The 1,153,433-nt window shown below is 39.8% G+C and overlaps 13 protein-coding genes, 1 long non-coding RNA gene, 6 pseudogenes and 5 gene segments (V, D, J or C); 14 read left to right on the top strand and 11 right to left on the bottom strand.

The window, feature by feature from the left end:
• Nucleotides 1-24,986: 24,986 nt before the first annotated feature.
• On the top strand, nt 24,987-56,933 carry RPGRIP1 (RPGR interacting protein 1; the record flags this gene model as incomplete). The annotated part of the gene is made up of 17 exons (XM_081142553.1): nt 24,987-24,994; nt 25,470-25,543; nt 27,299-27,444; nt 29,489-29,649; nt 30,103-30,246; nt 30,708-30,858; nt 33,146-33,595; nt 33,750-33,901; nt 34,340-34,682; nt 35,946-36,130; nt 36,435-36,638; nt 37,369-37,507; nt 39,043-39,143; nt 45,971-46,163; nt 48,794-48,878; nt 54,048-54,178; nt 56,818-56,933. The coding sequence occupies exons 3-17, from the start codon at nt 27,300-27,302 to the stop codon at nt 56,931-56,933; spliced, it is 2,700 nt and encodes an 899-aa protein (XP_080998679.1). The 5' UTR covers nt 24,987-24,994; nt 25,470-25,543; nt 27,299.
• A 273-nt stretch (nt 56,934-57,206) lies between these two features.
• On the bottom strand, nt 57,207-97,163 carry SUPT16H (SPT16 homolog, facilitates chromatin remodeling subunit). The gene is made up of 26 exons (XM_081142489.1): nt 96,732-97,163; nt 83,929-84,021; nt 82,751-82,921; nt 81,911-82,063; nt 81,245-81,391; nt 80,686-80,837; nt 79,806-79,978; nt 74,949-75,039; nt 72,094-72,167; nt 71,843-71,955; nt 70,639-70,704; nt 70,429-70,524; nt 70,229-70,344; nt 69,987-70,140; nt 69,415-69,542; nt 68,779-68,914; nt 68,549-68,675; nt 68,175-68,293; nt 67,533-67,658; nt 67,092-67,204; nt 66,696-66,771; nt 66,115-66,284; nt 60,726-60,855; nt 59,972-60,101; nt 59,765-59,842; nt 57,207-58,534 (listed from the first exon to the last, which is right to left on the bottom strand). The coding sequence occupies exons 1-26, from the start codon at nt 96,795-96,797 to the stop codon at nt 58,389-58,391; spliced, it is 3,144 nt and encodes a 1,047-aa protein (XP_080998615.1). The 5' UTR covers nt 96,798-97,163; the 3' UTR covers nt 57,207-58,388.
• Nucleotides 97,164-97,992: 829 nt separating this feature from the next.
• CHD8 (chromodomain helicase DNA binding protein 8) lies at nt 97,993-157,014 on the bottom strand. Of its 11 annotated transcripts, none has more exons than XM_081142404.1 (39): nt 156,996-157,014; nt 138,847-138,950; nt 137,894-138,784; nt 136,651-137,022; nt 135,564-135,949; nt 134,436-134,550; nt 125,880-126,062; nt 125,730-125,798; nt 124,970-125,025; nt 124,327-124,444; nt 122,557-122,640; nt 119,351-119,488; nt 118,010-118,131; nt 117,631-117,874; nt 116,926-117,102; nt 115,772-115,915; nt 115,267-115,522; nt 114,478-114,688; nt 114,038-114,233; nt 113,369-113,536; nt 112,829-113,008; nt 111,934-112,044; nt 111,384-111,580; nt 110,938-111,137; nt 110,677-110,857; nt 110,498-110,587; nt 109,745-109,848; nt 108,013-108,142; nt 107,020-107,095; nt 106,500-106,554; nt 106,115-106,322; nt 105,487-105,695; nt 104,676-105,392; nt 104,101-104,252; nt 103,522-103,824; nt 102,354-102,467; nt 101,981-102,160; nt 101,468-101,584; nt 97,993-98,975 (listed from the first exon to the last, which is right to left on the bottom strand). In XM_081142404.1, exons 3-39 carry the CDS (start codon nt 138,734-138,736, stop codon nt 98,406-98,408), a joined length of 7,776 nt encoding a protein of 2,591 aa, XP_080998530.1. In that variant the 5' UTR covers nt 138,737-138,784; nt 138,847-138,950; nt 156,996-157,014; the 3' UTR covers nt 97,993-98,405. The 11 variants fall into 11 exon arrangements, with proteins under 11 accessions (XP_080998530.1, XP_080998524.1, XP_080998533.1 ...); XM_081142398.1 differs by lacking the exon at nt 156,996-157,014 and adding an exon at nt 156,594-156,701; XM_081142407.1 differs by lacking the exon at nt 156,996-157,014 and adding an exon at nt 156,640-156,659.
• A 2,676-nt stretch (nt 157,015-159,690) lies between these two features.
• Nucleotides 159,691-174,880, bottom strand: RAB2B (RAB2B, member RAS oncogene family). Of its 2 annotated transcripts, XM_081142912.1 has the most exons (8): nt 174,552-174,880; nt 174,266-174,337; nt 171,808-171,875; nt 167,026-167,108; nt 166,746-166,838; nt 162,672-162,783; nt 162,044-162,112; nt 159,691-161,351 (listed from the first exon to the last, which is right to left on the bottom strand). In XM_081142912.1, exons 1-8 carry the CDS (start codon nt 174,595-174,597, stop codon nt 161,244-161,246), a joined length of 651 nt encoding a protein of 216 aa, XP_080999038.1. In that variant the 5' UTR covers nt 174,598-174,880; the 3' UTR covers nt 159,691-161,243. The 2 variants fall into 2 exon arrangements, with proteins under 2 accessions (XP_080999038.1, XP_080999039.1); XM_081142913.1 differs by lacking the exon at nt 166,746-166,838 and having other exon boundaries at nt 174,552-174,860.
• A 22-nt stretch (nt 174,881-174,902) lies between these two features.
• Nucleotides 174,903-190,758, top strand: TOX4 (TOX high mobility group box family member 4). Its single transcript, XM_081142554.1, has 9 exons — nt 174,903-175,007; nt 175,218-175,286; nt 183,508-183,750; nt 184,559-184,819; nt 185,162-185,392; nt 186,387-186,467; nt 187,039-187,782; nt 189,430-189,593; nt 190,325-190,758. Exons 1-9 carry the CDS (start codon nt 175,002-175,004, stop codon nt 190,383-190,385), a joined length of 1,860 nt encoding a protein of 619 aa, XP_080998680.1. The 5' UTR covers nt 174,903-175,001; the 3' UTR covers nt 190,386-190,758.
• An 88-nt stretch (nt 190,759-190,846) lies between these two features.
• On the bottom strand, nt 190,847-209,468 carry METTL3 (methyltransferase 3, N6-adenosine-methyltransferase complex catalytic subunit). The gene is made up of 11 exons (XM_081142555.1): nt 209,173-209,468; nt 196,808-197,025; nt 196,320-196,721; nt 194,977-195,152; nt 194,136-194,352; nt 193,724-193,911; nt 193,306-193,344; nt 193,022-193,130; nt 192,845-192,910; nt 192,563-192,675; nt 190,847-191,782 (listed from the first exon to the last, which is right to left on the bottom strand). Exons 1-11 carry the CDS (start codon nt 209,270-209,272, stop codon nt 191,671-191,673), a joined length of 1,740 nt encoding a protein of 579 aa, XP_080998681.1. The 5' UTR covers nt 209,273-209,468; the 3' UTR covers nt 190,847-191,670.
• A 6,831-nt stretch (nt 209,469-216,299) lies between these two features.
• On the bottom strand, nt 216,300-229,473 carry SALL2 (spalt like transcription factor 2). 3 transcript variants are annotated; one of them, XM_081142500.1, is made up of 3 exons: nt 229,253-229,473; nt 218,065-220,886; nt 216,300-216,476 (listed from the first exon to the last, which is right to left on the bottom strand). In XM_081142500.1, exons 1-3 carry the CDS (start codon nt 229,323-229,325, stop codon nt 216,456-216,458), a joined length of 2,916 nt encoding a protein of 971 aa, XP_080998626.1. In that variant the 5' UTR covers nt 229,326-229,473; the 3' UTR covers nt 216,300-216,455. The 3 variants fall into 3 exon arrangements, with proteins under 3 accessions (XP_080998626.1, XP_080998624.1, XP_080998625.1); XM_081142498.1 differs by lacking the exon at nt 216,300-216,476 and having other exon boundaries at nt 217,171-220,886; nt 229,253-229,470; XM_081142499.1 differs by lacking the exons at nt 216,300-216,476; nt 229,253-229,473 and adding an exon at nt 221,274-221,487 and having other exon boundaries at nt 217,171-220,886.
• A 21,440-nt stretch (nt 229,474-250,913) lies between these two features.
• LOC308559816 (mitochondrial import inner membrane translocase subunit Tim8 A pseudogene) lies at nt 250,914-251,234 on the bottom strand (annotated as a pseudogene). The gene has a single exon. The product of its transcript is annotated as a mitochondrial import inner membrane translocase subunit Tim8 A pseudogene (transcript).
• Nucleotides 251,235-259,203: 7,969 nt separating this feature from the next.
• Nucleotides 259,204-260,145, bottom strand: OR10G3 (olfactory receptor family 10 subfamily G member 3; the record flags this gene model as incomplete). Its single annotated transcript, XM_081142900.1, has 1 exon — nt 259,204-260,145. The coding sequence occupies one exon, from the start codon at nt 260,143-260,145 to the stop codon at nt 259,204-259,206; it is 942 nt and encodes a 313-aa protein (XP_080999026.1).
• An 11,769-nt stretch (nt 260,146-271,914) lies between these two features.
• On the bottom strand, nt 271,915-272,871 carry LOC308559627 (olfactory receptor 10G2-like; the record flags this gene model as incomplete). Its single annotated transcript, XM_081142608.1, has 1 exon — nt 271,915-272,871. The coding sequence occupies one exon, from the start codon at nt 272,869-272,871 to the stop codon at nt 271,915-271,917; it is 957 nt and encodes a 318-aa protein (XP_080998734.1).
• Nucleotides 272,872-280,811: 7,940 nt separating this feature from the next.
• On the bottom strand, nt 280,812-281,768 carry LOC308559622 (olfactory receptor 10G2; the record flags this gene model as incomplete). The annotated part of the gene is made up of 1 exon (XM_081142585.1): nt 280,812-281,768. One exon carries the CDS (start codon nt 281,766-281,768, stop codon nt 280,812-280,814), a length of 957 nt encoding a protein of 318 aa, XP_080998711.1.
• Nucleotides 281,769-287,496: 5,728 nt separating this feature from the next.
• On the top strand, nt 287,497-288,146 carry LOC308549258 (T cell receptor alpha variable 1-2-like). The segment is given in 2 exons: nt 287,497-287,572; nt 287,770-288,146.
• A 480-nt stretch (nt 288,147-288,626) lies between these two features.
• Nucleotides 288,627-289,287, bottom strand: LOC308561654 (transmembrane protein 126A pseudogene; annotated as a pseudogene). Its single transcript has one exon. The product of its transcript is annotated as a transmembrane protein 126A pseudogene (transcript).
• A 14,357-nt stretch (nt 289,288-303,644) lies between these two features.
• OR4E2 (olfactory receptor family 4 subfamily E member 2) lies at nt 303,645-304,571 on the top strand (the record flags this gene model as incomplete). The annotated part of the gene is made up of 1 exon (XM_081161889.1): nt 303,645-304,571. One exon carries the CDS (start codon nt 303,645-303,647, stop codon nt 304,569-304,571), a length of 927 nt encoding a protein of 308 aa, XP_081018015.1.
• A 3,907-nt stretch (nt 304,572-308,478) lies between these two features.
• On the top strand, nt 308,479-309,899 carry LOC308549197 (small ribosomal subunit protein uS17 pseudogene; annotated as a pseudogene). The gene is made up of 2 exons: nt 308,479-308,550; nt 309,377-309,899. The product of its transcript is annotated as a small ribosomal subunit protein uS17 pseudogene (transcript).
• A 19,865-nt stretch (nt 309,900-329,764) lies between these two features.
• On the top strand, nt 329,765-330,262 carry LOC308549140 (T cell receptor alpha variable 3-like). The segment is given in 2 exons: nt 329,765-329,810; nt 329,901-330,262.
• Nucleotides 330,263-337,615: 7,353 nt separating this feature from the next.
• LOC308549076 (ubiquitin-conjugating enzyme E2 D2 pseudogene) lies at nt 337,616-338,014 on the top strand (annotated as a pseudogene). Its single transcript has one exon. The product of its transcript is annotated as a ubiquitin-conjugating enzyme E2 D2 pseudogene (transcript).
• Nucleotides 338,015-393,012: 54,998 nt separating this feature from the next.
• Nucleotides 393,013-399,281, top strand: LOC308549003 (T cell receptor alpha variable 9-1-like). The segment is given in 2 exons: nt 393,013-393,022; nt 398,947-399,281.
• Nucleotides 399,282-550,752: 151,471 nt separating this feature from the next.
• LOC308556969 (T-cell receptor alpha chain constant-like) lies at nt 550,753-1,094,661 on the top strand. The segment is given in 7 exons: nt 550,753-550,912; nt 551,089-551,371; nt 1,059,049-1,059,104; nt 1,090,690-1,090,944; nt 1,092,453-1,092,497; nt 1,093,382-1,093,489; nt 1,094,195-1,094,661.
• On the top strand, nt 562,889-569,036 carry LOC308562445 (L-lactate dehydrogenase A chain-like; annotated as a pseudogene). Its single transcript has 2 exons — nt 562,889-563,649; nt 568,890-569,036. The product of its transcript is annotated as an L-lactate dehydrogenase A chain-like (transcript).
• Nucleotides 611,283-614,584, top strand: LOC308556977. Its single transcript, XR_013998779.1, has 3 exons — nt 611,283-611,522; nt 611,651-611,765; nt 613,775-614,584. It is a non-coding gene; the product is annotated as an uncharacterized lncRNA (long non-coding RNA).
• LOC308556956 (T cell receptor delta constant-like) lies at nt 1,000,518-1,011,895 on the top strand. The segment is given in 5 exons: nt 1,000,518-1,000,628; nt 1,009,085-1,009,363; nt 1,009,951-1,010,016; nt 1,010,343-1,010,456; nt 1,011,632-1,011,895.
• Nucleotides 1,094,662-1,106,864: 12,203 nt separating the features above from the next.
• DAD1 (defender against cell death 1) lies at nt 1,106,865-1,128,956 on the bottom strand. Its single transcript, XM_081136737.1, has 3 exons — nt 1,125,421-1,128,956; nt 1,116,370-1,116,544; nt 1,106,865-1,107,100 (listed from the first exon to the last, which is right to left on the bottom strand). Exons 1-2 carry the CDS (start codon nt 1,125,629-1,125,631, stop codon nt 1,116,414-1,116,416), a joined length of 342 nt encoding a protein of 113 aa, XP_080992863.1. The 5' UTR covers nt 1,125,632-1,128,956; the 3' UTR covers nt 1,106,865-1,107,100; nt 1,116,370-1,116,413.
• A 5,747-nt stretch (nt 1,128,957-1,134,703) lies between these two features.
• Nucleotides 1,134,704-1,146,666, top strand: ABHD4 (abhydrolase domain containing 4, N-acyl phospholipase B; the record flags this gene model as incomplete). 3 transcript variants are annotated; one of them, XM_081131710.1, is made up of 7 exons in its annotated part: nt 1,134,704-1,134,790; nt 1,138,016-1,138,104; nt 1,139,302-1,139,674; nt 1,139,826-1,139,980; nt 1,141,418-1,141,529; nt 1,144,288-1,144,474; nt 1,145,175-1,146,666. In XM_081131710.1, 7 exons carry the CDS (start codon nt 1,134,768-1,134,770, stop codon nt 1,145,262-1,145,264), a joined length of 1,029 nt encoding a protein of 342 aa, XP_080987836.1. In that variant the 3' UTR covers nt 1,145,265-1,146,666. The 3 variants fall into 3 exon arrangements, with proteins under 3 accessions (XP_080987836.1, XP_080987837.1, XP_080987835.1); XM_081131711.1 differs by having other exon boundaries at nt 1,134,720-1,134,900; XM_081131709.1 differs by lacking the exon at nt 1,134,704-1,134,790 and having other exon boundaries at nt 1,137,813-1,138,104.
• An 8-nt stretch (nt 1,146,667-1,146,674) lies between these two features.
• Nucleotides 1,146,675-1,151,552, top strand: LOC308548937 (liprin-alpha-1 pseudogene; annotated as a pseudogene). The gene is made up of 3 exons: nt 1,146,675-1,146,741; nt 1,149,008-1,150,759; nt 1,151,230-1,151,552. The product of its transcript is annotated as a liprin-alpha-1 pseudogene (transcript).
• Nucleotides 1,151,553-1,153,433: the final 1,881 nt, after the last annotated feature.

The following is a 1,153,433-nucleotide window of genomic DNA, read 5'->3' as shown; positions in this document are numbered from 1 at the left end:
AATTTCCCTTATTCCAGACCCCTCTGGGCACAACCACAGCACCAGGATGAAGGTCACAAATCCCCTCATTGTTATTGTTATCATATCAATTATTAACTGTTAACTATTCCATACTCACAAATGTAAAAGAAGTATGTATCTATCCTTTTTACTTTTTATCCAATCCCAGAGATTTCCCCATTTTGCTTTCTCCCGACTCCCTAATCTACCACCAGTGAATTTCACGTAACCCCCTTAAGGCTTGCCCTTTGATTCTAATGGATAAAATAAGTGCTAAATCTGCCATTTTCTGAGCATTTTCTCAGTTTGTTGAGGTTTTATTTCTGGGTAACTGTCATCAGTTTGGCTCAAATAAACTCATAAAAATTCTTACAGGTTTGGACATTTCTTAAGTTGAGAATAGTAAGTTTAAGTTTTCTGTATTTTACCACAATTTAAAACAAAATTTTAATAAAAAATTTTAAGTAAGATAAATGATTCTATTTTTATTTTAAATATTATGTATGCTTATATGCATACACAAGCCAAAATGATAACAGTAGTTATTTCTGGGTCATAGAATTACTAATACATTTCATTTCCTTTTGATTTTTCTGTTCATGTTATAGGGGAGGAACACTTTCCTCTACCTTCAAGGTACTACTGGCTGGTCTAATAATCAAATAAACATGAGACAGATTAGCAAGAGAAAATAACCAAATTTAATACATACATATGTATGGGAACATCGCATACATGAGAGTCAGAGACCTCACATGGAGGAGAGGTTCAAAGATAGAAAGTGAACATGGGTACTTAAGACATCCTGAGGTAGGAATGAGGTAAGGTGCCTTGGAGGCTTCACAAGGTCACTCCAGATGATAAGAAGAGCAGACCTTTAGTAAATAGAAGTTTTTCCTGCCTTATATACAAGTCAAAAGAATCTCAGATAATAGCTTATTATGGGTAAAGTCCCTAATTCAAGTTTCCCCAGGTAGTTAAATAGACGGGCAAATGTTTCTCTTTAGCCTATGGCTAAAGTTGCCTTTAGCTCAAAGTAACCTGCGTACCACTGAGGCACATCTTGGGGTGGCTCGTTCTGAACCTCCACAATGTCTACCGTATTCATGTATTATTTTTGTAATCTGAAAAACGTTATATCTCCAACTCCTTATTGACGACTGAAATTCCTTTAACATGGAACAAAACCTACATCCCACATTCAGAAGTTGTGGGGGCAGGGAACATTCTCCTCCTTCCCATATTGGTTCTTATGGCTAGCTGAATAATTAAAATACAGGAAAAAATCATGTTTTAATACATATACAGAGGAAAATCACGTAGGCATGAAAATTCTAAAACAGTAAGGCAAAATAAGGTGTGTATGTCATTCTGGATTAAGGAGGAGATAAGTCTGGGACTTAAAAGTGAAATGAGGCAATTCATGGGGAGTTGAAAAGAGTTAATGTTTAGTAAACAAATGTTTGATGGGCCCTCTAGAAACAATGGGTCAGAGAGAGGACCTTGATCCAAAGTGACCTGCTAGGTTCCTCCCTAACTACCATATCTAGTTCATCTTATACTGTGGTTATCTACGGTGGTAGTTCTTCCTGGGACTGGCCTCCTATCTTAATTCTTTTATATAATTTGAGGGAAGGTCAATGATTCTTCCTGAGTCTTTTCTTTTTTTTATTAAATTTATTGGGGTAACATTGGTTAATAGGATCATATAGGTTTCAGGTGTAGACTTCTATGACATAAGATTTGTATATTGCACTGTGTGCCCACCACCCAAGTCAAATCTTCTTCCATCCCCATATATTAGGCCCCCTTCACCCCTTCCAGCCCCTTCCTTCTGGCAACCACCACACTGCTGTTTGTGTCCATGAGTTTCAGTTTTATATCCCACATATTGTTACCGGAAAGGGGACCTGGCCCTGAATGGGTCTGCCTAGGGCCAGCTGGTAGTGTCTGGGTTCTTTAGTTTGCACGGGAAAAATTTCACAACATGAGTCCAGGTGAATTTTAGAGGATGTTTATTAAAACTGGGGGCAGTGAAACAAGGAAGGGCCTAGAATAACAGGAGAGGAACTAGGTGGGGAAATAAGCCTGGGCTGGTCTGCTTTGGTTCACTAAGAAGTCAGAAAAAAAGGGGCCTTGGGGACAAGTTCAGGGGGTTTGCCTGGGACAAACTGCCACTGCCCCTTGTTCCCTGGTTGCAAGCCTTGTGGGGCCCCTTAGAGTTTAGGAGATGCATGCCTGTGGGGGAAGGAGAAGGTGACAGAGAGAGAAAAGGAACAGGCCTGTTCCTAGGAGGGAGAGTGTGTTGGGACCTTAGTTTTGCAGAAATTTAAAGGCTGGGTGCTTCTGGAAGGTCTCAGAAGAGGATTTCAATAGAATATTCATCAGCTTTATGCTGATGTACCAAAATGAGATTTGTTCTCTTAACTTCATCAGTCCTTGAGTGTGGTTGGCAAATGGCACTAATTGGATTTCTGCTCTTTCTCTGAGTGGGGTGATTTAAACCATTTACCCTCTGGATGGGGAGAAGTGCAAACTGTTTACTCTTGTGTCCTTGGTTTAGAGAAGATAGAATTTACTAGATGGCTGCAAACTGCTGTTTACTTATCTGCCTGCCTTGTAATTATTACAGGCAGTTAGATAGACATGAGCAGAGCAAGGATGATGGACCAGGTATAGAAACTCACCAGGGCAGAAAGTCCCAGATGCCTAGCAAGTGGCAAAACTGGGAAAACAAGGATCTCATCCTCAGGGTAACCTATCAATTCTTTCTTCCCTTATCATATCACTGGTCATGCAGTTTGGATCCCCTGACTTTTCATATTGTTAGTCATGTGGTTTCAACTCCTTGACTTTTCATACTGTTAGTCATGCAGTTTAGACCCCCTGAGCATTTCCTCCCTAAAGATAACATTTAGGCCTCAGTTGAATTTCAGCTCCAGGCCCAGAAAAGCAGTAAAACCAGATAAGTGGCACAGTGGCTGCCTGGGGGCCAGCTACATTGACTAATGATCCCCTGCCCTGGCACTGACCAAGCAGTGGAGACCACGACCTGGAGAGCACACCTGGAAAGTTGATAAATATTCTATTGAGACACTCCCCTGAGACCTTCCCTAAGATTTCCACCTGCAAGAAATAAATAAATACACTCAGGACAAAGGAGCCAGTGCACGCTCCTTACTAGGGGAGCACACCAGCGCCATTTCCTTCCCCCTTCTTCCCTCCAGGGGACCCCACGAGACTTGCAACCAGGGGAGCAATGGGCTGCTGCAGCTCATCCCAAGCTTACCCCTTGAACCTGCCTCCAAGGCCCCCTTCTCTCTCTGACTTCTCAGTGAGCCAAAGCCACCCAGCTGGGCTCTCCTATTACCTCTCTTATGCTCTTCCCTGCTTCACTGTCCTAAGTATACTTTTGGTGCGGCCAATAAATTCTTGCTTTCTTTTCTGTGCTTTGTCTCTTGGTTGAAATCTTTCCCTCAAGAAGCCAAGAACCGAGGTCTCCTCATCTCCCCAGTAACCTTATGAGTGAAATCATATGGTTCTTAGCTTTTTCCAACTTGCTTATTTAACTTAGCATAGTATTCTCAGGGTCCGTCCATGTTGCCACAAACGACATTATTTCATCTTTTCTTATGGCCGAGCAGTATACCCATCGTGCATATGCACCACATCTTCTTTATCCATCATTTCTCAAAAATAAAAGAATTCTTGCCTGGCCTGTGTGGCTCCGTTGGTTGAGTGTTGTCCTGTGCACCGAAAGGTCACTGGTTCAATTCTGGTCGTGGCACATGACCAGGTTGCAGACTTGATCCCTGGTCTGGGGGCATGTGGGAGGTTTGCCCCCAATGTTTCTTTCTCACATTGATGTTTCTCTCTCACATTGATGTTTCTCTCTCTCTGAAATCAATAAAAGCAGTTTTTAAAAGCTATAAAAATAGCACTGACCAGTTTTCTCAGTGGTTAGAGCGTTGGACCCAGGGACGGAAGGGTCGCAGGTTCAATTCCCAGTCAAGGGCATGTACCTGGGTTGCAGGTTCTCCCCGCCCCTGGTCAGGGCGCCTTCAGGAGGCAGCCAATCTATGTGTCTCTCTTACACAGATGTTTCCCTCCCTCCCTCCCTCCCTCCCTCCCTCCCTCCCTCCCTCCCTCCCTCCCTCCCTCCCTCCCTCCCTCTCTATCTCTGAAAAAGCAATGAAAAAATATCCTCAAGTGAGGACTAACAAAAAACAAACAAACAAACAAAAAACTTATAAAAATAAAATAATTCTCATGCCAGAGAGACACATTTTGGTGTGGCAAATTTTGCTTCCCTATAAAATACATTAAGCCTAGTGAAAAAATTTGAAGTGGTCTACATTCACTCTAAGATGTAATGACGATGTTAAGGGGGAAAAAACAGGAAGTAACTGGTTGCCTGAAAGGGGTAAAAGAAAATGTTTAAAAAATAAAGAAAAGTCAGAGATTCAGAAAAGAGAGAGCAAGATTACCAAACACCAACTTGGTGTACTTCAAATTTTTGGCGAGTTCTATCTCTGCTTAGATCATCCAATAAAGGAAAGAACACCCAAGATTCATTGTGAAATAGCTTGGGCAAGAAGCAATCTTGGGTGCAGAAAAGGCCAGTTTTTATAACTCTGTCACTTAGATTTGGGAAAATATTATGTTAAAATTTTCCTATTTTTACTGGCAAATTTGTGTTCTGGATGATTTCTATACTTCCTAATAGTCTCCTCCAATTTCAATTTATTTTATTTTATTATTTGATAGGATATAGGGAAGTCACACAGGGCTCATTAAATATTTGCTCACCCTCCTGGGAATCCCTGCGTTTCATGTTGGTAACCAGAATGGGAGCTTTCCCAATGCACACGATAAGTGCATAAAAGAGAGAATTTCATATAACAATTGAAACCACATTCCACTTAATATATAATGTGAGTGCAGTGACTTAGCCATGCAGAATTGTAAAGAACTTCTAATTTTCAAATATCAGTTCCTGTTGTTGCATAATTTCATCTCAATGTTTGGTTTGAAAGCTATGGTCATGGTAAAATGGGAGCTATACATTTTTTTACTTGAGAGGGTTCTGGCACACTGTGGATTGAGCAGGCCCATTGATCCTACCAGTGGAGCAGGGTTTGTTCTCTTCAAAAAGTTCTCAGGGCTCTAGAAAATCTCCCTCTGTTGTTACTCTTCAGGAAGAGATTTAAAGATCATTCTCCCAACATCAACAAATTTTTATTAATCTCACATGAAACAAATATGTTTTCAGCTTTAGTTTTAGTTAAGAAGTTGGCATGTTAAGAATTCTTTCTCCAACTACAACATGCATAAGGAAAAAGCATAGCCTTTAAGCTCCGATCTACAAAGAGTTAACATCTTAAGAACTAAACAGAACTGTATTAACCCCTTTCTTAACAAGCCAGGCAGACAAGAGGATTCTAGAGTATTAGAGGACGCCGCAAAAGTCAGAGAAAAGAATTAGAGAGAGCTCTCTGGAGGAAGAGAAAACTGTAAGTTTATATTTAATACATATTTATGGTCTCCCATTTCTTTCCATGGGGTGTTTTTGAGAATAGGGAAATAAGTTTATTCATTTTGTATTGTACCACCAGTCTCCCAGGCATCAGGCACAACATCACTAGGTCATCTTTAACCCTGTCACCCTCTTTACTCCACCCCACATCCAACTAATTGTCAAGTCTTTTGATTCTCCTTCCTCAGGGCCTTGGGGAGCCATCCCACTCTGCCACCCCCCAGCCACTATCCTTCCCAGCTCAAAGCCTCTTGCCTGAACCATGGCAAAACCCTCCTACCACTCCTCCTCTCTGTGGTCTTTCTAACTCACTAATAGCAGACGAATCTTCCTAAAGCTCTTCTGCAGCTCTAACTTTAATGCTCTTGTGCTCAAAATGTATAAATTGCTGGCCATTTTGACAGAATGAATAGAATACCTCTATTTTAAATGCGAGGTCTTTCCAAATACGCACTAAAATTCTCACAGCTCTTTCTCAAACTCGTCATGACTACCTGCTATTGTGCAAGACCACCCTGCTCTTTGCCCACCCCTGACTCTACTCAAACTGTCCCCTCCCTATGGAACGCTCTTTATCTCCACCCGCCAAAATCCCTCCCGGACTCCAGCAACCCTCCCTCCATAAAGCTTCATCTGATCCTTCGAGTGAACGTCAATCTCAGGCTTCCTTTCCTCTCTCACTTTTTGTTCTTCTCTGATTGACTTTACATATTTTACCTTACAGTTAAACATGTACTTTTCTCCTTTTTCCTCTTAATTATTCACTTCCTGAGAGCAAGGCCTCTATTTTTCTTCTTGTAGCAACTGAACAAAACGGATGCACAGCAATGTTTGTCAGATTCCGTTTAGCCTGAATCCCAGGAGCTCCTAACATCCTTTCTGGGCCTTCACACTGGGGCGCTGCAGTTACAGAGCCTCCACTTTCCTCCACAGCTTTCCTTCAGCTCTGTTCCAAGTTTCTTTCTCAATGCTCACATCTCATTTACCTCTATCCTCGTACATAAGATCAGCTCCTCCTGAATTCCCTAACTCAATGGAAAACTTTTTTCTTTAAAAATCTTTTCATAATTTGTTGCCTTCTTCCCCAGACCTTCAACTCAAAGGAGCCCAATGAGAGCCCCCCTTTCAAAGACTTGAGTATTTATTGGACTGTTAAAGTTAATTCCTTATACAGGAAGACTTGAGTTCCTAATCCATATTAAATTGAAACGTTAAAATCTTACTTCTAGCGCAGCCGGGAGTGGCTCAGCGGTTGAGCATTGACCTATGACCTAGGAGATTGCAGTTTGATGCCCGGGTTGCAGGCTCCATCGATGCCCAGTCGTGGGCGTGCAGGAGGTAGCCGATCAATGACCACTCTCTCATCACTGATGTTTCTATCTCTCTCTCTCTCCCTTCCCCTTCCTCTCTCTGAAATCAATAAAAGTATAAAAAACAACAAACCCCACCCTTACTTCTATATTTTGTCACACAGGCCTACTTATCTCTTGAATTTTTAAAGGATAAGAATATTTTTGCAGCATTATTTCCTATACCCTATTAAAATGCTACTAACAGCCCTAGGGGGTTTGGCTCAGTGGCTAGAGCGTTGGCTCGCAGACTGAAAGGTCCTGGGTTTAATTCTGGCCAAGGGCAGTACCTTGTTTGTGGACTTGTTCCCGGGGTGCATGTGGGAGGCAATCAATCCATGTGTTTCTTTCACATCGATGTTTTTCTCCCTCTCTCTCTCCCTTTCACTCTCTCTGAAAAGCAAAGGAAAAAATATCCTCAGGTGAAGATAAATAAAAATGTTACTGACATTTCTTTAAGCAGATTTGTCACCTGATTAAAAAAAAATTTTCCCTCCTTCTCTCTCCTATTCAAATCTGTGATACCATTATGGCTTTCATCTCACTGTTGGGGGTGGAAAGGTTAATATAAAACTTTGTAAAAGCATTAAAACCAATTGTAAAAAGCAAAACAATTTCTGTCACAATCCAATGTTGTAATACTACATCTGCTGAAAAATTACTATATATCTGCAGGTACCATGTACTGTGTTGGGCACTATATATACAAAATATCTTCAAAAGAGTCTATAGATTAGTGAAGAGACTACATGATGTATCAGTGCTATAGAGAACTGACTCATATTAACAAAAATATACAGTATATAATAATAATGTGAATCATTAACTTATACTGATAAATACATTATAGAATTATTAATTGGCCAGAGGGTAGTTCAGTGGAAACAACAGAAACAGCTAGCATTTAGCTATATGGAGCCTGTATTAAGTGCCAAGCATTATGCTCAGCTTTTATTTTTTTTATTCATTGTTTTCATCCTCACTTGAGTATATGTTTTTTACTGATTTGAGAGAGAGAGGAAGCGAGAGGAAGAGAGAGAGGAAACATCGATGTGAGGGAGTAACTTTGATCGGTTGACTCCAGTACCTGGGTATGTGCCCTGACTGGGAATTGAACCAGAGACTGTTTGGTGCATGGGACAAACTTTCAACCAGATGAGCCGCACTGACCAGGGCTTTAGAATTTTTTTAAAAACTTTATTTTAATATTGTTGATACTATTACAGATGTCCCCATATCCGCCCCCTTTTGCCTAACCCCACCCAGCCCCCCAGTTTTTATTATTATTATTGATTTTGGAGAGAGAGAAGGGAGAGAGAGAGAAAGGGGGGGGAGAGAGAGAGAGAGAGAGAAACATTGATTTGTTTTCCAATTATTGATGCATTCATTGGTTGCTTGTTGTATGTGCCCTGACTGGCGATTAAAACCACAACGCTGACGTATTGAAATGATGCTCTAACCAACTGAGCTACTGGGCTAGGGCTTACATTATGTCCAGCTTTTTATAGGTATTATCTCAGTTGATCCTCATCATTATTATATGAAGGGAGTACTTTTCCCCTACTTTATAGATAAGGACACTAAACAGATGGTTAAGTAACTTGCCCTTGGTCACACAGTAAAGGAATGATATGAAGCCATACTTTTTTATTCCTAGGCTCTTGATCTCAGCCACTATTTACAATTCAAACTCTTTAAATGCAATCAGAAGTGAGTATAAAATCAGACTAAGGCTATATAATTTTTATTGCTGGTGTCATCAAGCTGGCTTAATGCCTCTATCACTAGTAAAGGGTTACCCTTCACCCTCACTCACCTACCCTTGTCCCAGTGCTCTGCGATTCAGAATATCACTGTGAGGGAATTTTTTTTTAAAAATTAATTTTAGGGAGAGAGAGAGAGGAAGGGGGAGACAGAGAGAGACCAATTTATTGTTCCAATTATTGATGCATTCATTGGTTGCTTCTTGTATGTGCCCTGACCGGGGATCGAACCCACAAACTTGGCTTATGGGGACGATGCTCTAACCAACCGAGCTACCTGTCCAGGGCTGCAGGGGAATTCTTTTAGTCTTTCATTCCATTGAGTTAAAATAACTGAAAAAACCCTCTTTCCTTACCTCTATTCTCTACTCCTTTTTTCCTGAGAGATTAAACCCGGTCACTTCATTGGGTTTTAGATGTTTCTTCATCACACCTTCACTGCCAGTCTCTCCTGGGTTTTCTTTTCTGACATTCTTATCACCTCCATTTCATTCTTAGAGCTTTGCCTTCAGTTTCAGTGGTACCTTTCAGTAGCTCCTCAGTGCTTTATAGCTTTGCTGCTGTATTTTGGAATGGTTATAACCAAAACAATCTTCTCTGGGGCCAGATATTAAAGAACTACAGCTTTTCTTCTTCCCCTACAGCTCCATTTTTGCAAATGGCTTCAGATGCAAAGAGCCAAGCTTATGATGCAGCCACCTCTCTGTTCTCTTTCACGTTACTTCTCTGCAGAAGGAGGCTAGGAAGACAGGGTAACAGCAAAACTGCAAAAGCTGCCTTAAATGTGAGATTTCCTTTAAAATGAAGTGGTTTCTTTGGTTGCTTCTATTATTTTAATCCTAGGACTATTGTCTAATGTGAAAATACATCAACTTTTGGGTGATTGTTCAGCTTCCTTAAAATAGGCATGCTATGAAATCTGTACAGACCCATTTAAAATTATGTCACTGGAAAGAGGTTCTCCACTTTTTTTTTTTTTTTTTACTGTAGTTTAAAAAAATGAAACATTGCAGAACAGGATATGAATGACCCAGTTTAAGTTAAATTGTCTGAAAAGTAGATCAACAAAACGTTAATGTTCTCTCCCAGTGATAGAATTTCTGTATCATGCTATTTACTTTCTTCTTTATGTTTCTCTGTTTGTTCAAAACAAGCTTGTGAATAAGCTTCTCAGTTCACAAGTCAAACTAGCTTCAGAAAAAAGGGGGAGTGTGTTGTACAAGACACAGGACTCTCCTACAGAACCTAAGGACAGGAACAGAGACAGGCCCTAGAAAAGACTGAAACCAAGAGCAGAAAGCTCGTCTGGCCAGCATGGCTCCGCAGTGGAGCATTGACCTACGATCCAGGATATCTCGGTTCGATTCCCAGGGGAAACATCTGATCAATGATGACTCCCTCATCATTGATGTTTCTATCTGTCTCTCCCTCTCTCTTCCTCTCTCTGAAATCAATAAAGACATAATAAAAACAACAACAGAGCCTGGCCGGGCGTGGCTCAGCGGTTGAGTGTCGACCTGGGATCCAGGCGATCGGGGTTCCATTCCCGGTCAGGGCACATGCCTAGTTTTGGGCTGCAGCCGATCAATGACTCTCTCATCATTGATGTTTCTATCTCTCTCTCTCCCTCTCCTTTCCTCTGTCTGAAATCAATAAAGATATATTTAAAAAAAAACACAAAAAAACAAAACAACAACAGAAAGCTTTTAGGACTTTTTGACTCATCTCAGCCAATCACTGTCATTCTCTCTCCTGATTTGTTTATTTATTCTTCTATTTATGTGTTCAGTATATATTTGTTAGGTGCCTACTATGTTCTAGGAGCTGTTCAGGTACTGGGAAATAGAGGTAAACAATATAAACCAATTTTCTGTCTCCAAAATCCTTATATTTAATGAGAGAGACCGACAATAAACATGTGTGAATAAATGCAGGTGCCCTGGCCGGTGTGGCACAGTTGGTTGGAGCAGAGTCTTGTGCACCAAAAGGTCGAGGTTGAATTTTGGGTCAGGACACATACTTGGTTTGCAAGTTTGATACCCAGTCAGGGCGCGTGCGGGAGGCAACGGGTCGATGTTTCCCTCTCACATCAATGTTTCTCTCTCTCTGTCTCTCTCTCTTTTCCTCTCTTCAAAACCAATAAAAAATATATATTTTAAAAAATGAAGGTAGTTTCTGAGTATGGTAAGTGTTACAAGGGAAATAAATAGAGTGGCAAGACAGAGTAAAATTGAGGAAGTGCTCACTTTAGTTATGAAGGCCAGAGAAAGTTCTCTTGGCAGAAGAAAAGATGCTGAGAGACTGAAGCAGCCCTGTAAAGACCAAGGAAAGAGCATTCCAGCAAAGTACAAAGGCTCTGAAGCAAGAAGGAGCTTGGTGGTTGGGGGAGCAGAGAGGAGGCCAGTGGCCAAAGAGTGTTGTGAACTAGAAGAGAGGTGCAAGGTGTGATCTGAGAAACGGGAGGAACGTCAGATTGTGGAGGGCTCTGCAGGCCCCAGTAAGGGGTTTAGATTTTATTTAAATGTTAATTAAAGGAGGCTCTTTCTATGGGGCGAGCCTGTGCCTTCTTCCGCTCCCTTCCCTCAGGCGCATTTTTCTTGCTTCTCTCTCCTAAGCTTTAACGGCCCTTCTTTTGCCTAAGCAAAATAAAATAATAAAAAAAAAATAGAAATAAATGTAAAGGCAAGCCATTGGAGAATCTAAAGCAGGAAATGCTATGACCTGGTTGTTTTATAAAGACCAATCCGGATGTTTCAGGGAGAAATGATGAGATGGGGACAGGGAGAGCATAAGGAAAACATGGTAGTTGAGGTGAGAGGCACAGGTGGCTTGAATTATAGTGATAGCTGTGGAGACGAGGTGATATTTTTTAAAAAGTACCTGGTTGATTTGGTAATGGATGACAGAAGGGAGGAATCAAGTCTTTGGGAACTGATAGGATGATAATGCCCTTTATGAAGAGAGAAAGATTGGGAGATCACATTTGAGAGAAATCAAAATTCCTGTGTGAGACAGGTGAGTTTGATATACCTAGTAGTCATGCAAGAGGAAATGTTTAAAAGACAGGAAGATCAACAAATCTGAAGGTCAGGCCTGGAGATAAAAATTTTGGAAGAAACAGCATATATATACATAGCATTTAAAGCCAGGAGATTGGATACTGTAATCCAGAAAAAGAATGTTGAGTCTACAGATAGGATTTCCCCAGTTAGTCAGGCTACAAAGCCAAATATTACTATCCTAGAACTCCCAAGTTTATATAATAGTTCTAGTCATCCACAGAGGCTAATTTAATTCTTAGTCCCATGCCCAACCACCTGAGAAAGAGAATTTGATTGACCCAGCTTGAGTCAGTTGTCTACTCTGGTCCAAAGAACAATTACTGTGGGGACTGGATCATAAACTGGGAATTGAGTCCCTGTAAATGGAGTGAGGATGGGGGAAGTCCAAGGTTCATTTCCCAGAGAAAGGGGGTGTCCATTGGTTTCCAGACTGAGCATACACTTAGAGGATGATATACATCAATTCTATAATCAGAAAAATTTGATTTTATTTTTAAAAAGCACTGTATTATCACTGAATGCTTGGTCTTAGTCTTTAGTATAGAGTGGATCCATGCCACTACTGAAAAGACTAAAAAGACTGTGATGTGTCATATGCCATCATGAAAGTGTTGAGAAATTCCCACTGCTTAAGTACAGCCTGCAGAAGGCATCCTAAAGTTGCATGTAATTTGCTGGACTTTTGTTTCTTTATTTCAGTGTCCTCTGGGATCTCTTACAACTTGAGAACTGATATGACATCACATCTCCGGTGGATAGTACCTTAAAGACCCTGTTAGGGACATGGATTCGATACCTCTGATGGTACCAGCGTCAAAAGGTAAATACAGTGCTTGAGGATGGATGCTTCTTACTTTTTATTTATTTAGTTTAATACTCACCTGAGGATATGTTTTGTATCGATTTTAGAGAGAAAAGGAGGGAGAGAGAGAGACAAAGAGAGAGAGAGGGAGAAACATCGATTGGTTGCCTCCCACACCTGCCCCAACTGGGGATTGAAACTGCAACCTGGACATGTGCCCTGACTGGGAATCAAACCCAGGACCCTTGGGTACACTGGACGATGCTCAACCAACTGAGCTACACCGGCCAGGGCAGATGGATGCCTTTTAAAATTAAAACAACTCTCACTCTGTCATTGTGAGATATCTTGAACATGAAGCTTTACTTCTGGGTATAAAATTTGGAGAAAATTTTGCATATGTGTACCAGGAGACATATACCAGAATGTCCATAGCAGCATCATTTATAGTAGTAAAAATAGAAACAACATAAATGCCCGTTGATCAAACAATGAATATACATTGATATATATTCATACAATAAAATAATAAATTAATTTCATTTTATTTACAGATTTATAAAAAAATATAAAGCAGTTATCAATACAACATTCAATATGGTAATTACCTCTGAAGGGAAAAAGGAATAGTATGGGTGAAGAACTTACAGAGAGAGTTAGTCTACTAGTAGTGATCTGTTTTGTTTTGTTTTTGTGTTTTTTTTTTTTTTTTTAATATATCTTTATTGATTTCAAAGAGAGGAAGGGAGAGGGAAAGAGATAAAAACATCAATGATGTCATCATTGATTGGCAGCCTCCTGCACGCCCCTGATTGGGGATAGAGCCCGCAACCCAAGCATGTGCCCTGACTGGGAATCGAACCTTGATCTCCTGGATCCTAGGTCAATGCTCACTGCTGAGCCACGCCCAGCTGGGCAGTAGTGTTCTGTTTCTTAAGCTGGTATCTGTTTGCATACACTTTAGTCTTCTTCAAATGGTCCTTATGTTTTATTTCCTCATTTATATGTGTCAATTATATATAATAACATGTTATAATGACATATAAAATAACATGATTATATAATAATACATATATAATTTATGTTGTATATAATGCATATATTATACATAACTGTTTTATTAGGATATAATTTTTATACCATACAATTTACTCTTTAAATGTGTACAATTCAATAATTTTTACTATGCCCACCAAGTTGTACATTTATCCCCACTATTTAATTTTAGAACATTTAATTACCCTGTAAAAAAACCCTATAGCTGACATTCCCATTGTCTCCATGCCCTGCCCCTAATAATCACTAATGTGCTTTCACTCTCTATGGTTTCCAGCATATAGAAATAGATATAGATGTGTATGTTTGTACCTTAATTGTAATGGTTTCACGGTTATATACATACATAAAAATTAATCCAAATTTACCCTTTCAATATGTTCAGTGTATTACATGTCAAGTATACTGCAATAAAGTTGTTTATAAAAACTTACTTGTCATCGTTTCCAAAGGATAGATCAGAGAGGTGCTAGAGGTGGCTAAGGTGGTTCTGAGACTAAAGTTCTGAGCTCTCTTTCTTCCAGAGAAGGAGCTGTATTTTGAGCTCTGTGGTAGAATGGTTCCCATGAGACTGGAGCTCACCCTGGGCTGGTAAACACTCACACACTGAAAAGTGTGCTCTAGTTTCTTCTGCTTAGACCAAGCAGAGGCTTTGTCCCAAGGAGGCAGTTTGTCCAGACCGTAAAAGCAAATGAGATGACTCTTAGTAATTAAGAAAGGTTCCTGTCCTTTTCCTTAAGGGAGATTTAAAGATGATTGTAGGCACAATCCTTGTCTAGGTCCAAATTATCTAATAAGGAAAAAAAAAAAATAGAAGAACAAATGAAACAGAAACATTAAGTACACTAAGAGTCCTATTTGATATTTTTTAAGAGAATGTACTTTCTAGACAGAAAGTTGAGTCACACCTCATGCTGGAACGATGTTGAATGATACCCCTCACCCAGGAGTGATATGAAATGATAAAGAGGTCCATTAGTACACATTTCATATATTTCTTCATTTCCTCTTAAATACTTGACTCAAGATAGATTTAAGCCCTCTGGAAAAAATGTGATGAAAGACCTGATGAGTTTTTAAAATTACATGTGAAAATAATTTCCATTTACCCTCTCCTGGGACTTTAGGTAAGAATATTAAAATTCAACCAACTTTGAGCAGGATGAGCCGGGAAGAATTAGAGGACAGTTTGTTTCGTCTTCGTGAAGAGCACATGTCGCTGAAGGAGCTTTCTCGGAAGCAACAGGATGACATCAAAAGGTGCCTAGAGTTCTCCTTAAGTCTTTAAAAGCTGTATCTACACCACGCTAAACCAAACAGAATACATTTTCCTGAGTTGTCTACACAAGAAAACAATTCAAATGTCAAAAATGGTTAACTCCAAAAATAATTTTTGGAAGCAATATTTCTTTATTTGGTTTTCTTGTCAAACACATCAACAGGCTGTGGCCATAGGCCACAAAGTACCACCAGGAGCTATTTCAACTCACGGAGCAAGAGCCTGGACAGGCCCCTGCCCTGGTCACCATAGAGGGGATAGGGACAGGGGGAATGCCCAAAACCTCAGGGGAACAGAGGCTGAAGGGGCAAGAAAGAGAAGCTTTTTTTTTTAATTTATAAAATGAAACCAAAAATTTTATTGTTCATTTACTGTATGGAGGTATGTTGTACGACCTTTATATGTATTAACTAAATGAGATGTTAAGTTACTTGCTCCAAGTCACAGCCAGTGAGTGGGAGTTGAAAGCTCTTAACTTGAAAATCTAAATACAATGACTTTACGTTATTGGCTTTCAAAAGTGCATCTCTTGGGTGGGGACCAGGAGAGGAATCTGAGATGGGGTATAGGTAGATACACAGATAGAAAGAATGGGAGTTCTGAAAATTCCGGGATTATCTCTAGAACTTTTTTCCCCCCCAATGTTTTTATTGATTTTTTTTAGAGAGAGAGGGGAAGGGAGAGGGAGAGATAGAAACATCGATGAGAGAGAAACATCGACCGGCTGCTTCCTATACACCTCCTACTGGGGATCGAGCCCCAACCCAGGCATGTGCCCTGACTGGGAATCGAACCAATGACCTCTTGGTTCATAGGTTGATGCCCAACCACAGAGCCACACGGACCAAGCTCTAGGACATATTTTGAAAGTACTGGTGTCAGTGCCTTCCAGCCAAAGACCAACAGGAACACACCTACAGTTGAGCAGTTGGGTTTATTGCTCATTGCAGCTACAGAAAATGCACACCATGGGGAACTAAAGGTACCTCAGTAGGATGCGTTAGAAAGAACCTATTATAGGATTTGAGCTTCAGTTGGGTGATTTGGGGGAGGGTCCAAGGTAATAGTTTGCTCCAGATTTGGTGCTGTCAGAAAGCAGGAATACTTCTACTTTTGGATATTTTGAAAATCTTATCTACAGGGAGGGTACACTAGAGTGAGGCTATGTCTGCAATAGGTAAAGAAACAGCAGTCACTCATATTAGCCAGGAGAGAAGGATACCTGTTATTTTGTGGTGGCACAGTGACCTTGCTTTTTTAGAAAGGTGCTCCGTTTAGACAAGATTATGCAGTGGACTTCTTTTGTATCATTCTATCTTGGTCTCAAGTGGCTTTGTCTGATGTTTACTCTGTGAGATTATGTCCAACAAGACAATAATATGGCCTAGCCGAGAGCACCAGGCCAACCTCATCACGGAGGACTAGCTATGTCAGACCAATTCCCCAATGTTGAGAGCAGCTTTTTGCTTTCTCATTGATAGTGCCCGAGTGTGGTTTGGAGCTTCATTTAGAATCTACAGGATTGCAGGCTCCCACTGTAAGCCAGGGCTCTTCAGAGCTGGAGATTCTTTTATATTGTGGAGAACTCAAGAATCTGGAGTCAGAAGGTTGCAGGGGTCAAAAAAATCTTGTTTCTTGGTTGATAACCAAAAAGTAGTTGAGATTATAGATATTAAGTGACTAAATTAGATTCTATCCCCCCTCTTTGGCTTCCAGCAAGTTACCTAGCTATTTTATGCTTTGATTTCTTTATCTGGATATAAACATAAGTAATAATAGCTAACTCATACAGTGCTTACAATGTACTATCACTATCCTTTACATATATTAATTTATTTAATCTTCATAACAATCTAATGAGGCAGGCACAGTTTTGTCTCTATTCATAGATGAGGCAACTGAGCACTAAAGGTTAATGACACGCCCAAGGCCACATAGTCAGTAAATGTCAGAACTGGCAGGCAGTGGGACCACGGAATCTAATGGTAATAGTAAAAAGCATGATTTTAGGTGAAGACAATAAATAGTGGTTGACTATCCACTATAGACAAGGTTAGGTGTATACTAGGGACTATAGAAGACTAATCCTTAAAGTTGGGCACATATACAGGGGTGTGCAGACAACTGGGATGGGAGAAGTAAATATTAAAATTTTTACTTATATTTAATATCTCCCCTTTAAAAATTAGTATTTTTGTTTATGTTTTATAATGACCATAATTTATTAGTACAGAAGTAAGTGTATATAATTTAAAAAGAAATATACACACAAGTATATTGAGGAATGTGCAAACATTTTTTGCTAAGATGAGTGTGTGATCACTGCAACAGAATGGACAAAGATGGAACAGCTATGTCCCTGCCCTCCAAGTGTTACAGTGTATTGGGGGCCAAAAATAATTTTATTTTTTTAGAAAAGAAAATTATTGCCCAGCCGGGTGTGCCTCAGCGGTTGAGCGTGGACCTGGGATCCAGGCGATCGGGGTTCGATTCCCTGTCAGGCCACATGCCCGGGTTGTGGGCTCCATCCCGTCAGGGGTGTGCAGGAGGCAGCTGATCTCTCTCTCTTCCTCTCCTTTCCTCTCTCTGAAATCAATAAAGATATATTTAAAAATAAAAACTAAAAGTAAATAAAAATAAAAGAAAATAAAATTATTAAGTGTAAGTAATGGACTACAGTAGATAAATTTATATCAGAGATTAATTCAGATCATTTGCCACCAAATAAACTGTAGACAATAACTGTCATAGAAGAAGTCACCTGTCACCAGCTCTATTTTGCCCGTAGGATGAGGACAGCCTTGCTGAGGCTGACGGCTGCAGGCCGGGACCTGAGGGCAGAGGCGGCAGCCCCGGGGCAGCTCTGGGAGCCAGGAAGGCGGCGGCCGAACGCGGGGTGGCGGCAGCGCCCCTCCAAGCAGCAGCGCCCCCTGATGCTCCGGCCACAGCAGCAGCCCCAGTGCGGCGGGCCCCCTGTTGCCCGCCGCTCGCAGCCTGCGGTCCACGTGGGACAAAGACCGCGGCACAGCGCGGGCGCCCGAGTGCCCGAGAAACCCAGGAGGGGTGAGGCCGGGGCGGCGGGGCAGGGCCGGGGCACTGCGCGGGGTTAATGTGCCAGCCACGTCTCCCGCCTCACTGCATTATTCAGCCCACCACCCCGTTTTGTTCTTTTGTTCTCATGCCTTTCTACCTCCCTAAAAAGTGAGTGAGTGTGTGTGTGTGTGTGTGTGTGGTTTTAAAATTTAATTTAATTTCCCGTGAGTGGGATGTCAGGTTCAAAATTCTCAGTTCACCCTGAAATACTGCTAAGAGGAGAATCAGACAACGGAAGCAGAAACTTACTGGTCAACTTCTGCAGGGGGCCTAGAAAACAGAGGGAGAACATTGACGCCCTGCTCAGATGTAAGCTGCAGTGATCTTAAGATATGTCCCTCTACTGGGACTTTGGGACTCTGGGCCAAGTGACTGTGCCTCTAAATCCGAGGATCTTAGCCTTTTGGGGGAAGTGAATACCTTTGAAACCATGATCAAAGCCAGGCCTCCTCCCAAGAAAAATGCACAACACATGGACAAAACTTTGCACACAATTGCATGGGTTCAGAGATTCCCAAAGCCCGTTCCTGAAGTCCAGGCCTAGAAGTCAGGCTGTGAGTGAGGAGCTGCAATTGCTCCTCTTCTTGTATTCCAAGTGGCTTAGAGTCTCTGACTATGAAACCCAACATTGAATTAAGTAAAATTTTGTGTGTAAATTTCCTTCACCTAGCCTACTCAGCCCTGGTTTAGATCCATGGAAATGGAGTGCCTTTACCTTGGGGAATCGGTTAGGTTTTTGTTTAGTATGCTTCTATATTTCCTAGTTCCCTACTTGAGTCAATCAAGTCATTATAAAAACAGTTAAAAGTAGAAAACCTAAATAATCTAAATTTCAGTTCAGTTTAACTTCAGCGTTACTGAGCACCAGTTATATACCAGGCACTAGAAATAAAGACGCATTCAAGTTAAACATACAGTCCCTGCCCTGGACAAGCTTGTCCCTTCTCCCCATTTATACTCACTTACTTGAGAGTCTGTAGTCCTGTTGACTTAAAAATCTGTAGTTGCATATCTATGCAAGCGCAAAAGACTGAGAACCTGTCCTCTGGGATCAGTGGTCATATAAAGATTTCCCCTGGTCTCAAGGCTCTCTACTACTTCCAACACTTGGTGTTGAAGTTCTAACACTTAGTGTTCTAGAGAAATCTGTTGCCAGAGTCTGCATCCTTTGTCTAAACTTTCAGAGCCAAGAGGCAGGCTGAGCTACACGGCCCCTCCCACATTCAAGGAGCATGTAACAAATGAAAAAAACAGAGGTGAAATATCCAGTGAATCCAGTGAACCCAGTGAACCGTGAGTTCTTTTCATTTATCCTGCGTGGTTACTATTTCAGCTTTAATAGAAAATACATCATCTAGGGAACAAGTGAATGTTGGTATTTTTGAGTCTTTCCAGCATAATAAGAGAAGATGAAAGTCAACCCTAGGTCAAATTTTGACTTCATTGCTTAAAAATGGAAAATATAGAAAATAAGCATCTCTTTTCTTCCAAGGAAAGGAAAATAAAGGCCTTTCCTTAATTGAAGGTATTCCTTCTTTTTCTCTTTGTATTTTTATTCCTGTCCCTTAAATTGTAATTCATTTACATTTCTGTTTGATACTTAAAAGCTATATTTTGTCAGATTATCTTCCACACATACCAAGATTACTAACTCCTCTAACTTCTTTTTATATATGTGTGAGCCCAGTTCTCAACCTCTGTGACAAGTTTCTATTTCTTCTTTTAGTGTTTAATGTTGCTAGTTCTAAAAGTACAATTCCTTTCAGCAAAGTCATAATTATGACTAAACTCATTGGTTTATGCATGCCTAACAGTGCCCACAAGATGACCAACAACACCATGCAAGTGGGAGGATCACCCAAGTCTCCTGAGAAAGTGTTGTCCAAAGATGATTTTGAACAGAGAAGCTCTTCAGAGTGTGCTCAGAAGGCCGCAGAGCTTCGGTAAGGGTGTCCGCCCACGCCTCGAGCCGTAGTGAACTGAAAAAGCAGGAGATTCTTATTTTGTACCTTTCCTCAATCTCAGAGGAAAAGAGAAAAGAGAATGCTTGAGCTGAAATTCAATCTTAAAAGTAGACCTGGAGTCCCAAGTCAGTTAAATGGATTAACCTAAAGGGGCTGCTTATGTATAACAGAAGATCTGCTGTTTCCCTTCACTGAAGGAAAACTGCGTCATCCTCATTACCAGATAGGGGTGGTCAGCCCTTACTGTGCATTGGTTCTGGGAGAACTTTGTAAAAATAGACTTTATTTTTTAGAATAGTTTTAGGTTCACAATAGGATTGAGCAGAAAGTACAGATGTTTCCCATAGACCCCCTGCGGCCTCCACACAGCCTTCCCCACTGGCCACATCCACACCAGAGCAGTACATTTGTTATAATGGATGAACTTATGCGGACGTATCACTATCACCCGAAGCCCGTAGTTTGCCTTAGGGTTCACTCTTCGTGTTGTACAGTCTATGGGACAAATGTATAATTACATGTATATGTTATTATAGTATCATACAGAGTAGTTTCACTGCCCTAAACATCCTCTTTGCTCTGCCTTTTCCTTCCTTCCTATCACCTTACTCCTGATGTCACAGATCTTTTCACTGTCTCTATGATTTTTGTCATTTTCCAGAATGTTGTATAGTTGGAAACCTGCAGATTGGCTTCTATTGAAGTTTCCTCCATGTCTTTTCATGGCTTGAGAGTTCATTTCTTTATTATTATTATATTTATTAAATTGATTGGGGTGACATTGATCGATCATTCATTTCTTTTTAGCACCAAATAACGTCCCAATGTCTGGATGTACCACAATTTATTTATCCAATCACTTTCTGAAGGACAATTTGGTTGCTTCCAAGTTTTGGCAATTATGAATGAAGCTGCTGTAAACATCTCTGTGCAGGTTTTTGTGTGGTGATAGCTTTTCATCCTTAATGGAAAATACATCATTTAGAGAACAAGTTATTTCCCTTTTAGTTATTTTGGGGTGTACTACAGGCGGTATAATTTTAAAGATCTCTCCAGGTGATTCTAACTAGCAGCTAGGACTGGGAATCTCTGAGATAGAGTCTAGTGAACACAGATCCTCCCAATACTTTTCAAACAATAAAGAAAACATGATCTCCTAGGTTCAGAAAGTATACTCTTCCCGTGTGTCTCCCATCCATAGCCACACTTTTTTGGTTTCTCAAAGGAAACAGAGCTCAGACTTCGTAGGTCTTTGCAAGGTTTATGGGAAACTGTGAGCACCATAATTTTAAAAATAGCTGCTATGTTGGCCCTAGCCAGTATAGCTCAGTTGGTTGGGCATCGTCCCATGCACCAAAAAGTTGCTAGTTTGATTCCCGGTCAGGGCACATAACTGGGTTGTGGGCTTGGTCTCCGATGGGTGGTATGCAAGAGGCAGCTGATCGATAGTTCGCTCTCACATCGATGTCTTTCTCTCTCTCTCCCTCTCCCTTCCTTGCTCTCTAAAAATCAATAAAAACTCTTTTAAAAAATACCTGTTATGTTTTCTCAGAACACAGAATTTAATGTTGGTAGTCTTTCAAATCTCAGCTGCTGTGAGGGGAAATGGGAGAAAGGAGATTATTATGGGAGGGTGGATACACTTCCTATTTCTGGTGTGTTGTTGGGGAGATAGGCAGGCAAGAAGCAAGAGGAAAAGATTCTTATTCTTGCAGAATCAGGAAGAAAAGGTACTTAACTTTGTCCATTCTCAGAATATTTTAGCGCTGTCTTCTTTTTCTAGGGCTTCCATTAAGGAGAACATCGAGCTGATTCGGCTTAAGAAGCTCTTACATGAAAGGAATACCACATTGGTAGCAACCAAAGCACAATTAACAGAAGTTCAAAAGGTGAGTTGCCATCATTAGCTGTGCTTTTTTGTGTGTGTGGGGGGGACAATTAGTTGAGTATTGTTTTCTCCATTTTATACATGGGAGACTGCAACTGAGAGAAACTAAGTTACTTGTCTAAGGCCACACAACTTATAGGTGATATTCAAATCCAAGCTTTGCAACTCAGAGTCCATTCTTTTTCCACTACTTCCCATTATCTCTCTATTAGGAAGAAGGCTCAAACCCTGCCCGATAAGGTGGAATTAAATGGGGTTAATTTGTGTCGGGGTTAAGGTACCAGCCAAGAGGCACAAACAGACTGTAATTAAGTTAGGAAGCCAATAGCAGATCGGGGTTAGATTCCTGGTCAGGGCACATGCCCAGGTTGCGGGCTAGGCAGTCGATCAATGACTCTCTCATCATTGATGTTTCTATCTCTCTCTCTCCCCCTCTTTTCCTCTCTCTGAAATCAATAGAGATATGTTTAAAAAATAAAATAAATAAAAATAAAAAGAGTAAAGAAAAACCAGAAGGAAAAAAAAAAAAAAGATTCTTCCTCTCTGCCTGTAAATAGTACAAATAGTGGATGCGGGCACGTTCAATGCAAGCACAATATCTGTATTTTATTCACTACCATCAAAATGTTGAAATTATGTCCGGTTTTATGCTGTGTGACACCCTTACGAGCTCTCTTGCTAATGGATGCACAAAATAAATTGAGATCAAGTACAGCTGCTCACGTGAGGACACAGTTCAGGCTCTGGCAGCTTGGTGCTCAGACGCCGAGTGCAGTCCTAGGAAGGAGCCTGGCCGTGCCACTCCTGCTGCAGTGCTCGGGGTGTATGTTGCCTCCATCAAGGCTCATTGCAAAACAAACACTGAATGCTACTTTTGCTTTTCACCTTTTTTCATCAGAGTGAAAATCCTCTTTGGTACTGATGTAGCTCTTTCATAAAAACTAAGTGGAGAATGTGAACTTTCAAAGAGGAGGGATACCTGTATTTGTGGGATTAGATTTTTTAAAAACCTATCTATTCTTTCATTGCATTAAAGGAAAAAAGGAAGAAAGACATTCCAAATTTAATGTCCTTACCCATGTCAGTGGTAGTGGTAGAGATGAGCTAAAATGGTGACTAATCATCCACAATTTTTAAAATGTGGGTTTGACAATTTATTTATTTTTTTTAGCAATTTACCTTTTAGTCATGCTTTCATATGCATATACTAAAATAAGTTTGCATTCTCTTAATCCCTTAGTAGTAAAATATGATGGTCAATAGCACAGACTCTGGAGTCTGAGCAAGGGACTTAGCTCTCTGAGCTTTGGGTTTCTGATTTTTAAAGTTTAGAAAATACTACCTACCTCTCAGATTTGCTGTAAGGATTAAATGAGATAATATATGTGGAGCAATTATTATGATCATAATGTAACCTATAATGAAGCTCATAATAACATAACACATAGTAACTGCTCAACCTAATAGTAGGTGTTGTTAGTTCGGTTATTATTGTTTTTTCTTTTTCTAAAACTGGAGAGAGCCCTTGTGACACATGCTAAGTAACAGAAAGAGCCTAGTTTGAAAATAAACATTTTGCTTGGATAATTCACCAAGTGCAAGGCAAATGTGAATAAATGACCCTTCCCCTTCCCCTTCCCCTTCCCCTTCCCCTTCCCCTTCCCCTTCCCCTTCCCCTTCCCCTTCCCTTCTAAAAGACACGGCACTGTCTGTTACATTCACAGACTACCTGGCAACTAGCACAGGGGAATGGTAGGAGCAATCAGTAAACAGGTACTCAGATTGACTTGATGTATGGGAATTCTTAATAATGTTTTTAAAATAAATATTTAAACATTTGTATTATAAACATCAAAATAAAAATCAAGTTGATATATCAATAGAATAATACTTAGAATAATACTTTTTTCTTTCAGGCATATGAAACTCTGCTCCAGAAGGTACTTAATAAAGGTTCCTTGAATCTCTGTTTCTGATCAATCAGAGTAATGAAACCCAAAGAAATTTGGCTTCACCTTCAAGTAACAGGACACCAGACTTTAGCCAACTAAATCAAAATGACTGTGTCATAGCATTTCTATTAAGACAAATGATACTACTACTACTATCAGAAGCTACTTATCGCACCGTTTTCATAAAAATTGAAATATGAGATCTGAGTCGAGAAATATTTAGAATAGTATTTTTCGACCTATTGCTAGAGAGAATTGTAGCATTGGCTCAGAAATTCCTAAGAGTGTTCTTCTAGCACATGTGAGATGGAGAGATGTAACAAAGTTGTTGCAAATCTTCTCTGGTGTTGTTAAATATTTGGCTCTGTTCCCCCGTGAGTGGGGTGCAGGTGACGCTGGGTGAATGTGATTAAGAGTCGCTAAGGCAGCCCTAGCCAGCTTTGCTCAGTGGTTAGGGTGTTGGCCCACAGACCGAAAGGTCCCAGGTTCGATTCCAGCCAAGGGCACTTACCTCGGCTGCAGGCTTGATCCCCGGGCACATACCGGAGGCAGCCAATCCATGTGAGAGACACATGTCGATGTTTCTCTCTCTTTTTCTCCTTTCCACTCTCTGTGAAAACCAGTGGGAATAATATCCTTGGGTGAGGATTTTTTTAAAAAGAGTCACTAAGGCAGAGCTCCAAGCCAAAGGTGTGCAGAAAATGCACAGTTAACTTCTAGAGTTAACATGTCCTTTCGCTGTGTGCAAAGGGAGCCGTATATCATCATAAAAGCCACTCAAATAGCTTAGAAAGTGAAGGCAGCCGTGGAAGGTGGTGCTTCACTTCGATCCAGGGTTTACTTTGAACCTTGGGAAAATTAAGCCTCCAATTATGAATTACAGTTTCTCAGAGTGGGAAATCCTCACTAACAGGGAAACAATATTTCCTGAGAAATGCTAGGGCGACAAACGACGTCAATTTACAGTGCAAATACAACACGCTCTTATTAATCAAAGCCATTCTTCGTGACATCCACTAGGGAGCGCTAGGGTGGCTGGTATCTTGAGGGTGCTCCTGGTGAGCGGTGTGACCATTCCCAGAGCAACTTCCCTTTCGCCCCAGAATCAGGGGATCCTGAGCGCAGCCCATGATGCCCTCCTCAGCCAAGTGAACGAGCTGAGGGCAGAGCTGAAGGAGGAGAGCAAGAAGGCCGTGAGTTTGAAGAGCCAGCTGGAAGATGTGTCCATTCTGCAGATAACACTGAAGGAGGTAAATTGTAATGATTGAAAGATACCATTAACTGTAAGTTACGTTCTAATTTTAGAGATGTTAAAAAGTGTATCTTAGCAACACTATGGATATTTCATTTTTTCAAATGAGAAACATGAGGCTCCAAGTGGTTAAATAATTTGCTCAAGATTATACTATTAGAGGAAAAACTGGGATTTAGACTTATGTCTGTTCTCCAAAGTCTTTGCTCTTTTATAGTGTTCTGCTGCTTCCCTAACAGTAGAAACTCAGACACCATGATAATTTGCTTCAGAGCATCTTCATTAATTCCAAGAAAAGCTTCTATTCTACCTTTAATTGGTTCAAGTCTTTCTAGTTGAGTGGCCCCTCAGAGACATGGGAGATGAATGTAGAAAACCTCCCACCCAAGCTCCACCCTGCAACAGAAAAGGGAAATCTGTGTAAGGTAGTAGATTTAAAAATTTTATCTCAGTCACTCTACCATCATTCTTAGTTTCAGGAAAGAGTTGAAGATTTGGAAAAAGAACGAAAATTGCTGAATGACAATTATGACAAACTCTTAGAAAAGTGAGTACCAAGTTTGGGTCCCAGAGCATTGTTTTTATAAAAGATGATTATGGAAATGTGCCTCCCCAATTTTAAAAATAATACATAGTGTTGATGAGAATGTGGGGAAACTGGCACTCAATACTGTTAGTGAGAATATAAATCGATACAGTCTTTTTGGAAGGGAATTTGACGCTATGTATAAAAATGTTAAACCTTTGTATATCTTTTGTGCCAGCAATTCCATTTTTTGGAATCAAAATGAAAAAAAATCTTACTATATATATGCAAAGACATAGTATAATAAGAATATTACTGCATTGTTAATAATAGTAAAAAATAACTAACACCACCCAAATTTTCTTTGATAGGGATTGACTAAATAATTTTGCATTCCCACAGTAAAATACGATGAAGCTATTAAAAATGAGGTATACCTGTATGCCTATTATTAAAAGAAAAATCAAGTTTCAAAAGAATATATTAACTCTGACCTAAAAGGATTGGAGTAGGGCAAAGAGGCACCTTCATTTTTATTCTACATACTTCCACATTATTTTAATTTTTCACAGCACACATATATTCATGTATTAACTTTGAAATTAAAAATACCGAGAATTTTTGCCTGGCTGGCATGGCTCTGTGGTTGAGCATCAACCTGTGAGACCTATGACCCAGGAGATCGCAGTTCAATTCCTGGTCAGGGCACATGCCCGGGTTGCGGGCTCGATCCCGAGAAGGGGGCATGCAGGAGGCAGCTGATCAATGACTCTCTCATCATTGATGTTTCTCTCTCTTTCTCTCCCTCTCCCTTCCTCTCTCTGAAATCAGTAAAGACATATTTTTTTAAAAATACCCAGAATTTTTTTAAAAATGAAATGTGCCTCTGACTTAGTGAAGAACAGCAGAGGGGAGATTGGGGAAGTTGTAGGGGGGCATTCTAGGAACAACTGATGCTTTTCAACTCAGGGAAATGAAGTAGTGTCCACTTCAAGACTCCCTGTTACAGACACTACTGGCCTCTTTCCTTCATCATTATCTTCTTGGAGCATCATCTGATGAACGGTCAGGAAGTGCCAAGAACTCTTACTATTAGCCTAAGCAAGTTGCTTTTAGACTACATTTATTAAAATGATAAACAGGAGAAAAAAGACATAAGCAGAAATAATAGTTTATTAACATCACTCCACTTGTGTAAACAATCAAGGGCTGCCCACATGTGTTTTACATTCAAAATGGGTCTGCCTGACAGCAAGATCCAATGGTGCTTGCAGGGTACAGCCACTGAAAAACTGAAACTATTAGCTCCTGCCTTTCAGTGTAGTCACTGACAATCTAGTTCAAAGGCAAGTTTTCTCTAAACTAGCCATTGGTGATGTAGGTAGAGGAATGGAGTAAGCAAAAGAGGAATATTTCATTCCTCATTTCTAATCCAGTAGGCCTGAGAATGTCTTGGTACACAGTTTCCTTACTAAAGAAAGCCATCATGCTGGGGAAGTTCTTTGAGAAATAGGTGTGACTTGGATTGTTTGCTCAGTGGGCTATTTGAGACCTAAACGGAAGTGATGCTAAAGAACTCAATAGGACCCAAAGTTCCAAGGCAGTTGGTAAATGACAGTTACAGATAAAGCAGGGGCAGAAAAAAACATGTAGGGGAATGAATGATGAACTAGGCCCAGGAGATGCTGAAACTGTGTAATAAAGTCATTTTATCAAACACCTTCGAGTATCCATCTGACAAGCCCCCCCTCCCTCCTTTCTTCTTCCCGTGTTCAGCATGCTGGACAGTAGTAATCCACCTCACTGGAGCAATGAGCTTGTAGGAGAACAGCTCCAGCAGAAAGTCTCTCAGTTGCAGGATCAGCTGGATGCTGAGCTGGAGGAGAAGAGAGAAGTCTTACTTCAGCTGTCCAGAATGACAGGTAGGTGCGATCTTGAAGAGCTGTCTCAAATGAGGCATCCTCTCCATCTGGTTAGGGAGAAGAGAATTTGGGCCAGCATTTCTCCAGCCCCTCACTTGGTCATAGGTAACCAGAATAACACTGGCAGTGAGATAAAATTTACAATCCAGAAAGCATAACACCTGCCTCATACTTACACTTTTTTCTACATAATGACTTTCCATTTGAGAGGATGCCAGTTCCTTTTTTAAAATATGTTTTTATTGATTTCAGAGGAAGGGAGAGGGAGGGAGAGAGAGACAGAAGCATCAATGATGAGAGTCATTGATCAGCTGCCTCCTGCATGCCCCCTGCTGGGGATCGAGCTGCAACCCGGGAATATGCCTTGACCGAGAATTGAACCGTGATCTCCTGGTTCATAGGTCGGCGCTCAACCACTGAGTCACACCAGCCAGGCAATTCTTTATTGTGTTTTTAAACATTCACTTTATTTATTGAAAGTATTGAAAATAAGTTTCTCTGCCTTTTATTCTTATTAATCATTTTAGAGGTGATGGAGAGCCCTTTTTTAAACATTTGATACCTGAAATTGAGAAGCAAATTACTGCTCTTGGTTACCATTACTATTTCCCCTATCCTAACTCTTGGATCACAGTAGATAGTTATCCCAAAGGTTTTTAGGGGCTCACTACGCCGAGAGCAGCATATTCTGTGTTTCCTGGCTGAGGAGGCAATTGGCAGGCAGGGTGGCAGCCCAGCAGCCTGTCCTTTTGGCTGAGTTGTTTCAGTTGCTTACTTGGTATAAGCTGCATTGGAGGCCACATGTCAAAATATTAGAGCCAAATAAATAAAGCTGATTAATCCCCAAGACTCACATGGAAAAGAGCCTCTTGATCCATACTGGACTTCCTGAGCACAGATTTTAACTTTGTTGTGTTAAGCCACAGAGATGTAGCACATATTTGTTACTGCAGCACACCTATGTTAGTGTATACTGACTAATCATTAGACAATATCCTAAGAGTGAAACAAATATAAAGTTTGAAAAAAAGACCCAAAGATTTAAAAATACTATAAAAAGACCTTTGCCTCACTTCTTTTTGCTGCCTAGACTTTGATATTTAGACTTATCAAACTTCTGTTTCATCATACTTTAGTATATTCACATAGGAGAGTGAAAGAAAAGAAATATGACATCAAGAAAAATAGAGGCAGTTGTGGGGATGCAAAGTACAGCATAGGAAATACTATAACCAGTAATATTGTAATAACTATATATGGTGCTAGTTGGGTCCTAGAAATATCAGGGGGAACACTTTGTAAAGTATATGTTTGTCTAAACACTATGCTGTACACCTGAAACTAATACAAAGTAATATTAAATGTAAACTGTAATTGAAAAAAATAAAAAATAATTGAAATAACTTAAAAAAGAAAAATAGAGGCAGGAACCATAAAAGGATTAAGCTAGGAGCACATGTCGAGGACCTTGTAGTACGTATGAAGTACAAGTGAAGGCTTGTAATGACCTTAGAGTAACCTAATCTAGCCCCCTGTTTAATGAATGATAATAGAATGATCACACTAAACACTGCTCGCCTTCCTTCCCTAAAACACACCCCTCCACACACACACACAGATGCCCAGATGCCCACCCTCGCTCCTTATTAGGGTGGGTGTGGAGTGGGTGCCACAGAGAATCAGTAGATGGAAGTCAGAGTGGAGTTGGAGAGAGGCTGTTAAGATGCTCGTTGGATGGTGCTGTCAAAAAAGTGGGGACTGTCCCAGTCAGTGAGGTGGCTCTGTTAGGTTCCTTGCTGTTATTCTCCCTTCCACTTGGCAGTCCTGCAGGTATTTTTGTTTTGTTTTTGGAGTCTGAAGGTCAACTCAGTTTACTGGGCCAATAAGCTAGAACTCCTTTGTAGAAATAAGAGAGAATTGCATCTCCAAGGGCAAATTAATAAAATGAATTAAACATTACTGGGAAAATTTGATTTATACTTGGTCCATCTTTAACCAGGGTTACTAACAAAAGTTTCAACTTTTCTGATTACTTTTCCCCCAGCTCAAAACAAGGATCTGAAGCTTGAAGTCACCAACCTGCTTCAGAAACATAAGCAGGAAGTAGAGCTCCTCCAAAATAAAGACACAAGTTCCCAATCTCCTGACAGGCAAGCCGAACCAGACACGCACCCAGCTCTATTCCAAGAGCCCGCTCAGACAGAGGTATGTGCATCTTTAGTCAAGCAAGCCCCCTCTAAAAAATGTCCCTAGAAAGGATGAAGGGATTACGACACTAACTGAGTAATATTTTTTCCTGATTGAGGACAGTATTGGAAGCATATGAGAAGACTGAGAATAGAGATAGCTCCATGAGCTCCACACATTTCCCCCCCTACCCTTTACAGTTCAAAAAACTTAAAATCTTTCTCAGATGAGGGCTTGGGATGGTCTGCTGAAGAGCAAACAGCCATTAGAGGCTGAATAACCTTCTCACTGCTGCTACTGAGCCTGAGCAACTAGGAGAGAGAGCACTTGTGAATTTGCACAAGTCCTCTCGTACATTTTGGAATAGATTCTGCTGCTGCTATTTTACTATTACCAACAACCGCTTTATGGAGAATAGCTTTTACTGTATTATATTTATACTCCCTTCTACCTATGCTTTTCCCTCGATAGGTCTGTGAACCAAAAAACCAAGAAGAAAAGATACTGTCCCAGATGTTAAGTGAGTTGCAAGTATCGCATGCAGAGACCATCCTGGAACTAGAAAAGACCAGAGACATGCTTATTCTGCAGCGCAAAATCAACCTGTGTTATCAGGTGCAAGAAAAGAGGGAACAGGAAGGGGAGAGATAAAAATAGGCTCATGGGAACCACTTACTGGGAATGAAGCAAGACCTGAGCTTCCAGGGCTGATGCGAGGTGATATGCTGTCCTGTGCAAACGCAGAAAGTGCTATCCTTTGAAAAGCTTGAGGACTCACACAGGCCCCCCGGCACCTTGGCGACAGAAGCCGCTGAAGGGGCCAGCTAATGAAAATGGCAGGTGTGAACCTTGTGGGTTTCAATTTCGCCATTCCCAGGAAAATCCTACCCTGTGGCACTAACAGCACTACTGGTCCTGGAGGGGTCTGTGAGGAATCCAAGTTTTTTTCTAGTGGACGCGTTGGCCCCGCTAAGGAGATAGTGGAGCCTCCTTTACCCAGCAACCACCAGCTTGTATTTAGGTTCTTTAGTCCCGGGCCACTGAGATAGAAAAGTTGAGACCTTATTTTATTTCAGGAGGAGCTGGATGCAATGATGACCAAAACCAATAACGAGAATAAAGATCACAAAGAAAAAATGGAGAGGCTAAATAAACTCCTAGACCTCAAGAACAATCGTATCAAGCAGCTGGAAGGTATATTGAGAAGCCGTGGCCTTCCACTATCCGGCAAGTCTTAGTATTTTGTTTTCATCCCGGGACCCGTCGCACGGCTACTGTCTGTGCTGCTCTGTGCGCCCGCCTAGGGGCCACTTCTCATGTCCTTGGCGCGTGGCTTACCCCTCCTGTTCTTTATCCTGCCGTCTTCGTTTTAATATGTGGCTAGCGGCTTCTTTTGCTCCACCACGTCAGCGTCTTTCTCTGATTTCCCTGGAGAGTTCCCACAGGGCCCCGCAACTGCTGAATCTATCTTGAGAACGGGAGCAGATCACCGCAGGCCCTCGGGGTGGCGTAAACACTCCCTGGCTCAGGATTGTGACCTCAACCCGGGCCTGCTCAGCAGGTTTTGCGAGATAAGAGAACGTCCTCACTTATCTCTCATCATCCTTTTATGTGATTTCTCTCTAAAAGTCTCTAAATTCTTTGTTGTAGTTTGAGGATGTCAGCACAACAGGGCAGCTGGCTGGACACTTTGCAAATTTCATAATGTGGTATTTCCTATATTTAGTACAATCACTACCAAATCACTAGAATCTGGCCTCAGCCTTGCGTGTCAAGAATACTGGCTGTGCTGTTACATTCGGTGGTGAGAGACCCGACTTACACCGAGCAAAATTCATCAAAGACTGATATTCAAGCCAGAATGTTCATTTGTTATTTTTGTGATATGGCTGTTTCATTGATGCCATGAGAATATTTGAAACCACTGTTCAGGGCAGCCCTGTCTCTGGAAAGCACAGTCGGTAAGCAGGACACTTAGCTCTGAACTAGAGGGAAAGGAGGTGGGACTTTCTGGAGCATGATTATCAGGCCGGGGTGAGTCTGTTAAAAGGTTACTGCTACATAACAAAGGAAATCCCCCTGTGCAGTGAAATTCTCCTGTGTTTCATTCAGATTCAGGGTTTTCTCCCTGGACAGTGCAGGACAAATACTTTTATCTCCTTCTAAAGATTCATTTGCTTTAACTTAATAGTTCTTTCATTACTGGTAAGGCTATATTTACCAGTTATTTACCAGTTATTCGCATTATTGTATATTTACCAGTTATTCGCATTATTTCTTTTGAGAATTGCTTGTTTCTGGTCTTAATCATTTCTTCATAGTATTTTACTCATTTGTAGAATTTTTTTGTATGCTAAGATTGTTAACCTTGTGTCATGTAATGCAAAATTTTAAATTTGTTTTGAGTTTTATCTATCCTATCATTTAAGAAACCCATGTCAATCTCTGTATTCCACTTATTTGGGGCAGGAAGAAGTTCTAATGTAACCAAAATATTTTTATTCTACTACTTTAACTCTTTAAATAGGACCTTCACCATCAACACACTGGAGACTCAAATACTCCCTGATATCAAAGTTTCCGAGTGGGAGGTAATGCACAGGTTTGGTAGACTGTCTTACATTTCTTTGCATTCCATTGCCAATATTTTCAACCTCTCTCCAAAAAGTGTTCTCGTCCACTTTTCAAGTCATTATTCTTTAACTTAAAGTGGATTTTTATTTTTTTGCCTTCTTATGATGAAATAAATTTTTGTTTTTAATCCTCACCTGAGGATATTTTTTCTGTTGCTTTTCAGAGAGAGTGGAAAGGAAGGAGGGAGAGAGAGAGAAAGAGAAAGATCAATGTGAGAGAAACACATCGACTGGTTGCTTCTTGCACGTGCCCCTGTCGGGGCCAGGGATTGAGCCTATAACTGAGGCATGTGCCCTTGGCCGGAATCGAACCCGGGACCCTTCAGTCTGCAGGCCAACATTAAATGCTGAGGCAAACTGGCCAGGGAGAAATTCAGTTATAACAAAATGAAGATTCTTGTGACTGATCTGGCTGGAGAAGGGGAATCATTGCTTGGTGGGGCCCAATGTGACGTAATAGACACCATGACTATAACTTGCTATTCTTTCCCTGGCCAATATCCCAACTTTTGGAAATATTCACATTTTCCGTTTCTAGCAATTCTCTGATGGAATTACCAATAATTCACAAGACCTTGTTATAAGCCAAAACATCATTCGTAGAAGAAATTGTGCCTCCAGTGTTTTCCTGAGCTTAGCGTTTACTTTCCAATCACTCATTTTGAACCTAATCTCTAAAGGAGACATTGGATTATTTAGCTGTCAGAATTCAAAGCTCCTGGTTGCCATTCTGCTGCTTTTCCTTGTGAATCACATGGTTTCTTGAAATAATCACAACTTGGACTTCCACCATGATTTCTCTTCTCCTCTGTCCACCTTCCTTTGTTCTAAGAAAGGGCTCCCTATTCTTTAATGGATGGGCAGTTTTCTTTCCCCTCTAGAACAGCTCAAAGACGTGGCTTATGGTACCCGACAGATGTCATGTCTGAAAACACTGCCAGCCCACAGAGATGATGGTAAAGTGGACACTTCTCTGCTGCATCAGAGTGAGAATTTGTTTGAGCTGCACATCCACCGGGCCTTCCTGACACCTGCCGCTCTGGCTCAGGCTGAAGACACTCAACCTACCACTTTCTGCACCTATTCCTTCTATGATTTTGAAACCCACTGTACCCCGCTAGCTGGGGGGCCGCAGCCGCTCTATGACTTCACCTCCCAGTATGTGGTAGAGACAGATTCCCTTTTCTTGCACTACCTTCAAGGGGCTTCAGCCCGGCTTGATCTTCACCAGGCTCTAGCCAGTGACCACCACACCCTTGCAGCTGGATGGATTTCCTTTGACAGGGTGCTGGAGACTGTAGAGAGAGTCCATGGCTCTGCCACACTTACTGGTAAGTGCTGTTGGCTTCCCACAGCTCCTGGGACTAATGCAGAATTCCCAAAGTCTATATTTGCTCTTCTGGTGCTTTCCCATTTCCTCTGCCTTTATTCCTGATCTTCATGCTATCTGTATCCTCCATGCCTTTCATACTTTCTGCTACCCAGGAGCTGGCGGAGAGGACTTTGGGGTGCTTGAATACTGGATGAGGCTGCACTTCCCCATAAGACCCAGCCTACAGGCAAGCAATAAACGAAAGAAAACCCAGGCCTACATGTCAACCAATGTGCCTGGGGCCTGGAGAGCCCAGGAGGATGAGGTGAGAAACAGGATGTGTCCGTGCATCTCAAAGGAGCCTCACCAAGCAGCTCATGAGAGCAGCTCATTCTCCCATTCTCACATCGAATGTGAATGGAAGAGAAAAACTGTCACACCACAACTAGTTCAGATTTTTCCCTTGGTCAAGCCTGAATTTGAAATGAAACCATGCCCTTGGAGCTAGCTACCTCTCCCTGCTGTGAACCAAATAGCTTCTCTGTTCCATTCTCTAAGCTAGGCCTGAGTGCCAGCATGGCCCTCAGATAACCATCTGCCAGTGCCGGTTTGCAGGCAGGTGAAAGTCATAAGGCTTCTCTGTGACCTAGTTAGGATGAGACAGTTCTCTAGGTCATAGCTCTTGCACATCAAGGGTGCTAGGCTTCACCTACAACTCTCTCAGGTTGCCCTTTTCCTCCATCCAAGACCAACATCTCTCCAGTCCAGATCAGAGACTTGGAAGCATCAGAACGAGCTGCGGGTGGAAATCACCAGATGCTGTGGCCTCCAGAGTCGATGGCTGGGGACCCAACCCAGTCCGTACGTCATGTATCGCTTTTTCACCTTTCCTGACCACGACACTGCCATCATTCCAGCCAGCAACAATCCCTACTTTAGAGACCAGGCTCGATTTCCAGTGCTTGTGACTTCTGACCTGCATCAATATCTGAGACGGGAGGTCCAGTCTATATACGTTTTTGATGATGAAGACTCAGAGCCTGGCTCGTACCTTGGCAAAGTCCAAGTGCCCTTGCTGCCTCTTGCGCAAAACAAATCCATTAAAGGTGGGAGTTCAAGTTACTGCATCTTTATGGTCTGCCCAGTTTGTGTCCCCATCCTAATTCTACTTTTCTTTGATTACTTGCTTGGAACAGTCTCTCTTAAAACCTGCTGAAAGGATTTTAGAATATTGTCAAGAGCCACGAAGCAGACTTAGAATCTCACTAATGACACGGAAACACTGGCTCCATCTGCTTCTTTTCAACAACTAAAACGAGATTCCCAAGTGGGCAGACCCACCAACCTGAAGTCATACCTCTTTCTATGAACTGTTTCCAGTTCTGTAGTGCTTCCCAGTATTTGCCTTTACTTACGGCCTATTGTTTCTCAGCACCTGTTTCTTAGATATCAGGTTATAAACTGTGTCCTAACACTCCCCCTTAATTCTCTTACTTCCTTTAAACATTAGACATAAATTAACAAGATTTCCATGCCATACCACGACGAAGGGACATTTCTTGAAAATTTCCTGCCCCAATATGGAGCTTAACTTCATAGTACCTTACTTTACTTTCATACTCAAGGTTGTGGGGTGCACCTAGGACGGGTGAACTCTCTGGAAGGGTGAGGCAGGGGTACCCATGCTCTCATTAGGAAGTGGTAAGGGTACAGCCAGTATACCAACCATGTTTAACAAGCATCTGAATGTTCCAAGAAGTGTATGAGGCCTGCTCCTCCCAATACCACTAGTGCTTTAAAAAAAGTAAGTAAATAAGACTGACGCTAATGCTCACAAGTCATCCTTTGCCAAAGAGGAGAGACAATGTGAGTCATCTGTTAAATTAGTCAGCATTGCAAGTCAGAAGTGTGGTGTTTGGGAGAAGCCATTTTGCTTATGTTTTCTTGGCTTTTATTATTTTAGAAATAGGGACCACTTGAATGTAGATAATGGTTTTCTTGGTATGCCTAAGGCACAGCAAGCATTTGGTAACAGCAATAATAATGCGATCTTGTTTTTTGACTGGGAGACTGATGACAAGCAAGCTATTCCTCGCCATACATCCTTTGACCATCCCTTCCTGAAACCTGGAGCTACGCACCTTCCCCTACAAATATTTTGAGGGAATATTAGAAGTAAATATTCTATGGAAATATAAATATCCAAGAGCATGCTATGTTCCTTCTGAGTGTATCATCATCATGATTATTTGATTAATGTTACAGAATATGGTAAAATTTTAAAATGGGGGGAATAGACAAGGTGCTGATAAATGCTCACTTGCCTGTTTCATCTGATCGGATCTTATTAATGTCTGTGTGTCTTTCAGGTGATTTTAACCTCACTGACCCTGAGGGGAAACCCAATGGATCCGTTCAGATACAATTGGATTGGAAGTCTTGCTATCTACCTCCAGAGAGCTCCCTGAAACCAGAAGCTCAGACTGAGGAGAATGATGCCAACGACAATTTAGAGATCTCATCTGATGAGGAAAAGGCTTCCTTTCCTCCCCAGGTAGCAGACGTCCACCAATCCTATGGAGCATATTTGAAGAAAACAGTACTAAAATTGGAAGGGAAAAGTTCCTTTCGTGGATGTCATGTGTTCTGCAGACTTAGTCAGCACCCCTCATAGTGCTATGAGGCTTTTTCATGGAGCCTAACTCTGGGTTTTATTGCGGGGAGAAGAGAGAGATGGCATCCCTCAGCTCTATGGCAGGAGAGAAACAAAGTCTAATGTCAGCCTACAAATTCCTTTCCTGAGAATCACGGCTGTTAAACTATCACCTTACAAGGCTTTCTCTGATCCTTTTGTTCAGGACCAAGTGGCATCTGCTGAGATTCCCATTGAAGCTGACCTGTATCCAACTAAGAGGAAACCTCCTCAGATGGGAGAAAGAAAGGAAAGGGAGCACCAGGTTGCAAGCTATTCAAGAAGAAAACATGGCAAAAGAATAGGCATCCAAGGAAAGAACAGAATGGAGTATCTTAGTCGTAACATCTTAAGTGGAATTACTCTACAGGTAAGGCCTTAGAAACCCTGGAGAACTAACAGGTTGGTTGTAGCATCCCCCAAATACATTATTCTCAGGGGAAAACACAGAAGCAGACACACAAGATAGGCAATAATCGTGGCTTTTTGTAGCTACTATGTGTTTTCACAAACACAAGTAATTTAATAAATCTCTGGACTGTTCATTTCAATGTAATTTAATTCAACAGATTGTGTAATCTGGAATTTATGCTTAGAACTTTAGTACTACAGTTTTAACCAGTCCACCTCAACTGTAATCACAATAAATTAAAGAATAAATTTTGCCCTGGCTGGTGTGCTCAGTTGGTTGGGCATTGTCCCGTGCACCGAAAGGTTTAATTCCCGGTCAGGGGCATGGATCAGTGTCACTCTCACATCAATGTTTCTCTATCTCTCTCTCCCTCTGTCTCTCTAAAAATCAATTTAAAAAATATATATTTTTAAAAAGAATAAGTACTTGTTGAACACTTACTATGTGCTTAATACTGCCTTTTCTTCCTAGGAAACTGAGTTAAAGTTACTATGTAGCACCTAAAAATATGTATATATGAGATTATAAATATGTATTATATGATTACACAATTATATGTTACACTATGTTATAATAATTTATATTGTATTAGTTACATATATTAATGTGTAATTTTATGTGATTATTAATTTTATTAAATAATTATATAATATCATATGTAATTTCATTTGTTGTGTATATTCTCTAGCAGGTGAACTACACTGAATGGAAGTTCTCAGGGCTTAACATCTCCATAGATGATGATTTAAAAGATCAGCAAAAGGAAGAGGAAATGAAATCATCCCCTTCAGCACTGATACAAAACGAAGCCCTCCATCCTGTAAATGGTATTGTCTTTTTAAAATCTGATTTTCCTATTAATCATTGAATTATTTTATCAAGACAGTTACTTTCTTCCTTCATTTTCATTGACAAACTTTTCTTTCTTTCTTTTTTTTTTTTTAAATATATCTTTATTGATTTCAGAGAGAGGAAAGGAGAGGGAGAGAGAGAGATAGAAACATCAATGATGAGAGAGCCATTGATCGAGCCCGCAACCCGGGCATGTGCCCTGACCGGGAATCGAACCCTGATCGCCTGGATCCTAGGTCGACGCTCAACCGCTGAGCCACACCCGGCCGGGCCATTGACAAACTTTTCGTGTGAAGTTAGAACCGAAGGACCGAGGCTCAGTTTTACGTTACAGTGTGCTGGTTTTTTTAAATAACCTTTCCCAACTTGGGCTATTTGGGAGAATAAAGAAGAACACACTCCACAGTGAGCTATATCACTAAACATATAGTTCACTGCTATTTTGTGGCCTACATACATTACATAGAAAATAGAAAAAGAAAAAAAGTTAAGCATGTAGTTTACAACCCAGCAATTCTCCTCTTAAGTATCTACGCAAGAGAAAGCACTTCTCCACACGAAGACTTGTTCACAAATACTCATAACAGTTATTCATCATTTAGGATAAGGAAAGTTTTGTTTTGTTTTAAATATATCTTTATTGATTTCAGAGAGAGGAAGGGAGAGGGGGAGAGAGAAAAACATCAATGATGAGAGTCATTGATCGGCTGCCTCCTGCACGCCTCCTACTGGGGATCGAGGCCGCAACCTGGGCACGTGGCCTGACCAGGAATCAAACTGACAATTCCTGGGTCCTAGGTCCGGCGACGCTCAACCGCCAAGCCACGCCCGCCAGGCAGGAAAGTTTTAATAAGAAACAAAATGCACTAATCATAAAGAAAAACATTGATAAAGCTGACTGCCTTATAAGTAAGAACTGTGTTAAGTAAGAGGTTAAATAGGCAATCTACAAGAGTGGAAAAGACATTTGTAACACATGTAACCATCAAAGGACTCAAGTTCAGAAAATACACAGAACTCCTACAAATCAATAAGAAAAAAACAAAGAACCGAATAGGAAAATGAGCGAAAGATTTGAATGGCACTCTAAAAAGAGGAAATTCAAATGTCCAATAAAATGTGTCAAGGTCACATTGCGCAGAAAGCATGTGGGATGGGAGATATTGTTTGAGGCTGTCTTTGGAAAATGCAATCTTCCACACCCTGATTGCTCTGTTTTTTCTTGGCTTGGTCATTTTCTCCAGCTCCTACCAAAGGATGAACGAACTAATTTCCTCCCTTCCTTCTTTCCTTTTTTCCCCATTTTTTCAAGTGAACCCTATATGTTTGGCAAGCTTCAGAGTAAGGGAACCTTTGTAAAAGAAGATTTGATTCTTAATTAACTCAGCCAAAATCGAAACTCAGCCAGAACTAGTGACCAGACAGTAGATTGAGGATATAGGCACTGGGTCTTTTCTTGGGCTAGACAGGGTGCTCTGAGACAATTCTGTGACTCCAGCATCTTCTTTAGCAGATGAAGAACCCCACGAACAAGCTTCTGAAGTCAGTGAAGCACAAACTACAGACAGTGACGACATAGTGACACCCGTATCTCAGAAATGTCCTAAGGCAGTAAGTACACTGGGGTGATTATTGAGTGTGTGACAATATTGTAAATAATGACAGTTAGTGTGCTTAATGACCATGTATGTGAAGTTCAAATCTAGTTTTAATGAACCTGGTGGGAAATTCAAGTTATTTAGTTAAATATCCATCGGGAATGAATAGAACTCTGTTGATGGTGAAAGGACCATTTTCTCGATGTGGTGTAAACAAGGACTTGCTTCAGCACTTCTCTCCTGTTTGGATGCCTTGCCTGCCTTCGCTGTGTCCTGCGATTCATCCCCAGCCTGGGTGATGCCCCTTTCTTTAACTCCCCCTAAAGAGAGCAGGTTTCCCTGGGGAGGTGGAAGCTGGACAAGAGGAAGGGATTCTTCCTGGGAGGGCCCCGAGGGATCATTCAGTTTCTGAAGTTTTCCACCCAACCTTTAAAACCTGTCATTACAATTGTTTATTAAACATTTCAGTTTCAAATCTCTTTTGGAACTAATTCAGGACACACACACAAATATATGAATAAATATCCACAGGTATATTCGACAATCGTTGTATTAGAATCTTGTGGGTCATAAATGAGGTAGAAAACAATCACTCTCTCAAGGCACTGGAATGCTCCCTGGCATGTTTGTAGGTACTTGGTAAATATTTGTTGAATGAATGACTGAATGAAAGATTAAAATTGAATTGAGGACTGTGAACTTCATTAGAAACAGTAAAGTATAGGTGACCTAGAATCAAGTGGGTAGATCATGTGATATAAACTGTAAGGTTTGGAAGAATCCAGAAGAGGGAAATTTTGTAGAGATCAGAAAACTCTTACTCGAAAGTCAGAACCTGTCCTGAGGATTTGCGGGAAACTGAAGGATACTGGAGTGGGGAGCAGCAGCTCAAAAGCGGTACTTAAACAAGTAAACATGGCGAGTAGTTAAGTTTATCGTTGATTGAACTTTTACCTGTCATATCTTTTTTAGATATTATGTAATTAATGTCTGAGAAATGTTTAGAAGACACATCAGAGCCACTGAATGTTAGAGCTAGACAGTAACACCTTAGAGATCATAAAGGCCAAAGCGATTAACTGATGTGTCCAAGTTTATAGAGCTCGTTAGTGAAGGAGCTGGAGGCCCAGTGAAGGTTGCTAAGCCACGCCACCTCGGATCAACCCCAAAGCAGCCAGCTGGGCAGCAAATTTTTGAACTATGAGGTAGACAGATTGCATTAAAAATATTTCTCTAAATTAAAGGCTGCTGAATAAAATCTCCTTTTAGAAAGTCTTTGTGTACCCAAAAATGTTACTTGAGGAACTACATATGAAAACTGAGCCTACTTAGCAAAAAGATAGTGTTATTATTATCAAATTAAACTTAAAATACAGACATATATGTACTCAATCATGACTGTATTTCAAAACAGCTAGGTATAAAAGATTGAAGGAGTTGAAGGCCCAGGTACAATACTTGAGCTCTGTCCCTCTTCTGACTGGGGTCAGCCCGGGAAATAGAGGAGGCAAAGAGCGTGGCGTTGAAGAGCATGGAGATTTGGTTCAGGCCGCAGTGGTTCAGATCTGGCTCCGCTCCTTACAATCTATGCAGTGTTGGCGGAGTTATTTAACCTCTATTAGGCTTTGTTCCCTCATCTGTAAAGCACTAATATTAAGTATGCCTACCTGATAGTGATGAGGTAAGATTTAAAGAAGGTAATGTGTGTGGTAAGAGTTCAGTACAATGCCTGAGGCAAATTAAGCACTAAATGATAGTGATGATGATGATGATGATGATGGCAATAGTCTATCCTCTCTGAAATTTTCTAGTCCTCAAGGTCAAGCTTTTATAATCTGGTGGTCACCCTCACAGAGCAGGACTAGGCCCAAGGGGAGGGGATTGAAACGGGGGTGTCATTTCTCTTCCGCCTGCCAGGTTAATTCGATAGGTTGAACAGTTCAACTTTAAAAAGACTCTTTCAAAATGCCTTTCCCTTATGCTTCTAAAAAAGTGAAACAATGCCAATACATATGGATTTTAAACAGCTTTTCTGTGAGTCCAGAATTAGGACAGTTCCCGTGTTCATAGGATTTGTGCAGGACCAGCAGAAGGTTCCTAAAGGCCCCCTGTACTTACCTTCTCTCTAAGAATCCCCAAGAAATTATCTCATTCCAAATGTGGTTTCCTCCAGATGAAGTCCCTTTCTTAGTCCCAGGGATCACTCTTCCACTCTGAGTCGACCTTAGAAAACTTTTCTCTCCCCTTCTTAACGGCTACTAATGAGAAGGGAGCAATCATTTCCATTTGCTCTATGGCCTCAGGTTAGTCTTTTAGTTGTAGTAGGTATAAAAAAGCTCAGAGTTTATTCTTTTTTCTTATACTCTTAATTTCAGGTGTGGAGGATGTCCTGATCCCTTTCATATGCTAGCTAATTCATTTTAGCAACTCTGCCCCCACCCCAGCCAAAGTAGCTAACACACCTTAACTAATAAGCTGCAGGGAACTGTCTGTCTGTCTGTCTGTCATTAATGCTGGCTGCATAACTAACTGCTCTTAGGATTTCTGCCAGCAAGTTCAAATGAGTTAGTATATACAGTGGTTAATGTGATTTAATATTACTAATTGTATACTTTTTTTTTTTCTGTTCAGTCCCAATAAGATTACATAATGGAACTAGCTCATGTAAAGGATTCTGGATCAAATTAAAATACAGAAACATATCTTAGTCAATTTGGACTGCTATAATGAAGTAGCAGAGACTGGGTCGCTTATAAACAACAGCAATTTATTTCACACAGTTCTCAAGGCTGGAAGTCCAAGATCAGGGTGCCAGCGTGGTCAGACTCTGGCAGGGACCCTATTCCAGGTTGCAGATTGTCAGCTTGTCATGGTATCATCACATGGCAGCGTGAGCTAACTCTGACCTCTTCTCATAAGGGCACTAATCCTATGTATAAGGGCTCCACCCTCATGACCTAATTACCTCCCAAAGGCTCCATCTCCAAATACCACCACATTGGGATTAGGGGTGGTTTTGTTGTTTTTTTAAATCCTCACCTGAGGACATTTTTTTCCATTGACTTTTTTTTTTTTTTTTTTTAATATATCTTTATTGATTTCAGAGAGAGGAAAGGAGGGGAGAGAGAGAGAGAAACAACAATGATGAGAGAGTCATTGATCAAGCCCACAACAGGGCATGTGCCCTGACCGGGAATCGAACCCAGATTGCCTGGATCCTAGGTCGATGCTCAACCGCTGAGCCACACCTGTCCGGGCTCCATTGATTTTTAGAGAGAGTAGAAGGCAGGAGGGAGAGAAGAGAGAGAGAGAAGAGAGAGGGAAAAACACTGATGTGAGAGAGGCACGTCTACTGGTTGCCTCCCTCTTGAGCTCCCACCAGGGCAGGGGAATCGAACCTGAAACCCAGGTACCTGCCTTTAACTGGGAATCAAACCCAAACCCCTTAGGTGAGTGGGCATTACTGAGCCATGCCGGCCAGCGCAGGACTAGGGTTTTAATATATGACTTCTGAGGGGGGTACAGACATTTTAGTCCACAACAAACCATATGAAATTATCATTTTTATAGATTAAAAAAAGGTGGACTATTGTGTTTATATGGTTCTACCTAATAAAAATGAATAAGGCCTTCATGTGTAACTGACTCAAATGTTAATCTTCCTCCTAACTCACCTTTGTTATCAGAATAAACTTGATGTAATCTGCATATAATTATAGGTTTCTGATCCTTTGCTATAGGTTTATTTACAGATTAAAATATTTTTTTATTAAATTACACAAGTAAGGTAAGAATACTTTTTTTAAAAAAAAACTAGAATACTACAGATAAAGCGAAATCTCTTTTGACCACTACTTATAATCCCTGCTGTCTCTTCCTTCCACACCCCCAAGGAAACTAATGTTTTGAATTTTGAGGAATATCTTTTCAGATCTTAAAAAAAAGAACTTTAGCATTCATATTGTTTTGTATTTGTCTTTTTTGCTTTCAAATAAATGACATTAAACTGTGCATATATATTTTTTAACTTTTTGTTTTAAAATAATTATAGATATGTAAACAGTTGCAAAAAATGTACAGGACGGTGCCATGTGCCCTTCACTCAGTTTCCCCCACTTTCTTTTTTTATGCATATTATTCTGAAACGTGCATTTTCCAGTCAGTAATGTTTGGTAGTCTATCCAAGTCGATACATTTCGTTTTTCTATTTAATTTCTCTTGAATGCTGAGCAGTGCCCCATTAAATTAATACCTGACCTTTCGCTTAGACCTCAGTGTGCAGCGCTGATTGAGCTCTGTGCTCTGTGCTGGGTGTCCATTAACTCACCAGGTCCTCGCCGCGGCCCTGCGAGTGGCGTGCTCCTTCAACAAGTAATTGCCGGGCGCCTGTCTTAGTATTCGCCAGGCTCTCTGCACCTAAAATGATGAATAAAACATTGATGAAGAACTGGTCCCTTCCCTCTTTTTTTTAATTGATCTGAGAGAGGGAAAGGAGAGAGAGAGACATTGATGCAAGAGAGAACCATCAATTGGTTGCCTCCCGCCTCCTTCTGGTGTACAGGATGGCACTCCAACCAACTGAGCCACACTGGCCAGGGCTGGTCCCTTCCCTCTTGAATCTTACATTCTGAGGGAAAACAAATATAAATCAGTGCACAAATAAACCAGATACTTGCTGATTCTAAATACTATGAAGAAAATAAATAGGGTGACAATAATCGATAGCAATGAGAGGGGTTGAGTTGGATAAAGCCACGGTGAGGAAAGGCCGCTCTGAGGAGGAGACATTTGAACTGAAGTCTGAAGACTGAGAAGGGAAGAAGAGCTGGGGGGAAACCATCTCAGGCAGAGGGAATGGCATATGCCAAGGGCCTGTCACTGAAATGCGTTTGCTTTACTTGAGGTACAGAAAACCAAGAGAATGTTATATATTATTATTATTATTTTTAATATATTTCTTTATTGATTTCAGAGAGAGGAAGGGAGAGGGAGAGAGATAGAAACATCAATGATGAGAGAGTCATTGATCGGCTGCCTCCTGCACGCCCCCGACTGGGGATCGAACCTGCAACTCAGGCACATGCCCCGACCAGGAATCGAACCCCGATCTCCTGGATCCTAGGCCGACGCTCAACCACTGAGCCATGCCCGGCCAGGCTGTTATATATTATTATGCCTCCATAAAACTGGGGGCAAAAAAAGTAAATTCCACAGCCAGACTTTGTAAATGAGCCTTGAGAGGAACAAATATTTGATGACCATAACTAGTGTTTACAAAATGTGCCTTCTGATCTGTAAACAGACCAACTGTACCAAGACCTTGTCACTTTCATTTCTGTGCAACCAGGTACCTACAGTAAAAGAGGAAAAGGGGGGGATAATGCCACAGTTACAGCCTTATTCACGTGTATCTTTGTGTATTTGGTAAATGTTTTTGTGGGATAGATTCCTACGAGTGGAACTGCTGGTTTTAAAAGGAATTGTGCACTTAAAATTTTCATGGATGATAAAATTATCATCCCCCCAATTATACCAATTTGTACTCACACACTATAGTGGTCTTTTTCTCACAGTGTTACCAACACTATTCCCCCAATATTCTCAGTTCCTAACTTTTAAAAAAAAAATTTTTGTTGATTGATTTTAGAGAGAGAGAGAGAGAGGAAGGGAGAGAGAGAAACATCACTTTGTTGTTCCACTACTTACTCATTCATTGGTGGATTTTCATATGCGCCCTGGCCAGGGATTGAACCCGCAACCTTGGCGTATGGGGACAACGCTCTAACCAACTGAGCACCTGGCCAGGGCGTCAGCCCCTAGCTTTAATGAAATAAGAGTGTTTGTAAGGGAAGGAGTCAAAAGTAATTTTGAAAATTACTTAGATCTAGGTCGCATGAAGAAGAAACAAATAAAGGGAATGCTAAATGCTCTCACTAAAGAGGTTAGTGCAGCAGACTTGAGGTCCTAAAACTCATGGAGCTTACAGTTTATGACGTGCTCTCCAACAGAATATAATGTGGGCTACAGATGTAATTAAAATATTTCTGGTGGCTACATTAAAGTGTGAAAAGAAACAAGTAAAAATTTTAAAAATATAAATTAAAAAATATATTTTATTTAACCTAAATATCCGAGGTATTATTTCAACATGAAATCAATAGAAAAAAATATTGAGATATCTTACATTCTTTTTTTTTCATGCAGTCTTCAAAATCCTGTGTGACAGCAAATCCCCATTCAGATTAGTCACATTTCAAGTGTTCAATAACCACATGTGGCGAATGGCTATCATGCTCCTTACCGTAACTCTGGTGCAGTGCTTTCAGCTGTGAGATGCACCCAGTAGCGGGGATGTAATCATAATAAGGGAGCCCCAGCCAGCACTAAACCAACAACAACAAACCCAGACAGGCAGCTCTTTGCTGTAGTGGCTAAACAGCTATTAAATCTCCAGTATCAGTCCATAGGTTTCTTAGGGGCTAATCTCAGGAAAATGCTGGATTGGTTTTCATCAAGAAAGTTGAAGAAAAGCTCTCTGCTCAGGAAGTTTCTTGATTCTTTCTGTGTGTGGAGACGGCTGAGAAAGGCTTGTCTGAAGACGTGATTCACTGGACTAGGGGATAGAACGACTGGCTTCTTATTACAAATTCCCCACACGTTAGCTGGGACAATTCGGTCAAGTTGCCTCTTGGTGCCAATTTTACCTATAAATTGCTTCTCAAGCAGTAATACCTCGGCTGTAGTATGCCTGTGATCGATAGAGAGTAGTGTGTTAATTAAGTGGAGTATATACTTGGAGCATCACTAACCTATAGGAAATAAATGTCTTTTTCTTGCCAGGAGTCAGAGAAGATGTGCATTGAAATTGTCAGCCTGGCCTTCCTCTCAGAAGCTGAAGTGATGTCTGATGAGAACATAAAGCAGGTGTACGTGGAATATAAGTTCTATGATCTGCCCCTGTCCGAGACGGAAACGCCAATATCCCTGAGGAAACCGAGGGCAGGCGAAGAGATCCACTTCCACTTTAGCAAGGGTGAGGCATCCCCTGTGGCCGGCAGGGAGGGGAGGCTGGAGACGTGTAGACCGAGGGGTCAGCACTGCTCCGGACTTCTAATGGGGTGGAGCTAACCCTTTTTCTTTTATTTATCAAAATAGTATATGCAAAAAAAAATAGTATATGCATGTGGTTTAAAAATATCAAACAAGCTTAAGAAGGTTTTGAATTAAAAATAAACAGTCCTTTGCCCACCCCTTCCCCCAAAATCACTACCTTGCCCCTCCTGTCACCCCTCAGCCCACCATATCACTTTTCACTTTTTCTGTTATTTCTTGTTATTTAACTTCATCTTTCTGAGTAATGTTTCTATTGCAATTTCCTGATTCACCAACGTTAGAGATTACCTGCTGACTTTCTATCTTGGAACATAAAATTTCTTTCACACCACACCCATGCTCTCTTCCTCCCATGTAGTTGGATCATAATTTTTATTTAATCCAATCTTAATTGTATCTATTATTATAGATACGTAAATATTAATTCTTGCAGAGCCAATGAGTACACCATGATTGTATTTCCTTTCTTGTGTTTTTTTTTTTTTGCTTGCCTCAGTTTTTCATTTGCTTTATTTTTTTATACCTATTATAATTCTTTTCACATCTACCATCAGCCTTTCCAGATTCCAATAATAAACCTGTCAGATAATTTTATCTGTTTTTCCCCTGAAGAATTCTCTTCATCCTCTTGTTCCTGTCTAGCCTGCAGTTCAGCTATTGCCACTGCTGCCATTTCGGAAATTTATTTAACTCTCTCCTATGCTAGATTTTCTGTCTCTTGTGTTCTGTGTCATCCTCTGTCTGATTTACTTTTTTATTTTAACCGATCATATTTTCCAGTAGCTGTTAAAGAAAGGGTACCTTAAAAGTAAATATTTTGAAACAGGTGTGCTTGAAATTTCTTTATTTTACCTATATATTCAATTGATAATTAGACCAAGTACAGACATCTATATTGAAATCATTTTTTTAAAAAAGATTTTCTAATTGATTTTTAGAGAGAGAGGGAAAGAGAGAAACATTGATGTGAGTGAAACATGGATCAGCTCCCACTATGGAGAGAGCCCCAGTCCCGAACCGGTGACCTTTTCCGTGCACAGCTGACGCCCAACCCACTGAGCCACAATGGCCGGGGCTGAAAACATTTTTATTCAGAATTTCAAAGCAGTTGGTCCATGGATCTCTAGATCCAGGCCAGGAGTGTAATCTGTATATGAAAACTACCCCTTTCTTCCCCAGAAGATTTTAACATTTTCTCTTTATTACCAGTGTTTTAAATTTCAGAGTAATGTGCATATTCTTTCTTTAATTGCTCTGGCCATTCTGTGGGCTCTTTCAATCTGGAAATTAATAGCTTTTAGTTCTGTGAAGTATTATCGCATTTCTTTGATAATTTTATCTCTAACATTTTCTCATTTTCTTAGTAGAAAACTATTTTTTTTGTTAATCCTCTCCCAAGGGAGGGATGGGGGTGTGTGTGAGAGGGACACATCGATTGGTGGCCTCCACACATGCCCCAGCCAGGGCCGGGGCTCAAACCCGCAACCCGGGTAGGCTCCCGTGACTGGGAATCGAACCTGCGACACTTCAGTGCATGGGCCAGCACTCTAACCACTAACCACCGAGAACACCAGCCAGGGCTCATTGTCTTAGAATTTGGGTCTTCCAAATTGATCCTCTAATTTTATCATTTCCCTCCTATAATTCTACTTCTATTTTCTTTCTTTAGATTTTTGGGAGATTTCCTTAATTTTATCTTCCAGTCACTGACTGAATATCTTAAGTTTCTAAGAGCTATTTCTTGTTTTCTATACTATTTTTTAAAAAGTATATCCTCACCTTATAACATACCAGATAGAAGTTTATTTCTCACTTGTGTTCAGAGGTGGGCAGTTCAGGGATGAGGCTCCATGATGCCATCAGAGGTCCAGACTTCTGCGTTGCCTTCCGCCATCCTTTCAGTTACTCAGTTACTCCTTGGTCCTAACGGCTGCCGGCGAGAGGAAGGATGCCTCCCTGCTGAGCCTATTGGGCAGGTTTCATACCACATAACGGCTAGGCCTTACTCACGGGGCCAAGCCTAGCTAAAGTAGAGGCTGGAAAACATAGGTCAGTTTATTGGAGGTTGCAACATTCCCATATAAAAATGAGGAGGAAGGGAGACATGGATGTTGAGACAAGTACCTTAAGTGGAACTGCCACAAAACCCAGATCTCTAGGTACCCCTCTCCCCCCAAATGCCTCCTAGAATTCTTCCACCTCTGAAGTGGTGAGAGGACATCTATCTGGGCGTATGGCAGAATAGCTTTTCATGGAGATTGTCAATCTTTATATCAAAGGTTGACAAATTTTTTCTTAAAGGGCCATATAGTAGATATTTTAGGCTATGTGGGCCAAACTGTCTCTATCACAACTATTCGTTGCAGTTGGAAAGAAGCCACAGATAAAATGTAAAAAAAAAAAGTTTTATGTTCAATAAAGCTTTATTTATGAAACTGGGTGGCTACTTTTCCAACCTCTGTTCTATATGTACCACTTATGAAAAAGTCTTAGTGCCCAAACAGCAAAAGTGTATGATTCTTTGCTTTTTTCCCTCTTACCCTAATACAGTGATAGACCTGGACCCACTGGAGCAAAAAGGCCGAAGGCAATTTCTGTTCGCCATGCTGAATGGACTCGGTCCTGAGCAAGGACGGTAAGCATTTACTCTCCACTTTGAAAGAAAGGAGACAGTCACCCGAGAATCCAAGAGTTTTAGTTTGGTTCTGTGCTGATATTGAATATTTTAACAACTTCCTTTATACTAATTTACCCTTAATGAATTTCTCATCTACTTGAGTCTAATTTATGTTCATGGCCGACTATCTGATAAAATATATAATCTCATAGATTTAGTTCGTTTCTCATCCATACCAGCTCCTAAGTGTTTTGTTGTTGTTTGTTTGTTTTTTGAGGCAGTAATTTACTTGAATACTGACAGTGCCCTCTATGGAATGGACAAACACTTCAACATTTTAAGATAATTTGATTCATTTCTCACAAACAAACACAGTACTATTGCTAGCTTACCAAACATTATGCCTTTATAATATTACTTTTGTTAGGTTTTAAATATTATTTCTTTGCAGGAAATACTTTGATATTGAAACCAAACAACAATGGGTCCAGGCTGCCTGTCATCACTTGAGCCAATTAAGCAGAGACAGGGTTGAATTGTGTACTAGCGTTTATTCCAATATTGCTGGGGTCATCCACAAGAATCTGCGCTGGTGCCCCCCCCCCCAAGTGAGCTGCTTATATTGGGTAGAAGGACAAAGATTACATGGGAAAGTAGGAATTACAGGCATGGTGGTAGGCGAGGTGGGCTGGGGGCCCCAACGGGCTGGAAAAGGGCAGGCATCTCTGGGACCAGATTACAAGCAATGTGGGCGGGGGGCTTGCAAAGGGCAGGTGCCTCTGGGATTTCATTGTTTCGGGAACAAGGTTGATAATCTTTCCATGACTTTAGGCAGTTCTCAGAAAAGGAGAATGGACCACATTCCAAGGGTAATTCCCATGTCCTGCTGGGGTGGGGGGTGGGGGTGGGGTGGGGTGTGTACAACTCCCAGCCAGGTTAGAAAGTGCTTTTTCTAAATAGAACAGAACAATCACAGTTAGCAGAACATGATTAATATTTCTTTCAACTATAGCTAACAATCAAAGTAAACAGAGCATGATCAACATCTCTGCCCCTAACAATATAAATGAAGTAAATTCCAGGTCTACTATAAGTTTTAGGAAAGCCAATTGTCATTATTCCTGTAATCTAAGGAGGCTTCCTTTTAGAGGTTTCAGATGAAATGCATGGGATATAACTATATTTAAAAAATTATTCATTGTTTAGCTGAAATTCGAAATTCAAATTTAAGTAGTCATCTGTTTTGGGTTTCTTTTTTTTATCTTTTGCAAACTCTGGCAACCCTAGCTCCTTAATGTGTATGTGGGTAAGAAATAATATGGGGCCAGTGTTTTAATTTATTACTTTTCTAAAAGCCCAATACATTTATTTTAATTTGCATTTACTTTGTCTCCAGTTAATCATAGAGAGACCTGAAAAAGGAGGCAGCTGAAATAAACAGTGAATCTGACTTTAGTATCACAGTGGACTTTTAAAATAGATAGAAGCTTACTAGTAACTCTTGGAAATGAAAAGTGATCTGGTTGTCTCCTTCTGCATTAATGTTAAATTTAGCTTTTCCTTTTCTTTCTCTCTCTCATCATTCCTAGAACTCTCTTTTCCTTTATTCCCTTATACTGTTAACCCTTTTTCTTTTCTTTTCTTTTTTCTTTTTTCTCTCCTCTCCTCTCCTCTCCTCTCCTCTCCTCTCCTCTCCTCTCCTCTCCTCTCCTCTCCTCTCCTCTCCTCTCCTCTCCTCTCCTCTCCTCTCCTCTCCTCTCCTCTCCCCTCCCCTCCCCTCCCCTCCCCTCCCCTCCCCTCCCCTCCCCTCCCCTCCCCTCCCCTCCCCTCCCCTCCCCTCCCCTCCCCTCCCCTCCCCTCCCCTCCCCTCCCCTCCCCTCCCCTCCCCTTTCTCTTCTCTTCTCTTCTCTTCTCTTCTCTTCTCTTCTCTTCTCTTCTCTTCTCTTCTCTTCTCTTCTCTTCTCTTCTCTTCTCTTCTCTCCTCTCCTCTCCTCTCCTCTCCTCTCCTCTCCTCTCCTCTCCTCTCCTCTCCTCTCCTCTCCTCTCCTCTCCTCTCCTCTCCTCTCCTCTTTTCTTTTTCCTTTTTTTTCGTAATCTCCTACTCAATTTTAGATTTCAGTTGATTTTATCTTTGACTTTCTTTTTGCCAATATGGGTCAGACAGACCTGGTTTTTGAATCCTGACTCTTCCACTTATTAGCTCTATGATCTCTAAGTTATTGCTTAACTTGAAGGCTCCTGTGAGTATAAAAATTGAAATAACATAGTTTACCGAAAGCACTTGGTATTGTGTCCAGCATGTAGTAATGATAGTTACCATCCCTTTCCTTGGGAAAATTGGGGTGGGGGAATTGGTATTATCCCTTTGCATTTTTGAAGTTCTCAGTAATCATACAGAAATATAACCACAAGTGAATATTGCTTACTGGGCTAAGAATGTATCATTTTCAGAATTTCTTCTTTCAGCTTAATCACCTTTAGCTGTGACTTTAAGAGCTTGAATTTTTTAGTCCTATTCTTGCTCCCTTAGAACTATTAGCCACCAATGTTTGCTTTTAAAAATGTATAAAATTATGCCCTGTCCAGTGTGGCTCAGTTGGGTTGCGTGGCATCCCGCACACCGAAGGGTCGCTCGTTCCATTCCCGTCAGGTTTCGGGTTTGATCCCTGGGCTGGAGGCAACCGATCAATGTTTCTCTCTCACATCAATGTTTCTCTCTCCCTCCTTCTCCCTTCCTATCTCTCTAAAATCATTAAAAACATTTTTTAAAAGTATAGGATTATGAAACATCCAGAATAGGCAAATCGAGAGACAGCAAGTAGATTAGTAGTTGTCAGGAGCTGAGGGAGAGGGGAATGGAGAATGACTGCTTACTGGGTATAGGACTCTTTGGGGGGCGATGAACATGATCTGGAATTAGATAATGGTGATGTTTGCACAAGATTGTGATGATACTAAGAAACACTGAATTGTATACTTTAAAATGGTTAGAATAGTGAATTTATGGTACTTGAATTTTTCTTAAAAAAATTTAGTCAGTACCAGTCTTGGAATTCAATATCATTCTTTGCTAGGCTAAGTCGAGGTAATAATAATAATGGACTGCTTACTCTGGCCAGGTGGCTCAGCTAGTTGGAACATCCTTCTGTACACCAAAAGGTCACAGGTTCCATTCCCTGTCAGGGCACACGCCTGGGTTTTGGGCTCGATTCCCAGCCGGGGGCATGCAGGAGGCAGCTGATCAATGACTCTCATCATTGATGTTTCTCTCTCTCTCTCTCTCTCTCTCTCTCTCTCTCTCTCTCTCTCCCCGTCTCGAACTGCATGCTCCTGGATCTGAGGTTGATACTCAACCACTGAGCCACGCCTGGCTGGGAACAATTCTGTATTTCTTCTGTTCCCCCTACTGTGCTCAGGCTTGGTACCCAACTTTTATTTAGAAATTTAAAACCTTTTCTTCTAACTTCCCCTGTCTATTGTTTTTTGTGCAACACCTCCACTGCCCATAGCAAACCTTTCATCAAAATTATAAACCATCTTGCAAGGAATTACATCTCAACAGTTTTTGTTTTTTTTTTAAATATACCTTTATTGATTTCAGAGAGAGGAAAGGAGAGGGAGAGAGAGAGCTAGAAACATCAATGATGAGAGAGTCATTGATCGGCTGCAGCCTGCAACCCGGGCATGTGCCCTGACCGGGAATCGAACCCCGATCGCTTGGATCCTAGGTCGACGCTTAACCGCTGAGCCACACCTGGCCGGGCTCAACAGTTTTTTTAAAAATATGTCTTGCCCAGCCGGGCGTGGCTCAGTAGTTGAGCATCGACCCAGGATCCAGACGATCGGTGTTCGATTCCCGGTCAGGGCACATGCCTGGGTGGAGGGCTCGATCCCCAGTTGGGAGCCTGCAGGAGGCAGCCGATCCATGACTCTCTCATCATGGATATTTCTATCTCTCTCTCCCTCTCCTTTCCTCTCTATGAAATCAATAAAGATATATTTTAAAAATAAATAAATAAAAATATGTCTTTATTGATTTCAGAGAGGAGGGTAGAGGGAGAGAGGAGAGAGAAACATCAGTGATGAGAGTCATTGATCAGCTGCCTCCCACACACCCCCTACTGGGGACCAATCCTGAAGCCTGGGGATGTGCCCTGACTGGGAATCGAACCACGATCTCCTGGATCATAGGTCGATTCATAGGTTGATGCTCAACCCGAGCCACACCAGCCGGGCTATCTCAACAGTTTTGAAACAACTTGATCAATTACATTATCTTGAGTCTTATAGTTTCCTTTTTATTTTAGCTTTGTTAATCCTCACCAGAGGATATTTTTTCCCATTGATTTTTAGAGAGAATGGAAGGGAGGGAGGGGAAGAGAAAAACATTCATGTGAAAGAGACACATCCATTGGTTGCCTCCTGCACTTGCCGTGGCAGGGAATTGAACCTGCAACCCAGGTACCTGCTCTTGTCCAGGAATCGAACCCAAGACCACTTGGTGTGCACACTGAAGCTCTAACCATTCAGCAACACTGGCCAGGGCTACTTTATTTTTTTAAACATATTTTTGTAAATCCTCACCTGAGGATATGTTTTTGTTTTAAATATATTTTATTGATTTCAGAGAGAGGAAGGGAGGAGAGATAGAATCATCAATGATGAGTCATTGATCGGCTGCCTCCTGCATGCCCACTGCTGGGGACCAAGCTCACAATCAAGGCATGTGCCCAGACCAAGAATTGAATCTTGATCTCCTGCTTCAGGAGTCAGTGCTCAACCACTGAGCCACACTGGCCTGGCTGAGTATATGTTTTCATTGATTTTTTTTTTTAGACAGACAGGAAGGGGGAGAGAGAGAGAAACATCAGTGTCAGAGAGAAACATTGATCTGTTGCCAACTGAATCGAGGATTGAAGCCACAATCTAGGCTGGGAATCCAACGTGCGACCTTTTGGTGTCCGGGATAGCGCTTCAATCAACTGAGCTACCTGGCCAGGGCCCGGTTGTTACTTTAAATTATACCAGTTCCTGGCTCTTCTGCTGCTGTAGTCTTGTAAAATGGAGGCAAAGAAAAAGTGATTCAAGGAAGACATTGTCTAATTTATAATTACTTTTAGCCTTATTTTTTTTTTAAGCCTAAGGGTATCAGCAATGCTGAGTTAAACACAATTTTTCCCCCTTTAGTTTAAAGTTCACAGTGGTAAGTGATCCTATGGATGACGAAAATAATGAATGTCAAGAAGTAGGATATGCATATCTGAAACTATGGCAGATTATGGAATCAGGAAGAGACATTGTAGAGCAAGAGCTAGACAGTGAGTAATAAATTTTTTGTGTTTCTCAATTCTACTTGTTTCTAAGCAAGTCATCCTAATCATGAATACTTTTCCTGTTTTACCTTCAGTACATAATTACTGCTACAAAGTTTGAGACACAAACTGGATTGAAATCCCTACAGCTCTATTTATTTCTAAATCAAGCCTGAGGGTAGTCAGTTGTCTATTTTAGCCCATATACCTCATTACTACAATGTATTACAACTCTCCAATGTTTGAGACTGGAAAAGTGAAAAGACAAGTCCTTTTAATTTCAATCAAATTTAAACACCAGAATTCCTGACCTCTCTTAAGCATATAAGGTTTGTAAAGGCAGCTAATACCCCTTCTGTTTTAATGCCTTATTATGCGCCCAGTCTCTTAAATATACACCAACTTTCCTCTTCCATCATCTCTCACAATATTGGTGACCAAGTCTTATCTATTCTACTGCACAAGTGCCTTGACTACATTCCAACTGCTGTACTAGTTTTCTGAACTGGTCTCCCAGCCACTGGTTTCTCCCACCCCATTTCCATCTACTACAGTGTTTCTATATATCTGATCACCACATTCTTCTTAAATTCGTTTTTAAGACTCCTTGCTGTAAGACCAACATGTTTTAACAATATCTGCGTTTGAAGGCCTCTCAGCGGGCCTGCTCTGTCCAGTCCTCACTGCTCCCTGTTACCTTACACAGCTGGGACTTCACGCATTTGCCTTAGCTGCTAGACTGTAGTAGGCATTTGAGACTATTTTCTAGATCAATGGTTTTCGAACTTCCTGTCATAACCCTTTAGTGGATAGTGAGATTAGTGAGTCACAGAGTTTGAAGGAAAAAGAACGCAGAAAACTGTAGAAAACATCAGAGTACGTTGCAGAGTAAATATTTTGTGAAACTTGATTTATGTACATGTTTGAGTCATGATATAACTTTTACTAATTATTAGAAATTTTGAGGAAAACTCTTTAGGGCAAGGGTTACAAAGTTCAAACTTTCACCGGACAAGATTCTTCATTATATTCCACTAGTTAGTTAATTGTGATCTTGGGCATGTTATTTAACCACTCTGTGCCTGCTTCAGCTCTGAGAATAGTAGTTCCTATGTCCTACCGTCATGGGGACTAAGGAGTACTTGAGTGCAGGATTAAGCAGGGATAAAATGCTTAGGACGTGGCAAGCGCCACCTCTGTTAGCTGTTTCCCACCTCTCACTCCCAATTTTTATTCCTGTCCCCATTTCCTTAACCGGCCATGCTCTTCCCGACGTCCATAGCCCTTTGTACATAAGGGAAATCCTCTTAAGCCTTTTCTGGTGACCTCAAAATCCCTAAAGCCAATGAGTGCTTCTCAAACTTTTTTTAATAATCAAAAGAAATTTATAGTGATTTCCTTATTATGGCCTCCCTTCCATTCAGGCCTCAAAACTCTGCAGCTATATTTTCTTTCACTTCAAAACTCGGCCCCTTGAAGTATTTGCTGAATGGTTGGTCAGCCCACAATACTCTTATTTTGGCGCCACCTACACTCTTCAACTAAGATCAAGTTTCCATCCAAACACTTTGGACTGTTCTTACCAATTTTCCTTATTGCCAAATCCAACTGGTTTCCTTAGTCATCCTACTAGATTCCTCATTCTCCTTTTTAAACTCTTCTCCCTTGGTTTGTAGGCCATTTCAACTGTCCATATCACTCCCTGGGGGGGGTCCTTCTGTTTCCTTTGCAAGTCCTTCATCCTGGGTTTGAGTGTTGGATTCCCCTGGTTCAATTCTTGGCCTTTTATTCTCCATATACCCTTTTCCTAGGTGTTTGCATTCACTCTCAGGATTTTAATTAAAACCTAGAAATGATCTCAAATCTGTTTTTAATACAATTTAGACTTAAAGCAAACTACGTCACTACTCGTATGCCCTTAGTACCTCTCTGTCCCCCACAACCTTGTACCTTATGTCCCCTTACCCACTACCCATCTTATCCAAATTAGCATGGTCACCATTGGTTCCAACCTTCTCCTCACTCCCAACATTCAATAAAATTCTATTTTATCTCTTTAAATATTCTGAATCTATCCCTACCTCCCTACCCTTTGTTGTACTTCAGACCCCTTCATTTCTCTCCTGAATTACTGCTGAAGCCTTTTAACTACCCTTCCTGGTCTTTTTGTGCCCCCTTTGAATATATTATCCAAATAATAGTCATTTTTCTAGAATCCAAATAAAAACTGTCACTAAAACTTTCAGTTAAAACCAAATTCCTTAGAAGACAAACAAGGCCCTTTATGATCTGGCCTGTTTATCTGCATGGCTTCATTTCTGCAGCTCCTTGCAATTTTCCAAACTTGTCATGTCCTCATGTCTTGGCACATGCTTAAAATACCGTTTCTTTTTTAAAGACTCAGTTCAGGGATCGTCTCCAGAAAGCCTTTTTCAACTGCTCCATCCTGGATTAGGTGCCACTTCTTTGTTCCCAAAGCTCCTTGTTTTCATCACAGCACTTAACATACTATATTTTCATCTTCCACTAGACTGAATACTGCCCCCCCCAAGAGATAAAGTAACTCAGTATCCCTGGCACCCAACATGCTTTTTAATTGAATGATGCTGCTGCCTGACTGACACGCTTTTTTCCTTCCCCAACAGTTGTTAGCCCTGCAGACCCGGCTACCCCAATAGGAAGCCTGAAGGTGTCCCTCCAAGCTGCTGCCGCCTTCCATGCTATTTACAAGGAGATGATCGAAGTTTTGTTTTCATCATAGAACAAGTGCTATTCCATTCTAAACTCTGTGAGGGAACAATAGTAAAAAGTCTCTTATAAAGTAACTTGCTAACCCATAAACTTGGTTTACTGTGATGTCTAGTAGCTCTCAACCTAATCATGAAAGCTCAGAATGTGTAAGTTTGTTTTTGTGATATTAGCGGGACAAAGGCATTATTTTCTAACACCTTAGCACTCAACCAGGCAAGCAGGCTTGCTTTCAGGAACTGCAAAAGAACTGCCACAGAAGTTGAATTTACAAAAACAAAACAACAACAAAAAAAACCACAGTTTATTTATCTTTTAGTTTTTCCAAAATTGAAAATATCAAGTCCTACTGCTAAGGAGAAAAAACAAACAAACAAACAAACAAAATCTGAGACCCCTCCTCATCCTCTCTTAAAGTCACAGAACACAGAATGAACTGCAGTGGAACAGGTGGGTGCAGAGAACCAGGAGGGGGAGGACGGCAAGATAAACTCCCCAAATACTTAAAAAGCTGTTCAACAGAAACTGTGATAAATACAGGACAATGCAAGACAAGTAAAAATAAGGAGCAGCAGTGACGAGAGGCCGTGTTGTAGATGTGGCCCCCCTTCCTCTTTTCTTTTCTCATCAGGGTATTCTAGGCCCAAGGCATGGCTCTTGCCCCTTCCAGATCTAAATGTTGACTCCTTAGTCATGAGCCTCCTTCTAGATTTTACTAGAAGCAGTATATGAAGCACAACTATTCTTACTCAGGTATATCAGAAAAAAAAAACCACGGTAAATTTTGTTTCTACCAATATACCATGTGTGAATTTGAAAGGATGAAACCAAGCCAGGAAGTGCTGCTGCTTCTTATGTCTTCCAAGGCAGCAGAGATACCCCAGAATCTGCATGAGGCAAGAAAGCAGGAAATCTCAGACGGAGGTAACAGCCTGATCTGCCTCACTAGCTCAAGTTGTATAGTTTGTCACAATCATTAGCAAATTCCAAGAACCTGTTCTTGAGTACTGCAAAGACGGAACTTAGAGATGTGAGGAAGGTCATGGCCGTAGGGTAGGATGGTGGATCGAATCTGCTGGTCAAGAACCATGGTACAAGTAGTTAGAGTCACCTGTACCAACATCTTGGAAATACAGCTTTGAGACATCAAAGAATAAGATGTCAGAAGCCACGGATGTCCTGGCAGAAGGTGACAGGAAGAGAGGAATGAAACGGTATTTATTAACAGCGGAAGCGTCTGCCCCTCTTCAAGAACATCTCCTGCCTTGCCATTTGGATGGGGCCATTGGCACGCGTCCTGGTGGGCCTGGAATTCCCCGAGTAGATTGGTCCACACAAATGGCCCCCTAAACCCATAAACACAATGGCAAAACTTCAAAAGAAAAAAAGGAAAAATACAGTTTCTGTTATGTAAAATTTTCAGGGGTTGGCTGGAGGAAGAATGGAGCTGAGGGCCAAAGTTCAGAAATTACTTCCTCTTTTTCTTGGGGGGTGCAGAGCTGTGTCTGGAACCACGGTTAGAGCCACGGCCTGAACTGTGCACAGATGCCTTCCTCTTCCGGCTCATACTTCGACTCTGTTCTTCTTCTTCCTCGTAACGACTTTCACGGTCCGCTAATCAGAAGAAAGAGACGTTACTGATTGGATATAGGTTAGCTTCAGGAACCTAATGCTACCTGATAGCATGGAATAGTATACAGAATATAGTTGGAAGTTAGACCTGTTTTCATCTTGACTCAGTTACTTACTAGTTGTGAATGCCTGGGCAAGTACTTAACATTTCTGAGCCTTGGTTTGTTTATAAAATGGAAAATTATAAACAAATAAGGTAATCTATGCAAAGTAGCTATCACAACGCTTAGGACACAATAAATGTCTTTTTTTAAAAAAATATATCTTTATTGATTTCAGAGAGAGGAAGGGAGAGGAAGAGACAGAGATAGAAACATCAATGATGAGAGAGTCATTGAATGGCTGCAGCCTGCAACCCGGGCATGTGCCCTGACCTGACTGGGAATCGAACCTCGATCTCCTAGATCCTAGGTCGATGCTCAACCACTGAGCAATGCCCGCTGGGCATGCCTTTTTTTTTTTTTAAAGTTTTATTTATTGATTTTAGAGAGAGGGAGAGGGAGAAAGGGAGGGAGGGAGGAAAGGAGGAAGAGAGAGAGAGAAAGAAACAAACATCAATTTCTTTTCCCACTTAGTGATGCATTCACTGGTTGCTTCTTGTATGTGCCCTGGCTGGGGATTAAACCTGCAACCTTGGTGTACTGGGAGGTGCTCTAACTATCTGAGCTCTACGGCCAGGGCATTTCCTTTTATCTTTAACTTATATTTGGCATTTAGTTTCAGAGTAATTAAACTGGAACTATAAAAAAATTCCTAACAGAGAAGAGCCTAGAAAGTAAGACTATTATAGGACTTAGATCTGGAAACTGAATGGCCTAATTCTGGAGCCTTATAAAACTATATGGCTATGGGCCCATTGGGGGCTTGAGCAGATGAAAAAAGCATCCAATTAGGCAGTCATGCCTCTTGGAGAATATAGACAAATTTCAGACCTCCTTTGCTCCACTGGTTAAGGACTAACATCTGTTAGAAATTTGTGCCTCAAAAAATAAAACAGCCCGGCCGGGGGTGGCTCAGTGGTTGAGCATTGACCTAGGATCCAGGCGATCGGGGTTCGATTCCCGGTTAGGGCACATGCCCGGGTTTCGGGCTCGATCAATAACTCTCTCATTGGTGTTTCTATCTCTCTCTTTCCCTCTCCCTTCCCCTCTCTGAAATCAATAAAGATATATTAAAAAAAATAATAAAAAAATAACACAAACAAAAATTTACCTTTTCGGGCTTCTTCCTCTAGTTCATCCCAATCCTTTCCACTCTCTTCTTCACTGCCCAATGATTCCTTGGAATAGTCTGAAAATTGATTAAAAATTAGTCATGAGACTGGAATGGAATGAGAGAATTCTTCCCTTTTACAAAAGTAGTTTCTAGAAATGACATTAGATTAGGAAGCCACAGAAACTTTTCCTTATAAAGGCTTACCTGATTCTTCAGCTTCTGATGAATAATCTTCATCACTGTCCTCCTCTTCTTCTTCATAGTCATCCTCTGAAGGATTAAAAGTCTCATCTTCGATTTCAGACTCTGAATCCCCTTCCTCAGCATCACTACCCTGGTGAATTAGAGAAAGAATAATAATATTTACTGTTTTATTAGATAGCCTAAATATCTAAATCATAATTCATATTTCTTAGAGTCACTTGGCCCACTGGTTAGAGCATTAGCCTGTCTACCAAAGGGTCGAAGGTTTGATCCCTGATCAAGGGCATGTTCCTGGATTGCAGGTTCAATCCCCGGTCCCAGTTGGGGCATGTGCAGGAGGCAACCAATGGATGACTCTCTCTCTCCCTCCATCTTAAAAATCAATGATCCTCAGGTGAGGATTAACAAAAAATATCCTCAGGTGATGATTAACAAAACAAAACAAAACAAAACAAAACAAAACAAAACAAAACAAAAAAAAACAAAACAAAACAAAAAAAAACAAAACAAAACAAGAGAATCATTGAAAGAACAGTTTTTGTAATTTCAAGGAAACCTTGTCAATGGCTACAAATGCCCAGTTAATTTATCATTTACCTATAAAACTACTTTGGAGAAACAATAATACTAAGGTGTGTCCAGAGTTTTTCCCTCTTGGTCTGGTCTCTTAGGCACTACTTAAATGGTATTCTCCTAATTGCCCAAATAATAACTGATAACTATAAAGCAGAAAAGAAACCCCACACTCACGCACCTCACCCTCAGGCTCCAGGAAAGACCAGCCACCTTGTTCGAAGAAGCCCTCAGGATCATCCACAATAGTCTTCATGATTTTAGTCCAGTTGAGGGACTGTACTCCTTCTGTATACTTTAGGTCACAGGAACTGAGAGAAATGACATCACAAATCAAAATCAATCCTCTATATTTTCTGAGAATGTCCAGTTGTCATACTGGTGATTAGAATCTCCAAAGAGCAGCTAACCTTTTCTTAAGTGTATGGGAATGGCCCTGGCTGGGTAGCTCAGTTGGTTAGAGCATCATTTTGATACGCCAAGGTTGTTGGTTCAATCCCCGGTCAGGGCACAAATATAAGAATTAACCAATGAATGCATAAATAAGTGGAACAACAAATCAATGTTTCTCTCTTTCCCTTCCTCTCCTAAAAACCTATAAATAAAAAATTAAATAAAAATGTATGGGAACAGGTATTCTTTGCACTGTGCCACAAGAACATGCCCAAATGGTTGATATTTGGTCTTCCTGAGCAGTAGCCCTCACATCAGAACAATCCAATTGAAGTAAGCTCTATCCCTCAACCAAACAAGTCTGAGTTCACCTTCTTCCTTTTTCCATTTTTTTCAGGAAGGAAAAACGTACCTAGAGCTTGGTAGGCTGTTGGAGTTGAGAGTAAGAGAGAGAGAGACAGAGAGAGGATAATTTGGGGAGGCTGACACAGCTAGAATTTGTGGGACAGAGTACTAAAAGATAGAGTGATAGGAAAAGCTCTGAAGATTTGCTGAAGGATCCCCTCAATTCTGTAGCTGAGAACTAATCTGCACAAGCACAAAAGGAAATTAATCAGACCGGGGCAAGGAAACACCAGAAAGTGGTAGGCCACACAATTCCCAGATCTCACAGAGAGGTGGAAATAATTCCTGCTCCAATCAGCTTCAGTGCAAAGACCTCAAAACACACAGGGAATCAGGTAGGGTCCTTAGAAAAGTGCTACCTCAGCAACGGGACTAATTAGCCCCAGACTCAAGGCAATTCTGATTCAGCACTCATGACACATGAGAACAAGTCTTAAAAAAATCAAACAGAATCCAAGTAACTTAACTGTACCTTAGAATAAAATCTGAAAAATTTAAAATAACAAAACTTAGCACCCCAAAATGTGGAGTCACAATGTCTGGCAACCAATCACAAATTACCAGGCATGCAAAGAAGCGGGAGAAAAATCAACCAATAGAAACACATACAGAAAATATAAAAATGATGGATGAAGCAGCAAATAAAGATGTTAAAAAGTAATTATAAATATGTTCCGTATGTTCAATAAATAAGAGAAGCACTTGAAGATGATGAGATGAATAAATAAAATTTGTGTACTCACTCTCAGGAAAAAAAGGAGGGGGGATGACAGAGGAAAGAACAAAAATACTTGAAGATTCCTGGCCAGAACATTTCCAAATATGATAAAAATGATAAAGCCCACAGATCTAAGAAGCTCAATACACATCGAGCAGAATAATAATAAAGAAAACCACACCAAAACACCTGGTCATCAAAGTGCTGAAAACCAATGACAAATAGAAAATCTTAAAGCAGCCTGCAAAAAAAAGACAGAGGAACAATGACAGCAGATATCAACAAAAACCCTGAAAGCTGAAAGACAAGAAGCAACATCTTAAATATTCAAAGAAAAGACCATCAACTTAGAATTCTATATCCAGCAAAAACACCTTCTGAATGAAAGTGAAATACTTTCAAGAAATATGCTGAGGCAATTTACATAGAAAACCTGTAGCTCAAATGCTAAAGGTCTGAGGTGAAGGAAAATTACAGCAGAAGGCTATAGATAGAAGATTGGAACTATACAAATGGCAAGAGCACTAGGAATGGTAAATATGAGTCATACAAAAGACTTTCCCCCTCATTTTGTAAATTAAAAGGTGACTTTTAGCCCGGCCAGGCGTGGCTCAGCGGTTGATTGTCGACCTGGGATCCAGGTGATCAGGGTTCCATTCCCGGTCAGGGCACATGCCCGGGTTGCGGGCTTGATCAATGACTCTCTCATCATTGATGTTTCTATCTCTCTCTCTCTCCCTCCCCTTTTCTTTCTCTAAAATCAATAAAGATATATTTAACAATAAAAAAAAAGGTGACTTTTAAAGCTAAAATAATGACAACAAATTGTGGAATTCATAGCATATTAGAAGTATTATGTATGACAATAGCAGAAAGGATAGAAGAGAAATAATTACATTAAGTACAAACGATGTGTTTTCAATAATCAAAAGAAAAGGTATACATTCTCATAATGGATTTAAAAACATGAGATCCAAATGTATGCTATCTACAAGTAAGCCACTTTAATATAAAGTAATTTAAGTTAAAAGTAAATGGAAAGAAAAAAAGACAGACCATGCTAACCAAAGCTAGAAGTCTATAGTAATATAACATCAAGTAGATTTCAAAAAGAGGAATACTAGGACTGAGGGACATTTCATAATGATGAAAAAAAACCCCCAAAAAACCCCCAATAAAATTGATAATCCTCTAGCCAGACTGACCAACAAAAAGAGAAAACAAATTATCAATATTAAGAATGAAAGGGGACATCATTATAGATCTTACAGATACTAAAGTTGGTAAATTAGATAAAACACACCAGTTTGTTGAAAGACACAAGTTAATTCTAAAATTTATATCGAATAGCTAAATTAATAATAGCCAATTCTGAAAAGGAACAAAATTGGAGGACTACACTTGATTTTAAGATTTACTATAAAGCTACAATAAATAAGACAATATGGTATCAATATAAGGACACACATATACTGGTGGAACAGAATACAATTTAGAAATAGACTCTCTCCTACAAGGCCAATTTTTTTTTTTTGTAAAAGATGCTAAGGTAATTCAATGGGTAAGGGATAACCTTTTCAACAATTCATACTAGAATTGTGTGTGTGTGTGTGTGTGTGTGTGTGTGTGTGTGTATATACATACATATATATATATATATATATATATATATATATATATATATATATATATATATATATATCTCTCTCCAAAGTATGAACCTTGACCCTTATACCACAGTAAAAATTAACTCAAAATGGATCACAGACCTGAATGTAAGGCCTAAACCTATAAAACTCTAGGAGAGAGAAATATTTTTATGGCCTTGGGTTAGGAAAAATTCATTTGATAAAAAATGAGTACAATTACAAAAGAAGTTGACCAAACATTTCGTGAAAATTTTACACTTCTGGTTTGTAAAAGACACTTAAGAAAATGAAGAGGCGCCTGGCCGGGCGTGGCTCAGCGGTTGGGCGTCGACCTGGGATCCAGGAGATCGGGGTTCAGTTCCGGGTAGGGACACATGCCCGGGTTGAGGGCTAGGCAGCCGATCAGTGACTCTCTCATCATTGATGTTTCTATCTCTCTCTCCCCTTTCTTTCCTCTCTGAAATCAATAAAGATATGTTAAAAAAAGGAAAAAATAAAAATAAAATGAAGAGGCAAAAAAACTATCACTGGAGGAAAAAATATAGAAAACCTGTATTTGATGAAGGACTTGTATCCAGCCTAAAGAATTCTTCAACTCAGTAACAGATTTTCAACATGGGCAAAATATATGAATATACTCCATTAAAGGTAAAGAATGACACCTAAGCATAAAGGTGCTCAACATCATTAGTCATCATGGAAATGCAAATAGAAACAACAATGAGACAGCACTACACACCCACTATAATGGCTAATATTAAGAGGACTGACAACAGCCCGGCTGGGCACGGCTCAGCAGTTGAGCATTGACCTAGGACCCAGGAGATTGCGGTTTGATTCCTGGTCAGGGCACATGTCAGGGTTGTAGGCTCGGTCCCCAGTCGGAGGCGTGCAGGAGGCAGCCGATCAATGACTCTCTCATCATTGATGTTTCTACCTCTCTCCCCCTCTTCCTTCCTTTCTCTGAAATCAATAAAGATATATTTTTTTAAAAAAAAAAGGAAAGAAAAAAGACTGACAAGTACTGGTGAAGATGTGGAGCAACTACAGTTCTCACACACTGCAGGTTTCCCAGCACTCTGGAAAAGATTTTATAGTTTCTTATAAAACTAAATATAAATTTAACCATATGACCAGCAACTCCAATTTTAGGTAATTTACCCAAGAGAAATGAAAACATATGTCCATATAAAGATCTGTATATAATGTCTATAGCAGCTATTCATAATAGTCCTCAAATGGAAACAACCCAAATGTCTATTAACTGGTAAATGGGTTAAGTATGGAATATCGACAGTGGAATACTCCTTAGTAATAAAAAGGAATGAAGTATTGATGCACAACTTGGATAAATTTCAAAAGCATTATGCTAAGTGAAGGATGCAAGATACAGAAGATTACAATCCTGTATATTTCCATTTATACAGAATTCTAGATTCTGGAATCTTCTAGACTCTCCTGAAAAGTATATAGTGACAAAAACCAGGCATGGGGTTAAGGGGATTGATTAAGGGGTATGAGCACTTTTAGGAGTGAAGGAAATGTTCTATAGCCTGATTATGATAGTAGATATAGGACTGTATATGTTAGAACTCATCAAATCATACACTTTTAATTGGTATTATTACATGAAACTGGTACCTCAATAAAGCTGATTTGAAAAAGTCATATGCATTTACACATATTTGTGATCCTTTATCACCTACCTGCACATGTTTCTTAGAAAAATCCTTATGGAAATCATAAATGTCTATTTTTCTAGTTTATTTCTAAGCTCTCAACATATTTCTTAAGAGGAGACTACATTTAAAGCATCTCCCTTTCCCATACAATGAAGAGGGAAGGTAGGGAACAGAGCAAACTATTCTCATGGCTACCCAAGCCTGAAACTTTACCTCTTTATTGGGGTTCTAGCACTTTCATGAGAAATACTTTTAGCTGAAGTGTGAGCATATGGTGTCAGTGGGTAAAGTAAAATAAAATAAAATAAAATAAAATAAAATAAAATAAAATAAAATAAAATAAAATAAAATAAAATAAAATAAAATAAAATAAAATAAAATAAAATAAAATAAAATAAAATAAAATAAAATAAAATAAAATAAAATAAAATAAATACTCCCCACTTTTTGCAAACATTACTATAAATGTGTATAGCTCTTTTCAAACATATATCAAATAGAGTCAGAAAAGATCTGACTTTGATTTTCCTTGTGTAAGTATCCATAAATTATTGTTGGGTATTCAGAAAAAAAGTGAATAGCTCTAACAGATGCCACATTTTCAAGTCCCAGTTTCTAACTCAACTCAAAGACAGTCTCAGATTTTTATGTACAACATACCACTTATATTTTATAATACTGGGTTCATGGGGTAAATGAGAGATCACCGGCAGATTTACTTACTTCAACCATTCCTTGATGGGGTCGAGAGAGGCTACCGGAATGGCGTTGATCATCGTCACCTTCTTGCTGTAGTCCTTGTAGACAATTACCATATCGAAGTTCTTCAAGTGAAACTGAACCCGCTCGAAGTGAATCAGCTCCACTTCATCCAATGTCACCACAAAAGGTGGCTGTCAAGGAATAACTGGATCATCATCATATAAATACTTTGCCCAAGTCCTAGCATTTTTCAAATACCTTCAGAATCTAAATCATTACATATAGGATAACTAAACTGCTTTTTGGGGTTTCGTTTTGTTTTTTGAAAGACTAACAGCAGTACAACATATTAAGGAGCCCCAATAAAAGAATCTGCAAGATCAAAATCTTCTCAAGAATAAATTTAAGCAAACTACGTGAAGAAACTATCAAAATAAGTATTTAAAGAAGCTTCTAAAGAATCATTTGTTCTATAAGTTTTATGTCTAAGATAAGTATCAAAAGTGAAAATCGTAAGAAAAAACAAGGATCTAGTCCTCAAAACACCTATCTTCCTTTTTCTCTGACAATGTTCTTACTAAAAGGGGGTAAGAAACACTCACCCATTCTGTAGCATTTACCAGCGCACTACTAGTGGGCTGAAGGAGGCAGGTACTCCTATAGGGAGCTCCATTAAATCTGAAAGTGAGTAAGAAAAGGAACTCACATAAGACTAAATTCATTGCAAGAGAAACTGCTGCTGCCACAATAAACTTCTTTCCTTTTCCTATTCCTAAAAATCCAGTATACTCAATACAGACTCATTTATAGAGAAAGCCTCTCAGTCTTAAACACTCATACCAGCTCTTAAAGTTTTAAGAGGAAATGGGTATCTCATAGGCTATCAATTACATAAAAAAGAACATGGTATGTTAAATTATTATTAAAGGAAGAATAACCAATTTTGGTAAAAGGTAGACCAGTGAAACTTCAGGCCAAAAAAAAATGAGATATGTTACCCCAAGTCCCTAAAAGGCACTTCAAATTCCAGTTCCTCCTTAGTTAGAGCCTCTACTTTCTCAATGAAATTTTTAAAGGCAGTTTTCAGTTTGTGCCTCATTTCTCGTTCCATCTGTAAGAGAAAAAAATACTAGTTAACTACAGCTATCACTTTACTTGTTAATAGTATATCCCTTCAAAAAATTTGAAGTGCTTCTGCAGTCATAACTATGACACTAATGGGTAGACCTAATTAAAGGCCATCATACCATTAATTGGAGAGCTGATCCTGCAACCTAAGTGTAATCCATAAGCCACTGTACCACCCCAGCTCAGCAGATACCTGAGTTATTCTGCAGATAGATTCAGGGGTTGTTTAGAAAATATAACAATTACTGAGCTCAGATTTGGACAGCATACTACCTCACTACCCTGCAAATAAAATTCTAAATTTCACAGACCTGCTCAGCGTAGAGGTCATCTCGGTCATGCATATGCTGATGTTTTCCCAAGTCTGTGGTGATCTCTCCTACTTCTGTGTAAAACTGTACATCTGTGTGCCGCTTCTTCCCAAACATGATGGCATTCTGAGGGCATAAAGTAGAAAGAACAAGAAGTCAGAAGACAGCCTACACAACAGACAAGGAGGCAAGATAACAAACAAAATGAGAAAATATAAAAATATCATTACTGGAAATGACAGCATTTATGTAAAAATAGTTAAAGTATTCCTGAGAATTAATGACCACAAATTAATGACATTTGGGAATGTGAAAGAGTATAAATTTTAAAAAGTACTCCTACTTATTAGAATGGACTTTAGAGATTATGTTGGTAATAAACTGTGTCTAAAGCAAAGACTTTCTATTTCAGAAAGAGGAATTTGGAGACCTTATGTTTTGGTGGTCATTATATATCGCCAAAGAAACAAATATGCTTAGCATCTTCTAGATGTTAGGTACCGCGGACTTTATAAATATTATTTTATTCAATTTGCTTCAAGACCTTATGTGATCGGTGACATTTTTCATCACTGTTTTAAAGGACAGGCTGACAGTATGATCTTGCCAAAGATCACATAGCTAGTGAGTAGAAAGGTATACCTTGAGGTGAAAGTGCAAGACAATAATCATTTCTCCGTCACAGGGCTGGAACAATGCATGCTTGATGTTATTGTACAGAATATCCACTTTGTCTCCCCGAACAGATGTGAAGCGGAAACCTGGGGGGAGGAGTGGAGGAAGCAGCTAAGTACCAAGCAGCACTATAAGGTTGGCCAAGAGGCACTGCATCTTTGACTGATTTGAACAGGGTCAGAGGAAATGCCAACAACTGTACAGAGCTTTCCTTTCATTCTGTCCATACAGCAACATAAGTAGATTCCTCCCAGCATTTCCTTGTCATACTGTATCATCAGATCTGTCATTCTTACAATTGTGTCCCTGATGACAAAGCTCAGGCACGAGATGATCCATACCATTGACATGGGCTTCCAGTGAACCTTGCATCCTCTTTTGGGCAATGTTTGGACGAATGTATAGATCTTTTAGTTTGGGGTTACTCCGGTTTAGATTGATCACCAGGGAGTCTTGTTTCACAATGCCCTAAGAGGAATGAAAATTAATATGAATCTTCATATATCTTTACACATCCCCAAAACCCACGTGTCGTTTTGCAGAAAGGTGCTTTGTCTGTGTTCAGGCTCACCTCCTTCTCTTTCTCTTCTGCTTCCCGGGTCTTATAACGCTTCTGTACTTCTTTTATAATTCGGAAAGCATTCTGAAGGTTCAAGGCCGGTACTGTCTGTTCTCCAGGTGCCTTCATATTTGAAGCTCGGTAGGTACTGTAGAAAGGGGGAAGCGTTTATATATGAATTTCTTCAGGCTAGGTAACCTGTACTCATTACTATATTTTATAACTGGCTTAATATTTTAAGAAGAAAACAGTACCACTGAATGGAGAAACAATATCTGGAAAGCTAAACAAACAAAAAAGCCCTCTCCCTTTCTTCCCTCTTAAACAGAGAATGTTATGAATGGCTGGCTAATCCATTAAATGGGGGCAATCATACTTATTTTTCAAATCTGGCATAACCTCCCAAATTATCCCATTCCACACCACGAAGGAATAGATTCCAACGTGGCACATATTTCCTTGAAATTCTATTGTAAAATATGTGTAGTAAGTATAAAGTATTTTCATGAGGATTCTAAATTATGTTTCATCCTCAAAATAGTGCAAAGCCTTCAAGGTGATCCTAAACAAGTGCCACCAACGGGGGCTTTGCCATCCACGAGATGAGGGAGGAGAGGACAGAGAATGGCTGTTTTCCTGGGGACTCACATTTCCTTGACAAAAGTGGCTTCTGGGTTAGGAAAAATGTTGCCCTCATTCCTGCCCAGAGCACTGCCCGGACAATAAAAGTTAATTCGCAAGTAAGTATAATCTCCTTCCACCGACATACTTATATTCTGTTTGAAAAAAAGAAAAAGCATTAAAATAAACAAATAAACAGGATTCTTTCCTACAGTTATAGAGATGCTCATATTAAGTTAGGAGTTACAAGCTGACTGCTAAACCTAGCCCGTAAACCTTAATTTAAATCTAATAAACTACATATTTAGCATATCTTTTTGTATGACCGAATACCCTTCCAAAAGAATCACGAATTCTCCAAGTACCTTATTCCATGTGTACAACCACAGGTTAAAAAAATGCTAGAAAACTAAAAGTTCAAGGAAAAAGGAAAATTATGTTTCTAGACTACATCATTAACCTTTCTATAAAGTGAAAACTGAAAAGGAAGGAAAGTGATAGCAGAAGATGAGAGAGATGATTTAGACAGAATAATCTATGGTAAACCCAATTACTATTTTAAGAAATCGTTTGTAGGGAACCTAATTCAATGTTAGTACCTTGATCGTGGCAATGTGAAAAGGTGTTGCTATGCCAAACACAGGCATTATTACAGTCTCATATTTCTTATCAATATAGATCTTCATTTCCCGAATATGTGGTTCCTTAGGCATCAAAGATGGGTTTTTATAGGACACATTAGATTTGCGAGCTCTGGAGTGGGGATAAAAAATTTTATGAGAAATTTCTGCAAATCACATATATCCCTGAGACAATTTCACTGCTCAATGCAAACTCTTACTTCTGAATCTGCTGTTCTCCTTTCTGTTCAGTCAATCGCCTCTTTGCTTCCTCATTGAGTTGAGCTGCCAGTTCTTTTTGATGTGCTCTTCGTTTCTCTTCTGCAGTCATCTCATTCTAGAGAAGAAAAAAGCCCAAGCTATCAGGACACATGAACCATGACCAATTTGAGATCAATGTAGTTTAAAACAGTAAACTCACTCGTGTTCTTTCTGTAAGTAGTGCTGCCCGTGAACCTCTTCCCAACAGGTCCTCAGCCTCATCTTTCTCCTCTTCCTCTTCTTCATCATCCTCATTCTATGGGGAAAAAGTCATAACCAGAAATTTGGGTTTTAATTTTTTAGACAGTATTTTTAATCTTCTTTACTGTGCTCAAATTTCCTCATACCACGCATATTATCCTCTTCCTACCTTTAGAAAAATCCCCACATTCTTTACTTTCTTCTTCACAGAAGTAAGAACAGTGGCTGGGCCATCCTAGAATAAACGGGAAAAGTCAGGCATCTGTAAGAACATTTAAATGAAACACTTTCACCTTCTAACCTAGTGTGTACCTGGGCCATGCTTTGAACCTCTGGACACTAGTGTTTGATAATGAATATAGTTCTTAGGTCCCCACCTCTCAGTAGGAACTATAATTTGGGAGGCAACATTGGGATAATGGTTAAGAATACAGGCACAACCCCCCCCCCCCGCCCCCCCTGTGTAACCTTCTTCAGGGCCTGCAGCCTATGGGCAGAGGCTGGGCAATAGTTCAAGGCCACAGTTTGCTCTGGCATGGGGCACTATGATACCCCAGGGGGATGGGCCTGCCATAAATCCAAACCCATGTACACAGGCTTGATTTGAAACCTGGCTCAAACACTGAGTAGTTGTGTAACATTTGGCAAGTTACTCAAGCTTCTCTGTGCCTCAGTTTCTTTTTCTCTATATGAGGATACGAGTTAATTTATTAAGAGGATAAGGATTGATTTATTAATCAATAAATTAATGCATAAACGTGCTTAGCTTATAAAAACAACACTGAAATATCTGCCATCATTGTCATCATCACCACCACCACCACCACCAAGAATCAGTTCCTGCTAAGTGAAAACAACCAGTCACAGAAGACCACAAATGTACAGAACAGGCAAATCCTTCAAGAGCGCACACAGTTTAGTCACTGTTTAGGCCTAGGGGACTTGAGGGAAAATGGGGAATGACTGCTCATGGGTACTAGGTTTCTTCCTGAGGTAATGAAAATGTTCTAAAATTAGATTGTGGTGATGATTGAACAACTGTGAATATACTAAATATCACTAAACTGTATACTTTAAGTGGGTGAATTATACAGTATGTAAACTGAAGCTCAATGAAGCGGTTATTAAAAAAAAATATCAGTTTCATTATTAGAATCAGCTCCTGATATTATCAAGGTTCAAGCCACAATGTGACAACAGTTTGTTTTAAATCATTCCCTGTACTTGGATTACAATCTCTATTCCTAGCTGTATTAGGTCAGGCTGTTACCTGAATTTCTCTACTTAGCTAGCATTTAACAAAGACTTTTAAGAAGTACAAAATGCCCCTCAAAGTCACTTTATGAGCACTCAAAAGTTTAAGAAATACACACCTCATCCACAAGAACTGTGTCACCAATGAATAGGGCATACGTTTTCTCTTCTGGTTTCTTTCCTTCCTTGTTAGTCAGGTCTGAGAATCCCAAATTGATGCTGAAAACCATCCCTAAAATAGCCAAACAGGAATCAGACTATGACAGTGAAAGGATGGAGAAATGTAGATTTTTATATAAAAAAGAGGAAGATACAGCTAAAGAAAATTATACAAAACAGTATTTTCCTATTGCGTGCATATAAAACTCACCTTTCTTCAGTTTGTACTGATTTTTACTATTAATTACTAAAGAGCCTTCACGGAATTCAATTCCCATTCCAAACCTAAAAAAGAAATGAAGAGAAACTTTAGCAACAGGCTAAGAGATCTCATACATGGGTGAAGTACAATATATTCTTTTTTTTTTTAGAGTTTAAAATGAAAGAGTATCAGTGAATCAGTAGGACAAAGAGAAGGCTACTCCACAGGCAGAGCAGCCTTTTTCTTCTTCTTTCCCTTAATAAGTTTATTTCAGCCAAACTAACAACACATTCCGGGGAGCAAGATCTCAAATGCTCCCATAATATATTCTATTTTAATTTTCAAGATAAGGCAAAGCAAACGTGTTGAGTAATTTACTGCTGCTGATCTGTCAGTTAAGGAAGAGGATTAGAGAATAGTCTTTGCACTTTTAAAAAATTTTTATTGACTGATTTTTTTTCTTTTTAAGAGAGAAAGAGAGAGGGAGAGGTAGAGAGAGATAGGAACATCAGAGAAACATTGATCAGCTGCCTCCTGCATGCCCTCTATTGGGGACTGAGTCCAGGCATGTGCCCTGACTAGGAATCGAACTGGCGACCTCTTGGTGCATGGGTTGATGCTCAACCACTGAGCTACACTAGCTTGGCTAGTCTTTGCACTTTTAATAAGTTGAAAATAATATCCTAATTAAGTACCTCATGTAACATTATATGAAGAGTTCTTGCCCGGCTGGGCGTGGTTCTGTGGTTGAGCATCAACCTAGGATCCAGGCAATCAGGGTTTGATTCCTGGTCAGGGCACATGCCCGGGTTGCGGGTTTGATCAATGACTCTCTCATAACTGATGTTTCTATCTCTCTCTCTCTCTCTCCTTTCCTCTCTCTGAAATCAATAAAGATATATTTCCAAAAAAAATTAACTTTAAGATTTAAAAAAAAAAAGTTCTTTATTTTAGCTCATTCACCTACATTTAAATTTTAATCTCTACTATGAAATCAAGTTAAGAGTTTTCCTATAAGCTTAGCTTTTCCTATTAAGGGGCAGAGATTATTATGACAGTAATAGTTGGACTAAGAGAGGCAATTTTTAGTGAAATGTTGACTCATACTAGTTACACTAGACTTTTTAAGTCACTTGGGCCAAGACTTGCTATTAGATCAATATATTTCTTCTTGTCCATTAAGGAAGCCCAGAAAGTAACTATATACCCCAAACTAATTTCTATCTAAGGAGACTGCCTAGAACTCGTTTACTTGTTTCCCAAAATGTCTTTGATTCTATAAGGTGTTATCAGTTACTTCTAGGTATTCAATGGTCAAATACATTTGTGAAACACTGGAATAAATAAAAATTTAAATATGTTTTTCTAAAACAATAGGACATTTCAGAGTATTTAACTTTTGTGGGTTTTTTTTTTACCCAAAATTATTTTATTTCTTTAATTACAGTTTACATTCAATATTATTTTGTATTAGTTTCAAGTGTATAGCATAGTGGCTAGACAATCATATACTTCACAGAGTGTTCCCCCTGATATTTCCAGTTCCCACCTGGCACTGTATGTAGTTATTACAATATTACTGACTGTATTTCCTATGCTGTACTTTCCCATGATTATTTTGTAACTACCATTCTGTACTTCTCAATCCCTTCACCTCCCTCCCCTCTGGCAACCATCAGTCTGTTCTCTGTATCTATGAGTCTCTTTCTGCTTTGTTTGTTCATTTATATTACTCTTTAGATTCCATACGAAAGTGAAATCACATGGTATTTATCTTTCTCTGACCAACTTATTTCTCTGAGCAAAAACACTCTAGGTTAATCCACGCTATCGCAAATGGTAGGATTTCATTCTTTTTTTTAATAAACATTTTCTTTTTTTTTTTTAATCCTTATTTGAGGATATGTTTTTATTAATTTTAGAGAGAAAGGAAGGGAGAGGGAGAAACATCAACTGGTTGCCTCCACTTTGCACCCCTAGACTGGGGATTGAAACTGAAACCTAGGTATGTGCCCTACTGGGAACTGAACCCACGACTTTTCGGTATATGGGATGATGCTCCAACCAACTGAGCCACACCAGCCAGGGCAAGCTTTTGTTCTTTTATACGGATGAGTAATATTCCATTGTATATACGTACCACAGTTCTTTGTGTGTTTTATTTAAAAAATATATTTTTATTGATTTCAGAGAGAGGAAGGGAGAGGGAAAGCTAGAAACACCAGTGATGAGAGTCATTGATGGGCTGCTTCCCACACATCCCGTTAGGGATTGAACCCACAACCTGGGCATGTGCCCTGACCAGGAATAGAACCTTGATCTCCTGGATCGTAGGTGGATGCTCAACTGCTAAGCCATGCCGGCTAGGCTGTGCCAGTTTTTTTTACCCACTTGTCTATTGATGGGCACTTGGGCTGTTTCCATAGCTTGGCTATTATAAATAATGCTGTGATGAACACAGGGGTATAAATATTCTTTCAAATTAGTGTTTTGGGTTTCTTCAAATAAAGAAGTGGAATTGCTGGTCATGAGGCTCACATCCTCACATTACAGTATTTAATTTTCAAATGTGAGCTAAGGTGCTCTAAGAGAGGAAATATAGTAGGTAATGTTTCCTAACATTTGTAATTTAAACCTGAAACACCTATTGACTTCTACTATATCAGTCTAGAAAAATCTCCCCACCATTTGTCAGAGCAGAACTTATATTTTTGTCATATTCTCTGATAACACTATGTATCTGGCACATAGTTAAGTTTAATAGTCCACAAATGTTGGTTGAATCAATCTAAGAATACTTTACCTGACCACAGCCTGTCATAAAAATTGACTCAGAGTGACAACATCCATCCATAGCATCTTACCCTAGGTTTTTGGTAATTTTGTTCAGCAGTTCTGGCTTCTGCTTTTTAACCACATCCATGACAGCATTATAAACATCACATATCTTCACACCTAATGACAAGACAGAAAGAGAACATTAAGTGTCTTCCAGAAAATAAAAGAAGAAAACCACATTTTAAAATAAACTCTTTCACCCAGCCAGAGTGGCTCAGGTGGGATGAGCATTAACCTGTGCACCAAAAGGTTGCTGGTTCGATTCCCAGTTGGGGTGTGAGAAGGGCAACTGATTGATGTTTCTCTCCCTTCCCCCATAAGCATGTCCAAAGGTGAGGATTAAAAAAATAAAACTAAAAAAATAAAATCAACCCCCCCCCCACCTATTATGTCTCCTAAAGCGGTGTTTCTCAAAGTGTGAAATAAGGAATATAGCTCCTTTCAGGAACAGGAGGACTTAGAAATTTATATTTTTTAAAACAATTCATCCTGTCATTTTTAATTACACTACTTGAGAATCAATGACCTGGGAGACTGTGGACCACCAGGTGGTCTCAGTGAAATAACTTTTTAAGTACAGATAAATGGTAACACATTAGTTACAATACATTTTGAAAAACAGGACTACAGAAGGAATGAATTACTGTTAGAATGACTCTGGCCTTAATTTTTCAGAATTTAGGATATAAATAGATATTTCAAGCCAGAGTAGTCCAGATATGATAGCCTCTGAGCAATCTTTATCCTCATTAAACCACCTATGATGATTTCCAAAAGGATTTCTCAAAATTAACTTGAGATATCATGAAGAAATGGTGACTGGAAGGTCTGGGCAACATGGGTGGGCTTACCAAGTGGTTTAAAGGTGGTAAATATAAAGTTCCATTTAGTCATTTGGAAGTGTACTGTCTCAAGGTAAAAGAGGTGGTTCCTTGCTTAGCAGGTTGCTATTAGTTCTGCTCTTACACTAAGATTATTCCTATCTATTCAATGTAGAATTAACATTACACATTCTGTTGGTAGAGATACTAGTCCTCAGAACTAAGGTTCTTCTGAATTCATACACTAAAAGGATCATATACCATGATCAAATGGGATTTATACAAGGAATTCAGGGATGATTCAACAAGCATAAATCAATCAATGTGATATACCACATGAACAATATGAAGGACAAAAATCATATAATCAGCTCAATAGATGCAGAAAGAGCATTTGACAAAATATCCATTTACAAAAAACTCAAAAAAGTCCGTATAGAAGGAATGTACCTCAATATAATAAAGGCCATACATGACAAGCACACACCTAACATCATACTTAATGGTGAAAAGCTGAAAGTTTTTCCTCTAAGATCAGGAAGAAAACAAAGATGCCCTCTCTGCCCCTCCCTCTCTTCCTTTCTCTCTCTGTCTCTGTTTTTTTATTATTATTATTATTATTATTATTTTTAAATATATCTTTATTGATTTCAGGGAGAGGAAAGGAGAGGGAGAAAGAGAGATAGAAACATCAATGATGAGAGAGTCATTGATCGAGCCCGCAACCCAGGCATGCGCCCTCATGGGGAATCGAACCCCAATCGCCTGGATCCTAGGTCGACGCTCAACTGCCGAGCCACGCCGGCTGGGCTTATTATTTTTTTTAGAGAGAGAGCAGAGAGGGAAAGACAGAAACACTGATGTGAGAGAGACACATTGGTCAGCTGCTTCCTGCACACTCCTACCAAAGATCAAGCCTGAAACCTGGGCATGCGCCCTCACCAGGAATCGAATTTAGTGCACGGGAGGACACCTAACCAACTGAGCCACACTGGCCAGGGCACTTGCATTCAACACAGTATTGGAATTCCTAGCCAAAGCATTTAGGCAAGAAAAAGGAATAAAAGGCATACAAATTGGAAAGGAAAAAGTAAAATTGTCACTATCTACTATTTGCAGATGACATACTATATATAGAAAACCCCCAAAATGTTAGAATTCAGTAAAGTTGCACAATACAAAAATCAATAATACAGAAATCTGCTGAGTTTATAAACACTAATAATAAACTATCAGAAGTAAGAAAACAATCCTATTTTACAAATGCATCAAAAAGAATAAAATACCCAGGAATAAATTTAACCAAGGACAGGAAAGACCTGTACACTGAAAACTGTAAGACACTGATGAAGAAACTGAAGACACAAATAAATGGAAAGATATTCCATGCTCATGGATTAGAGGAATATCCATACTACCAAAGAAATCTACAAATTCAAAGAAATCCCTATCAAAATTCCAATGGCCTTTTACACAGAATTAGAACAAACAATTCTAAAATTTGTATGGAACCACAAAAGACCCTGAACAGCCAAAGCAATTCTGAGAAAAAAGAACAAACCTGGAGGTGTCATGCTCCCTGATTTCAAACTATATCACAAAGCTACAGTAATAAGAAAAGCAAGGTATTGTCAGAAAAACAGACACAACGATCAATGGAGTGGAACAGAAAGTCGAGAAATAAACCCACACATATATGATCAATTAATTAATGACAAAGGAGCCAAGAATGCACAACGGGGAAAGTCTCTCTCTTCAATAGTGTTGGGAAAACTGGACTGCAACATTCAGAAAAAATGAAATTGAACCACTATCTTACACCATACACAAAAATTAACTCAAAATGGATTACAGACTTGAACAGAAGACCTGAGACCATGGAACTCCTAGAAGAAAATACCAGGGTGGGAAAAAGTAGATTTACAGTTGTGAGCACATGAGACAGTTTATCTTGTATTATTTATTAATTACTGTGTTATTTTCCATACAAACTGTAAACCTACTTTTGCCCACCCCCTGTATAGATGGTAAATTTTGTTGCATTAGTCTTGCTGACGACTGTTTGGATTTGAACAAAAAGCAAAGGCAACAAAAGCAGAAATCAACAAGTGGGACTACATCAAATTAAAAAGCACAGAAAAGGAAACCATTAACAAAATGAAAAGGCAACCAACTGAATGGGAGAGAATATTTGCAAGTCATATACCTGTCAAGGATTAATATCCAAAATATACAAAGAACTCATACAACTCAACAGTAATATAACAAACGATATGATTAAAACGGGCAGAAAATCTGAACAGACATTTTCCCAAAGAAAACGTAAAGATGGCCAACAGGTACATGAGAAGATGCTCAACATCACTAATCATCAGAGAAATGCAAATCAAAACTACAATGAGGTATTACTTCATACCTGTTAGAATGGCTATTAACAAAAAGATAAAAAATAACAAGTGTTGGCAAGGATGTAGAGAAAAGGAAACCCTTGTGCACTGTTGTAGGATTATAAATTGGTGCAGCCACTATGGAAAACAGTATGGAGGTTCCACAAAAAATTGAAAATAGAACTCCTAAATGACCCAGCAATTCCACTTCTGGGTATTTATCCAAACCCCCCACAAATTGAAAAGATTTATGCGCCCTTAGGTGCAAAAATAGTCAAGATATAGAAACAACCTAAGTGTCCATCAACAGATGGATAAAGAAAATGTGGTACAGTTGCTCTTTGAGTAACATCAGTTTGAACTGCGTGGGTCCACTTACATGTGGATTTTCAATAAATACTGCAAATATATTTTCCTTATGATTTCTTCATAGCATTTTCTTTTCTCTAGCTTTACTTTATTGTAAGGATATCGTATATAATATACAAAACATGTGTTTGTTATTGGTAAGGTTTTCCGGTCAACAGTAGGCTATTAGTAAACTTTTCAGGAGTCCAAAGTTACAGGTGGGTTTTCGACTTTGAGGGAAGTCAGTGCCCCTAAACCCTGTGTTATTCAAGGGTACACACACACCCCAGAATATTATTAAGGGATACAAGAAGAATGAAATCTTGCCATCTGCAACAACATGGAGGGACCATAGCGCATTATCCTCAGTGAAATAAGTTATACAGAGAGACATATACTGTATAATCTCACTTATATGTGGAATCTAACAAATCAACCAACCAACCAAGCTTATAGAGAGAACAGATTGGTGGCTGACATAGGTAGGGGGTGGGAAGTGGGTAAAATGGGTGAAGAGAGCCAAAAGGTACAAACTTCCAGTTATAAAATAAAGTCACAGAGATGTAATAACATATGGCAACTATAGTTAATAATACTGTATTGTATATTTGAAAGTTGCTAATAGAATAAATCTTCAAAGTTCTCATTCATCACAAGAAAAAAATCTATCTGTATGGTGACAAACGTTTACTAGACTTGTTGTGGTGAACATTTCACAATATTTAGGTTGTACACCTAAAACTAATTTTGTACATCAATTATAACTAAATTTAAAAAAAAAAGAACTTTCTAAAATTCTAAAGAAGAGTAGTAAGACCATGCTTTTTTTTTTAATCCTCACCTAAGGATACTTTTTCCACTGCGTTTCAGAGAGAGTAGAAGACAGAGATGAGCGAGAGAGAGAGAGAAACATCAATGTGAAAGAGACACATCAACTGGTGGCCTCCTGCACGTGCCCCAACCAGGGCTAGGAATCGAGCCTGCAACCGAGGTAAGTGCCCTTGGCTGGAACTGAACCAGAATCCTTTAGTCTGCAGTCCGATGCTCTAACCACTGAGGCAAACCGGCTGGGCAAGGCCACATTAGTTTATGAAGATTTGAACACAGAGGTCTAACCAGTCAGAAAGGTTTTTGTAAACATCGATGTAAAAACCACAATAAGCACTCACACCTAAAAGAAAAGCAGATTCAAGAACTAAATGCTACGATAATTAGAAGTTAGTAAAATCTATTTTTAGTTTGAGCACCTCAGGGATATAAAGTCACATAAACATTAATAACACTTCTGTTACATGATTTCCAAACCTTCTTTTATAAAGCGCCTCACCATGTCTTAATTCCTTTAGCAGCTCCTCTTGAAGCTGGAGCAAAAAGTTGTAATTTTCTTGAACTTCCTGAGAAGGGTCAACCATCAAAGTGCGAACAAGGTTGGAGCAGTAAGATTTGAAACGAATACCCATGGCACAAGTGATGGCCCCAAAATGCATGTGATTCTTGTCACTAGGGACCAAAGGAAGAAAGCATTTCATTGATTACCCAAACTAGGAAAGTCCTTAGTATCACTGACACACAACATCTGTACTCACTAACTTTCCCTGCTACATCTCAAAGCTAACCAGAACAAGGACCTAAACTTTTTTTTTTTTCAATAAACCAGTTTATAAAGGCTCTGGAGTAAAATTAGTGAACAAAATTTTAGGATAAAAATTCACTGAAAAGTGGAGTTGTATCCTAATTACGCAAAGGATATACTAAATTTTATTCATTATATTCTAATAGTGCAGTGGTGAGAAGTCACTTATCCACCAGTCCACTATGAACTCCAATATTCACTGAGTTAGTCCCTTCAGACTTGACCAGGCAAAAAAAGCATTCTTTATAGTATTTTTAAAAACTAAAATGCAAATTACATTATAGAATACCTAATAAGATTTTTATGTTTTGGAGGGGTATGTTTTGCATTTTTTGCCAGACATTTTTAGTCATTTGGAAAAAATGCTTATATTCAAATGCTCAAGTAAGAAATGAGTAACTGTGAAATAAAATAGAAATATGTATGGACTAAGACAAGAAGATAATATAGAAGGCAGATTAACAGTTATTCTGTCTCCTCCTACTTTTCTGAATTCTGGAATGAGTCAAAGGAAAAATAGGTTAAAGGTTGAAATGCTCTGGCTATTGTTTTATTTTGAAGTTCTCACACTTACCTCACCACACTGAACTTGAGATTATAGTTGCCACCACTCTGAATGATAGGAGGATAACACATCTCCACAGTAGAGGGGTCTGCCCCAGCTAGGTATTTTTTCTCTTCAATGGCCTTTTCCACAGACTCAGCCAGTTTGCTGTGTCGAACTTTCTGTAAGTGTACCCAGAAGTGAAACAATACTTACTAAATGGTGGCAAAATGGGGTGCTGCAATTTTGGATGTTATCAATGGAAGACAACATATATCCTGATATCACTTAGGGTGCTATAAAAGTCTTATGAAATGATTTATGCACCAGATGATATACTGGTATACATTCAAAGCAAACTTAGAGAATAATATGTGGAATTCACAGCTATTCAAGAAATTCTCAAGTAAAATACCGGTAAACTCAAGAAACTATAGTGGAGGCTTAGTTGTTCTGAAAGAGAGCTGGCACAATGAGACACCACCAACTTAATTATCAAAGGCAGCTAAACACATACCATAACACTACATGGTAGGGACTTATTTCTGCTTCATTAAAATAGTAAAAAGACTTTCTTCTCTCCATTTACCTCATCTGCATCAACTATTTCCATGACTCTTTCTTTGAAGAATTTGTTGAAGACCTCAGAGGTGATGCTGGCTGCTTTCTTCATTAGGTTGAGCTCCCCGTCCTCCTTTACAGCAATGGTATAGGCCACAACTGCACTGATATCTATCTGCAGTCAAAGTGGTAAGAGTTTCTAACATGCAGATATAGAATTGCTAAATAAATGCATCTCTCCCAATGTGAATATTGTAAGTGATATTAGGTTATTTAGCAAACAATTCATCAGTAGTTTACAGAATATCTAAATATTCTTTTCTTGGATTGAATAAACATCTGAAATAGCTCTTTACCACTAGGTCATTGTGTATATTTTAAGGGGCATTAAACTAATGTTCCATTTTACATGTAAATGCCCCTCTGTAGAGGTTTCTGTAAAGGCTGAAGAAAAATAGGAGATCAGGGATAAAACAAAATTTTTCTGGACAAGAGACGTTTCTAAGTAGCTGAACTATCTCCTGAATGCCCCACTCCTGAGTTTAAAGTAAAATGGCTTACTGCTCAAAGGGAATGAAAAATAGAAATGTAAATAAATGTACAGTTTTCCCATATTCTCTGCACTATCTGTTATGGAAGTTCGTCACACTTTTGCCTTAACTCTCAATTTGCTTGTTTTCAGGAGTATTCTTACTTTGTCAAAGCCTTCTTTGTTGAGGCAGTCATTCCAGCTCTTCATGAACTCTCCAGGGAATTTGTCTTTGCTGAATACTCCAATCTTCTTGCCATTCTTGCTTTCTTTAATGGCTTCAATCATTTTGTCAAAGCTGCTCTTATTACTTTCATTCTACCAGTATCACAGGACAGAGGGGTTTGTCAATTGGTTTTAAAATTAGACATCTATATTCTACTAGTAAAAAACAGGCAGAGACCAATATTCTAAACCCTGGAAAGAATAAATTCTATCCCCATGCCCTACCTACTTCTTTAGGGCAGACAGTAGCAAACCAAAAGTTAACACAAAATTTCTTGGGACATTTTTATATGCTTAAGTGAAGTGCCATGTAAGTTGACAATATCCTTTTTCCAGGAATAGCTAAGAAACTCAAACTCATAAGTGAACAATATTCTGAGAAAAAATCTTTGTTGGGTGAGCAGTATGACAAAAACAACAACAACAACAAAATTTACTAAAAACTGGAACTGAGGTATATCTAAATTTCCTTAAGGACACTTGAAGTTTTTTGTTCCAATTAAGGTACTCAGATGAAAACAAACTTGTTGAAAGTATCCTCGAGAATGGACAGATAAAGTTAGTGGTCACCAGAGTTTCCTAGCCCATTTGTTTTGTTGCAGAACCAATAGGGTTATTCAATGTTTTTCCTCCTAACAACGAAGATATGACAAAACTCTGTAATTACAACCACCAGTTCAAATCTTCCCCTCATATTCTTTTAAATTCCTAGAAGGCATTTCTGTTCATCACTTTTAAACATTCTTTCACATTTATGACACATTCTTTATTAGTTCTCACCTTTTCTCGTATCAACAGTGTAATGGCAGGGGCTCCATTAGCATTCTCATTGCCCTTAGTGTTGGCAATCTGTTTCAAGAACTCCACTTTTTTCTTGCTGGCCATAAAAATGATTTTGTCATCACAGAAGACCATGATAGTATCAGTTAGTTCGTAACCAAAGAGCCATGTCTATGGGAAAAGACAATAATGACAATAGCATTTACAGATAAAAAAATGTATTTACATAGAAATACTTGTAAGATTATGTGGAATTAACTCCAAAATAATTAGGGGTAGGGGGGCCTGGATGTGGACAAATGAAATGAGATTGGCCAGGAGTTGACAATTTACTGAAACTAAATAATGGGTAAACCGGAATTCAATATTATTTTACCTAATTTTATATGCTTGAAGTATTCCATAACAAAGACCACCAAATCTTTTAAATAATTTGTGTTTATAGAAACTATCTTATTGTTTAGGATAGAAGTGCATAACTCAAAACAGAATAGTGCCCTAGGGAACTGTGCATTCTGCCTCCCCAAAAGATTGCTAGTTGAGTACCAATTACTCATTTCTCTCTCAAAAAGACTGGATTTTAAGCTGGGCACACTGCTCAGCATGAAGACTTATTTCCCATGCTTTCTTGCAACTAAGTATGGCCAACAGATTACATTTTGGCCAATAAATTATAAGTAGAAGTATTCTGTGGGACTTCAGGCAAGTCTTCTTAAAAAGGGAAGAAGGTCTCTCTCATTTTCTTCCCCTTCTCCATTCTTTTTCCTTGGAATGCAAATGTAATGACTGGAGGTTTAGCAATTTTTGTACCATGAGCACAAAGGCTAAACTCTACGAATGGGAGACTAGACACATGGAAAAAAAACTGGGTCCTTGAAGACTATCTAAGAGAAAAAGAAATACATTGTGTAACCCGCTGTTCAGATTTTTTTGATATACACAGTTAAATCCATCCCAATCTATATACTTCTTTTTCCTTATTTTCTAAATCAGTGCTGTCTACTGAACTTTTTGTGAAGATGAAAATATTCTGTATCTGCTCTAATATGGTAACCAACAGAGAGTACTTGAGACTTAGGACTGAGGAATTAAAATTTTAATGTGGCTAGTGATTGTTATATTGAACAGTGCAGATGATTCAATGACTTCCAGGTCTAAGAACTGATATAACCCCTCACCTGTAAGGCAGTTGACTTGGCATAAACAATTTCTTCATCAACACCCACAGATACAACAATGGCATCGACGTTGGCATACTCATCTTCTCCTTTCTGAAAAGTAAAGAATAGGTAATTTGGTTATTTTCTTTTTACACTAGCAAAATAGGAACAGCGAATTCAGTATTTATTTATTTATTTATTAAATATATCTTTATTGATTTCAGAGAGAGGAAAGGAGAGGGAGAGAGAGAGATAGAAACATCAATGATGAGAGAGTCACTGATTGAGCCCACAACCTGGGCATGTGCCCTGACCAGGAATCGAAGCCCGATCGCCTAGGATCCTAGGTCGACGCTCAACCGCTGAGCCATGCCCGGCCGGGCCCAGTATTTATTTAAGAAGTATATAATTTTTACCTAAAAGTCCAAGTTTAAGGTACCTATTTACTTGACAACCTCACAGCCATTTATTCTATGCAACCGTCACCACAATCTAGAACATTTTCATCTCCCCAAAACAAACCCATTAGCAATCATTATCCATCTCTCTCTAGCCATAGGCAACAACGAATCTAATTTGTTTCTATGGTTTCGTCTATTCTGGACATCTAATATAAATGGAGTAATAAAACATGTGGTCTTTGGGTCTGGCTTCTTTTACTTAACTTGCTCTCAAGGTTCATCCATGTTGTAACAAGTTTCAGTACTTCTGTTGTTATGTATATACCACACTGTATCCATTCATCTATTGCTACACATCTGGGTTATTTCCAATTTTTTTTGGCAATTATAAATAATGCTGCTATGAACATTCATGTAAGTTTTTGTGTGGAGCTATTTCTGAGTATATGCCTAGGTGAGGAATAGCTGGGTCTTATGGTAACTCTGTTTAACTTTTTAAGGAACCACCAGACTGTTTTCCAAAGTGACTACACCATTTTACATTCCCAACAGCAATGTATGAGATTTCCAATTTCTTCACATGCTGACCAACATTGTTGTCTTTTTTTATCAGAGTCATTCTATAGGTGTGAAGTATCTCATTGTAGTTTTGACTTGTATTTCTCTGATGGCTAATGAGTTGGGCACCTTTTCATGCGATTACTGACCATTTGTATATCTTTTCTGAAGCGGTGCCTATTCAGATCCTTTGCCCATTCTGTAAGTGGGTTATTACTTTATTATTAAATTGCAAGAGTTCTTTTTGTATTTTAGAGATGTGTCTTATCCGATGATTTGCAAGTTTTTCTCCCAGTGGGTTCTTTTTACTTTCTTAATGCTGTCCTTTGAAGCATAAAAGTATTTAATTTTGAAGAAATCCAAATTATTTTCTTGTGGTTAAAAAAAAATTTTTAATCTTCATCCAAGGATATGTTTTAAAGAGAGGAAGGAAGAGAGGGAGAGAAACATTCATCAGTTGCCTCCCATCTGGGGACTGAAGCCTGACCAGGAATCAAACCCACAACCTTTTGGTGTGCAAGACAACACTCCAGCCAACTGAGCCACTCAGCCAGGACATTTTGTGCTTTTGATGTCACATCTAAGAAGGCTTTATCTAAACCAAGGACTTAAAAGATTCACCTGTACTTTCTCCTATAACAGTTTTATGGTTTTAGCTTATATTCAGATCTATGATTCATTTTGAATTAATTTTGTGTACGGTGTGAGAAAGGGGCTTAACTTCATTCTGTTGCATGTGGATATGCAGTTGTTTTAGCACTGTAAGTTGAACTGTCTTGGTACCACTGTCAAAAATCAAATGATATAAATGTGAAGGTTTATTTCTGGATTCAATTCTATTCCATCAACCTACATATCTATTCTTATACTAGTACCACATTGTTTTGGTTACTGCAGTTTTTAAGTAAGCTCTGAAACCGGAGTTTAAATGTGAGTCCCCTAACCATTAACAACTTTTGGACAGCACTGTAAGACCGAAGGATTGGTAATTATTTGTGGACTATAAGGTCAAATCTCTAACTTCCCCTATAAAGTCAAGAAAAACATCTACATAAGACCCTTCTCCACATTTTAAGGATTCTAGTTGCCAAGAATCCAAATATGATAGCAACTGAGGGTTCTGTTGAATTTCTCTACTACAACAAAACACACAGCCCAAAGAAGTTACCACATAGAAACTGCATGCATTCACCCAATGATTTTCAGTGAGAAAATGTTTTTCTTCAGGTTGGTAAAGTTTTTTTATTTTATTAAATTTTTTTAATTTTAAAAATATATCTTTATTGATTTCAGAGAGAGGAAGGGAGAGGGAGAGAGAGGGATAGAAACATCAATGATGAGAGAATCACTGATCGGTTGTGAGCCCGCAACCTGGGCATGTGCCCTGACCAGGAATCGAACCCTGATCGCCTGGATCCTAGGTCGACACTCAACCGCTGAGCCACGCCCGGCCAGGCCAGGTTGGTAAAGTTTTAACATTAGTTCTCACTGATGATACAAAAGCAATGGTAGTTAAAACTGCTGGTTCCTTTGCATGAATCAAAGTAGTGGCGTCAAACTAATTTTTCACTAAAACATGCTCATGGAAAGAAAAAAATGAAGCCAGTTTCACTAAAGAATGTATGTCCTTGATGCCGTAAAAATGATTAATATTATGAAATTCCAACCCTTGAGTATATGTTTTTTTAAAAAAATATTCTGTATAAAGATAGGGGAAGTACACACAAAGGACTTCTCTATGCACACTGAAGTATGACAGTTGTCTCAAGGAAGACTCATACAATTACATGAGTAACAAGCTGAATTAGTCATTTAAACAGACTTGAGTATCTAGCATACATTTTCTTGAAAGTGAATGAAGCGAGCCTGTTACTTCAAGGAAAATAAATGACATGTGTCTGTCAATGATAAAAGCTGAGTTTTCAAGCAAATATTAAAATTTTGTACCCTCCACTGTGAACTTGACAGCTTCCCTACTTAAGACTTTTCTGATGAGATCAGTAGTGATATTAACAAGCATGGTTCTTCTATACTATATAATGAAACGTGTAACATTTAGATCTGTACAACTGAGGGAACCAATACTTTCCAAATAAGCACTGCATGATGCTACAAAGTCATCCATGCATAAAGGATCCAAGGTGCAAAACAGATCAATAACTTGAGTATAAAAAACTCACTGCTGTGGTTTCAAATTCCACATTACAACTAACTTTTAAGAGATTACCACTTCTTGAGTTTTGGTGTAGTAACAAAGAATATCAGTAGTTATCTGAACAGGTATTAAAATATCCCCCCTTTTTTAGTTGCAGGTATATATGAGGTCAGACTTTCTCTACATATTTGATACAACCTATGTGAAGAAAGGCTCTTTGGGGTCCTGAATAATTTAAGAATATAAAGGGTCCTGATATCAAAGAGTTTGAGAATCACTGAGCTATTATGATTCCTATGACATATTTTTATCAACATTAACTTTGGCATCATTCTCTCCTCCCCAAATTTTTGCTACGCACACTCCAATTCTTTAATAAACATGGATTTTGTGTCAATAATATTACTGCTATCTTGATAACCTCCCAAAATTAGTAACAGGTACTCCTCCTATATTTAATGCTCATGTGTTCTAGATATAAGAAAACACCACTGAAACTAACCAAAAAGTTCCTTTTAGTATTTTTTGATACTTGAAATCTTGGTCGAGTCAAAATTTTTCAACAAAGAAAAAGGTAACTACATGTACAAAAATTCAAAATACACAGTAATTCATTTTTAAAAGTATACAGAGTACGATCATGTGACTTAATCAGTAATAATATGGGAAAATCATCCAAAGAGAGCTTAATACAATTAAAAATAGGGAGAGAAAAAGACCCACCTATTTAGCTTTTTTTAAAAAAAATCTTCACCTGAGGATATTTTTTCCATTGCTTTTCAGAGAGTGGAAGGGAGAGAGAGAGAGAAACATCAATGTGAGAGAGACACATTCATTGGTTGCCTCCTGCACATGCCCTGACCAGGACCAGAGATTGAGCCTGCAACTGAGATACATGGCCTTGGTTGGAATCGAACGCAGGACTCTTCAGTCTGCAGGCCAACGCTCTAACCACTGAGCAAACCGGCTAGGGCTATTCAGCTTTTTTTCAAATAGAGAAAACAAACCCAACAAATCTCAAGGTTTTCAATTCATGTAAAATGCCTAGTTTTCCACTGCTGATTAAGAAGATAAGACGATAAATTCTAATTTCTCTTGGAACCAGTTGCTCCGACCATTTCATAAAATACTGTTGGTTGAATCTTTATAAAAACTGAGGGGCTCTAACCCCAGGAGAAATATAACACCACCAGAACCTAAGATATCTAAAGATAATGAATCTGGATAAATTGTTTTCTTAAAATGTGAGTCAATGAAAAAGATTACAATAAAACCAAATATTTTGACAGCAAAATTGGGAATAGTATTTTTTATTTGCAAACCTTATGAGGAGTATAAATACCTTATACAGATTACACTGAGAAAGTGTCTGAAACTGTGGGAGATTAAAAATAATCTGCTTGTAAAACTTACATGATAAACTATATATAATACTAAAATATTATGATTAAGTAATGTCTGGAATTTGTTTTGAAATACTGGAGTGGAGGGAGCTAGTTTAAAAAAAAAAAAAAAGCACCAAGGCTAGATAGCATAGCAGCCCCCTTGCCTTAGGACCAGCCTTGGAGCCAGCTCCAAATGCCAGCATTTGAGGACGGGGCTCAACTCTGTGCTGCTTAAGAGGCCCAGATTCCTATCTGATTTCTTCTGCTTAGGCTGGTTTTCAGAACTCAGACTGGAGCCCTTGTCAAATCTGGACTTGCAGCCCCTGTGCTTCCCTCTCTAGATGAATTATCTGGGCAGCAGTGACTGACCCCTGCCTGGTACACATAGCTTCTCAACATCCACCAAATCCTTTGTCTCCAAATTCTGCCACCTTCCAGTCTGTTTGGTCCATCTGACACCAAAGTCTGACTGAAACAGGTGTTTCAGATGGGAATAACAGCATTTACTGAGCAGCCACTTTCTATATGTGCCTTCTTGCATTTATTATCTGTAATCCTCACAATATGCTTCAGGTGTAGTTATGCATCGTTAGATTCAAAACCTCAAATCATGCCTCAAAAATATATAGGCAATCTTCACACTAATGATTTAGGCTGGGGGAAAAAAGGTGCTGGAAGTCTAATTAAAATGCACATATTAAATTTAAAATGACTATTTGTTTTTAGGATATAATTCTTTTTAAAAAATATGTTTTTATTGATTTCAGAGAGAGGAAGGGAGAGGGAGAGACAGAAACATCAATGATGAGCGAGAGTCATTGACCTGCTGCCTCCAGCATATACCCCCCACTGGGGATTGAGCCGGCAATCCGGGATGTGCCACAGGAATCAAACTGCCACCTCCTGGTTCATAGGTAGACAGACACTCAACCACTGAGTCATGCCAGCCAGGCTGGATATAATTCTTATAGAATAGCAGGTAAAGTTATACTTTTTCTACCATTTCTAACTTTCAGTTAACAAATCAGACGAGGAAATATGTTCATTAAGGTCCTAAAGATAAAAATTAATTCCTTTGGAAGGTTTCTGATTTTTACCTATAAGGAGACAAGGTCATTTGACAAACTTTTCAGGTAAGGTGTCAGTATTGGTGACTTCTTAAATTTACCAGAAATTTCTTTCAGCAACTGCAAGCCATAGGTATCAAGATGTTCTGTATTTAGAGAAAGTAATGTCTATCAGGTCAGATAAGGGCTTTCTCTGAAGCCAGACTGCCTGGGTTTGAATCCTTGACCCCACCACTAACATCTCTGTTTGTCTCCTTGATCATGAGTGTGTCCAAAGTGCTAACTGTAAAAAGTGCTTAGAATAGTACTTATCTCATAGTAACTACCTGTGTTTACCATTATTATTAAAGACTGAAATGACCATTTGTTAAAAATTTACTGTGTATCATACCACTACTGTTACTGATGTTAAAGGTTAGTTGTTTATTACATAATCAGTACAGAATATACACAGAACAGACTTTCTGAAAGTGTACATCCCACACAGATGATTTTATGTGATTCCAAATGTGGCTTTAAATATTCACAGAGCAAAAAAGTTACATACTTTTCAATTCTCTTTTAACACACTTGATTACATCAAGAATATATGTTTAATGGTAATCCTTAGCACCTGCTACAATTTAATGATGCAGTTGTGCTTACATTATCTTTATTTTTTGACAGCTATGTTTTATTTTTGGAAAGTGATGCAATTTTCCACTTATAGTGAAGTAACTTTTCTGAATGTGTAGGTTGAGAGTTCAATAGCCTGGAAGAGGAAAAGGACAGTGGTGAGTGGCTAAGCAGAGCTGGAGGAGCAACACCCTCAGTGTTCTACAAGTAGTTTCACTGGGAAGGTAGGGATGGTAAGTATGCGTATCTCTTAGAGCCCCAGTGGGGTTAGAATTATGGAGGCACCAAGTATCAAGGAAGGGGGATGAGGTATATGGTATATTGGATGAGTTCAGAGCTTAAAACAGGAGGTCTCGTCAGGCATCTTAAGAGATGGACCCCTCCAGTTCTTGGGAACCCTGAGACAACTCCTAATCTCTCCAGGACAAGACTTGCTTTTTTCTCTGAAGAAATGAACTCAGAAGGGCTCTAGCTAGACTCAAATAGGCCCAGCAGAAGGCAAGCGCTAAATGTTGGGGAATTAAATAAAAGTCTGTATTTTGAATGACAATTAGGAGCATGCCCCAAAGAAAAGAATTAGAGGGTTTTTCTGTGCATTTTCATTGAATTCAGAGAAGACACTTCAATACTGACATTTGGGTGTCCTCCACAGAACGAGCCAGCCTATTCACTCTAGAGTAAACTTTACTAGTTGAGAGGCCCTGTTCATGCAGAGCTTCCAACCAGTTTCTTACTGCCTTTTTCTTTATATGCATGAGTATAGCCACACCTCATTTTGATTTTTGTGAAGTCTCCAACAGGTAAGAGAGAAAGCTAATAAACCCAGAGGAAACAGACAAGGCAGAGGACAGAAACTAAAAATTAAATAAACAATCCCATAAGAGAAATAAACAAAGTATAGCCATGAAACAAGAAAAGGATAAGAAAGAACGCTTAGAAATTAAAAGCAGTTGAAATTTTTAAAATTTCAATAAAGAGTTGGAGAATAAAGTTAAAAAACAGTATCTGAAAGTCAAAAACAAAGGGATAGAAAATAAAATTGAAAGATAACAAATAAAAAAAGAGATCACTCCAGAAATGGAGAGGAGAAAATCATCTAAGAAAGATTCTAGCACTATAGGATATAAGCCAAGACTAAAAGGGCCCCCCACTTCCCAGCTCAATGTAGTAAAATTTCAAAATATAAGGAATAAAGAGATGATTCTAAATATTTCAGAGAACAGGCCACATATGGTGGAACAGAAAAAAGAATCACATCAGCCTTCTCAAAAGTAACACTGTAAGCTTGAAGACTGACAGACAATAGCTTCAATCCTGAACAGAATTCTGAGTGATTTTCAACCTCAAATTTTATACCCACTGAACTGTATTATTAACAAAAAGTAGAGACAAAACTTTTAAAGATACACAAGGGCTCAAGAAATACATATTTGCTATATCTTTTCTTAAGAATCTCTTAGAGAAAATGCTCTAAAAAAACACAAAAAATCAAGACACGGGCTATAGGATATAGGTGACTCAACATTAGAAAGTCCCAACGTTTAACAGGCCTGGAGAGCAACCTATACAAATAGAACAGTATAATGTAAGGTTGGAAGGGTGGGAGAGGTAGTGATGGTTGTGTTTAAAAAACAAACACAAAATCAATAAAATATCGGAAGAGTGAGAATTTTAGAATAAAAGATTAATGAAATTATGACAGACCTACAGGAAAAAATGAGGACTAAGGACATTTGAAAAGGGAGACAAACTGAGGCAATCATTAATGCCAGGAAAAATAAAAACCACAGAGGAAAAGGAAAGGTAACTGTCCTGTTACTTCACCCAGCAGCGAAACTATTTACATAAGCATCAACAATGTAAACTGACTACTGATTTTACTAAAAATTGTGGGGGGGGAACTTATCAAGAAGGGTGAATGTCTGATAAAGCAAGTGTAATAAAATGTTAACTGTATAATCTATGTGGTGGGTAGTATTCACTGTAAAATTCTTTCACCTTTCTATATGTTTGAAATCTTTCGTAACAATGTATCAAGAAGCAATTTTAAAAGTAACAGGAGGTAGGGAAGTTAAAATAAGTGTGATAGCATAAAAAAGTCAAATTTAAACTCTAATTTACCAAAACTGTTAACATCAAAAATTGATAAATCACTAACTAGCAGTATATAGATATTATTTCAAAATATATAAGAGAAGAACTAAAAGTGGTTGCTTCTGGGGCAGGTGACTTTTTTTAAGGCTGTTAGATCTGCTTTTTTAAAACCTATGTATGTAGCCGGGCCAGCGTAGGTAGCTCAGCAGTTGAGCACCGATCTATGATCTAGGAGATCAAGGTTTAATTCCTGGTCAGGGCACATGCCCAGGTTTCAGGCTCAATCCCCAGGAGGGGGTGTGCAGGAGGCAGCTGATCAATGACTCTCATCACTGATGTTTCTATTTCTCTCTCTGAAATCAATAAAATATATTTTTTAAAAACCCCTAGGTATGTATTACTTGATTAAAGTAATTTTTATTTATTTTTATTTTTTAATCCTCACCTGAGGATATTTTTTCCATTGCTTTTCAGAGAGGGGGGAGGGGAGAAGGGGATAGGGAGGGAGAGAGAGGGAGAAAGAGAGAGAGAGAGAGAGAGAGAGAGAGAGAGAGAGAGAGAGAGAGATGTGAGAGAGACACATCAATTGGTTGCCTCCCACAGGGGCCTTTGATTGAGCCTGCAACTGAGGTATGTGCCCTTGGCTGGAATCAAACCCGGGACCCTTCAGTCTGAGGGCCAAAGCTCTAACCATTGAGCAAAACCGGCCAGGGCAATTAAAAGTTTTAAAGTGCAAGGTAAACAATACAGGTGGTAAGGAATCAGCAAAAATTGTAAAGGTAGTATCTGAATGATAAAAGTTGGGGAAATACTGCAGAGCACAGGAATAACTACCTTCCTTTGAACCAACTGGGTGCTGCATTAAAAGAGGAAACATTTTTGAAGTTTCTGGTTATAGCTAGAATACCCACATAATTTATCATCCAAACCAGACAATTTGAAAATAAAAGGGTGCACCATTAATAATTACACAGGAACAAAAGGTAAACAGTTTCAGGAAAGGCAGGATCAACAGTTATCCTAAGTATATGGCAGCCTGGGTAAAAATCTTTTTAAACCAAGAAAGGGAGGCATGAAAGCTCAGAAATCATCAACGTCATTCACTGGATGCCTATAACATGCCAGGCACTAACTGTACTTGGTAATATGGATAAAAAAAAAAACACATAAAAAGTAGATAACCAGAATAGTCTATAAAAGTTGAGTAAGCAAAAATAAACGAATCCCAATCTGTCCAGGCATTTACTTTTTTATTCCTCTTACTCAAAAGACCAAAGCATCATTTAAACCTTTCCCTATCTCCCTCCAGAGAGAAAGGAGCCATAAAGAACTGAGATGAACATTATCTTCCTGAAAGCAGTATGGGAATTGCCTATATTTCTTAAGCCACAGAAGATAACCGACTAGTCTTGGAGAGCAATCCAGAGCAAAAAATTTGTCCATGACAAAAATCAGCAAAGAGCCAAAGAGTGGCACTCAGGAGAAGCACTGACATAATAGTTTAGTTTTCTCCAAGGGCACAAATTTTCTTTTTAGGGTTGGAGCCACCCACTACCTCGATCCCGACAGGCAGAGCCACATGAATGAATGCATTGGATCAGCATTCCTTTTGAAAACAGCTGTTATTCTGACATTTTACAGAATTCTTTTGGGATAAAAGGCAGATAACTGAAGTAAAGGTTCACTCATAGCAGGATGTCTTAATAGGTGGGTCTCAAATGAGTTATAGTTGTGCCTGGATATTGTATTCCTCAGCTCTCAAAGCAGCTAAGACCCCAGAATGGTGGGAACCCCCCTCCTTGTACCCCATGCAGTACTATTCCCATTACTTGGGTTAAAAATAATCACAATCATGAAAAAGCTGGTAAGTCTCAAATAAAGACCCAGTAAGTATTAAGAGGACCGAGGAGAAGCCCACAGCCCCTCTCATGACCCACCACTACCACCTGCAGTTTCCTAATGCAGAAATACAAAGGGGCCACAAACCCTTTCTGCTCATAGCAGTTCTAATTTAAAAACAAGAGGCAGGACTGGACCAGAGTCAAACATCCAAGAGTCATAAAACAGTAAGTTCTAGTCACTATGGAGGTCTCCTGTTTGATTTTTGGCTGAGCCTATTTTCTCAGGCATGATGTTTAATGTTTTAAAATTTTCTACTCAATTAAAAGTGTGATACTGCAATTGTTTTTAGGACATGTTATGAAAACTGTAAGAAATAATATATCTTATTTGCAGTAGCCCCACAATATGTACCTAAACCAAACTCAACTTGCAGATAAGTGAGATCAGGAGCCACATTAGCTGCCACTCTCGTTTTTTAAAAAGGGATGGGGGGTAGTACTGTTCTGGTTTTCTCCAATTCTATGTAGTTGAAGAGTTTGATCCATTTTGTGTTAGCCTGTGCAACCACACAGTTCTGAAAGACTTAAGCTTAAAGGTATCTAAGACTAAAAAGTAGATGTGGAGCCCAAACTAATTTTTTAGTTATTTTTTGTCATAACAGACTAGATTTGAAGATGGGAGTTGACAACACAAGGCTTGGGAGTTACATAGTCAACTTCAAGTTCTTCTCTTATTTCAATGCCAGTTTTCTTATTAAAGGAAAAAGTGTAAAAGAAAAACAAGTATAGCATGCACCTATATATTTCACTATTTTTCTGCACAGCTAAGAGGATAAGCAACCAGAAATTACTCCAGAAAACCACGATCTATGCGTAAGCAGATCAGAATGAAAGCACTCTACTGGAAAGACTGTGCATACAGAAATAAAGTCTACAGGTGGGTTCTGGGCATAGTTATTAAAAATTATAAAAAAGAAAGTCCATTCAAATAAGATTTTTATAATAATTAGTCACAAATTTTGCTAATCAGTAATTTTTATGACTTGGCTCAACTTTATAACGCCAGGGTCTTATCAACATCTAACATTCCCCCTTCAAATGATGTCATTAAGTTAAATAGGAGGGCAAACATAAATTTTAAATATTTTTTAGAAACTAAAAGAGGGGGGCAATAAATGTATTTTCATGAATTTAAATACTGTCATTTGAGATTAAGTTTGCCAATTTGTCTTCAGGCCCCAAGTTTTTTCTAGTTTCATGCTCTATATTTAATTATCACGTAGGGGAATGATGATCTCTAAATTAATCTGAGCTTTTATGATGGTTTAGAGAGGATAATTTGATAAACTGAATCACCGAGAATAGAAACAACCTCCACATCAAATGTGTATAATTTTGGGGTCTATGGGTGGAAGAGATGGCTTCTGATTATTACCAGCACATTAGCACATATTAACCTTTTATAAATTTGGGGGCTTTTAGAGTTTTTCTGACATGCATCATGTTCAAATTTTAAAATGTGACAGTGAGAGAAGCTGTAAAAACATTTGTTAAAAACTGATAAAAATTTTTAAAAATAAAATTTATGTTCAGGACTTGTCTAGCATGTAGAGTCCTTACTTTTGCTTTTCATAAAATGCAACTGAGACTCCACTTTATTTTCAATTATCTAATGCATTTATCCTCAAAAGAAACATGCACAGGAACCTTTAATGTGAATGACAGGGAAATGACCAATTTTAAGAGCTTGGTTTTTGGTAGAGGATCAATTTGAAAGGTAACTTACAATGCTGAAATCAGAATTGAACATTTTTTTTAAGGACGTTTTTCAGGTTTTAAAAAGTCTTTATTAGCTTATCTTCCCTGGATAAGAGAGTTCAGAGGCCAGACTTAAGCTAGACAGCTCAGGTTGCACCACAGGATGTAACCAAATGTTTGAACTGACAAATTACTATCATAAGAATAAATTTTAACAGTGCACGTTTTTCAAGCAACAAAATTGCCCAATCTTTAAAAGACTGGGAATTGCAACAGCTCTTTTTCTGTACACGTGCCCCCGAGACTCTACCAAGAAGGAAAACTAATCAGGTTTCATGCATCACATCGTTTTTTGTATTACTAATGCCTGCAGGTTTTCAGCGTTTTCTGTTACCCACGGCAGGGCCTAGAACATAAGGTGGTTGCGCGTGAACAGTATTTAACTCTAGCAAAAGCCCCGCAAAGAATAAACGCGAAGAGTCCGATTCACATCGTGCTAGACCCTCCGTCCATCCTTTACGAAGATGGTTGTAATTCTGGCGGGACCTAGGCAGAATACTCGGGTTCTGGAAGGACAGAGCGAGTGCGTGGGTGTGTGTGAACAGTGCAGGAGGGGGCAGCAAGACGGGATCACCGAGTGGGAGGGAATGATGATGCATGCCTCTTCTAGGGCGGGAAGGGACTACGAGAGGTGGCTGTTATGCATGACCGGGGCCGGCACGCGGAGAAGATGGTGGTGGCCGCAGCGCAGGGTGATAGCGGGGGGGATTCCCTGTAAGGGGAGGCGCTCGAGACCTCCTGCGGTGAATGATCCTGGAGCAACGAAAGGGGCGCGACACTGAAACCGGGAATTCTCGACGGAAAGGAAAAAAAGGGCGCCGAGAAATGGGGTTATTATGGGATGTACGAGAGGGGCTCCCTAGGGAAAATTACGGGATCTGTCTCACCCGCCAATTGCTGTACAGTCTCTTCACTCGCCGGTAATAAGCATCTTTATCCAGAGTCACAGCCATAGCCACAGACGCCGCTCCTCCTCGGGTCCCGAGAATCACGCGAGGTCCCGGTTCCACCACCCGCTCTCGGCCCGGAATCCCGCACTCTCCCAATGACCCGGAAGTATCGACCTCAAATATGCCCTTTCCGCTTCCGGGTCCCGAAAGCTCAGGGTTTTGCTTTTTTTTTTTAAATCCTCCCTCGGGAGGTTAGTGGCTAGAAGGAAGCGTGGGGAAATCAAAATGTGGTCTAGATTTTCGCGGGGTTTTCTTGTTAACTTAGTAACAACCGCACGCGAGTCGACGTCATCACGTGACGCTCTGCCTCCGCCCTTACTCTCTGCAGGACCATAGTTTCCAGCAGCTCCGAGTTCTCGCCGAGACAGCAGAGGCTGGGAAACACGAAGGGGGCGGAAGGCCTGACCTGCAGGGCCCGCCGTTCACAAGCTGCCGCGCGCGGGTGCAATGGCCCCACCCATTGGCAAAGGAAGGGGAAGCAGAAAGAGCGGGATCTGGCGTGGGGTGGGAGTGGGGAGACTACAGCGTAACTTGGCACGTTTCCCTCCTAGAAATGGTTGGGAAGCAAAAGCCTCTGCTGCTCCAGGGCGAGAATAATCCTGCGTCAGGGGCTCCGCGTAGACAGGGAGAGCTCAAACTAGGGAGAGGGAGCCCATCCTCCCAATAAAACTACTACCCAAGTTATGGGGGAAGGACTTCGCCTTAGGAAGGGAAATAAAATGCCCAGGTTTCATCTGAGCGCTGGAACGGTAGGGGAAGGGTTATAAGAAACGAAGGGCTTGAGAAGATTCAACCCCGTACATGGAGCCCAAATGGTGACATCCTCTTGCCAGTCTCCTTGACACAAAGTGATACAACTTAAGGCTACCCTAAAGCACGATTATTCAGTTAATTTGAAACAAAATGTTTGTGGTTATTGCCGAATTCTTCCTTCTCATCTCTTCTCAGAACTTGGGAGTTTGAATCTGGAACATTTTGCCTACTATTTGGCTTAAATCCCTTGCCTTTAGCAAACTGGACAGCCTACACTTACATGTATCCTTTAATGGAGTACAAATGACTTTGCCCTATCCAAGTTAACTTTGCATGAACAGTGATGAACTTTTGGAAAGTGGTGCTGAAATTACCCATCATGAACAGGAATTCTTAAAATATTTATATTGGATTTGAGCAGATGTAGAACAAGGGAAGAGTGGGAAAGGATTAACTTAAATTTATTAATGCCAAGGGAAGGAAGGTAACAGTTCCTGACCCTCCCACTGTATCCACAGTTCGGCCAGAAACAGGCTCTGCCAGAGGCTGGGCCAGCGCTACATAGTCTGTGGTTAATGGAGGTGTCTAGGGAGGGGTGAGCGCCTCAGCTGCTCTAGTCTCCTTTCCTTCCCCAGAAAAGAGGAAGTGGTCATGTATTATTTAAGGAGTTCCCCTGCCCACCCAATCCGCTCAAATTTGGAAGCAATCAGGTACAAGTTTTCTTTCCTTTTCACCTCCTGGAGTGGGAGTCTTGGGTTTCCCCACATCTCCCCTGCCCCTCCCACTTTTCCATAGTCCAAGGGCCAGAGTAAATGAAAATACAGCAGCCACCCAAGCAATGGGGACCAAGCTGAGGCTTCAGTCATCCGCATCTTCGCTGGAGTCTGAGTTGGCTGGCATCATAGGATCATCAATGAGTGAGAAGTCCCTTTCTGAGCTATCATAGCCCTGAGATAAATCATCCTCATCATCTTCATCCTCATCGTCCTCATCTTCCTCAGGTTGCAGTGGTGGCAACCTCAAGGCAGTACCAGAGGTGGTAGTGGCTGGTGAAGAAGGGTAACCAGTGGCTCTCAGGCTTGGATGGTGATGGTGATGATGGTGGGGGTGGGGGTGGGGGTGGTGGTGGTGATGAAGCATGGTGCTGGAGTCTACATGAGGGGATGATGCTGCACCACCCATCACAAACGGCATAAAAGGCAAAGATGCAGAAGTGGCACTGCTATGACCCAGAGATGACACAGAATGCAGGCCACTACTGCTGTGCTGGAAGGTATTGTGCAGAGATAGGGAGCCAGTGCCTCCACCCTGCATCAGGGCCATCATCTTAGAAAGGTCTGGTCGCATCCTACGGGCTCGCTTCTTACTGTTGTCTGGTGCAATAGGCCCTGGCAAAACCCGGTTGAACACCGTTTCAGCATGGTGACCCTGGGAGGAAGGAACAGATAGTAAAGAATGTAAAAGAATGTAAAGATAGTAAAAGAATGAAAGAAAAAAAATGAAACAAGTAAATAGAGTCCTAGGAGCAAATGCTGGAAGTAGCTGGTTGAAGCATTCTGATGCTAAGATCAACGGTACTTATGTGAACCAGAGTTCTGCTTTTTTTTGCTACACTGTACTTTTCACTCTGGCCAACTATTTCACAAATGCTTACCTTTGTTAATGAGGTGCCTGAGTAAGACAATGAATGAATCAGTACTTGCACAGTATACTTGACTGACAGCAGGTTGTTCACATGATCTTACCATGTGAAGTGCCTCTGTATTGATATTTACAATACTTTCCTTCATTATTGAATTAGAGTGGGTAAACAGAAGAGAGGTTGTATTACACTTTTGGATGTCTAGAACACCAAAAAGATTGTGGTTAGCTCCTCACCAAATTTAAAAAGTTTTTGACAATGATAAAAAAGTATGTATCTGCTGAATTTTAAGTTGCTTCTTCTAGATGTTCTGACTACAAATATTGGTTAAGTTCACTGATGCTGGAAATTAGTACTTTAGTGCCTCTGCTTTGTTAGACATACGAGTAATACTGGGTAAACGGGCATTAAATTCAGATGCTTGGTACCTGTGTCTCGACATTGCTCAGTCTAAGCCTAGCATCTGACATGAGAATATACCTTTCTATCTTACAAAAACAAACATCTCAAAACTCTATTTGTAAAGACTTTAAAATATTATAGCACCTAAACTGTACGTCCCAGTAATAAAGTATGTAGTGCTAGACACTCCAATCAATTCTATATTAAGAATTCTGTACTAGTCATGATTTTCTGTGATTTCCTATGATCCTTTCTTAGAGTTATCAACTGACTATAAAGAATGAGCAAAAGTACTTGAGGTAAAAATAGGTAATACTATTTTTAGGAGTAAAGGAGGAAAAGTCTTTTTTACAGGCTGCTCTATAATGATAAATTCAAGACAGAGAAGATACCAGCCTTCTAGCCATCAGCCTCCCATATCAACTGTTCTGCTTATTACTCATTTGGTCCCATGGAGACTAAGAGGGAAAATTAAAACATTCTATATTTTATAATGAAATATAAAATACTTACAGGAAACAATATATGAAACCACTTTCACCAATATAAAATAAGCCTCATAAATTCATATCACAAATAAATATGTATTACGTGCAAAACAATGTTTTCAGAATTTGTTGAGTACAAAAGATATTGTTCATTTGGAAACCAATTTTGTTAAAAGAGAAATCATGTAAAAAGATGTATATAAAAGATCAAATGAGTAATGATTAGATAAAATGAGTATATAAAAGTGCTAATCCATTCCATTATAAATGACTGCTTAGCAAACCAAACTATGATTTATATATGTTTGAAAAATACAACTATTGCCCAAAGTAAGTAAAACATAGCCAAGAGAAACTTTTGCAGTTATATGTTGGTAGAAAGGATTATGGGATATTAATCTACCAGATCTATAGCCATGATAAAACATATATACCTGAAAAAAAATAACCTGACCAAAACTGTTACAATAAACTATAAAACATGAATTCCTGTCCTTTTTCCATTATTGGCATATTATTAGTGATTCTCAACCCAAACCCCATGACTGTTTTCCTTAGTAGGCCTCCAAGTCACTTCTAAGACATATAGACTCGCCCAGCCGGGCATGGCTCAGTGGTTGAGAGTCGACCTGGTATCCAGGTGATCGGGGTTCGATTCCCAGTCAGGGCACATTCCTGGGTTGCGGGCTCAATCAATGAGTCTCTTATCATTTATGTTTCTCTCTCTCTCCCTCTCCTTTCCTCTCTCTACAATCAATAAAGATATATTTAAAAATAAAATACGCCTGGCCAGGCATGGCTCAGCGGTTGAGCATCCACCTGGGATCCAGGCGACTGGGGTTTGATTCCCAGTCAGGGCACATGCCCGGGTTGTGGGCTTGATCCCCAGTCGGGGGAGTGCAGGAGGCAGCGGATCAATGACTCTCTCATCACTGATGTTTCTATCTATCTCTCTCCTTCTCCTTTCCTCTCTCTGAAAAAAATAAAGATATATTTAAAATAAATAAATAAAAATAAAATAAAATATATAGAATCATAAAACTTTTAGAAATTATCTGCTCCAAACCCCTTTTCAGGATGTGCACACTGAAAAAGTTAAAGGATTTGCCAAAAACCCCTTAGTAGAAGAGTAGGATAAGGACTAGAATGTTCTAACACATCTTACTAATTCTTATCTTTTAATATGCTTAAAGTGCTGAAATTAATTTTTAGAATTTTATGCTCTTCTAGAGATGACAATAAAAATACCAATAAAAATACTCGGGCTTCCTTATTGGTGAAGACACATTTTCTCAAACATATATTGGAAAAAGAATAAATAGCATTAAAAAATTTCTCCAGTCACATCTAGTGTGGGAACAGAGCGGTAATGCCTCAGTATCACCTACCTTTTTTCCATTCCTAGAGTTGGCGGTCTGTACTGGTTCCACTCCCAAACAGTTCAATTCTACCTTATTGTTTTTTTTACATCTCTGCCACTTCTGTTTTCTGCGATCCTCCATATACTGCAATAGAAAAGTATGAGTTACCCTAGAGGAATAAAAATCTTCTCTGGAGTAATTACTAAGGTATTAATGCCTGACAATAAGTGTGACAATAAGTACTTATTGCATGGATAAACAGAAGATTAGTCCTAGTGGAAAACAATTAAACAGCTCTCTCCAAAAATTTTAGGTGGTTATATAATAGCTGAAGAGCAAATATTTGCCTAGCAATTTAACAGGTGCTTTAACATTATTTTGATCCTCACAACCCTGTAAAATAGGATGGCTGGTAGGTACTACTAGTCTAATTTTGCAGATGCAGAAACAATGACATAATATGGCATGCTTCCTCCCTTTCACACAGCGTAAAAATCAAGGGAATGATTTTAAATCTTGCTGGATGGAACTGCCACTCACCGCTAGAAATCGGGGATCAACAGCGAATTCTGGATGACCCTGTAACCACATCTCCAGTTCAGCCCGGCGAGGGGCATCCTCACCCACCAGCAAAGTACCATCCACCTTATTGATGACAGGGATCCGAGTCTCCAGGTCCACATCAAGGTGATTAGGCTCTTCCATGCATTCCACCTCCAGCTGCAAACCCAGAATCCACCCCCATGAGCACATACTCTTCTCTGGAGTAGGAAGGGAGGGGGAGCAGAGCCAACGGTAGCCATAAGGTAACTCTAACATCTTCTAGTCCCTCAATCCCAATTGCCTTCATCAATTACTGAGAATAAAAAGCTCTTATCTAATCATCATGTTAAAGATTTTCTCTACCACTCACCTCAACTAGTTTCTTTCTGTTCCCCTTCTTCTTATGAAACAGAGGATGTCCATCTCCCATTACTCCATTAGCCATCAACTTGTGCTTCTGGAATGTTAGCTTCAATCCTTCCTCCTAGGAAGACAACCCACCCACCCAAGATGTCATATGGCACATGTTTTTAAAGTACAGATTAAGCTTTGGGGGACTTGGGGTAAGAGTCATCTTCTGGCTCAATGACGGTGAAAAGGCCATTGAACTAAAGGGTAGAAATTAGAAACATAACAAAATGTATATACTTTTTCTTTAGAAATATTTCATTTCTTGACCTACTGCCCCTCAGGTGGCTTTAAGAGAAGCAGACTGTATCTCAGTAACACCCAAATGCAAGGTAAAACCCCCTACCTGGTATTTGAGTATTAGCATGGAAACTCATCACAGGGACAACTCTTGATATTCCCGTCACATACTAATTTAAGAATTTTTTCTGGTTGAATACTTAATAACCAGCTAATAGAGTTCAATATGGAAGAGGATTAGGAAAAAGAAAAATTTCCATCTATAACACTGATTTGCCCTGGCCAGTGTGGCTCAGTTGGTTGGGCATCATCTAGTGCACCTAAAGGTTGCCAGTTTGATTCCCGGTCATGGCACATGCCTGGGTTGCAGGCTTGATCCCCAGTACGTGGCATGCAGGAGGCAGTCAATTGATGTTTCACTCTCACGTTGATGTTTCTCTCTTTCCCTCTCTCTCTAAAAGTCAATAAAAAAATCTTTAAAAAAAAGTTATTTAAAAAATAAATAACACTGACAATTTCAGTACGAATGATCCTTTGTAACTTAATAAGGCCTCTAATAGTTAGGTGTCATTTTAATAGCTTTCCAACAATTTGATTTAAAATTTTAAAACCTAAGTTTCTAGGATCTAGAAACAAGCCACTCAAAAGAAGCCTTATATCAATTAAACTTCTTTCAAAAATATGGTTTCTTTTCATCTAGTTCGCATGATATACAAGTCATCATAAGATCTCTTCCTTTACTACAATGACTTTTCCTCCATAGATCTTTTTGGGCTCTAATTTTTTTTCTTTCATTTTTAAAGTTAGCTAACCAAATGAGTTTAGTGAAACTAGGTAGCATGAACTGTAGCCTCCTTCCCCACTTCCCATTACCTAAATTCTAAGCTTACATCTTTGATCTGAACTGTAAACTCCTTCTCATCCATGCCTCGGCGAAGTTTGGTGAACTGAGCTGCTGCTGTGGTGACTGCAGACACTTCCTCCTCTGCCATGGAAGCTGCACTGCTACTTCGTGGTGTGGGGACTGGAGAGTCACCATATTCTCCTGGAGTCAATGAAGGACTGTCTAGCAAGTGGTTGCCTGGCCCCAAAATTCCTCCTGTTACCATTTCCTGACTCCGGCGGCTAGAAGGCCACTTCCCTGAGAGTACAGCCTGGCAGACGAGGTCAATACGGTTTATCAGGACACGATCCTGAGTGGGGAAAAAGAAATCAATACTGGTTTTAGGGCTTGAATACTAGCTATGTGATCCTGTGATAAACAATAATGGCATCATCATCAGGATCGGTCAAATCATAAGGCAGAAAGGAGGGAGGTAACAGTATCAGAATCCTAAGTCAACTGGGAAGAATTTTATTGAAAAACATGTAGCACTAATTATAATAGAAAACCAGAACCATCTGTTTCTTGTTTCCTGTGTGTTACACTTTATTTCTAGACTCTACATGTCCAGGAATTAGGCTGTTACCTTGGGCCACTCAGAGGCTCTTTGTCTTTCTTGTAGCAGCAGTAGCTCAGGGGTCATTTGCTCTCCATCTTCATTTGGGAATCCATCTTGGGACATAGTGAGGGACAGGAGACTCTCTTCATCATAGAGCTTTGAGTGGGACCGGTCAGCAGCTAGAGATCATAGAGAATGTGTGAGCAAAGATGAAAGAATAAAGTTATATAGGAATGGTATTATATAGGCTTGAAATAAAGACCCAGTCCAGCCGGGCGTGGCTCAGCGGTTGAGCATCGACCTGGGATCCAGGCGATCGGGGTTCGATTCCCGGTCAGGGCACATGCCTGGTTGCGGGCTTGATCAATGACTCTCTCATCATTGATGTTTCTATTTCTCTCTCTCCCTCTCCTTTCCTCTCTCTGAAGTCAATAAAGATATATTTAATAAATAAATAAATAAAGACCCAAAGAATAACAGATCTCTTTGGATATTCTATCAAATCAAAATCTGAATCTCTCTCAGAGGATACATTTAGAAAAGGGAAAAGCAGAGAGGCGGGTAATGGGGAAGAAGGCCAACAGCCTGTCACATGCACTCACTTAGCTTCTCTTCCTTCTCGTCTTCACTCTCATCAGTGCTGGAGCTGGAACTGGACGAGGATGAGGAAGAAGAGGACGATGGTGACAGCTTGCTCAGGTCCAGCTCAGAGTCTGAATCATCCTCATCCTCCAGTTTGACTGGCGGGACACTCCGGGAAACCAGAGGGGTAGTATCAGAGGGGGCTACTCGCATCTCATAGACTTGAGGGGTTGGTTGGGTCCTCGCCACATCATGCTCTAGCTTTAAAGTTAGACTGTCCAGACTGGGGACCTGGGCAGCTGTCTCCTCAGGTGGCTTTTCAACAGGAGCATCTGGGCGCAGGGGCAATGGTGAGGCAGTGCGCGAGGTATACTGCTGGTGTAGCAGTGGAGTAGAGCAGCGTGACAGGGATGGAGCTGGTGCTCCTGCTTGATGGTTCTGCATATAATTCATTCGGGCAGCCAGAAAAGAGAAGTCTGGGTCCTGCATGATGTTGCAGTCTGTTTGGCTCACCCCATGGCGGGCTGCCCCTCGCAGAAGCTCCCCATCATGTCGAACGGGCTCCCACCATTTGGGCAGTTCAGGACCTGGAGGCTGACATAATGCCAGCCGATCTTCTAAAAGGGGGTGGCATAAAACTTGTTCCCGTAAGCGCCGAAGCAATTCGATACGGTAGAGAGTCCGTGAGGCCCTCTCCTCAGTGATGGGCTCAATGAACAGATTAGGGTCCGGAGGCTCTGCAGGAGATAAAGGTGAAGGAGAAATGAACCAAGAGTTGGTTTTGTCACCATCAATCCTGACACTCATCCAAAAACCTCTAGTCTTGCTTACCATCTCCAGCTGCTGGGGGAAGACGGCACACTTGGCGGCACATGGCCACAAAGCCATGGAAATACTTGGTAAGGCTTTCATCTGTTTTTTTGTCCAGTCTAGCAAAAGTGCGGAAGCGATCCCAATGGAACTGCATGGTGTCAGGGTCATACTCAACACCAAAGGTAGAAACTACTCGATAGAAATCAGTTTGTTCACGCCTTGTCCATCTACAAAGGGAAGAGCAATCAGGCGACAGTGATCAGAAGAATATAGGGAAACTGGTCACTTCTTAGTGTGGCTTAGGGTATCTGAATACATAAAAATTGAGGAGACCCAGAAGATAGTAGAAGAGGTAGTAAGAGGTACTCTGTAACATCTAAGAATTTAATAATTAGCAAGCTAAAGGGAAAAATGATGTGGGCAAATAATGAGAATATCTATATAGGAGATCTTACTGGGAGTTATTATTAGGCAGAGAGTGAGGTTTATGTCACAGAAGTGTAATTAAGGAAAAAGAAAGGGAAAGAAGATGGTCCCTCTGTAGAGAACTCCAAATGAATTCTTCCTAAGATGCTTTTCAATAGAGGGCCTACAGTTGGTTGAAGACAAGCTTACAGTTCAGTCCGAATTCCCAGCCATATTTTACCGTTGCTGTTTTTCCCGCCGTGCAATTTCTTTTAGCTTGAAAGCTGCCTCACAACGCCGCCGTCTCCGGTCCCCACGTTCTGCAGCCTCTATCTTCATCTGTTCTCTCTTATAGCTGCGCTGATAGGCTGTAACTAGGCGCCGAAGCCTAGCTGTAAGGGCAGAGCCTGGAGGCCAGAATAGATGGCCTGGCTGTTGGGTTACTTGGGCTGTGGGAACCAAAGGAGAATGAAAAGGAAGTACAGGAAGGACAGAAGAGATAATACTTGCATTTCAACCCACCCAAAGGCAAAGCTCTTAGAAATCCCAGGATAGGACAAAATCAGTCAATAATTCCCCAAACCCACCACCCCACGCAAATTGTACTAGATGACCTAGATGTTTACCTTCATCTCCATCAATCACTGAGATCTCCTCATCCATCATCATCAAGGGATCACCCTAGAGAAGGAGATCCACCCCACAGGATGGAGCAGGGAGGGAAAGGAGGGGAAATTGGTACTCTGAAATCATTTTCTCATGTGTGTCCTTCTATGGCACCAAGGGATCAAGAAAAATTTCTAATGAAAGGAACCCTCACAAAAAACTGGAAGCAACCAACTAAGAGAGTAAGAAAAAGAGCCTGAAAAGTCAGTTCTTCTTAATGGCTTGAAGATAAAAGGACTCAGGAATCTATCAAAAGTAGTATTTTCCAATGTCTAGCTTGGGTCCCACAGCTTTGGCAAAGTCATCCCTGATCTTCCCCAGCTAGCATTACAATCCTTTCCATTAATACTTTATGTTCTCAAATGGTAATTATTTTTCATTTCGAATTATAAATTAAGCAGTATACTTCAGGATTCAAGAAATGGGACAATACTTAACTATTTAGTAATAGAGAAAATAGACTTAAATGAGAATCCTCACCTCATCATCTTGGTCCTTTGGGGGACCCTGGAGTGGTTTATATTCAGGATCTTCACAATCCTTATCAAAGTCAACCCTAAAATTATCCAGAAGCATGAGAAAATTTTAGCAATATATCTCCTTTCACTAAGAGGAACCTAGGATGAAGAGCTGGCCAAATATATAATCCAGCATGGAAGTCTTTTCTTTCATGCTGGAGGAAAGGCAGGCCAGGTGCTAAACTCTGAGTAAATTAGGTACAGCACCCAAACAGAACAAAGAACTGGGAGAAATTGTCAAAGTGCACTCTAAATTGCTTTAATTTGAAATGAAACAGTGACCAGCACACCTGCCCTCTCTTGATAGCCCAATTTCCTTTGAGGGTCCTTCACTATGCAAACTGAGGTTGTGATCATCAAAGAAAAACCTCTCAATCATGAAGATGTGTGGGTATTCATGAACTAAGCCAACTCTTTCACATGCCCCTCAGGTCTCCATATGAGAAGTTTTGTTAAACTCACTGGCACCCAAACCAGGGCAACACTGCCCTACCTGGTGGCTCAGTATTAGCATGGCAACTCATCATCGAGGCATGTATCCAGGCAGAATAATGCCTTTATGGGCCAGCGACCAGTGGGAGATAAACCAGAGCTAAAATTTTCTGAGGCTCTACCACATAAGTGACATGGGAGAGCTCCATGGCTATTATCTTTCAATAAGACCAGTAATCCCCCAGCTACTGTGGCTGTACAGAAAAGCACTGCAAAGAAAACTGAAGAGAACATCAAATAAGCCAATTGGGAGTAACATTAATTTTCACCCTTAGTTGTATCTTATGGCAATGTATGGTTTTAGGCCCATTTATGGAGTTCTTTCTGTTGGTCTCATAAATATAACCACCATTAAGAATCCCAATGGGTTTAGTCAAGGCTAGAGTTACCTCTTAGCACAAGCAACTAATAGCCTTTATAGGGCAGACTAGGAACTTTAAGAGAACTAAGTACCAATGCTTACCCTTCTACTATGTCAGAGAAATTATCCAACACTCGATGTTCTGCTGCAATAGCTTTGTCATCTGGTCGGCCAGCCTTTTCCAGGAAGCATAAAGCTGGGTCTGCCCTCATAGTATTGTATTTTTCATAGCCTAGAAGAAAAAGGGCCATAAACTGAAGAAAATCATGGGTTCTATTTTGCTTTTATGTTTACTTTGTATGCTGATGTAATAATTAGAGTATATTATTATATGGGCTACTTTGCTCACAATGCAAAATATAGTTTAAATGTTTACTTGGACAGCTGCTGGGCTATATTAGTATATTTAACATTTCTATAGCAGTTTAGAGTTATAAAGAGCTTTAATATTAGTTACTGAAGACAGGAATTTAATCAGTTTGTATAGAATAGTAATATATCTACATAGCCATTTAACTGGTAGTCTTTCTACTATCCTTATTACATAGATGAGAAACTAAAAAAGTAAAAAAATTTAGGAAAAAGTCACACATTTTTCAATGTAGATTAAAAACTTGTACCTGCAAACAGACTGAACTTATGATGAATGGCAAATGAATATACTTCAGGATGTTTATACTCTTCTAAATTTCTGTCTCATAAGTAAATCAAAGATTACAAATGCTTACCCTTTTTCTTATTCCATTAAACTTGTTAAAAAAAAAAAGTGATTCAGTGCCATTATTTTGTTTTGTTTTGTTTTGTTATTGACTTCAGAGGGAGGGAGAGGGAGAGATAGAAACATCGATGACGAGAGAGTCATCAATCCGTTGCCTCCTATATGCACCCTACTGGGGATCAAGCCTGCAACCTGGCCAGGCGCCCCAACCGGAAATCACACAGTGACCTCCTAGTTCATAGGTTGACGCTCAACCACTGAACTATGCCGGCCGGGCAGTGCCATTATTTTTATTTCATAGAAGTAAACAGAAAAATATTTTTAAAAAACTGATTTTTAGAGAGAGGAAGAGAGAGGGAGAGAGAAGAGAAACATCAATGTGAGGGAAATATCGATTGGCTGCCTCTTGCATGCCCTCTCTACCAGAGATCGAGCCTGCAACCTGGGCATGTGTCCTGACCGGGAATTCAACCAGCAACCTTTCAGTGCACGGAATGACGACCAACCAACTGAGCCACAATGGCTAGGGCCTGAAAAGTATTTTTAAAAAAGAAATGATATTCCAATTCACTAAGTCAGTGGCCTGGAATTTAGTGTTCACTGTTTTTAATGCCTGGGATTTGTCATTAAGCAAGAATGAAGAGAAAATACTCTTCCCCCCCCATTTTTATTTCACTCAAATACTATTGTTCACATCTACACCAGAGTGCCTGCTGAACATATAGAAAAATAGGATGTTACAGAAGCAGAACACTTTCAGAAAGCCACAGGAAAGTCATGCAAATTAAGCACATTTAACGATAGTGAGCATATACTACTTCCCCTGATTTGTGGAACCTTAACTTACATACAACACACAGATTAGTAACACTTATTAGAGAACAGATGGAAGACTCCCTACATTGGGATTTAATTATCCATCTGGTCTTTCTTGAACATCTATTTATAGGGATAGTTGCTCAGCCCTGAATATTTAAGAACTAGTTTCCCATTCAAACATGTTTATTGAAGATCAATCACAGAAGTCATTTAGTGGTCATGAGCATTTTGCTAAATATTCCATCTGTGGACATAAATCTACAATAGGAAAGGAACAAACTAAGAGAAGGCACCTACCATGCTTAAACACGCCAATGAGCAGGGACTTGTCAGCCTCACTGTCCCACCACGTTGTTGGAACCTCTAGCTGATCCACTACTGGGAACCATATGTCAATCTCACTAAAGGTATAAGAGGGCAATACCAAAAATCAACAAGGAAACTGAAAAATAAAATGCCACATTTCTATCCAAGAAGAGGGACAACTAACAGTATACTTAGGGATGAGAGGAAAGGAAAATTACAAATATTACCAAGATGTTGGGAAAGTTAAAGGGTATATTAAGAATTTTAATGATAATCGTAACTTGTAAAGGAGGAAATCTATCAATGTAACCATAGACAGGAAAAGGGGCAAGAAGAGTAATAAAAAAAACACCTAGAAAAAAAGGTGGTAGGATTAAATAGATAAAAATGCAAAAGTTGAACTCTTAAGAGAAGGATATTTATCATTTTCTATAATGTGAATCTTGAATCTTTACATTAAACATTTTCCTTTGGGGAAAAAAGGTATAAGAGGGCAGTAAGCACAGCAATGCAGAAAATTAAAATAATACTCCTTGGAGAGATTGCTACAATTATCTTCCTTTATCCATTAATTTAAGCTGCTTATGCAGCTGCCTATTTCTTTCCACTGGTACCAGATATAAAACTAATAACCTAATATATAGGTTTTAATGATCCGGTATAACAATAGTATAAAATGAAGTAAGTAAAGCAATCTTTTCTTGAATAAGGAATGGCATGGAAAAAAATACAGCAGAACTTTACCTGGCAATGGCACCCCCTAACACCTTCTCTGCCTGGTCTCCAATCACCTCCTGCCTCAGGTAGTATAGCATTCGTACCCGTAATAGCACTCTATAAAGGAGAGACGAAGAGCTGGCTCAACAATAGCGTAGAAAGTCTGAGGTAGAAAACACTTAGTCTTTGCTAAATTCCATCCTTACTTGTTACACTGATGCTTCAAGTGCTTCTTATAACTTTCATCTTGGAACAGAGTATCAGGGTTATATTTCCGGATCCAATCTGCCTTATGGATATCAAAAGTGCTTTGTGACTTTACTTTTTTCCCCTTGCGTCCACGAGGCACAGGGATTGATAGACCTGGAGAAGGGGAGACATTGAAGACTTGGATTGAGAAAACCCCTTGGACCTGGAAAGGATTAGATAACCTATAAAAAGATGAAAAGTAAAGAATTGATAATTACCAGAATGATTCTGCAATTCTTTTGTCTTGCCATTTTCAGCAGGGCTAATCAAGTCCCAAATGAAGCCTTTGATATTTTCATCCCCACGATAGTGTAGAAGACAGTACACAAGGATGGCCCGGCAAATTGTCTCCACATCTCGCTCAGTCATCCGTCGCTTGAAGCGTCCGTGAGACAAGATATCTCGCCACCGTCCCCAACTAGGAAAAAAAAAAAGGAAATTATACTATATTCCTTGGGACTCTAATTCAATGATATACCCCAGTCCCCCAGAATTGAATCTCCCAGAAGGTAGGAGACAAAAAGATCTTGAGAAAACATGGTAACAATAAATACAATAAAGTTTTCCCCATTATTCCGCTCTTTGAAATCTCCAATCTGAAAGGCAAACAGGGTGTCTATCAGGATAGAGATGCACAACCTCTGATGGCAAGGTAGGTTCTTACCCATATACCAACAGGTGCTTTTCCACCCGAAAGCAGTCAGTACGCCCATACGTATGATGACGGTCATGCCGGCGAGAGCGTGGCCGTTCGTCGTCTTCACTTTCCAAATCAGAGAATTCCACCAGGTCATCATCCTTCAGAGTGCTGAAGTGGCGGGTCTGCTTTCGTACTCTAGGTGTGTCAATCACCAAGTTATTCTATGCAAAGAACAGAAGGAGAAGTAACTCTCTTCATGATATGATCATGGGAAAGGCATTAAGACAATTATGGACTGAAACAGCCTTGGATGTAACATTTGTAGATACTCAAAGAGAGATTTTTTTTTTAGGACATGCCAAATAATCTACAGGGATTCAGGAAGCAAAATTAAGTGGTCGATATCTAAGCAGTTTTCTGGGGCCTACTATGTAGAAAGTTTTTACAACCACCTTTGTACATAATACACTATCACAAACCAAGGTCAGCATCTAAGAATTAGAGCAGCTAAAAAGAATCCTGAAAGTACTGTGTCTTCTGCAATATTTCCTCTCTAAAGAAAAAGGACACTCACCTTGCTGTTGAGTAGATCCATGTCCAGGTCAGCCTTTTTGGCCCACTTTTGCCAAAAGTTGGGGTCATCCAGAGAAATATCTGTTCTGTTTTCAGAAGCAACAAAGCTTGCCTAATGAGGAACAAAGGAACAGAGTAAAGTTGACTATACTACTTTTTAAGCAATGGGAAATCAGTTACTTTAAAAAATATATATTTAGCTCTTTCCCAAAGCAGCCTCAAGTGACCTCTAAAAATGGTTTGCTACCAGAAAACCCCACAAAATCATGCAAACCAAGAAGTACAAATCTTCACATTCACTTTAAGAACACTCATGAAACTGCCCAGGCCATCAAGGGTATGCATATCTGAAAAGCCACCAAGTATCTGATGGATATCACTTTACAGAAGCAATGTGCGCCATTCCATCTTTACAAGACTGGAATTGGTAGGTGTGCTCAAGCCAAATAGTCGGGCTGGACATAGGGTCAGTGGCTCAAAAGGAGTACTGAATTTTGCTGCACATGCTTTTAAAAAAATGCTGAACTTCAGATTTTAGATGCAGATTCTCTGGTCACTGAGTACATCCAGGTGAACAAAGCTCCAAAGATGCAGCACAGAACTTATAGAGCTCATGGGTGGATTAACCCACACATGTGCTCTCCCTGCCATATTGAGATGATCCTTACTGAAAAAGCAGATTATTCCTAAACCAGAAGAGGAGGTTGCACATAAGAAAAAGATATCCCAGAAGAAATTGAAGAAATGAAAACTTAGGGCCCAGAAGTAAAATAAGCATAAAATTAATGCTAGTAAAAGTAAAATAAATGAACAAATGTGTTCACACACACATATATAAATTCTAGATTCCTGTGTCTCTCTCTGCTTCTCTATCCTCTGGCACAGATAGAACACACCTTGGCAAAGGTAGAACCCTTTCCTTCAGACTCAATGGTGATGGTTGTGGTTCGTCTTAACAAGATCTGGTCAATGTCCTCTTCACAAAACTTGGAGCCCTCATCATCTTCCTCCATTATGGCTGCATATGCTCCTTTTCGTAAGAGATCTTCAATTTCCTTCTTGGAGAATTGCTGGATCTACAAAATCCAATAGAAAGATGAAGACTACCAAGATAATATTATCTAACCATATAATAATATTTTAAGAAATATAAAGGTTGCCGCTGCAATTCCCCATCGAGGCACATGACCAGGTTACAGGATGGTTCCCCCGTAGGGGGCATATAGAAGGCAGTCAATCGATTTTTTGCTCTCAGATAGATGTTTCTCTATCTCTCTCCCTTCCTCTCTAAAAATAAATAAATAAATAAATAAATAAATAAATAAATAAATAAATAAATAAAACAAATAAGGTGGTTAGATTCCAGTGCAAAAATAGTTCTTGTCTCCATTTCTACAAGCTAGTACAAACATTATCAATAAACTAAGAGGACTCACTCCAGTAATGTTGCCATCCCGACCACTCATGGACTGAAGCACAGCCTTATCCAATCCCAACTTGAGGCTAGCCTTATCAAACATTTCTCTCTCATAAGAATTCCGAGTGATGAGACGGTACACCTTCACAGCTTTGCTCTGCCCAATTCGATGACACCGTGCCTGTGCCTAGTTATAAAACAATGGAAGAAAAGGGCAAAGGTAACAAAATTGGGGGTGGGGGCCTGACTCAAAAAAACAATTCACATCTACAACACAGCCATGAGATCAAATCAAAATCAAAGTCAATTTCAAGATGAAATTATTGCTCCATCATGTAGACCAGGGATCAGCAAACTATGGTCTGCATGGCCACTGTTTCTATAAATAAAGTTTTAGTGGAACATAGCCCTACCCATTCATTTACATATTGTCTATGGCTGCTTTTGTGCCATAAGAGCAGAGGTGAGTAGTTACAACAGAAACTATACATTCCGCAAAGCCTGAAACATTTATTATCTGGTCCTTGCAAGAGTTTGCTGACCTCTAGACTGCCACCCCTTACTAAGTACACAATTCCATACTCTCTGAAGGACAAGTCTTTCTAAGAGATTCTGATCCTGCTGAAAAAAACATCCCAAGTTAGGTTTCACCTCCTTAGTTAGTCCCTAAGACAATGATTTCCTTTACCTGCAGGTCATTTTGTGGATTCCAGTCTGAATCAAAGATGATGCAGGTATCAGCAGCTGTGAGATTAATACCAAGTCCACCGGCCCGCGTGCATAGCAAGAAGACAAAACGGTCTGAGTCAGGCTTGCTGAAGCGGTCAATAGCAGCCTGTCGAAGGTTCCCTCGAACTCGCCCATCAATACGCTCATATAAGTACCTGTACGGGAGTCACAGAAAAAAAATTTTAATTGACTAAGCAGAAAAACAGAGCAAAAAAGCAAAGTAGGATCAATACCAGTGCCTCCATATCTAGTTGACCAAAACCTTAACAGAAACTTGAGAATAAGTCTTAAATACTTCTCTTATCCTAGCCCTGATCAAATTAAACCCAGGCCCTACTACTTTTTTGCAGCTTTATGATGATACAGTAAACACAAGGCAAGGGATGACTCTTTACTCACCTCCTCTGGATGAGATAATCCTCTAGGATATCTAGGCAGCGTACCATCTGGGAGAAGATCAGAACCTTATGGCCACCAGCTTTAAGTTTTGGAAGTAACTTGTCAATAAGAACCAATTTGCCAGCTGAACGAACCATGGCCTGCAAGTGGAAGTCATGAGGTATAATATGGCAAGCTTCTCGAAATTCTGTCAGGATTTTTTCTTCTGCACCTGTCAAAAGAAAAACCAAACTTGATGGTGAGGTCCAGAAAAACATACTAAGGCTACAGTTTATTTAACTGAGATAAGGAAGCAAAAGAGTAATCTGATTCGAGATCAATATATCACACACACAGAGTATCAGCATACAAAAATTCTAAATCATCTTCAATTGTGTTAACAAAATATTCCAAGTAAGGCAGGCTTAAAATTATTAATTGGGTAAAAAATATGTAAATGTGTGCACAAAGGCATGCAAACCACTATAACCACCATACTGGCATCCAAAACAAAAACAGCAAAATGGAATACCAGTAAGAACATTCATTCAGAGAACAGAATGACTTGAGTGGTTACTCATGAAATTCCAAACAGCAAATTCTAATTAATTTTGGAGGTAATGTAGAATCAAGTGGGCAGAAAAAACTACAGAAGGGTATTTCACATAAGAATTATTTCAAAAGGAGAATTCCCCACCTCCCCTCCCAAATTAGGCGGAATCAGTCAATGATCCATTGTTCCTGGGAATATAATTTAGAAAGTAAACAGGTAATATTGAAATGGAAGGTATTTTCCAGAAATTTCCTCACCATTGATGAGATATGGATGGTTGCAGCATTTGCGCAACTCCATCATTGTGTTGAGTAGATTAGGCATGTTCGTATGACCTGCCCCTTTGGAAAGAAAGGAGAAATTCTTCTCCAAAATAGCCCGGTAGTATTTCTTCTGGATGTTGGTCAACTCTACTTCAATAATAGTTTCCTGTTTGGGTGCCAGGTTTTTTTCAACATCTTCTTTCAGTCTTCTCAGCATCATTGGCTTGAGAATGGCCTGTAGCTTTTGAACCTGAAACAGAGAGAAAAGAAATCAGTAACATGAGGACAAACTTTCTCACATTATGTGGAAACACTGAGAAATACAATGAGAGTTTTCAAGTATATGAAAAATGTAGATTCTGGACAATGCCACAAATGATGCAGGCACAAGGTTAGAAGTTCAGAGAGACCCTTAATGCCTATGGCAACAGATACCTGTCTAGTACAAACTTTACCTTTTAGTCTGAGGTTAGTACCTCATCAGATACAGACTTCCTACCTGTTCCTCAGTCTTGAGATCCCCAAAGTCCTTGAGGAATTCTGATTCTGAGGGAAACTGTGATGGTTCCAAAAAATGAAGCAAACTAAATAGCTCCTCCACAGTATTTTGCAATGGTGTTCCTGTGAGTAGCACTTTGTGTTCCTAGAAACAGAGAAAAGCAGACTGAGAAAACTCGAAAGCACAACAGACTTTTGGGGTTTTCTATCAAACATGTAACTTTGGCTTTATTTTCTTTATCTGTAAAATTATGGGAGTGGACCAGATTACCATCTTAACTTTTCTTTCACTTTCTTTCTTTTGATAAACACAAAACATTCAAGAAAACCTTTGATATTATTTAACATATTGAATTAACTTAAATATTATGATTATGAACAAATAAATATTCAGAACTTTTTTCGCAATTACATATGCTTCTCCACACTCAATTCCCCACAGATATACTATTATGTATGTCCCCCTCTAGGGAAGGTACCTGTGCTGGATTAAATATGGCCATTAATTCTTTGTAGTTCCTTCTATCAAGGTTCACCCCTTGAACCTGGGCTTGCCTTGTGACTTGCTCTGACAAAGAGAATGTAGCAGAGTGACACCGTGTGAGTTTCAGAGCCTATATCATAAAGGCATTGCAGCTTCTGCAACTGCCCTCTTGGAACACTGCCCTGATTCTACCATTTAAAGAAACAAAGTGTGGCCAACAGGAGGATGACAGGCCATATGAAAGATGACCCAGGCACCCCAGCCAACAACAAGAATCAAGTGCTAGCTGCAGCTGCATTATTGGCTCCAGGCAAGACCAAAAGAATGGCCTAGCTGAGCCCAGTTCAGGTTGCTGAGCTACAGAATCATGAAAAATATAGTTGCTGTTTTAAGCCACTAAGTTTTAGGATATTTTGTTGTGCAGCATTGGGTAACTAATATAGTATCCCACCTCTCCACCTGGTTGAGAACCACTAACCCAGAGTTGCCTTCCAATTCTAAAATTTTTATGACTGTATGGTTACCATTCCCATAGACCATACCCGCCATACAATATCAAGATTCCCATTCTTTTTTCTTCTCTGCTAAATTAGGGGTATATTAATTCCACAGGAATTGGACTTATTTTAACTCCAGGTGTCTCTGCCCACAAGTCAGTGTGAGGAACTCACCAGGTCCATGTGCTTGAGACTATCAAGTAGCTTGCAATTACGGTTCTTTAGTCGATGGGCCTCATCAATGATAACACAGCGCCATTCAATCTCACGAAGCTCGGGACAGTCTGACAATATCATCTCAAAAGTGGTGATCAGGGCATCAAACTTATACGCGCCTGGGATGAGGCGCCCCTAAGCATGAAGGTAGTAAAGTCAGAAAAGGCCTAAAATGCACTTAAATAAGGAGCTCTTTTGAATTATACATTTTCTTTTCTATATTCAGGCAGGCTTAATAGGAAATACAAACTGCACCACCACCCTCTTCTGCTGCTGTGTATCTTCCTGATAATCAGTGCCAAATCACCCAATGTAAGATACATTGTCTCCTCAACATAATCAGCTCCTTGAAAAATTTTAATAGACTTTTTTAAAAAAGAAAAGGAAATGGCTAAATGAACTTCATTCTGGAAAATACTTTCTTGATGAAAATGCATCCATTCTGGTAAAATTCTATTTAAAATGTAAGTATTCATAAATAAAATCAGAACTTCCACTGGTTCAAAATGTCCACTGCATCAAAACAGCAAAGTCAAAAAATGCCCTGTACAATCTAGATAAAAATGCCTTAAATTACAGACAAGCTCAACAAAAACCTCTAAAATACCAGGTACCTAGACCCATTCTCTCTAAACTGTAACATTCCCATGAAATGCAACTCACCCGTGAATCTTTGCAGTACATTTCATACTGCTGAATCATCTGCCGGCTGGCCAGACTGCCATGGTACACAATAGTGTTCATCTCTGTCCATGTATTGAATTCTCGCTCCCAGTTAGTAATTGTAGACAGTGGGGCAATGACCAGGAAGGGACCATGAATGCCTACATTATATACCTCCTGCAAGAAGGCAATGGACTGAATAGTTTTGCCCAATCCCATCTCATCAGCCAGGATGCAATTCTGCCTGCAGATTCATCATGGAAAATGAAAAGCATGTCAAAAGATATCATCTTTTAAAAAGTATGTAAAAAAGCCTGTTTGAACAAAAAATAAAAACCCCAGACTAAGCTTCCATCTATAGGTCCACTCCTTTCTTTACCTGTTATACCAATTAAAGAGCAGCCAATTGACCCCTTCCAACTGATATTCCCGTAACTGGTTTCTGTTTTTATACTCATGCGACAGCTCCAACTTCTTCCAGGCACTTGCCTGCGGACGATTCTTAAAAATAGGAAATTTGAATAAATGGGGTGGAGACATTAAAAAAATTAGGCAAACTTACTGGGTAGTTCAAGTCAATTCAAAAACACTACTTCTTCGATTAGAACATGTTAAATATATTCAAATCTATGAGTTCATAATGACACTTTTTAAAAAAGAGGAAAAGCCCACTGGTCACTTTTGGAGGATGCTGGGAAACAACTAAAGTATTTACCCTCCTTTCCAGTACCATATGTACCTCAGGGTAACAAAACAGGAAGTGAAACATTTCTTTTTAGCAAAGATTCTAGCTAATAAATGAAGAATGATAGAATTAAAATATCACCATTTAAGAACCCTTAAAGAATGGATCTAGGCAATGATGCTTAAATGGCTGATAATATCACAAAAGACAACCTAGAACCACCACCTATAAAGTAGATTTAGTGGCTTCTCTCCATCTGATCAAGCTTCTAGAACAGTGGTATCAAATGGAACTCTAGAATGATGAATGTTTTATTACTAGCCACATGTAGCTATTAAGCATCTGAAATGTCGCTAGCGCCTACTATAGTGGACAACAGAGCTCTAAAATGGTCTAATGAACAGTGCTGCCCTACATGTAACCATTATGTGAAATATAAGGGACAGAGAACATGATAAAGGTTCCAAGGGGAATGCAATTGGCAAATTTCAGAATATGGAAAATTCTAGAGAACAAATCATCTAGTCTCTTCCAGAGAAAATGGCAAAGGAGGGAAAGGAAATCAAAGGGGAACTATAAGAGAGATTTGAGACATATTAACTAATAATAATATTTGGACCTTATTAAGAATTCAACTCAAACAATTTAACAAATATTAGAAGAGAATCAGAGAAATATATACAGTGATTGGTTATCTGATATTTAGGAATGATTAAATTTTTTCAGGAATAATAATGCTATTATTTATCTTTAGGTATAAACACTGAAATATTTACAGATGAAACAGAAATCTGGGATCTGCTTTAAAACAATCTGGGAAACAGAGAAGTGAATGGGTAGAGAAACAAATGAAACAAGATTGGCTATATGTCAATTATTAAAGTTGGGTGACGGGTACATTATACTATTTTTTTCAACTTTTGTATATACTTGAAAATTTTCATAATAAAAAGTTAAAACAACATAAAGTTCTATAGGGGAAAAATTAAGTCATTGCCTATATGGACTTTGTACTCTAAATACAAATGTACTTACCACCCTTTTGAGTTCTGGGTGCCTTGACTGGATTCGTTTGAATTCTCGAATCTTGCCCTCATCAACATCCTCTTTCAGCTCCCATGTACTATCCTCATAGGGCAGAGAGCACCATTTCACCAGGTAGTAAATTACAGGCTAGAAGAGACGAGAAGAAGCCAAAGCCTTTAGACACTTATTTTGTGTTATCTGCTGTTGTAAAAGCATAAGAATTTGATCACAAAATGTCAATACCTTAAAAGGGTACTGAAAAAGTCAGGATAAAAATACCAACCATACGCTCACCTGCTGATGCACTATGACTCTGATCATTTTTCCAGACAATTTATTAGAATCTGTTCTAAAAGTGAAATTTCTACCCAGCCATTTCTAGACCAATAAGCACTGAAACATTATGCTCATCAACCAAGCACATAAGAAAAAAAATTATTTCCCAATATGTGTTGAATTAGGTTGCAATTAAAAGATATGGCTCTGTTCCATACTATTTTCCTGGCACTTAAATTTGATACAGTAGTAGCCAAGCTACTTTTAGAAGCAGGGAGCAGGCTAAACCCAGAGAAGAGCAGGGTGAAATCACAGGGCTTCTAAGCTCTTGGAGCTCTGAGTGCAGATGTTACTTCAAAGAGCAATCATAAGATGGAAGAGAGATTTCCTTGAGAGCCTCAGAAAGCCAGGAGATAACTTTGAGAGGTTTCACTGAAGAGAGATAATGAGTGAAGAGGAAAGAGAAATGCTGACGCTCCAACTATAGTGTTATGCTCTATGTATGCATTCCACTACAGGGAAGGGGCAGTGACCAAAGGTAACTGGCTCCTAGTCTTAAGACTCACAATGATCACTACATAAACTGCATTTCCATTTTTGGCTTATATGAAGCAAGAAGAATTAGATTAGGCCTAGTATAATCAACAAAAGCCTCTCATTATCAATTTATAGAACAGCTAGGAAGAAGTTTTCAGTCACAGAACAAGGATCCCTAGAGTTAATGTAGTTGCTCTTGTACCTTTTTCTTTATTGCAGTGACTCATTTTCTTTTTCTTTTTTTAATATATCTTTATTGATTTCAGAGAGAGGAAAGGAGGGAGAGAGAGAGAAACATCAATGATGAGAGAGTCATTGATTGGCTGCCTAGCCCGAAACCCGGGCATGTGCCCTGACCGGGAATCGAACCCCGATCTCCTGGATCCTAGGTCGATGCTCAACCGCTGAGACACGCCCGGCTGGGCTCAGGTCATTTTCTTTGTAAAGCTATTTGTCCAAGTCACAAATTTCCAACATCATAACTTACTTATCCACAGGCTTTTTTATTACAGTATTTACTTCCACTATCAGATAATGTAAAAAGGCTGATAAATTAAACTCATTTTGGAGAGGGGGAAAATGGAATGTTATTATTCAATGTTGGGAGCATAAATTAACAGTTTTACATACTAAAACATTTTCATCTGTCATGCCTGTCGCAACACATTACAAAGGGGCCTAATCAAAGGTCAGTTACTTTTGGAAGGGTAAGTATGGTGGCAGAGAACAAGGCTGAGAAGGCTGACATCCTCAAAATAGTGAGAATAATATAACAGTAACTAAGCTGTCCTAATAACAGGTCAGTTCCCACTCACTTCCCACAAATAAAAAATAAACAATAACTCCCACTCCTAACCCAAAAAGCAGAATATATGTTATCGGAGACACGCTTGTTAGGATTTGAAGACATATGGAATTATAATAGGCCTTGGATATCTAAGGTTCTACCTGAGTGACCTTGAAGGCTTATAAAATAAAACTTTGAATTTTACAGAGGGAAGACTTTGACTCTGAGGTCCTATAAGGATGATGTATGGAAGCAAGTCACTTAGCTTGTGACTGAGCCCAGTTCACCACTCAGCAATGACAGCTTAATAAGATTCTCTTGTTTTCTGCTTGTCACCGTGTAAGTAATAAATGTCTGTGCATCCCACTCTAGACCTACTGAATAAGTATCTGTGGGAATGGACCCTCACTATCTGATAAAGACTTTATAAAATATGGCCCTGCAAAGCTAACTCAACAACTACTACTTAAGCGAAAAGAAAACAAAGAGTTATAAGGAAATGGTTAGTCACAGCCTAAGTAAGTTTGAAATAAATTTAAATGAGAGAATGTTGAATTCACTGGTGGTTTAGATCTATATGACTCTTACATGGAAAATAAAAAAAGTGATTTATGAATCTGTAATAGTGTTTTAGCATATGTAAAATCTGCACCCCAAACTAAAAAAGCTTTAGTACAGTGATTCCCAAATCAAGTTATACATGAGAATCTGTTGAGAATGAACATAAAAATACAGATCTCTGCATCCTATCCTAGACTTACTGAATATGAATCTGTGGGAGTGGGCCCTCACCATCTGTTTAAAAGGACAGATTCAAATGCAGTAGGTCTGTTTTAATAACAAATGAAAATGCATTTAATTGATGGTAAGTTCAGGAAATAAATAACTCTCAACATAGAGAAAGTTATGAGCCTGTACAAGTATTTTTATATTCATAAATTTGGATATTTGTGAAGTACCCCTCCCCGCCCCACCTCTCACCAAGTGAATGCTGAGGGTCTCCCATATAAAATCTGTGAGAAAATGAGACCAAGGTGAATGAGCACTTATAAACATAGCTCCCAGTATTTATAAATATGTTTAACTTTATGGAAATCTTTCCTTTTAGCCTCTCCCCCTACTCCCTTACCTTCCCAATATCATTCTAAGAATCCCTCAGAAAAATTTAAAAATACCTTTTGCAGCCCTGGATGGTATGCTCTGTAGTTAGAACACAGGCCTACAGACCAAAGGGTCTTAGGTTTGATTCCTGGTCAAGGGCCTGTACCTGGGTTGCAGGTTCAATCTTGGCCTTGGTTGGAGGACCAGGGCCTCATGTGGGGGGCAACCAATCAATGTGTCTCTCTCACATCGATGTTTCACTGTTTCTCTCTCTCTCTCTCTCTCTCTCTGTCTCTTCCATCCCTCTCTCCCTTCCACTCTCTTAAGAAAAAAAATCAATGGAAAAAATATTCTCGGGTGAGGATAAACAAGCAAACAAAAAACAAAAAGCAACCAAACAAAAACTTTTTCCATCCAAGGGATTTTTCAGCCATATCTGAAAAATAAATGAAGGGCAAGCAGACAAGCAAAAATCTGTAAGAGGCCTTTCGTGTACCTCTATGACCCAACTCACCTCCCCATTGTCCTTGTCAATACTGTGAGACTCATCCAATATCCTATCCACCTCTACGTAGTCTGGATTGAAGGGCTCTTCATCCTAGAGGAGTTATGAAACCCAACAATAAGATAAAAGATCACTGTTTGATGACACTATTTATTAAGAAAACAGAAACCATCTGAAGGAAGTTCCACATTTTTATAATATCAAATCTTACAAACCTACCTGTATCTGCATACATCTTCTTGCCTGTTACCAGAGAAAGTGTCTCTTCTCCCTAACACAGGCCATTTTCTCCATATATGCTCTGGTTTAATCCCTTCTTGCCTTCTTAGGAATCTCTCTCTACTGTATCATTCTAATTAACACACAAATATGCTCCATTTCACATCTTAAAAAGGTCTCTTGACTCTACCCCCGAACCCTCAGAAATTGTTTTTCTGTTCTGCTTCATACTCAAACTTTCCTAAGAGCTTTAAATACACGGTATCTCCATTTCATTGCCTCCTTTATTACCTGGCACTCATCACAATTTGAATTATTTTTTAATTTCCCTCCCCAGACAGTGAGGTGCATGCAAACACAGACTATGCCTGGTTTGTCTACCATAGTGACTAGCACATAAATGATGAATAAATGAATGATTAATTTGGTTAAAAGCCTACCTAAAAAGGCAGATTTAAATGACATCTGAGTTAGTAGAGCTTGGTTCAATGGCCATAAATTGTACATCTAACACCAGCTGGAATGGGATTACAGTTCCATTGTACATTTCACAAATTAGGCTTTAAAAAAACATGGATGAAAAAACCGCAACCCAATTATCATTATTTTCATATAAAAAGAAATTATAAAGCCTACACGGTCCTATTTGCCCTCTCTAGGTAATGTGTAAAATAATTTGTTTATGGGCAAACTTGGTGGTATAAAGTTAACTTTATCAGACATACTTAGCCAGAACTGGTTTTTTTTGCTGAAGCTACACATTATTCCATCTCTCAATCTTTTTTACTCACCTTTTCCCCTTTACCTCTAAGAAGCTTTGAAAAATAATCCTTCGCCCGGCTGGCATGGCTCAGTAGTTGAGTGTCGACCCATGAACCAGGAGGTCACAGTTAGGTTCCTGGTCAGGGCACATGCCCGGGTTGCGGGCTCAATCCCCAGTAGGGGTCATGCAGGAGGCAGCCAATCAATGACTCTCATCCTTGATATTACTGTCTCTCTCTCTCTCTGAAATCAATAAAAACATATTTAAAAATAATAATACTCCTTCTTCTATAGGCACTTAGTACTCTATATAAAATGGAGAGCTAAATATGGCTCAAGAGACCCTTATGCATGCTCCAGTATTAAGTAGTAACACTAGATACAGGAAATAAAAGTTCCTTGATTACTATTTCTAGTTATACTGCATTAGAAATTTGAGAAAATAAATGCTGTCTCTTAACGAAATATGGTTGCTTATGGCTACAGATATCATCAACTGCTAAAGACTAACATTACAGGAAAAGAATGCCTCAAGTGAACCAGGGGCTGCTTTATCATCCTCTTTGAAAACACTTCATGACTACTGAGCAAGTCAGTATCAAAATATCCTATAATTTATAAAAAAGACCATATTTATACCTGGCAAAACTATGCATGGGGCAATTAAGGAAATCCAAAGCCTAATTATACACCCATGTATACAAAGCTACTGTAAGTCTTTTAACAATCAGTCAAGGCTGATAACCCCAGTGATTTATGTTTCTATGAAATAGATAGGCAATATCTATCCCTAATTACCTCATGGAAAAAGTGTCTCATCTGAGCCATTTTGGTTTTGAAGCGCTTTAGTTTTTGATGGATCCTCTTATCCTTCTCTAGTTGGGAGATGGTAGCCCATTCACAGTGTAGATAGGAGCTGAAAAGGGATGGAAATAATCAATCATGGCGTAGGAAAGGGGAATTGATAAGCTATTGTTTGAGATTTGGGGATTAGCCAGAAGCAGACTTAATGACTACATGCTTAAATGGGGAGACACTCTCTTAGGTCAGTGATTCTTAAACTTGAATTTATATACAAACCACCTGGTCTGGAGCGGGCTTAAAAGTTCACATTTCTAACAAGCACCCAAATGATTCTAATTCTGCTGGTTCATGGATTACACTTTGAGTATCAAGGTCTTAATGTTAGACTAAGGTATAGAGGATCACAAAGGATTTTATGAGCAACCACCTTCATCCCACCTTCCTGCAGGGAAACAGTAAGAGTCATGTCAATTCTTGAACTTCTCTCTGAATAGCCATTTTCCTCACTGAAAACAACAATTTGGGCTAGGAGACTATAAAAAAAAGGACACATTCCCACCCAGGATACACTATACAGGAGAACTTTTTACAACCCTGTGGAGTTTGGGGTAAAAAGCTTTTTGCACAGATCACATACTAGTTCTTGTACTTGACAAAAAATTCTTCTGCTTCAGTATATTGTCCAGAAGGAAGCTGAGAAGGAAAAAATTACAGTTACTAATAGTTTACTTATCAATGAAAGAACCTTTAAATTTAACCATACATGGTAGAGCTTCATACCAATGCTCTCCAAATATATTATTGACTGAGAGACTAAAAAACTAACCTGGTACTTCAATACTAAAGGCCTAATAGAAAAAATAAGCCTTTACCCATTTTAAACAGATAAACAAAAGAAGAGGCAATAAGACAGTTCATATTTTCCAGCTAACTTTCCTCCATCACCTCTCATAACTACACTGTAGCAATTATCCTGACATCCAAAGGTGCTCAATAAAGCCTGTGAATGTAGCATTATAGGTTGACAAAGATAAAGGCTTCCATTTGCAAAAACATGGACAGATCTTGAGAGTATCATGCAATGTGAAATGAGTCAGATAGAAAAGGGCAAGAACCACATGATTTCACTCATATGTGGGATATGAAACAGAAAACAAAGTCATAGACACAGACAACAGGATGGTAGTTACCAGAGGAGAAGGGGGTAGGGGGAGGTAGAAGAGGGTGAAGGGGGCAACCAAAGGAGACTAGACTTTGGGTGTTGAGCATACAATGCAATATACAGATGATGCAATAATACAACACAATAGACTAATTCTAGAACTGCACACCTGAAACTCATACAATGTTATTAACCATATAAATTTAATTTTAAAGAAAAAAGACAGAGGTCTCACCTCCTTCTTCACAATACGCATAGAAAGCACTTTGTCCACAATGGCCGCATCTTCTTCACTGGGATTCTCCTGTAGCAAAAGATGCAGTCAGTCAACAGAGATATGTGAGCGGCAGGACAAACCTATAAACTGCTTAAGTTGTCAGCTTACCACAAAGAACTGCATGGAAGGCAAAGTCTCGCCATCTGGTTCCTGCACTGGTTCAGGAAGGATAGGCTCAGTTTTTATTGGACCAGTTACATCCACTTCTTCTTCTTCTTCATCATCTGTGATCTTTATATCCAAATCCTCCGTATATTTTTTTCGCTTAACTTGACGGTTTGAGCGTCTCTTCTATAAAGGCAAAAATTGTTAAAATAACTGCTTAGTCTCTCAAAGAGAATACCTTTAATACTATTTGCCTATTGTCATATACTTAGATTTTACTTCAAAATCCCTATTAAAAAAATCAAACCAAAGGAAGATAAAAAGCTTAGTTATCAAACTGTTACCATGTCAAACCATGAAATTTATTCTATGTACTGAATACACAGGGTGGACCAAAAGTAGGTTTACAGTTGTCAGTACTCGAAACACAGTTTATTCTTGTGTTATTATTCATTATTGTATTATTTTCCATATAAACAACTGTAAACCTACTTTTGCCCCACGCTGTATGTTATTTTCCTGAATAATTTTATCAAAGAACCAGAATCCGCCTGAAAGAAACCTGGGTACTACTGGCAAGAAGCTTTGGGAAATGAAACAGGACTCCTGGCCTGCAGGGCGTAATACACTTCATGCCAGGAACAACCCTGAGGTGCAAAGGTGCAAGAAGAATATTTTGTTTCTTTATTTTAGTTTTAAAAAATAGAATCATACTATGTGTATCATTCTTCTGCTTATTTTACAGTTAATGGTATTTGTTGGAGATGTTTTCCACATCAATATATTTTAGATCTACCATATTCTTTCAAGTGATTGATAAAAATTTTTAAATTAAAATAATTTAAGCAATACTTGGGAGATCATAAAAAATGAGAAAAGTGGAGAAATAAATCATTACTTTTTAATCATATCACCTGAAAACACAAAAGAATAAAATGAGTTATTATAAGCAGAACTACTGAAATTGAGCAAACTTACTTGGCATAAAATAAATTTTTAAAAATTAATAGCATTCTTATATAGACTCAACCAGAAAATGTAACGAATCTATATAAACAAAAAGATTTTCTAAAGGATAAAATTTACTAAAAAATACATAACATCTGTATGATGAAAATTTCAAAACACTACAAGAGGACACAAAGAAGACTTGAATAAATAGTAATACAAACTGTTCTGGAATACGAAGACTTAATTCTCCATAATTACATAAATTTGACAAAACAAGATTAATAAAACTTTTAATTAGATAAGCTAATTCTGAAATTCGAATGGAGAAATAAGCATTTAAGAATAACCAGGAAAAATATGGGGGGAGAGGGAAATACTGGGCCTTAGCAGATATTAAGGACAATATAAAGCTATACTAATTAACAGCTTGCTGCCTTTCCAAGAAGAGATAAACAGGTCAATGAAATAGTGCCCAAATATAGACTAAAATATTTATGTGGATTTAGAACATGATAAAAATAGCACTTTTAATCAGTGAGGAAAAGTATTTTATAAATGGGATTGAAAACAAATGGCTAGTCATCTAGAGAATGAAAGGAAAAAAACACACAAAAGGATCAGAGATTTGAAAGTAAAACAGAAACATATTTCTAAAAGGAAACGTGAAAGCATTTTTAAATAATCCTGGAGTAGGAAAGGTGTTTCTAATAAATTGACCAATTTCACCTTAAAAAAAAATTAAGAATAGATTTTTTAACCAAGGCTATTTTATATTTTGTTTTTAAAAAATTTTTTAATTGACTTTTAGAGAGAGAGGAAGGGAGAGAGAGAAACATCTATGTGAGAGCAAAATATCTATCAATCAACTGCCTCCTACACGTCCCCTATCAGGAATTGAGCCTGAAACCCAGGCATGTGCCCTGACTGAGAATCAAACCAGCAACACTCCATGCACAGGATGACACCCAACCAACTGAGCCACACCAGCCAGGGCAAGAATATGGAACTTTTTTGTACAACTTAGAAAAAGATCAATAATACTATAGAAATATGGACCAGTAACATGAATAGACAGTTCATAGAAAAAACACAAATGGCTTTCAGATGTAAAAAGATGCTCATAATAAAAGTCACATTCATAATATTTGGAACAGGAACTCAAACACTGTTGGTGAGAGTATACATGGGCATGACCTCTATAGAAGAAAATTTGACAATACCCTTTGATCCGGCAATTCCACTTCAAAAATATTATCATACAGATAAATCTGTACATGTGTATAAACCTCTATAACATTATTTGTGATAGAAAACCAGAGAATTGGTTAAACAAATTATGACATAGTCAAAAAAATGAAATATTATCATTAAGACGCAACTACAACAGGGAGTGCACATAACCCACAAAAAACATTCCTGGAGCACAGAACTCAGGTGATCTGGACTCAAAATGGATAAATGACTTAAATGTAAGTCGAGATACTATAAAAATCCTAAAAGAAGACATGAGCAGTAAAATCTCAGACATCTCTCGTAGCAATGTTTTTGCTGATACAGGTCCTAGGGCAAGGGAAACAAAGGGAAAAATAAGTGGGACTACATCAAACTAAAAAGCTTCTGCACAGAAAAAGAAACCATCAACAAAATGAAGAACGCACTGTATGGGAGAACATATTTGCCAATGATATATCTGATAAGGGGTTAATTTCCAAAATATATAAAGAACTTATACAACTCAACAGCAAGAAGACAAACAATCCAATTAAAAACAGGGCAAAGGACCTGAATAGATACTTCTCCAAAGAGGACATATAGATGATCAAGAGATACATGAAAAAGTGCTCAATATCACTAATCATCAGAGAGAAGCAAATTAAAACTACAATGAGATATCACCTCACACCTGTAGGAATGGCTACCATCAACAAATCCAAAATAACAAGTACTGGCAAGGATGTGGAGAAAAAGGAACCTAGTGCATTGTTGATGGGAATGCAGACTGGTGCGGCAACTGTGGAAAACAGTATGGAGTTTCTTCAAAAAATTAAAAATGGTATGCAGGAGGCTGATCAATGACACTTACCATTAATGTTCCTCTCTCTCTCTGAAATCAATAAAGACAAAAAAAAAAAAAAGAATGAGGTAGCCTGAAACCAAGGAGACAAGTTAAAGAGTTTATAGTTAAGACTCCATACGTTTCCAGGATGGCTTTAATCTCTCTCCAAAGCCATATTCTTTCTCTGAATTCCCTCCCTTCCCAGTGACCTCTATGCTACAGTACTTCTTCCTTGTTTTTTAAATAAACTTTACTACTGGCCATGAGAAGGAAGAGAAGAAGGAAGCAGAGTTTTTTTGTGGTGTTGTGTTTTTTTAAAAAATGCCATCATTGATTTCAGAGAGAGGAAGGGAGAGGGAGAGGGAGAGAAACATCAATGATGAGAGAGTCATTGACTGGTTGCCTCCTGCACACCCCCTGCTGGGGATCGAGCTTGCAACTCAGGCATGCGCCCTGACCGGGAATCGAACCTCAATCACCTGGATCACAGATCGATACTCAACCACTGAGCCATGCTGGCTGAGCAAGGAAGCAGTTTAAACAACCCTTTTCTCATTATACTTACTACTTTAAGTAAGTAAATAAATAAATAAATAATAAATAAAAATAATGGGGTACATTGACAACATCAAATGTTGAAGATGTGGAATTGGGGCTCTCATTACTGGTGGAAGTATAAAATAAAATAACACAATCACTTTGGAAGCTGGCAAGTTCTTAGAAAGTAATATGCTTATATGTTTAACTACCCTACAGTCTATTCCATGCCTGGGTATTTAGCTATGAGACATGCAAACCTATATCCACAAAATACTTATACTAAGACTATTCATGGAAGCCTTATTCATAATAGTTCCAAACTGGAAACAACCCAAATGTCCATCAAGAGGAGAATGAATAAACACTGTGGTATATTCATAAACTAAAATATTTCTCAAGAAAAAAATAGAATGAACTACATTCAACAACATTAATCTCAAAAACATGCTGAAATAAGCGAGACTCAGGAGAACAAACTATGAAATTCAAGAACAGGCTAAGTTAGTCTATGGTATTAGAAATCAGAACAATGGTTGCCTATGGGGGGGAGGGGAGGACTGACAAGAGGGTACAAGGAAACTTTCTGGGGTGATGAAGCATGAACTTCATCAAATAATCTCTCTACTTGTGTTTGTTTCAAAAGTTTCATAATAAAATGAGGGTGGAGAGAACAATGGACTAGATCTATCTTTTCTGATAAAGAACCACCTCCAAGATATGTATTGTTGGTGGGGGGGAGCACAGTACAGAACAGTAGGTATGGAATACTAATATTAAGTGGAAGTAGAATGCTCATGAAAGTAAAGAATACTTCTGGAGGAACAAATGAAAAAATAGTAACAGGAAGAAATTGGGGGACCGTGTGGTTGGGATCTAGATTAGGAGCCTTTGATAGCGTCTACTTTTTTTAAAAAATATATATCTTTATTGATTTGAGAGGAAAGGAGAGGGAGAGAGAGAGAGAGAGAAACATCAATGATGAGAAAGTCATTGATCGAGCCCACAACGGGCATGTGCCCTGACTGGGAATCGAACCCCGATCGCCGGGATCCTAGGTCAACACTCAACCACTGAGCCACACCTGGCAGGCGACAGTGTCTAGTTTTTTGCACTGTTGTAATTTTCCCCACATATATACAGGGCGGAGCAAAAGTAGGTTTACAGTTGTGAGTATGTGAAACAGTTTATTCTTGTATTATTGTTGATTATTGTATTATTTTCCATATGAACGACTAAACCTACTTTTGCCCCACCTGCATACTTTTTTAACCTAAAAACAAAAATGATAGCCCAGCTGGTGATGCTCAGTGGTTGAACATCGACCCATGGACCAAGAGGTCACGGGTTAGATTCCAGGTCAGGGCACATGTCCATGTTGCGGGTTTGATCCCCAGTAGGCAGCTAATCAATGTTTCTCTCTCATTGATGTCTCTCTCCCCGTCTCCCTTTCTCTCTCTCTAAAAATAAAAACATGTTTAAAAAACAAAAACAAAATGATAAACGGTCAAGGGTTTTTAAAAACACCCCTCACAATTCCAAAGAACAGAACTGAAACTATAGCAATGATGACCTACTTCCCCTTTAATCTCTCCCCTCAAATATATATACTCTTAAAAATAACTTGTGTATCCTCCCAGGGTAAAAAAAAAAAAAAAAAAAAAGTAGATACTTTAATTTAAAAATACTTTATTGATTAAAAATGCTAACCATTCCCTGATCTTTCAGTAAGTCATAACTTTTTTGCTGATGGAAGGACTTATCTCCAATTTGTAAAAAAATGCAATATATGTGAAATGCAATAAAGCAAGGCATAATAGAACAAGGTGTGCCTTTATTATATATACTATTCTACACCTAGCCTTTTCATTTAATGTGGAGAGCATTCCAGATTATTACATTGCCATGTAGTAGTCTATTACAAAAATTTTCATAATTTTATTTAACTATTTCTCCACCAATGGACATTTAATTTGTTGGTATTTTTGTTATTGCAAATATTGCTGCAATATATACATCAGTGCATGCTTTTGAGAATACAGTCATAAAAAGTAGTTTCCTAGGTATAGAATCATTGAGTCAAAGGGCACTAACATTTATATTATGATACATACTGACTTACCAAAAAGATTGCCTCAACAATCCCACCAACTGTGTATAAAGTGTCTGTTCCTTAACTCCATTGTCAATACTGGCATTACCATTTATTATGGGTTGAAGTGTGTCCCTGACAAATTCATGTTGAAGCTCTAACCTCTAGCACCTCAAAAGACAACTATATTTGGAGACAGGGCCTTTATTTTTTTTCTGAATAGTTTTTATCTCTTTCATTTCAAAATTTAATACTAGCTTTTAAAAACTTATTTTTCAATTACAGCTTACATTTCGTATTATTTTGTATTAGTTTCAGGTGTATAGCATAGTAATGAGATAATCATATACTTTATAAAGTGTTTCCCCTGATATTTGGCAACATATTCCCTATACTGTACTTTATATCCCTGTGACTATTTTCTAACTACCAATTTGTACTTCTTAATTCCTTCACCTTTTTCACCCAGTCTCCCAACATCCTCTTCTCTGGTGACCATCAGTCTGTTTTCTGTATCTATGACTCTGTTTTAATTTTACTTATTTTGTTCTTTAGATTCCACATATAAATGTGGTATATGTCTTTCTCTAACAGGCTTATTAGCATAGTACCCTCTAGGTCCATTCATGCTGTTGCAAATGGTAAGACTTCGTTCACTTTTAAGGCCAAGGAGAGACAGGGCTTTAAAGAGGTGATTAAAATGAGGCTATTAGGGTGGGCCCTAATTCAACTTTATTGGTGTTCTTATAAGAGAAAATTTGGCTACATAGAAAGACACCAGGGATGTATGCACTGAGGAAAGACCATGTGGGGACAAAGCAAGAAGGTGGCCACCTGCAAGTCAAGGAGAGAAGTCTCAGAGGTAACTAAACCTGCTGACTCCTTGCTCTTGGACTTTTAGCTTTAACTGTGAGAAAATAAATTTCTATTGTTTAAGCTGCCCAGTCTGTAGTATTTTGTTATGGCAGCAGTAACAAACTAACACACTGTTTTTAAAGTTTTACTAACCTTTGTATTTCTTGTATTAGAAAAACTTTCCTTCAATTTTTGTGTGTGTTCTTTTTTCTAAATATGTTTTTATTGATTTCAGAAAGAGGAAGGGAGAGGGAGAGAGAGAGAGAGAGAAACATTAATGATGAGGAAGTCATTGACTGGCTGCCTCCTGCACGCCCCTGCTGGGGATTGAGTCTGCAACCCGGGCATGTGCTCTCACTGGGAATCAAACTGTGACCTTCTGGTTCATAGGTTGATGCTCAACCACTGAGCCACGCTGGCTGGGCTGTTTATTGATTATTTACTAAGTACTTTATTTAACCCTGTATTTACTTTATTTGTTTAACAAACATATATAACTCTTGCTGTACTCTCTTAGCATGAGCTAAATACTGTTTTATGTGCTTTATAAATGTTTACATTTAATATCCCTAATAATCCTACTTGGTAAGTATTATGACCTGCATTTGAGAAATGAGGAAATTGAAGCACCAAGAGATTAAGCATACTTAGTTGAAGTGACAATGTTAGCCAAGGGTAGTTAAGATGAGAACCCAGGAAATCTTGCTCCAGAGTCTGTTCTCTTAACCACTAAGTTGTTTATGAAATTTTTTGTTATATATGCATAATTTTCATAGCCAAATACATCAACTTTTCCCTTTATGATTTCTGAATTTAAATCCCTTCTTAGAAAGATGTACCACATTTGACAATTATAAAAAAATTCATCCATGTCTTATAGAAAGTTCTTGATTTCAATTTTTACATTTAGACCTTCAATTAAACTAGAATTTTTGTCTAATAAGTAACACAAGAAATCCAGTTTTATTTATTTTTCCTAAGTGGGTAGCCAGCTGTTCTGACATAATTTATTAAATAATCTTTCTCTCCATTAATTTAAAAGGACACTTTAATTCATAAACTAAATTGTCATAACTATAAGAATATTTCTAGAATCTATTATCTTTTATTAATGTTATTTCTTCTCTAACTGCAAACTCTCAGTAATTATTGTTTCACAATATGTTTGTTATATCTAGTTTTTGCCTCATTTTCCTTTTAAAAAATGTCTTGGTTATTTTTATTTTTTCTAAATATTTATTTGAGCCAAACTAGCGACATGCTGGGAAGCAAGATCTCAGATGCTCCCTTGGCTATTCTTACACGTTAACGTCCCCCAGAAGAACCCAAGCAACGGTTTGTCAATGTATTGAACATATATTAAGAAAGACAGGAGGCATTTTAAATATTAACAGCTAGAGAGGCACTTAAGATTTGGTTAGTCCAAATCTCCATTTACAGACGAGGAATTCAGACACAGCTAAGTTAAGTAAATGGGCCAGGCCCATAGAGCTACTTAGAATCACCATGAGCCTCCTGAATCTTAATACCAGGTTCTATCTATGGTTGGAAACTAGAGCCAAAGAAGGTGTCACAGGCAATAATCAGAGACAGAGAACTAAAGTTCTTCTGGCCGGCTTCTTTTATTCTCTTCCAATGCTCCTCATCTTCAAAGGTAGAAAAAAACACTGTGCTTAAGCACCCCAGTTCAGAGTCAGAACCTTGAAGTGTAAAAAAGGTAAGGTAACGCAAAAGGGATAGCTGGATACTTCTAAGAGAAATCAAAGTACTGACATATTCATGACAACAATCATGCAGCATGATTTCATTTTTGTTTAGTGTCTGAAACACTAGAATTTAGGAAAATGAGTATTACTATTTTTACAGTAATATGCTTTTTGCCTAAAAAGACAAAAATTGAAAGACATGACCATGACCAGGTCCTACCTCTTTTACCTTTTAGGCCTACCTCTGGATCAGAAAAACTGTTGAAATATGCATGGGCTTATAGTCTCTCAGTATCTACTCCTGGTTTGTCTCTCAAAATTAAACATGATTTTTCTGCTAAGTTCTTTAGGGATGCTTTTACCTGAATGCTGCTTTCTTCGTCTTCCCGGGGTGATTGTGCAGGCATGACTTCCACATCTGAATTATCAGATGAGGTATTACGCTTTCTCTTCTTACCCACCACAGGAGTGATGGTGCTAAAATGGAAAAAACAAAATCATTTTCAATGAGGGCAAGGGGTAAAAAAATATAAGTAATCTAAACCATTACAGATGAAGCTTCCAGACAGAAGTATCTAGACCTTCAGTCTGTGGGACATATTGAGCAGGGTGCTTGAAAAAAAGATATTGGAGTTTCTAACCCACTGGCTGACCTCTCTACCAGATTTATCAAATCCTTACTACCACTGTATTCACAAATACCTGAGGGAAAGTAGCATAAGAGAGCAGAATAAATACTAGACTAAGAATTACAAAGCCTTATTTTAGTCCCAGTTCTGTCACTGGCTGAGCATTATTTCCTCTCCTGTAAACTAAAGCATTGATGATACCTGGTCTGATAGTTGTTGAGGATCAAATAAGAGAATAGATTTGAAATTTGTTTTTTAGGAGTTAAAAAGTCCTATACAAATATAAAGCCTTATTATAATTAAACCACACTGAAAACTCCTAGGGAACAGAAGCTCAAAACAAAGGAGTGAAGCTATAAGACAGGAAAGGGAAAGAGAACACTCGATTGTGACAGGAATTACATAGCAAGTCATGGTTCTGTCAACACTGCCTAAGACTAATAGTAGTTGCTGAAATCTTCTCTAGTTCACAGATGAGATGCAAGGACAAGGCAGCTATGTTTCCAGCAGCTCTCTTTTTCTAGTGTGGGTGGTAAGGGGCTAGTGAGAAATTCTTCACACCAGTGATACCAAATCAGGAAGAATATATAAAAAACCATAGTCACAGCTTTTAAATGTAACCCCCAACACAAGGATCTTTTCCTGTGCCTTAGTGATTCTCTTTCAAAATATGCAAATTTCTATTTAACATATCATGTAAGCATTGAGACAGAGAAAAGAAAGGCCTTATTATCTTCTCTGCCACATAGATCACTTTGAACTATGTTGCTGCTAAATACAAGTATTTCCTCTCAATACTGATTTAAAAATGAATGCACTGCCTTCAAATGTCCCATCAGAATAGCAAAGGGTAGTACTCACTTCAGCTTACTCTTGCCCTTGGTTTTGGAGGTACCAGATGTTTTGCTCTTCTTTGGCTTTTCTTCCTTGAGCCTCTCCCCACTGGTCTTTTTCCGGCGTTTCTTTTCACCTTCCTCCTCAGGCCTAACGCTGGGCAATTCATCTTCATTCAGGACTCGAGGTATGTTCTGCTCACCCCGAGCACGGGCCCTCGCAATGGCCTCTGCTACAATCCGATTTGCTTTCTCTTGTTTCTTCTGGTGCTCCAGCCTGCGGTTTTCCTCCATTCCTGTCTTGCCCCCCGTATGAGGAGCAGAGCTTGCTGGTGAGGACAGAGCTGCCACTTCACTGGCACTTAGGACTTTAACTACGGAAAGTCCAGAAGAGGCCCCTTGGGAAGAGCCAGCCTACAGAAATAAAAATGCTGAAATTTCAACATGCTTGTAGCTAAACAGACTAAGTAAAACCCAGCTCTGAAGCAGGTGGGCTAGAAACTTTAGTTCTCTAATCCTCAAGAATCGGGCTCAGACCTAAATCTCACTGAACCTGGACACATTTTTTTTTTTAAGTTTTTTTTGGAGGGAAGGGGGTAAAAAAAGGGCAAGAATTGTGTCAAATTAAACTTCAATATCTTTAGCCATGCTCCTAATGTCAATATCTATCTCCATTATTTTAGAAAAATTTCATACAATATAGCTAATATTGGTGTCTGGGCTAAAAGTAAAAAAACCTCAAATTCTACTCTTAGCCTACTTTTATTTCCCTGGGGAGTGGGAGGAGTGATAATCCCCTGACCTCTTTAAGACTATTTCTTTGTCTTTCAAATTAAGATATTTAGAACAATTTTTATTTCACAAAATTAGGAAAAGATTGTAAATGAAACAGTTTGAAGACAAATATCAGATAAATCACCTCTTATCCCAAACCCAACAATAACTCCCACCTTTTCATGACATAATTAAAACAAGTTTCCATGGGTGAAAGAAATGAAAGTCTCCATCTCAGTTCAGAGGTAAGACTCTAGACTGGCTCCACACTCAACAATGAGTGGTTGCTGAGGGTAGGAGCAAGGGACTGAGGTTTATTTTCCTTCCTAACTGTGTCTCACCTGTGGCTGTAGTACCACCTTGAGTGGTACTGAAAGTCTTTGTCCTGGGCTCTGTCCTGGTCCCATTATCTGAGCCTGCTGCACAGAGGAGAGTGTCACTGGCTGGGTTGAGGGTGGTTGCTGGGGCTGCGGCTGTGATGATGGAGGCTGTGGTACAATCTGGATTTTTTGCTGTGGCTGCTGCACCTGCAGCTGGATAGTTACTACTTTGGCAGGCTGCCCCTGAGCATTCTTGGCTTGAGTCAGGGCTGCTAGTTGGTTGCCTTGTAACACTATCTTCCCTGGTAGACTCCCTAGCACGACATGCCGGTGTCCTTGGGGACCTCCAGACTGTGGCTGCTGGAGGACCAGGGTGATGCGTTTCGATTCACCCTAGAGTGCAAAAACGGAAATTGCAAGAAGTACATTAAAGAATGGTATGCCCTTAAATATTTACACCAGTTTTCCTCATCCTAGAAACATAAAAACTGAGGGGGAGAAGACAGTACAATTAATTTTGTTCATCCGCCTATCTGTCTTGATAGAATCTTTTCTGTAACACTTCTGCCCAGTAGGTATCAATCCTATTTTTGAAAAACTCCTGATAGGGGCTATCTTTGAAGGGAGTCATTCCATTTTTTGGAACCCTATTAGAACAAAAGTCTTTATATTGAACTGAAATCCACCTCCTTGTAGTTCCTTCCTACTGGTCCTACTTATCTTACTACTGCCCTCCCCTACTAAACTCTTTGGCTCTTTTTTCAGAGGTGAGAGCCTTTATTTTCTTAGAGTAGAAACTAGCCTCTGCACTGGGCAAAGCAGAAGGACAAACTAAGTAATAAGAACAGGGGAAAGAAACACACAGCTTCTGTAAATCTTACAAATATAAATATTTTTTAAAAAAAAAATGATTCTTTGTTCCCATAGCATCTTACATTTCTCATAAAATTTTGTCACACATTATTGTGAATTCTTGTCTAGCTGTCTGTCTTGCCTGGCAGATTGTGAGCTCTGTAAGTAGGGACTGTGGTTGTCCTGTTCATTATCAGCTAGGTAGTGTAAACACGTAGTAAGAGTTCAAAAAAATATGTTAATACTAACTGCTTCTACCTGATAAGCAGTAAGTTTGTGGCTGTCAACACTAACTGATAAAAACAAAGATGGAATTTAAACAGGATTTCCTAGAGCTAGCCTCTCATGCGCTCTCACAGTTACTGGGCCCTCTATGAAACCAAAATTCACCTCCCCCTTTCACTCAAGTCACCTGAGTAGGTGTAGAGGTCAGTGTAACTGCAGGCTTCAGTGGGGGCCCTGTGGCCCCAGGGTTTCCAGCAGGAGCTGAACCCTTAACTGGCTGTAGGACCAGCTGCTTTACTGGTCGGCTGGGCTGGACAATGCGCTGAACAGTAGCCTGGTTCCCAGGGACCTTGGCGGCCAAAACTGTATTACCAGAGACAATGGAAACACCTGGTCGAAGGGGAGTGCCGGTTAGCACTTTGGTAAAAGTGACTTTTCCACCATTGGCTGTGCCAGCCACCAGGGGCTGAGCTGTGCTGGTGATACCTTGGGCCTGAATTTGTGCCACATGGGCACCAGTGACTGAGGAGCTTGGTGGGGCTTTAAGGATAACAATCTTAGGGGTGGACTGAGGTGGTTGCCCTCCAGCACTACTGGAGGACACAGCTGTGGCAGAGACACCCATGAAAGGATTCCCTTGGCTCAGGATCTCCTGGTTCTTGGAGACCTGCAAAAGTCCTGATGTTGGCGCTGGTGTCTGTAAGACAGGTTGGGCTGGCTGCTCCTGGCTGACGGGCTGAGTGGTATAATCATGCAAGGTTAAAGATTCTGGAGCTGGAGCTGTTGATTCCTTGGGAAGTTCTGTGGAGGCTGTTTCCTCTGGTGGGGGGACCAGATCACTTGCTGATGGATTCGCCACATCACCACCTCCACCATCCTGGTTCATCTGATCCAAGGAGTCGAGAGAGCTTGGCAGTCCAAGGGCTTCCTCAATGGGGTCTTGTGTGACCTGGTTGAAGCTGTCATCAGTCAGAGAGTCCAGGCCAAATAAATTTGGGTCATCAAACAGATCCATGATGGGGTCTGCCATCTTGGGAAAGCAATGGAGGTTACTTCCCCCAAGGTCTAGAAAGGGAAGGGGAGGGGGGTACTGGCTCTCCCCTCCCCTCCCCTATTAAGAAAAAATGTACACAATGGAAGACTACTACTCTTCAGGTAAAGAGGCAAGAAACAAGTGCATGTCAGATTGTCCTGACCTTCATGGAGCAAGATGGCTAGGTCTTCAGAGGAAGATGGTAGAACTCCTGTTGTGGGAAGACAAATGAAAAATAAGCAAAATAGGTGACCTCAGGAAAAATTTCTCCTTCTTAGGTACCACCCTTAATATCAAATCACATCAAAATAATGAGAGGAGGGAAATATGAGTAATCTGAGGACAGAGACAAAGAAGAAAACACCCACATTTCTGCTTCAAAATTGAAACTACTAAAATAAAATAAACCCAACCCCCTTTTTGGGCTCTTACACCTATATATTTTGAAGCTTCTGTCTGTCAAAATCATTCACCTGTCTTTGTCCATTTCCTTTTACAATTATCATTCTTAGGTAGAGATCAGGAAATTTAATAGTCATTCACCTTCTATTTAAGTTTCTTAAGTTTACAGAACTTAACAATATACCAGTAGCATTTCAGAGACTGTAGATAAAGATTTCTGGATATATTATATTTTATAAATTTCCCTTGTATTTTAGATACTTTCACTTACTACTGGCAAAAATAATACCTTTAATCAAACTTACAGTACAATCTTGCTAAGCTTATAGTATGATTTTACCCAGGAGGCTTTGTAAACTTTATTCTAGTTAACATACCAATTAATCTATACATAGTATTTCTATTCTGAAACCCCTCCCCACTTTCTCATATTTAAGATAAAAACTTCCTTTACAAGGGATTCAAAGAACTCTACATTTTACTTCCAGTTTATATTCCCAACTTTCTCTCTTATCACTTCCTATGCATACCCTATATTCCAGTACAACTAGACTATAAAGATCCCTTAATGTGATTCTTATCTGCATATCTTTATCTATTATGCTGTAGCCTCTGCCTAGAACACCCCCACCACACACCCAACATCTCTCCCAGCTGAAACCTTTCCCACCCTCAAAGGTCTTCTACTCCATAAAGTGAGCTCCTTTAACAACAGAGTAATTTGTGATGACTTGGTTCCCTCGCCTTGTTTAAATACCACATCACTGTGTGCACCTTACTGAAAGCACTTATATTTAATATTATACTAAAATGATGAGTCTCTTGTCCATGTCCTCTGAAGGCCCAAATGGTTCCTTCGTGCAAATTATAAAAAGCTGCCTGCTCCTCAAGATACTTGTCTGCCATCTGCTGGAAAATTGTCATATTATTGATGATAATAATGAATATGTGCAATGCACACCCTGCACAATCCTGCATGGTGGCCAGCTCCTCCTTCCCAGGGACAAAAAAGTTCCTGATGATTGGGTACCACGTCTTATTAATCTGTGGATCCCTAAAGAACCAGCAGGATATCACACTGACAGTAGCTACTCAAAAAATATTTAATGAATTAATATATTTGCTTCAGTATCTGGAACGAACCATTCAGGCCTTAGAGACACTAAATTGTATTCCCCGATTCTAAGATGAGACAGTAGAAAGCTCCCCATCCTGAAAAACTGTTCTACAAATAGTTGAAAGTATGTTTACTAAACCCACGTCTGAGGTTTCAAGTTCATGAAAATGCTAGAAAAAGGAAAAACTAAGAAAAGGGATTATAAGTTCATCAGCAATAACTAAACTATACAAAAAATTGGTATCTGTTCTTTGTAATATGATGCCAATATCTGACAATGTAGGAAAGCCTTGACTGATAAGACCATTTCTCCCAACTTTTAGAAGACACCAGGAGAAATTTGTCAGTGACACAGCACAGACTTGACTGAAGAAGGCTTTCCCACACAGCCCCCAAACTTTTTCTCTTCCTTAACCCATTCCAGTTATCCTTGTAAAACAATATAGTATTGTGAGTAAATATATCCCAGAAACTCAAGACATAGATAAAAAGAACAGACTCATCAGTAGCTGGCACATCAGTTAAAATTACGAAGTATACATGGCATCTCCACCAATGTTGAACAAAATCTTCCTTGCTTCAGTGATTATGTGCCCTTCGCACCTCACCCAGGATCCCTATCACTTGTCATTCCCTATTCCACCAGCTCATTCCAGCCTCTCCTATCTAATGCCTGCCCCAAATTTACTCAAATGGAGATCAGAAAAGTTATTGATGTTTCTTTTTTTTTTTCTTAATATATCTTTATTGATTTCAGAGAGAGGAAAGGAGAAGGAGAGAGAGAGACAGAAACATCAATGATGAGAGGGTCACTGATCAAGCCCACAACCGGGCATGTGCCCTGACCGGGAATCGAACCCCAATCGCCTGGATCCTAGGTCGACGCTCAACCGCTGAGCCACACCCAGCCGGGCTGTTTCTTGATTCAGTGAAAATCTACTTGATAATTTTATAAACTTCCTCAACACTATCCTCAACTTTTTTCTAGTTATACCCTTACTTTGCTACTTATTATCTTTCATCTCCTGATCACTGTCAGGGAAGTTAAAATAAGAGAAGATGCACAAATACCTGACAGAGTCATATAAAAACTAAAAGGAAAGTTTCCATAACCAGAAGTTTACGCTGATAACAGTGTATAACCTGCCTCCGCCACTGGGCATTTTGCCCTCTCCGCAACTTCTGGCTATTTATTCACCCAAATGCTCTTCTTTCCCTCAACAGCGGTCCAATCTCAGACAGAGAAAGAGCCCATTTTTTTAATGGGAGAAACAAGGCCAACGGTTTCTAAAATACTTCCTTACCCCCATACAGCTCAACTATATGTTTCTAAAGATCAATGCATTTATCATTTATCTCCTTTCTCGGTTTTGGGGTCAGATTTCTGCTTCTCCTGGCTCATCGCTGATTGTAAAAACCTCACCACTGACTTAAAGCCACACCACCAAACTTCACTGCTTCTCAGTCCCATCCCATCAACTCACCTCTACTGACCTAATTCATCTTGTACATATTTTTAAATACTAGTCTCCTGCTCCTTTTCTAACTCCCATCTTTAAGTTGTCCTTGTCTCTCAAAAAATTAAACCTCTCCCAACATGCCTCCAACTCTCTTCACCCCCTCCTTCTCTTCATACTTATGGGTCATCCTGGCTGTATCCACATCTGGCCTATCCTACCAAGTCCATCTATCCCATGGTTCAAACCTGGGCTGTAAAAATAGATGTTAAGCGCTGAAATATATGAAGCACTTAAGACACCCCAAGTAAAGCAAGTGCCTAGATAAAGAAGTCAGACCACTGCCCAAAAGAGAAACACATGTATATACTCAAAAGGAAAGTCAGAGTTTAATGGTTACAACTCATCACTTTTACTAAAACTAATGACCCGACTAATGACAGAAACTTTGAGGGATGAGTGGGGGAAAAGCAGAACAAATTAGTCAGTTAAATTTAAAATACAAGACCATCACCTATATTCTCCAAATAACAAGCCAGTTAACACTAAGAAATACTTTATATAATAGCCCATCTCACTTCCTCCTTAAAGGCGTAACTACTCTTTTTCTGTTGTTCTGCAGTTTTATCACCTTTAATACAGTTCCTCTTGAGTTTTTTAAGTCTAGAGTTCTAACTCTCCTTTTCTTATTTTACATGTCTCCTCACCCTTCCCCATTTCAATGACAACTTGTCTGTCCAATCATAAAGGACTATTTTAATTCTACTCTATACTTTTCCATACTTTGCAACAAAGTAGTGATTCCCAACTGGGAGATGGAAGGTATGGGAGTTTGAAAATGTGTACTCAATGTCATAATTTTATATTTATCAATTGGAAAGGAAAAACACATCATTGTTTAGGTTATTTATATTCAGTAAAATTAGACAAAGTCTTCTTGGCTAGTGAGGATCTATAAAAGACGGGGGAAGGAGGGCTGGAGCAGAGAAAGCAGCAGCATCCCTGGCTCGGAAGGGTTATCAACACCTCTGTGGTGGGATAAGATTTCTTATGCTCTCTCTAAAGGGAGTTTATCAGAGTTATTGTTTATGATGAATGATACACTGCAACAGTTGTCTAAGAGATAACATCCATTCTCCATTTATAGATTTCTCTGTACTGCCCATCCTCTTAGAAGATAATGAATGTATGCCGTATGGACAAATGTTGACCTTTTTGGGGGGGTAATATGTATTTTTACAAAGTACCACTCATGCCCATTTAACCTCTAACTGCTCAAAGATTCAGAAAATAACAAACTATTTTGCTTCAAAGTATAAATCTTGTTATTGGAAACTGTATCCTTTCAAGAGTATCAGCTGCAGACAGACATAAACACGTTATTGAAACACAAGATGCTCAGAAGCAGCTTAATTTGAAATGAGAAATCCCTTGAAAATAAAATGATCAGAAGGCCTAAAAAAATCACCAACATAATTTTAAAACAGAAGGATCTAAAAACTGTACCGTGGAGACATTTGTGAGACCCACAGAGTCTCAAATCTTATACAGAAATGGGAAACAAACACCCGAGGTGAATAATCACAATTTAGGGTCAGCAAAGGATCAGGATGGAAGAGACCACAGACCATAAGAAATAGAGCTTTTAACTTGGAGCCACTCAGGAGATTTCCTCAAGAAGATTGAGATCCTAGGCCATTTCCTCTATCTTCACCATTCTCACTGCTAAATGTGACTACTCTGTTTTTGTTTTCCCAATTACTTAAGGAAAAAGCACTAACACCTCAATCAGAAGTATGGACATTTGAGGGCAAAGATGGCTAGTAAAGTGAACCTTTCTGAATAAACAAGAAAACGCAAAATAGGCATCTATGAAAACTAAAAGCATGTACGTATGCTCAGGGGGTAAAGGAGAAACTACAGAAATTACATATTCATATGAAAGGGGCAAGGTAAGGAAGTCAGGGGTTTAGAAACGCGACTGGGGGTGGGGGTGGCGGGGACCCGGGTATATTACCTGCTCATACTGCTGGGGTTGGTGCCAGTAAGGCCCATAAAGCAGAGGCGGGGGATTTCTGGCAACTCGTACCCCCAAAATGGAGATGAGGTACATGCACTTGAGGGAGGGAGCTAGCGGGGTGTCCTCAAGAGTGGGGATGGCCAAGACGGGAAGATGCGGGAGGGGAAAAGGGGGGGGTGTGGATGCCCGAGTGGGAGCAATGTTAGGGCGGAAGCTACAGGCTGGAAGCCCCGACAAGCCCTGAAGAAGAAAAAGAGCTGTGCCTCACCCCAGTGTGGGAATGGAGGTACCTTTACCTGCAGCGGCGTGGGGGGCCGGTTCGCCCCTCTCGCTGTCTCTCCAGCACCAGTTCCCCCTCCTCCTCCTGCGCAACCTAACATGTTGCTCAAGCCCGCCCCCGTCCTCATTGGCTTAACTGGACTGCCACTCAGCAGTAAAGCAAAGACGCAAAACAGCGCAAAGGGAGGGACTTCAGAGATCTTCCCCCCTCCCCCGCCACCGCGGTTAGGTTGAGAGCGCACGGAGAGGCCTATCCGGTTTCTAGGGCCCAGGCGAAGCCTGCAGCTTGCTTGGAAAAAAAGGGGCCTGGCCAGAGGAACGGTCTTATGCTGCGGGAAACTAGTCCTAGGGATTAAATTCCCTACCACCAACACTGTATTTGTACACCAAAGAGCATAAACTCAGGAGGGAGGGTTCCACACTAGGCCAACCAACTCTGTCTCCTGAACTCCCTGCCTTCTAGCAGCCCTGTCAACTCTTCTGCTGTAGTGACTATACCTTAACCCCCTATCCATTAAAAGAGGCCAAATCTCTCCATCATGGGAGTGAGGCAGCCCAGTTGCTGGAATATGGGGGCCTTTTACTCTTTCTGCCACAACTCCAAATGCTGGTTTGCATTCTTGACACTCCAACCCGTGGGCAGCAGTATCTCTTCCCAGGAGCCCTCTAACAATTTCCAGCCCTCCCCCCCCCCCAATTCCTCACCTCAAAACCTGGTTTGCCTCCACCTCATTTCTGTTGAAACTGAGCTCCTTTGACATTCTGGCCAGTGTCCACTTTGCAATGCCACTTGAGACCACTCTAATTCCCAATGAGTCTAGGCAACTCTGGAACGATGGTATGCAAGCTTAAATCCCTCCAAAGAAAACTGTTATTAAAAACAGTTGCTGATCTCCTGAAATGTAACCATTTTCAACACTGATGTTCTACTTTCTGTACTCTAGGACACAAACAAAGCAGCGATCAACTTGGCTGCAGATCTCCTATTTTTAAACATTCTAGCATTTACCACTATTGCTAGGAACACCTAATCACCACTCCTGTAAACAGCTATACTATTTTCCCATTCACTCAAGCTCAAAACCCCATTCTATTTCATTTCTTTGCCTTATCAAAACCTTACTTATCCTCTAAGATCTACATCAAATGCCTCTTCATTTTCTTAACATTTATTGAGCATATGATATACCAAGTAATGTGGTAGTATTAGAGAACCAAAGATGAAAAGATATGATCTCTACCCTTAAAGAACTCACAATATATAGGTGTATATTTGAGTATATATGTAGGGAGAGGGTGAAGAGTAGGAATTATGACAGTAGTGACAAATGTAAACAACTCTAATACAAGGTGATACGTGCAATGAAATAAGCAGGGGGCTATTACAGAAAGAGATGAAAGGGACTTAATAACTTAGTAAGAAAAGGTATCAAGGAAGTACTTTCTTAATGGACGAAAAGTTAACTAGGGAAGGCAAGTGGGCTACAAGAAAGAGGTATTCAGGCAGCAGAAACAGTGAAGAGGAAAGACAAAACTAAGCACAGCCAGGAGAAACAACATGAGACATGTAGCAGAAATTCTAAGTAGTTCTGTAGTTCAGTCTTGCCAAAGTGTAAATCACAAAGAACAGATTAGAGGGAGATGAGATTGAAAGGCTAGGTAAGGGCCAGACCCTGCAAGGAGGGCCTTGAATACCACATTAAAGCATTTTCTTACAGGTGGATGAAGAGCCACTGAAACAGGGAGTGACATGACCAGAACTGCTAACTCTGGCTATTAGATAGAGAACAGATTTGGGATGTGAGGGGACAGAGGACACAGACACAGCTAGGTGGCTGCTATGGTAGTCCAGAAAAGGGTGGTATGGTGGGTATTTACTGATTTTTCTTTCTGCCCAGCAACCAGAAGCCCCCTTTCTAAACGGGAGACTGGATATTACCTCCCAACATAGAGCCAGGGGGTAGTGGCGGGGTAGAGGGAGGTTAGAGGCAGAGGTACCACTTTCTCTTCCTGGCAGAGACAAAGTACACACATGACCTAGGCTAGTTTAATTGGACGCTCCTTAGGGGAACTTTGACTTTGAAGAGGTAATGCAAAGACCCAGAACAAGCAGTTAGACATTCAGCAATGGCAGACACCGGAGTACTACAGCATCTTTTTTTTTTTTTTTTTTTACCCTCACCCAAGGGTATTTTTCCCATTGCTTTTCATAGAGTGTGGAAGGAAGAGAGAGAGAAACACTGATGTGAGAGAGACACATCGATTGGCTGTCTCCTACACGCACCCAGACCGGGGCCAGGGATTGAGCCTGCCACCGAGGTATGTGCCCTTGGCCAGAACTGAAACTGGGACCCTTCAGTCTGAGGGCCAACACTCTAATCACTGAGCCAAACTGGCTAGGGCTACCACATCATTTTCTACTGTTCAATGGTATGACCCTGGCTATATTCTCCATGTCTCTAACTTACCTTGGTTTTAGATCATTTTCTAAACCAGGCTGTCTAGCATTCCCATTGATTTTGTGAGCCATACAGTATCCTTTCAATAAATTCCCTTTCTGCGTAAGTTAGCCAAAAGTTATTTTTGTTGTTTGCAAACAAGAATTCTAACAAGATGATTAGGGCCTGAATCATAGCAATGTGGTGGCTCAAAAGGTAATGATGGGAAAGAAGGGACAGAGCCAAGTAATACTTACAGAATAAAAAATGGTAGAACCTGGAGTTTAGAGGCAAAGATGAGTTCAACCATGTTGAGTCTGAGTTCCCTAAAGTATATTAAGTAGTGATAGTCAACAGGAGGTTGGATGTAAAAATCTAACAGTTGGCTTGGTGACTGGTGCTAGTTTACCAGTATCCAAATAGTAGTTTCAATAGTGAAGATTACCCAGAGAGTGTGAAGAGCAAAGCAAGTATACGAAAAACTGCACCAATACCGTTGGGGATACAATAGAGAATACTGGGATCTGTGAAGAACTGGGGAATCCATGTCCATTCCAAAGACAGTGCTATTCAGCTCTAATTAAGTGTTGTCACATGGAAATGCACATCCAAGGTTGAGAGAGAACTTCAGATTTTTCTAAAACCAGAAATAGAGTTTTATGTAAATCTTCTAAGGCTTTAAATGTACATTGCATAAAAATAAAAAAAAGATAACTAACTTTTTAAAAAAATGTTTTTAAACACTACACAGGCTAAACAAAACGCTTAGCTAGAAACCTAATTGTTGAAATTTTTGGTGTGGAGTGAGAAAAGCTAAGGAGGAACGCAGGAGAACATCAGGATTTAAGAATCAGAATAAGTCCTGGCTGGTGTTGCTCCATGGTTAGAGTGTTAGCCCTTGGAATGAAGGGTCATGGGTTTGATTCCTGGTCAAAGGCACATACCTGGGTTGCAGATTCCACCTGCATGTGCAGGAGGCAACCAATCGATGTGTCTTTCTCATATTGGTGTTTCTCTCTCCCTCTCTTCCCTTGCTTCCCTCCCTTCCTCTCTCTCTAAAGCTCAATGGAAAAGTAGAGAATTCATGAAAGAAGGGGAGGGGAGGGGAGGGGAGGGGAGGGGAGGGGAGGGGAGGGGAGGGGAGGGGAGGGGAGGGGAGGGGAGGGGAGGGGAGGGGAGGGGAGGGGAGGGGAGGGGAGGGGAGGGGAGGGGAGGGGGAAAGGAAAAGGGAAGGGAAGGAAAATTGAAAGGAAAAAGGAAAGGAAAGAAATCAGAATAAGCTACACCTACCAAGCAGGTAGAGAAGGAAAAGCTAGAGAAGCAGAGAGGGCAATGTCACAGAACAAAGAGAGTAGAGTATTGCTGGGGGAATGAGTGATCAATTATATTGAACAAAGCAAATATGTCCAATAATATAAGAACTTTAAAATGTCCATTGGATTTAATAATTGAAAATCTTCTTGATCCCTATTTCTCACTGTCAGGCCAAAAGTAATCAGTCCAATATGAGCTTTCACAGCATTTTTAAGTACTTTTAAAAAATAATTATCTTCTATTTTGTATTTCATTTATCTTTGTACATGAAGGTATAATGAGCTTTCAAGTCAGAGGGATGTGGGTTCAAATCTTTGTCCCACCAAGTAAATTAAACTTTTTGAGTCTAATTCATTCCTCTCTACAAAGGGGGATCAAGTTACAGGGCCACTAATAATGACTGATGAAACACCTAGCACAATATTTGGTATATAACCACTATGTCCTAGGAGGTACTCAACAAATGTTGCTAGATAGACAGTTGGGGGAAAAGTTGTATTTTTGCCAGTGTGTCTATGTAATCAGTTTTAGGAGGGGATCACCATGCAGATTAATGGCCTCCAAAACAATTCATTAATTTCAGCAGGCTACTTCCTATGAGCTTAAATGTACACTTCTAGCTCTCTTCCTCTATATTAAATCTAATTTAGGGCAAATGGGAATGACTACATTTTAGATTCTAGAGTCTGAAGACCATGTTCAACTAAGTGGCTTTGTTCAGTCTAAACCTGCGATAGAGATGTTCTAAATCACAAGTATCCAACTCTGAATGGTGAGAGACCTAAGTTAAGACTCTCAGGGATCCAGGGAAGGGCCATAAAGATTTCAGAAAAACCAATCACACCCTGAAACACTCTTTTCAGATGGCTTCCAGTATACCACACTTTTCTGGTTTTCCTTCTACCTCTGGCCACTTCTCCTTTGCTATTCTTCTCCTCTACCACCCTTTAATTGTTGAAGCTTTGGTCCTAGAGTTCTCTTTACTTCTCATTCTATACCTTCTTTTCAAGAATATCTAGTTCACATATATGGCCTCAATTATTATTCATTTTTCCCCCACCAGATTATCTATGTTTAATGTCTCTCATATCTCCGGACAAGATATCAACTCTGTAAATCCACTTACTTAAGCTCTTCTTGGTAGTCTCTCCCGTCTCCTTGGTTGACCCATTTGTCCAGCTCTCCCTATAAGAGGTTTATTGACCTCAAGTAAACTGATTCCTTGCTGGTCTCTCTAGTCTCCTCCACCCCCACCACCCTGCACGCACACACACAGAGGTGGTTACCACCCTCCAACACATCCTATTCAGTCAAGGCTGCAGAGAGCAGAAACCCTCTTTCTTACCACCTACATCCAATATTTGTAAATCCTGCCATTGCCTCCTAAACATCCCTCCAATCCATCCACTTCTGCCTCTACTGCCATTCTGGATCAATTTACCCTCCTTACTTCCCTGAACTAGTGCAACTGCCTTCTAACTGGTTCCCTTCCATTCTGTCTACTTAATTTTTATTAAGCCTTCAAAGCTCATTTCAACATCATCATTAAAAAAAAAAGTTGTTCCTGACCTCCCAGACAAAAAAACAGCCAAAGTTATGCAGTACACGTTACATGCTAAGCACTCTTCTAAACAATGCAAATAGATGAACCTATTTCACTTTCTTAAGCCTGAAATAACTATATTTTATGGATGAGAAACCCACTCTGGCTGGTGTGGCCCATTTGTCAGAGCGTCAGTCTGCACACCGAAGGGTCACGGGTTCAATTCCAGGTCAAGGGCACGTACTTGTGTTGCAGGTCCCATCCTGGCCCCAATCGGGGTGCGTGCGGGAGGGAACCAGTCAATGTATCTCTCCCACATCAATGTCTGTCTGTCTCTGTCCCTCTCTCTCCCCCCTCCACTCCCTTCCAATCTCTCTAAAAGTCAATGGAAAAAATATCCTCAGGTGAGGATTAACAAACAAACAAACAAACAAACAAATATAGATGAGAAAACTGAGGCACAGAAAGATAAATAATTTGCCCAACATCCCACAGCTAGTGAAAAGCGGTGCCAGATTCAAATTTTGGCAGTGTGGCTTCAGAAGTCACAATCTTAACCACCCTACCATGCTATGCTCAAGGTTACATGCCCCTACTATAAACTGTCTTGAAACATCCACAACTTCTTTTTTTGTAGTAGAGTTTGAACAAATGATTATAGCATAATTGTCTGATGCCCCCCCTCCCACACACACACCATTAGATTGCAAGTTCCACAAGGGAGGACTATGTGTTACTTGTTCATTCCCTTTGCCTATCAGGTGGTAATGGACATTCAATATACTTTTCTTGAAGGAATGCATGTTCAACTTCCAGCCAAAGGTTTGTGGGAGTCGGACTGCGGAGAAGTAATGGGGAAGTTTCTGGCACAAGCAAGGGCTTCCCTCAGAATGAAGAGATAGTAACAAATTAATGTGCAATGGCACATTTTCTACCAAAAACACTCAGAAGAGGCATCATAAAATCATAAGCATCTTGACTTTTTAGGGCCTACAGTAGACACAGCTTTTACATATAGCAAAAGGGGTTGCAAGCAATACACACAAAAAGCTACTTTCTATGGTGTGATAATTACTGTTGAAAGTAATGAAATTTTAGCCATCTCCTTTAAGTTTGGGACAATAAAGCCTCAGTGGTGACCAATTTAAAGCTGTGGCAAGAAGCAAATAGATGACACTATACCCATGACTCAAAAATAGGGCATGAATTCATTTTTAATTCAGCCTCATTATAGATTTCTTTCCCAGTAAAATCCCAGAGTTTTGCTCTAAGTCTGAAACAGAAAATAAGAGACTAATCTTTAGGCCCTTTGGTCAAGTTAGACTGGATCTAGAGAAGTTCCTCTTCACTGGCACATAGGTGGAAATAACATTCTGGGTTCCAGATGAGGAATATCTGACTGGATTAATATAACCACCTTGTATGATGCCACTTTTGGTCATCTAGCATAGTAAATAAGTATACACACACACACACACACACATATATACAGACACACACATACACACATATATATATATAATGTTTTAAGTAACAGAGTCCTGGTCCTCTTTTTGCCCCCCACACCACTCTTACATGCTCTACTTTTACTGGGTCAATATACAAACATACATTTGTTTTGCCTAACAGAAAAATATAAATATTTACTTTATTTACCAGGGATTGTTTTTGTTGCAACAATTACATTAAAAAGGTGTGTGCAGCCCAGCCAGGTGTGGCTCAGTGGTCGAGCATCAACCTAAGATCTAGGAGATAGCAGTTCAATTCCTGGTCAGGACACATGCCCGGTTGAGGGCTTGATCCCCAGTCGGGGGCATGCAGGGGGCAGCTGATCAATGACTCTCTCATCATTGATGTTTCCCTCCCTCCCTCCCTCCCTCTCTCCCTCCCTCTCTCCCTTCCTCTCTCTGAAATCAATAAAGATATATTTAAAAAAAAAAAAAGTGTGTGCAGCAGGAGGAAGAGAAACATTATAAAGCACTGTTTATCACACTTGTGCCTCCAGGCACAAAAAATGACCCCACTGACACGGAACTAATGAAAATTTAGTGTGCTAGTTTGATGTGTATTGGCTAAAAAATGGAGTTATCTGCAAGACTGACCAAGTGATTTTCCTCTGTGGAGCTTAAAGTACCTCATAGTCTTATCTTCAAAATAACAAAGTTAAATAAAAGAAACAAACTATTATTTTTTTCCTTTTAAAACAGACAGAGATACAAAGACAAAAAGAAATTTTACATTCTCAAGGTTCTACAACTGCTAAAGGTACAGCTCTAACAGGCAACCGGATGCCTACTCATTTCATGTTGTGGTCAAAGACAGCTCTCCCACAGGGGTCCGCACTGAACTTTTACATACGGTGAGGCTGGAGAGTGAATGGGCTTTGAAGTCCAACAGACCGGAGTCCTACTCCTAGTTAAGTTACCTAACCTCACTCTCTTATTCTTTTCTCTTCTGTAAAATGAAGCTAGCATCACATACATTTCAGGATTATTCTGAAGATTAAAAGATAATGTACAATGTTTGGCACACAGTAGGCAAATAAAAAGGAGTTTATTATTCCCTGTCCAACATTTTAAAAGAGTACCACTAAAGGTTTCCCTCAAAGCAAAATTACTCCTTCGAGAGTTAAGGTGATCTGCTAAGCAGAATGGTGGGATACTGAAATAGATGTAAAAGTTCACAATTAGAATGGCAGGGCTGCTGGGCAGGATGAAAGGACTCTAATACTACTGTGCTGAGAAAACGGTACGACCCTTTAACCTCAAAAACCATGGAAAAGACTTCAACCAGCTCTGGTGTCTAGGGCAACATCCAGGTAATTCAATTAGTCATTTTTCATCTTTGTAGGAATGATGCCAGTGTGCATGCCTGCTCATGGGAACTTACAGTTCTCCAACTAACCAGGCTGTCCCTTGGTAGTTCATATGCCCAGATCCAGCTGCCTCAACTTTGGACTCCATGACTTTCAGGAGAGCAGTGAATGGAAGTAATCATTACCTATATATAAGACCTCATGAAAAAGATTGCCCCAACTGGAGGCATACCTGAAAAATGCAAAAGCACTACATTTTACAGAACTGAAGTGTTAATAAATAAAGAGCTGACTAATGTGCTCCACTCCCAAGACAAGGGGTAAAAAAAGAGAATAACTGAGTACTGAATAGAAGAAATGAAGAAGGAACCACTGAGGAAAAGTTCAGTATTCATGCCACCTGGTAGCCCCTACTCAAAACTCCAAAAAATGTTCCCACTCATTCAATTTATTTAGGCAGATGTGTATCTGATAAAAATCATGTTCTGTTACAAAATCCTGCTTTGAGTTGAGCTCTAAACAGGCAGCCTAACTACTGAAATCACCATTTCTTCTAGAACTTACCAAAAAAAAATTTCCATATCATTAATGGGACAATGTACTTCTGAAAACCCATGTCCCAAAGGAATAATTCCCAAAGATGTAGGGGACCCCCAAAGTATGTAGTGAAAGAAAAAATGAAAGTACTGTAGTGGGGGGAGAAAACAAAAACCTTTAGATATTCCAAAGATTTCTATAATGACAGTGAAAGACAACTGGAGAAACCTGAAAAACTTTACAGCTCTTGCAATCCTTCCTCTCAGATGAAATTAAGAATGAAGTTAATACACTTCCTTTCTCAGAAAAGTACTGACATAGTTTTTAGAAGAATTACGGACTCTCAAGACAAAAAGGTGTTATTATAGAGTTACTAATTACTGGAGTATTGGGACATTACTAAAAGAATTAGAACTATCACATTTAATGTGCTGACATACAGGGGAGAAAAGCAGCACAATCCTATTATTGCCTAGAAATGTGAGTAGCATGTCACTTAATTATCTTTTTTAAATGAAATAAAATCTTAAAATGTCAAATAAAATGAAGCCACACAATAAATTTCTCTGGAAATGTACAGAGGAAATAAAATCAGGGATGTTTCATTCTTTCAATGACAAATCCAATTATTTTCTTAATAATTACGCTTAAGAGTAAATACTTTTTAAAATCCCTGATTTGGCTTTGAAATTTTTTTGGTATTTTTATTTGAATAGGAGTGAGTCTGATGTTCTGGGAAATCTTTGCAAGCAAACTAATAAGAATATATTAAGACAGTCTGAAATTGAAGAGGCTAGAGTGTTATCTAGGTTTCCTTCACTGTTTAAAATATATTCCTGAATCCATCCCTGCTGAAGGTGAATGTAAAGCAATTTTCTATGCCAGTCTAGTTTCTGTGTATGCCTGCTGGATTCTAATTATCGTGTAACATACATTAGTGGGTAGAAATTAAGTGTTTTATTTTTAAAAGTCTCCTGCTGCAATCTGAAGGCAAACATTAAGATATTTTTAAAATTGACCATTTTGCTTCATTAAACAACCAAGAGCCTGGTGAAGGAGAGAAAGTAATGGTTAGTAAACGGCAAAAAAAAAAAGAAGGAAAAAAAAGATACCCATAGAACAGCTTCACGAGAAATTTCAGAGACTGACATACTTTGTAGTTTAAATTTAAAGCATCCAGTAACTACAAAGAGGTGGACGTATTTTGCAATGCAATGAAAATCTTAAAGACAATATGAGTTAGAACACACAAAAAAGAGGTAAATCACAACTTCATACACGTGCACACATACGACAAACTGAGAGGTTAAAAGAGGGAAAAGTGATTTAGGATAAAACTTAGAATGAGTAAGTGGCAAAATAAACTTTTAGGCAACGGTAAACAGTTCACACAACAGCTTCATACAGAAATACAACTATCACTTGGGTACTAGGTACCAACTACATTAGTGTTTCTTCCCATTCCTTAAAAGGCCTCAGTAAGATAAAAGCAAAAAGGCGCAATGTCAGTGAATTAAAAAAAACCCTGAAGCAAACAAAATCACAAAGGACAATAAAGGAAGACCACCAGCTCTGTGAGGGAAAGAATAAAAAATTTATTAAAGGGGAGATCTATAAAGTTAAACTGAGTAAGATACGAAATGACAGCTTATGAAAGAATCAAATGCTAAAGGTAAACTAGTAATTACAGTACTGGGTTGGTCGCAGTAGTGTAAACGTAGGTCAAGCAAATACCTGCAGATCAGGGGCTTGCTCAAATGCAAGTCCCTGACTACTAGGGGTGAGGGTGAAAGGTCCAAAAAAATGTTTGTCTCCAGTTTATCCCCCAGCAATAGGCTCAGAACAAAGCTTAACTCCTGCAGGTCTGTGGACACAGTATCTTTAAAGTATGTGGCATTCATCTGAATGCTCCGAAAATGTTACAGTATTTCAGCAGATGAGAATATCAAATCTCATTCTTTAAGTAAGCAAGCACAGTTCTCGGCACCTGCAAATTAATCTTAAGTGGTAGTTTTGTTTAGAAAATTCTTACCCTTTTTAAAAGATGTGTTCAGGGGTTTCTCTTAAAGACAGATCCCCCTCGCCATCCTACCTTATGTATCAGAAACTCGACTCTCCACATAAAACATTAAATTTTTCCTTTTACAACCAAAACTCTGCAGTGGCGGTTACTACAATGCCAGGATTCTTCCACTCCAGCACCCAGCAGTGCTGCAGACAAGGCTGTCCTGGGAAATACGAGATATGTTTCCTGGCGATTCACAGCCAGCTCAGCAGATTTCTATCATTTTCTGTCCATGTCTAAATGGATTTTGTCAATTTGGGAACTCACAGAATCAAAAGAACAGATGCACAGGATAGATCAAACATGGGGAAAGTGTGAATTGTGCAAGTACCCAAACATTGCTCCTTCAAAAGCCTCATCACAATCCATTACTCCTTTGCTACTTCAGTTTTAAAACTCCCACCAAGCCTATCTCTTCCTACACACACACACACACACACACACACACACACACGCCTATCCTGTCTTTGGCCAGTGTCCTTCATCCTGCCTTTCAGGCCCACTGGCATGCCACTCTTGCAGCCCAGCTCTTTTTAAGTGGAAAATGTTGTTTTCCTTATCATAACTCTTCTTTTTTTTAAAGGGGCAGGATAATTCCAAAATACTTGGAATGAGAAGCGTCTCAGGTTCTGGCCCTAAGGGGTGGACAATTTGTTCTGAAACTTATTTGATGACCAACACAAAAGGAATTCTGCAGCAGAAGACATTATCTAAGTAACTAACAGAGGGCATTATTCACAGCACAAACTCAACTTCTAGTGTCTAAAAGTGCCCCACACCAGATGGGCCTTCAGCTGATGGTAAGGATAACCTAGTCAGAGAATCCCTGACAGAACTGACAGGCTCTGAACAACAGAAGGCTAAACAAGCTGGGGTGATGGTAGGAAGCATTAGTCACCCACCATGCAGTTCCTCCCGCTTGTGCTTGGGACGTTCTTTAAAAGAAAGACATCGAGTACTAAGTCTTTGACTTTGGACTCACGATGCTCGGTTATGGAAGAGTGGCCCACTACACATCTATACACCGATATACCTCCACTATATAGCTCTTCTTTGAAGATCTTAATCACTTTCAGGACAGCCCCTCAAAAGGTAGGAGCTGCTGCATTTGCACAGATCCTGCAATAGCAGGAAAATTTCCTGCGACGCTAGACAGGTGAATAAAGAAATTGCATTCGCTCCGAGGCAGGGGAAGGGGTCTTCTGCGAGTTAAGAATTTACATAATGTAACAGAAAACCAGTAAGTTCTGCAGACCTGTCAATGGAGATGCAAAGCTTGAGCTCTTCTTTTCCCACCGCCTCTAAACACTCTCCAGAAGCCTGTTCTTCTCTCCCAAAGACCCACAGAAATTACACCTAATACTGTATAACAATCTGCACACGCTTACCCCATGAGCTCCTATCCACCTTTGACTATTAAAATACAAAAACGCGAGCAAAAAAAAAAAGAAAAAACAAAAACCCTAACCTCTCACTTCTGAGTCCAAAGTATGGAGGAACCAAACGGAACTGGGGAGTTCTCCCTCCTCTGAAGGGACAAGGAGAACAAGGAGCTGCCTCAAACTCTGCACCACGCCCAGTAATGCACTGACAAGCCCGAAAACTCCTCGGCGGTCGGCGCAGATCCCTTCGCGGCTCTGGCGGCCCCCGCCCCGCGGCCCGGCTGCCGGCCTCACCCCCGGCGTCTCACAAAGGAGAATGGTTCAGTCCAGAGCATCACCCAGCACCTGATCCCTAACAACTGGCGGACGGGCAGGGGGCGGTGGATCGAGGAAGAGGATGAGTTATTGACACCAATTCTAAGAGCCTTAGCTTTTGCAAAGACCCTGGACCAGCGCTGAGGAGCGGGCATTAACGGGAAGCCTACCTGAACCAGTCCCGGCGCTTCCTTTCCAGCCAGCGTTTCAACTCACCCTTTCGGAGAACAAGGCGCCTTCCGGCGGAGCATGGCCAACCCTCGCCTCAATCTAGCTTGCTAGTAGTCCATTCTCGCGAGGCTCCGCCCACCTACGCTCCCTCCCACCAATGGCAGGGCCGACGCCCGGCCTCTTCCAGCAGGGTTGTGTGAGTGCCATCCAGGAAGTCTCTCGAGGGTGGGAGGTCCTAAAAGGCTCGGAAGGGTACGTAGGCAACCACGGATATGCCTGATTGAAAATAAAATCTGGCGGCAGCTCGTCTTGGAAGGCTCAGTTCACAGGCGTTCAGGCCTCTTGGCGTTTCTTTTTGCCCCCCGCCGTTGGGGGCGCTCTGAACTCAAACATTTAGTTACCTGTTTCTGGGAAGCCATCTTGGATCGGGCTGGTGCCTTGGGGCAGGGAGGAGGGAGAAACTGAAGCTCTGCTTGGCGTTCCGTCGGACTGCTCGGGTCCAGCTCTAACACTCTCCTTTATATAATCAGAATGTCCCTTAGTCATGATGGGGAGAAACTCTGGAATATTGCTGAATGTGGTTAGAAGCAACCACCACTCCCTCTCGTAGGAGTGAAGCGATCTTACCAAATCAAAGCAGCGAAGAGTTCTTAGAGGGTTTTCCTGGTTCCTGGAATAATCCTTTATAGTCACCTCACTCCTCAGGATATCAGCATAAGGCCAACAGAGGTTGTATATCTGTTCTAGTTGCTTCTAATCTTTATGCTTCACTTGCAAGTTTTCCAGTGTTCTGACTTTAACAGAGGACTAGGAGTCAGTTGCAAATGAACAAACAAGATTTAGGGAAGACTATATATTTTTAAATGGCCTAAATTCATCAGTAGAGCCAAACTACTTGTGAGTACAAATAGAGCAAATGATAGAAACCTTAAAAGACAAATTATATGTAAGGAGGAGGGCCATTAAGGGACAGCTTAAAAACATTGCCTGTAGAGAGTAATTTTCTAATAACTACTTAAATAGGAAAGGAAATACTTTAATTTCCCTTTTTATTGAATTTATTGGGCGACATTAACAAAATTATACAAGTTTCAGCTGCACAATTCCTCAACACATAGGAAATAATTTTATGGTGGCTAAAATTCTCTGGTGTTCAAAGAGATGTTCCTGTGTTTCCTAGTCTAAATCTCTACTTGCTACCAGAAGTTTTTGGTTTTTTTTTGAACTGGGGAGTGGAACTTTTCCAGATCATGAAAGGAATTTCTAAAGGAATGACATACTGTATTTGTATGGTCACACATGGTAGCTCAGAGACCCGTAAGGAGTTATACAAGTAAATATTTTACCACAGAAGTGATTAAGAGTTGGCCACATACATTTCCCTGTATATTGAACAAAGTCTGTTACCTAAATTCTCCCCTATCCTTGTATCAAATTTGAGGTGTTAAGATTTACTGGAACAATGTTTGTCTGTAAATGCATATATAGATACATTATCCTTCTGCTTAATTCATAATAAACTTGCTATCAAAGGAACCAGTTATAGGCATTATAGAAAGGAGAAAAGGTGTGCCTGGCCTAATAATTACTGCTATCTGCAATGATCTTTAATAGTATAATCTAGACTGCTATAAACAATATGGTTTCCAATGGTTTTGGCCTTCAAAAACCAATCAACACCCATATTATCTCATAACTACCATTCTTCATCAGCAGTGGGAGATCCATCTTCTATGATAATTCATGACCATTTCACTAGAACATCAGCAATGATCAAAACAGGTGATGAATTTGTCCAGATACTTTTGTTTCTCGTGCTTATCTTACAATTGGTGAAATATCCAAGTATAGAAGGTTATGAATGCTTTAGATACTAGAATTGGATGTAGGATTTTTTTTTTAAATCCTCACCTGAGGATATTTTTTCCATTGCTTTTCACAGTGGAAGGGGGAGAGAGAGATAGCAACATTGATGTGAGAGAGACACATCAATTAGTTGCCTCCCACTCAAGCTGACCAGGCTGGGGGATTGAGCCTGCAACGCAGGTACATGCCATTGGCTGGAATTGAACCAAGGACCCTTCATTTCAGTCCGCAGGCCGACACTAACCACTGAGCAAACCAGCTAGGGCAGGATGTAGGGTTTTTATTTATTTTTATTTTTTGAAAATATATCTACTGATTTCAGAGAGAGGCAGGGAGGAGAGAGAGAAACATCAGTGATGAGAGAGTCGTCATTGATCGGCCTCCTCCTGCACACCCCCTACCGGGGATCGAGCCCACAACCCGGGCATATGCCCTGACCCAGAATCGAACCATGATCTCCTGGGTCATAGGTTGATGCTCAACTGCTGCTGAGCCACGCCTGGCCAGGCCAGATGTAGAATTTTTAGATTAAAAAGATACGCTTCAGTCCGGCAGGGCATGGCTCAGCGGTTGAACATCAACCTAGGATCCAGGAGATCGTGGTTCAATTCTGGGTCAGGGCACATGCCCGGGTTGGGGGCTCGATCCCCGGTAGGGGGTGTGCAGGAGGCGGCCGATCAATGATGACTCTCTCATCATTGATGTTTCTCTCTCTCCTTCTCCCTTCCTCTCTCGAAAATAAAATAAAAATTTTTAAAGATAGGCTCCAAAATATCAAAATGGTATACTTTAATGGCTCTGAAAGCAGCAGCTCTAGGCAGAATGCTATCTTTGATCAATGCTCTGATACCTATAAACGCTAAAGACTTTTTTGGTTGGTAAAGAAAAACTGTACAGAAACTATAGTTATATTTACTTTAGTTTTGTCCCTGGTGTGAGGGTGCAGACTAACCCAAATTCAACAGCCTCAAATCCTTTTTGGAATGAGGCAGTATTTAAAACACAAAACAAAACAAAAGCATAATCAAAGCAATGCCCCAAATGTCTTCCAACTTCCTGTGGTGCAGTGTTAACTATTACTGCTACTACTGGGGGAAGAATCCACTGTGGAATGAATGTATTTCAAGGAGTACTTCTTCCAAAACCTTTGATACAAATTCCTAGAAGAAAGGTATCTACTTATGTTTGGGATACAATCAGAAATGACACATGTAATATGAGCAGCTTGGATACATGCATATATTTAATAATGAAAATTCACCACCAAAAAGAAATTAGAAAAATTCCCGAGACCTCAGTGCTGTGGAATAGCATGGGACACCAAGACAAAAAAGATACAGCAACTGACCCAGAAGGCTGAATGATGAGGGAAGCCAAAGCAAATTTAGCTAGGATAGTATTATATGCTTTTGAAAAGGAGAATGGCTGAAGAAGTGCCCACTTATGTGACTACTTAGAAACAGGCAGCCTTACTGTATGCTGCATAGAATGGAAGCAAAGAGCTAAGAAGGGAAAGAGAGGAGAGGGAGAAGAGCAATATAGAACCGAGGCTAAGCAGATGGAAGAGATTGAGATAGAGTTACAAAGAGATGACTCTAAGGCCTTTTGTTTCCTCTGAAGTCTAAAGTAGACCTGTTCCAAGTCTTTAAGTATGTCCAATAAATTCAATGATCACATAAATAGCACGAGGCTCTGTGAAGAAATGGTGGAAGGAGTGGTTTACAAAGTATACAGATAATGTGGTCCCTGCTCTCAAGGAGCTTACAACCTATGTGGGGAGACAAATTCCACACACAAAACAACTATAAAACATATTTACAAAGGAACATAAATACAAATAAATATACATATGAATAAACAACTAATGAAAGCTAAGGGGTACTGTGTCAATAATTGCTTAGAAGTCCCTAGGTCAGTCAAAGACGACTTTCTGGAGGAAAAAGTTTTGGACTTTGAGTATAATGTTAGCGGAGAGTAGGGCGTGTGCAAAGGCATAGAAGTGGAAGTAAATATGTTATGTCCAGTAAGTAAGCAGATTAGCTTGATTAAAAGAGTAAAAAGTCTCAATAGGTCTCGTTAAGAAGTAAGTGTGATGAAATAGTAGGGGTCTGTTTGGTGAGAGACACTGCAATGTTAGGTCTGGTCCCTAAAACAGAGTAAACAGGGAAAGATGTTTTCTTTAGGTAATGATAATAAGTGGCCACAGGTCAGGAGCAACTCCACTGCTCTCAAAAGTTTTGTAGTTACTCAAAGACAGGGAAACTAGTAATAGGATGGTAGAGAAGTATTCAGCATCCTTGAGCAGCTCAAGTAGAAAGAAGTGCCTTCTGTAAGAGCTCTTATGAAATGGCAAGAGGAAAAAGTCAATGAAACTCATAGACCGAGGATCGATCATCTAAAAGCTAGACAGGCCCCAGTAATCTCAAGTGCTCAAGCAGAATGTCCCAGACCCGTGTTACTGATTGATTCTTGGTGGGGAGCAGATTATGTATACTTCTAAAATAATTTATTTTTGAATTGCCGTGACAGTCAACTTTGATCCTAACATTTTAGAAATTAAAATAGGAGGATAAGAAGAGCCCTAATCTATAGGGAATGTTCATGTCCCTGAAGAAGGGACAGGTCAGTAAGGGCCCAAATTCTCCCCTGGTCTTTAAGTGGAGAGGCAAAACATCACACCTTGAAAAGAGGCTTTTCTCAGCCAAAGTAAGTAAGACCTCTTTCTTTAAGCCTATTGATCTGAAACTGTTCCAGGAAGGAAAAAAAGAGACCAGGCCAGATGTTCAGCAGCAGCCAGAGTTGGACTCTATGTCACCAGAGTTCCGCTGGGAGGTGCTGGGTGTCACTGATGTTGAAATACACTGTTGAGGACCGATCTTGATACCATTTGCCTGTAAAAGAAAAGCAGCAATAGTTCCCACCTCAGTGCTAAAGTAAATGGCAGAAAGGAGGGGATAAAAGGAGGAATCATTAATTACACTTTCTAGAAGCAGATGTTACCTTGGCAAGTGACCATGTGCCCTAACCAGACTGTTGTAGAACAATAATCTGTGACAGTGAAGATGAGATGACCAGCTGTATTGTAAGTACTATAAATGACTATAATACTTTTGTGCCCTCTTTTAAGAAGACTGCTATACTTAAAGTTCATAGCTATGTGCAGAATCCGAATGTGATTAGGAAAGAGTAGGAGCAGGCAAAAGAGTAGAAGTAGTATATTAGCATATAATTCTTTTCTGTTTTGCCCCAGAATTTGCTTTATATAAACGGCCCTGCTGAGCAATTAAGTATTACATCTCCCTCAAGCTCTGGAGTAGTGAAGAACTAAGGTTGAGAAGAAAACCTCCCATACTGTATACGCCTTTTAGTTGAAAACTAATGCTTCAACTAACAATCACTTGAAGCATTCTCAGACTTGAGAAAAATCAGAAAATGACAGGCTTTCATGCACCCACATAAAAACAACAACTATGAATTGGCATAGCTTCAAATAGTATGATGTTAGTGGATGTTTAAATTCTAGGGAGCTTCCTGTCCTCTTTAAGACAAAGCAAATTTAACTGTCAACCCCACCCTTTCGTACCTCATTGTGGACATCAAATACACCCTGCTGGATCTTCCTATATATTTCTTTGGCTGTGTTAATGAAGGCCTAAAGGAGACATAAATCGTATTATTAGGCTCAAGTTCAGGTACAGAAATTAGGAAAAGAGAATACAAATGTTATTCCTATTTGAATTTCTGAAGTGAATTAGAGTAAAAATGCAGAAGGTCCCCCAAAGTCCCTGTAAAAGCCATTGAGAGTAGTTTCATAAAGAAAAAAGGAATTATAAGGTATTTTGACACTGATCTAAGATGTTCCTAGGTTGGCATCCTCTACATATAAAACACACAGGCCCTCTTCTTAATTAGTTACTGAAGATACAGTAAACACCAGGCTGAGGAATGACTACACTAGAACCCATTAGACCCTCCAACTAAAGTAATTTAAAAGTAACAGTGGTATCTAATACAAACTTACAATCAATGTTACCCAAAGCAAAAGTAAAACCTTAGAAATCAGGGTAAAAGAAATAGGGCAATTCCCTTAAAGGGAGACATATAGTCACTCTGACCACAAGACATCCTTTCCTTACCCATGTCTCTGAATAAAAGAACAAAGATATGATGTAATCTCTGAAAAGCTTTCCCTACTTTTTTCCAAATAGTACCTCTTCAACATTGCAGGCTGTTTTGGCTGAAGTTTCCATGAATATAAGCCCATGCTCCCGAGCAAAGGCCTCTCCTTCTTCTCTCTTCACATCCCTGCGGGACTCTAAGTCACTGAAAGAGATTAATTGGAGAGAAAACTAAAATAAGATCCAAGTGAAAGAAGAAACTCTTATTCTAAAAGAATCCCATAGCTGTTTCAACTGTCAGTTAATCCATAAGGAATGTAGATCCTACATCATATTCTCCTTATATAGGGTTACTGACTTCTGTAGCCTTTTGGAAAACACTCTTCAGATCCATGACAGCTGCCGCATGGTTGTGGATAAAAACCTTACTCTATTACAGAAAAGGGAGTTTATAAGTATTCGGCAAGCCCCAGAGTTGTTCAAGGGTTATGCCCTATGCTGCTTTTAGGAATGAGATCCAGTGAGAGCAAAGAAAGGAAGATGAATGGGAAATTCCAGTTGTCAGAAAGGAGAAAAGTCAGATGTCCCATCCCATTGTGATGTGTGTCGTCTTCTTTTACTGGAATCAATCCACAAGGAGAAAGCCAGGAAAAAGAACACAGTTGCCTTAACTCTCACTAGTCTCATTATTAATGTGTATGAAAGCAGCCTGCCACCAGGTAAATGAAGGACTCAGAAAAAAATTAGGTGATATGGGAGTGGGGGAGTACAGCAAAGGACTGAGATAGGGAATAAAGAGTCACATGGAAAACTCTATGAAAGACAGGATAAAAAGCTATAAAACAAGGTAAGGACAGACTGTTTGATTTTTACTTTTCAAATTAGAAATTTTCATTTGGGAGACTTCTAGTTTGTCAACCATGAAAAAAAATCACTGTGTAAATCCATTAAAGAACAACAAATCTACAAAATATATATTTATTCATCAGCTGTGTACAGACCAGGAAAGAACTATCCATCTAAATATCAACACTCCGAAGTTGCTGTTCTAGTCCAGATGCTCCTCTAAGCTCCAGATCTGTTTGTCCATTGCCTGTTCATTTCCATTCTGATGTGTAAAAGGCACCTCAAACTAACACCAAAATGGAATCAATCTTTTCCTCCCAACCTGCTTCTGCTGCAGGCTTCCATATCTCAGTAACACCTTTCCCTCCTTCACTCCAAACACCCAATACATCCCACAGTGAGCTGCCTCCAAAACATACCTTAAAATCCTCATCCTCTCTCTCTCTCCATCATCATCACACTACTCCAAGCTGCCATTCTCTCTCACCTGGAGTACTGCAATTGGGATCCCACTTCAACCCTTGCTCCCCTCCAGAGAGATCTTTTAAAATCTGATCAAGCCACTTCTCTGCTTAAGACTCTTAAATGCTTCCCATTGTGTTTAGAATAAAATCCAAACTCCTTACTAAGGCCTGCAAGTGAAACGAGATCTGTCCCCTGCCTACTCAGCAACCCCTGCCTACCGGGCACCATTCCCCCAATTCAATCCAACCATACTAGGTTTCTTTCAATACTGTAACTTGCTCAGCTTCTTCCAGTTCAAGGCTTTCACATACTTTGTTCTCCCAATCTAATAATCTGGTTTTGTTTTTTTTTTAAATCCTCACATGAGGATATGTTCTTTGGGTTTTTTTTATTGATTTGAGAGAGAGTGGAAGAGGGAGAGAGAGAGAAACATTGATGTAAGAGAGAAACACTGACTGGTTGCCTCCCATGCTCACCCCAACCAGGAAGATTGAACTGCAACCTAGGTATGCCCTGACCAGGAATCAAACCTGAAACCTTTTGTGTGTGCAACAATGCTCCAACCAACTGAGCCACCTGGCCAAGGCTGGCTGGTTCTTTTTTGTTGTTGTTGTTTTAAGTATGTTTTTGCTGATTTCAGAGAGAGGAAGGGAGTGGAAGAGAGGGATAGAAACATCAATGATGAGAATCACCAATCAGCCGCCTCCTACATGCCCCACACAGGGGATCAAGCCTGCAACCCTGGCATGTGCCCAGACCAGGAATCCAACTGTGGCCTCCTACTTCATGGGCCAACGTTCAACCACTGAGCCACACTGATGGGCTATGCTACTGTCTTTGGTTCTTTTTTTTTAAGTCTCTGCCCACTGAACTCTTACCCATCTTTCAGATTCCAGCTTAAATATCACTCTTAATAAAAAATAGATATCTTTTTACTCCTTTATAGCAGCCTTTTTCCCCTTCACTGCATTTATCATAATTTATAATTAGTTATAAATAATTTATATTTAATATCTCTGTCCACACTAAACTCCATAGGAGCAGGGGCATGAGGTTTTTTGTTTTTTTCACCTTGTACACTCAAGATCTGGCACAGTGTCTAGGACGTAGTAGGTTTTACATAAAATTGACTGACCCAATAAATGAGTACAATTAGTCTGTGGCCAGTTCTCAAATGGTTCAACCTAGGGACTACTACAAACTCACAAGGGTGCCATAGGACACTTCAAATTTCCAAAGGGAACAAAAAAATGCTTAACATCAGAACACCACATGAATTACAAGCTTAAGATAGTTCACAGTGTCAACATTAATATCTTCATCTCTTTGTGAAGGTGAGTTTTTGGCAGCTGCTGTGATAAAAAGTACTGTGCAAAAATCAATTTGGAACAAGAAATGAGTGTGACAGTGTCCGATCTTGATTCCAAGGTCTGAGAGGTCTGAGAAGTTATGCAGTGTCAATAGGCGCATACAGGTTATTAATAATTATGGCTATTTAATAATAAAATTTTTAAAATTGTTTTCTTTTGTTTACGTTTTTCATTCCTTTCTTTTTCTTTTTTCCCTCAGCTGTTATTCCAGACACGATCCAAAGCAGAATTTTACCATCTTTTCTCTGGCCCTTATGGAGACTTACTTTACCCTTCTGTGTTAGCCTCTTAAAGCACTGCATATGTTTTTCATTTCTCAGTTACTAAGTTGTTATAACAAAAATACTTGTTATGTTGTTAGATCTAACTATTTAATAACAACTGTTAAGTATTTCTTTTGGCTTATGGGTGCTGTAGAAAACTTACTGAGAATAATAAGTGTTGGGGAAGATGTGGAGAAATTGGAACTCTTGTACATTGCTGGTAGAAATGTAAAATGGTATAAGCCATTATGGAAAACAGCATGGCAGTACCTCAAAAACATTAAGCACAGAATTACCATGAGATCCAGCAATTCTACTTCTGGGTATATATCCAAAAGAATAAAAAGTAGGGACCCAAACAGATATTTGTACACCCATGCTGATAACAGCACTATTCACAATAGCCAAAAGGTGGAAGCAACCCAAGTGCCCATTAATGGACGAATAGGTAAATAAAATGTGGTAAATACATTCAATGGAATACTATTCAGCTTTTAAAAAAAGGAAGGAGGGGGGAGGGATGGGTGGAGATGGAGGAGGGCATAGAGGGGATAAATGGTGATGAAAAAAAATAAATAAATAAATAAAAGGGAAATTCTGACACATGCTACAATATGGATGCACCTAGAGGACACTATGCTAAATGAAATAAGCCACAGTCAGCCCTGGCTGGGTAGCTCAGTTGGTTGGGAGTGTCATTCCAATACACCAAGGTTGTGGGTTCAATCCTGTCAGGGCACATGGAAGAAAATCAATGAATGCATAAACGGATGGAGCAGCAACCTGACGTTTCTCTCTCTCAAAATCAATAAAGATAAATAAGCCACAGTCACAAAAGGATAAATACTTTATGATTCCACTTATATGAGGTGCCTAGAGTAGTCAAACTCATAGAGAGAGAAAAAAGAATGGTAGTTGCTGGGGCTGGTGGGATGGAGAATGCGGAGTTAGTGTTTTACAGAAACAGAGTTTGAGAAGATAAAGTTTGGAGATGGATAGTGATGCTTACAGGTGAACATACTTAATGCCACTGAACTGTATACTTAAAAATGATTAAAACTGTACATTTTATGTTACATATATTTCACCACAATAATTTTTTTTTTTTTACTGAGATATTAAGAGCACCATAAACTAAAAAAGTTTGGGGACCAAGTCATTCAATGTCCATAGAGTACCCAGATGACTGTTGGTACTTATTATGTATTCAAATAAAATGTTACCTCTTATTCCCAATCAGCATGATAACCATGTTGGAACTAGAGTGCTGCCGAGCATCCTCTAACCATGAGGTCAGGTGGTTGAAGGTTTCACGCCTACAGCAGAAAAGTTTAGAAAGTGGGTCTGAGGCCCATTTCAAAATGCCAAAGAAATTCTAAATGTATGGGAAAAGGAGAAAAGATACATGTGCAAAGAAAAATATTAACGTGCCCTTCCTGTTTAGCATTCTGATTTTGAGAACAAAGAGAAGAGTCTCCCTCCAACCCACCAGATCTGACTCACCTTGTAATGTCGTACACCAGCAGTGCTCCAGCTGCTCCCCTGTAGTAGGAACGGGTGATAGAACGGAAGGATTCTTGCCCAGCCTTTTCCACCAACATGGTAACAAAAAAATCCCCCCAAAACAAGGTTATTTCCAGAGAAATGACTTGATCGCATGTCTTAATTGTTTAAAAAATTTCTATAAGAAAAAGGAATTAACAAAAGGAAATATGACCACCCAGGGAGAAATCCAGGTGGGAAACCAATATTTTTCAAAGGGAATGCAATTGATATTTTGGGTGGGTCAATTCTTCCTGTGAGACCACCTATCAGATTGCTGACTAAAACCCCTAGTTCCTAGTCACTAAATGCCAGTAGCACCCTATAGTCAGTGTGACAGTCAAAGACATTTCTATGTATTTCCCAATATCCCCTAGGAGGGAAAACTGGAAATAGGACTAGAAACTCAGTGTATATTGTATTGCCAATCCAAATATGATGTTGAACATATCACATTAACCTTTCTTTTCTGTTCCTATTCCTTTATCTGTAAAAAGGAAAATTATCATAGAATGCCAATACCCTAATGAAAGTTTCATTTCAGTGAGTCAATGCAAAATATTAGTCAGACACAAAGCACTTAAATTGGGCAGATGCTAATGACATTTAGTATTCCATTAATAAAGGTAGGACTACCAGAATGTCCCTTGCTGGGATCTTCCCATGGCAAAAAGAAATAAGGAACAGGGAAAGAAACCCAGGGCCCAGAATAGAGTTTTCCTTAAAAAAAAAAAAAAAAAAAAAAAAAAGTCAGCTGTTCACTTTCTAATTTCCAGTTGGGGTCAAGATACTAAATTTTATTTTAACTGAGCAATTTATTAATGCCTCCACATAATGGGTACTTTTGCTTTCCTGATGGGTTTTCCCCCTTCTTAGAAGAACCAAAAGTGTCTTTTAAATGATAGTATGAATATCCTAGGCATTAAATCTATTATATTAGGAAAGTTTTCACATTCTTGAAATCAAGTAATCTCATATCCCTACATAAAGACTGGGTGCCCTGGCCAGGTAGCTCAGTTGGTTACAGCATTGTCTCCATACACCAAGGTTGCAGGTTCCATCTCTAGTCAGGGCACATACAAGAGTCAACCAATGAATGCATAAATAAGTGGAACAACAAATCAATGTTTCTCTCTCTCTCTCTAAAATCAATTAATAAATTTAAAAAAATTAAAGATTGGGAAAGAAGGCTACCATTCATATTTTAAAGATGGGAAAACCAAAATGTGGCCATGAGAAAATAAATGGCTTTCTCATAGTATAATAATAACAACAGTGATGATACTAATAATAACATAAATGGAAAAAATGAGGTTCAAATCCGTAAGTTCAGTAACTGGGCAAAAGTTATAAAGTTTATAAATGCTGAGTCCATAGTTTAAACTTAGGATCTTAGTTCTTCCTAGCACAAAAGTTAGTTCTCTTGGTCATTATGTCATATAATCTAAACTCAGGTTTGAACATGAGAATTCCAGTACACTAATTCTAAGGCTACTTTTCCAACAACACTAAATCTCTTTCCATAAGAATCATACAAATGTTTTGTTCAGCTATATATATCTGTTAAAACATAAGAATCCAAAAATAATTCTGAAGAATTTGTTGGTAATATTAGTAATACTTTAAGATTTAAAACGTTTTCCAAGAACTCACTTAATGTTTTATTTATTCCCTAATAGTGTTTTTTAATATATTTTTATTGATTTTTTTAGAAAGAGAGGAAGGGAGAGAGAGAGAGAGAAACATCAATGTGAGAGAGAAACAACGATCAGTTGCCTCCTGTATAGCACCCCAACCAGGGACCAAACCGCAACCGGGGCATGTGCCCTGACTGGGAATCCAACTAGCAGCCTTTCAGTGCATGGGATGACACTCGACCAACTGAGGCACTCCGACCAGGGCCCCTAATAGTTAGTTTTATGTCTTAAATTGATTCCAGTTTTGCTTTTATCTCTTACTGACTTTTTCTCCTCTGTTGCTGAAAGACTCTTCTTTCCTGTAGTCTACCAGAAACTAACAGGGAGAGTTTGGTTGAATTATATGGTAGCATTTAACTTCAGCAGCTGAAAATACTTCCAGTGAGTCATCAGAAAATGCCTTTTAAAATCAAATCACTTTACTTCTTCATCTCAGTCCAGTTCATGAACCAAAGTTTGTGAGCCAATAAGCTAGAAAAAATGACTGGTTCAAGTTGGGCTGCCCTGCATCAGTCTGAGGTACCTCTGTCCATCCAAAGTAAAAAAATCTGAAGCAGCAAAGACTAAGATAGATGTTTGATAAAGAGAATTAACAGTTTTTCAGTTTCTCCCAAATGGAAGCATCACATTGCAGTTTTAAGATATATACTTGGAAGTATCAATTCCTACAGTCATATATGCTCATTTCCTAAGAATCAAAATGCATTCCAAAATAAAATAAAAATGAATTTGGGATTATTTAATATTTTATATTAGCTATAGTACAATGCCTCTTCAGTTAGAATGGTTATTTGGGCAACTATAGGAACAGAATGAAGAAAGATAAAAAGTAATATGGCTCTCTAAACCCTTATCAATAACCAGAACAGTGATGACAAAATATTCTGGGTAACTTGATCTCTTTTTAAAAATACTGGTGTGGCTCAGTTGGTTAGAGCGTTGTCCCGTAAACCAAAAAGTTGGAATTTGATTTCCAGTCAGGGAACATACCTAGTTTTCGGGTTTGATCCCCTGTCAGGGCACATACAAGAGGCAACCAGTTGATGTTTCTCTCACATTGATGTTTCTTTCTCTCTGTCTTCCCCTTTCCTTTCTCTCTAAAAATCAATAAACATATCCTGGGGTGAGGATTTAAAAAAAAAAGAACTAGTTCAGCTGCATCACAAGTGACTATCAGACCATGTGGTTCTTGAGGATCCTGTCAACAGAGCAGTGGCTTTCAACTTTCTTATCTTATGATCCACTATGTGTCATATTACCAATTACAGAAAAAAAGAAAAGCCAGCAAGCCAACGCTCACACACTCTTGTGACCATGACCATACCACTAACTGGCAGCTACTGGGTCTTCTGGCATCAAAAGATTCCGTTTTGGAAATGACAGAGGTTTAAGTTTAAAAGGCCAAATCTAGCTATTACCAGTCCTGACACCTACAGGTTTTTAACTCTTGGTCACCTCCTCAGAATCTGTCCTGTGGCCTCTTTAGGGGGCCAAATCTATCTTTGTGGGAAATACAAAAACCAGGGGATAATAAGAGGGAAGTTGCAACCCTTACTTGGATTAATAATTAATAGTAAAAAAGAACCTCTGGGCCCCAACAATAAAAAGAGAAGGGAATAAGTGGCAGCTGTCCAAGAAATACATGAAATTAACCTTGACAGGCTTTATTGGGAGAAAAAGGTTAGAGACAAAACTGGCCGAAAGAAGTAAGTCTCGAAGTTAAAGAGGTATCTAGCTAGTGCCACCACTATCAGGGATGTGAAGTGATTCATGTTCCTATAATTAGAGCAAGCCAATACGGTAAGATGAAAAATCTAATTAGAAGGACAAAAGGTTGCTAAAATGTTTGCAAATACAATCAACAAATGTACAGGAGAATATCATCACAGTTAAAAGCACCTGATCAATCAGTGCACCCAAAAGTGATAACCACCTTGGAGACCACCAGAAAAGGGCTCTGGGCACAAAGGGCCTAGAGCACCAAGTAACTACTTTTAAGACAGATTTCTTTGTGTGTTGGGGGATGTCGGGTGGGGGGAAGGAAAAGGGAGGAGAAAACTTGTGAACTGCTTCAGCTCTCAGTTCTGAGAAAATACAGAATCAAATAAGTAAATAAAAACAAAGAGATTTTAGCTGAACATTAGAAACTATGTGGTAGCTCCCTTTAACTTAAAATAGAGACTAGAATATTCTTCTTAGGGAAAATAAAAGTACAAACCAAATGAGATAATGCACACGAAAGCAATTTATCTGGATAAAATTACACTAAGTCAAGCTAAATTTTGGCAGTACTACATTTGTCAAGTTTAAAAATATGCATAACCCTAGACAAAGAATTTCCATTTTGGGGCAGGTATTCCACAAAATCCTCAAACATGTGCATGAAGATGTAGTAAGTAAGAATGAACAATGAAACCTGGCAATTCTGGTAAAACATTGGAAACCACCTACATTTCCATCAATGGGCAGACGGTTAAATTAATTATGGTACAGACATTCTATGATTAAAAGAATGAGGTAGATCTATATGTATTGACACGCAAAAGTCTCCACAACATAGAGATTGCTAAAAATAAATAAATAACTAAGTAACAAAGCAGGTCTACTTTGTCACAATTCTAAAAACTAACAAAAACAATACTACGACCATATATTTGTCTATGTTTTTATTTCTGTGTCTAAATAGAGAAAAAGTCTGAATCATTAATAGTAGTTTATTCTGACCAAGTAGAAACCAACATTGGGAGGGAAAAAGGTTTATGTGTATAAAAGTAACATTCACTTCTTACTATATACACTTGTATTGTTGGCTTTTATTTTTACTAGAACAAACGTATATATTACTTGGGTAACAAAAATTTTAAAGTATGGCACTCAGGATTTGTAACTGTAACAGAGGGAAGTGAAAGCTTTCCTATCTCTTTGATTTCACTTCCCCCCTACTCTCATTTCCACCATTAGCCCACAAAGCCCTTTTCCCCTGCATCAGCCTTTAGTGCTATATTTGTATCTTGGTTACAGGCTAAATTATTTTCTCCTCTCTCACCGTATCCCAGATTTGCAGTTTGATTTGTTTTCCATCAATGTTGACCATACGGGCTCCAAACTCCACACCTGTCAGTGAAAACCAAGAGAAAGAATGTGATTCTCCGAAACAGCCATGCCGAGCCTGCTTTTCTTCAATATGCTAATGATTGCCCCCTCAGTGCCACTAAGCAGGTTATCACTGCCTATTTGCTCCAATTAATTTTGTGTACCTTAAAGTTTCATTTCTTTTCTAAAATTAAAAACTGTTCTAGGTGATAATAACCTCAGGAATGTAACCAAAGAGCAGACATGGGGACAAAATGAATTAAGAAGTAGAAAAGGTGAATAAATTTTTAGCAATATTAGTTAATGCTTAAATTTCATTATGTAATGTTTAAATTTGTAATTTTTAAAAACTTGTAAAAATTTTGAAAATATTTCCTAGCATTTTCTCAAAATCACTTTTTAGTCCTCTACATAAAACAATATTTCTATTTTTGCAATTCTGGAATTTTTTGTTTGAAAAAAGAGGCTATCTAAGAAATAGGTTCTCAAGAATGATACATTTTAGACCTCCAAAAATTCCCAGAGTTCATTGGAAAATAGCTTTCCTCATAGAAGTATGGAAACTGACAGTCTGAATAAAGGTTTTAGTTTACCTGGCATTCATCTTTCAAGATAATGACAAGACAAGACTTAAAAATCACAGGTAGCTTACACTAAAATCACTTGATCATAAGTCAATTTGTCCTATTTTTATAAGTACTTAAGAAATTCTGATTTCCAAGTAAGAAAGAGCAATACTCTAGCTTCTGCTAATGGGCTAATATCCTCCTATTCAGATCCCAACCACAAATATACCTGGAATATCTCTCTCAACGTTAAGGTGCTGCATTTGATAAGATTAAAAAAACAGTTCCTTATTACTCTAGACTGCTTCATCAAGAATAGTGATAGCTACTAAAAAAAATTCCCTTGTTTTTTTTTTCCTTTCTGGAAAACAGGAATGGAATTTCAATAGGGAAGAATTAAAAAATAAAACTTAGTCTCCTTTTATGCAACTTTCCTAGTTATGCACTCAGAGATCCTTTTATTTTGCACATATTTTCTATCCAACTGCCTTGTTTATTTGGGTACAGAGGACTGAATTTATCTTGATGCAGAGGAAAGAATCAGAGCCCATAATGACTCCGGGGGAAACTTGATTGATCACATCATCCCTCTGATTTAAAACTTGTCATTTACTCCTATTACCTTCAGATATTTCAAAACTTGGTCCCTAATTTATTCTCTAGCTTTAATTTTTACTCTCCACTTCAAACTCTATGCTCCAGCCATATTAAACTACTTTTCTGTTTTCCGAAGGTAGCCTGATCACTGTCATTCCTGAGCCTTTGCACATATTATTATTCCCTCTTGCCCTGATCACTTTTCCCTAATCTCTACAACCCCTCTGCCTAGCTAGCTAACTCCTGCTCATTCTACAATTTCCAGCTTTTCCTGATAGAGGTGGCAGTCTGTCCTCCCCTTTCACAATAGGAATTTACTTGTCACTACACTGTATCTACGTACCCCCAGCCCTACCTCCTACACTGGAAAACTGTAAGCTACTTAAAGGCAGCCAATATTTGCCTTGTTAAGCACTGTATCATTAGCACCTGTCACAGCGTGGGTGTTCACTTCATTTTCATTTCCAAAAATATTTTCCTGTTGATACTATCAAGTCCTTCTGTAACCACATTAGTTATTTGGCTCTGAATAAGTCCTTTGGAAGCAATAGTAGCTCCAGATTTCCATAATGTGGGGCTTGGAGGTGGCAATATGGTAAGGAATGGGAGTCAGGAATTTTATTCAGAAACTGCATTTGCATGGCAAGAAGGCCAGTTTTATACATTTCTTTGTCTGGGCTGAAGTTATGCAGATAATGGGGAAGGGGCTGCTAAGGCCCCAGCAGGCCATGCCTTATCACAAATGTGTGGAAGATATTTATACTTTCCAGGATCACCAGTGTATTTTTGGAACTGTAGCATACTCTTTTTAAGTTATTAGTTTCATCTACCTTTTAATTTTAAGTCTGGGATGGTCTTCAAATTGTTTCTTCCTTTCAAACACACGAGAAAACTACATACTGGTAATTGCTTTTCAAAACATAAGTGAGGCTAGCCCTAATTTCCCGCAAAATTTGTTTTTAAATAAGTAGTTACCCTTTCGTGGGACTTTCCATAAACAGTCAAATTGTATTTGGGGGGAAAAAACCCTACAGCAACTAATTCATACCTCACGCTCATTTCTAAAGCTACCTTTCAATTATTTACTCCCCATTACACTACTGCCCAGTTTTAGCATTTGATTGGTCAGTGTTCATTTAACATAACTTTAGTTAAAAAGAAGGGAGAGCTAACTTTTTACTTCAAACCCTGAAGGCAGCTAACTTTAGCCAGTCAGGTTTCATGATCTGTTCCGAGGCAGGCACTCACCTATTGTGAGGTCGTGGACAGGCTGGAACCGCTTGTCTGTAAACTGCAGGAGGAGACATGACTTCCCCACACCTAAAAGAGGAGGCGGCACGTTCTACAGTTCACGCCGCTGGGGAGCAGTCCCGACTCTCGGCGTCCGGAACAGGGGAGGGGGGAGCCCCGAGCCCCGCCCCCGCCCGCTCTTCACTTAACCGCCCAGCCTACTAAGTGAGCCCCGCCCCCACGACCTTATTTGGGAGCTTGGGCAACCCGGCCCCAGCAATCAGGGCAGTCGCCCGGCGGTTACCTGTGTCCCCGATGATAATGTATTTGAAGAGATAAGCATAAGTCATGGTCCTGTTTCCTCCGGATTCCGGGTCGGCCCGACTTCAACAGCCACTTACCTCCGGCCTCTCTAGCCACTCAATCCGCCCATCTCCGGCCCCTCTAGCTCAGATCACGTCTCTATTGTTTCCCTCAGAAATCCTCTCTGGGTCGGAGCGACGGTAACACTCAGACACCGCCTCCAGGAACGTCTCTCACACACCTACGTGCCATTATCCCACCAAGCTCCAGGGGGCGATAGCTAGCCTTTCCGTCCGCTGGGCCTTCCCGGGACGCACTCGCCACAACCCCGGCGCTCCTTCCAATCAGCGGAGAGCGACGCGCGTCCTTGCGGAAGTGACGGCAGTTGCGAGTCCCGTGGGGGCGGTGGGAGCGATGTGGGGACTGAGACGGGGGTAACCGTTGTGTGAAGATGGAGGTAGGAACTTGAGCGCTAGGAAGGCTGGCGAGAGAGCGCGGCTGACCGGGTTGAAGTAGAGGCGGGAAGCCGGGCGGAGGGCAGTTGACGGGGCTGCGGAGAGAGCGGGGTTTGGGGAGCGTTGTCTGAATGTCGGGGTCAGAATCCGTCGCTCCATGCTAACTCTCTTTTCCCCCTAACTTATCCCCGCGGCTTTCTTTTGGTTTCCAGTTTCCCGGAGGAAATGACAATTACCTGACGATCACAGGGCCCTCGCACCCCTTCCTGTCAGGGGCCGAGGTGAGCTTGAGCTACCGATGCTGGGGGGAGGGGTGGGGTGGGGCGTGGGGCGGCGGTGGGGTCGGGTGGTGGGGAGGAGAGGACCCCAGGGACCCGGGGCTGGGAACCTGAGGCCGCTGTTGGTATTGAGAGAATAGTGGCAGCTGCTTCTAGAGCCTGTGAGAACTAAGGGGAGGCTCGGGAAGCTGCTGTCATCAGAAAAGCAGGACGCTGGAAAGAGCTAACCTATTACAGAGTGATTCTGGATTGGAAGACATCGAAATTGTCTCCTTTAGTTGGGGAGAAATAACTGCGAAATCTTGGGGGGGGATCGCAAAGGAAAGAGAATATTTCAGCTAAAAATATTGGCGTGAGGGAAGTTGTTTACCGAGAAGAGGTTAGCTGTGAGCATGGGTTCTTTCTTGACACGAACTCTGTTGAAGGGGTCTTTGTTTCATTTAAATTTCCTACTCATTGATATAAAATAGAAAAGTTAATAGTTATGTTTACACGCATGGTGTTAGCTTGTTTTGCTAGTGACAGGATGAAAGGAAGTAGTTACCAGAAAACATGAAAGGAGTTGAGTGAAACGTGTTTCTGTTTGCCAGTGACTCAGGTTACTTCACCTTTGTATGTCACAGTTTCTCCAGCTGTCAGATGGCTGTAATAATAGTTTCTTGTTATGTCGAGAAGTAGAAGTATTGGTTATGGTGAGGTCTTTTAGTAGTCATGGAAAAGTTTTGGTTGAAATATTGTCATAATATAGATATGTATCACTTCAGTAAGGCAAAAGAGAAAGATGGAACAGACATGAATAAATTTCCTGGTCTTTGAGAAACAGTGAAGTCTTGAGCTTTCTACTGTCTTTTGAGAATTTTACCACCCCCCCCCCCCAAAAAAAAGCGATGTGAGCCATTTTCATCAGTTTTTTTGGTACCAAGAATTCTCAATTGCTATTGAATAGGCTTATCCTATTGTAAATCTTAATGTTATCATGGATGAGAATTAGATTGACATGGGGCACTTGCTAGTTTTTAACTTCTTTGTTAATGTTATTATTTACTCTTTTCCAAAGCAGGGGAAAGTGTGAATCAAATGAGCAGTAAATTTAGAAACGATATAAAACTAAAATCTGTTTGATGCTTTGCGGTCGCATTGCCAGTTTCTCCTAAGTAATATCTCTGTGATTAATTTCATTCTTTCGAGTGTTATAAATCTCATATTGGCCTCATCCACATGAAAGTGCATCATTGCCAGTTTCTCCACATTTAAATTTATTTTGACTCTGGTAAACTTCACATTGTCCATATCTAGAAACTTTCCAGGTTTGAGTCTGTCCTTTGTTTTCGCTTTTATGACTTTAAGACATTTAAAAAAACCAAAAGTACTCACAGGGATCATTCTCAAAGATAGGCGACATGTTAGGACACAAAATAAGCCTTAACAAATTCAAGAAAATTGAAATCATATCAAGCATCTTCTTGGATCACAATGGCATGAAGCTAGAAATCAACTACAATTAAAAAAACATTCAAACGCATGGAGACTAAATAGCTTGTTATTAAACAATGAATGGATTGCCAGTAAGATCAAGGCAGAAATAAACTTCCAGGAGCCCTAGCTCATTTGGCTCAGTGGCTAGAGTGTCAGCCTGGGGACTGAAGGTTCCTGTGTTCAATTCTAGCCAAGGGCATGTACCTTGGTTGCAGGCTCAATCCCTGCTCCTCGTCAGGGTGGTTGTGGGAGGCAACCAATCGATGTGTCTCTCTCATGTCGATGTTTCTTTCTCTCTGTCTCCCCCTCCCCCTCACTCTTTTTGAAAAGCAATGGAAAAAATATCCTTAAGTGAGGATTAAAAAACACAAAACTTCCTGGAAACAAACCAAAATGAACACACCACAACCCAAAAATCTATGGGACACAGGAAAAGCAGTTCTGAGAGGGGAGTTAATAGCATTACAGGCCTTCCTCAAAAAAACAAGAAAAATGTCTAATAAACTAATCCTACAACTAAAAGAATTAGAAAGAGAACAACAACAAAAGCCCAGAGTAAGTAAAAGGAAGGAAACAGTAAAGATCAGAGGGGAAATAAATGGCATAGAGACTAAAAAAACAATACAAAAGATCAGTGAAACCAACAGTTGGTTCTTTGAAAAGATAAGATTGATGAACCTGTAGCCAGACTGATCAAGAGACAGAGAGGACCCAAATAAATAAAATCAAGTGGAAGCGGTGCAATAACAACTGACATCACAGAAACACAACGGATTGTAAGAAAATTCTTTGAACATCTATAAAAAAACAAAAGTACTTTGCCAAGAAGCTGATAACTAAATTACAATGGCTTCTTTTAGCCCAGGACTCCGTTATTGTTAACAGTTCTCCTCATTGCCCCTTCACCTTCCTTTCCCCTGCGTGTTTTTTTTTAAGCTTTATTTTAATTAGTTTGTAGTTTTTGTTATATCTGGTCTTACTGGGAACCACTTAGAACTAGTAAAGGTAATTAAAATTTTTTTTCTTTTAGAAGAGTAATTTTTAGTTTCTTTGCAAGAAAAAGATGTCCACAAAAAAAATTTGAAATATTGGACTTCATTGACATTGGTCTTCATCAAAACACATCATTAAGAAATTAAATAGGCATTCCACAGACTGAGAAGATATTTTAATACATATATCTTGACATACCCAGAATATATCAGATACTTTTACAAAGTAAAAGAAATAACCCAATTTAAAAACGGGCAAAGGATTTTTTAAAAATTATTAATATCAGGGATTTATCTATTGAGTACTTTCTTTTTTTCTTTAAATACTATTTTTAAAAAAGGTTAGCCCAGCTGGGCATGGCTCAGCGGTTGAGCGTCGACCTAGGATCCAGGAGATTGGGGTTCAATTCCCAGCCAGGGCACATGCCCGGGTTGTGGGCAGCAGCCAATCAATGACTCTTTCATCATTGATGTTTCCCTCCCCCTCCCTCTCCCCTCCCCCTCCCCCTCCCCTCCCCTCCCCTCCCCCTCCCCCTCTGAAATCAATAAAGACATGTTTTTAAAAAAAATTTTTAATTGATTTTAGAGAGAGGGGGAAAAGGGGTACAGAGAGGGAAAGAGAGAGAAATCAATTTGTTTTTCCACCCATTATTTCATTCATTGTTTGCTGCTTCTATGTGCCCTGACCGGGGATCGAACCTGCAACCTTGGCATATGAGGACAATGCTCTGACCAGCTGAGCTACCTGGCCAAGGAATTTTATTGAGTACTTTATTGGTGCTGAATTCTTTGCAAATATGTCATGATAGGAGGCAGTGCATGGTAATGGAGAGACTTCTGTTCAAATCCTATCTCTGTTCCTTTTTTTTTTTTTAAAGTTGATGTACAATATTATATTAGTTTCAGGTGTACAGCATAGTGATTACACATTTTTATAACTTAGGAAAAGTTATGATCACCCCAGTAAGTCTAGTATGGACAAAAGATTTGAACACATAGTTCACCAAAAAGCGTACCCAAATTGCCATTAGGTATATGAAAAAGGGTCATCACTCATCTGAGAAATATCAATTAAAATCATAAGGAGATACCATTGCACACCCACTAGGATGGTTAAAATTAAAAAGACTGACAATTCCAAGAGCTGACAAGGATGTAGATAACTCTTAATCATTGCTGGTGAGAGTGTAAATTGATTCAACCACTTTGGAAAACTGGCATTATCTACTAAGGAAAAACATATATCTACCCTGTGACCTAGTAATTCCACTCTTTGATACATACATGAGAGAAATGAGTGCGTATATTCACCAGAAACGTATGTTCTCATAGTAGCTACACACTGGAGACAACCCAAGTGTCTATAAACTGGTATATTTGGTAAAAGGAATACTATAGAGCAATAAAAAAGGAATGAACTACTAATAAATGCAACTTGAATAATTTCAAAAATATATTGTTGAGTAACAAGCCAGACGTAAGAGTAGACACTGTATGAGTTTATTTTTTAATGAAAATGGAGAATATACAATATTAAACTATAGCGACAGAAATCAGAATAGTGATATCTGTTGTGTAAGGGAGGGAGCATTGACTGGAAAGGAGCATGAGGAAATCTTTTGGAGTGATAGAAATGTTTTGTATCTTTGATCTGAGTGGTGGTTAATTGGATGTTAAATATGTAAAAAATTCATTGAGCTATATAGTTAAAATTTGTGTACATAAATTATACCTCAGTAAAGTAAATATTTTATTGTTTTTATTTTTAAAAAATATATCTTTATTGATTTCAGAGAGAGGAAAGGAGATGGGGAGAGAGAAACAGAAACATGAATGATGAGAGAGTCATTGATCGAGCCCACACCTGGGCATGTGCCCTGACCAGGAATCGAACCCCAATCGCCTGGATCCTAGGTCGATGCTCAACCACTGAGCCACGCCTGGCTGGGCAGTAAATAATGATATTTTAAAGAGTAAGTGTCCAGAGAGGCAAGCTTAGCATTTGTTATAACATTGCTTGAAATAGGAAAGCTCTGTAATCTAAAGGAAGTTTAACCTGTTTCATTCAGGTTGGCTCTTATATAACAATATTGTGCTTTGAGCACTTTGAGAAAATAATGTCATAAATATATACCTATGCTTAATTAGAAAAAGTATAATATTAGAGCCTGCTAATGATTTCAGCCTGAATAGTTAAAAATTTCATTACTGTATCAGGTTTTTTCAAACTGATTTTAGAGAGAGAGAGGAAGGGAGAGAGAGAGAGTCATCAGTGGGAGAGCAGACATTGATCGGCTGCCTCCTGCATGCCTTCTACTGGGAATCGAGCCTGCAACCAGGCGTGTGTCCTGACCAGGAGTTGAACCACAATCTCCTGGATCCTAGGCTGATGCTCAGCTGCTGAGCCATGCAGGCCAGCAACCCTCTTAATCATTGCCGTTATTTTACTCTGCATACTTAAAGGAAGAAAAACAAACAACCCCCCCCCCTCAAAAAAAAAACCCTTACCTTTAAAGCCATGGATAATGACTAACAAAGGTGTTTTCAGGAGATGATACATAGAATGCCTTGTTAATTTGATACAGTAGAAGTTCTGAATGTCCCATTTTTTAGTGTACTGCAGGAGAGCACTCCAGATGGTTTGTGAGGGCTAGTCCTTTGTAGAACACTGATCTCTTGTTTTGGATATGAATTTGTTTTCTTTTTCAGTTCTCATGAACAAATAGTATCATTTTCATATCTCAGCCAAGTTACTTTTTTATTTGTATGGTAAGCATCTTTTGTTGTGGATAGGCATCTTTTACTTTGCCAAAGCAATCAGTATCTTAAAAAAAAAAAATTAAAACCACTATTATATAACGATTGATCTAGTACAATAAATGTTTCCCAATTCTTTTTCCTGTCCCTGTAGCTTGTTTGCCTGAGAATATGGTAAAAAAAAAAAATCTTTGTACCCACTTCCTGAAAAGTGCTCACATGAATCTAAACTGAAATTTCAGTGTCATGTAAGCCCTAGCTGGATAGCTCAGTTGGTTAGAATGTTGTCCTGATGCAACAAGTTTGCAGGTTTGGTCCTCAGTCAGGGCACATACAAGAAGCAACCAATGAAAGCATAAATAAGTGGAACAACAGATTGATGTTTCTTTCTGTCTCTCCTCCTCTCCTTCTAAAATCAATTAATTTTTTTTAATGGTGGTAAAAAAAAATTTAGTGTCACAGACCTAAAGAACTTTCACACAATAACAAAAATTGTGAGTTGTGTACTGAGAAAAGTTCTTTTAAAAAAAAATTTTTTTTCCATTGATTTCAGAGAGAGGAAGGGAGAGGGAGGGAAAGATTGAAACATCAGTGATGAGAGAGTCATTGATCAGCTGTCTCCTGCACACTCCCTGCTGGGGATTGAGACTGCAACCTGGGCATGTGCCCTGACCGGGAATCGAACCTTGATCTCCTGGATCCTAGGTCCATGCTCAACTGCTGAGCCATGCCAGCTGGGCAAAAGTTCAGTTCTTGGAGAGAGTTGTCTTCTAGGAAACATTTCTGTTTGTCAGTGTAATTCAGAGAGATTGGGCATTTCAGAAACAGACCTTTTTCTCCCTAGTTTCTACTAGCTGGCAATATTCTTTTAGCATAATGTCTTCATTAAAACAAAAATGATAATATTAGTAAGACCCTTTCTGGGTCTAGAAAAACCTTGAGAGGACCTCTTAGAATGCATTGTTTAATCATGAAAAAAATATGGGTGTCTATTGGATTTAATCTGAATCAATTGACATTTACTATTATGCCATAAAACAGGTTGATAGAATTTAAGTTTCCAGAATTTCAACTGCCTATGATAATTGGTTGGGGCAGGTGGCAAATTAATAATTCAGATATTATTATCATTAATAATGATCAGTGTTATTAAGCAATTATTACATATATACACACACACACACACACACACACACACATATCAAGCAATGGGATAAGCTTGTGTGTACTAAATCCCATTAAGCCTCATAAAAACCGTATAAGATGATCACCATTACAACTCCCATTTTACAGATGGGAGAACTCATTTAGGGTCATATAGTAAGTGGCAGAGCTGGGACTTAAAGACCTCTTGACACCAGTGTCTCTTGATATTATTTACAGGGTTGGGCAAATGTAGGTTTACAGTTCATGTGGAAAATAATACAATAATAACATAATACAAGAATAAACTGTTTTGCATACTCACAACTGTAAATCTACTTTTGCCCCTAAATGCTCTATTGCTGCAGATGTCATTTTAGTTTTTTAGTGTCAAAAAGGAACCATAGCATTTAATGTATCTTATGTCAGCAATTGGTCTGTTAGCTCCATCAATGGTGGCCCCATTCAGAATAGAAAGAGTGTATTTTTTTTTGTAGTTGTACTCAGAGGAAAGGATTGAGTCTTTAGCCAGCTGGAGTAATCTTTTTAATATTACTGCATCAGAGCAGTCTTTTTGTTGTTGTTGTTAAATATATCTTTATTGATTTCAGAGAGAAAGGGGGAGAGAGAGACAGAAACATCAATGATGAGAGAGTCATTGATTGGCTGCAGCCCGCAACCTGGGCATATGCTCCAACCGGGAATCGAACCTCGATCTCCTGGATCCTAGGTCAACGCTCAATCGCTGAGCCATGCCCGGCTGGGCTGGAGTAATCTTTTTATTCCTCACTTACAGAAAGGGTTAGTCAGAGCAAGACCAGGAATATGTACAGGAACTTTTAGAAAACCAGGTTGCCATTTAAAAAAAAATATGGACCTCACCCTGGCCAGTGTGGCCCAGTTGGTTGGGTATATAGTCCCATGCACCAAAAGGTTGCCAGTTCAATTCCCAGTCAGGGCACATACCCCGGTTGTGGGCTTCATCCCCAATAGGGGGGTGTGCAGGAGGGAGCCAATGGCTGTTTCTCACATCACTGTTTCTCTTTCTCCCTCTCCCTTCCTCTCTACAAATAAAAAAAAAAATCTTTAAAAAAATACTTTATGAACTTGTCTCTCATCCTTGTGCAGGGGCCATGCTAATCTTCTCTGTATCATTCCACTTTTAGTATATGTGCTGCTGAAATGAGCACCAGCTTGCCTTTTGACTGTAGCTCTTATGTTTTTCTCCTCACTATTATCCTTATTTTGGCATTGTTGGATTTTTCGAATATTCTGTATAGATGGGAATCTTATTAACATCATGATTTCTAAAATGGAAAAGAGGTAGGAAACTCTTAAGCGCATACATTTTAGAAGGAGATAAGGTACCCAGGATAGGATAAGCCTCAAAGGAACCTAAAACAAAGTATAATTGTCTGGTTTACAGTGAACGTCTGTGGTCTAACAGCTCAGGTGTAGTAATCATGAAGTAACTGCTATTAGAATCTTTATAGAGACTTTAAATATTGTAGCTAAACATGTTATAAAGTCTCAGTTCTTACTAATGGTGCTGAAAGAATCATTCGTTAGAATAATAGGCATAATATTTTAGGACAGCTGAGATGGTAAAAGTAGAAAAGAGACAAAAGAAAACTGTGATTGATGTTAGCATCCTGTATATGCCATATGACCAAGGATATGAGAAAGAAGAGACGTGTATTTGTAAAATCAAATAGGTCCTAAGAAATTGATAACAATAAGATCCAGGCTGGAAAGAGGTACACTGAGAATCTCCAGTACCCAGGCATGTTCTTCACTTAGCAGTATGCAGTTTCTCCTGTTTCCACTAATTATTTTTCCTCTTTTTCCCCCTATAGACATTCCATACACCAAGCCTGGGTGATGAGGAATTTGAAATCCCACCCATCTCCTTGGATTCTGATCCCTCACTGGCTGTCTCAGATGTGGTTGGCCACTTTGATGACCTGGCAGACCCGTCCTCCTCTCAGGATGGCAGCTTTTCAGCCCAATATGGGGTCCAGACATTGGACATGCCTGTGGGCATGACCCATGGCTTGATGGAGCAGGGCGGGGGGCTCCTGAGTGGGGGCTTAACCATGGTAAGGGGCAAGACATTTTCAGGGTTACCCAAGCTCATGGGCATGGTGTTAGGGAAGACAAAAGTGATTCTCTGTTCCCTACTACACTTGGGTATTACATTTTCTTACTGTTATGGATGAAGACTCCGGCAAAGACTTAATTTCCCTTGAATGAATGAAATTTATCATCTGAATCAATTTTACTTGAAAAATGGTTTAAAATTGTAATGTCCATTGTTAACCCTGAATTGAATGATTTATTGTGATTTTGGCCTTCACATCCTAGGATTCAAATTTGAGTGTGATAGCTGGCACATTGAGAGATTTATTCAAAGGAAATGTATTAACTGGGGGTTAGTATGTGTTATAAATCAGTATATTGGGCTTCCAGCCATCTCAGTAGTAGCACATATCCACATTATATTTGATACAAAATATCAAACTTTGGCCTTATTTTCTCTGATTGCAACTTTGAAAGCCATTATTTTAGCGGGATACAGGAAGTTTTTCTTTACCCCTTGTTTCATCAGTACCTCTAGATTACCAAATCATTTATTTGCTCTTTTAACTTTTCAAAATTAAGACTTCTCTGGTTATTTTTTGTTGCTTTGGAATAGGCCTTTGAGCACGAAGAAGTGACTTTACTAATTTCTGTACTTCATTAAAAAGCTTAATGTTTTACATGTAGAAAAATTATTTGTTTAGAGTTTAAACAGAAATACAGTGTAGATGAGTAGTGGGTTTATAAACTGTCCTGAACTCAGGGTTGGGGGGGGAAGACTGGTGTTCTTTATATTTAGTGTTTAATTAGCCCTTCTGCTTCTCTCAGGACTTGGACCATTCTATAGGAACTCAGTATAGCGCCAACCCACCTGTTACAATTGATGTACCAATGACAGACATGACGTCTGGCTTGATGGGGCATAGCCAGTTGACCACCATTGATCAGTCAGAACTGAGTTCTCAACTTGGTTTGAGCTTAGGGGGTGGCACCATCCTGCCACCTGCCCAGTCACCTGAGGATCGTCTTTCAACCACCCCTTCACCTACTAGTTCACTTCATGAGGATGGTGTTGAGGATTTCCGGAGGGTGAGGCATTCCCTGCCAAGTCAAATCTGCCATGATATTCTGGGATAAAACTCTTGGCATACAGAGCTACTCAGTATCTTTACTCCTGTTCTGCCATCTCCTCTGCTTTTTTCTGGGTATGGGGTCCTGCCTCTCTATTTATAGTTTATAAAGCTCTTCCCAATCTCTATTCTTATTGGTCCTCACATACTTTACTAATTTCTTAATCTTATTGCCTCTGATTTTAGCATTTCTGAAAATTCCATCCATGTAGCTATTTCCCTTATATAAAAGTCCTTTTCTTACAGTTCTCCAGGTATACTTCCCTTCTTCCTTCTTGTAATCCTTTTTTCTCCCCTACAGCAACTTCCCAGCCAGAAGACAGTTGTGGTGGAAGCAGGGAAAAAGCAGAAGACCCCAAAGAAGAGAAAAAAGAAAGATCCTAATGAACCTCAGAAACCAGTTTCAGCATATGCTTTATTCTTTCGTGATACACAGGCTGCCATCAAAGGACAGAATCCCAATGCCACTTTTGGGGAGGTTTCAAAAATTGTGGCCTCCATGTGGGACAGTCTTGGAGAGGAGCAAAAACAGGTGAAATAATCTGGATTTCAAAAAAATTTTTTTTTCGATATTATATAATAAAAGATAGAATTGAAATGGCTATAATTATCATACACTGTCCAGGTCTTGTGTCAACGTGAATCTGCTACTTAATAACTTGAAAAAGGTGTATTTATTTATTATAAGTAACTTGTATCAGTTATCTGTTACTTACTCAACAAAGCACCACAAATTTAATGGCTTAAAACAATGGCAATTTATTATTTCTCATGATCTTTTAAACTGGTAGGGTGGTTTTCCTAGTGTTCTTGCCTGGGCTCATTCCTGTGGTTGTAGTCAAATGATGGCTGTATGGCTGGCCAGGGTAACTTTGCTCCCATGTCTGGCAGTTGGTGCTACCTGTTGGCTGAGATGCCTTGGTTCTCTTTCACATGGCTCCCATCCTCCACATAGGCTAGACTGGCTTCTATATACAGTATGGCAAACTTAGACCACTGTTCCAAGAGGACAAAAACATGCCCCAGGGTCTTTTTGTGTCACTTCAGCCACATTTTAATGGTTAAAGTAATTCTGAGCTAGCCCAGATTCAAAGGGGAAATAGGTTTTAGCTGTTGGTGGAAGAGGTATACAACATGGAAAGAGTTGTTGTGACTATCATTGCAAACAATTTAACACATTCCTTAAGGGAGAGTATACTAGTTAGGCACAATCCCAGGCTAAGCAGACTACTGATATGAAATAGTTTTGGGATCAGAATTCGTTTTGCTAATAGAAGTGGGCATGGGTTGGTGTTAACTTTAGAAATCTAGAATCAGCAAGATTCTTGTTGATTGGCTGGCTTTCAGATGCTTGGGCACTGGAAAGTCTCACATGGAGGCTGTCTTGATTACTAGCTTTCACAAGTGTATTCACTAAAAGGAGTTGTCAGTATTCATACCGAGATTGTCATTCATTGATGAATAATAGAATTATCAGTTTTTTCTGGGAGTATGGGGACTTATTAAATAGTATCTCTTTCCTGCAGGTATATAAGAGGAAAACTGAGGCTGCCAAGAAAGAGTATCTGAAAGCTCTGGCTGCTTATAAAGACAATCAAGAGTGTCAGGTAAGAGGGTTAAGGCAGGTGGGTATTTAAACCAATAAAAAGACTTTTTCAACCCCATCCGGTGTGACTCAGTTGATTGGGCATGGAGGTCGCAGGTTGGGCACATGCCAGGGATGTTGAGCATGGAGGTCACAGGTTGGGCACATGCCGGGGATGTGGGCTTGATCCCCAGTAGGGTGCATGCAAGAGACAGCCAATCAATGTCTCTCTCATTGATTTCTCTCTCTCCCTCTCCCTCCTTCTCTCTCTCTGAAATCAGTGAAACCATATTTAATAAGATTTTTTCGAGCTGTTTATTAGCGGTTATAAGAATACCACCAACCTCTTAATACTATGTAGCATTAAAAGCTTAGAAGTATATAAAATGGTTTCCTGTTGTTTCTATCATGAACCTTACCAAACAGTCTTTCTGAGTTTATTTTCATTGTTTAGCCAGGGTAGCACCCACAGCTGCTGTTTTCCTTTCTTTTTTCCAATCTATGATGTAACTTTTTTGGGGAGGTGATTAAAATGAATTGTCCCAGGAAGAGAGTAAATTTCCCAATGACTTTTTTTTCTGGTCTTCTTTTAGGCCACTGTGGAAACAGTGGAGCTAGATCCAGTGCCACCATCACAGACTCCTTCTCCACCTCCTGTGGCTACCGTTGATCCAGCATCTCCAGCACCAGCTTCAACAGAGCCCCCTGCCCTGTCCCCTTCCATTGTTGTTAACTCCACTCTTTCATCCTATGTGGCAAACCAGGCGTCTTCTGGGGCTGGGGGTCAGCCTAATATCACCAAGTTAATTATTACCAAACAGATGTTGCCCTCATCTATTACCATGTCTCAAGGAGGGATGGTTACTGTTATCCCAGCCACGGTGGTGACCTCCCGGGGGATCCAACTTGGCCAAACCAGCACAGCTACTATCCAGCCCAGTCAACAAGCCCAGATTGTCACTCGGTCAGTGTTGCAGGCAGCAGCAGCAGCTGCTGCTTCTATGCAACTGCCTCCACCCCGACTACAACCCCCTCCATTGCAACAGATGCCTCAGCCCCCTACTCAACAGCAAGTGACCATTCTGCAGCAGCCTCCCCCACTCCAGGCCATGCAACAGCCACCACCTCAGAAAGCTCGAATCAATTTACAGCAACAGCCACCTCCTCTTCAGATCAAGATTGTGCCTGGACCCACTCTGAAAATGCAGACCACCTTAGTCCCACCAGTTGTGGAAAGTAGTCCTGAGCAGCCTATGAACACCAGCCCTGAGGCCCATACAGTGGAAGAAACCTCTCCTGATACAATCTGTGAGATGATCACAGATGTAGTTCCTGAGGTGAGCCTGTTTTCAAGTCTTTTCTCTAGACCTTTGGAAATGTATGAATATTTTTGTTTGATCCAATAAAAGTAGGGGCTGCTGCTAGCACTTAATGCATAGCAACCAGGGGTATGACACATCCTGCAAAGGACAGTTCCTGTGACTTATGACTTGTCCTACTCATGATACTCTGTAGTGTTCTTGGTGAAAAGCATTAAGAGGGCCTCCTGTCCCAGGCTACTCCTTAACTAAGCAGAAGTAATATTGTAGTTCTACTATAGAGGATACAACCTAAGCCCAGACTTATTTTTTGGAGGTAACTACCCAAGGATCCTAAGCTTTGGAGATTTAATTGTTTCCATTTCTCCTGTATCTGGACTGCTTGGCTTGATGTTTTTAGTGGGGGGATGGATAGGGGATATAGCTGGAAAAATTCAATTGGTTCATATCAGTGAGTACAAAGTGACATAAACAGATGCCCATTACCCTAGTTTTAACTTATACATGACCAGTGGTCATTTTATTTTTTATTTTTTATTTTTTTTTTAAATCCTCATCCGAGGATATTTTTTCCATTACTTTATAGAGAGAGACACACACATTGATGTGAAAGAGACACATCAGTTGGTTACCTCCCACACACACCCTGGACCAGGCTGGGGATCAAGCCTGCAACCAAGATACGTGTCCTTGACTGAAATCAAACTCAAGACCCTTCAGGGCATGGGCCAATGCTCTAACCACTGAGCTAAACTGGCTAGACCACCAGTGGTCATTTTAAAATATGGGTCTTACCCATATTTTATTGAGCATGGCTCAGTGGTTGAGCACTGACCCACGAACCAGGAGATCATGGTTTGATTCCTGGTCAAGACACATGCCCGGGTTGTGGGCTCAATCCCCAGTAGGGTGCATGCAGGAGGCAGCTGAGCAGTGACTCTCATCATTGATGTTTCTCTCTCTCCCTATCCCTTCCTCTGTTGGAAATCAGTAAGAAAAACATTTAAAATATGGGTCTTTTAAAACTAGCTCCATAACTGACGAAGCAATAATTTTAAAGAAAAATAAATAATCCTCCTTCAAGGAGGAAACTATGAATCTTCAAGTTCTTTCACTTTTTCTAACGGCACATTTTGTCTTCTCTTAGCCCTCGCAATCTTAGTTGAGGCAACCGAACCTCTATTCACATTCTGCTTTTGACTTGATATTTTCAGAGGAATATTATTCAAGTGTGGAGTAAAGTCAATGATGGGTAAGATTAAAATGAAAGGGTACAGTGACCCACTGTGCCCATGTAAAACTACTAGCTGGCCCTTCACATACATGGATTCCTAACCATGGATCAAAAGTGACCCTTGAACTGTGCAGGTGAATCTGTGTATGCTTGAGTGGACCCACCCAGTTCAAACCTGAGTTGTTAAAGAGTCAACTACATGGCCAGCATTCTCCTGATGGGAAGAATCTTCATGTCAGTCTGCTTGGCAAAGTTCTAAAACTGGATAAAAAGGGAGAGAGCAAGAACTCACCTTCTTTTGGAACGTTACCTCCATATGTGAGGGATTTTAACACCTGTTGCTCCATTGGGTCCCAGAGTTAATTTGATTAGTAGGCTGGCAAGGTAAATAGCAAATCTAATTCATCTTTGGTGCTCCCTTCCTCTCATAGGTTGAGTCTCCTTCTCAAATGGATGTTGAATTGGTGAGTGGGTCTCCAGTGACGATCTCACCCCAGCCTCGGTGTGTGAGGTCCGGTTGTGAGAACCCTCCAGTTGCGAGTAAGGACTGGGACAATGAGTACTGCAGCAATGAGTGTGTGGTGAAGCACTGCAGGTGAGTTACATTTTCTCTTCTTATAATTCAGGTGTTGCTAAAATTAACTGTTGGAAAACATGGTAACCCTGAGCATACCAGATTACCTTACCTTAGGTACAGTATACCTTACCTTAGGTAGAGTAGGTTGCTATATATATGTGTGTGTGTGTGTGTGTGTGTGTGTGTGTGTGTGTATATGATTATAGAGACTATTAGAAAAGTTCCCGTACTTAAAAAGAGCTTACATTTTGCCACACAAAGATGACAATTAGTAGTTCACACTTTTCAGGTACCATGATTATGTATGCTCTTTAAATGTATGACAACACATTAAGCAGATAGTGACTGAATATTAGCTTCGCTTATCTCCTTAGTACAAATCAGACCACTCAGGGAATTAGAATTTGAGGAGGAATGGATAAGTGATAAATAGCACAATAAGGTGCTAAATATGGCAGGAGTTGGGGGGGTCCTAAAGATTTTGTCCATCTCCCCAAATTTTCTTTAGATTTATCTACATCCATGAAATAAGGCATTGGTATATTCTGTTTCAAATCCTCTTCAGTAAAGTAGGATTGCCTATACTGCTTGCTGACTTTTAGGCCCATTGCCCTAATATTCCTACTGAGTGATACCATTTTACCTTGACGCTATAGGAAATCAACTAAGAACATATTTGTTTAAGACAAAGTTAAAAAAGAATACATCTAAACTATAATTTTGTTTGTGTTTTTCTTTTTATCTCTTAGGGATGTCTTCTTGGCCTGGTTAGCCTCTAGAAATTCGAACACAGTGGTGTTTGTAAAATAGTCCTTCCTATTCTCCAAGCCATTGAAGATTTATCTGCCAGGAACACGTCCAAGACCCTGCTTTTAAAACTCAAGCTGGGCTTCTTATAGTGCCTGATTTCAGCCCACAGTGGTCCCTTCATGCTTCTCCCCTTTTCTCTCTTCAGCAAGGGGCCAGGCTATGGAGCAGGGCCATTGAGTTTGCTGTAATCTGGGTTGCTTTTTACTTTGAAGTACAAGCAGAGATGCCAGTGATAATAGCAGAGGAAAGGGTGAAGGGAATATGGACAAACAGAACATAAGGGTGGTGGGAGGGGGGCACTGTTTGAGGAAACTTGTTGGTATAATTGTCATAGGACTTGCCTAAAAGATTATTAAAATTATCAGAGTACACATCAGCTTTGAGCCTACCACTGTGTGCATCCATTTTAAAGGGGATAAACGGTTGAATTACAGGATACCTCTTAAACAGAGAACTAGTACTATCACATCTGTACACTGCTTTGAGAACAAAGGTTTTCTCAATACAGTAGGCACACTGGGCTGTAAGAAAAATAACATCACCTAGGAGTTTCTTGTTTATTCTTCACAAATATTATTTCTGTAGTCATTGTCTTTCCTTACCACAGTAATCACAGTTTTTGAGTGTAAAAGGCAGAATTCTACATCCTTAATATAAGGTTTCACCAAAGTCTAAAGTTGTATTCACTTATGTTTGATGAGCTATCTTTTAAAAGATAGGCCAGAGGTGTTTTCACTTACATAATATATATAAGCTAATTCTCTGCACACTGTAGGCACTTAAATTTAATCTAAGATGTACTTATTTCACTTTTCTTGAAAATAAGCCAAAGAAAAACAGACTATCAAAGCCATATAGTTGTAACAGAATAAGCAAATATTTAGACCATGATAGCCCTAGTGATAACCTTAAGAATCTTACCTTGAGAATGCTGTCCCAGAGACCCCCTTTCTTTAATCATGTTCACATAGTACTAACTGCCACTTTCATCCTATACTGTATAATCAACACTTTAATTAAGCTTTCCATGCATTCATTTAGTTTGAACCCTTACAACAACCCAATGAGGTAGGTGATATTTCCAGTTTATATATCAGGAATCAAACAGAGATGAGTTACATGAGATCACACACTGTTGTGGCAAAACCAAAATTTGACCTCAAAATCCCAACTACAATACAAACTTTTATTTAAATAAGGAAAAGAACTACTGTACAAATATTACTCTATAGATGCAGCCTGCAGAGCCATAGCTATGGATGCTTAGTTCTGTGAGGAAGTGCTTCTATAGATTTTTAGGTTTAGAGATGATACCATCTGGATACCTTTGCTTGAACCGGGCAACCACATCTGGGTCTAGTAGGTGGATCCCATCCAGTTGGTTTCCGAGGGTGATCCTGAAGCAAGAGGAAAAAGATGGGGCAAACCAAAATTCCTGGGATTAAAAGGCTTAATATTGTTAAAATATTAATACCTTTTATTAAGACTGCTTACCATCTCACTGAATACTCATGCCAATTCTTTTTAAAAGACCTTAAATTAGAATAGTATATGGTAGCATGGCTGGTTAGGAATTGGGCACAGATTCTGGTGTTAAAACAAGGAGGACCTGTGTTAAAGTTTAATAACTGACAGCTAACCAGGCCTACTTCACAAAGTTGTTGCTGCCAGTGAGTATTCCTTGGATAAGTAAAATGCTAGCAGCATGTCTTTTATTTACTTTTTTGTAAAATTTATTTTTAATTGAATTTACTTAAAACCTGTATGGTTTTGTGAAACAATGTCACCCAAATAAATTCAATTAAAAAAAATTTAGCAGCATGTCTTTTAAAGTTCTACTAACAGGATGAAAGATGTTGAAATTGTTGACAGGTAAGATTTCTTAGTAACCACCAGGGGACAGATTCAAAACATCCATAGAATAACTGCGGAATATCTTTAGGTTGTAAGAGAGGAATCTATAGAACAGTGGTTTGAATCCTAAAACCTGTGAGGATTCCAACGAATGTTGCAGAATCCCATAAAACAGTCTAAAATATAAGATTGGTGGCTTATGAATCCTCTGAAGCCTATTTACAGCATACTGGAATATGATGTGAATGAAGCTCTACTAACTTCTGTGCTTGACTATAAACACTTCTGCCCTTGGGTGCTAGCATGTTCTCTGGTCATCTTACCAGTTGGGTTGCACATTGTGAGGTCGTCCAAATAATTCAATCTTGCGAGTGCCAGGGGATAGTCTCTCAATCATGCCATAGATTTCATCTGGTTTATGACTGGTAGAACGAACCTAGGAAATAAAGGGTCTAGCTACTTTTAAGTTACCCAAGATTGCAATTCTAGCCCTTTCCACTTATGTTTACAATCCAAATGAAAGAACTTGGGACAAGAATACCCCTGTGACCTCAGTAACTAATACCAATAAATGTGAAAGCTCTGGATGCCTGGGATGCACATACCTCAGCTACGATCACATCACAATCCAGACCCTGGTTGAAGCCTTGTGGATTTCCTTTGACACCAACCTGCTCACCACAGAAAACATTACCTTATGAAACCCAGCATTTGAACTTTTTCTCAATAAATCAATTCCTCTTTTTGCTCCACCTAATGAATGGAGCCCCACTGCTGCTCACCAAGCAGTGTTCCTTCCCATGGTTCAACCAGTGACCTGTCCGGCCTGTCCGAATGATGCGTTGCAGTTGATTTGTCTTCACCCAGATAATTTCATCTACCCGTTCATAACTGTGGAGCATAAGAAAGAGAACTAGAGCTTTAATCAGACTTTTCACAGTTTAGCAGCAATATCATCTACAGAGGCAAGGAATCACAGAGAATACTCTGGGAGAAGTAAGTGTATCTCAACTATAGCAATTATGTATTTCCCTCAAAAGAAAGCAACTCAATGATTGCTACTTACCCCCAGAGATTCAGACATTCTCTGCCCAACTCCATGGCCCTAGAAAGAAAGAAGGGTTAAAGAGCTACTTCCATGCCGTTATTTTCTTTCCCTTCAAGATATGTGTTGTTTTCAGTAGACATTCAGTGAACATTTACATGCAAGACACCAGGAGGGCAACAGGATGGACTTAAGAATGTAAAAATAAAACAGTATCTATTCTCAATGGCCTTACCTTTCACAAGGAACAAATGTAGAGTTAAATAGAACTCAAGGTATAATTTGTTATAAATAGGCATTAGGTCTCAGTAGGAAAAAAAGGCTGACTTAATCATATATTTAATAGCACACCTAGGAAAACCCAGGATTTTATCCCCACCCAGTACTCACTCTGTACTATATCTGCCCATAACTGCTTATCTTTGAACTGCATTATTACCTGCCTGTGACCCAGAGGAAGAGAAAGCCATCATCCTGCAGTACTGGTATGTTGAGCCTGCGCATTTCATCATCTGTCAGGGTCCCATAGGGCAGCTCCATGTGAATATCCCAGGGTGGGTCAGCCATCACAACTGCAAACTTGCCCAAGATACTGACGTCCAGGTAGCGGATATCACAACAGATCCACTGCATGAGGTGGTATTTGGTCATCTTCCCTTCCTCCACTCTTAGATTCCTGGCCCCAGTCCCTCTTTTCCATTTGATTTTCCTATTCCCTTTTAAGCATATCTATCCCTCTCCATTCCCAATCAGCAAGACAGATTACTATTTATGCCCTGCTTTCCTACATGAATGGGTGCCCTATTCAGATTAAGTCCATAAATTGAGATGTCTTCTAAACTGACAGGTACCTGAGGTGGGAAGAGTCGATCTACATTGGAATCACCCCCAACACTCTGTGTAAGAGCAAGCTCCTGGCTTGGTGTATGGTCTTTGCTCCCAGGAGCCTCAGAATCCATGCAAGCATCAATTTCATAGTGAACATATTTGCAGGTATCCATGTGGAAACATGTGTTAAGAAAAGAGCAGTCACCTAATGACTCATCAGTGTGTTTATTGATGATTCGCCTGGGGAAATAAAAAGAGAATCAGAATCAAGATGGTGTTCCAGAGTTAGAGTCCACAGTTTTGAGTCCCAAATTGTTTCATGATTTCCTATCTTTTTCCCTCTCCCAATTTTCTCTATTGTTAGAGCTTCCTCCAAGAGTTTTCAGAGAAAGGGAGGCAGGTGACATGGAAATCCATAATTCACACTAAGGAAGAGTTTTAATTCCTCTTTGAACAAAGACATAACTTGCTTATCTTATGACAGGAAGGAAGGAAGGGCTTGCTGGTTTATAACACTGACCTAAAAGCCTAGAGTCCTGTTTCTCCTAAGATCATCTTCCTTCCAAAGAACTTTAACTTTCATTGGGGCACAGAGATGGAAGTGCCTTGCTATTGCAAGAAAGGGTCATTAAAAACAGAACAAAACAAAAAAAAAACTCGCATTTATTTGGGAGTTCAGCCTGTATTCCCGCACAGAACACTACTTCTAAAAGTATACTTTCAGAGTCGGAGGTCTTAGAAAAACCATATTAAAAGCATTTAATAACAGGATTAAATACATAACCCCAGTGACTGGAAGCAGTGTGCTGAAAAGGAATGACTGCTTCTAGGAGACCCATCCCATCTCCCTTCCTCTCAAAAGACCTGAAGTGCAGCTTTCGACAGGGCCGATCAGCATCACTGGCTTTCATGCATTCCTCCTTGGTTCCATAGTCACAGAACTCTTGCACTTGGGCCCGACCTCGTGACCGAAACTTTTCAACAATGGATTGTTCCTTGGCTGTTGTAGTATTTAATAGCTCTAGGATCTCCTGACTGACCTGTGACAGAAGAAGCCTTGGACTTAACAAGGTTTGTAGATAAAATTAGCCTTTAAACCACCTGTGTAAATTCTATTTGACAATGCCCATCAAAAATCACTTGTATTAGGTACTGAACCAAGGCACAATGCTAAGCACTTTAGTATTTAGCTCAGAGTCTATGCAACAATTCTATAAGGCAGGGTATTCTGGTTATCCTCACATTACAGATGAGAACACTAAGGCTCAAGAAAAGTTAACTTGTCAAATTCACACATCTGGAAGTAGCAAATGGAAGAGAACTCGTGTGGGTTCAATATTTATACTGAGAACCACTATACAGTAAGTCCTCAACATCACTGATAGGTTATATGACTTTAAGTGAAACCATGTATAACAAAATTTTACCTCAGGCTAATTGATATAAACAAAAGTTCCTAAGGCATCTCATCAACATGATGAAATGACACTCAGTGAAACGATTTTATTCAAAGACCTGCTGTACTGCTGACATTGTTTAATCAATTTCCATAATTACTGGTCCATATGACTGTCTTCTAGTATTCATCTCTATTCATCTTCTATTCCTACATTTGGATTCCTTTTCTCTCTTTTTTATTTTATTTTATTTATTGACTTTTAGGAAGGGAGAGAAAGATAAACATCCATTTGTTGTTCCACTTATTTATGCAATCAATGGTTGATTCTTGTATGTGCCCTGACTGGGGATTTAACCTGCAACCTTGGCACATCGGGATGATGCTCTAACCACTTACATACCCAGCCAGGGCTGGATTCCTTTTCCCTTGATCTTGTGATTCTTCCAAACAGATCCAATGACAAAGATTCTCTAAATCTGAGTTTCTAACACTGGCATTATTGACATTTGGGGCTGCATAATTCTTTGTTGTATGTGGGTTGTCCTACTATGACTGTAGGATGTTTAGCAGCATCCCTTGCTGCTACCCACTAGATGCCTGTAGCACTCCCGTGTTGTAACAACCAAAAATGTCTCCAGACATTGCCAAATGCCCTCTGTGAGGAGGGAGGGGGCAAAATCATCCCAGTTGAGAATCACTATTCTAAACCTTCAAGTCTAAGAACTGCTCCTTGCCCTAGGGGTAAATTCCTCTCAACAAAAGTTATAATTCAAAGTATATATGTGAAAGCATTTCCATCTACCCCTACCTTCTTGCTCTGTTGTTCCTTAGTAGACTGTTGGTTCAGAAGGCTTTCTATCTCCAGATCAACATCTGAGGCAGCATGTTTCCTTGATTTCTTGGTTGGCTCCTTGGCTGCTTCTGATGCTGAAGAGGCCAGACCAGAGGCCAAAGAGCTAGCAAAGGCAGCTACTGTGGTTGAGTCCTGTTCTGCACGCCGCTTCTGTCCTGTGATAGTCCCTGTTACCTCCCCAGGGCCCTTTTCTGCCACAGCGCCCATCATGGCAGAGAGCTTGGAATGATCAGCATAGGTCACAAGAGTAGGATGTGCATCATCTTGTAGGAGACCTCGCTTTACCTCAATCAACTCCTGAGCTGCAAACTTCTGTAGGAGGCTTTCCACCCCATCTTGAGTAGCAGGGGCATCTGGCTAGAGAAGGAGAGGGCAATAAGACACTGACTATGAACTGAAGAAAAGAAGTGGCAGATCCCAACCCTGTCTTATCAGGTCATTACCGTGGAGATGGCAAGACAGATGGACACAGCATCAGTGGGCAATGTTAGGGCTAGATCAGAGAGGTGGTGTAGCAACTTCTTCTCCAATTCAGGGTCTGTAGCTAATTCAGGAACTGCTGAAGCTGTGCTAGGCTTAGAGCCACCAGAAGTGGGTGCAGTAGGCACTGGGCTGTCACTGCGGAAGGTTGGAGACAGTGCTGCCTCTGGATTCCGTAGATCTAGGAATGAAGAAAACAGAAATTGAAAAAAGGGCAACTACTGTTAGTCTATATATTCCTCAGGAGTCAAATTCCCCAGCATTCACAGTACACAGTTCTTTCATTTCATGCAGGAAATCCTCTGACCAAATTTAGCACTAGATAACTTTCCCTCAATCATATTTAAGCATTCATTCACTGCTTTGCCAGGATAATGCTTGATTTTCTGGGAACAGCTTACCTTTTCTCTATTGGATGAGAGGAGTTTTCCTAATTCCTTGTCCTTACTGTACTTCAAAGGCAATTAGTAGCATGGTAGATTTATTATTATTATTATTATTTAATATATCTTTATTGATTTCAGAGAGAGGAAAGGAGGGGGAGAGAGACAGATTGAGCCCACAACCCGGGCATGTGCCCTGACCGAAAATCGAACCCCGATCGCCTGGATCCTAGGTCGACGCTCAACCCCTGAGCCACACCCGGCCGGGCAATTTATTATTTTTTTTAATGTTTTAATTTATCTTTATTGTTGAAAGTATTACAAATGTCCCCTTTTTCCCATTGATCCCCTTCACCCTGCACCCCTCAGAGGCCTTCACCACCCTATTGTCTGTGTCCATGGGTTATGCATATATGTATATAAGTTCTTAGGTTAACCATTCCCCACCCATCCACCCCTCCCTTTCCTCTGAGATTCATCCGTCTGTTCCAGCAGCATGGTAGATTTAAGTGTCCATACCACCTCCATTCAAGTCACTCTAAATGACAACAGACATAACCTGAATTTAAAAGCCAGAAATATTTTCAACAACCTAAGCCATGATTAAATCTTTTTGAGGAATGGAGTCTGAATTTTTATGAATTAAGGCCACTAGACATAAGAAGGTATACAAAAGGCAGTGTTAGAGGTTAGAATGATGGGACCTTTAACATCAAACACAAACATCTTATAAAATTTTGCTGAAGCCTAGTCACGAATTATTTCCAGACTGTACTTTTAAAAATATATTTTTAAAATTATATTTAGAGAGGAAGGGAGAGAGAAAAAAATAATGTGAAAGATGTGAGAACAGAACATCAATCAGATGCCTCCTGCAGGCTCCCTAAGAGACTGGGAGGGGAGAAGGGATTCAAACAGGCAACCTTTTAGGTACATGGGATGAGGGCCCAACCAACTGAGCCACAGTGGCCAGGGCCTGACTATATTTTTATCACCTACTCTACTACTTCACAAGCTAGGTAGCCATCATAACCTTAATAAGACTTAAGAAACTAAAATTAGGCCAAAATATTACCTTTGGGAAAGCCTAATATCTGTGATTATTTAGTTAAAATATAGATGAAATATTAAACTCAGGACCTATCCTGGAATTCTGTTAAATATTATAAGGTATAAATGAGCCATTAGTTTACATGTAGAAATATTTTGGTTACTTGGAAATTTCCACTCTAATGGAACTAACTTTAGTAAAATTTGACTCAGAAATTCCGAGGACAATGGAGCTGAACTATACCAAACGCCTTGCTGGAATAATTATATATTATGAAAATAAGTTACACCCTATTTGGAAAACAGACTCCACAATTCCATATTAGCTGAAAGTGTTAAATAACTGACATAACTTTCTTCATCTTGCTTACTTATGATTCCTTTATGTTCTGCTGAATCTTGGAATTGATGAAAGTTCCTTGTGGCAAAAAGGTGTTTACACATGGAAGGGTCATGGAAGCACTTTTTTTAAATATGTTTTTTTTATATTTCAGACAGAGGAAAGGAGAGGGAGAGAAAGAAACATCAATAATGAGAGAGGGTCATTGATCGGCTGCCTCCTGCATGCCAGGATAGAGCCCAAAACCCAGGCATGTGCCCTGACCAGGAATTGAATCGGGATCTCCTGGTTCACAGGTCAAGCAATGCTCAACCACTGAGCCACGCTGGCTTGGCAGGAAACACTTTGAAGGTCAAGGTGAGAAAGTTTGAGAGCAACTGACTTGAGCTAAAAATATGTATTAAATATAAGTGACAGTTACTACTTAGCTTACTTGAAAGACAATAGGCAAAATTCCTGCATTAAACAGGGCTGACTTGGTAACTACCGAAGTCCCTTGCAATTCAGAGATTCTACAAATCTAATAAATTTGAGCTAAAATACCCCAATTACAACTTATACTAGGATCAAACTCTCGAGTTTTTTATCAGTCAAGTTTTAAATTTTTTTGAAGTAAACAAAAATTTCATTAAGCAACCCAAATAAGCACAATCAATGATCAATTTCATCATTAAGGCAAAAAGAAAAATACAAGGTGCTTTAAAATTACGGTTTCAGGCATTGCATCCAAAAATTGCTTTCTACATTATATATTGACCTTTTTAACTCAAAGTATGCAACAGGGAGTAATTTATATGAGCTATTAATTTAAAGATTCTGATAATAGAAACGAGCTAAAGGAAGATTTAGGTATTTTTTATTTTTTGTTTTTTTTTTAATCCTCACCTGAAGATATATTTTTTTTCCATTGCTTTTCAGAGAGAGTGGGGGGGGGGGAGAGGGAGAGAGAGATATCGATGTGAGAGACACATCGATTGGTTGCCTCCTGCATGCACCCTCACCAGGGAGGGGATTGAGCCTGCAACTGAGAGGTACGTGCCCCTTGGCTGGAATTGAACCCGGGACCCTTCAGTCCGCAGGCCAACCCTCTAACCACTGAGCCAAACCTGCTAGGGCAGACTAGGTAAGTTTTGTTGTTGTTATTGATTTAAATATATCTTTATTGATTTCAGAGAGAGGAAGGGAGAGGGAGAAAGATAGAAACATCAATGATGGGAGTCACTGATCGGCTGCCTCCTGCATGTCCACCACCAGGGATCAAGCCCGCAACCCAGGCATGTGCCCTGACCGGGAATCAAACTTTGATCTCCTGGCTCATAGGTCAATGCTCAACGCTTAGCCACGCCAGCCGGGCATAGGTAAGTTTTAAATCAATACTTAGCATACAGGTTCTTTACTTTGTTATTAAGTTTTGAAATTTTTAATATTTTAGGTAATCCATATATTATGCATCCCCGCCATTTACATTTATGTTCAAACTTTGTGCCAAGTACCTTGTAATATGCTGTTGTCGTTAGTATGAGTTTTACTTTTTAATAAAGGCGTAAGCTCTCTATAGACAATCCCTATTATATCTTTTTTTTAAACCACTTTATTGAGGTATGATTGACATATAAAAAGCTGCATATATTTAATGTATACAACTCAATGACTTTGGAGAAAAGTCATTACCACCATTATCACCATCAAGGCCATAGATAGATCAACTCCCAAAGTTTCTTTCTGCTCCCTTCATTGTCTGGTATGGTGAGACCACTTAACATAAGATCTACCCTTTTAGAAAAAATTTAAATATACAATACAGTATTGTTAGCTATCAGCACTATGTTGTTTGTATAGATCTCTAGAATTTATTTTATCTTGTATAACTGAAACTTTGTACCCTCTGGCCATCACCTTCCCATCCCCCTTATTCCCCACCCCAAGGTCCCCCAGCCCCTGGCAATCACTATTCTACTCTACTTCTATGACTTTAACTATTTTAGATTCCATATCTCAAATCTAAGTGAGATCATATAGTATTTGTATTTCTGTATCTGACTTAATTCACTTAGGATAATGTCCTCCAGGTCCACCCTGGCAGATATCCCTTTTTTTTTTTAATGCTTTTATTTATTTCAGAGAGAAGGAAAGGGAGAGATAGAAACATCAATGATGAGAGTCACTGATCGGCTGCCTCTTGCACCACCCTCTATTGGGGATCAAGCCCAAAACTCAGGCATGTGCCCTGACCAGGAGTCGAACTGTGACCTCTTGGTTCATGGGTAGATGCTCAACCACTTAGCCACACCGGCCACGTCACATGTCCCTTTTTTTGGCTGTATAATATTCCATTGTAGGTATATTCCACATTTTCTTTATCCATTCATCCATGAATGAACATTTAAGTTATTCCCATATCTTGGCTATTGGAAGTAATCCTACAATGAACGTGGCTGTGCAAGTATCTCTCCAAGATCCTGATTTCAATTCTTTTGAGTACCCAGAGGAGGAACTGCTGGATCATATGGCAATTGTATTTTTTATTTTTTGAGGAACCTCCATACTGTCTTCCATAATGGCTATCCCAATTTACATCCCCACCAATAGTAAATCAGGGTTCCCTTTTCTCTTCACCAACATTTGCTACCTTTTGTTTTTTTAAATAACAGTCATCCTAACAAGGATGAGGTAATATCTCATTATGGTTTTGATTTGCATTTCCCTAATGATTAGTGATATTGAACATCTTTTCATATACCTGTTAGTCATCTATCTATAGGTCTTCTTTGAAGACCTATTACATCTTGATTTTGCATATTTTGCTTGTTTCTTGCCCATGTAACAAAATAAAGTGTCACTGATTAAAATAAATGTCAAATTACTAAGCATTTTCCATGATTTCAAATTTACAATCAGTGCTTCAAAATCATCTTCTTAAAAAAATGTTTTTTTTTAAGTTATATTTTTATTGGTTTAATACCATATAAACTAGTTACAAATATTTACTCTCAATTTAAAGTAGGCAAATATTAGTATCATACACTCATCTACTGTAAAATAATACAAATTTACCTCAGAAGTTTCAAGAAAATGTTAAATTATACGTACAAATTTCTAAACATACAAGCTTATTGACACGGCAGTAGAGACAATGAAATGCTTAGAAAAGGAAATTTCATCAAAAATAGCAATAAGAGCATTTCCTCTCTATCCCTGGTTATCTTTGATTAAAATGATGCTTGGAAAAAGGGGACATCTGTAATACTTTCAACAATAAAGATAAATTTAAAAAAAATGAAATAATGTTCAGCATTTCCTATTTGATCATGGTGACATTGCAAAGTTCTCAGATATCCTCATATAACATATGGTTACAACTATGGTTACTAATGTTTTAATAAAGTTTACTTAATTAAAAAAGTAATTATTTAATTACCTTGAGGCAGGAACCGCAGCCATTTTAGGAAGATTCCCCATTTCAGGTATCAGATTACCTGCCTGAATGTATGTGTGACCTTATCTGACCTCTGTAACCCCGCCCACTATTTTCGATCCACAAGCAGGCCCTACCTACAACCCTATAAAGCTGACCCAAGCCCTTTGTTCGGGGCCCAGAAATTGGAGACTGCCTCCTCTGGGACCACATGCGTTAATAAAGGTATCCTTTCGCCTCCTCCGGTGTACGGCCTGAGTCTTTTCCGTTACAACCTAATTCTCTGATAATGTCAATTTTTAATCTTATTATAAAATTTGATGAAGGCAAAAAAATGTTTTTATTGAATTTAGAGAGAGAGGAAAGGAGAGGGAGAGAGAGAAACATCCATGTGAGAGAAAGACATTGATCAGTTGCCTCTTGTTGAACCAGCAACCTGGGCATGTGCTGTGACTGGGAATTGAACCAGTGACCGGGTGCATGGACAATGCTCAACCAACTGAGCCACACTGGTCAGGGCTCAAAAACATTCTTATTGCCCTGGCTTGGTAGCTCACTTGGTTGGAGCGTTGTCTCAATGTGCCGAGGTCGTGAGTTCAATCCCTGGTCAGGGCACATACAGGAATCAATCAATGGATGCATGAATAGGTGGAACAACAAATTGATGTCTCTTTCTAAAATCAATTTTTTAAAAAGTGACTTTCAGCATAAAAAAATTCTTATTAATCTAGTCAAAATTCTGTTTGGGAACATATTTATTTACTACCATATTACTTTTCATTACTGCCACCAAAAAAAATGGTTCTTGAGACATTTGGTTTAAGTATGCAATAATACCACCTTTTTTTTGATAAACATTCTCTATTAATTTTATTTTAAATGAAGCCAATTTTCTCTATTAATTTCATTTTAAATGAAGCCAATTTCCTCTATTCACTTCATTTTAAATGAAGGCAAGAACTAACAGTTCAAAGAAAAAAAGCAATCCATCTGACACTGCTATATCGGCTATTATCACTTTTAAAATAACAATTAGCCTGGCCAGGCGGGGCTCAGTGGTTGAGCGTTGACCTAGGATCCAGGCGATGGGGGGGGGGGGGGGGGGGGGGGGGGGGGGATTCCTGGTCAGGCATATGCCCGGGGTTGTGGGCTCGATCCCCAGTTGGGGGCGTGCAGGAGGCAGCCAATCAATGACTCATCATTGATGTTTCTATCTATCTCTCTCCCTCTCCTTTCCTCCCTCTGAAATCAATAAACATATATTTAATAAATAAATAAATAAATAAAATAACAATTATAAATTTGGTTAGATGTTAATGTCCTCAATTTCTTTCCTACCAACTTTTCATGCAAATGTTATATGCTATTTCTAAAATAGACTACACTTTTTTTTTTTTTTTTTAATATATCTTTATTGATTTTAGAGAGAGGAAAGGAGAGGGAGAGAGAGAGAGATAGAAACATCAATGATGAGAAAGTCATTGATCGGCTGCCTCCTGCATGCCCCCAACTGGGGATCAAGGATGCAACCCGGGCATGTTCCCTGACCGGGAATCGAACCCTGATTGCCTGGATCCTAGGTCGATGCACTACACTTTTTAAAAATCTAGACTTTATACATCCTATCAAACATTACCTCAGTGAGAAAAAGCATTTGATTTTGCTCCAGTTTTAGTGTCAATAAACTGAAAATGTGCTTTTTAAGAAATTAAATTTATTAAGGTAACATTGGTTAATAACATTATGTTTCAGGTATACAAGTTTATAATACAACATCTGTATACTCCATTGTGTGCTCAAGAAAATGTGTTTTTATAATTAAGCCTACCGATACTATTGAGGATGTAATTACTTAAACATTTTACTTTCTCCAGTTAGTAACCAATGTTCTCCAGTTAGAACATCTAACCATCCAGTTAGATGTTCTTTGAGTAATGTATAATTTTTCTTAAAGTAAGCAAGAAGTCTGTAAAACGCACCACTTTAACATACGTTTCTAATCTCTAGAACTAGATACTAACATTTTTCCCCCTCTTTTGCATTTTGACTAATCACTTGTTTTAATACTGCTCTTTTAAAAAACACTCAGGTGATGTGATTCTGGTTACGAATCCTTGTGTAAGTAACAAACACTCCCTGGGAGTTTCTTTTCATCACAATAAGGACACTAGGGTTGAAAATACCTCTTTTAAGGTTATTGGGAGGAGGGGAATCAAGTTAAATGTTGTGAACAAAATTTAACAACTAATCAATGCAACTGCTATTTATGAATGGGCTTTAGTAACTTTATGAATTTCATGATGTTACATATAAAATTTTTGTATGTATGTGTGTATATGAATAATAATTATGTATGTATATACACATTTGGGGAAAAGACTGTTTTAAAAATGGGTTAATGTCCAGAACACGAATAAGAAGAGCTGGGTTCCAACTCCTCCAAAAAGTAGTTGTTCAGCCCAGTTGGCGTGGCTCAATGGTTGAGCATCAACCTATGATCCAGGAGATCGAGGTTCGATTCCTGGTCAGGGCATATGCCCAGGTTTCGGGCTCCATCCCTAGCAGAGGGCGTGCAGGAGGCAGCCGATCGACTCTCTCTCATCACTGATGTTTTTCTCTCTCTCGTTTTCTCTCTGAAAAAATAATAAATAAATAAATAAATAAATAAATAGAAACTGTTCTTTGACTTTAAAAAAAAAAAGTATTCATTATTAATTCAAAACATTTACTGACTACCACTGTGTTGGGACCTATACTGACACCCTGCTTCTAAACTAATGAAAATTTTATGTTTTGGGTTCAGAAAAGTAATACATAATACAGTATTTGATTTCAGTCTTTGGCTAAGAGCTCCATAGCATATGAACAAAATATTAGCTTGAAGATATAAAAATATGGCCAGTCTACTAATTTGCTGACCCCTATAATATATCAATATCTACATGTTTATCTTTAATCTCAAGGATGAAGTATATTGAGCAGTTCACATATTTACCATGTGCTAAGCTTGGCCAAGTCTATTTTGTTTCAATTAAAATAAAATAAAGATTTATTTAAAGTAATAATATTCATTTCAAAAAGCTGTACTTTGGCCCTAGCTGGTGTGGTTCAGTGGTTAGGAGTGGTGTCCCCGTGCACCAAAAAGTTGCACGTTCCATTCCTGATCAGAGCACAGACCTAGGTTCTGGGTTTGATCCCTGGGGGAGGTGTGTACAGGAGGCAACCAAGATTATGTTTCTCTCATACATCCAAGTTTCTCTCTCTCTTCTCCTCTCCCTAAAATCAGTAAAAGAAATAAAATAAAAAAAGCCGTACTTTGTGGAAACAGTACAGTAAGTAGTTCCTCAAAAAATTGAAAATAGAATTACAGGTATGCCCTGCTTTCTGAAAGTTTGCTTTATGCCACTTGGCTTTTACAAAAGACCTACATTAGTACTTGTTTTTGCAAATGGAAAGAAATCTAAGGAGGATTTTTGCTTTATGAAAAAAGGCAAAAAGTTAATGTAATGTGTCGTAAGGTAATTGCTTCTTTGCTTTAAGCCATATTGTCTTACAAAAGGTTTCATAGGAACGCTCTACTTTTGGATAGTGAAGAAACCTGTACCATATGATCCAGCATTTCCACTTCTGGGCATATACTCCCAAAATTTGAAAGTAGGGTCTCAAAACTATTTGTACAACCATTTTGGCAGCAGCATTATTCACAATCACCAAAAGGTAGAAGCAACCAAGTATCCACCAGATGAATAAATGGATAAACAAAATGTGGTACAGATATACAATGGAATATTATTCAGCCTTAAAAAGGAAATTCTGACATATGCTACAACATGTATGAACCTCGATGATATTATGCCAAGTGATATAAGACAGTCATAGAAAGACAAACACTTTATGATTCCATTTACAGGTCTAGAGTAGTCAAACTCATTGAAACAGAAAGTAGAATGGTAGGCTGCCAGGAACTGGGAGGAAGGGAGAATAAGGAATTATTATTTAATAGCTACAGAGTTTCAGTTTACAAGATGAAAAACTTCTGAAGATTGATTACCCAACAACGTGACTATACTTCAGACTACTGAGAATGGTTACAATAGGCCCTGGCAGGTGTGGCTCAGTTGGTTGGATGTCATCTGTGCACCGAAAGGCTGGCGGTTGGACTCCTGGTCAGGGCACATGCCCAGGCTGTGGGCTCGACCCCCGGTAGGGGGTGTGCAGAAAGCAGCCGATCAATGTTTCCCTCTCACATCCTGGTTTCTCTCTCTCTCTCAAAATCAATTTTAAAATATTAAAAAAATTAAATTAAAAAATGGTTAAGATGGTAAATTTTATGTGTATTTTAACACAATTTTTACAAAGTATTTTTAAAATGCCAAGTTGCCCGGCCAGTGTGGCTCAGTGGTTGAGTGTTGACCCATAAACCAAGAGGTCATCGGTTAGATTCCCAGTCAGGGCACGTGCCCAGGTTGAGGGCTTGATCCCTAGGAGGAGGCATGCAGGAGGCAGCCAATCAATGTTTCTCTCTCATCAGTGTTTCCATCTATCCCTCTCCCTTCCTCTCTAAAAAAAAATAAAATCAATAAAAACATTTTAAAAAAATAAAAACACCAAGTTAACAAAGGTCTCCCAATGATCCTTTGGCCATACTATTTTGCATTCATTAATGATATGAAGCCCTGGCGAGGTAGCTCAGCTGGTTGGAGTGTCATCCTGATGTGCCAGGGTTTCAGATTTGATCCCCAGTCATGACATCTGCAAGAAGCAATCAGTGAATGAATGCATGAATGGGTAGAACAGCAAATCGATGTCTCTCTCTCTCAAATCAATAAATAAAAATAAAATCACATGCATACATTTTGGTCATTTAATATCCTTGTCTTTTAACATTGAGCTCAGTAGCAAACAATTAAGCATTGTATTTCAGTAATGCTATAAAAACCAGTGTGCCAGGAAAATTTTTATTTCCTGTGAGAAAAAAAACTGATCTGAACTTTAACCAAGTCTTTTATCTTACATAACAACTTGATTAATAAAGTGGCTGGTTTGGTGGCTTCATGAAGTGCTACACTATGCACTATGTTAAGCTATCTGGGAAGCTAGCTACAAGTTCAGATGAAGAAAATGCAAAGGTTAAATGAAAAGACCAATGAATAGAAGCAGAAGTAGGAGCCCCAGGACATAGGCTATGGGGATGGGATGAGTTTAAGTATGGGTCAAAACACCAATGGAGATTTAATTATGCTAGCATTTTTTTAGAATATTATAAGGGCTCTATTTCTTCCATAAACCCCACTACTTTTGTTTTTAATTTAAAAAATTTTTACTTTTTTATTGAATTTATTGGGGTAACATTGGTTAATAAAATTATATAGGTTTCAGGTATACAATTCTATAATACATCATCTGTATATTGTACTGTGTGTTCACCACCCAAGCCCTGCTATTTTTAATGCAGGCTTTTGCAGAAAGCAAAGTTTTTCAGGAACACACACACACACACACACACACACACACACATATATATATATATATATATATATATATATATATAAAGTGACAGGAGTCTACGATAAATTAAGAAGCAATTGGGGGCCCTGGCCGGGTAGTTCAGTTGGTTAGAGCTTGGACTGATAAGTCAAGGTTACAGGTTCAGTCCCTGGTCAGGGCACATACAAGAATCAACCAATGAATGCATAAATAAGTGGGACAACAAATCAATGTTTCTCTCTCTCTCTCTCTAAAATCAGTAATTTAAAAATAAAAGCAGCAATGGGTCATTTGTCTATGACAGTGATTTCCTATCTAAAATTGACATGCATAAATAAAAGGCTCAGAAACACAGGAAACCAAAGAATAAGAAAAAACAACAAAACACAGAGAAAACGATCTATAAGAGGTCAAAGGAACTGAAGTTTATACATTGAGAAAAAAAATTCTCCCTCTTGAGGTAATTCAGTAACTGCTCCAATGCTTGACTACTAATTAATCCCTGTTCACGCCTTTCACTTCTTCCTCTACTAACTCTGCCCTCTTAACTTTTTAAAATTACCTAACTCCTATATAGCCTTCAAAACCAAATTCCAAGTGCCAGTTCCTCCATAATGTCTTCAGGGACTAAACCAACTCTTGTTAGTTCTCCTCTCACTAAATCCTTGTGGACTCATTCATTTGGCATTTTGCACGTATCATATTGTATCTGACTTTTTGTAAGTATCAATTCTTTATCCCCAACTAAATTCCAAATTCCTTGAGAGAAGGGTCAAGACACATTTTTGTCTAACTAGACTCACTGTAGAAACTCAACAGATATTTATTTATTATGGTGTGAGAGGGCATCTTCTAGTTCCAGGGGCCAGAATGTGTGCATGGACCTGATATGTATCAAGAGAAGACTTTGTGATTAATATGAATATACCGAGAAACACTGGAACAACCTACTATAGTAGTGGCATTGAGATTCACTATTATTCTTGTAAATCTTTATAATTGCTTCGCCTTAAATAATTCAAGGATTGTGCTGGGAATAGGTAGTGAGGTTTCCTCGTTTTATGACTGACACGGGGGAGGGAGGGTGTTAACAAAAAACTGTTTTCCGTTTCTTGCTCGGTATGTAAATGACTGAAACAATGCCAGTTCCTCCACTCATTTAGCAACACCGAGTGCCAACTCTGTGAGGGCCACTGAGATGGGCACTATGGCTCTGAAGGTTCAGTGCTTCCTCTCACTGTGCCCACAGGCGCAAAGAAAAGGCCACTACAAACCAGTCACCAGAACCTAGGGCAGAACAAAACGCCTTGGGAGCAACAAAAAAGAGGACTTGCTGCTTCAAAGGAGGGGCTGAGAGGCCTAGCAAACGCGACGTTCTCGCGGACTTAGGAGCAATCAGCCTGGGGTGCGGAAGGGGCCCGGGCGTTAGTCCCGGGAAAGCGAACTGATAGAACCAACGCCCGGGGTGGGAAGGAACCGCGACTACTTGCAGGAAGGCGACGCGTCTGTGCTGCTGAAGCGAGAAAGACGAGTACAAAGGCATAAGGCGTTAAACAAATAGCCACTTGGAGAAGGGGTTCGACTGGGAGCTTTTTCTGCAGGGTTTCCTCTCACCCATCCCGGCTAAGCATCGGCCCGAGACCGGCGCCTCACCCAAGTGCCCCGAGTCCTGCTTCCGCCTCCTCTGCAGCCTCTCGCGCAGCGAGTCCAGTTGCTTTTTGTGGGCTTGGATAGAGCTCCACGTGTCCGACATCCTGGTCTCCCGGCCTGGATAGTCTCGAATCAAGCGCGGCGGACTAGCACCTCCCAGCTGAAGCTCCAAGAAAAATCCAATTGTCACACGGACACCCCAAAGCTAAACGGAAAGAGAGCCAGGTGGTACGCTAGACGGAAAGCCATTTCCGGTTTCCCGTTGCTTTGACGCTGAAACAGGAGCCATCTTAGGTGTTGGCAGGATGGCGGATGTTTTTTTGTTGGTTCTCTGGAGCTTCCGGGTGCAGTGAGGCTGTGGTTGCCATCTTGGTGCCTGGCAGAGCACCATGTTGCTTATTGGCGGGCATGCGGCAGTGTTGAATATGAGTCTTGGGAGTGGACCGTGAGTTAGTACTCCTAGAGCAGCGCTTGTAGTACAGATATTAAAATGAAGGGGTCACTAATTCTTCTTGACAGTTTAATATATACCTTTTCCGCTTAAGGTGTTGTAAGTTTATGTTTCCGTGCATTCGTTTACAAAGCTAGCTGTTAAATTAGTTCCCCGTCTATGGGGTGGGGGGTGGGCACACGTCTCTGAAAGGAGAGAGTGAGCAGTGGTATTATAAGGGGTCTACAAATACGCATTTTCACTCTTCCTTTTTTTAAAAAAAATATATATATATCTTTATTAATTTCAGAGAGAGGAAGGAAGAGGGAGAAAGAGAGAGAGAAATATCAATGATGAGAGAGTCGTTGATTGGCTGCCTCCTGCACGCCCCCCACCCGGGATGGAGCCCCAACCGCGGCAGGTGCCCTGATGGGGAATCAAACCCTGAGCTCCTGGGTCCTAGGCCAACGCTCAACCGCTGTGCCACACCCAGCTGGGCTCACTCTTCTTTTTTAAAATAGTATATCTTTTATTATTATTGATTTTAGAGAGGCAGGGAGAGAGAGGCATCAGTTTGTTGTTTCATTTTTTCAGGCGGTCATTGGTTGATTCTTGCATGTGCCCTGACCGGGGATTGAATCCACAACCTTGGGGCATCTGGATAACACTCTAATCAACAGAGCTACCTGGCCAGGGCTTCTCATTCTTCTAATAACAAACTTACATGTATCATAGTAGTACATTGAAATAGAGTCTTCATGAGGGGGTGGCTTCTGAGGTTCAGGTTGCATGTGTTTCTTATTCTGTTAGCTGGTTGCATGAGAATGTTGTGAAAATTGAGCCATACAATTTGGTATGTGCACGTCTCTATATGTGTCGTAAGCTTAAACACAAACTTTTTTTTTTAAAGGGGTACTCTGAATGGAAGCATTTAGAAACCACTGATTTATCAAATGCCTACATGATGCCAAACACTACGTCAGAAAAAATAGCTTGTAAAGGCATGGCTCCAGTTTTCAGTTTCTGGCCTGGTAAGGGAGCTAAGACTCTTTATTAATATTGAACCATCTTTACAACATAAGGCAACATGAGCATAGGCTCTAAAAATAAATGTGATTGCAAAGAAAAGGAGGACTTCAAACCCGGATGACCCAGGAAGACACTGGGAAAAAGGTGGCGTCGAGCTTCCGGCCTGAAGTGACAGGTCTTCAGTAGGTGAAGCTATAGGACAGAATTCCAGGCCAAGGACATGATAAAAGCAAAGGTCTATACTAGAGATAGGAAAGCATAATGAATGTTCTGTTAATCCAGATTATTAGAGTTTGTGAATAGGGAGTGCTTTAAGATTGATCTTGTGTTCTAGTTAGTTTCAGATGGGGAGAAAGGAGAGTTTAGAAACAGGGAAAATGGTTAGCAGCCTATTGTAAGTAAGTCTTTGATAGGAATTTTAACTCAGAAGCTGGTTATGGATAGTAATAGAAAGGAAGGGGTGAATATGTACAGAGGCTATTGAGGAAAAAAAAGATTTACGTATATTGGAATGTGGCAGTTACATCCATTCAGCAAATATTTATTGAGTGACTACTATGTGATAGGTACTAGCAGAGATTTAGTAGTGATCAAAATACTCATTTCCACCTAATTTTCTTAATTTACTTAGTAGGTAATTTACACTGTCTTTTGTGAAGTGTAGCTTTGTATATGACCCTAGAAGTAGAGGACACCGAAATGAATATGCACACACATGAGCATCTCTGAACATTTACTTCTCAGGATTACACTTAATGAGAAGCAAAAATGCTACCTTCCTCAACGGAAATACTCTTGAGAAAGTTGGCTGATGTGAGATCATGAAGACTGCTCAAGTGGACTGCTCTACCTAAGGGGTTTTGCTTCCTTAATAACCTTGGTCTAGCAACTGCCCTCAAGAAAGTTAACAAGGGATGCTTTTGTACTTTCATTTGGGGTGTATCCTGGGTGGCCCTATGTGTAGACACATGTATTATTACCAAAGTACGATAGCCCTATTTTTGCTGTATTATAGAACTGTTAAAAGTTAACAGTTGATTGTTCCCAAGTCTGAATTTCTCATTTGTTATAAGATCACTGTTTCAAGGACCTGAACAAATAGAAATAAAATATATAAAAATTTACATAACAGTAAAACTAATAGTCTTGGGGGAGAAAGAGAGTACTGGATATATCCTTGCAGAAGATGAAGGGGGTTGATTCATCTTAAAGTCAGAATTCTGCAGGTCAACCTTTAAACATTATAAGCATTTTTCTCTAGGAAAGGAAAGATTTTCTAGTAGAAGAGACATAGTCTCTGGTAGAAATTGGGATTCCTAAGGCCTGGATTGCCTCCTCTCACCTCAGAGGAAGCCAAAGAAGCAGCACAGGTACTTCTGAAAATCAACCAGATCAAGGGCAGCTCCCAGAAGTCTTTACTTTCATGCTCACTTTGGGTAAATTATGACAGTAGTAAATTAGGCAAATTTTAGGAGCACAGGAGGGCCACCTTAGCATGATTTGCATATAGATTTTTTCTAGACTCCTCATGACCAGTTTTCTGCTCAAAAGAAAGCTACTGCTTTCTTGTCTGCCCACTCTTGGTCTATATACAACCCTAGCACTGCAGACAGGAAAGAACCTCACCTAGACCTTTTCTAGTCAAAACAGAGTGTAAGCCTAGTTGTGAGCTGATGAGTGCTGCGTAAATTACATTTCTTAACTATTTCCTCATATCTGCTGTGGTAGACTTTCCAGAGTTAGCCTCAACAATGCCTCCCAACCCACATACCCTTATGCAGTGTGACTATGCCACTCTTCCTGCTAACAGGTAGGGCTCATTTCTCCTCTTGAATCTGAGCTGGCCTTCTGACTAGCTTTGGCCAACAGAAGGTGGCAGAAGTGATACTAAGTTTCAGAGCCTAGGCCTTAAGAGAACTTACAGTTTCTCTTTTGTTTTCTTAGAGACCTGGCCTGCATGGACATCTAGTTATCATGATAGATAAACCACTTAAAAAGAGAGAGGTGAAAGAAAGATATTCTAGAGATTGAAAGACCTCAAAGGGAAAGAGGCCATAGAGGATGAATCTATGAAAGAGGCTCCAACATTCCAGCCATTCAGTTGAGGGACCAGAAGTAAGGCCAACTTGGATCCTCCAGCCCAAATCAGTGTGCCTGAGGGAGCTCAGCCCTCACCACATGGAATGTAAGACAAGCCATGCCTGCTTAGACACATGGAACCACAAGCAAATACGTAATTATTAAGACGCTAAGTTTGGGGATGGTTTGTTACACAGCAATGAATTACTGAAATATCCACAGTACCAATCAAAGGCTCTTTGGCCAAATGTTTTTTGTTTTTAGTAAGTTTTTGTCCTTACTCAGTTTTATATTTTATGATCAAAAGCAAAATGTCCACTGGCGTTAGGCAATTTATTAAATTAAACATTAGAAAAGGAAGGACATGGAAAGAGAAGTCATAGTTGGGTCTAATTGAGAGTAACACCAGTGAAGTCTGTTTTGGGAATCAGGAGACAGATGTTCCTTGGTTTACTGAGAAGTTCCAGGGATGGTAACCAGAGTCCCAGGAGCAGGAGTTTGTGAGAAATGAAAATGTATCAATAGAATTTAGGTCTTTTTAGGGGTGACAAAGATTGAAATCTCTAAGAAGCAGGAGCCCAAAGTTTTATTGAGGAATAGTTGTAGAAAAAGGGTGGGAGGAGGGGGGAAGCAGGATTGGGCAGCGAGAGCTGTCAGACGATGCAGACCTCACAAAGTCTCTGCCAGCCCAATGGGGAGTTCCTGAGAAAAAATTGCTCATTAGAGCCCCATCTTCCATGGGAATGTCCCATGGGAATGTCTAGGCCCCTGTACCACCCACCACCTTGCTCAGTCATTGGCCAAGGGTTAGTGAAGAGTGGGACAGCTTGAGGCTGTTAGCTAGCTAGGCTTTTTGCAGCTAGGTAGCCATTTCATTCTTCTTTTGTTAATCCTTGCCCAAGGATATTTTTTCCCATTGATTTTTAGAGAGAGTAGAAAGGAGAAAGGGAGGGAGGAAGGGAGGAAGGGAGGGAGGGGAACTTCCATGTGAGAAAGAAAATTGGCTGCCTCCCACTTGTGCACCAACTGGAGCAGGGATCAAACCTGCAACCCAGGTACGTGCCCCTTGACTGGGAATCGATCCCCAGACCCTTTGATGCGCAGGCCAACACTCTTAACCACTGAGCCACACTGGCCAGAGCACCATTTTACTCTTAAAGGAACACCTCTGAAGCAGCACATCTCTGTATCTGCCAAAAAAGACTCAGTGTATCTTGCGTAGATTCTTAAATGGTAACTGCATTGGTCCTTGGGTTGTTGTATGGATTGAGTTGGTATATTCTAAGTGGTTATTAAGAAAGCTGAATTCAAGAGACTTGTGTGTGCCCTCACCCTTCTCCATCTTTGCATTGAGTTATTTCCCTCTGGGAACCTGCAGGCCATTGTGTCTGTCAGTATTTACTACCACCATGTAAAAAATGTTTACATTTTTCCTTTTCCTAGACTGCGCTCCTTTAGGGGCAGAAGTGTGTGTTATTTTGTACCTGTTCAATACTTGATATCTGAAAGAAAATAATTCCTCAGAAATTAACTGAATGAATAAGCAAAGAAGTAGCCTTACTTCTAATAGATGCTTTTTATCCATCCAGTTTGAACTGGGTCTAGTTTTATTTCATGTAAATTGTTTTGTGAGCTGCATTTATTTACATATTCATTCCACCAGGTTAAAATTCATTCACCTTCCAAAAAGATGACCAAGTGAGTGATTAAAAGTGAGAAATACCCTGGACAGGTGACTCAGTTTGTTAGAATATCGTCTCATACACCAAAAGGTAGAGAGTTCAATTCCCAGTCAGGGCACATACCCTGGTTGAGGTTCCATCTCCAGTTGGGATGAGTGCAGGAGGCAACCAATGGCTGTTTCTCTCTCACATTGATGTTCTCTCTTTCTGTCTCCCTTCCTCTCTCTGGAATCAGTGAAAAAATGTTTTAAAAAAGTGAGATATAGTAGGGGTTGGAGGCTGCAATAAGGGAGACTAAAAAGCACTAAGAAGATTAAAGTGAAGAGAAAAAAATAATTGTCAGGTAAGCCCTGGCCAGTGTGGCTCAGTTGGTTGGGCATCGTCCTGTGCACCAAAAGGTTACCAGTTCAATTCCAGATCAGGGCACATGCCCGGGTTGCAGGCTCAGTCTCTGGTACAGGTATGTAGGAGGCAGCCAACTGATGCTCCGCTTTCACATCTATATCTCTCTCTCTGTCCCTCTCCCTTCCTCTCTCTCTAAAAATCAATAAAAATATTTAAAATATATATTTTTAAAACTGTCAGGTAAAAGAGGTCAATGAAAGAAAAAAAGGTAGGAAAAAGAATGAAAAGGAGACAGAAAGAGGGAAGTGGGGGATCAGACTGTGTCGACCTGTCCAAAGCATTCATCAGCAGAAGCCTCACTGACAGCTGTGACCATAATGGGAACTGGCATCTAAAGAGAGGGCAAGTCTAGTTTAATTAGTTAAGTGGCATTATCTATGTCTAATAGGGGTAGGTGAGGTAAAGAAAATAGAAGGATTGGTGACCCATCTCCTTCCACAGGCTGAAAAGAAAAACAGATTTATAAAGCTTTGCCAGCAGTTGAAGAGACAGGAGCTGTTTCTTCCCTGAGTCGAGTTCACAAGACTCCCATGTGTTCCTATTCATCAGTGTCAGTACCTTTTAAAGGGATCTGTACTATTCTGGTGGGGGCAACTAGAATCAAATATTGTTCTTACCTTGAATCAAGCCAAAATAGATTTATTCACGTCCTCCCTTCTGTCTTCCAGGCAGCCATATACCAGGAGTTCTTAACAATGTAGCAGGAAGCCAACACCAACCCTGATCACTGGTTGTAGCACTAAGACTGTGATTGTTTCAATTTGGGTTCTTAATCCAACTCTGCCACTAATTAGCCAAGTGACTTTGGGTAAATCATTTTACCAGTTCCATCAGTGATACTGTAATCAGTCTTACAAAAAAATAAATTCTGGAGCATCTTCTCTTTATGAAACCAACGTCTTAGAGTGAAATATGAACCTTATGGTGTTATAAGGAAACAAAGTAAAATAAATAATTAAAATAAATAAATGCTTCATCTCATGCCTCCACCCCTCATATACTTCCTCTACTAATAATTCTCCTTTATCTTGTTGGCAGAAATTATTAGGGTTGAATTACTTTTTCTTTCTATTTATAGTATCAGATCTCAAGGATCATAAAGATTAATTCAGCTTGGTTCTGCAGACTAACTGATTTCAGCCAGGCTGGCCTGGAGTTCAGGAAAGACTGATAAAGAAACAGCTTCCAAACTTTAAACAAAAGAAAAAAAAAACCCCAACAAAATAAAACACAAAAGCTTGGCAGTATAAGGTTCTAGGCAAAGAGAATGACTGCACACAGTGGGCAAATTCCCTACCTTTTGAGAACACAAAGTCCATTTCCACAGGGAAATTACATGCACTGGAGGTTGTTTTAAGACAAGGCTGAATAAATTAAATATTTTAACACCATATGTTCAGCTTTTGGCAAGACATATAGGTGGGAAGGGAATCTCAATGTTAGGGAATGCCATATCACACCCCAGCTGGCTATTTAGTCATGAAATAAGGAGAAACACACAAATATTTGGTTAAAACACTTTTAATGAAAAGGGAAAGACACTAACATCTCCCTTGTCTGCTCTTCACATTTTACTATGTTAGGAAGCTCTGGAGCCTACACCTTCGGAGGAGAAGTCATCATTCAGGTCAGTCACTAGCAGAACCAACACTTTCTCCTCCTCAGAACTGTTCCAAATGATCCTATGTTAAGAGTAAATACTACATCTCATTATAAGACGGAGAGGCAGGGAGGACACCAGCTGGAGCTCATCTCCCAAAGTCTGGGACTCTAAGAACCAGACAGTAGCAAAGACATAAGCCCCGGTCAATGGACTAGGCAAAATGGGGAGGAACTGGGTCTTGAGAAAGAAGGAAAATACAAGATTGCCAGGGAATAAAGGAGGGAGTTATCTAAAACTAGAAGCACACTAGTGCTAGGAAATCTCCCATGATCTGTGGTGCACTGCTGCACACTAAATCACTTAGTACAAAAGAACATTCATGAAACCCATCCAATCAAGAATTTGAGGTCCACTACCTCACATCATGTTTCTTTCTTAATCACACAGGTTCCCAATATAAAGCCCTGTACTTCAGTAACACTCCTCAACTCTCCATCATTACTTCTTCAACTAACCTCACCAACAGTGCTTGTTCAAGATATGAACTTCACATTTCCTAAAATATTCCATGGGACACCTCTTGGCAAGAAATCCACTTGTTTCCTAATTTTGAGAGGCAATCATGAAGGAATGTGAGAAGCTGGAGATGTCTTGGCATATTGACCTTTGCCTTAATGTGATTATCAAGGAGCTTACTGGCAAGAGTATGTCCTTCATTTCTCCCTACCCCATAGGGCTGAGCCACAGATACAGATACTGCTGTAGCTTCATTGCTAGCACCTCTTGGACCAGGGGGAAGGAGAAGGAATGTACAGTTTGCTACTTCTATAAGCTGTTCAGGCACTGCCTTGGATGCAGGAGGCCGAAATAAGAGGAGGACTCTTTTCTCTTTGGCCTCTCAGATTCCCATTGCTGGAGGCAAGTTCCCAGCCACAGTTCTTGGGCCAAATAGCACTGGTGGTGCTGAAGTAGTATAGTGGAGATGGAGATGGGACTCCCAGGCTTGGTGGGCAGGTCACTTGACAGGAAAGCCACATACTGGTTCCAGAAAGAAAGGGGTCACACCCTCACCAACTGAGAAGTGTCTTGGGACAAGAAGCCCTATAGGTTAACCTGGTCACCAGAGAGTGGAACTGAGCCCTGCAGGGAAAGCTGTTGGCCCCTTCGGGCTGGGCTGCAATTCCAAATGTGGGTGCTCAGATGCACCTGCCAAAGGGAAAGGGAGTGGAAGAGAGGAGGGGGAAGAAGGGTCACCCCAGGGAAGCTGGGGAGGGGTTCCCTTGGGAATGTGAAAGCTGTAGACAATCTATTTCCCTAAGGTACAATGAATGAAGAGAGAAGAAAAATTCCTCAGGGGGCCATCCTCCTGTAAGCACAACAATTTCCAAGCTCAGGGACTAGAGAAAAACCACTTGGGCCATATTATGTAAGAAATCAAAGAAAAAGACAAATAAGGGCTCTTAAATCTTGGAGGTCCTTCTACAGAGCTCTCAGTTTCTGCAACCTAGGTCAAAGGGCAGGAGGTACAAAACACAGGCTCATGGGATCGTAGGATCATCTTTTCTGGGAAAGGGGGAGAGCCCTGGGGAAGTGATGGAGGGGGAACAGCCTGGGACCAAGGAAAGAGCAGCAATATTCTGAGGGCCGTGAGGGGCAAAGGGCTGTACCTGGTGGTGAGCCAGCAGCATATGCTTCTTGAGGGTAGCCCGCTCGAGAAAGCCCTGCCTGCAGAAAACACAAGTGAGGAGGGGCCCCTCCTTGGGGTGGGTCTTCTGATGCTCCTCCAGAGCTGCCTGGGTGAGAGAGGCCTGGCCACACACCTCACAGGCCCTTCTGCTACTGCCCTCTCCCGGCTCCTTTCTCATCACTTCCTGCACGCTCAGCTCCTCCACCAAGGTGCTGCTGCTGTCTTCCCCTTCAAGGGTGAGAGCTGCCTTCGGGCTCGAGCTCCTCTCTGGTCTGCCCCCCTCTTCCGTGCCTCCTGCAGCATCACTGCCCTCCTGCTCCACTGGCTGTGTCTGATCCAGGCTGTCTGGTGGTGGTGGTGGTGGCAGAGGAGGCGGCTGAATCGCTTTCTCATCACTGTCCATCTCCTTCCCAGCTGTGGCTGCCGCCACCGCCATCCCCGCTTCCTCCTCCGCTCCAGATGCCTCTTCGGAATCACCTCGGACCGATATCGCTTTCTCGCCTCCACTCTCTGAGCCTCTTCCTGCCAGAGAATCTTCATCAGTCACATCTTCCTCTTCTTCCTCTTCCTCCTCCTCCTCTTCAGACAACTCCTCTTCCGGGGACGGCTGCTGGGATGGTTGCTGAGGGAAGGCCCCTACCCCCGGGACTGCAGAATGCTCAGAGCCGTTCTTCTGGGCAGCTCCCCCCCCTTCAGGGAGCGTGGTACTACCATTGGGGATTTGGCCCCCTAGGTGCATTCGAACGTGCTGCTGCAGAGAAACCGCATTGGTGAACTTCTTCTGGCAGATGGGGCAGGAATTCTGGGCCCGAGCAGCTGGACTGGCCTTGTGGCCCACGAAATGTGCTCGCAGGTTGCCCCGAGTAGAAAAAGCTCTGCCGCACACTTTGCATTTGAAGGGCCGCTCACCTCCATGTTGGCCGTAATGCAGGCGCAGTGCTCGAGGACAGCTCAGCACTCGCAGGCATATGACACACTGGTTAGGTCCAGATGAGGCTGAAGATGAGGCTGCAGGAGCAGAGGTGGTGGCAGCTCCTGAGGCAGTAGAGGCCACTGCTACGGCTCCCTGTCGGTCAATCTTTTCTACCAGTTGCTGAAGCTTCGACGTCTCAGAAGGTGAGGCCCCCAAGGGCTCTAGCACATAAGGGAAGGGGAAGCTCCCCGTGGACTTAAAGTGGTTGGTAAGCAGTGCCCAGCTGGGAAGTGAAGTCACCAACTTACTTAGCTGCATGCGAGTTGCTGTGCCACTTTCTGTCACCCCTGCAATGGCGGAGGCCTCAGTCCCCGGAGGAGTATTTTCATCAGCTTTACTCTTTGGCTCTACTGCTTTCATGAGCACAAACTTATTAAAAGCAGGGAGGGCAGGAGCCGCGGCTGTGCCCGCACCCGTGGAGAGCAGCGTCAGGCTCTCTGTGGCACTGAGTGCTGTGGTAGAGGCCACCAGAGGCTTGCGTTCCACTCCTCCACCCGGCACGGCCGCCTCCTCCTCGGCCTTCTCTGGCGGCACAGACATACCATAGGGCAGGCCGCTGCTGGTGATGACGTAGTCTAGGTGCTCGGGCACGGGGTGAGGGTTCATCTGCACGTGCGGGTACTTCTCACGATGACGGTGAAAATGCACTTTGAGGTTGCCGCGGGTGGTAAAGCGGTTGCCACAGACATTACACTTATAGGGCCTCTCACCTGTGTGTGAACGCAGGTGGATCTGCAGGGCACTGTCACTGCCAAACACTTTGGCACAAAAGCGGCATTTGTGCCGTCCACCGGGCTTCTCCAAGGGACCCATCACTTCCCCATAGCCCAGCTCACCACTTCCGTTCTTTGGCTTCAGGAGCCCTGGGGAGGCAGTGGCGTCGAGGCCTCGGGCTGCCCCAAGACACTGTGCTGCCAGTAGTCCTGTGGTGCCTGGGAATGCCAGGTGAGGTGAGGCCATCAGCTGGTCTGTGCTGCCTGGCAGGGCTGGGGAGGGGGCAGGTGTGGGTTTGTGGCTTCGCCCAACCCCTCCAGCAGAAAAAGGGTGCTGTGACCCCAGCGGATGGTAAAGATGGAAGAAAGCCTGCTTGGACGTTTCTGCCCCTGAGGCGGAGGAGGTGGAAGAGGAGGAAGGTGCCAGCGTCTTGCCAGTTTGGACAGGCTTGATGGGGCTGAAGAGTGGAAGCAGGGGCTTGGTGGAGGAGGCGGGCCCTGTCCCAGGTAACTCTGAGGGACTGGCAGGGGCACCCACCGTCTGGCCTAAGGAGCCAAGCAGTAGTACCTGCCTGCAGATTTGCTCGGTCATCTGCATCTGATGGATCTGGCGCTGCTGCAGCACCCGGAGCTCTTCCAAGATCAGAGGGATGTTCAAGTGGCCACTGCCTACACTTGGGGGCTGAGGTGGAGGAGGAGGAGGAGGGGGCGGTGCAGGGGTGGATTCTGGAGGTAAAGGGGTGGCTCCCAGCTTGGGACTGGCCAAGATCAGGCCCCCACCTCCCCCAGCTGCTGTACCTGTGGCAGCGACCAGGAAATGCCCTGCAGACTCCTCTCCTCTCCGCTCTGCCCCCCAGGAGGGATCTGTGGGCACTGAGGACCCAGAATCCGGGGGATTGCTGTGCTCTGGCTCCATGACCTGCGGACTACTGTGGCCCTCAGACCGGGGTTCAGAGGAGGTCGAAGAGTTGTTGGGGTTCTCCTGGCCTCCAATTATCACCATTACAGGGGGTTCAGTAGAACATGCATTCTGGTGAGCGAGGAATTCAGTCGGGTTAGTGAATTGTGCGCAGCACTTGGCACAGACTTGGGGGTGGTCCTCCTCGCTAGCATCACCTGGGAAGAAGAGGAGAGAGCGTGGGTGGCGCGGTTGGAAGGGCCACACCGAGGTTCTAATTAACCAGGAGCCCAGGACCTGCTCGCTGGGGGAGGGGAGCCGAGCTCACCATCAGGCCATGCAGAGGGCTGGAGCTCAGTCCTGACCCTCCAGGACTCCAGAACCCCACCGCGGGGGTGGGGTGGGGGCGCACGCAAGCTACTGCCCTCCCTTGCCACCCCACCCCCACCACCCCCGGGCCACCAGCGGGCGCATGGGAGAGGTGTGAGGACGCGGGCGAGGGTCGAGGTAGAGAAACGTGCATCTGATCCCGTCCGCCGAAAGTACCCCCTCCCCTCGCACGTCCCTTCCGCCCCCACCCCGTCCCTGGCCCGGCCCTACCGCACCTCCAAGCTCCGCCGGCTCCCCGCAGGGCCCCCTGAGAAGAGAGCTTCTCCCGGCTTCGTGCGCCATGGTTGTGGGGGAGGTGGAGGGCCGGGTGGAGCGGGAGACAATGGGGACGGGGACGGGGACTGGGGAGGTGCCGGTGGCCACGGGGCTGCGGCAGCCTCTGCACCCAGCGGCCCAGACTGCAGAGATGGAGATCGGCGGAGGCGGCGGGGGCTGGGAGCCACGGGGGAGGGGGAGGGGAGGGGAGCGAGGCAGTGCGGAGGTGGGCGGAGCAGAACGAGAAAGCTGGGAGAGGGGAGATGGGGGTGGAGCTGCTGGGGAGCAGAGTTTGTGCGGAGGAACTGCCGGGGAGGGAGGCGGGAGCGGGAACCCGGAGCTAGCCGGGGCGGAGGTGGGCGTGTGGGGCGGGGACCCCGAGCCTAGGAGGGTTTCCGGAGGCTCAGTGACAGGTGCTGTGGGTTATGGTGGGGTCCACCTTGCCTTGCCCTCTGCCAGCTCCCCCCATCTCCAGATGTCTTTGCCCAGGCCTGGCCTCCCTCCCCCCAGCAAGCTCAAGGGGGCACAGGGGGAAACACAACCCTGTTCAATAGAGCAAAGCGATAGGCTTCTCCTGTTTTTCTTTGCATAAAGGATCCGCTGAGCCTGGAAAAACGGGGACTCCAGAGAGAGTGGTCTGAGCTCCTCAAAGGAGCCTCAGAGGTCAGAGCGCAGGGGGAACCCAGGACATTCACTCATCATCAACACACACTCCCCAAAACACCCCAAATTTTGTCCTGTCTTCCTTACTTCCATTACCACCCTACCCTCACCTCCCCCCACAAAAGAAGTTTCTCAGGGTGGGAGGCTGCAAGGTAGAATTTCCAAGGAAGGCGTTTCTGGACTCCTCTCTTCGAACACCAAGCCCTTTTACACCCGGCCCCTGCTCCTCCAGAATAATAGCTGAATGCAAGTTACTCCACAGATGGCCCACCCCACACATAATTTACAAAGTTCATGCTTATTTAAACAGCCATGTCCTAAATGAGCCATCTTCTCTACTCTTCTTCTTCCATCACTGTCTTCCTCTTGCAACACACACTGTCACTATTAAGGACAGTTGGGCTTGGGGAGATGCTGGCCAACAGAGGCCCACCTAGCTCTAACCTTGGGGGAGGGGAGCTCCTCCTGAAACAATGGGAAAAATGCAGCAGGGGCTTCCAGGCAGCCTCTTAGTGTTTAGTCTAAAGCCTCTTTCAGTTCCAACCTGGTTTGAATGCCTAGAAATGACTTAACTCCTGCTCAGCGCCACAGAGGCCACCTCCTAGTCTCCTATTCAGAGAGAAGTAGGTAGGGGTAAGATGCCTCCCAGATCAGGTACTCTGAATTCCCGTTCTACCTTGAAATGAATCTTAATGGATTTCCCACTTCCTCAAAGAATTTACTGAATTTGCAGGAAGTGACCACAAATTCTTAGTTTGTGTGGTTTGTCTGGGCAACAGTAACCCATGTTGTTCCAATCCCAGTTCTCATCTTGCCTGACTGGTAAACTGAGGCATGGTGGTCAGTCACACCACACTATGCCACTATTTCCTTTTTTGTAAAGTGGTAATAGTGTAGCTGTGCTATCTTCCTAGAGAAGTATTATAGGGACAAAAACTTGAGAAACTCTTAGCATGTATATATGGGACTTTAAAATTCTGGGGGGAGTGCCAAATATTATGGATTAGAGAATTTACATTGTCAGTGGCAAAACAAAATAAATTGAAATACACATATACTGAAATTAAATCTGTTTGCCATGTTGCTTATTAATCTTACTAATTTCTGAGGTATGATGTTGGCTAATATCATTGGCATATGTCAAGGGTAGGGAGTCACTTTTGGAAGGAGCTAAAACAACCTAATAGTAGTAACATCCACTTAACTTTTGAACAAAAATTTTGTTGTCTTTTTTAATTGAAAACATTTTACTGAATTATGTTTTAAAACTTCAGATAATCATAAGGATCGTAACATTGTAAATGATGGCTCCATAACAGAGGAGCTAAGTGCTTCCAGGCCTGATCCTACAATGAGGAAATGGAAGGGTCTATTGCAATTATGGCAGTAACAGATTAGTGCAGTGTTGTTTATTTTTACACATACGGAAACTGAAGCTTGGAGAGGTTAAGTGACTTTTCCAAATCTACATAGTAAATCAGTGAAGGAAGCATTCAGAATTTTGACTCCTGTCCAGTGCTTTCTGAAGCACATCAACATTGTGTGGCTTCCCTAATGCTAAAGAAAGGGTCCTGTGTGGCTCCTACCTGCCGTTTGCTCTCTGGCCTCAGTAAGGGCGAGGGAATCAGATGGAAGCTTTCTACTGAGCATTTGTTAATTAGCATTGAACATTTGATACCAAGTTGCTGTTTTGTCAAGTCTTCCGACAAGAAAAGAAATCCTTTTCTTTTCATCTTCTCCTGGGAAACACTGTCCCCTTTCTTGCTCTTTAATGAAACTTGCTTTCTGAGAGTAATTTGATCTGCACTCTTCTTTAAGGTAAATTTAGTCCCTGGTGAAAGGTGACGGATCAACAGCCACCTGTAAGAGGAACCCTCTATTTCTCAGCACTCACTGCCTATCCTGAAAAGGGGGGTAGAATTCTTAGGCAGTCACGAATGAAGTCATAAACACTGGAATAACTAAGCTGGTAATGGTGTCGTAGATAGCAGATAAGGAGAGGTAAGCTATTCTGGGTCACATGCAAAATCTGGGATGGATGAAGGCCTAAGACCTGGACATGCTTGTCTGAAATGGCGAGGGAAAGGGACACCAGGTGGTTCTCTAAACCTGCTGGGCCATCAAACTACTGCTTTAGGCTAGGGAGAGACTGGCCGGGGAGAACAAAGAGAAAACCGGGCAGGTAGTTCACAGCGGCAGGGTGGAGTTGAACAGGGGTTCTCAAACTTCGCTGCCCATTAGAATTACTGGGAGTGCTTTTAAAAATCCTGATGGCCAGGCCACACCCCAGACCAATTAATTCAGATCCCAGAGGGTGGGACCCAGGCATCAGTGTGTTTGTAAAGTTTCTCAGGTGATTCCACTGTCCAGACAAGGATGAGAACCACGGCACCTAGCAGAGTACTGCCCTGCTCCTCACAAACCCTGCCTGTGCTCAACCTGGCCAAACCGAGGACAGAGGCAAAATGAACCACTCACCGCTAAATCTTCCTGTCAGGCACCCTTTCTCCTCCGCCCACAGCACGCTTCAGCTCTCTTGCATCCTGCTTCCGTGAACAAAACGACGATTTCAACCTGACTGTGAATTTAGCCACTGTATTGCCTTTCCCAGTGCGCACCTTGAACCACATTTCTAATTGTAAGATGAAAGGGTTTGTTCTACAAAGAGTCTGAGAATTTTCTAGCCATTAAAGAAACAAAACACACGATGTAAGCACCTGCCTAAACTTACTGTTAACATTGGACCAACACTAATTGATAGTGTCCATAATTATGAATCGGTTCTGTAACTGCTGCTAGAGACTGTTTTTAAAGGATAATGTCCCGTCTTCTCTTCCTCACTCCTCTCTCCTAAATACACACAGATACTCCTTTGCCACCCACACCTACTTATGCACCCGTGGCCTGTGCAACACGGAAGATCACTATTCAGGCACGTTGATCTGTACATCCAGTGCTAAGTGAGAAAAATATGTTTGTTTCCAGAATAGGAATATCTTAGATCAAAAATAAAAGAGTTTATTTTTCTTACATCAAAAGACTCAGAACTTGCCCTGGCCGGCTTGCTCAGTGGTTAGAGCGTTGCCCCAAGGACTGAAGGGTCTTGAGTTTGATTCCAGTCAAGGGTGAGACCTTGGTTGCCGGATCGATCCCCTGCCCCAGTTGGAGTGTGTGCAGGAAGCAACCAGTCGATGTGTCTCTCACATCGATGTTTCTCAATATCTACCCACCCCCCTTTCCCACTCTCTCTGAAAAGCAATAGAAAACATATCCTTGGGTGAACACTAAAAAAAAAAAAAGACTCAGAACTTAACATGGATTCATACCACTTTGGAGCTGAAAGGGACTTTGGAGATCTGACTCATTCATTGAACTCAGTCATTGAGAGTGCCAGCTCTAAATCTAACAGACCTGAGTTAGTGTCTCAGATCTAGCACTTTCTAATCTTTATGACCTTGGGAAAGTTTCTTAATCTACCTCAGGACCTCAGGCTTAGATTTCTCTTCTTTAAAATGGAGGTATAGCCATAAAAAAGAATGAAATTCTGACACATGCTACAACATGGGTGACCCTTGAAAACAAGTTAAATGAAATAGGCCAGATACAAAAGGACAAATATTATATGCTTCCATTACAGGAGGTACCTAGAATTGATGAATTCATAGAGACAGAAAGTAGAATGGTGTTTACCAGGGACTGAGGGGAGAAGGAAAGGGGAAGTTAGTGTTTAATGGGTATAGAGTTTCCGTTTTACAAGATGAAAGAGCTCTGGAGATGAATGGTGGTGATTGCTGTACAACACTGATATACTTTAGGCCACTGAATTTTACACTTAAAAATGGTTAAAATGGGAAATTTTGATATGTATATTTACCACAATAAAAATTTTTTTAAATGGAGATGATAATAGCGTAGTTGGGAGGAATAAACAAAATGAAATACATAAAACACCTAGCACAGCACCTGACAAATAGTAAATACTCCACAAATATTATTGATGAGTGTCATTAATTACAGGCCAAAAGGTGAAGCCCTGGGAGAAGAAGGGACTTGCCCTAGGTCACGTAGCTTCAAAGTCCAGGCTGGATTGAAAACCAGGCTTTCTGCTTCCTTCTCCAGTTCTCTGTCACATCATGCCTGAGTTACTTCTATCCACTTAGAAATGTTCTGTTTTTGACCCAAGGGTACCTAGGGCTGAAAGGTTTAGGGCTTAATAGCCTGAGAGATGATGCTCTCTACTTCCAGATACAAAGAGAACAGAGCCCTTAAAACTTTATTTTTGCATTTTTCCCCTTTTGCTGCTCTTGATGTCAGCCAACTTCCATTTCTCCCTCTAGATCTGTTTGGCTGTTGTCCTGGTTTCTCCTTCTCACTAAATATCTGGGTTTCTGATCGTTTCCTTTATTTCCCAGATGTACTAGTTCACATTTCCCTATTCATGTCCCTTATGTTCTCTAATCCAGATTTCTAGACTCTGTAGGGGAGATATATTTTTTTTCTCTCCAGAGTTTTTAAGTAAATAGACTATTTCCTTCTCATCACTTACGTGCAATAACTATTCTGCTAGATTTTGATGTTCTGGTCAAAGAAACTGAGCAAAAACATGCCTGGATAACAGGTCTTACAGACTGTTTCTTGGTAACATCTTACGTCACTGCAGAGATGAGGTTTTTAAAATGTGCAACAAAGGCTCAGCCTTGCTTGTCACATAGAGTCAACATTGCTTAAAAGAAGGCAAAGATTCCAGAAAACCTCAGCGGCACCCTAGCCTACTAAATAAATGTCTGCTGATGCTCGTGATGATGCCCACAGTTTCACAGGTACACCAAGGGACACACATAAGAGCTCCCGAATAAGAGCCTTCCTTACTTAATTTGGGGGCATGCAGAACAAGAAAATGTCTCTGAGGTAGAAGGAAAAGTCAGGAGCCCAAAGATCACATAAGCAAACAGAAACCCTATCTGTGGAAAAGGAGGAAATGAGAAATTTACGTATCTTATAAGAGCATGAAGGAATTTTAGATTTTATCAAACATAGCTACCACATCTTACGGATGAGACCCAGTGACCCTCCAGGTCATGAAAGTAACCCAGGATCTTTCACTTTCAGGAGAATGCTGATCAGAAAACCCTTAAGCTTCCTTAGGCAGATCTTAAGAGGTTACTACGGTTACTACTACTTTCTTGCTCTTTACATTTATGTTTCTGACTGTCATGGCTCAAAGGCAATATTTCAACTGAAACTTGCTGACATTGGGTTCAAGCCTACACAGTTTCTATGGGGATGGCTTTGGAGCAGCATCTCCATGCCCACAAGTGGGAGCTACATACAGCTTGAGAATCCACTCGGGGCAGTTGCAGATTCCTTTTGACTCTCTCACAGATTTTTGCTCAGCTGTGGTATGAGAATGGATGAGCAGACTTGGGAGAAGAGAGAAAATGCCTCTCGGTTGGGGGAGATTCAGCACTGTTCCACAATCAAGCCAGCAGGGGAGCAGGACTGTGAGGCAGCTCTGAGGGTCGGAGGGAAGTTTCCTGTAGAGCGAGAGGAGGAAACATCCGGCCTGCAGAGGCATTAAGAGGGGCTAATGTGTCCCAGGAGGGAACAGATGTCACCACCATGAGCCTCTAATATGGGCACAGTGGGATCCCAGAAAAGCAGTGATTCTGAGGAGGAGGTGTTCTACCCAAAACACAGTATGTCTGTTAAGGTTGTTCCATAGCACACGGAGCACTGATGTGACCTCCAGTCATGGTGGAAAACCAAATCCATGATTTAGTTTTGGTCACTTCAAGTACATTCTCCTAGAGCTTTTCATAGTAATAAAGAAATACTGAAGTCTGCCAAGAGATTCCTGAGCTTTGGTGATAGTTCAACCCTTGCGGGAATTGTCACTGTCCTAACATATAATGATAATAACAGTACTCACATGCACTATGTACTTATTTATGCTAGTAACTTTTCCAAGTGCTGTACATATATTAACTCATTTTGATGCTCTCAATAACCTAACGAGGTAGCTAGTACATTCATCCCTATTTTACAGATGAGGAAACTGAGGCACAGAGAGGTAAAGTAAACCAAGTAAGATTGCACAGCTAATGGAGTAGTGGAGCCAGCATTTGAATCCTGAAAGTCTGGCTTCAGAATCCTTGTGCTTAATCCTATACTACATTGTTGGGCGAGTCAACTGTTTGCTAAGCAAATCGTTTATCTCTGAGCCAGGACCAGACTGTCACAGTGAGAACACATGTAGCCATACCACTGACCAGTATGTCCAACACTTGCTTGATTCTAAGAAGTACCTGGACGTTTGCAAAGATATGTACATTCCCAGACTCTAGCCTAGATCTATCCATCAAGCAAGTTTGGAAACCCTAATTTAGTGGAGTGAGCACTGCCAGCCCTGAGCATCAGGAAACCCAGGTTTTTGTCCTGACTCTGCCTCTGTTTCTGAGACTTTGGACAATGTCACTTTTCAGTACCCTGTTGCTCTATTGTTTGCCTCTTACTGTAATGTTATAAGAATACATGCAATCCACCCCTCCTCCAATAAAGAAAATCTGTTACTTACAAAACAGATGATGATATCTTTATAAAATGATATGCATATATTAACAGGTATATTAACCCATACTTTTTTTCTTAGCTTGGCCTCCCTTGAAGCCCAAACCTAAGCTCCTCATCCAGACCTCCCCTCTGGCCTCTACCCCAGGTGACACGGATACACATCCCCAACCAGACTTCATCTGACCGACATTAGCTCTCTCCCTCTGGGAGCTCTGATCTGCTCTCAACTCAGCTCAACAATGAGAAACTTTTTTCTCTTCTCCCTGGGGGAAACCTTCACGTTTATCCAATTCATTCTCTTGCAACCCAACTCTCCAGAAAGAAAAGGGGGGAAAATCCCACCCCTAAGAGACAGTCTTCAGGTCTGAGGATGTTACCTAGCAACGGCACAAAGACCAGTGAGCAAAGGGGGACCTGGGGAGAAAGCTCTTGGGTGGGGAGACAGAGCCAGTTTGAAAACTCCATTTCATCCAGAGAAAACCAACAAGGAAAACACAAACAAAATCAATCCTCAGAAAAGCCAAGTGGGGCTTCTCCCCAGCACAGGTCATCTCCTTAGTCCCGGTATCTCAACTCCTTCAAACCCCCCAGTGACTCTCTCCTCCCTCTGGTTTTGCCCATGGCCCAGGTGCCCTCCCCTTGCCCTGGCCTGACCCACACAGGCTTGGACTCAGAGCTCCCCCCGCCTCCCTCCCCAGGCACCCACCGTTGTCAGACGCGCTGGGACCTTCGCAGTCCGAGATTAACTGTTGGGGTTTCCGCTGCTTTCGCCTAGACATTCCCGGGTAGAGAGAGGTGGGAGAGGGAGGGGCGACGCTCACTGAGTCTTAACCGGGGTGACCTGGTCTGGTCTCTCCCTTGGGTCTGAAGCCAACTGATGCCTTTCCCCCAGTGCAAGTCACTGTGAGGCAGAGATGTTCTCTCTTCCCAGAGACAGACAAACTCTCTCTCTCTCTGATTCTCTGTCCCTGACTCTCTCTCTCTTTCTCTCTCTGATTCTCTGTCCCAGACTCTCTCTCTCTTTCTCTCTCAATCTCTGCAAGTCTTTAAAGGGGAGACGCCCCCTTTTTTTTCCCTTCAGCTTCTTCCCTTCGCTTCTGCAGCTCCCATTGTAAAAGCAAAAATCCTAATCTTTCCGCACACTCTTTTCTTTTGTACTGCAGAGGAAAGGATTTAACCCTCTCCTCCCTGCCAGGGCCCTGGGCCTCTCCCCATGCTGTCTGTTCAGAAACTGTCCCTTACTTGTTTTCCTAGCTCTTCTTCTAAGATATTCACAGTGCTTTTGGTTCTTTCACGATTCTATACCACCTTGTTTGATAATGTAGGCTTCTGGGGTATAAGCTGAAATAACTTTCTGGTATATTCTGATAATGAGGCCAAGAAGTCAGCTACCTCCAGTTGAAATGGGTGTATAAAAATTTGGCAAAAAGACAGAGTAAAGATGAACAGTCAGTATAATAATAACTTCATGAATGTAGAGCTCTTTATAATTTATAGAATATTCTCATGTACATGCCATTTTTTGAATATTACAACTCTGACATTAGCATGGCAGATTTTACCACTCCTATTTATAGATGATCCTCTTTATAGATGAACCAAAAGGCCCAGTGAGGTTAAGTAACCTAGCCAAGATTGCACAGCTATGCTGTAACAGAGATGGGCCTGGAAGCCAGGTGTATGTGACAGTCAGTCTAGCTCCCCCCCCCGACCCCCACCCCCAGTCTATATTGTTAAAGGTATACTATGCCAACGGACTCCTAGCATGAAAGAAAAAAAAAAGAGTGATTGATTTTAAGGAACCTCATTTAAAATAACAACCAGGGTCAGCTACTTTTCTGTTTTTCCCATTCCTGCCCAGTTCCTAGGGTTGAAAAAAAGATGATGTAGATGGTGGAAGCAACAAGAAGGCACTTTGAGCTCAATATAAAGGAACTTTCTAATAGTGTCATGGACTCTCCAGTGAATTTGTGAGCTCTCTGGAATAAGTTCTTAGAGGCTAAAAATAATTGTCAAGGATTCTATGGGAAGAATGTCCTTTTGGACATTAAGTTTGAACTTTAAGAATATCCTCCATCTTTAAAATACATTATTTGGCAACTAACCATATCTCTCCTGCTCAGCTAGAGACGGTAGGAACAATCCTCCTACAACAGATGGTAGGAGAATTGCTCGTGATAAATGAAGCAGGTACCCACATCCAAAGCGATTTGGGAAGCACTCTGATCTTTGCTTTGGAGTTCACTGAATCTCCACTGTTTTCCCAGTCCTTTGGGGTCAGGACCCTGGGTGGCTCCCTCTCATTCCACCCTCGGAACTCTTGCTGACACTGTCTTACTCATCCAGTTAATGTCCCTGTGGTAAACAGGTGCAGTTATCACTAGGCTATAATTGTAGGAGAAATGGGAACACTGAGGCCAGGAAAGCTTCCAATTTCTCAGTGGAATTGACTGTCACTCTCTCATCCCACTGTTTCCATCATTTATTTCCTTTTTGAGAAATAAAGGGAGAGAAGAAATATAGCTTTCTGTTTTACTCCAGCGGTAGATTTGGGGGTGTAATATTGGTCTCTCTCCTGGGTCTTGTCTTTTCCTATTTTTTTTCCACCCTCCTTGCTGCCCTTATTGTGAAAGGAAGGGCTCTTTCCCTTCCTCTCCTTTCTTCCGCCCTCCCCCATTTACCATTTTTTTTTCCTTTTACCTCTTTCCACTGTGGCCTTTTGACCTCTCCACAGAGTTACAAAAGTAAAATCCTTGACGAGATGCTGCTGTGGGAATGTTAATGAGCCTTCGCCACAAAGAGGCAAAGACTTTACTTCACTGAGTTGGAAAAAAGCCCCTTTGAAAAGGGGTTTCTGTGTGTGGTGAAGTGGAGAGGGGAGGGGAAGGAGAGAGATGGAGGGTGAGGGAGAAAAGAAGGGAGGGAGAGAAAGAGGAGGAGAGAATGAAAGAAGGAGAGGGAGGGAGGGAGAGAGAGAGACTTAATAGCAGAAGAGAGTATTAAAGCAACACTTTACATGTTTCAGTTGGTGATTTGGTGATTTAATTTTTGGAAAATGTTCCATGGTCTTTTGACCTTGTAAGTGAAGCAGTTTCATTCCCAAGAAGGTTAATAGGCGCTCAAGGGCATTGAAGATAACAAAGGAAAGGAAAAAGGGACCTATCCTGGCACCCTACCCCCAGTTCCTTCCCACCTGTGGGAACCTGAGAGGCTCTGGGGGAAATATTCTGGATGGGGGGAGCTGGTGGTAAAGGTGAGCTCACTCTTCTGGCTTTGTGGTTCCTTCTTATATTTTCTAATTTTGGCAACAATTTCTTTGTTGGCTTCCTTATTGGCTATTGGCCTAATAATTTTCTCTCTCTTCAGGAATGGTTTAAAGTATTGTTGCAATGTTTACATCTTAGAAGGTATTTTCAAGCCAGATCACCTAAACATAATCGCTGTATCTTTCATTTGCGAGCACAAGTTGCCTAGTTAAAATGGATGTTAAGGCATTTTCAGTGTCAACATTAAGTCTTTAAAAAGCAAAGGTATGTTGTTGCTCTTTAAAAGAAAGCCAGTCATTATGTTTGACTTTCAGAGATTTTTCCAACACATTGTTTTGTGATGTCAGCACAACACTCCAGTTGTGAAGAACAAAGAGAAGGTGATTGGAATGAGATCCTTGGAAGAGAGAGATGAGAGCAGGTCAGGAATGCTAATTCTCAATTCTATACACTCCTGTGGATTCATGGCAGTCACCTGGGGAATTCATCCAGAATTCACATTCCTGGCCTCTAACCCAGATCTATTTAATCAGAATCTCTGTGGGTGGAGGACTACGATTTTTAAACAAGATCTTAAATGATTCTTTTGCAGAGTTAAGTTTGAGACAGTTGCACTTGACTGGTGGTTTCCAAACCGTGGGCTCTAGACTCCTAGGGGACTGCAGTGTTGTTGCAAGGAAATCCATGTAGACAAGAAGGGGACCTGGCGTACAGCCCAAATGTATAACATACCTCTCAAAAGTATGTACTACTGTTGGCCAAATGTTTATTGATGCTATTCAAATAAATACACTTTTAACTCATTTAAAGAGTTTCTAAACTCATAATGGTTTTGCTCTAAAAAGACAGCTATAGTTGTGTGTGTGTTGTGGGGGGGTATCCAGGAAATTTTTTGGCATTTCATTCAGGCCTCTTCTCTCAGGACAATACTCTGCTGTTAGCATTCCTCTTTTTTTAGTTTGTAGAAGAGTAGGCATTATGGAGATATTTCCTCTGCCTCCCAAAGAGTTAGAATCCTATGAGAGATTTGGTTTTAATTGCAAATGAACTAAATGAGGAATCTAGCATGTAACCTTGATATCACAGTAATCACAGCCCTTTAAATACATGATCTCATTTAATCTTTAGCTTTGCAAAGGAAGCATTATATAATCCCCATCTTAGACATGCAGAACACCCCATTTTACAAATGAGGAAACTGAGACTTAGAGAAGCAAAGTAGCTTTCTTGCTCAAGGTCTCATAGCTGATAAATGGCTGGTCGAAATTTGCCCAAGCGATGACTGTTCGGGCAGCCTGTTTGTTTGTTTGTTTGTTTGTTTGTTTTCCCCACCACAATGTGGCACTTTATAGCCCTTCTGCTGGTTTCTACTTCTGTTATAAGCCTCACTTTCTGGCTGCGGACCTGGAGGGTGACAAACTTTCAACTTCCAAAGAAAATTTGAAGACCTTCAATTAATATCTACAACAAATTATGCTTCTTCTAATTCCATATACTACCACATGTTTTTAGTCTTACTAGCATTAAGGGAGTAAGGCAATAAAGAGTAAGGAAAAAGTGCCCTTTGCAAAACTTCACTAAATGAGAAAGCACTGACAAACAATCCCTGGTCTTATTAGATGATTCTCCGCCTACCCTCTTTCAGGTGGCAGTTGCCATGGCGTTTTAGGGGCAGAGGGAGGGAGTGAAGATCAAGGAGGGTTATTCAGACTGAGTCTTGTCTGGTGTTTCTTTTCAGAGTTTATTCTGCAAAGGACGGTAGGAATTTAAACATGCATAAGAGGGCAAACAGAGCTTATTCTTTTTGCTTACCTTAATTTCTCCATGTTACTTATGTTAAATAAAAGGGGAAATGGAGTTTGTGAAGAGGACAAGACAGTGGAAAAGGAAAGGGAGGTTGTAGGTGGAGAGGGCTGGGAGCCTCGCGGGCAGTGGGAGAAGGCGAGGCTGGGGGCAGGGAGCAGTGGGAGTGTGTGTGTGCGTGTGTGTGCGTGTGTGTTCGTGTGTGTTTTCAAGTGAAACTTTATAGGAAAGAACAATTTGTTGAAGTTCTGCGGATCCTGAAGTTGGTCATTTGGAAGAAAATCAATAAATCAACAAAGGATGGGGAATTAGGGACAAACAGTGAGGGTGAGGGTGGAGCATGATAAGAAAGGAAAAAAAAGAAAAAAGAAAGATAGAAAGAAGAACCAAGCCATGAGAAAGGAAAACAAATCAGAGTGATGAGAAAGAAAGAGTTACGTCACAGAGGCAAGTCTTTGGAGGAATAGGAACGTATGGGTTGAAGTATGTCAGAAAATATGAATAATTGACAACCTATAACAGAAACATAGAGCCTTCAGGAGGAACCTTTAAGAACAGAAACAAGTCTCCCTAGCCGCTGTAACTCAGTGGTTAGAGCATCAACCCCTGCACTGAGGGGTCGCGGGTTTGATTCCTGGTCAGGGGCACATACCTGGGTTTTAGGTTCCATCCCTGGCACTGGTTGGGGCTCTTGCAGGAGGCAACTAATCGATGTGCCTCTCTCACGTTGATGTTTTTCTCTCTCTCTCTCTGTTTCTCTCTCCCCCTCCCTCCTTCCCTTCCACTGTCTCTAAAAATCAATGGAAATACCCTTGGGTGAGGATTTAAAAAAAAAAAAAAGAAGAAAAGAAGAGAAACAAGTGGACTCCCAAAGACTTTGGAGCTGAAAGTGGCCATAAGGATAATCTCCAAATTTCTCAATTTTCAGATAAGGATACTAAGACCAAGAGAGGTTAAGTGACTTTTAAAAGGTTCTCCAGCCCGGCCGGGTGTGGCTCAGCAGTTGAGTGTTGATCTAGAGAGAGAGAGATCCAAGAGATCATGGTTCGATTCCCAGTCAGGGCGCATGCCCGGGTTGGGGCTTCATCCCCAGTCGGGGGCGCACAGGAGGCAGCTGATCAATGACTCTCTCATCATTGATGTTTTTCTCTCTCTCTCCCTTTCCCTTCCTCTCTCTGAAATCAATAAAGATATATTTAAAAAATAAATAAAGGTTGTCCAGAACCATATCTTATCTCAGGGAATTGCCCTTTCTACGTCACTATGGAACTGGCAGGAATGAATGGGAAGCCAAGCATAAGTAAAAATAAAAAATAAGATTTTAAGCCCAGCTAGGTGTGGCTCAGCAGTTGAGCATCGACCTAGGATCCAGGCGATCGGGGTTTGGTTCCTGGTCGGGGCACATGCCCGGGTTGTGGGCTCTATCAATGACTCTCTCATCATTGATGTTTCTATCTCTCTCTCTCTCCCTCCCTTCCTCTCTCTGAAATCAATAAAGATACATTTAAAAATAATAATAATTTCTCCATCCTCTCTGGAATTTTTTTTTTTGTGTGTGGGAACCATTGTATTTTAGAAGCTAATTTCATTCCAATAACCTCATACCTTAAACTATTTTAGTCAGATAATAATTCTCCACATTAGAGTCTATTCCTAGGAAAGGGGTCCTTTAGTGACTACTTTAAATACTGAGAAAATTCTTGATGATGCCTAACTGATTACTAATTATATTTTAAGTGCAACTCCTTTAAGTCTGCCTTTGGTAGAGTCTATTCATTCACATTCATTTGTTCAACAAATATCTTTTGAGCACCTATTATGTGCAAAGTACCTAGTAGACAACAGAAAATAAAAATAGATCCTGTCAAATTTATTATTATGCAGCTATTTCAGACTTCAACCTTTTGGTGACATCTCTGTTGCTGTTGTTTTTTACATTATTTCTATTTCCAAATTATGCCACTGCTTTATTCCTCACCTATATTTGGGATAATTTATGCCAGGACTCTTAGGGACTTCTGATATGGCTCCTCCTCCTGGTCTTACGGCCTCAAAATGAGCCAAGACACATGGTTCCCATGGAGTTGATTGGAGCAAGTTTACTACTACAGAAGATAGTTCAAAGCAAGGAGAGCTGATGGGGCAAATCAAAGCCAGAATCCTTGAGGAGAACTAGGAGGGGCTGAAGATCCCACCAATCTGAAAGTCCAAAGAGATCGGAATAGGAAAGCAAATGAGTTAATGGAGAAAGGAGTTAAGAACTGGAAAGACGGCTGTTCATAGCGACTTTACTGGACTTGTGGGTTTGAGGTGAATGGCAACTGGCTTAAATATGGAAGTTCAAAATGCATGGTAAGGGCGATGGTGTACGTTGTGGAGGATCGTGTATTTTATTGCAACTGAGCTTTTCTATGAGAATGGATGGCAATATAGTACTTATATTATTTAATAATCATATGCTTTTGATTCATTAGTCTTTGTCTATCTTAAAATGCGTTGTAATTTTATTGACCCCATGATCCACTGAATCCCATGGAATTTAATATGAGGTTCAGGAATTTACTATTCATGTTGTGGATGTTATCTTTCTCCTCTCTCTCTGTAGAAAGAGATAGATATACATATATCTGTATACATATTACATATAGAGATATAAATATATATATAGTTTAAATGTTTATACAGAGATGAGAAGAAGGGATCATTGGATTTAGAGCAGAAACTGAGGATGATGGAGAAGTGACTTTAATGACCAAATTCTATTCTATGAGGTTTATATCTTTCTTTGCCCTATCTGGTTTAACAACCTCTGTTCCCATCTTTTGATCAAGGGATAAATGTTACCAGGATGTGTATGTGTTTCCAAAAAATTAGATGGAAGTTTAAAAGAAAAGAGAAGGTAAACAGGGAGACTTGGGAGAAATAGGCCTATTACTCAAGAAGAGTTACTCTTTCCACCACCTACCCCCATCTCTATACTGTAAAGCTCAGCCAGGCTTCCACACACACCACTTCTAAGCTGTCCAACTTCACTCAATCAGCTTGAAATCCCAGTGTTAACTTTGTTTTCTTGAAATGGAAGAAGGAACACTTCTTCCCACTGGCCAAGGTTCCTGAAAAATAGCCTTAGAAAATAAACTTGGTAAAATCACATTACATAATTCAAAATCTTAGAAAACAAACAAAAAAATGTCATAACTATTACAGTACTATGAAAACCCTTCTAAATTGAAGACCATTTAAAAATAAGAGCATTAAAAATTGTATAATTTTCAAAAGAAAAAGCACATTTATATGAAAAATAGTTTGTCCATTCTTTTATATCCACTGGATATTCACTCTGTGCTAGCTGGCATGATGTACGTGAACATAATCTTATGCACTTTCTTACCCTCCAAGACCTTGTATTGAAAGTCCACTTGACAAAAAGACTTCATATGATAGACATTTCCATTTTTAGTGGAAAAATCATTGACTTGGGTTCTAGTCAGACTCTTCCACTTCCCAGTTAAATAACCTTAGGAAAATGTCTTTACCTCTCCAGAACTCAGTCTCCCCATCTGCAATGATTAAGTTAGACCAGAAGATTTTCTCATCCAGCTTTAATCTCTGTGCTTTGTATGTGAATATCTATATCAATCAACAAAATGTGTCTATTGCAACAATTTCTTTGTTTTTAATCCTCACCCAAGGATATTTTTCCATTGCTTTTCGGGGCGGGGCGGGGGGGGGGGAGAAGAGAAACATCGATGTGAGAGAAGAAGAAGAGACACATCGACTGGTTGCCTTACTGCACATGCCTCAACCAGCGCTGGGGATCGAGCCTGCAACCGAGGTACCTGCCCTTGGCTGGGATTGAACCCAGGACCCTTCAGTCCTTGCGCCGACGCTCTAACCACTAAGCCAAATCGGCTAAGGCTATTGCAACAGTTTCTACATAGTGTCCTACAATAACAAATTCATGAGAGTCAGTTTCTAAAGGCATCACTCAGGACAAAAGTCACTGAGAGTCAAAGTTGAAAATCCCTGAGGAAGGAATGCACCAGAAACCAGTTTTGCTCTGGTATTGGAACAGATGATCATTTCTTTGGCTATCAGATGATGTAATTGGCCTGCATTAGGGGGTAAGTAGAATAAAAAAATATGCACTTCTTAATATAGAATCACACCCAGGTTTGTATTAGAGAGGGGACAAGGGAACTGATTCACTCTGTACTCATTGAATGGAAGGCCAGAGTGGGATTGACTACATTCTTTACATTGATGTCTTTCCCTTTCTTCAGCAGACTTTAATGTAATTATAATTTAATTTGCATATTGAAATTTAGTTTGAATTAAATTAATTAAAAAAATTACAGTCTATTAACAACCAGCAGGCTTGCTGATGATCTTTGTGACCTCCAGAAATAAGTCCAATCAAAGACCAAAGCAGCTTACGGGTTTGTGATTCTGTATCTCCAGATGGCAGAATCACCTCAGGATTTAAAATAAACCCAAGCCCAGGCCAGAGAAATCCTGTCCTTCCCTTGGACATAAGGACCAAGCTAGATCTTCCAATTTGTTACACTCTCAACAAACATTTATCAAATGCATTTCATATTTCACTCACTAGACCTGCATTTAGGAGGAAAGTAGTATTAAAAAAATACACTTCTGAACATAAAATCACATTCATGCCCATATTAAAGGAACTGAGATGCTGAGGTTACAAAGGTAATTAAGACACAGACTCTGCCACTCCTTGAGAAGAGGGGCAATGTTGAACAAAAAAAAATATATATAATATGATGTGAGAAAATTTCATAGAGGCATGCAAAAGTTCCATGGGAAGAAGGGAAACTTGACTATTCACTGGCACTAAACCCCTTCTTCCCTTCCTCTTATCTTTCTATTAAACAAGTGTCCATGGTTAGTTACTATATATAAAGCACTGTGCTAGATGTCATAAATGCACAGAGAATAAAACCAGATCCTTCTTTTTTAATATATATATAATTCTTGAAATATATGTATCTTTATTGATTTCGGAGAGAGGAAGGGAGAAGGAGAGATAGAAACATCAATGATGAGTCATTGATCAACTGCTTCCTGCACGCCCCCTACTGGGGATCGAGCACCAAACCAGGGCATGTGCCCGGACTAGGAATTGAACCATGATCTCCTGGAGCATAGGTAAAAGCTCAACCACAGAGCCATGCTGGCAGGGAAAACCAGATCCTTTTTGAAGAAACATTAATTTGATATGGGAAGTAAAATAGATAAGCAGGTAATATGAACAGCTACTCTTTATGGGCCACTTCTTTGTGAAAAGGCCATGTAAGTCTCTTTAATTATATTACTTTATAATCTTGTGAGATAGACATAGAACTAGGGGCCCTTCAGTCTGGGGGCCGACAGACAGTCTAACCACTGAGCCAAACCAACTAGGGGCCCAATGTGTATATATTGAGGAGAAAGAAAGACCACTTCTGATTGGAGGGTGGGAGGGTTAGTAGATTAAAGGACTATGAAGAATTCACTTAAATTGGAGTTAAAAAAAAAAAAAAAGACTTGAACATTTAGACTCTAAAATTTAGAGAAGAAAGCTCTGTGAGGAAGGCAGTAAGGAGCTTGTTACCTGTGGGGTGTGATGAGCAATAAAAAGGCTAGGAAATAAATTAGATAATTACAGAGTGGTAATTAAACAGGGTAATGGGAAAGAAAGTGAGCAGGAAAGATGGGGCTGGTGGGTGAGGGACTAAGAGGGAAGGGAGCCTTGATTCCATCTCCAGGTAGAATGCTGTTCATATGTAGATTGACTTTGAGTGGTGAAAAGATACTGAATGAATAGCCCAAATGGACAGAAATGCAAATACTCTTAGAAGCCCGGGCTGTTAGTAATGCAAATATGAAAAATTTCTGATGTAGGCAGAACAACAACAAAACACCCTAATCAATCTTTGAGTTAGTCAATTTGTAAGTAAACGCATTTTTATGAATTTGATGGTGGAAAACAATTTTTCTTTGTCTCTACTTTGTCTTATCTCAAGCTAGAACTAAGTAAGATTAGTCAAGGCCATCCTATTTTAGGGGTCATTCATTCATTCACCAAATACTTTACTGAGACCTTAACTATGTGTCAGGCACTATCCCATACCCGGGAATATAGTGGAAGGTCTTTCCTTGGAGTTATCATCTCTTGCTACTGAGGGCTTTTGGAACCAAAGGGCACATCAGGAGAACCACAGGCAGGTTCTGAGATGTCTACTGACATGTTTGGATAAAGGTGGGAGCAAACCCGGTAACCTATAGGGCCCAGCGTGTGTCCTGAGATGATCTATGGTGCGTATCCTTGATGGAAGAGTTTTTGAAAAGATTTTAATGTCTCCAGTTTTATTTAAACTAAAACTTTGTCTGCCTTTCACATTCTCCTGTGCAACTCATTCCAAGGCCCACCCCATCACTCTTTCTCCTATACCTGTCCTCATCTTTTGCTATCTAGATTTACCAAATAAATCTCCTTTTTCCCACCCATTTCAAATCCTACTGTTTTTCACAACCACTCTCTAGGCTCGGCCCCAAGCCTTGAGGGACAGTAAATGGATTCAGAGTTGCTACTCAAACACAGATCCCCATGGAAACCAAAGGACTAAGAAAACAATGAGAGGAAGAGGCAGCCACTGCCTGACCTTTTAGACTCGCTCTCCAAATTCTTTTTGCTTTTGGAATGAAGGCATGCACTTAATTGTATAACTAGTGGAAGGAAAGAACCTAACCCCCGACCCCCTCAAATTTCTTAAGAACCTCTCTTTTCTTGGGTAGTAAGTGAAGAGCAGTGGGACATCTCCACCTGGTGGTAGAAACACCAAATTACCTCCAAGAAGAGAGGAGTGAGAGCCTGCAATGCAGGCTATTAAGTAGCTGCAAAAGGAAGACGGTGAAAAGATGTAACACGCAGGAGCCATTCCTAGGAAAGTGTTTAGATGTGAAGCATTTAATACTCGCCCTTTCTCACATATATTTTTAAAATACTTAAATATCATCTTTATGTTTATGACTCAGGTTTTTTAATTCTGTTTGTTTGTTTGCATCCAATCCAAATATGGATACATGAGGTTGTCTCATATTTCCCAACTTCATAGTAGATATTTCCTACTTATATGCCTTGTTGTCACCACAAATTCAGCATAATTCTGGAACTGCATGATGCTCTTCTCTTCCTTCCCTTTCCCTTCTAGTGGGCAGCTTTTGCTAGCTTATAAAGGGAAACAAGAAGATTTATTCCATTGTCCTTTTGATGTATTCCAGAGTTGAAGTGCTAATATTCTTCCTCTCCCATCATGGGAACAGAAAGTCAGCCTGTGGAAGGCACGGTACTGCTCTCCTTGTGTGGGAGGTGGTTAGACGGACATGAGCAGAGCAAAGACGATGGGCCAGGTACGTAAGGTCACCAGGGTGGAAAGCCTCAGGTGCCTAGCAATGGACAATTGTAGGGTGGGACCTCATCCGCAGGATGACCTTTCTTCCCATAGCATGTTGCTGGTCATGTGGTTTGGATCCTCTGACCTTTCCTCCCTAGAGATAATATCTAGGCCTCAGTTGTATTTCAGCTCCAGGCTCTCCCAAAAAACAAAACCAGACAAGTGACGCCACGGCTGACCTCAGGACCAGCTGCACTGGATAATAACCCCTGCTCTGGCACTGACCAATCAATCACTGGAGACCCTAATCCCTAAAGGATACACCTGGAAAGCTGCTGAATATTCTATTGAGATATCCCTTGGGACCTCCCTTAAAAACTCCACCCTTAAAACCCTTAGGGCAGAAGGCCCAGCACACTCTCCCTCCCACAGCCTGGGCCTTTCCCCTTCTCATCCCTCCAAGTGTATCACCTTGACCTTTCTCACTTATAAGCTCCAAGGGCCCTTCCTTTGCCTCTATAATTTGTTCCTTAAGCCCATTTCTTCTCCAAATTACTTCTTCTACCTCTGTGATTTTATAATAAATGTTCTAGTATAGTTTGAGTCTTGGCTCTGAATTCTTTCCTAGCCAGAACTCAAGTACCGAGGTTGCTGAACCTGGGTCCAGCCTCACCCCACTGGTCTAACACCTGGTGCCATTCCTACCACCAACACTTACACTCTCACAGCTATCATGCAGGACACCAATGTCTCCCATACATATTATTCGGGGATGTGATGGCCCTTGTCAACAGACAGTTGTTGACACCAATTCAACACCATCAGGAGTCCCCAATTTGGGGTTAGGTGAAGGAGGACTTTATTCAGTGAAAACAACTCAACTGTGAAACAGCTTAGTTATGAGGCAGCCCTGGGATGAGGTGGCCCTGGCCCCTGTGTTGCAGCTCAGCCCCTCTCTGGTGAGATAGCTTTGCTCCACTCCAGTCCAGTGCTCCAGCTTCTGGTCAGGAAAGATCCACTGGGGCAAACATAGCTTTTGGTGGAAACAGAGAGTGCTTTCTGAGCAGAGGAGAGCTGACTTATATAGAGAGAAGTCCCTGACCCTGGTCCCTGATTGGTACATTTCTATGCAAATAAGGGCCCCAAATTCTCAGTTTGGTTCAAATAACACCATCCTGATTGGTCATAATGGAGCCACTCTGATTGGTCAGTGAAGATGCAAAGAGGATAGAGCTGCACAGAACTGATTAAATGGGGAAAGTTTCAGGCTTAGGGTTGAAATGTGATTCCAGAAACTCCTTTATAAGTGCTGGCTCAGATGGCAGGAACACAGTGCAGGCAGGCAGTTCAGTATGGCTTCTCCCTGAAGCATGATGTGTGTGAGAGGCCCCTGTTTAGCAATGGCTGCTAGGCTCTGTTTTTAAATTTGGACACGATTAACCACAGGAGTCCTTCTTGGTAGGTCTTTTCTTTTTCAGGGTCCACCCTCTCAGTAAAAGAGCCTGTCAACTAGACTAGAGATGTCCTCTTAGACAGCTGTGAGCACAATCCCATCCCCTTATCATAGCTACATGTTCTAGTCAGGGGCCCATGAGGGGGATTTGGGGGCTTGTCACAGGAAGAAGGCACAGAACATGATCCACATTATCTTCAGAGCTGAGTGCTTTTTTCTATGAATCTTTCAAATTGCAGTTGGCTCGTCTCCCCCTGGTTTTGTGTATAAATAGGATGAAGCAAACATACAAACAACTAACCACATACTCAACACGCTGACTAATTGCTTGTTTTCACCTTTTTTCTGAAGTTCTGTTCCCCCAGCCTTTATTTATATCTTTTGGCCTTCTCTGGATCTTTTCCAGTCTTTTTAAAAAATATGTTTTATTTTTTAGACCAGTTTTAGATTTATAGCAACTTTGAGCATTACAGAGCTTTCTAATATGCCCCCTGCCCTCACACATAGCCTCCCCATTATCAACATTCCCAATCTACATTTGTTACAATTGATGAACCTACATTGACACATCAAGCAGCACCCTGTGAACCAGTGGGGAAGGGAGACCTGAACTATAATCGACAATTTCCTGGAGGCTCAGTGCGGACAAATCTTAGAGATAAAAACTCGAGGGGACCTGGCCAGTGTGGTTCAGTTGGTTGAGTGTCGTCCCTTGCACCAGGAGGTCACCAGTTCTAGGCCCAGTCAGGACACATGCCCAGGTTTCTGGCTCCATCCCCAGTAGGGGGCGTGCAGGAGGCAGCTGATCAATGTTTTTATCTCTCCCTCTCCCTTCCTCACTCTGAAATCAATAAAAACATATTAAAAAACACACCACACACACAAAACTCTAGAGGACCTAGTCATGGGAGTTCCCCAGGACTTTGTGAGTTTTACCTTAAGGAGCTCTACCTTGATCTCGAAATGTGTATCGTAGAAAAATCCCCTCATGCTTTCAGCAGGAGGAGGGAAAAATGAAACCATTTTGAAATAAGCCAGAGCATTCTTTTCTTTACGAGCCCTGCCCTCAGGGGAAACTATTTAATCAGAGCCTAACCTGCAGGGGTATTATCAGAACCTGACCTGGAAGAAGGGAAATACTCAACGCCAGCCCTCTCTAGCCACCGTGTCCCTGGTGGGGATGGGGGACTGAGAAGCACATGTGAAGTTCACAGCCCACAGGTCCGGGCTGAGTAACAGACTGAGACCTAATTATAAAACTACAGAATGCTTCCCCTCCCCCCATCCCTCACGACCATTTTACTAAAGGCATATTTACAACAGTTGTTTTTACAAAATACATCATGCTTAGTTATCAAGGAAAAAAAGTACAGGACATACTAAAAGGCAAAAACAAAACAAAACAGAACAGAAAACGCTTTGAAGAGACATAGCAAGCATCAAAGTCAGACTCAGTTATGGCAGTGATGTTGGAATTACCAGACCAGGGATTTAAAACAACTATGATTACCATGCTAAGAGCTCTAATGGATAAAGTAGATAACATGCTAAAACAGATGGGCAATTTAATCAGAGAGAAAGAAATCCTAAGAACCGAAAAGAAATGCTAGAGATAAAAAACACTACAATAGAAGTGAAGACTGCCTTTGGTGAGATTATTAGTAAAGTGGAAGCAGCTGAGGAAACAACCTCTGCGCTTGACCATATCTCAATAGAAACCTGAAAAACTAAAAAGCAAACAGAAAACAGACTGGAGGGAAAACCAGAACAGGATATCCAAGAAATATGAAACAAAAAGTATAACATATGTTTAATAAAAAGAAAGAGAGAATATGGTGTCTTTAATCTAAAAGAGATTAATTTCTACTATGACCACAGTATGTATCCATATTACAATATTATTATAAAGGGAAATTAAATGTAGTAAACCACAATGAATTAAATGAAAATATAGTAAATCACAATGAATTAAATGAAGAATGATCTCTTCCTGGTGGAGATCACTTGTGAGCTAACTGATCCTAAGGAGCTTGCATAAAGTTTAACTCTGTATTCTGAATTTATAAACAGATAAAAAGATGCCAGTCCTACAAAACTGTAGGTTGAAAGCATAGCTCGAAAGCTGAAAATTCTAGAAACAGGACATTATTTAGTAAAACTCATCCAGGGGTTGTACAAGCTAATGAAATGATTACTTTTATTTTTGTTTTTCTTCAAAACTTTAAAAACATTTTAAAAATTGAATTTATAGGGGTAACATTGGTTAATAAAATTATATAGGTTCCAAGTGTACAATTCTATAATACATCATCTGTATATTGTATGTGTGTTTACCATCCAAAGTTATCTCCCTTCACCATTTACAGTGGTCCCTCGGTTTTCGAATCTACTCCGTTCCGGAGATCGTTCATGTTCTGAAACGTTGGAAACCAAGGGATCCACAGCCGGCAGCTGGGCCTCAGGATCCTGCCCTCAGCGGAAGACATGGGGCATGTCCGACTTCCGAGGCGGGTTCGAAAACCGAAGCATTTACGGCGTTCATAAACTGAAATGTTCTTCAAAGGAGACATTCGAAAACTGAGATAGCACTATATCTACCTTTTACCCTCTTCTACCTCCCCCCAACCCCCTTTCCCTCTCATAATCAGTGTAGTGTTGTCTATGTCTACGAGTTTTTATTTTTTGCTTAATCCCTTCACCCTTTACATCCAGCCCCTGAACCCGCCTCACCTCTGACAGCTGTCAGTCTGTTTTCTGTATCTATGAGTCTGTTTCTATTTTGTCTGTTTATTTTGTTCATTAGAGTCCACATATAAGTGAAATTATATGGCATTTCTCTTCCTCTGATTGTCTTATTTCACTTAGCGTAATACTCTCCAGGTCCATCCATGCTGCTGCAAAAGGTAAGATTTATTTCTTTTTTATGGCCAAATAGTATTCCCTTGTGTAAATGTGCCACTGCTTTTTTTTAATCCCCTCATCTACTGATGGGCACTTGGGTTGCTTCCAAATCTTGGCTATTGTAAATAATGCTGCAGTGAACATAGGGGTGCATATATTCTTTCAACTTAGTGTTTGGGGTTTCTTTGGATATATTCCCAGAATTGAGATCTCTGGGTCACAAGGCAGTTCCATTTTGAATTTTCTGAGGAAACTCCATACTGTTTTCTACAATGGCTGCCCCAGTCTGCATTCCCACCAATCGTGCACGAGGGCTCGTTTTCTTTTCTCCACATCCTCGGCAACACTTGTTGTTTGTTGATTTGTTGGTGGTGGCCATTCTGACAGGTGTGAAGTGATATCTCATAGTGGTTTTAGTTTGCATTTCTCTGGTGATTAATGACGTTGAGCATCTTTTCATATGCCTATTGGCCATTGGTATGTCCCCTTTGGAGAACTGTATATTCAGATCCTTTGCCTATTTTAAAATTGGATTGTTTGTATTTTTGATATTGAGTTGTGTAAGATTTTGAAGAGGGAGAGAGAGAAACATCAGCGATGAGAGAGTTGTCATTGATATGCTGCCTCTTGTGCGCCCCCAACTGGGGATCAAGCTCGCAACCCAGGCATGTGCTCTGATCCGGAATCAAGCTGCGATCTCCTTGATCCTAGGTCGAGCCGGACTTGTATAAGATTTTTATAAATTTTGGATATTAACCCCTTATCAGATGTATCATTAGTGAAGGTCTTCTCTCATTCAGTGTGCTGTCTTTTCATTTTGTTGATGGTTTCCTTTGCTGTGCCAAAACTTTTTAGTTTGATGTAGTTCCATTTGTTTATTTTTTCTTTTGTTTCCCTTGCTCAATGGGATATATCAGAAAAAATATTGATATGAGAAATGTCCTAGATCTGACTGCCTGTATTTTCTGCTAGGATTTTTATGGTTTCAAGTCTTACATTGGAGTCTTTTATCCATTTTGAGTTTATTCTTGTGCATGATACAAGAAGGTGGTCTAGTTTCATTTTTTTCATATACCTGTCCAATTTTCCCAACACCATTTATTGAATAGACTGTCTTTACTCCATTGTATATGCCTGCCTCCTTTGTCAAATATTAATTGACCATAACAGTGTGGATTGATTTCTGGGACCTGTCTTCTGTTCCATTGACCTATATGTCTGTTATTAGGCCAGTACTATTCTGTGTTGATTACTATACTGTGGCCTTGTAGTATAGTTTGATATCGGGTAGCATGAGTCCTCCAACTTCGTTCTTTCTCAAGATTGCTGTGGCTGTTCAGGTTCTTTTGTGGTTTCATATAAATTTTTGGAATATTTGTTCTAGTCCTGTGAAATATGAGTTTGGTATCTTGATAGGAATTGCATTGCATCTACAGATTGCTTTGGGTAGTATGGACATTTTATTTATTTATTTTTTAAATAATTAAAATTTTTTATTTATTTATTGATGAGGGAGAAAGAGAGAGAGAGAAATATTGATTTGTTGTTCCACCCATTTATGCATTCATTGATTGACTTTGTATGTGCCTGACCACAGATCAAACCTGCAACCTTGGTGTGTTGGGATGATGCTCTAACCAACTGAGCTACTTGGCCAGGGCTAGTATGGACATTTAATTTATTTTTTGTTAATACTCACCTAAGGATATTTTTTTCATTGCTTTTCAGAGAGAGTGGAAGGGAGGGAGAGGGGAAGAAAGAGAGAGAGAGAAACATCAATGTGAGAGAGACAAATCAACTGGTTGCCTCCCGCAATCACCTGGACCGGGGCAGGGAGTGAACCCACCACCCAGGTACCCTTAACCAGGAATTGAACCCAAGACCCTTTGATGTGTAGGCCAACTCTCTAACCACGGAGCCACACTGGCTAGGGCTAGTATGGACATTTTAATGATGTTAATTCTTCCTATTCATGTACACTTATTTGTATCATTTTCATTTTTTTCTTCAGTGTCTTATAATTTTTCTGAGTACAGGTCTTTTAAATCTTTGGTTAAATTTATTCTTAGGTATTTTATTTTATTTTTTTGATGCAATTGTAAATGGGATTTTTTTTTTCTTCAGTTTCCCTTTCTGATAGTTCATTATTGGGTTTATAAAAATGTAACCAATATCTGGATATTTGTTTTGCATCCTGCTACTTAACTGAATTCATTTATCACTTCTAGCAGTTTTTTGGTGGAATCTTTTAGGGTTCTCTACATACAGTATCATGTCATCTGCAAACAATGACAGTTTTACTTGCTCCTTTCCAATTTGGATGCCATTTATTTCTTCTTGTCTGATTTCTATGACTAGGATTTCCAGTACTATGTTGAATAAGAATAGTAAAAGTGGACATTCTTGTCTTGTTCCCGATCTTAAGGAAACACTTTTAATTTTTGCCTTTTGAGTATGATGTTGGCTGTGGGTTTGTCATATATGGCCTTTATTACATTGAGGTATGTTTCCTCTATTTTCACTTTGCTGAGAGTTTTTAACATAAATGGGTGCTGGATTTTATCAAATGCTTTTTCTGCATCATTGATATGATCATGCAATTTTTATTCTTCATTCTGTTTATGTGGTATATCATGTTTATTGATTTGCAGTTATTGTACCAACCTTTTATGCCTGGAATAAACCCTACTTAATCATGGTGTATAATTTTTTCAATGTATTGCTGCATCCAGTTTGCTAATATTTTGTTGAGGATTTTAGCTTCTATGTTCATCAGGGATATTGGCCTCTGTCCCTTGTGTGGGTTACATGAGCCCTCCTGTTGTAATTAAATCCTGGTTGCTGTTGGCCCATTTGTGTGTGGATTCAATCCTCAGGCCCACTGACTATGAGGATTGACCTCAACCACAGTGTACGAGCTGCTGTGTAGGTGGTGACCACACTAAGCAGAATTTCCCTCAGCAGGATCTGGTGCCTGCTGAGATTTCTTTTTGGATATGCCATTTGTTAATTTGATCCTGCTTTGATGTTGCCTGAAGCTGGCCACTGGATGTGTTGGTTCTGGGGCCTCTTGGGAGAGACTGTGGTGCAGGTCAATGTCAGATGCTGCCTGTGACTGGCCCTGGGCAACCTGTTTGCAGCTACAATGCAACCCACAGTTTGTGGCTGCCTCTGCTGGGCCTGGGTGTGCGTGGGAAGGGCCTAGCTGTGCACCAAAGCTGGCTTCTACCAGCACCAAGTTTGGGGGTAGGTCAGCAAAAAGCCCAAGGCATCCTGAATTCCACCTCTGCCTGCCTCCACCTGCCAGCTGCCTGCTAGGTTCAGTCATTGAATGAGCCTCTGGCAGTACTTGAGTTGCATGAAGAAGGTTCTCAGTAATTCACCAGGTAGGGGCGAGTGGTGTTCACCGGATTGATATAGGTTTAATCTTGGTGCCAGTGCTGGATCTTAGGCCACTCAGAAAAAGTCCCAGGGCATACCAAGTTCAGCTGCCACCAACAAGGTGTCCACAGGACTTCGTAGTGGGGTGGGGGTCTCAGGAAATAATCAGGGTGAGGCCAACAGAGTTTATCAGGCCCAAACAGACCAAGATTTGGCTGTGCACCCGTCAGGCATGGGAGGGGAAAAATGGCCCCAGTCTTAGAGCCACACAATTCAGTCTGTCCCAGATTCTGCTGGGAGCCCAACTCAGTAGCATGGCGCCACCAGGTGGCAAGAGGGTGGTACCAGTGGATCTCCTGTGAGGGGGGAGTGCCATCCGGGCTTCAGGGAAGGAGGGAAGGATGGCTCCTACCCCAGGATCACAATTTAGTCACTTACACCACCTAAGTCTCTGTGGACCTCTACACCCCTGCCCAGGCAGCTGACTCTTCAGCAGGGTGTGAGCTCTGCAGGCAGGGGCAACAAGAAGTCCAGAGGGGTCCTGGTGGCTGTACCTTCAGCTATCTCCTCAGAGCCACAAGCCCCAGTCTCTCTTCCTGTGACTCTCGTCCACTCCACCCTCCCTCTGCTGCAGCCCAGAGTGAGTCGCTGCAAATGACATTTTGTGAGTTGGACCTTTAAGAGGGTGCCTGTGTCTCTAGCAGACTCCCTTCTCTCCCTGGGGGACAGAATTCCCACTGATTTTCACAGCCAGATATTATGTGGGTACCTCCTCTTGGCTCTGGTGCTCTGGTCTGGGGAGCCCAGCATGGGGCTAAGATACCATACTCTTTAGGGCAACCTTTGCAGCTGAAATATCCCTGTGCTATCTCAGCTTCTGCCCATCGGAGCAGGGCAAGCCCTTTTGGTGTCTCTGCCCTTCCTACCAGTCTCAACATGGCTTCTTCTATAAATCCTTATATGAGACTTCTGTTCAGCTAGTCTTTGGTTGGTTATTTATGTTGATCTATATTTTAGTTGTAATTCCAGTCTGGTCCCGTGAGGAGATGAGTACAGCTTCCTCCTACTCTGCCATCATCTTTTTTTAATAATTTTTTAATTTTAATTTTAATTTTATTTTTGCCATCATCTTGAATTCCTCTTGTTTTTCTTCAAAACTTAAACCTGATTGAAGAGACAAACACTTAAACAAATATGTTAAAATAATTTTTAAAAATTAATTGATTTATTTGAGAGACACAGAGAGAAACACTGATTTGTTGTTCCACTCACCTATGCATTCATTGGTTGATTTTTTTTCTTTTTCTTGTAGAAGCTTTTATTTCAATGATCAAAAGAATGCAGTAAATGGAATCTATACTGATTAACATTAGGCATGCACCTCTACCTGAATGAAACTGCTGTTAGTTTTTGACAGGCCTAAATCTTGACAACCTATTTAGGCACACCTTTGAATTTCTTGGACCCTGATATACCGGGTAAGTTAACTTCTTCCTTGTGTCACTTTAGTAACAAGAATTATGTTCACTGACTAGATTTCTTTATAACTAAAGGCCTCTAGATACTCAGGTTGCCTGTACTACTTTGAGACCATACTTTATATAGATATTTAAGTAAATCACAGTATAAGGAAGGGAGATAATTTAGAAAGCTGAGCTGTATTGTATGAACATTCCATAGATTTTCCCCCAGCACTGGTGGTCAAAACACTAGTTAAGTACCAAATTACACTTCCCCCATTGCTGCCCTTTCTCAGAGACACCCAGATGTGTATTAATGTCCCTAGGCATCTGAAACAAATCCATGCAAATGACAGATTTTACCCATGTGGTCCCACTATCAAATTACAAAAAGCAGTTCCATTACCCAAATTATAAAGCAGTGAATGGGACTTTCAGAAAAACATAGTCCCACATACAGTAATATGCATCTAGGAAAGTTTTCCATTCATCTGTCAATTGTTTTCACAAGATTAACACTAAAAACACACAACCAAATGCACATATGACCGTCAAACCCCAAACACACACAAAAAAATTGGTCTTTTGTTCATTCTCTGATGACCAGATGCTCCAAGAGTGCAAAAGTGGGAGCCAATCCCTCCACAGCCTTTTCTCAACCATTCTTGAACTACCTTCCTTTTCCAAAAAGGTAATGTTGAAATCAGTCAGAAAGCCTTTCTGAGAAGACTGGCTTGGATTTCTGGGTCTGTTCTAGTCGATTCAAGATGAATTGGCCTGTATCAATGAAGCGCTCAACGCAGTTCACAAAACAGGCCTCAGCCCGACTGTCCAACTTTGGCCCAGGTTTGTCCATGCACTTCTCCCAACAAAGTTCCATCATCTGGTGCACCAGCTGCTGGAAGCGTTGCTTCTGAGTCTCCACCTCGATGAAATGCTGCAGCTGCGGGTCCACTGAGCCCAAACCCGCCCCGGAGGAATTCGAAGAGGAATCCATGCCAGCTGGACCACGCGCGCCGAGATGAACTCCTCACCAACTCCCTGACCTTCACGTGTCTCCGCCGCCATTGGTTGATTTTTGTATGTGCCCTGACCCGGGATCAGGACGATGGTCCAGCCAACTGAGCTACTTTGCCAGGGCACAAATATTTCTTGAGTACATCCCCAAATTTCAATATTCACTGCCTTCACCTTAATCTAGGCTATCCCCCTCACCTGAACTGTTGCAACAGTCTTTCAACTAGTGTCTTTACTGTGTTTTGCCTTCTATAATCCATTCACTACATAACAGTAAATGTGACAATATTAAAACACAAGTCAAATATAGTCAATAATATTTTAATAACTTTGTATGGTGTCAGATGGGCACTAGACTTATCAGTGTAATCACTTTGTAAGTTATATAAATGTCTATGTTGTACACCTGAAACTAATATAATATTGTATGTCAAATGTAACTGAAAATACAAAAATTAAAAAAACACAACAACACCCCCACCCAAGTCACATCATGTCAATGTGGAACTTTGATTCAGTCAATGGTTTTGATATTATACTTAGAATGAAATCTATAGTCCTTAAAAGATCTGAATGATCTGGCTCCACTTTACTTCTCCTATCTTTTCTTATATGTCTGGATTCGCAGCCTCATTAATAATTCTAGCCTTGCCTAATTCTTTCTTATCCTTCAAGTCTCAGATTAAACCATATTTCCCCCAAAGTTGTACATGAATGTTCGTAGCAGCATTATTCATAATAGCCAAAAAAGTAGAAACAAACCAAATCACCATTAACTGATGACTGAATAAACAAAATGTGCTATAGCCATATTACAGAATATTATTCGACCTTAAAAAGGAATGAAATTCTGATACATGTTTGGACATGGGTGAACCTTAAGGACATTATGCTAAGTGAAAAGTACTTAGAACAAATATTGTATAATTCCATTTATATGAGGAACCTAGAATAAGCAAATTACTTAATTATATGACACAATTCTGTGTATTTCAAACCTTGATTCTCCACACTTTTTCATTGATTGGCAAACATTTTTTTACTTCAGTGTTCTATACCATGGTCTAGGATAATGGCTCCTGCCCATTGGTCTGTGGCAGATCAGGTGGGGCCTGAATCACATGAAAAGTTCTGGACCATGAAAGAAGGAGGCTTGGGAAGGCTGAGAGGTCAGGCTGAAAGATCAACAAGCAGAGAAACAAAGATAGTGGCCTGTCCCAGGAGGTTCACAAAGGCTCTTGAAGTCAGGCAAAGATAAGGCTGCGGAGGCACTTGAATAGCTGTTCTGGAGTGTGGTTCCAGGGCAAACATTTGGAAAACAAAGTCCTGACTAAGGGTGGAGGTAAGAGAAGTCTTTGGGTATTGGGGTCTTAGGTCATAGTAGTCAAGAGGGTATTAAAGATAAAGTAGTTGCCAACATCACCAGCTTCCTGCTTCTTCCCTTAAACCCTAGGTCCTGTCCTTTCTCTTCAAGGGTCTCTCAGCCTCTCCTCACTTCCTTTTTGCTGCCTCTCTGGAAAACTATAAATATTATTTTCCCCAGAACCTCTGATCTCTAGATCTTCTGGTTAGAAAACCTTGAGGCTACTTAGAGGGCTTAAGGATTGAGGGAGAGCAGATGTGGTGGAGTCTGGCTTGTTGCTTGTGTTGGGTCAAAATTGGTTGGGGGGTTTCTGTTGTAGTTTTATCTTGTCTTTCTGAGCTGCCTCTCCTCCTTATCTATATAACTTGAGGCAAAGAGAAGTCCAAAGAGTGGAGACAAAGCTGCCTTGAGGGCTCCAGTCCAGGCTCCTTTCCTTTGCTTCTCTTCACAGTTCAGGCTGTGTGCAGTCTTCTATCCTCAGGAAAATTCTGCTCTTGATGTTTCAGTTCATTAAATGGAGCACAGAATGTGGTCTGCTTTGAGTGTCAGGCCAGAGAGTCTCAGCATCCTACAGTGTCAGTGACCCATCTTGATGGGTCAGTACTCAAGTTATACAATCCCACCCCATCCAGCCCCCAGCTTCCTACAGCTGGGTGCTATAACAACACAGCCTAAAAGGAGAGAAGCTCAGAAACCCCTTCAGCCTCAGAATTTTCAGGACCTAATTCTCCAGGAACCTCATCTTGAGACCAAGTAAAGGAGCACACACAGGTTTGAGATTGGGTATGTGAAGTCTTTCATTGGAAGGGTAGAGGTAGACATGGTGATTCTTCTTTGGCCCCAGAGAGAAGAGTGGGAAAACAAGGGTGTGTAAGGGGCTAAGTGAGGTTTTTACAAGTAAAGCAGAATGAGCACTACAGAAAAGGGAAGTTGGTGAAGCTTTTCTCTTGTGCAGATATGAAGCAGGTTTCCAATGGAAGGGCTTTTTATCTGTAGGTAATATAGTGGGCTGGTGTATTAATCTAAATTGGAGCAGAGCAGAGACTTTTCCTTGCCCCCAAAGGTTCTAAGATTTGTGTTCATCTCCAAGATGTTGTACGACTTTGAGCAATTCATTTCATCTTTCTTAAATTCAGTTACTGAAAATGAGTTACCACCAAACCTGCCTTACCGCACAAATAGGGTGATGGTCTTATATATGTGAGAGGTCTTTGTAAACTCTTTTAATTTAAGGTGTGGCCAGTGGACCAACTGCATCAAAATCACCTGGCAGCATGTTAGAAATAAAAATCTCAAATCCCATTCCAAATCTACTGAATCAGAACCTTCATTTTAATAAGATCCTTAGATATTCCTATGCACATTAAAATTTTGAAAGCATCACTGTATAAGTTAGTGTTACTGCTTGAGTGAGGATCAAAGATCACTTGGTTTTGCTCTCTTATCTAAGGCCATAAGGGGGTGGGAGGTGTTCATCTCTTTGAGTGACAGATTCCTCCTCCCCCATTTCTTTTTTAAGTGTAGTCTTAAGGAAGATGACTAAGAATGTGCTGGGCTCTGGCAGTGGGATGGGAGGAAATGAAAGAAAGGGGACCTGGGGAAGAGAAAATAAAGATGGATGTTGGAAGGAAGATGGACTACAATGGTTTTCTGGGATGAATGCAGGGGAGCAAGTATAATTGGAGACAAGTAGAGAACATTCGTAATTGTGTGTGGGGGGCTTTGAACACATGAAGTTCTGGTGTTCTGAGGTAAGAGATAGACTTCTCCTTGTTGCCACTTTTCTCCTTTTTCTAACAGAATACATACTTCTGACATGGACCCTCCTCTTTCTCCTCCTGAAGGACCAGCCTGGCTTCTCTGGGGCCCACAACTTCATGTTGACAGACCCAAAACAAAGGTCTTTGGCAAGTAGAAATATTACTGTGATGTGATGATGAAGGTTTAAGGGCTGGCCACCAAGAACAGTAAGAGGAGCAAGTGTGTACCTTAACACAGATGGCCTGTGTTGGGTCCAACTGTGAGGTGTGTAAGGAAGCCTGACTTTTACAGCTGTCACCTCATCATCTTCAAAGTCACTCAATGTAATCTGTACCCAGAGTTCTTGCCACACAGTTACATTGACTTCTGGAGGGATGTGAGGGTGGTCTCTGTGGGGAAACATCTAATTTGCTCGGGGGAATAGTCTCCACATCATCTCATCAAGGGTGACTGTGGTTCTGCACCACCCAACCCCATTCCCACTGTGAGGCCCTGCTCTGTCCCAGAGGATTTGGATTCTCCCCAAGAGCCTGGAGTGCTTTATGTTCCTTACAATGAAGCTGCTAACCCTGTTCTGAGGGGTGGTAAAGGCAGAGGGGAGATAAGCTTGTCATCAACCCCTTTGGGAACTTTAGTGCTTGCCTGGTCTAATTGCTTAGCCTTGCCTGGAGGGGGGGTGGTGTAGGTGGAATTGAGTAGGGAGAGGGAGTAGTGGGAGAGGGGAGGGAAAAGGGGAGAGGGAGGGAGAGGGAGAGAGACAGCTAGATGACACTATGTATTTTTCTGGGTCTGGCTCATTTTCTCCTCAGACCCTCACTCCCTAGGGTGAAAGAGAAGGTGAGAGGGACAGAGGGAGGTTTGTCAGCCTGGTCTGGGCAGTTATGTCCCAATGATCTGCTGAGCCTATTTGCCCTCCTCCTGCTTTAATAAAACTCTCAAGGGCACTGACCTTGAGTTAATGTGAGTGTTTGGTTTCCAGCCCCCTCTCACCTTCCTCTCCCAGAGGCTCCTCCTTCAGGGGGTGAGGGTGACAGAGAGGGATTTGGAGGGGAAGCCTTCCTTTATAGAAACAAATCCCAGAATCATCAAGCACCAGCAGCAGGTAGGAGCCGCCCTCTCCAGGCAGCACGATCCCTTCTCTCTGACACGCTTCCAGGGGCTGCAGCCCCTTGAACACTTGTTCTTAGCAGAAGATGCAAAGAAATGTTGAAAAGATCAAACTGATTCCTGAGAGTACAGGAAAATTAATCGAGGATATAATTAGCATAAACCTTACTGAGTACAGCTACCCTGAATTGTTCTTTTTCTCCTGTCATCTTGAAATACTTAAACTCTGGTCCAAAAGGACCAGGAAAGGTACCCATCTCATCTACTGAGCATCCTCGGGGTGCCAGAAATATTTCCTACATTGTGGCAAATATACTGTGGAAGGGGCAGACAAAGTAGGATAGGAAGGAAGATGTCTGCCGCCCTGTCTGATCTTATTTTGTCTTCTCCAAAGAGCTTTCAGCTTTTAGAATCAACCCCTTTCTACATTAGTGTAATGTTTTTAATTTTTATTCTATCATCTGTACACTGTATGGTCTTTTGGTTACCAGGGTTCCCCTAAGGAAATTAGTAATGAAAAGTTTAGAGCCCATGAGTTCATTTTTAAGTTTCAGGCTGAGAAGGACAGTCTTTGTTGTTGATGTGGTTCACTTTCTTTTATCTTTTTAGTGGCAACTGTTTTTCTATAAGAAGATAGATAAATCTAGGTTCTTATTGCACACTATAGGCAAAAAAAAATTTCAGACGGAATAAAGATATAAATGAACATAACAAAAATAAAAATGTTACAAGAAAATTAAGGACACTAGAAACTGTTGGGGTGGGGAATGAGCTTCTTAAGCAAGACAAGAGCTCAGGATCCATAAATGAAAAGATTAGTGTACAAAAATAAAAAATTTAAATAAAAAAGACAGACTAAGCACAAAAAAATGATGCAGTTGGAAGAAAATATTTGTATTCATATCATCAACAGATGACTTTTATAATATACAAAGGTTTATTATGAAATAATAGGGAAAAGTAAACAACTCAATAAGAAAATAAGCAAGTGAGCCCAGCCAGCATGGTTCAGGGGCTGAGTATTGACCTATGATCCAGGAGATCGCAGTTCAATGCCAGCGTGTGCTCGATCCCCAGTAAGGGGTATGCAGGAGGCATCCAATCAGTGATGTTTCTTGCTCATCGATGTTTCTATCTCTCTCTCTTCCTCCCTCTCTAAAATATCAATTAAAAAAAAAAAAAGACAGTTCTTTAAAAAAAAAGTACAGATAACAGAAATTGGGAGGTGCAAGGTAAAGAAGAGGTGGAGAGAATGGCATGATTCTAATGGTTTCCTTTCATAAAGTGAAGGGGTAGGAAATTTAACTATATTCATTCATTAATTCAACAAATACTTATTGAACACCTGCTCTGTTCTTCTTAGTGCCAGAGATTTAGTGGTGATCAAAACAAATACAAAACCCTGCCTACTTACAAAAACAATGATAGGAAAGTTACACTTACAACCATAGTCTTATGTGGACAAAGGATGGTAAATTGGTCAGCAGGGCATCCCAAAATTGCAGAGTGGAGATTATCCCTGGTGTGGCAGTCATGGAGGTGGCACTGGCATCTCTTTTCAAGAAAAAAATAGGTTAGTATACACCTCCCAGTGAGGAAATAAATCTTCAGCCTGGCTGGTGTGGCTCAGTTGGTTGGACGTTGTCCTTGTGCAGTGAAAGGTTGCCAATTCTATTCATGGTCAGGGAACATGCCTAGGTTGCAGGCTGGATCCCTGGTGGGGATTGCAGGAGGCAGCCAATCATGTTGAGCTCTCACATGAATGTTTATCTCTCTCTTCCTTTCCCTTCCTTTCTCTCTAAAAAATCAATAAACTGTTCTTAAAAAAAAAAAAAAAAAAAAAAAAAACCTTCAGGCCTCAAAAAAGGTAAGATGACATTTAGGTTTCCATGTGGTATTGTTTATTTGCATGTTTCTAAATGGCCAGGTGACCTCCCTTATGTACGTGCATAGTCTAGATAGCAGCCCTCCAAGTCACTTGGAAATGTAGGTTCCTTATATGACTTCACCGACAGCCCTTGCAATCAATAGTCTTTCTCTGTCTGCTACTGCCTTCTTCTTTTGCACCCTTTAGATATGACCCCCATGTGGCTTATCAAAATGTTGCTCTTTTGGTTTGAATCGATCTTCTGGCTTTAGCCTGGGAACCCCAAAGCACTCCACCCATGGAATTGAATAAAGACATGTAAGAATATTATTTAATTAACTTTTAAGAAAAGAGCTATGATAACAATTGTGCTAAACCCTTGGGAAAATAGGAACAAAATGTACAATAGCCTGGAAATCTTTTTGGTTCATGAACTATAGATTTATGCTTATTTTTAATTTTAATTTTAATTAATTAATTTATTTATAGAATATATCTTTACTAATTTCAGAGAGAGGAAGGGAGAGGAAGAGAGAGAGAGATAGAAACATCAATGATGAGAGAGTTGTCATTGATTGGCTGCTTCTTGCACTCCCCCAACTGAGGATCGAGCCTGCAACCCAGTCATGTGCTTTGACTGGGAATCGAACTGAGATCTCTTGGATCCTAGGTCTATGCTCAACCGCTGAGCTACGCCCGGCCGGCATGCTTATTTTTATAATTCATTATTCAAGCATTTTATTTGTTAAATATCTTGAAATTATTTAACAAATGATTTCCTACTTTGAGGGAGTTGATATCTAGTGGATTGTTTGTTTTCAGAATGGGACATTGAGAAATTGAGAATGGTTAGTTTTCTGTCTCCTATATTGATTAGGTGGTCTTGTGAGTCCTTTGGAGATGAACCTTCATATGACTAAACTGTTGACTCTCTGCTATGACCAAGAGACTTTGCATTATTGATAACACGATTTCATCACATGGATAAAGCAAGCATCCGATAGAAAAAGCTGAGAATGAAGCAGATGCATAATAGGTTAAGATTGGAGGTATTGAAGGGGTTGAAATCAGAGATATTGCACAAAATTTTCCCATACTGATTAGGCCTTGGACTAACTCAATGAAAGCCTGTCAATCCCATGAATCTAAATTGCTATGAAATACTAATTTGGATAAATTATTCTGGTCCCTTGATTGATTGTCCTATTTTCTTTCAATGGGAAGTTTCATAGAGAGCTTTACTTTTTGGTGTGGAGGAATTTATAATTGAGACATTTGAAAAAACTTTTTTGCATTCTCTTTTTTGAATTATTTAATTTGGTTTGGTCTGTGAAAGCACCAGTTTAAGAGAAGTTTTATTTCTTCAACAGGCAAAGTGGAATAAGTACTTTAGTTCCCATAGTGGCCTCAGGAAGTTCCCAAAGCCAGGCCTGTTAAAATGCACACAGCAGGGCATCTATGGTTTCTCTTCTATTACTGGCTCCTAAGGTATATATCCAATTGGAACGGAACTGAAGAATATTCTCCCATCAAAAGAAACAGTCCATCCTATGAGATCTTGACCAATGTCAGCCTAGAGACTAGACAGCCCATTGGATATTTTTGGTAGGCCAATCCTCTGGGTGTTTAAGTGACAGATTTTGCTATCTTCGGAGTGACTTTCATTTCACTCTCTATTCTTCGAGCAGCTGAGATTTTTAACTGGAAGGGACACTAAAGAACTGCTAGAAAGTAGTATTTTACCTTAAACTATGATCTTGATATATTGATATTATATGGCTACATAAAAGAGAAACAGCAAGAAGAAAAACTCACTGATAGCTAAACATCAGAAATAATTGTAAATATGAAGGTTTCCCCAGTGGGGGACACACACTTTCAGACCTGACTCTTAGTCCCACGGCCTCCTAGCATTCTCTTCAGGGCCAACTTCACCTCTTGGTTCCGCAAAGTGTAGATGATGGGGTTGAGAAAAGGAGTGATGGCTGTGGGGAACAAGGCAGCTGCCCCATCCAGGGGGTTGTTGGTCTCAGGCCTCAGGTAGATGAAGGCACAAGGCACATAGTACACGGTTACCACAGTTACATGGGCTCCGCAGGTTGAAAAGGCCCTGCGCCGCCCATCCGCTGTACGGATTCTCAGGATCGCCCGAATGATCTGTATGTAGGAGAGGAGAATCAGGGAGAAGCAACTGGCAACCACCACCCCAATGTCTACAAAGGTCACCAGCTCGTTGACTGTTGTATCAGCACAGGCCAGCCTCAAAACTGCAGGGATGTCACAGAAGAAGTACTCTACCTGGTTGGGCCCACAGTAGGGCAGACGGAAGGTTAGGATGGCCTGGATAGCCCCATGGATGGATCCTGCCACCCAAGCTCCAGCCACAAGTAAGGTACTCAGCTTAGCATTCATGAGCACAGGGTAATGCAAGGGCCGGCATATTGCCAGGTACCGGTCATAGGCCATCAGGGTGTAGAGGAAGCACTGGGTGCTACCCAGGAAGTGATAGAAATAAAGTTGCGTGACACAGCCACCAAATGAGATGGGTGTGATGCTTGAAGTGAAGTTCATCATGAAACGAGGAACAATGATGGTGGAGATGGCCATGTCAATGATGGAGAGAACACCAAGAAAGATGTACATGGGATGAGCATGGAGCTGCACGTCTACCCAAACAGTGATTAGAATAAGCAAGTTCCCCAGCTGAGTCAAGATGTAGATCAGCAAAAAGAACACAAAAAGAAATATCCTTAGCCTGAATGGGTAGGGAATTCCTGTCAGGATGAACTCTGTCAACAATGTGCTGTTGACTCTTTCCATCTTCTGGAGAGTTCTTACCTAGAAAATGGACAAAACAGGACTTAGCATGGAGGAGGGAGGAAAGTGAGGAGGAACTAGAGAGACTGTAAAAATCAGGGAGAGTGGCAGATAAGTTTCTCTCTTATGTGGAGAGATGACAAGTAGGAAGAAAGCATGTTCTGTGGCAGGGGTTGACCTGTTCTGTAAATAAAGTTTTATTGGAACACAGCCATGCTCATTTACTTATGTATTGTCTGCAGCTACTTTGGTGCTACGATGACAGAGTGGAGTCCTTGCATTTGTCCTGCAAACCCTAAAATATTCATTCTGGAAATTTACATAAAATGTTTGCACTTAAAAGTTTGCACCTAGAGGATTTTTGCCAAAAGTTAAGGATTTACTGGCAATGACATGTGTGGGAAAGGATATTTATTTTGTTAGTGTTCTGTCAGTTGAGAAAGTTCCAGAGGCCACAGCCTCATTCTTATCTCTGCCAGGATATAAACTTATATGGAGTGGGGAGTATGCAGAAAGACGAGAAAATTCCTTTTCCCCTTTGTAGTAGACAGGATGGAATAAAGTTTTGATTAAATGGCTACTTGTGTGTGACAGTGCTTGAAGCTGTATAAGTCTACTCTCCAAGTTCTTCAAAATTAAAGGAAAATAATGCCCAAGAGGGTGTAAGCATATAAGTAAAGTTGTGGTTGATGCTTGATGCTATGTATTTTGGTTCCTTTGTATCTAATAATTTTGTTTTGGGACATGATAAAGGAAGAGAGAAGAGGGGGAAGCAAAGAGGGATGGCCATAGTGAGAAGCCGGCGGCTGCTCTGGTCTGGCAGACCAGAGAAGGTCTGATGTTAAACTGCAGATTTAGAAGCCTGATTTGGTCAGGCCTCCCTAGGGAATCAGGCACTGGGAAATCAATTCACGCTATTCAAATACCTGAGAGAATGACTTGTAAACCAAACAACCAATTTGTTAATCTGTAGTGGGAGATCTCATTCCCATGACTGAAATGGTATGTCTACTACTCAGGGCAACTACTTACTAATATCAAGGTCCCTGGAAGTCAAATTAGGAATCAGATGTATTTTTCTGAGTTTTGAATCAGAGCAAAGGGAATTTAATGGAGCACACAATTTAGGCTTCAATAGTTTCAGTGAATTACACCTGGTAAATTATAATTATTTATCTTTATACTTCAATCTTCTCTTCAGATACAATATCTTTTTCCGGGCAGTAGTGAGGATACATTCACAAAGTTTTACTCTATTTTTTCCTGAGTCTGTATTTCTTTTAGATAGCCTTTATTATTTCCAATGGCTTTCTTCTTTTTAGCACATTTCTTAACGTTTTAGAGTTCCTTAATTATTTTTTCCTCATTTATTTTCCATTCTATTTCTTATTTGCATTAGGGAACATTCTCTGTTCTCTGAATTACTCTCTAGGAACTATTACTTCTTTTGGGAAATTTCCTGTAGATAGGGAGTTCCAGTCCACACATAGTGTGCTGATTCTTGTGTGTTTAAAAAAAATAAAAAATAAAAGATTTATTAACCTGAGAATAAGCAAACTAGTTAGAATGTAAAGTTTCCAAGAGCATTTGAAGAACAGGGTACTAATAAACATTAAAAAAAAAAAAGTCTTGGCATAAGGTTGCTAGATTAATATAAAACTGGTTACAGTGCAATGAAACCATAGCCTTTGGAGATAAATATTCTATCAAAAAGAAATCTACCAAGTTAACATGTTACTTCATAGAACCTGAACTTCAAAAATTTTTCAGATTATTTTTTTATATTGAGGTATAATTATATATAATAGTTTCACATGTACATAGTGTATTAGTTTCACATGTACAACATATTGATTTGATGTTTGTATATGCCAATTCTTGTTTTATTCAACCTTAGAAAATAGTATTCCCTACTCTTGCCCTTAGATTTTCGAACCATCTTAAAGGGATGGACGAGAGGAAGGCATGTAGCCCTATTTGTAATACTGTCTTTATTAGGTGTGATTTTATTCCAGTTGCAAGCAAATTTCCCTCTACTTACTTCTCTGACAATTTTTCTTCCCCATTTTGTTATAAATATTAGCAGGACAACTTTCTTTTACCTTTGCTCTATCATGATCTTCTTCCCTGTGCCACTGCCATTATCATAGATCCCCAGGCATGAAACTTGGTATTCATCGGTTGAACACCCCTCTACTTACTCTGATTCATTAATATCCCAGATGTGGCTCTGAGATGCCTTAATTCCTTTCAATAACAAAGCTGGAGATGGGGATGGGGTGGGGGAAAGACAGAGAGAGAGAGAGAGAGAAGACATGGCACAAAGAGAAGGAAACACGGCACTGATGAAACCTCAATGGACTAGGGTGACATGAACTCACAAAATAATGATGGTATTTTACATCTGTGTAGTGTTCTCATGATCCTTAGAGGAGTTAAATGACAGAGGAGTCCCACAGCTCCATAGTGCTAGAGTAAGCACTACCACTAGGTTTTATGATTTCCAGTCTAGTGCTCTTTCTACATTTTACTTAACATTCCTTCCCCCAAATAAGCAAAAATAATTTAGTAAATTATGTTATTTCATGTTGCTAAATTGTTAGGAGTTTGAAAATTGCATTGACAACATTAATCGTCAGTGTCCTGAAGCCGTAGCTTTGTCTGTAATCAGAATAATGATTTTAAGAGTTTCATGGTTCATTCTGTCAAAGATTCTAAACTGATGTTGCTGCCCTATTTCTAAACCTAAATGTAGTGGAGCTAAGTGCATATTCTAAAATCAAACAAATTTTGTTCCCATGAATCTGTGAAGTGGCCCATCTCCTTTCACTGTCACACTGATACATTTCTTTAAAAAGTAGATAATTGCCTGGGGCCTTAGCAGTATTTTCATTTTACAGGGACTTAGACTGTGAAGGTATTGATGCAATATGTTTTTGAATTGTGATCTTACATATAAAATACAAAAGGTCATCTAGTACAAGCGTGTTTGAAAAAGATATGGGAATCATTAGTGGATCACAAAATGATTATAAGTCTATAATGCTGATCATTAAAAATTGTTAGAGACTGATTTGCCTAGGGTATTAAGCACCTTTTCTAATGAGGAAAAAGGCAGGCTTGATCCTATTTCAGCAGATGAATTTTGCTTAATTTTGGTCTCAAATTACATACCTAACTCCAGTCACTCATCTCTCAAATGGCCATGAAGAAAACTTAACATTTTTTCTTATTATGCTTTGAAAATAAACTCAAAGCACCTTCTTTTAATTTATAAAAGCATCTTAAATATTTAGAAAACATATAATCTATTGCCATTTTCTGAATTTTACAATAAGACATGTAAAACTGAAAATAATCTAAAGAGATGTAACACTGGAATGAATATATACATATATACAATGAGATGAGAAAAAATTTAGTTATTAAGTCTGAGAAATGAGACTACAAGTTTCGATTAAAATATAAAACCCTTATTAGCAATGAGTTTGAACCATCTGTTTAAAATATTCACTAACACAGAAATCAGATTACAGTTTTATTCACATCCATTCCTCACATTTTGGGCAGGGAACCTGTGTTACAGGTGGGAGAAGGGACCCAACAAGGACCAAACAGCAAGGAGCAAAGATGCAACCACCCCAGAACTCCAAGCTACTTTGACCCTTTTAGGCAGTGAATGAATCTCTGAAGAACGGTGGCTTTAGAGAAAGATGCAGCCAATAAAATGCTTGGGGACATAGTGTTATCCCCAATAAAATGGCTAAATGGTAGCTGGATAGTTACACTTAGCAGAGCAGTTAACAAAATTCCTGTGAGAGCAAAAGAAATATATTGAATAATGAAACAAGAAAACATGTCTAGTCCGGCCGGGAGTGGCTCAGTGGTTGAGCATCGACCTAGGATCCAGGAGATAGAGGTTCGATTGCCGGTCAGGGCACGTGCCCGGGTTGTGGGCTCAATCTCTAGTAGGGGGCGTGCAGGAGGCAGCCGATCAATGACTCTCTCATCATTGATGTTTCTATCTCTCTCTCTCCCTTCCTTTCTCTGAAATCAATAAAGATATATTTGAAAAAAAAAAGAAAAAAGAAAACACATTGAGAGATAAAGTGACTAAGAGTGAAGAAACCATTTGCAGTATTTCGACTCAACATTTATTTGTATCTGAAACTTACTCTGTGGTCTATATTTAGGAATATCCTCCTCTCTTTTCCGCACTTCTCCGCATCAGTGATCAAGTCCCGTAGATGACGTTTAACTGGAAGATGGGATAGGACAATGGCAGGTGTTACTTGGGGGAAGTAGAGAATCACCTTCACCTGGAGGTGTCAGTATCCACAGAAAACCCTTTTGCGACCTGAGAGAAGAGATATAAATCTGTTCCTAGAATAATTTCAAAGGTTTTGAGTCTCGCGAGGTCAGCAGTAGTTACTGTGAAGAGCTCATGGCAGAAGACCCAATTAGCCAGTTCTGGCTAAAGGACCAAACTAATGAAACAATGTATTATTTTCCTTCTTATTTGTAGATGTCCTCTCCCAGTTTCCTTACAAACTGGGAAAAGAGTTGTGGCTTCCACTGAAGTAACTGCTAAGATTGGTCTCTCTTGTGTTCTGTTACTTCTTTTATTTTCCCCAGAGTCAATTATAATGTATGAGACATATAGCTTGGGGAATATTATAACAGCATCCTTGTTTGATTATAATGGCCTCATAGTATAGTTTGATATCAGAGATATTGTGATATAATAGCACCCTAATGACAACTCAAGACCAATATTTATGGTTTGTTTTCTGGGAAACCGTCTTATTCAAAACTTTTTATAATTTTGTAACATCAGGTGGGGACAAATTCTGTGGGGCTCAACAGGGCTTATTAATGATTGCATGTCTGTGATTTCTTTTACCTTCCAAAAACAAATTTGGAAAAAAGGAAGTAAAAGCTAATGTGGTTGTTATTGGTCAAAAGATGTATTTTTATTGGCACATTCATATTTCATGAAACTCCTATTTCTTTAAATTACTAAGGTACTAACATAGATCTGCATAGACTAGGAGAAACAAAGTCTCAGGTTTAAGGTTAGAGGGACATGAGAAGTCATTCAATTCAACTATAATCTACAATATTTTAAGTCCTGCTCCCTGAACAGTGATTTTCATTAGCATCTTAGTTCTGTTTCTTTGAATACTTTGAGATTCATCTGACTTGTTTTCTGCTAGTCTGATCCTTGGAATTGTCTGAACCATTTTTCAAACTTTTTTTAAATGCCTAGTTATGGTCTACATCTTAAGAGAATATCTTGTATGTGATCTGTTTCCCCTGCCCCCAAACTTTTGTGGGGAACTCTCTAGCTCCCAAGTCACCTTGGTGTTGAAGTGTCTAGTGCAGAAGTTGGTACACTTTTTCTGTAAAGTATAGATAATAAATATTTTTGGCCTTGAAGACCATACAGTCTCTGTTGCAGCTATTCAAGCCTGCCATTATACATGGGAGCAGCTATAAACAGTACACTTAAAAATGGGCATGGCTGTATTATAATAAAACTTTATTTGTAGACAGTAAAACTTGAATTTTATATACATCTCATGTTTCATATAAAATTATTCTTCTTTTCCTTTTTTGAACATCAAAAAATGTAAAAACCATTTTTAGCTTGCAGGTTTACAAAAAATAGGTAGCAGGCCAAATTTGGATCACAGGTGAATAGAGGTAATCAGGGGAAGAACAAAACTTGTTTATGACTAATTAGTGAGAAGAACTGGCCCAAAAGGGTGTGTGTGGATAGATGGAGAGAGGCAAAAATATTTGTCTTACTTTTTCACAGCCTGGTCTTTTCTTATGTTTTGCTGCTTCCACTATTCCAAAAAGCATAATTTCAGTTGAAATAAATTTCAGAAAGGACACTGTTAAATTTTATTGGTCCAGGTTTGTATATTGCAACCAGGATGTGTGCAAGGAAGTACTTTGTGAAATAGGGCTGCACAGGTACAGGTTCATTTGCTAAGCTGTTCACGACTTAATCGAGTTTTATGGTTTCAACTGACACCCTTCTAGATCTGTTCCACAAAAATTACTCTTTCCCACAATAGTAGTTGTGTTTATTGATTAAATTAGTAATGATACACATACCTCTAGAGAGTAGTTAGGTTTTATAGATTAAATGTGCATATAATCCCAAGATTTTACGGCCTTCACAGCATCTCTTCTCCTCTGGTAACAATAATGATGTCCTCGAAGTTAAGTGTTACACAAGAGATGTATCTATTAATTCTGCTTTCTAGCTAACATTACTTTACTTGTGTCACAATTGGCAATTTCATTGCTTCTGATAAGAGAGATGCAGATAAAGAGGCGGGCAGCCATTGTTGTTGCACCCCCATGTGTTTGCAAGCCTCTTCCCCTCCAACTGAAGTAACTTCCAAGGGATTTAAAGGGCTTGTGTCTTTCTTTCTTCTTTTATTTTTTGCTTTTATCTTTTCAGGAGCCAGACATTAGGACAAGAATGTTAAAAAGCAACTGCACACACAAGGAAAATTAGAAAGTGAACATGCATGCCCATGGAAAGGCTCAGAAAAGGCCTGAGCATATCTTAAGTTTACATTTCAAGCTGATCCTTGTACATATAGCCTATACCACCCCCCAAACAAAACAAAACAATAGAAACCACCCAAAACCAATTACAAAACCTGGTAAGTCCTGGGGAAGGGGGAGGGGGAATCTGATATCTAGAGTTACCACATTATTAGATTCAAATGTTCAGTGTTCAACTCATGAGACATACAAAGAAACAGGAAAGTATGACCCATTCAAAGAAAAAAAAATTCAATGGAAACTGTTCTTGAAAAAGACCTAATGAAAGATATACTAAACAAAGACTTTAAACAAATGTTTCAAAGATGCCCAAAGAACTAAAGGAAGTTGTAGAGAAAGTCAAGAAAACAATTTGTGAACAAAATGGATATATCAATAAAATATAGAAAACCTAAAGAAAAAAATATGGAGCTTTAAAGTACAATAATTAAAAAAAAATTCATTGGATTCAAAGGCAGATTTGACCAGAAGAAAGAATGAGTGAACTTAGTGTAAGACAATGGAAATTATCAAGTCTGAGAAAGAGAAAGAAAAAATATTGGAGAAAGGAACAGATCCCAAGGGACCTGTGGGACACTGTCAAGTAAACAAAAATGCTCATCATGAAAATTCTATAAAGAGAAGAGAGAAAAAGGGGCAAGGAGAATATTTGCAGAGATAATGGCTGAAACCCTCCCAAATTTGATGAAACATGTGAGTATAAACATTCAAAAAGCTCTATGAGTTCCAAGTAAGATGAAGACACATTATAATCAAACTTTTAAAAGCCAAAGACAAAATCTTGAAAGCAGCAAGAGAGAAGTGAATCATCACATACAAGTGATCCTCAATAACATCCTCAATAAAATCAGCAGATTTCTCATCAGAAACTTTGGAGGCAAGAAGACAGTGGGCCAATATATTCAAAATGCTAAAAGAAAAAACCCCTCTTAACCAGAATCCTATATACAGCAAAACTGTCCTTCAAAAGTGAGGAAGAAATTAAGACATTCCCAGATAAACAAAAGCTGAGAGTTTGTGACTAGACCTGCCCTGCAGAAATGCTCAAGGGAATCCTGCAGGGTGAAATGAAAGGACACCAGACAGTAACTAGAAGCCATATGGAGAAAAAAAAGATCAAATAAAGGTAAATATAAAGGGGAATTATAAATGCTAGTATTATTATAACAATGCTTTGTAACTGCATTTTAAAAATATGGTTTAAAAGACTAACAAATTTAAAGACAAAAATAATTATTAATGTAAAAGTGAGTATTACTATAACTGGTTTGTAACTCTAAATCTTGTTCTCTACATAATTTAAGAGGCTAATGAATTTAAACGAATAATTAGTTTATGTTTTTGGGCACACAATGTATAAGGATATAATTTTAGAGAAATAAAAAAATACCTTGAGACAAATGAAAATGGAAACACAACATATTAAAACTTATGGGATGTAGCAAAAGCGGCTCTAAGAGGGTATTTATAGCAATAAATGCTATGTCAAGAAGAAAGAAAGGTTGCAAATAAACAACATAACTTTGCACCTCAAGGAACTAGAAAAAGAAGACAAACTAAGGCCACAGTTAACAGAAGAAAGTCCAGAAACAAACTCTTGCAGATATGGTCACATGATTTTTGACAAGGGTGCCAAGACAATTAATTGGGGAAAGGACAGTTTTTTTGACAAATGGTTGGGAAAACTGGATATCCACATATAAAGAATGAAGTTAGACCCTTACTTAACACCATATACAGTATAGTCCCCCTTAACTTTTTTTTAATCCTCACCTGAGGATATTTTTTCCATTGCTTTTCAGAGAGAGTGGGAGCGGGGGAGAGAGAGAAACAAAGATGTGAGAAAGACACATAGTTTGGTTGCCTCTCACATGCGCCCCGACTGGGGTGGGGATGGAGCTTGCAATTGAGGTACATGCCCTTGATTGGAATCAAACCTGAGACCCTTCAGTCCACAGGCTGAAGCTCTAACCACTGAGCCAAACCAGCTAGGGCCCCTCTTATCTGTTGTTTTGCTTTGTGTGATGTCAGTTACCTATGGTCAACCATGGCCTCAAAATATTAAATGATAAAATTTCAGAAATAACAATTTATAAGTTTTAAATTGCACACTGTTTCGAGTGGCATCCCGCTCCATCCTGGCCTGGACATAAATCACCCCTTTGTTCAGCATGTCCACGCTGTATATACTACCTGCCTGTTAGTCACTTAGTAGCAGTCTTGGTTTATCAGATTAGTTATCAGAGGGAGAGAAAGACCATATTCACATAACTTTTATTATAATATATTTTTATAACTGTTCTATTTTATTATTAATTATTGTTGTTAATTTCTTACTGTGCCTAATTTATAAATTCAACTTTATCATATATATAAAAACCTCCAGACTATATAGAGTCAGTACTATTCACGGCTTCAGGCATCCACTGGGAGTCTCAGAACATATTCCCCAGGAATAAAGGGGGACTACTGTACAAAAGTTAATGCAAAATGGATCAAGGACCTAAATGTAAAATCAAAATCAATTAAACTCTTAGAAGAAAACATAAAACAAAAGCTTCACAAATTGGATTTGGCAATGATTTCTTGGTTATGACATGAAAGGCACAGATAACAAAAGAAAAAAGAAGAGAAATTGCATTTCATAAATAGTAAACATGTTTGTGCATCAAAAGACACTATTAACAGAGTAAAAAGATAGCCCAGAGAATGAAAAATAATATTTGCAAATTACATATCGGATAAGGGATTAATACTCAGAACCCTTAAAACCCAATGACAAAAAAATAAACAACCCTGTTCAAAAGTGGGCAAAGGACATGAATGGATATTTCTCTAAAGAAGATATACAAATGGCCAACAAGCCCATGAAAAGATTCTCAGCTTTGCTAATTATTAGGGAAATGCAAACCAAAACTACAATGAGATACTACTTCATACCTATTAGAATGGCTACTATCAAAGAAACAGAAAACAAGTGTTGGCCAGAATGTGGAGAAATTAGAACTCTTGTGCACAGTTGGTGGGAATGTAAAAGGTGCTGCTGCTGTGAAAAATAGCATGCTGGTTCCTGAAAAAAATTAAAAATAGAATCACCACATGGTCCAGAAATTCTTCTTCTGGGTATATACCCAAAATAACTGAAAGCAAGGTCTCAAAGAGCTATTTGAATACCCATATTCATAGTAGCATTATTCACAATAGCTAAAATGTAGAAGCAAACCCAGAATCCATCAATGGATGTACAGATATAAAACATGGCGTATACATACAATGAAATATAATTTATACTTAAAGAGGAAGGAAATTCCACAATATACTGCAGCATGAATGAAACTTGAGGGTGTTATGCTAAGTGAAATAAGCCAATCACAAAAAGACAAATACTATATGATTCTACTTATATGAGGTACTTAAGAGTAGCCAAAATCATAGAGACAGAAAATATAATGGTGATTTCCAGGGGCTGGAGGGAGGGGAGAATGAGGAGTTGTTTAATGGGCATAGAGTTTCAGTTTTACAAGGTGAAAGGACTTACGGGGATGGATGATAGTGATGGTTGCACAATGTGAATGTATTTAATACCACTGAACTGTACACTTAAAAATGATTAAGATGGTAATTGTTATGTGTATTTTACCACAATAAAAAAATCTGGAAAAAAAAAGTTGGGCTAGCAAGATCTTACACCACTAATTGAATGAAAAAAACTGTCAATAAGTGAGCACATGTACCTGGTTCTTCATTTTCTGGAAGGAGCTATTGACACTAGCTCTTAACATTGCCCTGTACTTGAGTTCTCTGTTTCCAACTTCTTTTAAATGTTTTCTTTTTCTTCCAGGTAAGACAAGGACAGGTCACAGGGATAAGTCAAGGCTATTTGCCTCACCCTGTCCTGGTTAGAAGGACATTACATGATGAATTGATTGGCTCAATGAATGATTGACTAGGTGGTGTCCAGATCTTTGGAGTTTGGCTTTAAGACAATTTACCTAAAGCTTTCTTGGATGTTTTGACAATTCAAATGCAGTTCAAAAGACTTTCCTGGTGCTGTTTTTTTAAAAAAAATTTTTTAAATTGATTCTCACTCAAGAATATGTTTTTTTTTTTATCAGTTGCCTCCCTTATGTGCCCCAACTGGGGACTGAACCCACAACTTAGGTATGTGCCCTGACTGGGAATAAACCTGCAACTTTTTGTTATATGGGGTGATGCTTCAACCAACTGAGCCACCTGGCCAGGGCTTTCCTGGTGTTGTTTTAATTTTTAAAAATTGTCAGTTGAGTGAAGTACTAATTAGGATGTGGTGAAGTTGCTCTAACAAAGTAACCCAGTAACAAATCAGTGGGCTAAAGAAGTTAAGTGAGAGGCTTATTTTCCTCTCATAATTCTGAGGTGAGTGTTCCAGCTTGGCAGATGTATTTCTGATATAGGAATATCTTAAGTAAAGGCTCAGAGGCCCCCAAGTAAGGAGAATGTTTAAAGAATGACAGGTAAATTAATGGGGCCAAGAGGGAAGAGAAAGGTAGAGATATCTTAGGAGATAAGAAGTGTGGGGATCAGATTGTGGGGGACTTTGTATTCCAAGCTAAGGGGTCTGGCTTTTTCTATCTATATGCTGTAGAGAGCCAGTGACTATTCACAAAGAGAGAAATGACACATTGCATTCTATGTTTCAGAAAGGAAACTCTGGTAGAGGTATGGATGAGTATGGGAATGACAAGAGGACCACTTAGGGAGCCAGAGAGACATTCCTGAGACAGAGTGAATAGAATTTGGTGAATTACTGCATGGGGGATAGAGAAAGGCTGGAAGGAAACACAGGCAACTCACATAGATTCACACCAAGAGCTTGGGGTGATAGATTTGCCTTGACATGAGCAAAGCAATCCTGAACATTCAGCAGCTTGGGAAATTAGGAGTGAAGCAAATAGAAGAAGGGTAATGGGACAGCATTATGCTGATTTCCTCCAAATTTGCTGGAAATAACCCCCTCTCCTAGAGAGAGCACTTATTCCTCATATTTAACATTTGTGTAGAATGTGCTTTCTTCTGAGCAATGGGTCAGAAAAGTGTAAAGCAGTTCTGGTGAATTTATTGAGGTTACATATAGCACCAGAAGCTTCTTCCTAGTAGAATTACATTCAATTAAGCTTAAGATGTAGGTAGTTCCTGAGCCTACGGTTACTTATTTCCACTTGCAGCCCCTCGACCTGCCGTCATTCTCTTCAGAGCAGACCTCACCTCCTGGTTCCTCAGTGTGTAGATGAGGGGGTTCAGTAATGGAGTGACAACAGTGTAAAACACAGCCACTGCCCCATCCAGGGGACTCCTGGAGCCAGCCCGAAGGTAGATGAAGATACAGGGGACGTAGTAGACTGTGACCACGGTGAGGTGAGAGCCACAGGTGGAGAAGGCCCGCCGCCGCCCGTCAGCGGTGCTTATCTTCAGGATGGCGTGCAATATGTTGGCATAGGAGAGCAGAATTAACATGAAGCAACTGGCAGCCACTACCCCGATATCCACAAAGGTCACAAGCTCATTGACAGTTGTGTCGGCACAGGCCAGTCTCAATACTGCGGGGATGTCACAGAAAAAATAATCCACCTGGTTTGGCCCACAGTAGGGCAGGCGGAAAGTCAGGGTGGCTTGGATAGATCCGTGGATGGAGCCAGCCACCCAAGCTCCAGCCACCAGGATAGTGCACAACTTGCCATTCATGAGCGTGGGGTAGCGCAGAGGCCGGCATATGGCCAGGTACCTGTCGTAGGCCATCAAGGTGTAGAGGAAGCACTGGGTGCTGCCCAGGAAGTGAAAGAAATACAACTGTGCCACACAGCCACCAAATGGGATGGCCTTGCTGGAAGGAGTGAAATTAAGAATAATTCGAGGAACAATGACTGAGGAGAGCCACATGTCCAGGAATGAGAGCACACCCAGAAGGATGTACATGGGGCGAGCGTGGAGCTTTGGGTCAGCCCACACGGTGAGCAGGATGAGCAGGTTCCCCAGCTGAGTGAGGATGTAAATGATGAAGAAGACCAGGAAGAGAAGGATCCTCAGATTTGGGGGGTGAGGCAAGCCCAGGAGAATGAAATCTGTCACCACGGTGTCCAGGGATGTGTTTTTGTCCTTTCTCATGTCTTTCTGTAGTCTGCTAAGATGAATGGTGAAGTCAGACAAGGGAAATACAACACAGGGAGGTGGTAAGAATGTTTTTTTTTGTCTGGTGACCAGAGTCTAGGAAATAAACAAAGGATTTCTGTATTTTAAGTAGAAAGCATTTGCTGTCAATCACCTAGGTTTGCTTGGCAAGACAATCCTCAGAGGCTGCTTATATTCTAGGTGCCCTGAAATGCTCCTTCAATGGGGAACACTGCATACAAGTGTTGAAAGCCAAGGCACAGGGTTGTGTCTGAATAATAGTGTTAGGGAGCAGTGCAAAACAATTACTCCACAATTACCATAACTATTGTTGGTCTCTGACATCCTCAAAATGTCTCCTTCCATGATCTACAAGAACCTTTGTGATTTGACCCTTGCATATTTCTACAGTCTTTTTGCCTTTCGTTTCCTCAGAGCACCACACCCTCCTTCTTTCTGGACCTACTCCTGGAATTTACTGATTCATTACAACAGCCTCATTCCTCAGGATTCACTTTGACTGTCACCTCCTCTGGGAAAAGTTCTCCCTTAGAAAACAGTTTTCTGGGAGATAAGAGTTTATATTATAAAAAGCAATTGCTGCACAAGAGCTATTTGCTTAAATGCTCATTGGTTTCTTTTACTAGGCTAGAAATTCCTTTAGAACAAAAACCTAGTCTATTTTGTTCTTTTTATGTTTCTGCAGCACCTGCCCCAGTGCTTTGCAACAGTAATCTAATTAATAAATATTTGTTAGCTGATTGATTGACTGAATGTATATTGCCAGTTCCCATTAATCCTGCATCCTGTTTCTCTGTGTGGTCACATTTCTCATGCTTTATGTCACATACATTTCAGCAATGTGAGTCTGTTTTCAGTATAAACTAAGTCCAAGGCATTATCCATGCTTTTTGTTTGCTCTAGAATGTTATTTAAATTTATTGTTTGACCTAAGTAACTTAATGGTTTTGATGTTTTGGATTATAATAGCATTGATTAGTATTGAACTTGACCTTTAGTATACTGTTATTTTAAGACCTTATTTGCTTTCCAACAAATAAGATTCTTAAAACGCTTTAAAGGTATTAAATAACTGAGTCAGATTTTTTTTTAAATCCTCACATGAGAATATTTTTTTCCATTGCTTTTCAGAGAGAATGGAAGGGAGAGAGAGAGAGAGAGAGAGAGACCGATGTGTGAGAGACACATCGATTGGTTGCCTCCCGAGAGTACCCTGACTGGGGTTGGGGATCAAGCCTGCAACCGAGGTACATACCCTTGACCGGAATCAAACCTGAGACCCTTCAGTCTGTGGGCTGATGCTCTAGCTACTGAGCCAAACCAGCTAGAGCTGAGTCAGATATTATTTGAAAACTCTCTTTGATAAATAGTTTGTTCCAAAATAATTTTTCCTCATAATAGTGTTTTTTGCATCTTTACTTGTTGCTTAAACTAAACCATTTTATAATTCTTAAGAAACAGCAAAAAATTAAACTATATTTATATTAACCTCTAATTAAACAGATATAAACATTGACAGATCTATCACTAAAAATTCCCTTTTATAAACACTAATCTCAAACATATTTAATCTTCATTATTATTTAACCTTAAATAAGTTGACTAAGTGTGCCCATCACTGAGAAAAGAAGGGTTAAGGATCCTATGCCTCTGTTTGCTCAGTAATGCTGAACCTGATGCATCATTTACCTATATTAAGTCTTTGCTCCTATTGTGAATTGACCCGGCTTTCTTACCTCCCTCAAACTGGGAAAAAAGATAAATGTTTAAAATTCAATTCAAAGAAGAAAGTTCCCAAATCTGGACAAAGGCCAATTTAATTAAAAATTAATATGCCTAACTTATTAACTCTGAGAGCAGAGGGTGAGGTAAGGAAGAAGATGGGGGAAAGAGACAGAATAAATACAATTTTTGACAAAGTTACTGACACTTTTAAAGTCTGGAAATTAATTCTTTGTTCCTACTGTGAATTGACCTGGCTTTTGGAATGCTTTCCTTCTTGGACTCACATAGACACAGCAGCAAAATTTTGGAGAAGACTGGTTTTTCTCAGGTAGAATAGTCCAACAGGCGAAGAAAGTGTCTTTCAGAGCATCTCCTGGGCTTGTGATGATGGGTGACTGGATCTCTGCTTCGGAGTGGAATTAAAATCTTCCAGGGGGATGACACACTGACTATTTTAATAATCTTGCCCTTGGAGACTCTTTATAGATTGTAACTTCTCTACATAAGTGTCTTGAATTTTACATCAGTTATGTTATTGGCTGGATCTCCTTTGATAGAGTTAAAAAAATATATATTGTCAAGAGATTTGTAGACAACTATTTACCTCTTGGGAGTTCTACCCTGAAACATTTCCCCCATGAGACATACATTCCCTCGATCCTCATTATATGTATAATGCTGGTAATTATATATAGATACTAGTAAAACATAGTAAAATAACTAGAAAGTGATGAGTTTTGAACATTATTACATTTCCCACATATATATATATATTTTTCTTCTAATTTATCTTTGTTGTTGAAAGTATTACAGCTGTCCCTTTCCCCCCACACCATTGATCCCTTCCACCCTGCATCCACACCACCTCCAGGCCTTCCCCATACCAGTGTCTGTGTCCATGAGTTATGCATATAAGCATATAAGTTCTTTAATTAATCTCTCCCCACCCACTCCCCCACCCTTCCCACGGGGATCCCTCAGTCTGTTCCATGCTTCTGTGTCTCTGGATCTATTTTGTTCATCAGTTTATTTTGTTTATTATCATTATATTTTGTTTTGACAACAAACAGGAATCATTTCTACATATCTAGAAAGTGCCCTGTGAAGAACAACATGATCTGTTTGAATGACTTCCAATTTCTGTGACTACTTTCTTTGAAATGTGGAATCACACATTTACCCACATTATCTCTAGAAATGCATTGAAAATGTACTTAATTTTCAATAATTGAGCTAATCTTCCCCATGTTTCTACCTTTCTGAATATTGATTTAAAAAAATCTTAAATTTAGGTCAGTTGAGTAAAATTTAGTCACCTCCATTTTAAAGTCTTAATGATTCTATTTTTCTCATGGCAGTAGAGACAGAGGATGGTTTCAAATAGCTGAAGTATTCCTTGGATACATGCTCTCTTTGTTGGGGTGTGGCAGGTTTGGTAGGCAACTTGGACCATGCAGGTGAGAATGGTCCCATCTAAAATTGTAGGAAGACTTGCTCCTCAACAAACTTCTTGGGAATCAGTTGTGTGCCGGGGTTTGTTTGCACTGTCTTACAATAGCTTACTGTTAAATTTTCAGAAAATTTGTAAGCTCTGTGTTAACCTTGCTACTAAATTTAAATTTGCAATTAAACATACATTTTCCATTAAATAAGTTACATAAAAATGTAATAATGTTCAAAATTCATAACTTTCTAGTTATTTTACTATGTTTTACTAGTATCTGTAGACTTATTAATATTTATCATATCATTATGGTGGAAATACTCTATAATGGTGTACTGTCATATGCAATGATGTCATGTTAGAGTTTGAAATTGACTATGGTAAAAGTATTTAAACCAGGGAAATTGGAAAGCAAGGGCTTTTTTTTGGTGGTGGTGGTGGTGGTGGTGGTGGTGGGGAAGTTGGGAGACTCAATTTTTAAACATTACCAGCAGACCACTAGCTGAAATCCACAGTTCCTGTTCTTGGCCTCCAGTCTGAAAGTACTGCACACGGTGGTGACTCTGTTTTCACTCCAGCTGGTGCACTGTCATTTCCAATACTTTTCTGTCTCCCCTGGCAAACGTACAGGCATGGGTGGGCTTGAGAAGTTCTGGTATTTTCTGAGTGTATGTATCCCTGTTTATACCTCTAATTTTAAACTTGTTTAGAACAATGTAGCAAAGGACTCTGAAAGTGAATTATAGTATTTCTGAACCATGGATTGCTAGAAGGATGGTCAAACTGCTCTCTCTCTTTCTTCTTCTTTCCCTCCTGATCCTATTTATCCTGTAGCCCTAACAATGGAAGATAGAATTTGTTTTTAGAGAAAGCTCTTTATTCAAAGGAAGGGCCCCTTGGTGAGTACTTTTGTTTATGCAATAGCAAATCATATACTTATTCATTTATCCCAGGAAGGCTCTAAAATATGTGAAGTAAAGGGAAATACCTCAGCTTAAGGTATTAAGATTCCACTTAATTCTGCAAAATTTGTTCTTATTTTTGTATTTATTGGAGGACTTATTTTGATATTATTTACATGTTTTTGTGCTCCAAAGTTGGAGCATTTTGGAGAGTCAGCCTCTGTAAACTTAAGGAGTGAAGGGAAGATCATGGAGAACTCCTCCCCATGGAACAGAAGATTGAGGTCACGCAATGAGGTGGAGGGTGGGGTGGGAAAGACATGGCCAGTAGGGAATTCACATAAAAGCACTGGATGATGAACATGAAGAACAGTAAAATCTGGTATCCAGTTTAAAGATTTTCTTTTTCTGAATCGTAATTCTTCTATGCAATCCCAAAGTCTTTGATGTTTGTTAAACATTATAGCCTATTCATCCTGTATATAAAGGGAAATACAGAATTCCTCTTTATCTACATCTTAATACATAGATTTATTTCTATGTATTTTCCCGCCTGTTTAAGTTCTTCTACCAGCTAATTTTCGGTCATCTTTTTGGGATAAATAGAATAAGAGGGACTTGGTGGTAGGAGCTAGGAAATAAAGGTAAAGTGGATGTTTTTCATGCAACAAATATTTTATTAAGCACCTAATATATGCTAGGTTCTCTTTCAAATTTTGGAGTGCATAACTGAATAAAAGATCCCTGCACTTGTGTTGCATATATTCTAGTAAAGACGGAGAAAGAATAGGCCTTTCAGAAAAGATGCATTTGAAAGTATAGGGGAAATAAACTTGACCCTCAGAACTGGACTTCATTATCGTTTAGAGGAAGAAAACTGAGATGTATAAAAGCAATGCTGATGTCACGTGCTTGCTATAATTTTATAGTATATGGAAGGAGTTTTGACTTGGGCTGGTGAACACACAATACAATATACAAATGATATATTGTAGAGATGTATGCTTAAAACCTCTATAATTTTTGTTAACCAATATCACCCCAATAAATTCAATAAAAATTAAAAATATTTATAACATAAACTCATCATGAGCTGAGTAAGGGCTATATAGCATTGGATGATTAAAAGACTACAAGTTAAGTTATCCAAAGAATCTTAAGCTTTCAAATTACTCAAAGATATCTGGGTTCATAGTGGGAGACTCCAAGACATGAAATCAGAATGATATTCAACGTTTAAAAAAAAATTTTATTGATTGATTTTTTTTTAGTGGGAGAGAGGGAGGGAGAGACATTTATTTGTTCTTCCACTTATTTTTGCACTCATTTGTTGCCTCTTGTATGTACCCTGGCCAGGGATTGAACCTGCAACCTAGTTATGTGCCCCAATCCAGAATTGAACCTGCCACCTTTCGGTGTACAGGATGATGCTCCAATCAATTAAGCCACCTGGCTAGGGTGGTACTGAACATTTGAATGGAGGATCTAACACTGAAGCAAATGATATGTGTGCTATTAGTAAAAATAAAAAATAAAAATTCAAGCACTTCATTGAAATGATTAGGGAGATAGAGTCTAAAAGACTGCCAGCAAATAGTGAATGGTAAATGGAAATAAACTGTACAATATCAACTATCTTAAATTTGAAGATGTAAGTTATTGATATTTTCTTTACTCAGTATGCTACCCTTGTATTTCATTCAGTGTCTATGAGGAATATCCATAAGGATTTATGTAGGTTCATCCTGATCTTGTTTTCATGCCTGTTTCCCCTAAAGTTTTAAGTTTCTAAAACCACACATTTTTTCAACCAAGGAGATTTTCAAGGAGCATCACCTCTCTTTCCATGTCTGCCAGTAGAATTTCTCTCTTCTAGCTGACCTAGCAACTTCTTCCATTTCCACCTGAAAGAAGGTTGGGTGCTAGAGTTGGAGCAAGACATTATCAGAGGGTAGGAACCAAGATATTTAGAACTACTGTGGTTCAGACTGGGGACTCAGTTCAGTTGTTACATTGAAAGAGCAGCAGCTGTGTATAGACTTGGGAGTCAGAAACTTCTAAGTTCAAACCTTGGCTCCACAGGGTGTTCAGATAAAATCTCACAGCATAAAAGAAACACAAATTCTCAGGACTGGGAAGAATTTGGAGTGCATCTAATTAAATGATTTACTATGTTTAGAGTGAAGCTTCCTGAGTTGTGATTTTTGAGCATCTCTTGACCCTTGTTCCCTTGAGTATCTGGGGATGAATCTAGCTTTAATGTCCTTTGATTTGAGACTTTTGGTGCTCTCTGTATCACTCAGTGTGAGAAAGATGGAACATCCTGTTGTCCAGTTATTTTCTAGTCCTCGTGGTGTCTGTGGAGTTTCCAGAGCCAGACTGATACTCAGATGTCTGGAGCATGCTCTCACTGTTGCAGTTAAATTCTCTTTAGTTCTAGTTCCTAGAAAAAATAAACCAAAAAAACAGTGGTAGAAGATACTCTCATAAACAAGAGTATGCCTCATCTCAGGGGTGAATTGTTCACTGTTACATATGTAGCTCAGGGAAACCTAGACATCTGTAGGGCTGTATGTAACTGTGTCATTACTCTGGAGGAGAGGACTTGAGAAAGTTATTGACACATTTTTTTTCTAATTTTCCCCTCCTTTGTCTTATCTGGTCTAGAGATGCTAAATAGTTTGAATGTCACTAAGCCCCAGGTTACTCTTTTCCTAGCGATTCCCCTACTCCCATATCTCTGTAAATAGTCCCTGTACAAAGAAACCCTCTTCAAATTATCCTGGTTTGAATGGGCCATACATTTTCTTTTGTGAAATCAGTGCCATCCATATGCCTTAAGAGTTATTTGCATGTGTAATCAAGGGTGCAGGGCATTGAAGGAGGCCAGTTGGAAGAACTATAAAGGCCAAGATCCTCATTAAAAAATGAGTGTTTAAATTTGCAAGGCATAGTTTGACACTCTTCTAAGAAAAGTTCTTAAGAGGTTTGATAATATGAATTTGTATGGGAAGTGTATTCCACATAGGAGAGAGAGCTTGAATAAAACAATGGCAGGCAAGCATTGGGCATGCTCAAGGAATGGCAGTAAATGAGTGAGGATGGGAGAGGGAAAGGAGGGTAGAAATGTCTTGGGAGTTAAGGTTTGTTGTGTCCAGATACATTTTGGACTTTAAATTCCAGATTAAGGAGCCTAGCTTTAGTTTACATTCATTGGAGAGTCCTACAAATTCCGTGTTTCAGAAGGATAATTTTGACTGTGATGTGGCTGAGGAGGAAACGGAGAAAAGATTATTTAGGAATCAAGAGAGATATTCTAAAAGTGAAGGGGACAGAATTTGATGTCTGAGCACATAGGAAGTGTGAGGGACAGGAAGGAAACGTCAATGATCCAGTGTTTTCAAGTTCAAGTGCTTATAGATGTTAATGCCATGCACAAACAAAGAAACAGAATTTATAGAAGTGTAGGGTTTAGGAGCAAAAATAATAGAAAAGAAAATAGGGCAGCATTATGTCATTTTTTCTTCTTTCACATTTTCTGGCATAATATAACTCTGAAGCCGCCGACACATTCTTATTCTATTCAACCTTTGTTCAGGCGCTTTCTTATACCACAAGACAGTCAGGGGTGGTAGAAGTAACGTATTCATATTTCTAAACAAATAATGTAAAACAATTTGAACCAGTTTAACAAGATGAAAAGATTATGAATCCAAAGAGTTCAGAAATTCCTTCTAAATAGAATTAAGTTTAATTCATGAACAGTTTATTGAACGTTTGCCACATGCAGCTGTAGCTCAAAAGAGTGGTAGTGACAGTGATGTAGGTAGTTCCTGAGCCTACGGTTACTTATTTCCACTTGCAGCCCCTCGACCCGCCGTCATTCTCTTCAGAGCAGACCTCACCTCCTGGTTCCTCAGTGTGTAGATGAGGGGGTTCAGTAATGGAGTGACAACAGTGTAAAACACAGCCACTGCCCCATCCAGGGGACTCCTGGAGCCAGCCCGAAGGTAGATGAAGATACAGGGGACGTAGTAGACTGTGACCACGGTGAGGTGAGAGCCACAGGTGGAGAAGGCCCGCCGCCGCCCGTCAGCGGTGCTTATCTTCAGGATGGCGTGCAATATGTTGGCATAGGAGAGCAGAATTAACATGAAGCAACTGGCAGCCACTACCCCGATATCCACAAAGGTCACAAGCTCATTGACAGTTGTGTCGGCACAGGCCAGTCTCAATACTGCGGGGATGTCACAGAAAAAATAATCCACCTGGTTTGGCCCACAGTAGGGCAGGCGGAAAGTCAGGGTGGCTTGGATAGATCCGTGGATGGAGCCAGCCACCCAAGCTCCAGCCACCAGGATAGTGCACAACTTGCCATTCATGAGCGTGGGGTAGCGCAGAGGCCGGCATATGGCCAGGTACCTGTCGTAGGCCATCAAGGTGTAGAGGAAGCACTGGGTGCTGCCCAGGAAGTGAAAGAAATACAACTGTGCCACACAGCCACCAAATGGGATGGCCTTGTTGGCAGGAGTAAAATCCAGTATTAGACGAGGAACAATGACTGAGGAGAGCCACATGTCCAGGAATGAGAGCACACCCAGAAGGATGTACATGGGGCGAGCGTGGAGCTTTGGGTCAGCCCACACGGTGAGCAGGATGAGCAGGTTCCCCAGCTGAGTGAGGATGTAAATGATGAAGAAGACCAGGAAGAGAAGGATCCTCAGATTTGGGGGGTGAGGCAAGCCCAGGAGAATGAAATCTGTCACCACGGTGTCCAGGGATGTGTTTTTGTCCTTTCTCATGTCTTTCTGTAGTCTGCTGAGATGAATGGTGAAGTCAGACAAGGGAAATACAACACAGGGAGGTGGTAAGAATGCTTTTGTCTGATGAATAATGCCTAAGAATTATGAGAGAAGTTGAATACTATTAAAAAATATTTTAAAAGAAGAGATGGTGTTGCCATTAGTTATTTTGGTTTACTTGATGAGAGAAGCTGTCCAGAGGCAGGTTAGTTTTCTAGATGGATGAAAACTTATCTATTGGGAGATACTGAGAAGCAGAATTTGGCAGATCAAGGAACAGGGGAACTTGAGACTGATAGGGAAGGACTTATAACTCCAACCAAAAAAAGTTCAACAAAGAGGGGCTAACTTTGAGACTGAGCAGTGTGGAATTACTACATCTACTTCTCCCTCCATCTACCATCATTGCAATGCCTCCTCTTTGCCTTCAGTTAAAATCCCACCTTTTCACAAAAGCATGCAAAAACATTCATTATGTTGCCCTTACTACTCCATCACATCACTTTTATTTATTTTCCACACTCCTTACAATTCCTTGTTAGTGTTCAGGTGTATAGGACTCCTAAGGACATTCTTATAGCATGTCCTATGCACAGGCTGCCTTCTCTGTCCTTTCACCTACATAATGCTCCTTTTACCACTTTTCCTTTAAGAAGGCTTTCCTGACTCCCAGGAACTATGCTTACACTTTTCAGAGCATGTATCACATTATATTGCTATTACCCAATTTCTTAACATAACCTCCATTAGTCATCCCATCTAGCACAGCACAGGTGATAATTATTTTCTGAATGGATGGCTGATTGAATGGATGTTGCCACATCCCACTGATCTGACACAATGCTTCTTTCCCTGCTTGATCTTGTTTGCTTGACCCTTGGCTCACTTGGCTGGCAAGGGACCATTTCATTCTTATGCAATATGGATCTAATTTTATTATAGCAAACACCATGGACCATTTATGGTTTTTATTGCTCCAGGATATTGTTTATATTGATTGATAGATTTATGTGGTCCATTGGTTTGGGATTAGATTTTTCTGATGTAGAGTTACAGAGGAATTATTATTGTTTATTATAAAAGCATTGATTAATGCAGGACTTGATCTTTAGTTTGTGTGATATATATAGCTTGAAAAAATTTGAAGTACCTAATTCAGATGATAAGAAAAGATGGAGGGATAAAATGTGTTTGTTCCACTCCTTCTGCTGAATATCCCCACACTAGAATTTGAGGTACATTCATCTGCCATTTAACCATAAAATATCTTTGTAATTTAAATAAGTATTTTCAGTAAACAGTTAAAGTGGTCAGAGAGTAAATACAAATAACATGTGAGTATTCATAGGTTTACCAATTTAATATCCATCAGGAAATTCCAAGAGATTTTACATTGGTTATTTTCTAAAATAACTTAATTTCTATATTAACATTTAAGAGCTATTAATAGTAATAATAATACTTATTATAACTGGCTCTTTAGGGTCCATAGAAAATGTTAAGCATGCCCCTTGCCCACAAAGAAAGAAGAAATACCAGATTTTTACTGCCTGAGTTTCAGGAGGACATCTTGGTTTATCTGAAAATAGATGGGGCCCTGGCTGGGTAGCTCACTTGGTTATAGTATCCTTCCAATATACCAAGGTTGTGGGTTCGATTCCTCATTAGGGCACATACAAGAAGCAACCAATAAATGCATAAATAAGAGGAATAACAAAATCAATGTTTCTCCCCTTTCTTTCTCCCCTTTTGATCAATAAATGAAAAAGATTTAAAAAAAAAGAAAATCAATGGGAAGACTATTTCTTATTTCTTTAGCTAAGATACAGAAAAGAGAAAGAGTTGGGATTAAGATTATGCATAAAGCCTGGCCGGGCGTGGCTCAGCAGTTGAGCATCGACCTAGGATCCAGGAGGCCGGGTTTCGATTCCCGGGCAGGGCACATGCCCGGGTTGCGGGCTCGATCCCCAGTCAGAGGTGTGCAGGAGGCAGCCGATCCATGACTCTCATCATTGATGTTTCTATTTTTCTCTCTCCCTCTCCTTTCCTTTCTCTGAAATTAATAAAGATATATTTAAAAAAAAGATTATACATAAAATACTATTAATGAGTGAAAGTAATTTTTTTTGTCAATACAGACATATAATATCAGTGTGTTTCTACTTAGGCAAATGAGATATTCTTGAAATGTTTTATAAAAATTAATTATATATCAAATCAGATAAAATTGTACTACTTGGGGAATTATTTGAAGGATTTCCATAATGCATATTGATATATGGTGAAAAAATTCTCCCTAATTTATCTGCTTTGCCAGTTTTATTTTTTCCCATTTGTTGTGCATAAATCTGATCCCACTTCTCCAGCTGCCCTGTTGGAAGAAAGTTCCTTTTACCCTCTTGGTTCTGGGTGCCCTGCCTAGGTAAGAGCAGGAAACAGAGGCAGGTTACTGCTGGTGGATGTGAGGACAGGTTACTTTTCCAGGCCGACTAGGCAGAAGATAGAGGTTTTGACTTGGGGTGTGATGTTTAGGGGTTGCAGAGGTGAGTAGAGTGGATATCCAGAAGGTGGGTTTTTGGAGAGAATAGTCCTCTCCCTGCAGCCCCTGCTATTCCCCTTTCTCCTTCTGGTAGATTTTTGTGTCACTGTGTAAATAGTTTTAGTATATCCTGGCTAATTAGGTAAATAAAGTATTTAAAATTTTTCCAAATTTTAGTTCATTTGATGTTGCTATAATCATGTAAAAATAGTTGGAATTTAAATATGAAAGCACATAAAAATAGCACAGGTTTAAAATTCAGTAAAAAAACTATCTGAAATAAGGGCCCAGTGACATTACAGGATAAACAATACATGTTTAAAAAGCAATTATCCTGGAAACTCTAGGGAAAGGCTGTGGGGACAGGGTGAAAGAGTGATGTTGAGAAGATAAGGATGGGTTGGGGGGTTGCCAAGAGCACTTTTTAGAGAGCTCTGTGGAGCCACGGGATCATGGGACAAGGCTTCTTCCTATGCACCCCGTCGCCCCTGCCCTCCAGATCAGGCCAGTTTGGTGTGAGCACATCCATCTATGTACAACTTTTGATTTCTAGAATGAATTTTGGATCTGGGCCATAAGGAACAGTTATGAGATCCCGAAGATGAGGGATAAAGACTGGTTCAGCGTTGTGTTAGACATACTAAGGTTAGAGGGCTTCTATTCACCCAGGTTTGGGAGAAAACCTAACTGAAACCTGTTTCTGGAAAGATTCCCCTTCCTCCGCATTCATTCAGTTAGACATCCTGCTAGAGCTGGGGCAGAGGAAAGGAAATGGATAGAGTCTGGGGTGGTCTAGACATATTTTATGTCTTTCCACAAGAGGATATTCTTGCCCTTCTACCAAAGTTAAAAAAAATGAGCTTGCTTAAAGAAAGGCAGTAAGTGTCATCCTCACTGGAGACAGAAAAGGTTACCAATTTGGCCTGTGTTTGCAGAATTGCCAAAGAATCGTCTCCACAACCTCTATGACTTTATCACTGCCCAACTTTGCCCTTTATCATTGCACTAAAAAAAAAAAAAAAAAGAGAGAGAGAGATAAAATGAAAAGAAAATAGGGTTAAGAGTCATTTTCTCAACACAGAAAAGAAATTCCCTGCATTTGGAAAGAAGGAACTTAATTCTAGCAGTCTGGTAAAGAGTTGCGGAGGAAGATAGAGAAAAGAGACTGGTTAAATTAAGATTTGAACAAAATAACAGAAAATTTTAAACTTTCAAAATTAGCGGCCTCATTCTGAATGGAGCTGGTGTCAGGATTGCTTTGCCATCCTCTTAGACTCACATGTACAGAGCTGCAAAATCGTGGAGGAGCCTGCTGTCCTTGAATGGATGGTCCAGCAGAGAGAGAGATGTCCTTCAGAGATTCAATTTAGTCTATGTAAAGGGCTCCTATGTCTGTTTTGGAAAGGCTTTAGAATTTTTCCAGGAGTTTACCTGACAAGTATTTAGAATCTCTGAGAGCACCTGCCTCTCAGTGCACTTTGAAGAGAGTGAGTTCTATATCTCTTGAGTCACATTTTACATTTGTTTTCATCAGCTGTTACCTCTGAGGCTCCGCATAAAAGAAAAATACAAAAAAACATTGTCAAGAGATTTGAAAAAATAACCTCAGGGGAAATTCTCCTCTAAAGCATTTCCCTAATGAGATCTTCCCTATCCAAATCCTTATTATTTTGTTTTGAAAGAGAACAGCAGCAAACATTTCTAGTAGATTCTTGGAAAGGGGGATGGGGGAATAACCTTGTTAGGGTAGTTTTGGATGACTTCCAGTTTCTTAGCGGTGTTATGATGTCTCAATTGATCACTGTCTCCCCCCAAATATTCATCAAGGGTCCTCCATCATCCAAAGACTGGATGATTCCTAAGATTTCTTCTAATTTGAAATTACTAAGGAATATATTTGGGGTGTGTGTGTGTGTGTGTGTGTGTGTAATATTGCAAAACTTCATCTGGCCACAAGATGACAGTATTATCTGTTAAAACCAAGTACTGTACTGTGTCTGCTATATGGAATAAGTAGAAATAATAAATCTAGAGGGCACATGAAGGCTATAAATTCCTTTAGCAAAAAAGACTGTACTTGGGAAAACTAAGTGTCAAAGAGATAATTTTCTTTTGTTATAATTGGGAAATGTTTGAAATATAGCTTCCTTTTTTTCCTTCTTTCCCTCTGTTCTAGTTTTCTTCCTTTCTTCCCTTCCATTTCCTTTTTTCAAGTTCTCATTTTATTACATAAAAAGTGACAAGTCAAATGAAACAGAGATGTGTAAGAAAAGGTTAATATTCTCTCCCTTTCCTTTAAATCTCAGCCTTCTGAAGTAATTAAAGTTAATAGTTTCCTTTCTTGTTTCACATTTCTTCATTTTTAATTTTAATTCTCACCCACAGATATTTTTTCCATTGCTTTTCAGAGAGAGTGGAAGGGAGAGAGAGGCAGAAACATTGATGTGAGAGACACATTGATTGGTTGCCTCTCACACAAGCCCCAGCTGGGGCTGAGGATGGAGCCTGCAACTGAGCTACATGCCCTTGGTTGGAGTTGAACTCGGAATCCTTCAGTCTGCAGGCTGATGCTTTAAGCACCGAGCCAAGCTGGTTAGGGCTCAAATTTCTTTCTCTGTATTCATACATATGTGTAGGCAGATATATTGTATTTCTTTAGATATTAAAAAATATATATCTCATTGACTGTTGGAAGATACATTTAGATGGTAGAAAACCTCTCCCATCTCTTCTGTACTGTTACAAATATCACCACCATCACCACTACCACACACACACACACAACCCCCCCAAAATACATGTGCATAACCCCCCACTAACAGCACCCGTTTCCCCTTCCTCCTGTTTTGAGAAAGAGAAGCTCGGTATAGAGAAATTGACCACTTCTGCCTCTGCTTCATGTCATTTTCCCATTTCTCATCTCTGTTCTTTACACACAATTCTGTTGTTCAGTGTTCACTGCATCACTTGGGCTAAAGCCTGTGGATTCATCTGCAGAACATTTTCATATTAAATACACTCCTATGAGGGAGCCCGGAGCAACTTGGGCGGGAACTTCAAGCCACACCTCAGGAACGGAACTGCTCCCCTTGTTTACTTTCTGGGCTTTGCATCCTGATTGCACTTGGGCCTCGCCCACAGACAGGGAGGGGGCCGACCTGCTGCTGCTTCCAGAGGCCCAGGACCGGGATGCAGCGCCTGGCTCACCGTGTCCGGCGGCAGGTGTGGGGAGCTCTCCTTCTTTATGTTTTTCAGACAGTGGGAGGTAAGTGATGAGAGAGTCATTGATCAAACCTGCAACCGGGCATGTGCCCTGACCGGGAATCGAACCCCCATCGTCTGGATCCCAGGTCCACGCTCCCCCGCTGAGCCACACCGGGCCGGGGCTGGAAATGAACCTTTTTAATAACGACGTGGCTTCCAGGAGTGCTGCCCAGTTAACGGCCATGTGTCTTCTCCTAGGCGCTGCGGGACAGAGCGTTCAGCAGGCTGCTGAGGTGACAGCTACGGAAGGAGCCTCTGTCCAGGTCAACTGCACGTACCAGACGTCTGGGTTCAACGGGCTGTTCTGGTACCAACAACATGCGGGCGGAACACCCATATTTCTCTCTTACAATGTTCTGGATGGCTTGGAGAGAAGAGGTCATTTTTCCTCCTTCCTTAGTCGTTCTGGTACATACAGTTACCTCCTTGTGAAGGAGCTCCAGATGAAAGACTCTGCCACTTACCTCTGTGCTGTGACAGACACATTGGCTGTGAGGCCCCCGCAGCTGCACCAAAATTCAAAAGGCAGCCACGGCAGTGAGCAGTCACATTTCCTGAGTGTGTGCCCGCCGTGACTTAAGACAGGGGACTTTAGAGCTGGGCTGCCTGGATTTGCGGTCCATTTTAAGATTGTCCTTTCCTGCTTTGTAATTCTTTTATAATGTCTTCATATTTTCAATGAAGTTTGTTAAATGTTAAGGCCTACTGTGAGCTAGGTTTAGAGAATAAGTAATTATTGCTGTGGCTTTGTCCCCACACAAGGCAAAGCTGACCAAAGCTTACAAGGTCAAATTGTAGGTTATTTGGATAGCAAAAGTGAGGGCCACCCAAGTTGAAATAAGGTATAATCAGTTATATGTTACATAATTTGTTTGGAGTCAAAGATTAAACAAAATTCTCTTTGGGCGAACTTTTAAGATGGACACAATCGTGTTGGAAAGCAATCCAACATTATGAATCAAGGCCGTTAAAATGTTTATATTCTTTTAACTGGATAATTTCTTTATTGTATTTATTCTTACAGGTTTATTTTTGTGTACACATGTGCTTAACAATCACTGAATTTCTAGGCCAGGTTCAGGTAATTGAAGAGCCTTTAGAAGTAGTTTATATTGTCTAGAACCAAGGTATGCTACAAACCCAGTCTGGAGTAAAATGGGAAATAACATCTTTCTAAAGACAGGCTTAGAAATGCTGACCCAGTAGGTTAAGATGTTTCCTCTCTCTGGTGGCAGGGCTGAGGCATACCTGGCTGCTAGGCCACCATTCACAGGTATAGCCAAGAAAACAGGGTACAGACCACCAAAAACAAGTCCAACCAATCCACTTCATGTTATGGTACAGGCTTCACAATTCAAATCACCTGTATTCAATGGTAAACTTATAAAACCTTTGTAAGATACGTCTGCTGTCAAAAATAGGATCACTGCCATTGGTAAACCAGCAGCTATACTATACGAGCCTGTGTCACATTTAAGACTTGCCAAAAAAGACTGTTTACTATTAGGCCACAGAAAGCAGCATTAAGTCCAATATATGTTGACCCATGCTCAAGTACATTACTTTCTGCTTCTGGAAGTTGGTTAATTTTTCTGGTTATGATATAAAAAATGTGGTTTTCCTTGATACTGTCATTTGGTTCATGATTTTCCATCTTGAGCCTTAAAAAATTAAAAATATCACTTTCCAATAATCTATACCTTTTGCTCTCCTCCCAGCTGCGGTACTTCCTCCAGTCTTCCTTGGCCGCTAAGGTTCACTGCAACCTTCGCTCAACTTGCACGGGCACAGCCATCTTTGGCTGGCATGTGACTTGACCCCTATAATTTCATTTTTGAGTTCTCACTTAAAGAGAGGTAGGTTAGAAAAGAGAGTTAGGGTTAGAAGTTTTAGACTTTGGATTGTTTATATAGCAGCATTATTCATTAGGGAAAAATATAGGCAACAATCTTAAGTAAGTTATGATTAATGGAATATTTTTCTTTAATTTTTATTTATTGCTTTTAGAAAGAGAGAGGAAGGGAAAGAGAGAGAAACATCGATTTGTTGTTCTACTTATTCATTCATTGGTTTCTTCTTGTATGTGCCCTGACAGGAGACTGAACCCTCAACCTTGACATATTGGGAAGACACTCTAATCAACTGAGCTATGCAGCCAGGGCTCAATAGAATATTTAAAAGGTGTATTAGTTTCTACTGCTGCATAATAAATTATCACAGCATCCATATATTTACTTATAGTTCTGCAGGTCAGAAGTCCAGGCAGTTCCAACTGGTTTCATGCTTAGGATATCACAAGTCAAGGTGTTGGCTGGCTGAGTTCTTATCTGGAGTTCAGGGTCTTTGTCCAAGTTTATTTCTGTTATTGTCGGAATTCTGTTTCTTGTGCTTACAGGACTGAGGTCCTCATTTTCTTGCTGTTTGTGGGCCAGGGGCATCTTCACCTCCTTAAGGTCACCTGCATTCCTTCTCACATAACCTCCTCATCTTTAAATCAGCAACAGCACTTCAAGTCCTTCTCATGTTTGGAGTCTTTGGGCTTTATCTTTTGCCTTCTTCCCCTGCCACCAGACAGAGAAAGTTCAGGAGACAGAGAAAGTTCAGGTACTTTTAAAGTCTCATGTGATTAGGTTAGGGCCTACCTAGATATCTCCGTTTTTATTTATTTATTATTATTAATTTTTAAAAAATTGATCTTTTATTGATTTCAGAGAGAGGAAAGGAGAGAGAGAGACAGACAGAAATATCAATGATGAGAGAGTCACTGGGGATCGAGCCCGCAACCTGGGCATGTACCCTGACTGGGAATTGAACCCCTATCGCCTGGATCCTAGGTCGATGCTCAACTGCTGAGCCAAGCCTGGCTGGGCAGATATCTCCGTTTTTAAAGGTAAGCTCTGTCATGTTATACAACACAGTCAATAGAATGATATTTCATCACATTCAAGGTTCTGGGTATTAAGGCATGGAATCTTGGGGCCATTCCTTGAATTTTTACCTACCACACAGCCAATAAAAAACATTTATAAAGACTATTAAAACTCTGAGTTGCCAGAAAAACAGACAAAGTCCAAATACATATTTATTATAAGTCACAACATCACGGTTGACTTAAAAAAAGTTATTAAACTTTTATTACAAGTTGAAAATGAGGTTGTTAAAAATCTCAACTCAACCAGATATGAAACATTTTAAAACCTTTAAAGATATATTGAGAAACACAAGGCTTAAAGAAATAAAAAACACACACATTTGTCTTTACCCACAATAGATGTGGGTAATGTAAAGCCCCCCAAACTGCATTGATAATGCAGTTAGTTTTGTTACCTGGCCAATGGACAAAAAGCAAGAACTTAAGGTCTTCAGCTCCAGTCTTTTGTTCATTTCTTTTTGCTGGAAATTTATACTCATTCCTTCGTTTTTGATGACTGAACTGAATGACTGAACTGAGTAAGCTGACCTTTACTCAGGCCTCAGAGCCAAACAAATTCTTAGCTGGTGAATCAGCTGCTTTTGTCCCTATGCCATGTTGTGGTTTAGGGTTTTTCTGGGCATCCGTGGAGGTAACTGAAGTTGCGGTGGTACTGATATTGAGGTGGATGCTGACCTGGGGTCTCATCTCCTTGATTTTCCTTCTCCTCTTTATTGCTGTCCTCTCTGTGCCGTCTTTGGTGAGGAGGGTTCTTGAGGAATTGTGATCTATTTTGTCTCACTGGTCTACCTTGTTCTATTGCACCCTGGTTGTCAGCACCCTCCACCCTTTCTTCCTGTACAGGAGGGCTGGAGTAGTGTGGTCAATGCTCAGAGGGTTTCTACAGGTAGTAAGTAAGGTGAGAAATGTGGTCTGAGGTAGGGCTGGTGCTGTTGCTCCTGGCCTTCGGGATCACTTTTCCATCCTTCATTTTTTTTTCTTCTTCCTACTTCAAGGTTTTTTTACTGTCCTTAAGGAACAAGCACTTTTTTTCCCCAACACATTTTTTTTTGGTTTGTTTGTTTAAAATATTACAGATGTCCCTTTTTCTCCCCAATGACCCATTCCACCCTTTCCCCTCCTTCTCCCCACCATTGTTCGTGTCCTTGAGTTGTGTATATATGCATATACATTCTTTGGTCCATCCTTCATTTTTTTTTGCCTGCTCTCACTGTTCTGGTAATTCTGGTAATTGCATGGAAGACCCCCAACCATCTGGGTAGCATATATAGTGGTTATGGTCTACTGCATATTTACTGCCTTGCACTGGTGGAACTCCACCAGGGCTGGTAACATTTGCTGCCCCAATATCCTTTTCTTTTTTCCTTTTTTTTTTTTTTTTTATATATATATCTTCATTGATTTCAGAGAGAGGAAAGGAGAGGGAAAGAGAGAGATAGAAACATCAATGATGAGAGAGTCATTGATCGAGCCCACAACCCGGGCATGTGCCCTGACCAGGAATCGAACCCCAATCGCCTGGATCCTAGGTCAATGCTCAACCACTGAGTTACGGCCAGCCGGGCTCTTTTTTCCTTTTTAAAAAATATTTTTATTGATTTTTAGAGAAAGAATGAGAAAGAGAATGAGAAACATCAATTGGCTGCCTCCTGCATGCCCCCCACCAGGGATCCAACCCACAGCCCAGGCACGTGCCCTCCTGACCGGGAATAGAACCAGCAACCTTTCTGGTGCCTGCGACAATCCCCATTCAACTGAGGCACACCGGCGAGGGGCTCATATTCTTTTCTCCTCAACAACATCAAACTCTACGCATGGTTTCTCCATCTCTCATACTGTGAAGGTAGATACATGTTGTATCGTATATTAGTAAAGTGGCACCTCGGTTTTCAAACATAATCCCTTCCAGAAGACCATTCGAGTTCTGAAAGGTTAAAAAACCGAGGTGCGGTTTCCCATAGAAAGTAATGCAAAATGGATTAATCCGTCCCAGACCTTTAAAATCAACCCCAAAACAGCACTTTAACATGAATTTTACTACCTAATCATACCACAGATCCATAAAATGATACACAATGAAAGCAATAAACATGATATACTGTACTGTAAAAGCAATAATAAATAAACACAATGTAAAAACTACTGTAGATGATAAAAATGAAAATGTAATTTTTTCTTACCTGCAATGATGATAGTCATGGTTTGGATGGGGGGGGGGTCCCCTTCAATAATCACAATAGGTGATTGTTCTTCAGGTCTTCTGTGGTCCTCTTCCAGAATCACAATAGGTGACTGTTCTTCAGGTGTTCTGTAGCCCTCTTCCAGAATCACTGTAGGTGGCTCCTCTCCTGCCATTCCTTCCCCTGATTTTTTTACACCACTGACACCTGGTTCAGACTCACTGGATCTTTTCCTCACTAAATATTTTTCAATTGACATTTGCTTTCTCCAATGTTTTAGAATTTGTCTAAAGTGAGATATAGCATTATCATTGAAGGTATTAGTGGCATGACTTACAGCAGCTTTATCAGGGTGATATTTTTCAACAAAAATTTGCACTTCAACCCATTTTGCACACATTTCTTTGCTCAGTGCAATCGAAACACTTTCTCTTCCCTCCTCTTCCTCTGAAGACAATTCCTCAGTTCCCACCCATTGCTGCTCCGTCAGAAGGTTTTGAAGTTCTTCTGTGGTGAGTCCAGGCTTGTGCTCCTCCACTAACTCCTTCTCATCATCACTACTCACTTCCAAGCCCATGGGCTTGCCCAGAGACACAATATCCTCAACAACAGGAGCATCCTCTTCAGCGTCCTCAAATACACATTCAGGGGCAGCTTCTGGCCACAATTTCTTCCATGCTGACTTCATTGTTCTGTGAGATGTAAGCAATGTAGGATATTGAAATGATTCTTCCAGAACTCTCTGAAGGTTACCTCTGTGTCCGAGGTCACCTCAAAGCACCTTTGGAACAGTGCTTTGGTGTAAAGCTTCTTAAAATTAGATATGACCTTTTGGTCCATGGGTTGGATGAGTGGAGTAGTATTGGGGGGCAAAAACTTTACATTGATAAAACTGAACTCTTCTATCAACTTGTCCTCCAAGCCTGGTGACCTGGAGCATTATCCATAACAAGTAGGCACTTCATTGGAAGATTTTTGTCTTGGAGGTACAGCATTTTTTTACACTTGGCCCGAGCACTTCATAAACCCACTCAATGAAAAATTGCCTGGTTACTCAAGCTTTGCTGTTTGCCCTCCACATCATATGGAATTCGCTTTTTATGACATTGTTTTTCTTAAATACCCTGGGGTTCTCAGAATGGTAGACTAGCAAAGGCTTCAACTTAAAATCCCCACTTGCATTCCCACAAAATAAAAGGGTTAGCCTGTCTTTCATGGGCTTGTTTCCTGGCAATGATTTCTCCTCCTTTGTTATGTAGGTCCTCTTTGGCATTTTCTTCCAAAAGAGGCCTGTCTTATCACAGTTGAAAACTTGTTGGGGAAGGAAACCTTTTGCCTCTACATAATCTTTAAATTCCAAAACAAATTGGTTGGCATCTTCCTTGTTGGCACTGACAACTTTACTGTGTCTCACAATACTGCGTATGCCACTTCTCCTCTTAAACTTTTCAAACCACCCTCTACTTACCTTGAAAATATCGCTCTCAGCACTTGTTCCACGGGTAGTTTTTTTTTCTTTCAATTTTTTTCTTAATTTTATTTTTGTTTAAAATATTACAGATGTTCCTTTTTCTCCCCAATGACCCATTCCACCCCGTCCCACCCCCCTCCCCAGTCCCTCTCCCACCATTGTCCGTGTCCTTGGGTTGTGCATATATGCACATAAATTCTTTGGTTACTCTCTCCCCCTCCACCCACCCACCGTCCTCCATCCCTCTGACATTCATCAGTCTCAACTATGCTTCCATGTCATTGAATCTATTCTGTTTATCAGTTTATTAAGTTCTTTAGATTCCACATATAAGCAAGATCATGTGATGTTTGTCTTTCTCTGCCTGGCTTATTTCACTTAGCATAATTTTCTCCAGGCCCATCCATACTGTCCCACAGGGTACGAAATCCTTCTTCTTTATAGCTGCGTAGTATTCCATGGTGTAAATGTGCCACAGCTTTTTTATCCACTCATCTACTGATGGGCACTTGGGCTGTTTCCAGATCTTAGCTATTGTAAACTGTGCTGCTATGAACATCGGGGTGCATATATTCTTTCTGATTAGTGTTTCAGGATTCTTAGGATATATTCCTAGGAGTGGAATCACTGGGTCAAACGGCAGCTCCATTTTTAATTTTTTGAGGAACCTGCATACTGTTTTCCATAGTGGCTGCACCAGTCTGCATTCCCACCAGCAGTGTATTAGGGTTCCTTTTTCTCCACATCCTGGCCAGCACATGTGGTTTGTTGATTTGTTGATGGCAGCCATTCTGACAGGTGTGAAGTGATACCTCATTGTGGTTTTAATTTGCATCTCTCTGATGAGGAGCAACGTTGAACATTTTCTCCTATGTCTCCTATGTCCTCTTTGGAGAAGTGTCTATTCAGATCCTTTGCCCATTTCTTAATTGGGTTGTTTGCCTTCTTCTTGCTGAGCCGTATAAGTTCTTGTACACTTTGGAGATTAACCCCTTATCAGATACATCTTTGGCAAATATGTTTTCCCAGGCCGTGGGGTCCCTTTGTATTTTGAGGCTGTTTTCTTTTGCTGTGCAAAAGCTTTTTAGTTTGATGTCATCCCATATGTTTATTTTTTCTTTTGTTTCTCTTGCCCTAGGAGATGTACCAGTGAAAATTCCAGTACGTGGGATGTCTGTGACTTTACTGCCTATGTTTTCATCCAGGATTTTTATGGTTTTGTGACTTACATTTAAGTCTTTTATCCATTTTGAATTTATTTTTGTGTATGGTGAAAGTTGAACATGCCACACGGCTTCCACTGAGTGCAAGATCCTGAGGCCCAGCTGTTGGCTGTTGATCCCTCAGTTTTCAAACATTTCAGAACTTGAATGGTCTTCTGGAACGGATTACATTTGAAAACCGAGGTACCACTGTACTAAATAATATTTCATTTTATGGATATACTACATTTTGTTTATCTGTTTGTAATTAATAAACATTTTGATTATTTCCACTTTTTGGCTATTATGAATAATGCTGGAATAAATATTTGTGTGCAAATTTTTGTGTGGACATGTTTCAATTCTCTTGGGTATATGAGTAAATTTGCTGGGTTATGACAAGTCTGTGTTTAACATTTTGAGGAACTGCCAAATTGTTTACCAAATTGTCTGCAACATTGTACATCCCTACTAGTAACATATGAAGATGCTAATTTTCCACACTCTTTTTGACACTTATCATTGTTTTTTAAATTATAATCATTATAGTGAATGCAAAGTGGTATCTCATTGTGGTTTTGATTTTCATTTCTCTGAAATTTAATTATGTTGAAAATATGTCCATGGGTTTATTGGCCATTTGTATATCTTTTTTGGACAAATGTCTATTCAAATTATTTGCTCATTTTAAAGTTGAGTTATTTGTCTTTTTATTGTTGAATTTTAAGAGTTCTTCATATGCTCTGAATACAAATTAAACTATTTATTTTTAATGTAATTACTGATGGGGTTTGGTTTAAATCCACCATTTTGCTATTTGTCTCGTATTCTCATTTTTCCTATGCTCTTTTTCTTTTTGAATTTGGATTGAGTTTTTAAAAATATTTTATTTTATCTCTACTATTACCGTATTAGCTATACCACTTATTTTAGCTGTTTCTTTAGCATTTAGAATGTATATCTTTAGTGTAGTGTTTCACCAAATAATATTATATTACTGCTTGTATAAAAATCTTTCAAACTACTCTTTTCCTTTCCCCAACCTTTTTGTTATTATTTGCACATATTTTACTCCTACATGTTATAAATTCCACAATGTGTTGCTATTATTATTTTGCTCTGGTCAAAATTCTTTTAAGGACATCTAAAAACTGACTGGTTCCAAATCTCTAGATATTTTTGCCTTATTGAAAGAGGTTACTTCGTGCAGACATTCTGTAAAGTGTGGGTTATACGTTTTTGCTGTGAACTTTTATTCACTCAGCAGAAAAGACAAATGAGAAGGTGCTGAGTCAGGTATTTCTGGAAATTAAGTTAGTTCTAGGCTATCTGTTGGGCATTCTTGGAGCCCATGGATTGGTACCAATTCACTTAGTATTCATAGGTGAGGTTTCACTTGTCGTCGGCCTTTGAATCTCTGGTGAGTGTTGCCGTGGTTGGTACAGTAGCTAAACAAACTGCTGTCATGTTAGTTGCCAAAGTTTGGAACTCTTCCATATTTGGAAGCTGCTGGTTTTGCTGTCCATTTATTAAGTTGCTAAATGAATGAGATTAATCACCGGAAATTCATTGAAATGGAAAATTTTTAATAATACCCCTGAGTATTCATTGATGGCCAATTCAGTTATAGTTATTCAGTGATCACTTTAAAACCGTATGTCAGATAGATAAAAACTCCAAAGCTTTCAAGCTTGAAATCCACCCTGTGCAGAATTTTGTGCTCTGTGATTTTACAGCCTAACCTTTTGTAACATGGCAAAGGAGAAGAAATGAATCATTAGAGGAGGTAAGATTATGGTAAGTGTTTGATGTCAGTGGAAAAATCTATTTTCAACAGGCAAATTAAGTCCAAAAATGTTACTGATTATACTTCGAAGGATATTGCTTTGGCCTTTAAAAGAGAGCCAAGTTTAATGGAGTTACTAGCTTGATTGAGTTGATTGGATTACACTGAGTTTTCCTATCCTCTTTCTGCCTCACCTTTAAAAAGTGATAATAATTATTTTAAGTTATTTAAGGTGGATGTTGAAGGAGGAAGAGAGGAGATAATGAGATCTTCAAAGAAAGTTTATCTCTTCAGAGTGATAAATGAACAGTATTCTTATATACCTAAATTTTCCTAAACCTAAACCACATTCCCATCTTTAAAACCATTGCAAAAAAGGTAATTGTATTAGTCAGAGTTCTTCAGAGAAACATAACCAATAGGTTCTATCTACCATGTATCTATCTAATCTATCATCTATCTAATCTATATCTATGTATTATCTATCTGTCTATATCATCTATCTATCATCTATCTATCTATCTATCTATCTATCTATCTATCTATCTATCATCATCTATCATCTATCTATCATCTATCTATCATCTATCTATCTATCATCTATCTATCTCTATCTGTCTATCATCTATCAATCAAAATGAACTATATGTATATGGAAAGAGAGAGAGAAACAAAGAGAGAGAGAGATTTATTTTAGGGAATTGGTTCATGAGATTGTGAGGCCTGGTTAATCTGAAGTTTGCAGGACACAACAGCAAGATGGAAATTCTGGCAGGAGTCAGTCTTACAGACTTGAGTCAAAAGACAGTCTGGAGGCAGAATTCTTTCTTCTGGGGACCTCAGTCTTTTCTTTTAAGGCCTTCCACTGATTGTATTAGTCTTATCCACATTATGGAGGGTAATCTGCTTTAAGTCTACTGATTTAAATGTTAATCACATTTGAAAAACACCGTCACAACAACAGCTAGATTGGTATTTGGCCACATAACTGGGTGCCATGGCCTAGCCTAGTTGACAGGTAAAATTACTATTACAGTATTAAAGGGATAAAATTATTACTTACTTTCCATATAATGAAAAGAAAATCAAATGACTTGCCTAAGTGTATTCAGAGATAAGATAGATGTATTGGTTAAAGGAATAAAAAGAAGCATAATCTAAATTTTTAGATATATTAACTCACAAAATTGGTCTTCACTCAATAATGTTTATTACTTTAGCAGGACAGCAATAGAACCAAAGACTAACTTGCTTTGATTTGACACAACTGTATAAAAACTTTTATATTTTCTTCTCTCCCCCAGCTTTATTGAGGTATCATTTACAAATAAAAATTGCATATAATTAAGGTAACAATGTGGTGATTTGATATATGTGTACACTGTGACATGGTTATCACAATCAAAACACTCCTATATTTTCTCGATACAAAATTTAAGCTTAAAGTTAATATCAGGTCATAGCTCTTAAGGTATGCCATTTATTTATTAACAATAATTACTTTTCTAGTATAACAATAGTTTGTTGGAAGCAGTGCAAATATAATTCTATAGTGCCATGTTAGGTACTTATTAAAGTGGAAATGGCAAATAGGCTTAGCTCTACCTCACTAGGCCAGAGGAAGACAAATGCAAAATTTACAAAGAATGAAAGGATTTAAAAAAATCCAGGGACCAACATTGAAAGGGTAGAACTATTTAAACAGAAAACCAGTACTAATGTCCAAATCAAAGTGGTTTTATTTTATATTAAAAAAATATTTGTTTTCTCTGTTTCATTTCACAAGGAATTATGAAAGAAGTGGATTAAAGAATATTATAAGAACCAGCTAAATTACTCCTGCATAAGTGGAGAAAATTGGTAAGTTTTACCACTTCTTTACTTGCTGTGCCTGCCATGCTTGCTGTGGGTATGCATGTGTATGCACATATGTACATGGTGTTGAGCAAGACCCTATCTCAGTCACTTGTCTGATATGTTGCATAAGTGTGTGATGTTTATAAGTTTAATAGACTGCCTTTTAACTTTTGAGAATTGTTTTAACCTCTCTTCCATCCCAGGACTGCGTGCTTTTTCATAGTCTTGCTTTCTATGAGGCACCCCCCCCCCCCCCCAAATACACACATTCTCCAAGATTCCTCAAAATGCCTAGGATTATGACTTGTCATATTTTAGATTGTTCCATAGTACCTGTTCTTTTTTTACAGTTATCTCAAAAGTCATAGAATTATGAAGTTTTGGGGTTGGGAGGGATCGAGACCACCACTTCTCTCTGCCTCTGTATTTTAATCCTTAGCACAGCTTCTGGCTAAGCACTCACAGATGTTTATAGAATGAATGTTAACATGATGCAACCTTCTGAAGAAAGAACGAGTCTCTTCTACAGCCTTTACTTGTTTGTCTAAGCAAGGCTGTCCTTATTACCACCAGAGAAAGCCTGCCCTTTCAGTGCTCTGAATGCCAGCATACAGATTAGATTTGGGCTGCTCCGAAGCGGAAGACACAGCTGAGGTGTGACAGCTCTGCTCCTCTACTCAGTGTCACTCTCTAGGACATAACTTACCATGGCTACATCCTTGGAACATATGGGGGAAGTGCTGTTGAGTGCTTTCTCTGTAGGCAGAGAAGGGGACACCAGTTAGATCTTACCTTAAAAACAATTCTCACCTTTAAAACCTCAGAATGGCTTTCTTTCTCAGAGGTTTCTTTTTCTGTTTTGGTTGACAAGTAGATAGATAATATCATGACATACTATGAAGGATCAAATATTTTAAAAAAGAAAAAAATACAATATTCAGCAAAGGATAAAACTTAAAAAAAGAAATTAAGTACAATATACTAAAAGAGATTTAGGAGTTAATTTAGCTCATCAGCTCTCTGGAGGCAACTGCTGAGTGGTGGAAACCTAAGGGTAGGAGAACTGGGTCAGAGAATTCCAGTTCTGCATGCAAAAGCAAGGCAAGCCATAAAATGTCTCAGAGCCTTAGCTACATTACATTCTATTAGAGAAATGCCTATGAGCTTCCATTTTTAATGATAATTTTCTGAACCACTAACAAAGCCAGAGATTTTTTTTCCCTTCCCTGGCTTCTCTCTTAAACTTCTCAGCAGGAGACCTAGACATCTGTTACATTGAATCACAGAAATGCTGCATCTAGTTCCTATTTCATCAGAAAACATAGGCTTGGGGAGGTGAAGCCCAAAGATCACAGTTATTTAATTCATTGTACGCACTCTTATGAAGAGCCTCTGCCTTCTCCTTTCTAGTTGAAAGCAAAGCAGCTCTTGTTTCTCTGCTACTAATACATTACTGACCAGCGGTTTATAAGAAAGATATTCCCCATCTTCAGAATATTGCTTTATAAAAAATACAACCATATTATAAGCTCTTAGACATGGATGAGTAAAAATGTACTCATGATCCTATGAAGTCAGCATTTTTGTTTCCTTTTTGTTTTCCCCCCATGCATGCTTTAATACTTTATTTTTTTTAAACAAAGTAACCCATGCTTATTATACAAATTTAAACAATACAGAGATTAATGTTAAAGTTAATAAAATCTGACTATCCTTTTCAATTCTAATGTTAAAATAAATATGTATTCTTTAACACCTATCTTCTTTCGTTTTATGAATAAGTACTACATACACATCAATAATACTACATACAAAACAAATACTACATAATTTACCAATATGTATATATGTTTGAATATATAAATATGTTCAAACATACATATATGTATATATACACATAAAAATCTCTTTTGATTTCTTCTTTCCTTTGTGCCTTTGTTTATTTGTTCTTTCTTTCTTTCTTTCTTTCTTTCTTTCTTTCTTTCTTTCTTTCTTTCTTTCTTTCTTTCTTTCTTTCTTTCTTTCTTTCTTTCTTTCTTTCTTTCTTTCTTTCTTTCTTTCTTTCTTCCCTATCTTTCTCTCTCTCTCCCTCCCTTCCTTTCTCCCTGGTTCATCATATATTTAGAATATGTTTTTTTCACTTAATATATGGTTGATAATCCATTGTTAGCAGTTTGCAATCTTGGCTGTACATTGGCATCAACAAGGAGCTTTAAAAAGTACTGATGAGTCTGAATTAATTGGGATGAGGCCTGGGCAGCAAAATTTATACCCCCTCCCCTAGGCATTGAGAGTCACTGCTTCAACATGCATAGATCCTACTCATCCTTATTAATGCTACATAATATTGTGGCTGTACTAAAATTTATTTACCTATTCCTCTATTGATAAGCATTCAGTTTATTTCCAGTACCTTGCTTTGCTAAAGATGTTTAAATAAACATTATTCTTAATTACTGATTACTTTATTTTTATGAAATACAAGGTGGGGCAAAGTAGGTTTACAGTTGTTTGTATGGAAAATAATACAATACAGTGGCACCTTGGCTTTCGAACGTCTCTGTTGATGAACATTTCGGTTTACGAGTGCTGTAAACCCAGAAGGAAATGCTTCGGTTTTCGAACCCGCCTCGGAAGTCGGACCTGCCACGTGGCCTCGCTGAGGGCAGGGTCCTGAGGCCCAGCTGCCCGCTGTGGATCCCTCGGGTTTCCAAAGTTTCAGAACTTGAACAGTCTCCGGAACGGAGTAGATTCGAAAACCGAGGGACCACTGTAATTAATAAATAATACAAGAATAAACTCTGTGTTTTGCATTTTAACAAATGCAAACCTACTTTTCCCCTTTTGGTGGTGCTGCCAGATTATTTACCAAAAAGGTCTTAATAACACTTACTTCCAGTAGCAGTCTATAGAGTGCTTACCTCTTTGCCAGTCTGAAGAGAAACAAAAAGTAGTTAGTTGTTTTTTCCCACATAGTTCTGAAGTTGAGCATCTTTTTATTGATACTTATTTGTCATTTGCATTTTTTCTGACTTGCCTATTTATATTTTTTCCCCATATTTAATTGTCACCTCTCTTCCCTTGACAAATTTTAAGGGATCTTTGAATAATAGAAATATGACATATTTTTTAAGTCAGATGGGCTGCAATATTTTCTTCTAGTCTACTATTTGTATATTGATAATTTACATGGCATTATATATATTTAAATTGCTGAGAATGTGTAAACAAATTTTATCTTAATTTTTATTCATAAGATTTTAATATTTTTTCTTATTGGTAATTCTTTATTATTATCATTTCTAATAGCTGCATACAATTCTATTCAAGTTCCATGATATTCATTCAGGCCTCAAAAAAAAAAAAAAAATGCCATTGGGATTTTGATGGGGGGAAAAGCCCCATGACTGCTATTTTAAATAATGCTATAATTAATATTTTCTTGCATTAGTTTTTTTTTTTTTTCATAGTTTGGATGCTTAGGAGATTCCTACAAGTGAAATAATTGAATAAAGAATATAAATATTTTTTATGTTTTGTGGTAATTATATTCCAAAACTCTGTTACAGTTTTTGGTCAGCCAATCAGCATAGGAAATTAGGGGTAATATAACTTTAGTATTTATACAATAATATGTCCTCAGGGACAAATCATATTACAAAATTTAAAAAAACTGTTTCTTTAGTCACTTATTAGCTCTATTGTGAAGGAAGGATTGGATTCTTTTTCAGATTACTTCAGTTCAAATAAAAATACCTACTATGTGCAAGGAACCATCCTAAATGCTACAAGAGATAAATCATATATGGTTATTGCTTTGAAAGAAAATGTTAATTCAATGGGGAACAAAAGCAAATATTTTCTTTTCTTTTACAGTTAAGTTCCATATAAAAAGTATGAAAGGGAAGAGATAGGATTTGATTGTGTCAGGAAAGTTTCCTTAAAGGTTCTGGTCTTTGAGATAGATTTGAAAGATGAATAATATTTAAAGGGTCAATAATGAGGTGAAAATAGTACATTTCATTAGAGGGTATCTTTTCTGAGCAGAGGCAACAGAATAAATAAAGGAAAAGAGTTTGGAAAGTAAATAGGTGGAGGCAGCATGGCTGAAGCATAGTAACTTGCTTGCCTAGAGAAAAGAATGCATAGGGGAAAGAAGGGATGCCACAGTGGAAAAATTAATGGGCAGCAGACTGTTGCAGGCTTTGAAGGTACATATAATTTGATAGGAAGAGTGAAATAGTGCATGATTTTATCTGGGAGTTGCATTTTGGAATATTAATTTGTGGATTAGACTGAAGTGAAAAGAGCTAACTAACTAGTGGCTAAGGGTTTGGGGCAACTTATTTATTTTTGTAAAGCTCATTTATCCCATCTGCAAGGCAGGATCAGTCATGCCTATGTCACGGTGTGGTTGTGGTTAAATGGAATGATGGGTATAAAGTGCCTAGAATGGCTCCTGACACCTGGTGGGTATATTGTAACAATTAATGTTAAATTGGTCTTAATTATATATCCTCTAAAAAGAAATAAGCAAGTCAGATAAGAATGCAGAATCACTTCAATTAGTTCCATTTCTATAATATTAAAGCTAAATTATCTTTTATTCCCCCCTTTCTACCCAAGGTCCTTTGGAAAACAGTGGATGGATGCACTAAACCAAACAAGAGTGACTGAATTTGTCTTCTTGGGACTTACTGATAACTGGGTACTGAATATATTATTTTTCATGGCATTCTCAGCCATATATGTGCTAACTCTTTGGGGAAACATTCTCATCATGGTTGCAATAGCTTTTACTGAACATCTCCATATCCCCATGTATTTTTTCCTGAGCAATCTATCGTTTATTGACATCTGCCACTCATCTGTCACTGTGCCCAAGATGCTGAAGGATTTGCTTTTAGAGAGAAAGACCATTTCCTTTGACAACTGCATTGCACAGCTCTTCTTCCTACATCTGTTTGCCTGTGCTGAGATCTTTCTGCTGACCATTATGGCCTATGATCGTTACATAGCCATCTGCGCTCCATTACACTACACCAATGTGATGAATCTGAGGGTCTGCATACAGCTTGTCTTTGCTCTCTGGTTGGGGGGTACTGTTCACTCTCTGGTGCAGACCTTCTTGACCATTCGTCTGCCTTACTGTGGCCCCAACATTATTGATAGCTACTTTTGTGATGTGCCTCCTGTCATCAAGCTCGCCTGTACGGATACATACCTCACGGGAATGCTGATGGTGTCCAATAGTGGAACCATCTCCCTCACCTGTTTCCTGGCTTTGGTTACCTCCTACACAGTCATCTTGGTTTCTCTTAGAAAACAGTCAGCTGAAGGGCGCTGGAAAGCCCTGTCTACCTGCTCAGCTCACTTCATGGTGGTTGTCCTCTTCTTTGGACCATGTATCTTCATCTATACTCGGCCAGACACCAGCTTCTCCCTTGACAAGGTGGTATCTGTCTTTTACACAATGGTCACCCCTTTGCTGAACCCCCTCATTTACAGTTTGAGAAATGAGGAAGTAAAAATTGCCATCAAGCATCTCTGCCAAAGACAAGTTTTTTCATGAAATCATGTACATGATGGTCTTGGGATTGAAGATATAGTTATGGCGACATCTTTAATGATAGAGCAAAAGTAAAGAAATCAAATTATTAGCTGAAATGGCATGCAGCAGGGAAGACTTTTGCATTAAAGAGAGGGGCTTGTTAACTATTACTTAAATAAAAAAAATGACCATGGTGGAACATGTAAGGAAAAAGAACATGGAAAAGTTTAAAGAACTTTTCGGATTTCACCAATACAAGAACACAATTTGGGGCACAGACTCATTTTCAGGAACAGGAAAAGTGGAGAGAGAACTTACTTTCTTGGTTTGTACTGTTCTGTGGGTTATTGACTCTGGGAAGCTCTACATCACCCCTGTATTTTATACATTATAGTGGTTTCAGTCTTGCTCTCAAATATATTTTCAGCGTGTTTAAGTCTTTACTTATCTACATTGAATTAAATTTTGTTACTTTTGAAAGTGATTCATTATTTATAAATACATTTTTTACTTTTCATAGTATTTTTATTTTGACAACATCAAGGTGGATATGTATAAAGTACACATTTTAAAATAAACTTTATGGAGGTAAAATTTAATTACATAAAATACACCCATTTTAGTTGTAAATTTTGACAAGTTTTTACAAAGGCATATATATACCAATGTAACCACCTCCCTAATCAAGATATAGAACATTTCCAACATCCAAAATGTTTCTTCAGCCCCTTCCTAGCCAATCCCTCTATCTCTACACAAGCATCCAAGAATCTGATTTTTGTCACTATAAATTAGATTTATCTTTCCTAGAGTTTCATATAAATTAAATCATACAGTATGTACTCTTCTGTTCCTTTACTTTTTGCTTACATATTTTTTCTGAGGTCAATCAGCTGCGAGGACCAGCTGCAACTATAGCCAAAGAGCTGCTGTACTGGAGACACCCCTATGGAGCAGGATTTACTTCAGTGGAGCTTTGGTGTTCACCGAGTGCACCCCTTGAGTGTGTTACTCGTGGATGTGGTAGGGTTGTAATCCAGTGTGACTGAAGCTGACCAGGTATACTGTCTCTGGGGCCTCCCAGGAGGTGCAAAGTCAGCCTCTGCCTGTGACTTGCCCAGGGCCACCCAGCTTGAGCTACAAAGCAATCCATAGATGGCTGCTACTTGTGCTGGGTTTGGAGGTGTCCAGGAGAGGCCAAGCTATGAGCCAATGCAGGCTGCTGCTAGTGCCAGGCCTGGGGTCACTCATCAAGATGTATGGGGCCTAATGCTGCTTATTTGAGAGATTTTAGGAAAGTCCTAAGCATAAGGCTAGAGAGGCCACTTGCATAGGAAAGCCTCTGGAAATGGCTTGGATGAGCTGGCAAGTAGGGAGGAGAGGGGGTCTCTGGGAATCACCAGGGCAGGGTGAAAGATGTGAGTCAGGTTGATGGAGATTCAGAAAAGGCACCTGTCTGCTGGCTCTGTGGGGGGAGGGCTCATCAAAGGAGCAATGGTCTCTGCCAGCTGTTCTGTCTGTGAGAAAGCTCCCCCTCTAGCTCTCTCCCTCATTCTAGGCAAGTTAGTTCCTTGCTGAATGTTCCAGGTTCCTTTCAAGTGCTGCCCCAGCGCTGGAGCTCAGAGGGAGTGCGTCTGAGTAAGTCTGTGCACTGGCCCTTTAAGAGGAGCTGGCTGGGACTCCTGCAGACTCCGCATCACTCAGCGACAATCCCCCCTGGTTTTTACAGCCTGAAGTTGTGGGGACTTCTCTTCCTGGCACTGGAACCCTGGGCTGGGAGGCCTGATGTGGGGCTGGGACCCCTTGCTCCTCTGGGAAACCTCCACCATCGAGATATCCCTCCCACTTTTAAACTGTGGCACCTGAATGTGGGACCACAGCTGTGGCTCCGTGATTCCACCCAAATTCCGCCCTGCATCTCTGCCTCTCCTACTGGTCTCGATGTGCTTCTTTACTTCCCTCGTTGTAGGGCTTCTGTTCAGCCAGATTTCAGGAGGTTCTGAATGATGGTTGTTCTGTAATTTTAGTTGTAATTTTGATGTGGTTGTGGGAGGCAGCAGGTACCGCTGTTACCTACGCTGCCGTCTTGTCTCCTCACCATATGTCTGTTCGTTTTTTGTTTCTTCTTTTTTCTTTTTTAAATATATCTTTATTGATTTCAGAGAGAGGAAGGGAGAGGTAGAAAGAGAGATAAACATCAATGATGAGAGAGTCATCATTGATCAGCTGCCTCCTGCATGCCCCTGACTGGGGATCAAGGCCTCAACCCGGGCATGTGCCCTGATCGGGAATCGAACCACAATCTCCTGGATCCTAGGTCAATGCTCAACTGCTGAGCCAAGCGCAGTCAGGCTCACCTTATGTTTTTTGATTGGAATATTTAATCCACCATTTGCATTTAAACTAATTGTTGTTAGACATGTATTTACTGCCATTTTATTATTTATATTTTTTATTATTTTCTTCTTTTTGAAGAAGACCCTGTAACATTTCTTGTAATATTGGTTTGGTGGTGATGAACTCCTTTAGCTTTATCTTGTCTGGGAAGCACTTTATCTGTCTTTCTATTCTAAATGACAGCTTTGGTAGGTAGAATAATCTTGATTATAGGTCCTTGCTTTTTATCACTTTGAATATTTTGTGCCAATCTTTTTTGGCCTGCAAATTTTTTGTTGAGAAATTAGCTGACAGGGAGTTCCCTTGTAGGTAATTAACTGCTTGTCTCTTGCTGCTTTTAAGATTCTCTCTTTGCCTTTAACCTTTTGCATTTTAATTATGGTGTGTCTTGGTGTGGTCTCTTTGGATTCATCTTGTTTGGGACTCTTTGCACTTCCTGGATTTGTATGTCTGTTTCCTTTACCAGGTTAGGAAAGTTTTGCATCATTATATTTTCTTTCTTCTTTCTTTCTTTCTTTCTTTCTTTCTTTCTTTCTTTCTTTCTTTCTTTCTTTTTAATATATCTTTATTGATTTCAGAGAGGAAAGGAGAGGGAGAGAGAGAGATAGAAACATCAATGATGAGAGAGTCATTGATCGAGCCCACAACCCAGGCATGTGCCCTGACCAGGAATCGAACCCTGATCGCCTGGATCCTAGGTAGACGCTCAACCGCTGAGCCACACCCAGCCAGGCTGCATCATTATATGTTAAAATAGGTGTTCAACTTCTTGCTTTCTCTTTTCTCCTTCTGGCATCCCCATGATGTGAATGTTGGTATGTTTGAAGTTTTTGGATTTTTTTGGATTCTCTCTCTCTTTTTATTTTTTTCTGTCCTGATTGGGTGTTTCCTGCTTCCTTATATTTTAAATCACTGACCTGATTCTCTGCTTTATCTACTCTACTGTTGATTCTCTGTAATTTATTAATCATCTCAGTTAGTGTATCCTTCATTTATGACTGTTTCTTTTTAATGGTTTCCATGTCCTTTTTTATGCTATCGAAGTTCTCACTAAGTTCCCTGAGCATCCTTATAACCACTGTTTTGAACCCCTTATCTGGTAGTTTGTTTGCCTCCATTTCATTTAGTTTTTTTCCTGGAGATTTCTTCTGTTCTTTCATTTGAGCCCTAATTTTTGGTCTCCTCATTTTGGCTGCTTCCCTGTGATTATTTCTATGTATTGGGTAGAGATGCTACATCTCCTGGACTTAGTAGAGTGGTCCTATGTAGTAGGTGTCCTGTAGAGCCCAATGGCATAGCCTCCCCGGTCACCCAAGCTGGGCACTTCAGGTGCACCCCCTGTGTGGGATGTGTGCATTGTCCTGTTGTAGTTGAGCCTTGATTGCTGTTGGCACATCACTGGCTGATAGGCTGTGAGGACTGGCTGCAGCTACAGTGGAGGAGCTGCTGTGCAGGGGCCAACCCCATGGAGCAGAACTCACTTTAGTGGGGCTTTGGTGTTTGCTGAGTCTTCCCCTTGACTCTGTCAGTCATGGAGATGATTGGGCTGCAATCCAGTCTGAAGCTGTTCACCTGGTGCACTGCCTTTGGAGCTTTCCAGGAGGTGCAAGGTCAGCCACCAGCTGTGCCCTGCCTGCAGCCACCTGGCATGAGCTCAAAAAACTGCTTGGGTGGGTGCTGGGTCTCAGGGAATCACCAGGGCAGGGCAAACAGTGTTAGCCAAGTTGATGGAGACTCAGATATGGTGCCAGCCTACTTGCTCTGTGGGGGAGTGGGCTCAGCAAAGGAACAATGGCTTCTGCCAGCACTTTTGAGGGAGAAAGCCGCCCCTCCAGCCCTTATCCTGAAGCCAGATGGTTCAGTTTCTCCTCTTATGTCTCTGGTGCCTTTTGAGCTGCTGCCCCAGCACTGGAGCTCAGAGCAAGTGAGTCCAAGTAAGTCTGTGCTCAGGCCATATAAGAGGAATGCCTGGGACTCCAGGAGCCCTGCATCTCACTCAGCCACATTCCCTTCTGGTTTTTATAGCCAGGAGTTATGGACATTTCTTTTCTTGGCACTGGAACCCTGGGCTCAAGATTCTTTTGTGGGACCAGGACTTCTTGCTCCTTAAGGGAAACTCTGCAACTGACATATCTCTTTCGATTTGTAACCACCACACATGGATTTGGGACCAGCCCTATCTGAATCTCCACACATCTTACCAGTCTCTATGTGGTTTCTTCTTTATATCCTTAAGACTTCTGTTCAGCTAGATTTCAGGTGTTATGAATGATTGTTCTGTTACTGAGTTGTAATTTTGATGTGGTTGTGGGGGGTTCCAAGTACTGCTTTTACCTATGCCTCCATCTTGACCAGAACTTGCGTGGTTCCAGTTTTTGGCAATTATAAAGAAAGTGGCTTTTTTTCCCCCTTTTTCTTTTTTCCCCCAGGCGGCCGCGAAGACGGTGGACATTCAGACCAAACATACCTACCAAAAGCAGCCCACCATCTTCCAAAACAAGAAGAGGGTCCTGCTTGGAGAAACCGGCAAAGAGAAGCTACCGGGATACTACAAGAACATCAGTCTGGGTTTCAAGACGCCCAAGGAGGCCACTGAGGACACCTACATTGACAAGAAATGCCCCTTTACCGGTAATGTCTCCATCTGAGGGTGCATCTTATCTGGTGTGGTGACCAAGATGAAGATGCGGAGGACCATTGTCATCTGCCGAGACTACCTCCACTACATTCGAAAGTACAACCGCTTCGAGAAGCGCCACAAGAACATGTCAGTGCACCTGTCCCCCTGATTCAGAGATGTCCAGATAGGCGACATTGTCACAGTGGATGAATGCTGGCCCCTGAGCAAGAACGCGAGCTTCAATGTGCTGAAGGTCACCAAGGCTGCTGGCACCAAGAAGCAGTCCCAGAAGTTCTGAGGCTGGATACCTGCCCCTGCCCCAAATAATAAAGTTATTTTCTCATCAAAAAAAGAAAAAAAGAAAGAAAAAAAGAAAGTGGCTATAACCATTTAAATACAGGTTATTTTGGAGACATGTTTTCATTTCTCTTAAGTAGATTTATTGGATCACAAGATAACTGTATATTTAACTTTGTAAGAAGCTACAAGATTTTATCAAAGTGGTTGTATGATTTTATACTTTCATCAGAAGTATGAGTTTAACATCAAACAATTGCTATTGTCAGTCTTTAATTTTAGGTATTCCAGTGAGTGTGTGGTTTTATTCTTCATTTCCCTAATGACTGATGATGTTAAACATCTTTTTATTTGCTTATTATCCTTTTATATATCTTGTTTTGTGTCTGTTAAAATATTTTGCCCATTTATTATTTTTTTGTCTTATCACTGTGTTGTCAAAGTTCTTTGTATATTCTGGATACAAGACCTTTGTTGAATAGATGTCTTGCCAATATTTTTTCTCACTCTCTGGCTTGTAGTTTTCCTTTCTGAATGATATATTTTGAAGAGCAGAAGTTTAAATTTTGATTAAGCCTAATTATTAATTTTTTACTTTTGGGGTTGATGCTTTTTGTGCCCCAAGAAATCTTTGCCTACCTTAAAGTCTCAAAGATTTTCTCCTGTTTTATTCTAGAAATTTTATATCTTCAGTTTTGTGGGGGTTTTTTAATCTTTACCTGAGGATATTTTTTCAATTGCTTTTCAGAAAGAGTAGAAAGGAGAGAGAGAGAGAAACATTAACATGAGAGAGACACATCAATTGATTGCCTCCTACTTGTGCCCTGACCAGGATGGAACCTGCAACTGAGGTATGTGCTCTTGGGCAGAATCCAACGGGGATCCTTCAGTCAGCAGGCTGACACTCTAACCACTCAGTGAAACTAGCTAGGACTATATCTTCAGTTTTAAATTTTATGTCTGTGATCCATTTTGATATAAGATGTGAGATAAGGATTGCAATTAATTTTTCTCATCTGTCTAGTTGATCCTGAACCATTTAAAACGACTTCCCCTTGCCCCATTGGGTTATCTTGGCACCTTTGTTGAAAATCAGTTGATCCTTTAAGTATGAATTTATTTTTGGATTTCTTATTCCATTGACCTATCTGAATTCTGCTCTTATTGAATACATGAGCATAATAAAAAAGTTGTTATTTTCATCACTGAGTTAAGAGTAGCTTAGTATATGTAATAGTAACCCGAACAGGAGGCATCTAGGCCTCAAATTTTCTTTGTAAAAAAGCTTTAAATTATAAATGAAATTTCTTTAATAAATATAGGATTACTTACATTTTTGGTTTCTTCTTGTGTCAGTTATGGAAATTTATGTCAATCAAGGAGTTTGTAATACTAATGTTTTGTTGTGCAAATGGTGGTGCCATTAACTGAAATAGAAAAGACTGAGGGAGAAGTTTTTCTTTTTTGGGGTGGGAATTAAAAGTTCTTATTTGGTCATGATACATTTGAGATTCCTGTTAAATATCTAAGTACATGATATATGAATTCTGGGATTTGGAACAGAAGTCATGTCTGGACGCACAAACTTACAGTATTAGCAGTGTATATAGAGAGTATTTAAAGTCATGGGACTGGATGAGGTCATTAGGAAATACCAAATGGTGACTTTAGTTAATAATACTGTATTGTATACTTAAAAGTTGCTAAGAGAGTAGATCTTAAATGTCCTTGACCACACTCACTCACAAAAGGTAACTATGTGAGGTAGTATATGTGTTAATTAGCTCGATTGTGGTAATCATTTCACAATATATACATATATCAAATCATCATGTTGTACACTTCAAATATGCACAATTTTTGTCAATGATACCTCAATAAAGATATAAAAAAAAGAACTAAAAAATAATACAGACCTGTGGCCACCTTGATTTTAGCCCAGTGAGATTCATATTGATTTTCTAACTTATAGAACTGTAAGACAATAAATTTATGTTGTTTTATGTTTCTAAATTTGTGTAAGTTATTACAGCAGCAATAGAAAATTAGTAAGAATTTTTTATATGAGTTGGTTTTTTTTTGGTCCAATAATGAAAACATATGTGCCTTTTGAAAAAACCACAAACAAAAACTGCAAAGCTCTGCTGAGAAAACTTGAAGAGACAGAGATTTATACATGTTCCTACATAGGAATAAAAACATTGTTAAGGGGATGGGAAGAGGCAGAAGAGGAGATGGGGGATAAACGGTGATGGAAGGAGACTTGACTTGGGGTGTTGAACACACAATACAATATACAGATAATGTATTATAGAATTATATACCTGAAACCTATAACTTTATTAACCAATGTCACACCAATAAATGCAATATAAATAATAAAAGATTGCATTAAAATATTAAAACACATTGTTAATATAATATACCTTCTTAAAGTGATTTATAAATTTAACATACTTGTAAAAAACTTAGAATTTTCTGAGTAAACTTTCCAATAACACTATAAAGTTTATTTGAAGAAATAAACAGGTGAAAATAGTTAAGAGGATGCTTGGATTTGGATAATTTTTGAGCTGTTGATTTACTGAATTAACTAGTATTACTCATTAGACTAAAATATATCAGTTTATTATGGAATGGGCAAGTCCATATCAAGAAGACTGCATGACACATTCCTTAGGTAAAGAGGATGATGCTATACTGTGGCCAAAAGGAGCAGGATTAGAGGATCCTACTATACATGGTCAGAGAGCTGCCATATAAAATTAATATAATATCAACTTTAATGAAGTAATGAAATGGTATAGAGTACATTTAATACTAAAAATATATATGTTATTTCTTTGTTTATTTTGAAAGGAATTTAGAATTGATTGGAGCCTTTGGATCACATTTCTTCCAAATTCTGTTAACTTGTAGAAATATTGCTTATGAGTATTCTAGAGAATTAGCTGTCAGAAGATATGGACATCTGCATATAGAATAGAGAATGAGTGACTCACTAACTCTGGCTAAAAAGTGATAAACAATTGAAATGACAGAAAGGACTTAAAAGGACACAGAATTAGAAGTAGTTTATTAAATAAACTTGGAGATGCTAATAAAAATATCTAAACATCATTCCTTGAAAATTGATAGATAAATGTACATGTCAATCCCTTATAATTTTCATATGAAACCAAAGTCAAAATCAAAATTTTATATATCTATGGGTAAAATGAGGTCAAGATATCACTATTATATACACTTAGAAAAACTTAGAAAAATGATCTAATTATGCCTCTACTTCTGGATTTTTATATCCACAGATTTTTGTGACCATTAGTACCTTGTATGCAGAAGTAAATTACTAATCCCTTATTTGTTTATTTGAATTATGGCAATATTAGTTACTCTATTGCATGGAAGATGGTTGTAGCTAGAGGAATTCAACTATTGAATACAAAGTTGTGGAACAAATTTCTATATGGATAATGAGATGGGTCTTGTGACCCACAAGTTTGTTAATCACAGGCTTATTGATAACAACTTCACTGATTGCCAAGGAAATCCCAGCTGCATTTAAGCATGCTCTTCTCACTGATGGAGAGTCAAAGTGAACATTTGGGTCTCAATATGCCATGTTGGATTATAGACTATGTTTTATTCAATTTGGTATTTTCCCCCTGCAATTAGTGCAAGATTGAATGACTTAAATGTTTAGTAATAAATGCTTAGTTGGATGAATTCTCTACATAATAACGAATAATTTCATTAAAACATGTTATATCATGCCTCTTCTGTACTTACACCTCTCTGGTGGCTTCCAGTTGTACTGAAAAAGATTCTAAACTCCTTGGAAGGACCTGGTGGTATTATTTATACCTCTCCAGTATAATCTTTTTCCATTCTCTGCTTCATGGTATAAGCTGTAACCACATTGGTTTTTAACTTCTTGGACCAAGACAAAGTCTTTCCCAGCATAGGTATTCACACCTGCCGTTTTCTCTGCCTAGAATGTTAATTGCTTCTCTTTTCTTTTGGTTGGCTCCTTTTCATCGTTCAGATCTTAGTTTAATTGTCATTTTCTCAGAGAGGCTCTTCCTGTCTACTCAATGTAAAGAGAGTCTCTTATCTAACTCTTTAACAGCATCCTGTTGTCTTCTTTCACAGCATTTGTCACATCTGTAATTAAAATTTGTTTATATTTTTACTAGACTCTAAACTACATGAAGGAGGGACTGTATGTATATTTTACTTATGACTATAAACCTAGTACTTAGCACATAATAGATGCTCAGTAAATATTTGTCAAATGAGTGAATAATAAGACATCCTCATTTCTTTGCTCTGATAGCATACTTTTCCTGGACACTTGATATCAATAATTTCAGTGGTTCAAAGTCTTCTTTCTAAGTCACCAAAGTCATGTGCAAACTCACTTTGTCTTATTTACCAGTGTTTGCTAGGCTGCTTAAGAAAGCTTCTGAATGAATGAATGAAGTAGGCAAGTGCTGCCCAGAAAGAAAACACACAATTGTGTGTAGATGGTCTCATCTTAAATTTTTCACAGCAACTTCAGATAGGCAATTCTACATTTTCCATAGTCAATTAACTTTTTTCTTTAATCCTCACCCAAGGATGTTTTTTATTGTTTTTAGAGAGAGAGGAAGGGAGAGAGAGAAAGCAACACTGATGTGAGAAAGAAACATTGCTTGGTTGCCTCCAGTGTGCACCTCGCTGGGGATCAGCCTGCAACCTAGGTATGTGCGCAGGAATCAAACCTGCAACCTTTTGGTGTATAAGATGACACTCCAACCGACTGAGCCACCTGCCAGGGCTCAATTTACTTTTTTACTCTACATGGCGATTATTTTACAGTGTCTTTACTCAACTCCTTAGTAACCCCTTCTACTTTCTTAGTCTCAGCTAAAGACTTACACATAAACATCATATCAGAACTTCATATTATTTTATAGGTCATAAGATGTTACTGCCTTATCCACTGTGATAAAAATGAGAATTTATTCTTTAGAGATTTTACAATTTTCAGGTTAATTATATACAGGCTAACCCTCCCATTCAGAGGCATAGTTTTTCTAGCTCTCTTTCCTTTATTCTCTCTCTCAGTTTCTTTTTCTCTGCCCCCCCCCCCCCCCGCCCCAGCCAAGATTACCGTAAACTCCACTGTATTAAATCTGGCTTTTGTTTTCTGTAAGATGCTCTTGGAGAGGAATGAGGAAGAAAAGGAATTTGTTATGTATTCTTTCAACTTTTAACAATATCCTCTGATTTTAAATTGTGATTGGTTCTAGGGATTATAATCTGTTCTAAACTTTCAAAAAGTGAGCCTCAGAAGCAATGCAAACCTATTTAGATTAATCTCTGTTTTCTTCCTTCTCTTCACAGCCGTAAAATAGAGAGACTAGCTTCTATGATACAAACCACGACCAATTTCAAAACCCCAGATTCACTACGTGCTTAAAGGGAGCTTTGTGTTAGCTCTGCAGGAACTGGTTCAATTAGAATTTTTCTCACCCACTGATGGGTAGAGTGAGCCAAAGAGCTTGGGGGAGAGGCTGTTTCTCTCCTTTCCTAGTATAATAAAAAGGCTTTGTGCCTGTGGAACCACTGCTCGTAGTTGGTTTCCTGTGATGAAGGAGTCTGCCTCACTCCAGCCTGAAGTGGATGAGAGCCAGATTTAGGAGGAGATAATGTGATGGGGATGCTTTTGTGGGGGTGTTTGTGCTAAATGAGTTCCACTGTTAGATGTTCAGAATTAAATATGTTAAAATTCTCACATTTAATTTGGTTATTTTTCAACCCAGGAGGATTCTTTTGTATGAAAGTCACATGCTAATCTTTCCATTATTCCATAAATCTTAGTTTTCTCTTCTTCCATCAGTGGTGTGCAGACCTGTTATCTTTCAAGGTCTACAGCCTTCCCTGGTGATACTTCAGGAAAGGGAAAACATCTAGATCTCCTTCAGCCACAGTTCCATCATCAATGACACCACGTTTTGATACCAGCAGTCCAAGGGAAGTTGGGGAACAGGGCTCCATTTTCTAAGGAATTCAATTGATCGACTTGTAGTATCAGGATTTTTTCTCATCAAAACTGGAATGTCCTCTAAAACATCTAATCTCTGCTGGGGTGGTGGTGGGGGCGGAACAGAGTCAGAATGGAACATATTTCTGTGCTGTAACAGATACTATGAGGAGAGCTCAGAGACCAGTTTACACCAAAACTTCGCTTCAGAGTGCACAGCAAGGTAAAATGATACTAGCAAAGCAGGACTTATATCTGAGAGAAATGTGACATAGTTTTTTAAATTAAATTTATGGTCACTGTTGATTAGCTGCCATTTCCAGCATTGCTGGCATTTTATGTAAAAGGACAGTATGCATTGTTTTTTTTTGTCTGACTTCTTTCACATTGCATACTTACTTTGAGATTCATTTATGTCATTTCTTGTTTCAGCGGTTCACTCCTTTTTAGTGCAGGTAGACTTAAGACTTCTTCCAGTTCCAAGTTTTTTTAGATGATAAGAATTTATTATATTGAACTTCATCCCTAGTTGGGCCTAAAACAACAGACCAATTGAGCTGGAAATGAAAAGAATGAGTACATTGTATGGACTAACTACCCACACAGGGCCCTAGTAAAGTGGTTAACCACAATCTAGACTAAAAATCATCTTTGCACACTGTGCTTTCTCTTAATGACGAAGGGAGTGAGGCACAAAGGAATAGGCGTGTAGGGTAGTAAATTGCTTCTGCTCTGTTGGGTCAAATGGCACTCAAGAGGTTAGGAGTTAGTAACTGGAACACACATAAAGTTCAGGGAAGGAAGAAGCCTAGAGTTTGGTTACTTTTGACAAATTACAGTTCAATAGGGACTGCCTGTTAAAATGGCCCAGAGGAAAATTCAACTTTTAAATTAACCTCCTGTGTTTTTCTGGCCATGCCAACATCACAGATAAGACCAGAGGGCACCTCTAGCCATTCATTATAACTCTTGCTCTCACTGATTACTTTCTGTCTCTAAATGCTTCTCTGTGGTGAGAATAGCAGTTAACAAAGGGAGTTGAGTTCCCCAGTGGGCCTTATTAAAACTGTTGTGGTTATGAGGTGATTAACTTATGTAAATGAATAAATGTGGCAATGAACCAAGCCATGCAAACAAAACACATCCGGGGGGCAGAGAATCAGAAAGTCTAGTCACACTCCAGAGAACTGTTTAGCATTTAAATGTGAATTCTGGGAGAGCAACACCAACAAAAAACCCCTGAGAATTATTGCTTTGATTTCAGAGCCCTGTCAGCTTAGACGGTTATTTAAAAATAAGTGTTTCACCTACTTCCCCAAAGTTTTGTCTTTGAAACGACTACCAGAGATACGGATACTGCTGAAAGATAGAGTAGGAGGTAAAGGTCTGGAAATGGGACCTTGTGGGATGCCCAAGGAAAGGGAGAAGAGGCAGGGAAGAAGAATGAAAAGGAGTGGTCTCAGAAGTTTTAGGAGAATGAGGCCAGGAAAGAATCATGAAACTTCTCAGCACTGTTCTCTTGTAACTGCAAGATGGGAAGTGTTCCCTCCTGTTCTGTTTTGGAAGTTTGTGCAGAATTGGGGTTCATTCTTTAAATATTTAGTACAATTTACCAGTGAAGCCATATGGGTCTGGGCTTTTCTTTGTGAAATTAAAAAAATTTTTTCAATTACAGTTGATATTCAATATTATGTTGTACTAATATCAGGTGTACAGCATACTGGTTAGATAATTATATACTTTACAAAGTGATCCCCAGGATATTTCCAGTACCCAACTGGCACCATACATAGTTATTACTATATTATTGACTGTATTCCCTATGTTGTATTTTACATCCCTGTGACTGTTTTGTGAGTACAAATTTGTACTTCTTAATTCCTTCACCTTTCGACCCAGCCCTCGACTCCCTTCTCCTCTGCCCACCATTAGTCTGATCTTTGTATCTATGAGTCTGTTTCTATTTTCTTTGTTTATTTTGCTCTTTAGGTTCCACATAAAAGTGAAATCAAATGGTATTTGTCTTTCTCTGTCAGACTTCTTTAACTTAGCATAATACCCTCTAGGTCCATCCATGCTATCACAAATGGTAAGAGTTCATTCTTTTTCATGGCCAAATAATATTCCATTGCATACATGCACCACATCTTTTTTATCTGCTTGTCTATTGATAAGGGCTCAGGTTACTTCCATTTCTTGGCTTAAGTAAATAACTCTGCAGTGAACATAGGGGTGCATATATTCTTTCAAATTAGTGTTTTGGGTGTCTTCAAATATATACCCAGAAGTGGAATTGCTGGTCATAAAGCAGTTCCATTTTTAATTTTTTGAGGAACTTCCGTACTGTTTTTCATAGTGGCTACACTATAGCGTGGCTTTCGCACACACATATGTGCACAATAATAAAAAGAGGCACTTGTGTTAGAAAAAAAGATGAATCATATAAATTTATAATTTCTTTTTTAAATATCACCTTTTAATCTATTACTTTTTAAAATTTTGGTATACTGTATCTTTTTAGGAACTCCTCCATTTCATCTAGGTTATCTGATTTGCTGGTGTATAATTGATTATGGTATTTCCTTTTATAATCCTTTTTACTTCTATAAGGTTTTTAGTAATTCTTCTACTCCTGATTTTAATAATTTTAGTGTTCTCTTTCTTTTTTTTGTCAATATGCTAAAGATTTGTCATTTTTGTCGCTATTTTCAAAGAAGCTATTTTTGGTTTCATTTGTTATTCTCTTTTTCTTTCTTAGTCTCTATTTCATTTATCTCTTTTTTCACCTTTATTATTTCCTTCCTTATACTTGTTTTGGGTTTAGTGTGCTCTTCTTTTTCTAGTTTCTTATGATGTAAAGTTAGGTTATTGATTTGAGATTTTTCTCTTTTTATTATGTAAGAGAATTCTGTAATTCTCCCTCTATATAAGGCTTTAGCTACATCCCATATATTTTGTCGTGAGATTTTATTGTTTTTGTTTTCATTCATCTCAAATTATTCTCTAGTTTTTCTCATAATTTTTTCTTTGATTCATTGTTTGATTTAGAACTTTGTTGTTTGATTTTCACATATTTGTGAATGTCCCAAATTTTCTTTTATTAATTTTTAATTTTATTCCATTGTAGTAGGAGAAAATTGCTTGTATAATTTCAATCTTTTAAAATTTATTAATTTTTCTTTGGTTCTTTTGTAATAATTTCTATATCTTTATTGATATTCTCTATTTGGTGTGGCATAATTCTTATACTTTCCTTTATTTCTTTATACATGATTTCTTTTAGTTCTTTTAATATATTGAAAATAGCTGATTTAAAATCTTCATCTATTAAGTCCAATAGTAAACTCTTCAATCTCCTTTTTCTATTGACTTTTTTTTCTCTGTATGGACCATATCTTCTTGTTTTGTTGCATGTATTATCAATTTTTTGTTGTTGAAAACTGGACATTTTAAATAATATAATATGGCAACACAGGAAATCACCTCTTCCATCTCCTTGAGGTTTGCTGTTTTTTGTTATGTTTGCTGTTAGTTTGTTTAGTAACTTTCCTAAATTAATTTGTGAAGTCTGTATTTTTGTCATGTGGCTATATGAGTTTCTGCTTGATTAGCTTAGTAGTCAGCTAATGATTGGACAGAGATTTCCTTAAATGTCTGGAACCAGTAGGCCCCCTGCCCTTTGCCAATGGGCTTTGTGTGTAGGTTTGGGCACTCCTTCAATGTTTATCCAGGCGGTTTACAACTCTGCCTTAGCTTTTGCTTCTTTCCTTCACAAACTCCAGGTCAGCCCTCAGTGAAAGATTAGGGCCTTCTTAGCTGTGCAATCATTTGAATAGGTAATATTGAGAAGGAGAACATGGCTCTATTTCACTAATAAAGCAATACAAATTAAAGCGAGACTCCAGACAGCATATTGGTGTAATTTAGACAGTTTTATAATTTTTATAATACCAAATTTGTTGAGGATTGATGAAACTGAAATGTTCATGCACTGCTGGTAGAAGTGCATGTGATCATCACTAGTTTGAATGTTTAATTAGTGAAATTGAGTATGCATATATACTATGTTTGGGCAATCCTTGCTGGATACATAAGAAATTCTCTCATAGTTAATAAGGGGAAATATAAAAATATGTTCATCTCTGTGTTGGTGGGTTAGAGACAGCCTATAAGTCCACCACTAAGGAACTGCATAAGTAAATATGGAGGAAGCACATGCTAAGATATTTTGCAATGGTTAGAAACTTTGAACCGGATGTACATAACCAGTAATCTAAAAAGAGTTTTAAGTTATCTGTAGCTATATACCACTCGGCTTCAGGAAAAAGCTGCTTGCACACTTAATCAGCTTATTTGTATAATTGTATGCCCTTTGTGTTTCCTTTTATGTTTCAGTTGTCAGAAATTTCAGAGCTCAATTTAATCACAGTAGCTATATTAGTCCTTTCACTAAATAAATCTGTGCCTGCTTGTTTGTGATTTTTCCATCTTAAATTTACAGTCATATTGGAATTTGTTATCTTTTGAAGCTTTTGGGGGTTATAAATATAAATAAAATGTTTCTGTTGGACCTAGACAATCATTATCATAATTAAAGAATATCTTAGTGAAAAAAGAGAAAAGATTAAGGAAAAAACAATTTCTCCTGACTTGTGAGACTATCAAGAAAAAGAAAAAGGAAAGGAAATGAATCAGGCAACCAACTTAAGATGAGAAAGAAACATTTTATTCCATGGAAGTATGTGTTTAAATAACCACTCACCTGAATGAAGGACATCTTTTGGTAACCAGAAAGTTTCTAGGAAGGCAGTTATTTCTGTGGACAACCTTCAGATCCCCATGTAACAATTGAATACGAATGAAGAACTGAACAAAAGCAAAGGGAATGAAATCTCTTCGAGCCGTGCAAAGCTGCTAAGACTCTCAGAGGTTGCTTGGGGAAATGATTTTCCATCAGTTTCCATGTAGTCCACTAGGTGGTGCACATTAAAAGTTCTTTACTGTACAAACTTTGGAATTGCCACAAACCTTATTTACTATTCTTTTTCAAATAAAATACCAATCAAATCTGTTTAAAACAATAAAATTCAGCGGGAGAACGATTAAGCCCTGCATTAATAACAAAGGGGACAGTCTCAGGCTACAAAGTGAGGATACGCACCACCCCAAAGAGATGATCTCCAAATGCAGTTTATGGGTCTGCCTTGATTCAGGTTCTTTTGGTTACAGAAAAGTATGATGAGATTTTCTTTCTACACTCTTTCCAGAGACCATCTTGGATGCAAGGAGTCAAATTTTGATGAATATATTTACATAGTAATTTTTGTGCCTTACAAAAACCCCATCTTTCATTTACCAGTTACTAAGATTTCATAAGCATTATTTTTAACATGTTAGTATGTTATCATATCACATGTGATAAGTTCAGTATACTTTTTGTGTGAATACATCACTTTAATATGGATGAAGTAGTCTCTTATCAATTAGGTCTCTTCTTTCTTTTGTCACCTTTTGAGAAGGAAATAAGCTTCTTCAGTGATTAAATTTACACAAATGTGGTGACCTCTGAAAGGCTACATTTCCTTTTAAGACATCAGAACAAAGCACAGTTGAAGCCACTCTTAAGCAGCCTCACAATTGAAGTCACTCTTCTATAGTTCACAGGTTCTGGCTGATGATGTCATTGACATAAAGAAGAAAATGCAAAACAGGAGGCCTTAAATTAGCTTGCTGGTGAGCACCCCCCGTGCAGCTGAGGCCTGAGACCAGCTGTGCTGTGCCTATGGCTTTGCAGAGCATCCTGGAAGCCGTGTGGCTGGGGCTCCTGTTCAGCTCTCTCTGGAAGGGTGGGTAAGCTCCTTCACTCTTTGGTCTTGCAGAAGTGTATGCCATTATTTTAAAATTTGGATTAATTTTAATAAAACAAAGAAGGAGACTTATTAAATACTCACTGTACCAAAAAGGCCATCAACAAGCAAATAGCAGAATCAATCTCACAGCCTTCTTTATTTGTTTCCTGCAGTTGCAGAGAGCAAGGACCAAGTATTTCAGCAACCCTCTGTGGTATCTTCGGAGGGCGCTGTGGTGGAAATCTCCTGTAATCACTCTATATCCAATGCTTACAACTTCTTCTGGTACCTTCAGTCCCCGGGATGTGCACCAAGACTCCTTGTAAAGGGTGCAAGGCCTTCTCAGCAGGGACGCTACAACATGACATACGAGCGATTCTCGTCTTCACTGTTCATCCTCCAGGTGCAGGTGGCAGATGCTGCCATTTACTACTGTGCCCTGGAGGACACAGAGGCAGAGAACTCATGAAGAGCTGAACAGAAATGGGGAGAGAGCACAGCCTTTTCAGGAGGTAGACAAGGGAGCAGCAATAACTGCTTTCCCCCTAGTTCAGTGTTCCCTTAGCTTTCCCATTTGGCATTGCTATTAAAAAAATATTTGAGTTCAGACACACTCTCTATCACGAAGCTCTCAGTTCAGGGTGACAAGGAGAGAAAAATCCACAGCAGAGCAAAATTCCCTGTATACTCAAATCCAGGAGTTGTCTGTATATAGAGATTCCCCTCTTCATGATACTCTTTGAATAGTTCCCAGTTGGCTTATATTTCTCTAAAAATATAATTCCTAGAACATAACAACACACCTCAGATGTAGCTTGACCCATTATTAAACTACAAGGAAACAATGAGAAAACTGGGTCTGGGTAAGAAATGGTACTAAATCCTGGAAAATTAGACAACATCTTCAGTTCACTGAGATGTGAGGGCCATTGATTTAGGGTCTCTCTTATTTGGAGTTAGCAGAGCAGAAGGTTAAATCATGGATTTCCCCATTTTTTGAGACTTCCCTACTTTATGTGAAAAAAGTCTGATTTTTCTTAGTTGGACTGTCTTCTTTGTTAAAGTTTCATATAAAAAATACTGGTTTTCCTCCTTGTTCCAACAACTTTATTTTGTGTTGAATTTTTCTGATGCTTCTAAAATGAATGTAATTTACGTTCAGAGTCTGATGTTTGCAAAGGGCTTTCTCATTATTTTACATAAATCATTCCTTGTCTCCTGGGAAATCATTGACATTAACAGAGTCCTGATGTTTACAGATAATTTCTTGGGGAAGGCAGGAAACAGCGTTAGAGAAATACCTGGAGTCTCAGATTGAAGCTCCTTTGGTGCCTTGTGTTTTGATGTGCACATCTCAGTGGTAGTCAAACAAGGAGTGAAGAGCAGTCCCTCTTGGAGGGCAGGAACCCTGTAGGAGGGTAGGGACCTCCACCTGGACCATTTTGGGAATATTCCCTGTTGGCTCACGTATCTCACATTCGACAGATCTCCAAATAGACACCACCGTGCCTAGTTCACAATAGTTTGGGGAAACAGTTCATGCTTATTTTCTGTGAACTTGAAGGTTCTTTCATTATAAATTGGAGAGTTGTACAGAATAGTTAGAATGTAGTTCAGACAGGGTGCATATCATAAATTGATCAGAAACAAAGATTCATCTGTACATAAATCTGTAATGGCATGGAAATGAGCACGAAGTGCTAGAGAAGGTGATCGTTGTGTGTTAGCGGTGGTTTAGAAGCAATTATCTAGACCCTATTTTAGTTAAGTGACACATACGTGTGGGGTCAGCATTTGGCATGTATTCAAGTAACAAGATGACCTCTAAAGTTCTAGAGGCCCATTCAAGTCTATAATTGTTTAATTTTATTATGATAATGGGGCTACTTCCCAATATTGTAAGGTTTTTAAAAAACATGATCAACATTTATATTCTCTGTTTAATTTAGCAGAAACAATGCCTTTGATATCAGAAAAATATAGGTTAAAATCTTTGCTCTATTTCTTTAGGGGTAATGAGTAAATTACCTAATTGTCCTAAACCCCAGTGTCCTTATCTCTAAACTGTGAAATGTTAGGAAGAATAAATGTGTCAAAAAATGTAAAAGGCTTAACATTTTCCCACACTAGGCATTTGATAAATAATTTCCTCATTAATATCATAAATCAAAGCTCATAAGCAGAATAGCTATTGAGGTTATGTTGTTCAGTTTTGAAAGCTCAGTTGGCACCCTAGGAATCCTTTAGATGTGCAGGATATTATGTGAAGGTCCCTGAAACCTTTCCTACCTCCTTAATAGTTAAGAGCCCTTCCTTGACTGAAAGCTAACATGAAGACTAAACTTTTTTACTTTTCAAGAAGGGGAAGAATAAGGATTCTGTATCAGTCCTGCCACTGCAAGTAGATGCCCATAAGTTCTAACCATGGCATAAATGCAGAGAAAAACTTTTCCCCTTGCAACACTGAACACACTTAATAAATGTGGTGTGTTCTTCCCCAAGCATCTTTTGTGGGGAACCACTAGACAGTCATTTATAGTGCAAAATTAAAAGTGTAAGTCTCCTAGAGATTTAATTCATTTGTGTCTCTTGGGATTAATTATTAAATGGTTGAAGGCAAACAATATCTGAGCCATTTGTGCTCTTAGACATAATTTTATGTGTGGTGTGTACTGTATCTGTAGAGAACAGAAGACGCAGAGATTGGGCACTTACCTAGAAACTTTAATAAAGCCTATATTGGACTATTTTTCTAAATGTGACTTATTCGCCTTTCTACATTGATTAAAATGCAGTATAGATATGACCATACGTACATTTAGGACATACATACATCTTTGCCTGTGTGCTGGGGCAGCCGTGAACCCCAGTGTCAGAGGGCTGGACGTTCTGTTTTCCTCTCCAGGTCTATTGTCCACCGTGCTCTACGCCAGGACTCTGACTTCTATGCACTATCTGGAGTGGTCTTCTTTGTCCTCTTGCTTCTGATTGGGTTTGGAAGGCATTGGCAGGAGAGAGTGGCCGGGATATTTATATTCTAATATCCTTTCTTTCCTGTACTGAAGTCCACAGGTCCTGCCAGGTGATATTCTCCCTCAGTTACAGCTCTTCGCAGACCAGCATAATTCTTCTTCTTCTGTTCTGTCAGGCCAGGGACCGGTGAAGCCTCCAGCTGTTGTTAGCCCCAGAGTGCTTCACCTTCTCTTGTAGGTTTCTGTACATACATTAAAAAATATTCCTTTCATTAAGTCCAATCCCCCCAGTCATCCTCTTGAGGTAATTGCCAGAACTCTCAAAGATACAGGAACACTCATCTTAGGCTCTAGGTGGTGAAAGAAGAAGTTTATTATATGTTCCTATTCATCACAAGCCTCTTTGGGACTGAAAGATTAGTATTAAAGGTGATTTACATATTCCAACGAAAGACATCATAAGGTCAAGATTTCAACTATTAAAGTATGAGAACCTTAGCAAAGATTTCGGAAATGGCCATGTTCCACTTCTTTTTCTGATTTTAAGCAAAGAGATTTTCTATTCTCTTTCCAAAATATAGGGTTTATTTGTATATTATTTAAAGGAAAAAATAAGGCAAATCAGAGGATCAATGCCTTTATATTGATACTTGCTTGTTTTCTTTAAACTGAATCTGTTGAATAATAATCACTCTGCTGCTCTTGCAGCATTTTTTAGAACAAAACTTTAGCCTTGGACTTAGACAATAGTGTGGTGAAGGCCTGGGGGTGGGTGCAGGGTAGAAGGGGTCAATGGGGGAAAAAAAGGGGACATCTATAATTCTTTCAGCAATAAAGATAAATTAAAGAAATCCTCACTCAAGGATATGTTTTTATTGATTTCAGAGAGAGAGGAAGAGAGAGGGAGAGAGAGAGAGAGAAAAACTTTGATGTGAGAGAGAAACATTGATCAGTTGCCTCCCATACACACCCCAACAGGGGACAGAACCCAAAACCTGGGTATGTGCCCTGACCAGGAGTCCAGCCTACAACCCTTTGGTGCATGGGATGATGCTCTAACCAACTGACCCACAGTGACAAGTGCCTAAAGTATCCTTTTAAAAGTATCTTGATGGGGGGAGGGGGCAAGAAGGGCAGGAATGTGGTGGTGGAGGTAAATGGGGGAGGGAGGGAACATCTGTAATACTTTCAACAATAAAGATAAATTTAAATCTTCTCACCCCCCCCAAACACAACTGAAAAAAAAAAAAGGATCTCAAAGTAAATGAAAGACACATCGTCCAAGTAAAAACACTTATGACATGAAGAATTCATTTAGGGTGTGACATTGTCACATGACTTTTAATTTTGCTTGTTTTTGAGGGGGCGGGAATAATCACAGTCTTTTATTGTTGTAAGTATTACAGATGTCCCCTTTTTCCCCCCATTGATCCCCTCTGCCCCGCATCCACCCCACCCCCAGACCTTCCCCACGCCAGTATCTATGTCCATGGGCTATGCTTATAAACATGTAAGTTCTTTGATTAATCTCTCCCCACTCACTTCCCCACTCCCAGTTCCCTCTGAGATCCCTCAGTCTGTTCTATGCTTCTATGTTTCTGGATCTATTTTGTTCGTCAGTTTATTTTGTTTATTACATTCCACATATGAGTGAGGTCATGTGGTACTTGTCTTTCTCTGACTGGTTTATTTTACTTAGCATAATACTCTCCAGTTCCCTTCATGCTGTTCCAAAGGATAAGAGATCCTTCTTTTTTACAGCTGCATAGTATTCCATGTGTGTAAATGTCCCACAGCTTTTTTATCCACTCATCTACTGATGGGCACTTGGCTGTTTCCAGATCTTAGCTATTGTAAACTGTGCTGCTATGAACATAGGGGTGCATAAGTTCTTTCTGATTGGTGTTTCAGGTTTCTTAGGATATATTCCTAGAAGTGGGATCACTGGGTCAAATGGCAGTTCAATTTTTAATTTTTTGAGGAAACTCCATACTGCTTTCCATAGTGGCTGCACTAGTCTGCATTCCTACCAGCAATGTACTAGGATTCCCTTTTCTCCACACCCTTGCCAGCACTTGCCTTTCGTTTTTAATCATTTCTAATGTTCTATAAGTCACATTTAAACATTTTGATTGATTGATTTTGATTGATTGATTTGAGAGAGACATTGATTTTATTGTTCCACTCATTTATGCATTCATTGGTTGTTTCTTGTATGTGCCCTGTTCGGGGATTGAACCTGAAACGTTGGCATATGGGAACTATGCTATAACCAACTGAGCTACCCTGCCAGGGCTAAATATTTTTTAAAAGATATGAAATAATGTAGTATTTTTAAAAAGTACAACCACAACTCTAAAGTAAAGGAGCTTAAGAAGACAAAGATCGTATCTGCTTCATACACAGAATGGGGTAATCTGATATACCACACATTAATCTTTCCAAACAAGTTCGCTAAGACACAGCTTCCATGCTTAGTGTTAAAAATAAAACAATTTTCTCACTTAGAAAAATCAAGACATCATTTGATTAATAAAGCCTATTCTTCCCCAATTTTACACTGGCTTAGTTCATTTAGAAATTGTAAATTCATGAGAAAAGGACAACTTTTGTTATGGTGTAAAATTCTTAGGAAAAACAAATTACAAATATTCAATTTTTTATTAAACATAAATGTTTTCCTTCCCCAAATGTAAACACCCAGTAAATAACACATACATAATATTCTAGGTATAGAAACCCTAGTAATTCATTTATGAAAGAGGTGTGTTTTGGTATATTCTGTGGTAAGGTTTTTGTTTGTCTCAAGTATAAAGCACTTCTATTCCTTCACCCAGTTCCTTATTTGGGTTGAAACTCATCAATTTCTGTAGAATTTTGGCTATAGGAACAGGCCACAGGAAAGGTCTGAAATATCTAACAGTCATTTGGTTAGAGAAAAATGTTTTCTTGAGACTTGGAGGCAGTCATTCATCACTTTGGGTTAGAAGGCATTTCTTAGCAAACTTCTTTCCAGTCTTCAGAGTAAAGCACAGGGTCTGGGCTCCTGAAAGGGGTTGCTTCCTGCTGGAACACTGACCAGCAGGGCATTCTTGCAGGTATTCTGCATATTTGCAGGTGGAAATCATGTTCTTTCACTGAGTTGCAAAGAAAGCATTCCAGGGACCCAGGTATGGGAGACTGTGGTGTGGTAAGATTTATTTGGGTGGAAATAGAAAACCGGCCCCAGGTTCCCGATGTCCCATCTTCATCCACCCCGTCCTGGAAAAAGTCCAATCTTGTTTTCATCAGGCCCAGAAATAGGGCCAGTGTCCAGACATTTTGTGCCATTGGTTCAGTCTGTGTTTCTGTCCTGATCTGGCTAGCTTAGTCTGTTCCTGGCAGGCGCTTTGCCCAGGCCCATTCTGTCTGCTACAGGCCCCAGGTGGCTGCTAAGGCCACACGGCTATGGAGAGAGAATGTGCAGTTTAACGGGGTGAGTGCTTGTTACTGAGAGAGAGAGAGAGAGTTTTGTTAAACTTGGGTTATAGTATCTTGGGCTTGGGAAGGATCAGGTGCCCTGCAAACTAACCAATGAACTTTTCAAGCTTTCCTGGGCTGGCAGTGGATCCTCCCCCTAACTGATTTATTTCCTAGATCTTCTGGGGTTCTGTGTCCCTTATCCAATCTGATCCTTTTTCCAGGCTAGACAGACAGGCCTCTATGGTCTCCATTTTGGCTTCTACTGGGAATGCCCCAGAAGAGAAATTTCCCTTTTATTGTTTATTCCTCCCTTGGTAACAATCCTTTCTGCCCCTTGGGGGGGGGGGGCGGCTAGGCCCCCTGGAGAGTGTGTGAAGCTGTAGTTTCCTAGTGGAAAAAGCAGGCTCAGTGATTCAGCTCCCCAGTGTACTGTGCTAATAATGTCTGGTTCCCTTTGCTTCCTCCCTTTAATGATATCTCGCTACCTGCTCTGACGTGCAGCACTGTGGAAGCTCTGCAGCTGCCTGAGACCTTCTCCTCTCGGCCCAGCCTCCAGCTTGAGCTGCTCCACCAGGCGCAGGGAGTTCTTGGGGTGCTGCGCTCCGAGGAGGGGTGAGCCGGGCTCCATGTGCACTTTATTTGAACTCTGTTTTAAGTAGCCTCTCCATGTGGAAAATGTCTATTTTGCAATTCCTTCACAGAGATTTCTTTTTTTCTATAATCTACTATTTAATGGGACAAATGTTCATAACACCATTCCTTCTTTTTCTCTCTCTAAAAATGTTTCAAGAGAAGGCTCAAGTTCTTTTTGTATAAATCTTTAGCTGGAGAGTATTATGGAGAGGGGCTCCAGTAGGTCCAACCTAGAGAAAAACCTGAGTTATCTTTTGGTCAAAGAGGTTTATACAGAAGTCAGCTCTAAATTATTTCTACAGAGGATAACAAGATTCTCATTTTTCAAAAAATAATTTCTCTTCTCTTGCCTTACTCTTATTTTCCTATTTTGCCTTTTCTATCTTTAATTTTTATTTTTCTTTCCCCTTCCACCCAAAGCTACATTTCCCCCTTTTGTTTCTATTTATTTCCCCATTAACATTTTTATTTCACTTTTTCTGTCTCTATATTATCTTAAGAGAGCATCAATCATTTAAAGCTTGATCCCCTCCGCATTTTTTCTACTTTGATTTGCAAACTCGTTTCTTCTCCTAGAATATCAAATTCTCCCTTCTGTCCTTCATGGAAGATGTAAATATCCAGAGGTCGAGTCCTGTGTTAAGACCTGGAAGTCCTGGCTACTTGACAGTAGTCACCCACCCAGTTCTGTGGGTGGGCTCTAGGGGGTGCTGCAGCGTGAGGCTTGCTCTGGGTGCAACAAGTGCAGCAGTCTTGCTCCTGACAGAGCTTTGAGGAGCCTGAACCAAGAGCTTGCTCAACAGAGAGAAGACATAGGTGCCAGGAAGCACCAGGCTCCCTGAAGAAAGGCCATTTCTAAAAATGCTGTGCTGACACAGAGGTGCTGGTCCCTCTCCAGACCCCAGTCGCCAGCTGAGGTGGGCTGAAAAGAGCCTGCAGCCAGCTCAGCCTAAGCCATGGCCTCTGCATGCATCTCTATGCTTGCGATTCTCTTCACACTGAGTGAGTACTATTCTCTTCCCATTTTCGACTTGATTATCCACTTACATTCTTTTCAGCAGTTTTACTGATGCAGTGTGGATTAATTTCCAGGTGGGCTGAGAGCTCAGTCGGTGACTCAGCCGGATAATCAGGTCACTGTCGCTGAAGGGAGTCCAATGACTGTGAAATGCACCTACTCATTTTCTGGGAGCCCTTATCTCTTTTGGTATGTCCAATATCCCAACCGAGGTCTCCAGTTCCTTCTGAAATACATCACGGGGGACAACCTGGTTAAAGGCAACTTTGGTTTTGAGGCTGAATTTTATAAGAGCCAAACCTCTTTCAACTTGAAGAAACCGTCTGTTCTTGGGAGTGACTCTGCGGTGTACTTCTGTGCTGGAAGAGACACAGTGATGGGGGCTGCAGGGAGAGCTGAACGCAAACCCCTGAGAACAGTAAAAACTGTTTCCTGAAGCCTTTATTTCCCTCCACAAGAGGGTGGTGTGGTTCCAGGTTATGTCACTTACTATAACTAAATTCCAATTTAAAGCCACAGAATTTGTTCACTCAACAAGTATTTATTAATTCCTATGTGCCAGGAATTGTGCTAAGCACTGATCATAAAGAGATGAAAAAAGCTATCCTGGACCCCTAATATGCTAGGTGTAGTCTCACACATTTATGAACCCATTTAATTCTCACAGCTATTACCACAAGCTTCACTTTACAGATGAAGGAAAGAAGACACAGAGTTTAAGGATCTCACTCAAGTCATAAAACAATTAAATGGCAAATTGAAATTCAGGCAGCCTGCCTCTGGGGTGCATGGTCTCACCACTCCATTTCGCTGCCAGCCTGTAGGCTCCCTGAGGCATGAGACTGTGACTTCAACGATGGGGTAGCCCTAATTTCCAAAATGGTCCCTGTCAAAAAAGTGGTGGTTGTAGGAATAAACAGTAAACTAACAACTGAAAACAGTTTAGTAAGTGCTAAGAGAGGCAGTTGAACAAAATGCTATGGGAGATGAGGGAGTAGAGGTAACTTAGTTGTGAAGGGAGGGGAGGGGGAGAGAGAGAGAGAGAGAGAGAGAGAGAGAGAGAGGATAACAGGAGGATAATTTGAATCAAGGGAGCATTTAAACATGTAGGCTGCTTACAACTCCTATCCTCACATCTTATGTACACCCTTGGAAGGGACTGAACTTGATATCTCTCTTTCTCTGTCTCTGTCTCTGTCTCTGTCTCTCTCTCTCTTTCTCTCTCTCTCTCTCATTTAGAATATCCTGGGAAGAGCTCTGGTTGATTCAGTGTGAGTCAGGTGCTCATCCCTAGACTAACCAGTGGTGGCTATGGGCTGCTAGGACCAATCAGCCTAGCTTGGCTTGCATATTTGACCAGTTAATGGTGTCTAGGGATGATTCTGCAAAAAGTTAGCAGCTCTATTTTGGTTCAAAGGAGTATGTCCTGAAAGAAATAAATGTTTACATAGGTACTTGCATTTTTTTTTTTTTTTCCAAATGAATTGAAAATTATTGAAAAATCTACTCTTGTCCCATAGGTTTGGAATACTGCATTTGTAGAATATTAACTTCTCACATATAACCAGATCTACTTTTGAACTCTCTATTCTTGTAGTTCTGTGATAGTATGTGCTGCTTCAGGGAGTGTCACCCTCCAGCCTCTGGTTTATACCTTGTTATCTTCCCCTTCTTTTTGATCCCTAAATCCATCACATACCTTGAGGCACTTTACACACAAGGATGTGGACATCTTAGCCCACATGTCTACGACCCCTGCAAACAGCCATTCCTTGACCACCCCTTGGACCTAGGGTGGGATATCGGCGTCTGGGAAGGTGGTCCTTGGACGCCCATGCAGACCTTAAAAATGGATGTGTGGATGTGTGTGCAGGTAATTCTGGGATCCTGGGTACCCAGAGCATGGTCTAGAAGAGGCACTTAGAGTCCAGAGGGCCATGTCACTTTGGCACTGTGAACTTCTCATAGGGAGTAGGGTGGGAGCAGCTGGAGGATGGTTGGGGTGGACCCTTTTAAAAATGACATTGCTTGCCCGGCGGGGCGTGGCTCAGCTGTTGAGCATTGACCTAGGATCCAGGAGATCCCGGTTCGATTCCCGGTCAGGGCACATGCCCCGGTTGCGGGCTTGATCCCCAGGGGGGAGCGTGCGGGAGGCAGCAGATCAATGACTCTCTCATCACTGATGTTTCTATCTCTCTCTTCCTCTCTCTGAAATCAATAAAGACATATTTAAAAAAATTAAAAATTAAAAAAATAAAAATGACATTGTTTGCTCAGTGAGTGACAAGTGTTGTTTAACTCTATTGCCCGAAAAACATTTATGTTCATTAAACTGTTATAGGATGGTAAGAGGCTAGGAAAGTTTCAGGGCAAGAGGAATAGGGAAACTGAGGCAGGAAAATAAAACAAAGCCAAAAAGCTTTGCAGGCCGCTTGTAGTAGGCTTTTATCTTGACAACAAAGGGTTAAAAGCTCTCCTCACAAAAGAATGCAGGAGAGGAGGGGGTAAGGAAGCGGGGAGAGGAAGAACCTTATTCAAACTAATCAGAGAGACTCCTAGTGCTAATTATCCTGAAGCTGTTAAAACAGCTGGTAGGAGGGGAGGAGAAGAGTGCCTATTTTTTAAACAGTGAAGTTAGTGGTCTTGGGTTTGTTAGGATAAAGTTACCAGCTACTTCTCACAAATTGTGGGAAAGCCATAACATAGAGTCAACTTGTACCAGGATATCTGGCAGAGGAATTTTTAAAAACTTATAGACAAGTGGGTATATAAGGCAGAAACCCCCCATCCTCTTGATCTTCAGGTTAGCTGAGCACCAGCTTGTGCTTCATAGGCCAGATGTATAGATGTGCTTGCCTTGCTTTGTTGATAAATGTGTATACTTATTTTTAAAAATTCATTTGCTTTAATGTTTTAATAAATTCACTTAATCCCAACACAATCAAGGTCTCTCATATAAAATCATTTATATGAGAAGACAAGAACCAAGGTTGGGAACAGCCCTCTCCCAACTGACTCACGACGCTGTCCAATAACACCTTCTGGTGTCTGTGAGAGGTGCCAGTCACAAAACCATGACCCATATTTTAGATTTAAATATATACTTGCTATACCACTAGGTAAGTCCTCAGCTCCCATCACTGCTTCTCTCCAAAGGGAATTTATACCCAGAGAATATTCTCAGGACATAACACCATGGACTTGGTTCTGTGGTCTGTCTTTGCCTTTGATACTTTAAAAATAGGTTTTATGCAAGTCCTGCAAGGGAAGGAAGGATGTTTACACAATTACAACTCATTCATTCATTGGTCTATTCATTCAACACTTATTTGTAGCATTCTCACTATGCACCAGGCATTTTTCTAGTCATTGGGAATACAATGATGAACAAAAACTTCCCGTCCAGTCATTGTTTAGACTTGAAAGGTGTTGATACCATTTCTTTACCCAAATGGAACTATTTCTTAGTCAAAGACAGACATCTCTAAGAATATTTTCTTCCCAGGAAGACTCTCCAAGGTCAGACTAGCCCTCTGTTATTTATTTTCATCATGTGGGGGTGATTGGTGGTGGTGATGGAAGGAAAGGTATGTAGGGAAATGGGAATCTATACCCTCCCCATTTCTGAGGTGGCTGAGAGGGAGCAACTATGTTTCCTTAGAAGTTCTGTTTTTTCATTTGGTTCTGATAATTGGCCTGTTTTACTTTGAGTAGGAAAGTTAGCCCAGTACTCGTTTTTCCTATGCTTATTGGAAAATGTTGCTTATAACTAGGTAACATTTAGGAAAATTAGAAATTCAATAGAATTTTTCTCCATAATATCAATTTTATGCACCACTTTTTTCTCACTTCAAGAACTTTGTGGAAACAGGACTAAATTAAAAATTAGAGAGCACAGGTTATAGTTTCTTTCTTTCTTTTTTTAATCCTCACTTGAGGATATTTTTTCCATTGACTTTAGAAAGAGTGGAAGGGAGGAAGGGAGGGAGACAGAGAGGGGGAGAAGTAGAGAGAAACATAGATGTAGGAAAGACACACTGACTGGTTGTCACCTGCACGTACCCCGACCAGGGCCAGGGATTGAACCTGTAACCCAGGTATGTGCCCTTGACCAGGAATTGAACCCATGAACCTTTGGTGCAAGGGATGATGCTCTAACCACTGAGAACACTGGCCAGGGAAGGTTGTAATTTCTGATTCTTCTTGTAGGTAACTATTATTGGATAAGCCATTTATACTCTTTGGTATTTGGAGGTGGATTCTTTGAGAGGCAATTAGATTATGAGGTAGAGACCTCATGAATGGGATTAGTGTCCTATGAAAGGAATTTAAGAGAGGTCCCTTTTCCTTTCCTCCATGTGGGATATCAGCATAAAGACAGTGGTCTATGAATTAGGAAGTGGGTCTTCACCAGACGCTTAACTTGGGGACACCTTGATTTTGGAGTTCCCAACCTCCAGAACTGTGGGAAATAAATGTTTGTTATTTAAGCCATCCAGTTTATGGTATTTTTGTTATAGCAGATTGAATTTACTAAGACAATCACCAATACTATGGAGCTCTTATATCTGCCCTGAACTGCTTATATTTGGACTGTCACATGAGAAGGAAATACATTTCTATCTTGTTGAAGCTCCACTGGCTTTTGTCACATCAGTTGGACCTATATTCTAACACTACCATCTATACCTGAAGGCCTGCTTTTAGGAAATGAGCTCATATCTATTGATATTATGGTTAAATTGAATTTAAGCAACAACATTTTTTTTTTTTATTACTTGTGGATCACAGTTTTTGTCCCAAAAATATAAGTTTAAGCATTTTAGAGAAATTTTGGGTAGAGAAATATTTTGAGGGGCAGATAAGTGGTCCTGGCTTTTCTGAGAGCACTAGATATAGACAGTCCATGCATGAAAGAATTTGCTCTTGCCTGGATACTGGGGGACACCTCTCCCCAAGAGGAACTACTGTTACCTGTTCAAGATTCCTGTGCCTGATGCTTCAAAAAAAAACAAAAAACCGGACAATGTTCAAAATGTCAGAGTTTGGGATCCAAGATGGTGACAGACTAGGGAGAGCTACACTCACCTCCTCCCAGTACCAAACTGAAATTAAAATTAAATTATAGAACAATCATGCTGAATAGCTAATTGGAGACTACCTGAGGAGAAGTCTTATAATTAAGGATTTACAGAAGTAGCCACATCAAGAATAATAATAGTAATAAGAATAAGAAGGAGAAGAAGAGGAAGAAATACAGAGATGTCTGGCCGGTGTGGCTCAGTGCTTAAGCATCGACCCATGGACCAAGGGATCACCAGTTCAATTCCCAGTCAGGGCACATGCTTGGGTTGCAAGCTCGATCCCCAGTAAGGGGCGTGCAGGAGGCTGCTGATCGATGTTTCTCTCTCTTTATTCTCTCTTTCTCTCTCTCTAAAATTAATAAAACATATTTAAAAAATACAGGGAAACATAGTTAAAAGAATGAAATGGCAATAAATACATACCTATCAATAATCACTTTAAATGTAAAGTGATTTACATTTAAATCACTGGCTTGGGTGGCTCAGCAGTTGAGCATCGTCCTATGATCCAGGAGATTGCAGTTCGATTCCCGCTCAGTGCACATGCTGGGTTGCCGGTTCCATTCCCAGTAGGGAGCATGCAGGAGGCAGCTGATCAATGATTCTCTCATCATTGATGTTTCTCTCTCTCTCTCCTGCTCCTTTCCTCTCTCTGAAATCAATAAAGATATATTTTTGAAAAATGTAAATGGCTTAAATGCTCTAATCAAAAGACATGGGGTAGACCAATATGTATGCTGTCTATAAGAGCCCCACTCTAGCAGGGAAGATATGCATAAACCAATAGTAAAGGGGTAGAAAAAGATATTTCATATACATGGAAATGAAAAAAAAGTTGGGGTTGCAATACATACATCTGACAAAATAAACTTTAAAACAAAGGCTTTAGTAAGAGACAAAGTTCACTACATAATAATAAAGGGAGCAAGCCAACAAGGAAATATAACCTTGTAACATTTATGTACCCAACATAGGAGCACCTAAATATGTAAAACAAATCTTAATGGACAGAAAGGGAAAGATTGGTAGTAATACTGTCACAGTAGGGGATTTTAACATCCCATTGACATCAATAGATAGATCTTCCACATAGATTATCAAAAAGGACACAGCAACCTTAAATGACACACTAGATCAGATGGATTTAATTGATATCTTCAGAGCATTTCACCCCAAAGCAGCAGAGTATACATTCTTTTCAAGTGCACATGGGACATTTTCTAGGATAGACCACATGTTGAGACACAAGTAAAGTCTCAACAAATCTTAAAATATTGAAATCATATCAAGCATCTTCTATGACCATAATGTTATGAAACTAGAAATCAATCACAAGTAAAAAATTGAAAAAGACATGGAGGCTAAATAACATTACTAAACAATGAGTGGGTTAACAATGAGATCAAGGAAGAAATTAAAAGATAGTTCGAAACAGTGAAAATGAGAACACAACAACTCAAAATCTATGGGACACAGTGAAAGCAGTTCTGAGGGAAATTCATACCATTATAGACCTTTCTCAATAAACAAGGAAAATCTCAAAAACCCCCACACAATCTAACTTTACACTTAAAGGAATTAGAAAAAGAACAATAAACAAAGCCCAAAATGAGTAGAAGAAAGGAAATAATAAAGATCAAAGAAGAAATAAAATAGAGTCTAAAAACAAATACAAAAGATCAAAGAAACCAAGAGCTGGTTCTTTGAAAAGATAAACAAGATAGACAAACGTTTAAACCAGACTCATAAAAAAGAAAACAAGAGCAAGGACCCAAATAAATAAAACAGAAATGAAAGAGGAGAAGTAACAACAGACACCAAAGAAATACAAAGGATTGTAAGAAAATATTATGAACAGCTATATGCCAACAAATTGGACAATCTGGACAAAATGGATAAATTTCTAGAAACATACAATCTTCCAAAACTGAATTAGGAAGAATCAGGAGAATTTTAATGGACAGATTACAACTAGTGAAATTGAAGCACTAAAAAAACCTCCCAAGAAACAAAAGTCCTGGCCCAGATGGCTTCATAGGTGGATTTTCCCAAACATTCAAAGAACTAACACCAGTCCTTCTTAAACTAGCCTAAAAAATTTAAGACTAGTTCATTTTAGGAGGCTAACATTATCCTAATTCCAAAATCAGATAAAGACGCTACAAAGAAAGATAATTATAGGCCAATATCTCTGATGAACAGTTACCAAAATCCTCAACAAAAGATTAGCAAATTGGATCCAGCAATACATTAAAAAGATCATACACCATGATCCAGTGGAATATATTCCAAGGATGCAAGGTTGGTACAATATCCACAAATCAATCAACGTGATACACCACATAAACAAAATGAAGAATAGAAACCACATGATAATATCAATAGCTGCAAAAAAGCATTTGATATAATCCAGCATCCATTTATGATAAAAACTCTGAGCAAACTGGGAACAGAGGGAACATAGTGCAATGTAATAAAGGCCATATATGACAAACCCACAGGCAACATCATATTCAAGGGGCAAAAATTACAAGGGGTGGGGGGGGCCGAGATCACCGAGGCAGCCTCTTGCCCCCTGGTCCCTTCCCCATCCCTCCCCTGTCCCTCCCGGGGGCAACCACCAGCCGCCTCCCACGACGGCTCTGAAGAGAAACCACAAGGAATGGAATGACCTGGCACGGACCCCCCGGCACAGTGCGCAGCGGGCCCTGGGGGAGAGGGTATGTTCCACTGGCCAGCTACAATAATGGGGCCAAACCACAGTCCCTATCAGGGCGGAGTATTTTTCTTGACAATTCCCTTACCAACAGATTATCCCTTCAAACCACCTAAGGTTGCATTTACAACAAGAATTTATCGTGCAAATATTAACAGCCATGGCAGCGTTCGTCTTGATATTCTACGGTCACAGTGGGCTCCAGCACTATTTCAAAGGGACTCTTGTCCATCTGTTCTCGGTTGTGTGATCCTAATCCAGACGATCCTTTAGTGCCTGAGATTGCTCGGATCTACAAAACAGAGAAAAGTACAACAGAATAGCTCGGGAATGGACTCAGAAGTATGCGATGCAATTAAAGAAATTATTGGATAATCTCTTCAAATAAAGATAGGGGAATTTTCAAAGAGGAAGTCCTTTTGATTTCCATTTGACTGCTTTCTATGAGCATGTTTACCTGATACAGCAGGGCTGCGTGTTGTACATACTTGGAACAGCAAACTGGAAATACTGTCCTTCTGTACCAACATTGCCTCCTAGCAAGAAGTGTGCATGTGAGGAGCCAGCTCTCCAGGTGTAACCCAGCTGTGAGACTAAAAGCTTTCTTATTGGCTTAAATTTGGGTAAGGGCCAGGTGGAGGGTGGTGGGTATGTTGTGTGCTCGGATGGGGAAGGAAAGCTCCACTGACCTGTAGGAGATGGTTTTTAAGTGGAATCCTTTTAAACTCAGACTTGAAAAGCATGGCGAAGAACAAGAAACTGTTTCTGTATTTGTTTTATGCTGAAGGACCTACTTTTTAGGTGAAAGTTATGACCTACCAGATTAAAGTCTACCCACATCCTGTGTCTTAAGATCTAAATTTAACTGGTTTGGAGCTATTAGTACATAAAGTCTGATGGGCTCTGGTTCCCACTTCTTACATCTCCCCACCCTTTAACCCCGTCTTTTCGGCCCCTCTTTCTCTCTTTCATATCCTTTGGTTTGTGTGTGGTTTCTCAGTTAACACATAACTAAGAGCTCTTATTTTTCTTATGTTTTTAACTGCTTAAGTCTCTCTGGATGTAAGGGTGAAAATTCATTTGATGGAAATACTTGTATATATTTAAAGACCCAGTTGCTCCTCTGGAGCTTGTAAGTTCAAGAATGATTAATCTGTGTAATAAACTAGTTACTACAGTCATTACATATAAATTTTGTGTGAATAGGCTTTTTGCTTTTAAGAACTTTATCTAGCTGAGATTAGTGGTGGATTTTCCCCCACCCCTGAAATGTTTTCATTTATACTGGTTGCATTTCAAAATCATAAAACAATTCCAGTTTACATGGTAAAAAGGATATCTTGAAAGTAATTTTGCTGAACAAGATAAGGGCATAAGCTTAAAAGCTTTTCCATGAAACTTATATGTGCAGTATTCCAGGAACATGACTGTTAAACTAAATAAGAGATTTGCTTTATTAATGAAACTAAGCTGCATTTCACCAAAACCTTGTGACATTCCCTTGCTACATAAGACAGAAAACAAAGGCACTGCTATTTGGTAAGTTAAGCTTTTGTGATTGTAAAAGAGCAACATTGACCAAACCTGGGAAACACGAGCACAATCTTGTATTGGAGACTCTGCATAATTACTTTGCACTAACATTGCAGGATGTTCATTTAATTTTAAATTGTACTGTATGTGGCTTTTTTGAAGTCTTCCCTTGACTCTAGTAAAATGTAGTTTGAAACTTGTAAACAACTATGTTTGCCAGAAACATCGTTCATGTGAACTAGGCAAGTTACCTTCCCCTACCCCCTCTTAATCTAATTGTAAACCTGGCCAGCCTGAAGGCCATGGCTGGTGTTTACTAGCCATCAAGTTCTTTCAAATGCATCTTTCTTTACACTCTTGCACAAAAATTGAGGAATAAATATCCACTGCTTTTGGTTTTAAACTTGAAAAAATATTAAAAAAAAAGAAAAAAAAAAGAAGGAAACCTTACACTTTGCAAAAGCATGGATGAACGGGGAGAGCATTATGCTAAGTGAAATAAGCCAGAGAAAGACAAATACTATATGTCTTCACTCATATGTGGAATCTAATGAATAGAATGAACTAACAAGCAAAATAGAGACAGACTAATAGAGAGAACTTGATGACAACTGCTGGCGAGTGGGGAACTGTGTGGGTGGGGAACTGTGTGCATGGTGGAGGGATTGAGCAAAAAAGAAAAATATTAAGAAAAACTCATGGACATGCACAACAGTGTGCTGACTGCCTGAAAGAGGGGGGTCCAGGGAGGTGTAGAAGGGCATAAGGTGGATAAATGGTGATGGACGGAGACTTGACATGGGGTGATGGACACATAATACAGTGTACGGATGTTGTGCACTTGAAACCTGTATAATTTTGTTAACCAGTGTCACCTCAATAAATTTAATAAATAGGGAAAAAGGCAGAGTTTGGTCTAAAGAAAGGTTTATTGATTGAGAAGTTGCCATGTCAAGATGGAGGGGGGTGTGCTTTAAAGCTTCTGCAAATCCATCTTAAGACAGCTGAGAATTCAGGTGTCTTTATGTTTGTTTGTTTTTTAATATATTTTTATTGATTTCAGAGGGAGGAAGGGAGAGGGAGAGAGAGAGATAGAAACATAAATGATGAGAGAGTCATTGATGGCTGCCTCATGCACACCCCCGACTGGGGATCGAGCCCGCAACCTGGGCATGTGCCCCGACCGGGAATCAAACCCCATCTCCTGGATCCAAGCTCAACGCTCAACCGCTGAGCCACGCCAGCTGGGAGGTGTCTTTATGTTAAAGGAAGGGAGGAAGGGCAGGGTAATGTGTGGGTGAGAGCCTTAGGCAGCTAGCAACTGACAAGGATACAATGATAAGCTCAAATCTCTAAATTTTTTTGTTTTGTTGATTCCTGATTATCTGAGTCTGGTATTGAGGCTCCTGTAAATCTTTAATAAACAGTCATTTTGTTTATATATCCCCACCTGTTCAGGAGAGGTGCCTTCTGACAATGGGTTGTATTCGCAAAAACTCAAGCCTCAAGCCGAATTCCTCTAATTAATTAGCATATCTGGAGCAGGAGCTATTAACCCGAAAGCCTTGGAAGAAATGCTGGCTAGCATAAGAGTCAGAGAGTGAGCATTTCACTCTGTTATACCACCATCCTTCAGACTATCTTAGTACATGCAGTTCTTCCTCCTCTGATCTTTTTCTGATTGTACAGTGAGTTTAACTGGGTTCTCTGTGAGAATCTAGAAGTTGCTCAAATTAAATGGTACAAAGCTTAGCTCTTTATCTTCTATTTTCCCTCAAACAAAATGAAACAACAAGACAAACCTGCTCTTTGGTTTTTTTTTGTTGTTTTCTATATCAAACAATGTTACCACCATCTATCCAAGTGCCATCTTTTGTTGCTTCCAGGTCTGTCCGGATGCTGTTCCTTCTGCTTCTTCCTACTTGGTCCAGTCTTTACCAGGGTCATTGCTCCTCTACCCTCAAGTCTGAGTTCAAGTGTCATTCCTGCTGGGGAGTCCTCCTGCAGACCCACAACCAAAGAAGTTTTACTTCCTGCGTGTTTCTGTAGTACTCTGTACTTTCCTTAATCACAGCAGTTGTCACGAGGACTACCACTGCTTTTATTATTTTTATTTTTATTATTATTTTTTAAAATTTTATATCTTTATTGCTTTCAGAGAGAGGAAACGAGAGGGAGAGAGAGAGATAGAAACATCAATGATGAGAGAGTCATTGATCGAACCCACAACCCGGGCATGTGCCCTGACCGGGAATCGAACCCTGATCGCCTGGATCCCAGGTCAACGCTCAACCGCTGAGCCACGCCCGGCCGGGCACCACTGCCTTTAAAATTCTGTTCCTTCTCACTAGACCACTGGGTCTTATCTTGAATATCTGTGTCTAGCTCAGTTCCTGATCCTGTTGAAGTCTTAATGGTGGAAATGAGTCCTTTTGTGATGTTGAGAGAAAAAATTTCAAATGGCATGCACATGGGGAAGTTTGAATGTGATGAAAAGATTTTATATGGGGTTAAGGGAATTAATACACCCTTGGGTACGTAGAGGTGGGGCAGGCTCTAGAAACACCTGCCATGAGTCTCCCATTAATTCTCCATGTATTTTCTTGGTTCATGATAAAGAACAAAGTGCCATTCAAATGATCTAACCCAGCTTTCTGATTCTTCCGGGCCTGAGTCTGGCCATCCTGGGCTTCCATGCCCTCTATTCAGTTTGATTGCCTTTTCGGTTTTTCCCAGCCTAGGCTCTGCCCCTCTAGGTTGTTACCCTGGCTCTTACTTCTAATGTCCAAAGGTTCTGTTAATCGTCTGGTTTCTACTGCACATGTGCTCAGCAGAGACATTTCCCTTTCTCCTCCCTCTGGGAATCTGGTACCACTATCCGGTGGCAGCACCCCTGGGGAGATTTCCTGCCCACCCTGAGGATTAAGTGCCCTCCTCTGCAGCCCCCTGGTGTGTGAATGAGTGTTTGTGCTATAGCTTCCCAGCAACCTCGTTGGAATGCTCTTCTGATACTGGCTTCAGCTCCCTAGTTTATTAAGCTTATTATTTGATTCCCTTTTGCTTCCTTCCTGATATTAATAACTTGCTACCTACACTAACATATCTACTTTTAATATTTTATTACAGGAAAACTAAGAAATGCATCTGAATCTGCTAATAAAAATGTTCTGGGCTTTGTTGTCAGCAGCTTCCCTTGGGTGGGGGTCTTAGTTCCTGAAAAAAACCTTGAGACATGTTAAGATACTATTCATAGCTGTTAAGGAAGAGCTACCAATCCTGTGACCGTGCAGCATGTCTCAGATTAGTGTTTAACGGACATTAATTACTGCTTAATTGGTTCCTTTGTTGTGTTTCTGCACATCCTTAATTTTTAATTAGTGCCTGCAGAGCTTGTTGCCTGCCCTAAGGACTCAAGTCATGCTTCTATTGTTGAAGAGCTGGGGTGGGTGCCTGCTGGGTTTTAACCCAAGTAGGGACTCCATAAATATTGTTTGATTGAGTAAATTAATGCTGACCAAGAGACTTAAAATTGTTTTACTATTTAATCCAGGAAATTCCTTTTGTAGAAGCTAGTCTAAAGAGATAATTAGATATTATAATAACTATTTATGGTGCCAGTGGGTACTAGAAATATCATGGAGAACACTTTGTAAAGTATATGATTATCTAACTACTATGCTGTACACCTGAAACTAATGCAAAATAATATTGAGTGTAAACTGTAATTGAAAATAAAATTAAGAAATAAAGAAAGAAATAATTGGAAGTTCAGATAAAGATTTCTGTACAAAGGTATTTATCATAGTATTTTTTTCTAAAATCCAAACATTTAACACTAGGAAAATTGATTAATAAATTATAGTGCATCTCTGTCATGGAATATTTTGAGACCATTGTAATTGAAATTTTATGTATGTTTATTGACAGGCAAAAATATTTGGGAAATAACAAAAATTGAAAATCTCAGGGCTACCTAAGTTGTGAAATATGTGTGTATGTGTATGTGTATGTGTTTGTATTGTGGTGGTTCAGAATGACCCCAAGATGTGCCTCACTGGTATGCAGATTACTTTGAGCTAAAGGCAATTCTGTTTACTAAAAGGCTGTTCTTCTTAGCATCCTGCCATGACCTTTTGAAGCCCCCAACATGCATTACCTCATGCCTAGCTCAGGATGTTTTATTTATTTATTTATTTATTTATTTATTTATTTATTTATTTATTACAGTAAAAGCAATAGTAATTAATTGTCGAATATTTTGAAAATACAAGGCTCATCCAGTCTTGGCATAAATAGTCATAGCTTCTTGCCTGACGAGTTTACAATATTGAAAAATGAGAGGAATATTGACACTTTGTCTGAGTGCCTCTGTTTGTGGTATGTTTTACTATTTAAAAGTTTATTTATGAAATCACTTATGTAAATTTTCTTTCTTAAATTAAATTTATTGGTGTGACATTGGTTTCAACTGCACATTTCTATGATACATGATCTTTATATTACATTGTGTACCCACCACCTAAAGACAAATTATCTTCCATCAGCATATATTTGGCCCCCTTTACCAGCGACTACCTTCCCACAGCCCCCTCTCTGGTAACCACCACACTGCTGTCTGTGTCTGCGAGTTTCAGTTTTATATCCCCCATATGAGTGAAATACAGTTCTTAGCTTTTTCTGACTTATTTTGTTGAACACAATATTCTCAAGGTCCATTCATGTTGTCACAAATGGCAGTATTTCATCTTATGGCTGAGTGGTATTCCATAGTCCATATGCACCACATCTTCTTTATCCAGTCCTCTATCAAAGAACACTTTTGCTGTCTCCATGTCTTGATCACTGTGAATAATGCTGCAATGAACATGGGGGTGCATATATCTTTGTGAGTAAATGTTTGAGTTTTTGGGGTAGATACCCAGAAGAGGGATTGCTGGATCTTATGGAAACTTTATTTCTAAAGTTTTGAGGAACTTCTGTACTATTTTTCATAGTGGTGTACCAGTTTACACTCCCACCAGCAGTGAATGAGGGTTCCTTTTTCTCCACAGTCTCTCCAATACTTGTTATTACTCCTCTTGTGGATAAGAGCCATTCTAAGAGGTGCGAGGTGGTGTTGATATTGTTGTAATTAACCTATTTATTAATAACAGGGAAGGAGCAAAGGGAAGACCAAATATCATAAGCATGTCATTTGGGCAGATTTGCCAGGAAGCTGCAGCTTTATACTCCCCAGGGAGCCACCGGTCTATTCCCTGCAAATCACTGGCGGAAGGGACTGGACGGGGAGAGAATAGATGCATGCCCAGTAAAGTTGGGGAGATGTTGGGAAGGTACTTGCCTGTCAGTCACACCTGGGAACAGGTCATTGGCCAGAACGGGCATGGCGCCTGCAAGAGCTGGAAGATTGGAATACTTAATTCCCTGAACAAAGGAGTTCACTCTCTTGTTTTCTCTTGAGCTCTTGGTTCTTCTTGGTTGACTCCTGGCTTGCAGGGCTCTCTGAGTCCTGCTTCCTGGCATTTGCTCACATGGCCCATGGTCATGTGGATCCCCTCACACAATGGACTAGTGGACTGTAACTTGCCTGATGCTGAACTGGACCTGGCTGCAACATGGAACAGAAACTCTGGACACTGGCTTTTCTTTTAGCTTTACTGAAGGAATTCAAGTTCATGGAAATAAAACTTTCCACCATATCTCATCCTCCCACTGGGGGCCTCTGGAAATGCTTATTCCAGCGGTACGCCAAGAACCCCATTCCCACTTGCGATGGGAAAAGACCACCCACGCATTTCTCCGATAACAGCATCTCATTGTCGTTTTGATTTGCATTTCCCTAATAGCTAGTGAGGTTGAACATCTTTACACCTATCTGCTGGCTGTTTGTATGTCTTCTTGGGAGAGGTCTGTTCAGGTTTTCTACCCGTTTTTTAGTTGAATTGCTTGGTGTTGAGGTTCCTGAGTTCTTCATATATTTTGGATATTAACCCCTTGTCGGAGCTGTTTGCAAATATCTCCCATTTGGTTGGTTGCCTTTTTGTTTTGTTGTCAGTTTCTTTTGCTGTGCAGAAGATTTTAGTTTGATATAGTCCCATTCATTTATTTTTGCCTTTACTTCTCTAGCATTTGGGGTCAAATTCATAACATGTTCTCTATGATCAAAGTCATTAGGTTTAGTAGCCATGTTTTCTTTTATGTAATTTATTGTTTCAGATCTTATATTTAGGTCTTCGATCCATTTTGAATTAATTTTTGTACATGGGGACAAACTGTAGTCTAGTTTCATTCTTTTGGATGTGGCTTTCCAATTTCCCCAGCACCATTTATTGAAGAGGCTTTCTTTTCTCCATTGTATGATTTTGGCTTCTTTATTGAAAATTATTTGCCCATATAGATATGGAATTATTTCTGGGCTCTCAATTCTGTTCCATTGGTTTGTGTCTGTTTTTCTGCCACTATCATGCTGTTTTGATTATTGTGGTTTTGTAGTATAATTTGAAGTCAGGGAATGTGATATCTCTGGCTTTGCTCTTTTTTTTCTTAGGATTGTTTTTGCAATTTAAGGTCTTTTGTGGTTCTATACAAATCTGATAATTAAAAAAAAAATGCCATTGGGATTTTGATTGGGATTGCTTTAATCTTCATATTACTTTGGGTAATATGGCCACTTTAACTATGTTGATTCTTCCAATTCATGAAAATGAAATATTTTTCTATTTCTATTTCTTTTTTTTACAATTTCTTTTAATCATGTCTTGTAATTTTCAGTGTATAGGTCCTTCACAACCTTTGATAAGTTTATTTCTAGGTATTTTATTCTTTTTGTTGCAACTGCAAAATAAATTGTTTTTTTCATTTTTATTTCTGAAATTTCATTGTTACTATACAGGAAAGAAGTGGATTTTAGTACATTGATTTTGTATCCTGAAACTACTGTATTTGGTTTATTGTTTTTCATAGTTTTTTTGTGTGTGGAGTCTTTAGGGTTTTCTACATACAGAATAATGTCATCTGCAAAGAATGACACTTTTACTTCTTCCTTCCCAATTTGGATGTCTTTTATTTCTTTCTCTTGCTTGATTGCTCTGGCTAGGACTTCCAGAACGATATTGAATAAAAATGGTGGTAATGGGCATACTTGTCTTGTTCCTGATTTTAGGGGAAAAGCTCTCAGTTTTTCACCACTGAATATGATATTGACTGAAGAAGGCTTGTCATATATGGCTTTTACTATGTTGAGGTACTTTCCTTCTATACCCATTTTATTGAGTGTTTTAATCATAAGTGGATGTTGTATCTTATCAAATGCTTTTTCTGCATCTATTGATAAGATCGTATAATCTTTATCCTTTGTTTTGTTTATGTTGTGTATTACATTGATCAGTTTGCACATGTTAACCACCCTTGTGCCCCGGGAATGAACCCCACTTGATTGCGATGTTTTATCCTTTAAAAAAAATATGTTTCTATTGATTTCAGAGAGAGAAAGGGAGAGCTAGACAAAGACAGAAACATCAATGATGAGAGAGTCATCATTTAGCCACCCCCTGCAAGCCCCCCACTGGTGACTGAGCCTGCAACCGGGGCATGTGCCCTGACCCGGAGTCAAACTGTGACCTCCTGGTTCATAGCTCGACACTCAACTACTGAGCTATGCCGACCGGGATGTTTTATCTTTTTAATGTATTGTATTCAATTTGCTAGTATTTTGTTTAGGATTTTTGCATCTATATTCATCAAAGATATTGGTCTGTAGCTTTTTTTTTTTTCTATTATCCTTGCCAGGCTTTGGTATCAGGGTTATGGTGGCCTCATAAAATGTTTTAGGAAGTATTGCCTTTTCTTCTATTTTTTGGAAGAGTTCTAGAAGGATAGGTACAAAATCTTTGAATGTTTGGTAAAATTCACTAGCGAAGCTATCTGGTTCTGGACTTTTACTTTTTGGGAGGTTTTTGATGGTTATTTCAATTTCCTCACTGTTTATTGGTTTATTTATATTTTCCAGTTCTTCATGATTCAGTCTAGGAAGGTTATATATTTCTAGGAACTTACCCATTTCTTCTAGGTTATTGAATTTGGTGGTGTATAGTCTTTCATAGTAATGCAGTATGATCCTTTGTATATCTGTGATGTCTGTGGCAAATTCTTTTCTTTCATTTCTGATTTTGTTTATATGAGTCTTTTCTCTTTTTCCCTTAGTGAGTCTGGCCAGAGGTTTGTCAATTTTATTAATCTTTTCAAAGAAACTTCTTTGTTGTATTAATTTTTTTGTATAGTCTTTTTGTTCTCTGTTTCACTCAATTCTGCTCTAATTTTTTATAAATCTTATTATTTATTTATTTATATTTATTTATTTATTTATTAATTATTTTTCATCCTCACCTGAGGTTATGTTTTCATCGAGTTTTAGAGAGAGGAAGAGAGAGAGAGAAACATTGGTAGGTTGCCTCCCTCTTGCGCCCTGACTGGAGATTGAACCTGCATCCTGGGTATGTGCCCTGACTGGGAATTGAAACCACCACATTTTGGTGTAAGGGATGATCCTCCAACCATCTGCTCTAATTTTTATGATTTCCTTTCTTCTGCTAACTTGGTTGCTTTTGTTCTTCCTTTACTAGTTCTTTAAGATGTAATGTTAGGTTATTGGGATTTGTCTTTTTTCTTGAGATAGGTTTGTAATAATATAAACTGTCCTCTTATTACTGCTTTCGCTGCATCCCAGAAGTTATGAAATGTCATTTTGTCATTCTCGTTTGCCTCTATATATCTATTGATCTCACCTTGTATTTCTTCTTTGACTCAGTCATTTTTTAGTAGTATGTTGTTTAATTTTCATATATTTGTGGCTTTCTTTACTTCCTTTTTGCAGTTGATTCTTAATTTCAAAGCACTGGGGTCAGAGAATATGCTTGGTATAATTTCAATGTTCTTGAATTTGTTGAGGCTAGTTTTGTTACCCAACATATAGTCTATCCTTGAGAATGTTCCATGTGCACAGGAGAAGAATGTATATTCTGATATTCTGGGAAGAAAGGTTCTGTAAATGTCAACTATATCCACTTGGTCTAATATGTCATTAAAGACAATATTTTTTTAATTGATTTTCTGTTTGGATAACCTATCTAGATCTGTCAATGGTGTATTAAGGTCCCCAACTATGACTGTATTTTTATCTGTGTCTCCTTTTAGTTCTGTTAGAAGTTGCTTTATATATTTGAGTGTTCCCTGATTGGGTGCATATATATCAAGAAGGGTTATTTCTTCTTGATATAGCGTCCCATTTATCATTATAAAATGTTCATCTTTGTCTCTTGTTACCTTTGTTACCTTAAAATCTGTTTTGTCAAATATTAGTATGGGTACACCTGCTTTTCTGTGGATGTTCTTTGCTTGGAGAATCATTTTCTACCCTTTTACTTTGAATCTAACTTTGTAGTTGCAGTTTAGATGTGTGTCCTGAAGGCAACTTGGATGTGTCTCCTCAAGGCAGTATATGATTGGATTTAAAAAATTTTTTTATTCACTCTGCTACTCTGTGCCTCTTTATTGGTGAATTCAGTCCATTTACATTTAGGGTAATTATTGATGCATGAGGATTTCCTATAGCCATTTAATCTTTCGTTTTCTTGTAGTTTGGTGCCTCCACTGGTTCTTTTCCTCTTTGTTTGGTGGTATTCCATACTTCTATTCTCTTTTTAAAAGCTATATGTTTCAGTTTTGTTTTCTTTGTGGGTGGTTAACTTTAGGTTTTTGAAAAAGAAAATTTCATATATACAGTAGTGCCTTTTTAAAAATGTGCCTGATCTCCATCCTCCTTTGCAAATTTATACCTTTGCCCCTTCATCTTTTTTGTTTTTGTTTTTGTTGTCACAAATTATCCCTGTTTATGCTGTAACTTGTTGATGATCTTATTCATAGTTTTGTGAGCTTTTGTTCTTTGTTTCAGGTAGAATAAGCCCCTTGAATATTTCATGCAGTAGAGATTTTCTGGTGGTAAATGTCCTCAGCTTTTGTATATCTGGAAAAATATTTCTCCTTCATATTTAAAAGATAATTTCTGGATATATTATTCTTGGCTGGTAGTTTCTCTCTTTCAGTAGTTTGAATGTTTGGCTCCACTCTACTTCTCAGTAGAGTTTCTGCTGAGAAGTCTGATTATAATTTAATGGGATTTTCTTTATTGGTTATTTTCTTCTTTCCCCTGGTTACCTTGAGAATTCTTTCTTTATCATTAACTTTTGACAGTTTTACTACAATGTGCCTTGGAGAAGGCCGCTTTGAGCTGCAGTAAACTAGGTGTTCTCTTTGCTTCTTGGATTAGAGGATCTAGCTCTTTCCATAGGTTTGGGAAATTCTCATCAACTATTTGAATAGGCTCTTGATTTCCTTCTTCCTCTCTTTTTATCCTAGTATTCCTATTACTCTTATATAGCTCTTTCTGATTGAGTCAGATAGTTTTCTCATTTCTTTTTATGCTCAAGTCTCTCTCTTCTTCCCTCTGCGTCATTTCTAGATTTTTGTCTTTGGTATCACTAATCCTTTTCTCCACCTGGTCTGCTCTATTTCCTATGTTTGCTAGTTCATTCTTAATCTTTTTTATTAAGTTCTTCATCTCCAGAATTTATTTGGTTCTTTTTTATAGTTTCAATCTCTTTGGTAAAGTATGCATTTTGTAAATTGATTTGTTTTCTGAGCACATTAAATTGCCTGTCTATATATTTTTGCATCTTGTTGATTATTCAGAACTGCAATCTTGAAATTTCTTTCATTTATATCACATATTTCCATGTCTTTAAGTTTTTTCTGGATATTTTTCATTTCCTTTCTCATCTTCCTCTATACCTTGGTTATTCATGGTACTTGATGTATTTCTCTCTGTCTAAGCATCTAGACAGAAACATTAAGTTCCATTTGTTGACCTGAAAAAGAATAGGTCTGAGTGCCGCTTCTCTAGTAGATTAATACAAAGAAGTCTTTTTCTTCTTTTCCAGTAGGTGGCGCCAAATCACAACTTTTTTAGCTCTCTGAAATCCCAGTACAGTCTACCCGTCCACTTACCCCCGCCCTACAGCCAGTCCTTGCCATCAGTGTAGCTGCAATGTGTGGGGGTGGGGCTGGCTGAGGGAACCTGCCAGCTTCTTTGGTATTTTGCCCTCCCAGTAATGGTGACCTCAGAGCTCTCTGGGGTCCCACCTGCACCCTGACTGCAGGACTGGTCTCAGAATGCACCCTTTGCTCAGGGAAAAAATTGATTCTGTAATTACCAGTTCTTGGGTTTGCAGATACATGTGTTCTGCAACCTGACACCAAGGGCAAGTGAGGCAAACTCTGGGAGGCTACAGGAGAGCAGGGCTCCGTGGCTTTGTTACTCTGCCTGTATTGCTGCCCCAAAACTGCAGTGGCACCCTAGTGCTGTGTCCTTCCCAGGTCTCTGGGCTCAGCTGCAGCTCATACTGCTTACTGCTGCAGGAATGTCCACTGAATCTCTTTGCTCCTCCCAGCTGAAGGGAGCATCAGCTACAACTGGATTCCTCCCCTCTCTGGGGCTGAGCCTTGCTATGAGCTCCTGGCTGCAGGGCTGTGTCCGTGGCTCCTCTGAGCCCTTCTCCCTTCTTACCTCCCCCTTTTGTCCCACTTGCCCACCTTTAGGTGTTTCAGTGAATGGATTTCTCAGGCATGCTTGGCTTTGAGCAGGGAATCCTTGGTTGAGTTATAGCTGTTCAAATTAGTGAAACTTCAAAGGGAAAGACCAAGGGGATCTCTCACAACACCATTCCTCTGATGTCATCAAGATGTCTTACATACCTCAATCATCCTTTCTCTCTCTGAACATCCCCTGCATATGGGGTCCCTGAAGTTCTCATGCATGCAGCACTCCTATACATATGTATGTATTTAATTTGGTTGTTTTCTTTTGCTAATCTGTCTCAAGTCTATTTATTAGACCAACCAAAAAATCTTGAGGGTAGAGGGAAGTTTGTTCATCCTCCACAGTGTATATATGCACATGCAATCCAGTTTTGTTAAAAATATTTATTCATAGACAAAAGACTGAAAAAAAAATCCAAATATTATCAATATTTCTGGCATATGGCATTACAAATGATTTTTATTTTTTATACTTTTCATATTTTCCAAATTCTGTATTTGGAATTTATTATTTTAATAACCAGAAAAAAAAAACACTTTGAAAAATTTAAAATATTTCTCTGGTTGGTGGCTCTTGCTATAGAGCACAGTTTTCTTTTTTAACCTCAGGAATGTTTTAACATTTGCTTTAACAGTGGTTTTAATTTTTATTATAATATATATAAAAATAACAGTAATGCATATGATAAACTCCTCTGTTTATCCAGGTTTTTTGAACACAAAAAATATTTTTCAGAGGAGTATATATGACATATAACATAATTATTAGCATCACATGTTTGTTTCCTAGTACTACAGTGGGTGGCTTTAATAACAAATTTATTGTCTCACAGTTCTGGAAACTCAAAGTCCAAAATCAAGGTATCAGCAGTGCTGGTTCCTTCTAAAGTCTGTGAGGTAAGCATCTGTTCCAGGCCTCTCTCCTTGGCTTGTAAATGACCATCTACTCTGTGTGTTTAAATTTTGTTTCCTTTTATTCATGTCTGTCTCTGTACAAATTTCCCTTTTTAAAAATTTATTAGGACAGCAGTCTCATTGGATTATAGTCCAACAAACTAACCTCATTTTAACTTGATTACTTCTGTGAGGACTTATTTCTAAGTAAGGTCATATTCTGAGGTATTAGGGATTAGGACTCAAACATATTTTTTTTCTATAAGTGGTTAGATCTTAGCAAAGATCTGAAAGGAAATCCAGCCTGCTATGTTGTTGTGCTAGAAGTTTTTACCCCTGTTCTTCTTCCTGATTGCTCAGTTGAACCTTGAGGGGAAGCCCATTCTGAGGAGCTGTCGCCCTGCTATTGGCTTGCTCCTGGGGACAACTCTTGCTGAGAGTAGCTAGTAGCTGGCTGTTGTTACTGTGCCTGTTCCTTGGTTCATATCCTGGTCCAAGCTCGGACTCAGCAATAGAGTCTAGACCCAGAGTCCTGATTTACACTCAGAATATGAGGCAGGTGACAAGAGTGACCGTGCTCTTGATCTTGGGTGAGTCATTTTGCGATTAAGAGGCACTGGTATCTGAGTTTGGACAGGAATCTACAACCTTGCCTGCTACCGCTGCTCTTTATCCAAGATGTAGAGGGATGGCTCTGGGGTCCTGTTTTTCTCCAGGCATTTCCTTAGCATTTATGTGAGGGGTACCTCAGGGCAATAAAGATGTTCTGGGGTACTGAACCCCAGGTCCATCCATGAGGCAGAGAAATTAGACCTGCCACCTCTGAACATGTTTTCCTGGGATTGTTCAGATTTAATATGTAAAAAATTTGTCCTAGAACACAGTGAAAAGTAAATGGTGGTGAAGTAGGAGTGGGGGTGGATTTGACTGTGAGAGAGAACCTGGAGGGTGCTTAGCTGGGCCTTCAACTCACCTTGGTTTCAGGATAGGAGCCAGTATTGTGTTTTTACTCCCACAGGTACTTTGAGCCTTGCTAAGACCACTCAGCCCATCTTCATGGACTCATATGAAGGACAAGAAGTGAACATACCTTGTAACCACACCAACATTGCTACAAATGAGTATATCTTCTGGTACCGACAGCTCCCCAACCAGGGACCACTATTTGTTATTCAAGGATATAAGACAAACACGTCAAATGAAGTGGCATCTCTGTTTATCCCTGCCGACAGGAAGTCTAGTATGCTGAGCCTGCCCCGGGCTTCCCTGAGAGACACCGCTGTGTACTACTGCGTTGTGAGTGCCACACAGTGACACAGGCAGGGCTGCACCTGTGCAGTATCCCCCTGTGGGTGGGAGTGGAGCTCAGGAGGAAGCCCAAAAGTAGTGCTTGTCAAAATGTTTATTTTATTATTTTCCAAAGGTATTAGCAAATCCACATATTATTTTACTATTTAAAAATTTTAAATTTTATTTATTTTTTAAATAAATATTCCATTTACATGGTCTGAAATTCAAAAAGTACAAAAGGGAATACAGTGCAGTGTCTTCATCCCACCATCTCACCAGCTTATCCCTGAGCTGCTCAATTATACAAAACAAGGCAATCTGTGGTAGTTATACTACTGTTGCTTAGCTCACTGGTGCATGTGTACACACACACACACATACACTGTGCACACACACACTACACACCCTTACATGCACACTGCACACAGTTAATGTGGACAACTTGCTTCTCACTTTTGAAAAATTTAGCCTAAGTGTCAGGTTATTATTTATTGTCACACAAAATTTCAACATTTCTTTGGCCATTTAAGCATCTAGGAGATGGTTTCCAAGTCTCTTCTGAGTTTAGACCTCTCTGTTGTCCCTCTTTCTATTTTCTTTTGTCCCATTCCCCTGTTGTGGATGGCATGGCAAGGAGAATGGAGATGACAGTAGAAGAGAGGGTGGGGAGAAGTGTTTTGTTTCTGATTGGTGTGATAGACCATTTTTTTCAGTAACTGAATCAGAAACAGAGATTCTAGGTCATTGTCACTTTTCAAAGTTGAGTCCTTTGTGGGGGGAGTGTGTGCAAAGGAAGACAGGAATAATGGTTAAGTTTCTGGGAATTTTACTAGTGAAACTGTGGCTTTATCAGGATGGTGAGGGTATTCTTTTTTTTTTTTTTTGTGGGGAATTGTCTCTGATTTTGGCAGCAGGGAAAGCAATATTTGATGATATTTTCTATTTGATGATATATGTTCACTTCTTGTTCTTTATATGGGTCAATGAGACAAAAGCACTAGAGCATGGGATGGAAGAGTGTTTCTATGGAGCTGATTGTAAAGTTTGGTGGGGGAGTAATATTAGGGAAAATCAAATAATTATAGAGCATTGGTGCATATTCTGCTCCCCCTTAATTGCTTATATTTATCGTGAAAGGCAATATTTTTGTAAACTCAGATGTGTCAGAGCCCAGGGCAGGCTGCCTCAAGATACCCTACAATCACTCTGGCTGGTTTGGCTCAGTGGTCCGTCCTTGACCAAAGGGTCGGGGTTCGATTTCTGGTCAAGGGCACGTGCCTCAGTTGCAAGCTCGATCCCTGGTTCCGGTGCGTGCAGGAGGCAACCAGTCGATATATGTCTCTTACATCGGTGCTTCTCTCTGTCCCCTTCCTCCTTCCCTTCCACTCTCTCGAAAAATCAATGGAAAAATATCCTCTGGTGAGGATTAAAAAAAAGATATCCCACGGTGGAATATTGATTATTTGGAATTAAAATCACTTGAGAAGCAGCAAGAACTGGAGGAGCTCTCTGACTCTTCTCTGTTCCTTTAAGAGCAAGAAATACATCTCAGTGACAGGCGTCCTCCCCACTCCTGAGGGCTGACAAACTTCTCACAAGGGTTATAAAATCCAGGGTTGAAAGTGTATATAAACAAACCTTGTAACAAATGTCTACTAATTTACTACCCAAGCCTAAGCTTTTATGTTCCTCACTAATGAATCTCCAAACCTGCTTAGATTCCTAATGAGTACTGGCTTTCTTTGTCTTGTCAATTTCTCACAAAAATTTATTGTTTCTATGTCTAAAAAGTATCAAAAGGTGCCTAGTTTGATCACTTCTTTGAGCCTCATTTAATGATCTGAGCATCATATTGTGATTCTCCTATATGAACGTATTAAGTTTTTTTCTCTCCTGTTAATCTATTCTTGTGTTAATTTTATTATTTTACAACTAGTTCAGCCATAAGAATTAAAGAAGGGTAAAGTGGGGGGGATTCTCTTCTGCTCCCCCACAGATGTTATCCTTTAAACAGTTTTTAAAATGTGACAGCCAATCATAGTAATGCAAAAACAGTGAAGCAAGGAATGGACTCAACTGAGAAAGAATTGGAATGAAACAAAGAAGGACTTCTAAATTAATGGGGAAGGCCAGGATTATTGCTCAAATGTTCTTGTATCAATTGCTTGGGTCAGAGTTAGCAGACTCTCCCCTAAAGCATCCCCCCAAAGCAGGGAGAATGAACACGAAACCTCCTGATGAGGGCACAGTAGTCCACAGTAGTCCCTCTAAGAATGAACAGTCTCATGTTTACTTAAGACAGATTGAGGGATCATTTTTATTTTACTGCGTAGCATATCCATATTAAGTTTAACGCAACATAATCTTTCAAATGATTCACCAGTTGGTTCATTCTCTAATTTTCCAGTAATTATAGTGCTCCCAGGTGATTCATTAGAATTATTTCATGTTTTGTCTTGAGGGCAAGAGTACTCTAATTTGAGAAGCACAAACTTGAATATCTGAAAAAAAGTGTTGCAAAATCACCAGGTAATCAATAAATATAGACTGAATAAAGAAATGAAGTACCTTACATGATGAAATAAATTTCAGAGAGATTGCAGTTATTAAATCACAAAGTTATTAGTAAAAAATATAAATGTATGTTAATCGAGTAACTAAAAGGGGAGTAACTTTGTAAACTTAAAAACAGTGGAAGAAATCAAAGGAAAAATAGATTTGATTACATAAATATTAAAAGCTAATTTATTTTATGAAAAAAAAAAATGACCAAAATTACATTCAAACTCCAGTTTACTGTCAATTTGATGTTAATTTGATGACAGATTAATAATTTTTATAAATTTTTGTATATGCATAAAAAGAAAAACATTAATATACAAATAGGTAAATATACAAAGATATGAGGCAATTTACCCAGAAAAAAAAATAACATGGCTCACAAACATGTGGAAAATGTTTAAACTTACTGGTAGTCATAAAAATGCAAACAACTTAAAAAACCTTATTAAAGAATTATAGGAATAATTTAATAACAATTAAAAAAGAGAACTTAGACAGGATGCAACAAAATAGATACTCTATGGAAGAGTAAATTTGTAAGCTATTTTGGAAAATAATTAAAAAACATGACAGTAATCTAAAAACATTAATTTTCTTTGCTGTAATTTTCTCTAGGGAATCTGTCTTCTGGGAAGCCCTCAATGCATAAAAAATAATTTGAAAAGTTATATTTGAAAAGTTATTTATATAAAAATCAACATTTCTAATCTTAAAGGGAAAGACTAAATAACCCAAATGGAATATTATATAGCAAATTAATGGTATTTATAAAGAGAACCTATAATAATTAATTGAAAAGAATAAAGATATTAACTGGTATGATTGCTCCTTAGTGAAAATATGAATTGTGTAAAGGTTGGAAAGTAATACACCAAGATATTGATAATGGAGGGGGCAGAATATGTCACCCCAGAATGTCCAGCTTTGACGTGTGGATTATTTTGAACTGAAGACAACCAGCGCCCAGGAGACTCAGAAAGAATTTTTTACCTCCCCTAACTTAAAAGAATTTAGATAGGGGGCCTGTACCAGAAAGAGAGCTATTACCAGAGGCAACTCTATATATCAGAGAAACTTATTTGCATGGCAAAATTTGTTTACCAAACATATATGGTAAATTATTTTCCTATGAATTATTTTCCCTCCTTTTGAAGCCCCAGATCCCTACCCCCTTCTCCTTAGCTCAGATTGGTGTATGAGTTACAATTACCTGATTGCCAGGGAATCTCATATTTTTATGGGGATTCCATACATACAGAATTTTGTTTTTCTCCTGTTAATCTGTCTTACATCAATTTAATTATTAGGCCAGCCAAGGAACCTAGAAAGGAAGAAGGGAATTTTTTTCTGCCCCTACAATAATGTATATCCTTGCTTGATAAGATAAGTGGTGATTTTTCTCTCTTTATACTATTTTCTATATTTTCCAAAATATGAATTTTATTTGATTTAAAGTCTCTCCAATCCACAATTTTCTCTAAATTATCTAAAATTCTTCCTAACTCTGAGGTTCAGTGACCCTGGTTTAGTCACCTGTACATCACAATGAGAAGACAGCAATGATCGCCTAACTGGTGCAGTTTCCATTGTATTCTTTTTCTTATATTGATAGCTCACACTCTTGAGTCTGAACTGTGTATGATATACATACAAAACATTTTATATACAGTAGTCCATACATTCCTCTTAATAGCATCCTGATGGTATCCCTATGTTACAGACAAGGAAATTGGTACTTGAAGACATTAAGTAGTTTGCTCAAGCTCAGTGAGAGAGATTAAATGGAAGAGCTGGGTTTCAAAATCAGATCAGTTGGAGGCAGAAACACAACCTCTTAAAACTTACTCCAGCCCCGGCTAGTGTGGCTCAGTTGTTTGGAGCATTTCCCCTGTACACTGAAAGGTCATGGGTTTGATTCCTGGTCAGGGCACATACCCAGGTTGAGGGTTTGATCCCTGGTTGGGGTGTGTATGGGAGGCAACTAATCAATGTTTCTCTCTCACATTGATGTTTTTTTTTCTCTCTCTCTCAAAAAGAAAAAAATCAGTAAAAACATATTCTTGGGCGAGGATTAAAAAAAGAAATTACTCCACAATGTCTACCAACCTATCTCCCCAAATTACTCTTATGGACAAGCAGCCAGATTAAATGTATAAAGTTCTGTTTTCACAATATTACTCACTTGCTCAAAAACCTCAGTAGTTTTTTACTAATAAATAACCTGCAAATTCAGGCATTCAAAATCTGCTTTCTAGACCCAAACTCTCCTTCCAGCTTTATTTCTCATTCTACTTTAGCCCATTCTCTTCTTTCTCTCTTCCATACATTCATGTATGTCCATAGATGACTGTCCATGTAGCCACACACCTATTATTTAGGTCAGAGAATGACCTAAATATATTTGAGGAGATGACTACAATACATCCATCTTGGCATTTACAAAATAGAAGAGAAACAAATTCTGATATAAGCAATCAGAGAACTGTTGTATTTTATATAGAATTTACAGGGCATCTCAGAGAGCATTCTGTATGAAGTGGGAAACTTCACTGACTTAAGTCCTTGCTGGATTTAAACAGAATATTTACTGTGCTAGCCCAACAAGATCAAGAAGAAAGACCTTTTGAAATATAATTTTCCTACCTGTGGGGAGGCTAATAGGGGTGCAGAGAGGAGGTTCACTCCTTGGATCTGAGAAAACTTCCTAGAATTCAGCCAGGTGTTCTTTTGTGCTTTACATTAGCTAGAGCTCATGACATCCTCAGACAACTGTTGTGAGAACAACAAAATAGTTTGGACATTGGCATGGAGAACTTGGAATACTTGATCATTTGTCCTATATCAAACCTTAATACTGCCAATTCTGTTTCATGTACTACTGAGACTCAACAGGCATTCTTCTACAATTGCTACTTAAAACATAACCTGAGAACCAGCAACACAAACATCACCTGTAAGCTTGCTAGAAATGTAGACTATCCAGCCCCACCCACACCTAATGAAATAGAATCTGCTTTTTAGCAAAATCCCTAAGTGATTCGTCTGCACAGTAAGTCTGAGAAACACTGTTCTACAGCATATTCCATTACTGTATTATAAAAACCTTCTGAACACGGCAGTGTTTCCTATCTCTTCAGATCCTTCCTCAGATTTAAAACAAAGTTCACTCTGAAGCGTGTAAAAGACTGAACAGACTTGTCACTGATTGGGTGGGTAGGGTACAGAGACTCCTCGGATAGAGGAATAACCCTGGTAATACCCACCAAACTAAAGAGAATGGCTTTTTGACTGAGGGACTGAGTCCATATTTCAGGTCCCAGTTGGGGAGAAGAATGAAGCTGTTTCTGGGAGTTATTTTGGTTATTTTGTGGCTTTCAGTGGACTGTGAGTTGGAGGCTTCCTGTTGATGACAAGAAAGAACTCTGGGGACAAAGCCCACCAAATGGAGGGGAAAGGGCCAGGATCCATTCTGCTGCATCTTTGGTTATATCTGGGGTTGTGGGAAGAAAAAACAAAAGACTCTTAAGAGTGTCAGTGTAATGACTAAACCCTCTTTTTCTGGCATTGTGTTTCTACCTAGGGTTAAACAGCCAAAAACTGGACCAGAATTCTCAGCCCCTGAGCATCCAGAAAAGGCCGTTCTGACCTGTAGCTATGCAAATTATTCTCCAGTGTTCTTCCAGTGGTACTGACAAGATCCGGAAAGAGGCTTCATCTTCTTGCTACTAATACGTGAAAACGAGCGAATGAAATAGGAAGACTGAAGGCCACCTTTGACACCACCATCAAACAGAGCTCCTTTTATATCACAGCTTCCCAGCCACCTACCTCTGTGCTGCAGACACCCAGCAGGGCTTTGCCGTGCGCTTCCTGCACCCACACACTGCTAGCCATTCACAGTCCACAGAGCTGCTGGCTGTGCTGTCCCCCAAAACGTACAATAGCTCCTGGCAAAACAAAGTGGTGGTTAATGTATTTGAAAGCGATAAAGATGCAAGACAGCACTGGACTGACCTGGAGTGGGGGTCCATCTAACAGTCGCAGTATTCCTGAGACTGACTGTATCACTTTGAGCAACTGGTGAGATTTGCAGGTCTCAGTTTCCTCATCTAAAAATGATGGGCTTATACATGTGATTCTCAAGCTTTTGTCACCTCTGAAATTCAGAGTATAATTTTTTTTCAAAAATAAACACAGCCCTGGCCAGGTGGCTCAGTTGGTTGGAGTGTCTTCCAGTACACCAAAAGGTTGTGACATATACCTAGGTCGCGGGCTTGATCTCCGGTTGGGGTGCAAAATGCCTTGAAGAATGCCCGAGAGTAAGGAAAGAAGATTTGCTTTGTTTATTATTATTATTTTATAAGACAGTTAATTCTTTCCAGCTTTTGTGACTAGGTCAGAACAGCATGAGAAATATAAACTTAAACACTTGGCTCTAAAACATTAACAAATATATTTCTCGAAATAAAAAAATAACCTAAAAACTTTTGAGATCCTTATAAATTGAGCACCAAATAATGATGATAATAATGATGATGATAAGGATAGAATAAAAAATTGACCTGTATTTTTTGTTATCACTCATCTGTGAACAAATAAGCATGCTATATAGTCCAACATGCCATAAGTCATGAGCAACAGATAAATTTAGAGCCTCTGTTTACTGTGTGTGCGGTGTCAGTTGAATGTGTCTACACATAACTTTTTAAAAGAGGGAACTTACGCCTTCTTATGATAGGCATGGGTTCTGAGTTGAGAATTTTTTTTTTACCCCCACACTGCCATTTCTATTGGATAGAGGCAGAATATGCTACCCTCAAATATGTCTCTTTGACACAAGGATTATTTTGAGCTGATTATTTTTAAGCAACAAGACACAGAAGCTCTGAAAACTGAGTAGAAGTTAGCTTTTTGTAGGAGACATTTACGTTTACAAGAGTTACCTTCATTTGTCAGTGTACCGGAAAGAGGAGCACGACTAAGTCTCTAGAAACAATTATAAACAGTTATTAACGATTATGTTAAATCTGCATAACATGCCCTTGTTTATTGTGCTTTGCCTGAAAACCTCCCATAACTGACTCCAATATCTTTTTTTTTTGTCTTGAGATGAAGATGGTGCTTAAGGTGATAACTTGGGCGATTTCCAGGAGTTATTGATTTTCTTGGGTCTCTCCCATGTATACAGGACGTATACATGTTATTAAACTTCTGTTTGTTTTTCTCCTGTCAATAAATCTTTTATTATGGAGGTCTCAGCCAGGAAACTGGAAGGCAGAGGGAAAATTATTTTTCTTCCTCCCCACTCATTTGCCTTGAAATTGATCTGGTGTGATGGTTACTCTTTCAGCTGAAGAGGGTGGGAAGTAAAAGCTCCCGCTTTCAGAAGTATACCTTGCTATTTGGCTATAATCCAATACTACCCTCATTTTACAAGACCTGACTTTCACCCATATAACACTGTTGGGTGTTTATCTCTGTTAGATTTGATTATCAAATTGCTCCCATGTCTTATTCCTCTCAGAAGTTTTTCTTAGCTCTGATCTGCTGGCGGCACTCCTAGGATTCCAGGTTAACGCAGATATATTTTTACTATGTACTTAATTCTTTCAAAAATTACTTATGTTTTTATTGTACAATGACTTCATCAGTCTACTGTTTTGTCTATACATATTCTATTCTAGTCTATCACTGTTATCTTGATAATGTGGTACCCAGAATTGGGTATAACATTTCAGTCGTTCTAAGCAGATACAATGGGATTTTACTGTTTTTAATCTGAGTATTATATTATTGTTGTTGGTCAAAAGCCACTGCATCTTCATAATTCTGCTTGAATTAGACAAAGACAATCTTACTTCATTTTTATAAATGAAGGCTTATGTTCTATTCTGTTTTTTTTATACATCTGATTTCATTTTTAATTTCACCAGCCAAGGCAATTACCTTCACATCCTACAACATCTTTCTATTAATCTAATGCTTACTGCCAGCAGGGCCATCCAAAGCTCAGCCTAGTGAGGTTGATTTGTTTCTCTCTGCTTAAAGAATGGCTCCATCACTTTTACATAAAGTGTTATGTACTCCAAAGTCTGATAGACTTACTGTATAATCAGTTTCTCTGTAAAGTAAATTACTTCTCTATTTTACAGGCCCCATTTTTCATTAAGGGGAGGATTAATAAAACCTACAGAGAGTGATATATATTTGGTAAGAAAGAAACATCATCAGTGGAACTTTTGAAACATCTCTAAATAGAAAGAAAAGGTTAATTTTCTGTGGAGAATCTGGATATTAGGTCCTGTATCTGGCCTCCAGGGGGTGATGTTGCACAAACTAGAGATTCCTGTTTCCCTGAAGGTCAGCACCTTCCCCTCAGCTCCTCCTCCCTGCAGCTAGCTTATAGAAGCACCCTCCCTGAGTTCTTTGAAGACAGAGACAAGTGAGGAGAATCAGAGATCAGAAACCACTCAGATAATCTAGCATTTTTTGTATTTTCACCTAAACAAGGGACTTATCTAGCCTAACCTTACTTACATCTCCCATTTCCAAGAGCTGAATTCCACAGTTGCTTTTCTGCATGCTGAAGGGAGATCTTCCAGAAAGAAGCCCGGAGCATTTCCATTCCTCAGACATGCTTCTGTCACTCATCCCAGTACTGCTTTTTACTCTGAGTGAGTAATAGTCTATTATGGTCCCTAGTTCCACAAAATAACTGTTTTCTTTTTTAAACTTTAGCAGAAGTACTTTTCATAGAGAAATCTGCACTGCTTTCACTGATGTAACATTTTTTTGCAGGAGCCAGAGCCCAGTCAGTGACCCAACCTACCAGCCACATCAGTGTTTCTGAAGGAGCCTCACTGGAGCTGAGGTGCAAGTATTCATATACTGGAGTTACTTATCTCTATTGGTATGTCCAATACCCCAGCCAAGGTCTCCAGCTTCTACTCAAGTACATTTCAGGGAACACCTTGGTTAAAGGCATCAAAGATTTTGAAGCTGAACTTAGGAAGAATGAGTCGTCCTTCAACCTGAGGAAACACTTTGCTCATTGGAGTGACTCAGCTGTGTACTTCTGTGCTGTGAGTGCCACAGTGCTGGGAACTGCATGAGAAGCTGAACACAAACTCTGTGAGACACTAGGGAAGATAACTGCATCTGAAAGAATTTGGATTCTGACATAGTAGAAGCCATAGTGTTCTTATTACTCACTGTAAAGGTGCTCAGGGACTTGCTGAGCCAGTGTGAGGCAGATATACTTTAGTGATTGGATATGAGAGTTGGGACATGGCACAGGAGAGTTTTACTTTCCATTCATCATTTTATCTTTCAATAATTCAAAACAACAGTGAACTCCTTTGGATGACTTCCTTCCTTCTTACAAACTTACTACCTTCCCAGCTTGGTAATTTTAAGATCGCTTTCCTGGAATCTTTCTTCCTGGCTCCACTCTATGCTGGTCATTTTCCTTCATTTTTAGGTGCCTCATCTAGGAAGGAGGAAATGATTAGGATGGCGAGTAGCTTAGAATATGGCATGCTCATGCAGATGTTAGTAAGTTATTAGATGTATCGCAGAGGAAATGTGAATTACTCAAAATGTTTAGTATTTCTTCAAGGGCTATTAAATACAGAGGAAATGCTACAACTAGGTGCCCAATTCCATTTGTTTTAAAGTAAAGTTTGCTTTATTTTTCCCAATTATAACCATCAAATCCTACTTTTTGATATCTGAAATTCTGTAAATTCATACCAGAAATCTTCAGAATTGGTGGCATAGTAACTTTTGCTAATTTCTCACAAATGCCATCATTATTTCTTTTGTACTCTTATTCTATTTTCATTTAACTTCACTGTTGGAATATCAGAAGTTGTTTCTCATCTGTTTGGCATTGTAATTACAAGGCATAAACTCTAGCAAAGTCTGGCCTTTGAAAATATAGTTATTAAGAATCTCAGTAGGAATTAAAAGGTCAAGGGCATGTGACCAATGTATGACTCCCTTGGCTAGAATGAAAAAACTCTATGACAAGAATTTGTATCCTTAAGTACCTGAAGCCTTGGAAGTTAATGACTTCAAAGGAGAATAAGGGAAGTGGAGGAAGGTTGGGCTTTTTAGTTGTGTACTTCCTGATGCTGTGGTGGATAAGAGATCAAGATTATAGAAATTCAAAGATATAGAGAATAATAATAGTGGATTGTGTTCAGTAATTTACCTCAGCCAAAGGGGACAGCAGTAAGAATCAGCATTATTTTTCAAGTCATATTGTTAAGGGTCCTTTGTTATATGTCTTCAAAAGCTTTTTGAAAATGGAAGTGACATAAATTTATTCATAACAATATCTGCTTATTTAATCTGTTTTGCTTTGAGAGACTGATTATCTTTATGAGACTTGTGGTCACCAACTGAATTCCATAACCCCAAATGACCACAATTGGGCTTTTTCTCAGTATGTATCAGAAGAAGAAATGCCAATTTCTTTTTTGGTTATTATTTTTTTCATTTTAAATCATTTTTATATTTCAGTTACAGTTAACATATATTATTATATTAGTTTCAGGTGTACACCCTAGTGATTAGACATTATATAACTTACCAAGTGATCATCCTGATAAATCTAGCACCAATCTAACACAATACATAATTAGAATATTATTGACTATATTCCCTATGCTGTACTTTACATCCATATGGCTATTCTGTAACAACCAATTTGTACTTCTTAACTCTTTACCCTTTTCACCCATACCCACAACCCCCTCTGCCATCAGGCAAACACCAAAATGTTCTCTGTATCTATCAGTTTGTTTTTGTTCGGTTTGTTCACTTATTGTTTTTTTAGATTCAATTGTTGATATATATATGTACTTATTGCCATTTTATTGTTCATATTTTCTATCTCTTTTTTTTCTTCTTAAAGAAGACCCTTTAACATTTCATATAATACTGTTTTGGTGGTGGTGATCTCCTTTAGTTTTTTCATGTCTGGGAAGCTCTTTATCTGACCTTCTATTCTTAATGATAGTTTTGCTGGGTAGAGTAATCTTGGTTGTAGGTCCTTGTTTTTCATCACTTTGAATATTTCTTGCCACTCCCTTCTGGCCTGCAAAGTTTCTGTTGAGAAATCATCTGACAGTCTTATGGGAGCTCCCTTGTAAGCAACTAACTACTTTTCTCTTGCTGCTTTTACGATTCTCTCTTTGTCTTTAAACTTTTGCATTTTAATTATGCTGTGTCTTGGTGTGAGCTTCTTTGGGTTCATCTTGTTTGGGACTCTTTCTGTTTCTTGGACTTGTATCTCTATTTCCTTCACCAGGTTAGGGAAGTTTTCTGTATTTACTTTTTCAAATAGGTTTTCAATTTCTTGCTTTCTCTCTTTCCATTCTGGCATCTTTATGATGGAAATGTTAGAATGCTTGAAGTTGTCCCAGAGGCTTCTTGAACTATTCTCATTCTGTTGAATTTTTTTTTTCTGTTGTGATTGGATGTTTTTTGCTTCCTTATATTCCAAATTACTTATTTGATTCTTGGCTTCATCTATTCTACTGTTGTAAATTTTTCTTCATTTCAGTTAGTGTATCTTTCATTTCTGACTGGTCCTTTTTTTTTTTTTTTTCTGTTGATGTTCACTAAGTTCATTTAGCATTCTTATAACCAGTGTTTTGAACTCAGCATGTATGTAGATTACATGTCTCCATTTTGTTTAAATTTTCTTCTGGAGTTTTTTTCTGTTCTTTCATTTGGGACAAGTTTCTTTCTCTCCTCATTTTGGCAGTCTCCCTGTGTTTGTTTCTATGTATTAGATGGAGCTGTTACATCTCCCAATCTTGGTAGAGTGGCCTAATGTAGTAGGTGTTCTGTAGGGTCCAGTGGCACAGCCTCCTTAATCACCCAAGCTGGGCACTCAAGATACACTCGTTGTGTGGGCTGTGTGTGCCCTCCTCTTGTAGTTGAGCCTCAATTGCTGTTGGCACGTCAATGGGAGGGATTTACCTCCAGGCTGATCAGCTGCAAGGGCTGGCTGCCACCACCGAACTCCGACCACCATGGAGGATCAGCTGTGCAGGGGCACATCCCACAGAACAGGACTTACTTCCGTGGGGCTTTGATCCCTGCTGAGTCCACCTCTTGAGTGTTTCGTTTGTGGAGGTGGTTAGATGGTGATGATTTGATGTGATCTGAAGCTGTCCCCTGGGTGTGCTGGCTATAGGGACTACAGGGAGTTGCAAGCCAAGGTCAGCTGCTGCCTGTATTTTGCCTGGGGCCATTTGGCATGATCTACAAAGCTATCTGCAGATGGCTGCTACTTGTGCTGGGCTTGGAGGTGCCCAGGCAGGCCAAACTGCAAACCAAGGTTGGCTGCTGCTAGTGCCAAACCTGGGGCAATTTAATGAGAGGTATGGGGCACAGTGAGGTATAATGTTGCATGTTTCAGAGATTTAAGGCAAATATGAAGCATGAGCCAAGACAGGCCATTCATATGAAAAAGCACTGGAAACACCTTAGGTGGGCCTGAAAGTTGGGTGAGGTGAGGCTTCAGGGACTCACCAATGTGAGCCAGGTTGGTAGAGCCCCAGGTATGTAGGGGTAGGGGGCATATCAGAAAAGGAACAATGGCCTCTGCCAGCACTTCTGTCTGGGAAAAAGCTGCCCTGCAGTTCTCACCCTGATGGAGGACATTCAGTTCCTCTTTGTATGCCTCTTGTGCCTTTAAAGCTGCTGTTCCAGCTCTGGAGCTCAGAAGAAGTGAATCTGAGTAAGTCCATGCACAGGCCCTTTAAGATGAACAGCCTGGGATGCCAGCAGCCCTCAGTCTCAACCTCAATCCCTGCTGATTTTTACAGCCAGAAGTTATGAAAACTTCTCGTCCTGGAACTGGGCCCTTGGGCTGTTAGGCTTGGTGTGGAGTTGGGACCCTTCTCTCCTCAGAGTGTACCCTTGTAGCTGAGATAGACCTTCTGATTTTTCTCTGCCACATGTGGGTGTGGGATCAGCCCTTCTGGTCCCTGCCCCTTCTACCCATTTTGATGTGGCTTCTTCTTTAATTTGCTAGTTGTAGGACTTCCATTTGGCTAGATTTCAGGCAGTTCTGAATGATGGTTGTTCTGCAGTTTAGTTGTAATTTTGATGTGGTTGTGGGAGGAGATGAGTACCGAGTTTATCTACACTGCCATCTTGACTGGAAGTTTGCCAATTTCTTTCAATTCCAAACTGAAGCTGACTACTAAGGACATATAACTTCTGGCATCAAGGGCCTCAAGTACCTGGGAAAAATTTCCATTCTTGACACCAATAACCTTGCCTGAAATATCAAAGTGTGTTTCATTTACATAATTATTTTATCATTGTGAAAAACTTCACACAATACATAAATATATTAAGGAGAAAATGAAACCCCCAATTATTTTTGCTATATGAAAAAATTGTAACATAGTTTTAAAATATTATATTATCTATATCTTTTATATTAATAGATATAGTTATACCCAAATATAAAGTTTCAACTTTTTAAAAATAAAACATTTTTCTTTTTCTTCTCAGTCTCTCTCTTTTACAAACTTTGTTTCTCAAGTCCATGTTTTTGTATTGCTGATACATATGTTTAATGCTAAACAATGTGTAGTGATGTATTTTTAAAATTTACATGAATGATATTCCACTGTATGTACAACTGTAAAACTTGGGTTTTTCATTAAAAATATTTTTGAGAAATAGAAAAATGTATGCATATGGATATATTCATTACTTTAACAGCTGTGTAGCATCCAATCTTATAATATATTATATATCCCTTTTTGATGGACCTTTGTATCATGCAACATCATCAGTGATGGTCTTAAGCTCAACTGAACCATCATTTACAAAGCTCAATAGGCACATAACTTTTGGCTTCCTTCAGGGCAGGCGTGTTTTTAAGGGGACTCCTTTCCGCTGTCTACATAGGAGTTCAAGGACTATTTTATTTGCAATTTCCCCTCCCCTTCTCCCACATCAAGTGCTCAGGTGTGAAGAAATAAGACCAGACAGCCCATTCAGACTTAGAAGCCCGGTGTTCCAAAAGGAACCAATATCTCCTACAACAGTTATAAAATCATTGCCCCAGAGCTATGGCTTCCTACCAAGTAGTCACAATTCATTTACAGTCTAGATGTAATTTACCAATAAGAGACCATTTAACCATAGCAATGTTATCTGTGATACATCTGACATTCCATATTTACCAGATTTCCAGATGAACAAAGGTAGGAAGTTAACCTATTTTTTTTCATATAGAACAAAGGGCCTTGTTAATCCTTTACTTAGGATTGTTTTGAAAATTTTATTATTATATAAATTCTACAAGGATTATAATTATGAATGTTTCCTTAGATACAGGTGCAGAATGTTCTATGTCATACACCTAGAAGTGGTACTGCTGTGTTATATGATTTACATTTTGTAAAACTTACTTGCTATTGCCAGTATTTCTCTCCAAAATGTTCTTACCAGTTTTCACCTCCTCAGCAGCATAAAAGAACTCTTATTTCCTCACATCCATGTACTTGATATTCCATGTATCACATCCCCTCTTCTCTACCTGTTTCTTGCATTTCTCAAATAAACTACTTGCACTCAAGCCCCTTTTTCAAGGTTGGTTCTGGTGAAACTCAAAACTAAGAGTTTGGGTACAGAGGTGGTCCTAACAAGCAAATAGAATGAGATTCTGGAATCAAATTATTCTGGTCAGATTGCAATAACAATCCCAGTATTAGAGGTAAGTGGGATGGTGGTCACCACAGGTTGCAGCAACACTGTGACTAATTACTTGTGGTGAATCAGCATGGGATTCAGGTATAAACTGTTACAGTAGCTTATGCGATAACTTTAGCATTTGGAGGTATTGTGGTAATTTTATGTGCTGTGGTGTTGGATAGTAGTTGATAGCTTTCAGCAGGGAAGAGCAAGAACAAAATGGAACCAACCAACAGCATTGTGTTTGCTTTTTGGCACCTTTAACTAACAATGATCTTTAGAAGATGATGGCTACTGCTTTTTGTCTGCCTCTCAAATCTTGTGAAAATTCATTTCTGTACTCAGAACCATAAAGAGAAGGGGATTTATAGTTTCCTATGCAACCAAATTGGCAATAGAATAACCCAGTATAGAGAACTGAGAGCCACTATGAACAAAAAGAGAATCTTAACCTCCTGCATATCATGCTCTTTTAATCCATATATTCCTAATTTTTTTTTTTTATTACATTCAGCAGGCATTACTGAGAAATCATTACAAATATCTAAGCAGATGGAATGATTACAGCTCCAGTTTTAGTGAGTGGGGGATTGTAATTATAAACAGGAGATCCTAGATAAGAAAAGTGAGGATAGGATCAGAAAGCATGAAATTCAGAATTTTAAAAAAGATGTATTAATTGTGAAATGGTAGTCACAGATACATATTATCAAGGCCTCACACTTCATCTCAGTGGCAAAGCAAATTTCTTGTGTGATTTATTTCACATGTTCAAAAGCATTTGTTGAGCAATCTACTAAGGGTTATGTGATACATCTTAGAGCTCACAGTGAGGCAGTAATATAGGCATAACACTTTCAAATATTAACCCCTTATCAGAGCTGTTGTTTGCAAATATCTCTAATTTGGTTAGTTGCCTTTTTGTTCTGTTGTTGGTTTCTTTTGCTGTGCAGAAGATTTTTAGTTTAATATAGTCCCATTCATTTATTTTTGTCTTTACTACCCTTGCCTTTGGAGTCAAATTCATAAAATGTTCTCTACAACCAAGGTCCATAAGCTTAGTACCTATGTTTTCTTTTATGTAATTTATTGTTTCAGATCTTACTTTTATTTAGGTCTTTGATCCATTTTGAATTAATTTTTGTATATGGGGACCAACTATCGTCTAGTTTCATTCTTTTGCATGTGGCTTCCAATTTTCCCAACACTATTTATTGAAGAGGCTTTCTTTTCTCCATTGTGAGTTTTTGGCTCCTTTGTAAAAAATTATTTCCCCATATACATGTGATTTTATTTCTGGGCTCTCAATTCTGTTCCATTGGCTTGCGTGTCTCTTTTTCTGCCAATGCAATGCTGTTTTGATTATTGTAGCTCAGTAGTTTGATACTGCCAGCTTTTCTTTTTCTCAGGATTGCTTTGTTAGGGGTCTTTTGTGATTCAATACAAATCTGATAATATTTTGTTTTTTTCTTTAAAAAGGTCAGAGAAAGAGCTTCCCAGAAAAGAAAAAGCTAAAGTAGTTAATAAGAACCAAACCAGTATTGTATGAAATGCTAAAAGGTCTTTAAGAAGAAGAAAAAAGCCTGGCCGGGCGTGGTTCAGCGGTAGAGCTTCGACCTAGGATCCAGGCGATTGCGGTTCAATTCCTGGTCAGGGCACATGCCCGGGTTGCGGGCTCCATCCCCAGTTGGGGGCATGCAAGAGGCAGCTGATCAATGACTCTCTCATCATTGATGTTTCTCTCTCTCTCTCCCTCTCCTTTCCTCTCTCTGAACTCAATAAAGATATATTTAAAAAAAATAAAAAAATATGAACAATAAAATGGCAATAAATACATATCTACCAACAATTGAATTTAAAAAACAAAATAAATGAACAATCAGAACAGAAACAGACTCATAGATACAGAGAACATTTTGATGGTTGCCAGATGGGAGGGGACTTGAGGGGGTAGGTGAAAAAAGTGAAGGGATTAAGAGGTACAAATTGGTTGTTACAGAATAGTCATGGGAATGTAAAGTAGAGCATAGGGAGTATAGACAATAATATTCTAATAAGTATGTATGTGTCAGATGGGTATGAGATTTATCAGAATGATCACTTAGAAAGTTATATAATGTTTAATCACCAGGGTGGACACATGACACAAATATAATATTGTATGTCAACTGTAATTGAAAAATAAAAATGATTTAAGAAAAACCTACTGCTACAATTCCTCATGACACTTATGTACTTTTGAGACTTTTGAGCTCGTGAGTGGATGATAGATACCTCAGAGGAATGGAGTGTTGCTATAACACAAGGGATAAGGTTGACTTGAAAAAGTAAAGGATATCATGGATAGTGAAACCATTCACTCTATTTCTACTTTGTCTTCAGGTAGAGAAGGTTAGAGGAATGGGTCCAAAACAACAACAAAACAAAACAAAACAAAACAACAAAACAGGAAAAAAGGAGAAAGACACTGCCTGATCACAGAGATTTAACACGGGGTAGAGGGTAAAAGGAAGAGAGTGAAGTGATTATGAACCTAAACAAAATCTAGACCCAAATTTTCTATCCAAGTCTGAAGCTTGTTACTATCGACACCTTGATGCAGGACCATGTCATTGCCTTTTCTGAATTTGTGGAGAGTGAGTTTTCCAAGAGGTACCCTGAAAAAGACTTCCTTGTTCAAAGATACATGTTAGTAAAGCTTGACAGATAAAGGCATTTTCCCCCCTAAGTTTGTCTTGTGAACATTCAGCATTTTTTGTTATAAGTTGAATGGGCAAAATAGAGTAAGCAGTACTTGTTTTTGCTACTGTGACATCAGTACTACTGCAAGAAGAAAATGCCTTTTAAAATTTTGTGGAATTGGAGGCATTTTCCTATGCTGGCTCCTGAAGTGCTTCACTGAGACCTCAACTATCCTCTTAGTTCAAGGTTCTTGAAGGCTATTTGGTACATTTTTATAACAAGGACTACTTGACAAACCACCTGAGATTTTTAATTTACCAGATTTTAATTCTGGAGATTATGATTTTGTAAAGTGGAGAGATCTCTAAGTGTATACTTTTAAGTTGATCACTAACTAACTCAGATAAAAAAGAAATGTCACCATTGCTATAAAATACTTCTGTAAATTAGCAGACATGTGTCTAGCAATCCTAGAAGCTGAGATGGAGGCACATCCATATTATCTCATTTTTTTGAATTGTATTGGTCAGTTCGACTGACGGACATATGTAGAGAGCATACTTGAGGCAACATTTCCATTAAAAGTTGAGTATTAGAACAGTTTGCCTGGTACACATCAGCCTATCAGATTATCTGAGAATCATTAAAATTCTAAGGGAGAAGAAAGTGATGCCTGATAATTTTATAGGGATACAACAGCTTGAATTCAATGGTTCTTCAATGTTAAGAGTTACATATTTTTCACTTCTAAGTCAATATATATGTACTAGAGAATACCCTTTGTTCTTCGGAAAGTTTTTCATTAAATTTGTTTTTCTTTCAATTATATCTTAGCCATGTGGTATTTTAAGTAGCAAAAATTCCTCAACCAAAGACCATTTACATATTCATTCATTTATGCACTTAAGAAATATTTTTTGACCACTTGCTGCTAAGTGGCCAATATTGTTTATTTGTGGAAATAGTGGTGAAAAAATTTTCTCTGCCTTCCAAAATTATCTACTAATGATTAAACATGTGTTATTGATATAACTCTGATTTTGTTTTGAAAACTTTATGTAATACTTCTGTGAATCACAAGGAGGTTAAAAATGGCTAAATAAGGATAAGTAAAATTGAATTCTTATCAGAAATGTCAGGGTATGAAGCTTCCAAGTCAGGAAGTGTGCCGGGGAAAAAATAATTTTGTGAAAAATACTAAGTATTCTTTCGACTTACAAAGACCATCGGACAGTGAACAGGTGTCATTAAAAAATGCCAGAGGTGAAGGTATAAGACTGATTCTTGAAAGAAGAGGTTAACATGCCTACCAGTTTAGTAACTTGTCCACAAGGGGGTGTATTTTCCTAACACATGTATATTTCCTGCTTAAATTCTGAGCTCACATTCATCCTCTCACTCTGACCTTAATCTTTCCTCACAGTAAGAAGTAAAAACCCAAGGACACCAAAAAGTCTAAGAATGAACTCTTTTCCAGGATCAGCAATTGTGCTGTTGTTAATGTTTGGTAAGTAATATGCCACATAAATGTCAGTCTTTTGTTTCATTGTGTTGGATATGTTTAACCACAATTTTCTTAAATAGTAAAGCACCAGATCATGCCCACGGTAACAACATTGTTATAATTATTGTCATTTAAAAAAAATTTTTTTTTTTTTTAGGAAGAAGCAATGGAGACTCAGTGACTCAGACAAAAGGCCAAGTGACCCTCTCAGAAGGGGATTCCCTTACTGTGAAATGCTCTTTTGAAACTACATGGGATCCCACTCTTTTCTGGTATGTTCAGTATCCTGGAGAAGGTCCACAGCTCCTCCTAAAAGCCGTGAGGGCCAATGAGAAGAAAAACAACAAAGGATTTGAAGCCACATACAGCAAACAACCAAATACCTTCCACTTGGAGAAAGCCTCAGTCGAGGAGTCAGATTCGGCAATGTACTACTGTGTGATGAGTGACACAGTGACAGAAACTGTAGGGGGAGCTGAGCACAAACTCTGAGCAGCAAGGAGAAGCATGGATGCTCGGTTGCCGGAGCCAGCCGGCAGGCGAACGAGGACCTGATTGAGGGGGTGAGGATTAGAAAAGAAAGAAAAAGACAAAAGGATGGGATCGGGAGGGCCACAACCAAGGCAGAGCTAAGTTAAGCTGAGTCAGGCTGAGGCCCCGAGTTTATTGATTACAAGCCTTTTATAGTGCACCCAAACAATACCCCAAGCAGTGAAACAATGCCCCCAGCAGTGACCTTTACACAATTCAAATTCCCGCATATCCGCACCTGTTTATCGAGACTTGATGTCTCCAGGTAGAGCAATAAATCTATTGTGCAAAGCTTCTACTGCCCTAAAGCAATGTTTAATCTTAAAACTAAGCTACAGGGGGTAGAGGTGCTAGCTCAACCGACCCACCCTGCGGGTCAACGTGCCAGAGATTTCTCTCTAAGGCGGCGCTAGGGTCGGCGAGCCCCTGGAGGTATTCCAGGGCAGCACCCTACCAGGGAGACTATTCATGAAGGGCAGCCAGCCGGCTCCCCACACTCGGTGTCTGACTTTATGATCCACTCTAGCTTAGAGACCAAGATCTAGTCTACTATTGTTGTCACCCACCACTTACCCCAGGCATATTTGTTGATATGAAAATCATCCAAATCAACTCTAAGAACAGGAGAAGTAAACATGCCTCATATGAGGTGCCTTAATGGTGAGATTGAAAGCAATCTGGTCACCATAGTTTCTTAATCACAGTTGAAATTTGTGATTTTTCAAAGTTTGTAAGTCTTAAATAAATAAAATCATCTATGTGTTCATCTTTGCATAAAATTGTAGGTCCTGACTTCATCCCAAGTCATCCAGGGAAATATTGAATTTAGAGACTCACCTATAACAAATGAGGTAGCAAATGTCTCCCTGATAAACTGGGGTAAGAAGGGGTGATTTCTGTGGGAATGTCAGTCCAAGAAACAACAGTTCCTTAAAAGAAGAAAGAAATACAAGAAAGGAAAGAGGAGGTGGAGAGAGTGTTACATACAACCACTCATATGGAAAGAGAAGATGGAACATTTCTTACAGTTTCCTTTTGGGGAAATTACATGTCAGGCATAGGGTGGTGTTCTCCATACACATTAAAGTAAAACTGTTATATTCTCTGCAATTAGAATATTGCCTGCACCACAGTAAAATCTCTTCAAATATTTATTAAATTAATAAATGAGTAGGAAAACTTATTACTGCTACCACAAAAAGCTACCATTTTTCATTAAACAAATTTATTCAACAAAAAATTATTTGTGCCAGATCATAATCTGAGACAGTACAAAGAACAAACAAAATTTGCTGCCCTAATAGCTGCAATCCTAATACAGATCTTACTCCATGTTACCACTATTCTAGTCTAATGTACATTAGGCCATTTAATTCTCTCAAAAATATATATTTCCAGGCCCATTGTGACTACAAAGACAGTGAGGCACAAAAAGTTTAAGTCACTTATTCATGATCATATAGGTAGTTAGTAGCAGAGCCAGGACTCAAATGCAGGTTCTCAATGCACTTGTTTGTTTGTTTATTTATTTATTTATCAAAATATTACAGATGTCCTCTTTTCTCCCCAATGACCCCCCCCCCACACACACACACTTATTCTCCTTCCCAGTCCCTCATTACACTATTTTGTTTGTGTCATTGGGTTATGCACATATGCATATAAATTCTTTGGTTAATCTCTTCCCTCTCCCACCTTCCCTCTGAGATTCGTCAGTCTGATCTATGTTTCCATGTCACTAAATCTATTTTGTTTATCAGTTTAAGTTCTTTAGATTCCATATATAAGTGAAATCATGTGATGTTTGTCTTTCTTTGCCTGGCTTATTTCACTTAGCATAATATTCTCCAGGTCCATCCATACTGTCCCAAAGGGTAGGAGATCCTTCTTCTTTACAGCTGCATAGTATTCCATGGTGTAAATGTCCCACAGCTTTTTTATCTACTCATCTTCTGATGGGCACTTGGGCTGTTTCCAGGTCTTAGCTATTGTAAATTATGTGCTATGAACATAGGGATACATATATGCTTTCTGATTAGTGTTTCAGGATTCTTGGGATATATTCTTGGAAGTGGGAATCACTGGATCAAAGGACAGTTCCATTTTTAATTTTTTGAGGAACCTCCAAACTGTTTTCCACAATGGTTGCACCAGTCAGCATTCCCACCAGCAGTGTGCCAGGGTTTCCCTTTCTCCACATCCTCTCCAGCACTTGCCATTTGTTGATTTGTTGATGGCAGCCATTCTGACAGGTGTGAAGTGATACCTCATTGTGGTTTTAATTTGCATCTCTCTGATGAGTAGTGACGTTGAGCATTTTCTCATGTGCCTCTTGGCCATCTGTATGTCCTCTTTGGAGAAGTGTCTATTCCGGTCCTATGCCCATTTAAAAATTGGATTGTTTGTCTTCCTCTTGTTGAGTTGTATGAGTTCTTTGTATACTTTGGAAATTAGCCCTTATCAGATACATCCTTGGTAAATATGTTCTTCCATACTGTGGGGTTCCTTTGTATTTTGAGGCTGATTTCTTTTGCTGTCAATGCACTTGTCTTAAGTATTAACCTAGAGAACTTGTATAACTGTATATACAAATCCCATTGCCAGTAGTAAGCAGGATTCTGAACCAGAAATTAATCATAAGTTTTGAGCAACTATAGATTTGATTCTAGGATGGTCTTGTTGGCTTTTCTCTTCACATACACAGCATGACTCAAGTTAAAAATGGAAGTGCCTTATGACCCAGTAATTCCACTTCTGGAAATATACCCAAAGAAACTGAAAACACTAATTTGAAAGAATATATGCCCCCTTGTGTTCATCACAGTATTATTTACAATAGGGAAGCTATTGAAGGAATTCAAGTGTCCATCAATAGATGAGTGGATAAAAAAGCAGTAGTACAATGGAATACTACTTGGCCTTAAAAAAGAAGGAAATCTTATCTTTTCCATGGATAGACCTGTAGGGCATTATGCTAAGTGAAATAAGCCAGTCAGATAAAGACAAGTACCCTTGATTTTACTCATACGTAGATTCTAATGAATAAAATAAACTAACAAGCAAAATAGAAACAGACTCGTAGAGAATGGACTGACAGCTGTCAGAGGCGGGGGAGTTTGTGCGGCTGGTGAAAAAGGTGAAGGGATTAAGCAGAAAAAACAACAACAACAAAAATAAAACACATCAGAAAACAGCAACTCATTCACACAGACAACATGGTGATTACCAGGGGGGTAGAGAGTGGGGGGAAGTAGGCAAAGGTAAAGGGACAATAAATGGTGATGAAAGGAGACTTAACTTGGAGTGGTGAACACACAATACAATATACAGATGATGTATTATAGAATTGTACACCTGAAACCTGTATAATTTTATTAACCAATGCCACCCCAATAAATTAAAAAAATGGCTTTATTTATATTATTTTGATAAGTTTGATTGTGTTTCCTTTTACTTCATGGACTATAGTTAAATTTGTTGCTTTAACTTTTTTTTCTATCAGTTTTAGCATCGTAGTCATCTTGCCATTTACGTCTATTGATTATCTCATACTAAGGTGTATATTAGTCAATTTTTCTGGTTCTTTGTGTTAAAAGAAAGAAACAACAGATACATATTAGTCAATTTTTCTGGTTCTTTGTGTTAAAAGAAAGAAACACCAGGCCCAAGGTGAAGGCACTTGACCCCAGGACAACCAACCAAGACTTAATTGTAATATCAGCCCCTCCCAGAAGTGGGACCTTAAACCAATCAGTCTGGTATCTCCTGATCAACACTAGTGAGGTGCTCTGTCTGATAAAACCCTTGCCCACATTTCCCCCAAAGAAAGGTGACCCTGCCTGAAACAGTTGTTTCTTTTCTTTTGCTAATGACTTTCTTGTTATGCCCAGTTTCTGCTTATAAAAGCCTTCCATTTTGTACAACTTTCCAGAGCTCCTCTCTGTTTGCTAGATGGGATGCTGCCTGATTCATGAATTGTTCAATAAATACAATTAGATCTTCAAAATTACTCAGGTGAATTTTTTTTTTTTAACATTTGTATGTTGAATAATTTTTGAATGTATTTTATACATTTTATTTTTTTTTATTTTTAATTGATTTCAGAGAGAGGAAGGAAGAGGAAGAGAGGGATAGAAACATCAGTGATGAGAGAGAATCATTGATTGGCTGCCTCCTGCACGCCCCCTACTGGGGATCAAGCCTGAAACCCAGGCATGTGCCCTGACTGGGAGTTGAACTGTGATCTCCTGGATCATAGGTCAATACTGAGCCATACTGGCTGTGTCATCTTAAACATTTTATTTATTATTATTTTTATTCCTCACTTGAGGATATTTTTTCCATTGCTTTTCAGAGAGTGTGGAAAGGAGAGAGAGAGGGAGAGAGAAACATTAATGTGAGAGAGACACATCAATTGGTTGCCTCTCACATGTACCCTGACTTGGGCCCGAGGTATGTGCCCTTGGCTGGAATCAAACCCAGGACCCTTCAGTCCCCAGACTGATGCTCTAACCACTGAGCAAAACCAGCTAGGGCAATCTTAAACATTTTATTTATTTATTTATTTATTTATTTATTCAATTTTTAAAAAAATATATATCTTTACTGATTTCAGACAAAGGAAAGGAGAGGGAGAGAGAGAGATAGAAGCATCAATGATGAGAGAGTCATTGATCGAGCCCGCAACCCGGCCATGTGCCCTGACTGGGAATCGAACCTCAATAGCCTGGATCCCAGGTCAACGCTCAACCGCTGAGCCACGCCCAGCTGGGCAATCTCAAACATTTTAAATGTTACATTGTGTAAACTATTATTTTTTAAAAAATTATAATCCTCTGGAGAATGTTGATGCATTTGTTTTAGCAGGAAATCATCCTAGTTTTGTTCAGACTATAAATTTTGTATCTCCTTTTATGTGTGGTGGCTCAAACCTCAGATCAGTGATCTAACCATATGCTATGTTGGTTTGGGTCTTCCTCCATCATGTGTAGCTCAGGGATTAATCTGAAACTTTTTGGGTGGTTCCAATCTCAGGTCAGTTCCTGAAACCACTACGACACTGGTTTGAGTCTGTCCTGAATATGTTCACTCAGGAGTTAGTCTGATACTTGGTTCACGTCTCAGCTGGGTTACTTTATCTGCTATTCTGATTTGGGTCTGCCCTGTTAGGGTTTTGGCTGGTGATGGTGATGCCGACTGAAATAATTCACAACTAAGAAGGGATAGATGTAGAGAGGGAGTTTATTTTACTTTCCCGGAGGGAAAGGGCCAGTGCATCACTAGTCAATACAGGGCAAGGATTAAAGGGCAGCCTGCTCTTTTAAGCAGGTACTATTGCTAGGTGACAAGGAAAGGAGGGGTTTGGGTTTTGTGTTGAAGTTGAGCAGATATCAAGAATGTTGTCTTGAAAAGTTACAGTTTGTTTGCTTTCCAGGAGACAGTCCGGCAGATGTCCTAGGGAGGTGTCTTATCAGTGTTTTTCCTAAGCCTGTAAAACAGACTTATAGCAAAAGTTATGAAGAGTGCAAAAGAGGCTTGTTTGAAAGGGAGGGAGGAAGGGAACTATCTACTGACTAGAGGCTCCTTGGTGAGAATTATCCTTGAGTTTTGAAAACAGCAAGGAGGAGGGGGATGTAAGAATGCAACTTTGAGAGTAACTTATCTCCTCTCACAGTTTGAACAGAAAGGCTGTTTGAATTAGAGGAGCCAACAATCTTGGGGTTTCATTACCAGGTGCTTCTCATAAATTGTGGGAGGCCACAGCAAAGAAAAAGGCCTTTTTCCTGTTCTTACATGTCCCATGCATGTTCAGTTTTAGGGTTAGCCTGGGACTTAATTTATTCTTTATGTCTTTCCTCAGGGCCTCCCTTCACCAGCACGGAGCACAGGTCAGAAAGATTATGTTTCTTCCGTTTTAGTTTTGTATTATTGTCACCGTGCCATGAGGAGCTTACTATCAAGGCAAAGCCAAAAGAAAATGAGAAATTTATCCTTGTGCAGGTTGCTTCTCCATTATTGATGACCTTATACAATCTGTTTTTGTATAATTTTCAGCACCCATAGGAAAATGAGACCCCTTACTTTTTTTAAATCATGCTTAAGAACTACAATTTTTGCTAAAAGAAAAAAAAATTATTCTGCATCAGTTTCAAAGAGCATGGTAAGGCATAGCACAGCTAGTCAAAGGCTGTTTTTCAGTACCCAAATAGTTGTTTTGTTTTCCATTTACTCTTCCTCTCTCTCTATTAAAAAAAAAGATTTTAGAGAGGGAGGAAGGGAGAGAGAGAGAAACATTGATGTGAGAGACACATTGATTACTGCCTCCCATCCGTGCCCCAACCAGGAATCAAACCTGTAACCTAGGTACATGCCCTTGACCGGAAATCGAACCCATGACTTTCCCATGCATGGGAGGACACTCCAACCAGCTGAGCCACACTGGCCAGGGCCTCTCTCTATATTTTAAAAAATGTCTCAATTTTTGCTTGTTTTTACTACACAATGGTTGAAGGTGTTCTAGACTGTCTGTGGAGACTCTTTAATGTTTCTGGCAATCAATATGTTTTTTAGAATCTTGCAACATTCTTCCAGGAGAATATTCTATTTCTGAGCTTATTCTTTTTCACTTATGAGTTGCTACTTTTACCACCATTGAAGATTGGAGAATTCCTTTACACTCTTCCAGTACAAAGGAAACAGCTCTGTTCCAAGGTTTCAAACAGTGCTGTGGCCCTTGACATTGTACATGTGGGCTTTGCCAATGCCCAGAGACGTTTAAAGGAGTTAAAATGCCCATTAGGCTTGCAAGCCAACAGGGATTGCTCCTCATAGCATATTATTGACTCTGTTTTTTTTCTGTTCTAACATTAATCCTCAATATGATCACATCTACTTTCTGTATTCTGAAAATATGTATAAATGTCTCATCTCCAGATGGCCTCTATTCTTTGGACTCTTATGGATTTTGGTTTATTTTCTTTTAGTTTTATTCTTTTAGTTAGGGGGACATTTAGAAGAGACAGGAGTGAGTAAAAAGCCACAGGAATTAGAAGTCTACATGCATAGACTACAAATTCACAAATGGACAGCATTATCTCATCTCGTATATGAAAGGGAATCTTGATGGGAATTAAATTAGTGATTGAAGAACCAAGAAGAGTACCGAGGTCATACTCCTGAAATCAGAGAAAAGAAATATTCTGACTTTTGTCAAAAAGCCCCATTGGCCACAGAGAAAGAAGAGAACTTCTCTATTCTCAGGTTTTCAGATATTGCTTTTTTCAAGTAGATGTATGTCCTTCAGCCCTAGGATATGTCTTCCCATCCAGAGTTGCTCCTTGCCCCACAGCAATGCTATTATCAGTTATGAGCCCTGTCCTTTCCTCTAAAAGGTTTTACAAGCATCATGTGGGTGCATGAGCATCATGTAAGGGAAATATCTCTGCCATCTTCCGTCACCACATGGCAAAAGTTAGTTTGAAGAAATTGGTCTGATTCCAAAGACTCTCATGGACTTGAATTCCACATCAGATTTACTTTTCAAATCCTGATTTCTCAGTGAAGTAACCTGTTAATCTAGTTTTATATCACATTTCATTTGTAGAGGACTCTAGGACTAACATAGCATCACAGATTTGGAAAGGAAGAAACCTACTGTGTGAAAGTTTTGATATATTTCAGAAAATAGAAGTCAAACACTAATTAGTTCTCTGGCCTTTGGTTCTGCGCATGACCTCCAGAGGGCGATGCTGCCCAAACTAGAGATCTTGTGGATCAGTAGCATCAGCTCAGCTCCTCCTCCCTGCAGCTGGCTGAGTGCTTTGCAGACAGAGACAGGTGACTAGAATCAGATGTCAGAAATCTCCAAGCTCATCTCAGCAGATTTTGTATTTTTATCTTAGCAAGAAACTTGCTCAGTCTAGCCTTGTCTACACCTCCTTCCAAGGGCTTGGTTTCTGCAGCCACTTTCCTGCCTGTTCAGGGGAGATTTTCCAGAAAAGAGCCCACAGAGTTTCTACTGCTCAGCCATGCTCCCATTGCTTATCTCAATACTGGGGATGATATTTGTTCTGAGTGAGTAAAATTTCCTAATGGTCTATAGTTCTACAGATTCTGACTAGAAGTACTTACCTCTCATAGCAAAGTCTGTACTGCTTTCACTGATAAAACATTGATTTTGCAGGAGACTCCAGAGCCCAGTCAGTGACCCAGCCTGACAATCACATCAGTGTCTCTGAAAGAGCCCCACTGGAGTTGAAGTGCAAATATTCCTATGATGCTGTTACTGCTCTCTACTGGTATGTGCAATACCCCAGCCAAGGCCTCCAGCTTCTCCTCAGACACTTTTTAACAGACACCCCGGTTCAAGGCATTAAAGGCTTTGAGGCTGAATTTAAGAAGAGTGAATCTTCCTTCAACCTGAAGAAATCCTCGGCCCATTTGAGCGACTCAGCTGTGTACTTTTGTGCTCTGAGTGACACAGTGTTTGAGACTGCAGGGGGAGCTGAACATAAACCACTCACGGCAGTGGAGTTTTCAGAGACTTGAGATCTGTTCCTGTAGTATTTTTAAAGATTTTATGCTATATGACAGCAAGTGAGGCAAAGAGTGTGGAGCAGACCCAGGTAATCTGATATAATCCTACAATTCCATGTCTGATAAACTTTTCATCAGAAACCTTTTTCTCTGTAGAAACTACATCATAATAGATAGTATCCTAGAATGATGGAGACAGTGTTCTTATCACATAATAATCAGATGCTCAAGGTCATTGAGGTTGACTGCCTCAAGAGATTGCCTCTGTGGGTTTTGTTTTTTTAAATCCTCACCCGAGGATATTTTTTCCATTGCTTTTCAGAGAGAGAGAGAGTGGAAGAGGAAGGGAGGGGAGAGGGAGACAGAGAGAGAGAGAGAGAGAGAGAGAGAGAGAGAGAAACACTGATGAGAGGGAGACACATCTTGGTTGCTTCCCTCACCTGTCCTGACCAGGGCTGGAGATAGAGCCCGCAACCAAGGCATATGCCCTTGACTTGAATCCAACCCCAGACCCTTCAGTCCGAGGCCCAGGCTCTAACCACTGAGTCAGGCTGGCTAGGTGCTGGAAGCCGTTCCATCCTTGCTGCTTGACACAGTCCTTCAAGGAGGAGACCTCTGCACAGCCAGTGCTCCATGGGGCTTGGCGGATGGCAGATCCCTCTTCCCATGCTTGTTCCCCTTCCTGACGCTCTGTGTCCTTACCCGAGTCACTGCACCAGAAAAGGGCATCGCCCTAGCTGGGAACTTTTCCCTAGCAGGGGAGTTGGATAGAACTGGAAAAGACAATGATTCAGTAAAAGCCCCAAGGAGTCCGCGAAAATCATGTGCCGCTTATGAGGAACTCAGACTGTCAGCAGAAAGTTTCGGACTTGTTAGGCCACTACTCCGGGGACCTTCCCACCAGGGAACAGGCCTGGGTCGGGCCCCTGCTGACTCGGTGGCGCAGGGCCATCCACAGGGAGGCCACCAGTGAGTTCCCACTAAGGAATGTATTACTGGGGGATGTTCATATTAATGGAAAACTCTGGGAATCCCCCCAAGGAAAGAGCAGTCTAGGAAAGAGAGTATTTCAGTCTACACCTGGGCCCTTATCATACACAGGACATCACACTGAGGATGGGCTGCTGTGGGGAATGTCAGCGGGGAGACTGAGGCAGGTGCCAGACAGGCGGGCAGTCGCCACAGCTAAAGACAATCACGCGCAAGCCCCAGAGCCCTCACCTAGGACTCGCAGCACCTTCACATAAGAAAAGCTGGCTGAGTTAGTTTCCTTTTAGCTCTGTGGTAGAGCAATAGAATAGTAACTTCAGAATATAAATAACAAAGTAGAGAGTAACCTGTAGAATAGCCTATAGAAATATAAACAATAGGTGAGACTAAAATTAACACACCTAAACAGATGTAAATTCTTTAGTAAAGGTCAGATAAGAAGGCATATTCATTAACTGTGAAAGGACAAAACCGAAACCAGAACAAAGCATGATGTCATGTTTAACCAGCAATAAAATCAAATAGTATAAATACAGTTGTAAAAAGGCAATAAAGTAGGAGAGAAGCTGATTGTCCTGATGCTCTGAACGCAGTCTCTGTGTCCTTCCTTCATTCTTCGCTGACTCTGTCCATACCTTTGGGCACTCCTGGGCCGCTAGGTCTGGACCCTGGCAGCTAGGGTGACTGTGGGTTTTTATTCATCTTTTTATCTCTCAATCAACACATAAAACAAAAGATAACTCCTCATATTTGCCTCCATGTCTACTTGACCATTCCTAGACAATTTTCTTGGAATATTTTCCTCTGGCTCTCGTTGTGCCAATCACAATGTATCAGAATATTTTCTCTGAGTTTAGGTACCTCCAGTTAGGAGATATTCTGAGAAATCGGTAGGAGATTGATTAGAATTGTGAAGTGACTTGAAAACTGTCATTGTCATGTTAATTCCAGCAACTATTTAAGAATAGCATAGGAAGAGAATGAAGATGTAGAATACATCAGTGTTTGTCCATATCTTAAATTCTATATCTTACAGCAAAAATTTGTATGTATAATCTTCTTTGCTGCTTTTTTTCAGCTATAGACATATTTTTCTCATTAATTTCATCCTATTCTTATATGATTTCACTGTTTTTCTGACATGTTAACATTGTCATAATCATGCAGTAATTTTAGCAATCCCAAACTCTGCCGGAAATATAAGCTTTGCAGTGGATACTAAGGTGTCTTTGGACCTAGTGTAAACTTATGACCCAGTTTAAACTTTTTTTGTCTAGGATGGAAAGAACTGTATAATAAGCTTTGTTAGTTCTTGAAGCATTGAAGAGTAACAAGTACTTTGGAATAAGAAGAGGTGGAGGAGGGAGCTTTCTGGCTGCTATTTAGCTTACACTATAATGTATAAGAAAGTAGATGCATAGGAGCCCTCAAAATATAGAGAGAATAAGTAGAATTATAACCAATGGGACACCTAATCAAATGGTGAACCAGGAGATCACCAGTAATTTTTAGGGCATAGTGATATGGTATATAATACATGTCTTTTAGTGATTGCTGGAAGGGTATAAAGAAGTAAATGAGGTGTTAGAGGCATAGAATTAAGTAGAAATGCATGCTCATTTAATGTCCCTTTCCCTCCTCACTTTCCTTTCTATTTTTGGACCACATTATCTTCTACATCTGACTATGTTCAGGTGATTCACTGTCATTAGCTCAGTGACCAAAGGGTCTGTAGTGGGCACTTTATGCAGATTGCCATGAGAAGAGCTACCAGTCTTTCTTGATTTTGAACTCAAGTTGAGTTTAAAAAAAAAAAGTTCTTCATCAAGGACCTGAAGCAGCTGAAAGATTGTACCCCCACCTTCCAACCCTATGTCTGCTTGAGAAATCCAAGTAGTCTTCCTCCCTTCCTCCCTCCCTTTCCTCTCTCCCTCCTTCCTTCCTTCCTTCCTTCCTTCCTTCCTTCCTTCCTTCCTTCCTTCCTTCCTTCCTTCCTTCCTTCCTTCCTTCCTCCCCCTCCATTCTTTTATTTTATTAATAATTTGTTATTTATTCATTTATATAATTATATGATCTTTATTATAAAATTTCTACAATGAAGAATTTTATAAGACTAAAGTAGAAATCCTGAATTATTTTATTAGTCAATATAATAATTCTGACTTTTCATATGATTAATTGGTCTTACTACATACCCCATTACTCAGAAGCAGCTGGCTTAATTGAAAGGTGGAATGGTTTACTGGGGATTGAGTTACAGTTATAGTTGGGAGGCAACACTGTGCTATGATAGGGCTTTGTTTAACAGGATTTAGCATGTGCTTTGAATCAGAGACCATTATATATTACTGTATCCCACAGAGCCACAGTACATGGGTCAGGGAATCAAAAGGGGGCATAGGATTGGCTCCTCTTACTATTACGTCTAATAAATACACTAACAGACTTTTAGATTCTCATCCTGGCAACTTCACGCTGTTTGATTTTGAGATCTTAGTCTCTAAAGAAAGAATTCTTCCACCAGGGGGCAAAAATGACTCAATTCAATGGATAATGAGAATACCTCCTGGACGTTTTGGGCTCCTTAGCCACTGAACCAACATGAAAGAAAAAAATCTATTGGTTGAAGTGATCAGTCCTGATTAACAAGAAGAAATTGGATTGCATCTACACAATGGAAGCAAAGAATAGTGTGCTTGGAACCTCTTAGTACTTTCATGGCCAATGGCAAAGCTAATGGGAAACTGCAGCAACCAGAACAAAACAGGACAATTGAGGGTGCAGATCTTCCTAGTACAAAGGTTTGGGTCACTTAACCATGCCAGAACCCCGACCAGCCAAGGTTTTGGCTGAAGGCAGTGGAAATACGAAGTAGGAATGGACAAAGGAGGTCATAGATATCACCTATAGCTTTGTGACCCACGAGAGAAACAAAGACTGTAGTACTTCTGCATATTTTCTATTTGCTTGTTATATATGTATATGCTTATTTGTATATGCTAAACATCTTTTTCTCTCCTTCCCAATTATAGTCTATTTACATTTGTTTGAAAATTAAGTTTCCAATGTAGCCTACAGGTGATAAAATTTTCAGAGGGACTTTGCCTGAATTTGAAGATTATTAATATGAGTGATGGCACAATTGCAATTGTACATTTCCTCATTTAGGGGGAATGGTGAGAAGTTCTTCAGTCATAAGAAGGGTAGCTGTATCATGAAGGAGGTGAAGATACAGAACTGTTTTATTGCAATATGTGTTTCAAATGTGTATAGAATATTGCATATAGAAGTTGAGTAGTCAAAGGTGTGGATTGATTTATTGACTTTCAGTTCCAAATTATCTTTGCTTGTTCTGTGACAATAGACATGGGCCCTTCAAGTATTTTCCTGTGCCATTTGACACAATGTTAAACTTTGTCAGTAGAGAGTACAGGAAGAAAGAGTTTTTCTTTCTGGTTTCTGTTTATCCCTTTGGCTGGACCCTGCAGCATGGGAGGCTTCTCCAGTGAGCAGTGCACATGCACCAGGTTCCTGCAGTGCAATGGCCAGTGGCACCCAGAGGACAGCCGCTTCCCCTAGTGCATTCATTTTTAGGTGGTTTTGTAGAAGAGTGCCTCCAGTGAGATACTTACCTGTTTTTTTTTTAAATTGTATTTAATTTTATTGATTTTATAGAGAGAGAGAAGAAGGGAGAGAGAGGAACATCGATTTGTTGTTCCACTTATTTATGCATTCATTGGTTGACTCTTGTATGTGTCCTGACCCAGGATTGAATCTGAAATCTTGGAGTAGCAGGACGATGCTCTACCAAGTGAACTACCCAGGGGAGATACTTACCTGTTAACATCCGTTTTGCAGCACCAGAGACAATGGTTTTTTGGCTAGTTCTAGATGGTGAATTTCCAGCAAGTTTCATTGGTACAACACCACAGTGACTTTTCTGCCATCTAGTGAGCAACAGCTGTCTTCTCCAGGATCTGGGTTTCACTCCTGGAGTGTGGATGGGGACCTCTTCCTTGTGCATTCTAACCCTGCTGTGGGAGTTGTGGCTACACCTTACATCTGCTATTCCTGTAGAGGTTTCTTTTCTTATTAGCCATTTACTTATAGTCCAATACTCTGTTATAGATAATAATTCTTTATATTAAGTTTCTCCTACTCAAGTTACTGTGCAATTTTTCTTTCCAGATTGGACCTTATTTATTTAAAATATATCTTTATTGATTTCAGAGAGAAGAAGGGACAGGGAGAGAGAGTTGAAACATCAGTGATGAGAGAGTCATCACTGATCAGCTGCCTCCTGCACGTCCCCACTGGGGTTCAAGCCCACAACCCAGGCATGTGCCCTGACCTGGAATCAAACCTCGATTTCCTGGATCCTAAGTTGATGCTCAACCGCTGAGCCATGCCTGGTTGGGCTGGACCATATTTATTAATTAATGTGTTTATTATGCAATTATAAAAACTTTTTACAATGAAGAGCTTTATTAAGAGGAATTTGGAAATATTATACCAATAAACACAATTTTGATTTTCACATTTTGTGCTTATTTGACAGAAAAGTATATATCAACAGAAATTATATCACAGAGGAAAATTGTAATCATTTAAGAATTTTTTAAAATTAAATTTATTGGGATGACATGGTTAATAAAATTATATAGGTTTCAAGTGTACAGTTCTATAATACATCATCTTTATATTCCACGTGAGTGAAATCATACAATTTCTGTGTTTTTTCTAATGTTTGATTTATTTCACTTAACATGATTGCTCAAGGCCCAACAATGTTGTTGCAAATGGCAATATTTCATCTTCCTCATGGCTGAGTAATATTCCATTATATATTCCAACATTATACATATATATATGGCATCTTCTATTTATTTACTGGTCTTTGGACACTTAGGTTGTTACCATACCTTGGCTACTGTAAATAATGCTGCAATAAACGTAATGATGCATACATATTTTCAAATTAGTGTTTCTGTATTCTTTGGATAAATATGTAGACAAGGAGTAAGTGGATCATTTGGTTGTTCTAGTCTTAATTTTTTCAGGTTCCATATTGTTTTTGATAGTGGCAGCACCAATCTACAATCCCACCAACATTTTTGCACTTCAAATATGCTGTTTCACTATCTCTATGTTTTCACTGTCTCTGTGTTTTGTTATAAGAAATGCATGGTGATTAAAATAATGGCTCCTCCATATAATATGTTTTCTCCTTTACTTTAAAAAATTATTTTATTTTATTTTATTGATTTCAGAGAGAGGAAGGGAGAGGGAGAGAGCTGCCTCCTGCAGACCCCCTGCTGGGGATCGAGCGTGCAACCCCGGGCATGTGCCTTGACTGGGAATTGAACTGTGACCTACTGGTTCCTGGGTCCTTGCTCAACCACTGAGCCATGCCAGTTGAGCTGTTTTTTTCTTTATTAGCTTCTCTCTCTCTCTCTATTTGTTTTTCCTCTAGCCAGTAAATTTGTATATATATTATTTTACATATATTATATATTATGTTACTATATAACCTTTGGCTGTGATTTTTTTATTTATGATGCTTTTGGGTGTTTTTTTTTTTAAATTAAATATATCTTTATTGATTTCAGAGAGAGGAAAGGAGAGGGAGAGAGAGAGATAGAAACATCAGTGATGAGAAAGTCATTGATCAGCTGCCTCCTACATGCCCCCAACTGGGGATTGAGCCTGAAACCCAGGCATGTGCCCTGACTGGGAATTGAACCCCGATCGTCTGGATCCTAGGTTTACGCTCAACTGCTGAGCCATGCCTGGCCAGGCTGGGTGTAAGTTTCTGTAATTTTATCCTGTTTGGGGGTTTGCTGACATTTTTGAATTTGTAAATTTTTGTCTTTTATTGAATTTGTCAAGGTTTTGGCTGTTCTTGTTTTAAGTATGTTTTATGCTTTAATCTCTTTCTCTATTTTCTTTCTGGCATTCCAAGTACATATATTGTAGACTTTTGATATATCTCTGTAGATCTAAATGGCTATGCACATTTTTTATTTCTATTTTTTTTGTTCTTAAGTTTTGATCAGAATTTCTTGACTTTGGCACTATAAACATTTTGGGCCAAGTAATTTTTTATTGGAGGATCCCTGTTCTATAAATTGTAGGATTTTTAGAAGTACCGGGTCCTCTATTCACTACGTGCCAGTAGTACTCTACCCTCAATTCCTGGCAAACAAAATGTGTCTAGATTTGCCTAATGTCTCCTTCGGGAAGGCAAAGTCACACTTGGTTGGTAATCACTGTGACAGATAATTTATACTGATCTATTTTCAAGTTTACTTACTCTTTTTCTGTCATCATTATTCTGCTATTGAGCCCTTCCTGTGAGACTTTGTTTCATGCATTGTACTTTTCATTCTTAAAATTTCCATTTTCTTTTCTTGTAGGTATTATTTATTTGCTGAGAAGTCATATCTTATCCTTCATTTTGTTAACCTAAAAGTAAAGGCTTTCAAAATAAAGGCAACAAACACTTATTTGAGGTCAGTAAAAATAGCTATGCTGAATACACTAAATCAGCAGAAGCCCAAATAGTGTTTTGATTACAAGACAAAAGCAATGGGAATTTATGAGAAAGGGAAGGGGACAATTACATTAATAAAAGAAAGGCACTACTATTGGCACAGATAATATAACATAGTGATGTTAATTCTAAACAATTCTTTATAGTATTCAGTCTGGTAGCGATCAGTCCAGTAATCATAATAGTTGCTTTCTTATTATCTTTGCAGAAGGTCTTTGGGAAACAAGGTTCCTTTAGGTCCAAGCCATAGGTTATTGTTCCTTGTTTTAACATTCATAAAATTTGAGACAATTGGTGTAATTTCAAAAACTCTCATGGACTTGAATTCTATGTCTGGAATACTTTTCTTTTCTTTAAATCCTCACCCTAGGATATTTTTTCCATTGCTTTTTCAGGGAGAGTGGAAAGGAGAGAGAGAGAAACAGCAATATGAGACACATCGATTGGTTGCCTCCCACTTGTGCCCTTTGAGCCTGCAACTGAGGTACCTGCCTTTGGCCAAAATTGAACCCAGGACCCTTTAGTCTGAGAGCTGACACTCTAACCACTGAGCCAAACCGGGTACGGCTAGACTACTTTTTAAAAACTGACTTCTCGATGAAGTAACTTGTTAATCCACTTTCATATAACATCTCTAATGGACTGTAGGACTAAAACATCATCACAGATTTGGGAAGGAAAAAAACATATTGTGTGGAAGTTTTGATATATCTCAGAAAATGGAAGGAAAACACTTACTAGTTCTTGGGAACTTTGGTTCTGCACCTGGCCTCTAGAGGGCAATGGTGCACAAACTACACATCTTGTAGATCAGTACCTACTCAGCTCCTCCTCTCAGCAGCTGGCTGAGTTCTTTGCAGACAGGACAAGTGACTAGAATCAGACGTCAGAAAGCTACAGGCTCATTTCAACAGATTTTTTATTTTCATCTAAGCAAGAAAGTTGCTCAGCCTAGCCTTGTCTACACCTCTTACTTCCAAGGGCTTGGTTTCTGCAGCCACTTTCCTGCCTGCTCGGGAAGATTTTCCAGAAAAGAGCCTGCAGAGTTTCTACTGCTCAGCCATGTTCCCATTGCTTATCTCAATACTGGGAATGATATTTGTCCTGAGTGAGTAAAATTCCATAATGGTCTATACTTCTACAGATTCTGACTAGAAGTACTTACCTCTCATAGCAAAGTCTGAACTGCTTTCACTGATAAAACATTGATTTTGCAGGAGATTCCAGAGCCCAGTCAGTGACCCAGCCTGACAATCACATCAGTGTCTCTGAAAGAGCCTCACTGGAGCTGAGGTGCAAGTATGTCTATGGTGCAACTCCATCTCTCTTCTGGTACGTCCAATACCCCAACCAAGGCCTCCAGCTTCTACTTAAGTACATTTCAGGGAACACCTTGGTTAAAGGCATCAAAGATTTTGAAGCTGAACTTAGAAAGAACGAGTCGTCCTTCAACCTGAGGAAACACTTTGCTCATTGGAGTGACTCAGCTGTGTACTTCTGTGCTGTGAGTGCCACAGTGCTGGGAACTGCATGAGGAGCTGAACACAAACTCTGTGAGACACTAGGGAAGATAACTGCATCTGAAAGAATTTGGATTCTGACATAGTAAAAGCCATAGTGTCCTTACTACTCATTGTAGAGGTGTTCAGGGACTTGCTGAGCCAGTGTGAGGCAGATATACTTTAGTGATTGGATATGAGAGTTGGGACATGGCACAGGAGAGTTTTACTTTTCATTCATCATTTTATCTTTCAATAATTCAAAACAACAGTGAACTCCTTTGGATGACTTCCTTCCTTCTTACAAACTTACTACCTTCCCAACTTGGTAATTTTAAGATCGCTTTCCTGGAATCTTTCTTCCTGGCTCCACTCTGTGCTGGTCTTTTTCCTTCATTTTTAGGTGCCTCATCTGGGAAGGAGGAAATGATTAGGATGGCGAGTAGCTTAGAATATGGCATGCTCATGCAGATGTTAGTAAGTTATTAGATGTATCGCAGAAGGAAACGTGAATTACTCAAAATGTTTAGTATTTCTTCAAGGGCTATTAAATACAGAGGAAATGCTACAACTAGGTGTCCAATTCCATTTGTTTTAAAGTTTACTTTATTTTTCCTAATTATACATTACATTTCTATTTTTTTGATATCTGAAATTCTGTAAATTCATACCAGAAATCTTCAAAATTGATGGGTTAGTAATTTTTGCCAGTTTCTCACAAATGTTGTCATTGTTTCCTACACTATTGTATTTTTATATGATTTTACTCTTGGAATATCAGAAATTGTTTCTCATTTGTTTCACATTGCAATTACAAGATATAAAGATGAGCTATGTCCTACAAAATATACAGATTAAGAATTTCAGTGGGGCCCTAGCCAGTATTGCTCAGTGGTTAGAGTGTTAGCCATCACAGCAAAGGGTCTCAGGTTCGATTCCTGGTCAAGGGCCTGTACCTGAGTTGCAGGGTTGCAGTTCGCTCCCCACCCCCAGTCAGTGCTCTTGTGGGGGGCAAGGAGTGGATGTGTCTCTCCCATGTCAATGTTTTTTCTCTCTCTCTCTTTCCCCCTTCTCCCTCCTTTCCTTCCACTCTCTCTGAAAAGCAATGGAAAAAGATATTCTCAGGCGAGGATTAACCAAAACAAGCAAAAAACAACAACAAAAAAGGGTTTCAGTGGGAAGTAAAAGGTCAAAGGGCTTGTGATAAATGTGTGACTCCCTTGGATAGAATGGAAAACTCTATGAGAAAACATTGCATTCGTAAGTACTCTGAAGCCTTAAAAGTTAATGATGACTTTGAAGGAAAGTAAAGGGGTAGAATAGGGAAGAGGTTGGGTTTTTTAGTTGTGTACTTCCTGATGCTGTGATGGATAAGTGATTAAAATTATAGAAATTCAAAGGTATTGAAAATAATAGTAATTGTGTTCAGCAATTTACTTTAGCCAAAGGGGACACCAGTAGGAATCAGCATTATTTTTCAAATTGTGTTTTTATAGGCACCAGAAACACCAGAAAAAGTGTTATCGGACAGCTCCCTGAGTTGGAGAGGGCTGTCTCGTTGGTTCTTGTCAGTCTTGTAGGAAGGAATTCAAATAAGTGACCATGGATGATTGCATTGTAGTAAAGCCAATTTATTCAAGAAACAAGGCAAGCAAACCTATCATAATACGTCTGGCTTATGAAGCAAAGACAGACTTCCCTGCTAATCTGAGAAGTGCTGCCTGGTAGAGGTTTGGCTTTCTATACTTCTCTGTCAATAGGTTTTAAAATTCCTCTGCCATACATCTTGGTACAGATTAACTCTCAAGGTCTCCCTTTTACTTTGCATGACTTTCCCAGAATTTATGAAAAGCATCTCATGATTTCATCTTTAATAAGCCCCGAGACTGCTGGCTTCTCTCTTTAAACAGTGAGATGAAAACTCCCTCTTCTCTTCTTTCCTCCTTCCCCCAAATGGCTGACTTCTTTGTTTAGTGGGTAAGATAAGCTCTCCCTTCCTTTCTGCCCCCTTCCCCGCTCCTGCCTTAGCAGTTCCAGGGTGATTTATACTTTGTATTCTCTGGCTATGGAGAAGAGGTAATAAAATTCCCCCTTCTTTCCCGAATTCTTTGGTTAGTGAGGAGAGGAATTAGCCATTTGTTCTCTAGATAAGGTTTTGCTGCGAATTGGCTGCAAGCTGTCTAGACCATTTGGCCTTGTTTAATTTTCTTGTCTCAGTTTCCCTTTTCCTCCTAACCTGGAATTTTCCTAGCTTCTCACTATCTTGTAACAATATTGTTAAGGGTACTTGTGTTATGTGTATTTGAAAGCTTTTTGAAAATGGGGTAAGATACATAAAGTTACTCATAAGAAATTTATGCTCATTTAATCTGTTTCATTTTGAGAGGCTTTATGAGATTTATGGCACCAACTCAATTCCAATATCCGATATGACCACAAGTGGGTACTTTCTCAATATGTATGAGAAGAAGAAATGCCAGTTTCTTTGGATTCCAATCTGAAGCTGAGTGCTGAGGTCACACAATTCCTGGCACCAAGGTCTTCAAGCACCTGGGAAAACATTTTTCATCCTGACACCAGCAACCCTGCCTGAGATATCAAAGTTTGTTTTATTTACATAATTATTCTATTATTGTGAAAATCGTTACATGATACATAAATATGTGAAGGAGATAAAAGAAATTTCCAATTACTTAAATATAATTATATTTGCAATATTAAAAAATTGTAACATTAAAACTATTTTATTATTTGTATCTCTTTATATTAATATAGTTATACCCATATACTGTTTCAATTTTTTAAAAATAAATAAAATATTACAGATGAAATTGCCATCTGTTTTATTTTTCTCCTCAGCCTCTCTTCTTCCTTCCCAAGACAAACTTATTATAAACTTTGTCATGTCCATGTTTTTATATTTCTAATACATGTATGTTTATCTCTAAACAATGTGTGGTGATGTATTTTGTGTTTTTAAACTTTACATGAATGCTATATCACTCTTTATGTGATTGTGAAACTTGCTTTTTTCATTAAAAATATTTTTCAGATTTAAAAAATTTATACATACAGACATTTCATTACTTTAACTACTATTCTTTTTTTTTCTTTTTTTAATCATTCGGAGCATTTATTTACATTAAATTTTACATGCATATTCCTAGGAGCTTGATCTTTTCCCTCATTTGTTACGTGACAATAGGCTCTCACGTAGTGATTTCAATCTCTAGTATTAAATTAGGGGTGTGGTGGGGTACTGATAAGGATAACATATTAATGATAGGCACTAGGGAAAATCAGGTTTATCAGAGTAATTCATTAAAATTCTTAATCACATTTTTTATATCAAATCACTGCAAAATTATCACCATACTATTTACCATGGAACATAAAATATTGATAGTTGATTAAAAGTGGTTAATGTTGTCCCCTGGACTAAAATATGAAAATAGTTATATAGCAAACCTTGAATTTAATTTGAGTTCAAAGTATTAGGACATCATGTCATTAACTTTTCAAACTTCTTCTTACTGAGGATAAAATATTCAGATATTTTCTATTTTTCCTAATTCAGTTTGAAGAATACTACAAATGTGTTCAAATTTTCTAATAATGAATAGACTGCTTCTTTGAACCTGAACTTAATCTATATGCTTATGCATAAAGATTGTTTAGAATAAGTAGCATGATGTTTAAAAACATTTACAAAGAAGAGTAAGATGACCTTCAAACAAATAACAAGATTATCCCAGCATGGTTTTGGGGATCAGAGAGAGAGACTCTAAAAGTGAATATATTATTAAACAAATCACAGTTTATCAAGTTTTTAAAGTATATGCTTGACAGAAGAAAGAATGTCACTAAAGGCTTCTGGGATATATCTATCACTTCTGTTGTGTGTCTCACATGTATCTTTGGTATTTGTAGTTCTATATTGTTAAAAATCACCTATTCTACCTGTGAGTGACCACATTTTTAATGATGGCATTCAATCTACCAAGCTAGTGTTTACTTTAATGAGTATTTTCTACATTTTACTTTCTATTCAATTTTGCATTTGTACTAAGAATACGTTTCCCAAAGCTAAAGCCCTTTTAGCCACCTACCAATGACTTTAAATCAGGAACACCTTTTATCTGGAAGTCCAGAACCATTTGTCCAAGTGCTTTGCACTGTGGGTTGATTCTCAGGGAGGCAGTGCCTCCACCACCGAGGGAATTTTTCAAAACAAAGTTTAATGCATATATTCCTGGCAATTCATATCTTATCATTGAATTTTCTTCAGGCTGTTCTTTATGCAGAATATTTTGGAAATAGTCTTCTATGGCTTGTGCAGTAAGAAATTTTTTTAAGTAAGGGTAGTGGAGTGGGTGCCGTGCTATGATGCCTATATTTGCAGAGTTGCCTTTATCCCCACTTCTTGTATAGGCCAGATCTTCTAAGCGATATGTCAGTGAGCCACTTGGTAGATCTTTTAGGTCATCATCTATCTTGGGTAAATCTGGTGAAGCCAATGTGTCCAGTGTAAAAGCGAGATCTTCGTGGAAGGTTTCAATATGTTCTCCATTAATCAGGTGGATATCAACAATTTCATTTAATTGGAATACTAATTAGTCAGTCCTTTACTCCCATCTTAGAAGTTCTGTTTTTGAAATTAATTCTAATTTTTGAAAAAGTTCTGTTTTTATGGAACAACATGAAGCATATTGCTTTGTCATTCCTCTCAGTGGAAAAGAAAAAGTCTAACTACTATTCTTATATACTCTTATTTTAGGAATATATCATAGGCCCAATTTTTATGGACATTTATATCATGCAATGTCATCAGTTATGGTCTTAGGCTCAGCAAGATAATCATTTATAAAGGCCACATAAATTTTGGCTTCCCTCATGCCAGGAATTTGTTTTTAATCCTCATCTGAGGATATGTTGTTTTTTTAAATTAAAAAAAATTTTTATATTGATTTTTAGAGGGAGGGGAAAAGAGAAAGAGAGAGAAACATTGACATGAGAGAGAAACATCGATAAGTTGCCTCCCATATGCAGCCCGACAGGGGATGGAAACTGAAACCTAGGTATGTGCCCTGACTGGGAATTGAAACCACAACCTTTTTTGGTGTACGAGACAACATTCGAACCAACTGAGCCACACTGCCAGGGTCAGGAGTGTTTTTAAGAGGAGTCTCCTCAGCTGTCTAGATAGGAGTTCAGGAGCTATCTTTTTTTGCAACCCCCTCTTGTATTCTCCCACATCAAATACTCAGGTATGAGGGAACAAGGCCAAACAGACCACTCAGATTTAGAAGCCCCATGCCCCCAAAGGAAGCAATATCTCCTGCAACTGTTACAAAATCAATGCCCCAAAGCTATGGCTTCCAACCAAGTAATCACACTTCATTTGTCATCTAGGTGCAATTTACCAATTAGAGATCATTTGATCATAACAGTGTTACCCAGTAATTCCATATTTATCAGAGTTCCAGATGAACAGAGGTAGAGAGTTAACCTAACATTTTCATGTAGGAGAAAGTGCTTTGTTAATCCCTTGCTTAAGGGGTGTTTAGAATTTTTTATTATAAAAATTATACAATGAATATAATTATAAATGTTTCCTTATATATGGATGAAGAATGTTTTATGTCATATACCTAGAAGTGCATTGCTGGGTTATATGATTTGCATTTTTAAAAACTTACTTGGTATTGCCCAGTTGCTCTCTAAAATGTTCTTACCAGTTTTCACCTTGTCAGCGGCATAAAATAACTCCTATTTTCAAACATCCACTTACTTGATATTCCATGTACCACATCCCCTCTTCCTTACCTATGTTTCTTGCATTTCCCAAATAAACTGTACTCAAATCCCTTCTTCAAGGTTGGCTTCTGGAGAAATTAAATCTAAGAATTTTGGTACAGAAGTGGTCCTAGAAACAAATAGGCAGAATGAGATTCTGGAATTAAATTACTCATGGTCAGATGGTGACAAGGTACTCAGTATTAGAGGTCAGTGGGATGGTGATAAGTTCTGACAGGTTGCACATCACAATGAGCAGTTACTTGTGGTGAATCAGCATGGGATTCACGTATAAACTGTTGCAGTAGATTATGTGATAACTTTAGCATTTGAGAGGTATTGTGTTAACATAATTTTATGCACTGTGGAGTTGGTTAGTAGTGATCAGTTTCCCCCAGGGAACAGCAAGAACAAAGTGGAACCAGCTATCAGTGCTATGTTTGCCTTTCACCATCTTTAACCCATAGTGATCTTCAGAAGATAATGCCTGTTGCTTCCTGTCTGCCTCCCAAATCTTGTGAAAATTCACTTTTGTACTCAGAACCATAACAAGAAAGGAATTTGTAGATTTCTACGCAACCAAGTTGACAACAGAATAACCCTGTATAGAGAACTGAGAGCCACCATGAACAGAAACAAAACCTTTACCTTCTTCACATTATATTTTTTCAGTCTGGAGATCCTCAAATTTCCTTTCATTGCATTAAGTGGGAATTACTCAGTAATCATTATGGATATCTAAGCTGATGGAATGGTTACAGCTATAAGTTTACAGCTCCAGTTTTAAGCGGTGGAAGACTGTTATTACAAAGGGAAGATCTTAGATGAGAAAAGTGGGAATAGAAACAGAGAGCATGGAATTCAGAATTTTTAAAAAATATATTAATTGTGAAGCAGTAGTCAGAGATACACATTAGCAGGGTCTCATTTTTCATCTCAATGACAAAACAAATTTCTTGTGCCATTTATTGTACACACATTCAAAAGCATTTATTGAGCAACTTATTAAGTGTATGTAACCTACCTTTAGAGCTCACAGTAAAGTCTTAATAAAGGCTTAAAAATTTTCTGTAATAATAAAAAACAACATATTTTGAAATAAAAGCCACAGCAATTCTAAATGACAATTTATAGAACACTACAGTGGTCATAGTCCACTATCAGCTATTTTCTGGGGAAATTATCACAGAGGTCTTCTGATTACACAACAGTTCTACTAGTTTCTTTAGGTTTAAACAATATTTAACAGTATAGATAAAAACTTAGTTCATTGATGTGTGGCCTTATATACTGTCAACTGGGCACTTAAGATTTTGTAATTTTTTTTATCACCTGCTGCTAAGTGTCCAACATTGTTGGAGAAGTGGAAATAGAGTGGTGAGAAATGGTTCTCTACCATCCCAAAGCATCTACTAATGATAAAAGATACTGTGTTGTTATTCATCCGATTTTATATTACACATTGCTTATATAATATTTCAGCGAATTTCAAGGAGGCGAAAAATGGTTAAATAAGAAAAAGTAAAATTGAATTATTTTCAGAAATGTCAGGGTATGAAGCTTCCAAGTCAGGCAGTGTGCTGGGGAGAAAAAAAATAAGCTTATTTAAAATACAAATTGTTGACTTCTGGTCAAAATGGTGGTTTAGGTAAACTTGGTACTCGCCTCCTTCCACAACCACATCAAAATTACAACTAAACTACAGAACAACCATCATTCACAACAGCCTAAAATCTGGCTGAATGGAAGTGCTACAATTAGGGAATTAAAGAAGAAGCCACTTCCAGACTGCTGAAAGGGGCCGGACATGGAAGTATTGGTCCCACAGCCATGTGTGGTAGATAAAAATTGGAAGGGCTCCCTTTGCTGCAGAGGTCCCACCTGTGGAGCAAGGGGTCCCAGCCTCACACCAAGCTCCCCAGCTCAGGGTTCCACATAATTTCTGGCTGTCAGGTAATATATCAGGATGATCACTTAGTAAGTTATGTAATGTCTAATCACTGCAGTGTACACCTGAAACTAATATAATAATGTATGTCAACTGTAATTAAAAAATGAAAATGATTTAAAATACAAATATTCTTTTGATTTTCAAAGGACCTTCTGTCAGTTGACAGGTGTCATAAAAAAGAAAAAAAAAGAAGAAGAAAAAAAGAAAGCCAGAGGTTAGGATGTAAGATTGACTTTTGAGAGAAGAGGTTAACATTCTTACGAGTTTAGTATCTTGGCCACAAGGGGGTGCATTTTCCTAACAGAGGCACATTTCCTGCTTAAATTCTGTGCTCACATTCACCCTTTCATTCTGACTTTAAAGTAAACTTTCCTCACACTCAGAAGTAAAAACGCAAGGACACCAGAGACTTTAAGAATGAATTCTTTTCTAGGACCAGTGATTATGCTGTTCTTAACGTTTGGTAAGTAAAATGGCACAGAAAGCTTAAAGTCTTTCTTCCCATTATGTTGAAAATTTTAAACCATGATTTTCTTTAAGGGGTAAGGACCCAGATCATATCCAAGATAACCAGAACCATTATTGCTATATATATATATATATTTTTTCTTTCCAGGAAGAAACAATGGTGATTCGGTGACCCAGACAAAAGGCCAAGTGATCCTCTCAGAAGGGAATTCTCTGATTGTGAACTGTTCCTATGAAACCACACGGTATCCCGTTCTTTTCTGGTATGTTCAGTATCCTGGAGAAGGTCCACAGCTCCTCCTGAAAGCCGTGAAGGCCAGTGAGAAGGGAAGCAACAAAGGTTTTGAAGCCACATACAGCAAACAACCAAATACCTTCCACTTGGAGAAAGCCTCCGTCCAGCAGTCAGATTCGGCAATGTACTACTGCGTACTGAGTGACACAGTGACAGAAGCTGCAGGGGGCGCTGAGCACAAACTCTGAGCAGCAAGGAGAAGCATGGATGCTCGGTGTCTGACTTTATCATCTCTGGTTTAGGGACCAGGATCTAGTTTACTATTGTACTGTTGTTGTCACCCCCCACTCACCCCAGGCACTCCTGTTGGCATGAAATTCATCCAAATCAACTCCAAGAACACAGCAGAACAAGAAGTAACCATGCCTCACATGAAGTACTTTAATGGTGACAGTGAAAACAGAGTCTGTCGCTGTAGTTTCTTAATCACAGTTCAAATTTGTGATTTTGAATGTGTAAGTCTTGAATGCAAGAAATAATCCATGTGTTCAACAGTGCATAAAACTCTAGCCCCTGACTCATCCCAAGTCAAGCAGGGAAATATTGTATTTAGAGGCACACCTGCAACAGATGAGGTTGCAAATGTCTCCTTGACAAGCTGGGCCATGAAGGCCTGATTTGTAGGGAAATGTCAGCCCAAGAAGCAATAGATTCTTAAAGGAAGAAAGAAATACAAGAATGAAGGGAGGAGGAGGAGAGAATGTTACATAAGACCACCCAAATGGAAAGAGAAGATGGAACATTTCTTACAGTTTCTTTTTGGGGAAATTACATGTCAGGCATAGGGTGGTCTTCTCCATGCACATTAAAGCAAAATTTTTGCCCTGACCAGGTAGCTTAGTTGGTTAGAGCATTGTCTTCATACACCAAGGTGGTGGGTTTGATCCCTGGTCAGGGCACATACAAAAAACGAACCAATGAATGCATAAGTAAGTGAAACAACAAATCGATATCTCTTTCTTTCTCTCTCAAAAAATCAACAATAAAAATTTTTTTTTAAAAGTAAAATTCTTATATCTCTATAATAAGAAGTGTCTACATCACAATAAAATCTTTTCAAATATTTGTTAAATTAATGAGTAGGAAAATTATTACTGCTACTACAATAAAGCTACCAATTTCTTCATTAAACAAATTTATTCAACAAAAATTATTTGTGTCTACTCTGTGCCAGATCATAATCTAAGAGACAGTACACAGAACAAACAAAATTTGCTGCCCTAATAGAGCTCATATCTTAATATAGGCCCTGCTCTATGTTTCCACTATTCTAGTCTTTAATGTACATCAGATCATTTAATTCTCTCAAAAATTGTTTTATGTTACTAGGCCCATTGTGAATACATGGATAGTGAGGCACTAAGACTTCAAGTCACTTATTCATGATCACATAGGTAGTTAGCAGCAGAGCCAGGACTCAAATGCAGGTTCTCCACACATGTGTTTTAAGTATTAACCTAGAGCACTTATATAAATAAATGTATACACAGATCATTAAGTCAGCAGTAAGGAGGATTCTGAACCAGAAGTTTGAGCAACTGTAGACCTGACTCTAAGATGGTCTTGTTGGCTCTCTGCTTACTCATACAGAATGACTCTTTGAATAGGTATAAATGTATCCAGTAGAGGCAAGTCTGGTGCCTGATGAGCCAGGCAGTAAATGTGAGTCTGCCTTTCATGTGGCACAAGAGAATATAGGACAGAGAAACAGGGCTTGGGATGCAGTCCTGGGAAGTACACTTGATAGAGGAAGTATGGGGATGCATCTGAGAGCCTCCTGTGTTTTCTGGCTTCATTTTTGTTATGAGAGAGTGAGAATTTTGGTGAGGTTAATACAAAAAATTTAAGATACATTTTCTTTAGGATTTGGGACATTTGAATAGGAAGAATGAAGAAAAAAAAGTTATCTTCAGTTCAGCTGGGATAATTATTGGGAATTGTAGAAGGGATACAAGTTGGTGAACATAAATACTTGATGACTAATCTCTTAGGTGTGGCTTTTGCCTTTTATTAATTTATACTTGCAGTGCAATAAACTGCACATATTTAAAGTGTACAGTTTGATCAGTTTTAACATATGTATATGTCACAATCAAGGTAATGAACTTTTTCAGCACCCCCAAAGGTATCTTTTGCTCTTTACAATCCCTCTCTCCCTCTACTTTGGACCTGAGAAAATAATTTTCTATCTGTTGCAATAGATTACTTGGCATGAATTTAAGTATACTATTTCATTATTGTTTTTCTGTTTTACCCATTTAAATTTTTGTTTTCTCATCTCTTTTTTACTGATTGTTTTGGTTTACTTGGATTCATTTTAAATTCCATTTTATATATTGGCTTTTTGGCTCTATCTCTTTGCACTGTTTTGAGCAGTTGTTCTAGAGTTTACAACACACATGTGTATATTCAGAGTCTTCTGAGAGTTAATATTATTTCATGTAAAATGTTAAAATCTTGCACAATATGTCTCTTTATCCACCAGTTTTGAGATTTGTTATAATTGTTCATATGTTACATCTACATACATTAAAAACACTGCCATAATTAGTTGCAAGTATTTTAAAACTTAAAAGAAGAATAAGAAGTCTTTTCTACTTATCAGCTATTTATCATGTCTTGTATTCTTCCTTTACCCCTGAAGATTCACATTTTCCTCTGATACCAGGATGTGTCTAAAATGTTGTGTTTTCCTTTAACCTTAAAAAACTTCCTCTAGCACTTTTTTAGAACAGGTCTATATTTCTTAGTTGACTTCAACTGTAAGTGTCTTTATTTCATCTTTATTTTGGAAAGATTTTTCACCACTGGATCTTCAATTCTGTGTTGACAGTATTTTTTTCCATTTTATTTTATTTTAGTTAATTGATTAAATTTTTACTGAGCTAGCAGTTAATACCATTATATAACTATCAAGAGTACAACATTAGTTGACTTCTGTATATACCATATCATGTTCACTACCAAAGTCTAGTTTCCTTCTGCCATCATGCATTTGACCCACTTTACCCACTTTGCCCTCCTGCCACACCCCCTTACCTCAGGTAACTACCAATATGTTGTCTATATCTTTGAGTTTGCTTTTGTTTTGTTTGGGTGTTTGTTTATATATATATGATAAATACATAATATATATATTCCACATGTGAAAAAAATCATACAATTTTTGTCTTTTTTGTCTTATTTCACTTTACATAATACCATCAGGCCCCATCCATGTTTCATAAATAATAATATTTCATATTTTTTATGGCTGAGTAATATTCTATTATGTGTACATGTCACACAACTTCTATCTATTCATTGGTTGATGAGCACTTAGATAGTTTCTGTATCTTGGCTGTTGTAAATAATGCTGCAATAATCTTAGGGGTGAGCTTTTCAAATTAGTGTTTTATATTCTTTGGCTAAATATACAGAAGTGTTACAGCAGGATCATATGGTAGTCCTATTCTTAATTTTTTTAGGAATCTCCAAACTGTTTTCCACAGTGGCTGCACCAATGAATAATCCCATATTCATTTTTTTACTTTAAAGATGGTATTTTACTGTCTCTGTGTTTTTACTGGCTCCATGTTTTGTGATAAGTAATCCATGGTTATTAAAATAATTGCTTCCCAATGTATATATGCATCTATCATCTATCTGTCATCTATCTATCTCTATATCTATCTATCTATCTATCTATCTATCTATCTATCTATCTATCTATCTATATCTATCATCTATCTATCTATCTATCATCATCTATCTATATCATCTATCTATCTGTCATCTATCACCTATCTATTATCTATCTATCTATCTATCTATCTATCTATCTATCTATCTATCTATCTATCATCATCATCATCTATCATCTATCTATCATCTATCTATCATCATCATCTATAATCTATCTATCATCTATCTATATCTATCTATCATCTATCTATTTACCTATCATAATCTATCATCTATCTATCATCTATCTATCATCATCTATATCATCTATCTATCTATCTCTATCTATCTATCATCTATCTATCTATCTATATCTATCTATCTATCTATCTATCTATCTATCTATCTATCTATCATCTATCTATCTATCTATCTATCTATCATCTATCTATCTATCTATCTATCATCTATCTATATCATCTATCTATCTATCTATCTATCTATCTATCTATCTATCTATCTATCATCTATCTATCTATCTATCTATCTATCATCATCTATCTATTATCTATCTATCTATCTATCATCTATCTATCTATCTATCTATCTATCTATCTATCTATCTATCTATCTATCATCTATCATCTATCTATCTATATCTATCATCTATCTATCTATCATCATCATCTATCATCTATCTATCATCATCATCTATAATCTATCTATCATCTATCTATATCTATCTATCATCTATCTATTTACCTATCATAATCTATCATCTATCTATCATCTATCTATCGTCATCTATATCATCTATCTCTATCTATCATCTATCTATCATCTATCTATCTATCTATCTATCTATCTATCTATCTATCTATCATCTATCTATCTATCTATCATCTATCTATCTATCATCTATCTATCTATCTATCTATCTATCATCTATCTATCTATCTATCTATCTATCTATCTATCTATCTATCTATCATCTATCTTCTATCTATCTATCTATCTATCTATCTATCTATCTATCTATCTATCTATCATCTATCATCTATCTATCTCTATCTATCTATCATCTATCTATCTATCTATCTATCTATCTATCTATCTATCTATCTATCTATCTATCTATCATCTATCATCTATCTATCATCTATCTATCTATCATCTATCTATCATCTATCTATCTATCTATCTATCTATCTATCTATCTATCTATCTATCATCTATCTATCTATCATCTATCTATCTATCTATATCTATCTATCATCTGTCTATCTATCATCTATCATCTATCTATTATCTATCTATCTATCTATCTATCTATCTATCTATCTATCTATCTATCTATCATCTATCATCTATCTATCTATCTCTATCTATTATCTATCTATCTATCTATCATCTATCATCTATCTATCTATCTATCTATCTATCTATCTATCTATCTATCTATCTATCTATCTATCATCTATCATCTATCTATCTATCTATCTATCATCTATCTATCTATCATCTATCTATCTATCTATCTATCTATCTATCTATCTATCTATCTATCTATCATCTATCTATCTATCATCTATCTATCTATCTATCTATCTATCTATCTATCTATCTATCTATCTATCATCTATCTATCTATCATCTATCTATCTATCTATCTATCTATCATCTATCTATCTATCTATCTATCTATCTATCTATCTATCTATCTATCATCTATCATCTATCTATCTATCTATCATCTATCTATCTATCATCTATCTATCTATCTATCTATCTATCTATCTATCTATCTATCATCTATCTATCTATCTATCTATCTATCATCTATCATCTATCTATCTCTATCTATCTATCATCTATCTATCTATCTATCTATCTATCTATCTATCTATCTATCACCTATCATCTATCTATCATCTATCTATCTATCATCTATCTATCATCTATCTATCTATCTATCTATCTATCTATCTATCTATCTATCTATCTATCTATCTATCTATCATCTGTCTATCTATCATCTATCATCTATCTATCATCTATCTATCTATCTATCTATCATCTATCTATCTATCTATCTATCTATCATCTATCTATCTATCTATCTATCTATCTATCTATCTATCATCTATCATCTATCTATCTATCTATCTCTATCTATTATCTATCTATCTATCATCTATCATCTATCATCTATCTATCTATCTATCTATCTATCTATCTATCTATCTATCTATCTATCTATCATCTATCTATCTATCTATCTATCATCTATCTATCTATCATCTATCTATCTATCTATCTATCATCTATCTATCTATCTATCTATCTATCTATCTATCTATCTATCTATCATCATCTATCTATATCATCTATCTATCTATCTATCTGTCATCTATCATCTATCTATCTATCATCTATCTATCTATCTATCTATCTATCATCTATCTATCTATCTATCTATCTATCTATCTATCTATCATCTATCTATCATCTATCATCTATCTATCATCTATCTATCTATCATCTATCATCTATCTATCATCTATCTATCTATCATCTATCATCTATCTATCTATTATCATCTATCTAACTATATCTATCATCTATCTACCATCTATCATGGATCTATCTAATTTATCTTCTATCTATATCAGCTATCATCTGTTTTTTCCAGCCAATAAATTTACCATATACATTATTTTACATATATTATATATTAGTATATAACCTTTGGCTGACAGTAGTTTAATTATGATGGGTTTCAGTGTAATTTTCTTTGATTTTATCTTGTTTTAGGTTTGCCAATATTCTTGAATTTGTAAATTTGTGTCTTTCATCAAATTAGTCATGCTTTTGTCCATTCTTTTTTAAAATACATTTTAAGCTCCAATCTTTCTCCTTTCTGGGATTCCAGTTATATATATTTTAGACTTTTGTTATATTCTCACATGTCTTTGGGGCTCTGTCCATTTTTTGTTTCAGTTTTTTTTCTTGTTCTTAACTTTGATCAGAGTCTCTTGAGTTTGGCACTATTAACATTTTGGGCCAAATAAATTTTTACTGGGAGCCTGTTCTATAAATTGTAGAATTTTTGGAAAGTACCTGTGGCCTCTACTCACTAGGTGCCAGTAATACTCTGCCCTCAAGTCGTGGCAACCAAAATGTGTGTAGAATTGGAAAATGTCTTCTTGGGGGAGAGGCAGAGTCATCCTTGTTTGGCAATTGCTGAGTAAGATAATTTATACTCATCTCTTTTGAAGTCCACATACTCTTTTCTCTATCATCTTTATTCTACTATTGAGCCCTTACTGTGAGATTTTATTTCATTTATTGTATTTTTAGTCCTAAGATTTTTGTTTGCTTTTTTTTGGTAGGTTCTATTTGTTTGTTGAGAATTCCCATCTTATCATTAATTTTGTTAATCTAAAATAAAAAGCCTTTCAAAGTGAGAGGTAACAAGCATTTATTTAAGATCAATAAAAACAGCTACTAGGAATGCACTGATTCAGGCAGAAGTCCAGTGTTCTAATTAGGAGACAAAATCAATGGGTATTTATGAGAATGGGAAGGGTAAACAATTACATCATCTATTTCTATTGGTGCAGATGACATAACATAGTGATGTTAATTCTAAACAATTAAAAAACTTTTTCAGGCCTGTAGTCATCAGTCTAGTAGTCAGAAATAACTATTTTCTTGTTATTTTTGCTAACAAGTTTTTGGGAAATGGTTACTTTACACCCAGTTAAGAGTTATTTTACCCATTTTATTTTATTATTATTATTTTCTTAATGTGTCCTTGACCAGAATCAAACCCAGAACCCTTCGGTTTGAGGGTCAACACTCTAACCACCAAGCCAAACCAGCCAGGGTAATTTTTACCCATTTTAACATTCTGAAGATTCAAGGCATAAGATGTGCAAAGCAGTTCCTCTGGCATGGCAGATCTACCTCCATTTAAAAGTGGCTCTGTTTATGTTATTTTGACAATTTCAAGCGTGCTTTTTTTTACTTCCAGGACGGTAGTTAAAAGAGTTGCTTTAACTTCTTTTTCTATTAGTTTTAGCATCTTAGTCATCTTGACAATTGCATCTGTTGATTACCTTATACTTAGATAAATATTAGTCAATTTTCTGGTTCTTTGTGTTAAAAGAAAGAAACAACAAGCCTAAAGTGAAGTTGCTTGCCCTCAGGACTACCAACCAAGATTTAATTTTAATTTCAGCCCCTCCCTGGAGTGTGACCTTAAACCAGTCAGTCTGGAATCTCCTGATCAACACTAGTGAGGTGCTCCGCCTGATGAGATCCTTGTCCACCCTTCTCCCTCCCACCCCCAAGAAAGGTAATTCTGCCTGAAACATTTATTTCTTCTCTTTTGCTAATAACTTTCTTGTCCTTCCCTGTTCATTCCTATAAAAACCTTCCATTTTGTACAGCTTCTCAGCACACTTATTTGCCCAGTGGGATGTTACCCAATTCATGAATTGTTCAATAAAGCCAATTAATTCTTCAAACTTACTCAATTGAATTTTTTTTTTTTTTTCCATAGAGAGTGGAAGGGAGAGAAACATCGATGTGAGAGAGACACATCGATTGATTAACTCCCGCGGGAAACCAGACCAGGGCTGGGGATCGAACCTGCAACCGAGTTTTGTGCCCTTGGCCAGAATCAGACCTGAGACCCTTAGGTCTGTGGGTTGACGCTCTAACCATTGAGCCAAACCCGCTAAGGCTGAATTTTGTTTTTAACATTTGTATATTGAATAATTTTGGAGTTCATCTTAAGCCTTTTAAATATTCTGTGGTGTAAATTCTTTTATTTTTAAAAATGATCCTCTGGAGAATGTTGATGTTTTTGTTTTAGCAGGAAATCAACTAGTTTAGTTCAGACTGTAAGTTGTATCTTTCCTTTTTTCAGTGGTTGCTCAAATCTCAGTTCAACTCTTTAGCCATTTGTTATGTTGGTTTGGGTCTTTCTCCATCATGTGTAGCTCAGTGATTAGTAAGAAACTTGTTCGGGTGGGTCTAATCTCAGGGCAGTTTCTGAAACCACTGCTACATTGGTTTGAGTCTGTCCTGCACATGTCCTCTCAGAAATTAGCTTGAGACTTGGGCAGTGGTTCACATCGCAGCTTTGATCTCCTGGTCTGAGTCTGCTCCATGCAAGTCCAGTTTTGGGATTAACCTGGCACTTAATCTGTTCTCCATGTTTTTCAGGAGGGCGTTTCTTTCAATTTTAGCTTTGTGTTTTGCCTCTGTGCCATCAGGAGTCTGACATCAGAGAAAAGCCCCCTCCCCCGCAAGTGTGAAATATATCCTTCTGTAGGTTGCTTCTCCAATTTTTTATTCCCCTGCACAATCTGCCTGCTTTTGTATAATTTTTAGAGTCCACTTGAAAATGAGAATGCTTGCTTGTTTTTGCCCATGACTTAAGTACTATAATTTTTGCTAAATTTCTAAAGTTTTTTGAATAATGCATCAATTTCTAAAAGCATGATAGGTATAGTACAAATAGTCAAAGACTATGTCTTTTCAGTACCTAAAACAGCTGTTTTGTTTTCAATATTCTTTTCCTCTCTCTAGTTTAAAAAAGTCTTAATTTTTTTTTGTTTTTAATGGACCATGGTTTATGGTGTTCTAGGCTGTCTGTGGAGACTAATGTTCCTGGCAATTAATATATGTATTTCTTAGAACCCTTTCAAAATCCTTTTTTTAAAAAAATCCTCATCCGAGAATATATTTTTATTGATTTTTTTTAGAGGGAGAGCGGGAAAGAGGGAGACAGCGATGTGAGAAACATCGATCGGTTGCCTCTGGTACACGCCCCACTCAGGGACTGAACCCATAATCTGGGTATGTACCAAGACCAGGAATCGAACCTGCGACCAGAGGATGCTCCAACCAACTGAGCCACACAGTCCAGGGCCCTGTCAAAATTCTTAAAGGAGAACTTTCCATTTATGATCTTATTCTTCTTCAACTATAAGATGTTTCTTTTCTGCCATTAAAGATTAGAGAATTCCTTTGCATTCCTCCAGTTCAGAGGAAACAGCCCTATACCAAGGCATTAAAAAACCCCTGTTGCCTTTGACTTTGTACATGCTGGGACGGCTCCTCGTAGCTTTTTATACTTTTGTTTTTCTGTCCTAACTTTAATCTTCAATATGAGCCCATCTACTTTCTGTGTTCTAAAAATAGGTATAAATATCCCCTTTTCAGATTATCCCTATTTTTTTTTTTTAACTTATGAATTTGGGTATATTCTCTTTTACATTTTTATTCTTTTAGTTAGGAGGATATTCTGAAGAGATGGAAAGTGAATATATAGCCCCAGGAATCAGAAGTTCACATGTATAGACTACAAATTCAAAAATTGACAGAATTACCAAATCTTTTATGTGAAAGGCATCCTTAACAGGAATAAATAAGTAAATGAAGGATCTCAAAAGTGGACTGAGCTCGTAGTCCTGGAATCAAAGTAAAGAAGTATTCTGATTTTTGTCAGAGCCCCATTGGCCACAGAGAAAGCAGAGAACTTCTTTATTCTTAGGTTTTCAGAGACTATTTTCTCAATGTGGATGTATGTCCTTCAGCCCTAAGGCATGTCTCCCACCTAGAGTTACTCCTTGCCACACAGCAGTACTACTCTCATTTTATGGGCTCTCTGCTTTCCTCTAAAGGGTTTCATGAGTAGCTTGTTGTTGCATTAACACCAGGCAAGGGAAATACCCCTGCTGTCTTCCATCATCACATGGCAGCGCTGGACCATATAAAACTCAGTCTGAGGCCATTGGTCTGATTCCAAAGACTCTCAGGAACTTGAATTCCACATCAGATATACTTTTCAAATCCTGAATTCTCAGCGAAGTAACTTGTTAGTCTACTTTTATATGGCATCTCATTTGTATAGGACTCTAGGACTAACATAGCATCACAGATTTGGAAAGGAAGAAACCTACTGTGTGAAAGTTTTGATATATTTCAGAAAATAGAAGTCAAACACTAATTAGTTCTCTGGCCTTTGGTTCTGCGCCTGACCTCCAGAGGGCGATGCTGCCCAAACTAGAGATCTTGTGGATCAGTAGCATCAGCTCAGCTCCTCCTCCCTGCAGCTGGCTGAGTGCTTTGCAGACAGAGACAGGTGACTAGAATCAGATGTCAGAAATCTCCAAGCTCATCTCAGCAGATTTTGTATTTTTATCTTAGCAAGAAACTTGCTCAGCCTAGCTTTGTCTACACCTCCTCCTTCCAAGGACTTGGTTTCTGCAGCCACTTTCCTGCCTGTTCAGGGGAGATTTTCCAGAAAAGAGCCCACAGAGTTTCTACTGCTCAGCCATGCTCCCATTGCTTATCTCAATACTGGGGATGATATTTGTTCTGAGTGAGTAAAATTTCATAATGGTCTATAGTTCTACAGATTCTGACTAGAAGTACTTACCTCTCATAGCAAAGTCTGTACTGCTTTCACTGATAAAACATTGATTTTGCAGGAGACTCCAGAGCCCAGTCAGTGACTCAGCCTGACAATCACATCATTGTCTCTGAAAGAGCCCCACTGGAGCTGAGGTGCAAGTATGTCTATAGTGCAACTCCTTATCTTTTCTGGTACGTCCAATACCCCAACCAAGGCCTCCAGCTTCTCCTCAAGCACTTTTCAGCAGATCCCTTGGTTCAAGGCATTAAAGGTTTTGTGGCTGAATTTAAGAAGAGTGAATCTTCCTTCAACCTGAAGAAATCCTCGGCCCATTTGAGCGACTCAGCTGTGTACTTCTGTGCTCTGGGTGACACAGAGTCTGAGACTGCAGGGGGAGCTGAACATAAACCACTCATGGCAGTGGAGTTTTCAGAGACTTAAGATCTGTTCCTGTAGTAATTTTAAAGATCTTATGCTATATGACAGCAAATGAGGCAAAGAGAGTTGCACAGACCCAGGTAATTTGATACAATCCCATAATTCCATGTCTGTTAAACATTATTTCAAAAGCCTTTTGCTCTTATAGACCCTACATCATAATAGATAGTATCCTAGAATGATGAGGGAGACAGTGTTCTTATTACATGATAATCTTACTTGCCTTGAGGTTGATTGCTTTAAGAGATCAACTCTGTGGGTTTTTATTCATTATTTTCTCTATCAATCCAGAAAACAAAAGATGAACTCCTCATGTTCTTTTCTTGTAACTTTATTTCTGCATCTACTTGATCATTCCCAGAAAATTTTCTTGCAATATTTTCCCCTGCTTTCTCTGAGTTTAAGCACCCCTAGTCAGTGATCCTGAAAAATTATTGGTCAACAGTAGGAGATTGATGATATTTGCAAAGGGCTTTGAAAACTCTCATTATCATGTTAATTCTGGCAACTATTTAAGAACAATGTAGAAAGACAATAAAGATGTAGAATTCATCAGTGTTTGTCCAAAGACTTTTTCTCAGTTACGTGTGTAGTTTTCTTTTGTTATCTTAAATTCTATAAGTCTACACGACAAATTTGTGGGTATAATCCCTTTTGCTACTTTCTCCCAGCTATAGACATTTTTCTCTTGCCTTCATTCTAATTTTGTATGATTTCACTGTTGGTATATTAGAGAAGGATTCTGATATGTTGACATAGTCATAATTAATCATATAGTAAATTTAGCATTGCTAGACTCTGCTAGAAATATTAAAATTGCTGTGGATGCTAGGTGTTTACTGGATCCAGTTTAAACTTGTTATCCAGGGTGGAAAGAACTGTATAAGGAGCTGTTATAGTCTTTGTGTTCTTAAAGCCTTGGACAGTAACAAGTAATTTGAAGAGGGGATGGAGGACAAGGGAGCTTTCTATCTGCTATTTAGCTTACATTGTAATGTATAAAAAGAGACATGCCTAGGAGCCCTGTAAATATAAAGATAATAAGTAGGTTGTGACCAACAGGTCATCTTAGCAAATGGCAAACCAGGAGATCAACAGTAATTTTTAGGGTATAGTGATATGGTTATATGTAATAGATGTGTTTGTATCATTGCTATAAGGGTATAGGATGTAGATGGTGCGTTAGAGACATAGAATTATGCATAAGAAATGTATGTTCACTTAATGTTTACTTCCCTCCTTCCTTCCTTTCTGTTTTTGGACCAGACTTTTCTACATGTGACTGTTTTCAGGCGACTCACTGCCATCGGCTTAGCCAGTTGCCCAAAGGAACTATGATGGGCACTATGAGAAGGAGAACTCCCAGTCTCTTGATTTAGAACTCAAACAGAGTGTGAAAAAAATAAGTTCTACACTAAGGACCTGAAGCAGCTGGAAGATCATATCCCTCCCCCAACCCTAACTCTGCCAGAGAAATCCAAGAAATCTTCTCCCTCCCTTCATTTTTCTTTCTTTTTATTAATACTTTGTTATTTATTTATATAATTACATAATTTTTATGAGAAAATGTCTACAATAAAAGTTTTATAAGAATAAAAAGAAGATCCTGATTAATTTTGACTTTTCATGTGATTAACTCATCTTACTCTAAAGCAGCAGGCCTAATTGAAAGGTGGAACAGTTTACTGGGGACTGAGTTACAGTGCCAGTTGGGAGACAACACCCTGCCAGGATGGGGCTTTGTTTAACAGAATTCAGCATGTGCTTTGAATCAGAGATCTCTATATGTACCACAAAGCCACCATACATGGGTCTGGAAGTCAAAAGGTGGATGTGGGATTGGTTCCTCTTAGTATTATGCTTGATAATCCACTAACAGATTTTTCGATTCCCACCCTTTTTTGCTGTGTTGATTTTGAGATTTTAGTCCCTAAGGGTAGACTTCTATTACCAGGAGACAAAAAGTGGATTCACTCAATGGATGATGAGACTACCTCCTGGACATTTTGGGCCCAAGTCATCCAACCAACATAGAAGAAAAAAAATCTGTTGGCTGGAGTGACTGATCCTGGTTAACAAATGGAAATTGTTTTGCTTATACACAACGAAAGCAAGGAATACTATGCAGCCAATGGTAAAGCTATCAGAACTATAACAACCAAAACCAAAACAGGACAATTGAGGATACAGATCTTTCTGAAATAAAGGTTTGGATCACTCAACTAGGCAAGGAGCTCAGACCAACAGAAGTTTGGTTGAGGGTAGTGGAAATATGAAGTAGGAATGGATGAGGGAAGCCATAGATACCATTTACAGCCTTATGACCCATGACAGAAACAAAGATTGTAGGTAGTACTTTTGCATATTTTTTATTTGCTTATTATATATGTCTGTGCTCATTTGTATGTGCTAAACATTTTCTTCTCTCCTTCACATTTTTATCTTATGTATAAGTTATTGAAAATTAACTTTACAATGTAGTCTGTAAGTAAAAGAATTTTCAGAGGACCTTTGAAGAGTTATTTATATAATCAGTGATGGCACAATTGCAACTGTGCATTTGGTCATTTTGGGGAAAGGGCGAGAAATTCTTCAGTTGTAAGAAGGGTAGCTGTATCTATATGTGTTTCAAATGTGTGCAGAAGGTTGTATATAGAAGCTGAGTAGTCAAACATGTGGATTGATTTGTTGACTCTTAGCTCCAAATTTACCATTTGCTTGTTCTATGACAATAGACATGACCCTTCAAGTATTTTCTTTTGCCAGTGGCACAATGTTAAACTTTGTCAGTAAAGAGTATAGTACAGAATGAAAGGTCTCCCCCTCCCCCATTTCTGTTGAGCCTCTTGGCAGGATTATGCAGCATGGGAGGCTTCTCCAGTGACCAGCTCACACAGTGCACCTGCACCAGGTTCCTGCAGTGCAGTGACCAGCAACAACCAGAGGACAGCAGCTTCCCTTAGAGTCCTCACATTTACGTGGTTTTGTAGAGGAGTGCCTCCAGTGAGACATTTACCTGTGGACACCTTTCCCAGCACCATAGAGGATGGTTTTGTGGTTTAGAGGAGAAACAAACTTATCTCTACCCTTAAGGTTCCTCTAGCTGTTCTAATAATAAAATAGACATGAAACACATTAACAAGAGTAAATAACTGAATTTAATACCCACATATGTATGGGAACTTTGCATATACGAGAGTCAGAGGCCCCACATACAGAAGAGGTTCAGAGATAGAAAGGGAACATTGGCATATAAGACATCCCAGCTAGGGATGAAGCAAAATGCTTTGGGGGCTTCAATGGGTCATTGTAGGATGATAAATGGAGCAAACTTTTATTTAGTAAATTGGTTTGTCCTGTCCTATAGATAGGTAAAAGGGATTATCTCTGCTAATTTCTTATTATGAGCAAGACCCTTCATTCAAGTTTTTCTAGATAATTAAAGGGAAGGGCAGAGCTTCTAATGAGCTTGAAGCTAAAATTGCCTTAAGCTCAGATTGCCTTAATCTGCGTACCACTGAGGCATACTTTGGGGTGACTCATTTGAAGTCCCATACTGGCAAGTTCTAAATGGTGGATTTCCAGCAAGTTTCAGTGGTACAGCACCACTGTGATATCTCTGCCATTCAGAGAGCCACAACTGTGTCTTCTCCATCAAGATCTGCATTTCAGCCCTGGAGAATGGGGGACCACTTTCCTGAGCATTTTATCCCAGTGTTGCAAATAGTGACTATACTTTACACCCACTATTGCTATAGAGGTCTCTTTTCTTATTAGCCATTTTCTTGTAGTCCAATAATCTGTGATAGTTAATAATTCTTTATATTAAGCTTCTCCTATTCAATTTACTGTGTATTTCTCTCTATAGATTGTATCAAATTCATTCACTTATCAAGGAACTCAATCAGCTAAGGAGCATCCCTCATCTCCCCACCTCTAATTCTGGAGAAAGTAAAGCAGATTTATTTATTTATTGTTTTTATTAATATAATTATCATATAATTATAAAAACTTCTTATAATAAGGAATTTTGTTAAGAGAAATTTAGAAATAATTTATCGATGAGCATAATTTTGATTTTTCATATTTTGTGATTATTTGACTGAAAATTTTATTATGCCACTGAGGCAAATTGTAATCAATTTTAAAAGATTACCTTATTTTATTATAACATATCTTTATTGATTTCAGAAAGAGGAAGGGAGAGGGAAAGAGAGAGAGAGAAACATCAATGATGATAGAGTCATTGATCGGCTGCCTCCTGCAGGCCCCTGACTGGGGATCAAGCCCACAACCCGGGCATGTGCCCTGACCGGGAATCAAACCTTGATCTCCTGTATCCTAGGTCGAAGCTCAACCACTGGGCCATGCCAGGCTGGGTTCACAGTTTGTTATCCATTCAACTGTACCCACCACTGCCTAGACACAGGATATCTTAGGGATGAATCTTTTGTATCATGCATAGAGGTGCAGGGTAAGGCTGCCCTAGATTCTTATATCCTGTTCATGCAAGAATAGGGTGTGTCTCTAAAATATTTTAGCCAAAGCACATATCTTAAATACTTTTACTTAAAGACCCATACCTAACATTCATTATACGATTTTTACCAGTGAAAACCAAACATCTGATATTCATTGTGGTAGAGGAAATCTTCCTCTACCTTCAAGGTTTTTTCAGCTGGTCTAATAATCAAGTAGACATGAGACAGGTTAGTAAGAGAAAATAACTGAATTTAATACTTCCATATGTATGGGAACCTCACATGTATGAGAGAGTCAGAGACCCCACATGCAGAAGGGGTTCAGAACAGAAAAGAAAAATGAATCGTAGGACATTCTGAGCTAGGGATGAGGTAAAGTGCCTTGGGGGTTTCAAAGTGTCCTTGCAGGATGTTAAGAAGAGCAGATGTTTCCTAAATAGTAGTTTGCCCCTGCCCTATGGATAGGTCAAAAGAAGCTATCTCTAATAACCTTTTATTATGGGCAAGGCCCCTAATTTAAGTTCTTTTAGGTAGTTAAGGGAGGGGCAAAAGTTTCTCTTGAGCCTGTGACTAAAGTTGCTTTTAGCTCAAAACAACGTGTATATGACAGAAGCACATCTTGTGGTGACTCATTCTGAACTCCTACTCTGCTTTTTATCAAACTTTCAGATATTGATCAAGATGTAGATAGCTGATTTGCAATTTCCTCTGGAGCTGGCCTTCTATTACAATACAAGCTGACCACCCCTGGCCTGGAATTTCCTTCCTTGACTAGGACAATTGGTTCTCCTTAGAGTTGAAGTTCAATTTAAGTGGAACACATACCTGATATCCTGTTGTCTGTGTTGAAAAAGTCTTGATATAAATTACACATCCTAACACTAATATATTTCACTCTTACTTTGCAATATACAGTTACTATTAAAAAATTGTAGATAAGTTTTGGGGGAAGTTCTGAAAATCTACAATCCATGTAACTATAATCCTTTCTACTTAGCTATTCCAGAGATTTTTTTAAAATTTAAGATTTAGAGACAATTTGCCATAAAAAATGTTAACATACTGTACAGCTTATTTGGTAACTTATGACAAACTTCCACTATTTTATTATACATTTACTACCAAATACACAACACACTAAATACACACGTTCAATCTTTTTAGCACATTAACAAAGTCATTAGGATAATTAGACCTCAATATACAATTCCTTTGGGACATCAAAGACAAGAAAACTTTTATTCAGTAAACAATGCACTAAAACATGGGTATAAAGGGTAGATTGTTAAAATGTTTAAAATATGTTATATGTATACTTATGACTTCAAATTGCTTTTTGTAGCCCTACCTGGTTTGGCTCAGTGATTAGAACATTGGCCCGTGGACTGAAGGGTCCTGGGTTCCATTCCCACCAAAGCCTGTGCCTCAGTTGCAGGCTTGATCCCCAGCCGCAGTCCGGGAGAGTGCAGGAGACAACCAATTGATGTGTCTCTCTTACATTGATCTCTCTCTCTTTTGCACTCTCTCTGAAAAGCAATGGAAAACAATATATCCTAGGTAAGGATTTTTTAAAAATTGCTTTTTGTGATATTTCATATAACAGGATATGAAAATTAACCCTTGTATTAATTTTCTAGGGCTGCAACAACAAAACATCATAGAGTGGGTGGCTTAAACAACAACAACAATTTTTTTTCCTTCACAGTCTGTACTCTAAATTCAAGATTAAGATGTTGGTAGGGTCAGTTTTTTTGAGGCATCTCTCCTTGGCTTGTAAACAGCCACCTACTCACTATGACTCCGACATGGTCTTTTCTCTATGCCATGCATGTTTGTGTCCAAATTTCCTTTTCTTATAAGGGCACCAGTCATATTAAATTAGGACCTATCCATATGACCTCATTTTACCATAATACCTCTTTAAAGGCCCTGTCTCCAAATGCAGTCACATTCTGAAGTACTGGGAGTTAGGGCTTCAATATTTGAATTTGGGGGAGACACAATTTAACCAATAAAAACACACTCAGGAAATAAATGGGAAGTTCATAAACAAGACAGTGAGGCTTCCCTTGATTAAACTTTCCCCTAATTTCTGATGCACAAGATGATTACATATAATTTTGATAAGGAGGTTTCCCACCTTCTCTCTTTTAAAAAAAAAAATTATTTATTGATTTTAGAGAGATAGGAAGAGAGAGAGGAAGAGAAACATCTCTTTTGTTGTTCCATTTATTTATGCATTCATCGATTAATTCTTGTATGTGCCCTGACTGGGGATTGAACCTGCAAGCTTGGTATATTGGAATGATGCTCTAACCAACTGAGCTACACAGCCAGGGCTTCCACCCTCTTAATGTCTTTTTGAGGGACCTTCAAACATGTAGTTATTAGTCATTCATGAAAGCTATTATTCACACTTGGTTTCTTTATTCACACTTGGTTTCTTTATCAGAGTATGGAATGTCCTCATTTTCAGTTTCATTCTTAATTTCTTCTTGGTATTTCATCTATCCAGTTTCCCCTTTCTTTCATTCTCTTTTCTGTCTGAACATTAATTTTAAAAAAGCTTTCTGCCTTTTGCAGATGTTAATTTAGTTCACTAATTTGTTGTTCTCTTGGATTCCTCTGTTACTGTCCCTTTAGCAAAATTGAACTTCCTTTGGGATATCTCCTTGGTGGGTTTGGTGAATTTAGTGGGTGATAGAGAGGCTGTCAGTCTTTTCACAAAGGGGAAGAATTCCATTCTATCCACTCAACTTTTTAAATTGTATTCTTTTATGGTTGTCTCTTAAGCAATATGTAGCAAGATATTTTTTTATTTCAATACAATCAAATAATCTTTTATATATGTTTGATTACTGATATATTTGGACTCATTTATTTTTTTCTATTATGTTTGATTTGATTTCAATATTTTATTCTTATAGAAACACAAGTTAGCATACATTATAAATATTTGTTTTTATTCTATATCAATTATTTCTCTTTGATCATTTCTAGCTCTTCATTGTCATTACTTGAACTTATTTCTAATATTTTGGCTTTGTTGGGTATGCTTTTGCTTTCTTTTCTTTTTTATTCTGTTTTCTGTTGTACTGATAAAGTTATCTTTTTTTCTCTCTGCTGATTTATAAAATGTGAAATGTGTTTTCTTTCTTATGACAAATAGCCTAAAGTTTTATATACAGTAAGTCCTGTCTCAACATCATCAATAGGTCCTGGAACTTTAAGCAAAATGCATACAATAAAACCAATTTTACCATAGGATAATAGATATAAACAAGAATTAAGTTCTTACACCATCTCATCAGCATTATAACAAAATAATGTTGTACAAAACATGATTATTTGAGAACCTGCTGAAAAACCATATATTTGTCTATGCCCAATGTTAACATTTTCCGCCTTATAAATGCCATTCTTTCCCTAGGATGTTCTTTTTCTCTTGCTGATTTACTGCCTTTAGAAAGACCTCAATGGTTGGTTGAAGCAAACTACACACTAGCAATATATCAGGACAGTACTTTCAGAGAGTTTATCAAATGAGGTGATAAACTGCAGTTCCAATGCACATCAAGAAAAATAATTTTAAAAACCCACCCAACACAATAATCAGAACAATAATCACTCCATTCTTCATCAGACCTTTGTCCTTGGTCTTCCCTCTGCCTGGAGTGATCTTCACCTGCTATCCTTAGGGCTTGCTCCTTCACTTCTTCTTGGTCTCTGCTCCTAGAGAAACATGTGCACATGTGAGTAAAACGGAATGCTCAGAAAGGTTTATTGTAGTGTTGTATTTCATAGATAAAAAAATCAACATCTTAACTGTTTGTCAATATGAGAAGGGGGCTGAATACACAACAGCATATCTTTAATACAGGATATAATGCAGCAGAAAGACCCATGTGGGTTAATAAGACTTACAAGATTTATTATTAATTTTAGAAAGCAAGTTACAGGAAGATATCTACAATATGTATATTTGTATTAAGTAGAAAACTAAATAAAACACTACATATTTTCTGTTGATTTCTGTATTTGGTATATATATGTAAATCTATAGTAAAACACCTGGAAGCATTAACTCCAAACTGATGAATGATGAAAAGGTCAAAATTGGGAGTGGTAGTCAAAGGGGATTTTAGTCCATATGTAAACTTTTATTACTTTAATAATTCAACAGTCATGAATTGCCCTTAATGTTAAAATGAATGAAAAGTCATAAAAGCCATCGTAAAGTTTTATCTATAGTCTCTTCTATTCTTCTCATCAAAAAAGGGGAAAAGGAGAACATGACACCTTCTTTATAAGATTTTTGTTCAACCACCCCAAGAATAAGTAGTTTTCTTCCTCTGGGATAATATAACTTTTAGTTTTCACTCCTCTTAGGATCCTACTATTGGACTGTATTATAGTTATGTATATTTTTGTCTTCCTCATTAGCCTGCAAACTGCTCTCTCTTTCCTTGTATATATTCTTAAGACCTAGTAAACGGTCTAATTTTTGGTAAAGTTTCAGCAAACGTTTATGGATTAATTTTGATCTAAGTAAAAGATATTCAATAGCACAAGATGAGAAATGTCAAATTATTTTAATATATTCATTTTATGAAATGACATTTTAAAAGAAGAAAGTCATTCATTTTAATCTCATTTAATCTAATGATATATATTTATTTTGTTTTCTGACTAGCTGCATTTCCATCAGGAAACATGGAGTGAATGGGGTTAGGGTGATGTGACAGCTGAGTTAGCTGAGCTGAAGTCCTCTTTATTTATGGTTTCAGTCCACTAGGGGGCACTGTAAGCTTTATAAGAAATGACTTTTTTCTGCAGTCCCAGAAGGTTGAACAGTTAAGACAGAAGACCAGAGAGCATGTGAGCCAGTCAAATTACAGACTAGAAAGGTGGGGCGAGGGGAAACAGTGTTTATGTAAAGTTCATCTCAGGTTTTCAGTTCTGCCACTCTATGTAAACTTCAGAAAGCTGGAGTCCATACTCTATAAATCCATTGTGAGAGTGATTCTCTGAGCTGAGTTATGGAAGTAGGAATGTTACTGGTCATGTGAGCATGGAAGCTCAACAGAAAACATCTGCATAACCTGTTTTCAATTTTTATAATTAAGTTTCTGAAATCTATAGACTTAGAAATTATTCCAATGCCCCAGATATCCTCCCTTTTCTTTCTCTCTCTTTTTAAAAAAATTTTGTTTTAATTGATTTTTAGAGAGAGAGAGAAACATCAATTTGTTGTTCCACTTACTTATGCATTCATTGGTTGATTCTTGTATGTGCCTTGACTGGGGATCAAACCCCCAACCTTGGTATATCGGGACAATGCTGTAACCAAGTGAGCACCCCAGCCAGGGCTTCTTCCTTTTTGTATATCTCCCCTGAGATGAGAAAGAACAAGAACAAAAAGGAGGAGATGAAAGGAGGAAAGGGAAAGGACTAATGTTCAATTGATCAGCAATGTGTGGGTCTGTAGGGTGTCTAGGAGTTGGACAGGAATAGAGAAGAGGTGGAAATTAAGTCAGAGTGGCCATTATACACGTACTTATTTTTCACCAACTAAACTTTTGTTGGAATAATTGTTTATCTTATTGGTGACTGTATGTCTTGGGTTTCTAAAACTCTTCTGATTTCAGGAAAACATATTTATTTCTTCAATACACAACGCATGCTATCATATCATTTTCCTTTATCAGAATTTTCATTTAAAGGAATTCTGAAATTCTTTGTGAAACTATGCAATTTGGAAATGAGGGCATTCTTCCCATGTTCTGGTTCAAAGCTTCATGATTCTTCAAGGTTCTCCTTAACACAGCTGGTACTTTGATTCTGCTCAAAAGTATCATCCACCCTTCCTCACACACTAATACAAACTTCTTTTACATACAGTATTTTTTAAAATAAAGCACCTTATAACTTCACGTATTGGAAATATTCAGTACTACTCTTCTGCACTGTTTTAACCTACAATTAGGGCCACTGTGGGTGGAGTTTCCTGTTGAGATGAATGACAGAGTTCCATGTGATCTGTGCTCAGTGAGTCTGGTGGAACATATTGACTGTCAGACAAAATTTACCTGGATCCAAGACTCTACACCCTCAAGAGCAGGGCAAAGGGACCACAGCAATTGGGCAAGAAGCCATGGAGAGACATTGGGGAGCTCTTCTGGGGCTTCTGTGGGCCCAGGTTTGCTGTGAGTTGGGGTCTTCCCAGGTGGAGAACTGGGGAGTGTTTCACAGCTCAGTTGGGAGGGGGAAGGGCGAGCTGGCACAGAGCTCCTACCTAGGTATTTCTTGGGATATTTTACAGGTTTGAAAACTTATCATCCCCAGTGATATCATTTGTGTTTGTTTTTCTCTTTCCAAACAGGGGTGAGAGGGTTGACGGTGGAGCAGAGTCCTTCAACTCTGATCCTCGAGGAGGGAACTAATTCTACTCTGAAGTGCAGTTTTTCCACCACAGTGAGCTATATGCAGTGGTTCCGACAGAATCCTGGGGGCGGCCTCACCAGCCTGTTTTTCATGACTTCAGGGACAAAGCAGGATGGAAGGTTAAGCTCCACAATGAACTCTAAGGACCAGTACAGTACCCTGACCATCACAGCCTCCCAGCTGGGGGACTCAGCCACCTACCTCTGTGCAGCGCAGGCACAGTGCTGCCAGGTGACCTGCAGCCTGCACCCAAACTGCAGCTGGGCCCGGAGCCCCTCCCCCTCCACAGGCAGGCCTGTTGCCCCACATATCTTTGCACAGTAAGGTTGGGGCAATCTTGGGTCCTTTTGGGTCTCAAAGAGGGTAGCAGTAAATCTTGATAAATTATTACAAAATAAAAATGTATATGTGGATATTGTAATAAAGCATATCAGAATGGTATTAGAATTCTCAAAAAGTTTAGAGACTCTTGTTTTGAAAATTGTTGCAACATTGGAAAGCAAATATTCACAGGTTTAGAAATAGAAATTAAATGTAAAGACATTACCTTCAAGGAAAAGTACAATTTTCATGTGAAGTTTGAACTAACTCAACAAACTACTAACACAGAAGATAATTAAAAATTAATTTTTCTTAAAGTTAAAGAGACAATCATAAGATGCATAAACAAGAATTCTGAATTAATTCATACAAATCATTAAGCCACTTTTAGTTTCTTGTAAGTTCTCCACAATAACAGAAAATGTCAGAGAAAACATTGTAATGCCACTGTATAAAGTTACATTTAAAATTAAATTCTGACTTACATGAAACTAATTGGTCTGAAGAGTTAAATATTTTATAGAAAAACTGTTCCACTAGAGACATCAGCTCTAGATTTACTAGAATTTATATTTTAAACTCACTTATCAGACATTTATGTTAATGTTGCAACAGTATAGAAAATATTCCTAAGAGCTCTAGTATCATTTGCATCAACAGAAATATCCTTCTCAAAATTAAAAGTCATTAAAACTTTTGTTTGCAATGTGCACTTACAAGCAGCAACTGACATTGCATTCAATTATATTGATTGAAATGTGTTACTAAAAGTATAAATATTAATAACCTACTAAATTAATTTACAGAATAGCAAGCCAGAAAAATCTACTTATTGTCAAGGTATCACATTAATAAAATATTCTTAATTATTGTATTATGTAAAATTATAACCCTCAAAAATTTTTTTTGCAATTTGTAAGTTTATGTTTTACTTATGTATCTGATAAATACGATTGTTTTATAAGTAAGAAGATATATATATATATTTTTATAAATATATCTTTATTGATCTCAGAGAGAGGAAAGGAGAGGGAGAGAGAGAGAGATAGAAACATCAATGATGAGAGGGTCATTGACCAGCTAGCCTGCAACCCGGGCATGTGCCCTGACTGGGAATCGAACCCTGATCGCCTGGATCCTAGGTTGATTCTCAACCGCTGAGCCAAGCCAGGCCGGGCAGAAAGAAGATATTTTTTAAAGAGAGTTTTATATTTTATTGCATAATATCATCTTTTCTTTTTCTTTTTTTTTTGGTACAAGAGCCCCCAAATTTTCATTCTGTACTGGGATCCACAAATTATATAGCCAGCTTGGCTGGGAGTTTTGAACACCCTAGTTAAAGTTGGGAGGAGGGAGCTAGAAGCCAGGAAGCAACCAGGCTTTTTGAGAAAGTATGTTTTCCTTTGCATATGAGTAAGCTCATGCACCTCTTCCAGGTTACACAGTTGCTGAGTTTTTTTTCTTACAAGGAAGATATGATATATTGTAGATATACATATAAGAAATAAGTCTCCAGGAAGGAACATTCTGTTTACCCATAACTCAGCAATGAAGTCTATCCCCATTGCATTACCTGTGATGATATTTACATTCAATGGTAAAGTCCCATTTTATTCCATTTTAAAATGGATTTAGGTTCTCCTTGATCCACCATTGATCTTATAGGATAAATGAAAAACCAAATGAGAACCCATCCTGAGGATCCTGCCATTGACAAGCCCCAGGGTTGGTTAAGGGCAATATCAGACCCACTAGATTGCATGTGGATATGAAAATGGTCGTGGGGTTCCAGGTTGCAGGACAGTATCTCCCCACTCTCACACTACTCTGCATCGTGCACAACCAGTCCTCAACAGATATCTCTTTGTTAAATAGCATAAAAATAATTGTAGAGCTAGAAGAGCCCTTAGAAATCCTTTATAACAACTTTATTTGACAAAGACAGAAGCCAAATCCAAAATGCAACTATGAAACCATTAGACAGTAGCCCAGCCGGGCGTGGCTCATCGGTTGAGGGTCGACCTAGGATCCAGGCGATCAGGGTTCGATTCCCGGTCAGGGCACATGCCTGGGCTGCGGGCTTGATCAATGACTCTCTCATCATTGATGTTTCTCTCTCTCTCTCCCTCTCCTTTCATCTCTCTGAAATCAATAAAGATATATTTAAAAAAAAGAAAAAGAAACCATTAGACAGTAAATGAGCTGGCAGTAGAAAGAAAATGGATTTCCTCACTTCTTTAGCATTCTTGCCCCTGCTTCTTTTCTGTGGGACCATATATTGAGCAAAGAGAAATGGTCTAATGCAAGCCCAGTCACTTAGGTCTCTGCACTTTGGGTCTGGGAGGGCTTTGGTTCAATCAGGTTGAACACTGGAATGGAGAATTCTAATTTGCCTAAATGTTTGACACTTCAGGCAGGAAAGGAGACACAGGCTGAGCCATTGTTACCAGCAAACCGGTCTGTCACTCACTGGATTCTGCAGGAGAAAGCCAATGGTGGGTGCCATCCTCAACACACAGATGTATTTCTAAGGATTCTCCTAGAAATAGCAAATATATTCATCATCCCAGGTGGGCATTTCTGGAAGGTAGGATCTGAATAGAGAACATCACTAATACATTGTTGTAAAAATGGTCACTGTAATCTAGAGACTAATGGGAACATTGTCCTCATGCAGCTGGCACTCCATGAAAGTACTAGAAAAAGCCTTTTCAGTTCAACACTTTTTTTAAAAAAAATCTTTTGTATATATATCTATATATCTATATATATCTATATATCTATCTTTTATATCTATCTTTTATATATATATCTATATATCTATATCTATCTATATCTATATATAGATATAGATATATATATATCTTTATTGATTTCAGAGAGGAAAGGCGAGAGAGAGAGAGATAGAAACATCAGTGATAAGAGTCATTGATCGAGCCCGCAACCCGGGCATGTGCCCTGACCGGGAATCGAACCCTGATGTCCTGGATCCTAGGTCGACGCTCAACCTCTGAGCCACACCCAGCAGGGCAGTTCAACACTTTTTGATGATGAGTCAGAATATATTCAATGAAATAGTCATGGGGCTGCAAATTTTGCCAGGGGATTTCTATACCTGTGCTACTGTTAATATATGGAGCACTGTGCTGACCAGAGCATAGTTAAACCATAACATTCAGTTTTGGATACATAACTCAAAAGGGCAAAGACACTTGTGACCTCAAGTGCTGTTCTATAAGAAGAGGGAAATTTACACAATGTAAGATTTGGTAGTTCTAGCCTGTGGAAGATGGATGAGAGAATAGGGGAAAATCTGTAGAATGAAGTTTTTTACGTGTAAAAACATATATTTTATATTTACATGTTGATATTTTTATGATTTGAGATTTTTCATCATAGCTGTCTTTAAACTTTTTTCATTGTTGAGATTATTACAGATGTCCCCCATTTCCCCTGCTTTGCCCTTTTCTACTCAGGCCCACCCCAGCCCAGGCCTTCACCACATAATTGTCTGTGTCCAAAGGTTATACATATATGCATATATGTTCTTTGCTTAATCTCTTCCCATCCCCTCCTCCCCTCTGCCACCTGTCAGTCTGTTCCAAGTATCCATGCCTCTGGAAGTATTTTGTTCAACGATTGGTTGCTTCTTGCATGTGCCCAGACCAGGGCCAGGGATCGAGCCTGCAACCGAGGTGCATGCCCTTGGCTGGAATTGAACCCAGGACCCTTCAATCTGAGGGCTGATGCTCCAACCACTGAGCAAAACTGGCTAGGGTGGGATTGGTTTTTAGTTAATCTTTCTGAGAGTTCATTATTAGTGTATAAAAATGCCATCGATTTCTGGATGCTAATTTTGTATCCTGGTATTTTGCAGAATTCAGTTATTAAGTCTTGTAGTTTTTTGGTAGAGTCTTTAGAGTTTTCTATATACAATATCATGTCATCTGTGAATAATGACAGTTTTACTTCCTCCTTTTCACTTTGGGTGCCTTTTATTTCTTCTTCTTGTGATTACTGTGGCAAGGACTTCCAGTACTATGTTGAATAACAGTGGTGAAATGGACATCTCTGTCTTGTTCCTGACCTTAAGGAAAACAATTTCAGTGTTTGCTCACTGAGTATGATGTTGGCTGTAGGTCTGTCATACATGGCCTTTATTATGTTGAGGTATGATCCGTCTATTCCCACTTTGCTGAGAGTTATTATCAAAAATGGGTGCTGGATTTTGTCAAATGCCTTTTCTGCATCTATTGATATGATCATGTGATTTTTTTATACATAAAAAAATTAAATTTATCCTTATTTTCAAGAGTAAATTTAACATCCATTTCACTAATTAAAATTGTATACTGGATCAATGCAGAAGTCCTGAAATTCTCATTTATGTCTGTACATGGAATAACACACTAATTGTTATCAAAGCTATTTACAAAGCCCATAAATAGCAGAAAAAGTTTGGTTTCTCTCTATTAAATACTTATAAAGAGTAATAAGACGTTTTCATACCTTCACAACTTTATGTGTCTACCATATATTCCATATTATGGATTATAAACTATAAAGTTAAAACAATTAAAACTTAAATTAAGTATGGAATAGTTATCTATTACTGGGCATTGAAGCATTTACAACAGCCTTTAATAGACTGTACTCGGTAGTCTTGAATACAACTATTTTAGTCATTGTTTCTCTTGACCAATGTGATAACTGCACGTTGGTCATATGTGCAAGAGCTGCACATTTCCTTCAAGGTTTAGAAGGTCAGTTATGAACGTTGTATCCAATTCATACAATTTATTCCATATGTAATGGGAAGTGTGAATAGGTGCAGAGGAAAAGCCAGAAAAAGTTGAGAGTGAGAGATCCTGGTGTTCATTTCTGAAATGAAAATAAGAATTATGATCATTTCATAAAAACCCCAAAAGGCAGCAGTCAACTGAAAAATAAAAAATGAAGTATTGCCATTAATACCTCCCACCTGTGCATCTTCCCCTATTTACTCATCACTTTATATTATACTAATGTTCAGGTTGGCAACACAAACTTTCTAACATTATAGTCACCAGCTTGAATGACCACACATAGTGTCTGTTCTGTTTACTTGTGACAGACCTGGCTTATGCTGGTTGTCCCAGTGTAATTATTTCACTCCACTCTTTTAAACTCTAAAAGATGTACTGATTTGGATGATAAATTATATACTCATCCTAACACTTACCCATGTGCATTACAAAAGAATGCTGAGAAAAAAGACAAATAATTGTCAATGTAAAAATTTAACTACAGCTTTTATTTATTTATTTATTTATTTATTTATTTATTTATTTATTTTTAATTTTTTTTTAAAAAATGTATCTTTATTGATTTCAGAGAGAGGAAGGGAGAGGGAGAGAGAGAGACAGAAACATCAATGATGAGAGAGTCATTGATCAAGCCTGCAACCTGGGCATGTGCCCTGACCGGGAATCGAACCTCGATCACCTGGATCTTAGGTTGATGCTCAACAGCTGAGCCACGTCTGGCCGGGCCAGCTTATATTTTTCTAAGGAATTATCATCAACTTACCAAATCATGTAATTTTTATTCCTCATTTTGTTTATGTGATGTATCATATTTATTGATTTATGAATAATGTAAAAGCTTTGCATCCTCATAATAAATCCCACTTGGTCATGGTGTATGATCTTTTTAATGTATTGCTGGATCCAAATTGCTAATATTTTGTTGAATATTTTAGCATCTATGTTCATCAGGAATATTAACCTGTAATTCTCTTTCTTTGTAGTGTCTTTATCTAGTTTTGGAATTATGATAATGCTGGCCTCATAAAAAGAGCTTGGAAGTCTTCCTTCCTCATGAATTTTTTTGAGTATAGGTATTAGTTCTTCTTTGAATGTTTGGTAAAACTCACCTGTGAAGCCATCAGGTCCAGGACTTATGTTTGCTGGAAGTTTTTTGATTACTGCCTCAATTTCATTAGTTTTTAATGATTTGTTCAGGTTTTTTGATTCTTCCTGATTGGGTTTTGGAAGATTGTATGTTTTTAGGAATTTGTCCATTTTGCCTGGTTTGTCTAATTTATATAGTTGTTTGTAGTATTTTCTTACACTCCTTTGTATTTCTGTGATGTCAGTTGTTACCTCACCTCTTTAATTTCTGATTATATTTATTTGGGTCCTCTCTCTTTGTATCTTTTTTTTTAAATCCTCACTCAGGGAGTGAGGGTATTTTTTCCATTGATCTTCAGAGAGAATGGAAGGGAAGGGGGTGGGGAAGGGGAGAGAGAGAGAGAGAGGGGAGAAACACAGATATGAGAGAGAAGCATTAATTGGCTGCCTCCCTTCCCCCCCACGACCCAACTGGGGGCAGGGATCAAACCAGCAACCCAGGGATGTGCCCTTGAATGCGAATTCAACCTGAGACCCTCTGGTGTGCAAGCCAATGCTCCAACCACTGAGCTACGCTAGCCAGTGCTCTCTTTGTTTCTTGATGAGTCTGGCTAAAGGTTCATCAATCTTGTTTACTTTTTCAAAAAACCAGCTCTTGGTTTCATTAATCTTTTATATTTTTTAAAGTCTCTATGGTATTTATTTCCACTCTGATTTTTATTATTTCCTTCCTTCTACTTACTCTGGCCTTCTTTTGTTGTTCTTTTTCTAGTTCTTTTAGGTGTAGGGTTAGATTGCTTACTTGGGATTTTTTTGTTGTTTCTTGAGGTAAGCCTGTAATGCTATGAACTTCTCTCTCAGAACTTTTGCTGTGTCCCATAGATTTTGGGTCACTGTGTGTTCATTTTCATTTGTTTCCAGGAAGTTTTTTTATTTCTTCCTTGATCTCATAGGTAACCCATTCATTGCTTAAAAACATGCTATTTAGCTTCCAGGTGTTTTAATGCTCTTGAGGTTTTCTTTATTGTAGTTGATTTCTAGTTTCATGCCATTGTGATCTGAGAAGATGCTTGATACGATTTTAGTTTTTAATATGTTTTTATTGATTTCAGAGAGAGGAAGGGAGAGATAGAGAGAGAGATAGAAACATCAATGATGAAAGAGTCATTGATGGGCTGCCTCCTGTAGGCCCCTCACTGGGGATCAAGCCTGCAACCAGGCATGTGTCCTGACCAGAAATTGAACCACAACCTCTTAGACCATAGGTCGGTGCTCAACCACTGAGCCATGCTGGCCGGGCTTGATATAATTTTAATCTTCTTGAACTTGTTAAGACTTATTTTGTATCTTATCATGTGCTCTACTTTTGAGAATGTTCCATGTGAACTTGATAAGAATGTATATTCTGCCACTTTGGGATGAAATGTTCTGTAAATATCAATTAAATTCATCTGATCTAGTGTGTCTTTTAAGGTCACTGTTTCCTTGTCATTTTTTTTTGGTATGAAAGATCTATCCAATGGGCTCAGTGAGGTGTTAAAGTCCCATACTATAACTATATTACTATAAATTTCCCCCTTAAAGTCCTCCAAGAGTTTTTTCAATATATTTGGGTATTCCTATATTAGGTGCATACATGCTTACCAGGGTTATATCCTCTGGTTGGATTGAGCCCTTTAGTATTATGTAGTGGCCTTCTTCATCCCTTGTTATGTCTTTTTTTTTTTTTGAAATCTATTTTGTCAGATATAAGTATTGCTACCCCAGTTTTTTACCTGCTTCCATTTACATGGAATATTTCTTTCCATCACTTCACTTCCATCCTGTGTGATCCTTTTACTCTGAGGTGGGTCTTTTGTGGACAGCAAGTTTGTGGGTCATGTTTTCTCATCCACTCAGCTACTCTATGTTTTTTGATTGGAGCATTGAATCCCTTTACATTTAAGGTCATTGTTGATAGTACTTATTTATTGCCATTTTTATTCTTTATGCCTATGCTCCTCTTTCTCTATTTCTTTTTCTTCTTACAGCAGTCCCTTTAACATTTCTTGCAATGTTTGTTTGGTTGTAATAAAGTCCTTTAGTTTTTCTTGTTGTTTGTTTTTTTTGTTTGTTTTTGGGAGCAAAACAAAATGGCTCACTTAACCCACACAAGGGATGTTCAAATATGTTTGTTTTTTGTCTGGGAAGCTCTTTGTTTCATCTTCAATTGTGAATGATTGCCTTACTGGATGGAGTGGTCTTGGTTTCAGATCTTTGCTTTTTATTACTTTGAATACTTCAACTTTTCTCTTCTGTTAGGTAGTATTTCTTTTGAGATATCAGCTGACAGACTTATGGGAATTCCCTTATATGTAACTGACTGTCTCTCTCTTGTAGATTCTCAAGGTTCTCTCTTTTCTTTAATGTTTGCCATTTTAATTATGATGTGTCTTGTGTGGTTCTCCCTGCGTTCATCTTGTTTGTGACTCTCTCTGCTTCACTTGTGTCACATTTTCCTTCACCAGGTTAGAGAAGTTTTTTATCATTATTTCTTCAAGCAGGTTCTCTATCCCTTGCTCACTTTCTTCTTCTTCTGGTACCCCTCTGATGTGGATGTTGTTATGTTTCATTTTGTCCAAAAGTTTCTTTAAACTATTTTCATGTTTTTTAACTATTTTTCTTTTTGCTGCTTTGATTGAGTGATTCTTTTCTACCTCATCACTGATTCAGCCCTCTGCTTCTTCTAACCTACTGTTTATTCCTTGCCACGTGTCCTTATTTTAGGTATATCATTCTTTATTTCTGACTGTTTGTTTTTCATGGTTTCTTTATGTCCCTTTTCATGCTGTTGAGCATTCTTAAAATGATTACTTTATACTCAATTTCTGGTAAACTTGTTGCTACCATTTCATTTAGGTCTTTATCTGGAGATTTCTCCTGTTCTTTCGTTTGGGGCTTGTTTTTTTGTTTCCCAATTTTTGCTGTTTCTTTGTGTTTATTTCTATGTATTGGATAGGACGGCTAAGACTCACAGTCTTGGTGTGGTGGCCTTCTGTAGTGGTTGTCTTGTGGGACTCAGTGGTATGGTCTCCTTGATCTTGTGAGCTGGGTGCTCTAGGAATGTCCCTGGTGTGTGTTATGTGGGCCCTTCTGTTGTAATTTGGTCTTGATTACTGTTATTTCATTATAGATGGGCTCAGCCCTCTACTTGGCTGACTGAGATGCAACCCAGCCATGTTGTACAAACTGTTATACAGGTGCTGACAGGACAATACAAGATATAACAAGACCAAAATGAAAGCAACATGAAAAAACTACTCACCACCACCAATAAAAACAACAAGAAAAGAATAAGAAAAGAAATGAATACTAAAAGACAAGAAACAAAAGAACCATAGAAGGAAAAAAGAAACGAAAAAAGAGTATATAAAAGAAAGGAAGGAGGAGAAAAAAATAAGAATAAAACAGAAAATAATAATAATAAATAAGCTAATAATAAAAAGTAATAATAATGAATAAAATAAATATAGAATAGGAAAAGATAAATGGAAAGAATAAAAAAGAAAAAAAAGAGGGCAAAAATAGAATAAGAAAAGAAGAGAGAGAAATAAGAGATGTGAAAGAAAGAAGAAAAAAGGTCATATAAAAGAAAAAAATAAAGAAAAGTTAAAAAAATGGAGTCAGCATCTGCAGATTTTTGTGTCTGCTGCAATCATCCTTTGGATTTCCTATTTGTGGTGCTTGCTGGATTTTGCTCTAATGTTGTCCAAATCTGGCCACTTGGTATGCTGGTCCTGGGTCTCCTGGGAAGTTCTCTGGTGCAAGCCAATGTCAGTTGCTGTCCTTGCCTGGCCTTTGGCAACCTGACTTAAGCTTGGCAGGGCTGAACCCCAAATAGTCCAGTTGGCAGGGCCTCATTAGCCCAGAGGCTGGGTCTGCCTTGGGTCTCATACCTTGAATGCCCCTGCTCTGAGCTGCTTTTCCTTCCCACACAGAACTGTGCTCTGAGGGGCATAAGAAACTTGATTGGACTGATTTAAACAGATGCGTTGGGGGTGATTGTGCGTAGCTTGTGGGAAGAGAAGCAGGCACTAGCTATCCTTCCCAAGGTTGTGCTGGCTGAACTCACTGGGGAGCTCAGCTTTGGTTCCTCATAAGGCAGGTGAAGGACCCAGCACAGGACAATCTGTTTTCTGGACAGAAGTCCATCCTGGAGACACAGTGGGAATGCCTCAGCTCTGCCTGACACCTCCTCACTGCAACACAAAATAGCAGGGGATAAAAGTTAAAAAAAAATTAGCCTTGCTTGGCACTTCAATTTTTTCCTGTGGCAGGCCCCCACTGGGCAGAGCCTCCGCCCTGGCTCTGAACCCACCAAATGTTTGAGTCCTTTACCCCCATCAGACTTAGAAGTACAGGACACAGATTTCCAGCCCCAAATGCCTTTCTTCTTTGCCTTGGGTTACAGCAGGATGGGGTTGACACTAGCAGTTCCACTGGTGGGTGGAGGGGAGCTGCTTGTGCACTCAAGGTGGCCAAGACCAATCCTCTTTCCCAAGCCACACTGTCCAGCCCCCATCTGGCTCTCTGCCAAAGTTCTTCCACATATTAGAGTCATTGCTGGGTGTACTGATCAGACTCCTCCACTGGCCCCAAGTTTTGCAGGTGGCATGGTCCTTCCTGCAAATAGAGAGCAGAGCAAACTTCCCAGCGCAGTGTTGTAACAAAGAAATCACTCTTTACCTGAGATGGTGTGGACTGAATCTCCCAGTTCAACCAAATTCCCACTGATTCCCACTGGCTGATGCTATGGCAGGCTCCCCTTCCTTTCTCTGTTGTTCTGTATTGGGGATCCCTGTGCTGGGCTGAGACCCCATGCTTGCAAGAGATGAAGGCTCTATTGTCAAAAAATTTCTCTGGCTTCTTTTTTATTATTTATTTACTTATTTTTTATTGTTCAAAATATTACAGATGTCCCCTTTTCTCCCCATTCACCTCTTCCACTCTTTCCACTCCCCTCCCCAGTCCCTCACCACACTATTGTCTGTGTACCTGGGTTATGCATATATGCATATAAATTCTTTGGTTCATCTCTCCCCACCCACCCCCACCTTCCCTCTGAGATTCGTCATTCTGATCCATGCTTCTATGTCACTGAATCTACTTTGCTCATCAGTTTATTAAGTTCTTTAGATTCCACATATAAGTGAGATCATGTGATGTTTATCTTTCTCTGTATGGCTTATTTTGCTTAGCATAATATTCTCCAGGTCCATACAAATTGTCCCAAAGGGTAGGAGATCCTTTTTCTTTACAGTTGCATGGTATTCCATGGTGTAAATGTACCACAGCTTTTTTAACCACTCATCTACTGATGGGCATTTGGGCTGTTTCCAGATCTTAGCTATTGTAAATTGCACTGCTATGAACCTAGGAGTGTGTATATTCTTTCTTTTTTTTTGTTTTTGTTTAGTATTTATTGAGCACTCACAGAACTCATGACACTGAAAAAATAAACTACAACCCCAATTATGCAAATTATAACTTAAAATACATATAAATTCATATTATCTACCACTGTCTTCAATGGATTAATAATGAATGCAATATTCCAAAGGTCAGGGCTCAATCATATTAATATTGGTGACAGAAATATATCTTGTTCAAATTAACCTGTTTTCTTTATCCCCTCTCTTTTCATGGATATTTTTTCTGATATATTTCTAATATTTTAATACCATAGTACAATCCCTGATATTAAAATTCCACCAAAACATGTTTTTGCAACACACAGCATTTTATATGATTAAGATCTTCTTAGAATTTTATTTTTTCTAAAATAGCCCTTTGCAGACATGCTTCTAAATCTATACCATTGACCCAGACATTTCCTTGCAGAAGAGCTAGTTAACCAAGATAATAGTTAAAGATTTTTTTGTTGTTTAAAATATTACAGATGTCCCTTTTTCTCCCCAGTGACCAATTCCACCCCATCCCCTCCCCCTCCCCAGTCCCTCTCCACACCATTATCCATGTCTTTGGGTTGTGCATATATACATATAAATTCTTTGGTTACTCTCTCCCCCTGCACCCACCCACCACCCTCCTCCATCCCTCTGAGATTTGTCAGTCTGATCCATGCTTCCATGTCACTGAATCTATTTTGTTCATCAGTTTATTAAGTTCTTTAGATTCCATATATAAGTGAGATCATGTGATGTTTGTCTTTCTCTGCCTGGCTTATTTCACTTAGCATAATATTCTCCAGCTCCTTCCACACTACCCCAAAGGGTAAGAGATCCTTCTTCTTTACAGCTGCATAGTAATCCATGGTGTATATGTACCACAGCTTTTTTATCTACTCATCTACTGATGGGCACTTGGGCTGTTTCCAGATCTTGGCTATTGTAAATTGCACTGCTATGAACATAGGGGTGCATATATTCTTTCCGATTAGTGTTTCAGGATTCTTAGGATATATTCCTAGAAGTGGGATCATTGGGTCAAAAGGCAGCTCCATTTTTAATTTTTTGAGGAACCTGCATACTGTTTTCCATAGTGGTTGCACCAGTCTGTATTCCTACCAGCAGTGTACTAGGGTTCCCCTTTCTCCACATCCTGACTAGCACGTGACATTTGTTGATTTGTTGATGGTAGCCATTCTTACAGGTATGAAGAGATACCTCATTGTGGTTTTAATTTGCATCTCTCTGATATTTAGTGACATTGAGCATTTTCTCATATGTCTCTTGACTATCTGTATGTCCTCTTTGGAGAAGTGTCTATTCAGGTTCTTTGCCCATTTTTTAATTGGATTGTTTGTCTTCCTCTTACTGAGTAGTATGTGTTCTTTGTACACTTTGGAAATTAGCCCCTTATCAGATACATCTTTGGCAAATATGTTTTCCCAGACTGTGGGGTTCCTTTGCATTTTGAGGCTGTTTTCTTTTGTTGTGCAGAAGTTTTTTTGTTTGATATAATCTCATATGTTTATTTTTTCTTTTGTTTCTCTTGCCCTAGGAGATGTATCAGTGAAAATTTCACTACATGGGATGTCTGTGACTTTTCTGCCTATGTTTTCTTCCAGGACTTTTATGGTTTCGTGACTTACACTTAAGCCTTTTATCCATTTTGAGTTTATTTTTGTGTATGGTGAAAGTTGGTGGTCTAGTTTCATTTTTTTTTGCATGTATCTGTCCAATTTTCCCAGCACCACTTATTGAAGAGACTGTCTTTACTCCATTGTATGCTCTTGCCCCCTTTGTCAAATATTAACTGACCATAATGGCATGGGTTTATTTCTGGGGTCTCTATTCTATTCCATTGATCTATATGTCTGTTGTTGTACCAATACCAGGCTCTTTTGATAACAATGGCTTTGTAGTATAGTTTGATATTTGGTAAAGTGATTCCTTCCACTCTGTTCTTCTTTCTCAGGATCGCTGTGGCTATTCAGTCTTTTCTGGTTCCACATACATTTTTGGAATATTTGTTCTAGATCCGTGAAATATGCAGTTGGTGTTTTAATAGGAATTGCATTGAATCTATAGATTGCTTTGGGTAGTATGGACATTTTAATGACATTAATTCTTCCAATCCATGAACATGGTATATTCTTCCACTTGTTTATATCTTCCTCTATTTCTTTTTTCAGTGACCTGTAGTTTTCTGAGTACAGGTCTTTTACATCCTTGGTTAAGTTTATTCTTAGGTATCTTATATTTTTAGTTGCAATGGTAAATGGAATTGTTTTTTCAGTTTATCTTTCTGAGAGTTCCTTATTGGTGTATAAAAATGCCATCAATTTCCCGATGTTGCTTTTGTATCCAGCTACCTTGCTGAATTCATTTATCAAATCTAGTAGTAGTTTGGTGGAGTCTTTAGGGTTTCCTATGTACAATATCATGTCATCTGCAAATAATGACAGTTTTACTTCCTCCTCTTCAATTTGGATACCTTTTATGTTTTCTTTCTGTATGATGGCTGTGGCAAGGACTTCAGTACTATGTTGAATAAGAGTGGTGAAAGCGAACATCTCTGTCTTATTCCTGTTTTTAAGGGAAATGGTTTTAGTTTTTGACCATTGAGTATGATGTTTACTGTAGGTTTGTCATATATGGCCTTTATTATGTTGAGGTATGTTCCTTCTATTCCCACTTTGCTGAGAGATTTAGTAAAAAATGGGTGCTGGATTTTGTCTAATGTTTTGACCGCACCTATTGATATGATCATATGATTTTTGTCCTTCATTTTGTTTATGTGATGTATCACATTTATTGATTTATGGATATTATACCAGCATTGCATCACTGGAATAAATTCCACTTGCTAATGGTGTATGGTCTTTTAGATGTATTGCTGGATCTCGTTTGCTAGTATTTTGTTGAGAATTTTAGCATCTATGTTCATCAGGCATATTGGTCTGTAATTTTCTTTCTTTGTAGTGTCTTTATCTGGATTTGGGATTAGGATGATGCTGGTCTCATATAAAGAGTTTGGGAGTTTTCCCTTCTCTTGAATTTTCTGGAATAGTTTGAGGAGAATAGGTGTTAATTCTTCCTTGAATGTTTGGTAAAACTTGCCTGTAAGTCCATCTGGTCTTGGACTTTTGTTTGCTGGGAGTTTTTTGATTACTGCTTCAATTTCATTAGTTGTTAACTGCCTATTCAGGTTTTCTGATTTGTTCCAAACAAGAGGAACCCAAAGAGACCCACTCCAAGGCACATCATAATTAAAATGGCAAATGTTAAGGACAAAGAGAGGATATTAAGGGCTGTAAGAGAGAGACAAACAGTGACCTACAAGGGAACTCCCATAAGGCTGACAGCAGATTTCTCAACAGAAACACTTCAGGCCTGAAGGGAGTGGCATGAAGTTCTCAAAGTAATGAAAAGCAAGAACATGCAACCAAGATTGCTTTATCCAGCAAGGCTATCATTTAAAATTGACTGTGAAATAAAGAGCTTCACAGACAAAAGAAGGCTAAAGGAGTTCAGTACCACCAAACCAGCATTGCAAGAAATGCTAAAAAGACTGCTTTAAGAAGAAGAAATATTGAGAGCAAGGTACATCAGCATAAAGGGGAAAACGGCATTAAATAAATATATATCAATAGTAACCTTAAATGTAAATGGAATAAATGGTCCAATCAACAGACATAGGGTAGCTGAATGGATAAGAAAACAGGACCGATCTATATGCTATCTACAAGAGACACACCTGAGTGCCAAAGACTCATACAGGCTGAAAGTGAAGGGACGGAAAAAAATATTCTATGCAAATGGAAATGGAAAAAAAACAGCTGAAGTTCCAATACTTATTTCTGACAAAGTAAACTTCAAAATAAAGACCATAACAAGAGGCAAAGAAGGTCACTACATAATACTAAAGACATCAATTCAACAGGAGGAAATACCCCTTATAAATATATATCCATTCAGTATAGAAGCACCTAAATATATAAAAAATTTCTTGGTGGGCTTTAATGGGGAGATTGACAGCAACACAATCATTGTGGGGGATTTTTACACCTCACTCTCATCATTGCATAGATCATCAAGACAAAAAATCAACAGGGAAACACAGACCTTAAATGACACACTAGATCTAATGGATTTAATTGACATTTACAGAACATTTCACCCCAAAGCAGCAGAATACACATTCTTCTCAAGTGCACATGGAACATTCTCAAAAATAGACCACATGTTAAGGCACAAGGCAAGTCTCTACATATACAAGAAGGTTGAAATCATATCAAGCATCTTCTTGGATCATAATGGCATGAAACTAGAAATCAACCACTATAAAAAAACTCAAAAATATTCAAACACATGGAGGCTAAATAGCATGTTATTAAACAATGAATGGGTTACCAATGAGATCATGGAAAAAATAAAAAATTTCCTGGAAAAAAAACAAAAATGAACAGACAGCAACCCAAAATATATGGGACACAGAGAAAGCAGTCCTGAGAGGAAAGTTTATAGCAGTACATGCATACCTCAAGAAACAAGAAAAAGCTCTACTAAACCATCTAACACAACAACTAAAAGAATTAGGAAGAGAACAGCAAGAAAAGCTCCGAGGAAGTAGAAGGAAGGAAGTAATAAAGATCAGAGCAGAAATTAATGACATAGAGACAAAAAAATAAAAAAATAAAAAATACAAAAAGTCAATGAAACCAAGAGCTGGTTCTTTGGGAAGATAAATAAGATTGATGCACCTTTAGCCAGACTCACCAAGAAACCAAGGGAGAGGGCCCAAATAAATAAAATCAGAAATGAAAATGGCTATATAACAACTGATACAAGAGAAATACAAAGGATTGTAAGAAAATACTATGAGCAACTATATGCCAACAAACTGGACAACCTGGGTGAAATGGATGAATTCCTAGAAGCATACAATCTTCCAATGCTGAATCAAGAAGAATCTCTGACTTCTAAGTTGCATGAGTTGGTTCACCTTCTCCTTGCCTCCTCCTGTCCTTCTTCCGGGATCTGGGAATCCATGGAGATATTCCTGAAAGCAGCCTGGGTTCTAGCGCACTCTCTGTGTTGATCACTGGGCACTCTTAATCTTTTGACCAACAGGACAAACTGAGGATTCAGTTCAGAGAATACTTTTCATGTGGCCTACTGCCAATTGCACTGCCTTCATCCCCATGCAGTCCCCTGTTCTTAAATCTTTAGGGGTGTAAAATGTAGATGAGTCATCATGTTTATTCTTCATAACTCCAGAGGATCACTGAGTATAAACAACTGGAAAGGGGCTTTCACTTCTGGAAATGAGGTAGTCTTAGTTTTCCAGGGACCATTTCTCATGATCAGCTCTTTAGGGTCAGTTCCTATTTGTACTATTTCACTAGCATACACAAGCAATATTTAGCCTTCCCTAGATTTTTTCTTATAGAGGTAGTTGCAAAATAGGAGGCAAAAAAGGAATTTTGACAGAGGGAGATAATTCTGGAAATTTACAGGACAGAGAAATGTTATCATATTTTGGAAAACACTATAGTGGATTTTGGGAGAAAAATGATAGAGTATAGAATCTGAGCCAGCAATGGCCAGGGAAACAGGAATCCATGCCATGAGAGTTGGCTATTACTTTAAAGGAAATTCCAATAAAGATATCAGTCAGTCATTGTATTTAGAATATGCCACCTCTTTTGATATCAAAAATAAAAACACCTGTAGAATAAATTTACATATAGTTACATTTTCTGAATGTGCAGCCTGATGTTTTTTGAGAATTTTTAATCTTTCTCTCAATTCTTTGCTGTATATAATCCACTTAGCATCAGGAAGAGATTTCTTAAAGGATGTCAGATTTCTCATTGCAAATCAACCCAATCTGTGGGTCAAACTGTTTTCCAACTCATGGAAATTTTCACCATCTGCTCTTTTATCATGAGTTTCAGTCATCTTTATTGAAGGAAGTTTCCATATATACATTTTTTTAATCCTCACCTGAGGATATTTTCCATTGCTTTTCAAAAAGAGTGGAAAGGAGAGAGAGAGAGAGAAACATCAATTGGTTGCCTCCCACACTTGCCTGGACCGGGGCTGGGGATGGAGCCTGCAACAGAGGTAGGTGCCCTTGCCCAGAATCAAACCCCAGACCCTTCAGTCCTCTGGCCAATGCTCTAACCACTGAGCCAAACCAGCTAGAGCAGTTTCCACATTTTGACTGTTGGTACTGTCAGTTCTCTGGGAATAGCAAGGGCATGGGCAAGACTAGCTTAGGGAAGCTGAGTCTGAGATAATAGCCATTTGAAATCTTCAATGATCTTCTCTCTCTTATTCTGATCTTTGACTTATGTTTCTTTTAGAAAAAGTTTTGCTCCATAACAGAAAAATGAGGATGGTAGTGTTAGCTGGAAAGCAAGGTTTTATATTTTTTTGTTTAAGAGAGCTAATCACAGCCCTTGTCTGATTTCAAACATGTAAACCCAGGCTATTGTTGAATAAATACCAACGGCATTTACCTTTTTCCAACTTAATAATGACTCAGTAATGTGCAGAGATATAAATCTTGATCTCTACACTCTTATTGTGCACGCAGTCTTTGCTCTAAGACCTAATTTGTTTGACCTACTGCCTCCTTCACATGTCTGAGTCCCTCATAGGCACAGGGTAAGAGGAAAACATTTAACCAGCGAGTTCTGTAGTTAGAGATGTGACCACAAGATGGCAGTGCACCTCCGCTGATCCTGAACATGTGGAGGGTTCATTTAGTGGATTCTGAATGAATACGCTCGGGCAGAAGCAGAGCCTTTTTCTTATTGGCTGGGTAGACAATGTGAGAAACCATTATGATTGTTAGAGAAAAGAAGGGACAGTCTGATAACAGAAGTAGTTCTGTTGGCTGGAGATTGCAAGTCTACAATTGGTCTTAATTAGGAGGAACAATGAAGTCATCCACTGGAGCTTTATTTATGTTCTTGTGTCTGCAGCTGACCTGTGAGTTGAGGGATTTGGGGAGAGTATATTAGTAAATATTTCTCTGAAGCCAAGGAAGAGACTGACTTTATTCAGGTTTCCTCTAGTTACTATAGAAAAGAAAAAGTAAATTCTGGACTGTAATAATCTGGCGACTTTTTCCTTTCTCTGACTCTTTCTTTCTGCACAGGGGTCAGCCGAGGAGAGAAAGTGGAGCAGAGTCCTTCTACCCTGAGTGTCCAGGAGGGAAACCCCGCTGTTATCACCTGTTCTTATTCAGACAGTGCCTCAAGCTTCTTCCCCAGGTATAAGCAAGAACCTGGAAAAGGCCCCCAGCTCATTATAGACATTCTTTCAACTAAGAAGAAAAAAGAAGATGGAAGACTCACTGTGTTATTGAATAAAGAGGCCAAGCATCTCTCCCTGCACATCGCGGCCACCCAGCCTGGAGACGCAGCTGTGTACTTTTGTGCAGCGAGTGCACATTGCTCCCCAGGCACCTGCAACCTGTACACAAACCTGCAAGCGGGCAACTCCCTCTGCTTGGGACAGACTTTCAAGCATAGGATTTGTTAAATTGTCCTCAATGGAAACTAATGTGTTTTATGTTAAAAACCCATAATAAGAAGGTTAGTTTCAAGATGACCCCGAACGGGTTAGAACATTTTGTTGGATGACTGTTGCTTAACGAGTTATCTTCTTCTCATTTTGGAATGTAAAGCTCTTTTAAATTAAAGTATATTTGACATAGAATATTATATTAATTTCAGATGTACAACATAGTGGTTTGAGATTTATATACCTTAAAAAGCGCTCACCACAAGAAATCTGGTAAGCATCTGTCACTGTGCAAAGTTATTGTAATACTATTGACAGTATTCCCTATTCCGTACATTACACCCCATGACTTACTTATAAGTTTGTACCTCTTAATCTTCTGCACCTTTTTGCCCATCCAAGTTTTCCAACAGCATTTATTGAAGACTTTTCCACATTGTATATTCCCTTGCTTTCTTTGTCACAAATTTAATTGTTTATGTAAGCATGGGTTCATTTCTGGGCTTTCTTTTCTGTTCCACTGATCTTTGTCTTTACTTTTATTTTTATGCTAGTACCATACTGTTTTCATTACTATAGCTTCATAGTATAATTTTAAGTCAGAGAATGTGTGGCATCCAACTTTAATTTCATTTACTTCTGCTCTGGTCTTTATTATTTTCTTCCTTCTTTTTCTTCTGTTTTTGCTTCTTTTTCTAGTTCCTTTAGGTGTGAGATACTTTCCTCTCAGTACAAATGCTGCTTCCCATAGATTTTGTACATTGTTTTCATTTTAATTTGTTTCAAGATGTTTTTTTATCTCCTCTTTGATTTCTTCATTGACCCATTGGTTGTTCAGTAGCATGTTGTACATGCTCCATGTGTTTTTTTTTCCAGTTTTCCCTCTTATAATTGGTTTCTAGTATACTATTGTGATTAAAGAAGGTGCTTGATACAATTCAATCTTCTTGAATTTATTTATTTATTTTTTAAAATATATCTTTATTGATTTCAGAGAGAGGAAAGGAAGGGAGAGAGAGAGAGAGAGAGAGAAACATCAATGATGAGAGAGTCATTGAACAGCTGCTTCCTGCACGCCCCCTACTGGGGATCGAGCCTGCAACCCGGGCATGTGCCCTGACCAGGAATCAAACCCCGATCGCCTTGATCCTAGGTCGATGCTCAGTCGCTGAGCCATGCCAGGACTTGAATTGATTGACTTGGGTGGTCTAACATGTGATTTATCCTGGAAAATGTGCATGTGCACTTAAAAAAAATGTGTTTTCTACTGTTTTTTGTTGGAATGTTCTGTACATGTCTATTAAGTCCATCTCGTCTAGTGTGTTACATAGGCCAATGTTCCTTATTGATTTTGTCTGTATGATCTACCCATTGATGTCAGTGGGGTGTTTAATTATTGTGTTATCATTAACCTCTCCCTTTGTGTCTGCTAATATTTGCTGTATGTATTTAGGTGAGCTTATCATGGGTGCTTAGATGTTTACAAGTTTTATATCCTTTTGTTGGATTGATCTCTTTATCATTATGTCATAACCTTGTGTCTTGTTAGAGTCTTTGTTTGAAGGTCTATTTTGTTTAAGTATTGCCACCCCAGCTTTCTTTGCATTTCCATTTGCATGGAATATCTTTTTCTGTCTCGTTACTTTCATTTTCTGTGTATCTTTAGATCTGAAGTGAGCCACTTGTAGGCAGCAAACGTGTGGGTCTTGTGTTTTAATCCACTTGTCAGCAGGACTGCACTTGCTCCAGAGGCTCTAAGGGAGAATTTGTTCCTTGACTCTTCCAGCTGTGGTGGTGCCAGCATTTCTTGGCTTGAGAACACATCACTCCAATCTCCTCCTCCACGGTCTCATTGGCTTCTCTCTTCCTGTCATCAGATCTGCTCCCGCTCTCTCTTAAAAGTACACATGTGATTCTATTTAGGCTCATATAATCCAAAATTACCTTTCCATCTCAGGATCCTTAATTATATCTTCAAAGATTTTAGTTGTTGTTTTCTTGTGTGTGTGTTTGCATATGTGTTTCCCACATAAGGCAACATTCACATATTCCAGGGATTAGGATCTGATTTTTTTAAAGCCATATTTTTTCTATCACAGTTGACATAGCTGGTGCATTTCTTTTCCATGTTGAGGAAATAATGTACATATTAGCCAGAGGCCAGTGATGAAAATAAAAACCACATCAACTTATTTTATTTTCTCAGTGTTTAAAATTTTTATTTTAAAAAGTCATGTAAAAATTGAATATTTTTCTGTATAGTTATATCTATAATTCTGAATTTAAATATATAGTATAGCTCCTGTAACTATCACACACTCATGACTCAGAAGAGTTTAACTGCTCCCCAAAACTCCCTTGTGCTATCATTTTATAATTACACACTCCCCTATCCCTACCTCTTTACAAATCTTGATTTGTTCTTTCATATTTTTGTCTTTTTAAAGAATGTCATATAAATGGAACCACACAATGCATAGTCTTTTGAGAATTCTGCATCTTAGTGAGAGGAAGCACCAGCCATCCACCACGTGCTTGATTTCCACTCTCAGTTTTTTCTACACCTGATGTTTTAAACTTTTAAATCATTTTATAATAATAGTGCATCGTTTTAAGTTCTTGGATTCCATTGGAGACTTGATTCATAACTCTAAAAAAGAAAAACCACCAAACACTATGTAAACTGATAGTGGAGAGGTCAGTGGAGAATTGGAACAACTCATATGATCAGGTTGATACATGGTCTTTATATAAGTTTAATTGTACCAACTCTTTTCTAATTTTTTTATATTTTAAGACAAATTTTATTGATTACAGTTCTCTTTAGCCATATTAATTGAAGTGGTTATTTGGCTTTTCCAGGAGTTGACATTACATAATATATCTCAAAATTTAAAAATTGTGTTGTACTAGTAATGGGTTTAAAGAACTGAATTATAGCTTTAGGGTGGGCATTGCTTTAAGTAAAGCCAATGTCTTAGCAAGTTATTTTATGAGTAAGAGAAGGAAGTAGGGTAAATCGGAAATATATAACATTCTACTATTAAAGTGGGAAAATGCCACTAAAAATAAAAACCATGAAAAACAAAACAATAAAGAAGAGATCATGACAATCAGTGGTTCCAAATATCAAGGAGAATTCTCTTCTAACAGTCTTGAATGGAGGCGCCTACCTTTTGCAATTATATGTTTGTTTTAAGAATCTTGGGTTGACACATCATTTGTGGACTGTCTGCTTCCAATGATTCTCTGGAGAACCTCAGTTTAAGATCTCTAATGAGAATAACTTTTTCATTGTTTTCAGTTAAGGATCTATGATGTAATACTAGTTGCTAAACATGTAGCCAAGGATCAATTTCTTGTATTTAATCTGCTATAATGGTAATAAATAGTACCTAATAAGGTAATTTCCACAAGCTCAATGGCAGTCTTTCTGAGATTTTTTTTGAGCACTTGGTCACCCAGGCTAAGGTCATGTAAAGGCTGAATATATGAAAGTTAAGAACTTAACTTAACTCAGTCCTTAAGAGGCCTGAGTATCATGGGTTTATTTATCTAGTTTAGTTCTTGAAAGATTGGAATATATGGTTTGGGACATACAGAGTTACATGGAGCAATCAGTCACCAGTTCATAGTGAAACAACATATGACTTTGTGAGGGGAAGTATGCAGGGCCATGAGAGCTAAGGCTAACAATGCATGAGGCCATAGTTGCTCAAGATTATCTGCTATAATAATTCATTTCAGTTTTAATATTTCATTTATTCTTTTCGTTTTTTCAGAGAATAGAAGGGTGAGAAGAACAGTGAAGTTTTTGAGTGAGAGCAAGACTTGACATAACTGTCCCTGAGAAATTTGCTCCTCTACATAGGATATATTGAACTGGCACAGGTAGTAAACACAAAATTAGGTTGATTTTTCATTCTCATGAGTGTGTGCTTTTTTCACAGGAGAGTACTTGTAGAAAATAAAAGTGCATTCTTAGTACATATCATGACCCATGGAGGGAATGCAATTGTGTAAGATCCTTTTGGAGATAGTCAAATGTTTCTATGGGACAGCATTCCAGTTCATATCCCATCTTTACTGTTTTTAAGGGATTTTATTGTTTCCAAGAAAAGCATGAACTGGCCCCATTTTCTGCCATCTTATAAAAGTTTCTCCACCAGTGTTTGTTTATTATTGCAGCCAATACATACTGTGATGTGTTGTCTCGGAAAGGTTTTAGCAAATGTACAATGAAGATTACTTGGCTTCATGAGGCAACTGTCCTGGCTTTGATATATCTTGTCTTGATGGGTCAAACAAATCAAACATTCCTAGTAATTCTTTACAAAATTGGGGGCCAAAATTTCTGCATTTAAGATGGAGTTATTGAACTTTTCCATGAATTTACCTTTATGTTCTCAAAGAGGTACTTGCATAAAGGCTTTAAATCAGAAAGGCATGTTTAGCATGATGGTCTGCCCAATAATTTTTCCTAGCATCTACAGTGTATTTTATCCTGTTAGACTTTGTCTTTATGACAAAAATTTATTTGACTATTATGAAGACATCAAATAATTCATGTATTTGGTATTTATTTTTAGTAGGGATACATGAAATACATGAGATGGTTAAGAAAATGTAGACAGTAAAGAAACCTCATTGTCTCCATAGTATTGGAAGTTGTGAACTATGTTAAAAACATATTGATTAATGCTGAATATAATTTCTTATAAATTTACATGCCCAAAAGAGATCCACAGTTCAGCTACTTGAGTTAATTTTTTCTTCTGCTAAGGGACTGGATTTTAGAAAAAAGTTTTGATAATTGTTGCATAACCAGTCTGAAATTGACTCTTTCAGATGTAAAATTTGGTGTGAGAGTGTCCAAATGATCTGTTCTGCACATGGACACTTGTTAAATGACAGCAGTACAATCACGAAATATGTGTTGGAATTGAATAATATGAGGAGAAATGAATAATATTTATCAGCTAACTGACAGATAAATGTTGGGTGTTTTCAGAGAGTTACAGTGTATAACTTAGAGAGCAGGACAGTTTGTACAGTATGTGGTACCATCAGATTTAATGAAGATTTTGGTGCAAGATCTGAAGATGCTTAAACCAATTTAGTTGAGACTGCAGTTATTTTGAGACAAAGACGATAAGCTTTGGCTACTGTATCAAGAGACAGGCACTGATAGGCAAGGGACCTTTGTTGTTTGCACACACTTGGGAAAGTTTTATTACAATCAGTGATCCTATGATAACCTGTCCTATGACAGTGTAAGGGGTCATCAAGAATATATTATCTTCAGAACTGGTTATACAGAATATAGAAACTTACTATGGTTCTATTAGGGTGACAATTGAGGTAATGGAAAACTGTAAATTAAAAGACTTGATAACTACTTGGCCAGCGTGGTTCAGCGACTGAGCATCGGCCTATGATTCAGTAGATCGAGGTTCGATTTCCAGACAGGGCACATGCCCTGGTTGTGGGCTTGATCCCCAGTAGGGGGCGTGCAGGAGGCAGCCGGTCAATGACTCTCATCACTGATGTTTCTATCTCTCTCTCCCTCTTCCTTCTTCTCTCTGAAATCAATACAAATATATTTTAAAAAAAGGACTTGGTAGCCTAATAACCAAATTCTGGTGTCTATTCTGACCTTTACAAACAGAGTGAGCTGTCAAAACTAGATAGAGAAGAGAGGGGGATCTCTGTGACAGAACTCCATGCTTAAGGGCTTCATTCTAAACTCTTCAGCAAAGAGTGCTTAGATTTTTCTGCATTTGGCCCCAGATAAGCAAAAGAACAGGTAATGACAGTGAGAAGGAATATTGCTATCACAGTAGGTAGCTAGGAAGAGCTACAGTAAGTAGTCCAGACAGCATTGCTTTCTGATCATAAATTGATGCATAGGTGTGAGGATACATGATTATTACGTCTTACGTTGTTTCCATAATGCATTACATGCAGTATTTTACAATAAGTGCCACCACCCAGTTTCATCACAGATGCAATGAATAAACATAGCGGTTGGTCAAGTCATTATCTTCCTTTTAATATAAAATGGTGCCACGTTTATCTTCAGATGTGATTGTTATCATTTAAAAGTTGATTAATGCAAAAGGAAGTTTGGGTTGATGATGCTCTCAGCCAGTACATAGAGAAGTCTGATGTGACCCACAGCAACTTGCTGCACCAGGAAACCCTGTTTCCTCTTCTGGGGCAGCAGCAGCACATAGCCCAGCATTTCTTCTCTCCCCCTGTCAGAGTCACCTCATCTTGCAGAGCCCTGAAACTGAGGAAAAACAAGAAGATATTTCTCACCTAGTAGAAGATCTTGAACATGTTGCTCTCCAGCCTTCTGAAGGTGGTCCTGGCTTCAATGTGGTTAGGTAGGGACTGCCCAGTGGGGATGGTTCTCCTCTGTGACCTAAGTACAGGGGTCCAGGCAGCATTTTAAGAGTACCCTGGGAAGAAAAGCTATCAGGGTGTAAAAAAATTTTCTTTTTGTCCCAAACCACTTATCCCATAACATTCTATTTGTATTTTTTTCCCCTTCAGGATCCAGTATTGCCCAGAAGGTAACTCAAAGCCAACCAGCAATGTTAGTGCAGGAGAAGGAGGCTGTGACCCTGGACTGCACATATGACACCAGTGATACGACTTATAGTCTCTTCTGGTACAAGCAGCTTAGCAGTGGGGCAATGATTTTCCTTCTTCGTCAGGACTCCTACAACCAACAAAATGCCAGAGAAGGTCGCTACTCATTGAATTTTCAGAAAGCAAAGAGTTCCATCAACCTTGTCGTCTCAGCCTCACAGCTGGAGGACTCTGCAGTGTATTTCTGTGCCCTGAGTGAGCCACAGTGAGAGGCGTGTTGGGAGGAGGTGTACCAAAACCCCAGAGCTCTGCTTTATGCATCCACCTGCTGTAGGGACCAAGGCTGGGAATTGTCATCACAGACAGGAAGTGGCCAGGCCTGTGGCAGCACAGGTGTAGGTAGGCTTAGAGGGAAAACACTCTATGAAAATACCTCTCCAGGTTCATAGGCCATGTATAGAGTTATCATTCATAAAAATATTCATATCCTTAAAAATTTGGGTTGAAAATTTGTATTGAAGACAAAGAACAACCACAATAAACAACTTGCCACTTTGTGATAGATTGAGCTAGAAGAATTGACTAAAGAAATTCACAAACATCTGACTCAGAAGAAAATAAAAAATATGTATGAAATGTTGTATTTTCAGGTCAATTTGTTCAGTAAAATATTTGTTGTGTATATGTTATATAGGGGGGGGAAAATTCTCTTTTACCCTCTTCAGGTCACTGTCTAGACCTAAGAATTAAACTGCCATAAGGCGGAGTAACAGGAGAAAAGTTTATAAATTTTATTAAATTTTTGCTTGTACATGGGAGCCCTCACAAGAAAATGAAGATCTGAAGGCTTAACCAGGGTAGGAAGCTTTTAAACCTTTAGATATAGAAACAATAAATTTGTGTGCAATTGACAAGACCAGTATGTGTGAGCTAGTGGAAGTCCAACTAAGGCTCAGTAGTCCTTATGTTTCTTAACTAGGAAGATGAAGGTTAGTTTAACAAAGTTTATAGATTCCTCTGGTGTATCTCTGGGCTGTTGTGTCTCTCTCCAATAAAAGGAGAATTTATTTCCTGAGTTTAGGCAGAAAAAGGAGATCATTTTTTTGTTGTTTTCTGTTTCTTTTTTTTCATGTCTCTTTAAAAAATTTTTTCAATTAAAGTTGACATTCAATATCATTTTATATTAGTTTAAGTATACATCATAGTGGTTAGACAATCATATCCTTTACAAAGTGATTCCCCTGATGTTTCAAATACCCATCTGACACCATACATAGTTATTGCAACATTTTTGACTATATTCCCTATGCTATACTTTACATCCTCATGACTATTTTGTAACCACCAATTAGTATTTTTTAATACCTTCACCTTTTCTCCCCAGCTCTTCAACTCCCCTACTACCTGGCAATCCTCAGTTTGTTCTCTATTTATCTATGAGTCTGTTTTTGTTTTGTTTATTTTGTTCTTTAGATTCCACGTATAAATGAAATCATATGGTATTTGTCTTTTTCTCTTTGACTTATTACACTTAACATAATACCCTCTAGGTTCATTCATGTTGTTGCAAATGGTAAGATTTTATACTATTTTTATGGGGGAGTAATATTCCATTGTATATATGTATGACCTCTTTTTTAACCACTTGTCTATCGATGGGCACTTAGGTTGCTTCTATGTTGTTGCTGTTGTAAATAATGCTACAATGAACATAGGGATACATATACTTTTCAAATTAGTGTTTTGGGTTTCTTCAAATAAATATCCAGAAGTGGAATTGTTGGGGCATACAGTAGTTCAATTTTAAATTTTTTTGAGGAAACTCTATACTGTTTTCCATAGTGGCTGCACCAATTTGTAGTCCCATCAATGCATGAGGGTTCCCTTTTCTCTACATCCTTGCCAACACCTGTTGTTTGTGGATTTATTGATGATAGTCATTCTGACAGATGTGAGGTGATAGCTCATTGTGGTTTTATTTTGCATTTCTCTGATGATTAGTGATGTTGAGCATCATTTCACATGTCTATTGGCCATCTGCATGTCTCTTTGGAGAAATGTCTATTCAGGTCCTCTATCTATTTTTAAATTGAATAGTTTGGGGGTTTTGGTGTTGATTAATATGAGTGCTTTATGAATTTTGAATATTAGCACCCTATTAAGTGGTGATTATCTTCTCCCAATCACTTGGTTGTCATTTCATCTGGTTGATGATTTCCTTTGTTGTGAAAAACTTTTTAGTTTGATGTAGTCCCCCTTTTTGATTTGTTTCCTTTGCTTGAGAAGATATATCAGAAAAAAATATTACTAAGAGCAAAAAATATTACTAAGAGTTTTCTGCCTATGTTTTTTTTAGGAGTGTTATGGTTTTGGGTTTTACATTTAAGTCTGAGCTTATTCGTGTATATGGTATAAGAAGGTGGTTTAGTTTCATTTTTTTGCATGTATGTGTTCAATTTTCCCAACACCACTTATTGAATAGACTGTCTTTATCCCATTGTATATTCTTGTCTCCTTTGTCATAGGTTAATTAACCATTTATGCATGGGTTTATTTCTGGGCTCTCTATTCTGTTCCATTGTCCTATGTCTGTTTTTATGCTAGTACCATGCCTTTTTGATTACTATAGTCTTGTAGTATAGTTTTATACCATGTAGTGTGATACCCCCAACTTTCTTCTTTTTTCTCCAGATTGCTGTGACTATTTGAGTTCTTTAGTGGTTTTTTATAAATTTTAGGATACTTTGCTCTAGTTCTTTGAAAAATGCCATTGCTATTTTGATAGGGATTGCATTGAATCTAAAGATTGCTTTGGGTAGTAGGGGCATTTTAACAATGTTAATTCTTTCTATCACTGAGCACAGTATATGCTATCATTTATTTATATCTTTAATTTCTTATAATTTTTTGCGTATAGGTCTTTTACCTCCTTGGTTAAATTTATTACTAGATATTTTATTTACTTTTTGATGTAATTGGAAATGGAATGGTTTTCTTAGTTTCCCTTTCTGATAGCTCATGTTTGTTGTATAAAAATGCAACAGATTTCTGAGTATTAATTGTGTATCCTGCTACTTTACTGAACTCATTTACAGTTCTAATAGATTTTTAGTGGGACTTTTAGGGCTCTCTATATGTAGTACCATGTCATCTGCAAATAATGACAGTTTTACTTCTTTCTTTACAATTTGGATACCTGTGATTTCTTTTTCTCATCTGATTGCTGTGAATAGGACTTCTAATACTATGTTGAATAAGAGTGGTGAAAGTGCACATTCCCGTCTTGCTCCTGTTCTTATGGGAAACAATGATAGCTTTTTCTGGTTAAGCATGATGTTAGCTAGGGGTTTGTCATATATGGCCTTTATTATGTTGAAGTATGTTTCCTCTATTCCCATTTTGCTGAGAATTTTTATCATAAATGGGTACTGGATTTTGTTAAATGCTTTTTTCTGCATCTATTGATGTAATCATATAATTTTATGCTTTATTTTGTTTATGTGGTGTATCATATTAATTGATTTGTGGATGTTGAACCAACCAGGAAGAAATACCACTCGAGCATGTTATATGGTCTTTTTAATGTATTGCTGAATTCAATTTGCAAATATTTTGTTGAGGATTTAAAAAAAAATCCTCATCCAAGGGTATATTTATTTATTTTAGAGAGAAGGAGGGAGGAAAGGAGAGAGACAGAGAAAGAGAGAGAGAGAAACATTGATGTGAGAGAGAAGCATTGATTGGTTACCTCTTGCATGAGCCCCAACCAGGGACTAAACCTGCAATTTAGGTATGTGCCCTGACCAGACTCAAACCTGTGACCTTTCAGTTTATGGAATGGCACTCTAACCAAGTGAGCCATACTGGCCAGGGCTTGTGGAAGATTTTTACATCTATATTTATCAGGGATATTGGCCTATAATTTTATTTTCTTGTAATATTTTTGTCTCATTTTGGAATCAGGGTAATGTTGACCTCATAAAATGAGCTTGGGAGTGTTCCTTCTTGAATTTTTTGAAATAGTTTGAAAAGGATAAGTGTCAATTCTTTGAATGTTTGGAAAAATTTACCTGTGAAGTCAGCTGGTCCAGGAATTTTGTTTGTTGTAAGTTTTTGATTACTAATTAGATTTTTAAATTTTTTTTTTTGGTAGTTATCGATCCATTTATATTTTGTGTTTCTTCTTAGGTCTTGGAAAATTGTATGTTTGTAGGCATTTATCCATTTCTTCCAGTTTGTCCAATTTGTTGGCATAAAATTGTTTGTAGTAATTTCTTATAATTTTTTGTTTTACTGTGGTGTCAGTTGTCGACTGTCTTCTTTCTTTTGTGATTTTATTTGTTTGGGTGCTCTTTTTTTTTCTTTATGACTCTGGTTTAAGGTTTATCATTTTTTATTTTTTTATTTTAATTTAATTTAATTTAATTTAATTTAATTTAATTTTATTTTAATATATCTTTATTGATTTCAGAGAGAGGAAAGGAGAGGGAGAGAGAGAGACAGAAACACCAATGATGAGAGAGTCACTGATCGAGCCCACGACCTGGGCTTGTGCCCTGACAGGGAATCGAACCCCGATCGCCTGGATCCTAGGTAGATGCTCAACCGCTGAGCCACGCCCGGCCAGGCAAGGTTTATCATTTTTTAAAAGTCTTTTCAAAGAACCAGCTCATGGTTTCATTGATCTTTTTGTCTTGTCTTTTAAGTTCGTTTTCTTTATTTCCACTGTAATTTGTAAAAAAAAAAAAATTCCATTCTTCCACTACCTTTGTGCTTTGTTGGTTGTTTTTCTATTTCTTTTATGTGTGCGTTTAGATAGTTTATTTGAGATTTTTCTTGTTTCTTGAAGTATTGCTGAACGCCTGTATTGCTATGAATTTTCCTCTTAGGACTGCTTTTGGTATGTCCCATAGATTTGGGGTCATTGTGTGTTCATTTTTATTTGTCTTAAGGTATCTTTTGATTTTTTTTCTTATCTCACTGTTAACCCATTTATTATTTTATAGCATGTTATTTATTCTCCATGTATTAGTGTGTTTTTCAGTGTTGCTTTTTCTTTCTTTCTAGTAATTGATTTCTAGTTTCATATTATTGTGGTTAGAGAATATGCTTGATATAATTTCAATCTTTATAAATTTATTAAGGCTTGTTTTGTGTCCTAACATGTGGTCTATCTTGGAAAATGTTCTATGAGGACTTGTGGAGAATGTATACTCTGCTGCTTTGGGGTGAAATGCTCTGAAAATATTAATTAAATCCATCTGGTCTAATGTGCCATTTAGGACCTCTGTTTCCGTGTTGATTTTCAGTCTGGAAGATCTGGATATATCTGCCTATCATTTTACTTTTCATCCAACCCAGAGGTTTCCCTGCTTTGCTTTCTCCCACTCCACTAATCTATCACCAATGGATTTCATGTAACTCACTTGCATAAGCTCTTTTTTTAAAAAAAATTCATCTTTATTGTTGATCCCCTCTACCCCTCATCTGCCCCCCAGACACTATTGTTTGTATCCATAAGTTATGGATATATGTATATAAGATCTTTGATTAATCTCTCCCCACCCCTCCCACACCCCTGCCTTCCCTCTGAGATTCATCAGTCTGTTCCATACTTCTATGACTGCGTCTGCTCTTTTGATTGTAATGTATAAAATAAGGTACAAAACTGACATTCTCTGGAGCATTATCTCAATCCGTTGAAATTTGGCTTCCCAGAAATTGTTGACAATTTGGTTCAAATAAACTCACAAACATTCTCTATAGGTTTGAATGTTTCTTACGTTGACTGTTATGAGCTGGCCCTAGGGTGAGACAGCCCTTGGATGAGATACCTCTCTGGCTAGACAGCTCTGTTCTGCTCCAGTCCCATACACTCTGCTCTGCTCTGCTCTGCTGTGACCTGGTCCTATGAAACATCTTAGGTGTTACAGCTCCTGTTTAGTCAACTCAGTTTTCAGTCTTCTATTGGAATGGAGAGTGCACTCTTCCAGCCAAAGTGGGGCTGACTTATATGGAGAGAAATTCCCATCTTTGGCCCCTAATTGATCCATCCTCATGTAAGTGAGAACTCCAAATCTTCACAGTTTGGTCCAAAAACCACTGTCCTGGTCGATCAGTATGGAGGCACTATCATTGGTTGGTGAAGATGCTAATGGAGACATAGTTGTGCAGGTCTGATTGGGTGGGGAAAGTCTCAGTCTTATTGATTGAAATACAATTCCAGGAACTCCTTTATAAGGGCTGGCTCATATGACAAGGACAGAGTGCAGACAGGCACTGTGGGCTGGCAGTTTAGTGCAGGCTTCTCTCTGAAGCATGGCTTGTGTGAGAGGCCCCTGTTTAGAAATGGCTGCTAGGCTCTGTTTTTAAAATTTGAGCCACAAGGAACCCTTCTTGGTATGTATCTTCTTTCTCAGGGTCCACGTATACTATAGAGACATATTAGCATTAACTTTTACCTCAGTGCACAACTCTAGTAAAGAAAGGTATCCAACACTTAAACTCAGGTTATTTGGCTCCTACATTTTCACTGAACAATAAAAATTAAACTCAATAACTTTACCCATACAATGTAAGAAGTTAAATAAACAATCAAATAAAATTTTAAAATGAAGATTAAAGGAATCAAAGATGAGAGGAGAAATTGGTCAAAGGAAAATAAAATCAAAGATGAAAGCACAATCTATTTTGAAAAGGTTTATGCAGAAAAAATTAGGAGGGACAAATACATGCACAAAAAAAGAAATATAGCATGTTTAAGTTGCCTTTATTTCTGGACTATAAGAATTATTTCAATTCTTGAAGGTCTATAAATGTAATTGTTAATATTAAATCTTAAAAGACTCAAAAATATTCTCAAGCCTGGTTTGATGGATTTGATCTAGAATGTTTTCTTTTAGATCTAAGACAATTCATTGTACAGATTCACTACATGTGTATTTGTTCAAGCTTATATGATTTTGACAGCTTTTGCAAATTTTGAATTCTTTCTCTTAATTTGACTAAAATTATAGATACGGTGCATGTTCCTTTTCTTTGCTCTCTTTGTTGTATTTAGATTATTTCTGTTAGGATAAGGGGAAATGATGAGCTTATTCAACCATATTTTCATGGTTATAAAAAGAGAGCTAAGGATGTGTTTGCTTTTGCTGCTGCAACTTCATAGAAAAAAAAACTAAAAAATTTGTTTAGCCAGAGAGACATTTTCCCATGCTGATCCCAGAACTTTCTCTCTGATCTTCAAGAACTCTCTTGGTGTAGGACAGTTACCACAGATGAAATCTTGTAAATTGGTATCAGGCTGGCTGCAACAAAACCGCCTGGAGGAGTTCTTAAAAATTACAAATTAGTGGGTATCAATCTTGGAAAATATGATTCATAAAATTAGTGGTAAGATCCCAGAATTTGTCATTTTAAATTACTCACATATTAATTCTACTATCAGCTATTGTATGAATATCAGCTGGTATGTTTAACAATTAGAAATACTGGTAATGAAGAGAGTCCTAATTTATGTTCTAGGCTCTTGATGCAAATCCACATCTTCAGGATTTCATACCTTGTGGGAAAAATTATTTGATTAAGCTTCAGCAACAAAATGTTGAAGATAGACAATAGTGGAAAGCACACTTGAAGCTAGATCTCCATTAGGAGTAAAGGATTAGTACTTGTTGCTATTATGTCAGAGTCAGTGAAATAGTGGGACAATAAGATACTGATCTCGGTTTATTTTATAGAAAGTCAGTAACTTCAATGATAGTATTTTTTCCTGTCTAGGATTCACATTTTCCCTTTTCAATAATTCTGAAATTCAGGAATATTTGACTATTGATAAGATAGTGTGACTTTTCTTTTAAAGAGCTTTTATTAAAAAGACAGCACTGTTACAACTGATATAATTTAGGATTGAAGAAATATTGTGTTTCAATATAGTAGTAATTCCCCAATCAAAGACTGTTTATTATTTTTGTTTAACAAATTTTTAGTGAGCAAATAATAAATGTCAGTTGCTGTTCTTTATGCTGGGTTACAGTGTTGAAAAACACAGAACCATTTAATGATGACTCTACTTCTTAATCCTTCCCCTCATTTCAACCCCAAACTCTTTTTGGACATTCATGGATTATAGGTTGCCCCACAGTGGGCACATAAGAATATAAAGAATTGTATAAAGGATTGCATTAAAATGATCAAAATATTACCTTCACAGCTACAGAAATACCCTGGTTTGTTAAAGAATCTCCACGTCAGGTGGTGGCCTAAGAAAAAAATAAACCTTCAAGGTTATGGCAGCTGTTGTTCAGATTTACAAAGCACATGTGAAAACTGATGTGTGCTTGGTAAATAAAGTCAGAGATGAGAACATATTGAGGACTTTGTAAGGAGCCTAAGAATCATGCATCCCATTTCAGTCCCTGCCCACCAGGGGGTGCAGCTTCCCAACACAAACGCAAACATTTCCTGTGTGAAATGCAGGCTTCAATTTATCATTTCACTGTGACTTCAATATTTCTTCATGTTAAGAATCAAGAACATTGTTTAGGTGACACTGTAGAGATGAACTCTTCTCCGGGCTTAGTGACTGTGTTACTCTTAGTGCTTGGTAAGTAACATGCCTCTTAAAATATGAATTCTTTCTTCTATTATGTCAGCAAAATCTTTAACCTCAATTTTAAGAGCTTAATGCCAAAGATGAGGAGACACAGATCTCTTTTCCTTTCCCCCAGAACGAACCCATGGAGACTCAGTGACCCAGATGGAAGACCCCGTGACCCTCTCAGAAGGGGATTCCCTGACTGTGAAATGTTCCTATGAAACCATACAGTATCCTGCTCTTTTCTGGTATGTTCAGTATCCTGGAGAAGGTCTACAGCTCCTCCTGAAAGCCATGAAGGCCAACGAGAAGGGAAGCAACAAAGGTTTTGAAGCCACATACAGCAAACAACCAAATACCTTCCACTTGGAGAAAGCCTCAGTCCAGGCGTCAGACTCGGCAATGTACTACTGTGCACTGAGTGACACAGTGACAGAAACTGCAGGGGGAGCTGAGCACAAACTCTGAGCAGAGCAAGGGGCCTGGCTGCTGACTGTCTATGACTGATGTATTATGGTGGATTTTATTATTTAACATCAAACACACAGCACATTTAATACAAATTTTTAATCCTTTAATCACATTAATTGAGTTGTTAGGATAAAAAGACCTCCATATATCATACTTATGTGGTTTTCTCAGACAAAGGAATATTTTTATTTACTAAATAATGCACTAAAACATGAATATTAAGATAAGTTGTCAAAATATTTGATATTTTATATGCATTAGTATGACTCCACATTTCTTTTTGACATATTTCATATAATAGGATACAAAAACTGACCCTTCTAGTAAATAAATATGAAGTTTATAAAGACAGTTAATGCCTCCTTTGATTCTACTTACTTGTGCACAGAATAATTATATATACAATTTTGATGATGAGGGTTTTCAATCTTCTTTTAATGTGTTTTTAGAGGATCTCTAAATATGCTTTTATAAATAGTTTGTAAAAGATTCCAAGTTGTAAAAGAATGAAGGTTGATAGAAATGTAAAAGATGTTGTTAACACTTGGCTTCTTTATTCTCTGCTGTATCAAGGTATAGAATTTCCTTAATTTTTGTATCATCTTTTTCTGTAAATCTTAATTTCTACTTGGTGTTTCATCTCTGTCTGTTTTTTTTTCTCTTTTCTATCTGATGATTAGTTTAAGTATACTTTTATCATTCAATTACAGTTGAAATTCAATATTATATTTGTGTCAGGTGTATAACACAGTGGATAAACATTTATATAACAAAGAAAGTGATCTCTCCAATAAGTCCAATACCCACCTGGCACTATACATAATTATTCCAATATATTGACTATGTTCTTTAAGCTGTACTTAATCCCTTCACTTTTTTAACCCATCCCCCCAACCACCATCCCATTTGGCAACTATCAGTTTGTTCTCTGTATCTATGAGTTGGCTTGTTTTTATGTTTGTTCGTTTACTTTGTTTTTTAGATTTCACATATAACTGAAATCATATGTATTTGTCTTGCTGTCTGACTTAGCATAATATTCTCTAGGTGCACACATGTTGAATATTAAGTTTTTGAATTTTTGCCCTTTTCCTTAGACCTCAGCTATGTAGGAGGTAACTTAGTTCACTAACCTGGTGTCCTCCTGGAGTCCCCTTTGTCTCTTCAGCAGAATGGACCTTCCTTTGGGATGTTTCTTTGGTGGGTGTGGTGGGTGAGGAAGGGGCTCCAGCCTCTGCACAAAGGGGAAGAATCCTACCTTATCTTCTCAGCATTCTTGGTTATTTTCTTTTAGGTCTGTCTCTTAAGCAATATGCAGCAATATTTTTTTAAATTTCAATTCAATCAAATAATCTCTTTTTACATATTTTTGATTACTGAGATAATTGGACTCATTTCTAGTATTTTGGTTTTGCATTACATGCTCTTCTTTTTTTCTTCTCTCTTTTAGTCTGTCTGCTGTTGCATTGATTACATATTCTTTTTCCTTCCTGCTGATTTAGAAAACGTAAAGTGTCTCTATTCTTAGACAAGCATCCTTAAATTATGTGTGTTGTATTTCTATAATATTTCCCCCCTACTATATTTCACTTCTTGTCCTTGGGTTACTTTTTCTCTTGCTGATTTGCTATCTTTAGAATGACCCCAGTGGTTGGTTGAACAAATTACAAATCAGCTATATATCAGTACAGTAATATCAGAGAGTTCCTCAAATCAGCTCATAAACTACAGTTCCAAGGCAATTAAGAAGAATAAGATAGAAAACCATCCAACACAATGATCAGAACAATATTCACTCCATTCTCCCCAGAACCTGTGCCCCCAATCTTCCCTCTGCCTGGAGTGATTTTCACCAACTATCCTCAAGGCTCGTTCCTTCAGTTCTTCCTGGTCTCTGCTCCTGGAGAAACTTGTGCACATGCGAATAAAGATGAATGTTCAAAAAGGTTATTGGAGTGTTGTATTTCATAGATTAAAGAAATCAACATCCTAACTGTTTGCCAATATGGGAAGGGCTGTATACACAGTAGTATATCCATCACATGGGATATAATGCAGAAGAAGGACCTATGTGCATTAACACAAATCCACAAGATTTATTATAGAGTTACTAAAACAAGTCATAGAATGGTATGCACAATATGTATGATTTTGTATTAAATAGAAGATGTAAATAAAATACTGTATTATATCTTTTCTCTTGAATCATAGATTTGGTATATGTTTGTAAATCTATAATAAAACATAGATTTACAAAACATGAAGAAAGAATTAGGGTAATAAATGATGGGAGAGTGAGAATTGGGAGTGGTTTCAAAGGAAATTTTAGTTTATATGTAATGGCCCAGTTCAGGCCTCAGCGGTCCAGGGGTCCCCAAAGGTGTGGGCGGCCTCAGCGAAGAATGAAGGACACGGAGACAGCGTTCAGAGCACCAGGACAATCAGCTTCTTTTTTATTGCCTTGTTACAACTGTATTTATACTATTTGATTTTATTGCTGGTTAAACAACATGACATCTTGCTTTGTTCCGGTTTCGGTTTTGGCCTTTCACAGTTAATGAATATACCTTCTTATCTGACCTCTACTAAAGAATTTACATCTGTTTAGGTGTGTTAATTTTAGTCTTACCTATTGTTTATATTTCTATAGGCTATTCTACAGGTTAATCTCTACTTTGTTATTTATATTCTGAAGTTACTATTTTATTGCTCTACCACAGAGCTAAAAGGAGAATAACCCAGCCAGCTTTTCTTATGTGAAAGTGATGCGAGTCCTAGGTGAGGGCTCTGGGGCTTGCGTGTGATTGTCTTTAGCTGTGGCGACTGCCCGCCTGTCTGGCACCTGCCTCAGTCTCCCCGCTGACATTCCCCACAGCAGCCCGCCCTCAGTGTGATGTCCTGTGTATGATAAGGGCTCAGGTGTAGACTGAAATACTCTCTTTCCTAGACTGCTCTTTCCTTGGGGGGATTCCCAGAGTTTTCCATTAATATGAACATCCCCCAGTAATACATTCCTTAGTGGGGACTCACTGTGGCCTCCCTGTGGATGGCCCTGCGCCCCGAGTCAGCAGGGGCCCGACCCAGGCCTCTTCCCTGGTGGGGAGCTTTCTGGGGTAATGGGCCTAACAAGTCCTAACTCTTCTGCCAACAGTCTGAGTTCCTCGTAAGCGGCACATGATTTTCCCAGACTCCTTGGGGCTTTTCCTGAATCATTGTCTTTTCCAGTCCCATCCGACTCCCCTGCTAGGGAAAAGTTTCCAGCCAGGGCGATGCCCTTTCTGGTGCAGTGACTCGGGTAAGGACACAGAGTGTCAGGAAGGGGAACAAGCATGGGGAGAGGGATCTGCCATCCGCCAAGCCCCATGGAGCACTGGCTGTGCAGAGGTCTCCTCCTTGAAGGCTGTGTCAAGCAGCAAGGATGGAACGGCTTCTGGCATGTAATAATTTATTACTTTTAATTATTTATATCTTCATGAATTCTTCCTATTGTTAAAATTAATAAAAAGTAATATGCAATTATAAAGGGTTATTTATATTCTCTATTTTTCTCACCAAAAAGGGGGGAAAGGAGGAAATGACACCTTTTTCATAAGATTTTGTTCAACCACCCCAAGTATAAGTAGTATTTCTTCCTCTGGGATCACATAGTTTTTTGTTTTCAGTCCTCTTATGGTTCTACTTTTTGACCGAATTATAGTTATGCATATCTTTGTCTCCCCCAGTAGACAAATTGGTATGTTATCTTCTTTTACATAGTCTTAAGATCTAGTAAATCACTCCAACTATACTAAAACTTTAATAAATACTTATAGGTTTATTTTAAGATCGAGTAAATAGCTCAAGATGAGATTTACTAAATAATTTAAGATAATAATTTTCATCAAGTGATATTTTAAAAGTAAGATTTCTTTCATTTGTGCTCACCATTCAGTCTAGGCAGTTAATTTGCTTTCTGACCACCTGCATTTCCTTCACCAAGAAACATGGAGTGAACGGGCCTGGGGTTGTGTGACTGCTGAGTTAGCTGGTTTGAAGTCCTATTTTTTAGAGAATGAGAGGAAGGAGGAAGGGAGAGGGATAGAGAGATAGAAATATCAATGGCAGAGAAACTCGATAAGCTACCTCCTGCACAGCCCTACTGGGGATGAAGCCTGCAACCAGAGTATGTGCTCTGATTGAGAATTGAACTGGTGACCTCTTGGTTCATGGGTCCACGCTCAACCACTGAGCACAACGGCTGGGCCTAAAGTCCTCTTTATTGATAGTTTCACTCCACTAGGGGGCACTGTAGGCTTTACAAGAAATGGCTTTTTTTGATGGTCTCAGAAAATTGAACAGTTAAGATAGGAAAGAGCAGTGGGCACATGTGAGTCAGTCAAATTATTCAGGAAAGATGAGGACAGGAGTAACAGTGTTTGTGTGATGTTCATCTCAGTTTTTCAGCTCTACCACTCTATGTAAACCTCAGAAAGCTAAAGTCCAGAAGCTATAAATCCATTGTGAATGATTCTCTAAGCAGAGGTACAGGAGTAAGAATATTACTGGTCATTGTGAACATGGAAGCTCAAAAGTAAACATCTTCATAATCTATTTCAGTTTTTTAACTGTTATGACTAAAATCCCCTAAGCTCAGTGATCTAGAAATTATTTCAATTCCCCAGATATTCCACTATTTTATATATGTGTTTGAAAGAAGAAACAAAAATAAAGAGAAACAGATAGAAGAAAACACAAAGAACAAAAATAGTAAGAAACAGAAAGGACAATATTTAATTTGACCAGTAAAGAGTGGCTGGATCAGAATCAGCTATGTGGGTCAGCAGGGTGCCCAAAAGTTGGACAGGAGAAGGGGAGAGGTGGAAATTAAGTCGTCTGAATGGACATTATACACATATCTAATTTATCCCAACCAAGTTTTGTTGTAATTTTTTATACAGATGGTGACTGTATGTCTTGCTTTCTAGAACTCTCCTGATTTCAAGAAAATTATTTACTTCTGCAGTAAACAGTACATGCTATCAAATAGTTTTTCTTTATCAGAATTTTCATATAACTGAATTTTCAAATTCTCTGTCAAACTATGCAATTTGGGAACTGGGGTCACTCTCCCTAGGATTCTTCAAGGTTCTACATAATCCATTGAAACACTGATAATGTAAAAACATCATCCATCCTTCCTCACAAATGATTCCACAAACTTCTCTTATATAATGTGTTTTAAGAAAAATCACCAGCTTATAACTCCACATATTGGAAATATTGACTGGTACAGTCATGCATTGTTTGTATCCACAGTTTTGGAGAGATGACTGTGCCATCTCCCTGGGCCACTGTGGGTGGAGTTTGCTGTTAAGATGAATGACAGAGCTGAGATGTGATTGGTCCCCAGTGAGTCTGGTGAAAGATACTGAGTGTAGGAGCAAAATTTGCCTCCTCCAGGATTCTATACCCTCCAGAACAGGGACAAAGACACCACAGCAACTTGTCAAGAAGTCATGGAGAGACAGTGGGGAGCTCTGCTGGGGCTTCTGTGCATCCAGGTTTGCTGTGAGTTGTTCCAGATGGGGAACTGGGGAGTGTTCTACAGCTGACAGTTGGAGGGGGGAGGGAGAGCTGGCAGATCTATACGGTCCCACTTGGGTGTTTCTTGAGATATTTTAAAGGTCTAGAAACTGCATCATTTGTTCTAGTGACATCATTTGTCTTTGTTTTTCTCTTTCCAAACAGGGGTGAGAGGGTTCAAGGTGGAGCAGAGTCCTTCAGCTCTGAGTATCCAGGAGGGAAACAGCTCTACCTTGAGGTGCACGTTTTCTACCACAGTGAGAAGTATGCAGTGGTTCCGACAGAATCCTGGGGGCGGCCTCACCAGCCTGTTTTACATGACTTCAGGGACAAAGCAGGATGGAAGGTTAAGCTCTACAATGAATTCTAAGGACCGGGACAGTACCCTGAGCATCACAGCCTCCCAGCTGGGGGACTCAGCCACCTACTTCTGTGCAGCCGAAGCACAGTGCTGCCAGGTGACCTGCAGCCTGCACCCAAACTGCAGCTGGGCCCGCAGCCCCTCCCCCTCCACAGGCAGGCCTGTCACCCTCACATTTGCCTTGCACATCTTTGGGCTTTCAAATTTATGTTCCAAAACTCTTTTCCATCCTAAAATTAGACTCTTCAACACTGTTATTTCACCTTTTTGAGGATCTTATTTCTTCTCTGAAATCACTTTATGGTAAAAGTTCTAATATGGAACCATTAAAACAATTGATAAAGGTGCCAATATCTATTTTCTTATTAAAACAGATCCCTTAGCAGGTAGCACAGAAATGACATGTAAATAACTCTGCTGGAAAAGGTTTGGGAAAATATAGGTTGGTCAAGAAGTAGAAGGAGATGATTCCTTTTTTCAGTTAGCTGCAGGTGGTTCTACTTTCAAGGAAAAAGGAAGGAGCCTGTGTAAAGTTTACATTAAGCTAGACTCCTGGAAATAACAAATATAAGAAAAATAATTTTATTGAGTGGCAGGCACCCCATCTAGCTTATTACATACATTATTTATTTAGTACTGACAATGCCTGTAAATATGTACTCTCTCATTTTATGCATGGATAAAGTGAGGGTTGTTGAGTACGTGACCTGCTTAAACTAACATTATTATTAAATTAGTGAAGCTGGGGTGACATGAAAGCTTTAATTTGAGCTACCTGATATAGAACAGTCTTTAAAATCACCTAATGCAAATGATTTCTGTTGATAAATTTGTACAACTTATTTATACACATCATCAACAAAATGTCATTTTAGGTCAATTTTTAAAAAATTAGTTTATTGGGGTGACATTATATACGTTTCAGGTGTACAATTTTATAATACATCATCTGTAGACTGCATTGTGTGCTCATCTCCCAAAGTCTAGTCTCCCTGCATCGCCATATATTTGACCCCCTTTACCCTCCTCAACCTTCCATAACCCCCTGCCCCTCTGGTAACCACCAGACTGCTGTCGGGGTCTCTGAGCTTTCGTTTGTTTTGTCTGTTCAGTTATTGCTTTTGTTTTATGTCTCATGTATGAATGAAGTCTTGTGGTTCTTGTCCTTTCCTGTCTGACTCATTTCATTCAGGACGATACTGTCAAGATCCACCCATGCTGTGCAAATGGCAATGTTTCATTATTTCGTATGGCTGAATAATATCTCATTGTACATATGGACCAAAAATCCTTTATCTAATCACCCACCAAAGAAACTAAGGTTTCCCCCCCATGTCTTGTCTACTGTGAATAACACTAAATTAAACTTAGGGTAACAAACATCTTTATGAGTGTTTTCAAATTTTTAGGTATATACCCAGAAGAGGGATTGCTGGGTCATATGGTAGCTTTATTCTAATTTTTTTGAGGAACCTCCATAATGTTTTCCATAGAGGCTGAACCAATTTACATTCTTACCAGTAGTGTATGAGGATTACATTTAGGTTGTTCCTTACATGGAAGAGCTCATGAAAATTTTCATTTTGTTCCATTAAACTCCATCATTCTTCCTTGCATTGTGAGTAAATCTATTACTCATGATTTTGTAACGTCACTCACAGTTGGGAAAGGGAGCAGAAAGCTTCTAGGATTACCCTAAAAAACCCTGTTATCTGTTTGTAGCCAGAGACAAAGACTTCTGGCACCAAACCTGAAGTTTAAAATTGCATGTGGAATAATTGCTATGAAAACCAAAGTCCAAACTGCACTCTCTTTATGATAATATAAGGGCATGGAGGGGAATGACTGGGACCCTGAAAATTAACAGGAGACAGGAGCAGACTCCAGTGAATCTGGGAGCAGCTTTCTGGGCATGTGACCTGTGCAGTTGTAGAAGGAACCCAGCCCTTGGTTTAAGACTCTGTTGTCACAGTCTTGAAATTCTTAATAAATTCATCTTTGTACTCGCACTGTAAAAGGGAAGCACCATAAATGGATGGAACGGGCGAGTGAGCAGAGGAGATACACGGGGCAGCGGGACACGGGGCAGAAAGACGCGCAGGCTCAGTTTCAGGGTCAGAGCGGGGAGTCTGTGAGCTGAGCAGTTGCAGGGCCACCTGTTGTGTCTGTGCCTGATTTCACCATCTGGGCCTTTGACATGCAGCGGAGGGGAGCTGTAAACTTTGTTGGTCAATGATTACAAAATGAAAGTGTATATGTGGACCCTTCAATAAAGCAGTTTGGCAGTTTCTTACCAAGCGATCCAGCAATGGTGTTCTTGGGTTTGTACCCAAAGGAGTTGAAAAGTTATGACCAAGCAGAATCTTGCCCACAGGTGTTTATAGCAGTTTTATTTGTAATTGTCAAAAATCGAAAGCAACTAGGATGTCTTTCAGTAAGTGAACGGATAAATAAATGTTGGCCTGTCTAAATAGTGAAATATTATTCAGTACTGAAAAAAATGAGCTATTAAGTCATGAAAAAATAGGGGGAAATTCAATGTATATTACTAAATAAAAAAGCCAATCTGAAAAGGCTACATGCTATATGATTCCAACTACAAGCGTTCCGGAAAAGCCAAAACTTTGGAGCTTCACTGTGGAGACAGTGAAAAGACCAGTGGTTGCCTGCACTGAGAGGGGCGTGAGAAATGACAGAATTAGTCTCGATGGATACATGTTATTATACATTTGTGTAAACCACAGAATAGACAACTCGAAAGAGTAAGCCCTACAGTAGACTATGATGATCATGATGTGTTCATATAGGTTTATCAATTTTAAGAAATATATCACTTTTGTGGGGAAGTTCATAGTGAGGGAGGCTATGCATGTGTGGTGGGAGGGGATATACTGGGAATTCTGTACCTTTTTCATTTTTCTGTGAACTTAAAATGTCTGAAAGAAATAAATTATTTTTTATATGTATATTTATTTATATATATATTTTAATCTTCACAGGAGGATTTTTTTCCTTTGCTTTTTAGAGAGAGTGGAAGGGAGGGAGGGAGGAGGAGGAGGAGAGAGAGAGAGAAAGAAACACCAATGTGAGAGAGACACATCAATTTTGATTGCCTCCTGCACAAGCCCCAACCAAGGCTGGGGATTGAACCTGCAACCCAGGTATGTGCCCTTGATTGGACATCAAAACTGGGACCTTTTGGTGTGCGGGCCAATGCTCTAACTACTGAACAACCCTGGCCAGGGCAGAAAGAAATTCTTAAAAAAATGAAAGTCAATCTTACATGAAACCGATTTGCATGAAGAGTTAAAGTGTTTCAGAAAAGTGGTTCCTCTAGAAAAATTACCCAATGACACTTTCCTCAGCTTTTTTGAATAAGAGATCCCAAATTTTCATTTTGCACTGGATCTCAAAAATCATATAGCCAGGCCTGGCTGAGTATTTTGAACCCTCAAACAACCCTTGCAGGGAGAAAGTCCAGAAGACAGAATGCAGTCAGGTTGTTTTAGAAAGTGTTTCTTGTTTGTATATTAGTAAGTGCATCATCTTCCTCTAGGTCCTCGCAGTTGTGGAGATTTTCTTAATTTTTTTCTAACAAGTTTTGTATGATATGTTATACATATACATGTAAGAAATAAGTCTTCAGAAGAACATCCAGCTTATCCATGGCTCAGCCATGGAGCCACCTCAGTTTCTCTGCCTGTTATGATATTTACACTCAGTGGTAAAGTCTCATTTTATTCCATTTTACTACCGATTTAGGTTCTCCTTGATCCATCACTGATCTTATAGGAGAAATAAAAATGCAGACAGGAACTCAACCTGAGGATCAAGTCTCTGCCACAGAAGAGGCCTCAAGCTGGTTAGGGGCAACCTCAAACCCACGACATTGCATGTGGATGTGAAAATGCTCTTGGGGTTCCAGGACGCAGGACAATATATCACCACTCTACCGTGACTTTACAATGTGCACAGCGAGTCCTCAATAATTATTTGGCTTTGTTAAATAGTATAAAAGAATATTTGAACTCTAAGAGCCCTAAGAATTCCTCTAGGCCAACCTTATTTTACAAAGACAGAGATAAATTCAAGATGCAAGTATGAAACAATCAGGTAGTAATGAGCTTGGAGTAGAAATAAACTGGATTTCCTCAGGTCCTCTTCAACATTTCCCCCTGCTTCTTTCCTTTGGGACCACACTGTTGAGCAAAGAGAAAGTGTTTAATGGGAGCGCAGATACTTAGATCTCTGCGTCTGGGTCTGGGAAAGCCATGGTCAATAATTTTGAACACCTGCATACAGAATTTTAAATTGTGTAAATATTAGGAGACTAAGGCTGAGCCACTGTTACTGTATCAATAACCAGTCCATCACTCACTGGCTTCTGTAAGAGGAAGCCAAAGGTGATGGCACCATCCTCAACACACAGATGTATTTCTGTAGACTTTCCTGGAAATAAAAAATATATTTATTATACCAAGTGACCCTTCCTTGGAGACGGGATATGAGTATAATGAGCAGAACTCAAATATTAGCAGCAAAAATGATAATTGGAGTTGGAAGTCTCATGCAGCTGTGCCGGAAGCTGGGCCGTCCTTGCTGCTTGACAGTCCTTCAAGGAGGAGACCTCTGCACAGCCAGTGCTCCATGGGACTTGGCGGATGGCAGATCCCTCTTCCCATGCTTGTTCCCCTTCCTGACACTCTGTGTCCTTACCCGAGTCACTGCACCAGAAAAGGGCATCGCCCTGACTGGGAACTTTTCCCTAGCAGGGGAGTCGGATGGGACTGGAAAAGACAATGATTCAGGAAAAGCCCCAAGGAGTCCGGGAAAATCATGTGCCGCTGATGAGGAACTCAGGCTGTCAGCAGAAAGTTTAGGACTTGTTAGGCCCATTACCCCAGGAAGCTCCCCACCAGGGAACAGGCCTGGGTCGGGGCCCCTGCTGACTCGGGGCGCAGGGCCATCCACAGGGAGGCCACAGTGAGTCCCCATAAGGAATGTATTACTGGGGGATGTTCATATTAATGGAAAACTCTGGGAATCCCCCCAAGGAAAGAGCAGTCTAGGAAAGAGAGTATTTCAATCTACACCTGAGCCCTTATCATACACAGGATATTACACTGAGGACCGGCTGCTGTGGGGAATGTCAGCGGGGAGACTGAGGCAGGTGCCAGACAGGCGGGCAGTCGCCACAGCTAAAGACAATCACGCGCAAGCCCCAGAGCCCTCACTTAGGACTCGCAGCACCTTCACATAAGAAAAGCTGGCTTGCCCGGCCGGGCGTGGCTCAGCGGTTGAGCGTCGACCTAGGATCCAGGCGATCAGGGTTCGATTCCTGGTCAGGGCACATGCCTGGTTGCAGGCTTGATCAATGACTCTCTCATCATTGATGTTTCTCTCTCTCCCCCTCTCCTTTCCTCTCTCTGAAATCAATAAAGATATATTTAAAAAAGAAAAGAAAAGCTGGCTTAGTTATTCTCCTTTTAGCTCTGTGGTAGAGCAATAAAACAGTAACTTCGGAATATAAATAACAAACTAGAGAGTAACCTGAAGAATAGCCTATAGAAATATAAACAATAGGTAAGACTAAAATTAACACACCTAAACAGATGTAAATTCTTTAGCAAAGGTCAGATAAGAAGGTATACTCATTAACTGTGAAAGGCCAAAACAGAAGCCGGAACAAAGCATGATGTCATGTTGTTTAACCAGCAATAAAATCAAATAGTATAAATACAGTTGTAACAAGGCAATAAAAAAAGAAGCTGATTGTCCTGGTGCTCTGAACGCTGTCTCCGTGTCCTTCATTCTTCCCTGATGCCGTCCACACCTTTGGGGACCCCTGGACCGCTGGGGCTGGACCCCAGCACAGCTGGAAGTTCGTGAAAATGCTAGACAAAGGTTTTCCAGGCCAACACATTGACAGTAAGTAAAACAATATCCTATGAAGCAATCCAGGAGCTTTGAACTTTGACCAAAGGATGACTATGTCTGTGCTATAGTTAATATAAGAAACACTGTTTTTCATATAAATGGCCATTTTCAGACCATTTCATTCAATTCTGTAGCCATACCTCAAAAGGGCAAACATTAACCTAAGTATCTGTCCCCAAAAAGAGGAAAATTTACCCAAAGAAGGGTTGGGGAATCTTATCTTATGGGGAATGAGTGAGAGAATGGGAGATCTTCAAAATCAGGAAGTTTTGCATAAAAACACACATTTTACACTCACACACACACACACACACACACACACACACAAATATATACATTGAGGTGATATTCTCCACCATAGCTGTGTTTAAATCTTTAAGGGTGTGAGATGCAGAAGAGAGATTAGATTTATTCTTTGTAATTCCACAGGACTAGTGAGTTCAACTCACAGAAAAGGAGCTCCCACTTCTGGAAGTGAGGTAGTCTTGGTTCCCCAGGGACCATTTCTCATGATCTGTTCTCTAGGGTCAGTTTCTGTTGGTACTATTCCCTTAGTAGACTGAGGCAATATTTATATCCCCCCAGATTTACTCTCACAGAGGTAATCAAAAAATTCCAAGAGATTAAAGTGAATGAGAAAGGGTTTTTGATAGAGAAAGATAATTCTGGAAACTCACAATACTGAGGCATTTTATCAAAGTCTTGGGGGAAAGAACATTATAGTGGAGTTTGGGAGAAAAGTCATAGGTTATGGAACCGGAGCCAGCAATAGCCAGGGAAGCAGGAATCCATGCCAGGAGAGTAGGCTTCTACTTTAGAGGAAATCCCACTAAGGCTCTGAGTCAGTAACTGCATTTTAGGATATGCCACCACTTTTAATATGAGAAAATGAGACCACCTCAAGAATAAACTTGCATGTGTTCAAATTTTCTGAATCTGCAGATTTCATATTTTCTTTTTTTAAGAGAGTGAATCATGGTGCTTTCCTGATTTCAAACATGTTAACTCCGGCCATCATTGAATAAATTCTAACAGGATCTGTCTTTCTCCAACCTATTAGTAATTAGTAGTGCAGTGATATAAATCTTAATCTTCATATTCTTTCTTATTTTCTGATCTGACTTAATTTGTTTGACTTATTGCTGCTTTTACATGTCTGAGTCTCTCATAGGCACAGGGTAAAAGATTTAACAAGATCAGTAATTATGAAGGTAACCACAAGATGGCAGTCCTGATGCAGAATGTGTGGCGGGTTCATTTTAGTGGATTCTGAATGAGTGGACTTTGGCAGAAGCACAGCCTTTTCTTATTGGCTGGTAGAGAACATGAGACACCCTGTGATTGTCAGAGGAAAGGAGGGATGACTTGGGAACAGCAGTAGCTCCCCTGGCTGTAGATTGCAGGCCCACAATCGATCCTAAGTGGGAAGAATGATGAAGACATCCACTGGAGCTTCCTTCATGTTCTTGTGGCTGCAGCTGGACTGTGAGTTGAGGGTTTATGGGAAACAGAGTATATTAGTGGATATTCTAAGGAGCCAACACTGGCTTTATTCAGGTGTCCTTAGTTGCTGTAGAAAAACGAAATTCTGAAGCATAATGATATGGCTCCTCTTCTCCTTTCTCTGACTCTTTCTTTCTGCACAGGGGTCAGCCGAGGAGAGAAAGTGGAGCAGAGTCCCTCTACCCTGAGTGTCCAGGAGGGAAACCCCGCTGTTATCACCTGTTCTTATTCAGACAGTGCCTCAGACTACTTCCCTTGGTACAAGACAGAACCTGGAAAAGGTCCCCAGCTCATTATAGACATTCGTTCAAATAAGGACAAAAAAGAAGATGGAAGACTCACTGTTTTATTGAATAAAGAGGCCAAGCATCTCTCCCTGCAAATTGCGGCCACCCAGCCTGGAGACGCAGCTGTGTACTTCTGTGCAGCGAGTGCACATTGCTCCCCAGGCACCTGCATCCTGTGCACAAACCTGCAAGTCGGGCAGCCCCCTCGGCTTGGGACAGAACTTCAAGCATAGCATTTGTTATATCACTTGTCTGTAAGTGTAACTAATGTGTTGGATATAAAAACACATAATAGGAAGGTTATTTTTCAAGATGACCCAGAAAGGGTTAGAACATTTTGTTGGATGACTTGCATAATGGATTCTTGAAGAGAGTTAGTGATGTTTAATTTTGAAATTTAGGCTCTAAAGATGACTTTACATTTGATTTAGATACCTCTCCTATAAAAAACTTCTTAGCATCACTATCATAATCCTTATTATGTATGGACTTTCAAGTATTTTATTTTGAAAACAGTCTATTATTTTTCTGATTATAAAACATTATATACTAAACATTGGAAATATATACAATAAAAACACACAAAATTGATAATTTTGTAATGAAATAATATTACTATTATTTGGGTTACTCTTTTCATCAATTTTTATTGTAATTAGGACTTTTTTTTTCACTGAATATTACACCTTGAATTGTGCACATCCATTTCATCAAGTCTTCTCAAACATCTGCTTTTTAATAGCTGTGTGAGATTCTAATAAATTATAGTTTTATATTAATTTTGTTCTATATTTGTGCTAAATGTGACAGTCTTTTCTATGTGCTCTGACTGCTTTCTTGTTAAAAAAATGACTTTTATTTTATTTTAATTTTTATAAATAAATTTATTTTTATGTTAAGAAAATAAGTTTAATGCAGATGGCTGGTTTCATAAAGTTCACAGGCACTCGAGGCCTTGGGCAGCTACATGCTGAGCATGTCAACCCCCAGTACTGCCATGCAGACATTCTAGGTGGCACAAGGCCAGACCCCCATGCTATCTCGACCATGTGGACTTGCACTCACCTCAGGGTGCTTTGAAGGATCTGAGCAACATCAGTTAATTAACACAAAACAAGGCTTTTAGGAAACAGCACAGTCTCGTGCAAAAGATGCTCTGCAGCACTGAGGAGTGATGCCCCAAGGGTCAGCTCCTCAAGCACCTCCCTTCGAGGAGCCTTGCCACGGACCTTGGGCTTGACAACTGTCCATAGAGCCAGCTACACATTGAAGGGCACAGGTTATAGCCAAGTGCTTTTTGCTTTCTCCATGTGATTTGGGTTTTCTTCTAGTGGCACATAACTGTCTTGACAGTCCGCCTGGGCCACTGGCTTGCCTAAACAGGCAGGCTCAAAGGGGTCACTGCCCAGGACCCGGGGGTTTGGGGGCAACTTTGGGTGAAGCAGCACTGGTCCCATGTTCTGTTCCATCTCTGCCTATTTTCACAGCATAATTATTCAGAGCACCCTCTCACTTGCCAAGCAGGCCCCTGGTGGCCACCAAATGATATGGTCAACCTGTTCCCCTGCTGCAGAAGGCCAGAGAGAGGGGTCTAGACAACATGCTGGCCCTCTGGAGTGTGTTCCCTATGACCAAAAGCCCCCCAGGACCACCAGCCCTTTGTTCTTTCTTGGCCACAGTACCTGCCAACAATAACAACAACAACAAAAAAGACTTTTTTGAGAGAAACAAGATGGCAGCGTAGGTAACAGCTGCATCCGCCGCCTCCCGCAACCACATCAAAATTACAACTAAAATACAGAACCACCATCACTCAGAACCTCCTGAAATCTGGCTGAACAGAAGCCCCACAACCAGGGAATTGAGAAAGCATCGAGACACGTAGGAGGGGCGGAGACGCAGGTGGATTAGGGCAGAATCGCGGAGACCCGGCCGCGGGCCCACACCGGGTGCCGCGGGTTAAACCCGGGAGGGAATCTCGGGGGTGGAGGTTTCCTGGAAGAGTGAGGGGTCCCAGCCCCACAGCAGGCTCCCAGCCCAGGCCTCCAGGGCTAGGAAGAGATGTCCCCACAACTTTGGGCTGTGAAATCAGTGGGGACCGTCACTGAGGGTTGTGGAGTCTATGGGAGCCCCAGGCTTTCCTCTTAAAGGGCCCGCAACAGACTCACTCAGACGCGCTCCCTCTGAGCCCAGCGCCGGGCAGCAGCCTGAAAGGAACCTGGGACACTCGGGGAGGAACTAACCTGCCTGAGATTGAGGAGAGAGGTGGAGGGGCAGCTTTCTCTCTTGCAGAAGAGCTGGTGGAGGCCATTGCTCCTTTGGCGAGCCCACCACCCACACAGCTGGCAGGCAGGCGCCTTCTCTGAATCTCCAGCACCTGACTCACACCTTTGGCCCCACCCCATGATTCCCGGAGGCCCCGCCCCTCCCTCCCTGCAGGCTCACCCAGGCCATTTCCAGGGGCTTTTCTGTGCAAGTGGCCTCTCCAGCCTCATGCTTAGGACTTTCCTAAGATCTCTCAAACAAGCAAAAACATGCCCTATACAACTTGATAGGTGGCCCCGGGCCTGGCACTAGCAGCAGCCTGCACTGGCTCATAGCTTGGCCTCCCCTGGACACTTCCAAACCCAGCACAAGTAGCAGCCAACTACAGTTTGTGTGTATCATGCTGGGTGGCCCTGGGCAAGGCACAGGTAGAGGCTGACTTTGCACCTCCTGGGAGGCTCTAGAGACAGTGCACCTTGTGGTCAGATTCAACCACGCTGGATTACAACCCTCCCATATCCACGAGTGACAAACTCAAGGGGTGCACTCAATAGACACCAAAGCTCCACTGAAGTAAATCCTGCTCCATGCAGGTGTCTCTAGCACAGCAGCTCTTTGGCTGTAGTTGCAGCTGGTCCCCAAAGCCAGTTGGCCTGGGGGTCAATTCCTCCCAGTGATGCCAACAGCAACCAAAGCTCAACCACAACAGGACAGTGCACACAGCCCACACAGGGAAACACCTAGAAGGCCCAGCTCAGGTGACTGGGGAGGCTGAGCCACTGGACCCTACAGGGCACCTATTATACAAAACCACTCCACAAATTCCAGGAGACATAGCAGCTCTACCTAATACATAGAAACAAACACCTAGAGGCAGCCAAAATGTGGAGGCAAAGAAACATGTCACAAAGGAAAGAATGTAAGAAATCTCCAGAAAAGGAACTACATGAAATAGAACCAAGGAGTTCAGAATTACAGTCATAAGGATGCTCAAGTATATTAGTAAGAATATTAAGAAAACAAGTGAGACCATCAATGACTTTATAAAGTACCAGTCAGAAATGAAAGCTACACAAACTGAAATGAAGAATTTACAGGGAATCAACGGTAGAGTAGAGGACACAGAATCAAATCAGCAATTTGGAACATGAGGAAACAAAAATCACCCAACCAGAAGAGCAAAAAGAAAAAAGAATCCAGAAATATGAAGATAGTGTAAAGAGTCTCTGGGACAACTTCAAGTGGCCAGAAGGGGAAGAAAGAGACCAAGAAATTGAGGACCTATTTGAAAAAATAATTACAGAAAACTTCCCCTACCAGGGGAAAGAAATAGACTTACAAGTCCAGGAAGCACCGAGGGCCTCAAATGAGGAACCCAAAGAGGCCCACAGCAAGACACATCATCATTAAAATGCCAAAGCTTAAAGACAAAGAGAGAATCTTAAAAGCAGCAGGAGAAAAGCAGGAGAACCCATATGACTGTCAGCTGATTTCTCAACAGAAACCTTGCAGGCCAGAAGGGAGTGGCAAGAAATATTCAAAATGATGAAAAACAAGAACCTACAACCAAGATTGCTCTACCCAGCAAAGCTATCATTTAGAATTGAAGGTCAGATAAAGAGCTTCTCAGACAAGGAAAAGCTAAAGGAGTTCATCACCACCAAACCAGCACTACAGGAAATGTTGAAGGGTCTTCTCTAAGAAGAAGCTAATGAACAAAAGAATCTGATGAACTAAATAGATCCAGAGGCATTGATGCATGTTACAGACTATCATATTTCAGAGGAAAAAGGGAAGGGGGTGGAGGGTGGGAAGAGATTAACTAAAGAAGGTATATGCACATATGCATAACCCATGGACACAGTCAATAACAGAGTGAGGGCCTGGGGAGGGGGTGGGAGCGAGGTGGAAAAATGGGACACCTGTAATACTTTCAACAATAAAGATAAATAAATAAAAAAACTTTTTGTTTTTAGAGTCCAGTAATTGTATATATTATTTGTGTGTTTGAGGAAGTTAAGACAGAAAGTGATTTTAGAATGTGAACTTCTGATTAAACTCACAAATCTATTCTCTTACAAAATTATGTAGGTATATGTTCACCTTTACTCTCTCACAGAAGTTAGAAAACAAAGTTCTGTATTATTCACTGTTATAGCTTCAATACCTAGAACAAATATGTTCACATATTTGATAATCAGTAGATACTTGATAAAGAAAGAAAGAAAAGTGAATTCTGGCCCTAGCCAGTTTAGCTCAGTGTTTAGAGCATCAACCAGTGGGCTGAAGGCTACCGGGTTTGATTCCCTTCGTGATCCCCAGCCCGGCCCTGGTGGAGGTGGGTGCAGAGGTAACCAGGTGATGTGTTTCTCTCACATTGATATTTCTCTTTCTCTCTCCCCCTTCCACTCTCTGAGAAAAACAATAGAAAAAATATCCTTAGGAGAGGATTAAAAAAAAAAGAAAAAAGTGAACTCTAATATTTATTCATAATTTTAATTTAAGCTTTGTGATAAAATTAAATTTATGAATTGACTCATGAACAACAAATCTTTTCAATGTCTATATTTGATTATTTGATTATTTAAGCACATATATATGACTTTCTCAATAAAGCCCTGTTGTTTTAAGATAATTAAATTTATTCTTAGACTTGTAATTTTTTGTTCCCATTATAATTTAAACCCTTTTTTTTTGGGCTAAATATGATATTTTTTATATGTATTGATCAATCACCTTACTGTTATTAGTGGATTGTGCAAAGGCATTGGACTGAAAGTCAGCTCATTACAAATCTCCCTGCCTCATCTATATGCTTTGACTGAATGAAACATTACTAACTACAGCCTTCTTTTTAAAACAGTTATTTCTTTCAGTGTTATTGATAAGTCAGTGGAATGAAAGCTATTGCATAAGTAATTAATTCCCCAATTCTTCCACCCTTGGTCAAGAGTAGACTATTTTCAAGATCTTTTATATTCTTCCTAAAGATGTAGATCACTGGTGACTGGTATAGTGAGATGATATCTTTTGGCTGCGTTATGGTTGTTGGTTATTAGTTAATTGGGTTGTTCTTAGTATAAGGAAATCCATCACATTAAATCAGATGTATAACATCTGAACAAGAAAGGCAGTATTGTAGCCCAACACCTCAATCAATGGCTTTTATTATTTCTCTCACTATAACCACTGCTAGCTCCAGTCCAGTAAAAACAAGGTGACTGTTGACTGGTCCATTTCCTCGAAGACTGACGGAGGGAGAGGGATGCATGATTTTTATTTTATTGGTCTATTTGTCCTAAACCAAGTCAGAAGAGAGAGTGCAGTTATTATGGACTTACCTGCTTTATTACACTTACGTGAGAATTTATGTAATGGAAGAAATGCACTAGCCAGACTGTGTAGTGTCAGTATATACTGATACACATTCAAGCTTTAAATCTTTATTACAGTTTGTGTACTGTTTCTGGATAATTTACTACAAATTTTATGGCCCTCTCTTTATCCTGCAGAGTCAGGCAGTGTTCTGACAGCCTCCCTTTTGCTTGTTTTCTCTAGTGCGGTGCTGACTGCTCAGATTTGTGTGGTTACTCCCAGTCTGGCACAGGGCTTTTTTGCACATGGTCAGAAACCATTTGCAAAGGCTCACCGCAGTCGCCCTCCTAAGTGCACTGGCCGCTGGATGAGAGGGTGTGCGGGTGAGGCACTGAGTACTGGGATGCACTGAGCATTGGGATGGTCATGAGCCAGTTTTGAGCATCTGCGTGCAACATGCCCACAGCAGTTCTTGGTCAGGTTCCTAATGGGTTTGTTCTGTGGTTAGTAGGATCTGTGTCCCTTTATGTCCACTGTGAGCTCTGGCTGCTTTTTTCCCAAGTGCTCCCCACTTCCCAGTTGGACAGCACATGTCAGTGTTCTGGAGGGAGCAAGAAAGAGGTGAGTTCTTAGACAGCATCCCTCAAAGTTGGAGGAGTCAGGTGCTCACTCACATGCTCCCACTTTTCCCTGTGGTAAAAATCAAAGGCCTAGAAAATTTCTTTTGACCCTGAACTGGGCCATATGCTTGGGGTGGGAGGTGACTAGGGTAAAGTAAAATTGTTCCTCTTACCTTTTTCAGTGCTACCCATCTCTGATATTTTTGCTCCCACAGTGTCCCTCTCCCATAGTGTAACTTCTCTGCTTGACTCCTGGATTTACCCAAAGGCACTGTATTTAGTGTATGGTTATGGAAATTGATATTTTTGGGGGAAAGGAGAAGAGGTACAAAATTCCTACTTCACTATTTTGATCTTGGTGTTTTTAACTTTAAATAATTATATAGAAAAGTTGACTATTTTTGGTAAACAATTAATTGAATTTTAAATTTTAATACATTGTATTGATTATGTAACCATCGCATGATCATGATACAAAATACTTCCATTGTTCCCTCAAATTCTTTTTTGCTCTCCTTATGTAATCACACAGTCTCCTATTCCTAACTCTTTGCATACTTTGGTCTGTTCTTCTATATTGTAATCTTTTTTTTTAGAGTGTCATAAAATGGAACCATACAATACATAACCTTTCAAGATGTCAGAATCTTGGAGAAAGGGAGCACATGTCACTGGCACATGCATGATTCCCATCTCTGCCACCATTCACAGTTTTTCTATCCTTGGTGTTTTGAACTTTTAAGTAAATTTTATAGGGACAGTTCATCATCTCAAGTGTTCGTTTTCTACTGATGAAGATTCTCTCTAAAGGTACTAATTGGAGTATAGTTAATATTTGGCTTTCCCAGGACTTAACTTTGAATGACACATCCAACAATTCTTTACTTTTTTGCACTGGCAATGGCTTTGTAGAGCTGAACTTAGTGTTAGGGTGAGTATTACCTTAAATAAAGGCTGAATCTAAGGAAGTTATTTTATTAGTGAGAGAACAAAGTCAGGTAAATTAGAAATATAAAATGATCTACTATTAAAGTGGGGATATTCCTTTAAAAAGATGAAAAACAGAAGAATGCAAAGGAGAGTGTGACAATCAGTGGTTTCTATTACCTAGGAGAATTCTCTTCTAATGGTACTAAATAGAGATGTCTACATTATGCAGTTATATGTTTGTTTCAGTGACCTTGTGCTGGTGCTCATCTTCTGTGAAATGTCCACTTCTGATGGTCTCTGGAAAACCTCATTCTTGCCATTTAAGAATGTATGATGTCATTCTAGTTGGTACATATGTAACAAAGGATCAATTTCTTGTACTTTACCTGCTGAACTGTACCTAATAAATTGTACCTAATGAGGTCATTTCAGAAGTCCTAATGGCAATCTGTCTCTGAGTATCATGGGTTTATTTTTCTAGTTAGGTTAATGAAACATTAAAATATATATGGTTTGGACATTTTGAGTTACATGGACCTAGTAGTGACTAGTTCATACTGAGAGAACATACGGCTTTGTGAGGGAGAGAATGCAGGGTCATTAATAGCTAAGGCTAATAATGCATGAAGCAATAGCAGTTCAGGGGTGTTTGATACAGTAATTCATTTCAGTTTTAATATTCCATTTGTTCCTTCCACTTTTTCAGAGTATTGGAGAGGTGATAAGAAAAGTGAAGATTGTGGGTGAGGGCGAAACCTCACATAACTGTCCCTGAGAAACTTGCTCCCCTATATAGAGATAAATTGAACTGGAACAGGTAGTAAACACAAAATCAGGTTGATTTTTAACTCATGTGAGGACTGTGGTTTTCTGACAGGAGAGTGCTTCAAACCCATGTAGAAAATGAAATAATATTCCTAGTACATGTCATGACCCATGGAAGGAATACAATGTGCACGATCCTTTTGGAGATACTCAAGCGTTTCCTTGGGACAGTATTCCAGTTCATATCCCACCTTTACATGTTTTATGGGGTTTTGTTGTTACCAGGGAAGGTATGAACTGGGCCCATTCTCTGCCTTCCTAGAAAAGTTTCCCCACCAGAGTTAGTTTATTATGCAGACAATACATGCCTATTGTGATGCGCCGTCTATGGAGTGTTTTATCAAGTGCTCATTGAAGATCATTTGGCTTCATAAGGCAGCTGTCTTGGCTTTGCTATATCTTGTTCTCATGGATCAGAAGTCAATCATTCCAATAGAAATCTGAAAAACGTGTATTTAAATTGCTTTAAATTATTAAAATTTTACCATTTTAAGATAATTTTTTACCATTTTAATAATCTTAAGTGTACAATTCAGTGGTATTAAGTACACTTACAATGTAAAAGAAGCAGTATTATCTTATCACTAGAATTCTAGTCATCTTGAAAAACTGAAAATTTGTATTTCTTAAATAATCACTCCACATTCCCCCATCCCTCCAGCCCCTGACAATGACCATTTGAGTTCTCATTCCACAAGTTTGACTATTTGAAATCCTCATAAAAGTGGAATCATACAATATTGGTTACATTGTACTTTATTTCACCTAGTATATTGTCCTGACTGTTCACCCATGTTGTAGTGTGTGAGAATTTCTTTCCTTTTTAGGTTTGAATAATATTCCAGTGCATGTATATACCACATTTTGTTTATCCATTCATCTGGTGATGGGTATTTGGGTTGTTTCCACCTTTAGGTGGAAAAATGTATATAAATATATCAATATGTTAGGTATATACCTTAATTTTTTCAATTTTTTGAGTATGTACTCAGAAGTAGAATTGCTGTATCATATGACAATTCTTTAAAGTTTTTTGAGTAGGTTTATACTGGTTATTTTGAAGAAATATGGTCTAGACTATTTCACCACAAGCAAGTTTTAAGGAACAGAGAAAGAGAGCAATCACTAGCCATGAATAAAGTTTCAGTTTCCTGGTGATTCACAAAAGTCTGGAAGAGTTTGTTAGCCTTGCTACAGTGCATTGCTCAAGTCAGGTGCTTAATAAGTTGGTTTATGGATGCAATAGGCAAAAGAAAGAAAGAAAAGAAAGACATACAGTTCAGCTCTGGCTGAGTAGCTCAGTTGGTTAGAACACTGTCCCCATACGCCAAGGTAGCTGGTTCCATCCCTGGCCAGGGCACATTCCAGAATCAACCAAAAATGCATAAGTAAGTGGAACAACAATGATATATATTTCTCTCTCCCTCTAAAATAAATAAATAAGGACACACAGTTCAGAAAGAAAGAACTGAATCTATCTTAATTAACAAACATCATAACTGTCTAGTAGAAAATCCAAGGGAATCTATACAAATGCTACTAGAACAAATAAGTGTTTAACAAAGTCAAATGTACATCTATTGTATGTTCCCATCATTCCATTCTCAGATATTGACCATAGAGAAATGAAAAAATATGTTTTTTAAGGAAGAGGTTAATAGGGAAAAAAGGGAACATCTGTAATATTTTCAACAATAAAGACAAATTAAAAAAATTTATACACAAATGTTCATAGCAACTTTATTTGTAACAGCCACAAACTGGGACCAATGGAAATATACATCAACATGTGACTAGATAAATGGTTTTATATCTCTCTGCTGGAATAGTTGCTACTCAGCAACAAAAAACCTGAAACACTGATGCTCATGAGACCATGGAAGAATTTAAAAATAATTATGGTGAGAGAAAGCAGCCAGGCAAAAGAGTACATATGATTTCATTTATATACAATAATAAAATATGTTAACTAATTTATAAAAGAGATGTTGCTGAAGACAAGAATGGGTGGTGGGAAGATTGAGGGTAGGATTACAGAGACACAGGGAGACTTTGGGAGAGATGCATATATTTGTTAAATTTGACTGTGGTGATGGCTTCACAAGTATATAAAAAATGTCAAATCTTATAAAATTGTTTACTTTAAGTAGGTGCAGTTTATTTTAATAAAAATTATACATTAATAAAGCCATTAAAATAAAAATTTAACATATATCTCCCCTTAATGCTGTACAAGTTTTCTTGTATGACGCAAAATGCAAAATATTTCTCCTGTTGGTTCTCATTAGTGTTAAATTATGTGTTTTTTAAAGTATACACAACAACTTTCTATACCCATGTTCTGCACTGTTTACTTTTGGCCCAGCACCATCTCAACTTATTTTGTTTTTCTCCTTATATATCAGAAAAAAAGTTTGTAGCTGCTTTCTCAGAATTCCTTTCTAGCCTTGTTTTGTGGCAGGCTCTGACAATGTAGCTTGGAAGGTGGAGAAGTTAAGTATCTGGGCCTGAATTTCTTCAGTCAGCCTCTGGGAGACCATTCGCGCATTCACTCGGAGGACTCATGAAGCCCCTTGATACGAGCCTGTGCAGAGAGAACCCCAGGACACAGGCTGAACTAAGCTTCCATCTCTGTGCCTGTGGATAGATGTTTGCAGGGCCTTGCAGAAAGACGTGTCCTTCTCCAGAACTTTATCCTGATAACTTTCAGAGGTTTTTGTCTTGTTTTATAAAATGAATGGTCATAAATAAAGAACTAAAAAATTGCTTGCTTTTGCTGATGGCGCTTCATAGAAAGTAACTAGCTTTTAAAAATTGGTGTAGTCATAGGAACTTTTACCCATGCCGATCCCAGAGCTTTCTCCTTGATCTTTAATGATCACCTGGGTCTTGGACAGTTGCCACAAATGAAATCTTGTAAACGGGTATCAAGCTCACTGTAACAAAACTACCTGGGGAAGCTATAAAAATTCCAAATTAGTGGGTCTCAACTCTGGTATATATGTTTTATGAAATTAGTGTTGAGATCCTAGAATCTATAATTTTAAATCACTCACGCATTGATTCTACTACCTGCTGTTATATGAATATCAGCTGGAATATCTTCAACAACTGATAGCTGATAAAGAGGAGAGTTCTAACTTATGCTGCAGGCTTTCCATGCAAATCCACATCTCCTGTTTTTCTACCCTGTGGGGGAACATTATTTTATTCAAGTTTGACCACAGAATGTGGCAGATGGGTGGTAGTAAAAAGCATTTTTGATACTAATTCTGCACTAAGGCTATAGGATTAGTACTCTTTGCCTAACTCGTGTTGATTTGCTATCTTATCTGGGAATAAACAAACTAGTGAGAGATTAAGATGTTGACCTAAGATCACTCTTAATTGATTTGGTAACTTCACTTATGATGTTTCTTCTGTCTAAAATTCACTCTTAAAAAATAATTCTGAAATTCAGAAAATTTGAATATTCAATATTTGAATATTGATAAGATAGGTGATTTTTTCTCTTGAGAAATTTTATGAAAATGATAACATTTCTTACAATTGATAATATTTTAAGACTGAGGAAATATTGTATGCCGTGTAGTAGTGAATCCTCAATGAAAGATTGTTTATTTCTGTTTAATTTATCAAATATTTAGTAGGCACATAATAAATGTCAGTCACTCTTCAATATTAGGGTACAGTGCTGAAAAGCAAAGACTCGCTAAATAAAGATTTAACTTCTTATTGCTTCCTCTTATTTCAACCCCAAATCTTATTCTGACATTCAATGAATTATAGGCAGGCCTACAATGTGTATATGAGAGTATAAAGTACTATATTAAAATGCTCAAGAAAATTGGTATCTTCCAACTACAGAAATACCCTGCATGCTCTGTTAATGAACTTCCTTGTCAGCTTTTGTTCTAAGATAAAGGTAAACCTGAGAACTTAAGATAGCTGTTGTTCAAATTTCTAGTCACCACCTGAGGACTGATTGTTCCTCAATAAGTAAAGTCAGGCCCAGCCAGGCATGGCTCAGCATTTGAGCATCGACCTGGGATCCAGGCCATCGGGGTTCGATTCCCAGTCAGGGCACATGCCTGGGTTGCGGGCTCGATCCCCAGCCAGGGGCGTGCAGGAGGCAGTTGATCAGTGACTCCCTCATCATTGATGTTTCTATCTCTCTCTCTTCCTCTCCTTTCCTTTCTCTGAAATCACTAAAGATATATTAAAAAAAAAAAAAAGTCAGGGATGAGAACATATTGCCATTTTGGGAGGAGCCTAAGAATCATGCATCCCATTTCAGTTCCTGCCCACCAGGGGGTGCAGCTTCCTAATACAAACACATTTCCTGTGTGAAATACAGACTTCAATTTATCATTTCACTGTGACTTTAAAATTTCTTCATGTTAAGAGTTAAGAACATTAGTTAGGTGACACTGTAGAGATGGTCTCTTCTCTGGGCTTAGTGACTGTCCTACTCTTAGTGCTTGGTAAGTAACACACCTCTTAAAATATGGATTATTTCTTCTATTATGTCAGCAAAATCTTTATATGTGCACCCCTATGTTCATAGCAGTGTAATTTACAATAGCTAAGATCTGGAAACAGCCCAAGTGCACATCAGTAGATGAGTGGATAACTATATTTTTAATTAAGAGCTTTATGCCGGAGCTAACACAGATTTCTTTTATTTTTCCCCAGGAGGAACCCATGGAGACTCAGTGACCCAGATGGAAGGCCCTGTGACCAGCTCAGAAGGGGAATTCCTGACTGTGAACTGCTTCTATGAAACCACAGGGTACCCCATTCTTTTCTGGTATGTTCAGTATCCTGGAGAAGGTCCACAGCTCCTTCTGAAAGCCGGGAAAGACAATGAGAAGGGAAGCAACAAAGGTTTTGAAGCCACATACCGCAAACAACCAAATACCTTCCACTTGGAGAAAGCCTCCGTCCAGGTGTCAGATTCGGCAATGTACTACTGTGCACTGAGTGACACAGTGACAGAAACTGCAGGGGGAGCTGAGCACAAACTCTGAGCAGAGCAAGAGGCCTGGCTGCTGAGTGTCTATGACTGATCTATTATGGTGGATTTTATTATTTAACATCAAATACACAGTACATTTAATACAAATTTCCAACATTAATAGTTGTTAGGATAAATAGTCCTCCATACACCATACTTAAGGGGGTATCTAAGACAAAGGAATGTTTGTATTTAGGAAATAATGCACTGAAACATTGATATAGCAAGGTGTAAAAGTATTTAAATTTTAGTTTCATACCTTTTTCCTAAATCTTAACTCCTCCTTAATGTTTCAACTCTGTCAGTTTTCTTTTTTTCTGTTCACTTTTCTATCCAAATATTAATTTTTTAAATCTTTTTTCTTATTTTTTTAGATCTCACCTTGTAGGAGTTAACTTAATTCACTAGCCTGGTGTTCTCTTGGAGTCCCTTTGACTGTCTCTTCAGCAGTATTGACCTTCCTTCTGCACATCTCTTTGGTGGGTGTGGTGGGTTCAGTGGGTGGGTGCAGCTTCAGTCTTTGTGCAGAGGGGCAGCAGCAAGGATCCCATCCTATGTGCTCAGCTTTCCTGGTTGTTTCTTTGTTTTTGTTTGTGTGTGTGTGTGTGTGTGTGTGTGTGTGTGTTTAAGGGTTTTTCTCAATATGTAGCAAGATTCTTTACTTAGATTCAATCAAATAATTGCTTTTTTATATATGTTTTGATTTCTGATATATTTGGACTCATTTCTAATATTTTGATTTTGCTCTATATGCTCTTGTTTTTTTCCCTCCCTTTCTTTTCTAGTTTCTCTCATGTTGCATTGATAAAATTTTCTTTTTCTCTTTGCTGATTTAGAAAATGAAGAGTATCTTTGTCTTTTTACATTAGCATGCTTAAAATGTGTGTGTGTGTGTAGTGTGTGTGTCTTATTCTATAACATTGTTCCCCCTTGTATATCCCACTCTTTTCTTGCTGATTTTTTCTCTTGCTGATTTGCTATCTTTGGAATGACCTCAGTGGCCGGTTGCAACAAACTACACACCAAATATACAACAGGACAGCAATTTCAGAAACAGCTTATCAAATGAGCTGATAAACAACACTTCCAATGTACATTAAGAAAAATAAAATAGGAAACCATCCAACACAATAATCAGAACAATATTCATTCCATTCTTCCTCAGAGCCTTGCCCCTGATCTTCCCTCTGCCTGGAGAGATTTTCACCTGCTATTCTTGTGGCTAATTCCTTCATTTCCCCCTAGTCTCTGCTCTTAGAGAAATGTGTGCATATGTGAATAAAGACAAATGCTCAAAAAATGTTTAGGGTAGTGCTGTATTTCATAGAATTAAGATAAACACATCTTTTTTTAAATTCTCACCCAAGGATATTTTTTCCATTGCTTTTCAGAGGGAGTTAAAGGGAGAGAGAAACATCAATTCAACTGGTTGCCTCGTGCTTGTGGATCCAGCCTGCAACCGAAGTATGTGCCCTTGGCCAGAATTGAACCCATGACCCTTCAGTCCACAGGCCGATGCTCCAACCACTGAGCCAAACCAGCTAAGGCAAAAAGAAGCCAAACACATCTTAACTGTTTGTCCATAGGGGAAGCACTATAATACACAGTGTTATACTCGTAATGTGGGATAATGCAGCAGAAGGACCTATGTGTGTTAACATAATAAGATCTACAATACTCATTGTTGAGTTTATGAAACAAGCTATAGGAAGGTATGCACAATATTTAAATTTGTATTACAATAAAGTATGAATATAATACTGCATATTTAATGTTGATTTAAATCTATAGCAATACTTTTGGAAGCATCAACTTCAAATTGATCCATGTAAAGGAAGAGCTAGAGTAATAAGTTATGGGAAAGTGAGAATTGGGAGTGGTATTCAAAGTGGATTTTAGTCTATTGTAATGTTTTATTACTTTTAATAATTCATATATTCCTCCTATTGTTAAAATTAATGAAAAGACATAGCCATTATAAAGGTTTATCCATATTATTTATACTTCTTACCAAAAAAGGGGAAAGGAGAAAATGATCACTTTCTTCATAAGGTTTTGTTCAACCACCCCAAGTATAAGAATTTTTTTCTTCCTCTCGGATCACATAGCTTTTAGCTTTAATTCTTAGGGTCCTACTCTTTGACTGTGTTGTAGTTATATATATTTCTGTCTTCCCCAGTAGACTGTAAATTAATATATTATCCTCTTTAATACATTCTTTTTTCTTTTTCAATTACAGTTTACATTCAGTATTATTCTATATCAGTTTCAGATGTATAACATATTGGTTGGACAGTCATGTACTTTACAGAGTGGTCCCCCAATATTTCAAGAACCCACCTGGCTCCATGCATAGTTTCAATGATATTATTGACTATATTCTCTGTGCTGTAATTTACATCTAAATGACTATTCTGTAACTACCAATTTTATTTCTTTTTTAAGTTGAATTTATTAGGGTGACATTGGTTCACAAAACCATACAGGTTTCTAGTGTACAACTCAACAAAACATCTGCACACCTTTTTCATTCAGTCTCCCAACTCCCCTCCCCTCTGTAAACCATAAATCTATTCTCTATATATATGAGTCTGTTTTTATTTTGTTTGTATGTTTATTTTGTTCTTTAGATTCCACATATAAGTGAAATCATACGGTATTTGTCTTTCTCTGTATGGCTTATTTCACTTAACATGATATATCTGGATCCATCCATGCTGTCCCACAAGGTAAGATTTCATTCTTTTTTTTTTTTTTTAAATATATCTTTATTGATTTCAGAGAGAGGAAAGGAGAGGGAGAGAGAGAGACAGAAACATCAATGATGAGAGAGTCATTGATCGAGCCCACGACCTGGGCATGTGCCCTGACCTGGAATCAAACCCCAATCGCCTGGATCCTAGGTCAACGCTTAACCGCTGAGCCATGCCCAGCCGGGCAGATTTCATTCTTTTTTATGGCTGAATAGAATTTCATCATATATATGTACCACCTCTATTTAATCCACTTGTCTATTGATGGACACTTGGGTTGTTTCCATTTCTTGGCTATTATAAATACTGATGCAATGAATATAGGGGTGCATATATTCTTTTGAATCCGTGTTCTGGATTTCTTTGAGTTTATTTCCAGAAGTGAAATTGCTGGGTCATAAGGCAGTTCCATTTTAAATTTTTTGAGGAAACTTCACACTGTTTTCCATAGTGGTTGCACCAATCCGCATTCCCACCAACAGTACATGAGGATTCCCTTTTCTCCACATTCTAACCAAGACCTGTTTGTTGATTTATTGGAGACAGCCATTCTGACAGGTTTGAGATGGTATCTCATTGTGGTTTTGATTTACATATCTCTGATGATTAGTGATGTTGAGCAACTGTTTGTATATCTATTGGCTATCTGTATGTCCTTTTTAGAAAAGTGTTTGTTGAGGTCTTCTGCCCACTTTTTAATTGGGTTGTTTGTTTTTCTATTGTTCAGTTTTCTGAATTATTTACAAATTTTTTACATCTTTATATATCTTATCAGATGTATCATTGTTGAGCATCTCCTTCCATTTAGTAGGTTGTCTTTTTGTTTTATTGATGGTTTCCTTTGCTGTGAAAAACCTTTTAGTTTGATGTAGTCTCATTTGCTTATTTTTTCTTTTGTTTCTTTGCCCAAGAAGCTATATCAGAAAAAATATTGCTATGAGAAATGTCAGAGATTTTACTGCTTATGTTTTCTTCTAAGAGTTTTATGGTTTCAAGTCTTACATTTAAGTCTTTAATCCATTTTGAGTTTCTTCTTGTGTATCGTGTAATAAAATGATCCAGTTTCTTTTTTTTTTCATGTATCTGTCTAATTTCTCCCACATTATTTATTGAATGTACTGTCTTTTCCCACTGTATGTTCCTTCTTCCTAGGTCAAATATTACTTTACCATAAATGTGTGGGTTTATTTCTAGGCTCTCTATTCTGTTTCATTGATCTATATGTCTGCTCTTATGCTAATACCATGCTGTTTTGATTATTATGGCTTTGTACTATAGTTTGATACCTCCTTTGTTCTTCTTTCTCCAGACTGCTGAGGCTATTTGGGGTCTTTTGTGGTTTCATTTAAATTTTTGGAAAATTTGTTCTAGTTCTGGGAAATACATCATTGGTATTTTTTTCCTCAAAACTTTTATTTACTGATTTAGAGAGAGAGGAAAGAAAAAAGAGAGAGAAAGAGAGAGAGAGAAACATCAATTTGTTGTTTCATCTATTTATGCATTCATTGGTTGACTTTTGTATGTGCCCTGACCAGGAATCAAACCTGCAACCTTGGTGCATAGGGATGATGCTCCAACCAACGGAGTTACTTAGCCAGGGCACACCATTGGTATTTTGATTGGAATTGCACTGAATCTATAGATTGCTTTAGGTAGTATGGACAATTTAACAATGCTAATTTTTCCTATCCATGAACATGGTATATACTTTTACTTATTTGTATTCTCTTCAATTTCTTTCTTTAGTATCTTGTAATTGTCTAAGCACAGGTCTTTTACTTCCTTGGTTAAATTTATTCCTAAATAGATGTATTATTTATTTTTTTGATGAATTTGGAAATGGGGTTGTTTTATTAGTTTCCCTTTATGTCATTATTGGTTGTAAAAATGCAACTGATTTCTGGATATTAATTTTGTATTCTGCTACTTTACTGAAATCATTTATCAGATCTAGTCATGTTATAGAGAAATCTTTAGGGTTCTCTATATATAGTATCATGTTATCTGCAAATAAAGACAGTTTTACTTTTTCCTTAACAATTTAGATGCATTTTTTTTCCTTCTTCTTTTCTGATTGCTGTGGCTAGGACTTCCAGTACTACAGTCAATAAAAGTGGTGACAGTGGACATCCTGCCTTGTTCCTGATCTTAAGGGAAATGAGTTTAGTGTTTCTCCATTGGATATGACGTTGTCTGTGGGTTTTTCATATATGGCCTTTATTTTGTGGAGGTATGTTCCTTCTATTTCCTCTTTGTTGAGAGTCTTTTATCAGAAATGGGTACTGGATTTTTTCAAATGCTTTTTCTGTATCTATGATATTATATGATTTTTATCCTTCATTTTGCTTATGTGATGTATCATGTTAATTGATTGGCAAATATTGTACCAACCTTGCATCCCAGAAATAATATTCTCAATTGATCAGGGTATATAATCTTTTTAATGTATTTCTGGATCTGATTTGCTAATATTTTGTTGAGCATTTTGTGTCTATGTTCATCAGGGATATTGGCCTATAATTTTCTTTTTTTGTAGTATCTTTATCTGGTTTTGAAATTAGTATAATGCTGGTTTCATAAATGAGCTAAGGAGTCTTCCTTCCTCTTGAATTTTTTTGGAATAGTTTAAGAGTGGTAGGTGTTAGTTTTTCTTTGAATGTTTGGTAAGCTTCACCTGTGAAGCCATCCAGTACAGGACTTTTGTTTGCTCAGAGTTTTTGATTACTGTTTCTGTATCATTGGTTGTAATTAGACTGTTCAGATTTTCTGTTTTTTCTTGATTTTGTTTTAGAAGCCTGTATGTTTCTAATAATTTATCCATTTCTTTCAGATTGTCCATTTTGTTGGTATATGGTTGTTCATAATATTTTCTTACAACACTTTGTATTTGTGTGGTGTTTGTTGTTACTTCTCCCCTTTCATATCTGATTTTTATTTATTTGGGTCCTCTCTCTTTCTTGATGAATCTGGTTAAAGGCTTGTCAATCTTCTTTATCTTTTCTAAAAACCAGCTTTTGGTTTCATTGAATTTTTGTATTTTTTTTTAGACTTTCTTTCATTTATTTCTGTTCTGATCTTTATTATTTCATTTCTTCTCACTTTTGGCTTTGTTTGTTGCTTTCCCCATTTAGATTCTTTAAGTGTAAGGTTAAATTGTTTATTTGAGATTTTTCTTTCTTCTTGAGGTAGGCTTGTAATGCTATTACTTTCTCTTTCAGGATTACTTTCGATGTGTCTCATAGATTTGGGATTGTTGTGTGTTCATTTGTTTCCAGGTAATTTTTTATTTCTTTCTTATTCATTGTTTAATAACATGCCATTTAGCATCCATGAATTTGGATGCTTTTGAAGTTTTTCATTGTAGTTGATTTCTAGTTCCATGCCATTGTGATCTGAGAAGATGCTTGATATGATTTCAATCTTCTTGAGCTTGTTAAGACTTATTTTATGTCCTAATATGTGGTCTATCATTGAGAATGTTCCATGTGCACTTGAGAAGAATGTATATCTGCTGCTTTGAGATGAAATGTTCTGTAAATGTTAATTAAATTAAGCTGATCTGTTGTGTCATTTAAGGTGCCTATTTCCTCATTGATTTTTTTATCTGGAAGATCTATCTAGTGATGTCAATGGGGTGTTAAAGTCTCCTACTGTGACTGTATTACTGTTGATCTTTCCTTTTAAGTCCACCAAGAGGTTGTTTGTTTTTGTTTTATAAATTTATTTGCTCCTATATTGGGTGCATATATGTTTACCAGTGTTATATATACTCTTGTTGGTTCACTCCCTTAAGTATTATGTAGTGTCCTTCTTTGTCTCTTGTTATAGCCTTTGTTTTGAAGTCTGTTTTGTCAAATAATTGTTGCTACCCCAGCTTTTTTTGTTTTCATTTGCATGGAATATTTTTTCCATCTCTTCACTTTCAGCCTGTGTGAATCTTTTGTTCTGAGGTGGGTCTCTTGTAGGCAGCATATATTTGGGCCATGTTTTCTTATCCATTCAACTACCCTATGTCTTCTGATTGGAGCATTTAATACATTTACATTTAAGGTTGTTATTATAGGTACTTATTTATTGCCACTTTTTTCTTCATTCCTCTCTATTTCCTCTCTCTATTGCCTACATTCCTCTCTCTATTTCTTCTTCTTACAGCAGTCCCTTTAACATTTCTTGCAATGCTTGTTTGATGGTAATGAACTCCTTTAGCTTTTTTTTTTTATTGCCTAGGAAGCTCTTTACTTTACCTTCAATTTTAAATGACAGTCTTGCTGGATAGCGTAGTCTTGGTTTCAGACACTTGCTTTTCTCTACTTTGAAAACTTCATGCTAATCTGTTCTGGCTTGTAGTCTTTGTGTTGAGAAATCAACTGACAGCCTTATGGGAACTCCCTTGTAGGTAACTAACTGTCTCTCTCTTGCTGCCCTTAAGATTCTTTCTTTCTTTAATGTTTGCTAATTTAATTATGATGTGTAATGTTGTGGGTTTCTTTGGCTTTATCTTGAGTGGGATATTCTGTGCTTCCTGTACTTGTGTGACATTTTCCTTCACCAAATTAGGGAAGTTTTCTGTCATTATTTTTTCAAACAGGTTCTCTATCCCTTGCTCATTTTCTTCCTCTTCAGGTATCCTTATTATGCAGATGTTGTTATGTTTCATGTTGTCCCAAAGTTTTTTTAAACTATCCTCATGTGTGCTTTTTATTTTTCTTTTTTGCTGCTCTGATTGAGTGACTCTTCCACTTTGTTTTTGAATTGGCTGATTCAGTATTCTGCTCCACTGAATCTACCGTTTGTTCCTTCCAGTGTATTTTTTACTTTAGATATGTTATTTCCTACTGGCTATTTGTCTAGGTTTCTATGTCCTTTTAATGCTTTTTAGCATCCTTATAACCCTTACTTTGAACCCTGTTTCTGATAAATTTCTTCCTTCCATTTCATTTAGGTCTTTTTTTGGAGATTTCTCCTATTCTTTCAATTGAGGCCAGTTTATTTGTCTCTCCACATTACTTGTCTCTTTGTGTTTGTTGTTATGTATTAGATAGAACTGTTATGACTCCCAGTCTTGGTGTGGTGACCTACTGTAGTGAATGTCCTGTGAGACCTAGTGGTGCAGTCTTCTCGATCTCCTGAGCTGAGTGCTCTAAGAATGTCACTTGTGTGGGTTATGTGGCCCTCCTGTTGTAATTGAGCCTTGATTGTTGTCCCATTTGTGGGGAGGTTCTACCCTCAGGCTGGCTGATTGTGAGTTTCAGCACAGACCATGTAGTGCCAACTGTTGTACAGGTCCTGACAGAACAAAACAAAACTGAAACCACCACCACCACCAACAACCACAACCAAAAGAATAAGAAAAGAAAAAAGAGGCAAAAAAAAGACAGAGACAAAAAGAATTACAGAATAAAAAAGAAACAAAATAAAGAATATGAAAGGAAAGAAGGAAGAGAAAATAAAAAATAAAAATAATAATATATAAATTAAAAATAAAATAAAAATAAAGAATAGTAAAAGAAAAACAAAGAATAAGAAAAGAAAAAATACAAGAAAGAGAAAAAGACAAGTAAGATATATGAAAGAAAAAAGAGAAGAAAAGAAAAAAATGAAATATAAGGACAAAATAAAGAAAAGATAAAAAAATAAAAGTGGGGTTTGCCTCAGTAGATTTTCGTGCCTGCTGTGACCACCCTTTGGATATGCTGTTTGTGAAACATGTTGGATCTTGCTCCAATGTTGGCTGAAACTGGTCACTTGGTGTGCCAGGTCTGGGCCTCCTGGGAAGTTCTTTGGTACAAGCCAATGTCAGACACTGTCCCAGCCTGGACCTTGGCAACCTGTCCAAATCTTGGCAGGGCAGAGCCCCTAGTAGTCCAGTGGTGGGGCCTCTGGATCCCAAAGGTTGGGTTTGCCTGGATTCTCACACTTTGAGTGTTCCCTCTCTGAGCTTCTCTTTCTTCCTCCATGGAACTGCACTCAGTGAGGGTATCTGGATCCTTCAGGCACCATTCAAACAGTCTCCCACTTGGAATGGTAACTGCAGCCTGTAGGGGTTCAGGCACTTTATGTCCTTCCCAGGACTATGTGGGCTGATCTCACTGAGCAGCTTGAATATGCTTCCCCATAATGCAGCCGCAGTGTCTAGCACATGCCCATCTGACTCCTGGACAGAAGCCCACCCCAGAGACAGTCACAAAAACTCAGCACTACATGGTTCCCTGGAACTCCTGTGCCACCTAATCAAGCAGGAGAGGATTAAAAAATCAGCTCATTTGGCACTCCAATCTCTCTGTGTGACCGGCCACCATAGGGTGGGGCCAAAATTCCCAGCTCCACTTGGCTCTGAATGGGCTAAATGCCCATCATCCCCAAGCTGTCAAGTCTAGCAGGGTGGGCCCAGATTTTCAACCCAGTGCCATTCTCCTTTGCCTCAGAATACAGCAGTCAGGGTAGACCAAACAGTTCAGCAGGTGGGAGAGGGGGGACACTTGTGCCCTCTTGGTGGGCAAGACCAATATTCTTTCCCAAGCCACATAGTCTAGTCTTTTACTGGCTTTCTACCATAGCCCTTACAGACAATAGAGGGTCCCTTAAAGTCACTGCTGGGTGTACCAAGCAGATCCTTCCACCAGCCCTGAGCAGTGCCACATGGACCCTTCATCAGTCACAGACCAGAGTGAACCTCCCAGGCTGGCTTTGAAATAATAGGATAGCTCCTTCCCTGGGATGGTTTGGCCTGAGTCTTCCAGATGGACCGAATCCCCACTGATTCCCACCCCTGGATGCTATATGTATTCCCTTCTCATCTCTGTTGCTCTGGATTGGGATCCCTGAGTGGGACTGAGACCCCAAGCTCCCATGGTTAGGTCCCTCAGCTGCCACAATATCCCCCCAGCTTCCCAGCAGTCACACTTGTATGAGGGGTCTTACCCTTTCATTGTCTCCTTCTGTCTTCCTTCGTGCTCCTGGTTATAAAATTTCAGATCAGCTATACTTCAACTATTTTTTCAAGTTGATTGCTCTGCAGTTTAGCTGCAAGCCTGGTCTGAGAGCAAGTGGACAGAGCTTCCAGCTACTCTGCAGCCATCTCAGAATCCTTAAGAGAATAATCGCCATTATTTTTTCAAATAGGTTCTTGATCCCTTGTTCTCTCTCTTCTATTTCTGTTCCCTCTATGTTGCATCTGTTGTTATGCTTGATGTTGTCTTAGAAGTCCCTTAGACTTTCCTTATTAAATTTCTGTTTTCTTTTTGCTGCTTTGCTTGGGTGTTTTCATTTCTGACTAGTTCTTTTTTATGGTTTTTATGCCATTTTTAATTCTTACTATCTCTTTGTTTAAGTTCTCACTGAGTTCATCCATTCTTCCCCTAAGTTTCTTGGGCATCCTTATAACCATTGTTTTGAAATCTGCTTCTGGTAGCCTAGTTGCCTCCATTTCATTTAGTTCTTTTTCCGGGGATTTCTCTTGTTTCATTTGGGGCATTTTTCTTTGTCTTCCCATTTTGTCTGCCTTTTTGTATTTGTCTCTGTGTATCAGGTAGATCTGCTACGTCTTCCAATCACGGTATAGTGGTCTTATGTAGTAGGTGTCTTGTGGGGTTCAGTGGCACAATCTTCCTGATCACCTGAGCTAGGTACTCCACGAATGTCCCTGGTGTGGGGTATGTGAGCCTTCCTTTTGCAGGTGAGTCTTAATTGTTGTCCATCTGTGAGTGGGGTTAACCCTCAGGTTGGCTGACTATGAGGACAACTCCACTCACAGTGTCTGGGCTGCTTCCACCAACACAAGTTGGCCCCAGCAAGGTTTGGGGTGTGCTGGGATCTCCCTTTGGGTGTGCCACTTGTGTGTGTAGTTGGGTTGTGCTCTAGTGTGGTCCTAAGCCCATCGTTGGTTGTATTGGTTCTGGGACCTCTTGAGAGGGACTCTGGTGCAGGTCAATGTCAAACGCTGACATAACCAGCTTTGGGCTGCCTGTCTGGAGCTACCAAGTGATCCACAGTTTGTGGCAGCCTTTGGTGGGCTTGGGTGTGTGCAAGTGGGGCCAAGTTGTGTACCAAGGTCAGCTTCCACTAACTCTGAGTCCAGGGGCAGGTCAGCAAAAGGCCCAAGGCATGCCAAGATCTACTTCCACTTGTGGGCTGCTTCACCACACTTATGGCTGCCTGGACTTACCTGAGAACCTTCCAAACAAAGTCTGTAGAGTAGGTCTAAGCTGGTCTCAGCCCACTGTCTCCTTTACAAGGTGTGAACTCAGCAGGGGAGGGCAACTGAAGGTCGTGTGGGTGGGGCTAATGGATCTCTTTTTTGGGGGTGACACCATTCAGTCACTCATGGGCAGGGAAAGTGTCCTCTACTCCAAATCTACACCACTCAGTATCTGCCCAAGTGTCTGAACAGAGCTCCCAAGAAAGAGTGCATTGCAGGTCCAGGCTGAGTGAAGCCAGCAGACTTTTCTGCAGGGCATGAGCTCAGCAGGGAGGCACAACTGGGAGTTGTGAGGATGGGGGTTAATTAGTCTCCTGTTGGGCAGCAACCCCAGTGCCACACAGGGGGTGAAAAAATGGCCTCTGTTCCAGAGCCATACAATTCAGTGACTGCCTGAGTCTCTGACAACTCCTGGGTTCACTTGGATCTCCTTTAATTGTTCCCCAAGGCAGAGCATACTGTGCCGGAACTGCAGCAGACTTTTCTGCAGGCTAAAAGCTTGGCAGGGTGGGGCCACAGGAAGTCAGGAAGACCAGGTTAGTGCACTCTTTTAGGATGGTGCTATAAGGATGGGAGTGCTCCACCTAGGAAAGGTGGCATCTGTGGGCAGTGTGGGTAAGGACTCAATGCAGGGACTTGGGGGTGACCCTCCAGATCTCTCCTTGGGGCCATGCAACCCAATTCTTCTCTGTATGAATCCAGTTTGCTCTGAGTTGCTTTCCTTTCATTGAAGTCCTGGTTGAGTGGCTGAGAACAAGATTCTGTGCATCTGTCCTTTAGAGAGCACCTGGGTTTTTTGCCGACTCTTGTCTTTCCTGGTGGACAGAATCCCCAGTGATATTCATGGCCAGATATTATGTGGGTTCCTCTTCCTGGGTCTACTGCTCTGAGTGGGGGATCCCAGTGTGGGGTTGAGAACCTTTGCTCCTCATGGGAGACCCTTCTAGCTGAGATATCTCTCCAGATTGTCAACCACCGCACATGGATGTGGAACCAGCCTTTTGTGTATCTCTGATTTTCTTACCAACCTCCTTTTGTCTTCTTCTGCAAATCCTTGGTTATAAGACTTCTGTTCAGCTGGTCTTCAGTTGGGTATTAAGGTCAATTGATCTATAATTTAGTTATAAATCTCGTTTATCACTAGGGGGAGATGAGTGTAACATTCACCTACCCCTCAGCTATCTTGGATTGGCTATATATTCTTAAGATCTAGTAAATTACCCCCTTATACTAAAACTTCAATAAATGGTTATAAGTTTATTTTAAACTAAGGTAAAGAAATAAAGTAAATAATACAAGATGAGTCTTACCAAATTACTATAAGATATTAATTTTCATAAAATGATATTTAAAAAGTAGGATTTCTTTCATTTGTAGTCTCCATTCAGTCTAGGCATTTACTTTGTTTTCTGACTATATGCATTTCCTTCATCAGGAAATGGAGTGAATGGTACTAGGGCTGCATGACTGTTGAGTTAGCTGAGCTGAAGTCCTCTTTATTGATGATTTCAGCCCACTAGGGGGCACTGTAGGCTTTATATTAATGGCTTTTTCTTATGTTCCCAGAAAGTTGAACAGCTATGAGCATGTGAGACAAATTATAGACAGCAAAGATAAGGAGAGGGGGAACAGTGTTTGTACAAAGTTCGCCTTAGTTTTCAGCTCTGCCATTCTATGTAAACTTCAGAAAGCTGGAGTTCATATTTTATAAATCCATTGTGAGAGTGATTTTCTGTGCAGAGGTACAGGAGTAAAAATGTTACTGGTCATTGTGAGCATGGAAGCTCAACAGTAAACATCTCTAAAACCTGTTTTCATTTTTATGACTAATATACCCAAACCCACTAACCCAGAAAGTATTGCAATACCACAGATCTACTACCTTTTCATATATCTTCATGAAAGTAAATGGAACAAGAATAAAGAGAAGATAGAGGGGAAAAAAGGAACAAAAATAGTAGAAAAAGGAGAGGACAATATTTAATTTGACCAGCAAAGTGTGGTTGGATCAGAATCAGCTATGTGCCCAAGAGTTGGACAGGAGAAAGGGAGAGGTGGAAATTAAGTCAGAGTGGAAATAAACACATATCTAATTTTTCACCAAGCACATTTTGTTGGAATCATTTTTTTCTGCAGATGGTGACTGTATGTCTTGGTTTCCAGAACTCTCCTGATTTCAAGAAAATCATTTACTTTTACAATAAATTGTACATGCTATCAGATAGTTTTCTTTTTTCAGAATGTTCATATAACTGAGTTCTCAAATTCTCTGTCAAACCTTGCAATTTGGGCAGTGGGGTCATTTTTCCTAGAATTCTTCAAGGTTCTACATAAACCATTGAGGCACTGATTATTTCAGAAACATCATACACCCTTTTTCCAACATTATCCCACAAAGTTCTCATACATATGTGTTTTAAGAAAAAAAAAAGCTTTATATCTTCATAAACTGCATATATTGCCTCTTGCACTCTTGCACTAATTGCACCTAGAATTTTGGAGAGATGACTGTGCCATCTCACTGGGCCACTGTGGGTGGAGTTTGCTGTTAAGGTGAATGACAGAGCTGAGATGAGATTGGTCCCCAGTAAGTCTGGTGAAACATTGAATGTAGAAACAAAATTTGCCTCCTCCAGGACTCTACTCCCTCCAGAACAGGGGCAAAGGCACCACAGCAACTTGGGAAGAAGTCATGGAGAGACCCTGGGGAGCTCTGCTGGGGCTTCTGTGGACCCAGGTTTGCTGTGAGTTGTCCCAGATGAGGAACTGGGGAGTGTTCCACACCTGACAGTGGGAGAGGGAGAGGGAGAGCTGGCATACAGCTCTTACTTCGGGGTTTCTTGTGATGTTTTATAAGTTGGAATCTATATCAATCCCTCCCAGTGACATCGTATGCATTTGTTTTTCTCTTTCCAAGCAGGTGTGAAAGGGATGAAGGTCGAACAGAGTCCTTCAGCTCTGAGCCTCCAGGAGGGAAACAGCTCTACCCTGAAGTGCACGTTTTCTAACACTATGTACAATGTACAGTGGTTCCGACAGAATCCTGGAGGTGGCCTCACCAGCCTGTTTTTCATGACTTCAGGGACAAAGCAGGATGGAAGGTTAAGCTCTACAATGAATTCTAAGGACCGGGACAGTACCCTGAGCATCACAGCCTCCCAGCTGGGGGACTCAGCCACCTACTTCTGTGCAGGAGACGCACAGTGCTGCCAGGTGACCTGCAGCCTGCACCCAAACTGCAGCTGGGCCCGCAGCCCCTCCCCCTCCACAGGCAGGCCTGTCACCCTCACATTTGCCTTGTACATCTTTGGGCTTTCAAATTTATGTTCCAAAACTCTTTTCCATCCTAAAATTAGACTCTTCAACACTGTTATTTCACCTTTTTGAGGGTCTTATTTCTTCTCTGAAATCACTTTAGGGTAAAAGCTCTAATATGGAACCATTAAAACAATTGATAAAGGTGCCAATATCTAATGTCTTATTAAAACAGATCTCCTAGCCGGTAGCACAGAAATGACATGTAAATAACTCTGATGGAAAAGGTTTGGGAAAATATAGGTTGGTCAAGAAATAGAAGGAGATGATTCCTTTTTTCAGTTAGCTGCAAGTGGTTCTACTTTCAAGGAAAAAGGAAGGAGTCCGTGTAATGGTTTTTAAAGTTTGTATTAGGCTTATTCTCTTCTGGAAAAAACAAATATAAAAAAATAATTTTATTGAGTGGCAGGCACTCCATCTAGCTTCTTACATACATTATTTCAGTACTGAATAACACTGTAAATAAATACTCTCATTTCACACATGGATAAAATGAGGGTTGTAGTGTATAAATGACCAGTTTTAACTCAAATTATTAATAAATATTTGAAGCTGAGGTGACATGAGAGCTTATAATTTGAGCTACCTGCACAGAGCACTCTTTTGCACTACCTAATTGAAATGGTTTCTATCAATATATTTGTACAAATGTTTTTGTGCATTACTAACAAAAATATCCATTTGGGTCATTTCTTTTTGGTGTTGCTGTTGCTAATCCTCACTCAAGGATATATATTCTTTTCTATTGCTTTTCAGACACAGAGGGGAAGGGAGGGAAGGAGGAGGAAGAGAGAGATATATAGAGAGAAACATTGATAGGTTGCCTTCCATACATGCATTGACTGGGGATCGAACCTGCAATCTAGGTATGAGCCCTGACCTGGAATCGATCCTGCAACCTCTTGGCGTAAGGGATGACACTCCAATCAACTGAGACAGCTGGCCAGAGCAGGTTATTTAAAAAAAAAAAATTAAATTTATTAAGGTGACATTGGTTATTCACATTATATAAATTTCAGGTGTATAATTCTATAATATATCATTCATACATATATACATATACATACACACGTGCACACACACATGCATATATATCTATATCTATCTATATCTATCTATCTATCTATCTATCTATCTATATCTATCTATATCTATATCTATATCTATATCTATATCTATATCTATATCTATATCTATATCTATATCTATATCTATATCTATATCTATATCTATATCTATATCTATATCTATATCTATATCTATCTATATCTATATCATCTATATCTATATCTATATCATCTATCTATATCTATATATATCTATAATGTATGTATATTCAGCCATCATGATAGGGTACCTTTATTAAACATCTGCTTTGTGAAAGCCTAAGCAATAAAATTGGAAAAAACTACCCTCAAAAATGTTCCTTCCAATTTTTTTATAAATTGGGGTTGCATTGGCTGCCTGTGTAAGACTCACCTTTGATCATATTTACAGCATTGGCCCCCATAGGTTTGTATCATCTGTATATTGCACTGTGTTCTCACTTTCCAAAGTCTAATCTCTCTTCATCACCATGTATTTAACCCCTTTTACCCTCTTCATCCTTCCTGGAACCCACTTCCCTTCTGGTAACCACCATTCTGTTGTCTATGAGATTTTTTAAAAAATTAAATTTATTGGGATGACAGTGGTTGATATGAACATACAGGTTTCAGGTGTAGGTTTCTATGTTACAAGATCTGTATATTGCTCTGTGTGCCCACCACCCAAAGGCATATCTTCCCCTGTCACTATATATTAGAACCCCGTTTACCCCACACCCCCTTCCCCCTAGCAACCACCACACTGCTGTTTGTGTCCATGAGTTTCAGTTTTATATCCCACATATAAGTGAAATTATATGATTCTTAGCTTTTTCTCACTGACTTATTTCATTTAGAATAATATTCTCAAGGTCCATCCATGTTGTTGCAAATGGCAGTGTTTCATCCTTTCTTATGGCTGAGTAGTATTCCATCTTGTACATGCACCACATCTTCCATATCCAGTCCTCCATCGCAGGATACTTTGGTTGTCTCCATGTCTTGGCCACCGTGCATACTGCTGCAATGAACACAGGGGTGCATATATCTTTGAAAATACAAGTTTTGGAGTTTTTCAGGTATATGCCTGGGAGAGGAATTGCTGGGTCATATGGTAGCTCTATTCTTAATTTTTTGAGGAATCACCAGACTGCTTTCCATAGTGGCTGTACTAGTGTACATTGCCAACAGCAGTGAATGAGGGCTCCCTTTTCTCCACAAACTCTCCAATACTTGTTATTGCTTGTCTTGTTGATAACAGCCACTCTAGCAGGTATGTGGTGGTATCTCATTGTAGTTTTGATTTGCATTTCCCTAATCGCTAGTGAGGTTCAACATCTTTTTATGTATTTACTGGCCATTTGTATGTCTTCTTGGGAGATGTGTCTGTTCAGGTCCTCTGCCCACTTTTGGATTGTGTTGTTTGTTTGTTTAGTGTTGAGTTTTCTGAGTTCTTTATATATTTTGGAAATTAAACCTTTGCCAGAGCTACTGTTTGCAAATATCTCCCATCTGGTTGGCTGCCTCTTTGCTTTGTTGGCAGTTTCTTTTGCTGTGCAGAAACTTTTTAGTGTGATTTAGTCCCATTCATTTATTTTTGCCGTTACTTCCCTTGCCTTTGGGGTCAAGTTCTATTAGTTTTTTTATTTCCTTTGTTTGTTCATTTATTGTTTTCTGTTTTCTGTCCCATAGATGAGTGAAGTCATATCGTTGTTGTCCTTTTTCTGTCTGACTCATCTCGTTTAGAATGATACTTTCACCATCCATCCATGTTGTCACATATGACAGTATTTCATCATTTCTATAGCTGAAAAAAGTATTCCACTATACATGATATACCACAAATTATTTTTTCTTTTTAAAAATTTTTTAAAAAAATATATATCTTTATTGATTTCAGAGAGGGGAAAGGAGTGGGAGAGAGAGAGACAGAGACACCCATGATGAGAGTCATTGGGGACTGAGCCCTCAACCCGGGCATGTGCCCTGACAGGGAATCGAATCTCGATCTCCTGGATCCTAGGTCAACGCTCAACTGCTGAGCCATGCCCGGCCGGGCTATACCACAAATTCTTTATCCAATCATCCATTGAAGTAACTTAGGTTGTTTTCATGTCCTGGATATTGTGAATAATGCTGAAATGAACAAAGGGGTACATACCTCTTTATGATGAAGTATTTTCAAAAATTTCCAGTAGTTACCTAGAAAAGGGATTGTTAGGTCTTATGCTAGCTCTATTCTTAATGTTTTGAGGATCCTCCATAATGTTTTCTATAGTGGGTGTGTCAATTTACACCCCAGCAGCAGTGTACAAGTGTTCCATTTGGGGCATTTCTAAGCAGCACCTTATATAGAAGAACTCATAGAAATTTTCATTCTGTTTTATTAAAATACATCACCCTTTCTTGCATTTTGAGTAAATCTATTACTCATTAGTCACAGTTGGGAAAGGGAGCAGAAAGTTTCCAAGATTACCCTTAAAAAACAACAATACCTTATCTGTTTGTAGCCACAGACAAAGACTTCTGGCACCAAACCTGAAGTTTAAAATTGCATGTGGAATAATTGCTATGAAAACCAAAGTCCAAACTGCACTGTCTGTATGATAATATAAGGGCATGGAGAAGAATGACTGGGACCCTGAAAATTAACAGGAGACATATGGGCAGACTCCAGTTAAGCTGGAAGCAGGACCAGCTTTCTGGGTATGTGACCTGTGCAGTTGCAGAGGGAACCCTGCCCTTGGTTTAAGGACCTGTTATCACTGTCCTGAAATTCTTAATAATTTCATCTTTGTATTTTCAGTGTAAAAAGGGAAGTGCCATAAATGGATGGAACATGTGAGTGAGCAGAGGAGATACATGGGGCAACAGGACACAGGACAGAAGTGCAGAAATGCATGCAGGCTCAGCTTCATGGTCACAGCAGGGAGTCTGTGAGCTGAGCAGTTGCAGGGCCACCTGTTGTGCCTGTGTCTGCTTTCACTCTCTGTGTCTTTGACATGCAGCAGCAGGGAGCCATAAACTTTGTTGGTCAATGATTACAAAATGAAAGTGTATACATGGACAGTTCAATAAAGCAGTTTGGCAGTTTCTTAGAAAACTGAATACACTCTTACCATACCATCCAGTAACAGTGTTCCTGGGTTTTTACCCAAAGGAGTTGAAATGTTATGTCCACACAAAAACTTGCCTACAGCCCGGCCGGCGTGCCCCAGAGGTTGAGCATCGACCTATGATCCAGGAGATCGAGGTTCGATTCCTGGTCAAGGCACATGGCCCAGTTGCGGGCTTGATCCCCAGCAAGTTATGCAGGAGGCAGCTGATCAATGACTCTCTCATCATTGATGTTTCTGTCTCTCTCTCCATCTTCCTTCTTCTCTCTGATATCAATAAAATATATTAAAACAACAGCAACAATACAAAAAAACAACAAAAAAAGCCTTGCCCACAGGTGCTTATAGCATTTATATTCTAAGTTGTTAAAACTTGGAAGTCTCCAAGATGTCTGTCAGTAGGTGAATGGAGAAATAAATTGTGGTCTATTCAAATAATGTAATATTATTTAATACTAAAAAGAAATGAACTATCAAGCCATAAAAAAATGGGGAAAAGTTAAATGTATATTACTAAATAATGAAGCCAATCTGAAAAGCTTACTTGCTGTATAACTTTTTAAAAAATATATATATCTTTATTGATTTCAGAGAAAGAAAAGGGGAGAGAGAGAGACAGAAATATCAATGATGAGAGAGTCATTGATCGAGCCCACAACTGGGGCATGTGCCCTGACCGGGCATCGAACCCCGATTGCCTGGATCCCAGGTCGATGCTCAACCGCTGAGCCACGCCCGGCTTGGTTACTTGCTGTATAATTTCAACCATATGATATTCTGGAAAAGCCAAAACTATGGGGACAGCGAAAAGACCACTGGTTGCCCCAGGGTTAAGGGGAATGGGAGGGATGACTAGGAAGAGCGCAGAGGATTTGCAGGTTGGTGAAATTAGTCTCTATGATACTATAATGATGGATACATGTCATTATACATTGGTGTAAACCCACAGAATGTACAACACAAAAAGTTAACTCTATGGTACTCTATAAACTTTAGATGATCATGATGTGTCATTGTAGGTTTATTAGTTTTAAGAAATATACCACTTTAGTGGGGAAATTCATAATAAGGGAGGCTATATGTATGTGGGAACAGGAGGTATATTGGAAATCTCTGTACCTTCTTAATTTTTCTGTGACCTTAAAATGACTGAAAAAGAAAGTCTTACAACATTAAACTCATACTTACATGAAACTGATTTGCATGAAAAAATAAAGCATTTCAGAAAAGTGGATCTGTTGAAAACATTACCTCATGACATTTTTCCCATTCTTTTTAAAATTTTATTTTTAAGTTGAATTTATTGGGGTTATATTGGTCAATAAAATTACACAGGCTTCAAGAGTACAGTTCTACAATATGTCATCTGCACAGTGCATTGTGTGCTTACCATCCAAAGTCTAGTCTCCTTTCATCACCATTTATCCCCTCGTTTACCTTATTCCGCCCACCTCCACTCTTCCTCTGGTAGTCACCGCACTATTGTCTGTGTCCATGAGTTCTATTTTTCCTTAATCCCTTCACCTATTTCACTCAGTCCCCTAATCCCCCTCCCCTCTGACAGCTGGCTGTCTGTTGTCTGTATCTATAAGTTTGCTTCTATTTTGTTTATTTTATTCATTAAATTCCACATATATGTGAAATCATATGGTATTTGTCTCCTCTGACTGGCTTATTTCACTTAGTGTAATACCCTCTAGGTCCATCCAATCTTACCTGAAAGGTAAGATTTCCTTCTTTTTTATGGCCGAGTAGTATTCCATCATGCATATGTACCACAGCTTTTGTATCCACTCACCTACTGATGGGCACTTGGGCTGTTTCCAAATTTTGGTTATTGTAAATAGAGCTGCAATGGGTGCATATATTATTTAAAATTAGTGTTTCAGGTTCTTTAGATATATTCCCAGAAGTGGAATTGCTGGGTCATAGGGCAGTTGCATTTTTAATTTTTTGAGGAAAGTCCATACTGTTTTCCACAGTGGATGCACCAATCTACACTCCCATCAACAGTGCACCGGGGTTCCCTTTTCTCCACATTGTCACCAGCACTGGTCATCTGTGAATTCATTGATGTTAAACATTTTGACAGGTGTGAGACCATAAAAATTCTAGAAGAAAACATAGGCAGTAAAATCTCAGACATTTCTCTTAGCCACAGTTTTTACTGATATAGTTCTTCAGGCAAGGGAAACAAACAAACAAAATAAACAAATGTGACTACATCAAAATAAAAAGTTTTTGCACAGCAAAGAAAACTATCAACAAAACAAAAAGGCAACCCAATGAATGGGAGGACATATTTGCCAATGATCTGATAAGGCCTGGCTGGGAATTTTGAACAGCCAAACTCACTTTCTAAGGAGAAACTCCAGAAGGCCTAATGCAATTAGGTTGTTTTAGAAAGTGTTTCTTGCTTTGCATATTAATAAGCTCATTTTCCTCCTCTAGGTACTCCCCAGTTGTGGAGGTTTGTTTTTGAGTTTTTTTCCAAAAAAAATGTTTTTCCTACAGGTTTTATATAATATGTTATAGATATACATATAAGAAATAAGTCTCCAGAAGAACATCCTGCTTATCCACGATTACCCATTGAACCACTTTGATCTCACAGTCTGTGATATTTACACTCAGTGGTAAAGTCCCATGTTACTATGGATGTCTCCTAGATTCATCACTGATCTTGTAGGAGAAATGAAAATGCAGACAGGAACTCATCCTGAGGACCCTGTCTCTGCCACTGAAAGGTCTCAGGGTTGGCTAGGGGAACACCTTAGGCAGGAAAGGAGACTAAGGCTGAGCCACTGTCACTGTATCAGTAACGAGTCCATCACTCACTGGCTTCTGTAAGAGGAAGCCAAAGGTGATGGGGCCATCCTCAACACACAGATGTATCTCTATGGGCTTTCCTGGAAGCAGCTAATATACTCATTATCCCAAGAGGACATTCCTTGAAGGCAGGATATGAGTATAATGAATATAACTCACATATTGTCAGCAAAAATGATAACTGGAATTTGAAGACTCATTTGGCCGGCAGCTGATAAAGAGGCTAAATAAAAAATTTTCAGGCAACATTTTGATGATAGGTACAACAATATTCTGTGAATTAATCATGGAGCTGACAATTTTTTTCCAAGGCGTGGCTATATTTGTGCTGCAGTTAACATATGAAACACCAGTTTCCATATGAATGGTCACATTACAGTCAGTTCTACGTGCAATATGCATCAAAAGGGCAAATACACTATGTCTTCAAAAAGAAGGAAATATGCTCAGAGAAAGATTTGAAAAATCTTTATTTTATGGATAATGGAAGACTCTCAAAATTCAGAAGTTTTACATACTTAAAAACATACATTTTATAGTTACGCATATAATTGTATATTGATTTTATATGCTTCACCATAGCTCTCTTTAAATATTTAAGGGTATAAGATGTGGAAGAGAAGTCAGATTTATTCTTTGTAATTCCAGAGGACCAGTGAGTTGAAATCACAGGAAAGGCGCTTCCACTTCTGGAAGTGAGGTAGTCTTGGTTCTTCAGGGACCATTTCTCATGATCAGTTCTTTAGGGTCAGTCCTAGTCCCTTATCAGTCACAGGAAATCAAGAAATAAAAGTAGATGAGAAAGGGTTTGTGGCAGAGAAAGATAATTCTGGAAACTCACAGGACTGAAAGACTTTATCAATGTCCTGGAGATAAAACATTATAGCTGAGTTTGTGAGAAAAATGATAGAGTATGGAATCTGAGACAGCAATCCATGCCAGGAGAGTTGGCTTATACTTTAGAAAAAAATTCCACTAAGAATATGAGTCAGTAATTGCATTTTAAGATGTTATTTATCTTAATGAGAAAATGAAACCACCTCAAGAATAAACTTACATGTAGTTTTATTTTCTGATACTGCAGCCTGATATTTTCTCAGAAGCTGTACTTCTTCAATACTTTGAGAAATATGAGATACACAGCATTGGAATAGATTTGTTTTTAAAATTTAATTATTGTTGAGAGGGAGAGGGAGAGAGAGAGAAGAGAGATAGACAGATAGATAGAGAGAGAGAGAGAGGAAAACATCAGTTTGTTCCACTTTTTTATGCATTCACTAGTTGATTATCTTATGTGCCCTGTGCAGGGATCAGAATTGCAGTCTTGGTGTATGAGGATGACAATCTAACCAACCGAGCTGCTGGGCCAGGACCTAGAATAGATTTTTTAAGGCATGTCAGATTTCTCACTGCAATTCAATCCTATCTATGGGTCAAATTGCTTTCTATGGTTGAAATATTAATAGCTCATGGAAGATATCCCCCTGCTCCCTTATCATGGAGATTCAATCCTTTACTTTTAATTACAGTCATCTTATCTGAAGAAAGATTCTTAATATTAACGTTGGCACTATCAGTTCTCTGGGAATAGCAAGGCCACAGGCAAGAGCAGCTTAGAGGAGCTGAGTTTGAGACAGTAGGTACTTGAAATATCCAATGATCTTCTCCCTCATACTCTGATCTTTTCCTTACACATTCCTTTTAGAAAGAGTTTTTCTTCATACCAGACAAATGAGGACAGCAGGTTTAGCTAAAAGGGAAGTGTTTAAAATTTTTTAAAAATTTTCAATTACAGTTTACATTTGATATTATTTTGTATTGGTTTCAGCTGTACAGAAAAGTGCTTAGAAAGTCAATATTTATAGAGTAGTCCCCATGCTGCTTCAAGTACCCACCTGGCCCCATACACAGTTATCACAATATTATTAACTATATTCCCTATATTCCCTAGGTCCATCCATACTGTCATAAAAGGTAAGATTTCATTCATTTTTATGGCTGAGTAGTAGTCTATTGTATATATGTACCACAGTTTGAAAAGGAAGGTTTTATATTTTCTTTGTTTAAGAGAGTGAATCTTGGCACTTTCCAGATTTCAAACGACATGTAAACCCAGGCCATCCTTGAATAAATACCAACAGCATCTGACTCTTTCCCAAATATTAACAATGTCTCAGTAGTGTGCAGAAATATAAACCTTGATCTCCATGTTCTCCGTTATTCTCTGTCCTGACTTAATTTGTTTGACCTATTGCTGTTTTTATGCACCCGAGTCCCCCGTAAGCACAGGGTAAGAGAAGAACATGTACCCAACGAGTTCTGTAGTTAGAGATGTGGCCACAGGATGGCAGTGCACCTCTGCTGATGCAGAATGTGTGGCGGGTTCATTTTAGTGGATTCTGAAGGAATAGACTTTGGCAGAAGCTCAGCCTTTTCTTATTGGCTGGTAGAGAACATGAGACACCCTGTGATTGTCAGAGGAAAGGAGGGATGACTTGGGAACAGCAGTAGCTCCCCTGGCTGTAGATTGCAGGCCCACAATCGATCCTAAGTGGGAAGAATGATGAAGACATCCACTGGAGCTTCCTTCATGTTCTTGTGGCTGCAGCTGGACTGTGAGTTGAGGGTCTATGGGAAACAGAGTATGTCAGTGGATATTCTAAGGAGCCAACACTGGCTTTATTCAGGTGTCCTTAGTTGCTGTAGAAAAACGAAATTCTGAAGCATAATGATATGGCCCCCCTTCTCCTTTCTCTGACTCTTTCTTTCTGCACAGGGGTCAGCCGAGGAGAGAAAGTGGAGCAGAGTCCTTCTACCCTGAGTGTCCAGGAGGGAAACCCCGCTGTTATCACCTGTTCTTATTCAGACAGTGCCTCAAACTACTTCCCTTGGTACAAGACAGAACCTGGAAAAGGCCCCCAGCTCATTATAGACATTTTTTCAAATAAGGACAAAAAAGAAGATGGAAGACTCACTGTGTTATTGAATAAAGAGGCCAAGCATCTCTCCCTGCAAATTGTGGCCACCCAGCCTGGAGACGCAGCTGTGTACTTTTGTGCAGCGAGTGCACATTGCTCCCCAGGCACCTGCAACCTGTACACAAACCTGCAAGGGGGCAGCCCCCTCTGCTTGGGACAGACCTTCAAGCATAGCATTTGTCATATTGTTTTTCTCCAAGGGGAAACTAATGTATTGTACATAAAAATACTTTATAAGGGTTAGTTTCAAGATGACCCAGAAAGGGTTAGAACAGTTTGTTGTATGACTGTTGCATAATAGATTCTTTGCTGTTAACCCTCACCTGAGGAAATTTTTCCACTGATTTTTAGAAAGAGTGGTAGAGAGGGAGAGTGGGGGTTTGGGGGGGGGGGAGAGAAACATCTGCCTCATATGGGATAGAACCTGCAACCCAGGTTCGTGCTCTGGACTAGGAATTGAAGCCTCAACCTTTTCATATGTGGGCTGATACTCTAACCACTGAGCATCATTGACTAGGGCTGCATAATGGATTCTTGAAGGGAGTTAGTAATGATTAATTTTGAAACTTAGGCTTTATTAGGTGTTCATACTCCCGTCCTATAAGAAAACCCCTTAGCATCAATATCACAATCTTTATTATGGATGGGCTTTTAAATATTGTGTTTTGAAATCAGCATTTATTATTTTTCTGATTATAAATCATTACATGCCAAATATAGAAAATATGTAAAATACAAAAATATGAAAGTGATAATTATATAATCAGATAATATTGTTAATAGTTAAATTACTTTCCACCAACTTTTAGTGTAATTAGAATCATGATTTTTTCACTGAATTTGTACATCTTGAATTGAGCATTTCCATTTCACCACTGTAACTTGATTTTTAATAGGTTTTTGAGAGATTTTAATAAATTACAGTTTTATATAATTTTTTTCTCTATATTTGTAGCAATATGTGACAGTCTTTTCTATGTGTTCTGACCAACTTTTTGTTAAAAAAAAGAAAGTGACCTTTTTTTTTTAGAGCCCAGTGATGGTATGTACTATTGGTGTGTTCGAGGAAATCGGGATAGGACATGATTTTAGAATGTGAGCTTCCAATTAAATTCACAAAGCAATTCTCTTTTACCAAATTCAGTACACATTTGTTCACATTTAGTCTCTTATAGAATTTAAAAGACAGACTTGTGTTTTATTTCACTGCTATAGCCTCAGTACTTAGCCCAAACTTCTTCACATAGTTGATAATCAGAAATGTTTGTTGAAAAAAAGGTGAATTCTGGCATTTATTCATAATTTTCGTTTAGGCTTTGTGGTAGAATTAAATTTATAAATTAATTTGTGAAGATCAAAATTCTTAATGTCTTTATTTGATTATTTAAGAACAAACAGTTTCTTTCTATTTATAAATGTCTTTCTTTCTCAATAAAGCTCTGTTATTTTAAGACAATTAAGTCTATTCCTAGACTTGTAATGTTTTGTTCGCATTATTATTCAATTCCTTCTTTCTGGGCTACATAGGAAAAATTTTTTAAGTATTTATCAGTTACCTTATTATTATTAGTGGAATGCACAAAGGCATTAGATGAATGGATAATTTGCAGATAGCTTGTGACAAATCTCCCTGCCTCATCTTCATGTTTTGACTGAATAAACATTACTAATCACAACTTTTTTTTTTCTCTCTAAAAAAAAGTTATTTCTTTTAGTGTTATGGATAAATCAGTGGAATGAATGATGTTGCATTAATAATTAATTTCCTAATTCTCTCACCTGTGGTCAAGGGTAGGTTATTTTTAAGTTCTCTTATATTCTTCCTAAAGAATTGGTGATTGGTATAGTGAGATGATAGCTCTTGGCTGAGTTATGGTTTTATTAGTTGATTGGTTTGTTCTTATAAGGACAGTCATCATATTAAATCAGATGTATAACATCTGAATCAGAAAGGGCAGTACTGTAGCCCAATACCTCAATGGCTTTTATTATTTCCCTCACTATAAACACTAGCTCCAGTCTAGTAAAAGCAAGGTGGCTGTTGATTGGTCAATTTCCTTGAAGACTGACAGAGGGAGAGGGATGCATGGCTTCTATTTTATTGGTTTATTCTTCCTAAACCAAATTAGAAGAGAGAAAAGGGGCACAATTACTATAGACTTAACTGCTTTATCATACTTACGTGGGAATTTACTTATGAAAGAAAAAGAAATGCTCTAGCTAAAGGTGCAGAGTCAGTACATACTTAGGCACATTCAAGCTCTAAACCTTCACCACAGCATTGGTTTCCTCCTTTTTCTGGACAATTACTACAGACATTATAGCCTTCTCTTCATCCTGCAAAACCAGATTGTGTGTTGACAGCCTCTCTATTGCTTTCTTTCCCTAGGGTGGTGCTGAATGCCCATATTTGTGTGATTTCTCCCAGTCCTGCAGAATGGGACCCTTTCTGAGCCTGCAAACTAGTCATCTGTAAAGGCTGACTCTTGCTGCCCTCCTGTGCGCACTGGTAGCTGGCCACCAAGTGGAATGGTGTTTGAGTGAGGCATTGAGCCTTGGAGGTGCTTGTGGGCCACTTGTGGGGATCTGCAGGCAAGGCATCCCCAGCATCTCATGAGCAGCTTCTGATGTCATCTGTCTGTGCTGTACTTAGTAGGATCTGTGTCCCTTTAATGCCCACTGAGAGCCCTGGATGCTGTTCTCCCAGGTGCTTCCCACTTCCCAGTTGGGCAGCACACCTCAGTATATGGATAAAGCAAGAATGAGGGGAGTCTCTTTGACAGTTTTTGCCAAAGTTGGGAGAGCCGGGAGCTCACTCATGTGCTCTCACTTTCCTCTATGGGAAAAATCAAAGGCCTAGATTTCTATTGGTACTGCACTATGCCGCATAGGGGAAGGCTTGACCAGGGTAAAGTGAAATCATTTCTCTCACCCTTTGAAGTGCTACCAGTATCAGATATTTTTGTTCCCACAGTGTGCTTCTCTCACAGTGTAACTTCTGTGCTGGATTCCTGGACTTCTCCATAAGCACTCTATTTAGTGTATAACTGTATTTGTGGAGTGGTGGGAGATGGTAAAAATGTCTATTTCACTATTTTGATCTCAAAATTTTTAATTTTTTTAATCCTCAACTGAGAATATGTTTTTATTCATTTTAGACAGAGAGGAAGGGAGAGAGAGAGAGGAAGGAATAGAGAGAGTGAGAGTGAGAGAGGTAAGAGAGAAACATCGATTGGTTGCCTCCCATATGCACTCCAATCAAGGATCAAGTCTGCAACCGAGGTATGTGCCCTGACCAAGAATAGAAAGTGCAACCTTTTGGTGTACTGGACAGTGCTCCAACCAACTGAGTCACCCGGTTAGGGTAATATTTTAAATTTTTATTTTAAAATAATCACATAGAAAAATGACTGTTTTTGGTGTACAATTACTCAAAACCTATATAATTTTATTAAGCAATGTCACCCCAATAAATTTAATTTAAAAATTAAAAAAATAAAGCTTGTACCTTGGCAACTTATTTTATTAGTAAGAAAACAAAGTTGGGCAAATCAGAAATATAGTAAATTCTACTATTAAAGTGGGAGTATTTCTCTAAAAGGATGAAAAAGAAAAAAATACAAAGAAGAGTGTGATAATCAGTGCTTTCAGTCATTTAGGGGAATTCTTTTCTAATGATATTGAATAGAGATATATACTTTATGTAATTGTATACTTGTTTCAAGGATCTTAGGTCAGTAATTGTCTTCTGTGAAATGTCTGCTTCTCATAATCTCTGGAAAACCTCACTTTAAGAATTCTAATTTAAGTAACTTTTCAATTCTTTTGAAAGTGTTTTTTTTTTTTTTCTTATTAAGCTTATTGGGGTGGCGTCAGTTAATAAGATTACATAGATTTCAAGTGTACATTTCTATGAAACATGATCTTTATATTGCATTGTGCATCCACTACCCAAAGGCAAATCATCTTGCATCATGATATAATTCACCTCTATTACCCTTTACTATCCCTCTACCCACCTTCTCTCCGGTAACCACCATATTGTTGTCTGTGTCTATGAGTTTTTGTTTGTTTGTTTTTCTTCTTTGTTTTCAATTTTATATTTCACATATGACTAAAATCATATGGTTCTTGACTTTTTCCATTTGACTTATTTTGCTTAGCATGATATTCTCAAAATCCATCTATGTTGTCACAAATGGCAGTATTTCATCTTTTATTATGGCTGAGTAATATTCCATTGCATATATGTGCCACATCTTTTTTCAAAATCCTCACCTGAGGATATGTTTTATTGATTTTTCTTAGAGAGGAAGGAAGAAAGAGAGACAGACAGACAGAGAGACAGAGAGAGACATCAATGTGAGAGAGAAACACTGACTGGTTGCCTCCCTTACATGCACCAACTGGGGACTGAACCTGCAACCTATGTGTGTGCCCTGACCAGGAATCAAACTCATAACCTATGGTGTATGGGATGATACTCCAACTAACTGAGCCACCCAGCCAGGGCTGTACCATATTTCTTCATCAAATCATCTATCAAAGGACACTTCAGTTGTTTCCATGTTTTGGGACCGTGAATAACGGTGCAATGACTTTTTGTAGATGACATAATTTTTTACATAGAAAACCCTAAAGACTCCACCAAAAAACTATTAGAAATAATAAACAAATACAGTAAAGTTGCAGGATACATAATCAATGTACAAAAATCCATCATATTCCTATATACTCACAATGAAATTTCAGAACAAGAAATGAAAAAAACCCACATTTTCTTTTCCAATTGCAACAAAAGAATAAATACTTAGGAATAAACTTAACAAAGGATATGAAGGGCCTATATACTGAAAACTACAAAGCATTATTAAAAGATATTGAAAAAGACACATAATTAAATGGAAAGATAGTCCATGTTCATGGATTGAAAGAATCAACATACTTAAAATTTCCATATCAGCAAAGTGGGAATGGAGGTAGTAAACCACAACATAATAAAGACTATATCTGACAATCCCACAGTTACCATTATACTCAACAGGAAAATCTAAAATATTTTTCTTAAGATCAAGATCAAGGCAGAGATGTCCACTTTCACCACTCTTATTCAACATAGTACTGGACGTCTTAGCAACACCAATCAGACAAGAATAAATAAAAGATATCTAAATTGTAAAGGAAGAAGTAAAACTGTCATTATTTGCAGATGATATGATATTCTATATAGAGAACCCTAAAGATTCCACAAAAAGCCTACTAAAACTGATAAATAAATTTAGTTAAGTAGCAGGATACAAAATAAACATCCAGAAATCAGTTGCATTTTTATATTCCAACAATGAATAGCAGAAAGGGAAGCTAAGAAAACAATCCCATTTACAATTGCATAAAAAAATTATCGAGACAGCATGGAGGGACCTGGAGAGTATTATGCTAAGTGAAATAAACCAGTCACAGAAAGACAAGTATCACATAATCTCACTTATATGTGGAATCTAATGAACAAAATAAACTGACAAAATAGATCTAGAGATAGTGAAGCATGTAACACATTGACATATTTCAGGGGAAAGGGGAGAGGAAGAGATTAACCAAAGAACTTGTATGCATATATGCATAACTCATGGACAAACAATAGTGCAGTGAAGGCCTATGGAGGGGGTTGGGAGTGGAATGGAGAGGCTCAATGAAAGGGGGAGGGGGACATCTGTAATACTTTCAACAATGAACATAAATTTTTAAAAAATTAAGTTAAATACCTAGGAATAAATTTAACCAAGAAGGTAAAAGATTTGTACTCAGAAAATTATAAGACATTGAAGAAAGAAATTGGAAAAGGTATAAATTAATGGAAGCATATACCATGTTCATGGATAGGAAGATTTAACATCATTAAAATGTCCATATTATCCAAGGCAATCTATAGATTCAATGTAATTCTTATCAAAATACCAATGGCCCCAAAGTTACCTTAAACTCTCTTCATGCTTATTTATTTTTTTAAAAAAACACCAATGGCGTATTTCACAGAACTAGAACAAATAATCCAAAAATTTAAATGAAACTACAAAAGACCCCATATAGGCATAGCAATCTTGAGAGAGAGAAAAAAATAGAGGTATCATGCTACCTGATATCAAACTATACTACAAGGCCATAGTAATCAAAACAGAATGGTACTGGCATAAAAACAGATATATAGATCAAAGGAACAGAATAGAGAGCCCAGAAATAAACCTATGCTTATATGGCCAATTAATACAGGGGTGGGTGAAAGTTAGGTTTACAATTGGGAGTATGCAAAACACAGGGTTTATTCTTGTATTATTATAATCATTATCTGCATGTTTTTTCCCATACAAACAACTCTAAACCTATTTTTGCCCACCATGTATTTGACAAAGGAGGCAAGAACATGCAACCAGGTAAAGACAAAAAATGACATTTTGAAATTGGACAGATACATACAAAAAAGAAAAACTAGACCAATTCTTATACCATATACAAAATGGAGTAAAGACTTAAATGTCATTTTCAAAACCATAAAATTCTTAGAAGAAAACAGGCAGCAAATTCTCAGACATTTCTCTTAGCAATATTTTTTTCTGCTATAGCTCCTCTGACAAGGGAAACAAAAGAAAAAATAAGCAATGGGATTACATCAAACTAACGAGTTCTTGCATGGCAAAGGAAACCATCAACAAAATGAAAAGACAACCCACTGAATGGGGAAACATATCCATCAATGACCCATCTGATAAGAGGTTAACACACAAAATTTATAAAAAACTCATACAGCTCAACAGCAAAAAAAAATATAATAATAATAATCCAATTAAAAAATTGAGAGAGGACCTGAATAGAAGCTTCTCCAAAGAACACCAATAGACATATGAAAGATGGTCAACATCACTAGTCTTCGGAAAAATGTAAATTAAATTGACAATGATATATCACCCCACACCTGTCAAAATGGTTATCAATAAATCCACAAACAACAAGTGTTGGTGAGAAAGTAGAGAAAAGGGAACCCTTGTGCACTGTTGGTGGGAATACAGACTGGTGCAGCTACTGTGGAAAACAGTATGGATTTACCTCAAAAAATTAAAAAGAGAACTACCTTATGACCCAGCAATTCCATTTCTGGGTATATATCTGAAAAAACCCAAATTGCTAATCTGAAAGGATATATGCACCCCTATGTTCATTATAGTATTATTTACAATAGCCAAGATATAGAAGCAACCCAAGAGCTCATCAGTAAATGAGGGATGAAAAAGCGGTGGTACATATGCACAGTGGAATATTACTTGGCCATAAAAATGAATGAAATCTTACTATTTGAGACAGCATTGATGGACCTATAGGGTATTATGCTAAGTGAAACAAGTCAGAGAAGGATAAATAACATGTGATTTCACTTATATGTATAATCTAAAGAACAAAGGAGATGAACAAGAGAATTGACAGTCTCATATACACAGAGAACAGATTGATAGTTGCCAGAGAAGAGGGTTGGGAAGCTGGGTGAAAAAGATGAAGGAATTAAGAAGCACAAATTGGTAGTTATAAGATGGTCACTAGGATGTAAAGTACAGTATAAAGAATACAGTAAAAAATATTGTAATAGCTATGTATGGTACCAGCAGTTGGTACTGAAAATATTGGAGGGAACACTTTCTAAAGTATATGACTGGCGAATCACTATGCTGTACATCTGAAATTAATACAAAATAATATTGAATGTAAATGGTAACTGGAAAAAAAAAAGTTGGTTAATCCAAAAGGAAGTTTGGGTTGAGTGTCACTCTCAGCCAGTACATAATGAAGTCTGATGTGATCCACACTAACTTGCTGTTTCCTGTTCTGGGGCAGCAGCAGCAGCACATAACCCAGCATTTCTTCTCTCCCCCTGTCAGAGTCACCTCACCTTGCAGAGCCCTGAAACTGAAGAACAAAACATTTCTCACCTAGTGAAAGAACTTGAACATGTTGCTATCCAGCGTTTTGAAGGTAGTCATGGCTTCAATGTGGCTAGGTAAGGATGGCCCAGTGGGGATGGCTCTTCTTTATGACCTAAGGACATGGGGTCCAGGAATAGTTTTAAGGGAACCCTGGGAAGGAAAGCTAGCAGGGTGTAAAAAAAATATTTTTGTCTCACACCTCTTATCTCAAAAGCTTCTGTTTGTGTTTTTTTCTTTCAGGATCTAGCATTGCACAGAAGGTAACTCAAGGCCAATCGGCAATGCTAGTGCAGGAGAAGGAGACTGTGACCCTGGACTGCACATATGACACGAATTATGGAAGTTACAGTCTATTCTGGTACAAGCAGCCCAGCAGTGAGGCGATGATTGTTGTTATTCATCAGGATTCCTACAACCAGCAAAATGCCAGGGAAGGTCGCTACTCATTGAATTTTCAGAAAGCAAAGAATTCTGTCACCCTTGTCATCTCAGCCTCACAGCTGGAGGACTCTGCAGTGTATTTCTGTGCCCTGAGTGAGCCCACAGTGAGAGGCGTGTTGGAAGGAGGTGTACCAAAACCCCAGAGCTCTGCTTTATGCATCCACCTGCTGTAGGGACCAAGGCTGGGAATTGTCATCACAGACAGGAAGTGGCCAGGCCTGTGGCAGCACAGGTGTAGGTAAGCTTAGAGGGAAAACACTATGAAAATACTCCTCCAGGTTCATAAACCATGTTTAGAGCTATCATTCATAAAAAATATGCATATTTTTAAAAATTTGGGTTGAAATTTTTTGTTGGAGACAAAGAAGAGTGACAACAATTTGCCATTTGGTGACAAATTGAGCTAGAAGAATTGATTAATAAAATTCAGAAACATCTGACTCAAAAATCAGTAAAAGTATATGAAATTATAATATTTTTCAGATCATTTTGTTCAATAAATATTTGTTTAGTGTATTTTATGTTACAGGCATTATATTTAATGAGGAAGACAGTGAAATCTTTCTGTGTTTCTTTTCTTTTTGTATGTTATGCTCTTTTATATTGTTTAATGAGTTAGTTTAATTCAGATTTGACAGCTGAGTTAAGGTACCTTCATTTACTTTCTAAAGTGCCTACTGTGTGACAAACTTTGTGTTCTTTCCATCTTATTAACACTCTAGCATGGAAGAGCTCATTTTAACTATGTAGATTTATTTTCCTCCCACCATTCTTACTCATAAAATGATCAATGATTAGTAGCTTTAGGGGGACATTGTAGATCAGCAGAGTGTGACTTATCTTTTTCTACTCTTGCCCTTCATTTCACCACTCTGCTAAAAGCATTTTTCCATCACGTGGAGCATTTGCACACCTCCATGCCCTTTTTTCTTTCTTCAATCAGTGCTCTACAATCCAAAATCCTCACTCTCTAACACTTTCTCCTTCTACCTTTAACCCCATTTTCTGAGTGCCTTATAATTTGAGTCTTAATGGATGTTTGATAGGTGATCTTGTGTTGTACTCACTCTTATATTTACGTTTGGAAAGCTGATGTGCACAGTAGAAATCTAAAAAGGAGTGTCTTTAAAGATTTTAAAATTATTTAAATTTTATCATTTTAACATAAATTTTTACCATTTTAGGTATTTAACTCAGTAGTATTAATTACCCTTACATTGTTGTTCAAGAAGCACCATTATCTTATCTCTAGAACTTTATTCATCTTGAAAAACTGAAAATTTGTACTGGTTACACAATAACACCCCATTCCTTCATCCCTCCAGCCCTTGGCAACTACCATTTGAGTTCTCATCTTATGAGTCTGACCATTTTAGATGCCTCATGAGAGTTGACCCATGCACTATTGCTCATATTGTAATTTACTTCACCTATCATAATGTACCGACAGTTCACCCATGTTGTAGCGTGTGTCAGAATTTTTTTCCGTTTGAAGCTTGAATAATATTTCAATGTATGTATATACTACATTTTCTTTATTCATTCATCTGTTGATGGACATTTGTGTTGCTTCTACCTTTGGGAAAAATGTATATACATATATCAATATTTTGGGTATAAATTTTTTTTTAGAAATGTTTATACTGGATAATTTGAAGAACTATGGTCTAGACTGCTTTATCATAAGCAAGTTTTAAGGAACAGAGAAAGAGAGTGATCACTAGCCATGGATAAACTTTCAGTTTCCTAGTGATTCACAAAAGTCTGGAAGAGTTCCCCCCTCTCCCATAGTGCATTGCTCAAATCAGGTGTCTAATAACTGGTCTAAAAGGAATGGTCAAGACACAACCTAGTGGTTTGCTCCTAAATTGCAGTTTATGACCTTCATTTTGTTTCCTTTTTTTTCTTTTTTGTGAAAAAGCTAAACCTGCAATTATTTAATTATTTTTGTTAGTTCTATTTGCATAAATAAAGAACCTATTGCCCAGCGGGGCGGGGCTCAGCATTTGAGCATCGGCCTAGAATCCAGGCGATCGGGGTTCGATTCCCGGTCAGGGCACATGCCCGGGTTGTGGGCTGCAGCTGATCAATGACTTTCTTATCATTGATGTTTCTCTCTCTCTCTCCCTCTCTTTTCCTCTCTCTGAAATCAATAAAGAGATATTAAAAAAAAAAAAAAAGAACCTGTTAACATACTGTTTTAAGATATTTCAAAGGCTCAGAACTATTTTTGCCTAGCATTGCAAGAAATGTTAAAGGGACTGCTGTAATAAGAATTTGAAATAGAGAGAAAGAGAAACATAAGCATAAAGAAAGAAAATGGCAATAGATAAGCACCTATCAGTTATAACCTTAAATATAAGTGGACTAAATGCTCTAATCAAAAGACAGGGTAGCTGAATGGATAAGAAAACAAGACCCAAATATATGCTGTCTACAAGAGACTCACCTCAGAACAGAAGACTCACATAGGCTGAAAAAAACAGAACAAGAAATGAACAACTTCTAGAGGACTTTAAAGGAGAGATGGAGACAGCAATACAGTCATAGTAGGGGACTTTAACACCCCACTGACTTTACTGGATAAATCTTCCAGACAAAAAATCAACAAGGAAACAGTGACTCTAAATGACACAATAGATCAGATGGATTTAATTGACATTTATAGAACATTTCACCCCAAAGCTGCAGAATATGCATTCTCCTCAAGTGCACATGGGACATTCTCAAAGATAGACCACATGTTAGGACACAAAACAAGTCTCTACAAGTTCAAGACGATTGAAAACATATCAAGCCTCTTCCAGGACATTTACACCATGGAATACCATGCAGCTATAAAAAAGAAAGATCCCTTACTCTTTGAGATAGCATGGTGGGACCTGAAGAGTATTATGCTAAGCGAAATAAGCCAGTCAGAGAAAGACAAGTATCACATGATCTTACTCATATGTAGACTCTAATGAACAGAATAAACCGATGAACAAAATAATTCCAGAGACATAGAAGCATGGAACAGACATGAATCTCAGAGGGAAGGCAGGGGTGGGTGGGTAGGTGAGGAGAGATTAACCTAAGAATTTATATGCATATATGCATAACCCATGGACACAGACAATAGTGTGATGAAGGCCTGGGGGCGGGTGTGCAGGGTGGAGGGGATCAATGGGGAGAAAAAGGGGATATCTTTACGACTTTCAACAACAAAGATAAATTTTAAAAACGAAGTAATTTTGCCACCCTCTAGTCTTTCTCTCAGGTGTTCTCTGAAAATAATCAGGAGCGAAAAAACTAAGAAACAGATTTTTGCTCTCAGAGGGAACTGTGTTAAAAACTATTAGCTCTGCATGTGCTTTCTAGACACTTGGGAGCTTTGTTTCATTATTTGTTAAATGGAAGAACGATGTCTTCTTTAAAATTTTTTTGTGACAGTTTATCAATAATGTATCCAAAGAGGTTATTAATCATCAGTTGATCAATTAATGAGAGTAACCTCAGTAGTTACAGAAAACCATTTGACAAATCCAGCCCCTGGTCCTCATTACAAACTCTCAGTGAATTCAGAATCAAAGACAATTTCTTCAACTTCATGAAAGGCCTCTACAACAAACTTGTATCAAATGTCATACTGGATGATGCAAGACTGGATGCTTTTCCCCTAAGATCAGGAATTTTGGCTCTTATCTCTTGTATTTAATATTGTACCAGAGGTTCTAGTCAGTAGGTATCAGGCAGGAGAAAGAAGGAAAACTCATACAATTCGGACAGGAAGAAGTGAACCTATCTTAATTCACAGACATCATAATTGTCCAGTCAAAAATCCAAGGGTATCTACAACAATGCTACTAGAACAAATAGATAAGTTAAACAAAGTCAAATGCATACCTCTCATATGATCCAGTCATTCCACTCTCAGGTATTGACCATAGAGAAATGAAAGCCTATGTTTGCTTGTTTTTAAATCTTACACACAAATGTTCATAGCAGCTTTATTTGTAACAGCCCCAAATTAGGACCAATGGAAATATACATCAACAGGTGAATAAAAAAAATTGTTTTATTCTCTCTATGATGGAATACTTACTACTCAGCAACAAAAAAGACTGAACCATTAATACTTATGGGACCATGGAAGAATTCCAAAATAACTATGATGAGAGAAAGCAGCCAGGCAAAAGAGTACACATGATTCCATTTCTATGAAATATTAATATATGCTAACTATTTTGTGACAGATGTTGCCTGACATGGGAATGGGTGGTGGGGAGAAGATTGAGGGAAGGATTACAAAGAGACAGAGAGAGACTTTGGGGGAGATGCATATGTTTGTTATCTTGATTGTGGTATGGCTACACAACTGTATATAAATGTCTAATCTCATAAAATTTCTTACTTTAAAGAGACAGTTTATTTTTATGAAAGTTATGCATTTACAAAGCCATTAAAATAAAAATTTAACAAATATCTTCCCTTAATGCTGTACAAGTTTGCTGGGGTCCAGCCCCAGCGGTCCAGGGGTCCCCAAAGATGTGGACGGCGTCAGGGAAGAATGAAGGAAGGCCACGGAGACAGCGTTCAGAGCATCAGGACAATCAGCTTCTTCTCTTATTGCCTTGTTACAACTGTATTTATACTATTTGATTTTATTGCTGGTTAAACAACATGACATCATGCTTTGTTCAGGTTTCTGTTTTGGCCTTTCACAGTTAATGAATATACCTTCTTATCTGACCTTTGCTAAAGAATTTACATCTGTTTAGGTGTGTTAATTTTAGTCTCACCTATTGTTTATATTTCTATAGGCTATTCTACAAGTTAATCTCTAGTTTGTTATTTATATTCTGAAGTTACTATTTTATTGCTCTGCCACAGAGCTAAAAGGAGACTAACTCAGCCAGCTTTTCTTATGTGAAGGTGATGCGAGTCCTAAGTGAGGGCTCTGGGGCTTGCGCGTGATTGTCTTTAGCTGTGGTGACTGCCCGCCTGTCTGGCACCTGCCTCAGTCTCCCCGCTGACATTCCCCACAGCAGCCCGTCCTCAGTGTGATGTCCTGTGTATGATAAGGGCTCAGGTGTAGACTGAAATACTCTCTTTCCTAGACCGCTCTTTCCTTGGGGGGATTCCCAGAGTTTTCCATTAATATGAACATCCCCCAGTAATACATTCCTTAGTGGGGACTCACTGTGGCCTCCCTGTGGATGGCCCTGCGCCCCGAGTCAGCAGGGGCCCGACCCAGGCCTGTTCCCTGGTGGGGAGCTTCCTGGGGTAGTGGCCTAACAAGTCCTAAACTTTCTGCTGACAGCCTGAGTTCCTCATAAGCGGCACATGATTTTCCCGGACTCCTTGGGGCTTATACTGAATCATTGTCTTTCCAGTCCCAGCTGACTCCCCTGCTAGGGAAAAGTTTCCAGCTAGGGCGATGCCCTTTACTGGTGCAGTGACTCGGGTAAGGACACAGAGCGTCAGGAAGGGGAACAAGCATGGGAAGAGGGATCTGCCATCCGCCAAGCCCCATGGAGCACTGGCTGTGCAGAGGTCTCCTCCTTGAAGGGCTGTGTCAAGCAGCAAGGATGGAATGGCTTCTGGCACAAGTTTTCTTGTGTGACATGAAATGCAAAATATTTCTCCTATTGGTTCTCATTAGCTTTAAATTATGTGTTATTTTAAAGTATACACAACAACTTTCTAAACTCATGTGCTGCACTGTTTACTTTCAACCCAGCATCATCCCAATTTATTTATTTTTTCTCTTGTATATCAGAGAAAGTTTGTAGCTGCTTTCTCAGAATTCCTTTCTAACCTAGTTTTGTGGCAGGTTCTGACAATGTATCCTGGAAGGTGGAGAAGTTAGGTATCTTTTCTTTAAAATTGTTATTATTAATGAATTAATTAATTAATTAATTAATTAATTAAATTTAGAGAGAGAGATGAAGGGAGAGAGAGAGAGGGAAATATGAAGTTGTTGTTTCATTAATTTATGCATTCACTGGTTAATCCTTGTATGTGCCCTGACTGGGATGATGCTGACTGAGTTACTGGGCAGGGCTAGGCATGAATTTCTTGAGTCCACATCTGGGAGACTATTCACATGTTTACTCAGAGGACTTACAAATCCCGTAGATATGAACCTGTTTAGAGAAAACTGCAGGAAACAAGCCTGAACTAAGTTTCCATTCACACGTCCATAGATAAACGTTTGCAAGGCCTTACAGAAAGATGTGTCCTCGAGAACTTTATCCTGATAATTCTCATAGGTTTCTGTCTTGTTTTATAAAATGAATGGTCATAAATAAAGAACTAAAAAATTGCTTGCTTTTGCTGCTGGCACCTCATAGAAAATGACAAGTTTTAAAAAATTTGTGTAGTCAGCCCGGCCGGGCTTGGCTCAGCGCTTGAGTGTCGACCTAGGATCCAGGCGATTGGGGTTCGATACCCGGTCAGGGCACATGCCCAGGTTGTGGGCTCGATCAATGACTTTCTCATCATTGATGTTTCTGTCTCTCTCTCTCCCTCTCCTGTTCTCTCTCTGAAGTCAATAAAGATATATTTTAAAAAAAAAGTTTGTGTAATCATAGGGACATTTATTTCTCCATGTTGACCGCAGAACTTTCTCCCTGGTCTTTGAGGACCACCTATGTCTTTCTTGGGCATTACCACAAATGAAATCTTGTAAATGAGTATCAGGTTGGCTGTAGCAAAAACACCTGAGGGAGCTTTAAAATTCTTATATTAGTGGAGTTCAATCCTGGAAATCTTTCATGAAATTGGTGTTGAGACCCCAGAATCTGTAATTTTAAATCACTCACACACGAATTTTGCTATCAGATTTTGTGTGAATATCAGCTGGTATTTCTTTAATGATTTGATAGCTGATAATGAAGAGAGTTCTAACTTATGATCAAGGCTTTTAACATAAGTCCACATCTCCTGGGTTGTCTACACTTTGGGGGTAAATTATTTGATTAAAGTTTGGCCACAGAATGTAGCAGATAAATGGTAGTAGAAAGCATTTTTTATGCTAGATCTACATTAAAGCTGTAGGCTTAGTACTCCTTGCCTGACACATTAGTTAGCTATTTTACCTTGGAATGAACAAAATAGTGGGAGATTAAGATATTGATCTAAGTTCACTCTTCATTGATTTTCTAACTTCAATTATGATGTTTCTTCTGTCTAGGATAAATAACTTAAAAAATGATTCTGAAATTTAGAAATATTTGACTATTGGTAATATAGGTAATTTTTTCCTCCTGAAAATTCTTAGTAAAAAGATAGCATTTCTAAGAACTGATAATATTAAGACTGAGGAAATATTGTATGTCATGTACTAGTGAATTTTCAATGAAAGGCTGCTTATTTTGGTTTAACTTAGCAAATTTTTAGTAGACACATAACAAATGTCAGTCACTGTTCTATTTGGGGGTACAGTGCTGAGAAGCAAATAATCACTCAGCAATGACTTGACATTTTATTCCTTCCTCTGATTTCAATTCCAAACTCTTTCTGACATTCAGTGGATTATAGACAGGCCCACAATGGGTACATGAGAATATAAGTACTGTATTAAAATGGTCAAGAAAATGGATATCTTCCAACTGTAGAAATACCCTACATGCTGTGTTAAAGTACTTCCATGTCAGGTATTGTCCTAAGAAAAAAAGACCTGAGAACATAGGATAGTCATGGTTTGTGTTTCTCAAGGCACCTGAAAACTGACATGTGCCTCATAAAGTCATAGATGAGAACATACTGCTACTTGGGGGGTGGGAGCAGGGGAGCCTAAGAAAATGCATCCCATTCCAGTCCCTGTCCACCAGAGGCACAGCTTTTAATACAAATACATTTCCTGTGTGAAATGCAGACTTCAGTTTATCATTTCACTGTGACTTCAATATTTCTTCACGTTAAGAGTCAAGAACATTATTTAGGTGACACTGTAGAGTGACTGTGCTACTCTTAATGCTTGGTAAGTAACATGCTTCTTAAAATATGAATACTTTCTTCTATTATGTCAGCAAATTTTTCAACTTTAATTTTATTTAAGAGCTTCATGTCCAAGGTGACAGAGTTCTCTTTTATTTTTCCCCAGGACAAACTGGTGGAGACTCAGTGACCCAGACAGAAGGTCAACTGATCCTCTCAGAAGAGGCTTCCCTGACTGAGAGCTGCTCCTACGAAACCATACAGTACCCTGCTCTATTCTGGTATGTTCAGCATCCCGGAGAAGGTCCACAGCTCCTTCTGAAAGCCACAAGGCTGGATGAGAAGGGACACAACAAAGGTTTTGAAGACACATACTGCAAACAACCAAACACCTTCCATTTGGAGAAAAGCTAGGTCCATGAGTCAGACTCGGCAATGTACTACTGTGCACCGAGCCACACAGCGACAGAGCGGCAGGGGCGGCTGAGCAAACTCTCAGCAGAACATGGGGCCTGGCTGCTGAGGGTCTAAGGCTGTTTGATCCACTGCAATGAATTTTACTATTGATATCAAATACACAGTACATTTAATATAAATTTCCAATCTTTTAAGCACGTTAATAGAGTTGTTAGTATAAGTAGACTTCCATATGTACAGGGACATCTAAGACAAAGGAAGGCTTTTATTTAGCAAATAATGCACTAAAACATGGAAATAAAAAGAAATTAGTTAAATGTCTAAGATATTTATATGTACTGATATGACTCCAAACTTTGTTTTATGATAGATTTCATATAATAAGATGTGAGGTTTACAAGCAAGACAATTCAAGCCTGCCTTGATTCTACTTTTTACTAAGTCCTTGTGCACAAAATTATTACACATAGTTTTGAAGATAAGGTTTCCCCACTTTCTCTTAATGTGTTTTTAGGGGGTTTAGAAATGTGCTGTTAGAAATAGTTCATAAAATATTTCAAAATGTAAGAGAATGAAGGTTGAGGGACCACTGATAAAAATGTAAAAGCTGTTGTGAACACTTGGCTTCCTTATGGTCTGCTATATAAAGGTATAGAGTTATCTTAATTTTAGTTTTATCCCTTTTTGAAAATCTTTATTTCCCCTTAATGTTTCAACTCTGCGTTTTCCTTTTTTTCTTGTTTTTTTTCTATCTGAATATTAATATTTAAACCTCTGTCATTTTTTAATTAGATCTCATCTTGAAAAACTTAACTTAGTTCACTAACCTGGTGTTCTCTTGGAGTCGCCTTTGACTGTCTCTTCAGCAGTATTGACCTTCCTTTGGGATGTCTCTTTGGTGGGTGTGGTGGCTTCATTGGGTGGGTGGGGCTTCAGTCTTTGTGCAGAGGGGCAACAGCAAGGATCCCATCCTATGTGCTCAGCTTTCTTGGTTGTTTTCTTTAGGGTTTTTTCTTAAGCAATATGTAATAAGATTTGTTATTTCGATATAATGAAATAATTGCTTTATATATATATATGTGCACATGTGAATAAAGACAAATGTTCAAAATGGTTTGTTGTAGTGGGTATTTCATAGATAAAAATCAACATACTGTTTGTCCATAAGGGAAGGGCTATATACACAGTAGTATATCCATAATATGGGGTATAATTCAGCAGGAGGATCTATGTGTGTTAACATAATAAGACATGAATTCACTATTGAGTTCATAAAACAAATTACAGAAACATATGTACAATATGTCTATTTGTATTATAATAAAGTATAAATAAAATATTGTATATTTTCTGTTTATTTAAATCTATAGTACAAAACCCCAAAAGTAGCCACTTCAAATTGAGGAGAATAAAGAAAGAATTAGAGTAATAAGTGATGGAAGAGTGGGACTTGGGAGTGGTATTCAAAGAGGATTTTAGTCTATATGTAATGTTTTATTATTTTTAGTAATTCATATATTTGTGAATTCCTCCTTTTGTTAAAATTAATAGTCATAGCCTTTATAAAATTTCACATTCTTTATTCTTTTCACTGATAAAGGGAAAAGGAGGAAATGACACCTTCTTCATAAGATTTTGTTCAAGCACCCCAAGTACAAACAGTTTTCTTCCTCTGGGATCATATAACTTCTAGTTTTCAGTCCTCTTAGGGTCCTTCTCTGAGTGTATTACAGTTATATATTTTTTTGCCTTCCCCAGTAGCTATAAATTAGTATGTCTCTTTTATATATTCTTAAGATTTAGTGAATTACCTCATTTACACTATAACAACAATAAATTTTTCTAGATTTATTGCAATCTAAGTTAAATAAATTGAGTAAATAGCACAAGATGAGATTTATCAAATAATTTTAAGATAATTATTTTCATGAAATGACATTTGAAAGTAAGATTTGGTTCTTTCTAATTATACTTATTGGGGTAACATTGGTTAATAAGATCATATAGGTGGATTGGGTTCATTTTTAATCTCCATTAGTCTAGGCAGTCACTTTGTTTTCTAACAATCCACATTCAGTTTTCAGGAAACAGAGAATGGGTCTGGGGCTGTGTGACTGCTGAGTTAGCTGGCCTGAAGTTCTCTCTCTTGATGGTTTTGGTCCACTAGGGGGCAGGCAAGGTAGGCTTTGCAAGAAATGACTATGATGGTTCTGAGGTTTGAGCAGTTAAGTAAGTAGACCAGAGAACATGTGAACAAGTGAAATTATAGACAGCAAAAGTGAGGAGGGGATTAACAGTGTTTCTGTAGTTTATCTCAGTTTTTGGGCTCTGCCACTGTATGTAAACATCAGAGATCTGGAGTCCATAATCTATAAATCCACTGTGAGATTGATTATCTGAACAGAGGGCCAGGAGTAAGAATGTTACTGGTCATTGTGAGCATGGAAGCTCAACAGAAAATCTTCATAACCTGTTTTCAATTTTTTAATTGTTATGACTAAAACGCCCAAACTGACTGACCCAGAAATTATTCTTACCTTTTCCTGTATCTCCCTGAAAGTAGAAAGAACAAGAATAAATGGAAAAGAAGAAAACAAGAAAAATAAAGAACAAAACTAGAAGAAAAGGGAGAGGACAATATTTAATTTAACCAGCAAAGTGTGGTTGGACCAGAATCAGCTATGTGGGTTGGCAGGGTGCCCAAGAGTTGGATAGGAGAAGGGGAGAGGGGGAAATTAAGTCAGAGTGAACATTATGCACATATTCTCTTTTTCACCATGCAGATTTTGTTGGAATTATTTTTTCTGCATATGGACACTCTATGTCTTGGTTTCCAGACTCTCCTGATGTCAAGAAAATAATTTACATCTGTAATACATAATAAATGTTATTAGATAGTTTATCAGAATGTTCATATAACTGAATTCTCAAATTCTGTCAAGCTATGCAATTTGGGTACTGGGGTCACTCCTCCTAAGATTCTTCAAGGTTCTACATAATCCACTGAGACACACTGATTTTTCCAGAAACATCACCCACCTTTCCTTAGACACAATCTCACAGAGTTCTCATATATATATATATATATTTTGTTGGTTTTTTTTTTTTTTTAAATATATCTTTATTGATTTCAGAGAGAGGAAAGGAGAGAGAGAGAGCGGAGAGAGAAACATCAATGATGAGAGAGTCATTGATCAGTTGCCTCCTGCACGCCCCCGACTGGGGATCAAGCCCACAACCTCCCCATGAACCCCGACCAGGAATGGAAGAGCGATGTCCTGGATCTTAGGTCGATGCTCAACCGCTGAGCCACTCAGGCAGGGCTGTAATGTTGTTGTTTTTTAAAACCCTTTATGTTGCCCTAGCCCATTTGGCTCAGTGGTTGGAGTGTGGGACTGTCCACTCTGGTCAAGGGCACTGCCTCAGTTGCGGGCTCAACCCCACCCAGGTAAGAGTGTGTGTGGGAGGCAACCAATATGTGTGTCTCTCTCACATTGATGCTTCTTTCTCTCTCCCCTTGTCTCCCCCTTCCAGTCTCTCTGAAAAGCAATTGGAAAGGTATCCTTTGGTAAGGATTAAAAAAACAAAAACAAAACCAACCCCTCTATGTCTTCATACATTGTAAATATTGCTCTTTACCCTCTTGCACTAATTGTACCCAGATGGCTGTGCCATCTCCCTGGGCCACTGTGGGTGGAGTTTGCTGTTAAGATGAATGACAGAGCTGACGGGTAATGGGTGCTCAGTGAGTCTGGTGGAACATACTGAGAGAAGGAGCAAAATTTTCCTGGTCCAGGACTCCACACTCTCCAGAGCAAGGACACAGGCACCCCAGCCACTGGGCAAGAAGCCATGGAGAGACACCTGGGAGCTCTGCTGGTGCTTCTGTGGGCCCATGTTTGCTGTGAGTTGGGGTCTTCCCAGGTGGAGAACTGGGGAGGGTTCCATAGCTCAGTTGGGAGGGGGAAGGGAGAGCTGGCACAGAGCTCCTACCTAGGTATTTCTTGGGATATTTTACAGGTTTGAAAACTTATCATCCCCAGTGATATCATTTGTGTTTGTTTTTCTCTTTCCAAACAGGGGTGAGAGGGTTGACGGTGGAGCAGAGTCCTTCAACTCTGATCCTTGAGGAGGGAACTAATTCTACTCTGAAGTGCAGTTTTTCCACCACAGTGAGCTATATGCAGTGGTTCCGACAGAATCCTGGGGGCGGCCTCACCAGCCTGTTTTTCATGACTTCAGGGACAAAGCAGGATGGAAGGTTAAGCTCCACAATGAACTCTAAGGACCGGGACAGTACCCTGAGCATCACAGCCTCCCAGCTGGGGGACTCAGCCACCTACTTCTGTGCAGCCGAAGCACAGTGCTGCCAGGTGACCTGCAGCCTGCACCCAAACTGCAGCTGGGCCCGCAGCCCCTCCCCCTCCACAGGCAGGCCTGTTGCCCCACAGTAGCCTTGCACATGTTTGGATTTTCAAATTTACGTTCCATCACTTTTTTCCTCCTAAAATTAGACTCTTCAACACTATCATTTCATTTGTTTTTCTGCTCCTTTTCTTCCCAGAAATCTCTTTGCAAGTAAAAAGCTCTAATATGGAACCATTAAAACAACTGATAAAGATGCCAACATCCAATACGTTGTCAAAAGAGGTCCCCTTGCAGGTAGCACACAAATGATATATAAATTACTCTGGAAAAGGGTTGGAAAATACAGGGTGGTCAAGATTCCTTCTTCTTCTTCCTCTTCTTCTTCTTCTTCTTCTTCTTCTTCTTCTTCTCCTTTTTTTTTTAAGTTAACTGCAGAGTTTTCTGCTTTCTAGGGAAAAAAAGGAGCCTGTATAATAGTTTTTAAAATTTATATTAGGCTTACTGATTCCTGGAAATAGCAAATATAAGAAAAATAATTTATGTGAAGATTAGGCACTCAATCTAGCTTATCACATATTTTACCTATTTCAGTACTGATAACATCCTTTAAATAGGACTCTCTGTCCTTTTATGCATGAATAAAGTGAGAATTGTAGAGCATAAGTGATTTGTATGAACTCACAATATTACTAAATCATTGATGACTTTGGTGACATGAGAACTTCTATTCTGAGTTACCTGGTATAGAACACTCTTTTGCATCACCTAATTGAAATGATTTCTATCGATGAATTTGTACAACATGTTTACATGAATCACTAACAAAATTATCCATTTAGGTCATTTAAAAAATTAAATTTATTGAGGTAAAATTGATTAATAAAATTATAAAAGTTTTACGTGTACAATTCTATAATACATCATCTGTATATTACATTGTATGCTCACCACCCAGTCTCTAGTCTCCTTCTGTCATCATATATTTGATCCCCTTTACCTTCTTCAACCTCCTTCCAACCTCCTTCCCTTCTGGTAATCACCACACTGTTGCCTGCATCTGTAAGTTTGTTAATTTGTTTTGTTTGTTCATTTGTTGCTTTCTGTTTTACATCCCACATATTAGTGAAGTCATATGGTTCTTGTCTTTATCCATCTGATGTTTTCATTTAACATGATACTCTAAACATCCATCCATGTTGTTGCAAAAGGCAATGTTATATTAGTTTTTATGGTTGAGTAGTATTCCATTGTATGGATGTACCACCACTTCTTTATCCAATCATCTGTTGAAGGACACAGGTTTTTTCCATGTTGGCCATTGTGAGTAATGCTGAAATAAATACAGGAATACAGTACCATATGATTTCACTCATATGTGGAATCTAATGAACAAGATGAATTAGCAAACAAAATAGAGACAGATTCATAGAGAAAGAGCAGGCTGACAGCTTTGGGAGGGGGGCTGGTTTTGGGTGAGGTATAGGGATTGAGCATAAAAGAAACAAAAGAGAAAAAACTCATGGACAAGGACAACAGTGTAGTGATTACTGGAAAGGGGAGTGTGGGGAGGTGGAAGGGGGCATAGGTAGAATAAATGGTGATGGACAGAGACTTAGGGTGGTGAACACACAATACAGTGTACAGATGATGTGCAGTGGAATTGTGCACCTGAAACCTGTATAATTTTGTTAGCCCATGTGGCCCCAATATATTCAAATAAAGGAAAAAATTAGCTAATACTGAGGAAGATTAAAAAATAGTCTAAAAAATTTTAAAGCTCCAAGAGCCTTTAAATATCTGCTGGTCCAACCTTATTTTACAAAAACAGCAACAAAATAGAAGATGCAAGTTGGAACAATTAGTAAATGAGCTGTGAGTAGAAAGAAATTAGATCATCTCACTTTCCTTTTGGCATTCTTTATTTTGTTTCCATCTTGTGGGACCATATTTCTGAGCAAAGAGAAACTGTGTGTGCAAGTACAGCTACTTAGATCTCTACATATGGGTCTGGGAAAGCCATGGTCAATCATTTGACCGCTGGAATAGAGAATTCCAATTTGTGTAGATGTTTGACACCTTAGGCAGGAAAGGAGACTAAGGCTGAGCCACTGTTATTGTATTAGTAACCAGTCCATCACTCACTGGCTTCTGTAAGAGGAAGCCAAAGGTGATGGTGCCATTTTCAACATACAGATGTATCTCTATGTTCTTCCCTGGAAGTAGCTAATATACTTGTTACCCAAGAGGATGTTCCTTGAAGTGAGGATATGAGTATAATGACCATAACTCAAAATGATAAATGGAACTGAAAGTCTCATGCAGTCTATGAAGTTGCAAAATAAAGGTTTTCCAGGCCAACACTGTAACAATAAGTAAAACAATATTCTATAAAGCAATCATGAAATAGAGTATTTTCCAAGGGATGGCTACACCTGTGCTATAGTTAATGAAAGAAACACTGGTTTTTATACGAATGGTCGTTTTCACACCATTTCATTCAGTTTTGTATGCCGTACTTCAAAGGGGCAAATATTGACTAAGTATGTCTCTAAAAACAGGAAAGTTTACCCAAAGAAGAGTTGAGAAATCTTATCTTATGGGGAATGAATGAGAGAATGGGAGATGCTCAAAATCAGGAAGTTTTACATAAAAAACACACATTTTATACACACACGCACACACACACTGAGGTGATAATCTCCAGCATAGCTGTCTTTAAATCTTCAAGGGTGTGAGATGCAGAAGAGAGATCAGATTTACTCTTTGTAATTCCAGAGGACCAGTGAGTTCAAATCATAAGAAAGGAGCTCCCACTTCTGGAAGTGAGGTAATCTTGGTACCCCAGGGACCATTTCTCATGATCCGTTCTCTAGGGCCAGTTTCTGTTTGTATCATTCCCTTAGTAGACTGAGGCAATATTTACATTCCCCAGATTTATTCTCACAGAGGTAATGAGAAAATTCCAAGAGATTAAATTGGACATGAAAGGGATTTTGACAGAGAAAGATAATTCTGGAAACTCACAATACTGAGGCATTTTATCAATGTCTTGGGGAAAGAACACTGCAGTGGAGTTTGGGAGAAAAGTCATAGGTTATGGAACGTGAGCCAGCAATGGCCAGGCAAGCAGGAATCCATGCCAGGAGAGTAGGCTTCTACTTTAGAAGAAATCCCACTAAAGATATGAATCAGTAATTGCATTTTAGGATATGCCACCCATTTTAATACAGAAAATAAAACCACCTCAACAATAAAGTTAGATGTGTTCATACTTCCTGAATCTGCATCCGGATGTTTTCTCAGAAGGCGCATTCTTTCAACATTTTGCAGAATATGAGACACAACATTAGGATAGACTTCTTAAGGCTTGTCAGATTTCTCACTGTGACACAACCCAATCTATGGGTCAAATGTTTCCTGTGGTTGAAATAGTAATAGCTCATGGAAGAGATCCCCCTGCTCCCTTATAATTTAGATTTAATGTTTTACTTTTCATCATGGTCATTAATTGAGGGGAGATTCCTCATTTGGACTGTTGGCACTATCAGTTCCGTGGGAATAACAAGGCCACAGGCAAGACAACCTTAGAGGAGCAGATGGAATGTGTAGACACCTCAAATATAGAATGATCTCCTCCCTCGGACTCTGCTGCTTGACTTACATGTTTGTTTTAGAAAGAGTTTTCTTTATAATAGAAAACGATGATGGTAGATTTAGCTAAAAAGAAGTGTTTTATAGTTTATTTGTTTAAGAAAGTGAATCATGGTGCTTTCCTGATTTCAAACTACATGTAAAATCAGTCCATCTTTGAATAAATACCAAGAGCATCTGACTCTTTCCAAAATATTAACAATGTCTCAGTAGTGTGCAGAAATATAAACCTTGATCTCTATGTTCTCCGTTATTCTCTGTCCTGACTTAATTTGTTTGACCTATTGCTGTTTTTATGCACCCGAGTCCCCCATAGGCACAGGGTAAGAGAAGAACATGTACCCAACGAGTTCTGTAGTTAGAGATGTGGCCACAGGATGGCAGTGCACCTCTGCTGATGCAGAATGCGTGGCGGGTTCATTTTAGTGGATTCTGAGGGAATAGACTTTGGCAGTAGCTCAGCCTTTTCTTATTGGCTGGTAGAGAACATGAGACACCCTGTGATTGTCAGAGGAAAGGAGGGATGACTTGGGAACAGCAGTAGCTCCCCTGGCTGTAGATTGCAGGCCCACAATCGATCCTAAGTGGGAAGAATGATGAAGACATCCACTGGAGCTTCCTTCATGTTCTTGTGGCTGCAGCTGGACTGTGAGTTGAGGGTTTATGGGAAACAGAGTATGTCAGTGGATATTCTTAGGAGCCAACACTGGCTTTATTCAGGTGTCCTTAGTTGCTGTAGAAAAAGAAAATTCTGAAGCATAATGATATGGCCCCCCTTCTCCTTTCTCTGACTCTTTCTTTCTGCACAGGGGTCAGCCGAGGAGAGAAAGTGGAGCAGAGTCCTTCTACCCTGAGTGTCCAGGAGGGAAACCCCGCTGTTATCACTTGTTCTTATTCAGACAGTGCCTCAAACTACTTTCCTTGGTACAAGACAGAACCTGGAAAAGGCCCCCAGCTCATTATAGACATTCGTTCAAATAAGGACAAAAAAGAAGATGGAAGACTCACTGTGTTATTGAATAAAGAGGCCAAGCATCTCTCCCTGCACATCGCGGCCACCCAGCCTGGAGACGCAGCTGTGTACTTCTGTGCAGCGACTACACATTGCTTCTCAGGCACCTGCAACTTGTACACAAACCTGCAAGGGGGCAGCTCCCTCTGCTTGGGACAGACCTTCAAGCATAGGATTTGTCATATTGCCTGTGTCCAAGGGGAAACTAATGTGCTGTATGTTAAAAACACATAATAGGAAGGTTAGTTTCAAGATGACCCACAAAGGGTTAGAACAGTTTATTTGATGACTGTTGCATAATGGATTCTTAAAGGATTTTAAGAATGTTTTATGTCAAAATTGAGGCTATAAAGGTGACCTTACATTTAATATTTGAAATCTCTCCTATAAAAAACCCCTTAGTATGGATATCATAATCCTTATTATAGATGGGCTTTTAAATATTGTATTTTGAAAACAGTGTTTATTATTTTTGTGATTATAAATCAACATCCAGTGTGGGGCAAACGTAGGTTTATACTTGTGAGTATGCAAAACAGAACTTATTCTTGTATTATTATTGATTAATTATTGTATTATTTATTTGTATTACAACTATAAACGTACTTTTGTCCCACCTTGTATTTCAAATATAGGAAATATGTGAAATACTAAAATTTGAAATAGAAAATTCTGTATTTAGAAAATATTGCTAAATTTTAGATAACTCTATCAATTTTTATTGTTATTAGATTCATGATTTTCTCACTTAATATACCTTGAGTTGAGCACTCTCCATTTTATCAAATTTTTCAAACGTCTGCTTTTTAATAGGCCTGTGAATGATTGTAATAAATTTCAGGCCCAGCCAGAGTGCTCAGTGGTTGAGCATCGACCTAGGATCCAGGATATCACGGTTCCATTCCGGGTCAGGGCACATGCCCAGGTTGCGGGATCGACCCCCAGCAGAGGTTGTGCAGGAGGCAGCTGATCGATGACTCTCTCTCATCATTGATACTGCTATCTCTCTCTCCCTCTCCTTCCCTCTCTCCGGAATCAATAAAATTTTTTTTTCAATTTTATGTTAATTTTCTTCTATAATTGGGGCAGCCCTTTCTATGTGCTCTGACCACTTTCTTGTTAAGAAAATGTGCTGCAGGTTTCCTTTAGCTCCCAGAGATGATATATATTATTTGTGTATTTGAGGAAATTAGGACAAGAAATTATTTTAGAATGTGAGTTTCTGATTAAACTCACAAACTAAATTCTATATGTATCTGTTCATATTTACTCTCTCAGAGAATTCAAAAGACAGAGTTGTGTTTCATTCACTGTTATAGCTGCAGTGCTTAGCCCAAATTTTTCCACATAGTTATCAGTAGATGTTTGTTAAAGAAAGAAGGAAATGTAAATTATGCTATTGATTCATAATTTTAACTAAATCTTTATGGTAGAATTAAATTCATAAATTGACTGGTGAACAACAAATCTTTTTAATATGTATATTTCATTATCCATTGTACAAGAACATCTTATTTCTTTCCATTTATATCTTCATCTTTCTAAAGATTCATTATTTTAAGATAAATAAATTTATTCCTAGACTTGTGAATTTTCCCCAATATTATTGAAATCTTACTTTCTGAAGTTTATGAGAAATTTTTGTATGTATTGATTAGACACCTTCCTATTTTTAGTGGATTGCACAAAGGCATTGGACTAATTTAGAAACAGCTTGCTACAGATCTCCCTGCCTCATCTTCATATTATGACTGAATGAAGCATTACTAACCATAACGTTCTTTTTAAAAAATTCTCTCTTCTAGTGTTATGGATAAATCAATGGAATGAAATACATTGCATAAATAATTAATTCCCCAATTCTCCCACCCGGGGTCAAGTGTAGGCTATTTTTGAGATCTCTTACATTCTTCCTAAGGATGAACATAACTGGCAATTGGTATGGAAAGATAATCCCTCTGGCTAAGTTTTGTTTTGTTCTAGCTAACTGTTTTGTTCTTATAAGGAAAGTCACCAGATTAAATTAGGTTTATAACATGTGAACAAAATGGGACAGTACTGTAGCTCAACACCTCAATGGTTGGCTTTTATTACTTCCCTCACTATAACCAATAGCTCCTGTCCAGTAAAAGCAAGGTGATTCTAGATTGTTCCATTTCCTCTAAGACTGATGGAGGAAGAGAGATGCATGGCTTCTATTTAATTGGACTCTTTTTCTTAAACCAAGCTAGGAGAGAGAGAGAGGGTACAATGCTTATGGAATAATTGCTTTAGCATACTTAGGTGAGAACTTACTTAAAGGAAGAAAAAGAAATGCTCTAGCCAGATGTGCAGTCAGTACGTACTCAGACATACTCAAGCTTTAACCCTTCACCATGGTTGGTGTATTTTTTTCCTAGACCTCTGGACAATTGACTACAAACTAGGCCTTCCCTTGATCCTGCAAAGCCAAAGTGGGTGTGCTTGCTTTCAGCAGTTGACTGCTGAAATTTGTGTGATTTCATCTAGTCCTACAGACTGGAGCCCTTTCTGTGCATGCCCACTAGCCATCTGCAAAGGCTAATTTTAAAGAATTTATTAAATTTATTGGGGTGACATTGATTAATTAAATTATATAGGTTTCAAGCATACAGTTCTGTGTCATCTGGATATTATACTGTGTTCACCACCCGAAGTCAAGTCTGTTTAAGTCACCATATATTTGACCCCATTACCCTCTTCTGCCTCCCTCCCACCCACCGCTCTTTCTTTCCCTCTGGAAAACACCACACTGTTGTCTGTGTCTATGAGCTTCTGTTTGTTTGCTTGTTTGCTTTGTTTCAGTTTTATATGTCACATAGGAGTGAAATCCTATGTTTTCTCACTTTTTCTGTCTGACTTATTTCATTTAGCATGATATTCTCCAGCCCCATCCAGGTTTTCCCAAATGGCAGTATTTCGTCTTTTCTCATGGTTGAGTAGTGTGCCACTGTGTGCATGTCCCACAGCTTCTTTACCCAGTCATCTGCTGAGGGGCCCTTAGGTTGCTTCCATGTCTTGGCTATTGTAAATAATGCTGCAATGAACACAGGGGTACATATATATTTATGAATAAATATTTCAAAATTTTCAGGTAGATAACCAGAAGAGGGATTTCTGGGTTATAGTCACTATACACTTAATTTTTTGAGGATCCTCCATACTGTTTGTCATAGTGGCTGTCCCAGTTTATATTCCCACCAACAGTGTACTAGTGTCCCTTTTTCTCCACAACTTCTCCAACACTTGTTATTTTTTGTCATGTTGATAATGGTCATTATAACTGGTGTGAGGTGGCATCTCATTGTGATCAGTGACTCACTCTTTTTGCCTTCCTGTGTGCACTGGTAGTTGGGTGGGATGGTATGTGGGTGAGGTGCTGAGTTTTGGGGGTGCTTGTGATCCAGTTGTGGGGTTCCGCAGGCAAGGCATCCTCAGCAGCTTGTGGGCAGATTCCTGACAGTGTTTGTGTTGTGGTTAGTAGGATCCATGTCCCTTTAATGCCCACTGAGAGCCCTGGCTGCTGCTCTCCCAGGAGTTCCCCACTTCTGGTTTGGGCAGCTCACTTCAGTATTCTGGATGAGGCCAGAAAGAGGTGTATGTCTGTGCCAGTGCCCCCCAAACTGAGGAAGCTAGGTACTCACTCACATGCTCTCACTTTTCCCTATGGAAAAATCAAAGACCTAGAAGATTTCTCTTGGTGCTGAGCGGTGCTGCACGGGGTGGATGTTTGACTAGGGATTGTGAAATTGATCTTCTTACCCTTGAAAATGCTTCCAATCTCAGGTATTTTTTGCTTCCACTTTATATTTCTCCCACAGTGTAACTTCTTTGGTGGACTCCTGGACTTTCTCAAAGGCACTCAGTTTAGTGTGTGATTGTAAAATTAGGTAATATTTTTGGGTGAGGAAAGATGGTATAAAATTCATATTTCACCATTTTGATCTCAGTCTTTTTAATTTTTGTTTTAAATAATCATATTAAAATGACTATTTTTGGTGTATAGTTCTGTGAATTTGGAAAATTTTATATTATTTATTGAGTTTTTAAAAAATCCTCATGTGAGGATTTTTTCCAACACTTTGGTTTTTTTAGAGAGAGTAGAAGTGAGGGAGGAAGGGGGAAGAGAGAGAGAGAGAGAGAGAGAGAGAGATCGATGTGAGAGAGACATATCCATTGGTTGCCTCCTGCATGAGTCCCGACTAGGGCCAGGGTTTCGATCTGCAACCCATGTAGTTGCCCTTGAGTGGGAATTGAAGACTCGACCCTTTGGTTTGTGGCCCGATGGTCTAACTGCTGAGCAACACTGGCCAGGGCTATTTATTGATTTTTTCTAGAGAGGGAGAAAGAAAGAGATCAATTTGTTATTCCACTTATTTATGCATTCACTGGTTGATTCTTGTATGTACCCTGAACTGGGATGGAACCTACAACTTTGGGGTATCAGGACAATGCTCTAAGCAACTGAGCTATCCAGCCAGGGCAGTTCTGTGAATTTTGAATACATTGTATAGATCATGTGATCATCACATAATCATGATACAAACCAACTACATGTAGTATTTTTAAATGAGTGCCACCAACCAGTTTCATCATAGATGTAAAGACTCAACATAGCAGTTGGTCAAATCATCAGTCTTCTTTTGAATATACAACTTTACTCATGTTCATTTTTAGATGTAATTGTTTTAAAATCAAGGGTTGGTTAATCCAAAAGGAAGTTTGGGTTGATGACACTCTCAGCCAGTACATAGAGAAGTCTGACGTGACCCACAGCAACTTGCTGCACCAGGAAACCCTGTTTCCTGTTCAGGGGCAGCAGCAGCACATAAACCAGCATTTCTTCTCTCCCCCTGTCAGAGTCACCTCACTTTGCTGAGCCCCAAAACGGAGGAAGAAGAACAAGACATTTCTCACCTAGTCGAAGAACTTGAACATGTTGCTTTCCAGCTTTCTGAAAGTGGTCTTGGCTTCAATGTGGCTAGGTGGGGATGGCCTAGTGGGGATGGTTCTCCTCTATTACCTAAGTATAGGGGGTCCAGGCAGTGTGTTATGGATACCCTGAAATGGAAATCTAGCAGGATGTGGAAAAGAAATTTTTTGTCCCACACCACTTCTCCCTAAAGCTTCTGATTTTTTCCCCCTTCAGGATCCAATATTGCCCAGAAGGTAACTCAAGGCCAATCGGCAATGCTAGTGCAGGAGAAGGAGGCTGTGACCCTGGACTGCACATATGACACCAGTTATCCAACTTATAGTCTCTTCTGGTACAAGCAGCTCAACAGCGGGGCAATGATTTTCCTTCTTCGTCAGGACTCCTACAACCAGCAAAATGCCAGAGAAGGTCGCTACTCATTGAATTTTCAGAAAGCAAAGAGTTCCATCAACCTTGTCATCTCAGGCTCACAGCTGGAGGACTCTGCAGTGTATTTCTGTGCCCTGAGTGAGCCCACAGTGAGAGGCGTGTTGGGAGGAGGTGTACCAAAACCCCAGAGCTCTGCTTTATGCATCCACCTGCTGTAGGGACCAAGGCTGGGAATTGTCATCACAGACAGGAAGTGGCCAGGCCTGTGGCAGCACAGGTGTAGGTAAGCTTAGAGGGAAAACACTATGAAAATACTTCTCCAGGTTCATAAACCATGTTTAGAGCTATCATTCATAAAAAATATGCATATTTTTAAAAATTTGGGTTGAAATTTTTTGTTGGAGACAAAGAAGAGTGACAACAATTTGCCATTTGGTGACAAATTGAGCTAGAAGAATTGATTAATAAAATTCAGAAACATCTAACTCAAAAATCAGTAAAAGTATATGAAATTATAATATTTTTCAGATCATTTTGTTCAATAAATATTTGTTTAGTGTATTTTATGTTACAGGCATTATATTTAATGAGGAAGACAGTGAAATCTTTCTGTGTTTCTTTTCTTTTTGTATGTTATGCTCTTTTATATTGTTTAATGAGTTAGTTTAATTCAGATTTGACAGCTGAGTTAAGGTACCTTCATTTACTTTCTAAAGTGCCTACTGTGTGACAAACTTTGTGTTCTTTCCATCTTATTAACACTCTAGCATGGAAGAGCTCATTTTAACTATGTAGATTTATTTTCCTCCCACCATTCTTACTCATAAAATGATCAATGATTAGTAGCTTTAGGGGGACATTGTAGATCAGCAGAGTGTGACTTATCTTTTTCTACTCTTGCCCTTCATTTCACCACTCTGCTAAAAGCATTTTTCCATCACGTGGAGCATTTGCGCACCTCCATGCCCTTTTTCTTTCTTCAATCAGTGCTCCACAATCCAAAATCCTCACTCTCTAACACTTTCTCCTTCTACCTTTAACCCCATTGTCTGAGTGCCTTATAATTTGAGTCTTAATGGATGTTTGATAGGTGATCTTGTATTGTACTCACTCTTATATTTACGTTTGGAAAGCTGATGTGCGCAGTAGAAATCTAAAAAGGAGTGTTTTTAAAGTTTTAAAATTATTTAAATTTTATCATTTTAACATAAATTTTTACCATTTTAGGTGTTTAATTGAGTAGTATTAATTACCCTTACATTGTTGTTCAAGAAGCACCATTATCTTATCTCTAGAACTTTATTCATCTTGAAAAACTGAAAATTTGTACTGGTTACACAATAACACCCCATTCCTTCATCCCTCCAGCCCTTGGCAACTACCATTTGAGTTCTCATCTTATGAGTTTGACCATTTTAGATGCCTCATAAAAGTTGACCCATGCACTATTGCTCATATTGTAACTTACTTCACCTATCATAATGTACCAACAGTTCACCCATGTTGTAGCGTGTGTCAGAATTTCGTTCCTTTTGAAGCTTGAATAATATTTCAATGTATGTATATACTACATTTTCTTTATTCATTCATCTGTTGATGGACATTTGTGTTGCTTCTACCTTTGGGAAAAATGTATATACATATATCAATATTTTGGGTATAAAATTTTTTTTAGAAATGTTTATACTGGATAATTTGAAGAGCTATGGTCTAGACTGCTTTATCATAAGCAAGTTTTAAGGAACAGAGAAAGAGAGCGATCACTAGCCATGAATAAACTTTCAATTTCTTAGTGATTCACAAAAGTCTGGAAGAGTTTCCCCCCTCTCCCATAGTGCATTGCTCAAATCAGGTGTCTAATAACTGGTCTAAAAGGAATGGTCAAGATACATCCTAGTGGTTTGCTCCTAAATTGCAGTTTATGACCTTCATTTTGTTTCCTTTTTTTTCTTTTTTGTGAAAAAGCTAAACCTGCAATTATTTAATTATTTTTGTTAGTTCTATTTGCATAAATAAAGAACCTGTTAACATACTGTTTTAAGATATTTCAAAGGCTCAGAGTATTCTTGCCTAGCATTGCAAGAAATGTTAAAGGGACTGCTGTAACAAGAATTTCAAATAGAGAGGAAGAGAAACATAAGCATAAAGAAAGAAAATGGCAATAAATAAGCACCTATCAATTACAACCTTAAATATAAGTGGATTAAATGCTCTAATCAAAAGACACAGGGTAGCTGAATGGATAAGAAAACAAGACCCAAATATATGCTGTCTACAAGAGACTCACCTGAGAACAGAAGGCTCACATAGGCTGAAAAAAACAGAACAAGAAATGAACAACTTCTAGAGGACTTTAAAGGAGAGATGGAGACAGCAATACAGTCATAGTAGGGGACTTTAACACCCCACTGACTTTACTGGATAAATCTTCCAGACAAAAAATCAACAAGGAAACAGTGACTCTAAATGACACAATAGATCAGATGGATTTAAATGACATTTATAGAACATTTTACCCCAAAGCTGCAGAATATGAATTCTCCTCAAGTGCACATGGGACATTCTCAAAGATAGACCACATGTTAGGACACAAAACAAGTCTCTACAAGTTCAAGACGATTGAAAACTATCAAGCCTCTTCCAGGACATTTACACCATGGAATACTATGCAGCTATAAAACAGAAAGATCCCTTACTCTTTGAGATACCATGGTGGGACCTAAAGAGTATTATGCTAAGCGAAATAAGCCAGTCAGAGAAAGACAAGTATCACATGATCTTACTCATATGCAGACTCTAATGAACAAAATAAACCAATGAACAAAATAAATCCAGAGACTTAGAAGCATGGAACAGGCACAAATCTCAAAGGGAAAGCAGGGGTGGGTGGGTAGGTGAGGAGAGATTAACCTGAGAATTTATATGCATATATGCATAACCCATGGACACAGACAATAGTGTGATGAAGGCCTGGGGGCAGGTGTGCATGGTGGAGGGGATCAATGGGGAGAAAAAGGGGATATCTTTATGACTTTCAACAACAAAGATAAATTTTAAAAATGAAGTAATTTTGCCACCCTCTAGTCTTTCTCTCAGGTGTTCTCTGAAAATAATCAGTAGTGAAAAAACTAAGAAACAGATTTTTGCTCTCAGAGGGAACTGTGTTAAAAACTATTAGCTCTGCATGTGCTTTCTAGACCCTTGGGAGCTTTGCTTCATTATTTGTTAAGTGGAAGAACGATGTCTTCTTTAAAATTTTTTTGTGACAGTTTATCAATAATGTATCCAAAGAGGTTATTAATCATCAGTTGATCAATTAATGAGAGTAACCTCAGTAGTTACAGAAAAACATTTGACAAATTCAGCCTCTGGTCCTCATTACAAACTCTCAGTGAATTCAGAATCAAAGACAATTTCTTCAATTTCATGAAAGGCCTCTACAACAAACTTGTATCAAATGTCATACTGGATGATGCAAGACTGGATGCTTTTCCCCTAAGATCAGGAATTTTGGCTCTTATCTCTTGTATTTAATATTGTACCAGAGGTTCTAGTCAGTAGGTATCAGGCAGGAGAAAGAAGGAAAACTCATACAATTCGGACAGGAAGAAGTGAACCTATCTTAATTCACAGACATCATAATTGTCCAGTCAAAAATCCAAGGGTATCTACAACAATGCTACTAGAACAAATAGATAAGTTAAACAAAGTCAAATGCATACCTCTCATATGATCCAGTCATTCCACTCTCAGGTATTGACCATAGAGAAATGAGAGCCTATGTTTGCTTGTTTTTAAATCTTACACACAAATGTTCATAGCAGCTTTATTTGTAACAGCCCCAAGTTAGGACCAATGGAAATATACATCAACAGGTGAATAAAAAAATTGTTTTATTCTCTCTATGATGGAATACTTACTACTCAGCAACAAAAAAGACTGAACCATTAATACTTATGGGACCATGGAAGAATTCCAAAATAACTATGATGAGAGAAAGCAGCCAGGCAAAAGAGTACATATGATTCCATTTCTATGAAATATTAATATATGCTAACTATTTTGTGACAGATGTTGCCTGACATGGGAATGGGTGGTGGGGAGAAGATTGAGGGAAGGATTACAAAGAGACAGAGAGAGACTTTGGGGGAGATGCATATGTTTGTTATCTTGATTGTGGTATGGCTACACAACTGTATATAAATGTCTAATCTCATAAAATTTCTTACTTTAAAGAGACAGTTTATTTTTATGAAAGTTATGCATTTACAAAGCCATTAAAATAAAAATTGAACAAATATCTCCCGTTAATTCTGTACAAGTTTGCTGGGGTCCAGCTCCAGCGGTCCAGGGGTCCCCAAAGATGTGGACGGCGTCAGGGAAGAATGAAGGAAGGCCACGGAGACAGCGTTCAGAGCATCAGGACAATCAGCTTCTTCTCTTATTGCCTTGTTACAACTGTATTTATACTATTTGATTTTATTGCTGGTTAAACAACATGACATCATGCTTTGTTCTGGTTTCGGTTTTGGCCTTTCACAGTAAATGAATATATCTTCTTATCTGACCTTTGCTAAAGAATTTACATCTGTTTAGGTGTGTTAATTTTAGTCTTATCTATTGTTTATATTTCTATAGGCTATTCTACAAGTTAATCTCTACTTTGTTATTTATATTCTGAAGTTACTATTCTATTGCTCTGCCACAGAGCTAAAAGGAGACTAACTCAGCCAGCTTTTCTTATGTGAAGGTGCTGCGAGTCCTAAGTGAGGGCTCTGGAGCTTGTGGGTGATTGTCTTTAGCTGTGGCGACTGCCCGCCTGTCTGGCACCTGCCTCAGTCTCCCCGCTGACATTCCCCACAGCAGCCGGTTCTCAGTGTGATATCCTGTGTATGATAAGGGTTCAGGTGTAGACTGAAATACTCTTTCCTAGACCGCTCTTTCCTTGTGGGGATTCCCAGAGTTTTCCATTAATATGAACATCCCCCAGTAATACATTCCTTAGTGGGGACTCACTGGTGGCCTCCCTGTGGATGGCCCTGCGCCGCCGAGTCAGCAGGGGCCCCGACCCAGGCCTCTTCCCTGGTGGGGAGCTTCCTGCGGTAATGGGCCTAACAAGTCCTAAACTCTCTGCTGACAGCCTGAGTTCCTCATAAGCGGCACATGATTTTCCCGGACTCCTTAGGGCTTTTACTGAATCATTGTCTTTCCAGTCCCAGCTGACTCCCCTGCTAGGGAAAAGTTTCCAGCTAGGGCGATGCCCTTTTCTGGTGCAGTGACTCGGGTAAGGACACAGAGTGTCAGGGAGGGGAACAAGCATGGAAAGAGGGATCTGCCATCCGCCAAGTCCCATGGAGCACTGGCTGTGTAGAGGTCTCCTCCTTGAAGGACTGTGTCAAGCAGCGAGGATGGAATGGCTTCTGGCACAAGTTTTCTTGTGTGACATGAAACGCAAAATATTTCTCCTATTGGTTCTCATTAGCTTTAAATTATGTGTTATTTTAAAGTATACACAACAACTTTCTAAACTCATGTGCTGCACTGTTTACTTTCAACCCAGCATCATCCCAATTTATTTATTTTTCCTCTTGTATATCAGAATAGAAGTTTGTAGCTGCTTTCTCAGAATTCCTTTCTAACCTAGTTTTGTGGCAGGTTCTGACAATGTATCCTGGAAGGTGGAGAAGTTAAGTATCTTTTCTTTAAAATTATTTTTATTTATTTATTTATTTATTTATTTATTTATTTATTTATTTATTTATTTATTTATAATTTAGAGAGAGAAAGGAAGGGAGACAGAGGGAAATATGAAGTTGTTGTTTCATTAATTTATGCATTCACTTGTTAATCCTTGTATGTGCCCTGACTGGGATGATGCTCTAGCCAATTGAGTTACTAGGCAGGGCTGGGCAAGAATTTCTTGAGTCCACATCTGGGAGACTATTCACATGTTTACTCAGAGGACTTATGAATCCCCTAGATATGAATCTGTTTATGGAAAACTCCAGGAAACAGGCCTGAACTAAGTTTCCATCCACATGTCCATAGATAAACGTTTGCAAGGCCTTACAGAAAGATGTGTCCTCGAGAACTTTATCCTGATAATTCTCAGAGATTTTTGTCTTGTTGTATAAAACGAATGATCATAAATAGAGAACTGAAAAAATTGCTTGCTTTTGCTGCTGACATCTCATAGAAAATGACAAGTTTTTAAAAATTTGTGAAGTCATAGGGACATTTATTTCTCCATGTTGACCGTAGACTTTCTCCCTGGTCTGTGAGGACCACCTTGGTCTTTCTTGGGCATTACCACAAATGAAATCTTGTAAATGGGTATCAGGTTGGCTGTAGCAAAACCACCTGAGGCAGCTTTAAGATTTTTATATTAGTGAGTCTCAATCCTGGAAATCTTTCATGAAATTGGTGTTGAGATCCCAGAATCTATAATTTTAGATCACTCACACACCAATTTTGCTATCAGATTTTGTGTGAATATCAGCTAGTATTTCTGTAATAATTTGATAGCTGATAATGAAGAGAGTTCTAACTTATGATCAAGGCTTTTAACATAAGTCCACATCTCCTGGGTTGTCTACACTTTGGGGGTAAATTATTTGATTAAAGTTTGGCCACAGAATGTGGCAGATAAGTGGTAGTAGAAAGCATTTTTTATGCTAGACCTACATTAAAGCTGTAAGGTTAATACTCCTTGCCTGACACATTAGTTAGCTATTTTACCTTGGAATGAACAAAATAGTGGGAGATTAAGATATTGATCTAAGATCACTCTTTATTGATTTTCTAACTTCAATTATGATGTTTCTTCTGTCTAGGATAAATAACTTAAAAAATGATTCTGAAATTTAGAAATATTTGACTATTGGTAATATAGGTAATTTTTTCCTCCTGAAAATTCTTAGAAAAAAGATAACATTTCTAAGAACTGATAATATTAAGACTGAGGAAATATTGTATGTCATGTACTAGTGAATTTTCAATGAAAGGCTGCTTATTTTGGTTTAACTTAGCAAATATTTAGTAGGCACATAACAAATGTCAGTCACTGTTCTATTTGGGGGTACAGTGCTGAGAAGCAAATAATCACTCAGCAATGACTTGACATTTTATTCCTTCCTCTGATTTCAATTCCAAACTCTTTCTGACATTCAGTGGATTATAGACAGGCCCACAATGGGTACATGAGAATATAAGTACTGTATTAAAATGGTCAAGAAAATGGATATCTTCCAACTGTAGAAATACCCTACATGCTGTGTTAAAGTACTTCCATGTCAGGTATTGTCCTAAGAAAAAAAAGACCTGAGAACATAGGATAGTCATGGTTTGTGTTTCTCAAGGCACCTGAAAACTGACATGTGCCTCATAAAGTCATAGATGAGAACATACTGCTACTTGGGGGGTGGGAGCAGGGGAGCCTAAGAAAATGCATCCCATTCCAGTCCCTGTCCACCAGAGGCACAGCTTTTAATACAAATACATTTCCTGTGTGAAATGCAGACTTCAGTTTATCATTTCACTGTGACTTCAATATTTCTTCACGTTAAGAGTCAAGAACATTATTTAGGTGACACTGTAGAGTGACTGTGCTACTCTTAATGCTTGGTAAGTAACATGCTTCTTAAAATATGAATACTTTCTTCTATTATGTCAGCAAATTTTTCAACTTTAATTTTATTTAAGAGCTTCATGTCCAAGGTGACAGAGTTCTCTTTTATTTTTCCCCAGGACAAACTGGTGGAGACTCAGTGACCCAGACAGAAGGTCAACTGATCCTCTCAGAAGAGGCTTCCCTGACTGAGAGCTGCTCCTACGAAACCATACAGTACCCTGCTCTATTCTGGTATGTTCAGCATCCCGGAGAAGGTCCACAGCTCCTTCTGAAAGCCACAAGGCTGGATGAGAAGGGACACAACAAAGGTTTTGAAGACACATACTGCAAACAACCAAACACCTTCCATTTGGAGAAAAGCTAGGTCCATGAGTCAGACTCGGCAATGTACTACTGTGCACCGAGCCACACAGCGACAGAGCGGCAGGGGCGGCTGAGCAAACTCTCAGCAGAACATGGGGCCTGGCTGCTGAGGGTCTAAGGCTGTTTGATCCACTGCAATGAATTTTACTATTGATATCAAATACACAGTACATTTAATATAAATTTCCAATCTTTTAAGCACGTTAATAGAGTTGTTAGTATAAGTAGACTTCCATATGTACAGGGACATCTAAGACAAAGGAAGGCTTTTATTTAGCAAATAATGCACTAAAACATGGAAATAAAAAGAAATTAGTTAAATGTCTAAGATATTTTATATGTACTGATATGACTCCAAACTTTGTTTTATGATAGATTTCATATAATATGTTATTAAAATTGGACCTCTTAGTAAATAAATGTGAGGTTTACAAGCAAGACAGTTAAAACCTGCCTTGATTCAACTTTTTACTAAGTCCTTGTGCACAAAATTATTACACATAGTTATGATGATAAGGTTTTCCCCACTTTCTCTTACTGTGTTTTTAGAGGGGTTAGAAATAGTTCATAAAATGTTTCAAAATGTGAAAGAATGAAAGTTGAGGGACCACTGATAAAAATGTAAAAGCTGTTGTGAACACTTGGCTTCCTTATGGTCTGCTATATAAAGGTATAGAGTTATCTTAATTTTAGTTTTATCCCTTTTTGTAAATTTTAATTTCTCCTTAATGTTTCATCTCTGCCAGTTTTCCTTTATTTCTTGTGTGTTTTTTTTCTATCTGAATATTAGTTTTTTAACCTCTGTTGTTTTTTTTTGGTTAGATCTCATGTTGTAGGAGTTAACTTAGTTCACTAACCTGGTGTTCTCTTGGAGTCGCCTTTGACTGTCTCTTCAGCAGTGTTGACCTTCCTTTGGGATGTCTCTTTGGTGGGTGTGGTGGCTTCATTGGGTGGGTGCAGCTTCAGTCTTTGTGCAGAGGGGCAGCAGCAAGGATCCCATCCTATGTGCTCAGCTTTCTTGGTTGTTTTCTTTAGGGTTTTCTCTTAAGCAATATGTAATAAGATTTGTTATTTCGATATAATGAAATAATTGCTTTATATATATATTTTGATTACTGATATATTTGGGGTCATTTCTAATATTTTGGTTTTGCTCCATATGCTCTTGCTTTTTTTCCTTTTTAGTCTGTCTTCTGTTGCATTGGTAAAGTTTTCCTTTTTCTCTCTGTTGATTGGAAAATGTAAAGTGATTTCTCTTCTTACACCAGAATCTTTGAATTATTTGAGTGTGTGTGTGTGTGTGTGTGTGTGTGTGTGTGTTTTCCTATAACACTTCCCCTGTTCTATACCTCACTCCATGTCCTTGGGAGGACTTTTTCTCTTGCTGATTTATTATCTTTAGAATGACCTCAGTGGCTGGTTGAACAAATGACATACCAGCTGCATATTAGGACAGTAGTTTCAGAGAGAGTTTTATGAAATCAGCTCAGAAACTACAGTTCCAATGCACATTAAGAAGAACAAGATAGAAAACCATCCAACACAATGATCAGAGCAATATTCACTCCATTCTCCCCCAGAGCCTGTGCCCCTGTTCTTCCCATTGCCTGGAGTGATTTTTCACCTGCTGTTTTCAGGGCTCATTCCTTAGTTTCTTCCTGGTATCTGCTCTGGGAGAAACCCGTGCACATGTGAATAAAGACAAATGTTCAAAAAGGTTTGTTGTAGTGGGTATTTCATAGATAAAAATCAACATATTGTTTGTCCATAGGGGAAGGGCTATATACACAGTAGTATATCCATAATATGGGGTATAATTCAGCAGGAGGATCTATGTGTGTTAACATAATAAGACTTGAATTCATTATTGAGTTCATAAAACAAATTACAGAAACATATGCACAATATGTCTATTATAATAAAGTATAAATAAAATATTGTATATTTTCTGTTTATTTAAATCTATAGTACAAAACCCCAAAAGTAGCCACTTCAAATTGAGGAGAATAAGGAAAGAATTAGAGTAATAACTGATGGAAGAGTGGGACTTGGGAGTGGTATTCAAAGAGGATTTTAGTCTATATGTAATGTTTTATTATTTTTGGTAATTCATATATTTGTGAATTCCCCGTTTTGTTAAAATTAATAGTCATAGCCTTTATAAAAGTTCACATTCTTTATTCTTTTCACTGATAAAGGGGAAAAGGAGGAAATGACACCTTCTTCATAAGATTTTGTTCAAGCACCCCAAGTACAAACAGTTTTCTTCCTCTGGGATCATATAACTTCTAGTTTTCAGTCCTTTTAGGGTCCTTCTTGAGTGTATTACAGTTATATATTTTTTTGCCTTCCCCAATAGCTGTAAATTAGTATGTCTCTTTTATATATTCTTAAGATTTAGTGAATTACCTCATTTACACTATAACATCAATAAATTTTTCTAGATTTATTGCAATCTAAGTTAAATAAATTGAGTAAATAGCACAAGATGAGATTTATCAAATAATTTTAAGATAATTATTTTCATGAAATGACATTTGAAAGTAAGATTTGGTTCTTTCTAATTATATTTATTGGGGTAGCATTGGTTAATAAGATCATATAGGTGGATTGGGTTCATTTTTAATCTCCATTAGTCTAGGCAGTCACTTTGTTTTCTAACAATCCACATTCAGTTTTCAGGAAACAGAGAATGGGTCTGGGGCTGTGTGACTGCTGAGTTAGCTGGCCTGAAATTCTCTCTGTTGATGGTTTTGGTCCACTAGGGGGCAGGCAAGGTTGGCTTTGCAAGAAATGACTCTATGATGGTTCTGAGGTTTGAGCAGTTAAGTAAGGAGACCAGAGAACATGTGAACAAGTGAAATTATAGACAGCAAAAGTGAGGAGGGGATTAACAGTGTTTCTGTAGTTTATCTCAGTTTTTGGGCTCTGCCACTGTATGTAAACATCAGAGATCTGGAGTCCATAATATATAAACCCACTGTGAGATTGATTATCTGAACAGAGGGCCAGGAGTAAGAATGTTACTGGTCATTGTGAGCATGGAAGCTCAACAGAAAATCTTCATAACCTGTTTTCAATTTTTTAATTGTTATGACTAAAACGCCCAAACTGACTGACCCAGAAATTATTCTTACCTTTTCCTGTATCTCCCTGAAAGTAGAAGGAACAAGAATAAATGGAAAAGAAGAAAACAAGAAAAATAAAGAACAAAACTGGAAGAAAAAGGAGAGGACAATATTTAATTTAACCAGCAAAGTGTGGTTGGACCAGAATCAGCTATGTGGGTTGGCAGGGTGCCCAAGAGTTGGATAGGAGAAGGGGAGAGGGGGAAATTAAGGCAGAGTGAACATTATGCACATGTTCTCTTTTTCACCAAGCAAATTTTGTTGGAATTATTTTTTCTGCATATGGAGACTGTATGTCTTGGTTTCTAGAACTCTCCTGATGTCAAGAAAATAATTTACATCTGTAATACATAATAAATGTTATCAGATAGTTTATCAGAATGTTCATATAACTGAATTCTCAAATTCTGTCAAGCTATGCAATTTGGGTACTGGGGTCAGTCCTCCTACGATTCTTCAAGGTTCTACATAATCCACTGAGACACACTGATTTTTCCAGAAACATCACCCACCTTTCCTCACACACAATTTCACAGATTTCTCATATATATATATATATATATTTTGTTGGTTTTTAAAAAATATATATATATCTTTATTGATTTCAGAGAGAGGAAAGGAGAGAGAGAGAGAGAGAGAGGGAGAGAGAAACATCAATGATGAGAGAGTCATTGATCAGTTGCCTCCTGCACGCCCCCGACTGGGGATCAAGCCCACAACCTCCCCATGAGCCCTGACCAGGAATGGAAGCGCGATGTCTTGGATCCTAGGTCGATGCTCAACCGCTGAGCCACTCAGGCAGGGCTGTAATGTTGTTTTTTTTAAAACCCTTTATGTTGCCCTAACCCATTTGGCTCAGTGGTTGGAGTGTGGGACTGTCCACTCTGGTCAAGGGCAGTGCCTCAGTTGCGGGCTCAACCCCGCCCCGGTCAGAGTGTGTGTGGGAGGCAACCAATATGTGTGTCTCTCTCACATTGATGTTTCTCTCTCTCTCCCCTTGTCTCCCCCTTCCACTCTCTCTGAAAAGCAACTGGAAAGGTATCCTTGGGTAAGGATTAAAAAAACAAAAACAAAACCAACCCCTCTATGTCTTCATACTTTGTAAATATTGCTCTTTACCCTCCTGCACTAATTGTACCCAGATGGCTGTGCCATCTCCCTGGGCCGCTGTGGGTGGAGTTTGCTGTTAAGATGAATGACAGAGCTGACGGGTGATGGGTGCTCAGTGAGTCTGGTGGAACATACTGAGAGAAGGAGCAAAATTTTCCTGGTCCAGGACTCCACACTCTCCAGAGCAAGGACACAGGCACCCCAACCACTGGGCAAGAAGCCATGGAGAGACACCTGGGAGCTCTGCTGGTGCTTCTGTGGGCCCATGTTTGCTGTGAGTTGGGGTCTTCCCAGGTGGAGAACTGGGGAGTGTTCCACAGCTCAGTTGGGAGGGGGAAGGGAGAGCTGGCACAGAGCTCCTACCTAGGTATTTCTTGGGATATTTTACAGGTTTGAAAACTTATCATCCCCAGTGATATCATTTGTGTTTGTTTTTCTCTTTCCAAACAGGGGTGAGAGGGTTGACGGTGGAGCAGAGTCCTTCAACTCTGATCCTCGAGGAGGGAACTAATTCTACTCTGAAGTGCAGTTTTTCCACCACAGTGAACTATATGCAGTGGTTCCGACAGAATCCTGGGGGCGGCCTCACCAGCCTGTTTTTCATGACTTCAGGGACAAAGCAGGATGGAAGGTTAAGCTCCACAATGAACTCTAAGGACCAGTACAGTACCCTGACCATCACAGCCTCCCAGCTGGGGGACTCAGCCACCTACTTCTGTGCAGCGCAGGCACAGTGCTGCCAGGTGACCTGCAGCCTGCACCCAAACTGCAGCTGGGCCCGCAGCCCCTCCCCCTCCACAGGCAGGCCTGTTGCCCCACAGTAGCTTTGCACATCTTTGGATTTTCAAATTTACGTTCCATCACTTTTTTCCTCCTAAAATTAGACTCTTCAACACTATCATTTCATTTGGTTTTCTGCTCCTTTTCTTCCCAGAAATCTCTTTGCAAGCAAAAAGCTCTACTATGGAACCATTAAAACAACTGATAAAGATGCCAACATCCAATACCTTGTTAAAGGAGGTCCCCTTGCAGGTAGCACACAAATGATATATAAATTACTCTGGAAAAGGCTTGGAAAATACAGGGTGGTCAAAACTCCTCTTCTTCTTCTTCTTTTTTTTAGTTAACTGCAGAGTTTTCTGCTTTCTAGGGAAAAAAAGGAGCCTGTATAATAGTTTTTAAAATTTATATTAGGCTTACTGATTCCTGGAAATAGCAAATATAAGAAAAATAATTTGTGTGAAGATTAGGCACTCAGTTCAGCTTATTACATATTTTACCTATTTCAGTACTGATAACATCCTTTAAATAAGACTCTCTGTCCTTTTATGCATGAATAAAGTGAGAATTGTAGAGCATAAGTGACTTGTATGAACTCACAATATTACTAAATCATTGACGACTTTGGTGACATGAGAACTTCTATTCTGAGTTACCTGGTATAGAACACTCTTTTGCATCACCTAATTGAAATGATTTCTATCGATGAATTTGTACAACATGTTTACATGAATCACTAACAAAATTATCCATTTAGGTCATTTAAAAAATTAAATTTATTGACGTAACATTGATTAATAAAATTACAAAGTTTTACGTGTACAATTCTATAATACATCATCTGTATATTACATTGTATGCTCACCACCCAGTCTCTAGTCTCCTTCTGTCATCATATATTTGATCCCCTTTCCCTTCTTCAACCTCCCCCCAACCTCCTTCCCTTCTGGTAATCACCACACTGTTGTCTGTGTCTGTAAGTTTGTTTGTTTTGTTTTGTTTGTTCATTTGTTGCTTTCTGTTTTACATCCCACATATTAGTGAAGTCATACGGTTCTTGTCTTTATCCATCTGATGTTTTCATTTAACATGATACTCTAAACATCCATCCATGTTGTTGCAAAAGGCAATGTTATATTAGTTTTCACCTCTGAGTAGTATTCCATTGTATGGATGTACCACCACTTCTTTATCCAATCACCTGTTGAAGGACACAGGTTTTTTCCATGTTGGCCATTGTGAGTAATGCTGAAATAAATACAGGAGTACAGTACCATATGATTTCACTCATATGTGGAATCTAATGAACAAGATGAATTAGCAAACAAAATAGAGACAGATTCATAGAGAAAGAGCAGGCTGACAGCTGTGGGAGGGGGGCTGGTTTTGGGTGAGGTATAGGGATTGAGCATAAAATAAACAAAAGAGAAAAAACTCATGGACAAGGACAACAGTGTAGTGATTACTGGAAAGGGGAGTGTGGGGAGGTGGAAGGGGGCATAGGTAGAATAAATGGTGATGGACAGAGACTTAGGGTGGTGAACACACAATACAGTGTACAGATGATGTGCAGTGGAATTGTGCACCTGAAACCTGTATAATTTTGTTAGCCCATGTGGCCCCAATATATTCAAATAAAGGAAAAAATTAGCTAATACTGAGGAAGATTAAAAAATAGTCTAAAAAATTTTAAAGCTCCAAGAGCCCTTAAATATTTGCTGGTCCAACCTTATTTTACAAAAACAGCAACAAAATAGAAGATGCAAGTTGGAACAATTAGTAAATGAGCTGTGAGTAGAAAGAAATTAGATCATCTCACTTCCGTTTTAGTATTCCTTATTTTGTTTCCATCTTGCGGGACCATATTTCTGAGCAAAGAGAAACTGTGTGTGCAAGTACAGCTACTTAGATCTCTACATATGGGTCTGGGAAAGCCATGGTCAATCATTTGACCACTGGAATAGAGAATTCCAATTTGTGTAGATGTTTGACACCTTAGGCAGGAAAGGAGACTAAGGCTGAGCCACTGTTATTGTATTAGTAACCAGTCCATCACTCACTGGCTTCTGTAAGAGGAAGCCAAAGGTGATGGTGCCATTTTCAACATACAGATGTATCTCTATGTTCTTCCCTGGAAGTAGCTAATATACTCGTTAACCCAAGAGGATGTTCCTTGAAGTGAGGATATGAGTATAATGACCATAACTCAAAATGATAAATGGAACTGAAAGTCTCATGCAGTCTATGAAGTTGCAAAATAAAGGTTTTCCAGGCCAACACTGTAACAATAAGTAAAACAATATTCTATAAAGCAATCATGAAACAGAATATTTTCCAAGGGATGGCTACACCTGTGCTATAGTTAATGAAAGAAACACTGGTTTTTATACGAATGGTCGTTTTCACACCATTTCATTCAGTTTTGTACGCCGTACTTCAAAGGGGCAAATATTGACTAAGTATGTCTCTAAAAACAGGAAAGTTTACCCAAAGAAGAGTTGAGAAATCTTATCTTATGGGGAATGAATGAGAGAATGGGAGATGCTCAAAATCAGGAAGTTTTACATAAAAAACACACATTTTATACACACACGCACACACACACTGAGGTGATAATCTCCAGCATAGTGTCTTTAAATCTTCAAGGGTGTGAGATGCAGAAGAGAGATCAGATTTACTCTTTGTAATTCCAGAGGACCAGTGAGTTCAAATCACAGGAGAGGAGCTCCCACTTCTGGAAGTGAGGTAGTCTTGGTACCCCAGGGACCATTTCTCATTATCCGTTCTCTAGGGCCAGTTTCTGTTTGTACTATTCCCTTAGTAGACTGATGCAATACTTACATTCCCCCAGATTTATTCTCACAGAGGTAATGAGAAAATTCCAAGAGATTAAATTGGACATGAAAGGGGTTTTGACAGAGAAAGATAATTCTGGAAACTCACAATACTGAGGCATTTTATCAATGTCTTGGGGAAAGAACACTAGAGTGGAGTTTGGGAGAAAAGCAATGCCCAGGGAAGCAAGAATTGATGCCAGGAGAGTCAGCTTCTACTTTAGAAGAAATCCCACTAAGGATATGAGTCAGTAATTGCATTTTAGGATATGCCACCCATTTTAATACAGAAAATGAAACCACCTCAAGAATAAAGTTACATGTGTTTATACTTCCTGAGTCTGCATCTGGATGTTTTCTCAGAAGGTGCATTCTTTCAACATTTTGCAGAATATGAGACACAACATTAGGATAGACTTCTTAAGGCTTGTCAGATTTCTCACTGTGACGCAACCCTATCTATGGGTCAAATTGTTTCCCGTGGTTGAAATAGTAATAGCTCATGGAAGAGATCCCCCTGCTCCCTTATAATTTAGATTTAATGTTTTACTTTTCATCATGGTCATTAATTGAGGGGAGATCCCTCATTTGGACTGTTGGTGCTGTCAGTTCTCTGGGAATAACAAGGCCACAGGCAAGACCAGCTTAGAGGAGCAGATGGAATGTGTAGGCACCTCAAATATAGAATGATCTCCTCCTTCGGACTCTGCTGCTTGACTTACATGTTTGTTTTAGAAAGAGTTTTCTTTATAATAGAAAACGATGATGGTAGATTTAGCTAAAAAGAAATGTTTTATATTTTCTTTGTTTAAGAAAGTGAATCATGGTGTTTTCCTGATTTCAAACTACATGTAAACTCAGGCCATCCTTGAATAAATACCAAGAGCATCTGACTCTTTCCCAAATATTAACAATGTCTCAGTAGTGTGCAGAAATATAAACCTTGATCTCCATGTTCTCCGTTATTCTCTGTCCTGACTTAATTTGTTTGACCTATTGCTGTTTTTATGCACCCGAGTCCCCCATAGGCACAGGGTAAGAGAAGAACATGTACCCAACGAGTTCTGTAGTTAGAGATGTGGCCACAGGATGGCAGTGCACCTCTGCTGATGCAGAATGTGTGGCGGGTTCATTTTAGTGGATTCTGAAGGAATAGACTTTGGCAGTAGCTCAGCCTTTTCTTATTGGCTGGTAGAGAACATGAGACACCCTGTGATTGTCAGAGGAAAGGAGGGATGACTTGGGAACAGCAGTAGCTCCCCTGGCTGTAGATTGCAGGCCCACAATCGATCCTAAGTGGGAAGAATGATGAAGACATCCACTGGAGCTTCCTTCATGTTCTTGTGGCTGCAGCTGGACTGTGAGTTGAGGGTTTATGGGAAACAGAGTATGTCAGTGGATATTCTTAGGAGCCAACACTGGCTTTATTCAGGTGTCCTTAGTTGCTGTAGAAAAAGAAAATTCTGAAGCATAATGATATGGCCCCCCTTCTCCTTTCTCTGACTCTTTCTTTCTGCACAGGGGTCAGCCGAGGAGAGAAAGTGGAGCAGAGTCCTTCTACCCTGAGTGTCCAGGAGGGAAACCCCGCTGTTATCACCTGTTCTTATTCAGACAGTACCTCAAGCTACTTTCCTTGGTACAAGACAGAACCTGGAAAAGGCCCCCAGCTCATTATAGACATTCGTTCAAATAAGGACAAAAAAGAAGATGGAAGACTCACTGTGTTATTGAATAAAGAGGCCAAGCATCTCTCCCTGCAAATCGCGGCCACCCAGCCTGGAGACACAGCTGTGTACTTTTGTGCAGCGAGTGCACATTGCTCCCCAGGCACCTGCATCCTGTACACAAACCTGCAAGGGGGCAGCCCCCTCGGCTTGGGACAGACCTTCAAGCATAGGATTTGTCATATTGCCTGTCTCCAAGGGGAAACTAATGTGTTGTATGTTAAAAACACATAATAGGAAGGTTAGTTTCAAGATGACCCACAAAGGGTTAGAACAGTTTATTTGATGACTACTGCATAATGGATTCTTAAAGGAATTTAAGAATGTTTTATGTCAAAATTGAGGCTATAAAGGTGACCTTACATTTAATATTTGAAATCTCTCCTATAAAAAACCCCTTAGTATGGATATCATAATCCTTATTATAGATGGGCTTTTAAATATTGTAGTTTGAAAACAGAGTTTATTACTTTTGTGATTATAAATCAACATACAGTGTGGGGCAAAGGTAGGTTTATACTTGTGAGTATGCAAAACAGAACTTATTCTTGTATTATTATTGATTAATTATTGTATTATTTATTTGCATCACAACTGTATATCTACTTTTGTCCCACTTTGTATTTCAAATATAGGAAATATGTGAAATACTAAAATTTGAAATAGAAAATTCTGTATTTAGAAAATATTGCTAAGTTTTAGATAACTCTATCAATTTTTATTGTTATTAGATTCATGTTTTTTTCACTTAATATGCCTTGAGTTGAGCATTCTCCATTTTATCAAATTTTTCAAACGTCTGCTTTTTAATAGGTCTGTGAATGATTGTAATAAATTTCAGGCCTGGCCGGAGTGGCTCAGAGGTTGAGCATCGACCTAGGATCCAGGATATCACGGTTCCATTCCGGGTCAGGGCACATGCCCAGGTTGCGGGATCGACCCCCAGCAGAGGTTGTGCAGGAGGCAGCTGATCGATGACTCTCTCTCATCATTGATACTGCTATCTCTCTCTCCCTCTCTTTCTCTCTTTCTGGAATCAATAAAATTTTTTTTCTTCAATTTTATGTTAATTTTCTGATATAATTGTGGCAAATTGTTACAGTCCTTTCTATGTACTCTGACCACTTTCTTGTTAAGAAAATGTGCTGCAGGTTTCCTTTAGCACCCAGAGATGATATATATTATTTGTGCATTTGAGGAAATTAGGACAGGAAATTATTTTAGAATGTGAGTTTCTGATTAAACTCACAAACTAAATTCTATATGTATCTGTTCATATTTACTCTCTCAGAGAATTCAAAAGACAGAGTTGTGTTTCATTCACTGTTATAGCTGCAGTACTTAGCCCAATTTTTTTTTTTTTAAATATATCTCTATTGACTTCAGAGAGAGGAAGGGAGAGGGAGAGAAAGAGATAGAAATATCAATGATGAGAGAGTCATTGATCTATCCCGCAACCTGGGCATGTGCCCTGACCAGGAACAGAACACCGATCGCCTGGATCCTAGGTCGATGCTCAACCGCTGAGCAGGGCCCGGCGGGGCAGCCCAAATTTTTCCACATAGTTATCAGTAGATGTTTGTTAAAGAAAGAAGGAAATGTGAATTATGCTATTGATTCATAATTTTAACTTAAACTTTATGGTAGAATTAAATTCATACATAGATTGGTGAACAACAAATCTTTTTAATATGTATATTTCATTATCTATGTACAAGAACATCTTATTTCTTTCCATTTATATCTTCGCCTTTCTAGATAAAGCTCCATTATTTTAAGATACTTAAATTTATTCCTAGACTTGCAAATTTTCCTCAATATTATTGAAATCTTGCTATCTGAAGTTTATGAGAAATTTTTATATGTATTGATTAGCCACCTTCCTATTTTCAGTGGATTGCACAAAGGCATTGGACTAATTTAGAAACAGCTTGCTACAAATCTCCCTGCTTCATCTTCATATTATGACAATGAAACATTACTAACCATAACCTTCTTTTTAAAAAATTCTTTCTTCTAGTGTTATGGATAAATCAACGGAATGAAATACATTGCATAAATAATTAATTCCCCAGTTCTCCCACCCGGCGTCAAGTGTAGGCTATTTTTGAGATCTCTTACATTCTTCCTAAGGATGAACATAACTGGCAATTGGTATGGAAAGATTATCCCTCTGGTTAAGTTTTCTTTTGTTCTAGCTAACTGTTTTGTCCTTATAAGGAAAGTCACCAGATTAAATTAGGTTTATAACATGTGAACAAGAAAGTACAGTATCGTAGCTCAACACCTCAATGGTTGGGTTTTTTTTATTTCCCTCACTATAACCACTAGCTCCTGTCCAGTAAAAGCAAGGTGATTCTAGATTGTTCCGTTTCCTCTAAGACTGATGGAGGAAGAGAGATGCATGGCTTCTATTTAATTGGACTCTTTTTCTTAAACCAAGCTAGAAGAGAGAGAGAGAGTACAATGCTTATGGAATAATTGCTTTAGCACACTTAGGTGAGAACTTACTTAAAGGAAGAAAAAGAAATGCTCTAGCCAGATGTGCAGTCAGTACGTACTCAGACATACTCAAGCTGTAAACCCTTCACCATGGTTGGTGTATTTTTTTCCTAGACCTCTGGACAATTTACTACAAACTAGGCCTTCCCTTGATCCTGCAAAGCCAAAGTGGGTGTGCTTGCTTTCAGCAGTTGACTGCTGAAATTTGTGTGATTTCATCTAGTCCTACAGACTGGAGCCCTTTCTGTGCATGCCCACTAGCCATCTGCAAAGGCTAATTAGAAAAAATATTAAATTTCTTGGAGTGACATTGATTAATTAAATTATATAGGTTTCAAGCATACAGTTCTGTGTCATCTGGATATTATACTGTGTTCACCACCCGAAGTCAAGTCTGTTTAAGTCACCATATATTTGACCCCATTACCCTCTTCTGCCTCCCTCCCACCCACCGCTCTTTCTTTCCCTCTGGAAAACACCACACTGTTGTCTGTGTCTATGAGCTTCTGTTTGTTTGCTTGTTTGCTTTGTTTCAGTTTTATATGTCACATAGGAGTGAAATCCTATGTTTTCTCACTTTTTCTGTCTGACTTATTTCATTTAGCATGGTATTCTCCAGCCCCATCCAGGTTTTCACAAATGGCAGTATTTCATCTTTTCTTATGGTTGAGTAGTGTGCCATCGTGTGCATGTCCCACAGCTTCTTTACCCAGTCATCTGCTGAGGGGCCCTTAGGTTGCTTCCATGTCTTGGCTATTGTAAATAATGCTGCAGTGAACACAGGGGTACATATACCTTTATAAATAAATATTTTCAAAGTTTTCAGGTAGATAACCAGAAGAGGGATTTCTGGGTTATAGTCACTATACACTTAATTTTTTGAGGATCCTCCATACTGTTTGCCATAGTGGCTGTACCAGTTTATATTCCCACCAACAGTGTACTAGTGTCCCTTTTTCTCCACAACTTCTCCAACACTTGTTATTTTTTGTCATGTTGATAATGGTCATTATAACTGGTGTGAGGTGGCATCTCATTGTGATCAGTGGTTCACTCTTTTTGCCTTCCTGTGTGCACTGGTAGATGGGTGGGATGGTATGTGGGTGAGGTGCTGAGTTTTGGGGGTGCTTGTGATCCAGCTGTGGGGTTCCGCAGGCAAGGCATCCTCAGCAGCTTGTGGGCAGATTCCTGACGGTGTTTGTGTTGTGGTTAGTAGGATCCATGTCCCTTTAATGCCCACTGAGAGCCCTGGCTGCTGCTCTCCCAGGAGTTCCCCACTTCTGGTTTGGGCAGCTCACTTCAGTATTCTGGATGAGGCCAGAAAGAGGTGTATGTCTGTGCCAGTGCCCCCCAAACTGAGGGAGCTAGGTACTCACTCACATGCTCTCACTTTTCCCTATGGGAAAAGTCAAAGACCTAGAAGATTTCTCTTGGTGCTGAGCAGTGCTGCACGGGGTGGATGTTTGACTAGGCATTGTTGAAATTGATCTTACCGTTTAAAATGCTTTCAATCTCAGGTATTTTTGCTTGCACATTATATTTCTGGCACAGTGTAACTTCTCTGCTGGACTCCTGGACTTTCTCAAAGGCACTCAGTTTAGTGTATGATTGTAAAATTATGTAATTTTTTTTGGGTGAGGGAATATAGTATAAAATTCATATTTCACCATTTTGATCTCAATCTTTTTAATCTTTGTTTTAAATAATCATATTAAAATGACTATTTTTGGTGTACAGTTCTGTGAATTTGGAAAATTTTATATTATTTATTTATTTTAAAAATAATCTTCATCTGAGGATTTTTTTCTACCACTTTGGTTTTTTTAGAGAGAGTGGAAGTGAGGCAGGAAGGGGGGAGAGAGGGAGAGAGAGAAACATCGATGTGAGAAAGACACATTGTTTGGTTTCCTCCTGCATGAGTACCGACTAGGGCCTTGGTTCTGACCTGCAACCCATGTAGTTGCCCTTGAGTGGGAATTGAAGACTCGACCCTTTGGTTTGTGGCCCAATGCTCTAACTGCTGAGCAACACTGGCCAGGGCTATTTATTGATTTTTTTTTTTTGAAAGGGAGAGAAAAAGAGATCAATTTGTTGTTCCACTTATTTATGCATTCACTGGTTGATTCTTGTATGTACCCTGAACTGGGATGGAACCTACAACTTTGGGGCATCAGGACAATGCTCTAAGCAACTGAGCTATCCAGCCAGGGCAGTTCTGTGAATTTTGAATACATTGTATAGATCATGTGATCATCACATAATCATGATACAAACCAACTACATGTAGTATTTTTAAATGAGTGCCACCAACAAGTTTCATCATAGATGTAAAGATTCAACATAGCAGTTGGTCAAATCATCAGTCTTCTTTTGAATATACAACTTTACTCATGTTCATTTTTAGATGTAATTGTTTTAAAATCAAGGGTTGGTTAATCCAAAAGGAAGTTTGGGTTGATGACACTCTCAGCCAGTACATAGAGAAGTCTGACGTGACCCACAGCAACTTGCTGCACCAGGAAACCCTGTTTCCTGTTCAGGGGCAGCAGCAGCACATAACCCAGCATTTCTTCTCTCCCCCTGTCAGAGTCACCTCACTTTGCTGAGCCCTAAAACGGAGGAAGAAGAAGACATTTCTCACCTAGTGGAAGAACTTGAACATGTTGCTTTCCAGCTTTCTGAAAGTGGTCCTGGCTTCAATGTGGCTAGGTGGGGATGGCCTAGTGGGGGTGGTTCTCCTCTATGACCTAAGTACAGGGGGTCCAGGCAGTGTGTTATGGATACCCTGAAATGGAAATCTAGCAGGATGTGGAAAAGAAATTTTTTGTCCCATGCAGCTTATCTCAAAAGCTTCTGATTTTTTTCCCTTCAGGATCCAATATTGCCCAGAAGGTAACTCAAGGCCAACAGGAAAGGTTAGTGCAAGAGAAGGAGGCTGTGACCCTGGACTGCACATATGACACCAGTGTTACAAGTTATAGTCTCTTCTGGTACAAGCAGCTCAACAGCGGGGCAATGATTTTCCTTCTTCGTCAGGACTCCTACAACCAGCAAAATGCCAGAGAAGGTCGCTACTCATTGAATTTTCAGAAAGCAAAGAGTTTCATCAGCCTTGTCATCTCAGCCTCACAGCTGGAGGACTCTGCAGTGTATTTCTGTGCCCTGAGTGAGCCCACAGTGAGAGGCGTGTTGGGAGGAGGTGTACCAAAACCCCAGAGCTCTGCTTTATGCATCCACCTGCTGTAAGAACTAAGGCTTGGATTTGCAATCACAGACAGGAAGTGGCCAGGCCTGTGGCAGCACAGGTGTAGGTAAGCTTAGAGGGAAAACACTTTATGAAAATACCTCTCCAGGTTCATAGACCATGTGTAGAGTTATAATTCATCAAAAACATCCATATCCTTATAAATTTTGGTTGAAATTGTTTATTGGAGACAAAGAACAGCCACAACAAACAATTTGCACTTGGTGAGAGACTGAGCTAGAAGGATTGACTAAGGAAATTCAGAATCATCTGACTCAAAAATCAATAAACCTATGTGTGAACTGTTGAATATTCAGATCAATTTGTTCAATAAATATTTTTTTAGTATGAGTACATTTTATGTTATAGGCATTGTTTTGAATAAGGAAGACTGTGAACTTTCTCTGTCTTTTTCCTTGTTTTGTATAATGTGCTGTTTAATACTGTTTAATGAATTAGTTTAATTTAGATTTGTTACTTGAGCTAAGAGTACTTTGATGTACTTTCTAAGGTGCCTACTATGTGACAAACTTTGTACTGATGCTCTTTCTACCATATTGATACTCTAGTGTGGAAGAGCTCATTTCTATTATGTAGATTTACCTGCCTCCCACCAGTATACACATAAAATGATCAATAATTAGTGGTTCCAGGGGGAACATTGTGCAGAAGCAGAGTGTAAATTACCTTCTTTTTCTAGTCTTGCTCTTCACTTCACCATTCCTCCAAAAACATTTTCTTTTGCTATAATATGGCTCATTTGTACACCTCCAAGCCCTCTTTTATCAATGTTCCACAATCCAAAATCCTCATTTTCTCCTATTTCCACCTTCTACCTCTAACAGCATTGTTTCAGTACCAGAAAATGTAAATGGTAATGTATGCTTGATAAGTGATCTTGTATTGTAACTCACTTGTATATTTGCATTTGGAAAGATGTGCACAGTAGAAACCTAAAAAGGAGTATCTTTAAACAATATTTTAAGTTGGTACCAGAGCAGCAGCTGTCAAGCCCAGATCAAACGCTTCAGGCAACCGACACCTGCCCACTCTGCGCTCCCTGTTCCTTTTGGTTCTACGTCCAGTATAGCAACTCTCAAGGATCAGCTGACTGTGAATCTTCTTAAGGAAGAACAAAGCCTCAGAATAAGATTCTAGTTGTTAGGATTGGTGCTATTGGCATGGCCTGGGCCGTCAGTGCCTTAATGAAGTTCTTGGCAGATGAACTTGCTCTTGTTGATGTCATGGAAGACAAATTGAAGGGAGAGATAATGGATCTCCAACAGGACAGCCTTTTCCTCAGAACTCCAAAGATTGTCCTGGCAAAGACTGTAATGTGACCTCAAACTCTAAGCTGGTTATTATCACAGCTGGGGCACGTTGAGAGGGAGAAAGCCCTCTTAATTTGGTCCAGTGTAACATGAATATCTTTAAATTCATCATTCCTAATGTAAAATACATTCCCAACTGCAAATTGCTTGTTTCCAATCCAGTGTGTGTCTTGACCTATGTAGCTTGGCAGATAAGCAGCTTTCCCCAAAATTCGTGTTATTGGAAGTGGTTACAATCTGGATTTACTCCAGTCTGTTACCTAATGGCAGAAAGGCTGGGAGTTCACCCATTAAGCTGTCATGAGTGGGTCCTTGGGGAACATGGAGACTTTAGTGTGTCTGTGTGGAGTGGAGTGAATGTTGCTGGTGCCTCCCTGAAGAATCTGCACCCTGATTTAGGCACTGATGCAAATAAGGAACAGTGGAAAGAAGTTCACGAACAGGTGGTTGACAGTGCTTATGAGGTTATCAAATTGAAATGCTACACATCTTGGGCCATTGGACTATCTGTGGCAATTTAGCAGAAAGTATAATGAGGAATGTTAGGTGGGTGCATCCAATTTCCACCATGATTAAGGGTCTCTATGGAATAAAGGATGATGTCTTTTTTTAAAAAAATTTATTTTTGTTTAAAATATTACAGATGTCCCTTTTCTCCCCAATGACCCGTTCCACCACGTCCCATCCCCCTCCCCAGACCCTCTCTACACCATTGTCCGTGTCCTTGGGTTGTGCATATATGCATATAAATTCTTTGGTTACTTTCTCCCCCTCCTCCCACCTGCCCTTCTCCATCCCTCTGACATTCATCAGTCTCATTTATGCTTCCATGTCACTGAATCTATTCTTTTTATCAGTTTATTAAGTTCCTTAGAGTCCACTTATAAGCGAGATCATGTGATGTTTGTCTTTCTCTGCTTGGTTTATTTCACTTAGCATAATTTTCTCCAGGTCCATCCATACTGTCCCAAAGGGTACGAGATTCTTCTTCTTTACAGCTGTGTAGTATTCCATGGTGTGAATGTCCCACAGCATTTTTATCCACTCATCTACTGATGGACACTTGGGCTGCTTCCAGATCTTAGCTATGGTGAACTGTGCTGCTATGAACATCGGGGTACATATATTTTTTCTGATCAGTGTTTCAGGATTCTTAGGATATATTCCTAGGAGTGGAATCACTGGGTCAAAAGGCAGCTCCATTTCTAATTTTTTGAGGACTCCTCATACTGTTTTCCATAGTGGTTGCACCAGTCTGCATTCCCACCAGCAGTGTACTAGGGTTCCCCTTTCTTCGCACCCTCGCCAGCACATGTTGTTTGTTGATTTGTTGATGGTAGCCATTCTGACAGGTGTGAAGTGATACCTCATTGTGGTTTTAATTTGCATCTCTCTGATGAGTAGTGACGTTGAGCATTTCCTCATATGTCTCTTGGCCATCTGTCTGTCCTCTTTGGAGAAGTGTCTATTCAGGTCCTTTGCCCATTTCTTAATTGGGTTGTTTGTCTTCCTCTTGCTGAATAATATGAGCTCTTTGTACACTTTGGAAATTAGCCCCTTATCAGATACATCCTTGGCAAATATGTTTTCCCAGACCATGGGGTTCCTTTGTATTTTGAGGCTGTTTTCTTTTGCTGTGCAGACGCTTTTTAGTTTGATGTAGTCCCATGTGTTTATTTTTGTTTGTTTGTTTCTCTTGCCCTAGGAGATGTATCAGTGAAAATTCCACTACATGGGATGTCTGTGACTTTACTGCCTATGTTTTCTTCCAGGATTTTTATGGTTTCGTGACTTACATTTAAGTATTTTATCCATTTTGAGTTTATTTTTGTGTACGGTGAAAGTTGGTGGTCTAGTTTCATTTTTTTGCATGTATCTGTCCAGTTTTCCCAGCACCACTTATTGAAGAGACTGTCTTTACTCCATTGTATGCTCTTGCCTTCTTTGTCAAATATTAACTGACCATAATGGCGTGGGTCTATTTCTGGGGTCTCTGTTTTGTTCCATTGATCTATATGCCTGTTGTTGTACCAATACCAGGCCGTTTTGATTACAATGGCTCTGTAATACAGTTTGAAATCCGGTAATGTGATCCCTCCCACTCTGTTCTTTTTTCTCAAGATAGCTACACCTATTCGGGGTATTTTTTGGTTCCATATAAATTTTCGAAATGTTTGTTCTAGCTCTTTGAAATGTGCTGTTGGTATTTTAATAGGAATTGCATTGAATCTATAGATTGCTTTGGGTAGTATGGATATTTTAATGATATTAATTCTTCCAATCCATGAGTATGGCATATACTCCCATTTGTTTAAATCTTCCTCTATTTCTTTTTTCAGTGTCATGTAGTTTTCTGAGTACAGGTCTTTTACATCCTTGGCTAAATTTATTCCTAGGTATCTTATTTTTTTAGTTGCAGTGGTAAATGGTATTTTTTTTTTTAGTTTCTCTCTCTGAAGGTTCATTGTTGGTGTATAAGAATGCCATTGATTTCTGGATGTTGATTTTGTATCCAGCTACCTTGCCAAATTCGTTTATCAAATCTAGTAGTACTTCGGTGGAGTCGTTAGGGTTTTCTATGTACAATATCATGTCATCTGCAAATAATTATAGTTTTACTTCCTCCTTTCCAATTTGGATACCTTTTATGTTTTCTTCCTGTCTGATGGCTATGGTGAGGACTTCCAGTACTACTTTGAATAAGAGTGGTGAAAGTGGATATTCCTGTCTTATTCCTGTTCTTAATGGAAATGGTTTTAGTTTTTGCCCATTGAGTATGATGTTGGCTGTAGGTCTGTCATATATGGCCTTTATTAGGTTGAGGTATAATCCCTCTATTCCCACTTTGCTGAGAGTTTTTATCAGAAATGGGTGCTGGATTTTGTCGAATGCTTTTTCTGCCTCTATTGATAGGATTATATGATTTTTGTCCTTCATCTTGTTTAAGTGTTGTATCACATTTATTGATTTGTGGATGTTGTATCAGCCTTGCATGCCTGGAATAAATCTCACTTGGTCATGATGTATACTCTTTTTAATGTATTGCTGGATCTGGTTGCTAGTATTTTAGTGAGGATTTTAGCATCTGTGTTCATCAGGGTTATTGCCCTGTAATTTTCTTTCTTTGTAGTGTCTTTATCTGGTTTTGGGATTAAGATGATGCTGGCCTCATAAAAAGAGTTTTGGAATTTTCCCTCCTCTTGAATTTTCTGGAATAGTTTGAATAGAATAGGTGTTATTTCTTCTTTGAATGTTTGGTAAAATTGCCTATAAATCCACCTGGTCCAGGACTTCTGTTTGCTGGGAGTTTTTTTTTATTACTGCTTCAATTTTATTAGTTGTTATCGACCTATTCAGGTTTTCTGCCTCTTCTTGAATCAGCTTTGGAAGGTTGTATGCTTCTAGGAATTTGTCCATTTCCCCCATGTTGTCCAATTTGTTGGCATATAATTGCTCATAATATTTTCTTACAATCCTTTGTATTTCTGTTGGGCTAGTTATATCACCTCTTTCATTTCTGATTTTATTTATTTGGGTTCTCTCTCTTTGTTTCTTAGTGAGTCTGGCTAAAGGTGCATCAATCTTATTTACCTTTTCAAAGAACCAGCTCTTGGTTTCATTGATTTTTTTGGTATTGTTTTTTAATCTCTGCTCTGATTTTTATTATTTCCTTCCTTCTACTTCCCTGGGGCTTTTCTTGCTGTTCTTGTTCTAGTTCTTTTAGTTGTTGTGTTAGATGGTTCATTAGATCTTTTTCTTGTTTTCTGTTCATTTTCATTACTTTCCATGAAGTGTCTGATTTTTTTCCTTGATCTCATTCGTAACCCATTCATTGTTTAATAATATGCTATTTAGCCTCCATGTGTTTGAATATTTTTGAGTTTTTTTATAGTGGTTGATTTCTAGTTTCATGCCTTTGTGGTCTGAGAAGATGCTTGATATGATTTCAGTCTTCTTATATTTGTAGAGACTTGCCTTGTGCCCTAGCATTTGGCCTATTTTTGAGAATGTTCCATGTGCACTTGAGAAGAATGTGTCTTCTGCTGCTTTGGGGTGAAATGTTCTGTAAATGTCAATTAAATCCATTAGGTCTAGTGAGTCATTTAAGGTCTGTGTTTCCCTGTTGATTTTTTGTCTTGATGGTCTGTCCAATGCTGACAGTGGGGTGTTAAAGTCCCCACTATGATTGCATTGCTGTCAATCTCCCCTTTAAAGTCCCCCAAGAAATTTTTTATATATTTAGGCGCTCCTATATTGGGTGCATAAATGTTTATAAGGGTTATTTCCTCCTGTTGGATTGATCCTTTTAGTATTATGTAGTGATCATCTTTGTCTCTTGTTTTGAAGTCTATTTTGTCAGAAATAAGAATTGCTACTCCAGCTTTCTTTTCCTTTCCATTTGCATGGAATATTTTACTCCATCCCTTCACTTTTAGCCTGTGTGAGTCTTTTGCTCTCAGGTGGGTCTCTTGTAGACAGCATATATTTGGGTACTGTTTTCTTATCCATTCAGCTACCCTATGTCTTTTGATTGGACCATTTATTCCATTTACATTTAAGGTTACTATTGATATAAACTTATTTAATGCCATTTTCCCCCTTTATGCTGATGTACCTTTCTTTCAGTATTCCTTCTTTTTCTTAGAGCAGTCCTTTTAGCATTTTTTGCAATGCTGTCTTGGTGGTACTGAATACCTTTAGCCTTTTTTTGCCTGGGAAGCTCTTTATTTCACCTTCAATTTTAAATGATAGCCTTGCTGGATAAAACAATCTTGGTTGCATGTTCTTGCTTTTCATTACTTGGAGAACTTCATGCCACTCCCTTCTGGCCTGAAGAGTTTCTGTTGAGAAATCAGCTGTCAGCCTTATGGGGGGGTTCCCTTGTAGGTCACTGCTTGTCTCTCTTTTGCAGCCCTTAATATTTTCTCTTTGTCTTTGACATTTGCCATTTTAATTATGATGTGCCTTGGAGTGGGTCTCTTTGGGTCCCTCTTGTTTGGAACCCTCTGTGCTTCCTGAACTTGTGTGGCTTTTTCCCTCGCCAGCTTAGGGAAGTGTTCTATTATTATTTCCTCCACCAAGTTCTCTATCCCTTGCTCTCTTTCCTCTCCCTCTGGATCTCCTATAATGCTAATTTTGTTTCACTTCATGTTGTCCCAAAGCTCCCTTAGACTGTCCTCATGCTTTTTAAGTGTTTTTTTCTTTTTGCTGCTTTGATTGAGTGATTTTTTTCTACCTTGCCTTCTAATACAGCATTCTTTATTTCTGTCTGATTTTTGTTTATGTTATGTATCTCTTTTTTCATATTTTCCCTAAAGTCCTCGATTTTATCCTCTATTTCTTTGTTTTTCTCTTTAAGTTCCTTGAACATCTTCATCATCAATACTCTGAACTCTGTTCCTGATAACTTGCTTAACTCCATCTCATCAAAGACTTCTTCTGGCCATGTTTTTTTTTCTTTAATTTGGGGGTTGTTTCTTTGTCTCCCCATTTTGGTAGGTCTTAGTATTTGTATCTCTATATTAGATATTTTTGCTGTCTCCCAGTCTTGTGGGATGGGATTTTGTCTTGTGGGTCCAGTGGAGCCCAGAGGTGTGTTTTCCTTCTACTTCTGAGCTCTTTGCTCTAGGCGTGTGCCTCTTGTGGATGTCCCTTTTGTGATTTATTTATATTCTCCTGTTGTGGTTTGGTCTAGATTGTCCTTGATCAGTCCTTGGGAGGACTCTCCTCTCAGGTTGGCTAACTGTATCTCAGCCCCAACCTCGTCGTGTAAGTTGTTGTATGGGTGCAGATTCTTTGATGTTTCTTTGGTGCTCTCTACTCAAACTCCGTCCAGAAGATATCTTCCTTAGTGTTCCTTGCATCTTGGGACAGAATGGAATCTCAGATGTTATGAAGGCTATGCTGACATGCAGAGGGAGAGGCCCATTTGAAGAAGAGTGCAGATACACTTTGAGAGATCCAGAAAGAACTGCAGTTTTAAAGTGTTCTGATGTTGTACCACCTCACAGTACAGGCTATAACATGATTTTAGTTGGAGATTATACATATTGTTCTTTTTATCTTATCTGTTACAAGAACATCAGTTTCCTAAAGATAGAAGTAATAATGGTTCACATAACCCTGCATCTGAATCCTAATGCTGGGTGGTACTTATCTTGTATAATCCTATACTGGTTAGTGTGAAATAGTTCCACTTCCTCAAAGGCACCACTGCCAATATTGCACACGCTACAGTTGCCCTTCAAACTAGATGTGTGTTCACTGTGCTATATAACTTGTGGTTCCTTTACCCAACATACCCAGTGCAATCAATCACACCCTGGGATCCAATGTATAAATCCAATATTGCATATCTTGTGCATATCTGTTCTAAAGGATCTTATTTTGTGTACCATATGTATCAGAATAGTATACATTGCCATGTAATGTACAAAGGAAAGTCTACCTATAAATAATGTAGCCAACTATCCAACTGTCATACCAACTAAAATACTAAATAAACCTTGAACAGTGAAAAAAATTTTTTAAGTATAAAAATTTTACTGTTTTAACATAAATTTTAACCATTTAAAAAATTTTAAGTGTATCATCCAGTGATATTAAGTATATTTACATTGTTGTGCAACCAGCAATGCCACCTATCTCTAGACCTCTTTTTGTCTTGAAAACTGAAAAATACACTTATTAAACAATAACTCCTCATGTTCCTTCTAGCTCCTGGCCACTCCCTTTCTACTTCTTCTTTTTATGAATTTGACTACTTTAGATACTTCATAAAAGTGGAATTATGCAATATTGGTCATATTGTAACTGATTTCATTTAGCATAATGTCCTGACAGTTCACCCATGTTGTAGCATTTGTCAGAATTCCCCTTAAATTCCAGTGTATGTATATACCAGATTTTATTTATTCATTCAGGTGTTGATGAACATTTTGGTCACTTCCACATTTTGGTGGAAACATGTATATAAATATATCAATATTTTGGGTATGTACGTAAAATCTCTTATTTTTTAGGTATATACACGGAAGCAAAATTGCTGGATCACATGGCAATTCTATTTAAACTTTGAGAAATATTTATAGTGATTAGTTTGAAGAACTGTGGTCTTGACTACTTCATCATAAGCAAGTCTGATCACTAGCCATGAATTAAGTTTAATTTCCTGGTGTACAAAATTCTGGAAGAGTTTGTCACCCCCTCTACAGTGCATTGCTTAAGTCAGGTGCCTAATAATTGGTCTGAAAAAAATGGTGAAGCCACTCCCTAGTGGTCAGCTCCTGAACTGCAGTTTGCATATCCTTTATATGTTTTCTTGGTAGTTTTGGTGAGTCAACCCTGCAATCATTTAATTATTTACACAAATAAAGAACTTTTAACATACTTTCTTAAAATATTTCAAAGACTCAAGAAGTAATATTGCTATCCTCTAGTCTTTCTTTGAAATTTCTCTGAAAATAATCTATAGTGAAAAACCAGGGAACAGGTTTTGCTATCCAAAAGATCTGTTTTCAAAATTATTAGCTCTGGCCTGGCCTGGCGTGGCTCAGCGGTTGAGCATCGACCTAGGATCCAGGCAATCGGGGTTCGATTCCCGGTCAGGGCACATGCCCGGTTGCAGGCTCGATCAATGACTCTCTCATCATTGATGTTTCTGTCTCTCTCTCTCCTTTCCTCTCTCTGAAATCAATAAAGATATATTTTTAAAAAATAATTAATTAATAAAAAAAAATTATTAGCTCTGCCATGTGTTTTCTAGACACTTTTGAGCCTTGTTTCATTATTGGTTAAGTGGGAGAGTGATATTGTCTTTAATATTTTGTTGTTACAATTTATCAATAAGTTGTCAAGAGATTGACAAACAGTAGATGATCGCTTAATGACAGTAACCTCAGTAGGTATAGAAAAAACATCTGACAGATCCAGCCTCCATTCCTTATTAAAAATTTCCAGCAAATTAGGAATGGAAGGGAATTTCTTGAACTTAATAAAGAGCCTCTACAAAAAGTTTATATCAAATGGCATATTTGATGGTGAAAGACTGAATGCTCTCCAGCTATGATCAGAAATAAAGAAATTTGGCTTTCACCTCTTGTATTTAATATTGTACTAGAGCTTGTTGCCAGTGCAATAAATCAAGAAAAAGAAACCGAAGACATACAGTTCAAAAAGGAAGAAGTGAACCTATCTTTATTCACAGTGCATAATTGAGTAGAAAATCCAGGGATATCTATAAAAATGCTACTAAGATGAATAGTAAGTTTAACAGTCAAATATACACCTAACATATGATTCAGCCATTCCATTCTCAGGTATTTACCAAAGGAAAAGGAAAGTTTATATATATATTTATTTTTAAAATCTTATACACAAATGTTCATAGCAACTTTATTTGTAAGAGCCCGAAACTGGGATCAATTGAAATGTACAGCAGTAGGTGAAGAGATAAATAAATTGTTTATCTCTCTATGATGGAATACTTACTCATCAAGAAAAAAAATGAACCATTGATACTTAAGAAACCATATAAGAATCTCAAAAGAATTATGCTGAGAGAAAGAAACAGGACAAAAGAGCACATATGATTCCATTTCTACAAAATTATAAAATAAAGTAATTTATGGTAGAGGTGTGTCCTGAAAATGGGAGTGGGAAGTGGAGAGATGTTTGAGGGAAGGATTACAAAGACACAAAGGGAAATTTTTTGGGTGCTGCATATGTTCATTATCTCGATTATGGTAATGACTTCACAAGTATATAAAAATGTCAAATCTTATAAAATTGTTTACTTTAAATAAGTGCACTTTATTTTTATGAAAATTATGCATTTATAAAGCCATTAAAAATAAAAATTGAACCAAGATTTTCTCTCAATGTTGTACAAGTTTTCTCATGTGACCCAAGATGCAAAATATTTATCCTCTAGGTTCTCATGGGCCTTAAAATATGTTTTTAAAAGTATATATTACAACTTTGTATACCCACATGCTAAATAGTTTACTTTCAGTACAGCATCATCCGAACTTATTTTTTCTCCTTGTATATCAGAATAAAAGTTTGTAGCTGCTTTTCTAGAATTCCTTTCTAGCATAATTTTGTGGTGTGTTTTGACAATGTCATTTGGAAGGTGAAGGAGAAGTTAACTCTCTGGGCCTGAATTTCCTGAGTCCACATCTAGGAGACTATTCACACACACACGGACTCAGGACTAATGAAGCCTCTTGATCTGAATCTCTGGAGAGAGAACTCCAGGAAAGAGGCTGAGCTAAGCTTCCATCCATGTGTCTATGGCTAAACAGTGACAAGGCCTTACAGAAAGATGTGTCCTTCTCCAGAATTTTATTCTGATAACCCTCAGAGTTTTTTCATTTCATTTTTTGTTTTATAAACGGATGGCCATAAGAAGGGGACTAAAGTAGTGCTTCCTTTTGATGCTGGCAGTTCATAAAAAGAGTAATTTTAAATTTTTTGTGTAGTCATAGGGATATTTCCCCATGCTAATCCCAGAGATTTTTCCCCGATCTTTGAAAACCATCTTGGTCTAGGACAGTTATCACAAATGAAATCTTGTAAGCTGATATCAGGTTGACAACAACAAAACCACCTAAGTGAGGTTTTATTAATTATAAATGAGTGGGTCTCAGGCCTGGAAAATATGATTCATGAAATTAGTGGTGAGGTCCAAGAATCTTTAGTTTTAAATAATTTACACATTGATTCTACTATTAGCCATTGTATGAATATCAGCAGATATATCTTTAACACTTTGAAAAGCTGAGAAAGAAGAGAGCCCTAACTTGTGTTCCAGGCTTTTGCTTAAATTCACATCTTTGAGGTTCTCTACCCTGTCGGGGAAAATTATTTGATTAAAGTTTGGTCACAAAATTTGGCAGATGGATGGTAGTAGAAAGCATTTTTGAGGCTATATCTGATTCAGATAGGTTAGCTACCTCATCTTGGAGTGAGTAAAATGATGGGAGAATAAGACATTGATCTCAGGTCATTCTTTAGTGATTCAGTAACTTCAGTTATGATGTTTCTTCTTTCTAGGATTCATACTTTTTATTTTTAATGATTCTGAAATTCAAAAATATTTGACTATTGATAAGACAATGTGACTTTTTTCCTGAAAAGTGTTCATTCTTCACAATTGATATAATTTTAGAACCAGGGAATATTATATCTCATGTAGTAGTGAATCCTCAATGAAAGATGGCTTTTTTTCTGTTTAACAAATACTTAGTAAGCATGTAATAAATGTCTGTCACTGTTCTATATTGGGGTCCAGTGTTGAAAAGTGAAGAATCAATCAATAAAGACTTGCCTTCTTATTAGTTCCTCTGATTTCAACCCCAAACTCTTTCTGACATTCAATGGATTATAGGCAGGCCTGCAATGGGTACATGAGTATATAAAGTACTGCATTAAAATGCTAAAGAAAGTTGATATCTTCCAAATATAGAAATACCCTGAGATGGTCTGTTAAAGAATTCCCATGTCAGGCATTGTCCTAAGAAAAGAAATAGGTCTGAGAATTTACAGTAGTCATTGTTCCAATTTTTTATGACTCATAAAATCAGAGATGAGAACATGTGCTACTTGGGAGGAGTCTAAGAATCACACTTCCCCCTTCCAGTCAAAATGGCAGTATAGGTAGATGCACTACTTGCATCCTCCCACAAATGCATAAAAATTACAACTAAATTACAGAACAATAATCATTGAGAACCAACTGAAGTCTAGCTGAATGGAAGTCCTACACTGAGAGATATAAAAAGGAAGCCGCATCAAGACTGGTAGGAAGGGTGGAGATGCAGAAGAGGCTAGTTCCACACCCAAGTGTGGCAGATAAAAATGGAAAGGGATATCTCAGCTGCAGAGGTCCCCCTGAGGATCAAGGGGTCTTAGCTCCACACCAGGCCCCCAAGCCAAGGGGTCAAGTGCCAAGAAGAGAAGTTTCCTTAACTTCTGGCTGTAAAAACCAACAGGGATTGAGACTGAGTGAGACGAAGGGCTTCTGGAGTGTCTGCCTGTTCCTCTTATAGGGCTCATGAACAGACTTACTTGGGCTCACTCTCTCTATGCTCCAGCACTGGGACAGCAGCTCAAAAGGCATCAGGGACATATGAGGAGGAGCTGAATGAACTGTTTGGCATCAGGCCGAGAGCTGGAGGGGGAGCTTCCTGCTAGACAGAGTGCTGGCAGAGGCCATTGTTTCTTTTCTGAGCCCTTCTCCCACATATTCAAGTCTCCGTCAGCCTGGTTATCACTGTTTGCCCACCCAGATGATTCACTGAGAGCCTGCCCCAACCAACTTGTGGGCCCACCCAACCTGTTTCCAATGGCTTGTCTTGCTCATGCTTCAGACTTTTCTTAAATTTTTCAAACAAGCAGCATTTGGCCTTTGCATACCCTGTACCTCTTGCTAAGTGGTCCTATACCTGGCACTAGCAGCAGCCAGCCATGATTCACAGCTTGGCCTCTCCCAGACACATCTAAGCCCAGCACAAATACAAGGCATCTTCATATTGCTTTGTAGCTCATGCCAGATGGCTCCAGGCAGAACATAGGCAGTGGCTGACCTTGGTCTGCACCTCCTGGGAGGCCCCAAAGCCAGTGCAGCCCATGGACAATTTCAGACCACATCAAAGCACCACCTTACCACTTCCACAAGTGACTCAAGGGGAAAACTCAGCAGGCCCCAGAGTCCCACTGAAGTAAGTCCTGTTCCATGGAATAAACCCCTGCACAGCTGATCCTCCACAGGGATCACAGCCAGTCCTTGCAGCTGACTGACCTGATGGTAAATCTTTCCCATTGATATGCCAACAGCAATCAAGGTTTAACTACAGCAGCAGGGTATACAGAGCCTACACAAGGGTGGAGGAAGCTCAGATAAATGAGGAGTCTATGACACTGGACCATACAGGACACTTACTACATTAAGCCACCCTACCAAGCTCAGGATATGTAACAGCTCTACCTAATACATAGAAACAAACACAGGGAGCCTGCCAAAATGAAAAGACAAAGAAACATATCCCATATGAAAAAACAGAAGAAAACTCCAGAAAAAAAACTAAACAAAATGAAGACAAGAAATTTACTAGATGCAGAGTTCAAAACACTGGTTATAAGGATGCTCAATGTACTTAAGGGAAGAATGAATGAACTTACAGAGAACTTCAACAGCATAAAAGGGACATGAAAACCATAAAAAAGAACCAGTTAGAAATGAAGGATACACTAATTGAAATGAAGAATAATTTAAAGAGAATCAACAGTAGAGCAGATGAAGCTGAGAATAAAATCAGTGGTTTGGAATATAAGGAAGAAAAACACACCCAATCAGAAAAGCAAAAACAAAATAGAATCCAAAAAAAATGAGGATAGTGAAAGGAGCCTCTGGTAAAACTTCAAGTGTATCAACATTTGCATCATGGAGTGCCAGAGGAGAAGAAGCAGAGCAAGGAATTGAAAACCTATTTGAAAATATAAGGACAGAAACTAACTTGGTGAAGGAAATAGATATACAAGTCCAGGAAGCACAGGGAGTCCCAAACAAGATGAACCCAAAGAGGCCCACACCAAGACACATCATAATTAAAATGCAAAAGGTTAAAGACAAAGAGAGAATCTTAAAAACAGCAAGAGAAAAGCAGTTAGTTACTTATAAGGGAGCTCCCATAGGCTGTCAGCTGATTTCTCAACAAAAACTTTGCAGGCCAAAAGGGATTTGCAAGAAATATTCAAAGTGATGAAAAGCAAGAATCTACAACCAAGATTACCCTACCCAGCATCACTATCATTTAGAATCAAAGGACATGTAAAGAATTTCACAGACAAGAAAAAGCTAAAGGAGTTCATTACCAGTATTATATGAAATATTAAATGGTTTCCTTTAAGAAGAAGAAGAAAAAAATAAAAGATAAAAAATATGAACAATAAAATGGCAATAGCTACTTATCTATCAACTATTAAATCTAAAAAAACAAAATAAATAAACAAGCAGAACAGAAACAAACTCATAGATATAGAGAACATTTTGATGGTTGCCAGATGGGAGGAAGGTTGCAGGGATGAGTGGTAAAGGTGAAGGGATTAAGAAGTACAAGTTGGTTGTTACAGAATTGTTATGGAGATGTAAAGTACAGCATAGGGAACCCAAGAAATAATATTTGAGTAACTATGTATGGTGTCAGATAGGTATGAGATTTATTAGGATAATCACTTAGTGGGTTATATACTGTTTAATCACTGGAGTGTACTCCTAATATAAATTGTATGTCAACTGTAATTGAAGAAATTTTTTTGAAAAAAGGAATTATGCATTCCATTTCAGTTCCTGTCCACCAGGGGGTGTTGCTTCCCAACACAAACATTTCCTGTGTGAAATGTAGACTTCGATTCATCATTTCACAGTGACTTCAACATTTCTTCATGTTAAGAATCAAGGACATTATTTAGGTGACATTATAGAGATGAAAACTTCTCTGGGCTTAGTGACTGTGGTACTTTTAGTGCTTGGTAAGTAACATGCTTCTTAAAATATAAATTCTTTCTTCCATTTTGTCAACAAATTCTTTAACCATAATTTTATTTAAGAGTGTCATGCAGGATAACATAGATGTCTTTTCATTTTTTCCAGGACTAACCCGTGGAGACTCAGTGACCCAGATGGAAAGCCAAGTGACTCTGTCAGAAGATGCTTACCTGATTTTGAATTGTACTTATTCAGCCACAGGGTACCCCACTCTTTTCTGGTATGTTCAGTATCCTGGAGAAAGTCTACAGCTTCTCCTGAAAGCCACAAGGGCCAATGAGAAAGGAAGCAACAAAGGTTTTGAAGCCACATATCGCAAAGAACAAAATTCCTTCCACTTGGAGAAAGCCTCAGTCCAAGAGTCAGATTCGGCAATGTACTACTGTGTTCTGGGTGACACAGTGACAGAAACTGCAGGGGGAGCTGAGCATAAACTTGGAAACCTGAACCTACTGTGACTAACCAACAAGAAGCACAGTGATGTTTGCTGTACCCTTGTGGAAAGGTGTTGGAATCAGAAACACTAATTACATTTGAATAATTTAGGTAGATGATGCTCTGTGTGTGTTTGGAGGGCATTTGAGTGGAGGATGAAAATAGGACTGAATGAGAAAATATGTAAGAGACTACCCATGCTCTCTACCAGTGCCTTTATCACAAGGAATGATTACTTCCCAAAACCAGCAGAAAATTGGAAGCTAATCATCGATGAATTAAAAATAGCACAAAAAGTAACAAAGCCAAAATAATTAAAATAAAAAAGTATGAATATTATAAATATTAATTAAGTATTGAATAAAAATTTAGGGAAATAAAGTATTATTAAAAAAGAATGGACTTACAGTAGCCTATATGGTTCAACCAAACTGGCTTGTAGATAAGTTTTATAAATATATACCTCTGAAAGAAGTGATTGAGCAGAATACCTACTTTCCTCATACCTTATGTATTACTAAGTTTTAAAACTTTTCCTTATCACTTAGACTTTCTTTTATTTTAAATAATTTATTTAATTATCAGTGACACAGGGTTTCATTTCCTATATTTAAAAGTCATTTACATTTTTCCTCAATTTTCCATTTATATATTTCCTTATTTTCTACTGTTATTGTCTTTTAAATATAGATTTTAAAGAGCATTTTCTATGTTAATGAAATTGTCATAAACCCATGATACATATGTGTTTTTTAAAAAGTTTATTATTACCCTTTTGACTCTATTTATGGTCCTTTTTTGCCATGCAGAATTTAAAGAATAGTTTGTAGTAGTCAATTTATCACAATTTCTTTTTATGGATCCTGAGTTACATGCTTAAAAATTTATAGCACTCTAGAATGACAAAAATTTACCTCATATTTTCTTTAGTTTCTTTCAGATTACTTTGTCTTTAATACTGTAGTCTATATTTGTGTGTATGTGTGTGTGTGTGTAAGAAGTAAAATTAGGTTCAAAGCTTTATATTTTTCTTTATTTTTCTTTGTTTATTTTGAGGCATATACCTTGGATTAACATCCATTCTTGAATGACTAATTTTTCTGCATTGATTTTAAAGGTTATCTCTTTATTTTTTCCACTTTTTATTCTTTCTTATTAAGATTTTCAAGCTAAAGATTGTTTTTTCATACAAAATTTATACTTTAATATTAGTGTTGCTTCATACCAATAGCTTACTGGGTCTATAAAGAATATATATCCAATCAACCTCTAAGACTTGCTAGAAATAAATACAGAGAAAATGATTTGAATGGGAGAGATGCCATTAGAGAAGGAGGAGACAAAAACCACTTCACAAGATGTGTAGTGAGATGTCATCTCAGGCAATGTCAACTATTTGCCTGTTTTCCCAGCACCATCAGTTGTTTTGGGTTGATAAGACCCAGGCTAAGTAGCTAACAACATGCTCACAAATACTTCACACAAGAATGGGAAGTAGACAACCAATTTTGAAGAACAAGGACAACTTTGTATCTTCTGAGTTCTTCCTGAAGAGGAGGAATTAGTCAAGACTTGGGTTTTGAGTTTGGAAGAGTCCCAAGTATTTGAAATGCCTTGAAATCTGCTCCCACCTCAGTGTTTGGGGTCCTGTCATTGCTTTGGAGGAGAATTCTTGAATTTTTTCTGTTACCACATATGTTTCTCTATGATGTTTGTAAATATCCATTGTAGTAACTATTATTGCCTCTCTAAAGGTGTTGACAATTGATTATATTTTAAATGTAGTGCTCCTAATTTAAGAATAATGGGTATGCACAGTTCTGTTGTACTGATGTTCTCTCTTTCTCCTTCCTCCTCCTCCCAGCTCTCCTTTCAACTCTTGTCTCTCTTGAATTTTCTGGACTGATTCTGTGGGTTTTGTCCTTCTCTGATGTAAGCATCTCTGAGGAATCAACTGTTTCTTTGGGCTATAATATTATCACTATTAACACTTAAAATCATTTTATTGTGAAATATAACAAATATTCACAAGAGTATATAAACCTAAAAACAATGAATCTGTATTATTTAGGTGTATGCAAATTTAAGACTATGATTTTTTTAATATAAAATCTCCCTACTTTTAAAAAATAACTATCTGTATTAAGGTTCCACAGAGAAACAGAATCAATAGGATCAATAGGGTACTGTGTGTGTACTCGCACACACTCTCCTGTGAGTGGAGGAGGTATGGAATTTTAAGGAATTGGCTAATGTGATAGTGGGGTCTGGCAAATCCAAATTCTTCAGGCTGGAAGAAATATATTTTTCATATGTGAAGGACTCCGATATTGGACACATGTATATTTATAATTATGATGTCCTCTTGATGAATTGACCCCTTTATTATTATATAATGACTTTCTTTATGAGTTTTGACAGTTTTTGACTTAAAGTATAGTTTGTCTGATATAAGAATAGCTTCTGTTGCTCTGTTTTGGTTACCATTTGCATGAAATATATTTTCCAATCCTTCACTTTTTGCCTATATATGTCCTTAATGCTAAAGTGAGCCTTTTGTCAGCACAGAGGTGGGTCTTGTTGATTAAAATCCATTCAGTCACCGTATGTTTTTTGACTGGGAACTTTAGTCCATTTACATTTGAAATAATCATTGATAAGCAAGAAGTTATTATTGCCTTTATGATAATTGTTTTCTTACTGTTTTGTAGTTGCTTTGTTCCTTTCTTCTTCTTACTGTCTACTGTCTTCCTTTGATATTTGATAATTTTTTGTAGTGGTATGTTCTGATTTCTTTCTTTTTATATTTGTCTATCTACTACAGGTTTTTAAAATTTCTGTTTACTATGAGGTTTACATAGAATATCTTATAGTTATAACAGTCTATTATAAGCTCAAAACAACTTAATTTTGCATACAACTATACTTCTCCCTTCTATACACTTTGTTACTGATGTCACAATTTACATCTTTTTATATTGTGTATCCATTAACAAATTATTAGTTATTTGTAATATATTTGTCCTTTAATTTTTATACTAGAGTTAAAAGTGATTCATGTGTCATTATTACAGTGTTAGAGTCTCTTGAATTTGTTTATATACTTTACCTGTGAGTATTAGAGATTTTATGTTTTTATCTTGCTAATTACCATCCTTTAGTTTTAGGTTAGAAAAACTTCCCTTATCAGTTTTTGTGAGGCAGGCTTAGTGGTGATGAACTCCCTCAGTTTTTGTTTGTCTGAGGAAGTCTTCATCCCTCATTAATTTCTCAAAGGATGGCTTTGCTGGGTATGGTATTTTTGGTTGGCAGTTTTTTCTCTTTTTGGACTTTGAATATATTGTCCCACTTTCTCTTGGTCTGCAAGATTTGTGCTGAGTAATCATTGACAGTTCTGTGGGGGATCCCTTGTTTGTGATGAGGTACTTTTCTTTTAGTGCTTTAAAAATTTTCCCTTTGACTTTAACAATTCTATTATAATATGTCTAACTGTACCTCACTTTAAATTTAACATTTTTGGGATTTGTTGGGCTTCATGTATCTGGATGTCAATTTTTGTCCCCAGATTTGGGACATTTTCAGTTATTATATCTTGAAATAGACTTACTGCCCCTTTCTCTATTTTCCTTCAAGGACTACCTATATGCACACATTGGTTTGCTTTATGAAGTCCCAAAAGTCCCGCAGGCTTTATTCACTCTTTTTTTCCTTTTGCTTCCCTGACTGAATAATTACAAATGACTTGTATTTAAGTTCAGTGATTCTTTCTTCTGATTGATCAAGTCTGTTTTTGAACCCCTCTACTGATTTTTTTTTTTTAGTTCAGCCTTGTATTCTTGAGTTTCAGTGTTTCTTTTTGATTCTTTTTAATGGCTTTTACGTATATGTTGAACTTCCCACTTTTTTCATTTATTTTTCCTAATTTCATTTAGTTATCTATATGTGTTCTTTTATAACTCACTGAGCTTTTTAAAGATGATTATTTTGTGTGTGTTTTTATTTTTAGTCCTAACCTGAGCATATTTTTTTCATTGCTTTTCAGAGAGAGTGAAGGGAAAGAGAGAGAAAGAAAGAGAAATAATATTGATGTGAGAGAGACACATCAATTGGTTGCTTCATGCATGCACCCTGAATGAGGCCCAGCCTGCAATGGAGGTATGTGCCCTTGGCTGGAATCAAACCTGGAACCCTTCAGCCTGTGGGCCAACACTCTAACCACTGAGCCAGACTGTCTAGGGCAAGATGATTACTTTGAATTCTTTGTGGTGCAATTCACAGGTCTGCATTTCTTTCAGTTGGTTATTAGAAACTTATTTTCATCATTTGGTTATACCATATTTTCTTAATTCTTAATGTTCCCTGTGAGTTTGCTTTGTTGTTTGAGCATTTGAAGAATCAGCTCTCTCTTCCATCTTTACAGTCTGGTTTTGACTGGAAGAGACCTTTATCAGTCAGCAGGGTTCAGTATGAGGCAAGACAGAAGCAAACCTCTTGGGGGGTGCACTGTATGAATGGACAAGGTCCCTTTTGCTTCCTTCCCTCTCTTTTGGAAGAAACACCTTGGTTCTGTGCTTTCCTCCAATCTTGCTGAGTAATGCCTGGTGTAAGACCACACCTGTCTCTTTCTTTGTTGCCAGCTGTCCCAGACTCTGTCAGTTGTTCAGTGCTTAGTATTAAGTGAGATAGAAACTGGTTCCACAGAGGGTGCTTTACATTATGAAGGATAAGGTCCCCTTTGCTTCCTTCCTTTCCTTATGGAGGTAAAACTTCCTTTCTGCACCTATTCTCAGTCTTGCAAAGCAGTGTGATTGCAGAATGATGGCCTTTGTTTTCATTTGTTCCTAGCTATCCCAGGGGACCAGGCTCTTCTGGTCATTCAGCACTCAGTATAAAGTGACACATAAACTGGCTCTGCAGAGGGCACTCTGAAATGCTAGGGATAAGGCTCTCTTTGATTTTTTTCCCTCCCTGTGGAGGAAAATCCCTGGTTCTGTTCTTCCAATATCATAGAGCAGCACTGACTGTATGGAGACACCCTCCCTTTCCCTTTGTTTTTTTACTGTCCCAAGGAATTGAGCTCTGCATGTTGTTCAGCACTTGGTATGAGGTGAGATAGAGATAGGCCCCACAGAGGATGCCCTGAGAGGATAGGAGGCTAGGTACACACTCCAATCTTACTCCCCCTTCACCCCTAACCCTCTCCCCGCACTGTGGGAGAAATCACTGGCCTAGGTTATCTTCTTGGTATTGAGCTAAACTGATTTCGTGGAGGAACTGATGCAGATAAAGTGAAGTAGCTGTTCTTACCTGAATAAATGTGACTGCTCTCAGTTTGTGCTCTTTTGGGGTACATTTATTTTTTAGCTGGATTCTGAATTTCTCTTCAAGGTATTTTGGTACTAACATCATTGTTATACTGGTGTTACTCTGCCTTCTTGCTGGCAGCCTACATCGTATCTTTTAAATCTTTCAAAAATTATTAGGTAAGTGTTACTACACCTGTTTTCAGATGAGACTGCTGAGGCTTAACCCTCCTATCTAATATCACATACAACCAGAATTCAGGCTGAGGTCCTCAAACATATGTTTTAAATACTAATCTACCATGCTTATACAGACATATATAGGCTTATATTCTATATAATGTTGCAAATAGTGAGAAGGAAACTTAGCAAAAAACTTAATCAGAGGTTTTGTGTAACTGTAGATTTGACTCCAAGATGGTGGTGTTTGCATTGACCCTGACTGTAGGTATGATTGTGTATAAGACAGCAAAATCTGCTCTCTGATTGACTGAGCATGTGGTCTCTGATTGTTAAGCATAAACCCTGAGAATCCTTTGCGTAATGTTAAAAAAAAAAGATGTTGAATAGAGAAGCCAACTTTTGGAGGCAGCCCTGTGCAGAAGAAGAATGGAGAAACATCTGAAGACCTTCTTGGTGGCTTTGTGGTTTCATTTTTCTGGTAAGTTAATGAAGAGTTTTAGCCAGGTTGACACAGGAACTCCAGGGAACATTTTCTTTGGATTTGCAGTGAAGGTGTATTGTATTAGGGTTGAAGGAGGGAAGAAAATGGGGTCATTTTATAGTTCACCTGTAATTCACTTTGGGGAGAAGGAAAGGATGCAAATTAGAAATCATTAAGAATGTATGATCTATCTCTAAAATCTCACTTTGCTTTCTGAATAGTGGTGAAGGGCAAAAGTCAAGTGGAACAGAATCCTTCAGCCCTGATCATCGTGGAAGGAGAGAACTGCACATTTCAATGCAATTATACAGTGAGCCCCTTTAACAACTTAAGGTGGTACAAACAGGGCACTGAGAGAGGTCCTGCTTCCCTGATAATCATGACTTACAGTGAAACCAAAAATCGAATGGAAGGTACACAGGGACTCTGGATACAATCACCACGCGCAGCTCCCTGCACATCACAGCCACCCAGCTCATCGATTCAGCCCTCTACATCCATGTGGTGACTGCACTGTGCTCCCCAGGCACTTGCAGCCCATAGCAAAACCTGCATCTGGAGGTTGTCAAGGAGCCTTAGGAGGTGAAGCAGAAGCATTAATTTTTTATGCTGCATGTCATTTCACAAGTGAGCTAGTACTTTTTACTCAGACATGATTGGTTTGAACTAGAGCTTAGATGTCTATATGTTATAAAGCTATATATCCTCACTCAACATGTAAAGTTAACTGCTATATCTGGCTATTCCCAAGGCTAAGATTGTCATGTTTCATTACTGCTACTGAAGTATCTGATAATTTTGGTTGAAAGGAAGAGATCAGCTCTGTCAGGGGTCCAGTCCCCAGCAGAATGTCAACAACATGAAAAAGCACCAAGCTGATAGGGCTGATGAAAATAATTTTCAGTAATTTTCCTACTAACAGTGGTTATTCATGGACATAAATGGGATAAGGTAACCAAGATAATTAATGGGGGGAAAAGAAAAATTTAAGTACAGATTAAGGCTTAACTTTCTACTCTCCTACTATTATATTTGTTGTGGTTATGGCTGGGAGTTTCACTTTATTCTACATTGGCCTTATCCCATCCAATTATTTGAGTGGACTCTTTCTTGTTTGGTTTCTTTATCTCATAGGTATTATACACAGAAAAATGAGTTTCTTGATTCTGGTAAATTGTAAGAAGATTCCATGCAAGCTTTGTGGAGCAGGGCTTAGATATAAGATCATTATACTGAGCAGAGGAGAGAAAAGAACCTCTCTTGGTTTTCCTTGGAAAATAGATGATTTTTAGTTTTTCAATTTATAACACAGATAAATACTCAATAATTTTATAGAAGAAAAAAAAGAGAGAACAATCTAGGGGATAAACAATAGGTGTAGCTCTCCAACTAATCTGCACCTGGTCCTGACATGGTCTTCTTTCCATGTTACCTCTGCAGAGTTCAACAGTAGCTGTGTGAGTAGTGCACAGGGTGATGGATATAATTTCTGGTTGGCTGAGGAGCCTCCCAGCTTCCTGTGACAACAGAAACACGAATATGCACTCAGATAAAGGAGTTATTTGGCTTGATAGTGTCTGACAGCTTTCAGACTCCAACCTGAGTCCTCATGAGTTAGATGAATAGAAATATGGAGAAATATTTTGGAATTTCATTCGTGATTTTCCTTTGGAGCTATGTTGTGAGTTGGTGGGCTTTAGAGTAAGAATAAAAAGAGCATATCCTAGTAATTGCCTCTGTAAGTCTGAAAGCTATAGAGGGTGGTTAGAGCTACCATGTTCACCTGGGAGGACTGTGAAAAGGAAATGTATTCTTTCAAAAATTGATCAACCACTAATAAATCTTTGTCTGTGGTACTGTGTTTAAACAGGGGTGAGCAGTCCCTATATGTTGGAGCAGAGTCCTACATTCTTGAGTATCCACTGAGTTGGAATCTGCATTTTAACAAAATCCCCAGGTGATTCTATCCCTGAAAAGTTTGAGAAACACTAATCTAATAGGTATACAGAGTGATTTTTTTAAAAAACTGAATTAGAAGCTGCCTCTACTTGCCTAAAATGCATCAATAGTTTTATGTTGCTCCTAGAATAAAATATCAATTCCACTCTTCAACCTCATCTCTTAACTCTCTTTCCCTGGCTTTCTGTGCAGCAATAGCTCTGACCTCATTTCTATTTTCTGATCTTGCCATACTGTTTCCCACATTTGGTCCTATCCTTTCATACATCTGAAATTCCCCCCGCCCCCCCAAATCTTGGTGAGCCTCACTCATTTTTGTCCTTTAGATCTCAGCTCAAATATCATTACTGTAGAGAAAACCTTCCAGACTCTGCTGATCTTTTTTTTTTAAATTTTTAATTAAAAATTTTTAATTTATCTTTGTTGAAAGCACTACAGGTGTCCCATTTTCCCCCCCCAACTGACCCCCTACCCCTCACTCTCACCTCCCCAATCCCCAGGCCTTCACCCTGTCATTGTCCATGTCCATGGATTATGCATATATGCATACAACTTCTTTTGTCAATCTCCTCCCACTCTCCAGCCCCCTTCCCTCTTCAGTCTGAAATATGATTATCTGTTGCATGCGTCAATGTCTCTGGATCCACTTAGTTTGTCAGATTCTTTTGTTCCTTAGCTTCTTCTTAAAGAAGACCCTTCAACATTTCCTGTAGTATAGGTCTGGTGGTGATGAATTCCTTTAGCTTTTCCTTGTCTGAGAAGCTCTTTATCTGATCTTCAGTTCTAAATGATAGCTTTGCCTGGTTGTAAGGCTTCTGTTCAGCCAGATTTCAGGAGGTTCTGAGTGATGGTGGTTCTGTATTTTAGTTGTAATGTTGATGTGGTTGCAGGAGGAGGTGGGTACAGCTGTTATCTACGCTGCCATCTTGTTTCTCTCCTCAGATCTTTTTAAAAAAAATATGTTTTTATTGATTTTTTTTTTTTTTTAGAGAGAGAGAAGAAGAGAGAAGGAGAGAGAAATGTCAATGTGAGAGAGAACATCAATTGGTTGCCTTCCATCTGTGCCCCAACTGAGGATCAAACCTGGAACCCAGGTATTTGCCTCAACTGGGAACCGAAATGGGGACCTCTAGGTGCATGGATGATGCTCAACCAATTGAGCCACACCAGCTGGAGCACTGCTGATCTTCTTGATGAATGTAGCTCTCCATAGACCTCCTAACTCCCTATCACAACAACCTGGTTATTTCTCTTACGGTGGTAAATATAACATGCAGTTATATTGTATGCCTATGTGTCAATGTGTTTGTTGCTTATAGCTTCAATTAAAATATAAGCTCTGTGATGTTGGAGTTATTGTTTTTGTTCACAGATTTTATCCTTACTGTGTAGAGTGATGACTGGGTTATAATAGCCAAGAATTATCTAATGAATGAATGTTTCTTGGCCCTTCTCTCTCTCTCCTTTTCCCTTCCCCTCATTCACACCTTAGTAACTCAACTTGGTATATTTTCTCCTTGGTTATGTGGTACAATTCAGTTCTCTCTGGCCCTACCCTCAGACTCATATCTTAGCCTTCCTTTAATCAGTTGACTCTGTCAAATAATTAAATCTACTCAGGGTCTCAGCCTGTCCTCATTCAACTGACATCACTTTATCAGGTGTAATCTGAATGAACTTTGTCAACTTGAAGGCTAGTAATCCCATGGTGAAATATATAAAAGAAAAAAAAAGACATATTCAAAAGACTCTGGAAAGTATAAAAGTAACTTCAAGTCAAATAATTATGAACACACACTAATGCTTTATTTCAAATTACTGCAAAAGAAAATTCCTTCAGTAAACATATTTAAATAATTAGCCTTGATAGAGACAGTTTGTAGGAGATTAGATTTTTATAAAGTTGGATTAAAGATCATTATTATGGTTAGTGGACTGGTTCATAATTTTTCAACTTCTGACTGTCTACTAGCTATTAGATTCCTCACACAATTAATAGTCATTTGAATATGTAATACTAATTTCCCAGTAGTCTTTATTTCATTAAAGTATATCATAAAATTGCTCAAGCATTTATTAGAAATGATAGTTAAATCTCATATGGGGCTAGACATTATATCCTTCAAAAAAGGTTCATTCTGGACCAGTTTTGGAAAACTTACATTTCTTCAAAGTAATAAAAGTCTCTATTATAGTATCTATAAAAGTGTCAAAGGGGGGGATTTATCAGGTCTCTGATCTTACACTTCTTACAAGATAATAAGCTGGTTGTTTCTTTGATGCCATCAGTAATGACACAAGACTCCTGGGTCAGAGACAAAGGATTTTATTACTTGTGGCATAGCAAGGAGCATGACCATCAGCAGGTTTGCTTCATTTGCCTTTGCCCTTACATCTCATAGGATGATTTATTGGGTTTAGATGGATTCTATTCATGCAGCAGGATTGTGTAATAGCAGGATTGTGTCATGAAGCTTAGGGAATTTACTGCATTTTTTAGCAAGTAGTAAGCTTGCTCTTTGTCTCATAGAAAACATTACCTCATCCCTCAATGTTGCTTGTTGCAAGCACAACCCTGAGAAATGGTTCAGGATGAGAGGTCGTGGTCTTACATTACTGTCACACCCAGCAAGTCATATAGGAGTATGAGAGACTCACAATCCATTCCATGGTCCTACATTGTGTTAGTTTCTAGAAATTTTTCTCATGAGAAGGAAACTTTATCGGCTATTCTGATTAATCTGACTGACAGAGATTGAGACTCAATCCATTCTATTAGTCTCAAACAACATTTGATTAAAGCTATTATTAGAAGACTCTAAACAGCAAGATGAGATCAATCTGCACCATTAACCTCAATCATGCCTCCTAAGATCTCAGAATTCATCAACTGTGAATAAGTCCCAACATATAAACAGCTAGGATATAGTATAATAATCGTTAGGGTCCATGAAAAGTAATTTGGCACACTAATCTTTGGTTTAATTGCCAAAAAGGGGTCAAAAAACACCACCTTTTCAAATGGAGAGGTGTTCTTTCTCCCCAGACATAAACATATAATCCAAAGAGGCACAGGTGAATCCAGTTTGGGATTTATTGTTGAACTTGATTAGAATCAGCATTACACCAATTTGGTTAAGCTATATGAGCAGTGTTACTGAGTATTTACAACTTTTACAGTCATTTGTGATACACACCTCAAGACTACTTAGACATCAGCCACATTGAAACAAGGTTGTGGTGATTTATGTGTCTGTACACAAATGGGGATGGGAATCTATGTTGGGAAGCTCCCATTGATGGTTTCAGGCATAGCAGAAGAGTTTAGGGCAGGCCATATTCATAGGATATTTTCTATTTTCATAGACTCTGTCGAAGAGGAAACCAACCAGAGCAAGTCAGATTGCGAACCACAGCTGTTGCTTGGCTCCAGCAGACCATATGGTTGTTTTGTCAGGCTGTAGTCCTGAACCTAGGATACAGATAGAACATTAATCCTGCCCCCTGCCGGATCCAAGGTTTTCCCATCCCAGGTGCCAGGGTTGTTGCTCTTTCTCCACCACCACATGGGAGCACAGAAAGACTTCAGATTTCCTGAGAAGAGCCTCTGCGTAAGTTTCTAAAAGAATTTCAGACACCGAGGAGCTTTATTAGAGCAATAACATGGATCAGTTATCAAAGACCATGTGGTATGCAGGATGTTTTAGAAAATGCTGGTGAGAAGAGTTGGAAACAGAGGAGAGTATATGAATAGCCTTCTCCCCATCTCCTCGGCAGTATAGAATTGTCCTACAACTTATGCCCAAATCCAGGGAGAATGTTTGTGGCCTGATGGCAATTAATACCTTGTAAAAGATATTCAGTTGAACTACAGGAAAAAAATTAAAAGTCACACTTATTGTGAAGCTGAAGTTGTCGTTTGTTAGACATGATGTTGTTTATGTAGTCCAAAGGGTGGTAAAACTTGGAAATGGGGAATTAAGGTTTCTGTTCAGCTTTGTTCACATAGTCACCAACTAAAAGGATGCAACCCAACTGAAATTTGTTTCAGATTCTCAGTCTGCAGGCTGAAGACTACACAAATATTTCCAAATCATGGAAGAAAGATTTGAAAGGCAATGAGAAAGAGCAGAAAGTTGTGCTGGAATCAAGATAGTCAAATCCTAGTTCCATTTTCATTGTGTACTTTCTGGTATCATGATACACTGGAGAGAACCTGGTTTGTGGTGCCAGTTAAAATATCTTTTCTGTTACTAATGGGTCATTTGATCTTAGACTATACTATTATCTGTATTTCAGGAGTGATTTCAAAATTAAATGACATAACATGTTTTCTTAGATTGAGTTCCTTAAAAGCAGAACCTGTGGGTGGTTTCTTGTACTCATAATTTATTGAAGAAAGCATGTTAGGACAGGTGGGAAAGGGCTAATCATGGATGTGCTTCAGTTGGAGTCTTGATTCAGCCTGACTTCATGGAGGGCTCTGGAGCATAAATTGCACCACAGAATTCATCCTTCCTACTCTGAGTCAAGAAGACGAAACAGCTGACATTTCGTATCCCAGAATAAGGTAATCATTGGCTGTGGTCTTTCTTTGGGGAAGGGTATACTTTATTGGACAATAGTGACTTTTATTGGCAAAGGCCAATATTCTGGGGAAGCGGGCAACTGTGAGCCAAGAGTAGCCAATACTCACAGCAGCTAGAGATTGGGTTCACTGGCCAGAAACAGGGAAACTAGACTGGGCACAAACAGTGTCTACTATTAACATGAAACTCTCCTGGCACATGGTCAGCATTCAATAAATGATAGATTTTATAATTATTGGATTTGATATTTTAATTTTTTTCTCCATTTAACAAGGTTTATAAAGCTGGTCTTACCAATTTGAAATAATTGAAATAATGTAGATTAAAGCACTTTTTAAGAGAAAAAAATCTAAATAAATATAAGGATTGAAAGCCAAGACTCAAGATTTTTTGAGAGTAATGACCAGGGGGCCAGTATATTATTTTCTTAGGTTATTTGCTCACTTTCAAAATACTACGTTCCCATACCACTAGACAATAGAGCACAGCATGTTGTCACCACTTTGTACCCAGGTATAAATGTCTTTGCTGATTCACAGTTGATGACTATTGGTTTCCATGTGTGGGGAGAGAGAGGGAAAGAGATATCACCTGTACTTATAAACGACTAATGTTACTTTATTTTTGGTTTATATTTAAGAATGAAAGGCTGGGTAGTAGGATGAACTCCTTATGTCATTGTACCCATGTTTCGCACAAGATTTCTTTGTGTATGAGTATTTTGGTCAGTAGTGTGGGTGTGTGGGCATATCATGTTCCTTGGCAGGCTGCATATTAAGATGAATGAGCAGGAAACTGGTTATTCAGTTCTTCTTCCCCTGCCCTTATACCTAGTATCAGTTTGAAGGTGCCTTAATTCTGTAAACTACTCACACTAAAAATGTTAGTATTCCCAGGTATTTCATTTTAACTTTAGCAGAGATCAAATGTGTACATTCTGTGCATCCTGTGCACAGGCTGGCCTCCCATGCTTCTCACACATGAGTTGCAGCGTGGAGAGCACAGAGGGTGACTAGCGTAGCTGTTCCACACATTGACCTTTAGTCTGTCCCCTTGTATTCTGTCCCTCCTGCCTTCCTTCATACCCATTCTCTTTCTCAGCCCAGAAATGCTCCAGGTTCCGAAGCAGTAAGTTTCCTTCAATCTTCTCATAGTTCATTCCGGGCTATGCTTTTCCCCTCTCTGTCTCACCCATCAATGTGCTCACGTCTACTTTCCATCTTACAGGAATTGTTCGTATCTTTCATCTTTTTATTATTTTTCTCACTATGGATTTAGGTTCATCTTGTTCGTTCCTCTAAATTTTATTTCAATGGGAATTCTGGAGAGAAGGGAGGAGAGTACATATGCTTAGTAAAACATTTTGAATCAGAAGTAACATTTAAAATTTCAAACCGACTACATGATTTAGTTTCACATGTGAATGGCAACCCATCAGCAGGGTAAAGAACTAAATCAGAAGCATAAGGGAGAACAGATTTCAAGCTGGTACAACTCAACAGAGTACTCAGAAAGGAGTAAGTTGTTCTGACCTGGTGAAAAGGACCACTGTTGGCCAGATTGTCATTTTGCCCAAGATTTCCCTCCTTAGTTATTATTTCAGTTTTTGGTTCTAGTGTTCTCTATGCCAAAATAAGTTGGGTAGGGACATCTTCTCCCTTAAGGGTTTCATTTATTAGACCATAGAGTGGACTTAACTTGTTGGATAGGTCCTGTCTCCTACCCACACAAGACTGTTGCTTGTTTAGCTATGTTGAACGTGACTGTGAATCTATTCTCATGTCTTTAATATTCCACAGAAATTCCTCTCATTTTTTGCTCTGATCTTGGTACTCCTTCCAGCTTTCTTGAGGTCATATAGGTTTATATTTCTTTTTCTCTCCTGAGTCCTTTCCAGAATCACTTTTTATATGTCATATTTCCCTTACTTTTATAATTCTGCTCAAGTTTCTCCACAGATACTCCTCTGTCAATGTTCTTTTTAGTGTGAGGTCCCCATTATATGGCATAATATATCAGCCTATTCTGACCATTGATAAATGGAATAGGCCTCTCTCTTTCTCCACTTAAACATATGGTGCCCAAGTTATTTACTCACAACCTACACAAAGATCAAGTTTATTTACCTGAAACCAAGGAGTTTTCTTCACATTTTCTGCTTGACAAAGAAAATTATTGCCTTTATTTATTTGCATTGATTAAATAATTAATGAGATGTGTTCCAGGCTGATTTTAAGTACAAGTCTCTGGTCTAATGTATTTTTTTCTCTTTTTAGCACCAAATAAAGGAATAATATCTTTTGCCCACTTTGATGCTCACATCCAGCAGTTCAAGGCAATATGAAGCTCAGCTCAGTTGAGGCAGTTGATCTTGGTCTTTCTACCTGATGAATGGCTTTAAAAAATAATAGTTTCTCAACAGTATTCTAAAGTCTAGAATATTGTCTTCTGTGATTAATTTCTCAACGAAGTAAGTTACTCTTCTATTTTTACTTAACTCCCATTTCTAGTTTGTTTTAGGACTAACACCACCTACTACAGAAGGTGACATCATCACAGATTGGGGAAGGAAGAAACACGTGATGTTGCAGTTTTGACATCACATCTCTGAAATGAGAAGCAAATAGCTCTCTTGAGTCTTTGGTTCTGCCTCTGGCCTCCAGAGGGCGAAGTTGCACAAGTGAGACATTTGCTTTTGTTGCAAATCATCACCAACCTCCTTGGCCCTCCCCTTGCAGCTGGCTGTTGTATCCTCATTGATGTCTCTGTAGATAGGAACCTGTAATGAGAATAAGAGGCCAGAAAAGATCCCAACTCATTAAGCGTTGTCAAGGCAAGGAGCTTAGTCAACACAACCTCTCCACTAGTCTTATAGCTCCGAAGGCTCAGTGACTTCAGTTCTTGTCCTACCTGCTCTGGAGCCTGCAGCCCTTCCATTGCTCAGCCATGCTCCTGCTACTCATCCCAGTGCTTGAGATGATTTTTGCCCTGAGTAAGTAACATTCTATTCCCTTTCCTACTTGCAAGAAAGTGACCGTGTTCTAATTGGAACCTGAATAGAGACAGCTTTTCCTCATAGCCAAGTCTGCCTTGCTTTTACTCATACAGCATTGATGTTTCAGGAGGAACCGGAGCGCAGTCAGCAACCCAGCCTGACAGCCATGTCACCGTCTTTGAAAGAGAAGCACTAGAGCTGAAGTGCAAATATTCATCTTCTAGTTCACCGTATCTCTTCTGGTACGTGCAATACCCCAACCAAGGACTCCAGCTTGTCCTCAGGTACTTTTCAGGGGACACCCTGGTTAAAGGCATCAAAGATTTTGAAGCTGTCTTCAGGAAGAGTGACACTACTTTCCACCTGAAGAAACACTCAGTTTACTGGAATGACTCGGCTGTGTACTTCTGTGCTGTGAGTGACACAGTGACTGAGACTGCAGGGGGAGCTGAACACAAACCTCCTGAGACACTGGGACTTTCTGTGACTCAAGAACTCAATGTGGGGAGTTTTCAAGAAGGTCTTTTTTTTTTTTTTTTTTTGGTGAAGGCAAAAGGGGCAGGTGGGCAGAGCTCTGCAGAGTGCTTCCCTGTCAATGCTGTGCTACATTCAGTTAAGCTTTTCACTAGATGGAGGTCTTCTAATGAATTTCTCTAGGTGGGACATACTCCTCCCCAACTTCCTACCCCACTCACACACTGACAAAAGTACATCATAAGGTGTTGGAGTTCTGAAGTAAAAAACACAAGAGCATTTTTATAATAAAAAACACACACAACACTTCTAGGATTTATTATTGATAATTATCAGTGACTCAGGTGTTGATCAATATGTAGAAATCTGAAGTACTTGGTTATACTGTTAGCTGACAAGCTGCTCTGAATAAATTCTCAATTAGGGAAACCTGTACCACGCAGATTCTTAATTAGTGCAGTATAGATTCTCAACCTAGATTTGAAGCTCAACTTCTAGCACATACATAATACTTCACTGTGCAATATTTACATATTTTAAAGTAAATTAGACATCATAATACCTAAATTTCTAATCATGTATTACACAAAACCAACAAAAAAATGGAACATAATTCTTTTTTATTGAGAAGAAAATTTTGTTTTCTTTATTTTGTTAATGAAGTGAAATATTTTATTTTTTATTTTTTATTAAATTTATTGGGGTGACATTGGTTAACAAGGTTATATAGGTTTTAAGTGTACATTTCTATGACACATGAAGTCAAAACTGCAATGATCATAATTCTTAATGCAACACATATTGAAAGTCTAAAAGCCACCAAGTTGTAATTGTTGGAAGTTATTACAGTGATTTCCAAATTAAAAATTTGAGGCCAGTCACCCATAAAAATATATAAACTACAATAGATTAAACTACTGAAAACCTCTCAGTAATCTTATAAGAAGTCACACTAATTCATGATATAATATAAAATTACACACTCAATAAAAAATCTCAGTCTTTCAAACCACATTAACAAAGTTCATAGGAAAATAGACCTCCACTATCAAACTTCACAATATTAAAGATTACATTAACTCTCGTAAAGATATTCAAGATGAGGGAACATTTTTATTTACTGTGAAACAATTGTACCAAAAAGGCAAACTTGTTTAAGATATTTTATATACATTATATATGTTATATATATGTACATATACATATATACTCCAAATTGTTATTTGTGATTTGATTCATATCATAAGATAAAAAAACTCCCTCCCCAAATATTATAAACAGTATACCTACACAGAAGTTAAGTCTTCCTTAATTCAACATTTCATAATATCTAGTGGCAGAAATGATGAAGTGAGCAATTTCATTCCTTAAAAAATTTTACAATTACCTAAAATCTAATTTTTAGAAATGAGATGAAGTAGGATTCCTGCCTTATTGTAAATATGTCTCAAGGGCTATTAAAGCATACACTTAAAATAGTTTATAAAAACAGTTCTATGAATTGAACAAAAGGAGGGTAGAGGGCCTATGTTCAAAGATGTACAGACTTGGCCTTTTCCTCTCTTGTTGCACTGAAGACTCATCTGTCCTCACTTTTAGTTTCTTTGGCTGCTCTTGATTTCTTCGTTTCTAGATCTTGATGCACTAACTTTTCTAGTTTTCCTTTTGTTCCCCTTTTCATTTTAGTTTTGAGTGTTTTCTGACAAGTTTGTTCTTTCATTATACCTTTTATGGCCCTATCATTTGGTTAGGCCACATTTTCCAAGGACAGGATTCTTATTGGTCTCCTCTTGGGCTCCTCCTTTCCTGTCCTTCACCAGAACTGACCTTCCTCTTGGGCATCTTGTTGAATGTGGTGCTTGCAGTGGGCATGATGCTAATTGAATGCCAGCAAGCAGCCAAGTGATGGAGTTTAATCACACACTTTAACTTTCTTTGTCATTTCATTTCATTTCATTTTTTCATTTTTGTGTTTCTTCAGCAGTAGAGAACTGGGTTTTAAAATCATTGAGATTGTTTCTATATCTTAATAGAAAAATTTAGCCTTTTTACATTTATATACACATGCATTTATTGGTACAACTAGTATTTTTAATTTATTTTACTTGGAGGAGTATGTTAGTCAGTTTGGGCCAAAGTACCACAGGCTAAGTGGCCTATAAAAAACTGGAGTTTATTTCTCACAGTATGGACTCTGGAAATTGAGATCAGGGCACCAGCATATCTGGGTCCTGGGGAGGACTCACTTCTAGTTTGCTGAATGCCGACTTCTCATTGTATCCTCACATGGCAGAGAGCAGAGAGAAGCAAGCTTTCTTGGGTCTCTTAAAAGGGCACTGATCCCACTGTTAGCATAGGCAGAGTTAGGTATTAACTAAAAAGAAGGGAGAAAACTGGCTGAACTGGATTAAGTCTGCAAACTACACTTTCACAGACACCCCAGGGAATAAATAGACAAAGGGATTAACATCTGCCCAACGGATTAACATCCTAGTGGATGGGAAAGGCCGGCTTTCCAGTCGCCCCAGGGAAAATCCAACCGGTTTCCCCACATTCAGGAGGGGAGGGAGGAAGGTGAAGGGGAAATTCCTTTACTAAATGGTGAGCAGTAGAAGCCAAATGGTGACAAATCTGGAGAAAACATTGGGTAGGATAAGGGTGCAAACCCAGGAAAAGCCAGGAAAGAGATTGGATAGTTTGAAAGAAAGCCTGCTCTCTCTCAAGCCCAAGGAAATGTAGGAAAGCTTACTATAGGCCCCAGTCTCTTCAGCAGCCACAGGGGCCAGAGAGTAGCTCTGATCATGCCCCGGCCCCACGGAGCCTTGGCTGTGGAGGTGCAGATGGGGAATGAGGCACGGGGAAGTTAGGTAACTTTCCCATGGTCGGCTTCCAATGCCGAAGTAATGGCATGGCAGCTCTGGGCCCTGGCCCTCCTCCTGGGCTTGGTGGGGACAAGTGTGGGCCTGTGCCCCTGAAGCTAGGCTTCTTCCACAGCGAGACGGAGCTGAACCATCTGGTCGTGGATGAGACATCCGGCGTGGAATATCTGGGGGCAGATAGACAACATCCACCAGCTACTGCTGCTGGACATACCATGGAATTGTCTCCTCCAGTGGGGCAGCCTTTTCAAGGGTGCTCTAATAAATGTCGCCACTATCACTTAAATTCCTCCTTCATGACTGTCCCTGAAATTCCTTTCTCCCCACACAGCGAGAACCTATTTCAGGACCATGCCGGGCAGACCCGCCTTGGTGCTGGTCTTTCTCCAGTAATAGCATCATGAGGGCTCCACCCTCATGACCCAATTTCCTCCCAAAGGCCTCACATCCTAATACCAACACTCTGGGAGATTAGAATTTCAACATACGAATTTTGGGGGTAGATAGACATTCAGTCCATGGCAAACAGTGACAACATTTGACATTAGGGAACACTCCTCTCTTGAAATACTTTCTTTCTTTGGGTTTAGAGAACCAACAATGCTCGGATTCTCCTCCTACGTTGTCACTTGTTCCTTCTCAGTCACCTTTGCTGGTTATTTTCTTCATCTCCCTGATTTCTAAACATTGAAATGTGTGAGGAATTTATCCTTGAAATTCTTTACTCTCTACCAATACTTTATACCCAGATGACTTCATCCAGTCTCTTAGCTTTAAAAACCATTTTAATACCAAAATTTATATCTAAAACTCAGATGGCTCCACTGATTTCTGGACTTGTTTATTAAGTGAGCTTTTGACGTCTCCATTTGGGCATCTCTTGAATCACCTGAAGATGACCTCCTGATCTCCGCTCCTCCAGCTACTGAGCCCCGCTTTCCTCACACCTGCTTCTTGTGAACTCTTCTTAATTCAGATATAAGGCAACTCCATTTACCAATTTCTCTAACCTCCTTGGCCAAAAACCTTGAAGTGATCCTTGTCTTTTCAATTTTCCTCATACCCTTATTTGATCCACTAGGAAATCCAACCAGCTATTTCTTCAAAGCATACTCAGAACTGACCACGTTTCCTGACCACTACTGCTCCACATTTCCCCAATCCCAGTCACTTTCATCTCTTGCCTGGTGATGCAATAACCCTAACTGATCTCCTTTTTCCCATTATTGTCCCTCTTTAGTCTGTTCTCCACACAGCAGAGGGACCTTTTAAAAACCTAATTCAGGTCATGTGGTTTCTGTGCTTGAAGCTCTGCAATGATTTTCCTTCATGCTTACATGAAAAGCAAACTCTACCATGACCTACAAGGCTGTGCTCCACCTGGCTCCCTACACCTCTCTGATGTCCGTCACTGTCTCCCCTCTTCCTAACTCTCTCCACCCTCACTGCCCTCGCTGTTGTTCTAACATGACAATCATTTTCCTGCCCCAGGGCCTTTTCAGCTGCTCATTCCTCTACCTTGAGCACTTTTATCCCAGGAAGCCACATAATTTACTCTTTCACTTCACTGTGGCCTCTGCTAAGGAAACACACTCATTATATTTATTGCAACATTTGTGTGTGTGGGGGGGGAAGAGGGGGTAATAGTGGGAATAAAAAGAAACACACAGAGTGTTTCTCAGAGAAACGGTACAGAGCTGTGATAAATCCATTTTATGGAATATTATGAAGCATGTGTGTTAACATCAATAGGTCAGCAGGACACATAATTGAGTATCATAACTCAAATTGCAACTGCTATGCATTTGGACATTGTAGTCAGGGAAAAATTTATATACATGTATATAATATACATATGTTTTTCAGAATGTATTCATATGTCCTTTAAAAATAACAAATTAATAGTAAAGGTTAGGCCATTATATTTCACCTCTCCCAACTTCTTTCTATAATTTTGTTCATCTCTTTCTCTTTTATTTTCATCTAGGAAGCATCTCTATTCCATTCCAAAGCTAATATCTTTACTTAACCTCTTGATAACATTTCTATTTTTCTAAGAAAAAGAGAAAATGATCCCATTCTCATTAAATCTTTATCTAACTATCCTCTGATATAAGCGATATCTCCTTTTTTTCTGAGTTCATTTTGTACTTTTTGGGGGGTGCTACTTGATCACACACGCATACATATTTGTCTTTCCTACTATACATACTGCAATGTCTTCTGAGCAGAGACAAAATTTCGTTCATTTTAAAATTTCTTAAGACCTAGCACAAGATCCAGCTTATAGAAGATCTCCAATAAATTTCTGTGCACTTATTTTCATTAAAGAAATCACATTTAATCTTGAAGATGCAATTTGAAAAAATATTTTAAGATATTAACTTCCATTAAATGACATTTTGAAGAAGAAAACAGTTTAAACAAAAGGAAAAATCCCCTTCCAGCCTGATAGTCCTTTTGCTCCTGATAATCTGTAGATGGTCCTCAGGAGAGACTGGAATGAGGGCTCTGGAGTTTTGGTGACTGCTGATGAGCTGGGTGCCCTGATGCTTTTGAATCACTAGGAGACACTATAGGCTTTACTCTGAATGAGAAACTTTTGTCTCAAGTTCTGACATAGTTGAGTCTAAGTTAAAATTTAAATGAGGGTTAGCAGCAGTTAGGAGAGCATCTGAACTAGCCATATACTATTAGAACAAGGGGAATCTCCATATATTCATCTGTGAGGAAGGTCTGTGGCTGTGCTGAGTATAACAGAGACGACTCTCCAAGCAGAGAGCATTAGCTAGGCCCACGGTAAAGCTGGAAGCTCCCATTGAAAACATACATTACCCATTTGCAGTTTTGGTTTTCATGATTATAAGTCCTAAAATATGAACCTTTACATTCACTTTAAAATTACTCTAGTGATATCTGCCTTCTATTATACCTCTTCTGAGATTAGAAGAACAGAGGAAAAGGAAATGAGAAGATGAAATGGGAGAAAATGAACAAATGAAGAGAGAGGGGAGAAAAGAGAAAAAAGAAAAGAGAGGTAGGGGAGAAAGAAATAAGACATAGTTACTTGAATTTCAAAATGTGGCCTATACTTATAGTCACAGAGCAGAATCAGCCAGGTGTACGGGGGAAGTATTGGACAGAAGAAGGGAGATAGAAATGGGGTCAGGGTGGCCATCATATACATGTTCTGTTTCTGCATTAATCAAAATCTTGTTGGAGACATTGTATGTGTTCATAACAATCATAAGTCTGAGGTTTACAGAATTCTCCTAATTTAATTTAGTTGTATTCCATTAAGAGGATTAAATAAATAAAGGGTGTATCCAATGATATATTCTTTCTTTGTGAGAGCTCCCTTATAAATGAATTCTCAATTGCTTTTCAAACTATGTGCCCTGATTGTTGGCTAAAGAAATTAGATCACCAACCCTGATAAATTTTTCAAACTATACTTGACCCAGATGAGGCCCTTGTTTCTTTCTGAGGTATCCTTTCCCTGCCTGGTATCCTTTCCCTCCTCTCCTGGCATGTCTGATTACTGGGACACTTTAACTGGAGGCAATCCTGTGAGGGTGCAAAGCCTAGAGGTTTATTTTTTCCTTTTTATTGAATTTATTGGGATGACATTGGTTAACATAATTATACAGGTTTCAGGTGCACAATTCTACAACACTTCACCTGTGCACTGTATTTTGTGTTCACCACCTGAAGTCAAGTCTCAGCCTAGAGGGTTCTGTGTCTGTGGTCATCAGTGTAGCAGCCAGAAGGGCACTGATATCAGCAGCAATGTTGGTACCTGCGAGAAAACTAGCAGAAGATGTCGTGGCTCTCTGATCCACTTGTCTTCCTCTTCATTAAAGATAGATAGGGCTCAGCCTACTTGTTACTTTCTTCTCAGCTATTTGAGACAGAAGAAAGGCTTTCTCAAGAGAATGTTTCCTTCTTTGGGGCCCACTGATCTCTACAGACTAAGCTCTCTCCAAGGTCCATAGTTTTCTGCTCTTCATTCTGGAGTTCCCTGCTACGTGGTTCCAGAATCACATATGAGCCCCAAATGGGATGCGTTGCTTGAGCTCTTTCAGCATAGCTTGGCTGGTCACTACAGAAAATCCTTGGCTAAGCACAGGGGATTAAGAGTATTTTCAATCTACCATATTTCTGGAATTGCTTTCTTTCTAGACCAAATGATTGTTCTTTTGTTTATGGCCTATTTTTTAAAAACTTAGAACTAAAATTCTAAAGGGCTACTCCTGGTGTGGGGAAGGTCATACTCAATGCTGATAAATGGAAAAACAACTTGTTCTGGTAATATTTAAACATTTTATTAACATACCTATATAGAATTTTAAATTTCAATGAAGTCTGATATTTTCTCTTATGCTTTCTGACTATTAACTTAGAAAATCCATGACCATCCTAAGTTTTTAAAAAAAATAGTTTTATTTTATATAAAAATATTAAATATTATCTCCATTGGAATTTATTTTGTAACAGATATTAAGTTAAGCATGCAAATTTATTTGTTAATCTCTAAATGATTCTCCATTTATGAAGGTATATTTTATTGAATATACTTTCTTTCCCCCATTTTTATTATAACTAAATTTCCATTAGTAATTTGTATGTTTGGACTTTCTATTCTGTTCCATTGACCTCTCTGGACCTTTCTAGTAATATGCTTTTTCACCTAATATAGAATTCCCTGTCTTATTAACTGTGGAGGAATTCCCTCTCCATTATGGTTCAGAATTTAAAGGCTTCCTGAAACCTGAGATTATCTGCAGTATCACATTTGGCCCCTAGAGGAAGAAATGACACAAACTGAGTTTAGTAGAAAGCCAGAAAGCAGCCAACCTTTTTTTTAAAGGCTTTTGCTTTCCCTGCTGGGTAAACCCACTTGCTGCTCTGCCAGTGTCCATGTGGCAAACTGTTTGCAGAAAAGAACCTTCTGTTTCCTCACAGCTCAGACATGAAGCCCATCCTCACATCAGTGCTTGTGATCATGTTCACAGTTGGTGAGTAAAGCCTCTTTTTATTCTATCTTTCTATGGTCTTCTGATTTAGAGTCAATTTCAAGAAACAGTCTCCTCTTTCTGCAAGATGATCCCTGATCTAGAATTGGTGTTACAGGAGGAATAAGAGCTCAGACAGTGACTCAGCCTGAGGACCACATCTCGGTCTTGGAAGGGGCCTCAGTGGAGGTGAAGTGCAACTATGTATATTCTGGGAGCCCTGAACTCTTCTGGTATGTCCAGTACCCCAAACGAAGCCTCCAGTTACTCCTGAAACACATCTCAAGAGAGAGCATCAAAGGTTTCACAGCTGTCCTTAACAAGAGTGAGACGTCCTTCCATCTGAAGAAATCGTCAGCTCAGGAGGAAGACTCAGCCGTGTACTACTGTGCTCTGAGAGCCACAGTAACTGCTTTAACGAAGGAAGCAGATCACAAACCCCTTAGCAGTTACCATGATTTCATTGTAAGTTCTCTGTATGGCCACAGGGGGGCATTCTCTCTCTAGAGACTGACATTGAGTTAACCTTTTAGATATGATGTCATCAATTGTCAGTGAGCTAGAGATTAACCTCAAAAATGTGCCCCCCCAAAATTCTCATTACCTACTCTGCCTAAATTAGTTTTAAAAATAGTAAGTTTATTTATTCTGGAAAAATACTTTTGAAATAAAAAACCATATAGCACAGCATAAGAAAGCATTTGTTTTCTTGGTCCAAAGGGACTCTTCAGGTTTAAGTGGTGCAGTCCCACCTCTCCAACTCCTCTGCCACCCCACCCACCCCCACATGTGTTTGTCACCACAAAGCTAAGCACAGTTCCTTAAAAGTATGATACTGTTACATGACCTGTGATTGCTGGTCTTTCTGCATCTAATGTCTTTCCTCCCCTGGACTCCTACTACCTCAATCAGGGTCCAAAAAGGAGAAAAAACACAGTAATTTTGACAAGAAACTTTTAATATAAATAATTATTAACTAATAATAGAGAATTAATTACTAATGAGTGAAAAACTCTAAAAAATATATGAAGAGCAACTGTAGGGGGAAGCTCTCATCTCTAACACTAAGCCAAAGTTCCAAAGTAAGTAACACTTTGAAATACGTACCTTCCTCTTCTACCAATGCTTCAGACCTCACTGGGGAGTGTGTGGCTTTAGCTTGCTGGGTGGTGACAAGTTTGCAGAGGTGCCAGAGGAAAAGGCTGGCAAATGGGAAAACACTTACCAGGGTTCCAACAAAATTTACAGGAAGCTTGCAAAGGGAAGCTGCTGAATTGGCTCGGAGTGCTCGTTAAAATTGCAGAGAAATCACCTGTGGGGCTGTCATTGAACCTTGATGGAGGTGAGTGTCACTGGTATCCTACAAACTGGCCAAGTACTGCAGAAACAAGAAGTGTGCCAAACATGCCAGAACCAGTGTCCTTCCAGTTCCCTCCACTGACAAAGCTTAATATCATGCCAGCTGGTAAAGGAAAAATGTTTACAAGGTCCAGGTCCAGAATCACAAATAGGGCAATGAAGGCAATAAGTTGATGCTTGGCACACCCATCCTGGCTGCCGATCCTTCATATGCATGTCTCCACCCACATTGCAATCTCCAAAAAACAATGACATGACACTATGTTTCCATCTAACAAGCTAACATTGTCCTTTGAACAAGTGAAAAAGTTCTCATTCTTTTCCCAAAATGGGGAAACCTATAGTCCCAACAGTCACTATGAATTTCTGGCTAAATTAATCACTTCTAAAATACAGATGAAATTCTACTGCATATGCTGTTATATACAGATTAAACTATAAATTTAATCTCTAACAACTTGTATGAAGAAAATTATGAGAAGAAGAAAGAAGAAAAGAAGGACAGCATATATAAAGGATCACATACATATAAAGAACAAAGAGAAAATGTAGAAAACCACTATAATCCTTGATTCCAGATTTAGTCACAAGACTGCGGTTGACATTTTATATTTCCCCTGCCCTCAGCCATAAGCTCAGTGGATTGGGGTTATTTGCCTTGTGGAGTGACCTTAATCTCCATTCTCAACAGGTCTGAGTTCCCCATAATCCTGCCTTTTCATTTCTTGCTGTAGTTTTCCATTTACTTTTATTATTGGGCATGGAAGTACCAAGAGATTCCCCAGAAAAATCCCCTGGGTTCCAGACATAGTCCTATTTATATCTGGCATGTAGCAACAACCCAATTCCTCCTTGGTAATTGATATCAGTCACTCCAGCCAGTCGAGGAATCTCTTTTTCTATTCACTGGTTCAGTGACGTATATGGTTCAGGTGGCTGCATGACAGTCTCATCTTCAAATTCAATGAGACCACTGCTATGTCCCCTGGTGGAAGCATTCTCCCTTTTTGAGAATAATAACTCCAAACCAACAGAGCTAAAAGTTTCAAAGATTGGAAGCAAAAACCCTGCTAGTGGGTTACTGGTAGTAATAGTGAGAGGATCCACTCCCAGGGCCACATCCTTGATGCCTGGACCCATGCATCCTGGCTATGTGGGAGACAACATCATATAATGGTCTCTGATATAAAGCATACACTGTATCTTGCAAGACAGAATCCCATCTTTTCAGGGAGTTTTATTCCTGTTAGAGTCATAACCAAATCAGTAAGCCATTCCACCTTTTTTTGTTGTTAATCCTTATCTAAGGATATTTTTTCCAATGATTTTTAGAGAGAGTGGAAGGGAGGGAGAAAGGGGGAGAGAGAGAGAGAGAGAAACATCGACACGAAAGAGACACATCAATTGGTTTCCTCTCACATGCACCCCAACCAGGGCTGGGGATCATTGAACCTGCACCCTGTATGAACCCTTGATGGGGAATCCAACCTGTGACCCTTCGGTGTTTGGGCCGATGTTCTAACCACTGAGAAACACCAGCAAGGGCAAGCCATTCCACATTTTAAGAGGCCAGCCACTTATGGGTGATGGAGTATGTGGTAAGACTAGGTAAGTTCATGGGCAAATGCCCTTTGTTGTAATCTTTTGCTATGAAAATAGTTCCTTCATCAGAATAATTGTTATGGGGAATATCTTGATGAGATTAGGTATTCTGTGAGTTCATGAAGTTGATGCTGGCAGAAGCATTATAAACAAGGAAGACAAATCCATACACAAGTATATGTGTCTATTTCAGTAAGGATAAATTTCGCCCATTTCCATCATGGAAGATGTCTGATGCAATCAACGGTTCACCAGATGCCTGGGCAGTCCCTCTGAGGAACGTCACCATATCAGGGCTCAGCATTCGTCTCTGTAGTTGACAGATTAGGCACTCAGAAGTAGCATTAGCTAGGTCAAACTTGGTAAGAGGAAATCAATGTTTTTGAGCTCATGCATAACTTTCATCCCTTCTAGTAAGGCCACTTTGTTCATGGGATCATTGAGCAAGCATTGGGGTGGCTGCGGAAAGCTGCTAACACATCCATAGAGTGTATCATATTGTCTGTTATTAAGAGTTTTCACTCTAGTGGTTTTCCCTTGGTCAGTATTCACATGGAGCATAATTATCTTTATGGTCTGTGCCCAGAAACTCGTCCCTAGATTTCCTTGTCACTAACCTTCAAATCCTGTTCCTTCCAAGTCTCTTACCACCCAGTAAAACCATCAGTAACTGCTCATAAATCAATGTAGATCGGTACTTCTGGCCATCTCTCACTCTATAATATAGGTAACCAAAGTGTATCCCCTAATGTTTTGGGGGAATGTGCTGCATTTCCTTCTCCAGTGTCCCTTAGTGGGGCTACAGTGCTAGTTTTGTGTTGTTCCAATATAATGTGCAAATCTATATGAAAGTAGGCTTTGTTTTTTTCTTCCTTAGTTAACCGACTAAGGAACTCCCTAGGAGGCTGTAGGCATGGATTAAAGGAGAGTAGACAATACAAGAGAAGTTGGTGTCAAAGGAATCTGAGGCACTTATTCATGCGATTTACCTGTACTTTTGGGGTCTGCCTGAGCCCCATCTTTCATATACTATTTCCTCCTGATACTAGATTGCTCCTGGGCATGACCAACATGGCTAAGTAGGTCACACAACACTTAGTTCATGATGGAAGTTCAGGCTGCATGGTCTCCTGATTTTCCTAAATTAGATATTCCGACTTCACCGAGGTCGATTAGCAAGCCAGAAGCCATTTCTCAAAGAATAGTTATTTGAAGAAATGGGCATATATTCCCCCCAAATACTAGAGGACAATATTATAATCCTCCTATTGGTGTTTTCCAAATTCTTCACCTTATTTACTGTGGAAACTCAAGCATCAGTGTTGGATTTGCTGGACCATAAGACTAAAGTGGCAAAGCAGATTGCACTGAGGCCCAAACTTGCTGTAGAGTCTCCTCTTGCTCTCGGCCCCATTCAAAGCTGGCAGCTTTATAGGGGACTCTAAATAGGTCAAAGCAGCACTCACCCCCATGTGCCATATGTTGCTTCCAAACCCCCCAAAAGGCCTGCCCAGTGTGGTGCTTCTTTTATTTTAAGCATCTCATGACTTCTGGAGCTACACCTCACCCTCCATTCCTAACAACTATCCAATGTATTTATTTTTATCCTGGCACCTTATTTTTATCTTATCACAGTGCATTAAACTTTGGGTTGCCTCTTCTTCCTGTTGGGATAAATGTTCCAGAGAAGAGCCCTTGCGTTCTCTCTGGTTTTTACCTAACCTTCTAACACAAGGCTCAGCACACATATGTACTCAGTAAAGGAATGTTAAATGAATTCATGTAAGAACAAATGTAAAACGTAACAATTCTTTTCCTTGAGACAACCATCATACTTAGTATACCACAGATGTCCTTTATGTGTACTTCCTATTTCATCACACAGAATATTAAAAATATGTACACACAAGGGTCAAGATTTAATAATTTTTTTTACTTCATCACGGACATTCTTAGGTAACCTTTTTTTTTCTTTTGCAAGTATGTGGTGGTGATAAGGAGATACAATGATTACTAGCACATTTTGGTGTCACTGATTTTACTTGTGTTAAGATGTCAGCGATTTCATTTGCTCTATCAATGTAAGTGTAAACACAGTGAAAAATCCAAATATCTATCATAGTATTATTATTAAAAATAGCTTTTACCTTGCAGACAACCTGAAAGAGTCTTGGGATCCTCCAGTGATCCACAGACATACATTATGAGAAGTGCTGTTCTAGCATTTACTGTTTCAGTGGAAATTAACCTTATTCTTCAGTAGGTGATTTTCTCTTTCTTTGTCTAACTAGAACATATAAGTTTTTACAACTTATTTGAGATAAAAAAAAATTGTGTTAGGCTGAAAGGGTGACCAAAGTCTAATAGGACTGGAAGTGGGACTCCAGGTCAATACACAGCTATGTCCTGTTAACATTTATGAATCCTGTACAAAGAGAATAATTCTTAGAATTTCAGATAGGAAGGAAAAAGTGCTACCTCTCCAGATTACATTTTTTCAAAGGCTGTATGAAAGAAAATTTTTTCTCTTCTGGCTAGTGTTGTATTAAATTTAAAAATTATTTTTAAGCAGTACAAAATTTATAATTTATATCTTCCCATTAATATTAACATTAATTCCTATGAATGTGTAAAATATACATTTTCTCTTTGTTTTGGATTTCTTATAAAAGCTTTTTACTTTTCTTAATTTGCTTAACTTTCTTCCTAGACATTTAAACACTTTTGGTATTATAAATAGAATCTTTGTCTTATATTATACTGTTATTGTTGGGAGATTGTTCAATAACTATTTATGAGTAATGTTATCTTTTAAAATAAGTGGCATTTGTTTTTGACTATTGGGTATAACATTTGCTGATGAAATGATATTCTTTATCTTGTAATATAATTAGACATTTTATTTTTAATTAATTGAGACTTTATATCAGAAACATATTTTAAAGTTTACTATATTTTTGCAAGGTTACATGGATTTTGTATTTTTCAACTTGAAGAATTATATTAATGGATATTCTAATGTTTACCCATCCTTGAGTTCCTGGAATAAAGCATATTTGTAATGAGTATATTTTTTCATTTATTTCATTTTTGAATGAGAAAACATTTCCCTTTCATTTCAGTTAGCTAACCTCACAGTTCTTTTCCCCAGAAGACAACAACGTTTCTGGTTTCCTTTTTGCTTCTAGATATACTTTTTGTATGTATGGCCAAATGCATACAGATATTAAGAGAACTAGATTCTTGTCCTGTTTGGTGAGAGGCAGTGGATAGTTCCTTAATTTCTTAGAGGTAGGTGATATCTTTTAACTACTATTCTAAATTTCCTCACAAACTTTTCAAACTATTTATGAGAGAACGGACAGATTAAAATATAAACTTCTTAAGTAGTTTTCTTTTTCTTTTTTTTTTAATATACCTTTATTGATTTCAGAGAGAGGAAAGGAGAGGGAGAGAGAGAGAGACACACACACACATCAATGATGAGAGAGTCATTGATCGAGCCCGCAACCCGGGCATGTGCCCTGACCGGGAATCGAACCCCGATCGCCTGGATCCCAGGTGGACGCTCAACCGCTGAGCCACGCTCACCCGGGCTTAAATAGTTTTCTTACATAACATCAGCTCCTTGCTCAAAACTTTAATATTTCTTTGTTTCCTACTGACCAGCATCCAGATTTAGTTTTGCAGACACCCAGCCCACATCACTCTCCTAGCACTCCCTAATCCATACACTGTTCCAGCCAATATTCTCTTCCTCTTTTCCTTTCGTCAAAGCTTCAGCAAAACTTTCTTCCCTCCTTCCCCTCTTCCACATCCCTCACTCTATTTTATGCATAAAATACCTTAAAATCAATTTTTGAAAACATTTATGAAATAGGCTAGAGGCTGTTTGCCATTCTTTTTGACTGTATAGGAAACAGTAGATTCATCAGGCGTTAGAATTAGCAAGAATATCTATGCAGCTATGGACACAGACAACAATGTGGTGAAGGCCTGGGGTGCGGCAAGGGCTGGGTGGAGGGGGGCAAAGTGGGGGAAAATGGGGACATTTCTAATACTGTCAACAATAAAAAAAATTCCTAAATACAATGGCAGAATTTTTTAAAAAAGAAAGAATCAGGACGGATCTTAGGACTCTTTCAACTGAACTTTTCATTTTAAGGCTGAGCAGTGGAAACATTGTAATAACAGATGCACAGATATGAATCTCATTCTGTCATTTATGGGTTGTGCGATTTCCAAACCCCAGTTTTCTATCATCTTCCCCCATCTCAGTGAGAGATGTATGTTCTCTACTACCATGTCCTGAAATGTTTTTTGAAAGTGGGTACTTCTGTTGTCAAATACATAACAGTTTTCCAGCCATTAATTCTTGCTCTTAGTAAGATAAATACATGTGAAATATAGTTTTCTTGATACAGTTTTGATACTACTGAAAATGTGTTTGTAAAGGAAATTGGGCATTTGTACTTATGTGTAGGTCTGATGAAAAAAGTGGGGGAGGAAATGTCGCACAGGGCGGTGATTCCCAAATGCAGACCTTATGTCACCATCATCACCTGTGTCAGAGTCACCGAGAGCACCTCTGCAATCTGGGTCATTAGGACCTATCCTGGCTTAGTCAGTCTCTGATGAAATGATGAACTTTTATTTTTTTAGTTTAAAAAAATATATCTTTATTGATTTCAGAGAGAGGAAAGGAGAGAGAAAGAGAAACATCAATGATGAGAGAATCATTGACTGGCTGCCTCCTGCACGCCCCCAACTGGGGATCGAGCTCACAACCCAGGCATGTGCCCTGACCAGGAATCAAACTGCGATCTCCGGGATCCTAGGCTGATACTCAACCACTAAGCCATGCCCAGCCCGGCGATGGACTTTTATTTTTAATGAGCATCATATGTATCAGAGATTGGTTCCACTTCGTGTTACAGAAAACTTAATAATAATAATGTTCTGTAAAAGATGGAGCTTATTTTCCTCTCACAATAAGAAGCTCACATGCAATCCAGGGCTGGTATGCTAGCTTTGTCATGTTATGAGGGAGAGAGGGTTTTTCTAGCTCAGTTCTCTGGTCCTTAAGGTGTCACTCATGTTTTTATACTTTCAAGAAACTGCCAGGGATCCATCCACTTTATACACATTCCAGGAAGAAAGAAAGAGAAGGTCAAAGGAAAAATGGGTACATGCTGGCTGAGTCAATTATTTCCAGAAACTCCACCAACAGCTTCTACTTATATTTCATTTACCAGAGTGGTATTCGATGTCCCTACACCTCTCCCATCTGCAAGGGAGGGTGGAATATCAGGATTTTTTTTTTTTTACCTCAACATGTTGACACCCACATCAAAACTGTGGTTCTATTAGTAAGAAGTAGGAGAGGGTGGGCATTGTATAGGAAAAGAGCGGTTTCTGCTATACCCTCAGTTTATGGTATATTAGGACTCACATGTTTTGTTTTGTTTTTAATTAAGTTTTTCGTTTTTGAAATACCATGTTCACTATAGCTCCCAGTCCTGTTGAATTTGCCTCTTAAAAGTCATCCAGAAAATATCACAGCCTCTGCAGCCCAATTCACTTCTAAGATCCTAAATAAAAATCTATCTTAACCCCTTGCTCCAATCACTCTTCAATGTAGTCCTTAGCTCTACAATGACAGTGACCTGGCCAGTGCCAATTGGACCATGCAATCACCTGGATCCCCATTTGCTTTTCGAATAAAGAAAAAAATTCTTAGTATGACCTATGAAACCTTGAATAATTTAGGATCTTGCTACTTTTGCAGCTTCATTCCACAAATATGCTCCTAATCTCTCTCTCCCCCTGCCCCCTTCAATAATATCGGTATTATTAAGTTTCTTAAAAGTACCCTGTTCCTCCCATCTGACCCTTTCATAGCAATTTTAGATGATTTTCTTGTGTTCCCCCCCCCCCAAAATTATTTTCCTCCCTTCAAAAGAGAAAAAAAAATAGTAAGTGCTGCTCATTCTGTACATCTGTCCAAGAGTCGGTAACTGAAGGAAGCTCATTGTGCGTGCTTAGAACCATGGAGCTCTGCCTTTTCAAATGTGCAGTTTTTCCTTTATTTATTGATTGTTTGATTAAAACCTATTTTCACTACTACTCTGTGGCTCCTTAATGGCAGGGACCATATCTGTTTCTTAACCTCGAATCCTGAGCACCAAGGTATCTTAGCCATTAGGATCATCACATCTCCTTCCTTTCTATCCAGTAAGTCATTCCATATATTTCCTATATTTTAACCTTTCTTAAAGAACTATGATAATAATGGAGAACGATAAAAAATAAAATATTGCTGAGTTTCTCAGACTGGAGTCCATGGATCTCTGGAGGGCTATGAATAAATTCTTGGGGTGAGGCAGGGGCTGGCAAACTACAGCCCACAGGTTAAACCTGCCAGCCACCTGTTTTCTTTAAATAAAGTTTTATTGGAAAACTCTTATTTATGCAGTGGCTATGGCTGCTTTATGCTGTAACAGCAGAGGTGGGGAGTTGCAACAAAGACCAAATGACTTCAAGACTTAAAGTATTTACTATTTGACCCTTTACAGAAAAGAAGTTTGCCAACCCCTGGGGGATAGGACTTCCATGAGGATTTTTAGATTTGGAGTTTTTGGGTTGATGTAAGACCTGAGAGCCTAAAAAGTTTATATTCAACTCCAATTTTTGTGTATATAAGGCACCATAAAATTTTAAAAAGTAGTCAGTAAGAGAATTGTCCTTTAAAGGCAGTTGTACCTACCAGACGTGCCCACTCACTCATTGTTCATTCAGTCTTCAGATAATTTTTGAACATCAACTATGAACTAAGGAACTGTATGTTTTCAGAAATTGGCTACTGAGGCTCATACGATTAAGTTCCTGGTCTCAAGGGCACCAACTCTAGTTTGCAAACAGGACACAGGTGATTCTAATATGATATAATAATAACAGTGATGATATGTATACAGTTAAAGTGGGGAAAGAGGTGGGCACTAACTCAGCCTGAAGAGCTAGCAGGGTGTTTTCACAAGAAGGGACCAGTGGGGGGATATATCAAGGAGAGAACTCAGATCATGCTTTCCCCCCCACTCTCAGTGTACCCTAAGATGCCTAAAACTAGCTTAACACTCGGTGTGAGCAGACCTTAGATGCTGGGACTAGAGTCTTAAGGGAAACATACACCCTGAAACTTAAAGGGGGTGACTGAAGAATTGCGCGCTGTCTCACCCTCATACACCATCGTGAAGCCTGCAGAAGGCGTTTGGCGCTTCCTCCCTGGAGCTCTGCCTCTCACCCCAGACACCTACTTCCCTTCTCTGTCTACAGTTTAAGCTCCATTCCAAGGTAAATATCGAAGGTGGAGAGCAGGCTGCAGGACAGAGGAGGGACCGCAAGAGGGCGCTGCCGCCTTGCGTGTGGTCTGACACACGTCTTCCATTTCTGCACACATCCCTTTTGCAGAGCAGGGCAGTTTGTCTCGCTTAACACACGAGCCAAGATCATATAGAAGATTCCACCAAAGGATCAAGAAAGTACAGGGGTAGCCCTCTCAGCGTTGGTATTAGCAACCCAAACTGCTGCTGCTCCGCCAGCCATGCTGTCTCCTTCCTGCTTGGGACTTGGGATCTTGTTGATACTGAGTAAGTAACATTTACTCAAGATTTCTAAGATGTTCTATCCCTTGCTTTTAGGATGCCTTTTAATCCCTGCCAAACTGGAGACTATCCCTCTTTCTTGCCAATATAACAAAGCTTTTACTTGTTTCTAGGGGAGACCAGTGGAGACTCGGTGAAGCAGGCAGAAGGCCCCGTTACCCTCCAAGAGAAGGAATTTTTGACCCTGACGTGCACTTACCAGACCTCCTATTCAGCTTTTCTGTTCTGGTATGTCCAATATCAAAACAAAGAGCCTGTTCTCCTCCTGAGAAGCTCATCGGATAATGAGGAAGTGAGAAACAGAGGTTTTCAGGCCACTCTTGTGAAGCAAGACAGCTCCTTCCACCTGAGGAAGGCTTCGGTGCAAGCCTCGGACTCGGCTACGTACCTCTGCGCCCTGAGCCCCACAGCGAGCGGGGCTGCAGGGGGAGCTGCGCGCAAACCCGAGGCGCGGGCCGGGGGGGGGGGCCTGGCCTCAGTGAGCCTCCGGGAGCCTCAGCGAGCTCCGCGGCTCTCATCCCGGGACATGCAGGGGTTTGCCAGGGAAATGGAGACCATATTTTCCAAATACAAACAACCATTCTGGATATGGCAGCTATGTCTGCTCATTGACAGTACAGGGCATAGCATTTCCTGTTCTGCTACAGTGAGTATCTCATTAAAACAAACTGATTTATTTTTGTTACCTGGTTAGTAAAGACAGGTATGATGTCAACGTGATGCGAAAGCTTCATTGGTTCTCTGTGATTTTTCTAAGCACATTAATAATTTATGTGAAACCAAAGAACTATCAGGGCAAATTTCTCATTATAAAAAAGCCTCAATTCCACTTTAGTGTAAGCAGAGTCTGTTTTCATGGGTTCATGAATTTTTAGAGTTTTCAAGGTAAGCCATCGGGTGACACTGAGAGCAAAGATAAAAAGACTGTGGGGCTATTGCCACCTCTGATAAAAAGACTGTGGGGCTATCGCCACCTCTGATCTTGCTTTATGAAGAACAATTACATTTATAATTTTGATGAACCTGGTCTTATTGGAAATACGTGTTCTCATAAACGTATATCTAGAGAGGTGAAACACAAGTTCCGATGCTTAAAGCTACAAAGAGTTTACTGGCTATGATACAAGAGGCAAATGCCAATGAAGATCGAACTCTGCTTGTATTTTTAATAGGATTTCTATTATTTTTGATAATGCTCTGGCTACAAAGTTGTATAGTCTAAGGATTTTCCCTATCCCAATTTTTGCCATAATTAATATTTGTGGTTTGGAAGAGCAAGAAGATTTTCAGAAATACATGTATTGTGTTATACAGAAAATCTTATACTTAGGCACTCAGTAGAATGTAGAATTTTCTGAGTTTTTGTTTACACACACACAAGTAAATGTTTTTTCCCTGTGTTATGGAACATGGCACACGCACAACACATTTTGTGACTCAGGAGGCATGATGTGAAATCATTCATTAACAGCAAAATATTTCTCAAGTAAATTTTACTGTATTCCATGCAAGGTAGAAACAAAGACTGAGACTAAAAGTTTTGCCTTCCTATTAGAAAGTTAAAATCCCTTGATTACTTTTTACATTGATTCTCTTGGGACAGAAGGAGGCATATACAAGACAGAAAGGTACATAACTATGTTATCCATTGCATTTACCATAGTTCATAATAAATTGTATTCTATAAAAGTCTCACATTTTCCATCAAAGAGGAATTAACTGATCAGGATTCCATTTCCCCGCTGCTTATTTCCAGTCCTATAAGCTATAATTAGACAAATCAGGTCTAGCTCAGCAGTCTAGCATTTTCCACCTGTACAGGACGCATGTGACGACTCAAGCAAGCTTGTCCTATGTCTGCTGACTCTATTTCCTGCCTGGGGGCAGAGCATCACACAGTCTGGAAACTCTGCCTGTACCTCTTGAGCACGGGGTTCAGAATTAAGACCTGGATTTGAGATAGAATCTAGGACATTTCGCTCAAGAGAAGAGCTACCAATATGCTGATTGCCCAGGTGCTGAAGGCAGTCGTGGCCTCTCTCTGTCTTGGTAAGGATGGCCACACACACAGGACTCAAGCTCCTCTCGGGCCTGGAGGTTGTGGGCAGAAGCAGGTCATTGTCTGAAGGGGTTTAAAAGGGAAGATAATGGGCAATGGAACCAGAATACTGAGTCCTACGCCACTTCATCCCTTATACCCTCGTGGTTACAGACTATTTCTTTTTTCCTTCCTGCAGGACCCAGCATGACCCAGAAGGTAATTCAAGCCCAGTCTGCAATTTCTGTGGTGGAGAAGGAAGATGTAATCTTGAGCTGTGTGTATGAATTTAGCAATTACAATTATTACTTAGTCTGGTACAAACAACCTCCAAGTGGGAAAGCTACTTTCCTTGTTCATCGGGAGTCTTACAATGAGCAAAATAAAACAGAGGGTCGATATTCTCTGAACTTCCAGAAATCAGCCATTTCCATCAATCTCACCATCGCAGACTCACGGCCCGGGGATTCAGCAGTGCATTTTTGTGCCCTGAGAAATGCCAGTGATGTGGGTGCCTGTGGGAGCCCCACAGAGTCGTCAGCGTGAGAGGGGGGGCTCCTGAGGAGAGGCTCCGTCACAGACAGGATGAAGCGGGGCCTGTGTCAGCACAGGTGGGGGGTTGGCAAAGAAACCTTAGTTCAATTCATATAGAATGTCTAGCTATATCATTCATATATCACACATATAGCATATGTATCTTCCATTCTTTAGAATAGATTAAGACAGAATATATAGCACATTAAATATGATAAAACAGAAAAGGGCAACAAGAAAATCTATTAATATTTTGTTGGTTTTATTGAGCTGGGAGAATGATCTAATTATCTTTAGAGCACATAGGTGACTCCACTGATAGGTTGTTAAATCTTAAGAATCATTCACGCATTTATGAATTCATTATCATGGTGAATGCTTTGATCTACTTGTAATAAAATGCCTTTCACTAATGTTTCTTTAAAAAATGAGTATCATTACTCAATGAAGTAGAATAAATGATTTAATTTCTATTTATTCCTATAATCATACTAACAATCTCTTGCACAACAGATTTCAAATGTTCCTCAAACTACTTCTCTTTGGCTCCTCTCTTTTTGTGATGTTATCATGACTTTTAAAAAGCACCAGGATGTGTCGCTGTCATGTAGAGGTCGCCTTCAGAGGGAGATGCTGAAAGTGGGACTTTGTCCTAACCTGTAGCCTCTTGCCTTGCCTTCCCCCTCCCCCGCCGCCCTCCCCAGCAGCCAGGGCCCGGCCGCCAGGGCCTATCTGGTATTGTCCAGCGTCTACTTCCTGTCCAAACATATATTTTTTTTACAGATGTTACAATAGGTGCTCAGGAGCAAAGATTTTTATTTTTTGTTCCACACCAGTGTTTGAAAACCTCTGAGTTTGTTGTCGACATTTAAAAATCAGACCACATTAAAACCTGGATTTCTAGCTTCCCTATAAAAAGATCTAGGAGCATGAGATCCTCTAGGGTAGGCGTCAAAAGTTCTGTATGAATATATAATGACTTTAATGTAGTCTTATTTTATTTTAAAATCTTCACCTTTGCCATTCACAGTATGAATTAACCTAAAAGTAAAAATTTAAATGGTTATAATATATAAGCTAATCCATAAGACAAACAAATCTGAATTAACATCTCATTTAACTATGGCTTTTTTCCTCCTGATATTTCATATATCAGAACATGTGTTCCACTTTGATAAATTCAAGTCTACTCATTAGTTCAGGAGACATTTAGTTTTATGGTAAGCATTGGGGAAACATTAGTTAGCAAGGCAGACGTGGTTTCTACCTTTACTGGAGATACCATTTTCCAGTGGTATCCAGTATGGAACAGCAGGAAGAGAGAACACTGCACTGGGGTTTTAGAGCTTCTTACACAAATAACCTATTGACCTTAAGTTGTTAACTTCTCGGAATGTTTCCTCATCTGTAACATGTAGAGGTTTACTTAGGAAGTCGTCGTTGAATAGCCCATTTCAAAATTTGACTAGCCTCACAGGAACACTTAGTCCACTGTTATCTTTGAGTTCCTAACGCTTAGTACCTCCCTCCCTTTATTTAGGAAAGGACGGTTAGGTGCTTTAGAAATCACCATGGTGCATGATATCTACACATTGCATGATAATGCCCTGGTAATACCAAGAAGCCAAAGGGAGCAAGGAGAGAGGAGAGACTTGGGAAGTCACCTACTTTCAACATAGGAGATGCTGTTCTATGTCGCCGGACAGGAGAGAAAGAAGGAGGGACAATAAAGGAGGGAGTGGGGAGCAGGTACAAACTCATAAGTAAAAATTTTTATTTGCATTTGATATTATGGTTTCTTTCACCAGGCATTGGACAGGCTTTCTCTCCTTAGTTCTGCAGAATCAGGAAATGTAGAAGATGCCCTTTCGCCAAGCATGAGGCCCACACTGAACTTTGACCTGCGGGCTGGAACTCCAGAGGCCACAGCTCCTCCTGTGAAGTTCCAAGGCAGGTGGAGAGACCGTTTTCTAGTCCCAGGGATGCCTGAATGTCTGACGTCCCTTATAAAATGAAAATAGTTCCAAGGTCCTAGAGAAACTAAAAGATTGTAAATGGGCGAGATCCTTTGATATCAGAGGTCGAGCCAGAGTGGGGTTTCAAATGCCAAAGCTCATAGGCGCCAGGAACAGAATGAAAGTGAGTGGGGGTGTCCAAATATTTTTTAAAAGGTGCAAGTACTAATTAGCACTGGGCCTCAGTATCAGAGGGATGAAGGAAAGGTATATAAAATCAAGTCTCCTCCCAAGCAGAGTGGAAGTCCTGAAAGGTTATCCAAAGATTGAAGCTTTGTCCTGAGTCAGGCTGCAGGCTTGTTAAATATGGACAGGCCCAGACAGAGCTATAGTATAGGGAGCCTCAGGGTGGGGGGCTGTGGATGTGGAGCTGTCAGCCTGCGAGACAGCCGGGGCCCTCTGCATAGCCCCTGAAACAGCCCGTGAATAAAGTGACATTGCAGCCATCAGGCTCTAGCTCCTGCTACTTCTTCGCTCTCCTTTCTCTTCAGGTGCTCCCTGAAATGCCTGAGGTATAGCCCACATTTCAGAGCCTCTGCTCTTGCACAAGATATCCCTACTGCCAACTTGTTCCAGGGATCCCGGGCTAGAGTTGGACCTAAATAGAATAAAGTAAAGTAACACGAGTTTAAAAATTAAATAAGTGAACAAGAAACTTCTGCTCACTCAATGCACTGTCCAGTTTCTTGAATCACTTAGATTAGACAATTTCTGTTCTGGACCTGACCCACTGTGTATTTTTTCAAAGAGGGAATAAAATAGATAGTAAGTACATATGGCATGTGATACAAATAAGCCCTGAACCTGGCCCCTTAGTTTCGTTCTGCTACATGTGGCAGCTGCCTTTTGCCTGGCCCCCAGCACAACCTGTCCACGCCCCGCATCCTCTCCTGTGTTTGCCCTCATTCCCGTCTTCTTCCAGACGGTGGGACGCAGGTCCAACAGCTTAGTGCCCACCCTCCGTGTCATCTTTAAAAACCCTGGAGTTTGACTTCATAAGGAAAGTCTCCTTTTCTTTGGAAAAGAGCATCAGTACCTGATGTCCTTGGGAGTTAGCAGTACTAGCCTCCATTTCACACCTGCATTCTCCACAATCTCCAGTCCTCAGCACATCAAAACAGAAAGAAACAAGATTGGCTGGAGGTGAAACAGTAACTCAGCCAAATGGGCTTCTTAAAGAAGTGAAAGACATCTTTGTTTGTTGTTTACTAGATTTAAAAAGACACTGCCCGTTTGATGTGATCACCAATTTACAGGAAGCACAAAGGATAGAGGAAACTATGAAGCTCATCAAAATTATACAATAAGCAAAATCCATAGTATGGAAAACTCTACAGGACAAACCTGAGTTTTCTAACAATAAACTACAAAGAATGAAATGGAGTGAGGAGGCCTATGGACTAAAAAAGGCTTAAAAAACATATCAACCAATCACAATGTGTAGTCCTTCAGTGGGCTCTGAATCAAACAAGCTAAAATAATTGGCATTTTAACACATGTTGAATACTTGAATTGTTAATTTTAAGTGTGATGATGGCATTGTGACTGTTTTTAAAAATAAAAATTTAGAGACATTTACTAATTAAAGACAAAACAATATGATATCTGGGATTTAAAAAAATATACATATATATATATATATATATATATATATATATATATATATATGAGGAAATGTAGGTGGGCGTATAAGTGATACAAGATTGACTATAAGTTGTTGACTGATGAAACTGATGGGCACATGAGGATTTATTGTTCTAGACTATATACTTTGTATATATTTCAAATTATCCTTAATAAAACTAAAAATTTGAAATTGGCTAGATTCAAATCCTGTCAAATCCATTGCAGCATGACTTGTGATGTATTCTTTCTTTATTTTTATTTTTGTATTGATTTCAGAGAGAGGAAGGGAGAGGGAGAGAGAGATAGAAACATCAATGATGAGAGTCATTGATCCACTGCCTCCTGAAGCCCCGCTACTGGAGACCCAGCCCTCAACCCAGGCATGTGCTCTGACCAGGAATCAAACAGTGACCTCCTGGTTCATGGGTTGACACTCAACCACTGAGCCACGCCTGCCAGGCGTGATGTATTCTTTAACTTATCTGTGCTTCAGTTTTTTCATCTGTAAAATGATGATATTAAAACATACATCATGGAATTGAGTAAATAATTAAATGAAAAATATATGTATATATAAGATATATATTTTGTATAAAATTCTTACAAGGTAGATATATATATGTGTGTGTGTGCATATATATATATATATATATATATATATATATATATATATATATAGCACAGGCACATAGCATGGTATCTTGACATAGTAGGGACCCAATTCATGGTGCCCATTGTTATATAAAAGACAGAGTTGTTTCTAGGGTCTACATAAGATTTTCAATCTTGTACTCTTTTTATAACACCAAGCTGCTCCTTGACATGTTTTACAAGAACAGAACCACATCTCACCTTACTAAAAAGGCAGAGGATATCTTGACACTGTTGAAAAGTCACCCCAGCAGGGGTCGGGATGCCTTCTGGTAAACATCCCAGTTTGCAGCTCCCCACAACTCCTTCACTTTCTTGACATGACAAACCCCAGGTCCTGACGTAGGAAGAGCAGGTGACTGATGTTCAACATAAAAGTGCTGTTCTCAGGGGGCAGGCAAGGCCACGTTAGTCCCCTGACTAGATAAATTACCCAATATATTTTAAAAAATATGTCAACTGCACCACCTAATTTTTCAGTGCACTTCCATAAGCATTATTTTATTTGCTCCTCATAATAACCTTGTGAGCGAGACAAGGTACAGAGAATTAATCTCATTTTATAGATTAAAAAAAACAAATGACTAAGGTTCAGACAGACAGGTGAAGTGACTTGAACCCGGGTGCTCAGCCAAGGGTAGAGCCCATTCTTATCCAAGCTCTCTACTGAATTTCCTGGTTCTGAGTTTATATCCCATCAGTCCAAAAAGGTTGTAAATTGTTTGAAATGTGCTTGCACTTTTATATCCCTCACAGCGCTGGACAAAGCACTTAGGGACTCAGTAGAGCTGAGTTGTTTTATTTCAACATTGCCCCCGCTCAGCTCAAGCACTGACAAAGGCATACTGGCTCTGCGCCATGGGGCTTCCACCGCAAGAGCTGGGTTACTGGAAGAAACGCATCACTGCATCTCCAAAATATTTAGTTGTGAGGAGCAGAGAGGAGCAAAAAGCCCCTCCACGGTGAGGACGGCCTTAATTTTACCTCCATATCCTAAGCTCACGTTGAGAAAAGGGGCAAAGGAGGCCAACAGGGGTGGTGGCCATAGGCTTCAAGGACCACAGTTTAATCAAGTTTCAAATCAATCAAATTCCAGAGACCATTCCTCAAATAATTCAACAATTAATTCAAATAATTTCGGGCAAAATGGAGAACTTTTTTATTTTGAAGCAGTTTTACAAAATTTAAGATATGTTCATTTGAAAGTTAATTTTACTTATTCCAAAGGCTAGACGATACTAGATCCTCTGGAAGCTCATCAGAGAACTAGTGTGAGGAGACGGGAAGGAAGTAAGAGGGCAAGAGGCGTGCGTCTGGGCCCCGAACCTGAAGGTAAATGCTGCCTCTTCCCCCACGTTCTCGCTTCCACCCACCAGGTGCTAGACACCGGAGCATTGCGGGTTAAACATCATAATAAACAGGCCTAAGAAAGGAAAAGGGAGATGAAAGGACAAAAATAAATCTGACCACTGGAGATCAGATATTCAGACGGGGGTTTTTCACCTCGGGATAAACGCATCACCTATCTGTTTCCAGCCTGATCCCTCATTCCACATGCCTGGGCCTGAGCTAGTGGGAATGTGGCAGGATTAGGGGTAGGATCTGTGTGACTTATCGGCTCCCCACTCTACTAAAAGCAACCTGAGATAGGAATAGTGTCTTGTTTTGGTTTCTGTGGAGGTTTTTACAGAGCTTCACACACTGTAGATAACTGTAAATTTCCAGAAAGAATGCTTCCTCTTAGGGGGTCCAGAACATGAGAGTAGCTAGGTGATCTGTTCAGCCAGACAGTCTTGCCAGCGTGATAACTCTATTCAAGAGCCTGATTTTAGTGTCAGAATGAAGATAATTTTAATTTGGCGAGAGAATCTACTTAGGGTGAATATTTATCACGTGAAGAAAATTATTTTTGTGTTAAACTGATTTAGTCATAGCCATTGTTATTCTATGGGCAGCACAGCCACTGAGAGCCTCTGCAGGAAAATATCACCGCAGTCAGCAATAGCAAGGGCCCCTGCCTTAAATGGCTTATGGAAGCAGGGAACAATGCTTTGCTTTCTTACTGTAATATGATCAGACCTTGCACAAACAAACCCGACCTCAGAGAAAGAACAAGCTAGAAAATGGCCTTTTTCAATCTTCTGCTGGGGTCGTTTCACTAGCACAAATAATTACAAAGGAAATGAGATAAACAAGCCAGCAGACACTGAGCAAGCAGTACCTTTAGTTGAGATTCCCAAATACCCTAATAAAACTAATAAATTGGAGATGGCTAAATACCACATGCCTCTGGAATGAAGAGAGCAAGGCTAATAATATTAAGCATGTAAACTTGGCTTTCTAAAGGCAAATATTTAATTGGATTAGAGCAATGATGTAGTAGAAGTAAAAAGACAGTGTTTCAGAAACCAGGTTCCCTTGCCCTGGCAGGTGTTCCTCAGTGGTTAGGGCTTTAGCCCGAGTACTGAAGGGTCCTGGGTTCGAACAAAGTCAAGTACCTGGGTTGCAGGTTTGATCCCTGGCCTCAGTCGGGGCATGTGCAGGAGGCAACCAATCGGTGTCTCTCTCACACATTGATGTTTCTCTCTCTCTCCCTTCCACTCTCTCTAAAATGGAAAAAATATCCTCAATGGAAAAAATATCCTCGGGTAAGGGTTAAAAAAAAAAGAACCAGGTGACCTAAGTAAGGTTACCTGTCCCTCAATAAGGCTAAAGATGTAAGGCTGCTGTTACTCAAGTATGGTCCAGGAGCCCCTAAGGAGACCAAACTCAGTGAATGTCCTTTCTTGTATGGACAATACAAGATCAATAGTCAAAGATTCAAAGTGACCCCCTGACCCTGCTGTTCTCTTCTCTCTCTCCCTCTCCCTCTCTCTGCAAATTCCTCCTCTCTGGTGCACTGGTCTACAAATTCTAGGTGCTTCTGGATCCCCAAACTCCTCTTTTGTCTCATCAACACAGGAAGACAGCTGGGTTATTTTTGGTAAGTGCCCCTGCACTGATGCCTAGAAACTGCCTCCAGGAAGCAAGCTGGGGCAATGTTAGAGCTATCTCACTTGTTTTCCTTATCTCTGTGCTATCTGTAGACCAGTGTCCAAAAGTTAATGTTTTATTTATTTTGTCCAGTCTTCTGGTTGGAAGGTCAGTTCCTGCAGCGCTCGACCTTTGTCAGTGCAACAGAAATCACAGTCATTTATTTTATTTGTATTTTACGAACGTACCAATTCACGATGGATTGGAAAAAACCCGCTTATTCAACCACAGATGATTGGAGAAGAATTACATTGCTAATGTTTCATCTGTGGCATTGAGTCTGTGGGATGAATAAAACTAACTCAGGTCAAGGGCTGGAGGAGAGCAGGGGGCCCGGTCTAGGCAGAGGGATCGCCTCTGACCTAGAGAACCATGAGGACATGTGCTGCTTAGAAGTTGTGCCTGGGATTGCTTGGGAAGCTATAGATCTCCAGGAGATGATGGAAGGGATAAATATTTCCCCGCGAATACTAGTGAACCTGTAGAGCGAGTGTTTAGCACTTTCACTGAGTTCTACCCCCTTCTCCTGCGCCGACCCCTCCAGCAGCTACCAGGAGGAACAGGGTGAAAGTGGTTGTGGTGCAGTTTGAGGAATAACCACCAGAGGGCGGCGCTTCCTGCAGATGTGGTTCGCATTCGTCATCAGGTGGCGGTTTGACTCCTTTGCCTTTGCAGCCACAAAACAGACTGTTGTTATACAGAAGGGGCTCTTGGTTATGGGTGAGGAGTTTCTATGCGATCCCACGGGAGACTAGCCCTACTGCATTTGGTGTATTCCAGGGAGCAGGGATCATTTTCTTCTGCCAACATGTTTTCTGCCACCTGTTCGGTTCTTGTGATCTTCTTAATATGCAGTAAGTAGCATTTTATCCTAATCATAGGATTTTTCATTTTCCTATAATCATAGATAACTTGTAGTTTTCTTCTCTAACTGAAAACTCTCTTCCTATACATTTCTAACATAACAAAGTAATTTTTTTTTTTTTTTTTTTTAGGAGGGACCAATGGAGACTCAGTGACCCAGACTGACGGGCCTGTTACCCTCCCTGAGAACGCACCTGTGATCCTGAACTGCAGATACCAGACTACTTATTTAAGCTCTTTCCTTTTTTGGTATGTCCAGTATCCCAATAAAGCTCCAGAGCTCCTCCTAAAGAGCGCAACAGAAAACCAGAAGGCAGAGCGTCAAGGGTTTCAGGCCAAGCTTGTTAAGAGTGACAGCTCCTTCCACCTGGAGAAATCCTCACTCCAAACGGCAGACTCAGCTGTGTACTACTGCGCTCTGGGAGACACAGTGAGGCAGGCTGCAGGGGGAGCTGAGCACAAACCCAGAGGGGTGCAGGTGGGTCTGGCTGTGCGCAGCCCTGGGAGGGAGAGCTATATTCTCTCCCTAAGCAGTATTGAATTTATTTAGTTTCCTCAGGAAAATGAACGAAGTTCAGGTAATTCCTAAGAACCTAAGAGGCTGGGAATTGCTCTGCAGGTAGGATAGTGTAGATGTCAGTGTGAAAGGGAACCCGAGCTTTGATCCCCAGAAGTGCTCAGCCAGAAAGGCCCCTCTCTTCTCCAGACTCCAAACCTCTCATAGGAAACATTTCCAGGAAAACTTTGTCATGGGATTAATGTTTACCACTGTATTTGAACTATTTAATTACTGTATTTAAAAGCCCCAGTAATCTTATGCTTTTTGTGTAAACATTCACAAACCGAATGAGGGACTTAGAATCTGGTCTTTAGTGTTCTATGTAAGTCTCCACAACTAAAACAGGCATGGCCCTCTCTGGCTCAGTCCTTGCTACAGAAAATTCAATCCAACTCCCATGAACTCTTCACTCCTCATAGTTGCTCAGGAAACACTGCTGTAGATAGACTCTCAGGTCAGGGCACCGAAGGCCGTCCCCTCCACACTACACGCCAGGTAGCAGGCAGCCAGTCAGGAAAGGCTGTGTCCGGGGAGTCCTCATTCTGCATGTTCTGTCTCCTCTGTCATCGCCCAGATCTTTAATTCCTGCGGAGAACGTGGTCAATCACCTGGGTTTGGGCTGTAGGTTCTAAGATAATTCATCTGAAAGGAGGCTAGGATTTTGACCCATCTCAGCTCTTTAAACTAAAGCATTAGTTTAAACTAAAATATTTTAATATTATTATAATATTTTAATATTATTATATTTCCCTATAAAACAAGAAATATCTGTATGCAAAGACCATGGATGCTTCCTACAAGAAGGATCCTTATTTATGTAGAGAGTAGAAAATTTTATAAAGAGTATAGAGAATAGGAAAGTAGATTAGTCATTTTGAGCTGCCGTAACAATATACCACTGACCAGGTGGCTGAAACAATAGAAATTTATCTATTCTCTCAGAGTGCTAGAGGCCGAAGTCCAAGATCAAAGTACCAGCAAGGTTGGTTTCTGCTGAGTGTTTATTCCTAATTTAGACAGGGCCTCCTTGCAGTGTGCTCACATGGTCTTTCCTCTATACACAAGGAGAGAGAGACAGAGAGAGAAGGAGAGAGGGAGAGATCTAGTGTCTCTTTCTCTTCTTATGAGGTCACCAGTCCTATTGGATTAGGGCCCCTTCCTTAGACCTCACTTAACTTTAATTACCTCCTTAAAGACCCTAATCTCCAAATATAGTCACATTAGTGGTTAAAGCTTTAGCATAGGAATTTCGGGAAGATACGATTTGGTCCACAAGAGAAACATATATGCTGTCTATTATTAACTAAGGAGCCAAATGAATAACATAATCCCGTATTTCTGGATTTCAAAGGTGAGCTATAATAGCACTACACGGGAAAACAAGAGTCATCTGAGCCTTGGCCAAAAGTCAAGCCCTAGAGTAAACTCTCAATTCTAATAAGAAACAATGGAGCATTCTCTTGGATTCTTTTTACTAACCTGTTGAGACAGGAGTGAGGATACCCAGGATTTATTCCCTCCTTGCCTCCTTTGTTAGTTATTCTTGGTTTGCCCTTTCACCCCTATCCAGGCTTCCTCTCCATCTGTCTGTCCTGTTCTAGACCCTAGTAGTCCGACTCCTGTGAATGGCATTATCCAGGCTTTCTTTGCTTTTTGACCTTTTACTGTATTCGGCCACTGATAAAAACTGGCAAGAGATCTGTGGGTGGGGAGAGAGAAAGATGAAGTATTTTCTCTTTTGCTCCGTGCCTGCTAGGATGTGGTGGCTCTGATATTGGCTGCCTCCCTCTCTATTTTGGATTGAATGTTTGTGCCCTGACCCCCCATTCATATGTTGGATTGCTAAATCCCAATGTAATGATGTTTGGAGGTAGAACTTTTGAGAGGTAGTTAGGGTTAGATGAGGTTATGAGTGTGGGACCAGCACGATGGAATTAGTGCCCTTTTTTTTTAGACTTGAAAAAAAAAATAGTATGATCTCAAGTATGGTAAATACAAAGAAGGCCATACCTAGGCACATTACAATCAAAATTCTGGAAAAAAAAATTAAATAAAGACCAGATCTTAAAAGCAGTCCCAGGAAAAGACAGATATATTACATGCATGCAGGAACAATCATACAAATAATGACTGATTTTTTTACCCCAAAGAATGGGAAGCAGAAGACAATGAAACAATATATTTAAAGTGCTGAAAGAAAAATAATTGACCACCTAAAATTCTATGGCCAGCTAAAATATCTTTTAAAAATAATGCTCAGCATTATTAGTCACCTAGGAGATAGAAATTAAATGCCATGCATCCCCACTGGAAGGGCTCAGATCACCTCAAATGTTGGAAAATATGTGGAGCAACTGGACCTTTTGTGGGAATGTCAAATGATGCAATCACTTTGGGTATTTGCTATGGTCCAGAAAGTCCACTCATAGGTATTTACTGAAGAGAAGTGAAACATAGACCTACAAACTACCCATACAAAAACATTCATAGAAACCTTATTCATACTTGCCAGAAACTAGAAACAACCCAAAGGTGTATTAGTAACAGAATGTGTAAATAATTATGATATACAAGGAATATTTCTCTGATAAAAAGGAATGAACCACTGGCACATACAACAGAAGATGGATCTCTAAAACCTAATGTTGAGCAATAGAAGGCAGACCCCCCCCCAAGTACTGTATGATTGCATTTATATAAATTCAAGAACAGAAAAACTGAACTATGGTGATAGAAGTCAAAAGGTGGTTCCCTCTGGGAAGGAGGGTTTGACTGGAGAGAGGCACAAGGGACTTTCTGGGATTATTGAAAATATTTTTATTTTGTTTGGTTGGTGATTATATAGGTATATAAAATTCTCAAGCACATTGAAATGAACATAGAGAAACTGTGCACTTTATGGTAAGTAAATTATACTTTAATTAAAAAGGAATGGAAATGAAATAAAGTGAAACCTATACATAGAAACATGTGCACCTGCATACTTGTAGAGCTAGATAAATTGCCACAAACTTTAAAAACCCAGGTAACCAGCACTCATATGTCAGCCACTCCTGTGTTGACTACCCAATTAACTACTATCCTGACATCTGACTGCACAGATTAGACCTCTCTGTTTTTGCACTTTATATAAACAGAATCATTTAGTATATTCTCTTGTATCTGGCTTTTTTTTTTTTTTTTTTTTAACACACTCTTACCTTTGTGAGATTTATTCACATCATGTGTAGCTACTGATCTTTATATTCAGAGCTATATGTATGGTCTTCCATTTTCTTTAATCTTTTTATTTGCATATATTTAGGCTCTCAGAGCATATTAATGTCCAGCTACTCTTTGTTGATTACTTGTGTCAGGCTGTTGTCAGAGGGGTTGGGAGTACATTGTAATTTCAGCAAACTATAGATGCTGCTCTGTAACAATTAGAAAAGTATAAATAAATTTTTACAACAACTACAGAAAGGACACATGAATTTTCTTTGTGTGTATTTTGTTTTATTTTGGTTCATTTTTATTGAGGTATAATTTTTTCCACAATGAAATGCACAGTTCAATGGGTCTTGAGAATTATATACATCTATGTAACATATATAGAATATTTCCTTCACCTCAGAAGTCTCCTTCTACCCCTTTTCAGTCAAATCCCTTCTCTTACAGACAATTACTTTTTTTTTTTTTTTTAATCTTTATTGATTTCAGAGAGAGGGAAGGAGAGGGAGAGAGAGAGATAGAAACATCAATGATGAGAGAGTCATTGATCAAGCCCACAACCTGGGCATGTGCCCTGACCGGGAATCGAACCTCGATCGCCTGGATCCCAGGTCGACGCTCAACCGCTGAGCCACGCCCGGCCGGGCCAGACAACTACTATCTGATATATTTATTACTAGTTGAATCATCCTGGGCTTTTATTTTTATGTATATTTTTTACTTATTGATTTTTTTAGAGAGAGAAAGAAGAAGGGAGAGAGGGAGAGAGAGAGAGAGAGAGAGAGAGAGAGAGAAGTATCCATTTGTTGTTCCACTTGTTTATGCATTCATTGGTTGAGTCTTGTATGTGCTCTGACCAGGGACTGAACCAGCAACCTTGGTGTATCGGGATGATGCTCTAACCATCTGAGCTATCTGGCCAGGACCCATCCTAGGCTTTTAAAAGATTCTTTTTTCTCATAATGTATCATGGACATTAGATGTCACTAAATTAATATATTCATTTAGGGAAGAGAGAAAAATAGATGATTAAAAGCTGCAGCCCATTGAATCACAATTATAAAGCAGCATATTGATGGCCAAGCAAATCAGGCACCAAGTCCTATGCTGCTGAAACGTAAAGCTGTCGAGGTGCTGGTCCCAGTGAAAGCCTTGGAGGCACAGCTGCTGCCATAGTGGATGAAGACATATTGGCAATTTTTGAATGGCTGCATTTTTGATGTAAGAAAATAAGAATGCATGGCCTAGCTGGTTTGACTGCACTCATTTTATAACTGTAGGGTGCAATATTTGAAAGTAAGATTTTTCTATCACAGACTTACTAGTTAGTCTGTTAGACACATGTAGATGGGCAAAGTTTGTCAATCAGGAAACTTGCTTTGATAGCATTAAGCAGACAAGGAACTTTATCCAGTGTTATTTCCCCAGAAACCAATGCCTTAAAGTGTAGGGAGAAAAGTTATGGTGATTGAGAGTAAATTTTCCTCTTCCTGTCTGAAAGAAAAATCTGTGAGCATGTTTTACTGTAGATTTTTCTGGAGACAAAAACAAAAACAAGAACAAACCCCACCATACTAAAAGATGGTTGACTGTTTGTTCTCAGAAGTCACCATAATAGTAATAAATTGAATCTCTTATGAAACTTACAAGCTCATCTTAGATGCATTGTCTGAATATGGTAAATGATTGTATCATTAACATCCTGCAATCCAACTCATATACATGTCTAGATATAATTGTTAATGGATTACAAAAAGACTAAATAGGCAGGTTAGAATCTCCAACCATGTCAACAAGCCATGGCAGGACACAGGCAAACTGACATCAGCCAATTACATTTCCTGTACCGGTGCAGAAGCATCTTACAGCTCAGTGATTGTGCACACACCCTGTCAGGCCCAGGACAGGCACTGAGACCTGACCTTGAGACAGAAGGCAGCACATTTCACTCAGAGGAACTCCCAACATGCTGCTCCCAACCTGCTGAGAGGAGCCATAGCCTGCATTGGCCTTGGTAAGGCTGTTAACAATGGCCACAAACACAGACTCAGGCTTCTCTCAGCTCCCAAGCCTGGAGGTAGAAACAAGTTATTATTGTCTGGGGAGACTTAGGAGAGTAGAACAATGGGCAGGGGAACAGAACCCTCAGACCTACATTAGTTCCTTACAGGTCTCTGGGTACCACCAGAAGAATCAGCCTAATTCATATCTTCTCCTCGAGGGTCACTATTTTTGAACTTCCAGAAACCGGCCAGTTCTATCAGCCTTACAACTCAGGTCCTCAGCAGTGTATTTCTGTGCTCCGAGAGATGCTGCAATGACGTGGGCGCCTATGGGAGCCCTGCAAAACCCTCAGGTTGCAACATGAGGCACCCCCCCAGCTATGAACCCCTGCGCAAGGGTCTCAGTCTGGACAGGAAGAGGCCAGCGCTGTGTGGACAGAGGTGGGGGTTAGAAGCAGAAGCCTCATTCGAAGATAAATGCGATCTCTCTGGCTTAGAGAACATGTCTAAAAGTGTCAGTCATCAAAAGCACCTTTATCTTTAATTCTTTCTCTTGAAGTAGATAATTTGGCAAAAGATTTTTAAGAAAAACAACCACAAAACTTTTAAAAAATTGATCACATTAAGGGGAAGACACAATACCTAAATGGCTTCCCTGTTGAACCAGTACTGCCCAAAGTGGATGCTTGTCACACTGCACCCCAGATCTGTCCTGCTGTTGAAAAGGGGACTTCAGGATTTGAAAGATTTAGTACTGAAGCTGTGTTCTTTTTTGTTTATTCTTTTGCTCCCCAGAAGCCTCCCTCATGTCCTCTTCTATTTACCACCTGCCCCTACAGAGAAACCACAATCCAATAGATAGATTAGCTTTGCCTGTTTTTGAACTTTATCTAAATAGCATAACATAGTTTGGGTTTTTTCTACCTAGATTCTTCTCTTAGTATTATATTTCTGACATTCATCCATGCTGTGCATAGATAGTTTAGTTTGTTTATTCTCATTGCTGTGTGAAAATAAATGTATTAAGTAGATGGCTAAATAAACTAGCCATCTACTTAAATGGTTACTTGCATTTTTCTAGGCTTTGGCTTTTAGCAACAGTGTTGTTATGATTATTTTTATACATGTTCTTTGGTGAACATATTTACACACCACTATTAGGCATATATGTTAGAATTTCTGGGCCAAAGGGTATACATACGTCTGGCTTTCATTCCCCTACTAAAGTCCTCAGTAAGGGTACTAATGGCCTCTGTGTTGTAAATCAACAGAAATTTTTATTTCTCATGAAAGCTGGCTTCTCAGAAACTTTGACACATGAGTTGTGGCTACTTGCTCTTACTTAAAACCCTCACTTCCCAAGGCTTCAGTGACAAACCACTCTCTGAAGGTTTTACCTACTTCTTGGGCTTTCTCTTTGACTCCTGCACACACTCTCATCTCCCTTCCAGACACTAACTGTTGGAAGTCTGCGAGGTTTAGCTTAGGCCACCACCTCTCCTTAAGTTATTCTCTCTCTCTCTCTCTCTCTCTCTCTCTCTGATGTTTTATTCATGCCTATATGACTCTGTACCAGGCCTCATAATCTACTTTCTCTTGTCTTTCACTCAATCAAAAAAAGTCACCTATCTGTCATGTATAATACATAAAAATAACAGAATAATCAACTAATAGACATAGTAAAGTGAGATAAATTATCATTGCAATCTAGTGGAACCCTCAAAACCTCCCTAACCCTAGGGTACTCATTTCAAGCTATCTGAGCAATCTCTTGAATCTCCCCTAACTTGGCTAAAGGAAGATTGGAAATGCCAATTCTCTCCTACTCTTTAGTGAATTCTCAGTTTTCTCATATATCTTTATTGTGGATAATAGCTAAGGAAAAATTTTAAAAATGGGTTTTATATTTGTCTTACAAGAATCCCCAAGCATGTATTGTGTTCTTTCTCTATGTGGTCTCATATATTGAGGGCTCTCTCCAAAGTCCAAGACAAGAGGAAATGTTTCACTTAACAGTAAATTTTAAAAATTACTGTTATGCCTACAGCTGTGAGCTCCATAGGGTCAAGATCCATGTATGTATAGTGCATTACACAGTACCTGCCTGGCACATGGTGGCTGCATATTATATATTTGTTGATTGAAGAAGAATAAATTAGTTGATAACATCAACAGATACCGAGCTTCTATCCTTTGGATGTTGTCAGAGAAGTATAGATCAATTATTTCTTGTATCTGTCCACTTCTCGTCACCATGAGAACACTCCTATTTGCATATGCCATAAATTCCCTTTCTGTTTTTGCAGATTTTCCTTGTTAGGCACAATTTTCAGCTTTGGAGACATGAATCCTATGAAGCTAAGGGTGGTAATGGGGTGGGGCCTGAGGGGTGGGGGTCTAAGCCGAAAGAAAATCATAGCTAACTCAGTTTTGTGTCCCATACTTTTCCTTTTCATCTTAATTTCTGGAGCACAAATGAAATGACCTTTGTTTGGTAGGTGTTCTCCATACACTCCCTGCTGTTCTTATATACAGTTGAAAGGGGTCAAATTTTCTGTTGCCATTTGTCTTCATCATTGCCATGACTTGCTCTGATTCTTTATATGTTTTTGCTTTCTAGTCTAATAACCCTGTTGATTTACTTAGCTTTGGGGTAGATATTCCTACTATGAGAATTCTAGCCCAAAACTTAAGAAAAATGAACCTGTTTTTCTAATTTCCTTACTCTGGTTCCAAGGGCTGAGCTATCTCAATTGAAGACCCTTTAAAGTTCCTGGATTATTATCTCTTAAGAAAACTTCTAGAAAGTATTTTCCTGAATTGTAATGTTGGCTTTTTTCAAAGTCCCCCCATGAGAACAAAATCAGGACTCAGCCTGGGACAGTAGGAAGAAGCATTACCACATTCTGCAGGCCCTGAGCTACTGGCCTTGAAACTTTGTGAAAAAGGTAGATGAAAACATGTAATTTAAGCGAAAAGTAATAACAAAAAGGGGGATTTTTCATTCATGGTACAATTTGTAGAGGCTATTTTTTTTTCTTCTTCTTCAAGAATCAGACACTCACTCAATTACCAGGAAAGAAGACAAGGAAGGAGAATATCACTTTTAGTTCAATTTGATGAGTTAAAGATGGATGGACATTTTTCTCAGAGAACTTTAAAGTTTAAAAGACTGTGAATGTTTGGAAGGATTAGTTATCTTTGATAGTAAGATAGATATAACCATTTTTCAAATCCACACTAGAGAACATTGCCCTGTGAGACATGACAGGGGATTTCAGAGGCTGATGAGTTGAGAAGGGTTTGGTTTGGGTACTACATTTTTCAATTTACTTTTTAAGTAGAGAAATCATAGTAAGCATAAAAAGGACAATTTGCAGGCTCAAAGTATAAAAGGTTTTTTACTCCTCTATGAGAAGTTCTCAGCCTACATTTCGGTTATGCTGCTTTGAGCTCGTAACTTGACCACAGCAAATAGGTAAAGCTTAAAACAAAGATAATGACACGTCCTTCTCTTAAAAAAATAAAATTTATAAAAAATTAACTCAAAATGGGTCATGGGCTTGCATGTAAAACATAAAATTATGAACCTTGTAGGGAAAAAACATAGGAGAAAATTCTATAGATCTGAGCATTCTTAGATTTAACACCAAAAGCATCACACACACATATACACACACACACACACACACCCCAGACTTCATCAAAATTAAAAAAAATTTTTCTCTCCAAAGACCCTGTTAAGAAAATGAATAGATAAACTAGAGACTGGAAGTAAATATTTACAAACCATACAAGTCTTACATAGGACTTGTATTTAGAACATATAAAGAAGTCTCCAAACTCAACAGTAAAAAACACAACAACCAACCAACCATTTAGAAAATGGGTGAGATTTGAATACATATTTACCAAAAAGGGTACACAGATTGCAATAAGCACGTAAAAAGATGTTCAACATGATTAGTCACCAAAGAAATGCAAATTAAAACCACAATGAGATATCACTACACACCTGTTAGTGGTTAAAATGAAAAATAGTGAAAGCACCAAATGCTGGTAAACATGTGGAGAAACTAGGTTACTCATGAATTGCTGGTGGGATGTAAAATGGCGCAGGCACTCTGGAAAATAGTTTGGCAGTTTCTTATAAAACTAAACATACCTTACCACATGATCCAGTAATTGCACACTTGGGCACTGATACTAGAGAAACAAAAACTTATATTCACACGAAACCCGTACATGAATATTCACTGCAGCTTCATTCATATCAGTCAAAATCTGGAAACAACCCAAATGCCTTTCAATGGGTGATGACTGGTTAAGCAAACTGTGGCTCATCCATGCCATGGAATGCTCTTCAGAAACAAAAGGGAGCCTGGCCAGGCGTGGCTCAGGGGTTGAGCTTCGACCTAGGATCCAGGAGATCGCAGTTTGATTCCCGGTCAAGGCACATGCCTGGGTTGAGGGCTCGATCCCCAGATGGGGGTGTCCAATGATGACTTTCTCATCATTGATGTTTCTGTCTCTCTCTCCCTCTCCCTTCCTCTCTCTGAAATCAATAAAGATATTTTTTTTTTTTTTAAAAAGAAATAAAAGGGAACAAACAGGTTGGATACACACAGTAACTTGGCTAGATTTCATGCTTTTATTACTCACGCTGAGGGGGAAAAACAATTTCAAAAAGTTACTGCTATATAATTCCATTTATATAACATTATTGGAGTAACACAATTGTAGGTACGAGGAACAGATTAGTGATTGTCAGTGGCTAATGATGGGGAGAGGGGATGAGTGTGGATATAAGCAGGTATAATGAGGAAGCCTTGAGGTTATGAAACAGTTGTGCATCTTGATTGTGGCAGTGAATCTATACATAGGATGCACATAAATACATGAATCTGTACATATGCAAAATTGCATAGAACTATACACACACAAATGCATATAAAACTGTGGAAATCTAAGTAAGCTCTGTGGATGTAGCAATATTAATTTCTTGGTTTAGATACCAGTGGAGGAGATGGGGTGAAGAGTACTTGGGACTTCCCTGTATATTTTTTGAAACTTCCATGAATTTATAATGATTTCAATTTTAAAACATTTTTAAAAAATTAAACTAAGTTTTGTAAAAGTCACAACTGTGAATCATCTCCTTTGGCTCTGTTACACATCACCCTTCTGCCCCCTGTTTCTTTTAGTTCCCAGCTTGCAAAGAGCTCTGGCACTAATCTTGCAGCTATCTCTTTCATCTTCTTTCTGAGATCCATATATTCAGGAACAGAGAAAAACTGCCCTTAAAATATGATTTGTAAGAGTGGGAGTTTGCTAAGGGTGGCTAGAATAAATAAAATCAATGATAAATTGTATACAAGTTAGATAATAAATTTTAGGTCACTGAGAAATTATTCAATAAGCAAAGAAAAAGCCAAACCACAGCAAACATTGTTCATACTGTTAGTACAATGAACTCTGTGTGGCTTAATTTTTCTTAATACTGAGTGGGAAAAGGGATGGAGTGACATCAAAGCAGTGTATCTGGGAGCTGATGCTCTTTTCCTCAGTTGTAGCTAATGGAAAGCAGAGTGTGGTATTAGGACAAGTTCAAGGAAAATTTATATAAATGGTGATTAATTCAATAAGATAAACCTGTTCAGTGACAAAATCCAAAAATGTGTCAGAGAACCAAACAAATTAGGCAACTAGTTCTACCATACATATCTTAACCTAATGTTACTAATTACATTAGTCTTAGAAACAGCTTGGAATTTAAGTCAAGATATTATTGAGGTTAATTTTTTATAAGGTAACTATTCTCTAAATTCAATAGCTCTTATTTGTGCAGTAATGTGATATTGTCTAAATATGGTTACTTTGAAATTTTTACAGCAGATAATGTTGGGGCAATTGATGAGCCACTTATTTAATTTCCCCTTTTTTAAGTACTCTAGTCCTTTTAAGGTTTCACCTGCTGAGATTCTTGTGTATTATAAAGAGACGCATAATCAATTACATCTACACTTGGGCTCAACTCTTTTATAACCTCTGGTAGTAGTTCAGTTTTAAAGGCTATACAGGAACAATGAAACAATTAAAAGTGCAAGTAAGAGAAGGCTTTTCTGATTACTTTTTAAACCTCATCTTTACCACCAAATACCAAAAATGTCCTTCCCTCAATCTTTGTAGGTGGTGTCGTGAGTACTATGCAATTGTGTTTATGACCACAAGGTGGCAGTGGTTTCATCCCTCTCATTCCACAAATGCCTTAAATGTCAAAAGCATGACAGTTACCAGAGGATTTGCTTTTGATTGGCTCCGCCACCAGCAGAAAGGCTCTCTTGGGCATTAGAGAACAAGAGCTAAGACACAGAAGCAGCTCCTCAGAGAAGAGACGGTTTGGAATCACTACAAGTTGAATGAAGACAAATATCAGGATGGAGAAAGCGCTGGAGTGTGCAGTCATAGTCTTGTGGCTTCAGCTTGGCTGTAAGTTAGAGGTTCAGAGATGAGAACCGTAAGGGCCCATTTAACCAAAACTGGGGAGAGGAGCTGGGGGTTTAGTCTCAGTTCATCCCAGGTTTCTTGTTGGAATTTTTCAAAACTGCTGAACTTAAAGCCTTGTCTCATTTCTGATTTTGTTTTCCTGAACAGGGTTGAGTGGAGAAGACCAGGTGGAGCAGAGTCCTCCGATCCTGAGGATCCAGGAGGGAAACAGCGTCAGCCTCAACTGCAGTTACACAGTGAGCGCGTTTAGAGGGCTCCTTTGGTATAGGCAGGATCCTGGGAGAGGCCTCAAATTCCTCTTCCTCTTGTTTTCAGTTGAGAATGAACAGAAGAATGAAAGACTAAGAGCCACACTATCACAGAAAATAAGTTCTCTGCACATCGAAACCCCTAAAGCTGAAGACTCAGCCACTTACCTCTGTGCTGCGGAGACACAGTGCTCTCCGGGCACCTGCCGCCTGTACCAAAACCCTGCAGCTGGGGCTCTGGAATAAGGGCTTCTCTGTCGTTTTCCCTCCTCAGTGAAGTATTTGCTTAGCACCTGGAACCTCTTTCCAAGTGGTCCTATGGAAAATGAAGTCCGTGACATAGCCAGATGGCCAAGATTACTGTTTATTCTGTCCAGGTATCTTAGTCCCCTCTGCATGTCCATAGGTCAGTCTGCTTTTTATAGCAGCCCAGAGATTTCTTCACATCGACTCAGATGGGATAGCTGTGACATGTACAGTCTTGGTTTCTCATCTTGGGCCATTTGAAAAGAGACTGCACGGGAATACACTCTTCCCTGAAATTTCTTTTTTAGAATTCTCTTATAATAATCTGGTCACATGCTGATAAGTGAATAGTTCCTATTTTAATATTGTCTTCTTGAGGCTTCCATCTCCACCAGCCACATTTCTACATTTCTCCTTAATAATCAAAGTAGGTAAAAGAATTACTGTCTCCATATTCTCAACTCCCTTTCCTCACACATTTGAATCTGGCCTGTGGGCATCACTCCAACAGAAGCTCTTACTTGAATGCCAGTGGCTTCGGTGTTGATAAAGCCAATGGATATTTTTCAGTTCTTATCTTATCTGAGATTCCCATCAGTCTCCCTTTCCTTCTTTTTAAAAATAAATTTTGTTTTTATCAAAATAATGCCTGTATATATTTTCAAAATCAAATAACACCCTTTTTTGGTATCACTCCTCCACACACTCCAGTCTTGCCTCCCTGATGGAACCATTTTTAATTCTCAGGTGGCAGCACTGACATTTATCTCAATATTTAAAAACACTGTTTCTTTTCTTTTTCTTCTCATTTTTTGTAATCAAAATACAATGCATAAAATAAAGAGCACAAAACTTTCAACCTGCAAATCAATAAAATTTTACATTTGTTTCTATGTAATACCATGCAAAGCTATACATTGAACATTTCTGTTTCTCCAAAAGATTTCCACATGCTCCTCCTATTCAGCAGCCCTTTTTCCCATTCTCCACTCAAAGGCACCACTGTTCTGACTTCTATCATCAATCCTTGAACTTCATGTGACTGGAATTGTACAGAACAGTACAGTATAAGTTCTCATATCTGGCTCCCTTTACTCAGCATCTTTGTAATTCATAAATGTTGCTTTGTGTATCAGTTGTTTGTTCTTTTTTATTGGTGTGTAGAGTTCCTCTGTATGAACATACAATTTATCCATTCTCCTTGAAATAGACATTGGGTTGTTTGGATTGTTGACAGTTTGGTGCCATTACGAAAAAAACTGTGTATTGGAAACACCTAGATATGTTCCTTCCTAGTTAGGGAAAAACCCTGTTTCTCTTTCCTGTATTTCTTTCCTGTGAATCCTCTTTACTAGTCACACAAGACACTCACACTTCTGGTCATCAAATGTATGGAGGTTTTACCCTCACACCAAGCAATTCTCTGTGAGACCCGCTGGGTGGAGATAGTATCAGATCTCACAGGTTAAGGGCTCAGTCCCACAAGACTGCTCCCTACCTCCATACTTCAGACGCCAGTTGAAAGCTCTGGTTTAACCTGTGCTTATGACCAACTGGCTATAAATTGGAGGTTCCAACAAACACTCTGGGTTTGGTTAACTTGCTAGAGCAGCTCACAGAACTCAAAGAAACATTTTACTTATCTTTACCGATTTATTATAAAAGGATATAATAAAGGACACGGATGAATATCCAGATGGAAGAGATGCATAGGGCAAGGTATATGGGAAGGGACGGGGAGCTCCATGCTCTCTCTGGGCACCAACGTCTCTGTACCCTGACGTCTTCACCAACCCAAAATCTCAAGAGTCCAAGTAGCAGACCTGTGGGAAAGGGAGATTGACCTTCCTGCCCCATTTGGGGTCCTGCATTTTCATTTTCCACTGGGCCTCACAAATTACTTAGCAAGCTCTACTTAACTGGCAAGGTTTGCCTATAAAATATTGAAAAGAAATTTCCTTATTCCTAACCTCAAGAGAAAAGCATTTAATATTTCACTGTGACTATTAACTATAGTGGGTTTTTTTCTGGGAAATATCCTTTATCTAATCTAATTATTGAAAAGGCTCCTTTTGATTTCTAATTCACTGAGAGTTTTTATCATAAATATAGAATAACTTTTACCAAATTGTCAAAATCTTTTCTCTATCTGTTGGGATCATTATATTGATTGTAAGTTAAATTTATTTTCAAATGTTAAACCAACTTTCACTTATAGAATAAAATGCACTTAGTAATGTTATATTATTCTTTTCATATTGAAACATTTTTTACTATTATTTTGTTGAGGATTTTTGTTTGCATGTTCCTGGATGATACTGGTACTCAACTTTTTATTTTCAATGTCTATGCCAGATTCTGGTATCAAGATTATAATGGTTCATTAGATGAGTTGCAATTTATCACTCCTTTTCTATCTATAGAAGAATTTGTGTAGGATTTTTAACTAAAAAATTTTTTTCAGAACATTCACTAGTGAATCTATCCAAGCATAGAATTTCACTTATGGGAGAGTTTTATTAAATTATGTATTCAGTTAATTTAACAGCTAAGAGATTCTTCATATATTTTATTTTCTCTTGTAGAAGTTGGTAAATTATGTTTTATTGTTTCTGTTCACATTTTATTATTTGCTTCCTTTACTTTCTTTGAATTTAGCTCGCCACTTTTTTTAGTTCTTTGAGTTGAAAGTTTGATCATTGATTTTCAACTTTTCTTTTTTCCTAATAAATGCATTTAAATCCACAAATTTGCCTTTAATTTCCGCTTTAGCTGCATCCCCCATGTTTTGATATATCACATATTCATTTTTATTTAAACTAAAATATTTCATAATTTCCATTTGAATGGGAATTTTATGCCAGATGGTGATATCGACAGGTACTTAAGAATGGCCAAATCCTGCCCTGCCCACTGCCAGAAAGATTCCTGATGATACTATACACAGGGTGTGGCAAAAGTAGGTTTACAATTGTGAGTACATGAAACACAATTTATTCTTAAATTATTATGTAATTTAGTTTCAAGGCCTAAGTAGAGTTTCCTACTTCCTTCTGAATCCAAAAAAGCAAGTTCAGCATTCCTATAAGAATGGGTAGGAGAGAGCCCAAACCTCAGATTGGGCCATGAGTTGACTTACTTTTCAGGCATCTGGGCAAAATAGAAAGAGAAAGAGGTAGCTAATTAAAGAGGACTAAATCAGAGGACTTCTCTCTGCTTATTATTACAGGTAGTCAAAGACTTAAAAATGCAAGCAGTATAAGAAGAGTGAGGTGGAGCCTGAAGTCTTACCTCTTACATTAGACTAAGTATTAATCTACTCATAAATGGACTCAAACAACAGACTCAGCTATCCACATCCCTCCCTTGTGGGGAAGGGATAAGGGAAGGCTTGGGAAGAAGGGAAAAAGTGGAAAGTTTTTGATTTAGGGAGAGAAAGGGGCGGGTTTTTTATCCACATCACTTGCTTTTGTTCAATTTTAACCCTTTGGGTTTATAGCTTACTGTCTGTCCAATATATTCAGGGAATAGATAAAAAATTACCATGGGATTATTGTTTCCACCTGCTCCCATTTTGTCATTCTCAAAGTCACCATCATCTTCTTTATTGTCATTTATTGAACCATCACCACATGCCAACTCCATTTGTCAGCACTTTACATATTTATTAAATAATCCAAAAACTATGAAGTAATATCAACCCATCCTCAGATGAGGAAACTGAGGCTTAAATACATTTAAAATGAAAGAATTTCTCAGGTAACATAAGTGTTGCAGGTACCATAAAATAATATTAAAAAATAAAAATTCCAGAATTAACCAATTGAACAGTACATTTTACTGTACATTTAAGAATCACATGAAGAATTTATTCAGGGGGAACACTTTGTAGAGTGTATGATTGTCTGACTGCTGTGATGTGCATCTGAAATTAGTACAAAAATAATGTTGAGTGTAAACTGTAATTGAAAAATATTTATATAGATCTCATTCTGACTAATAGATTTGATTCAATTGGTCTGGCATGAGGTTGGGATATGCTTTTTTAGTCATTACTTGATGATTTTGGTTTAAGTGCTTGGGAGATCATACTTTGAAAAACACTGTAATTGGGAGACTGCAGCATTTCAGAAAGATGGAAGACACAGATCTACAAGTATTGTGTGTTAACTTAGATAAGAGGTACTTAAAGAATCTCAAAACCCACCTTGGGATGCCTTAATGCAGGTAACACTTTATTTCTGATTACACCTGTCAAACAAACTTAGAGTATGCAGGTTTTGCTAAAAATAAATGATAAAGATTTATGTAAGGGTCTTTGGGTTTACAAACCAGAAATACATAATATTAATAATTTTAGCAGCTTGGTTAAGGTGATTCCATTTTATATATTCCCTATCTTCACTGTTTCCTCAAACCGTATCCTATTTTGATGAATAGAAAATCTACTTTTAATGACAAAGAAGGTAATGATTTTGCTCTTAACAATAACAAAAGAATAATGTCCATTATTTGAAAAGCAACAGAGAGAAGTAGGAGATAGACAGACCTTTTAGTTCTGGACTTTTCAACCAGAAAATAGGCCAGAACAACTTATTTAATTCTCCAATATAGATAAAAGTTTTTTCGTTTTTAATTTTTAAATAAAAAATAAAACTTGTCTATATTTTAAAGGCCATAAGTCAATTATTTCATACTATTTCCTCTGTTTGAAAATAGAAATATATTTTATCTAACTGTTTTTAATTAATCTTTTTATTATCTCTGGATTCTTTATAACATGTTAACTTCAAACTGAAGAAGGCTGGTCACAACACTGATACAGTTCTGCAGAGGTTCTCTAACCTCTGCCTTTACAGTTCCAGTGATTTCCAGTAGAGACCACACTGATGACTCATAATTGTTTCATGATCATGTTTAATCTTCTGCCATATCTCATAGACAGGCTTCCCTTTCCTGTACCTACGGTGAAATTTGGCTGGTGTGAGGCCTGTTATTGAATTTTGTCCCCCAAACTCACCTAATTAATTAATATTAATCGATATTACTAATGTTGGAATTATTTATTGTAATATATCATATATATTATTTATATTTATATTTTTTATATTTATAATCTATATATTATGTATTTGTATTTTATATAATATATAATTATTGGACTATATATGTATATATTTTTTATTTTCTCTTTGAATAATTAGAAACATTTATCTAGAGTCACTTATAGAACCAAATAGATTTTTTTCAATCTAGATGAATAGGATGCACTGTGGGGCATTTTCCATTATCATGAAACTAGGACCCAAAGCTAGGGATCAGGAGGCATTAGGCATCCACCATTTTCACAGCCAGACACTCTAGGATTTATGAAGGAGTGACTGAACAGGCTCTGCAACCCCACCCTCACCCCCTTAGCTGATGCAAGGGATGGGAGGAGTCAAGAGGAGAGTATCACCAGTGTCCCACTTTCCCCACAAGCCACTGGAGAGGTTAATACCACAAAATAATTGCTTTAAAAAACAGAGGTCTCCCGGCTGGGTGTGGCTCAGTGGTTGAGCATCAACCTAGGATCCAGGCAATCTGGGTTCAATTCCCAGTCAGGGTACATGCCCGGTTGCAGGCTCTATCAATGACCCTCTCATCATTGATGTTTCTATCTCTCTCTCTCCCTCTCCTTTCCTCTCTCTGAAATCAATAAAGATATATTTAAAAAATAATAATAAAGTAAAAATAAAAAACAGAGGTCACCTGAATAAAGAGGAAAATTGCATGGCCTTCAGTCCTTGGATATATGCTTCTGAAACAGATTTTTTTCTACTTTAGCATCTACTTAATAGAAGACAAGGAAATTGGGGAAGGATGGTGGAGTGAAGAGGGGCAGCAATGGGGCTGCCTGGGTTTCTCCATGAGGCACTGTGAGGAGGAGCCAGTGTTCTGTTGGGCAAGTGACATCTCTGAAGGCAGCAGGGCCTGAGCTGCTCTGACAATCTCCACCTAGGAAAAGAGAGAGAAAGAAGCTCTGAAAAGTGCTCCCTGAGTGGGAACTGACAGGAAGGGGAGAATCCTGCCTTGAGGCCCCTGAAGGTCTGGGTGTTCTCTCACAGAAAAGACCCTCGCAACACAGAGGTTGTCCGTGGTTGACCAGGGAAGCAATGCCTGCTGTTTTCCTTCTGAATCTTTTTCTTCTGCCTTAACCTTGAGGGAATTAGAACCAAATAAAGAAGAGGGAAGAAGTGAACAGAGTAGGCCATGCTGAATTCACTGTAGTCAAAGGTCAAGACTCAAGTCCAGGGAGCAAAGGACAGATGAAGATGAAAGTTTTAAACAAAGATACGCTGAGATTTATTTAATTACTGAACGTGGCCCAGAGGTCTTGTGGTTTTCTTACCAAGGCGTTTTTAAGGGGATAAAGTTCAGCATCCTTCCAAAGGAGCTCATCAACACAAACCGCTTTGCTTTTCTTTGACACTCTTGTCTCTCCCCCTTACTGCACTTAGAAAATGTTTTGGGTTTTTGTTTGTTTGTCTTTTGCCTCAGGCAGAAACACTTCTATTATTTCATTGTATCATGTCCTAAATCTATAGTGTTTGTCAGATCATTTCATTTGCCTAGATGGCTGAAAATTTTGAAATAAAATGGTAAGAAAGTTGTCTTTATTTTCTTTTTCTAGCTCTACACTCTTTCCTTGAAGTGATGAGCAGAGAATCAACCAACTGCCTGAAGGGAAGAAAGATCACGTGGTTTTAAAAAATAAAAACATGCAAAAATTCTGTTAATGTTGCAAAAATCGTCCTGCCTCACTGCAATCATTCTGACCAAAATCTTTTGTCCTTTCTGTTACATTATAAGCACATCTAAGCTATTTTCCTCCATATCTGTAATTTTACAAAAGCAGGTTGCTGGACTTGCAGGGGATCTGAATGAAGGCATTCAAGTTTAGCCACAAGAGGAGGTTACTGTATCTGTTAATAGCATTCCTAATCAGTTAGGGAAAGAGTAGTTGGCTCACATTCAATATTGAAGTTGTGCAGAAACTGTGACAAATGATATATTCTATTCTCTTCATTATAAGCAGAACAGTCTGTGCACAGCTTTCAGCATCCAATGATTCTTGGCCTTGTCCCAATCCATTATGAAAAGTCTTCCTTCCACTCAAAATAGGATGACACAGAAAGAGGAAGACAGGCCATGCAGCTTTCAATCTTAACCTATTTTTGTCAATTTTTTGTAGTAATAGAGAAAAGTAGACTTTTTTGTTGTTGTTTTTGGGAAGGGAATTTCTTTACTCAGTCTATTTCAGTTCTCTTAAATGTGAAGAGATAACAAGAAAACATTTTTAAGGCTACTCCCTCCTTTTTTACAGTGCCTTACTTTTTCTCCCTCCTTTCTCTTACCTTCTGTGTGTGCAACCATTAGGCTCACATGGAGAATGGGGAAAGTGGGTTTTGAACAGGATTTGTGGAGTAAAAGGATAAGTGTCATTTCAGGTCTCTGTTTTCTTTATACTAAGATGTAAGTCTACAGATGCCTTCCTAGAAATACATGATTCCTAAAGGCATTATAGGATATGAGAGAATTTGGAAACTTGGTTTTGATCAGACTCTGACCCAGTCACTTTCAGTGCCTCACCCTTTGCATCTGAGTTTCACTAGCTCTTTCTTGTAATTTAGATGGACTTTCTCCATCTTCTCAGGACTGTATGAGACTTGTGGCTTTCCTGAATGTAAAGAAAAAGCTGTTGAGTTCGTCGGGGCATCCGATCACCAATAACATATATTCTTTCTCTTGGACCATGAAAAACAATAAAAAAAGGATTCTGGATGGATGCTGTCTTTATTTTCCCCTTTCAGACTAAGCCTCTTAGAGTTTAAAACGCATAAATCCTCTCAAGGAACACATGGATTGAGAGTCAATGCTTGTTTCATGTTTTTACCAGGGACATGACTAAACCTGGGGAGATATATCAACTAAGGATCTACCATCTCATTGGCTGACTCTAGTCTTGGGGACTCCCCAGAGTGACAACTGCCAGATGAGGGGATGGGATGGCAGCAATGCAGCTGATATATCTGTTCTATTACCTCTCCCAGCCCAGGTTCAGACACAGAAGCTGAGCTATGGGCCTTGGACCATAACGTCTGCTTAAAATATGAGGCAGGTGATGGAGGTGTCTGTGCTCCTGACTCTGGGTGAGTCAGGAACCTAAGAAATGGTGACATTTGAAACTGAGGAATCAGAAGATGGACCTGCTACCTCCACTTGTCTTGCTGTCCTTCACCCAAGATGCTTAGAGCTGGACTTCAGATCATAGCTGAATACTTTGTGAAGAAGTCACATCCTGAGTGTGAGGGGATGCATCATATCCAGCATATTAGTCTATTAAGACTGTCATAACAAGTACCACAGACTAGCTGACTAACAATAGAAATTTATTGCCTCACAGATCTGTAGGCTAAAAGTCTGAAATCAAGGTATTGGCAAGTTTGGTTCTTTTTGAGGGCTGTGAGGAAAAGTTCTGTTCTAGGCACCATCCTTGGCTTGTAGAAAATCTTCTCCCTTTGTTTCTTCATATAACCTCCCCTCTATGTGTGTCTCTGTGCCCAAATATCCCCTTTTATAAGAATATCAGACATATTGGATTGAGGCCCATCCTCATGACCTCATTTTAACTTGATTACATCAGTAAAGACCCTATTACAAACAAAATCAAATTATGAGGTCCTGGAGGTTAGGGGTACAATATACAAATTTGAAGGGGACACAATTCAACTCATAACCCTCAATGATCACAGAACAGCTTTCCCTGCTATAAATAATTTCTTATATTCATTGAGCCTAAGGGAAAATGGGAGAGAGCATAGAGTTCTGCCTCTTGATCAGTGAGTCTAGATAATTATAGCCATATTTTGCTTTCTGTAAGATGAAAATGAGAGAAAGTGGAAATAGGGGATGGAAGCCAGGGAGGAAAGTTCTAGAGGTACCGTATCTTGACCTTAAAAATCTACCTTGTTAGTCTAAAGACAATCTTATATTTTTTTCCCCTCTTAAAAATTATGTGTAATGCTAAGGCCACACAGCCCAACTCCTTGGACAGTGCTGAAGGACACGAGGTGAACATACCCTGGTCTCATTCCACCTTCGGAGGAAATGAGTACATTATCTGGTATTGACAGTTTTACAACTAGGGCCCACAGTATTTGATTTGAGAACAAGGTGACCAATAAAATAGCTTCTTTGCCCATAACTGTGAGTAGAAAGTTCAGTACCCTGATCCTGTACCAGCTCACCCTGGAGGACACTACTGTGTATTATTGCACTAAGAGAGATGCACAGTGGGACAGACTCCCTCTGGCCATGCCTGTCCCTCTGGTGGGGAAGGGGAAATAATCTCTATTCTAACAGGACATTACCCAGAAAATTTAAGCTTAATGCAATAAGATGGGAAAAAATAAGAAGAAGGAAAGGAAAAAAAAATCAGGAAAAGTACATGACATCAAGAACTAGACCAGGAAAGGAAAGCAAGGATAAGGAGGAGTCTGGATGTGTGTTCTATCTCCAATCTAACATCATCATCCTTGTCTAAGGTCTAATGTGTAGTTCAAAAATATAACATTATTTCTCTGAGCAATGCATAGGTTCTCTCAGTTTTTTTCAATTATAACACATGCATTTGAGAAATAAATGAATCTTGAAAGTTTGCTGGAGAGGGACAATTATATTAATATTTCTTATTTCAAAATTTTCCTTAGTTTGCTATATGGCCATTAAGTTCTCTATTTTTATGATTAAAAGAGTTATGCTAATATTTAATTATCTAAAGTATTGAAGCAATTTTAAGCACATAGAAGCATTAAGTTCTCTATTTTTATGATTAAAAGAGTTATGCTAATATTTAATTATCTAAAGTATTGAAGCAATTTTAAGCACATAGAAGCAAAAGTAATACTTCCTTGAGTTGTTCTTCATAAGCCCTCAATTATTAAGTTTTAGTGAGCACATTTCAACTGTTTTGATTCATTTACATATGTAGCCATAATAATACTGTTTAAAAACATAAATTACACTTATATGTCAAGTACTGTGATTTGATTGAATAAGAAAAATTTTTGCAAGTCAGAAAATGTAAGTCTACTTATTCCTTTTCACAACTATATAGTATATCCTAATATAGATCTACCATAATGTATTAAATATTTGTACTGAAGATATTTATTTTTTCACTTTTTTCCTGCTGCATATAATGTGCAATTTTATACATATTTTATAAGGGTATTTCTTAAGAAAAACTTCCCAGTCAAGTGGAAATTTTGACATCCAGTGATATGTAAATAACACCCATAAATCTTTATTGGCTTATGCTTCAGTTTTGAGATACAAGAGTGCCAATTTCCTGACATTACCACACACACTGAATATTAATATTATAATTTTATATTCTTGGCAACCTGTGGGTGAGAAAGGATACAAAAGAACTTTGCCAGAAAGTGTAGGTTAAGGGAAACCAGTCTTTAAGGGCTTAAGTGGCAAGAAGAGGGAACTGATATAAGAAAATTTTGGATTTCTTCTTTTTAATATAAGCATTTATGCTATACATTTCTTTTAATGTACTGATTTAGCTCCATTCTACAAATTTGATATTTAAAAAAAAATTCCTTTCATTCAGGAGAGAGAAGCATTTCTCTGGCAATGCTGGGCTCCATCCCTAGATGGCAGAGTTTCCATTTCTGTTTCTCACTGCGCAGATCAGTGTGTATTTGTGTGTGGCTTGACTCTGATTGGCTGGGCTGACTATGTGTTTCCTGTAGAAATGTTTGAACAGATGAGATAGCAAAGCAGACCCTTTACCTTGTGACCTTTCAATACTACAAGAACAGTTCTCAGTGGGTGTAAGTGACAGAAAAAATGGACAAATTCCTAAGCCTGCTCATCTTTTGGTTGCAACTAGACTGTGAGTTAGAGGGATCTGGAAATGGGCAAAGAGTAGGCAGACCCCAGGTCTCCCCAAGGAAAAAAGGGAAAGATGGGGAGCTGTACTGGTGTAATCTTCTGGGAGTTTCTCAGAGATTAAAAAAACTAAATTTAAAAGTAATTTCCAAAGAATGGTCAGTCACTAACCAGTTCCTCTCTCTTTCTAAACAGGGGTGAGCAGTAAACAGGAGGTGAATCAGAATCCTGAAGCCCTGATTGTCAGAGAACGAGAAAACTTGTTTCTCAACTGCAGTTACACCGATAGCGCTATTTACTTCCTTCAGTGGTTTAGGCAGGACCCTGGGAAAGGGCTCACATCTCTGTTGTTAATTCGGTCAAATCAGGGAGAAGAAACAAGTGGAAGAATTAAAGCCTTGTTGGATAAAACCTCAAGACATAGTGCTTTATACATCGCAACTTCTGAACCTGGCGACTCGGCCACCTACTTCTGTGCTGTGAGGCACAGTGTACAACAAGCACCTGTTACCAATACCCAAACTATGACTCAGGCTCCAACCACATGGCCTTTCTTGAAGCTGAGGAACCTTTCTCCATTAAGGGATTTTCTAAATTGACTCTTCAGAAAGAAGCAATTAAATATACGAAAACTGATATATGGTCTTTATTATGTTGTGGGAGTTTCCTTCTATTCCTATTTTATTGAGTGTTTTCATCATAAGTGGATGCTGTATCTTATCAAACGCCTTTTCTGCATCTATTGATAAGATCACATGGTTTTTATTCTTTCTTTTGTTAATGTGGTGTATTACATTGATTTGTTTATGTTGAACCATCCTTTCATGCCTGGAATGAACCCCACTTGATTGTGATATATTATTTTTTGATGTATTGTTGTATTTAACTTGCTAGTATTTTGTTTAGGATTTTTGCATCTGTCTTCATCAGAGATACTGATCTATAGTTTTCTTTTTTGTATATTATTCTTGCCAGGTTTTGGTGTCAGGGTTATGTTGGCCTCATAAAATGTGTTAGGAAGTATTGCCTTTTTGCAGCATTATGCAGGGTGGCCGAGACATGGAACCATCCAGTGTCCTGTGACAGGAATGGATAAAGAAGATGTGGTACATATACACAATGGAACACTACTCAGCCATAAGAAAAGACAAAATACTGCCATTTGTGACAACATGGATGAACCTTGAGGACATTATGTTAAGTGAAATAAGTCAGTCAGAAAGAGCTAAGAACCATGTGATTTCACTCATATGTGGGATATAAAACTGAAACTCATGGACACAAGCAGCAGTGTGGTGGTTGCCAGAGGGAAAGGAGTGGGGGTTTGGTGGTGAAGGAGGCCTAATATGGTGATGGAAGGTGATTTGACTTTGACATTAACTAATGTCACCTCAATAAATGAAAAAGAAACAACAACCTGATATAATGGACTAAAACAAAATTGTGAATTCTTTGATCTTTAGATTTTTATCAACATCAAATTAAATAATAGCTTTATTGAGACTAATTCACATGTCATACAGTTCACTCTTTTAAAGTGAACAGTTGAGTGGCACCTAGTACATTCACAATGTTGTGCAACCACCACCTCGATCTAGTTTTAAAACCATCCTAAAGGAAGCCACATACCCATTAAGCAGTTATTCACCATTCTCCCCTCTCCTAGCCCCTGGTAACCACCATCCTGCTTTCTCTCTATGAATTTACCTATTCTGTGCATTTCATAAATCATATCATATGTGGCCTTTTGTGTATGGCTTCTTTCACTCAGGATACTATTTTGGAGATTTGTCCAACTCAGGACCAACTGAGGACCAACTGGAAAAATGCAGGGAGTCACCCCTTACCAATCACATATGATTCCAGACTTCTAGGTAGCCTACTTACAGCTTCTCCATTTTTTCCTTTTTTTGTTAGAATTTTGTCCGTTTTATTGATCTTTTAACAACCAACTCTTTGTTTAATTGATTTTTCTCTATTGTCTTTCTATTTTCAATTTCATCAGTTTCTGCTTTTATCTTTACCATTTTCCTCCTCCTGCTTGGTTTGGATTACTATTTCTCTTCTAATATTTCTAGGTTCTTTTTATTTTTTTCCAAATATATCTTTATTGATTTCAGAGAGAGGAAGGAAGGGGGAGAGAGAAATAGAAACATCAATGATGAGAGTCATTGATCAGCTCCCTCCTGCAGGTCCCCCAAGGGAGATCGAGCCTGCAACCCACGTTTGTGTCCTGACCAGGAATCGGACAGTGATCTCTTGGATCCTAAGTTGATGTTCAATCTCTGAGCCATGCCGGCCAGGCTCTAGGTTCTTGAAGTGGGAGCTTAGAGCCGTTAACAAGCCTTAGTTTCCTTAAAGGCATGATGGTTTATTGTCAGTGACTTTCCCATATTGAAAACTATATCCCATCTCTCTAACTGGCTCCAATGCTCTTATCCTTTTATAGCCCACTGTTACCATATCTGTGCACTCCACTTTATATAAACTGGATTCCTTACCTTTTCTGGAGGTTGCCTTTGCTTGTGTTCTTCCTTTGGTTTGAAATGGCCTTGTTCAATCATATCTATCAAGATTTTTATTAACTTTTTGCTGATGGGTGACAAAATGTTTACATTTATGGAAATAATATAAAACTCATAATATACCTATACAGTGATGGCATAACTGTGGTAGGCAGAATTCTAAGATGGTATCCAAGACTTCTGCCCCATCTGGTGTACATGCCCCATATAATCTCTCCTTGAGTTTGGGCAGGACTTAGACATGATGGATGGTACTCCTATGATTAAGTTACATTATTGACAAAGGTGAAGGGATTTTGCAGAAGTCATTAAAGTCCCTAATCAGTTTAAGTTAATCAAACTTTGTTTAAGTTAATCAGTCTCCTTAAGTTAATCAAAGGATAACTTAAGTTAATCAAAAGGGAGATTGGTGGACCTGATGTAATTAGGCGGGTTCTCTAAGAGAGGGCTGAGACTTTTCCTGAAATCAGAGAGATTCTCCTGCTAGTCTTAAGGAATCACGCTGCCATTAGTTCTACAGCTACAAGGAAATGAATTCTGCCATCCACCACATAAGCTTGGAAGAGGACCCCACGCCTCAGACAACACAGAAATCTTAGTTGACTTCTTGATTGCAGCATTGAGATGCAGCTTAGCTGTGTCCAGATTTCTCACCTACAGAAACTGTGAGATAAATTGGTGTTGTTCTAAGTCACAAAGTTCATGGTAATTTGTTACACTGCAAAAGGAAACTAATACAGACTTAATAAACTGGGTAATGAGTGTCATCAGTTCATAATATTTAGAATTTGTTATAGCATAAGAAAACTTGAAATGCAATAAAAATTTTACAGCACATAGTAACTTGATAGACATTTCCCAAAATTTGATTATAATCCTAAAAATTTATATGGTATTATCAAAATTCGCTGTGAATTTAAAAAACAAATTTTGATCAACCATGTTAAGAGTAGACTGAATTGTCTTTCTTTTCGCTTTATAGAAGTACTACAAATGTGTTGTCATATGAAGAGACAATTTAAAAACATGGAGCGAAAAAACATAGAAACAGGAAGTATTATAGAAATGCGCAGGGAAATAAGCAATAAAGTATTAAGTAACTCTCTAAATTTTATATATTTTTTTTAAAATTTGTGCTTTGTTGTGATTTTATTTCTCATTCTGAAAATTATTTTGTATCCTATTTTTTATTCATAATTTTATGTTCTTTTAAAAATCCCCCATTTTAAAAGTTTGCCTACAAAACATAAATACTCCTCTGTACATAATCATAATGCTTTAAACTTCAACCATAGGAGGGCAGAAAGGAGGTGGGGAAGGTTTCCAAAAATTGTGAATATCTCCTTAGCTCTCTATTTGGCCTGTAGAGAGTGTTGTTCCCTAAACTGGAAATGGCTTTTCAGAATAAACTCACAAAAACTTCCTTCCTTACAACCTAAAGAGGTGCTCTGACTGCAGTTTTTAGATGATGACATAACGAATTTCAGATGCCAGAGGCAGGCAGTTTTGTCAAGAGAGCATTCCTTCCTAACAGTCCCTACAACGTCCTGAGAAGAAGAAATTTAAATCCTCTGTCATCCCTCCTCAATCTCAGAGCATCTGGGTTCAAGTCCTCCAGTCATCAGATTTGCTTTTGTTTGTGGGGAATCTCTCAGAAGGAGCTTGCTGCTTCTTTACTGCTGGGCCATGACCTTAGTGTTCACTTTGATGCTTGGGATGCACTTGTTCCTGAGTGAGTAGCATTCCATTTTATTTCCTTGTCCACAAATGAAACACTGTTTTGATTTGACTCTGGATAGAGTCTTTATGTTTTAGCTGAGTTTACTGATACAACACTGGTGTCACAGGAAGAACAGGAGCCCAGTCAGTGACCCAGCCTGACAGCCACATCATCGTCTCTAAAGGAGCCCTTCTGGAGCTGAGGTGCAATTATTTTTCTTCTTTTTCACAGTATCTCTTCGGGTATGTGCAACACCCAAACCAGTTCCTCCTGAAGTACATTCTGGAAATAGCCTTGTTTCAGGCATCAAAGGTTTCAAGGCTGAATTTGGGAAGAATAAACCCTTCCACCTGAGGAAACATTCAGCTTATTGGAGTGACTCAGCTGAGTACTTCTGTGCTCTGAGAGACACAGTAACTGAGATTTTAGGGGGAGTTGAACACAAAACTCCTGAGACATTATAGCTTAAAAGACTCTGGGTTCAGACTGGGTTATTTTCAAGTAGCTGGCGTGTTTTGTGAAGGGAAACAATGAAGAAAGTGTAGAATTCTGGGAAGTGTTTAGTTCCTATGGAAATATTAATTTCTTTCTTTTTTTCCCCATTTTGCAAAGCAAAGTCCTGTTTTCTTAATTGCAGCATTTTTATCCTCTAGAGTCAAGATTTTAGAGGGAATGAGGCTATAGGATTTTCAACAAGCTGGAGAAAGTTACTTGTTCCCATGCCATTTGAGATAGTGATGGCTAAGATGGCTTGAGGCTGGCCATGTGAGTTGGTATAAGGCAAATCAGAGAATTGCTTCATAGTATTCGTCTTATCTCTCAAGCAATCAGAAAATGGAGGGCAATTGCTTATTTCAAACTGTTTAATCTCCAGACTATTTTATTAGTAACTTGAGAAGCCTCTTTCTTCAACGGACTTCAGCTCTTTGACTAAAATATTTGGTGGACTTAATTAATCCCGGCATTTGAGGACTTGTACAAGGTGACTTTTGAAAAAACAATATACTATGAAGGAAAAAAAACCTTCTTTACCCAGTGACCCCCAGTAACAGGCATTCTAAATTAAACATAATATCATGCCAAAGCTACATGTGGAATCCTGGGTTTGGGTCCTTTCTTTATCACACCCATCCAGATTACCTCTCTCTTTTTCTCCCTTCTAATTCAATTCCTCTAATATCCACTGAGTGCTAATAATAATTGGTGATTCCTCAATCATCTTCACTTATTCTTCTATGCTATTTATCACAGTGCAATTAGTAAACATTTGCAACATTCTTGAACAGTTCATCTTGTCTTCAGTGTCTTTAGATCACTATCTTTTCTACTTCAGTGACAATATAGAGGGCCTCACTTTCATCAAGTTTGCCTCCAGATCCATCTACAAAGAATTCTTATTGTTTATAGTGTCTGAGACAAGAGCACAAACTAAAATTATTTTCATCTTTCCAAAAACAGTTATTTTTCTTTTAAAATAATCTACTAAAGCTAAAAAGCAAAATACAAATAAAAATGAATAATGAACTGTTAATAAAATGTATTTGGTATTTATTTTATTTTTATTTATTTATTTATTTATTATTTTTATTTTTGTTCATATTACAGATGTCCTTTTTTTCTCGCCAATGACCCATTCCACCCCACCCTCACCCCCCACTCCAGTCCCTCTTCACACTATTGTTGGTGTCCTTGGGTTGTGCATATATGCATGTAAGTTCTTTAGTTAATCTCTCCCCCTCCACCCACCCACCCTCCTCCATCCCCCTGAGATTCATCAGTCTGATCCATGCTTCCATGTTATTGAATCATTTCTATTCATCAGTTTATTAAGTTCTTTATATTCCACATATAAGTGAGATCATGTAATGTTCGTCTTTCTCGGCCTGGCTTATTTCACTTAGCATAATATTCTCCAGGTCCATCCATACTGTCCCAAAGGGTAACAAGATCCTTCTTCTTTACAGCTGCATAGTATTCCATGGTGTAAATGTCCCACAGCTTTTTTATCCATTCATCTACTGATGGGCACTTGGGCTGTTTCCAGATCTTGGCTATTGTAAACTGTGCTGCTATTAATGTCGGGGTACATACATTCTTTCTGATTAATGTTTCTGGATTCTTTGGATACATTCCTAGGAGTAGAATCACTGGGTCAAAAGGCAGCTCCATTTTTAATTTTTTGAGGAACCTCCATACTGTTTTCCATAGTGGCTGCACCAGTCTGCATTCCCACCAGCAGTGTACCAGGCTTCCCCTTTCTCCACACCCTCGCCAGCACATGTCATTTGTTGATTTGTTGATGGTAGCCATTCTAACAGGTGTGAAGTGATACCTCATTGTGGTTTTAATTTGCATGTCTCTGATGATTAGCAATGTCGAGCATTTTCTCATGTGTCTTTTGGCCATCCGTATGTCCTCTGTAGAGAAATGTCTATTCAAGTCCTTTGCCCATTTCTTAATTGGGTTGTTTGTCTTCCTCTTGCTGAGTAGTATGAGTTCTTTGTACACTTTGGAAATTAGCCCCTTATCAGATACATCCTTGACAAATATGTTCTCCCAGACCTTGGGGTTCCTTTGTATTTTGAGGCTGTTTTCTTTTGCTGTGCAGAAACTTTTCAGTATGATATAGTCCCATATGTTTATTTTTTCTTTTGTTTCTCTTGCCCTAGGAGATATAGCAGTGAAAATTCCACTACATGAGATGTCTGTGACTTTACTGCCTATGTTTTCTTCCAGAATTTTTAGTTTCACTACTTATATTTCAATCTTTTATCCACTTTGAGTTTATTCTTGTGTATGGTGAAAGTTGGTGGCCTAGTTTTGTTCTTTTGCATGCACTTGTCCAGTTTTCCCAGGATCATTCATTGAAGAGGCTGTCTTTTCTCTATTGTATACTCTTGTCTCCTTTGTAAAATATTAACTGACCATAATGGCGTGGGTCTATTTCTGGGGTCTCTGTTCTGTTCCATTGATCTATATGTCTGTTGTTGTACCAATACCAGGCTGTTTTGTTTACAATGGCTTTGTAGTACAGTTTGATATCCGGTAAAGTGATCCCTCCCACTCTGTTGTTTTTTCTCAAGATGGCTGCAGCTATTCGGAGTATTTTTTGGTTCCAAATAAATTTTTGAAATGTTTGTTCTAGATCTGTGAAATATGCTATTGGTATTTTAATAGGAATTGCCTTGAATCTATAGATTGCTTTGGGTAGTATGGACATTTTAATTATATCAATTCTTCCAGTCCATGAGTATGGCATATTCTTCCCCTTGTTTATATCTTTCTCTATTCCTTTTTTCAGTGACCTGTAGTTTTCCGACTATAGGTCTTTTACATCCTTGGTTAAGTTTATTTTTAGTTATCTTATTTTCTTAGTTGCAATGGTAAGTGGTATTGCCTTTTTTAGTTTTTTTTCTGCAAGTTCATTGCTGGTATATAAGAATGCCACTGATTTCTGGATGTTGATTTTGTATCCAGCTACCTTGCTGAATTCATTTATCAAGTCTAATAGTACTTTGATGGAGTCTTTAGGGTTTTCTATGTACAATATCATGTCATCTGCAAATAATGACAGTTTTACTTTTTCCTCTCCAATTTGGATACCTTTTATGTTTTCTTCCTGTCTGATGGCTGTGACAAGGACTTCCAATACTATGCTGAATAAGAGCTGTGAAAGTGAAGACCCCTGTCTTGTTCTGTTTTTAAGGGTAATGGTTTTAGTGTTTGCCCATTGAGTATGATGTTGGCTGTAGGTTTGTCACATATGGCCTTTATTGTGTTGAGGTATGATCCCTCTATTTCCTCTTTGCTGAGAGTTTTTATCAGAAATGGGTGCTGGATTTTGTCGAATGCTTTTTCTGCATCTATTGATATGATCATATGATTTTTGTCCTTCATTTTGTTTATGTGATGTATCACATTTATAGATTTATGGATGTTACACCAGCCTTGCATTTCCATAACTAATCCTACTTGGCCGTGGTGTATGATTTTTTTATTTTAATTTTTTGATTTTTACTTATTTATTATTTTTTTAAATTTATCTTTATTGTTGAAAGTATTACAGGTGTCCCATTTTTCCCCCCCAATTGACCCCCTCCACCTCACTCCCACGCCCTCTCCAGGCCTTCACCCTGTCATTGTCCATGGGTTATGCATATATGCATATAACTTCTTTGGTTAATCTCTTCCCACCCTCCACCCCTCTTCCCTCTTTCCTCTGAAATATGATCATCTGTTACATGCATCAATGTCTCTGGACATTAGCTTCTTCTTAAAGAAGACCCTTCAATTTTTTCTGTAGTGCTGGTCTGGTGGTGATGAACTCCTTTAGCTTTCTTATCTGTGAAGCTCTTTATTTGAACTTCAATTCTAAATGATAGCTTTGCTGGGTAGAGTAATCTTGGTTGTAGCTCCATGTTTTTCATCACTTTGAATATTCCTTGCCACTCCCTTCTGACCTGCAAAATTTCTGTTGAGAAATCAGCTGACAGTCGTATGGGTGCTCCCTTGTAGGTAACTAACTGCTTTTCTCTTGCTGTTTTTAAGATTCTCTCTTTGTCTTTAACCTTTGGTGTTTTAATTATGATGTGTCTTGCTCTGGGCCTCTTTGGGTTCCTCTTGTTTGGGACCCTCTGTGCTTCTTGGACTTGTAAGTCTATTTCTTTCCCCAGGTAGGGGAAGTTTTCTGTAATTATTTTTTCAAATAGGTTTTCAATTCCTTGGTCTTTTTCTGCCTCTTCTGGCATCACAATAATACGAATGTTGGGCCTCTTGAAGTTGTCCCAGAGGCTCCTTATACTATTGTCATATTCCTGGATTCTTTTTTCTTTTTGCTCTTCTGGTTGGGTGTTTTTTGTTTCCTCATGTTCCAAATTGCTGATTTGATTCTCAGCGTCCTCTACTCTACTGCTGATTCCATGTAAATTATTCTTCATTTCAGTTTGTGTAGCCTTCATTTCAAATTGGTACTTTATTATGTTATCAATTTTCTCAGTTATTTCCCTAATAGTCAGCTTAAACGTCCTTATAAACAAAATTCTGAACTCTGTATCTGTTAGCTTGCTTGGATCTATTTCATTTAGTTCCTCTTCTAGAGATTTCTTCTGTTCTTTCCTTTGTGACATATTTCTTTGCCTCCACATTTTGGCTGCTTCCAGGTGTTTGTTTCTATGTATTAGGTAGAGCAGTTATGTCTCCTGGAATTTGTAGAGTGGCTTTGTGTAGTAGGTGTCCTGTAGGGTCCAGTGGTTCAGCCTCCCCAGTCACCTGAGCTGGGCCTTCTAGGTGCTCCCCTGTGTGGGCTGTGTGCTCTGACCTGTTGTAGTTGAGCCTTGGTTGCTGTTGGCATCACTGGGAGGAATTGACCCCCAGGCCAATCAGCTGTGAGGACCAGCTGCAACTACAGCCAAAGAGCTGCTATGCTGGAGACACCCCTAGGATCAGGATTCACTTCAGTGGAGCTTTGGTGTTCACCAAGGGCACCCCTTAAGTGTCACTAGTGGGTGTGGTAGGGTTGTAATCCAGCTTGGTCGAGTTTGACCACCAAGTGCACTGTCTCTGGGGCCTCCTGGGAGGTGCAAAGTCAGCCTCTGCCAGTGCCTTGCCCAGGGCCACCCAACATGAGCTACTCAGCAAACCGTAGTTGGCTGCTACTTGTGCTGGGCTTGGCATTGTCAAGGAGAGGCCAAGCTATGAACCAATGCAGGCTGCCACTAGTGCCAAGCTTGGGGCTGCTTATCAAACTGTGTGCGGCCTGCTGCTGCTTGTGTGAGAGAGTTTAGGAAAGTTCTAAGCATGAGGTTTGAGAGGCCACTTGTACAGAAAAGCCACTGGAAATGGCTTTGATGAGCTTGCAGGTGGAGAGGGGCGGGGCCTCTGGGAATCACAGGGTGGGGCTAAAGGTGTGAGTCAGGTGCTGGAGATTCAAATATGGCACCTGCCTGCTGGCTGTGTGTGGGGAGGACTCTCCAAAGGAGCAATGGCCTCTGCCAGCTCTTCTGCCTGGGAGAAAGCCACCCCTCCACCTTTCCCCCCAATTTCAGGCAAGTCAGTTTCTCCCCAAATGTCCCAGTTTCCTCTCAAGCTGCTGCCCGGCACTGGAGCTCAGAGGGAGCACTTCTGAGTGAGGCCATGCCCTGGCCCTTTAAGAGGAAAGCCTGAGACTCCCACAGCCTCTGCGACCCTCAGAGACAGTCCCTGCTGGTTTCACAGCCTAGAGTTTTGGGGACGTCTCTTCCTGGCCCTGGAGCCCTGGGCTGGAAGCCTACTGTGGGGCTGGGACCCCTCGCTCCTCCGGTAAACCTCCACTGCCTAGATTCCCACGCAGGTTTAACCAGAGGAACTGGGTGTGGACCCCCTGTGCATCTCCGATTCAGTCCCGATCCACCAGTGTCTCCGCCCCTCCTACCGGTCTCAATGCTCCTTCAGTTCCCTGGTTGTAGGGCTTCTGTTCAGCCAGATTTCAGGAGACTCTGAGTGATGGTGGTTCTGTATTTTAGTTGTAATTTTGATGTGGTTGCGGGAGGCGACGGGTACAGCTGTTACCTACGTTGCCACCTTGTTTCTCTTTCTCTCTTTGATCTTTTTAATATATTGCTGGATCCAGTTTGCTAGTATTTTGTTGAGGATTTTAGCATCTATGTTCATCAGGCATATTGGTCTGTAATTTTCTTTCTTTGTAATGTCTTTATCTCGTTTTGGGATAGGGATGATGCTGGCCTCATAAAAAGAGTTTGGGAGTTTTCCCTCCTCTTTAATTTTCTGGACTAGTTTGAGGAGAATAGGTGTTAATTCTTCTTCGAATGTTTGGTAAAACTCACCTGTAAATCCACCTGGTCCAGGACTTTTGTTTGCTGGGAGTTTTTTGATTACTGCTTCAATTTCATTAGTTGTTATTGGCCTATTTGGGTTTTCTGCCTCCTATTGATTCAGCTTTGGAAGATTGTATGCTTCTAGGAATTTGTTCATTTCACCCATATTGTCCAGTTTGTTGGCATATAGTTGCTCATAGTACTTTCTTATGATCCTTTGTATTTCTGTTGGGTTGATTGTTATATCACCTCTTTCATTTCTGATTTTATTTATTTGGGTCCTCTTTGTTTTTTAGTGAGTCTGGCTAAAGGTGCATCAATCTTACTTATCTTTTCAAAGAATCAGCTCTTGGTTTCATCGATTTTTTTTTGGTATTTAAAAAAAAAATCTCTATGTCATTAATTTCTGCTCTGATCTTTATTATTTCCTTTCTTCTACTTCCTCAAGGCTTCTCTTGCTGTTTTCGTTCTAGTTCATTTAGTTGTTCTGTTAGATGGTTTATTAGAGCTTCTTCTTGTTTCTTGAGGTATGCCTATAGTGCTATAAACTTTCCTCTCAGGACTGCTTTTGCTGTGTCCCATAGATTTTGGGTTGTTGTCTGTTCATTTTTGTTTTTTTCCAAGAAGTGTTTGGTTTCTTCCACGACCTCATGGGTAAGCCATCATTGTTTAATAACATGCTATTTAGCCTCCATGTGTTTGAATATTTTTGAGTTTTTTTCAGTGGTTGATTTCTAGTTTCATAGCATTGTGATCTGAGAAGATGCTTGATATGATTTCAATGTTCTTGAATTTGCAGTCTTGCCTTGTGCCCTAATGTGTGGTCAGTTTTTGAGAATGTTCCATGTGCACTTGAGAAGAATGTGTATTCTGCTGCTTTGGGATGAAATGTTCTGTAAATGTCAATTAAATCCATTAGATCTAGTGAGTCATTTAAGGTCTGTGTTTCCCTATTGACTTTTTGTCTTGATGACCTGTCCAGTGCTGACAGTGGGGTGTTAAAGTTCCCCACTATGATTGTGTTGCTGTCAATCTCCCCCTTAATGTCCACTAAGAAATATTTTATATACTTAGGTGGTCCTATATTGGGTGCATAAATGTTTATAAGGGTTATTTCCTCCTGTTGGACTAATCCCTTTAGTATTATGTAGTGACCAACTTTGTCTCTTATTATGGTCTTTATTTTGAAGTCTATTTTGTCAGAAATAAGAATTGCTACTCCAACTTTTTTCCCCCTCCCCATTTGCATGGAACATTTTATTCCATCCCTTCACTTTTAGCCCCTGTGAATCTTTTGCTCTCAGGTGGGCCTCTTGTAGAGAGCATATATTTGGGTCCTGTTTTCTTATCCATTCATCTACTCTATGTCTCTTGATTGGGCCATTTATTCTTTTTACATTTAAGGTTACTATTGATATATACTTATTTAATGCCATTTTCCCTTTTATGCTGATGTACCTTTCTCTCACTATTTCTTCTTTTTCTTAGAGCAGTGCTTTCAGCATTTCTTGCAATGCTGGTTTGGTGGTACTGAGCTCCTTTAGCCTTTTTTTTTTGTCTGGGAAGCTCTTTATTTCACCTTCAATTTTAAATGATAGCCTTGCTGGATAAAGCAATCTTGGTTGCATGTTCTTGCTTTTCATTACTTTGAGATTTCATGCCACTCCCTTCTGGCCTGGAGTTTCTGTTGAGAAATCAGCTGTCAGCTTTATGGGGGTTCCCTTGTAGAGATAAGGCTGCTTATCTCTCTCTTGCAGCCTTTAATATTTTCTTTTTGTCCTTGACATTTGCCATTTTAATTATGATGTGTCTTGGAGTGGGTATCTTTGGGTCCCTCTTGTTTGGAACCCTCTGTGCTTCCTGAACTTCTGTGATTTTCTCCCTCACTAGCTTAGGGAGTTTTCTGTCATTATCTCCTCCAGCAAGTTCTCTATTTCTTGTTCTCTTTCCTCCCCCTCTGGCACTCCTAAAATGTGAATGTTGTTTTGCTTCATGTATCCCAAAGCTGCCTTAGACTGTCCTCATGCTTTTTAAGTGTTTTTTCCTTTTGCTGCTCTGATTGAGTGATTTTTTTCTACCTTGTCTTCTATGTCACTTATTCTACCCTCTGCTTCATTGAGCCTGCTTTTAATAACTACCAGCGTATTCTTGATATCAGATATAGTCTTCTTTATTTCTGCCTGATTCTTGTTTATATGTATGTCTTTTTTCATGTTTTCACTAAGTTCTTTGACCTTACCATGAAGTGCCTTGTTCTCACTAATTTCCTTGAGCATCTTTATAACCATAACTCTGAACTCTATTTCTGATAAGTTGCTTAACTCCATCTCATCAAAGTCTTTTTTCTAGTGATTTTTCCTTTTCTTTAATTTGGGGGTTGTTTCTTTGTCTCCCCAGTTTGGTGGCTCTTAGTGTTTGTATCTAAATATTAGATATATTTGCTGTCTCCTAGTCTTATTGGGTGGGATTTTATATTGTGAGTCCAGTGGAGCCCAGAGGTGTGTTTTCCTTCTACTTCTGAGCTCTTTGCTCTAGGTGTGTCACTTTTGTGGGTGTCCCCTTTGTGCATTCTTTGGGATCTCCTATTGTGGTTGGGTCTAGATTGTTGTTGACCAGTCCTTGGGAGGACTCTCCTCTCAATTTGGCTAACTGTGTGTTTCAGCTCCAACCACATCATGTAAGCTGTTTTACAGGTACTGGCAAGGCAGAACAATACACAACTAAACTTCCAGGAAACAAGGGGTATCTTACAAAATATCTTGACAATCACAATGAAAACAATCCAAGTGAAAATAGAACTGGGAGAGAGAAGGGAAAACAGAAAAAAGAAAAGAGACAGAGAGCAAGAGAGAGAGAGAGAGAAGTAAAGCTTAGAGAGAGAAAGTTATATTGTTGCTAACAGTGATAAAATTTTAAAAATAATAATAATAAACTAAACTAAAATGTGAAAAATAGAGAAGCTACTGGGAGATAAAAGGGACAGAGAAAAGACTCTGAAAGAAGAGTAAGTAAAAAATTAAGGAGAGTATAGGAATAGGATAATAGTTGAAAATGAAAAAAAAAATACAATAAAGAGATTAAGAGAAACTAACAAAGAAAAAGATAGGATAGAAGGAAGAAAAACGAAAGAAAGAAAGAAAGAAAGAAAGAAAGAAAGAAAGAAAGAAAGAAAGAAAGAAGAAGGAAGGAAGAAAGAAAGAAAGAAAGAAAGAAAGAAAGAAAGAAAGAAAGAAAGAAAGAAAAAGTTATGCCAATGGATTGAGAGGAGAAAGAGAGAGAAATAAAGCCAGGGAAGGGTGGGAGTCCAGTAAGAGATTTGAGGGAAACTATAGAGAAAAGCAGTACATTTATTGGTTATACTGAAAAAGTCCCAGCAATTAAGCAGGGAATATCAAGAAAATCTTAGAAGCAAAGATAAAACAAAACAAAGCAAATAAACAAAACAAAAAACAAGCTAAGCAAAACAAAATTCTTTTAAAAAATTAATTAAATATTTTAAAAATTTAGCCCGGCTGGGCGTGGCTCAGTGGTTGAGCGTCGATCTAGGATCCAGGAGATCAGGATTTGATTCCAGGTCAGGGCACATGCCCGGGTTGCAGGCTCGATCCCCAGTCGGGGGCATGCAGGAGGCAGCTGATCAATGACTCTCTCATCATTGATGTTTCTATCTCTCTCTCTCCCTCTCCTTTCCTGTCTCTGAAATCAATAAAGATATACTTAAAAAATAATTTAAATTAAAAAATTATAAAATGTTAAAGGAAGAAAAAAAAATTTTTTTCCCTTTCTCTTTTCCAGACTCTATGATGTTTCTTTAATCCACCCTACTAGAAATATGTCCACTCAGGTATATCTCTCTGTTTTTTTCAAGCTGGTTATGCAGTATTTTAGGAGTAAATCGAGTTTGTGGCTGGGAGCAGAGGAGGTTTGCTTCTTCTCCCAGTGCTGCCATCTTCCCTCCCCCTATAAAATATATTTAAAACTAAAGTTTTATTTAAAATTTATTTTAAAACTTACAGATTTTTTATAAAAATTAAACTATTCACAATTCTTGTTTCAATGTCTATCTAGTTGCTCAAGTAAATAATATTACTCTTTATGTGGATTCAGTGTAGACAAAATATGTACAATTTAAAAGTAATATTGCTTAATACTTTAAAGTGTTCCAGCCACCATGAGCAACTATTGTGAACATTTAGCTGATTCACAAACACCCTTCAGAACCACAGATGAGTACATAAGAGAAGCAACAATATGGATCCTCAGCACTCCTGGGAAATAGTATTTTATTATGTAAGAGTCTATTGCATCCATGACATCTGAGAGGAAAGGTCAGTCTAGTTAATTAATTTTTCTTCCTTGTCCCTCAAATCCCCCCAAATTCCAAATCAGAATCTGCCTTCTCTGTCAGTAGCACCACAACCCACAAAATTTTCTGATGTTCAAATGCAGTTTCCAGGACAAATGTTAAGGTAGTGACTAAGCATTTTCCTTGAGCCTGAGTGGTATTAGCAGTTTAAGTTTACACATTATGCCCAGATTTGAGTGACAGAGACACCCTCTCTTCTTTAATACATTTATTTTGTTTGTTTGCATGTGTTTGTTTCCAGTGGCCCTGTCAATATACCTGCTCATTTTCTTTGTTCCTTGTATTTAAAATAAAGGGCCAACCTGGCAGGGTGTGGCTCAGTGGTTGAGCAATGACCTAGGATCCAGGAGATCATGGTTCAATTCCCAGTCAGGGCACATGCCCAGGTTGCCGGCTCAATCCCCAGACAGGGGTGTGCAGGAGACAGCTGATCATGACTCTCTCATCACTGAAGTTTCTACCTTTCTTTCCCTCTTCCTTCCTTTCTCTGAAATCAGTAAATACATATTTAAAAAATAAATACATATTTAATGAATAAATAAATAATAAAATAATAAAATAAAATAAACAGCCATCTTTCAAAGATCAATCATCTTTGTTTTCATTATTATCCCCTCTTGTCACTTCCATAGAAGACATACAGCATCACATTTTCCACTGAACTGTCTCCTGTAATACAGGCTTGAAGTAATTTTTAATGTCTTGTGTTCATGCAGTATTTATGGCATGCTTTTGTTATGGTGTTCTTTAGGTTTTTATTATATTTACAGAGATGTCTGTCTCCCCCAATGCATTACAAGTTCTCTGAAGGAAGATATAGTGTCTAATTTACTCTTGTATTTTCCCAGGTCTAGAACACTATTAAATATATTAAACTGAATTGAATCACATTGGAAGGTTCACTTTTTCATAAGTTTATAGGCAAGAATTAAATGAATTGTTTTTATATAACTACAGAACATTACATTATGTAAAATAATTTATGCTCATAAAAAGGTACTGTAGGTACTCATGTTCTTATTTATGATATCTTCTGTCCTTCTGGACACTCTGGAGCTTCCAATCTATCCACAAGTACAGTCCTTGAAAGGAAGGCTGGGCTGAGTCATCTCTATCTGTTGAGTGACAAATGCTTCTTTCTCAAGCTTTTAGCCCATTAGGAGGCACTAGAGGCTTTTCTTAAACCAGGACTACAGTGAGGAAGGAACCTAGCTATTTGTGAATGGTTGTTGAAAGATTTGAGAAATTCTCTAAGTGTGCAATGGGGACTAGTAATAGTAAAGAGAGAATAATTGTGTGTATTAAAAAACAAAATTTTGCCCAACCGGGTGTGGCTCAGCGGTTGAGCATCGACCTAGGATCCAGGTGATTAGGGTTTGATTCCCGGTCAGGGCACATGCCCAGGTTGTGGGCTGCAGCCAATCAATGACTCTCTCATCACTGATGTTTCTATCTCTCCCTCTCCCTCTCATTTCCTCTCTCTGAAATCAATAAAGATATATTTTTAAAAAAATTTTTTATCAGCACATAAGAAATATGCTTCTTGCTGAGTATTCCTTTCAATTAATAATAAGCTTTGCCTAGTCCTTGAGTCAAGCACTAGAAGTTGATAGCTATAATACATACTTCTATATTTACATTGTTATTGTTATTTTTATGTTATTATCTATATCTGTATTTATAAGAAAAGGCTCCTGAATCAGCCATATAAAGCAAAAGAAAAGATGGAGAATTCCAAATATAGATATTAGATTTTTCTGAGTTTTTAAATGTTTATTGCCTATGATTTTTAAATATTATAGTTTCCAAATTATTTCTAAACCATTGAATACCATCTTTCCTTTAATATTCTTTCTATCTCTTCCTGTAACTAGAAAATCAAAAACAGGAAAGAGAGAGAAGATAAGCTGGTTGGGAAAGGAGAATATGCAAGTAGAAATGTACTGAGAAGAAAAAGTGGGAGGAAAAGAAGAAGAGAAATTAGAAAGAAAAAAGGATTAACTGATCTGCAAGCTTGACCACAAGTAATTTGATAAGAATTAGAAAAGCAAAATATAGAGCAAGAAGGATAATATGTAAAGATAATGTCTGAATATATCTTATTTTTTTCTCACAATATACAGTCTCATTTGGTTAATTTTTTATAAGAATATTTGCTGCAAGTCTTGGTTATTCCAGGAAAGTCCCATCCATATATATCATATATTCCAATTATAGGAATTCATTAAGTAGATAACACATAAATTTATGTTCTTATTACTTTGTATGACTGCAGTGACTCTCATATAATTAATTAGTAGGTTAGTAAAGACCTTTTCTCAGAACATAAGCCTCTTACTTGGATTTAAAATATGAATTTTTTATGGTCCTCCCCAGGCTTTAATCAGCATACATAAGGGAGGAGTCCTCCCCTTTCCTGCTCAGTCTTTACTACATCCAGAATGCTCAGAAAATGTCCCTCAAGTAATAGAATAGTGAACTTTCTGGGATTAAAGATGGCAGCAGACTGAATGAAAGCTACACTGACTCTCCCAAGAACAAACTCGAATTACAACTAAAATAAAGAAAAAAAATTCTGAATAATCAATTGCAACTGAAGATGAGCTGGAGATCACCTTCATAACCAAGGAGGAAAAGTGAAGACCACATAGAGATTGGTAGGAAGTGCAGAGGTGCTAGAGGGCTGGCTGAGCTTCCACAGGCAGCAGCTGAAGGTCCAGAAAGATCTCTTAGTTATGAGGGTTCCCACTGAAGACTCTGGAGCTTAAACCCAAGGATGGGCTTCCCAACAAAGAGCACCAGAGCTGAGAAAGGTGCCCACATAACATCTGGCTGTGAAAAGCAGCCAGGTTTCTGTCTGCCAGGGAGAGGTAGCTGGAAATGCAGGCACCCTTTTAAAGAGCCAATGCACAAAGTTTTCAGTGCAGCCACTCAGCTTGGGCTCCACGAGAGGGAGGGCAGAGTGGACTGGAGCTGTGTGAGGAGAATCTAGGTTGTGTGGGCTTTGAAAATAGAGCTCAGAAGGCACCCATCTGGATTCCTGTGCTGAGTCATTCCCCCATTCTACAGAGGACATCTTTCTCAGGCAGACATTTTGCTGCTTTTGCCTGGGGATGGAAGCAATTGTCCCACCTTACTAGAAAATCTTCCATTCTACCCAGAGGACTTTCTAAGGCCTGAGACTGGTTAAGAAACTGATAACAACCAGCTGACCCTCCTTGTGGAGTTTCCATAGCCTGAGGCTCATTAAGAAAATCAGATTAAAAGCCTGCAGTCAGAGGAAGATCTCAGAGTGCTTGATCTTCTTCTGACCCTGGGCCCTGGAAAGAAGATTTTGCTGTGCATCTTGGTCCTGTCCACCACACCCAGCCATAGCAGAGGAGACCTCAAGCCCAGGGTTGATGATTGCTCCAAATAGGGTACTCAAGGCCAGTCAGAAACAGTGTCTGACATTGACCTGCACCAGAGACCTCCCAAAAAGACTAAGAGTCCTAGCAGGTCTACCTAATACATAGAAACAAACCCAAATAGAAAGCCAAAATGGGAGGACAAAAACAAAACAAAAAACCCCCCACAAGCCCCAAATGAAAGAGCAAGAGAAGTCTCCAGAAAAAGAGCTAAATGAAATGGAAATAAGCAATCTATCAGATATAGAGTTCAGAATACTGATTGTAAGAATGCACAACTGTTATACCCAGTTTTTCTGAGATTAATTTGCACAGAGACCAAATTGAGTGTTTAGAATTTATTAGGCGGCGACTGCTAGCAGACTCCTGTCCTAAACAAACTCACAGCCCTGCACAGTCTTCACAGAAAGAATATTAAGGCAAAACTGCATATTGGTTGGCATGGAGAGGGGTGGTAACCTAGGAAAGCAATGTACAGAAGCCAAAACAAGCATTCTTTAACTGTTACAGTTGACTATTTCCTAGCACTAGCTTGTAACTGTTTGTTCAGGATTATAGAACAAGGTTGACAGTTATATTAAAAATAAGGGTTACATGCTTCATAATTAAAAAATGAACGTTACAGGCTACACAACTGCATGAAAAAAGATATGGAAACTATGCAGAAAATTAAGAATGACATAGCAGAAATAAAGAATACATTAGAAGGAATATACATCAGATTAGAGGAAGATGAGAATCAGATCAGTGAATTAGAAGACAGGGTAGAAAAAAAATCACTCAATAGGAGACCCAAAAAGACAAACAATTATAAAACAAGAGGACACTCTAAGGGAGCTGTGGGACAACATGAAAGGTAACAATATTCTCATTATAAGAGTGCCAGAGGAGGTCGGAAGTAAGCAAACTTTACAGAACCTGTTTGAAGAAATAATGGCAGAAAAATTTCGTAACCTGGTCAAGAAAAAAGTCACACAAGTTCAGGAAGTACAGAGAATCCCAAGGAAGAAGAATCCAAAGAGGCCTATGCCCAGACACATCATAATTAAAGTGCCAAAATTTCAAGACAAAGAGAGAATCTTAAAGGCAGCAAGGGAAAAGCAATCTGTTACCTACAAAGGAGCTCCCAAAAGGCTGTCAGCTGGCTTCTCATCAGAAACTCTACAGGCCATAAGGGAATGGCATGAAGTAGTCAAGGTAATGCAAAACAAGGATCTGAAACCAAGACTATTCTATCCAGCAAGGCTATCATTCAAAATAGATGGTGAAATCAAGAGCTTCCCAGACAAAAAAAGGCTGAAGGAGTTTATCACCACCAAACCAGCACTGCAGGAAATGTTAAAGGCACTGCTGTAATAATAATAAGAAATAGAGAGAGAAACATAGGCATAAAGAATTAAAATGGCAATGAATAAGATCCTATCAATAATAACCTTAAGATCTTTAAGGGAGAGATCAACAGCAATACAGTCATAGTTGTAGCCTTGAACATCCCACTGACTTCACTGGATAGATCTTCTAGACAAAACATTAACACAGAAACAGTGACTCTAAATGGCACACTAGATCACATGGGTTTAATTGATACTTACAGAACATTTCACCCCAGAGCTGCAGAATATACATTCCTCTGAAGTGCACATGGACCGTTCTCAAAGATAGGCCACATGTTAGGACACAAAACAAGTCTCTACAAGTTCAAGAAGACTGAAATCATATCAAGCATCTCAGATCACAATGGCATGAAATTAGAAACCAATTAGTAAAAACACTCAGAAACATTCAAACACATGGTGGCTAAATAGCATGTTTTTAAACAATGAATGGGTTACCAATAAGATCAAGAAAGATATCAAAACCTTCCTGGGAACAAATGAAAATGAACACACAACCCCAAATCTATGGGACACAGTGAAAGCAGTGCCAAGAGGGAAGTTCATAGCAGTACAGGCCTACCTCAGAAAGCTAAACAATTTTTAGTAAATTATCTAACCCTACAACCTAAAGAATTAGAAAGCTCCCCTATGAAGCCATCCAGACCAGGGCTTTTGCTTGCTGCGAGTTTTTTTATTATTGCTTCGATTTCATCAGTTGTTCTTAGCATATTCAGGCTTTCTGATTCTTCCTGATTCAGTTTTATGTTATCTCACTCATATGTGGAATCTAATAAACAAAATGGACTGAGGAACAAAGTAGATCCAGAGACACAGAAGCATGGAATAGACTGATGAATCTCATTGGAAGATGAGGGTAGGGGAGTGGGTGGGGAAGGATTTATCAAAGAACCTATATGTATATAGGCATAACCCAAGGACACAAACAATAGTGTAGGGAAGGCCTTGGGTGAGGGGGCCATGGGCAAAGGCAGGTTGGAGGTGATCCATGGGGAAAAAAGGGGGATAGCAGTACTAATTTCAACAATAAAATAATTGTTTTTAAAAAGAGAAGAGTGACTTTTTTTCCCCTCTCACTCCACCACTCTCTAGCCCATCACACTGGAAGTGAGGCTGGAGGGTGGGGCTTCCTGTCTGACTGAGCAGGGTTTGCTGAGTGAGGCTGATTGGTTGCCTGAGCAGGAACAACAGAACTGTCACACCATGCACCATCCCAGGGTATAGTTAATTATATCTTAGTGTGAATGTGCCAAACAACAAGGCAAAGCATCATGAAGAGGCTGTTGGGCACTGTGCTGGGGCTTTTGTGCACCTATGTTTGCTGTGAGTTGGGGGTGTCCCAGATGGGAGTATGAAAGGTGTACTGTTGAGGGAGGGAGGAAAAGTTGCTCACCATTCTTGCAGTCTTTCTATCCTTCTCATGTTTAACGAGGGCATTTTCTGGGTTTTGTTGGTGTTAAAGTGACCATCATCTGTGACTGTTTCTTTGTTTCTCATCAGGTGTGAGAGGGGTGGAAGTGGAGCAGAGTCCCCCAGCCTGGAGTCTCCAGGAAGGAGCCAATTCCACACTGTGGTGCAAATTTTCCACTTCTGTGAACAATGTGCAGTGGTTTCGCCAAAATCCTGGTGGCCAACTCATCAACCTATTTTACATTCCTTCAGGGACAAAGCAGAATGGAAACTTAAATGCTATGACAGACCCTAAAGAACGCCACAGTTCGTTGTATATTTCCTCGGCCCAGACCACAGACTCAGCCATTTATTTCTGTGCTGTGCAGGCACAGCGCTTCCAAGGCACCTGCAGCCTGTACACAAACTCTCAGCTGGGCTCAGCTCCTCCTCCAACCACAATCACATCACAAGATCACCACAGAGAATTTACACAGCTCAATATTCCAAACCCACACTGGTAGAGTTTGAACCACTGATACTTTTTCTGCTCTTCAGGTTTGGGATTTTGGTCTTTATTTTCCCTTCTTAATCTATATCTGTTTCTACACTATAAACCTCTAACTTGGAAGCAACAGAGAAACTGATAAGAGGAAAGAATTAATATAAATATTTAAGCCACAATATACTTGACTCGCAAAAGAGTATAAAGGGAAAGGAATAAAAAGAAAAAAACAAAACTGCAATAAAGATGTTGTTACACAGTGATCCTGCTCAGTGAGTGTCTCAAAACTGTTCAGGTCAGCTTCACCATAATGTATCCCAAGACAACTGCAAATATGTTTCTCCCATCCTACTAGTGCAGCAAAGAAAGCAAACAAAAATTGCTAAATATTCATATATTGATAAATCTATGGGGAAAAAACTTTAAAATGTGTATTTCACATTAGTATTCAACTAAGTCCCAGTCATGTTCTTGAGGCTTCTTTTATGTCCTAAGATATAGTCAATCCTGGAAAGTGTTCCCTCCATGCAAGGGGGAAAAAAAAAGTGCTCTCTTTGCTGCAGGGTGGATGTCTGTTAGATCTACTTGGTTTATAGTTTTGTTCCACTTTCCTCTTTCCTTGTTGATATTCTGCCTAGTTGTTCTATTATTGAAAATGAGATAGTTAAATCTCCAGCTATTATCGTTGAATACCTATTTCTCCCTTCAATTCTGTCCATGTTTGCTTCATGTATTTTGGTGTCTCTTGTTAGTACATACACATTTATAACATCTTCCTGAATTGTGGGCCCTTTTATCATCATAAAATATTCTTCTTTATCTCTAGTAGCAATTTTTTTTAAAGTTTGTCTAATAATAGTATTGCCACTCCAGCTCTCTTATGTTTGCTGTTAGCATATCTTTTCCCATCCCTTTTTTTATTTTTGAATATGTCTTTATTGATTTCAGGGAGAGGGTGGGAGAGGGAAAGAGAGAGATAGAAACATCAATGATGAGAGAGAGTCACTGATCAGCTGCCTCTTGCATGTCCTCTGCTGGGAATCAAGCTCCCTACCCACGCATGTGCCCTAACTAAGAATGGAACCATGATTCCCTGGACTATAGGTTGATGTTCAACCTCTGGGCCACTCTGGTTGGGCTCCAATCCTTTTAGTTTTAACCCATTTTTATCTTTCAATTAAAAGTGTGTTTCTGTTATACCCAGTTTTCGAGAGATTAATTCACACAGAGACCAAATTTAGCGATTGAAATTTATTTAGCCAGGAGCTACGAGTGGGCCCATGCCCTAAACAGACTCACAGCCTCAAACAGTCTTCACAGGGAGAACATAAAGGCAAAACTGCATCCTGGTTGGCATGGAGAGGGGTGGGAACCTAGCGAAGCAATATACAGAAGTCAAAACAAGCATTGTTTAACAGTTACGGTTAGCTATTTCCTGGCACTAACTTTTAACTGTATGTTCAGTCATATAGAACAGAATGACAGTTAGATTAAAATTGAGGGCTATATGCTTCATGACTGAAAAATGAGGGTTACATGCTTCATTCCTATAGAGATTAAAGATGGTGGCAGACTGAGTGGAAGCCACGCTGACACTCTCCTAGGACCAAACTCGAATTACAACTAAAATATAGAGAAACCAACCTGAATAATCGACTGCAACTGAAGACAAGCTGGAGAGCACCCTCACAACCAAGGAAGAAAAGTGGACACTTCATAGAGACTGGTAGGAAGTGCGGTGGCACCAGAGGGCTGGCTTGGCTCCCACAGGCAGCAGCTGAAGGTCCAGAGGGATCTCTAAGCTGTGGGGGTTCCCATTTGCCACGACCTGCATTGGGAAGTGGGGGATCCTGAGAGGGAGTGATGGGAGATTAAGAAATACACAGAGATGTATAAGACAGTTAAAACTGGGGCCAGGTGAAACACTGCCCTCGGATGGAGAAACAGTGACACCTACCAAGCTCAGCATCTTTATTATATACATCAAAGTAACAATTCTTCAAGGAAACTGGGGGTCACTGAAAGGGTCAAAAGCAATCCCCTGGCAAGCTGTCTCAGAGCATACTCCTTTGCTGCACCCAGAACAACATCTTGGAGGTTTTCTATTGTTATATGCTACACCCACTGTATGCAGAAGCTGGCACCTGATCATTGTTTGGCTGATCACATTTCCTAGCCTTTGGAAGGACATGTTGCACGCAAGCATAGCTTTGCTCAAGCCAGCATGTCACCCTAAACAATGGATAGGAGGAACTTGTATCCAGGCACGGTTTTCCCTCTACCCGGGACAAGGTCCCCAGGGCACAACCTTGTTCCTGCACAAGTCACAGCCAGCTTCCAAGTACAGCTGCTCTCCACGCCCATTGAGGAATCGGGGACCTAAACCCCAGGCTGGGCATCCCAACAAAGAGCACCAGAGCTGAGAAAGGTGCCCACATAACATCTGGCTGTGACGAGCAGCCAGGTTTCTGTCTGCCAGGGAGAGGTGGCTGGAAATGCAGGCACCCTTTTAAAGAGCCAATGCACAAAGTTTTCAGTGCAGCCACTCAGCTTGGGCTCCACGAGAGAGAGGGCAGAGTGGACTGGAGCTGTGTGAGGAGAATCTAGGTTGTGTGGGCTTTGAAAATAGAGCTCAGAAGGCACCCATCTGGATTCCTGTGCCGAGTCATTCCGCCATTCTACAGAGGACATCTTTCTCAGGCAGACATTTTGCTGCTTTTGCCTGGGGAGGGAAGCAATTGTCCCACCTTACTAGAAAATCTCTTACCCAATGCAGAAGACAGACTAAAGCCCGAGGCTCATTAAGAAACCGATAACAACCAGCTGACCCTCCTTGTGGAGTTTCCACAGCCTGAGGCTCATTTAAAAAGTCAGATTAATCAGCCTGCAGGCAGAGGAAGACCTCAGAGTGCTTTGAGTCTTTGCCTGATCTGCTTCTGAACCTGAGCCCTGGAAAGCAGATTTGGTGTGCCTCTTGGTCCTGTCCAACCACACCCAGCCACAGCAAACAATTTTTAGTAAATTATCTAACCCTACAACCTAAAGAATTAGAAAGCTCCCCTGTGAAGCCATCCAGACCAGGGCTTTTGCTTCCTGGGAGTTTTTTTTTATTACTGCTTCGATTTCCTCAGTTATTTTTAGCACATTCAGGTTTTCTGATTCTTCCTAATTCAGTTTTACATTATCTCACTCATATGTGGAATCTAATAAACAAAATGGACTGAGAAACAAAATAGATACAGAGACACAGAAGCATGGAACAGACTGATGAATCTCATTGGAAGGTGGGGGTGGGGAAGGATTTATCAAAGAACCTATATGTATATAGGCATAACCCAAGGACACAAACAATAGTGTAGGGAAGGCCTTGGGTGAGGGGGCCATGGGCGAAGGCGGGTTGGAGGGGATCCATGGGGAAAAAAGGGGGATATCTCTGCTAATTTCAACAATAAAATAAATTTAAAAATATATATATATCTTTATTGATTTCAGAGAGAGGAAAGGAGAGAGAGACAGACAGACAAACAGAAACATCAAAGATTAGAGTCATTGGGGATTAAGCCCGCAATCTGGGCATGTGCCCTGACTGGGAATCGAACCCTGATCGCCTGGATCCTAGGTCAATGCTCAACCCCTGAGCCACGCCCGGCTGGGCAATAAATTTTTTTTTTAAGAAAGAAGAGTAACCTTTCTTTTTCCCTCTCACTCTGCCACTCTCCAGCCGGTCTCACTGGAGGTGAGGCTGGAGGGTGGGGCTTCCTGTCTGACTGAGCAGGGTTTGCTGAGTGAGGCTGATTGGTTGCCTGAGCAGGAACAACAGAACTGTCACACCATGCACCATCCCAGGGTATAGTTAATTATATCTTAGTGTGAATGTGCCAAACAACAAGGCAAAGCATCATGAAGAGGCTGTTGGGCACTGTGCTGGGGCTTTTGTGCACCTATGTTTGCTGTGAGTTGGGGGTGTCCCAGATGGGAGTATGAAAGGTGTACTGTTGAGGGAGGGAGGAAAAGTTGCTCACCATTCTTGCAGTCTTTCTATCCTTCTCATGTTTAACAAGGGCATTTTCTGGGTTTTGTTGGTGTTAAAGTGACCATCATCTGTGACTGTTTCTTTGTTTCTCATCAGGTGTGAGAGGGGTGGAAGTGGAGCAGAGTCCCCCAGCCTGGAGTCTCCAGGAAGGAGCCAATTCCACACTGTGGTGCAAATTTTCCACGTCTGTGGACACTGTGCAGTGGTTTCGCCAAAATCCTGGTGGCCAACTCATCAACCTGTTTTACATTCCTTCAGGGACAAAGCAGAATGGAAACTTAAATGCTATGACAGACCCTAAAGAACGCCACAGTTCGTTGTATATTTCCTCGGCCCAGACCACAGACTCAGCCATTTATTTCTGTGCTGTGCAGGCACAGCGCTTCCAAGGCACCTGCAGCCTGTACACAAACTCTCAGCTGGGCTCAGCTCCTCCTCCAACCACAATCACATCACAAGATCACCACAGAGAATTTACACAGCTCAATATTCCAAACCCACACTGGTAGAGTTTGAACCGCTGATACTTTTTCTGCTCTTCAGGTTTGGGATTTTGGCCTTTATTTTCCTTTCTTAATCTATATCTGTTTCTACACTATAAACCTCTAACTTGGAAGCAACAGAGAAATTATAAGAGGACAGAATTAATATAAATATTTAAGCCACAATATACTTGACTCGCAAAAGAGTATAAAGGGAAAGGAATAAAAAGAAAAAAACAAAACTGCAATAAAGATGTTGTTACACAGTGATCCTGCTCAGTGAGTGTCTCAAAACTGTTCAGGTCAGCTTCACCACAATGTATACCAAGACAACTGCAAATACTTTTCTCCCATCCTACTAGTGCAGCAAAGAAAGCAAACAAAAATTGCTAAATATTCATATATTGATAAATCTATGGGAAAAAACTTTAAAATGTGTATTTCACATTAGTATTCAACTAAGTCCCAGTCATGTTCTTGAGGCTTCTTTTATGTCCTAAGATATAGTCAATCCTGGAGAGTGTTCCCTCCATGCAAGGAAAAAAATAAAGTGTACTCTTTGCTGCAGGGTGGATGTCTGAGAGTCCTAGCAGGCCTACCTAATACATAGAAATAAACTCAAACAGGCAGCCAAAATGGGGAGACACACACACACACACACACACACACACACACAAAACAAGCCCCAAATGAAAGAGCAAGAGAAGTCTCCAGAGAAAGAGCTAAATGAAATGGCTATAAGCAATCTATCAGATATACAGCTCAGAATGCTGATTGTAAGGATGCTCAACTGCATGAAAAAAGATACGGAAAAATGAAGGAAATTAAGAATGACATAGCAGAAATAAAGAATACATTGGAAGGAATATATATCAGATTAGAGGAAGACGAGGATCAGATCAGTGAATTAGAAGACAGGGTAGAAAAACATCACTCAACAGGAGATCCAAAAAGACAAACAATTATAAAACAGGAAGACAGTCTAAGGGAGCTGTGGGACAACATGAAAGGTAACAATATTCCCATCATATGAATGCCAGAGGAGGTTGGAAGTAATCAAGGGTTAAGGAAACTGAAGAAATAATGGCAGAAAACTTCCATAACCTGGTCATGGAAAAAGTCATACAAGTTCCAGAAGCAGAGAATCCCAAGCAAGAAGAATACAAAGAAGTCTACGCCCAGACACATCATAATTAAAATGCCAAAATTTCAAGACAAAGCGAGAACCTTAAAGGCAGCAAGAGAAAAGCAATCTGTTACCCATAAGGCTGTAGGCTGGCTTCTCATCAGAAACTTTACAGGCCATAAGGGAATGGCATGAAGTAGTCAAGGTAATGCAAAACAAGGATCTGAAACCAAGACTACTCTATCCAGCAAGGCTATCATTCAAAATAGATGGTGAAATAAAGAGCTTCCCAGACAAAAAAAAAGCTGAAGGAGTTTATCACCACCAAACCAGCATTGCAAGAAACGTTAAAGTGACTGCTGTAATAATAATAAGAAATAAAGAGAGAAACATAAGCATAAAGAATTAAAATGGCAATGAATAAGATCCTATCAATAATAACCTTAAGGACTTTAAGGGAGAGATCAACAGCAATACAGTCACAGTTATCGCCTTGAACATCCTACTGACTTCACTGGATAGATCTTCTAGACAAAACATTAACACAGAAACAGTGACTCTAAATGGCACACTAGATCACATGGGTTTAATTGATACTTACAGAACATTTCACCCCAGAGCTGCAGAATATACATTCCTCTGAAGTGCACATGGACCATTCTCAAAGATAGGCCACATGTTAGGACACAAAACAAGTCTCTACAAGTTCAAGAAGACTGAAATCATATCAAGCATCTCAGATCACAATGGCATAAAATTAGAAACCAATTAGTAAAAACACTCAGAAACATTCAAACACATGGAGGCTAAATAGCATGTTTTTAAACAATGAATGGGTTACCAATAAGATCAAGAAAGAAACCAAAACCTTCCTGGAAACAAATGAAAATGAACACACAACCCCAAATCTATGGGACACAGTGAAAGCAGTGCCAAGAGGGAAGTTCATAGCAGTACAGGCCTACCTCAGAAAGCTAAACAATTTTTAGTAAATTATCTAACCCTACAACCTAAAGAATTAGAAAGCTCCCCTGTGAAGCCATCCAGACCAGGGCTTTTGCTTGCTGCGAGTTTTTTTTATTATTGCTTCGATTTCATCAGTTGTTCTTAGCATATTCAGGTTTTCTGATTCTTCCTGATTCAGTTTTACGTTATCTCACTCATATGTGGAATCTAATAAACAAAATGGACTAAGGAACAAAGTAGATCCAGAGACATAGAAGCATGGAATAGACTGATGAATCTCATTGGAAGGTGGGAGTGGGGAGTGGGTGGGGAAAAATTAATCAAAGAACTTATATGTATATAGGCATAACCCAAGGACACTAACAATAGTGTGGGGAAGGCCCTCTGGGGGGGCTCGGGCAGAGGCTGGTTGGAGGAAATTCATGAGAGATAAAAGGGGGATATGTAATACTTTCAATAAAGATTTTTTTTTAAAAAATTTGTTACCTAGCAATATATATAATTGTATATTATTTTTTAACCAGTTTGATCATCTCTGCTTTTTTATTGAATTGTTTAATCTATTCACATATAATGTTATTATTGATATTGTTGGATTTCCCTTTCATTTTAATTTTGTTTTCTGCATGTCCCATATCTTTTTAAAATTTCTCTGTTCTTCCTTTACTGCTTCTTTAACATTAAGAGAATATTCTAATTCATTTAATTATTTGTTACTATATTGTGAGTTATTTTCTTAGTGGTTGGTTACTTTAGGGCTTCTGATATGTATTTTAACTTTGTGGATGTAAAAGGGCCACATACTAAACCTGACAAGCTCAAGGGTGACCTGCATGGCAAACCTTGCAAACTCAGAGACCCAAAGTAACCACATAGGTTTGTTTGAAGTTAAAACTTCCTAACTAAAGGGGAATCATGGTGGGTAGTCTTGTCCTAGGCTGGTATCTTCCTTGACAAAGGTCAATCCTTACCTTAACTGAGCCTGTCTAGTCTTTTTGCATCTATGATAAGATATCTTTGCAACATCAAAGTAATTTCTTTTTTACCAGCACAATCATTGCTCCAGAGCAGAGATTATAGAAGCCCTTGTTGTTCATTGTTATTGTATTGATTGTTAACTATCTTACACCCGACAATGTAAAAGAAGTATGTGTCTCTCTATTTAATTTTTTTTTTTTTAATTTCAGAGAGAGGAAAGGAGAGGGGGAAAGAGAGAGAAACATCAATGATGAGAGAGTCATTGATCAGCTGCCTCCTGCACCCCCCCCCCCCACTGGGGATTGAGCCCAAAACCCAAGCATCTGCCCTGACCGGGAATTGAACCTGGATCTTCTGGATCATACGTCAATGCTCCACCATTTAGCCACATCAGGCCAGGCTATCTATTTATACTTTTATCCAATCTTAGAGATTTCCCCTTTCTTTTTTCTCCTACCTCCCTAATCTATCACCAATGAATGTCATGTAACTCCCTTACATCTTCCCCTTTCATTCTCATGTATAAAACTGTAAAACTGCCATTTTCCAGAGCATTTTCTCAATCCCTTGACATTTAGCTTCCTGGAAATTGTAAGTTTGGTTCAGATAAACTTATAAAAATTCTCTACAGGTTTGGACACTTCTTACATTAACAACTTATTGAGTGTTACTGACGTTAGGGGTTCTTGGGAACTTCTGACATAGAAATAAAGAGAATTCACCACAAAAATAGTACTCAAGCAAGAAGTTTATTGAAAAGCTGGTGCGTGTGAGGGAGTTAGCCCTGAGGGAAAGGAAAAATGGACTGACCTGGAACAAAGCCTGGGGAACAGTTTTAAAGAAGTTGAGGTGAGAAAGATGATATCTAAGTGTGATGTTTTTGCACAGTGTAACTACATGCTTTTTCATGTGTGGCATAAGCATGTTAAATCTCCACCCAGGGGTGTGTGTCTTAGTGTTTAAATGAGGGAGTGTCACTGAAAGGACAATCTTTATTGTTAGTGCGCATGTATGAGAGTAGGGAACAAAATTTTAAGCCCATGGAAGTAAATCTTACAGATAGCAGTGTCCTTCCATCTAGCTGCTAATTGGCTGTAAGGAGAAGGGAAGGCATTAGAGCAATTAATAGATTACTGACTTCCTGCCAGCTGCGCCCAGGGAGTAGCTTGCCTATCTAATTATTATCTACTATAAAATTATGTTAACAATTGCTTTGAGATACAGAAAAGCTACTACTGTATAGTTCTATTCCCTCTTTATCCTTTTTGTGCTATAATTCTTATTTATATTACATCTATATATGTTATAAACTACTGATTTATTGTTATAATTATTACTTTATATCTTTAAAATTTGATGTCTTTTAAGAAGATGAGAGGAGAAAATGGAAGCTGGTACATATTTATGGATTTCATTGTATTAACCTTCTTATTTACCATTTCTGGTTCTCTTCATTTATTCCTGTGGGTTCAAGTTATCATCTGACATCATTTCTTTGCTCCAATACAGTTTTGTGCTTTTATTGTCAAATATATTACATTTCTATATGTCATAGGCCCTATAATACAATTAGTTATAAATCATTTTATGTGATTGCTCTTTAATTCAGTTAAGAGATGAGAGTGAAATAAGTATGCAATTACACTGTATTTTTTAATTACCTAAATAATTACCTCTAATGGTGTGCTTGTGTGTGTGTGTGTGTGTGTGTGTGTGTGTGTGTGTATGCAAAGTACTGTCTGGGGTCATTTGCTTTCAGCCAGAAGAGCTTCCTTTATTATTTCTTGTAAGACAGATCTGAGCAATGAATTCTCTCAGTTTGTACAGTATTTACCTGGAAATGTCTTTTAGTACCTCAATTTTTCAAAGATATTTTTGTCACATATAGGATATTTTTATTGACGGTATTTTTTTCTTTCTCTGTTTTACTTTGAAGATATCTTCCCACTGTCTTTCGGTTTCACTTTTTTTGTGGTTGTTATTGAGAATTCAGATTTTAATTTTATTAGAATTACGCTGTATGTAAAGATTTTTCTCTTTTTGCTTTCAAGTTTTTCTGTTTCTCTTTCAATATTTTTGCTGTGTGTCTGGGTGTGGGTCTCTTTAAACTTATCCTACATAGATTCATTGAGCTTCTAAAATGAGTAGATTGTTTTCTGTTAAATTGGGGTAGTTCTCAGCCTTTCTTTCTTTTTCTTCCTCCCTCCCTCCCTCCCTCCCTCCCTCCCTCCCTCCCTCCCTTCCTTCCTTCCTTCCTTCCTTCCTTCCTTCCTTCCTTCCTTCCTTCCTTCCTTCCTTCCTTCCTTCCTTCCCTTTCTTTTGTTGTTGTTTATCCTCACCTGAGGATATTTTTTTCATTGATTTTTTTTTTTTTTTTTTTTTAGAGAGAGTGAAAGGGAGGGAGGGAGGAAAAGAGAGAGAGGAGGGTGGAGAAACACTGATGACACATTGATTGGTTGCCTCCTGCACTTGCCCCAACCAGGGCGGAAGACCAAACCTGCCACCCAGGTGCATGCCCAGGACCCTGCAGTGCTCGGACCAATGCTGTAACCACTGAGCAACACTGGCCAGGACCAGCCATTATTTCTTAAAATATTTTTTCTGCTACTTTCTTTCTCTTCTCCCCTTCTGGTACTAACTTTATGCATATGTTGATGTTCTTAATTGTGTCCCATATTTGTCTAAGTCTGTGTTCATTTTTCTTCATTCTTTTTTTTTTTCTTGCTGTTTTTCAGATGGTATAATCTCTGTAGATATACCTTCAAGTTCTGATTTCTTATTCTGGGAGCTCAAATTTACTATTGGGAACCTTTAGTGAATATTTTATTTTGGTTATTATATTTTCCACCTTCAGAATTTTCATTTTGATCCTTTTAAAAAACAATTTCTACCTCTTTATAGATATTCTCTATTTAGGGAGATGCTGTCAACATACCTTCTTTACTTCTTTAAGCATGCTTTCCTTGAGTTTTAAAAACCATATTTAAACTACTTTAAAATCTTTACCTGCTAAGTCCAACCTCTGAATTCTTTCACTAACAGTTTCTATTGTCCATTTTCTTCCAGTGTAAGGGTCACACTTTCCTGTTCCTTTTCATGTCTCATAAATTATATTGAAAACTGGACATTTTAGACAATATATTATAAACAGTTTCCTATGGCTGCTGTTATGGGTAGATTTGTGCTCCACCCACCCCAATTTATATGAAGTCCTAATCCCTAGTATCTCAGAATGTGACCTTATTTGGAAATAGGGTCATTGTGAATGCAATTAGTTAAATTAGCATTAGGTCATTAGGATGGGCCTTAATCCAATATGATCAATGTCCTTATAAAAAGAAAATTTGAACACAGAGACAGACACACAAGGAGAACACCACATGAAGATGAAGGCAGAGATCGAAATGATGCTTCTACAAGCCAAAGAACACAGAAGATTGCCACCGAACTGTTGCCAGTGGAAATGAGGCCCTTTCACGGAGTTGCAAGGAAAGCATTCCAGGGACCCAAATGCGGGAGGTGGTGGCATGGTAAGATTTACTGAAGTTGAAGTAAACACCAAGGGCTGTGCCGGGTTCAACTTCAGTACCTCATTTTCGTTCATCCCACCATAAGAAAAGTTCAGCCTTGTCTTCATCAGGCCCAGAAATAGGGCCAGTGTCCAGACATTCTGCGCCACTGGTTCAGTCCACCTCTCTATCCCCATCTGGCTGACTTCGCTTCTGTTTTTGGCTGCACTCCGGCTGGCACTGTGCCCAGGCCCTCACTTGGAGCCTGCACTGCTGCTTAGACAGAGAATGTGTGAACCAACGGAGGGCAACTGTTACCCGGCGAGAGAGAGAGAGAGAGAGAGAGAGAGAGAGAGTCTTTGTTAAGCTCCCTCCCTCCCTCCCTTCCTTCCTTCCTTCCTTCCTTCCTTCCTTCCTTCCTTCCTTCCTTCCTTCCTTCCTTCCTTCCTTCCTTCCTTCCTTCCTTCCTTCCTTCCTTCCTTCCCTTTCTTTTGTTGTTGTTTATCCTCACCTGAGGATATTTTTTTCATTGATTTTTTTTTTTTTTTTTTTTAGAGAGAGTGAAAGGGAGGGAGGGAGGAAAAGAGAGAGAGGAGGGTGGAGAAACACTGATGACACATTGATTGGTTGCCTCCTGCACTTGCCCCAACCAGGGCGGAAGACCAAACCTGCCACCCAGGTGCATGCCCAGGACCCTGCAGTGCTCGGACCAATGCTGTAACCACTGAGCAACACTGGCCAGGACCAGCCATTATTTCTTAAAATATTTTTTCTGCTACTTTCTTTCTCTTCTCCCCTTCTGGTACTAACTTTATGCATATGTTGATGTTCTTAATTGTGTCCCATATTTGTCTAAGTCTGTGTTCATTTTTCTTCATTCTTTTTTTTTTTCTTGCTGTTTTTCAGATGGTATAATCTCTGTAGATATACCTTCAAGTTCTGATTTCTTATTCTGGGAGCTCAAATTTACTATTGGGAACCTTTAGTGAATATTTTATTTTGGTTATTATATTTTCCACCTTCAGAATTTTCATTTTGATCCTTTTAAAAAACAATTTCTACCTCTTTATAGATATTCTCTATTTAGGGAGATGCTGTCAACATACCTTCTTTACTTCTTTAAGCATGCTTTCCTTGAGTTTTAAAAACCATATTTAAACTACTTTAAAATCTTTACCTGCTAAGTCCAACCTCTGAATTCTTTCACTAACAGTTTCTATTGTCCATTTTCTTCCAGTGTAAGGGTCACACTTTCCTGTTCCTTTTCATGTCTCATAAATTATATTGAAAACTGGACATTTTAGACAATATATTATAAACAGTTTCCTATGGCTGCTGTTATGGGTAGATTTGTGCTCCACCCACCCCAATTTATATGAAGTCCTAATCCCTAGTATCTCAGAATGTGACCTTATTTGGAAATAGGGTCATTGTGAATGCAATTAGTTAAATTAGCATTAGGTCATTAGGATGGGCCTTAATCCAATATGATCAATGTCCTTATAAAAAGAAAATTTGAACACAGAGACAGACACACAAGGAGAACACCACATGAAGATGAAGGCAGAGATCGAAATGATGCTTCTACAAGCCAAAGAACACAGAAGATTGCCACCGAACTGTTGCCAGTGGAAATGAGGCCCTTTCACGGAGTTGCAAGGAAAGCATTCCAGGGACCCAAATGCGGGAGGTGGTGGCATGGTAAGATTTACTGAAGTTGAAGTAAACACCAAGGGCTGTGCCGGGTTCAACTTCAGTACCTCATTTTCGTTCATCCCACCATAAGAAAAGTTCAGCCTTGTCTTCATCAGGCCCAGAAATAGGGCCAGTGTCCAGACATTCTGCGCCACTGGTTCAGTCCACCTCTCTATCCCCATCTGGCTGACTTCGCTTCTGTTTTTGGCTGCACTCCGGCTGGCACTGTGCCCAGGCCCTCACTTGGAGCCTGCACTGCTGCTTAGACAGAGAATGTGTGAACCAACGGAGGGCAACTGTTACCCGGCGAGAGAGAGAGAGAGAGAGAGAGAGAGTCTTTGTTAAGCTAAGATGATATTATCTCAGGTTTTAGAAGCATTAGGGGCCCTTTTAAAGTAACCAATCAATTTCCCAATCATTGGTGGGCTTGTGTTGGACCAGCCTCCTAACCAATCCATCTCCTAGATCTTTTGGGGTTCTGTGTCCCCTATCCAATCTGATCCTTTTCCCAAGCTAGACATTCCCCTGTATCGTCTCTTAGTTCCTACTGCACATGCCTCATAGTAGAAGTACCTCCTCTTATGCCATCTTGGCTTCTGCTGGGCATACTCCCAGCAGAGGAATTTCTTCTTTACTGTTCTGCCCTTCCTCCAATCTGTGGGAGTGTGTGCAGTAACCTGGGGAGTGTGTGAAGCTGTAGCTTCCTAGTGAAGCAGGCCCAATATTGGATTCAGCTTCCCAGTTTATTATATTTTTTAATGTCTGATCCCCTTTGCCCCCTTCCTTTATTAATATCTAGCTTCATACACTAACAAAACCATCAGAAGTTGGGGAAAAGAAATGGAACAGTCTTTCTCACAGCCCTCAAAAGGAACCCACTTTGCTGTCACCTTGATCTTGGACTTCTAGCCTTAGGAACTATGAGACAATAAAGTTCTCTTATTTAAGCCTCGTAATTTGTAATATTTTGTTACAGCAACTATAGCAAATGAATAAAATTGCTGTAATAAAATATCACAAACTTGGTTACTTAAATTTGTTCTCTTTTGGTTCTGGATGCAGGATGTCTGAAATCTTCACTGGCTGTAGTCAAGGTCTTGGCAAGGTTGATTTCTTCTGGAGTCTCTGGGAAAGAATCTACTTCCTTGCCTTTTCTAGTTTCTGAAGACCACTTGGATTCCTTGGTTTATGATGCCCTTCTTTGAAATACTCCAACCTCCTGCTTCCATCACCACATACCCTTCCTTTTCTTATAAGGACAGTTGTGATTATATTTTGGGCCTACCCAGGTAATCCAGGATAATTCATATCAAGATCCTTAAATTAATCACATATCCAAAGTACCTTTAGCCAAATAAAGTCACAGTTTCAGATTCCAGGCATTCAGACCTATATATCTTCAAGGCCATTATTCAGGCTATCACATATGTCCATAACAACGTTGGATATTTATTTGTTTAGTGACTTGACTATTTCAGTTAAGTCCATTTTCCCCACAGTGTGCCTCCTATGGTATTATTTCAAGGACACAGTGCTGAGTATATGCCCAGACATCCTGGTATAACACTGATTTTAGCAAGGCTTTCTTAGACAGTCTTTTTTCCTGATCTCTGTGATAGGCTATCTACTTCCACTAAGTGCTGGTTAATTGTCCAATTATTTCCAATAATACTCTGGGGGCATAAATTGCTCCAAGGTCTCATCTAATTAAACTTAAGCCCCTTTGTGGAGAAAGTCTTTGAGGCTTCTTTTTGAGGCATATTCTGACCCCTGGAAGACTCTTCCTAGTTATCTCTTTTCCTGTTTTCTGTTAAATTCCTAGGTAGTTGTTTATATTTTAGCTTGTTGCTCTCACTGAACTCTTAATTGTTTACCACCAAAATATCCATTGTTTTTAATAACACCCTTAACTTCAACCTCTCAATGCCCTGTTCCAAATAAAGTCCTCCCTAAGGGAGAGCTCTTTGTTCTTATAGTGGATTTCCCCCCCTGGACACAACCTCTGTGCCACTTTTTGGAGCTGTGAGAAGGGACAGTGGCCTGCTTGTCTCAGAGTGACATATCAGCTTTAAGAACAGTGTGCCGTGTGGGGACAATAGCCTCTGGTCTTGGCTTGCCTTTCCCAGAATGGAACCACCACTCTATGAGTGAGTTGTGATATGGATAATAGAGGCCCAGTATTCCCAATCTATCATGCCTGGGGTAGAGCTTCTGCCCTGTGAGTGGGGATGGGCAGTAAAATGTAGCCTGAAACCTCTCAGCTCCCCTTGATTGCAATAGAGCTTCTGCAAAACAATGCTGGAGGAGATGAGACATGCTGGGAGTCAGCCCCTCCCAGGAAGACACTGTAGCCTATATTGGGAGCTGGATGAAAAGGGATCCCTGTGCTCTGGGTTGCACCCACCCAGAGTAGAGCTTCCATCATGCTGAGGTAGGGCTGGGGAGTGAGTTATGGTTCCAATGCAACAGACTTTTTCTGTTCTTATGGAGATTTTGTAGATTTTTTCTGAATAAATATTTCTCTATATACCCTTTTGAATTTGCTGTACACAATATTCAATCTTAAGAAAATGTTTAGAGACTTTAATTTTTTTTAAAATGATTTTTACCAATTATGATTGCTTTGATGGAGAGAGTATCCATGGATCTACTCTCACTGCCATTCTGGAATTCACAGCCTCCTGTTCCAGTTATTAGCACATAGAATAGGCCTAGAGAGAAGATAACAAAAAGTTCAGCTTTTTTTTGAAATGCATTGACTTTCTTCATTGAGAAATTAAGTCATCATCTTGTCCTTAGTCTAACCCTGCCACAAATGTAATTAATAAAATATCATGTCTCACCATCATAAAACCATCTTGTATTTTGAGAGTATTAATGATGAAAAACAGGAATGCTGTGTCTTAAATGAAACACTAGTTGTATTTAGAGGTATTATTCAAAATAAATGAAGACTACACTCATCTCTTCTAAGTTTCTAACTCTTTAACAGAAAACTTTATTAGTGCTGGTTTTTATAATGTCTAACATATGGGTATAACATGTCTATTGAACATATCATAATTATAGAAAGTACTACTGTTTTTTTTACCAATGAAAATAATGAACAAACAACTTAAATACCCACCATTTTGGGTCCTGTTACCCAGTGGCAGACCTTGAGATGAGGATTTGTGCACCTGAATTAGGAATGGGAAAAGGCCAAAAGAGGGTCACATTTCAGATGATGTTCCTGACATTCTGACAGCCTGATATTGTGGGAAGCTCTAGAGTATAAATCTTACTACCATTTGTCTCATCCTCTGACAGCTGTCAGTGCATATTTCCTATGGGGTATTTGAACTTGGGCAACTTTTTTTACTGTTTTTCTTTTACACTTACAACGAACCTAACATCAAGGATGTCTGTCTTTGTTTGAAACTCAACGTCAGCAGAAGTAGTTGACATGATATCATAACTTATAAAATCATCAATATTTATGATTATGGGAAAATGAATTTCTCTTTGCAGCTCATTACAGTCGGAATCATGATGTTTACTGCTCTGTATATCTGCTAAATCACTGATTCCAAAAGCAGATTTTTCAAAGCAGTTATAGAATTATTTTTAGGGTGATTGTGTCCATATAGCAATAAGATTATTTATTGTACCAAGAGCATACCATTTAAAAAGAATCTCAATAAAGGATAAATTACTCAGTTTAAAAATGAGCAAAACATCTGAGCAGATTCTTCATAAAATATATAGAAATGACCAATAAGCACATAAAAAGATGCTTTACATTAGAGGTCAACAAAATATGGCCTAAGAACCAAATCCAGCCAGCCACTTACTTTTGCAAATAAAGTTTTATTGGAACACAGCAATGCTCATTTATTTATGTATTATTAATGGCTTCTTTCATGCTACAATAACAGAATTGAGTATTTGCAACAGACTGAATGGCCTGTAAAGCCAAAAATATTTACTATTTGACCCTTTATGGAAAAAGATTACTAACCTCTGTTCTACATCATTAGTCATTATGCAAATAAATGCAAGTTAATACCACAATGAGTCACTATACACCCATTATGCAGGCTAAAACAAAAAGATGACTATATCAGGTAGTGCAAAGATGTAGAACATTTGCTAATTTAGAATCTATTTAAGGACATGTTTAGTCTAAAAGGCTCACCTTGATCAGATGTTGATATTGTGGGAGGAAGGACAACCCTGTGCGATGACTTAGCCTGAGGACCAATTTCTGTCTCTGAAGGGACCCTAGGGCAGGTGAGATGCTACTAAGAATATTTCAGGACACTTGCTCTCTCTTGGTATGCCCAGATCTCAAGCAAGGCCTCCAGATCTGCCTGAGACACACCTCAGTAAAGAGCACCAAAGGTTTCATAAGGGACCTCAACAAAATCTCCTTCCATCTGAAGAAATCATTGACCCAAGAAGACTAAGTCACTTATTTTAGTGCTGTAATGGATGCAATGGTGTTAAGAAGCTGTAGAAAATTGTTCAGTGTAACTTCTCTAAATGGCCACAAAGGGGCAATGCAGCTTTGGAGAAGATCAATGTTTGCAGACACACACATTCATCAAGTTGATAGAAATTATCCTTTAAAAAATCTAGTATTATTACCTAATCCTTTGCTTCAATTTTTATCTATTAATCATGTATGTATGTATCCATCTACTTAAATAAAATCTGTGTCTATTCTAATCTAATCGGTTTGAAACAAATGACTTTGGATACCAACAATTATTTGAATAATACATATTGTCTTTCAAGGTCAGGGCCACATTATCTTCTCTAATATAAATTTCTAATGTTTTTACCCATGCACAGCCCAATATCCTGTCACACTAACCCGTGACCAGAATTCTCTTATCCCATTCATTTTATTGGAAAATCTACTGATGGGATGGTGTAAGTTCCAGTTCAAGCATACCTGCATCAGAACCCTTCTTTGACTGGGCTCAGAAGCACAGTTTATGACTCTTTTTTCATCACATTGTATAATCACACAGTTCTCTTTGGTATGTTTCATCCTACTGTTCTTGAATAGTGGGATTAGGTTGATTAAAGATTGAGACTATGTCTCTTTCATGAATGAGACCCAAGTATTGCACATTTAGTAAGCACTTATTAGGCACTCAATAAATATATATAGAATATATGCATAAATAAATAAATAAATAAATAAATAAATAAATAAATAACATCAAAAATTCAACAAACAATAAAAAGGAATCTGCTGAGAGTACTCGAGTTGAATAAACTAAATTGTAGATTGAGGAATGAGGACGCTTACCTTTACCTCCTGTTAGACCGTGATAGTGTTTTTCTTTTATTGAATTTGAGGTATCAAATACAAATAACAAAATTCTCTCTGTGCTTCAAAAAAATGTGCTTCTTATTTATTTTAACTTCTATTATTTATAATGCAGATCAATCTTACTTTTAGGGCTGTTTTGAAATTTATCTTCAGCTTGTACACCTTGCTGTGTTAACATGAAAAGCCATATTGATCCTTCATGTATTTATATTTCATCCATGTGGATAAAGTGTGAAGAAAGCATTCAATGTTTGTTCAAACTCGCAATGAGAGCTACCAAAAATGCTGCATTACTGGATAATCATGACCCCATATCTTCTGATGTCTGCAGAACTTTTCTATCCTCTCTTATCTATTAGGAGATCAAAGCTCCTTAGAATAGATCATTCTGGTACTTTCCAATTTATTTTCCCCAGGTATATTCTTAAAAATATTTAATTTGCCTGATTTATAGTTTAGAAGAAATATAAAGAAATTAAAATTAATTTAATTATCTTTGTCCATTTATTAAGGTTATGTAAAATATGGACACATCTGAAAGATTGTAATAAATTTTAAGTTCCCTGAAGGCAAAGGGACCATATATTCTATTTTGATCTGTGACCTTAGCTTGTAATGGGATATTATGCTACTTGTGTGTCCTTCAATAGTCTTCAATTAGTATTTGCAATAAAAAATAAATGCTTTTATACATGCTAATCTTGTGGCTTTGTGAGACTCCCTCTCCTCCCCACTGTAAAAGAATGTAATCTCCACTGACATATCAGAGTTGTCCTAGCACACAATTTTAACATTCTAGGAGGTGCAAGGGGAGGAAGAGGAGGATTGGGAGAGATAAACTCTAAACTGATCCTCATCTATATGTGAATAGGGAATTTTTCATTCTTAATGAAAGTATTGTCAGCATTTCTAAGTTAGGGCAAAAAGAGGAAGTGTTTTCTTTGACAGAAATAGCTTTAAGTGAAAGTACTTGTGAAAGGGTGGGGCTTGTTGAAAGACTTAAAACAGGTGTGAACTTAAAGTCATAGTTCCATCTAGCTGAGAAGACTCTAAGACCACTTGAGCTGTCACTAACCTTTGGTGCCAGGAAATGGACAAGATCCTGGGAGCATCATTTTTAATTCTATGGCTTCAACTAGGCTGTGAGTTGTGGAGGAGAAACTGTGGGGTACATCATTAATTTGGGCAAATAAGAAAATTGGGGTATGGACAAACTCATACAGATAAAATCTTTAAGAAGAAAATATAATTTGGAGGGCCTAATGACTTTTTGTTCTTTTAAGCAGGGCTGAATGGCCAACAGAAGGAAAAACGTGACCAGCAGCAGGTGAAACAAAGCCCTCAATCTTTGTTAGTCCGGGAAGGAGGGAGTTCAATTGTGAACTGTACTTATGAGAACAGTGCATTTGACTATTTCCCATGGTACCGGCAATACCCTGGTAAAGGCCCTGAACTATTGATAGCCATACGTTCAGTTGAGAATAAAAAGGAAGATGGAAGATTCACAGTTTTGTTCCAAAAAAGTGAAAAAAACTTCTCACTGCACATTGTGGCCTCCCAGCCTGGAGACTCAGCTACCTACTTCTGCGCAGCAAGTACACAGTGCTCTCCAGGCACCTGCAGCCTGCACTCAAACCTGCAGCTGAGGCTCTAGCCAAACCTTGCTATGTAAGTGAAATATTCACACAAACATAAAAAAATATGTTTGGCCGTTAAAAAGTCTTAATACCTTTGAAAAGGCTGAAGTTATACAGAACTTATTCTTTGACCAAAATGGAATTGATCTAGAAAATCAATTACAGAAAGATGTCTAAAAACTCTCAAATATTTGGAATTTAAGCACTAAACTTTAAAATAACCCATACATCCACTCATTTAATGATGGGCACTTGGGCTGTTTCCAGATCTTAGCTATTATAAATAAAGCTGCTATGAACATAGGGATGTATATATTCTTTCTGGATGGTGTTTCAGGATTCTTAGGATAAATTCCTAGAAGTGAGATCACTGGATCAAATGGCAGTTCCAATTTTAATTTTTTGAGGAAACTCCACACTGTTTTCCATAGTGGTTGCACCAGTCTATATTTCCGCCAGCATATATGGATAACACCTGGACACAGACAATAGTGCTGTGGAGGCCCGGGGAAGGAGTGGGAGCGGGGAGGAGGGGGTCAATGGAGGAAAAAAAGGGGACATCTGTAATATTTTTAACAATAAAGATAAATAAAATAAAACACACACACGCAAAAAAAGTAAAATAACCCATAGGTCAAAGAAGCAATTAAATTACTATTAGAAAATATATACATTTTAACATCATGGAATTTTTAAATTGATTTTAGAGAGGGAGGGAGAGAGAGAGAGGGCGAGAGAGAGAGAGAGAGAGAGAAACACATCTATGTGAGAGATTAGTTGCCTGACATACTTGCCCTGACCAGGGATAGAACCACAACCTAGGTATTTGCCTTGACTGGGAACAAACCTACACAGGAAAATACCCAATCAACTGAGCCACACTAGCCAAAGCTAGAAAATACTTTTAAAGAAAATATAATGAAAACACATACATATACATATTTATGAGATGCAACTAAAATAGTATATAGAAGGAAATTTATCACTTAAAATATCTATTTATTAAAAAAGAAAGGTTGAAAAGCAATGATCAAAGCTTTCAACAAAAGAAGATAAAAAAAAGAGCAAATTAAAATCAATGTAAGCTAAAAGAGGGAAATAATAAAAAAGTCAAATTGTGAAATACAAAACAACAATAGAGATAATAAATTACAAAGTTAATTTTCTTGAAGTTATTAATAAAATTGATATATACTTAGCTAGACTTATCAAGGGGGAAAAAGAGAGAAAACATACATTATAAATATAAGGAATTAAAAATACCATACTACAGATTCTCTAACATTTAAACTAAAATGAAAGTATATCAGTAACCATTTTATGCCACTGAGTAAGAGTATAGAAATAGACTCACACAAATGGAGAAGAGAAAATGGATTTTTTATTTTTATTTTTTAAAAAGGTGCAAAGGTGATTCAATGGAGGGAAAAGTCTAATTAAACAATTGGTGTGTGTGACAACTGGTTATTCATAGGCAAATAATTGAATCTTGCTCTAAACTTCACAACTTATACAAAAAATTTGAGGACAGTCTCAAAATGAATAATACATCCAAGTGTAAAATGTAAAACTGTAAACCTTTTAGAAGACAGTCTTCATGGCATAGTGTTAAGCAAAGAGATTTTTGACATGACATCAAAAATATAATTCATAAAAAATAGCTTAGAGTTCATCAAAATAAAAGTTTTCCTTGTAAAAGATACTGTTAAGAGAATAAAAAAAGACAAACCACAAGTTGTTAGGAAATATTTGCAAAATACGTTTCCATCAAATATAGCTAAATGGACCAAAGACACCGTCACCAAAGAGGGTATGAGATAGGGAAATAAGCATATAAATAAGCATATTAACAGATGTCCAACATCATTAACCATTAGGGAAATGTAAATTAAAGCCACAATATAGCACTCCACATCTACCAGAACGGCTAAAAGAAAAGACATTGACAATACCAAGTTTTGGCAAGGATGAAGAGAAATTGAGTAACTTCGCTGGTGGCTGAGTGGTACAGTCACCCTGGAAAACAGTATAGCAGTTTCATGTGCAGTTAAAATTTGACTTAACTTACAACTCAGCAGTCACACTCCTGGGGTCTTATGCTAGAGAAATGAAAAACTTAGGTTCACATAAAAATCTGTAGATGAATTTTCATGGCAGCTATATTTGTGGTGGCCCCAAACTGGGAACCATCCAAATATTCTCACAGGGTGAATGGATAAATAGACTGTGGTACATTCATATAATGGAATACTATTTAGTAATAAAAGTGAATGGAATATTGATACATGCAACAACCTAGATGGATCTCGAGGGCATTATGCTGACTAAAAAAAGTCAATTCGGGGCGTGGCTCAGTGGTTGAGCGTCGACCTAGGATCCAGGCGATCGGGGTTCGATTCCCAGTCAGGGCACATGCCCGGGTTGCGGGCTGCAGCCAATCAATGACTCTCTGATCATTGATGTTTCTCTCTCTCTCTCCCCCACTCCTTTCCTCTCTCTAAAATCAATAAAGATATATTTTAAAAAGTCAATTTCAGAAAGCTACATAGTGTATTATTTCACTTATTAGATTATTATGATTCCATACATAATATATGATTACACATATACAACATTCTCTAAAGGACAAAATTATAGGGCTGGAAAAGAGACCAGTAGTTGCCAGAGGTTATCAGGGGTTTTAGGAATGGGGAAAGTGAGCAAAGAAGGGTTGTTTATAGTGATGGAACAGTTATGTACTTTGATTGTATTGGTGGTGACACAGACCTATACATGTGATAAAGCTTCATACTTATGCATGAAAAAAAGTGCATGTAAAAACTGGTGAATTGGCCCTGGTCAGTGTGGCTCAGTGATAAAGCGTCAGCCCAAGGACCAAAGGGTCTTGGGTTTGATCCCCAGTCAAGGGCACATACCTGGGTTGCAGGTTCATTCCCTGCAGGGCATGTGCAGGAGGCAACCAATCAATGTGTCTCTCTCACATCGATATTTCTCTCTTTCCCTTTCCTGCCCTTCCACTCTCTCTCTAAAAAAAAAAACAACAACAACAAAAAAAACCAACAGAAAAAAATATCCTCAGGTGATTAACCAGAAAGAAAGAAAGAGAGAGAGAGAGACAGAAAGACAGAAAGAAAGAAAGATGGACTAGTGAATTAAAAGTAACATCTGTAGCTTAGTTGCATTGTATCAATTTCCTAGGTTTGATCATTCTACTATCATTGGATCATAGATGTTATCATTGTAGAACATTGGGTGAAGTGTACAAGAGAACTCCGCAATATTTTTACAATTTCTATGTGAGTCAAAAATTATTTCAAAATAAAAAGTAAGCATGTGAAACAGCCAGATTTAGAAACATTGCCGATTGGAGTGTAAATGGTCAACCACTTAAGCAGTTTCTCATAAAATTAAACATACATCTACCAAAACCCAATGATTCTACTTCTAAGCATTTATCCAAAGGAAAGGAAAACATGTCCACAAAAAGACTTGTAGAAAATGGTCATAGCAGTTTATTAGTAATAGCAATTAACTAGAGAAAATGTCCACAAATGACAGATTGAAATAAATTGTGCTATATATATATACAATGGAATATCTATCAGTCCGTTATAAAATGAACAGAGCCACCGCTACTCATAGCAACATGGATAGAACTCAATAACAATGCCTAGCAAGATTCCAGATACAAAACATACTGTTTGATTCCATTTACATGAAATTCTAAATTAGGCAAACTGATTCATAGTGAAATAAGGCAGAACAATGGTTACCTCTGTGAGCTGGGAATTTGGGGGGTAGAAGGGATTTTGATGGAGTGAAGGAAATATTCTATAGCTTGATAGGGGTATGGCTTATAAGTCTGTAGTTTTCAAACTCTCCAAACTCTATACTTTTGACCAACTTATTACAGTGTATAATTATACTTTAATAAAAAATAAAGTACAAAAATTAATCAAACAGAAATAAAAACAAAGCTATAAATGGGGAAATCCAATGTTGACTATTTTTGATGAGCTGAAAAATAGACCAATATTTGATAATGTTTATAATAAAAAAATTAGAAAATACTTAATATAGTAGGCTGAATAATGACCCTCAAAGATTTCCATGTCATAATCCCTGGAATGTGTGACTTATCTTATATGGCAAAAGGAACTTTGCAGATGTGATTATTTAAGGATTTTGAGTTGGGGAGATTATTCTGGAGTAGGGTCCAATGAAATTAGAAGGATGCTTACAAGATGAAGACAGTAGAGTCAGAGGAGAAAACGTGATATGATAACAGAACCAGAGGGAGAAAAGGCCATGTGATGTGGGAATTAAGACAGACTCTAGAAGCTGGAAAAGGCAAGACAATAGATTATTCCCTGCAGCCTTCAGAGAAAATTTAAACCAGCTGGCACCTTGATTTTAGCCCAGTGAAACTGATTTTGGACTTCTTAGCTTCAGAATTGTGAGAGGATAAATATGTACTGTGTTAAGCCACCAAGTTTGTGGTAATTTGTCAGAAAACTAATACAAAGAATAATAATAAAGAAAGTACACATATCTAGAGATACAGTAGAAATTAAAATTTTATTAAGAAAAAGTTATTAACACTTCAACCAATAAATTTTAAAACCTTTATGGAAAGGAACAATTTAATAGAAAAATATATATTACTAAAAGTTACTTAAGAAAAAATAGAAAAACTAAATAGATATATAATCATTAAAATAATTTGATAATTAGAAATAAAAATTCCTAGAGAATTAGTAATAGAAGGGGACTTTTTAACCTGTATGTGTGCCTCACTACAAAATTAAAATAAGATATATACATGAACCATGTAACCAAAAAATGAGAGGAAATATTAGCAAAGCACATATTTGATAAGGGGTTAATATTCAAAATATATAAAGAACTCAGAACTTAATAGAAAAAAAAGACATATAAATGGTCAACAGGTACATGAAAAGGTATCTCAAGAAGATATCTGCACCACCATGTGTATTAGACTATTATTTACAATAGCCAAGATATAGAAACAACCTATGTGTCTACTGATGGATGAATGAATGGATAAAGAAAATGTGGTGCATGTATACAATGGAATATTATTCAGCCATAAAGAAAAAGAAAACCCTGCCATTTTTGACAACGTGGATGGCCCTTGAGGGCATTACGCTAAATGAAGTAAGTCAAACAGATAAAGACAAATACTGTATGATCTCACTTCTATGTGAACCTAAAAAGGAAACAAACCCCAAAACTCATATGTATAGAGAACAAACTGGTAGTTACCAGAGGCAAGGCATGGGTAGCTGGGCGAAATAGGTGAAGGTGGTAAAAAAGTACAAACTTCCAGTTATAAATAAGTCCTGGAGATGTAAAGCACAGCGTGGTGATGATAGTTTTAAAATTATATACATGTATGAAGTCCCCTGGCTCTCAAAGTCTGTTTTGCTTCCTTTTTTGGGTAGTTTTAAAAGTTGGATAAGAAATTTGGAATAGTAGGTATATCTGGTTGGGGTAGCTTCATTGGGTTGAAATATATAGCATGAAAATATAATGCCTAGGTTGGAATGTGTGGTCAGCATCAGAGGATAGCCATTATCAAGGATGTAAGAGTTAGAAAGAATAGAAAAGGTCTGGGAACCTTAACAGTGACTCTGTGGCTTCACAAGGTATGGAGGATTTCTGTAAAGAAACCAAGAACAATATGAGGCTAGTTTACCATAGAATCACTCAATGATTCTCATTTGGGTTTCTTTAGGAGGTGATCAAACAAAAATAACATTCTTTTAACTTGATGATTTGACATAAACTCCTTCACTAGATGAATTTTCAGAATAAAGTGGAGAAGAATCTTTTTTCCTTCAATGTCCAGAGAGAAAAATATTTTTATTCTGGAAAAACATTTATACCATTAGTAGTTTTGAATATTTTCACTGATAGAACAGCATTTTGGGACAGATTTTGTCTTCATGATAACTATAATAAGGACTGTAGAATTGCACCAAACAATGTACATGCATTCATGGCAACAACGTGGCCATATACTTGACTTTAGAAGATCCATGAACTTTTCTATTAAGAACTTCTAATAAACTAAGCATAGAGTTACATTACAAATAAATATGATTTCACTGCTGTTACAATTTGGTATTTCAATGCACATTGGAGGGATTATAGGAGTTAGAAACCTATTTTGATATCATTTGTCTGAGTAACACTTGTTGTAGTAAAGTTACCAGTTTTCCTAGCTTAGGAAGGAAAGGAAGTGCTGACTTGTTTGTCTCTTGTAGGGAAGTCAAGGATTGCTGAGTACATTTCACCTTAGAACCAGGTTGGATACAACAGAGCAATCAAAGCGTGAATGAATATTTGTAATTACAGCCATGCTTATCAATAAATTTGTTTCAGATAAGCACCTCAGGTCTTATCAGATATTAATTTACTATACTTTGACATTTTAAGTATTTTGACTTTAGTATCAATAAACTGGCACTGTTTAGAGACCTTGTCAGTACTTTCTTTTCTAGTTGTCTATTTGCCTTTTGGTTCTTTTAGATGAATTCATCCATTAAAACAATAAAACCAAATGGAAGATTTGACAGCTACATTCCACATCGTCATGTATCAGCTCACAAGACTTCAGCCACCAACTTCTGTGGTGTGGATATGTACTAAGTGCTTGCAGCCTATAGCTATCGCATCCTGTAGGAGTCGATTATAGCATTATGTCACTGAGAGATCTGGCATGCTCATCTTGACTTTATTTTACAAATAAAATAAAATAAAATAAAATAAAATAAAATAAAATAAAATAAAATAAAATAAAATAAAATAAAATACCCAGCCATGGAATTTAACAAGTGAGACTGAACACTTTGGACCAATGGAATAGAAAATATGATATCAGGACAATTCTAGGGCACACGAACTTGCAAGTACATTTCTACTTGTAGAGACAATAGGACTGAATATCCTGATCCTCTTCAGAGTCCTACAATCCAATAAAGAAGAAGAAGAACTTTGGGTAGGGTTGCCTTTTAGCCCTGGCTGATTTTGCTCAGTGGTTAGAGCATTGGCTCATGGACAGAAGGGTCTTGGGTTCGATTCCAGTAAAGGGCACGTACCTTGGTTGCAGCCTTGATCCCTGGCCCCAGTCTGGGCACATGCAGGAGGCAACCAATGGATGTGTCTCTCTCACATTGATGTTTCTCTCTCTCTCCCTTCCACTCTCTCTGAAAAAAACAATGGAAAAAAATATCCTCAGGTGAGGATTAAAAATTTTTTTTAAAAGGATTGACTTTCATCAAGAAACCCAAAGATCTGTGAGGTTTTAAAAAAAAATTTCATTGACTTCTTGTTGGAGAAAAGTAACTACAGGCTAAGTAAGTGACCAGTAAGTAGATTGATTACAAGGAAGGTTCATAGCCTATAATAAAATATATTTTAAATGGGCCTCCAAAATTATTCTTCTGAAAATGATCAATGTATGTCACTGGTACAATCTTCAGTTCAGCTCAGCTCCAACGTTAAATAATAAGTGCTTTTTCCATGCCCTTTTTCAGGTACTGCCTAAATTACCAGTGAAAGACAAGTAGACAAAATAAAGGCTTTTAGTGAGCCAGACTCTGTTCTCATCTGTGACTAGATTATGTGGTCAATGAACATAAGAAACCCTATTTCCTGTTTGGGGGAGCAGCATCAGAACCCTGGAACTATGTATAAACGTGCTGTAGGCACTCAGAGCTACCAAGCTCACAGCTTGAGGCAGAACCAGACACATTTGTGCAGGGGAATACGTGCCCCATGCTGCTCTCCAGCCTGCTGTGGGCATATGCGGCCTTCATCTTCTCTGGTAGGGGTGGTTCCAAACATGGGTAAGAATGTTCAGTATGAAAGGATGGCACACAGGCATGTGGTACTTCACATGGACTTGAGGAGGAAAGGAGTGGAGAAAAGCAAGCAGATTATGCTTTCAATTTGGTTTGGCTTTGAGCCCTAAATTACTCTAAATCTTACAGTATTTTATTCACTACATCAGCTCTGTTTTCTGATTTTCCCCCACAGGATCCAGCGTGGCCCAGAAAGTTATTCAAGACCAGTTACCCATAGTCAAGCAAGAGGGGACAGCAGCCATCACCCTGAACTGTCGGTATGAAACAAGTCAGATCACCTACCATATTTTTTGGTATAAGCAGCTTACAAGTGGAAAGCTCATTTTTCTTATTCGTCAGTCTTCTTATGGCCAAAATACAAAGACTGGCCGCTATTCTACAAACTTCCAGGAAACAGCAAAATCCATCAGTTTCACCATTTCAACCTTACAGCGAAAAGATTCAGGAAAATATTTCTGTGTTCTCTGGGAACTCACGGTGTTTAAAGTAATGGTAAAAGCTGAACAAAAACCCCAGAGCTCAGTAAGAGAGTCCCCCCACTGCAGAAGCCAAGCTGAAATGCACACCTGCAGATCCCAGACACAGAATGGCAGTGGCCATGGTTGCTTCATCTGTGGTTTGGATCAGAAGACTTAATTCTAGGTAAAACCTCCCTCTATGTCATTTGGAAACAGGTGTCCAGTGTAACTTTCTTCTAATACATTCTCAGTCTTAAAAAGATGCTCACATCACAAATCTGGGTCTTGTTATCTGTAATCATCATGAAAATCATTTCCTTAACTCTTTCCTCTTAGGGGTTGAGTCAATTAGGGCACAATCAGAGACGAACCACCACGAGTGATGTAGAATAAGAAATTAGTTATAAGGATTAGATCTCATGCAATTGCTGGAGCTGGTGGAGGAGTCTATACAAAACTGTTGTGCTTGCCTCCGGTAATGAGGCTGAATTTACTATAAGTCAGCTAGAGTAACATTTGTGAAGGAAAGTTGAATGTGGTGAAAAGCATGGACGAACTGTGATTTGTAAGGATATACTAGAACTCATGACTACAAGTGGAAGCCACAGAGACAAACTAAAACTTGCCTGTCTCTTGCCTCCTTCAATCTCATAGTTGTGAGTGACCTTCAGGAAAAGTGAGTGTCATTTGCCATCATGTTATATGCATACTTGGCCCAGGACAAATAGAGGCTGAAGGAGGAGATCTGGTGGGAGTTGGAGGAGTTGTTTGTCAACAATAAGATGAGCTATCAGATCAGCAGCAACATGTGTGAATTACCACAGTGCCTGGAGCCCTGCACCAACATACAGAACACAAAAAATATGGTTGCTGCATCATTACTATCTTAGAAATCTTGCACAAGTCTCTTAGATGGCCGACCCTGACCCAGAACAATACAGGGAAGCAAATTCTGAAAAATATATTTTCAAATGGTTAATTGATTCAATACAAAGCAACCACAGTGCCCTACAAAAACCAAGCTAACCCTCTTCTGCAAAGAAGACACAAAGTTCATTTATCCATCTTTCAGTGATGTACTCTCTTCTTTTGGCTCAGTTACACTCTCCCATTGATATCCTGTGGTTTAACTGCTGAGATATAAAGAGATACTGAATAAAATTAACTGTAATTTCTTATGCATGTAGATGAACAGAAGAGGGAAGGAAAAATAGTTAATAAATACATAAATATATTTGTACCAAAGTGAAAACAATTTTCGTAACTATTCTAGTCTTTGTTTCTGCAAATGATTACATGATTGTAGCTGGTATTTATAACACCCTCTTCCATCACCCATTCCAAAATCTCTTTGCTCATAGCAAGCATCTCCACTCATTACTATACTTGATTTTCTGTAAAATAAGCTCCTTATTCAGGGGCAATGCTATGTGGAATATCATAAATTGAATGAGGAATTCTGCAAGTCCACCACTATGGCTTTGGTAGAAGCATTGCCTGCTTCAAAGGCAAATCTATTTTCGGAGTGTCTGTTATGTGGGAAAAAAATCTTGCCAATATCCAGAGAAAATTAAAATGTGTTCTGTGAAACATCATTAAGAATGATGCCTGACTTTTCATCAGAAGCAATAGATATTATTCCCAAAATACTCCAAGCATGTTGCCGTATCGACACTTTCGCCCCTTGCCTTTGCCCTCTCTGCCTGTGCTGCTATAGGCCCAAACATCTGCATGGTGTACCTCTGAAGCTCCTTTATGTCTTTACTCAAAGGTCACCACCTTGTGAAGCTTTATCTAAATCTCTATATTCCTTCCTTGAGAATCAGACTCGAGAGCATACTCCAAGTATCAAGAAAGAAGTTCTTTCCTGAAGCACTGCCACCTGGTGTCCTGGTGAAATATTTTGTGATGCTTACATTGGCTTCCCTGCTGCCCTCCAGTGTTCATGGGTAAACTGTGGCAAAACCTAATCACACTAGGAGCTACTACTGCTGAATCAAATTCAATAACCTTCCCACTGCTGAATCAAATTCAATAACCTTCCCATTGCAGCAATTACGCAAGAGAGGATTCAGGAGGGCTGGTTGGCTTTTGATACTTTACCCATCTGGATGTGAAAGTGATTGACTTCTAAATGACGAATATAATACATGGGATGACTGAGGCTGTAGAGTAATAGGATGTCTTGGAAATAAAGCTTTGCATTTTGCATGAAGTGGGAGCTTTTTTCACTGTTAAGTGAAATTGTGTTTATTGCCCTGTCTTTTATTGTAGTATAGAAATATCCTGAGAAGTGGGAGCAAGAGCCAATGATGGAAAAAAATAGAGCATTGTAGGGAACACTGCTTGTTAGAATATACAACCCAATCTTTCAATATAACATTCAAATGCACTGATTTCCCATTAACAGTAAGAAACATGATAGCCCATGGATACTTAGGATAGTAAATGAAATATGTTACTAAATTACAAAATACACCTCAGAAAAACGTTGAGCTTTATCTTGCGGATAGGCCCCCCTGCAATTTCATTTCAGAGAGTGTATTTCAGTTCCTCAGTATTTTATACACTGCATGCATCTGGCTGAGCACCTAAGGTAGGGAAGTTCTAGTACTGGGTGATCTGCATGTGTATTCTCGTTTAACTTTTGTTGGAATTCTTCAAGGTTGGTTTCATTCTCCTTTATGGTGGCAGTGTAGCAAAGCGCTTGAGACCAGAGAATTGGGTGGGATTTCTTGACCTACCACTCACCAGTTGAGCGACCTTGGGTAAATTACTTGATAATTTTTATGATTCAATTTCTTCATCCCTACAAAGTGGGTATCGATACCACCCAGGGTTATTATAAAAAATAAATGAGATAATAAGTGCCAATGCTTAGCCCAGTGCCCAACAGAAAGACACTGGCTACTTACAGAAAAGAAAATTGACTGTAAGAGAGTTAAATACCTTGCCTGGTGTCACAGAATCGGGGTTAGAGTGAAGCCTTCCCTCCATACCCTATTTAGAACAGAGGCCTTTTCTCACCTCAAGAGTAACTATTTCAACACAGTACTGTACTGTCTTTATAGTGCTTATCACTATTTAAAAATACCTTATTTTAAAAATCTATTTAATATTTTCTCCTCCCACTGACTTTTCTATCCCTTTCACTACTGCATGTTCTCTGTCTGAAAAATACCTAGCACACAGGATGTGCAATAGATATATATTTGTTGAATAAATATGCAACAGATAAAATTACTTTTAAAGTCCTTGCAATTCAAACACTAATATAAAACATTAAGCTGGACTAGTCTTTGTGTTATTTATCTAGCATTCTCAAGATTTTTACCCTGCAAGTCAATTAAGGTAAGATTTAATTTACACAATATACCTAGTGGTCACCTGGTTTGGTCTCTTTTTCAGGTAAAGTGGGTGACTATAGCCTTCAGGACTCTGCCCTACTAGTTGTAGGAATTCTCTCTCTGTTGGATGTATATCCTTCTTGTTCTGGACACTTCTCCTCCAATATGTAGGTAAGTTTATCAGCGGATCAGTGTTTTCATATACACAAGCTTCACAGCAAGCGGGTTTTCTGAATGGGGCAGTCATGCTCTTATTCTTCTATCACTGAATCATCTGAATGCTGTCATCTGGAGAAAACAGGAGCTTGACTTGGAATAGCATCTGTCTGTCTGGCAGCCCATCCCTAAGTCTAGCCCCTACGCTTCTAAATTAGGAGACTTTAATGAGGCACTTTAGTATTTTATTAACCATAATTCCATCTCTTTTCTTGGGAAGGAAAACTAGAAGTTAACCGTTGAGACACCTTCCAATCCTGTTCCACTTTTCAGGACATGATTTAAGTTTCAGTATGTGGAAGGAAGTGTCCCTTAGTATTAGCACCAACCCCATGCTGTTTCCTTTGTTTATTTCAGTTGTTCACTGGAACGAAGGTATTAAAGTTGTTTTAGAACAGAAAGAGTTCTTCCACCGGTGCTGGCAGACCCAAACATTAAACGCTGAGAATTACAGTGGAGAAAAATTGGCTGTTTTATTATAAATGGTGCCATCCAGGAGAACAGGAAGCTAAAGCTCAAAAGCCTGAACTGCTGGATCCTGGATTGTGTGGGTTTTTAAGGTTACATGGGGAACAGGTGTGCAGAAGCATTGATAGAGCAGGTTTTAATTGGAGGAACTTGGAGCATAGCCATTTATGGTAAAGGGCCTCAACACAGGATCTTCCTGCACAATGGACCCTCTGCTTCGGAAGGGGTTCAATTGTTCAAGTTCTGATTATGTCCCAGTTTTTTGGTTGGGTGATGGGGGGGGGGGGTGAGACTTTGGTTCCAGGTGCAGCTGGAGGTCAAATTGCTCGCCTCTGTGCATGCCTTGGCTACATGACTTGCGGCTTTCGTCTGTTGTTTCTGAAAAGCAACTCATATCTTGTTAAGCAGGATAGGACCATTTTGAGCTGGTTCTATGGTTACAAAGTCAATTAATACTATCACTTTCCCAGAAGATAGATTTATATCCTGAACAATCTTAATTAATGTTATCTTATACTATTAAACTTTCCCTGGACATATCTTATTTATCTAACTATATTTTGAGCTCGCAGAAAATAGAAAATGTTCCTTTTATAATTTTCAGAGTTCCTAGGAAATTGTAGACCCAAAATCACTGTTCAAAGGAATCATGTGTATGTTAAATCAAACTACATTATACCTTGACTGTGACACAGGTGAGATAAACCATAATTCTTATTTACTTTCGAACAACTTTACCGGGGTATATTTTACATTCCATAACATTTGTCCCTTTTGAATTTATGGTTCAATGATTTTTAGAAAATTAACTGAGTTATGAAACTATTACCATAATCCAGTCTTAACATTTTTATCACCCCCTAAAAGATACTTCATGCCAAGTTACAGTTAATCCTTATTTCTACCCCTAGTCCCAGGCAACCACTGGTCTACTTTATATCTTTATAGGTTTCTTTTCTGAATATTTCATATAAATGGAATCATTCAATATGTGATCTACTGTGTCTGGCTTCTTTTCCTTAACATAATGTTTTTGAGATTCATCTATATTATAACATTTATTAGTATTTAATTCCTTTTCATTGCTAAATAATTGTCCATTGGTGGATATACTCCAGCTTATCTATTCACCAGCTCATGGATATTTGAGTTGTCCCCTTTTTTGGCTATTAGGAAGAGTAATCACAAAATAGACTCCCTCCCCTTTTTTTTAGAACATATATTCTCTAAGATTAAGACATTTACTGAGCATCACAAATGTAAGTGGCATGGCAGATTCCAAATATCATAGACTCCAGAGCCAGATGGATATGTATTCTAATTCTTACTATGCCACTTACCAGATAACAGACCTCAAATTAATCACTAACTCTCATTGAGCTTTAGTTTTCTTGTAAATTGCATGATTTTGTATAAGAATGATGTACATAAAGCAAAAGATTGTTTACACATAGTATGTGTGCACATTTATAATCAGAGGGGATTTAAAAATTTTTAAAAACCAAACTTTTGCAAATTCATATAAAGTACTCCTAACCAAACAGCTTTTCCTGCCACAGATTGCCATTCCACCTGCAACTCTTCCTAAACTTCATAGCAGTTCAGAATTGGGCAGCCCACCTCTGAAAAATTACAAACTCTCTTTGTGTTGTGAACTCATGGGGGATTTCCTCAATGTTTATGAAGTTGCCTCAAGAAAGCAGTGTTTGTTCCTTCCTTTTGAACCACAGGAAACTGAATCTAGGGGGCAGAACTGGTTGGTGCGTTTCTAGGACGTTTACAAAAGCTTGTCCCTGATTGGTTCAGCAACCAGCTGCAGAACCCTGTTTTCTGAAGCAGAATGTTCTACAGGTCTAGGCTGCAGAGCGTTACTTTGCTGAGGATACTTGGGCAGGATAAATGGAGAATAATCTTTTGCCAGCCTTGTTGTTAATCCTATGGCTTCATCTTGGCCGTAAGTCCTGGGGCTGCTGAAGACATTCCTAACAGTCTGGGGTGGTGATGGGGAAGGAGGAAGATGCAGTCAGGCACCTCTAGGTTTTATATGAGACTATAAAAATAAAAACTCTGTAGAGAGACCAGTTTCTATGTCTCACCCTGTCTTTCTGAACAGGAGTGGACAGCGAACCGAACGTGGAACAGAGCCCTCCGTCACTGCATGTTCAGGAAGGAGAGAGCACTGACTTCACCTGCCGTTTCCCTTCCAGCTCTTTATATGCTTTATACTGGTACAGATGGGAACCTACAAAAAGCCTCAAGAGCCTGTTCGTAATGAGTTTAAATGGAGATGTGAAGGAAGAAGGACGAGTTAGAGCCACTCTTAATACTAAGGAGGGTTCCAGCTCCTTGTACATCAAAGGATCCCAGCCTGAAGACTCAGCCACGTACCTCTGTGCCTTTGCCACAGTGCTTTTAAGGCACCTGCAGCCCATACGCAAACCTGTGGCTGGTGCTACTCTGGTGCCAGTGTTGATGAAGAGCCATGTGTGGGGATGAAAAAGGCAAGTTCAATGAATTACAATGTTTTCAATACTCAGGGGAAATGCAAGCATAGATAAACAAACATTCTAGTCACTCAACTAATTGGACTGTTACTAAACACTACTAACCTCAACTCCCACCAATACATTAGCTATATCATTGAGTTGAATCCCTGGCCTTCTCTTTTGACATGATTCCAAATGAATTAAATGGTTTTGCAAACCCAACTAAAATAACCTGGTTAAACTAGTGTGATATTTACCCCTCATTGCTGCTACTTCCTAAATGCTAGTCCTCCTATCATATTTCTTTACATATAGAAATGGAACATGTGGATATGCCCTCTTATTAAACATGTGGCATGGAAGCCTGAATGTTTCATGCCATAATAGGCAATGCTGCCTTATTTAACCCATTGGGGATTTTGGTTTAGATTATTTCAACCTTCCCCTTACATGAACATCTCTGTGTTTAATTTCTTCTTATATGTGGCTATTTGCATTTTTTAAAGAAATCACTTTTGACACTGAAAGAAGCATTGGTAGAAGAAGTTCACCAATAAACTTTATCTACCCTCCAGTTTGCACCATGATTGTGATATTGAATAAGTAACTGAACTCTATGGCTTAAGTTTCTTTGTTTGTAATTTACAGGTACATGAGGCAGGTCAAGTATCTGGCGCTGTGCTCATTTTGCAGATTTCCAAGGCATCTCTCGGTTTAATACCCCATTGGTACTCTAGAGGCTTTTAATTCTGCAGCCTTCCTGGGTTTTGTCAACATGATTTAACTTCCTTCTGGGCCTCTTTATCTAATAATTTGAGTTTCATCTCTCCCTGGCACCTACATTAATAACTACTTATCCAGCTCCTGTCCAGCCTCCTAAGTTATGCTATTTCCTTCTATCTCTCTCTTTCTCTTTCTCTCTCTCTCTCTCCTTAGAAATCTCATTACTGTCATCACATATTTAGGAAAAAATAATACATATTTTGAAAACAATATTGAGTTGCATACAAATCCCTCAGACTGGACCTCATTTAAAAGACATACACATGGGAAAATTTTTTTTCCAAAAATCAGTCACAAGGTGGTATTGAACCTGTTTGACTGTCAGACTGGGAAAGGTTGAACCTGTTATGTCATTTGAATATGTGTTGAATTGAAAGTGTAAAGCATACGCCTGAGAGAGGAGAACCTATGGTTCACTGTACACTAGTGTTGATAAAGTGAAACAGAACAAAAGAAGAGCCATCACTGTTCCTGCTGCTGGTCAACTTCCCAAACCAGTCCCCATGATTATTGGAATAAAGATCAATGGAGGACTTTCTAATATTTTCAATAATGATCTTATTATTGCCTACCTGAATAGGTAGAAACAAAAGGCACAGAAAAAAAAGCAAGGACAGAGTTTGGTTCATTTGTGCATTGCTGAAACACAATGCTTCACAGCCTTTTTCATGTCATAGTGTTACCCAAACCCACATCTGTGTGCCCAACTCTTCAAAAGGCCAAAACTCAAAGCATCTGAGAAGAAAAGGTTTATTGATTGAGAATGGGCCAACTGAGAAAATGGGAGACCCAGTGGTACCTCAAATCCATCTTGCTGGATTAGGTTAAGGGTTTTTAAGGGGCTGGGGGAGCAGGTATATGGAAGTGCTGGTGTGGCAAGTTTTAATTGGAGGACCTTGGAACTCAGCCATTTATGGTGAAGGGGTGTCAACATCAGATCTTCCTGGTCAATGGACCCTCTGCTTCTAAAAGAGTTCCAGTGTTTAAGTTGTGGTTATGTCCTGGTCCTTTGGTTCTGCGTGTGGGTGAGTAGGGGTATGAGACTTTGGTCCCAGGTGTAGCTGGAGGTCAAATTTCTCTCCTCTACATGTGTCTTGGCTGCATGACTTGTGGGTTTTGTCTGTTGTTTCTTAAAAATGACTTGCCCAGCTGGGCGTGGCTCAGTGGTTGAGCATTGACCTAGGATCCAGGCTATCAGGGTTCGAATGCTGGTCAGGGCACATGCCCAGGTTGAGTGCTTGATCAATGACTCTCTCATCATTGATGTTTCTATCTCTCTCTCTCCCTCTCCTTTCCTCTCTCTGAAATCAATAAAGATTTTTTTTTTTAAAAGAAACAATTTAAAAACGACTCAACATCTTGTTAAAATGAATAAGACTATTTTGAGCTGATTCTGTGACTACTATAGAACTTATAAAATTGGTTACATTTATACAACATTTCCATACAGAAGGCTACTTGACACTGGCCCATGACTCCATCTTTCTTGGGACCCTCGTTTGCCTTAGAATGAGAGGGATAAAGCTCTTTCCACACAATTCTTGGATAGAGTGGCACATAATTTGGAAAATCTATTATTACAAACATGGGAAAAATGTAAACCTGGAGTACAGAATCCTTACAAAAAATATCCATACGTCTATGAAAGTCATTCACAACCAAGAAAATATAGACCAAAATTCTCAGTCTCTTTGGGTCTAAAATTGATTTGAAATTTAAAAGTTTGTTAAATTTTTAATAAACTCAAAATGGATAAAAGACTTAAATGTAAGTCACGAAACCATAAAAATCCTGGAAGAAAACATAGGCAGTAAAGTCACAGACATCCCACGTAGTGGACTTTTCACTGAAACAACTCCTAGGGCAAGGGAAACAAAGGAAAAAATAAACATATGGGACTACATCAAACTAAAAAGCTTCTGCACAGCAAAAGAAAACAGCCTCAAAATACAAAGGAACCCCACGGTCTGGGCAAACATATTTGCCAAAGATGAATCTGATAAGGGGTTAATCTCCAAAGTGTACAAAGAACTCATAGCACTCAGCAAGAGGAAGACTAACAACCCAATTAAGAAATGGGCAAAGGACCTGAATAGACACTTCTCCAAAGAGGACACACAGATGGCCAAGAGACATATGAGAAAATGCTCAACGTCGTTAATCATCAGAGAGATGAAAATTAAAACCACAATGAGGTATCACTTCACACCTGTCAGAATGGCTCCATCAACAAATCAACAAAGGACATGTGCTGGTGAGGGTGTGGAGAAAGGGGAACCGGGGTACACTGCTGGTGGGAATGCAGACTGGTGCAGCCACTATGGAAAAGAGCATGGAGGTTCCTCAAAAAATTAAAAATGGAGCTGCCGTTTGACCCAGAGATTCCACTCCTAGGAATGTATCCTAAGAATCCTGAAACATTCATCAGAAAGGATATATGCACCCCGATGTTCATAACAGCACAGTTTACAATAGCTAAGATCTGGAAACAGCCCAAGTGTCCATCAGTAGATGAGTGGGTAAAAAAGCTGTGGCACATTTACGCTGTGGAATACTACCCAGCTGTAAAGAAGAAGAATCTCGTACCTGTTGGGACAGTATGGATGGTCCTGGAGAATATTATGCTAAGTGAGATAAGCCAGGCAGCGAAAGAAAAATATCACATGATCTCGCTTATACGTGGAATCTAAAGAACTTAATAAACTGACGAGCAGAATAGATTCAATGACATGGAAGCATAGTTGAGACTGACCAAATGTCAGAGGGAGTGGGGAGAAGGGGTGGAGGGAGAGAGAGTAACCAAAGAATTCATATGCATATATGCACAACCCAAGGACATGGACAATGGTGGGGAGAGGGACTGGGGAGGGGGAAGGAACGGGGGGGGGGATGGGTTATTGGGGAGAAAAAGGGACATCTGCAATACTTTAAACAAAAATAAAAATTATACATATTAAAAAAAGTTTGTTAAATTTTTATTATTTATAGAGCTACAAGCATGCTCTTGTAAATAGCCTCTTCTTTCTTCTTCCTTTCTTTCTTTCTTCCTTTCTTTCTTTCTTTCTTTCTTTCTTTCTTTCTTTCTTTCTTTCTTTCTTTCTTTCTTTTTCTTTCTTTCTTTCTTTCTTTCTTTTTTAGAGTTTAGTCAAATGGAATGAGAAAATGAGTGAAATATAAAAATCACATTGAAAAAGAAAAACTTACATCTTGCTGTTTATTGTAGGGCCCCAGCATGAGTAATCAGCCACCTGCTGTCATGGAGGCCTAGGCCCTCATTACATCTGAGGACTCCCACCATGTCTTCCATGCCAAAGCAGGAGTGCTAAGACCATATTTGAAAAGAAGTTTGGTGAAATAGGTAGATGTTTCAGGTTGAGCTATGAGAGACAATCAGATAGTGGAAAAACAGTTTTATTCTTGCCATTTCTCACAAGTCCTCAACAAGACTCATCTTCAAAGGACTTCAGTTCCATTGTGGTTTGCTGCATAACAAACCTCCCCCAAATCCAGTGGATTTAAACAGCTACCACTTTACTATCTCATGATACTTCTGGGGTTGCAACTGAACTGAAACACCTCAAATTCCTCACTTAAATGTATGGAGCCTTAATGGGAATGCCTAGAAGTCTGGGCTCACAGGGAACATTAATATGGCTGGGCTCATCCTCCCTGAGGTCTTCTCAGGGCCAGTTCCTAGCCATATGGCCTCTGCACACGGCCTCTCTAGAAGGGAAGTTGCAAATTGTACATGATGTTTTGGACTTCCAAAAATCACGAAAGTAGAAACTGCTAGGCGATCTTAATATTTAGTCCCAGAACTACCACAGTGTTACTTTTGCTACATTCTGTTTATTAAAGTTTGTCATGGAGCCAACCCAATTTCAGTGTGGAAGGGACACGCAGGGCATAGAATTTGGGAAGCATGGATCATTAGGGGCATCTTTGGCACTACTGCTGCAAGAACTAATAGAATCAACAAGTTCCTTATAACAGATAGTTCCTTATACCAGAATGCTAATGAAGCACAGCACACATTCTATAATTGTTTAGGTCCTGTCAGTTTTACCTCTCAAAGAGCACTTATATCCATGCCCTTATTTCTCTACTCTTTGCTTGCTACTTTCCTAAGTCAAGCATTCAACGCCTCTCACTTGGATGATTGCTATGACCTTCTGCGATATTATGATTTGTAAAAAAATATACATTGGGTCATTCAGATAACTGAAATATATTTCTCATTTATATTTGGTTTTCTTCCAAGGCTCCTGGCTCACAGCTCCTAAACCCCTTAGAGTTTCCTGTGATAAAAGCCGTAAATGTACTTTTTGTATGTTAATGAGATGACTTTTGGAAAGTCCTGAGGTAAGTTAAAGATTGGGAGTGGTTGTCAGAGACTCAACTTTCATTTTCTCCCTTCCACCTTCAGGGACAGAAGATGGGCTAGAGATTGAGTTCAATTGCCAATGGCCAAAGATTCAGTCAGTCATATCTATGTAATATAACCTCTATAAACCCCAAAAGGACAGAGTTCAGAGAGCTTCTGGGTTGGTGAACATGTGCAGGTGCTGGGAGAGTGTCATGCCTGGAGAGAGCATGGAAACTCTGCTCCTTTTCTCCATACCTCACACTATGCATCTCTTCCATCTGGCTGTTCCTGAGTTAGATCTTTTTATAATAAACTGATAATATAATAAGCAAAATGTTTCTCTGAGGTCTGTGAACTACTCAAGCAAATTAATCAAACCTGAGGATGGGGTCTTGGGAACCTCTGATTTATAGCCAATCAGTCAGAAGTACAGGTAACAATCTGGGCTTGGGCTTGGACTGGTATATAAAGTGTGGACAGGAGTTTGGAGGAAGGTTAGAGGGGACAGTCTTATAAGACTAAACCCTTAACCTGTGGAACCTGGTGTTGTCTCTGGGTAGCTAGTGTCAGAACTGAGTTGAGTTGTAGGACACCCAGCTGGTGTCTTGAAAGTTGCTCCTTGGTGTGGGGAGCCCCACCCCCTCCACACACATACACACACAATGGAATTGGGCCCAAGAACTTATTTACCTTCTAATTGTCTTCCTGCTTCTAAGCTCAACTCTTTGAATCTAACTTCTCCACAGCCACTAGATTTATTATAAAACATATGTCTGATCAGATCACTTCCTGTTTATCTTTGGATAATGAAAAAGCATTGGAAGTTGTAAATATCAAATTCTATATTAAATGATACAAGGCCACTAAACAATTATCTTCTATTTTAATTTCCACCCTATACTCCAGGTATATATCAGCCATTTTAAAGTTCTAACCATTTACACACCCATTAAAGTCTTTTCTAAGTCTGTGCCTTTTCAGACTCTGTCCTTTCTGCCCAGAATATGCTGTTCCCATTGTAAAATGTACACAGTGGCCCAGTTCAGGCAACATTATTTATTTCTTATCTGAAATCTCATAGGACAACACTTGTAACATTTTATTATAAATATTCTTGCATCTGGTCCTCTCTTATGATTGTTTTAACAATAATATTTGTTACTTAGAGCTATCTTATATTTGGAAGCATTTTTTACTGAGTGCAGTGATCCCTTTTACTCCTTAAACCAATGCATGAGCAGGTCTCTTTATTTAGCAAGTTTTTACTTCATAAGACCCAGAGAAAGGTTAAGACAGGGACCATGGTGTGAATTGGGGGAAAGCAAACTTCTATGAGACTTTTTTTTCTGTTTTGGTTTACATCCCCTTCTGTGAACCATAGTAGCTCCTGTTCTGTGTAAAGTTGACAGAATTTTTGAAGCACCCACAGATGACACATCCAGACTCCTTGCTTTTGGGGAATGGGGAAGGAGTCTTTACTGCCATGGGACTGACAGTTTTGTCTTAATTTTGGGACCCAAAATCCAATATCCCTGAGAAGGAAAAAGTATCCCAGTGGTGTATATTTCAAAAACATTTATCTTAACTTGTGGGATTTTCATTTTCTAAAATTTTCATCCCATTTCCATATTATGCCTTAATTCAGATTCAGATGCACTTTTGACTTTAAATGAAGTGTTGAGATATTTACCATTAATACATTATATGGTAACACTTCAAAGACATTAGAGTTCCTATGGTGGGTTGAATGGTGGCCCCCCAAAAGGTATGTTCAAATCCTAATCCATGGAAACTATGAATGCAAATTTATTTGGAAAAAGAACTTTTGCAAATGTAATTAAGTTAAGGATATCAAGATATGATCACCCAGGATTATCCAGGTGGGTTTTAAATCCAGTGACAATTGTTCTTTTAGGACACACACAGATGAGAAAGCCTTGTGAGGTCTTCTCAATGGAGATGGAGATTGGAATTATGTAGCTACAAGCCAAAGAGCATCTGGAGACACCAGAAGCTGGAAGAGGCAAGGAAGGATTTCTCCCTAGAGCATTCAGAGGGAGCATGGCCTGCTGATATCTTGATTTCAGACTTCTGGCCTCCAGCACTGTAAGATAATAAATTTTCATTGTTTTGATCCATGATATTTGAGGTAATTTGTTATGGTTGACCCAGGAAACTACTACAGTCTCCCAAAAGTAGCATTTCTAAATATCTACAATTACCTCTTAGTTGTTTACACTTGTGAAGGATACATTTAGATTGGTCTTTGGACTATTTTTTAGTTCAAACTCTCACATATTATATATGAAAACACATTTTTAGATAACGCAACAAGTATTTGAGTGTCCTCTATTTACTAAGTATTAGTTTCTGGGAATATGGTGGTGAGCAATAGGCAAATATTTTTTGAGTGCCTACCACATATCTGGGACTTTACTTGTGATACACCAGCAAACACAACAAATCAAATTCTTTGTTTTCTTAGATCTTACTGTCTGATAGAACTTTCTGATATAGTGGAAATGTTCTATATCTGCACTGTCCCATAGCCATTAGCTATATGTGGCTACTGAGCACTTAAAATGTGTCTTGTATATTGCCTGGCTGGAGGTGGCTTGATTGGTTAGGGGTTGTGCTGTGCACCAAAAGGTTGTTGGTTCGATTCCTGGTCAGGGCACATACCCAGGTTGCAAGTTTGATCCCCAGTCAGGCATGTCCCGGTGAGGATTAAAAAAAAGTGTGGCTAGCATAACTGAGAAATTACATTTTAAACTTAATTTAATTTTAATTAATTTAAATTTAAGTAGCCTCATGTAGCTAGTAGCTACCATATAGGACAGCACAGTTCCAGAGAATGATAAAGTTCGTGCCCTCAAGGTACATGTGGTCACTCTTACAACACAGGGCAACAAGTGAGACTGGACTTCTGTGGAACCCTAGAAGAATATTCTACCCAAGTATATTGTTTTAAGGAAGTCTTCTTAGAGAAATTCATATCTGATAGATAAGATTTTTTATTTCAAATTATATTGGTGTTTTTTTAAAAAATCCCTGATATGTGGAAAAGTAACAGAGTGGGACAGTATAGATGAGCTCTAAATTAGATAATTTATAACCAGGGTAATCTGTATGACAACAGGGAAATAGGCACTTTTCATCTTCCATTTGAGATCATTGGTGGTCTAACAAAAAATGATGAGTCTTTTCCACATTTTTCAAAATGTCTCTGATGTAATATGTTGCATTAGTACATACATGAACACACACTACGTGATTCTGAATGAAACAGACATAGAAGCATGGAACAGACTGATGAATTTCAGAGGGGAGGAGGGTGAGGGGGTGGGGGGGAAGGATTAATCAAAGAATTTATATGCATAACCCATGGACACAGACAATAGTGTGGAGAAAGCCTGGGGGGGGGCAGATATTGGGTGGAGGAGATCAATGGAGCAAAAAGGGAACATCTGTAATACTTTCAACAATTAAGATAAATTAAAAAAAAAAAAGAAACTGGAAATGACAAATGAAACTTTTTATTTCCTTTTGATGCCCTAGTTTTAAATCACAGAATCCACCTTTTTTTTTCCTTTTTTTTTTTAGAAAGAAAGAGAGAGAGAAACATTGATGTGAGAAACATTGATCAGTTGCCTCCGGTGTGCACCCCGACTGGGGATGGACGATAGGACCCACAACCTTGGTATGTGCCCTGACCAGGAATCAAACCTACAAACTTTTGGATTATGGGACAATGCTCCAACCAATTGAGCCACCTGACTGGGACACAGAGTCAACTTTTAAAAGGCAAATTATCCTCCCCCAAAACAATATCAGCATTAGGAAACTCTTTCTAAACCTTGATAAACATATACATCTCTTCAATTAGAAAACCGGGTATAAGGAATGGATTATAAATTGGCCATTTTTGAGTCCAGTCACAGGGGGGCAGCATCTGCAAACATAGACCTCAGTCTGAAGGTGGGTGAGTAAAATAGTGCTGAGCCTGATTGGCTGTCTCAAACTGCAGTCACTTCTCTCCCTTTTCTTTCCAAAAAGCATTGATAGATCACATTACTTTGGGTCTGGAAGCAGCTAGTACAAGGGAAACCCACTTAAGAGTAGTCAGATTCAGTAACTCTTTCTGAAGAGGAAGAAAAGGAAGATGCTACGCACAGTACCAGTGTTGATCTTATGGATGCACATATCACGTGAGTTTGAGGTTTCTGTGATTGTTTCCAGAGAATTTGAATTGTGGAATATCACTTGCAGGTGTTTGCAGGGATGAGATACTGTAATTGAGAGCAAAATTTTGTAAAAAAAAAAAAAAAAATCTAAACCAAAAAGAAGGAAGATAGAAGGGGTTGGGGAGGAAGAAATGGAAAGAATGAGAAAAATAGACAAGAAGAATGAGACCATTGTAGCTTAGAGAATAGAGATCCAATCAGGCTTTCTCTGATGCCTCCTATTGTTTTTCTGAACAGAGGTGGATGGACAACAGATAAAGCAAATTCCTCAATTCCTGCTCCTAGAAGAAGGAGAGAACTTCACTATACACTGCAGTTTCTCAAACGCTTTAAACAGCTTACAGTGGTATAAACAAAGCCCTGGGGAAAGTCCTGTTTTCTTGACACTGTTAGCCAAAAATGGAGAAGTGAAAAAGCAGAAAAGACTGACAGCTCAGCTTGGAGAGACCAGAAGGGACAGCTCCTTGCACGGCACGGCCACCCAGACTGCAGATGTGGGAACCTACTTCTGCGCAGCACAGCGCTCGCCAAGCACCTGCTGCCTGTCCCCAAACTTCGCTGTGGGGCTCCATGAGCAGCTCCCCCTCACCTCTCCTTAGAGCAGGAGTCAGGGCAGGTGGAAGTCACGATGTCTATGAAAAAATTAAAATTTTAATTTAAAAATATTTCCAGGCTCAGATGGTTTTTATTGGAGAATTCTACCTAACATTCGAAGAGTTCCTGTGAATTCTACACAATTGCTTCCAGAAAATAGAAAGAAGAAAATAATTTCTAACTCATTTTTTGAAGTTAATGTTACCTTGATACCAAAATCAGACAAAGACCATACAAAGGGAGAAAACTACAGAGAAATTCCCCTCATGAATAAAGACACATTTCTTAACAAAATATTAGCAAGTAGAATCCATTGACACAGGAGTGGACAAAAGTACGTTTGCAGTTGTGACTATCAGAAAAACAGAGTTTATTCTTGTATTATTATTTATTAATTATTGTATTATTTTCCATATGAACAACTGTAAACCTACTTTTGCCCATCCCTGTGTATTAAAAAGATAATACACCACCCCGACCAGACATGACTCAGTGGTTGAGCAATGACCTAGGATCCAGGAGATCACGGCTCGATCCCTGGTCAGGGGCGTGCAGGAGGCAGCCGATCAATGACTTTCTCATCACTGATGTTTCTATCTCTCTCTCCCTCTCCTTTCCTCTCTCTGAAGTCAATAAAGAAATATTTTAAATAATAATAATACACCAAACATATTTTTTTATGGATGCAAGGCTGCTTTGATATTTGAAAATCAATTGATGGAATCCACCATATTAACAGGCTAAAAAAAAAAAAAAAAATCACATGATCACATTCATCTGTGAAGAAAAAAAATTGCCAAAATTCAACACTCATCTATCTTAAAAAAACACAAACAAACAAAAACCTCCCTGAGAAGCAGAAATAGTGGAGACCTTCCTCAGCAGCTAATAGTGTGCCCACTGGTAAAAGACTATATACTTTTTCCCCTAAGATCAAGAACAGCGCAGAGATACCCATTTTTATCACTTTCATTCAACATAGTGCTAAATGTTCTAGTCAGTCAAACAAAACAAGTAAAAGTAAAGACAACCAAATAGATCATAAAAGAAGAAGTAGCACTTCCACTATTTATAGGTAACATGATTGTCTATGTAGAAAATCTGAAAGAATATACACAAAAAAAAAAACCTACCAAAAAAATCCAAAAAAACAACCCAAAAAACCACCCTACTAAAACTATCAAATGAGTTCATCAAGGTCATAGGATACAGGATCAACATACAAAAATCAAATGTAAACTAGCAATAAACATATGGACACCTAAATTAAAAATACAATACCATTTACAAAAAATACCCCAAATCCTTAAGTATAAATCTAACAAAACATATGCTGAACTTTTATGCTGAAAAATACAAAATGCTGATGAAAGAAATCAAAGAAGACAAAGAGGTATCCTGTGTTTCTAAATTGGAAGGCTCAAAATTGTTAATATGTCAATTATCTCCAAATTGATATACACATTTTACATAGTTCATGTTAAAATCCATGCATGATTTTTTATAGATATAGACAAGATTATTCTAAAATTTATATGAAAAGGCAGAAGATACTAGATCAGCTAAAACAATCTTTTTTGTTGTTGACTTATTTTACTCATTGAATTAAAATTATACTATATATAAAATAGCAATGTATATATAGAGGGATTTAATGCCGTAATATACATAAATATACTATCTTTAAAATCAGGATGTAAGTTACAATTATGAATATAAAATTTATATTAAAACATTCTCCATAGTGATTTATTTGGCTCTTTTAGTTTGAAGTCATCCTGTGAGAACCTGATGATCAGTTTCCTTCAAGTTATGGTCCATCAGAATCACTTGGCCGAATATATCAATAGGAGATAAAATTTCATTTGTGTATAATTTCCGTTTGGCCTGTTTTGGCCGAGGTACTTTTTTTTTAATTACTTTGACATTCGAGAGCTTTGAAGAGTTCATCGTTTCAATTATCTTCTTTGCTTTTGACTGAAGAAATGTTGGGGAACATTCTAAGAAGTCTCCAAATTTCTGTAGTGTTCCTTCTTTTTTCGTAGTGGTCAAGTTTACTTTAATTGCAGATGCTTGACTCCAAGTAGAATATGTTTTCTGAGATGACGGGTGTGTGGACGCATTTTGTTCCTTTTTGACAGAAGAATATCTATGCTCAGAAACAAGAACATAGCATTAGTTCTGGGTGTAGTATTCTTATTTTCACATTTCACCAGGTCCTCCATGTCATCCCTCTTCCTCTTCCAAGCCTTGGAAATCTTAACTCTTAGTGGTAAGGCACAGCCAGGTGTTTCATTGCCATTTTGTTTGGCCATTAAGGTGCAAACTGAATCTCTCTAACTCAGGTTTTGGAAATCAAGTAGTTTGATTATTTTCTGTTGACACTTCACAAGAGTCAAGAACTCAGATTCATCTCCACCTCATTTCTGGAAATGTCAAAACTTGTTGATTGAGCTTCAGTTTCAACTCCACCAAGATCTGTTGAATTCATATGTCTGAGCTTGATATCGATGGTTTTTTTGTGTGTGTGTTGTTGTTTTTTATATTTTACAAGCCTCTGATGTGATCTTTTTTAAAAAAATTATTCAATTTCATTATCTTTCTTTAAGTTACAGGAGATCAGCGCTTTCAGCTATATTTCTAAAGCTGCAGCAGCTAATCCCATTCTTCTCACCACTTAAAAAAAAATTTTTTTTTAAATATATCTTTATTGATTTCAGAGAGAGGAAAGGAGAGGGAGAAAGAGAGAGAAACATCAGTGATGACAGAGTCATTGGTCAGCTGCCTCCTGGAGGCCCCCAGCTGGGGATCGAGCCTGCAATCCGGGCATGTGCCCTGACCGGGAATCGAACCCCCATCGCCTGGATGATAGGCCCACGCTCAACCGCTGAGCCACGCCCGGCAGGGCTCACCACTTTTGAAGGTTACTATCTTTCTTTGCCAGCTTCTCTGTAAGTATTTCTTTCTTTGCTGCAATCTACTGTCTTACTGAGCTCTGATGCACACAGGCAAATGGACTTCTTTAATCCAATAACACTAGCAAGAAAGACCTGGTTCTGGGGCATGAAGTCTGAACCACCAGCAGCATGGCTAAGTGAGAAGACAGCATGCCCCCTAAAACAATCTTGAAAAGAAAAAAAAACGAAGTGAGAGCAGTCTGTCTGATTTCAAGCTATAGCTACAATAATCAAGATTATGTTTACTGGTTCAGGGATAGACATGTAGATCACTGGAAAAGACTAAAGAGTCCACAAATAGATCCACACAAATATATCTAACGTTTTTTACAGAAGTATCAAAGAAATTCAGTGGAAGAAAAGTAAACTTTTCAACATATGGTGTTGGAGCAAGTGTACATCCATAGGCAAAAAAAAGAAAGAAACTTAATTTATCTCACACTTCATACAAAAATTAACTAAAAATGGATCACAGACTTAAATATAGCATGTTAAACTATAAAACTTTTAGAGAAAAACAGGACGAAAATTTTGACCTATAGCTGTAGGCCAAGAGTTCTTAGACTTGACACTAAAAGCACCGTTAGTAAAAGTTTTTAAAAAATAATAAATTGAATTCAAAATGAAGATCTTTTGCCTTGCCCTTTTAAGAGGATGAAAAGACAAGCTAAAGACTGAAAAAAACTATTTGCAAACCATATATCCCACAAAAGACAAGTATCTAGAATATATAAAGAACTCTAAAAGCTAAACAGTAAATAAAACACACAATCTAAAACACGGGCAAAGAAATATTTTACTAAAAAAATTATATGGGTGGCAAGTAAGCACATGAAAATATATTCAACATCACTAGCCATTAGGGAAATGCAAATTAAAACAACAATAAGACATCACTACACACCTATCAGAATGGTTAAAATAAAACTTTGACAACTCCATTTTTCTAGAAGCAGAAGTTCCTGTCGTTCTTTTAAAAATTTTAGCCATTTTAGTGTGTGTGTAATTGTATCATATTGTGGATTTAATTTACATTTTGTTGATGAGTAATGATACTGAGCACATTTTCCTGAGCTTATTGGCCATTTGGATAATTTCTTTTGAGAAGTATCACTTCACATCATTTGCTCATGTTTCTTTGGGTTGTAGGTTATTTATTTTAAAACTTATAGGTGAGTTTATGTAGTCTGTATTCAAATTCTCTGTCAGATATATGTAGCAAAAATATTTTAGCCTAGTCTGTAACTTGCTTTTTCACTCTCAATTGTGTATTTGAGGAACACAAATATTTAATTTTTAAGAAATGCAGTTTATTATTTTTATGGGTAATACCTTTTTTGTGTATTTTTAAAGAAATCTCTGCCCACTCCCAAGGTCGTAAAGAAATTTTGTTTTCTTTTAGAAGTTTAATAGTTTCACCTATCACATTTAGATCTCTTACCCATCTAGAATTAATTTTTTGTATGTTGTGAGGGAGGGTTCAAGGTACTTTAAAAAATATGAATAGCCAGTTACTCCAGCACTTATCCTAGAAATACCATCGAGTTCCCCACTAAGTCATATTCCCTCATTGAAGTATATGACTGAAGGGATTAAGCAATACAAAATGGTAGTTACAGAATAGCCACAAAGATGTAGATTATAGCACAGGGAATTTGGGCAATAATATGGAGATAAATAGGTATGGGGCCAGGTGGGTAATGGAAGCAGTGGGGAGACCAGTCTGTAAAGAACATGATTTTCTAACTACTTTGATGTGCATCTGAAACTAATACAGAATGATATTGAGTGTGAACTGCAATTGAAAAATAAAATTTTAAAAGTAAAAAAAAAAAGAAATATATGATTGATTTTTGGAGAAAACCAATTGACACTATGTGTATGGGTCTATTTTTAGGCTTGATTCATTTATTGAGCTATTTATTTTATACTCATACCAATAGACCATTCTGTATTAATTACTGGGGCTTTATATATGTTTTGAAATCTAGAAATGCAAGTCAAACTTTCTTCTTTTTCAAGGATTATTCTAGATCTTTGTACTTCGACGTATATTATAAAATTAGCTTCTCAACTTCTACCACAAAAGGTTACTAGTAATTTGATTGGGATTGTGCTGAATTTATAGGTTAATGTGGGACAATTGACATCTTACTATATGGAATCTTCAGATTCATGTGGCATTGCTTTCATTTATGTAGATCCTTTCTAATTCCTTTTATTAATGTATCATAGTTTTTATTCTAGAGGATTTGCATTAAATTCACTTCCAGATACTTGATAAATGGCATGTTAATTTTATTTTCCAAAGCTTTTAGCTAGAATCTAGAAATAAAATTGATTTTGTTTAGTGACTATTTAATTCACCTACGAGTTTTAATTTTTGTAGTTTGTTTATTGATTTCTTTGTATTTTTTGCATACACAAATGTGGCATTTATGAATGAAAATTGTTCTACTTCTTTCTTTTTAAACTTTATACATTTTATTTCCTTTATCTGACTTGATGCCAGGATCTCCAGGATAACAGTGAACAGAAGCAGTGGTAATGGATCTCATTGTTCTTCACTTTCAGGGGACTAATATTGACTTTGGACATTTTCATAGATCTCTTTATCAGATTCAGGAATTTCTCTTCTATTTTTGGTTGTTGAGAGTATTTATTATGCAAAGGTGCCAGCCTTTTATCCAGTTCTCTTGCTTTTTTGTAAGTAAATTAAGTGCATTATTTTGGTTTTCATCAAGCAAAAAATAAAAAATAATCTCATTTCATGGTCCTAGAGATAATTTGATCTAAAATTCCAGACAAAAACAGCCAATAGAATGGACAAACATATTTTTAGGCTCTCCAGAGTCATACAGAATATATTTTGTTTTTCAATATTGTTTAAAATGCCTCTTGTCAGTGGCCTTTACTATCTTCTGAAAAATAAAGGCAAATAAACCACCAAACAAAAAAGTTATTGTGAATTACTCTTCTTCTGCCTTTAAGTAATTTCTATTTCTTTCTAATTTTTAAATTTTAATTTTTAATAATTTTTATTTTTCAATTATAGTTGACATACAATATTATATTAGTTTCAGATGTACAACATAGGTATTAGACATTTATATAACTTACAAAGTGATCACTCTGATAAGTCTAGTACCCACCTGACACCATACATAGTTATTATATTATTGACTATATTCCCTATGCTGTACTTTACATCTTCATGACTACTTTTATAATTGGCAATTTGCACATCTTAATCCTGTTCCCTTTTTCACTCATCCCCTTAATCCTCCTTCCATCTGGCAACCGTCAAAATGACCTCTGTATCTATGAGTTTGTTTATATTTTATTTCATGGTTTTTTAAAAAATGGTTTTCTTAAATTTATTCTTTTAAACATAATACGAGGAAAGTGTTAAAACTGGTATAATAGCTTAATAGAATAAGTATTCTAGATTTGGGGAGGGATGAAGAGAGAGAGATTCAGAACCCTTCATCAGAATCTCCTCAACTTGATCATAGTAGATTAATGATGTATTTTGTGGATGTGGTCAGTCACCGGCACCAGCCTGATGGATCTTTCTTTCTGCACCAAATCCCATTGAGTTATCCTGTCCCTTTGGCTGATGAACTGTTAGGTGAGAAACACTGACATCATCAAAGGTGATGTCCTTCAAGCGATTGACCAACCTATCAGATTGTGGGGCCCTCTCAGACTCACCAAACATTGCAAGTGCTGAACTTGCCAGTGAGTGATTAAGAATCACTGAGGCCCGGCTGGGCGTGGCTCAGTGGTTGAGTGTCGACCTAGGATCCAGGGGATTAGGGTTCGATTCCCTGTCAGGGCACATGCCAGGGTTGCGGGCTCGACCAATGACTTTCTCATCATTGATGCTTCTATCTATCTCTCTCCCTCTCCTTTCCTCTCCCTGAAATCAATAAAGATATATATTTTTAAAAATTTTTAAAAAAAGAAAAAAAGAATCACTGACAATTCCACCTCATCTTCAGCCTGTAGCTCAATGTCATCCTGAACTTCTTTCACATGGAAAACAAGCTTTTTGCTATTTCTCACTTCGTAGTTAATGAAACATAGCCAAAAGCTCAGTGCTCCCTCTCCAGTACCATCATAAGCAGCATGACCCAGCACATAGAGTTTATTTTGCTCTTCACATATAAGTGAAGTCATATGGAATTTGTTTTTCTCTGTATGACTTATTTCACTTAGCATTATACCCTCTAAGCCCATCCATATTGTTGCCAATGGCAAGATTTCCTTCTTTTTTATGGCTGAGTAATATTCATTGTCCATACGTACCACTTCTTTATCCATTTGTCTATCAATGGACACTTAGGTTGCTTCCATATCTTGGCTATTGTAAAGAATGTTGCAATAAACACTGGGTTGCATATGTCTTTTTGAATTAATGTTTTGGGTTTCTATACTCAGAAGTGGAATGCTATGTCCTTCTTTGTTTCCTACTATGGGTTTTTTTAAAAGACTAGTTTGCCTGATGTAAGTATTGCTGCTCCTAATTTCAGTTTTATTTGTTCTTATAGTTTCAGCAACAGAATGCTATTGACTTGTATGTGTGTGTGTGTGTTTGTGTGTGAGAGAGAGAGAGAGAGAGAGAGAGAGAGAGAGAGAAAGAAAGAGAAAGAAAGAAAGAAGAAAGAAAGAAAGAGAGAGAGAGAGAGAGAGAGAGAGAGAGAGAGAGAGAGAAAGAAAGAAAGAAAGAAAGAAAGAAAGAAAGAAAGAAAGAAAGAAAGAAAGAAAGAAAGAAAGGAAAGAAAGGAGAGAGAAAGTGAGAGAGAGATTTTGCACAGAATAGGCTCCCAATGAATATTTGTTAAATGAATGAAGTATAATTACTAAGACATTTACTCCCATATCTTTATAGTGTGATATTCACTACCCTAGGTTTGAGAAGTTTGTTGTCTGTTGAATTTTGTCCACAAATCTAACCCTATATTTATTCTAACCCTATATTTATTCTAACCCTATATTTATTGGAGCCTTTTGTTCAAAATATTTTTCAAAATATTGGAAGATTGTATTTAGAATAATTTAAGGAGTTGCTCAGCATAACTTATCTCACTAAATTCATGAATAATTACTCACATACCAATTTAGAAAACAGGTAATTCCTGAGTGTCTAATATGTACCAATCTTTTTATAAACATTGAAGATTATGGGCTTTTGAATTAACTTTTAAATATGGGAAAATTAGAGAGAAAAAGAAAATTGAAAAGAAGCCATCAACTGAGAATCCTAATGGGGATGTCACTGAAATGAAGCAATAAATGTAATTAAAACCTTCCTGGAAGTATTATAGGACCAGAAAATAATGAAGAGTGCAGAGGTATTACAACAAAGATTTTCAACTTCAAATGTGAGGCAAGAATCTTCATCATGGAATACTATGCAGCTGTAAAGAAGAAGGATCTCATACCTTTGGGGACAGTATGGATGGATCTGGAGAATATTATGCTAAGCGAAATAAGCCAGGCAGAGAAAGACTAACATCATGTGATCTCACTTATATGCCGAATCTAAAGAACTTAATAAACTGATGAACAGAAATGATTCAATGACATGGAAGTATGGATCAGACTGATGAATCTCAGAGGGATGGAGGGGAGTGGGTGGGTGGAGGGGGAGAGATTAAGCAAAGAATTTATATGCATATATGTATAACCCAAGGACACAGTCAATGGTGTGGAGAGGGACTGGGGAGGGGGGTGGTATAGGGTGGAATGGGTCAATGGGAAGAAAAAAGGACATCTGTAAAATTTTGAACAACAAAAAAAAAAAAAATTAATTTAAAATAAAAAATAAAAAAGTCTTCAAAAGATTGCTGGCTGACTTTTGGCCTGATTTCTGTTATGCAGTTCATTTGTTCAGTCACAAGAGGGGGTTGCTTAATCTGCAAACAATTCCTTTCTGGGACAAGGGCATGTAAACTTATGATTTCCATTGACATTTTACAGGGAGAAAAATGACATGCTTTCACCCTCTAGATAACTTGTACTTTATAATCTCCTACTGGGTGCATGTGATCAAAGATTCAGAGGCCCTTAGTCCTCTAGCCTAAGTCCTATCCACATATCTCCCTAACTAACTTTCTCTCAGTTTCTGCTCCTTGATTATCTATTACCTTCCCTATTCTTTATACTTATTTTTCTTCCCTCTGCTAACCTTTCTACAGTTTCCACCTCCTTCACCATTTTTGCTTTCCCTTCTCTCTTTTTTCCTAGCCTCAGTGTCCCTGGTGTACAACACTCGTAGCATGGGCATAGAGAAGATGAATATTAAGGACATTTGTTCAAAGAGAATGAGAGTGAGCACATTCATGTCATCAGTTACTATATCAAGTATAGACGCATTGAAAAGTGTCTACCTAGACGGTAGTGGATACATGATTCCAGGGAACTCTATAAGAACCTGAGCTCCAAAAGGTTTAGCTTTTAGCCTCAATATTATTAATTTTCCTGTCCCCATAAGTACATCACTGACTACTTTTGAATCTCACATGCCTTTCTGGCATGTGGATGGGAATTTCATCTTTTTACAGCACAGAGCTCAGTAAAAATTTCTGGGATTAAATGATAGTTTGTACAAGCTCCATGAAGCATCAGCCAATTTCTTTGTTACATTGAGGAAGAAATGATGGAAGAAAGGTTCTGGATCGATACACACTTATGATTCATTTTTCTTATCTACAAACAAACTTTATCTTTATGTATTTTTTATTTTTATTTTTTAATCCCCACCCAAGCATATATATATTTTTAATATATATTTATTGATTTCAGAGAGAGGAAGGGAGAGGGAGAAACGGCAATGGTGAGAGACTTGTCATTGATTGGCTGCGAGCCCGCAACCCGGGCATGTGCCCTGACCAAGAATTGAACTGCGATTTCCTGGATCCTAGGTCAATGTTCAACCGCTGTGCCATGCCCGGCCGGGCCAAAGATATTTTTTCCATTGCTTTTCAGAGAGAGTGGAAGGAAAAGAGAGAGAGAGAGAGAAACATGGATGCGAGAGAGACACACTTATTGGCTGCCTCTGTACATGCCTGGCCTGGAGATGGGATCAAGCCTGCAACCGAGGTACTTGCCCTTGGCCGGAATGGAACCTGGGACCCTTCAGACCACGAGCCGGTGCTCTAACCATTGAGTCAAACCAGCCAGGGCTAGAGAAAAACTTTAAACCTCACAAATAATTTCAGCGGGCACTCTGTGAGTTAGGGATGTCTGGTTGACATTCTCACCTTCTTCTTGGGGACATAGAAAAACAGGGGAGGAAGACTTATAGAAGGAAGTGCTCTATCATTGGCTGACAAGATCCTGGCAACAACACAGTGGTAGTGTACTGAAAGTCTTTACTAGTAGATGTTGCTTCTGTTCTCTGGAACCTCTTTAAGACTAAGATTCTGAATTCATGATCTCAGTTTGTCCTTGAAGTATGAGGCTGGTGACTGGAGTAACTGTGTTTCTGGCCTTGGGTAAGTGTTCTATACCTAACAAAAGGGACCTTAAAGGGTTATTTGCTTTCTACTCTCCCATGCTAGGGATGGAATTGAGAACTGATCTATGTATTTGTCTAGGGAGCACAAACTTCTACATGGTATTAATCATAACTATGATCCCAGAAGAAAACTCCGGGTTTATTGAGCCAAGGACCCATGGAATAGAGCCTATGGAGTCTCCGATTTTTGACATGTATCTTTGGTCTCTATATAACAAACACCAATAATATTGTTGCTTTCTAGCAGGACATAAATAAAAACACTGTAGGGCCAAAGAGTTATGGGAGTGTTGTGCCCTTGATCTATAGGAGCTAATTTGAATTTCTTAACCCCTTAGGCACTGTGATTGATGCTAAGATCACCCAGCCCAACTCCATGGATTATGCTGAAGGAAAAGATGTGAACTTGCCTTGTAGCCACCCTACCATCAGTGGAAATGACTATATATATTGGTATCGGCAAAATCTCAATCAGAGGCTACAGTACATAATTCATGGCTTACGAAACAATGTGACTAACAACATGGCCTCTCTCATCATCACAACAGACAGAAAGTCCAGTACCTTGATCCTGCCCAGTGCTACCCTGAGAGACTCTGCTGTGTACTACTGTGCTCTGAGAGACACAGTGGGACAGATGGGGCTGCACCTGTGCAATATCTCCCTGGCAAAGGGAGGTGGGGGAGTCAGCAGCCATTCAGAACAATTCTAGAACCATCTAGGAGAGTCAGAGAGCAAAAGGAGGAAAATGAAGGAAACAAGAGAACATGAATAAGGAAAATAAGATAGATAGGATAAAGGGAGAGAAGACGGACTAAGCATTTCATTTGCTGATGTGGCTGAGAAGATGTATGAGGAAACTAAGAAGTGTAATGCTAACATAGCAATAAAGTAAAGAGGTATTAAGAATTTGTCATGGCTCCTCCTCATGTCAATAAAATGTTGGTTTCAATATTTTAGTCTCAATAGAAGCAGGGAGGAAAAGAAAAATAATTCTACTTGTCCCAAAGGTGTCTTTCATTTGGATTCAGAGGCAAGTCCAAATTTGGACATGCATGCTGCTATAGTTGTTTCACTTACCAGAAACAAATTACTCTTTCTCTGAGAGAAATATGAAATGTTATTTTTGTTGTTGCTAGTATAGAGCATGCATATTTGTGATAAAGAAGTGTTTTTTTTAAGAAACAAAAATTAAATGAATATTAATTTATTTTTATTTATCTAGAAGTCCTGCATCTATAAGGAGTTTTTATCATTTTTTGATATTCCTTAAGCAACATGTAGATCCATCTCATCATAAAAGACTCAGACAGAGCTGAAGTGAAGGCCCATGGCTATATCTCCTTCACTTCACCATAGCTTCCACTGTCCTTGATTATTTAAAGTAGTTTAAGATGATTTAAGGTATCATGCCAGCCAGCTTTCTTTCAAATAAATAATTTCATGCAACTACATACATATTTACACACACATACAACTTGCTGAATAAATGAGATTTATTTGAATTTTTTGCAATTTATCTTCTGATTTTCATTTAATACTGTCCTGGAGATTTTCCTACAGTAGGAAAAAAGTATAAAAGTCCACTTCATTCTTTTTTATGCCTATAGAGTACTTTGAAACATTCCATCAGTTAATTAATTATTTTCTTATTGATGAATATTTGTTTCTATTTCTTTGTTGTTATAAAGAAAGTTCTCATACTTGTTTGATTAATTTTATAGATTAATTTTTGTATGTATGTGGAATTATCTATTTTAATGAGATTTCTGAAATTGAAATTGCTAAGTCAAAGAAAGTCATATTTAAAATTTTTGGAAAAGTTACAATTTGCCTTTCATGTGGTATAAACAATTATACTCCAACCTTCAGTGAGTGAGAAGGCTCATTTTACATTCTTATAAAAATTGGGAATTATCAGTATTTTTTATTTTAACAACTCAATATACTTTATCTATTTGCACTTTCCTGATTCCTAGTGCTTCTGAATAATTTTTTTACTCCATATATTGGCACTCTTTCATTTGCTCTTGGTCAATGCTTATTGACCTTTTTTCCATTAGGTTATTTTTCTTTATTTTTTTTATTTGTAGGAATTATTTCTATATCTCAGATAGTACTTTGCTTTCATATTTGTTTGAATATTTTATTCTAACTACTACCTTCTATTTTATTTTTAAGTGTGGTTGTCTTTAATCTTTACATTGTCTAATCTATTAAGTATTTATTTCTTTCTGGCTTCAAAGGTTAGTGCCTTTTTAGGACAGCCCTAAATATATTATATCTTTTTTTTTTTTTAATCCTCACCCAGGGATATTTTCTTCCCATTGCTTTTCAGAGAGTAGGAGGGAGAGAAAGGGAGAGAGAGAGAAACAATGTGAGAGAGACACATAGATTGGTTGCCTCCTGCATGAGCCTCCACTGGGGTGGGGGATGGAGCCTGCAATTGAGGTATGTGCCCTTGGTGGGAATTGAACCCCGGACCCTTCAATCCATGGGCTGAAGCTCTAACCACTAAGCAAACTGGCTAGGGCTATGTTATATCTTTTAATCTTCATTATCATTTCGTGAGATAAGAATTCTTTTGAGATCTATGTTACTTATTAGAAATCTAAGCCTCAAAGAGATTTAAAAACTTGCCAACATTACAATCTTAATAAGTGTTGTCATCAACTTTTTCATTTATTTTTAAACTTGAGTTTGTCAAGCTTCAAAATCTGAGCATATGTTGTTGAATCTTGCCTTACTTGAAACAATACCAAGAAGAAACCTCCAAAAGAATGAACCAAGTGGAAAGTAGGTGGAATGGATCATAGTACCTATCCCAGATGATGGTACATATTTTAAAACAAAATGTCAAAGTGCTAGAGTAGGAATCCTGAGTTATGAGTTGAGAAAAGCAATGGTTCCTAATCCTATTAAGAGATAGTGTTAGCCCCCTAAATATTCAAATGGCAGCAGAAATATATGTTGTTAATTGTAGAGAGATTCTGAAGCATCCTTAGCTCTCTATTAGCCATACATTTTCTGAAACAGAATGGATATAGAAGAAATTAGTACACAGGCAGAGAAAATAGGAGAGAGGAGTTCCAATCCTTGATGTGAATGGCATTCAAGATATTCTTGGGCCCGGCCGGATGTGGCTCAGCGGTTGAGCATTAACCTAGGATCCAGGAGATTGCGGTTCGATTCCGTCAGGGCACACGCCTGGGTTGCTGGCTCCACCCCCAGTTGGGGGCGTGCAGGAGGCAGCAGGAGAGCTCTGAAGTGTTGGCGATGCTCTGTTTCTTGATCTGGATGCTGATTATAAGGGTGTGTCAATAGTTTGAAAATTTATCAAGCTGCACGCTTATAACATATTTATACTTTCTTTTATGTATGTTATATTCCAATAAGTTTAATATGCTACAATGGCCTCATATTAATTATAAGGAGATGTGTGAGCTTAAAATAAAATTTCAGGTGTTTTTGTTTGTTTTTAAAATATATCTTTATTGATTTCAGAGAGAGGAGGGAGAGGGAGAGAGAGAGAGAAACATCAGTGATGAGAGGGTTGTCATTGATCCGCTGCCTCCTGCACGCCCCCGACTGGGGATCGAGCCCACAACCCGGGCATGTGCCCCGACTGGGAATCGAACTGCAGTCTCCTGGATCCTAGGTTGATGTTCAACTACTGAGCCACCCCCAGCCGGGCAAAATTTCAGGTGTTTTAATTCTAGTTTTTCTTGTTTGTACCTAAAATATATAAATAAGAACACATTTGTTAAACAGACATGACTTTAGACCATGGCTAACCTCTGGCCCTTTATTAAAATACCATAGATGAGAAATGTCTTTTTTCCTCTGTCTGGGATACAAATGGAGAACTTTTGACCCTTGATATGTAGTATCAAGAAGCTTAGCTATTGTACACTTGAAACCTATATAATTTTATTCACCAATGTAACCCCAATAAATTCAGTTTTTAAAAAATCATCATATAGTGAAAACAAACAAAAAGAAGCCTATCAACTAACATTTCAGATTGTTAGAAAAAGTGGAAAAGTCTATTAAATAGGAAAGGATGATAAATTGCTTAGAAAATTACATCTTTATTTATTATATAAAGATTTAATAATTCATTGAAATAGTTTCTATTGATGGCAAATCATCCCCCAGCCATTGTAGGTGACTTTATTGGACTTTATAGCTCCTTCTGGTCCTCTGAGCTCAGAAAAGAGAACAAGATCCCATATGAAGTGCAGCCCCCTGATGAACCCTCCCCACACCACAGGGGAGGAGCTGTAGGTGAGAGTGTCTGCACTGATGCTATCCATCACCAGAGTACATGGTGACCCAAAAAATGCAGAAGTCTGGGGAAGGTATGTATTTTATCTAAGAATTTTGCTAACTAAAAAAACATTAGGCTTCTGTAAGTAAGAAGTAAATTCACTATTTGTACCTGTCATAGCTTTAAACATTAAAGGGCTCCCATTGCATTGTGGAATATTATGTGGTAAATATTATATGGAATATTATGTTAGCCAACATATTTACCATAATTAACATTACCCCAGAATCTAGTGCATGGTTCCAGGTTGCTGTAATAGTGGGTAAGGGGTTCATCCAGTCTTGGGACTTGGCAAGGTGATTAAGTTAAGAGAGAGGGGAATGTATTGATTGATTGCATTTATAAAAGAGCTTTGGAATGGTTGTCCTGAGACACCATATGAGACAAGAAAGCAAGCAAGGATAAGAGAGCAATGATGTCCAGAAAAAAACAGAGGAGTCAGATACTTAAGTTATCAATAGATAGGAAAGCAAGAAAGAATATTCATAGTCAACCTAAATAAACATTCCAAAGTTTTCCAGCACCTTAGAGCCTCCATTGCAGACACTGAGGCAATTATTCTGAGCAATAAGTGCAATTTTCATGGGGCTTCAGGGATGGTGCTTCGGGTGTGTCCTCTGCCACAAGGACTTTGAGTGTGATGTAGGTATACTTTTCTCTAGAGCTTATTGATATAAGAAATGTCCAAACTCATAAAGAATTTTTATAAGAATTTATTTGAGCCAAACAGAGGGTATGTCTATAAACAAGAACGCAACAGACTGAGATAAATGTGTCCAAGAAATGACCATTTGCAGCTTCTTTTTTACATTTGGAATTAAGGAGGGAATGTAAGGAAGCTTACATTGAGGTGGGATAGAGGCAGGGATCAGATTACAGGATAGTTAACAATATTATGGACTCTCTTGAGGGTGGTTATGTTTATTTCAAAAGTGTGTTAACTTAGATGCACGGAAACAATGGACAGGGCTTGCTTAAGGCAAAGATAAGCCCTTTACTAAATAAGTTATATGCCTGGGATGTGACTACCCATCACGACCTGCCCAGTTAGGAATTTATGATCAGATCACCAGATGAGGTTACTTTCGGCAGAACCTTTTTTTGTCCACAAGTTTCTATCTATAAATAGAAGCATATGGAGACTGTAATGTAATGTAATGTAATGTAATGTAATGTAATGTAATGTAATGTAATGTAGTGTATGAGAGCATCTAGATAGCCAGAATTTACTGATTTATGGCACCCACTGAGAAACTTGAGCACCAACTAATTTTGCTGTGACCACACTCCTCGGAACTAAGACCCTCGGAAGCACATTCAGGCCTACCTGTGATTTCTCCTTCTAAAGAATGATTCACCAAGATACTTGACTTTAATCTGACCCAACTGCTTATCTTCCCATGAAAATCTTTCTACTTTTGCCTCTAAATCCCCATTCTATTTCAATAGGCTCCGTGAAGCTTCCTTTCACATGCCCTAACTGGTGCCTAACTCTGGAATACAGTTTCTGTCTCTTGTGGTTGCTCCTTAATCTCCCTCATCTATAACACCTCACCTCAGACTATTGTCTTGGCACTTTTGAGGTCCATGCCTTTTACCCCCACTTCTCCCTACCCCTTTTGTCACTATCATCTTTATAAACACTAAACATTCTCTCTTATATATTAAAGATTTTAACACAGCACAGAAGATTTCACTGTGACCTTAAATACCGTTTGACTTAATTGTCCACATGAAAAATTCAGAGAGAAGCCTGGACTCATCAACTTCCAAGACTTAATTAGAATCCACTTTAGCCATTAACTCCCATGACTGCACTCTAGAAAGATCTGATGATAATTCTCCAGTTGGATGCTGCCCCACTACTGCAGTCTTACCTCCTGTCTAAAACCTGTCATCCTTAGGTTCCCACACTAAGTTACTTCAGCTGAGCTCATTCTTTGACTATATATAATCATTTAGCCCCCTGATCTTTTATTATATATAATCATTTAGCCCCCTGATCTTTTTATTGCTATCTTATATCTCATACGCTTTTTTTTTTTTTTTTTTTTTAAGCAGGATGATCTTGTCACTATATTTCAACTCTTCCAAATCTATCATTTCCTTTCAACCTCAGCAGCTGGGGCTATCATAATTATTTCTATTTCACTGATGGAAAAACTGAAGTCTGTGGAATTCATGAAAAGCTAGCTGCAGGTCCCAATATGAACAAGTTTCCTTTTGACTCAAAATTTTGCATTCTTTCAAATAAAAAAACCTGCAAGTACTATGTGATTTATCTTGCTTTTGTGTGTATTGTTACTTGCTTTCTATTATATTCTATTTGCCATTGTCTGATGTATTTTACAGATTTATTATTCTCATTCTAATTACTGATTAGTGCTCCCTGAGGAGTTCTAATACCAGGTCACACCCCCTTGAATGGCTTTGTTCCTACAACAGTTAAGTCCTTAAGTAGATTAAACACAAACAAAAGCAATGAGGTCCACCGGACAATTTTGGTTAGAATAAAATAATCAAATCTAGTTCTATGATCAAATCAGAATCCTGGGTTGCCTGTGGATTCTCTAAAATTTGGATATATATTCACTATACAGGACTGAGCTATAGATACTATTAAAGCTACTGCTAGTTTCCCAATTGAAAGACCTGTGACAATGTGTTCTACATAGGACCCAGCAGAGTTTTTGATGCTTAATGCGTGGAGGCCTTAAAGAATTCTCTTCCAAATGGGCCTACAGTCTAGGAATGATGTTGCAGTACTTTATATCAGCAATTATTTATGCTATTAGATGTTCTCATACTCTATGGATACCACAATAGAAATGCATGTCAAACATGACATCTCAATTGCTGTAGGAGCAAAATACCTAAACTTTGGGTCAAATGACCTTAGTTCTTTTTCCTAGCTAGCTGTAAATACCTGGGTAACATTTCTGTGCTGCAGTTTTCACACATGAAAAGAAGTGTAAATGAAATACGATGCTATCATATGTCTCTAACTTTCTAGTCTTACACTTCTTTTTTTTTTGCTGAAATTTTCTTTTTTAAAAATTTATCTTTATTGTTGAAAGTATTACAGATGTCCCTCTTTTTCCCCCCATTGATCCCATCCACCTGAAACTTCTCAAGGTCTCCTTGCCTAAAAAAGCATCATTCTTTTGGAAGACTTCATAAAGTCTTTCTACTTCAGAGTTGGAAGTTTAAGAAGTTTACCTGGAAACCAATGTTTGCAAGATAGTCTATCAAAATTGGTCCCCCCTTTTATTTATTTTTATTTTTTATTTGTTGTTCGTTTGTTTATTTGAATATTTTTGAAAATATTACAGATGTCCCCTTTTTACCCCCATTGATCCTCTCCACTCTGCATTCACCCCACCCAGACCTTCCCCAGACCAGTGTCTGTGTCCATGAATTATGCTTGTAAACATTTAAGTTCTTTGATTAATCTCTCCCCACTGACACCCCCCTCCCAGCCTTCCCTCTGAGATCCCTGTCTCTTTCATGCTTCTATGTCTGTGGATCCATTTTGTTCATCAGTTTATTTTGTTTATTATATTCCACAAATAAGTGAGATCATGTGGTACTTGTCTTTCTGACTGTCTTATTTTACTTAGCATAATACTTTCTAGTTCCCTCCATGCTGTCCCAAAGGATAAAAGATCCTTTTTTAGAGCTGCATAGTATTCCATGGTGTAAATGTGCCACAGCTTTTTTACCCACTCATCTACAGATGGGCACTTTAGCTGTTTCTAGATCTTAGCTATTTTAAATTGCACTACTATGAACATAGGGGTGCATAAGTTCTTTCTGATTGGTGTTTCGGGTTCCTTAGGATACATTCCTAGAAGTGGGATCACTGGGTCAAATGGCAGGTCAATTTAATCTTTTGAGGAAACTCCATACTGCTTTCCATAGTGGCTGCACCAGTCTGCATTCTCACCAGCAGTGTACTGGGTGCCCTTTTCTCCACACCCTCGCCAGCACTTGTAGTTCATTGATTTGTTGATGGTGCCATTCTGACAGGTGAAGTGATACCTCATTGTGGTTTTAATTTGCATCTCTCTGATGATTAGCGACATTGAGCATCTTTTCATATGTCTCTTAGCCATCTGACTGTCCTCTTTGGAGAAGTGTCTGTTTAGGTCCTTTGCCCATTTTTTAATTGGATTGTTTGTCTTCCTGTTGTTAAGTTGTATGAGTTCCTTATATATTTTGAATATTAACCCTTTACTAGATGTGTCATTGGCAAAATATGTTCTCCCATACAGTGGGTTCCCTTTTTGTTTTGTTGATGGTTGTTGTTGTTTTTGCTGTGCAGAAGCTTTTTATTTTGATGCAGTCCCATTTGTTTATTTTCTCTTTTATTTCTCTTGTCCTAGGAGGTGTATCAGCAAAAATATTGCTCTGAGACTTTGCTGCCTATGTTTTCCTCTATGATTTTTATGGTTTCATGTTTTACATTTAAGTCTTTTATCAATTTTGAATTTACTTTTGTGCGTGGTATAAGTTGGTGATCTAGTTTCATTTTGTTTGCATATACTTGCCCAATTTTCCCAACGCCATTTATTGAAGAGACTTTCTTTACTCCATTGTATGTTCTTGCCTTCTTTGTCAAATATGATGGAGTTGGTCAATTTCTGGGTTCTGTGTACTGTTCCACTGATCTATATGTCTGTTCTAGTACCAGTACTAGGTTGTTTTGATTACAGTGGCTTTGTAGTATAACTTGATATCTGGTATTGTGATCCCTCCAACTTTGTTCTTTCTCAAGATTGCCATGGCTATTCGGGGCGTTTTTTGGTTCTATATAAATTTTTGAAGTGTTTGTTCTAGGTCCGTGAAATATGCTATTGGTATTTTAATAGGGATCGCATTGAATTTATAGATTTCCTTGGGTAGTAGACATTTTAATGATGTTAATTCTTCCAGTCCATGAACATGGTATATTTTTCCATTTGTTTATATCTTCCTCTATTTCTTTTCTCAGTGTTCCTATAGTTTTCCGAGTAAAGGTCTTTTACATCTTCAGTTAAATTTATTCCTAGCTATCTTATATTTTTAGTTGCAATGGTAAATGATATTGTTTTTTTAGTTTCTCTTTCTGAGAGTTCATTATTGGTGTATAAAAATGTCATTGATTTTGGGGGGTTAATTTTGTATCCTGCTGCCTTGCTGAATTCACTTATTAAATCTAGTAGTTTTTTGGTAGTCTTTAGGATTTTCTATGTACAATATCATGTCATCTGCAAATAATGACAGTTTTGTTTCCTCCTTTCCAATTTGGATGCCTTTTATGTTTTCTTCTTGTCTGATCGCTATGGCAAGGACTTCCAGTATTATGTTGAATAAAAGTGGTGAAAGTGGATACCCCTGTCTTGTTCCTGTTTCTAGGGAAAATGGTTTTAGTTTTTGCCCATTGAGTATGATGTTGGTTGTATGTTTGTCATATATGGCTTTATTATGTTGAGGTATGATCCCTCTATTCCCACTTTGCTGAGAGTTTTTATAAAAAATGGGTGTTGGATTTTATTGAATGCTTTTTCTGCATCTATTGATATGATCATGATTCTTATCTTTCAATTTGTTTATGTAATGTATCACATTTATTGATTTGCAAATATTGTACCAGCCTTGTATCCCTGGAATAAATCCCACTTCTTCATGGTGTATGATCTTTTTAATATATTGCTGGCTCAGATTTGCTAATGTTTTGTTGAGGATTTTAGCATCTATGTTCATCAGGGATACTGGCCTATAGTTCTCTTTCTTTGTAGTGTCTTTACCTGGTTTTGGAATTAGGCTAATGCTGGCCTCGTAAAAAGAGTTTGGAAGTGTTCCTTACTCTTGGATTTTTTGGAATAGTTTGACAAGTGTAGGTGTTAATTCTTCTTTGAATGTTTGGTAAAACTCCCCTGTGAAGCCATCTGGGCCAGAGCTTTTGTGTACTGGGAGACCTTTGATTACTGCTTCTACTTCATCAGCAGTTATTGGCCTATTCCTGTTTTCTGACTCTTCCTGATTGACTTTTGGAAGGTTGTATTTTTTTAGGAATTTGCCCATTTCATTCAGGTTGTCCAGCTTGGTGGCATATAGTTCTTCATAGTATTTTCTTATAATCCTGTTGGGTCAGTTGTTATTTCATTTCTTTCATTTTTGATTTTGTTTATTTGAGTACTCTCTCTTTGTTTCTTGATGAGTCTGGCTAAAGGTTTATCAATCTTGTTTATCTTTTCAAAGAACCAGCTCTTGGTTTCATTGATCTTTTGTATTGATTTTTAGTTTCTATGTCATTAATTTATGCTCTGATCTTTATTATTTCCTTCCTTCTACTTCCTCTGGGCTTTTCTTGTTGTTCTAAGTTTTTAAGTTGTAAGGTTTGAGAGTCTATTAGAAGTTTTTCTTGTTTTTTGAGGTAGGCTTTTAGTGCTATGAACTTCCCTCTCAGGGCTGCTTTCATTGTGTCCCATAAATTTGGAGTTGTGTGTTCATTTTCATTTGTTTCCAGGAAGTTTTTTATTTCTTGATCTCTTTGGTAACCCATTCATTGTTTAAAATCATGCTTTTTAGCCTCCATGTGTTTGAATGTTTTTTAGTGTTTTCTTGTGGTTGATTTCTAATTTCATGCCATTGTGGTCCAAAAAAATGCTTGATATGATTTCAATCTTTTTGAACTTGTAGAGACTTCTTTTGTGTCCTAACATGTGGTCTGTCTTTGAGAATGTCCCATGTGCACTTGAGAGGAATGTGTATTCTGCAGCTTTGGAGTAGAATGTTCTCTAAATGTCAATTAAATCCATCTGATCTAGTGTGTCATTTAGGGTCACTGTTTCCTAGTTGACTTTTGTCTGGAAGACCTATCCAGTGAAGTCAGTGGGGTGTTAAAGTTCCCTAGTAGGACTGTATTGCTGTCAATCTCTCCCTTAAAGTCCACTAGAAGTCTTTTTATAAATTTAGGTGCTCCTATATTGGGTGCTTAAATGTTTATCAGGGTTCTATGCTCTTTTCGGATTGATCCCTTTAGTATTATGCAATGACCTTTCTCATCTTTCATTGTGGTGTTCATTTTGAAGTTTATTTTGTCCGATATTAGTATTGCTACCCCAGTTTTTTTCTCATTTCCATTTGCATGGAAACTTTTTTTCCATCTCTTCACTCTCATCCTATGTGAGTCTTTTTGTTCTGAGGTGGGTCTCTAGTAGAGAGCATATATTTGGGTCATGTTTTCTTATCCATTCAACCAACCTATATCTTTTTATTGGGACATTTAATCCATTTACATTTAAGGTTATTATTGAAAGATACTTTTCGACTGTCATTTTATTTCTTTATGCCTATGTTTCTCATTCTCTCTATTTCTACTTCTTATTACAGCAGTCCCTTTAACATTTCCTATAATGCTGGTTTTGTAGCGACAAACTCCTTTAGCCCTTTTTTGTCTGGGAAGCTCTTTATTTCACCGTCTATCTTGAATGATAATCTTGTTGGAAAGAATAGTCTTGGTTTCAGATCTTTGTTTTGCATTACCTTGAATACTTCATGCCATTCCCTCTGGCCTGTAGAGTTTCTGATGAGAAGTCAGCTGATAGCCTTATAAGAGCTCCTTTGTAGGTAACAGATTGTTTCTCTCTAGTTTCCTTTAAGATTCTCTGTCTTGAATTTTTGGCATTTTAATTATGATGTGCCTAGGCATGAGACTCTTTGGATTCTTCTTTCTTGGGACTCTCTGTGCCTCCTGAACTCGTGTGACTTTTTCCTTGACCAGGTTAGAGATGCTTTCTGCCATTATTTCATCAAAGAGGTTTTCTAACCTTTGCCTATTTCCAACCTCCTCTGGCACTCCAATAATGCAAATATTGTTACATTTCATGTTGTCCCACAGCTCCCTTAGACTGTCCTCCTGTTTTATAATTGGTTTTTCTTTTTGGGTCTCTGATTGAGTGATTTTTTTCCTACCCTCTTTTCTAATCCACTGATCCAATCATCAGCTTCCTCTAATCTGTTTATATTCCTTCCAATGTATTCTTTATTTCTGCTATGTCATTCATTTCCTTCATAGTTTCTATATATTTATTCATGCTGGTGAGCATCCTTACAATTAGTATTCTGAACTCTAGATCTGATAGATTGCTTGTCTCCATTTCATTTAGCTCTTTTTATGGAGACTTCTCTCTCTTTTTTTAAAAAATATATCTTTATTGATTTCAGAGAGAGGAAAGGAGAGGGAGAGAGAGATAGAACATCAATGATGAGAGAGTCATCATTGATCGGCCACCTCCTGCATGCCCCCGACTGGGGATTGAGCCTGCAACCCGGACATGTGCCCTGACTGGGAATCGAACCCCAATCGCTTGGGGTCAATGCTCAACCACTGACCCACGCCCGGCTGGGCTGGAGACTTCTCTTATTCTTTCATTTGGGGCTTGTTTTTTGGTATCCCCACTTTGGCTACCTTTTTGGGTTTGTTTCTAATTATTAGGTAGATCTGCTAGGACTCAGTCTTTCTGGAGGGTCTCTGGAACAGGCCAATGTCAGACGCAGTTTGTGACTGGCCCTGAGTACCCTGTTTGGAGCCATCAACAACACTAGGCTTGAGGTCTTCTCTGCTGTGGCTGGGTGTGGTTGGACAGGGTCAAGATGCACACCAAAATCTGCTTTCCAATGCCTGAATTCAGAAGCAGATCAGGCAAAGACTCAAAGCACTCAGAGGTCTGCCTCTGCTTGCAGGCTGATTAATCTGATTCTCTTAAAGAGCCACAGGCTGTAGAAGCTCCACACGGTGGGGCAGCTGGTTGTTAATCTGTCTCTTAACAAGCCTCAGGCTATAGAAACTCCTCTGAGCAGGGCAAGAGGCTTTCCAGCAGGGTGGGGCAATTGCTTCTTTCCTCAGGTAAAAACCAAAAATTTGCCTCCTGAGAAAGATGTTCCCCACATTCTGGAGGAATGACTCGGCACAGGAATCCAGACAGGCATCCTCTGATCTCACTCTCCAGAGCCCACAACCCCAGACTCTCCCCACACAGCTCCAGTCCACTCCACTCCCCTTCCACCAGAGCCCAAGGCAAGTGGCTGCACAGAAAACTTTGTGTTGGCTCTTTAAGAGGGTGCCTGCATTTCCAGCCACCTCTCCCTGGCAGACAGAAACCCTGCTGCTTTTCACAGCCAGATGTTTTGTGGGCACCTTTCTCAGTTCTGGTGCTCTTCGCTGGGAAACCCAGCCTGGGGTATAGGTCCCAGGGTCCTCAGTGGGAACCACACAGCTGAGATAACCCTCCCAGCCTTCAGCTGCTGCCTGTGGGAGCCCAGCCAGCCCTCTCGCATCCACACTTCCTACCAGTCTCTATACAGTGTCCACTTTTCCTCCATGGTTATGAGGATACTCTCCAGCTAGTTTGCAGTTGGTTTTCAGGATGGTTTTTCTGTGTTTTAGTTGTAAATCCAGATTGGTCCTGGGAGAGTGTCAGTGTAGCTTACACTCAGTCCACCACCATCTTGGTGTAGGAGCAAAATACCCTCATAGGCTTTTTATTTTTTATTTTCTTATCTATAACACAAACTCTACGGCCCATTACTTCTATCAGTCTCTAATAATGTCATTGTTCCTGCCCCAATTCTGTGCCTTATCAGTGATTTTATTCACTCCCAATTGTGAATCAATATCTACCTTCTTATAATGTATAACTTGAGTGATAAACAGAGTTCAAGATCATCACACAGCTGTGCAGACTGGTGTCTCTGAAACCTGTTGTCATCTTTAACACTAAGTAGAACAAGTGTGGCCAGGAAAATATTCTTTTTCTCTGTAATCGTCTCCCATTGTTGTTTCTTACAGTGACTATTTTGAAACTTCTCACACTTCTCAGACTTCCTAATCCAGAACCTCTTCCATTCACTCTCCTGGGAAGCGCTTAATTTCTGTTGATGAGAACAAAAAAGGTTCCACCAGAAATTAATAGATATGTTAACTTTTGGTCTTTACACCCTGAATATTTGTTAAAATCTAAACCAACTCTTTTCTCATTCATGTCAATAAAGTTGAAAATAACTATTCCTCCTCCTACCAAAACTTGGTCCTTCTACCTGTGGTCCATATCACAATCTTATCTGTCTCCTCAGAACTTTGATCCATTGCTTATAGATCTTCTCTGAAAGCATGTAAATATATTCCAATCTTTAAAAAACCTACTATTATCCCTTCACCATCCTTCTCTAGTTAGCAGCATGTCTCTTTTCTCCTCTTCGAAGTTCAACCTCTGGAAAGATATTTCTATATTCAAATTTTCTTCTTCCTTGTCTCATCTCCAGCATCCTACTGCAGTTTTGCTTCTGCTGAAAAGACCCAAATCACGATCTTTGTGTTGTTAAAAATCAATAGACACTTTTCAGTCATCATCTTTAGCATTTGCTCTGTTGAACATTCCTTTTCTTTTTAAAACTACTTTCCCTTCTCTTTTAGGACACCAGTCATTTCTGATTTGTCACTTACTTCTCTGAACTACCTTTAAGATTCCTTTGTTAGCTTTTCTACTGCCCATGTGTGTTGTTTCGGTGAAATTACTTCTACTCTTCAAGATTAGTAGATTAGTACAATATCTAGATAACATAGTGGGTGAGGAACTGAGTTTGAAGTCTAACAGAATTTGGTTCTAATCTTTATGTGTACTTGGAAAAATTATTTAACTTCATAAAGACTTTTCCTTCTATGAAATGAGAATAATATATACTCCAAAGGACTATAGTGCTAAATTATCAGTGGTTAATAGCATGACTTCTTGAATCATATTAATGGGACAAATTCCAGTTGTTAGTCCCTGTGATCTTAGACAAATTACATCTTTCCTTCTATGTTTAATTTTCTCATTTAAAAAAAAAAAATGAAGATGATAATAAAATTTACTTCATAGGATACAATAATTTTATTTAATTCACAAGATTAAAATAGCCTCTTAGTAAGTAGACCTCTGTAAACACTCATTAGATTATAATGCTAAGAAATTCAAGCCTTGATAGCAGCAGAAAGGAAGCAGGGCACAAAAACCCTGACTCAATTTGTTTCTATATTTGACCTACAGAGGGCAATGTTGCCAAACTGGAAATGTCTCCTCTAAAAGTTCTATTTCCCTTTTATGAGCTTCTTTATCTTACAGCTCCCTGAGCTGCACATTCTGAGGAAGCTTAACACCAAGAGCAGTCATTGTCAAGGAAACATCTCCTACTAATAGTCTGTAGGACTTGCCTAAACAGGGTTTTTTTGAATCTCAGATTTCCTCAGTTAAAAGGACTTAGCATACTCTGTCACATTTCTTCCTTCATCTTAAGGGAGAGATTCCAGAATACAGCTCAACCTTCTCACTGCTTAGCCATGTTCCCAAGGATCCTTCTGCTGTTTGGAATGCTCTTCACAATGAGTAAGTAACATCATATTCCATGATTCTGCCTTCATAGAAGGAACATTGTTCTCACTGAAATATGACCAGAGACACTGTCTGTCCTGGTCTCACTAACTCAATATTGATGTTGCAGGAGGAACCAAAGCCCAGTCAGTGACCCAGCCTGATGGCCACATCACTGTCTCTGAGGGAGACTCTCTGGAGCTGAAGTGCAGCTATTCCTATGGTGGAGCTATATATCTCTTCTGGTATGTCCAATACCCCAGCCAAGGCCTCCAGCTTCTCCTCAAGTATGTAACAGGGGCCACCCTGGTTACAGGCATCAAAGGTTTCAAGGCTGAATTTAGGAAGAATGAAACCTCTTTCCACCTGAGGAAACTATCAACCCATTGGAGTGACTCGGCTGTGTACTTCTGTGCTCTGAGTGGCACAGTGCCTGAGACTGCAGGGGGAGCTGTGCACAAACCTCCTGAGACACTGGAGTTTTCAGATTCAAAGACACAGGCTGACCTGTTTTTAGCAACTCTCTCATTTGATGAAACCGAGCAAGATGGAGGAACAGAGCCCTGGGGAGTGCTTGGTTCCTGAGAAGAAACAAGAACTTCAACATTTCCTTCTTGTATTACTGGGTCATATTAGACAAGATCCAGAACAGAGAGATTTGTATGGATAGTCTCCTTCTACTTGGAGGTACCATAATCTAGAGGGTCAGGATTCTAATTTAATGTGACCAATGCTGAACTTATGTTCTTTCACCTTTTGAACTTACCTTCAACACACTTTTCCCACTACCTTTTGCTTGTCAATTTATAGCACCTCCATTCTTTCAGTATCCCTGGTTATAATCTCAGAGTTATCGTTGAATCTTATTTTTCTCTCACTGTTTATATCTAATCCATCAGGAATTTAGTCAGCCCTATCTTAAATATTAAATCATAATCTGACCACTACTGCCATCTCTACTGTTATCTCTTTGGTTTAGCTGCCTTCGTCTCTCATATGAACTACTTTGAGAGCCTTCTAATAGTCTCCCTGCTTGTACTTTCATAGTCCATTCTTACTACATCAGTGTCTTACTCAGTTTGGGCTGCTATAATAAGTACCAATGACAGGATGGCTTATGAACAACAGGAAATTATTTCTTACAGTTCTGGATGTTAGAAGTGTGATATCAGGTTGCTAGCATGGTTGGGTTCTTGTAAGAGCCTGCTTCCAGGCTGCAAACTTCCAATTTCTCATTGTATCTTTACATAGCAGAGAGCGGGGGGGAAGCAGGTTCTGTTAGGACTTTTATAAGGGCACAAATCCCATTTATGTGGGCTCTACGCTCATCTAATCCTTATTACCTCCCAAAGGCCCCCTGTCCTAATACCATCACATGGCGGGGAAGGTTTCAACATATGAATTCAGGGGGTGACAGAAATGGTCCATTTACAACAAACAGCCAATGAGATCCTTTAAAACATAGATCACCCTTGCCCAGGTAGCTCAGTTGGTTAGAGCATTGTCCAGTACACCAAAAGATTGCAGATTCAATTTCCGGTCGGGGCACATACCTAGGTTGCTGGTTCAATAACCAGTCAGGACCTGTATGGGAGGCAACGGATTGATGTTTCTTTCTCACAGTGATGTCTCTCTCTCTTTCTCTCTGTCTCTCTCTATTTCTTCCTCTCTCTCTAAAAATCAACATCCTTGAGTGAAAATAAAAAAATTTTTAAAAGATATTTTTAAAACCAGATACCAATGGTGTGTTTCACAGAACTAGAACAAATAGTCCAAAAATTTATATGATACCACAAAAGAAGCCAAATAGCCACAGCAATCTTGAGAAAGAAAAATAAAGTTGGAAGAATCATGCTATCTGATATCAAACTATACTACAAGGACATAGTAATCAAAACAGCATGGTACTGGCATAAGAACAGACATATAGAGCAATGTAACAGAATAGACTAGAAACAACAGATCTAAAACAGAATAGATCAGAAATAACAGATTTAGAACAGAAATAGATCAGAAATGACAGAATAGAACAAAAATAAACCTGAGTCTTTATGGCCAATGAATATTTGACAAAGGAAGCAAATATATACAATGAGCTAAAGATAGTCTATTCAATAAATGGTGTTAGGAAAATTGGACAGATATGTGCAAAAAATAAAACTAGACCACCTTCTTATACCATGCACAAGAATGAACTTAAAATGGATTAAAGACTTAAAATGTTAGACTTGAAATCATAAAAATCCTAGAAAAAAGCAAAGGCAGTAAAATCTCAGACATTTCTGGAAGCAATATTTTTTTTGATTTATCCCTTAGGCAAAAGAAACAAAAGAAAAAATAAACAGATAGGACTAAATCAAACTAAAAAGATTTTGCACATCAAAAGAAACCATCAACAAAATAAAAAGACAACCCACTGAATGGGAGAACATAATGGCCAAAGGAATATCTGATAAGGACTTAATGTCCAAAATTTATAAAGAACTTATACAACTCAACACCAAAAAAAATTAAAAATCCAATTAAAAAATGGGCAAAGGACCCAAATAGACACTTCTCCAAAGAGGACATACAGGTGACCAATAAACATATGAAAGGATGCTGCTCAGTGTCAGTAATCATCAGAGAAATGCAAATTAAAACCACAATGAGATATCACCTCACACCTGTCAGAATGGCTACCATCAACAAATCAACAAACAACAAGTGTTGGTGAGGATGTGGAGAAAAGGGAACTCTTGTGCACTGTTGGTGGGAATGCAGATTGGTGCAGCCACTGTGGAAAGCAGTATGGAGTTACCTCAAAAAATTAAAAATGGAACTGCCTTATGACCCAGCGATTCCACTTCTGGCAATAGATCCAAAGAAACCCAAAATACTAATTTCAAAGAATATATGCACCCCTATGTTTATTGCAGCATTATTTACAGTAGCCAAGGTTTGGAAGCAGTCCAGGTACCCATCAGTAAGTGAGTGGATAAAAAAAGCTGTGTTACATGCCCTGGCCAGTGTGGCCAGTGTGGCTCAGTTGGTTGGAGCATCATCCTGTACACCAAAAGGTTACCGGTTTGATTCCCAATCAGGCTACATACCTGGGTTTCAGATCAATCCTGGTTGGGGTGATAAAAGAGGCAACCTATGGATACTTCTTTCTCACATCAATGTTTCTTTCTCTCTCTTTGCCTTCCCTTCTCTCTAAAATCAAAAAAATATATCCTCAGGTGAGAATTTAAAAAAAACCTGTGGTACATTTACACATTGGAATACTGCTCAGCTGTAAAAAAAAAAAAAAAGGAGGAAATCCTACCTTTTGAGACAGTATGGATGTACCTGGAGAGTCACTTATGCTAAGCGAAATAAGCCAGTCAGAGAAAGGCAACTACCATATGATTTTACCTATATGTGAAATCTAAATAACAAAATTAACAAACAAAATAAAAATAGACTCATAGATATAGAGAACAGACTGACAGCTGTTAGAAGAGAGGTGAGTTAGGAGGCTGAGTGAAAAATGTGAAGGGATTAAGAAAAGAAAGAAAAAAATTCATAGACATGGACAACAGTGTGGTGATTTCCAAAGAGAAAATAGGTTAGAGGAAGGTAGAAGAAGGTAAAGGGGGGATAAAAGGTGATGGAAGGAGAACTGACTTGGGATGGTGAGCACACAGTACAGTATACAGATGATGTATTATAGAATTGTACACTTGAAACATATAATTTTATTAACCAATGTCACCCCTATAAATTCAATTTAAAAAGGAAAAAAAGAAAGATTTCTTAAATCAGTAAACTCATCTCCTCCTTGGGTGTGTCCCAGGTGATGACGTCCTATATAAAAAAGAAAATCCTTCTTTTTAAACCCCTATTTAAAGACAAATTATTGTTAATCATGTTACAGTTAGCAGTTAAATTGCTACTTTTCAATAAAAAATAAAAAGTTGTAAAGAATAACAAACAAACAAACAAAACAAAAAAAAAGAAAGAAGAAAATCTTAGCAATCCAGGAAACACTAGTTTATGCTGAGTTCAGGTAAATGAGTATTTTCTGCTGTTACTGCACCAGGTACTCAGCTAGAAAAAGTTGTGTCTTTTAAAATTTATATTGCTTTTCTGTGCTTAAAGATTAAATTGAGAGCAATGCTAGTCACCTCAGATACCACACTTCTGGAGCAGGTCGTGAGCCTCTTTGTTACAGTAAAGACCTTAAAGAGGTTAGAGAAAAATTTTACTCTTTCATCTGTTTTCTTTTTTCTAAATCTTTATTGATTTCAGAGAGAGGAAGAAAGAGGGAGAGAGAGATAGAAACATAAATGATGAAGTGTCTTTGATTGGTTGGCTGCCTCCCGCAGGTCCCTGACTGGGGATCGAGCACTCAACCCGGGCATGTGCCTGACTTCTCATCTTTTTTAAAATTACCAGTTATGAAGATGATCTGCCACAAAATGAATGGTATTATGTGAATGTTGATTTACACTGGAACATTCTAGAGTACTTTACAGTACATCTACATATGTTCACACAAGGTGGGACATCACTAATTGTTAAAGGGAACAATGCCAATGGGCTTTTTCTCAGCCTTTGAGGGACAGTCACAAGAAAATTTACGTTATGCAGTAGGTCAAGTCTAGAAACAAATGGTAAGGCTGAGAAAGTGAACCATGACTCAGGCTTGGCCACTGATTAGCTTGGACTAACGTACCAGGAGCCCATAAGTACAGACTGCTGTGGATGTGGGAAGCATGTAGCCCATCTCCATCACAACATGCCTACCACTCTCCTTACTTTTCCCTGAATGCATCCCACTATAACATCATAGTATACCAACATGCTGATAACTATCAGAAACATTATAGAACATAATAGAACAAAAACACCAAGCTTTTCTGTATTCCATTTGATCTGTGAGAGCTGTAAGAGTGTAAAAACTAATGTTTTCCCTGTGGATAGGTATAGAGGGAGTATATCAGAAATCTCTGCTCAGTATTTCTGTAAACCTGAAACTGCTCTAAAAAATAATGTCTATTAATTTTAAAAATTAATTTTTGTATAGAAGTTAAAAAGAAAAGTCAATTCTCTGAGCTCCATCTCAGAAAACATTTATCATGAACAACTCAAATCATTTCTACTTTCCTTCCCTGCATACCATCTTCAGTTTTTTTGTCTTGGTGGTTCTCTAGTTAGGTACTTACTATGCAGCATGTATTACATAGTACTATTTGCATATGTTATGTAACTTAATTATAATAATAAGATGGAAAATAAAAATAATGCATGTTAACTAAAACAATATAATAAGTAGGAAGGTAGGTTTATGCATTGGATAGACATGTATGGAACTCTCAACTCTGCTATCAATTGAATTACAGTAAAAAAAAATTTTTAGGGGGGATTCAAATATCCTTTTGTTATTGTTCTATATTTTTTAGTGTTTTATGCTGGAAGCTGTTCCAGGCTTGCTGTGTCAAGCTTGCTGCTTGACACAGTCCTTCAAGGAGGAGACCTCTGCACAGCCAGTGCTCCATGGGGCTTGGCGGATGGCAGATCCCTCTTCCCATGCTTGTTCCCCTTCCTGACACTCTGTGTCCTTACCTGAGTCACTGCACCAGAAAAGGGCATTGCCCTAGATGGGAACTTTTCCCCAGCAAGAGGAGTCGGATGGGACTGGAAAAGAATGATTCAGTAAAAGCCCCAAGGAGTACGGGGAAATCATGTGCCTCTTATGAGGAACTCAGGCTGTCAGTAGAAAGTTTAGGACTTGTTAGGCCCATTACTGCGGGAAGTTCCCCACCAGGGAAAAGGCCTGGGTCTGAGCCCCTGCTGATTTGCCAGTGCAGGGCCATCCACAGGGAGGCCACAGTGAGTTCCCACTAAGGAATGTATTACTGGGGGATGTTCATATTAATGGAAAACTCTGGGAATCCCCACAAGGAAAGAGCAGTCTAGGAAAGAGATGATTTCAATCTACACCTGAACCCTTATCATACACAGGACATCACACTGAGGACCGGCTGCTGTGGGGAATGTCAGCGGGGAGACTGAGGCAGGTGCCAGACAGGCGGGCAGTCGCCACAGCTAAAAACAATCACGCGCAAGCCCCAGAGCCCTCACTTAGGACTCGCATCACCTTCACATAAGAAAAGCTGGCTGAGTTATTCTCCTTTTAGCTCTGTGGTAGAGCAATAGAATAGTAACTTCAGAATATAAATAACAAACTAGAGATTAACCTGAAGAATAGCCTATAGAAATATAAACAATAGGTGAGACTAAAATTAACACACCTAAACAGATGTAAATTCTTTAGCAAAGGTCAGATAAGAAGGTATATTCATTAGCTGTGAAAGGCCAAAACAGAAACCAGAACAAAGCATGATGTCATGTTGTTTAACCAGCAATAAAATCAAATAGTATAAATACAGTTGTAACAAGGCAATAAAGGGGAGAAGCTGATTGTCCTGATGCTCTGAACGCTGTCTCCGTGTCCTTCATTCTTCGCTGACGCCGTCCACGCCTTTGGGGAACCCTGGGCAGCTGGGGCTGGACCCTAGCAGCTTTATTTTTTATTGACTTTATTGGAGTGATATTAATTAATAAAATAATGAACTTCTGTAGCTTTTGTTGTCTGGGAAACTATCTCTCCTTTAATTCTAAGTGATAGCCTTGCTTGGTAGAGAAATCTTGATTGTAGGTCCTTGCTTTTCACCACTTTGAATATTTCATGCCAATCCCTTCTGGTTGGAAATGTTTCTGTTGAGAAATAAGCTGATAGTTTTTTGGCAGCTATCTTGTAGCTAACTAACTGTCTTTCTCTTGATGCTTTTAAGATTCTCTCTTTATCTTTAACCTTTGCCATTTTAATTATAATGTGTCTTGCTGTGGGCCTCTTTGGGTTGATCTTGTTAGGGGCTCTCTGTGCTTCCTGGACTTGTGTGTCTTTTCCCTTCACCGTGTTAGAGACGTTTTCAGTCATTATTTCTTCAAATAGGTTCTCAGTCCCTTGCTCTCTCTCTTCTCATTCTTGTACCCCTGTGATGCAGATGTTGTTATGCTTCATGTTGTCCCAAAAGTCCCTTAAATTATCCTTAGTCTTTTTCATTCCTTTTTCATTTTGCTGCCCTTGTTGGGTGTGTTTTTCTACCTTGTCTTCCAAATAGCTGATTTGATCCTCTGCTTCATCCAACCTACTGTTTATTCCCTCCAGTGTATCCTTGATGTCAGATATTGTGTTCTTCATTTCTATGTCCTTTTTTTTTATGTTTTCTATGTCCTTTTTCATGCTGATGTAGTTCTCACCAAGTTCCTTTAGCATCCTTATTACTTTAAACTTTATATCTGATAAATTACTTGCCTCTATTTCTTTTAGCTGTTTTTTTTTTTTTTCTGGAGAGTTCTGTTCTCTCATTTGTCTCTCCGTTTTGGCTGTTTCTCTGAGTTTGTTCCTATGTGTTAGATAGACCTCCTATCATGCTCAGTATTTGTGGGGTGGCATTATGTAGTAAGTGTCCTCTGGAACCTAGTTGCACAACTAGGTGCTCTAGGAATGTCCCTTGTGTGTGTTATGTGGGCCCTCCTGTTATAATTGAGTCTTGATTGTTTTTGGCTTATTCATGTGTGGGATCAACCCTCAGGTTGGCTAACTGTGAGGCTCAACACTGACCATGGCATGTGAGCTCCTGTGCAGGTACTGACCACATGAAGTGGAATTCACCTCATCAGGTTTTGGTGCCTGTCAAGATCTCCCTTTGGATATACTATTTGTGAAGCTTATTGGATCCTGCTCTGATGTTATCTGAAGCTGGCCATTGGGTGTTGGTTCTGGGCCTCTTGGAAGGGACTCTGGTGCAGGCCAATTTCAGACTCTATCTGTCTGGCCTTTGGCAACCTGTTTGGAGCTACAAGTGATCCATAGTTTATGGTTGCCTCAGTTGTGCTTGGGTGCATGGGGGAAGGATCAAGCAGTGTGCCAAGGCTCTTTCACCAGCACTGGATCTGGGAGCAAGTCAGGAAAATTCCAAAGGCACTCTGAGATATACCTTTACCTGCTTCTACCTGCCTGCTGCTTGTTAGGCTTGGTCATTGAGAGAGCTCCTGGTGGAGTTGGAAGGATGAGTCTAGTGGATCTCTTGTGAGGGGGAGGTGCCATCCAGGCTTCAGGGGAGGTGGTGGGTGTGGTCCCAGAGCCACAAGATTTAGTCTGTTCCAGATTTTGCCCCAACCTTGGAAGGGTGAAACCCCCAGGAGTCAGGTGGGTGGGGCTTCCAGAGCCCCAGTGTTGGTTCTGCTGGAAGCTGAGATGGTGGTTCTATCAAATCTTCCATGAAGGGGAAGCTCCAGTCAGGTTCACAGAAAAGTGGGGGGAATGACCCTTGCCCCAAAGAAAGACAACTCAGTCACTGACACCCCCTGAATCTGCTTGGACCTCTACATCCTGGCCAAGGCAGATTACTCCTCAGCTGGGCTCAGCTCCACAGGGTGGGTGAGAGGGAGTCCAGAGAGTGGGGTTATTGCTTTCCCCCCAGGCTGATGTCACACAGAGGGGAGTGCTCCATCCAAGAAAGATGGCATCAGCAATATGGAAGAATAACTAGATTCTACACAGAGATCCTGGTGTCTGTCTCTTCAGCTTCCTCCCCAGAGCCTCAAACCCCACACTCTCCTCAGGTATCTCTGCTTCACCCCACCTTCCCTCTGCTAAAGCCCAGAGTGAGTGGTTGCAAACAAAATTGTGTGTGTTGACCCTTTAAGAGTGTGCCTGTGTCTCTAGCAGACTCTGCCTCTCCCTGGAGGACCAAAACCCGACTGCTTTTCACAGCTGGATGTTATATGGGCACCCTTCCTAGCTCTGGTACTCTGGTCTGGGAATCCCAGCTTGCAGTTTAAGCCCCATGCTTCTCAGGGGGAGCCCTCCACAGTGGAGATATCCCTTCAGAACCTCAGCTGCAGCTGGTGGGAACCCACAACCCTTTTCGTATCTCTGCCCTTCCTAACAATCTCGATGTAAATCCTTAGTTATGAGACTCCTCTTCAGCTAGTCTTCAGTTGGTTATTCAGGAAATTTGTTCTTTAATTTAGTTGTAATTCCAGTTTGGTCCCACGAGGTGAGTGTAGAGTCCACCTACTCAGTCACTATTTTGAACTCCACAGTAAAAAGTTAATAAATATTTATTTTTCTTTTTAAATATTTATTAAATTTATTGGGATAATATTGGCTAATATAATTATGTAGGTTTCAAGTGTATGATTCTACATTACATCATCGGTACACAGCATTGTGTTTCACCATCCAAAGTTGTCTCCTCCTGTCACCATATATTAGACCCCCTTTATTCTAAATCTCAGTTTTATTATTTATATACAGGCAACAACCCCTTTAGAAATCATTTTAATGATCAAATAAAAATATATCTTTCGCCCTAGCCGGTTTGCTCAGTGGTTAGAGCTTGACCCCACTGAAGATTCCCAGGTTAGATTCCAGCCAAGGACACGTGCCTTGGTTGCAGGCTCCATCCTGGCCCGGTCAGGGGCATGTGCAGGAGGAAACCAATTAATGTGTCTCTCTCATGGTGATGTTTCTCTCTCTCTCTTTCTCCCTCTCTCCCCCTTCCATTCTTTCTGAAAAAGCAATGGAAAAAATATCTTCAGGTGAGGATTAAAAAAAAAAAGTTTATATCTTTCAAGAGTTTAACTCATTCTAGCACTATGTAAACACTTAATAAATTCTTATAGGTAAAAAAATATATATAGAGAGAGAGGCCCAGAAAGAAATAATTTTCTCCAGGATCAACATATCTAGTACATTATGGGAAGTAAACTGAGTTCTGAGTATTCATAGCTATAAACATAAGCCAAGTATTTTTAACTTAAGATATCACTGGTGTATCAGGAGTAAAGGATGGGCAGAGAAGGAGAAGGGTAGAGGGAAAGAGAGAAATAAGGAAGAAATACTTTGCAACAACAGAACACATATCAATCACACAGATGGATATACTCCCTGATGCCTTTTGAATACTGGGGCTGCAGATTTGATTGAGAAGACCTGACACAACATCCTCTAACCTTTGATTGATTTGTTGCCCTAGATCTGGTCCACAACCCTCTACAGGGTTATAAATGCTGTGCTCTTTACAGCTACTTCTCCTTTCACTGATAAAATGGAAAATCTTTTCTCTTCTGTCCTGACACAGCCCTGGTTATTAACTGAGATCACAAAATTTTTTCTTCTACTACTACACCAACTACGTGGAAAGTTTTCTCTTTATTCTCAAGACTGTATGTAAGCAGTTGGTAAGAGAGGAGATGAAGATAGTTTTCCCCCTTATTATTCAGTGGGTGAGACTTTATATGTGAAGTGGGAACTGGAAGCTTACTTGCCAATATCTCCTGTATTGCTTGAGCTTCAGTTCATTAAATTCTCAGTCTATAACAGACTTTTCTCTGCCATGGTCACCTTCAATAGCAGCTAGCTTTTCCCCAGCAGATTTTAACATGGGAATTAGAAATATGGGAATTAAAAATATGGGAACATATGGTTGATGATGGTGACATGTGCTTGGATTTTTCTGGATAAGAACCTAGCTGGACCTTTTGCTAAGCGCCTCTACATGAGTGGATTAAATAAATTGTGTTACCTATCTGGTTAATGGCAATAATGCATCTTTAAGTATATCTGATGGTGAAACATAAAATCATTTAGTCAGAATTTAGTACTTCTCCACCAAATGGTTTTGCGTTAAATTGTTTTTAATTCAATATTCTATCTGTTCTCATGAACCCTGAGCTCCCTTGAAGAGCTCTGTGGCTCTGAGAAGAGGCTTACACGGAACTGGCATCCATCAGCACTAGTGACTACTGGAGGACTCAGAGTGAGAGGAGCATTAGTGAACAGAAATTATTTTCTTATCTTTCCACAGGGGGGTGATATTTCAAAAGGCAAAATTCTTCCCCAAGTCAAAGCATTGGTTTAGGTTGGAGGAAGGGGAGGGTGGACAATGAATGATTTGATTGGCTGCCACACAGAAGCCTCTGTCTTTTTACTCAGATCAAAGTGGGTGGCAAGTGTTACTCTAGCCCAGATGAGCCACTTTCAAGAGGGGATCTTTCAAGAGCAGCTAACGTCAGTGACAAGGGCCACCAGGTGATAGAAAGAAAAGATGTCCCTGAAATTCTCAGTGTTGATCCTTTGGGTTCAACTGGCATGTAAGTTTGAGAAGTTCCCAATTTAAATTAACAGGAAATCCTAAGGAGGTGGAAAGTCCTTGAGGGCAACTTATTTTATGGTAAAGAGTGAAAGGAAGAAATAAAGGGAAGGAAGGAAGGAAGGAAGGAAGGAAGGAAGGAAGGAAGGAAGGAAGGAAGGAAGGAAGGAAGGAAGGAAGGAAGGAAGGAAGGAAGGGAGGGAGGGAGGGAGGGAGGGAGGGAGGGAGGGAGGGAGGAGGAAAAAGGAGGAAGAAAGAAGGAAAAATCATTTCAGGTTGGACCCCTAATTCCCTTCCTCAGTGCCTTCTGCTTGCTTTGTAAACAGGGGAGAGCACCCAGCAGCTGGAGCAGAGTCCTCGGTTTCTACAAATCCAGGAGGGAGAAAATTGCACTGTGTACTGCAGCTCCTCAAGCGTTTTCCCCACTTTTCAATGGTACAGACAGAAGCCTGGGGAAGGTCCTGTCCTCTTGATGACATTAAGTAAGGGTGGAGAAAAGAAGGTGCAGGAGAGAATAACAGCTCAGTTTGGTGACGAAAGAAAGGACAGCTCCCTGCTCATCACTGAAGCCCAAGCTGAGGATGCGGGCATCTACCTCTGCGCAGGGGCACAGTGCGTGTGGGACACCTGCTGCGTGCGCCCAAACCTCCCTGCAGGCCCTAGGCACACTGCTGTAGCATCCCTCCAGCTCTTCCTCACCTACTTCTTGGCATGAACAATGATAACGGCTTCCGCTCCTCATGGAACCATTTCCGCTGCCTTTCCAGAACATGCCCACCTGCACTGGAAAATGATTCCTCTGTTATTAGACAAACTTCTGGAAATGTAGCTCACTATTTGAACCAGTAAAAATATGGGTCTACAGCTCCCCACTGTAGGCAGTGGGGGAAGAAGACAGTCCACATGGAGGGACAAATGGAAGATATCAGACAGAGTTCATAATAGCTCCAATTGGTTATTCTGTTTTCCTAAAGACAGCAACCAGGAATGGTTAGTACAAGGGCACAGAAATGAATCATTTTGCCGTTTTACTCTAGTACTCTGGAGATAATGAAACTGCTACATCCCTAGTATATTAAACTGGAGTAAAAAGCAGAAGTATAATAAAAAAATAGAGATACAGAGAACAAACTGTTTCCAGAGGGGAGGGGGGCTGGGGAGGATGGGATAAAAAATTGAAGGGGAATAAGAGGTAAATACTTTCAGGTACAGAATAAATAAGTCATGGTGATATAATTCATGTACAGCATGGGGAATATAGTCAATACTATCATAATAACATTGAATGGTGACATATGGTTACTAGACATATTGCTGTGATCACATAAGGTATATAAATGTAGAATCACTTATTGTATGCCTGAAACTAATATTATATGTCAACTATACTTTAATAAAAAATTGTAAGGCCCAGCCGGGCTTGGCTCAGCAGTTGAGCCTAGACCTAGGATCCAGGAGATCGCAGTTCGATTCCTTGTCAAGGCACATTCCTGGGTTGTGGGCTCGATCCCCAGTCAGGGTCCTGCCGGAGGCAGCCTATCAATGACTCTCTCATCATTGATGTTTCTCTCTCTCTCTCTCCCTCTCCCTTCCTCTCTCTGAAATCAATAAAGATATATATATATTTTTAAAAATTTAAGGACAGTGAATGTCTGGGGCAGAGTGGGAACAGGGTAGAGCGGGCAATGGGGGAAAAAGAGGGGGACATCTGTAATACTCTCAACAATAAAGATAAATAAAATAAAATAAATTTTAAATAATTAGAAGAAAATTACTGCTTTTTGCTTTTTTATGAAAAATGCCCAAAGTATACTCCAGTAACAATCCAACTGTGATTCCAAAGCAATATCCCCAGTTAGTGGTTCTGAAACTGCTTGGAGATTAGACTTTGGCTGGCAAGTAGCAATAGCCTCAAATTTTCAAGGCTGAAGAAGATAGAAGTGACAGTTCCTTCCACTTGGCAAGCTCTCCACTGGCCCATTTTTATACTTGAAGAATTTTTATTTGTTCTCTAAAGCAAGATGAAATAATACAAAGTACATGGGTTTTGGAGTCACAATAACCCAGGTTCAAATTCTGTTTTTGCAATTTTTCAGCTCTGTGTCCTTGGGAAATTAGTTTTCCTTATCTAAGCTTCCTTATAAATACATGTTAATAAGAGCACCTATCTGGTTAATTTGTTACCAATTAAATAACATACAATATATAAAATTATATGAAGTTCCAGGTATAGCATACATACTCAGTAAATGCCCCTGTTAATAATATTATTATTAATGCCTCGAAATAAATGTGGTCCCTATGGTGAAATTTTTATTTACTCCTCAAGGAGGAATGAGCTAATCTCTACCTAATATCCTGGATCCCCACCTTGATAGTCAGAAAGGCAGATACCGAGAGTTGCCAACCTAATCACCATTCCCTTTTTCTTCCATATCAACAGAACTCTCAATTTTTATTTGGGGCAACTGCATCCCCAGATTTTTTTAAAGACCACATTATATTTCACATTCTCTCTTACAACTAGGTGTTGCATATAGCACAGTTCCGGCCAATGAAACATAATCAGAAACTTGCTAGGAATTTCTGTAATATTTTTGCTTTCCTGGCACAGGAGCCACATTATCCTGTCCCCCTTTCCAACTTTTTTCTTCCTCATACATGGAGGTGATAACTTTACCACAAAGGAAAGCACAAGCATAAACCCGTCCCCAATCCCACGCCAAGTTAAATCCCTCCCCCAGGCATAGTTTTACATGAAAAAATTTACTAAACCATTATTTCATAGAGTTTTTGGTTACTTGCAGCTAAATACAATCTTAACTATAGTAGGAATGACATAAAATGACTGTGATTTTCTGTGGCCATGTGTAAGTACAGGGGAAAAAAAGATATGAACACAGTGCTGTCTTTATGCAAAGAAGGACCTGCATCTCTATCTATCATATGCATTTCTTGAAATATCAATTTCCTGTAATTTTTTATTAAGAAAAAAATTTTCATCTTCCATTCAGGGAGCCTGCCTCATTTTTAAAATTTCAGCAATTTCTTACACTCATGGGAAACTGTGGAATGCATGTTTTCATACTAAGTCTTTTAACCATAACAATATCAATTTCCATGCAAATAACTGTGCTCTTACGTTTTTTAGATTCCAAAGGGTATTTATATTTCTTGTTTTTTTAACCTCATATTACCCCAGTAACTCACTCCAAAGGCATCTCCTGAAAATTTTATCACATGGAACGCCTTCATTTTGAAGATTGTAAGGGAAATTTAAATTAAAAATAAGAAAAAATAAATTTTCATTCTCCCTGGTATAAAAAGGGAAATACACTTTTGCTCTCCCTTTTCTAAGAGTATTTATGCAGAAAACTTGTGATTGTGAATTCTTTCTCTGTCCCTTTGAGGTGTATGTAATCTTTTTAAAAGGTAAAGAAGTTTCTTGCCAGTTTTACAATCCAGGAGCTTTTTTCTCAAGCACCTGGGAGCCATTTCTTTGAAATGCAATCAAGTATATGTCTAAATTTCTGTGGGTGGTAGGAGTCTAAATTCACCTGGCACCTTGTCTAAGTTGCATACTTGCCTCTTGTCACAAAGATATGAGAAATTTTTCCATCAGATAAAGGCAATTAGAAAACACAGGTAGCAGCCCCCAATTGCCAGGCAGATTGGGGAGGAACTATGACAAATGGTGCTGTCCAGTCCTCTTCTTTAAGGGCTGCTTATAAGTTTATCTTTATGTACTGTATATATAATGAGTTGCATCTTTTTGGCTATATAAAGGAGTAAAATTTCTTTCTGTCTTTGCAATCTCTTTAACAGATTGCCTGGGAGGTGCATTCCATTCTGATTTAATGTTTATTCAGTAATAAAACTGTTTTTTTTTTCCTTTTCTTTCTTTGTGGAGAGGTGTCCTGGACTGGCAGGAGATTTTGTTTTTATTTCCCCAAGAGATGGCCCAGTGTCTTTCCATAACCTTCTCTCTCACTGAATGTGACATGACACTGTGAAAAGAGCGAGAGTTTCTAGTGTCTCTGCCACTCACTGGGTGTCTAACTTCAGGGATTTTATACTAACTTCGTGAGCATCATTTCCCTCTAAGTACTTTGGAAGTAAGTAAAGTGCTTACTACACAGCATCACTGTGAGGAATAGCAATATTTTGTGAATTGCCTGGCTCAATGGATTAAAAGTAAAAAACCTGAAAATAGGGAACACATGTCCCCTATTTGATCATGTCCACTTAAGCCTTCCGTTGTGCCCTGGTGTGCATTCTGTACAGGGAATGTGGAAATGGCCAAGCTTCTGCTTTTGAGGAACTCACTCTCATTGTGATAGAGGGCTGTCTACTAGTTGCCACAGCTGTCATTCTCCACGGCCCACAGCTTGAAGAATCCTCTGACATACAACCTCCATGCAGAATAATAATATCTCAGAGCAACTTGGAGCATCCATGCCCCGGAAACATTCTAAAATGAATGAAAATACACTGTTGGTTTCAGGCCACCTCTGAAATCCTGGGCAGCTGCATTGCTGTACATGAAGTGGTGTCAGCACTAGGTGTTAGTTCACCAGATGGCATTCTAACCTGAGAAAAGATTCTTTAGACTTTCAGGATTAATTGCTGGATGAAGAGCAAAAATCTCTAAAACAAGAAGGCTAATAATTTAGTCCAGGACAGAGATGGGAGAGCAAGAGAATGTGTGGGCCAGAACATTGTTAATAAGACATATGACGCTGATTTCTTTCCTTTCGTTCTTTGTTGTTGTTGTTGTTAATACTCACCCAATAATATTTTTCCCATTGATTTTTAGAGAGTGGAAGGGAAAGAAGGAGATAGAGAGAGGGGGAGGGAGAGAGAGAGAGAGAGAGACATGGGTTTGTTGCCTCCCACACGAGCCCCAACTGGGGCAAAGATTGAACCTGCAACCCAGGTACATGCCCTTGATGAGGAATCAAACCCCAGACTCCTTGGTGCCTGGGCTGACACTCTAACCAGCCAGGGTACGATCCTGATTTCTAATCACAATTCTCTTTCCTTATCTCCAAGAGTCAAAATGAAGCCTGAAATTAAAACAAGACAATTTGTTTTCTATTTCTGTAATTTTGCAGTTCCACAAATCCATATTTCTTAGTACTAGGAACTAATATGAGCTTTTATTATTTATTCACAAATTTTTTCCAACCCCTAATTGTTGTTGTTCTCTAAATTGTGCCATTATTTCATATAAGATCAGAAACTCAAGGATAAGAAAAAGAAAAGCAAAGAGAAAGTGGCAGAGGGTTGTTTGAACTGAAAATCATTGTCTTTATGAGTTTTTCAATAGCAGCATTAACACCTGGAGCCAGGTAATCCTGCTGGAGGAAGGGGCTTTCCTGTGTATTAGAAGATATTTAACAACATCCTTGGCTTTTACTCACTGGATGCTAGTAGCACCCCTCCTTTCCCCAGTGTGACAACCAAAAATGTCTCCAGACACTGTCAAATGTCCCCTGGGGGCCAATAGCTTCTGTCTGAAAACCAATGGTCTATATTTATATTGATAGAGTAGAAACTCTTAAGATTAGATAGATAGATGATGATAGAGTTCAAGATATGTATATATCCTAAAAGTTTCTACTCTATCGATTTAACATATAGACCGTTTAACATTCACTTTCTCAGTCCTTTTCTTTTTTTGGTTTTATTTTTTTATTTTTATTTTTACAATTTTTTTTTTTACCTTCAAAATACCAATCATAATGACTAGCTTTGCTGTACAATTTTTTAAAAAGAATACTTAACCAGATATTTTATTTTATTTTTTATATCTTAAACCTATTATTTATTTATTTATTTATTTATTTATTTATTGACTTTATCTTTATTGTTGAAACCATTACAGATGTCCTCCTTTTAACCTCACTGATCCCCCCCACCCCACATCCCTCCCCCCCAGCCCCCCCACATCCCTCCCCCCCAGCCCCCCCCCACATATATAAAGGACTGAGGAAGTAAATACTTTTTCCTACTATTGTGACATAGTTCTTATTTATATAGTGTTCATATTTCCTGGACTATTATTATATCATTTGACTTTAATAAATTCAACAAATAAGATACTTGGAATGTAAAAATGGAAATTGTTATATGTATATATTATTTATATATATTTGTATTATATATAATGCATGTATAATGTATGTTTGTATTATATAAGTATGTATAAATATATTTGTTGCATGTTATATATGCAATGTCCCAGGTTTTAGTTATGGCTTTTACCTATGGCTCTTCATAGATATATAGATTCCCCATTCCCCCTCTAAGCTACTGTCTCCCCATTTTCACACAAATTATTCTACATATACATAGAGTTTCTTAAACTCTAAAAAATACACACACATACACACACACACGCACACACACACGCACACACACACACACATACACACACACACGCACACACACACACCCCTCACAGTGTGTAGAAGGTGAACTAAGCCACAGGAAGGTGGAGCTTCCCACTGCAAAGCTGAGCAACAAAGCTTAGGAGTGTCTACTGCTGAGTCTATCTCATGAAATTGATGAGCTACAGGAACAAAATTAGCTCCAAATTCAAGATATCATTCACACTAGTATTTAAAGGGACTTGACATCAAAGTGTGTCCCTACAGCAAAAGAGTAAGGAATCATGAAGACACAAATGGGAGTCTTGCTGGGCCTCCAGTGGATACAGATTTGCTGTGAGTTAAGCACATCCCAGAGGGATCCTGCAGGAATATCACAACTGAATTTGGAAAGGAGCAAAGGAGGAAAGAAAAAGTGGAGGAAGAGAGTAAACACAAGTCTCTTGGACTGTATCCTTTCCATGAGAATGGAAACTAGAGAAAATGTTCCTGCACTTGGAAACAGCTACAGTCATTTAGTAGTGACCCTCACCTGTGCCTATTGTCCTTTCTCATCAAGGGTAAGATTGCCGATGAAGGTGGAGCAGAGTGCTGGAGTCCTGATTCTCCAAGAAAGGAGAAATTTCTCTTTGACATGCACTTTTTCTGTCTCCAAACCAGTGTGCAGTGGTTCAAACAAAATCCTGGAGGATTTCTCATATCATAGCTTCTGAAATGCAGCAAAAAAGGAGACTAAAATCCACAGTCAATATCAAGGAACATTATAGCCACCACTACATCAGAGACTCTCAGCTGGGGGACTCAGGCACTTACTTCTGTGCTGTGCAGGCACAGCCCACGCCAAACACCTGCAGCCTATACCCAAAACCATAGCTGAGAACCAAACTCAAACCCCAGAATGGGAACAGCACCCCAAAGTGATTAGAATTGCATTCCTATTGCCTGGCATCTCCTGACTCATGCAGAAAGCATTCCTAAATGAGCTACAACTTGACACTACAGTGCAAGCACATACATGGTTCATCTAGGGAGCTCCGTGGGAATAGTGTCAGCAGGTAAAATCTAAAGATTGATCAACTTTCCCGTATCTGGTTCTGCCTTTTGAACAGCCAACTCAATGTAAAGCAGAGTCCTCAATCCCTTCATCTCTAAGAGCAAGAAAGTACCAATCTTACCCGTACTTTCTTTTCTACATCTTTATAGCTTAAATTGTTACAGACCAGAAACCTAGGAAAAGCTCCATGATTCTTTTTCAAATATAGGTAAATGAGGAAGAAAAGGAGGAGAAAAAATAAATAAAAAGCCAATATCAGTTTGAAGGATGGGCCGAGGAGACTCAGCCACTGACCCCTGTATTATGGAGGCACAGAGCTTCTCAGGCGCCTGAAGCCTGAAGCCAGACGTGGCTGCAGTCCCCAAACCCAACAAGGTAGAGATGTCTGCATGTTTTTACTTGCTTCTAACATGGTGGTGGTGAGAAGTGCACATCTGATAAATCAAACCGACATCTCTTTAAAAAAATCAGAAATGCTGATGAATAATTAATCTGCTAACTATTCCTACGAAAGCTATTCTTAACATCTTAATTCCCAAGGCAGGGAATCAGTGAGTCAGCAATTCCATCTAGAGACTCCCTGAAACTCATTCATAAGGCTCTGTGTTAAAATGGATATTTTCACCCTGAATGTTGCTTTCTTCTTACCCTTATGTTATGCTCATGTATGAAGGAAAATCATAAAAGAGTCAAACCTTAAAGTGTCAAAGAAAGAGCAATGCTGTGTTCTGTAATCCTTACTTAGTATTTTGTTCCAGCTTCTTACAGTGCACTTGATTGCTCATTTTGTTTTCATTCAAATGTATGCATTTATATCACTTCCCTCTTATGCATTTATATCTCTTCCTTCATATGCATTTCTATCACTTCTCTCTTTGTTATGTTTAGAAAGGCCATTCGAAAAAGCTATTTCCAATCATGAGTGTGCTATATCCTCGTGAGCGAGCCACCCTCTTTGTTCCTCATCTCAGAATTCTCATCCATGTGAGGACAATATTTTCCATCCACCTTTACTCACAAGTGTCATACATTCAATCATTTAACAAATGTTTACTGAGTACCTGTTAGACACTGGATAAGGAGCTTTGAATACATAAAGAGTTCCTTTACCTATTGAATATATATATAGTCTAGTGCAGAACACTTTTTAATCACACAGTTTCTGTGAAGCAAGAGAAAAACGAAATTGGGAGAGCAAAGGCTGTTATTAAATCAAATAGATGTCAGTCAGAGATAGCTTCCTGGAATATGATGCCTCAGCTTGAAACCTAGCAGGTTAATATGAGTTATTCAGGCTGAAAAACAAACTGGATGGAGAAATAATACTTCAACTGAGGAAAAGCACATAGATATGCAATATAAAACATGGACAACTCATCAACTCGTCCTGAACTGAACAGGACTTGATAACAGTGTGACTCCCCACAATGCTTCATAATTACTCAAATAAAAATTAGAAATATTTCTTCCCATATCAGATATGTACCAGAAATTATTTTATTCTGTATTTTATTTTCTCAAATAAATTCCAAAAAGTTATATTGGGGTTTACCTTAGCTGCAATCATTAGTTACCCTACTGACTTAGTATTAAAAGCACAATAGATTCTTGTCTCTTCCATTGGATTAAGCTGTGGAGACATATACTAGAAATGAGACAAGAGTGAAGGCAAGAAAATAGTTGCCTTTGAGGCATTTTCTGCTACCTTTAAAGATTATGACCTCAGGATGTCTATAGTCTTCACAGGATTGTGTAATTTTTTTCTCATTTGAGAATACAGATACACTGTGATTCAATCCAAGTTCTAGGAGAGATCATCTAGTGCAGAAGGCGACCTATTACAGAGGATACATTTTGTTATGCTGATTTGTGTTTTTAAGAGAGGTGTCTGGATTTATATCACATTTAATTACCTTGTGGCATTTATTGAAACAGAAGAATTATGGACACCTCTGAAGACCACACTAGAATGTAATTACATTAAAAGTAAACCTCCTGTGTTCTACATTTGTAACCACTGTATAAAATATAACATTATACCCTATGTGTGCCCCCAAAACACCAAGTCTTACTAATATTTTAAAATAAGATGTCTGCCTAAGTAAGCCAGTTGACAGTTGACAAAATGTCAATCATTTGACTTTGCATAATTCTCTATATTCTGTTATCATTTTCTACTTTCAATAAAGAAATATATACATATATTTGAATTATGTGATCTTTGAAAACTTTTCTTCCTTGTAAAGTCTCTTAATTTAACTTGGGGAAGGAATTACAAGTTGATCTTTAGGAAATACAGAAATGCATTTTCAGAAATTTGCTACATGTGGACTAAAGGGGGCAGTGCTTCTTTTCATAAAGATAAATAACTTTAGCTAAAAACAAGGCTGTTCACATGTGAATGAAGTGTAGGAAGTTGAAGTCAGATTGACTGTTGCCTGGGCAGGAGAGAAAACAACCAGTCTTCCCAGGAGAAATGGGCAAGCTCCTGGAGGCATTAGTATTGATTTTGTGTCTTCAGCCAGACTGTGAGTTTGGGGTGGGAGGTTTGAATATAGTAGGAAAACTCCAGGGTATGCTACAAGGCTGAGAGATGACATAGTTGGGGAGTTTTGTTTTCTTTTGCTTTCTGGCTTATGATGGTTTTCTGTGGGGACTTTAAGAATAAAATTTAAAATCTGTTACTCTCTTTCCAAACAGGGGTGCATAGTCAGAAGAATGGTGACCAGCAACAGGTTAAGCAAAATTCTCCATCCCTGAGTGTGCAAGAAGGAGGAACTTCTATTCTGAACTGTGACTACAATAATAACATGTTTGACTATTTTGCATGGTACAAAAAATATCCTGCTAAAGGTCCTGCATTCCTGATATCAATACGTTCAGTTATGGATAAAAAAGAAGATGGAAGATTCAAAATCTTCCTCAACGTAAGTGCCAAACACTTCTCTCTGCACATTTCGGACTCGCAGCCTGGAGACTCGGCCTTATACCTCTGTGCAGCCAGAGCACAGTGCTCTCCAGACACCTGCAGCTTGTACCCAAACCTGCAGCTGGGGCCAAGCTAGCCCCCACTTTGGGGTCTCAAACTGGTAGGCACACAGCCTTGTTTCCATTTACACATGGCAGTAAGAGAGGGTGTGTTTTAAAATCGGTGAGCAAGCTGAGCTGTAAGGAAGAATGATACATGGCAAGTCCTACAAATGAGTTAAGAATGTTCTCTGAGCCTTAGGGTGTCACAGAGTCTAACCATTTTTATTGTTCACTTTCAGAGAGGGGTTCCTGGTGCAGCCAAGGTACCAATCGCTGGTGATGCCTTGTTCCCACTAGCCCCTGGAATGAGGATACTTTGTTTCCCTCTATCCTAGAGGAAAAGATGCATTTGGGATGGGGAAACCAAGGCCCTAATGCAAGTCCTCTCAATGAATATTTGTGTAGTGGCAATCATGTGCTTCATTTTGTGTGTGTAAAATGAACAAAATAATCCCTGATTATTATTTCTAGATAACTGTGCCTTCACATTAAATGCATTCGAGGGTGGATATATTATGCCACATGCATTTATTTGTGTTTTTCACTTGTAAATTACTTCTAGACGATTGCATCATTAAATCGCTTACTGTGTACTCTTTTCCCAGGAAGACGCTGAACTCTTTGACACACTGTCCATCAGTCAGAAGTGCTGCGCTGTGGATCATAATAATAAACACAGGCATGTCGTGGAGTTTGTCAGCTGCAACGATCTTGTCCTTGGTAAATATTCTGATTCTCAGCCAAGATGGTTATGTGGCAGTGATCATTTAGGATGTAGCTCAAAGCTGAGAGTGAAAACCCAGCCAAGGTCATTGTAGGACCACAAGAACTTAGACAATGCGGGAAATATACCAAACATTGATTAAATCAGGGGTGTCCAGTAGGTTGGCAGTTTCCAGCTTCAAACTTAAGTGACCTAGATGGCCAAAGTTACCTACCTGAGATTTCCAGTTCATAGAAACGAGTGTTAATGAAATGAGTGTGTTAACTAATAAAAAATATCTTGACATTTTACATTCTAACTTCCACTGTAAATTTGTATTACCTTTGGAAATTCTATTAGTCAGTCAGATTTCTTCATTTGTGAAATACAGGTTAGAACTCGGCAAAATCTATTTCTTTATAGTCCAATGGCTATATGATTCCATTAACCTCAAACATATCCTGACCACTGGTTTTATGCTTTTCACTTATGTGATGAATAGAAGGAAATTAGTCAACCTGAATTTCTAGGAAAATTTTTTTCTTCATGCCAGAATTTTTCTCAGTCCCTTAAATAAAGATTTTCAAGATGAAAAGAGAAGATTCCTAAATATCAGGAAAAAAGGAGAGAGAGAAATAGGATGAGACTGCTTGTGTACATAATGTTTGTTTAGTAAAGTATCTGTGTGTGTGTATGTAATATATGTAAAGGAACTTTCTATGATTATTGTTCACTTAAAAGCTAATGGCCTTCCTCCTGAAACATCTTAGAAATAAAGTCATGTGGCCATCCAAAGTGGTCCCTGAGTTGGGAAGCTATATATATTACACTTGACACTGTTTCAGTAGTCATTCTATTTTGGGTGGGCTCAGAGATTCCAATCTCTGGAACCATGAAACATCCAATCATGGAGTCAACACAGAGCTCATTGGAGGGCCTACCATGCTTCTATAATGCAATATATTCTTATCTTCTTGAAGCCACACTATAGGCTGTCCAATTTAACACCCATATCTACACTTGTATCAGTTAGTCACTGTAACAATAATGGTGCACTACTCCAAATCTCAAGGGCTTAGAACAATAAATTATTTAATTTAGAAATGTGTGAATTGACAATTTAAACTGGGCTCAGTTGAACAGTATTTCTGGGCTTGGCTGAGCTCACTGTTATGTCTGAAGAGCAACTGGCTGTTGGCTGTCTAGAATGGCCTTGTCTAAGATAACTAAAAATCCTCCAGCAGCCTAGGTCAGGCATACTCTTGTGGCAATCACAGAAGAGCAAGAGCAAGGGTTGAAAAAAAAGAGCATCTTTTCAACCTCTGCTTCTATCATATCTTGCAATAGCAAATTGGCCAAAGTAAATGTCAGTTTCTTACCATATATTTTTAAGAATATTTATTTATTTATTTTTAAATATATATATATTTTAAATATATCTTTATTGATTTCAGAGAGAGGAAAGGAGAGGGAGAGAGAGATAGAAACATCACTGATGAGAGAGTCATGATTCGGCCGCCTCCTGCATGCTCCCCAGTGGGGATCGAGCCTGCAACCTGGGCATGTGTCCTGACTGGGAATCAGACTGTGATCTCCTGGATCATACGTGAATGCTCAACCACTGAGCTATGTCAGCTGGGCAGTTTCTTACCATATTTCATCACAATATCTTCATCACAATATATACACGCATATGGACACATTGTGTGTCCATATGCGTGTATATATGTATTATATATGCATTATATGTATATGTAATTTATATATATATACACATATATACACACAACATATGTATATTCTATGATAGCAGGAGCTGGTTTAGAGAAAATAATATATTATTTACCTACATGTGTATTTTATATATTTAATGCATTATATAGTATAAAATAAATTCATTTTTAAATTACTTTTATGTATTTTCCAACCTCTTCTTATTTCTCCCAACCACTTCCAGCTTTTTGCAACTACTTTTCTATTGTTTCTCTGAGTTCAACTTTTTTAAAGATTCTACACATAAATGATACCATGAAGTTCATTTCAATTTCAAAAAAAGATGGAAATATAAATGAATAATCAGTCTAGCTATTACACAACACTGTTCTTAACAAAACTATTGCTAACATTGTAAGTCAACAAATTGAAGAGTTTTCCTTATCTTCAGATAAATTTTAAATGATTTACAAATTCTTCCAACCCAGTTACAATTTTTTGCGACAGTGGACATTTTTCATTCTGATTGCCATTATACTTACCCAACTTCATGTCTGTGTATGAAGGGACGCTACAGTGTGGAAATAGTGCCATGCCTTCTCTACATTCCTAAGGCTTCACAAAAGGTCATGCCAGAAAAGCGACTGCTACTTACAACCTCATTCTTATTATTTTTGATCAAGCTCTTCCTACTGCAACATTCACATTTCATTCATTCCCACAGTTACCATCTACATCCTTCTCTTACTCGATGTATTTGGGAAGCAGCGTTGGTAAAGAGCTACTTTCTACCATTGACCCATAGCATCTTATATCAGGACTCCATGTGTAATGAAAGGACAATAATTTCCAGCCAACATTGTTCTCAGGTTTTATTCATTCAATCAATCAACAATTATTCACTGAGTACCTGCTAAGTTCTACATACACATTACATACTGGGAGGAAAAAGACTATGATAAAATACATAGCATCTTCTCTCATTGAAATTATAGTCTAGTAAGTTATATAGGTAGCTGTTTAGACAAAGTAAAGTGAGACAAGAACAAAGTTTAGGAAAACAAAGGTTAATATGAAGGCATACAAAGAGTCCCACCCCACCCTAGCCTTAGTAGTGAGTTGGAGACAGTTGGAGTCTGTGATGCCTAAGCTGAGACCTGAAGGTTTGATAGGAGTTGGTCAGGTTGAGAGACAGAAGTAGGGGTAGTGATCTTAGAAGTAGAAACAGCACATATAAGGCAATAGAGATCATAGTGAATTTCAGGACTGAAAGACAAGGTTATTATATATATATTTCTCAAACCAACAATGCAAAGTACCCATGATATCAATTTTATGAGCAATCTTAATTTTTGTGAAGTTACAAATGTGTTCTCTATTTACATGAGATTCTTCTAATAATTGCTTCATTTGACACCTAATATATGGCTTAGGTTCAAATACAGGAGATGCAACTGGAAGGAATTTGACATTGTGCTTACCTTCAGGAAGCATGAAATATTGTGGAACATATAACAAAACAGTGTAATCAAAGCTATCACAGGAGAAAAATAAACTATGACAACCTAGCAAAGGTATTTAAATTGGAAACAGAATATAAGAGACAACTATCTAAAAGAGGAGATAGCTAAATTAAGATTCACAAAAGATTTAGTCAAAAATGGAGTCAGGGAAAAAGTATTATAGAAAAAGAGAAACAGAATGTGCAAAGGTATTGAGTCAAGATTTAATTTAGAAGAATGACATTAAACTACAGAAATTCAGAATGGCTGGAGCATACAACCCAAAATGGGCAACAGAAAACAGAAAACTAGAGCAATATGCAGGTATCACTTTGTGAAAATAATTATGAGCCATTATAAGATGCTTGTACATCATCTTGAAGGCACTGGTGAGCACTGAAAGTGATCTGAAGAAGCAAATGGTATAATAAATGTTACTATTTGAAATATTGCTTTGATATATGCATATATATTTATAGATATAAATATATTTATATATAATTTTCCCTTGATTTTTCTTTTTCTCTTAATCCTGGAGTAATTCTGTCTCTAACACAGTATATTGATAGGCCTTTCCTTATAAAACAAAAACAAAAACAAAACACACACACACACAAAAAAAACATGTATTGGATGTAAACTTATTCAAGAAAGCTCAAATCCACATTTTAATCATTTCTCAGCCTGGCCAGAGGAGGGCACTGTTTTAAAAGTATTCTAGATGCACATAATTCTCTGTAAAGGGTGGAAGTGCTGTGATGCCTCTCTGATTGGCTGCTCTCTCCCTAAATTTCAGTATTCTAGAAACAACTGCAACAGACCTGCTCTGAGCTTAAAGTAACTCCTGCTGAGGAAACTCATTCAGAATCTGACCTGGTCCATTTTATTTGCTGGGGAGCCAAGGGATGGAGACTCTCCTGAAAGTGCTTTCAGGCACTCTGTTGTGGCAATTGGCCTGTGAGTATACAGTTCGGTCTAGGAGCCACTTATCTGGGGAGGGTAATTATGTGGGGATGTTTAGGTTTTGAGTAAGGAAGGAAAGAAAATTGTTTTTCCTTTTATGAGACTGAGCATCTCATGAGGGTTCTTCAATTCTTTTTCTGGTCAGGCGTAAGAAGCCAAGAAGTGCAGCAGAGTCCTCAGTCCTTGATCATCCAAGAGGAGGAAGAGTTTAACATCACGTGCAAGTTCTCAAAGACTTTATATGCCTTACACTGGTACTGGCAGAAGCATGGTGAAGGTCCCACCTTCCTGATGATGTTAAGAAGAGGTGGAGAAGAAATGAGTCGTGACAAAATAACTGCCACGTTGGATGAAAAAAAGCAGCATAGCTCCCTGTACATCACAGCCTCCCAGCACCGTCACTCAGGCACCTATTTCTGTGCAGGAGAAACACAGTGATATCCAGGCCTCCAAAGGCTGTACTCAAACCTGAAGCTGGGCCACAACTGCTCTCTTAGCACAGGGCTCCCATGGGGCACTTGCCAGAAGGCTCATCCATTAAAAAAAGGGAAATGCAAATGCTTTAACATAAAAAGCAAAAAGTGGGCCATCTTTTAGCATAATATCTAATTTAACATTATTCTCTTGATAACTTTATAATTTCTGGGTAGGTACTCATGTAATTGAATCACACAAATTTCCATTTCAAATACCAAAGTGAATTACGACCTGACTTAAGCTACATATGTGAACTACTTTTGTGGACGTGTTCCTGTCTAAAAATGAAAATAACCTCTCTTCCTTCTGCTAGGTATCCACCACTTATTGTCAGGGAGCTAATAAAAACAATGATGACAACAACAACAACAAAAATAAGTCTTTTGTTTTGTATGTTGTTGGGTATCAGGATTGAACATGGTACGTGGCTAATGTCACTTACCTGGAGGAGTCACTAGGAATATTTTTTTCCACAGTCTTCAATATCTGTTTTGGAGAAATGTAATTGAAAAGCACTTGCATTTTAAGATTGACCTCCACTTTCCTTCTCACTGTACTTTTTTTTTAAAGTTTCTTTATCTTTATTGTTGAAAATATTAGATATCCCCTTTTTACCCCCATTGATCCCATCCACCCTGTATCCATCTCACCCCCAGGCCTTCCCCAGACCAGTGTCTGTGTCCATGAGTTATGCTTATAAACATATAAGTTCTTTGATTAATTTCTCCCTACCCACTCTCCGCTACCTACCTTCCCTCTGAGATCCCTCAGCCTGTTCCATGCTTCTATGTCTCTGTATCCATTTTGTTCATCAATTTATTTTGTTTATTATATTCCATGTATAAGTGAGATCATGTGGTACTTGTCTTTCTCTGACTGGCTTACTTCACTTAGCATAATACTTTCTAGTTCTTCCTTGCTGTCCCAAAGGATAAAAGATTCTTTTTTACAGCTGCATAGTATTCCATGGTGTAAATGTACCACAGCTTTTTTATCCACCCATCTACTGACGGGCACTGGGGCTGTTTCCAGATCTTAGCTATTGTAAATTGCGCTGCTATAAACATAGGGGTGCATAAGTTCTTTGTGATTGGTGTTTTGGGTTTCTTAGGATCTATGCCTAGAAGTGGGATCACTGGGTCAAATGGCAGGTCAATTTTTAGTCTTTTGAGGAAACTCCATACTGCTTTCCATAGTGGCTGCACCAGTCTGCATTCTCACCAGCAGTGTACTGGGTGCCCTTTTCTCCACACCCTCTCCAGCACTTGTAGTTTGTTAATTTGTTGATGGAGCCATTCTGACAGATGTGAAGTGATACCTCATTGTGGTTTTAATTTGCATCTCTCTGATGATTATCGACATTGAGCATTTTTTCATATGTCCTTAGCCATCTGAATGTCCTCTTTGGAGAAGTGTCCATTTAGGTCCTTTGCCCATTTTTTAATTGGATTGTTTGTCTTCCTTTTGTTAAGTTGTATGAGTTCCTTATATATTTTGGATATTAACCCTTTATCAGATGTGTCATTGGCAAATATGTTCTCCCATACAGTGGGTTCCCTTTTCATTTTGTTGATGGCTTCTTTTGCTGTGCAGAGGCTTTTTAATTTGATGCAGTCCCATTTGTTTATTTTCTCCTTTATTTCTCCTGCCCTAGGAGGTGTATCAGTAAACATATTGCTATGAGAGATGTCTGAGATTTTGCTGCCTATGTTTTCCTCTAGGGTTTTTATGGTTTCATGTTTTACATTTAAGTCTTTTATCCATTTTGAATTTACTTTTGTGTATGGTGTAAGTTGGTGGCCTAGTTTCATTTTTTTGCATGTACCTGCCCAATTTTCCCAACACCATTTATTGAAGAGACTGTCTTTACTCCAGTGTATGTTCTTGCCTCCTTTGTCAAATATTAACTGACCATAATGTCTTGGGTCTATTTCTGGGATCTCTGTTCTGTTCCACTGATCGATATGTCTGTTCTTCTTCCAGTACCAGGCTGTTTTGATGACAGTGGCTCTGTAGTATAACTTGGTATCTGGTATTGTGATTCCCTCCACCTTTGTTCTTCCTTCTCAAGATTGATGTGGCTATTTGGGGTGTTTTTGGAAGTGTCAAACATTTAAAATGGTACATTTGAAATGTGATATGTCACTTCATGTAATTTATATCCAATAAAAATATATTTTAAAAATAAGGTGGAGACTGGCTGGTAGACTCAGTGGTTGAGCATCAAACAATGAACCAAGAGATCACCAGTTTGATTCCCAGTCAGGGCACATGCCCTGGTGTGGGCTCAATCCCCAGTGAGGGGTGCACAGGAGGCAGCCGATCAATGATTCTCTCTCATTATTGATGTTTTTATCTCTCTCTCCCTTTCCCATTGTCTCTCTGAAATCAATATAAACATACTGTTTAAAAAATAAACTGGATAAAAATGTTTAGGTTCTAGACCAAGATGGCAGCGTAGGTAACAGCTGCACCCACCACCTCCCGCAACCACATCAAAATCACAACTAAAATACAGAACCACCATCACTCAGAGCCTCCTGAGATCTGGCTGAACAGAAGCCCCACAACCAGGGAGCTGAAGAAGCACCGAGACCTGTAGGAGGGGCGGAGACGCGGGCGGATCGGGGCTGAATCTTAGATACTCAGCAGCGGCCCACACCCCGTGCTGTGGTTTAAACCCCGGAGGGAATCTCGGGGGTGGAGGTTTCCCGGAGGAGTGAGGGGTCCCAGCCCCACATCAGGCCCCCAGCTCAGGGCTCCAGGGCTGGGAAGAGACGTCCCCACAACTTTGGGCTGTGAAACCAGCCAGACTGTCCCTGAGGGTCGTGGAGGCTGCGGGAGCCCCAGGCTTTCCTCTTAAAGGGCCGCGCACGGACTCACTCAGACGCGCTCCCTCTGAGCCCAGCGCCGGGCAGCAGCCTGAAAGGACCTGGGACACTCGGGGAGGAACTAACCTGCCTGAAATCCAGGCAAGAGGTGGAGGGGCGGCTTCCTCCCAGGCAGAAGAGCTGGCAGAGGCCATTGTTCCTACACAGATGGCTGGAAGGCACCATATTTGAATTGCCTGCACCTGACTCACACCTTTGGCTCAGCCCTGGTGATTCCCGGAGGCACCCCCCCCCCCACCTGCAAGCTCAACCAGGCCATTTCCAGTGGCTTTTCTATGCAAATGGCCTCTTGAGCCTCATGCTTAGGACTTTCTTAAGATCTCCCAAACAAGCAGCAGCGGGCCCCATATGGCTTGATAAGTGGCACCAGGCCTGGCACTAACGGCAGCCTGCACTGGCTCATCACTTGGCCTCTCTTGGACACTTCCAAGCCCAGCACAAGTAGCAGCCAACTACAGTTTGCTGTGTAGCTCATGCGGGGTGGCCTTGGGCAAGACACTGGCAGAGGCTGACTTTGCACCTCCTGGGAGGCCCCAAAGACAGTGCACCTGGTGGTCAGACTCAAACACTCTGGATTACAACCCTACCACATCCACGAGTGACACACTCAAGGGGAGCACTTGGTGAACACCAAAGCTCCACTGAAGTAAATCCTGCTCCATAGGGGTGTCTCCAGCAAAGCAGCTGTTTGGCTGTAGTTGCAGCTGGTCCTCACAGCTGATTGTCTGGGGGTCTGTTCCTCCCAGTGACACCAACAGCAACCAAGGCTCAACTACAACAGGACAGTGCACACAGCCCACACAGGGGAGCACCTAGAAGGCCCAGCTCAGGTGACTGGGGAGGCTGAGCCACTTGGGCCCTACAGGAAACCTACTCCACAAAGCCATTCTACAAATTCCAGGAGACATAGCAGCTCTACCTAATACATAGAAACAAACACCTGGAAGCAGCCAAAATGAGGAGGCAAGGAAACATGTCTCAACGGAAAGAACAGAAGAAATCTCTAGAAGAGGAACTAAATAGATTCAAGCAAGCTAACAGATACAGAGTTCAGAATTATGGTTATAAGGATGCTCAACCATATTAGTAAGGGTATGATGAAAATAACTGAGAAAATCAATGACTTAATAAAGCACCAATTTAAAATGAAAGCTACACGAAATGAAATGAAGAATAATTTACAGGGAATCAGCAGTAGAGTAGAGGACACTGAGAATCAAATCAGCAATTTGGAACATGAGGAAACAAAAAACACCCAATCAGAAGATAGTAAAAGGAACCTCTGGGACAACTTCAAGAGGCCCAACATTCATATTATTGTGGTGCCAGAAGGAGAGGAAAGAGACCAAGAAATTGAAAATCTATTTGAAAAAATGACAGAAAACTTTCCCTACCTGGGGAAAAAGTAGACTTACAAGTCCAGGAAGCACAGAGGGTCCAAATAAGAGGAACCCAAAGAGTCTCACAGCAAGACACATCATAATTAAAATGCCAAAGGTTAAAGACAAAGAGGGAATCTTAAAAGCAGCAAGAGAAAAGCAGTTAGTTACCTACAAGGGAGCACCCATATGACTGTCAGCTGATTTCTCAACAGAAACCTTGCAGGCCAGAAGGGAGTGGCAAGGAATATTCAAAGTGATGAAAAACATGGAACTACAACCAAGATTGCTCTACCCAGCAAAGCTATCATTTAGAACTGGAGGTCAGATAAAGAGCTTCACAGATAAGAATAAGCTAAAGGAGTTCATCACCACCAAAGCAGCACTACAGGAAATGTTGAAGGGTCTTCTTTAAGAGGAAACTAATGAACAAAACAATCTGATGAACTAAATAGATCCAGAGACATTGACGCATGCAACAGACGATCATATTTCAGAGGGAAGGGGGAAAGGGGGCTGAGGGTGGGAAGAGATTAACTAAAGAAGTTATATGCATAACCCATGGACACAGTCAATAATGGGATGAAGGCCTGGGGAGGGGGTGGGAGCGAGGTGGGGGGAGTAAATTGGGGGGGGGGGAATGGGACACCTGTAATACTTTCAATAATAAAGATAAATTTTGAAAAAAATGTTTAGGTTCTAGGCCTCACGATAATCTGTAACACTTCTTTTAATTTAGTAGTTTAGTAATTCTTCTGTTTTAACTTGAAATAAAAAAATAAAAGAAGGAGACTCAGAAGGTTAGGGAAGATAACAAGAAGTAGTATGTAGTGATTAAAGTTTACGCTCCTAAATTAGAAAGCCATTACAACCCAGGTTCTCCATTTACTATCTCTGTGATCTTGAGGAGGGTTCTGAGCCTCTATCTCTACCTCCCCTCTGTAAAATAGGAAGGGGGGAGTAATAATTTCTCACAAGGTTCACCTTCTCCACAAGATGAAAATGAAGTAAGATTATGTCCATGAAGTTCCTAGAACATGTTAAGCGTTCAGTGAATTGTAGGTAATATTTTTATTATTAACCATAAGTGTTCATTTCAAGAGAGCCTAGGTTCTCTAAATAAAATTGTGGGAGATGATCAAACTGGTATGGTGACACTAGGATTTTTTCTTTAAGCTGGGCAGTAGAATGGACTGGAAGTGAGAGTAGAGGAAAAAGGATAATTTTCTCCTAATCTAACAGACTGGCTAGTGACCTGGAACTGTGGGAAATAATATCTCAGCAGTGAAGTGGTCTTTTATTATAGCTGAGTCCAGGGCAAATAACACTGAACAGAATGGAATTTTTATTTAGTCCTAGTGAAATAGTTTCTAGATTATAACAAGAATCCTAAATAATCAGAAAAGAGAGTAGAGTTTAAAAGAAAGTGTTTGAAAACATGTATTCAGAGGGGGAGGAGACAGAAAAGAATTCATGGGTTCCAGTATTACCATGAAACTTTCTGTTCAAGAACTTACATCTATTCTCACACAAAGATACAGAGCCTTACTTGCATTTTAATTTAAAGTATCTTTTCTTCATTTGGGAAGGAAAACATGGAACTGTGTTTTTTTAATATAAATCTGAATCTGAGGATAAGTTGACACAGGCAGCATCCCTGGAGAATAACTGAACAATCTTTATTAGGAGGAAAGGCTATCTTAAGCACACCTAGTTGCTCAACATAGTCTATGCAATTATGAGCAGGACATGATCTGATGACTCATCCCACTCATACCCACCAAATCAATTTTCTGTTCTAGGACAGCTTCCTTGCCCATCTCCAACAATTCTATGTGGACCTTTACACAAAATTGAATAAGATTAGTCCCAAGCCCAGAGCAGGAACTATTTTCTTAGAGACAGAGATGCCAAAATAACTCTTCTCAGTATATTATGGGCACTGATGGCCTCTGCCTTCCTTGATAGGAATAGTTGCTGATAATGAGGCTCAGGACACTCTAGAATTCGGTGGAAACAGTGGGAAGGCATGAACAATGGCCAACTATAACAAACATTCCAGAAAAATAAGAAAGAAAGAGAAAGGAACCAGATTTTGAGTCTTTCTTCCTTGACTTAAAATTCAACTTCTGCCTAGGAGTTCTTGGCAACTTCCTTAAGGTGCACTCTGGGGATCAATCTTGTTATTTCTTATGTCTACAGGATCTGGCATATCCCAGAAGGTCATTCAATCCCATCCAATAACATCTAGGCAGGCGGGAGAAACTGTGGAACTAGACTATTTATATGACACCAGGGTTTTATATTATGTATTGTATTGGTACAAAAGGCCTCCCAGGGGTGAGATGATTTTCCTCATTTCTTAGTACAAAAGTGCAGAAACCAATGCAACATGGGTTCAATATTCTGTGAACATCCAGAAAGCAATTAAATCTATTAAGCTCATCATATCCCTATCACAGCTAGAAGAGTATGCAACATATTTCTGTTGTCTCAGAAAGCCCACGTAAAAAACAAAAAGATAGATGAGCCTCACAAACAAACAAATAGAATTCAACCTGAGGCAATTGCCTGTTTTCATAATCTAAAGGAAGAATTACACACTTTACCTAGACATTTGTTAGCAGTTAATGGTTGAAATGTGTAAGATAAGATCTAGAAACGAAGCTGTTGAATTTATTCTAGGAAGAACTCCCTCACAGCTGGCTCAGAGACCACACAGGACCACGTGTAAAAGCCATACTCTTCAGATAACATATTTCTTCCCATGCAGTATGCCATAAAAACAAAAGAAACAAACATGTGAAGGATAGTATTTGAACAAAACACTTGATTATTCTAGATTTTATACCTGCTAAACTCAATCCTTTGGGAAAGTTAGATCTTTTGGGGTTACTGTACCCAGTTTCAAAATGTACGTGAAGGGGTGGGGCAGAGGCTTTCCCATACACCAAGTAATTCTTCAGACAACAGCTGGTGTCCTGCAACTCAACTCCATTCTGACACCATCTACCTGGAGATAGCATCAGATCCCACTGGTTTAGGTCTCAATCCTACAAGACTGCCTCCCACCCCCACTTCAGATGCCAGTCCCAAGCCTAGATTGTTACCTGTGCTTCTGACCCACCAGCTACAAATTGGAGGTTGCAACAATGCCCTTCAACTCCAGATGCCAATCATATGTCCGGGAGGTTACGTGAACTTCTGACCTACTGGCTGTAAATCAGAGGTTCCCATGACTTCCTCCTTGGGTTTAATTAATTGTTTTAAAAATGGGGACTTAGTGACCTTAGAAGTCAAAATACGACCAGCAGAAGATAAAACATTGCCTTCCCTCTGAATGAATAGGAATAAGGTATTTCAATTATGAAGTGTGATTTATAATAATATTGTGTTTTTCAATTATTCTTATGGTTCAGAGAGAATGCTGACAAAGATCTTGCATTCCTGATATTAGTACCTCAATTGTAGGTACAATGAAAGATGAGCACAGCTTCAATCCACTAGGATATATAAAGCATGAAAGAGCATTGCTTCCTTCCACCTTAATATGTAAATATAGAAAAGCAGGAAACTTATAACTTTGCTTTAACCTAATAGAGACCTGAGGTCACAGGACAAACAAGAAGGTTGGATTCCAATGAGAGATAGGCTTCTCGCCTTTATTCCCACTGTCCCCAGCAGACTAGTGAAACCACTGTTATATTTAAATTTTTCCTTGGGATATTTGTCTTTTTATTGTTGATGTGGAAGAGTTCTTTATATATTCTAGGTACTCGATCCAGAACAGATATATGATTTGCAATTAGTTCCTCTCATTCTGTGGCTTGTCTTCTTCATTTTCCTGATAGTATCTTTTGAAGCTGAAGAGTTTTTAATTTTGATGAAGTCTAATTTATCTATTTTCTCTTTAGCTACTTCTGTGCTTTGATTTTATTTATTAAAAACCATTGTCTAACCAAGGTCACAAAGATTTATGTTTTCTTCTTAGAGTGTTAGTTTGTATATTGAGATCATTAATATACTTCAAGTTAATTTTTAAATATGATGGGAGGTAGGGCTATAACTTCATTCTTTTGCATATGAATAACAAGACATTTGGAGTCCTTAACCAAAAGAAAGCTATACTAATATCAGATAAAGCAGACATTAAACCAGGAATTATGACTAGAACTACAGAACAACACTTCAAAATGATTAAGTGCACAATCTACCAGGAAGCTAGAACAATTCTATTTCTATATGCACCTAATAACATAGCTTCAAAATATATCACATAAATCAGTAGAGTCATTCAGTAGAATTAAAGTAGCAGAATTTGTTGATTTATGTAAAAAATCAATGAACAAATATACAACCATAGTGGTAGGTATTAACACACATCTCTCAGTAACAATGTAGAGAAAATATAACCAACATAATTAATATTTTTATCTAATTTATATATATATAACATTTCACCTCCCCCCAAAAAACAGAATTCATGCTCTTTTCAAATGCACATAGAATATGTATCAAAGTTGACTCTCTTCTGTATAAGAAGCTTTACTCAATTAAAACAACCCTTAATAAATTTTAAAGGATTTAAATCATTCAAAATATAGTCTCTGATCACAATAGTCTCAATCAAAAATTCAATAACAAAAGAGATCATTAAAGTTCATATACCTTGCTAGATATAATAGCCATTTTCAAATGTATTGCCACAGAAAATCACCTAGGTAATACAGAGGATCGGGGTGGGAAAGATGTTTCGGTGTCTGAGTAAAGCCAATGTAACATTCTTCTTATGAACTTCACTTCCTGTTTAGGGTCAGAAAACATCTAAAGGCAACTCAGCACTCAGGCACTCAGAGAAGGGCTCGTCTCTGGGCTAAAATGAGAACAAAAGAAGTTTCAACCAGAAGACTTTCTTTCATGCTCTGCCCAGGCCTGCTATGGGCGTTCACGGTCTTCTTTAGCTTCAGTACGTGTGGCCCTAAACATGGGACCTTAGATTTCTCTTAGAGAGTAAGATGGGACTCTTAAAGTTGTAACCAGCAGGAGTATTAAAAGGGACAGAGGAGAGGAAATGAACACTATGTGATTGTTTTCTTTGTTTTTATGTCGTAAAGTAATGTATTCCTCATAACCCATCTGGATATTTTCTCCTTTTTTTTCTATAGGGTTCATCATAACTGAGGAAGTCACTCAAGTTCAGACTGCAATATCAGTGCAGGAAGGAGAAGCAGTGACAATGGACTGCACATACAATACCAACCAGAAGAGTTATGCTTTGTATTGGTACAAACAGCTTCCCAGTGGAGAGATGGTTTTCCTTATTTTTCAGTTCCATTCTTCCCGGAATGCAAATAAGGATCGCTACTTTGTGAACTTTCAAAAGGAAAAAAAATTCATCAGCCTCATCATCTTTTCCTTACAACTGGCAGACTCAGCGAAGTACTTCTGTGCTCTCAGGCCCCACAATAATAGAAATGACAGTGGAAGATTAACAAAAACCTTTGAGTTCCATAAAGGCAGGCACCTGCTCAGAGGCTAGGAAAAACTCATGAACCACAGGAAGGAAGAACGCAGGCACTGTGTGTGGTGGCACAGTTGCGACCTTCTAATGTAAACTTTTCTTCTATAAAAAATGCCCCATAGTGAGCTCAGTGTATAAAACAGCATTGTTCCCTGAGATTCCTAGGCATTATATTTGTATCTTGGATTAAAGTAAATCACAAAGTGCTTTTTACATTGTTCCTAAACAGTGAGATGAATAAAGCCATTTATTTCAGGAAAATCAAGAGTAATTTTCTAATTATTATCTTGAATTGTTGGATTTTCAGCTCTAAATAGCACTAGAAACCATCCACGTTATTATTTTATATGTTTATATATACATAAATTGAATAAAAGCAAAATTTATAAATACATGCTTTTATTTTTATGTCTTTTTTTATAGTCTAATCTGAGATTTATTTCTACATTCAAAATAAAATTTTGACTCTGCTCATTGAGGAATTCTAAGAACGACACTGACTTGTGGCCAGTGTTTGCAAGAGGTGAAAGGCTTGACAACTTTAAGTGCCATCAAGTTCCCAGCACATCCTGACTAGTGCATAAAGCTTCCAGTTTCAGTAAGAGAAGGAGGTTCTCAATCCTGCCCTAGACCTGTTTGTTGTGAAAGAGAAAGGTCAGGTACAGTGGTGCAGCTGAATGAGTTAGATGAACATCAGTCCAACCAACACTGACCTCAGCAAGAGCATCTAGGCCCTCTTCGTCGGTCTTGTTATGAAAAACACGGTCATGGCCAGACTGGCTTACAATATATTTTTAATACATAACTATATGACTCTTACTGGAATCAAATAGATAAGATGGCTACTCATATTTTGAAAGTTCTATAAGGCCAAAAGCAGCTTCAACTAAAACAAACTATGATCATTAGAGATTCAAAATAATTCTTCCTCTTAATAAGCCCAGGAAGAGAATGGGCTGAGCAAACTATCCTCTAAGAAAGGCACAGCCCTTAACATGTGGATGAAGAAGATACTGGAAGAAGACTGTCCCAGAGGGCTGAGCCAGAGAATGTGAAAAACTGAGCAGGAGAGCTCCCTGCAGAAAGCAGTCTCATCAAAACAGGGTAAGAAACACCATAAAGAGTGCCTCCTGGGATCACGGACTTGCCTCAGACCAACAACGTGTGTCTCTCTTCATTTCCATCTGCAGGGGAATTTCATACAGCATAATCCGGTAACTGTTCCATAATTGTATATTGAGTGTGTGGAGGAAACAGTTTACTTGTTTTTATTTGTTTGTTCATTATCTGCTTATTTGTTTCTTCATAGTTCTTCAAAGAAGTCACATTAAGGCCTAAGAAGACTATAGGATATCAGTCAGAGACCTTGTCTTTGAGCAGAAGGAGTCACTGAAAGAGGATCCTAATTTGTTTCTCTTGGAGGAGGAGTGCCTGCCTCCTGCGTGGGAAGAAGAGAGGAAATGAATTCTGTTACGAGTGTGAAGGCTGACTATGGAGTACACAACAGCTGTTCATTACTGTCCAGTTCCCTCTCCTTCCAGCAACCCAGGAGGAGTGCAAGCCTTCTGAAGATTTGTGTGACCACAGGACTTGCATGGGATAAAGAGATGTGAGTAGAAATGGCATGTGTCACTTCATGATAGAGGTATTTAATTAGCTTCACTTTCAATCTCTGCTTTTTCAGGGTGCGGTGATTGTTGAAGTGTATACGGATATGAAGGTTCAATTGTTAGTCATCACATATAATATAACTGACCTGGAGAATCACCTTGATTCAAAATGAACTATTCTGTATGTACAAGAAATAAACAACTATTTCTTTTAACCACTGAGATTTTAAAGTTGATTATTATGACAGTATCTCCTGTCATACATAGCTTGACTGGTGCACCAAGCTTAATAAATACAGAAAAAAAGAAAAAACATTTTACAAGGACAGAATAATCTTGATACTAAAACCTGAATAGAGAAGATTTTAAATATATGATAATCTGACTCAATAAACCTAAATTCAAAACTTCTAAACTAAATATTAGCAAAAAATTGGCAGAACATATAAAAGGATAATATACTACAACCAAGCTGGCTTTCATGTAATGTTTATTTAACATTTTAAATCAAAGTAATAATCCTCATGATTAAAAACATCATTTAATCATCTCATTAGTTACACAAAATTACAATGTAAATATTCACCAATAATAAAGAAATAAATTTCTAACAAATCAGAAATAAAAGAAAAACTTCCTCTTTCTGGTAAAGGGTATATGCTACAAAAGTCATTTGTCCATGAAAACCACAGGAAAATACCACTCAAATATAGCCCTTAACATGGCTTAATAAAAAAGACAGAAAATAAAAAGAATTGGAGAGAATATAAAGAAATGAAACCCTTTCTTACACTTTTATGAGTGTGTAAAATGGTGCAGCCAAAATGGAAAGTAGTCTGAAAGCTCTTCAAACCATGAAACATGGAGTTATTATATGATCCAGCAATTCTACTCCTATGTATATACCCGAGAGAAATGAATACATGTGTGTGTCCTGGCCAGTATGGCTCAGTTGGTCGAGCATCATTCCATGCTCCAAGAGGTCCCCAGTTCGATTCTGGGTCAGGGCACTTGCCTGGGTTTCGGGCTCAATCCTCAGTAGGGGGCCTGCACGAGGCAGCCGATTGATGTTTCTCTTTCTCATCAATGTTTCTCTCTCTTCCTCTTTCTCTAAATAAAAACATATTTTTTAAAAAAAGAAAATATGTGTGCACACAAAAACTTGTCCATAAATGTTCATAACCAAAAATGGAAACAACCCATATGTTCATCAATTGATAAATGAAATATGGTATATTCATACAATGGGATATTATTGGGCAGTAAAAAGGAATGCACTACTCACACATGCTACAACACAGTGAGTCCAGGAAACATTATGCTAGATGAAAAAACCCAGTCCCAAGAGCCCACGTATTGTATAATTTCATTTATAAAAAGAAAGATGCAGAATGAGAAAATCTATAGACTCTTTTGGTCTGAATGTCTGTGACCCCCAAAATATATTAGTTGTGTTCTAAACCTGAAAGGTGATGGTATTAAAAAGTGCAGCTTTTAGGACTGGTGCTCTTGTAAAGAGGGTCCAGAGAATTCCCTTTTCCCTTCCACCATGTGTGCACACAGCAAGAAAGCACCATCTATGAACCAGAAAGTGGGCCTTTGCTAGACACCAAATCTGCTGGTGCTATGATCTTGAACTTCCCAGTCTCCAGAACTATGAGGAATGAATTTCTGCTGTTTATAAGCTACCCAATCTGTGATAATTTGTTATAGCAGCATGAATGTACTAAGAGAAAAAGTAAAGCCCAGCCGGGCGTGGCTCAGCAGTTGAGCATCAACCTAGGATCCAGGCGATGGGGGTTTGATTCCAGGTCAGGGCACATGCCCTGGTTGCGGGCTAGGCAGCCGATCAACGACTCTCTCATCATTGATGTTTCTATCTCTCTCTCTCTCTGAAATCAATAAAGATATATTTAAAAAAGAAAAAAAAAGAAAAAGTAGAGTAGTGGTTGCCTAGAAGAAGTTTCATGAGGGAAAATGGTGAGTGACAGCTAATTAATACAGGTTCCTTTTTGGGATCGTGAAATGTTTTTAAATTGATTGTGGTGATAATTACACAACCCTGTGAATATACTAAAAATATGGCATGTGAATTATACCCCAATGAGGCTATTGTATAAAAACAAACAAGACCAAAAAATTCCAAAATTGTTTATTGTTGTTTGGACTCAGCCTTGATTGTTCATCACATCTGAACCCTGCAGAAATGAACACTAGATAAAAACTTGTAATGTTGGTTTGACTTTTGCATTATATAACTAAAAGACATAATGAGTCTTAGCTTTTATATTACTTTTAGCAATCCCAGTACTTCTTATATATATATATATATTTACACCAGCCTTGAATTGCTGTCATTACTTTAAGCTGGCACAACTGCATGAGCATCGTGCCATAGTCTGCCATATTCTCCTGCCAGGTTTTCCCTGTCTTGGGGTTTGGAATTTTTCTTTTTTTGAAGGCTGGGCAGTGAGAGTTTGTATGCTATTTGAATTTTGCCCACAGGTCTAATCTTGCATTTATCTTCACTGCTGGATATTTTTGTTCCATTTGTTTTCCAGAAAATGAAAAGCTTTTATTTAGATAATTTTGAGAGTCATTCTATACGACTTCTCCCAGTAAATATTAATTAGTACATTTGCCCAACAAAGTATTAGTAAGTGCTTAGTCTCTGCCAAATCATATGCTAAACAATAAATAATGTGACCCTCGGAACTGCTGTCAAACCTAGAAAAACAAGATACTAAGGAAAGTAAATGAATGTGATTGGGGGGGGGGTAGCGGTTATAACAATTTCTATGAGGAAAAGTTAACAGAAATAACTCTAAAATCTCCGAGCGACTGAAAATAATTCAGTCTTTAGAGTATTGTGGTAGGGAGCTGGTCACTGAGCCTTGCCACTAGAGGGAGGTAGCGTAACGAGAGAGCCGCCCTTAGGAAACAAACCTTGAAGCCTCGCGGGCTGACTTGGTTCCCAGTTCTAAGGAAAGGAGTTCATACCTGCAGTCACAAGAGGGGGGTAGTACAGCAGCGAACTGAAGCTCCCCGGGGTGAGTTACAGGTTATCGTGGAGTTGTAAAAAAAAGTGCTTTCATCCCCATTGTTTCCTTGTACTTCACGATCTCACACTGAATGAGCCCTTTCCCAGCTGCAGAGCAAAGAGCTGACCCTCGTGTAAAGAGGAGAGAGAGGTGATTAATAGTTTAATTTTAAATGGCCAAATATTTGTTCCTATAGTGAAATAAGAAGCTTAGTTATTGTGGCAAAGAAGGATGAATAATTTTAATTTTATTCTATCCCATTTTGTTAATTATAGCCACTTTTGAGAATAACCAGAGGAATTCTTTTATGTTTGTTTTCACCTCTCTTGTCAAAAGTCTTCATTTCATTTCCCTTTCTAAATCTTTTCTCCCCATTTCTTTCTTCTCTGCTTTTCTCCTTAGTGTCCTCAGTGCATGCCATCCTTAGGCATGGGCACGGAGACAAGAAAATGCCCGTTAAAAAGGGAATAAGTGGAATAGGAATAAGTACCGTTCGAGTCACTGGTTCCTGTATCCAGACCAGAGGCATCCAACAGTGTTCATCAAGAAGATGCCTGAGACATTGTTCCAGGAGCCAACGCGGGAGACCCGAGTACCAGACAACCTGGCTCTTAGCCTGGGTTCTAACTGTATCTCACCCTGTCAGACTGAGCACAGCAGTGTTATACAACTATGAAATTATTTTTATCATATATGTTGCAAATATTTTCTTCCACAGTGTCACTGGATTTTTAACTGAGCTTGTGGTGGAGTTTTTTGTTGTTGTTTTGTTTTTATACCAGAAAGAAGTTTCTAACTTTGGAAGTTAAGGGAATGTGGATAGGAATTCTATTCTTGCCTTACAGCCCAAGACTCAACATAGGTAACTTGGATTAAAGGATATTTCACACCAGCTCAATGGTGGGTTTTGCAGTGTACCATAAATGAGGGATTGTTAATCTCCACGTGAATGATGTTACCTATTCAGACTCACTCAGACATAGACTATCTGAGTTTGAACCTTGATAATGATCTCGGTGTAAACCCTCTGAATTAGGACTAGACGTTGGGAAAACATTCTTACTCTCTTTCTAAATTTATGTTTAATCCTGGGGGTGAGAGGAAACCCCACCAAGAGGCTGCTCTGTCTTTCAGTGATGCTTGCTTGGGGAACACCCAGTTGAAAGCTTCCTGGCTGAGGCTGTGCTAGTGGCTGCTGTGTTGCTGTTGGGACGTCCCCAAACCTAAGATCACACGCAGGCTCTGAGCTCTGAGGCCTGGAGCCCCAGTTTTCACTTGAACTATGAGATCAGCGACAGGAATAACTATTCTCCTAACTTTGGGTAAGTGATCTGGGTCTGAGAAAAGATGGCTTTCACGGCTAAGGACAAAGGCCAGGTATCTGCTGCTTCAACTTCTCCCACTGTACTTTACCAACCTTCTGGGGGCAGGGAAGGGGTGTTTATCTATGTGCTTCCATGTGTCTGTGTGTTTCTCTAGGGAATGTGGGCATCACTGTGAGAAATTTCTCATATCCACTATTTACAGAAGATCCCCTGAATCTCACAGCTCTGTGGCTATAAGGAGCTTTGGATTCATTTAGCCCAAGTGTCGTGGAATATAGCAATTGGTCTTTGGCCAGTGGCTCTGGCTAGCCCAATAATAAAGCCCAGTAATATTTCTCTTGTCCTGTGCAACACACATGAAAATGCTCATGTAGCGGGTACAACCAGAGAGGGGAGTTCAAGGGTGCTCATGGACCTGACCTTGAGGTCAGCTGCACCCAAGTTTGACATTCCAGCACTAATCCATTGTTTCTCAACCCCTCAGGTATTATGGGCGATGCCAAGTCCACACAGCCGGATGTGATGGAGGGTACTGCAGGAGAAGCTGTGTACCTGCCCTGTAGCCACTCCACAATCAGTGGGAGTGAGTACATATATTGGTATCGACAGATTCCCCGCCAGGGTCCAGAGTATGTGATTTACGGTTTAAAAGGCAACGTGACTGAGAGGATGGCCTCTTTGACCATCGCAGCTGACAGAAAGTCCAGCACCTTGGTGCTGCCCCAGGTCACCCTGAGGGACTCCGCTGTGTACTACTGCATCGTGAGGGACCCACAGTGGCAAGGACGGGCCTGCAGCTGTGCAGTATCTCCCCGGCGAGGGGGAGGCAGAAGCGGCACCTAAATAGGCCGCTGCACAAAAGAGCAGAGACCCAATGAAGAGGAAGAAAAGGAAGGGAGAAAAAAAGAAACAAAGTAAAGCGAGGACTGAGAAAATCAAGGAGGAAAGAATGAAAGGAGCCGAGAAGATGAGGAAGGAGCACTTACAGTATTGAAAGGACAATAAAGCTTGCAAGGAAACTGAGAATCACAGTTGTGAGCCTGCAATGAGGGGAAAGGAAATGAGAATTTGCCATTCTTCTTTGTTTTAATCAAACGTTGCTTTCTATGTAGGTCTCACTAAAACAGGTGAGAACAACCACTAGGTTGTCCTAAAGACTTTCTTCATTTGGACCCAAGGGAGTGCCTGGGCTCTGGGTATTGCATCATATTAGTTCTTCCGACTTCTCAAAAATTGAAATAAATTTCAGGAACTTAGTTACTTGTTTTAGAGAAAAATTTGGAATTTCTTTGGCGAAAGGAATTTTTTAAAAGGCAAATTAACTAAAAAATAAATTAATATGTGGATATTAATTTAATTTTTAAATTTATGTTGTAATATTTTTAATATTACACAGAAATACAACAGATGTCTTTTCTCATTGTAAAAAACTTAAGATATTACATAAGTTTGTAGAGCAAATCCTAAAGCTTAAAACTGACTCTGCCCACCTCTATTCCATTTCTTCTTCAACCTGTAATGACCCATTTTGACAGTTTGGAGTGTCCTGGCAACTACATTTCTTTTCTTTCATAAGGACATTCATACACATGTCTACCCAATTTTTGTACACAAATTGGATCATATCTGTGTATAATTTTTTGTATTTAAAAAATTTTTTTGATATGTGCTCATACATAAACACATATACATGAACTTTATAGTATGCTTGTATAATAATTTAATTACCTTGCTTACCTATTAGTAATATGTTTTACATATCTTAATTATCATAACCTGAATCAAATCTACATATATGCACATACATGCATATATGTTGATTTATACATACAGAATACATATATTTCTTTTTCTCAGAAGTGAACTTACTGGGTCAAAGGACATGCCTATTTTATATTTTTATAGATATTGAAAAATTATTTTCCAAAATGGCTCTATTAATCTACACTGCCAACATCAGGGTATGAGAAACCTATTTCCCTGCATCTTGGTTAACAGCATTACCAATCTTTTTAATATTTTAATAACTCAAAAGTATTTTGTTGGCACTTCATTTACATTTTCTTGATTACTAGGGCACTGAACAACTTGTGCCTTGTATTGTCACTTTAATAAATTGTCTTTTTCTTGTTTATTTATAAAAAGTCTTCTAATAATATGAATACTACTTTGCTTATTATATTACTCTTACTTTCTCCAAATGTGCTGTATCTTTTAAATTTCTTTATTCAGCTGTTATCAGGGATGTTTTTCTTTTTATACTGTCAGATCTAAGACTTTCCATTCCAACTTGATAAATCAAAATTCCTACTTTTTTTTCTGTTCAAAGACATTCATGTAGTCAGCCTGAGGGAGGGACTTGGGAGCTCTGCTAGGGTTTAGATATTTGACAAGGTGAGACAAGACTCTTGATCAAAATAATAGGCTCCCACATTCTGCATTTTACCTGTAGAACTTTACATTTTTAAAATCAGAGAGTAACAGACTCATTGATTTTTTAAAAAACTTACTGTATGTTATGCATTTAATTGTGTCACCACCACCCTTATGCATACACAAATTCTTATGCTGCATATCTTGTAGTCTTAAACCCCAATACTTCACAATGTGACTGTTTTTTGGAAATAAGGTCTTTGCAGATAAGATAATCAAGATAAAATCAGATCAGGTCATCATGGGGAAACTTAATCCAATATGACTTGTATTCTTATAAAAAGGGAATAGTTGAAGACAGATACACACACACACACAAAAGACCATTTGAACATGAAGGCAGAGATTAGAGTACGGCATCTACAAGTCAATGAGAGGCCTGGAACAAACAGATTCTTTCCTCACAAGGCTCAGAAGGAAATACAATGAAACCTCGGTGCTCCAACTTAATTTGTTCTGGAAGACTGTTAGAGAAGTGATTTGTTTGAAAAATGAGTCATTTTTTCTCATTAGGAATACTATAAATTGAATTAATCCATTCTAGACCCCCTACTAAGCTTAATTGAATCACTTTCGGCACTTATTCCAGGGGTGTCTATCAGGAGGTGTGTATGCAGCATCTTTGCTTTTTCACATATCACTTCCTCCAAAATGCACTCTTGGCTAATGGCTTTTCATTTATCCAAGTCAACAATTTTTCTACATCTTTAATTGCCTGTGATAGTTGTTTCATGAGCACTTTCACACACTTAACAATATCAGCACTCTTGATGGCCTCTTTATGTTTTAAAACGGTGCAAATCGTTGATTTCACCATGGCATACTAGGTAGCTAGATGGGACACATGAACACCTTTATCTTACTTTGCAATTATTTCTTTTTTAAGCTCTATCATTGTTCTCACAACTTTCCTTTTTACTTTGCTGCTATCACTAACCTCCTTAGGACCCATGGTGACTTACTGTATGTATTTAGTAATAAGTGGCAACAAAAGCTAAAAAACATGAAAATATTCATGGCACAATTTCGTGAGATGTTAACAGTGCAGGGTTTAGCAGTAAACTGACTCATACTCACGCATTCGATCCTTCGTTTGTCACCTGAGAGATGCATGACTGATCATACAGGTATCAGCATAAAAGGTTGTCAGGTCAAGAACTGAAGTTTTGTTCAACAACCAAGACATTTTCCCATGAACAACTTGGTTAAGAACTGAATTGTTTGAGATAGGAAATGTTCAAGAACTGAAGTTTGACTGTAACACTGCTCACACCTTGATTATGGACTTCTAGCCTGGACTGTGAGACAATTGACTTCTATTTTATAAGCCATCCAGTTTGTAGTGCTTTGTTCCAGCAATCCTAGCCAACTCATATGCCATTCTGATTCTTTCCAAATGGGTGCCATCTAAGATAGGACTCACCTGCTTCCCTATCACTATCCATGCTGTCCATCCATATCTCAGTCTGTGATGGTCTTCACTCTGAGTGACAATCTATTTTATTCCCATTAATCCTTTGCCTAAACTGGAAGCTGCTTAGAAAAATGTTCCCCTCAGCAAGTAAAATAATATCATTTCCATATGGAGAAAATCCATTGCTGGGAGAAGGCTCACAAGACATACTAAAGGAAGCTCTTCAGGATGAAAGGAAATGCTATCCGATGGTAATTTGAATATACGTAAAGAAATACAGAGCGCAAGTAAAGGTAATTATATAGGTAAATATAAAGGGAAGTATAAATACATTTTTCTTTTATTCTCTTAATTGATTTAAAAGAAAACTTCATAAAACTATAAATTTTGAATTTTATGGTCAGGACTATAGTCTATTAAGTATAATATACATAATAATAAAAGCACAAAGAAGAGGAAAGGAATGGAACTATTCTGGAGAAAGGAAATAACATCAGACAGTCACTGAAATCCACAGGAGAAGCACAGGAAATTGCAAATATTTGGATTAATATAAAACATTCTATAAATATGTTTTTATCCTTTTTCCTCTTAATTAAAAAAAAAAAAAGACATAAGGTTTTCTAAAGCAAAATCGACACTGCACTGTTGCTGGGTTATGACATGTACAGGCAATATATATGAGGGTAATAACCCACAGGAAGAGAGAAGAAAGAGAGCTATATTAGAACAAAGTGTCTGATTTTGTTGAAGTTAAGTAAGGATCAATCTGAAAGGGATTGTGATAAATTAAGATGCATATTGTAGCCCTAGCCCGTTTGGTTCAGTGGCTAGAGTGTCAGCCTGGAGACTGAAAGGTCCCGGGTTCAAATCCAACCAAAGGCACATACCTTGGTTGCAGTTTCCATCCTTGGCACTAGTCAGAGTGCATGTAGGAGGCAACTAATAGATGTGTCTCTCTCACATCAATGTTTCTCTCCCTCTCCCTCTCTCTCTCTCTTTCTCTCTCTCTCCCTTCAACTCTCTCTGAAAAGCAATAGAAAAAAATGTTCTCAAATAAGGATTAAAATTTAAAAAAAGATGCATATTGTAGGGACATCTAGTTTTAGCTTCCACATGTAAGAAGCTTGGAAGCCATCACTCAGTCCCAGCAGTAAGGAAAAAGCTGAATAGATTGAAAAATCACCAAATGTTATTGGACCCATAAGAAAGAGATGGGAAAGAGATAAGAGGGCAAACCAATGTGCTCAAGATCAGAAAGAGACAAATACAGGGAGTCACTGTTCACAGGAGCAGAGACTCGCAAGCCAAAACCAACCGGAACCAGTGCCAGGGCAGGAAAACCAGAACTGAAATTGATGGATTGCTGGAGGCTCTGTGTGGACAAAATCTCCAGGGGATCCAGTAAAGGGGGGGGGCTCATAATTTTGTGAAATATACCTCCAGGAGCTCAATCAGTTTCCCCACCCAAAAAATTCAGAAAAACATTCCCTCCTGCTTTCTGCAGGGTGAGGGGGAAAGAAACCATTTAAAAATAGGTAAGAGAACACTGTTTGTAGCAAGGCCTGCCCTTAGGGAAAACTAGTTAACCAGGGCCTAACCTGCTGGGATATTATCAGAGACTCACTGACTTGGGAAAGAGAATTAACCAGCTTTAGCCCACTCTAGCCATCCTTTCCTGCCTAAGAGGGTAGAAAAAAAATTAAATACTTGTTAAGTTCACAGTCCAGAAGCATAGGCTTATGAAAAGACTAAGACCTGATCATAGACTATAGAGCACTTCCTCTCCCCCATACTTCACCAATTTATTAATAAAATCTGTTTACAGTAATTCCTTTTACACAGTATGTCATATATTGACTACCAAGAAAAAATTCCAAATGGCAAAAAACGCAATTTGAGGAGACAGAGCAAGCATCAGGACCAGGCATGGCAGGGATGTTGGGATTATCAGACCAGAAATTTAAAACAACTATGATTAGTATGCTAAGGGCTTTAATAGATAAAATAGACAACATGCAAGAAAAATAGGCAAGATAAGCAGAAGGATGGAAATCCTAATAAAGAATCAAAAAATAATGCTAGAGGGGAAAAACAATGTATTAGAAATGAAGAATTACTTTGATGGGCTTATTAGTAGATTGGACACAACTGAGAAAAAATCTGAGCTGAAGGATATAGCAATAGAATCCTTGAAAATTGAAAAGCAAAGAGAAAAAAGGCTGAAAAGGGGAACAGAATAGCCAATAACTGTGTGACAACTACAAAGGTGTAACATACACATAACATGAATACTAGAAACAAAAGAGAGAAAAGAACAGTAGAAAGATCTATGCAAAAAAAAAAAGGCAACCATATTTGAAAAGAAAAAGAAACTATGTAGCAAATCCAATAAAAATCTACATTTTGAAAAGCAAATTTAAAATCTTCAAATTGAAAAGCAAATTAAAAATTTACAATTTTAAAAAGCTACTATAAATAATTAATTAGTTTGACAAAGTGGTAAGGTACAGGCTCAGAATCCAAAATTACACTGTGTTTCTTTACATTAACAATAAACCATCAAAATTAAAATTTTAACATGTATGTATACAATTTATAAGAGCATCAACAATTATGATATTTAGGGGTAAATCTGACAAAAATGTGCAAGACTTGTACCCTGGAAGATATAAAAAATAACTTTAAAAAGATGGTAAACTTGCCATTTGTGGCAACATGAATGAACCCAGAGGAAAATTCTAAGTGAAGTAAGCTAGACAAAGAAGAACAAATACTACATGATCCCCTTTATCTGAAATAGTCAAACTCCTAGAGGCAGAGGATAAAGTGGTGGCTATTGAGGACCAGGAGGAGGGAGAAATGGGGAGGTATTGATCAAAGGATACAAAGTTTCAGCTCTGCAAGATGAATAAATCTTAGAGATCTACTGTACAGCATAATGCAATAATTAACAATATTGTATTGTATATTTAAAATTTGCTAAGAGGGTAGAATTTATGTTGTACTCCTATTACAAAAATAAATAAATAAAATTTTAAAAATAAAGAATGTGGCAGGAAACTTCTGGAGGGAATGAATATGTTTATGGTTTTGATTGTGGTGATGGTTTCATAAGAGTATTCTTACCTCCAAACTCTCATCAAGCTGTATACATTAAATATGTACAGTTTTTTGTATGTCAATATATCTCAATAAAGTGTTTTTTAAAGAAATCAATACACTTGACTTCATAATATAAAAAAGATTTGCTCTTTAAAGGGCACTATTAGGAAAATAGAAACAGAAGACAGAAACCAGGAGTAAATTTTTGCAAAATAGGTATTTAACAAAAGACTTGTATCTAGAATATATTTAAAAACTCATAATTTAATAATAAAACAAACACTCAATTAAAAAAAAATAGGACAAAGATTTGAAAAGATACTTCACAAAAGAAAACTTATATGTGGTAAATAGGCACATGAAAAAATGTTGTGTTTAATCATAAGGAAAATACAAATTAAAACAGCAAGATACCACCACATACCTACTAGAATACCTAAAATAAAAATGACTGACCATACCAAGTACTGGCAAGGTTTCAGAGCCACTAGAATTCTCATACATTACTATTGGGAATGCAAATGGTACAATCACTCAGAAAATTAAACATGCACTTGTCATAAAACCCAGCAATTCCACTGCTAGATATTAACCAAAAGAAATAAAAGCTTGTGCCCATACAAACACTTATAAATGAATGTTTATAATAGCTTATAAAACAGTAATTGGGAAAAAATTCCATGAACAGGTGAATGGATAAATTGTGGTATAGCTACACAGTAGAATAATACTCAGCAATTAAAAGGAATGAACTGATAAATGCAACAACATGGATGAATTTCAAAATAAATATGATGAAAGAAACCACATGAGAGAGTATATACTCTATAATTCTGTTTACATAAAACTCCAGAAATTGCAAACTAATCTATAGTAAGTGAAGGCAGACCAGTGATGCCTAGCACTGCATAAGAGTTGGAGGGATGTGGTAGGAAGGTAGGTATACAAGAGGCATTAAAAAGGAGCACAAGCCCGGCTGGTGAGGCTTAGCTGTTGAGCATCTACCTATGATCCAGGAGATTGAGGTTTGATTCACAATCAGGGCACATGCCCAGGTTGTGGGCTCAATCCCAAGTAGGGGGCATGCAAGAGGCAGCCAATCAATGACTCATCATTGATGCTTCTATCTCTCCCTCTCCCTTCCTCTCTCTGAAGTCAATAAAGATATATATATATATATATATATATATATATATATATATATATATATATATATATATATATAATTTATTTATTTATTTTATTTATTTTATTTTTTTAAAGGAGCACAACAAGATGGCGATGGATTGAATTGAAGCTACACAGACACTCTCCCAGCACCAAACTGGAGTTACAACTAAAATATACAAAAACCATCCTGGATAATCAACTGCAACTGAAGACTAGCAGGAGAGCACCCTCATAACCAAGGACAAAAAGTAGAGACTGCATAGAGACTGCAAAGGAAATCTTTCTCAAGCAGACATCTACCATCCAAGAAGCTCTTCCCTGGAGGGAAGCAATTGCCCCACACTGTTGGAAAACCTCTTGTCCCACCCTGTGGAGTTTCTACAGTCTGAGGCTCATTAAGAGACTAAATAATAATCAGCCTCTGGGTGCTTTGAGTCTTTGGCAGATTTGCTTCTGGACCCAGAGCTTGGAAAAGCAGACCTTAGTGCATATCTTGGTTCTGTCCAAACACACTCAGCCCCAGCAGAGGGAACCACAAGCTATGGGTTGTTAATAGCTCCCAACAGGGTACTCAAGGCCAGTCACAAACAGCATCTCACATTGGCCTGCACCAGAGACCATCCAAAAGACTGGGAGTCCTAGCAGATCTACCTAACATGTAGAAACAAATCCAAACAGGCAGCCAAAATGGGAAGACAAAAAAAACAAGCTCCAAATGAAAAAACAAAAGAAAACTCCAGAGGAGCTAAATAAAATGGGGATAAGCAATATATCAGATATAGAGTTCAGAATACTGATCATAAGGATACTCAACAACATGAGAGAAAAAATGGAAACTATGAAGGAAATTAAGAATGACAGAGTAAAAATAAGAAAGACTGGAAGGAATAAGGAAAAGATTAGGGGAAGCTGAGGATAGGATAAGCGAATTAGAAGACAGGGTAGAAAAAAAAAATCACTCAATCAGAGAACCGAAAAGAAAAAACAATTTAAAAACAGGACAGTTTGCCCAGCCTGGCCTGGCTCAGTGGTTGAGCGTCGACCTAGGATCCTGGCGATCGAGGTTCGATTCCTGGTCAGGGCACATGCCCCAGTTGTGGGCTAGAAGATCAGTGACTCTCATCATTGATGTTTCTATCTCTGTCTCTCCCTCTCCTTTCCTCTCTCTGAAATCAATAAAGATATATTTTATTAAATAAAAATAAAAAATAAAAACAGGACAGTTTAAGGGAGCTGTGGGACAACATGAAATGTAACAATATTCATATCATAGGAGTGCCAGAGGATGTCGAAAGTAAGCAAGGGTTAGAGAAACTGAAGAAATAATGGCAGAAAACTTCCCTAACCTGGTCAAGGAAAAAGTCACACAAGTTCAGGAGGCACAGAGAGTCTCAAACAAGAAGAATGCAAAGAGTCCCATGCCCAGACACATCATAATTAAAATGCCAAGAATTCAAGACAGAGAATCTTAAAGGAAGCTAGAGAAAAGCAATCTGTTACCTACAAAGGAGCCCCCATAAGGCTGTCAGCTGACTTCTCATGAGAAACTCTACAGGCCAGAGGGAATGGCATGAAGTATTCAAGGTAATGCAAAACAAGGATCTGAAACCAACACTACTCTATCCAGCAAGACAATCACTCAAGATCGATGGTGAAATAAAGAGCCTTCCAGACAAAAAAAAAAGGCTAACAGAGTTTATCACCACCAAACCTGCATAGCAAAAAATATTAAAGGGACTGCTGTAATAAGAAGTTGAAATAGAGAGAATGAGAAACATAGGCATAAAGAAATAAAATGGCAACAGATAAGTACATATTAATAATAACCTTAAATATAAATGGATTAAATGTTCCAATCAAAAGACATGGGGTAGCTGAATGGATAAGAAAACAAGACCTAAATATATGCTGTCTACAAGAGACCAACCTCAGAACAAAAAACTCACACAGGCTGAAAGAAAAAAAATAAACTTTTGGAGGACTTCAAAGGAGAGATCAACAGCAATACAGTCATAGTAGGAGACATTAACACTCCACTGACTTTACTGGATAGATCTTCCAGACATAAAAATCAACAAGGAAACAGTGACTCTAAGTGACACACTAGATCAGATGGATTTAATTGACATTTACAGAATATTTCACCCCAAAGCTGCAGAATATGCATTCTCCTCAAGTGCACATGGGACATTCTCAAAGATAGATCACATGTTAGGACACAAAACAAGTCTCTACAAGTTCAAGAAGACTGAAATTGTATCAAGCATACTCTTGGACATTTACACCATGGAATATTATGTAGCTGTAAAAAAGAAGGATCCTTTACGCTATTGTAAAGCAGCATGGTGGGACCTGGAGAGTATTATGCTAAGTGAAATAAGCCAGTCAGAGAAAGATAAGTATCACATGATCTTACTCATATGTGGAATTTAATGAAGAAAATAAACTGAACAACAAAATAGACTCAAAGACATAGAAGCATGGAACAGACTGATAAATCTCAGAAGGAAGGTGGGGATGGGTGGGGAGAGATTAATCTAAGAATTTATATGCATATATGCATAACCCATGGACACAGACAATAATGTCATGAAGGCATAGAGAGAGGAGTGCAGAGTGGAGGGGATCAATGGGGGGTAAAGGGGGGCATCTGTAATACTTTCAACAATGAAAATAAATTAAAGGAAAAAATAAAACAAACAAACAAAAAAGAGCACAAGGAGCAGGGCCATGAGGGAACTTTGTGGGTGGTGCATATGCTCAGTATCTTGATTGTGATAATGATTTCACATTTGTATGCCCATGTCAAAAATGATCAAATTGTACATTTTAAATATATGCAGTTAATTATATATCAAGTATGCTTCAGGAAAGTGGTTTTTTAAAGAGTAAAATATAAACAGACAGAGCTAAATGTTGAAAAACAATGACTATACAACAAAGAGAATTTTTCACTTTCTCTTAATTATAAAGGGAAACTATTTCAAACATGCAAGAGTAACAGGATATTTTCTGTATCTCATAATAAATATTATACTTTGTTACAATAAATAGATGTATCTCATATATAAGTGAATTCTAGAAAAGTCACCCTTTATTCAACACTTCTCAGTTCTGGCCAAAGGATGGCAGTGTTTAAAAAGTACTTGAGTTTGGTTCCTGCAGTGCTGATAAATAGGAAACCAGACCTGGTCTCTGAATGGTGCAGTATGAGAGACCACTGAGCTAAAATAACCTTAGCTGGGGAAGCCCATTCAAGAAAACCTGATTCAGCTTTTCTGAGGAGCCAAGAGATGAAGACTCTGCTACAAGTACTCATAGGGATACTGGAGTTGCAGGCAGCCTGTTAGTATGTGGTTAGTGCAGAAGAGTCAGGAGATGACACCTTCCTGAGGGCAGGAACTGAGTCTTCTTCTGTCCTGGGAAGGCCCTTTTGAGAGGCAGATACATGTTGAAAAAATTGAAAATATTCTATGTTGATGTGATAATGTTGCTGCCTGGAGGAAGTGGGAAGGGGGAGAGGAAAACCATCCCTACTACGAGTATAAAGATCTTACAGGGTCTCGTGTGTGTGTATGTGTGTGTGCGTGTATGTGTTTGCATTGTTTCTTTGAACAGGGGTCAGCAGCCAAGAACTGGAGCAGAGTCCATGGTCCCTGAACATTCAAATCATCCAAGAGGGAAAATATTTCACCATAAACTGCAATTCGTCAAAGACTGTATATGCCTTCTACTGGTACAAGCAGAAGTATAGTGAAGGTCCCATCTCCTTGATGATAGCATTATGGAAAAGGGGGGAAGAAAAGAGTCATGAAAAAATGATGGCCAAGTTGGATGAGAAAAAGCGGCGATGTGTCCTGCACGTTACAGCCTCCCAGACAAGCCACTCAGGCTTCTACTTCTGTGGAGTACATGCACAGTGTTCTCCAGGCCTCTACAGGCTGTCCCCAAATGTGCAGCTGGGCCACAGAGTACTCCTGACACAGGGCTCCTGAGGAGTGGCTGAGATACTTGCCAAGAGAAGCCTAAGGGAGATGTAATCGTCTCATTGCAAGATAAGGGGTTACGGGTGAGAGTAGAGGAAACTATACCTTTATTCCCAAATTTAATTCGTCTGAGTCTAATTGTTACTTTTTAGTAGGTAGAAGCTCAAACTACTGGGGTGTGAATGGCATAAATTTCAGTGATTTATATAACTGTGAACTAATTTTGTGACTCTTGTGTTCCTGCTACTCAATCCCTTGTTAATAGAGTCATTCCTTGTTGCACGTTAAAACTGTACCATAAGTACTGGACCTGCAATATTGCACCCTGGAAGGAATCGGGGCAATACTTTAAGTTTACAAGTATAGAAGAGACAAATGGGTAGATAGATAGATGATAAATAGATGATGATAGATGATGATGATAATGATAGATAGATGATAGATAGATGATAGATGATGATAGATAGATAGATGATAGATGATAGATAGATAGATAGATAGATGATAGATAGATAGATAGATAGATATAGATAGACAGATAGATAGATGATAGATAGATGATAGATGATAGATAATAGATAGATGATGATAGATAGATGATAGATTAGATAGATGATAGATAGATGATAGATAGATAGATGATAGATAGATAGATAGATAGATGATAGATGATAGATGATAGATAGATGATAGATTAGATAGATGATAGATGATAGATAACAGATAGATGATGATAGATAGATGATAGATTAGATAGATGATGATAGATAGATGATAGATTAGATAGATGATAGATTAGATAGATGATGATAGATAGATAGATGATGATAGATAGATAGATAGATAGATAGATAGATAGATGATAGATGATAGATAGATAGATAGATAGATAGATAGATAGATAGATAGATAGATGATAGATGATGATAGATAGATAGATAGATAGATAGATAGATAGATAGATAGATAGATAGATAGATAGATAGATGATAGATAGATAGATATAGATAGATGATAGATAGAGAAATAGTTGATGATAGATAGATAGATGATAGATAGATATATGATAGATAGATAATGATGATAGATAGATGATAGATTAGATAGATAGATAGATAAATAGATATAGATAGATGATAGATTAGATAGATAGATAGATAGATAAATAAATAGATATAGATAGATGATAAATAGATAGATGATAGATAGATGATAGATAGATAGATAGATAGATAGATAGATAGATAGATAGATAGATGATAGATAGATAGATAGATAGATAGATAGATAGATAGATAGATAGATAGATGATAGATGATAGATAGATGATAGATACAGAAAGCCCATCCAGTCTTAGACTGGCCTTTGCTTCAGCAACATGGCCTCACCTGTTCTCACTGTCCATGGGCTGCAGCCACACCCAGTTGGCCCCTCACCTCCAACCTAGCTTAAAAAAATCAAATAATATTCACTCCTTCTGGCAAAGCTCATCTTTCAGACTTTATTTTTCACTTGTCTTACTGTGCTTGATAAAATCTGAATTTTGGCCAAATCTGGTGGAACTGGGATTTACAAAGACTTTGTCTTTAGTTCTTCACTATCCCTGCACTTTCCTCTGCCTCCTTCCTGTCTGCTGCTCCTGCACGTTACCCAACCCCAAAGGCACTCTGTGACCTTGTAATACTCCTTTTACCCACCCAAAGCCTAATGTTTCTAGTCACTGAATTGCTTTCCAAAATATTCTCTCTCTTTATTGATTCATATCTATTCCCCAATTCAATCTTTAAAATGGAGTGGTTCATAACCTAATGAGGCCAGATTCTAGGTTAGCCCTCCTTGGATTGTTTGTATTTGAAAAGGGGATGTTAGAGGAGATTCAAAGGAAGTCACCTCAAATATTGCATTTTCAGTTACTGTGACAGCTGGGTAGGAAGGATGTTGCATTGTAAAAATGCTGTTTCTCACACTTCTAAACCATAGTTTAGGACGTCTACCAGTATGTAGGGCAGTTCCCCTGGCAAGGGTGCAAGCACCACAGTGTAAGAATTTTTTTTTTTAATATATCTTTATTGATTTCAGAGAGAGGAAAGGAGAGGGAGAGAGAGAGATAGAAACATCCATGATGAGAGAGTCATTGATCAAGCCCGCAACCCGGGCATGTGCCCTGACCGGGAATCAAATCCCGATCTCCTGGATCCCAGGTTGACTCAACCGCTGAGCCACGCCCGGCCGGGCAAGAATTTTTTTTTTAATATTTTTATTCAAATTTTCTCATAACCACTGCCCACTGACCTGGAGCCTGGAGGCAGGTCATGCTTTGTTCCCACTTTAACCAAACACATATCAGAACATGATGGAAATTAGATCATTCTGCTCCTGACCTTACCAGGTACTGAGCTAGACCTTTTTGATCCTTAGATCTCTCTCCTGGGACAATGTCTGCAGCCCTGGAGCTGTGTCAGTTTCCTGCACTTAAACGTGGTGCCCACTCCATATTTACTTCTTTGTTTTATTGGAGTTTCCAACAGGTATCTTTGTCTTTTTTACAACTTTAAATAGGAATAATCCCTCCTGTCATCTCAGTGTTTTCTTTCTGAACAAGCTCACTAGAACCATTTGCTACCCTTGATTCTCTGGCATAGCAATTCCACTTAGAAATCATCTGAGTGCCCTGGCCAGGTGGCTCAGTTGGTTGGGCATTGTCCCATGCACCAAAAGGTTGCCAGTTCAATTCCTGGTCAAGACATATGTCCAGGTTTTGGGCCCGATCTCCAGTGGGGGGTGCAAGAAGGAGCTGATCATGCTCTGCTCTCACATCAATGTTTTGCTCGCTCTCTCTCTCTCTCTCTCCCTCTCCTTTCCTCTTTAACAATCAATAAAAATATTTTTAAAAGGAAATCATCTGAGCAATTAAATCAGAATACACAGCAACTATTTCTAAGTTTGTAGACATAAGACATATATGAGTCTTTTTAGTAACTTCAGTGTTGTTGATATTTTCAATTTCCCTACAAATTACTGCAAACAGCTCCGGAGAGTGTGAGGCTATGCTCTTGGAGGCCTGGAAGATATGCTCATGTCCAATCTATAAAATTAACATGTTATATTCTATTCTGTAATATATCCTCATTTATTTCAATATACAAAAAGTTCTTTAAATCGATGATCCAAAATGCATGCCATGTTTATCTCAGGGCTTAATGTCACCCATTATACACTTGGCCTATTCTCTGTTGGCGCTAGAAATGTATTGCCAGAATTCTCAAGGAAATGGGGAGGCTGTCAAGGCTGAGAAACCTGGTCTCACGGAGGACTGGAATGAGGCCTCATCACTGCTGAGACTGCAACAGCAACTGTGATCACGAGGAGATAATAGATCCAGTGATAAACTTCTCACCCTGTCCTCTCTGTGCCTCCCACATTTCAGTAAGAGAGGATCGATTAACGCAAACTGGTTTTCATCTAAATGAAGATGTTTTTTGCTTATTCTGTTTGTTTGTTCTTTGAAAAAGTACATATCTCTAATAAAATATTGCAGTCATTTAAAAAGAAACAAATGAAATGTAAGGTTATCAGTATTTTTACCTGGTAGGGGACAGTGGTTCATATTAAGAAACATACTCAGTACACAGTGGGAATAGAGAAGAGGCAGGGTAAATAGACACACAGAGGTAAATCTCAGGGAAAACTAGACCTCAAATTAGCTTTGATACTAGGAGGAGAAAAGCACACTCAGGGACACAGAAATAGATTTCCCTGCTCTCTTAAACCTGAGGAGCACAGTGGGATATAAAACAGATCCTCTGGTCAGAACAGGGTGGAAGCTCATTTACCTAAATCAGTGGTAAAGGACAAGGCATTCCTTAGGCACACAGCCAGACCCCAGGCATTTGAAACTCCAAGTTGCCAGATCAATTTTACTCTTAAAAACAAAACTTACCCTCAAAAGTTCCATTTTGCCAAAATGCGGTTTTGCTGTTATTCGTTTTTTTTTCCTTAAGAAAAGGATTGTTCACACATTGTGTTAATAAGTAACAATAACCTTCATCTTCCTTCACTGTCTCTTTTTGTTTTTGTCTTTGTCTTTCATGTTAATGCATTTTTATTTTCAAATGTCTAGTGATCTGAATGCTCACTTGTACTTAATAGGACACAAATCTGAGATTTGAGCAAAAGAAGATGGCTCCATTTTCTCTATTTTAAGTATTTGCCTTGCATCACTCTCAACTAAGCCTGGTATCCTCGATTCTTATTTCTCTTTATTCAATATTTTCAGAAAAATTGGCTTTTTTGTTTGTTTGTTTTTTTTTCATGAAAGCAGTTAGGAAGGAGTGGACTCCTGACTTTTTCAGGTCAAGATTGTCTGTACTTCAGACAGTTGCACTTTATACCTGATACATTCTGTTGCAAGTCCCATTATCCCCACCTCGCTCTGATCTTCCAAGGTAGCAGGTGCTCTAATTCTTAAGACTTTCACAGCACCTGTATTTTTGTTGCCATTTCCCTTGTGGACCCTAAGGATTCAATTTTCTTCAGTCGGCTAAGCCAGTCACCACTTGTCCATTCACTCTCACTTTGCAAAATACCTCATCTTCTGTCACCTATCACCTGTCCTATATGTCCTTTGGGGTTCATAACTTTTAAAAAAATTTAGTGTCATTTCAGTGGGTCCTCAGAAAGGAAAAGAGAAAGACTATGTCTTCAATTCACTGTAAGTTTAGTCTTCACTGATTTTCCACAGAGATATTATAAGGTATCCAGGGGCAGAGTTCCTGTCTGTCTTGTTCATGTCTCTCCATATTTTCCTAGCAGACAGTAGGTTCTTAATAAGTGCTCATCCAATGATAAAGAGAAATGAGGTTAGTTTAAAATAAAACACAAAAAAACACACAAAAAACTCTCAGTGGCAGGAAATGACAGCAATCTAGTAACTAGCCATTAGGGGGCAGTGTCTCCATTCAAAACCTCCTGCAAGGTTAGCTCAAAACTCAGAAACCTCCAGCTAGAGATCAGATTGGCTGACACACAGAACAGCTATCTTAACACCACAATGCTATTTATAGTGCTACTCTAAGCCCAAGAGAGTTCCTTGAAGCAAAAACCCATTTAGGAAATAATTCTTTGTTGAAGGACTTGTGATGGGGATGCTCCTTGAAGGTTTATTAATTCTATGGATGCAGCTGACATGTGAGTCTTGGGGCTTTCTGATTCTTGCACAGAGAACTCTAAAGGGGTGGAAATTGTATGAGTGCAGGAGATGAGAGAAACAAGGAGAAAAGCTAGAGAGGGAGGGAGGAAAGGAAAAAGCACAGAGGCAGGATTGAGGAGTTAGGGAATAGTGTGTTCATCACAGCTCTGAGAAAGGTGACCTAAAAATGATCTTTGAATACTTTCTTTTGTCTTTCTAAGCAGGGGTGAGTGGCCAACAGCTGAATCAGAGTCCTCAGTCTATGTCCATCCAGGAAGGAGAAGATATTTCCATGAGCTGCACTTCCTCAAGCACATTGAACACCTTGCTATGGTACAAGCAGGATGCTGGGAAAGGCCTTATCCTTTTGATAACCTTATATAGAAGTGATGAATTGACCAGAAATGGGAGACTGACTGCTCAGTTTGGTGGAACAAGAAAGTTCAGCTTCCTGAACATTTCAGACTCTGAGCTTGCCCATGCAGGCACCTACTTTTGCTCCGGGCAGCACAGCGCTCCCCTAGCACCTGCAGCCTGCACTCAAACCTGCAACTGGCACCCCAGTCACTATGTTGCCTCTAGCTCCTGCTCCTCATGGCATGAAATGTGGTCATGCATACAATCCATGTCCCCTGCCCTTTGATTACTGTAAACTCTCATGTATTCAATGTTTTATCTTCCAAACAAAAATATAAGAACACAATAATCAATACTATGCCAATAAATGTTAATGTGTACAATAAGTGGTTAACTTTCTAGGAAAATGTTAATTGTTGAGCTCTACTCAAGAAGAGATAGACAAATTAAATAGTTCAAATAAAAATAGTCAAAAATGACACCAAGATCAGGGGGATTTGTGGCTGGAATTTATAAGATTTTCTAGTAGCAGGTGATTCCTATATTGTTTGAAATGTTCTAGAACACAGAAAAAACTGAAAATATGAAGCTCATTCCAAAAGGTAGTATTACCTAACATCAAAACCTACAAAAAGTGGCACACACACACATACAAAGTATATGCCTGATTTCAATTACACACAGGCATCAAAAGTCCAAAACAGGGGAGAGGGAAGATGGCGGCAGAGCACCCCCACTCCCAGCCACAGACTCGATTTACTCCTGAAATCCTATGCAGCCAGCTTAGAAAAACCAGAGAAACATACCTGAGTGGACGGAGTGCGAGTGGGGAGCACTGAAGAGATCAAGGAGGCTGGTAAGGGGGAGGGGCATACAAAGGGGGAATCCCCCCTGAAGTCTGTGCTGGGCTCCAAGCCCCAATGCTTGGAGGCTGCAAAGCTCCCTCCCTTCGGGAGTGCTGACCGGCATCCAAAAGTGGGGATCCTACACCTGGAGCAACGAGAGGGGAAGGAGTGCCCCGCGCGGAGGGCAGAGGGCCCCAGGGGAGTGGTGAGTCCACAACGGGCGGCTAGTGCTTAGGGTGCCAACCATAGGAAAGGCTGTGCCACAGTGTGCAGCACCTGAGGAATAAGGGACCAGAGGACTGCACTGAGCAGCCGCACACGGGGACCCTCTGCCTCTCTGTGGGGCAATGTGTTGGACCCCAGAAAGCATTTGATCTGTGTGGCGCGGGAGAGGGGCGGAGCCCTTCTGCCCTGAGCTCCCGATGTGGAAAGGCTGGGATTTGTGACCAGCCCTGAGGGGCGCCATGGTGGCTCATGGAGCCACCCCAGCATTACTGAGACCAGCGGTGTGGGGAGCTGCGTGGAGCTGACTTTGGGTCCCCTCCCTCTGGGCGCCTTAGCCTTCAGGTGGCAGGACCTTGCAGGGTGGACTTTCTGCCTGGGTGTTGCTTTGTGCATTTGTGAGTCTGATCCCTGAACTGGCTCCCACCTTCAGGGCATGCAGTGGGTGGACAGACCAGAGGAGGCAGGGATTGGGGTCTGCACTGTTTGTGGGGTGGATCTGGTGAGACCAGCCAACCAGATCTGGGAAGGGAGGGGCAGAGCATGCCTACCATTCCCACAGGCTAAGAGCACCACCCACAACAGGAAAGGGCCTGGTCCAGCTAACTGAAGCCCGAGACACACCCACAGGGCACAGTCCTCAGGGGGAAGGGAGAGCAGCTCACAGGAGGACATCACAAAAATAACACTCTCAGGAACTATTGTTTGGGACCTGGAGGGAAACCTTAAAACCCCTTCTGGGGGCTGGGCAGGCAACATGCTCACTGGAGTCTTTTTTACTCAAACCCACTGAGCCCAGGCCATTGAAACTGCCCCTACAGAAAAGGCAACAGACTGAATTCAACCTGAACCTGCAGTAGGCCATTGTACGAGGAACTAGAATTGGAGGACAGGGTAGGGACTGAGGAGCTGGCTGTGGAGCAGAGACTAACTCCCTCACAGTGTCTGGCAGGGAAACCTCTAAGTAAGGGGAGTGATACCCTGGGCTACACTAGCCACCCTGCACCCTGAAGACTCCACAGAAGACTCTGGAATAAGACCAGGCAAATACAAGGTTGCAAAATAGCTGAAAAAAGGAAGTGGTCCACAGAGAACCTCAGATCAGCCAACTGCCTAAGGACACCAGAGCCAAACCTAGACAGCTCCTCACATTGGCTGATAACAAGTACCTCCCAGGAGAAAGAAAATCAGCTTACAAAACAGTGAGCCACAGACAATGTAAGCTGCCTAGAAAAAACTCACCTGATTGACTGTCTTTTTTTTCTGTTTTTTGTTTGTTTGTGTGTCTATTTGTTTGTTTTTTCTCTTAGGAATAAGAGAAAGGGGAAAAAATTATTTCTTTTTTTTCTTCTTTTTAAATTTTATAATAATATTTTTACAATTAAAAAAAAAATTTTGACTAAATTTTTACCTTTTTTTTATAAAAGAATTTTGTTTTGTTTAGCTTGTTTTTGTTTTGTTTCTTTGTTTTGTTTTGTCTATTTGCTTTGTTTTATTTTATCCTTGCTTCTACTATTAAGACTTTCTTGATATTCCTGCTTAATTGCTGGGACTTTATGATTATAACCACCAAGTTTACTGCTTTCCTCTATAGTTTCCCCCAAATCTCTTATTGGATTCCTTCCTTGCTTTATCTTTCTCTCTCCTCTCAATCCATTGGCATAACTTTTTTCCTTTTTCTTCTTTTCTTTCTTTCTTTTGTTATCCTCCCTTCTGTCTTCCTGTCTTTTTGCTCTATTATTAGTTTTTCTTATTCTCCTTATTGTATTTTTATTTTTTCATTTTCAACTATTATCCTATTCTTATTCTCTCCCTTAATTTTTTGCTGGCACTTTTTTCAGAAGCTTTTCTCTGCCTCTGTTATCTCCCAGTAGCTTCTCTATTTTTTACATTTTAGTTTATTATTATTGTTTTCTAAATTTTCATCACTATTAACAACAATATACTTCTCTCTCTCTAAGCTTTACTTTTCTTTCTCTCTTTTTTTTAAGCTTTGTGTGTGTGTGTGTTCTCCCTTCTCTCTCCCAGTTCTATTTTCACTTGGGTTGTTTTCATTGTGACTGTCAAGATATTATGTCCTTTGTTTCCTGGAAGTTTAGTTGTGTATTGTCCTGCCTTGCCAGCACCCATACAACAGCTTACATGAGGAGGTTGGGGCTGAGACACACAGTTTGCCAACCTGAGAGTAGAGTCCTCCGAAGGACTGGTCAACAAGAATCTAGACCCAACCACAACAGGAGAACATAAAGAAACCATAAAAGGGACACCCACAAAAAAGACATGCCTAGAGCAAAGAGCTCAGAAGTATAAGGAAAACACACTTCTGGGCTCCACTGGACTCACAAGGCAAAATCCCACCCCACAAGGCTGGGAGACAGCAAATATATCTAATATTTAGATACAAACACTAAGACCTACCAAAATGAGGAGACAAAGAAACAACCTCCAAATTAAAGAAAAGGAAAAATCACCAGAAAAAGACTTTGATGAGATGAAGTTAAGCAAACTATCAGAAACAGAGTTCAGAGTATTGATTATGAAGAAGTTCAAGGAACTTAATGAGAAAAACAAGGCAATAGAAGATAAGATCAAGGAACCTTAGTGAAAACATTAAAAAAGAGATATATACCATAAACAAAAATCAGACAGAAATAAAGAATGATGTATCTGATATCAAGAATACACTGAAAGGCATTAAAAGCAGGTTCAATGAAGCAGAGGATAGAATAAGTGACTTAGAAGACAAGGTAGAAAAAAATCAATCAGAGCAGCAAAAAGAAAAAAACACTTAAAAAGCATGAAGACAGTCTAAGGGAGCTTTGGGACAACATGAAGTGAAACATTTGCATTATAGGAATACTAGAGGGGAAAGAAAGAAATCAGGGAATAGAGAACTTGATTGAGGAAATGACAGAAAACTTCCTTAGGCTGGCTAGGGAGAAAGCCACACAAGTTCAGAAAGCACAGAGGGTTTCAAACAAGAGGGACCCAGAGACCCACTCCAAGGCACATCATAATTAAAATGACAAATGTCAACAACAAAAAGAAAATATTAAGGACTGCAAGAAAGAGGCAAGCAGCAACCTACAAGGGAACCCCCATAAGGCTAACAGCTGATTTCTCAGCAGAAACTCTTCAGGCCAGAAGGAAGTGGCATGAAGTTCTCAAAGTAATGAAAAGCAAGAACATGCAACCAAGATTGCTTTATCCAGCAAGGCTATCATTTAAAATTGAAGGTGAAATAAAGAGCTTCCCAGACAAAAAAAAAAAAGGCTAAAGGAATTCAGTACCACCAAACCAGCATTGCAAGAAATGCTAAAAGGACTGCTCCAAGAAAAAGAAGGAATAGTGAGAGAAAGGTACATCAGCATAAAGGGGGAAAATGGCTTTAAGTAGTTTATATCAATAGTAACCTTAAATGTAAACAGAATAAATGGCCCAATCAAGAAACAGAGTAGCTGAATGGATAAGAAAACAGGACCGAAATATATGCTGTCTACAAGAGACCCACCTGAGAGCAAAAGACTCACACAGGCTAAAAGTGAAGGGATGGAGTAAAATATTCCATGCAAATGGGGAGGAAAAGAAAGCTGGAGTAGCAATTCTTATTTCTGACAAAATAGACTTCAAAATAAAGACCATAACAAGAGACAAAGATGGTCACTACATAATACTAAAAGGATCAATCCAACAGAAGGAAATAACCCTTATAAACATTTATGCACCCAATATAGGAGCACCTAAATATATAAAAAATGTCTTGGTGGGTGTTAAGGAGGAGATTGACAGCAACACAATCATAGTGGGGGACTTTAACACCCCACTGTCAGCCTTGGACAGATCATTAAGAAAAAAAATCAACAGGGAAACACAGACCTTAAATGACTCACTAGACCTAATGGATTTAATTGACATTTACAAAATATTTCACCCCAAAGCAGCAGAATACACATTTTTCTCAAGTGCACATGGAACATTCTCAAAAATAGGCCACATGTTAGGGCACAAGGCAAGTCTCTACAAATACAAGAAGATTGAAATCATATCAAGCATCTTCTCAGACCACAATGCCATGAAACTAGAAATCAACCACTATTAAAAAAAACTCAAAAATATGCAAACACGTGGAAGCTAAATAGCATGCTATTAAACAATGAATGGATTACCAATGAGATCAAGGAAAAAATCAAACACTTCATGGAAAAAAACGAAAATGAACAGACAACAACCCAAAATCTATGGCGCAAAGCAAAAGCAGTCCTGAAAGGAAAATTCATAACATTACAGGCCTATCTCAAGAAACAAGAAAAAGATCTAATGAACCATCTAACACAACAACTGAAAGAACTAGAATGAGTTCAACAAGAAAAGCCCTGAAGAAATAGAAGGAAGGAAATAATAAAGGTGAGAGCAGAAATTAATGACATAGAGACTAAAAAAAAAATACAAAAAAATCAATGAAACCAAGAGCTGGTTCTTTGAAAAGATAAATAAGATTGATGCACCTTTAGCCAGACTCATTAAGAAACAAAGAGAGAGGAACCAAATAAATAAAATCAGAAATGAAAGAGGTGATATAACAACGAATCCAACAGAAATACAATGAGCAACTACATTCCAAAAAATTGGACAACATGGGTGAAATGGACAAATTCCTAGAAGCATACAACCTTCCAAAGCTGAATCAAGAAGAGGCAGAAAACCTGAATAGGCCGATAACAACTAATGAAATTGAAGAAGTAATCAAAAAACTCCCAGTAAACAAAAGTCCTGGATCAAATGGATTTACAGGCAAGTTCTACCAAACATTCAAAGAAGAATTAACACCTATTCTATTCAAACTATTCCAGAAAATTCAAGGGGAGGGAAAACTCCCAAACTCTTTTTAATGAGGCCAGCATCATCCTAATTCCAAAACCAGATAAAGACACTACAAAGAAAGAAAATTACACCCAAGATCCCTGTTGAACATAGATGGTAAAATTCTCAACAAAATACTAGCAAACTGGATCTAACAACAATACATTAAAAAGATCATACACCACGACCAAGTGAGATTTATTCCAGGAATGCAAAGCTGGTACAGCATCTCCAAATCAATAAACGTGATACATCACATAAACAAAATGAAGGACAAAAATCATATGATCATATCAATAGATGCAGAAAAAGCATTTGACAAAATCCAGCACCCATTACTGATAAATCTCTCAGCAAAGTGGGAATAGAGGGATCATGCTGCAACATAATAAAGGCCATGTGTGACAAACCTACAGCCAACATCATACTCAATGGGCAAAAACTAAAAACATTTCCATTAAAAACAGGAACAAGACAGGGATGTCCACTTTCACCACTCTTATTCAACATAGTACTGGAAGTCCTTGTCATAGCCATCATATAGGAAGAAAACATTAAAGGTATCCAAATTGGAAAGGAGGAAGTAGAACTCATTATTTTCAGATGACATGATATTGTACATAGAAAACCCTAAAGACTCCATCAAAGCACTACTGGATTTGATAAATGAATTTGGCAATGTAGCTGGATATGAAATCAACATCCAGAAATCAATGGCATTCTTATACACCAACAATGAACTTTCAGAGAGAGAAACTAAAAAAACAATACCATTTACCACTGCAAAGAAAAAAATAAGATACCTAGGAATAAACTTAACCAAAGATGTAAAAGACCTGTACTCAGAAAACTACAGGACACTGAAAAAAGAAATAGAGGAAGATATAAACAAGTGGAAGAATATACCATGCTCATGGATTGGAAGAATTAATATCATTAAAATATCCATACTTCCCAAAGCAATCTATAGATTCAATGCAATTCCTATTAAATTACTAACAGCATATTTCATAGATCTAGAACAAACATTTTGAAAATTTATGTGGAACCAAAAAAAGACCTCAAATAGCTGCAGCCATCTTGAGAAAAAAAGAACAGAGTGGGAGGGATCACATCACTGGACATCAAACTGTACTACAAAGCCATTGTAATCAAAACAGCCTGGTATTGGTACAACAACAGGCATATAGATCAGTGGAACAGAACAGAGACCCTAGAAATAGACCCACACCATTATGGTCGGTTAATATTTGACAAAGGAGGCAAGAGCATACAATGGAGTAAAGACAGTCTCTTCAATAAGTGGTGTTGGGAAAATTAGACAGATAACATGCAAAAAAAATGAAACTAGACCACCAACTTTCACCATACATAAAAATAGACTCAAAATGGATAAAAGACTTAAGTGAAAGTCGTGAACCCATAAAAATCCTGAAAGAAAACATAGGCAGAAAAGTCACAGACATCCCAAGTAGTGGAATTTTCACTGATACATCTCCTAGGGCAAGAGAAACAAAAGAAAAAATAAACATACGGGACTACATCAAACTAAAAAGCTTCTGCACAGCAAAAGAAAACAGCCTCAAAATACAAAGGAACCCCACAGTCTGGGAAAACATATTTGCCAAGGATTTATCTGATAAGGGGTTAATTTTCAAAGTGTATAAAGACCTCATACTACTCAGCAAGAGGAAGACAAACAACCCAATTAAGAAATGGGCAAAGGACTTGAATAGACACTTCTCCAAAGAGGACATACAGATGGCCAAGAGACATATGAGAAATTGCTCAACATCGCTAATCATCAGAGAGATGCAAATTAAAACCACGAAGAGGTATCACTTCACACCTGTAAGAACAGCTACCATCAACAAATCAACAAAAGACTTGTGCTGCCCAGGATGTGGAGAAAAGGGAACCCTAGTACACTGCTGGTGGGAATGCAGACTGGTGCAACCACTACAGAAAACAGTTTAGAGGTTGCTCAGAAAATTAAAAATGGAGCTGCCTTTTGACCCAGTGATCCTACTTCTAAGAATGTATCCTAAGAATCCTGAAACACTAATCAAAAAGAATATATGCACCCCTATGTTCATAGCCTCACAATTTACAATAGCTAATATCCGGAAACAGCTCAAGTGTCATCAGTAGATGAGTGGATAAAAAAACTGTGGGACATTCACATCATGGAATACTATGCAGCTGTAAAGAAGAAGAATCTCGTACCCTTTGGGACAGTATGGATGGACCTGGAGAATATTATGCTACGTGAAATAAGGCAGGCAGAGAAAGACAAACATCACATGATCTCGCTTATATGTGGAATCTAATAAACTGATGAACAGAATAGATTCAATGACATGGATCAGACTGACGAATGTCAGAGGGATGGAGGGGGGTGAGCTGATGGAGGGGGAGAAATTAACCAAAAAATTTATATGCATATATGCACAACCCAAGGACACAGACAAGGGTGGGGAGAGGGGTTGGAGAGGGGGATGGGATGGGGTGGAATGGTTCATTGGGGAGAAAAATTGACATCAGTAATATTTTAAACAAAATAAGAAAGAAAGAAAAGAAAAAAATAAATAAAAATAAAAATCCAAAACAAATACTAGTAAATCTAATTCAGTGTTAAAGTAATATTTAAAAAAAATATTCAATTTATATAATCAAGGAAAAATATGTGATTATTTCAATAGTTGAAAAAATAAATTTGATAAATTTAAAACATTTTATAAGTTAACAAGAGAAGGCAGATGCAGCAATTAATAACATATATAGCTCCAAGACTAGGCAAGTAGAACAATGAACATTATAGAGAAACCAGAAATAGTTCCATATATATGAGAGTTAAAGAGAAAAGTGGAACTACAAAGAGAGAGAGAGAAATAGGCCTTTTCAGTAAATGGTGCCTGTTCAATAGAATATCCTTATGACTACCTCATGTCATAACAACATTCCACTTGAGATGTATTATATATAAATATAAAAAGCAAAATTCTAAGTTTTCAGAAAATAATACAGGAGTGATATATATAATATTGAAGTAGGCAGAAATTCTCAAACGAGAAATACAAAGAATTAAGCAAGAAGCTTAACTGAAGTACATATTTAAAGAGAGTGCAAAGGCAAGCCACAAATGGAAAAATACATTTAAATAGATTTAACTAACCAAAAAACTAGTCATCCAATTGGAAGTAATGGATTAAGAGCAGATGAGTATAGTTTATTCCTTCACTCCTTTTACATGACACCTGAGTTAGAGTGTTTGAAAACATCCTCCCAGTAAACATTCCAATGCAATTATTAAATGGCATATAAATGAGTCTTTTAGGGCTGTTATGAACTTTCTCTGCTATGTTTCATTAGAATTGTTTATTGTAATGAAGCCTGAAATTTAAGAATTTATAGGATGCAGCTGGCTGAAGAATGGGAATTAATTATACAGCCCATCTAGCTAACTATCCAGAGAGATATAAGAATTAATAGAACCCCAAACTAAATTGTAGTGTTGTGCTAAGATTCCTGACCTCACAGTCAACATTCACACACAAAAGAAAGAATAGAAGGAAGATTCTTAAATCTAATAAAAATTACAAACTAAAAACCTCACAATAAGCATGACACTGAGCAGAGAAACTAGAAAGTGTGTAGTAAGCAATCAGTAAATGATTAAATAATTGTCATCAAAACAATTATTAGTAGTACTAGATAGTACTACAAAATACTATCCAGCCATTTTAAAAAAATGAGGTAGATCTGCATGTAATGATGCAGAAATACTTTTCAGATAGACTGTTCAAGTGAAAAAAAGTCACAGAACAATATAATATTAAATAAAAATTTTTTTCTTCAACAAAAATTTCTTTAACAGGCATAGCTAAACATGAACACGCGTTCTTCTTTCACCTGAAAACCCAGCTGTTTTATTTCTTTTTGCTCTCATTCAGCCCAAGATGGGCAGGGTCATGGCAGGAGGTAACCGTGTAAGTATCTCATCATCACCAGAACTGAAGAAAATAGACTCCATATTCCCACTGCTAAAGCAAAATCTTCCTGTTTGAGTGGAGCACAGAGGTTCTTCTAGGAGAAACAAATAAATAAAAAAGAAGTTAATGAGGCTTTTGATGCAAAAGGATAAAGGGGATTTTTAAGGGAACTCAAGGAATGCTGAAATATCAAAAAAGAGGCAGACATGCAATGAATGCCAAGGTCCTTGATGCAAGAAATGGGTTAAGAATGGCCAAGTGGTAGGAGGGGCAGCTGCTAAGGGCACAGTGTAAGTGCTCAAAGGCCAGGTAAGATCATGGCCTTCATCACCCTGTAGCCCTATCTCCAGGTGAGTCCCCAGAAAGTTGACTGCTCATGAAGCCTGTTCCAGATAAATTTCCAGATTTCATGTAAGTTACCACTCTGCAGCAAGAGCCCTTGAGGCCCTCAGCCCCTTTTGAATATGTCACCTTGCAGTGCCTTCACAAAACTCAAGGCCAGATGGTGTCTTGGGCACTTAGGATAGTTAGGAATTTCTCTAGCAACCACACACCTAGAAGGGCAGAAAGGGTCAACACCTGAATGGAGTACATCAAAGTATCATGAACTATCCTCCTCACCACTGCTAAAAGTTTAAAATGTTTTAGAAAAAAATTCCTAGGAAATGAGAAAAGAAACTAAGTTCATTTTTGAACAAATATATGGCATATTTTATTAATAAAAAGAAAAAATTCTGGCTGGTGGCATGTCAGAGATAGGGGTTAGGATTATGGGTGATTTGTATTTGCTTCTTGGTGCTTCTCTGTATTTTTCCAAATGTTCTGCAATGTCAGTGTATTTCTTTTATAATCAGAAAAACATTTGCAAAAATAAGTAGAATTCTATTTCCTTTAGCTTAGAAAGAAGAGAAACTCACATCACAATTTAATGTAGGAATACTTACCCTAAAACATGTGAATGAGTGTTGTGCTCGCGGGATGCGAAGAAAACTCGAGACACGGAGAATGTAGAATTTAGGTGGAGATGCAGAGGGTTGAGGCTCTGGAGGAGCAGCAACCACCCTCCTCACCATCCAGCGATTTTTATTGTGAGTTACAGAAAGGAAGGTGTGAAAGATAGTGATCAGTAGAAACCATAAAATGCGCATAAACAAATGGCTTTGTTTTATGCTAATGCTTCACATTTGTTCTTAAGGCCATTACCCTCCTGGGGGCAAGCTTCCCAGATCGATAAGGATCTGTTTTCGGTTCCTGTCAGAAATGTCTCCCTCGTTTTCAAGGGGATTTCTGTAATTCTGGGGAAGCTTGCTACCCAGCTCCTTCAGAGTTTGTTTGTTGTTTGCTGGCCTTTTCCTACAAATGAGTACACCTTAGTAATGTAGAGTGCAAATTATGTTCCCACACTGAGTGTCACAGTCTGGAAAGAACATAAATTTAGTGCAAGAATTTAAAGAAAATTGAAGTCTATAGGATGGGTGAATGAAATAGCAATGGATCGATAGGTGGAAAACAATAATCAGGTTTATTTAGAAGGAGGGGAGGGTCTCCGTGGATTTAGAAATAAGGTTATTGGGGTGATAGCTTGCTTTTTGTTTTGACCAAGTCATGATGCAACAGGGAAGAAAACTCTTTAACATCTACATTTCACCCAAATATACAGTGTGAATTAACAGAGACCTCACTGTTCATTAGAAATCCTGCTTTCTAAATATATGTTCCAAAATAATGAGATCAATAGTGAACCTTCAAAAGAGCTTTTGGAACAGGCCTTTGCTATCTCCCCACCTTTTACTCCATGCCAGCTCTCCACAGTGCTTCAACCCGTCACCTCACAGGGAAGGATCTGACTCAAACTAACCGACTTCCCAGTGTACTGTTCCCCTCTGCCTTCACCACTGAGAGAGCTGTGGGTAGCTGTGGGTAGTCTGTCCTTCAAGAGCGAGACAATTTTGGAAGAATCTGTCATCAGTGATAAAACATGTGGACCCAAATTTTCAGCTTTTCTGCACCTGCTCACAAGATGGCAGTGCTCTCTCCCAAATGACTCCCTTGAGTGACTGAGTGGGAGGGATTTGAGTTTCAGTTTAGTACCCAATGATTCTGGTTGGCTCAATAACCAAATTGCTATTTCCCTCTCGGTGTGTGTGTGTGTGTGTGTGTGTGTGTGTGTGTGCACCCATGCTGAAGAAAGGAGAGAGCGTTGGTTCAAAACAGAAAAGGGAAAGCTCAGGGCAGTGAATCACGTTTTGCCCAGGAAAACAAACCCTGGAATTGAAGGATGGAGAAGTGGCCACGAGCTTCACTGGCAATCTTATGGCTTCAACTGAGCTGTGAGTAGCACTGCTACAAGGGTCAGAGGCAACCAGGAAAACTGAGAGTTGATCCTCAGAAAACTAAGAGAGAAAAGTGGAACTCACGTTGACTTATCGGGGAGTGCCTATGGTTTTAATGAAGAATAATTATGATCTCTGAGAAGACTTGCCCTGACATCCCTCTGTCTGGCTAACTTTTATTTGTTGCCTTTTTCTGAACAGGGGTATACAGTGATGACAAGGTGCTACAGAGCCCCCCATCCCTGGCTGTCCATGAGGGAAACAGTGCAACTCTCAAATGCAGTTACGAAGTGGCTAACTTTCAAGGCCTATATTGGTATAAACAGAAGGAGGACGCTCCCACACTTCTGTTTAGGCTAATTACAAGTGACTTTGACTCAGAAAGAATAAAAGGCACATTAGATAAGAAAGACCGTCTCAGCACCCTGCATATCACCGCCACCCAGCCCGGAGACTCAGCGACCTACCTCTGTGCGGTGGAGGCACAGTGCTCTCTAGTCACCTGCAGCCTGCACCCAAATGCTACAGCTGAGCACCCTGCGACTGTTAGAGAGAGAACTTGCTAAATCGGGCATGCCCTCAAAATTAAACTGTAAGGAAAAGCAACTATTGGTCAAGATCCTGATGCCCCTGTTGACAATTACTTATGCAGTTTACTGAGTCCTAACTCAGACTGAGTCATACCTCTGCGTTCACCATCTTTTCTGTGCTTTTCTATGGGAGTCAGCGCAGCCAATGTTTTTAGAGGGTCACTCATATTATACCAACTCCATTACCATGTCCTTACGCCCTGTGGTAGAAAGAAAACCTCTCTCCCAGGACTGCAAGGGCAACTGGTCTGTGCACCACCAACTGCGGACTCTGCCTGACAGCACAGATGTGTTGTGGGTTAAAATAATAAGTTCTGGTTAGAGTAGTAAGTTCTTTTGAGGTGACGTAAGAAAAGAATTTCAAAGGCACATGCATGGAGAAGTTTAAACATGAGGGCAAGGTTTTATTGTAAAGTAAAGAAAATGAATACACCCCCTCGGGGATGCAGAAGGTGGGCAGGCTCTACAGCACTGCCACAGGCTCCTCTTAATCCTCCATATGTCTACTAGGTGGTTCAGGTAAAGAACAAAGTATCATCCAAACTATCCAACCCAAATTCCTAACTTTTCCTGGCCTGGATTGGGCCTTCCTCCCAGAAAATCTACTGGGTTTCATGGCCTCTATCCAATCCGATTACCTTTCCGATTGTTCCCAGCCTAGGCCCTGCCCCTCTGTTTCGTCATCCTGACTCTCATTGCGCATGTCCATATTTTTCATTACACCATCTACTCCCATTGCACATGCGCCCAGTAGAGGAATTTCCTCCCCTCCCTCTGGCACCAGGCCTTTAGCATCCCCGGGGAGCTATCCTGTCCCATTCCAGGATCAAGGCTCCTCAGCAGCAGTTACCTGGAGTGTGGGCATAAGTCTGTTTACCAGTAAACTGGATGGAATTCTGCTCTGTTACCTGCTTCTACTTCGTAGTTTATTAAGACTATTTAGTTCCCTTTTGCTTTCTCCCTTATGGTAATAACTATCTTCCTCATATTAATAACTAGCTACCTACACTGACAGATGGATAAAAAGTCCTGTTTATTTTTGGTTTTACGTTTCCACCTAGAATAGACACATATATAGGCCTACAACTAGAACAAAGGGTGGAGCCCTGGCTGGTATGTCTCAGTTGGGCGTCTTCCTCACCAAAAGGTTGCTGGTTCAATTACGGGTCAGGGCACACGCCGAGGTTGTGTGCTTGATACTCTGTAGGGGGTGTGTAGGAGGCAGCTGATCGATGTTTCACTCTCACATTGATGTTTCTCTCTCTCTTCCTCTCTCTAAAAAAAATAAAAATCTTTAAAAAAAACAAAAGAGCAAAGGGTGGAAACCAGAAGTTATCATTACTGTGATATGCTTACTCTCTTCCTTTTAAGCTCATTGTCTATGCTAGGTGAGCATGGTGGCAGAATTTAAATATCTAACACCTTAAACAGTCTCCCAAAAGAAAGGGGTTAGCTAAACTAAGGCAAAACTAACATAAATTTAATTTAGTTATGTTATGGTATGTTCCTTCAATAAAATATATAATCATATATGTTGTAAACTGTCACTGCTTGCTTTCATTTCAGCTAAAGAAACTTTAAGACTTTTTGACTGAGAGTCTAACAGACTCAGAAACTGATTTATAATTTGCTATGATAACCTCTGTGTGTTTTTTCTTCTGTTTTGCACACTCCTTATTAAATACCTAATTACTTATTTACACAATATAGGTCTATCTACATCACCACCCCCTGAAGTGAGACTCCCCGTCAAACTGACGAGGCTTTGGGAATTCCAGCCCACCCCTACTTTCGAAGAACCAACCAACAGCCTCTCTGTTCCAGTCTCAAATCCCATTCCCTTGTCTCTCTTAGATCAGGCAGGGGGAGAGACTTCCACACCCTCACGTAGGCAGGGACTACAACCATTATCAGCAGGAAGCAGTTACGGAAGACAGACCTTACTCCCTCATCAAACCTAAAAGATTTTAGGAGTGGAAGTCTCTGAGGGGGGAATGTTATAGCATAGTAAGAAGCTAGGAAAATTCCAGGACAAGTGGAATAGGGAAATTAAGACAGGTAGTTAAACAGCAGTTTGCAGCCACCTAGTAAATCCTATCTTCCCTAAACCAAGGACACTTGAGAGTAAATGGTTTGCACTTCTCCTCCCCAACCCGAGAGTAAATAGCTTAAATCACCCTATTCCGGAAGACAGATAACAGAAATCCAATTAGTGCCATTTGCCAACCACACCTAAGGAAAGACACATTGAGAGAATAAACCTAATTATGATACATCAGCATAAAACTGATGAATATTCTATTGATCTATCCCTAAGATCTCCCCTAATGCTTAGTGTTTAAACCTCCTGAAAATGAAGATTCCAGGGTACTTTCCCTCCATGGAGCATGCCAGTGCCATTCCCTTCCTCCTTTTCTTCTCCCACAGGGACATGCCCCCTAACCTCTAAGGGACCCCAGGAGACTTGCAACCAGGGGAGCAATGGGCAGCAGCAGCTCATCCCAGGCTAACCGCCTGAACCTGTCTCCAAGGCTTCCCAGTGAGCCAAAGCAGCCCATCCGAGGCTCTCCTATGATTTCTTCTATGCCCTTCCTTGTTTCATTGTCCTAAGTATATTTTTGCTTCAGTCAATAAATTCTTGCTTTCTTTTCTACGCTTTGTCTGTTGATTAAAATCTTTCCCTCAGGAAGACAAGAACCAAGGTCCCCTCGTGTCACTGTCTCCTGGTAACAATCTAGCATCTTAAGCAGTCCAGCAAAAGAAAGGAGTTAACTAAACTAAGTTATGCAAAACTTACAGAAACTTAACTTAGTTATTTTATGGTATATTCTTTCAGTAAAATATATAATCATACATGTTGTATATTATTTCTTTGAATTTTCAAAATAACTAATGAATCATTGTTCTTGTTCTCAGTTAACAGATTAGGAAATGCAAACTCAGAAAGATTAAGGTTCCCCCAACCCCAGACGAATACCCAATAAAATCTGAAATCAAGTCTATCTGATTCCAAAGTCTATGCTTTCTCTATTACATGCTCTGTGTTAAATATCACAGAGGAAAATATTTAGCCATAGTACAACCACAATTATATACCAGAAAACCATACAAAATGCTGGAATAACATGTGTTTAACATGTTAATAAAATAACATGCTCACAATAACATATGAATAAAATAAAGCCTAAATATTTGTAGCAGTAGTAGTTGTCTTTGAGTACTGGATTTAACACTGTTTACTATTTTTCTGTTTTATAATATTCTTTATTTTTTAACTACCTGTACTGAGTATTATATTAGAAATAGAAAAAATACAATACACTTTATTTTAAAATATCAAAATCCAAGTAAGGTGAAACTGCATTTTATGGTTCTTATCTGACACTCACAGTTCAGCTGAATTGCAATGAGAACTATACATAACCAAATGACAGTATTAAAACAAGATTTTTGATTGCTGCTAGCCCTTCAAATCACTGCAGACTAATGCTCTCTGAAATTGGGAAGGTGTTAAAGTTACAAAAAGACCTATTTCTCCGGATACTTTACTTTAATGACTACCTTATAAGTGGAGTATCTTTAATACCCTGTCTTGTAGGAGAGGGAGAGCAGTAAAGGTAACTTGGGCTCCTGAGTTTGGGAGAAAATGTATTGCAACTGAGCACAATTTAGACTTCACTGCCCAGGAAATGAGGAGATAGTGTGGGAAAAGGGCAGGTAATCATTCAAAGAGGAGGTAAGAAATAGGGTAAAAATGAATAGAATGTACTGCCATTTTTCAGCCTGCACACACTTTTGACCTTTTTTTTTTTCTTCCTTTCTTTTCTATCTAACCAAGAGCCTGAAATCAGGAAGTGGAGATGGAAGGGGAAGTTCGCTTTCATTTATATATAAAATGGAAGTGGGAAATCCTGTGTAAGCCTGCCCATTGTTTCTTTTTTTCAATTAGATTTTATTTTTATTGTTGACATTATTACAAATGCACCCCATCCCCCCCCACACACACACACACACTTTGCCCATGTTCACACAGACCTTGCTTTCCCTCCCTCTGGGCCTCACTCACCACACTGCTGTCTGTGGCCATGGGCTATGCATATATGTTCTTTGGCTATTCTCTTCACCTTCTTTCATCCCGCATACACCCCCCCCCCCCCAACCTCTGTCAGTTTGTATCATGTATCCATGTCTCTGGTTCTATTTTGTTCGTTGGTTTATTTTGTTAATTAGATTCCACATGTAAGTGAGATCATATGGCATTTATCTTTCTCTGACTGGCTTATTTCACTTAGCATAATAATCTCCAGGTCCATCCCTGCTGTTATAAAAAGGTGAGAGTTTCTTCCTTTTTACAGCTGCATAGTATTCCATTGTGCAAATGTACCACAGCTTTTTTATCCACTCATCCACTGATAGGCACTTGGGCTGTTTTCAGATCATGGCTATTGTAAATAATGCTGCTATGAACTTAGGGGTGCTTATATTCTTTCTGATTGGTGTTTCAGGATTCTTAGGAGATATTCCCAGAAGTGGGATTGCTGGGTCAGAAGGCAGTTGCATTTTTTAATTTTTTTGAGGAAACTCCATACTGTTTTCCACAGTGGCTGCACCAGTCTGCATTCCTACCAGCAGTGCATGAGGGTGCCCTTTTCTCCACATCCTCACCAGCACTTGTTGCTTGTTGATTTATTGATAATAGCCATTCTGGCAGGTGTGAGGTGAAAAACAACAGAACGAAGAAAGAGAATGTATTTATTTTTTCATTTGAAGACCTAGGAAGGTAAGACTTAGAAGAAGACCAACAACAAATCATTCTGCAGGTCACCATCCTTAATGCACTAGATATGTTCCTCTGAAACAGGACAACAAATGGGTCTGGGTTGCCTGTCACCACTTGAGCCAATTAAGCAGAGACAGGGTTGAATCATATATGAGCATTTATTCCAATATTGCCAGCAATATGGGAGAGCAGTGCGTCATCCACGAAAATCTTCTCTACCCCCTCCCCCCCGGTAAGCCAGCTACTTACGTTGGGTAGAAGGACAAAGATTATATGGGAAAGTAGGAATTATAGACATGGGGAAGTAGGCAAAGTATAACGCTAACGGGTTACAAGCAATGTGGGCTGGGAGGTCAAAAAGGGCAGGTGCCTCCAGGATTCTATTGTTTTGGGAATAAGACTGTTAATCTTCCCATGATGACAAAAGAACTACCGACCACATTCCAAAGTTAACTTCCATGCCCTGAGGCACACAACTCTCGGCCAGGTTAGAATGTGCTTTCTCTAATCAGAACAAAATATGATTAATATTTCTTATAACTATAGCTAAAAATCATGGTTAACAGAGCATGATTAATGTTTCTGCCCCTAACACCTCAAAAGTTATATATAGACTGGATTTTTTACCTTATCATCATCCTCTACCTTTAATTCTCAAGATTTATACAGGACCAAAGTTGAAAAATAAAAATCATTGTTCTAACTTGTCATTCACTGTCAAAATAATCCTATCTCCAGCAATGTATAGTCTACATGCCCTCAAATGTTCCCATAAACAGCACCTGTTAGAGACAGTCTCCAAGGTATTAAATACATAGTAAGACATGAGTGCCTCCCTGATGGCTTGTTATAAATTATTTTAAAAATAGAGCCACATCCTGAGATGCTATAAAGGGATCTTGGCCAAGACTTCCAACTGACTACACAGAAAGGAAAACCTCCTGAGATCCATTCCCAGACGTCCTACATATAATGAGTATTCAATAAATGGTATTTAGGATCAGTTGGGTTTTTTACTGTGTTTTACCTAATGGGCTCGTTCCACAAACACCATTTCAGGTCTTAAAACACAGGTCTTCATGACCAGCAGATCCTCCCACCCACAGCTAATCAGACCAAAAGTGCCCCTCTCCTCTGTGTGGAACCAAAGCTACTCTGCTATTTCAGACTGTGATCTCCTCCTCTCCTTTTTTCTTTTCATATCCTTTTTTCTTTTTCTTTTTAAAAATTATTTTGACAGGTCTATCTATAGTTTCAAAAGAAAACATTGGTGGGAGATTTTTGTTTGTCTGATTTTTTTCAAGAAGATTCCTGAGACATAGAAAAACTGTTAAGCCCTCTCCTAGCTGGTTCACTTTGGCTCAGGGATATGAAGAGCTTACAGTTTAGGAGACTCGGCTGTTGGGGTGGGGGGGGGGGCGAGAGAATGCAGCTGGAATGGAGACAGTTTCTTTTTCACGCTTTCCTGATTCCTGTTGTAATAAGAACCAAACAAAATTTACGTCTCAAAAGAGTAACTTCTCACCAAAATAAATATTACTCTAATTCTTATTACAAGACTAATATTCATTTGTTGTAAAAGAAAAAACAAATAAAAGAAACAGCTATAACCTCAACTGACAGAAATTACCACTGTTAACTGTTTAGCATTTATGCTTCCCATTCCACCTGTGTTCATGATCAATGAAGAAAAATAAGTCTAGAAAGATGTGGGGTATTCACATTATTTCAAACAAAGAACAAGTGTTTCTCAAAGGCACTGCAAAAGGAGGTACTTCCGTTCCTTAAAAAAAAAAATCTCTTAATGTAATTAAGTTGAGCTCCTCCCATTTCTGAACTGTGAGTCATGGTAAAACTGTCCAAAAAGCTCTTCCCAGTGACTTGATCTGCCACAGATGCTATCAGTCTGAAGCATCCACTGAATAATGTAAGTTCATTCATGAGGAATCCACAAGAAATGATGACTATCAAGTTTACCTTCACTTCACTTCTAGCACTGGCCCTCTCAGGTAAGTGTCCTGCATCCCGGGGTTGCCCTCCTGGGTGAAACAGCCGGAATGACACTTGGCTGATGTGTTTCATGTTGCAGGGCCTGGGGGAGCAGACTGGATCAAACCCCAGGAGACAGAAGTGTCCGAAACAGAGGGGAAGAATGTGAACCTCTTTTGTAGTTATAGTACTTCGTCTAGAGGCATTGCTGATCTCTACTGGTTTCGACAGTATCCAGACCAGGCACCGGAATATATTCTCTACAGAGCGCAGGGATACCCTGGAAAAGGAGACGCCGCTTTTGCCACAGGAAAGTTTTATTCAAAGAGTACAGCAAATGTAACAAATTTGCACATCAAAAAAGTGGTGCTTTCAGACACTGCCCTGTATCTCTGCGCTCTGAGAAAGCCACACTGAGAGCTCTGCATAGAGCAGCTGTGCAAGAATACCAGTGCCTGGAGGAAGCAGAACTCAGCGCACAGCATCACACGGACATTTTTTTGCAAGATGCAGCATAGTAGTTAGAGATATTGGATCAGGAGCATTCTGCGCTAACTATATAATAGCTATATAATTGCAGGCAAATAATCAGCTTAAGCTTTTGAAATTTTCATTTCCTGAATAACTCTACTTTATAAGCTGTTATAAGGTGTCACTTTAACATTTGGGTAAAGTGCATGGTCTGGATGCTCTGGTAGTATCTTTTTTCTCTTTCTCAAGAACTATTTTGGTCTCAAGGGACCTTTCTGTCAGCATCTGAGGACTCTTTTAGACCACACTGGCAAAAACAACAATAATAATTAAACCCCTAAAAATACACATCCAGGACCCAGAAAAGGCCTCTGCCCAGGGATCCCTGGTGATCACTCCAGCAGTTGAAGGCATGCTCAGGGAATCCAGCCACTAGAGGACAAGGGGGCTCTCTTGTTCTTGACCCCCAGCCGTGGGCAGTTGGGCATTTCTCACAATGTGAACAAGAATGGAGGCTTTTCCTTCACAAGACTACAGGGAAGAGGAAAAGCAAGAGGTTCCCCATTAGGTGGTGGGTGAAGAGAAAGAAATTGCTTCTGTGACTGTCACGTGCTCCTGTGGCAGCTCTTGCCTTTCCAGGTGGAGGTGAGAGGCCAAGGGAGGTGAGCGGAATGCTGGGGCTGACTGCCTGGGCCAGGGGGCACCTGCCACTGTTGCAATGATGCAAGTCACGCTTCTAAGGGACTGCTGCCCTCCAGCTGGATCAGCGCAAAGGCTAGTGTCTTTGCACTGCTGACGGATGGGATGGGAAAGAGGAAGGAAGACTTAGGGCCTTGTTCAGTATAAAGCCTGCTGCCAGCACCTGCCCGCTGCCAGGCTGGAACCCGGGGCTTCTGCAGTTCGCGGGAAGCCTGAAGCAGCCCACTGCTGAGGAATGACTGCGCCCGCCGGGGAGAGGGGCTTGGAAATAAGACAGCAAATGAGATTTTGTAACAATGTCTTCTTCTACAAAAAAGAAACTTGAATTATAATAATGACTGAAAAACACTGTGGTTAGAAAATAATTTTCAAAGATCTGTTTAAAGCTAACTTTTAAAAAAATGAATTATGGATAGATTGTTGTTCACGAGGCATAAAATAATTTAAGGAGAGTAATATGTAACTTCCCTTAGCTTCAGTTTCTGGGAAATTGCTATTTTCTTATCCTGTTGGTAGTAATATAATGTACTGGTATAACCCTTTACATAGTGAACTACTTGGAAAGGGATTTTAAAATTCATGAAATAGTTCATATCTTTGATTTGTTTCTCAGAATTTACATTAAGCACTAATTTTAAGTAGAAAAACAACTTTTAGGCAAGAAAGTACACTAGTAAAAATTTTCCAACCATTTAGAGGAACTTGAATGCTGTACAACCATTTAATGAGCTAGTTAGTAAGACTAACAACATGAAAATGCTCTTGACATAGAGTTAAGTAAAATATAGAGTACATATTAGTAACCATGTGGAGTTTATATTCATATTAAACAAGTGCTCTGAAATGTAAATACTTTGCAGGTAATCTAATTTATTTTCTTTCTTGGTTTTGGTGACATCCCAGTGGAAAGATATTTCAAGTGATTTTTTAAAGTTCAGGAGCCTCCAAGAATGGACAGTTTTCTGTGAACTTGCAGAAAGCAGCCAGGACTGTTATTCTCACCATCTCAGCGGTGGGGCCAGGAGACTCGGGAGAATTTTTGTGCACTCAGAATGCCTGCAGTAAGAGAAACAACAAAAACTGTAGGAACAAAACCTCAGAGCTTGTACCCCCACTCACCTGCCACAGCGACCAGGGCAGACCCATACATAGACCCCAAACTGAAAAAAAGATTAGAAACTGTGAGTAGCTTAACTGAAGCATAGAAAGGAAATGGGTAACTGTGCTGAAGGAAAAGCCATCTCCAACTACCATCTCCATCTCCAATTCTAAATTTAACTCTCACCTTTAAACCTTAGCAGGTTTTTAAAAAAAACAATATTTTTTAATCTAATTCTTTTCTTTTTCTTTAAACTTCTGATATATTCAAATTATAAAAGCAATACTGTTTATTGTAATAAATGAAACAATACAAAGATATATAAAGAAAAAGTTAATCCTCACTCACCCACTCTCATCTCTATAAAATGAACAATTTTAATAACCTGGTGAGTGTCCTTCTCACCATTATTCTAACTCATTTATTTTAACTAATGTCTATTAGTCCACTATGGATAAACCATAATCTTTTCAAGCATTTCTTTATTGATAGATATTCATTTTTGTCAGGTTAGGACTGTTGCTGTGATAAATAACTATACCTATATTAGCACAGTTTATATCTTTAAGATAGATTTCTGAAAGTTGGATTAGTGGATCAAAGGATATCTCTTTATTTTAAACAGACATTTTTGGATTACTTTCAAATAAACTTATAGCATTTTACACTCTCGCTAGTGATACATGTGAATTTCCTTTTTCCTTTATTCTCACTAGTTTTGAAGAGAGCACTGTGCCCTGACTTGGTGCTCAGTTGGTTGGATCCTTGACCTGTACACAGAAAGGTTGCAGGTTCGATCCCCGTCGGGGCACATACAAGAGACAACCAACTGATGTTTCTCTCTCATGTCAATGTTTTTCTCTCTCTCTCTCCCTTTCTCTCTAAAATCAATGAAAACAAATCCTCAGGTGAGGATTAAAAAAAAGAGAGAGAGAACACTGTGTTTTTGAGACCATCTGGACTGAATATGTAACTCAATCCAATTAAGGCCTTTGTATAAATTTTAAAGATTCTAGTGGGTGGGGGTGGAGATCTACTTGTCTTGACGCTGCCAAAGACAAGTCTTACCTGTAAGTTCCCTTGCCTATTAAACCCTCCACCAGCCTGGAGTGGTCTGCCTCTTTCTTCAGTCTCTCCTTGCCCTCCGTGTATGGGGCCCAGTTTCAGACTTCACTCAGAAAGCCCCCAAGGTTTTGAACCAGCACTGCCTCACTAAAGAATATTTCCCATAATCCAAGCATATAAGAATATTCCTAGATGTTTAGCCATTTTAATTTTGATTTTACCATTTAGCATTTTGATTTTTACAATAAAATCTTTCAACCTTCTGGCAATTGTCTTTATACGTACAAGCTATTTTCCACTGTTGCAATGTCTTTGTTGTATTTTGTGTAACCAAATGGTATATGTCCTTATTGAGAATTTTACTGGCTTCCAAACATTACAGAAAGTGTAAGAATCACAGCAGAATTGGGTGCTTGTGATAACAATCACTAAACCCTCCAGTGCCAACTCAAAAGGAGAAATTCTTGGCCATTCTGCTTGTTGGGAGAGGCCAAACCTGTTCCACTGATGCTAACAAAAGAGATATCAGAGGGCAGACTGGGAGCACACAGAAGTGACCTTCTGGGGAAATGAAAACCTTGAGCAGAAGGAAGGTATATAAGTTAGTCCACCCAATTCCTTCCTATATAATTACAGGCAGCTAGTGCAACCTCCACCAACTTCACTAAGTTAAGGTCTGGCAGAGAATGTCAGGTTCTAATGGCAAAAAAATAAAGTGCAGGAGAAAGGCAGAGGAGCTCAAAGAAGGTGCACTAGCCTACATTCCCACCTTTTTATTGAAGCAGTTTTTCATGAATTTCCTGTGAGTTTCATGGAACTGTCTAGGTTCTGAACCAACTTGCCTGAACCACACTGTCTCCAAGAGCTGCCGGGTGGTAGAGGTCCCTCGCAGGGAAAGGCTGTGAAGTGGTCCACGTGTGGCTTTGGCGAGGAAGGGTTGGCCCCTGGGACTGATCCCTCCTTCCAGGAAACTGCAGGTGGCAGCTCTGCAGCGGCTGAAGAAACCACTGACACCAACATGAGAAAGCAAGCATTTGGATACCTGCCACCCTTTCTGGACAGAGATAAGAACCAACAGGAAGGGGCAGGAAGCTCTCCTCCACACCAGGGGGCTGTTCACGTAGAGGAAGAGCAGTCTCAACCCAGGAGGCAAGGCTACTCAGCCCAAAAGAGAGTGAACGCAGAGTCCATTCTCTCCCCCCTCTCTGCCCAGCCTCTGAGGGGTGACAAGGGATGAAGTGTGAAAGAACAGTACAGCCCACCTGCCTCTGGAGCCACTGGAGCCACTGGAGCCTTCCTGCTGGTGGAGGTGGAGGGCAGAGCTTTGACTCTAAAATGGTAATTAATATTCAAAATTAATATGTGAACTTTGCATTTGGAGCAGAACTGCATTAATAACTGAAAGAAAAAGAAAAGATAACCTGTGTCCAAATGAAAAAGAGAAGACTGGTAAAGCAAAGCAGAGTTTTAACATGATATTCACTGAAAAGAACTCCTGAATTCATGTGAGATTTTACACTTCTCAGGACCTGTAACTGGTGTGGTTTAACTATGTTCCCACCTACTTCTCTGCCCTTCAGGATATTGAGTTGCCATAAGGATAAGCCAGATAGACAGTCCTTAGACATTAGGGCTAAATTCAAATATACCCTCCTGTGTCCTTTTTTGTTTTTATCATCATGAACATGTATGATGCCTAATGTGCTTTATTCTTAGAAAAGCATGGTTTGGTGTATATAAAACAGAATGGTTCTTCAGGCAGCGATACAATAAATTTTTAGGGATCTTGCAGCTCCATTTTTCTATTAATTGGTACAGGTTTTGAGAATCAAGTAAGCACATAAAAAGTAGACATCAACACTGCAGTAAAACTAAAATGGTTATTCTGCCTTTTAGAGATTTAGTCTTATTTCCACATCATTTAGAAAGAGAAGGGTGCTCTTTAAAATTAAAAACTGATAACAGTGAGGAAGAGAAATCTATTTTATCAAATAAAATACTTTCTGTAACATTATTTAGTGATGGATGAAGTGAGAGATGCGAAAACTTCCAATCAAAGTTTGCATTTTTTATTTTCAACAAATATGTATGATCCATCCTGGAAAACCAACCAAGAGAGTTAGGATAATCCCACTCACCATTGTTTCTGTCAAGGAAAGATTTTCTTGGTACAGGTGTCGGGTGGTGTTATAGACTCCTTTAGGATCTTGAATGGCGAAGAGACCAAGAACAGTTTAGGAGAGAGAGGAAACGGTAATGAGCCATAGACAGAGAAGATTTCTCCAAAAAGGCGTGCTCAAGATTTGATTTAATAGATTATTAAAATTGAAATTTGAGAGTTCTTAGAATGGGTTCATAGCCTCTCAAAACGAGGAACCATTGAAGAAAAGAGGGTAAGAACAAAGATGCAAGCAATAAATACAGTTATACTTATTTGCCAACAGATTCATTTAAGCGGGCACCTGTGGTTCTCACGTCTTTTTCTGCCCAGTAGAGCTGGCACTTTAGTGTGAGTTGTACAACTTATTCACTGTACAACTTTAGGAAGCATATTCACATCTTAGTCTAAGACAGAGAAAGACAGTGCTGAGACAGAAAGAAGACAGATTTCTGAGAACACCATCTGAGGGTATAGATTCAGCTATCCTAGAGCTGCAAAAGTCAAAATACTCTCTTTGGGGAACAAGCCAGTGTGCGCTGAGATTTTGACATTTACAACCAACAGATCCATAACTAATACAACCAAAGGTAGGGAGAAACATTTTGTTTTGTACTATTTTCTGAGCTGAATTTATGGTGCATAGAAGCATTTTCTAGTGAAAAGAGGCAGAGTTATAAAAAGGCAGATAATCATTGGTTTACCTTTATTACAGTGAATATGAACCACATTAATCCTATGTATATTTTATAAATTTCTGATTGAAAAAATTTGAAAAATTCTAAAAACATACAACTCTGTCACATAGACAAGCACTCTTTATTTTTACTTGTTTCTATCTTTTTTACATTTTTTGCAAATTGTTCCATAAATTGGAGGAACAGTTTTGCCCTTTTATTAAGAGCATGATTTTTGTTATTAAAAATTTGCATTCATAGTTGAATTGCTTGTCTACTATTCTGCATCTTAAGTATACCACACTTAATTTCATAATTTTCCTTTTTTGGATATTTTTATTATTTCCAATTTTTAAGAATTTTTAATTGCATTATAGTAAACACCTTAAATATAAATTTGAATTTGAATTTCTCATCATTTCATTAGGACAGCATCCTAGAACTGGAATTAGTGGTTCAATGAGTAAAAACAGTTTACAGTCTTTTCGTTTTTTGTCTCTCTTTTCTTTCCTAACAAAACTTCTATAAAAGGTTTTTGAAATTCAGTATCTCTACTCCCCAACCCTTTTCTTACTTCCACTCACCCCAGTCATATTTTCATCCTTACCATTCCATTGAAATCACTCTTACTACGGTCACCAATGAGCTTTATATCAGCAAATCCAATGATTCATTACCATCTCTTATCTTACTGAATTTTTCAGAAAAGTGTGACATTATGGCTACTTTCTCCTTAAAACCCATCTTTGCCTAAATTCTGGGACTCCACAGTCTCCTGGTTTGCCTTCTACCTCACAAACCTCACCTGCTCAGTACCCTTTTCTATATATTCCTCCTATTGCCAACCTCTCCGTGCTGCGTTGTTTCAGGGTTCAGTTCTCAAACATATCCTCCATCTATATTCATTACCTTCAAATAATATTGAAGGGGGTCAGGACATGCCACCCTAAAATATGTCACTTTGGCACATTTATTATTTTGAGCTGAAGACACTTGAAAAACAACAGGTGTAAGAAGGGCACTCTGCCTCCCACCCCTTCTTCTTCCTGAAAACAGGAGATGAAACTCCTATGTGAAAGAAACTCCTCCACAAGAAAGGAAACATTCCAATCACAACAGATGGGAGCTGAGGCTGAAAGAAATCTATGCAAACAAACCTTGTTAAAGTAACTCATCTTTCTTCAATCTACCCACAATTGCCACTCTTTGTTCAACCTAGCATGTAAGCACTTAGGCTGAGCCACTTCTTCGGGTCTTCATTAGTCTATGAGGGTGCCCATGTACATGTAAATATTATTAAATAAAATCTCTATGCTCTTTCTTGTTAATCTGTTTTATATCAACTTAATTCTCAGGTCCTTCCCTACGATCTCACCTAGGAACATGGCTTTAATTACCACTTATACATTGACGACTCGCAAATGTCCATCTTGATCCCAGCTCTCTCCATTGAAAGCCAGTCTCATACATACTATAATCTGTATAACATCTACACTGGATGTAAAATTGGCATCTAATATTCAACATATCCAAAACATAATGCCTTATTTCCCCCCATAGGCGTTTCCCTCACTTTTCTCCATCTCAGAAAATAAAATGGCAATATAATTCACTTAGTTACTACAGCCAAAGATCTTGGATTCTACTTTAACTCTCCTCTTTCTCCCAAATGCCACACTGTCAACAAACTAGCCACCTAAGACTTATTCTCTGTCACAAAAAGTTTGACTTCATTTTTAAATTCAAATAATGATGTTACATGATGGATTTCAGTGAATCCTATTCATTTCTGAATTCTAACTCTAAGATAACAGATAGAAGATAATAGATGATAGATGACTGAGAGATGATAGATGATAGATATAGATGATAAATAGGTAGGTAAGTAGATAGATAGATGATAGATGATTGATAGATGATAGATGATAGATAGATGATAGATGATAGATAGATAGATAGATAGATAGATGATAGATAGATAGATAGATAGATAGATAGATAGATGATAGATAGATAGATGATAGATAGATGATTAGATAGATAGACGATAGATAGATAGATAGATAGATAGATAGATAGATAGATAGATAGATGATAGATAGATAGATGATTAGATAGATAGACGATAAATAGATAGATAGATAGATAGATAGATAGATAGATAGATAGATAGATGATAGATATAGATAGATAGATAGATAGATAGATGATAGATAGATAGATAGATAGATAGATAGATAGATAGATAGATAGATGATAGATAGATGATAGATATAGATAGATGATAGATAGATAGATAGATAGATAGATAGATAGATAGATAGATAGATAGATGATAGATAGATAGAGGTAGATGATAGATAGATAGATAGATAGATAGATAGATAGATAGATAGATAGATGATAGACAGATGATAGATATAGATAGATAGATGATAGATAGATAGATAGATGATAGATAGATAGATAGATAGATAGATAGATAGATAGATGATAGATAGATAGATGATAGAGATGATAGAGAGATGATAGAGGGATGATAGATGATAGATAGATAGATAGATGATAGGTGGATAGATAGATAGATGATAGATAGATAGATAGATAGATAGATAGATAGATACAGATAGACAGATGATAGATAGATGATAGATAGATGATAGAGATGATAGAGAGATGATAGATGATAGATGATAGATAGATAGATAGATAGATAGATAGATAGATAGATAGATAGATAGATAGATGATAGACAGATGATAGATAGATGATAGATGATAGATAGATATAGATAGATAGATAGATAGATAGATAGATAGATAGATAGATAGAGAGATAGAGAGATAGAGAGATAGAGAGATAGAGAGATAGATAGATGATAGATAGAGATAGATGATAGCTGATAGATAGATAGATAGATAGATAGATAGATAGATAGATAGATGATAGATAGATAGATGATGATGATGATAGAGAGAGAGAGAGAGAGATGATAGATAGATAGATAGATAGATAGATAGATGATAGATGATAGATAGATAGATGGATAGATAGGTAGATTAGATAGATAGATAGATAGATAGATAGATAGATAGATAGATAGATAGATAGATAGATGATAGATAGATGATAGATAGATTGATAGATAGGGACAAAGAATTTTATCTTCAGGCTGTTGTCTAGTTGAATTATATCCCTGTCTTGTAATATTTTTTGCTTAGCTATTAAGGACTCTTCCTCAGGAGGCAGAAGCCAATAAGTTGTCTCCTTGTTTGTTACCTTAGAGATTTTTGCAATCTGAAGCAATGTACTACAATAAGATTCAGAATGGTTGAGATGTATAGGTTTTTTTAAGGGAAGGGTAAAAGTATGAAGGAAAATGGGAAAGAAAAAGCAGCATAATATCTGGATCCCGAGCAGACTAATATATATATAGACTAATATATATATAGACTAATATATATATAGATTAATATATATAGACTAATATATATAGACTAATATATATAGAGACTAATATATATATATAGACTAATATATATAGAGACTAATATATATATATAGACTAATATATATAGAGACTAATATATATAGAGACTAATATATATAGAGACTAATATATATATAGACTAATATATATAGAGACTAATATATATAGAGACTAATATATATATAGACTAATATATATATATTGCTTGCATAACCCATGGAAAGTCTTCAGTACAGAAAAACTATAAAGAACTCATGAGCACAGGAACCTCAGCATGAAGACTATTTGTCTAAAATGGGACGCTATCACAATCACATTTGTCACCTCATATCTAGAAGAGATAGTTATTACAACATACTTACTACTGAGAGGCTATTCCCACCAATGAGTTGAGATGCTGTTTTTATCATATACTCAATTTCCATACACAATTTGACCTAATTACTGATTTGCTATTCTATTTAATTGACCTGTCTGCCTAGTTTTAATTTGTACTTGAGAATTTTCTTTCTTTTCTCCCACCCCCCTTTTTTTTTACATTTATGGAATAGAAAATGCGCTCTTTTCAGCCCTGGCTGAGTAGCTCAATTGGTCAGAGTGTCTTCCCAATAAACCAAGGTTGTGGGCTTGTTCCCCTGTCAGGGCACATGTAAGAATCAATCCATGAATGTATAAATAAGTGGAGCAACAAACTGATGTTTCTCCCTCTCTCTCTTACTCTCTCCCTCTAAAAATTGATAAATAAAACTTTTTGAAAAAATAATGTGCTTTTTTTCTTCCACATTTTTAAACTGTTTTTTGTTTTTGTCTATGAACGATAGGTTTTTTTTTAACTGTTTTTTTATGTTATAACCTGTATTTTGGTAGTGACTTTTCTTCTCTTTTTTAGGTTTTTCTGATAAATGATCATTTCATCTGCAAACATGCATGACATTTTACCTCTTTCTTTCCAATTCTTTTGCTTCTCACTATTTTCTCCTGGCTGACTGCATGATCTAGTAGCCCCAACACGGTGTTAAATAGTGGTAAAGGTACTGGGCATGGTATTAGGTCTTTCTCCTAATTTTAATGGGAAAACTTCTAGCATTTCCCCATAAATAGGTACTGATTTAGAATATGCATTTTTTGGGTTAAGGAATTGCTAATTCTTATTTTTTAGTGTTTTTAATATAAATGTGTTGTATTTTGTTACTTTTTTTCTGCATCAAAGGAGATGATCATATGATTTTTCTCCTTAACTTGTATGCCAGTTGTGAAGCTGCTTACTCTTAACTGTAAATACTTTGCTCCTATATTTTGCTTGCCTTAGATGGTGATGCCTATTATGTACTGCCCCCTAGAGTTAGTTAATTTTATACGTGTTTTTCTAGTCTCCTCAGGTGTATAGTTAACATATTCTGTTTTGTACATTTTATTAAACATCCCACAAGGTTAAAGTGAATAAACTTTTGGTAGCAGACACTCAACATTGACTGTTGACCTGTCACAACCCCTGTCTATCATTGTTCAGGAAAATTGTTACTCACCTTTCACTAGATGCATTCCTGCTGGCAGTGGTCTGGAAGGTTAAAACCACCACATCTGAGACAGGAGAGAAGACAATTCCAAGGGAAACTCTCATGTAAATGCTACTTCTTCCAAACAACTGGAACAACTCCTTCTTTTCTTCCCAGACTAAAATTCCCTCCTTAAAAATCATTCTTGTTAAGTGTCCTCATCAGTAGAGAGGAGATCTTAAGACACTTAGAAGGTTTGCTAGCATTTCTGCAGTGTCAGACTTGATGTGATTTGACAGTGTTCTGATTGGGAGCAAGAACAATCATATTCCCAGGGAACTGTACCAATTTACAAATGGCCAGGCTCTCTAGCCGCCACCCCACGTGCCTGTTGTTTTTTTCTCAAGCAGCAATGAGAAGACAGGAGAAGGTAGAGCACAGTTAGTTCATCTCACACCTGCATCCCTCAGAGGGTGCTAACTCCAACCTGAGATACAATTACACAGTGCTTCAGGGAAAAAGGTATAGAAAGCAGTCTCCTTATTTTAAAAAATTTCATATATGAAGAATGGTAGACTAACATCCACAATTAATATCAAAGAAGACCACCGCTCTTTACTCATCACAGATTCTCAGCCATTTACCTAGGTCCACAGTATGAAATGAAGGGAGGGAAGGATGGGGACAGAGTTGCCAGGGCCAGGGTTTATCCTTGAGAAAATGTGCTCAAGTAGGTACCTAGAGTCATCAGAGTGAGGACAGGATGCAAAGAAATAAAAGAGAACTTTCTTCCTTAATCTCTCCTTTTCTTGTGTCCGTAATCCTTGCTGAAAATACAGGAGACCATAAAACAGGGGTTCAGATAACTAATAAGTAAAATATGAGAAATTGCCAGAGTTTGCACAGGGGCCCAGGTCTAAACATAAGAAACACTTAGATTTTTGCAAAAGCATCAGCATTCTCAGAGATAGCCAGGTATGAAGTTATTCTCTCAAAGCTGAGGCTATATTAAAAGAAAGGATATTATAGCTCCCTTCTTTATACTTTTAGAGAGAATTTAAGAAAGAATTTAACTCTTTTAACTAATTTAAAACTGTTCAGATTGAGAAGCATAACAAAGCATGATAAACCCTAACCAATTGAGAGAAACAACCAGTTCTTCTCTCAAACTTTTATTTATACTCCTCAGAATGTAGTACAGAGTCATAGGGGCAAAGGACCTGCATAGATTTCAATTAAAGATGAGGAGAGTGTGGAAGGGAGTAGCAGGTACTAAGGATACTCAGACAGTTATCCACAGAGAACACTTTGAGACTATGTTTTGTTTTCTACCTTTTTTGTTTTCTTTTTCTCCCTCTCTGTATGTTCTAATTTCCTTTAATTGAACATAATGAGTTACTTGTACTAAGGGGGAAATGAAAAAACAAATTTTAATAAAAAAGTTCAGACCACATGGGGGCAGTGCTTCCACTGACAGCCGTGACTGGCTGGAAGCTAGAACCCTGAACAGGAGCAGCCAGAAAGAGTCTTTCCAGTGATGGGTTTAATGTGACAAGTGAGATTTTGATTGGTTGTGAAAACAGAATGAAGATCACCAGGGGTTTCCACACCAAAAAAGGCAGAAGAACCTGTAACAGTGGCTGAGGCCCACTGAACACGGCCAGTGCCGAGCCTCCTGACTCCTCGGAGACCCTAGGAAGACACAAGAATGGGGATTGCCCTGCGAGCTCCACTGATGCTCCTGTGCGTGCAGCTAACCTGTGAGTGAGGCGAGTGCCAGGGGCACTGGAGGGGCCTAGCGAGGGAAATGCAGCACTTCTGTTAATGACATCTAGAAGGATCCCAGGGACAAGTTGGGGTTTATTCCAAGGAATATGAAACACCTAAGAAATTTTTAAAAACACAGTTTCTTATGTATGAAAATCTTTTCACTCCTCCTGAACAGGGTCAAACCAACGGCCACCGGTGGAACAGAGCCCAGCTTTCCTGAAAGTCCCGGAAGGAGAGAGCTTCACACTGAATTGTAGTTACACAGAGAGCAATGTCTATTTATTCCAATGGTTTAGGCAGGATCCTGGGGAAGGCCTCATCTCCTTGATACATATGCAATCAAATGTGAAAGACAAGACCAGCGGAAAATTCACAGCCATGCTTAACACAGAGGGCCAGCACTTTTCCCTGCATGTGAGGGATTCCAGGCTCCATGACTCAAGCATGCTCCTGTGTGCAGCAAGCACACAGTGCGGCTCAGGCACCTGCACCCCGCACCGAAACCCTCCCCTATAAGGGCTCCAGGACACTGACTTTAACTTTGCTCTGAGCAAAGGGAAACATGAGGGGTTTTCTTATAGCATAATATCAAATATTTTTTATTTGAAGACCATGTGCAGAGGGATAATGTTGTCAAATACCATCTGATGTATTTTGTTTCTCAGTGTGAAGTCCTTACTTTGATAAAAGTAGTCCAAAAACCTGAGGCTTAATATCAGAAAGAAGAGAACACTAAAAAAGAACAAAGAGAGAACAGAGTGAAATTCTTCCCACTGAGCTCCTTTGTAGACTTTTACAAATATACTGAAAATACAGTATCTTAAAAGCCATGATCATCAACTTCAGAGTGAAAAAAATGTATTTTGACATTCTGAAAAGACAGGCTTAGAAGATCAAGTACCAAAACCTGAGGGAAACTGGTAGTATAAAGTTTATAAAGGACATCATGAAAAGAGAACACAATATGTTAGGAAATCTGGTTCCTCCTTTAAGAGGGGTTAAAAGATCAACTACCTGGCTGGAGAACAGTCAAAGGAGTGTGACCACAGGTTAACAACAGTGGGTCTTTGAAAAGTGCCCAGCATCCTGCTCTTTTCTAAGGTCAAAGCCCTGAGCAGGTGGGGTGGGGGAAGGATGAGTCACATTAAGGGGTGACCATGAACTGAAGGAGCAGTGTGTGTAGGCACAAATTATCTCTTACATTATCTCTTACATCGTTGTCTCTTACATCCATGCCCACTAGAGAGCATCCACTAAGGAGGAAGCACTGAACAATCATGTGAGCAACATAATCCATCTAGAGGATATTACCAGCCTCTGTCCATTTCAGTGCTTGAACAATAGATCTATGAACAGATTTGCCAATGTGACTGAATAGAGGTTCTAGATGGCCCAGAAGAATGGTTTTCTCTGCTACTTCTGCTGCCAGATGGCCTACCTGTCAGCAGTAGATACCACACAGAGCCTTCAGTATAGAATTACCCCCTCAAGGAGATCACCAGCCACTTGTTGGCAAATTGATTGCATTGGAGCACTTCCACTCTGGAGGTGACAGAAGTCTTTTTTTATTGGGATTAATACATACCTCTGGGTATGAGTTTGCCTTGCCTTCCACAATGCCACACATAGCAGCACAAACTGAGGGTTCAGAGTGTCTGACTGATCTTCAAAGGATTTCTAATTCCTCTTCATCAACAGACCCACTTTATAGCAAGGAGGTGTGAGAATGGACACCCAACCATTGGATATTCTGATCCTACTACATAAAGCATTGTCCACAAACCACCAGCCTAAAAGAACATTGGAATCACAACTCCAAGGCACAGCTAAAGCACCAGCTTAGAGACAGCACTCTGAGAGGCTGGAAAGCTATTCTTCAAGATGGTGCTGAGTTCCTAAAGCAGCCCTCAATCAGTGATGGACAGCGAGTTTATGGATTATTCCAGCTCCTTCATGACTCACTTGGGATAACTCTAACAGCTGTGCTGTACTGAATCCCAGAGTTACCCAGCTTGACTAAGTTCCAATTTCCCATAGTCATAGCTGGCTTGATGATGACACCCTGTATTGTCTTCCTTCCCTTCCCTGATTCCTTTCCAACCAATGTTTTCTAGCATCACTTACACATAAACTGCTTACACAAATCCTCATACTGGAGCTGACTTTTCAGGATCCAAAACTAAAATACAGGAATTCTAATCATCGGACAAAAATAGAGATGATCTAAAAGAAAGTCTGCTGCTCCTTCTTCCATTGCTATCAAACTGGGTTTTGGGGCACAAGAGATTCTAGCAGCTTCATCCAGGGCTGGTTCCAACTCTCACAACTCCCTGCATCACTCTCTGAGTGGAGAGGTTCAGCCCCTTACCACTGTGTCACAGGGAACCATGCTGCTCAGACAGTGCCTGGAGTGTAACAGGACCCCATTAGTACTCGTGACTTAGGGACTCCAACACTAGAATTCAGAACATATCTCTGTAGCTCCCTCTAGAAATGCAAACTTCTAGTGAATCATAGCACGTTTTTTAAAGCTTTTTGTTCACAATACTTTCTCAAAATAGAATGAGTGGTGAGAACAACTCTTAAAGTGAGTTGTTTGAGGCAGTTTAGTGCTGATGAGAACCTTGCAATAGTTACTTCAGAGTTTCTTGATACAGCACAAATAAGAACTTATTTTTTAAAGTATCTATGGAAAAATAGGCACAATTAGACATGACATGAACAGCTTCTGAGTTTAGTCAGTGCTGTTTCAGTCAAAAATATATACTTTTTTCTCTCATTCTTCATTTTGAGAAATTGTGAAAATGTAAAAATTGAATAAATAAGTATAATACGTGTATTCTTATTACCCATAATTAATTGTTCATATTTATCATAGTTGCTTGTCATTTTTATTTTAAAAAGAAGAAAAGAAAAATTATAGAGTTTGCCATTGTTGCAAATGAAACCCTGCCACTTCTGCTCTCCATTCCAGGTCCAGTCTCCTCTCTTATCAGAAATAAATGTGCCATCTCTCTTTCCTCTGTATTTTCATTCTAGAATAAAAGAACACAGAAAATATTTTTCATTTTCATTTAAAATTATAATCAAGCCCAGCCAGGCGTGGCTCAGCGGTTGAGCGTCGACCTAGGATCCAGGAGATTGGGGTTCGATTCCCGGTCAGGGCACATGCCAGGGTTGTGGGCTGCAGCCGATCAATGACTCTCTCATCACTGATGCTTCTATCTCTCTCTCTCCCTCTCCCTTCCTCTCTCTGAAATCAATAAAGATATGTTTTTAAAAATAAAATAAAATTATAATTAAGGCCTATTTTCTGAAAGAGAAACCAAAAAGTATTGGGACAACTCCTTCCAATGGAATACTATTCAGCCATAAAAAGGAAGAAAATTTTACCCTTTACGACAGCATGAATGGACCTGGAAAATATACGCTAAGTAAAATAAGCCAGTCAGAGAAAGACAAGTACCATATGATTTCACTCATATATGGAATTTAACGAACAAACCAAACTACCAAGCAAAATAGAGACAGACTCATAGATAGAGAGCAGGCAGACAGCTCCGGGGATGAGAGGTTGGGGAGGGCAGTATTCAGCAAAAAGGAGAAAAAAAAGAGAACTCATGGACATGGATAACAGTGTGGTGATTACAGGGATGGAGGGGGATGGGTAGGGGTGGAAGAAGACATAGAGGTGATACATGGGAAAAATAAAATTATATTAAATTTAAAAATAAATAAGGAAAATGCAACAAAAAAAGATTCAACTAATGAATGTATAAGTGGAACAGCAAATCAATATCTCTCTCTCTTTCTTTCTCTCTCTTTCCCCCTTCCCCTCTTTAAAATCAATAAAATGTAAGTAGCATTTTTTTTAAAACCTCCTCACTGAGGCATAGTCACCCTCCCACCTGTGATACCATCTCCTGTCACCAAGCACAGAAGAGAACCCAGATCAGAGCAAGACACTTCTCATCAGGCAAGCAGAGCTGCCAGCATGACACTTGCTACCTTGCTGTGGACAGTTGCGGTCTCTACCTGTCTTGGTAAGGAAGGTGTAAGTCTTTATTTATAATGTGACCTAACAGGGCTCTGAAACATGGGAAGATTAATAACACAGGACCTGCATTGCCTGACAGAGCCCAGCTAGGGGAGCTAGAAAATGATATGTTCTGCCTGGGGTTTGGATCAAGAAGAGAAAAGGCGGGGGGGGGGGGTACAGGAACCAGCTGTGAGTCTGCCTGCTTTATCTCTCTGGTGTCACACCCCAGTGCAGTCCTTTCTGTCCTCTTTCCCACAGGATCCAGCATGGCCCAGACTGTCACTCAGCCTCAACCAGAAATATCTGTGCAAGAGACAGAGACTGTGACCCTGGGCTGTACATATGACACTAGTGGTAGTGATTATTATTTGTTCTGGTACAAACAGCCACCCAGTGGGGAGATGCTGTTCATTATCCGCCAAGAAGCTTATAAGCAACAAAATGCAACAGATAATCGCTTCTCTGTGAACTTCCAGAAAGCAATCAAAAGCTTCAGCCTCAGGATCTCCGACTCCCAGCTGGAGGATGCTGCGATGTATTTCTGTGCCCTCAGTGGGGCACAGTGAGAAGAGTGACAGGGAGAGGCTTACAGAAACCTCAGACCTCAGTGCCTGTGTCAGGGGCAGAGGGGAGTGGTTGGAGTAACAAAAACATAGAAAATCATTGTCTTCTCTTGGGAATTAAAATTCCTCAAGTCTGAATATAAGAAACACAGAGAGATGGGTGTCTGCAAGCTGTAATCCTTAAAATGACAGTAAAAACAATGGTATGTATAGTGCCTTCCAGTTTTACAGTGTCTCCTTACTATCACATGTAACCCTCATAGTTTCGTATGGTATATGTGACAGATCAGACTTCCTAAGCATTGCCTTTATCCAGAATATCTTTATAATTTGCCTAGGAGTCCATACCTCCAATAATCTTAAACTTTTTCATTTTACTGATTGAAGCTTTTTTAAAAAATATTTTTTCTTTCAGTTTTCTTTTATTTTACATCCATGTCCAAAACTGAATCTCTTTGGAATAAAGTACCTATTTTAGAACACAACAGGTGTGACAGTGGAGGCGTAACTAGGGAGGGGATCCACTGATCCAACCATGAACCTGAAAGATGACCTGTATCCATGGTACCCAGCGCAGAATGAATGGCCTGTTAAAGGCTCAGCTAAGAAGCCACTCAGGGGTAATACTCTTAGTGTTTAGAATGTTATTCTCCAGAAGCAGTAATATTTATTAAACCAACATATGGATACATTTGATACCCTTGCTAAAATACACAAGTATAGAAACTAAGAAATGGGTGTGGAATAGGCTCTTCTCACATCACTCCCATAACCCATTTCAGAATTTGTCTTTCTCTTTCCCACAACCTTTGTCTCTGTTGGATTAGAGGTCTAGTTCTCAGAGCAAGAATGCTCCCACCAGAGGATTCAGTAAGCGTTCCACCAAAACTATAGCTAGGTGACTTTGAACTCCTTGTGCCAATGGTCCAGCAGGCAAAGAGAGGAGTTATTAGACTTGGAGGGGTAATTGACCCTGATTGTCATGAAGCATCAGGTGGTTGTTACATAATGAGGGCAAGCCTGAATACGTCTGGAATTTCAGTATTTCATATTGGTTATTTCCATACTCAATAAAAACAGCATGTGGCAGTTGCTGCTACAAGGCCCAAAAAGGGCAAAGTGATCAAGAACTGTGACCCTTCAGTAATGAAGGGACTGGGTCACCCCATCAGGCCAGCAATCTAGGTCTGCTACAGTGCTATCCAAGAAAATCTGGAGAGTGTGGCAAAAGAGGGAGAACATGGTTATCAATTATAGCCTTGGTACCTGTTAAAGAAATGGGGCCCGAAGTATTAAAACTCTTAGTACACCCTCCTGTATTAAGAGTTTTAAATAAATTGCAGCCAGTCACAACCTTGAAGACTCAGTAACACAGTGACAAGCATGCATCTCAGTAGTGCAAAGAGCATGTGTGGCTTGTCACATCCAAATGCCTAGCTCTGGTTTTATCAATAGCTGTTGTAGAGAATTCTGTGGACACTCAGACTCATTACAGCTGGTCACATCCAACATTAAGCATGCACTGTGCAATTTTTTACCTTCTACCTCAGGGCTTTCTCTGACTCCTGGTGAGCTCACTCAGCCCACTGGCAAGCACAGCTTCAAAGGACAGGGGAATTACCAGCCCTCCTGGCAAGACCAACCAGTGATGAAAGAGGACTGATCAATTAAATGTACTAACTTCCTGATTTCCAGCTGACAATCCTGAAAAAAAGGACCCTATATCCTTCTTGGGACATCCTGGAAAAGTCAAAACCAACCTTGCCCTATGTACTTTCTCACTCTTGCTTCCTAAGATTTCTTCCTAAACAAACTGTCTTCACCTGAGTCCTTGCTTCAGGGTCTATTTTGGGGGAAAACAAAATTAAAACAGAGGTTCTTTGAAAATTGAATAGATATGTAAAAGAATAAAGTTCAAGGTGAATCTTACTGATTGCTAGTAAGAACAGGTGGGTACTTGAGCGATTAATTGGTAAAATAAAAGATGTCACCTTGTCTTTTCAAAAGATGGTGAGATAGATCACATTTACAAAACTCCAATCTCTGCAGATGTGTAAGCATGTCTTTTCACTACACAAAAACTTTACTTAACAAATCTAAACTCTTTAATCATTATTCCCTTTTCTGAATCTCCTCACCCTCTACCATTTTAAACCTCATTCCTACTTCTTCCCAAAATATACCTCTATTCAAGTCAATTATTCTCTTTACTGACCCATAAGCACTTCAAGGCCTTGGATTGCTTTTCTTATTGTTCCACTCACCCAAATTTCTCTTTTATGTATATTTCAGGTTCGTCGAGTCATAAACACTTTAAAGCTCTAGCTCCTCCAAGGGTTCTTCTCTCGTAGGGAATCCTTGAATTCTTTCTCTTCCAATGTCATACAGTGCTGAATCTGAACCAAACAATCTGACTCTGACTCCCCTTCTTAAAGCATTCACTGTTTCAAGTCACTGATCTTTTCTCCCCCAATTACAGAATCCATAAGGACACAACTTTACCTTATACACTTTAACATTTCTTGAAGCTCTGGGCACAGTATTAGGCACATAATAAGCACTCAATAAAGCCTGATGATTTTGCTTAAAGTTTATTTAATAATCATCTTGAATTCATGAAAGAGTGTAGGGGGGGAAATTCATATGTTCAAACAGAGTCATAGAAGGTTTCTTTGAGAAGAGAAAACATGATAAAAATTAGTATTTTTAAAAGTAGTGATAAAGGAAAGAATAGAGTACATTTAAATAAGCAAGATCTCAAAGATCACATGACACTATGTACAGAGAACCCTAAAGATTCAACCAAAAAAAATACTGGAAATTGATAAATAAATTCAGTAAAGTAGCAGGATACAAAATAAACATCCAGAAATCAGTTATATTTTTATACACCAATAATGAAGTATCAGAAGGAGAAACTAAGAAAACAATCCTATTTACAATTGCATCAAACAAAATAAAATATGTAGAAATAAATTTCACCAAGGATGTAGAAGAAAGAAACTGAAGAAGATACAAATAAGTGGAAGCATATACCATGTTCATGGATATGAAGCATTAACATCATTAAAATGTCCATACTACCCAAAGCAATTTATAGATTCAAGGCAATTCCTATCAAAATACTAATGGTGTATTTCAAAGAACTAGAACAAATATTCCAAAAACTTATATAGAACCACAAAAGACCCTGCATACCCACAGCAATCTTGAGAAAGAAAAAAAAAGTTGAAGGAATCACAGTACCTGATAGCAACTATACTACAAGGCCATAGTAATTAAAACAGCATGGTACTGACATAAAAACAGGTATATAGATCAATGGAAAGAATAAAGAGCCCAGGAATAAACCCACTCTTTTATGGTCAATTCATATTCCACAAAGGAAGCAAGAACATACAATATGCTAAAGATAATATGTTCAATAAATAGTGTTGGGAAATTGGACAAATGCATGCAAAAAATAAAAATAAAATGAAACTCAACCACCTTCTTACACCATTCACAAGAATAAACTCGAAAAGGATTTAAGACTTAGATGTAAGACTCAAACCCATAAAAAATCCTAGAAGAACATATAAGCAGTAAAATCTTGGACATTTCTCATAGCAATATTTTTTTTCTAATATGTCTCCTTGGGCAAGGGAAGTAACAACAAAAAAGAATAAACAAATGGGACTACATAAAACTAAAAAGTTTTTGCACAGCGAAGAAAACTATCAACAAAATGAAAAGAAAACCCACTGAATGGGAGAACATATTTGCTAATGATACATCTGATAAGGGCTTAATATCCAAAATTTATAAGGAACTTATACAACTCAACACCAAAAAAACAAACAATGCAATTTAAAAATGGGCAAAGGACCTGAATAGACACCTCTCCAAAGAGGACATGCAGGTGGCCAATAGACATATGAAAAGATGCTCAACATCATTAATCATCAAAGAAATGCAAATTAAAACCACAATGAGATATTACCTCACACCTGTCAGAATGGCTATCATCAATAAATCAACAAAAAACAAGTGTTGGAGAGGATATGGAGAAAAGGGTATCTTAGTGCACTGTTGGTGAGAATGCAGATTAGTGCAGCCACTGTAGAAAGCAGTATGGGGTTACATCAAGAAATTAAAAATGGAACTACCTTATGATTCAGTGATTCCACTTCTGGGAATATATCCAAATAAACCTGAAACACTAATTTGAAAGAATATATGCAACCCTACGTTCATTGCAATAGCCAAGATTTGGAAGCAGCCCAAATGTCCTTCAGTAGATGTGTAGATAAAAAAAACTGTGGCATGTTTGCACAATGGAACACTACTTGGCTGTAAAAAAAAGGGGGAGGGGGCAATCTTACCTTTTGTGACAGCATGGGTGGGCCTGGAGATTATTATGCTAAGTGAAATAAGCCAGTCAGAGAAGGACAAATACCATATGATTTCACTTATATGTGGAATCTAATGAACAAAAACAAACAAACAAAATAGAAAAAGATTCATAGATAAAGGAAACAGATTGATGGCTGTTAGAGGTGAGAAGGTTTTGGGGAGGGGCTGAGGGAAACAGGTGAAGAGATTAAGAAAAAACAACAACTCAGAGACAGAGACAACAATATGGTGATTACCAGGGGGAAACGGGTGGGTGGAGTTAGAGAGGACAAAGGGCGGATAAATGGTGGAAGGAGACTTGACTTTTAGTGATGACGACACAATACAATATATAGATGATGTATTATAGAATTGTACACCTGAAACCTGTATAATTTTATTAACCAATGTCACCTCAATAAATTCAAAAAATTTCTCTTAAATAAATAAATAAATAATCAAAGTCTTTTCATTGAGTAGAAATAGGAATCAGAAATTCATATAAACAGATAACTTTATGAACAGATTTCTGGACTAGACCAAGTTTTTTCTTAGTAGAGGAGTAATTATAGAAATTTCCCCAGTAATTATTTCTTTGACCTGAAGAGGGCAGGCACTGCTTGCGTTCATTGATGAGTTGCAAAAGACTCATGCTCAAGGAAACAACTCTGATGACGGGCAGGGGTTTGGGCGGGGGGGGGGGGGGGGGGGGGGGGGGGGGGGGGGTGTTGAGCATGGACACGGTCAATAGTGTGGTGATTGTGGGGTGGGAGAAGGTAGAAGACAGCGTAGAGGGGATAGAAAAAATAAAATTAAAATTAAATTAAATTAAAATAAAATAATAAAATAAAATAAGAAACTGCTAATACAAAAGAACTGGAACAAACCCTCCTTTATCTAAAGAGTCTAGGTCAGATTTCTAGACTCCAGAATCAAATCCTTCATGGGTTTGGGAAAGCCAAGACATGGAGGAACTTCTAGGAGCCACAGTTCTGATCTGGTAGCCAGATATGAGCTAGTAGAATTTATGCCATCAGAGGACTGGGAAGATTCTGAGAACTAGTCTTTATCTTTTACAGAACAGACTCAAAGAACAAATAAAATTTTTAATCTACCCTTTAACATTATCTTTTAAAGAAAACCATCAAATGAAAAAAGAGGAAAATCCTTCCTGACCATCCAAGAAGGGAAAAATTTTATTATCTAGTATACTTATTTGAACAGTGTTTCAGATCCTTGGATATAGGATGAAAAGGGTATAGAATAAATCCGGTGCCTTTGTTTTCATTCTGCTAAACAGGATTTAGAGTACAAGGGACAGTTATCAGCCTCCTTCCATGTTAGTCTCAGCTCCTCCACTCCCTGCACATTAAGACTTCCCAATCAAGAGACTCAGCCATCTACCTCTGTGCCAAAGCAAACCCATGTACCCCAGAGAGCACCCACATGCACTGGGCCCCACTCTATGCATGGGGACCCCCACTCATGAGCTAGTAAACAATGTCCATCATTTCTGACAGAAGAAAATTATATATGAAAATGATGAATATAAATAAAACCTTTTTAAAGGTCTTTTTAAAAAGACTTTTCAAAGTTTTTTGTTCATTGCATTTTCAGAAAAAGAATTGAGAGTCATAAGAATATGAGATGTCTGGGGTGATTAGGACTGGGAATCCTCAGTGTTCTTTAGTCAAGATTCACCCATTAAGAGGGACTATCTTGACAGCTGGCACAGCTTCCCCTGCTTATGCCATTAGTTGTTGATGTGCCTTAGTTTCTGCTTCTGTAAAAGTTCTCAGTTGAGAACACAGGAATAGGCATGTGATGTTCACATATTTTTCCCCTAGCTTTTACTTTTTATAGCCTAGCCAGCTAACTTCTATGAGAAATCCTATGACAGCAGTTGCCAGATACTGTTGATATTTCAAATGAGCACATTGGAAATTCTCAGACTGCCCAGATGAGGTACTGCTTTTTGTCTCCCTACCTTTTCTTCTCTCTTTCTTCACCCTTATTTTCTGCTTAATATCCTGTAACCTGACATTGCTCACCACCTTCTAAAGACTTTCTGCCCGGCCGGGCGTGGCTCAGCAGTTGAGCATCGACCTAGGATCCAGGCAATCAGGGTTCGATTCCCGGTGAGGGCACATGCCCGGGGTTGTGGGCTCGATCAATGACTCTCTCATCATTGATGTTTCTGTCTCTCTCTCCCTCTCCTTTCCTCCCTCTGAAACCAATAAAGATATATTTTAAAAATTAATTAATTAATTAATTAAATAAATAAAATAAAGACTTTCTATATGACCCAATCTAAGAAATCACTTTTACTTAACATAAGCAACCCGCCCCCCAACAAAAAAAAATCATCTACACATAGTCTTTATTTTTTTTAAAAAAGGACAAGGAAAACAGAGCTTTCTACCTATCCCCATGTTTGTCTACTTAGAATTTCTTTCATATATATTATCTTATTTGATTCTCAGAGTTGAGCAACCTGATTATCTGTGGGAGCTAGGGATTGATTGGACGATGGATATAAGATACTAAAGTTTGATTGGCTAGGCCCAGAGGATCAAGAAATGATCTAAAACAGTAAGATGGACCCTCTGGCTTGAGCTCCCTGATTGCATTATAGGCACAGTGAGTGCAGGCAAGAGGGAGGAAACATTTACTCCTGAGTCTCATCTGGGAACTTATAGTTTCAGCTGGACTGAGATCAAAAGAAAAGACAGAGCGGTCATCTGGAGTTTCTTATAAAGACTGAAGAAGAATGCAGGACAGACATGATAAAGTAAGAACATTTTTTACCAATGTCATGTGACTCTCACAAAAAATGGTAGGATGGCAGAAATTTAATCACTGAGCAAACGAGAGAGAACTGTGCCATCTACAACAACTCACCAAGGTGTACTTTAAGAACTGCTCTGGAGCTCTGTGGTTGGTGGCAAAATAACCATTGTTCACCATGTTCTCTAAATGGAAATAATAAATAAGTTGGGACAGTTAAGGCCACCACTCCCTATATGACAAATCAGCTTTTAATTTAGCCTTTTCTTCTTCTCTTATGTAAGGGGGAAAAAAGTGCACATAAAGGTGGACCAGAGATGGCCTAACCTAAAAGACTGGATGACAAAACTCAGTAGGAAGAGAAAATTAACGAAAATGAGACCAGTGGTTTCTTGCATTGTGAGTTGTCATTTTTTGCACAGTTGCCTCTTCTATAAATTGAGGACTCTAATTCCTGACCTTTCTTCTTCATAGAAAAATGTATGCATGAGAGAAAATGAGATGCCAATGAATCTCTGTTAGATGTGCAACACAGAATGTTCCCAAATAAATTTTATATTAATTGTTCTGATTCTTTATTCACAAGCCATTAAGAGATGTGCACCAAAGCTCTTACAGGAACATTTGCCACTGGTATTGTAGAGTCGTGGAGCTCCCTGACACAGCCAAAGCCAAGTATTCTTAAGAAAAAGAAAAAAAAGTCTTCAAGTAAATAACAATGCATTAGATATCAAAATTCTGGTTCCGATTTTCTCTAGACTGAATGTTGCTGTTTTCTTTATCATTATATTGAAGTTTTGGCCAAAGAATAATAGTATAATCAAAACCTGTTTTATGGTAACACAGAGACCATTAGGGCATTGGCTTTAATACAAAAGGGAGGGAGGAAAGGAGAGAGAAGGAAGGAGAGAGGGAGGGAGGGAGGGAGGAGGGAGGGAGGGAGGGAGGGAGGGAGGGAGGGAGGAAGAGGGGGGAAGGAGAGAGAAGGAGAGAAGGGAAGGGAAGGGAAGGGAAGGGAAGGGAAGGGAAGGGAAGGGAAGGGGAGGGGAGGGGAGGGGAGGGGAGGGGAGGGGAGGGGAGGGGAGGGGAGGGGAGGGAAGGGAAGGGAAGGGAAGGGAAGGGAAGGGAAGGGAAGGGAAGGGAAGGGAAGGGAAGGGAAGGGAAGGGAAGGGAAGGGAAGGGAAGGAAGAAGGGAAGAGAAAAGAGAAGAGAGGAGAGGAGAGGAGAGGAGAGGAGAGGAGAGGAGAGGAGAGGAGAGGAGAGGAGAGGAGAGGAGAGGAGAGGAGAGGAGAGGAGAGGAGAGGAGAGGAGAGGAGAGGAGAGGGAGGGGAGGGGAGGGGAGGGAGGGGAGGGGAGGGGAGGGGAGGGGAGGGGAGGGGAGGGGAGGGGAGGGGAGGAGAAGGGAGGGGAGGAGAGGAAGGGAAGGGAAGGGAAGGGAAGGGAAGGGAAGGGAAGGGAAGGGAAGGGAAGGAAGAGAAGAGAAGAGAAGAGAAGAGAAGAGAAGAGAAGAGAAGAGAAGAGAAGAGAAGAGAAGAGAAGAGAAGAGAGGAGAGGAGAGGAGAGGAGAGGAGAGGAGAGAAGAGAAGAGAAGAGAAGAGAAGAGAAGAGAAGAGAAGAGAAGAGAAGAGAAGAGAAGAGAAGAGAAGAGAAGAGAAGAGAAGAGAAGAGAAGAGAAGAGAAGAGAAGAGAAGAGAAGAGAAGAGAAGAGGAGAGAAAAGAAGAGAAGAGAAGAGGAGAAGAGAAGAGAAGAGGAGAAGAGCTTACAGAGAAAACCAAAGTCATTACATTAGTTTCACCTGTCTTTTCCCCATCCATCCCATTCTCCTTTCCAAGATTATGTCTTTACAAAAACAATTTACTGGCTCCTTATCTTGATTTTTATCTCGGTTCTAACATCTTTTTTCCTTTGGTGTTATAGCTGAACTTTTATCCTCTGAAGCAAAAGACAAAAGACATTGATAAACTTTTTAAGCAAGACATAATCAACGGCCCACCTGACATACCATTTCCTGTTCTGACTCGGTGATGCCACGGAGTACAGCTGATGCTCAAGTTTCAGATCAGAACAAGATACTTTTCACCCTGCAGAAGAGAGCTGCAGCATGGCACAGCCCGGTGTGCTGTGGGCATTCATGGTCTCCACCTGTCTTGGTAAGGAAGGCACATTTGCTTTTCCAAGTATCCAGAAGGACTGGAAAATAAGGGAAAAGAGTAATAACACAGGGATTTTACCTCCTATTGGAAGCAAAAAAAAAGCTAATGGATTTTGCCTGAAGTTTGGATTAAGAGGAGGAAAGGTGGGTGGGGATGGGAACCAGCTGTGGGTCTGCCTGCTTTATCTCTCTGGTGTCACACCCCAGTGCAGTCCTTTCTGTCCTCTCTTTCCCACAGGATCCAGCATGGCCCAGACTGTCACTCAGCCTCAACCAGAAATATCTGTGCAGGAGACAGAGACTGTGACCCTGGGCTGTACATATGACACTAGTGAGAGTAATTATTATTTGTTCTGGTACAAACAGCCACCCAGTGGGGAGATGCTGTTCATTATCCACCAAGAAGCTTATAAGCAACAAAATGCAACAGATAATCGCTTCTCTGTGAACTTCCAGAAAGCAACCAAAAGCTTCAGCCTCAGGATCTCTGACTGCCAGCTGGAGGATGCTGCGATGTATTTCTGTGCCCTCAGTGGGGCACAGTGAGAAGAGTGACAGGGAGAGGCTTACAGAAACCTCAGACCTCAGTGCCTGTGCCAGGGGTTGGGGAGGGGTGTTAGAGTAACAGGAACATAGAGAGGAAATCATTGACTACTCCGGAGAAAAGAAATAGTAATCTATCTGAGTATATGAAACACAGAAAGGATGTCTATAAGCTGTAATGCTCAAGATAGTAATAAAAATAGTGAATGTACATGATGCTTTATAGTTTTGCAACGGACCTTCACATGTATTTATTTCATTTAACCCTTACAACTCTGTGGGTTACATAGGTCAGGTCAGATATTTGGTGTCACTGCTATCCAGTGATTCTCATCGCTTGAACTAAAGCTCTATTCTAGAATCATGTCTTAACCTTTTCACAGTGTAAATCACTCTGATTACTATCCATCTGCATGTCCCACGATCACATCGAAGTCAGCATATCCAAAACCGAATTTTTAGTCTTGCCCACAATATTATTTTTCCCTTCTCAGCCTTGCTCAGGATTCAGAAGCTCAATAAAAACCAGCTGTTACTGGGTTTGGAGAATTTCCCCACTCTCTATCTCCCAGCCTAGGTTATCTGATTTTTTGATACACATTTTATCTCTTTCTAATTACAAAACAATGTGAAGAGCTCTATCATGTCTATCTCACTGTCTCCCAATTGATCTATGTCGCTGTTCCTGACTTTAATCTAATTTCACCCTGTATATCTTAAATTTTCTTAATGCACCATTTGTCTGACCTAAAAAGATGAGAAAAAAAGAACAAACGACTGTCAAATAGGATTTCATGCGCTGCTAGGACTCATCTCCAAAAAGGTTTACTTCTGGTAATGTTATAATTGCTTCAGATGAGGCAACCATTTAAAAGAACCAGGTCTAAAGGTGGGGCCAAGCAGCTGCCATCACCAAAGTCACCCCCTCAAATCCCCTGAGAAATGAGGCTGTCTGGCCCTAGAGAGGATTCCACCTTGCTTATGTCAGGGGTGGTGAGGAATTACATGAAAATAATACCAACATTTCATTTTATGTCCGTAATTTCCCCAATACATAGCTTTTACTGCTAGGACCCCTTGTGGAACATTTAACGCCATCTGTGCACATTGAGGGGGTGGCAGAGAGCTGGATAAGATGCTCCAAGCTGAAACAGTTATCTGATGAGTGGTTTCCAGACCTAAGGTTGGAAATATGTTTAGAATGATTGGAGAAAGCTACTTAAGTTGGGAGAGGCCCAGGGGAACCAAGGGCAGCTTGCTAAATAATAACTAAAAATAGGCTTTCACAGGAATATCTTGTCACCTTGTCACCCCTCAGTCATTAGTATTGGCACAAGGAATTTAGTACCCAGACTGGAACTGGAGCCAAAGCTGGTGACATGCAAGGGACCTTCTGGATTTCCTGTGACTTCTCCATGTCTTCCTTGAGAGTTGTGCCACTGCCTGACATAAACCCATGCCCTCATACCACTGGGCCACCTTCTTAGTCCCCTTGAACAACCTGGACCTATCCGGAGCACTCACCTTTAGTTTCACATGCTGCAGCCCAAAGGCAAGGTATGCCTCCCCGTTCCCCAAATCCCGTGCACTCCCACCGCTCATCCTAAACGCAGCCCTTCCGTCCTCAGCTCCAAGAACGCCATGCCCCTGTCCAGGCCCAGTACCCCCCAGGCTCTTATTTGTCCAGAAAAGTGGATTAGAAACCAAACTCAGTAAAAGTACCTCTCATACAAGTCAGATAACTCGGGGCCATTCGTGTTTTACCCTCAAAGCAGAGACCACTCAAAAGGCACAAACCTGCAGTTATGAGATGAATAAGTTCAGGAGGTCTAATGCACAGCATGGTGCTTATAGTTAACGACACTGTATTATACACTTGAAAGTTGCTAAGAAAGTACATCTTAAATATTCTCACCACAAATAAGAAATGATAATTATGTGACGTGGTAGAGGTGCTAACCCTATGGTGGTCATCATTCTGCAATATATAAAAGTATCAAATCTACACACTGAACCCTTAAATTTACACAATATTGTATGTCAATTATATCTCAATAAAGCTGGGGGTTAGGGAGCAGAGACCACTACTCTACCCCAGCACCTACCGTGCCTAACAAGATAAATGATCAAGAACTGCCTACTGGGATTAATTAGTCCTTTGCTGAGCAATTCAGCCTCATTCGTTGCCACACTCCCATTGCCCTCCTTCTGTTTGCTCCCATCATCTCAGCACATGAGATCGCGTCCTGCCTCTCCGCCTTGTGGACACAGTTCCCTTAGCACGGAATGCCATATCCGTTCACCCATTTCACTACTGTTCAAGTTGTCCTCAACTTTCCCTTCTTCTCTGAATCCGTGTCCTGACCCTCTTGCCCAGGTAGAACTGACCACTTCCTCTTGTTGAACCCTAACTAAAACTGTAAGCATGCTCCTGATGCAGTAAACCTAACACTTTATGGAACTTCTTATGTCTTTAATATGTATTTTTGTACATGTGTTTTTCACTGAATCCCCACGAAAACACAAGCTGTTATCATCAGGGACTGAGTTATATTCAGTTATTGAATTGCCATTGAGCAACAGTACCTGTAAAATTCCTTAATTCACAGCTATGAATTTTTTTATTTTTTTGAATGAAGTTAATTAGTTGATGACATTTTCCTCATTCAACATGATAAAACAAAAATTGATGACTTTTTCATCTTGCCATCCCTACAGCTATGTTAACTAAGGATTCTGGACTAACTCAGAGGGAAAAGAGACTATATGGTGTATAGATAATTAATAATATGACAATATTATGGCGGTAATAATAGTATTAGTAGTAAGTAACATATTGAGTATGTAGAGGTACCCCACATTTTGATAGGTGCATAGCATGTGTTATTTCACTTAGTAGTGTTAAGAAATCTATGCTGTAGGTACTACTGATACATATCCCATTTTATATGAGGAACTTAAAGCTCAAAGAGATTAACTTGCGTAGGATCACACATTTTATGTATGGCTCATTAATCAATGGACCCTTTTCCTCTCCAAAAGAGCGGCAAAATGCTACAGCCACTCCGTCTCATTAATTTGATAGACACATAGACAGATTATGAGAAAGAAGGACATGCACGAAAATAAAGCTGGACTGAGCATACACTAGCAGCCTGTTCTCACTTTTTGTAGGGTAGTAATTGCATACTACCTGATTTCATTCACCTTTGTTGATAAAGTTTAAAGTAAAATTGACATTGTTACCATCGTTGATTTTTTTTACATAAGGAATCTGTGCCTTTTTAACATTAGTTTAGAATTATTTGGTTTGGGAACATTTAATATTTTAAACTTCTCCAATGCATTTTTTTCAATAACATTTCGAACTTAAAATGCAGTTTTTGGCAGAGGTGTTAATAAATATTCCAGTTTCATACTATGTAACACAATGAAGAATGCAGGAGTTTAAAAAGAATTTCTAACCTTTCCAAATTATCACAGGAAAATTCTTTTGGTGAGGGTACTTCTTAAACATTTTTTTAATATGGCTAGGTGTTGCTATGAATGCTTTTTTCCAATTACTTCCTCCAGTGAAAAACTGTTATATTCTGAATACTTTCCTATATAAATGAATAGTTTGTCTATAGCATGAGTTCCCAGAACTCTAAGAGTACATCTTTGGAATATACATTCGTACTCAATCAATAACCTTTGCAGGTGAGCATAAGTATATTGTTACCAAACTGGGATTACTATAAGTAAAACTGAGAAATAAAATATGTTTTTACACAAATCTGTATGCAAGTAAGAGAGAGCCCAGATCAAAGTAACTAAAGCAAAAAGCAAAAAATAATGTTACTTAAAAAAATCTGAAAAACCAGATTAACTACTTTTTTAGGAAGGGCTGGATCCAAATGCTGAAATAATGTCCCCAGTAGCGCGTCCTCCCTCTATTTCGGCTTCATTCTGAAGCACACTCTGGCCAACATGGTGGCAAACACACCACCAGGAGCCTCAGGCTCATATCCTGCTCTGTTAGTTTCCTATTGCTGGTGTCACAGACAACGCAAATTTAGTAGCTTAAACAGTACAAATGTATTATCTTCTGGAGGTCGGAAGCCTCACTGAACTAAAATCAAGATGCTGGCAGGGCTGCGTTCTTTCTGGAGTCTCAAGACGAGGCCCCTGAAACTCTGAGCCTTTTCTAACTCCCGAGGCTGCTGCGCTCCTCGGCTCCTGGCACCCTTCCACCTTCAAACCAGCGATCCCCTCACTCTAGCCTTTGCTACCATCGTCACATCTCCTTCTCTGACTCTCTTGACCCTTCTGCTTCCCTCTTACGAGGACCCTTGTGATTACATTGGATTCACCAGATATCGCAGCATAATCTCTCCATCCCCATGTCCTCCATTTAAGCACATCTGCAAGATCCCTTTTGCCCTGTAAAGTAACATCTTCACAGGTCCTGGGATTAGGGTGAGGGCCTCTTTGGGGGGCCATTATCCTGCCTATCATACCTGCCAACAGAACAACTCCAGCAGAAGGAGCGGGCGTCCTTCCCCATGATTCCAAGAAACATCCCGGGCCTCACTTTGCTTGGACTGACTTGTTCAGCTCTGGGGCATGGGAAGAGGTGGTTACCAAGGCGAAGCCCAATGTTATTAGAAGAGGAAGGAATAAATGCATACGGGCAAAAAATAATAGATGATCCCAATACTATTCATTTCCTTTCAAACTCCTTTTGCCATACAAAAGGAGTGATAAATCCACATATTAATTCCTTATGGATATTTTGTTTCTTACTAATATGCTTTGCTAGCACGTGTATCCTGCTTTGGTTTTAACAAAACCGGCAGGATGGGCTTTAATACACTCTCTCTCTTAAGCTCATTGTCTCACTTCTCTGGCAGCTTCATTCTCTCTGCAACACCAGGAATCAGCACTTTTCATTGACTACAGCAAAAGAAGCTTAAATCTCTTTTGACAGAAGGAAACAATTTCAGCTTAATGGTGAAGCTGAGGGAGATAACCTCCTTTACAGCTTCTCAGAATTACACTGTTTGATAATTTCTTTCATAGAACATCTGCAAACTCAGGAAGGTGAGTGATATCAGGCTAAAAGCCTCTTGTTCTGTCTTGCTTCATTTAGATTCAAATTAAAAATAACAACATTTGAGAAGTTGCATGAATTTCAGTGATGGATATTTTCCACCAGTCTATAGAAGACACAAATTTAAAGAACGGTTAAAGGACTGAAAATAAACCTACATTGACAGTAAATCTGCATTGTCATCAAAGTGTGCTCATGTTTGTAGACCAACCAGCGCATTACATTAATGGCACTTAGGCTTTGGGAAACTATAAAACCTTCATGCATTTTTAAGAGGACTTCTAAAATATTTTATAATTACTTTAAATAGCTGTAGAGGATATAAATTTCACTGTACTATAAATATTGACTTTTTCAAATAAAAGTCATATAATAGTTTACAAATATATGCAATGAAATCTCAATAAGTGACTTGGTACCCATCAACATCCAATTAAAATTCATGCAGAAACTTTTCATTAACAATTGAAGATTCTATATTGCTTCATTCTTTCCCTATCACATCTCCATTGAACTTCTCCAGCAAAATTTAACATAATATATTTTTCTTTTAAAGTATTTATTTATTTATTTATTTATTCCTCACTTGAGAATATGTTATATTTTACTGATGTAAGAGAGAGAGGGAGAGAGAAAGGGAAATATTGGTGTGAGAGAGAAACATGGATTGTTTGCCTCCTGTGTGCCCCAATTGGGGATTAAACCAAAACCCAGGTATGTGCCCTGACCTGGAATCGAACCCACAACCTTTTGATGTACAGGACAATGCTCCAACCAACTGAGCCACTCAGCTAGGGCTAAAAGTCTTTCATTGATCACCCAAAATGTCTGCACCAAAAACATGTTATAAAATTGAAATATTTTCAATTTCCTCTGACCACATCACTCTAATTGTTAAAAGTTATTTTTTTCTGGATTGAGTTGTAACTATAATTATTATTAATGCACATTTGATGAAAGCAACTTAAATGTAATTTTTAAGGCTTTTAACATAAAAGACAAACATTTTTTGGAAATGAATTTCTTAATAAAATGAGTAAGGTGAGATCTATAATGCTTTGATTAAAGAAGGCTCCCATGGCACCAATAAAAAGAAAACTCCTTTTATAATGCCCTAGAGGTTTTTAACCTCTGCAGTAAAGAAAGATTACTTCTTATATAAAATTGGAGAAGGACAGTTGTGAAATGAGAGATAGGAAATGAGAACCACAGGCAAGCTCTCAGGCAGATCATTTTTAGGAATGGGTGCATAGCGAAGTTGAGGATCTAGAAACTGATTCCCTTAAAATACATATCTGTTCCCAACCTTGAAGACCACTACGTTAGACTGCTCTAAATATTACTGATTCATTCTCAGCCCATCTTCACTCAGTAATTTTTTCACTTTGAAGAAAATCAACAGGAAATTTGAAAAAAAAGAAACTTAGGTTTTAATAAATCTAATAAATTTCCTAAAGGCTATTTGACATTTCTGGCTTGAAGGAATCGCTATTGATGAGTTAGAAACTGTGGGGATAGAGCTCTTGCATGACACAGTCATTTGAACCATATATCTTTATGTCAGGAAAAGCAGTTTTAAATGCCATGGTCATTCATTAATAACATTGTGAAAGGAAAGTCCCAGACTCAGAAGAAAAATGATGATTGGTAGTTGTTTCTTTTTCCCTCTTTCAAGAGCATTTTCTAGTAAGTGCTTACCTGACACTCTTGGGGAATATCACTTGGTTGTTACAGCATATTTACCTAACAATCTATAGCTGAGAAGAGGTTCATATGAGTTATTCTTCCCTACATTAGAGATTAACCTAACAAGTGGCAGAGGTGTTATGAGTTCATTTCCTGAAAGAAAACTTAACCCCAAATTATTGTATCAACTCTACCAATATTTTATTTTGTTGTTTGTGCGTTTGTACCTTTTTTCTATAAGAACACATGGAATCAGTTCTTTTTATTAATAGCTCTTTCTCTAAGAACTTTAATAAAACTTAGACATAGGCTCAATCTTTATTTAACATTAGAATTTTATTTTTTTAACACATTTAAGGTCATTATTTCTTTGAATCTGATAATTACTTCCTGATCTCTAAACTATAAAATCCTAGTTCCATATACATCTAGGTTAGGCAGAAAGGTAGCTATCCATTTTTTATTTAATTCGATATCTTGATATTTAAAGATTTTCTTGTCAGAGGAAATTTAATGAACCAAATGTCTTCAACCATTCCTAATTACTTTGTCTGAGTTTAGCCATGAAGGCAGACAAAAGTAGGTGATTCATTTATAGTAAGAGTGTCAAATCCCACAGATTGTATACCTTCCTTCACAACCACATGGCACATTCTGCCTTTCAACAACAACCCCACAAAAACAGAATCTGCAGATACAGAAACCTTGCAAGAAGAAAATTCACTGTAACCCATATCTTTCTAGAAGGGTGTCAGATTTCTAGACCAGAGTCACTCCTGAAGATGAAGAAAGTCTATCAAATGTCAGCATTAAGTTCTTTCTTACTTGAAATGACCTCACTAACCTTTCCTGATATCCTGAGTGCAAAAGCTCATACTGACTCATCTAGGGCATGCCAGGAGTACACGTCATTAAATAATTTTTTTTAAATGACTTCTAAAAATTCTCCAGGTTTTTTTCCACCTTCCTAGCCATCTCTATTTTCTTGTTCTTTTAAAGGCTGTACCTCCTCTGCCAATTTCTTGAGTTCTGGGGTCCCTAATTCCTCTTTTATGCTACACACAGATTCTAGGCTATCTCATCAACTGCTAAACCTCAAACACCATTTAACTCTTCTATACTGACATATTTTGTATCTCTAGCCAAGACCTTTCTCAGCTCAGGACCACCTAGATGCTTTAACCTTAATATGCCCAAAACTGAGTTCATTATCTCGCCACTCGATAGTTTCTCTTCCTCCAGTGTCCCCATGCAGTGAAGGAAGCCATCAGCCCATCCAAGGAATTTTCCTCATTGTATCCAGAGTTATCATTTAAAAATGCAAAGTGATCATTTCACTCTTTTGCTTAAAATTAATCAATGACTTCCCATTTTCCAAAGTACAAAATCCAAAATCATTACCAAGGCTCCTAAAGCCTTCCTTACTCTGGTTTATTTATCTGGCCTCATCTCCCAACTCTCACCTTTACTCACATTGGACTGTGTGCTTAATTTCTCCTGTTTGTTCTTCCAAGTCCTCTCTCCATCCCTCTGTACCCTGCTCTGTGCCCCAGGTGGTTGACCTATAGGGAATGTACCAATGAGCTCTCTTGCCTTTTGGTTATTAGTTGGTTTTGACCCCAGGGAAGTACCCACAGGAATCAGAGGGAAGGAGCAAGGTATTTATTCCCCTAACTCCCTCCCTGTGAGATTGACATAGGCTGACATTGACCCTCTATCATATGATCAGCTCTTTAAGATGGACTCTCCAAATAGTCTCTCTATCTCCAGAGTCCAGCAATCACTTTCCCTTCTGTTTTAGGCTTGGAGTGATACTAGTTTCAGAGTACAGCACTATTCCTTATTTGTTCCCTACACCTTGCTTATACTTTATAATTAGTGCCATATTAAACTTTACTCAAATTTTTCTTTTTTGTGTGTGTTCACACGAGTTTCCTGCTAGAACCCTGAATGATACTTTCTGCTTTCAGATCCTAAAATGTGTCAGTTTTTATTTAAAGTTTACTTCTTTAGGGAGATCTTTCCTAGCCCCCTTGATTTAGGTATAAGTTCCTTCTAAACTTCCTACAGTACCCTGTACTTCTCCTGTCTCAGCATCCTCCACACTTAGTGGCAATCACTGAATGAGTGTTGATGTCACCTTCCCCAATATGTTGCCCATTCCACGACATCAGAGATTGAGTCTGTTTTGCTCACTGCGATAGCTTAAGAGTTCATCCTGGGATCTGAAACATAAGTGATTCTCAATAGTTATTTTTTGAATTCATAAATGGATGGATGACTGAGCCTACTTTTATTCAAAAAAAATATTTCACACAAAAATGTAAAGCAAAATTTGTTGAAAATACAAGAATAATTTGACAATTTATTAATTATGGTATAATTTAATATCTATATCACACAGAGAGAAAGATAAGGAGGGAGATGAAAAATAACATATATATATATATATACACATACACACACACACACAACTATGGAACATTTACCAAAACATGAGCATGTATTGTGACTCAAAGGAACAACTAGAAAGATTCATAAAAGCCACATTCTTTGAACATAATGCAATAAAGCTAAAAATTAATAATTAAAAGATAGCCAATAAATGAATGGCAAAGAAATTAACCACTAAGTAATTTCCAGGTTGGAGAGCTAAAAGTAAGAAGAGTACACCATTAAAAATTAACACTAATGATAGCAGTACATATAAAAATCTATGGATTTGTTCAAAGCAACACTCATAAAAAAGTAAAGCCTTGAATGCATTTATTAATGAAGTAAAGAGTATAATAAAGGAGACCATCTTCAAGAATTTTTTTAAATTAAGCAAAATAAATGAAAGTAGGGAAACATCTGAAAGTAAAAGTAGAAATTAACTTAAAAGCAAAACAAAAATTCGACTTTATAAATAGATCCGAAAGTTCTCTTTCGTCCACTCAGAACAGCAATTCTCTCCTTGTAAAATATAAATTCTAACCATGTGGTCTGAATGGGGGCTACCATCTTGCTTCTGTAGCGACCTTAGACACTCCAGGCTGAACCAGGGGCAGACGCCTGGCCCAGCTGAGCTGATCATGCCACGTACACCCCTGCTGTGTCACAGATTGACCCCCTGGAGGAAAACCTGTCTCAGGTTAAGGTAAGCAAAGCCCAAGCTCAGAATTTTAAAATTTGGGATGGGAAAGAGGGTCCTTCGGTCCTTCTTCGATGGCTGCACTGTGAGATAACCTCCAGCTAGAAAATGTTTGCGCTCATGTCTCCTGCTTTGTGGTCTCAGTAAATGAAACTGATAGAGTGGAATGAAAGGAGAATCCTTGCAGGGTTCAGATCCCTGGCACTCTGGGTCCGGGAAGCCCATGTGTACTTGTGCACTTGCCAAGGTTATAGGAGCCAATGCATTTATCTTGTTGCCTAAGCTTATGTGAAGTATATTTTTGTCACTTGATACATGTCCTGACTAAATCAATGAGATTTTAAAAATTAATTTGCTGCGAAATTTTTAGAAACACTTCGCTGGCTTATAAAAAGAAATTCTACTAATGTACACAAGTCTATGGATTACTTTCTCAGTAATTTCTCTAAATTACCTGAAGGAGGCACTATTTCTAGTCACAAGGAAAAAAAAACACACCTTTTGTACAAAGAATTTTTAAAAGGGGGTGGGGAAGGAACTTATCTACCCTAAAAAAAAACAAAACAAAACAAAACAAAAACGTAATTTTAATTGGTTAGAATAATCTACTGAATTCATATATTTTTAAAGAAAGTAAAATCTACCATAATGAGACCCCCAGCTAGCTTTCAAGGCACATAAATCTGAGTCTTCAGTGAATTAGACAGAAAGAAAAAAATAAAGAAGCTATTAGCACCGATTCTGTGGCTTCAACGAGGCTGTGAGTTGAGGGTTTATTGGGAAGGGAACCCTAAGAGTAAAGGAATTGTCAAACAATGTTCAGGGGTAGAAACAAGGTTCAGTGAGACTCATTTGAGGTTCCCTTTGGAGAAACTAGATTATAGGGATAATCAGAACTCCTTCTGAAATGTTCTTTATGGGCAAGGTTAAATAGAGAGGTGAAAGTGGAGCAAAGCCCTGCATGCCTGAGCACCCATGAAGAAGACTGTACTGGCTACTGCAGTCATTCAAGCACTGCTTCAGCAGACTGCATGGATCTGGGGGAAAGCCTGGGATTTCTGGTTTTATTGGTCTCAAATGAAGTAATAAAGAAGGAAGGGCAATTGCAGCCTCTCTTGATAACAAAGCTCGTCACAGCGCCCTGCACGTCACAGCCCTCCAACAAGGCCCCTCTGCCACCCACTTCTGTGCCGCGGACGCACAGTGATCTCCTCACGCTTGCAGCCTGGCCCCAAACCTGCAGCTGCAGCGCCGGGCCACCCCTGCTGTGGGGACTACAGCTGTGAGGTTATTCTCTGTCCCTGGATCTCTTCTTGCAAGAAAAATTTTGAAATGAATGAAAAAACGTGGTATTTTTAACTTTTATTTTCTTTACTGAGGACATTTTCTTAAAATAGGTTCTCTTTCCTGAGAATATGAGGTCTCATTCTTTACTATCTCATAGTAAAAAACCCATTAATCTTCCATTACAGAACGATTTTACATTTAGTGCAACTGTCACAAATAATTCGTATGAAATATGGAACTGTTATTTGTTTTATATGTGAATGTAACATATAACATTTACCAATGAAGGAGAAAAAAGAATAAATGCTTTATAAAGAATATTCTATGAGAGGTTCCTTCCCAAGTTTTTCCTGCAAAAAACATTGACTGCATTAGTTAGGTAATAGTCATCTTATCTGGATATCTGTTTAGCACAATGTGTGGAGAGATTCTTATTGTAGGACTTCAAAAGAAAATAAAAAGGTTAATCAAAAAGACCTGAACCCAGATCTATTGAATGAAAATATTATGTGTATACTTGGCCTATAAACGCAGGATACAAATATTCTCATGTCTCTTTTATTTTTTATACTAATTGTTAGAATGACTACCTGCCAAATAAGCAAGAAGATTGTTATTTCCTTCTTGAGGCCTTCCCCACACCTGCCCCTGACCTCTCTAAGAATCCTAGAGACTTTGGTAGCTCGGAATGAATTGGACCTCTCAGTTGACTTTGGCCTTGATTCTGGCTGACACCCAGTCTCCCCAGCATCTGAGCGGGAATGCTGGCTGCACTGATCCAGCCCCTGAAGGGTGACCCTACTCCTTCGGGTCAGCTTGGCCAAAGGTGCCCCATGCTTGGGCTCCCCAGGGTGCAGAACTCTGTGCTGTTCATCTTCATAGACATGCTTGGCCATCATCAGAGTCCTAGAAAACCAAAGAATGCTGGGCTCAGAGTGGTTCTTGCACTCATATCATTGGCACACACATCCTTTTCTACCTTCTGGGATCCACACCTAAGTGATAAATATCTTTTGTTTTGCATGTCTCAGACCCAACGGGTCTGATTACACTCACTTCCTCTAGAGTGGCAGTAGGGTTATAAGCTGACCTCTTAAGGAGAGGTTCTCTTAGTAACCCCTGAGGATCCTGCAGGCCCCCTCTAACCAAGGTTACTTTCAGTAACTCAGTGTGCTTATCCCCAAATGAGATTCTCCAAGGTGACATATGCCAGTTTTCTGAGAAGCCACCCATAATGATTCCATAGTGTCAGCACTTCCTTTTCTAAGAGATGCTGGTCTTAGTGAATCTACATGGATTTCTGGGGGGGGTTGTTTTTTTTTTTTTACTGAATAATAGAACTAACCCAAACATTATCACTGGTAGGCACCCTGCCATTATTTTTGTAAAACAAGTGAATTTAGTACAATCTAATACAATGAAATAAACTCACATATTATGTTCTAATCTCCCTGCTAAGACAGTGGTGAAAACAGTTTAATGGCAAAGAAAGTAGTATCTACTTTGATATAACCTAGGTTTATCTTCTTCTAGGTCCTGTTGTGCCTCTACTTGTCTTATAATATTCTTGTCCCCAAACAGTTTGCAATGGGAGGTCACTGACTGGTTCAAGTACCCTTATGAAACTCCAGAATGTTTCTGGTATTTGCTTATACATTTTCTCAAAGTCATAGTATCAATTCTTTATTGTTTTAGAGGCTTTGCTTCCCTGTAATTCCTCTGCAAAAATGTCCATGCCTGCATTTCTTCCTCCCAAGAATGGTGGCACTGAGCCGCGGCTCTGCTCCTTCCTGTGCCAGCAGGGTCTGTAGCCTGGTCTGGTGGCTGGTTCTGCTCCTCTCTTCTCTACTGTGGTGAAGCTGTCGGTGCCCTGTGTTAGCTAATCATTGAAATCCAAGCCGAAATGAGGCCCCTCCACCGTATGGAATTATAGGCCCCGTGACACTTTTGTGAACATCAGTAAAACCCTCACAGGCCACAAAAAGTGAGAGATTTTATATTTCGGCCATTGCATATGCAATAGTATTTGTATCTGTTACTTGCCACCCATTTTTTTTCATCATTCAGGAAGGTATGAGGAGCAATGTATGGCTACAAATAATAAAAATAGAGATTTGTTTATATTGTACATTTAATTTGAAATTATAGTCCTTGAATAAAAATTTTAGGATGGAGTGTCCAACACAGCAGGACTGCCTGGTCCAAAAGCAGCAGTGCTCCTGCCTATCTGTCCTTTCCTTATATTTTCTCATTTAAGCTTTATAGCAAAAGCACATGGTGTGTGTGTGTGTGTGTGTGTGTGTGTGTGTGTGTGTGTGTGTGTGTGAATGAGAGAGGCTCCATGTGATTGATAAATACAAAGTAATAGGCCCAGTTTATTGACTGGGTGAATAGGAGAAATATACTACAAGAGAAGCTTTCGACTAAAAAGTTCTCTTATCACCCCAAATTCATAAATGTGGAAGCCTCATCAATGATACTGTTTCGACTGTGCTATGAGTTGCAAAGATACAGATGTCACCCATCAGCTCAAGAATCTCACAGATACTGTGAGAAAAGAAATAGTCAGAAATTGATGTACAAATTATTCATCTCTCACATTTCACTATGGCCATGGAAGCAAAAGGGACACAGAACAGGAAACAGAAAAGACACTATTACCTTTCAAAATTACCCAAGTAGCATTTTAAATAGACCTGTGAAACAAGGTCAGGCAAGAACCTTGACACCTAATTTGTTAACTTTTTAATAAGAGGGCCATAATGAAGCTTCTCTTATTTTAGCAAATCAGATTTTTAATGACTCTTCCCCTTTTTAGTTTTAAGAGGTAAAAGGAAAATGAAGGCATTTAAGAAGCCTGAGCATGGTAGTTCTCACCTGAGACTAGCTGAAGCTGAGGAAAAGGGAGTCCTGTGTAAACACCAGCACAGACTGTCTGTGAACATAGAATTTACTGTATTCTCTCCTCCACTGTTTCCACATCTATAAAACAGGGTCAATAACTGAGCAACTTTCTCAGTCCCAGGAATGATTCTGGAAAAATAAAATGCTCACTAAAACTACCAGTCAACAAAACTACTAAAACAGACATAAAACCTATTTAAATTTGGCTGTTTCTTTGCCACTAGATTATTAGCAATTATCATCCAACATCCTTGTGAGGCCCTTTTCAAACAGTCTCAAGCTCCCTACTAAACAGGGATGCCTCCTAAAGAAGTTCCAGAGTGAAATCTCAGAAAATTTAATCTTTGGATCATGCTTGGATTTACAAGACCGAGTGTCCTTTACAGTCAGAATAATACAATATTTTTTGTCTATATTTGCCAGTTCCTGCTTCCTTTCCCTCCATTTTTTGCTTGTTTTTATTATACTAAATTGTGAAATTTACTTAAACTTTGCCCTTTTTAGACTAGATTAAAATAAATTTTACTTTCAGAAAAATCATCTTAATTAGAAATACCAAATTGAACTTCACATAAAAAGGATTGAAAACAGATTTTCTGTTCTACCAGTGAGATGGACACCCTCTAATCAGTACCCTCAGATACCAGTTTCATAAGATTTTCCTCCCAAACTTCTAGAAAAATAATAATCTTGATTCAGTAAGTCTTTTAAGTAAAAATATTCCAGAAATTATGATACAATATAAAAGCAGGCCTTAACATTTCAGCATTCAGATCTTCCTTAGCAACAACACATTAAAAAAATTATTTCTCCAATTGCCCCAGAGTTTTCACAGGCTAATCAGCATCCACAGTAATTTGATGTCAGGTTAAGGAAAATCAGCAGCCAACAAAAACCTCCTGACATCACTCAAAACCTGCAGCACAGACTATAAGAACTTCCATATTCAGACAAAATAAAATTTGCCATGAAAAACTCACTTAGTTCCACCTTCCTCTGAGTCAAGCAGAAGTTATCTCTTATAGATGAGGCTGAAAGAACTTATATTCATAAATATTTATAATATATCTTAAGTTCAACTTTCCGAAATTGTTACCAAAGCAAGCTTCCTTGTTAATAACTGCTTGTCAGGAAATTTTTATTTTTCATTGATGAACTTGATCTCTGTATTGTTACATAATCAAACAAAAGTGTTTTCTATCAGATTTCCTATAACTTTTTGGTAGCTTTTAATATTATGTCACCACACTCTGATTTCAGTGCTGAAAACCGTTTCACAAAGAAGCCATTTATAAGAGGAAAGCAATCATTGTTCAATCCAATTGAATTTACTGGAGGAACAAATATCCACTTGCCTCCCACATCTCTTCTTTAAGTATAGAGGACTCAGATTCTGAAGATTAACTCTTGGCTTTCTTAAGGTCAAGAATATAAGCAAACTCCAAAGCAGATGAATATGCCTCAGACATTTTAAAGAAATCCATTAATTTGAAATTTAAAACAAAAACTAAGTTCCTCTTATCTCCCTTACTAACCTTTACAATTTAAGAGTACATTGATTTTTATTTTCTTTTCTTAAAATCACATTCACTAAACCTGTGTCATTGCATGTTATACTAAAAGATACAACCCAGGAATTCAAAACTGAACCAGTTGATTTTAAGGGTATGGTGGTATAAGAAAATATTACCAGAGGTGACAGTTTCCAACACACTAGAACCTGCTAAGCCAGGTATGTTCACCCCAGTGGGACCTTCATTAAGGTTTCCAGTGATGTTAACCCCAGCTTCCAGCAATTGCTGCCAATGACCAGAGCTTCTACTAACAAAAATTTCCACAAAACACTCAGCTTCATCTTAATCAGATGCACCAGTTGCCAAGTTCACTTATTATAAGGACTAGGAAAGGAGAAACTTAGTTGTGCAATTTATGTCCCAGAAAAGGCATTTAAGGCTAATAATTCTCCTCTCAATATACCTATCACTGTGTTCCATCAGTTTTGGTGTAAACTATTCATTTTCTTTGCTTTTGGAATTCTTGGTTACTTTATTTTTCACTTTGTCTCTTCTCCACATTTATCTAGAAATGCATTTCTTCATTTTAAAAGTTAATATTTTTCACTTTTTTATATTTTATGTTAGTTACATTAGAGAATGTGCCTATAAAAGCTCTACTTTTCAAAAAATTTTAAGATTTACTTTGAGGTCAAGTACATAATCATAATTAACTTTATTTGAAAGCTATGAATTTATATATGTGTGTATATCTATATACTCAATTTTTCTATTGTATCATTAAATTCTTCTATGTCCTTGTTCTGTTTTTGTTTTATTAAATCTGTCACATTCTGAAAGAAGACTATTGAAATCTTCCCCTTATTTTATCAAGTTCTTCTTGCAAATTGCTTTTATTTCATTTATTTAGCTTCAGTGTTTTTGGTGTGTATGATTGATGAATTATCTATGAAGTCTATCTTTTTAGCATAATGTCCGGGAAATTATCCATTTCTTCTAGATTTTCATGGTTATATAGTGTCTGCCTTCATCCTGTGTGATAGAACCTGCTATTTTTCCTCAATATCCATTCTCCTCTCTTTCCCTTTTTTATTCTGCTTTAGAATAAAATCTGTGTTACTCAGACCTCCTTACAGCTAGGTATGGCCAGGAACTAAGTTCTGGTCAATGAAATGTAGGTGTTGATATCATGTGGCAGCTTCTAGGGACATCTCTGACTCAGCATGCAAACTCTTCAGTGTCTCTCAGCCATCTGACTCCCACCTCCTTTCTTGCTAGAGTATTGTTCCTCTGAGATTCAACCATGTCTTTCACTTGGTCTATGCACCATGTACCTTCCCTAATGAGGGCCCTTTGACAGGCACAGCAGTTCTCAATTTGCAGCTACTTTTCATAGGCTCCTTCAGGCAAGCAAAATATTTTCAGATATTTTTAGGAGACAATATTTAAATTGACCATAGTGCTATTTCTACTCTACTGTGGCTGAAAAACATGTTGAAGTATATGATTTTGCAAAGCTGGATCCTCTCAGAGTTCCAGACAGAAAATGGACAAAAGTTCCCTTGACTTGGATAGCCAACCTATCCTGTGGTTTTTATCATCAGCATTACTAGCTCAGGGTTTTAGACTCAAGATTCATGATTAAAAAAACTGCCCTGAAACTTTAGGCCCCAATCTTAGTACACATGTGATCAGGTGCTTGGTTCTTACACCCCAAAAATGCTTTCATTTTTAGGATGTTTTCTCCTCTTAAGACTTTTTAAGTCTATTTTGAAACATGAAGTCAAGAATTTGAATCTTTGGTCTCATCAGATTTGTTTGCAATCTCTCTTTCCTGGATCAATAAGATTCATTCCTAGAATTTAAGGGGAAAGGGTTACAGGTGAAAAATTAATTTTAAAGGAAAATATGTCAGATGATATTTTAAAAGATTATCCCACTGCTTATAAAATTGGAGATTCTAATAATATAATAATAGGACCACCAAACTTGATGTCAGAAGAATTCCTTGCTATTTAAACTCCTCTACTATGAGCTCAATGCCCTTAGGCAAGTTACATAATGTACCTAAACCTCATTTTTCTCATCAACGAATGTGGAAAAATAACAACCACTTGTCAAAGTTCTTAAGAGATTTAAAATAAAAAGAAAAACAGGTCATATAAATAGCACACATACCAGTCCTAGAATGGTGTTTATTGGAGGAAACTCACAAAGACAAAAGAAGGAGATGTATGGTTTCCCAGGGGCAGCACACACCCTCATATTCTGGGATATCACACAGCAGTATAGCAGGGCCAATGTCAGAGCTTAAGAAAGAGATCCCAGTCTTGAGCCATGGAGCTTTTAAACTGCATTATTGAGAAGCACTGGTCCTTGCCCTGGCATAGGGACTGGGTTCCAACTATGTGATTATAGCAATGTAAAGTGATGGAACCTGCGGCTTCCAGTCCTGATATGCCACCTCAGCACTCTTCCAAAACTGATTGACAGAAGCACTAGGCTGGAGCTCCACAAAACCAACTTTCTCTCTAGAAGGTCAGCCTTCATGGAATCAGTTACCCTTACCTTTACAAAATCCATAAGCATAGTGCCTGGTACATAATTGGTGTAAATGTAAAATGAATGTGTGTGGCCGTGGGGGCAATGTGTCCAGTCCCTTTGTAATGCAGAATGCTTGTTCTCAGATTAAATAATTTTTTTTCAACACATGTTTATTGAGTGTCCATTCTGTGCCAGGCTCTCTTCTAGGCATTTGAGATACATATGTTAACAAAATATACAAAGATATCAGATTTGATGGAGATTCCATTCTAATAATCATTAAACATAATAAGTAATTTATATAGTATGTTGGAAGATAAGTCTGTGGAGACCAGTATCAAGCATGATTAGAGGGATAGGAAGTCCTGGGTGGGGCCACAGGAGAGCGGATACCCTTGTAATTTTAGTTACTATGCTCAGAGTAGGTTACCCTCTGATAACACTTGAGCAAACCTTTGAAGAAGATGAGGGAGTGAACCTTGAGGCTATCTGGCATAAGAGCTTTCCAGGCAGAGGAGAGTCCAGTCCTGAGTTAGGAAGTGCCAACATGTCCAAGAACTGTGTGAGATAAGCAGCCACAGGAGGGTTTTGAGAAAGGAATATTATGATGTGACTTCCATTTAAAAGTCTCACTCGGGCTTCTGTGTTGAGAATAGACTACAGACAGTCAAGAAAGCAGGGAAGATGGCTGTATCAAGATCCAAACTGATGTTGTCTGATGTTCCTCTGAACTCAAAAGCTTTCTCCAAAAAAGAGCTCATTCTAGAGCAGCTCTTGTTTCTGCTTTTGCTGATGGACAGATGGAGACACATTTGATGGCCTTTACAAATCTTCTGACTGCAGATGACCTGTGAGTTGGCAAGAAAAAGATAGGGAGAATATATAAGATTTCAGAGACAAGTTTTGTTGTGAAGGCATCTCCCTGAAGAAAAATACTTCAGCTTCTTCTGTTATGTAAGATCCCTACTCAAAGTTAGGCATGTTAAGGACTTTACAAAATTGTCCTGTGATGACAAGGATGATATGAAACTTAGAGCAGAGGGAAAATAAAAATGCAGCATGCCTCATTGAACAGCTGTGACATGAGGATCTCCATTGTCTCATTATTCTGAACAGGGTTGAGTAATCAACAAATGGAGAAGAATGCTCCTGAATTTCTAGGAGAAACAGGCCTTCAGCAGGACTGTTTATAATTTGCAGGGCCTACTACAAAATGAAAATGTAATGCCTCTTGTTTGAAACTTATTAAGAATTTAAAACTGGCTCTAGCAGAGCATTAAGCTAAGCATGGGGTTCAGTGAGACTGGACAGGTTTCATATCCACAAAGCTGACCCTGGTATTTAGCTCGAACTTGCACTACTCAAACAAACTGTCCAGATATAGATGTTATGGACAAGAGCCTGGGAAAGGCCTTGCATTAATTTGATAAAACACTTCAACCTAGTAGAGTGCAGAGTGAGGGTGTATTAACTGTGCCACTCAGTGTGACGCATCACCTCCTCCACCTACTTATGAGCTGATGAGATGCCCCGTCCTCTTAGCATCTGAAGACTAAATGTAAAGCCATTAACTAGTACCCCAGCAGTGGCAGAAACCTAGCTACTAGGAGAGACTTATCTGCCAAGAAAAAATTTGTACTAAGGGGCTACTAGTCAAACAAAATAAGAGGCTCTTTTACCATAAGCTTTTTTACAACTTTACAATGAGAAGCATTCATTTTCTTTTCCACAAGTGCTGTATAGACCTGATAACATTTTAGAGTTCTCCCTTCATAGGAAAAACTGCATCATCATTAAGTCAACCTTGGCTTTTTGCTGAGAACCTTGGTTGTCTTCTCTTTAAGGCAAGGAGCAAAAATGAAGAGAAATAGCTTTTAAAAGGGCATATGTTTTAGTTAAATAAATTCCCAGGCTCTGAAATCAAATACTTCCTTTACTGATTGATTCATTGATTTATAAATGATGTCATTCATTTACTCAACAAATATTAAACTCTTATTAGTTGACGGATTTGTAAAGTGTCTGAAAATTAGCAAATATCTATTGAGTAAACACTCAACTGCACATACAAAACAAAATACACACCTGACCGGGAGTGGCTCAGTGGTTGGGCACCAACCTAGGATCCAGGAGATTGCAGTTTGATTCCTGATCAGGGCACAAGTCTGGGTTGCGGTCTCAATCCCCAGTTGGGGGCGTGCAGGTAGCAGCCAATTAATGACAACTCTCTCGTCATTGATGTTTCTCTCTCTCTCTCTCTGAAATCAATAAAAGATATATTTAAAAACATACACACAAAAAAAACCCCAAAAAACAGATACATAAGGCCTGTGATTCAGGGAATGGAGAGACAGATCTGTTGTTGAATCCTGGTTTCACTGCTTTTGAGCAGTGTGTGGCCCTAGACAATTTATTTAACCTCTCTGATCATAAGTTCCCTCATCTGTAAAATGAGGATGATAATAGTATTAACACCTATTTTTATAGTCATGTGGATTAATGTATGCAAAACCTCTGGTCCAATGCCCAGCACTTAGTATGCTTCAATAAATATCAGCTATCATCATCATCATCATCATCATCATTAATTTCTATTGATTTAACTAGACACAGAAGGGGAAGAATGTATCTCACAAATCAGAACTTCCCTCTTCTAACCACTGATTCAATAAGAATTATGAGAAATACTCAAAGTTCACTCCCTAGTCCAAAATAGTGTGCCACTGTGTTTTGTTTTGTTTCTTCCTCCAGTGCAGGAGCACTTGTGTGTCTTGCCATATCTAAGATGAGGAAGGTTCCTATATGGAATCACAGTACTTGTGTCTACCACTAAGGACCCAGTAGGTTTAGTGAGTCTCACATTGTAAAGAACTAAAAGAACAACTCCCCAAAACCAAAAGGGGATATATGTAACCCTTGGTACAATTTAGTAGCCTAAACTCTCACATGTGTTGTGTGCCACTTCCAAGACAGACAGGTCTTAGGAGACAACCAGCTCAAGCCAGGAGAAAATGCTACTCACCACAGTCCCCAGGCCTAGAGCAGCCTGGAACGTTGTTACCCTCTGGTGAGCAAAATAACAGTTCAACATTCTGGCTGGTTTTATCATTTCTCTTACCACTCATTTTATTCATTGGAGTCAATGATGTTTATATTTATTCTAATAAAAGCCTTGGTTTTTCAGGAAGAACCATTGGAGGCTTGGTGACCCAGACAGAAGGCCATGTCACCCTCTTTTAAGAGATGCACCAGTTACTGAGCTGAACATACAAAACCAGTGGGTCCTTCTTATTTTGATATGTCCAATATCCCAAAAAGTCTTTAAAGTGCCTTCTCTCTGAAGCATGAAGAAAAATGAAAAGAAAGATCACAAAGGTTCAAGGTCCATCAGATTAGCAGTAAGGCCTCCTTCCACCTGCAAAACTCCACCCAAGCTTCAGGCACACCTGTGTACTTTTGTGTTCCTAATGACACAACGAAAGAGACTAAAGGAGAAGCTGAGTACAAATCACAATGGCACAGGAGGTGCTGGGTGGGAATAGGCATCAGTGATCTGTTTCTTTCTCCTCTTGGGACAGAGTCTTGTCATTTGGGAGCATTTCTGGGAAGGTGGACAAATTTTATCATTGGCTGTCTCAGGGGTAAGGAGTATTGTGAGACTGTATCTTGGAAATGGGGAAAGGAAAGATTCATCAAAACCCTGCTTATGCCTGCCAGGAAACAAATTACCCTCTAATTATAGCTCATTGATTGAACCTACAAGCCTAGTAATTCAGTAAAGGAATGTTCTTTGCCATCAGTTATTTTTAAATATGTACCATGTGATTATGCTGACAATACCTTGTAATGAAAACTTCTTATAAATCAATAATAAAAACATTAATATCCCTGAGAGGAGAATGGGCAATTCACAAAAAGAAGTACAAATGGGCAGTCAATTAATAGAGGTATAAAAAGTCTTTACCCATCAAAGAAACATGAAAAATAACAATGTCATTCATTTTTCCATCTATGAAAATAGGCAAGGTTTTACACACACACACAATCATGGAACTCCTCATTCTTTCTCTGTTATTCCAAAGTCCTCCCCTGGCAGGCTCCCAAATGAGTACCACTAGTCTGCACCACTCACTATGTAATCAGAGGTACAGACTTCAAATACTCAACTCTTAAGGCCAACCACATCTAGTTTAAGTACAAGCTTGTATACTTGAAGAGCAATTTTTCCAGTTCTGAGAAACTAGATAAAATAATGCCAAGGCTGAGAAAGAAACCAAGGGGAGAAAACAAGCAATCAAGAAAACCAGAACAATGTTAAGTGTACAAAACACCTTGCAAAAAGGATGACTTCAATGCCATTACACCAAATATTTAAGTCCGGTTGAAAAGAGATGAATGTGTCATTGGCATTACCCTCTCCTAGAAGGGAGAGACAAAATATATCTTGCTTCAGTGCCGTTTTTAATAGAAAGTTTTGCAAAAGTGAAATCTAACAATAACAGGAGCAATCAAACACTAGACAGTTCCTGTACTATAATGCTAAATTTTCAAAATTTGAATGGTAAAAACTTTACTAATACAATTATTATAATAATTAAATTTTGGATACAATTTCAGATTTATTCATGTATTCCTGAAGTTAATTCTGTTTTGTTGATATTCAGATTTAACTTTAGCTCTGGCCAAATATTGATTTTAACACCTCAATAGGAATATGGTCAAAATGCATTTCCAGTGACCATATTTTAAGGAAATAATTAGATGTATTAATAGGATATATGTAAGCATATATAGGTCACAACATTGTTTATAAAAATTAGAAAAAAACGGAAACAACTGTCTAAAATATTGACATGGTGCAATGTCTAAGTTCTAGTAGGAGTTACTCACCTTTAGAATATGTGCCCTAGAGGTAACAGACTTATTAGGGATGTAGCAACTCACCTTGTACAAAAGGACTAACTTACACCCAAAGTGTCCCTTAAGAATGAAGACAGTAGTGAGAACAAAGAGCAGATTTTGGAGTGGCAGAAAATTATTTTATAACCTGTTTATTAACTGTCATATGGGGGTGCTGTTCACCAACAGCCACAACTTATGCATGAGTTCTAAGCAAAACTATTGTAGACAGTCAGTCAGAGCACCAGGGAGTCTCTCCCATTGGCCAAGATGGAGCAAGAAAAGGTTCTTACATCAAGTGTGCCAAAAACTAGAAATATAAATGGACAAGCCCTGAGCATGCCAAAAGCTAAAAAGATGAATAGACAGGGCCCCAGCACACCAAAAACTAGCAAAATAATTCGAGGGGAAGACCCCTCCCCTCCCTATCCCTGTAAGAACTGAGGGCTTGAGAAGGAAGGGGGAATGGTCTTTGAGATGGGATTCCACCATTCTCCAAGATCTCAGCACCTGAATAAACCTCTTTTCTTTTTCACCAGCACTTGTCTGATGAGTTTGCCTTTCCTTGCAGCAGGCAACCAAACCTGCATTTTCAGTTCATCATGATCCTTTTGTATCTTTACTCTGATAGTGATCCCTTCCTCCTGTAAACCAGAGACGCTAACAATGAACCCTTTTCTGGGCTCTCTAATTCTGATCTTAATTTTTGGTAAGAACATTTTACTTAAATGTTTTTTATTATTTCAAAATAATGAAAACGTTCTCCAAAAAATGCAACTCTGGTAAAATTTTTTCCCTACAGGAAGAACCAGTGGTAACTCAATCAAACAGACAGATCAAGTTACTGTCTTGGAAGAAACATCTGTGACTATGAATTGCACATACATACCCTACTCTCTGAATACCCCAACAAGCTCTGCAGTTTCTCCAGAGTGAGACAATGGAAAACAGCAAAAACTTTGGAGCCAAAAATGTGAAAGACAAAAACTCCCCTATTGTGAAATCCTCAGTCCAGGTATCAGATTCAGCCATGTCTACTGTCTTCTGAGACACACAGTACCTACGGCATGGAAGAGCTATACAAAAACCTCAAGGGTCCAGGTGAGGTGTGTAGTGAGGCTGGCAACCTCAAATTGAGGATCCCTGTCTTCTCTCACAGATGTCTCATTGGGGCATTGTTAGAAAACAGAAAAAGAAACAAAAAAGTTCCAACTGCCTCTAATTCCAGGGGCACAGGAGTTCTTTGACTAAAAATGGGTTGAGGGGAAAGGGTCTCAGATAATGTGCTTGCTCTCAGTTAGGTCAACATTCTCCTATCCTTGAGGCTTCCTTGCATGATATTTAGGAATTAGAGTCTAATGACTTGGATGCCAGTCTTGGCTCTATTACTTATTAGCTATGCAAATTTGGCCAAGTTGATTGATTCTCAAAGCTTTAGATTTTTCATCTGTGAAACAGAAATAAAAATAACCACAGAAATATAACATGGAAATGAAATGAGAAAAAGTAGGTTAAAAGCAACAGATTAGCTCTCAAAGCATCATTTGGAACTAGCAAGTCCCACCTTAGCAGTTCTGCCTTCATAGCAATCTCTCTGCCTAGTCATGACCATTTCAACAGGTCCTGCCAACCCACTAGTTTATCATGCCACCCCACACCATCCTACTCCTTCCCCAGGACATTATGATCAATGTGTCATCTTTTCTCTCATTATCTCCTTTCTTAAGGACCCAATTAAAAACTGAGTGGAGCATTGATAGATGATAGATAGATATAGATAATGAAACATCACTCTCTTCCTTAGGGTGGAAGAATTTCATAATTCACAGAAATTACAATATTTATTACCTCATGTCTCTAATCTTTGTGAAGTTATCCCTCATTTATACATTCAAAATAATACACTTTGAATCAAAACATTCAGTATGTTGTTTACCTTTTTTTTTTTTTCAAGACAATAGAAATATCAATATTCCAAGTTCTCTCAATTACAGGCTGCTTTCTTTTTTCCACCTCCACATGAAGATTAAATAACAAAAATAATAAGAAATGTCCTATATAATATTTAAAACACAACATAAGCTATTTAATAGTTATTCTCCTAACTTTCATTGATCAGCTGAAAACTGAGGGATTTGACCAGGGCCAACCCTTTGGTAGGAGGGTTAAAAAATAAAGATGTATTGTGTCCTCTTGAGAAAAGACCAGGCTTTACAAAAGGTATAAAGGTGCAATAATTCAGGATGAGTAAGCCTAGAGATCTAAAGTACAGGCATAATGACTATAAATAATGATACAGCATTGAAGACTGGAAACAGGCTGAGAGGGTAGATTTCATGTGCACTGATCACCAAAAATGAATAGTAAGTGTGTGAGATGATGTGCTACTCAGTTTGACTGTAGTAATCATTTCACTATGAATATGTATATAAAATCACCATGTCATACACTTTAAATACATGCACTTTTTATTTAAGAATATATTTTTTAAAAAGGAGGGAAAGGATAATAATTGAACCTACCCAGAAGATTGCTGTGACAGCTAAAAGACAATGTATTTCTCAATACTCTATAAATGATAGCTTTTAATTTGAAAAAGAATAGATAAGACTTACCAAGCTCCTGACTCAAGAAAGGAATTTAGCTCATCCCCTTATTTCCTCCTTCTACTGAGGCTGGAAGAGTAGAGGAAAGTGAAAATAGTAGCTAAGCAGACATGTAACACAATTGAGCAATGATAAGAACTGCAACAAATCTCATAGCTAAAACCAATGATGCTGACCTCCAGTGACAGCATGTGGGACAACTTGAATTACCCAGGAATAATAACCCAGTTTTCCTCATTATACCATGATATACCAGTTTTCCTCATTATACCATGATATACCATGTTGACTTGTTTCTTATAAAGCTATTAAGTACTTCCCAATCAAATATCCCATAATATTGTCTATCATCATCATTATTATCATCATCATTGATAACATTTATTAAGCACTCACTATAAACTCTGAAACTGCACATATTAACTCATTTAATCTTTACTACATTTCTATGAGTTGGGTACTATTAGAATCCCCATTTTAAAGATGGAGAAACTGACATATAGAAAAATAAGGTAACTTCCACAAGGCCACTTACCATTAAAAGCACAGTAAGAGCCTGTGGTTTTACATAATCTAGCTCCCTATTCATTCCTTTTCTTCAGTAATCATTTTTTTTAAAACTTAACAAATATTAATTGAGCCCCTACACGTTCTTGGTACTTTTTTGGCACTGAGACACAGAGAACAAGAGACATGGCTCCTGCCCTGCCGGAGTTTATAGTCTATTGGGAGAGGCCAACATTAGTCAATTAAATCAGAAATTAAAGTGGGACACCTTATATTTCAGACTTGTCTCAAAAAACTAAAACAAATAATACATGGCAAGTACTCCCATATTCCAGCTTGTGAGGAGATACCTCGCAACTGTGGGCTCCTACCTGAAGTAGAACAGAACTGGTGGAGTAGATGGTTGGAGAAGATGCTTGATGCCTGGACTTAAAATGAAATTTTGAGTTTTCACAATTACACAGTCTAAACGCTTAAACTGCTAGAATGGGATAATTACTAAACACAGTTCCTGGAGACATTATGGTATGTACAAATGCCTGTGTCAAAGAGGGCAGGAAAAAAGGAGCTTTATATCAAGTTTGCATGGACAAACACAAGAAAAACAAAAGTGTTTTATGATTACACCCTATTGAGTTGTGCTTATCAATGAAACTGGTATAAAAACTATAAGCAGTTATATTTATAAAAGTAATTTTAAAGTTATACAAATACTTTAATGAATTATGTATATTCTATATAATATATATTATATTATGAATCAGATAATGAATTAATTACAAGTGTAATGAGTGAAAGTGTTCAACAGAGTGATCAACCCAGCCTAAAGTTTCAGGGACAGCATCCTGAAGAAGTACTCAGGAGAACCTGGACAAGAGGAGTATGGTGAATATTTTAAGAACTGAAAGAAGGCAAGCTGGTTGGTGGGAGCTTAGAGAGATAGATCAGGGGTCAGATAATGCAAGGCTTTATAAGTCATTTTAGGAACTTCAGTATTTATCCTAAAAGTAATGAATGTTTTAAAATGTCTTCAAGCTAAGAAATAACATCTTTAGAATTGAACTTTTGAAAGTTGTGGCCTCAGAGTCAAGACACAAATGGTGGGTCATAGACCTAAATGTTAGAACTTAAACTATAAAACTTCTAGAAGATATCACAGGAGTAAATGTTCACGATCTTGGGTTAGGCATTGGTTTCCTAAATGTGACATGAAAAGCACAGGCAGTAAAACAGAACATTGATAAGTCCACTTGAGCAAAAGTAAAATCATTTGTGCTTCAAAGGACACTATCAAGAAATGAAAAGCCAACCCACAGAATGGGAGAAGACATTTGCAAATCATATCTATCATATATCTGATAAGTGACTTGTATTTAGAATATATAAAAAACTTTAACTCAATAATAAAAACACATATAACCTGATTAAACAATGAGAAAATGATTTGAATAGACATTTCTTCAAAGAGGATATATAATTCGCTATTAAGTACATGAAAAGATAGTCATCATTAGTCAAAGAAATGCAAATGAAAATCACAGTGAGATACTACTTCACACCCACTAGGATGCTGTAACTTAAAAAAACAAATGTTGCCTTGGCTGAGTGGCTCAGTTAGTTGGATCATCATTCCATACACCAAAAGGTTACAGGTTCAATTCCCTGCCAGGAAACATACCTAGGTTTCGGGTTCAATCTCCAATCTGGAACATATGGGAGGCAACCTATGGATGTTTCTCTCTCACATCAATGTTTCTTTCTCTCTCCCTTTCTCTCTAAAATTAATAAAAAACATATCCTCTGGTGAGGATTTTAAAATAAATAAATACAAACAAATGCTATAAAGGTTTTGGCAAAATTAGAACTCTCATGCATTGCCGATAGGAAAGTAAAATGATACTGCCACTTTGGAAAGCAGTTTGGCAGCACCTCAAAATGTTAAACACAGAACTAATATGACCTAGTAATTCCAGTCCTATGTACCTACCCAAGATATATATCCACACAAAAACATGTACATCACTGTTCATAATAGCCAAAAAGTGGAAACAACCCAAATGGATAAACAAAATGCAGTATAGCTATACAGTGAAATATTATTCAGCCATAAAAAGGAATGAAATACTGATATGCATTACAACATGGATGAACCTTGAAGCATGCTAAGTGAAAAAAGTCAGACATTAAGTGCCCATATTGCATATTCCATTTATGAAAATTTCCCAGAATGGGCAAATCCAAAGAGTCAAAATACAGATAAATGATTGCCAGGGGCTGGAATAAGAAATGAGTGTATTGCTTAACTGTACAGGGTTTCTTTGGGGGTGATGAAAATGGTCTGGAACTAGATAGTGGTGACTATTGCACAACACTGTGAATGTCCTGCAAGCTACTGAATTGTATACTTCAAAATGGTTGAAATGGTGAATTTTATGTTTTGTGAATTGTACCTAAAAAAAGACAACCAAAATATCTAAATGTGGTAGTAGTTAATTGAATCAGAAGTCCTAAAGCAAATTAAGTTCTTACTATTCCATTGTAAAACATTCCAGTAAGAATATGAAAGATGGAGTCATCTAAGTAAGCCCATAGCAGCACAGGGAAGTGCACTAACTCAGATTCTAACTTAAATTATGGACTTAAAAATATGGACTGTCAGACTCGTAGACAAAGGGGATTAGCAAAGATAGCATGAACCTCTAAGAAAAGCATTAAAAAGTGAAAACCCAGAATGAAGTTAAAGCTTGAAGAAAATATGAAGTGCAGCATAAAGGACATTTTAGAAGTTTGGAGAAAAGAGGAGAGCAGGGCAGAGGAGAAGGTTTATTCACATATTAAGCAAAATAGAATAACATTGACAGATAACAGATAAAATGTAGAGTGTTTCAACTCCTGTTTTCATTCCCCAGTCTCCATCAAGCAGAGTGATTTTTCAAACAGGAAAAGAAAAAAAAATGAAGATATGGAAAATTATAAGTAAAGAGATACTAAGAGAAATCGTAGAAGCTTTCAATATAATCAAGTCTTCTGGATCAATTAAATTCATTTCCAAAATACAAAAAGAATTTACAGGCATGATTTGAGAGGCAGTGGGCAAAGTCCTTGAAAACCTAAGAAGAATGAAGGAAATCCCGAACCTATAAACAAGGAAGATATGGCTTGATATCCAACAAAATTTTAGAACATATTATTAACAGATAATGTGAGTTCTCTTAGAAAATAAGTGATCAGTATGAACTAGAATGAGCTTACTAAAGATATTTTTAAAACAAAATTGCTACCCAGCTGGCATGGCTCAGCAGGTGAGCACTGACATGTGATCCAGGAGATGGAGATTCAATTCCCGGTCAGGGCACATGCCCGGTTGTGGGCTCGATCCCCAGCAGGGGCATGCAAAAGGCAGCCAATCAATGACTCATCATTGATGTTTCTATCTCTCTCCTTCTCCCTTCCTCTCTCTGAAATCAATAATATATATATATATATTTTTAAAACAAGGTTGCTGAAAAAAAAAACACACACAAAAAACCAAAAAACCCAACAAGGTTGCTAATGTAAGGCATTTCTATTGACTTAAATTGTCTCAAATGTTTGCAAGACATTTGACTATTTTATTTCTCATATCATGAGAAAAATAATAAAGTAATAATATTGCATATTCATTGAATGATATGTTTATCACAGGCCGTACTGTACTATCAATAATAATAGCAGCCAACACCTATCAAGTGCTTACTACACAGAGTGGGGCAAAAGTAGGTTTATAGTTTCCGTATGGAAAATAATACAATAATTAATAAATAATAATACAAGAATAAACTCTTTTTTCACAACTGTAAACCTACTTTTGCTCCACCCTGTATATACAAAGTATTGTTTTAAGTGTATCCCATAAGTTAATTCATTTGATCTTCACCACAACCCCATGAAGTAAGTACACATATTAGCCCCAAGGAAACTGAGGTACAGAGAAATGAAAAAATGAGCCTAAGAGCAGAGTCAATAAGAGGAGCCCTGGCATACAAGTAAAGGTAGATAAACCCAAAGCCTGCATTCTTAACCACTATACCTTGGTAACTCCCTAAATTACCTGTAATCCTCACCACAATACCACAAGTTTGGTAATTATTATCCCCCTTTTACAGTAAACTGGGGATTGGAGTGTTGTGGTAACTTAAAACCCAGTATTTAGGAAGTGGCAGGGCTATGACTCAAACTTAAGTCTATTTAGCTCCAAACCAGATTCACCTTTCACTTTGCCCTTCTGCATAGTGCTGCAGTCAGGGATCCCCAGCTGAAAGAACAGCCGTATACAAAGATCCGATTTAGAGAACTGTCTCTACTGTTGTACCACATGATTTTTATCCTTTATCCTGACCTGTTCACACGAAATATGCCCGTCAGATATGCAAACAGCACAATGTTGAGATAGGTAGTAGTAATATGCTCAAGCATACTGGACAGGCTGAAACAGCCAAATGAAGTCTAATGGGGATGTCTATATATTTCTGCACATAGGTTTATAAAAATCGTTTGTGATATATAGAACAAGGGACTGTGGGTTTGCAGTATTTTTTTGTGAAAATGATCTGACATGTAACTCGCTCAAACTAGCTCAAGGAAAAGGAAATTTACTGAGAGGATATAGATGAGTCACATAAATCCATCTGCAAAGAATACAGCTGGACTTCCTAAGAAAAAGAAAAGCCCAACTGGCTATTTTTTCTCAACCTATTTCTCTGAATGTATAACCAGTTTTCCTCTTGGGAGACGGGATTCCACTGTAAGCCTGTTTATTTCTACTCCACAATAACTTGAGTTTGAACATACCCAGCTTTCGTTTGCCAAGGGATGACTGTGGTTCAAACCCCACAGGGGTTTATAGCTCTAGTGACAAATGCTGTCCAACTGCTGTTTTTATACTCCCTTGTCCAAATTAATAAGCACAATATTTACCCAGATCCATTATAGTCAGGGAAAGGAGGCCACTTGGTACAAACATGACCTCTACATTAATCTCTTTGGGGGGGGGGGGCATATGGGTTATAAAGGAGTCCCAAAAGTGGAAAATGACTACAAGCTCAAAATAATTCAACAACATGACAAAACCACTGAAACAGTCATAGATAACAATCATAGGTGAGTGGAAACCAGGAGAATTAAATAACATTTGAAACATGTTTGAAGAAATATGGACAAACTGTAGCAAGTCCAGAAAGATAAGACTAGGCAAGGAGTCTGAAATAATATCATGTGGGGAAACAGGTATGTCATATGAAGAAACCAGAGATATTTATAAGAAATATCTTTTAAAAACAGAGAACAGAGAGAGAAACAAGATGGCGGCATAGGTAACAGCTGCACCTACCGCCTCCCGCAACCACGTCAAAATTACAACTAAAATACAGAACCACCATCACTCAGAGCCTCCTGAGATCTGGCTGAACAGAAGCCCTACAACCAGGGAACTGAAGGAGCATCTAGACCGGTAGGAGGGGCGGAGACGCGGGCGGAGCAGGGCTGAATAACAAAGACCGGGCTGCAGGCCCACACCCGGTGCCATGGTTTAAACCCAGGAGGGAATCTCGGTGGTGGAGGTTTCCCGGAGGAGTGAGGGGTCCCAGCCCCACAGCAGGTCCCCCCAGCCCAGGGCTCCAGGGCCAGGAAGAGACGTCCCCACAACTCCGAGTTGTGAAGCCAGTGGGGACTGTGGCTGAGGGTCACAGAGGCTGCGGGAGTCCCAGGCAGCTCCTCTTAAAGGGCCCGCGCATGGACTTACTCAGACTCACTCCCTCTGAGCCCAGCGCCGGGCAGCAGCCTGAAAGGACCTGGGACACTCGGGGAGGAACTAACCTGCCTGAGATCCGGGCGAGAGGTGGAGGGGCGGCGGCTTCCTCCCAGGCAGAAGGCTGGCAGAGGCCATTGCTCCTTTGGCGAGTCCTCCGCGCACACAGCCAGCAGGCAGGCGCCATATTTGAGTCGCCAGCACCTGACTCACACCTTTGGCCCCGCCCCGTGATTCCCGGAGGCCCCGCCCCTCCCCACCTGCAGCTCATCCAGGCCATTTCCAGGGGCTTTTCTATGCAAGTGGCCTCTCCAGCCTCATGCTTAGGGCTTTCCTAAAATCCCTCAAACAAGCAGCAGCGGGCCCCATACGGCTTGATAAGTGGCCCCAAGCCTGGCACTAGCGGCCACCTGCATTGGCTTATAGCTTGGCCTCTCCTGGACACCTCCAACCCCAGCACGAGTAGCAGCCAACTACGGTTTGCTGTGTAGCTCATGCTGGGTGGCCCTGGGCAAGGCAATGGCAGAGGCTGACTTTGCACCTCCCAGGAGGCCCCAGAGACAGTGCACCTGGTGGTCAGACTCGGCCATGCTGGATTACAACCCTACCACATCCACGAGTGACACACTCAAAGGGCGCACTTGGTGAACACCAAAGCTCCACTGAAGTAAATCCTGCTCCATAGGGGTGTCTCCAGCACAGCAGCTCTCTGGCCGTAGTTGCAGCTGGTCCTCACAGTTGATTATCTGGGGGTCAGTTCCTCCCAGTGACACCAACAGCAACCAAGGCTCAACTACAACAGGACAGTGCACACAGCCCACACAGGGAAGCACCTAGAAGGCCCAGCTCAGACGACTGGGGAGGCTGAGCCACTAGGCCCTATAGGACACCTACTACACAAAGCCACTCTACAAATTCCAGGAGACATAGCAGCTCTACCTAATACATAGAAACAAACACCAGGAAGCAGCCAAAATGAGGAGGCAAAGAAACAGGTCACAAAGGAAAAGAGAGAAGAAATCTCTAGAAAAGGAACTAAATGAAATAGATCCAAGCAAGCTAACAGACACAGAGTTAAGAATAATGATTATAAGGATGCTCAAGGATATTAGTAAGAGTATGATGAAAATAACTGAGAAAATCAACAACATAATCAAGTACCAATTTGAAATGAACTGAAATGAAGAATAATTTACACGAAATCAGCAATAGAGTAGAGGATGCCGAGAATCAAATCAGCAATTTGGAACAAGAAACAAAAAACACCCAACCAGAAGAGCATAAAGAAAAAATAATCCAGAAATATGAAGATCGCATACGGAGCCTCTGGGACAACTTCAAGAGGCCCAACATTCATATTACTGGGGTGCCAGACAGAGAGGAAAGAGAGAAGAAATTAAAAACCTATTTGAAAAAGTCATGACAGAAAACTTCCCCTACCTGGGGAAAGAAATAGACTTACAAGTCCAGGAAGCACAGAGGGTCCCAAACAAGAGGAACCCAAAGAAGATCACAGCAAGACACATCATAATTAAAATGCCAAAGGTTAAAGACAAAGAGAGAATCTTAAAAGCAGCAGGAGAAAAGCAATTAGTTACCTACAAGGGAGCACCCATACGACTGTCAGCTGATTTCTCAACAGAAACCTTGCAGGCCAGAAGGGATTGGCAAGAAATATTCAAAGTGATGAAAAACATGGAACTACAACCAAGATTACTCTACCCAGCAAAGCTATCATTTAGAATTGAAGGTCAGATAAAGAGCTTCTCAGACAAGGAAAAGCTAAAGGAGTTCATCACCACCAAACCAGCACTACAGGAAATGTTGAAGGGCCTTCTTTTACAAGAAGCTAATGAACAAAAGAATCTGATGAACTAAATAGATCCAGAGACATTGATGCATGTAACAGACGATCATATTTCAGAGGAAAGAGGGAAGGGGGTGGAGGGTGGGAAGAGGTTAACCAAAGTTATATGCATATATGCATAACCCATGGACACAGACAATTACGGGGTGAAGGCCTGGAGAGGGGGTGGGAGTGAGGTGGAGGAGGTCAACTGGGGGGAAAAAAATGGGACACCTGTAATACTTTCAACAATAAAGATAAATTTTTAAAAATAAATAAATTGAAAAGAAAAAGAAAAAAAACTAAAAAAACAAAACAAAACAGAGAACAGAACTGTCCTTGGGTTTTCTGAAAGATATAATGTGGAATGCACAGGCTGTCACCAACTCCGCTTGATCTAGCATAGCTGGCCAACGCCTAAGAATCATGGGTCTTCTATTCCCCACCTAACCCCCATCCCAGGACTCCTCGTTGCTACCTTTGGTTCTAGAGTTATCTTGGGCTTTTTTACATGAGAGTATTTGACATACATAACAAATGGCTCTGTATCTTGCCACTAGGTGGCAATGTGGGCATTTTATTTAAAAGATCATGGCTGGTTCCCTGTGCTGGCAGCCCTATAAATACATTAAAAATAATGCAGACGTGTGCATTTGTACTGCTTATGGGCTGGAAATCCCATTTGATTTCTAAAGCAAACACAGAGAAGTTTTAATAATAAAAGACTCCTTAGACCGACTAACATATTTAGAATCCTATCACAGAGACCTGTGGGAGCCTCAGCTACAGTAACAATGATGAAGACCTGGCAAATTTTGGTGGTTGTTCTGTGCCTTCAGTTAAGCTGTAAGTTGGGGATTTTCTGGATATGGGAACAGGAAGACTAACGGGATATGTTTTCAAAACTCTGAGGCTGTGAGATTAAGAACTCCCAGTGGTTAATTTTGAGTGTACTCTGGGAAATGTGTAAAAGAAAGAAATTTGTAGAAATGTTTCAATAATAGTAATATTCTGTGCTTGACCATGTCTTTGAGAACAGGGGTAAATGGCAAAAATGGAGTGGAGCAAAGTCCCCAGTACCTGAGTGCCCAGGAAGAAGAATTTATCACCATCAATTGCAGTTACTCCATAGGAATGACCACCTTACACTGGATGCAACAGAATCCTGGAGGAGGCATTGTCTCCTTGTTTATACTGAGTTTACAGATGAAGAAGAAAGGAAGGATAAGTGCCACGATAAACACAAAGGAGAGTTACAGCTCCCTGCACATCTCAGCAGCCCAGCCCAGAGACTCTGCCATCTACCTCTGTGCTGTGGAGACACAGTGCTCCTCAAGCATCTGAAGGCCGTACCCAAACTCTAAAGCTGGGACATCATTTTTTCTCATTCTTTTCTTTCCAGACTGGTCTGCCCCCTTCCTTGGACAGATAGTGTAAGTTTGTTAAGTTTTTTAAAATTTAAGATTTTCTCCCTGTGGACCATCTATAATCTCTAAAACATTATCACTACTATATTCTAATATATTAGAATATGCTAATATAATAGAATATATAGATTCTGGAGCTTAATTGCCAGGATATAAATATCCTAGTTCTGCCATTTATTAATCGGATGATCTTGTCCAAGTTACTTAATTTCTCTGTGCCTCAGTTTTTCCTCAACTATAAAAAAGGAAACCTTGTTAATCATAGCACTTAACTCCTAGTGAGGATTACATGAGATAATAATATATGCAAAGTGCTTCAAACAGTCCCCAGCACATGGTTAGTCTTATGTAAGTGGTAGCTATTATTAGTATGGGCTTAGATGCACCATGACTTGTTAATACTCACTGATGGGTTAATACCTCAAATCTTTGGAGAAATAAATGGGATATAAATAACAAACATCTAATAATAACGTTAGCTTCCAAATTCTTTCCTAATTTACAGGAGTCAGCTGGCCTCTTTTAATTGTATGGGAGAAAACATGGAGTGACTTCAGAAAACCTGGTAGAAGGATAACTCTGTGGTTTGTGGTGTGGAGGTGAAAGGCTACTAAGCGTGGTCCTGGAGAAGCTCAATGACTTCTTTGGGGAAGAACACAGCTTCTAAGTTTCTCACACAGAGATTCCTAATGGAAATTTGCATGTAGAAAAATCATGAACCAAAATATCAAATGCAGTGGGTCTCCGTCATTGATTCTCTACCTTTAAATCACCAAAGACGCTTTAGATTATTATTCCTCATCACAGTGAAATGCTTAATGTTGAAATTTAAGTATTATTGCTATCATTGTCCTTGTTACTCGACAAAATTAATTACACATATTAACTTAATAACTAAGTCCTTTCTTTTAAAATCAAAGTTTTTTATACAACTACTACCTGCACATATCTAAAAAGTCAGTAGTGTTACAAAGGTCTGTTTCCCTCATCACCTACCCCCCAAGAAAAAACAGTGATACTATGCTATCCCCACCTTCCAATCCAACTCCATTTTGGCAATTTCTAAATAATATGCTTATGCTCTTGATTTATCAATGCTAGACATTATCTATTTACTTCCTTTTATGGTAGCACACCAGCACTCTCACCTCACTACTGTAGTTATATCACAATATGAGATTAAATTGTTAGTCAGTACATACATGATTACAACCTTGTGAATATGTCACTCTCTAACCAAAATGAATACTATGATTACAGTTCCTCTTTGGTACAACTCTTTTTAGTTAATTGCCTCATTTTCTCACTTGTTTTATACCAATTTTCTTAAGTTCAACAGATTTTTAAAAATATATGTTAATAATTTTCCCTAAATGCATCAAACACATCTAGTATCAATTTTTTCTTTAGAGATTCCCTGTTCCTTTACCTCTATCCTTTGCCCTGTGTGAATTAAATGCTCCTTGGGCCTCATGTGCAAATGCTGTTCTAGGACTTTTAGCTTCGCTCACCATGTTGACTATAGTGTATCTTGTATCTCATATATCTTCATTTCCTGGTTTATTCCTTCCTTTTGCTACAGTCTCCAAAACCTCCATGATAAAGGATGCTTGGGATTTTTTTTTCCCCCCAGCCAATTTTTGCATGTCTGAAAATATCTTTATTCTATCCTCACACTTGGTTGATATTTTGATTGGATATAAAATTATAGGTTGAAATTCCCTCAGTATTTTCAATATTTGGGATTATAATTATGGTGGGCTACCATAAGGGGAACAGTTTTTATACTATTTTCAATTATTATTTTTTTTAATGAGAAGAAGGGTGAAGGACATTCAGTTGCACTCCTGGTGTTTCCCTCAGTATTTTGAAGACATCATTCTGCTATTTCCTAATTTCCAGTGTTGCTGTTAAGAAGTGTGATGCCTCCCTGGCCGGTGTTGCTCAGTGGTTAGTGTGTTGGTTCCTGCACTGAGGGATCTCAGGTTCAATTCCCTGTCAAGGGCATGTACCTGGGTTGCAGCTTTGTCCCAGCCCTGGTTGGAGTGAGAGGGAGGCAACCAATCGATGCTGGTTCTCTCTCACATCGATGTTTCTCTCTCTCTCCCTTTTCCTCTCTCCCTCCCTTCCACTCTCTCTAAAAAGCAATGGAAAAAATATCCTCTGGTGAGGATTAACAAAAAAACACTAAAGAAGTGTGATGCCATTTTGAATCTTTCTCTTTTATGACTTTTTTATTTTCTCTGAACAGATTTCGGATTCTGTCTTCCCCCCTAATATTCTAAAATTTCTCTTCAGCAGATATGTGTGCGTGACTAGGCAGAAAGCGCTGCTACGCTCGGCGAATAACATGGGCTTGAGAACCTCCGGGGGAAGGAGCTTAGGCCCAGTAGCTCCTGCCGCTCCCCCCACAGCTGCCTTCGCTCCCTAAGTGTCCTCACTCTTTGACTGGATAAGGCTGCTGTCTAGGGAAGCGGGCAGGCAAGCTGGCTATTCCGAGTCTGCCACACGTGTGAGAAATTGGTAAGAATAGGACATTTCCACAGCAAGAAGAGTTTCTTCAGAAGAAGAAGAAAGAAGAAGAAGGAGGAAGGAGTGGGGAGGAGGGGGAAGAAGGGAGGAGAGGAAAAGTGATGCTGAACCATCTTTCCTGAGTGGGAGTAGGAACATACTCTTTTTTTCTCAAAGATAATAGATATATTAAGCATGCTGTTTTATTCATTTATTTATTTAATAAATATTGATTGAGGAACTATTATGGGCCAGATACTTTTCTAGACACTGTGTACACAACAATGAATAAGACAAAGTCCCTCCAACCATGAAGCTTATGTTTGTAGGGTGCAGAGTCATAAAAATACAGGAATAAATAAATCCAGTCCTTGCACAAGTATTTATTGTGCACCTATTTACTATTAGAATATGTTATTTACTAGGCATGTTCTAAGTCCTGAGGTTACAGCCGTGAACAAAATAAAGAACAACAAAAAAATCTACCCGCATGGAATTTATATTCTAGTGAATAAATGAGCAAGGTAAACCAAATAATATAGATGCTCAGAGGAAAATAAATGAAGGTGATATGATAGAGAGTGGGGAATACTTTCATTGAATATTTGTGGAAAAAGTTTTCTGAGATTATATATGAGCTGAAACCCAAATGAAAAGAAAGAGCAAGTCATGCTAAGCTATGAGGAGAAAGCATTCTAGGAATAGGGAAAGCAAAGACAAAAGCCTTAAAATGGGGAGGCCTGATGTATTCCAGGACCAGGAATTAGATGAGCAGAGCCAAGGCATAGCGAATGAGGCAGAGGCTGGTACGAGATGGTTCCTAGCGGTGTCGTGTAGAGTCCTACAAAAGCCATGGTGAGTTGCACTGAGGAGTTATAATAAGTATAATGAGAATGATAAGTAGGCCAGTGACATGGTTTGATTTACCTTTTTTACAATATTACTTGGCTCCACTGTGGAAAGTAGACAAGGAGAGAAGAGGGGAGGCAAAAGACAGGGGACATTTAGTAGACTGTTGAAATGTTAAGTAATTCATGCAAAAATGATGTTGGTTCGGACTAGTATGGAAATAGTGGCAATAAAGAGAAATATAAGGTATATCTGATGGTGAAATTAATAGGATTTACTCATGGATTAAATGAGGGGGAAGGTAAAGAAAAAAAAAGCAGAACCAAGACTGACTTCTTGGTAAGTGGCCTAAACAACCAGGTACATCATGATATTAGTTCCCGACATATGTTAAGACTGGAATAAGAGCAGGTTTGAAGAAAAACCAAGAATTGTGTTTTTGCCATGCTGGGTTTAGGACCCCCATTAGAAATCCAGGTAAAGATATCATAGAGAAAGTTAGGTAAATGGGTTTGGAGCTTATGGAGAGGTGCCAGAAGCCGTTCCATCCTTGCTGCTTGACACAGTCCTTCAAGGAGGAGACCTCTGCACAGCCAGTGCTCCATGGGGCTTGCCGTATGGCAGATCCCTCTTCCCATGCTTGTTCCCCTTCCTGACGCTCTGTGTCCTTACCCGAGTCACTGCGCCAGAAAAGGGCATCGCCCTGGCTGGAAACATTTCCCCAGCAAGAGGAGTCAGATGGGACTGGAAAAGACAATGATTCAGTATAAGCCCCAAGGAGTCCGGGAAAATCATGTGGAACTCAGACTGTCAGCAGAAAGTTTAGGACTTGTTAGACCCACTACCACGGGAAGTTCCCCATCGGGGGAAAGGCCTGGGTCCCGGCCTCTGCTGATTCGCCCGCACCGGGCCATCCACAGGGAGGCCACCAGTGAGTCCCTACTAAAGAATGTATTACTGGGCGATGTTTATAGTAATGGAAAACTCTGGGAATCCCAAGAAAAGAGATTATTTCAATCTACACCTGTACCCTTATCATACACAGAATAATCATACACAGGACATCACACTGAGGACGGACTGCTGCGGGGAATGTCAGCGGGGAGACTGAGGCAGGTGCCAGACAGGCGGGCGGTCACCACAGCTAAAAACCATCACGCGCGTTTAAACTACAGAGCCCTCAGGACTCGCATCACCTTCACATAAGAAAAGCTGGCTGAGTTATTCTCCTTTTAGCTATGTGGTAGAGCACTAAAATAGTAACTTCAAAATATAAATAAAACGGTAGGTAAGACAAAAATTAACATACCTAAACAGATGTAAATTCTTTAAAAGGTCAGATAAGAAGGTATATTCATTAACTGTGAAAGGCCAAAACAGAAACCGGAATATAGCTTGATGTCATGTTGTTTAACCAGCAACAAAATCAAATAGTATAAATACAGTTGTAACAAGGCAATAAAAGAAGCTGATTGTCCTGATGCTCTGAACGCTGTCTTCGTGTCCTTCCGTCATTCTTCGCCGACACCGTCCACACCTTTGGGAACACCTGGACCCGCTGGGGCTGGACCCCGGCAGAGAGGTCAGGAATAGAGAGAAAACGTCGGGTGTCATTGACATGTAAATGATATTTAAGGCCAAAGGGCTTGGTGTGGAAGATTTTCTTGGGAGAAAGGGGAGTTAGTGAAGAAATGAGGGCTTGGGTCGGACTCAGACACTCCAACGTGAAGAATGTGAGCAGAGAAGGGAAAGAGAGCAGCAAAGTGGACTGAGGAGGAAAGGTCAGAGGTCAGGGAGGAACTGAAAGAGCCAAGAGAAGAGACTGTATAATTTAGAGGGTACCCATCTGCTGCAAGGTTGAGTAAGATGATAAAGAGGTGACCATTGGATATGCAGTAAGGAGGTTCTAGTGCATATGACAAGAACAGTTTCAGTGAGTGGTAGAAATGGAAGATGAATTAAAACTGGTTTGGGAGCTAATGGGAAGTAAAGAAATAGAAGCAGAAAAAATAGCTCAATTGAGAAATTTTGTCAGGAAAGAAAGCAGAGAAATGGAGCAATAGCTGAGAAAGAAACAGGTGAAGGGACAATTTGTTATTCTGTTGGTTGGTTTATTTTTGTTAAAGTAGACAACAGAATATGTTTTCAGAAGAGAGAGCTATTTTTAAGGTGCTACATTATTGTTGCTATAGGTAGAAATTCATATCTAACTTATAAAACTAAAGATATTTGGAGTAAATCACTAAATAAATGCAAATGATTCACTTGCAGAAAAGTCACCTCCAGGGAATTGCCTAACATTCTTACTTATAATGTAAATGTGTTTTCTGCATCAGCCCTGAGGTTTGAGTAACTCAGGTCTAAAAATTTTTAGTTGAATTAGCATATGTCCTGGTTACAAACCTTATTAAAGCAGTTCCTGAATCTCTTATAAGATAACAAATATATGAAAAACTAAACGGATGACTGTGGGAAGACTAATATTGTGTCAGCCAAAGTGAAATTCTGAAGGGAAAGGGGACATTTTCAATCATTTTCCAATAAATCTCATGAAGTTAAAAATTAAGTTGTTATAGAAAATAACTGTCCCAGTTTGTACATCTGAGTAAATTGCAGAATGTTTACCCACTACATCTCAAGTCACCAGATCAGCCATAGTTATTGTCTTTTCTGCTCCTACATAAATGACTAATGACTTTCACATGTATTACATACTCCCTCAGTCCTACCAAGGGTCACGTGCTGTTTCTAAAACCAAGAAACAAAAACACCACAACTGGAAAACTCACTAACCTGAATACTTACTAAAGTAAATAGTTTGGGTTAACATGGAATTTGGAGTAACCTTGAAAATATGGGCATGTGTTAGTAGAGACCTCAGAGGAACTCATATTCCCTGTTCGGGAACCCTGCTGACAGCGTTAGAATGAAGGCAGGGATTGGCAAACAGTAGTTTCAAATAGGCACATAAACAAACATTGAGAAACAGTAAACACATAAGATAATTCATTTGGACATTTTTATATGCAGCACGTATAAGATTTAAAATAACATTCACAAGTTAAACTGAAAACATTACTATGTAAATGCCACAACTAAGTCAAATGAACGGATAAACACTAGCCTTGCAAATTGGTCTGTGTTAAGGGCACTCAAAGGCATAGGAGTGTGTGCTGCTCTCTAAAGAAATGTCTCCTCTGTATCAATCTTTTCTGTTTTGACAGCAAACCCATTGACCAGCATGTGTTTTGAAATTTCTGAACGATTGACCTTCAAGGCCTAACAAATATTCGGTCTCCACCTTCTTAGAAACCTCATAGGAGCTACCATTGCCAATAAAAAACATCATAAATCTAACCCAAAAACTGCATCACTTCGAAACGAGAATAGACATGTCATTCCCCGCATTGTTTGTACACATCTGTGTTGGTCGTCCTATTGAATTGGCCACACCAGCAGGAGGTCATCAATCAGCTGGTGTCACCAAGCACAAGTACAGAATGGCTTAATGGAAAAATGGAGCCTTTTCTTATTCCCTATTGTCACCTACTAAAATGGAAGCTGCTTGTTGATCTCATCACATTGAGTTATGTTTTAGTGGAGGTTTGAAAAGACCCAGCCTGCACATATTCTTGAGGTTTTGAAATAATGGCTGGGTGAACAGATGTGTACTTGCTCCCAGCAGCTCTTTGTGGAAATGAATTTTTATGAGCTCAAAACATCCTTGATTCAGCCCTGATTAAAAGTCAAGTTAAAGCTAAATACCATTATTTTTTTGGAAAAAAATGTGAGAGAAATTTTAGAAACTTATTGACACAAGTACTTCTGAGACTAAAAAATGCTGGGTTAACAATAAGCCTTTGTTGGGTGAAATAAATTAATAATACAAGACAGATAAAAAGCACAGGCTCCAGGTACAAACTCTCTACATTCACATCCTTCATATTTTGGTCCTGTGACCTTGAACAAAATACTACACACTTCAGTCTTCTTGAAAAATTGGAATAGTAAATAACATGTACCTCATAGAGATGCCAAAGCCTGGCACATAATAAGCTTTCAATTAATGCTAGTTATTATTTGCAATAGGTAGATAAGAGAAGCAATTAATGAATACTTAAGTGCCAGGGACTATAAAATGTAAGCATGTGTTGGGTCTTATAATAATAATAAAGTTTTCTGCTTACCTCTATTAACTAAAAAGAGCCAAGAGCTTTCCCATAAATTTGAAAATCCTATCCTAATGGTTCCAAGAACTGTTACCTGGGAATGTTTGTTACAGAAACCTCACTTGTGAGATGTTTGTTACAGAACACTGATTATTGTCATTGTAAATTGTGTTTACCATGGGAGGCTGTGCTGACTCACCAACCTTGTGATTAGTAAGCAGCTAAATGTAGCATTGCTGATTTAGGTCTAATTTATTCAATCCATGTAAAAGAACTGCAGAATCTCCCACATTTGAGAACATAGCTAAAGGCATTTTTCACTGTAAAAGTGAATTTGAAAGAAATTTACTTTTCTAACAGATTTACTTTAAATCACAATACAATATCTCTATTTGAAATGACAAAAATATGTTCTGTCTGACAACATTCAGCTCACTTTTAGATTTATTCAGTGTTTTCTCAACTTCAAAAGCACTTGAAAAACCATAAAAGAGGAGGGAAAATGCGTTTTTATACTTTCAAGAGTTACATAAAGGATATTTTTCAAAAGTCTTTCATATTTATCATGTCTTCAACGAGTAACTCTTACAATACTCTGAGAGTATGAGAGCTATGACAAAAACCAACAATATTTCCTTCTCATTTTTAGCTGCGTGGAACAGTGTAATGTGTTTCTTTTCTAAACTCTCTGACTTCACCAGGATGAGGAAACGGAGAGAACTAATCCCAGGCCTACGTACGACTCTTTGGTTGGTTTCCTGTGGCCTGGCGTCCAAGGTTTGTAGTGAGCAAAGAGGAACAGAGAAGAGAGGGAGGGCCAATGCTGATGACCAGGACTTTTTTCCCATTGTGAATAGGAGGCCAGCAAGTGCCCAGGTGTGTTCCTTCTTCCTCACACTCACTTTTGACTTGTCTCTTAACTACCCCCAGCCCTCACTAAACCTTTGTAATAAATGTCAGAATTGCCTACAGGAACTAAGTGAGCCACCAAACACCCACAAGCAGACTCCAGAGAAGACTGTGAATGTAGACTCTGGTCCCCCAGTAGGAATTTTGCCCCTCCTCCCAGGTCTGGGAACTCAAAATGAGCACCAAAGAAATGAGGACCATGAGGTAGGTTCAGTTTACAGGCCAGAAACTGAGATTAAGGGTGATGTTGAAATAGCTGAATTCCTGACTCTTGTTTTGCAACTAGTCACTCCCCACACTTTTAATCTTGTGTCAGTCCTGAGTAAGAGATGTTCTGTCCTTATGTCCCATCTGTTGGTAGGTGTGTCCCAACCTTTTTAAACATGGGCAATTCCTTCTTAAAGTCAAAAATTTTGCACATAGTAATAAATTCTTAATATCCACTGATTGAAAAATAGTATCATGACTACAGTAACACTTTTGAATAACTTTTTTACTAAACACAATACATCCATGTATATTTAAAGTAGGAGGACAAATATGTATTAAAAATGATGAGAGTGCCTGATACAGTGAAAGCAATCAATATTTGAGTTATAATTACTGCTGTCATGGATGTTTATTCAATCCATAGATAATGCCTGGTGCACATGAGGGGTTCTCGGATTTCTTATAGTTACTCAACAACACATAAGCTAAACTACTAGGCTCTAAATTTTTGTTGGCAGGAACTTTGATTCATATTTCACCACCACCAGCAGCAGCACCTAGCACTGTGTTACTCATAGGCGATTCTTGATAAATTACTTGAATTGTCTCTACCTCCCTAAGATGTCAGGAAGACATGAAGTGTCTCGGTTTTGCTCCTTAGCATTTTTTAACTTCTCCATTGTCTTTTTTAAATGTATAGGTTTCTGCTTCATAAAAAAAAAAAAAAAAAGAAGAAAAGAAAATTGATCTTAATGCTATTCATGAAAGGTAATAAAAGTTTTCTGGGAAAGGAGTAGGTATAGCAGAGTTCCACCAGATTGTTGTCAATATGACCTGAGCATAATTTTACTCTAGAATCCAGGATGCTATCTAAGAAAGACTCAGCTTCTGCTTATCCCAAACAACAAACAAAATTGGCCGATAGCCTTGAGAATAATCTAAGTTCTTATCCTTTTATAACAAAAATGAAGAGCATTTATAAAGAAATAAGAAAATTTAACATCTCAAGAGAAAAGCAAACATGCTATGAAAAAAAAAGCAATTCTTATGAGAAATAATAAAAATGGCTAATAAGCATCTTAAAATAAATTCAACCTCACAAATAACTAAAAATATATAATCAAATATCAAAGATATTACATATTTTATAACAAAATGACAGGGTTTGGGGGGGATAAAGGTCCTTTCTAGAATGATGAGAATGTGGTGAAACACACTCTTGTATACTACTGTTTAACATGTAACAAATACAACCTTTTTGAATGCTAATTTTGCAATATTTACTAAAACCCTTAATTAGGTTAATATTATAACTTGAATACCCATCAATAGTAGACTGGTGGGCTAAATAATGAAATGTCCATATGTAATAGTTTGCAAAAATGGGCACAATTGCATGTGTCTCCCTGAATCCATGCCCTTTACATGTATCTTTTCCATGAAGAGGTAGACTCTATTTCCTCATCTCTTAAATCTAGGCTGGTCTTGTGATTTGCTTTGGTAAATAGTATATGACAGAAATGACAGTGTGAAAGCTCTGAGCCTATACGTAACGAGAACTTACATTCTCTTGTGCGCACTCTGGGACCTCTGTTTTTAGCATGTGGATAAACTCAAGCTAGCTTCCTGGAGGATGAGATACCACATGGACCAGAACCAAGTCAGCCCATGCCTACCAAGCGAGGCCCTGGATTTTGTGAGAGAACCCAGCCAAGATTAGCAAAGTTGAGGTGGAGCTGATCACAGTGGACCTCAGATGCATGAGGGAGTCTAACCAAGACTAGAAGAAACACCCAGTTGAATCTCACTTAACTTGCTGACCCAGCAACAGCAACTAATTTAGAATATCATGATTATTATGTAGCCATAAGAAGGAATAGATTAGAACAATGTGCATTGGCCTGCAATTATGTTTATGATATATTGGAGAAAGAAAATTGAAAAATATTGCTTATATAAGATTCAATTTTCTACAACAGCAAAATAAAATAAAACCTATGCATATAAAAGCCTAATAGTAAGGCATGTATATGGATATGCACCATTGTTACCTCAAGAGGATGAACTTGGCAGAAGAGTAGGAAGATGAAGGGGGGAGCAGGGGAACAGAGGAGATTAGCTTTTTCCTTTACCCATCTCTGTAATATATGATGGTAACAGCCAGCATGAATCCTTTTTGTAATTCAGAGATTTAGCTTTTTAAGAAAAGTAATAATGGCCAATGTCAAAGTGAAGAGCTAAGGAGTGCTTTGGAGCACCTGAAGGCTTCTGATTGAAGGCACAGCGGTGGGGAAAAAAAATGTGCTTTAGATTCCAAGCTGTGCTAACAAGGTGGAGAGAGAGAATGTGTGCTTGGCCCATTAATTCTACTCCTATAAATTTAATTCATAGAACATAATCATAAGTGTGCATAAATAATTATATAGAAGTATTTCACTGCATATTTTTTATTATGTCTAAAATTGAGGAAAATATAAATGTCTATTAGTAGGAGAATAGTTAAATAAATAAATCATGGCAATTTCTATATAAATGCAGCCAATAAAACCACACTAATGATCTGGAAATACTATTCCTCTTAAGGGAAAAAAACCACAATAAATAGAACTGAATACATCACATTGTTACAGTTTTGTAAATGTACATACATAAAGTTAATACACCAAGTTGTTAACAAAGCTTATCTCTGCATGTTTGATTTAAAAGTGATTTTTACTTTCTTCACATTTTCTCTGAGTTTTCCCATTATATATAATGACTATCCATGCCTTTGAAGTTGGAATTAAAAAACATACTACTATAAATATTTCTAAAGAATCCTGGGAGAGGGAGGAGAGAGATCTAGCGGAGAAAACATTGAGAAAACACAAGAAAACCCACATTTACTTACCTCCAGTGACACTGAATTAAAAACTGTCAAGTAAGAGACATTTTATTATGGGTATGAAACAACATAGACAATAGTATAGAATATTTATATATACTGAGTGGCATGATTCAGCAGAGAGACAGAACTTGATAATGCAGAAGAGAGGACCTAACATTATGAAGTCCTTGAGTTGGCAAAAGTGACAGGGTCCAGTACATAGAGGAGTTGGCCTCAAGATAAGCAGGGAGGGTTCACCCATTAAACAGAAGGCAAGACTGAGAACATAGGTACAGATGCAGTCGAGTTGGCAGATTTGGAGTGAGAAGATGAAGAAATTGTGCTCCAGTTACTTCTATTTTCTTAATGAAATAAGGTGTGAGATTATTAGTTCTCCATTTGCAAGGCAATGAAAAAATCCCATATTCAAGAAGGTTTTCTAAACACTCTTAATAGTTATCTATCCCTTTGTGGGGGAAAGTAAAGAAATAGGGTTATAGAACAAGGTTCCTGGTCATATTTAGATAATATTTTTGTTTATTAAATAAAACACATCTGAGATGATAAAGAAACATTTCAGTCAATAAGAAGATGGTTTTCAATGAAGAGACTTACTAAATAAAATAGGTATACCATTTATGATACCAATAATAGTACCCTAAGGCAATGGACATTGTTATCTATAGTTATCTTTCCAAACAGCTTCATGAGAGAGCCTTTAAATGGCAACTGATGCCTGAAGCAAGGGCAGTCTTGCAGGGGATTGTGCCCTTATCCTGTGAAGGTTGGCCTAACTGCAAGTAGTTGGAATCAGAATTCACTGCAGGGCTACTCCAAGGGAAGCATGGAAAATTCAACCAATGGTACCTGACACCTGGAGTTTTTTACCATACCCTGGGAAGCCCATCAGGAGGTGCCCTCTGCTCGCTTCTCTTTCCTATAGGTTCCAGCAGGCCTCCGAGGGCCATCAGTTCCAGCCACATCTGTGCAGGCGAGAGGAGCTGTGATTCTAGTCTGAAAGAGCACTCTCTGTGTTATTGATTACTATTTCAATGCTACAAAGAGCTTCCCAGTGGGGGAAGATTTATCTTATTCTTCTATGTAATTAAGATGATTATTCAACAAATGGATGCTATTCAGTGAGCTTCCAAGAAGTTAAATTTATCAACCTCATCAACTCACAGTTATAGCCAGGGGTCTGTATCATCATTGTGCTCTCAGAAAGGGCACAGAGAGCCAAGTGATGGAAAAAAATTACCCAAAACCCAGGAACCAGTAAAACACACCCCAGGCTGCAGAAGCCTGAACACACACACACACTCACACACACACACACACACAGGAAGACTCTGGGAAATAGAAATTGTGAGTAGTTGGTCCTCTGGGGTCTGGAGAGGAAAGTGCTGATTATTTTGGAAAAACATTCCTACACCTGGGCTCAGAGAATAGAGAGAGTAATGGTGTCCAGATCTTCTCAGAAGCATTCTCCTCCCTGCATCTAATACCTGAGGTGATTGGTTAGGAGGTAAAAATAGCATTTGTTCAAAACAAAGGAAATCATTTTTTCATTTTTTTAAAATGTTTTTATTGATTTTTTAGCGAGAGAGGAAGGGAGAGAGAAATAGAAACATCAAAGAGATGAGAGAGAAACATCGATTGGCTGCCTCTTGCATGCCCCCCACTGGGGATTGAGCACAAAACCCAGGCATGTGTGCTGACTTGGAATAGACCGGTGACCTCTTGGAGCACAGGTCCATGCTCAACCACTGAGCCACACCTGCCGGGCCAAAGGAAATCATTTTTAAACTAGCCTGCTGTCTGAGCTTTGTCTCCCTGTGGAACTCAGAAATTCCCCTAGCTGTACGCACTAGCTAAGCGTCTCAAAGGAACATTTTGTACTTCATTCCTTCTCCCTCCCACACCATGCAGTGAGGAGTGTGGGCTAAGACAAGCAGTTAAGAGCCGCTCCCACAGCTGCTTTTACTGCAGTCCCCCAGGCCTCTCACATACACAACCTTCGGCTCTATCTGCTTGCTCTAACTCACCGTACCCAGTGTGGCCAGACCAAACTTCTGGACTGTGTCTCCCCTCAGAACCATCCCAGGGTTCCTCTGGAGATCATGTTTTCCCTGAAAATTCAGTGGGCTTTGTTACCTCCACACTCTTGCTCAGGCCACTGCACTTGCCTCAGAGATACTCCTGACTTTTGAGTACTGAAATCTTACCCTTCATTCACATCTATCTGAAGGCATTCTCCACCCTTGCCAACTCTAAACCTTACAGCAATCATGTTGCTTTAGATTGTATTTATTTATGGAGAGGTAGCAGTCATCTTGTTAGATGCCAAAGATACAATACTAAGGAAAAAATATACCCAACAGACAAGTTTCTTATGTTCTAAATGGGAGAGGTAGGATAAACAGGTATATAAACAATATATTTCCAAATTAGGATGAGTGCTATGAAAGCAATAGATGAGGTTGAGAGAGAGATTGAAGCGTGCAATTTCTTTAAAAGATTTTTTAATTTTTCAATTACAGTTAACATTCAATATTATCTTAGTTCCAGGCATAGTGATTGGACATTTATAGAAAAGCACAATTTAAATAGGGTGACCTTGGAGAAGTGAGTGAGGAGCCTGGCAGAGAGAAGTTAGAAGTGTTACACTAATGAACATTCCTTGGCTTGAGAACACAAGACAAGGGGAAAGGAGGTTCCACCCAAGAGGGGTATATAAACACATCAAGCACCTGGCCCAGGAAAGGTGACCCCTGCACACCTTGCCAATGTTACTCCACAGGAAATGTAATTTGGATTTGCACCAATCTACTGCACCTCCAGTTTCACTGACTCTGAGATAAGACGGTATGCATTCGCACCATGTTTGTCTAAGAAAATTGCATTCTTGGCAGAATAAAGCATAGTTAGTTGATTTTCATGAACATCAGGTTTTCCTTATAACGTGACACTAGAGAGCTGCGCTAACCGGCCAGCCATCAGGACACATATGAGAGGATCCGGAGTTAACAGCTGAACCTCTCATGACCAACCAGGATCTAAATTTCCGTTCAGCTCAGCAGCTCATTATTGTGTTCCTGGAGTTTGAATTCCCACATAAGGGAGATATTCTCCATCTAGAATTGCCACATTTTAGCAAAACCCATATTGACATTGAGAGTGTAAATTTGAAAATTCCAGGGCATTTTCTCTAACTTTTCCTGGAAGTTTTTAGTAAGATTCCAGGACTGTTAGAAGTACAATCTGGGGACAGCAACTAATGTCGTGTCACATGATAAAAAGTTAAGCAACCTTGTTGGTTTTAAGCAACTTCTCAAACTTCTAAGAGATTCTTTAGAAATCTGTGTCATAGCACACACAAACTAAAAGAGCACTATCATCAGATGCCAAACAAAGGTTGATCTTAGAATGAAGCTGAGCTGCAGTGTGATCCAGGGCATGAGGACTATTGCAGAACCAGAGAGAACCACAGGATGAACAGGTTGTGGTTGGCTGCGGTCGTGGCTCCTAGGAAACACCATTTTCTAGCAGCTGTTGCTTTCATCAACACTTTCTCAGCAAAATTATCACAGCCACCTCTGGGATCACTGGCTTGGAAGCACTGCTGGGAATCTACTACTAGCTTCTGTAATAGGAATTCCCATGGATTGGAGTTACCTTTGAGGATAGGTGATATATTGAGCTAAGAACCGTTTAACCATTCAAATATGGTATTGATCATCTACCATGTGACAAACACTATGGTTTGTGCCAGTGGTATAATTTGAAGAATACAGTCTCTGCACTCAAGAAACTCACAACCTTCCTGACATGCCAGGCACAAAAATAAAATTATAATACAATGTGTCAGAAAGAAGATATGGAAGGGCATTACAGAAATACAGAAAGGGGGTCTGCCTTGTTTATTTAGAAGTTAGTGGCCCTCCTCAGAGATAGTTGGTCTTACAGTACATCTTCTCTATGGGATAAATATGTATTTATATATATATCAGTTTTTCCTCTGTGCTGCAGTATCTTAATTTTAGCATCTTTTTCCATTTGAAGAAATTGAGAATTTTTAGATTTATCTAGTGTTGGATCCTTTTCATTGTACAATTATTTCCTCAATTTATCTCTCTCCTCTTCATTTTACTATAAGCAAGAAGAAAAAACCCTGTGGCACCTTCACACTGTACTTAGAAATCTCCTTAGCTCTACAACCAATTCAGCCACATGACTATAGAAGACAATTTCTCAAAGTTTTCTGCCACTACCTAAAAGAATTCCCCTCCCCCAGTTCCCAATAACATGTTTCTTACTTACTTCTGAGCCTTTACCATCAGTGCCCTTGAAGTCCAGATTTCTACAACAATCTGTTCAAAGTAATTTAGATTTTTCTGACATGCTTCTCAAAATTCTGTCTCTTTTAGATATTTGTTACAGAAGCTCCTGACTTCCAGACTCCAAAAATTGTATTAGTTTCCACTGCTACATAACAAATTACTACAAACACAACTAAACACAACACACACTTATTATCTCACAGTTTCTGTCAAGAAAGCATGCTCTAGAGACTCTCCTGTGGGCTTGATGAAGGAAGCAGTCATGTTGGAGAAATGCAGATAGCAAGGAATTGCGGGTGGCAATTTTTTTATTTTTTATTTTCATTTTCCTGACACAGGAAAATATAGAAAGTCATGAAGACTGCAAAAACACTGATAAATAATGCTGACAGACAACGTAATACCAGAGTCTGAGCGGTATCTCCCCTTTATTATAAGGCAGATAGAGCTGTATTTAGAAAACACTTTGCCAGGTTTTATTTCAGGAAGCCAGGACCATCCAGAAAGTGACTTCATAAACTTGAAGACTGGCCCATGGACACAATCCTAAGAGGTGTTTCAAGGACTGTTTCTCTCCTCCCCCTACCTTTTCCCAGCTGATCCACAGCCACCATGTTTACATTCAGAAATGGAAACCCCAGAAACGACTTAGAGAAAGTCTGTAAGACCATTGGTTAGGATTTGCCTCTTTTAGGGAGAGACAGTGGGAGGAAATTCTATATATGTGTGTGACTAGAAACAGGAAGAATTCCCATGTGATGCAGGCTGAAAATTTTTTGAGTTGTTGTACCCCATCATTTCAGAGTATGAGAGGACCAAGTAGTAAAAATAGAGAAAATATTAGATAGCCACCCACAGCAGAAAAAAAACTTAGTGAAAAGTAAAGATTTGAGAATTAAGAGGCCAAACTTGGGTAATCAACAGTTAACTCATAGATATGAAAATGAGCGCCTTTGTGAGAGCATCACAAATATACACCTCAAGTCTGCCACATTCAAATTCCAACTCTCAGTGCTAGATTTTATAAAATTGATTCCCTGCCAGACTAGAAAACCTACAGATAAAGTGTCTCCTTTTTCCCTCCCCCAACATCTTCTTTAATTCACCTTTTTGCTATTAGTAATTCTGCTTCTGTTCATGTTTTGATTTATTGCAGAGCAGCTGCTATCATTTCTATCTTATTTATTCATTTAAATATAAACTTTAATGTGGTGAGACTGGATATGTGTCCCCACATTCATCTAGAGCTCAGGAATCAGCACCTTTTTTAAAGCTCCCCAATTTAGTCTAATGTGCTGCCAACCTTGAGAACCACTGGCCTAGAACATTTTAAGGAGGCTCCTCTTCTGTCTGGCCTCTAGGGGACAATCCTGCCATTAACTTAACTCTGAGAACAATGAGAACATGCTGACACTACCTGGGGATTAATGAGGGAACTGAATTTAAGGACAGAAAATGATAGGGCTGAAAATTAGAAGCCTGAATAATATTGAGTTTGTTGAAGGCAGAATTTCTTTAAAATCCTCCTGAACCTTAAGAAACTCCATGACCAACTGTTTCCTTCTCCTACAAATGCAATTTCTCCAACCTCTGTTTTATGCCCATTCGCAGGCTGGAAACCTCTTCATTCTGAGAACCTCCCATTCCATTTTCTTTGGGTAGGATTCCTTTTATAATCAGCTCACCCTATGTAACAAACACTTCTCAGAAGAATGACTTGGCCAAAAGAAGTTGTTCCTTTTTCTGAAGAGGTCACCCTAACTTTTACATGCACCCATTGGTACTCATGTCATCCTTCTATCTTCTGAAATGATAGTTTCAGCAGCCAGGATTTCAAGACCTTCTGAAATATTTCTCAGAAAACAATTTAAATAAAGCCCACAGAAGTTTTGTGGTGTACGTGTAAAGTTGTATCAGGGTGTCAATGTAAGAAATGTCCAAATCTGTAGAAAATGTTTATGACTTTTTTTGAACAAAACTGATGACAATTGCCAGAAGCAAAATCTCAACAAATTGCGAAAAGGCTCCAGAGAATGCCAGTTTTGTGCCTTATTTTATACATTCCAATCAAAGGAGGAGGTGTATGGAGGGTTACATGAAATTTCCTGGTGGTAGATTAAGGGGGCAAGAGAAAGCAAAGTGGGGAAATCGCTGGGATTGGATAAAAAGTAAATTGGAGAGACACATACGGTTTTTACATTGGTGAGTACAGGATAGTTAATCGTTAACATTTACAGCACATGGAGGGGTACACAGGAACATGATGACAATGAGGGGTTCTGTGGTCTTGTGCTCTGGTGTGGAGGTTGGCTGTGCCTTGGGGGGTCTGGAAAAGACAATGACTCTGACATTTCAAAGCTATGCTCCCTTAGATGCAGAAATACATTAGACAGCTCACTTAAGATAAAGATTGACCTTTGTCCACGATGTTACAAGATATGACTATAAACCATAACTCACTTTTAGTTCGGAATTTTTATGTTCAGACCATCCTATGCACTTACTCTCAATGTCTGAGTGTGTAGGGCCCACCATGCACCCTGAACTTGTCAGGTTTATAATCAGCTTACCCTCTTTTTTATCCACAAGGATAATGGGCTTGAGAGCACATCGCTACCTGGTTTGTTCGAGGCTCTCAGAAAGGCCATGATAAAATTTCAGCTATTTACCCATATGGGTAAGAATTAATACTGGGCTCTGGGGCAATGATCTTTTATAAAGAAACCTGTTTAGTATTCTTAAAAAATAGAGTATTATTACAAAAAAATTAGAGAAAAATTATACCAGTTTTAACAATGGCAATGGATATGAACAAATAATTTTCAAATTAAGAAAAAATAACAAAAATACAAAAATAATTTAACCTTAGTGATAAACAAGTGCACATTAAAACAACAAGGAAATATGTTTTTCTATGAAAATTATTAAATAATTTTTAAAGCATTAGACTCTGGTGCTTCTGAGTAGGTAAGGAAACAAAAACTGTTAGATTAATGTTGCAGAAATGTCAATTTGTACAATCATTCTAGGTTAATCTGTTAATATACATAAAATTATTTCACTCAACAATTCTACATTCAGAAATTTACCCTTAAGAAATAATCAGAAAAATTGACAACAAATTGACCATAGCAAATCTTAACAGGTATTAAGGAACCAATATCATACAGGTCATGTTCTTTTACTACGATGAACAAAGATACTGTTAATAAAAAGCCAAATGCAAACAAAAAGAAACAAACTCCTAAATAATCCATTAAACAAAGAAGATATTATAATGGAATTGTTAAAATATTTACAACTGAACAGTAATGAAAGGTCTACATTTTAACAATTGTGAGAAGAACCTAAAACAGTACACACAGAAAATTTTATAGCATTAAAAAGATATTAAAAACAAATAACTGAACATAATGAGTTAAAAATTCAATCAAAAAGTTTTATAAAGGGGTAAGAATAAGCAACAAAAGTAAAAGGAAGGAAATAGTAAGAGTAAGAGCTAAAGTGAAGGAAATAGAGACAAAGAAGCAGTGGACAAGATCAATTTAAAATGGTTTGCTGAACAAACAAGTGCTGGTGAGGATGTGCAGAAAAAGGAAGTTTTGTGCACTGTTGATAGGAATGCAGATTGGTGCCACCACTATGGAAAATGGTATGGAGTTTCCTCAAAAAATTAAAAATGAAACTGCTTTATAACCCAGCAATTTCACTTCTGGGGATTTATCCAAAGAAACCCAAAACACTAATTCAGAAGAATATATGCACCCTCACGTTCATTGCAGCATTATTTACAATAGCTGACATATGGAAGCAGCCCAAGTGCCCATCAATAGGTGACTGCATAAAACAGCTGCAGTACACATAGGCAACTAAATATTACTTGGCCATAAGAAAAGAATGAATTCTTACCATTTGTGACAGCATGGATGGATCTAGAGGGTACTATGGGAAATTCAAGCATCTGTAAAAGAAGAGCAAATAGTGTAATGAAAAAACACATATCCAGCTTCCACAATTATCACTCATGGCCAATCTTGTTAATCTATACCCCCAGCACCCCGCATACCTACATACCTCCCCAATCCTGATTAGTTTGAAGCAAATCCCACACATCATAATGTGTGCTTTACTCTGAAGATACCTGATGTCCTGTTGTATTTTGGTCTCTCTTCCTGTGTGTGTGCCGGGGTCCAGCCCCAGCGGCCCAGGGGTCCCCAAATGTGTGGACGGAGTCGGCGAAGAATGAAGGAAGGACACGGAGACAGCGTTCAGAGCATCAGGACAATCAGCTTCTCTTATTGCCTTGTTACAACTGTATTTATACTATTTGATTTTGTTGCTGGTTAAACAACATGACGTCATGCTATGTTGTCATATTCCGGTTTCTGTTTTGGCCTTTCACAGTTAATGAATATACCTTCTTATCTGACCTTTTAAAGAATTTACATCTGTTTAGGTGTGTTAATTTTAGTCTCACCTATTGTTTATATTTCTATAGGCTATTCTACAGGTTAATCTCTAGTTTGTTATTTATATTCTGAAGTTACTATTTTATTGCTCTACCACAGAGCTAAAAGGAGAATAACTCAGCCAGCTTTTCTTGTGTGAAGGTGCTGCGAGTCCTAAGTGAGGGCTCTGGGGCTTGCGCGTGATTGTCTTTAGCTGTGGCGACTGCCCGCCTGTCTGGCACCTGCCTCAGTCTCCCCGCTGACCTTCCCCACAGCAGCCGGTCCTCAGTGTGATGTCCTGTGTATGATAAGGGCTCAGGTGTAGACTGAAATACTCTCTTTCCTAGACTGCTCTTTCCTTGTGGGGATTCCCAGAGTTTTCCATTAATATGAACATCCCCCAGTAATACATTCCTTATGGGGACTCACTGGTGGTCTCCCTGTGGATGGCCCTGTGCCGGGGAGTCTGCAGGAGCTCGGACCCAGGCCTGTTCCCTGGTGGGGAGCTTCCTGCGGTAATGGGCCTAACAAGTCCTAAACTTTCTGCTGACAGTCTGAGTTCCTCATAAGCGGCACATGATTTTCCCGGACTCCTTGGGGCTTTTCCTGAATCATTGTCTTTTCCAGTCCCATCCGACTCCCCTGCTGGGGAAATGTTTCCAGCCAGGGCGATGCCCTTTTCTGGTGCAGTGACTCAGGTAAGGACACAGAGCGTCAGGAAGGGGAACAAGCATGGGAAGAGGGATCTGCCATCCGCCAAGCCCCATGGAGCACTGGCTGTGCAGAGGTCTCCTCCTTGAAGGACTGTGTCAAGCAGCAAGGACGGAATGGCTTCAGGCACAAGTGTGTGTTGTTAGTGACAGGTGATAAGCAATAACTAGATTTATTGTTTGGCTGGGAGTCAGTTGGAAAAATTATGATGTTCTAATTATATCATTTCTGCTTCATTTATTAACTGAAATATTTATGTAAAAACAATATTTTCCTTGTCAATTATTATGTTTCTTTCTGAGGTTAAGTGTATAATTCTTTCTATTTATTTATCAGTTTTCAGGATAATTAGTTGGTTCCCCGGTAGGGTGACCAGCCATTCCTGTTTACCTAAGATGATGGGGTTTTCTAGGACATGAGACTTTCAGATCTAAAACCTGAGTAGTCCCAGGCAAATCCCAGGCAAACCAGGGCAAATTCCCCAAGATAATTGAGGATTCTTTTATGAATATGGACTTAACCATATTTGATGTGTTTCAATCTATTGAATTCATGATCTTATTGATGTGGGAATTATCCCATCTTTGGTCCACAGAAATCTTTTCAGGCTGGGTCCAGAGTCTTTTTTCACATGGCCTCTGTAGTTTTTAATAGCTTCCTAGCTTTTTGAGATGACAAGATATTCTGGACTCATTTCATACATCTCCTCCCCCAGAAATGGAATCAGCCATCTATGACTAATGATCGTTGTGTTTTCCTTTCAGTCCTAATGATTGTATTATTTTACTGTACTTGCTAAGACATTCAGTACAATGTAAAATAGAAAGGATAATATTAAAACTCTTTGTCTTTTTGAAGTTTTTAAGAGAATGCTTTTAATATCTCACTTTAAAAACAAATTCAAAGATTCCTTTTTTCTGAGTAAGGCAGTTCCTTTGACCAATTTACTTTTCTGCCTTTAGTGAGAGAATTTTATAGCTAATATACTTATGTGGTATGTTGCACTGATATTAAACCATCTTTATACTCTTGGAATAAATCCTAATTAATCACAGTGTATTACTGTCATTTCCTAATATTCAATGCTAGTTTGATAATATTTTTAGAAGCTATCATTGTTTTTCATAAGTAATATTGGTCTATAATTTTCATTTGTCATCTGTCCTTGTTTATTTTTGTCATTGTGGTTCTGCTGGTCTCATAAAATGCATTGAGTAGCTTTTCTGTTTTTATTATTCTCAGTACTAAGTACAATTGTAAAATATAGAAATTATTGGTCTTGGGTTTGATGTAACTTGTTTGTAAAGCCATATGTATGTGTAGAGTTTTACATTAATTTATATGTAAATTTAAAATTTCTAACTTTTTGTGAGCTTTGCTAGATTATAGTTTTTAGAAAGTTTTATATTTTGTCCAGGTTTTCAACTTATTTATCTGAATTTACTCCTTGCATTTTCTTGTAACTATTTAACTTTTTATTGTGCTTGTAGTTATGATTTTCTTTTTCACAATATTTATTTCTTTCTTTTGTTAAAAAAGGTTTTTTATTGACATTTTTAGAAAGAGAGGAAAGGAGAAGGAGAGAGAGAGAAAAACATTGATGTGAGAGTGAAACAGATCGGCTGTCTCCTGTATGCCCCCTACCGGGAACTGAGCCTGCAACCAGGGCATGTTCCCTGACCAAGAATCGAACCAGATGACCTTTTAGTGTGGAGGACTCCTAGCCAACTGAGCCACACCTGCTAGGGTGTTTTTTTCTTTACTCCCTTGACAGAGCTTATCAGATATTTGTCCACTTTCTCATTGTTTTCAGAGAACCATTTTTTTTTATTTAAATTTTTTTTTTTCAATTACAGTTTACTTTCAATATTATTTTATATTGGTTTCAGGTGTACAGCGTAGTGGTTAGACAATCATATACTCTACAAAGTATTCCTCCCAATATTTCTAGTACCTAACCAGCACCATACATAGTTATTGCAATATTATTGACTATGTTCCCTATGCTGTACTTTATATCCCCATGACTATTTTTGTAACCACCAATTTGTACTTCTTAATCCCTTTACCCCTTTCTCCCAGTTGGCTAACCCTCCTCCCCTCTGGCAACCACCAGCCCACTCTTTGTGTCTATGAGTCTGTTTCAATTTCGTTTGTTCATTTATTTTGTTCTTTAGATTCCACATATAAGTGAAATCATATGGTATTTGTCTTTCTTTAATTGACTTATTTCACTGAGCCTAATACCCTCTAGATCCATCCATGCTGTCACAAATGGTAAGAGTTCATTCTGTCTACTCAATATCTATCCCCCCTTTCCTGGTGACACCACCTTAATTTTCCCTGGGTGATTAAACCTCACTTCCTCCTACCTAATGTCTGGGTTTGGATGAATCTGATCCTACCTTGGACCCCCTGGCCAATTAGCACAGTTCATCTCTCTGACCATAATGATTGGTTCCAGGATGGGTACATGACCCAAGTCCACATCCCAGTACTTTTTATGGAGCTACTAGAAATGTATTGGGGATGTAAGAGGCTAGAATGTGAACCTAGAGCTGCCAGTAGCCCTCTTCCCACCACTAGGAAAGGGCATGACACTGAAAAGAGAATGTGAAACAGTTTTCTAGCATCATATGAGGCCCTGACCTGCAGTGTGTGAGGCCCTGGACCCTGCAGATTAGAGATGTGACTGGAATTTTCAGTTGTACCATCCAGCTGCCCTTTTTTGTGTTCCTGCAGAAGGATTCAAGAACAAGTGATTAAATTGAAATGTGATCTGGGATGCATGGCAGGGGCATAAGGAAAAGTGACAGGAAGGGAAGTCAGTCAGTAGAGGGTGTGTGTTACCAAGCCAGCTGCCACCGTAGGTGACTGGAATTTAATCCTATCAGGGAATCTCTAGGAACCTGTGGGAAACACTTGCCTCAACTTTAACCCACCTGAGGGTCAAAGGAGCTAGGGTATTGATATCCCAAATTCAAGTGTCTGTTCGAGGTCAGCACCTGGGGATGGGAGTGTTAATCACCCAGCATTTAGCAGGCTGTGCAGTAAGAGAAAGTCCTTAGGCAAAGAAACTCTAGTGCTGGCAGGAGGAAGTCATAGTAGGCACAAGAGAATACAGGTGGAACACCAACAATCCAACACAATTTTTCTTTTTTTAAGCTTTTTTGAATTAGGTTTTCTATCATTTGCAATCAATAGAGACCTAATGAAAACACTAGTAAAGATAACATTGGGCAAAACAAACTAACCAAATAAAATACTTTAAAATAACTTTTAAAAAAAATTTTGGCTTGCTGCAGTTCAGAAAGGATACAGTTTCTCCAGCTGTTCAGCTTAGAGAGGCTATTCAGCTCTGCCATCCACATCACACAGTGTGGTAAGGAAGAGGGATAAAATTGCACACTTGTGCCTGTGCTATTACACTGGATATTTAACTGTTCTCTCTCCTTTCAGACTCTTCTTGCTCAGGCCCACCTTGCTCAGTTCTGCCAGATTAATCTCCCTACAGTGTTCCTCCAAAGAATCTTACCTGTTCAAAACTTCAGGGTTCCCTGTGAGATTGTGCTTTTCCCAACTCCAGAACTGTGCTTCTGCTGTTTGCTTCTGTAATATATCTTCTTTGTTTACCTTTTGAAATTCACCATCTTTTAAAACATGTTTCCCATCTCTTCTTTGCTATTTTGGGGGGATACCTCAGTATCATTGAGCATGCCTAGATCCCATATCTTGGTTTTGTCAAACCCAAAAAGAGTCTGAAGGCTTTGGCTAGAAATAAATGATAAAGATTTATTCAAGGGTCTTAGAGTTTGCAAACTGGGAACATAGCTAGACCCAGAAGTGTTCCAGCGAAGAAGGAAAAGTTAAGAATTCTTATAGTACAAAGTGCATTGCTGAGAATAATCAGTCTTGCATTCTTAGCCCTAGAATTGGTCCAGAATGGTTATCACAGAGATCAGGTGGCCTGGATGATGGATGCCATGAGGCCTAGAGAATGGGTGCCAGGGGGGCCTGGTTATGTTCCGTGGTCTGGATGATGGATGTCAGGTGGTCTGGATATGTGAGTCCTTCAGAGAGTTATCTGGAGGTCTGGCATATATCCAGATATATATCCAGACATTGACACAGGATTGGAAACTTCAAAATTTTCTAGTTAGAACAAGAATAGAGTCTTTCCACATGCCTCCATCATCATATGTTCATAATTTTAGCAGCTTGGTTAAAGTGACTCTGTTTTATATATTCCCTATCTTCACATTTTTTTGTTTCTAAAATCATTTTCCAATAAAAGGAATAAGAACTCCTTAGAGAAATGGTTGATTCTAGGGCTGGGACAGGGAATATTTAAGATAAGCTTGGAGCACCTTAGATCACTCAAAAAAAAACAAAAAAAAACCAGATAGGTCTATGTCAAAGGGACATAGGAGCCAACTGAAAATGTTCCCTGTGGTGAGCAATAAAATAAATAAAGCAGCATTGAATAATAACCCAAAGTATAAAATAAATATCCATGAGTCACTGATATAAATTACTGAACAAATAAATGGGTAAGAATAGGCAAATCTCCCCTGGTAAAGAATTCTAAATAATTTATGTAGACATTCCACACTCAAGGAAGTGGATAATAACTCTAGTTTTTAAGTGAGGCCTGCACGTTGAGACTTCCTTTCAAAGAGGACAGTATAGAAAGGGTGAAGAAAAGGGTAACTTTAGAGGAGAAACCTGACAAACGCTGCCTCATCCAGGTGGTTATGGTCAACATGAATAGAGATAAGTCATGTTGATAGCATGTCTCCTTGATGTGGTATGATAAGAAATGGCACTTTATCGCCATGGTTTTCCTCCCCAAAACCCATAACCCACAACCCCAGTCTAATCATGAAGAAATCATCAAAGAAATCCCAATTGAGGGACATTTTACAAAATATCTGACTAGTACTCCTCAAAAGTGTCAAGGTTGTCAAAAATAAGAAAAGTCTGAGAAATTGTCATAGCCATGTCAGGATCCTAAGGAACCATGATGACCAAATGTAATGTGGTATCTCAGTGGGATCCTGAAATAGAAAAAGGACATTAGGTAAAATCTAAGTAAATCTAATGAAGTATGAACTTTAGTTAATAACAATGTATCAGTATTGGTTTATTAATAAGGCAAATGTACCTTCATAAGATGATAATAAGAAGAGAAACTAGGTATAGAGTATATGGAAAATGTGTACTATTTTCACAACTTTTTTATAAATCCAAATCTATTCAAAAGTAAAAAGTTTAGCCCTGGCCTGTGTGGTTAAGTGGTTAGAGCATCAGTCTACACACTGAAGGGTCTCTGGTTCAATTCCTGGTCAGAGGCATGTACCTGGGTTTCAGGTTCGATCCCTGGCCCCCTTGTCCAGGCTGGTGTGGGAGGCAACCAATCATTGTGTGTGTTTCTCTCTCTCTCTTTCCCCCCTTCCTCCCTTTCACTCTCTCTAAAAATCAATGGAAAAAAATATCCTTAGGTGAGGATTTTTTTAAAGTTTATTTTTAAAACTGGCCCAGCCAGGGGGCTCAGTTGGTTGGAGCATTGTCCTGTACACTCAAAAGATTGCAGGTTCAATTTCCAGTCAGGGCACATACCTAGGTTTCGGGTTCAATCCCCAATCAGGGTGCATATGGGAGGCAACCATTCAATGTTCCCCTCTCACATCAATGTTTCTCTCTCTCCCTCTCCTTTCCTCTCTCTCTAAAAATCAATAAAAAATCTTTTTGAAAAAATAAAAACTGTAATTATTTCTTTCAAGGAGTTCACAGTGTACTTGGGAAATTCGGTTTGTAAATAAATAGAACACTATGTGGTCAGTGATACTGCAATGATTCTTGTAGGGTCAACTCTCCTCTCCTTCCTGCTTTAACTGCTGCTGTTTTCCTGTCTCCAACCTTATTTGACTTCTCTCCACACTATGGTTGCAATTAATATGCTAATGACTATGCTTTTATCCTTGATTTTGCTCCAAACCTACCTATACATTCAACATCCTTTTGGTGAGATGATCCTTGGGCAGTCTACATTGTACAAGCCTAAAACCCATCATCTCTTTACCTCCCCCTACTCCAAGCTCTTCTACCTCTGTATTTCTTATTTTAGTTAATGACAACACCATGCCTCATGGCTCTGTGTAAAAGGCAAATTTAGTTTTTTTACTTTAATCTTAAAATTTCCCAGACTTTGCATGGCACAAGCCCACATATCATGTGCCTTTAGCTACCAATCCAACCTCATCTCCTGGCATGTCTTGCATCAACATTGACTTTCTAGAAATGCCAAACTATCAAACTGGAAAAATATCATAAGTTATTACTTCTTTTGCCTCCATCTCTCCCTATCTCCTTCTCTTTGTTTGGGGTTTCCAACCTCATCACCACGTCCTCCTTATGATCCTCTGACATCACCTTTCTGAAGCCTACCTTGATCTTCCAGGCAAATTTAAGGTCTTTTTCCTCTGGTTCCCTTTGAAGTTTTTACATACCTTCAGAATAGAAATTATCTCTTTGCCCTGCCGGGCGTGGCTCAGCGGTTGAGTGTCGACCTGGGATCCAGGCGATCGGGGTTCAATTCCTGGCCAGGGCACATGCCCGGGTTGTGGGCTCGATCAATGACTCTCTCATCATTGATGTTTCTATCTCTCTCTCCCTCTCCTTTCTTCTCTCTGAAATCAATAAAGATATATTTTAAAAAAAAAAGAAAGAAATTATCTCTTTATATTACAATGCCTGCTTCCTTTAGAGGACTTTAATTCTTGAGGGCCAAGATTATGTCTCATTCACATTGATATCCCCAGCACAACATAGAATATGACAATAGAAGAATCTCAAGTTTACTGAGCATTTCTATATTATTTTACCTCTCTCAGTCTACTATGGCCACACCCCTTAAATAATCAAGGTGTTCCTTAAATGCTCCAAATAGGCTTCTACCTCTGGGTCTTTGTATTTGAATATTCATGCCCCAGATGGCTCTCTTCTGTACAGCTATGTACAGAAGTCTTTCAGGTCCCTGTTCAAATGCCACTTCATCAGATAGGCCTTTCCTTCAATCCTGTGGAAGGTAGTACTCACCCACATATCCCTCTTTTTTCTTACTCTGTCTCACATTTTTTCATGGCAATCATCATTAACAGACATTATATGATATATTTGGTGGTGTATTTCTTTTATGTCTACCCACCAGAATAGCATCAAAAAGTCCAGGACTTTGTTTGAATTATTCAACAAATGAAATAGGATCAGGTGCATGTATAAATAAATAAATGAATGATGTTATTTATCATCTAGACATGACACTGTCTTTCTGAGTTTCCTTTCCCCTTCATCTACTTTTATTCTCATCAAGCTATAAATCTGGGGCCAAAAAAAAAAAATTAAGACACAAAGCTTCAAGAGTTGTCAAGTATAATGAGGCTGAGTAAGCAATAATATAACTTGAAGAGGAGCAACAGTTAGCAAACCATATATTAAATTTGTTTCAAGAATGTGTTTTATCACATTCTAATTCATTTATTTAACAAATATTTATGTTTCATCTATCAGGAGTTCTTTTCAAAAAGTTAAAAGCTGTCTCCTACATTTGTGTCACTGTTTATAGTTTACAAGGTCCTTTCGAACACTTACTTTAATGTATCCTCATAAGCACTTCTTTGAGGTCAGCAGGTCTTATGAGGAATGAGTTGGTTGTCAGATTAAGGATCACTGGGTTGTGAAATGTTTGAACTAAGAAAGTGTTCCACCATTTTATTGTTGAAACAACTATGTACAGAAGCTTATTATCAATCTATTTATTTCACCTCAGAGAGCTATAACGCACACATTGTCCATCAGCACCAGTACATTAATTCTTACTTCTGGGATTCCCAGCCTGCTCATAGCTTCAGCATTAATGTGAATATTTCATGATAGAATGTACAAACTTTGAGGATAAGCACAATGACTTCTCCTTTTCTCCTACTTACATTAAGGCTCTCAACACATTGTGGGTTCTCCATATTAGTAAAGAGAACAGTTATTAATGTAAGAATCTCTCTATTTAGAAAATATTCAAGACAACTGTGACAGCTAATCTCCGAAGGGCCTTTCAATGAACCGTGCATCTCAGTATTCAGACTCTTTTGTGGTCCCTTCCTTTTAAGTCTGGATTGGCTGTGTGACTTGGTTGTAACCAGTAGAATATTGTAGAAGTGATATTATGTAACTTATGAGACTTATAGAGAGAAAAAATGATTTCCCATATCAATACCCAAATCAAATGTCGAGATTTACTGATTTACTCCTGCAATGAAACCACATCTGGAACAGCAGTTGCAATTGTATTCACCATCTGATTGAGTTTACAATAATCCTTTGTCATTCTTTAAAATCCATCTAGATGAGTTGAATGAAGATCTGTTGAAAATCAACGGCTTTGCATCTTTTAAGTCCTTTATGGAGGCACTAATCTCTGCAGTTTCTCCAGGAATGCAGTATTACTTTGAATTTACTATTTTGGAATACAGAGGCACTTCTAATGTTTTCTAATGTCCTCACTCCACAGATCAGACAGCCAATATAGTGGCTCTGCCATTTGCTGAGTGTATCTCTTCCAATTAAGCATTCTAAAACTTGGGAAATAACCATGGGGTGAGTTCAGAGCCCCACTGAATACACTGTGGGATGGACTTGAGCCAAAGTACCATTAATTATTTGGCCTCAGTAAATCCCTATTCTGATAAATAAACAAGGGTAACATATTGAGTTTCCAAGACTTAGTATCATTTCAGAGCCAGTGTCCAGAAATTCCCCAAAATTGTCCAGGAATTTCCCTTCCCCAATGCAATATTTATTTTGATAAATGGCTGTAGGTCTTTTGGGGAAAGGGAAGAAAGAAAATTTACAGCACAGACCTTTGGCCACATAAATATAAATTTTAAAATATTTTCAGTTCTTTCGGCTTATATGATACCTCAGTATTTCGTACCTGTCCCCATGGGGCCTGCCAGAACTTGAGTTTTGTTATAGACATAGAAGCAATAAAAGGTATTGGAAATGGGTCTTTAGGAACCTCAATATTTCCCCACATGATAGCTTATCATAGGTTCTAACAAGAAGGAACTAAATTCTGCAAATAGCTTCTGTTGGTGACAAAGGAGAATGAGGGGCTTCAAGTGCGTCAGTTTCATCAAAATCTGCCCACATGTTGCCATCTCAATTTTCAGGGTCCTAACTTGATCACAATCAATGCCCTAATTTTAACCATAAGAGACCTTGAATTAAATTGATACTGTAATCTAGCAACTTATGGGACAAGCAATCCAGCTAGTCTTCAGGTTTGGTTTTCAGAAATATCAGACCCCGCTGCTACAAGAAATAATGATTTCTTTGAGGGAAGTCACAGAAACTTTCCAGTTCCTTGCCTAGACCTTGGGCTGAGAATGTATTGCCCTGAGTTCATTATTTCCTTTCTCTCATTTCCCTATGGTACTTAAAAGCAACACACAGTCTTTATACTCTTTATTTCCACTAAATTGTTCTATGGCAACAGCTACCTGATAACTGAACACCTTTCCTTCTATGGGCATCTGATATAAGGAACTGCGTGTCCCACTTGCCATTGGCAGTGGGGTCACTAATGCCTAGTCAAATCAGGGAACCAATACCTACTTCCCATCCTTAAGGTTATGTTCTTCCTAATCCATTCCATAAATAATAATTGTATCACTTAGGGGCCAGCCAGGTTAGCAGAACCACTGTGAATGATACAGATTAAAAGACTAAGGACTCATAGAAAACAGACCTTACAGATGCAGAAGGTGCTGAAGAAGCAAAGGTCTGGAAAAGGAAGTCATAGGATCAGAAAAGGGTCATTAATCTGCCTGCTTGAAGCAGAAGCACAGAGAGACGAGTTGGGGCCTGGGACCTAAGAACCTAGGCACTTTCAGCCACCAAACTGGAACTGTGAAAAGGGCTCATTGAGAAGCGAGTGGAAAGCTGCTACTTCTGTGAAGCGACCACTGCTATGGATCAACAGCCAAGCATCTGGTGATGGGCCTGGGGTCACTGTTGGTCAGTGGGGCCAAGAGTCAGAAAGATTAACTGGGCACAGAATGGAAGAGAGCAAGGACAATGTGGGACCTGCTGGTACCTCTGCATCCATCACTGTACCTGATCACAATGACCTTTCTAAATGGACTGGTTACTGCTTTGCTTCTGCCTTCCAAAACTTGCACAATTTCATCTGTGGTCAACTTTAAAGCAGAACTACACATAGAAGGTGATCTGGGAAGCATAGTTATCTGCTTAACCAAGTTGACCAGCATGGTCCAGTACTCCTAAAGCGCTTGTCCCTATCCCAGATCTCAGAAACAGCAGATATGGGCAGAAAGAATGTAGAGAGAAGCCTCTGGGGGCTTAATCGGTTGTCTTGTACCTGCAGCTGAGTCACAATCTTTGGGAGGTTTGGAGGCAGCACTCGGGATACACAGAGAACATTCCTCTCAAAGAAGAGAATGTCAATCTGGATCTAATGGGAGCCCTTTTGGAGACAGTGAAACTAAAAATAACACTACAGGGTATGGTGAACAAAAGGCTCATTTCTTGTATCCACTTGGCTTTTGGAATGGGGGTAAACAACAAAGGGGAGTGAAAATCCTCATCAATTCTGAAATGTAGAAAATTTTTTATTCTGAACTGTTTACACAAATAGTGTTCACCTTTCAGTGGCTTGGGCAGGAATTGTCAAACGAGAGAGAAAAAGAAATAGAGAGGAAGACGGATTCATAATGCAGCTCACTCAAGATTTTTACCTCATCTTGCACATGATTCCCCAACTCAAAGTCTCAGCCACTTACCTCAGTGCAGTAGCTACATATGCTCCCCAGCACCTGCTTCCTATCCCTAACTTCTATGACTTAGGTCCAGCCACACTCCCAGCCAGTGACTCTGGCCACAGTGATAGAGCCAGAGAATAGAGGGGGAAAACTATCTGTAAGAGGAAACAAAATTCCTTTCAGCTTGAGTCAGATACATCTCCTTTAAATGACAAATAATATTTCCAGGTGGCAGAATTAACTACTTTACTTCTAACACGTAGAAACAAAAAATGGCATTCAAACTTTACATGATTAGTACTCTTATACCAACTACTAAAAAAAACAGCAAGTTAAACATGCACAAAACTTCAAAACCAATAAAATTTTAATGATTTTAATTCAATATGATAAATCATGTTTTGCTGAAACTAAATCATCCATTTTGAACTGAGCAGATGAAAAATATATATGTGATGTTGAGTTCTATTTATTAAATTCATCTTCTAGTTTTGTGCATGACTTTCATCATTGTTATTTTTCCTTTGTTCAAAAATAAATTCATATTGAATTGTTAATCCATTCACTTGATGGGCCAATCAATTTACTATGCATCAACAACAAAATATTGAAAGAAAATGTTTTAACTTTTAATGAAACTTTTAAATTACATAACAACTACTATACCTATTGCTAATTAACTGTAGCTAAATGGTTTATACAAAAGATGAGCTCTACACAGTATAGCCATGTGAATGGTGAATACGCTACTGATCATACACTGAGTTTTACATGCTTATAACAACGAAGTTGTGATGACTCCATTTTCCCATAATTGTTTTCTATTCCAATTACTTGACATTAATTGACCTTCATTTAGTGATACTATTACTAAACAAGCAAAGGAGGGCATTGGAGTCTTGTGACAGTATTTGCTTATAAGATCAGTATTAAGATAAATCTCACCCTGAGTCAGTTGCATTAAGAAATAAGAATTCCGGCCTTCCCAGTGAAACAGCAGAGCTAATGGTGGCAGCCAGGGCAGGAGGTTTTCACCCCGGGGACTGACTGCAGAAAGGGCTGTCCTGCAGGGTGCGGCTTCCGAATAGAGAAGGGCCAGAAGGCTGCACTGAGCAGAGACCTACAGGGACCCTCTGCTTTCCTGTAAGGCATCGAGGAGAACCCCAGAAATCATTTGAACTGTGTGATGTGGGGAGGGGGAAGAGAACCCTCCCCCCACCAGAGAGGGAGCAGAGCTGCCAGCAGGGCGGACTGGGACTCAGCCACCAGAGCTGCCAGTGGGGTGAACTGGAGATTCTTTACCTGCTCTGAGGGGAGCCGGGATAGCACGCAAAGAGCTGCCCTATCTTTACTGAGATCACCTGTGCAGGAGGCCTGCAATGAGGCTGACTATGTGACCCCTCCTGCTTGGTTCCAAGGTGTGGGGGCGCAGGGACCTCACAGGGTGGGTTCTCTGCCTGTTGGTTGCTTTGTGCATTTTTTATTTCTGAATGAGCATCCACCTTCCAGGCTTGCATTGGGTAGACAGAGCAGCAAAAGCTGGAATTTGTGCCTGCGTCATGGAGAGTTTGAAATGAGAGCTCTGTGAGATCAGCCAACCAGATCTAGGAAAGGAGGGGCGGAGCATGCCTACCATTCCTGCAGGCCAAGAGCACCACCGACATCAGGAAAGGGCCTGGTCCAGCTCACTGAAGCCCCAGACACACCCGCAGGGCACAGTCCTGAGGAGGAAGGGAGAACAGCTCACAGGAAGACATTACAAGAAAAAGACTCTCAGGGACAATTGCTTGGGAACTGGAGGGAAACCTTAAAACCCCTTCTGGGGGCTGAGCAGGCAGCATGCTCACTGGAGTCTTTTTTAATCAAACCCACTGAGCCAAGGCCATTGAAACCGCCCCTACAGAAAAGGCAACAGGCTGAATTAAACCCGAACCTGCAGCAGGCCATTGTATGGGGAACCAGAATTAGAGGATATGATGGAGACTGAGGAATTGGCTTGGAAGCAGAGACTAACTTCCCACCACTGAGTGCCTGGCAGCAAAACCTCTAAGTAAGGGGAGCAATATCCTGAGCTCGACTAGCCGGCCTGCAACCTAAAGGCTCTCTTCAGAAGACTCTGGAGGAAGACCAGGCAACCACAAGGGGGATACAAAAGAGCTGACAGGTGGAGGTCCACAGAGAGCCTCAGACAAGCCAACTACCTAAGGACACCAGAGCCAAACCTAAACAGCTCCTTACATTGGCTGACATACAAGTACCTCCCAGGAGACCTGAAATCAGCACACAAAACAGTGAACCTCAGACAACATAAACTGCACAGATGAAACTCACCTGATTGACTTTTTTTTTTTTTAGAAAAAACAGAGAAAAGAAAAATTTTTTTAATTTTTAAATTGTTTTTAATATTTTAAAAATTTGTTTTGTCTTGCTTTGCTTGTTTTTTGTTGTTTTTGGTGGTTGTTTTTTTTGTTTTGTTTTTGTTTTTTTGGTTTTTTGTGTTCTGTTTTGTTCTTTGTTCTATTATCAAGATTTTCTTGATATTCTCTGCTTTATTGCTGGGATATTATCATTATAACCCATAAGTTTATTGCTCTTCTCTATTGTTTTCCCTATATCTTTTATTAGCTTCCTTCCCTGCCTTTGCTTTACTTCTCTCTCTCTTCTTGTTTCTTTGGCATAACTTTTTTTTTTTCTTTTTCTCCCCTTTTATTCTCTGTCTTCAACATAGTACTAGAAGTCCCTGCCATAGCCATCATATAGGAAGAAAACATTAAAGGTATCCAAATTGGAAAGGAGGAAGAAAAACTGTAATTGTTTGCAGTTGACCTGATAATGTACATAGAAAACCCTAAAGACTCCATCAAAGCACTACTACATTTGATAAACGAATTTGGCAATGTAGTTGGATGCAAAATCAACATCCAGAAATCAATGGCATTCTTATACACCAACAATGAACTTTCAGAGAGAGAAACTAAAAAAACAATACCATTTACCATTGCAAATAAGAAAAAAATAAGATACCTAGGAATAAACTTAACCAAGGATGTAAAAGACCTGTACTCAGAAAACTATGGGACACTGAAAAAAGAAATAGAGGAAGGTATAAACAAGTGGAAGAATATACCATGCTCATGGATTGGAAGAATTAATATCATTAAAATGTCCATACTACCCAAAGCAATCTATAGATTCAATGCAATTCCTATTAAAATACCAATAGCATATTTCATAGATCTAGAACAAACATTTCGAAAATTTATGTGGAACCAAAAAAAGACCCCAAATAACTGCAGCCATCTTGAGAAAAAAGAACAGAGTGGGAGGGATCACTTTACCAAATATCAAACTGTACTACAAGCCATTCTAATCAAAACAGCCTGGTATTGGTACAACAAGAGGCATATAGATTAATGGAACAGAATGGAGACCCCAGAAATCGACCCACGCCATTATGGTCAGTTAATATTTGACAAAGAAAGCAAGAGCATACAATAGAGTAAAGACAGTCTCTTCAATATATGGTGCTGGGAAAATTGGACAGCTACAGGCAAAAGAAATGAAACTAGACCACCAACTTACACCATACACAAAAATAAACTCAAAAGTTTGGTGAGAACCACAGTATTACGAATTTTGCTCACAATACATGGGTTATTGATTTTTATATCACACCACTTAAATTTCACATAATTTATGCTGTCCAACTGCATATTTTAGACTATCATTCTTTTAAAAACATTTTTAATTCTCATAAAAACATAAAAACCCATTAAAAATATATAGATATAGACATTCCAAGTATAATAATTATAAAGTAGAAATAACTTTTAATCCAATTTCAATATAATCTCTGTTGCTATTATAACTTCCACTTTGGAATCCTAATTATTGATAATAAATTTGCTTGCTGAGAACATGGGAAGTTAAATGGCTTGAAAGTGTTGGTGTTGTATTTCCCCTGAACTCTAACAAACCACTATGAAGAACCCACCTCCCAATAAAAACACCTCTCTGGTAACTGGGTTTTACATGCATTTGTAGTTTTAACATCTCTATCCTGTAGATAGTGCTGACTACAATCCTCCTGTAGAATATTATTTCCTTAGCTATATAGTGCTAGAGTGAAGTTGGAACTCATTTTTCTTGTGGAAGTGGGAGGCATTGTGTCTCCTCCCTTTGTACATTAACTTAATTAGACAAACTTTCACAGTCTCTCCCTATCAGCCTACAGTCTCTCTACCTTCTCAACCCTGTGAGAGGCCTTATCACACAGAGAATAAGGTACCATATGTTATACCCAGAGGGAGTTAGCAGCATGTTAGCAGCAAGAAGACACCTGCTATTAAAGCAGCTAATACAATCCACCTTTAATCCAAACCCCAACCAAGTCTTGCTCCCAGCACAAGCCATGCTTCTATTATGTGTTGTACCTTTCATCTAAAACAGGGTAGAAAAGAAATTTCTAAGTGTAAAGGCAGTAAGCAACATTATCAGGGGTATAGATATATATATACATCTGCATAAATTTGAGTGCATAAAGTTAAAAGATTTCAATGTCCAAAAATGATTTAATTAAGATCAATAATGATTTAGTAAAAAAAAAAAAAGTATATGAGTTGTATAATTGTCAAATGTTAACATGTTTAATATATAGTTTATAAAAATAAATAAGGAAAACACTTGCCTGATGAATATATAGCAAAAATAAAATACATAAATTATATATGAGTTGCTAATAAATATTTGAAAAAATTGAACCACACTTTAAATTTTAAAAATGCAAGTGAAAACAACTTTCATATCAAATAATATTCATTTTTATCAAATAACCACTATCAAAAATTATATTTTGAAGAATTTTAAATCACATAGGGAAAAAAATCTTGCTCTAAGATAAATGGGTAACAAAATTTAATATACAATATGGCTTCAACAATGTAAAAAATATACTTAAAACTAAAAATTAAAAGGAAATATAACAAAATGATACAGTTACTGCCTTAGGTAGTAGGATCATGAGTGATGTCCTTCTTTATAATTATATGTAATTATAATTTTACCTTCAATGAGCCCATATAATGAAAAAGATCATCTAATAAAAGCATGTTTTAAATACTAGATTATATGCACTTAAAATATGCCTAGTTTCCTTTAAAGCAGGTTATCTAACATAAATTTGCCCAAATCTCACCAGAACACACATTCAAACACCTACCCCGCAGTAAGGAATTCCTAAAGGCTACAGCCTGCTATGTAAATTAGAACTGCCTTTATTTTCAGGAGTTTTCTTAATTTAACTGTTGTAAACTTCAAGTAAAGCTCTATATTCTTTTTGTTCAACAATTCAAGATATAAACATATAAACATATTTTGTTCAACAATTCAAGATATAAACCTCAAGACACCATTTTTATTCAAAAGTGAAATAATGTTTTGTTTTTAAACAAAGGACCAGGTAGAAGAGGGTGTCTAATGCTGGAGGACAGAGGGAGCAATATAAATGACCACCGAATCATGTTTGGCCACTGTCCTCAGAAAATTCAACTGAATTCAATCACTTTTAGTGACTATTTATACCAAGCTCTCTGCCAGGTCATGAGGATTGGAATGAAAGCAGTTCAAAGATGAGCAAGACGTAGAGCCATAAACATTCATCTTAGGTTCCTGCCTTCCTAAAAAAACTACCAATAAAGAAGAATAATTTTTTTACCAATAATTTCAGAACAAAATGGAATAATTTGCAAACTTTTCTATAAGCAAACATCCATCCACTGGAACAAATCTACTGCTAGGTAAATATTGTATACTCCCTACAAGCAGGAAAAACAAGAAGAGATTACAAAGATACTCTTTTGGAGACAAAAACACCTTAAAAACTGTAAAAATAACCCTGCCCTGGCAATCAAAAACTCACTGTCCTTTCCCCAGCAAGAGAGAGTGAGAAGATCCTACTGGCAGGCAGAAAACTTGCCTTTTAATCATGACCTTCCTGAACTAATTATGAGATCTTGGCACTTGCTGGTCTCAGTTTCCCATTCACAAAATAAGGAGTGGACTAAAAGACTAAGTTTTCTAGCTTTAACATCTGCGGGTCTATGAGGAGCTCCTTCCTGGTTGGCCCCTGGAAGCACTGGGGACTTTGGGTTTAGGGAACTCAGGAGCGTCAACCCTGAATGAGGGCATAGTTCTTCAGTGTAGAATTTTGAACACTCTGCAAGTACTTTGGACCTTTAAAATAATTAGTTGCTCCCTAGGCTGTCTCTTATAACTTTAATATTTACACTATGACAAAGTAAGTGCTCATTAGTTTTCCAGCCAAAGCAATACTATTCTCTTTATTCATTCCAATGAGCTTATTTTACATTCGCAAGAAAGAGCTGAAGAGGTAGAGGCCTGTGGGGTATTTGCCTAGCCAAAATGGATCTCAGATGGAAATAAATTTGAGAACCACTAGCATAGGACACTGTGAGAATTTGTTCTTACACATGACCTTCAGAGAGCAAGGTCCAAATAAGTGACTTCCAACAGGCCCTGCTCTGTTTCAGCCCAGACATGTCCACAGCTCCCTGAGGTTCCCAATCAACTCACTCTCCAAATACAAGACCATTAGAGCACATGGGGAGTGATGGTGGGGAAAGGGCCAGGCAAACAACAATGGCAAAGATCTCTTCCAAATATCTACCTCCTCAACAGTCCAGGCCCTGTTTAAGACTGCCTTTTCTTAGCAACAATCTCTAATTGTGATGAGTGTCCCGAAAAGGAAGACTCCCCCCAAACATGAATTTATGATATCTTCCAGTTCCCGGCCAGTGGAATAAGTCATGATCGCACTTAGAATCCACCCAGAGGCACATTCTCTTTCAGTAGACTGACTGAGCTCTCGCCTCCCTGGATCAGCTGTGATCTTATGGAGGACTGGGAGCACTTAGCAGCTCAGTCTGAAGTAAATGCTGTCACTCAAAGGGGCACCCTTCGTATGTACTGGGGCCTTTGTTTCTTCTGGTATATCCAGTGCTCCATCTAAGGCCTCTGGCTCCTTCTGAAATATAAAACGGAACAATTTGGCAAAGCCCAGCAAAGGTCTCTGAGGACTGGTTCTGTAAGATCTTCTTACACAAAAGGGAATTCGCCTCCAAGCAACAATGCAGCTCTGCACTTGTGAGCTCAGATGGGAGTGTCCTGGACAGAGCCTGCAGCAGAGAGTGAACACCCCCTCCCCCCCCAAGACCAGGGAGAAGTTGCTCCTCTGTAGGTCCGGGAAATGGCCAGAGGGACAGCAGTGCTGTTCCAGTTGGATGTTCTCTCTAACATCAAAAATGAGCATGATTTGCACTTGAAATTTCCAGAATTCTTCATTTTAGCTCAGGACTGGCCTTACCTAAGGTTAATTACTTATGTGGTAGAATTTGACACACACAAAATTCCTCCACTAAAAGAATTACATCCCTACTAACGTGCTGTGAGATCTGAAAGTACTATCCATTAGTCACACTTTGGAGTTCAGCCATTGAAGGTGCAGATTAAAATGCAAATTTGTTACTTGGAGAAGTAGCTTGTAGAGACTTTATCAACTATTAATGCCCCAGTATTGCCGGAATGTCAGATTAAGAAATTTAGATTAAAATCAACATACCAATAAAGAAAACTTGACTTTATACAATGTATGTTTAATTTATGAAAACAGTAACACTAAAAGGTGTTACCAAAGTATAAATAGATTCGAGATCATTTTGGATGAATGAATGCATGTAGGATCCTTGATATTCTACTAATGGGAATTAGTTTGAGGATGTTTAACCTTTGAGGTTTCTGTCCAGAAAGAGGGCTATCTCCCCTAGTGCCCATGTCAGAAGCATGGGACTCCCCACAGATCAGATTCAGGGATTCCCCATGGATCAGATTCCGTTTGTAATTTGGTGTAAGTGTGGTACATGGCAGAGAACAAAAAGATGTGATGCAACTTTTTACAAGGTGTGTGACCTTGGCCGAGCCACCTAAGCAATGTGAGCCTCAGTTTCCTCACTGATAACACTGGGATATGGAAAAGTCATTGTAAAGTGTTTGTTCACTAATTCTCTGTTAAAGAATCTCTCCCTCTTTCCTCCATTCACACCCATCAGGGGGAGGAGTAGGCTGCTAGAGTCGGCCAAGGACCCTCAGCAGACCTATTGCTGAGCCACTGTAGCTCTGAATTTGGGACAGGCATGTCATGTCATTCTCATGCTTAATTCCTTGCTCACCTGTCCACAGGTGCTTGCTCACAGTGTTATGGTTACTCGAAAGGGATAACCATTTTGTGCTTTTGCACTAGTCCGTAGGTAGTCTGCCTTGCATATAAGAAGCATCTTGCTGATTCAGGCTGGAAGCTTCAGGAGGGCAAGGTTTCTTTCCACTTAATGGGTAAGCATGCTGCCAAATAAAGAATCACACTCAAATGGGGGCTAAATCATCAGTATCATGGTTGTGAAGCCATGATATTAACGGAGATTTCTTACAAAAGAGACACCCCCCTACCTCACTGAATCTCATATCCTGTAACAACAAAACCAAACCCCAAACACCACCACCACAAAGGAATCTAGGTGCTCTGGCCAAGTGACTAAATTTCTATTGTCAACACAGGGGCCTTTGGAGCCTGGAAGGAAATATTTCTGGGATCCTCACACAGTTTTACATTTCAGCTGAGTGACTGTAGCCAGCTCCCAGAAGAAAAATGAATAAACAGCCTTGGAGTAGATCCATGGGTAGCCTTCGTCCTTTGGACAGGGTTTAAGCCTGTCTTCTAATGGGCAGTCCACTGCACTTCCTACACCTAGTTGTTTCGCTCTTGCCCCAGCTTTAACTGATAATACCTTGCTCTGTGGTTTCAGTCCTATGGTTCATGTTTGCCTCACAAACATTAATGTCAATTCTTCTAACTTGTTCGAAAACCAACAGAACCTTATCAGTAGGCAAGGCCCCCACAGAGCCCCTTGGGGGGGTAGCTGAGGCTGAGAATTTTAGGGGTCTCAGCCAACTTTGTCACCTCTCTCTTCTGAAGAGATGGAAATCCCTGACTTCTCCTGGTCCCCTGTGATTGTGGGGAGTCCTGCAACAGTGACTAACACTCCAGAGGAGCCCAGGAAAGACTGGTGCAGAGCAAGCTGGGACCACCCTGCCCACTGGGGGAAAGTGAACTGGAGTACGGGGCCTGGCTAGAGGTCACTCTGCCATTGACTCCCCTCACTCTGGTCCAGCCTGTCAGAGGATAAGTGCAGCAGTGGGTCTGGGTATGTGGTTCTCCCACCATCTTCCTTGTTGGGGATTTGATGGTCCCTGGGAGAGAGACTTAGTTAAGGAAATGCTGCAATACTGGCTGGTTCTGACCTCAGGACACTGAGTGACAGCTGGCTGCTGAGGACTGTGACAGTGACTGTGCTGCTCCTTGCATCCTGCCCTGCCCAGGGGTGCAGCCTCAGGCCTGGGTCCCAGCTCCTGCTGGAGCACAATGAATCTGGTGATACTTGGTGGAGGACCTGGGGTCCTACGAGGGGGGCTTTAGCCCTTTAACAAAGACAGTAGTGAGTAGAGAAGGAAAGAAAATTGGCCTGTCCTTTCCTCTTTGCTATATACGGCCATGGAAATCGCCAGAACTTTAGATCTAGACTCAAATTCTGCCACTGGCACTTATTAGCTCTAAAACTTTGGGCAAGTTATTTAACCTCCCAGGGCCCCCTGGCTCATAAGATGGGAATATAACACATACCATGCTTGGTTTTAAAAGTTAAGTGAGTCAGTGTTATAATAAAGTTAAAGGCACACGGTAGGTGCTCAATGACAATTAAATTCCCTTCTCCACTTGCTGGCTCACAAGTTTTGGGTTAAACTCGTTTAACTCCAGAGACGATGTGATGGGGATGGAGGGAACAGGTGGAAAGCTCACAGCTGTGGTTCCCACGAATCTGCATCAGGCAACACAACAGCCTCACAACCCCATGAAATTCAGCAGAACTTCTCTTGCTTGTGACATTTTCAGAAATGAAGAGAGAGGGACCCATGGTACAGAGACTCTCTCTTTAGCTCCACTTTGGTTCCAAGACCAGGAGCTGGTAGGGTTTGGAGGGCTGTTTGTGCAGGCACTGTGGATGATAGCAAGGTACCCAGCCTGTCTCCAGGGCACAGCTGAAGCCTGACAGTAGCTGTGCTGTGCGTGCCCCGACACCCAAGGAAACGCATGCATTACCTGGGACCTGCTCTTCCTGGCAATCTGTCTCCAGAATGTAAACCCCAAACAGCAGGACTGGCAAAGAGACTAGGCTCTGGGGTATGTCTACTACGACGTGTGGTTTGCTAAAAGGAAGAAAAAAAAAAAGACAGGGGAGAGAGGTGAGTTAAAGTAATAAAAGCGTTGTGACTTTACATATAATCAACTAAACAAATTATATTTCCTACACAAACATTCTGAGGATTAAATGAACACTACAATATTTTTTGAGCTCTTTGTGATCCAATGTTTCACTGTTAAAAGTTATATTCCTGGGAAGTTGATATCAAAGAGTCTTGTTCCTTGTCTGTAAACATAAAAAAAGGCCAATCTATGTAAATTTAAATCACATAAAACCTTTCCCCCAACTGTCTGGTCTCTTAACAGCCTCTTTTCACTGAACTCTATGTTTATCTGATGTAAATAGCTTTATTTTAGCAACACAGACTTTTGAATATTTGACATAATGGGATTTCTTTCTCACAAAGTATATCAAATACCATTGCAAACTAGTATATTTTACTTTTAACCAAGACTAAATCAAAGGATCAAAGGGTCTTTTCTTGGTTTGTGTTTAGACTTTCTGTTTCCACATGGCCAATAAAGTGTTCTCTCTGAGCATCCCCACCAACCAGAAGCCCTGGGAACTGGCCCAGTCACCCCAAAAGAGAATAGTATTGAGGGATTGTAAGAAAATGCCTCAGGACATTTGGGGCTGTACCTCTATCTGAAATGTTCTTGGGTGAGCAGAGAAAGGTAAGAAAGCCATATGGACAGATATCTAAGAGCAATAAAGAACCAACAGATGCCGGCCGGTGTGGCTCAGTGGTTTAGCTTCAACCCAGGAACCAAGTGGTCATGGTTCGATTCCCAGTCAGGGCACCTACCTAGTTTGCAAGCTTGATTCCCAGTAGGGGGTGTGCAGGAGGCAGCCAACCGATGAAGTTTCTCTCTCATCGACGTTTCTATCTCTCCATCCCTCTCCCTTCCTCTCTCTCTAAAATCCAATAAAAACATTTTTAAAAAAACAACAACAGATCAAGTGACTGAAAATGGAGACAAAAGTGACCATGATTTTAGCTGGTGTCTGTTTTATGAAGCTCTAGTTCAGTGTCAAGCTGATATGAAAACTTAGAAATTTTGGTGGATTTATCTCTAGAACTCTGGTACTAGAACAGAATATGTCTATTGAATAAATAATTAAATTAAAATGTCAATCAAAGAATGAACACTAGTATTGAGAAGAAAAAGAAAACTATTATAGATCAATAAACAGAGCCCGGGGAGATTCCCTTTTGTCTTCTGTCCCTGGGAGAGTGACTGAGAGCTGCAGCAGAGTCCTTAGGCCATGTGGACCTAGGAGCCACACACCTCAGAGAGTATTTGACCATCAACTGAAATTCCTTGGGCGGGTTGAATTATTTACTTCCACGACACATTCCGCAGCTTTCATAACCTCCCTTTTCATAACCTCTAGTGACCCCTCCCTTCTCGGAATCCTCACTTCCTATATTAGATGTTTTTCTCATTGGAGAACTAATCAATACTGCCTTGACTGCCATGGTTCTTCCTTCTCTAGAAAATAAGATCCTTGAAGACTGAGACTGCTCTCTGCATCTACTTCACCGCACATTCTAGAGCAGAGTACAAATGGAAGAATGAATCAACTCATGAAATTAATGGATACACGCCAAGACTTAAAGGGAAGGACATTAACCACTTGGTTCAATGAAAAAAGCAACATCACTGTTTGTGTTTCAGTCCCCAACCCAGAGGTACAGCCCTTCCCCTGTGTTCAGAGCCCACAGCGATACGCAGGCACCTGCAGCCCGTGCTAAAACCCTGCAGCTGCCGCCTGCCCTGTCTGCTCTTTGTGTGCCGCTCTCCTGAGCTGTAATAAGTCTGTTCATGTTACATCGTGTCCTCTGCATGGGGAGGGGTTCACAGCCACCCGCACTCCAGCATACTTCCCCAGGGCCCAAGCGGATGGGCTGAAGACACGCTGATGCCACCACAGGCAATGGGAGTGAATGTCAAACAAGGTCAGCCGTGGGAAGCATAGGTCCTGAGCTAAGACAGGGTGGCCCAGCCTGGAGGGAGCTTGCATTTGCAAGGACTTTGTATGAAAACAAGTGGACGGCGTGCCAAGGCCAGCAAGGCCGGCCCGCATAAAGCCCAAGGAGGCCAAGATCCCAAAGGGCGGCAGCTGCAAGCTCAATCAACTTGCCTACATCGCTCATCGAAGCTTGAGAAATATGCTTATGCTGCATTTTCAAGGGTCTCAGGCTCTGCCTGCCTAAGGCCAAGGCTCAAACCGAGCCCCAGGCTCCGGCTCAGGCTCCCAAAGGTGCCAGGCCCCCGAGAAGGGTCCAGGGTAGAGGCCTCTGTCTGCCTATGTGAGGATGAAAGGACTGGCGTGACCGCTGGGCTGCTGTCTGCATGGGGCTGGTGTCCTCCTGCGCTATTTGTACAAATAAAACCGAAGCAGGATCTGTCAGGCAGAAAGAAAAGAAAAGAAAAGAAAAGAAAAGAAAAGAAAAGAAAAGAAAAGAAAAGAAAAGAAAAGAAAAGAAAAGAAGAAAGGAAGGAAGGAAGGAAGGAAGGAAGGAAGGAAGGAAGGAAGGAAGGAAGGAAGGAAGGGAGGGAGGGAGGGAGGGAGGGAGGGAGGGAGGGAGGGAGGGAGGGAGGGAGGGAGGGAGGGAAAGAAGAAAGAAAGAAAGAGAAAGAAAGAAAGAAAGAAAGAAAGAAAGAAAGAAAGAAAGAAAGAAAGAAAGAAAGAAAGAAAGAAAGAAAGAAAGAAAGAAAGAAAGAAAGAAAAGAAAGAAAGAAAAAGAAAACAGGTGGACGGGCTGAAAAGACCCATGGAATTCCCCTCCCATGGGTGAGGAGGGTCTGTGCCTTTCTCATCCCAGCCCGGGGATTCCTCAAGATATTAGGGGAAATTTCAGCATCAAGTATGGGATTCTGCCTGCCCCCAGGTCACATGAGTCCCCCCAGCTTTGGGCCGAACATGTCCAGTGCGCCAGGTTTTCATGATTTACATTTGGAGTCTGGAAGGCGGACAGATTTGTGAGAAAGTGGGGGGAGAAAAACCTCCCCGGAGGGCAAAGGGCGCTCTCAGGCTCCAGGAAGACAGTCCCAGGGCGGTCCGGGCAGGCTTCGGGAGAGGAGTGCCACCCCTTGGCTGCAACGAGACGCCTAGAGAGATGCGTGGTTGTGCGGTTTGTCTGTGCGGTTTGTCGACTGTCTTCCTGCCCTTAAGCGGGGCCGGACTTGAGCCCGGCCTGAAACTGACGCGCGGAAGAGGCGGGAGCCACTAGATGGCAGCAGAGGGCAAGGCAAGCGAGCTGGGCGGCCGGGGCCGAGTCACCGTCCCTCCATTTTGTTTTACATCTTTAATGAGATATGTGAAGAAAATGAGTCCCCTCCACGCCAGACCCAGATGCCGCAGCATATGCAGAGATGCCGCACCGCAGTATTTCTCTGGTTGTGAACAGGAGGCGCCTCGCGGTCGGCGGCCGCGTCCCGTGCGGAGCTGCCCTCCGCGTCCCGGATCCCGCGGTGACGCGGTTATAACGGGAGAGGGCAGCGGGACGGCTGGTGGGCGGGCGCGGGCCTCTGGGCCCCGGGGCAGCACCGCGGAGGGGGCCCGACGGCTGGCCGGTGGCCGCGGCAGCCCAGCCCGGCCCGGGGACCCCGCGGCCGCCCCGAGGCTCGTGCGCTCCGGGCCGCCGCCTGTCCCACGGGCCGCGAGGGCGACTCGGGACGTGGCCCCGGGCGAGCGTGCGGGGCGGGCCGAGGGCGCAGCCCGGGCAGGGCGGGCCTTCCCCGCCGCCCGACCGCGGGGGGCGCCCTCCCGCCGGGCTGTGAGGGGCGGGAGCGCCGGGTGGCGCTGGGCTCTGTTGCTATATTCCACCCACCGTCCCGCTCTCCACGCTCTTCCCCGCCCGCAGCCGCTCCGCTGGCCATTCCCTGTGTGATGCTCGCGCTCTCCCAAGCGCAGGGCTCTGAGAACAGGTCAGCCGCCCCAACAAGCAGCCCTTCCTCAGCCTCCTGAAAGGCTGTCCCCTCATCCACCCCAAGGCCCAAAGCTCCCCGACTTCTCAAAGCCCCTCAACAATCCTGAAATGAAGGTAACTAATGCAGCCATTTTCCATCCAGAGAAACTGAGGTGCAGCACTGAGAGCTGCGGCCTCCCGGTCCCACCCCTTTCCTGCAGGTTTCACCCCTGAAGCAGCCTCCAGTCCAAAAATAGTAACAAGATTCACCCTGCGGTCATTGCCCTGCCTCTTAGAAAGCGGCTCCACGGGCTCAAAGATCCTGGCTTGTCCGCGTGATCGTAGACAAGTCATTGTCCTCCCTGTGCCTCCTTTTCTCGTCTGTCATTTGAGGGACTAGAGCTGGCTGGTGACCAAGGCCCTTTCCAGCGCCACGGTCTTGTGGCTTTAACTTCACAAGCCTCTGCCAGCCCTCAGAGTGTCTCACATGATGCTTTTTGCAACAATAGCCAAACTCAACAGGAGCGAGCAGAATTTCCTCCTCCGGTTGAGAAGAAATGTGGTCGTGGTTGGAGTCTTATTGGCGTCTTTTGTCCTCAGAACCAGGGAAACAGGGAGGTTTCAGATGTTATTGACACTAACAGCAGGGCCTGGAGGTAGCCACACTCTTATGAAAGAACCACGCAGAGCTGCCCCTGTGGGCAGGGAGATGCATAGGCAAGGCCGGAGGATGCTTTAATAACTATTCCTCAATAAATAAAAAAAGACCCATTTTGTTCTGCGCAGGGGACTGGGGGCAAATCCAGGTCTCCCAGGAGGAATCTGCTCTGGCCCATAATGGGGGATTGGTTCAGCTCAGCTGCTCTTGCAAAAGGCTGAATGCAGCACGCAGTGGTTCAGGCAGCTCCCCGCAGCTCCGTGTGAAAATGACTCACGGCAGTCCTGAATATCAAACCTCCTTTGATGTGTTCCCAGACATGAGAGCAGCCATGGAGGAGGAGGGGACTCTGGATGCTGGCTCTGCGGGGTGGTGCACAGAAGGCCTGGACACATCTGGCACCATCTCGAAGCTCCAGGAGAAATTCAGGCTAGGTAATTACCCTAGGACGTTCGAGGGGAACAGAGGCCCCTTTCATCCGTCTCTCTCCCGTCCCCTCTCTCTTCTCTCTCTCCCCAGCTACAGAGGAATTAGATTCTCTAAGAATTACAACATGTTTTTATACCTTCATCCTTCCCAAGGGGATAACAATTGAATTCCCTGAATAAAACTGGTTTTATCGAGCACAAAATGAATGCACCCTCTCACTCAGCATCTGCACCAATCGCTGTGAAGCCATAGACCTGGCCCCAGTCACCAGCGGAAGGATTTTCCTCTGTCACGGCTGTTTCCAGATTCTCAGCATGTTGAATGGCTGCACGGTACCTTGTTCTCCTAATAGGCTCTCAATGATGATTGAATATAAAGCCTCCAAGTCGCTCCTGTGTTGGCAGCTCCCGAGACTCTCAGTCAATCACACCATCCAGAGCAAGAGACCAGGCTTCCAGCAAAAAAGGGTCAGCCACCACCGACTCGCGTCTGTTTCAACTGAAAACCTATTTCTATATGCAGAGGGTTTTCTTATTCTAGACAGGGTTGAGGAGGATGTTGGTTTCTGGAAACGGGCAAAGCCTTCACAGCTATAGAAGGACGCGGCAATGGGTACATTGGGAGAGGATCTGTCCAACCCCACGCCTGCACATTTTCACTTTCTGAAATGAGGTTGATTTTATTTTTGTAGTTAAGTTGGGCTTTGACTGAAAAACTCTAATGCCACCACAAAGATCTGCACATGCGCACATGGAAATAATAAGGCTACTCTTTCCTGAGCACCAACTATCTTGCCAGGCACACTACCCAGGGCTTCACATGCACCACCTCCTCTAATCCTCACAGACACCCTTCGTGTTGGGGAAGAGGCTGCTATTATTATTCCTGCTTTACAGAGGAAGAACCTAAGGCTCAGAAAAGCCAGGAAACTTTCTTAAGATTGAACAACTAACGTAAAAGGGCTTGGATTCTGGATCACTGGATTCCAAAGCATCGACTCTTGACCACTGGGGCACTAAGCTTATTGTCAAGCGCTTACTCGTTTCAAGGCCTTGCTATTATGAGGGAGAGTAGGAAAGGCACGGTTCTTTACTTCAGAAAGCTTTGGCTTAACCACACACCAGTGCACACAAGCCACACACATACACAGAGTTTCTCTGACTTCTGGCATCTTCTGAGACACCTACACCCAAGGTGTCTGTGTTCCCTCCTTCCCTGTTATCCTGCTCTCGGACCTGCTGCCTTTCATTCACAGTTTGAACGTTGCTCCTACCGTAACGATTGGGCTTTTCTACAGTAGAGCCTGGGATGCTTGAATTTCACAGACAACAGTGTGAGCAATTCCACCATTGCCTTATGCTACATTTACCCAGCTCCTGAACTGGTCACTGTTTTGGTGTTTTGTTTTGTTTTTTAACTTGATCAGGAAGTTTCTCTAACCCATTTCTCTGCCTTTTCAGGGGAGCAGGGCAGGAAAGCAACAAGGTCAGGGGTAGGGAGGATTTCAAGCTCGTTGAAGGTTCACAAAGCCTAGTCATAGGTCAACTAGAAAAAATAAAGCAGGGGAAGATTCAGGGTGTGAAACTCCTTTGCTTCCATTACCTCATAAGGGAAGTGATCATGTATCTAAAGCACACTGCCTGCTAAGGTGAAACTGGAAGAAGGAAGCACACATTGTACTAGCTGCAGATTTTGCCAAGAGCAGATTGGCTGCCAAGGCTACTTCAGCCTTGACTCATAGACCCATTACCTGGGAGACAGAAAAGTGTCTTACTATGGTATCTTCCAGTGACACTGACCCAATGTGGGGTTGCAAGGGGGAAGGGGGATTCTTGATGCTGAGAAAGAGAAACATCCCTCCAAAGCCGACTTACTGAAACACCTACATGTAAGACATTGGGAGACTGAGACCACTTGAGCCCCAAAAGGGATACTGAGAGCAAATTTACCTTCCTATGTACTAGAGCCCTTCGTAAATCTAATTTTTAAAAAATATGTCTTTATTTATTTCAGAGAGAGAGTAAGGGAGAGGAAGAGAAAGAGAGAAACATCAATGATGAGTCATTGATAGTCTGCTTCCTGCATGCCCCCGACTGGGGATCGAGCCCACAACCCCGGCATGTACCCTGACTGGGAATCAAACATGATCTCCTGGATCATAGGCCAATGCTTAGTTGCTGAGCCACGCCCAGCCAGGCTGTAAATCTAGTTTTCTGAAAGTTCATTACACACAAATTTGCATCTGATTTTATTTCAGATTTGTGCTTATTCCTGGTCTGCTCATCTATCTGAAGATAATGACTCTAGATCACAGTGTTCCTAGAATTTTGACAAGGGTGGACTGAGAGGATTGGGGGTACAGCTCAAGGTCACCACACGTTCTAGTCCCCTAGGTAGCCTGGTCATCTTGTCAGCCAGTTATTATAACTCCTGACAAAATCTAAATTGGGAAGCAGACCTGGTCTATGTTTCTGGTTTTCTCTACACATACCACTCCAGGTGCCCAGTCACTGATGAATCTTAATTCCTACTTTAATTTCTAACATAGCTCCCAATTCCTGCTTTCCCAGTCTCATCTGGGGAAGCCATTCCTGAGCCCCCTTGTTAATCAGCAGATACCTACCTTAGAAAGTCACTCCAAGAATTCTCCGTTCTCCACATGCCTGCATTTGACCACTTGAGGGCAATGCTGGACCAGTCAAATCTCTTTCCTTGCTCCACTCCATCTTTGCCCTCACCTTGTCCTGTCATTCCTGAATGCAGCCTCAGGTTGGAAGTGAAAAACCAAGGACCATTGGAGCACCCAGAGAGCAGCAGCACAGCCAGAACAGTTACAATGGTTCTCCAGCACCTGGGATCATAAGAATAAAAGGAAGTTCACTAGAAAGTGGATTTGGCTCCATGGGTGACACAATCCCTTGGGAAAGAGACTGAGAGGAGAATTTGCCTAATTGTGTCATTAACCGGGGATAATCTGTCTCTCTGACTAAGAGACGCAAAGCCCTACCTGTCTCTACCTCCTCAGATGTAAGCTCCTCAGGGTAATGTCTTAGTAAGCTCTGTATTCCTGGCAGTAAACATGGTGCTTGGCAATAAATGTTTGTTCAATGAATAGATGCGTGCATATATATGCATAAATTGGAATTGGCTATTTTCAGATTTGTTGCTGTTTTCCAGCTCTTTTAATATCTAAAGTTTAAGCCATCAATTAGTTGCTGAGCATTATTAGTCTTAAAGACAGCTAAAGATAGTCAGGTCATTAATTAAAGCAGTGGCTGTCATTGTACAAATGTTATTTCAAGCACCACTTCAAGAGTTTCAGATCTCTTACTTTTATGCAGTCCTTCATTATGTCATCCAGATGTCTTCAGACCTTACCAGCCTGTGAATTTAAAAATACAGGCATTGTTTGATTCATATTAAATTTATAATAACCTTCAGCCTCTATCATGAGAATATGGAGCATTCATTCTGTCCCCCAAGGAATTTGTGGTAATTTCTTCCCACAATAATCTCCATAGGACTTGAGAACACTGAACCAGAGCTCCTCTTCAGGCCACCTTGTGTCATCTCGTGAGACTCTCTCCAGGCTGCTTTCCCCTCACCCAGCCCCAGTGGATTCCATATTAGTGTGGACACAGCTTGCTTCTTTAATCATTCAGAGCGCACCTCAATGCTTGAGGGGAAAGAGAAGTGCACATGTTCAGACCCCAAAATCCAACATGAGACTGTTTCTGTTTACCCACAGGCTGCCACATAACAGGGACCAATCAGTGCTCCCAGTAAAAGTCTACAGGCAGCCCTTGCTCAGTTGGTTGAGCGTCATCCATGCACCAAAAGGTTGCCAGTTCGATTCCGGGTTAGGGTACATACTCAGGTTGTGTGTTTGATCCCCAGTCGGGATGCATATGGGAGGGAGCCTACTGATGTTTCTCTCTCTCTCTCTCTCTCTCTCTCCCCCTTCCTCTCTCCCTCAAATCAATAAAAACATATATTTTTAAAAATCTGCAGGCATCCCCATCTCCAAGTGCAGAGTCCAGGGCTAGTCCTTTCCCACCCTGGGATGACTAGGAGTGGAAAAAATCATTTCTTCCCAGGAAGCTTTGCTGCTGCCCTCTACCCTCAGGTAGAGTCTGGCCTTCGTGGCCCAACAAGGCAAACACGGTGTATTAGATCTTAGAATACCACATATGGGAGACTAATAACCCTGATTAAATTCACATTGGGGCTGGGGAAACATGGTCCTAAATCTAAATAAAAAGACACCAGTTAACTTTTCTTAACAGAATATTTACCATCTTAGTATACAACATCTGCTTTGAGTTTTACCCTGACTTCATAATCTCCACAATGATGAGTGGATAGTTTTTTTAGATGTGAATAAACTCATTCTCAACCACTCTCTAGTTTTCTCAACAAAAGAAGAGTGCTCTAAAGTTAGTCTATAGTCTCTACTGCTGGAACCCCAGCACTCTCAGCAGTCTTCAAGCAGCAGTTTTCCTGCTAAATGGAAAAGAAAAAAAAAAGAAAGTCTTTCTTTTATCAAGTATCCTTATTATAAAAATTTGTAATGTAAAATTTCTCTCTACGGTTCAAATCTAGGTCCTCAGAGTAAATGGTCCTCATCCTTCTCATAAAAATGCTATAAATCAAAGGATATCTTTCCTGAAAGCAAACATAAATTGAAAAAAAATCATTCTAAAATAGCATTTTTCTATCACTGTCCATGGACTTGAGTCAATCATATGTTAAGCATGTCCTATACCATGTTCTTCCTCAACACGCCCCTGGTGTGATTAAGGGACAACCCTCTAGTTTAGTATCTTTTCTGTTCTATATCTGGAAAAAATAATGCACAGAAATTTTGGAGATTGACAGTCAATACATAAGGCTGGAAAGGCAAGGAAAAGTCACCAGGGTTAGCTCAATGCATTCAAATAGGCCTGCCTCATGTGCTCTGATCTCCAGGTTTAAATCTCCTGTGGATGGGAATGCCTGAAGCCTTGATACTAGGTCTGATGTTCAGGTTTGACACTGATAGCAGGCCACAGACTTTTCTGCCTTAAGATTTTGAAAAACCCAGATTTTTTCCTGAGTTTTCAAACTGATGACATTCACCTTTTTACAGGTAAGAAGCATCTGAGATTGTTTGCCTTGAAACCATAGTTCTTTCTTACAACTCCAACACCACACAGCCCTGGTTAGTAGCTGGTAGAATGGATTTTTCATGCAGCTGTAGCTATGTAGGAAATTTTGGTCAGTCCATCCAAATTACACACATTGGGTTGCTCCCTGGGGAGATGGTGACACGACACTACTTTGTTGAACACGAAGGACCCCAAGGACTGTGGACCCCAAATATTGCCAACATAAGGGCCAATACATTTACCAGAATGTAATTTATTCACCAGAAATGATCTAACCAGAAAAGTTTTCTTTCAAGTTCTGTTCAGATCTTCTGGGAGACTGCTGCATATCAGTGGACTTTGAACAGAGCACATGGGGAGCCCCTTGAAAATCAGCTCCCTGGGATATCTACCCTTTCCTCAGGTATATGAAACTTCCTGTAGGCAATGAGCAAATGAAAAGGGCATGTATTATTCAAAGGAAGACATATGCAGACCCTCATGTCACTAATTTCTAAAGTCGGACCATGGTAAATGTTGGTCAGAGTATACAACGCACAGTTGCCCAAAGGAGAAAGAGATTAGTTTGCTTCAAAAGGACTGGGAGAGACTCCCTGGTGGAAGTTATAATTGAGCTGACTTAAAGAATGAAGGATTTTGCCTGGCCAGGCATGGCTCAGAGATTGAGCATCAACCTAGGATCCAGGAGACAGATGTTCGATTCCTGCTCAGGGCACATGCCAGGGTTGTGGGTTCAATCTCCAGTCGGGAGCATGCAAGAAGCAGCCGATCAATGACTCTCTCATCATTGATTGATGTTTCTATCTCTTTTCCCCTCTCCCTTCCTCTCTCTGAAATCAATAAAGATATATTAAATTTAAAAAAAAAAAAAAAGAAGAAGAAGAAGGAAGGATTTTGACCAATGGAGGGACTGGAGCAGGACATGGAAAGAAGAAGAAATGCCACTTGAACAAATCAAGAAGTTGAATAAAACCATGTTTGGGGATCAGTGTCCACTCTGTGGAAATGAGTCTGCACTGGCTGGGGCAGAAGAGTGGCTGGAAAGGTAGTGTGTGATCTGATTGAGAAAGGTCTTTTGAATCAGGCTAAAGGATTTGGATTTTGTCCTGTGAGAAATGGGCAAAAATCAGAGGCACATAAGATTTTCTCTTGGAAATGTACTTGGAAAGTGTTTTAGAAAGATCACTATGGATGGGAATATTGGTTCTGAGACTAAAAGTAGTAAGACCAGATATAAAGTTAATGCAAAAAACTGAGAACAATGAGAAGGAACAGAAAGAAGGGCCGGAAAAGAAAACAGATTCAAGAGATGCTTCAAAAGTAAATGAAGAAATAATATGTGAGGGTGAAGGAGAAGAGACAGACAGCCTCTTCGTGGCATCCTGATTGAAGGCTGGAAGATTCACAAGTTCCCTGCTCCAAGGCCTTGCCATCAAAATTAACCTTTACTTCTTTTTAGTACCTTCAGTCCTCCTAGAAACATTTTTATGTTTCGATGATTAAACTCCAAGGAAATTTGGGGGCAGGGGTTTTCTTGGGCCCCTTGAAACTCATTATATAATTGACTTCCCAGTCCTCTTATTTGCAAATAAGAGTAAAGTGTGAATGAGTATCCAACTACTGTGCCTGAAACCACTTGAATGCTGTTTCAATATGAAATGTAAGCTGAAGATCTTCTATACTTTTACTTCTCTGGATTATCTTTTCTCCTCTCTCTTCAGATTGGTGTAAGGAGACCCAGATCCAGAGAAAGTCTGTCACAAGTTCTTTTTTTTTTTTTAAATATATCTTTATTGATTTCAGAGAGAGGAAAGGAGAGGGAGAGGGAGAGATAGAAACATCAATGATGAGAGAGTCATTGATCAGCTGCCTCCTGCATGCCCCCGACTGGGCATCGAGCCCGCAACCTGGGCATGTGCCCTGACCAGGAATGGAACCCCGATCACCTGGATCCTAGGTCAACGCTCAACTGCTGAGCCACGCCCAGCCGGGCTGTCACAAGTTCTTGACCTCCCCATCCAGTTAGAGTCCCTTTCCAGTAAAATGGCTTTGGGTGTGACATTCCCCCACTACCAGGGGCAGCCTTCCCAAGGAGTCTTATTGGTGAGCCTGTGTAGGGCCACCATGCAGCACACATACATTTTCCCAACCAGCTTTACTGTCCCAAGCATCATCCACACTGCTGTGGCCAAGCTTCTGGCATACTCCTGGACACTCCTGCTCTGGACAGGCACACCCACAGGCAGGCCACCAGCCCTCCACCTCCACATGTGATTGTGTGTCTCTGTAACAAGAGCCTTCCCCAGCTTTGTTTTGTGTATCTCTAAGTCCAGGCATTCTAGGGTGAGTGTCCCCTTATTTCTTTGTCCATTGTCCTGTTATATGTGCCTTTAAAGTTGTTCATGAGGGTATCTTGAGAAAGATGAGTATTCTTAGAAAAGAGTTGAGGTAAGATAGAAGCAGAAGTGGGAGTAAAAGCTTTGAGAAAAGTGATAAAAGAGAAAGAATCCTTGACCTCCATCAGCCCTGACTCTCAAAACTCTCAAAATAAGATTGGCCCTAAAGACAGCTTATTATTTATCCCAAATTAAAATGGGATAAATGGCTCTGTCGTCATTGTGTACACAATGTAAAGAAAACCACCACACAAAAGATGTAGTTATTCTCACAGTGGGAACAATTGATGCCAAACTGCTTCTGCTCCAAAAATAGAATGATAACAGTGCTAAGTCAGGAACGCCAAGACTTTGAATTGTCAACAAACAGAATGATTTCTTGATGGCAGAATGGTTATAACGGAAGATAAGTCAAAAAGGAACCCTCTGACTCTTGGGTGGAGCCTGAGTTACCTGGAAAAATTCCAGTCTGTGCTCCTCCATGAGGAGCTCACAACCAGCTGTGTTAACTGAGAGAAAGCCCTGCGTACATATGTGCAGATCCAGAAGCCCCTTCACCTCGCCCCTGCCGGCCCTCACTTATATTATCTGATGGGCTATGCCTCTTTCTCTTGCTTGAAGTTAAGTATCATCACCAGACTTTAAACTCAAAGATGGAAGAAATTTTGGCTGGTTTTTGCTTCCATTGTATCCATAGCACTCAGCAGAAAACTTGTATATAGTTGGCACTCAATAAATATTTGGTGAATTGAGAGTTGATTGATTAATCAATTAATTAAAAATCAACAAATTACTTCCTCCCTGTCTGGCTTCTGAAGAGTGAGTCTCAGAGCCAGAAGTGGACAGATGAGCAATGAAAGCCATAGTGCTGTCCTATCTGTCCTCTCCGTTCTGTGCACCTTAGATTCCTGAAACTCAGGAACAAGGACCCAAGAGATCATGACCCTTCAAATGTCTTTCAACAAAAGGTTAGCTCCCTGGTTGCTTCCTTTCAGTGACTAAGCCTCCTGGGACTGATAATGGAATGGGACAATATGCTGAAAACACAGGACCGGAGTGGCAGAGGGGCACCGAGCCTCCTCTAAAGGGGCCTGTCGGATTGCTGCTTTTGAACAAATCTGAGTGCCTTTCGGTAGAGCAAACACCAACCATCCCTAAGGATCTCTTTCCTTTATTGCTGCAGCAATGAAACAGCCACATGGCTGTTGCAGATAAGGTGGCCTGAGTGCACTGTGCATGCAAAGCAGGCTGCATGGTGCACAGCACTGAAGAACTTCAGAGGCACCATGTACCGGCTTCTCTGCACTGTGCCGCCCTTCCTCTGTAAGTGGCTCCCAGGTGCAGTTTCCCACCACTTCTCCTTTCCTATCCTTTTTTCTTTGCCAGACGACTCCTGCAGGACTAAAGTTACACAGTCTTCCAATGTGATCGCCATAACTAGGACAGATGTGAAGTTCCAATGCTAATAGAACATTCCTAATGGGGATTATGGCTCCATGTACTGTATCTGCAAAGAGCTAACCAATGGCTCACCTATATCTACCATGCCTTTCAGGGCACTATAGAAGCAGAGCACCAGCAATTGTCTGTGGAGAGAGTTGTCCTCCAGTACCTTAACCATAATGCAAGTGCAGCCAAGAGACAAAGCCATTTACTACCTTGCACTATGGGCACCATGATGCATGCTGATATTTCCCTGCTGTAAACCTCAACACAGAAAATTCAGAGAGGTTATCCAACAAGACAGAGGGTGTTCAGTGTCATCTTGAATTTCTCCCCTTCATTCATCAAATCATTTGTTCAAAACTAAGTACTGTGGGAACACAAAGATATCCAACAAGCACTTCTCAGATAATAAAATGTATTCAGCAAGTAGCACCTCTTCACCTTTCTCTCGCTGAATAATTAATAGTGAAATTAAATCCAGTTGAATTGCTAGAATCGTTAGCCTGACAAATGTACAGTCCCTGATATCCAGAGTGCAAATGAATTGGACATATATACAAAATTAAAGCCAACAATTAACATCTAAACTACAGGCCTTAAAAACCTACCAACATTTCTAAAGACTGAAAAAGTATTAAATATTTATATATACCTAAATAGAAAAGCTTAGTAAATTACAGATAGATGATAGATAGATAGATGATAGATTAGATAGATAGATAGATAGATAGATAATAGATAGATAGATGATGATGATGATAGATGATAGATGATAGATAGATAGATGATAGATAGATAGATGATAGATAGATAGATAGATAGATAGATAGATAGATAGATAGATAGATAGATAGATAGATGATAGATAGATGATAGATAGATAGATGATAGATAGATGATGATAGATAAATGATAGATAGATAGATAGATAGATAGATAGATAGATAGATAGATAGATAGATAGATGATAGATATAGATAGATAGATAGATAGATAGATAGATAGATAGATAGATAGATAGATAGATAGATAGATAGATGATAGATAGATGATAGATAGATGATAGATAGATAGATAGATAGATAGATAGATAGATAGATAGATAGATAGATAGATAGATAATAGACAGACAGATAGATATATAAATGTAGAGTAGATAGGATAGTACCAACGATTGATCTTAAGTTCTGATTTGGAAGCCAGACTTCTTGAATTTTGAATCCCAGATCCTCCACTTACAGACTCACTACCTATATGATTTTGGGCAAGTTACTTTATGCCTTGCTTTCTTCATCTATAAAACAATGATAAGAATGATACCTACCTTAGAGGATTTCTGCAAGAATTAATGGACTATTATATGCAATGCACTTAGAACAATGGTTAACCCCTGGGAAGCATTCTGAAAGTATTAGCTACTCTGGGTGATGGTGATGATATCATAACAATGATTACTACTGCATCTCCATATCCCCACTATTGGGCTGGGTTAGGCCTTTAGAACTTGCTGGTAACAAAGAAGTCAATCTCTTGGACAATTAAACATCCTTTTATACATTAGTATCCCATCTAGTAAGAACTAAATATCAATGTAAATTTAGAGAAATACAATTCAAAAGACCTTCAGGATCTTTTTCACTGGATGCTGATAAATTATTAAGGGCTTATTACACAGAGAAAAATAAATCTGGAGGAAATTTAATTTCTGCTTGACCCTCATAAAACAAACAAAAATAGACTCTCTGAGGTATTAAAAGACAACAGTAGCCCCACTCATTAAATGGATAGTGGAATAATTTATAAACATAGAGCCAGAAATAAACTTGAAGTTGTTTAGAAACATAATTATAAATGAGGAACTAGTCCTATGAACCTAACCAGGATACTACATGACCTGAAAAAGTTCCCATCTCCAAGAGGATTACCAATTAAGTCAAAGAAGACCTGACCTTACGACATCCTAAAAGACTGTCAAAGGAAGATTATTCCAGATTCCAGAAGTGCATAGGCTCTACAAAGACACATCCACATGGGCCTCTGATTATTCAAGGAACCACCCATGGAAACTCCTTGGTGTGGACTGCTGAGCTGATTTTCTTCCCTATTTTCTCTTCTGAAGATACATGGTCTCCTGCTGCTTCAGATCCTGCATTTATTCATCAGTGAAAATCCTAATCCCCTGCTGTCTTTCTGGCTTTCTCATTTGCAGCCAACATATTATCAGCACCGATGCTCCCCAAGAGCAGCCCTTTAAGGGCACAGAAACACACAAAACGGGAGGCTTTTCTTGAGATAAAGAACTAGAGAAAGACGCTTTGCAAAATTTAGCTTTGGGGATCAGATTTCAAAGTCTGAACCTTCCTGAGAGAGGCATAGGCCCAGAGAGTGTTTGGTGAGTGAGTGAGTCACTTTCCTCTTGGGCTTGCTCTTATCCAGGGCACATTGGGGTTATTGGTGATACATCCCCAGAATTGCTGAATGTTAAAGTGGAAGAATCATAAAGGACACTCACAACTCCAGTAACCCTGCTGTATTCTCTGCCAGTAAGAAGCCAGTAAGAAGTTATTCAGTGATTCCTCCCCAGAGCCAAAGTTGAAAGACCAATGCCATGTCACACGCAATAGGGAAACGGGAGATTCTATGTGACTCTATCTGTCACCAAGGTCTCTGATTTCACCATGCTAAGAATCTCAGTGAGAGAAATAATCTTTCTTCCTTTTGAAAACTCATTAATATCAAATGTAAAGGAAAGTCTGGAAGAAGAACAAAGTCGTCACAGAACTATGCATTCACTGAAGAGACCTGCCCCAGGAGGGTTCCCTGGTAGTGATCAATAGGGACAAAAACAAAAAAGGTGGTGGAGTTGATGGTATATTTGAGAGTCTCTGTCTCAGTCACCTCGTCATCTAGCTGGAAGTCATCCAATCTTCCCATGTGATCTTTGAGGAACAGTCATAAAGAGAAAAAAGCTAAGCACAAAGATGAAACTGTTTAACAAGTGCTCATCAAGTACCCAAAAGTCCCAGAGTAGAGAATTGACATGGTTTATTTTAACTAAACAATATATATTGAGTGTCTATTAGGTGCTAGACACCGTGCCAAGAGCCAAAAATACCAAGGCAAGTGATACAAGCTTTCTCCCTTTCTAGACGCCACACTGTAGTGGGGTTTAGAGCCTAACAGAGGAACCAAATCAGACATATGTGGGAGCAAGAGAAGTACTTGGTGGTAGTAATTATGGGAGTATTCCAGGAGGAAAGTGCTGATTGGAATTAGGACCTTTAGGTTTCAGGAGGAGTTGGATGATGGGAGCCAGAAAAGCATCTTAAAGGACTGAGCTGAGACTAAATATGGAAAAGTTTATTTATGTACATCCCAAGGTCCCAAGTCAGTAACAGGAGCAGAATTACAACTCAAAAAAGTCCCAACTTGCCTCTACACTGTTTTGCTTGGCAGCTGCTCCATTCAGTGCCACACAGCTGGGAAAGTGAGTCGCAGATGGGATATTGGCAACCAAAAAAAAATTTTAGAGACAAATGACACTGTGATTTTTTTTGACACCCATTGAAATTCCTCACTAATTTCCAAAAATATCTTACGTTTGCTTTAAAAAAAACTAGTGGGGCCCAGACATTTCTGTGAAAACAAATCAGAGGAACAAAGTAATCGCAGCCATTTGAACATTTCGAGCCCAAATCAATCAGACTGAGAAAAGTCACTTACTTACTGAAGGCCGTCCTGGGACACCAGGCAGCTGAGATCCTGACCAAGAGAAATAGAAACTCAGCTTTTTCTCTTTTCATTCACTTTTATTTCTGTTGTTTTTCCAACTAGCCAGCGCCAGAGCAGAGAATCCAGAGAGCAAAGACAGCAACGAGAAATGGCAAACATCTGATAACTGCCAGGCCTACACTACATAAATCACAGGCACACATCAGAGTCTGACTGCTCTGCTGCTTAAGCTTTATGTGTGAAGTTTGAGGCTAATGAGTAGGAGGTAAACCAAAGAAAGGACTTTCACTAAATTTATCTCTTTTTTTACCCAAAGAACTCAAAAGAGGTGGGGAGAGAGTAGATATATTCTCAAATCAAAGGCAAAGAAGGTCCTAAAACTTCCAAATAGAGAGAAAATCAGAAGTCTGGCATTCTCTCCCACTGACAGCCAAGTGATCCTATGGATACATGTTTGATACCAAAGACCCAGAGTAGCAGAGACTTCCAGAGAGAATGGCACTAGGCATGGGCCAATAGTAGCCAGTATGGGTTGATTTATCTGACCTGGGGGTCTTTTTGCTTCTTCAGGTCCTCCTATTCTTTCTTCATCCCAGACGGACAAAGAAAACTGGGCCTGTAGCTCATATTCGGCCTCTATCCTTAACTTCCAGAGACAGTTCTTTGCCTAAGGACATAGAAATTATTGGCACTGCCCACTCATCTTTAACGCAACTCCATTTGGCTCATCCAATTACTTGCCCAAAGTCCTACCTGCCACCTACACCTGCAGCCTGCAACATGGCTCAGCCAGCACCTGCTTCCCATAGAGGAATGTTCTGTACCCAGCTTGAAATTATAAGCTCTTTTTCTACCCTGGTGACTGTGGCTCAGGTAAGGAGCTGTGAGTAGGCCAGTAACCCAACCATGGCAAAGCAGAAGAGATGAGGCAAAGGACCAACATCTGTGGTGAGCCTACAAATGTATGCCAGGCACATGAATAAGTGCTTTACCTGTGTTCTTTCGTTTCAACCTTACTACATCCCTGCAAGGTAAATATAGTTACCCTATTTGCCAATGAGGAAATCAAGACTCAGAGATGTAACTTGCCCAGCTACTGGGAAATTGCAAAGCAAGATTCAAAACCCAGGGCTATTATACCTGCAAAGCCAATGCTCCTTTTGCATATAGATAATGTGGTTAGTGACACTACCTAGGCACCAATGGGTGATCTCAGAATATTAGCCACAAGCAATTGCAAGCAGATTCTAACCAAGTGGGAGCTATCCTACTGCTGCAGAGTGTCCCATCTCTCACTACACCTACAACAATGGGTAGAAGACTTGGTTTCCCCAGTTTTGGCCTAGGTTGCTGGCAAATCCTTTTCTAATCCCATCTTTGATTAGATGAGCAATCCATAAAGGCTCCTTGAGTCAGGAGACTGCAGACAGACATCCCACTTGCACTAGCAAATATCTGCAAAGTTCTTAATATTGACAAGCTCTGGGCTGGGCACTGAGAACACAAATATAAATAAGATACAGTCACTGTTTTAAAGAATCTTACAGTCCAATGCAGAAGACAAATAAATTATCATATAATTATAATAGAGGTGATAAGTGCCGTCACCCAACAAGTTCAGGGAGCCCAGGGGGAGGCCTCTCTCAAGTAGGGGCGGGGAAGGGAAGAGAAGGAAGGTATAGTTTTTCCAGGAAGAAGGAGCTGCCAGTACAAAAACTGGGTATATGAGGACCATAATAAACCTTTGAACTTGCAAGTATTTTTGTGCAGCTGACATACTCAACGCAAGTGGAGAAGTGGGCAAAAGTGAGACTGAAGAAGGGTACAGTATGGAGGTTCCTACAAAAATTAAAAACATAGCTGCCTTTTGACCCAGTGATCCCACTTCTAGGAATATATCCTAAGAATCCTGAAACAGTAATCAGAAAGAATATATGCACCCCTATGTTCATAGCAGCGCAATTTACAATAGCTAAGATCTGGACACAGCCCAAGTGCCCATCAGTAGATGAGTGGATAAAAAAGCTGTGGGACATTCATACCATGGAATACTACGCAGCTGTAAAGAAGTAGGATCTCACTTTTATGTGAAGTTTAATGAACTTAATAAACTGATGAACAGAAAAGATTCAATGACATGGAAGCATAGATCAGACTGATGAATCTCAGAGGGATGGAGGAGGGAGGGGGGGTGGAGGGGGAGAGATTAACCAAAGAACTTATACGCATATATGCACAACCCAAGGACACGGACAATAGTCGGGAGAGGGACTGGGGAGGGGATTGGGACGGGGTAGAATGGGTCATTGGGGAGAAAAAGGGACATCTGTAATATTTTGAACAACAAAAAAATCAATCAATCAATCAATCAATCAATCAAATAGTAAAAGACAAAAAAAGAAGGAAGCAGATCAGGAGATCGTGTGGCCAGGACATAGAACCTTCACATTCCCCTAAAGGCCAAAGGGAGCTACTAAAGGAGTTTCAGCAGAAGTGTGACCTGACCCCCTTCAGTCTGAAGAAAATCAGTATGATGACTGCTTGGAGAATGGATGGAAATCGGGAGAGTCTAAAAGCAGGAAGGCTTCTTGGAATAGTCAGGCAATGGCTGGCAAGAGGTGAAGAATGCTCAGACTGAGGCAAGGGTGGCAGAGGCCAGAGAGGAAGGGACCGGTGCAGGAACTGTATGGAGGCAGAATGACCATCGCTCCCAGGCTGGTGTGCTCTTAATGCCCATGAGCCTTTACTCATGCTGGTCTCTCTCCTGGGAATGCCCTTCAAACAAAACCCTACTCAACTCACAGCTCAGTTCAGGGTTACCTCTTCTGAGCATCGCAGGTAGAAACAGCTCTTTTCCCCAGGCTCCTGAAGCACTTTGTACCTACCTCTTTCAGTACTTAATACTCTGTAATTCCTCTATGTCTGTCTGTCCCAAAACTAAGTTCTTTGAAGGCAGAAGCCATGTTTTGTTCACCTTTATGTCTTCCAAATAGTATTTGGTCTGCAGTAGGAAGTTAGCCCAAGTTTACTGAATAAACAGCCTAACCTGTGACCTTGCAAGCCTGCCACACCTCTCTGAGGGAGTGACTAATGCCTAACCACCTTTATAACGGACAGAATTTCTCATGGGCAGACAGCGGCTGATCTGGGCAGGAGCAGCAAGGAGCACCAGACTACTCCAAAGCCACCCCCTGTGGAGCCATGCATTGGACCTGTCCTCTCTTCTACCTCACCATCTTCTGGGCAGGTAAGGACAAGTCACTGGGCCTTTGACTCTCAGGGCAAGGTGTAGCAGGAACAGTTTTCTTGGGGGACTAACAGGGAAACCACTGCTGAGCATGGCTCTGACAGGCCAGCCCCTTGGGGTGGAAGAAGTCCTCCACAGCAGCTCTAACTTTGGGCTTTTCCTTTCAGGGGTCTCTTTGGATATAATTTTGGAACCAGAAGCCAAAACTCTGACTGTTCTAGTTGGGGAGCCTGCCACCTTCCGCTGCAGCATAACAGGAGCGGACTTGAAAAATTATCAAATGAGCTGGTATAAGAAGCATGAAGATAAATCCCTGGCTTTAGTATATAAACTAGGCAACAGCTCTGGAGACCATTTAGGGAGTAATATCAAAGGGAAAATCGATGCTTTAAAAAGTCAGTATATACTTGACATTCAAAAAGCAACAACAAAAGATGTTGGAACTTACTACTGTGGGTCCGATATCCACGGTGCTGCTCTTCTGCTTCTGACCGTCTCAGAATCCCCAGGGTTAGACCAAGGTGGCAGATCCAATTAGAAACCCTCTGCAGTTAGGATGTGCGCCACACCTGAGAAGAGACCACGCTGATAACCTCAACGGTAACATCTGATAAGAGACAAGAGCTGAGTTGGGGCAAGGGCCTTATCTTTGTAGTTGGTTGAGGGGCTTCTTTATCAGCCGAAGAGGGCAGAAAACACTGTTAGGGTTTACGTAGAAAGGCCAAGGGGCACTGCACCCTTCTATCCAGACTCCTGAGGAAAGCTTGGAAAAAACAACCTTCAGTGCTGAGAAGGCTGAGGTGAACAGAATTTCCACTATCGTGAGCCCTGTAGCTCATTCGGAGTCTTTATTGAGAAAGCACTTGTGTGCATAAACTAGATAAAGCAAGAATGGTTTCCATTACCATCCTAATCAAAATTTCCAAAGCCATTAGAGATAGCTTTAACTCTTACTCTGAAGAAAGATGAATAGAGTCATTTTCTGAAATGCTCCCACAACAATTTCAGGTATTGAATGTTTTATTTTCTCCCTTAGCTATCGAGGAGTCCTGGGGACCTGGGGGATGGCGGGGGGGGGGGGTGTTGTTAACACATGAGCTTCCTTCATGTCAGTTTCCGAGAGAGATCTTGGAGACAAACATTTGTGGCAATGTGGCATTTCTGAGCTGGTCACAAATCAACTGGATCAAAACTATAGTTCTCCCAGTCCCCAGTTGAAATGATCCCTGGCCAGTGTTGCTCAGTGGTTAGAACATCGGCCCATACACTGAAGGGTCGAGGGTTCAATTCCTGGTCAAGGGTACCTACCTGGGTTGCAGTTCGCTCTGCATCCCAGGTGAGGGCCCATGCAGGAGGCAACCAACCAATGTATCTCTCTCACATAGATGTTTCTCTCTCTCTCCCCCCCCCCCCATCCACTCTCTCTGAAAAGCAATGGAAAAAAATATCCTCAGGTGAGGATTAACAAAAATAAATAAATAATTTTTTAAAAATTAAAAAAGAAATGAGTGAGTCAAAAGTGTCTGAGGCTACAGGGAGCCAGGGCCTGGAAGAACATACTGAAAAGATTGATAGACAGGAGGGTTTTAAAATGCAACCCTGTAATAATCATCATCAAGGGAGTGCTCTTATCCTGTTGGCTCTAATATGGCACTTATTGTATTTATGGTATTGGGATAATTTACGGGAATAGAAATCATTCTAAGTCAACTTCCATTCTAAGTTCTAATCTCATTAATGTGCTTAGAACTTATTTTAGAGACAGAGCATTAGAAATTACAATTAAATATTACAAACAAGTACACAGAAACACATACTATCCAACAATGAGTGCTACTGACTTTGTATGCAGTGCTCTAGGAGTTCATGAAAAGACAATCACTGCAAGAAAAGTTTCATAGAACAGCTAAGTCTTGAAAGAGGTGGAGCTTGGATAAGTAGGAAGGAGAAGGAAGGGTATTTCAAAGTGCTATACTAGTTATCTATTGTTATATAACAAAATTACCACAAAATTTAGAGGCTCAAAACTTTTATTATCTCAGTTTCTATGAGTCAAGAATCCAGATGAGTCTTGGCTGGGTCCCCTGGCTCAGGGTGTCTCATCGGGGTGTAGTCAAGATGTTGGCTGGGGCTACAATCATCTGAAGTATTGACTGGCGTTGACTAGAAGAGAATCCACGTCCAAGCTCACTCATGTGGATGGATGTTGGCAGGCCTTGAGTCCTCACATAAGTATCTCCGTAAGGGCTCCCCATAACCTGGCAGCTTGCTTCCCTATAGCAAGGACATTGAAGGATAGAGGACGTCCAAGATGGAAGGCACAGTCTTTTTGTAATATAACCTTGGAAGTGAAATCTTATTACTTCTGCCATATTCTATTTACTCAGTAGAAGTGAGTCAATAAATACAGCCCACACTCAGAGGAGGGGATTAGATGACAGCACGAATACGAGGATGTAGGGGTCACTGGGGACCATTTTAGAGGCTGATAATACAGGAGCTTAATGCAGTAAAACAGCAAAGAGAGGACTTAAAAATTTTGGTAGAAACCAATTTACTTATAGATCCCTCACTATAAGGCTAAAGAGATTTGATTTTATATTATAAGCCAGCATTTCTTAAACTTCATTGTGCATGCAAAGCACATGGAGAGATTGTGTCCAATCAGATTCCTGAGATGAGGCTGCAAAGATTCTAATTCAATCTATCTGAGGGCTAGTCTGGGAACGTGCATTCATAACAAGTACCAGAGTGATTCTGATGCAAGTGGTCCAAGAATATGCTTTGAGATTTCTGCTGTAAGGGGCAGAGCTGTTGATTTTTTTAGTACAAGAAAAATATGCCCAGGTTTACCTGCCTCACTACAAGGAAGTGGACACTAGATGTGGTCAAGGCATCTCTTGAGCAATGGTTCTGAATTCCAACTGCGTAGTTGAATCACTTAGGGAAATTGTTTGAGAATACCAATGTCTGGAATACATCCCCACAGATTTTGATTGAGTTGGTGTGAGCATAGAGCTCTGGCTTCCCAGATCATTCAACCTTCCCCCCCTGCCCTCTCCTCTTCCCCTTAGGTTTAAGACCTTGCTGTTGCAAGTGTGTCTCTGGATAGACAGCATCAGTCTCATCAGAAGTTTGTCAGAATGCAGAATCTCATGCACCACCCTAATCTACTAAATAGAAACCTGAATTTTAACAAGATTCCTGAGGTGAATTATATGAATATTAAAGTTTGAGAGGCACTGGTCTAGGACATTGATCAATACTGAAAAATTTCATAGAGGTGGAGAAATGTAAGTCAGTTTTTCCCAAATGCCACACAAAATTTGTATTTGTAAAAAGCTCCTGAAGGAATTCTGATGTGCAGCCAGGTGTGGGACTCATGATAAGCAATCACTCATCCTCAAATCAGGTTACAGATTATTTGTGTTACTAATATAATAAATATTCTCAGTGAGGTACTATTGTGTCCTTGTATACTCCTTGGAAGAAAGCATTACATAAATTCTCTGTATGACCGTTTCTCTTTCATAGACAAGTCGATTAAGAAATGAATTAATATTTATTGAGCCAGTGTACTTTTTACCACACCATGTGACCTTCACGGATTATCCACAGCAACCCTTGTGCCATACACCTTCAACTCAAGATCAAGCCAGAAAAACGAGCATGAATTATTAGTGTCTGATTAAATCTGATTAGAAAGTAAAGGGACAGGAGATGAGAGTGTGTGCCTCTCATTGTTCATTCCTCCTGCAGGATACATTATAACATGAAGTTCCTGCCCATATTAGGGTGAGACAACTCAGAGCCAGAGATGATCATGGGGTGAGGATGGAAAACAAAGCCTGGAGCCAAGGAAGAGAGGCATCTTGGGGAAAGCAACCAGACTGCCCAACAGCAATCTGAGAGAGTCTGGACATAAAATAATGAAAAAGGAAACCAGACAAGAATTAAAATTAAAGGCCTAGAGAAATTCCCTGAGCTCACCAGAATGTACTTTTAAAAGCCTTTTTTGTTAAATATGTTTTTATTGTTTTCAGAGAGAGAGGAGAAGGGAGAGGGAGAGAGAAACATCAATGGATGAGAGAGAACCATTGATCGGGCTGCGTCCTACACCCCCCCCCAACTGGGGATTGAGCCCCCAGTCCTGACTGGGAATTGAACCAGTGACCTCTCGGTGCATGAGATGATGCTCAACCAATTAAACCACACTGACTAGGGCTGAAAAAGGTATTTAATATAATAGCTGGAGCCTCAGACGTAAGAGGAGATCGGGGCGTTAAAGGCACTAGCACAATATGGACATGGACTATGTGTTTCTGTGGAAATCCCAAAGCCAAATGAATGACGTGAATGTCAGCTAATATTTTTGAATTGCCCGTGTTTTTCCCCACTGGATTGGTAAAAGCAATTGAGAGTTGACTAAATTCACATTATTGTTGTCCCCATTTTCTTGCTTTGTGTGATTTTTATCCGTCACAAAAAGGCTCCATTGAAAGAGTTTAGAGCAGTGAAGAGAAATCCCAGAAAGTGTCCTTCTGTCCTCTAAAAAAGTCTTTGAGTCAAACTGTAGGGGCATAATAAGCATGTCACTTCCACCAGGCTCCCAAGCAAAGGAGACCTTAGGCATCTGTGTGGCTAGAAATGGAAAATATGATTGGTCAAAGGCAGCAAGTAGAAAGTAGCTTGTGTCCACAAACAGTGCCATTGACTGGCTGCAGTAACAAGCAGGTCATCCCGCCAACATCTTGGAACCATGGTATAGTATGAGAACAAGAGAAAAATAGGGAATGGGACTCCTCTTCCTCTGAATCAGAGGAGGCCACAGACAGCCAAGAAAGATAATGTAATTTCTATCATACATTGTATATTCTGAAGATGTTACAACCTTGAAGAAGTTACTCATTGCAGCACCCTGAAAGTGCACAGGAAGTATACAGGGAAGGCCCAAGTAAGAAAATGATTCAAGGAAGTCTACGTTGTGACCTTCATTCTGAGCAATTAGGATTTTAAACAGAAATTAGAATCATTGAATTTAAAAGCCAGAAGGGGTCTTAAGGGTCAAGCAGGAATCCCTCCATTCAACTTATGTGTTCATTAAATATTGATTGAATAAATTACCATTCAGTCTCAATTCAAACATTTGCAATGGAAGTTCTTATTTTTAAAAAATCACTTCCTATACCAAATCAAAGTCTGCTTCCTTATCACTTTATATATTGGTATTTGTTGCACATTATAAAACAACACAGACTGAGTTCTACCTTCATTTTTTAAAATATTTGAAGACAGTTATCATAGCCAACCTTTCAAGCCCTTATTTCTCTATATCTAATACCTTCAACCATTCTGTCTCACAAGTTTTAAGCTCCTCAAGAGGAGAATTTGAGTTTAATATATTTTTCTGGTCCACATTGTTCTCCACACTGTGACTAGCACGTAGTAGGTAGTCAATAAATATGAGTTGAATACATGAATATGTGTCCACCAGACTATTCAACATGTCCACTTAGATGTCTCAAAGTACTTCAACTCAACTCCAAGACTTAAATGAAGATCTTCCTTCCAAATATGGTCTTCTCCTAAATTCCCCTGTGTACTTCTCTCAGTCCTCCACTACCAGCACCTTGGTCCAAATTGCCATTTTCTCCTTTGAATCATTTTATTATCCTTTTGAATAAGCTAGATGGTCCCTGGGGCCTTCCAATATGTCCTCCCCACAACAGCCAAGAGATTTGTTCATAATACAAATATGATCATGTTATACTCCTAACTTCCCATTGTTTATAGACAGAAGACCAAAAGACCAAAAATCTTTTTTTAAAAAGAAAATATGTATTTATTTATTTCAGAGAGAGGAAGGGAGAGGGGGAGAGAGATAGAAACATCAATGATGAGAGAGAGTCATTGATAAGCTGCCTCTTGCACGCCCCCTGCTGGGGATCAATCCTGAAACTGGGCATCTGCCTGGACCAGGAATCAAACTGTGACCTCTTGGTTCATGGGTTGATGCTCAACCACTGAGCCACATTAAACTGGGCAAACCAAAAATCCTTAAAGTGACCTCTAAGACTCTGCACAGCCTGACCCCTTCTCACCTCCACTGCCAATACTTCTTGTTTCTCTCTTCTTCATTGTTCATGCTCAAACAGACCTCCTTCTAGTTGCTTAAATGCACCAGACACCCTCCCACCCTAGACCTTTGCATACATAATTCCCTCCCTATATCACCTGTTTAACTCCTACTTACCTTTTGGATCAAAGTTTACACATCAATTATTCAGAGACATCTTAAGATCTTCCAACAACTCAGAGTTTTGTTTTTATTTTTATAATATGCTTTCATATATCAGTTTGTAATATTTTATTAATTTGATTAATCTCTATTTTCTCACTAGTTTGTAAGCTCTGAGAGGTCAAGGACTATATCTGCTTTTGCTTATCATTGAACTTAACAAATTGCATAAATGTATATGTATAAATGAATGACTCTCATATATTCTAGGATTTCGCAGAATTTGGTGATCATCACTGACTCTCCATCACAGTAGAGCTCCAAGCCTTGCCACTTTTGAGTGATCTAGGAGTCAAGGGTTCTCAGAGATCAATAATTTTCACCTAGTCTCTAGCTGTCTGACATACTCAAGAGCTCATTTGGGGGCTTGTGGGACAACCAAGAGGGTCAAGGCAAAGGGTCCTCCAAATTTCTGAGCCAATTCCCACACAGGCACCCAGGACAGGTAAGTGAAACCCACCCAGAGAGAGAGGCTGCCCAGCAATGAGAAAATCAGAGGAATCTATATTATTATTATTTTCTGAGTGACTCCTGGCTGGGCATATGATGAGCCCTTGGCTGTTTTGAATTTTGTGTTGATATTTTCAGTAGCTACATTATTAAAATACACAAGTCTATGTTTATGGGAATGCATACCCTCATCCCTCAAATATGTACTGAGTACATTCAGTATTCCTGATGCTGTGTCACATGTTGAGTTACAAAAACACCCAAAGCTTAGTTCCTGTCCTCAAGGTGCTCTATCTAGTGGGAGAAACAGACATGAAAATAGAGACTTATTAACAGAGGAAGGAGCAAACATCTGTGAGAACATAGATAAGGAAGTGGTGCCTAGATAGAGATGGGGGAGGCTTCTCAGAGGAGGTGACTTAAGCCCATAACAGAGAAAACATGTGTTCCCCTGAGGTAACATATGATTGGAAGTTTCCTAAGATGACCCAGGAAGAAACATGAGTACCCTCAACAGTTACACACACACATAAACACACACACACACATACCTTTGGGTGTGATGTTCTTATTTCAGATAGATGATAAATAGGTGATAGATAGATGATAGATGATGATGATAGATAGATAAATATATGATGATAGATAGATAGATAGATAGATAGATAGATAGATAGATAGATAGATGATAGATAGATGATAGATAGATAGATAGATAGATAGATAGATAGATAGATAGATAGATGATAGATAGATAGATAGATAGATAGATAGATAGATAGATAGATAGATGATAGATAGATAGATAGATGATAGATAGATAGATAGATAGATAGATAGATAGATAGATAGATAGATAGATAGATATAGATAGATGATAGATAGATAGATGATAGATGATAGATTAGATAGATGATGATAGATGATAGAGATAGATGCTAGATAGATGCTAGATAGATGCTAGATAGATGCCAGATAGATAGATAGATAGATAGATAGATAGATAGATAGATGATAGATAGATGATAGATAGATAGATAGATAGATAGATAGATAGATAGATAGATGATAGATAGATAGATAGATGATAGATAGATGATAGATAGATGATAGATAGATAGATAGATAGATAGATAGATAGATAGATAGATAGATAGATAGATAGATGATAGATAGATAGATGATAGATAGATAGATAGATAGATAGATAGATGATGATAGATAGATAGATAGATAGATAGATAGATAGATAGATAGATAGATAGATAGATGATAGATAGATGATAGATAGATGATGATAGATAGATGATAGATAGATAGATAGATAGATAGATAGATAGATAGATAGATAGATAGATGATAGATAGATGATAGATAGATAGATAGATAGATAGATAGATAGATAGATAGATAGATAGATGATAGATAGATGATAGATGATAGATAGATAGATAGATAGATAGATAGATAGATAGATAGATAGATAGATAGATGATGATAGATAGATGATAGATGATAGATGATAGATGATAGATGATAGATAGATAGATAGATAGATAGATAGATAGATAGATAGATAATAGATAGATAGATAGATAGATAGATAGATAGATAGATAGATGATAGATAATAGATAGATAGATGATAGATAGATGATAGATAGATGATGATAGATAGATGATAGATGATAGATAGATAGATAGATAGATAGATAGATAGATAGATAGATAGATGATAGATAATAGATAGATAGATGATAGATAGATAGATGATGATAGATAGATGATAGATGATAGATGATAGATAGATAGATAGATGATAGATAATAGATAGATAGATAGATGATAGATAAATGATAGATAGATGATGATAGATAGATGATAGATGATAGATAGATAGATAGATAGATAGATAGATAGATAGATAGATAGATAGATAGATAGATGATAGATAGATGATAGATAGATAGATAGATGATAGATAGATAGATAGATAGATAGATAGATAGATAGATAGATAGATAGATAGATAGATAGATGATAGATAGATATAGATAGATGATAGATCAATCAACCAACAAACTCAAAACTGATGAAATAATGAACCTAGACTAGACACAGTCTCTTCTTGTGGGAAGCTAATGTCTATCCAAGTTTTCATAGGGGCTCCCTACTGACAGATGTAGTAAAGACCCTGTCACGTCAAGCTTAAAGATGTCCGAAAGGCTGCTATTGTACACCCACAAAACATACCAGCAAAATGGTAGTGGTATGGGTTGAGAAGTTAAAGAATTAAGAAAGGCAAAGAGAAAAAGGAAAGGGAAAGAACATTATTTCCTGAATAACGATCACTCCCTTTAACATTTTGTTCTTATTTAAGAGCCCCCCAAACCTGGGATTTCCCAGAATTTGGTGCTACTGGGCACTGACTTCCTGCCCATCCTGCTAATGGGAAGTGTAAGGAAATCTGGAGAGACTATTTAGAATGTAATCTGCTTTACAGGGAGGCAAATTATGCCACTGGGACTGGCCATGAACTTCTAGGTCTGCGTGTTCTTTGATTTCATTAGGTTTGAAATATTGAGATTTCTTCTCAGATATGCCAGCACCTGATAGCTTACACTAACGCTATAAATCTTTATCTAAGCTGATCAAGTTGTTTCAATTCATGTAGTTGTTTTCTGTCAGAGCAAGAGTACAACTTTTCTCCTGTGAAGTATAAAAAATTCAACTGTAAAAGGAGCCATTCTGTTTTCTGCTTCTTTGGAGTTGTCTCTCTTCTGAAGGTTCAGGAAATAAACAGCTGTCATAGTTATATCAGCCTTCCACATTTTCCTCTTTGTATCAGTCAGTCCTTCTGTGGAACAAACAGCACCAATATCTCAATAGGTTAAACAATGAAAATTTACTTTTGCTTCTGTTTTTACTATAAGTTGATGGCTACAAGGTGACTGCCAAGCTCCACTCCTGTGTCTTCCCATTCTAGAATCCAAGTTGAAAGATAACGGTACTTGGGATACACTGTTCTCATGAGAGATGAAAAAGAGCAAGAGAGCTGCTGGCAGAAACTCCAGATGCTCCTTAAACTTCTGCTCAGGCATGACATGTTCACTCACATTCATTGGCCAAAGCCCTCCCAAGGTCAACCTCCAAATCAACTGAGCAAAGACTCTCATTCTTCCCACAGAAGGCACTGCAAGACATGTAGAGCAGGCAGGAAATGGTAATCCTCTCACATAGATGGGAGGATCAATTGCTTCAGAATAATAAATCAACCTACCATACTCTTTGAATCCACCCAACATGGGGAGTTTCTCCCCAGTTCAATTAAAAAGAAATTTGATATGATTTTCTTTCTTCTCAGAATTGTTGTAAAACTCTGGGGCAACATTTGCCAAATTGTTCAGAATATCACGGTGCCCCAATATGTTAACAGTTGTTAAGCAATTAAAAAGGATTCCATGGTCAAATAAGTTTGGCAAATGAGCTATATTAATATCCCTCTGTTAATATTCCCAATTCTTTATTATCATGTTAAATGCTCTGAGAATGCCTGCTGTAAAGATAGCTACTTAACCCAGGATTGGCATCAGAGAACAATTTCTAAAGTGGCACAACCACTCACATCTCATGAGATTCTAGTAGCTAACACTGCCCTAAAGGATTATGGGAGAATGAATCACACAGATGGATTCTTGCTGTTTCCTTATTTCTGTGCATCCAGATTGAAGGACACCTAATGACGTTGAGAGGACGTACACAGGAGGCCCAAAGGAGGCTTGCATTTTTTGCTAAAATCAAACTATGTTAGGAATCTGAAAGTGCTAATTCACGTATGACTCTTTGCCTACTGAATTAAGTATAAAGACTTCAGACTGGCTTTTATTTCTTGTTCAACAAATATATTTTGAGTACTACTTTGTGCCAAGTCCTGTGCCAAGCATTGAGTATATAGTGTGAGCAAAATAAACATGGGCTCTGCCCTCATGGCCTTACCAGTTTAAGATAACAAGAGGCAGACATAAAGCAAACACAAGAATAAACAGCTAATGATCATACAACCTCTCAGCAGTGGCCACCCATTTTTCTTTAAAATGCTTTCCATGATTAGCTTCTGAGATGCTGCACTTTGCTGCTTTTTCTCTGTACCAGTGAGTGGCCTCTCCTCAGTCTCTTCCCCTTTCTATCTGTTTCTAACTATAGAGTACCCAGAGCCCTTGCCTGGGTCTCCCTTCCCTTCTGTATCTCTCCCTAGGTGATTTCACTCATGCTCATGGTGTTATATTCCACATATGTGCTCATGATTCCCAAATGTGTATCTCCAATGCAAAACTCTCCTCTGAGGATATAGTCTCTCCCCAGTTGAGCTACCTGAGCAGTTACCTCTCTTGAGTCTTTTTACTTGTTCTTTCTTTTTTTGTGACTGTGTGGATACTTCCTTTGTGCTCTTCCTAATTTATAAACTCCTTGAGGGCAGAGAGCCTTGATCTGTTTCATCTTCAGTTTCCACAGTGTATTGCATAGTAAGTGTCTCATATATGATTACTGAATTTAATGTTTCAACTAAGCTTCTGCTTTAGAGATCACTAAGACACAGATGTAATGAAAGGGAAAATTTTATTTAAAGAAATAATGCTTCATTCTTCTGCATTTCCAAATGAAAGACCTCAGATGATAGAACATAGCTACATACATTGGCATGAGGTGAATATTTAAGTTTAAAAATGCTAAATCAAGTCAACACCGTCCCTTGTGGTCACAGAAGCTGCCACAAAGGTTTTATAAATTGCCTACATTCCTGCACCCCATCTGGCAATGCTGGTATGTTACAGCCATGGATGACTTACTCTTCACAATAGCCCCACTTGAATCTACTCCCTACTTTAAAATGAAAAGATTTTTTTTAAAAAAACAAGGGCTTACCTAAAACTCTTCCACCCAACCAGAGCAGCAACTCAAGGGTATAATGCTGATTCCTTGATTTAGCTACAGGACCAAGAGGAGGTCAAATGAAGAGGACTGCCTGGATTGCAGAAAGATGTTTCACCAGCAGCCCTAATAACTGCATCTCTGGTCTCCATATGAATTTTGATCTTGTTTTTTTCCAAGCCTTTCCCAAGGCCTTTTCTACCAGTCAAAATGAGCTAGGTTTCACACACCAATAGAAGAAAAGAGAACTGATGGAACCTAAGTGTTGTCTAGAGGAAAGTTGAGAGCGTTTTTGTATTTCATGATCTGCCTAAGTGAGCTGGGGTACCTGGTGACCACACAGGGGGCCCTGATTATAATGTGGAACAGTCTCCATGGCACAGCTGCTTTGTGTGTGGACACAGAGGCAGCTTTTTCTCATCTTGGTTGCCCTAAAAATAAAAAGTTTGACCTTGGCCTTCACATGCTTGAAGCTTAGGGTTTAGTTTATAGAAATAAGGGGGAAATTGTCTGGATTACATCTCTTCCTCAAAAATAAACATTTTCCAACTGCCTTAGCGTTTTAAACTATGTCTTCTTTTTCTGCTAGTATCTCTTCCCTATCACACTTCCCTGGATGAACACATAGTTTGTGCTATAATATTTATCAACAAGGGGCCCTTTGGGCCATTGGTGCCTTAGGAATTCTGCTGGCCTTTTGGTATGCTGTCCAGCTGAGTCCCCAACCACGTTGTGAGTCAACACAAACACAGCAGATGGTGAACAGAGGCAACAGTTGCCCTCCTAGCATGCTGCCGCTATGACCCTCAGCTCAGCCTCTGGGTCACCATTCTGGGACTTGAGCTGGCAGTTTTTAAAAGAAGGTATTCTGACAAAGAAATCATTGTCAGTTGAGTCTTTCAAAATTCTTCTTTCCATGTGCTCTTCTTGGCATGTGCTGTTCCCTACGCAGCTTCTGTTATCCTGTACCCCTGGTTTCTCACCATGGCCTTGACACTGCTCTATTTAGATTCATAGTGTATGCTTTGTCATGTACCATGATTTCCCTCCCAGTGTATTTCCACATGATAGATGCTGAGGTTGTTCATCATGCAAGGCAGACTTGCTGCACATTAGTATTTCTTTTGTTCTCCTTTGGTACCTTCCCAAGTTCACAGTCAGTACTCAGTCATGCACATGTGCAGACTCTTAGACAACTTGACAATTAAAACCCTGCCAACTGAATAGCTTGTATTTCTATTCAATAATCATTTCCTTCACTCATACTAAGTGCTTATTACACAGCTCAGTGTTAACAGCCCTTTAACTTGTCACATCTTGTTGAACATAACAGCACTCGCATTCTAAACTAGGCTCTAACACAACAGTAGATCATAAGCAACCACTCTTAACTGTGGTGTCTCTAGACACGGTGAATATGACAGACACAGTATGGGGTGGAGCAAAAGTAGGTTACAGTCATTCGTATGGAAAGAAATATAATTAATAAATAATAATACAAGAATAAACTGTTTCAAGTACTCACAACTGTAAACTTGCTTTTGCCCCACCCCTTATTTACCCCAGTCCTTGCCCCTATACCCATGCCCGCTTTCTAACAAAGACTCACCACAAGCCCCAGAAAGTCAGGGGCACACAGGGTGTGGCAGTGGAGCAGCAGCAGGTGTAAAGTGGGTAATAAAGGCACTGGGCTATGGTGACACAAGCTGCTATAGGAACAATATCTGCTCGAATACTAAATTTACCACTTAATCAGTTTAGGAACCTTCTTCTGCTAGCCCCAAAGCTACTTCATGGCATCTTTTTTTATTTTTTTAAATCACAGCTGCCTTCCCCAAAGCACCGTAGAGTGGGTCCATGTTTCTCTTCTGTTTTCTCCTCAATTAGTTTTAAATCTTTAGAGCTGACCCCATGTTTTGGAGTTTTGGCACTCTTTCAGCCTCATTCCTTTTTTCTTCCCACCTGTGATAAAACCAAGTGAAAGCAGTAGGTGTGTAGCTCAGAGCCCAAGAACTAAGGGGGACCTATGGAACTGTGTCTGGGCAGGAAGGTCAACCAGAAAGAGCATGGGTGATGCAAGTTTTTGTTTGTGGCTGTGGGTGCTACTGGCATAAAGAACTAGACATCTTGGCAACTGGGCCCCACACTCCTCTCCCAAGGGAAAGAGAGTGAGGCCTCTCCATCCTGATGTTCTCCTCTTCTGGCAGCATAGACCCAACACAGAAGATAGCCTCATCTCACTGTCTTCCACTGAGGTGCAGTGAGGAGGGTCTCACTCCCAGGGAGGCCTCCTGAAGCTCTCTCCTCTCCCTCTGATGAAAGATAAAGGCCCTTATTTACTTCACTATGGGAGATGAGGCAGAGAATTTCCCTACAGCTCTGGGAGAGAGAGCCCAGTTATGTCACCACCTTCTGTCCTCAGGGACAAATGCCAGGTTGCAGGTTTATATAAGATCAGCTCCACAGCTGTATAGTTCTAAAGATACAAAATCTGAGCTCCCTATGCACTGAAGCATCTACAGTCTAGTTTTTCCTAAGTCTCTGTCACCAAAAACAACCAACCAAACAAAAAAGCCTTTATCTTCTCCCTTTCTCTGACTTATCCCCTAGCCCTCCTCCAAACCCAGAACCTTGAGCAAAATAGTTTTCTCTATTTCAGAGGAAAAGAAGGAGTGTTTTTTTCTTATGTGCAATAAAATAGTACAAAAGAAGAAGGGCTTCTATTCAGGTCGTTTTAAACTAATAACTGATCCATCCAAGTTTTTCCATCTTTTTCCTGTCTATTGGAATATTGTTGGATGGAAGTACAAAATTACCATTATTCTGTTCTAGCCTCTCCATGTTCTGAGGCCCCCATTTATTCCAGCAAGCTGGGAAAATCAAAGAAGATTTCCAGCAACAGCAATAACTTTACATTGGGCCCTTTCTCTCTCTCTCTCACCCTCTCTCACAGCAAATCTTCACTGTGAAATCAGCAGTTTCAGGAGAGCAGAAGGTAAGTCACCTCCTCAAAATACAGATGGCCACTTCAGGGCACTGGACATATTTTCACTCTCAGTGGTAGATCTCCTTGGATGACTGTGGTCTTCTGTGAGCCTGGGGATTACAAGAGAAAGAAGGAAGAAAGAAAGGAAGGAAGGAAAGGAGGGAGGAAGGAAGGGAGAAAATAAGAAAGGGAGGAAGGAATAAGGGAGGGAGGGAGTGAAAGGAAAGAGAGTACAAAGCTGAAATATAGCAAGGACCCACTACTCTGGGTCTGGTGTGCTATAGGCAGCATTCCATCTCATGCGCACACAGTGATCTGTGGCCCAGTGTAAGGAATCTCAGAAGGGAGCTGAACAGAGCAGAAATTGGATCTTGAAGGTCAGGGTAAGATTAAGAGCGGGAACCAAGGACCACAGACTGAGCCCATTTCAATCAGTATAGAAAGGTCCAAAGGACAAGGACCATAGCACCCAGCAAATACTTACTAAGCACTCAGTCAGTGCCCAGCACTTGTTGGAGCTCACAGAAACAGGGAGGTGGCTGATGCTGACCTACGCAGGCCCTCACGCCCTCTGACTCGTAAGAGACCATCTTGAGCAATCACCAAGGAGGAGAGCCATTGAGGATCCACATTGGTCCTGGAGAAAGGACAAGGGGCAGAAAACTGGTGGACCCATCTAGTCACAGGTGACACCTGGCCACAGATTTTGTCCTCTCCCCTGAGGACAACACTGCAATAAGCCTTTGCTGCAGTACATGGTTTATTCTTTGACTAATGATCTCTTACTTGATGGTCTTCAACCCTGGCTGTACATCGGAACTTTTTAAAAATTCCAATGCCCGGGTGCCACCCCCAATTAACTAAGTCAGACTCTCTAGGGGTAGCACCCAGGCTTCAGAACCTTCAAAAACTCCCAGGAGACCCCAATGTGCCAGAACCACTGCATGGAGATAATAGTCTGAATTCCTCTCCAGCTTTTCTCTGCCTCCACATTCCTCTTACCTAAGCTGTTATAGTTCCTTTCTTTTTTAGTTTGTTCTACTCTGTCCTTTTAGGAGACAATTCTTTAATACTCTAGTAAACCTTTTCCTGTGCTTTAACTTTGCTTTTTCTCATCTAATTTTTATTGCCTGCTCCACTTCCTTCATCTTCCCATTATGTTTATTTTGTGCTGTTTTCTTTAGTCCAGCATCATTTATGAAGTGCTTGATATGGGCAAGGTATGATAGTAGGCGCTTAACTGTGACTAAGAATTACATCAATGCAATAATATTTTCTGTTAAATACTGCATGACAGTTACAGGCTCTTGTCCTGTGGAATAGTGGCATTTTGGCAAAGTCTACCTTCCTTTCAAGGAAGCAGCTCTCTTGATATATAAATAAGAAATCCAAGATAAATGTATTACAACAAATAATAAAAAGAACTTCCTCAAATGGGGTAAGAAACATTAAAAGCTGTCTGAAGGTAAATATCAAGATCTCCCCTGCTAAAATCTTGGCCTCACTCTAGGAGGGAGATGCTGCCATTTGCAAGCAGAAAGATAAAGGCCCCACACTGTCTGCACAACTGTGAGGGTGTTCTCTGGGAGCAGAACATCTGCTGATTCAGGCTCATGTCCTCATTGACAGCTGGCAAGCCCACAGGCCAGGCACTGAGACGCCAAAGGCTGAGATGAGGAAGAAAGGGCCAGAGGCTGTCCCAGAAGCAAAGCCCCTCAGTCCTGAGCAAAAGCCACGCAGTGAGTCTGCCTACCCCTTGTCCTCTTACTTCCCAGCTGGCCGCATAGGTAAGAGCAGCCTGGGAGCCTCAGGATCTCAGGCCCTGCGGCTCCGGAAACATTGTCACCCCCACAGAGCCCAGCCCAGCAGCGAGCATACGGTAGAAGCCAGGGGATGTCTGCCCAATCATTGGGTGAATGAATAAATGACTCCCCTGACGAAATTACTAGGGGGAGAGTTGGTGGAAGAATGAAATGGAAGATGGCTCTGTAATCCCACGCTGGTACCTCAGTCCCTTGACACTCTGATATGGCTCCTCAATTTCTCTATCTTCCTTTTACCTTAATTTTGTTTTCCAGGAATCAAGCCAGATGCCTGTTGGAGCAACAAGAGATGTTTGTTCCTTTTAGACAAAGCAAAATTTGACAGTGCCAAATGACAGGGTGGGAAATGAACAATCATACCATATACTGGTACAAGAGGAACCAAGGTGGCTCCGTGGACTTACACACCAACAAGGAGATATCTATGACCCTGGTCTGCAGAGTTAATCCTCCCTGGAGATTCTTGAAACCACAGTGAAAGAGGAGGAACTTTTTACTGTGCTGCCCTATGCATGGTGCTGCTCCTCTGTCTCCAGGTGGGTCACGAAACAAATCCTGCCCTTCCCACCTTCCACACTGGTCAGCTGACTCCAGGTGCCCTTCTAACTGTAGATCAAATCACAAGGTATACTTGTATCCATTATTTCATGACCACATTTAGCAATATTATCCCCATTTTATTGTTTAGAAAACTGAGGTCTGGAGAGGTTAAGTGATTTGCAATAAGCAATGGGGTCAGATGTCAATCCAGATTTTCCAAGCCTAAGTACAGTGGTTTTGGAACTATATCACAGCTGCCTCTTGAGAACTACAGAAGGGACTGAAAAAGCAGGACCCCCTAGTTGCAAGACCCCATCCAGCCCAGTCTTATAGGTAGTATTTTGGCTAAGGCTTGTCTGAGCAAAGATAGGTTTACCCAGCTGCCTGCTCTTAAAGGCCTATGCAAATTTAAAGAAATGGAGGAGTAATTCAAGGAACTCACTTGAAGAACAGAAAAAGCAGCTGTCTGCTTGAGAGTGTAGGAAGTGAAGGCTGAAACATAATTTCAAGGGCTTGCTAAGGTCCCTAACACCTCAGATCTTTCATTCTTCCCTCTGGTCTCAATGAGGCCAATGAGCACTCCTTCCTCCACTGCTAAGTAATCCATTGGTTGATTTGCCTGGGACCCCCAAACAGCACCGAGGCCCTGAGAATGAAATATTAACTACCTCAGCCATCTCTAGATATCTTACACTAACAAAAGCAGAAGGCGCTTGTGGCAGTTTACGTATTAGGCTCAGCAGTATCTTTCTTAACCCTGGTCAGGCTGAAGTTCCTGTAATGACATAGTCTATCTTTAAAGCCAGAAGCCAAAGACCTGGACTCCTTTCTGTGGCCATGATCTTGGGAATGAGCTCCTCACTGGTCTTCCTTTGCTCTCCTTGTATGTCGTAGACAGCAACTTACATTCCAGCCAGACACCCTGTGGGCAGAAGAAATCGTCTCACTTCAGTCAGCACTTCTGAGGAGCAGTACGGGTTCCGCAAGGTGTTTTGGGGGATTACACAGGAGATAAAGACAGACCAAATAAGAAGTGTGAGGCAGCACTTGTACATCATAAAGCACTGCAGACAAAGGCAACTTTAGAATTTCTGTAAGGGAGGGGCTGAGGGGTAGCAATAGCATTGGAAGACGCCTCAGGAACTGGACTTGAAGCTGTATTTTCATAACACAGGAGACTGGGAAGATATCCATCCTTATGGGGGAGGATGGTTAAATCCCTCAAACCACTTTTGCCCTTCCTACTTACCGTTCAAGTCTCAGGGTATCCTTGTTTTTATCAAAAGATATCAAGGAAGGAGGAAACTAAGATAGCCAAGCAATGAGCCAAGTGTTTGCAAATATCGCTTGATTTATTTCTCACAGACTGGAAAGAAACATTAGTTCTCCTCTGAAATCACATGAAAGGACAAACATCCCCCAAGTCATGGAAAGTTGCAGCTAATCGCTGGCCTTGACATAGAAAGAATCAGCAAAGGAGAAAAGTGGAGTCCAACAGTGGGACCCTGGCACACTTTTCTACCTTCTACCTGGGCACCACGGGATAAGCCACATTTGTGTTCAAGTTCCCTCTTGTTCCTGCGATGTGACCAGGAAGGTCAAAGTGTCTGCCCCAGTTCCTGACTCCCCCAGACTAGGCATGGCGTGGCTTCTAGTCACACTCAGTCCTAATCTTCCACCAGATCATAACTGATTCCCTCCCCACTACTGTCTTCTACCTCTGCCTTTGATTTCTTGTTAAAGCAGACTCACTCCTAGTCAGGCCTAGCGGAAGGTAGCTTTTGCCCTGAGCAATCAACTCTTAAAATTGCCTCTAGCCCTAGCCGGTTTGGCTCAGTGGTTAGAGCTTCAGCCCACAGACTGAAGAGTCTCTGGTTCAATTCTGTTTAAGGGCATGTACCTTGGTTTCAGGCTCAATCCCCGGCCCTGGTTCCGGACTAGTGCGGGAGGCAACCAATCGATGTGTCTCTCTCACATCAATGTTTTTCTCTCTCTCTCTCCTTTCTACTCTCTCTGAAAAGCAATGGAAAAAATATCCTCTGGTGAGGTTTAAAAAAAAGAATTGCCTCTAACCAGTGGCAGATATAAGTCACAATCATAAACATAAACACAGTCTTGGGATTTTCAAAATGACTTCCTAAATAATTTGGGAGAATTCAACAGTAATTATCTAAAAAGACAAGCATCTTTGAGCCCAGCTAATCGTTCTTTTGATATTAGTGCAACTTTAGGCCCAAAGCACTTCCTCCTGCCTCAGGGCTTTTTTTTTTTACATGTCCTCATTTTTTATATAGAATAATCTTTCCCTACACAAGCCCCCTGATACCTGGTGTATCAGGCGGAGTTACAGCAGGAGACAGAGGGTACTCTCGAAGTGCTGATGGAAGAGAATCTAACGAAAGTGTCATTTACAAGGGTGTGGGCAAGTGCTATGAATTAAATTATGTCCCTCAAAAAAAATTTTTTTAAAGATATGTTGAAGTCCTCACCTCCAGTAGTTTGGAAATTGGCCTTATTTGGAAATAGAGTCATTGAAATTAATGTAATTAGTTAGATGAGGTCAGGCTGGAATAAGGTGGGCCCCAAATACAATATGACCAACATCTTTATGAGCAGCAGTCATGTGAAGGCAAAAATGCAGAGAGAATACATGTGACTAGGAAGGCAGGCATTAAAGTGATGCAACCACAAGCCAAGCCCAAGAACACCAAAGATTGTAGCAAACCACCAGAGGTTAGGAAAAGACAAGGAAGGATTCCCCTACAAGTTTCAGAGGGAGTGCAACTCTGTTGACACCTTGATTTTGGACTTCTAGCCTCCAGAACTGTGAGACATTACATTTCTATTGTTTTAAGCCACCCAGTTTGTGGTACTTTTAAGACAGCCATAGGAAGTTAATGCAGCTGGGTTGTAGGAAACCAAAAAAAGATGATGAAACATCCTGCGTCTGACAACAAAGAAACTACCACCCTAGGCCTGAAGCATGGCTTAAAGGAGCCACTGCTGGATGCTGCAGGTGTAGGAGAGAAGCTGTAGCCTCCAGTTGAGGAAAGCAGCCTCTCCCAATCTGCTGCCTGGCAGGAAGGAATATGGGGTAATAACACCCTACCTCACTCTCCTCCTCTCCAATCTCCTTATGGTACCTCCCACTGGCCAAACTAATGGGATACCAGAGATCAAGGGAACCAGGTGGATGTTGTCCATTAAGGTCAGCCTCCTAGAGTAGGGAGTAGACCTGGAAGGGAAAAAAAGACTACAACTAGCATGGCTGGGTAACTTCTGCTTTTGTATCTCATCTACAAAGTCACTTCTTTAGGGAAGCTTCCTCCCCTTACCAGATCCTGTTCCCAGTAACATGCTCTCATAATACTTCTTCTTCTATGGATACTTATCACAGCTGCAGTGGATAAGTATGCAAATTATGCAAATTATGCATTAAGTGATGATTAGGTCTCATGCTAGAACATAAGTTCTATAAAAAGAGAGACAACATCTGTCAGTTATCAGTGAATCTTTAGGGTCTGCTGCATAATAAAAATGACTAAATTATAGGATGTGCCAAGAGCTAGGAACCTGGTATAAAAAGATCAAATACGTACACCTAATAAGCTGCCTTCAACAACTCTCAAAGAACTATAGAGAATGGGCATCATTGTGTCCAACAGGTGGATACTGATGATGGAATTTGTAATTTCAAAGAATGTTACCACCTTGAGTACTTGCTAATGGTCCTCAAAGAATGGTGGTGAGATGGGCAGTTAGGTAAATGAGATGACTTGAGGGTAAGGAGAGCAACTACAATGAGATCAAGCAAACTTGATCTTGCTTCTATCTGAGTTTCTTCAGGCCACTCTAGTCCCAGTCACATGGGCAAAAACAAGAAAGTTTAGATAGGTCTCTCCTCCACTAACATGGGAATTTAAGTCCTATACCTATCCTCACATGTTGGAGGGTCCTGTTCCTTTGCATACCAAGGAACCCTCTTCCCAGCTTCTGCTGTACCTTCTAGTTTCCATTATTAATTTATCTGTTTATTTCTAAATTTCACAGATTTTTGTTCTTGAAATTCAAAAGTAAAGGTCTCAAAAGTTCAAGCACGCCTCTGTTTTTAAAACATATAAATCTAGACTGTCATGAACTGAAAGGTAGTGGCGATTTCTAAGTTTTTTACAATATTTGGCTCTGTGTAATTCAACATAGGTGACCTATCTTCAGAAAAGACAGATGAGCTCAATAAAGATCAGAAAACTGGCTCAAATTTGGAGACAATACTTCATTGGCTTGCTCTTTTACACTTGGGTGAATCACCCTTATCCAACTTTGCCTGGAAGGAGTTTGCAGTAAACACAAAAATCATTACAACACCCGTAGTCCATCGATCTCCTTGTTTGATGGTTCTTTTGATTACAGCTGTAAATATCAATAATTCTTCTTGGCATTAACTGTGACATCACCACAGAGTATATAACAAGTACATCTAACATGAAAATGGAACAATAATATCAAACTTAACTTCTAGGGTGGGAAGCAGAAACCTTATCAATCAAATAAGCTGTCTCAATTGTCCTTTCTTATTTTGACCACATTATCAATCTTGAAGGTGGTATTGTCATCCCAGGAACAGGATACAGGCTCTGTGAAACTCTTGTGATTGGTAAAAACCCCTCCTGGGGAACAGAACAGCTGCTGACAGGGGCTGGTTTCCTCAGGCACAAATGTGTCACAGAGAAGGTGTTGACTCAGAGGAGGGGCCAGGCAGAGGGCGAGTTGGGAGGCAGAGCTGTCCCTGAGTGGAGCCATGCAGAGGATCTGCTCGCTCATCTATCTCACCCTCTTCTGGTCAGGTAAGGCAGATCCTGGAACCTCAACCAAGTAAGACTAAGCAACAATGAGGCATCAAGAATTTCAGGGCCTGGAGCTCATGGACAGTGTTCTTATTCAATTGTCTCAGTCCCCGTCTTCACCAAGCCCCTCTTGTGTCTTTTCTCTCAGGAGCCATGTCAACTATCGTGTTGGTGTCTCTAGACCAAGTAGTGACTGTGTCCGTAGGAGAGTCTGCCACCCTCGGGTGCTCCATGGAAGGCGAAACCATCAGTAACTACTACATCAGCTGGTACAAGCAGACCCAAGATAACAAAATGACTTTCATATACCGAGAAGGGGGCATATATGGTCCTGGTTTCTTAGGCAAGTTCCAAGCTATCGTTGATGATTCAAACAACAAAGCTGTGCTTGAGATCCTTGAAGCATCAAAGAGAGAGGAAGGAATTTACTACTGTGCCAGTGATTACCACCCTGCAGCTGGCCCACTTCTGAGCAGCTCGAAAACCATAGATATTTGTAGAACAGTAGTTCCAACAAGATCATGATTTTCTCTTTAATAAATAGTTTGAGAAATGGGAGCCAGAGGAGGCAGACATTACCTCCTTTCCTTCAGGCTCAATCACTCATGCACTCCCATAGTACTCAGATAGGCAACCTCCAGTGGAGTGTGGCCCAGTGTGGGACAGGAGAGAAGAGAGACAGAGCCAAAGTCAGGAGTTGTAGCATGCACTGTACACTTTTAAGTTTTCTTGAATCTTCATAAAAGATTTGGCCACACACCCAAAGTACTTAAGGCATAGATTAAAGGGGTACTTTCCAAAGTATGACTACAGGGGATGGATGTCCAGTTTCTCCCCAACCATATAAACCATGAATCTAGCTGTTCTGGAAGAGGGGGGATTGGGAAAGTGGAGAGATTCCTTTTCTTCAGCATCAATAGTATGCACCACATGCCATCTTGCCCAACATGGAAGGCAAGACTCCATCTCTGACATCCTGTATTGTTTTGATGATTACTGACTGAATATGGCCTTTTGACCTCCTTTCCTTCTCTATTTCTTTACTTCCTCTGTATGTGCTAGATATAAAACCTGGAGAATTTCTTCTTTATCCTTCTGTGAACAGTTCCATTTAAACTCCACTTTTATCTTAAACAATGTGCTTTTCCAGACTTAGATGACTGACAACCTATTCTGAGGCTGAACCTGTGGTTTTCCTTCTGGCCTCATGTAGAATATCTACCATTTGCCTTATAAAATACCTCATTGAAACTTTTAGTGGTGACGGATATGTTCAGTAACTTGATTATGGTGATGTTTTCATGGATGTATCAGTACATAAAAATTTATCAGACTGTGCACTGTGAATATGTGCAGTTTATTGCACATCAATAAAGTTGAAAAATATTTTTTAATTTAAAATAAAATTTTCAGAGCCTCATTAGACTACTTCAAGCAATGTCTAGAGAATACTTTCTCCAACTAACCCTTCTTATCAAATAAGCTGCTTTCCATAGAAGTACAAAAAGGCTAACAAGTTTGCCAGACACACATAGGAGGTTCCAGTCAGGGCTCCTCATTGTTTCACCAAGAGTGTTCCCAGTTCCCCCACCTCTCATGAGTCTGTCTGACCTTTCATTCATAGATAGATGATGATAGATAGATGATAGATAGATAGATAGATAGATAGATAGATAGATAGATAGATAGATAGATGATAGATAGATAGATAGATAGATAGATAGATAGATAGATAGATAGATAATAGATAGATAGATGATAGATATAGATAGATAGATGATAGATAGATAGATAGATAGATGATAGATGATAGATAGATAGATGATAGATAGATAGATAGATAGATAGATAGATAGATAGATAGATAGATAGATAGATAGATGATAGATAGATGATAGATAGATAGATGATAGATAGATATAGATAGATAGATAGATAGATAGATAGATAGATAGATAGATGATAGATAGATAGATAGATAGATAGATAGATAGATGATAGATAGATAGATAGATAGATAGATAGATATAGATAGATAGATGATAGAGACAGATAGATGATAGATAGATGATTGATAGATGATAGATAGATGATAGATAGATAGATAGATGATAGATAGATAGATAGATAGATAGATAGATAGATAGATAGATAGATAGATGATAGATAGATGATGATAGATGATAGATAGATAGATAGATGATAGATAGATAGATAGATAGATAGATAGATAGATAGATAGATAGATATAGATAGATGATAGAGACAGATAGATGATAGATGATAGATGATTGATAGATGATAGATAGATAGATAGATATAGATAGATGATAGAGACAGATAGATGATAGATAGATGATAGATGATTGATAGATGATAGATGATAGATAGATAGATAGATAGATAGATAGATAGATAGATAGATAGATGATAGATGATTGATAGATGATAGATAGATAGATAGATAGATAGATAGATAGATAGATAGATAGATAGATAGATAGATAGATAGATATAGATAGATGATAGATAGATAGATGATAGATAGATAGATAGATAGATGATAGATAGATAGATAGATAGATAGATAGATAGATAGATAGATAGATGATAGATAGATGATAGATAGGAGTATTTATAGAACTATATATATGCACACATATATACATACTATATACATAATATATATAACATGTAGTTGTTCTGTGCATTTTAGTCATGACCCCATGAGCTCTTCTCATTTATCTCTCCAAACAGCTACATTTCAGGGAATCTCCATCTCAAACCCACTCACTCTGTCTTAGTGTCCTGATTCCAGCATAGACCTGTACCTGGCCTCTACCTCACTGCCACACTCTGTTGGATGGTTTCTTTGGTGAAACTGTCTGAAGGTTCTGAATATTGACTCTGCCCTTGGATAAAATCATGTTCCCAGATCCCCATTCAGATTGGGCACCATGAGCCCTACATTCTGGAAGCAAGTTTGGATCCAACCTTCCTAGGATGTATCCAAGTTACCACACAGACTCATTTAGTGCACTACCTGCTATTCATATCCAGTTGTTCTTCTTTGAATCTATGCTGGGCAGGAAGGTGAAGTGCATTTCCAAGACTGAAAGGGTATAATTCTCCCAGTTTGAAATCATGACTTTGGACAAAGAGTGGCATATGGAAGCTGGTTATGCAGATGTCAAAGTTTTGGTACCGTGGTGTTATAAGCTTACAAGATGGATTCTTAGAAAGAGACCCAATGAGTCTTCTGATGGAGACTGGGAAAATGTGTTTGAGGAGGAAGGGGAAAAATATCTTGACAAATGCATAAAACTGGGTGTTAACTGCAATAACAACTAACATGTGTTGAGTGCTTACTATTTGCCAGGCACTATTCTGAGCACCTTACATGTGTTCCATCATTTAATCCTCTCAACAACCCTATCATACATTTTTTATTATTACCATCATTTTATAAGTGAGGACATGAAGGCACAGTAAAGCAAAAATTCTTGTCCAAGTTTCCACAGCTAACAAGGGAAGGTGACAGGTTTCAGACTCTGGAGTCTGTGCTAGAGGACACAGCATGTGATTCAGGGGAGTGGGGGAACCATAGACAAGGCCATCTCCAAGGTGTGTCAGAAAAAGGGAGCAATAGGGGCTGTGCCCTCGCCACCAGACCTGTTCAAACTGATGATCTGTCAAGAAGTTGGGACAATGGAGCAATGGTCCCAAGTGACCTGTCAAATGTTTTCTAACTCAGATTTTGTGATCCTGACATAAACTCCACAGTCTTCTAAAATCACCTATATCTCTTCATCTTTGAAGTGGTGATAACAATGAGTTTCAACCTCACAGTGTCGTAAAGCGCTAGTGATAGAAAGTAAGTAAATTGTGTGGCACATGTAGAGCTATTCAATAAGTGTTACATATAAGAAAGAAGAAACTAAAGAGTGGAATAATTGAGGAAAAAGTGAACTAAACTACTGAGTGCCAACAAGAAGCAACTACTTTTTTTTATCTTATTTTCTTTTTATTGAATGTATTGGGGTGACACTGGTTAACAAAATTATACAGATTTCAAGTGCACAATTCCACAACACATCATCTGTGTACTGTATTGTGTGTTCACCACCCCAAGTCAAGTCTCCATCCATCACCAGTTATCCTCTCCCCCAACCCTCCCTCCCCTCACCTGCAATCACTACACTAAGGATACAGCCACTTTGCAGGTGTAGACTCACTTAATCCTTATGACAACTTCATGAGGTTGTTATTCTCAGCTCTGTCTTGCAGATGGGAATACTGACACTCAGAGAGACTAGATAGCTTCCCGAAGGTTATAGAAGCAGAGCCAGGAACTGGATCTGAGTCGGAGGCTACCTGTCCTGGCACTGGGCTAGGGGCTATGGGATATGCCAAAGAAATATACCACCTATAACAATATCAGAATTAAAGAAGAGCTGAGAACAAGTGTGTGAAGTCCAGTCACCTGTGTGATGCAGAGGTTGCCTTTGACTCCCTGGCCAGTCCCCAGAAGAGGGGGTGGGGGTGGAAATATCTGATTCCTTCCACCTCCCAGCTCTCCCTTTCTTGCTTTAAAATACCAGTTGCAATTTCAGCTTTCAGGCTGCTCTCCAGAGATGCCTCACTCCTTTGGCTGAAGGAGGACAGCAGCTACCCAGCTCCCTGTCACACTCTCGAGCACCACCCCTAAGTCAGCAGCTTTTCTCTGGGGCCACGGCATGGGAAATGACCCATGTATCCCCTCTTCCTGATTGCTTGTCAAAGGCAATACCTTGTTGGACTCCCTGGAGTCTCTGGGGCGCTAATGCAGGTCTGTTTGACTGCCTTCTCATTTCCTTCTCAGGGGCCTGTCTAGAATGGCAGCTCCAGGGATCGGGGGCTAGTGTAATGAGAGTAGGAGAAACTCCATGGATCTCTGGCAGGTCCATGGAATTGCTAACTTTACCATCCATCTATGTCAGTATGGTGAGACAAAGCGTCTGAGTTAGTCTCTTCCACTTTTTCTGTTTTATTATCACTTATACCAAGGTACAAAAGGCCTCAAGATCTGTTGTCCACAGTTCTCTGCATTAAAAATGAGCAAAGTAACACCAGAAATCATTGCGGTGAATTAGGTGCAAGAGCCACAATGCAAAGGAGAGTTTTGAGTCAAACTAAACTTTGCTTTAGGTAGGGTCTGAGCCTGCTGTAGTGTCTCAGACAGGAAGTACTGCCTAATAAACTGTCCACACTGACGAGGGGAAGAACCTCCAGAATGGAGGCTTCTTTCCTGCTCTTCTTCAATTCAGAGCATTGCCCCCAAATATTAATTGGAATGACAGGATTATGCATCTCTGATTTGTTTGTCAGGGCACTTTATCTATCCCTCCAGCAAATATCATCCCTCCTCTCTGCTTAAGTGTCCTCCATAGCATTTATCACCATTTGATGTGCTATACGTTTTACTTGCTTATTTATTTGTTGCCTAGCTCTCCACTGGAACACAGCTCTACAAGGAAGGTATTTTGTTTTGTTTATTGTTTTAACTGTAACACACAGAATAAGTCTGGCACAAAATGGGAAATCAACAAATGTACTGAATGAACAAGTGAATGAAGTATTTAATGAGTGAGTACTATGTACCCTACCCTGTCCTGGATGCTAGGAATGCAGCAGTGCACAAGACTGGCACTAACATTGCCCTCTGAGATGCTTGCTCTAAGCCTCAGGTATCCACTAATGAAATGCTTTTGGCTGTAACAAGGTTGTCTGAAGGGTTGCTAATAGAGTGCTCTAGAACACTCTTGGTGAGCAGATACCAATGCTCCTGCCTTCCTCGCACATCCCTCCATGGCAGGAGTAAAATGGGGAAGAGAACAGACTTTCTCCTTTCACCACATTTTCTCTTCTTTTAATCCCAAGGCCCCAGGCCCAGAGGCTTGGACTATCAGGGGAAAAGCTGAATATTTCCACTTTATTTTTTAAGGAATTTTGCAAACTTTTCCCCCAACAGACCCATTGGGCATGCTAAGCCACAATAACACATTTTCCTAAACAAAACTGTAATTACTAACTCCCCTTCACCTACCACATTCACCACGGCCACCCCCAAATGATTTTGGCATTCTTCTAGAATGCAGAATCTCTGGGTTCTTGTGGGGTTTTTTAGCAGTTCACTCACACACAAATGTATTATGGATGGTAACAGTGTACAGTAGCAGGTATCAAATGCTGAAGAAATTCTCTGAACGCATACCCAGGGTTCTCAAGAGCTCCCAAGGAGCAGCATGTCTGGTGACAGGACAAAGGAAATCAAGCCAAAATGCAATTGCTTGTATTAATTTAAATGAGGCAGGTTCTCAAAGTCTGTGTTTAAATAAGAAATCTAATAGCTTTAAGTTTTCCGTTTACCTGCACACATGTGGGAGAATAGGGAAGTTTAAATTATTATTATTTTCTGGCTTAAGGATAAAGTCTCATGAATATTTATAACTTTCAGAAAAAGAAATGTCAGTACAAATACATTGCTAGGGTAACAAATTATTAAAAGAAAAACTAATGCAAAGTATGAAACTTTGGAGGTTAAAATTGCTTCCCTAGAATATAACATTGATTTATTTATTCAAGAACAATTTATTAAGCACCTGCTGTGTACCAGGTACCTTTCTAGATACACTGGGAACACAGTACGCAGAAGCCCATGAGTTTATTTTAGTGAAAACGAATACAAACTAAAATGTATATTAGATGTGATCACTGCCATGCAAGAGATCTACAGGGAGATAGAATATGTTATCAGGGGCCAGGGGAAACAATTGTTTTATTCAGGTGGTCGAGAAAAGCTACAATAAGGTCACATCTCAACGAGGCCTGGAGGTGGTCAGGGATGGTAATATTTGGAGTCTGGGTGTTTGCCAGACTTTTCTGTTAGAAATAATATTTTCATGTCCCGCTTTATGACCCATAATAGCACCAGCTTTTCTGTAACTTGGGGGAATAAGCAATAGTTTCGTCTTCTTATCTTGCTGAGAGCTCTTTCCGTAATAGTTCAGACTTCCATTTTTCAAGAGCAAGTAATAGAATTCCATTAATTAGCACAAAGTGGGGAGGAAGCGGCCCTAAAAAGGTCAAAACTTAGAAGGTGAAATGGAAGATGGCAGAGTTGGATTAGTGACGAATGGAATCCGGGGCATGCAGCGCTGAGCCCTTTGCCTTCTCTCCCCACTTACGTGAGCACCTTCTGTGAACTGAGGAGTGTGTCTTCCCAACCATAAGGGAGAGTGTGCAGACCGGATGACTCCTTTTTCACACTGACCCTCAAGATGAATCCACTCCGCAGCCCCAGGAGAGAATTGCAGCCTCACCTACGCTTGCAGACCAGCATGTCTCCTGGAAACTGCCCAATAGATTGGGACCCTGAGATAAAACATGTGTTCACCTCAGTGAGCTTCTTGGTTTTTCTTCATTCCCAGGAAGCCAGTCACAGATAAACCCAGGGAATGCAGAGTACCTGTAGTGTCTTTACAATTCCTAGCACAGCCTTAGAGATTCATTCCTCCAGGACTTCAGGGTGTGCCTATGGCGGGCCCAGAGGTGGTTTCCACCTTCACCCCCACCGGACAGAGGCGAGCAGTATCACTCAGCGGCAGTGAGAAGGAAAGTGGGCACCCATGGGGGCAATACCAAGGAGAAACGGCCTGTGTTGTCAGAAGCTCTACCACGTCAAAGGCCTCCTGTTCCATAAAGACCTAAACTGTGTCTGCAGAGCACATGTTATAATCATGAGTGACCCACAGAGGATTACCTGCCCCAGTCATCTAAAGTGAAGAAGGGTTTCATGCACCAAGTTTATAAATAAGGACAAAAAGAGCCACAAAGGGGCCAGTATATCAGACACCGTAAATTAAATCAGAGACATGGCACCGTAACAATAACCCTCCTCTGTAGTAAAATCAACTTAAAATGAGTTCACAGCTCGTTCATTTATCAGCACTCAAACCGTCAGGATGTTTTCCATATGAAGGACATCCCCCTCATCCCTACAGCCCTACCACTTACACACAGTGGCAGAACAGTGAGAGACTAATCGCCTCCTGGGTCAACCTTTTCCATTGAAGATGTAAAAGCTGAGGAATGGAGAAATTAAGTAACTTTCCTACCATCACACAACCAGCTAGTGGCAAAGCCAAGAGAGCACAGGTTCCCCAACTCCTGGTCAAGAACGCTTTCCACTACACCCTGGCATCTGGTTGCCATGGGAACCACTCGATTGCCGTGTTTTTCCAGTCCATATCCATGCTACACAGTTTTTCCCCTCCAATCGGCTGGAAAATCTTTCTCCTCCCAGCCAAGCTGAGTCCCTATAGTGAGTGCCTTTGCAGTTTGAAGAGTAAGAAGTCTCCTCTGTGTTGCGGAGTATAGGGCCCTAAAGAACTCCAGAGAGCTCAGTCTTTGCTTTCTACCTCTTTCTAAAGAATCTCCTTGAAATCTCAGCCCCGCCCTGGGTCCTTATGCATTCCAGTGGGTACCTAGCCTCACACTTAGCAGGTCTTCAGTCCATGCTGCTGAGTGAAAGAAGAAAGGCTGGTCCTCCCCTCTCATCTCAACCTAAATAAACCTCACTCATTAGGGACACTGCTCCTCACTCCCTGCAATTGTCCCCATGACAGTACCTTGCTCCTCTCTGCTGAGCAATGGACAGATCAAAGACCCTGCCTTCTATTCAAACACAAAATCTCCACTCCTTTTCCAAAATAAGTACAAGTCAATAATATGACAATGCTGATAAGAAAAATAAAACCAACCCAACCGGGCTTGGCTCAGTGGTTGAGCATCAACCTAGAATCCAGGAGATCGAGGTTCGATTCCCTGTCAAGGCACATGCCCGGGTTGTGGGCTCGATCCCCAATGACTCTCTCATCATTGATGTTTCTGTCTCTCTCTCTCCCCTTTCCTCTCTCTGAAATCAACAAAGATATATTTTTTAAAAAAGAACCTTTAAAAAAAAGAAAGGAAAGAAAAATAAAACCAAAGAGTGCTATAAGATCATAAGAATGACAATGTTATTATACTCAGCACGGGTTAGCCCCTCCCACAGGGTTGCAGGCCTGGTATGTTTCCAAGGTACCCTGAATAAGTCTTGGAGAAGTTAGGCAATGTTGAATTGTGACAAGTGAAGAGTTATTACACAATAGAAAAGAAACCCACTGGAACCCCTGTTCAAAACCTCGTTCTGCCCTGTGAGAATCTGAGCCTATCACGTCACCTCCCCAGACTCATTTCAGCCTGAAACTCATACAGCCTGAGGGCCCTTCCCCTTCTCACCCTCAGTAACTATGGTCAGTCTTCCCCATTACCTATGAGTGGAGAAAAAGAGAAAACGTTCCAAAATTTCAGCAAAAAGAAGTTAAAAATGAAATCTTGAAAATGAAAACTATCAACAACTGGAAAGAGGTACTGCTAATAATAATAACTGCAGGCCTATCGTCATGGGGTACTTCACATGCTAGTAAATCACTGTTCAAAGTAGTTTACATATTTTGATTTGTATAATCTTTACGATAACCCATTGCTATAATTCTCTCTATTGTACAGATGAAGAAACCAAAGCAAGGAGAGGTTAAGGGATTGCCACGGTCACAGTGCTGGTGAGTAGCTGAGCCTGGACACAGGCCCAGGCGACCTGCTCCAAAGTTGCTGGGCCACACAACTCGAGAGCTTCCTTTTTTTGGTGCTTATTAAAAGCTTTTTAAAAATCATATCTGTGGGCAAAAGAGTGGATCGAGCATATTCCCAGAGTCCTTTCTGACCGCAGTAGGCTCTGTTCTATAAAAGGAGGCTGTGCAAGGAGGGCAGGACTATTCCCCATTGGGTCCCCATAGTACTACCTTTGCAGTTTGCTTCCAGAAAGATCAATAGCCCCCATTGTATGTCTGTGGGCACTTTTCCATCTTCAGTCTCCAGTATGTGCTGCCTGCCTGGGCTGACCTTCCTTGTGCTGTTTCTCTATGGCAGCTATTTTTTACCTTTTGTTAACCTCATGGCACACATAAACTAATTACTAAAATTCTGCTGCACACCAAAAAATATAATTTGCCGATCTGACAAAAAAAAAAAAGGGTATAGTTTTGGTTCATTCACAACAGATGGCTATTGTTGTGATGGCTGTTGTCACTTTTTTATTTGACAATCTAAGGGAAAAGAGGTCAGTGCCCCAACTAAATAGTCAGGTGTTGCATGTTTTAAACATTCTTGTGGAACACCAGTTGAAAATGGCTTCTCCGTGGTCCAGCAGGAGTCATCGTTTTGGAAGCACTATAATGTCTGTCTCTTACAATTCTTATCAATGCTTTCTCGTTTCCAGTCACTGAATCAGCTAGTGGATTTGGGGAAGGGGAGACCACGAGAAATACTAGAGACCCCCTGATGATCACCTTCAACACCTCTGGGTTTAACTTTGGGCTCCCCTGGATGAGCTGGTACAGCCAAGCTCCAGAAAGACCATGTGAACATGTTTCCAAAATTAGTCCTTCAGGGCATGTTAAGCATTACACATCTTCCGAGGAGAGAAGATTTGTTATCGCAGAAATAACATCAAAATTTGGCTGTATTTACAAACCAATAGACTAAAACTGGAGGACTCAGCCCAGTATTATTGTGCTTTCACCACAGTGAACCATAGAGAAACTGAAGGAGAAAGGTCTCTGGTGGGGAGAACAAAAGGAGAAACTGCAGATATGATCAGCTATCTTTCTCCAGCTGGGTCTCCTCAGCCCAGGCCTGCACATCCACCTGATCAGACTTGGGACTGACTACACCCTTATTTTCATGTGAAACATGACCGCTTCACTCTGCTCCTTTGAATCTTCCCAGTTTTTTTTCAACTTCCTACTTTCTGCATCCAGAGCTGGTTGAGCCAAAGAGAGGAGAGACCCTAAGGAATCAGTCTTGAGTGATCCTTCCAGAAGCTGGGCAGAGGGATTGTTCTGAATAACGTCTTTAGAAAGTCTAACTCACACCTTCCCTCAAGTGGAGCTGGCTGCCCATCAAGGTTGTTTTTCTTAGCCCGTGACTTCTAGGTCATTGGAGGAAAGTGAGAAAGAGCAAAACACGTAATCATGTAGAATTTAAAGAAATATGGGAGTGGGGTTTTGTCAGGGTTCCAGATAACTACCTTCAAGTTTCATGGCACAATTTAAGTAGGTATACTTTCCTCTCTTAAATAGGTGGCAATATAGTACAGATAGGATAAATGACATACAAAAATAAATATGTTTAATCATTCACAAAATGTTAATATGTATTGAAATTAAAAACAATAATCTGCGCCCAGCCGGGCGTGGCTCAACAGTTGAGGATCGACCTGGGATCCAGGCAATCGGGTTCGATTCCCGATCACGGCACATGCCCAGGTTGCGGGCTCGATCCCCAATGACTCTCTCATCATTGATGTTTCTGTCTCCTTTCCTCTCTCTGAAATTAATACAGATTTTTTTTTTTAAATAAAATTAAAAAAAACAATAATCTGAAAATTGTCCCTAACTTTGGCAAGGTCCTTTCACTGATCTTAAAATGAACAAGTTTTAAAATTTGGTCTAAAGAATATATTTTGGTCTATAAACTAAATATATTTTTATATGTGAGTTCTTTTAGTAGTGAAAAGAGCATGGGTTCACCTGGCCAGGTGGCCCAGTTGGTTGGAACATCATCCTGTACCCCAAAAGGTTGTGGGTTCGATTCCTGGTCAGGACACATATGAGAGTCCCATATGTTTCTCTCTCTCTCCCTCCCTTCCTCTCTCTAAGATCAATTTTTAAAAAAAGAAAAAAAAAAAAAAAGAGCATGGGCTCTGGAATCAGATAAAAAATGGGTAAGAATCACAGCTCCTCATTTACTCATGGGGACCTGAACATGGTTGCTTACCTTCTCTAAACCTCTATTTCCTCATTGATAAAAGAGAGATAATAATACCTATTTCACAGAGTTATTACAAGGATTAAGTGAAATCAATACTAGAAAGCACCTGGCACATCTGGATGACAAGTACACCAAAGGTGCTCAATAATGCTAATACTTCATTCCCCTCAATTCTTAATCATCTGAAGGAGAGTGGTTTTTACCCAGAAAAGAATGAAAGATATAGAATGAGAGGGAACATTGACAATGAGCACCACCATTTTTCCAAAAGAAAAAATCCAATTGCTGAGAGTACATTTTTCATAAAATTACCTCATCAGGAATGTTCTTCCCAGACAACCTGTCTAAATTATTTCCCTGCACTAATGATAGTGAAAGCCTCAAAGACAAGTCCATTACTGTGATTGTCTCCCCAATAACATACTGTGTCTTCATTGCCCTTTGTCTGTACCAGCTGAAGGTGGCCAGTCCCAGCTCCACCAGAAGTAACAAGGAGAATGAATTTTTCATGCCAAATCTTTTTCCAATAGTATTGGTTCAGATGTCTAAGACAATAGCTGGACAAGGGGGGCTCGAGTGTCAGAAAGCTCGGCCTTATCCAGCTTTGAGGATGCTCTCCTGTAGGCCCTCCCTGGTCTCAGGATACATTTAATCAATGTACCCTTTTATGAATAGAGAAATCTTTTCTCACTCTTAAAAAGGAAGCTATAAAATTTAGTTACTAGCCTGTGAGGCATGGCATTGCCCATCCTCATTCTGCCCATTCTGTCTTCGTGGGGTTAATTCTCACTATAGTACTTGGCCAAGAAAACCAAATGAATGAGTCCCAAGGATAAATAACCTCATTTCAGTCCTCTGGCTTCTTCCATGAAAGAACTATAGGAACTTTGTCCAGGGGAGCTAGGAAGAAAAGCCAGGGAATCAAAGCTGCTCTGTGCCAGAAATGCATGTCCTGATGGCAGAAGATTGTGAGGATATCTGCATTTAACCACATCCCCGATGGAAAGCAGCAATCTGAAACCTGAGAACACTTTCACCTGCTAAGAAGAGCTAGCAGCCTGATGGGAAAAAATATATTTGGAAGTCAAAACTCTTATTTATTTTTGTGTGACTATAGGATGTCGGTTAACCTCTTTGAATGCGAGATTCTCATCTATACAATAGTTTATGTTGGATGATAGCTAAGCTTCCTTCAGCATTTAAGCTAAAGATCTCTGCCCACCAAGAGTGAGAAGAAGACAGTTGTGGGACAAAGGAGATCGAATTTGACAGATTCCCAAAATTGGGAAGCACAGATTCCTGCCCAGCTTTGACCCAATAAGGATAAAATAAAAGAACTAAATGAAATACACTCATGATTAAACAAAGGGATTTGAAAGTCATTGCTAACCTCACACCTACCTTGCTTCACCTCCAGCTCATCTCCCTTGAGACACTCTTCTTCCTCTTTAATGCCTCATCGTGATTCTCAAAAACTGTGATCACTCAAGGTTGAAGCTTTTAATCTCCCATGTATAAAAGGATATGCAAATAGAGTTCAGTTTCCCGTTGAGTCTCTGCCAAGGTTTTAGCCTGGCAGTTCTGGGAAAGGAGCCAAAGACCTCATATTTCTTGGCTGTTAATATTCTCCCATCTGTGCTCAAGTCAGCAGCCTGGGCTTCAGGCTGTGGCTTGTCTTTAGTCTTATACTTTCCTAGGTTTTCTAAAACAACTCTTTAGAATGTTTTCACAAAAAAAGTAACTTTGTTCCCAAGTAACCAGACAGAGGATTATCTGGTTATACTTGGGGACAGTAAGAAAAAGACCAAGACACATATATTCCTATATTGTAGCCTCAGAATCCAATCTTATAAGCTACCTGAGGTACTGATATTAATTAGGTCTTAAGCAAGGCTTACAAATAAGTCATCAATGTCACCAATACAGGATGTCATACATACACATCACACATACACAGGGTGAAAAGGGCAAGGTCCTCAGGTATAATAACAGCTCTGTAAAACATTCAAAAACCAAAAACAAAAAAAAAAAGTGTTTCCGAGCCCAAGGCTCTGCTGAACAACAGTATCAGGGATAAGACTAATTGTTCTCTGTCTCTCCTGATTGAACTCACACAAAACAGCAGCTGCCATTGTTACTCAACACAAGGCATCCAGACCCAAGTTCACTGAAATGTTATCAATACTGTGATAGAAAATTATATGGTCTGAGTTCTGTTAAATCTGAACATTCATTAAGCATGGATTTTCCTCTTTTTCTGTAAATGCTCTGGTTTATTTGTGTTTTCTGGTATTTCCCTTCAAAGCTAACTCCCAAAGGGCTTTCCTGGGCATTCTCATTTTCTTTACAAGCTCAATGTACAAATTTATTTTTTTAATTTCTCCAGAAACCTCTACGGAGATACTTCTGCCTCCATTTCTCTGTTATCCCAGGCAGCTATCAGGAGCAAAGAGCTCAAGTTTGGGCAACCTTGGGATAGTACAACATCAGTAAAAATGTCCTCAATGTTAATGCTCTCTACCCCATCACTCACTTAGTGTCTCCTGCAGCATTTATTTCTAAATATCTTTCTCTAGTATTGATCTTTTAGCCTCCACTTTATAGAATTATACTTTCTTCTTTGAAATCTACTCACAGGGTGTTGATACTCTACAAACTTTTTAACTCTCAGTCCTTTCTCCCAGCCTCCCTCACCTGTGCCCTATACCTTCCAAAAATGATCATATCCAGACCATTTGCATCTCAACCGGGAAATGATGCAAAGCAGATCCTTTCCTACTTCTGTTTTTGCTTCTCAGTCCTACTCCAACCCATGTGGGTCTGAAAGATAACACCATCTTGTGCCATTTGGGGACATTTTTCTCAGAGACCTGTCCAAGAGCAGCATTTTATAATGAACTCCATTGAGATTATGACTCTTGAAGGTGCCTGACTCAAAAAGTCTAGGAGGTTTCTACCTGAATTCAGGTCCAGCTACTTCATCACTATATTTTCCATTGGAAAAGGTTGGGCTAACTACATATCACACCCGTAAAGGCTCTGAGTTGAATTGGATTCTATGGGATATGCGGATCCCATGAAGCTCCTGGGCTAAGGTTTGAATACACCAGTTCTGTGGGCTGTAGTGGGAGATGTCCAGATGATATGCCTTCAATGGAAAAAAGAATCACTGTCACCTTAGACAATTCCAACTCTCTGTTCTACTTTGCTCTCCTAATACCACACCTCATCCTGCCATGTATTTATGGCAGACTTAGTCGACTCAAAATTAACCTGGAACAAATCAGCATAACCTACGGTTAGTCTGGAGGTTCAAGGTAAAGTAAGTAAATCTGACTCCAGGGGAAAATATTTTTCTATCTCTAATGCAGACTCCAAGAGCTATGATTAAACAGATCTCTAATCACACTGCATTTCCATTTGGATATATTTCTACCAGTTCCTATACATTGTTTCTGCATATAAAGAGTTCAGTGATGAAAATTGAGATTTTATCCTACATACACAAATCAACTCAACTATCCATGCAGATAGATTACTTGCCAGGAGGGATTAAGATGGTTCTGCTATGGCTTTTTGGCTTCCACACTACAAGCCATCTGGTCTCCATCACATCTGGAGGAAGGATTTCCATGTTAAGCATTGTTTACACCATCACACTCATCGCAGTAGTCACACCTGACTATATAGACTGGCTAATAAACCAGGAAAAGCCCATCTTCTAAGAGAGAGGCAGAAAATGGTGAGACTGATAGGACCTGAATGCCGGGAAATTATTCATGTCCCCTGCTGACTCAGCTTTCTCACCAACTGCCTAATCCAACAGATGCATCTTCCTTATGAGGCACCAGGGACCCAGAATGTCCACATCCTGTGGTTCCCTGTACCTCTAATACCTCACATTTGAGTTCCTTTCCAATTCAGAGAACAAAAGCTGCTGGCTTTGGGCCAGTTCACAACAGATGTGGGTCTCAACTGCCAACTACCCAGGAAGCATCCAGGTCAGGGCATGAGAATCACCCTATTAGACATTCCCATACTGCAATTCCATCAATCATATAACACCTGGTCAGAGACAGAGACTGGTAGACTTTCTCCTGAGCATCTTCAGGGATTAAATGCTTCCTGTTGGAAATTAAGAAGGCTGCACTTACTGCTAAGATTTAAGAAGGCTGAGAGTTAAGGGAATTGTTGGAAAGTAGGTATTACAACTCTACATGTACTTTAGGAAAATCTAAAACTCTATCCAGAACTTCGACAGAATGCTTTCCTATATCACTGACCTTGCCCATCTCCCACTCTGAATCCCACGTGGTGATCATACACTGGATAGGCATTAAGGACCTTTCCTCTCTTCAGATGCATGACATGGTGATGGGGACTCTGCTAATTAGAAACCATTGCCAGTTTGTATCAGGCCTTGCAAGGATGTCCTTGTACTGCAACTGTCTGTAAGAGATTGTACCCTGGGTGTTCCTAAGTCTGTAAATTTATTTTACTTTTTTTGCCCCAAGAAAATGGTCCCTACTGTGCACTGCTTACTTAATAAAGCTAAGAAAGACAGGGGCAGAGTGCAAGGAGAGAAACAAAGACATTAGTACCAGGGAGAATACTGTTGTGGACTGAGAGTATTTATCACTTAAATTGATACTAACTTGATCTCCTAGAAATTATAAAGGTCAGTATTAGGCTATGTATTTTCTTTCTTAGTCTCCAAAAGAAAATGTGAGAATTCAAACAGTGCAGAATCCTTGAATACCACAGAATACACACACACACACACACACACACACACACACACACGTAGTTAGCTGTGGCTGGGATAATCCAAAGTCTTGGCAATAGCTAAGGGAGGTTGCCAGCTACAAACTCTCTACAAACTGTATGTCACCTTTCTCATCTTCCTGTGCCCTTTCCTCAGACCTTCCTCCTCATCACATTCCTTGTATGTATTTATTCTATTCCCATCAAAAACTGAAAATAATCTGAAACTAATTTATACAACAGTTAACCTTTGAACAAAGTGGGGGTTAAGGGAGCCAACACCTGCTCAGTTGGAAATCCACGCATAACTTCTGACTCTCCCCAAAACTTTATAGTCGTTCCTCAGTACATGTTTCCAGGACCACCTCCCATACCAAAATCCAAGGATGCTCAAGGCCCTTATATAAAATGGCATAGAGTAATGCATACAGTTGGCCCTCCACATCCCCAGTTGGTTGAATCATGGATGCAAAACTTGTGATACAGAGGGACAACTGTGTATATATATATATATATATATATATATTTTTTTTTTTTTTTAACCCACATTTAAGTGGACCAGTGCAGTTCAAACCTGTGTTGTGCAAGGATCAACTGTAATTTGTGAGTGATGAAAATAAATGGAGACTTTAGCTTTTCTAAGGTTGGAGTGGGAGGAAGGGAGCATTGTATTCTAATAGAGATAGTAGCCATAAGCTAAAGGTTAAAGCAACCAAGGCAGAATTTTTCAAAGCTTGAGCAACACAGTACAAAATGAAAGATGAAACTTTGTTCTATCTTTCTTTGGAGGCTCAGGGTGATCATACAAGGAGAGTCTGAAGTCTCCCAAAGCAGGCACTTATCTTCCCATGTTCAGGAAGAGGCCCAGTGGAGCCTACAGCCAACGAACATTAACCTGTGCATTGCAGAGAGGCCAGAATTAGGGCCAATGGGGTGGGGGTGGGGAAGGGAGTGGAGGATACCTGGAAAAAAGGTTTCATTTCAATAGCAGGAATAGCTTTGTAGCAGTTGAAAGCCATTCAGCAGTGAAACAAGCATCCTTGTCAGAAAGTGGCTTCCAGTAGACAGCTCCACTGGAAAGGTTGTCCACATTGTCTGGGAGCTAGAATTCAATGACCTGAACTCTTTTCCTCCCTAGAATTCATTACAAAATTCTATGTTGAAAGAAAATGAAGCCTATACATTCTCGGTTTTCTTTACAGACATTTGCATCTTTTTTAACACTGTATAATCAATTCTCTATATTATTAGATACTTTTCCTAATCAGTATTTTTAATAAGCAACATTAATACTGTATCTAGGAATATACTATAGTTTATTTAATCAGTTCTCTTATGACTGAGAATTTAGGCAGCTTCAACATTTTTCCTATTATAAAAATTGCAGTGATGAACAAACGTAGCTGTGCTTATAACTTTTTTATTTTTTAAATTGTCACATATGTATATGAGGAAACTATATTTATAAGTTTTATATATTAAAATATATATGTATAAAAATCTGAAATAAGCCTCCATTTTCTCAAATAGAAGATTCAAAATTAGGTTTTTGGCCAACTTGAATATATAAATGCTTAGGGTTGTAGATGAAATTTTCCAATTCTACTTCAAAAATTTTTATATATCAATTTAGTTACACATACATATTTAAAACCACATATTATATAAAATAGTACTTTAAATTTTAAATACTGCTTTTTTCATTCTCAGAGTTCACAAATTTTATTCAAATGATTCACAGGCATCTCAGATGATGCATTTGTCACCACTGGAGTTGCTTTCTTTAATCTTCAAACATTTTTTCAAAGCACATCAAACTCACTTGTGTCTAAATTGTTTGAATCATAGCACGTTATAAATCCATATATGAAGCTATCGCTAAAAACATTTTTGAACCACAATATCTACTCACATAACATTAGAACAGTTGTTTTGCTATTTATCCTGTAAGAGATATTCTTAATCTCCACAACCAAACAAATCTTACTTTAAAAGATTTGTTTAAACAATATTGAACACTTGTAATTTCAAAGGCATACTCCCAAGAATAGTTACTGAGTTTTTGCTAAATTATGTAGTCATCTTTTTCACTAATCCCATCGGGGGACTTCCATAAGCATCCTTGAACTAGCCTTGATTGAGATCATTCCAGGATAATGTGTCTTCATTAAGCCATACTTAACTGTGCAAAATAAGATAATTGCATGAAAGCATTATAATATTGCTCTTTGTAATTTGTAAGGAATCAAATATAAGGGGATTCTCTCTTCTCCAAGGATAATAAACCTCACTTTATATTCAAACATAGGTAGTATTTTCTCACAGCAAATTCCTCCAAATGGAAATATTTGCTTAAACTAGTATGAATGTTTATACCTTCTTAATATTAATCAATTGGCTTCCGATAAAAATGTAACAACTTATATTGTTTTAACATCATGGCAGAATGGGTAAATTCATCTTTCCTAACAAAAACATTGCTTAAATGTCTGTAAAAAAAAAAGGCTTGTTAATGCTTTATTTACATTTTTTACTATTGGAAGGTTGAAGCATTTTTCCAAGTTTGTTAACCAATGAGTGAATGTCTTCATTTGTTCTTCACCCATTTATTTTTTAGGTTCTTAGTGTTTTACTTATTGGTTTGTGTGATTGTAATAATTTTGTTTCTCTGAGTTTAGCATTTAACCATAATAACAACATCGGTGAAAGATTTCTGAGGTTTTAAATGGCAGAGGGTGGTAATGGCAAAATGCCAAGGAGGGGGAAAAAAGGAAGAAGAGAGTTTTTGTACTGCTGTGTTTCACTGTGACTACTTACCACAGAGTTTGAAATGTATTAAGCCTTTGTTCAAAAACACCCAACTGTGATCCACGATGTATGTCTCAGCATCAGGAGGAGTCCTCTGAGGGTTGTGGGGAAATAAAATGAGTTTTATTGCCCCTTGCCTCCAGATTCCTTTCTTTAGAGGTTGTCTACTACAATGATTTCAGAGTGAACAAGTGTCACCCAAGTCATCAGTAATGAGTAATCCCAACCACACATTTTAACATTTATTAGCTATTCTCATGCCAATGTAAAAAAGAATATCATGGAGGAAGTAAAAGAAATGGAACCAATAATGACTGTTAGCCGGTATCCTGGGTCACACACTTGTATATGATGAACCCAAAGGATGAACCCATGTCTGCCCAATGTACATAACTCCTCCCTTCACAGAGCTCAATGCCTAATAAAAGCATTGCTAAATTCTAACAATGTACAAAAATGCTTAGACAGTGGCGGTTGTGATTTGAATTCCATCTCGTTACAATATGACATGCTTGCAGAGTTCAAGTCGTTTTTAAATAATGAATTTCTAAAGTCCATACTAAAAGCAGATCTACTAGGTGAAACTCTAATCCTGAATCCCCACACCCTAGCCATTCATGTGTCTTGTTCTTATGAGAAAACTGTTGAATGAAGGAGTAGAGATGGCAAGAAGGTCATTGTTAAGTAGTACTGGACAAAGGGCCCAGTGATATGATGAGGAGCACAAACTCTTCGTAAGTAAAACCTGAGCTAGAAAATCACAAGCAAGTAAACATATGGTAAGAGGGAAGATTTTTGTTGAATAGAGTTAGCTGGAAAGAGCTTTAGGAGATCAATCTTGAGCTGGTTCTTGAAGACAGTGGAAGACCTAGCAGACTGGGATATCATTTCAGAATCAAGGCACCTCCCTCTCTGACCTAATGCCACCGAGCAGTCTCCTCATCCCAGAGCAGAGACACATTTAAGCCTACCCACTTAAAAGATGTGTTCTTGAGAGATGTTTCCTGGGAACTAAGCAATATTTCTGTTCACTTCAGAGAATCAATCAGTGATTAATTCCATAGATCTGAGAGCTTATGAAATCTGGGCTCTCCTTCACTCTTGTCTCAATCCTACATATATTTGATCCAAGAGCACAGAAATTAGTCCCTTCATCCTGGGATTACAATCACCAGTTAGCACACCAAGTCCAACTGCTCTTTTTAAGTCCAGAAGAGCAAAAGCAGTGCACAGGGAAAGAAAACTATACCTAGGTCTCCTCCCAGGTTTTTCAAAATAACGGGGTTTATGACTTTTAAAAGATAGAATACATCGATGCAATCAAAATAACATCAGAAGGGCCCATTTTCAGGGAATATAAACACTTCACAAAGATGACACTTTTAATGAAATTCTCACTTTTAGCACAGAAGTGGAACATATCTTTGGATTATTTATTTTCTAAAGAAGCAGGCTCTTTTAAATATTAATTTTTCAGCATATAGTGACGAGTTTGTAACTTTTTTCTGGTATCTCAAACTGGAGGCATTCACATTAGCAGAAAAAAGAAATATGACTAGCTTCCTGCTTCACGCAGAAATCATGCAGAAAAAAAATTTCCAAGCCAAAAATAAAAGTTTAAAAACATTTTAAAGTCTCAGATGACTCTCTGTTTGCAATGGGAAACTTGTAACTTTGCACAAGATGGGTTTCTCTGTCACCATCCATCCTAGTGATTGACAGCCTTATCAAGTCACTATGTCTATCTTGACATGATGCAGCACGCAGGACACAGCATCACCTACACAGCATTCCTGCCAAAAATAAACAAATTAACAAAGTTAGTCAAACCTTTCATTCTAACAGGAGACAAGGGAGCTAGAAGAACAAGTTAGAGGATTATACAAATAAATAACTAGACAAATCTGAAGGTGAGACATTCTTCAGGACCTCAGGACCAGTCCCTTCAATCACCAATGTGATGAAAAGGTGGGGAAAATACAGTAGAGGGAAAGCAGTGGAAGGAAAACTAGCACAGACTAAAGAAATTTAAAAGGTTTAACAACCAAATTAAATGTGTAGCCTCTGACTGGGTTCTTGTTTTTAAAAACCATCCATAAAAAACCTTCTGGGGACAATTAGGAAAATTCGACCATGAACTGGCTGTTAAATGATTTTAGGATATTGTTACCCTTGTTAAGTGGGAAACAGGGGTACCATGGTTATGCAGAAAAATATGTTTAATTTTTTTTTAATTTGTGAAACTTTTATTTTCTTCAATTGAATAAGTGAGAGATTATACCTCAATATAGTTTTAATTCACATTTCTCTTATTATGAACAAATCTGAGCATCTTTCAAAAAGTGAAGAAACTTTTGCACTTCTTTTTTTTTTATATTTGGTTTCAGGTATACAGCTTAGTGGTTAGAAAATCATATAACTTACATAGTGTTTTCCTCGATATTTCCAGTACCCCAAATGTCACCATACATAGTTAGCACAATATTATTGACTATATTTCCTGTGTTCTACTTACTTCCTCATGACTATTTTGTAGCTACCAATTTGTGTTTCTTAGTCCCTTCACCTCTTTCACCTATCTACCCAACCTCCCCTCCCCTCTGGCAACCACCAGTTCTCCCTCTCTATGTATGAGTCTGTTTCAATTTTGTTTGTTCATTTTGTTCTTTAGATTCCACATGTAAGTGAAATCATATAGTATTTATCTTTCTCTGGCTGACTTATTTCACTGAGCATAATACCCTCTAGGATCATCCATGCTGTCACAAATGGTAAAATTTCATTCTTTTTTATGGCCAAGTAATATTCCATTGTATATATGTACCACAGTTTTTTTATCTACTTGTCTGTTGATGGGCACTTGGGTTGCTTCCATAGCTTGACTATTATAAATAATGCTGCTATAAACATGAGGGTGCATGTATTCTTTCAAATTAGTGTTTTGGGTTTCTTCAGATAAATCCCCAGAAGTGGAATCACTGGGTAGTAAGGCAGATCCATTTTTAATCTTTTGAGGAAACTCCATACTGTTTTCCATAGTGGCTGCACCAATCTGCATTCCACCAACAGTGCATTAGGATTCCCTTTTCTCCACATCCTAGCCAACACTTGTCATTTCTGGATTGACTGATGATAGACATTCTGACAAGTGTGAGGTGATATCTCATTGTGCTTTTAATCTACATTTCTCTGACAAGTAGTGACATTGAGCATCTTTTCATATGTCTATTGTTCTTCTGTATGTCCTCTTTAGAGAAGTGTCTATTTAGATCTTCTGCCCATATTTTAATTGTATTGTTTGTTTTCTTGGTGTTGAGTAGTACGAGTTCTTTATAAATTTTGGATATTAACCTCTTATCCGGTGTATCATTGGCAAATATGTTCTCCCATTTAGTAAGCTGTCTGTGTGTGTTTTTTGGGGGAAGGAGGGTATAGTTTCCTTTGCTGTGCAAAAACTTTTTAGTTTGATGTAATCCCATTTGTTTATTTTTTCTTTTGTTTCCTTTGCCTGAGGAGATATATCAGAAAAAATAATGTTACAAGAAATGTCTAAGATTTTACTGCCTATGTTTTCTTCTATGATTTTTATAGTTTTGAGTCTTACATTTAAGTCTTTAATCCATTTTGAGTTTACTTAAACAAGTAAAGATTCTTTTTAATGGAAAGGCTGAAGTACTGTCACAGAAATATAGTTTAGGTACTGAACATAATGTGGTCAGACTTCTAGGCCTTCACTGAGCCCCCCTCTGTCACCAAAGCACAATTATCATGGATCCAGCATTGAACCCGCAGAGTAACACCAAGAAGAAAACCAACAAAATCAGATGACGTACAGATCCATGGTCTTTGATTCTAGAAATTCCAACCAAAGTATTTGGGTCAATTTTATCATTTTTTTAGAACTGGAAGGCCACTGCTCAAAATGGCTTCTGACCACTTACTCATTGATCAAAACATATGATAAAATTGGTCTACTAATCACTAACGAACAAGTAGAAGGAGGTGAGGCAGCAGAGGAAACCTGGGGCTGACTGCCACCATTGCCACTGCGGCAGCACAAACAACATAGAATTAGGACAGCGGTCCTCAAAGTATGGTCCATGAACCTCTAGGGCCCCAACACCTTTTCAGGAGTCCACGAGGTCAGAACTATTTTTATAATAATATCAAAATATTATTTGCCGTCTGGCCGGGGGTGGCTCAGCGGTTGAGCGTCGACCTAGGATCCAGGCGATCAGGGTTCAATTCCCGGTCAGGGCACATGCCCGGGTTGCGGGCTCGATCCCCAGTCGGGGGGCGGGGGCAGGAGGCAGCCGATCAATGACTCTCTCATCATTGATATCTCTCTCTCTCTCTGAAATCAATAAAGATATATTTTAAAATATATATATATTATTTGCCTTTTTCATTGTGTTGAGAGTTTCACTGATGGTACAAAAACAATGGTGGGTAAAGCTTCTGCTCCCTTAGCATGAATCAAGGCGGTGGCAACAATCCTGTATTAGTAGCCATATTCTTCACTGCCAAGTATTTGTTGGGGGTGTGGGGGAGTCCATTTTACTTTAAAATGTTATTGACTATATTAGTTTGTTAGGGATGCCATAACAAAATACCAGGGTCTTGGTGGCTTAAACAGCAAAAATTTATTTTCTCACAGTTGTGAGATTGGAAATCTAAGATCAAGATGCCTACAGAGTTGGTTTCTCCTGAGGCTTCTCTCCTAGTCTTGCAGCAGGCCACCTTCTCACTGTGTCCTCACATGGTCTTTTCTCTGTGCCTGCATGTCTCATTTCTTTGTGAGTACAAATTTTCTCTTTTTATAAGGACACCAGGAAGATTGGATTGGGCCCAACCCTCAGGGCCTCATTTTTAACTTAATCATTTCTTTAAAGGCCCTTTCTTCAAATATAGTCACATTCTGAGATCTGGGAGTGAGGACGTCAACATATAAATTTTGGGAGGCCACAATTCAGTCCATAACATTGACAAAGTAGCAAAAACTTAATTTTATTAGATCTCAACTTTTGAGTACATATGTCTTCTTAACATTCTATGCTGCAAAGGAAGTATACTTCTGCTAGTTCTAAATTATAGTTATCTCAAGAGAAAACATTTCTGGAATTGTTTGAGTTGCAAGCTGAAAAGCCTTTTTATCCATGAAACACCATTTTTGTTTGAAAGAATGACTGACAGACAAACTAGTTATTCAGACTTGGGTATTTGGCAGGCATCTTCTTGAAAATGAATAAACTGAGCTTGTCACATCAAGAAAAACAACTGATAATTATTACTAATGATAAAAATCTAAGCTTTAGGCAAAAATTAGAGTTTAGGAAAACTTGTATGTGTCACCGTGAGCTGGATAGGTCCCCAACATTTAAATACTTTTCTGATTTAAAGGTATCAGTGGTGATAATAACTACTGTGGTATTTTGATATTGTATAATGAAATGTATAAACATGTGGAAGTTGTTTAATTCATGAACTAATGTTTCCCAATTGACCAAAGAATGATATTACAAAACCATATATGGGTGAAAGTTCCATCCAAAATGTAAGATAGACCAATGGATTTTAATCTAACAGAATATGGAAAGTTCATTAACATGATTTCAGATTCCACACTGCAACTGACCTCTCTTTTAGAACTACATGTCTGTATATGTTTCTGTATATTTTTCTCATATATTTCAACAAAACCAACACATTACAATAGACAGAATGCATAAACAGACATGATTTGGTAAACCAGCTCTTCCCCAAAGGATATTCAAAGACTATGATCAAACACCCCTGGAGATACCCCTTCCTTAGGTCTACTTCCTCCACGTTTTTAGTTGGTCCTCCATGTATATGGCTTGAAGTCTCTTCAACAGTTTGGTATTCTCCTTTTAATATACTGCAGTTTGTCTATAACCCTCAAAGAGCACATATCAATACTAGGAGCTGGAGGTAGAGATGAAAAATCTAGTTCAAAGCCCATATACCTGGAGGACACCTCTTTCCAGTATTTACTTTATTTCTTGGGTTGGTTTCCCCTAAATTTTCTTAAAGTGCTCTGAGTCTCTGAGCATGAGACCTGGTCCCAGCCAGGACTGGACAAGGCCATGATAAACCCAGTTCCAACACACTGTCCCTTTCCTCTGTTCCCCAATGAGGATGAGCTTGCCTGGCACTGAGAACATGCCCTGGCCTCCTTCCAGGAAGAGCTGAACTTCAGGATATACCCACCCTGTGCCTGCCACCCACACCCCTCTCCCACAGAAGAGTGTCTCATACAACAGTGAAAAGTCACAGAGAAAAAGAAATGCCAGGTCACTTGGGCCTTCTATGGCCACTTCAAGGTAGGAGATCAGCTGAGAGACTGAAAGGATACCCTGAAACACTTTCAGATAATAAATGCCAGAGTAGGACCAGACTGGGTATTTGCCTGATATACTAAAAAATATGACTGAACTAGGAATTGGAATATTTGATTTCTTGTATGTTCCTTTGAACTTGGGTGCATTGACTGGGTTGTATTTTGCTCCTTGAAGGCTCTCCCAACTGTGACATTCTAGGATTCCTCTCCAGAAGCACCACTGATCCTTGATTACTCATGTTAGTGAGAAAAATGTGATTCAAATACTCCAAATATACAGACAAAGTGAAACTCATTTCTTTTTTGTTTTAGAGCATCTTTCATGTGTGGAGCAAAACACAACAAATTTATCTTCCCAATGATGCTTAAGTCAGGCTAATGTTAAAAATCAGTTTGTTTACCACTAATGTTGCTATGCTCCACTAAACAAATGTAAGGTAGTATTTATTCCATAAGGCAGCCGGTGCCAGAAAGAGAGCAGGGCACTAGAAGTTGGCTATACGTGGATTCTGGCCATGGCTCTGCTCTGTCACTTCCTAGCTTATTCTTTCTGAATATGAGATACCTCATCCTTAAAGTGGATTCAGAAGACACTTTCTGAGCACTCACCAAGTCAGGCACTGTGCTGGCACAAAGTATATAGAAATGAACAAGAAAGATCCCTTCCCTCAAAGGTCACTATCTAATGAAGAAGGGAAAAAGGGGTTTTGAGTGCAATGATGGAGATAAGCACTACATGTTATGAAAATTCAGGGAAAGTGTGGGCATCTAACCCAATTCAGTCTTGAGCCTTCATTTAGGGCTTCCCAGGGAAGTCAATAGCTAAACTAGCACCAGAAAAGGACTAGGACTTAAGGAGACAAATTAAGGACCAAATTTGAAAATAGGAGAAGGAAAGAGCGTTTAAAGTAAAAGCAATCACATGGTAAAGGCAAAGAGGTATGAAAGAACATGGAGCTTTCAAGAAGCAAGAGGTTCAGTGCAGCTGAGTTTAGGGGAACAAGTAGAAAAGTACAAGATATAGGCCTGGAGAGGTAAGCAAAAGTCTGTGTTCCATGTAACTTTATCCTGAAGATAATGGGAACCACTCAAAATTTTAAGCATGTAATTTCATAGTTGAGGTTCCCCCAAGGCTTAGTATCTGTATTGATCAGCTATTTCTGCTGTGATTATGATCCATAACAAACAACCCCAACGTGTCATTTGCTTAGAGCAACAAACGTGTATTGCTTTTTCTCAATGGTTTGCATGCCAGCTGGACTTGGCTTCAAGATGTGGGTTAGATTCAGGTCTGCTCTACATGTCTTTGTTCTAAGAACCAAGCTGAAGGAGCAATGACAAGAATGCAGGTGGAAATCCATGATTTGATGCCTCTTGGAGCCTCAGCCTGGAACTGGCACACCGTTACTTCTACCCACATTGTAGGGATGAAAGCACGGGCAAGCCCCAAAATCAAGAGTCAGATGTGTACTCGGCCTAGGAGGCCCTGCAAAGTCATGCGGTAAAGTACATGGCTGTGCACTTCTGCTACAGAGAGGGAGTGAAACGTTGGGAACCACAGCAACTATATTCTCATCGGGACTCATCATCCCAAAACCCTCTGCCCCACAGCCCCAGGATTGTAAAATTCACCACCCCAGATCCACAGGGTTTCATAGTTTAAGTTTTCGTATAACTCAGGATTTTAATTGCCTTTTCATTCCCAACTTTTATTTCCTATAACTAATTCTATTCAAACCAGTTTCTGATGCTGCTTGGGAAAGTCTGCACAAGCATTAGGAGAAGGCCAATGAGTCACAGGGGTTAATCAGAAGTTTAATCTATTATTCAACACAGTGACTACCCACCTCTTGTCATTTCAAAGACTAGCACCTAAAGACAGCTCTACTCAAGAGTCCAAATGGCAATTCTTTATTCTCATCTGACCCTCCCTAGGAGACTCTCAACTTTTCATTTTTCCTGCTTTCTGCCCTAAGCCATTCCCTATTACATTGTAACTGAGGCCATAACATTTCTTCATTTCCTCCTTTCCCTTTTTGTGTGTGTATGTATGTGTTTTTTAATCAGCGGAAGAGTGTTAGGCTCTGTATATGGACATGAAGTTGCTTGGAGTTTGTGGGGCAAGCATGCAGTTATATGTAGGGCAAGAAGGAGTTGTCACAAAGAGTATAAGTAAAATTGTGACACCCTGATTAAGCCATAGATTTGGATAAGATCCTCCAGGAAAAGTCTGAAGATCAACCTTTTTTCAATCCTGCTCCCTTTTGATAACAACATAGTTCACACTCTCCTTTAATGGTTCACATTTAATAAGGCCACTTTTGATAAGCCTAGTGCTTCACTTTATTTTCATAGTGATAGACACAGAGATCAAAAGTGAACCAAGTCCTATCTCTTGAGAACCCCAGAGAAGAGTTTCCAAACAGGAGCAACTGTATCAAAAATCAGAGGTCAAACACGAATATAAATAAAAAGTATCCACTGAATTTGGACAGAGCCACTGCGTCTAGTTGCACAGTTATGCCTTGTACAAGGGCATTTGGCCAAGGGGACAAGTGGGGCTAAAGGCCCTGGTTGTGGAGCTGCATCAGCTGGAGAAAGGGAAACCTTTTATAAAGCATACAAAGGTGCCATCTGTTTCCCAAGCTTGAACCCAAGCTGCTGTCTCTGTCTGCACCCTCTTCATGTGCCCAGCAGGGTTGCCTTTTCTAAATCCCACAAAGCACCATATGGGCTGCTGGTCCTGAATTTAGCAACCAGGGAGCCAATGGAAAAGATAAAATTTTAAATTTATGTGAAAGCCCTTTGTAAACTGTTTAACACTATTCAGGTGTAAAGCAGGGGCAAGCAGAGGTGATCCAGAAGCTTAGCAGGCCACAGGAGAAATTGCATTGATCACAAACATTTTCTGCCTAACCCACAGCATGTAGAATCCACTTGAGACATTCAGATAGCCGACAAACTCTTCTGTGGGAAACCATCTGAGAGAAGACTGGCCAGAAAGCACAGATGGGAGTGGACGTGGTAGTTTCTGAAAGTCCATTCTAGTTGGAAACTCCAGGGCAGATTTAGCCAGTGGGGCAGAAGAGTCTTAGACAGAAGCACCTGGGTGAGCTTGCCCTGAGCCAACTGCCAAACCCTTTGATCTTGCTGGAGCTTGACTTGGAGAAAACATCCAGCCCCTGCGGTTCTCAGAGTTCACATAGGGTGAAACTCTGGGAGGTTTTTGTAAAGCTCTGTAATACTGTGATTGGGGGGATATGCACAGTGCTACAAAACCCACTAAGACCTGTACAAAAACTACAGGGGCAAAGGTGGCACTTCCCTGGGAAATCCTCAGCCTGCTACCATGCCCAGGAGGGATAAACAAGGCAAGTAACCATCCCTCCTTGCTCAGTGACTCAGAAGGGATGCCAGGAAGTTGACCAGGCCAAGAGAAGTGACCTCCAGCTGCTGGCCTCTCACTCGCTGCTGTACTCACTGAGGTGAAACTGTTTTTTCACTATGTTCTTGTAGCCATGTTTAGGGAATACAAAAGGTGTTTCCTTAAAAACTATCCTTGTCTTGGTTTTGTGTTGATGCTATTGCAAAGAGAATTACATGGGCTATCTCATGTGGAATTTCTGAGTCCAAATCCCTAGAGAGGTTTGCCCGAGTGCTTTGCTTTGCAGTTTGGGAAGATGAATTTCAGCAGAGATTGATTTGTTTTTAGGCAGTCACCTGCCATAGCTGCTCATTCTAACACTGACTACACTGTGAATCACTGGTCCCTGGTCAGTGCTTCACACTGCCCGTCTCCTCCTGTGATGCCACAAGTTATCTGCCCTTTAAGCAGCACTGGTGACTATAGAGGCCTTGACTCTGGAGTAGTCATGGATCCAAGACCTATCCACTTGGTGATGCCAGTTTTCCAAGACTGAGAGTTAGGTGTGGGTCTAGGAAATGAGAACAATTTAAAACAATAGAAAACAACAATTCAGAGAACATCATGTCCTGTCCTGGAAATCTTCCCCATAGGAATGTGTGCTCTTACCTACTCCTCGGACACAAACCTCCCAAAAGCAAACTCGCCCCTATTGGCAATTGACTAAATCATCATGAACCAGTTGGATAAGCAAATGTCATCTTTCTAAGAGCCAAGCCCTGGAGATCCTCCAGCCCTACAGTTAATGGAAGGAAGAGTGGTGCAGGCACTGCTGAGGTTTTGAGAATGCTCTTAAGTGCTGTGTCAGAGACACTCATCTTTGGAAAAGGAGTCCATGTAACTGTGGAACCAAGTAAGTAACTCATTTGTCTACTCTTTAAGGTTAAGGCATTCTCTATCTAAGGAGGCAGAAATATTAGAAAATGTGAAATGGTTAGTAATAGCACTGATATAAGAGGACTTTGGGGAAGATAGTTAGTCCCCTGCGTAGGAATTGAGAAGGTGGTTGTCTGTAAAAAAAAAAAAAAATAGACTTTGGGGCTGTGAAAGACCCCACCTCACTCAGGGGAAACTGGGAAAAATCTGTTCAATGCATGAGATTCGGGTTACGCTGTAGAGACCACAGAGTCATTGTTTCAAGTCCTCGAGTTGAGTTAGAATGGATCAGAAACAAGGTTGATCTGAGTCTGGGGATTCTGTCAATGTGGCTCAGATATAAACAGTTCCTTAGGCCAAACTCATGGTCTTGGGAGAGCTCAGGGCTGAGTCAGCCTCCTGGGCATAGAGGGCAAGGCCAGGCTAAGTGGTCACTGTTGTTGCCACATTTCTCTTCAGAAGAAATGAATAGGTGCCAGACATCCGTTTCCAATTGTCAAGGCTGCAAATGGAAGCTAAGTTATGACTAAGGATGCTGGAACATTCTGGATCCCAGGGAGGGCAGATTCCAAGCAGAACAAAGTGAATATGTAATGTTTCCACCTAAGAAAGACTTTAAAGTCTATAGGACACAGCCAGGAGTAGTTCCCTGAGGGGTCCTGGTGTTCACCGTCCTCGCTGAGAGAATATGGTTCGGGTCACTAATTAACTGCTGGAAAGCAATCCATGCTAAACTTGTCCAAGGATTCTACTCAACACAGAAGGCATATTTTTGTGTCATTTATGTGACATTTGAATTCAACTGTTCTTGCTTAAAAAAAAAAATTAAAAAAATAAATTAAAAGACAGCAGTCTCCATTTGGCAGCAGCTTCCAGTTAGATAATGGACATTAATATTAAGCTAGAAAATGTAATATGCAAATAAAAAAACCATTTCAAAGATCCTTGGGAAGTCTAGCAATGGGGTCAGAGGTCCCAAATCTGCTGAGCTGGCTACTGGAAAAGTAACTGCATGTCCTGGCCTGATGCCTTGACAGTCAACTTATGTTTTCCAAGGTAAGAGAAGGCTCTAGAGAGGTGGGGTGAAGAGTGCAGCAGGGTGGGCTTGTCTCAGAGAACACCAAGGGACGGGGCAGTCCTGGGTGTATGAAGTGAGGAAGGCACAGGATTGAGGGCAGAGGAAGGAAAAAGAAGGAGTGCAGACTAGGCATTCCCCGGCTTCACACACTGTGGGAGAAGTGGGGCAGGGGCCTTGTATCCAAGAAGAGAGAGAAATCCAAAGCTGTGCTAGCAGAATCAGAGCAAAGAAATTTAGGGTCTTTTTTAAAATTAAAAAAAAAAAAAACGAAAACCATATAAGATTTTGAAAATTCAACTAATTCAGACCCTTATCTTTAGATCTCATTGACTTTAAATTCTCTCACTAAAATAATAGTGTATCCACATTCCTGACAAAGTTGATGGCTGGTTTCCTTCATCTCCCTTTGTTGACCAAGTTCTTCTGAATGAATTTAAGTTCTTCTGTTTAGTGACTTACTTGATCCAGTGTTTCCCTAAGCATGTGTGTATAACACATGGTTTTAGATGGTACATAGACTTTCTTTTCATTTTAATTGCACTATCTTTTAATGAATATCAGAATAGAACAATGAGATTTTTAAACCCATAAGATTTAAAGTTTCATTTTAATTATATATGGTGTTAAAAAGTGAGCAAATTTAATGAAAACTATTAAGCAAATCATATGACAGATTGATGGGAGATGTTATTAACTGAAGCATGGGAAACACTGAGCTGCTGCATCCCACCATCTTTTGAAATGAAAAGATGAGGGGCATCCAGAGAGGGCAGGATCTGGAATACATTTGAATGGTGCTTTCTTTTTTAGCCAACTAATATTGACTTAAAGAGGCATCAGTGCAAACCCAGGGCCTTTATCTTCGCAGAAGCCTACTCCCTTTTGAAGATTCTTTCAAGTTCTTACTTGCAGGCTGCCAGGGAGCACAAAGCTAACAGAACAGGTCTACACAAACTCACAGCCCCAAATCCACCACACCCTTTAGACCTCTGGACAGAGAAACCCTGAAGATGCCACTTAACTTCATAAAACAGAACCAGAGAACAGGACAAAACAGCATGGAATAAAGTACCACAATATAAATGTGTGCTACTGACCATGACAATGACAGGAGCTTAGAAAAGAGTCAGAGTCATCAGGAACATCTTCGTGAAAGTGGGCCATTAGATGAACTTAAAATAATATGGGTTATTATATGTTATCATATCAACTACCTCTTTGGAGTGCTAACTATGTCTCCAGACACTGGGCTGGGCACTTTATGAATGAATGGCATTTAATTCAGTTCTCACAATAATCATGAGGAACTAGGTGCTATTGCCTGCACTTTTACTGGTCAGGAGGGGTCCCCCAGGATCACATAGCTTAGCCAAGTGAAAATTCCCATATCCATCTGATTCCATTCAAAGATATTCTGGATCCTGCCCCTCTGGATGCCCTTCACTTTTTCATTTCAAAGGATGGTGAGATGCACCAGCTCAGTGTTTCCCATACTTCAGTTTGTGCACTTAAGAACTCTGCTCTTTATCGGGGTTGCAGGTCAACTGGGGCATGCATGCAGGTTTTCCAGTCTGGCCCAGCCTCCCCCTCAGGCCTATAATGAGCTCCTTTCCAAGCTGCCTGAATAGCCTGAAGCAGCAGTTAGGCTGCTTCCCTTCCAGCAGCCATCCCCACCACCCTCCTTCACTCAGGGAGGCTCCTACCCCCAGACCAAAACCAGTTACCAAAAGAGGCATTCTCCAGGCAAGGCTCATCCCTCACGTTGCACCCCCAGTGCTCAAGAGTTCGTAAACTCAGACAGTCCAGATGATCATACCAAGAAAGGAGTCCACAAAATCCTCAGCTCATCAATGTGTTTCTAAAATTCCCGTTCCCATCCTTGGTATTTCCTCTCACGCACACGGGGTCTTCCAGAATGGAGCCTCTGCCTGGAGCCATTTTCTCCCAAGAATTCACAGGGTTTTCTCCCCTCCTCCTCCTTCTCCAGGTCTATACTCAGTGTCACATCTAGCGAGTTCCTTCCCAGCCATCCCCTATCATTCTGCAGCAACCTTACCCTGCTGTTCTTTTTACAGTCTTCATCGCCACCTGAAACTTTGTGTGATCATTTATCTTCTGGTTTCCTTGTTCCATAAGGGCAAGACCTCCAAGCTGTTCCTTAGTGTATCCCAAAACCACTGAAGGCACTAAATAAACATTTGTTGAATGAACGAATGAATGAATGAATGTGTGAGTGAATGAATGAATGAATGAATGAATGAATGAATGAATGAATGAATGAATGAGTGAATGAGAGGACAAGTCAGTTGTGGTGTAAGGCAAAATGGAATAGAAATGAAAACAAGCTAGGAACCTGCAGAGCCAGGCTGAGCTCCATCTCTGCAACCTGTGACAAGTCGCTCTTCTAGGTGCTGGGGGAATCAGCATGCACAAAACAGACAGAAATCCATGCCTGATTGGAGCTGCTATGGTCAGATTGTAAACTAAACAAATGAATAAAATATATAGTATTTTAGGTGATAATAGCCCTGGAAAGGAAAATAAAGCAAGGGAGGGGAATAAAGAGTGGGAGGGAGCAATGTGCAATTTTTAACAAAGAAGTCACAGAAGGCCTCTTTGAAAAGGTGACATTTGAGCAGAGACATGAGTGGGTGACAGTGAGCCATGCAGTTATCTAGAAGAAGAGCAACTCCAGGCAGAGGGAACACAAGTGCAGCCTGGGGTGTGTGAAGTACAGTAAGGAGGCCCATGTTGCTGCAGGAAGGTGAGTGCAGGGGAGAGGATTTGAAAATGAGGTCAGGTTGGTAATGGGAGTGAGGAGGGAGTGGCTTGTACTCTACTGTAAGGACTTCGGTGTTTGGATTTGAGAGAGAAGATTAGAGAAAGGAAGAGAAAGGACCCAGAGAAAAGGCCAAGGGGGACGGAAACCTGGATTCCGGTCCTCACCCGCAGCCCTAAGTGGACACTTTCAAATGCCAAAGACATAGGACTCTGCTCTCCCTCAGCAGCCTCGCCCCTGGGGAGCTCTTCATTTAGTGAAATTACATCCCTCAAGTAAAACATATTGTCTCTATATCTAACCCTAATAAGCATTCTAATAATTATACCTAGGCTTTCTAGTTTAGAGAATGCTTTCTATGTACCTTTTCATTTACTTTTACAACCTCCCAGTTCAGAAGATATTACCTTTGTTTTATAAAGGAAGCAAATGAATCTCAGTGAACTTAAGGAACTTGGCGAAATTACACACTTAGTAAGAAACAGAGTCAAACTAGGTTTCAGGTTTTCTGGCATCTTTCTTCTTCATAACTGAAAACCACTCTCCATTGTGGTGATTCTCAAAGTAGGATCTACAGTCCTTTATGAGCTGTAAACCAATCTCAAAATGTATATTCTTTCCCTGCTTTTTAGAGTGACATATAGGCAATCTCATGGACTCTAATTTTTATATATGACAGAGGTTAATTTAACTGTCACTTTTAAGTGTATGTCGTTAAAGCTTGCTAAAATTTTATATTCATGAATATGTTATTAAAATATACTGAAGACTGATTCTACTTTATACTAAAAAGTCTGGCTCTGCACAATGCTGGCAGTGATGCCAAGCTCTGGCTGAATACCAAATGGAATTCCCCTAAAACATAGGAACGTGGTACGTAACTCACTAGGTCTTTCCCCCACCTAAGTGCAGCTCAAAGATTGAGAACCACACCTCTATGATCAACGTGCCACCTTTCTTTTCTCTTGATCAAACTAAAAGACTCCTTTCTAGTCTCTCCCATTCAGAGCACAAATCCATAATGTAACATGGTAAAAGCTTAGGTTTCTATTTGACACAGCTATCGCCTCCTGTTTTGACCTGAAGGATAGCCCCAAGACTTAGGAGGAAAGAGGTTTGGCCAGATGAGACAGAAAATCCCATCCTTCACAACTGGGAGGGCGTTGCCATAAAGAGAAAGTCAGGCACTTTTTAGATTAGGTTCATCAGCTGTGAGAACTGATCTTTGGCAAAGGAACTTATCTGGAGGTACAACCGCGTAAGTGACTCATTTTTCCTTACTATGACCACTATATTTGGCAATTATCTTTGTTAGATATTGTCCCAAGTCACCAGCTTGGGAAATACTTTGCAGGCTACTGAAAATTCCATCTTTCCACCACGAAATTTAGCAAGCGGTGGGTTTCTGAGAAAATCCAGGATGGGGCGTCTGTTATGTTGATCCACTATCCTTCCTGGAGTTTGTGTCCTCCCTCTACTTATCTAACTTTAGAGAACCAGCTTACTTAATACCCAAGCCTTCACCATTTACAGATCTAGACCATAGCCAGGCCTGTGCTACAGTATATCTAGGAAATATGAGGCACAGTGATGAGCATGTTAAACCAAGAACTCTAAGACCAAGTGCTAATCCTTCTCTTTGGCTGACAAGCTCTCTGACTTAACTCCACTGAACTCTTAACCTCCCTCTAGCTAGACCAAATGATTTCCAAGGTGTCTTCCCGCTTTAGTACAGTATGATTAGTACCCAGACTAATTCTTAGGGCAATTTAGAGGACAAGCAGGGGAGTCCAATGGTATAAATGTCTTATATCCCAATAGGAATTCTGTGATTTAATTTTTTAAAGGCACTAGGAAAGGAGTCAAAACCCTCCCTATGCATCCATTAATTTGCCCTTATGTGACCACAAGGGTTTTACACGTGATCACAGGGGCTCCTTTCAGTCCTATTATCTATTACTCTGGTTCAATGGCTGGAGACCTGAGAGTAAGGCCCAGCTCAGCCACTCACTATCTTAGCTTCAGTGACTTCATCTATAATATGGTTCTAATAGTATCGCCTCATGGAATTTATTACAATAATGTTTGCTGAGGTAGTGTAAACACAAGCTGTTTGTAAGAAGTAAAGTACTTATACAAATGGTAGTCATCTATGATTATTATGATCCTTTAGAGAGACTCCAAGTCTTTTGCATCAATGACTTTTGCTCCAACCAACATGTCCTTCAACCTCTAACTAAGGCATAGTTTTTTGTGATTGACTTAAGCCTTAAAGTTACGTTTCAGCTGACAGCCATTTGGCAATCCTCAGCAAAACCTAAATAATTCCTTTCTCCCTGTGAAAGGTGATCCTGAAGCAAAACTTGGAAGTAAGAGACGACATGTTGAGGAGATAATAGCAGAAAACTCAGGGACTTCCTTAAATGTTAAGACTCAGAAGACAACTCACATCAAACAGGCTGCCAAAGTGTAATGCTTAGATCTCAGAAACCCTTGCAAAATTCTATGTCTCCAGCTACACTTGTTCTGCTCCACCCACACCCTTCCAAACAGAAGGACTAAACAGGGGGCAGATAGGTAGCAAGGTTTTTTGTAATGACTCCTGAAGTGGTGCTTCGACAGCACATCTCATCTTTGGAAAGGGCACTCAACTCATCGTGGAAGCAAGTAAGTTACACATTTTACTTCAGTCTGTATATTCCTTGGAGTTATGGCATCATCCTGAATGAATGGTGTTTCTTGGGATGTCAGGAGGTTCTAAATTGGGAATCCACTGAGGCTTCTTGTTGTTGTTGCAAAGAGTTGGGGTAAAATTTGAAGACAAATTCATTAGTTTTCTCCCAAGAAAATATTCTATATATGCTTAGAAACTGTTCTAAGGATTAGTGTTCATAGTCTTCTACAACTGCCTAACTAGAGCTCTTAGTCTGGCCCTCTGATCAAGGACTGGGACCAGGGAAAAGGCAAGCCCTAGATGAGGAGAGTCTCTCCACTGTTTATGAGGAAAAAGAGTCATGGCTATGGTGTAAGAAGAGAGAGGGTTAGAAAACTATTATTAAAGGAGTTAAATCAGGAGAGTTTTATCTCCCGCAAATGACAAAAGCCAATCTTGCCCTTATCTCTTTTTACTGAGAGCGTGCACTGAATGTGCCTGATTTAAACTAAATGGTCTACAAGATCCCATACGAGCCTGGCTCTGCTGAGAGCAGTTATGTGCTCACCTCCCTGTTAGCCCTGAACCTGAGGACTCCGCACAAGGCTCAGGAGCCTGCATCCAAAAAAGACACAGTCATCAGCTTCAAGACAATAGAGACAATAAAGTGCTCTCCTGGACACATTGTCCACTATCAGTGTGCCCCAGGGTTTGGAAATCCAGAGGCTATACTCGGGTAGTTGGGGTAGCTGCCAGCAGTCAGTCACTGGGAGCAGTCTAAAAACAACAGCCTTTCAAAAGTTTCACAAAATGCCAAGTCCAGTGGGGCAGGTGTTACCTCTTACATGGTTAGATTTTTTTTATTTTATTTTATTTTTTATTTCAGAGGAAATAAAGAAGTGGGGAAAGGTACATGATTGTGGCAAGGCTGACAGTCCTGAAAGCAACTGGTAGTGTCCACAGGGTCTGTGCCCCTCAGAGTGTAATATAAACTTACAGGAATTCTTGTTGCTTCCAGGGAAATAGTGGAATTTGGTGAGTTTTCTTATCTTTGAGGGGAGAGAAACTAGAGCAATGAAAAGAAGGACAGAAACAGAATTATATTGTAGCTGATTGCAGTCTGACTGATGTTGGGCAAATTGCATATGAGCAAAAAGTATTATGTTTCATTTTCCCTTTAAATCATTTCTACTTGAAATTCAGAATTACCTGCAATGTTAGAATCAAGTTTCTGAGGCTGTACCTTTGGGAGTCTTGGGGAAAAAGGAAAGAGATGAGACTGATGCTTAACCCCTCTCCTGGGACCCCGATCGTGCTCTCTAATGAAACTCTATTTACTTCTCTGGGTTTTTTCTTCTGGGCAGTGATGGAATGTAACATGATGATGTGAAGCTCAGGAAGGAAGAGTGAGAATTTCAAGTCAAGCCCCCAATCCTTAAAATTTTGACAGCAAATAATGGTCCTATATAGCTGCCATTCCCTTTGGCTCTAGCTCTAGACTCTCAATTTTTGGTGATGAGACGGAGAAACCCATAGGGTCTTTAAGTTCATTTTCACATGATCACTCTATTCTCCTGAAGCTCATATCTTGACCCAGAGCCAGGGGAAAGTATAAAACAAAAACAAGCAACCAAAGCAAGCATGAGCTCCTCTGACCTGCATCCATAACACACAGCACCTCTGGGCTCTCCCAGCAGCTGCCAATCTCCTGTTCAGCCATCAAGTCCTTTGAAAGTCTTTCCCTGGAGTCAGGGAATTAGAAAGCAGATTTGTTATTATTGTGAGACGCAGCGTGACTGATGGGAAAGAAATTAGGTTTCTAATCAAAGCGCAGCATTTGTGACCCAAGAGAAGGGAGCCAGAATATGAGAACAAGACCTGTGTCTAACATTCCTCGTTCTAACATTCATTATAATAAATGTCAACATTCAGTGCCCCATCCCTGCTCCCAAGCTATTGTGTTTTTTCTTAGGTCTCCCAATAAGCCAGGAGTACGTTTTCCATCTTGAAGGCAGATTTGGGTCACCTGTGACCCTCTTTTCTTGCTTTGTTTTAGCACTAGTCCTGTCCCAGTGTTCCTTGGCTGGGGATTTCATGCTCACATCTTTTTTCCCCAGCATTTAAACTATTATTAGCTTCAAAGAAAACTGAGACTCTGTGCACTTGGCCCCCTGAGCTCACCAAGAGCAGCCTTGTAGTTCTCTGAGCTGTGGGGTCTTTTGGCTGGGACCCAGGCAGGGGAGGCAGGATGCAGATGTTCTAAGCCAGGCCCGGGGCCAGCCCCAGGCTGGTTACCTGTGAGGCAGCATCGCAATGTGCTCCTGGGACACCCGACAGATGTTTTTTGGAGCTGGTACCCAACTCTTCGTGGAGCCCCGTAAGTTGATTTTTCCCTCTATATTTCTGGGGGTAAGTTGAGGGACTAGAGCTGCCATCCAGTTTGCATTACTTAAGAATGTAGACCTAGGAGATGTGAAATGGGCCGGAGTGGCGGCATTAGGCTGAGTTACTGAAGTAACTCTTTAATTATTTTATTTTTTTAGAAACATATGTTAAAACTATAGCTCCCACTTATTTCTGAAATCTTCAAAGCACAAAGGAACCTAGAAGAATTATACTAATAGTTGGAGCATCCAGTTCAGGAGGAGCAGTGGCAGATACACTTGGGCCCAAATTCTCCAGAAAGTTGCTTCATCCTTACACCTCTCTTTGGTTAAGCTGACTAGTGTGCCTGCCTCATTACAACCTGAAAACAAATGTCCTGCATCTTGGAAGGTTTAGGAGAGAGGTGTTTAACCTGGTGAAAATAATCAGGTAGAGCAAACTGATATTCTAGTGTTCAAGTTAACTCCCATGTTGGCAGAGAGCCTTGAAATTGTGAGTGACATTTGTTATAGATGCTGCAATTTTTAAGGAGCCAGTAGGACTCCTTATGTGAATATAAACCCTAGATGATTCCCAAGTTTAGAAATTCCAGAAGACTGTTGGTGAAAGGTATACCCTTCTTTTTGTATTGTTTACCAGCACACAATCTTAACATTGGGCTGGTACTCAAAAAAGAGAAAGTCTAAAAACAAAATAACTATTATCCAAACAAATAACACTTTGAAACACATGTTGAGATGTAATTATATTTGTGGACCATTAGTAGAGACTGGAAATTCTCAAAAGGTAAACAATTAATTAAATCTTTAAATTTTAGACTACAATAGTGCAAATTTTATACAATTTCAAGTTTTGGTTTAAATATAAGAATAGACTAGGTTACATATGGCAACTATATTGAATGCATTCCATTTTTTTTAAATGCTCAGTTCAATCAAATGGCCTTTTCTTTGGTTACCATGATACCAGAGAATGGATTGGATAAAACACTTCTCTTTCAAGCAATTGTTTTGAACATACAGACAATGACTGAGAGAGTCTGAGAAAACTGTTTTACCAAATCAGTGCACTGTGCTCTGTCTGAAATGCTGACTAATAGATTCAGAGCTCAGTGTTAAAAGTGAATAGTCTTCTTCAGACACCTGTGTTGGCTGCTATATTACACTGTTCAAATTATTCAAGCCATGTCTCTCCAGCCCAAAGTGATCATAGACAACTGCCTTTGAATGTAGATTTTTAAATCCCAAGCAAGCCTTAATTAGCCAACCAAATCAGACTAGGATTGGATGATACACTTAAGTAACCAAGGAAGTAGAGATTTTTTGTTTCTGTCTTTTAATAGACAAGTTTCCTTTCTCCATAATTCGTCACTCCCTTGAAAATTAACTGGAATAGATCTCAAACCAGTCAGTATAGTGAGCAAGAAATGTCGCAGTTCTGAAGGGAAGAGAATGAGTGGAACATGTGGTTTCTAAGTCCGGAACGTGTGGTTTCTAAGCCGTTACTGCCAGGGTTATCAGTGTCTGTTATCAGTGGCTTCGATTCTCACGTAGGTTGAAAGCATTGTCCAGGAGAGCCCTTTGAAAAATCCCCAATCCCCCTCTTGTCTAGAGCTAAAGCCAAAAAATATAAGAAACTAGATTCTTAGGAATGAGTTTCCTGCCCTGAGTGACTGGAAAAGAATCCAGTCTTTTAGTTGAGCTTCCCGGGGGGGGGGGGGGGGGAATTGTGATGGTAGTAATGAGGTGGCTTCTCTGAATAGCTGATTTTCTAGGAAAACTCTGATCAGCCATGGTCCATTTACAAAGTGGTAATGAACAGGAGCTTCCTGACAACCACTCACTCCATCTCAACCAGATATAACAGACTGATTTGGTTATAGCTCTGCTACCATGAGCTTCACAGCTGAAACCCAAATCCAGAGTCAGGACAGAACAAGAACACTGGAAAAATCATTCCACATTTACATCACCAAGACTATTTGTTTAGCAATACCTTATGTCTTGATTGTAGGCCATAGTAAATAAAAGTACACTGGAATTCAACATATTTTTTATTTGATACTAAGAAGCCAAACTTAGTTAAGTTTTGAATACTAAGGGCCATATTTACACAAGCTAGTATCATCGAAAATCAGCAGATAAGCTTACGATTGGAAATATATCCAGATCACCATTCGCAGGTTGGTTATCTTTCCTGATTTTGGGCATTTGCAGGGCTCTTTCTTTAGTAGTTATTTGAAGATAGACTAAGAGTTCAAGTCTCCATGGATGCAAAATGTATCACAATTCAGAAATTTCAGTAAGGCACAATGGGAAAGAATCTTCACTACCCTGAAAGCTTCAAGATTTTTGGTTTTTGTCCGGCAGGGCGTGGCTCAGCGGGTGAGCATCAAACTGGGATCCAGGGGATCGGGGTTCGATTCCCGGTCAGGGCACATGCCCGGGCTGAGGGCTTGATCAATTGCTCTCTCATCATTGATGTTTCTCTCTTTCTCTCTCTCTCTCTCTCTCTCTCTCTCCCCCTCTCCTTTCCTCTCTCTGAAATCAATAAAGATATTTATTTTTTTTTAAGAAAAGATTTTTGGTTTTAAGTGGGGGGGGGGGAGATGCACATACAAAGTAGCAGATAAATGGTAAATCAAGGTGAGACATGGCAGGAGAGAAGGCTAGGAGGAAATCCAATTATTGGGGCCAACATTCCACAGCTCCGCTTAGAATAAAACAAGAAAAATTGACTTCAACTTGATTTACACCTATAAAGAATTTCTGAGAATGAGTTGTTATTCTCTGATTAAAGACTGAAAGGAAACTGTAGGGTAGACTTACAGAAGAAGTATTCACCTAAAGACAGAGAGATGTATCACTTAACTTCAGCAGATCCCTTCCAGTCCATAAAATGGAGGTGATGCCCTAAATTGACCCCAACATCAGAATGCTTGAACCAGTTATGCAGTCCTTCTCAGATCCTTGATTCTTTAATCGACATAACGCAAAACATGAGCACCTGCCCTGACCTCCCTCCAAAGGCCCATGCATTTAAAATAAACTAACTGATGTGGACAGGTATTCAGCCTGACCTTGATTGTCCAGAGGATTGATTAATAAAACATAGATAACTGAAACTCAGATAATCCAGAACTTTTTTGTGGTTGTTATTTTCCATCTCTGTTCCCAACCATATCTCTTAGCAGCTCCTAACTGGAATTTAAACTGACTGCCTTTCATATCTGTTCCTCTTGGAAATCCTTTCATGGAGGTGTTAACAAGCCCAGGTGACTAAAAGGATGCAGGAAAGTCTGAGTTGTAGTGTCTGGCCCCAGGGAAATTGAGGCAAACACCACTGTTTAACTCCAACACATTGTGGATAATCATCTCATGAAATAAATTGATTGTATTTGCAGGAAGTCAGCCTCCTGCCAAACCATCTGTTTTCGTCATGAAAAATGGGACCCATGTTGCTTGTCTGGTGAAGGATTTCTACCCCAAGAATGTAACTATAAATCTCCAGTCATCCAAGAAAATAAAAGAATTTGAGCCTGCTATTGCTATCACTCCCAGTGGGAAGTACAGTGCTGTCAAGCTTGGTCAATATGAAGATTCTAATTCAGTGACATGTTCAGTTAAACACAACAATAAAATCTTGTACTCCACTGACTTTGAACAGATGAAAAATTCTTCAGGTAGGTTGTCTCTGGCTTCAGGGGGCTGGGATTGTGGGGAAGAAAAGTTGGAGAAAGGAAAGTTGGAAATGTAAACTCTTGACAAATAGTTCTCAACATGGTATTATGCTGGAAACAAGACATAGGCCCAACTATACCCTGTCATTGGCTGGGAAATTGAACTCTCTGCATTTCTGAGATGGAATCTAAGATAAAATTCATCTGTTTCATCCCCATCTCTCTTCTTCACCAATAACTGCCTCCTTTTTACTACTGACTGCCCTAGACTACTACTAGACTCTGGGGTTGAAAATCAGGTGCACTCTAATCTAGTGCGAAGGCCTAAACAAAGGGCAGCCAAGCCTATCATGGGTTAAGAATCCTAGTTGTTCCTACAAATTTGAGGCATGCCTGGATATTGGCCTCATGGTATAATGAAAAAAGCCCTTAATGGTAGGTATGTGGCTGTGCAAATAGCTGTATGACCTTAACCAAGTCACACCTTTGGTCCTCAGTTTACTTACTTAAAATCTTCTCCAGTTTTAAAACCTAAAATCCTTTGAGCCTCTTGGTTGCCATTGTAAGCGTGACATTTCTGTTTGTTCCAGGTAATATAAAACCAGTGGAACCTGAAAACATAAAGCAAACTTCAGAGGTCTGCCATGAACTCAAAGGTTAGTTGAAATCAGAGGGCCAACTTCACAATGAGGGGTAAAGCAAACTCTGTAATTGTCAGATGAGGCCAAACATCACCAGATTTCAAAAGAAAACAATAGCCATACTTGAGCTCAGTTGGTTCCCTCTGACCCTCCCAGCAGAGCTTGGGCTGCAAGCATGGATTTCCAAAGCTTGCCCGCTGGGTGTGAGCAGCAGCCTGCAGTCACTGGGGTCTGTCTGTAATGGTGATTCCAGGACAGGCTGGTGTCAGTGTTGTGGACCCAGTTTCTGGAAGGGAATTTATTCTCTCAAGGAAACCATCTTTACTCTTGTTCAACCACAGTTTATGCCGGGAAGATGAACATGATGTCCCTCACAGTGCTGGGGCTCCGAATGCTGTTTTTCAAGACTGTTGCTGTCAATTTTCTCTTGACTGCCAAGTTATTTTTCAGTTAAGGTAAGAATTAGCTGCTTCTTACTCCCACCTCCACCCGAACTCTTCCGCACATTGGGAGAAAAGGAGTTTAGAAATGGTAAAAGACCAAGAAGCACTGGGAAAGGGAAACACAGACACATATTTCAAATTAATGAGGAGAGTTATTTCAGATACTCAGCATAACAACACCGCACTTCCTGTCATCCTTTTATTTCAAACCAGACTCACACTCATTGTGTGGTATAATGTAATACCAGTCAATAACCCACACCTCCAATACAGGAGCTAAAAAACTGGAGTTAAATAAGGAGAATTCATCTTCATTTGACTATTTCTGTATCTGCCTAAGGGGCCATGGGTTATTTGCAAAGCCGTCGGTAAAACCTTACCTAAAGAACATTCAGGGGGAGCAGCATCTGTCTTTGCCCAGACAAAGGGGATGCCAGCTCCCAATCTTTAATCATAAGACTCTGATGTGTAGACCAGCCCATCACTGGGGTGAAACTAAACCCCCATTAGTCATGAATAACCCACTACTAGCTACTCAGGATGCATATGAAGTCTTAGCTGAGCATTAATTATTTGCCAGACATTTCTTGCATTCTCTCTTCAGGTAAACTTAGATATGAAATTCAAACTGGGGCCCAGGTTTGCCTATGAAGCCCCTTCTCCAACACCCCCAAATACTCCTCAGTCCCAGTTCCTGATCTAGGAACAACTCTAGACTTAGAGTGTTGGACTGATCTGACGCAGCCTGCAAGCGTACCCAGTCATTCCCAAACAGGTGACTGTTTTACCAACTGTCCCAAGAACATAGGCCATCTGGCTGTATAAAAAGAGCACTACACCAAGAGTCAAAAGATCTGGGCTTTAGTACTGACTTTTTCACTAGCTCACTATGTTACCTTAGCCAGGTTGCTTCACCTCTGAGCCTGGGTTTTTGCATGTGTAAAACAAAGAGTTAACAATGACTAAAGGAGAACAAATGGGTTTCATAACTTGTGCCACCAATGATACACCAAAAGTGACCAGGGGAACTATTGCCATGTGCAGAAGGGAAATGTGCCATGATAGTTTAGTGAAGTCTGTGGTGGCACTGCCACTGGCCATCCCCAGGCTACATACCACTACGATTCCTTCCAGCAGTGATGGCCTCTGATTCCGTATCAGCTCTGACAACTTTACTTCACTTTCAGGCTGGTGGGCAGGAGAAGGCTACACTCCCTGAAAGAAGCCAGAAGCCCACAGAAGTGCTTGTACAGCTTCCGACTTCTCAGTGATTCAAGTTAACCCGCCCCAGCCTTGCTTAAAATGGCTGCTTCCCAAACAAGTTTCTCTTTGAAGGCAACAAACCCAGCTCATCCTCCAGCTTGGTGAAAAGACTAAGTCCTGGGGGGTAGGGTTTATGGTCCTCAGTGCTTTAAATGCTGCTTTATAAATGGACATAAAGATAAAAAGGGATAGAGGGCTCGTTTTTTATTTCTACAACTGACACACTTTGAAAATGATGTCTTGTTCCTTTTACTTTCTATGCCTTCAGAAATAGAAGGTAGGAGCCAACAGGTCCCCAGCTGTTCTCACAGAAGAAAGCAGACCCTGGGGGAAGGAAGCAGGTGTCCTTTACCTAAACATGAAAGGCCCTGCCCTAGATCGGCCCCAAACTGGAATCTCATTTACAAAGCACTTTCTGCTCTTTCTACTACTTTACAAACAAAATTACTTTTGACTCCCTAACACTTTCCATGTAGGCAATGCAAATTAAATCTCATCTAAATACTCTCCAAGCCATTCATGGAGATCAGAGTAAGACAGAGGAAGTGCACTTCTCTCTATTAATTGATTTAACAAACATGAATTGACTTCCTCTAAATTCCAGGCACTGTGCTAAGTGTACAAAGATAGACAAGACAGGCCCTGGCCAGTCTGGTTAGAGCATTGTGGGTTCGATGTCCAGTCAAGGGCACTTACCTTGGTTGCGGGTTTGATCCCGCTCCAGTAGGGGAGCATGAGGGAGGCAACCAATCGATGTGTCTCTCTCACATCGAAGTTTCTCTCTCTGTCTCTCTCTCTCTTTCCCCCCCTTCTTCTCCTGCACTCTCTCTAAAAAATCAATGGAAAAAGTATCCTCGAGTGAGGATTAAAAAAAAGAGATGGACAAGACAGGGGCCTTGCTTTCAAGCAACTCACCGTGCAGGTATTTTTGGAGGGAGGGGTAGGAATGAGAGCCCTAGATTTTCTCTGTAAAAACAGTATCTTTACTACCTCTTGCCAGCCAACCTCTGCACTGGGAGTTGGAGGTCACTGGACACAGGACTGTCGCCTGGGCCCTTGGTGTGGAAGGTTTTCTGCCATTCTTCTCTGACACTGTCTCTGTTGCACATCGTGTGTGCCTCGCCTCTGGCTTTACCTATTGCAACCACCACAGGCGGAAATTCACCGCAGGGCCCTGCAAATTCGCTGTTGGTCAGACTGAGCTTTTAGGTCAAACCCCAGCTTCCTGAGCCCCTAGCCTTCAGGCTTTCTGCCTCGGGGACCCAGCCCTGGGTTTCCTGTTGTTATCGCTTCTGCTACAGCAATTAACAACAGTAGTGTCCCCGGTATAGCCCATGAGCTCTGCTACTCCCTCCTCAGCAAGGCCACAGCTGTTTCCAGGTGCACCCACTCAGGGAGCAGAACCCTAGCAACCCAGTATTGTGGTTTCCTCAGCACCCACGTGGGTGTCAAGCGGGAGCCTATGAGGTTACAAGTGAAAGAACACCCCTCACCAACAACTCCCCTGCCATCGCCACTGGCAAACTCCCACATCATGTCCTCACAGCCCAAATCAAAGAAAAGCGGCAGTAGCACTCTGAGTCAATGGGTTTAGGACAAACTAAATGTATAAACCAGGTCCATCCAGGGAAAAACTATGAAAAGATTCCACACAACTTCATCTTGTATGTGTAAATAATGCTCATCTCCAAAACATTCACACCTGTTACCTTGAGTCACTTTAAAATGTTTCTCTGAAGTTACTAAGAACAAATTATTACATTCTCATTTTTCAAAGGAAAAAAAATATGCCCTTCCGAAAAGATAAGTAGCTTGTCCAAAGTCACCCAAGGAGGCAGGGATATTGCTGGGAGCAGAATCAAGTTATCAAGAGTGCCACCCAGGTTCCTCTACAGTAGCACACCGCACCCCCCAAACAAGAACAAGGTGTGGACTTGAAGTTCAGCTAGGCCAGGTTGTTTAAATATAGGGTTATCCTTTACTTAGTATATGAATGAGCCACCCTCTGGCCCACTTTGATCATGAGAAAAAGGCATCCTAGCACATCACAGGACCATGAATTTCTTCCACCAACAGGAGCCTCCAGAAAAGATTGAAGGCAGGAGCCAGATGTGGCTGTGCCTGTCTTCAGATCTGGGGCCATGACATTGGGAATTACGGTTTTCCAGAGCTTTCACAGGCAGCATCACAACAGCCCTGAGGGAGTCTCCAGGAGACTGTTATGCACTCAGTGGGCAGCAAAACAGCAATCCCACAGGTTGAGCCATTTGCCCAAGGCCTTTGGTTCCTTCATTCTGTTCCTCTCCTTCCTCTCTACAGTGACTGCTCTTCATCTGCTTTAAAGCCCAAGTAAACTGCTGCCCAAACCATCTACTGTAAAGCCTCCTAGGCTGCAGCTGCCAGAGAGAGCCCTAGAAAGGCTGCACAGCACCCTGGCTCTGTCATTAACCAGCTATCCGACCCTGGGAATGTCCTTCATCTCTCTGGGTTTCAGTATGTTTCCTATAAAATAATGTCTGAGACTTCCACTATTTCTAAGGTTACATATAATAACTCTAATAGTTTGTCTTATGGCAGAGAATTCAATGGAGGTAGAGGAAGGGGGCACCAACTCCCAGGCTGAGGGTGTATCTATTTTGACATCAGGTAATTGGTTTTCCCCAGAGGTAATTCTCTCCCCTGGAGACACCACTGAGCTCCAAACTCAGGAACTTTGAAGCTGGGGTTCTGGGATTCACGGACAGCTTTCTGGGAATATCTCAGAGCTCTTCAGTGAAAGAAAAATGTTCTCCAAATGAAGTAAGTGAAATGGAGTTGTCGAAGAGCCTCCAGGAGGAATAAGGTGGCTGCACAAGAAGACAGGAAAAAAGAATTGGGGAAAATGTGTTTAAGTAGGTAACTTTGAGTTCAACTTGATTCTTAAAAAGAAAATAGAGCAATTCACAACAATGGATAAATGATGGAGACTAAAATAAAGACACTTCTGATGGGCTCTCCTTAGACTGGCCCTTCGCCTACATCATTCTGATGGCCTCACAGAACACAAAGCACATACTTGTCAAGCCCTCTCTTTATCAGGCATGACCTGGGCACTGGGACACAAAGATGATAATCCCTCAGACACACAGCTCTCCCTTCCCTACCACAGGCACTCAGATAGCAAGGGGACACTGAGGCAGAAATGTGAGGTCTTCTGCTCCATCTGAAGCCAGGGTGTCCCCCTGGAGGTGACACGCATTTTATTATTCAGCAGACACGTTAGGGCATGTCTAGAGGCCAGGCTGGAACACAAAGTGACTAGGAAGAAGGGTGCCATGTCAAGGACGTGAGCTGCCCTGAATGGAGGCTGCCCCCAGGGGTTCATGCACAGACTTCCTGGGCACCTGCATCACCATGGTGGTTAGTAGCACAGTAGTAAGTGGCTCTGTCTTCAGTCGTCACCGAGGCGATCACCAAGTGGAAGGTTTTGTGGGTCTGACTGTGCCGTACAGAAAACCGACCCTGAGTAAAATCTGCACCAAAAAACCCATTGCTATTTCCGTAAACGATCAGCTGAAAGAAATGACCTGGCCTTATTCGGTACCAATACAACTCTGGATCTAAATTTGTGGATTCGTAAGTACAGAGCAGTGTCACCTCACTGCCACTGGCCACTGTCTGGTCCGGGGAGCTCTGGGTCACTTTGTTACACAGCGTGCCCTGGCCTGTGAAGAGAAGAAATGGGGAAATGGTGAAGTCCTGCACCCCCAGCCACTGGGTCCAACACGAGCCCACCCAGAAGGAACTCAATGGGCAGAGGCAAGAGAAGGGCACAGAGATAAAGGTCAAAGGCAGAGAATACCTGGAAAACCGGTGCGAGAAAGAAAGACGCCAAGCCTTTGAAAGTTAGGAAAGGGAAACGGGTGGCAGAACAGGAGCAAGGTCAACAAGTGAACGTACTTACAGAAAAGCAAAAGGCTAAAGCCCACAACACGGATCATCTTCTTTTCATATCAAAGCAGAGGCTATAAAATAAAATGGGGTCCTGAAACCTCTGAAACCATCTTAGGGCTTCTCACAGGAAGGAGATGGGAAGGAAATGAGAGGAGCCAGGCGGCCCTGGGGGTCACATGACTGGGTCACTCCCTGAAGCAACTGCTTCCAGCCAAGGAAACATCGTTGTTATTGTTATTTTGGCTCTCAATCCATCTTGAACTAGTACTTTGGTAAAAAACACAATGAAAATAAATTACTTTTTAAAGAAAGACAGAAATAGGAACTGCAAACCCAACAATCACATGCTTAGATACCAAATTGTTATAAAGTGGCCTACCCTCCATTTGGGTATCCCCAGGTCACAGACAGGGGTGCCAGTGGTCACACGCTGGCCGTGGCAGCATTGTCGCATGGGGCCAAGCTCAGCTGCACACGCCTGTACTCAATAAATGGAATAAACGACGAGTCCCTTACTCTTCTGTGTAAGGACAGGGGTGAGAGGGATGGGCAAGATCGATTCTAAAATCTGTCTCAACCCTGAATTCCATAAATCTTTTCCTTCTGTTTCTTGAAGAGTGCCCTGACCCTGAGAGGGCTTGCTGCACTTCTCTCCTCAGGCCCTTTGTAGCACCTGCTTGTCTCCAGCTGCAAAATTCTCCCCCAAAGCAGAGCTGCCCAATGGATGCTGCCATGAGTGGCGGGTTACAAGCCTGCGGAGGCAGAGCTCTGTGTGGCCAATGGGGCCTGGGGGCTGAAGTCCCTGCAGCCAGCTCTCCCAGCCACATGTCATATGAATGCTGTTTTCTGCATAGGCCAGGACATGACAACAGCTGGGAGGCACTGCCCTGAAAAATAGAAGACTGACTAATTCATTCCTCCAAACCTAGGAGTGTTTCTAGTAGTTCTAGGAATTCCTTTGACCCACTTTTCCCCAATTCATCCGTAAGTCCTGCCTGGTTTACCATGAAATATATTTCCAGTCCATCCACTTCTCTCATCTCCCAGACACCATCATCCCTTGTCAGGACCACTGACTGGTCCCTGGCTTCTGCTCCTGTCTCTGGGCAACCTCTTTTCCAAGTCTTTATGAAATGTAAATCATATGACGCCAGCTGGACCTCCTTTCCTGGTCTGTACCACCCTGCAAATGGTCTGATCCCCGCCTCCTGTCCAGCATCCTGGCACGTCCTCTCTTCCCTCTCTTACTCCCCTCGGCTGCCGGGCCTTCCTTCTGGTCCTCTACCTGCCTCACTTTTCTAGCTGCCTGAAACTCTGGTCTGAGTTTTTCACAAATCTCAGCTCAAAGAAGCTTTTCTTGGCCAGCCCAAGTAAATTAGTCATCCACCCACTCAGAGTCACCCTCAACTACACCTCTTATTTTCTCTCACATCCTTATTTGAAATCATTGGATTTATACACGTTTTATTTATCATTTGTTTCTCCCATCTCACACCACCCCCAACATACACACACCATAATGTGAGCTCCATGAGGGCAAAGACTTTGTTTATCTTTTCACAGATATATCCCCAGCACCTAGCATTGTGTCTACCACATAATTGACAATCAATAAATATTTGTGGAACAAAGGAATGCAACTTTGTTCACTTAAAAACTCACCATTGTCATGGAGAAGTTTTCAGATTTAGCAAGTAAAAATACAAGACACCCAGTTAAGTTTCCATTTCAAATGAACAACCAAAAAATTAGTCATATTTGGGACATATTTATACTTAAAAAAAGTAACCAGTTTATCTGAAATTCACATTTCACTGGGCATCTTGTATTTTACCTGGCAACCAACACCAGGCAGTCCAAAGTCCCACCATGAACGGGGTGCCCCCAACAGGGGCTGTCCCACTGGAGCGGCTGCTGCCCTGGCCTGCACTGCCACCTGCAGGCAGGGGTCCCCTCCACAGGGACCCAGCTTTCTGCTGGCAAAAGGCCATTAAGAGCTGTCAGGTCTCTGACATCCCTGGGCTCTGCTAGTCCTCACCCAGGCTCCTAGTGGCTGTCCCTGTTCTAAAGGTGTTGCCCAGCCTTGATATTTATAAGAAGGCAGAGTGTTCCCTCCTAATCTGGGTGGTAACAGCTTTCCTGCTATTCCTCTTCTGACTGCCCCACCTCAGTTACAGCTGACTGCACCTGAGAACAGAGAAGAGGCTCCAAACACCCTCACTAAGAGGGTCACACCCTTCCCCTAACGCTCCACACTAAAGGTTCAGACACTGAGACCTCTTTGAGGTGGCAGAATCATGACACTCCCCACCACGGAGTCCTCCCAACACACCTTGAAAAGCATCCCTTCAAGAAGGGCACCTCTCAGAACATCAGCTCAGAATCATGGCTAAGAGTGAGGCTCTGTCACAAAAACAAAGAGTAGATTGGTGGTTGCCTGGAACTGGGGATGGGGGAGGGGAGGTGGGGGGATGGGGAAATTTTGGTCAAAGGGTACAAACTTCCAGTTATACAATTAATGAGTTCTGGTGATCTAATGTACAGAATGATGATTATAGTTGCTAAGAGAGGAGATCTTAAATGTCCACACCACAAAAAAGAGACAATGATTACGTGACATGATGAGGTGCCAGCTAATGCCACAGTGGTAATCATTTTGCAATATGTAAGTGCTTCAAATCAGTGCTTGGTACACATTAAACTTACACATAGTTATATATAAAGTATATTTCGATAAAGCTGGAAGAATTAAAAATACAATTTTTCAATTGAAAAAAGGTCGGATTCTGGAACTAAACTGCCTGTGTTCAGATCAGCTCCAGTATTTCCTTTCTGTGTAACATCAAACATGAACTAATTCTTCCAAACCTCAATTTCCCCATCTGTAAAATGGAGATAATAATTATAGCTTTTAAATGGGACTCTTGGAATATTAAATGAAACAACACATGCAATGCACCCAGCAAATTACCTAGAAATGTTAGGCATTGCTGTTGCTATTGTTTTTTTATTAAACAGACTGATTAATATAGTCCCTGAGAGATTTATTCTCATCAAAGATGTTCAGAGAAAAGATGCTGAGTGAATCTGAAATATGAAATTGTGAGATCTGGCAAAATACATTTTGAACAATTGCAAAAAAAAATAAAATTGAATCACATCTTTAATTTGCTATCAATGCTGCAAGCATGTCATAGAGTTCTGTGCTCCCCTGAGACCTGAGCCAGCTGTGCTCTTCCTAAATCCCTAAGAGCATTGAAGAGAAATTCACCTTCTAGCCACTGTGTTATGTCTTCCAAAAGTTGCACAGGTTTGTTCGTGAGGGATCACAATGTACAACCAAGTGGACCCCAAAGTTTCAGGATAAGAAGGATTCTCAGTGCTGGGGGTAGGGTGGAGGGGGGTATAGGGGAAATAAATGGTGATAGACAGAGACTTGACTTTGGGCAATGAATACACAATACAATGTACAGATGATGTGTTGTAGAATTGTGCAATAAACCTATATAATTTTGTTAACCAGTGTCACCCCAATAAATTCAATAAAAAGGGGGGGGGGAAAGAAAGACCATCAAGATTGAATGATTTATTACAGACTTACTGCCCTTGAATTTCTCTGCCCTATCTCCTTTAAACCTATCACATCTGCAGCTTGAACAGCTACCTCCCCAAGGCATTGAGTGTCCTGGACTGACTTTCAGAAGCCAAAAAACCACCACTCAAGAGGGGGCCTTTAGACCTGGCGGAGTCCAAGAGATTTTGTAAACAAGTCCACTCTTGTCCAGAGCTTGGATCTTGATCACTATTATCATTCCTTAAAGGGACTCTTCTCCCAGTTTCCTCTGAGGTGGGCAGCTTTGTTTTTGACTTTGCAGCGCCCTCTACTGCTTTAATTAGCCCATCTCCATAAGTCAGTCATACTGGATGTTGACAGAAAATAGGTCAGGGGAGGAAAATATTCTTTGTTCACAACTTCAGTCAAACAAAGCTGCTGCTTCTGTTCCCATTCCCCTTTCAACCCTGAGACTGGCAGCTGCTTCTCTCTTGGCCCAAAGGGCTCATTCTCCCCAGTCACTCAAAGAGGACTGTCTTTGAGAATATAAGACAGCCCCCTAAAAGGGTAGCTAGTCACTTTCTTGTCAATAAAACACTTAATGCAATAGCAAAGAACATTAGGAAATTTCTTTGGATGGATATGGGCAAGTGCATCTCTTTTTTCATGACAGAACAGAAACGTGATTGAGAAGGAAAGGCTTAAACATCGGAATGTGCAGTGGTGGGATTGAGTGGTCTAGAGAAAGGGTTTCTGCATCACTTTCTTCCTGTGCCACTTTCCATTCCAAGACCCCAGGATGGACCTGGGCTGATGGATAGCAGGAGGCATGCCAGAGAGGGATCCAGATCCAGCAGTCATATTCCAGCCCCAGGACCTCTGTTTCAGGGAAAGATCTTGCTGAAGGTCATTTGCGCAAGAACGAGAATGAAGGTCACTACCATGATTTGTCGCCCAATGCCCTCTACAATGCCGACGTTTGAAGGAAAGCTGTCAAGAGGACAGGACACTCCATGGTGTTGCTGTTGCCACCTCCGCAGAGCCTGTGGAAAGAAGTCTTGGTCCAACCAGGTCAGTGATACCTTTTGTGATGGGGCTGTTGAGGGAGCTGGCCTGACTTTTACCAACCAGGTTTCTCAAGCCATCTGTAGGGTTTTCTCTCCAATTATCCCTCAGAACAGGGAGCACAAACAGGTTATATCTCAATTACCAAGGGCGAGCAATTGGTTGTGGCTCTCTGGAGCACACTGTTAAGAAGGATCGTGAGGCCAAATCTACACTCAGAGGGAAAGAATGATGTGTCTATTAGCAATATCTGCCATGAGAGCAAGAGCAGCAGGTAACACCACACGGTTTTGCATTTGCCATCCCTGCCTCAGATGTCATTCCTATAATGAGTCCCACAGAGAAAGAATCGTCAGAGCCAACTCTCTGTTGGATTATCCTTTTGGTAAAGGACAAATTTTTAAGTCTCTATCTTTCCCTTGTCTTTCCTGGGATCTCATGAGCCATTTTCCTCACTATCAATTGCTGTTGCCTGTAGCCTAAGAAAAAAAATGTTAAAAATTAATTAAGACGCTCTATACCTCTCTCTAAAATCATAAACTATATGGCAACACCAATCACCTCCCTTGAATGGCGTACCCACTGTTTAACTTGGGTCTGTCAGTAACCCTCTAGGGATGGGGACTACTCAGGCAAGGTCCTTGTTTTCCTGAGTCACATGAAGGAGGCAGCAGAAAACAGGACTGGGACTCGGTGTCCTGAGTTCTAGCCCCAGCTCTGCCTCTAACTATCTACATGACCTTGAGCAAATTTACCCTTCAGGGCTTCAGCTTCTTCAGCTTCACAATGAGGGCGTTGGCACAGGCAGTTGCAAAGTTCCCTTCCAGATCGTGCGTCTTAGGATGCTAAAGTCTGAAGCTGCAGATATGATCTGAGGGAGTTATCAGCTTATATTCCCCTGTGCGTGTTGCTTAAACTCCTTATTGCTCAGCGAGGGGGGAAAACAAAACATGCCTCTTCACTGGGGCGTAGCATAATTTCCTGATTCAATATGTGCAACTCATCAGAGCCTGGAGGTTCATACCCAGATGCCAACTTGGAATCCAGTTATTATTGCATCTGGGAGAGAGAAAGTGCTGAAAACAGCCTTTGGTGAAAACATCAATTTGGACCAAAAAAAATAAATAAATAAGAAGGAAGAGGCTTTGCAAAGTGTGATAACATTTGGTATCTATTTATCATCTTCATCTTGAAACCATCTCTGCCCCTGTGCTATTTCTGCTCTGAAAGAGGGAAGAAGGGCAGACCTTTCCCCAGGAAGATGGGCACCTGCGGGGGACAGAGACAGGTCTCAGCCTAGTGAGGAAAGAGAACAGAGCTGATGCCACTTCCCTTTCAACCATGCTGACGCTTCTGGTTTTTGTAAAGGGGCTCACTCCTGTGGAACGTGATTAATACAAAACTGACATTTGGAGCTTAAACTAGAGGAATCATGCAATTCAGCAAGTAATATTTGGCAGAATTGGGGTGTGTTTTTTCATCTGAAAATTGTCAGAGAGATACTCAAGTGTTCCTAAAGGAACAGGAACAAAAGGTGAATGTTTAATACATTCAATTTAACAAATATTTATGAAGTGCCTGCAGTTTTTCCCAGGGATCATCTGGCCAGTTTCTGAGGAGATGTGGTCACTGCCCTAAGGGAGGAGGGTTTTTGCTGGTGGGCCAGAGACTGGACGCACAAGAGCAGACTTCCCTTGGAGACCCAGACACGGTTAACTGTGGCCCTGAGTAAGAAGCTTAGCTTCAGAGAAAAAAGATGTGCACAACGCATGGATAGTCTAAAAGGCCAGGTAATAATCAAAAATGTTATTTTGCCATTGGCTTCAGCACATATTTGATTATTTTGTAGGGCAGGTTTATCTTCCCAATGTTAAGTTGTCTTCAGCCGTTCTGTAAAGCCAGGGGAGGGGGGGGGAAGCTTTTCAAGAATCGTCCGTTTCTGAAATTAGGCTCCCAGCAATCAACATAAGTGGAACTTTTTGTCTTTCCAATAATGAAAAAAGGGGCCTGGCATCCTTCACATACTTGATGCCCACAGGGCTCTCCTTCCCTGCTGTTGGCCAGAACCAGCGGTGAACCACCAGGCATTATGGTTCTTACAGATCTGCCCAACAGGGTGGGCCCCAAGAAACAGCCTGTCGGTGTTCAGGGTCTGGGGCTCTCAGCTGCCTGTGAAGCCAGAGAAGCACTTTGGGCCACCTTGGCATGGTCGGTCCTCTCTCCTCATAGCTGAGCCCACAGCTGCATTAGTAGAGAGGACACCCTAAATGACCTTGCTCACAAAACCGGCCCCCTATTGTGCCCTAATCACACTAGAGACAGTCTGTGGTCTAAGAGGAAGTTGCAGCTCAGCCCTGAGAGGGGCTTTTAGTAAAGGGCCCAGGCACTGTGTGAAGAGCACTGAGAAACCCATCTTTGGAAAGGGGACTCAGTTAATGGTAAGCCTGGGTGAGTACCTCCATTCAGACGTCGTGTTAGCAGAATCCCCTCCATATCTAACACCTGGCCATCAGGGAGCTGAACAGTAGGCTAAATGATGAATTCCCTCGTCTGGTGGGAAAGGCTGTAAAGGTCAAACCACCTTTCCTGTGGGTAAGCAAGAGCCTGTAGTTTATGTAAAGGCGTGAGCCCCTGTGGGAAGGAAGGAAATAGGAAATTAACATTTGGAACTGGGACTCAAGTTAGAGTGAAATTTGGTAAGTACTAGCTTTAAACCAAAAGTGTCAGTTTATTTGGTTTGAGTCTTTTTTAATCATCTGGAAGCTCCAGAGAAAGAACACTTCTCCCTGAGGATTTGGTTCCAAAATTCTGACTTAAAACTTCTAAAAGGATCAAATGTGAAGGCAGACGGTAGGCTTAGAAAACTCTATTGTTTCCCTATGTGGCATGTAGAGACCTGCTTCTCTCCTGTGTGCTTGTTTTATTCTATTTAGGACATGAGAAGGAGGATTAGGCACCCTGGAGGGAAAACATTCGCACAGCATTTTTAGATAAATTAGCTCCAGAGAATCCAATCAAAGGCTATCATCTCATAAAGTCTTTAAAGACCACCTAACTTACCTCTTTAATTCTGCAATGAGGCAGAGAAATTTGGAGATTTGTGAACCTGTTCAAGGTCACACATCTGAGCCTGGTGCCAGGAAAAGCCAAGGCCACTCATAGCTCTGACCAGGCCAGACCCAAAGGAGAGAAAACACCATGGTCCTTGGCAAGGCAGCTTCATTTGTACCTCAAACATTCTCTATCCAAAACTTAGTGAGCTCAAAACAGAACAACAGAGTTCTGGAGGGAGATAAAAATGATTGCATGCCTGTTGGGGAGAAAAATCTAGCTGAAGTAGGGACAATAGCAGAACTCGATGTTAGAGAAGAGGGGCAGCCATCTGCAGACTGAGGCAGGGAGGGGAAAAGCTAAAATGAAAATGCTGATCCTGTCTTCAGACAATGACTATGACCATCAAACACTACCTATAAATTCTGCAGAGCTAATTTCTTTCCCAGTGGGAGTTCATATTCTATGATAGATTGCATCAGCTGTGCAATTGCTTTGAACCACAGAATATGTATACAGAATTGGCTTGCTGAGCCGCTGGTGTCTTAAAGTGGCAATCACATCTCTGGACATGCCTCTCAGGCCTGAAGCTCTGGGCTACCAGAAGGAAAGACACCATCACGTATTCTGTCTTCGGGGTTTGGAGGTTGAAGAAAAATTTTAGTTCTTGGGAAGCTCTGAAAAGCTGGGTTCATTAAGTTGATGCCATAGGTTTTTGCAAAGTCCCTCAGCACAGTGTTCAGCAAACCGGTGGTTCTAAGCTCACATTTGGGAAGGGAACTCAGCTCACAGTGAATCTTGGTAAGTAGAGGAGAGAACTGAGACCTCTTCTTCAATGTAATTGGAGATGCTTTTTACTCCCACTAATGGGGACGTGGCTTCTTGACCCATCTCTGCTAAAATTCAAGGCCTGCCCTGCCAAAAGGTGCCCTCTCCACCGAAATGGTCCAGTTGTGGACGTGCATCCAAGCAGCTGAATCGGCCTTCACTAAATTCTCACAAAATCACTTAACCCCCTCATCAGACTGCTTGCTGGCTCTTCCATTACCCTCAAATCCCTCCTGGTTTATCAGTTAGAGGAAGAGAAGTGCCCAGGGACTTACAGATTTTTCAGGTCAATGTGAAAAGAGGAATGTGGACAATGTGTTTGGATTCTTGGGAGGAAAATAATGATGATTTATGAATCGCTTGCTCTGTGCTAGGCAATGGGCTGTCTGCTTTTTACCCATTACCTCATTCAACCCTTATACCAGCTCTGTGGATTGGGTGCTGTTGTTAGCCTCATTTTATAGAAGAGAACTTTTTGTATTTGTATAGAAGCACAGGGAGGTTTCTCAAGTTGATGCAGGAAAAAAAAAAAAAAGAAGAGGACCTGGAATTTAATTCTTGGCACTCGGATTCCAGAGCTAAATGTTTATTAGTGAAGGGATTATGTTGGTGGGTGAGTCACTGATGGTTTGGTCTCTAAAGTTGCTAAAATAACTCCTGAAGAAGTGTGATCTCGTCCTAATCCTTACAACATCACCAAGCAGTCATCGCTCTCCCCACTTGACAAAGAGAGAAACTGTGGTCCAGCAAGTTAAGGAACTTGCCCTGACCCCAAAGTCTGAGCTATTTCAAATTAACTGCAACTGCCAGCAGCTAGGTTGGTTAATTAATTTGCTAATCAATGAAAGGCAACAACTAACTGCATATTGGGTAAATGTTGGTTACCTTTTTCCATAGTTCCTCTCTCTTTGCAGGAATAACCGTGCAATTGTATTATCACACAACACTGTGTTTCTGGCTTTGTGCTCCCCCCTGGGAGGGCAGGAGCTGGGCTCCCAGCACCTGTTGGGGTGGTCTTGGCAGTATTTGTAAAGCAGCGTGTGAGGGTGTAACTCAGGGAGGATCTGGAAAACTATCCTTTGGACAGGGAACGAAACTGACAGTAAACCCAGGTAAGTTTGAGTAACTAATGTTTCCAAATTTCTCTCTGGAACCCTGATTCCTAAATTTCCCATTCCGTTTTATAACTAAGTCCAAACCACAGCAGCCCAATTCAAACGACTGCTGGTGTGTACCTTCCTCACGCAGGACGCTGCAGTTTCCCCTCGGATGCTATTTCATGTAGAGATGAGCAAGAGAGTGTTCGCGGAGCACTGAACTAAGGAGTCTGACTGTTAGAAAGCATAATGTCTCGTTATAATTGATGGGATTTTCCAGGAGACTAAGAGAAAAATCTCTCTGAGCCTCTATTTTCTTCCTCCGTAAAAAAGGGAGGCAATTCTGACTCCTGCTTCTCCAAAGCAGGCGTGCTGTGGGGGATGTCAGCACGTTTTCGGTGAAGTGACAATAGTGCAGGGACAAGGAGGGCCCGGAGGGTCCATAAACTCCAGCACTAGATCCTCATAATAAAGAGCTGGTTTTATATAAACGTTTAGTTAGATAGCAAGGGGAGTTTGGGCATCTGCGTTTTCGTAGAGTGTCGTATCATTGTGTGATACTGGAACCAGTGGTAAGCTGACATTCGGAAAAGGAACGACTCTGAGTGTTAGACCAGGTATGTTTTAAAGATCACTTGTTTCTAAACATAAGCCGCCGCTCTTAGAAATTCAGTGTAAGATCACGGAGTTACTCGCCCAGTTATTAGCATCTTCGGGGGCTTGGTGCCTTGTGTCTTTCTGATGAAAATAATGAAGGCAGCCTCTCACTGGAGCCTCTTTACCACTGTTCCTTCGACACATTTAAGCACTTAGAAATGTTAAGCTTGTTTTTGTTATTGTTGGAGACGCCTGTCTGACGAATGGAATCTGAATTGAAGGTTTCTTGTGTAGGGGAAGAAAGCCTTTAGAAAGAGGCAGGGGGTGAGGGGGAGATAGGACAGATTAGACTGAAGCACACAGCAATCGCAGGGATGTGCGGTGCAACCTGATCCAAGAGGAGACAGTGAGGCTTAGCCTCCAGGTGTAAACAACTGAAGCACCAGGCTCATGTTATCTACCTTGTCTTGCAGGTCGGTTCAATTAGGGGGGAAAATTGTCTAATCCCCGTAATGCTCAAAATCTTGGAGCCAAACTAGCTGGGTAAAGCCATGTCAGATTTTCTGGTGCTGACATTGATAACAAGCTAGTATTTAGGAAAAGGGTAAGAATAAAAGCAAACATTCAAAATAGAAAGATCTTGAACTTCTGAAAACATGCCCCATGGCACTGTTACATGTTGCATTCCTGGTGGAGACATTTTTACCCTTTCCCTAGCTAAGCCCTGCATCAGAGAAGCCCCTTTTGATTCCCACTCATTTCTGGCCCCTCAATTAAACAGTAGCAACTAAGCTTGGAAGTGTGAGAGGACTCCACAATCCAAACACAAGTACAACCCTTCTCTCCACCTTGCAATACCCAGAGGGATATTTTGAGTGCTGCCCACCATTCTCAAAACAAACCTAATTTCAATTAACTTGAATGTGGCGGAAATTTTGCCCCATGAGGGAGTCTATTTACTATAATGGAAGCTCATTCCAGGAAATTGTTTAGGGTTTAACTTTTGCTTACAATTCCCAAGAGATACCAGCTACCCAATGGGTACCTCAAAGTAAACCTTCTACTTTTATGGTAAAACTATTATCCATATTCAAAAGGCTAGAATCAGGATGTCCCGGTGTTATATTAGCTCCAAGTGACCTCCCTGAAGTCCTTTATGCCTAAAAAGCACAAGATTTTAAAAAGAATGTCCTTGCTGACCTGCATGTCCAGTTGCTAACTAGACTCCAAAGAGCAGGTGGGTCAGCTACTATGTGTCCAGATTGGGTTGGATATTTAGAGTCCTCCAGATATTAGAAGTGATAATCAGGAAAAGCACATGCCATTCCATTTTTGTTTATAAATTTCATCTCTCCCAGAGAATTGTTATAAACTTTCTCCCAAAGGTGTTATATTCATCCTTCTTTTGGTTCCTTTATTTGTGATGTGTACAGAGATGAAATATTGGTAGAGATTCAAAAAAACATCCATGAGAATTACCTTAAGCTTTGCTGTCATAAAAAGTCTAGAAGCTAAAGAGATGGGAGGCTGACATTTTGGAACCAGATTAAATAGGAAATCCAAATTAATCCCAAGGAGCAATGCTCAGTGGATCGTTATTTAGACATAAACACGTCAACCCCGCAAGCCTGGTTGCTCAGTTGGCTGGACTGCCCCCATCCTGGCTTGCCTGGAAGAGTCATAATAACTTGTTCACTCTGATCCTGTCTTGGAAAGACAGAAATGTCAATCTCGAGCCCTAAAAACGCCTTGTGATTTGGTTTATTTCTATAGAGTTTATCATTACACACAGGGTTCTGGAAGTAATAGAAAAGTGCATTAATAGCTCCTACAAATGGAAATGAAATGTAAATTTAGATTGTAAATATATGACTGCAGTAAATAGATAGCAAGGAAAAAAGATGAAAAGATTAGACACTTGACACATTTTTCTAATCCTACAGGGGAAGTTTCTATAAATAGTTTAAAACTGTTGGAGAGGAGGGGGGAGGAAGGGAGAGGAGAACAAGGCAAACAGATTTTCTCCTAATCTCCTCACTTGGCAAAATTGGAAATTGTTTTTTAATCATATTTCCCTGAGCAAAGGGGAAAAAAAAAGTCTGTTTTCAGACTAAAGGGCACATGGTTGGGTTTCTCCTAGAAGCGACCTTGAGGAGGGCTCCCTGTTGGTGACAAGTGCTGGCAGTGTCCTGGTTGGGGAAGGAATGAGCACAGAAATAAGTCTAAGCAAGTGTGCAGGGACAAGGAGGTCTCGCAGGGCAGGGCTGGCCCTGGATTTCCTGCCTTGCCACCTAACCTTTCCTGTTTCAGCCCAATGGATTAGGTCACAGATGAGCAGGTCCTAGGATTCAACCCAGAAACTGTAACGATGAAGCCAACTCATTTTCACTCAGGAGATCTGGCATATCCTGACTTTAAATGTTCTTTTAATCCAGCTGCTTTTAGGGGGAGCTCTGAAAAGACTGAAATAAAAATTTTTATTTTTTTTTAAGGAATTCTATGACGTGGAATAAAGATGTTAAATATTTGGCTGGCAAAGAGATTAAAAAATCTGGTACTTGTCTACAAAGGAGACTAAAAAAGACTTTGTCAAGGAGAAATTAGGGAGCCCTAAAGAGACACCGTCCGAAACCTGTCTGGCTTGTGAGATTCAGGCCATTGTCCACAGCAGCGGGGGCACTAGGAGCAGATCGGGCACCTTCCTCAAGGGGGAGAGAGAGGGGCCTTGTGTGAGGTTTATGTAAAGCTGTTGGCTGTGGTGTTACTCGGGAAGTTCTGGCGTGAAGCTGGTATTTGGGCAAGGAACCAGGCTGACCGTCAGCCCCAGTGAGTATGAAAGGGTGAAGCTCGTGGGCTCCCCCCAGCTTTTTCTTTCTATGCCTCATCCTTGCAAGCTCCCCTGGAGGGGCAGGGTTCGTTTTGCCTAGTCCATCACAGAGAAGCAGACCAGGAAAGTCAGAGGCCCTCCAACTTATTCCTTTGAACATGTCCCTGTAAAAACTCTCTCGCTCTGCTCCCTTTATGCAATCAGTTTCCAGTCAACCAGAATCTAGTGAGCTGATGTGAGCAATTTCAATAAAAAGCAGAGAAACAGCCCGAAGTGCAATAAAGTAGAAACTGTGTGAGTGCCAGCCAGGGGTAGACAATGAGGGAAGAAGGAAAAGAGATGGATTACTGAAACTAAGGTGGCAGCTTAGACATAAAGAGAAGAAAACCAATAAAAAATTTTAAAATAAATAATGTGTATATTTATCAGGGCTCCATTGCCTTCTGAAAGCTCAGCTCCTGCCTGCAGCAGCTACTGGGCTTGTAGTTTAGTGCAGGGTTGCAGATCAAGATCGTATTGACCCCCAAGGCCCTTCTGTAAAGAGCAGCTCCTGTTGCTGTTTTTGTAAAGCCCTCCCTGACTGTGAGAACAGCGGAGGCAGCAGAAATAAACTGACATTTGGAAAAGGAACTCTCTTAACTGTGAATCCAAGTAAGTTTGAAAGGACTAACCAAAGGGGGAATGGGGGGAATACAAAGAACTTCCTTCTTCTAACTTACATTATTACACACACACACACACACACACACCCCAAACATCCCAGGTTAGTTTCCAAATCTAATGCTTGTGCTGGGAAGACATGGTCCGCATCAGACAGATTAGAACTCCATTGTACATAGACTAAATTACCATCAGCCAAAAACATTCCTATCATCCACCTTAAACAAGATTATTGGTACAGGGAGAAAAATTGAATACAGGATCCTGAGGGATTCAGCTAAAGCCAGGAAATGTTTGCCAAAAAGATAGAGAGGAAATTGGCATATTGTGATTATGCAAATTCAGAAGACCAAATATAAATCTTCCTGAGGCAGATCCTAAACTCCCCCTAAATTTATCTCCAAAATAATGGGACCCTGTGATTTTATTAATGAATGCTGGAAATTCTGCAGGCAGATTTTTTTTCTTCTTTTCCCTTCATGTCATCTTTCTTAAAGGAACTGTTCTCAATCCCCAGTCCAGTAACTGAGGTTCAATAACTGTCTGGTTAACTCAGGCAGAGCATTTAACCCCACTTTTCCTTCAGTTACCAAAATCATTGATTGAGCTCCCACTTTACTTAGTTCAACTTCAGAGAGGAGGGAAAACTTCATTTGTCCTCTGAGTCATGCAAATAGAGCAGTGCGCCCTCCTTTCCATAACAGTAATAATGTAAGTACTTGGAAAAGCTTAAAATGTTATACAATTGCTACTGGCACTTCTTGAAAATCTGCATTTCTGGTGGGTTTCTGAGAGTGGTGCTTATGAATGAATGTTGGGAAGACTGACAATAAACAACTCGGGTAAAGTAGAAATGAGGAAAACCTGTTGAAGGAAGCCAGTCTCCTTTGATATGAGCTGAGTGTCCTGGTTGCAGCGCTTTTAGATCTGCTTTCTGTGATTAGGAGAGGATGCAGCACTGGGGAAAGTGTGTTGCACAACAGCCCAGTCAGAGCTCTTGAAGAGTGCCTGGGGTGTGCAGAACAGGCGGAACTGAAGGGGTTAATGCAGCCTGGTAGCAGCCAGCTGGGAATGTTCTGGGATGGGCCCTGCCTGAAGAATACACAGCAGTGTGGTTAGCCATGAAGTTGTCATGCGCAGAAGTGCCTTGCTCAGCAGGAGGCAAAGCCAGCACAACAAAAACAATGAATAATACATGGCATTGATAAATCCCATGCACTCAGCAATCTCTGAGGGTCTATCTAATCAACCCTTCAAGGGGATTCTTATGAACATCCTGGAGACTGAAAGACCTCACTTCTCAGAGGGTGGGCAGCCAAGGCTGGAGACTATACAGCAAGTTTTATCTTCAGTGTCTTGGTAGAAACACACCAGAATGCATGGAGAAGCTGGGAGCCCCTCTCAGCACTTGGTTGGCCTCTAACCTTGAAAATGTGGACAAGAGCCAGGGATTTTGATGGCCTAACCATGCAAAGCAAATATCTATGCAGAGCAAGCTTCCTTCCAGAGGTCTGAACAGTAACCATATGCCAGATTTCCCATGCAATGGACTCTATACATAGGGGCTACAAGGCATGGCTGGAGTTCAAGGGACCCATGATTAAATTCTGCTTTCCTTCAATCAGCAGAACACAGAAATTGTCGCCACAGCAATTCATTGGTTCCATTTGTTGGAGGGCTTCTGCTGAAGGCAGGCATTGAGTTTGCTTATGTCCTGATGTTATGGCACCTGGGATAGGGTGTGGGGAGCTCTTTAAACTGTGATGCTGTAAAATAGGGAAGAGATGGGAAGAATCATTTGAATCCCCAACTGCTGAGCTTAAAGCAGATAGACATGTCTTTGTTGCTAAATAATAGCCTTTTTCTCTCACCCTTTTCATGTTGATAAGCAAGCTAAAGCTTTGACCCTTTGCTGATAAGTGGTTGCTTGAAGAGATGACAAGAGACTGGCACAAATTTAGTCAAGACAGTTGATGAGTTTAAACGCTGAATGCTATTAAAGAGCTAAATATTTATTTTTTTTATTCTTTGGGTATACGATTTGATTGCCATTGTGCCAATAATGAGACTGACTCAATTTTGCTTCTTCCACCTTTTGTGGCATCCACCAGACACAGCCTAGGAGACCCCGAGGTTTCCTATGGTTGTGACTATAGCAATGGAAGCTGTGCTTAGTCAAAGGATGAAATTTGCAGCAACCCCAAGTAAATATGCAGAAGCCTGCTTCTAACAAGGGCCTCATTTAACTTACCACTATGGCTGCTCTGTGAGGTCAGGACACCTCTCGTAAGACTGTAGAGTGACCAGCTGTCTCAGTTTGCCTGGATTGAGAGGCTACCCAAGACAAAAGTCTTTCTTTGCTAAACCCTGAACAAGCCCAGAATAGCTAGTCACCATAACAAAGCTCAGGTATAATCTTTCTGTAAAATAACACTAATATTTCACCAACTTCAAAACTGACAGAAAAGCCACTCTGTGAAAAAAGGCTGAGTCAAATGTGCCCTCCTTTTCATTTCTTATGCTGGGGCATGAAGGGGGGCTTTGGAGACAGCGTTTCATGAGGCTGGAGCCTAAACCTCATCTAATTCTAGTCAGCCTCCAAAAAACCAAGCGCTCTCCTCCTGTCTTCTTGTAATCAATTCGTTGTCATCAGAAATGTGTGACACCTCGAAGGGAGGGGAGGACATGACTTGAAAACTGATCAGAGAAATTGTCCTGAAAATGATGCTGTAAAATGGAAATGAGACCTTTAGAAAGAGAGATGCTGGACATGAAACACCAGTAAGTCTCAGGAAGAGGAGAAGAGAGAGATGGCAGGGGGATACAGCTGGTCAGTGGCCCAGGATGAGGCATGGAAATGGTCCTCTGACCTTCAGTGGGAAGAAACTCAGCCTCACAAATCCAAGTCCCTTTGGGTGAGTTTCTTCCCCTCAGAATTCAAGAGGAAGGTGGCTGTGAGCCTCAGAGTTCCCCTGGGGTTCTTGTAAAGGCCTCCATTACAGTGTTAACACTGGTAGTGCTGGCTATGGAAAGCTGACTTTTGGACAGGGGACCATCTTGACTGTCCATCCAAGTAAGTGTAACGGGACGCAGCAACATACTGGAAATTCTGAAATTTCACTCCTGGTGTCAGGTTTGAAAGAAACGTATGTTGCCTGGGAACCAGATCTTGCTTGAGGTTAAGCGGTGGCTTCCAAGGTCCTGTCCTCCTTTAGTCTCAATATTTTTCATTCCCTTTTGGACCCTGAGCCATTAGGTTCATCCTCTGGCTGTTAAGGAAAGCTGACCTTGACCCTGGAAAGATAGAAAAGAATCTCTGCTGCTTTCAGAGCCTTCTTTGGGGTTGGAGGGTCACCCTTTCCAACTGACTCCCCTGAGTAGCCCATTCTAACATCTAGTATCATTTTCTATCAGAAAGCTCTTCCTTACATCAATCTTAACTTCTTCTTGACTCAGCTGAGGCCATTTCCACTGGTATCCACAGTGGAGATGGATAACTGAGAGCAGAGCTGTATTAGGTAGATGGCATTCAGTTCAGAATGGGGTTTAAATGAAAGCAGAGAGGGAGAAAACCAACCCTGAATGGGAATCTGAGGTCTTATTTCAAATCCCTTTATGTTCCCTGCTTATCTCCTACTGCATCTATAGACGCAAAACTACAAAAATAGAGGAGGGGGGAAAAGATGAAAAGAAATACATATCCACTGTGTTCATTTCCAGCTCTGCAACCACCAGGCAAGAGGTTACAATTCATTCCAAGTTGTTTCAGATACAAGGCTTAATACCTTTCTCTTCGTGGTGACTTGTATCCTTGCTGATAATTAGAGCAGATAGAAAGATTTGGCTTTAGTGTGTTTGTGGCTGCACCCTGTCGGGAAGAGAAAGAAACTCTGACTGTTTTTTTAAGATTCATAAAGTTCCTCCTGTCAGTGGCTGTAAAACGCCCCGCTGCAGGGAGAAGCGTGACAGCTCTGAGAAGCTGATAACTGGAAAGGGGACGCGGTTAACCGTGAAGCCAAGCAAGCCAGAAAGCCTCAAACTCACAGGGTTCCCCTGTCTTTTTGCATTTTCGGCCTTTTGGCTCTTTCTTGCAGGGATTCTAATGAAGTCCGTTGGAAATGGATCAAGGAGAGTCTGGAGCCCCGTGGGTGCTCAGAAATGATAAATGATAGAAATGAGGGGCAGGAAGGAGGTGGGGAGTTAAAATGCAGTAATATATTTTTCACCGCAGCTTGATTAGACAGAGGTGGGGAGGTGGGTGTCCAGTCCACAGTCATCACTCTGACTGTGATTTCAGGCACTCTGTTTTCCTCGGCTCTCAATGGAGGGCAGTGTCCCCACCACCACCCATGACAAAGGAAGGAGAGTCCAGTCAGTCCCTGCCCCTTTGTGCAGGCAGCATGGATCAGGCAGGCGGCATAGTTCTATCCTGGGTGTGCGGAGGGGTGGTCTGGCATCGTGATCTGCTCCACTGAGTGGCCGCCTCAGTGCACACGGGTGGGTATGGAGCTAGAATGTATGGTGCTGCCATAAGGCTGAATGTCGTGTTGCTATGATCATTTTCAATGTGCAAGATGATCTCCAAGGAAAGCCTGGTTCTAATGAGCAGGGGGCAGGTTGGACCAACATTGCCCAGATTTTGTTGAGTTTCTCCAAGCCCAGTCATGTGGAAGCCAAAGCTAAGAGGTTGACTTTTGAGCTTGGGATCCCTTTAACTAAAATCCACCAAAGGGGTAGGAGAGGCCAAAACTGCCTGGAGAGCTCTGCTTTTGTTGTTTCCTCTCTAGTGGTTATCATTTCAGCAAAACGCATCCACTTAGAAAGGTCAGCTCTTCATTAGCCAGACAAATGAGAACAACATATTGACCAGTAGTAAGGAACAGGGAGCCCAGATCTCAGCCTCCGAGAGCCTGGCATTTCCAGTTCTTTAATCACAGTGTTCTAGTGAACATATGCTGTCTCGGAGAAGGCAGATCAATGGTGCCTGAGGACCTGCTGAAATCAAGCAAGGGCTCGGAGATGGAAATGAGATGCAGATTGGGATGTCGTGTGGATGGGAGAATAATAGAGAAGGGAGGAGGAGACAAGGGAGCTCACTGAGGCTTTTAAAACCTGTCGCATGTCAGAAATTGTAATGACACCAGGGCATAGAAGCGCACACTCCCAGCATCATCCCCGAGAGAACCTGGCCTAACTGTGGCCCCACACTCACAGGTCCCATCCATAGCTATCTGAGGTGCTTTTGAAGTGACATCAAGAAAAACTGGTGTCTAAAATCTCTACGAGTCACCTATCAGTTATTGCAAAGGGTTGGGTGGCTGTGTGACTGCCTTCTCCGACAAGCTGACATTTGGGCAGGGGACAGGCTTATCTGTCATTCCAAGTAAGTCTCCCTGTGACTTTGCCTGTGGAATGGGGAGGGGGGGGGGTGCTGATAGTCACATGCATGGGGCTCCAGTGGCTGTGCAGGTGGCATGTGCTTGAAGACACAAAGCTAAGGGATCAAGATATGTTGACTGATCAGAAAATAAGGTCAAACAATGGCAAATGTGGGTTTAATCCTTAAAAGGTAGCATAGAGAGCTTGGGACTTGAAAGTGGCAATTTGAAAAACAAGTCGCCAACTTGTGCTCTCTCCCCACATTCTCACTGCACATGAGGCACAAGGTGAGGGGCATAATGGACAGTGGACACTGCCTAATGGGGGTGTTAGGGAAACGAGGCGGGTGGGAGAGGAGCAAGGTGATGAGAGCCTCATACTGGATTAACCTGGAGAAAATGAATTATTCTAGAAATTTCACAAAGAAATAAAATCCTTCCCAGAGTGAAAAGAGGTAATAAAGAGATCTAATTAAAATGCACTTCAGAATCAAATGATCATCAGGAGAGAAATTAAATCTTAAAAGAAAAGAATTTTTTAAATGCCCAGAAATAAAACAAATGGGCCTGCACCTTTAATTAGACAGCGAGCTGCACAAGATGCACATCAGCCCTCCCTTTAATCCCCTCTCAGGAGGACTCAGTCCCTCCAGCCACACATGGTCACAGCTGCTCTGAGCCAAGTTCCTTCCACTAACGCCCCTGCTCCGGCGCCTGCAGGGGAAAGAGACAGTCCGTCTGCCTGTCTGTCAGTGGGTCGGGTGGCGCCCCAGGTGTAAGCGAGGCTTTCTCTCCTGCCTGGTTTTTGTTGAGCTTCCTATCACAGTGTAACACTGGTAACCAGAACCTCTATTTTGGGAAAGGCACAAGTTTGACAGTCATTCCAAGTAAGTCAAAGAAAATTTTCCATCTTCATTGTATTGAGCAAACCCTTTAAACTCCAGAGAGAATCATCAAAAGTCTGCCACTCTATTTCTTTGCTTGTCAGTATAAATTTATCTGGAATACAGCAAAAAGCCCTTCCCATCCACCCCTAGAATGATTGACATCATGACAGGTCTTTATTTCCCTGACTGAAAATCCCTGGGAGGAGGGGGGCAAACAGTGTCGTCTGCAGACATGGCTGTCCCCTAGCTCACCCCTCACATCTGCACTGACCAGAGACATCTGGCCCTTTGTGGCACAGGCCACGGGAGCAGAAAGTGGAGGGACAACTGAGAGAAAATGGACCAGAAGGCAAGAAAGCACTTCAGAGGGAACTGAAATGTGGATGGTATAAAAGGGTGAGGATGGCAGGGGATCCCAGACCCGCACCTGTGTTTAGACCCGAGGGAGCCCTGATGGCACCTGGAGAGGGAAAGAGGAGTTTTGTTCTCTCTGAAGGAAAATTTGGCAGAAAAATCAAAACAGATCTCACATGTCAAGCCTCTCCTCATTATAGCCTTTTATCTCCGTTTCTCTCAGTTTTTCCAACAGGAAGTGACATGAAGGGGTCACTGGTGGCTTTGACATTGTAGAAGCATTTCGAGGAGGGGTCACAAGAAATGGGGGGTGGGGGCTTTGCAGTAGAGTGTGGAGAATTTGGAGCAATGGTTTTTGCAATGACTTAGAGCACTGTGTGTCTAACTATGGAAACAACAAATTAACCTTCGGGACCGGAACCAAACTAACCATTACACCCAGTAAGTACTTTATCCTTTGGTCAGGAAATCAGTTCTTTTTTAATTTCCAGGTTACCTGTATAAGATTCTGGGGGTCATACTAGACTGTGCAGGCTGAGAAAGGAGAGTTTCCATCTGTCTTTTCTCATAACTGGTAGAGATGGGTGTTAGCCAAATATCTGAGTTTTCTGGGTGAACTCCAGTCTTGAATATTTAATTCAAAACTAGAAAATGTGATTCACAATTCTGTTTTTGCTGCTGCCATTATGTACTAATGCGACATGTGAAAGGAATTCAGACAGAAAGACTACATCTTCATTTTTATCATGTATGACCGTTTTAACTTTGAATACTGCTAGTGTTTGGAAGAAATGGTAGAAACGTAGGCTCTGAAGGAGGCAAGCAAACCAGAAGATCCAGAGAGGCAGGCAGACAGAATTCCAGGCAATGTAATTTTACAAAACTAGTCCATGTGTGTCTCTCTTTGCAGATGGCAAAGGTATTTGAAAAGGTGCTAAGAGCTGATGTTCTGGGTGGGGCTGGCTTACTCAATAGCAAGCTAAGTACTGATCCCAAGGGGAAGGTTTAAACTTGGAAAACGGGGGGCAGGAGGGGTTCGGTGGAGTTTATCAGTGCAGCAGTAAATTTAGTAAATTTAGCATCTGCATTTAGTAAATTACAGTTGGGGTAAGGCATAGAATTAGCTGTTAAAAACAACTTTGTCTGAGATCAGATAGTTGATAGATAGATGATAGATGATAGATAGATAGATAGATGATAGATAGATAGATGATAGATGATAGATAGATAGATAGATAGATAGATAGATAGATAGATAGATAGATAGATAGATGATAGAATATATATGCACAGAGTAAAATAATGTGAAAATCATGGTGCAAATAAATTTTGTGCCTGAAATTAAAAGCTGTGGAAAATTTGAATATGTTCCCTTTGTAACCAAAGACAACCTCCCCAAATGGAAAGAAAAGCATACTGTAAGAGCAGGAGCTGGAGGTTTGGAATCTTTCCAAGTCTGGATTTCCCAACTGTCTCAACCACTCAGTTACCTAGGGGAATTTTTTTTTTTTCTTTTTTCTGCTTTAGAAATTAAAGGCATGAGTAGTAAGGCTTTGGATAGCTCAGGCTCTTATAGTGAAAATTATATGATAAAGCACCTCCCAGCTAGGCTGGCTAAAGCGCCCTTAGATAGCAAAGTCTGTTTCTTCTCCTCTCTCTGGACAGAATAGGAAAATGGTGCTCTTCTCAGTCTGTATCTAGGGACAGGGAGCTCAGACTGTCCTGGAGTTACAAAGCAAGGCGGTAGCAAACCTGAGCTGTGGGATCCGGGGACCCCGTCATGGTCATTCTGCTGCGTGCCACAGCTGCCATAGGAGCTGGAAGTGTGTAGGAAACTGTCCAGGTGAAAACAGAATACACCCAGGGGAAATGTCACACTCCTGTGCCACTAACAGCAACTGTTGTGTAAGACCTCTTTACCCAGAGTGACTCTAAACCAACTTGAGCCCCAAGTGCTTGAAAATATGTGGAAACCAGTTAAAAATGTGTTCGTTTCCAAGCAGCACTTTCAGAAATTTTTAGTGGTGGGTAGTTGGTTTTGATATTGGAGGACATCACAGCAAAGTAGAATTGTTTGGACCAGGTGAGGGCATGATCAGGATTAATGAGATGAAAGAAAATTTGGCTAAAGGGCTGGAAAAGTCCTAAAGAATAGATACACTAAACTTTTGAAGTAGTCCTTCAAGAGAAAAGTTGTAGCATTTATCCTAGTCCAAGAAGCAAAGTGCAAACACAAGCCAAATTCCATGCACAACCAACCTTTTCACATTTAGAAGTTTCTGCAGTTATTACAATGTCTTTGGCTTCTTGGCCAAATACCAGCAGGTTCTAAATGCAAAATGGAGCAGGCTTCTGTTTCCAGGGCCAAGTCACTCGCCCCCGCTCCACCCCACACCCAACCACAGCCACACGCTGTTTTTGTAGAGGAGTTTGATGCTGTGTGAATTTCGGAAACAAGCTGATCTTTGGCTCAGGAACCATTTTGAGAGTCCAACCTCGTGAGTATAAAATGCATCTGGCCCGCCCTAATCGCAACTCAAGTTTCATTGTATACTGAATAGACCCTTTCTGGTTTAGAAGTATTTGATTCTGAAGAAAGAAAAAGTAAATTTCAGGTGCAACACAAGCACTTTATTAGTGTGATTCACTTACAAATTTCCGTGTATTGCCTTTGAGAGAGTTCATCACACCAGTTAACTGGTGTGACCCACGGCTTCAAAATGGAATTTTTAAAAAAATTTTAATGTCAGCATCTCTGTGGACCACATTGTTTGCTGTTGGGCTGTCTCAACTCTTAAGATGGAGACCTTAGTCTGTGTTCTTGAACTTAGAGATCGTGACTTAGAAAGCTTGTGACTTAGAGAGATGTGAGAAAAAATGCACGCTGCTTGGCTGAGGACATTTCTGGATCAGTGTCAGGAGAAAGCAGGGCAGACGGGTTGGTGAGGTGACACTGGTGACAGGTGTCTGCCCTGTTTCTGTAAAGCTGCTGACAGCAGTGGGTACAGTGGCAGTGGAGACAAGCTGACTTTCGGGACCGGGACCCGTTTAGCAGTGAGGCCCAGTAAGTCTGAGAGGAAAGTGAGATCTCTGTGTGTTTTCCTATTATGTGTTCTGATCTGATGTTTGGCTTGTCCTATTCGGATTCCAGATATACAAACCATATCGTCTTTTTATGCCCTTTAAATATTTGTGACTAAGGGCCTCCGTCCTACCCATCCTCCCTATGTGATGGGGGAGAGCTTTGTGGTCATGGTCACTCTCCTGAAGAAGTCAGCGGTGATGCCATTGGAAGCTGTGTGGTGGCAATCTCTGGGCCCTTGCCTCGGTTATGTGTGTTTTAAGCTTTCATGACACAACAAGAGAGGGACAAAAATGACCGGCAGCCCCAGCCAGGGATGTGAGCTCTCCCTGGTACTCGTGGGTTTGAGAGTCGCTCTACAGATGCTGAGGAGTTTGGGGCCTGGGTATCTGGCAGAGAGATTTATGCAAAGGGTTGTCCCAGGGTGTGAATACAGGAGGTGCTAACCTACTCACCTTTGGGAGAGGGACCCAGCTCGTCATCCAGCCTCGTAAGTGTTTCTGCTGGGGACATGGGGATCTAAATGCAGTCCCCATGGGGACATTTCTAAACCCTGCTGATGAGCCTCTGGTACCACTGCCGTCGCCAGCACAATCCTAAGCACACAGTAGGTTTTGAGTGATGTAGATGAGGGAGGTGATACAGTCTGTGTTTCAGAGGACTTCTGGGTGCTTTTGTGACTGTATTTGACTAGAAGGCCATTACTGGGAATTCTGGGCTCCAGCAGACAAAGGGTACCTTTAGGATGGGGCACAAACGTATGCAGGCCACCTTTGCAGTGACAATGGCCTTCACAGGAATGGTGGGGATGGTGGGATAGATAGAGGTTTGATTGTTTCTTCTTTTCTGTCCTCATGCCCCCTTCTCTGCCTGATTTAGGGACCTTAAATCAGAACAGTTATTAATCATTTGCTTTCTGAGGCCCATCACTCATCAAGTCTGACAAGAGAGATCCATTAATATTAACACAAAACCCAGAAAGCGAAGAACAAAGAGCTCACTTTCCAACGTCTGCAGAGATGAACTTGACAACTCCTTGGCCTTAATCAACTAGCCAGCACCTCATGATTAGATGAAGTCAAAAAGGGTCACTAACAAGCAGTGTCAGCCAAGCACGTTACTGGCCAGAGCCCTGCTGCCCTCGTAGGGCTTAATACTGCAGCATTGGGGCGATGAAAGTGGGTCCCTGGGGGCTCACCCAGGCTGCCCACCTGGGAAGAGGTCATGGGAGAGAGCTCTGAGTAAGGGAGTGGAGGGTAGAGACCAGAAATTCAAGCAACAGGTTTCTGTTAGGGAGCATCTCACTGTGTAACCACGGGCGGTGCCAGGAACCTCGTCTTTGGGACTGGAACGAGACTTCAGGTCACCCTTGGTAGGTAATAGGAACCATAATGTAGCTTCACTGTGTGTTCCTTTAAAACAAGGGGGTACACTACAAAGTGGTTATCCTGGCTGGATGGAGTCCTTCCCCCACTACAGTGGGAGGTGGCCTCACTGAGGACACCTCAGTGCGTTCAATCAGAATTTGTGTCATTTCTCTTTGTTACTGAGGCTTTCCTTTCCACCCGTGGAAACAGGCCTCTCTCTGCCTCTTCAGCTTCTTCAGTCGTCAGTACTCTGTGTGTTTCCTTTGGAATAGTGGGTTTGGGAATTAATTTATCATCCGAACTTTGTCATGTTGGACAGCAGAATGAAAATTGTTCTCAAACAGAGAAGAGAGTCCTGCTTATTCTGATAACTTTTCAGGGGTGATATGTATAAATGGCAGGAAATGGACTGTAGTGACCCAATGTTGTAGAGACTCTCAGGAAACTTGCTTAACATCCTATACGCACTCAACCTCTGAGAGGAAACATTTGGTTAGACCCTTGGTGGAGTAAAAGCAAACCCTTGACCCTCTAAAAACATAACCAAATGCCACCCTCCCTCAAAGCACTGCCATGTTTCCTTATTTACCAATTACAAAATGATTGCATGATAATTAACATGAAATTATATAAGTGAGTGGTTTGGGTGTTTTGAACCCACAATTAAGATGCAAATTAAAGAAATTCTGGAGCATGCCACCAGGCAGGGCCTCATACATGTGGTGTGTGAAGAAAAACGGTGTGTTTGGCATGACTTATTTGTGTCATGGTTTTATAAGCAGCCCAGGAACCTGTTTGAAAGCTGATTATATGTCTCTCAGTGCCATTTCTGTAGAAAAGGGACAATGGGGATGTTGTGTTTTGTTATTAGTTGATGCTTCTCCCCCTTGTCTCTGCCACACTGTGAACCTGACTGCAAGGTGTCCCCAGGAGGTTTTTGTTAGAGGGTGTACTACTGTGACAATAATAACAACGACCTACGCTTTGGAGCAGGGACCAGACTGACAGTAAAACCAAGTAAGTGAGGGGAGTGGGCGAATCTCAAAAGCTGGCCTGAGCAAGTGGCAGAGCTACTCTGTGTAGATTTAGTGGGATTCAGACACTGCCACTCCCAAGAGGATTGGTGCGCCTAGTTTCTTTGTGCCTGAGCTGGTGGGTGTCTGTTAGTTGATGAATTCTGGCAATCCTAAGAATTAGGTCATTTTCACTGGCTTCTTCATTGGTTCTGGATATATAGAAATTTTGATGACAATATGCAAAGCCCATATTCTGCAATAAGACAGAGCTAAAAGACCCAACAACTCAGAAGTCAGTTTTTTCTCAATAAGAAGCCCTCCTCTCCAAGAGGAGAACAATCAGTGATTTTGTTGTGTTTTGGGGATGTTTGTTTTTTGTTGGATTTGTGGTGTTGTTGTTGCTCTTTTTAAGGACTGTGCCTCTAAAAGTGGCATGGTCCTTGATCCCCTAATGTTGACCACCTATGTTAGGTGGCATGTCCCTGCCTGACCTTGCAGTTGTCCCATGTGTCTCAGGCATGGGCAAGCTATCAGAACCCAGTGTTCTGGGAGCAAAATTGGTGGTTTAAGATCAAGCTCAGATCTATCTGCACAGCCGGCTGTTATTTTTAGAGAAATGTCCTAACTCTAGCAAGGAGCTGGGGGCTGAGGTTGCAAGGTGCTGAGACTTCCACCAGAGGGGCAGGTGAGACCCCCCTTGCTCAGCCTTTCCCTCAGTCCTTCCCACCCACTGATTATTGTAAGACCTCATATGACTGTGTGAATTATGGAGGCATCCAAGGAAAGCTCACTTTTGGAAAAGGCACTAAACTCTCTGTTAAAGAAAGTAAGTGCTGGGGTTTCAAAAACTAATCAGCGAACGCAACTAAAGTACAAACCAGAGTGAATGAGAAGAAATTTACCAACCGCTCTCAGTGGTATGCTTTTGCCCTTCTATGAGCCCCCAGAATTGCTCCTGGTCATGCTCCTGGCTGTCCTCAGTCCAGACGGGCACTTCCCTCTGCTGGACATAGGAAAACTCAACATTTAACCCAGTCCCCTCCCCAGGATGACACTTCTCAGGAGTGACTGCCCAACTCACCATGGTGAGTGGGTGACCTCAGCAATGGTCTCATGGAAGAGGGCCCTAGGTGATCCCTGTCTGTGTATTGCTGTGTGATTGGTTTTTAGACATTAGATTTAATAGAGGCTCACACGAGAGGAGAGGCAGAGTGGCTATTGCGAGGGGGTTTTTGTTTAGGGAAAATGCACTGTGGAACTCAGGCACCGGGTATACACTCACCTTTGGCAAAGGCACCTCCCTGTTGGTCACACCCGGTGAGTTCTTGTGGTTAATAATTTATTCTTTCTGGAAAGAAATCCAATGGGACCTGTTGAGACACAGCTGAACTTAATTGATCGGTTGAGCATGAGCTTGTTAACTATGTCGGATGTGTAAGCAAGATATGAATACCTGTTTCCCTGGAGGCTGGATTTGGTTATCAGGTCTAAGGGCAGTTTGATAAATTGTATTAATACCACAATCAGTGTTTCTCAAAGATCCACGAAGTACGTGGAAGCTTTGGGAAAGAGGTAGAGATAAGACGAAGAAAAGCTTTATGACAGAGACAAAAACAAACCAATGAAAAGGGATGCTACCAGAGCAGCAGAGTGTAGCCAAGGAAGCGTGTCTTTAACAGATAAGTGATAAGGATCCAGCTGAGTTTATGCCCATGTCATCTGGTAAAACTGGAAAACCCAGCAAGTGGACTGAGGACGCGGGTGAGGAGAGGGCAGCAGGAGCTATAAGCTTCTCATGACTTTCCTTCCTGGGAGAATGGTGGAACAATAAAACTTTCTCTGGAGAGAAGACAGCCCTGTTCTTCGCCCCAGGGACAAAGTAGTTCCCCACGCAGACTTCACCCCTTTACCTCGGCTTGCCCAGTCGGCCCTATGGGAGGAACAGAGGATACTGGAGCCTTGGAAGGCTCCCCACCTCCACTGAGTTATCTATGCGAAAGCAGAATGTGTTTCCAAGTTGTGAAGCTGTCAGGGAGAGGGTAATAGAGCTGAATTATAGACAGCAATACTGAAAATTTACAGGCTATCTCCACACTTGCAGAGTTCAGTGCTTTTGTTTTTGCTTTTTTTTTCCTGTTAGAATGATAGGAACTGGGGTGCTTCCCTTGCAGGCACACTATTTGCAGAAATGCCTGCCATCTCACATTTCAGTAGTATTTCATCAACAGTCCTCTGTGCCTGAACGAGGTGTGACAATAAGGTAATAGGTTGATTTGTTAACAAATAGAGTTTATACAATTAAATGAGCGGCCCAGCTTAAAGTGACTCGAGATTTAGTCCAACTCACAGCCCACTGCTCACCCCCTCTTTGATTCTGCCCTCTTTTGTAGCATCTATAATGGTTTGATCTTTTGGAGGCTGATTTCACTTTTGTTAAAAAACAAAAACCTTTCAGAGCCATGACTTATAAATAAAGGAGGGACTCAAACTAGTTACTGGTACTATTTTTTGGTTCCAAAACGAGGTACTACTATAAAATAACGTCCTTGGTGTGTTTGTGTGGCTCATAAAATGACTCATACAGAGCCCCTAAAGGGAGTGCCTCGAAGATTCAATGATGATTTAGATATTTAAATCCTGATATGTTTGTTAAAACAGCCTCTTTACTTAAACACACTTAAGATAAACATAGCCTAAGATTGAGGAAGTTTGGCAAACTCAAACCTAATCAGAGCAGTAAAGACTTTCTATAAGAGCTGAGATATTATCCCAAATAAATTCCTTTTAGAAAAACATGAGGTTAAGACCTTCCAACAGGAAAAGAGCATATGGGTCCTACTAACTGACAGCAAAGCTATTCCAAGAAATTGGTGACATTGCATTGGTTTATGTAGAGCCACATAACACTGTGATACCTCAGGAAGCTACAAATATGTCTTTGGAGCAGGAACCAGGCTGCAGGTTCTAACAAGTGAGTATCATAGGCAAGGTAGGCTTTATTTTAAACATTGTTGGTGTTTGAGGGCCAAGGAAAGGTAAAATAAGGGAAATACTCGTTATAACCTGTGGAAGCAAAAATGACTGGTATCTGAAGTAGCAATCCTGGGTCCCTGAACTCTGGACAGGAAGGGTGAAGGAAAGCTCTGAGGATGCACTTACCACCAATTTCATAAGAATTGTATTATCATTAGAAAGATATTTATTAGCTAAAGACCTTGAGAGACTCTTTTAAATATAAGAATGCTGTATTCTTTATTATTCTAAAACTGTATTATCATTCCACATTTTTCACTCGCTCTCCTACCCCTCTGCATGCCTCTCTCCCCTGCCCGGTTTGAGCTGGGCACTCATATTTTGAGAAACCATCATGTCCACTTCTTAGCCTGTCACTTAAGGCTCTCTAACATCTGGACCCTTTCTGTTCTCCAAATTTATTTTCAGCTATTCCTCTCACAAATGCTCTGCCCCAGGCAAACTGGACGCATACTTCCCCTGAATGCCTACCCATGCCCCCGCCAGTACCTAATCTACATAAATCAGACACCATGGACTCCCCACCGAAAACAGGTTTGCGTATGTGAAACAAATTTTTTCTTAGCCAGGAGATCAAACACAGGTGTCACCAGGCTTAATTTTGTAGAGAGAATTTGAGAAATTATACGCCCTTTTCAAAAATTAATAAGGCATGGCGAAGAGGCAAATAGCAGAGTAGGAAGGAAGGAGATGCTTCTGCAACCGGTCTGGGAAGAAGGGATCTGCCCATAGGAAGACAATCTCTAGAAGAGGAACACTGACCAATTCCAAGCAGGACGTGTCTGAGCTGCCATATAGCCTGCCTGTCCCTTGTTTTCCCTCTGGAAGGTCCATTCCTGATTGTTGGTGGTGAAGCCCCTGGTCCTCAGGCATCTGGAGTGGGATGGGGAGAGATCCTGCTGTACACTTGGCAGCGGGGCCCAGGGAGTGTCCTCCTCGGATTTTCCTTCAAGTTACCTCAAAATTGAGAGAGGCTCCAAAAGCTCCCTTAGCCGGGATAGGAGAAACTACTTATAAGAGAATGACTTTAGGTTAGTCCCTGAGTTGTGTTATCTCCCAGGAAAGGGACAGTGAGGATGAAAAGTGTCTCCTAGGACAAAGACAGAAAGTGGTGAGCATCTTTTTCCTGGTGACTGTCTAAGCAGCAGATGGGAAGGTCTGAATTTGGAGTCAGGGGCTAATTCCAGGGCTGACCAGTGCCTGCAACTGCCTCTAGTTCTGTGGAGTGAGAAAAGGTGGGACTCCTCTTAGATGTTCCAGAAGCTGGACCTCGGTCAGAGGTGTCTGGCCCCAGTACCCTCAATGGGCGAACCAACGCTCTGACCCCTCTTGCCAGGTGGGCAGGGGCCACTGCCCTCAGTCTCTCCCACTGTGATGACAGTGCCTCTGGCAGTTTTGGCTTTGGTGCCATGAACATGAGCTATTCCTATTTTGTCCAAATAAGGTATATAATCTTCAGAACCCCTGGAGAATTATTATCTAAAACACCAGAGGAAGGGCTAGGATTTTGGCAACCAGCATCTTGGGCTTGTGCAGGGAAACTCCTTCTTTAGGGTATTCAGAAAGAATATCCTTCATTTCTCCAATGTAGAAACTGTCCTGAAATCCAAGTTGGTGCTAGGATTCTGTGCCAGGTTATTACTGTGACAATTACTTAATATTCTCTGTGTTCACTGTATTGCTCCTTCCAGAAGATCTTTAGGGAAAACCTAGTTCGGTTTCTAGAAGGTTTTTGCTGAGCTGAAGATCACTGTGTGAATAATAATGCAGGCAACGTGCTCACATTTGGAGGGGGAACAAGGTTAATGGTCAAACCTCGTGAGTATCTCTGCTGAATCCATAATGAATGCTCTCATTTCTAAAGGCAGCATGGCACTGAGTTTCATTTTGGGGTTGTTTTCTCCACCGAGTTTTATTTGTTGTTCATTCTGATCACTAATCCTAATGATCATACAGTGTTTATACATGCTATATGTACATAGGAAAGTGGGCACACATGTAACTGGCACAGGAACAAATGAATTGGAGAAAACCAGATTCCTTGTCCTTTTTGTCTTAACCGTTAGGGTCAGAAAGTCTAGTTGTGTTGAACATGAGGAGTGGGAGAGCCCGTCTTCAGGGGCTTTGTCAGGATTGAGCCACTCCTTGCTGGCCTGGTCAGGGGCAGCTCAGTCTCGAGGTGGAGGGATGAACTATTTAACCTCAGAAAAGCATTTCCATTCCAACCACTCTGTGAATGCACCACGATGGCTCTTTGACCAGGGCCCCAGCTGCAGGAGCACGCCTCTGGATTTGGGGATTGAAAGGGATTTCCTGGTACACATTGGCCTGGTCGGTTTCCGTAAAGCTTTCTGTGACTGTGTAATACTGGCAACAACTTTAAGCTGATTTGGGGACTGGGGACAAGACTGGCAGTAAAACCAAGTGAGTCTTCAAATTAATTCTCAAACCTATCTATGCAGTTTGAAATATCTCAGAAACTGTCTTCTTTTGAAGCCCAAATGTTTAAAATGTGCAGTTATGGGTAGTGTTTTTCTCCTGTCCACCCAAGCAGAACCCCTGCTTATCCTTCAATCAAAATAACTAGGTGGAGGGGTCCACAGTGCATGGGAGGAAGACAGTTAGAGTATGAGACTGTTTTCTCACAGAGCAAGCAGGTGGGTCCACTCCAAAAAAAGGCCATCAGGGAGCACTGGAAATTAGAGAAGGCGAGAATATGCATCATGTATTATGGCTTCCTTAGTCCATATGTGCCAACCTTACCATGGGCCCCTGGTAAATACTGTTCCCTGGCACCCTAATCAGAGATAAGTCGAGTGCTGCTGGGAACTCCCAGGACTAAGGTGCATCCCAGTGACCTCCCAAGAGAACGTCTCGCCAGCATGGATTATCCAGAATGACCCAAATTTACCATGTAATTCATGCATCTCTCAATCCTCATTGGCTCACAGCCTATGGTGGATTTGCTAGAAGTAACAGGAAAGGAGTGGGTTCCATCCTAATTCTGGTCTGTCTCCCCTGAGTTCTCTCCAGGAATTTCCAGAAGCATCTTAAAGATTCAAAATTGTGCTCTGTGCAACCAGACTGTGTTCTCAGCAGTGTTTGCTTGGCTTTGACTGGGGATAGCTCTGGAGCTGCAGGCTTGGTGAAGCTCAGGGAGAGGAAGGGAAGTTGTGCAGGGAATCCAAGGGGCTTTGAGAAAGACATCTCTGACAAAGGCATTAATGAATTTCTAAACGAGTTTCCTCCTGTTAATCTGATAAGCCTCTCTAGGGAGAAGGTCACCCTTACCTTTGCCACTCTAAATGTAAGACACGGGTTGTAAGAGAAAAAATGGGAAATGTCAATTGCAGTGCCAAACTGATGAGAGTGGGTATAAATATTAAACCAGTTTTAATATTAAGTTTATGAAATGTAAGTCTTTCAGGAGAACCAGCTCAGAGTATATTTATTAGGGTCAGTGAGCTGTTTTGTCAGTGTTATTGGTAGACACATTTTAAAGGAGAACCCAAATTAGAAAAAAGAATCCTATTAAAAAGTATAACATAATGGTTAAGAACACAAATTTTGAAATCTAATACCTGGGCAAACCCCAACTGTGCTCCTTACTAGATGTATGACATTAAGCAGGTTACCTAATTTCTTCATGCCTCGTTTTTCTCATCTGTAAAATGGGCATAATAATAGTACCTAGCTCACTGAATTGTTGTGAGATTAAAAGAGTTTATACCTGTAAAGGGCTTTGCATAGTAGGCCTTCAATAAATATTAGTTATTAGCAGATTGCTGGAGGGAAATCGGGGGGGAATTATCTCTTTTTGAAGTTTTTGTAAGGTGCAGCATTAGAGTGTAGTTCTGGAATCATCGGAAAATTCACCTTTGGGGAGGGGCCAATATTTCAAGTAAAACCAGGTAGGTTTGAATGTTGCTGACTAAGCCACAATTGCCATCTATGCTCTTTTTCAACTTCAATCTGTGCCTTTTCAACCTCTAACCAAATACTGTTATTTTTAAGTTTTATTTTCCTTTTATAAAAGTTAGTAGAATGTGTCTTTTCCAACCCATTTGGTTTCAGCGAGGGGCAAGACTTGAGGTGAGGTGGGTCTGGAAGTTCTAAGCTAAGACTGAGAGAATATCAGTTTGGCTGACTTGGGAGAAATAAAAACTTCAAATGTGAGAGGTTCACAAAAAATAAAGGTAACTTTACAGAATAGGAGACTAGAGTAGAAACCACCCCTGTAGCCACTAGAATTCCTTAAGAACTGTCTTTCAAGCACGAAAATGGCAAGCTTTTGGGGAGGGAAAAAATGGGGAGGAGAGACTGTTAGTGATTTGGATTTTTTTTGTTAAGAAACATAGACGACAGCATTTTCTAGAGGATATGTATAGCATACCCCTGGTGAGCTCTATAGAGGAAGAAAGTATAGCAGAGCAAAGTGTTTTTGTACTGGGCAGAAACACTGTGCCAATATCTGGGACAAACAAGCTTGTCTTTGGGACTGGAACAAGACTCACCGTTATTCCCCGTAAGTCCTTTGCCACTTGAGAAACGGCCCTTAATCTATAAGAGCCAGCTCTCACATCCCCGACAGCTAATAAGAATTTTTAAATGAGCTTCCATGTGTTAACCTGATAAGACTCTCCAGGGAGAAGGTCACTCTTACCTTCCTGGCTCTAAACGTGTAGTAAGACCCGTGCAGTAAGGGAAATGGGAAATGTCAATTGCAGTGCCAAGACAAAGAGGGTGGGTATAAACATTGGGCCAGTTTTAATGTTAAGTTTATAAAATGTAACCCTTTCAGAAGAACCATATTGGGCACAATTATTAGTTTGTGTCTACACAGCACAATTGTCCAGTTAATGTGATTACTGTCAGTAGCTGATCCAGGTATTATTCAGGCACTTCCTTGAAAAACCTTCTTTGTGCTCTAAGTTGCCTGAACTGACTGTCACGTTACCTAAATAATTGCCAGATCTGTTTTACTTTGTGCTGTATAGGCTCAGCCTAATGAAAACAAATGCTGTTGTTTTTCCAGTCTGTCTCCTCCCCACCCAGAAAGTTTTCCTTCTATTCAACATCTCTTCACACAAAGGAAAGATATCCAACAAACCACGTGACTTATAGCTGCTGCTATTTTGCATTTATATGACTCCTTTCCTTGGGAGAGATTAAGACACTTCGTTCAATTTATTAGCTCAACAGATTGACAGCCTAATTAGGAAGAGAGAAACAGATTCTGAGTATCTTTTTGTGGCTGCTGTTCCTGCCCCTCATGTGGAACATTTGGTCAGATGACTCTGTGAGGCAGAAATAAGACAGGGAGGCAGTCTCCGTGTGTCGTGTGGGCCTTCTCAGCTGCATGTGAGAAGTCGGTACAGGAGGTAAAGTACTAAATAGGTCAGGGCAACTGACAGAGCCAGGGACATTTCTTTCCCCTAGAATTCATATGTTCTCACAAAGCAGAGCGTGACAAATTTTGACATCAGCTGTGTGTTTGTCGACTCTCACCTTTGTTCTCAGACCCTTCCACTCCAGGTCTATCTTTCCATCTCTAACTTTTCTATCTAACTCCTTTCTCTCTCCTTTGATCCCTGATGATCATGCCAACCCCACCACATGACACCACCTGCTTCTTTAGCCTTTCAGTTGTATTTCTGAGGAGTTTCTTAGCTCCTTGAGTGACCTCCAAATGGCTCAGGCACCTGAGGGTGCCTGAGGGTGGACCCCAGCAGAGCCCCCACAGAGGTGGCAGTGGCTGCCACAGGGTACCAAGTGCCTATATGGAGGCCAGAGCTGGGCCCTGGATGAGAAAGAGCCTCTAAGGAAGGTCTATCACAGAATAAGCAACACTATGGCTTTCATGACACTCATGTCTGAATCCTCTCCTACCTGGGATATGGTGGCTTCCACCTGGGGACTCGAGTCGAGTGGCTATGAAGAGATGGCAGAGTTTTTGTATTGGAGTCAACCATTGTGCAAAGATAGGATATGGGGGTACGCTGCATTTCGGGTCTGGCACTCAAGTGATTGTTACTCCAAGTAAGTGTGTCTTTTCTCATTTCTGTGGCATATCTGTATATCTTACAGAGTTCTTTACCCCCTCACCCTTCCCCTGTTTCCCAGCTAGGCACTGATGCGATACAGTTTCTGGATCTAACTACACTGACCATTTGACCACTGAGATGGTCAAATTCATTTTTAAAAATAACTTTGACTGATTTCATTTAACGCTGCCAACAGCAAAGGGAAATTAGTATGTCATGGGAACCTAATCTATGCTCACTGGCCGCCATGGGAGGACAGTCAAGTCTTCTTATCCCCGCTGCAGTCAGCCCTCAGAACTCAGCTGACCTTTTCCAGGCCTGTCTCTCCTGGCAGATTAAGTGGTTGTATCTACTGACTTTCTGGTGGCAAAACACACAAGACAGATATATTCTCCTTCAGTTTTTACTAAAAAATCTTTTAGTTAGTTATTTTGACAATGAGCTTCAGCCGACATGCTCCCCCCCATTCGTGTTCACAGTGTCTTGGCTTGAACAAGCCCATTTCCCCCACATTGTTCAAAACGCGTTTCTGTGTTGTAACCCGCTGCGATAACACTTTTATCTTCACAACATTCTCCAAGGTAAACAGCGTCACACATCATCAGACATATTTCCCAGACAGAAGAGCCAAAGTACAGACAAGTTAAATAATTTAAATCAAACCCCCCAAAAAATCGGAACTGAAATTAGAGCTTGAGATTCCCTGTGTTCTTCTGGTGAGTTATCTTGAGCTGTCATCTTTGTGAATGGAAAACATAATCGGCACAGGCCACGGGCATTTGCAATTTAACAAAAACTGACTGTTTCATTGCACTGGTGTTTTAAGTGTATCCCCCAATCTTCTTTGATGTTGGTAGTTATTTGATGCCAGTGACGGGTAAGAGCAGAAGGGGCAGACAAGGAGGCGGAGTGCCCTGCTGGGCTGCGGTTTTTGTAGGCCTCGCTATCACTGTGGGGCTCTCGAGCAAAGACAAACTTGTCTTTGGGGCTGGAACCAGATTACATGTCTTTCCAAGTAAGTACTAGAAGGAACATATTTGAAGAGGTGTTTTCTATACGCAGCCGACTCGCTCTGGTATGTTCTCACGGTACTGCAGGCCGCGCTCCCAGCGCTGCGCTCGCCGGGGGCCTTCCACGCCTCCAGCTGCCTGGGTCCGAGTTCCTCAGGACGTCATTTTTCAGATAGAACTGTCTGTAAACCAAACCAGTTTAATCTCTATATGAATACCATGGTTCTGAGTAGAATCCTATCAGCAATGAAGACTCTAGAGACAGAGAATTAGAAGCATTATGACTCCAGACAAATGATTCATTTCTCTCTTTTGCATTTTTATTTAAAAATACCAGGAAAGGTGAAGCAAATCCAACTTCTCCAGTTTGAAAATTGTTTATGAATTATGCTTGCGTTATATGCAGAGAGACCGAGATTGACTCTGGATGTTTAGTCATTCGATTTCATCATCTGTGTGTGGAATCTATGATAGGCAAGGAAGTCAAATGTAATTAAATGAACAAATAATCTCCAATAGTCAATATTCTTACATTGTTTCATGTGCTTTGCTCTGGACTTTTTATCTGGGATTTATCTCTAATAGGCTGCCTGGAAGGACAGTGAAGGTTTTTGTTAAGGTTTTCGTGTCTGTGTGGATAGCAACTATAAGTTGATCTGGGGCTCTGGAACCAAGCTAATTATAAAGCCAGGTAAGTTTCAGAGATGTGACTGTAAGGAAGAGACGACACGGGTTGAATAATACATGAAGCTTAGCATGCAAATTATATTTTTAAGAACAATCCAGCCTGCTGGAGACAACATACTTGACCCAAATGGAGTTTTCACTCCCAGTGAGAGGCAGTGTCAGTCACCAACCCTCTTGTTTGGTCTAGTTACTTACAGAATGAATAATGCTTAACTAGCCCTCTAAGAGAGCAGAGCTAGGTTGTTAAGTAGTATCTAATTCCCTCTGATATGGTTTGAATTTTTTTCCAAGGACAGAACGAGCCTCATTCCATTGGAAGAATGAATTCAAAGGGAAAGGTCCTCCATCAAAGACCAGGGGGCGGGAGGGGAAATAGCGTGCCTGCTGCTTCCCCACACCCTTGCCTCTGGCTGCTGTCCCGAGTGGGGAGCAGATGCCTGTAAAGCTCTTAGTCATTTGCTGGTGAATCACCCAGGTTTCTGGGCCTTAGCACAAACCCCGCAAGGAGGTAACTTAAAAGGCAGGGTCAGGGGATGTCAGGGGAATAGGGAGGCTGAAGGGATACCTGGCAAGTCAGCCTTTGCTGCAGTGGGGCTGAGGTGTTCTTAGCCTGGAAAGACTGAGCTCATGGGCACCCCATCCTGCCATGCCCTTTCCTGGGGGTTATTATAAAGCTCTGAAGGGCTGTGTGACTTTTGGGAGTGGAGGAAACAAGCTTGTCTTTGGGACTGGCACTCTGCTTTCCATCCAGCCAAGTACGTAAGTAGTGGATTCTGTGTACATGACAAGTGGGAAGTGACAGCCAATCTGGGAAAAGGGTTTAGTTCCCCACAGTCATCCCTTATTTACCACAATACAGCAATCTCTCAAAATTCCCCATTCTCCTGGATGGCACCCCACTGTCAGAAGAGGAAATGGTGCTAATATTAAGATAAATCTCAGGGAGAGAAACTACTGTGGGAAAATTGTTTTCATCTAAATGCTGTAGGTTTTCTGTTCCATGAACCCTATTTTCAGGCCGTTTCTCAGCTCTGGTCCTACCTTTACCTGTATAGATACAACCTCTGCTCAACTCTGCAGTTTGTACAACTGCATGTCATCTGGTCCAAAAGAGGATATAGGCCATATCCTCTTTTTCTTCCCAAAGAGACTCCAGAGCTATATTTGGGAGGTTGCTGAGAAGACAGGCAAAACTGACCCCAGGGTTGGGGAAAGGGGGAGGGAGGAAGGCAAAGACCAGACTTAGGGTAAGTCGGCTTAGTATTAAAACAGTGATCCATATAATAGCTTCCCTGTATTACCTGCACTTGCTTCCCCTTTGTTTTCCTTAGAATGGTTTATTCTGGATGCCCTAGGCTGAGAGAAGAGAAATAAAATAAGTTTTGAATGTTTTCTCTTCAAATCTGAAGAATCTACAAGCCACAGTCATTTGGGGATGAGTTCAAGCCTCCTCTCTCCATACTTAAAATTCTATCACTTATGCTCTACTTTTAACCAAGACCTGGTATCACCGGCTTGGATGCTCAGCCCTCTCCTTCAGTGCTGAACGTGTATTAAAACCCAGCCAATGCTCAGCTTTGTGATAAAGAAGCTTTTGTGTGCTCTGATTCTTGCCTTTAAGCTACAACCTTTCTTATGACAGAAAATGTTCACTTCCTCCATTTATTTCAGAACTTGACTTTGAGGTTGTGGCAGATGGTGTGTTATAACTGCTACCCTTGTCTATCTGAAACATCGTGTGTGTCCATGGTGGAACTTCTTTGGGGAAAGAAAGGACTATTTGCCTTTTGCCACTCTTCCCTGGTGAAATCTTTTCTTAGGCTGCCACACTGAGACTATTACACAAGTGAGAAAGCTTTGAAATCACTTGACCAGTGAGCAGAGGACAGGATCGTGGCGTTTTGGTTTGGGTGGAGCCTGGATGTGAGTTCAGTTGGCTCTGCAGCTGGAAAATCTCCCTGGGAATATAGGAATGCATCATCCCTTCAGACCCAGCAAGAGTTGTTAACAAATTATCTGATTTAGCTTTGGCAGATTTAAGCCTAGAAACGCAAAAGGGTTTTTAAAGCTCATAAGTTTGGTCTTTTGAAATAAAAATGATTTGCTTTATGTAGCAGAACCAATTCTTTTCTTCCTATTACAAAAGGCCATTTTCTAGAGACACAGAAATTTAAAAATCATGGAGAGTCCAAATGCCCCCTCACCATGGTGCCTTGTGTTTGATGGGGTTTTGCTAGGGGTTTTAGTAAAGGCAGGAAATGCTGTGGGAATAATAATGCCAGAATCTTCTTTGGAACTGGAACCCAGCTGGTGGTTAAACCCAGTAAGTGACCATGTTCTTTTTATATTCAACCCAACAAATAAATCCTGTGAAGTTAGTGGAGATTTAACTTAATATGTAGACAACTGTACCTTTGGGAAAAGATGACTTTTGCAAATGCATGAAACATTTGTGACTGTTAAGAATAGAGTGATAATGATAAACAATGCAAAATGAGACCATGCCAAATTGCCTTTAATATGGTAGCTCAGCTCTCCTTTTTCCAGAGATACAGTAGCCATGAGTTATTTACAGCCACAGTATCTCTTCAATTATATTCTGCAATGATTTGTGTGTTTACTGTGATTTTACCCATTAATCTTGTATTTTATTCTATTAAAAAATAAGAATTTATCTCACTTTAAACACCACTAATATGTAGAAGGTATTTTCTTTGTCTTTCATGTCTGCATATGTATTTATTCTAAAAGACCTAATAAGAAACCCAAACATTGTCTCATTTTGATAAATGTCCACATCTAGTCCCATATATGTCAAATTTTACAAAAACAACTTTACTATTCAAATGCAATGGGGTTAAAAAGAAAAAAATTCTGAGATCAATTGATGATCCCAGATGGCTTTATAAATGCCTGAAAAGAAATACAGAGTGAAATAAAATGGCAGGCAGATGACAAGGTTTTTGTTTAATGATCAGTTCATCCACGATGAGTAAAAACTTTTTTAATATATCTCATTAGGGAGGAGGAAAATAAGAAATTCAGAGCCTTGGCATTCCTAGGGATACACCCGGGTGTCAGTTCCTCCACAGTGCCATTTTGGGGACAATGCAGCCCATCAAAATGTCAGTCAAAGAAATAATTTTAAGAGGCTGGTGTTGTCAAGTTGACTGGCCATGTTATAAACCCTACAGCAGGTTATAAATGAGACTAGGCAATAACCAATCCAAGGAGCTTTAAAGTAGGGTAGCTTATTTTTAAACGGTTGGGCTGTGGGAAATGTCCAAAGACAAGGAAAGCAGCTACTTGACTCCATAAGTTTGTGTTAGATCTAGTAAACATGACCAACCTATGTTAATCTTCTCAAATCACTGCAGTAAAGAGCATTTGGGGGGTAGGTAGACAATGAGGAGGCGGCAGTGGGGCTTGTTTCTTTAGGAGTCAAACAAGGACCCATCAGGGCTAGTGGTAATGGCATCAGGTTTCCATCACTTAGTGGCGAGTGACCATATTCTCAGACTGCGAAAGGAGAACATTTCCCAAAAGACAGGGATGCCTCTGGGCCAGAATGAATGATTCCCACTACCCCCAGCTCGGGCAGGGCTATAATGAGTACAGCAAACGTGCACTTGGCCTAAGGTGAGGTATCTTCAGGGTTTGGTGACAGGGCCACTCTAGAACATCACTGAGGGAGAGGTGAGGGCTCTGTAATGCGGTTCCATATCAGGCAGAAATTCAGATGTACGTCTGACGTGGCCCCTTCCTGCTCCCATCTTTTTTGGGGGGCGCTGAAGAGTGGATTTCTAGTGTGGCTGTCTGCCCAGTCATTTTTTTGCCTGAAGTAATGGAGCTGTGTGTGATATCGCAGAGTTTATGGAATTGTTGCTTTTATAATTCACTTTCAGTGTCAAATGAGGTCATCCAATTTCCTCCATGCATATTTGCAATAAGCGGCATAAAATTCAAGCAACGCAACCAGGAGACACAGAGAAAGATGGCTGAAGCGATAATGAGGCCTGTTTATTATAGTAAAGGAGACAGTGTGGGAGTGTTAAGTCCTATGAAGGTAAAATATCTGTCAGGGGATGTGTAGCTTTCCTAAAAAGAGTCACTAGTTTTTGTTATGGCCCCAATCACAGTGTGAACAGTCTTAACAAAATCATCTTTGGAAAAGGGACTCAACTTCATGTTCTCCCCAGTAAGTGCTGTTCATGTGATTTTCTGATATTGACTCCCATTGAGTTAAAAGTGGTTTTGGTTTAGGTGGGGAAAGTTTCCCAGACTCTAAGATGTGTGGGTAGCCTCTGGGCCCTGGGCCCTCTGCTCCCACAGAAGCCCAGTCCTCAGCCCTTCCACAGCTGAGCCAAACACCAAATTCTTCTCCTCTAGAGCTGGGAAAGTTGCCGCCAGTGTTCTGCTGCTTAAAAATGAATTATCGTTTTTGTTGTTTATATATTATAAACAGTAAAAATTGTGAAATTTGGTCCAAAGTTCATCTTCAAGACTCCCCCAAGGTTTGTCCCCAGTGGACTTGTTTGGACACATTGTTAAACTCAGTGTGATTTTTGGCTCCAACCAAAGTGGTTTTGGAAATGGCCTCAGCCTACCTATGACCCCTCTCCTTCCACTCTTCACAAAAGGCCCACTTTCCCCTGTTTGGCCTCTTCTAAAATTCCTGGCTCTGATACCTGTGCCTTCTCATTTCCCTTGTTCCAGGGATGGGCGGGAGATAACTTTCCAAAGAGCTACTTTAGCGCCAGAAGCAACAAAGATGGTGTCAGCCAAGAGTAACATCTTATGTTGAGCCTTTTCACTCTGCGATTTTCCAAATCCTTTTCTCCTTTTAGGAAAAGTAGCCACTTTTTTTTTCCCCCTAGCACAACAAAGAGTTTGTTATGAGGCCAGAGACAGGGATTTCCTTTGGAATATTTTTCATAGGCTAACAATAAGTTGGAAGTTTGCGGGCGGTTCAGAAATGCATTCTTGAGCCACAGCTCCATGTATGGAGGCTCTTATCAGCGAAGCAGGTGGCCAGAGCCAGAGGCATGGTAATCACACGGATTTCGGTAGAGAATCAGGAAGGAGGCAGAGACGTGCTAAGGGAAAACAAAAACTATGGTTAAATAGGGAGATTTCTGGGAGATTCTATCAGGAAGAATACTGGGGCCAGGCACTCAGAGTTTTTGTTATGGAGACAATCAGTGTGGGAATTCAGCAGGCAGGCAACTTGTCTTTGGAAAGGGCACAAGACTTTCTGTGACTGCAAGTAAGTGTCACTGGTCATCCCTAATTTTAATCAGCAATGTTTTCTTCCCTTGAATGATTTTTTAGGGTCCCTAAGAATGGGTTTTGCCCCAAGAAAGGTCTGTGAGGAGCTGGAAAGTTAGTGTTGAGCAGAAAAATGAACAGATTACTCTAGCATAATGCAAAAGCCCACCAGACTCTCATGGGCAAGCACATGTACCCCACCCTGGCCTCAGTGCCTCCAGCTTGCTCTGACCATGCACCCTGGCCCAGTTCCCTCTTCTGATCCCAGGAGACCAAAACCTTAGGACAGAGAACCTGAGACTCCTTAGCCTGGGGAGCACAGGAAGGCTGGTCTGATATCTAAGAGTCATTTTTAAATATAATGTGGGTTTCTATTTAATGTTGTCATTAATTTTTATTTGATGTAAGTAATACCTGAAAACTTCTCCTTGTAAAAACAATTCAAGTTACAGATAAATCCAACATACACTTTGACCCCCTTCCTTCGAAATCAGTTTCTTCCCCAAAGGTGACCATTGGGACTGGCTAGAAGTGTTGTGATGAGTTTCTATCTGGAGTATGTTGACATGAAACCCCCTTTCTTTAAGGAGGGAAGCTTGAGACATAAAGAACTCAGACTGCAGTTTGCAGATTTCAGTTAGATATAAAGCACAGTTGCTTTAATGCAAAGGCTGTTGGTAAAGGAGAGCCACCTTCCCAGGAGCTCTTAAAGGCTAGACAGGTATTTGCTCAGCGAGCACCATGTGTGAGGACGGGAAGGCGGACTAGATGACCTCTGAGATCCAGCGGGTCTCTGTGGGACTCCATGGTGAGCCCCTGTACCTGCTCTCCTCTTTTGCCTCTTGTCTGGTTATTGTTACAGTTGGAGCTCTTTGTCAGCACTGCGCCTGTGCTGTGAGTGGTTTGATTTTCTCAGCATCTGTGGGGTTTTTGCAAAGAAAGGAAACTCTGTGCATACTCTGGAGTTGGGGCTTACCAACTCACTTTCGGGAAGGGCACCAAACTCTTGGTCACACCAAGTAAGTTCTTCTTTCTGGCTAATTATTCTTCCCGAGAAGCCGGTCTTCCATCACGCAGAAGCTGTCAAAACACAGGTGGTGTTTTCTTTGCTTGGTTTGTGTTGGGTGGTTCGTGATACCAGTTGGAAAACAAGGTTATTAATGCACATGTTCCCTGGGGCATTGTATTTGGCTTTTAATATCCACGTAATCTTTCCCTGAGAAAATATGTGAGCCTCCACGAGGAGGAAGTTCCTGGGAAAGTAGGAGAGAAAACTGCAGGAACTGGATGAAAATAGACAAAGCGCCTGCAGGAAAAACAAACGAGACAGGGTCCCAAGAGACCAAGCAGGAGCCACTTTGAATTTCCCAGGAGCTGCCCCTGCCAAGGCCCATTCTTTCAAGGAAAATTGCGGCAAAGAGCATGGGGCTGGGAAGTTGCTAATTATTAGTAGTCATCCCACGTTCTAACCTAATTACAAGGAGAACTGCTTTGGCCATGTGCAGTCATTTCGGGGTTTGTTTTCCTGCGTGCTTCCTCCACCTCCACCTGTCTTCCTAAAGGCCCCAGTCAAGGTTATTGCAATAGCTCTGATCACTGTGTAGCGCCAACACAGGCAAATTAATCTTTGGGAATGGGACCATGCTCACTGTGAAACCAAGTAAGTTGTGTTCTCTGGCTGGGCCTTTAGGGGCAATCAATCAAATCATTAGTTTGAAAAATACTTTAATCCTGTGCATCTGCTTGGGCTCTTTATTAATGTTCTTTCCCCAAAGAGGGCTGCTTCTCCTCTCTGCTTTAAAATGAGATGTGTGTGTGCGCACACACACACACAGGCATGCATTTTCTCTGGCTCGTGGTGAGGGCCCCTCAGGAGCATATACAACATTTCCAGAGAAATAGAGATGTAAACAATAATTGACCAGTGAGGATGAGAGTGGCCCCCTACTTGGCTTCCCTGCGTTCTCCCTGCCACATGGGATGTGCTTTGGCTCCGTCCAATGATGTAGGGTAGGAAATCCCTCAGCTTCTCTCTGTAATTCCAAAATTTAGCAACCCTTAGTGCCAGAAAGTACTTTTTCACATCTAACTTTGCCCACCCCCCACTGTAATTTAAATCTCTGAAAACAGCCACTAGAACTTTGGGCATCTAATTTAAGAACAAAGTTTCTACTGTAAAACATGGGCCTCAGCTCTGAGTCTGCAGCTTCTCTGAGATGGCACAAGTGCCTCTGGACACTCTGAAGCCAGTGGTGATGGGTTAGGCTGTATGGCATGAGCTTTGGAAACAGAAAAACCCAAATTCAAGTTCTGGCTCCACCACTTTACCAGCAGTGTGACCTTGGGCAAGTTATGTAACCTCTCTGAGCCTCAGTTTCCCCATCCTTAAATGAGGGTAAAAATATAATTATCATGTTGAGTTATTGTAAAGACAGAATAAAATAATACAGCTGAAGTATTTCGCATAGTGTCCAAAACCTAGAAAGAGCTCATTAAACCCTGGCTATTAATAATAATGATAAACATCATCTCCAACACGCAGCTGAGCTTTCATTTCGCCCCTCAGGCTCTCTGTCAGGCTCTGTCATGCATCAGGAGGGGAGCCGGCATGGGGGGAGGGCCGGGAAAGTCAGCCTGGTCTATGAAGTTCTTCACCTGGGATTCGAAAGTGTCTAAGTGGAAATAAAAAGACTCCTGGCTCTTTTAAATACAGAATCATCCCAGTGTCCAAGGCAGGAGAGAGGTTTCTGCAGAGAGCTCCTGAGGCTGCACACAAGCCCCTAGAGCAGGCATTCGGCCCACAGCCTACCTTGCGAGTGTCACATAAACTGACACCTTGCACCACCCTATCGCCACACTGATCCCAGTGTGACTTTCTCCAAACTGCCCCGAGCCCCTTCCCAAGACATGTGGAAGGACAGGGATAGAGAGAGAATAGAAGTTTCACAGGGAAGAGCAACTTATCCCAAAACCGTCCTTCTGCTCCTTTGGGCAGCGAAGCTCCTCGTGAGGGTGATGCCTGAAAATAGCCCCTAAATGAAACTTTCAGGCCCAGAGATGGAAGATCAGTAAGGTCCAGAGAGCAAAACTGAGGCGGTTAATATAGAAGAAAAGAGACTGAGGGCGAGGTGGGCATTGCGTCCCAGATCTGAATCTGGGAAGCAGACATTAAACAAAGGCTGCAGGGGCTGTGTTCCCCAGCTCCACCGGAGACAGACCACAGTTCCAGGCTAATACTGCAAGAAAAAGGGGCTCAGGTTGGTGGTAAAACCTTCCTAATAGGTTTTTGAACAATGAAAATGAGCTGTCAGGAGTAGTTGCCAGAGCACTTTCTCTAGAGGGCTTTTGAAAGGAGATGGACCCTCCTCTGTCAGAGGTGACTGAAGTGCAGCCCTGCCTGGGGGCAGAAGGAGAAATGAAAGAACTTTGCGCCTCTTCCCAGCCCCGGGAGCCTCTCTCTGTGAAAAACCTCTGGCTCATTAATGCGGAGCTGCATCCTTGAGAACACCGGGGTTGCTCGGTTAAGTTTTGGAACATTTGCTAGGTGTGTCCCAAACTCCCTTTGTTCTCAGGACTGGACAGGACAAATGGGCTGGATTTTTCATCCTGCAGCCAAAAACACAGGTTCTGGGTCCTGACTGGCTTGTGGTGGTGACAGGTGCAGGGTGAACCCTCGGGGGTTTTTGCAGAGCCCAGAGGCACTGTGGGAATAACTATGGCCAGGGCTTGATCTTCGGTGGCGGAACCAGATTGTCTGTGCTGCCCTGTGAGTACCTTTCGGTGGGAGAGGAAATGGCTCAGCGTGGGAGTGAGCCAGAGGGGACTGAGACCTGGGTCCATTGTGACCTTAGGAGCCCGGACGAGCAGGAGGTGGGAAGGGAGTGACAACAGAACCTGAGGACAATAAGGAGAGGGAGGGATCGTTTATTCAGGGAGGGAAGTCACAGGCCTGTGGGAATAACACTGGAAGAAATACATTCCAGGTTTCCTTTCTCGGGAGGGCTTTGTGCGGGTGGCAGCTGAGTTGGCAGGTTTTTGATGCTGAGATAATCACTGTGGGGAAGGACAAGGCTTCTCCTTTATCTTTGGGAAGGGGACGAGACTCCTTGTCAGGCCAAGTAAGTGGCATATAATTTGAAATTGTGCACTGAATACGATTATCTCCAAAATGCAGACCTGCTCTCTTTTCCACAGGGGCCTCCTTGGGTCAGAAGGACGTTATAGGGGCTGAGCAGACCAAGGCCCAGAGCCTGGTCACCTCCCGCGTCCTTGAAGGAGCTCTGACAGGTGTGGAAGGAAAGAAACCCACCAGGATCCCACCCATACCCTGGCCTTGGGGTCCATCCACTCTCTCAGGCTTCCAATAAATAAAACCACCTGAAGGCAAGTCTGCCTCAGAAGGAGATTCAATAGTTATCCCCATTTCATAGACTTAAAGCCTGAGGCAAGGAGAAGCCAGTGATTGACTTAGTTCCAACAGGAACAGAACTCAGGCGTCCTGGAACAGTTTTCCAGTAGACTCGTGAATTCAAAGCACCAGGTTATTGCAATGGGGGGGTAGCAGCAGTAATCAGCTGTAATCTGAGCTCCAGCGATGCTGAGGACCAGGTTTGACTTTAGGTAAACTCCTGGAGTGGGGGGTTTTGTCCCTGTGGGGGTGGGCAGTGGGAGGGGGCTTCGTTAACCCCAGCAGTGCTGCTCTCTGGCCCTCTGCCTGGGAAGTAAATACAGCTCTGGGCACACATCATCCTCGACGTCTTGAAGAAAGAAAAATTGGAAGAGAAGGGAGGGAAAAGCTTATATCTCATATCATGCAGTTGCCTCATTTCGTAGCGAGATTGTTTCCCCATGAGCAGTTTGTCTTCATTTAGCAGCTGTCTTCTCTGGGGAAGCCATTTCTGTAGAGGTGTTTGTCACAGTGTGACAACTGGTGGCTGGGGGAAGATGAATTTCGGAGCAGGGACCCAGGTTGTGGTGACCCCAGGTAAGCCTGACTCCCTGGACCCTCACCTGCCCTTAATTTTAACCTCTGTGTGCCAAGTATTTGAGCCGAGACCATAAGAAATACATTGGAAAGGAAGCCATTTCCTGAAGAGCAATACCCGGAGCCATTAAGCAAAAATGAGAGATCGGTTTGGTGTTAAGTAGAAACAATTTGGGTAAATAGGAATTCTCATTATTCTTTACCAGTCCCCTGTGTAAGTACCTTATGCCCCTTGTAAGGAAAGAAAAGGTTACAACAATAAGAATAACAGTGATTCACGCTGTGGGGGGGAGATCTGCCTTGGAGCTGGGGGGGGACTTCGAAATGTGCTCAGGAAGATTGGATGGGTTCTTGACAGGCAGCGTAACACAGTGTGAATTATAACCAGGCAGGAAAGCTTATCTTCGGACAGGGAACTGAGTTATCTGTGAAGCCCAGTAAGTATAAAAGTATCTGTGGATTAAGCAGTGTCTGTGGATTAAGGGCTGATTTGGGCCCAATTGTTCACTATATAAAGAATGTTTAGAAAGAGTGAATGGGCCTCAAATAAAAGGGAGACAAAAGTGTCCCTGGCTAGGAGCTGACATCTTGGTGCACAATGAGCCATGGAGAGGAGTTTCTGAGAATTGCTCCCAGAATATATGTGGTGGGACTAAAAATGTGTGACCGATTCCCTGGGGTATTGGCCAGGATATGTAGCCCTGGATTTGTCCGTCAATCAGTGGGCAAGACTCCTGATTCCTCAACAAACCTCTAATGCACTATTTATTCTCTTTGTCTAAGATTAGGTCAGTTTCTAGAAAGAACCTCATAAATAATGATTATTGACCAAAATAACTGTGATTAGCCTCTCCCAAAACCTGAAGATCACTTTTTAAAAAAAAAAAATTTACTTATAAGTACTGTGGGACATTTTCTGTTTCTGAGATTTTAGGCCAAAAATTTGTACTACATAGCATCATGGAACAGAGGGAATTCTTTAAATCATCCTTTCTGACTGTCTCCATTTATGAGGAAACTGAGACTAAGAGAAGAGACTGGTCATGGCCCCACAGCCAGTCTATGGCTAAGTAGGACTAGAACTTAAGTCTCCATTTGCTGAACCTATCTCTATCAATTTTCCTGGCCTGAACTTTGAGGAGTCTGCAGGACTCATCTGACAGGTAGTTTTGTGCCTCTACTCTAGGCTCAGTGCCCAGACCAGGGACCCATCAGGGGACAAACTCAGCGAGCCATAGCCCTCAGGGAATTTACATTCTGGAGTGGGTCCCATCTGTTCCCTTGGATATGATGGTCCATATCCTGATCCCTCTTAGGCATGACCCTTGTATACCATCCTCACTAACTTAGGAAATAGTAAAATTTATTTTTGTTGCACTTTTAAAGTCTTTTAGCAGCCAAATCAACATAGAAGCCACTTTAGTCATAAGAAAGGAAATGACCCCAAAGCAAGTGGAAACTAGAAATTTCCCTGATAATTTGATCATCATAAAATTATTTTATCAATATGAAACTAATGCTCAAATTTACTGGATAATGCCAGCTCTATACCTCATTTAGATCCCATTGACTGAGTCTAAGGAGGACTCAAGGATTTGTGCAGTTTCCTGGTGGTGTAACCCAGTGATGTCCAGAGTGGAAAAGTTCTCTGTCCTGGGCTTTGTGAGTCTTCTTAGATGAAAAGATACGAACATTGGTTTGATCTCTAAAATAGGAGAGGACTTACTCTATACATATATTGAGAGCATACATTTGATGCTTAGAACGCTATAGCAGAAAGTAGGAAACAAAGATTCCCTAAAAGAAAGTGGGAATGTAAAGACAAAAAAAGGATTTCCTGAGGATCTAGAGACAGGTAATTTGGTTCCTCCAGATCAAACCTAGATTGACAATGACACAGGCTTAATTCATAAAGAAATTGCCAACTCTTTCCCCTGTGCTCTGCTAATGGCTTATTTGATCTGGTTTTTGTTGTTGGGCATATCACAGTGTTTCTTCTGGTTCAGCCTGGCAACTGACCTTTGGATCTGGGACCCAACTGACTGTTGTACCTGGTAGGCCACCATAATCAGATACTTTGGGCACTAATTTATTAGTCTATTAATATATACCATACATATATATATGTAACTTACTGGGTCCTGGGTATGAGGGTTGGAGAGAGACATAAACAGTGCATATTTAAAAAGATAATGTAAGAAGAGAATTATTTATCAAAGACCAAAACGAAAGAGAAGCTTTATTGCTAAGTTTGGAATAGTAGTTGACGAAAAAGGGTAGGGAGAATCTGTCTTTCCTAGAAGAATTGCTGAAAAGTAGGACGAGATTCCGTAAAGGGAACCTCTGATTCTCATAGTATTTTCACTAGAAGCAGGCAAGATGCTACAAGATGGTTTTACGAGCAACTATGTTAAACTAAGTCTGGTTAGCTAGGTACATTTATTTCTATCTTGTTCTAGCTTATTTGTTCGTAAGTCACTGAACACAAAGGTGTCTATTTAAGATATTTAAATGATGTTCTATTTCTCTAGCTCTCTTGCGCCCTTCCTGTAACACACTGCTTATCATTTCTGCAAGTAAGAGCAAGTAAGCCCTTCGCCTCCAAAGCTGCATAAGTATTATAATTACTTGGCTTAGACTGAAATCACCTCTATTTTATTTCTCATAACTGTGTTCATTTGTTGAGATTTGTTTAAATCCAAACTGCGTGGGCATCTAACTGTTGGCACTGAGGTTTCCTTTCTCTTGAAATTGTCAGCAAAATATTTTGCTCATAAATAAGGTTTCATCTAGACTTGCAAATGACAGTCAACACTGCAGCTTCTTTTTCCCCCCTTGCTAAAGGGATTATACAGGCAGAAAGCCAAAATGTATGGTTTTATTGCGGGGGCTGGAAGAGGGGAGTCAATGTAGATGTTCAAGTACATTTGGTTATATAATGTAGATACTTTGACAGGTAGGATATCGTGATCTTGTTAGATCAAGCATACAGAATACAGCTAGCTAGTTGGCATGGCTCAGGATGTCATTAAGAGAAGCTCAGGTCAGGCTGTTAAGCACAACACAGATCCAGGTACAGACTCAGTGAGAGAAGCTGCCAGATAGCCCTGGATCTAAAGGAAGAATGAGGACTTTTCTCACAATCCAATCCACCTGAGGTGAATTTTCATTTATAATTAGAAGAGGTAAAAAGCATTTATTCACAGTGTCCTTGTCTCAAATATTGTGTGCATGGAACACAGAAGATACAAGAATGAACCCAAGCAGAAAACTAAAGAAAAGAAATCGATAAAACCACTGAAGAAAATCAGTTGCCCTTTTCGTGCCTGTCTCTAATAATGAATGTGCCTTCTTGGATCATTCCTCACTTTGGTTCTTGAATTTTCTAAGGAAATAGCAAAAAACTTGTGATGTGGGGTTAGTCTTAGCCAAAATAGGTTAGTTATCTCTGGATAAGACACCTCCCTTTTAGGAAGCCCGGGGAGACTTTTTGTAATGACAGTAAACATAGTGTACAACACTGACAGATTTTACTTTGGATCTGGAACCAAACTCAGTGTAAAGCCAAGTAAGTTATAATTGTCTATAAGAAGAAATCGCTAACATATTATCCTAAATTCCTCCTCACAGTCTGTATTTGTTTTGAGCTATTTTGTGTTTTGGGTCCCCACTCATAACATTTGATCATTCCTTGCGCATATGTCTCTTAAACAGATGTAACACGTTAGTAAACAAATCCTGTGACTCAGTAAACATTCTGAAACTGCCAGCCATCCTCTTGGGCTGTTATCCTATGCAAGGGAAATTCCCAAATTTCCAACTATTACTTTTTTTACTAGTTGACAAAAAAGTATTTGGATATAACTTAAAGTACCTATGAGTGTCCAGGATTGCAGAGAGGAGATATGGCATGAAAATTACACGTATTTTTAAAAGATGAAAAGAATTAGATAGTCTTGATAATCTAATAACTAACATTTATTGAACACTTGCTATGTGCAAAGCGCTGTGTAAATACCTGTCATACTTTAATCATTTAACCTTTTTAACAATCATCTGGGGTAGATATTCTCATCCCCTTTGACAGGTAAAGAAACTGTGGGAAAGTGACAAGCAGAGCGCGAAGTTAGAAGGGTCAGCTCAGGGCTGGAGCGCTGAGGGTGGAGCTAGGCCTCGGGGCCGCCTGCCTGTGCCCTCGCCGGCTCAGCCACAGCGTGGAGGAGGTTTGTGTAGAAAGACCTAGCACTGTGGGTCTAATAACTACCAGCTCATCTTCGGAGCAGGAACCACAGTAACTGTAAGAGCAAGTAAGTAGAAAGGATGAAGTCAGAATCATTTTAAAACAAAATGCTGGGTGCACTGATGAGCAGTTTCACCTGGGAAATGCAGTGGTCAGTACCTAAATTCCCAAAAGCTTTCCCAGTTTGCATTAGGATCGTAACCTTTGCACCCCACGGGTCTCCCTCACCTCCTCTTGTACCCCAGCGTGGCTCTCCTCTTTAGGTACTCCTTCGCCGCGATACATTTGTTGGGGGGGTGCAGATAAAAACCAGGCTAACTATCTGGAATTATCTCAGATGCCTAAAAACAGTGAGAGAGGATGCCGCTGGACTGTATTAACATGAGACAGAACTCTTCAAATATTTGGAGCCCTGTCATGTAGACGAGGAAGGGGTTAGCACAGAAGGCAAAATCAAAAGGTGGATGAGAGGAGACGTGTCTCGGCCTCCTGTGGAATCCTTTTGAACAAGCAGAGCCAGCCTGCAGTGGGGAGGCCACTCGGTGAGGAGCAGAACGCTCCCTCCTTGGAGATCTTCACGCTGGGTCCTCAAGGTTAATCATCGGGTGTTAGAGAAGGGATTTCTATGCCCTTTTAGATATTGAACCGAATTCTTTCCAGGCTCCCTTTCAACTCTAAGTGCTAAGATCCCACGCCGCAGGCCTAGGGGATAAAAAGGTGAGCTCAGACCTATTTCTTCTATTTTTATTATTGTGATAGCCCAAGAAATAGCTCATCAAATTATTCATGAGCTAAAGCCTATTTGGGATTTTTACGCCTAGAAGATGCTGGGATATGATTTCCCAATGCAGTAAATGGAAAAATAAAAGGGGATATGGGGAAGAAAAACAGAAAGAAGAGAAAAGGGGAATGCCTGGAGGGAGGACCAGAGGCTGAAAGAGGAAAATGACGTGCTTTTGTGGAGGACAGGTCTAGTTTGTCAAAGTTTTCACAAGTTCAGCTTAGGGAAGGGAGCCAAACGTAATGTCAGTCCAAGTAAGTGAGCTGCCTTTTATACTGAGAAATAGGGCCAGGAAAGCAAGGTTCTTTCCAATTTAAACACTTTCAAAAGGACTGGTAATTGCTTTCTGATGGGAGGGGCCTCTGGAGGTAGGAAAACTATTGTTACCACCGACCAATTGTCCCCTGAGAGAGAGCCTCTGAGGACTGATGTCTGACTTAGACTGCCAGCTGCACAAGAAAAAGACTTAAAGCCACTGAACGGATGGAGGTGAATGTTCAACCTTATCTTCCCAGGCAGGGAAGAGGGTGACAGAGACCAGTAGGACCGGGTTTACGTAAAGGGGGCCCACACTGTGTCAATAAAGGGTCACTCATGGGGAAGCTAACCTTTGGAAGAGGAACTCGGCTCACTGTATGGCCTGGTGAGTGGGCTGTTTTTACTCCAGGGAAGTATTATTGCAAAGAAATTGAAAAGGGAGATGAATAAATTCCCTTAGTCTTGAAATTAAGGGAATATGTTTATTGCGCCTTCTGGAGGACCCTCCTTCCTAAGAATGGGATGGGAAGTGGAAGGGAGGTCAAGGCAACCTAGGGTCCCTTTTAAGAACCTGATGATCTAAAAGGAGGCTGTGTTCACCTCACCACAAGCAAAGGGCAGTCGCGCTAGAGCGTGCGAGGCATCCTGAAACACCCACTCTGGTCCATACCCAACACTTGAGGAAGGATATGGTCCTCTACCCAAAATGGGCATGCCAAATTGGAGGGCAGATTTACAAGGTTTCTTTCTCGAGTCCTGTGATTTTTGTCCATCTCCCTGTTAGAAGCCCCACTGGCTGTTACAGTCCTTTCTTATCAAGAATGATCTTTGCATCGTACTATGTAAAGTTTCCCTAAGAAGCCCCCTCAGCCCCTTCCTTGGTACTAGCCCCATCAATGGATGGGCTCTAGAATAGCTGGAGGGAGTCTGGGTCTGAACTTGGACCAGGGAAAGTAAAGCTGATCCGCAGTACACAGCAGCTGGGAGGGCCTGGGTGAACCCAGGACTAAAGTATCCTTCCTTTCTTTGGACCTTTCCTGGGCATTAACATGAATATAGAGACCCTGACAGGGTGCATGCTTGTGTATGTGTGTATTCATCAGCACTTCCACTCTGGATAAAAGCCTCATCCTGAAGCTTTCCGGAGTTTATAGAGCTTCCTGTCCTCAGGTTCCTTTGCCAGTTAAAAATGGTTAAATGGACTCCTGAATGAAGTTATGGTTAAGAGCTTAAATTATCCTCACTCACAGACCCAGGTCCAAACAGCCAAAGCAGAGAAGTAAGCAAATATATGAAAGGGTTTAAATTAAATATGTGTCCACTTACAAGCATTTCAGCTCTAGAAAGTGGGTACAGAGCTAAGAAACAGGATTACCCCTAAATATTACTTTACCAAGGTCATAAGACATGTCCTTTGTCAGGTATCTGCAGAATGTGGTCTCCTTGGTCCTTGTGGTTTTTGCTGGGCCTCAAATCACTGTGATTAACACTGCAGGGGACAAGCTAACTTTTGGAGGAGGAACCAGGGTGTTAGTCAAGCCGAGTGAGTACCGGGGCTTAAGCTACAGTTCTGTTTCCAACACTGAAGCAGGAGCCTGGTCATCAATTTTATAATGAGTATGCTGTGTTGGCCCATATTAATCTGTCTCAAACTGGCCTTTAAAATGTTTAGTGTTGCTCTTATGCATAAGCACATATGTGTGCACAAATTCGGTGTAGATAAAGGATACTGCTATCTTGATATTTCCTAAGGTCTGTCATCTTAAGAGAAGGAAAATAATTAAGGTACTTTTCTTATTTCTTCATATCTCTTATATGATTTTCTCATGAGACAGAAGGAGATGGGAAGAGGTGATTCTCTCTATTCAGAGCAGTTAAGTGACTTGAACATGGTCACGATAGCAGGGCAAAGACCCGCATTTTCTAAGATTCAACATATTGCCATCCATACCAGGCCGCAGCCTCTATAACCACCATTCTGATTCATCTCCCAATTATTGCAACTGAAATATTGGTAACTCTTACCTCCTGGCTCACAGAAAGTATGTGAGCATTACAAAGACATTGCTCCAAAAAAGAGGAGCTGGAGGTTTGTTTGGGTTTGTTGTGTGTTTTTGGCGGGGGAGGGAGAAATTACTGTCTTTGTTTTGATGATATTGTGTGTGTGTGTGTGTGTGTGTTTACTGGAGAAGGATACTTGAAAAACAAGGTGACATAATCCATATATAAGCATGTAAAAAATAAATCATTAAGGCTAGGATCCAAAGGACACCGTGGAACTGGCTCAGCCATGTACTAACCACAAGGCAGTGAGACCACTCAAGCTCCCTAAGCTTCAGTTCACCTGTAAATGGAGCTTGTGATTCCAGCTCTGCCTAGCTCAAAGGATTTTGTGAGACTCAAATAAGATAATATATGTGAAATCTCTTGAAAAGTATGGTCTGTCAGATGATTTATAATTTTTAGAAAGTTAGATTTTATGAAAAATTTCACTGGAAAGTAAACTTGAGTTTGAGAAAGCTTAATGAACTTCAGCTATGGCAGAGAAAGTGTTGAATTTGGAAACAAGGTGAAACTTTCTAGTTATGAAAAAATAGAACATGAGAATTGGTGATCAAAACTGTCCCTGGAGATTATCAAAAACCTGATATTGCTTAGAAGGGAAACTTGTGAGGTTGGGAGCTTATAGTAAATGGTTCTGAGGTTTCTTACCATTCCAAAGAGTGTGTGAGTTTAAGACTTTTCTTGAGTTTATCTAAATATGTGCTTAGTGTTGAGTTGGGTTTCAACCAAGTGAGAGAACCCTGAGAGAAATCCTGTGCTTGAAAATGAAGGACCTTTTGGTTTTTGTGGTGAAATAGATCACTGTGGGTTCTTCAAATGCCCAGAAGCTGGTTTTTGGAAGGGGGACCATGTTAAAAGTGGATCTTAGTAAGTATTACCATGAATTCTGAATTCAAATAATTAATGAGACATGTAACAAGCATTTTGGGAAATCTAAGTGGACTGCCAAATGTCCTCGATTTAGTCAGATTTAATTGGGAGCAGAGCACTCTCCATGCCCTCCCCATCCTAACTATAAGAGACCATTATGCTAGGTAATGGTTTGCATTGTTTGTAAGAGGATGCCAGCCAGAAGAGAAGGTGTTGACATCTCAGAGTGGGTTTTTCTGCTACAGCTGGCCGCTGAGATGAGACTTCGTCCATTCTGCTTCCCTATTAAGTGGACAAACAATGCCTCAACGGCCAAGGTGAGAGTTTCCAGTTACCCAGATAACATCCCAAAGTCACTTTGGAAGAAACTCTGTCTCACTTTATCTTTTCTAACCAGGAATTTACATGGTAGAACTAGACCTAGTACTTCAGCAGAGAGAAGGCATGATCTAAGCACCTACATTCATGGTAGATGCTGTGTGATTTGGAGCCAGGCTTTGATCTTTCAGGGCTTCAATTTGCTTACCTGTAAATGGAGGTCATGATTAAATTTCTCCATGCCTGGACCTCACTTCAGACCTCACCTCCTCAGAGAGACCTTTCCTGCCCAGCCAATCTAGCTAACAACTAAATTCAACCACTGCAGGATGGTTCTCTATCTTATTACCCAGCCTGATTTTATTCATGCAGTTTCATTGCCTGACATTATATCATCTAAGTATTTGTCCATGTGTGCCTCTCCCTAGACTATAAGCACCACGAGGACAGGGACAGTGTCCCAGCAGCTCTCGGCTGTATCCCTCATGCCCAGCACAGTGCCTTACATGCAGAGGTGTTCAGTGAATAGTTGAGTGAGTGAAGGACCTGCCATCATCTACCTTCCTTCTCATGAATTAACAGAGCTTTGCTATTGCACCTCCAAACATGGAAAGCCCACTGAGTTCCTTGCCAGAGCAAGAACACAATACATTTCCATTGTTTAAAGTTAAATACAAGGTGGAGTGAGTAAATGGATGCATGAGGTATTTGCAGGGCCTCATTTCACTGTGCCTACCAGGCAGGATCTGCACTGGTCTTTGGGAAAGGAACCACCGTATCCGTGAGTTCCAGTAAGTACCTGGTTATTACTGATCATAATGCGTGTACTTATCCTGCAGGCTTACATTGCACAGATGACTAAATGTCTCCTTACTCTTTAACTCAAGGGGTATTGGACTTTAGTAATGAAAGCCATTAAAATGAAAAAAGTGGATGCTGTGCCCCATCCCTAGTACTCCAATTATACCCCATGTTCCACTCCATGATCACAAAATTTTTAAATACGTTAAAGTGATAAAAGAAGAAAAGGTTACCTAGGTATAGGAGCAATCTGCTGAGCACTGGTAAAATGAGATTGTGTGTAGTTGATTCCTAAGTAAAAATGGGGTTCAAAGCTGATATCCTTTTGTTGGTATAACAAGTTACTGGGTGAAATTTTGCAAATCTGTTTGAAGGAAGTGTCAGAGTTGCCTAAAGAATATCACTTTGAGCTTCTCAGGCTTTCGCCTACATCACTACTATGGTGCCCTAAGAAGAGGCTTTCACAGCCTTAATTCCATAGCTTAGTCTTTATTCCAGTAATAAAAAGGGGGGAATCCCAGCCAGAGCTCCCATGGGGGAGGAGAGATGCATGCTAATCACATAATCTATTATCCAGGTAGCTCAGGCATTGTTGTCCGATAGCACAGTCTGTGATTTATAACACATTCATCTCTGGGAGTGGGACAAGATTATCAGTAAAACCCAGTAAGCAGGTGATATGTCACTAAAGTAGGAGGCTTAATGTGGCTACTGAGGCCCATTGAACTTATTGCAGTATTTGTAGGGCCCGAGTGTCAAGAAATTAATGGTTTATGCAGACCTAAGTGTTTCTGATATAGAAAGAAATGTTAAAGTAATGGCACAGATGATAGAAAAATCTAGCTGGAGAAAATAATCATAGAGATAAACCAAAAATAACAGACTATAACAGCAGAGTCAGAGAGTTGATCCTAAAGGAAAAAGAAAGTTTGCCTGAACACTTCCAGTTCTTCTAAACCTGGTTTGACTAGTGCATCTGGGTCACAATTTCTTCATCTGTAAATGAAAATATTTAATATCACCTCATAAGTTATTTTAAAGATAAAATAAGCTAATGTATGTGAAAGTATTTTGTAAATTATCAAATGCTATCCACATGTAAGATATTTCTTTTCAAAACAAAAAGGAAAGTCTAGGTCAGTTAGTGAAATTCAACATGAAGAGAATATACATGTGTGTGGGGGGGGGGGTGTAGGTTCTCAGCAGAATAGCTATTTTCAAATGGATCTATAGCATAGGCATTGGTGAAAAACACTCTCTCCTCCGCTGAAGTAGAGTGACTTGAATGCTACCCAAATGAAAGTGGCAGGAGATAGGAAGCCATTCTGTAAAGGCCTGCATTGTAGTGTGAATTTGGGGGTAACCAAAAGATTACCTTTGGAACTGGAACAAAGGTCCAAGTCACCCCAAGTAAGTCTAAATCCTAAGCATTTCTCCTTTCTTATGTTGTCTCCTCTCTGATTGTAACATTTGGAGCATATAATGGAATAGAATAGGCTTTTCCTGGTCATTTTAAGAAGATTAAAGAGATTGTAGAAGGATCCCTCATCTCTCCTATAACGTTACAATAGTACTGTTCCATCCAAGTTGTGTTCTTTCTTAATAGAAAAGAAAACCGAATCATTCCCCATCAGACCAATGAGAAACAGTAGGTTTGCAAAGAATAGGAACTAAAGAAAAGACAAGTGGTGTTTTGTGGTCTTTTGTTTTGTGTTTTTTGTTTTACTGCACCTGAAGTAGAGTGGATGTCCTTTAATCAGGGGGACGCCTGGGTCTGGGGCAGAACAGGACTTGAGTAAGTAACAAGGCTCCCACTGAGTCCCCAGAACGAGTTGACTTGGAGGAGCAGGAAGCTGTCGCTCATGATAATCTGGATCCTAGTCCATGACGTTTCAGATCGATGGAAGTTAAAATTAGGAGAGACACTGGCAAGAATCTAAAAATTGATAACTGCAATGGAGACAAAAGGACTAGATACATCTGTTGGATAAATAGAGCCGAAAATCATAAGCTTGGTGGTGATAGACCCAGAAATGTGGGTAGATAAAGACTTCATTTTAAGTGTTGCACCATAAATGCCCAAATTAGAGTCAAATGGCCTGTGTGTTATGTGGAATGTAAAAAGAAAGTTAAGACGTAGCCTGCTGTGTAGGTGAAAGGGCCATATCTCTTAGTGTCAGGTATGAGAAGAATGTGTGGGCTTGTGGGTGTTTTAGGCTGACTAAGAAACACTGTGGGAACACTGGAGGCTATACATGGGTCTTTGGGAGTGGCACTAGACTGCTGGTCAGGCCTGGTAAGTGGGGTTCAGAGGAATAACAGAAAGATTAAGGGGAAAATGTCTTCATGTCTCGAGAAATGATTGTGTAATAATGGATGAGCTGGAATTTTGAGGGATCACCATTACTAGAGTTCTGATGTCTGGTTCTAGCAAAATTATATATATATATAATTATATATATATGTAATACAGATGCAATATCACTCTAGTAGGAATACAAAAGAGGATTCCTCTCTCATAGCTCCTCCTAAGATTTATCTATCCTATGCCTTTTATCTGTCTGGTGCATCTAGGCTATTTGTGTCTTTGGTAGCAGTGCTACTCCAGCCTCCTTAGCTTTGTATCACCTGTTCTTCATTTGTAAAATAAAGCTAATAATATCTCAGCTCATGGCACAGTTGTTGTAGTTGTGGCCCATGAGGTAATGTAATATATGAAGATTGTTAACCAGCTTGATACATGACAGGTTATCCATAAATGATGGTTTTTTCCCCTCCTCCCCAAGTAGATCAGAGGTTAAGCCCAACACTGCAGGCTATTTTTGTATGAGGGATTGCTATAGTGTGAATTCAGGATACAACAAACCCACCTTTGGAAAGGGCACTATCCTTCTCGTCTCTCCAGGTAAATGTTGACCCCATCCCACCCTAGTTTTCCCCTTACGTGATTTAAGGCATCTACATGTTCTTAATGCATTTTACCCTTATGGATGCATCATCTTTGTTTCATCAGTTGACCTATGAATTTAAGGTTGAGCCTTCATGGAGGGTTTTTTAAAGTGAAAATAGCTAACATAAAAGTTGGAAATAACAGTAAAACTCACTGGGTGGGAATGGAGTAGAAACTAACATCCTAGATGATTAGGACAAACCTGGTCCCTCCAAAATAGCCTGGCTTCCTTTGTAAAGCCTGGACTGTATTGTCTCCCCAGGCACCCCTCTCATTCCTTTTACTCTCTATATCCCCAATTTAGCTGTGGTATCTTGGGCAGCCTGTGACGTACGCAGCTACAGAAATCTTTTATTACTGGAAAGATCTGCCTACTGAAACTGAAAATTCCCTGAGAACAGTCTCTCTTCATATATCCCGTCAAGTGGCTAATATGTCCCTTTTACAAAGTGCTTGGTTAAATGCTTGTTTAATCAAAATCAAACACCCCAAAGAAACCAAGTTTCCAGGCAAAAGGGGGGAAGATGATAAAGTAAATGCCGCAGGACATTCAGCGAGTGCTGGAGGGAAAAGCACCAGACTGAGGCTCAAATTGGCCCACATTTCTGTCTCTGCTGCCAACGAGCAGAGTCCTTAGAGCAGATCTCTTGCCTCGGGGCCTCAGTTTTCTCACTGGGAAGTAGACCCTATGACCTCTCTGGTCTCCCTGCACCAACAGCCTATGAATTTTTCCCATTTGATGTCAGGGGGAGAGCTGTTTTCTCATATAAATAAGTCAAATAGCTCTATTGAATCTTAAGTGTTTTCTGACTTATTGGGTTAAACCAGGAAAAGAGATGAAGTGACAGAGGGAGTTTATTATGAGGCATCAGACACTGTGGGACTCATGGGGAGGAACAAATAAACTCACCTTTGGGACAGGCACCTGGCTAAAAGTGGAGCTGAGTAAGTGAAAGATTCTACGGTAACTACAAAATGCATTCTGGTAACGGCGAACCAGAGAAAGGGGGGTTTCATTTTTGTCATATGTATGTTATTTATTGTTTACTATAATCTAGTTTTGAAGTATTAAGAATTGTAGCACCCAGATAAGTTAGTGAAAGTATTCAAAGGCTATATGAGGGTATTTTCTTTGGGGTAGAAGTTAGCAAACCATTAAGATTTTTCCCGTGATGTGAGGCTGACAGAGCTCTGTCTAATATTGGAGTTTTTAGCACTAGAAATGAGCTCAATGGAGCCTGATAAAGACCAAAAAAAAGCTAGAAGAGCAGAAAATCGCTTGGCCATGATCTAATAGACCCTTTCTACTTCCACTGCCATTGATTCAGAGACATGTTGTGGAGAGGATATTTAAGGTCATTTTATCCATGCCCCAAATAAGCCATACCCAGTTCATTTTAGAGATTGAGTCCCTTTGCACAAAACACTGTCCAAGAAGAGTTAGTGAAGTGCAGAGAAAGGAGCTCAGGGCTTCTGGTTTCACTCTAGCTCTAGATTTTATTTGGTCCTAACTAGCATTGTGACACTGAACCAGACATTGCCCCACTGTGTGCCTCACACTCTTCCACTGTGAGCTGAGAAGGCTGAAGCTCTCAAAGTCTGTGCTTCTGGGATCACACTCCTATGCCACCCTAGAGTTTATATGATTAAGGGTATGGATTCTTATGGCTAGTCCAAAAACAAATTCTATAACCCTAAGGACATAACCTTGTTAGTCAATAATCTAACTTAACATAGAAATAATAAACATATGCATAACATATGGTATTGTCTTTAAACAACAAACAGTACCATATGTTATGCATATAAGGGTAGTATCTGTATTTTACAAAAGAGTAAATTGAGGCTCAGAAAAATAATTGCCCAAGGTCCCAGGATTAGTAAGTGGCAGGGTCTAGATTCAAGCCAGAGCCTGCTTGCCTGATCTCAAAGCCTTGCTCTTTCTACTACATTATGTCCCAGACCCTATGCCAGACCTTACTTAGAAATGAGAGACGATGCCAATCAGAGTGAGTAAGGAAATACATGGGATTTATCTTTTGTGTTCTTAGATATTGCCATGACTTAAAGTCGGAGTTTTGGGAAATCTTGACTTAATGCCTCAAATGTCCAAAGGATTCTCTTCCCCTTTTAATGAAGAAACAAAAAGTTCAAGAGCTACTGGGAGCATTTACCCCTCTAGAGAGAAGAGAGAGAGGAGCTAGCAGCAGCTACTCCCTTGTTCTGACTTTCTCTTTCTCTCATTCTTTCTTGTATTTTCCCCAGGTGTACCAGTCACCAGTGTGACTGATCCACAAGTGCCTGACTCATTTGTGTTATAGACAAATGCAACGTTGAGGGCACTTTGGACATTGCTGGATCACAGAATTTGTGCTTGAAAGGGAGCTTAGAAATCATCTTATTCAGGCATCTTTATTTTTCTAATAAGAAATTTATGCCCCAAGGAGGTTGGTTGAAATGTCCAATATCATAAAGTCAGTGAGAACTAGGGCTGGGACGAAAACCTGAGGAACCTGGTCTCTGGATCTCACAGAATAGTGACTGCTGTTTGGTGAACTAACCTTCCAGTAGATAGGAGGTGTGAGATATGTTCAAGAGCGGGGGAGCCCTGGCCGGTTTGGCTCAGTGGTTAGAGCATCGGCCCATGGACTGAAAGGTCTCAGGTTTGATTCCAGCCAAGGGCACGTACCTCAGCTGCAGGCTCATCCCCGGCCATGGTCAGGGCACATGCGGGAGGCAGCCAGTAGATGTGTCTCTCTCACATCGATGTATCCCTCTCTCTCTCTCTCTCTCTCTCTCTTCCCCCCTTCTACTCTCTGAAAAGCAATGGAAAAAATATCTTCGAATGAGGATTAAAAAAAAAGAACAGGGAGGAAGACCAAATGGGTTTTATTAAGGGAGTATTAAAAAGTGCTCTTATTATTAGCAACTACCCATATGTTCCCTGGGCCTGCTCCCCAGCTGTAGTATAAAAATGGAAGGGGAAGGAAATGGCCCATTTTGTCACAGCCCAAACCACTGTGGGAAATACTGGAAATGTCAAAGTTTTCTTTGGGACAGGAACAAGACTATTTGTTAAAGCAAGTAAGTTCCATGAAATAACCTGGTTTGTATTAGAGTGAGGGACATCTGTCTTCACTGATTATTTGTTTTCCCATGGTTTTGTCTGCTATTTAAATAAGTTGCCCATGAGAATGCTGCATTATATAGTATCCATGAGCATCATTCATGCAGGAACATGTACTGCACACTTAGTAAGTGTGGATGGATAAAACTACCCTAGGTCCTCTCTGGAACTGAAATGCTATAATGATATGAGTGCCTTTTTCAACCTAAATGGTTGGGACATTTTTTATATAGTCCACTCTATACAAAGCAGTATTTCCTATTGGGTTCTGCCTTATTTCTTGTCACCTTCCAATGGTCTTGGGAAAATGAAGGTTAAATAGTTAAATGATATGCCTCCTCCCACTTTGGTACATGCACAGACACACAGGAACCCACATAGTAACTAACTTGTGTGTAACTTAGGAACCCCAGGCAATGGCCACAGGGTGCCATTCTGTATAGAGATATTTCATAGTGTGACTACAGGATTTGACAAACTCATCTTTGGAACTGGAACCCGACTTTCAATCATCCCAAGTAAGTCAGATCTCCAGAAATGTGTAGTCTCATCTCCAATACCGGATTTATGTTTTTATATGTAGCATTTAGCATGGTCTATAGTAGAATATCATTATCATCATCATCATTACTACTACTACTATTTTATTGAACATAACAATGCTGCTAACTTGGAATATATACTTTCTGCATTATTATTCCTTTTACCTTTTAAGGACAATCGATGTCAAGATATCAGAAGAAATATATTTGGGTTTACTTTGGAATCCAGGACTTTCCTGGGTCATTCAGTTTCCCTCTCTTTGCTGAGATTCTATATGAGCCTCACAATGTTTGGATTTTTATACTGCCTCATGATTATCTTTCCCAGAAATCTTCCTTGGTGTTTCCTCTGCCTAAGCACTTAGATTTTGCAGCTCCCATTTACCAAAGTATACTTAGCTTTTAACCTCTCCCAAAACGGGCCTCTTTGTCCCAATAATTATGCTCAGTAAAAATCAGTTCAACTCATTAAATGATTAGTGAGTATCACCAACAAGCCAGGGACCATGGTTGGTTTTTAAAAAGAAATAAACAAAGAAAAGAAGCTAAGATACTGTCCCTGCCCTCAAGAACTTCCAGTCCTGTAAGAGAAACAAAACAATTTCTATGTGATAAGGTAAGATGGGTGCTGTGTTTGGTCCTGCACAGGACCTGGGGCCTGGCAGGGAGCCCTGTGGGCTGGAGGCAGGACAGCGGTGACAGGGGACAGTCCACAGTCCTGGGAGAGAGCCAGCACGCCCCACCGGGTGTTTCAGGAAAAGGAGTGAAGTCTGTTATATGCTGAGATGTTTGACTTTATTGAGTACAGAAAGCCTCCTCTTTGCAGGAAGCATTGAGTGAGGTGAGGACAGAAACAGGGTGAGTCAGGCTGAGTCACCGGGCTGGACGAGGGGACTGTGAGTCAGGCTGAGGCATGTCTATAGCAGAAGATGCTCTTTCTCCTACTCCTGGCAAAGTGAAATAACATTTTTGCATATGTCCCCAAGAAAATGGTGTCTTCTTGTCAGGTGTGGCAGCTGAGGAGCGAGAATGCCCGCCTGCTGCCTGTGTCTTTAGATTTACTCACACCTCCCAGCCCAGAGGCAGGTTTTCACAGTTTTGTGGAGGCTCCGTTTTACCTGAGGCTGTGTTTGTTGAAAGCTATGACCAGGAAAATGGAGGCCACTGGGTAGCATGGGGGACGGGGGCAGTTAAAACTCTCAGGGAGGCTCCTTCGGTCCCCATCCCACCCGTTACCGTGAACACATCGGGGTCAGCCTTTCCGGGTTCCCAGCTTTTAGAGCCACGGTGAAGAGTGTGTGTCCTCCACTAGAGGCGGGGAAACGGGGACCTTTTTGTAATGCAGTTACCTAGAGTGTGACTATGAATACAACAGAGTCACCTTTGGGAAGGGGACCCAAGTGGTGATCACACCAAGTAAGTGAGCCCGGACCCTTCTGTAAAAACGAGCCCCCTCCACCCCACCCTCTGCTGTTCCTACCCATGGTGCTGGGCTACTTATGTCCATGCGAGGGGAGAGGCCGTGGCATTCATTAATGCCACACCTAAGATTCTTAGATGGTCACTGTCCCAAACCTTTAGCCCCACGCCTCCTCATCTGAGCATCCCTACTGACCACACTCCCATCCTCTGTGAAAAGCTGCCCTTGCTCTTCCCTGAGGCTGGGTTTCAAACTAAACAAAAGACTACAGACGTAAGAGCTGGAAGGGACCTTGGGGACATCTTGTTCATGTTGTAGAAGGACCCAGAGGCTCGGAGTCTAAGCATCTGTCCAAGGCCATGCCGGGCAGACAGTTAGGGGCCCAGGCAGGGCTCCAGCCACTCAGCCCCACTCCTGAGCTTGGCAGAGCCACACAGCCCTCTGCTGGTGCGGCCCCGGGGCCCAGCCTGCGGTCAGCTGAGGGTGGCGGTGCACATGGTCAGGGACCTGAGGGTTGAGTTTCCACCTCAGCCGGGGACCACAGACTGCGCAGGCCGTGACTTCCGTGAGCTTCAGCTTTTGTGTCTCTGAAGTAAGAGCATGATCTTGGTTTCCTCCTGTCTTTCAAAAATGTTATGGAAATTGTTGTGACTTTATTTCTGTCCCAGGCTTTCATAAATGCAGGGCCCTGTCTGAATGAAGGTCATTAGAAATAAAGGAATAAAAGAGCTCTGGGTGCCTTGGCCTATTTCCAGGTGGTAAAGAGAGGATGAACACACCGACCACAGGAAGGGCCCGAATCCTGCTTGGAGTCTGGACAGGGACAGGGACAGGGACAGGGACAGGGACAGGGACAGGGACAGGGACAGGGAGGGACCAACCCCCTGGGCCTCACACAGGAAGAAGGCTGGAAGGGGAAGCTTCAAAGAGTGAAGGAATGGGAAAGACAAGAGCAGGAGAGCTTCCAGGAAAGGCGGTCAGACCCATCAGCACAATATAACACCAAACCTCCTTTGCGTCCATCCTCAGAGCATGTAGGAGCCCCTTGTATCTGACAACAGAGTAGCAGAGGCAGACCTTAGTGTTGCCCCAAGCAGGCAGGGCGGTGGTGGTGTTGGGGAGTTGCTGCCCCTCTTCTCTGCTGATAGGAGTGTGTGTTTCTCCTGGGAATAGGGGGTGAGGAGTTCTCCAGTCCCCAACCCCGGCTCCCATCGCTGCTCCGAGGCCAAGGCTCAGGGCCTCAAGGACTGTGGGAGATTCCTGCACCTTGGGAGCATCAGCCAGTGTTTCCCGGGATTGTTACCCTGACACCCCTGGGGCAGTTGGTGGGGGGGGGGTCCCAAGAGGCAGGTTTTAGCAAAGGCTATCCCTGCTGTGTGTATCAGGAGGAAACTACATACCTATATTTGGAAGAGGGACCAGCCTTGTTGTTCATCCCCGTGAGTATTATAGAAATGATCAAGGGAAATTTTGCGGACAGCAATATATTTAGCAAGGATATCGCAATAATGAGAGTCTGTGGTGTGGTCTGCTCGTCACTGAAGGAGTCCTTTGCTGTCTGGGAGTAACGTATCTGTGTGTCAGGTCTAACTTAGCAGTTGAGGCTGTGTTGGACAGGGTTTTGCACGGTGTTTGCAGAGGACAAATGCCCAGTTCTGAGAAAAGGGATTTTGTTCTTGGTTAAGTTGCTGAAGCAGAACTTTATTCTTGGCAGCCAAGGGTCTACCCTGCCCCTCAACCCTATGGCTGAGGCTCACTCTCAGCACCTTTTCTTAGATCTGAGAGATATTTGTCCTACATGAGAGCATCTCAGCCTGGGTGCCGGAGTAGGTGGTGGGCAGGGACACGTCTACTCTGGCTGCCAGAAGCTGCTCCTCTTTCCCTCAATGTAAAGTGTTGCTGGAATCATCCTCTCATTTGCCACTATTGACTGAACGCCCAACATATGCCAGTGACTATACACTGCCCCTCATGTAATTTTTCATGTAGTGCTCATGCCCATCCTAGTGTTAGGTAGCTGGTATTATTCCCATTTTACAGGTGAGGAAACAGATGTTTGGGGCAAGTAACTGCCCAAGATCACACAACTAGGAGTGACAGAGCCAGAGTTTTACCTCAAATCCATTTGACTGTATTGTATTGTTAACTATGCCATTGCGTTGCTACCACCACCCCTCTTGCACTCTGAGAAGAAAGGCCTCAGACCTCAAAGGCCACTCATTTGGTCCTTGGTTGGCCCATCCTGAGCCTTCTTTCCATGGTGACCATGGCCCTTGGCACAGGACTTGCATTTCTGAAGAGAGAGTAAAGTCATTGGACTGGGCTGGAAAGATGCAAGTACAGCAGGGAAGATGCAGGTATAGCAGGGAAGATGCAGGTATGGCAAGGAGGGAAGCAGAAACCTAAGGGGACTATTTATTGAGCATAAAGTGACACACAGAGAGAAATTTATCATCAAAACCATGAAGCAGGCTGTTTAAAAAGTTCTGTTCCCAAGAGTGAAGGCTATAAATGTGGAAGGGGGCCAGAGGGCAGGTATCTGTACTGCATTGTACCAGGGTGTGGTCTCAACTAGCAGAACACTCACTTTTGGGAGTGGAACGAGACTCCATGTGCTTCCAAGTAAGTGCCTGACCTTAGCCTAGCCAAAGACACAGAAAGTCCCTACTTTACTTTCCTATATGATGAATCTGCACTTCCTGAGCTAATTCCTCATGTTTCTTTACAAGGCTTGAATGTTCTGAAATTTGAATTCCCAGCCACTGGCTCAGTGATGGTTTATATTCTAGCAGTAGTAATTGCCAGTGGGAATTGGCCTTTCATCATTGCAGAGACAGACTCTTTTACTGTTTTTAGGTTCCTCTGAGACAAAAGATCTTTATCAGAAAAGACATGGTGACTGATTATGCCCAAAAGTTTATTTTTGTTACCTTCTAGTTTTCATGAGAGGTGATAAGTTAAACTTCCCAAAGACCCTGGGCATTGGACACACTCTCGCCAAACTCCACATCTAACCGGGAGGCAGGGGAAAAACTTAATGCCAAAATAATGCAACAAAAACCATTAAAAGTTTAGAAAATGAACCATAACAATTTAAAAGAGAAATGAAATAGTCCTTATAAGAGAAGATAGAAAGCAACACTCCATTCACATACATTTAAATGTTTAGAGGGCTTTCTTATTCAACAAATATTTACTAAGCAACTATTATATTCTAAGCACTATGTTCCATGTGAGAAAGGAAGGGAAGTGCAGAGCGGCTGCCATCCAGGATCTCACAATGGGTAAAGTCTGCACAGAGGGACCATGACCCCCAGCACCACCATGCTGCCGTGGAGGCACAGACAAGCCACAGTGGGAGCAGGAAGGGAGGCGCCCCACCTCCTATCCTGGTGGCCTGGTGCACGAATCCACCCTGCAGGGCACTGCGGGCTCTGTGAGGCCAGCACCCTCTCCCCTCCACCCTTACACCTCCACAGCCTAGCACGGCGCCCAGCGCATAGGTGTCATTGAACAAATGATTGTTGAATGAATGCCTTCCGGTGCGGGAAGTCAGGGAAGGCTTGAGTGGGGGTGCGGTAGCTATTTAGAACATGTTGGTTTAGACAGTAGCTGTATTCTCCCGCGGGGTTGTTAGATTTCAAAACAAGGACATTACAGAATCCATCCAACTGCTCATGGGTGGGAGAAAGCCCATCTATCCAGGGAACTTCCTCCGTATTTATCTGTTCATTTGTGTGTTTCATCAAGGCCTCTTCCCTGCTGTGGGTCAGTTCAGGCTGCATTTAGAAAACCTGGAACCCATCATATTTCTCAGGAACCAGAGTTCAGAGGCACAACTACCATACCTGTGATAGGGAAGCAGCATAAATGGGTTTTATCAGCAAAAAGGAGAGAGGTCTGATGAAAACCACATGAAGTCTACAGCACTTGAGAGACACCCCTCACCCCCAGGAAATTTCTCCTTTAGGTCCAGGCTCTTCTTTGAAGTACACAGCCCCAAGGTGTGTGGGAAGGGGTGTGGAAGGAGGATGGGTCAATTCACTCATGGAAAAGGCTTCAAAGTTGCCATTGTTCCTAGTAGGTCAACCCTGCCAGTGCTGGGGCGCTGTGGGTCCTGCATGTGGACTGTGTCTGTATCTGCCCTCAAGCTGTGGCAGGAGAGCTTGCTATACAGCTGACCCCATGTCCAACCACTGCCCAAATAGAATGAAGCTGTTTCATAAGAATTAGAGAGAAATAATCTGCATCAGTGAGGCTGTGCCCACAGGACTAGGTAAAACAAACAGATTCTGAACACAGAAGACTTAAGGATAAAATTTAGGATGGAATTTTAATTACTTGGAACTAGAGAAATGACTTCCAAGGAGTATATATTTAAATGTGCATCTGTTTCACAGGTGTTAGTGAGTGTTTAAAAAAAGAAAGATTATCAGATCAAATAAGTTTGAGAAGTTCTGGATTTCTTTACCAGCAGGACTTCTCAGAGCCTTTAAAATGATAATATACATTGTCAGTCTCCAAGACTGAAGTAGGGTATACAGTATTTTCCAAGCTTATTTGGACTTAGAACCTTTTTTGCAGAGAAATTTAGAAAAACTGGAGTTCTGTGAAGTCCTCATGAGATATACTTGTCTAAACCACTCTCAAACTTTGAGGACTTACTTTCTCCATATGGATATCAATCTGAATCTCAGAAACCTCCAGAGAAAGAGATTCCCAAGCCCCCTATGTAACTTACTCCAGACTTTCACAATCTTCATAGTTAAGAAGTCCTCCTGTGCATTTGTATAAATATTCTTATGGCAACTTTAGTCTGTCTTTTCTGCCCTCCAGGAATCAGTCTCTAAAAGGGGTGTCTTTTGTAGGCTGTCATTCCATGATTAAGCCCTACCCTCTGTTTTCCATCTTTTCCAGTGCCATAAAAATTTCCCTCAGGATTCATTTCCAAAATTAATCCCTGGCTTTCCTCCAGACTCTTTTAATACTCCTCCTTCACTTTCAGCTGTGGAACCCAGAATGGGCATCCACCCTCCAAGAGGCCAGACCAGCTCAAGCTGGCTCTGAGGGAAAGGTCTGTGGGGTGATTACAAAGGAAGCTGAGAAATTAGGACTCAGCGAGCCAGACTTCTCTCAGGTGTCAGAGTAAATAGTGATTTGGAGGAGCCTGTAACACAGGGACAGGAGACGTTGCTGCCCAGGGAGGATGACCCTGCCTGGTTAGAGTTCTTGTAAAGCATCCTCCTATTGTGTGCTGTCTGGTAGCTACGGAAAGCTGATCTTTGGAGCCGGAACCAGGCTGGCTGTGTACCCATGTGAGTAAGACCATGCAAATGACCAAGGCAAAAGTAACTGATGACTTCTCTATGAGAAAACAGGCAATGATGTATGGCAAAGCCAGGGATATATGGAACATTTGTTTCCCATTTCTACAAGCTCTCAGTGACTTAAAATGTTCCCATTTCTCAAATTAAAGACGAAAGTGCCAAGGGCCAGTAAATAAAAATCTGAGTGGAATAATTTATGAAAACGTAAAAAGAGTTCCAGATATTCGGTGCTTTTGAGCAAAGCCGATAATATCAGCACCAGATAATCTGAACATTCAGGAAATCAGCTAAGTGTCCTTGAGGGAAAAAGATATGAGTTAATGGCAAACACAAATTCTCTTGTATTGCAGCAGGTAGCTGAATTCCCTGGTTTGGCTAATGAGCATGGTGTGGGGATACCTGCTCAAAGAATCTTCCTCTCTGGAGTTTAGCAGGGTTTTCAACCTCTCTCAGGATAAAAATGACTCCAACCCCTATTTAAACAGCAGTTATACCATGTGAAATAACAAGGCATGGAAGCAAAATGGTAGGGGTTCATAGCACAGCTTGGGAGGCTGGCATATCTGGGGAGAATTCTGGCTCTGCCCTGTCTAGTTAATAGGGCAAAATGACATAACCATATCACCATAATATGAGACAATGCCCAATACATAGCAAGTAATCAATAAATTGTAGCTTTTCTAAATTATTATTATTATTATTATCATCAAGGTTTTGCTGTACTAAATCTTACATTATTATAAAGAGAAAGGGGAACAGCTTCCCTGGGAAATAAGAGGTCTAAGAAACAAAGACCCAGGAGGACTTTTAGGATGGTGCTCTCGGATTCTGGTGGGTTCTGGCAGATTAACATCAGGGAGGTTATTGCAAAGACCTTACCTGTAGTGGGATAACACCGGTGTTAACAAGCTAATCTTTGGAACAGGGACCAGAGTGAGTGTCCAGCCAAGTAAGTAGAGTGGGGCAAGGGTGGACATTGACAACTAATTCTTCTTTGTTTAAGATGCTGAGTTGAGCCCAGGTATTTTCTTCTATAGGATCCCAAATGGTTCTTTCCACTCATCTCTCAAATATCCTCTGGTCTAGCCCTCAGTGCTCCAGAAACATGCTTAGGCTGGGACCTTAAGAATCATGAGGCAGGTATGAGTAAGTAGTCCTGGACCTTCCATGAGAGGATCCAAGATACTCCTGCCCTGAGCAGGGGGTTCTGCTCTACTAAATCACAACCTCCATCCCAGGGCATGACGGCAGGATGGGGCAGGAGGAAAGGACTGAACACACCAGAGACAAAATCTCAACACAAAAGAGCAGAAGGTCTAACTCTACATAGTGTGATTCTCCAGTCCTTGTGGGAAACCAATGCTTCTTCTACTAAAATGGGAGATAGGGCCAGGGAGTTTCTGTAGTGGTGTCACCTGCAGTGTGAATCTGGAGGAGTGGCTGGTAAACTCACATTTGGGAAGGGAACCCAAGTGTCCATAATATCTGGTAAGTCATCCCAGTTGGCACCCCATTTGAAACCCCATCGGCCAGTGCCAGTAATCCTTCCTCTTGGGGCCTTGGTGATGACTATGGTGAGGCCAACTGTGGGTGTTATGACTAATTGTCTTACAGAGGCCTCTTCCATGTAGCCATGTGAAGGGAGAAGGCATCATTATCAATCTTCAAAATCTGTGTTTCTCTAGGTCAAACACATTAAAATTTAATTGTGGATATTTGTAAATGCCTTCCATGTGGCCATCACTCTATAAAATGTTAGACTGTGTATGAGGAAGTCAAAGATACATTCATGACCTGTCCCCAAATAGTATAAAAACTAGTGAAAGGGACAGAACTATTGTAAATTCAGCAACCTAAAGACTATTTCAATATTAACCAATTGATGATGTCAACAGGCACATTAGAGATTCAGAGGAAGAGGGCTCTGGCTGGAAAGTTGGCCTAGATGGAGAAGGTTTTATGCAGTGGAAAGGGTTCATTGAGCCGGAAAGATAAAGAAGATCAGTATGAACAAAGAAAGGAGAGAGGGGGTTCCAGGCACAAAGAAAACAGGAAAGAAGGCATGGTCTTGAGAATTAAATAAAGCACATGCATTTTGGCATAAGTAAACACGTCTGTTACTAAAGTTGGATGGAGAGAAAGGCAAAGGAATGAAGAAAAGGAATCCTAGAGCCTTCGAGAAAATACGGTCAAGGCCGTGGCCAGCCACTGGGAAACTGGGAACCCAGTTTAGAAATGCACACCAGGTGTGAAAGTGAGGGACCAGCTCTTCCCATGGACAGCTCATGGCCTGGGGGCCTCCTCTCTCTTTCCTCAGTGGCCTGTGAAAGGAGTTTCCCCATTCCTCAGAGGAGGAGAAACCTAACGGTTTCTGTAATGGAGATATTGAGAGTGGTATGACAGTGCTGCCTCAGGGCTGCATTTTGGCAAAGGCACCAGAGTTTCCATTATTCCGGGTAAGTCTCCCCAGGAAGTGCTACTGCTTCCTGACGCTCACAGGGCCTCAGCGGGACCCGGAGTCAGTTTCTCTAACTCACGTTTCTGGCTTCCTAGTGTCTAACTGCAAAGCACAGATTTAGTGGTAAGGGAGCTTTCAATCACTGCTGTGCCCCTGGGGACCTAAAGCACTAGAGCATTGGGACACGTGCTTTTGTGGTTAGTTTTGAATTAAAATAAAAGGTTAGGATGTAGAATAGCTGAACTTCCACAGTGCAAAGTTGATCCAGGCTTGCTAAATCTACCTTTGGAGATATCACCTGTGGTAAGACATGTTTATCTTGCTAGAGTAGAACAGGACGCTTTTTCCCCCAGGGCAGATCGACCCCCTAAAGCCCACAAAATTAAAAGTGACTTATTGCAAGATAAATTAAAATTTTTTAAGTGACTTTATTGTTTTCAGACAAAAATATTAAGGTTGCGCCAGACGTATGTGGGGGTAAAAGTAAAATGGGGCTAAAAAAAAATCTAGTTTTGGGATGAGTACGTAGCTCCTTTGACCAAAAAGTCTAACAAGCAGAAATTTTGCAAACCTGATGGTCACTAGCCCATGTATTGATTTAACAGTTGTTTCCTGAGCACCTAGCATGTGGCATATACTAGGGATATGGCAATAAATCAGAGACAGGCCTTTGGTGTTACAGAGCTGACATCCCAGGGAGCCAATGTGAAGAGCTTGGTGCAGCTGTACTCTTTTAGGGCATAGATAGGACTTGGGAGAAGAAATTCAAGATTTGGAAGATCATAGCAGACCCTGAATGCCATGCCAAGAAATCTGGCCATTATTCCAGACAATAGGGAGTCCCTGGATTATTTAGAACAGAAAGTGACCCAGACAGCTCCATGTTTGGAGGGTGAGCTCAAAGAAGAGATTGAGGTGGGGAGAGGATGACAAAGAGGAAATCAGAGGCAGGGAAGCCGGACAGGAGAAACAACAGCAAAAATACAGATAGGGGAGCCCAAAGGGTATCGACTGGTAAAAACAGGATGTGAAAAAAGCTAAAAATCACCGTAATTGTTCTGACTTCATTTATTGCTATTTTATTTTGATCTCTCATTAGCAAAGCTGAGCAATTGGTCTGCCCCTGGTAGTCACCCCTCACAAACTTCAAGATGGCTTTAAGTCTCACACTCAGCCCCTTTTGTCAGCATCAAAGTCTTGTGCTCCGTGGCATTGTTCTCTGGGACTGACGCTATCCAATAGGACTTCCTGTGACAGTGGCAATGTTCTATCAGTCTGCGCCACCCGATACAGCAGCCACCAGCTGCATGTGGCTATTGACCTCTGAAATGAGGTTTTAATTTTTAATTGAATTGTTAAGTTTATTTAATTTTGGTTAACTTTAATTTAAATAGCCACATGTAGCTAAAGACTATCATATTGGACAGCGTGGTCTTGACCTTCTCCAGCCTGATACCCATTGGCTCTAGGACTTAAGTGAATGTTTAACCAGGACTGAAAGTTGGGCATCTGGCTCCCACAGCCATCCTCACTCCCACCTAAGGCGAAGCTGCATCTGGTGACACCTTCTTTTTAAGGCCGCATTCTCTCAGTAACTCCACACACTTCCATGTCCCCCCTCCCAGTCCCGCCCATGACGCCCACTGATGACTAAAAAACCCATTCGGGTGTGTTGGTAATGCTAACGGCTTCCCATCTCTCCCCTCCCAGTAGAAGATTTATGTCACAGGGCCTTAACCCATGATGATGCCAGGCCCCACAGTATGTGGAGTTTGGAGGGGAGCCGGCAAAATCCTTCAGGGTCAAAGCTTTGGACGTCCCTTAACGTGACCATGGACCCAGCCCTGCTCTGCCACTCCAGGGGTCGCCCCACCCGCAATTCTGCCTTGACTCAGCATCCCAAGTCCATGCCAAAGGCTGATTTCCGAAGTTTCGGGTCCAGCTGGATGTCTGCATTGCCAAGGCCACCCTGGCTGTCTCAGCAAGTGGGGTGCATCACTAGTCTGAGAAGCCTTGAGTGCGTGGTGAGGAGCTGTGGGAGCAGAGAACCACAGGGGCAGGAAGCTGTAGTTCTAACCCTGCTGTAAACTCTCTGGGTGGCCCCAACGTGTTAATCCTCCCTGCAAACCTCTGCTTCTTCCTCTAAAGGCAGGAGGTCTGAAAGAACAAACAATGAGAGTTACATTAAAACACTAAACCCTGCAGAAATACTGAAAAATTATTCTCGGCATGGAGGGAAAGCCTTCAGCAACTCCTGCTCCATGGGGTGAAGAGTAGAAACTACGTGTTACTCGGTAGCACATTATGGTAGCAATATCTTGGTAATATCAGTAGCTACATCTACTTACATCTGTTCAATCCTTTACATTTTATTAAATATAATTTTATATGAAGTAACTCTCATTGGTTTCTCAGAAAAACCTGGTTAAGAAGGTGGACAAGGCAACAGCTTCATTTTACAAATTAAATTCCTGAGATTTAAGAGGCAGTGTGACTTGCTCAAGGCCTGTATCTAGTAAGTGGAGGAGCCAGGGCTTGGACAGAGGTGTCCTGATTTATAGTCCAAAACTTCTGTGGAAGTGAGAAACCTCCTAGCAGTGGGACCCACTTTCTGACTTAGCTCCAGCCTATCAAAAACTTCCGCGTCCTGCCAGTGCCCAGTGTCGGTGTGGGAGACTAAGCTGATTCCAAGTGTGGTTTGCTTTGCTGGGCCTTTTCTCTGTGCTTGTTTGTCCTGCCAGAGCTGTGTTCTTTACCAGACCTACTGAGCTTTTGAAGAAGTTCCCCTTGGGTAGAAGAATGCGCAGTATCATTAAGTGGGCCTTCATTTCTGGTTTCCTTGAGTGGCAGGCAGGGCCTGGCAGAGAGGGTTCACTGAGAGCCTAGCCTCTTGGCTGGGATTCATGGCTTGTGCCTGTCCCTGAGTCCGTCTGTTGCAAGCAGCTGGTTTCTAGAATGTTCTTTCCCATCTAAAGTCTGAGAATGTGACTTGTCAGCCCCACGGAGTCTTGTTCTTGCCCATCACTGGTATCTGGACTCAGACCTGGGTTGGGGTAAGGAGGGAAACAAACATCTGCTCACCCAGATGCTCCTTTTGGCCCACAGATATCAAGAACCCTGACCCCGCCGTGTACCAGCTGAGAAGCCCTAAATCCAGCAACACTTCGGTCTGCCTGTTCACCGATTTTGATTCTAAAATCAATGTGTCACAAAGCCTGAGCTCCACGGTGTTTGGCTCTAACAGCACGGCGCTGGACATGAAGGCCGTGGGTTCCAAGAGCAACGGGGTGCTGCACTGGAGTCAGAGCTCTGACTTCAAATGTAATGAAACCTTTGACGAGAACTTCCACTCCAATTCAGGTGAGTACAGCTCGGTGCCTGAGCAAGCTGAGCCTTCCCTGCGGGAGGCCTGGTTTAGCTGGGGCTCACTCAGGCCGATGGTACCTAAATGCCACTGCCTCATCAACTGTCAGCAAAGCCCCCGACCCTCTTGTAACTGGGCACCAGGGAACCCCATCTTGTCAGGCCACCGAGTTTCCTGGGCACAAAGAGATGGGAAGAAGGTGGCAGGAGAAGGAACTGGCCCTCAGTCTCACTCGCCCTGAGGTCCCACCTCCCTGCCTCTGCTTGAGGCTTGCCCCTCACTGCTCTTCCAGGATCCATTCTAATGCCCTTCTCCAAGGTCCCTCCCCTTGTTTCTTTCTCTCTGCCCTATCCTGACCTCACTCAGTCATTCAGTCATTCAACAACCACTCATTGTTCATATACAGCATGCCAGGCACTGGAGTGGAGTAGTAATAAGTTAGGTGAGGGGTCTGCCCTAAGGAAACTTCATTCTAGTTGGGGAAGACCATCTATCAGCAAGAAGAAATGTAGATAACTTCAGATTATAGTAAGTGCTTTAGCTTGGAGTTGAGGAAACAACCACCTTAGGGACAAAAGTCAGGAAAGGGCTCTCTGGGGAAATCTGAGCTGAGCTATAAAGGCTAAGAAGGTGCCAAGGGCAGAGAGAGGCCCCTGTGGAGGCCTGAGGCAGGAGCTTAGTGAGAAAGAAGAGCAGTAGGAAACGAAAGGGAAGCAGGCAAGGGCCAATTGGGAGAGCCTCTCGGGTCGTAAGAGGGCAGATACTGTTCTAATTACCGTGAGAAGCTATCATCTGGCTTTAAGCAGGGAAATGACATCTGATTTACTTGTTAAAAGTGCACTCTGACTGCTGAGTGGAGATTGGGATCCAGGAGCAAGAGTGGAAGCAGAAAGGAAGCTGATGCAGCAGAGAGACGAGGGAGGCCAGGGCCGGGCGGCAGCAGGGGAGTTGAGTGGCCAACACCAGTTGGGACTCAAAGGCAGAGCCATACAGGGTGGGAGGTAACGAGGGTATCGAAGAAGGTGGCTGGATTTTATGCCTGAGCAGCTGAGTCGATGACGGCGCCATTTACTAAGATGGAGAAAACAAAGGAAGAAATTTGGGGTGCAGGGACGGGATGCTGTGGGCCACACGAAAGCATCCATACCCCTTATGGCACTTGTCACTGTGTGCATCTTAGTGCCGCTATCGAACTTCAGCCTGGAAGCTGCCCAAGGGCAGGGTCTGTGCTCACAGTTCATATGGCCTTGTGTCATGTAACATGAACTGTGCACAACCAGTGTTTGTTAAGTGAGTGAGGTGGTGCCCAAAGGCCAGGCTGTTGGTCCTGCCAGGGCCAGTGGCTCTCCCCAGCAGGTGCCCACATGCAACAAGCTCGCTCCAGCTCTCTCCATGAGGAAACATGCAAAGGCTGTAGACAATCACTTGCCCAACTCCTAGGAGGTCTAGAGTGGGAAAGTCGGCACACTCAGGACTCAGAAAATTTCTTGTTTTCTCCTTTCAGAAGTTTCCTGTAATGCCATGTTGGTAGAGAAAAGCTTTGAAACAGGTAAGAGAAGGGTCTATCCTGGCTTTGCACAAATTCGGGGAGCAGTGAGCCCACAGTAACCCTGCCTGGGTAGGGGAGAGGGAAAGGAGTTTGTGGATCCAGGAATGACGTTGTGCGGAGGGGGAACAGCAGTTCAAGCCCTGCTCAGAGCTTCCTGGGGTCATTCCTGAATCCCCAAGTTCCTCTCATCATCTCTCCATTTTCTTGCCCATTCTGAGTAATTAGAAGATGAGTCTCTAGTTTTTACTCAACCAATGACTCACTTGTAAGCTTCCGTATTCCTCTCAATCACTCCACTGTCGGGAGAGCCAACAAGAGCTTCTGTGTGGCCCATCTGTGAGATTTCTGAGGCGCTTATAGCCCTAAACTAACCAGGTCACCCTGAGGACAGCTGCCCTCCATGGCCAGGGGGTTTTGCCTTCTTTCAAGAAAAGCAGCAGAACTTGTGTAGGTGGTGATCTTCTCTCTCAAGGATCCCCACCACTCCTCCCCACCTCCCTGGGCCCATATTCATTTCCACTTGAGCTGTTTTTATGAGTCATCCCCTTGTGGTTCAGCCACTGGATTCTCACAAAGGGGCCCAGACCTAAAGGATTGCAGTAAGTTCTGAGCACCCACCTCCTCTCCATCCCCTGAGGGGCTCAGAAATAAAATAAGTACTAAGTGCAGTTGGTGTTTCCCTTTTGAAATGAAATACTGTTGATCCTAAGGAATGTACAGATATGTTTACGAGGGGATGTGCACAGAAACTCAAAGGGAGAGGTGGGTCCAGGTGCTGAGCCCATCCCACCCTGCTTTGGGGGAAAGCCAGTGGTATGTCACAGGGTGCTGTGTGGACCTCAGGTACCCATGCTTATAACTGCTGTGGCCTCTTGTTTTTGCAGATATGAACCTAAACTTCCAAAACTTGTCTGTGATCGGGTTCCGCATCCTGCTCCTGAAAGTGGCCGGCTTTAACCTGCTCATGACCCTGCGGCTGTGGTCCAGCTGAGGTGAGCGGGCCTCTCAGCCAGGAGGTGGGGCTCGAGGGGCTCGGGTGGGTCCCCAAGCCCTGAAAGCAAACCTGCCCCCAGGGTCTTCTTTTTAGGTACTCAGTCTGAGCTCACCAAACTCCTCCATCTTTTCCTGTTAGGAGTTCCTCTTGTTAATAACCGCGGCCTGGAACATTTGTGTAACACAATACACTCCTCAGGTGACAACAGTCACAGCAGTTGAGTCGTGTCTCCCCCACAAAGTATGAGCAGTTGTTATTACCCTCATTTTGGAAATGAAGAAACTGAGCCAAGGAACATCAAGAGCCCCACACACTGAGTAAAAAAAATAGAGAAATGCAGGCCCCCGACATGGATTTAAGCCTCTGCTGTCCCTTTTATTTGATCATGCCTTCCGCTGCATCCCTCTCACCGCAAAACCTAATGGGGCTCCCAATTCCTTCCCTCATGTCCTGTGCCGCCAATATAGTGGGAAGGTATTACACCCATATTACACCCTAATCCTGGCTGGAGTCCCCACGCCCTTTCCCCCCAGTGTCCCGGGCATCCTGGGGACCAGCGCATGCCGTTCCACCACCATCAAATAGAACCCAGGGTCCACCGGCTCCTAGAAATTTACAAATGGGGGCATCTCCGTCGCACCCCCAGCTGTCCCGGGGCTGTCTCCTCAGTATCCAGGCTGACTTCTGTCCTTCCTCATCGCAGGCCAGCAAGCGCGTGAGAACCCAGTGCCGTTCACTCCTCGCTGCCCCCGCCCCCCTGTCCCTCAAGCAGAGACACGCTCTCGGCCTCCAAGGAAGACAAGGCTCCCTCCACCTCTCCGGCCCCACTGGCCGTGCCTCTCACTGGATCCTGCCAGACGCCTGTGGCCGAGATGCTGAAGAGCTGCCCAAGCTGCAGCCCCTCCTGGCGGTGGAGACCCCCCCCCCCCCCGAGACTGCCTCTGATGTCCACTGGGTGACGGAGCACCAAGGGGTTCTCTCGGGTTCTAGCTCCTGGAGAATGTGAGGAGCTTATATCTTTAAATAGTGTTCATAAAGAAATACATATCGCCCTTTTCCCCAAAGTGTGGGGGGAGTTAGCTCGCTATCTAGGCCCTGCTGTGCTGTGTATCTGAGCCACGTTGTATATTCTGCTGCCCTGGCTTCATTAAAAGTGATTTGGAAGAGCAGAGACTGTCTCCTGTTTGACTGGGTTTGGTCGTGGTCATTTTCAGCTGGCTGTTGATCACTAGCTGGGCAGAAGGAAACCAAGATATTTGTCCATGATGGCATTCAGGGAGCTAACTCCACAAGCTGCTTAAGTCAACCTCTTCCTGGAATAACCTCTAAAAAATTCCACTTTAGAAGGCTGTGCTGGGGGCCGGGCAAACCCACTTAAAAGCTTGGGTCCCTGCTCTTCCGTTTTCATGCCACACCACTGGGCCACTGTGGCAGGAGGCCCGTGGACATGGGTGTAGCTGAAATTTGGCAGACAGGGACCACACAACAAGAATCCCCAAAATGCCGCCCACTGTCTCCTGCCCCCCAGGAACGTTTCCTTTCCTTTCAGACTGTTTCCATAGAAACTGTACATTGCCCCACAAATTCATTGCTGGGGACCACCCACTACTCCACTGCCTGGGTCCCAACCTTGGGGTGTCCAGTCTAGGAGTGGGGGGACAGATTGTGACCATAGCTGGACTTTATACTCCCACGATCCTAGATGTAAGGATAGGAAAGAGGAGATGAGCTCTCTTCCCTCTAGCCCAGGGACTAGGCCAAGGAGAGCAGATGTCTCAAGCCCTCCCTAGAGGACAGGAGGTGGGATTCCCTGGGGCCCTGGGTAACCCCTGAGCCTCCTGCTGCCTGAGCACCTTTCCTCGAGTCATAGATGCTAATGGAACACCACTCAGAGGTCACTCAGCCATTCACCTCACAACTACTGCTATCAAGACTAAAGCCTAGGGTCGGAGGGCATCCTATCCCCAAATACCTCTATGGTTCACCTGCACGTCTCTGACCACATCAGCCAGAAACATGCAAATCCTTCCAGCTACAACTCAGGTCTGCTTCTATTCACAGGGACAGAACCACCAGTTCAGTGAGCTACCTAGGAATACCTCTCCCCTCCATAAGCTCCAGGCTACCACCTGTAAAAAAATTGTCAGTTGAGACTGGAGGCTGCCTCCAGCTCCATGCATCCCTGATTCCATGGCATCCATAGAACTCAGAACCACCATCCATGTCCTGGCCAGTCCTACTGAGAGTAGTCACAATCCCCGGTTCTCTCTGGGTCGCTTCATCTGCTGCTTAAACACAAGTCCCTTTAAAGGTCAGTAATAGGAAAGGTCTCAGTGGAAATCCCATCACGGAGGCTCACTCACACATCGGAGGACAGGAACTTCCTTCCCAAAAGCAGGACCTGCCACCTGCAGGGAACACAGAGCTGCCTGACACCATCAGAGATTCCACCATTGGGGTTTATTTTAATTCATTCTCTTCCCTATATTAAATAAAAATGTCCCTGGGAGGGTTAATAGAGCAAGTATTTATCAACCGTTAAAAACTTAGCACATGCCCGGCCGGGCGTGGCTTGATAGTTGAGCGTCGACCTAGGATCCAGGCGACTGGGGTTCGATTCCTGGTCAGGGCACATGCCCGGGTTGTGGGCTCAACCCCCAGTCGGGGCGTGCAGGAGGCAGCCGATCAATGACTCTCTCATCATTGATGTTTCTATCTCTCTCTCTTTCCCTCTCCTTTCCTCTCTCTGAAATCAATAAAAATATATTTAAAAAGAAAAAACTTAGTGCAAATTAGTTTGTCTTTTTTTTCTCCTAAAGTGGTAATTCACTTTGGTCTGTATACACAAGATCAAGCAAGGAACAAGGAGGGGGCCAGGGAGGCAGGTCTGCTCCTGAGAGCTGGTTGCAAAGATACTGAGGCTGAAGGGGACACGGGCTTGGGGCAGGGACCCTGGAAGACAGTAAAGGGGCCAAAGATAGACCCCTCCAAGAACACTGGAGGAGGCCCAGACTGAAGGAGGCCAAGGGAGCCTGTGGAGTGGTGCTTCAGAGGACAGGGCCCCATAGTTACTGCATTCCTAAGGCCACCTATGAAGTGATATGGCAGTGACTGGGGACCCACCCAGGCCCTGGAGGGAGTAATGCCTCCTCCTTCGAGGCCTGACCCAAGCTGAGGGTGACAAGGGCTTGGGCAGGTGGGAGTCCATCTGGACATCAAGGTCAGCACTGCCCCCTAAGAACTTTCTATCTCAAACCTGGGCTGAGGTTTCTCAATCCCAGAAGGAACTTCTGAGGCCGTTAAGCCTAAAGCCTATTAAGGCCGAGTCAAAAAGCAGCCCAGGAGCCACTGGGTGTGCTGTAGGGTGGTGCAGAAATACCCCTTTGTCCACTCTGTTCTCACATCTGGCCCAGGCCCCACTGGGGAGGTCAGGGAAATTAAAGTGGCCTTGTGAAGGGGCCCAGGGGAAGGGGCCCTGTGCCCACTACGAGGGTCAGTGCTGTTGCTGGGCCACAGTAGAGCCCCTCATGCAGTAGGGACCAGGCATTGTCCAGCCTAGAGGGAAGGGGTCGCTGACAAATCCTGAAGACATGGTCACCAGGTCCATATGGAGGCCTTGCCATGCAGAGCCCGAGTCCCCGTGAGCAGGAACCAGCTTCAAGGAAGGAAGGCTGCCCTCACGGCCAGCACATCACAAAGGCCAATTACAGAATGGATTTCTCAGGACAGAAGGGCTACTGCCCAAAAAGCTTAACCTCAGGCCAACCCTGGAGGCAAAAGAATGGACCAAATGACTTCTCATGAACTCAAGCCTAAGATTCTAGAGGATTCTCTGACACTTCACCCAGAGACCTGCCCTCTGAGTACAGCTGGAATCACAGTCCAGTCAAGAGAAGGGCAGACTAAGCAAGTGTGTGCTCCAGGAATACCTGAGTGACCCTCTGCCGTGACCCACCCTTTACAGATATCACCTTAGTTGTCAGGCAACATCTGGCCAAGAAATGCCGCTCGACTGGGCCCACTCTGGATGGGAAGTGCCCTGGCTCATCCCTCTGTCTGCACCACCAGCACAGCGCCTGGCTCACACCCATGCTAAATATACACTTAACCAGCAAAAGAACAAATAAAGGGTTAGTGTGATTGGGCACTGGGGAGTGAGCCAAGTTGGAGGGGGCGCAGGAAGGGAAAGTGGGATTAATAGAGGAGGTGGCCCGGTGAGCCTCTATTTCACAGTTTTGCCAAGAGCTAAGAGTAACCTGTCAAGAACTATCAGGGAAAGTAAAACTTCAGGGATGGCCCCTTGGCAGTGCAGCCCCACATGGGCACTCATCCAATACGGCTAAAGGATGATGACTCTGGGAAAGCACACAGGGCAGCCAGGGTCAGAGCTCCGGCCACCCAGCATCCACGCCAAGGCCCCGGGCAGAAGGTCCCATTATCATTCCAGCTCTATTATCTTAACACCCCTTCTCGGGGTTACCTCTGGGAGCAACGTGCGGGCCTTCGGGGAGCCAGCTGCTGTCTCTCTGTTAATAGTACGCTGGTTGATGAGAACCCCACTGTGGGACCACAGGGTCCTGCCTCTGTATAAGGCCACCTGGTTTACAGGCCTCATTTCACCCAGACACACATGTGCATGAGGTTTTCTCTGAGTGTCGCATATAGAGCTACATTTTGAAATTAATAAGCAGGTCAGACATTGAGTCAGTAGCCAGAAGTAGGACAGAAAATGAAAAAAAGCCTCCCACTTCCCTCCAGGTGTTTGGGGGCTTGGGGCGGCCCCTTCCCATTTCCATGACGTCATGGTTGCCGAGAGGGGCAAATAGGGCACCCTTTGAAGCTCTCCCGCAAAAGCCACATCCTCTGGAAAGAAGAGTTAAAAATACTGAGTTAGAGATATCATCGCCCTAGGCCACGTGCCGAGGCCAGGCAGGCTGGGCCGTTACACCGCCGACCGCAGGTGTGACAGGAAGGCCACCAAGCTGGGAGGGGTTGACAGGCTCCTCCACAGACTGGCAGCCCCGCCCAGGAGCAGGCTGAGAGGTGCTGCACACCCCATTGCCAAGCCGCCTCCCTGCCCCACCTCTGCACCCCTCTTCTGAACCAAGCCCTAAGGTCAAAACTTGATCTCACTTCATTAAACACTTGCTTAATAGAGGACAGTCCCTCAAAGTTTATGTCCAGCTCACCTTCCCCTAGGGGGTGTGGGGGCCACATCTGCCCCCGTGACCGCAGCTGGGGCTGGTTCTCCGAAGAAGGGCTCTATTCCAAACAAGGCTGGAGTGACGGGTGATGCCCTGACTGACATCTGCTTCTCGGAGACCAGAACACCAGAATTCAGGACACCAGGAGGCAAGGGGCCTAAAAGCTGAGACCAGAACCTACCACCCTCAAAGCGCAGGCCTTGGACATCCTGCAGTGTGGTCATGTCCTCAGACATCCACCTGGGGGCAGCAGCGCTCCACCAAAGAGGCCTCTTTTGCCTTAGTCCATTCATTCCGGGGATGGAAAGCCCCCAAAGCTCAGGAAAACTTCTTCTTTTCCAAAGAAAACAAAAGAGCAGGTGACTTTCATTCTGCGAGCTTCTGTCCTTTGCCAGTCACTGCACTGGGCTTCTGGCCCCTGTAATCTTGTCCTATCCCATGGAGGAGAGAGGATCAGGGCCTGGCCCCACAGGCAGCAGGGGGCAGTACCTGCCCAGGATCATCAGGCTTGCTCATCCAGAGTGCAGGGAGGGAGCCCTGGGAAAGGGCCTGGGGAGCCCCGCTGCCTTGGGGCGCAGAGTCAGAATCAAGTAGCCCGGGCTGGAGTCTAGGACCCTGGGCAGGTCACTAACCACCCACATCCCCAGTCTCCCAGTGGGGTCAGTGTTCTCTCACAGGCTAGTAAGAACAAGTCTTTCTTTCACATTGCATACCTGTCACATGCCAGGCACCATGCTAGGCTCTGGGTGGGGATCCAGACTCTGTACAAACTGTATGACTCCACACAGATGAAGTTCAAGAATAGGCAAATTCATCGCCAGTATTGGTTGCCTCTGGGGTAGAACTGACTTGCAAAGGGCACAACAGATCCCTTGGGGTGGTGGAATGTTCTGTATCTTGAACTGGGTGATGGTAACACATGTCAAAATGGGTCAAACTCACCTAAGATTTGCGCATTTTAGTGCATGTAAATTGTATCTCAATAAAGTACCTTTAAATACACACACAGTTTCTGTCCTTAAGGAGCTAGCATTCCAGTGAGGACCTGGGCATGAGATGTATCAATGACTGTGATTGCGTGATGGAGGTTTTTGTTATTACACTTTGGGGATGAGTCCTGGGGCAGAAATCCAGAGAACCAGTTGTAATCTGTAAGCTTCATTGCCCCTCATTAGCCTTCTCTGCTGGGGCTTTTAACTTTTCTGAGTCCCGATTATTCATCAATCATACAGCTGTAAAAAGTAGCCCACCTCAACGTTGTTGAAGGGATCCTAAGAGATGATGGGTGTGAAAATATTTAGTAAACTGAAATGCAAATTATAAGGAAATGCCCAGAAAGATGGACTGTGATCCTGCATGCAGATCATTCGGGCTGGGTTAGACTGGACCACAACAATGAAATAAAAGTGGGGCTGCCCTTAACTAAGTCAGCCCCCAGGTGAGCTTAGGGCTCCAAGGCCCACCTGTGTGTCACTGTTTCCCAGAGTGGATGGCCACTTCTCCCTTCACGATGGCCCCAGGAGTTTCTTGTTACACCATCATGTGCATTTTGTTGACCCCTCCAGTTTCCAGCTTCCAAGAGATCTCGATGAAGGCTAATTAGGGAACCAGGAGGTACTGGCAAGACTGTGGCCAAGTTAATGACAAAAGCCAACACCCCTGGCCCCAGAGCACTCTAGGTCTCCGGTCCTCTGAGTCCTCACTGCAACATCCCTGAATACTCTGGTTCCTTATCTCCCTTCTCACCCTCTGTGGGCCTCTCTGCCTTGAGAAGGGCCCCTAGACCCCTGGCCAGACCTCTACAGCGCCCTCCAGTGGGTAGCTTCTCTGGGCAGCCATCTCCTCTCAGGCCAATACCCTAAATGGTTGGGAGAGGGGGGGTCACCACCTTTGGGAAGAGGGGAGCCCAGTCTCCCTGTTTACCCTGGAAATGTGGGCATGCTCCTATTCCAGAGGCAATAGGATCCAGGGGAGAGAGACTCCCATTTTCAAAGCCTTTCAAAAATCTCCCTGAGAAGCAGAGGAGAGTGGCTGTCTACCCTTTCCCTGAGCCACCCACACAAAATTCAGCAGAGGAGAAAAAAAGAAAATATTAGAAGGGCATATGAATGTAAGACAAGGTTGGCAGAACTTAAGAGGGTTAAAATAGATGAAGGAATGTGGTTTAGAGAGTGGTGAGCAATTGGTCTCCATTTCATGCTTCCAGGCTTGATGGGAAGAAATTTAACCTTAAAAAGGGCTTTTTCCACTCTGGCTGGTGTTCTCAGTGGTTAGAGTATCGGCCTATGCACCAAAGGGTCGTGGGTTCAATTTCTGGTCAAGGGCACGTACCTGGGTTGCAAGTTTAATCCCCAGCCTCACTCGGAACAGGCACAGGGGGCAACCAATCGATGTGTCTCTCTCACATCGATGTTTCTCTCTCTCCCTTCCTCCCACTCTCTCTAAGAAAGGACTTTTTCCAATGGAGACTTCAGGACACCATTTTTAGCAACCTCTATAGGGCGTCCTTGTTTCTCTTTGCTTCTCCAAGTTACTCCAGTGATTTACCAAGGGACATGGGTGGGTAACATCTTTATCTAGAATCTTTATGAATATCCTGTATCTGTACAACAGCAAAGCAAACATCTCTTCATCTTGGTAAACCTAAGCAATAGGTAGAATATTAGGTCCCCCTTTCACAAATGAGGAAACAGGAAAAGTGGCTTGCTTGGGATCACAGTGAACTAGACTCACATTAGCACTCGTCTCAGATCCCCTGGCTTTCCACCAACCACTGTGGACACCCAAGTCCCAGTGGTTCCAGATGCAGCCATCATAGAGGAAGGAGCATGAAAGACTAGGGTCTCAGGATACACACACACACACACACACACCAGGCCTGTGCCTTGTATTCCCCCTTCCCTCTTCTGTGACTCTGAACCCGCATGATCCCCCTTTAGGATCAGATTAGAAAGGCAAAACAGAGCCCTGAACATTTAGGAGGCACTCCCTCAATAAAAATTGTTGATATAAGTAGTCTCCTGAAGCAATACTTTTTGCGCAAACTCCACTACTCAATCATCTGGCAATGAGAGGCAGCTAAGTAATATGTAGACACACTCCCACTGGCTGGTCCCATGCCTCTTTCTCATCTGTCAGATCTCAGCCTAAATGTCACCTGCTCGGAGAGGTCTTTCCTGGTCACTGCATCTAAGCAGCTCCCTCCCCATCCCGATTTAAGATCACATCATACTGTTTATTTCTTTCACTTACAACAACATGATTCTATCAATGCTAATTTGGCTCTCATTTCAACTAGAATTTAAGGCTCAGAAAAGGGAGGCACGCTATCTGTTCTGATCACCTGTGTATCTCTAATAACAGATACAGAATGGGCACTCAAATATTTTTTTAACTAAATGACAGCATAGTAGAAAGAATTAACTCCTTCACCAAGACGTCTTTTATTAATATGCTGCTACTAGATTGAGGTAAAACACTGAAAATTGCTAAAGCTGAATGTTGGGTATATGGGAGTTTATTTCACTCATCTTTTTTTTTTTTTTTTTAATGCTCACCCAAGGATATTTTTCCCATGCTTTTCAGAGAGAGGAAGAGAGAGAGAGAAACATCGATTTGAGAGAGACACATTGATTGGTTGCCTCCTGCATGTGGGGCACTGAGGATTAAGCCTGCAACTGAGGTATGTGTCCTTGACTGGAATCGAACTGAGACCCTTCAGTCCGCGGGCCGACACTCTAACCACTGAGCCAAACCAGATAGGGCTATTTTACTCATCTCGTGTGTGTGTGTGTGTGTGTGTGTGTGTGTGTGTGTGTGTGAACATTTCATTAATAAAAAGTTAAAAACAAAATTGTTCATCCCAGGGATTTAATAAGGCAGAGCAGGCCTGAATAGCAGGCCCTAATGGGGGCTCCTAGGGAGGACTCTCTCCTCGGGAAAGAGGAAGGTCTGCCACCGACCAGTCCTTCGGCTGAAAGCCGGTAAACCTGGCCATGCCGCTGAGGGAGAAATAGTTCTCAGCATTTCTGAGGACTGCTAGGACAGTACTGACGCATTTGCAGAGCAGTTACATTAACAAGGTACTTTCACTTACATTTTGTTGGGACAACCACGTGAAGTATTATTATCCCCTTACTTACTATTTTATCTCATCCAAAGCCTAATCCAAATGCTCTGGAATCAGAGGGAAATAAGAGTCAACCCCCAACACTTGCAAACTGAGTTTCTATTTCATCTGAAAAAGGAGAATGTCACCACCCGACCTCATGGAATTATAGGGAAACATAAATGACAGGAGGATGCTTAATACCATGTCAGTCACGTGGCAGATGGTCAGTGTTAACACACTCACTCAGGACAGCAAGGGCTGTCCCATCTTTTAGATTCCCATGCTCTACACAGCACAGTGCCTAGGGGACTACTTATTTGCAAAATTTTAGAGACAAAAGGTCCACAAAAGGTCTGCAGACAAAATAAATGGCAGAACAGGTCCTTGAATCAATACCTTCAAGCAGTACTTTCTGCAACACCAGGTTGCCTCTCTGGTGGTTTAAAAACATACCTCTTTTTCATCCTATTGACATAAGGTTTGCATAAGCTTGGACCCACCTATTAATTCAGTGTAAGCAAGTAAAATATTCTTTTATTTAGTTCTTCATACGCTTTCACCTCCTTTAGTCTCATTCCCTCATCTAAGATCCCTGTTGAGGGAAACGTTGTTTTCCCCCACAGGAGAAATCCACATTTTGTATTTGTTAAATTTTTTTAATGAAATGTAGTTAGGAAGGTATATAGCACTGAAACTTCAGTCTAGATGCCCAGAGCTGTAAGCCACCAAGATGGGAGGACAGCAGCGTCACAATGAGTTTGTATGCAAGCTCTTCAGCCTCAAGTGACCGGCCAGTGCTAGCTTGCTGGGCCTCCAAAACCAGGGAACAGGTCTCTGTGAGCTCCCCAAGTATTTCCCAACCATCATTTTAAAAGTGTTTTGAAGCACAAGATGAAAAGATGTGATCAAAGAGGCCAAAGGTATAGGCTGCTAAGAGAAGAAAACACAAGAGATGGTTTCCACGTGATAGAGGAGACAGGAAATGTGTGGGCAGGAGGTGCTCCAGGCTGGGCTTTGTCACTGCAAAGAATGGCAGGGAACAGACTATGTACAGTGCTTGTGGCAATGGCTTCCGGCTCCACAAAAGAGCACAAAAAATAAAAATAAACCCACCCATAAAGATGTTGAGCTAGAGGCAAAAAGAAATGCTAGGATATACCTCCCTCTCTATCCCATTGTACTCAAAATCCACTTGCTCAACATGCTGTATTGAGCACCCATGTGTAAGACCCATTGAGTGGCATCATGACAATACAGGCAGTGGGTATTAACAGAGGCCCAGAGACAGGAAGAGGCATCTAATGAACAGATTACCTATCCTGGTTCAGTGCCTCTCATCTACCATGTCTTTAGCTACTTCAGCTAAAAGAAAACACCTAAGAATCAGAGGGGAGAGGATGGGGGTGATGCACTTTTTTAAACTTGAATGAATAGTTCCACAGCTGGTTCTTTTGTATAGAGTTGAGAACCACTGAGCAAGTCAATAGAAGCTTAAAAAAATGTCACTTGTAATGAGCTTTTAATTAAATTTAAACTCAAGACTCCAAAAACAGTCTAGAAGCTTTTGTCCTAATGTGGTAGAAAGCTAGACAGATACAAGGACTATGGGCCAGGCACAGAAGGTCACCAGGGTGTTAAACCCTGGGTGCCTTAGCAACAGACAATTGTAGAGTGTGACCTCCCTCATCCCCAGAATGACATTTCCTCCCCTAGCATAGGTTGCTGGTCATGGGTTTAGACCCCTTTACCTTTTCTCCCTAGAGATAACATCTAGGCCTCAGTTGTATTTCGGCCCCAGGCCCAGAAAAGCAGCAAAACCTGACAAGGAACACCATGGCTGACCTCAGGACCAGCTGTATTTACTAATGATCCCGTGCCCTGGTGCCGACCAATCAGTGGAGACCCCCAACCCTGAAAGGACACACCTGGAAAGCTGGGTGAATATTCTATTGGGATCCTCCCCTAGGACCTCTCCTAAAATCCCGGCCCTCAAAAGCCCTAAGGAAGGAGGACCCACCTTGCTCTCCCTCACGCCTGAGCCTTTCCTCTCCCCTTCTTCTTCCCCCAGGAGCAATACCATTACCTTCCTCTCTCATAAGCTCCAAGGACCCTTCTTTTGCCTCTGTAACTTGTTCCCTGAGCCCATTTCTTCTACAGCTCACTTCTTCTACCTCTGTGACTTCCTAAATAAACATTCTCTTGTAGTTTGAGTCTTGGCTTTGAATTCTTTCCTACTCAGAACTCAAGTACCAAGGTTGCTGAGCCGGGGTCCAGTCTGACCCCACCAATCTACCACCAGGTGCCATTCTCCCTGCCACCAGCACTATTGCAAATAGTGAAAAGACACACCAAAGACAAATGCTTCCTGTTGACTGATGGCAACTGGCTTGAGTAAATCACCTGAGACAAGAGCTAATCCGATAAATGGGAATATAGCACCTGTCCCATGTATCTCTTGTTTATTGATTTGGACTAAAAATATTCCAGAAGCCTCCTAATAAAGCTATATGATATCTGTATATAAAAGTTTTTAAGCAAATTAAATTGACCAATCATTATTTTAGTGAACTTGTATCCCTGGGAATGGCAAACCATGGCCAACTTTTTTGTAAACAGTTTTACTGAAATATAACCATGCCTATATATTTAAGAAAAAATTTGCCAACTCTTGATCTAAAGCTGTTTTCAAACTTAATTGTGTATCAAAGTTACATGGAGCACTAATAAACACAGAAGCCCAAGCTTTTTATCAAGTTCCCATGTAATTGTGATATACACCAAAATTTGAGTACTGCTCTAGATTAGCACTTCTCAAACTTCAATATGCACATGAATTTCCTGGGGACCATGTTAAAATACTCTGCTTCAGTAGGGTCTGGGGTGGACTTGTCTCCTTTTCAAATAAGCTCCTAGGTGATGTCAATATTGCTGACCAATGGACTGCATTTTGAGTAGCAAGAACTCAGATCAGTGCTTCTCTGACTTGGCTGCACATGAGAATCACATGGGTAGCTAATGCAAGGTACAGATGCCGCTCCCAAAGACATTTACTTGGTCTGAGTTGTGACCTTAAAAACACCAGATTTTGTTTTTAAGATCCCAGAGGGATTCTATTTGCAGCCAAATTGAGAACTTCTGCAGGACAACTCATCATCTCAGTAGTCAAATTTAAATCAGGGGTGGGGAGCATCCAGCACAGGCCCTATAGGGTTGAAATCATTTGGTCTGGCCCTGCCAAGGAAACCACAGGCAGGACTCAAAATTCAGTAAATCTGGGTGCCATTTTCATAGCTAACTTTTAAGTTGATAATTTTGTATAGCCTGTGAATGTTATACCCAAATGGCCCTTGGCAGAAATAGGTTCCCCACTCCTGATTTAAATAGTGGAATTCTCAACATAGCTTATTTCCTTTATATAACATCCAAGATGGAAATCTGCTAGCATGATGCATATATCATGGCTAGGCTTTGGCCAGCAGACCTATTATTCTACCCAAGCTGTATCCTCGACTCTGATCTTAAGTTACAAATCTAAGCTTCAATTTCTCCATCTAATAAGGATTGGAATCCCTGAGATAATCAAAAGAATAAAATGAGAGAATTGTGAAGGCGGTTTGGAGAGTACTGTATCCTATAAATAAACATATACACAAAACCCTCCACTTTGCACTCTGCTTACAGTGCCTAAGGGACACATACTTCACTTTTCACCGCTAAAGCATATCAAAACAGCTATAAATGTGGAAGCAAACAGTTGAATTTCTAACAAAGTGCTTAATGACACAGTTCCAGGAATGCATTGTGTCATAAGAAGGGACCCACCGGTAACAACTGAAAGATTAGTAAAGGATTACCAGCTCCAGGAAAAAGACAAAGGACTGCCTTTTCGAGGGGTTGTCAGCACTGCCTTTTGTCATTAACTTCAAATACACTTAATGAAAACACTTAAAGGAAGATTTGGTTGCAAGTTATCAACTTTGCACAGAGGACTGAAGGAAAAAAAGGAGTCTGATACCAATAAAGAATAAAACCCCAAAACAGAGCCAGAGACACAGAAAGGAGTGGCATGGAGTTTAATTTGGAAGGCAAAAAGGTTACACAATGGAAGGGAGAAGAGGTCACGTAAATAAATGCTCAGTACAAAGTTGTTTTGACACAGAAGCAAGGGAACTTGTCTGGCTCTCCACCAGCACACCAAATCAGAGCCAGCAGTAGTATAAATCTGAAGAAAATCCATGTGTCCAACAAGCTGCCATCTCAAGAGCCCTTCTCCAGGGGGAATCAAAACGTGAACCTAAAAGAAATAAGTGGAAAGGTAAGAGGAAACATCCAAGGTTTTTAAAAATGTCTTATGATACTACAGACCGTGCCCCAAATCATGGGCAATATAGCCAGGCTAGAACCAAGTGTTTTTCACCAAACATTTTATAGAAAAATCAATAAAAATTAATGTTCAAATCCGAATTCCAAGCACACCAAGGCAAAGCTGACTAGGAATTGGTAGACATGGGTTCTGACTCCAGCTCTATGATTAATTAGCTGCACACCTTTACGTTAAGTACCTCTGACCTCTCAGGCTCAACTCTTAGAGGTGAGGAGGTAGAAATTTAGCCTAGAGCTTCTCTGGATCTAGAAAGCTTATAAAGCACTATATTCCAGTTTTGGGGAAGATGAAGAAAAAATTCGAGAGAAAGTAGAAAAAAATTCCCAATCTCAGATTTAACAAACGAAATACAGAAGAAATAATTTTTTCATTTACAGATAAGTTTTATTTTGGGGAAGAATGTGCATAATAACTCTGAGAAGTGTCTACACTGCTACTAGAGTCAGATGAGACTGGGATCTGGTAGTTGTGAGGTGGAGCCCTGCCTCACAAACATGGAGAGCTGTGCTCCAATATGGGTAGTCAGAAAGTAACCCTTTGCCCTAGGGGCTCCAAAGTTTCTAGCCAAAGCAGCTGATTTTCCTGCAGTGAGACATAAAAATACTGTAATCTTCTATGTGTGTCATGGCCGGAAAAAGGTTGGGAAAAACTACCTTGCAGAAGAGCTGGGCTACCCCAGTAGGTAAAAGGGCACCACCTTATTTTGTGTGTTAGTTCTGATCTGGAGATTCCAGCATCAGAGCTTAAAAGAAAGATCTTAGACTTCTAGCCAGAGTGCTTTTATTTCACTAACAATGGTATTTAGAGAAATGCTACATAATTGCAGAACATTCCTACATCAGTGGAATTGCAAAAGAACAAAAATAGGGAACAAAAAGTATCCACAATGCCAAACAAGAACAAACAGACCTATTAATACTCACCTTTTCACTGAATCAGATTTCTTAAAGCAACAGACCATGAGTTAATATGACATCAGTTCTAATGGCCGAGGTGAGAGAGGGCCATTTCAGTGAAGAGCTTTGATACTTTTACAATTATAAAAGAAATCCTAGTTTAATACAAAAGTCGTTTTGAGATTCTATGGTATCAAAACATTTAAATATGAGACATTGGAGCTGGTCCATCTAGAAGGCAAAAATTACTCACAAGAGTAAGTCTCTTTCATAGCGGTTTTCAGAAAATTATATTTACAAAGATCTGTTCCCTTCTTTTAAAGCAAAAGTATATTTACCAGACAGTATTCTAAAAGCATAGGTTCGAGGAGTCTTTGAAATGTTAGCTCAGTAAAATTGGACTACTCAACAGCTCAGAAGAATGGTTTCCACTGCTAACCAAGAGATACATATTTCAGGAAACTATAAAATTTCCTCCTCTGATATGAAGACATGCAAAATGGAAGACACCTACTGAAAAAAGTTAGCATGACTTCTTCAGTCTATTTCCCTCTCACAGAAAAAACAGCACCATTTGGTCACTCTATTCTAATCATCTTAAAAGAAAGCAAGGCACAACACAAAGAACTGTTAAAAATAATAATTCTCTGTATAGATACAAAAGATAATGCCAGACAGGGTTATTTCTATTTGGAATCTGTATTCTTCTCCAGTATCATCTCTATTCAGACACAGCACTGAGCAGATATGCTCAAATACTGATTTTCCTTCCAATCCATCTCATCCTGGATCCCGGTCACCCAATTAAAACTGAAAGTAGACAAAATGTGACTCAAAGACCATTCTGCAGAAATACTAGGTTCAGAGTTCAATTTCAGTTGTTACAATTTCAGAAGGCACAGGCTGTATATTTCTAAAACTGAAAGGAACTTTAGAGGTCAGCTAATCTAATCCTCTCATTTTATAGATGAGGAAAACTGTAACCTGGAGTTTGACAGATTTGTCCAGAGTTGTTCTGTCCAACACCATGGCCACTAGCCACAGGTGACTATTTAAACTTAGTTAAAATTAAATAGAATTCAAAATTCCATTCCTTAGTCACTTAGCTCCATTTCAAATGTTCAATAACCACATGTGACTGGTGGTCACGGTACCAGGTGACGCAGACTCAGAACATTTCCACATTGCAGAAAGTCCGGGGTCACTCTCTTTGGGTAAAGTCAGTTCTCTTGCATTTCTTCTGGATCATATTAAAGATGACCAACTTTGCAGAAACATTTTAGATAGCCTGACTTCATCTTTTCTTATCAACCTCTCCAGTTTTTTCTATTTAAAAAAAACAAGTTTAATATTTTTAACAAAAACCTTCTAAGAAGACGTATATATTTATCATCCAAAAATCTCTGAACATAATAGAGAAGAAAAATAAAATTTTTGAGTCACAATGTCTGTTAAGTTCCCACTCAGTCACTTATTAGTCCCTGGGCCTAAACAAGTCAACTTAAATTTCACCATGGCTTAATTACCTCATGTGTAAACAGGAAGACTATTTGTCTACCTCCATCAGAGGGTAGACCATGAGGATCACATGGGTTATGTGTGTAAAAGAGTATGTGCAATGGATATGAGTCCTGAAAGACTGGTGATAACTATAATACATTTTACAAATATTATTTAATTTTATAAAAGGCCTTATATAAACATTGTGCATTTTGTTATACAGATCATCACACTTTAACTTTCCTATGAATAGATGACGGGACTCTGATAATATGGATAAAAGCCAACAATTGAAAGGGGGGCAAAGCCCAACTAAGGATCCACACAAATAGCCCATCCTCCTCAAACACAATGGGAACTCTCATGAATTCCAGTAATCAAAGGCTTGAACAGCTGCAAGAAACTGATGAACATCCGGTCCAATCTCAACTGTGCAGAGAGGGAAACTGGGACTGAGGGACAAGTTTACTTGTTCATTTCACACTGCAGGTCTTCCGACTTTTAGTCTCATGTTTATTTTTGCCTTAGCTTCTTTCCTCCACAGCACTTTCCACATGTCTCAGCATCCACATGACTAGTGACACAACTATTTTATATAGCCTTTTTTTGCAGTTAAAAATGATTTATTCATCACACATTCAAAAAACATGCATTGTGACTGTTAGCCTGTGCTAAGTTCTGAGGTCCCAACCCTCAATGGGAGAGACAGGGAAGGGAATCAATAGCTTCTAACAATGTGACAAGTGCAGCATTAGAGGCATGCACAGTGGACCCCAAGAGCTCCAGAAGAGGCTCCTATGCAACCTGGGGCTGAAGAGAACTTGGAGTAGGAATCATCAAGCTACAAAAATGGAGCAAATAAGGCAGGGAGTTAGGGCAGCAATAAACTTCATAAACACAAATCTTGATATTCTCTCTGCCTCTCTGTCTCTGGTAGCTTTAAATGGACCAAATACAAAAGAGAGCTCAATTACCAATTAGAGAGTCATCAATTAGTGTTTTTTAGTAAATACAATAAGCACATTCAAGGTTTTAAGAATAGCAGGTAAAGAATTAATCTCCCCCTCTGAGGAAAAGATGAGTTGAAGAAAGATTATGATGTGTTTAGCTCAAAATATGTTCTACACATTTAGACTAGTTCCCCTTTTGGTGGCTGAACCTAATTCACTATAAAGTGAAATGTCAAAGTATAAATGAAATTTTAAAAACAGCCCCCCCCCCCAAAAAAGTAAAGATTATTACCAGTGGGGGGGTTATGTTGAGAGCAAAAACAAGTCTAGAACAAACCAAAAGGAAGCTCTTGAACTGACAAGAAAAAGAAAGAAAACCTGCACACGGTCTTTCCTGAGTGACAAAAGCCTTGGGCCACTTAAAGGCTCCATGCCCTTGTGCCTAACTCAACACTGCCCACTTCTGGCTAGAATGTAAAGCAACCCCCACCCAGTATCTAAGCCCACTTGGACCTCTGCTGCCCTCCTGTGACTGAAAAAAATAGGTTTTATCACAAAGATATCAGGGGCTTCTTCCCCCAAACTCAACTTCTCTTAGGCTTTGCAGTATCTTCTCTCAGCAGATGAAATGTACAATCCACTAGGTGGCGGCAGAACCTAAAGAATAATATTTAGATTCCTTTCCTGAGATAATTCTCTAGATTACTATACTTCACTGATGAATTTGAAAAGCCAACAGTAATTGCACATTTGTAAATAGTAATGCTTGTCAGAGTTATATTCTGCACAGTCCTACAGCCCCCTTGTTCCATCCAGGATTAAACGCTATAAATTTTTAGAGACTTGTGGTAGAATGGCCTCCATTATAAAAACAAAGCAACACTAACAAGTTTTTAACACAAATATTAGCCAAACAATTTCCACCAGGCTGACACACTTTCAAGCTCAAGTTTGACCCTCTGTGCCCTTTTCACTTTACCCTCTGATCCAGGGCCCAAGTCCAGGAACTTTCCTTCCCAAACCATCACCCAATGGTAGCTAAGTCTCTCTTTCCTTCATTTCCCTTTGGAACACCTAAGATAGTCTGCCATATACTATTTTAAAGAATTGCACAGAGGTACGAACAAACAAGACAGAAAATAATTACAGAAAGTATGTAAGCCCAGCCGAGAGTGGCTCAGCGACTGAGCATCGACCTATGATCCAGGAGATTGAGGTTCGATTCCCAGAAAGGGCACATGCCCAGGCTGCGGGCTCGATCCCCAGTCAGGGGCGTGCAGGAGGCAGCCGATCAACGACTCTCTCATCACTGATGTTTCTATCTATCTCCCTCTCTCCCTCTCCCTTACTCTCTCTGAAATCAATAAAGATACATTTTTTTTTTTTTAAGTATGTAAATTTTTATTTCTTTTCTTTAATCCTCATGCAAGGATATTTTTTCTATTGCTTTTTAGAGAGAATGGAAAGGACGGAGGGGGAGAGAAAAAGACACACACATCGACTGGATGCCTCCTGCATTGGCCAGGACAAGGACTGGGGATTAAACCTGCAACCCAGGTAAGTGCCCTTGACTGGGAATCGAACCTACGACCCTCTGGCCGCCGCTCTAACCACTGAACCACACCTGCCAGGGCAGTTAAGTAAAGTTTTAAATATTCTAATCTACTCAGCTTGTGTCATGCATTCATTTAAAAAAGATTTACTGCCATCTAAGTACCAAACATTGATCATCATTTTAAATGTGCATGAATTCTCCCAACTCAGAAGCTCACTAGGAGCATTTTTCACTTTTGCATTTACATTTTTATGATAATCTAAAAAATATTTAATCTATTCTTGACCACTGGAATAGTCATCTTTTTTTTTTTTATTTATTTTTTTAAATATATCTTTATTGATTTCAGAGAGAGGAAGGGAAAGGGAGAGAGAGAGAGAGAGAGAACCATCAATCATGAAAGAGTCATTGATTGGCTGCCTCCTGCATGCCCCCTACTGGGGATCGAGCCCGCAACCCGGGCATGTGCCCTGACAGTGAATCGAACGCTGATCGCCTGGATCCTAGGTCGACACTCAACCGCTGAGCCACGCCCAGCTGGGCAACAGTCATCTTTAAGCAGTGCTGCCAACTAAGCAGCTTTTACCACAGGGTTTCTTAAAATGCCATCTTTAGACATGTTTTCAGGAGATCACAAAATTAAAGTAAAGATTGTGTTTAATAGATCTTAGGTTTACGAGTCTTGGCTGATGAAAATTGCCACGAACTTCTAGTCTTACGGCAGAGGGAAGGAAATGGGACTGGAGAGGAATTCAAAGGGAACTTCAGCTGAATCAACAATGTTTATAATTTGTTCGAAATCTATTAATTCCAGGTGGTGGATACCTGGGTGTCTGTTTTAGTCCCTGTACTTTTCTGTATTTTTTTTTTTTTAATATATTTTTATTGATTTCAGAGAGAGGAAAGGAGAGGGAGAGAGAGAGAGATAGAAACATCAATGATGAGAGTCATTGATTGAGCCTGCAACCGGGCATGTGCCCTGACCAGGAATCGAACCTTGATCGCCTGGATCCTAGGTTGATGCTCAACCGTTGAGCCATGCCCGGCCGGGCTCTGAATTTTTTTTACTGTCATAATAAAAACAAAGAAAGGAAAGCAATGAGAGGGAGGATAGTGATAAAATAACTGTGGTAACTTTTTAAATACACTTCTTTAATTCTGCAATTGTCAAATACTTTATAGTAAACAACCTTAAGCAAAAATGGGATATAAAAATTTTTTGAGGTGAGATTGATTATCAGACTTATTAGTTACAAGATTTCCAGCAAGGCTTTCCAAACCTCTGTTTCTCATCTGTAAATAGAATTAGCAAGCCTGTCCTCATAAGGTAGTTTTGAAAATAAGACAGAACAGAAAGCACTTAAAGGCTGGCCAGAGTGAGCTCTCACTGTCTGTTAATGTTATCTTCCATACTTCCCCTGGAATAAATTTATTTAACTCAATACCATTTTCTTTTGATCTGCCTTTTTCAGAGTAGCTGCTGGTTTTAAATGTTACCCCCAAATTCATGCAAGAGCAGTACACTATAGAAGTTTATTCCTTTTATACCCAACTCTCAATGTACTTGGCAAGTATGGAAGAATGTCCAGTCTGTTTTGTTCTACCTCCTGAGTTGGTATAAATATCGAGAACTCACTTGGAAAACTATTTTCAGAGTGCTGTCACATTGCACATAGAACTGAGTTAGAAGCACATAAAAAGGGCAAATGATGTACGTTAAATATTGAGAACAGGACAGTAAAGTATATGTCAAATAAAGGATCTCTATGAAAAACCCCGGGCAGTCCCCCAGGGAGAACGTACTCTCTATGAAATGATTTAACACTGCAATCTGGGATTGGAAGATTTTGCTGTACCTTGGGCCCATAATTCCCAACTGAACAGGTGGCTCTAGGTTGTTACAACAGTCTGCATTATGCAATTTCTGCTGAGCCTGCTTTTTTTGTCTCTGTTTTTGTCATAATTTTGAAATACTAAGCTCTCTGCAGCAGGGTCCTCCTCCAATCATGACAGCCCTAGGAAATAATTCTCCATGATCTGGTATCTCCCTGAGCCCAGAGAGCATCCTTGAAATGTTTGTGCTGTCCTTTTATTAAGCACACACATGACTTATCTAGAAAAAATAACTTGAGAAATCTAGAGTAAGGCAATCAGAAGACTTATGACCTTTCCAGCAAAGTTCCTATCAGGGAGCCCAAGAGTTACTCATGATGATTGCAGGCATAAGGTCAAGGTTGATGGGTCAACTTTTAGCTGTACTCAAAGAGTCCTCATTGGTCAGATACCTTGTCTACTGCCTCTGCACAGTGAGTGGCTCCTTTCTCTGGACTCCCACAGTACTCTGTTCACATTTTTAGTGTGGCTTGAACTATACTGTATTTAACTGCTGTGTTTGCCTATAAGGTAAGAGCCATATTTTACTTTCTTTTTATTTCCAGTAATAAGGCATTGACTGGCACATAGAAAAAGGGGAAGGGGGAAGGACAACTCAAGTCCTGATCAAGTCTCCAAAGAGTTAAACTGTATTAGAATAGAAAGAAGTGATTCTAAAACTTCTTCACTGAAATAACCTCTGCGACCTTACCACTATCAAAAATGAAACCTTACCTGAACTAACAGAACTGTTTTTGAGGCAATATCAATAATGAAAAGGATCTATGTAATGTAAATAACTAATTAATTCATGCCAAAAACTGAAGTATAGTCATTGTCGCATTATTGCATTCACTTAGTACATGGTTGCTCTAACTCTTGTGTTGGATTTCTGATTGGTACAAAAATGATAGCTTTTTAAGTAGTGACAGAAAGAAGTTGGTCCTGGGATATTCTTTCCCCAAACAGGATAACATTTCCTAAGGTTCTCTTTTCTGTTACCACCCAGTAAACACTACAACACTAAATTTTGTAGTGAAAAGGCAAAGAAGAGAGTACATTCCTTCATCAATAAGCTACGTGGAGTACTGGAAGAACATGAGACCAACAGCACCACTGGACTAAGGCAACCACTTAGCTATGTGGCTAGGGAATGCCAATGGATTATTCAGGATCTCTGTTTTCTTATATATAAAGTGTGTGGGAAGCAACCATGTACATCCAAGCAGAGCTTTCGGATTCTGCTTGTAAGGGAGGGATGGAGAAGAGGGGATAGCACACATAAAGGAGAGTCCAAGCAAAGAGGGCTTTTCAACTTGTCAATGAAAACAGTTCCAGTTCCAATGCTGTTTTATATATGGAGAACCTATAGAAGAGTTGGTTTAGAAAAAAAGAGCTCTACTGTTAAAAAAGGGAAAATAGCAAATAAAACAAATAGCATCACACCCTTTATTCTAATGTGTTCTCCCAAGCTAATCCAATTTCCCCTTTTACTTCTACTTTAGCACATATATTAGCAAATGGCAAGTCTTCCATTCAGCATATAATGGATATCTGTCAGGCGTAAGCACTATACTAGGTACTATGGGGACAATGGTCCAGATTTAAAGTCATCTAAGATCAGCCCAGCCAGTGTGGCTCAGTGGTTGAGTGTCGACCCATGCACCAAAAGGTCACTGGTTCAATTCCTGGTCAGGGCACATGCCCGGGTTATTGCCCCTCCAGTAGGGGGTGTGCAGGAGGCAGCTGATCAATGGTATATACCTCTCTCTCCCTCCCTCTCTCTAAAAATCAATAAAAACATATTTTTTAAAGTCATCTAAGATCAAAATCAAAAATTTCAGAGCAAATCTAAAAGCAAAACCTACAATTATTGTCTCTTCCAAGATCTCTGAGTTATTTTCATGGAGTTATTGGTGCAGAAATTTATGTATTAGCTACAGGCAAACTCTCATTTTGTTATCTTAATGATTTGCAGAACAGTGAGAAGAGAAGGCAATGACCAAGAGCAAAAGCACTGATGAATCATGATGATATTAATGCATACTTTGCAGACTGATGAAAATTTCTGCAAAGGTCTTATCAGCAACATGGGAACCTTGCCAACCATGATCAAAACCAGTCCCATCCAATTTCCATTTCTAAAATCAATATGATGGGCCCAGCCAGGCATGGCTCAGTGGTTGAGCACCAACCTAAGATCCAGGAGATCACAGTTCAATTCCTAATCAGAGCACATGCCCAGGTTGCAGGCTTGATCCCCAGTTGGGGACGTGCAGGAGGCAGCCAATTAATGACTCTCATCATTGATGTTTCTATCTCTCTCCCTCTCCCTCCCTCTCTCTGAAATCAATAAAGATATATTTTTTAAAAAAAGATGGGACAAAGGCTATGATTACCACTTACATTCTTCTAGTCTCCCACTCCTCAATTAAGCAAACAGGAATGATTCAGCCAACGAAGTTCATGACAACAAGGTGCAGGATGGTGCTGGCAAAGAGAAAATCAGCAAAGGCACGCTCTGGGGAGATGCCTTGGAAATCCGCTTTGTTCTGTGGGTTGATCTGTATTCTCAGACAAACTGTACAAGAAGCAAAACACAAAAATTATTATCTAGAAGTATAAAACAAATGACTGCTAATGAACACACACATACCCTATGACCCAACAGTTCCATTCTAACAGAAATGATTCATAAATGCATCAAAGGCATGTACAGAAATGATACCCATGACAACCCCAAACTGCAAACAGTCTAAATGTCTATCAACAGTAAAATGGATAAATTATGGCATATGCACATAACAAAACACTATTTAGCAATGAAGGAGGAAGGGGGAACTGGAGGAAGGTGGTAAAAAGGTACAAACTTCCAGTTATAAACTAAATAAGTACTAGGGATGTAATTATGATTATAGCTAACACTGCTACATGATATATAGGAAAGTTGTTAAGCAAGTAAATCCTATAAGTTCTAATCACAAGGAGAAATTTTTTCCTTTCTTTCTTTCTTTCTATTGTATCTATGAGAGAAGATAAATGTTAATTGAACCTATTGTGGTAATCCTTTCACAGTGTATGTAAATAAAACCATCATGCTGTATGCCTTAAACTTATACAGTGATGTATGTCACAAAACTGGGAAGGGGAGGGAAGAATCAGCAAACAAAACAAAACAAAAAAACCATGACATGAATAAATTCCACAAATATAATGTTGAGCAACACCATCCAGGCATAAAAAATACATGCTGTATGATTCCATTTATATAAAGCTTAAAATGAGGCAAAACCAACCTATGGCAATATAAGCCAGGATACTGTCTTTCATCTTTCATGGTAGGGGCAACTGGAAAGGTAGAAGGTAGAGGCCTCTAGAGTGCTAGTAATGTTCTATAGCTTGATCTGGGTGGTGGTTAAATATGTGAATTTACAAACTTATCAAGTGTACACTTAAGTTTTATGCTCTTACCTGTTAAAGGAAAAAAATATAACCTCTCAAAGTTAGGCTAAAAACTAAAGGCTTACTCAGAAAATATATATACATATAAAACCAAAAAATCTTTAGAACTTTCTTATCTTCTAATTAAGTTATACATAGATTGGAAAGAGGCAGTAAAAAAGGGGCTGGGTTGAATGACAAAAACTTATAAAACTGTATTGTATAGCAGAGATTATAAATATAAGATGCTTATCTGCGAGGAACTCATAATTGTAGAAAATCTTTGATCTCAAAGTTCGAGCAGCTGCTCATCTCAAAAAAGGCAAAAGACCTAACTAAGCTCATTAACTTGACAGAGAACTCTCCACTGCCACATTCTACACCCTTGAAGATTCCAGCCTGATACATTTTTAGCCACAGTCACCATTTGACATGAAAAGGGAGCTCCAGGAACATACTTTCCCAAAATACCTTTATGCCTATGATAAATGATTACACTGCTTAAGAAAACCAAAATTTGCTTCAGGCTAGCATCCATCCCCTTACTAACCAAGGAAAGGAAATGAACAGAGATCTAACCCAAAAGGTCAGAAAACTACCAGACTACTTCTCCACAATCCATCACCATGGTAACAGAGCTTTCATTATGCTTAAACATGTAAACAGTGTGGAAGCACCACTGATCTTTTCAAGCACCTGGACCCTTCAAAATATGCAGGACAATGACAGATGACAGAAGCAAGGACAACCAATTAAAATGCTGCTGTGGATGGAGTACAGATTGTTTCATGCATTTCAGACAACTGGCAATATCTATTAATATGTAAAATATTTTTACCTTTTGACTAAGGAATTTCTCTTATAGAACAATGACATTCTAACAGCATATTAGTAAAGTTGAAAAAAAATGAAAAAGTTAAAATGTCCTTAAGAGGATTATTTAAATAAATTACACTATATACATGCAGTGAAATCCCATGCAACCATTCAAAAGAATGATTTAAATCTCTATAGGTTGGCAGTAAAGATACCTAAGACATATTACATGAAAAAAAGCCAAAAAAGTATTCCATTCCCCATTTCTTTAAATATATATATGTGTGTATATGGGGGAGGGAGGGAGAGAAAGAGAGAATTATTTTCTCATTTGTTTTAGTTGGACTCTAGGAGAAACTATTAATAGTGGCTACTGGGGTGGAGGACAAGGGTAGTGTTTCGGGAAAAATGAGGGGGCGAAAGAAAAGAGAAGCTCCCCATGAAGGTGGGGAAGAAAACAAATCGATGTGTTATCATTATCATGATCACAGTAACCCAAATTATTACAATGACAACATAAGCATGTTGTCCTGCTGAAATGCAAAGAACCCTGGAGGTCATAAAGACCAACACTCCATTTAGTGCATAAAATGCCCAAGAGGCTGTAGGGGTGGGCATGCTGGGGGGAGGCTACATGAATCACCTAGGAATTTTTCCAAAGTATACTCACCATTCCAGAATCTGATAAGCCATCCCAGTTGAATAATCACAAACCTTCCAGAGTCTCCTGATAGGAATGTCATATCCCTCAGATGAATTGGGGTAAACAAAAGGCAAAGAACACCTGTTCAAAATGCTCCTCCACAAGTGATCCTTCAGTCTCTCCCTGAGCACTTCGAGAGTTGGAAATTTACAACCTCCCGAGGCAGACTGCTCCATTTAAGCAGTTCTAATTTAATCTACCCCTTATATGTTTATCCCTTCAGCAAAATACTAACTGAGCATCTATTATATGTCATGCGATGTCCCAGGTGCTGGAAATGTGGCACAGAACAAGACAGACAAGCATCTGGCTCCCAAGGAACTTACACTCCAATGGAGAGAAACATATAATACATAAGTAAACAAACAAGAAAATGTCACATAGAGATATGTGCTATGAAGAAAATAAAACAAGATAACAAGAGAGTGACTGGGAAGCTATTTTTTATTTAGTGGTCACAAACCTCCTAAGACGATGCTATTTAAGACCAAAATTTTAAAGGCAGGATCTAGGGGCAGAGCATTCCATGCAGCAGAACAATCTTGACATGTTCTTGGTATAACAGGCCATACTGAGGGAGGTGGCTGGGCAGGAAGGTTCAACCTGGAGTTGCATATCAGACATCTAGTGAAGATGTCAAGCAGGCAGCTGGATTTACTAATTTGGAATTCAGGGAACAGGTCAGAACTAAAAATATAAATGTGGTAGCTATACAGATATTATTTAAATTCACCTATAAAACAAAATACAGAGAAGGTATCAAGAACCATGCCCTCCAACAGATAAGAACCTAGTAAAAACAGTAGGAAGGAAAAACCAATGAGGTGAGAAAGAACAAGGTAAGTGTAGTTTAGTAAAATTTTCAAGAAGAAAGTACTCCACACAGAAGCAAGCAGCCAACTACGTTAAATGCTACTGAGTATTCAGGTAAGTTGAGGTAGATGGCCATTAGATCTGGCAAGAGTAGTTTCACTTAGTGGTGAAGAAAGACCACCACCAAGAGTGGGGTAAGGAATAAATGGAAAATGAGAAAGCATAAACAGCAACTAGACTACTCTTTCTAGGAATTCTGTGATGATGGAGAAGAAAAAAAAAAGAAATGATAGCAGCAGGATACGGTATCTGGGATCAAATAAAGACAATTGTAATTGAATACTATTAGAGCATGTTTGTATGATGAAAGGATAAAGTAGAGAAGAGAAATTAATAATGCAGAATAGAAAGATGATTACAGAAGCTGAGTCCCTGAGTGAGCAAGAGGACTGAATTCTCTGCACAAGTGAAGGAGTTGGCCTTTGATAGAAAAGGGACACTTCATCCACCATTATAGGAAGTAAGCAAAAGAGCAAGGATCCGAGTGCAGGTGAACTCCTGATTCCTTGGTGGAAAGATGAAAGGATTCCTATCTACTTTTTTAGTGAAAAAAATAAAGCAAGATCATCAACTGAAAATATAGGAATAGAGGAAATGAAAGAGAGTGGAAAGAAAAGTTATAAAGCATATTTTAGAAAAGCAAACATATCAGGGGAGTATTATAAAACCACTGGGCAGGGCTGAATGCCCATTTGTATTCCTGTTCTCACCAATACTTCTCCATCACAGCACTATATCCATATTTACTTGTACCTCCCACCATATTATAAACATTGTGAGAATAGAATAGAGATCAGCTGTTTCACAGTTGAACCCTCAGTACCTTGGAAGAGAACCTGGCACATAATTGCTCAGTATTCCTTAAATTCTTATGGGCATGCTCACAATTTACCATATACAGTGTTAAGCACTGAGGATGCAAATGACAGCCCCTACCCTCAAGGGGCTCACCTTCCAGAGAGAAGACAGACATGCAAACAAATACAGCACAGTATAAAAGTGCCATACACACACACACACACATACACACTGAAATGGGAATACAGGGGAGTGGTGGGAGAGTCAGGGAACGGTTCCAAAGCGAAGCAGCTCTTGAGCTGAGATGTCTAAGAAGTGCAGGAATTTTCCAGGCAGTCAAGCAAAGGTAAAATAGCTTGAGATGTTCAGGGAAGAACAAGTAACTCAGTAACACTGGAGAATAAAGTACAGGGGGCAGAGGCAAGAGATAAAGCTGGAGATATGAACAGGATCACATCATGAAAGAGCCTACACACCATGGAAAAAATTTATAATTTTTCCTTGGGAACCATAGACAAATTTTAGGTAGGGAGTGGCACAATCAGACTTGAAAGTGAAATAAGCCTGCAAACATAGTGGAAGACGGGCTGGAGGGAGAGGTACCGGAGGCTGGGAGATCAGTAAGGAAGCTTACAGCAGTCTATTTAAGAGCCTGAGTCAACTGAGGATAAAGAGGTAGCAATAGATATAAAATAGATTTAGAGGACTCTCAGGCACAAGGTTGGCAAACTTCCAATCTCTTGGAGAGTAGTTATGAGAGATAATACAAGGGCCCATAAAGCTGATGGATAATGCCCTAAAATACGCCCCTCTACCCTGGTCACACAGCCCAACCACTCCCAGAAAACATTCTGGAATAGGCCTCCTTGCCTTTCAAATCAAACTTCTTTTGAATTTGTAAACTAGGGAAAACAAAACTATTTTTTTAATCCAAAATTGTTTCATATAGATTAGAGAACAGACTAGATCAAAGTTGTGAAATGACTTTAAAAATTATTTCAAGACCTAGCCAGTCTGGCACAGTGGTTACAGTGCCAGCCTTCAGACTGAAAGGTCCTGGGTTCGATTCCGGCCAGGGGCACATACCTCGGTTGCAGGCTTGGTCCCAGTCAGGGCGTGTGCAGGAGGCAACCAATTGATGTGTCTCTCTCATATCGATGTTTCTCTCTCTCTCCCCCTTGCACTGTCTCTGAAAAGCAATGGAAAAAATATCCTCGGGTGAGGATTAAAAAACATATATATATATATATATATATATATATATATATATATATATTTTTATATATTATACACACACACATATATATACTTCAAGGTCAAAGATTTAAAGGACAGTCTTAATGTTTTCCACTTATCCCTCCTGCATAGCACTTTAAATGAGCAGAAAGAGGAATTTTAGTTAGGTAAAAAAGGAAACTAGAAGGGCTGCCAACAATGGAATGTTAGTCTGGAAAAGGGGCAGATGTCCTCCTCTTAAGGTATCGAACTACAAGACAAAAAGTGAACTGCTGAGGATGTTTGAAATCTGTAGTGAAGAAAAAATATTCTACCTCTGAGGTCCTTTTAAAGCCTACTATACTGCATATTGTTGATCCCCCAAAAAGATTTCTCAACGGCAATTTTCTTGAAAATTTCTGGCTCTTTCTGGAAACAATGGGTAAGTCTCCAAGGCATGAAGGAATAGAAAAAATAGACTATTTTCATCGGGCCGAAATAACACCAGTCTTCTTAAGTGTGGTAGCATTCTATATTGGTTTAAAATGCACCGATCAATTTCCAAAGAACATATGCTAAATAATCAGATGCAGAAGGAATAGAAGAGAACACACTGCCAAAAAGGAATTAAGGAACCAGGCTAAAGAACTTTTCCCTCCAATTCATCCTACATGCTAACAACAATTTTAAGTCTCTCCCTTACACAAATTAAAAAAAAAAAAAAATCCTTAGATACTTTTCTATTACCTACAGGATAAAATTCAAATTCTTTGGTCTGGGATGCAGTACTACCAATTAACATAATCTCCTACAATTCTCTTTCTTAGCCAAACTGACTTTCTCCCTTCTCTTCCAACAGGAAACACACCACAGGGAAGTTAGAAACACCAGCACCATAAATAGGTACGAGGCTTCCTTTCCCAACAATGAGAATAAAGGATAAACTTCAAATACAAAGGTCTCCTTAAGACTAGTCTCCAGTTGGAAGACCTGGGTTAATAAATGACAGAGCAAGTAGGATTAAGGTCGATACTATCAAAAGAAATATAAATGATACCCTTCTGTGGAACTATGAATTGTCATGAATTCTTTTTTTCCCTAGAGCTTTCATTTCTCTGGCCCAATGACCTGTTATCCAACAGCTTTGGAAATCCTGGTCCCCCCAAATTGACTCCACTACTGAAGTGCCCTTTCACTAGGCATTCTCTTCAATGACAAGCCACTCCCTTCTCACTGGGGAGAAGGGAATCTGCCAATTCTTTTAACCATAACAGTCTCAAATACAGAACTTGGCATAAGGAAAAGTTATCTGATCAAAAAATCTGGTTTTGCCCTGGCTTGTGTTGCTCAGTGGTTAGAGCATCAGCCCACTCATCGAAGGGTTGCAGGTTCGATTCCTGGTCAAGGGTACTCAAGGGCATGTACCTGGGTTACAGGTTCAATACTGGCCCTGGTTAGGGCACATGAGGAAGGCAACCAATAGATGTTTCTCCCCCCTCCCCCCCGCCCCTTTACTCCCTCCCTTTTACTCTCTCTAAAAAGCAATAGAAAAAATACCCTTGGGCGAGGATTAAATAAATAAATTTAAAAAAATAAAAAACACAGACAACCATATTTTTTTTTAATCTTCTGGTTTTAGCACACTAATAATCTACAACTCTAATGCACACCCACTCTTCAGCAAACCACAGGCTTCCATGGTTTGCTGAGGAGTCATTTTAACCCTAGAAGCTTATGAAACCAGTGTGATTTCAGCATGGAGAGGTCTTATTTTTTTAAATCCGCTTTTAGGCCCTACCATATTCCTACCCTTTTCAGAAATGAAGAACAAAATCATCGAACAAAATTCACCAGAGCTTCTCAAGATTCCTTCTTCTGTCTGGCTAGTAAAAATTCTTAGTCATGAACAGTATTTGGGGGAAGGGAAGGGAGAGTCTTAAGCAAAGAGGGTAAGGTACTTGGTGCACCACATCAACTCCTGAAGGCCAAAACACTGCCACAGAGAACAGGGTCTTGGTCATCTAAGGCAAAATTCAAAGATAATGAAATGTCCACCTGATCAACAAGCTAACTCGCCTCCCAGGCGTGGCTCAGCGGTTGCACGTCGACCTGGGATCCAGGCAATTGGGGTTCGATTCCCGGTCAGGGCACATGCCTGGGTTGCAGGCTCGATCAATGACTCTCTCATCATTGATATTTCTATCTCTCTCTCCCTCTCCTTTCCTCTCTCTGATATCAATAAAGATATATTTTAAAAAAAAAAAACCCAGGCTAACTCTGCAACTCCAGACCAGGCTAGTGCGTAAGTCATTAGGCTTATTTTAAGTTCTGAAAAAGAAAGGAGGTAGAGTTCATCTGAGTCTGAACTAGCAATCTGAATACGTAAAAAGCTTTCTACAGATCCATACTTAAAGCTGTAATGAAGTCTCTTCTCTACTGTAAAATGAAGTCTCCAGACCATTTTAATGCTCTATTTTGTCTGTGCCCCAACTAGATTGTAAACTAGTTGAGGACAGGGGACATATACTTGACATATCCCCAAAGCCTTTACCATAATACCAATGTGATTAGATTCAAAATAAGATGGCCTGACAATGATGCTGCTGGGGGGGGGGGGGGGCATGTTTTTAAAGACCAGTGACTGGCAAGGTCTGTGTGGTGGCCACCTATAAAATGGCCTAGCTAACACTCCCTAACCTAAGGCTGGACTCAGTATTCATTGAATGCCTATCGAAGGTCAGGTTTTTGGCAAAAATTTATGGGAACAGTCAACTCTCATTAAATTTGGCAATCTACAAGGTATCAAACACTGGGAATCAGAAAGAATAATAAAGCTAAAATAGAACTACATGGCCTGACCAGTGTGGCTCAGCTGGTCAGACATCATTCTATGCACTGAAAGGCTGCTAGTTCTATTCCTGGTCAGAGCACATGCCCAGGTTGTGGGCTCGCCAATCGATGTTTCTCTCTCTCTCTCTCCCCTACTTCCTCTCTGTAAAAGTCAATTAAAGAATCTTTTTTTAAAAAAGTCAAGGATGACTCCTTGGTTTAAATAAATAAATAAAATAGGACTATGTGAATAAAAACCGAGTTCAGGATAGTGAAATAACATCCTTATCCACAAGAAATAAGTAGGAGCAGCTAAACACCAGTCAAGTAAAGGATGATTCAACAAGCAAAGCTCCCATGCTTATATTTCTCACACTGTTCATTGAAACATTTCACCTGAGGTCGGTAATGATTAGGCCAAGGCGAGAGAGACGCTTCTATTTTAAAACTCTACCAACTTTAAGAGGGTATTAAAGTTAAGTGAAAACTGGAATCGAGTTTTCCCTGGACCAAAATAAAGTGGATCACCAGGCTGAGCAGCAGCATGTAGATAGTTTCTTTACAGATTTAATTCCAGCTACTAGGCGGTTGTTTGGTATTTAGTATGTGACAACCTCTCTGAGCCTCAGTTTCCCAATTTACAAAAAGTGGGTAATGCAGGCTTCTCTCATAACTTCACGAGGCGGTGGTCTGATATAAAAAAAAAAGAGTACGGTGAAAATAAAAGCAGCGCACCAAAGTAACACATTATTACTGCGATTACTTATAGAATCATTCATTACCCGCTAGGATGAAGCTCCCCACACAGGAGATGAAGCCCGAGAGGAACGAGTTGAAGGGGAAGGTCCCCACGAGGAGACAATAACCGAACTGCAGCGCCCCGGTCAGCAGTATGTACAGGAGGTACGCGTCCAGCAACTTCAGACGCTGAGGAGTGGTGCTCAAGTACTCTTCTAAGAACCGAGAAATGACCGACACCACCGAGGCAGACATGGCTACAAGATCGTTACGCCGGCCTGCACTCCGCAGAGTCGAACTGGACGCGGCCACCACACCGGATGTAGAGTTCGCGCGTGCGCACCGCCGTAACCCAGCTCCTCCCTCCCCGATTGGCCAATTTGCGCAGGCGTAGAGGCGGGCCAAAGCGCGAAACGACCAATGCGCAGACGCAGAATACGTCGACAAATGAGAACTACAGTCAATAAAAGCGAATGCGCCTGCGCAAAGGATTTCTTGTCTGGGCGGGCGACGTGTACTCAGGTCGTCCTAGTTCTTCAGTCACGTTAGTGACGCTCGCAGTTGCTTTGGCAACAAGATACTGTGGAAGGAAGTAGGCGAGAGGTTTTACGCGGACCGCGTAGTTATACCAGGGTTCCGGCTCTCCTTGGTCCACCGGAGTCTCCAAGATTAACTGGTTCTGTTTCGAGTCAATGTCTGGCGCTCCCCAGGTTCAGTACCAGCTCGGACCTGACTCTGTTAAGGGCTGTGCTGCATATGCCTTTCCCAGATCGTTAGAGCAAGTCAGGTTAGTTCACCAGCAGTGAAAACCACTGAGGCGGATCACTGCTCGGACACCAGTTTGGAAGCGGTTATTGGGGGAGGGAGGTGCGGCGAGCAGGAGACAGTGAGCTTGACCTCTCCAGAGGCCTGAACTGGGCTCGAGATCTGGCCCTGGGGGTGCTTATGAGTGCGCGCGGTAGAACCTAAGCCCGCAGGTATTCCCTAAGGAAACATTTATCGGGCACCTCCTCGGGTCCCACATTGTCTAAGTTGTAGGGACCCTCCTGGGGAATCACAGTCGTAAAAGAGCGGGTGATGGGAAAGAATGAAGGGAGAGGAGGGGAGAATGAGGCGAGGTGGGGGGTGGGAGAAAAACAGTTGATTAAAGTGCATAAAGTAAACGAAGCTTAGCAGCCTTCTCCCAAGCTGGCGTCTTGAACCCGGTAAAATATCCCAGGATGTTAGAGCTGAAAGGCTCGCAAGAGCATTGCCTGATTCAGCCCCTACCCACTCCAGCGCATTTTGCAGAGGAAACTGAAGGTTTGAGGTTTTATATTTTAACAAGAGGGATTAACTATATTTAGCGTTTTGCCTTTTTTTACAAAATAAGGTTCACTTTAATTTCTGGCTTCCGCTGCCCGTTTGATTTTGCATGAATTTGACCTTCCAGACAGTTCATCTCACCTTTCAGCTGCAAGTAGCACATAAGCAGGTAATTTTTCAGCTTATTAATAACTTTGAGCTATCCTAGGCACTCAGGCAAAATAACTATAACAAGTGAATGGCAACGTTCCTTCATTTTCTTTTTTTATTTGTGTTTAGACCGGAAAACCTATAAGCATCAACTAATGTACTGTCAGTGGTGGGCAAAGCCTTGCTTAGGTTCTAGAAAGAAGAAAAATAATCCATGTCCTCAGAAAGCTTTACAATCTATTTAAGGAGATATATTTTACACCCACAGAGATTTGCACTTCTGTATGAATTTTTTTAATATATCTTTATTGATTTCAGAGAGAGGAAGGAAGAGGGAGAGAGAGAGAGAAACATCAATGATGAGAGTCATTGATGGGCTGCCTCCTGCACGCCCCAGACTGGGGATCAAGCTGCAACCCAGGCATGTGCCCCAACAGGGAATCGAACCTGGATCTTCTGGATCCTGGGTCCACGCTCAACCACTGAGCCACTCCTAGCTGGGTACACACTGCTGTATGAATTGAAGCTCAGCTTAAACTCTCTGATGTTTCCGGGGAGGAGGCAAAAAGCATAAGTTTCTCTAACAAGTTGAACCTTTCTCCCTGCCTCACCAGCAAGTAGGAGGATAGCTTCCTCACCAGTATTACCTCAAACTTTAAAGGCCTGGCTGATGCTTTTTAATCATTCAAGAGTAGAATCCTCAGGTAGGTTCTATTCCATCAGCCAGGCTACTTCCAGCTTTTTCTCCCCTATGTTTTGTGTGACTTTGATCCATATTAACTATTATTATTAGCATCTCCACAGGAAATCCCAAAAGGGGAAAGAAGAGATGAAAAACATCAAATTCGCCTACAGAATGCATCCTTTTCTGAGACCTGCAAAGCCAAACACCAATAGAATGAACTAAAAGCTTTTGTGGACTACTTAAATCAGCAAGCAAATGTTTCATTGTGATTCTATAGTCATTGAAACATTTTTGATTAACCTATCAATAGAAAATTACTAATACTAGTGTTTTGATAATTTAAATAATTTCAATTGTTTAAATTAGAATAGTAATATATGTAAAAATTCATGTCCACTGTAGTGGATAAGAGTGCAGCCTCTAGGGTCAGACACTCCTGAATTTGAGCCTTGATTCTGCTGTTCAGTAGTGATCTAATCTAGGACACGTTAGCCTAACAGCCTCATTTTCCTTTTCTATAAAATGGAAATAACAATACCTAGGTCATTATAATGTGATGAGTAAATTAGATGTTAAGCATTAAACATCTAGCATAGTACTGAAAACACAGTGAATGTACAGTAAATATTTGCTGTTATTATTATTAATCTTGGTAACTATGTCTGCTTCTCTTGTTTCTCTGAATAATTAAAAGTTGGCCAAGGAGCCCTGGCTGGGTAACTTGATTGGTCAGAGCATCATCCTGATATGCTAGGTTTGCTGGTTCAATCCCAGTCAGGGCACATACAAGAAGCAACCAATGAATGCGTGAATAACTGGGACAACAAATTGATGTGTTTCTCTCTCTCTCTCCCTCTCCCTCTCTCTCAAGTCAATAAATTAAAAATAAATAAATAAATAAAAGTTGGCCAAACCACAGAGCCCCAATATTTTGGGCATGCAAAAGATGGCACTGGAACAACTGCAACTCAGGTGACTCTCAAAGGGCAAATCAAGTTTGTAAGTTGAAGCTCAAGTCAGAATAGACCTTAGGAGTTTTATTAGTAAAATGCTGTTGGACAGTGTTATAAACAAGATAACATGCCCAAAATGGAGTTGCTTGTGCTAAATCCTACATCACCAAACAGATTTAACTTAATTACAGTTTCAGCTCTCCCAGAAATGGAACTTTAAACCTGTCAATCAGGAATCATCTGATCAGCACTAATTAGGTAATCTGCCAAAGGACCCCTGCCCTCCCTTAAAGGAAAGTAAGCTTGTAATAAACAACCCACTTTTTTTTTTCTTTTTTTTCCTTTTTTTGCCTGATATAAATTCCTTGTTACCACTCCCTTCTGGCTAAAAAAGTCCTTTATTTTGTACAGGTCCCCAGAGCTCCTTTCTGTCTGCTAGGTTGGATGCTGCCTGACTGGAATCAATTTTCACTCAAATAAACTTAAAATTTTTAATATGCCTCAGTCTATCTTTTAACAAGGGGAAAAACTGCTTTCTCTCTACCCATCTTAGGTTCATTGCCCTGTAAATTAGACTGACAAAAGACAACTTAACAAGAGAAAAAAAGTTTATTAATGTGCATTGCACATATACATGAGAACACTCAGTTATGAGTAACTCTAAAGGGTGGTTAGAACTTGGGCTCATAGAGCACCTTAACAAAAAAAGCAATGAATTTTTAGGGAAAAGAAAGACAAAGGAAAAGGACTTTGCATTTCTAGAACAGCAAATTGTGAGTAAATCTATAAGAGAACTAATGAAAAGTAAGGTTTAGTTAGTAAAATTTGTAGGATGGATTCCTCTGGTGCTTTCTCTGGGCTGAAAAGGATCTAGAGTTCTAACTGGTAGAGAGGGGAGAGGAGACACCTTTACAAACTGATGCCCTGCTTTTAGGCAAATAGAGGAGAACAGAGAGCTTTTCTTGTATCCTGCTTCTTCTCAATTGCCTTCAATTCAAAATAATCCTTATGCTGAAGTGGCATATTTTGGGGTGGGATATTCTGCTACTCTTCAACACCTAATATTAAAAAACAATGGGAAAGTGAAGGAGCAAGAGAGTCCCCTTATAAGCAAAGGCCATGATTTTACAGTGTGTCTCTACAGTAAAAAATGGCATTCCTTATCAAAAGAAATACAAATCCTCCAAAGAAAGGGGCTCTTCTAAAAAAAAATTTTTTTTAAATCTCTGCATGGGAAAGAAGAGTCTCTTGTATCTTTTCCAATTCTTTCCCCTTGTATTTTCACTGTCTTCTCCTGATCCCTCCTTTTGCTTCTCTCTACTATTGCATGTAACAGCTCCTCCTTTTAAACTTTGGCCACAGTGTGCCCAAGACCCCCTTTCCTTATATGATACATTTTATTGTGATATAATAAGAAACATGTTTGGTCTTCATCCCTGGTTCCTGGCACAGAGTTCCTCAATCCCTTGTAATTTCCTAAAATAAGAGCAATATTTTGTTATAATATTTGGTTTTGTCCTCACTTCTTGAAATAGCTCCAGAGGAACACAGGTGAAAGGGGCATCTTTTGTATTCATAACAAGCCCCTTTCAGCTGAAGGAGTTCAGAACAGGCCTCTTCAAGATGTGCCACTTTGGCATGTGAATTATTTTGAGCTGAAGGCAATCAAGAGGATGAGGGTTCACAATAATCTTTACCTCTTCCTTAAAGAATTTAAATTAAGGCCTTTGCCCATAATAAGAGTCATCATCAGAAATAACTTTTTATGACCTATCCATAGCTCGAGGGAAAGTTCTAATTACTGAACATCCACTCTTCTTATTCTCTTGAGAATGAATGACCTTCCTGTCTCTGAAGCCCCAAGGTGCTTTGCCTCATTCTTAGCTCAGAATGTCATACATACCTCATGTGTATGGGGTTCCCATATCTACATGTGTAATTAAATTTGGTCATTTTTCCTCTTATTAATCTGTCTCATGTCTATTTGATTATTAGACCAGCTGGAAGAAGTTAAGAGAATAGAGGGAAGTTTCTTCTCTCCCACACAACCACACTTGAGTTTATGTTAATAAAGTGACTTTTGGAAAGCCCCATTAGGGGCTTTTGCCAGGGGAACCAACCACATGATTAGAGGGTTGGAATTTTCAGTTCAACACCCCAGCAGGAAATTGAATTCATTTACCAATGGCCAAAGATTTAATCAATCATGCCTATATATATTGTAGCCTCCATTAAAAAAAAAAAAAAAAACTAAACAAGGGGCTCACTATGCTGAGAGGGTTACACACCCTGAGAAGGTGTGGAAGCTCTGTGCCCCTTCCTCCATACCTCACCCTAGGCATCTCTTCCATATGACTGTTCCTGAGTTGTATTCTCTAATAATAAACCAGCAATCTAGTAAGTAATTTTTACCTGGGTTTTATGAATCATTTTAGAAAACTATTGAACCTGAGAATGGGGTAGTAGGAACCTCCAATTTATAGTTGGTTGTCAGAAGTATAGGTAACAACCTGGACTTGAGATTGGTATCTAAAGTTGGGGTAGGAGACAGTCTTATGGGACTGAGCCCTTAACCTGTGGAGTCTGCACTAACTCAGGGCAGTTAGTGTCAAAATTGAGTTGGACACCCAGTTGGTGTCCTCCAAGAATTGGAAAAATGCTTGATGTAAAAACACCCACATATTTGGTGTCAGAAGTGTTAATTTGAGTACAGAAAAAGAAATGTTTTTTCTTTTACCTTCTTTTCTAACAGATTAAATGGTTATTATTTTCAAGAGGAAATTTTTAAGAGAAATCAAATTGCCAACAGTACAAAGTCAAATGTCTATAGTATCAAGTCTCTGCTCTAAGTCCTAGTAAAGCAGCAAATATCTTCAATGAACCCATATCCCTTTATCCTGACATAGCTGTCCTTGCATCCTCTGATGGAGTGGAACAACTTTGTAGGCTCCTTTGTCTGACTTCCTTCCCTCCTAGCTCTTTGGGAGTCTCATAAAGTGAACCCGTCAGTCTTGCTCCCTCCCAGGCACTGAAGACAGAGTCTACCATATTGTCCTTTCCACAGGCAGAACACTGTCTACACATTGGGCTGAAATCATCAGTGCTTAACAACATTGCCCAATAGAATTTTCTGTAATGATGAAAATGTCTCTGTGCTGTCCAATATGGTAGCTACTAGACAATTGTGGCTATTGAGCATTTGAAATGTTGCTAGTGTGACTAAGGAACTTTAATTTTTATTCATTTAAATTTAAGTAACCCCATGTAACTAGTGGCTAGCCTATTGGACAGAGCAACTTTAGAGCTAGTCTACTGAGTTCCTATGTTTAATCCAAGAGTTATACTTTGGTCATAGTTCATTCAAAAGGCAATGACACCATTTGAAATCAAAGAATGATCCATCCCTGTGAAGCCTAAGCTATTAGGTTATCAACTCCTCCCACTTCTGGAATATTTAATGGAACTTACAGGCACAGGAAAGAGGATTTGTGAAAATTAGTTTTTATCCATAAAGGCCATATTAGTATTTTAATCACACATAAAATCATACATGTTGGGGGTAGAAGGAAGATTCTTTCATACTTGTGCACAGTGTATCTTGTCTTGAGGATACGGAGAAAAGTAGATTACCTTTCTCCCCAGAGGCCTGCCCAGAGCAGTCACTGAGAGTCTTCTCCACTCTATAATTCTAACAGATCCAGACCAGTCCTGAGATATCTCAGCGCTGAGGGGATCTTAAGAGATCTATTAACTGATTATAAAAGGCATTTTCCATATGTTCAAGTTTCCTACTTCCAAGCAACCTCTACTGTAAAGTTGGGTTGGCAGATGGGAACAAAATACAAAGGCTTTTCTGCACTGCCTCCTGAGATGAGGCCTAGAGAGTTCCAGCCAGGTCATCCTTGCCTCAAAAAGCTCTACATCCTACAGATTTTCAGAGAAGTGGGAGATTTTGTTGCCCTGTCCCAAAGTGATATAGGCTGGAATTTCCCATGTGGTACAACTTAGAATACAGCTCCCAAAGCCCTTCACACCTAGTTCATTGTTTTATAGGTAATTGTTTACATATCTGCCTCCTAGCTAGACTTTTCATCCATTTATTTATCCAGTAAGTAGTGGTTGTCTACTCTGTGCCCCATCCTGTTTTAGGTGCTGGCAGCAGAGCAGAGAACAATACAAACAAGGTGCCCGTGGACCTGTCACTCTGGTGGAGGGAAACTGATAATAAATGAGTAAACCAATATGTGTGGTAATTTCAGATAGTGATAAGTGCTATGAAGAAAATAATGTGATAGAGTAGACTAGGGGTCCTCTTTTAGACCCTGTGAAAAGGCTTTAGAAGAGGGGAGGTCGGAGCCGAGCTTTGAATACAAAGTTGCCAGCTCTGCAAAGGAACAAACAGCCTACGGTGGCAGCAGATGGAAAGCCTAAGTTTACCACTAGAGTGGGCTATTTTAAAAAATAATAATAATAACTTTTTAAAAAATTGATCTTAGAAGGGACAGAGAGAAACATCGATATGAGAAACATCGTAGAGGGGTTGCCTCCCACATACGTACCCACTGGAGATCGAACCTGCAACCGAGGTATGTGCCCTGACAAGGAATCAAACCAGCCACTTTTGGTGCACAGGACAGTGCTCCAACCAACTGAGCCACACTGGCCAGGGCTATTATTTTGCTTTTGATAATGGTATTCTTGGTGCCTAAAATAATGCTTGGCTTTGAATAGGTATGTATATAATAATAAGAACAATAATACAATAAGTAACATTAAGAGACAGTAAATAACTTACCCAAGAGCATGTAGTGGATAAGTGGCAAAACCAAGATTGACCTTAACCCAGGCTTCTGACCCCAGAAACTAATAATTAACCAATGTTGTATTGAACTCCAACATCTGGAATGCTTCCTAAAAATTTAGCTTTTTAGTATCAAGCTCAACCAACTGAATTAGAATCTCAGAGGGTAGGAAACCCAAATTTTTACCAAGCCCTCCAGATGATTCTTAGACACATTGAAGTTTAGGACCACTCTGCTTTGATGAAGGGATGAATGAATGAGACAGGTCCTCTGCTATTTGTACTACTTTGCCCCGCATATTGCAGATTTCTAGACCCCTCAGCTCTATAAATGCCCATTCTCTTAAAATTTAAGCCCTTACAATGACAATCAGATCATTTTAAAACGGAGTTGCAAGAAAGAAGAAATCTCTGTCTCCCGAGTCCTGCAGGATGGCTACAGACAAACACCTTGATAAACCCCTCAGGACTAGCATTCTTCCACCCTCCCTCCATCAACCCCAAGTCTAGTTTAACCTAACCAAGGGATGGCCTAGAGTCAGACAGCTCCAGGAGCATCAGGCCCTGTTTACCAGTTCAGATGAGGTCTGGAGACAGCCTCAAGATTTGGCTCCTCTAACCAGCAAGCCTGAGGTACACTCAGGACCTCCGATCTAGGCCACCACCCTGTCCTCCAAACCCCCACACCCTATTCCAGCTGCCTAAAGCAGACCCAGCCTTGTAAATTAGTCCGACTCCCCCTCCTGAAGGGGGTGAAGGAAAGCCAGGGATCTTCCAAACTGTAGGAGACCTGGGATTGAGCCACATCTTCCTGGAAACCAGGCTGGGGAATCTCCAGAGCAAAGGAATTGCATCTTGACATATGTCGCTTAGGTTTAGGGTTGCCAGATAAAATACAGGATGCCCAGTGATGCCCCCAAATATTACACGGGACATCTTCGTTCTATTAAAAGTACTTGTTTGTCTGAAATTCAGTTTTAACTAGGCATCCTGTTTTTCAGTTTGGTTTCCTAAAGAAACGAAACCTGACAATCTACTTAGGGCCAGGCCCTTTGCAGGAGCAAGGAGCCAGGGGGGTGGTCTCCCCAAGCATCCTGAGCGTCTCATTCGGACGAACGCGGGGGCAGGAGGCGCTGTGTCACAGGGAAGCCCAAAAAGTGTGCGCGATCCTGCAGGGTGGGTTCTGTCACTTTTTTATTATGAGAACGGAGGCTGGTGGAGCTCCCGCGGGGGACTCGGGCGTCTGAGTACTTGCCGCTCACCTCCCTCTCCGTCTCCCAAACGTGAGCCCAGAGTCGGGGTCCAGCTCCGCCGGAGCGCGAGGCCCCCCCGCCCGCCGCCGCTCCAGACCCCAAGCCTCGGGGTTCGGGGCCCCGCCTCCCGGTCCCGCGCTGGCCACGCCCCACTTGGTTAGCCGACCCTTTTCTGGGTCAGCTGGTGCTGGCGTCAGGAGGAGGGACGGGCCGGCTCGGCTCGACCCGGCAGGGCTTGTTTACTATGGCCGATGATCTGGAGCAGCAGTGAGTTAATCCTGTCTCTTTCTCTTTCTCTGTCTCTCTCCGGGCCGCGACCCCGGGACTGTCTGTGGCTGAGGAGCACTTTAGACACCTTCCCGCCTTTCCCGTCTCAGGTCGGCCTCCGGGGGGCGGGGGCCGCGCCGGCTGCTGCGCTTTTGCCCGCGCGAGGCGGCGGCGGGGCTTGGGGCGCGGTGGGAATAAGTTCGCCCGCCGCTCGGGGTGGGAACTTCCCGCGTTAGTCTTCCGATCGCTCGGTGCTCGCCTCCGCCCGCCGTACTCCGGGATTACACTCAGTGGGAACGTCTGAGAGCCTCCCGAGCACGCTTGAGGGGGCAGCGGCCGGGTCTGCTCGTGGGGCTATGCCCGGGGGGTGGAAAGAGCCTCATTTCGCGGGCGTGGGGAGGGCCCCGGGGGGGGGCTCCACCGCGCTGGAATTTGTCTGATTGGAATAATGGATGGGCTTGCAAGCTGGCTTTAGCACTCACTCACCGAGACACTTTGCAGCTTGCGATCCTAGTGGATAATGATTTTAATCTTTGTAACTGTATCTTTTATGCTGTGGTCTCAAAATGAAGAGCTTTGGGGGCTTGTTACCACCGTCTCAACGGCATCAGGTTTGGGGAGCCACCTGTAGATGGTGTGACTAGCCGGCTGCAGTCTCCTAGGAGCCAGGCAAAGTTGCTTCCAGAAGAATGACTCAGCTCCCAGCCAAGCCTTGGTTTCACCAGAACGGGGCCTTTTGTGGGCCCCATGTTCCCCCTTTTCAGAGCAGCCTAACTGGCAGCTTGCACAACGAATTAATTTTAGGACACTAATAGCTTCCAGTGCTTGAAGAAACTGCCCAGGAGAGTGTTGCTTTCTAAGATAACTTTTCCGAGAAGAAATGTACAATCGCTACAGTGACTTAGGGAAACAATATTAGAGCTGGTTGAGATGCAGGTAGTTCAGCTCTTTTTTACAAATGAAGAAGCCAGTGCCCATAGAAGTTAGGAGACTTGCCCAAGATCACAGAGTCCCAGAACAGGCTTCTGACCCAGCACAGAACCCCTTCTGCCTTACCCCCATCACAATAAAAATTCTCTAGAGGGAAGAGACCACCCCAGCCAAGCTAAGTTCATGCCTAAGCAGCTTCTCTGCTCTTTGCCAGAATCACCCTATCCCCATCCCTCACCTCCCCAATTGTATTAAGCAGATACAGTGTGCCAGGCACTATTTCCAGTGCTGCACCTATAACATTTTTGGTGAAGAAGAGAGGCAAAGTAAGGCCCCCTGAATACCCGCTGAGCAGCCCATAGTGCTATTCCATGGAACACCATTTCTCCTGAGTGCTGCAATGTGGGATCCAGATGCTACCGTCTGATTTGTCAGTCTCTATGATGTGAAGAGAAAGTTTGTCTCTTAAGACTGGCAAACTCTTGTGGTTCAGTGCACATGCTTCAAGTTTACAAGGAATTCCAGTAGAGAATTAAAAGGGTTCTGAGTTTCCATAGGATTTGATTGATGAGATGGACAACCCATCTGGCTATAATGTCATTGATGTACCACTCTCAGCTGCAACTTCAGTATTTCTTTCAGACCTCAAACAGTCATTGAGACTTGCTACTTGCAAAACACTACGAAACAGCTTATGATTTAGCTGGGGGAAAACGTTTATTGGGAATATATCTTGTGTTAGACATTATTCTATGTATTTTAGGTACATTAACTCATTTAATCTTTATGACAACCCTATGAGGTAGATACTGTTATTACCTCCCTTTTAAAGGTGAGAAAACTTTGACACAGAAAGGCCAAAGTCACATTGCTGGTAAGTGGCAGTGCCAGGATTAGAATGCTGGCCATCTGGCTTTAGGTCACACCTCCTTTCAGAAACCAGAGACCAGTGTGAAAATTATGTTCTAAGCTGTAAGTATTCATGTATGGCCTTGAAAAGCTGAGGCTGGAACTTCTAGAGAAGTACAGAGAAACCTGGGTTTGAAATCTGGGTTTTCTAGTTCTGCTTCTTTTTCTAATTAGCCATATGACCTCTTTGGGCATTGGTTTGGTCATTTGTAAAATAAAGAGGCTGAGCTAGATGATTTCTAAGGAACCACCCTAATCTAAAGCTCTGTGCTTCAAATGATATACCAGGATGCCCAGTGGGCGCTAAGGGGGGTTAGCAGTGGTTCCTCTGTTCTCCCACAGAATGCCCCTGGGTGGCTCTGCCAATGTTCACAGGCCTTTCCTACAGCTGGTAGTGCCATCCTAAAACCCTCTTTACCTAGGCGGTTCAAGAAAAGAGAAATATCATATGCAATGGAAAAGGAATAATAAAAACTCATTCATTGAGCATCTAATTTGTCCCAGGCACCTTATAAGTTCCCTTACATATCTAAACACTCAAAGACAGGTTCTTTATCAGGCCAAAGCCGTTCTGCTCCTAAATGATAATACTGTGACTCAGATCCAAGATTTTTTTTTATTCTAAAACTGATGCTTTCAACTTCTACTCTGCAATGACTTAAAGCCCTGTGGATGTGAAAGAGAAAGCAAAATAGATTATCTTATCTGTTTCATTGCCTGCCATGGGAGATAAGGACTATTCATTTTAAAATCTGGACAACAAGGCCAGAGGCAACCTGTGTCCAGTCAGTGATTCACCATAGAACTTGAACCCAGGTCTCCCACCTCTTGCTCCCTGCCTATCCCACCTGTTGCTCAAGGATTGCCTGAGAGCACAGCTGTGCACTGACAGTGCTCTATACTTCCAGGGGCTTGGAAGAGGGCACACACAAACTGCAGTGCCCTGCCAGGAGCGCAGGTGGCATGAGAACTTGTTCTACTGTAAAGGAACATTCAGTCCTGGGGACAGCAAAAGATAAACTGAAACATTAGTTAAAAGTGGTTTTTCCCCCCTTATAACCTCCAAACATGAAAACCAGTGAAAAAAGGGATTGTAAAGCTCCGATGAGATAAATATTAAAGTGCTTTGTAAACTATAAAGTGCTACGGGCATGATATTCTGCATATCTTTGAAATAAAGGGCATGTTGTTAATAGCCATTTACCAGAGAAGAGTAACAGTCTATCAGGCCATGAGGGAATTGCTGACTGCCATAGTGGGAGGTCTCCTGAGCCTGGAAAACACCCTGTACCTTGATAACTCTTTTGTAACTGTCAGCAGGGCTCAGGGCATCAATGTTTCCTTTCCAATGTTGCCAATGAGCATCTCTGTGTCTCTTTGTCCCAGGCCTCAAGGCTGGCTGAGTAGCTGGCTGCCGGCTTGGCGCCCCACTTCGATGTCTCAATTGAAGAATGTGGAAGCCAGGATCCTCCAGTGTAAGTAGAAGGGACAGCTTGTGCCATCTCCCTTGAGCCTAAGGATACAGGATCTTCCCATAGCCTGGTACACTGAGCCCACTGACTCCTGATTAGCAATGCTTGGGAGTGGGAGGAAGGCTTGTCAGTGATCTAAGGGAAGAGATTTGTACAAAGGACACCATATTCTATTCTAATGGTTCCTCAACATGTCCCTCCCTGCCCATCATGCTAGCTCCTGCCACATCCCACAACTTCACCTCCAACCCTGTACCAACTATTAGCACACAACACACACAAATACACATTCTCTCCTTCCCTTCTTCTCCTCCTGCTCCTCCCTTCGTCCTCTCTCCATCTGTTCTTCCAAACACACAAGCACTTCTTAGATTTACCACCTCACTACCCAAGGACCAGCAAGCAGTCCTATATTGTCTAATATTACTATTTCCCCACCACTTCCCTGGTTTGAAACAGGAGTTTGGGATTCCCACAGACCAGCTCTCGTGAGCAGTGTTGTATTGGGGCAGAGCATCCCATGAGCACCAGCAGCCACTGGCTCAAACAAGGCCCTTGGGCCACATCTCCCAGCGTTTCTCATATGATCTTATCCACCCTGTACTACTTCCCCAGCCATGGCTACCCTCTCTTATGGGCCTGAGTAAATACAACTGATGAACAGCTGCAGCTTTCAAGCTTCTGTCCAGGATCCACGTGACTTCCCCAGGCAGCTCTGTCATGTAATTTCCTTCACACCAGCAGAGCAAGTGCTGCCCACCTTGGTCTGTCTCTAAGAGGAATAAGCCCATGGCTCAGTTCACACCCATCACCTCTCCCCTGGCTCAATTCCATTTAGAAGCTGCCCTCCCACATACCCTCAGTGGGGACACTTCTGTCCATCTGCCAAGCCCCAAGCACACAGGGACAAGAGCAATGGATGCAGGAGCTCTGTGACGTTGGTGGGGTCACTGCCATCCTGGGCCCAAAGGGAGCCAAGCAAACAGCCTGGAGGAATAAGGTGGCCACTCTTATTACCTACAGACTAGATAGTCTACAAACCGTACTCGGAGTTGAACTCGTAGGGTGTGTGGTGAAAGGGTTATAAAAGGAAAGAGGTTTGGGAATGGAAGGACAAAGCTGAAGAGCGGTAGTCCAGGCAAAATGATGCTGCTGTCAGAAAACAGACTTATTGCTCTGCCCTGAATCCCCTCTCCCCAGGTCTCCAGAACAAGTTCCTGGCCCGGTATGTGTCTCTCCCAAACCAGAACAAGATCTGGACGGTGACCGTGAGCCCCGAGCTCAGGGACCGCACCCCCTTGGTGATGGTGCATGGCTTCGGGGGTGGTGTGGGCCTCTGGATCCTCAACATGGATTCACTGAGTGCCCGCCGCACGCTGCACACTTTCGATCTGCTTGGCTTCGGGCGAAGCTCCAGGCCAACATTCCCGAGGGACCCAGAAGGGGCCGAGAATGAGTTTGTGACCTCAATAGAGACGTGGCGGGAGACCATGGGGATCCCCAGTATGATCCTCCTGGGGCACAGTTTGGGAGGATTCCTCGCCACTTCTTACTCTATCAAGTATCCAGAAAGGTAAGGAGGAGCCACCCTCTCGGTCTTTACCTAACTCCTTGCCTTACCAGAAACCTTCCAGTGTTAGTTTCCAATAGTTCTCTTCTTCCTGGGTGACTTAAGGGCTATGGTACCTCCAAGCAAGTACAGCTTCTCCTTTGTCCTTCTGTAGAGTTAAACACCTCATCCTGGTGGACCCATGGGGTTTTCCCCTCCGACCAACTGACCCCAGTGAGATCCGTGCACCCCCAACCTGGTTGAAGGCTGTGGCCTCTGTCCTAGGGCGGTCCAATCCACTGGCTGTGCTTCGAATAGCTGGGCCCTGGGGTGAGTAGCTGGGCCCTGGGGTGAGTAGCTGGGCCCTGGAGTGAGTAGCCTACAGATGAAGAAACTATCTCCTCAAACGAAAGCTGTCCCATTCTAGAAGCCCTACTGCTTCTGGACTCCCATTATCCCCGCTTGTTCTTGAAAAGTGGGAATGGGCCTAGCATTGTCATTTAAAGCAATTAATCTGGACCAGATCTCTTTGAAGTTTCAGAAAGTTGTTTTTTTCCTTTATTTGCATGGAAAAAGCTTTCCTATACTAGGGAGAGATGGAGCAGAACTACTACTCTGTGCCTTGGTTAGACCCCCAGAGAGAGAAAGAAAGGGGCCGTGAGGTGGCTCTTCCTCTGCTGAACTCTTATGCTACGTGTGTGAGTTTATGGCAACCTGTTGGCGATTCAGCACAGTCACCACCGCTGGCTCCCACCTCTGCAGCTCACCCAGAACCTGCAGCAGGGAGATGTCAGAACCAGAGCCTCCAACACAACCTACAGTGTCAGGCAAGCTCCTTAAACCGTGCCCTATTCCAGTCAGACACCACAGCTTCGCCATTGAGTAGCCGCCAGCAAATTCTGTGGCTGAAGGGAGGGCAGGAGTTCGGGGGAGCCAGCCAGACTAAGTGAAATCAGTAGGTCCCAGGCTTCTGACCTCAGACTGCCAGCACCCTAACTTTCTGGGGAGCTATTGACTCTGATGAAGTGAAAAGCAGATGCCCTTTATGGAAAAGGTTGGTGAGCTCTCTATTTTATAGTAATGGCTTATGTATACATAGTAATGCTCAATAGCCAATTGTTGCGAGTTAATTGCTAATGGCTAAATAAGAGTTATCTCTCTAGGGCCTTCATGAGAAACAGAATGGCTCTGGATAAAAGAGAAAAATGAGCATTTGAGGAGAAGGTAGGAGTTTAGGAGAAGCCCAGCTCTCACCACTCTCCCCATTTTTAGACTTGCGCCTGGCCAGGTTTGTGCATGGGCATCTGAGCCAGCGTGGTGGTGGCAGTTGGCTGGCAGCCATGGAGGAGGGCCAGGGCCCCGAGGGATCCTGGCTGTCCTCCCTTTGACCCCTTGCTTCTTAGATTCAGAGAGAGAAAGGTCAGGAGTTGAACAGTAGGCCCAATTTTTATATCCTGTTTTGGGTCCCCTGTTTGTTCATGAACTATATAAAGAAGTTGAAGAGAACAGATTGCTCTAAAACTGTGTCCCGAGTCTGAGATGCCAGGGTTAAGTTTGCCTCTCCACTGGTGTTATGTTACAGGCCTGAACATGAGCGGACTCTTGGGAGGTGGTCTGGTTTCATTCACTACCTTAAGATTAAAAGGCCCTAAGGGTCTCAGGAATAGGTGAAATAATGTTTGGTGAAAGTTGTTGAAACGTGCAGAGGCAGGAGTCTTTCCCCCACCGCCCAAACTGGCCTCTCCATGGTCTCCTATCCCCTCCCAGGGCCTGGCCTGGTGCAGCGATTCCGACCAGACTTCAAGCGCAAGTTTGCAGACTTCTTTGAAGATGATACTATATCGGAGTATATCTACCACTGCAACGCGCAAAATCCCAGGTGAGAGCTGCGCCCAGAGCCAGCGTGAAATGAAAACTGCAGAACTGTCCCAGGATCACTCTGTGCTGTATTTCTTCTTCCATAAAGCTTTCATTCAGTTCGCGCAGTGATTTTCAGCCTTTTTCATCTCATGACACATAAACTAATGACTACAATTCTGCAGCACACCAAAAACTATAATTTTGCTGATCTGACCAAAAAAAAGGTATAATTTTGATTCATGCACACCGTTTGGCTATTGTTGTGTTGACTATTGTCATTCTTTTATTTGACAATCTAAGGGAAAAAGAGGTCAGTGCACCTGACTAAATAGTCAGGTATTGTTTTAAAAGTTCTGTGGCATAGCAGTGTGCTGCGACACACCGGCTGAAAATCGCTGAGTTAGGAGAATAGAAGCATTAGCAGGTTTGGTCATTTCCAGAGACTTCCCCAGGGGTAGGCACAAAGGGATGGAGAACATAACAGATTAATTAAAATTGCCACTGTCTCTAGAGGTGACCCTTACTCTTCCGTTGAGATAGGCAGTTATTCTGACAGGCAATAGTCTGGAAAACATTTGAAAAGACCTTTTTTTTTTAACTGAAAAAATGATATGAGCATGGTATTTTTAAAAAGGCAAAAAGAAAGAAGTCTTTTCCTGTTCCAGACCTGTAATTCCCAAATTTCCTTGTTACTGCCAATCTGAAATACCACGAGACAGCTTGAGAACCTCCTTCCTCTTCCCACTTGTGACAGTGTCTATAGGGTACCTTCCTACAAATAGAATTGCTGATTGAAAAAGTATGCATTTTAAAATTTAATTATGTGCAACTTGAAACATTTTTGGGGCAGGAATTCTTTCCAAACCTTTTGGAGATTTCCAGCGGTCTCCAGAATCTTGAGAGCTTCATGTCTATGACTACTCACACAGCCGGCCCACACGTCTGCTGATCTACAGTCTTGCAGCTGAGGCCAGGGCAGAGTCAGGGAGGTAATCTTGCCCTCGGGCCATGCTGTGTGAGTGGCTGATATAGGGAGGCTGCTTTGGTGGCACCTCCTCTGTGGTGGCCTCACCCTAAGCTGCTGGGAGGCATCTTAGGGGAGCCAAGGTCACTGGGAGCAGCAGCACTGCCCCACCCCTTTCCAGGCCTGTCCAGGTTACAGTTGTGGGCCAAAGCTGTGGAAAAGGAGGGGATTTGCATTCCAGCAGTACTGTCTGAGCATTAGCCTCAAACCCAGACAGCTTTCAGGCACCATGGAAACTGTCCATCCAACATTCCTCATGAGCTCAGCTAATTGAAGAGCTCTGCTTAGAAACTCAGCTCGATGGTCAAATCAGGTAGCCCCCTGCTTTCTGCTCTCTACCCCTCTTTCAGCCCCCACTGGGCTCAGTGCCAGTCTCAGACCCACTTGAAGCCCCTCACCCCAATTCTAGCCCTTTCCTCAGAATGTTCCCCAGTTTCAGACCTAGTTCTGTATAAGGAATGCCCTCCCAATCTAAGCCACAGAATATATAATAATGGGACTCCTCCATGTCCTGGAGGAAGCAGAGATGACATCCATGATAACCAGCCCCTCCCCTTAAATACAATCATTTTATTTTATACCCCCCTGAGGGTTGGTTTCTGAGTTGTAACCCTGACAAACTCAAGGTAACTCCTACCATTTCCTTGGAAAACATGAAATTTGGCCATGGAAAAATATTGGGGGGACGGGGAGACCTACTTTGTTTCACCAACACTTAGGGGCTTTGTACATATTTTCATTTTCCTCACAATGACCGAATAAAGTGGGTATAATTCCTCTCGTTTGTAGATGAGAAACTTAAGGTGTGTTCTGGTTACATGACTTGCTAAGAGTGTAGCCAGGACTTGAAGTCACATCTCTAACTTCAGAGCCCATGATTTTTCCACTGCACTGAATATCTTAAGGAATAACTGATTCTGGTGGCCTGTGCATAACTCAGGCTCCCCTTCAGACCAAGAGTGCCAAGGGGACAAGCTGAGCCTCATAGAAAGCTGTCTCCTGAACCTCCTCTGCCTCCCAAAAAAGCTACAGACCAGCCCAGAAAGTCACTTCCATTTCAGCCTTGTAGACCCCTCATGATACGGCCTCAATTAGCTCTACCTAAGGAAATGACCGGGGAGCAAAGTAGATTTGATTGGCAGTCATTGCTTCTCACACATCACAAACTGCTGCTCCCCCAGGTCTTCACAAGACTGATGTTTTTTCCAGAATCTCCTCAGGAGACCCTTTGTATACCATAGTACTCACTCTTGAGACTCCACCTCAGATGAGCTCCTTGACCTCCCTCCACCCCCATCAGGTTAAGTCCTTAGTACTCCACCACCCTTTCATAGTTCTTGGGAACTGTGAAGTTAATGAATCATATAATTCATTATTTAATCCCTAAAGTGTTAGCTGAAATGTGAGCTCCAGATCGGCATATACCGCATCTGTCTTGTTCATATGTTCTCAGCTCAGGGCATGACACATAAATATTTATTGAATCAATATTAATCCATTGCATTCTTGGACAATATTCAGTGTCCTGGGGTTTTCACAAGTGCATCCCTCTAACTCTGTTTTGTGTTAGGAGGCCTCTAGGGATTCAGTCTTATCTCCTAATCTTACCAATATTTAATGAGTCTCAAACCCAGGGTTTGAGGGGCATACAAAGATGGTGAAGATGCCCCCCCCAGCCTCTGAAGAGACCAAGTTGACATTTTATGCTACGGGGTTTATTCTACTAATCACCTCACCCTGTTTTGCTTCTAAGTGGTGAGACGGCCTTCAAAGCCATGATGGAGTCCTTCGGCTGGGCCCGGCGCCCCATGTTAGAGCGAATTCACTTGATACGAAAAGATGTGCCCATCACCATGATCTATGGGGCCAACACCTGGATAGATACCAGCACGGGGGAAAAGGTGAAGCTGCAGCGGCCGGATTCCTATGTCCGAGACATGGTATGTTGGCCACCCAAGGAGCAGGATTGAGGTGGAAAAGCTGTGCATTGAACGCCAGCACATGTTGGTTGACTCTTAGCATGGATGAGCAACTCGGGGTAGAGAAGGGTGGTGGGAGAGTCAGCAGGGAAAAGAGGGATGAACAGATTGAGATGGAGCATTGGACTTGAAAGGGTTGTCTCTCTGTCTTTTCATAATTAGGGGTCCTCTCACTTCTGTTCTTGTCCAGTAGTCAGGCACAGACATCATGGTACCACTCCAGCCCCCCTGTAATTCCCACTCAAAACCAGAGCTGTGAACAGTAGAGCGAGTAGTAGAGGCTGGCGTGAAGCCTTCTCACCACACTCCTGCCTTCCCTTTTTTCTTTCCGCCTCAACCCTCATTTGCTAATGAGTGTGCTTAATTAGGCTGGCTGCCTAGCAGGCCCTGGTTTACCAGACCTATGGGTGAAATGAACTAGTGGAGCTAGCGTGGAAGGCAGGATACAGTGAGTGGCCATGGGAGAAGGAAAATGGGATATTGAGAGTCATTGGCTTCCACAGGAAAGTGCAAGATCCAGGGAGAAAAATGGACCATTGTTTCTAATAAGTGCTTATGGGGGTGATAGGCAAGCAGGTCTAAAGGAAAAGAAATGGTTTGACAGCTTCCCAGTGCCTGGAGTAAAGGACTGTCCCACCCCTGGTGGCTTATTTCCCCACAGGAGATTGAGGGTGCTTCACACCACGTCTACGCAGACCAGCCACATATCTTCAATGCTGTGGTGGAAGAGATCTGCGACTCGGTTGATTGAGCTGCTCTTGCTAGAGGAAGCGGAGAAAGCCAGAGAGTCGCTGTCGCCTCCCTGTCTGCTTACTCACCCCTCTGTCCTTTCCTTACCAACTAACATGTGCCAGCCAGTCAGAGTCTTGGGCTGCTCCCAAGGCAAGAACACAGTGAAGAGCACTCCTGACCCTATGCTAAGGGCTGGAGGCAGAAGCCACAAAGACGCCTTGAGCTCCCCACCCCAGGGGAAGAATATTAAGGGTCACTTAGTGCCACCCTATTCTCTCCATGCCAAGTGTTACCCCAGATAGTGGTTGTGAAGGGCCTGCACTGAACCACGTTCCCTCCCTGCCAAAGGGGAGGCAGCCTCTCTTCCCCTGGACAAAGCAGAGACTCCCACAGTCTCCCAGCTCTGGAACGTTTCTGGGGGTAGGTTCCACGAAAGAGCATCTTCCTCCTGCATCACCCCCTTGCCCCTCCCATGCCAGCATCCAGGGTGTGGTTGGGATCAGTTCCCACTTAGCTACCAAGAGCAGGTTCTGGAGCTTCCTTATTCAGCGCCCCTCCCATGACCTGAGAGGTCATATCTAAAGCCCTCAGTGGATGAGGGACAGGCCAGGGCAGGACATGGCTGGCCCATGGTGATAGAGCTTTGTTCCAGGAAAGTTCAGACTGGCTAGAACCCAGGTCTGTTGACACCCAGTGCTCATGCAGGCTCCATTTGTGAAGGTTCGAGGCAGGCAGCATTGCCATGGGTTAACTGGCCAAGGGTGAGCCCATCCCTGGCCCACATTCCAGGCCCATTGCACAGGGGTGCTGTCGTCCTGCCCTGTGTCTCAGCCCTGACTGTCTAAACTGGGAATTCTCAAGTGCTTCCTTCCCTGCCCCCTCTTCCTCCCAAGGGGAGGCCTCTGGGCCTCCCTCTGTGCCTTGGGCCCTGAAGCCCCACCTGTAGTACAGAGCAAAGGTGGCCCCTGGTGGAAAGAGAAGAGAAAGGCCCTTAAACCCAGGGCCATGTCTGGATTCCCTTGCTCCGGCAAGATTTTTCTTCCTATTCCCAGAGCTGAGGCCACCTGGAGCCCCAGCCCATGGTCCAGTGGGGAGCCTCATGCCAGCAGTTTCCTGTCCTCATCAGCCATAGGATGGTTTTCACTGCCTGGCCCTCCATCCCTGCCATCTGTCCTCCATGGTCTCCAGTTCATCCCACTCAACCTATCATCCTCTCCCAGAGGCAGGCTCCAGGTGCTCCTGTGAGGTTCTGGGCAGTAGGCTGGGCCTGTCCCCAGAACCAGGGCAGCTCCTGCCTGCTTCTTCACTTTTGTAAAGCCAACCCTTTCACCAGAATAGTATTAACTGACCGTGCTTTGTACTACTGGTCCAGCTGCCTTGGGCTCCTTTTCTACATTAATAAAGAAATGAGTAAAAACTGCTGGTGGTGATGATGTTTAATATTGCTGGAACAAGAGTGCTGGGAGTGGCGCTGAACACAACAGCCCATGTGATGGGTGAGTCAGGGAAGGGTGCCCTGAGGGAGCCCTTACACACCTTTCCCTCTCCTTTTTAGTGCAGCATTCGCCCTCTAGACCCAAATTGGCAGGGGCCATCTCAACCATCTCATCCCCTTCTCAGAGGGTGCATGGAGAGTGTGGATGGGCCAAAGCCCAATTCAGAAGGAGAACTGGGCAGAACTGAATGCCCTCTGCTGCTCAGTAAATAGCCATCTTCCGAAGTTCACTCCACATGAGCCTACACCTAGACTGTGCCCTATGGCCTGTTTTCCTAACTCCTACTCATCCCCTCAAAAAGTCCTTATGCTATGAAACCTGTCTCTGACCCCCCTAGGCTGGACTTGAACCCCCTCCTGTGTCTCCATGGCACACTCAACTGCTCCTTTTGTGAAATTCATAAATGTGTAGTCATTTGTTTTGTGTCTAGATCATAAGCTTCTTAAGAACAAGGAGCACGTCTGGCACCTAGTTCGCATTCAATAAATGTTTGTTTTCATTAAGCCAAGATAAGTGAGATATGCCAAGTGTTCAAATCGTTACCAACAGTGCCCGCCCTGTGCTGGCTGACTCTAGGAAGGCCCAGAATTCCACAGCTCGAAGTGGCACATAGTACTACATATATCATGGTGAATGAATGAACAAATGTGTGAATGGAACTCTGGGTATGATTATAAAGTTCTGATCCATCCCAAGACCCTGTGTCTTCTCTGATTGCCAAAGATTACCTGATTGCCAACCCAGCCATATGGAGGAGAGAGCAGGCACAGGGTGGAGCAAAAGTGGTTTACAGTTGTGAGTATGCAAAGTAAAGTCTATTCTTGTGTTATTATTAATTATTGTATTATTTTTCCCAAAAAAAATTTTTTTAATCCTCACCCAAGAACATGCTTAGAGAAGGAAGAAAGAGAGAGACATTGATCAGTTGCCTTCCATATGTACCTCAACCCTGACTGGGGATCAAACCCAAAACCCAGGCATGTGCCCTGACCGGAAATTGAACCAGCAACCTTTTGGTGCACAGGAGGACAGTCCAACCAACTGAGCCACACCAGCTGGGCTGCATTATTTTCCATATGAACAACTGTAAACCTGTTTTTGCCCCAACTTGTATTTAGAGCTTACTGCATGCTGAGCACTAAGACTACAATAGTGAAGAAAAGTGGTCCCTGCCTTCCTGAAAAATTACATTCTACACGGAGAGGCACACTTAATCAAATTATTATGTAAATCAATATAAAATTGCAACTGAAAACGGCTGCCATGAAAGGCTAGGAAGGCCTCTCTCAGAAGTAATAACTGCTGAGCCCCTGAAGGAAGTGCAAAGGGAGGGGAAGGACTGTCTAGGGAGAACTTTGAGTGCAAAAGTCTATTAGCAGGGATGATGGCTGTGAGTTGAAGCTAAGGAGGTGGGTGGAAACCTGCTTACGCAGGCCCTCTGGTCATGAAAAGAATGTTGTGTTCATCCTAAAAACAATGGAAAAAAATAACTGGACTGAGTGTCAGAGTGGGTTGGGGAGTGTGACAACCCGATTTGAGACTTGAAATGGCCACTCTGGCTGCTCTGTGGAGAACATATTGGAGGGGGATGAGTCCCTGCACGGGAACTTTTAGGCTACTACTGTGGTCCAAGCCAGAGACGCTGGCAGCTTGGCCTTGGCCAGTGGTCAGTGGACACACAGAGGAGAAAGATGCAAGAAATGTTTAGGTGAAGCCAAAAGAACTTTTCAACACTAAGTGATGCTACCACCCCTTGGGGAACAGGCCAAGTAAGGCAGTAACAAACAAACAAGACAATATAACAAAACCTGTGTAGTTTTCAAAATAATAGATTCCTGGGCTGTTTTCCCCAGAGTTTGATTCATTAAATCTGGATGGAGTCTGACCCCGACATCTGCATTTAAACACATTCCCTAAGAGATTCTTATGGCCCATCTGCAGGCAGTGGTCTAAGGGGCCCTGTGTCTTTGGCACCTGACCCAGAAGGCTCCAGTGTGGAGGAGGGCCTGTGGCTCTGAAAGTTCATCTCCTTGCTCCAGAACCACTTTGAGGGGACAACACAACATGCTGATCTGATTTTCCTAACACAGTGCCAACATATTCCTCAGGAGCAAGTGCAAGAAGGGTCTGAAGAGCACCTAGAGTGCCTTCTTTACACTACCAGGCCCACACATGAATGCATGCTGAGACATGCGCACGCGCCCACACACACACACACACTCCATCTGAATGGGGCATTCCTAACATTCCCAGGACTGGGACTAAGAAATCACTACGACGGAGCAGCAGGCCGAGGAGATCGAGAGCCGCATCGGCAGTGGGAGCCTGGACAACCCTGGTCGTTCTAGATCAATGAGCTCCATTCCCCCATATCCTGCGTCCTGGCTCGCGGGCTCCTCCCCCGCAAACAGCGGTCAGTCCACCCCGAGACGCATCCTGCACAGCCCAGCTTGAGAAGTGGATAGGCTGGGCATCGTGACCCTGTTGCCAGCTTCCCAAGAAGAGGTACGAGATGACAAGACGACAATAAAATGTGAAACGTTCCCCCCTCCTTCCCCGAGGTCTTTGCGCTTGGACAGGCTGCACAAAGGCGCCCTGCACACGGTCAGCCACGAGGACATCAGGGACCTCAGGAATTCGACAGGCTCCCAGGATGGCCCGGCGAGCAACCCCAGCAGCAGCAACAGCAGCCAGGAGGCTCTCCACAAAGCCCCCAAGAAGAAGGGCATCAAGTCCTCCATCGGCAGCTTGTTTGGCAAGAAGGAAAAGACGCGCCCCGGGCACGTGGGCAGGGAGGCGCCGGGGCAAGCTGGTGCTTCAGAGACAGGAAACTCACCTCCAGATGCCCTGGGGCTCGGCAAGTTGGGAGGACAGGCTGAGAAAAATCGCAGACTTCAGAAGAAGCACAAGCTGCTTGAGGAAGCCCGGAGACAAGGTTTGCCTTTCGCACAGTGGGACGGGCCCACGGCGGTCGTCTGGCTGGAGCTCTGGGTGGGGGTGCCAGCCTGGTATGTGGCCGCATGTCGAGAGAACGAGAAGAGCGGGGCCATCATGTCGGCCCTGTCGGACACAGAGATCCAGAGGGAGATCGGCATCAGCAACCCCCTGCACCAGCTGAAGCTGTGGCTGGCCATCCTGGAGATCATGTCCCTGACCAGCCCGTCGGCCCCCCTACACATCCCAGACGACTCTTGCATACGGGGACGTGAACCACGGGTGGATCAGCAACGAGTGGCTGCCAAGCCTGGGCCTCCCACAGTACCGCAGCTACTTCATGGAGTGCCTGGGGGATGCGCGCATGCTGGAGGACCTCACCAAGGACCTGCGGGGCAGCTGAAGATGGTGGACAGCTTCCACACAAACAATTTCCAGTGCGGAGTTATGTGCCTGCAAAGGTTAAATTATGACCGAAAAGATCTGGAAAGGAAAAGAGAAGAAAGCCAGAATAACGTAAAAGATGTGCTTGGTTGGAGCAACAACTGTGTGATTCGCTGGATCCTGTCCATCGGCCTTAAAGAATATGCCAACAACCTCCTGGAGAGTGGGGTGCACGGGGCGCTCATGGCCTTGGACGAGACCTTCGATTTCAACGTGCTGGCCCTCCTGTTACAGATCCCCATGCAGAACACCCAGGCTCGTTCTGTCTTGGAAAGAGAGTTCAACAACCTCCTGGTCATGGGGACTGACCGACGATTCAATGAAGATGAAAAGACCTTTAGGCGAGCACCCTCGAAGAGGAAAAAGTTCAGACTCAAGGACGTTCATGGCTTAGCTGCTGGGTCAGCAGAGACTCTCCCTGCAAACTTCCGGGTCACCTCCTCCCTGTCCTCGCCCTCTGTGCCACCCAAGAAGATGCAGCTGGACCGCAGCGTGTCAGGAGCACAGAGGCTGGACTCCGCCACAGTCAGGACTTACTCCTGCTGGAGCCTCCGTGTGCACCCACACTACTTCTGCAGGGGACTCTGCAGCGCCGGAGTCCTGCACACACAGAGTTCCAGAGCCCAGTGGAGTCCCCACTGTCAGTACCTGTGATATGGACCCTGAGATATTTTATTAGAGTTTTTAATCAGTGAGAAATTCATGGATACCAGGAAGAGAATATTTTAGAATTTAATGTTTCTTATGTTTATGTAAACCTCTGCCTCCATTTATACAGTTACTTACCTTTTCATGTGTGTCCAGGCCAATCAAGTCTGTTCTTGTGTCTGGTCTTAGTCTCAGATGAATGTCCTGTAATGCTCGTGTGTATACATCCTATGAACGATGTAGGGCTTTTGTAAATTATGCGTTTACTGTAATTATCACTGTTTAATTTTTTAATAATAAACCACGGCAGAGAAGAGGCTTTCCCCGCGTCTGTGACGTGGTCCTGACACCAGCCGCTGCCATTGGGAACGCACCCAGCTGCACAGCAATCATTGTGAAATGGGCAGACCTGTCTCCAGCAGCTGCTGCGTTGTATCGACTGACCTTGCTCTCCTTTTCTAGCAAGAAATGCCTTCTTCTGCCCCGTGAACGCCTCTGGGTCAGATGTCAGCGTTCCTGACGTTTGGGCTGTGAGAGGACCATCAGAACACTGTGAGAATCTCGGCCAGCTCGGGCCTGGAGCCTCGTCTCTGCGACTCGGAGACCTGGTCTTCAGAGCCGTGCGGAGCCCCCAGCTGGGGCAGTCGGTAGCTGGACAAGAGAAAGCGGCGGGAGCTCTGGCCCTCCAGCTCTGCCCTGCAGGGTGGGAAGGCGCTGGCACCCCCACACGTGAGGACCAATCCTGGGGGCCGCAGACCATCTCAGAGACCTTGGTGCAGAGGTGACGCTCGGGCTCCTGAGAATAATGCCGAGCAACTAATAAAGACCTTATTTTTCTTACCCAGATCATCGTTTTACATTTGTTTGTAAACATGTTGTTTATCATGCAGCCGTTTGGACGGTCTGCGTGGCCAGGGGCACTTTCACTGTTTAAATGGCCATTGCACAGCCGCAGGGGCTACGGGCAGATCACATGTGGTATTTATTGTGCAGCTGCTGCGGACGGCGAGGGTGTCTTCACATTCACTCTGCTCTCAAGCGACCTGTACAGCCCACTGTCGCCCATGTTTTTGTACTAACCCTTTGTGAACTCTGATTAACTAACAAAGTGTGTACAGCCCACTTCTGAGCTCTTTTTATCACAGCGTTATTTATTTATTTCTTTCAATAAAGTGCTGAAGCCTTTCCCACTGCCCAAAAAAAAAAAGAAATCACTATGAACATACCACCCAACCAGCACCTTTCCTGGCACATTCTAAGGATTTATGGTTACAGTTCACCCTATAAACTTGGGTTCCTCATAGGACTAGCAATTTACAAGGAGAGATCCCACAGATGGACATAAAAGACTGTGACTAACCCAAGATCAGGGAGGCCTTTCCCTGTTCAGTGGCTATCAGAAAATATGCTAAATTTAACTTCTTCCTTGGGATAGACACCAAAATATGTGTGCTAAAAATGTAGCCTTGTGTCACTGTCCAAAGGGTGATGAAATCCGAACAAATACTCTCTCCACTCTGACATATCACCCTATAAGCCCACAGTGGCGGGCCCAGTTCATAACTGCCTAGAAAATAATCCCACTGACTGATAACAAATACAGTGTCCAATGAATGATAGAAAACATCTCTTTTCTTATCATGTGACCTTTCAAATCATACAAAGTCCTCTTTGCATGGGGTCTCAGCTCTCTCTCTAGGCTCCCTCTTTCTTCTCCCTTACCCCATTCTCTGGTTGATGACCCTGTAAAGAACGCGGAGGGGCCCTCTGCAAACCTGCCTTGCTAATGGTTAGAAGCTCCCTCCTTGAGTGTGTTCTGAGGCCTGATGTAGAGTTTGTTATAATTCAGCAACTTCGAAATTCAGTTGATACACATGAGAACCAATTCTACAACCAGAAGAAACCTGGAACATGCTAGTTACTGAAAAGGGCTCTGAAGGACTTGAGGTTGCAGGTGCTATTTTCATCTCCTAAGTTTGACTTTGAAAAAGAAAGAACATGAGGCTCAACCCTTGACAGTTAATATTATGCCTGAGAACAGGGTTTGGGGGAGGACTTGCGACTTACGACAGAAGATTTATAGGTCTCCGATAAATTATGAGGTAACTAACACACAAAATGGGCAACACATACTTCCTAAAATTTTCAAGGAAAGAGAAAAGTGTCCAAATAAAACTGCAAAACCATGTTTTGTAGCGATGGTTTCCTTCAGGGGTCTGCAGACTGGAGCTGGTCCATGAAAATGTATTTCTGGTCGATGATGAAATAAATGACATTTTTTCAGTATTTTAAATTCTGAAATTATGTCCTTTCTAACATTTTTAGGACTACACTATTGTTCTTTTCTGAAAAGATGCTGATAGTCTAAGATTGTTTGGGGGGTTGAGAGGAAATATTAGTTCTTGTCAATCATATCAATTGCAGAGAATTTTCCCTTGTAATATTTTTGTACTTTTTAAAAATTGATTTTTAAATAGAGGAAGGGAGAGAGCGACAGAGAGAGAGCAAGTGATGTGAGATCAAAACATTGATCCGCTGCCTCCTGCACACACCCCAGCCTGGGAATTGAACCTGCTGCCCAGGCGTGTTCCCTGACCAGGAGTCAAACAGGCAACCTTTCGGTGCAGGAAACGATGCTCCAACCAACTGAGCCACATTGGACAGGG

This window comes from Miniopterus schreibersii, assembly GCF_964146895.1.
Source record: "Miniopterus schreibersii genome assembly, chromosome: 1".
Taxonomy (NCBI): Eukaryota; Metazoa; Chordata; class Mammalia; order Chiroptera; family Miniopteridae; genus Miniopterus; species Miniopterus schreibersii.
The sequence above is the reverse complement of the archived record's forward strand: the minus strand, read 5'-3'. Positions and strand labels throughout refer to the sequence as shown.

What these genes read in the sequence shown, in the direction of transcription:
- SUPT16H (XM_081142489.1), bottom strand. Translation starts at nt 96,797, where the DNA reads ATGGCTGTGACTCTGGATAAAGATGCTTATTACCGGCGAGTGAAGAGA. An exon ending in TCAGTACAAACTGAAGAAAG is followed by an intron (nt 71,956 to 72,093) that starts GTGAGTTTTATA and finishes TGGCTATTTTAG; the next exon opens with GGATGGTTTTCAGCATCAAT. An exon ending in TCTTGCACTTTCACCTCAAG is followed by an intron (nt 67,659 to 68,174) that starts GTATACCTTTCT and finishes TTATGCCCTCAG; the next exon opens with AATGCCATCATGTTTGGGAA.
- CHD8 (XM_081142404.1), bottom strand. Translation starts at nt 138,736, where the DNA reads ATGGCAGACCCCATCATGGATCTGTTTGATGACCCAAATTTATTTGGC. An exon ending in CTCTTTAATTGGTATAACAG is followed by an intron (nt 117,875 to 118,009) that starts GTAAAGAAAGGA and finishes ATGAATCTGCAG; the next exon opens with GCAGAATTGCATCCTGGCTG. An exon ending in CGAGAAGGAAGAGAAGCTAA is followed by an intron (nt 104,253 to 104,675) that starts GTGAGTGCATGT and finishes TATGATCTCTAG; the next exon opens with CTGCTGACCGGTCCCACTCA.
- RAB2B (XM_081142912.1), bottom strand. Translation starts at nt 174,597, where the DNA reads ATGACTTATGCTTATCTCTTCAAATACATTATCATCGGGGACACAG. An exon ending in CTGGTGTACGACATTACAAG is followed by an intron (nt 166,839 to 167,025) that starts GTGAGTCAGATC and finishes TTTCTGCTGTAG; the next exon opens with GCGTGAAACCTTCAACCACC. An exon ending in TATTTGATGTCCACAATGAG is followed by an intron (nt 161,352 to 162,043) that starts GTACGAAAGGGT and finishes TTTCTTTTACAG; the next exon opens with GCAAATGGTATCAAGATCGG.
- TOX4 (XM_081142554.1), top strand. An exon ending in CCTTCCTGTCAGGGGCCGAG is followed by an intron (nt 175,287 to 183,507) that starts GTGAGCTTGAGC and finishes TTCCCCCTATAG; the next exon opens with ACATTCCATACACCAAGCCT. An exon ending in TGAGTGGGGGCTTAACCATG is followed by an intron (nt 183,751 to 184,558) that starts GTAAGGGGCAAG and finishes TGCTTCTCTCAG; the next exon opens with GACTTGGACCATTCTATAGG.
- METTL3 (XM_081142555.1), bottom strand. Translation starts at nt 209,272, where the DNA reads ATGTCGGACACGTGGAGCTCTATCCAAGCCCACAAAAAGCAACTGGAC. An exon ending in AGGAACAACAGAGCAAGAAG is followed by an intron (nt 195,153 to 196,319) that starts GTAGGGGTAGAT and finishes CTTCTGTCACAG; the next exon opens with GTCAGTCAGGAGATCCTAGA. An exon ending in ATCGACTCTTCCCACCTCAG is followed by an intron (nt 193,912 to 194,135) that starts GTACCTGTCAGT and finishes CACCTCATGCAG; the next exon opens with TGGATCTGTTGTGATATCCG.
- SALL2 (XM_081142498.1), bottom strand. Translation starts at nt 229,325, where the DNA reads ATGTCTAGGCGAAAGCAGCGGAAACCCCAACAGTTAATCTCGGACTGC. An exon ending in TCCCAGCGCGTCTGACAACG is followed by an intron (nt 220,887 to 229,252) that starts GTGGGTGCCTGG and finishes TCTTCTTCCCAG; the next exon opens with GTGATGCTAGCGAGGAGGAC.
- DAD1 (XM_081136737.1), bottom strand. Translation starts at nt 1,125,631, where the DNA reads ATGTCTGCCTCGGTGGTGTCGGTCATTTCTCGGTTCTTAGAAGAGTAC. An exon ending in GGGGAGCTTCATCCTAGCGG is followed by an intron (nt 1,116,545 to 1,125,420) that starts GTAATGAATGAT and finishes CTTCTTGTACAG; the next exon opens with TTTGTCTGAGAATACAGATC.